This window comes from Polypterus senegalus, chromosome 15 (genome assembly GCF_016835505.1).
Source record: "Polypterus senegalus isolate Bchr_013 chromosome 15, ASM1683550v1, whole genome shotgun sequence".
Taxonomy (NCBI): Eukaryota; Metazoa; Chordata; class Cladistia; order Polypteriformes; family Polypteridae; genus Polypterus; species Polypterus senegalus.
The window spans coordinates 65,830,854-66,929,699 of NC_053168.1; the positions used below are offsets into that span (position 1 = coordinate 65,830,854).

Below are 1,098,846 nucleotides of genomic sequence, written 5' to 3' on the forward strand. Positions count from 1 at the left end.
GGTGTGTGATGAACTTGGGAAACTTGTAATGGAACTATTATTTCACAAACCTTTGCAATAGTAATGATTATCAAAGTAATGTAAATTCTTAAATATTTACTTCCATCCTTCCAGTTTTCTAATAAACCTACCTAGTTTTCAAGGAGCTGATGCCTCACCTGGCAGCAGTGGGTAGAACATGAGAACCAGCACTGGACAGGGCATTCAGTACATCACAGGGCACACTAGTTCAATCACCACACTTTGGTAATATGATAAATAATATTCTCCTTTATATGTATAAAAATTGTTTTAATTTTTGGCAAAACTATTATTTTTATTTTAAAACTTTTTTGAGTAAATAGTCATTGTCAGCTTTCCTCATTCTTCTTTGTTATATTGTTCAAGCCCTGTCAGGTTGCATGGGGATCATAACCAAACTGCCTTTTCCAGTCCAGTCACAAATTTCCAACTGGACTAATATCTGGACCCTGATTCAGCCACTCCAGGACATTAACATTGTTGTTTATAAGCCATTCATGTGTAGCCTTGACTTTATGCTTAGGGCTGTTGCTATGATGGATGACAAATCTTCTCCTAAGATGCAATCGCCATCTCAGTCCTCTCAGGGCCTGCTGCAGAGAAGCATTCCCAAAGCATAATCCTGCCCAAACCTCGATGGTGTGTTTTTGATAATGTGCTGTGTTAAAGTCACACAAGCATAGAGTCTGATGGCCAAAAAGCTTCATTTTGATCTCATCAGACCATAACAACCTTGTTTCAGCAGACATCAGTGCCTCCCATTGCATTCTGCCAAACTCTAACAGAGATATCATGTACATTTTATTCTGTTTGCCACTCTCCCATAAAGCTATGACTAGTGACGCCAAATCTCAGTCAATGTAGTTTGTGACTCTAGATCATTCAAATTAAGATCTTTTATTAAGCACATTTGGTTAAAATTGTCCAAAATATACACAGGTCAAGATTTAACCTGTGAAAGTTGCATTCTCGCTCTGGCCTCAATGGCCACATGTTTTGGGCGTGAACCAAATTAACATCATTCTAGATAAAAAATCTTTGAATACCTATCAGACATCCTTGGTGCCACAATCACTCCTAACCCATTAACAGCTGTGCTTGGTGTACTTCCAGATGGGCTTAAAGTGGAGAAGAACAAATTGATTGTGATCACTACTATTTATATATATAACTAAATCACTAAATTATACTGAAAGAAGGAGCTAATCTTTCTGTTTCAAATGGATGAATTTATTCACTGTATTATTTAAAATGGGGTTTTGAGGAAAAATGTTTAGGACATATCAGAATATTATAATCTAGTAAAACTTCAAACTAATTATACAGCTGTCTCGTTGAGCTTAAAAGATGAATGACTAATATTATATTATTTATACATTAACTTGCATGGATGAAGATTCATTTTATGTAGGGTATCTTGGTTATTCCAGATGAAAAAAATGTAAACATGTTTAAACTTATTTAAACAATAGTAACCAAGAGGTAAGCATTTATGAAAATTGGAAAGTCTTGTTATTATTATACTTGCCATGTGATAAAAATATAAGTGTACTAATTTTAGAGATAAGATTTGGGACAAAATTTCCCTGAGAATTTGGATTAGATGGAAATTGCAAAATCCAGGTAATTTTGAAAGTGTTTTTCAGTTTGGGAAATTCAAAAATAAGACAATAACAACAACAACAACTTTTATTTATGTAGCCCATTTTCATACAAATAATTAGCTCAAAGTGCTTTACATGATGAAGAAAGAGAAAAAAAAGACAAAGTAAGAATTAAAATAAGAGAACACTAATTAACATACTGTAGAATAAAAAAGTAAGGTCCGATGGCCAGGGAGGACAGAAAAAACAAAAAAAACTCCAGACGGCTGGAGAAAAAATAAAATCTGCAGGGATTTCAGGCGACAAGACTGCCCAGCCTCCTCTAGGCATTCTACCTAACATAAATGATCAGTCCTCATTGTATTCAGGGCTGTCATGGAAGGACTTGATGATGACGGTCATGTGGACTTCTGGCCATTAATCCATCAATGTAGGGACATCACGGTACTTTGATTAGGTGGTGGTGGCGCAGGTCGCCTCCGCAGAAAACCGGAAAAAGAACAGACAAGAGAGTAGGGGTTAGTACGGATTTTGGAGCCACCATGAATTGTAATGATAATAAATGAATATACAGAGCATCAAGATTAAACTAAAATGAAGTTATGAGAAGGCCATGTTAAAGTAATATGTTTTTAGCAGTTTTTTAAAGTGCTCTACTGTATCAGCCTGGCGAATTCCTATTGGCAAGCTATTCCAGATTTTAGGTGCATAACAGCAGAAGGCTGCCTCACCACTTCTTTTAAGTTTAGCTCTTGGAATTCTAAGCAGACACTCATTTGAAGATCTAAGGTTACGATTTGGAATATAAGGTGTCAGACATTCAGAAATATAAGATGGAGATTATTTAAGGCTTTGTAAACCATAAGCAGTATTTTAAAGTCAATTCTGAATGACACAGGTAACCAGTGTAGTGACATCAAAACTGGAGAGATGTGCTCAGATTTTGTTTTCCTAGTTAAGATTCTAGCAGTTGCATTCTGCACTAGTTGCAAACGATTGATGTCTTTTTTGGGTAGTCCTGAGAGGAGTGCGTTACAGTAATCTACTTGACTGAAAACAAAAGCGTGAACTAATTTCTTAGCATCTTTCAATGATATAAGAGGTCTGACTTTTGCTATATTTCTTAAGTAAAAAAATTCTGTCCTAGTGATCTGATTAATATGCGACCACCACACTCACTTGAATTCATTCAGACAGATTGTCTAATGTAATGAATGTTATTCTCTCATTTAAAAATGTATAGCATTTGGACATTTTTCATAAGTAAAACATACCCAACCCAACCTAACCAGACATGACCTGTATTTGGTACACTGTGTTATTTCCTGAGGGGAATATCTTGAGTATTTTCTGTAACAAAATGAAAATTCAAAGAACATCAAGTGTTACTGCCATGTGAAGTGGTAGTTCTTGAGTAATTTTCCTCTTTTTTAAATGTAATATGACCAGCAGGATATATGCCACTTCGTAGACACAGTGATCTTGTTTGATCCCTGTGCCTGGTTGTTATCAATGTAAAGTTTGCATGTTCCCCCTGTGCTTATGTACATTGTACTCTAGTTTTCCTCTCGCATTCTCTGAAAATGTGCAGGGTACATCAGCAGTTCCACATTGATCCCTGTGTGAGTGTTGGTGTGTGCCAAAGTGGGCCCTCTGATGGACTGATCCCTTGGCCAGGGTTGTTACATGTCTTATGTCAAGTACTGAATGGACAGGCTCTGGCTTTTGTGACCCTGAATTGGACTGAGCACATTTGACTATGTATGTATGTATGTGTATTCATAGTAGAATTAAATGATCACAAATGACATAACTCAGTCTTTAATGGGTAAGTTCATAATGTATATTCTATGCATATTGGATACTCTGGACTAATGTTCTATTAAGTTTAATGCTATAACTTGCTAGTGTGGAAGTTGACCCGGACACAGATAGGCGGACATGTTGTTTAAAACACCACACGTTTATTTACAATATATTATTAACAATAAATGGTCACACAGACCCAGTAATGGTCACTAAGACCTCAGTCACGTGCACAAACCCCAAAACAATCACAGTCCTGGCCACAATGCCTTTCTTCGGGCCGCCTCCACAGCTCCTCCACAGCTCCTCCTGAGCTTCGTCCTTCCTCCTCCCGACTCCAGCCTCGAATGAATGGAGACGGCCCCTTTTATTCAGTACCAGGATGAGCACCAGGTGTTCCCGGCATTCCTCCTCTGGCCACGCCCCAGCGTGGCAGAAGTGCCGGCTGTCCTCCCGGCTGCTTTCTAGGCGCCGTCATAAATCTTCCCCCCAGCACTTCCTGGTGTGGCGGAAGTGCTGGGGTAACAGGTCCCCAAGGCATTAGGGCGCCTCCTGGCGGTGACCATGGGCCCCTACAGGGTGGAGCTTCCATGCCCTGTACCCGTGGCCCCCAAAAAAACCCGGAAGGCAACCCCCACGTGATCCAGGGTGGGTGCAGACTCACATCCGGTCCTTCCCGTCGTCCCGGCCGGGTCATGGCCCCTGGCATCCCTGACACTAGCCATTTCAGAAAAAAAATCTGCTGTCATTGGCTGGTGACTGATGACTATCAGTTCATCAACAATCTTTTCTCTTCATCTCTTTGCACTTCTATATAGGGTCCATGTACCCGATGATCCCTTTCTATGCATCTCAGTGCAGCATCTCATCCCCAGTTTCACCCATTTCCTTCAAAACCAAGCCACCTAGGGGCAAACCAGCCCAATTGGTACTGATGCCAAGCCTGGCTAAACAAACACAGTTAGCATAGGAGGAGAAGGACATCCAGCTGTAAAACTTCAGCCTAAACCTTAAATGTTGGCATCAACAATACAGATCTGTAATTTGTATTAATGACAAATGCCGTGAGAAGCACAGCGGCAACTAGAAATAGACACAAGAAAGTTGGAAAACTCTATCTAACTACATAATTTGCCTGAAACCTTGGAGATCTGCTATTTTTAAGTACTATTGCACTATAAAGTGTAAAGTATTGTATGTCAGGAAATGTGGCAGCACACTTCAATTTCTTTTTATTGCCATTATTGACATTTACTAAAACCTGTCCTTGTTTCATTAATGTTTTTTGGCTTACTTTTTCAAATATTTGGCTATATTTGTGTATATTTTTGTGCAAACATATTCAAGTCTGAAATTAATAGGAATAAATCATTCTAAAAGGCTCAATATATCTGTAATGCTTCTGGAACATTAAAATAAAATGTGTGTGACAAAAGAAGTAGACTGTAACTGCTTTATCAGAAAAATAACAAAATTGTGGGGTCAGTATTTGTTTTTACCCCTAGACTCCTATGCTATTTATTTTTAGTGTAAAGTTCACAGTCAGACAGCAGCTTAGTAAACTATTTCACAAGCATTTATTTGTACATTATAAAAACACAAAATCAAGAAACAACATTCTGAACAAAACAATGTAATATTTTATATAAGGAGAACATTAACAACAACAATCTGCAAGTAAAATGAGGTGTCCTGCTATTTCCAAAAAAAAGCATCTCAAATAGTATTTGCATACTTACAACAAGGAAAAGCAAGAGAAAAAAACAAACAGAGTAGGCTGCAGTCACTGAACCACTGGAGTGCAGGTAACTTGCCTTTCCTCAGACTGCTTTGCAGAATATTTATTGTCACCGCTGCTCAGAACCTGGGCATGAAGTCATTGTCTCTTTTTATCGTGCAGTTCGGAAAGGAAGTTATTCATATCCTGCTGATATTCAAAATAAAATATAAAAAGAGTGTCTTGTGTCTTCATCATTCTCCTACATTTCAAAGAATTCCTGATCTCTTTCTGAATCCATATTCATAAACAATGGATCCTGCAGTGCCTTTCAGTTCATCAGCATCATCTATTAACCACTGATTGGCTGATGTAAGGCTTTGGATAACTGGATATTTCTGCAAGAAGGATGATTAAACATGTGATAAGTCTGTATTAATACAACTTTATGCACACTATACATAGGCTATACAATAATTGTTTGCAGAGACAAGATCGGCTTTTATTAATAATTACTTGTCCATCTTTCTATCCTCAAAAAACGCCTCCTGATTACAGGTTGCTAAATGCAAAGATTATTCAGTGAAATTATGAATGTCTCATATATATATACTGCTCAAAAACATAAAAGTAACACTTCTTAATCAGAGGATAGCATCAAGTCAATGAAACTTCTGTGATGTTGATCTGGTCAGTTAAGTAGCAGATGGGGTTGTTAATCAGTTTCAGCTGCTTTGGTGCACTAGAAGGGCAACAATGAGATGACCCCCAAAACAGGAATGGTTTAACAGGTGGAGGCCACTGACATTTTTCCCTCCTCAGCTATTCTGAATTTTTTCACTAGTTTTGCATTTGGCTACGGTCAGTGTCACAACTGGTAGCATGAGGCGTTACCTGGACCATACAGAGGTTGCACAGCTAGTCCAACTTCTCCAGGATGGCAGGCACATCAATATATGTCATTGCCTGAAGGTCTGCTGTGTCTCCCAGCACAGTCTCATGGGCATGGAGGAGATTCCAGGAGACAGGCATTTACTGCAGGAAAGCTGGACAGGGCTGTAGAAGGTCCTTAACCCATCAGTACGACTGGTATCTGCTCCTTTGGGCAGGGAGGAACAGGATGAGCACTGACAGAGCCGTACAAAATGACCTCCAGCAGGCCAGTTGTGTGAATGTTTCTGACCAAACAATCAGAAACAGATTTCATGAGGGTGGCCTGAGGGCCCGACATCCTCTAGTGGGCCCTGTGCTCACTTCCTGGCACCGTAGAGCTCGATTGGCATTTGCCATAGAATACCAGAAGGCAGGTCCACCACTGATGCCCTGTGTTTTTCACAGATGAGAGCAGGTTCACACTGAGCACATATGACAGATGTGAAAGGGTATGGAGAAACCATGGAGAACGTTAAGCTACCTGTAACATTGTTTAGCATGACTGGTTTGGTGGTGGGTCAGTGATGGTCTGGGGAGGCATATCCATGGAGGGACACACAGACCTCTACAGGCTACACAACAGCACCTTGACTGCCATTAGGTATCAGGATGAAATCCTTGGAACCATTGTCAGACCCCATGCTGGTGCAGTGGGTTCTGGGTTACTCCTGGTGCACGACAATGCTAGACCTCATGTGGTGAGTGTATGCAGGCAGTTTCTGGAGGATGAAGGAATTGATACCATTGACTGTCCCCCACACTCACTAGCCTGACCTCAATCCAATGGAACACCTCTGGGACATTATGTTTCAGTCCATCCGACGCCACCAGGTTAAACCTCAGACTGTACAGGAGCTCAGTGATACCCTGGTCCAGATCTGGGAGGAGCTCCCCCAGGACACCATCCGTTGTCTCATTAGGAGCATGTCAGCAAGATTGTCAGGCATGCATATTCAGGAGCTTGTATAGCCCCCACATGCTTGTATGATTTTGAGTTGCTGCAATGAAATTTCAGCAAAATGGACTAGCCTGCTGCATCATTTTTTCACATTTTTCCACAAGTTGATCATTTTCATTTCCATCAAAAAATGTGGCATCCTTTTGTTCCTAAAACATTACCCAGTCCGTATCATTACACATATCCAGCATGATTTTTTTCTCATTGTGATTAGATGTGTTTTCAAAGTGTTCCTTTAATTTCTTTGAGCAGTTTATATTTTTTTAACTTCATAAAATTTAGTAATACAACTTCCAGAAAGACCTGCTCACAAAACAGTTGCATGGTAATTGATACAGTGGTATTACACTGACCTGCAACTTGTCACGCTTGTCATAGTTGTGTTCTTTTAAAACATTGATGTTCTTGTCTTTGTGCAATCTAAACTGCATAAACACATTTGAAAAACTGGAAAACAAAAATAACAGTACCACAGAAGTTAACATATATTCTGAATTAAGGTCAAATAACTTTTACTTATTTGTGTTTAATACTGCTTTTCAATCCCCTCAAAAATACCCAAATGTAGTTGTGCCCGTGAAAAGTTTCCTGGAGTATACTTGCCCACAGGACACAATGGACAATGGTAAAAACTGCAGCATTTTGTGCACCAAGTCCCAGTTGGTGTTTGTCCAATTTTGATGACAGAATTGTACATCTGAAAATAAAATGCACAAGTATGACTGAACATCATGTTGAACTTTGATAAAACTGATAATAATACTTCTGTTACCTTTAACTGTGCAGTTTGCAATGCACCAGTTTATTAAAAAAAATAAAGTTCATATAAGATTAAATGTAAGGACGTAAGGCAGAAATTAAATTATATTGAAAAGGGAATTTTATTTAATTGAATCCATATTATAAAAGAATAAACGAGAACTGTATAGTATTTAGCGTTATTAAATTGCAAACAATCAAGTTAGCTTAATAACATTTAGTTGCCTTCACATTATAATAATACCTAGAAAATATATTTCTAATCAGAATGCTTCTCCAGGAAGAATATTTTTTCTCCTGCTTCTCTAGTCCCAAACCTAAAAATATATATACGTTCTAGACAGAATTTGAGAATTTACGAGGAGCAAGTATCCCCCTAAATGGTGTGACAAAAGCCGCAATCTCATCGGCTGCCCAGCGGCGCGCCGCTATCTAACCATGTGTCATAAAGCTGCAATCTGATTTGTTGTCAAGCGGAACTCCACAAAACAGAGCTCCTATTCAAACCATGTGACATAAAAATCTGCTGAATCACAGAAGACCACAGCTGGACCCTTCTCAAATCTGCAGGTCTGGACCTGGAGTCCATCGGAATCTTCACGAGAATACTGTCAAGCCACTTCTGCAGCCAGGCATCTGTGATGTTCACACGAAGCTATGCCAAGAATGCCATTTACAATAGGCAAAAACAAACAGATCCCGAGTTAAGGATGAATTTGATCTGGTTTAGACAGTTTTTGCATGAAGTGATATCACAGCTTTTACCTGTTCGGCGTGCTTTGCCAGACTGATGAAGCCCCGATTAAAAATAAGCAATACATGCGTTTTATTGCAATTCGTCACTTTAAAGATTTTCAAAAAGGGGCCCGAAATCTAAGCTCTTGTTATGTCGTATTACCTTATAGTTGAATCATCATGCCAAATTGATTTGTGTCCTTTCAAACATTTTTCTTTGATCGTTTAATTTTCGTTACAATTTTATTTAATTTTGTAAACGACAGCAGGCAAGTCATTGTTACTTTTTAAAGGTTTGTGACAGCTATGAAATAAAAACCGACCGTTCGGATACTAAACGCCAAAGTTGTACTTCTGCAACTGTAATAGCTGATTTCTTGTCCTTGTAACTAACTCTATACTAGTCACGACCGCCACTGGCCCCTGCTGGACTAGATGTGCATTTTACTATTGTATTGTGCATTTATTTTTGACCATGTTTGGATTCCGAAAATTCATCAACAGCGTTCTCCTTAGTGAAAAGCTCATGTGCATATCACTACTTTGAACTGTATGATTTAAAAGACGTGAATAAGTTGTCCGAAATATGTTTAAGGACTTGTTACTCCAAATAAATAATAAACAGGAAGACTCTAAATTACGCCAATCCCACTTACATTCTAAGGTTATACTGAAAAATACTTAATCTTTCCTTATGCCCCTTTTAAAAACCGGACTGTTTTAGCCCCTGGAGAGAAAAGAACTGAGAACAATCCCGACAGCTTCCAGCGCATATAATCGCGCATAAACGTGACATTACAGACCCACTTAGCGTAACTGAGGTGGTCAGAGGTTGCTTTGGCAGAGTCCATCCTGGCAGCAGGGACGCAAAACAGGAACCATCTGTGAACACGAACATACTCGGAATATTTGAAATCGCCGATTAACCTCATCAAGTGTTTGAAATGTGAGGAAAACTGAAGTACGCCCGGGTCGAATGTGTGAAGTGCACTCCTAAAATTAAAGGAGCCCGAGTAGTTCATCAGAGCCATGCCATATAGGATTACCATTTCTGGTTCTCAAAAGACCGATCCACATGAATTTTCCAGGAAGAACCTGTATTTATTTAGATTCGTAACAGGCTTCATATTTAAGGCTGATAGGATATAGCGGGTTGGATAATGGATGGATGGAAGACCAAAGTAACAAAGACAACACATTAGAATATCATCAATAGTCTCCACTAAATACGACTACCTTAAATAGACTTTTTTGTGTTATGTAGGAAAAAGTCACTAACAGAATTAGCACTGCAAACCCTACAAGTACGACAGTTTAGTCATGTTCAAAAGGTGTTTATACTAGAGAATGCCACTACTGCTTTGTGCGAAGGTGCTTTAGCATGTGCTAGTTGAATAGACCTGCTTAGATAGATACTACATGTTCTTTTGTAGGTGTATCTAGTAAAACAAGTAGATTGTTTGTACAACGAGACCGTTCTTTAGACGGTTTTTATAATTAGTTGGCACACGTTTCGGAATTCTTATCACAGTATTTAAGGTACGAAGCAAGCAGCAGATGGAACGTCCGCATATTTTGCTTCCCATCACTCCAACTAGTTTGTCACTTTGGAGATGCCGTAGACTCTCTCTGTAATCCCAGGAGTCTTCTCTCCATAGCAACGCATGATGCTTGTGTTGGCAACCGAGAGCTGAGCCTGCTTAAGCGAGGTGCGACTTCTGCAGAAATTTTATCATTCAGACCAGACAACAACTCTAAGTGTCCCCCTGCCTGAGAACTGAATATTAAGGTCTGACATCTAGATAATAAAGGACGTTCGCGCAGTCATCGCGTGATATTTACGATTTCTAAATGTCTGCTGTGGTGTTGAAATCCAAGAATACAGTTCCAGAAAGCGGAAAACAGCCGCCCCCAGTTCTAAAGCACCTTATTACCGACAGTGATTTAGGGATACGCGAGGTGAGTTTGCTGCGACTGAAGTGCCTTTAGTTTTGGATGTTTATCATTTTTCAAGGTATATTTAAGTGTATAAACAACAAGAGCTATATAAAAAATACAATCTTTAAATCAATTGTTTGCGTTTTACGTGTGTTAATCACTGCATTTCGCGCGCTCTTCTGAAATCTAATAACAAGTGACAAACTTAAAAAGCGTCACTTTGTAAATAATAATGCAGGTCGTACTTATGTCATTGTCATTAATTATATTGCCTCATTTGTTCTACTTTGCACGGCTTTTTTTTTTAAAAAAAGAAAGAAGAATATAGTGCAGTTTCTTGACGTTTTGCTGCAACTTTGAATTTTTAGCCCTTTATTTTTTATGTATTAGTTTCATTTCAAATAATTTCTGATCTCCTATTTTGTTCATTTCCCCCCTCCCGTTAATTATAACAATATTTTGAACAGGTAACGTGCATGTCAGTATACTGTTTATTATGTAGTAGTTGCTTGAGGTAAACATGTACAAATATATTTTGGAGTCATAAGATGAGCAATGGCTATGAGGGATTGAAAATTTTGGTTTTGCGTTTAGAATGAAGAAAAAGGTGTGGCAACATGATATAGGGCGGTGCTGCTTCTCAGTAAGAGCACCTGAGTTTGTGTCCCGGGTCCTCCCTGTGTGGAGTTTGCATGCTCTCCCAGTGTGTGCGTGGACTGGCGATGCTGAATTGGCCCTGGTGTGTGTGTGTTTACCCTGTGATAGACTGGTGCCCAGTCCAGGGTTTGCTCCTGCCATGCACCCTATGATAGCTAGGATGGGCTCCAGCCATGCCCTATGACACTGATCTGGATTAAGCAGATTAGAAAATGAAATCACATGACAAAATGATAGCAGGAACAAACAATCCTGTCTTATTATTAACAGCCTGCAGCCACCCTTGCCTTTTTGATACTTTACAAGAGACCTAATGAAGTTAGAAATCATAGCTGAACATGAATTTAGTGGTTAAATGCATATTCAGGAGTTTAAAATCCTTTACCACTCTTATATGCTACTCAGATTTTACAATTAAATTTTTCTTACATTACTAACTAAATAAGGTATTTATCCCACTGGGCGGCACAGTGGTAGCGTTGCTGCCTCGCAGTTAGAAGACCTGGGTTCGCTTCACGGGTCCTCCCATGCGTGGAGTTTGCATGTTCTCCCCGTGTCTGCGTGGGTTTCCTCCAGGTGCTTCGGTTTCCTCCCACAGTCCAAAGACATGCAGGTTAGGTGCATTGGTGATCCTAAATGGTCCCTAGTGTGTGCTTGGTGTGTGTGTGTGTCCTACAGTGGGCTGGCGCCCTGCCCGGGATTTGTTCCTGCCTTGCGCCCTGTGTTGGTTGGGATTGGCTCCAGCAGACCCCCGTGACCCTGTGTTAGGATATAGCGGGTTGGATAATGGATGGCTGGATTTATCCCACTTAAATTATTTTTTGAGTTATATATATTTCCAAATAGCTTACTGATTAGGAGTCATACAGTTGTACATTGGTTAGCCTTGTCGCTACACAGCACCTGAGTTCACACCCCATGCCTTTTCACTGCCTGTGTGGAATCTGCACACAGTCTGTGCCTTTTCAGTTTTTATTTTCTTTTAGATATTCAGGTTTTCCTTCAGTGTCCCAAAGAAATGGAACGTTAGGTTTATTGGCGTATGTAGACTGATTAATGTGAGTGTTTATATGTGTGTGTGTGCCGCTATGAGATTAAGTGATGTCCTGTCTAGGGCAGGAACCACCTGGTTATACTGAGGCTATGGTGAAGTTCTTGTGAACCCTGAGCTGGGAAAGCGAGTTAGAAAGCAGAAAAATGGTTTACTGACCAATTTAATCTTGGCTGTTTTATTAGCAAAATTATAATACGGTAACTCTTATTTGGCAAAAACAAATCGGTTCACTACAAATTGTGTAATATTCTGAAATTTTAAGAAAGTGCTTCTAAACCTCCCATTTCTCTGTTTTTAATTATTTGATTTTTTTAAACAAACTCAACACCTTTTACTTTTTGTTTGATTTTTTTTGTTATTTTTCCCACTTTTAGTGTTAATACAATGACATGATCGGGATTATCTGGTTTAGAAAATGTGTTTGAACAAAATGTTTTGCCTTTAAAAAGATGTAGCAGTTCAATATTATATAGTGCAATATGAGCAAACATGAATAATATTAAAAATATAACATTTCCAAATTGAAGACTAATGATTTTATTCTCTGCTTACCACAGGGTGTTCCTTTGAGGTCTTTAGAACTTAACAATGTAGTGAATCTGATAGAAGATCCCTTTTCGGTATGTAAGAGATTTATTTAAGATCCTGTATAATTTAGAGAGATTGGTTTTATATTTTAAAATTTAGCTTCATTATAATGGTTCATTTGAAGATAAATGTAGAATTTACTGGTGTTTGTTCATTTATCTGTCCATTTTTTAAATAAAATACATTGCATCTGCTGTCACATAGTGTATCTGAATGATACACAAATAAATTGTGTTTATATAAAAAACAAGAAAACATCCTCAGTATTATGTGCTGATTATTTATTTTAAAAAAGGTTTCTAAATATACCTTTCTGGGATTCTTTATTTGGAAGTTAGGATTTTAATGCACTTAACTAAACTTGAAATAACCTTTTAATTTTTAGATTCAATAAAATTGCATTTTAAATCTAAAATCAAATAAGTATATATTGAAATTGTTGAAAAGTTAAAATAAAATTTTCTTTTTAGAATCATTTAGAAACTGGTACTTCTGTGAAAAGTGCTGAGGAGTGAGATAGCTTATCTAGATATTACAGTAATGAACCCTCAAAGACTAACATATTTAACAAGTTTTTGCTTTTTACTTTTTGTTTCCAGTGCAATTTAAAGGAGCGGCACCTAGTTGTTCTGAAAAAAGTTGTGAAAAAGTACCAAAATGGCATTGTATCCTTTATGGTCTGGTTCTTTCTTTTGTATTCATCATTTTGTTTAACCTAAATTTACCATCTTGCCTGAAGAAGGGGCCTGAGTTGCCTCAAAAGCTTGCATATTGTAATCTTTTTAGTTAGCCAATAAAAGGTGTCATTTTGCTTGGCTTTTCTCTAACTATACCACAAATCTTTGTGTGTCATATTTAAGAGCAGGATGGCACAGCGGTGCAGTAGTTAGTGCTATGGTCCCAGCACAACTGTGGATCTAATGGGTCGATTGCCATCCTTTTCTCTTCCTGAGCGTAGTTTCCTAACTTCACTTTAATATTTTCTGGCTACTCTGATTTCCTGTTTTTGTTCTAAAGGCATTCATATTCGGGACTATCAGCTCTACCTAGCTCAGGTATAAAGAAGGGTGAATTTGGACACGTTATCTTATGAAAAGTTGGAGGGTCCTTCAGACTTCTTTTCTGCTTTTCACTCAAAAATAGCCAGAATTAGCCTTGGCTTGCTGTGACCCACAAATTTCCCTGTTTTAATTGGTTAAGTTTTGAAAGACAGTGAATAAGATACATAAGGAAGTTATAAGTGGCACATTTATCCTATGAGAAAATATTATGACACTTTTGCAAAAAGAATTTCATAACGGTCATATCTGGAGCTCAGTAGCAATAAGAATGAGGAATGTGCAAGCAGCTTTAACCACATGAAGCATTAAAATATTTTAACAAATTATAATATACAAAAATTAACATAAACTGAATATGTTTCACCTAAAAATATCTACAGCCTCTTAGAGTGGAGGAAAATGATTTGTGGAGCATCTGGCCAACCTGATTAAATCCAAAAAATGACCATTGAGCTGTTGATGATGATAATGCTAAAATTCAGTATATTACAGTGTTATGAAGCATGTGTGCTTGTGTCCATTATACACAGAGAAGAAATAAAAATCGAGTTTGAATTAGTGGATAAAAGAAACATTTCATTCCACAGAAAGAACTGCACTCTTTCACATTCTCTTATTCTTGCCATGGTCTGTCCTTGCCATTGTTTTGAAAGCAGTGGTAGTCCTGTATCATTAGAGCCTCTTAGAGCTATTTAAACCACTTGTTTAAAGCCTGTTGTTTATCGTTTATGTATTTGGATCTTTGCTTCAACCTCATTACCTGCCTTTTCACATTGTCCTTGATTACTGGCTAGACAGCCAGGGGTAAAACTAAAGAAGTACATATCAATACATCTGTGTTCCCTTATTCTGCTGTGATTTGAGGTAACCCAGCAAATACCTTCAAAATCAGTGTCACAAGTGGTTTAGCCATTGTGCACTTACAGAAGGTCTTCTAAAGATAATCATATATTTGGAGAATTTGAAAGTGATTCAGGAGACAACTTTTACAATATAATTTAGAGTAGACAACAGGAGTAATGCAAGTACAGCATAGAAAGGTCTGAGAAATAGAATGCTGGATGGAGCATTTCTGAGTCTTAAAAGACATCACAGAGACCATAGACAAGGTTCAGGAAAAGAAAGAGAAACAGAACACAGAAGTTAAACTTTATAGAAAGCAGGAAAGAATACTTTGGGTCAACAGATTGTTTAGAAGAATGGATGTTTTTATAGATTTTTATGGTAGCGTGAGTCAAAAGTAGATGTCATATATCATACTGTAAATGAACTAATGTAAAATACTAACATGGCTCAAAAGTGCAGGTACACAAAAGATAAAAAATCAAATATTATCCAGAAATCTGGATGTTAGTGAAGATAGGAGATGGATGGAATACAACTTATATCTGTAAGGTAAGGTAAACCTTAACTGAAGAATATGTGCTAGAAAAAGGAGAAAGAAAGCGCAAAAGTGAAGGCAAAGAGCAACTTCTACTAGAGGCAAAGATGGAAACCACATTTAAGGGGTTAAACGCTGATGGGGTACAAGCAGATAGTATGATAAGGTGCTGTTTAAAAAGTTACAGAAGAATCCAGGATACTGAATATGATTAATTAGAGAAATTAAAGAAGCAACCAAAAGCATTAGGGTTTATATGCACAGAGTATTTTAAATCTGTCTTTGGAAAGAATAATGCTCAAATGGCTACCAATACAAAAACAACATTTTATTTATATGTAACAGTTCACAGATGACCAGATAAAAGGCTTTGTAGACCAGCAAGTTATTCCACCCATCAAAGTGTAGGAATTCAGCCAATTCAATATAGCAAATAAGGATCATACCTGCTAGAATCTTGGTAACAAACGAGGCAAACTCAAAACTGAAATCTGACAAGGAAAAGAAATACAGACAAGACTGGACGTACAGAAAACTCATTGCTATGTTTTTCATACATCAGCCTGATTAGGACAGAAGAAGATTCAAAATGGTGCCAAACTGGATGCATTTGGAGACGATACATGATGATCTCAAACGCACTTAATCCAGTTCAGGGGCTGAAACCTCTCCTAGTCGCACTAGACATAGCCCATTATACAGCTCACTAGTACACTCCACCACATGCGGACAATTTGAAATTGCCCATTCAACTAACCATCACCTGTTTAGGCATTTGGAAGAAACCCACACTGAGTGGGGAGAGCATCCAAACTCCATACAGAGGTTAATCAGGTGCAGGATTTGACTTCAGAATGCTTGTGGGATCCAACAAGTAGCAGTGTCAATCAGTATGTTGTCCTACAATGGTGCATGCTTTCACCATTCTGTTTTTAAACTCAAAAATGATGGTGAAGGATATATTTAGAAATTTTAGGTAAGAATAAAGTGCATTGCTTTTGAATGTAAATTTTTCTATGTAAAGCTCCAAGGAAAAATTAGTAAGGTGTGATGAGCACAAGAAGACATAATTCCTGCTTCCCCAAAAGAAGCAGCCTGTTTTTGCATGTAAGCTGAAACCCAACAGTGATTTAACTACTGAAGATTAGAAGTAAATAAAGCATTCAATTGATGCTTCCATATCACTAGAGAAGAGTTATCCGAGTCTTAGACAAGGTTGCATGGCTCTTTAGTGGAAAGTGGGTATCCTTTAAAGATATCTAGTAGTATAGGGATGCGTGAACACCAATGGCAAATAGAGCTGGCAATAGACTGATTTCAACTGGAATTCCAAGGTGACCTCAACCCTTGATATGGTTTCAAGGCTAGAGAAGAGATGAATTTGGGATGGGAGCAGAGAGATATAGAGACAAGAGGTAAAATCAAGTGTTTTGGTTCATGGGCTAGTAGAGAAGCCAAACTCCAAATAGTTGGTGAAACTAGAACCATATTACGAATGTTAAGAGTTACTTCAGTTGTGTGTTGTGTTCTTTCAGTTATCTTATACTTTAATTGTTGTTTCCCGTACTTTGCTAAAAAAATCTTTTGTTGTTATTATTTTGTTATTATTTTATCCTTCTTCACATTATTCAGAGTTAGGGAGATAGCTCAAGTACACCGCCTTTTGTTCATTGTTTGCATGGACCAATAAGAAATAATGCAGATTGTAATTTTTTTTTATTTTGGTCTGCGTAATGTGCTGTTTTGAACCATAAGCTTATCATTCTGTTGCATTTTAAAACAATTTTTGTTGGGTTTATGTGACAGTGAAAACAAACTTAAATGACTAATATCTAAATCACTATTTTACATTCAGACCCCTTTATTCCTTAATCAGCATGAAATAGCCATTGAAGGATGTAGTACAGATGTTTAGAATTCTAAACCTCTGTGCAGAAAAAATAAAGGAGCACCCTGACTATATTAATCCAGTCTATGAAATTATTAAATTATGTGGGTAAGTAAGATAATGATTTTAAACTGTTTGAATGTGGCATTGCTGTACTATATGTTTGGGTGTCATAGTGGTGAAGTAATTAGCGAAGTAGCCTCAAGATGTAAGAGTCTTGGGGTCAAATCCTAATGTGGGCAGGCACTTGTCTGTGTGGCATTTGTAAATCCCCTCAGTGTCAGAGGACCATTTTCTCTTATCTCCCGAGGTACTCTGGCTTTTGTCCCACAAAGACAATGCTTGTTATGTTTTTTGGTCACCATAAATTACACTGCACATTTATTTATTTGATTGTGTTCAGTAGTAAACTAGAACTCCTTGCAGGGCCGGCTTTTGCCGTGCAAATGATGCTGGCCCTAAACTGGATTAAGATGGCTTTATAATGTATGGATGAGCAGCTATATTTTAGTCTTTGTGTATAGGAGTCTGGAGAACATTGGCATTTTTTTATTGTACAAATGTGTATTTGGTAAGCAGTGTAATGTGAGAAATGCATGAAAAGCGTTTTTACACTGTCTTTGATTATTCTTTTGTCAGACTGCCTTTTCTAAAGGAAAAATCATCAGATGAAATGAATTATGCACAGATCGTAACTGAATCAATCTCCCAATTGGGTATGAGTTTTGTAAACATCTTTTATGGAAAACCTCAAGTTATATCCAGTAGACAGTGTGACATTGTTATTTTTTTTACTGTTCTGATTCATTCAGGTTATTTGATGAGAGTGCCCAGTGATCAAGTGAGACTGCAAATATGTGATACCATTATTGCATTTTATAATCCAAAGACTCCAAAACAGCAAGTTGAAGGTATTCCAGTTGTTAAATGTTATTACATTGTAGAACAGACAGTGATAAAAGTCACCTTTTACTTATTTTGCTCTATTCTTTTAGAATTATATTAGGACATATTAGTAATTTAATTGTTGAACTTACATGTTTTGTTTTCTGTAGGTTTCATTCCAGCTAGCAACAGTTACAGGCTGCAGATGGTAGAAAGAAGTGGCTTGGCAGAAACTCTTGTGTTGTCCCTAGCATTGCTCGAAACTCAGCTGGAGGTGAAGCTGCACGTGCTCCATGCTTTGCAGACGCTTTCTGGTTCTTCTGGCAAGTACAAAACACAATACATTTTTCTATATTTGAAGGAAAGCTTGTTTTCTGGGCAGAATGGAAAAAATGATTTTACTATGAAAATATATTTACAAACCTTGTTTATTAATATTCAGTGTTCATAAAATCAATGCTGTATTCACTATATATGTTTGAAATTGACACACCTTTTACAATGACTGTAAATATTATGGCCTTATGGTGGAGCAGCGGGTAGTAATGTTGCCCGATTCTCTAGAGAGAATTATTAAAATCCTGTCCTAGCTTCAGTCTGTGTGGAATTTACACCTTCTCACCACAAAGTTTTTCTTTAGCAACCCCGGTTTCCAGAAACGGAAGAGAGGTTTGTAGAATATACTATAAGGAAAAATGAATCTCAAAAGTAATATTTTAGTTTATGAAAATATTTTTTTAACTTATAAACAAAGTAAAAGGACAGTTTTAAAGAAAAAAATTATTCTATGAATAAGTATTTCAATAACTAATGAAAAAACAATTCGAACAATTAATTATAACACCTTGGACAAAATATAGAGAACAGGCAAATCGTTTAGTGGGACAAATGGACGGTGACCAAACAAGGCGGTGACATCCACTGGTAACACAAATGAGTCACTATCAAAGTATAATCAGTATTCTAAGAAAAACCTTTATTTAATTCAACAAACTATAAAGAAAAAAGTGCTTTGTGTACAGGTGTTTCACTACAGATGGCAGTGGATTTGTTTGTTAAAAATAAAACTTGAATTTATTGCACTCACAGACGCATTTCACATAAGGCTTTTTATCAAGACTCTTATCCAGAACAATAAAATAAAAATTCAGATATTCAGATTATATATCTGTGGGACAAGAGTTAATTTATAAATTGCCAAAACATAAAAAATAATAGAAGGTGCTAGTTTGTCAACTCTGAATTGGTCCTGTATGAGAAAGTATAGGTATGAGCAGGAGTATGATGGAGTGGGATCCTATCCAAGATTAGTTCCAACATTGTGTTCAGTGTTGCTTGGTTAGGCCTGGGCATTTTGAGATCATGAACTTGTATTAAGATGGTTCAAGAAATGGGTTGATAGATTAAGTATTTTCATCATCGTCATCTTAAATCATTTTCATTTTCCTTATTTTGATGAGGCTTGTGTTAGCAACAAACTATGTTTGGAAGTCTAGCCTGCCTTGAACTTGGCAACTTTTTCCATCCACTCCAGGGGAATTCGTAGCCATTCCAATTCCAACCAAGAGATAAAATCCCTCCAGTATGTCCTTGCTTTACCCCTCAGTCTTTGATTAACTATATTATTATAACTATTGGACAGGATGGCATATCACAATTGACTCAGCTGTCTTGTAGCACTTAGGATCTGTATTATTGGAAATTAACTTTCCAGTAGTCTCAGAATCACTTTTGAAATCAAGAACATATCTACAGATTTATTTTTTTTTTATTTGTCAGTATTTTAATTTCAAACAGTAGAGGGCACTTTTGCACTAGCATTTCTTTGAAACATTTCCCTTCTGAGCACGTCCATCTTTTAAAAGGCCATGCTTTGAAGGCTGATTTTCAGCTGCCCGATACACATTAAAGGCTGCAGTTGTCTTACTAATATTGCTTAGTGGGAACCCTCTGCTGTCACTGTTCTTCCAGGGCCTCACTTTCTCTCACCTGATAACCTTGACATGCTGGTTGCCTTTTGCTCTGCTTTCCTTCTCTGTAGTGTCTTAGATGCACAGAATAATGTATTTGTTTTTATTTTACTCAGAAATTAACTGCAATCTAATTCTAAAAGCTGAAGGAGCAAGTAAAATTTGCTTGAGACTGAATGAACATGATCCATCTGGCCAGCTCCTATTTCGTTCTTCTGAAATCTTATGGAACTTGTTAGAAAAAGGATATAGGGAGGAGATCACTTTACAGCTTAGCAATCTTGATTGCATAAGGTAGGTACTCCACATGCAAACATTAGAACTGCAGTTCATTATTCTCAGCATAACGCTGAAATGCATTGGTTATCCATTGATTTTTCTTTACCTCCTTTTCCTATTCAAAGTTATGAAGATAAAATATATATTGCATTTCGGGGCTTCCCTAACAAATAAAAAAAACTTGTAATATATAATAGTTAATTTTATTGAAGGTAACTGAAGCATTTTTAATTTAATAAATTTGTCAAATACTCTTTCTAATATGCACCAATTAATATTAGTAAATGATGAGTGAAATAAACAATATTATTCATTTGTTTTTTATGGACATTATAGTTAAAACCACTAATCACCGTGTTTCAAGTATTTTATTTGTAAACACAGTTTTGATATATCAGACCAAATATCTTTAAAATAAAATAATTTCTTCCTCTAACCAAGGCACAACGAAAATAAGTTTTTATATTCTACAGCACTATGCTAGGTTTGCATTTTTACAGTAGGTGTTGAGCATTACTCTATAAAAAGTTTTAGTCATTAGGAAGATGGTCTAAGACCACTAAATTTGAGGTTCTATTTACACTGTTTTATCATGAAGTTTGTGAGACTTACTGGGAGCATTATTGGGTTTATCTATTCCCGCCCTTGAAGATGAACACGCACACATACATATATGTATATCCTTTCCAGACAAAGTCACAAGTGGTGGCAATTCCCAGTCACTCCACAATATTCCACAAAGGACGCAGCTACGGCTTTGTAATATTTTGTATAAACAGTGGATATAAAAAGTCTACATACCCCCGTCAAAATGGCAGGGCTTTTGTTTTAAAAATATGACACCAAGAAGAATCCTGTTAGAATATATTCTATTGCAAAATTTTAATCAATACAAAGAAGGTGAAAACAGTTCGTAAACTTAGTGAAAAAAGGGTGAAAAAACCATACAAAAACCTGGTTGAATTAGTGTGCACACGCCCTAAACTAATAATTGAAGCACCTTTTGATTTTATTACAGCACTCAGTCATTTTAGATAGGAGTCTATCTTTTTGGCACATCTGTGCTTGATGATTTTTGCTCACTCCTGCTTGCAAAAATAGTCAAGATCTGTCAAATTACAAGGGCATCACCTATGCACAGATTTCTATTGAATTAAAGTCTGGGCTCTGGGTAGGCCATTCCAGAACGTTGAACCTCCTTTGATGATGCCAATGCTTTGTTGATTTTTGTTGCTTTGTTGATTTTTGATGCTTTGTTGATTGGTGAAGTTCCTCTATATTTTCATAGCAGATGCTTGAAGGTTTTGTGCCAAAATAGACTGATATTTGGAGCTATTCATGAACTTGATTAAAGCCCCAGTTCCAGCTGAAGAAAAGCAGCACCAAAGCATAGTGCTGCCTCCACCATGCTTCACTGTGGGTATGGTGTTCTTTTGATGATTTGTGGTGTTATTTTTACACCAGACATACCTTTTGGAATTAGGGCCAGATAGTTCAACCTTGGTGTCATCAGACCATAATACATTTTCTCACATGGTTGTGGGAGACTGGGTATACCTTTTTGCAAAGTTTAGCCGGGTTTGGATGTTTTCTTTTTGAGAAAATGCTTTTGTCTTGCTACCCTCCCCACAACCCAGACATATGAAGAATACCACTGATTGGTGTCACATGTAGGAAACAACCAGTATTTGCCATAAAATCCTTCAGGTCCTTTAATGTTGCTGTAGGCCTCTTGGTGGCCTCCCTGATCAGTTTTCTCCTTGTCTTCTAATCAGTTTTGGTGGGACATCCTGATCTTGGTAGAGTCACTGTTGAGCCATATTTTCTCCACTTGTTGATGACTGTATTCACTGTGCTCCATGGGATGTTTAATGCTTTGGATACTTTTTTGTATCCTTGTCCTGATTGATACATTTCAGTGAAGAGATACTGTTCATGTTGTAAAGGTTTTTTGTGGACCATGGCTTTTGGTGTATGTTACAACCAAGAGGATATCAGAATAATGCTACAGGAAGAGCCAAACTTTATCTGAGCTTAGTCAGAGCCACTTTAATTGATGTAAGGTTATACTAACTACTTATTGTAATTGGTTGATTCTGAATGCAGCCACATCCTTGATTATTAAAGGGTGTGCACACTAATGCCACCAGGTTTTTGTATGATTTTTTTCCTTCTTTCACTAAATAGTTTCTGATTTGTTTTCATGTTCTTTGTATAGATTGGAATTTTTCAATAAAGGTGGAGTAAGTTCTGACAGGATTTATCTTGTTTTCATGTTTTATTACACAAAAGCTGCCATTTTTTAGACTTTTTATATCCACTGTTTATTTTCTATATAGGGATTCACTGTCTCCAGCACTAAGAAACATGTGGGTGTTTTCTCAACACACACAAAAGCTCCACTCTTTTGGTTATATGCCACTTACTGACCAAACTATGTGTTGCTTTTACTGCAGTTGTTCTAATTATTGAGGAGTGACTCAATTAAGAATTACTTGATTAAGAAAATAACAATCTACCTCACTCTTCATACCCTTTTATTATTTTTTTCAGTTTTTTTCAGTCAAGATTAAAGACAAAGTATAGAAAAAATAAAAGCAATGTGTCATTTATTAACATATTACAATACCAAATAGAAGGAAATAAAAACAGAGTTTGGCCATCTTGTCCTTATGACGTAATGAATGACTGATCAGATGTGTAATGTTTTGTAATAAGCATCACTCTGAAGATTATAAATAAATTTAAAATTATTTAATCCAACTTATAATTTGTTCTGTGGTAAATAAAAAAACATAAAATATATTCAGTTAAAGGGAAAAAAACAATCTTTTATTGCAAATGTAACAATCATTTTTGCAATGTGTATATCACAGAACCATTTAAAGATCATTTCTTTTTATAACCACTAGATGGTGTTACTCTCACACTAATTATGTTTTCAAAGTAGTATGACATTTCTTTCAACAATTTTAAAAATATACAGTATCTTGTAAGGCCTTTAAGGTAATATTAATTTTAATATGTACTCTGCTTGCAATGAAACTTTTTCTATTTTTTCTTTTAGAACACTAAAGGAGGTATTTTTACATCAACTTTTACATGGCTTCCGACGCTATGATCTACAACTGAGGAATGATTTACTTGTGATAACAACAATAATTGCACAAAATCCAAAGGCACCAATAATTGCAAGTTTTTACGTACTATATATGTGGTATTTTTCTACTACCATTATCAGATAAATGAATGTTAAATATTAATTTTATTTTTCCTCTAGGAAAGTGAATTTGCAAAACTTCTCTCTTTCTTAGCAACATTTCCTGAAGGTATGACTACTCAGAGTATTTCTACTTTAATGATATATGGCATTGATATTTTGGGAAAATTATCAGTATTTTCAAAGAAAAATATGTATTGGTTCAAATGTTCTCAGCAAAAACTGGAATTGTTAATACAAAAATATCTTAAGGTAATGTATTCTAGCTATATCCAGTTGTTGCATGGTTAACTTGGGCTATATAATGTACTGTAAATCTTCTGAGTATAGCTCAAACTAGCATCTCTCCATACTTATAATAGCAAAGAAGTGATAGATTTTATTAGTATGATGTGTGTTTATTTTTAAAATGAGACACACAAAAGGAAGGCATGCGTACTCATGCCTCAATTCTTGCTCTGATGATGTTAGCTTCTATTTCTTGCCAATGAGCATTTGTTCCAATTGCAATCAAATGACTACAGATGAAAATGGCCACTGTGTTTATGCACACCTGAGCCTAAATAATCCCATTATTGGCCAGTACTCCCAGGAAGTTTTTCTACTGTTTGCTTTAAAACATCATTATAACTCTATTCATCCCTTATAGGAATATATGTTGTCAGCTAGTGACATGCACTGAAGGCTATAGTTTACTGCCTGTGATTCCTGGCCTCATTCTTAAAAGGCTAATATAGGTCCCTTTTTTCTTTTTTTCTTTTTTTTTAATATTGTTAAATGAACCGTTTTCAGAAAATCATCACATGCACAACAGATTAATGTGCTTAGATGACATCAGGAATTTGAACTGAATAGCTACCTCTTCCTTCTTTAATTGGTCAGGATTCTTCCTTAGTAATAGCGCAATCATTTGATAGCATGGTATCAGAGATAGTGCCCTTTCCCATGCTCTAGGAAATAATCTTCACACACCTTTAAACAAAAGTACTTCTTGACATGTAACTGCAACTATGGCTTATTTCTCTCTTTTGAAGTGTGGTTCTGTCCATCTCTCTCTGCCTTTGCTCAGAACAGATTAAGCACTGCTGCTAGTATGTATGCTGCCATTTCTTGATCTTAATATTGTTGTTCTCTTGTTAAACCCTCTCACATCTTATTTTTTCAATATCTAGTGACTCATGTACTGTTAGTAAAGCCCTGGAGGCATCTATCTAACTTTTTACTCTTTTTTTTCTTCTTCTTTTTTCTACCCTTTAATTTTTTATGTCTGCTGCCTCATGCATGAAGACAAGGCCTAGTAAGCCTCTGATGGACCGTACTGGTACACAGAGGTACTCATACACATTTGGTGTAGTTCTCCATTACCTAAAGAAAAATTAATTTGGAATGAATTGCTATTCATGGTTTTTGACAGAGTGCGTTTTTTTTTTTTACCCGAATAAGCATACAGATTGTCTAAATCTTTCTTGTAGGCTATCTTTTCTCTGTCTAGAATTATTCTAAAAGCTTATTTTTGATTATTTCTTATGATTATTATTGCTATTATTGATGATTTAAAGTTTCTTGCACCCTTTCATCACAAAATGTTACATGGTGTATAACAAATTTTAACAGATGTTGAGTGATAGCTGTCAAATAATAAAAGTATTTTTTATTGTAGTGAAAAGCCATAATCCCCTTGCACGCAGCATCAAAATATCCTTTTGCCATGAAGACTTTGAGATGAAGAAACTTTTGTTCAACTTTCTAGTTATTATGGCGAAAGATCTATCAGCTATTCAGGTTAGTCTTTGAAAGTAATGTTTCAGAAACGTTTTGTATCACTGGTACTGTAATATCCCTTCAATTTCACTATACTCTCATATTAGAGTAAACTTAAACTTGAACATCATCTTTTCCATACCAGTGTATTTTAATGTGAGGAACTGTTGTAAATAGCTATATTATTGTCTGAGGCTATAACTGAGATTAATATCTCTTTAACTTGTAAGGAGAGTAGTATTACTTCGCTGAGTAAGCAAAAGTAGTGACTCTTATGCAAAAATGCTTCCGTGTGCTTCTTGCACATGATAGCTTTCTACTGCTGGCAGATGACACTCGGCTGTTATTGTGGTATTTTGTACTAGGTGGGATACAATGTAGTAGTAGTGTGATGTAGTAATTAAAAGTGCTGCTTCACAACTTCAGGTATCTGGGTTTATTTGACAATAGAGGCATTTGCATGTTCCCTCTTTGCCTGTCTGCATGTTTTCCAAGTAACTTACTTTTGTCCCACATCGCAAAGACTTACAGTACATCTTACATGTATTACAAATTTATGTCCTGGCATCTTGTAGGACAAAGTTGACATTTGCCTGTTTTATTAGGATTTCAGTGGCCATTGACTCACCTGTTAGGAGAGAGTGTAAGTATGTGCATGAGAGTGCAGAGTGCTGGAGTGTAGTCTCCTCCTGTCTTGTGCCCTTTGTTGCTCTGACACTCTGCAACACTGCAGTGACATAACTAAGAAATTTATTAAGAAAACAGCTTAATAAACTTCAACAAGGCAGCACTTTGATGTTGTACTATTTGGTGAACAGGCAATCAGTGAGTGTGTTAGCAGGTCATTTTATTATTGTATTTATTATATATAAATAATATATACAAAAAATAGTCCATTTAACAATACTGTGGCTCTAAATGCCCCTCCTTGTCTCTGCTTTTCTCTGTACATAGGGTCATTCTGTCATGTATCTTATACATGTCCTTCTAATCTGTCTTGTTTTGTTTTTTGTGTCTGAATGTTAAAAAAGTGATGTGACTTGTAGCTCCAATAAATCCTTCTCCTATTGTGTCATATAAAGTTTTCATATTCTTGGTATAAGTTTATCTATATACTGTATATATAAAAGTCAATGTGTGTATATATGTTCCAGCATCCCGTCCGAACGGCTGGAGTGATTTTCATAAAACTTGGTACACATGTTCCTCATTGGTCAACTAAAAATACTGTAGGGTGAAATCAGCTGTAACCCACCTTCTTCTGGGTAGGGTGGGGGGTGATCTTGCGGTCTTGTATGCATGTTATCATCCAGTTGACACTAGGAATGACCACCAGAGGGCGAACTAGAGGCGACTGCCAGTATTCTTTATGTTTGAGCGCCACCGCGCCCCTGTTGCTTTTGAAATTAAATAGAGTTCTACGCGAGAAAGTGTGTGCGTCTGTCCAGCATGGAAGTGAGACGTAGAGTCGGGGTGAGGGCTCCACCTCCGAGGATACAGAAGCGAGACCAGCACACCAGCAAAAGGAAACCTCCTAAGAAAGACAGTCACTTAGCTGCTAATGCACAAACAATGTGAGTGCTTTGGCAACATGAATCCTTCTAGCAGAGTGATGCTCAGCGTAGTTCTGATAATTTAAATACTTTCTAGGATCCCGTGCTTTTAACAGCACAGTTAGTATATACCAGGCAGCTGCCAGCATTCTTTATTTTTGAGCAGCACCGTGCCCCTGTTGCTTTTCAAATTAAATAAAGTTGGCCGGTTCCGAGCGTCAGCTAGATGATAACATATATACAAGACTGCAAGACAAGGACATTAGTGAGTCTTTATTGTTTCTTAATTTATTTTTATTTTTAACATTTTTTTTTTTTAATTATGTTTTTCTCAAACAATTAAAAAAAACACGAGGGCGAACTGGAGGTGACTGCCAGCATTCTTTATTTTTAAGCAGCATCGCGCCCCTGTTGTTTTTCAAATTAAATAGAGTTGGCCGGTTCCGAGCGTCAATTACATAATAACATACATACAAGACTGTGAGACAAACACATTAGTGAGTCTTTATCCATCCATCCATTATCCAACCTGCTATATCCTAAATACAGGGCCATGGGGGTCTACTGGAGCCAATCCCAGCCAACACAGGGCGCAAGGCAGGAAACAAACCCCGGGGAGGCGCCAGCCCACCACAGAAAACCCACGCAGACACGGGGAGAACATGCAAACTCCACGCAGGGAGGACCCAGGAAGTGAACCCAAGTTTATTGTTTGTCAATTTATTTTTATTTTTAAAGTTGTGTTTTTTTTAATTATGTTTCTCTCAAACAATTAAATAAAATGTTATTTTCCTCCCGGGCAATGTTGGGTATTTCTGCTAATTTGAATATAAATGCAAGCTAAATCTAAGTGTAATTATGTACGTACAGCAAAAAAATTATTTCTGCACAACAGTTTAAAGTCTAATTAACAGCAGTGTTTTGATTGTTGATTATATTTATTGCATTCTACAACCTGCTGGTGTAAATGTTATTGGAAGAACAATAGTTCTGATCATGTGTTTTCTTTCTGGCATATTTTTTTTTTTCATAATTGGTTATTGATTAGTTAGAGCTGGTTTAAATATATATGTTAGTATCACTCAGGACAAAGTTAACATTTGTCAGGTTTTCAGAGGCTCACCAGGTCCGTTCCTGTTAAGATTGTATCTGCAGGCTGAACAGTTTTCACTCTGATTGACAAAATACTGTGCCTGCTATATTAACAGGCGCTGGTTGTGTAACTGGAAGGGATCTTTGTCCAGTCACCTGAGGCCAAAGCTTTGGTTCAAACCATACACATGCATCTCTTCTCATTGGGCCAAGAAAGTACAGTACTTTCTTTGTGTCTTTAAAGAAATCTCCATATATAGCCTTGGAACTGGATACCCTGAACTGCACCTTTGGTTAAAACAATACACATGCATCTCTCCTCATGGGTCAAGAAAGCACTTTCTTAGGGGCTCTAAAGAAATCTCCATATACTATATAGCCTTGGAGCTAGGTGCCCCGAACTAACTTTAAGATCCAATCCTTCGGATTTGGTCTCGTCCGATGCGAGAGATGGACGTCTGAAGTGGAGCTCCGCTAGCAGTGGTGCTATTTTTCATATTATTTGCTTATTATTCTGTGGTGCGGTGGCGCTCAAACATAAAGAATGCTGGCGGTCACCTGTAGTTTGTCCCCTGGTGGTCGTTCCGAGTGTCAACTGGATGATAACATGTATACAAAACGGCAAGATCACCCCCACCTCACCCAGAAGAGGGTGGATTAGGGTTGATTTCACCCTACAGTATTTTTAGTCAACCAATGAGAATCATGTGTACCAAGTTTCATGAAAATCACTCCAGCCATTCGGACGTAATGCTGGAACATACATACACACATTGACTTTTATATACTGTATATATAGATAAACTTATACCAAGAATAAGACAACTTTATATGACACTATAGGAGAAGGATTTATTGGAGTTTCATGAAATCGCTCCAGCCATTCGGACGTGATGCTGGAACATACATACATACATACATACACACTTTGACATTTAATAATTAAAAAAAACACAAACAAACCGGCAGAAATTAGGATATGTTCGTGTTTGAAGTACATATTTAACAACTAAACCTTCATATTTGCTGTAGTTAAATTTTTTTAAACTGGCTAAAGCAATATGTTTTAATTTGCCTTCATTTTGAGAATATATGTGTAAGAATTTGCCTGATGCTGAGCTATGAGTCCTTCATGCTTCTTGTTGACACTGGCATTGCAATATTGCATATTAGTGGCTTTGTAAAAGTACCTGTTTGCACTCTTCTAATGTTTTAGTGTTTTTAGTTTGACATACCTTTTAAGGGTTTTTGATTTACAATTCTTGTCCCATACTTTTGCTCTTGTTTTTGATATAAACTGTATATGATTATCTGCCTGCTCTTTCGATTATTTTTCTGGATCACATACTGTACTTTATAGTAAACAACGTTGTTTTATCTTTTTGTCAAGAACTTTTTTTCATGTCTGCTGTTGCAGATCTTCACTCTGACTTGAGTTTACACTGCCAGTGTACTAGACTGAAGTAACGTAACTTAGCTTTTTCTGATGAAAACCTGATGTTTAGGGACTGCACTCCATTTCCTGGTCATGTGTGTTTTAACAGTATGTCTACAATTATTACACTTGCTCCATAATATGCTCAATTTTTTGTAGTCTTGGGCTTAACTACTGTATATTTATAATATCACAGAGATAGTTTTAATTTTGTTAGCCTGTCTGTAATATTTTCACATTACTACTACTGTTATCATTCTTTTTATTTTTCCTCTTTGCATCTGTTTGAGTCTTATTTACTTCCTTTTTGGATGTTGGTATGTTGGGAATTCAATTTTACAGCTTTAAAAATTATTTGGGGTGTATTATTTAATGATGTATTTAGTTGTGTATTTACCGCTGTGCCATGATTATTTATTGTGGATGCTGTCATTAAGTGTTCCATATTGTTTATGATTGCTATGGTTTTATTTCCAAGAGATGACCAGGACAGCACAGAATGTGATCAACGTAACAGATTAAAAAGTCAGCACTGTACACTTCCTGCTTAATCGTGATTGTGTATAATTCAAACAAAAATATTTTTGTTGGATTTTTCTTGAAAGTTTTTGACCACTTGCTAGTTTTCTTGACTTTGATTTTGTGATTAGCGTTTTGCATTTAGTTAAAAGATGGACTGACTCTCTGGTAAAGACCTTACCATTTTTTTCACTTCTATCCTCTGGTTGCTAATATTCTAATATCATACTTATGGTGGCATATCAATTAATGTGATCTACTTTAAAATGTGATTTGGTAATGTTCATTCTTTTATGCTAGTTTAATGTCAATTACTAAAACTAATACTAGCAGACTTTTTTTAGTAACTTTTAGTTTTACAAGAATATGTTTTAAGAAAGAATGCTATTTCCTTGGTGTTATTAGAATATATTTTTAGGTATATGCCAAAATACCCAAACATACACTAGTGAGAACATAAAACATAATTTTTGGACAGAGCATAAAACATAATTTTTGGTCACATGTGTTAGTTGTGAATATCAGCTCAGTTTGTCTGTTAACAGTGGTGTGGGAATGATGTATTAAACTTGGAGTGCATGAATTATGACAGTTATGGGATAAAGCAAATAAAAGGAGACTAGTTTCCTTTCTTTTTAAGTTTGGTGAATGAATTTTTACCAACCTCTGCCAATGCTCCGCTTTAGACTAATCTAGATATAGTTTGTTATTCAAGTCCTGCATCTTAATCTTTCTCTGCCTACTTTCATCCAGCCCCACGGAATATTAAATCAGGTGTCATGGAATACAGTGGAATTGCATGTGTCTAACACAGACCTTCTTAGACAAGTTATGGAGACATTAACCTCAACTCAGGATATCACCAAGGGCTGGAAGGAGCACTATATGGAACTGCAAAAGTTGATGGCTGCACCATCTTTGAGGGCAGCAGTGCAGGAAAGCATTGACTAGGGTTGGACTGAAAGCAGTAGATATCAATGTCCTCAGTTAACATGCCTCATCCCTGGGCTATAATTTAAAAAAGCAGGTCAAGTTGAATTGCAGATAGGTTAGAGCTTCACAGTGAACATTGTTTAGATCCTGAACTTGCCATCTTGTCTTTGCAGGTTCAAATCCTTGTTTTCCATCTAACCATAATGATGAATAACCTTGATACCATATATTGTATATTTAGATTTAATACTTTATGTCTCCCAAAATCTACATTTATTCTGTGCATCATTATAGATATACCTATTATGCCTGTTCTGAAAAAATATCTTATCTTTAAAGTTATCTTTAAAATTAAAGTTTGAAAAAAGATCTAGAGATAAAGAGTCAAAGCCAAAGAGTGATCAGGTAACAGGGAACACTTGCACTGGTAAAGTCAAAAAGCACAGCGGCCAAAAATGAAAAGGGGGGTCAAAACCCTCTTGTAAACTCTCACAGGGAATTAAAAAACAAAGTCAAAAGCCAAAATAAATATGATTACATATCTGAGGAGTTCCTATCTCAATGGTAGGATACTGCATACACTGTACTGCCATGTTTTATTATCAAGCTGTGCAAGAAGCATCATGTGACATGTGGTAGTCACGGCAACTGTAAACAAATGGGAGCACCTATTAAATTCCAAACAAATTGCCAAATTCATAGTACAGTAAAACATAAATAAATAATACTACAGTTTGAAACCATCCTGACAGAACTTTTTTGCTTGATACCGTTTCTTTAGCTTTCAAAGTAGAAGTTAGAGAGAATGCTTGATTTGAGTTCCAAATAAATCATTTTGTGAAGAGGACTGGAGAAGGTCAAATGTTTACCACAGTTTCTGTCAGAGTAAATCTCTGGAAATATAATATGCTGTACAGTACTAGCTGATAATTCAAATTGAAAGTTTTTGTACTGGTGTTGAGAAGTTAGTATTTTAATGTCACCAGAAAAGAGTATGAGTGATTTATCAAAATGAGTTTGGTCAAAATATATTCAACATAAATTGGAATTTCTTCATGAACTGTTATTCTATTTGTGTTTTAATGTTGAACCCTGGTAAAATGTTTATTTCCAGTTACACCAAAATTTTCCAATGCTGAAGAGGAAGGAGTAATCTCTCTGCTTTTTCTATAAGTTGACATTAAAAATACTAGTTTATTTAAAGGATTAGAGTTTAAAAAACAGATTTTTCTAATAAAAAGTATTGTTTTAATGTAGACCTTCCAATATGCATGCATTAGGCAGCTCCTGCATGTACATTTTGTGTTTCTTGTCAAGTCTCTTGTAGGTTTTCTTTAACAATGAATGGAAAAAATATTTAATTTCCCATAGCCTCTGGTGATTCTCATTGTATATGCAAATAAATTTTTTTTGCCTCCTTGACCTATAGGACTGTAAACATGGACAGGCATGCCTGAGTGTGATCTTTTTTCATTTTGTTTTTGAGGAAACCCGCTGGCTGGATGTGACTATTGAGTGTTTCTATGTGCATTAGTCTGTGTATTAGCATGGAGGGCAGTTTCATTTATTTCAAAGTATCAGATATCTGCTGTGAGGGAGCATACTGTTCTACACTTAGTAAAGATTTATTGACAGGATAATTTCTGACCAAATTTCCTCCTAATTGTGCCATTTTTCTTCTTTGGAAATGTGATTAGCCAATAGAGGAAATAAATATTTTAATATACCTTTCCCTATTCAGATGTTTTAGTTTTAATTAATAGCAGTATTAGTATTTAATAACATCTCCTCCTGGGGATATATTACTTTGGAAATACTGTATCCAGAGATTATCCTAAAACCACTTAAATGAATTCCTCTACAACTCTGTTTTCATGTTAATTTTAGAATATTCATTTGTATTGTTTTGTGTTATAAACTAGCATTATTGTGTTGTAAGCAAGCGTAGCCTGTAAGTATAGTGTATTCTTCTTGTGAATGTGCTTGTTGTTATTATTTTCACGTAGTTAATTTAGATTTACTTCTTATGACTGTGGAACATCCTATTACTGTTGTAATTCATACTGGTATTTGTATTAACTGTAATGAGCTAAAATTTGCTTCATTGTTAAAACACAATTTAACTTTGAAGCTTTGTGTTTTGTAATGCCTACATTAGTTGTAGTTCCAAGATTTTAACATAAATCTTTTGTCTTTTTTTATAATCATGTTTACTTTTAGAAAGATGTATCAATGACCATTAAGTGGTGGTTGAGAGTTTGTGAGAACTTTTTTGACTACTTTATTTGAAGAAAAGTGTTTTTTCATGAAAGAATCAGCTCTCCCCACAATTATTTTTTCACTTCAGTCACATTTCAATCTGTCTCTTGGTGCAGTCTACTGAAGCTGTTCATTAAAAAACAAAGACCTCCCTGCTAATATTTCACAGAAGCTGCCATCTCTAACTTAGTGGTGTTCCTTATCAGTCTTATCTATCAACATTTTATAAAGTTGTTTTGAGAGGGACAGAGCATGCTTCTGATACAACTGTTCCACTAATTAGGGCTATGCTTGTGCAGGTCCACAGGAGAAATGTTGGGGTGCCAACCTAGTCGTCCCTGTTTACTTCAGAGTTTTTGATTAACAAATATAAACAAAAAGGGTACTCAATGCCATGGTTTACAAACATAAAACATTGGTAGCCTCTCTGGGGCTCTCAAAATCAGTTTGTTTAATTTGTTCTTTGTCTTGCTAGGGAGCTCAGTCTCAGTCTATTAATTCTTTTTTTTTATCCCGCCAACGCTTTCATCTTACAGTATCTCTAGGCTCCATTTAATTATCATTATGCATTAATGCAGTGATTTAATATCCAAAATGCATCAGTGCCCTTAAGCTTAGTAGGCCGTTCTTATTTGTCTTTCAATAAAATGGCAGTGATTGTATTACTTGTATACTTATAACATTATTAATTAAAATATTTAAATACTTATGTTTTTAAACTTATTGTGAAATAGTTGTATTACTACAAATAAGAAGCCGTATATGATATAAGATCATACTACACTAAAATATTAAAGTTATAATAGTATTTATGCTATTTGCAATACTGTTTATACAGAACAGAATAACATATATATAATATATACTTTAGGTTTATTATGATAGGTAAAATTTTACAATGACATTCATACTTTCATGTCTCCTTTGGACAATTAGACATTACCAAGAAAGACACATAAGCAAACTCACAAAAAAGGTTCATTTATAAGCATTGTAAGACAAAATGTAAGAAAGCAAATAACAGCTTGTAGGTCCCAGGGAAACCAAAAAACAATCACTAACAAAGTGGGGTTTTCAGTGTTTTCTAAAGCATTTTTAAGCAAAAGATGTTTCTCGATTTCGTCTCTCTTTATTTGTATATATACTGTCTCTGTCTCTCTCTCTCTGTGTATTGTGGCAGATAGGGCGTGCTGTCATCCCCTTGAACCCTCGGATCAGATGCCAGACACCAGATAAAAGTCCAAATACTTGTTTTATTTAGTCAATATTGTGCACAAAGCATCCTCCACTCCACAATACTCATAAACAATACAATAATTGTCTAATACTACAAATCCTCCTAGTCCCAGATGCGTTGTTCCCTTCCTCCCAACTCAGCTCAACGCTCTGGTGTTTCCCACAGTCTTTTATAGTCCTTGACCCGGAAGTGCTTCTGATCCTTCAGTCCATTGTGATTACCCAGCACTTCCGGGTCAGGTGAAAACTCTTCTTCTTCTTCAGCCCGGAAGTACTTTATTTCTTCCGTCCTCGTGACAGGGAAGTACTTCCGGGCTATACGGATAATAAACGTTCTTGAGCCTCCCTGCAGCGTCCTCTGGTGGTTCCCATGGTATCCAGCAGGGCTGTGAAGGAAAACTCCAAGGTTCATGATGCCCTGCTGGAATTCGTGGCATCTCCACGCTGCAGGAAGGGCTCCACCTGGTGGCTTGGGTCCACAGTTTGTATGTACAGTATATATATATATATATATATATATATATGTACAGTGGAGCCTTGGTTCACGAATGTCTCAGAACATGTACAAATCGGTTTATGACCAAAAAGTTTGCCAAACTTTTGCATCTGTTCTGGGGAAAGTTACTTACAAAATACCCAAGCTTCGCAGCGGAGAAGTAGTGTGTTAAAGAAGTAATGAAAAAGAAAAGGAAACATATTAATAATAACGTAACATGATTGACAATGTAATTGTTTTGTCATTGTCATGAGTGTTGCTGGCATATATATATATATATATATATATATATATATATATATATTGTGAGCTGGAGGGCTGATCGCACCCCAAATAGAGACAGATGCCCCTGGGAAAACCACAAACCCTGAAACACTGACTATTGACAGTATAATATAAGCCTCGCGCGGTACTCCGCCGACTTATAAGCCTTGCGCAGCGCCTGTCAGTTTTGGAATTGATTGTTTGCTTTTATCTCTCTGCTCCTAGCGGAACTGTCATCTCTGACTTGTCATGGAGCACGTTTAAGCTCATGTGTTTGCGGTGTCTGAATAAAAATCCTTCTTGTTTCTACGACCTTCTGTGTCTCTGTGCAAATCTGTGACCCAAGCGTGACAAGTGGTACCAGGAGTGGTTGCACAGATGGATGCCGCGAAGACTTATTTCAGAAGTCTAAAACATATGCACTTAAAGACTGGAAACTAAACATGGATGACCCAATCCGTGCGCAAATTCAAGATTTGATACATAAAGTGCACTGTTGGTTTGAAGGAGACGTGATGGAAACAGTTGTCGTGAATATATTACTGGCCGGCATACCTGAAGTTCTTGAGATGAATTTCTACGCCATGATATTAAATCATTAACGATTATGTCCAGACGATTAGAGGGTTCACAGTCCACTTGGAGAAAAGCGGTGGATTTCGTGCTGCCGCAACCTGTGAGCGAGCGTCCAGGACATTCTCGCCGATCGACAAGCTGCAGGACCTGAAAATCTAATGGGGTCAGGTAGGACCCCGGGAAATCCAGTCGTAGATGGGACGCCTGTTTCTGGGGAGACAGCGGCAACAGCAGGTCGACGAGACCGTGGACACTACAGAGCACGTCGCGTGGGCGTCGCAGAGGATATTTCGAAGGAGCCGACCGTAGATGTTTCCGATGTGATCAGCTCGGCCATTTGGCAAGAGATGTCGCTTGTCTCCAGCTCATTCAATGGAGATTGGACTGGCGAGATTTGTTGCTCAACTATTACATATCCGGATGGAAAAGATGGCTTGTTGATCCCGGTGAAATTGGGGACAGAGAAATCTCAGCATTGTTAGATTCGGAAGTGACCTTTGTATTGTGAGACGAGACTGTCTTAATGAACAATGCCTTAGAGACTGTGAGACTGTAAAAATACGCTGTGTACATGGTGATGTTAAAGATTATCAGACTTTACTTCTTCCTTTAACTTATAGGGCGCCACTTTAAGGTTTGGTCTGCCGTTTGACTCGTGCCCTTGGCCATTACTCATAGGACGGAGAAATGCCCTTTTTCGAAACTGATTAATAAATGTAAGGGACCAGTAGTCCAGTCCACTAATGAACTTAGTGGGGGAGAAGAAGAAGAAACCAAGACGAAGAACTGGTAGCGGCGGGGAAAATCTAGAGCCCAACTTAGATATTGAACCCGATCTCTCCAGCGAGGCGGAGGAGGTCACCCCCGACAATCTTCCAGAACGGGCTGCTCCTTCTACATCTTCCCAGATTGCAAACGCCTCGAACACAAACCGAGTGTTAACGAACAATCAGATTTTGTGCGTTTGCAGCATACTGATAGCTCATTAGAATATGCATTTAAACAGGCTCGCCCTGCTAATGACTCTTATTACCAAGAGCGTAATTCGGGGTGTGAAAACCCACACTTTATAGAAAAGGACGGTTGCCTTTTCAGAGTGATCTCAGATCATTTGGAGGGGGAATTTATTGAACAACTGGTGGTACCTGAAGCACATAGGGAAACTGTTTTGCATCTGGCACATTCACACATCTTGGGGGGGCACCTCGGTGCCGACAAAACTAGAGACCGGTTATCAAAACGATTTTATTGGCTTAATATGGGAAAAGATGTTGAACGATTTTGTACTTCATGTCCAGACTGCCAGATCGTCTCTGCTTATAAGCCTCCTCGGCTCCCCTTTGTCCTATGCCCATATTGGAAGTTCCCTTTCAGCGTGTGGGATTAGATATTGTGGGACCATTACCTAAGACTAAGGATGGGTACCAATATTTGCTGGTGTTGGTTGATTATGCGACCGATATCCAGAAATGATTCGCTGAAAAGGCCAACTCTTCGGCTGTAGCCAAAGCACTATGTGAAACTTTTACTGTATTGGTATCCCTAGAGAAATCTTAACTGATCAGGGCACACCTTTCACTTCTCGTGATGAAACAATTGTGTGACAGCTTTGCTATTAAGAAATTGAGTACTACTGTTTACCATCCTCAAACGAATGGTTTAACCGGCGATTTAACAAAACATTGAAACAGATGATCAGGCGAGTTGCTCATAATGATCCCACAACATGGAACACTGTCCTACCTTTGTTTTGTATGCGTGCGAGAATCACCACAGGCGTCCACTGGCTTGAGTCCCTTCGAGTTGTTATTGGCAGGCGGCGCGAGGCATCCTGGATGTGATGCGTGAGGAATGGATAGGAAACGAGAGAGCAGCTAAGGTCCAAGCTTTGCAGATCGACTAATTTCGTTGCAAGACAGAATTTCTATGCTTTCCTCTATTGCTGTGGAACACCAACAACGAGAACAGGAAACTCAGAAGCGTCTTTAAGATAGGCAGCAAGCTCCGCGAGTTCAAACCTGGCGATCGTGTTTTGGTACTGGTTCCCTCGGATCCACACAAATTCTTAGCTAAATGGCAGGGCCCGCCATTATTGAGGAGCGTATGAGTCCGTAAATTACAAGGTTAGAATACGGCGGCGCAAACCATTCCAGATTTTACACATTAACCTCTTGAAGGAATGGCACGACCGACAAGAGGTTAACACTTCCTTGGCTGCTGTTTCTCAGACCGATGTTACCATTGGTAACGATCTTACTGACACGCAAAAGACAGAACTGTTATCTTTGATAGAACGGAACACTGATGTCTTTTCAGATTTACCAGGCAAGACTAACATTACAAAACATAAAATTACCACAGAACCTGATGTTCGCGTACAGATGCGGCCGTTCGGATACGGAAGCGCGAAATATTGTGCGAAGAGGTAAAAAAGATGCTGACACTGGGTGTAATTCGTGAAAGTAAAAGTGACTGGTGCAGCCCAGTCGTATTAGTCCCAAAGCAAGACGGTTCGGTTCGGTTCTGTATCGATTTCAGGCGCTTGAATAAGGTCTCTAAATTGATGCTTATCCCATGCCCGTGTCGATGAACTGTTGGAAAAACTGGGTCAGGCGAGCTATATCTCCACGCTAGATCTCACGAAGGCTATTGGCAGGTGCCTTTAGAGGCTAGCAGTTGTGAGAAAACGGCATTTGCGACTCCTGACGGACTCTATGAATTTACAAGACTCCGTTTGGTCTTCACGGGGCACCTCTAACTTTTCAGCGTATGATGGATCAGATCCTACGTCCTCACTCTGAATATGCTGGGGCATACCTTGACGATGTCGTGATTTTTAGCAATGATTGGAAAACACACTTAGAGCGGCTTCAAGCCGTTCTTGAAAGCTTGAGACAGGCTGGCCTTACTGCTAACCCTAAGAAATGTAAACTAGGCATGTCCGAGACTCATTACTTAGGCTATTCTATGGGCAAGGGTTTACTTAGGCCACAATTAAGGAAAATAGAAGAAATGCTTGTTTACCCGAGACCTGAGACACAGAAACAAGTACGCCTTTCTGGGACTCGCTGGTTACTACAGAAAATTCATTCCAAATTTTGCACATAGAGCTGCTCCTCTTACAGAACTTACTAGAGGCAGAAAAAACCGACCTATCTTGTGGACAGAAAATTGCGAACGTTCTTTCAACGATTTAAAAAAAGCATTGTCTTCTTACCCGGTTCTAAGGAACCCGGATTTCACAAAAGATTTTATCTTGCAAACAGGCGCAAGTGCATTTGGTGTGGGCGCAGTCCTCTCACAAATTTTTGATGGAGAAGAACATCCAATCACATATTTGAGTAGGAAATTACTTCCTAGGGAACGTAATTATTCTACAATTGAGAAAGAATGCTTGGCAATTAGGTGGGCTGTGGAAGCGCTTCGCTATTACTTGTGGGGACGAAACTTCACTTTGGTAACTGATCATGCTCCACTTCAGTGGTTGTACCGACAACGAGATGGTTTCTGGGTTTACAACCTTACAGTTTCACAGTAAAGCACCGACCAGGTTCTGAACACGTCAACGCAGGCGTGTTATCACGACTAAATGAACCTAGTACAGAGAGTCGCTTGATTCACAGGAATGTGAATAAAGCTGAGGGGGAGGGTGTGAGCTGGAGGGCTGATCGCACCCCAAATAGAGACAGACGCCCCTGGGAAAACCACAAACCCTGAAACACTGACTACACATTGCTCCTTATCCTTGCACTATAACGCGTAATATAAGCCTCGCGGTACTCCGCCGACTTATAAGCCTTGCAGCGCCTGTCAGTTTTGGAATTGATTGTTTGCTTTTATCTCTCTCTGCTCCTAGCGGAACTGTCATCTCTGACTTGTCATGGAGCACATTTAAGCTCATGTGTTTGCGGTGTCTGAATAAAAATCCTTCTTTTTCTACAACCTTCTGTGTCTATGTGCAAATCTGTGACCCAAGCGTGACAAGATATAAATACTGCTCAAAAGAATTAAAGGAACACTTTTTAATCAGAGTATAGCATAAAGTCAATGAAACTTATGGGATATTAATCTGGTCAGTTAAGTAGCAGAGGGGGTTGTTAATCAGTTTCAGCTGCTGTGATGTTAATGAAATTAACAACAGATGCACTAGAGGGGCAACAATGAGATGACCCCCAAAACAGGAATGGTTTAACAGGTGGAGGCCACTGACATTTTCCCTCCTCATCTTTTCTGACTGTTTCTTCACTAGTTTTGCATTTGGCTACAGTCAGTGTCACTACTGGTAGCATGAGGCGATACCTGGACCCTACAGAGGTTGCACAGGTAGTCCAACTTCTTCAGGATGGCACATCAATACGTGTCATTGCCAGAAGGTTTGCTGTGTCTCCCTGCACAGTCTCATGGGCATGGAGGAGATTCTAGGAGACAAGCAGTTACTCTAGGAGAGCTGGAGAGGGCCATAGAAGGTCCATAACCCATCAGCAGGACCAGTATCTGCTCCTTTGGGCAAGGAGGAACAGGATGAGCACTGCCAGAGCCCTACAAAATGACCTCCAGCAGGCCACTGGTGTGAATGTCTCTGACCAAACAACCAGAAAGACTTCATGAGGGTGACCCAAGGCCCCATGTCCTCTAATGGGCCCTGAACTCACTGCCCAGCAGCATGCAGCTCGATTGGCATTCGCCATAGAATACCAGAATTGGCAGATGCACCACTGATGCCCTGTGCTTTTTACAGATGAGAGCAGGTTCACCCTGAGCACGTGACAGAAGTGAAAGGGTCTGGAGAAGCCATGGAGAACATTATGCTGCATGTAACATCATTCAGCATGAGCAGTTTGGTGGTGGGTTAATGATTGTCTGGGGAGGCATATCCATGGAGGGTCACACAGACTGCTACAGGCTTGACAAAGGCACCTTGGCTGCCATTAGGTATCAGGATGAAATCCTTGGACCCATTGTCAGACCCTATGCTGGTACAGTGGCTCCTGGTGCAAGACAATTCCTGGCCTCGTGTGGTGTGAGTATGCAGGCAGTTCCTGGAGGATGAAGTAATTGATACCATTGACTGGCCACCACACTTTCCTGACCTAAATCCAATAGAACACCTCTGGGACATTATGTTTTGGTCCATCCAATGCCACCAGGTTGCACCTCAGACTGTCCAGGAGCTCAGTGATGCCCTGGTCCAGATCTGGGAGGAGATCCCCCACAACACCATCTGTCATCTCATTAGAAGCATGCACCGATGTTGTCAGGCATGTATACAAGAACACAGGGAAAATTTAATCTAAGACGGCACTATGAGATGAAACATCAGGATAACCCGAAAGACCTGAATGCAATGCAGAAGATACAGAAAGCAGAAGAGTTAAAGAAGAATCTGACACTTCAGCAGACGTTTTTACCCGTGCAAAACACAAAGTGATTTCAAGTGAAGCTGCTTTTATGGGAGACACAAATGCACCAGTGCAACTTGCCCCACTTTCCCTGTTGCCAAGTAATGTTGAACCAAGTCGGCTGCTTGGTGTTCCCAAATATGCACTTTGCTGATAAACTGAGCGCACTGAGTTCTCACGGCGCTTTGGTGACTTTGAAGAACAAAAAAAGAATTTTGAGTTGTTTCGCAACCCATTTGCCGTCGATGTGGAAACTGCATCTGTGCAGATTCAGATGGAGGTGATTGAGCTGCAGTGTAATGGCACACTGAAGGCAAAGTACGATACTGCACGGCCCGCACAGTTTATTCACTCCATTCCCGCAGAAATCCTCCAGCTCCGTCTACATGCGGCACAAACCTTGTGCATGTTTGGTAGCACATATCTGTGTGAGGAGCTCTTCTCAGTGATGAAGACTAACAAAACAGCACACAGGAGTCGCCTCACCGATGAGCACCTGCAGTCCATCCTGACAATCTCCACAACACAGAACCTCACACCAAACATAAACGAACTTGTTGCCAAAAAAAGATGCCAGGTGCAAAGACAACTGAATGATTTGATTTGTTATTGCTGAATAGAACAAATTTTATTTATATTTCCAGGTTTTGTTATGCAGCATGTTCATATTTGAATTTGTATATTTTTGACAGGATATACAGTATTTTTATGGAGAGCAAAATCTTTTGGTATTTTAAAATTTAAGTTTATTTTTTATATAAAATTACATAAGAGTAAAGAAATTTGAATGTTTGTTCTTTTAATGTTTACTTTATTTCTAACTTGTAGAATTTAGACAGGATATATTTTTATGGGGCGGCACGGTGGCGCAGTGGTGGCGCTGCTGCCTCGCAGTTAGGAGACCCGGGTTCGCTTCCCGGGTCCTCCCTGCGTGGAGTTTGCATGTTCTCCCCGTGTCTGCGTGGGTTTCCTCCGGGCACTCCGGTTTCCTCCCACAATCCAAAGACATGCAGGTTAGGTGGATTGGCGATTCTAACTTGGCCCTAGTGTGTGCTTGGTGTGTGGGTGTGTTTGTGTGTGTCCTGCGGTGGGTTGGCACCCTGCCCAGGATTGGTTCCTGCCTTGTGCCCTGTGTTGGCTGGGATTGGCTCCAGCAGACCCCCGTGACCCTGTATTCGGATTCAGCGGGTTAGAAAATGGATGGATGGATGGATATTTTTATGGAGAGCAAAATATTATAAGTTATTTAAGGTTTGAGTTGATTTATTCCGGAATAATATTCCTGTCTGTTTTTATTCATATTTATGTTCAAAAAAGTAAAGTTTTAAAAGTTTAGTTTTAGTGTGTTCAATAAATGTTTATCCTGTTCAGCCCGCGACCTAAAGTGTGTTTTGGATTTTGGCCCCCTGTGCAATTGAGTTTGACACCCCGATTTAGGCAACACAAATATCTTTGGTTGGAATGTAAGGCGAATTTACTCTTTACATTTGTATGGTGAAGAAAAATTTATGCAATGATGCCTACATTTAACTTACATTCCTACCAAATATATTTCTGTTGACTAAATAAAAATTCCTTCTATTTAAAATTTGAACAGATACGATAGTTCATAATATCCACGCAGACTTGCACCTAAGAGTGGGAGTCATACGTTTTAACAAACAGCGTATTGCACTGATACGAAATAGCCTGCCCATTTAATTATTTAGGAATGGATAAATAAATAGATTTTGTACAAATAATGTTTTTCATTTTTCTTCCTTGATGGATTCTGCCACCCCCAGCAACAGTTGCTCGCACCCCAAAGAGTGTGTGTATATATATATATATATATATATATATAATATATATTATATATATATATATATAATATATATAATATATATAATATATATATATATAATATATATATATATATATATATATATATATATAATATATATATATAATATATATATATAATATAATATATATATATATATATATATATATATATATATATATATATATATATATATATATGACAGCAACACTCATCACTGACAACAGTGACAAAACAATTACATTGACAATCATGTTACGTTATCTTCAAAATGTTTCCTTTTCTTTTTCATTACTTCTTTAACACACTACTTCTGTGCTGCGAAGCTTGGGTATTTTGCTAGTGTATATATATATATATATACACACACACACATATATATATATACACACACACATATATATACATATGTATGCATATATACTGTATGTATATGTATATATACTGTATATATGTGTGTATATGTATATATATGTTTGTGTGTATATATATTGTGGAGCCGACCCGGACACAGACAGGCGGACATGTTATTCATCACCACCACACGTTTTATTATTTACAACTATTTAAAAATGTAGGTGTCACTCAGACACAGAATAAAGTGCACAAACCCCAAATACACAGTCCTGGCCACTCACTGCCTTTTCTTCAGGCCGCCTCCACAATCTCTGCTCCTGCCTCGTCCTTCTTCCACCCGACTCCAGCCTTGAATGAAGGGAGACGGCCCCTTTTATATGCTCCCGGATATGCTCCAGGTGGTTTCCGGCACTCCCCCGTTGGCCACGCCCCAGCGTCTGTTCTCCCGGCAGCTCATCGGGTGCTCACCGGGTGTCCTCCTTATTCTTCCCCCCCAGCACTTCCTGGTGTGGCGGAAGTGCTGAGGTAACAGGTCCCCAAGGCATTGGGGCGGTGACCACGGGCCCCTACAGGGTGGGGCTTCCATGCCCTCAACCCGTGGCCCCCAACCAGGATGGCGGCCCCCACGTGATCCAGGGTGGGCACAGACCCACATCCGGTCCCTCACGGCGTCCCGGCCGGGTCGTTGCCCCTGGCATCCCTGACAATATATATATATATATATATATATATATATATATATATATATATATATATATATATATATATATATATATATATATATATATATATATATATATAGCCAGAATGGCGGAGAAGTAGTGTGTTAAAGAAGTTATGAAAAGAAAAGCAAACATTTTAAAAATAGCGTAAGATGATTGTTAATGTAATTGTTTTGTCATTGATATGAGTGTTGTTGTCATATCTATCTATTTATATTATATATATATATATATATATATATATATATATATATATATATATATATATATACATAATATATATATATTGGCAAAATATATAGAGAAAAAAGAAAAGGAAACATTTTAATAATAATGTAACATGATTGACAATGTAATTGTTTTGTCATTGTCATCAGTGTTGCTGGCATATACACACATCTATACACATACATATATACAGTTATATATATATACATATACACACATACATATATATACATATACATATATACACATACTGTATATATACACACACATATATACATACTGTATATACAACATATACATATCTACATATATACTGTATATACACATATATACAAATCTACATATATATATCTATATATATATATCTACATATATATTAGGGGTGGGACTCGATTAAAAAAATTAATCCAATTAATTAGAGGCTGTGTAAGAATTAATCTTGATTAATCGTATGTAATCGTACGTAAATTTGCCCCAAATGCGCAAATGTTTTTTTTTTAATTTAAAAGCGGTTTTAGTGGGCGACAGAATCAAATAATAGACATGGACATGAATATTGTAAACTGAAGCTGTTTTAATTTCTGAAAAAAAGCTTTTAAACTGCATTTGAATTCAAAACAGAAACAAAAATATCATCCCTGGTTAAAATTGGGCAGACTTAAAAATAAAGTGGTAGTTTAAGTACTTTAAGTACATTTTCAGAATAGTATTGTCTTTAAATAATAATAACCAAAATTTCAACATAAAGTGCAGTTTTCTTCTTAAAAAAATAAGTCAGAAACATAAAAGGTAATTTGACCAGCTTACTCTTTAAACTCTGAGTAACATTAGCCAAAATTATTTTGTACATTAGGCTAAAACAGTGTGATCATTGAACATTTTGTAATTAGATGTATTTAGAATTACTAACGGTCACGGAAGTCCAATGATCCCCAGTAAGAGCCACAAAGTCCGCTTTCTGTAATGCATCTAATTTTGCTTGCTTTTCAGTGTGCACAAAACCATGCTTTTATCAAGGCTTCGCTCGGGTAGTCGAAATGATCAGTCGTAGGAGGAGCGCTTTATTCCGACTCTAACATTTTTGTAGCTGTGATGTGTGCATCAGTGTAATGGATGTACCAGGAAATCATGCATTGACAAAAGTTCCGTTTGCTTGGAATTGAAAGTGTGATTAAATCGTTATTTTTAGCGTTATAGATACATGCATCGAAGCTTCTCAGCTGTGCTTGTGCTAAGAAAGGGAAAATTTTAAAAATAGCGTAACATGATTCTGCGTTAACCTAATATTTTTCATCGTCCCAAACCAAGGAGATCGAAGGTAAAATGAATCAGGTAGCGCGTACATAGTCAGTACACCCCTCTCGGGAATCGAACCTCGAATATGCGCGTAGGCGAAGACTCTACAATTAGCCACAGCGTGTGGCTTGTCTATGCTAAAGTATGTATTGTAGATCGGGTATATATATACATTTATATATATATACCCGTGTATGCAGTGGAGAAGTAGAAGTTATGAAAAGAAAAGGGAACATTTTAAAAATAGCGTAACATGATTGTCAATATACAGTAATTGTTTTGTGAGTGTTATTGAATGTTGCTGTCATCAAGGATTTGATTATCATTATTTCTTTCAATCAGGCTCGTATTTGTAGGATGTGTTCAAGTTACATTCCGTGTTTGTCAATCGTTGTAAAGATAAGAGGTTTCATTCATCGATTAGTTCCTTACTGCATCAATAAACAGCTCGTCTTCCTCTTTATCTGAGATGTGACAAACTGCATGCACGTTTTTTTTACACTGTCTTCCTTTAGCAGGACATTCACTTTTCCACCGTGTGCTTTGTTTCGCAGTAGCTGCACTTATGAATATGATTGTATGTATAAGGCGCTTCATATTTTTTGCTGCCTTCTCAATTGTGTAATTGGTTTTGTTCAGCACTCTTTGGAACTGTTGCTTTTGTCTGCATTGCGTCAGTTCCGTGAGCAGCTTGGTGTTCTTGCATTGAAGGTTCCCAGCTGTACTGGTGCCATCTCGTGTAATGTCAGCTAAGACCCGGCACTTAAAAGTTTCTCTCGCAGTTTCAATGAGTTTGTGCCAAACACCACCCTGACCATCTCATCTTCCTCTGCATAAGCACAGTCCTTCACCCGTGAACATTTACGGCAGTGTTTGTATTGGATTGCGCTGATGGATGGCCTTATATGGGCAGGCACTAAATTACAAGCGCTAGTGGCAGCCTGTCTATGAACTTAATTTAATATAAACTTACGGTTCACGCCGTGCTTTGTTTCCGCAGTAGCTGTACTTATGAATATGCTTGTATGCATCATTTGCTTCATAATGTTTTCTGCCTTCTCAGTTGTGAAATGGCGTTTTGTGCTCATCGCTGTTTGGAGTTCTTCCTTGTTCTCTACGTACTTACGTAAGAGGCGTGATGATGTCACACGAAACTCCGCCCCCGGCCATCTCAACTCAAGACTCCATTACATTATATGGGAAAAATAGCTTCCAGTTATGACCCTTATGCGTAGAATTTCGAAATGAAACCTGCCCAACTTTTGTAAGTACGCTGTAAGGAATGAGCCTGCCAAATTTCAGCCTTCTACCTACACGGGAAGTTGGAGAATTAGTGATGAGTCAGTGAGTCAGTGAGTGAGTGAGTGAGGGCTTTGCCTTTTATTAGTATAGATTGTAGCGACCCGTGGTCGAGTCTTGAAGTTTTTAAAGCCGATCTCTGCCGTGCACCTCTCCCAAGCTGTCGGCTAGCGGATTGCCAGCGTTATGCACGCAGCTGTACCCAGCTCTTTAAGTAACGAGCACTCGTGTCCCATACACCGTACGACTACGAGTGTCTCGGCAGCACGCAGCTGTACCCAGCTTCTTAAGTAACGAGCACTCGTGTCCCATACACCGCACGACTACGAGTGTCTCGGCATTAATTGCTTAGATGAAATCTTAGCAATGAATACAGCTCTGTCCTGTTGTATCTCTTTATTCACAGATAGCCAGTAAACAAAGCTCGACATTATTGCACGGCCATTGTCAAGGTCATGCACGAGGACACATTTCACATAACCAGTACTTTTTACAAAATAAATAACCCTGGACGGCGATGACCCAAACCCACCCAACTAATTGAACACAAACACAACATTATTTACAAGTTAAGAAATTAATAAATACAACAGGAAAAACATTAACAAAATCAGTGAACGTACAACCTTCCCACAATGCATCACTCCGGCAGCGCTGACTGCCGGGTTGCTACAATATATATGACAGCAACACTCATGACAATGACAATGTCAATCATGTTACTTTATTATTAAAATGTTTCCTTTTCTTTTTCATTACTTCTTTAACACACTACTTCTCCACTGCGAAACACGGGTATTTTGCTAGTACAGTGGTACCTCGGTATATGTCTGCTTTGGAATAAGTCCAACTTGGTATACATCCTGTTTAGAGGCGAAATATTTTGCTTGGTATATGACCTTTGTTTGGAATACGACTCGTGTGCTAGAACAACACGTGTGGTATACTGGGCACGCGCCTTCAAAAAAAAAGGGCCAAGGTTTAACCTGTGCAATAATCCCTCGCTATATCGCGCTTCGACTTTCGCAGCTTCACTTTATTGTGGATATTATATGAAAGAATAACTAAATATATAAGGCGGATTTTTCGCTGCTTCGCGGGTTCTATGGACAATGTGTCTTTTTACTTCCTGTACATGCTTCCTCAGTTGGTTTGCCCAGTTGATTTCATACAAGGGACGCTATTGGCGGATGACTCAGAAGCTAACCAATCAGAGCACGCAGTTAAGTTCCTGCGTGCTGAATGCAGTGTTAACCAGGAAGTCTCGTCTCGCTCATTCAGCATAAACATGTTTCGCTGTGTAAAGAGTTAACTTTTGTGCTCTTTTGTGTTTATCTTTGTGCATAGTCAAGCCCTTCATTATGGCTCCAAGACGATCTGCTACTGCTTCAGGGGCCGTGCCCTAGTGCAAACGGAAGATGTTAATGATTGCCGAAAAGGTAAACGTTTTGGATTTGTTGAAGGCTACGATTCTTTTTATTTAAAAAGTAGGAAAGGAATATAAGATCTACGGCCACAGTGTCCTGTTAACCAGGGTGCAAAACAAGTTGTAAGTGGATGTAATAAGGCAGTAGTCTGGATGGAATCTGCTTTAGGGATTTGGATTGAAGACTGCCAGAAGAAGAACATCGGCAGTGCTTCACAATCGCCGGAAGAGGCTCCTTTGGAAGAGCTGTAACGCTCTCCTTTGTTGTGCAGTAAAATTAAACTCATTGTTATCGGACAAGTCATTTTCATTTATTTCATCTAATTGCTTTTGTATTTATGTATTTTAGTATTAAGCAGTGTTTAAATTATTTTATACAACCCCATCAATGTATAATATGCCAATAACAATAGGATTTTTTTCATGGGAACGAATGAATCATTTTCCCATTATTTCTTATGGGAAAAATTTGTTTGGTATAAATCCTGTTTGGTATAAGTCCAAGGATCTGGAACGGATTAAGGACGTATACCAAGGTACCACTGTATATATATATATATATATATATATATATATATATATGTATATGTATATATATGTATATGTATATATATGTATATGTATATATATGTATATGTATATGTATATATATGTATATGTATATATATATATATATATATATGTATATATATATATATATGTATATGTATATATATATGTATATATATGTATATATATATATATATATATGTATATGTGTGTGTATGTGTGTATGTATGTGTACCTCGGTTCACGACCATAATTTGTTCCAAAACTTTGTTTGGTCGTGAACCGAAGTAATTTCCCCCATAGGATTGTATGTAAATACAATTAATCTGTTCCAGACCATACGAACTGTATGTAAATATATATATTTTTTAACATTTTTAAACACAAATATAGTTAATTACACCATAGAATGCACATCGTAATAGTAAACTAAATGTAAAAACATTGAATAACACTGAGAAAACCTTGAACAACAGAGAAAACTAACACTACAAGAGTTTGTGCTACGAACTGCTCGCTAAAAACGCTTTTATTTAATGAGTTTTAAGCACAGGGAAAAAAATGAACGTTTGAAAAATCCGTAATTTAATAAACCACCAAGAAAAGTGACATTGCAACAATGCACACTACGAACCGATCGCTGTAAACAGAAGTGAAGTGGAGGTTAAAATCCAATAGAAAAAACCTCTTCATTAAATACTACGAAGTTAAAACAATGCTCGAATCTGTCTGTTTAATAACAAGCCTGGTGCATTCTTAACTGCCTTCTCGGCCTTATGCAGCCGTCTCTCTCTCTCTCTCTCTTGCTTGTGTGTGTATGTGTGTGTGCGTGTCTCTTGCAAGTGTGTGTGTGTGTGTCTCTCTCGCACGCATGTCTGTCTGTGTGTGTGTGTGTGTGTGTGTGTGTGTGTGTGTGTGTGTGTCTCTCACTGCATAGGGAATGCACAGGGAGAGACTGAACACGTGCGGAAATCATCGGCGCGCACAAACTGAAAGGGAAACTGGCTTTCAGAAACCAAGTCTGTGGTCGAGAACAGATGCAAAAGTTTGGCAAACTTTTTGGTCGTAAACCGATTTGTATGTGTTCCGAGACGTTTGTGAACTGAGGTTCCACTGTAACCCTTATGGCACAATAACAATTCAATACATTTATGGTCACTACAGTATTTGGATTTAATAATTGTCATGTGTGAAAAGGCTGACTCGTATAAATAAGTAGAGCCGAAATATGCAGTCAAGGAGCTTTTGAATTCAACCGAGTGAAAAATGACGGCTGTCCAATTAACTGCGATTTTAGCTCCCTTTCCTTTCTCAGATCGCTTTTGGAAGGACATCAGTTTCGTAGTTTTTATGAACAGTTTGAAAGTGCCTTTCCACATTTTCCTTCTTTGGAATAGCAATGATAGATTGACAGATCAGACAAACGCACTTCGATTGTGACATTGTGAGAAAAAAATCCTCTTCCAATTCCACATCCAGCCTATACCCTCCCCAAACAATTTTGTAAATCCCTTCTTTAGTCAATATAAATTGGAAGGCTAACTAGATCACAGCTGGTGTTTTGCAGTAGCTCACACATTTGATTGTGCGTGCGGGAAGACCAGTGTGTTAGAAGAAAAGAGATCTCAGACTGGCCACCCTGTATGTCAATCAAGTGGCAAATGCCATAGGGAGGATATACAGTATGATAGACTAACGTTTAAAATTTTTTTGTTAATGCAACGCGACCTACCTGCACTACCTTTGCGATCGACGCATTGAGAACCCCTGATGTAGACATTCACTCTTAATGTTTAAAAAAAACTTTTATTTTTTTCATCTGTTTAGACAGCATTTTCCTTATATTCTCCAAATCTAACAATAGTTATACCCACATCCATCCAGCCATTATCCAACCTGCTGAATCTGAACACAGGGTCATGGGGGTCTGCAGGAGCCAATTCCAGCCAACACAGGGCACAAGGCAGGAACCAATCCCAGGCAGGCTGGCAACCCACCGCAGGACACATACAAACACACCCAAGCACACACTAGGGCCGATTTAGAATCGCCAATGCACCTAACCTGCATGTCTTTGGACTGTGGGAGGAAACCGGAGCGCCCGGAGGAAACCCACGTAGACACAGGGAGAACATGCAAACTCCACGCAGGGAGGACCTGGGAAGCGAACCCTGGTCTCCTAACTGCGAGGCAGCAGCACTACCACTGCGCCACCGTGCCACCCGTTATACCCACATATTATAACTATTTGTTTTAGTTTGCTTGTTATAACAGTAATATTTTTTGTTTTTTTGTGTCTCTACAGTTATTCAAGGATAGTAAGGTGCTCTTGGCATTGTTTCACTATCTTACTCAACATGAAAAAAAGGGTGCCCATGGCTGGTCTGCTGCCCAACACGAGGAATTGCAGCTTCATGCTTTAGCTACATTGACTACAATTGCTCCTTTGCTAATTGAAGACTATACAACTTGCCAAGGAAACACACGCCTGCTCATGCTTCTTGAGTGGTGTGTTGGTCAAGGTAAAATTTGTTTACGTTATTATTGAAACTGCATTATAGGTTATTTTATGCACAAGTACATTTTCCCTATTACTGACTTCTGTTTGAGATGGATTGAAATCTTTACAATTTGACATTATACTTGAAGCTAATTGCACATTTAAAATATTTTAAATTTGTATGGTATCAGGTTTTCTAATTTGCATTCTTGGCAAATATGGTATTAGTGCTGTTATACAGTAGAGCAACTATTGTAATGAGATACTGTACACTGCAAAAAGAAAGCCATCTACTCTTTAGGCTTTCTATCATGAATTGCACTTTTCACAAAAATAAACTACTGTCATCCCTTAAGTATTTTATGGTTGTGATTATGTCATGAATTTTTGTTGCTCCTGTTATGGGCATCAAAGCACATAGTCATTTCTAACTTTTTCCTTCCCGGATAGGTCATGAATTGAAGGTTGAACTTTGTATTGGTATTATGTATAGTTATTCAGAGTTGTGGTTGGAAAGCTTTCTTTATGTTTTGCTTTAGGCTCTAAATTTTTTCCATTATCAGTGAAGAAGGCACTGGGATGTGTTGGTTGAGTATATTTTTTGAACAGGTAGAATCTGATTTTTCTTATGGACAGAAGCAAAAGTGCAAGCTGAGACAGCCAAAGGCCTAAGCCCTACTACCACTCTTCCACAACTATTGTTTTTTAAGCCAGCCAAGGTTCATCTTGCAAATCCACGGTCAGTCTCTGTTGGGAGTCACACGACAGAAGTTAACAGAGGTGAATGGAACAGTTAGCTGAGGTGCTCTTGGTGCTCTGGCTGTTGTCATCTACAGATGCTGTCAGAGTTTGCAGAGGTTTGAAGTATAGGAGATAATGGAGAGCAGCAATTCAGAAGACCCAGGGTTAAGCAGATCAGCTGTGGTGCTTCATATAACTTATTTTTACGAAAATGAAAACAGAAGCCATGAACTGCATAATAAAAAGAAAAGTACACAACATGCCACAATAGTAATAATAATAATACCCCATATATATTTATGAAAGAATCATATTTCATAAGCAGACTGTTTATATTAGGTTATTTCAATTTTATCGATCTTCACTGATGCTTACAGGAGAGTTTCCATTATTTCAACAAGGTATGCTTGTGCTTTATAACTTGAAGGCCCAGAGTTCGCTGCAGCCAGCCAGTCCATTTGGGGGTGTTAGATGGAAAGAGGCTGGACCCTGAGTGCTTTTTTGGGATCACTCATATGTGTTGACTATAGTAATGGGCAGTAAAGCTGAAAAGAGACAAAGAGTCTGTTGCATATTATGACACTTTTTCAGTTACAATTAGAAGTCAGGGCCCACTTACTGTCTCAGAAAATGAAGTTCCCTTTACCTGAACATTTGATTTGAAACCCAGAGGATGCAAAACATAGAGGGGCAGGAGTTTAAGTGAATCTTCACTGGTGACATTCCACAAGATTAAATTCACTTGCTGTAGCAGTAACATAGAACATAATTGTATAGTGCTAAGCAGTACAAAGAAGTTGCAAAGTATTTGGTGTATGTAAATATTTATAAATAAGTAATTAAAAGTGTGTGTCTGTGTGTTGCGCTGCTTGAAAGCTTAAGGACTATAGTTTTAAATATGATACAGCAGCCAATAATAATCCTTATTTTTTCTCAAATTGAATTGCTTTTCAATTTTTTGGAGAAAATTATGAATTAAATACAAAAATAAACTAGTAAAAAATAATTAGCTCATATACAAAAGTAAGCATACCAGTAGGTTAATATGCAGTTCATTTCATAACAGGAAAGTAAAATGACTTTTTCTATTAACTTCTACTATTAACCAGTCAAGGAAAAAATCACCAGGACAAAGTCTTACAGGCCCCTCAAGAAGTTCTCTATAAGTTCACCGATTTGGAGTGTTATATCATTTTAACAGAATGCTTTGAAATTCATAAGTTTACCAAAGTTCAAATAGTCTGCAAATGGAGAAAACCTAAGACCCCTATGCATACCTTTATGACAACCTCCTACAAAAGTATCCTTTAGAGCAACAAGGAAATTTGGGTAGAATGTCCTCAACAATCCAAGGCTGTCCTGATCACTCTTGCTAAAAGAGATGTCCATGTTCGTATCTCAGTAACACAACACTTTATGAATAGTGATGATATCTGTTATAGATAGAATGAATGAACTTTATTTGTCCCCAGGGGGACATTTCACTTTTTAGAAAAGCTCTTTAAATAAATAAATACATAAAAATGTAGATTAGTAAGTATGTAAGTACATAAATAAAAATACACACACACTTTGGCCTGAACACACACTAGAATGACTCTAAAGCAAGAAAATTAAAAAGAAGTAGTACTGGCTATCACATTCACAGTTAGGCATTATGCAGATGTATTGCTGTTGGTATAAATAAATCCCAGTAGCGTTTCTTGACACAATTCTGCTGAATAATTTGTTGTTTGTAATACTCAGTATTATTATGCCAGAGAGAGGATGTGCAGCATTGTTAATAATGGCACTCGGTTTTGTTTTTAATTCTGTCCTTCGCTGGTACCAAGCGATCCAGAGTGCATCCTGTAATTGAGCTTGACTTTTAAATTAGCTTGTTGATTCTGTGGACCTCTCTTGAAGTGATGTTACCAGCCCAGCACACCACCGCGTAGAAAGTTGCACTGGCCATCACAGAGTTGCAGAAGATGTTAATGATGTCACTTCCCACTTTAAATAATGTCATAGACCAGGGACAGAATCATTTGATTTACCCCTTTGACAACATATACATTATAACTTCACATCACTTTCATTTCATTTAACTTGGTAAGGTGGACAGACTAGGTCACCCTGTCCTTAGCAACTTCTTCCAGTTCTTCCTTAACCCTCCAGCATGGTCTCTTTCTACTCCAAGGGTCCTCTGATTGCTAAAACCTTCCAAGAAAGCATTGAAACTACATGCCCAAACCTTGTCAGTTGGTTGCTATTAATTGGGTTCTGTGCCAAGATCCTCTTGTATTGTTGATCTTATGACCCTGTTATGGTAGTACTGTTTAACAAAATTAAACGATTTGGTATAGGAATATGGTAAATGCAGTCTTTCAAACATGAGCTTATGCTGTATGCTTTAAAGAATGCACCAGAAGCCAAACTAAACTGTCTTATGTTGTTTTTATTGAAAGGGTCATTAGATTTTATAAAATTAAAAAAATAGCCTTAAAGACCTTAAAGAAAAGCATGATATGATTGTCAATGTTGCATTAAACACCACAGTAGTACAGGTATTGTTACAAGAGCTAAAGATGCACATGAGTGGTGATTGTGTGAAAATGCAGAAAGGATCATCTAAAACTTGCATGTTTTGTTAAACTCATATGTTTAACCTACTGAATTATGTTGATATGACATAATTATTCTTAATTTAATTAAACTAATAAAAGTGTGTGACAGCAAGTGATTTACATTTAAATTAAAGCATTATATTTTAAATTTTTTGTTTAGATACTTACACTGGTGAAGGGAACAGTTTTCATGGATGTGGTGTCCGTGGAAATAAGAATGCACATATGCGGTACTGTGTAAGGCTTTTGAGATCGATGGTATTTTTGGGAGATACAGCTATCAATCAAGACCTCTGTGACCAAGGAGTGATAAACATTTTAACAGGTAAGAAACACTAGTTCTGTTTGCTTTCCAGTTATATTAAATTATATTCACTGTTTGCTGTGTGAGTTTTCTCTTTTTTCTATTATAAGTCAACTTGAAAGAACATTGATATTTCAAATCTGGCACAAAAATTAAGCCCGCAGAACGCAATGTATTTTATTCAATTATTATTTTCACTTTTAGACAACTTCTTTATAATTGATGATTGAGGTCTCCATGCTATTTCACCATAGGCAATCTGGGCATTGTAGTTGTCACAATGGAAATAAATATACTGCTGAATTCACATGTATTACTTATCTGTAAGAACATCAATAATGATTACTAAATAAACTCTGCCTCTAGCATACTATATTAAAAGCATTACTTTTTTGCACGTCATAGTCACATTACAGAAGTCAGTGCATCCACGTGATAACTTAGAGTAAACAATGTTTCTCTAGGTAATTCACACATATGTGAAACCTGTTTTTTTTTTTTTTTTTGGTAGTTAGCTTATACATCCCTGGAAGGTGCAGCTGTTTCAATAATTTTTGTCCTGGCATTCATTTTGCACACAGCATGCTGTACAAATATGTTTGGTTTTTTGTGTCAAAGGTTCAGTATTAAACCTATGAAAGTATGCCATAATACTCACAATTTGTTAAGAAATAAAATAAGAAAAGTTACTTTATCAAGTATACTGCATATGTGCTTGGTACAGTATATATATGTGAAAAAACTACAATATCATGTTACTACTACTGTACATGTCAGAAGAGTGAATAGCTTATTAATACCCATTTACACATTTTAGAAGAGTGTATGTTGACACCAGCCAAACTAATTTTCCAAAACTCAATCATGTAGATTTGTCTATTTTAAATTTATTTATGTATTTATTTTATTTTGATAAAAATAATAAAGTGTATGTTTGCCTTTTTTTAATTGCTCCCTGTTAACCACAACATGTGACTTTAACTAAACTATAATAGTAGTAGTGATAAATAATGCTTTGCTTTTTTAAATGAATGAATACCAATGAAAATATGACTATGTGAAAGAAAAGTTTTGTATATTGAAATATTTAAGGGTCTGTGTTTTTTAATTCTCTTTCACTGCATGTCACCTTCAATAATTGTCATTGGTTATAGAGGTCCACTGAGGCCTAATAATGTAATTATTAGTACAGTATTTGTGTCACCTTTTTTGTGTAATTCATGCCAAAGATGAACAGGAAATCATAACCTGTGTGAACTTATGTAAATTTGTGGGATTTTTTTTTGTTTTGTCTCACTGTTCACATGCAGTACAATTATTTTAGCCTTTTGCTTTTCAACTCTGCTCCTCAAATGCTCATTTCTTGCTTTTTCCCTTTAACAAATTTATCACCGGCAAACTGATACAGTTGATTCCACTATATTTTAAATTATATGGAAATTATATTTCGATTGCATCAAATTGCAGGGTTCACAGTTAGATGCTTATTGTTGTTTTACATTTAAAATGTAAAATAAATAGATTTTTTCTTTTTTATTACCAAGGTATTCTTATAAAAACTGCAGAGCAATATAAAGAGGATGATGCAATTTCACTTGAACTGAAGGCTGACATGCTGCTCATTTTGTCTACGCTGTGTGAAAATGATCTCCACAGAAAAGTAAGTCAATTTACTTCACATCCTATTATTTTTTCAAAAAATGTTGTTTTTTCATTTCATATCTAATAATAATAATATTAAAATACAGGTAAAATTCTGTTACAACGAATATCTTTACAACTAAATTTTCATTACAACGAAGTATTTTTATGGTCCCAACAGCTTCCCCATATGACACAAGTCTATAGAAATCTCGTTACTACGAAGTACATTCAGCAGATACTTTCATTACAGTGAATTGCACAAAAGACCTTGAAATGCCTGTATTAATCATCCACAGAGCAGTTAGTTCTGTGGCCGCAGCTCAGTTGTGCACAACGATCCCCAAACAGAAACACTGTAAAATTTTTTTCTTTCTTAGAACTTTCCCCGTACTGTTTTTTTTTTTTTTGCCTTTTTTGTGTCCTGCAGTTTTCAGTGATATGTTTTGCTTATTGCTCGTCAACATTTGAAAAACATACATTGGAATTTAATTCATTGTCACCCTCCTATAGATACGGCAGACACGATAAAACTATAACAGTTCATATTAGAAAAAAAACTTTTAATTTTTTGCAGCTCTCGGTTGCGGCAAAAAGAAAAAAGACGTTGCCAGTGAATTCAGAATTTCGCAATCTACACTGTCAACTTTCTTGAACGACAGAGCAAAAAAATCTTGGGTTGCAAACATATGTGAACTGCTGCATTTGAAGATGTCGAAAAAGCAGTTTTTATGTGGTTCAGTGATGCTCGTTCAAGAAACATTCCTGTTAATGCAGCACTCATTCAAGAAAATGTGAGGTTTCTAAACTCACTTGGGTCCTCCCCCAACTAGACAGCACGCCGAATAGCATCCCGAAGTGTGATCTCCATGTCTGTATGGGGCAATAGCAGGCTCACAGCTATGCTGCGTCTCTCCGCCAAAGTAAACAGAAAAGATCTCGATGGGTGATGCAAGGTTAGGAGCATGGACATTGTAAATGCAGATAACAGGATTACTTGGTCACTGACCTGGCCATGACCCTGCCTGACTGCTGTGTCTGTTTATAGCAGAGTGGCAGATCACGCTACAATAAATAACTTTGTCATTCCTGTTTCAAGCTGAATAAAGCTGGTTTTGCTAAAGTACTGAGACTAAGCCTCGTGTTTTCGGGTGCAAGACAGGGACTTATAGCGCGACCCCGATCTTTTATGATTTTCTTCTGTGGCACTTCACTGCACCGCTGTAAGGCTGCTATTGCCCTGCCCCAGCAACGGACAAACAATCTTCCATAGACGCTTCAATTTTGCTTCAGGACGCACTTCAGCGTGTCATTCCTGTTGGTGGCAAAACCTCACAATATGAAGAAGAAGAAAAGGATGATTCAGCTTCTGATTGATAACTGTGCTGCACACAACATGCTTCCATGTTTAGATAATGTTCATATTGAATTCCTCCCACCCAATTGCACAGCAGTGTTTCAGCCATTGGATTTGGCCATCATTCACACCCTGAAAGTGTATTATGGCAAGGAAATGCTAAAAAAAATTCTTGTCAGCGTAACTTGTAGGCAGGAGGAGATTAAAATTAACGCAAAAGAAGCTATTGAAATGATTGCAAACGCCTGGACACAAGTTAAAGAAAACACTATAGTAACAAATGCAGACTCTCATGACAACAAAATATTTGTTAAAACAAAATATTTTTTAGGTCCCTGGGAGTTCGTTGTAATGGAATTTTACCTGTATATTATTAAACAATCCAATATATATTCATAGTTAACAAAATCAACATAATGCAGTATTAAAAAGATATGTTTTATGTTTAGATTTAAAAACAGAAAGTGAGGTACAAGTATAAAGCTCCAAAGGTGCAGGGCATTCCATAACTCATAAGGAGTAATATGTTCTCAAGATTTTAAATTTGTAACAACCTTTGCTGCTGAGTTGTGGACATACTGTACTCTGTTTAGGCTCCAAGTAGGGGGATCAAACCATACCACACTGTGATAATCAAGTAGTGAGGTGACAAAAGCATGGCTAATGGTCACCATTGCCATATCCAAAAGAAAAAGACATAACCTTGAAATTTGCTTCAGATGGAAATACTATTAGTATGTGATTCAAAGGAGAGTAGGGGATCTAAAATCACACCAAGATTTCTAACCTGTGCAGACAGAAATGTAATAAAGCCTGAGATTTTTAATGAAAAATTGTCCATTTTCCTTAAAGTACCTGGAGATGAAATAATAAAAGTCTCAGTTTTTCACTATTTAAACATTTTTCTGATAACCAGTGTTGTATGACAGCCAAAAAGGCAACCAATGCAGGAGGAGGTAATGTTTGCGTAAGTCCTTTGTGTCATTAGCATAACAGTGAAACCGTAGACCATGCAGTTTAATAATGGTACCAAGAGGAAGCATATAAATAATAAAGAGCAGGGGACAAGAACTGATCCCTGAACTATACCATGAAACAAATAAGACAGTTTTGACCTAAACCCACTGGTGGCAACAAATTCCCGTTGGTCCTTAAGGTATAATTTAAACTACAGAAGAGAACTTCCAGTAATGTTTAATTAAAACTTAAGTCTAAACAAAAGAAAATCATGACATGCATAGTAATGTCTAAAAAATGCCTAAGTATTAAGAGACCATGATCAGTTGCAACCAGTTGATCATTGGTCACCCTGCCAAGTGTAGTCTCTGTACTGAGGTCGACCCTAAAACCAAACTGAAATTCCTCAAATAGATCATTAGAGGCAAGATGATCTTTCAGATGGCCTGGAGAAGCACTTTTTAAGATTTAACTAAGGATTGGAAGGTTAGAAATAGGATGATCCGTTTTTAAAGCCCTCAAGGTCAAGGACAGGCTGGAAGGAACCAGTCCAGTAAAAAAGATATGTTAATAGTACTGATGATAAAAGGGAGAAGAAAAGGCAACGTAACCTTAACAAAAAAAAAAGAAGATATCGGATCCAAGATTTAGACAGTGGGCCTAGCAGTTATGATAAGCTTATAGACTACTGGATTGTCCAATAATAAGGGATTAGGTAAGCAGTTTCCAGTTAAGATAAAACATGGACAAACTTCTGACTGAGCAGAACTTTTTTGAAACTCTGAGTAAATCAGACCAATCTTATTATTAAATAATTACAGAAATTCCTTGCAAAGGTCAGATGAAGTAATGAAAGGAAAACTTATTTGCAATTTTATGAAGCTTAATAACAGTAGAGAAAAGAATTATGTTGTTACACTGACCACATAGAATGCTATTTGTATAAAAAGCAGTCTCATGTCATATTTTATATTCCGAGACTTCATTTTAAATTCCTAATTACTGTTTTTTGAAGTCTGAGAATGGTCTCTTCACTTCATATAAGTAGAAGAATGAGGCTGTGAATGGTGAGACGATGAAATACCACAAGAATGTTCACATGGGTTGCTGGAAATAACCAATCTTTTGTTTGCATGTGGCTAGGAAAATCTAAATGCCAGAGCAGTGCACCCACTTTATTTTATATGAAGTAATAAAGAGTACACAAGCAATGGGGGGATATGCAATTCTTCTTCATTTGATGTCTCTCCCTTATATGTAGTTGGGTTTATTTATTTATTTATTTATTTATCTATTTATTTATTTATTGTAAGTAATGCTAGTTGTATTTTCAGTGTGCCATACTTTACTGTACTTGTGTTTTTAGAGTACAACGATAAATTGTTTTATTAGCTTTTAATTTAGTTCAAGAATTGTAAGTGCCTGTACAATGCTAGATTACCAGTCCAAGTAAAAGTTTGGTCTTTATTTTGATTTGCTTGTCCATCCTTTTATTTTCAAACCCAGTTAATCCCATTTAGGTTTGAAGGTGGCTAAAGTCTCTCTCAGTAGGATTGGGTACAATACAGGAAACAGCCCCTGATGATTACATATTGCCTTTAAACTCAAAAAAGCAGTGTAGCATAATTCGCAAAATAAAAGTTATGAAATTTCCTTCTCTCTAATTTTAAACATTTTTACAAGACAGAAGTATTTTTGGTAGCAGTAATCAGTTTTTTTCAAATATTGTCAATGAAATATCCATCTTGTTAGTGTTATTTGTCCACAAGAACCTTTTGACAAATAAAAATAAAGTTTACTGGTTTCTAGGAGGAAATCATGTACAAGATGAAACAAGGTGATATACAAAGCTAAAAACTCTTCCAGATGTGAGTGATAACTGAAATGTGTCTTTTTAAGGAGCTGTTTGGTGGTGATGGTGTGGAAATATTAAAGAAATTAATGAGAATTGACCCTTCAACATTCTACAGTGGATTAGGTCACAATAAGCTCATTCTTGCAACCTTAGATTGCATTTGGTAAGTCCTACTTAAAGTACATTCATTGAGTAAGACCACCTTCTACATTATTGTTTTTTAATTGCTTGAAGAATATTGGCTATGACTTGTGTATTGTAAAATTTACTGATAGTGGTGATACAAGAGTTATGTGAAGAAAACCTTAAAACAATGGAATAATTTTGATAAGAACAAGCCATTCAGACTCACAAAGGTTGCCAATCCTTTTCACCTTGATTTTTCATAATAATACTGAGATCTGAAGGTCCCTAAGGGTCTACTCTCTTCCACTTTATTTCATTTGTCTATGTTTCTTTACATAAAGAAAAACTTTCCAACAATTGAGCAAAATGTACTTTTAACAATTTGAATCTGTGTCCGCATGTTCTTGTTGAAGAACCCATTTTAAAGTAACAGCCAGAATAACAGTACCAATTCCTTTGTTAATTTAAAACATTTGTTATGTTAAGTCTGCTAAAATTGGAAAGGTTCAACTACTTTAATCTTTCCTCTTAACTCACAAGTTAAACTTACTGAATCAATTTAATTTCACTTCTCTGGATATTTTCTAGTACTGCTAAGTATTTTTTGCATCATGGAGACCAAAGCTGTACATAGTACTCCTGAGGCAGCCTCACTAATGAGTTGTATAGTGCATGCCTAACCTCCCCTGACTTGTCGTGCCATATAACCTATCAACCTGTGAGCCTCCTTGATTGCTTCTGTACATTGCCTGGATATAGACAGTAACAAGTCCTCAGTGACGCCTAGGTCCTTCTTAAAGTGTGCATTCCAGTTTCTGACTGTCTTTTATGTATTTAGATCTGATGGTATTACCTCCTATGTGTAATACCTCACATGTACTTAAATTAGGGTTCTTTCAGTAGATGGGACAATTAAAGGGTGCACACAGAGGATTGCACATTTATGGTGGTACAGAAGAAACTAGCCTTAGTTTTCAGGACAATATGATGCCCACATTCTTTTGTCCTGGGAGAAAGCACCACCATACTTTTCTGGTGTTGATATTGTGTTTTTAATATTTTTATACCAATGTAGGTTAGCTCAAGCTGGCAAAATTGATAACTTGCTACAAGCAGGCATCTAATGAACGTGTCTCTGCCTGAAGTTTCAGATGATTTAGATGGGAACTACAGATTGACTAAGTTTTTGTGGTAACCCTGTGTTATAAACATCTGGAGACTGTTGTTCTATAAAACATCTTGCCAATTGATAATAGTTTTGATGCCAGGTGTTTTAGTAGCTAAGAAACGAAAAACTAGTATTGTGATGTTCTGTTTGGTGTGGAACTTTTCACATGTGTCAGTTTTGTAACCCTGTCCTCAGCTGTTTTGACCTCCTTTGTAAGTCGCTTTGGATATAAATGTCTGCTAAGTGAGTAAATGTAAACTTGGCCTGAGGAAATCAAACATCGAACATTCAAATTTTACAAGATATATAACAATGTGTTAAAAATATCACCATATTTACTGCTTTACAGCTTGACTATGTCATAAAGGACAGACTGACAGGGATTTCTGAGATTGTAAGAGTGCTGAAATAGTAATACAAAAGTGTTAAAAAATGTACTACAGTACATATAAAAAATCATAGCAATGGTTTTCTTTATATATAATACGCTACCGTGGCTGTTTGTTTGTCTGTTCAGGATTTTAAATCACCTGTAGCTCGCAAACTGTTTGACCTGTTGACCTGAAATTTGGTACACATATACTACATGACATCTACTATACACTTTCGCGGTGATGATTCACCTCCAAGGTTATCCATCCATCCATTATCCAACCCGCTATATCCTAACTACAGGGTCACGGGGGTCTGCTGGAGCCAATCCCAGCCAACACAGAGCGCAAGGCAGGAAACAAACCCCGGGCAGGGCGTGCAAACACACACACCCACACACCAAGCACACACTAGGGACAATTTAGAATCGCCAATGCACCAAACCTGCATGTCTTTGGACTGTGGGAGGAAACCCACACAGACACAGGGAGAACATTCAAACTCCATGCACGAAGGACCCGGGAAGTGAACCCAGGTCTCCTAACTGCGAGGCAGCAGCGCTACCTACTTTTTATTTTTATTTTATTGTAGAATCAACTCTCGGCAGTGGCCAGCAGGGCGGCCATTCAGTGCATGCTTACGGACGCTGTTCTCATCCCTAAGACCTTCACCGTAATTTTCCCTACATCTTTATATATTAAATCAATCTTGAGGCAGATTGAAGATTTAAGTGCCAGTTTAAGAGAAAAATTTAAAGAAAACGTACTAAGTAATTGTAAGACAAACACTAACTTAATCAGTTTTAACATCAAAAGATGCCTACGAAAGAAGATAAGAAACGGGGCGCTAGGGCTAGAGAAAAGAGGAGCTGCTCAGCAAGCAGTAAGCGCATCAACCTCTGAGCAAGTGAATGCTAAACGTACAGAGAAAGAGTATGAAAACTGTAGATGCTCAATTCAAGTGTATTCGTGCAGTGCATCGTTACTGGTATCATTACAATTAAGTAAAGTTTGTAATGAAAATACTTAAATAATGTGATTTCTCATTTTTAGGTCCTGCATTGTGGGGTGTTACACCATAGAGGACATTTTTTTGGAAAAAGAAGGTATTTTCCTGCTTTTGGATTTACTTGAAGTAAGTAATGCTGAACTGTAACAGTCTTATTTATACACAACATCTATATGCATTCTTATATAAATTTATTGTCAAACTCATTCTATCCAGCTGAGCCTCTTATGGGCTGAAGATTATCTTAACACTATCAGCTACAAGACGGGGACCCTAGATGGAGTGGTACTCCATTCTCCATTGCAAGAAACACTTGTGCTGACACCTACAATGAACTGAATTAGAGTTAACAGTTAATCTGTCATGCAGTTCTTTGGGGTGTATATGTTGCCCAAAGTACTCAAATAATAACACAAGCAGACATGGCAGAGTCAATAGAGACAGTAAAAGTATATGGTATTTGAACCCAGTATATTGGAGCACAGCTACAATCACCAAGAATTCAATTGTTTAATTTTTAACATAATACTCCCAAACCCACTTAATCTAACTCAGAATGGACCAATACATAATAAAATATTAACCCAGCTCACAAATGTATAGTATTTGGGTAAAAAACTGGAGTGTCTGGAGAAAAAATCTGTGCAGACACAGAAAAAGAATCAGGATTCAAACACAGGACTTTGAAACTATTAGGCAGAAGTGCTTTAAACAACAGGACACTGCCCTCATATTGATAAAAGTAAAGAGTCTTTGTTATGCCTAAGCAATTATTATTAAATAAAGGTCTTGCTTGTTATATTTAAGTCAGTGAAATTTTCCAACAAAGAAAAAATATTTAGCGTACTTTTGAAATTTAATCAGGTTTGAAAATACAAATAGTGTTTTTTAGAACATTAGAACAGTTGTAATGAGAACAGACTATTTATCCCAGCAAGCATATCCATTCTATTCACCTAGATTGGCTAAAATAACATCAAATCAAAATCTGAAAAGGTCCTAAAGTCTAACTCACCAACACTACTTGATACTTAATTGCATGTGTCCATGGTTCTTTATGTGAAGAAACATATTCTAACAATTGTGTGAAATGTGCCCTTAATGGATAACTTCAGTATTTTTCAAGCCAAAGTTACAGGCATGATATATATTTCTTTGCCACATGAAATTGCATTCCAAGGTAAAGAATATTTTATACATTTTAATAAACAACTAGCCTGCTCTTGCATTTTATAATTTAGCTAATGGGTACTGTAATCCCAATGTGCAAAAAGAAAACATTAAAACTTACCTAATAATTCAATTTCTCAAGAAAAATTTTATTGAGTATTATTCCATCGTCTGAGATTGTCCATATATTAAAAAACAGTGTATCAATTGTAAGAAAACACAGGACAATTGACAAAGAGTTAGGGATGCACCCTGTATATTGTAGTGAAACCAAGTAGTCCATAGAGACTGTTGGAATTCCAAACTGGGACTGACTGAAAGGGAAAATGGGAGGCTTTTATAGGAGGGAGGCAGGAAGGACGGGTTTGCAGGAACAGGAATTGGCATGAGGTCATCTGTGGGTGCTGGTACTAATGTCATCAAGGAGGTCTGGAACTGAGTTCAGGAATGGGAGGAAGTGACATGTTTAGCTGGCCTTTTCTTTGGGAGGTCTGAAGAAAGAGTTGAACATTAATGTTCAACACCAACCCCTGGTCATGCGTCTCAATACCCCGATTTGAACTGTTTGACTGCCTCCCAAGCACATGTGTGTGACACGATATCATTTTAAAAAGAAAAAAAAATGTTTTAAAGATCCAACCTTTTTTAAAAGGAGACCGTCCGTATGCTTCACTTTGCTGATTGTTTTCCTCTACAGCAATCCTTCAGAGCCAGGAACATAAATTCACCTTGGAAAGTCATCTTTAAGAACCATTATTGACATTATTAAATGCCCAGATGTGAATTGTTGTCTCTGTTCTATAAACAACTAGATAATAATAACTAAAAATGTCATATAATTGCTTACATTCTTTTCTAATACAGAAGCTCATTTCATTATTTCACAGAGCTATTGCCTGCTGCAGCATGGTCTAGTGAGACCAAAATTACAATCAAGTGACAAGACCTGAATGGATGTCGTAGGCATACATTTAGTTTTAATCAGATTGAAGTTTAGTACAAATGTTTTAGCATAGGCAAAGTGGTAGTGCAGAGCTGTCATTCCTGCCTCGCAGCACAAGGTTCTGTATAGAGTTTGCATGCTTTATCCAGATATTTATGGATTGACCGGTATCCATGTTTGTCAGTAAGCATACTCACTCACTTTGTCTCTATCGCGCACTCTGCCTTTTTCATTTTCAAAGTACTTCTTTTTACTGTGCATGTACATGACATGCCACAGAAAGTGTGACATGCAGGCGGATTGACTACTTTAAAAATCTAATGTAGTATAATCAAATCAGTTCAAGTTCATTGTTAAGTTTATAGAGTAAAATGAAACTTGACACAAATCTCACTCTGTTAGGAATAAATAATGATATGATTTAAGTGCACATCTGTCTGTGGTTGCAAGCTATGCCAGAGTATAACCACTGAAGAAACAGAATTACAGAAACAGAATAATAAGAAAAATTCAGCTTGGTAGTACATTGGCATGGTCATGGTCAGTTTATTTTGTTGTTACAGGGATGCCTCAGAAACATGGAAGCCAGGTTTCTTAAATCGAAAACTTTGCTACTTCAAACTTGTATTCAATACGCTTTTTCCCCACATTGGGACCACAGTGCTCATTAGCTCTATTATGAAATGTAAGAGCAGACTTATTATGTTTTTTTTTTTAATTTATAAAATATGCTTTACTTTAGAATGCAGTTTCATTTGTAAAATTAATAAATAAAGTACCATGATTGTGAAGAAATAATTTCAACTTGAAAAATACCATACTTATCCTTTAACAAGTATATAACCATTTAACATTTTAAACACTTCTGTTGTTTCACCTCTCAACCTCTATTTAGTAAAATTGAAACAATCTCTCCTCCTAGGTCTAATCTCTCAGCCTAGTCACTTTTCTCTGGACTCTCTCTAGTGCTGCAGCTTCCTTTATGTAATACGGAGTTGAAAGCTATACACAGTACTCCAGATAAGACCTAACTGGTGTATCATATAAATAAAGCTTAGCCTCCCTTGACTTGTACTCCACACATCATGATATATAAACTAACATTCTATTAGCCTTCTTGATTGCTTCTGTACACTATCTTGATGTAGATAGCAATGAGTCAACTGCAACTCTTAGATCCTTCTCTCAAGGTGTACTTTCAAGTTTCAGACTTCCCATTGTGTGTTCAAATGTAATACCTTACATTTAGTTACATGAAAGTTAATCTGCCACAAAACTTTTCAATCTTGTATTCTATTCAAGTCCCTTTGAAACAATTTATCTGATACTCTCTGCCCATCCGTGTACATAGTTTTGTATTCTCTGCAAGCCTAAACAGCTTATTGATCATATTCTTGTCTAGATCATTTATGTATATCAAAAAGAGAAGCATCCCCAGGACAGATTCCTGTGGGACACTGCTTTGTCTAATTCTGAAAAAGTTCCCCTCACAGTTACCTGTTGCTTGCTGTGTTTGAGACAATTTTGAAAACACTTGTACACCATGCCTTCATTTCCCACATCTTCACTAAAATACCTGTTCTACAAATAGACATGTGCTACTTGAGCTTTTCTTTAATAATTGCTTCCATAATTTACCTGTGATGCATGTAAAGTTTCCTGGCCTATTTACGAGACTAAATGAATTTCTGAAATTTATGTAGCAGTATCACTCAGCACTAAAAAATCAAATTATTTATCAGTGCCATTATAATTACCCAAGTGTGGCATAAGCTCAATATATGAAGTCGTTTTTGAACAAATAATACTAGCATGAGAGCATGAACCCTTGGCTTCTAATCATTGACGTTTGTTTAATGTAACACACTCTTATTGTCTTTGGACGCAGAAAAAGCATTTGACATGATTGAATGGGACTACTGATTCACCACGTTGCACAAATTTGGGTTTGGCCCAAATATAGCATGGATCATACCAGTCCAGAAGCTTCTGTTTGTATTAACAACATTATGTCAAACTACTTCAAACTAGAACGTAGTACTCAACAAGGATGCCTGCAATCACCACTGAGCCATTGGCCATTCACTTTCGAAATGTATCAGACATAAAGGAATTACCAGAGAAGGACTTCAGCAGAAAATATCACTATACGCAGATGGTCTGGTACTGTAAATATCAGACCTACAAATTTCCATAGAAGCAGTCCTCAGTGCAGTAGCAGAATTTAAAAAGATATCTGGACTCAAAAGTAATTTGAATAAAATTGTGCTTTTTCTACTGAACTAAGTAGTGCACAATATTAGACTGTACTTTATCCTTTCAGTCCCACATCAATAACATCTCCCGGTCTGCATATTTCCACTTGCATAACATTAATCGTATTCGCCCCTCCCTCACTCCCCACATCACTGCTATCCTTGTTCATAGCCTTGTCACTTCTCGTCTGGATTATTGCAATTCCCTTTTCTTTGATCTTTCTCGCAAATCTCTTCATAAGCTTCAACTGGTCCAGAATTCAGCTGCCTGCATCATTACTAGAATCCCCTCTATTCACCATATCACTCCTTTTTTTGCAGCAGCTTCATTGGCTTCCAGTTCAGTTCCGAGTTCAATTCAGAATTCTCCTACTAACTTTTAAGGCTATCTACAACCTTGCCCCTCCATATCTGTCTGACCTCCTCCATGTTGCCATTCCCTCCCATACCCTTAGATCCTCTTCCTCCATCCACTTGACTGTCCCCTTTGTCCGTTTTACCACTATGGGGAGCAGAGCATTCAGTTGCTGTGCTCCCCAGCTTTGGAACTCACTACCACCTGAGCTTAGAAATATTGAATCATTTTCCTTTTCAAATCTAAACTTAAAACCCATTTGTTTAAGACTGCTTTTTCTCTTTGATTACAATTACTCTGTCTGATCTTAACTTTTATATTTTACTTTGGTTTATAATCTGTGTTTTGTCTATTGTTCGGTGTCCTTGAGTGTTTAGAAAGGCGTCTACAAATAAATAAAATGTATTATTATTATTATTATTATTATTATTATTATTGTTTATTTTAGCAGATCAGTTCAGATACCTAGGGGTAAATATTACAAGTAAATATAGAGATTTTTTTCAACAAAAATTTGCTAGCTGCATGGAAAAAATTAAACAAGATGTGAACAGATGGTCTACCCTCCATTGCACATTAGCAGGGAGAATCAATACTGTCAAGATGAACATCCTTCTCAAACTTCTATTTCTATTTCAGAGCATCCCCATATACATTAACAAATCGCTCTTTGAAGAAACTAGATTCAATTATAACCTACTTTATTTGGAGCTCACAACATCCACACATGCACAGGCTGATACTACAGTGGCCTAAAGCTGAAGGGGGCAATGCACTACCTAACTTTTAATTTTATTATACAACCTGGAAAGACCTGGAAATCAACACAAATTGATGAATATACACAAGCCTGGTCTGCAATAGAAATAAAATCTTGCTGTACTTCTTTATATTCCTTAATTTTTGCATATAAATAAATGCAAATAAATCATCATTATACAGATAATCCAATTGTCCATCAATCATTCAGAATATTGTACCAATGCAGGAAGCACTTTAAGACAGAGAAGCTCGTATCTGTTTCACCTTCACATGATAATCACCTTTTCTGTCCTCTCAGACCTACACAGTATTTAATGTCTAGAAAACATCTGGGATTAAAACTCTTAGAGATTTGTATATAGATGTCTTTACATCTTATGGACAATTATGCTTCAAATTTAACTTCCCATCAGCACAAATACTTCTATTACTTTCAAAGCAGAATTTTTTCTAAAAGGAATATGGCCAATTTTCCTCAACCTCCCCGCCCATTTCTATTCCAGAGGCAATACTGATCAGTCTTGAAGTCTCAGACAGCATCTCAACAATATATAAAAATGTGTTAAAGTATTTTTCTTTCAAAGATACCAGGGTCTGGTGGGAGAAGGATCTTTCACTTAACATCTCTGAAAAGGAGTTGAAGGCAGCCTTGCATAGAATATACTCCATCTCCATATGCACAAAACATTCAATCATCCAGCTTAAAATCTTTTATCAAGCATATTTATCTTGTTTAAAAATGTCCAAAATGTATCCAGGTCAAGATTCAACATTGCATTGTCTAAACATTGCAGTCTAGCTCCAGCCTCACTGGGTGACATGTCCTGGGCGTGCATCAAATTAACATCATTCAATGCCTATCAGACTGCCTTAGTATCACAATCTCTCCTAATCCATTAACAGCTGTGTTTGGTGTACCCCTGAATGGGTTTAAAGTGGTTTAAAGTGGAGAAGGACAAATTGATTGTAATTACTTCTACCACACTACTAGCACAGAGGCTTATCTTGCTCAACTGGAAGAATCCCAGCCCACCTGTTACAAGTCAGGGGGTAACAGGTGTTCTATACTATTTGAAACTGTAAAGAAATAAATTCTCACTTAAAGGATCTGTTCAAAGCTTTTTTAAAATATGGCAGGATCTATTTAGTCAAATCTTAGAATAAGCGTTTATATTGGGGGAATGGACATTCTGCTTTCTTTGTTGTTTTAAAAGATTTGCTCTTGCTGTTGGCTCTCCTCTCTCTCGGGCAGGGGGTTGAATTCTAAATTATTAAGTTTGACTGGATTGTATGGATTGTTTTCTTCAAATAAAATCAATAAAATTTAAAAAAATGTAACAAGATTGTTATTGTTTAGTAAGACAACCAACGTCCTTTTTCATAGCAAGAAAAAAACAAATGAAAATATGATGAGATAGGTAAGAGAATGAGTTCCTGCATATCGCTGCCTGCATTTAATGTCTTTTCAGACACCACCTGGACAGCCTGAAAGCAATCTGTAAATTGTGTCTGTGGATATTTGATTTATATAATCGGTTATTTTTTCCCACAGTTCATAAATGAAGATAAGTAAATTAATTTGTTCATGTATTAAAAATTATGCACACTCCTTCAGGCTGTGCACTATATGCTTATTTCTCAAATACATAGGGAATAAGTCAAGTACAATTAAATGAAAACAAATTGTTTTAATTTGAAAGTGATGAACAGTAATATAAAAACAGTAATAAGTAATAACTTGCCAAAACTCCACACCAGACTGGTATACATCCTCTTCTCTAAAATCAAGATATTTTGACAATTCCAGCCTCTGTCTCTTCTTTTTCATCCTCACTGGGCTGCCTGCTTTCACAGCAGTGGTGTGTAGCATTATACTCACAAATACAGTGCAGCACAGCCGAGGTGAAAACCTCATGCCAAGTGGGTTTGTCATATGCAGTGTCTATATTGCTTTTCACCAGCCTGCAAGTTTAGTGACATGCTCTTGTATGGCAGTTCTTTGTGAATTATTTACAGGTGTTAATATGCATGGATGAGAGTAATATCCACAATCTCTCAGTAGCCATCCACTTCAAAACTCACAGTTTATTGCCTTCTAACACTCTGCTGAATTGGGCCAGATGAAGGCATAATGTAGTGTATATTCCCAGGTCACATTGCCTCAATATCTATAAAAAGTAAATGGCAACTGCAAATCATCTGTATGCTAAATGCAGAGAACCTATATGGCAGGTATGACTAAACTTCATGAAGCTTGCAATACATATGAGATAAAGCCCAATAATTTTACTTAATTAATGTGTGAGGTCTGGATTCATTATTTGATGGTTGGTGACACAGGTACAGAAGTGAATAGGTATTCTGTTCATAGGGTGTCTTTATTGCAGCCATACTGTCTCTCTCCAAAGATACCAACACATATTGTCCCGCCTCCCTCACTTCCAATTCATGTATATGTCTTTTCTATTATCCAACTTTTCCCCTTGAACAATTGCAGTATGGTAAACCTCTTGGTCAAAGTAAAGCTAGTTGCTACTTTAGAGTGCAGATTTGTTAAAACTTTTAAAATACATTGAAACATCATCAAGTTGTAATTATTAACATAGGAAATTATTTACATAAATGTAAGCTGCTTGTTTGTCTGGTCTGATTGTGCGGGCAAAAGAGATAGCCCATACATGCTGTTTTGAAATAGACTGGTGATTGGAAACAGCACCCCTGAAAACGGGACATCCAGTTTCTAAGTCAATTTGCATAAATCACATCATTTTTCAAAAGGCAGAGGAAGTACAACAATTGGAGGAATTTGCAAACTATTCAAATGGATCAGCAACTACATTCCAGGTTAAAAGAACTACAGATCTGTCTAGATAGGTGATGGTCAGCATTCATCTCCAGGAACAGTAGCTTCCTGAATCCTGCATTGCCCTTAGTTAAGTCAAGCAGACCCAGGTGAGCTCGTTGAAGTTCTTTTTTTACTGTAGTTTTGGCGCAGTACTGACTGTGGAAACATTTTACATTTAAAAATTCATTCGTTTTATTGGCTAGCTCTTAGCATCCATCCAATATAAATAAACTGCTTGAATTATGGAATCTTTTGTGAACTTTGGGAGGCTCTGGGTTCTGTATTACACTTTATATATTTTTATTCATACTTATGGGGGTTATTGTGTCTTAGGGAGAATAAAGTTCATTTCTGTTTTCATCCTTATGTCTTTATTTTTAAACGTATTATATATTTTTTTTGGCTTTTCAAAAATTGTCTAGTAAGAACTGTCTTATATAATACACATTTGACTGTTTAATGTTGATCATATAGAAAGAGGGACGTATGGTGAGGCACTTTGGGGGGTGATATTAGTCTATCCTTATTAGCTGCCATACAGTTTAGGAAAGTGAGTGCCCTATTTGTTACAGCATCTATATCATATGTTGCATTTTTTGATGAAATTATATCAACTAGTCAAATATATATAGAAAGTATGCTAAATTTTAATAGAATTGTTTATCGTTTCATATTTTAATTAAAATGTAATATGTCTCTTTAATTTAGCGTTTGACACATTTTTTCTGTATTCACTGACCTTTTTCTGTGCTTTTATTACCCTTGTATCATTTTAAGTATTTGTAAAGGTTTTTTTGCCTGGGAAAGAGGTTATATACATAATGTTTATTATTATTATTAGTCTATCTGGCCACCACTGTCAGTCACCCAAGTTTGGTTTAAGATTTAGCCAGATTAAGAAGCACTTAGCAATTAACAAGTGGGTTGGGGGGCGGACAGATTAAAAAGGACTGAAAGTGCTACTTTAGTTATATTGGGTTTTGCAAAATGCTTATAAATTTAAGATTAATCTTTAGGTGGAGTTTATGATCTTCTTAGCAGAACAGTGTTTTTGGCAAACATACCCCTGGTTAGTTCAGCACTGCAAAGGAGCTATAGATAACTAACATTCAGTATTTGTTTCAAGCAGATCCATCCATTTGTGGGTATTATAGGAAACGTTTTTATGGCTGGATGCTTTTTCTGATGCCATCCTTGTTTCGATAAGTGTAGTATGTAATTAAATTTTCTAAATATATTATATATATATATCCTACCCTCTAGAACTTTCCCATATAAAGAGAAACTAAAGGTATAGCTTTTGCTTTATATCGTGTGGAATCTGTTACTAATTAACAACTCTTTTCTGTTTTATTTCTTTTACTTTTCCTTCATTACAAATGCATCTGCACTCTCCAAATAAAGTCAGGACCAAAGAACATGCACATTGTACTTCTTGCTACTTTGCTTGAGCTTTGTGATAATCCCAAAACTATTAAACACATCAATGCATGGAAAGGAAAGAAGGATTTGACCGCAGCGGCTCTACTGGTTTCCTTATGGAGAGATGAAGAAAAAGAAATGGGAGTTCTACGAGATGAGCATGGACGAATTGTTGGTAAAGTTCTTTCAACTATATTTGCAAGTCTTTTTTTTTGGCTTATACAAAAGCCAAAGGCTGAGAGCATCAGGGCAGAGATCCAGGAGATGCGTCTGAAGTGCTCTCAAAGTGCTGTGTCTATGTGATCCCCCCAACCCCCACCCACCCCTTTTGCTGCTGCTTTTGGAGTGGCTTATATGTTGCCTTCTCCAGGTAGTAACACACCTTCAGAAAGGTCTCTGCCATCTAAGAAGCATGTCCCTCTCAGGTCTGGTACCAGGGGCACTACAGTATTGAGCACACTTGTAGCATGCAATCATGTGAGAAAAACTAAACAGATGTTATAGCCATCTATTCATCCATTTTTCTAGCCTGATTGTAGAGAGCAGAATCATGGGGCAGCTGGAGGCTATCCCAGTAAGCATCGGATGAAAACCAGGAGCAATCCTAGACAGGCCGCCAGTTCATCTCAAAGAGAACACACACACAGAGGCTAGGACCAATTTAGCAATACAAATTCACCCAAATTTAATCAGGTTAAAGTTCAGTACAGATGTTTTAGCATAGGCAGAAGGGTAATGCAGAATTGTCATTTCTGACTCCTATCACCAGGTTGTAAATAGAGTTTGCATGTCCTACCTGTGTACTTATGGATTGATTGGTATGAGTGTCAGTGAATTTACTAACTCAAACATGTTGCCCAAATATCTTTTTTATTACCATATCCTTAGCAAAAGCAACTCATCCTGCAATAACAAGAGTCAATAATTGGTTTATTGTGCTTCAGTCTGTTTTATTGCACATTCCGCCTAATCCATTTTCTAAGTATTTTTTTTAATCAGGCATGCTCACAAGACACCACAGAAAATATGTTGTGCAGGTGGCTTGACTCTTTGAAAAATCTGTGGATTTTGTTAAAAATAAAATGAAGTGTAATCAATTCACTTCATGTTTTTTTGTTATTTGTACAAAGAACAATGAAACTGTTGTGTGCTGTTTTCACAACACTGCCACTCAGCATGATTCTCGCTCTGTAGGTGATGTAAAATAACAACAAAGAATGTAATGGTTGAAAAGTCAGTGCCATTTAGGAAAAATACTTCTATGATTTGAGCGCATATCTGTCTGTTGTTACAATCCAAGGCAGAACATAACTGTTGACGAAACAGAATTCCAGAAACACAAGTAAGATTATAAGCACAAGATAACTTGGCACTGGGGCCTTGTTGGGGTTGTCCTAACTCCACCAACAATGGCAGCTGTGAGTAGACAACCAAACACAAAAATTTGAAAAGTAGTTCCAAGAATTTGTGATAATAAAGTATCTATCTATCTATCTATCTATCTATCTATCTATCTATCTATCTATCTATCTATCTATCTAAAATAATTATTTCTGGCTACCTTTCATTATTACAAGAATGCCTCATAAACATGGAATAAAAACCTTTGCTGCCTAAAAGTGTGCATATTTGGCAAAGAACAGAGAAGGCATTTTTAAAATTTACAAATAATTCTTCACTTTAGAACACAATTTTATGTGGCAAATTAACATATGTAATGATTATGAAGAAATAACTTGACTTGAAAAATACCAAACAGTCAGGTCCATAAATATTTGGACAGTGACACAATTTTCATAATTTTGGCTCAGCATGCCAACCACAGTGGATTTAAAACAAACGCAATCATTATATGATTTAAGTGTAGACTTTCAGCTTTAATTCAAGGGAAATAACAAAAATATTATGTGAGCCATTCAGGAATGACAGCCATTTTTCTGCATAGCCTCCCCCATGACAGAAGCTATCCAAATACTTATGGACCTGACAGTATCCTTTAAACATATTTTTTGCAGATTAGGTGAAGTTTTCCTTATAGCATAGACACCCTTTCCTGATCTTGTTATCTCTTAGGGTCTATTCATTCTATTATATTGTGTTTTGTTTATTTTTCCCATCCTGTTTAATTCTTTTACTTTGTAATAAGAAGTCAACCAAAATGACATATTTTTGGCTAACTAAAAGGATTACAATATGCAAGCTTTCGAGGCAACTCAGGCCATCTTGCCTGAAGAAGGGGTCTGAGTTGCCTTGAAGGCTTACATATTGTAATCTTTTTAATTAGCCAATAAAAGGTGACATTTTGCTTGACTTCTCATTACATCCATAATTGCTAACATGGTACAAACCCCTAGTACTACATTCTTTTACTTTAACAAATACTATGGAGCTTTTCCCCCTGCTCGCTTCACTCGGCCACCCATTCCCCCCTCCTTCTGGGTGTGCTACGCGCAAGCCACTTCACGTCTCTGCCACTCACATTGTGAGGGGGGGGGCTGAACGCATGCTAAGGAGATGCGGACGGTCCAGCTGCTGGCTTACTGCTGCCGAGCTGTGTGTTCTGCTTGTCACGCTGCACATCGATCAATTAAAAGCTTGTACAGCAGCTGTCCTTTTATCTCACTGCCTTGTCTCGCGGGATGTTAAAGTGTCTCTGGCGGGATGTCAAAGTGTCTTCGAAGAAGATCATGTCTTGACCCAAGTTTTTTTATTATAATAGAGAGATGCTTTTCTTTTTTATCAATATTTTGTTTCCAAAATATTTTGTCTTAATTTATAAACTGTGCTTTTGGACACTTTCCACTATCAACGTGTGGTACAATAAACCTCCATTACAGATGATACCGTACTATAATTGGATATATTCTTCAGCAACTTTGCAGTCATTCTTCTTTCCTCTAATTATCAGACTTGGTTAATCCAGGTCAGCATCACCATAAATTCCAGCAGTATTTGGGAACTGGGACAGGGTAGCAGTCCACTTTAGAACATGCTTACACACCCCAGCATGAGGTCAGTTTAGAGTTTCCAGGTGAAAGCCATTTGCTAGTTATTTAAGTTATGTAAATGTTTTACTAAATATTAGTCCATAATCTATGGTTGGACCTTATAACCCCCATAAATTGAATTGAATTGGTATATTCTATTTCTAGCCTCTCTGACTAAACATTATTCTCATTTAGTGATCAGCCTTGCCATGTGCACATGGTTTTAAACTTTAGTGTAGCCGCAGGAGTGTAAGACGAGTTCTAGCAATGGTGAAATGCGTGCTTTTGGTGCCAAGTAACATGAAAGACAAAGTTCTTAATTGAATGTGCTGTGCCTTACGTTTAAAGTGTACAGAAGAAGAAGTAAAGAATCTTTAAGTATAGAAACAACTAAAGTTTTACAAGAAAGGCTGTTTAGAGAAGATAGTATTTTTTCTAATTTTTTGCCTTTTACTCTATGTGTGTAATAACCTTTTTTCTTTATTCTTGTGTGGATTATTTGTTTTGAATTTCCACTAAATATTTTTAAAATAAACTTTTGGACTGGGGACAGCATGGTGCGCAGTGGTAGCACTGCTGCCTTTCAGTAATCAGACCTGGGTTCGCTTTCCGGGTCCTCCCTGCGTGGAGTTTGCATGCTCTCCCTATGTCTGTGTGGGTTTCCTCCGGTTGCAAAGTCCAAAGACATGCAGGTTAAGTGCATTGGCAATCCTAAATTGTCCCTAGTGTGTGCTTGGTGTGTGTGTGTGTGTGTATACCCTGCGGTGGGCTGGCGCTCTTTTTGGAGTTTGTTCCTGCCTTGCACCCTGTGCTGGCTGGGATTGGCTCCAGCAAACCCCCGTGATCCTGTAGTTAGGATATAGTGGGTTGGAAAATGACTGACTGAATTTTGGACTGAGAGATTTATTTCTATTTCTATTTTACTTATTTCGGCACGTGTTTTAAGCTAACTTAAGGCATACATCTTTGAGATGTCGGTGAAAAAAAAAAAGAATACGGAAGGAAACAATTAGTAACCTCAAATAACCTATAACCTCAGTTAATCTTCTTAGTGGCTTCTATACCCTGTCCACTGTAGACAGTACTATGCTCACTACATAGAATGGGTTATGGAAAATTGATTAGGGGGCAAACCAAAAAAAGATAATTGATTTATAAGAGCCAAGATCAAAACCAATAGTTGAGTGATATGCACAAGTGTCAAGCTAAAACAAAACAAAACCTACACGTAAAATAAATAACATAACTACTATAGACATCCTTTCCCTAACTAAATTAATTCAAATGAAAGATTTGTTGTTCGTCTGTTCTGACATCAAACACATCCATGAGATATCTGGTTATGTCTTAAATATCGATAGCCTATGATTTTATGTACCATCACATGTCAAGCCACAGGTACAGTTGCCATAAGAAGATGGCCATAGCCATCAGAAAACAACACAAATGGCAGTGCCAGTTAAAAACGGGAAACAAAACAGTATTTCATTAAATAACATTAATAATAAACTAAAACATAATGAAAATATACTTTCATAATTAATATGTTCTTCACAAATGTTTCTGTAGCACTGTGAGCACCATATATTGATGGCATTGGCCACAGGATGCTGCAGCGACCTTGAAACTTTTATCACAATGTTGTCTGCCGTTGTATTACAGTATTCCAAGGCTTTTTTTTTATCTAAACCAAGAAGTACAGAAGAATTATTAGGGGCATTTTGCACTATGCTGTGCTTTTTTGTCCAAAGGTTTGGATGTGGATCTGTGCCAGGGGTGACACACATGGTAAACATTTGTTGGAGTAGGGGGGTCGAAAAATAGTCCAAAATACCCCATTGTTTAAAAAAATAGCCCCAAAAACACAACCCGTGAAAGCCTAATTTTTTACTGTGGATGACAATCAAAAATTGTCCACTTGGGCGAGAAAACAATGGACCTGGCAACACTGATCTGTGCACATTACCATATGCATGAGTGTATGACATTGCCAGCTGTATTTTGCCATCAACAGCATTACAGCATTTCTGAAAATAATGCACTAAATTGTATTACTGCTCAAAAAAAAACAAATTGAAATGAAGCAACAATGATGATAAAAATTATTAAAATAAAAACAAAACCAGTAGTAATAATTCCAAAATGGGCTAAAACAAATTAAGATTTTATTTGATCGTACCAAGGCATAATGGAAAGATGAGCTAATTTATAGTTTAGACAGTGACTTGAAGGCAGCAGGATGGAGAATGATGATGAAAAAGGTTGGTGAGAAGCAAGGTAAATAGCATGAAGTTTTTTTTTTTATTTTGTTTTATTTATTTATTTTTTTTTTTACACGTTTATATAAGACTGAGGTTTTCAGGTAAAAAAAATTATACTGCCTGATCAGGTTGATTAGCTCACATAAGTAAGAATTTCACTGTACAATGTGACAATAATGATCCCATTAACCTATAAACACATAGACACAAAAATAACAATGGCAAATTGCAAAATCATGTTGCAGATGCACTGCTAAGTTTCTGTATGTTTCTGGTCTGAGTTCCTGTTTTCCTGTTACAGGTAAGAGTCTCTTTATTCTCCTGAAATACCATTGCAGTTGTTTTTTTACATTGCATTTGTCTGTACCCTCTCAGTAAATCAGTTGGCCAAATTTTTTGTTGGAAGCATAATCTTATTCAAAACACTATACCTTATAGTTCATAATCCGGTAGGGTTCAGATAAAACAGAGTGTTAAAAATATTTCTAGAATACTGTATTACTGTTCATGTTCTGAAATAACTTTGATCAGTGACAAATCACATCTCTGTTGTTTTTTTTAATTTTTACTAGATTCCAAGAAACCATTATTGGGATTGTATCAAGAAAGTGAACCAGTGATGCCTCTGCCTGCAAATAGTCCAAGTCCTGCTGTCATGGATGTTTCTGAGAACATGAGAGCAAAGATTTATTCAATCTTGTCAAAAATAGGTAAAGAATTCTAAATGTAATAATGAAGATCACTGTATCAATATTTAGAGGTATTGAATGATACACGTGGCGGTACAGTCGCACATGTAGTGAGACCAGGGTTCGTGTCCCGGGTCCTCCCTGCATGTAGTTTGCATGATGCCCTGTGTCTCCGTGGGTTTCCGCCAGGTGCTCTGGTTTCCACTCACAGTCTAAAGACATGCAGATTAGGTGAACTGGTGATTCTAAATTGGCCCTAGTGTGTGCTTGGGGTGTTTGTGTTCACCCTGTGATGGACTGCCATCCTGTCCAGGCTTTGTTCCTGCCTTGTGCCCTTATGCTAACTGGGATAGGCTCCAGCAGACCCTGTGACCCTGTTCAGGGCTAAATGGATTAGAAAATGACTGCCTGACTGAATAACACACAAATGTGGCAGGGTTATTCCAAGAAACTGGAATAGTGCTGTAAAATATTTTATATTTTTCTGACTAAAAATCATATATGATCTGTTCAAACATCCATATAATCCAATCAAGAATAATAACAGGTGGAACAACAGAAGAAAGAAAAACAATGAGAAAGTAGATATTTAGAGTAAATACATAGAACATAATAGTTGTTCACTACTTTTTGTCTTAATCATTGGTGCCAGTATCCATGTCTATTAGTAACCACCACGTGATGAATGATCCATGGCATCAGGAATCTTTTAAATAAATAATTGTGTGCGGGCTTACAATTGAGAGCGGGTGTGTGCAGGCACGCTTCACTCCATGGCTAATTGGGGTGCTTATCTGATTGCACAACTTAAACATGTGGAGGCGGGCGAATTGGTTGGGTGGTTCATCATGCCTCAGAGGTAGTGGCTTGTCACACCTGCACCTAATTACGTAGGAGTCATAAAAAGGAGCCTGCATGGCAGAGAAGGGAGATCGAGAAGAGAACAGACTGAAAAGAGAGACGGAGTGACCCGATGGTATGATTTACTGCATAAGAACGTGGAGGGGCAGCAGAAATCGGGGAGGCTCAACGCAGTGCCCAACAAGGGCTATAGATGGCCGCAGGGACCTGAACCTAGTGGAGAAGGTTGGCTGTGCCTGTCAAGCATCTCATGTCAATTATAACTATCGAAGGTGGCAGGTTCAAGAGACTCCCAAACAGAAGAGGGATCATGGAGCCTACCCACATCATCACACACCAGTTACCAGTTTGCCTTTTATGGAGGAAAAGAGGTGGAAAATGCACTGTCGGTTTTGCTAAGCAATGACCTTGAAGATCTGGAACAAAGAAAATGATCATGTTTATAAATTCTAGATTAGATTATATTTTGTTTCGTACCAAGGAGAATAGAAGTGCATTTAATACACTCCAACTGCATCTATTAGTAGACAAATTATGAGGACTCAGTGGTAAAATCTGAATTTATTAACTGTATTTTTAATTTCCTTATAAATTATACTCTGTAAGTGAGATTTAATAGCACTGTTGCCTCCATACAAGAATGCCCCAGGTCTTCATGTTGTCTCTTGTATTGTACAATTTAAATAAAAAATGAATGCCAGGCTTCATCACAATCCAGCACTTTTTATAAATATGCAGACAAAATAGCACCCTGTCCTGTCAGAAGACGACCAAATGGTGCTCTAAGAATTCCCTTGTAGTAAATGCAAAAAAAAAAAAAAACTATAAAGAAGGTCATTGATTTTAGGAAAGTAAAGACAGAGGACCAACGTATGAAAGTAAATGGCGAACTAGGTGAATGAGTCACAAATATCGAGATTGATAACCACTTACAATTCATCGAAAGTGCTTTATTTACTTGTACAAAATTCCAGAAAATTGCTTTTTCTCTTTTGTAAATTGAACAGCTTCAGTGTGAACTGCAACATTTCTTCATATGTTTAACTTATGTATTCTGAAGAGCATTCTGTCATACGACTTAATCTAAATAAGTCAAACTCCAGTGCCTGAATAAAGCAGCATGTACGATCATTGGGGTGAAAGAAAAATTATCGCAACAGCAGCTATATGAGGAACTGGTAATGAAAAAACTCCATCAATCCTCAATGATCCCATACGCTCACTACATTGTAAGTATAAGTTTAGCTCTGTGGCATTAAATTGATTCTTACAATGTTCAATTAAAAACTTCCAGATATGAGATCAGGTAACTGAAATACACGTCCTTCAGTGACAATGCAGATTCATGTTAGCCACTATATAGAAGGGTATAAAGTTTTTTTTTAGTATATATATTTTCATATGTGTGTATGTTTCTCTAATATATGTATGCTTATTGGTGTTAAGATATGTGCACTTTCCTATAACATATTGCCCTTCCTATCTCCGTCACATACAAATTTTTTATTTGACTGATTTTCCTAATGCCAGTTATTATGCTTCTTTTGAATAACCTAATCTTGTGTGGGGACCAAATAGACCCACTCTATTGACATCATGATCTTAGAGCATCTGAAATTTCAGAGTCTGTAGTTTGCCTAAAACATTTATATATAAAGAAAGAACTTGTGGCACATCTGGGTTACTAAGAAAACTGATTACTTGACCGTCATATTTATTTCACTCAAAAGAGTATACTGACGTATATTATACATCGAATCCGTAATTGATCTCTTTTTGTTTCTTGACCTGTAGGTGATGCACTCAAGAGATCCTCAAATCCAAATAATGTAATTGCCCAAAATTATAAAAAAAAAAATAATAATAATAATAAACTATAGGCGCACAAAGTAATTAAGACTAGAGTATAAAAATAAGGAAATAAAACACCAGTAGCCATTCACAGTTTTTTAAACACACTTTATCACAGCGTGAACACCTTATGCTTCCTCCTGCTCATTTCTTCTTCCTTATACCTACCCTTTGGCCTCTCTTCCCCTTTGCTATTTGAACTCTTGTCCACACAAACCCTGGCAACTCCAGCCTCACTAGTCTGATGAGCAGAAGCAGGATTTTAATTCCAAGCCAGGAATTATTTCTGGGGCCAGCCCATAGATTACTCCTCGGTCAGGAATAGCTTTGAGTTTCTGCAATTCTGAAATCCACATCTTCCTTAAAAGGCCAGACTGGCACCAGGACTCTTGCCCACAAGGAAAATTAGAAAGCCATCTGTTGGTCTAGGGGACTTCTGTTCAAATTGGTGTTGTCCCCCAAACTCTCTTTTCCATCTCTATGACCCAAGACTAATTATCTCTGAGGCTCTGTCTGTTGTAGTGGGTAATAGTAATACGAACATTTGTATTACAAATAATAATAACATTAGTAAACATATCATTAGTGAAAACCCTAATGACTTGTTTCACATTTCATCTTGATAGTAGCTTAGCTTTCAGTTCATTTTGAGAGTGTGCCTGGTTGATTTTCTTTTTTCTTCACTGCTTTTGTCTGCACTTTTAAGCTGTCAGATTTGCATGTTTTTAATACCTCCTTAGCTCTTATATTCTAGAAGATGATGATAAAAGCATTGGTACTGAGGTTGTGCCATGTACAGGTAATGATACTGGAAATTTCTTCTTCACTGTCCTTGTGCTTAACAAGGGAACTGTTCTGATAATCAAAAATTCCATCCATTTAAATCCTTGCTTAGTATATTACTGGGTCATAGGTTTATCAAACTATCTCTGTTGGTAACTGAGACATGGGAAGAAGCAGTGTACACAGTTTAAAAACTGAAGGAGAATGTGTGGAATTAAGAGGAGAGTCCAGCTGCAGACCTCAAAAGCACCATAATTGAGGAGTTCTGCTCAACAGCCAATTGGATTGTACATTTATACCACTTGGTTTACTCAACAGTTGTCATTATTTGAGTCAAATAACCCTCTGAACAACCTCTTAAGAATCTTAAGAAAGCATATTATGTAACATTACTGAAGTATAACTCCAAGCGACAGACTTCCTTTGTTAATGAAAATTTTCTTAAACTACACATTCAGATTTGCTTTGGGAATTTTGAAGAGAAATAATTATGTAACTGAGCTATAGTTTTTATTATGTTTTTTGCAGGATTCGAAGATTTGCCTGGTCTATCAACACATGATTATATTACACTTGCTATCATAAGTCGTTACCTGGATTTTAAGGTACTAATTATTTTGTATTCAGAAAAATGCTTTTTTTTATATATAACATAGTTACCCTTACATGGGTTTTACATTATATTTAAATGAGGATGTTAACCCAGTCTGTATAGTGACCATCTCTGGTACTGGGCAGTGTCATTTGTGAATGTAGTTTTTTTGCTGATTTGCTAGAGTTTCTTGTGTGCTCCACAGATGTTATAGGCTCCAAGTATCTTTCACTACATATACTGCCTAAAAATAATGAAGTAAGTATTCTACATTTAATTTCTGCTATTGTAAATCCCATAATTTGGGTAGAACTGTTATAACTCTGGTTTATTTATACAGTGTAAAGGTAAAAGAATGGAAATGTTATTTAATTACAAATTTATAATTAAATAGTTTTTGCCATTCAATAAAACACCCAGTGGTGTGGCATAGTTAGGATCACTGTCTCACCACATTAGAAGACTATATTTAAATGTAGACATGTCACTATCTGTTTGAAGTTTGTACATTACCCCATGAATCCTTAGTTGATTTTTAACTCTGATATGACCTGAAAGTGAGTAAGTGGGGTTCAGTACATGAGTATGTCCTGCAGTGAACTGCCTGCCTTCCAGTATTGGGTGCTTGTACCAACACTCCATACTACTGTTCCATATAGTGGGTGGTTGTAGTATTTTGTTGTAACTGTCTAGAGTTAGGCGTGAATATGCAGTTACGTGTTTCCCTTTTCCAGACACAGAGGTGAAAGCCTGCAGTAAATAGTAACTTTTGGTTCCTTAAGGCTGCACATTGCACCTGCTATTGGAACTTAACAGGTCTCAATATCTTCGAAGACTTTCAGACCTAGCCGACTATAGTTTTTGTCCCTAAACTCTGCCACACCACTTAGGTGAATCTCTAAGATTATAAAACAACTAATCTCAATGCTATATTAATGATAAACAGCATTTGTTATTTATGCGTATTGTACAAACGTACTGTATATGTAAAACACCAATGAAAAAATATAATCTTCATCACACTGTTAAAAATATATTAGATAGAAATACTGTAAGTCTTACAATCTTGTAGCATCTTCATGAAAATTACTCCATTTTCTTCTGTCTTCAAAGGAGGAATACTTTGTTCTCAATAATTCTGCTTTTAATATGTCCAATCAAATGTTTTATAGCATTCAGCCTTCATAGGAAACTCAATCAAAATACTTAAGCACTTTGAACAGTTACAATTTTCTTGCTGGTAAATAATACTAAAATAATCACTTATATTTTTATTTAGTGATAGATTTTAATTACAGTTTCTTATTTCCTATACTATAATTTGTATAATTCCTCATTTTTTTATTTGGTATTTCATTTTTTTCTGTTCTTTTTTCTTGTTTTAAACCTTGAGTAAAGGTAGTTTATTTCTAAGCTCAGTTTGGTTCTTTTGAGTTTTTGTTGGTGGGACAGGATGGCTTATCTTCTTGACATTACCAATAACATTTTTTCTCACATAAAAAATAGTCTAAAGATTGTATTGGTCAGACCTGTACTGAAAAATGGTGTTGAAGTATCCATTACTCATGTGTTAACTAAAAAGGGGAAGTGTGGAAAATGATTACAGCAGGTCTGCACAAAGATCAGAAAATATTCTTGACAAATAGCCATGTCCGTACAGTGTAACATTACAGTAGAAGAGCTGCGTCAGAAAATATTGACGTATATTTAGTCTTTCAGTTTTCTTGGTATGTTTTATTTAATAGCTAATCCATTTTTTCACTCATTTGCTTAGACCAGGGGTGCCCACACTTTTTCGGCTTGCAAGCTACTTTTAAAATGACCAGGTTCAAATGATCTACCTACATAAAAAATACTATATACTGTACACTGTGTGCACAATTATTAGGCAAGTTGTATTTTTGAGGATTCATTTTAATATGGAACAAACACAGTGCTATCAGTCAATCCAAAATGTTAATAAACCTGAAACCTGAATGTTTCACAACGGAAATGTGAGTGTGAACATCATCAGGGGAATACATATGTGCGCACAATTATTAGGCAACTATTAGTGTGCAGATTTATTATGCAACTAAAGGAAAAATGAAAATTTTCCCATCTCACTTGTTTATTTTCATCTGTTATAGTGAGAATAATAAACAAACACCTCAAAATTTACAAATAAACATCTCTGACATTTCAAAAAAAATCAATCAATCAATCAATGACCAATATAGCCACCCTTCTTTCCAATAACAGTCATAAGCCTTTCCATTCATGGAGTCTCTCAGTTTCTTGATCTGTTGACGATCAGCTTTTTGTGGAGCAGTGACTACAGCCTCCCAGACACTCTTCAGAGAGGTGTATTGTTTTTCTCCCCGTAAATCTAGCGTTTAAGAAGTGCCCACAAGTTCTCGATAGGGTTTAGGTCAGATGAGGAAGGGGGGCCATGTCATTATTCCTTCATCTTTAAGGCCTTTACTGGCTGGCCACGCAGTGGAGAACTTCGATGCAAGTGATGGAGCATTGGCCTGCATAAAAATCATGGTCTTTTTCCTGTATCACTGTTTGAAGAAAGTGTCTTCGAAAAACTGGCAGTAGGTTTGGGAGTTGATTTTGAGTTCATCTTCAATGCAAAAGGTCCAACTAGCTCATCTTTAAAAATACCAGCTCATACCAGTACCCCACCTCCACGTTGGAGTGGAGCTCTGTGCCCATTACTGATCCACAGGTCCATCCATCTGGTCCATCAAGAGTCACTCTCATCTCATCGGTCCATAAAACCTTTGAAAAAATCTGTCTTCAGATATTTCTTGGCCCAGTTTTGACGTTTCAACTTATGTTTCTTGTTCAGTGGTGGTTGGGTTTCAGCCCTCCTTACCTTGGCCATGTCTTTGAGCACTGAACACCTTGTACTTCTGGGCACTCCAGGTAGGTTGCAGCTCTGGAATATGAAAGTACTGGAGGATAATGGGTTCCTGGTAGCTTCACGTTTGATTCTTCTCAAATCTTTGGCAGCTAATTTGCGTCTTTTGTTCTCAACACGTTTCTTGCGACCCTGTTGACTATTTGCAACAAAATGTTTGATGGTTCTGTGATCACACACCAATATCTTAGCAATTCCAAAAGTGCTGCATCCCTCTGAAAGACTTTTTACAATTTTTGACTTTTCAGAGTCAGTTAAATCTCTTTTTGGCCCATTTTGCCTGAGGAAAACTAGCTGCCTAATAATTCTGCACACCTTGATATAGGGTGTTGATCTCCTTAGGCCACACCCTCCCTCATTACACAAATACACATCACCTGACGTGCTTAAATCCAATAAGCATTCAAGTTAATACAGCTTGGAGTTGGAATATACGCATTAAAAATGATGATATGGTCAAAATACTCACTTGCCTAATAATTGTGCACACAGTGTATATATATATATATAATATAATTATATATAATATACATACATACATAGCTGATGTCCGAGGTTCGATCCCTAGTGAGGGGTACAGTGGAGTGTGTACACCTGATGAGCCCAAAATAGGATAAAACATGTCTCATACTCTTTGTATTATTTGACAGTTAACTATGTAACATTCTATGATCTGCTTCTCGTAACTGAGAGGGCACCCGTGGCGGATGCTATATATGTAATTACCCCGATCTCCAGGCTATCAAGTAAACGAACCACACGCTGTGGCGCAACGCAAAGAGCCTTTGCCTCTAACGCTGACACCCGAGGTTCAATCCCCGATGAAGGGTGCAGAGGAGTGTGTACGCCCGATGAGCCCAAAATAGGGTGAAACAGGTGTCGCGTACTCTTTGCATTATTTGACAGTTAACTGTGTAATATATATATATATATATATAGAATAAACAGAGGCTTTTATTTTGTCTTCCCCCGTGGGCACACATCTTCCCTGTGACCCACAGGTAATACACAGTCCCAAAGCACAACACCAAACCACACTCTTCTTTCTCCTTTACCACCACTCCTCCTCAAGCTTAGTCCTCCTCACGACTCTGGCCCTTGAGTGGTGGTGGCTGGCCTCTTTTATAGCCCACCCGGAAGCATTCCAGGTGCTTGACCACCTGGTCCTAATTGCACTTCCGGGTGGGGTTGACTCCATGCAGCACCCCATAGCGGCCATCCCAGCTCCCAACCAGGCTGTGGAAGACTCCATCTCCCGTGGGGCCAGGCGGGAGGCTGGGGAATCACCGTCGGCCCAGAAAGCTGCCACTAAGTGTCCCAGGGGAGGTATTAAGCTGTCCATGGTTGCTCCCCCGGAATATATGCAGCAGGGGCATCCCGGCTGGGCATGGGACCCAGCTGACCATCACTCATATATATATATATATATATATATATATATATATATATATATATATATATATATATATATATATATATATATATATGAGAGAGAGTATCAGAAGTGGGTAGTAACGAGTTACATTTACTTCAGTAACTTTTTTAAAAAATAATTGTACTTCTAAGAGTAGTTTTACTGCACCATACTTTTTACTTTTACTTGAGTACATTTGTGAAGAAGAAACGCTACTCTTACTCTGCTACATTGGGCAACACTCGAATCGTTACTTTTTCTCCATTAGATAAAGTCTGACAGACAATTTTCAATCTGCTCTGTGTAGCGTGTACTGTCAAGCTGCGCACACGCCTTCCATTGTGTCTCCAGCTCTGACACAAGGTTTTGGATGTTCCCTAAATCAAGACGCTCCAGCTTTGAGGACAGATGTTGCATATTTCATTTGAAAGCTTAAACTGAGCTAATCATATTGACCATGGTTTTCTTTTTTCCTTGCAGCTGTAAATTAAGCTCATTCAACATTTTGGTCAGATCGGGAAAAAAAAAGTCTAGTGGCCATTGATCATTATTAAGTTGCTTCTATTCTGCATGTTTAATGACAAGGAGAAACTCCTTTTTCTCCGGCCAGGGGTCTTGAAATCTCAGAAGGAATTTCTCCCTAGCCATCTGCCTCAACGAAGGCATCTTTTATCATCTCTCCATCTTGGAAGGTCTTCTCATGCTTAATGATCGAGTGACTCACCCAGAATGATGCTTCGGTGTGTCTGCCTTTGCTTTTGAATTCAGCCGAGTGAAAAATGACGGCTGTCGGATTAACTGCAATTTTAGTTCCCTCTCCTTTCTCTTTCTCAGATTGCTTTTCGGAAGGAAGTCAGTTTCGTAGTTTTTATGAACAGTTCGAAAGTGCCTTTCCACATTTTCCTTCTTTGGAATAGGAATGATAAATTGACAGATCAGACAAACGCACTTCGATTGTGACATTGTGAGAGAAAAAAATCCTCTTCCAATTCCACATGCAGCCCATAACCAACACATTTTTTTTAAATCCCTTCTTTAGTCGATATAAATTGGAAGGCTAACTAGATCACTTAGATAGCCGGAGTTTTGCAGTAGCTTGCGCGTTTGATTGTGCATGCAGGATGTGTGTTAGAAGAAAAGAGATCTCAGACTTGTCGCCATGTATGTCAATCAAGTGGCAAATGCCATAGGGAGGATATATGATAGACTAACATTTAAAAAAATATATTTTTTGAATGCAACACGATCTACAGTACCTGCACTACCTTTCTGATCTACCAGTCAATCACGGTCGATGTATTAGGCACCCCTGGCTTAGACGATACAACTGCGTAGAAATATGTTTATTGTACAGTGAATAATTTGAAAAATCCACATTTTGTTGCTTTTTGCCTCAGTGCTGAGCATATATATCAGGCCAAGACTCATTGTAGTTTTTGTTTTAGAATCTAATGTTTATGTTAAACATTTGGTTTTATTTCATTTAACAGGTAGGAGAAATATGGCATGAGATTTCAAGTGAGCTTAAAGAAGAAGGTATAAGGCCAACTACACCTGACTTGAAAGATTTAGAAACAATAGAACACGTCACAGCAGAAGTGGGAGAAAAGGTTATAATACTGCAGGCTGAAATTCTAGAAAATCAACAGCAAAAAGACCTCCAAGATGAGCAGGAGATGTATGCTGAGGTGAGCCAGCAATGCCATTCAGTCTGCTCTAAGAAGATTGGCTTCTGATTGTTATTAACACTAATCGACTGTGCCATGTTAAAGTATATTTACCTGTTCAATTCTAAATGTGATCCAGTGTCAAAAGAAAATATGCACTGGTGAGGTTTTCTGTGTGGCTGATCTCTTTTCCCTTTGTTGCACTTTTTCTCCTTAGACGTACTTTATGAGCCTAGCATTCTTCTATATGAAACATATAACTGGCTGCTTTGAGCAAACATGAGAAATTTTAAAGATTTATTCAATAATACTCTTTTGTTTGTTCACGTCTTAAAAAGTGAGGAGATAATAATTGACTTAACTACCCCCACATCCAATAGATATCTGTGGGCATTTGGCCAACTCAACTAACTCTCTGAGTGATTACAGTATAGGTGTGTGTCCAGTGATGAACTAGAATATTTGTAGAACATTCCTGCCATACATATACTGTAATTCCTGTTTGATTGACACTGCTTCCCTTTGACACCACAGTTCGAAATTTGGTTTGACTAATGTAATAACTGGTTGTGCTTAGAGCGCTGAACAGTGCCTTTAAAATGCAGCCAGTAAGTATTTTTTTATCACTGTGTTTCTGTTGGGTTAGTTTATATCTTCTTTATGTCAAAACCCGACTCTGATTCAATCATTTGTTGTCGGTCTTAACCTCATTTAAAAAGATCACAGAATCAAACAATTTTAATGTAGGTTTAATAAAATATCTTACAGTATATCAAAATATACAGTACTTCAGAGTATTGTTAAAATTGCTTTTTTATCCAGTTAAGCTTACATTTACTTATTTGACTGATGATTTTATCCAAGGCAACTTACAACATTTAAGGTACAATTGGTTCCATTTCTTTTGTTTTTCCAACTTACCACGGGCAGGTCAAGTGACTTCCTTGTGGTCATACAGTGACAATAGTAGGATCTGAATGCACAACATCAAGGTTTGTAGTCCAAAGCCTTTACCGCTATGCCACACTGCCCACCGGAATTACATTAGTCAGTGTTTTTGACTATATTTCTTTCAGCATTCTCATATTTTTGCATTTTTCTCCTGTAGCTTGTTTGGTATTACATAGCTTTGAAGTGATAGACCACTGGTATTTTGGGTCTGTGTACCTTGCTTGTAGATTTCTTCTGGTTGTAAGTTTTTAAACCTTTAAGTATCAGAATTTGTGTAAAGTATTTTAATTATTATACAGTATTAGTATTATACTACTGTAGAATGGTAAATACATATTGTATCTCTTTTTACAGATACGCAACAACTACAAACAAAGAGAAATAGCTGTTAAAGCTTGGGAACAATATTTAGCAAGAACATCAAATTATGAAGTATTAAAGGTATGCAGAATGATGCCAGTCTTGCATTTTCTTTTCATAATAAGTATTACAAATCTGTAAAAGTTACAGGGTAGTTAATATAGTTTAATAGCTACAAAATCATGTGTTCAGTTCCTAGCCTGGTTGATGTCTCTGTCTATCTGGGTTTATTATGGCTATTTAGGTTTTCTTTCCACATCCTAAAGATGTTAGATTAATTGATAATTCTGTACTTTTCTAAGAGTTAGATTAATAAAATAAGGTGGATAGAAAACCATAATATTAGCATTATAAACACCTATGAATGGTTTTGAGATTAGTGATTTGCAAATTATAAAGTGGTCTGATTACTTTTTGTAGTTTTTCAGTGTTGGAGTGTATAAGGTGTTTACAGTGTGAAATACCTCTGACTAATAATATGGAGTTGTTCTGTGTAGTGTTAACATGGTGGAAAGATATGGATGTCCTTTCTAATTCAAAAATAGAAAAAGATTAGATGATAAGAAGCCTGCCTCCCATAGCTGGTCCTGATGGATCTCCATGGCGCATGGTTCATGGCTTTCTTAGCACTCCATCATTCATGTTATTGTCAGAACTGAACTTGAAAGGCAAAGAGGAAGTACTGCCGAGTGCATTCACACACCCTCTTATATCACTGATGCTGGGATACATTGGACAGTACTCGGATCAAAAAACAAAAGTTTTTTTGTTTTGTTTTTGTCATAAACTGGGTATTAAGATGATAACAAAATAATTTAACAGCTTGCTGCTTCATTTGGGGACATAGCACCAGGCTTGAGAGTGAATGCCCTAGCTGTATGAAAATGTCCACATTTTAAAGTTAGGAATCCAAGGGCAAATAAGAGTATCTATTATGTAATTTTATTTCATTTATATATTTACAATTTTCTGTTCATATCCAATAGTAAAGTGCATTGTTTCTTACATCCCAAAAGTCTGCAGGCTTGGCCACTAACATATCTATCTATCTATCTATCTATCTATCTATCTGTCTGTCTGTCTGTCTGTCTGTCTGTCTGTCTGTCTGTCTGTCTGTCTGTCTGTCTGTCTGTCTGTCTGTCTGTCTGTCTGTCTGCCTGTCTGTCTTAATTGGTCCAGTGTGTTTGTGCATTGTGATGGCCCATCACCTTGTCTAGGGTTTGTTCCTTCCTGATGCTTCCAGGACAGAGTATTGATCCATGTGCCCCTTCATCAGATGAGAAAAATGAAGCAGTTTCAGAACATTGTTTTTGTTTTTTTATTTTGTTTTTAATAAATTTTAAGGGCTTTCTAGGATGTTTTTTTTTCTTTTTTTAACATTTAGTTGAATTAATTATTATTTATTAGGCAAGTAACATTCCATACATACTGCCTCGCAGTAAGGAGACCTGGGTTCGCTTCCTGGGTCCTCCCTGCGTGCAGTTTGCATGTTCTCCCTGTGTCTGCATGGGTTTCCTCCGGGTGCTCCGGTTTCCTCCCACAGTCCAAAGACATACAGGTTAGGTGCATTGGGGATTCTAAATTGTCCCTAGTGTGTGTGTGTGTGTGTACTCTGTGGTGGGCTGGCGCCCTGCCCAGGTTTGTTCCTGCCTTGCGCCCTGTGTTGGCTGGGGTTGGCTCCAGCAGACCCACGTGACCCTGTTTAGGAAAATGACTGACATTGCATACAAGCAAGTCAAACTTGACAAAACTAAGTTCTTTTTTTCTTAATATATTTGCATTATCTGTGTTCTAGCAAGTCATTTTTGCTGATTTGTTTTTTAGAATTTGAAACAGTTTCAGGATGAGTCCATTGAGTTATCAAAGCCAAAGATAGTGCAGCAAGATTCCTTGTTTCATGCTACAATTCTTCCTGGTCCCACCACTACAGTAAGTAATTGGAGCATAGCCTTATCTTATACAAATTGTTTTAAAGGAGTTTGTATAGCTGATAAAACAAATTTAAATATTCATATTTTTTTGTGAATGTCACATTTTATTTCAGTGTATTTCTTTTATAATAGAATGTAATATTTTCTGCTTGTATAACTTAATATGAAAATAATTTAATCTAAAATATAAACCCTATAATCATGCCCTCACCTCCAGTTGAGGTTCAATAGGGGGAGCTGGCAAAGAAAGACTGTCACGCTTTGTAAAGTACTTGGGGTAAATATTATATACTTTTAAAGTTAAACCATATCCTTATAGCACTGAGACATCGAAGCAAAGGAATGTAAGGAATTTATAATGTGACAAGGACAGCTATGCTGACACTGGTCACTGAGCAAAGGACTTACTTCTGTTATAACTCCAATGAACACTGTGTGCTAATGAAGAGCTAGCTAGCTAGCCTAGGTTTATATCCACCTAGGCTCAGAGTAGGTGGTCGTGGAAGGCTGGCACCTCATTATATTGCTTGCAGGTTGCCTCTGATTATACAGTAGTTACATTTTGTTTATGCAGAGGTATATGGAGTAAGTTTGTAAAATATATTAATACAATTGAATAAGTATGTGCACTTTATGATTCAGCTGAAGTCTGTTTGCTCCAATATAAAGATTAACTGATTTTTTTTTTCAGTTTCACTTAAGAATTCAGATCACATATTTGGTTATACAGTATACAGTTTTTTCATAAATAAGCCACAACAGATTTCCAAAGCATTAATGTTAGCATAGACTTACTAAAGATTTTTTAATCAAACTATAATTATTAGACCCCAAACATACCACTTGTAATTCTTCTGAAGTTTTTAGAAACTTTTAAAATGAAATGAAAAAAGCAAAAACTAATATTTCAAGTCTGTAACTAATCAGAAATATTTGAAGGTGAAATTATATTCATTTGCTAAAATTACACTGAACCTTATCCACAAAGTGTAAAGCATTTACCGGTAGTAACAATTTCAATTACACAACAACAGAGTGTTTATGAAACATTTCACCTTTATAAAAACTGCTACTCCTAAATCATATTTTCTTTTTATCTAGTATGGCTTCATTTGCAGTTCTTTGTTCTCTGAATTGCATATACTGTAGCAGTTGATGCTGTTCGGTGATGAGAAATCATCTGCTTTACACAAAATGGCACATGCATCCTGCTTCAGTGATAACTTTTGTGAGATTTGGAATGTTTAGCACTTGTAACTGGCGATAGGCAGTAGGACAGCAGTGAACTGTCTGCATGATCAAGTGCTACCTGGTCCTGCTCCAACCTTCTGTTTCTGGTGAGGATATGAAATGGTCAGTTGTACACACAATACACCCCAACACACTCCATCTGTAAGCAGGCAAGAAAAACAAACAAATGAGTTGAACACACTTGCAGCATTCAATTAGCTGTCACTTAGAGCAAATGTCTCCCACAATTCAATGTCTGGAGAATCCACAAAAAATCCATCTGTTTGTGTCTTGAAAAAATGCCACAATGAATGGGTTTTCATTCACTCATAAAACTGAGATAAGTTGAGTAACCCGGTTTCTTAAAAACCTCCATTTACATGCGCAGGTACACTTCTGGAGTTTTTCCCTGGCAAAATGTTCCAACATCATTAAACTGTGCAGTAAAGAATTAATTGTCATCATTGACCACAGTGAATCTGAAAAGAAGCATGAAGGCGGTGATAATTTTCTTGTGTTTTATAAACACATTTAGTATTTACAATATAAAACACAAGAACATCCATCACCTTTTTACACCCTTGATCTGAGCCACTGATGACTTGCGGTATATGAGCACTGGCTGCTATGTCACCCAATCACACCACTTTTTTTGGACATATTTATAGAAAATAGCTGGACTAAAACTAAACTGACATTCGGATTAACGGTTTCTGTCACTGGATTGCACTCAGCACACTCTTTTGTGCCTGGCTGCACAACTGAGCCCTGCAAATGACCGGCATACGAGTATGTGTGCTTCTTGCTTTAAATCCAGTGATGCTGGGATAATAATAACATGGGTATTTTTACTTTAATAAAATGAATATTGTGCCAGGTTACTTGTTACTTTAAAAAGTAATCAGAGTACATGATGCATGTTATTTTTAATGTGTTACCTCCAACACTGCTCCCAAGATTGGGCTGCTGAGCGTAAAACTGTACTTTCACCTCATCAGCATAAACTTAAAGATTTCTGAAATAGTGAGACAGATTATTTCAACCAAGAGAAGGAATAATGTGATTGCCCAAGCATTTGTGGACACTTCTATCTGTGGCTGCTGAAAGCATGCACAAACCTAACACATGCACAGGGAAACAATGGACATGAGCAGACTACAACTTCCTTATCTGCAACCTGGATAAGGGATCACATGGCCATATAACTGGGTTACTCGATGAGAAATCCCTGTGTGTTAACTTGTTCTCAGACACCAGTGACTCGGTTTCGATAATTAGCATAATGACACTGAAACCGGGAATCCATGAATAACCAGGTTATTGAAGTCAATTTCTCAAGAGGTTGGCGGCTGCCAATAATGATGTTTAACTATTTTTTCTGCAGTTTAATGAGGTTGGAGGGTTTGCCAAGGGACGACTCCATCAATGGACTTGTGCATGTAAAGACAAGTTTTTAAGAAAGGTTTCTGCCTTAACAAGGTTACTTACCTTATTCCTGTTTTGTGTGTGCATGTAAACACACTGAAAGTCTCTGTTATACTTTCACATGTGCAGCAAAAACCAGCACACAAGTTGGTAGCATCTTTAAGAGAAGAACAAAAGAGCACAACCACTCTCCGAAAACTGTTCTCCACATACTTACACTAAGATATGCAAGAAGAAAATAAAGAAAATGTAACTTTTCCCAGTCAGCAAAATACGTTCTTGCTGCAAGCCTGCATTGATTAGTAATTGGGGAGATCTGTTGTCACATGAAAGAAGCAGGACACTGCATCAGAGTTCTTGGTGCTTAAAATTCACATCATGCATTCTGAAAGGACAGCTATGACATCCTATTGATGCACAAATGACATCACGAACTTAAACCTGACTAACGGGGAAATCCTTCACTGCAGCTACATTTATGCTACAAAATTAAAATACAATATCCACTTTTTGCCCGTTTATACTTTTATGTGACTTATATATAGTTTGATTGATTTACAGAAGCAGGGTCTAAAAGAAGAATCGTTTGTTGTTAAGTAGCACAACATAAATGCCTATGTTGGAATGGCTACATGGGAGCAACTGTACATTATTTATATTCCTTTAAGGCCCTTCAGTTATTTTTGGTTAGCATCCCAAATATAATAACCTGTTATAATCACCTCAACCACACCTGTGGATATTTTGTCAAATTTGATTATATTTCACTGTTGAGCAGGTACCCTAAGTCAGATATCTCCCAGACAAAAATAAACTACAACGCCTCATTTTTAGTATTTGGACATGAAATAATTGTGTGGGCATTCACATCAAATAATATCACTTTAGCACTTAGGTGACAGATTCAGCTCCATTTGTGCTCCCCACTATAAGACTTACAACCAAAACCATTAATCCCGATGTCCCAGTTCATTAATTTCTGCTTGACTGATATGATGGTGTGATAAACGCTTCATAGAAGACTTCATCCATCTCCAGTCATCCCATAATCGTCAATACTTATTCTTTTTTCCTTTTGTTTAACATCATTTTTTACAGGCACCATCTTTGAGTATTGGGAAGAAACAGCTGTCCTCATATAAAATTGTGTTACTTTACTTGCTGGCAGTGTACATTGAGAGAGTGACAAAACCGAAAGCCCATTATGGTGAAAATAAATTCTGCTTAAGGGCTCACATTTGTCTTTGCCACTTGTTTTCTGCAGTCTTGTATTTTTATTTATTTTTTTTTTTTTTGTGTTTAGACATTCTGTGGTCGTCAATTGGCAGTGGAAAGCACACCAACCGAGCTGACAGGAGGACCCTTGGCAAACACCGAACTTGGACTGGAACGGGCCTCAATCAGAGGGGGTGCCTTACAGAAAACTAAGGCTGCAAAAGACCTGGATCAGTTTCAGATCAGTTCAGTGTCTGTAAAGTAGACTTTTTTGGTCATCTAACATGGCTTTTTTTGTATTTATTGTCAATAAAGACAAGAATGTATATCATCATTTAGTGTAACTGTTTTGGGGCATCATTTAGTTCACCATAATATGTCTACAGTACTTATTATACAGCTAGGAATAATTGCTGTCAGTTACAATAATACTAGAGCTAAACCAAAGCTGAAATATAAAACTAGAGAGCTAATTTCCAAAACTTTGTTCAGCAAGGTCTATTTTCAAATATGTACAGGTTTTGATGACTTTTGCAAGATATCATAAATGTAGTAAGGCATTAATATATACTGTAGATAAGGAAAGTTGTATCAAAGATGCCATAGTGTCACGCAGGTTAGTGCTGAGAGTCACTACTGTGCATGTTAGTCTCATAAGAATGAGTGTGTGTATAAAAGCTGCCCCATCCATGGCTAGTGCTTGTTACTTCCCAGCATGTGTGGGCCATCGGCCCCTATCCACATTCAATGGCTTTATTCCTGAACCCACCTGTCATCATTACCATAAAATCTACTATGCTGTTTACAGGATTAGGAGTCAACACATCAGTTGGTTTTATAATAATAATACAATGAATGTTATAGTTACAATAACCCATTACACTGGTCTGTACCAAAATCCTCCTGCACAAAAAAGTCAATGTACTTTGTACTTTTAAACTACCTTGTGACTGCTTTTTGCAAGTAATAATTATGTAAAACAATTAATTTTTATAATTTTTCTTACTCTAAACTATCTCTTTTTTTCATTTTAAAGCTTCATCTCTCTAAAACTGGATGTAATAGAGTAATTCTGTATCCAGTGTTGAATTCTCACACACACACACACACACACACACACACACACACACACCCACACACCCTAAACCCAGGGATTGTCCCAGCAACAATGTGCACAAGGTAGGAGAGGGTATCGGTCCATTGCAAAGTCATGCTTTATAAACCTGATGTGCATTTATAAAATTATTTCTTATTAAAAAATATAATATTATAAAGTAGCTCAGTTTTACTCTTCAAAGAATCAGATCTGGTTTGTGGTTAATTGATTTTTTTGTTTGTCACTAAAGTATTTAGAAAAGAGTGTCTGACTTGCCTTAAGGATTTAAAGAATGAGGTTGATACTTTTCAAGTCAATATTATTTCTTCACAATCATGTTAATTATTAATCTGCCACATAAAATTATATTTTAAAGTAAAGAATTTTATTTAAATTTTGGAAACACCTTGTCTGTTCTGGCAGTTTACAATGGGGATGAAGGGTACCAGGGTCAATACATGAAAACAAAGGCTTAAATTTAGCAAATACTTTCATTTTTCAAGCCAAGGTTGTTATTGGATATTAATCTGCACCCTGAGAAACTGGCTCTGCTGCTCACCATGTTGATTGCCTTTCCCTCCACAGCACTATGTGAAAGGCAAAAAAAGTGTGTCTGCCCATCACAGGAACAACTGATGCACATGCACAATCATGCATAATCCCATTCACGCTAACCTGGAATCACCATTACAAATCTTAATGGCATATATGTTAGAAAGAGTACTACATTAAACCTAGGAGAAACATGTAAACTCCACATGGACAACAACTGGGCACACAATTTAAACCCATGATGCTTGATCCGCAAGCAATGATTCGTCTGCCTTGCCTCTCTATGTTAGAGCTATGAATTTACACAGTATTCAGTTTGATAGTAAACAACATTTCCGTTGTTACTTTTCTATGGCACTAAATTTAAGTCTATCGTACTTGCGACTGCCGTAAGATAACTTAGCTTAGTTATGCTTGAAACTGCAGTTGGCTTCAATAACGGGTGATCAGGAACACATTTTCTTTTGATTTTCAGGTTCCAGTAGCCGTGCATTAAGAAATGAGCACTACAAAGTCACAGGTCTCATTTCAATAGGTCTCCCATTCAAGTGTTCACAATTCAAGCACTATAAGCCATAACTTTAAGGCATCGTGAGTACCACAAGTAAGTTGATCAAAACACTTTGTTTTTTATATTTTTCTTTACATCCTAGATATGCACATTTTCTAACTACATCTTTCAAAAGATAAAATTGCTCCAAACAGCTACATGAACCTTGCTTGGTTTGTTGCTGAAGTCTAAATTCCACCTATGTCAACAGTTATGAGCAGACAAGCGAACAGGAAATGCATTCTTACCTCAAGAAAAGTATTTCCAGGAATCTGTGAACACAAAATTATTTCTACTTTCCTTTCGCTATCAGAAGGATGCGCCATAAATACAGAAGGCATGTTTTCTTAAATTGAATCCTTTGCTGCTTCAGAGTGGACATATTTGGTAAGTATGAAGGCTTTCTCACTTAAATGTGGACTCATACATGTAAACTTTGACTTGAAAAACATCAAACATATCCTTTAGGTCCTCCTTCCATAATCTTCCACCCTCCTATAATCGTGGGTCAGCCTTTTGATTGTTTTCACTGAGGTTCACTAAGTGGTAACATGACATGCAAGGTGATTTGCACATAAACCCTGATTTTATATGCAGATACACAGTCTAGCTATATAGTATGCACCTCCATGTTATACTGTGTCAGGTATTCTGTCCTCATCAGTATTTTACAGACATGTAGCATCAGAGTTTTAGTTCTTAATTTTGTTCTTAATATGTTTACGGCGCTAATTGCCATTTGCAAAACTACATCAAGGAATATTAGAAGTAGAGTATTCGGGACTGAATCAAAAACAATAGGATTTTGAGTGATGTGTGATTAAAATATTTGTGAAGGCGATTGGGCAGCTAGTGATTTTCAACATTTGATCTATAGTGCCTTTTTTATTCTTTTGTATAGAAAAAAGCATACAAAATATATTTGCATGGCCCTCAGTAGAACTGGCAGGATAAATTAATCTATTTTTGTCTTTCAGGTTAGCCATTTCATCATGCCCACGAATGAAATTGTCATTTTCTGTTAAAAAAGATGCATCGCAAATAAACACAATCATTACTTGTAAACTTCTAGGACTGATGGCCCGTTTTCTTTTTTTTTTTTTTTGTGTTTTTTAATTTGTCATCCACTGACGAGAAAGCAGAGAAAGCTCTGAAGTCAGCTTGAATTAAATCAATAAACATTTACTCAAAACCTTCAAAGGGACAGATGTTCACAACAGGATAATTCATCCCATGGTGTACATTTTCTTCAAATGTATGAGGGGAGTTCCAAAAGTCTGTCACATATACTTTTGAATGTGTTCTTATTCAGCTACTCACAAAAACTTCCTGAAATTGTCTATAGGTCATCATGGAGACAGGAAATGAATGTAGAAGTGTATGTGTTGTAGGCCCGTTAATGAATTTCTCAGATGAGCTTAACCAAGTTTTCATGCTCAATCACATTTTCATCATGGTTTATTGATGGCAGAAAGCTTCAAGAAATGGGAAACTCATCTTGGTGACTCAGAGATCTGTCCAGAAGTGGTTTGCCCAGTTTCAGACGTCTTCACAAAGAAATGTTTCCAAAATCTCAAGAGAGGTTGACCCACAACGACAGTGCTCCTGCACATCAAGCCATTGGAGCCTTGGAGATTGACCTTTTCTGATGCTCCATTCTACTCACCTCACCTGACACCTTGAGATTTCTGGCTGTTCCTCAAGATCAAGACCAACATGCTTGGAGAATCAGAATCCTGATTCTGTTTATTGGCCAGGTACATTAATGTGTACTAGGAATTTGTCTTGGTCCAAGGAGAACAGTAAAGATAAATCATATAATATGATGCAACATACAAGGGCAATTCAAAATATAAAGAGAAAAGATAGGATTTAACAAGTCCAGGCAGTTTAGTGTCTACAGTTATGTAGATACTGAGTAGAAGCTCAGAGTAACTGTATGTTGAAACAAACTGTTTAGGTGACGTGTTGTTTTAGCTTTCACTGCACAAAGACATTCGCCAGAGGGACGTTTTTGGAATAGGTGCTCCCCTGGGTGAGTTGTATCAATGGTGATCTTTTGCAGCCCTCTTCCTTCCGCTGGATGCCTGTGATCCTTTTGCTGGCCCTGATGATGTGTTGCAGATTCGCCTTAGTCTGAGTTGAGGCAGCAGCAAACCAAACAGTTATAGATGAGGTCAGAATGGCTGTGTAGAATTGGACCAATATTGTTTGATGGAGATTGAATATCTTCAGATAGAGCAGTAAGAGCATTCTCTGATGGGCTTTCTTCATAATGCATCTAATGTTATTGCCCTACTTAAGGTTTTTAAACAGCATAGTGCCCAGGAATTTAAATGACTCTGTTGTCCCAGTGACTGAGCCATTTAGGGATAGATGAGCAGGTGGCTGTGTCCTGAAGTTTATGATCACCTCCACAAAATGTTTAAATGCTAAGGTTAAATTATTGCTACTGCACTACAATGATTGAGTGGACACAATCAAGGAAGTGAATGAAGAACTGGCATAGCTGAAAAAAGGTTGATTTTCAGGGTTGTTTTGAAAAATGGACCCACAGATTGCCAACGTGCATTGAGGTTGGTGGTGATTATGTGGAGAAGTAGAGAATGAATAAAGTTTCTTTTTGAGAAAAACAAATTTCAGGTTATCTCTTTGATTTGTGCAGCAGCAAATGGAATTTTGGAACTCCCCTCACATGGGCCATATTGCCTACTGAGAATAGTAAATGTGGAATTATTTACTAGGCCACGAATTGGTTTAAAGGCATTTCAAGAAGATTTTTTTCTGACAGTACCACATGGAGACACAGTGGGTAATTCTGCTCCCTCACAGACCTAGCATGCTGGGCTTGAATTGTGCATGTGTGCATTTTTTCTCCTATGTCTGCGTCTGCTTTTTCAGCTACTGGGGCTTTCTTGTCAAATTCAAGTTGTAGGTTAGGTCATCTGGCCCCTTGCGTGAGAGCTTCCTTTAATGGACTGGATGGAGCCCAGTAAATGTTTAGTTCTTGCCTGGTCTCTGATGTTACCATGACAAGCTCCAGCTGCCTGCTGCCCAGAAATGGAATTGACTGGTTGGTGAGTGTTACTTTATCAGTTACAGAGTAGAAGGCTTTGCAAAAATTAATAGAAGGATATGTACCAGTATTGCATTTCTTTGTTATACAGTGTGTAGAAGCTGACCTGAATGGCCTGCTTTTGTCAAAACTGTCCTTGAGTGTCTTGTTAATTATATAATGTGTTTTTCAATTAAACCTAGAGTAGAAAAAACAGCTTTTTTTAAAAAAATCATTTTTTGGCTGACACTAGGGCAATACAGTGACATAATGTTTGAAACAGCTGTCTCACAGCTCCAGAGATTTTAGGTTTGCTTGCAATACTACAATTTCCACCTAAATCCCAAAGGTGATATGACGGACTGACAGGTCCATCTGAGCTGGCCCAGTGTGAGTAAATGTGTGTGTGTTAATACATCCAGGGAGTGACTGCCATTTATTTATGCGTCACACCTGTACAGTATGCTGTCTGGGATCTTCTAAAGGAAAAAATAGGTTCACAAAATGAATGACTGATGGAAAGAGCTTCATTTTGTACATTAAGGAAGTGATCTACATTGCCATGCCACTGTCACTGCACAGCTTGGAAGATGAAGGGAGAGATTAAAAACTTAGCCATTAAAACCCAGATAAATGTGTGATTTCAGGCTGAGAATGAACTTAGCTTCTTCTGTTTTTCTTTGAAAAGAGTCTTTGAAGCCCTGTGAAAGATCACAAAAAGAGAGATCATTTTGGCTGTACAAAAGGCTTTGTAAGGTCTTTGATTTCAATGGCTCAAACATTTTCCCTGAAACAATCTACTACCTGTCTCCCTGTCTCACCTAAGTAGATGGCTTGACATCTCCTACAAGTAATGCAACAAATTAGATGGTTATATTGGCAAGAGGTCAGTTGTTAATATAGAATTTACCAGAGAGACCAGGTACAATGGGATTGTTAGTGACACATTTGCAAGTGACACAGCGACTCCTGTTACAGATCAAAATGCCTCGTGAAGAATGTGGCTCTCCTCTGTGAAGTGAGCTGTGAATGAGATAATTGTGTACGTTAGATAGTCAACAGAAGGAAATCAAGGGAAGGGAAATTTAGGAAACAAGGCCTCTGTGGAACGATCAGTCTGCAAAATTGGGAAACATTGTTTGTTGACCTTTTTATATTGTATATGTACTGGCTATACATTATATACACAAGAATACACACGCTGTGTATATATACAGTTGTATTTTTTCCGGTAAAATGCTGCATTCATCATGTAATCAGTTTTCACAAAGTTACCTGTGGAGCTGCAGCTCACATACCCCCAGAACATCAGAAATCCACTTCCATGTTTCACAGTAAAGATGGTGTACATTTCATCATTGGCTTTGTTGTGTCCTCTCCAAGCATAGCGTTTATGGCTGTTGCCATAAAGTTCAATTTTGGTTTCATCGCTCCATAGGACTTTGTTCCAGAAGTTTTGAGACTTGTCTAGATGCTGTTTGGCATATTGTAAGTGGGCTGTTTTGTGACATTGGCACAGTAAAGGCTTTTTTTTTGCAACTTAATCATGCAGCACATTTTTGTTCAAGTACCTCCTTATTGTGCATCTTGAAACAGCAACACCACTTGTTTGGAGAAGCCTGTATTTCAGCCGAAGTGGCTTGGAGGTTTTTCTTGGCATCTTGACAAATAATCCTGGCAGTAGTAGCTGTCTGTGGCTTGGTAACAACAGAACCCCTAACTTTCCACTTTTCTTTTTTTATCAGAGTTTGAACACTACTGACAGATATTTTCAAATCTCTGGATATCTTTTTATACCCATTTCTTGATTTATGTAATTCAACAACCTTTCCTTCAAGTCCTGACAGTTCTTTTCCTTTCTCCATGGCACTGTATCCAGCAAAGTCAGTGCAGCTCTGCATGTATTTAAATCTTTAAATCAACTGTTTATACATAGACACAGATTATAATCCAAGAGGTTACAGGTGTGGACATTCTTCCTTAGTTACCCTTAATTTGAACCTGTGTGTACATTATCTGGCCCAACATTCAAGGGTATATAAAGTTTTGATCAGGCCCATTTGGTTGATTTCAGTTATCATTATGACTTATAAAGGGCTCGCCCTATTATGTGATAATAAATTGCTTCACCTGAGCACACTCTCTAATTAAAAGGAATACTTTCTACATGATTATTTATATTTCCCAAACAACGGTCAATGTTTCACAACTTCTGCCAACTTATGAGTACAACTGTATGTATAAAACCAGTCTGTGAATACTTCCACTGTAATAAGGGTCTGGGTTACTTGACATTACTGTTTCCAGATAGGAAGTCAAGGTAATTGAAAGTTTACTGAGGACTGCACACCCAGAGCAGTGTATACCCCCAGCTCACTAGGAGGCTCCACACCTTTTTGGCTGCTCTGGTCTTGATTCCTGCAGAGTTGCCCGGAGTTGTAGTTTAAACAGAATTTGAATTGGGGAGGAACGCTCTGTGAAGTCGTGGCTGACCTTGAATTGGTTCTGGTTATGCTTCTGAGGTACTGGAGGTTCTGTGTCAGACGGTAAAAGGATTGTCTGGGCCTCAGACAGATGTGTTTGGAGTCTGCAGAGACGCAGTTACAAGGAACCCCTTGTTGGTGAGGAATACAAAGCCAGAAAAAGTGAAAGGAAGCTGGAGATAGAATAGAAAAAGATGCAAGGGTGTTTACCAGGACAAGTGATAACTATTGGTTGCTCTATTTTTATGTTTTTTCCTGCACACATTTCCCCTCCTGTATTGGATAAGACAATAAAAATATATGAAATCTGACAAATGAGAGGAGTCCATTCAGTTCATCAAGCTTGTTTGTTTAGCTAAGAGCTAAGCTATCCCAATATCTCATCCAGAAACTTCTCAGACATTGCAAAGGCTCTTGCTTCAGCTACATGGCTCAATAGTTTGTACCAGTGTCCCACAATTCTTTGTGTAATTCATTTTCCCTAAATACACTTGATACTTCTATAAACCTGACTTGTCCCCGAAATCTTCTTTTTTTGCCGGTGTGTTAACCATCAGCAGTGCTCCAGAACAACACTCACACACACACTTGTTTCTTTCTTTTTTTTTTGTAACTAGTTGACAAAGTGAGTCAAAAGTGGCTCCTCATTCCATATTCCTAGAGGGTTTACATATTTTCTCCCTGACCATTTTCTTAAGTGGAAGCTAGTTCTTGATGGTAATGAAAGACATTATTTAATTCTGTGGCTTCTTAATGTTCTCCTTCTGCCACATTAGAAGTTGAGATCACCAGCCAGCCAGCCACTTGTTTTGAGGACCACAACAGATCAGGGGCCTCATGTATAACGGCGTGCGTAGAATTTGCACTATAACACGACGTAAGCACAAAAGCCGAAACATGCTTACACACAGAAAATTCCAGATGCAGGAATCTGTGCGTACTCCAACTTCCACGTTCTTCCGCTCCATAAATCCCAATCAGCGTGAAAACTAACGCACGTGCACACGCCTTCTGTCCCGCTCTGTCTCCTCACAGAATTACGCCTCTTTGAATATGCAAATCAATATAAATATACCTTAAGCTCAGCGTTCTGTAAAAAGGCAATGGCAAAAGCAAGAGGGAAAATATAAAAATTTCAGCGAATACCAAGTGAAGGCAAAGAAAAACGTACTATTTGTTGGTTTATACAGTGGTATAATCAACAAAAGGAAGTTGATCGAGTGACATAGCGTGTTGGAGAAACAAGCTCAAGTTCACAAAGTCGCACAGTGCCCGACATAAAAAAGAAGTTGTCACATATCAAAGTCGCCATGAAAAGGTGAGACATGTCATATGGAAGCTTATTAGGGTACAGTGAGAAAAAAAGGCACAGAGTAGGAAAAAAGCACGAAATGTCAACTTTAATCTCGAAATAACCACTTTGATCACGTAGTTTATTTTGTCATTAAAGTAGAACATAAACTTCATCTTAAAATCATTTAATATACTCGTTTCTCAAATCCCATCGTAACTAAAGTAGCATGTTAAATGCTTTGTTTTGTATTTGATCTTCAATGTGCTGTATGTGTGTGAATCACTACGTGCATCCGTTCTTTCTCTTTCTCCAACAGGACACAGAATCCATTACATTCGTGATATTACAGCTCTTTGAATAATTAAAGTACTGAGATGTATACGTGATATAATTTGCATGATGATTGGAATGAAAGCATGTTATTAAGAACAAAATGGCGCAGTGATTGTTCATGTCTCATACAAGATGCTGCTGCACCATGTGCGACTTTCGATGAAATAATTTAATTTATTGTAGCAGTACTGTCTCTTTCAAATGTACTAACCTTCAATTCTTGTCCTTACTTTTCTTTCCCCAAATACCCAATCTCCACACAATCAGCTCTGTAATAGACGTTAAGCCATCTGTAAGCTTACAACGAAGATTCGTCAAAACTTTTAAGGAACATTGAAATATCTTCATAGTACGTGTTTAATTATTCTATCTATCTATCTTTCCAGTGTCACGCCAGTTTCAGCAAATATACAGTGCAAGGCAGGAACAATACGCGAACATGCAAACGCTGCAGCACCGTGTCCTCACATGTTTAATTATTAACAATACAGATTATTTAAATGAAGTTAAAGTTTTATTTGTATAATATAATCAACATACAAATGATACCGTCATCATATGTAAATATGCGCTTTATAAAGTGGCGCAGGTTGTGTAATATTATAACTGTAGTGCAAGTTTACAGTGAGGTAATTGTACTTATAAGTACAAACAGTTCTACAAGAAGCACTTGATTGAGTGCGTTTATAGTTCTTGGGATGAAACTGTTTCTGAACCGTGAGGTCCGTACAAGAAAGGCTTTGAAACGCTTTGCCGTGGCTGTGACAGCGTGTGCTTGATACTGTATACCGATAATTCTCTTTCCGATAAGCTGCTGCTGTGATTCCCCACTCAGATACAGTGATATAAATACTCCGAGTGGTGCAGTGAGAGTAATATGGAAAAAGATGATCCGCTGTGGAAACCCTTAAAGGGAGCAGCTGAAAGAAGAAGAAGAAGGTGCAGTGAGAGTAACAACGCTAAAGCAGTTATGGTATTTGGAATACTATGGCTATTCCCTGGACCATTATATTGTTACAAGTTAATTACAATCAGATGCATTACAGTAATAAACAATATGCGGTTAGTTTCAGTGTATTTATAAAGCCGCGTCAGGAAAATAAAGAGTAACCACACAGGAACAGTAGCACTGCTTTGACGCTGGGTAAAGCCAGTCTGCAAAACCGCGCGGAGAATTTGCGTACGACAAGATATGAGGTACCGTGGAAAAGTGCGTGGCTTTACACCAAGTGTAGGTTTTATACATCGTGATTTGAACATGGAAAAGTTCTTACACAACATTTCTGTGCATACGCACCGTTCATACATGAGGCCCCAGGACTTCTCAAACCTTCATTTTTTCTTTTCAGAGGATGAATGTTATAGAAACAGATATGATGCAGGTGTGGAAAGTAACGAAATACAATGACTTTGATACTTCACTGCAGTACATTTTTCACGTATCTGTACTTTACTTAAGAAGACTTAGCTGTGTATACTTTTGACTTTCACTCCACTAGATTTTAAAGCAAATACCTTGACATTCTACTCCACTAAATTTGTGCATGATGTGTTGCATTTTGCAATCACATGAACAATTCATTCTTTTCCTGTAGGACTCTTTTTCTGTGAATCATGGGAATCAATTTGTGAACACAAATGAATCGATTCAGCAGAGCTCCTCAGGAGTACTAAAGCGCATGCGTGATACCGTCAGCATCTCTCGTTTAAAGTAGTGTGTCTTAAACTATGGCTCGCCACATAATCATGTGTTAAGTGAGTGGAGTTTCTCCAAATGCAAATTCTGTATTGAGTTATAAACTGCCCCCTAATTATCATACTATCTGCAGCAATGCAGTATGTGGAACAATTCTGTTGATGCATCATCAAGAGTTTTCTTTTCTGTGGCACTAAAATATAAGTGTTCCCATGCACCTTTCATCTCATAATCTATGGAAAAAACAAACTGAGAAAACTGACAACAGAGACACATATGAGAAAGGGGCTAAAAGGGGCCGCAATGCTAGTTTCAAACATCATCATGAAAACAGCAAGTGCGGCTCAAGGATGTGACAATTTCAGGAGTTTGTGAGGCGGAATCACTAGGATGATGGTATATATAGGGCCGTGGCAGTGTTTTATGCTAAATGAATTTTCAGTGTACAACTAGATTGTCCCCCTTTACGGCATAAAATCTAAATCTGCAACTGAGATGGAAGTGAGACTTTTTATTAAGTTTAACATGCCTTGGTAAGGAAGAATTCCTTCTTGTTATGCTATTTTAAAGTAGTCTGATGAATATCAATCTACTGGTAGTGTGAAAAAGATGTTTGTTTGTCCAGTAAGATCTGCAAGAACATAAGAAAATATCAAAAGGGTGAGATGTGCAGTAGACATTCAGTGCAATGTTAGTCAGTAAAGTTAGACAGTTCAAACTGGGTTTACTGAGTTATTAAGCAAGAAAAGATGAAGAGAACGAAGAATTAAAGTGCACATTGCAGTCTTTCATTTAAGGGTATTGCATACATTTCAGTCACGCTAAGTAGAAATGGCAACACTTTTTCTACATGTCCCCACCATCCCCTCCCATTTTACAGACATCACAATGGCAGGTCTATTAAACAGTCATATTTAGTACTTTGTCACTTATCCCTTGCATGCAATGACTGTTTTAAGTCTGCAATTCATAGACATCACCAGGTGCTAAGGATCTTCTTTGGTGATATGGTGGGTGTGTTGCATCACAAACGCGTCTGTTCCCTTAGCAGCAGCCACTGCAGCCCACAATGAGTTTGACATCCCTTGAATTAACTTATTATTATTATTAATTTAGCAGATGCCTTTTTCCAATGCAATTTACAAATTCAAGTTAATACAAGCAAGAATGACTAAAAGGTTCAAGCACTAATAATAACAGACAACAAGACAAAAAAAACTACTACTACTACCGGTACTACTGCTAGAAAAAACTTAAACCTGCAACTAGGCTAAGCCAAAAAATAGTATAATGAAGTCTTTGTGAGTACAACAGCAGGTATCCTGTAGAAGAGAAACTAAGCAGTGCTAAAATATTTCCTGTAATGCTGTGTTTTTATAAGATGTCTACACATAAGTAAACCAAAAAGAAATCAATCCACAGCTTTGAGCCAAGACAGGAGAAGTATTGTCCAGTCTTGGCACATCTGGCAACAGGAGGCAGATTGCACCCTTCCCTAGACCTGCTAATAATGAAATAGCTGAATATGCAAGGCCGGCCAATGGTTCATGGGGAAGGGTGCACCTGGCTTGGAGGGCCAAAAAAACTGTAAGGGGATTAGCCAACCATATGTAAATCTGTGGCGGGAGAAAGATGAAGGAGTTGAAGAGAGCGCCAGAGCCAAAGGAAAAGCCAGCAGCCACAAAAAAGGCAAGATGGCTAGCTACACTAAATGCTGGAAAAAGACAGATGAACCCAGGTTCATTTTAGCAAGCATCATCTTACTTTTCTTTTGGATTTGGTAAAGTTATTCAGGAGAGGTCCTGATGGGCCAGCACATGGGACTGTGTATGTTTACGATTCCCAGGACAAGAGGTACGGCTCAGCGCATCCTTCACAATAACGGACTGTAGGTGATTATGCATAACGGGATATTTAAAGAACTCTGGTTTTATTTATTTTTGCGTCTCACATTTGTGTATTAGTGGTGTATGTTGTTAATTATTTTGTTTCGTAATTCGTTTGAGTGTGTTTGTTAGTTGTGTCCAATGCCTTATTTTACGGGTTAATAACAATTCTTTTGTAGCTCAGCTTTTCAGTCACTGGTGTGCTCTGTACTTCTGGTGGTTGCTTGTGCCCCGGATTATTTCTTTTCTTTTCTTTTTGTGTTTTTTCTTTCTCCTTGCTGCCGCTCTAGTATCACAGCAAATGTTATAATTGTGCAGGCCCGGGGAGCAGTACACACTTAATTCACATTAAGTATTTCTATTCTGGCTTAGCAACAACAACATTTATTTATATAGCACATTTTCATACAAACAGTAGCCTCAAAGTGCTTTACATAATAAAGAATAGAAAAATAAAAGACACAATAAGAAAACAAAATAAATCAACATTGATTAACATCGAATAAGAGTAAGGTTCAATGGCCAGGGAAGACAGAAAAAACAAAAAAACTCCAGACGGCTGGAGAAAAAATAAAATCTGTAGGGATTCCAGACCATGAGACCGCCCTGTCCCCTCTGGGCATTCTACCTAACATAAATGAAACAGTCCTCTTTGGATTTAGGGTTCTCACGGAAAGGCTTGATGAAGATGGTCACGTAGAATTCTGCCTTTTAATCCATCCATCATTGTTGGAGCATCATGAAGCTTTGAGTAGGTGGAGGTGGCACAGGCCACCACCACAAAGAAACCAGAAAAAGAAACAGAAAAAGAGAGTAGGGGTCAGTACGGATTCTAGAGCCACCATGAGTAATTATTATGAGGAAATTGAACATACAGAGTATCAGGATTAAGTCAAATTAGGTTAGATTGAAGTTATAGAAAGGCCATGTTAAAGTAATGTGTTTTCAGCAGTGTTTTAAATTGCTCTACTGTATCAGCCTGGCGAATTCCTATTGGCAGGCTATTCCAGATTTTAGGTGCATAGCAGCAGAAGGCCACCTCACCACTTCTTTTAAGTTTTGTTCTTTGAATTCTAAGGAGACACTCATTTGAGGATCTGAGGTTCCGATTTGGAATATAAGGTGTCAGACATTCCGATATATACGATGGAGCGAGATTATTTAAGGCTTTATAAACCATAAGCAGAATTTTAAAGTCAATACAGTGCATTCTGCAAACATAAGACATAAAAAATTCATATCCATCAAAATTAGCTTTAAAACAATAAAGCATAAAATACTGGAAGCATTAAAAAACATTACAAATGTATAATATAAAATTGAACATAAAAAACCAAACTCGGCTTTGTTGTTCTTCCTTCGCGCTTCTCTAAATACCTTGGCTGTTTCAAACTGCCCTGCGAGCTGAAAGGAGCATACCCTTTAATAATAAAACCTGCACAGTGTCAACTTAAGAGACTTTTAATGAACTTTATGATTATCACCTTAAACAGTCTGCATTAAGTAACATGGTGGCGCTGTGGTAGTGCTGCTGCCTCGCAGTTAGGAGATCTCCCCGTGTCTGCGTGGGTTTCCTCCGGGTGCTCTGGTGTCCTCCCACAGTCTAAAGACATGCAGGTTAGGTGCATTGGTGATCCTAAATTGTCCCTAGTGTGTGCTTGGTGTGTGTGTGTGCCCTGCTAAGGATTGGCATACCGCTGGAATAATGATAATGTGGGTATTTTTATTTCAGTAAGGTAAATATTGTGTTTGGTTACTTGTTACTTTAAAAAGTAATTGGACTACACAACACATGTTACTTTTAACGTCTTTCCCTACTGCTCTTGAGTGTGTGTGTGTGTGTTGCTTAGTTTAGCATCATTGCCCATTTTTCCTAGCTTTCTCCAGGATATGTAATTCTTAAAGTTCATACTTAACTTATTTGTATAGTTATCTCATAAAGTTTACAATAAAAGAAAGAAAAGTTACATGAAAATGTCACCCTTAACAAACTTCCACTCGAGGCGATCGCCTTGTCACCTCATCCCACATGCCAATCCTACGGACATTCAGCAGACAGAGAGATGCAAAATGGAAACTTCTTGAAGGGACACATGGAGAGACCAAAGACTGGTGAGAGTGAGGAGCAGAACCTTCCAGAGAATTGGATCCTTGCAGCAACAGGAAGTCAGAGAAGAGACTGAAGCAGAGGAATAGTAGACGTGAAAAGGGGAACAAAGATCACAACTCAAACAGTCCACATTCTGGAGGAGTTGGAGAGGTCAAATGTGAAGGAAGCCACGCCAGGAGAGAGATGCAATAGTCCAGCTGAAAGACAGCCAGTGACTGAACAAGGAGTTGTGTTGCATAACTAGTGAGGATAGGTCAGATTCATAAATACTTTGAAGAAAGAAATTACATGATTGGGTCGGCAAAGAAATATATGTAATGAATGTAAGTGAGGAGTCTAAAGTCATGCCAAGATACTGATAGTGAAAGAATGGCATCTTCAAGAGCAATGCTGAACAACAAATTTGAGGAAGGAGAATCAGAAGGCAAATACTGGATATGACTTTGAAAGTTTAAGGTGATGAGCATTCATCTACGATGAGGTGGCACAGAGGCAGCTGGAAATCTGGGCTGAAACCTGTGTATTATAAGAGGGAAATGAGAGGAAGATCTGTATATCATCCACACAGAGGTGGTAGGAGAATCCGTGAGAAGCAATACCATCACCGAAAGAGTGAATATAGAGAAAGAAAGGAAAAATTGACCCCTCTGTGATCCTTAAGGCACACCTGTGCTGAGTGTTTCTTCTCTTTCATGCTTTCCTCATCTTTCGCTGTGTAGGTTTTTCTCCCACATCCCAAAAGCACCCATGTTAGGTCACATTGACCCCTCTGAGTGAGTGGAGTTGCGTTCATGAGAGCACCAAGTGATGGACTTGATGTTCTGCTGAAGCAAGCCTCAGCACCTCTGAACCCTGAAACTGGAGTAAGCAGATCCAGGAAATGGAAGGGTGGAAGAAGGGCACTTTCTCATCTGAAAGAAAAATATTAATATTACAATTCTTCAGTTTATGGAATAATATAAAAAAATTTGAATATTCCATTTAAGTGTAAGAAGCCTCTGATTCTAGTATAATCACAAGTTTACATTTTTTCTTGCATAAAAACTTGTTTTATTAATAAAATAAGAAACAAGTGGAGCCTTGAATCCTTTACAGACTTCAGTACATGCTGTACAAAGTGAATGTTTACTTTAATACAGTACACATTTAAAATCCGATTTACATCTACAAAAATGGATAGACCAATTAGAACAGACAGCACTCTGTGCCCAAGTAATGTGGCTCATTTTTCAACTTTGGCAAATTCCCTGAGAAGAGCTTCAAATTATTAGTTGTTAGTTGTTAGATTTACAATTAAGGAAATACACATTTTGCCCAGGATGTGATGCTCACTTAGAGTCAGTTTAGTTGTGGCTTAGGTGGTGTAACTACTATACAGGACAGACGGGCATCCCGGCGTAAGACCTTTGCCTGGGTGGAAAGCCCAAGGTGGGTAGATGGGAGTCCAACCAAGAGAGAAAAAGTTCTTATCCAGACGGGAAGCCTTAAATGGATGGACAGACGAGACGGATAGAGATTGGTTATGCTTGGATGGTCTCTGTGGGCTGTTTAATCCCTCAGGACATTAGATGACAGCAACCCTGGATATCAGTGCCCATTCAGTCACCAGCCGGGATTTGTAGTCTGGTAATGTTGCCCTGCTAGGGTCCGAGGGTGCCACTCCCTGTTATTTAGGACTTATAGGCAAAGCCCTGGCACTGGAAGTACCTACAGGTCCTCAGAAAAAGGGACCATGCTGTCTTGTCCAGGTGAGTCAGAGCTGGGAGGAAGGAAGGCAACACTCGACTTGAGAAGAGCAGTGCGGTGGTGAGAGAGAGAGGAAGGAGAAACAACTTGTGTTTTGTAGTTGGGTACACCAGGTATTTGTGTAATAAAACAGCTTTTGTTTGAACCTGGCACTGTCTTGTGTGTTTGAGTTTGTGGTTTGGGGCCTTCACAGTGGTTTTCAAAATATTTGAATCTGCTGGGACGTTACCAGCCCATGTGCACAGTTCTTCAACATTTAAAGTGTCACTCAGCAAAGAAGTAAGAAGAGAGCCCTGACTGCACGACCATTTGGTGGTCGTGTGCTGATAGCGGGGACTCTTGAGCCACCCAAGCCATTTCAAAGACTGATGCCATGATTTGCCTTTATTATTCTATTATTGTATCATTAAATCTTTAATCCTAAATTCTCACTGATGCTGTAGTTAACTAAGCTGGTTGAGAGAATGGATAGATGAGTACTGTATGTGCTTTTGACATTTAATGCTTCATAATGAGGATCCATAATTCTCTTATCTTGAGACCAATTTGTTTTAACTGTGACACGATAATGGGTAGCTGGAAAATAAAACCTGAAATTGGCCCTATTCTTGTGGTGCAATTTAAATGGTGTAAATTTGTGTTATCCTGCATAACTGTAATAAAGCCTTACAAGCGCTTTAAGGTAGCTGATCTGGGAAGAAATGTACAGTGCCTTGCGATAATTCTTGTTTAGCAACCAAAGGATAACGAGTGCCTATAGAAAGTATTCACCCCTTGAGAAGTTCTCACATTTTATTGTTATGAAACATTCAATTACAGTGTATTTAATATGACATTTTTGACATTAACACAAAAAATTCTTTGATGTCAAAGTGAAAACAGACCTCTGCAAAGTGGTCTGAATTAATTACAAATATTAAACACTAAACATGTGATCTTGTAAGTGATCACGCACTTTAACATGGCACACCTAAATCATGAGTGGTGCTGCCAAGAGGCTTTAGAAGTCCCATCAGTAGTTAAATGGAGGTCACTTGTTGGTAGTCAATGGGCTTTCAATTGATTGTCGTATAAATGCATCTGAATCTGGAAGGTCCAACTTGTAGTGAGTCAGTATGGTGGCCTAACCGACACAATGAAGACAAAAGAACACTTAAGACAACTCCGTGTAAAGAGGATTGAAAAGCACAAGTCCACGGATGGAGAGAAGAAAACATCCAAGTCACTAAATATCCTGATAAATCAATCACTAAGAAATCAAGAGTATGGCACAACTGTAAATCTGCATAGAGAAGACCATCCATATAGACTGAGCGATCTTGCAAGAAGATGTCAAGTGATGGAGGCCAGCAAGAGACCTATAAGAACGCTAATGGAGTTACAGGCTACAGTGTGTGAGACTGGAGACTGGGTACTTCACCAGTCGTAGCTTTACAGTAAAATGGCAAAGAGAAATCCAATGTTTTAAAAAAAAAATGCTTGTGACACCTTGGCTAGAGTTTGTGGAAAGGCAAATGAGACCCTAAAGTCATCTGAAAGAATGTCCAAAGGTGTGATGAGACCAAAACTGAGTTTTTTTTTGGTATCGAACTAAACACCAAGTTTGGCGTAAACCAAACACTGCGCATTATCAAAAACACTTCCCTCAATGAAGCGTGGTGGTGGCAGCATCATGCTGCATTAATGCTTCTCTGTAGCAGGCCTTTTGTCTAACCTTCTCAAAGTGCTACACATAGACCGTTGAGAACCACTTCAAACACCACCAATGTGTAGCATCCATCTGTATGACACAACGTTGGCCATTCTGGTGCTAATACACTCGCCACACATTAGCTATATGGTGGTAAAGGGGTGAGAGAGCTAGCTAGCCCTCTCAAGAGCATGGTGTTCAATGTAACCTACCCTTTTCAAAAGATGCCAAGAAATCTTTAATGAGCACAGAGAGTCAGGGTCTTGGGAATACGCCGATGGCGCTGATTTTTAAAGCACAGTGTCCCAGCACTGCAATCCGCACACAAACCACAGGTTAAGCACCCCCTGCTGGTCTCACCAACACCTCTAAAGGTTCATTTGAATGCAAGAAACCTCCACCTTGGGAGAAGAATAGTTTTCCAGCAAGATGCCAACTCTGAAAATAAAGACAAAGTTACACAGGAATTGATTCAAAACAACAATGTCAATGTCCCGGAGGGGCCGAGTAAGAGTCCAGATCTCAATCCTACCAGAGAAGTTGTGGCTGGACTTTATAAAACCTGTTCACTCATGACCTCCATGCAACCTGACAGAGCTTCAGCAGTTTTGCAAAGAAGAAGGGGAAATGTTACAAAGCTAATAGAGACCACAGCACACAGACTCAAGACTTTCATGGCTACCAAAGGTGCATCTGACTTAAAGGGGTGAATACTTATGTATTTTGTGTTTTATATTTGCAATTCATTTAGTACACTTTGACATTGAGGAGTCTTTTTCTGTGTCAAAAATGCCAAATTGTATCGACTTTCATTCAATGTTGTAGAACGATACAATTTGAAAACTTACAAGGGGTTAATACATTTTCTAAGTGCTGTATTTATTGATACCCAGATTGTGAAGCTGGTCCTATTTTTAAAATGTCTTTGGATTACATTTTTAGGTGCCATCATTAATGAGTTTGTTCACATATTAACAGGCAGGCAGTTGGCTGGCACTGCACTCTTATAAATCCTGATTCTTCAATGGCACTTTTCTGGGTTGTGGGGTTCCTTGTAGATCCATTGCTTGAAAAAAAAAAAAAAAAGTTTTATTCCTGAAAGGGATCTTTGGGCTTTAAAAAAAGGTTCCTAATATTTGGACAAAAAAAAGTTTTTTAATGTATAGTAGGCTACTTAAAAGGATACCAATAGACCAAAAAAATAGAACTGTGCCTTTGTTGTCCTATGCAGCCGGAGTCCTTTAAACATCATCAGCTTAATCAATGACATTTTAGAATAAGCTTCTATATCGGGGAAAAAGATACTCTGCCATCCTTGCTGCATCAATGTTTTGCTTTGTTAGCCGGCTCTCCTCTCTTTCTTTTGGGTCGGCGCTGAATTTTGGTTTTGTTAAGTTTGATTCAATTGTATGGATTATTATTTACTTTTAATTAAAATTAATAATATATACAGGTATATACATTATAGCAAAATACCCGCGTTTTGCACCGGAAAAGTAGTGTGTAAAAGAAGTTATGAAAAAGAAAAGGAAACATGTTCAAAATAACGTAACATGATTGTCAATGTAATTGTCGTAGGCTTATTTTAGTATTGAGAGTGAATTTTCTAATTCTAAAGAGTTAAATTTATGATCGTAAATGTGTATGAGAAATGCGCATTTTTAGGATGTAAGGATCTCTTTGTAACCGAAGTTTGCAGTTCTGCCCTCGGGCTGTAAAATGTCTGCTGGGCTTACTCTTGAGCAAGTAACGTACTGTTGGCCGTGTGAGAAGCAATCTTGTGTCAAGTCAATGCCGACCATTTTTAGAGTCATGACCTGTGACTTCTTTATTGTCATGGCGAAGCAGACCCTTACTGGAAATTGGAGGCGTTTGAACTGGAATGGGAGGTCAGAGGGTATGGGAGCGACTGGGGAGGCACAAGAGCGCGGGATGCCGTTAATGTGTATTGGCAGGGAGCCAATCACGTGGTAGGTGCGCGCGCAGCGGCCGTGGCGCGTGGAACAAGGAAGGCTAACCGAGGGCGGCCCTTGTGCGTCTCTGCCGGGAAGTAAATTCTCTGTTAGCGGAAATAAGGAATGAATCCGCCAAAAGGAGAGGTCAGTACCGCAAGTTCCTTACGACGTAATGGTGAGAACCGCCAAAAAGAAGACGTTATTTTAGAAAGCTCGTTATGGGGCACGGCGCGAAATGAAACATACTTAACGTTTGTAAGTACAGTGTAAATGATGAGCACGGGAAATTTGGGCAACCTACGTATATTGGAAGTCGCAGAAATAGTGACGAGAGGTTACCCTTATCTATATATACATTTTAGGGAGTACACCCGTTTCTCCCCCATGGGTGTTGCAATAGGACATGAAACATATCCAACTTCTGTAAGTACACTGCAAGGAATGAGCACTCGACATTTCAGCTTCCCACCTATATGGAAAATGGGAGAATTAGTGATGAGTCAGTGAGGACTTTGCCTTTTATATATCATCAGCCTATTGGTATTAATAAATCTGATATCTAATCTTGGATTTTTATTGAACTTATGGATCTAAATAAAAGTTCCCTCTGGCGCGATCATGTGGATGGTGCTTTTGGGCACCAATAATGGTTCCCTTATGGCATCGCTTTAAAGAACCACTCTGGCACCTTTAGTTTTAAGAAGGCACCGTCTCGCAGCCCAAGGCCTAGTCACGGGCTCTTTAGAGGTGGCAAAAATTCCCCAAGTCTTTGTGTTAAGATAATTGGCAACTTTAAACAGTGATTCAGTATTTGTGTGTGTGTGTTTAAGCATGTTGTGATAGACGTGATCCCCGTCTTGCTCCCAGTGCTGCCAGGCATAGACTCTAACATGCTGAGACCCTCGAATTGGGTTTACTGCAGGACACGTTGTCCCCATTTCAGTGGGGATTTCCCTCCTGGTTGCTCCGGTTTTATTCCCACATCGTCACAGATGGGCAGGTCGGGTGCTAAGCCGGCTCCGCGTCAGTGTGTGTGTGTGTGATGGACTGGAGCGATGCCCCCAGCCCTTTAGGGTAATCTTTGGCCACCCGTGACCCCAAACTGAATAAAGCAAGTTTCAGGAGGTTAGATTCACTGTGCTCGGTAAAATAAAGTTGAAACCTACAGCTTACAGATAATATGAAACACATTTTAGAAGCTTTTTGTAGGTGTCAAGGAAGGATGGATCCTCAAAGCAACTAATTTAGGAAAGGTTAAGTGTTATAGTCGTACTTAACACTGGGTACAGCAGACATGAACATGATTGTGAAAGCTAGCAGGATCAAGGAAATGTCGAAATAAATATGAGACATTCAGTGGTGATGCTTGTAAGGGGCAACAATAAAAAGACAGTAGTGAATAAACAAAATTGCCGGGGGACTAGAATGTTCTCTTAGTAACATATTACGGCCTGTGTGAAATCTCCAAGCCAGCGCTAAACCCATCACTCTTATTTACACACATTCACGTGCACAACCTGAAACCATACACTTAAGATTTAAGCTGTAGAACTGAGGTATTTTAAATAAATAGACATTGGAAAAGCACTTGTAGACTGTAAGACTATTAACATTTTATCCATAGCTCATCTCAGAAACATTTGTTTCTTAACGTTTTACAAAGAATACGGAGATAAATTCTTTAAAAAAAAGTCAATCTTATCTCTTGCAGTAAGTATCAATCATCATTAAAATATGTGGTTCCCAGAAATATCTTGCAGACCTATAAGGAAAGAAAAAATATATTTTAAAATAAATATCGAGTACTACACATAATCGATTGCTACTTTCTGAACAGATTTATAATATTAAAAGTCAGTTTCTTTCATACAAAAATTGAAACAGGTATGGTACCTTAGGTGATATTTGTTTGTTCAGAACAATCAAGAAACAAATTGTGTTTATTTTGTTTTATTTTTTAGTTTTTAGTATTTGAGGACAGAGACCGTTTTGGTAGCACGGTGGCTCAGTGGTTAACACTGCTGCCTCCAGAGATCTCCAAGCGAGCCGGCGCCTGAGTGTTGACCTTTCTCTTTGCACAGAGTGCAAGTGCAGTTAAGTGCTAACACAATTGTGCCAGGATGTGGTGCGGAGTGTGTAAGTGTGCCGCATTATACGCTGGCATCCAGTCTAGGGGTTGTTTCTGCCTTGTGCCCACAGCTGCCATGCAGGACAGCCTCAAACATTCTGGAACTCTAAAAGGGTGCTAAAGTGAGAGGACTGAGCAAAACCGCAACCTAAAAATACAACTTGTGCATCCTTGAAAATTGGGTTTGCTGCAGTACCTGCTGTTTGTTTAAATCTTCATTCTGTATTCCTCAATCAGTGTTAATTATTTTCCAAGAAATCTGCAAATTAGAGCATAAATCAACTAATGTAATAAATGAATTGGAGGTGAAATTGACACCTTTTGACAGCTATACAACCTCACAGCAAATATTTGATCTGAATGGGACGTCACTCGAAGCCCAAGAATAAGCAGACTCAATTTAAAAAGTAATTCTCTAAATATCTAACCCTATTATATCAAGGTGGATATTATTTCTAATTATTGAGGAAATTGTGATCTCCCTGTGGCCGCCCTCTTATCTTTAGCCAAGTCAGACGTTTTCTTCTTGTGTGTTTAGAGGGGCTGCTGCTGCTGTTGTTTGTAATAACATTTCCTGAGCTACTGCAAAGGCTAAATGTCCCTTTTAAAAGTATCTATAATTTCTTACACTATTCACACATTTGTAATAAATCGTAGGGCATTCCTTACATTAGCGTGATCATCTGAATACAGTAGATGTTGTATTTCTGTGTTGAGAAATTGTGCATGAACTCCAGCGCAACTCACTCACTTTGTGTAAACTTCTGCTCGTACTGTCGGCTGTGCGTCTCCGCCACGCTGTATCTCCTCCCGATGCCGTGCGACCGCGACAACACACAGTCGACGTAAATGTCCCAAAAGAGCTGTGCCAGGTCGATGAAGAGAGCGTTGTGTTTCGGGTGCTCGGACACCTTGAGATAGATCATGAAATCCCAAAAGCCGTTGACACTGTCTGCCACACGAAGTTTCTTCATCGCAATGACAGCAATTGAAGAGGAATCCCAGCACTGCGGATCGATCTCACCCAGGCTCCCCGGGTGACTGCTTGCTCCGTGGTTCCCTTTTAAAAACCCGGGCTTGGCACCTGCCCCCGCAACCATCAGGATGCAGACCAGCTGGAGGTACCATTTGTTACTCGGCGAATCCATCATGCGAAGCAGCCCTAGGGAGAGAGAAGAATACCAAGGGCTAAGCATGGTCGCGATAAACGATCGGATAGAATACCAAGCTACTAAAAGAACCTAAAATGAGCAGGAATCCGTTGGGTCAGCGCCGGCAGCCATCGCGCAGCTTTATAGAATTAAGAGAACTACGTTTCAAATCAGTGGAGTGTGCGCACGTTAAGAAATGGTATGCTTACTCTGATTGTTAAAAGTTGCTTAATAATACAGTCAAAATGTAAAGTGAAACACATTTTAGAGGCTTTTTTGGTAAGTACTAGGGAGAGGTGGATCATCAGTACGTCAGCGTATTATATTGCTGTGCCACTTGCTGCCCTAACTTGAGTTTATTCTGTCACAGCCCCACAGCGCACACGGATCGCTTCTCTCCCAACCCCCTAATTCTATAAAACGTCCATTCAGAGACAGACAAACGGCTACCAGCCTGAGAGGACTACGACACCTGGCAGCCGCTGTGAAAAATACGATAATCTGGCCGTTTTCCCCATCCAGCCTTTCAAAACTGGCCACTCGGCTTTTAAGTTTTATCCAAGATGACTTTACCCTCCGCCACGGTATGCAGTTGGCTTTGTCAAATTAACAGCAGAACGACTCTTGACAAAAGTTCATTTTCCTTCCTGATGATGATTATGATTGCTTTGGCATTAAACCTTTTCAATTAATGTTTCCCCCTGCGGCTTCATTTATCTCATCAGCCGTTTGCGCAATGCCAGAAGCGCATTCTGTTCAGTACCATGGATGTGCTAGGGTTTCTTGTGGTGGGGGAGCCGATTACAATTTCGCGTGTAATTGGTATCCATTTTCAGATTCCTTTAAGATCTCGTGGAGATTCAACCAAACTGCAGTTAAAAAGTGAATCCCATGGTGAAGCATTTGTGTATTCCATCCATCCATTCACTTAGTCTTTGAAGCCGCTTTTTCAGTGCTGGATATCTGCGACCTGAAGGCGATTGAGAGGCACTAACGAAAACTTGAAGGGTCTGTGGACAGCCTTACTCACAATGTATCGGCCTAACACACAAGCACTCGAGGTTTTTAAGAACATTTTTGGAGAAACCCGGATAATAACATTCGATCTCCCAGGTAGGCTATATGAACCCAGCGGCTTGGCGCTGTTAGTCACGTTGCGTCAACCGCTGCGCCATCCTGCTACCAGTACGTGATCTGTTGTGCAAAGAGTTCGGTAACTTTTGTAATATATAACGCCCTTTAAACCTATTACTCATTAGACGTAAGTGTAATAAAAAGCAACAGGGTCATGCCCGTTTCAAACAGTATCAGAAAGGTTACATTTAAGCGCTGGAAGGTAATAACCGTTTTTGGGTGTTCTCGAATAACGGCTTGGCCATCAGCGCATAGGGCACAAAGCGCTTTAAGCCCCTCCGGACTTGTTGATGTTACGTCTTTAAAAATAAACTAGCTTTTGACACCGATCGAGACAAAATACATAGGCGGCACTATATGTTATAAATTCTGATGAAACGCATCTTTAGACATTCATAAAGAACACAAGTCTTTTAAAACATGGCATTTATCATTTACAAATCACGAAAAAGACTTCCCTTATTTCCAACTAAAACGCCCCACGCTAACAGAGTGTTACTAATATAGCAAACACCGCATGTCTGTTTCGGTGAGTTTTATCACACGCGCAGTGTCACTGGTTCGGATTATCTTTTTGATTCACAAGATTAGGAAAGAGTGCAATATAAATCGAAATTGGAAACTTGGAAGCAGCCAGCCCTTCGTTTTCTGAAGACGCTGCTCTCGTTCCAGACTCGCCCCAAAGCTAAACGTTTTGCCCCAGATTCATAACTGAGGCCAAGACTCAGTTCCCGGACGGAGTTTGTTACTCTAACGACCTAAAGAATTCAAACACCGAAAATAATGAAATCATCGCATGAGTTTTACCATTTGCGCTGTTCTTAACATTGGGTCTCTCGGGTTTATTGTATTTCTTCCCTATCATATTTTTATCCTAATGGAACTCGTGAGTGTCGAACTGGCATCGTGAAAGCCACCGAGGAAGAAACTTGAGCTCTTGATTATTATTTTAAATCCATACATTGGGAGTAATGGATGGTACAAGGCAAACAAACGTATAGTTTTCCACGTCCACCTGTTTGGCAGCCTCCCCTTTTCTTAACAATCTGTGGAGTTTTCGTTATGCGTTTATTTCCAATGGGAGAAACCCGCGATATACAGTAAGAAAACACCGAGCTAATGCAGCTCCATGAACATAATACCAAATATTAAAAAAATCATCAAAGAAGCACCTGCAGTATTCGTTTAAAAATACAGTAGCTTACTGTGCTTTTTGTAATCTTGTCTTCCGCGACGAATGCAGAATCTCCGCTTGCCTTAAAGTTGCCCGTCCCGGTGAGTGGCTGTGGTGCCGAAGCCGAGGAGCGCCGCTCCCCACACTGTGCCATGCTTTTAGGCAGCTATGCCTGTTATATAGCGGATCCCGCCTACGCGGCTCTTGCGTCTCAAAAGAGCGGCGCTCGTTTTGCGCAGGTTTTCGAATCGGTACGAAAGCAAAGCGTTAGATATGAAGATGATACAATCAAAACAGAACAATACGACTTATGATCTGTACAGCACGGAAAGTAACCGACGTTATCTATTTACTCGGATTTGTGAAAGTTTTCCTCAACATGTCCAATATAACCAGAAATTAAAAAGGGATGAGGCACAGCAGACACAGGCTATATGACAAGCGGCGCCTACAGTAAGCTGGTAATTCCAGCATCGGCTCTTGGGGGATAAAAAGCGCCTACTTTGTCAAGCTGCCGACTTTGATTATCCAGTCCCACATACAATCGTTAAAAAAAGATAAACGAGATCCTAAACTGCTTAATTGAGCAGAACGTCGATGATGTGTCTTCATTAAAACCGCTGATCCGGGAGTTGTAATGTGTTTGTTTTTTAAAAATTTTAAGTGCTCCATTGTATTGCCAATAAGTAAACAAAGCAGCTACAGTGTGCTTCGACTAAACTGAGTGCAATATAAAAAGCGCGTGTCCTTGCACCTTGGGGGGACACACAGTGCATCTGGAGGAACAAGTCATGTTGGTCAAGGCAGATTTATTTATAAAAGCACACTTAAAGCAACAGATGTTGAACAAAAGTGCTGCACAAAGGGACGCTAAAATAAACACAATGCAAACAGTAGTGTAAGAACAGATTAATAAAACTATCAATTAACACCATCATCCATACCCTTACACACAGTGAGATGTGGAAGAGAAGAAGTGGGTCCTACGACTACGACAGAGGAAGAAAGCCTGATGTGGAGCGGCAGATCATTCCAAAGCCTAGAAGCAACAACTAAGAAAGCTATGTCTCCCTTAGTCAGCTGAAATCTTGGAGCTATGAGGAGTAGATGTCCAGATAACCTCAATGCCCTCGGTGCTGAGTGGGGATAAGGGATATCTCAGATGTATTTTGGAGTGATACCAAGCAAGGCTTTAAAAACAAAGAACCCAATTTTAAAATCTATACAAAATCTCATCGGTAGTAGAGAGAGGCTAGTGAGATAGGATCCTTTTTTCTAGTTCTAGTTAAAAAGCTATGTTTTGAACCAGATGAAGGTGCGACAGAGCAGATTTCAGCAATCTTGCATATAAGGAGTTAACACTAGTCTAGCTGAGATGTAATAAAAGCATGAATGACTGTTTCCAAGTCCTTCTTTGAGAAAAAGATTTGCCTCAGTTGGTAAAAACTGAACTTTACTACTATGGAAATTGGTTTATCAAAACTCAGTGACGACTCAAAGATGATCCCCAGGCTCCTGACATCATTTTGAATCATTTCTGACACAGTGCCTGCCTAAGTGCCAATTTCAGCAGTGGATGAGGTAGGACCAATGTTAAGGACCTCTGTTTTATTTTCATTTAGTTGTAGGAAATTTTGTGCTATCCAATAGTTTATATAATCAAGACACTTCATCAGCTTTTTTACTGATGAAGTGATGTCAGGTCTGACTTTGAGGTATAGCTGCGTATAACAATGGTAAACGACACCATGTTTTTGAAAGAAACACATTTTAGGCATAAAGGGGAGAAGTTTGCTCTTTGCTTGAGTTGTCAAGACAAGCTACCAAACAACATTCTTAGATTATTACTGTATGTATATTGTGACTTGAAGGCAACTCAGAACACATCATTAAACATGCTTAATCCAGTTTAGGGTTGTAGGGGCTGAAGCGTACCCTGGCATCTTTGGCACAAGGCAGGAGTCGGCCCTTTGATAGGCTGCTGGCCAGCTGTAGGATGTGCAAATAGGACAGTTGGGGTGTGCGAAGAAAACCCACACAGGCATTATAAAAATGGAGAAAATGCATCAACAATGGTGCACATGCAAGAAGACAAAACCAATGTCCTAGAGGTATGAGGGATCAGCCTGAACCGCTGTACCAAATACCACCCAAACTTTGTAGATTTTAAATTAAAACAGGCATCTTGGAGAGTTACAGTAGAAATATGCACAAAGAAAGAACCAACCCCAATCACTCCTGTTGAAAACTTTTTTAAAACCTGACAGGATCTAATCAATAACATTTTAGAATAAGATTTTATACTGGGGAAAAACATCCTGTTCCTTGTTTTCTACTCTTAAACAGTTTTACTCTGGCTGTTGGCCTTCCTCTGTTTCTCTCATGTGTGGGTTGAATTTAGTTCTATTAAGTTGGATTTGATTGTATGGAATGTCACTTGCTTTTAATAAAATCAATAAAAAAGAAAGAAAAAACGAACAGCAACACAGGGCCATTTTGCACTTCCCAATCTACCTAACAACTTGTGTTTGAACTATGCAAAGATGAAAATGCTACATATATAAAAATATAATAAATAGGAATGTGTGCCTTTTTTCAAGTAAATAGACAAATGCGCTAACTGTCTTTCTCAATCCCTTGCAGACCTTTGTCAGGAAATCCCGCCAAGTTCCAGTGCCTCTGATGATGTCACTTCCAGTTCAGGAGCCTTGGATGACATCACTTTCCGGTTTCCGGTGCCTCAGATGACGGTGTGTCCAGTTTTCGGGGCACTGACGATGTCACTTCCGGTTCCGTCTCCTCTGATGACGTCACTTCCAGTGCCGGCAAATAAAGACACCATTTTTACTGACAAGAATCAGTTCAGTTGTGGACTCCGATCTGTAAAGATCTGCGCAATACCTTAAACTTTTGTAGGCAGGACATAATGTACGGGTGGCTGCCCCAAACCTTCTTGATGTCTTTGTGTGCTCTTTGTGACACCATATTTAAAACACAAAATTCAAGGCTAAACTGAAAGTTGAACAAAGCAAAAAAGAGGCAGACTACCCAAATAATTTCCTTATCTTGCAGGTCTTTCACTTGATTATTAGAACCCCTACATATTTCATTGCATGTTACTCATGAATATGTAATATCTGGAACTCATAATTGCTAGAAGAAATTGAGCTTCCAGAAAATACAAAATGGCAGTGACAGCAAATCATTCCAAAACTCAAAACAGCAGCAGAAAATTATAATCAAAACCAAAATAAAATTTATATTAAAAGTAACCAAAAATTCCAGATGTCCAACATGATAAGATGTTGGCACCTCTTACATCAAACCCCAGAAGGTGGTCTCCAGGGGCCTCATGTATAACGCCATGTGTAGAACTCGCACTATAACATGGCGTAAGCACAAAAGCCGAAATGTGCTTATGCACAGAAAAATCCAGATGCAGGAATCTGTGCGTACTCCAACTTCCACGTTCTTCCGCTACATAAATCCCGATCAGCGTGAAAAGTAACGCTCATGCACACGCTTTATGTAACACCCCAACTCCTCCCAGAATTACGCCTCTTTGAATATGCAAATCAATATAAATCGCCCCTGAGCGCAGCCTTCTGTGAAAAGACAATCAATCAATCAATCAATCAACATTTATTTATATAGCACATATTCATACAAAAAAAATGTAGCTCAAAGTGCTTTACAAAATGAATAGAGAAATAGAAGACAATAAAAATAAACATAAGTCAACATTAATTAACATAGAATAAGAGTAAGGTCCGATGGCCAGGGTGGACAGAAAAAACAAAAAAAACTCCAAAAGCTGGAGAAAAAAATAAATACACAATGTGAAATGCACGGGGGAAAATATAAGAATTTCAGCGAATACCAAGTGGAGGCAAAGGAAAAAAATAATATTTGTTTATATAAACCGTGGTATAATCAACAAAAGGAAGTTGATCGAGTGACATAGTGTGTTGGAGAAACTTGAAAGCTCACGTTCACAAAATCGCACAGTGCCGGAAATAAAAAAGAAGTCACATATCAAAGTCGCCGTGAAAAAGCGAGTTGTAGCCCACTGTCGGAATGTCATATGAAAGCTTATTAGGGTACAGAGAAAAAAAAGGCACACAGTGAGGAAAAAGCACGAAATGTCAACTTCAGTCTCGAAATTTCCACTTTAATCACACAGTTTATTTTGTCATTAAAGTAGAACATCATAAACTTCATCTTAAAATCATTTAATTAACCAGTTTCTCAAATCACATCGTAATTAAAGTAGCACGTTAAATGCGTTGTTTTGTATTTGATCTTCTATGTGCTCTATGTGTGTGAATCACTACTTGCTTCTTAAACCGGCTCTCTTCCTCCAACTGGACACAGAATCCATTACATTCATGATATTACAGCTCTCTGAATAGCTAAAATACTGAGACGTATACATGATATCATTTTCATGGTGATAGGAGTTAAAGCACGTTATTAAACATGGGTTTCACGCGCAGTGATTATGTGCGACCTTCGATGAAATAATTTATTGCAGCAGTACTCAGGGTCGGCTCTAGGCTTGTGGTGGCCCTGGGCAAGGAAGAATCGGTGGCTCCTTCGCCTGCCAATGTCAATATGGCATCTTATGCACGGTGGATGGCCACGTCCGTTGCGGACACTGCATAGCCGCCTCGTGCTCATGACACAAGCATTTAACTTTTGCCGAAATTTGCCACTGCGTTTTTAGCTGTGTTGTTATTTTCTCTTTCTGTTTTATATTCAATATATATTGGCGTAGCCGCCCCTGCAGTCCTTGCTTTTCTTTCTCCAAGTAACCGATTGCCACACAATCAGCTCTGTAATAGACGTTAAGCCATCTTTAAGCTTAGAGCGCCGATTCTTCAAAACGTTTAAGGAACATTGAAATATCTTCGTAGTACATGTTTAATTATTCTATCCTTCGCGACAATCCCAGTGAAGAATATAGATTATTTAAATGAAGTTAAAGTTTTATCTGTATAATATAATAAACATATTTTGCTGCATTTCATCTTAAAAATGATATTGTCATCATATGTAAATACGCACTTTATAAAGTGGCTCAGGTTGTGCGATATTATAACTGTAGTGCAAGTTTACAGTGAGGTGATTGTACTTATAAGTACAAACAGTTCTACAAGGAGCAATTGATTGAGTGCGTTTATAGTTCTTGGGATGAAACTGTTTCTGAACCGCGAGGTCCGTACAGGAAAGGCTTTGAAACGTTTTGCTGTGGCTGAGGCAGCATGTTCTTGAAGCTGTATACCGATAATTCTCTTTCCGATCAGCTGCTGCTGTGATTCCCCACTCAGATACAGTGATATAAATACTCTGAGTGGTGCAGTGAGAGTAATATGGAAAAAGATGATCCGCTGTGGCAACTCCTAACGGGAGGACCTGAAAGCAGAAGAAGAAGAAAGTGCAGTATAAGTAACAATGCTAAAGCAGTTATGGTATTTGGAATACTATGGCTAATCCCTGGATCATTATATTGTTACAGGTTAATTACAATCAGATGCATTACACTAATAAACAATATGTGGTTAGTTTCAGTGTATTTATAAAGCCGCGTCAGGAAAATAAGGAGTAACCACACAGGAACAGTAGCACTGCTTTGATGCTGGGTGCTGCCAGTCTGCAAAAGTGAGTGGAGAACTTGCGTACGACAAGGTATGAGGTACCGTGGAAAAGTGCGTGGCTTTACGCCAAGTGTAGGTTTTATACATCGCGATTTGAACATGGAAAAGTTCTTACGCAACATTTCTGTGCGTACGCACCGTTTATACATGAGGCCCCAGGTGTGCATGCATGATGTGGGTGCCACTCCCCATCCCCCCACTCAGTGTGTGGAACTTGCAGAGAGGTTCTGGACATGAAAGAGCATTGGCATGGAGTGCCCTTCATCTATTTTGATTGACAAACTTGTAGGCTCAAAAACCAGCACATCACCTGGGAGTTGGAGTCCCTGTGGGAACTCAGTCTCTATAAAAGTGAGTTGTCAGTGACTACAACAAAACTCCCCCCAGGTAATAGTGGAGTAGGGTGTCCGCCCATTTAATGGCCAAGGCCTCTCACTCAATTGCAGTGTACTCAGTTTCCCAGTCCAACAGTTTCCAGCTGGGGTGCATGGAGCATTAGACTATGTCAGCGTTTCTCGACCTTTAAATATTTGGGACAAGAGCTTTCATAATAGTTTTAATCGCGCCCCCCTAATGTTTTTTTGAAAGGAGCCCACTAACACCAAATTGTTCTTTTTTAATTAATGATATATTATAGATGCATATTTTATTATACCTACTTAACTTTTATTGACATTTATCTAACTCTATATTTATTTTTCTAGTATCAGAATGTAGTTTAAGTTAATTTGTTTTGGTTTCAATAGATGTATTTTTCATATTTTCGATTCTTATTTTCTTTTTTTCACATCTTCGTGCCCCCCTTTTTGTTACTTCGTGCCCCCCTAGGGGGGCCCGCCCCACAGGTTGAGAACTACTGGACTATGTTGACAACCTGGTTCAACATGGCAGCCAGGACAGTGTCCAAAGCATTGGTCTGGAGATGAAAAGGCAGAGTAATCTTAAGGTGAATTAGAAGAGGAGCAAGAAATAAAGGCTGTTTTTAGGTCACTGAATGCTTCCTCTGTTTTGGGGACTCCATCACTTCTTTCAAAGGTGCAACCCTTTCCAAAAAGTGAGGTGCAAAACTTTGATAGTACCTGACTAGAACCAGGAAGGCCTGTACTTGACTTTTGGTCAGGGGCCCGGGCCAATCCTGAGTGGCTTCAAACTTTGGAACACTGCTGTATGTGGGTAGACTCAGGGTATTGGCTGGCGTAATGCACAATAACTAATAAGTATTTATGGGCCCCGTGCCGAGGTTTGAGTGAGCTGACTATGTCAATGCCAATTCACTCAAACGGAATCTCAATCAAAGGTAAAGAAAGAAAAGGTGTGCAGTCTCGCCAGCATATTTGATTTAAATGACACTGTGGACAAGACCTGCCAAAGCAGCACACCTCTTCATGTATGCCAAGTTAATAAAATCTAGCCAGGATTCTTTTGAGAGATTTTTTCAGTGGCCAGGTGAGCTCCCAAAAGGTGGGCATGAGCCAGATCATAGATCTCACTGCAATAAGGCCATGGAACTAGGAGTGGGTTCGGCTTTTCGCCTTTGTACTCCTCCACCCGATATAAAAAAAGTTAATAATCAGCATGACATGTGGCCCCAGGGGGCATAGAATTGGCAGTTTGCAGTCCAACAGAGCTTACAACATTCCTGGTAAACTTCAGTGAGTCATTGTTCCACTGCTCTCACCAAAAAGAGAAGGCAGGAAGTGAAACTGCAATTGCACAGCAGAAGATCCTCCTATCTCAGATGGGAGTGTGTCAGAGGGGGACATTTTTGTACACTGGGTCATTCCATTTCTCTCTTAGGAAAAGAAACATGCAAATATTACATTTAAAGCCCGGCATATGAACAGACAATAGGAACCCATTGTTTGGACTGAGGCAGCACGGTGGCGCAGTGGTAGCACTGCTGCCTCGCAGTTAGGAGACCCGGGTTAGCTTCCCGAGTCCTCCCTGCGTGGAGTTTGCATGTTCTCCCCGTGTCTGCGTGGGTTTGCTCCGGGCGCTCCGGTTTCCTCCCACAGTCCAAGGACATGCAGGTTAGGTGGATTGGCGTATCTAAATTGGCCCTAGTGTGTGCTTGGTGTGTTTGTGTGTGTCCTGCGGTGGGATGGCACCCTGCCTGGGATTGGTTACTGCCATGTGCCCTGTGTTGGCTGGTATTGGCTCCAGCAGACCCCTGTGAACCTGTGTTCGGATACAGTGGGATGGATGGATGTTTGGACTGAGGTGAGAAGTTAAAGGCAAATTTCCTTGGTTATCCTGTAACTGATTATAGTAATGGCTGTCTACAGGATATCTGTATTTACTGTCTTGCAAACGAGTCACCACTTTGATGTTTTTGGCTGGTTGATTTTACAAAGAATACAGAGTTGTGGTAACAGAACTGCTCCTTCCTTGGAGGATGTCTGTATTTACCTGACTTGGAAATTAACATATTTGATAATATTGGTTTCTAAACAGCAGATCTGTACTCATTAATGGTTCGTAACAATGCATTTTGTTAACTTATGTTTTCATTATTTGTTAAACCCAGGAAATTTAGATGTGCCATTGTTTAATCTGATTGTCCAGAAGTGATAATTGCAGGGACTTAAGGAGATTTAAGCTCTGGCCAGGAGAAGGCAAAGAGGAGGGACGGTCCACTGAGAACGCTGCCAAGACACTCGGACAGAGCACAGAGGCTCGTAGGCAGACGAGGGTACCTGGCTGGCATGACGTGAGGCACAAGGACGGCAACACTTACTTCCAGGGAGGAAGAGACAGCTCCACAAGGAGACGCCAGTTGTGGGTCCAGCGAGAGAGGGAAGCCGCATGAAAGGACCGAGCAAAGCTGGCAGACAAGAAATAAGGTGTGCCTAGGTCACAGCAACACAAGGAGCCCAGAGTGGAAAAAAAGGGAATGACGAAGAGACGCTGACAGGGATTCAACAATTTGACACAATTTCTGTTGGAAAACGAGTGTCCGGTGAAAAGAGTGCATCTGTGGACAGTTGAACGACTAAGTGTTGGGGTAACACAGTGCGCAAACTGGACTCTGCACCACTAAAGGTTGTATCCTCCAATTCTTGTTTTTCACAGACTTTTAAAGTGTGGACTGTGTGCTTGCCTTTTTTTAAAAAAGGGAATTTTGAACCTGATATTGTTAGATTTTGTTTATGTTCATTTATCTTTTTAATGTACTTATTATTGCCTTGTGTAATAGAAGTTACTGTTGGTTTTCCTGAAATTACTGTTGTCTTTCATTATGTGTTTACTCACCGCCCAATTTAAAGAAACCTGTGTGCTATTATTGGTAAATTTCAGGAGTTCCTAGCCTCTTAATAAAACTGGGTGGTGTAGTCGGATATTTGAATGGTGTCTAAGTTAGATTACCTGTAAGCGTGACCAGACACCTGTCACAAGTCTCACAGGAATACCAGGAATGACAGGCATGACAATGTCCACTGTTCAAAAGTCAGCCTTGTCTCATTGGTAGCCATGTCCTTACCTGCTCTTTTGCATGTTGGAGAACCACCTTTCGTACACTCTCCCAAGTGTGTACAAACTGAAACGAGTCCTTGTTACTTTTGTTCTACAACCAGTCCCCGCCCAGTATCATGCTGTAGGACAGACGTAGCAATACCACCATATTAATTCTGAGGTCTGCAAGCCTTACACAACATAATGGGGTATTCCCACGAGACTCCATGAATACATGTATTACGGGCCCTTCTTCCATCATAGTGTTGTGACATAACAGTGAGCAGCAATAAAGATATTGCTGCCAGAATCATAGAGCCTGAATGAGATATACCTGTATATTCAGCTTTTCTGCGCTGAAAAGGAAATATGAAGAGGGTGAGACACGGCCATATAACAGTATCTTTCTTCTTGTGTAAACACACACTCCATCATTTCATCCAAGTGGGGACAACTTGGCCCCTGGAGCCACAGTATGCCACACTTTTATCATTATAGGAAGGATGATAATCAGGCTCTTCTCCTTGGGCTGCTCGAGAAAGTCTTCTTTCCTCTGGTCACATGGAGTGAAGAGCAGCCTGGTGGAGCTTGGTGGTCTCCACCTGGCTTTCCATATCTGCCCTAGACTGGATGGAACAAAGGTTTGGGGAGCACATGGACCAGAAAGTCACATTCCACCATCTCTACCACATGCACCACGGTGTTCTCCCCAGGGCACAGCCAGTGAGCCAGTTTCCGCCAGATGTCAAAAGCCCAGGCTTGGGTTGGCCACTCGGGGCCAGGATCTGTGCCCACTCCTGATGGAGCCAATGAGGCTATGGTCCTCTTGTATATAAAGTCCCAATGCCATCCTTTGGATGCACTACGCTGGGCCCTGAGATCCTACCACACTCTGTGCTTCTCCAGCCTCCCACAGACCCTCAACTAGTTCAGTTTCTTGCACAGCTACTTGTAATTGCAGTTGGCCGACCTGCTTGATGAGCTACTAGACCAGCTGGATGAGGTCTGTTGGGTCGATCATCCTGTAGACTACACCACTTTTGGGACCAGGTGAACAGACCAAGAGAGACATGAGAAGAATTATTGGGGTACAAGCTAGGCTACTCCATTTAAATCAGCACAAGAAAACATCAAAAAAATGTGTTCTCAGAACCAAAAGAAAGCAGACTTCAAACACCCTTTCAAAGTATGAATGTGTAGCACCAATGCAAGCTCTGTCCATGTGATTGCTTGGTCAAAATGACACATGATTTCCCAGGGACTGCCTGATTTTTGGTGTCTAGGCCAGAAGGAGCAAAGTCATCTCATGTCATTGCGTGCTGGGTAGGCATTTTCCTTGGGTGTCTTCTTGGAGCTATGAAAGAGTGAAAGAGAAGATAGTGCCAGCACACCTCTCGCCCCAGAGTAGTATCATTTACCTCATTAGTACCAAGAACGCAGTCCCCAGCTGCACACATGCGACAATGTAAATAATACATATTTCTGTAAAGTGAAGGATCTAGGCTCCTTTCTCTGAAAGTTTTCCATCATCTATTGGCACACTAGACAGGCACTTTGAATTTTAGTAAAGCCTATCATGCTCAAATGCAGATCAAACTCTGGTAGCAAAGAGCACTGATCTCCACATTTAGAACTCAACTGAAATCTTTCAACATCAGGTAGTTAAACTTGTGACCAGGGTTGAAATGCTGTGTTAGATATATTTTTATTTACAAGATGGGCATCAGCTGGACAAAATGTGGGTGGGGGTGTTGGGGCTTGAGAACACCCAAGCATATAAAATGTGCAGTTACCGGTCTAATGGGAGACCTTATTGCTCTCTAGGATATCAGAGTAAGTTACTGGTACAATGAAATGAGGTGGTACTCGGCTTATAGCCTAGGAATGCATTTGCACACATTCTCTCTGATAAGGTGGCTTGGTGACAAAGAGCCACTCGGGTTTGTGTTCTGTGCGCTCCCTGTGTGGAGTTTGTATGTCTTCTCTTTTCGTTTTGTTTCTTTCCACAATCCAAAGATTTGCAGATTGGCACACCAACAATATATATAATGAATGTGTGTGTGCATGTGCTCACCCTGTCGAGTGCCCTGTCAACAGATTGATACTTCCATGGACCCTACAAGTACTGGGATAGTCTTCATTGCCCTCTTGACCTTACTTTGGATAAGAAGGATTGAAAAATGGGTGGACGGATCTCTTCAATAAGGCAGGCAATTAAAGTACTGCCATCAAAGGAGTAGGCTGCAAATAAATTTAATAACTTAGACCTGGCTAAAATCAATGTTGCTAACAATTTGAAAGTGTGGGATTGTGCTTTATCACATACATGTTACATATACATTCTTTCAAAGTCTGTTGTTCTTGCCAAATTACTGTTCATCCGTCCATCAGGACCACAGAAAAAATTTAATTATTTTCAAAATTATATTCCAAAGCTATAAAAAATGTTTTCCCTTATCACCAGAACAGCTCAGCCTACAGATGCTTTACAGTCGCCTGAAGACACTTCTTTGTAATGTCTTACAGCCAATGTAACCTTGGAATTTCCTTGGAGCAAAGCAGCAGAAAGCTTATTTTAAATTTCTAACACCTTGTTCTGACTAGACCAGAATTGAGCGTGGTGCAGGTACTGCCTGCATTTATGTCAAGAAATTTACCCACATTTTAAAGGCTGAAAGACAAGGCATTTCATGCATTCGAAAATACACGTCCACTATGACATTCTGAGGACTGTAAGATTGAGAGCACTGCTCAGTTAGGTCTTAGATCATACATTCAAAACTACCAGCATCTGTCACCATTGTTGTTTACCGGGTCTTCACTAATTATCCTCTAATTCACATTCAGTTAAATACTTTTTTTAAAAGCATCTGGAGCTTCAAGCTATGTTTTGCATTCATATTCCGTATTCTTAATAACCATTTCTTTATAATCCAGTTTATTGTCATTTTAATGTTAGACCACATTGTTTTAGGGAATGCAAAACTTTGACTAGTTAGATTTGCCTCCTCAATGCCCATGCAGCTTTTCTTCTCACTCTGAAATTAAAAGGGCCCTTATCCTGCCATATCACTTTCTATTATAACAAACTTTAAATGGACTATCCTTTACACTCCATATAAATATTTTAAATTAGCCAATGGAGGAAAATCAAAATGACTGATTTATCAAAGATAAGCATTTTTTTGAAATCCTATAAACACAATAGTGTTTTCCATATTTAGATATGATCTTAAATTTTCCTAAATTAGTAAAACACAGTGGCAAAAAATTTAGCTACACAGGTCCTTTACAACTTAAAAGCTGTTCCCCAGTGAAATGAACCAAACCCTTTATTAATGAAAGTTTAAATGTGTTCAGAAGTGCATTCAGTCAATTAGAAATTGGGACTTATTTTAGAATCAGTCACAGTCAGAGACAGTTTCACAATACAATTTAGAAAAGCAGTGGTCAAACAGTTCTGGAAAATGTACAAGTTTTCACTTAAGATTGATAAACAGAAGCAAAACGGTTAATCCTGGGGAACCCATTGCTGAGACACTTAGGTTATAATTTTTGCTTTGGTGTCAAATTTCTTCTCAAAAGCCTTTGGATTGAGGGACACTTTGCCCAAGTCCAAGATATGGCAGACTGCCTACAGCCAACAGTCACTTACAAACCTAAATTTCACATTATAACACCATCTTTAATTTTAGAATATGAATGGTAATATTTCACATAAATACAAGGCTAGAGCTGCAGGATGTCAGCATTCTGGATTTTAGCTAATTGTTTTACAACCACCATCCTGGCCTTGCAGGGTGACAACACTGAAGCACCTTACTTCTTCAAACCCATCATGACTTCACATGGGAGATTACTGGTTTATTATAGCGGTTTGCGGTGCAGTGTGACATCTTTGTATAACCCTACAAACTACCAACAGATTTGTAAGATGGTGTCAGTGCTTATGCATTACTTGAGCCCCATCTTTAATGTCCCTAGTTGAACAAAAAGTAACAGAAATTAACTACCAGGAACTACAAAAGGCCCAAACACGTGTGGTGGGAATGCTACAAACGTTACAGAGTTTCTAAGAAGTCCCTGGTTCATGAAAAAAGTTCATGCAGTGGGAAAGTGCCAATGAAATATACAGTATACACACACACTAACAACTAGGCAGTGTTCTGTGTGTGGCAATTAAATTTTAAGCTCCAATTATGTGTATTCCTAGCAAAGGTGTAGTAAGCAACTAATCATAAATATCCTTAATATGCAAAAAGTGAATCATGCAGTCCACAGTTATCAATTGCAGACCATCATTTGAGACAGCAGAGGTTTCAGTGGAAAGAAAATCTTACAGTTTTGTAAATAAAGTTTTTGGTAGGAGACAAAAGAAATTAAACCAGCTTTACATTTAAATATCAAAAGCCTTTGTAATTATGTGGTCATTAGGCAAGTAGAATCAGCACAGCACCAAGTGCATAGAAGCAAATTTTAAAAACTTGTGGTTGTGCCACACTCCTTCAAATACAAAAGTACTGGGAACCACTTAAAAATATGCATTTTTCTTTTTAAAAACATTTGACCTTTGATTGTGCAACTGTTTTAGCTTTAAATTGTTATGGCAGTTTTTTTTAATGTACTGTACTAACTGTTCATCCCCAATAAATGAAAAGTAATTATAAGAATTAACCCAAGACTAATCAATGTGCAGTGCTTGTTTCTTACTGATCTTAAACTCTACTGTTCCAGCATTTAAGCTGTTGACTGCTTTATCAAGTTATTTTTTGCAGTGCATAGCACCTGTTAGATAGAATCCCTTGGTAAATGTTGATGAAGTAAAGTGGAACCAAAGTAGTTTTTGACCTTTTCATTGTAGGACCATTGAACGACCTTCCTTTTCAAAAACTGTAGCGGGCGATCTCGTCTTTTTTACATCATTATCATTACTACGAATAACAGATCCCGCCTTTACTTCTGCACCTACAAGTCTGCTTCTGTTTTACACGTTGAACACCCTGCTAGATTTAAAAAAAGAAAACATCTTTCTATGTGTGTTTCGTAAGTTTGAAGAGCAGTTCATGTATGCATAAAACTCCACAGTTTTCAAGACGTAGAATCCACATGCATAATAAAACTTCTTTGTTTTATGTCCTTGAGACCGAAAGGCTCTGCTCCTTTAGGCCAGTGATGCGCACTCTTTACCGTATTATGAGGGCTGCCGCTATTGCAACTACAGTAGGCCTACTGTATACTGAACACTTGGCGCCTGCTCGATCGTTGGGATTGTTCAGGATTCTCAACCTTCAGGGAACTAAACCGCGGCACAGAAGATTTAAGGCAGACTCTCTTAACAGCGCGCTCTATAGGTGTTGGTCAATTGTCCAGTACTTTGTGGGCTGCTATGCGATATACCCAGAGATGTACTCGCTGACACTGCCATTTGCCATTGTACAGCCGGTAAAGCCATTTTGCCATTGACTAAAACGCTCTCACTTATCATGATCTACAACTTACTTTATCTGTCTTTCTAAACTTTGCATGTAAAACATAAGCAATCAATTGCACTTTGTAATGACTCTCTTTGAAAATGTAATGGAGTAGCATAAGATATAGGCCTATTTTATACAAAGTATTTGCACTTAAAAATAAAAAAGCACAATTTATTACAAAATCTATGTAACTACAGTAACGGAAATAAATATAATTCGTTACTTTCTACCTCTGGCATGCTTAAATATTAAAATACCCCAAAAATACAGCAAGTGACCGATGTATCCTCTTTTTCACATCAAATAAATGTACAAATAAATGTCAGGACCACTCAATTCAAAATTACAAGGCAAAATTGCTCACAAATCACACTCGGGAGCAACAGTTTTGTGAAAAATTAACACAGACTTGTTGGGAACGACTTGTCAGTTTGTCCGGTTTGAATCCACTACTTTGTAAAGTATTTGCAAAAACTAGCAAGTTTGTAAGGAAGGCAATTCTGACTTTTATAATAATGGTATCAGACATTCACTTCAGATTTATCAGAAGTGACTCATATTTTAGAAATCAACTACTGCGACCAAAAGCTTATACTCAAGTCATACAGCAATAAAAAAAACTATTACAATTTAGACTTCGTATTAAGAGTCCAAAAATACACCTGACAATTTTAGTAACGGCTTGGCTGCCATGAAAAACCGTTCTATTCGCTCAGCTATACAGAAATACACAGTGAATCATATCACAAAAATAAAGTTGGATAAAAGCGTTTAGTGACAAAATGGTCTCCACCTTAATTGTATTGGTAATTGTACTGCAAATGCCATATCTTCAAGTAGGACTGATGAACATGGATGGATAGCCCAAATAGTATCACGTTGTTTGTGAGGTCTAGAAATGGTCTCAAGCCAAGTGTGTGTGGAGATCAAAGGCTAACTGGGTTTTGTTAAAAGGAACTGAAGTTTATGTGCCTCGAAATGTTCACTTGTACGTGATACAATGGGGCTGGTCGCGTTTTTCTTTACTTTTTTTCACGATATTGTTAGGTTGATTTTGTTTTTTAGTTGTATTATCATTTCACTACTTCATTGGAGGTCTGTGGGGTTTTACTGCACGTTACGAATTTTATTTGTATTCATATTTTAATAGAAACCTTGAGGAGTCGTACTGTATTTATCTGTTGTTTATAATACATTTTATTTATACGACTCCATAAAGGCAGGAGCATTTATTATATTAAATGTCGGACTTGTGCTACATATAGTTAAACCGGGCTCAACTGGTAAGACTGCAGAAATCAATAGCAACTGAGAATACATTCCAACTTACCCAGAAATATGCTTCAGGTGGCTCATACGCATCAGGTTAAAATCGTTCAAATGACCATTTTCAGAGCCTCTCAATCCAATTCATGGTCATAAAGATGTCACCTCCTATTGTAGCAGCGCTTACAAGGCGGGCACAAACCATGGCTGGTGCTGAACCTAATGTGGCACCAAAAAAAAAAAAGTTTAATTTGATATTCTGTAACATCATTCCCAATAGGAAAGTTACCTTTCAGTTTCAGTACGAAAGATTCGTAGTCAGGAGAGTGTCTCAAAGCACATGGTTCTGTATTACTTTAAAACAGTTAAACTCATTATTATACAAAATAGATTGTTAAAGACAGGCTACATGACTAAGCACTGCTTATTAACTAATGCATCTGAAAATAATGTTAAGATACAGTGCGTATATCAAAATATAATTTTCAAGTATATTACAAATACAGCATATGCAAATAAATGTTTATTTACATTTAACCAACCACTATTTGTATCCTTTTTAACCCTGGTAAAGATGTATACAGTTATATGTACACTACACCCATATTTATCTTTAAAAATGATCAGTCTTTTCAGACTTTACCTCGTGAAATCCTCAGTGTTAGTCAAGGAGGGTGATAGTAACTCCAGACTTTTTCCTAGACAAATTTACTAATTAGAAACCAAATCCTGCTGTGGATAAATCAGGTACTAGATTCTATACTGCAGATCTTGACATTCTGAAAAATATCATTTAAGTGCTTTACAATATAGAGCAGAACATATTTTATTTATTCTTTATACTGGTTCAAGTCTGACAGATGCTACAAATAAATATTGACAAAACGAGAAGCAAATAAACGTTGTGAATGCAGATGTTAAAGTGTTAAATAATTCAACGTTTTAAAAGTTATTGATCGAAGAAATTAAAATGAAGACCAAAATGGTGTTTTGCATTCTCAGCAGAAATGAATTCTAGTTAAGCCAGTGAGGGGAACGAAAACCTGCCGCTTGTGGCACCTTTTGTGATTTGTAGCACCTGCGCCTTTAAACGAACAAACCCGCCTCTCGTAAATCCTGAAAGATAATTGGTTTATTCGTTAAGATTGACGATCGTTCTGATCAATAGGCTTTCAGTTTGTAGTCAACTTCCTGTTTGAGAAGAAGACGCGTGGTAAAGCGCCTGCATGGAAATATTTTGAGAAGTGATGCGTTTGTTTGCTTCTTTTAATAACATAAGTTGTATCTAGAGATTGACGTATTTGTCTGGAGAAACATGGTTTGCTTCAGCAGATCGCTCCTAAGGAAGGTTAGTAGGAATAAAGACATTGGATGAGGTGTTCGCACATTTGTAGCAGTCGTGCTAGGTGATTGAGCCTCGAAACAAATGTTTATTTTTGAAAGTTTCCTCTTCTTGTAAGATCCCCTTTTGTGTAATTCCGTTGCAGTTTTTTTTTTTAAGAGTGAAATCTTCGGAACAGATCAGAATCTAAGATATTGCTTAAAGTTTGATTTTCCTTAGAAACTTGTGAAGGTGGAATAGGTCACAGGTATCTCTACTAAAACTTGGCAATTTACTCGTGGGGACAACGTTTGTAATAATAAGGCATTTTTAAACTCACAGTTATGAAGGGTTGAGTTTGAGTTATGGTCGTATGTTTCTTTCTACAGGGCAAGCGGATTATGAAATGAATAGACTAATGTTAGGAGGTTTAGGACTGGCATTGACCTAAGGAGACCAAAAGCAGTGACATATGCACGATTTCTGTGCATTGCAGTTTTGTTTCGTATTAGTTATGCAAAGCAGACCGCTTCATTTTAAGTGGCTTAACTTCTGCCTTGAGGTAGTATCGACTTAAACGACCACAATTTTTGTCGTTTCTATTTCACTTATTCAGGTACCAACAAAAATAGAATGTGCGTGCGCGTTTCACTTGTGGAATCTGAATCTTAATATCCCCCTCTCTCACAGGGCTTATAAAACCCACAAATGTTATGGTAGCACAGGACACAAAGTATGAGGCAGCTCAGCGTGGGATGCCAGTTCATTGCAGGACACATTCATTAGTCTTTTAATCTGTTCAACAGGCGACGCGACTCTGCAATAATCGCTTCTGTACCTAGCAGGTGAAATGCAATACATGCAGGCTTTGCTGATGTCGCTGGTCGTTTGCTTTGTCACCTATACTGCTCCACTGAGTTAGTTATTATAGGATGTGACGGTCATTTTGTAATTCTGCGTTGTTTTTTTGTTTTAATAGATTGCTGTAAAAAAATTTCTTACTTGACTTAAATAGTAAAAATAAAGTACAAATTAAGTAATTAATTGAGTTACATCCTGCTGCCTTTTACATTTTCTACCCCACTAGAACATAAACCATAGTTCTCCATATTTATTTGCTTGCCAATTACAGCTGTGGCTGTTGTTTACCTGCAGTCAAAGCCTTTATTTCAAGTAAAGTACTACATAAATGAACAGGATTGCTTTTATAATAAGCTGAGTATTTCTAAACATATACATTTGTATGCTTAATATATAGTATAACCAGTGCAATTTTAATTTCCATCTATGTATATTGAGAGCATTTGAAGCAACACACAGCAATGTTGATTGTTTCTTCCACCTACTACAATATCCTTTACAATGTATGATTATGTACTAGAGGAGGAGGAGAGGAATGTACCAAAGTACTGTTGTTGTGCATGTGTAGTTTATGGCCACAGTCCACCCATTTTTCACCCATATATCCCCAAAAGGAGTATGTACCTTGTCACAAAGCACAAATCTTCTCAGGCTGGTTCCAGCCTTCTGTTTAGTGTAATGGCCTCTCCTGGCCCAAGGTCACAATCCAGTATAACATCATTAGTGTTTCACAGCATAAATGTGCAGCCCTAAAATCTATAGGAAATGTGTGATACTGTCAGTTAGGCACGGATCAGAATCTCTTAGGAGTGTTTTCAGCAACTTGTTGAATCCATGCCTTAAAGAATTAATAGAATTCTGGAGGCAAAACTGAATAGACATATTCATTGAGTGTGTGTGTGTTTGTATATGTTGTATATAGTCAATGCCATTTTTCCTGAAAGCCTTTAATACACCTTGTTTAAAATTTTTTATATGTGTTTAATAAAAAAAAAACAACTTTCTTTTCCTCCAGATGAATTATCATAAATGAATTTGATTATCCATAAGTGTTCCTGCTTTAGAAATACTTGAATAGCATCTCACTGCCCTACGTTGGCTTTGCATAGATTGGTTGAAACCCAGTTTACTAGCAGTTATTGGAAATGCCTTTTGCACTTAGCCTCTTCCACTTTATCTTTTCCCACATTTGTGTGGGGTTGATGCACTTGATCAACTTTCTCTAAACAGCTTGGTCTTACAACTCCTGACCAGTCAAACCTTTTTCCCTCAGATCTTCTTTTACTTTATCCATTCACCTCCATTTTGGCCTCCTTCACTTTACTTCAGTTCTCATCACTCTTTTGCCCAAATCTGCATTGCCTCTCCTCATCACATGTCCTTACCACTTTACCCTGCTTTCCTGTACTTTCTTAGACCTCTCTGCCACTTTTGTTGTACCTCTGATTGTCACATTTCTTATTCTGTCCTTTTGTATGTGACGATGCGGGTTCGTTGCATGCTCCTATCTTCTGTCTAGGAGCCCTTGAACCTGTCACTGTCGGTAATGTCACCGATGAGCTTAGCAGTGAGGCAACAACATAGCAAGGGAATGGTGCAAAAATGTCAAGTCCTTTTATTTAAAAACAAAAAAAAGTGTTCAATATAAAGTGCAGTGCATTCAAAAATAGTCATTAAATAAATAATCCAATAAAAGTAGATGTGACACGTGGAGGTTAAAACTAATAAATAGAAAAAGTCTTCTTAAAAACAATGAGGTTAAAATAATGCAGGAAGCAATCCTTTAAAAACACAAAGTGCGGTGTCGTCTTTTACTTGTGTCTCCCCTGCGTCTCCCATCCAGGCTATGCACCAGGGGAGTCGCCCTACTCGCAGCTGACCTTCTAATTACCTGCTTCAGCTGTTTGGATCGCCTTACCGACCCCTGGCTCCGGTAGACTCCTCCAGACAGCAACTTGGGATTCCCTAACGGCCAAGGCTCTCACGCAGGGGACACCACGTCCCAAGTACCGACTCCCGCTGCCTTCCGCGGAGAGTCATCCACCTTCCGGTCACTCCTCCCACCCTTCAAAACAAAATCTGCGGGAGCGACCACTATTACAAGTCCCTGGGCGTCGGCCCCAACACCCAGGCTCTCTGTTCAGCTACATGCAAGACTGCACTTTCTCGCTCTCTCTCCTGCACCGACTTTCACCTCCTACTTCCTGCTTTCACCTGCAACTTCCCGTTCTCTCTCTTTTTCTTTTTTTCTCCTCCTCTAACCGACTTGCGCTTCTATTTATCAAGAGGGCATGGCAGCTGTGGTAAATCAGCAGCCCCAGGAACAATCACAGATGTGGACAGTCTCTCACCTGTGCACTTAGGTGATAAACGCCCACATCGCGAATCGCCCTGAGAACCGCTTCAGCCACACAACCACCAAGCCGCGAGCGTGGTGATTGTTTAATAATACATTTTTTATTTATATAGCGCCTTTCCCATGCTCAAGGCACTTACAGAACATAAGAAAGAACGGCAGGGTATACAGTATATAGCATAGTACAAAGCAAATTAATAAATAAGAAGATTAAGACAGTAAACTCAGAGAAAGCCTAACAGACAACAGAATTGATGGTCTGCACACACACACACACACACAGGTTACATGAGCATCTTGACAGAGAGGTAAACTGAGAGAAGGGGAATGAAGTCAAATAGAGCTAAAAGCCTTCCTGAACAGATGAGTTTTAAGTTGTTTTTTAAAGAATTCATGGAGTCAGCTGACCTGATTAATTTCGGTAGGTCATTCCAGAGTCTGGGCTATACAGCTGAAGGCCCTGTCACCCATGGAGTGAAGATTAGTGTGGGGCACAACAAGATTGCCAGAATCAGAGGACCTTAGTGGACGGGCAGGCACATAGTGATGGAGAAGGTCACTGATGTAGTTTGGCGAGGTTATTTAAGGCTTTGTAGGTTATTAGTAGGATTTTATATTCGATTCTGTAAGACACAGGGAGCCAGTGAAGACGGAGCAGGATGGGTGTGATGTGCTCGCTGCTGCTGGTTCGAGTAAGAACTCTTGCAGCTGAGTTTTGAATAAGCTGGAGCTGTGATATAAGATTAGAAGGGCCCCTGCCAGCAGCGAGTTACAATAATCTATGCGGGATGTGATAAAAGCATGGACAAGTTTCTCAGCATTAGAAAAGGAAAGGAAGGAGCGAACACGGATATGTTACGGAGGTGAAAGTAGGAAAGTTTCTTAATGTGATTTATGTGAGTGGAGTAAGAAAGGGAGGAATCAAAAATGACACCAAGATTCTTTGCAGTAGAGGCAGGTCTGATGAGATCACCACCAAGATGGACTGGGAAGGAGCTCATTTTATTAAGCTGCATTTTAGTCCCAATTTGCAGGAGTTCAGTTTTGTTGCAGTTTAATTTCAAAGAGTTCTGCTCCATCCAGGTTTTAATTTCACTAAGGCAGGTTGTGAGCTGAGAAAGCTCTGAGGAAGTTCCACTTTTAACATTGAAGTAGAGTTGAGTATCATCTGCATAAAAATGATAGCCCAGTCCATAGCTACGAATAATATGGCCAAGGGGGAGCATATAAATACAGAAGAGAAGAGGGCCAAGGACAGAGCCCTGAGGAACTCCTTGTGTGACTGGCGCCGAGCTGGATCTGCTGTTACCAAGACTAACAAACTCTTGCCTATCAGTCAGATAGGACTTGAACCACTGGAGGGCAGTGCCAGAGATACCCAGCATGTTCTCCATTCTAGACAGTAGAATGTCATGTCTGACAGTGTCAAATGCTGCACTGAGGTCTAACAGAATTAATATGCTGGTTTGTCCAGAGTCTGCTGCCATAAGCAGATCGTTGGTTACCCGTAGCAGAGCAGTTTCACAGCTGTGCTGCACCCTGAAACCAGACTGTTTATTTAAAAGTGGCCCTTTGACGGGAGCTGTGGACCCGCTATACCACATTGTAACTCCACACATCCATGTCAACATTCTCATTTTTGCACTTAACTGGCACTCCTTAATTAGCCAGCTTCCTGATTTCTTATATTTTTGTTTTATAGTTAAAAATTGAAGTTTTGCGACCTTCAGATTGAGCAGTATTTTTGAAGCATCAGTTGAATAAGAGTTGACAAGGTATGGTAGGCTGAATGGCACGTTCTCCTGAAAATGTAATTGTGTTCTTAATAAATAAAATTAATCAACTGAAATCCCTATTTGTTTCTGTCTTTGAAGTCTGGTGTGATTATTACCTTTAAGTAGTCTGTGCTTGGGAAAGGCACTATTTAATAAAATGTATTACTATTTTAAGAAAGGGTTGTAAAGTGCAAAATAATTATACTGGTAAAGATACGTAAATGCATTCATGTTGCTCTTATATTTTTTTAAGCAGCAAATATGAGCAAAACCTGCAACAAGCCCAACAAATCCAGACACTTTTATCAGAAAGGGAGTGCATGACTAATTGAGAAAGAACAATGAAGGAAGTGTTGCTTTCTTTATAGGTGAAGTTGGCAGTTCTTGAGAAAAGCTCTTGTGGTTGTTCTCCGCGTCTCCTTTTTTCAGGGTTTGCTCACTGCCAAAGGTATTTGATCACTTAATGTACAACATTTCGTGTGTGTAGTGTAATTATTAAATTAACAAATTCCACTAATTCTGTGACCACTAAAGGTAAAATAATGATTTGCATAAATACTAACATGTTATATTAGTTTGAAATGCTGCTGCCAGTTAATTATCTCTAATTAATCTGAATAATTATAACACCTAATCTGGTTTTATTTCACTGATTCCTGTGCCGTGTGGTATTATAACTTGTTTTACTGCTGTGTACCCTTTTAGTCTTGTGTGCTAAAAGAATATTTCTGTACCTTGGGAAGGTATATTTAACCTTCAGTTTAGGGTGTTTACATCATTGCTTTAGTTACTGCAAATGATTTAGTACTTGCCATTGACAAAACTTTCCCTCCGTTTTGAAAGAAGGCATTCACGAAGCCCAGACAATAATGCAGACCCTTTCTTTATTTGGGCAGAGTTATGCACAAATGACTCAGTCCATGGAGTGAGAATCTTCTTTTGTTTAATGGTGGTTGTCAAACCAACTTAAGAAGTGTTACCGCCATCAACTGGGCTGGAGTTTGATGCAGGAAGGAGAATAAACAAAAAAAAAAGACTATGACTTGAAATACCTGTATTTCCAATTAAATACTCTCAAATAACATTATAGTTTTTAAACAACTGATTATGGATCTATGAATCAGTTTACACCCATCTCTATACCTTGGTAATTGATATAATGTCAATTTACTCCTGTCCAGTGATTTAAAATGTTGACCTTGTTGTAATTTATATGCCAGGCACCCTAATAATACATGCTCAACTGTTTCTAGTTTATTACATCGAGTAAGAATCAAACAATTCGTTGTCTTTTATACTTTTTTTTTTTATACTTTTATACTTTTTACTTGATTACATCACCTCACATCTTAATATGCAGGGCTTCATTATCTTCCCCAATTACGTCTGTACATCTGTAATTTCTGACTCAAGTCGATTCTCCTGTTATTCTTAAACCTGCTTTGTTAAGGGGGGTGTTTTGCCGATTGTCCTATGGATCTTAGCACTGCTTTATAGGAGAGGTGTTTGGGCTTTTCCATCAGTTTATCCCAACTTTCTGGAGTGGTGTTTGTTACTCATTTACATTATTCTAACCTTGGAAAACTGGAATGGTAGTTTTCTCTAAGATGGGACAGAGACATCTTGCTCTTTCAGCTTTAAGATGCATTTAGTTAACCTTTGACTTAAACTCTGTCCTTTTCCTTGTGTTTAATATTTCAGTCTGTTATACCTTTTATATATAACTCCTTGCTGGGTTGTGACCATGAAGGCTATCATGTCTGACTCGTCCTCTTAGCTCAAGGTGGACAGTTTGTAGTGCTGAAATTATGAAGAAAAGCTAACAAAGCAGCAGCTAAACAATAGCCATTTGATTTTTTTCTTTCTGTTGTGCGGGGCCTCCTCTTTTAATCCCACTTGAACTTCAGGATCAAAATTATGGGTTCCAAAGTATTCCATCTTAGAGAGCAACTATACAAAATTTGTTCCAGATTGATCGAAGGGTGTAGAGTTGTATAAGGTACATACAGACAGACATTGTATTTTATATATAGAGTGTATGGTTTAATAAAGCTGGTTCGAGATACTACTGAATCATGGAATGTACTTAACATTTTTCATGCACAGCTTCTTAAGGATGGTTTCTGTTGCCTGAATAAATAACAGATTTTACTTTTTCATTAGTTTTTTTTATCACATAGGTTTAGATGTATGTAATGTCATGAAAATTAGATGAATGTAAGTTCATTTCATTGTTTTATATACTATGGTTTAAAAGAGGGTGCACACTTTATTTTCTTTATTGTAAGTAATATTTTCAACTGCAAACTGGTTAACATTTAATTTAGTGCATGATTAACTCTCTTATATAAGTATTAATTATTCTTTTTCTTTAGGATTAATTATACAGTATCTGTTTTTCTTGTCACAGTATGGTAATTTTGTGGATAACCTCAGAGTCTATGTACGTGGTGGCTCTGGCGGAATGGGATTGCCTCGACTGGGAGGACAAGGAGGAAAAGGAGGCGATGTTTGGGTTGTTGCTAAAGATGGCAGCTCTCTGAAAAAAATAAATGACAAATATTCCACAAAACGATTTGTTGCTGGCATTGGCGCAAACAGTAGGTAAGAAAATCTTCATTTAGAAGATTTTCCTTTCCATTGTGTGATTAAAATCCAGGTAAACCAACTAATTTAGTCTTCTTTCATCGACCTCATAGAGTCTGCACTTTCTTCCAATATTGCATTGGGCTTTTATTGAGGTACTCTTGGTTTTCTCAATTTGTGTTACAGTATGTGTTTTAGGTTAATTGATGAGTGATTGAAAACTGGCCTTTTATGACAGAGTAGTATTGTGTGTGAGTGCAAGTTCCTTGCCTGCAGTGCTTCTGGGATAGGGCCTGACCCCCTGGGACCCAAAATTTTCAGGTGTGGTGTGTTATTTTTTTAATGACTTTTTAAACAACATTTATTAAACTATGTTCCTGGGGAAACCTAGGGTTCCATGAAACCTTAAAGCAGTTCCTTGAGCTATCAGTCATAATGCTTGTATCAGCTGTAACTACTGGAAAAATTTGTGACAATCAACGAATAAGCAGAATTTGATGAGCACTGATTGCTTCTCTTGCTGCACTGACCTGAGCTCACCCAAACCAGAAAGCAAAAAGTCCTGAATTATATCATGAAAGCTACTAAACATTTCTGTCATTTGGTGCATGCAATATTGTATTTTTTCCATTATGCATCGAGTTGTGCTCAATAACTGAACATATTTCTATTTTTTTATTAAGTTAGAATTTATGTAATTATAATTACATGCGGATGGTTGCTTTCTTTCAGAGGATCAGTTTTTTAAAAGGAATTTGTGAAAATCTGAGAGCAGAAATAATCATATCCCCAACAAGCAATACTGTGACCTTGTGGCGTTCAGAACGTGAAGTTATGTTACTTTGCTGACATACTTTCATCTTTTGTATAAGTTTAACTTGTCTAATAAAATAGAAGGCCCAAAGAAGAAAATTAAATATTGATAACTTCAAAACTTTTTATTCTTTGTATCCAAAGAAATCAACTGACAAATTAAATGAGACAGAGAAGAGATTACAATTTTAACCAACTAAGACTTATTGTAATCACTTATTTGTCAAATTGTCATTAATTAAATTTGAATACTGTTTTCCTAAATGTCAAGACTTACAAATGTTTTTTTGTGGATTTTGGATTCATTTAATTTTAATGAAAAAGTAATTAACGATCTATCAACATATAAGAATATATGTTGGATTGTTTTTCCTCAGACATTAAAAATTTGGGAACTAGTTTACTACTCGGTTTCCCATATATTAAAATTGCATTTTCTCCGTGAAATATCAAAGCAGGTTGTGCAAGACTAGCAGAATTTTTTCAGATTAAATTCAGTAATTAATATTTAGATGCATGTATATTCCGGATGAATTCTGTAAAATGCTTTACCAAAAATCATTATTGTGTGGTGACATCTGCTGACAAATTTATATTTGTTTTTATTATATTTTTAACCTGTTATTTTTGTTTGTAAGTGATTGTTTGTAAATGGTTGTTCTTTTACAGTCACATGAGTGTAATGCAACTTACTGCATACTGCATGGTAAAACTGAAACATCGCAACAAATAAACTGCTGCTCTCTGGATTCTTCACTTATCAATTATGATTGACAGTTGATGCCATATGGCTGATCTTGTGTATCATTTTTAATGAAGTTAATTATGATATTAAGGGCGTTTTCAATGATATAGATTCCTTTTTTTTTTTTTTTTAAAAGCTGCCCTTGGCCATGTACACTTCTAATTAATCCACATCGTGTTTTGTTATATCTTTGGCTGAAGTATTGGCACAGTCTACTCAAAGCAGCAAGGAGTAAAATCAAAACAAAGAGGGCAATAACACTCAAATTACTTTAACCTGGGAGTTTATACCTCAATAGTCTATGTACTATATTGCAAGAATAAACTTGAGTTCCATAAGAAGGTACAGTAGGTCTTCATTTCAGCCTACATGCACATACAGCCAGTGTTAGCTAACAGAAATTTGAGTTAAGCACATGTGCAGCCAAACAATTAAGGGTCTAGTACTATCTACATGGCTTTTTAGACTAACTAGCTAGCAAAAGAGAAATGATGGTTAATTGCTGTAGTGTATCAGGTGATTAAAAGGTGTGGTAATTCACATTTTTTAAATTTGATTCTCCAACTTAATTTAAAGGAAGTGTTAGATTAAATATTGCTGAGGAAATTTATGTTAATATGTATACATTTTGCAATGTCCCAGAAATATTTGTTTTTGATAGAAATTGATACTTTTTTTTTAATCAATGTACTTGAAACTTAAGAAATTTAGTCATGACATTACTAATGTTGCAAATAGCTATTAGCTTGAAATTACTTATTGGATGGTGGATTTTATTTGCTTTATCTGTTTCAGATATGGACTTTTCTTTGAAAATCTTGATCTATAGCCAGGTTCCTGGAGTCATCATTTCACTGTTGCAGATGGTGATACTTTTATTTGGTGTGTACTATTTAAAAGGATGCAGCCTACTGAGAATTTATAATGCATCTGTTTCTCAAACTATAGATTCTGATGTATTTATCCTTTGGTGCAGTTGTGTATCTGGAACTTATTTTGCTATCCTGGCTAGACCCTGTTTGCCCTGTTCTTTCAAGACAGTAGTAGACACCTTTCTATAAAATCTTTAGTTTCTTGGCAATCTGTCACATGGAATAAACTTCACTTTGTGAAAAAGCAGTAGACTGATTTATTCCTTAAGAAAACGTTTCAATTTTGCCCTTTTTTACATGAGAATTAAACTTTTGGAATGCCAGCATCTTGCAACTTGAGCTTTATCGAACAAAATACGTTTTCAGCTGTTCTATTACAATTACAAGGGTCTGTCTAATGACCAATTGGCATCTAAACATAGATTATTAAGGATGAGCTAACAGTTTACTATTAGGATATTAGAGTAAAGGCTACTGCAGTCATGTGAAATGAGAAATTATAAATATTTCAAGCAGTAATAACCTTTTTAAACATTATTAATGTCTTGGCTAAATTGTAAAATCAGGGTAAAGGTACCTTGATTAAAAAGTAGCAAAAACAGTAATTTCTGGGGATTCTAAAATTGTAAATGTCACTGTATGTAAGTGTATGAATATCACTTTTGTGTTCAGTTTTGTTTGTTCACATATGTATTCATTTTGATTTATTTGCTTACAATTATACATTTTGGTCCTTATGCATTGTTTGTTTTGCTTTTTATTTTAATTCAAAGGTAATCTTTATTTTACAGCAGTACCTAATTTACTATATTTTGCTGTAGTTATCACTACCATCCATAAAATCCTTTTTTTTCCTCATTTTAACTATTTCTCAGGAGAACATTTACAAATCATCTGTTACCAAATGGCTCTTCTGGTTATGTTGTGCTAGTGTGTCCCAAACTGTGTAAATTAAACAACAATACTGTTCTTCACTATAAGCAGCTAATATATTGTACCTTTTTTATTGTTTGCACTCATATTATTCTAATCAGTACAACAGCTGTCTTTTATAGCAATTACCAAAAACGTCTTCAAAATCTAGATTTGTATTTGCTTTTTTATTTATATTTGCTAATGTTCTGTTCTGATAAGTTATTTAGTAATGTATATTACAAAATAATGCAGCTTTCTTCTGTGTTCAAAATATTATTCTAATTTAATATTGAACTTCAAGACTTATTACAATGTGCATCATACTGACCAATTTCACTTTTGAATAATAACGTTAAGATACTCTCAAAAATCATAGCTAGAAGGATGGAGAAAGTGCTCCCTTAGGTAATATCACATGATCAAACTGGATTTATCAAGGGTTGACACTTATCTTCAAATATTCGATGCCTGTTTAATGTAATATACTCGCCAACTAAGTCAAACACCCCAGAAATATTATTATCATTGGATGCAGAAAAAGCATTTGACATGATTGAATGGAAATACCCTTTTACTTTATTGAAGAAATTTGGGTTTGGCCCGAACATTTGTACATGGATCAAACTACTGTATACCAACCCAGAAGCTTCAATTTGTATCAACATTTATTTAGACTACTTTAAACTAGAACATGGTACCAGACAAGGATGCCCCTTGTCACCACTGCTGTTTGCAATCGCCATTGAACCACTGGCAATACACTGTCGAAATGCTGATCAGATAAAGGGGATTATCAGAGAAGGACTGGAACAGAAAATTTCTCTATATGCAGATGATATGGTACTGTATATATCAGACCCACAAAATTCTGTGCCTGCAGTCTTAACAGCACTCACAGAATTTCAAAAGATCTCTGGTCTCAGAATTAATCTGAATAAAAGTGTACTCTTTCCAGTGAATTCTCAAGCATATAATATTAGAATAGACACCCTACCTTTTATCATTGCAGAACAGTTTAAATACCTAGGGGTAAACATCACAAGTAAACATAAAGCTCTTTATCAACAAAATTTCCGTCTGCATGGAAAAAATTAAGCAAGACTTGCATAGATGGTCAACCCTTCATCTCACTCTAGCTGGAAGAATTAACACTGTTAAGATGAATATTCTTCCTAAGCTCCTTTTTTATTTCAAAACATTCCAATATACAACAAGAAATAATTTTTTAAGTGATTAGATTCAACAATAACCTCATTTATTTGGAATTCAAAACATCCACGTATCCATAGCGACCCTACAAAGACAAAAGGCAGAAGGTGGCATGGCCCTACCTAACTTCCAGTTTTATTACTGGGCAGCAAACATACAAGCTATAAAAGCCTGGACACAAATAGATGAACATACACAGGCCTGGTCCGCAATAGAACTAAAATCCTGCAGTACTTCTTTATATTCCCTGCTCTGTGCCCCAATAAATGCAAGTTATCGGCAATATACTAATAACCCAATTGTGCTTCACTCACTTAGAATCTGGAACCAATGTAGAAAGCATTTTAAGATGGAGAAGCTTTTATCTGTGGCACCTCTGCAAGAGAACCACCTCTTTCAACCTTCACAAACATATGCAGTTTTTAATATCTGGAAAAATTTGGGATTAACTTGCTTAGAGATCTTTATATAGACAACGTCTTTGCATCCTATGAACAATTACATTCCAAATTTAACATTCCAGCTACACATTTCTTTCACTATCTTCAAATTAGGAACTTTGTTAAACAGAACCTGCCCGATTTTCCTCATCTTGCACCCTTGTCCATGCTGGAAAAAATATTGCTCAATTTCAAGGACTCAGACACCATCTCTGTAATATATAAAATTATTTTACAGTCCCTCCCTTTCAAAGATCCAAGAGGACACTGGGAAAAAGATCTCTCAATTAATATATCAGAAAAGGAGTGGAAAATAGCAATGCAGAGAATTCACTCGAGCTCCATATGCGCAAAGCATACAATTATTCAACTCAAAATTATATATCGAGCACATCTGTCTCTAAAACTCTCCAAAATATTCCAGGGCAAGATCCAACCTGTGAACACTGCAATCAAGTCCCAGCCTCACTGGGTCACATGTTTTGGGCCTGCACCAAATTAACATCATTCTGGACCAAAATTTTTAATTACCTTTCAGACAGCCTTGGTCTCACAATCCCTCCTAACCCATTAACAGCTGTGTTTGGTGTTCTTCCAGATGGGTTTAAAGTGGAGAAGGACAAACAAACTGTGATTGCATTCACTACACTTTTGCCACGCAGACTTATTTTACTAAACTGGAAGAATCCTAACTCTCCTCTTTTAAGTCAGTGGGAAACCAATGTTTTATACTATTTGAAATTGGAAAAAATCAAATACTCAGAGGATCTGTACAGATTTTTTTCAAAACATGGCAGGATCTAATCAGTAATATTTTAGAATAAGCTCTTAAAGCACAGAGGAAGCAATTATTTCTGTATTTCTTTTTCTTCTGTATTCATCTCTATTGGCTTATCAAACTCATCAATTTAGGTATGTTTACAAGCCTTAAGTTTTACTCTGTTGGCCATGCTGTCTCTCTCTCAGGGGTGGGGGTCGACTTGTTCTCAATCCTACTTTTTGTAAAAATTGATTGATTTGTATGGAATGATTGCAATAAAATTAATAAAACTTCAAAAAAAAAATATATTGAACTTCAGGCGATTAATTCTTGATATCTAATGATATGAGTAAATATATGATAGCATTTTTGGATATATTGCCCAGCACTACTTCTGAGATTTTCGTTAGTACACCAGAGGTTATATAGAAAAATTGGCTTGATAAGTTAAAATTGTTAATGATTAAAAATGAAAATCTAAAAGAAAGCTATAAGAGCAGACAGCGTGCTACTCTGTGCATTCTGTTGCTGTAATTAACTTGCTAATATTATGGTTTTGCTACTATTTACTAGCTGTGTGACTATCCAGAAAATCACGTGAATAAATTAATAGGAAAGTTTGTAGGTAATTTGACATTTATTTTTTCTTTCATTTTTTTTCTTATAGAATATTGAGCATATAATATTTGAAATAATTTATAATCTAGTACAGGAAAACCTCTGTATACCTCTAGTGTTTATAAGTCAGGTTTTGAATGTCTGCTGTACCATGACTTTCTCTCTAATTGCTGTACTTTCTTACTCTTTCCTTTTTCAGCATACATTGTTTAAAAGGTGATAAAGGAAAAGATTATGAGTTACATGTTCCAACTGGTGTTTCTGTGACCACAGATGATGGAAAGGTGCTTGGTAGGCAAACAAAAATGTACTCTTTAAAATGTTTAAGTAATAGTTATACTGTTATTTTTATTTATTTTTTGACCATGATGTTAAGTGTACTGCAGTCACACTTGTGCAATCACTAGAAATGTGTCTAGCTATTGATTTTCAGAGTTATGACTTATTTTCAGTTATGGGGGATAGATCTTTTTGTAGAATTCCGTACTACACAAATGAGGGACAAATAGAAATAAGGCACCACTGTTTTGAGCTGCTTCAACTTTTTTTCTTTTTCTTTTTTTAAATATGACCCTATCCACCAAAGAGAGCATGTTGGCACACAGGTTTTAGTAACATATCATGCCATGTTCAAAAGCAGTCCCTGAAAACTGTTGGAAAATTGTAACCCCTTTCACTGTGATAGATATTAACAAAAACATTTATAAAGTTTTGGGTTTCTGGAATGCCACAGTTTGAGCATTTTGTCAAAATGTTTAAATTTCTAGCTAAAACTCCCGAAGAGAAATAGCTAACATTTTTTCAGAAAGTCATAAAGACATCCTAAATAACAATGAAGGATCTTCAGGTCTCTGCTGTCCTGGCAAAGGGTCATTGTCCCATTGGTAGGAGAAAAAATGAGATATGTGGCACAGCAGGAAAATGAAAACCACAGCCTCTAGATAAAATCAGGATTGCTGTCCTGATATTTACCAAAATGCATCCAGATGACCAGCGTGAGTTCTGGAACAATGTCCTTTGGAAAGATAAGTAGAAATTTGGGATTTGGCAAATATAAGTCCAATTGTGTTTGGAGAAAAGCGAACACTACATTCCAAGGTAAAAATATTATGCCAGGAATCCTTGGTAGAGGTGGTTTCATCAATGAAAATATTTGAATGCATACATTTGCAACTTGTTTAAAAATATTTGAGTTACATTAAATAGTATACTGGGTATTAAAAATGATGTGTATTTGAATACTTAGTATTATATCGAAGCTGGCAATTTTAGCATTTGGACAGCCCTATTGTAAAATATATTTTATGTACTGTACTAATTCATGTCATTACATTATATTATAACTTATTTTTGAATGAGTCACTATTAAAATGCTTCATAAATAAATATAACTTTATCGAATACAATAAAAAATTTAAATCAGAAGCTCTCACTTTGAAATTAGTGAAAGTTATCCAACATATACATTTTCTAAATTTTTAAAATTTTGTTAATGTTTTAAGGAGAATTAAATAAAGTTGGAGAGCGGATGCTTGTTGCACATGGTGGCTCTGGAGGAAGTTTTTTGTCTAATTTTCTGCCTGCTAAAGGTGATATAAATATTATCCGGCTGGATCTGAAGCTCATTGCAGATGTGGGCCTGGTGGGGTAAGTCATTCCACTTTTGTTTTGTACAGTTGCATTATTATTAAGGTGTATCCATATTTTAGATGCCAAAGCAGCTTTCAAGCAAAAAAATGAAGACTGTTATGACAATTCAGACCCCCACCATGCATGGCAAGGTATACATCACATCCTTAAACAAAACAATAATACCAATCCAGCCACTGGTAGCAACAGTTCCTCACTGTCAGAGCAGCTTAACCACTTCTTTGGATGCCATGTGGAGGAGAGACCAGGAACTGTCATGACCACCATTCCTGCTTCAGATACCAACAGCCATATACTCACTGTACAGTCTGCTGATGTTATACACACATTCCGTGATATCAATGTATGGAAAGTGGCAAGCCCAGATATTGTCCCAGCTTGTGTTATTAGAGGATGTGCTGTGGAGTATTTACAAATGTCTTCAATCAATCTCTATCATAGGGCACTATCCCTACCATAGTACCAGTTCCAAAGCAAACTGCAGTAACCTGCCTCAATGATCACAGGCCAGTAGTATTAACACCAGTAATGATGAAGTACAGTGGAACCTCTGGTCACGAACATCTCGGAACATGTACAAAATTGGGTTATGACCAAAAAGTTTGCCAAACTTTTGCATCTGTTCACGACCACACACTCATGTCACAAACAAGCCAGTTTCCCTTCCGGTTTGTACGTGCTGATGATTACTGCACGTGTTCAGTCTTTCCCTCTGCATTCCCTGTGAACTGTTTGTGCTCTTATTTTGTTTCCCTTACGGTTTGTACGCACCGGTGATTTACGCACATATTCAGTCTCTTTCTGTACAGTACATTGTCCTCGGTCAGACGTGCATTGTGCAGAGGGACTTTACCTCAAAACTGTAATCTCCTCTCCACCCAGCTTCCTGCTCACTTCCTTCATGCCAGAACTCAACTCATGCAATGTTAGTTTTCTTGGTTGTTTATGCTTAGTTTTTGTATAAATTAAGGATTTTTTAAATGTTCATTTTTTTTCCATGTGCTTAAAACTCATTAAAAAAAAAAGTGTTTACAGAGAGCGGTTCGTAAGGCTGTAGCGTGAACTCTTGCAATGTTAGTTTTCTCTGTTCAAGGTTTTCTCAGTGTTCAATGTTTTTTAGTTTAGTTTACTATTACACTGTGCATTCTATGGTATAATTAACTATTTTTGTGCTTAAAAATCTTTAAAAAAATATATATATACATGCAGTGTGTACGGTCTGGAATGGATTAATTGTATTTACATACAATCCTATGGGGGAAATTACTTCGGGTTGCGACCAGAGTTTTGGAACGAATTACGGTCGTGACCCCGAGGTTCCACTGTATTTGGAAGGACTGGTCCTCGGGTACATCAAGGTTGCTCCTCCACCTACTCTAGGCCCTTACCAATACACATATAGATCCAGTGGGTCAATAGACAATGCCGTTTCTGCTGTCCTCGACACTGTACTGCTCTACCTGGAACAGCAAGGAACATATGCACGGCTGCTGTTTGTGGATTACAGTTCTGCTTTTAATACCATAATACCCAGCAGAATTGTTAAATTTACTTGCAGTGTCAATCAATGCATACATTTTACTCTGGTTGGTTCATTGATTTACACCCAAATGTCTTGTATAAAATAAACTATTATATACTGGTTCTTCTTTTTACCCTTCAGTTGAGCCACCACCCTTGAAATTTCTGTGCATATAACAACTGTCCATCCTGGTTGTTTACAGGACATCTGCTGACTTCTTAGGGCTCGTTTATACTTCATGCTACAAACGCGTACGCGTTGCCTCGTGGCTGCCACACGTTCCCAGCGCTCATTTGATGCATCCTCTGAGCAGGTCCTCAAAAATTAACATGACACGTGCGCATGTTGCAGTACCAGCAAAATCTCTGGGGGCGTAGTGTGCTAATAGTTGGAATGTGACGTCAGAGTCTCTTTTTACTATCTACATGTGACAGAAAGCCGCTTTGCGGATCCTATGAGATTGGTGTACGCGCTTCCAATGTTTGATGAATGGTTCGTTGTGGCAAAGCAAAATGCCGTTATACAGATGTATTTGTGGTGCTTTTATATTCAAGTGTCGCATATTCCTGACATGATACATTTTAAAAGTCTCACATACCATCTTCTATGCCTTCTTTTTTTCCTAGGGCTTCCTCCTGTCCAGACAGCAGCGGATCGCCAACAATAGATCGCCACACTGAGCACATTAAATGTATGATATTCCAACACCCTGCACATTTAGAATCCTTAGATTTATACTTGATATCACTTTCATGATAAAATGCATTAAAGTATGTATGTTACATTTTACAGATAAATAGGTAATTTAATTTAAATAATGAATACTGTTAATAATTACACACATGGTGGTGACACTGTGGTGGAGTGTTAGCGCTGCTGTCTTGCAGGGAGTCACATCGCTGATATTCCCTGCCTGGAGTTTACGTGTTTTCCTGCTGGGTTTCCACAGTGTGCTCTGGTTTCCTTCCAAAGATACGCTGATTTGGTTACACTAAAATGACGCTAGTGTATGTGAGTGCTTGTATTCACCTTGTGATGAGCTGATGCCTCGTCCAGGGATTGTTTCTGCCTCGTGCCCAACGCTAACTGAACAAATGGACAAATCCCTGGACCGATGGATTTAATCATTAACACTAGAATTACCAGAGCCTACGAAAAAACTCGTAATTCTGTCCCACCTTAAATCGCTTCTTAAATCCCTTCACACCTCTCCGCCAGCGCCCTTTGTCTTCTAAATGTGCTGATAAAGAGAAGCTTGGAGCAGCCGGCTATTCCATCCCCCCACCAATTTAGAACGTGCACAAACATCTCTCAGCTCATGCCTTGATTGAGTAACAGAGAGTGAAGTGGAGTTTTAGAGTGGAAATAATAGATCGTTGTTTGGAACACACGCATTTCATGTCTGTTCCGTTTCTACAGTAATCTGTGTCAACACATTGCTAAAACAGAAACGTTTCTTATATTCTAGTAGATGATGACAAAATGTAGGCATAAACTATATAATGTATGAAGCCTGAAGTCCAAATAGTAAAGAAACATTTTCACAAGAATAACACAATTGCGCTTTTATTCAAAAATATAACTGCAGAAACAAAAAGCCGCCTTAACATGAGACATTGACAGCAGTTTATTGTAACTGCTTCCGTGGTTCAATAGAATCAGCCCCGCTTGGGAATCAAGAGGTCACGAGTTCGATCCTGCGCCCCTCCGTTTTGAGAAGTAAACTGCTCTTAGTCTTACTGTTTTAGAATAAAAGCATACATTTGATTTCAGTCTGTAATAGCCGGTGCAATTTATGATCCTTGTTATGATGCCTTGTTATGATGCCTTCTTCGCATCTCACCGTCACTTGCTTTTCTTTTTATTCAGTTTTATTGAGTGTTCCTGCCAGTCCCTGCATGTTGCTGTATGCTGTTTCTTTTGTACTCCAGGACATGCAGAGGAAAGAATGGTAAAGAGCAGTAACTTCGGTGCTATATGCAATCATCAGACACTCCCCATCTGCCCGTGTCGTTCAAACACAGGAACATATATTGGTGTAAAAGTATAACAAAAGTGCACTTTTATTCAAGTGCACTTTTTCCATCACCTTTTCCTGTAAGAAGCAATGTACACACTTCTCTCTATGCTGTGGTTTCTATTACACACCTGAAAGAAAGAGACAATATATGTGAAAATATAATCGCACTAATGCAATATTATTTGAAAACGAACAGCGTCAGATCGGGTGTGAATTTATGCAGGAACTGGAAATTCTCTGATGCGGGACCTTCCCCCAGGGAAGAAAGTACAGTGTCAGGTGCTCATTCAGTGTAATAGAAACCATAGCACAGAGAGGTGTGTACACGGCAACAAGTACACGTGTCGTAAATGTAGGAAGGACGGTCCTTGGGTGTGTGGGAACTGTTAATATTTGAATGTGATTATTTTATATAGCACGGAATGAAAATCAGCACTTCTTAGCATTGCACCATGCAAGCTGTCATATCAATCGCCTACTGTAACTTGCTTTCTTTTTTCTTCGGTTATACAGGTAGTTTTGAATAAAAGTGCACTTGTTTTGTTTGCGAAATGAAGTGTCTGCGTGCACTTTTCGTGGCATTACACGTGTATTTTTGAGCATGCCCGTTTGAGCATGTAAAAAGTAAGTTGAAAAGTATAAAAAAACAACAGGCAGATGGGGAGTGTCTGATGATTGCATATAGCGCCGAACTTACTGCTCTTTACCATTCTCTCCTCTGCATGCCCTGGAGTACAAAAGAAACAGAATACAGGCGCTATAGCTCTGCGTTGTACCACGATGCATACTAACGCACCAAAAAAGGGTTCTGACACACAGACGCTGGCGAAGCTGCCTTCTTTGTATCTCACCGTCACTTGATTTTCTTTTTATTCAGTTTTATTGAGTGTTCCTGCCAGTCCCCGCATGTTGCTGTATGCTGGATATTTTCACATGTATTGTCTCTTTCTTTCAGGTGTGTAATAGAAACCACAGCATAGAGAGAAGTGTGTACATTGCTTCTTACAGGAAAAGCGATGGAAAAAGTGCACTTGAATAAAAGTACACTTTTGTTATACTTTTACACCAATATATGTTCCTGTGTTTGAGCGACACGGGCAGATGGGGAGTGTCTGATGATTGCATATAGCGCCAAGTTACTGCTCTTTACCATTCTTTCCTCTGCATGTCCTGGAGTACAAAAGAAACAGCATACAGCAACATGCGGGGACTGGCAGGAACACTCAATAAAACTGAATAAAAAAAAAAAAGCAAGTGACTGTGAGATACGAAGAAGGAAGCTTCACCAGCGTTTGTGTGTCAGAACCCTTGGGGGGGTTAGGTTGGGGGCGTTAGTATGCATCGTGGTACACTGCAGAGCTATAGCGCGTCTTTAGTGAAAACAGCCGTGTCAGATGGGGTTGTATGGATTGATTCTGAACGCGACTGAGAGAATGAAAAGTGAATAAAAAAAAGCTAACCTTTACAAGGATCATAAATTGCACCGGCTGTTACAGACTGAAATCAAATGTATGCTTTTATTCTAAAACAGTAAGACTAAGAGCAGTTTACTTCTCAAAACGGAGGGGCGCAGGATCGAACTCGTGACCTCTTGATTCCCAAGCGGGGGCTGATTCTATTGAACCACTGAGGCAGTTACAATAAACAGGTGTCAATGTCGCATGTTAAGGCGGCTTTTTGTTTCTGCAGTTATATTTTTGAATAAAAGCGCAATTGTGTTATTCTTGTGAAAATGTTTCTTTGCTATTTGGACTTCAGGCTTCATACACTATATAGTTTATGCCTACATTTTGTCATCTACTACTAGAATATAAAAAACGTTTCTGTTTTAACAATGTGTTGACACAGATTACTGTAGAAACGGAACAGACATGAAATGCGTGTGTTCCAAATAACGATCTATTATTTCCACTCTAAAACTCCACTTCACTCCCAGATACTCAATCAAGCTGAAGTTCGTGCACGTTCTAAATTGGTGGGGGGATGGAATAGCCGGCTGCTCCAAGCTTCTCTTTATCAGCACATTTAGAAGACAAAGGATGCTGGCGGAGAGGTGTGAAGGGATTTAAGAAGCAGTTTAAGCTGGGACGGAATTACGAGTTTTTTCGTAGGCTCTGGTAATTCTAGTGTTAAACATCCTTTTTTAGAGATATTGGAGAAAGGTGTCATCGGAATTTAATGGGTGTTCCACGCAATTCACTACACTGCGAAGCCGAACCTGTTCTCACCGTGATAATATCTCGCACTGCCACCTGGTGGATTACTCCAGATTTACGTAAGGTACGCGCGCAAGTATAAACAGTACAACACTTGTGTAGCAGGAGTGTCCGCTGCAGCATGCGTCGCGTTGCATGAAGTATAACCTCGGCCTTAGTCATCATTCATTACATTCTGTTGTTCACTTGACCTTTATCTGGTTTATGACATTTGTAACCCTTTATGCTATTTCTTTAAGATGAATGCTCTGTTACCGTAAAATTATTCTTCCACACAGTCGGTTAGGATGGGGCTCCACCAATCCCCTATGTTGTCACTCACTATAGGAGTACCACAAGGCTGTGTGCTGAGCCCTTTCCTTTACTCTCTGTATACACATGACTTCATACCAGCCCACAACACTAATGCCATCATTAAATTTGGAGACAATACAACAATAGTAGGGATGATCACTGATGGAGACGAGTCTGCCTACAGGGAGGAGGTAGGAATACTGACTGGCGCACAGAGAATAATTTGATACTTAAAATGTATTCCATTCCATCCCAGCCTTATACTGTTTTTGTATTTAGTTTATTTTATCATATGGCATTCATATCTTATGTTCATTTTGTATAGATTTTGGGTTTCATATATAAAAAACATTATGGCACCATCAGTTACAAATTTTATTTTATATTACTGTATGTATAAATATAAATGTAAATAAATATAAATGTTAATATAAATGTATATTTTTACCTTCACATGCTGTGGTGGCTGATTTCAGATGGTTGCATTAAGTGAGTAACCTGTGTTTAGTAAAGGGTCAGTCAGTCCAGAAGTTGGTGTCTATAACATGGAGTCTATTGGGGAAAAAAATTTGATATGGCCTGTTATATTCCTCTTAGCTACAGCAGCGCATTGGTTTGTAATCCCAACTCCTTATTTAAACAAGCATATATGTAGTAATTGTTTTTAATACTGAACTTTAAAACCGCTTTACATTACCAGTGTTCTGTGATGTTTTTTTTTCCTTGCTCTACCAAGGTTCCCAAATGCAGGAAAATCATCATTGTTAAGCCAGTTGTCTCATGCTAAGCCAGAGATTGCACATTATCCTTGTAAGTATAATAAAATAATTTTTAAAGATATACTTGTTAATATCGAGGAGTTAATCCTAGTTGAAATCATTTTTGCACCATAAATAGCATGGATTTTTTTCATTGTCTAACTTTCTGTATTTACTGCTCTGTGCATAAAGCTGACAGCCAGTTGATAATGTTTAAAATATTACCTCAAATATTTAACATGATATCGTAAAATTTAAAAATTAACCCCTAATGCCCTAAGGGGTTTTTGCCGTTATTGCACCGAAATTGCATACCCAAAAGTAAACAGCTATTATTTTACTTTTATATTAAATGAGCTGCAAATGGCTGAAGACTAGTGTGTACAACATTCCAAAATTTAAAAGAAAGTATTTATATGATTAAAAACGTTTGTTTACACCAATAAGAACTAAATAAAACAAAAAAGGTACTCTAGGGATTTCTGTCCCTAGCTGGATTTTACCATGTACTGTGTAACCAAGACATTTTATGATTCACAGCCCTGGAATCAATTTTCTTTTGTGCTCCAATCCGTCAGCTATCATTATACCAAGTTTAGCTATCATATCCCATAGTATTTCAAAGTTTCACTGTTTACTGTGTATTATTTGGAAATATTTAGTCTCTTGCATATAATCTTTCAGAACAAGTAATGCAGTTCCAGTAATTTTTTTTTTTTGAAAAAAAAGAATAATTTATTTTTAAGTTAGGGCTGGGATTATAAAACTAAAACATAAATCATGAAGTAAATACACACTGAATCAAAAAATTAATGCAGAATCGGCACGGAAGAATTAAAAAAAAAAAAAAATGATGGACTATGTTAAACTTAAACAGTGACCTATATATATATATATATATATATATATATATATATATATATATATATATATATATATAATGTATAGCTAATCTACCTTTTAATTTATTCCCAAACTTGCATGACAATCTGTTTGAATGCATCCTTGGTCTGGAACTGAAAACATAAGAAAATAGTAGACTGAGGGCAGAAAAAAGGAGCCCATGCTGTAACAAGATATGTATACCAATTCATGTTTTGAGTCATGTGCAGATATACAGACAGAGATGCTTCAATCTATATAGATAACAAGGTGTAGGTCCTTCCATGAAAACCCTAAATACAAAGAGGACTGTTTGATTTATGTTAGGTAGATTGCCCAGAGGGGACTGGGTGATCTCTTGGTCTAGAATCCCTACAGATTTTTTTTTTTTTTTTTCCAGCCTTTGGAGTTTTTTTTTTTTTTCTGTCCACCCTGGCCATCGGACCTTACTTATTCTATGTTAATTAATGTTGACTTATGTTTATTTTTTATTGTGTCTTCTATTTTTCTATTCTTCATTTTGTAAAGCACTTTGAGCTACATTTTTTTGTATGAAAATGTGCTATATAAATAAATGTTGATTGATTGTAAAATCCTTCCATTAACATAATAATGTTTATTGTATTTGATTGTAATTTTACAGTTACAACATTAAAACCTGAAATAGGAAAAGTCATGTTTGAAGATTATAAACAGGTTAGTAACACTGCTTTAAATTCTATATTTGCAAATGTAAGAAATATGTAGCATTAATAAGATTTATTTCAAACTGTTCCCAAAATGTTTGTATTTGAAATATTTACTTATTTAAATATTTTTGTATAATTTGATACTTGATATGCTTTTACATCACAATTGTAAAACCGTAAGAAAAAAGAAACCCTTCCAGTAACTGTCATTTGCCTGTTGATCGATTGTAGAAATAGGAATTTCATTGTACTCTGTATATGTTACAGTACTACTATATTGAAGAAGCACTTTTTAAAAATTAATATACATGTAGAAGTTTTATATTTTAATTTCACAGTATTTCTCTGATAATGGTATGTTAGTGGTAATGTTTTTATATTTCTGTCTTAAACAAATGGTTTGCAGTCAGAGTAGCATGGTTCTTGGTTTAAATCTTGGGCCTAGGCACTTCTTGGGCAGCTTGAATGTCCTCCCTTTGTTGAGTTTTGAAACCCATATTTGTTAACTGGTTTCATCGAAAAAGCCCCTGAGTGTGATTCTTTCTCTCCTAATGAACTGGCTTACATGATGTACAGAGTGAGTATGTCTTAATGCCTAATTACACTGTACTTATGCAGATAATCACTAGGTAATTACAGTATAAATATACTATAATAAGAGACAACTAATATAAAGTGCTACCAACTAAACTGTAATGCTTGATTAAAAAAACACTTTGAGAGACTGGAGTTGATAGATGTCTATAAATCCAAAATATATAGGCTAGGTCTTAAAAAAATCTTCGTCAAATCCTTAATTATACACTATACATTTCAGAAGGTTCCCATTGCTTAAAGTAAAAAAGAGTAAAAGTAAAAAAGAGGTTGCAAAAAATATCGTGGATACTTGAACTTGCAGAAGTTAAATGCACAAATGTTGGTATGCTGTTAAATTAGTCAATGTTTTAAGGTCTGGTTTGTCAGTAAACCAATTGATTAGGGTTGTAAGAATTATATTTGAACAATTAGCTGGTTAAAAAATATTGCTAAAAAGTAATTTAGTAGATTAGTCAAATTAATTCAGATTTCAAATGTTAGAAACTTATCGTATTTTAATTTTCCAAATACTTTTTTTTTAATTTATTACCATATGTTCCAATTTTAGAGCTTCTTGTATAAAAATCTAACTTTCAGTATTTCATTAATCCTATATTTCAGAACTCCTTTTAAACAGCCTTTGTTCTGATGTTTTCATGGTTTCTTGTATGAATGATCAGACTTCATTTCTTATGCCTGCATACAAATCCAGAATTTGAAAATGGCTGTCTTTACCTCTACTCAGTAAATTTAAAGCTATGAGACCACATCACATTCTTCAACGTACAATTCATATATATGTGCTTTCACTTATGGGTTTTAATAATGAACAGTAGTTTGCCTTCAAAAACCAAATGAATGGTTTTCAGTCTTTGCAGATTTGTATTTAGCAGTTTGCTGTTTTGCTTGTCCTTTTAATTGTATGGTTCAGTGATTTACACATCTGTTTTAACACAGTACAACCGTATACACTGATTAGAAAATGAACAGGTGCTTGGACTGATGGCCACCTGTAGAATTGCTCATTTCAATAAGAGAATGATTGTGAAGCCTCTGTTTATATATTGCGAATAGGTATCTGTGTGTTTTCACATCCTCTTATAGATATGTTACAAAGCAAGCTAAACCATTATACATAATTTGATCGGTAACGTTATTTAACTTTCAAAATAGGTAAAGATCTGTTTCTGACTTAATTCCATTCTGGGGTAAAATTGGTGATAACTCAGTCTTGTATGTGTGCTTTTTTTTTTTTTTAATAACAAGTAGGATTCTTGCACTTGTATGCTGACATTTTCTTGTTCTAGCACAGAAGCATTTCCAATCATGATCTGTATTTCTTTTCGAAATATGTTGATAATGCTGTATCATCAACACTCTGACCCATTTTTATATGTCATTGTTTTGTTATTGTCTTCTGGAGTAATTTGTCTACTTGCAGTCACACGAGTACAGTACTGATTTTCTTAGTCCTACCAATATTATCCTAACAATACAAAAAAAAGCAGGCATCATTATATTTTCTGTGCTTTAGTACTTAATTAGTACCAAAGTATAGGTTCTTGTGACGTTCCTAGTTGTGCCACACTCCCTGAAATACCTGAAACTACTGAAAAAGAAAAAGAAATATATAAGCATATCTCAAACAGAAAGGGTCATTGACAATTGATATATTGATGAGTGGACATTGTGTAGTTTGCTTTGCTGTGTGTTTGGTGAAATCATAGAAATATTTTGGAACTTTGTATTGAAGTCAGTGGGGAATGAAGAACTAAACTCATTTTGAGTGGATATAATGGTGCAGTGATGTTTTAATTGTTCCTGACAGCTAGGGAAGTATAGATGACTATGCTAGACCAATTATTCTGGCCGAAAATGAGATCTGAGTGTTGAGGCAGCAGTGCTAACCACTGCACCGCCTTGCCTCAAACAACAAAAGACGGTGATAGAATAGTAATCACAAAACAAAATACAATAAATGGCCACAAGCAAGTAGTAAGTAAAGCTGTCATTGTGCTGCTCACAGACTTCCAGTCTTGGGACGCCCATTAATCATGTGAGGAAACTGCTGCATGGGACTGTCTCATTCCATTGGTTGAAGTGCCAATAGTTTGCATTTTTTTCTTCCATGGAGAAGATAGAAATGCCTTGTAAACAATAATTAATCTTTTATTATGATGATTTCTTCACAGGGTCTGAGTTGTTTTCTTTTTCAGGGAGAGGGGAGGACTCCTTTTAAGTCTTGTTTTGGGTTGTAAGTGTTGTATATATGGTGGCAGCACAGGGATCCATCAATGTACATCTTATCTAATAATGTCTGATTATTATTATTTAACATATGTGGTCTGTAGCTGGTATCTATCGTATCCGCCCTATCGCACTATGAGCATTCCCAACAGAGAGCAAATGCTAAGCTTTCTAATTGAAAACATTCAGAATCCCATCTTCCGATGCTTGAACATTAAATTAACCAGCCACACACAACCCAAGTAGTGAACCAATGAGATGTGAGGTGAACAATCCTCAAACAGCAAGTTGTGAAGGAAGAGTGAGGATCTGTGAAATGTTGGTAGGTTAACACATCATTTCATTTACATCGATGCAGTTTAGGGTTTTTTTTTTTCTGTTTATATATAGTTTTGATCTGCAGATGTTGAAACCATAAATACGGAGGGCTCAGTGTGTTTTTTTTTTTTGGAGATGTAGTTTGAAAGTTTTCAGTATTTAAATTTCATAAAGTAACTGTATTCTTTAGTATGTATCTATGTACCACAATCTGAATTCCGAATGCTTAATTTTATTTTCTGAATATGTAATGCTGGTACTTGTATGCTGTTATAGCCACATGCTGCAAACATCTGTTTTTCATAGCTGTTAAATACATGTATGTTATAGATATACCGTGTCCACCTAAATGTTTGGGACAGATACACATTTTTCTTTGATTTATCCCTCTTCTCCACAGTTTAAAATTATAAATCAAGCAATTCAGATATGACTAAAGTGCACATTGCAGACTTTAAGTGCATTTGCATACATTTTGGTCACACCATTGTAGAAATTGCAGCCCTTTTTTTTGTACAGCACTATATCAATTAGTAAAAACTGTTCCACATGACTTCTACATCTTGTATCAGTTTATGTTCAGGCATTCCCAACTACTGCTGGTTTGCTTTCAGCTTGATGCTGGTCAGATCACTCTTCTTAAAATGTACTACAAGGCGTCTTGTAGCCTCCAGTGTCTTGCTGGTCTGAGAATCTTTCAGAGTATGGTTGACAACTCATTTAATTGTTTTTTGCAGTGCATAGTATTTGATAGCTAGAATTCCTGATCTTAATAAATGATGTTGAGTTACAGAGGAAGCATAGTAGTTTTTGACCCTTTTTCTCCAAGTGCATTGTACAACCTTCCTTTTTAACAATGGTGATGAGCTGTATCGTCTTTTTTCTTTTTTCATCATTACTATCACTAACAGAATTTTACATCTGTATCTTTCAAATGCCAGCAACTATGATTTTTATCATTTATGCTACCTTATTTTAAACACTCTGCTAGATTAAAAAGACAAGTACTTTCCATGTGATTTTGTATGTTAGAGGTAGTTTCCACTTATACAAAAAACTCCATAGGTTTTGGGAAGCAGAGTTCACAAAAAGAATAAAGCTACTTTGTTTTATGTCCTTTATAGTGAATGGTTTTGGTAGGTTTTGGCCAGGAATGTGCAATCTCTACTTTATAAAGAGTTCTACCTGTATTGCAAATAACTGAAAGCTTTAAACACATCCTCAGTCATTCAGTTTCCTCCACTTACAGAAAACATAGTCACGGTACACAATACACTGGGCTGTAATACTGAGATGTACTCACTTATACAGCCATTGTGTCATTTACTAAAAACATTAAAACATGCTCAATTATCATGATGTACAACTTGCTTTAATTGTTCTTCACAAATTTGCATTTGAACATAAGCAATCAATTGTAGTTTAAAATGATCTTCATAGAAAATGTAATGGAGAAGCATAGTTATTAAATAAAAGTACTTTTTAAAGAGTAAACATATATTGCATTTAAAAAGTACAGTTACCAACAAAATTTATAGTAAATGTAATTTGTTGCCTTCTTATCCACTAAATTAATTTTTCCAAACCCTATATGATCCATTGCCAGCCTGGGACAGATACTGTAGTAACAGATTGTCCACTAGCTGCACTAGCTTGTCAGGTATAGAGCCATATGCATTTGCTTGGTCTAACCACAACACTGAATACATTTCCTTTATTCTCTCTTGCTTTCCTGATGAGCTTCTCCACCTCACACCATTATGTTCCTAGAATCCCAGTTACCCCTGTTATGTCCCCCTGTCTGCACAGATTTGTTGATGTTGCCATTCAAGTCAAGATAGGTGTAAATTCTGTAGAAAACAGCATTGAAAAAGATATCTGCCTCAACTAACAACAATGAGATGATACTTAACTGATCCATCTGTTTGAAGATCTCTTCGTTTGGCTTCACTGTGGTACGAATTGCCTGAAACATCCATTAAATTCCAATGACACCTTGCCGCAATATCTCTGAAAAGGATGTTTAATGATTACATCCATCAGTCCAGGAATGCGCCCATTCCAGAAAGCATCGGGTGTGAGACAGGAACAAAATCCGTGGATGGGGCAAGCTGAACACAAGCATACACATACACTAGCATCATTTTAGCATCACCAAGTCCCCAAACCTTCATATCTTTGGAAGGAAACCGGAACACATTGTGGAAACCCACCAGGAAAACATGCAAACTCCAGGCAAGGAACACCAGCGATGTGACTCCCTGCAAGGCTGCAGCGCTACTGCTGTGCCATCATGCCACCCCCATATGTGTAATTATTAACAGTATTATTTAAACAAAGTTATTGACTTATCTGTAAAACGTAACAACATGTTTTAATGCATTTCATCATGAAAGTGATATCAAGTATAAATGTAAGGACTCTAAATGTGCAGAGAGCTGGAATATCATTATAATGTGTTCTGTGTGGCAATATATTGCTGCTGTCAGTTCAGGAGGAAGCCTCAGAACCACATAGCGATTAACAGCTGGGTCGGTTTTAAGATGATGTTTACGACTGTCTACTTTAATGGTAAAATAAACTGAGATTAAAGGCAAAATTTCCACTTTAATCACAAAATAGACCTTTTCACTGTGTTCTTAATTTTTTTTTCAGTGGCTCAAATACGCTGCTGTACATTCTGATGCACAGAAAATGGTATGCAAGTCTATTAAAATGTATTGTGTCATTACGATGGGTAATATGTGGCTTTCTGTCACATGTAGTAAACAGAGACACTGATGTCACATTACAGCTTTATCACATTGTGCCCCCCGACTTTTTGTTGGTACTTCAACATGTTCACACGTTTCGTTAATTTCTGAGGACGTGCTCAGAGAACGTGTCAAATGAATTCTATGATGCGTGCGCGTACGTGTTCTGAGCGTGAAGAATAAACCAACCATAAGGATCTTCCATAACTGCAACAGGAGTTTGGGACAATATTTGTAAACCTTGCAAGATTTGCTATTAGGGCCTGCTCTCACATTAATAACAACATCTGTAACTTTTTTTCATTTGCATTTCCTTCATGCTGAAATTTACTTCTGGCTCAGGGGGATCAATCAACATTCTCCTAACTCTTGCTTTCTTTCTGTGTCACTGTGTCATGCAGCCGTAATAATTTCTTCCACTTCTTTTATGGAAATTGCACTTTACATCTGTTAGTCCATGTAGGAAGTAAACCTGGGTGAAGTTTAGCTCAGCTGTTCTAGCTAAACATCTCCATTGTAGATATGTGTTCCAAGTGTTTTTATCAGATACTGCAAGCCTCATATAGCTGAGGTTTGTTCCCCAACCCTGCACATCGAGTACCTATTAGAACAATCTTATAATCACCCATACCAGTTTGTAATTTATAATTACATTAATTATTTAAAGAACGAAACATTTTGCATTGATTTGAATCATAAAGACTCTTGGAAGTGGCAATACTGTCCATCATTTAGAAACACATTTGACAAAAATCACATTTTTTAATGACTTGTCCATTTGAATCAAAATGATAGGTTTGGTTTTATTTGTTTTATATCTCAAAAACAAGCAACATTAAGCCCATAGAAACCTTGCTTAACTGAGTTTTTTTAGTAAACCTGTAAGTTTAGGGTTTCTGACATTAAGATTCAAGGTTCTAGTCACTGCCAGGGGTTTAGAAATTGGACCTTTTCAACCATTTGTAAAAAAAAAAGATACCGCTAACAATAACAGAAGGCTTTGCAGGTGATAGAAATAGGAATTTCTGAGCATGGGTTCATGCTGAGAAAATCTAATGGCTTTAGAATGTACAGTCGATTCCTGTTAATCGGACCACATTGGGACACAATCATTTTGGTCGTAATAACCGGCTGGTCCAATTACACGAACATGCCCTATACATGTGCAACTAAGACAGGACGTGCTATAAGTAACATATTAAAATGTCATTATGGCTTTTATTGTGCTGCACCACGCGTATGGCGAACGTACAAACAAGAACTACGTACATGTACGGTTGCTTACATCTTCGTTTATTGAAAATGAAATCTACAAATTCTCCGAAACGATCTACACGACACTGAGCATGCAAAGCACAATATGTCACTGATCTGCTTTCCGCGGGCGACTTGTGGCTTCTTTTTCTTATTCTCTGTCACATTCTTTGGTCTGATTAAACGGAATTTTGGTGCAAATAAGCGAACAATATTAGGCTTATTTAATATGATCTGTTTCGGTTCTTTAGGATTCGGTCCGAATAAGCAGCTGGTCCAATTAACCAGAATCGACTGTACTTGCATAGTGACTGATTGAGCAAATTATTAATTGAATATTTTTAACTAGCATGTCCTGGGTATGACATTAAACTGTATCCGGCCCTGCAAGCAGTCCCCCAACTTGGTGTGGTTGCTCTGATGGCTGTTAAACTTGGGGAGTAGCTGTTGCTGTAGCAGATCGTCTTCTTCCGATGGTGCCCGATGTCATTCCATTCAATGAGTGTATTATGAGACTCGGATTATAGCACTCTCGGGGTGCCTTGTCTGTTGTTTCAGTGTATGCTCTGACTGTGGTGAGTGATGTCTCAGAGAGGGAGACATTTTATTTGCAACATCACTCGGTGGTTGATGGGTTCCAGCGAGGTGATACTCCTTTGGTCATGGGTGACTTCAATGCAACCACTGGCACTGACAGGATTGCGTTGGGCCCTGTGGGTCTGGTGACTGCGGTGAAAGTGACTCTGTTCTTTGACTTTGCAAAATGTCGGGGGCTGTGGATTGCTGGTTCCTGATTCCAGCACCCTGAACCACATCATTGGACTTGGTACTCCAATACAGGTGAGACGGTGAAGGAGATCGATCATATCCTCGAGGGCAGACACTGCAAAACTGCAAGTTCTACAGAAATGCTGTTTTTAAATTCTGATCACAGACTTGTTGCTACTCTTAAGGCCCAGCTTAGGTCCAGCAGGCTCCACCTACTAAGAAAATAAAACTGAACCTGGCCAGATTCCAAGATCAGGCTGTTTCTGACAAGTTTGCATGTAGTTTGTGGGAGGAACTTGCGTACTTGGGCACAACTAATGATCCTAATGTAATGTGGGAGAACTCCCGTAACAAGATGCGGAAGGTTGCTGAGGATTATGTTGGTGTTACCAGTGTTCCGAGAAGGTGTTTTATCTCGCAGGGCACTCTGGATATCATCGAGAGGAGTTGCAGCACATGGCTTGATGGCAGCTCCGGTCTACCAGAAACTGACAAGAACGGCTTCGAGGGCTGTGAGAGCAGATAAGGAGGCATTTGTTAGAGGAATCTGTGAGCAAGTGATATACCATCTATGGTCTAGTGTCCCACATCCTGCTTACAGAGGAATTGAAGCATTGCGCAAATTCGAATCTGTTCCTTGGAGAGTCACAGTCAAGGTGGCTGATGGAACGGTCCTTATGGATAACACTGCAGTTTTGATCTGGTGGACTGGCTACTTTGAGCAGCTGTATTAAGCTGATCCTCCGGCCAGGACGGATATCTCTGGGTCGATGGTTTTTGAGGCTGATCCACCCAATTTCACTGAGCGTACACTGATGGTGAACCAGCTGAGGGTAGGGAAGGCTGCACAGATCTAGTGGCTGGACTAGGCCAAGGGGGACGCCCACGTAACAACTGGCTGCGGCATATAGTTGGTCATTTCTGGAGGGTGGGACTGGACTGTGTGTTTTGTTTGGGGTTGCCAACCAGGATCCCGAGCTGTTTCATCATGTGGTGGGTGCAGCAACGTGCATGCTAACTAACCTTAACTGACCTTTTAACTAGAAATGCCTTAGATAACAAATTTCTGTTTTCCAGATATCTGTGGCTGACTTGCCAGGTTTGATTGAAGGAGCCCACTTAAATAAAGGAATGGGTCACAAGTTTCTCAAACATATTGAACGGACAAAGCAGCTGCTGTTTGTGGTGAGTAAAAAATATAAAATGGACTATAATTGTCATAAGGGCCCTGCATCATTGCATAATTTTACTTGTCAGTTTACTTGAACTAAATGTTTAGATTAATGTAACACTGTACCTGTTGTTGGCCATATTAAATGAAATTTTGTTCACATGAGAGCCCTTTTTCAGTTGAAAGTAATTTATAGTGCCATATGATGTCATTTTAAATTAAATGATTATTGTTTTTTCCTGCTATAGCAATGCTTATGGTAATCTATTAAAGTAAATTACATTTATTCTTTGTAAGGCAAATTTCAACAAATTAATTAAAAGATTGCTGCAATGATTTTTAACAGACTTCAAACACCTGGAGGCTGCTTGTGTTCTAGATGGCCAGAGGTGTTTGAATTCTGATTGTCCAGTTGTGTAGGAGTGTGTGCTTTGTGATGGACCAGCATCCCATCCAGGGTTGGTTCTCATTTTGTACCCTGTGCTACCAAGGTGGTGTATCATTTCCCTATGACTTGTATCTCACAGTCCACAAAGATTTGCAGATTAGATGGATCGGAAATGCTAAATTGGCCTCGGGTGTGTGTGGTGGTGTGTGTGTGTTCATTCAATGATGAGCAGGCACTCTGTTCCTTGCTCTCAATGCCTTTTGAAATAGGTGCCAGCTTCACTGTAACTCTGGATAAATGGGTTTAAAAAAAAGGATGGATTTGGTGGATGTACAGTTAAGTACTTAAGAATTCCAGCAAAATTCTTTCAGCTTAACAGTGGATCACATACTCAAAGATTCCAGTGGGAAATTAAGGGTTAGTGCTTCAGAAAGCACTTCTTTACGAAAAGAATTGTGATAATTTGGAACAAACGTATTGGACGTATAGTTAAAGCAGAAACCTTGACAACCTGTAAATAAGATATTGGGACAGCTTAGCTATTAGCTAAATTAACTAGCTTGACTTGTCTCCTTTTGTTTTAAGATTTTTTATGTTTTTATATAGTACTTCTTATTAAAGTAAAACATTACTGAAATTTGAAGATGTCAGGAAAATGTTTGTTTTTATTTAGTTTGCTGATAATTGTGCTCAACTGTGAGATTTAAGCTTTCATAATGTTTTTGTTCTTAATGAAATTTAAGACTGTGCATTAGAAAAGTGTTATGAAACCTTTGTCACTTTACAGTTTCATTTGGACCTTTCTAATATACAGTATGTTTAGGCTATGGAAGGACTAATATGTTTACCCTGAGAAATTTTCTTGGGTTCTACTTATGAAGTTTGAACTTACGGGTTACTAGTCTTTGTTTACACAGTGATAGGTAAGCTTAAATATTCAAGAATACCTTGGCTGCCTGAATATTTGATATTCAGAGTTATAGGTAATCTTGACATTTTAAAGCAGTTAACAATACTGTAGCCCTATTTACCCAAAGTTCTGCAGATTCAATATGCTTCATTGGATTCTGGAAAAACTTTACGTGTTGAAATGATTCCACAGACAAAATATCTTAGTTTTAAAAACTTTAGTAAAAATTCAAAGTAAAACAGTTCACAGAAAAATAGAGAAAAGATTGGTATTGCAAAGAAAACAAAAAGTTATTGTTTAATAAAAACTCTGTTTAAAGCTTATAAATTTTATTTCATTTCTTTAAGTTTGCTTATACAGCTGAACTATTTCTAAATGGCCATAAAACTGTATGCCTATCCCATTTTCATACTGCATATGGGTCTTTCAGTCCCAGTTAGCACTGAGACCTATTCTAAACAACAGCTGACACAATTAACGCACTGTACTGTCGGACAACAATTTTGGATGATCCGCTGTGGCAACCCATAACGGGAGCAGCCAAAAAAAAAGAAGAAGATTAAAGATGTAGCAAGAAAGTTCTATCTCATATTAACTTACAGAGGGTAAAAGGCTATACCATTGTCTATGGCTATGAAAGAAAAATATTCTGTTCAAATTAAGCACACTATATAAGAAACATCACCTGGATGCACTAGGACACATCATCAGTGATGTATCCTGAGGTCATCTGGCGTTTCGGGTCTTGCAACATCGCTCAGGCGACCCAGCCGGGGTTGATCACTCCTCAACTTGTATCCCAGTAGCAATCCTTGGATCAGCCCTCTTCATCCAAAGCCATCTTGAGGCTTTCTCTGCGGCTTCACTTGTGGATTTAATGGCCCTTTTCTTGGCCGCTCCTGTTGTGCCCAACCGTGTGAGGACTCTGCAGAGTGAACATCCTGCAAATCCTCAGCAACCAATTTCTATGGGCTCATAGAGTACCCTCCAGCCTCTGCCACTGCACTCCTCCACCAGCTCCTGGTACTTGGCGCATTTCCTCTCACTAGCTTCCTCAATACGCTCTTCCCAGGGCACTGTCAGTTCCAGCATGATCAGCTGTTTTGAGGCTTCAGAGGTAATGATCATGTCTGGCCGGAGTGGTGGTGTTATAATTTGCTGCGGGAACTTGAGCTGTTTTCCCAAGTCACCCTGCAGCCAGTCAGAGGCTGTGTGGAAGAGGCCTGTTGTTACTTCCTTTGCCTGGGATTGCTGTCCCGCTTTAACAAAGGTAACTGCCTTCTTTGGGCCGTGGAGGAGTTAGCTTGTCTTGATGGCTGCAGTCAAGCTTTCAACAACTGCCTAGTACAACATACTAATATGAGTTTAACTTAAAGCATTAACTTTCTAAGATTGGCTCTTACAAATACCTCATATTTGGATATGATCTCAGATACTCTGAGGGTTTGAGTGAAAGACTCTGAATGAGAAAGAATTCATCTTTGAACAGTCTAGTTTTGACCCTTGATTCTTTGTCATTAATTATACATAAATCTGAATGGCATTGTCTATCTATCTTCTGTAATTTGACCTGACTGTTGAATTTTTTTGGTTTGTGCTCTATAGCTTTTTAGGGCAAGGAACTTGATAGAATAGATGATAGTTTATTTTTAAGGCCTGTCTCAAGTCCAGCTGGTACATTTGTTTGTCCATCAAGATGTGGAAAAGGAAGTTATTTGCTGCCCTTGTTGACAATTTTTTGACAAGAGTCACCCACAGAACATCTGCAAAGTGCTAGAGGAATGTCGCTTGGTTATATTTAATATCACTCATTACACTGAGAATGTCTCTTAGTTGCTATTCACTGGTTGCACAGGACCCATGTTACCAATCTTATGCACAAAACAATGATTGGTGACAGGTGAAATTTGTAGAGTCCATCTCAATAAGGTTTATCTAATTTAAATAAAAAATACAAGATAATCCTTTCAGAGTGCATCCTTTCTAACTGGAAGTTTTATCCATTATTATGGTCAAAATAAAGTTGCAAAGGCTGTCCTGCAAGAAAGTTATATTTAATAACCAGCTTTCTACCGTTTTAAACAGTGGATGTAAGTTGAAAATAATATAAAAACCAACATAATTGAAATCAAAGTTCAAAATTTAAGTTTTTCAAAAGAAAAAAAAATGTAAATAAAGCTGGGGTTTGACAGGGGCAACTCAGTGTGCAACTAGTAAAGTATAATCAACAATAATATGCAGAGTTGAGTGATTTCAAGTACAGTAAATGATATTAACACAAACAGAGGTAGGAAAAATACAGAACGTGATGTAACTGGCTAGTTCTGAATGAAATTATGCAGCTAGTTCTTGGCTTAAGTCAGTTTCATGGATGCAAACAAACATTTAAAACCCACATTTTTTTGTTTTCAACTAAATTTCAATTAATTTTCATTTAGCGACTTCTGTATATTTTCTTAAAAACAAACTAGGTTTGTTATGGATAAATATATAGCAGCTGTCACAAACGGTGAAGAATAGCACTACACACTATGGACTTTGGCCCCGTTTTCAGTTATTTTGTGCCTTTTTGCACACAAGTTGTGAAACGTAACCAGCAGCACACACAGCCTTGCAGTAAACTTATTCACAGATAATCTGCTCATTGAACAACTGACTTAATTCCCAAAGACTGGATGTAAGGGGCATATTAAGCTGTGTGATAAGCTCACTCATGAGTATAAACAGTAAGACAGGCAATTGTTCGTTTACCTGAGAGGCAGAACCTGCTGCTTGTAATTTGTACATCCTAAGTATGCCTCTCAGCTGTGCCCACTCAAGGAGTACAGCTGCTTTGGGGATGGGGAAGAGAGAACCTTTGAGATGGTCTAGAAACAGCTTCTCAAAACATGTCACAATATTTGGGGAGAAAACAGCAGGACAAAATCATTCAAGGTAAATGTATCAGATAGTTTTGGTAAAGACATGATGTTTGATGACTATCAGCAAGTAGGAACAACTGTCTGGGCAAGGGACAGGTTGAAAATGTCAGTGAAGGCCTCAGCTAGTTGCCCAGCAGAAGCACTGAACACACAGCCAGCTCATCCATTGTGTCCTGTTGTTTACATTCAGCCTACTTTGTGCAGAACATGCATCACTGCTGGAGATTGCATGAGACTCGTCATCATGGTGAAGCTCATTCCAGATTGACGGAACAATGACTATGTCTGTACATCAGGCTTTGTTTACAGTTCCTCACTCCACATTTGGACTTTCCAGAGTTCTTTGTTATCCTGCCCATACTGAAGATGCTCTGGCTGTCTAGTTCAATTATGTTTTAAGTGGTGGTGTTACATCGTTTCTATATAATCATGATCTTTCATTCCATAATCCTTTTTTGTGATGCGATCCAAAATCAAAGCTCATCCATTATGTTCCATCCAGTATGATGGTTGATGAAGGTTTAACTTCAGATTAGCTCTGTTTTCCCTGTTTATGGTCTTGTTGCTACCATCATGCACAAACTCTTAGAAAAACTCATATGGTAGGCCCTATTGATATAATAGAACAATTTCAAAAACACTACCTGTACCTTGAGATCCATTATCCAGGAGTACTTGTTGGCTGTATGAAATGTATTCTAGGCTGTACTCTGTAATTACTAAGCTAATAACCCATAAATCGCTAAATCTAGAGAGAACCAAAACCTTGCATTGGTCATGTGCTGCCAGTCAGACATTCTGTTTTTATCAGGTGAAATTACAAAGGCTCGGTAAAACACAGCCATCACAAGCCTTTCAGGGTCTGCTGCAGAGAAGTAGCCACATAACATGAAACTGCCACCACCATGCTTCAGTGTGGGGTTGGTATGTTTATGATGATGTTCAGTGTTTGGCTTATGAAAAACATGATGTTTTGTTTGTCAATAAAGCTTAATTTTAGTCTCATCAGGCTATAAAACTTTGTTCCAGCTGACTTCAGAGTCTCCCATGTGCCCTCTGGCACACTATAGCTGAGATGTTATGCATGTTTTTTTCTTGAGTGGCTTTTTCTTTGCCATTCTCTCATAGAGCTCTCATAAAGCTGTGACAACTGCGGTTACATGCATAGTTTCTCCAGCCTGAGCCACTGTAGCTTGCAGCACCCTCAGAGTTGTAGTATGTCTTTTGGTGGCTTCCTTGACTAGTCATCTTCTGGCATTGTCACTCAGCTTTTGTGGGTGGCCTACTCTAGGCAGGATTTACAGCAGTGCAACACTCTTAGCATTTCTGAATGATTGATTAAATTATATTCCAAAGGATATTCAGTTACTTATATTCATTCCCTGACTTGTGTTTTTCAATCATACTTTCACTGAGTTGCTTGGAATGTTCTTTTGTCTTTATTGAGTAGGTTAGGCCATGTTCCTGCCTCAAGTTGAACCTTGCAGATATGGTACATTTATACTAATGTCAATTGAAACCCATTGACTGCAGACAGGTGATCTCCATTTAACTTATTATGTGACTTGTAAAACAAATTGGCTGCACCAGTGATGATTTAGGTGTGTCATATTAACTTAGCAACTTTTTCTGTTAAGTATGAAAATGCCAAATTAAATAAACTGTGTATAACAAAAAATGTGAGTACATTATAGGCACCTGAGATATATGCCTACAGATACTGTATCACTTTCTGGTTTTTATTTTTAGGTTGACATTAATGGATTTCAGCTCTCTTACAAGACACAATTCAGAACAGTCTTTGAAACAGTGATGCTGTTAACAAAGGTAATATAGATGATGTAATAGCTAGGGAAATGCATTGAATTAAATGTTGAAAATACAACAATGTATATGTACATAATTGATTTCCTATAGTGTAAATGACATGAACAAGGGTATACGAAGTTTAGGTCTGTGTGTTTATTGTTGAGATGGTACATTGACAAGCTGTTTATACTTTGACTTTAAAGTTACTAAATTATTTATGACATGTTTAAGATTACCACACATTTGCCCAACTAACAAGTATAGCACAATGATAAAATACTCATTTTACTTTATAAACCATGTTTATAATTTAAGGGTTACTACCACTGTCATTAATAAATATTGTTTTCTCAATTCATTGTAATTAAGTATATTATTCATTATAAGTCGGAGTCAATAAAAAAAAAGGAATTAATTAAAGCACATTATCTTACAAACGTCAGAATGTGAGAAGGATAACAAAGTATTCTGTTATGACCATGTTTCCAGGTTAGCAGTATTGATAAATTCCTGTATTTGCATATTTTCTGACAATACCATTTTACATGCACATAGTATATACTGCATCCTATTGTCCCAGTAGTTACATGATTCTGAATTAATCAAAACTCTTGCCTGAAAGTTAAAATAATTCTCATAAAGGATACGTTATGTATTTTTCACATTGAAGTTATTTTTTCACTATAATGGTATGCAGCACTTTGCAGAAGGTACTTATGTTCTTAAGTGAAGTAGTTTCATAAATTAAAAAAATAGAGTGCCTATGCTTACGCTATAAAATGGGGTCTACAGGGAGTCAATGAAAATGTGAAAAAGCCTTAAAACTAGGGAGGGTTTTCATGTAAATAAGAAAGTAAAGCACATGAAAGCAAATGTGTGTGTAGCCATTTCACACAGTGAAGAATATAGACGTATTGGTAATGGAAATGTTGTTTATTAGAAACTGAATGCTGTACAGGAAAATTGAAGATAAAAATTTTAAAATCTTGAAAATCCTGATAGAACTTATATGACTCATTTTAAAGAATGTGTTCAGAAGACCATTATTGCTTATCATTTCAGTTTGTAATGACTGGTTGAAAAATGCCTAGCCTTGCCGCTACACTTCAGGCCTAAGGCATGGAATAAACTCTGGCTAGGCCAAGTCAACATAGAACTCTACTTACAACAGATTTCCTAAACTCTGTCCCCGATTCTATAGTTCAAAGACTGTAAGTAACAAAATGTAAAGATGAAAAATGAATATGAACATAAATTATAGAAGGTGCCCAAAATATACAGTGAGTTAATAAACAAAAACAAATATTTGCATACACTGGAAAACGATACTCCCTTAATTCCCTGCCAAATAAACATTATAAACAAAGCATAAAAACAAAAAAAAATCATAAACTAAACACACACAAAGGCAGGGATGGAACATCAACTAAGATGTTTTTAAGTACTGAAGCTTGTCTATATCCTTGAAATAAAGTGAATGCAGAAAAAAAGACTGAAATGATGGCATGAATGTGAATGAGCCAGAAAAAAAATAAAATCTCGGAAGATGTGAAATATTTTCCAGGTAAAACTCAGAGAAAATGCTTTTGTGTGGAACTGTGAGTTGATTACTAGAATTTTATCAGCAATGTTAACATTCATCATAAACAGGAAGCCTCCACCGCAAAGGGTTGGCAGCTATAATTATTTGTCATCTTAGTGTTTCATTGAGTGATTACTTTTAGACATGGAACAACTCACAATTATGTAAAATGACAACAACTAACAAACTATTGAACAGACCCAGCAAATGACAGAAATCATGTAGCAACAGTACATGTTTTTGACTGTATTTGGCCAATGGAAAATCAAGATCCATGCTTGTTGGAAGGTCTCATCCATCCATTTTCTGCCAATTGTCTGCTCCTTGCCTGGTCCATGGGGGCAGCAGTCTAACCAAAGATGCCCTCACGCCTCCAAGGGAAATACCAAGCCGTTCCCAAGCCAGCTGAGAGACTTTAACTCTCCAGTGTGTCCTGGGTTTGCCCGAGGTCTCCTCCTGTCTTGACATCCAGGAGGCATCCTATTCAGATGTCCAAACCACCACAACTGGCTCCTTTCAATGCAGAGGAGGAGCAGCAGCTCTAATTTGAGCTCCTCCCAAATATGTACGCTTCTCACCTTGCAAAGGAAACTTATTTCTGCCACTTAAATCTGTGATGCAGGTCTTTAATGTTGTGACCATAAGAGATGATAGGAATGTAGATGAACCAGTAAACTGAGAGCATAGCCTTTTGACTCCTCTCCCTCTTCACTTCAATCACTGGTGCAATATCTGCATGACGTGGATGCCTTTACGATCTGTCTGTTGATCTCCCATCCTCTTTATCACTCACTTGTTATCTATATCCCGAGATCTTTAAACTCTTCCATTTGAGGCAACATTCCATCCCACTTGTGAACACCCTTATTATGCTCAAGCATGGTGTTTGTTATGAACAAACTGTGACTAGAACAGAAGTCCAATAACCAAACACCACTTTAGTTTAGTTTGGGTAGACTGTTCCTCCCAATCACCTCTTCCAGATCTCAGTGTATTTTTAGTTCCACTGAGGGATTTTAAAGCTCACTTGGGTAGAGTCATCAGTGGGAGCACCTTCCAGCACTCTCCTCACCTCCAGTTGTCGGCACATAAGCACAGACAAAAGTCAGTTACTTGTTTCTTCTTTCATGAATGGCGCAGTTCCAATTGTACTTTGATAACTATTCTAGAGTTCAGGTTCTACTGTAACCTAGAGGGGGGGATTTTTTTTTGCTTTTTTGTAGGATTTAGAAAAACAGACTATCATTTTATACCATGAATATGTCTGAATATGAAGATTAAAAAAATTTCCCCTCTTTCTAAATCTTACCGTATATGTGTAAGCCATAAAACCTTACTATTAGGTTGAGTGAAAACAGAGAGAGCAACAGAATTGGGGAGAGAGAGATTTTCAGGAATAAAAAATGAACAGTAATTCCCAAATCTAGTTCGGCAGTACACAAAGACATTTTTAGCTGATGCACAAGTAGTCCATATCAATTTTTAACTTAATTGTATTTCATAAAGAGGATTTTTTTACTGTTACTTTAAGTAACAGTACAGTAATCCCTCCTCGATCGCCTCCGCGATAATAACCTGCTGTTCTGAATCCACTGTGTTCCAGACCCCCCGCGATAGGTGAAAATCCGCGAAGTAGAAACCATATGTTTGTATGGTTATTTTTATTTATTTTAAGCCCTTATAAACTCTCCCATCCTGTTAACATTATTAGAGCCCTCTAGACATGAAATAACACCCTTTAGTCAAACGTTTAAACTGTGCTCCATTACAAGACAGAGATGGCAGTTCTTTCTCGCAATTAAAAGAATGCAAACATATCTTATCTTCAAAGGAGCGCCGTCATAAAGGAGCGCCGTCAGGAGCAGAGAATGTCAGAGAGAGCGCTTGCTAAGAAAAGCAAACAATCAAAAATCAATACGTGCTTTTAAGTATACAGAAGCACCACGATAAAGTGCCATTTTGTAGAGGAGCGTCCGTGTCCTCTGTGCAAGCAGCCCCTCTGCTCACACCACACCCCCTCCGTCGGGGAAAGAGAAAGAGAAAGATAGAGAGAAGCAAACAATCAAGCACCGCGCTGGAAGCATATCTTATATCATTGAGGAGTTTTAGTTAATATGTAATACATGCTCTGATTGGGTAGCTTCTAAGCCATCCGCCAATAGCGTCCCTTGTATGAAATCAACTGGGCAAACAAACTGAGGAAGCATGTACCATAAATTAAAAGACACATTGTCCGCAGAAAGCAGCGAACCAGCGAAAAATCCGTGATATATATTTAGATGTGCTTACATTTAAAATCCGCGATAGAGTGAAGCTGCGAAAGTCGAAGCGCGATATAGCGAGGGATTACTGTATATCATTTAATAGAACATCATTTAGTGCACAAAAAGAGCCATAGTGACAAAATTAGTATATTTCAAGAAATTAAAAATAATTTCATGTAAATCATGTAAGAAGATTGAATCCAGATGAAGCATTTAAATTTCCTGGCATACATTTATAGTGAGTTTTTTTTTTTTAATTTATTTTAGAGAAGTGCTCAGCTTGAGTAATATTTCATACTTAAATAGAACATTCACTAGTTTTCACTAGTCAATAGTCAAACAAAATGCATCTTCAAAGATAATTTGCACGATAATACTATGAATGACTTAAACTTGCTGGCAAACTGTCAAATGTGATTGCACAATACAAAAGCAGTTGCTAAATAAAAGCCCATGTGTATAATTTCCAGACTCCACAGACATGAACTGATCTCACATTTATGATATGGTGGGCATCATCACCAATTTAATGCACACCCCAGATGTAGGATGCCGGTCATAAATGGCTAATAAACAGAATGATTGGTTTGTTGTCTATCATCATTGTAATTTGCTTTTGAAAGGGTATATTTTTGCATTGCATATTGTTTCTTTATATTGACATTTTTTTTAAATATATACACACACACACACACACACACGAGGTGTGGCAGAAAAGTAATGAGACTGATTTTTTATTTACCAAAGTTTTTATTTTTTTTCAAACATCAATGTTATCCCCTTCAAAGTAGTTCCCTTGGGCAGCTACACACCGATGGAGACGTTGTTGGTAGCAGCGCTGGAAGTCTTCAACCGGTATGGTCTTCAGCATGTCCGTTACACTTTTCTGGATGTTTTCTAAAGTCCCGAAATGACGTCCTTTGAGGACATTTTTCAGTTTAGGAAAAAGAAAAAACTCACACGGACTGAGGTCAGGTGAATAAGGGGGCTGGGGAACCACAGGAATGCGTTTTTTCGATTGTCCTTCTGCTCAATTGTGAGGTTTTTCGGCACCATTTTGGCACAGACCTTTCGCATGTGCAAATGTTCAGTCAAAATTTGATGAACGGTAAATCTGTTCAAATTTAATTGTTCACTCAACATTCTTAATGTTAAACGACAGTCTGATCTCACAAGAGTGTTCACACGTTCTATGTTTTCATTGGTTTTCGAAGTTGAAGGCCTCCCTGAAAAACTTGAGCTCGGGATAAAGAATGTTCCCCATAGGCCTGTTTTAACTTTTCAAGCGTCACACTTGCCGATTCTCCAAGCTTAAAACAAAATTTAATGGCACAACGTTGTTCCAAATTCCGCTGTTCCATTTTGCGTGACGCACAACCAAAAACACAACTTCGCTAATAGAAGTCACAAAAATCACGTAGTTAACGGAAGGAGTTGAAACTCGCACTGAGCTATGGGAGGGTACTGACACGTGCTCTATCAAGGACAACAGCGCAGCGTTGCCAGATCGCTTGCAGTGTTGCCAGTCTCATTACTTTTCTGTCACAACTTGGTGTATATATTATATATATATATATAATATAATTTTCTTTTTTTTTGGAACATTGCATAGTGTCATAGATTTGCATATAATAGATGTCTCCTTGTGCCAATATAAAACCCTTCATTTTTGTCATTTTATATTTTGTTTCATTTATTGTTGCATTTTGCTTATAGTAAGTGAGGTACAAGAATTTCAATACAGTACATACTGTTTTTAAGTAGAAATTACAAATTTAAGGGGTTACATTCACATTTCTCTCGCCTTATGTTTCAAGAGAAAGAATTCTGCACCTTTAACCTATGGGAAATTAATTTTGTGCAGATTTTCTAAAGAACATATGTTCATTTATTTTATTTTAGTAACTAGTCTTTAATCATTTAATACGTGCCTGTGTTTAGGAGATAGAACTGTATAAAGAAGATCTCCTTTCAAAACCTTCCCTCCTTGTTGTGAACAAAATGGATCTGCCAGATGCAGAGTTAAAACTGAAAGACCTTTTAGACCAACTAAAGCATCCACAAGGTATATAACTTTCTATTGTTTCAATTTATTGTATAATGTATGGTGTAATTAAATACTTTTAATATTTTCCTCTGTTGATATAAATAAAGGCCTTTAATGACCTCTTGGGCACAGCCATCAGCAGTGTATCTGTTTGCAGAGAGAGTGTTGACCTTGTTGAGAGGTTTACTTACCTTTGCAGTGACATTCATGTCTATGGTGAGTCTTCCTATGAAGTCAGTAGATGGATTGGGAGAGCATGGGGGTCATGAGGTCGTTGGAAAGGGGTGTGTGGCACTTCTGATATCTATGCAAACGGACGATGGTTCAAGTCTTTAGAGTACTGGTGCTTCCTGTCTTGCTATATGGTTGCGAGACATGGACGCTATCCAGTGAGACGAAGACTGGACTTTGGTACTGTGTCTCTCCGGAAAATCCTTGAGTACCATTGGTTTGACTTTGAGTCGAATGTGCAGTTGCTCAAGGAGTCCCGAATGAGGCACATTACCTGCATTGTGAGGGAGCGTCAGTTATGGCACTACGGTCATGTGGCGTGTTTCCCCGAGGGTGATCCAGCAGGTAAGATCCTCATTGTTGGAGACCAGAGTGGCTGGATCAGGCCAAGGGGTCACCCGCATAACACCTGGCTGCGGCAGATAGGGGGTCATTTCTGGATGGTGGGACGTGTGTTTGCCTGGGGGGTTGCAAACCGGGATCCTGAGTCGTTTCGCCGTGTAGTGGGTGCAGCAACGCACTGTACCAGTGTATGCTCCCCAACGTGACTTGATACAAATATTAAAAACTAGCCGAAGTCCACCATAGCATACGGCGGTGTAAGAATAGGAACGGATAACGGTGAGAAAGGAATTCAGTATAACAAAGGCTTAGGAAACCACCGTCGCAGTATAACGAAAATAGCAAGGAGCGAAACCAGTGCCAATGGTCGAGAGAGTACCTTCCTGTAACAGGCTACGGAAAACATAGACATATATAGACAGAGGCCGCATTCACTGTGTTGCCCAGTCGACACGATAAGTCAGCACGTCCGTCCTATTGCGAGTGGTAAAAGTGCCATTTAAACTAATACAGGTAGACGTGGAAATGGGGTTTTCTGATGAAAAAACAATAACATTTTAAACAGTATCGTTTGCATACAACAGATTTATGGTGAATCGTTTACATGCAATTATTTATATCCATTTATACACTAATAATGGCAATTATTAAATAATAATAATTATTATTATTAAATAATTCCTCCCATATAAGTAACATTTCTCGGACTACTTTTTTCCAACTCCGAAACATTTCTAGACTTTGTCCTGTTCTTACGCAACACAGTACTAAAGTATTGGTTAATGCCCGAGTCACCTCACGTATAGATTACTGTAATGGTATTCTATCTGTCATCCCACAAAAACTTATCCATCGCTTACAATTTATTCAAAATTCTGCTGCCAGGATAATAACCTGCTGTTCTAAATCCACTGAACATACTACACGTATTCTCTCTCAACTTCACTGGCTCCCTGTTAACTACATAATACAATAATAAATACCACTCTTAACATTTAAAGATCTCCTACAGACTGACACACCTCTCGCTCACTCTAATTCTCATCTGCAGATGTACTTTCTGTACCACACATCAAACTCTGTGCTATGTGAGCTCGAGTGTCTCTCATAGTGCTCCTCAACTTGGGAATTCTCTTCTCTCTCATATACATCAGCTCGATTCAATAACACATTTTAAAACTACCTTCAAAACTTATCTTTTCAAACTGGCATACCAATTGTGAATTATGCACTGTTACTGCCAGTTATCTTTGTTTGCTAATTATTGCTGTTTAATCGAGAGCGACGGTGGACGCGGAAGTAGGATTAGAGATGGCGGACGGGGCTCTGTCGTGCACATCCCATGGTCTTAGAGTTGGCGGGCGTGGCTCTCTGTCTTGCGTGTGCTCTCCGTCTTGCTTGCCTTTAGAGTTGGCGGACGGGGCTCTGTCGAGCGTATCTCATGGTCTTAGAATTGGCAGGCGGGGCTCTGTGAGTTGGCGGGCGTGGCTGTCTGTCTTGCATGCGCTCTTTGTCTTGCTTGCTCACTGTCTTGCGTGCCCTTAGTGAATTATATATGTAGATGTTCAAAAGCCTGAATATAATCACACCTTCCCGAATGCCTATAAATACGTAGAATCTTTGAAAGCCTTGCACTGTCTGCAGTAGAATTTCTAACATTCAGAGTATTGGGTGAATGGCATTTGAAGGCTAGTTTATACTTGCAGAGGTGAATTATTGATATTTCATATGCACAAGCAGAAAAGCTGAAGGGTGTGCACATCATCCTGTGGGTCTGTTTCTGTCTGTCTTATGCAATAGATCTGCTGGTATTTTACACAGAAGAAACCTTTGTGAATTCATTCATTGTTTGTTGTGTTTTGTTTTTTTTTTCTATATTAATAAACAGTGTTGCTATGTAACTAATTTCTATTGTTAGTTAAGTCTCTGGGTTCTGCTGAAGAATAAAACACATCATGTTGCTGCCAGTTAACCGAGGCACTGTTAGTTTTTATGTGTTTATGTTTATGTGTAGTTATTAGTAAGTGTTTAATCATGTTGTCTATTTAGCACTTAGAGCAAAACCTCGATTATCCATCAGGAGTTGGGACTGAGGCCGTTACGGATAAGAAAAAAGATGGATAATAGAACAGCTACTTTAAAAATGATATACAGTAGATTAGTTTAGCAAATAGTTGTATTTATTTACAAAAAAAAACTATATTAACAAAATATAATATAGTATTAACAAAATTAAAATCATATAATATTGTAACGACGATATTCTAATACAACTCGGAGGTACTGGAGTTTTCTTTGTTTTACTTGGAGTCTTCACTCTGTAACAAACAGTGCCGTCTTATTTGGGTTATGGAGCACACCTCCAAAATAATAAACAAAGCTTTCCTTACCAGTTAATTTATCTCTTGCCATTTACTTTCTTTTTGTCTCTATACTGCCAACACTCCTGCTTATTGTCTCCTGACTCCCTACTCAAAACTTCCTTCCACAGCACCTTCCTTTTCCTCCTAACTTCTCCTGTTACTCATTTCCTAAGAGATGTGTCCTCCACTTACAGAGCAAAACCCCTTCAGCCAGTCCCATCACTTACAGTATTCATTCCACCTTTTCTGCTCCTGCACAGCACATCACAAGCTGCAACAAAACATAATATCACAGAATTTTATAAGAAAATTACAATACAGAATAGCATTAACATTAATTGACACGTTTTTCGATTTTGTCGGCATCATGCTTTGTATTAGTCACTGTTTTTCTTCATATTCCGTAAACTGAGCAATAATTGAAGCACTTTCGCTGTTTCGTACGTTTAGTAATTTAAAATTTTTTGTGTGACAATTCCAACACCACATGAATAAGTTTATTGGCATTACAATGTATATTAGAATAATTAATTATTTATAACAAAATTATAACAAAAATGAAAAGTTACGAAACACTATTAAAATTGAAGGTACGTAACTGACCCTGTGATTTAAAAATGTGGCAGGAAATGCAAATCACTGGAATTGAGGTCTTATGTTGAAGATAATTCATTGGTTGAAAGTCCATATAATGTAATGATATGCGTGTTAGGTTGTTTTTGTGATGCCATACTGCCCCCTCTATGAACGAAAAGCAGCTACATAACTGAGTGTGGGCTTTGCCTGACTGACTGGCTCCCCAAGTCCCTCATGTTTTGATAAGTGTGTTCAAAAATAGGAGGGACGAATGGATACAATTTTGTACAATAGTTCTTTGTACTTAAATTTTATATAATATGCCTGAGTGTGTCTTGTACAGAGACATTTACTAAAAGTTGTTGGTTTTTTTTTTGCAACAGATTTTGTGCATTTGCTACCTGAAGATATGATTCCCAAAAGTCTTCTGAAGTTTAGCCACATTATTCCTGTATCAGCATCTAGTGGCTTTGGCATTGAAGAACTGAAAACTACAATAAGACGTTCTTTAGATGAACAGGCTTTCCAGGAAAAGCAGGAACATCACAGACAAAAGCTGCTAGACCTTCAAGCAAGTACTCCAGAAAAGAATGGCACAGTTAAATCCCATGAAACTAAAGGAGTTTGAGCTTTTGTGACCATTTTTATTGTGCTCACCTTTGCTTCTTGAATACGAGAGCCCAGTTTTTAATGTTGTATTATCTAGGCTAACTGTTTGGAAGAAGACGTTTGAACCTTTAATGCTTTTTATAAAAGCTTTCAGGAGCTAATGCAGTTTACAGGGCATGCTAGTCTTAAACAAGATCAAAGTTATGAGCTTTAGCTTTCGTTAGTATATTAAACAAGTTAAATGTCTTGCCATTTTAAGGTAACAAACTGTTTTTATTGTAATATGACAGTTCTATTGAGAAAAAATTATTTTAAAAGACTGTACATACTGTATCTTAAGTTCCTCTTTCAGAATGTGTGCTATAGTTTTATTATGAAGAGAGATTAAATCAGCAGAGGTTTTAATTTAGCAAAATGTAAATGAAAAGTCATCAGATGGAGCTCTCATGCACATGTCTACACTCACTGATTCAATATTCAGTCCCTGAATGCTCATCTTTAGGATGTGGAAGGAAACCAGAAGGACCGAGATAAAAACTCACGAGTACACAGTCAGAACATGCTAACTTTGCAGCTGGGCATTCATCCAGCTGCCCAAGCTTTGGACCTTTTCTTCAAACTAAGTCACCCAGTTACTACTGAAGTACTAAGAACTCAGCAACAAATAAGAGATGTTCCCATGCTTCTGTGTTTCTGCTGCATTAGAAATTTCTTCTTCTGACAATATGCTTCTTTCCTTTTCTTTGATAATAGAGTCTTTCAAAAAGATAAATCAACATTAATAGCCTTAAGCACTTGGAGGTGGCTGTGAGAAAGAATAATTTTCATGTAGTATGAAAGCACAAAATAGAGTATCACTCTTTGTATATTCCACTTCAGTGTGTAAAACTGCATAATGTCAAGATTGAGTAGTTCTTTGTGGTTAGCACCATGAAATGTGGGTGTTTTGAAGTAAAAAAAAAAATCTAACTTTTTTTGTTAGTCTTAATTTCAAAGCATAACACATAAGGTAAGTAGGGTCTAATATCATGGGTGTCAGTCTCATTCATTTCCCTTCAGTTCTGCTTTCTTTATTATATACTCACAGGCAGCTAGTACCAAAGCAGGAGTAATTCCAGCATGGGGCAGCTGTCCTCATAGACCCATTTATATACACACACACACACACACACACACACACTGCCATGTACACTTGCACAGTGTTTGGAGAATTGAGTATGGGTCCATCTGCATGTTGGTTACACTGCAATCTGCTTAAGTCTGATATCATCTAAATTTACACACGTCATCATTTTGTTACCAGTAATCCGATGACCTATGGTGAGGCTGGTCCCACCTTGTTCTTCCCATATTTATAATGTTGATATGCATGTCTCTGTATAAATGTTGTACATTTAAAAGCAACTGAGGATATATCAGCATACATTTCATTAGGTTACAGAAGGCAGAGGGGGAAAATTTGATTCTGCAAATCTTATTTTACTGTATTCATGCATTTAGAAGTATTTCCTATGAAATGATTTTCACAAATCATTATCCTTTGTATACAGGCAGAGGAAAATTAAACTTAAAATTCTGATGAACCATCTATGAACTTCCAGGATAAACAAACTTTCAGCTGAGAGAGAGAAGAAAAAGTGAAAGAAAAGAAGGAAAATGAAGAGAAGCTCATGAGTCACTTGGTGTGTATCTATACAGATGTTCATCTATAGAAGAATGCTGCTGCTTTTATTCTAATTCTGGATTTACATGCTTTGTATTGTCAGCTAATTATTTGCTTCAGTACAAAACATTACAATGGAGGGATATTGAGTAGCTGCATTATAACAACTCCTTGTTAACCTTTTTGCTAATTGCACAGATTCTGATTTTGCTAAGTTAAATTATGAAGATGAGTTTTTAAATTTAATTTATGACATGCTATTGCTTTATTTGATCTTGTGAGAAATTCCTGTTTTTCCATGCAAGATTACAAAATTGGTACAATTTGTATACAAGACATCTACTTCATGGAATAATGCAGAATAGATTGTGGTGAATATTATGCTTCTTCCTGTAGTAAAGAGGCAATGGAGAATTGCAGTTTCGAAGCAGTCGAATTTTGAGGATGTGTAGGAAGAATTCTGAAATAAACAGCAGCAGTGAGTCAAATTCTGATTAGCTGTTCCTTGCAACCCAAACAAACTTTCACTGGAACATTTAAACGTTAATACTAATGGGGATAAATCAGAGTTTTGTGATCTGTGTTTAGGGGATGAAATCTTCATTTCTTGCTACCTGGTATTTTACACTATAAGGGTGTCAATGTATATGTAGTTAACAACTATCAGCTTCAAAGGCCATATTGGATTTATGTACTGCTTAAAAAAATTAAAGGAACCCTTTTTAATCGGAGTAAAGCATTAAGTCAGTGAAACTTCTGGACTATTGATCTGATTAGTTAAGTAGCAGATGGGGTTGTTAATCAGTTTCAGCTGCTTTGGTGCACTAGAGGGGCAACAATGAGATGACCCCCAAAACAGGAATGTTTTAACAGGTGGAGGCCACCGACATTTTTCCCTCCTCATCTTTTGTTTCACTAGTTTTGCAGTTGGCTACAGTCAGTGTCACTACTGGTAGCATGAGGTGATACCTGGACCCTACAGAGGTTGCACAGGTAGTCCAACTTCTCCAGGATGGCACATTAATATGTACCATTGGCAGTAGGTTTGCTGTGTCTCACAACACAGTCTTAAGGGCATGGAGGAAATTTCAGGAGACAGTTACTCTAGAAGAGCTGGACAAGCACGTAGAAGGTCCTTAACCTATCAGCAGGACCGGTATCTGCTCCTTTGGGTAAGGAGGAACAGGGTGAACACTGCCAGAGCCCTACAAAATGACCTCCAGCAGGCCACTGGTGTGAATGTCTCTGTCCAAACAATCAGAAACAGACCTCATGAGGGTGGCCTGAGGGCCCAACATCCTGTAGTCGGCCCTGTGCTCCCTGCCCGGCCCTGTGGAGCTCGATTGGCATTTGCCATAGAATACCAGGACGGCGCCCTGTGCTTTTCACAGATGAGAGCAGGTTCATCCTGAGCACATGTGACAGACGTGAAAGGGTCTGGAGAAGCCATGGAGAATGTTATTCTGCCTGTAACATCTTTCAGCATGACTGGTTTGGTGGTGGGTCAGTGATGGTGTGAGGAGGCATATCCATGGAGGGACACACAGACCTCTACAGGCTAGACAACGGCACCTTGACTGCCATTAGGTATCGGGATGAAATCCTTGGACCCATCGCCAGACCCTATGCTGGTGCAGTGGGTCCTGGGTTTCTCCTGGTGCACGACAATTCCCGGCTTCATGTGGCGAGAGTATGCAGGAAGTTCCTGGAGAATGAAGGAATTGATACCATTGACTGGCCCCCACACTCACTCGCCCGACCTCAATCCAATAGAACACCTTTGGGACATTATGTTTCAGTCCAGCTGACGCCGCCAGGTTGCACCTGAGGCTGTCCAGGAGCTCAGTGATGCCCTGGTGCAGATATGGGAGGAGTAATATTAGTGTTATGTTATTGATAAGAACAGCAGTGGTTAGATGGTTAAGAATCTCATACCATTTTTAGGTCTTTGTAATTTTACAACATGGTGGGGGGAAGTGCCTAAAATAAGTTTGACAAGTGTTTCTCTGCAGGACTCTCTCAATCAACCCCCTCAGGAAAGCCAATCTACCGAGCTGGCAAGCATCAGCTGAGCAAATGGTTTTGGGGGTAGGTGCGAAAGGTATTGTGTGCCCCATTGGTCTGAAGTATGGCTATTTGCCTGAAGTTATAAATGTAGAAGGGAACGTGGGGAGAAGTTATATACTACAATATCTTATAAACAGTGGTAAGTCTTTGAGATTTGAGACATTCCGACAAAAGGGGAAAGCAGAGATAGAACTCTACTAAGACCAAACAATCAGTAACATCAACAAAATGGTGGATAAATGCAGAAATAGGCAAATTTTCATTGAAAACCATAATATCCAGTTTCTTTTATATGCTGAAGAGACTATTTATATTGAGCTCAAATAGCTCATTAGTCAGGAGTTATTTACTTTATAATATCGGTCGTATAAATCGAATGCAGAAAACTCATGCTGTTGGTCCAAGAGATGATGATATGCTAACACCTAACACGGCCTTTTTTTTACTATGTATTGTGCCTACGTGACCACACAGTAATACCCGAACTATTCTGAAGCAACATTTACACTGATTTGTGTTTTTTGTATCTCACACCCTCATACACTTTTATCGTAAGAGCATCCCTTATCTACGATAGAGCGTTCAAGCAGAAGAAAATATGAAGCTGGTTTTAATTAAACGTTGTTGAAGTAGCGAAAGAAATTGGTAACTGCGCCGCTGCAACAAAATTCAATGCGTCTGAGAAACTAATGTGAGATTGGAAGAGGCAAGAAGATTAAAAAAAAAAATAAGTGTTGCATTTTTAATGGGCATATAAGTCAGGTTCTCATTTTATGATCGATTTTTCAGGTTTCAAGATCCGACTCATAAGTGAGTATATACGGTAGTCCAAGCTGAAAGCGGACAGACAGACAAGTGACGTGATGCACAATAAGTGCTTTCACTTTTTATGCTAACACCTTAAATAGAAGCACTTTAAAGTTGTTTCATTGTTTATAAATGTATTTCAAATAAAAATATTGATGAGTTTTTTTCCTTCATTTTAGTGATTGTAGCAAAGTATTCATTTGTCACTGCAAAAGGAATCTTTTAAATTATGTTTTTTGGATTTGTTCATTTAAGTGTGTTCATTACATAATACAGAAGTGTTACACACATTTTTTACATGCTGTTTTTGTTGTTGTACTTTTCTGAATAACCTTTGGTCCAGGTTTTTAGGCTCAAAATTTTCTTGCTTGATCGCCACCACAGAAAAACAGAAAAAGAACAGCAGAGAAAGTTGGAGTTAGTACAGATTTTGGAGCCACAGAAAAAAAAAAGATGAAAATAAGGTCAAAAAGAAATCAAAAATTGATCACAATTGACACATTCAGTCAGAATCATGGCTTTTATATAGTGAAAATAAAAAACATGGCAGAAGGAAGTGACACAATGGAAGAGATATCATCTGGAATGGCCAGAAGTGATGTCATCGGAGATGGTCGGAACTGACATTGCAGATGTTACATGGTGTGAGATAGGAAGAAAGGTAGGTAAATTAGGGTTTTTCTTCTTTATTTCTGCAGACAGAGAGACACATCAGTGCACATAACCAACCTCTCATCTCGCAAAATATCGCTCACCTTATGACTTGATGGCTGCTTCCTAAGCGTGTGTGTGTGTGACAAAACATAAGCAGAATTTTAAAGTCGATTCTAAACCAATTTCCCACCACCTGATTAAAGCACCGTGATGTCCCTACATTGATGGATTGAAGGCCAGAGGTCCACACGACCATCATCATCAAGTTCTTCCATATGAACCCTGAATACCATGAGGACTGATTGAGGTCATATATGTTAGGTAGAATGCCCAGAGGGGGCCGGCGGTCTCGTGGCCTCTGAACCCCTGCAGATTTAGTTTTTTTCTTTCTGTCCTCCCTGGCCATCAGACACTACTTTTATTATGTTAATTAGTATTGCCTAATTTTATTTATATTTTGTCTTTTTTCTCTCTTCATCCTGTAGAGCACTTTTAGCGATGTCATTTGTATGTGCTATTGTTGCTTAGTCCTATGACTACAATCTTTGCTGTGTAGTGGAATGGTTGGCTGCTAAATGTGATTGTGTTAGTGAACATCCACAGGCATTACCGTTTGCAAAGAAAGCATCTTTGAGAGTACAGTTTTACTATTGAGAGAATAGGTAAAGAAAAGGCTTTTATCATTTTAACTTGCTTAAAGTTCATGGAAGAGCCGGTGTGAGCATGAGTTGTTAATTCAGCGGGATTGCATGATGTGGCGCAGCATGTCCAAACCCACATGGGACAAGTAAAGACCTGCTCAGTTGTCCTGTGACACTTGCGTACACACGCTGGCATCTTTGTAACCACCCAGTGCCGCCAGTAAAAGGTGGGGAGTGTCTTGTCTCACTGAGCCAGTTATGATTTTTCACACAAGAACATGTCTGGGGACAACCTGTTAAAAAAATTGTAGTGAATAGTGGCGAAATCTGCCACCCACCGGGCTTCTTTCTGAAACACATCCCCTTAATTCCTGTAGTCCGTGTACTAAACTGAACTGTTGGGGTTCAGGGAGAGAGTGAAGGAAACTGAATAAAAGACCTGACGTTGAAAGGAAATAAAATAATAAAACTGCTGTTATCTATTCAGAAGCCTAGTAGCATAAGGTAACTGAAGCTTAACGATTAATTTATACGTTGCAATGATTGAGGAGATAGACACACAGACACAAATTTAGACCACCGCAGCTACATGCATTTGAGAAATACTTATGTGTCTTTCTGTCTTTTTGACTATTGCACCACTATATGGTATAATAACAGCAAAGTTTAGATAAGCATTGTGGTCTGTGCATACGTGTTATTTGTTTAGATGCGTAGTCAGAAGGTGGATGCTGTGCAGCTTTAGTGGTGTTATTAGGCAATTTGTTGATTCTGTCATTTTGAAATCTGCATCCCCTGTGGCTCCTCATTATCAGCTCTCGTAATGTCAGTCCTTTTGCATGGTCTGACACATCCATCCATCCATTTTCCAACCCGCTGAATCCGAACACAGGGTCACGGGGGGGTCTGCTGGAGCCAATCCCAGCCAACACAGGGCACGAGGCAGGAACCAATCCCGGGCAGGGTGCCAACCCACCGGAGTGGTCTGACACAAATGATTTCAAATGCATATTTTGCAGTTCATATTTTCACAAGCTCAGCTGCCGTGTCCTTCAAACTCGCTTTTGCTCCTACAATATTGTAATGGTGAACAGCAAAGAGTACACACAGCAACCCTGACAACATATCCTTCACGTTAATCACTTGTTGAGGTCTTTCAATGCCAATGTATAATCTGCTGTTACAGAAAGGTTTTTCCCTTGCCATCTGGATATTTTCATTTTTAAAACAGGTTATGTTTATTATTAGCATGTGCAAAGACACATATTTATATGTTTGTTTTTTCAGAAGACTTTTTGACTGTTGGTCATAATCGGAACCTTTCTCTCTATTAGACCGGGTTGATGAGAGCACTTCTGCTCTTTGCAGTTTGAAATGACTGCCCCTAGTTTGAGCGCAGCTTTCATGTGAATTGCTTTAGTAATCTGACATTCACTGAGCCATCTAATTGTTCCCACACACTTTTAAGCAAAATTCACTCTTGGTTGTCTTATATGGTGCTTCAGTGAGATTAGGAAGTGCCTAGAGAAAGAAAAGTCTATTTTAACTTACTGTACTTTAGTTAAGTAATGGGATCCTGAAACTCATAAAGAGTGTGCTTAACAGTTGAATTGTAACTCGTACGCTTAAAAGAAATGTATAGGGAAAGTCTTTACTGAGTAATACTGTGTAATTCGGTGAGAACAAAATGATGCAACAACAGTTAGAGGAAACCAAAATCACCAACCCTTTGAGGACTGGAGTCAACATCACACCAAAAACAGAGACTAAATTTGAAATCACTGGATGATCCAACTTGTGTGAATTTCATCCCAGCAAATCATAATGTGACTCATTAGTGCATATGGCCTCCATGTGCCTGTCCCGACAATGCTTGGGCACGCTCCTGATGAGACGGTGGATGGTGTCCTCAGTGAGCTCTTAGACAGTCTGTGGTGCTACTTGGTAGCATCAGATGCACCAATGCATAATGTCCCAGGGGTGCTCAGTTGGATGCAGGTCTGGGGAACGTGCTGGCCAGTCAATTGCATCAATGCCTTCGTCATCCAGTAACTGCCTGCACACTCTGGCCACATGAGACCGGGCATTGTCCCGTGCCAGGAGGACCCCCAGGGCCCACTGCACCAGTGAAGGGTCTGACAATGGTTCTGAAGATTCCATCCTGGTACCTAACAGTAGTCAGGGTACCATAGCCTAGCATGTGGAGGTCTGTGTGATCCTCCAAGGTATGCCTCCCCAGACCATCACTGACCCATTGCCAAAATGGTCATGCTGGATGATGTTGTGTCCTGCGTAACGGTCACTGTGGTGTCTCCAGACTGTTTCACATCTGTTATATGTGCTCAGTGTGAACCTGCTCTCAGCTGTGAGGAGAACAGTGTGCCAATGGCAGAGCTGATAGTTGTGTATTCTCCTATATTCCTAGTGTTACAGTGGCGTAGTCAGCAGGATCCCCTGTAACACTAGGAGTCACTGTTGCTCCACGGTCATCCAGGCCACCACTGCAGTCCATCTATCGTCCTAGGGGAGGCAGTGTTCTTGATAAGCTGCCTTCCCCCATTCTTCCGTTACTGGGGCATCCCGGCCAGGATACACTGCCGTCCATCCCTTACAGGATGTTATACAGAATTATGTTGATGAACCAGAAGATAGACCCATGAACAAAGCTTTCAGTTTACCAGTCTGTCTTTATCTCCATTCTCATGTGTAGTCATAAGCTCTGGATAGTGGTTAGAAGACTGAGATTACAAGGGTTATGTGTGCTGTTGGTGACAGAGTGAGGAGCAAAGCAATTTGGGAGGATCTTGGAGTAGATCAAAAGGAGCCAGTTGAAGTGGTTTGGGTGAATAGTAAGGGTGCCTTCCTTGGATAGACATGCAAGACACGAAGACAAAGGGGCAACTCAAGATGGTCTGGAGAAGTTACTATAACAGGGAGGTCTGTTCAACCCAACTTTGTAAGTTACTACTGTGACACTCCCTAGGAAAAGGAGAACAAAGATGATAAAGTTGGCAATAAGTTTTTCTAATTTCCATAACTTGCTGCAAAGTAATCCAAAGAAAAAATTGTTAAGTGGAAAGTAAGCATGGCCTCAAATGTAGTATTGTCCTTTCTAAGGGTTTTCTAACATCATGTCAGGAACTTCAGGAAGTGATACTAATGGACTAAGAGGCACTGGGTGAAACTCAAGTTATTGCACCACTGTCACCTAATAATTCTTGAGAGAGTCTATTAATGCTACCTTTGGAAAATCCTTCATATCAGCTAGAAGAATGGCTGCATCAATTTTGGCAGCCATACATGTTAAACTCCCCACATAATGGTTATCTTACATCACTCTTCACTTTTCTCAATAACCCTGGTTCATATGTCCGAGCACTTGTTCTGGAATTTTCTTCTGGGTTTAATACCATCCACTTTTTCTTACTGTTTTGAGAAAATAAACAGTACAAATGTTAACCTATTTATTACATTATGGATTCAACACTTTTCTTTTACATCATTCACAGACAGTAAAAGTACATGACTCTTTTTCAGAAGTCATTTGTTCAAACACAGGCAGTTCCCAGGGATGTGTTTCACCATCATTACTTTTTACACTGTACACAAGTGATCTGAAACCAAGATCGCTTTTACATTATCAAGTATGATGATGGCTCCACGCTGATAGGGCACACGTCTATACATAAATATAATCTTTCAATGCAGTCAGTGCTTATTTCTCCTCCATACATTCAGTCTGTTTAAAGTGGGCAAGGACCACATGTTGTCCTCTTGTCGCAGTGTGATCCAGTCTGTCAATGCTTTTGGCTTCATCGCCTGGTTTAGTAGTCTGATGAACCAAAATTTGAATAAGTTCCAACAGATTACCAAACCCGACGTTTGCTAAAGGTATTGGAACTGACATTAATGATTTGTCAGTTGTGTGTCAGAGGGCAAAGTTGAAACAACTGGAAACCATCCTGACTGAAGACAGATGCCCACTACACGCAGAACTTCAGTAAATCAGGGAGGATAGCCGCTTTGAAAACCCCTACAAGCCACTGCAGAAATACATTTTTTAATAAGAAATACCAGAGGCAATGAGATAATAATACTAAAAAAGTTCAGTTGTATACATTTTTTCTTATGTATTGTGCCCATTTTAGGTAAACTGTACTTTCAAACTGGTAGAAGTAGTCTTAACAAAAATCTGTCTCTCTATTATAAAAAAAATCCTGGAAGTAGATGAGACATGATTTTCTTGGAGAGACACTTATACATCCTGAAATGCGAGTCCACGCCCGGGGCCAGAAATAAAGGACAAACCGTAGATGACAAAGTTTAATGTTGTAAAGAATTAAAAAATGTTGGTGCGGTACACGTGCAGAGCAGGTTAGAGATAATGGAAGTACGAAAATTTGAAAGTCTCAAACAAAGGATAGCAAAGATTGCATTAGTTCAAACAAACAGAAAATATTACTCGGTGAAATAATCGAACAGAGAAAAGAGATTGAATATACTGCTCGGATTTAAACTGAAAGTCGGAGACGTGTAGATCGTCGTGTTGCCAGTGTGAATTAAAAGATTCCAAGAACGCTGGTGTGGTATGAAGACTTTTAACATGAGATTCTTTCAAGTCACGCCGTACTTACGACTATTTTCGAACAAGACCACGGTCATCTAACTTCAGTCGTGTGAATGCTTTTGTCAGATGCACTTCCTGCACTCTCAGCTCTTAGAAATTTTATCAGGACAATAATTTTATATGTTCTAGATAACACGTCAACGAGTAAGCGAAGAAGAACGAGCATGGAATAAGAAAGAGCACGGACAAACATTCGAAAAAGTCATTTTATTTATTAGAAAGAAAGAAACAATATTCACTCACAGGCAGTTATAGCTTGCGTTGTCATGATGGAAGTCCAAACACGGAATTCAATGTTATCTTGAAGAAAAGTTCCAAATATTGTTCTTTGTGACTAATTAAAAACTTTGAATCATGAACAAATCTGCAATTGATGATAAGTAAGTTAAATTGAGTAAGAAGTGAAAGTATACAGTATATTGTTAAATAAATGAAATAAACAAAAACACACACAGCCTTCTTCTGAAGCGCCACCGTGAAACATATATTTTTGCAAAGCCTATAACAAGGAATAAATATGTTAACTCTCTGCACTATCTTCTCGTAGCTAGATACCGTATACTGTTACTCACACACCGTAGAAGACTGGTCCAAAGTGTTAGAGCTGAAAGTGAGGAAAGAAAACTAACTACGAATGGGAAAGGAAAACAGACTGAGTTTCAATGAAAGGTAATGTTTTATTAAATATATTACAATATTAACTTGTAGTAATATTTTCAAAAAAAGATGGGCATTGATTTACAATGTAGCTCTGTATACAGTACAGTATAGATAAGGACTTAGTATCATGAGTTTTAAGAGCTGTAAATAATGTTAATTTTAAAAAAAAGCTTGTCAACAAAACAAGTGTTCCAGTCACTTGGGTGAAAACACATTCTTTTTTCCCCATTTGTAATATACCGTATATACACAAATGCCTTTAATTTAAGTTTAACAACATTCAAGCTATATACTGGCACGATGTATGGTACTGGCATTGCAGTATGGAAGATAATGAAATGTGATTAATATATGAATTCATTTCCTTTAGCCATGCATTTAAAGTTCGTATTCTGTTGAATTGTCCAAGGTTATTGATAGTATTGGTTGCCTTCTGCATTGTAAAATGATACAGAAATTGAATCATCTTGATATGTTTAAAGTTTTGAGCAAACCTTGAAATGCAAGGCCAGTTGTGAGCTAAGGATTTATCAGCATACAGTATTAGTAAATGTCAATGGCTTAAAACAAATCATGTCCATCCATGTAGCCAATCCCAACGTTTGGTGCAATAATGATTGAAATCAGTTTTTTTTTTTTATTTAGAAACCATTGTCTCGTTTTGTGGATACACTCAATAATTACTCAGTATTTTTTTTGTTCAAAATAGTGGAGGAGATTAAAGGCGTCTCATGTTAAACTGATGTGTGTGTCAGCGTTACACAAAGCATGTATGCATTCAACACATGGGCATTATGTATCACTGTAAATGGCTGTGTTAATTAAAAAAATGTAAAAAATGAAAATCAATTATTCATACTTAAGTGCATTCACTATAAGTTCATGCAAAATTGTTCCATAATCTACTACAACCATTTTAACAGATTTCCTCTGGAATATAATTGCATTCTTTTCTATATGTTTTGAGAAAAACAATAAGTCTACAATGAAAGATATTATTTATGAAGACCTCAGGAGTCATAGCACATCATTCAAATCTGATTGAACAGCGGAAGTAAATACACTTAATACAGTTTATACAATTTTGTGCTTAATAACATTTATGAAGATGGCTTTATATGCAGCAGTACAGTCTGGGAGTCTGGTGTGCATCGGTTTTTTCCCCCGGTCACCAAATCAAGTTTCCTTAAGTCGAAAATACTACGCTTAAATACGTTACTTTGTGAGCCAAGTGTGGCGTATTTAGTGGGACTTTTAACCTCTTTGTATTTGGGTAATACTGAGATGTGGGGTTAGTGCATTTCAGGTTTATGGCTAGTTCATAAAGCAAACTTTAAATGGCATAGTGGACAGCATAGAGCAATGAGTAGAGCTAACAAACACGTCAATACTGAGGTTTTTTCTTTTTATCTTTAAAAGGAAGCCCCTAAAATTGCCTTCTGGATAAATTACAGAGGCTACGTATTGTTAGCAAAGTAAGATTTTTTTTTTTCTTTCAAAAAAGCATCTTTTATAAAATCAAATTAAAAGAATATGTCCAGTGAGCCATATATACATATTTACATTTCAGGAACCACTCAAATTCCCCCCATAAAAGAAAGAATGATATCTGCCTATAAACCACTGAAATGAGAATGAGAATAAAATGTAAAGAAAGCAAAACAATAGTCCCTTTTTATTTCTCATTTCCGTCCTCCTCATGCTGTGAGCCTCAAGTGTATTCATTTCTTTAAAAAAACTACATGATCAATAAAGAGCGCTTTCATGCATATGTTGTTTTAGTTTCTACTGTGGCTGCGTGCTTTAAAATGTGACATGAATCCACCGATGGAACAGCACCAAATCAAATGAAGAGCTTTCTTTACTACCAAGAGAGGTTCTGAAAACCTTTTCCTCCTGCTGACGTTAGTCCCAGTCTGTACATTTTTGTGTCTGTCTTTCTTTTCTAATGTATTCAGACATACACACGGTATTTAGGTGTAACACAGGTCCCCCTCGTCATGTGCAGTTGCCAGCTTAAACGTGTCTTCCAGAGGCGAGGTGGGTGGCCTGTGTGTCCGTATGTTGTCCTACTGCACTGTTTTAGTCTCTGAAAACGAGTCCTTCTTGGATGTACATAAAGGCATTTCCTTGATGGTGTCCTTATAAAATTGGAAGAAAATGCAGTCCCCATGAAGTGGCAGAGTAAAGCTGACTAAATGGACGTCTCCCATAGCTGTGAAAAGAAAGATACATTTTGTAATATATAGTAAATAGCAATTTGATACTGTCGGGTGGCCGCTGAGTTGTGGCTAAAGCCAGCCTGCCAACTTTAGTGTTTATTGTGTCTTATGCATTGCTGTGAATGTCTGCTGTCACTTTATGTTAAAGGACCCTTCCTTTTTATCCTTTAGGACCACCACAAATTAAACAGATGTCCTCACTTCTGTGCTGTTCTGTCACATTATGTATTGGGCCAACTGTGTGGTCTGAATTTAAGAAAGAATACAAACATTTATGAACTGAATGTCATTCTGTCAGATCTAAATATGATAAAGATGACTGAATTTGATCCAATTGTCTGTCTAACTGCTCTCTAATATAATATAATAATATACTGTAATAAATCTGCTGTGTTAAACATTAAAAAACGGCATGACAATTAAGTTGTACACAACATTAAAATATATTTATCAGGTGTCCCAAAAAAATGTATACAGACGTTGAATGATCTCTCATATATATTTCTCTTCTGGTTCGTCCTGCTTCCTCTTCAAAACCGGTCCCCCCCCCACGCAGCCCATACAGCATTTCTCGATTCCTATTCCTCCTCTTCCAAACCCTTCCCCATGCTGCCTGCGGCCCCCCATACATCTCCACGCAGCTTTTCTCGATTCCTATTCCTCCTTTGGACTACCACGTTCCCCGCTCCTCTCTCATGACCCCATTGGTGTCACGTCACCACCCTATATCTAGCCTGATCACGTGACCTTTCACTTCGGCCAGGTGTGCGCCTGGGAGTCTTTTCCGTAGCCTGCTACAGGAAGGTACTCTCTTGGCCATTGGCATTGGTTTGGCTCCTTGCTATTTTCGTTATACTGCAGCGGTTGTTCCCTAAGCCTTTGTTATAAAATGAACAACAGTATCTTTTCTGTCGATGTTTTTGTACAACGTCATCTGTATTCCAGGATCCGGGAACTGCCTGTTCCTATCAGTGGGTTATTTCTTGACATAAACGGTTGATGAAGGCAATGCACTCTCACTACGACATAGCGCAGTAGATTTCGTTGCATCAAACTGGGACAGATTTGGAGATGTTCTTCCTGTTGTTCTTTCCAACGCAAGTCAAGTTATCACAACAAGTAATGAGTACTATCAATACATGGCAACATCTACAGTTTATGGTGGTGAAGCTGAAATTCAAGCTCTTTCCAAGATTCTCCATGCTACCATTGTCATTTACTTCAAACACAACCCCAACATCCCGCCTTGCATTACGTTTGCAAAGATTTGCGTTAATCTACGACAACCAGTCTTCAGCCACGGTCAGTTGTACGTGGCTTTTCTAGGGTTAGATCTTTTGACTCACTATCTGTCATCTCCAGAAAAACACCTATTCACAACTGCGTATTTCAAGAAGTATTTCTTTCTTCTTGATTTCTGAATTTCTTTCTCACCGTTTTCCGTTCCTATTCTTACACCGCTGTATGCTATGGCGGGCATCGGCTAGTTATAAATAAAAAGGTTCACTAAGATACATCTGCGTTTTATAATTCAAATTAAGGAAGACTAATGTAGAATCAGTTATCACAAGTGTTTGAACTACTGGCTGCTGTGGTCCAAACACTCTAGACAAAGCACACCCGTGGATTTGCAAACATCAGAAATCTTTTCATTTGGTATTTGTGCACAACCTCCATTCATCCATCCATTATCCAACCCACTATATCCTAACTACAGGGTCACGGGGGTCAACTGGAGCCAATCCCACCCAACACAGGGCGCAAGGCAGGAAACAAACCCCGGGCAGGGTGCCAGCCCACCGCAGTATCTTTGACATGACCCCATTTAAAAAAAAAAGTCTGAAGTCTGGTGAACGTGAGGGCTACCTCTTCACCCAGTCCGTTTTTTTGGTAGATATTCGTCAAGATAGGCTCTCATGTCATGATGGTAGAGGGAAAGTGCTTCATCGTGCTGGAAATAAAACTGGTCCTCATCCCTAAACTCCTCTCAAATGCGTGGCACGATAGATTCCTGCTGCAAGTTCAAATAAACGACACCAGTCACAGTGTTGGCTTAATAAACATTGTATTTATAATCATTCAAGGTGTGGATACATTTTTGGGACATATCAATATGGCACCTGTCAATATTACTGTCTGGAAAGCTTAATTGTGATATGCTAGTATCAAAGCTATACGCAATTCATAGATTCCCAAATGTAAATATTAATAAATACGTAAAGTAATTCTGGGTATATACTATTTACAAAATTCAGTTTAGTTAACACCTCTGCAGGACATATGCCAGGCATATACAAAAATAATGTTAAAATATATTTTCATATTCTTGTTACTGTTAAGTACTTACTGATAAAGTGCGTATGAAACCGGTAGCATCAAAAATCCCTTACCCGGGCACTTTGTCTGTTGGTTTTTCTCTCCTCGTCAGGAAGTGGTGGCATAGGGTATGGGTATTTCCGACTAGAGGCAATGGAGCCTGTTGAGGATGTAGGAGATTTAGCTGGAGACAATGTCCTGAAAAAGAATCATGAAACTGTCTACGTGAGTTCCACCATTTCAGTGAAGAACATGAATTGCAAGCACATCATAGTCACAGCACTGGTCTGCTTCAGTTTTGAAAAGAACTTGATTTCGGACCTTCTCTGTCTTTTATTTTTGCTAGTATAATTGGTCACAAATGGAAATACAATTACAGTATTTAATTTGTGATGGGAATATGCAAGATACCATCTGAAAAGAAGAGTTTATTGAATTATTCTGTCTGCCACAGAAGATATCAAATTCCAACTTATCACTGATGATCTTTAATGTACTCCTAGAGAAATTAGTCTGGTGAATATTACTTCTTTCTGGGTCAAACATGCATCCAATTTTCCCAGACTTGGAGTAAACATCAGTGGCCTAATGGAGTCACTAATGGAATTGCACCAACATGCACAGTGTACTTGCACCCTGACATTGACATAATTTACAGTTTTGACTGAAGTTTATGCCTGGTTGAGAGACGATGGCTACTGTACCACTGCTACCTCATAGCCCCAGAGTGCTGGGTTTTAATTATGGCCTGGGTTGCCTGTATGGAGTTTTCTCGAAGTGAGTGTGTGTGGATGTTTCTCTGGGCACTCCAGTTTTTATCTGACATTCCAGAGTCATACTTAGTAGGTTAGCGGGTGATTCTGAATCCCCTTGTTGTCCATGAGTGGACCTTGCAAATAGAATGGCACATTTTCCAAGGCTGATGCCCTTCTTATGATTGATATTGCCAGGATAGTCTTTAATCCTAAGATATTTTGCTTTTCGTCATCAGACATAGGGTAACCATATAACTTCATAAATCCTGGATGTTTCATTATATATATGCAAACAATTTGACGGCCACTTTGTAAAAGTAGTTATCAGACCTGCCATCAAAACAGAATATACAAGGGCATGTCAAAAATATTTGCAGTATCTTTATAAAAATAAATAAAAAATACAAAATTTACTTAGTCTTCCAGGTTATTAACATTTTTAGTTCAACAGTCACATGCTTGTTGGCCAGAACATTATGGACACAATCGATATTGTAAGCAGTAGTGGACAAGGTGAGAGACCAGATTGTTCTTAATCTGTGACGCTTGTTTCAATTTTACAATCCGTTCGATGACACTCTGCTGAGGTGTAAAACATTGTTTGCATATTGTGCTGAAAGAAAACCATGGATCTGTGTTTCTGAAGCACCTCCAGCCATAGAGAAATATATCAGCATGCTGCACATGGAAAGGGGGTGGCCATGTTAACAAAGGCAAGACACACCCAACAATAAACCAGACCAGTCTCAGACAAACAGAATTCTCAAACACATATGCAGCAACGGCTACATCTAGTGCTATAGAAGAAAGTTAAATCTTTACTGGGGAGAGGTTTTGCCTTATCCCAGTTATGTCAAAATGTTACACTTGTACTCGAATGGGCTTTTACTAGTTGGTGGTGTAACAGAGGCAGTTCTACTGTATGCTACGTTTATAGAGCCGGTGGAGCCTTAATGATAAGCCATGCCAGTTCTTGGAGGTCTTCTCACAACTGCCACACTGCACCCGTGACACATGTGGATACCAAAGCATACCAAGCCATTTGATGTTGGCCAAAACCAAAAACAAGTCACGTTAAAGGTGGACAGGGTCAACACAGCTAAGCTGGCTAAAGAGATTTATCAAAGGTGCTTACCTAATGCTGTCTCACTGTTAAAAAGAGAAGATGATTCATCAAATTTCAAATTACCACAAAAAGCAGTGTGTTCAGTTTTTTACCTTTTCTGTTTTTTAAACTTTTGTACTGTGACACATAGATTGGAAAGCCCTAGGATAAGTGATAATAGAAGGTTAAATCTAAATACTAGCAACGTGTGAGAAACATTTGTCAGGAGGTATGGATGTATCCATACACATGTAAAGCTTAAAGCCCCTGACTGACTGACCAGAAATTCTTCATATTTTGCAGACAACATAAGGAAAAATGATTTTCATTAGTGAATCAGTCTTATGGTTCTGATGCCCACAATAATCCAACCTCACTGAAAAGTTAATTTAACTGTGAGAAAAATATTGAAAGAAGAAAAAAAAGTGCAATGACGTTTCACATTTAATTAACAGAAAGTGTGATCTCAGTGCTGGTCTACAACAGTTGCAGATTAGGAGGAGGAGGAGGTTCGGAGCACACGCTGATACAGTGTATTGTTGCACCGACCACAAGACAAACCGACTCAGGATCCCAGATTAGAACCCAAATGCAGCCATGCAACAGGTGACACCTCAGCACCACACGAGTTCAGATGGAGTGGAACAGTGTGAGGTTTTTTTATGGTGGCTGGAGTGCCAATTCTGCCACCAACCCACAAGTTTTCCCTGCAAGATGCAGATTAACGTCATACCCAGGACGGAGCAATTTCAGGTTAAGGGCCCTATAGAGCAGAGTCACTCTGGGTGTTTATGGGATTCGAACCAGCAACCTTCCGATTGCCATTGCAGATCCCTAACTCAGAGCCACTCCACTCCGTTGCAGATTAGACCATATGAAAACATGGCCAGCTTTGAGTCAGCAGCAATTCAAAATGATCACCCCAGTTCATAGGTATGTGTTTAGTATTTAGAAATTTCACAGTTTTTATATTTGATATCATGATAACTGTGTTATTCATTCTAAAAGAAAAACAAGTTTCTTAGAGAATGCAAGCTTAGTGTATGTGCGTGTATAGCATACACCATATTGCTTCTGATTTGAAATGCAACCCTCTTTAAAAAGGAAAAAATACTGGCATATGCAGTAATGGCAAGTAAATATACCATAATGTGTAAACAACAAGGGAGACTGAAGTAATGCTATTGTCTAGTCTCATTACAATGGACTTCTGTTTATTAGGCACAATCTGGTGGTTCTGTGGCCATTGGAGGCATATTTATTATACATATATTTTTTTTCTTTTTTGGAATAGTTTTTGCTAGTTTAATCTATGGACTAGGAATTGCTTTCATTGACAATTCTTCTGTGTGCACAACAAATGACACTCCCTTAACACGTCCACATGCAAGAGGAATCGTTTATGTACATCCAAATGACATGAGGTATGCCAACTGAAATATCTTGAATTCAAGATACCCTCCCCAATTTTATATTTGGAAATGTGAAAAAGTGTGGCTTTTATTAGAAGCAATATGGTATATACATATGTAAGGTGTTACTTGCTCTAGCATTGTTGAAATTTAGATAGATAGATAGAGAGCACTTTATCCACCCAAAGAGAACATTCCAGGAACTGTAGAAATAATATAACAAACAACAACCAGCCTTAAACACACATTAGAATTACAAAAAGAATTTCCATATTCAATTTAAAATTCTTCTGTTAACTTTTAAGGCTATCCACAACCTTACCCCTCCATATCTGTCTGACCTTCCTCCATGTTGCCATTCCCTCCCGCACCCTTAGATCCTCTTCCTCCATCCACTTGACTGTCCCCTTTGTCCGTCTTACCACTATGGGGAGCAGAGAGCATTCAGTCGCTCTGCTCACCAGCTCTGAATTCACTACCACCTGAGCTTAGAAATATTGAATCATTTTCACTTTTCAGATCTAAACTTAAAACTCATTTGTTTAAGACTGCTTTTTCTCTTTGATTACAATTGCTCTGTCTGATTTAAATTTTTGTATTTTAGTTTTGTTTATAATGTGTGCTGCAGTGGGCTGACGCCCTGCCTGGGGTTTGTTTCCTGCCTTGTGCCCTGTGTTGGCTTAGATTGGCTCCAGCAGACCCCTGTGACCCTGTAGTTAGGATATAGTGGGTTGGATAATGAATGGATGTATAATGTGTGTTTTATCTATTGTTCGGTGTCCTTGACTGTTTAGAAAGGCACTTATAAATAAATAAAATGTATTATTAAAAAAGAAGACAAGCCTTCTGACTTGGCTAAACATAAGAGGTCACAGTGAGACATTACAAAGATGTACTGCCTTAGGTATAAAGTGATCCCAGTAGCTTTTCTTGACACACTTCTATTGAAAAACTTGAATCTTGTGTTTCTCAATAACAGCAAAACTGTTTTTAGTGATTTTGATTACTTAATTTAAGTTATGGAGAAAAGCAAATGAACTTTGTGTTGTCTTTCAACACTTATTTCCTTACTACATTTTCCATTAATGCAGAACTATTAGCAAGTAGCAGCATAGATCGCTCCTTTTGTTCACAATAAAACAGATGAAAGGTATCATAATTGTTTCTGCATCATTTGTCAATTGAAACTTAAATTGTAGTTTGATATGCTAAATGTTGCTTGGACTGTATCAGTTTTCTCTCTCTCTCTCTGTTAACCTATTGTTAGTACCTATAAAATATAATCTACTCAAAGGTCTGACAGCTTGAAGACGCCAGAAATTAAAACACCCGAGTGACCAATAAAAATAAAGTGCTTGTTAAGGTCGTGTTACAAAGCAGTAATGGACTAACAGGAGCACCTGCACAGTCTGAATTGTAAAGTGTTTCCCACTTTAAAAATCTTTTCCTTACAAAAAAAAAAAAAAAAGAGACCACCTGGCACATGACGTATTTCTTACATGCCGTAAGTAAACTTGTAGAGGCCCACAGTAGATCTGCAGTTTTCTATTGATGACAGCATACAGAACCAAGCTCACTTTTCATAAAGCTTCATCATCCAAACACCTTATGATGACACCTAAAACAAGGTGATGCAATTAAGCTCTGGGGTTTATTTTACAGGATGTGGGCTGTTGACCACAAGTTCACTTATAACCTTGAATCAAACTTAGGAATTGCTTTAAGAAGTAGATGCAAAAACAGCCACCCATACATTTGAAACCTGCCTATCCTGATTTTGGGGAGCTGGAGCCCATCCTAGAAGCACTGTGGAGGAGTCACATGGAGGACAGGACATCCACTTACATGCACACTGGACTAATTCAGAGTAGCCGATCTACCTAACTAACTTGAGATGTGAAGGGAAAACTCTGAGAGTCATGGCCAGCTCTGTAATGGTAACTCAATGTTTATGTAAATTTAACTTGCTTCATTTCTTTTTGTCTTCTTGCTTTTGATGTTTGCCAGATCATTAACTCTTCCACATGACCTTCCGCTTGTTTAGAATTGCATGGGCAGAACTCCTTTTTTTAACGAAATCAGTCTCTGAAAATATATCTACAGAAAAATCATGTGCTATATAGAGAGATATAATCCCACACCAAATTAAATAAATATAAAGGTTTAACACAAACTCAGATTTCTAGTAAAAGTATGTCTTTTGGTTGAAGAGCACTTAACATAGGAGTATTTAGATGAAGTGGCTCTTGATGTCAGTATTAAATCACTCCATGATTAGTGAAGGTGTGATGTATTTAAGGGTATCCTTCAATAAGGGCGCGTAAATTAAGGTGAGCTTCAAAAGGCCGACCTCAATTGGGCGCAGCGAATAAAGGCAAACGCAACAAAATTATTACAGAAAATTTATTAGATAAAGGCAATGATTGAACGTATAAAAAGGCGAAAGCAAGAATATTAAAACATCCAATTAATTAATGCATGAACTTCTAATGAACTATTTCTAAAGCTCTCTATATTTTGTTGTTTTCTGCTCTTACTCATTGTTGTGTTACACTTGAAGCTATAGATTATGTGCAATGCCAAGGCCGACCTGCAATGAGCTGTTCAAGACGCAGTTCAGTAAGGCTCTGCTCTTTCTTAAGGCAATTGAGGTCGCCCTTTTGAAGCCCGAAGGCAATTGAGGTCGCCCTTTTGAAGCTCGCCTTTTTGTGTGCACCGTTGTTGAATAGAGCCGTATTTAAGGTGTGTGTGTCTTCCAGACAAACCCAAATGAAAGTATTTAGTCAAGCTACCAATGGTAGTTCCTCATACTACTATACAAATGACGGATATTCAGAATGCTTGGTTATCTTACAACCAGGCGGGATTGACATTACATTGCAGAAATAACACTCACCATTTCATTTCTGTACAGACACTCCTAGCTAATGTTGGTAGAACACAAAGGAAAATACAACATTTAAAATGTTTGCTTGATTTTACAATGGTATAATGCACTTACCAAACAGTTCACTAAAGTCATAACTATAGTGCCTTGCAAAACATTCTGGCCCTTTAAAGGTTTTCAGGTTTTGGTAAACTACAGATATTTTTGCATATATTTATGCATCTTGTTTTAATGTGTCTTTTATAGCAAATTAATACGCTAAGGTCAAAAAAAAAAAAAGAATACAATGATTTATTTCTCAGTCTCTGGTCCCTGGACTGTATTCTCCTTTCAAATGTGCTAAACTGGAAAAAGCTTCTCAAGCTTTGCTTCCGCATTGCAGAATGAGCTTCTCATGACCATCGTATCTGCTAGAAATCTACTGATGTTACCTGTTTCTTTACAATGCATCTGGGACTATTTAAATGTGCTTCTTCTTCGCTGCTCTCCCTCTGGATAGCTGCAGAATATTGACTTTACTCCCAGTGAAGCAGGTTTATTATATGAATTTTAGCTTTTCATCTAGCATTGGTACAGAATTAACTATTGCTTACATTTTACATTTTTTTTCTCGAAACATTGTACATTTTCAATTTCATTATATACTGTAATAATTCTTGAGGACTGGAAGCTAGTAAAAATCTCATCATATAAAAAATTTAATCTGAATAATTAAATAACAAAATAATTGATAGATGGTAATTTACATCTTGACTGAAAGCTTGCATATTGTAATCTTTTTAGTTAGCCAATATAAGGTGTCATTTTGCTTGACATTCATAATAGCTAACTTGGTACAACACCCTAGTACTTTGTCCAAATGGTAAATTTAGCTTTTACATAATCTCGAAAATATTTAACAAACAACATGTTAAAATTATGTTAAAAGTGAGGTTCCTCCAGGATCAGAGTTTGGGGCTATTGTCCTTTTTAATTTATATAGACAATCTAGACAAAAAAAATGTAAATTTGCCGTTGATGCTAAACCAGAGAAATAGGGCTAAACAAAATTACAGCAGAAGAGCAGTAGATTCAGCTGAATGTCCTGATCTTATCAAGACAATTTTGTTATTATTTGTTTTTATTTTTTAATGTCATCTTGCCATTAACAAGTAATGGATAACTTTCACAAAAGGATTTCCTAATCTAAATATTTTTCAACATTACATTATACACCTAATGACAGTTAGGGTGCCAGTTAGCCATTAATGGCAAAATGACGCCTTTTATTGGCTAACTAAAAAGACTGCAATATGCAAGCTTTCAAGGCAACTCAGGCTGCCACAGGATGATTACATCTTGCCTGAAGAAGGGGCCTGAGTTGCCTCAAAAACTTGCATATTGCAGTCTTTTTAGTTAGCCAATAAAAGGTGTCATTTTGCTTGACTTTTCACTATACCTAATGACTGTAAATCAATTCATTAACTTTTCCATTTGCTAAACTAATTTTTTTCCCAATGTTGAATCAAAATTGGCACGAACCAAGAATCAGTTCTGGGATCAAAGGCTCATGCCAGGTCAGTTTAGTATTTGCAATCAAACAACACAATAGTTTCACTTTAGGAAGTTGAACAAACCAGGGGCTTCCCACAGAAAGTCTGCATGAAAACTGAAGGAGGATACAGGAACTCCGTGCAATAATCGCCCCAGCTAGGAGTTAAATTGCACTGAATGCAGGCAATGGTGTCTGCTGCTCAACAATAACAACCTAAGGTTAATTAACTCACTTTTTTTGATGTCATTTAACAAACAGAGTCATGCATTGACAATTAAATTGAAAGCAACGCTGATATAAGTTAACACAGAAATAGTTATTCTAGCAATATAAAAACATACTTCATACGTTTAAGGCCTGGAAGTAACAGAAGGAAATGAAATTATGAAATGAGTTTTCTGGCACCTACTGTCTTTACTGCCCACTTGGATATTCTGGGAGAGCAGGTTCTGGACAGATCACTAGACAACACATTATAAGATTAGCCTTCCCAAAAAATCAATATATATATATAGACAATCAGATGAGCATTACAGTCACTACTCATAGCCAAATTTTTATAACACCTCATGAAAAAAATGAAGTTTGTCATAAAGAATTATTACATCCCTGCAGTATGTTGTTAAATTCAGTTTGCCAGTTGAATAAGAATAAAATATGAGGCTAATTAAATTGATTTTAAATTTCTCATCAATAATCTGCATGTCTGGAAAATAAACGACTCTTATGATTCACTTAGTACACATGAGATGTCTTGTTTAACAGACCAGGCTAGTGAATACTTGTACTTGTTCCCAAGAGTCAAACCCTCAGAACATCACTGATCCCAGTACAAACGAACACAAAGTAAAAGAAGGCACCGTAGCAACAGACACAGGCAGTCATGAAGCTAGGAGCTGAACAGAAGCATTGACCGCATGCAGTTGGGAGATTCTCTGATCACGCAAGAGCAGAGCAGATCTGCGCCCTTCACATGTCTAGCAGTAATTTGTAAAGCGGGATTTAGAGCAATGCAGATGGGTAAAAAGCAAAGCAAATCTATACAGACAACAAAGTACTAGTTTTGTAAGGGTAGGCCAGATATATTACTGTATGTATATGAACAATATTACATGGAAATTAATATCTATTGTCCTATAAATTTAAGCTGTTATAGTGAATCGTGCAACTATTTTAAGAGCTCTTGCCATGGTCACTTCAGCTGGTGAAATGTCTGGATTTGCTTTACATTTTACATAAAAAGCAGAAGCATGGAGGTAATATATTAAAATGATGGCAAAGCATTTCACTGAGTTTAATTTTCTAGAACTGCTGTTTATTTTAAAAGGGATCACACTATAATAGTTTCAGAATGACCAACTCAGTTTAACATGTGCATGCAAGAGAGCATTATTTAGGAGTGTTAGACAGAAGCATTGCCCTCTCATCCCAAAAATAAAGTAATGCTCACTGTAGTGTTAAAAAGGTACAAAGTAACTTTCTACAATTATGATTGTTACTTTTAACCATCTTAAATACTTTAAACGTACTTACAGTGATGGTCAATTTTATTGACAGCAAGAATATGTTGATGTGATATTTGATTGTTGCTAACAAAAGACAGTGTACATTGGGCACTATTATATATTATTTTCTAATATTTTAATAACCGAAATGTTTGCATCATCTTAACATTTACTGATGGAACAGTAAATGCACCTCATTAGCATGACTAAACATATAATTATTTTTGCAGATATATATGTCTAAAATCCCATGAAAATTCTTGATTCCGTGTATATTTTATTTGGTGGTTTGAAAGCAACACTGCTTCTCATTTTTCAGTGTAAAAAGAATGTGTATTGATAGTGGCAAAAATATTAAGTTAACAATGTAGGGAATGGATAAACACACCACAAATGTCTCTCATCCCCATCATTTTTTAAAAACAAGTCAACAAAATTGTGTCCTAAACACTGTAATGAAAAAACCTCTGAATCACGCAGGTGCTAAATTTATCATTTGTCAAGCTACTACTTTTCCATCATATGTTTAGCTTTATGTTTGAATAACAATGTGTAGAGTAGATGCATTAACAAAACTCGCCCTTTTTACAGACTCCCCTTTGGCTGGCTCTGGATGGATCATCAGCTCATACTGCTGCCTGTTGTTGACGTAACAGAGACGTTTTTCTCATCCCTGTCTATCCCAGTTATTCAATATCTACTGCATAGTTGACTGTATCGGTGTTCACTGTCCTTTATCACTTTCAGTTTGCTATTGTTTAAAGCAGGGGTGAGCAATGTCAGTCCTGGAGGGCTGCTGGTTTTTGTTCAGACTTTTGCTTAATTAGAAAACAATCCTTGCCAATAACAGATCTTACTTAATTTCATGATTTGTTTTAACTCGGCCATGTCATCTCATTCTTATATCATAGATGTTTCCTTTTTTAAGTATATGATCCAAATGATTAGAAGGCTAAAACAACTTTCAGTGCTTCACTTTTTTCTCTTTAGTTTCCTTTTAAATATTTTGTTAAACCACATAGTGCATGATGACTACATCCATATGTAATTGGAAACAAGCTAGATGGAGAACTGCTGGTTTCTATATTATTTGCACCTTAGTGATAGATAGATAGATAGATAGAATTTTATATGTCCCCAGAGTGGAATTTGGCCTTTTACAGAAGCCATTTAAATTAATAAATACATAAATAGGTAGTTAGATTAAAACAATAAATAATACACACACATATGCACACACACTTTGGTCTGAATATGCACTGGAATGAAAATAAAGAAAGAAAAGTTCTGACTTGGCTGTCACAATTACAGTTAGGTATTATGCAGATGTATAACTGTTGGTATAAAGGAGTCCCAGTTGTGTTTCTTGGCACAGTTTTGCTGTATAATTTGTTGCCTTTAAGTCCTTGATGTTATTGTGTTAGAGAGAGGATATGCAGCCTTGTTCATAATGGCACTTAGTTTTGTTTTAATTCTCTCCTTTGCTATGACTTACATGGGGTCCAGTGTGTGTCCCATAACTGAGCCTGTCCATTTAATCAGCTTGATTATTCGGTGGGCCTCTCTTGAAATGCACACTACAGAGTAGAAAGTCACACTGGCCATCACAAAGATGTAGAAGGTGTGAATGATGTCACTTCCCACATTAAAAGAACAGTCTCCAAAGGAAAAAGAGCCGGCTCTCCCTTTCCTTATACAGGTGCTGGCCATAAAATTAGAATATCATGACAAAGCTGATTTATTTCTGTAATTCCATTCAAAAAGTGAAACTTGTATATTAGATTCATTCACTACACACAGACTGATGTATTTCCAATGTTTATTTCTTTTAATTTTGATGATTATAACTGACAATTAATGAAAGTCCCAAATCCAGTACCTCGGAAAATTAGAATATCAATTAAGACCAGTTCCTTGGTTTTGCTGATGTTAAGATGCACCAAGAAACAAACAAACTTCTCCACATGACTCCTACTGTATACTTTGCCTCATCCCCTTTATCAATGCACATCAGAAGTGCAGAATCATCTGAGAATTTCTGCAAGTGACATGACCTGGTGTTATATTTTTAGTCGGAGGTGTAAAGAGAAAAGGAGACAAGACTATTTCTTGTGGTGCTCCAATGTTGCTCACATCCGTATCAGAAACACAGTCCTTGAGTTTCACAAACTGCAGTGCCTGACAGACAGTCCATTATCCAGGACACCACAGGCTCATCCACCTGCATATCTCTGAGTTTACCCCTTAACAGGTGGATGGCATTGAAGGCGCTGTAGAAATCAAAAATCCTAGTCGTTACAGGGCTGCCAGCTTTGTCCAGATGAGAATAACCTTTGTGAAACAGATAGATAATTGCATCCTCCACTGCAATCTTAGTCGGATAGACCACCTGGACCCTCTTCAGTTTTCCTACAACAAGAGTACTCTTAAAAGTTGTTCATGATGTGAGACGTTAAGTGACACTCTGAACTAACATTTTTAACACTGTTTTCACAGCCCAAGTGATGCTTGGTTCTAACGCAAAAAAGATTAATACTATAAAACATTTCAACAAATTTCAAGCAACCATTAAGTAAGTATTAAAGTGAAAAAATGACATTGCTTTTAAAATTCAGATATATATTTGCTTTGTTGAACCTGAGCTTTAAACTTGTGATGTAATTAAATAAATAATTGAATGAGTCTGTCATTGAAAAACAAACAGCATTAAAATACAAGTGCATGGATTAAGCAGCTAAGAAACTTGCCTTTTGCAAGTTTGTCTAGGATTCTTCTACTGGCTGTAGCTTTCATTGATAGGTCTGTCATCTAGGTCATGGTGAGTCTGACCAACCTTGGGTGTAAGAGTAATCCTGAATGGGGTACTAATCCATCACATAGTCATGCACATACCTATCCTCATTCAAGGAGTGTTATAAAAAAGAAAAAAAATCAAATTAATTTGGTTAAAAAACTCCAAATTAAAATTTGCTTCCTTGATTAGCCATGAAGTGATGGAAGGCAACAAATTATGGATGAGGATCTCAACAAAAAGTGTCAGAATGTGTTAGTAGTGAGCATCTCATTTTAAAAGAAAATTAATTTGTCACCCAACACTGTAACACTAGAGTACCACCACAGTACAACAGCTGCACTGCAGAAAATAAACAGGCAAAATCTGTTTCACTCAAGCCAGTGCAGACAGTGTATATTTGTGGTGTATTAATTAACTTACGGCTTTGTCAGATTATTATATCGGTTTTGGATATCTGTCAGTTCTAGATATTTTGTTGTTGTCCGTGCTTCATTATTTTAGTTTAAAATACTTAATAAGCGATAAGCTTATTTAGAACTCTTTAAAAGTACCTATAAATACATTCTAGTATAATGATAAGGAGAAGAATACCTGCTCTTGGTGGTTCTCAGACTTCTTGCATAATAAAAAAACTGACTGAAAAAAAAGGTATCCTTACTAGATGACCAGACTGCCACAACAAGTTTGTCTTAATCTGGGGAAGCAACATCACTGCTTTGAGGTCCTTCTAGGTCTAAGGTTCCCAATGGGCACTGAAGAAATCTAACGGGGCATTTCTGGTCCAAGACATATTAAGGGGGTGGTTAGGACCAGCCGCCACCCCCTTGGGCAACACTCTCGCAAGAACACTCTGAAAAGTTTGATTAATACTAAAAATCGTCGAACACATGTTTCAACCAATTATTCTAAATGTCCATTAAGAAAAACCCGTCCGTATTAAATAGTAGGTATTAGTACATTATATTTACAAGTTTGCACAAGTCATGCATTCTCAGATCATGTAAGTCCTTATAAGATTAACGCATGTGCAGAGGACCAAATCTATGCATGTTTTGACAGGTTCATTGAATATTATTATAAATGCATGAGAAGTTTTTTATCACTACCAGATTGTTTTGGAATTCCTTCAGAGCAAGTGTAAACCTAAAATTACAGTGCGGTACCTACAGATCACATTCAAAGGAAAACTACGCGCCAGCCACTTCACGTCTCTGCCACTCGCATATGTGGATTTCACTTTCACCAAACAACAAATCCTGCAGATATGCCTCTTCATTAGGAAGAAACACTACTTTTCCCTGATGGCAACACGAATTGGACGATCTACAAGTCTCCCATCATCATATTTATCCGAAATGATTTAGCATGGTCAACAATCTATTAACAAAGAAAAGAAACAGATTATCAATAGTGGAATGCAGCAATTTAAGATTGCTGATGACAAAAATGGCACCAAACATCGAAAAATTAGAGTCATCACACCAAATTCAGCCCTCTCACTAATAATATTATATTCATTTTTTTTAATAATATATATTTTTTAATCATACTTTGAGCAATACACCAAATGTTAATATCTTCTAATAAAAATCTGTGCTTGTTTTTCAATATATAGTATAGTACAGTTCACCCAAGGGGGGTACTATCGAATCACTCTTTGAAAAAGTGGGCTCTGACCCAAAAAAGGTTGGGAACCTATGTTCTAGGTTGATGGGTTCTTAACTTTATAAAGTAAAAATAATATCTCACAACTTTATGGAAGTATTTTATTTATATTAATTGGGTCATTATCAATCAACTATTTGATAGTTGGAGAAGTGAATTAGACAGACATAAATAGTTTTGTTCAAGAGCTTCCATTTCAGCGATACGTTGCAATACATCCAAACCTTCAGCAATCCACCGTTATTACCCTTAAAAACAGGAGAACAGAATATTTAAACACATCTATTTGGTCCACAATTATCCTAGGGGAGTCAGCCATTCTTTTTCACTAAACAACCATCAACTTATATTTCAAAGTGCTGATTCTCATTTCTAATGCATTATACGAGATTGCTGCTCACTTCAGTGCATGCATCAGGTCAGTCATAGCAGGCCAAAAGGGCAAAATCATTTGTAAACATTAGAGATGCTGTACTTGCCTAGGCTGTGCCTTTGTCTCCTGTCTGTAAGAATAAACATAAGGGAAGCTAAGGCAGACATTTACAGGAGCGCTGCTACTAACAGGTTCACAGAGTCAATAATGTCCCATACAAACAAGTATTGCACATACAAGTCCATGGCATGCAACAGCTGTGAGGGAATCCTGTTTTCACACAACCATTTGCATAACCATAACCTACCCCATAATATAAAGTGAAAAGCCTTCTACTAGTCAACAGTTTACATTCTCTGCGCCTGACGGAGGGGGTGTGAGGAGAGGGGCTGTTTGCCTAGAGGATTCGGACGCTCCTCTACAAAATGCCGCTTTATCGCGGTGCTTCGGCATACTTAAAAGCACGTATTGATTTTTTGATTGTTTGCATTTCTCTCACGCTCTCTCTCTGACATTCTCTGCTCCTGACACGCATTCTTTGAAGAGGAAGATATATTTGCATTCTTCTAATTGTGAGAAAGAACTGTCATCTCTGTCTTGTCATGGAGCACAGTTTAAACTTTTGACTAAAGGGTGTTATTTCATGTCTAGAGGGCTCTAATAATGTTAACAGGGTGGGAGAGTTTATAAGGGCTTAAAATATATAAAAATAACCATACAAACATATGGTTTCTACTTCACGGATTTTTATCTATCGCAGGGGGTTCTGGAACGCAACCCCCGCGATCGAGGAGGGATTACTGTATAACCTTTTGAAAAGATCTGTGTAGGTATTAATCATGAAAACAATTTCAGCAGGCTGTATCAGTTAGAGCAGTGGTTCCTAAACTTGGTCCTAAGGACCCACTGTGGCTGCAGGTTTTTATTCCAGCCACATTCATAATTAGTGATAATAATTGATCTCATTTATTTAGATGGCCTTTTTTCCCTTCTCTTATTCTGTGTTTAGAAAAGTACAGCAGTATGATTTTTACATTTATAAGACATTTTGAAATACTTCTACTTTTGCTTTAAACGCTTACCCCTCTTTTGTTGTTGTCCTATTGTTTTGTTATTTTTTTGTGCAGTTTGCACCCTTCATTGTATCCTAATAATAATAATTAAAACAAACAGAACTGACAGCCAGGTAAACAACACTGAATGATGAAAGGCTGCAATAACTTGAGTGTCAGACCCACTAATTAGTAGGTAATAAATGAAACAATCGGAACACATGGAAAAGCAGAATGAAAATCAGGTTGAAAATTGTTAAAAAACTATCCCCTTATAAGTGTTTAGTACATTTTAATAAAAATTTACCAAACTTAGTTTTGTTATTTCTCCATTGGCTCCAAAACACAGAAACTGGGAAATAACAGCTCGCTTAATTGGGCTAGGAGTCCAACTAAAAACAGAAGGTGGTTGGAACAAAAACCTGCAGCCTTTCAGATTCTTCCAACTTTCAAAAATATTTCCAGTCAAAGTAGGAGCAAATCCCAGGTACTAAGAATGGGCAATGTGGTACACTGATGAATTATTTTCGGGTTTTCTTATGACACAATTACAATATTTACAATCGTGAATATGAAATCATGCTTTTTATGACTCTGGAGTAACAAATCAATTAATGATGAACATAACATCAAAATCATGCAACATGTATTTAATTTTTTGGGACAGAGGTAGGCTCATGCAAAATGGAAATAAAGTGTAGATAGAATCAGGCTGAAGAATGATGTTTTATCCCCTTGAGAATATGGCAAAATTTACCATAGCAGGCACCATGTCTGTGATGCCCACACAGCAAGTCATACATGCACAAAGTCTGTTAACACTCTCTCCACCCTGTCATTATGGGGTGTTAACTATATAAGACTGTTTTGAATGGTGGATTAGAAGTTAACAATAGCCCAGGATAGCTTTAGCAATACTGATAGTTTTCCTTTAGAATTTGTGCTGGCATTAGCTCAAACAAAATGGCAGTCTGTCTCATCAGTATCGCCCCTATCTCCTCATTGTGTGCCTAATTAAAATCTTTTGCAAGAAATTGTAACTCAGTCACTAATTGTTCAAATGTTCTTTAGCTTCCTGTGCTTCATCAATGAGAATTTATAGAAACACAATATTATATTCATTTTGTGCATTACATAAAGTTTAAATTGTATTATTGCTATTAAGTACCCATGTATTGTACATTATGCTATTTCTTTCCCTCCTTTCTTTTTAATCAGCCAAGAAAGCATGAATTTGTAATACCGTGTCTTAAGCAAGTTGCTGACATTTAATTTGTAATACAGGGGCTCTGGCTGTGTCCTGTTAGTCCAACTGTGTGCAGCCTGTTTTGCTTTAAAAAGCTGTATTAACAGTATCAAGAAAATTAAATATTTAAAAAGATGGCCTTCAGCAGGAAACCTAGCATGAAATGTGTGTCAATTTAATGAAAGTATATCAAGGAAATGTTTACAAAACACTTCATATAAGGATTAAATCTCTGGTGGGCATATTGAAATAAGTTGTATCAGCATATTTTAGAATCACTGTTAAGGTGATTGATGGGACAAGATACTAACTAGCAATGATTAACTTTGTAACATACATTAACATCATCATTCAATAGTGCTGTAAAATTCAGAGTCTGCCACGAAGCACCCTTTGTCATGTTTCTCTTGAGGTGATGTTATATTATAATAGGGCGGCATGGTGGTGCAGTGGGTAGCACTGTTGCCTCGCAGTTAGGAAACTCGGGTTCGCTTCCCGGGTCCTCCCTGCGTGGAGTTTGCATGTTCTCCCCGTGTCTGTGGGGGTTTCCTCCCACAGTCCAAAGACATGCAGGTTAGGTGCATTGGCGATTCTAAATTGTCCCTAGTGGTGTGTGGATGTGTGTGCCCTGCAGTGGACTGGCGCCCTGCCCGGGGTTTGTTTCCTGCCTTGCACCCTGTTTTGGCTGGGATTGGCTCTGGCAGACCCCCGTGACCCTGTAGTTAGGATATAGCGGGTTGGATAATGGATGGATGGATATATTAGAATGAATATGTCAGCAACACTGAACATTAATGTTTAGACAAGTCACCGCCATTTCACATTATGTCAAAGAGCTGATTGTCATGAATAACAGTTTTAGACCAAGCTAAGCAATAACCTGCCAATACCACTGAAGAAACTTGCAATGAAATACTCAGCAGTATTGTTGTTGTTGTTTTTTCATTATACAAGGCAAGAAACACCAGTCCCATGTTAAAAGTCAAGTGCATTTATATAAGTAATAAGAATGTTTTTTTTTTTTTCTCAAAATGCAGACAATTAAGTCATCCTAGTTAAAAGCCAGTAGAACAAAGACCACCTTCACTAAATGTCTTTCTTTCTCTTGTGGATAAATATCAAGCATAAATATTACTGTAACTGTGAAAACACTTTAAAAAATAAGGCTTTGTGATCATCTGGATTTTCCACAAAACTATTTTTTTCACAATTTGAAATCCAAAACCAGATGCATTTCTGCTATCTTATATGTGACCCTTGCCCTGTTTCAGTTTCTTGTTAATCTATATAGGCTGGAGGGATGAATGTCTTTGCTGTCATGAAAGAAAACACTTTTTTAATTAAACTATTATCATTTATGACTTAGACTTGGTTGTTTTACAGTAACAAGTCCAGCTTTTTCCATGCAGTTTAGGGCTGGAAAACTAAACTAAACACAAATCTGAAAGCTCACCAAGACCTGGACAGTTTCAATGACAAACTCACATGTTGCAAAAACACAATCCCTGCAGAAGGTGCCTGGCATAGTCAAGAAGAAAATTACCTTGAATTAAGACACAATCCGTTTCCTCCTGAGCTTTAAATTGACAATAAAGTATTCAATGAATAATAGTGAGACACCTTTATACACAAGTCTAAAATACGTTAAATGGTTATTACCTAAACTAATTGACCAGTGAATGCATTGGCAAATGCAATTTTAGATAACAATATCGCAGGAATATGGATATATTGAGTTATTTCTTCAATATGACACTAGTTATCTTTCCCAAACTGAAAAGAAAGAGAAAATGCTTACAGCTGCCCAGTATGAAGACCACTGTGGCTGTGGAGCATCAAGCTTACTGAGTCTGACTCTCGGGTAGAGATGAGGCAAAAGTGCATTTAAGAGAGAGAAAAATGGAATCACTTCATCACACAAGTGGTCACTGTAAACAACCGTCCAAGTCATGCACGAAAACAACATCAAAGTTTTGAAAAAAAAAATTGGATAATATAAGTAATAGGCAGTCTTGTCTGTGAACGGCCTTCCCCTATTTGTAACATTTTTTTATATTTTCACACATGTCAAACAACATGTCTTGAACTAAGGAAAAACAGTATAATAAAGGAAAAAAAGTAGTGGATGTTCATCAATATGGACCAGACTATAACTGCAATTAAAAATTCAGTCTCAGTAAATCCACTGTTAGGTTAATAGTATATACAGTAAGTGGTGGGCAATGGCAACCTTGCTGAGTAGTGGACATCCTCCTCAAATTCCAGCCAGAGCCATAGAGAGAAGTCATTGTAAATTAACTTTCAGAGGTCAATACGCCTCCTTAGCTGCCTCCAGGGTAGTGGTGCACAGATCAGCAATTAGTGGAACCCTAAAAGGAACTATAATCTATATAAGGGTCATCAGGAAAAAGCCTCTTTTGTGGAAAAAGAATAAAAACGTCTATCTGGGATATGGCTGAAGAGTTCTGGTAGTCTATTCTCTAGACAGATGAACTCCAAATTGATCTAATACCAGAGTCTCTCAGTGGTGTCAGGCTGCTCAGGGACAGAGTAAGAAAAACAGCACCATAAAAGGAAGCTCTCAACACCCTGCTTTAAAATAGAGATAAGGTTCTGTTAATGGTAGGTAGTGTGGCATTTTGAGAAAATGGAAATTCCTAGAATGAGTGTTGGCCCATCAATTTGATAAGTCAAACTGGTCGCAAAGTGGATTTTTCGATTAGACAATGATCCTAAACCTGGGGTCTCCAACCTTTTTTCCCCTGAGAGCTACTTTTACAAAATGAAAATGGCCGAGAGCTACTCATGTTTTCTAACGTTTATTCTGATAGCTTATTTCAACCCAAACAAACTGAATAAGCTTTTTTGCCTGAACATTTGCAAAATGTTGGTGTCCACAACTCACATTTTGCATTAAAACACCACAAAAAATATTTAGTTTACCTGCAAGTGCATTCTGTATGTCTGTATGCATTTTCTAGTGTATCTTACACTATTGAATTAAAACATGAATGCTGTCAAAACAAAACAATGCAATTACAAATACACAGATATTACTTATTCATTTGTCATTTTGTTACATGTCACTGTTTCACTTTATTCACATGTCCAGTTCCATGTGTGATGTGTTTTTTAGTTAGTCAGATGACTGGCACTGCATGGAGTCAACAAGAGAGGTGAACGGTGGAGTGGAGCCACTTAGGTTCACTCTTATGGGGTAATTTAAATGTTCATCTGTCAGCCTTCTTCTGAACTTTGATTTCATGACATTCATCTCAGAAAAGGCAGACTCACAGAGGTATGGAGACCCAAACAAAGCAGACATTTTCAGAGCTGCTTGGTGAAGATTCTTATAGTTATCTGGCTCTACTAAGCTCCAGAAATGCGGTTGAGACTTTAAATGCACATTATTTTGAATGTTTACTAATATATAATATATAAAATCCAATGTCTCTCTGTCTTATGTCTGTCTGCTTTTCACAAGAGGACTACTTAATGGATTTAGATCGGGGTTTTTTTCTATAATTTGCTTGAACATTCCGGTTGATTTTGCGACTTCTCTCATTTCGCTATGTATCGTATTTCGCTTGCTGTACCGATTTACTTGTGTGAATCCAAGTTAAAGGCAGCAGGCTGAGAGGGAGTGTTCCTTAGCTAGCGAATGAGAGAACAATGGAATTCAACTTTGTTTGATATTTAAAATAAAGTATTACTTAGGTCTTGATGAGTTTGAGTCCGGATATTCTCTTAAGTGTATGCCACATTGAAAAGATAGAATTCAATTCAGATTGTGGATTGTGATATGATTTTTTGGAAAGAATGCCCACCCCTAATTTGACTAATCAAGTTTTCAAATTTATGTAGTATTCATTAACCCTTTGGCGAGCTACTTGGAAAGGGATTGCGAGCTGGGTGTTGGAGATCCCTGTCCTAAACATTTCAAGTCTAGGAAGAAGAGGTTCTGTGTTCTGGAGTGGTCAAGCAAAATTCCTGGCCCGAATCCAATTGAAATGCTGTAGCAATACATGAAGAGGGCTGTTCATGTCAGAGTTTTTTTAAAGAGGAGCTGGGAAAAATCCCTCCAGCCAGATGTCAGCGAATGAATTAGTATTAGTTAATGTGACTAAAGGAGGTAACACAAATTATTAAATGAAAATGATCAATTTATATTTGTAGACAAGAATATCTGGTGACTTGTTAAACCACATTGTTTTATGATCTGAATTCATGACACTTTTTATGCAGGAAATCTCTATAATATCTAAAATCATGATCACCTTGCAACAAAACTTCAGGCATAAGTATAGATCTCAGAAATGATACTGAGTATAAATGGCACGAAAATCAACAGTAAGAATCAGAAATGGCAGTTTTTGCTCAGTTTCTTCTATTACCATGATATCCTACCATGACTAAATTGTGGAGAAGATACACTCTTACTGGAATATGATGCCCTAACAGAATGAATGATTCCAATAATGTTGACAATGTCTTAATAAGAACATAAGACTGACCCACCAGTACCTTGCTTTTCTTGTCTTAATCTAAAATTTAAATATTAGTTTCGATGAGAAGCTTGAATACACAGATATACTGCAGATTTAACTGATTTGTATTATTTGTTTCATTAATTTTATTGACAGGGTTGACCAAAACTGATATATTATTTCAAATCACTATATTAATGGCCACACCAAAACATTACATGAAAAATGCTGTTATTGTTGTTACACAAGAGATGTTAGTATTATTATGGATCTATAACAAGTATTGTGTAACCACTGGACAAATGTAACACTATTTTTACTTTGAAAAAACTCAGTAAAATGTTAATATATTTGAAGTTAGTATTCTCATTGCTGCTTAGCTGCATATGTTTACATTGTTAGTATTCTGGAATTTTTATGGTAGAAAACAAAGAGAAGTTTTGAAGGCACATGCATGTAACTTTTTCCAAAAAGGTAATAAAAGGGGAAGCACTTTAACATTTGGCAGACATGAAGCTCAGCAAACTCCTAGCAGTACAGAGATGATAGAGCCCAGCACCTTGTATGATTATACAAGACAGGAGGTCCATTTATATTAGTATATGCACAGCGACTGTTCATTAAAAAAAGAACACAGATAGACATATACTTTATATATAATCTTCATTCAAAATACCTAATGAACGGTCCTTCAGTGTTTTTATTCACATCTTCTACCCATTTAGCTACATTATATTCTCTTTTGAACCATGGGTTTAAATACCTGCAGAAAGCAATGGTGAGTACAAAGAAAGCAGAAGGAGAAATAGATGTCATAGTGCACACAATTTATAAAAGAGTACTGATATTCAGATAGAGTCACTAAAACAAGCATTAAAAAGCTAAGTACTGTTGCTGTCAGTCTTCATGGCTATTCTGATTAAAATGATGTAATAACAATAGTGTTTTCATTTTATTCTCTTCAGAAGTTAGTATACAATGCCAGTGTAATTTTTTAGGATTATATAAGAAAAGTCTTAATTGTTTAGTAAGAAATACTGATTTTGACTCTTTCAACTTGCCTGTTTAGGAAAGATTGATGGCGTTGTTTTTTGGCATTTGTGAAATTGTTTTTCTTCAGTGGAAGCAATTTCACTATATTTTTAATATTATTCTAGATTTTGATGACCCCTTTACTCAAAGAAACTTACAAGATTAGGATACGTCATACCTACAATTTTAATAATTAAAACCTTTGGAGTTGGAAGTGTAGCGTCTTGGCTATTAGGTTACAATGTTTGTATGAATTGTGATGCTCAGCATTTTTTAAATGTTTTAAAAATACAGTACAGCTCATGTTAGGTATTCATTAAACTGAAAGAGAAAAAACATTAAAGGATAAGTTCAGTATTTTCCAAGTTGAAGTTATTTCCTTGCAATCATTACATAATGATTATCATTATCATTATTATTATTATTATTATTATCATCATAATATATATACAATCAATATATTAATTTGTCACACACAATTGTGTTCTAAAGTGAGTTGTTTTTCATACATTTTAAAAATACCTTTCCTGTTCTTGGCTTTGCGGGTTTACCAGCATCCATAGGTGAAATAAAAAGTCTTAAAACTTAACAGATACATCCACTTTAAAGAAGCAATGGTTCTGATTTAAGAAAAGACGCCTTCTGCATTTACAAGGCATCTTTGTGATAAAGAAAGGAAACTAAAAATAATTATTTTATCACAGATTCTTGGATTTCCTGTTTGCTTGTCTGCTTACAGCCTTTGTTGCAGGTGGAGTTATGACAACCCCAACACGTCCCCAGGGTCGAGCTATATTCTGGTTATAATCTTACTTTTGCTTTTGTAATTATTATTTTGTAATTTGTATGCTGCCGTGGCTTATAACAACAGACAGATGTTCAGACACAGCACTTAGAGAGCACTTTGGACACACTGCTGGAGTCCATTGGTCCAGATGCATGGCCAATGATGCATCTTAGATGTAGACCCCAGCCTTGAGATGGCTAACAGAGCTGGGCGGAAAGAATGGTATATGGGTTGCCTCATACCCCAGGTGAGCATAGTGAGGTGGAGTCAGGCAGCTTGCATGAGCAGCCAAAGAATCAAAGCAGCTGGGCGTACATGGAGCCACAGAGCACCTGAGTGGCAAAATTCCATTCAGCTGTCTTTTCATTTTTTTGCTTGTTTCCCTTCTTCAAACAATATGGATATGCTGATTTGTAATAAGTACAGAATCCATTCAGTGTAAAGTGGCCAATTTCATTCCTCCATATCCCCATCTTTTTGCTTCTTTTTCCTTTTTGAAACAACATAAATGCACAGTTTTGTAATATGTATGTAATCTCAAGACATGGATTAATACTCAATAACATTTTTGGCTTATCTTAATAATGGGACTCTGGTACCTTTCACCTCTGTTACGCTAGCACAAGCCTAGTAATGCCTTTTATATGTAATATGCTTCAGTTTGGAACGTAACTTCATGTTGCCATGAAGGAATAACTTTGTCTCTGAAAATACCAAACTTATCCTTTAACATCAGTGGGGATAAAATCAGCTCACCATATTTATATATTAAATACAGTCTGTTGACTGTGAAATGTTGTTAAGGAAAGGTCTAAAGTGCAGAGAATATTTTAATCTGTTAGCATTAAGAAAGGCAGAGTGGTTGAACAAAGCCAACAGAAGTGTGCATAAATGCTGAGCTAAATAATCAGTTTAGCTAATGTAAAATACACATTTTAGTGTAGATGTACATTATAAAAGTTATTCAATGATGAATTACCCTATTTTATAATTTGTGGTTTAATATGCTTCTCAAAAATGCTTTGTGCTTGTCAAGCTTCTTGTTCTAGTGGGCATATAACTGAAGAACAATTTTGCATGAGACTGTTCCCTTTGTACAGTACCTTGTAGTTAAGAAGCATTTAAGATACTAGTCAAACACCATATTTACTTCAGGATTAGTAATTAAGAATATTAAAATTACATTAAGTATCACTTACAGTAGCTGAAGATTCTACTGCAATAACATCATAATGGTTCAAATACATAAACATCTTGCACTAATCACAAAACAGGTCAAATAGTATTAACAATACTGTAGTATGACAACTAGTCTAATCAACTGAATCTTCAAAATAAATGAGCATTTTATGTGTACAATATATAACAAACATTAACTACAGAATCAAACATTCCTCATTTCTGTCATTCGTTTTTTCTCCTGTTCCGATTTATTTTTCATTGTGCATTATTTTTAAGCCTATAAATGACTCCTCTTCCTAAATCAAAACCTGCTCAAAGAAAGGGCTTATGAGATTCTCTAGCAAGTTGGAGTAAAAAGGATGTAAACATCAGTGTCAGTAATCAGTAACTGCCTCTTCAATGGCATTACTCTTAATTTTAAATATAGGCTTCAGTGACACCTTGGTGGTAAATATAGGGAATATTGTGAAACTTCAAAAACATTCTAGTCTCTAACTGTTTTTCTTAAATACATTTTTTGATCAAGTGGGCTCCTAATTTATGAAGAACAAGAGCTCCAATAAATTGAATGGCAATAGAATTTTTCTTCTGCCATGTTATAATTTTTCTTAACACTTCATATATAACACATAACAAATAATTTATAAATAAATGATAAACACTTTATTGCTTTGCATTGGTATTAAAGCATATTGGTCTCTTGAAGGATTAATTTTATTATTAGGCCAAGTATTTGTACTGGAGTATCAAATATGTTTTGTGATACTTTGCATTTATAACACCTGGTACATCTTCTGTTGCCATATGTTCATTATGGTACAGTTTTCATAAAATCATCTCTTATAATTTATGCGATTAACACATCTGGGTTGTATTTGTGTTTAAAATTGTTAAAACTATAACAATTTGAATACTTATTTGAGAAGTATTTAGGAATAATATTGAAGAATAATTTAAAAAATGAAAATGCCTCAATATGTGAATAAAGATAATACAAATTATTTTAAGATATTATCAAATTGCTCGGCAGAGATTCTGCTAACACACAGATATTTCTGAAACCAATTTCACTCTGCTACTGTACAGTATTAATAGTATATTATAAAATATATATTATTTTTTTATTGTTTGTCATAATAGATTTCAGAACGTCATACTACTGTTTACCGTGTTTCCCCGAAAATAATACCTACTCCAAAAATAAGCCGTAACATGATTTTCAGGCTGCTCTGTAATATAATAAGCCCTACTCCAAAAATAAGCCCTAGTCAAGATCGTCAGCTGAAAAGTAAGGCGCCACGTGATGCGACGCGTGTGCCTGAAACATCCATTAAATTCCGAGGACACCTTGCCACAATATCTCTGAAAATGATGTTTAATGATTACATCCATCAATTCGGGGATGCGCCCTTTCCAGCAGCATCGGCAAAAGACAGAAACAAAATCCCTGAATGGGGCATCACCTCATTGCAAGGTGAACACAATCACACTGGCGTCATTATAACTTCACCAAATCCCCAAACCTTTGTGTAATTGGATGGAAAACCGAGCACACTGTGGAAACACAACAGGAAAACGAGCAAACTCCAGGCAGGGATCACAAGGGACGTGACTCCCTGCGAGACAGCAGTGCTACAGTGCCACCCCCATATGTGTAGCTATTAACAGTATTCATTATTTAAACAAAGTTAATGATTTATCTGTAATGTAACATACACATTTTAATGCATTTCATCATTTAAGTGATATTAAGTATAAATCTAAGAATTCTAAATGTGCATAGAGCTGGAATATCATCACTTTAATGTATTCTGTGTGGCGATTTATTGCTGCTTGCCACTGCTGTCAGGTCAGGAGGAAAAACCAGAAGCGCGTAGCAATAAACAACTGGGTCGGTTTTAAGATGACGTTTACGACGTTCTACTTTAATGATAAAATAAACTACGAGGTTAAAAAAGACATTTCGCGCTTAAAGCCGAAATTTCCACTTTAATCACAAAATAGACATTTTCATTATGTCCTTATTATTTTTCTTTGTGACTCAAATACGTTGCCGTACATTCTGATGGTATAAGGTGCAAAAAAAAAAAAAAAAACGGCACAGAAGATGGTATGTGAGACTTTTAAAATGTATCGTGTCATTAGTTTGGGGAATATGCGACGCTTGACTATAAAAGCACCACAAATGCATTTGTATTTCGGCATTTTGCTTCACCACATCGAACCATTCATCAAACATCAAAGCACACACATCGATCCTGTAGAATCCTAAAAGCGGCTGTGGTAGAAAGAAATTCAGGCTGGAATTCAGGATTTGAATGTAGAGAGTTATGATGATAATCCAGAAGAATATTGTTGTACATGAATAAATATAAGATATCCCCTGAAAATAAGCCCTAGTGCATCTTTTGGAGTAAAAATGAATATAAGACCTGGTCTTATTTTCGGGGAAACACGGTAACATTTTCACCAAAATTGTGCTTGCAATCTGGTACAAACTACCAAGTCATGAGGTTGAAGGAGAAACTTTGACAGCTTTTTAGTAGTATTTGGATGACATACTAGAACATCTTAGCTATTGGCTAACCAAGTGACCTTGAAGGTCTAAATGGTCTCCGGTTATTTCTCAAAACTCTTATGCACATTATAAGTTAAAATAGAATACTAAATATATTTTCATATATTTGTAGACGAGTCTGTCAATAATATGTATTGCTATGGCTACCTAAAAAAATGATTCTTGTATTAAATCAAAAAGAGTAATACAAAGTCTCTACTGTATCATTTAATACCCTGAAATAGCTTCAAAGAACAATACCTGATAATTAACCTTTTTATTACTGGTAATCAAACCTTTTAAGCTTTAAAGAGTAGAATGTTTTCATTTTAAAACTGATTTTAAGAATATAGTTGTTCTTTATTGTCAGCAAAAAGTGTGCATAATGTACTACCAAATATAAACCTGCTAAGTAGTGCTGGAGGACCGGAAAAAAAAAATCAATACACTTACATGATCTCATCTACAGTAAAGAACCTATTTTCCTTCTTTTATGATTTAAATATTTTTCATATATACTTACTCAGTTGAGTTTGAACGAGGTCGGAATTTTTTTCCTTTTAATTTCTTTCGATTCCCTCCTACATTGCCTAAAACAAACAGAGATTGGGGTTATCACTGTTATGCAAAACTTTCAAAATATATTTGCGATATTATGCAGTCGAGAAATGTTATTTATTAATTTTTTATTTTTACCTTGCCAGGAGTTACTTCGGGGGCGACCATTTTCACAAACATCTGAAATGTGCTTGGAATCAGGAATTCGCTCACTCCATGAATGGGAAAGTCCATTTGATCTGCAGTAAAATGTTTTCTTTAGTTTTTTTTAAAAAAACACATCACAGTATTTTTCAAGCATTCTTTAAACACATTACAGCATCAAAGACAAATTAATTTACTATGGAAGTATAAACCCACTAGAATGTTTCAAACCACAGAATTTCTTAAACACCCAGATTAAATGATTTTCAAAAAGTATACATAGTAGTCTAATCTCATTATAATTTGTTTTATCGAGTTCATAATTTTATAATGTACTTTGAACTGTAGTGTCTTTTCAATATAGCATGTCATTTTTTAACGTAAACTGGTTTATGATTTTCTTCATATCAGAGTGCAGCCACTCATTAATTCAGCAAAGTAGCAGGGTGTTTTTATATATACCAAAAATAATTCCTTTTAAAATCATGCAAACCAACCAGTTTTAATGTATTCATTTGGATGAAACAGTTGTGCCACACTTAAAATAATAACAATATTAGATGAACAATTTCCTTTTTCCAAAAAAACAGTCATTTGTTCTGAAAGGTTAGGTGGATTTTTAATCCAGGCATTCACACTTTAGTGATGATCCTTTTTAAAGCATTTAATTACTTGCAAGCCTAAGTTCTTAGTAAAGGGAACTGACAGCAAAAACAGCGATTTCCTCTAATGTGTAACCTGTCAGTCTGTGAAAAGAAACAGTGAGATATTCATGTGATAAGTTAATCTAATGATTCCCTACTCTTCTCCTAAAAACCCACTTTGGTTTCTGGCTTTCTTTCGCAAACAGTTCCTTAACTATAAATCAGCTATTGTTTGTGGAAATGCTCGTTTCACCAGACATTTTGTACCTCCTCTCATTCTGATGCTCAAGAAATTTCTACTTTTATATTTATAATTTATGGAGACAGGAAAAAAATGTCATGTGAATCGGTGTGTATTGTGCAGTCCTAAACTTTTTGCCTTCTATTTTCTTTCTAAATAATTTGTTCAGTTGCTATGTGATGATCACTATATTATAGCTAGTTAGTGCCGAGTTCATTTTCATGTGTGTTTCAACCACTTAACATGCACACGTACCGGTCCCGGTACATAACTACGATTGGACGACGTCACAGCCACGTGTGCCTGCCCCTCTGTCATGCACCTCGACATACTACACATCAAATGAAAATTCAGAGTCTCGTCTTTCTGATGATATAAACCATTTTGACACACAACAACCACAGCACTGACACTAAATCCTTTTTTACAGAGAAGTAAATACTTTTAAGAGCTGACTTTTCCTACCTTTGACTACCTTTGAAGGCTCTCTGCAAGTCAAACATCAATATTTCCAAGCAATATTGATCTCATTCTGTCCGTAAGGCTCCAGGGAATATAATCCAGTAAAACGATTAGGTCCACAACACACGATAGATCCTCAAAGGGACAAAAACTCCAGAAAACGTTTCTTAACTTGAGACTAGCTCCGACATTTTTTTTCATTTCTATTGGTCATATCAGACGTAATTTGTTTCTGTCGGCAATAACCATGCTAAAGCATGTTACACGGAAGTGTTAGCTTCTGATTGACACCTAAGTTGGCCAATTACGAGGGGTCTGGGGGGTGACTGGCACCTCGTATAGCCAACGAGTGTCACAGACAGCTGAACGATGATGCACAACTCCAAACCCTGGTAGAATCTACCAGTTTGATTGGACGCTGTGAGTGACACTCCAAACTTACAGCCAATGAGCAGCTGAGCACGCCGATATGTAACTTGCCATACCAACTTGTAAACAAAACCGATCAGAGCTGCGCGAAGCTGGCATTTGTGCCAGTCTGCAGACTTGGTGCGTGGTTGTTTATTGTGATTTCACCTAGTTTTTTCGCATTTTAAATATGGATAAACGTACAGATAAACGTAAATACACTCTCGATGAAGTAGTAGAGGCATGTATGCGGCGTGACAGTGATCAATCGGACCAGGATAAGTCTGAGGCAGACAGCGACATGTGACACGCCCTTGTGCTTTCTGCTTGCTTGTGATTGCTACAATCGGTGTCACATGGAAAAACGCTGAGCTGTGTTGTAACAGTTTGTAAAAAATGTATATAGTTTGTGTGCATTTTATTAAAAAAATAAAATATATATATTTTTTTGGCCCATAAGACTTGTTTTGACTATTTTTAATTGAAATGTGTATTTTTTATTGTTTTTATTATGGAATATGAATTTCCATAACTAATAGAGTGACACTGTGTGTAGATATAGATTCCTTTAGGTGTAAGCTTTCAGTAGAGCCCTCATTGATATCTGTGGGTTGAAGCATTCAAAAGTTATTACACTTTTTCCATACGTTCCAAAATGTGGATAATGGATAAACCATAGGTCCCTCTAAAAGCCCTGGCATGCCCACATAAAACTGGTGTAAAAATGTCATTTTACAGGTATTCTTTTCAAATTTGAAATGTGAGTAGTCAACAAGATATTCTGTTGGTACATAGTGTGTTTCTGTCCCCACCTACCTACTGCAGCTATAGAGGCTTTTATTTTCACAAAAAAACTTAGGCGAGAACAAAAAAATTCATTTTTTCTGTGAGTTCTAATGTGCATAACTTTTGATCAGTCACACCTACAGTGATTCTGACTACTAAGGGTGAAACTAGAGAATGTTACCTTTACAAAGAGACCAAACATGTGTTTATACTCCAGATAGTTCAATAACAGCAATGATTCTAATTTGGAGAGGTTAAATTACAAGCGATTTAGCAAAAATGACCCCGCTTGATAAGGGATATTATAGAATAGTTGCACATGAAAAAAGGGAACGATATCATTTTGCCTAAACATGACAAACAAATTAACTAAAATCAAGTAAGTAAAAAAATAATTTGAGACTAGCTCATATCCTGTTTATTACAAGTTATGAATATTTAAAAAGAAGAAAAACATACTACTGGTAATTTCTGATATTTTTAAATAGAAAACTAGAACAGACTATATAAACAGATCATATTTGGAATCAAAAAATAGCAGTCTCAGTGGGTCTCGATACAAGGTTTAGATTACACAAAATGAGAAGCAAGGAACCAAATAAAAATAGAAAGATATTTGTAATAGATATCCATCCATTATCCAACCTGCTATAGCCTAACTACAGGGTCACGGGGGTCTGCTGGAGCCAATCCCAGCCAACAGAGGGCACAAGGCAGGAAACAAACCTGGGGCAGGGCGCCAGCCTACCGCAGGGTGCACACACACACACACACCGAGGACAATTTAGAATTGCCAATGCACCTAACCTGCATGTCTTTGGACTGTGAGAGGAAACCGGAGTAGCCGGAGGAAACCCACACAGACACGGGAAGAACATGCAAACTCCACGCAGAGAGAACCTGGAAAGTGAACCCGGGTCTCCTAACCGCGAGGTAGCAGTGCTACCCACTGCGCCACCGTGCCACCCTATAATAGATATGAAACTGTAAAAATCAACATATACTGTATGTAAAATGTGCTATTAAGTCATGCATATTATAGCAGCAAAAAAGAAACAAACTGTTGTTTCACTGGCTAGTCCAAGAAAATCAACAGTAAACTGGTTAAATTAACTCAAATCAGAAAATGTAACCTAAAATCTAGCTGCTATGCCCAGAACAACTGCATTTTAAAAGGACTAAACACAGATATAAATGTTACATTCACAAGTATTGTGTCTGATTTAGTTATTAAACGTTCATTGCCTCTTCATCAGTTAACACAATGTGTTCTCCTAATCTGAGGTCAAAATATGCAACATTGTAAACTCCATTTTAAAATCAATCATTAATGTATGAGTGTTTCCCAAACCCATCATAAGTAAAATAGCACTTTTAATTTACATTCTACCAGACCCACTTGTTAGAGGATGAGTGATTTTTAATCTGGTTAACTGTGTGTCAACCAAAATGAGAGGCAGTGGTCCCCAAACAGAGCACATTTGGAATCAAAAAATAGTAGAATTAAAAAATACTACTACCAACTATACTATGAGAGTAAAATATTTTATTTTTATAGCACCTTTCCCAATGCACAGAGCCCTTTACAAATATTCAAAAGGATACACGAGAAGTAAAAGCAACTTAATAACACTGAATACAGACTAATACTAGACATTAAACACCACTATATAAAATAAATATATGAAACACTAAGGTCTGAATTTGAATAAAGCAAACCATTCACTGACAATTTGGAATACTAAGATTTATTCATGACTAATTGATATCATTTTAATTTTAAAATGCAGTAATACTGTATATCTAAAGGATTATATTGTAGTTGAAATGAGGAATGCGTGACCTAAAAAAAAACAGGCTTTATTTTAGTAACTTGCCCAGATGCTTCAATAGCTGAATATAACTGCCTTAAAAGAAATCCTGACACATTTTATAAAATGACGTGATAATATGTGGACAATTACAGAAAGGCACATCATTTAGGTTCAGTTTAAGGGCATTCTCTCACAGCAGCTGCCTTGGCAGATTCTGCAGCTACACCACCCTGACCAAACAAGATGCCACTTTCTTATGCCATAACTGAAACTTGGGATTAACTTTAAGACCTACCTTTCTAATACTGTACACTTCAGTATTCTACAAATGGTTCTGGGGAGTCACCTCAAAGTCAGAAGTGCACACGAACAAGCAATCCAAATATACCACAGACTAGTACATTGGGCAGTGGTCAGTATATACACCAGTAAAGTTCAAAGGTGGCAGGAGCACTCAAAAAACAAATGGCATGGCTATGAATTGACAAAGTCCCTGCTCAAATGAGACACCTCTAGAGATAACCTCACTTCCCAATAGCTACTGTGAAAGTCTGGCAAAATAAACCAGTATAATCCAGAGAAGCAATCCAACAATGCATTGTCAGGTAAGAGGATAAATATCCTTTTGAGTAAGTCTCATCAGCTGCTTCTACTCCATGAAGAACAACCAGGACCCATCCCTCTTCCTGGAGAGCACTGCAGGGGTCAACCAACAGCTCTTAAATGGCTTAATGATCACTGCATCAGTCACTGCTTTCAAGTGTTCCTCTTGTGCACTTTGCTCTTCTAATCTCATCTTCCTAGGATTAATATGAATGGATACAGCGTGCTGTACGTAGCCCCTCATACTCTGCCACAGACTTTTTCACCCTTGGGGATGATGCCAACACTCTCTTACTACCTTCTGGTCCTATACCCTGGCCTGATTTACTCATGTTGTAGTCTGCAGTTCACTGTAATCCTTTTCAACAGTACAGTATCACCCTTTTTTATCTTTTGTGTCTCATGCTGAATGTGTGGTCATGGCCTCTTTACTTTTCAATATGCTTGCTTGGAATATGACCAGAGGTGGGTAGAGGTGCCAAAAATTGTACTCAAGTAAGAGTAGGATTACTTCAAAATAATATTACTCAAGTAGAAGTAAAAAGTAGTCATCCAAGAAATTACTCAAGTAAGAGTAAAAAAGTACTTGGTGAAAAGACTACTCAAGTGCTGAGTAACTGAACATAATAAATTATTTATTTTTTAGAAATGTTTTAATAAAACAGACAAAAATATAAAGTAATGTGCAAATTCTGCTATTTCCAAATAATAAAATAAAAAATGAGTAAAAATAAATAACATCTTTACAAAATAAACATGCACAAATAAGTTCCAAATCTCAGTTTTTCACAACAAAGCTTTAGGAGCCAATACCTACAGTAGGTAACATGTATGTTTGAACAGTGCAAACTACTTACAGTGACGAGATATCCTGTACACCAGGGGTGCCCAATATGTCGATCACGATCGATCAGTGGATCGGAAAGGTAGTGCAGGTAGATTGCGTTGCATTCAAAAAATTAATTTTTTAAATGTTAGTCTATCATATATCCTCCCTATGGCATTTTCCACTTGATTGACATACAGGGTGGCCAGTTTGAGATCTCTTTTCTTCTAACACACTGGTCACCCCGCACGCACGATCAAACACGCAAGCTACTGTAAAACTCCGGCTAAGTGATCTAGTTAGCCTTCCAATTTATATCGACTAAAGAAGGGATTTTAAAAAAAATGTGTTGGTTATGGGCTGGATGTGGAATTGGAAGAGGATTTTTTTCTCTCACAATGTCACAATCGAAGTGCTTTTTTCTGATCTGTCAATCTATCATTGCAAAGGCAGACACACCAAAGCATCGTTCTGGGTGAGTCACTTGATCATTAAGTATAAGATGTCCTTCCAAGATGGACAGATGATAATAGAGGCCATCGTTGAGGCAGATGGCTAGGGAGAAATCTCTGCTGAGATTTCAAGACCCCTGGCTGGAGAAAAAGGAGTTTCTCCTTGTCTTTAAACATGCAGAATACAAGCAACTTAATAATGATCAATGGCTGCTAGACTTGGCATTTTTTTTCAATCTGACCAACTTGTTGAATGGGCTTAATTTACAGCTGCAAGAAAAAGAGAAAACCATGGTCAATATGATTAGCTCAGTTAATGCTTTCAAACGAAAAATGCAACATCTGTTCTCAAAGCTGCAGCGCCCTGATTTGGGGAACATCCAAAACCTCGCGTCAGAGCTGGAGACGCAATGGAAGGCGTGTGCGCAACTTGACAGCATACGCTACACAGAGCAGATTGAAAATTGTCTGTCAGACTTTGACAGATGGTTTCAAGACTCAGCTTTACTTGAGCCAATCGCTACATTTAAGTGCTATCCGTTTAGGGAAGATGTTGAGGGTGATTCACCCACATCAAAAATTGCAACACTGTTTCACCTAAAACTCCTCTACAGTGGAGGATGAGATTTTGACACTACAGGATGACATTCAGCTGAAGTATGGGACTCATGGACAGTTTTGGAACTTACTCACAGAGGAAAAGTACCCACACATGAGGAAATGTGCTACCTCCTTGACTGCATTATTCAGCTCTACTTATTTATGCAAGTCAGCCTTTTCCCACGATTATTAAATCCAAATACTGTAGTGATCATAAATATATTGAAATGTTATTGTGCCATAAGGGTTATCCAGTTATGCAAGGTACGGCAACATATATTTTATGTATAAAGTATACTCAGTATATACAGTATATATATATATATATATATATATATATATATATATATATATATAATATGGCATTTTTAATGTAGGTAGATCATTTCGACCTGGTCATTTTAAAAGTAGCTTGCAAGCCGAAAACAGTGTGGGCACCCCTGCTGTACACTGACAGTATAATACTGCATATTCGCTTGCCCTCCAAATAGCACAATTGATAAAAAATAACATTAGAACAAGGCAGCTTGTGCACGTACAAGAAGTCTCACTTTAGTTTGACTGTCTGTGTCTGTGCATGTTTGGTTAAAACGTGCTTGTTCTTCACTCAGTGAAGTGATAGTTAAGCTTCCGCAGGAGTTGGCTCTCATTTTTCATGTACAGTATTCCATCTTTCCCGGTCACAGTTAGTGTGTAATCATGTGACTGCATGGCTAAGTCTGATTTGTAAAACGGAGAATTGTGATTATTGTTGCTATGTCTGATTGGTGAAACAGTCATGCAGTAAATCCACTGGCGGATTCTCTCTGGCAAAAATATAGCGTACTGTATCTAATGGAAAAAATTTAACGATTCAAGTGTTGCCCAATGTAGCGGAGTAAGAGTAGCGTTTCTTCTTCACAAATGTACTCAAGTAAAAGTAAAAAGTATGGTGCAGTAAAACTACTCTTAGAAGTACAATTTTTTAAAAAGTTACTCAAGTAAATGTAATGGAGTAAATGTAACTCGTTACTACCCACCTCTGATTATGACCAATCCCAAATCATTCCTGTGTTGTAGGGGAACTTGCTAGTCTGCAAGCACAAACTGTCGGGACTTTAAAATAATGGTAGCTTGCCTCAAGAAAATTCAGGCGCAAGATTCAATCAACATTAATGTGTGCCAGCCAGAAAAGATGGCAAGTTCTGTAGCTGGCAATGCCAATAATTAAATTATGAGGGCTGCGCATGTCAGCTGGCTGATGAGTGAGAGTCATGAGGCACTGTGCTGCTTTTTCTTCCTTGGTCAAACTGCTGACAAGGTGGACCCAGTATCTATTAAAGCATGGCTTTGCTGACTCTCAATATCACAGTCCACATAATTGCCACTATTCTGATCAACATGTCTAACATATTTGTATTGGAGAGGGTGTCCCTCTGGGATGGCTTTCCATTATTTACACCATCCCACTTCTGTTTTCTGCATGCTTGTCAAATTCTGAAGCTGAGGCAATAAACAACCTGGCAAATTACACTTTCTCTCCATATTACTGGCAGCAAGCATTCTCTTTGGAATTTGTCATTATGAAGCAATCTGTGGTTGTGGTGGCTCTGTACTTTCAGGCATCAGCATCTGAAGCAATGGCAAATTAAGCTTTCACTGCAATTGACCCTGCAATCTCTAGGTGACCGCACAAATAATTGAATGTAAGTTTCTTCACAAATATCTGGAAAACTAAATCTTCTTGAACATTTTCTTTTCTGCTGACCATCCATTCACACAAGCAAGCAACATCTTCAAACTGTACTTGGTAAGGCTCCTATGCTATACTGCTATATCACACTGGGGTGGTGGGTTTCAAAACCTTTCTGTACCCTTGTTGCAGGTAATGAGGCAAAGGCCATCACTACTAGTTGCAAGTATAGCATTACTGTATATCTTTTGCACTGTTCTGTGTCTCCCAGTTGTGGTACAGTATAACCTAAAATTCACTACCACTTCAAACCTCCTGAAACCAGATATGCAGTATGCTGTATTTATAAATTTCTAAGTTCATTTACATTTTACTGTTAGTAATTACTAATTTATAGGTTGAGAATACATTAGAAGTTCTTTAAGAGTTTAAAGGAATCTGTGTTCTTAGTTTGCAGCTGGCTGTACTTTGACATTGATGTCTTCTGAGACACAAGTGAAGGACAAGAAATGAAATTTGGTGCTGTATGTCTGTAAAGAAATACAACAGTTGCAATAAAGGAAACCTATTCATAAAAATATTAGTTTAATTCCATGCCTGAGTATGTGACCACTGCCTCAACAATCCAGTGCTTAAGGTGGATTGGATTTATTAAATCATTGGGTTGTAGCTGATACTCATTCATAGTTTAAACGACTTTGCAGCCTGGTCTTCCCTGCCGTAAACATTCTCTTCATTAAATCTACAGGAGAATTGCAATCACCGTGGGCTTTTTACTAATATTATGGCAAAGTTGGCCGATTCAGACAGCTGGTGTGCAAGCTACGCAGTCCATTGTTACCACTGGTTTTATCCTAATAATGCATCTTGCGTTAATATTAAGAAGTAGCAGCATTGGGCGAAGGTCATTCAGTACCGGATTTTAAATGGTCAACACTGCTGATCATTAAAGTCCCTCTAGGGCTCTGGGGACAAGTTGGCAGGGCTGCCTCTCTCTCACTTGCCAGTTTGGACTTGTTTACCTGAAAGTAATAGATAGATAGGTTTGAAGGTCTGGGTAAAAGGGTTGTGGGAAGGGTGTTTGTTATCTGCATTGGGTTGTTTTACCCATTAAGTATTTGTTCACAAAAAACAGTTTTACCTAATTATTTTATTTAGTTTCATTCATTTCTCTCTACTATATAAAACAATCTTGGGATGAGACGTGACTTTCTCAGAAAGACGCTTTCACGTCCCACGAGACGAGACTTTGTGCCAAGAGATTTAACCACACCCGGGGCCGGAAAAAGACAAAGAGTAGATGACAAAGTAGAACGTTGTAAAGAATTCAACAACGTTGGCGCGATACACATGCACAGCAGGTTAGAGATAACGGAAGTATGAAAATTCGAAAGTCTCAAAAAAATGATAGTAAAGCTCACATTAGCGCTAACAAACGGGAATTATTACTCCGTGAAATAACAGAACAGTGAAAAGAGATTGAGTATAGTGTTTGGATTTAAACATTAAGTCGGAGACTTGTAGATTGTCTAATTCATGTTGCCAGGAGGGGAGAGTTCTGTTTCTCAATTAAAAGAATAGAAAATCTTCCTCTTCATAGGGGTGTGCCTCGGGAGCGGGACCCCCAACAGGAGCAGAGGATGTCTGGGGGAGAAGAAAGACAAGGCAGTGAGAGCAAAGGACAGCTGCTGTATAGACTTTTAAATGATCGAAGCGCCGCACGAGATGCAGATCACATGGTACGGCAGCAAGAGGAGGTAAAAAAAAAACTGTACTTGTGTCCCATTGTATCACTGTTTAAGAGGGGGTTTCGGAGGAGCGACCAAGTCTCCTTGGGGTGCGTTCAGCCCCACTTCTTCACAACGCAAGCGGCAGAGACGCAAAGTGGCTGTTGCGTAGCGCAGCCCGGGGGCGGTTGGTGAGCAAAGCAAGCACGGGGTGAGGCCCCCAGTCCAATTTAAAAAAATTGTTTTCATTTTATTCTCTATATGTTTGATAAATAAACACACCAAGCATAGCCTTAAAAAGTGTCGGATTTTTAAAAATTCATAGAAAATCAACAACTGTATAAATTAAATATATATACAAATAATTCACAAATTGCTTCCAGGTGGTCCGAGTGGTGTCTTTGCACCTGAAAATTATATTTTGTGATATGCAGGCACTTATTCTAATTGTTATTCTGTTCCATTTTTGTTTCTTCTCACTGTAAGAAAGGATGCTTCATGCCTTAGTAAACAAGAAAACCCTGCCCCTGCTCCTATCTAAAACAACAACAAGCTCTTCTTAAAATGCGGCTTTCCATCCATCATTTCCTTTGTGTTCATCTTTGAAACAAAATATGGCTGATTTTGCACTTATTTATAGACTTTGCCTTAATTGGTTAGCTGTTTACTCTTTACTACTCATTCACACGCATCGAGGTCAAATCAACAAAGCTATGTAACTTTCCTTAAAGCAGAGAGAGTCGAACTAAAACTTAAGGGCGAGTTTTGTCACAGTTTACAGCCGATTACCGTCCTCTACTCCTGAATTTTGACAAAAGTCAACATCAGCCCTGAAAGAGTTAAATAATGTCATGTTTATTGTGCTTCAGACTACTTTTCTCAAATTAATTTGATCATAACACAGGACCAAAAAATGTCACCAAATAATACAAATATTTTGAACCGATTAGTGTTGCGTTTTGTTAAGTGACTTCAGCGGTGGGGTTAGCAAAGAAGGACTAGATTCTCACTCATAAAGTGGCTGTTTTAAGAGGAGTTTTAGAAAATGTACATTGTAAAGCTGATTGATAATCTCTAAGATTCATCATTTTCGGGAAGCTCACCCTTGTTTGCTGTCACTCTACTGATAAAACATTATCAGTGTTCACCTGTCTCATTGGAATGGGCCAGTAAGAAAGTCCTGAGTCCTCTAGAAGGCGTTGGTTGTTTATGGTCAGTGACTAATTTTCACTACATACAGAGTATGTAGTTTTCAAGGATCATTACAAATTTACACAAATGAAATCTGTAGGGATCTGTTATTTTAATGCACTGCAATTTTAGATATGCTCAGGATGTGGTTTTGCTAGGTTTAGCTTTTAAAGCGACATACATGATGTATATTTCACACTTTCTTGCCTTTGCTTATATAAAAGTGTAGTTGTGGAGTAGTGAAGTTCAACAAAAACTCTAATTTGTTTAAATCCAGAGAGCCAGACAAGACAATTAACTTGACTTTGCTCAATACAATGTACAAAAACATATTTCTGTCATTGAATAGGTCAAGTGCTTTACAATTTTCTGTTTTCATAATTTCAATGTGTTTCATCATTTTTCCTCAAATAAATTTTTTATTATTTAAATAAAAATGGAAGAAGGAAATAAAGTATTTCCATGTGAGGTTTAACTTTATGTTCGCGGTGCTTGATATATAAAAAAGAAACTGCCATCTGCTTATGACTTCATTTTTATAATATACTTGAGAATTAAGGAAAAATATTAAAGTTTTAAAGTATAATTTCTCTTAAGTCCAACTGACTCAAGTCAATGATTAATGGTGATTTTAAATGTCTGGCTCTCCCTTAAGCAGTAAATTGTTACATCGCAAAGACCTACGTATTGAAATGTAACTTCCAGGCAACACAATTAATATACGACTTTCGTCAGAAATGAGCAAGGTGCCCATCTGGATAGAAAATGGTTATTCGATAAAGACAAGCTTTGGGCAATAAAAATTGTCTGCCCTTTGCTTCTTCGTTATCTTCTATTACAAGCTAGGAGAATTATTCCTGCATTCCACAGATAACGGAGGTATTCTTACAAGTTAAATTACATGTTGTAGAAACACTAAATTATTTTAGTTGCAATAATGTTGCACTGAATAACAAATGTGAGAAAGCCTTTAAAAATACACACCAATGTCTTTTTTGGAATGTGCAGTCTGCATGGTGGCACTTTGTTTAGAGTGTTTGTCGGAAATGTACAGAAGTTTAGATCAAAGCTCTTGGATGGTCACATTTTGTATCTAATTTACAGTACATGTTCTAGCCATGTCATCTTGACTATTCTCTAGGTCGTCATTTCAAAGACATACATGGTACATGAATGAAAGTTTCTATATTGCATTAGTATGAGCCAGCATGGGTTTGATTGGATGTCCTTTCAGGTCTTAATCATTTCTTGTGTCCAGAGCTACCAGACTAGAGTGTATTCAGAAAATGGATGGGGAACTTTGTAGCAAATATCTAACTGTCTATATATTTTACAAACCTTCTCAAGCCGGTCTGCATAACATTCTAAAATGTACTCTAGTTCAATTCAGGGTTATCAGGAAAATTGAACACAAGTTGAGGGCCAGCCATGAATGAGATGCCAGTCAACCACTGGGGCCACGCACATTAGAATGCTGCCATTTCTATAAAACTATTGACAAAATATACAGAATCATACTTTAAGAAAAAACACCAAATATATATGATTTTTTTTTTCTTCATTTTATTCCCTTCTACTCAGTTTCAAATGACATTTATTACAGCTCCAGGGTGTGGTGGAAGGAAGCTGAATTACCATGAAGAGTAAAAGACTGGCTGTAAACTGCGATTACCTACTTGCCTACAGTCTGAACAGAAAAGGGGCCTTGTAAGAAGAATGTTAATCACACACACAGTCTCTAAAGTTTTGTGATATGGGCCATAAACACTACAAAATAAATGTATAATTTGTAATCTTTTGGTACTTATGGGTATAGAATTACATTTGTAAATTCTAAACTAGGAAGAACACAAGATGTTAATCATTTTAGATTAGCTTTAAGTCGCCAATGAAAATATCTTAAAAACCTTTTTATGGGTTGCATCTATTAAATCATGAAATGAGATTTACGCTGCAGATTACTGAAAGCTTCTAAAAGGCAACAGTTACTTTCAGATCATTTAATTTGTTGATATTCTTTAATTTTCAATATTGGAATTTGTCAGGAAGAATTATGGTGCAGAGGTCAGAACTCCTTTCTTGTAGCTGGTGTACTGTCTACAAGGATTTTGCACATTTTCCCAGTTTTTGTGGGCTTTCTCCAGATTTTCTGCTTTCTTTGCTTATCCAATGGATGTACACATGGAGTTAATAGGAGCCTCTAAATTGGCCTGATGTGAGTTTGTTTGGGTGTGCACATGAGTGTGCCCATTGGTGGTTGTTTTGTGCCATACAGCTGTGTTAGGCTTTGGTGCCTTTTATTTTGTCACTATAACAGAGCAAATGGTTTCAAGAAATGAATGCAAGAAAAAGTACTGAAATTCATTTTAACATAAAATATAATCTAACAAGACTGATAACATTAGAAACCTTCAGAGTCTATTACATATGATTATTACGCAGGATTTCATTAACAGTAATGATCTGATTTTATTATTATTATTATTTTAATTAGTCAGTCATGCTATTTGACAATAAGCAAACTCAAAATAAATAGAATGGTGTCATGAACACAAACATTAAATACACGTACACAATAATAATGACAAAATGATTTCATCTCAATTTCCTGGTCTTAATTGTTTATTTTAATTGCCTAATCATTTGGAGGAAACTGCAATATTCAAACAAAAAATATTGAAAAATTCAAATGCAAATAGTATATCAGCAGTCAAAACAACTAGAGGCCAAGGTTAAAATTAAGGAAGCCCAGGAACAGACCAAGAAAGAAAGATGTTCATGTGTATGAATAATAGAAGAAAAAGATGGACGAGCCCAAACCTGATGCCAAACAATGAAATGTTCTGACTAATGGATGGGATGGAAGGAGTGAAGGAACGAGTATAGATCTGAAAATGGGACAGATAAGCAGACCTCTTCTTAGAGCTAGAAGCAGAGTTTGTGCTTGCTCCGGGAGGCATGTCACTATAGAAGGAGTCGGCATCCCCCGGCTTTTTTACATAGTCACCTGGTGGCATTTGTCTACAAACAAAGGATGAGAGGACAGGAGAAGAAATACGAATCAAGACAGAGATAAAAGATGACAAAACATTTAATTTCTTACATGTATTATATATACCATAAAGGTTAATTGTATGTATCTACAATAAATAAATGTTTCACAAGAAATGACATGGAAACCAAAGGTCTTAACATGCTTCACAGACTACCTTGCAGACATATTACCGTTCTTGAGATTAAAATTGTTACGTTCACTGCATGTGTGCTTCTCAACGCTACAGGAATATAACCGTCACATGTAGAATTTGTATAGGAAGAAGTGAATAAAAGTTTTCTGTTTGTGCCCAAATTCAAACATTTTTGGCTTGAGAAATGTTTAGAGTCAAAATTTGAAACAGCTTGACGAAATGATATTGGAGGATGGTGAGGGAGGAGGCCTGCTTTAATAAATAGCGGAATAAATACAGGAAATACGAGATGGTAGATTTCTCAAGGAGGCTAGTTGGAAGAACATTACAGAATTATGTCACACTTGGAGCAATACTCAGTAAACAAAAGTTTAATTTCATTAAAAATGTCTTCCTGTCTCCACAGTCTATTTCGATATACTGTATATTGGCTCATGAAGTAACCAAAAGGAAAGCTTTTTTTTTTACATCATTTTGAACATGCTGTGCTTATTTTTTGTAAGATGCTTATAAAAAGTGTTATTGAAATTGAAATAGAGAATTGATATTAATTGAAATACTAAAGGTAGTCTCAGTACGTTGCACAAAACTGTAGGTTGGAATATTATTTGACTTGAATGAGGGTGTTACTATAAAGCTTGTACATAATTGGATGGACTGCCAGGGTATTTCAGATGACCTTTCACATTCAAAGTAATTTTAATACCCTGCAGACTCAAAGTTACTGTAAATACAGGTAAACATTATCTAAAAACTTCAATGTGCAATTTATTTGTACATACCTCCGTTTGCGATAATTTCTTTCCGGGGTTGAGAACAGAAAGAAATAAAAATCAGTTACCATTGTAAAGACTTTTGAGAGGACATTCCTGTGTTAATAAAACAGTGTTAGTTACATTGCTGTAAAAGACTCAAATATATATATTGTTTCTAACTTTAACCTGTTTCTATTATACCAGGGTCTATACAGTTAATAATATGAGCAGCAAGTCATAATGCAGTTTTCAAAATGTTAAAGCAAATCAAACTGATTTTCATTTTGAAAATTCATTCTTACATAAACAAAGCTTCATCACCACACTTTCTAACATATGCAAACTGAAAGCAGATTTACTGTTCAAACCATTTTTTTAAATAATTATAGATTTAGCACAACACTTGTCACAAGAAACAAAATAACCCATCATTTTTCTTTAATTTTTTCTATTTTTTACAAGCATTTAACATGTTAAGTTCTATTTGTTAAATAATAAACTTTGCTTGGTATTGAGCTACAGCTAGCTTCTCATTCTGAATATACTGATATGAAAAACATGAAACTGGCATTTAGAATATACCAGTATATCTCCTGACAAACAAAGCAAATAAATATATTGTTTTATGAACTTAGGACAAATAACTTTGCAACATTGTGGGTGAAGACACAATATGATGTGGAGAAGAAAAGAAAGTGTTCAGAGAGGAGCATGATGAATTATAAAGCAGTGAAAGGTAGCTTTAGAAGAAATGAACATTGACAATTTTCAGAATAATACACAGCATATTTTTGACAAAGTTTGGAATAAAGTAATATGATGCCTTATGTACTGTGCAATTATATAACTTAGATATAAGCATAACTACTTAGGAATATATTTAAAACAAACGCAAGACTCTGTCCCTCACTATGTACAGTGAAATATTAGATCTCACACAATATGCACCATATTGACACGCAAAACCATAATGGGAAAGCAAAAGCTAAATCCTGTCATACTATACTATATTTTGCATACAATACAATAACATTAATTTTTCATTAATTACACAGTAGAAGTAGAAGCTTAACAAAGATTAACATATACCTTTTAGCAATGTATGAGGTGGAAGAACCTCTTTGCAAACTTCCCTTTTCACCCAATGTAAAAATGAACAATTCTACTGAAAGGAAGATATGCTAAGTTCCTTTGAACTTAATATACTGCATAGTTTTCCTTTTAATTCATTGTTTACTTACTTATAACCCCAGGCAGTTATTCCTAAAATGACCGCCAGCACTAGAATGGTGCCTGCAATGGCACCAATGATAATGTTTGTGCTACCGATACCTGTAGGAAAAGGGAATAAACAACACTATAATTTCTGCATAAATACAACAATTTTCAACAGTTGCAGGTGCTAAGAGAAAAAAAAATGTATAAAATACAGCTCTACATATAAATATATTTTCCTAACAATTTTATGAATTTTGATTGTTTTTCCTCTTAAATAATATGCTGAGACAATGACTTAACCTATGTATCAATGTACATACATAATATTAAAAATCCCGCTTAATTCAGTCTTGGATGATATGCCATTCCCTTATAGCATATATTATTAAATGCATTTTTCATTAACTCTGACAGAAGTATGTAACATTAAAAATAACATATCATTCTCAAACTGACTTAATCCAATACAGGGTTAAATAGGGGCAGGTACTTTCCTGGTAGCAATGGGCGCATGACAGAAAACAACCATGGATGTGGCTTCAGTCAAACACACACCCACATTCTCAAATTGCCAATTAACATAAATAGCTTGTCTTTGGTATGTGAGAGGAGAATCCAGAATAAAACCCACACAGGCACAAGGACAGCATACAATCTGTACACAGAAAATTACTGGGATTTTCTTCCATCCTCAAATCCGCTAATACCAGATGAAGATCATGGGTCATACTGCCTATATCACCAGGACTGAATGCAAGGCAGAAATCGACACTAGTATAATTTTTAAAGTAAATTACTTAAAAGTATATATTTACCTAGCCATCCATTTTATGATACAGTATTTGCTATTAGAGGATCATAAGCTGAGGCCTGTCATTCCAGAAATAGGGAAACAACAGGAGCCACTTCTGTATGGGTTAGCATTTTATAATTTGGCAAAAATGCTTGCACAAACACCTGGGGCTTCATGCATAAGACTGTGCGTAGAATTCACACTAAAACATGGCGTAAGCACAAAAGTGGAAATGTGTGTAAGTACAAAAATATCCAGATGAACTTCCACGTTCTTCCGCTACATAAATCCTGGTCAGCACCTGCCGCCACACCCCAACTCCTCCCAGAATTACGCCTCTTTGAATATGCAAATCAATATAAATAGCCCTTAAGCTCAGTGTTCTGTGAAAAGACAATGGCAAAAGCACAGGAGAAAACAGAAGAATTTCAGCGAATACCAAGTGGAGGAAAGGAAAAACGTACTATTTGTTGGTTTAAACAGTGGTATAAACAACAAAAGGAAGTTGATTGAGTGACAGAGACTGGTGGAGAAACTTGAAAGTTCAAGTTCACAAAGTCGCACAGTGCCCGAAATAAAAAAAAAAATTGTCAGATATCAAAGTCGCCATGAAAAGGTGAAGCATGGAAGCTTATTAGGGTACAAAGAAAAGAAGAAAAAATTTCCACATAATGGGGAAAAAACATGGAACTTTAATCTCGAAATTTCCACTTAAATTACGCAGTTTATTTTGTCATTAAAGTAGAACATCATAAACTTCATCTTAAAATCGTTTAATTTACTAGTTTCTCAAATACCATCGTAACTAAAGTAGCACGTTAAATGCTTTGTATTGTATTTGTTCTTCTTTGTGCTCTTTGTGTGTGAATCATTACGTGCTTCTTAAACGGGCTTTCTCTTCCTTCAACAGGACACAGAATCCATTACATTCGTGATATTACTGCTCTCTGAATAATTAACATACTGAGTTGTATACTTGATATCATTTTCATGATGATAGGAATTAAAGCATCTTATTAAACATGGGAATACAGTGGCGCAGTGATAGTGATGAGCTAGTGCTCCGTCCAGTGATTGTTCCTGCCTCCCTCAAGATGCTTGCTGCGTTGTGCGCGACCTTCGAGGAAATAATTTATTGCAGCAGTACTGTCTCTTTCAAACGTACTAACCCCCAATTCCTGTCCTTCCTTTTCTTTCTCCAAGTAACCAATCACCAAACAATCAACTCTGTAATAGATGTCAAGCCATCTGTAAGCTTAGAACTCCGATTCTTCAAAACTTTTAAGGAACATTGAAATACCTTCATAGTACATGTTTAATTATTCTATCCATCTATCCATCCACGGTCACACCAGTCCTAGCAAGAATACAGCGCGAGGCGAGGAATCCCTGAGCGGGCGCCAGTTTGTGCTCACATGTTTAATTATTAACAATATAGATTATTTAAATGATGTTAAAATTTTATCTTTATAATGTAATAAACATATTTTGCTGCATTTCATCTTAAAAATGATATCATCATATGTAAATATGCGCTTTATAAAGTGGCTCAGGTTGTGCAATATTATAACTGTATCGCAAGTTTACAGTGGAGTAATTGTACAGTGGAACCTCAGTTCATGAATATCTCTGAACACATAGAAATCGGGTTACGACCAAAAAGTTTGCCAAACTTTTGCATCTGTTCACGACCACACACTCTATATACGAACAAGCCAGTTTCCCTTTCGGTTTGTGCGTGCCGATGATTTCCGCACGATAAAGCTGCGTCAGGCATGTGGATCTAAAAAAGAAAGGGAAACCATACTGGAACAAAAGCACTGCATTGATGCTGGGTGCTGCCAGTTTGCAAAACCAAGGAGAGAACTTCCACACGCCAAGGATTTAGCTGACGTGAAAATGTGCATGGCTTTATGCCAAGTTAAGTTTTTATACATCGCAATGTGAGCGTGGAAACGGGAGTATGCAACATTTTTGTGCATACGCAGCGTTTATACATGAGGCCCCACATTTACTCCACAAATGCTAATTCATACACTGTGTATATGCATTTTCCTAGTTAATTAAGTGTAATAACTAATTTTCTTCTGTTCTTTTTACCTATGCCTCTTTTTGGATGACTTTAAGAATCTAACTATACTTTTATTATGGACACTATGATGTAAAGTATTGAGGAATGGACTGTGGCATAAAATGTATTAAATGGAGAACAAGAAAGTGTCAAAAATACTCCATCTTTTACAGTTGGGACACAATGGCATGATATGTCACATGGCTTCCATATTCAAGGGGTTGGAATGGACATAGCAACAATAAACAACATGGCTGCAGCCATATAAAGATAATCACATTATGGCTGCAACCAAAGTAGAAAAAGAAACAAAATATAATTATCAGTATAACAATGAAAAGAATACAGCTAATTAATCAAAAAGTGAATTATACAGAATTTTGGAATTCAAAATCATGATTCAATATTTCTTTCCTTTTTTGTTGTTCTTTGGACATTTTGATAATTTCTTAGGGTTGTATGATATTGGATTTCTGTACTGCTATGCCTGGAACACAAGTCCTTTGCTTAAAAAGCTGCTGCCAGGCACTCTTAATATCAATTTCTACTTGACTGGGCTTGTCTTTGGAATTCTGCCTCTGCACCTTATCTGATAAAATAATCAATCACAAATCATGTGACATCCCAGAGATGGCTTTTCAAGGCACCATCTAAATACCCAAGCTCAAACACGAGCCATAACTCAACAATTGGTAACTTTGAAGGACAAATCTTTGTTCCAATAGCCAACCAAAATGGATGGACTTATGTGCACCTAAGGAATCAATGGCAAGACATGTATTCCTTCCTTTAAAAACTCTTGCACAACCCAAACCCTTTGGCAAGCCCTTGCCACTGCTCAGCCAAGCCACACCTTCTGCTCTCTAACAGACATCATGTTGCCTTGGCTGTAGTTGTAACAAAGGTTGGAGACAGTCCCTTTTACTCAACAAGGGAACTCTAGTGCAAGACTAGAAGGGTAGAAAACTTGTCTATATTTGAGTTTGACAAGGGAGCCACAAGTCCACACCTTGCTAGGGAAATCAAGTGCATGAGTAAGAGAGAGACCGTAAATGCCAAACATTCGTCTTGCAAACCACAGCAGATAACTGATCACCAATTGCCAACCAGGTGTAACTTTGCTGGCAAGCAAGGACATTGTACAGTATGTAAAAATATCAAAGAGAAAACTGCAGTACTGCCTGCAACCAGAAGGTGCGACCACGCCAGAAAAGAAGAACAAAGAAAGACAAGGACACTGACAATCCTCCCACGTGCGTGTGCAGAGAAAAGTGACCAGGAAAGGAACAAAGCATCACCTACACCAAACTATAAGTACTTCTAGTTTAATTCCAAAAACTTTTAATTGTAATTTAATAGTTAGAATAAAGGCAGCCAATGTAATATGGTATTGGTATCACTGTAACTGACATGTAATACCCTTGTAAAGGATAAGTTTGTAGATGTTATAAGTTTCTTCCTAAATCCACTAGGAAAGTTCAGAGCATGGGGTGGTGGAGGTAAGCCAGTGCAAATTGGCTGTGAGCAAATCAATGTCATCTTCACAGTGCAGGTATTAAGAACTTTAAAACAAACTAAAAACATTATCTATTTTGACCACATAAATTTAAGGATCAGAATTCAGAAGCCATGTGCCTTTTTCTATAAGATAGAAAAACTTTAACTAAGCTATTATCATTTTATGTTTTGTGTTGTTTTTTATTGTCCTTCATCCATATATCTCTATATACATACAGTGTATACATATATATAACTATATCTGTCTATACACACACATTATATAGGGCCCTGGCAGGTACGCCTCCACGATGGAAGGACCAGGGGAAGAAGCATGTTCAGAGCATTACCTCCCATGGAGTGCTAGGTGGCAGCCCCCCGGGTTGCAGTGGTGCCTTGGACTCCCGCAGGGCTCCATGGGAGTTGGAGCTGGATACAGCCCTGTTGGGATCCGGGGGCACCACCAGGGGGTACTACAGATGCTGCTGAGCCCGTATGGGCGGTTCTTCCGCCACACCTGGAAGTAGGACATCAAGCACCTGGAGCACTTACGGATACCTTATAAAAGAAGTCAACAGACACTACTTGGGGAGCCAGAGTTGGGAGGAGGGAGATGAAGCTTGCTTGGAGGAGTGGAGGAAGGAAAACAAAAAGAGAGAGAGAAGAAGAATTCTGTTGTGCTTAGCTGTGCTTTGGGACTGTGTTGAGCTTGTGGAAAATGGGGGAAGGCGTTTCCCATGAAAGAAAAAATAAAAAATAAAGCGTGTGTTTTCACTTGTACCTCCTGTGTCTGTCTGCGTCGGGGTTGACTTCACTATATATATATATATATATATATATATATATATATATATATATATATATACATAGTATACTGTATATATACATATACTGTTATCGTTATGTTATAAATAAATTGTACTATTTGGTTTATTGTATCAAGCATGCTTAGGTTACTTGTTGATAATAAGCCTATTGCCTTGTCTGTACCATAACAGAGAAAGCAAAATTATTTAATGTGGACTTTTTCTGATTTATGAACCTCTGATTTATGTTCTGGCTGGAAGGTGAAACAGAAATCTCTCACATCTCCTACATTGCACATGATATTATTTTGAACACCGTGGACCGTAGCATAGCTATGCTGAATTGCAATGTTCTGAGCTGAAACTACATACATACAGTAAGTGAGTAATGTCAAGGGGATCATTTTCCATGTAAGCATACAGGAAACAGAGCTTCCTTGGCCAGTATTCTGTGATACTAGCTTTGTTGCATCTTTAGTACTAAAAGAGAGAAACAAGAGTGTTTGGTGCAAAATGATTAAAGAAACTGAAAGACTATGGGAAGGAAAGATAAAGAATAGCTAATTGTCACAAAAAAGAAAGAAAGACAAATCCAGTGGTTTAAAAATAAAGAGCGACCTAGCATTTGCAAAGAAAAGAAAGAATTCATGTTTAAACCATAAATATTTTTTTTGTTTAAAGGGAAAATCCACTGCATAATACTGAACAATTAATTGGTAGTAAAATAATGGGTTAAAAGTGTGGGGGAAAAATAGGACAAAATAATAAAAAAAAGGAAAGAAACATTAAGCTGTGGCTTTAACCTTTGCACTCTTTATTTTATGAGTTTTGCTCCTCCTTTACTTTAAACATTTATTTAGACATGATATTCAAGGCAAATCTGAAATGTAGTCCCCTAATTGACATAAAAACCTAATTGTTTAAACAATCAGCCGTCCTATACCAGGCAGTGTGCACTTTGGAGCATTACTCCTGGGCACAACTGTTTTTGTCCCCAAGAGTAATGGAGACATGTCCAAAGACATGCAGGTTAGGTACTTCGGTGATGCAAAATTGGCTCTAGTGTGTGTTTTATATATATATATATATATATATATATATATATATATATATATATATATATATATATAAATATTTGATATCCATGCCCGGAAGTAATATTTTCCACAATCCACAAAAGGGTAGGAATAGCCGATGAACAAAGGAAACAAGAACCACAAAGAAAGATGGATGGGCTAGAACATCTGATGAACAAAGGCAATAAGATGCACCGTGACTGCAACAGACAGACTTACCGTTGTACATCTGCTTTAAGAAGTAGATGTTTCTCGATTCTAGTATACTGTATATACTGTATGATGCAATGCCTGTCTAAAGAAATGCACAGACCTTTGACAGTGAAATACTAGAAAAAGGGGTTGACCCTATTTACTGTGCATACTCATTATTTATAAAATGCTACTTATTATTAAAATTTAAGTTTTGTACAAATTATGTAAAAGTACTGACTGTGGCATTGCCTTATATCCCACAACATGCTTTAGTCATTGGAATGATGTTTTATAATTAGGTATTTTACACAAATTAGTTATTATCATCAGGAATTAGAGGAAACAACTATTGGTGCTTTCCATTTTTAATTAGAATTTGCAAATTTTATTTAAACTGTATTGGATTATTCAAAGTTAACTTTGTAGTAGAAGTCGACTATCCTACGAGATGACTTTATCTTTGTTTCTCTGATGCACTTTAAATGTTGAATGTTTTCTTACTACAGTTCTTACAGGGGTAATAGTTCTAACAGATGAGTGTACAAATAATAAGTGCAAAACTGTAAATTATGACAAATAGGGTAATTCTGTAGGAAAACATGATTTTGTATTAGGAAAGGAGTTCAATTTAATTTTGAGGAAGAGCTAGCTGTTAAAAATGACACAATCTGAAGCCACTGTTAAGTAGCAGGACCAGAGTTTGAAACCTTAAAAAACTGATTACACATAATGCTGAATTAAATTTAACATCATTTTGCAGCCAAGACCAAGTAATAGAACATAATGCATTTAAGTGTTACTAGGAGACATAACACAGAATACAAGTGCTGTAGACAAAGTAGACTTTGCCTTCTAACTAAAACCTTGTTTACTGAATAAGATAATTATTGGATATCTAAACTATATATTTACTATAGTAAAGTAAATGATTTTAAAAAGCACTTTGTTTTCTAAATAATGATTTTTTAAATAAAGGTTTCACAGTATTTTTGTGTAACTTGCAGAAAGTATATTCAGTGATATTATGCTTTGTTATGTGAACATTTACTTTTATATATTGCTGTGCTAAAATGTTGACTTTAAAAAGACAGCAAAACTTCTGATTTCTTGAAGCATACCAATGACTTCTTAATACGCTTTGTCAGGGATGCCAGGGGCCATGACCCGGCCGGGACGCCATGAGGGACCGGATGTGGGTCTGCGCCCACCCTGGATCACGTGGGGGTCGCCTTCCTGGTTGCTCTGGGGGCCACGGGTACAGGGCATGGAAGCTCCACCCTATAGGGGCCCGTGGTCACCACCAGGAGGTGCCCCAATGCCTTGGAGACCTGTTACCCCAGCACTTCCGCCACACCAGGAAGTGCTGGGAGGAAGATTTAGGACAGCGCCCGGAGAGCAGCCGGGAGGACAGCCGTCACTTCCGCCATGCTGGGGCGTGGCCAGAGGAGGAAGGCCGGGAACACCTGGTGCTCATCCAGGAACCATATAAAAGGGGCCGTCTCTATTCATTCAGGGTTGGAGTCGGGAGGCGGAAGGACAAAGCTCAGGAGAGCTGTGGAGGCGGCCCGAAGAAAAGGCATTGAGTGGCCGTTCGTTTGTGCACTGAACTGGGTCTGTGTGACCAATTAAATACTTGTAAATATTGTAAATAAACGTGTGGTGGTTGAGAAACAATATGTCTGCCTGTCTGTGTTCGGGTTGGCTCCACAGCTTCTGTAAATAAGTAAAACTCCTCACAATGTGTATTATGCTGTTTGTATCATGCAGTTATTAAAAATACAATAATTGTGAAAATGGAATAATATATTACACTAATGTGTTATTTTAAATACTAAAAAATGGAAGTGGTGTAAATCGTTCTGTAAGGCATAACCTGACTCATTTTAAGATGTCGGTGACTTACACCATGACCTACCTCTAGGTGCTGCAGCTTCATCAATGGACAATGCATCCTTTAAAGGAGAGTTAATATTGCAGTCTTCTCCAGTCCAATGCCTATCGCAAACACATTTCAACTCATTACTGCATACCTGTAACACATATCAGAACAAGAAACACATTTCAAAGTGGCATACAAATAACCTGTAGTTGTAATATCCAATGCAAAATAAAATGATTTAATGAAACATTACTTTTAAAAGCCTTTGACTTCATAAAGTACTTGTCATTACATTTTGCTAATCTGCAAGTTGTAAACTTCATTGCAGGTTTTTCAACTGGTATAATTAAAAATAATTTCTGAAAAGAAGATGTAAGTGCATATACCCAATGATCTACAATGATGCTCTCCCTTAAGAAGAATAGAGGTTTGTTGGAATTCTAAGAGCCTTCATTAAAGAATCCAATTACTGCAACATAAAATGTCACATCTATAAATATTCTAGCTATTGAATAAGCATGTAAATAATGTACTTGGTCCTTTGATGAGAACAATAGAACAGATGAGTACTGTGGTAACTTTGAAGATCAAACCATTCTGGCTTGATTTAATAAAATTAATGAAATACAAAATCTTAAATTATTTAGAAACAAGAAGATTAATAAGTGACCCAAATAAACTGTTGTCACAGCAAGCAGCTTAAAAACATAGCATGTAATATGTTTTCATAAAGGAGGGCACAAGGACAGAGTGACTAATGCTTTTGTCACACAATCACAGAGTCCAGAGTTCACCAAAGTTGATCTGGTACTCTCTGTGTTTGTGCAGTTTGTATGTTCTCTCTGTGTCCTCATAGGCTTTCTGACAACCCTCCAGCTTCATAAACACATGCTGCTTGGGTTGACAGTTGGTATTATTGGGTGAGTGTGCCCTGCAATGGGACTGGCACTGATTCTGGGCCACTGGCTAATGGCTGCCTCAATAATCTCTGTCTTTCCTCATAGCTCTATATTGGAATAAGGGAGTTTAGAATAGGAATGAAAAGATGAAACATATTCTTAAATTGTATCTACTTATTTGAAATGTGACACAGTAAGTAGTCCTCCTGAAAGGTACTGGGCCTTCATTTGATTTAAGGTTCTGCACAGAAGTCCTTCATGTAGTTTTTAGAAAACATAATATACAAGGGGGTTCCACCTTGCTCACTTCGCCCACCAACCTCCCCGGGCCTGCGCTATGCGCCAGACATTTTGTGTCTCTGCCGCTCGCATTACAGGGGACTGAACGCACCCCAAAGAGATGCGCCCGCAACTCCGAAACCCCCTCTTAAACGGTGATACAGTGGGAAACAGATAGTTGCTTGATCAGCTGCTGGCTTGCTGCTGCGGCCATGCCGCGTGATCTGCATCTCATCCGGCCCTTTGAACATTTAAAAGCCTGTACAGCAGCTGTCCTACTCTTTGTCTTTTACTTTCGGCCCCAGGCGTGGTTAAATCTTTTGGCACGAGTTCTTGATATTTTTTAGTTTATAATTTAAAAATGGAATAAGAATCTGAAAATCTAACAACATCACATTAAAGTTCGATAAACTCTGAAAAGAATGATACCAAACATATATATGCAGGTTTTAAAATAAACTCGATTTAGACAAAAAACGTGACATAAAAACATCACATAAAATCATCGCTCTTTTAGGCTTAGGATTTTATATATAGAGAGTAGATATTGTATAGTAAAGGTTGATTAGTCTTGTGTGAGTGACAGTGGGTTTCTATGCTGAGTGTCTCTAGGATTAGCCTCTTTCTTGCACCCAGGGCTGCTGGCATAGATACCAACTCCCAGTAACCCTGTATTGTATATAACTGATTAAGAAAATAGATGGATATTTAGATACAAGAAAGTTGTGTTATATTTTTCTTGGTGAGAGCTGAAATGAGCTTGAATTTTATTTCAGCAGCAGAAGCAAAGAAAGACAACAACTCTACATGGGGCCCAGTGCACTCAGACTAACTCATGCAATTCCAAATTAAAAACGTATTGCTTATGAGGAAGGAAATCAGTGTTACCAATAGAAATCCATGCAAACTGATAGAGAGAATGCAAATTCCACCTAAAAAGGTCCCTAGGCTAGGATATGAAGCAGGATGCAAACAATGAGAGGTTCACACTAGAGGCTATATCATCAAACTGGCCAGAGCTATCAATATAAAAATTTGTATTTGTTATTGCTGACTGACTGATTTCTCAGAAATACACAAATTAGAATAGTTATTTTTACTAGCAAAGAGCAAAAACAGCTATTTTTAAAAAGTAAATGCTGTAAATCAGGTAATCCTATTCAGTGTGGAGAATTTATTTGATTAAAATGTTATATTTTGAGATATAGCAGGTAGTGCTCTAGTGAGCTTTACTGTACTTGGATTATACTTCAACCTGCATGTAGTTTTGTGAAAGGTGAAAGATGCTCATAGCCTATTCTTGTCTTCACTTACATTATTCTAGAGTGTTACTTAAAAACATTTTCATCATTCTTAATACAACACTCCCTTATCCTGAACTTGTTTTTCCATTAAGCCTGTTTGCCACCAGGACATCGAATGGATTTTTTAGGACCTGGGTGTGCAGAGATCTGATGAGAATTCATTATACATAGCACTCTCTGGACCTGAAATGCCTGAATAATCAATTAATTTGTCAGGCTATACCTCGAATTAATCAATAACCTCTGGTGATATGGAACCATTGCAGTATGGTGAAGAAACTATCTTCCTTGATAAAACTGTCCTAGTTATGCTCCTTGGAGAATCTGGGTGACAAACCTGACCCGAGCTTGATGATGCAGAATCGAGGGATCTGCTTTACTTAAATAAGAGATACTATAGCATTTAGAAGAGAAAAAAATCCTTCATGTTTGTAACTGTGGTATAATGGGGGAATTTCATGTTAGTGTGTTTTTATGCGGTGTTTTAGTTTGTGCACCAACTAATTAGCTTTGTCTCATGTATGCTATGTCAAGTGTACCATCTAAACCCTTTTATGCTATCTTGGCAAACAGGCTTATTTGTACAATTTAAAATTATCATTAAACTTGTATAACACAACATATTTGTAACAAACAAAACAAACCTTTTATGTTTCCATGGTAATACTCTTTGCAACGACTACAAACCTTTGTGGTACTTTTTCAAACCACTGAAGTGTTTACAGCTAAATAAACCGATGTAACAAAGTGTTGCTTTATGAAAGTCAAATTATGCAGCATAAAATAATAAGAACACCAAAGATGACATTCAGATGAAAAGCAAACTAATCTAATCACAAAAGGGAGTTAGGCTACAGTGAATCATAACTATTAAGTAAAATGAAATCCTAAAGGAATCCCTTTCTCATCAGTAGAGATTTTTTTCAAGTGGGAAAATATACCTTGTTATGAATGTGACCCAGTCTGATTTTCAGAGGAGGGTTTCTAAGCATTTATTTATTTCCATCAGCACCGTACGGTGTTATTCAGTGGAAAAAAGGCAGAAGACATAGAGCTATGTAAACTGAAATTGAGAGCATCCTCGTAGCTGTAATCCAGAGCTCGAGAGGCTGGAAGCAACTTTGCATGAGAGTATAGAGTATTGTGAGATAGTGTTTATGGGATGACTTTTTTGCAATATTCCAGTTATCAGATTCAAAAAAGTGACTTGTAAGCATTATTTTTTAAACACACTAGTGATAATACATTGCCAGTTTGAAGGAACAGTTTTCTAAAAGTAAGGTGACAAATAAAAAGGCTAATAGACAAACAAAAAATGACATTTATCATACTGAATTAGCTTTAAGTAGTTCTGAGCTATAAATACAAAATTAAACATCCATAATTCTACAGGTTAATAACCACTCAACAACAGTAATATGAAAGACATTGTATCTGGTTAGGTGCTGTTACCTCATGCAATGTTTTCACTGTGTTTTTTACGAGGTGTGGCAGAAAAGTAATGAGACTGGCAACACTGCAAGCGATCTGGCAACGCTGCGCTGTTGTCCTTGATAAAGCACGTGTATCAGTACCCTCCCATAGCTCAGTGCGAGTTTCAACTCCTTCCGTTAACTATGTGATTTTTGTGACTGCTATTAGCGAAGTTGTGTTTTTGGTTGTCCGTCACACAAAATGGAACAGCGGAATTTGGAGAAACGTTGTGCCATTAAACGGCAAGTGTGACGTTTGAAAAGTTAAAACAGGCCTATGGGGAACATTCTTTATCCCGAGCTCAAGTTTTTCACTGGCACAAATCATTTTTGGAATGCAGAAAACACGTTGAAGATGAACACCATTCAGGGAAAACCAATGAAAACATCGAATGTGTGAACACTCTTGTGAGATCAGACCGTCGTTTAACATTAAGAATGTTGAGTGAACAATTAAATTTGAACAGATTTACCGTTCATCAAATTTTGACTGAACATTTGCACATGCGAAAGGTCTGTGCCAAAATGGTGCCAAAAAACTGCCCTCTCCATAACAGAATTTTTGATCTCAAAAGGCATTCCTGTGGTTCCCCAGCCCCCTTATTCACCTGACCTCAGTCTGTGTGACTTTTTCCTTTTTCCTAAACTGAAAAATGTCCTCAAAGGACGTCATTTCGGGACTTTAGAAAACATCCAAAAGAGTGTAACGGACATGCTGAAGACCATACCGGTTGAAGACTTCCAGCGCTGCTACCAACAGTGGGAACAACGTCTCCATTGGTGTGTAGCTGCCCAAGGGAACTACTTTGAAGGGGATAACATTGATGTTTGAAAAAAATAAAAACTTTGGTAAATAAAAAATCAGTCTCATTACTTTTCTGCCACACCTCGTATGTATATTAGGTTCATGAAATTCTTCTCATTTCTCCCCACAACAATGAAAGATCTACCAGTAAAACACTTTTTACCTTTTACTCATTTTAATCTATACTTCCATTATACGGCCTTCTCTGCTTTGATTTAAAATCAAAGACAAAGAGCTGCTATTATTAAATTAAGATTTTTTTTTAAATTGTATTTAATTCTTATATGTCCTATTTCTAAAGGATGGTTGGATTTAAACAGAGCATACCAAAAGTTATACAAACCCACAAATTCTTTTGCTAAATAATGCCTCTCATGTTAAAAATAAGACTTTTGTAAACTATAATGATGACAATAAACTGTTATTTAATTAGTACCCACAAAACAAGTGTCATTTACTTTTTTTTCATTTTAAATCTACTTTACCAAGTAAAGTATGAACTATAGACATTTGTCCATTTTCTACAGTACAGGGTCACAGCAAACTGAAGCATATCATTTCAGCAAAAAGCATCAAGCATGAATCAACACTAAGTGGTTCTACAGTCTATTTCTTTGTTCAGACCTGTACAGAACAAAATTAAATCCTCCACTAAACGTAAAACGTGCTTTTGGACTTTATTGAAGGAAATCTGAGTCTCCAAAAGGAGGCATCGCAGGAGGAAATTGGAATTGTAAATTTCCCTTTGGGATTAATAAGATTTATTTTATCTAGTCTAATCTAAATTAGAGTCCAATCACTATAAGGTGACATGTTTATCTACCACCCCACCTTTTAACCTAGCATACTGCAACAGCTTAAACTTTCAAGCTTGCTTTAAATTTGCTCCTGACATTGTCAATGCTTAATAAATTCATGGAAATAACAACACAACAAGAAGCATTCACCTCAGAGTTTACATAATGACCATCTACTCTGCAAAAGTTAAAGCATCTTATGCTCCGCATATAGACCTTATTACAGTAAAACCTCTGGTCATGAACATTTCCAAACATGTACAAATCGGGTTATGATCAAAAAGTTTGCCAAACTTTTGCATCTGTTCACAACCACACGCTCTGGTGGCAAACAAAAACACTGCCGGCCAGTTTCCCTTCCAGTTTGTACGCCCCAATGATTTCCGCACATGTTCAGTCTCTCCCTGTACATTGTCTCGGTCAGACGTGCGTGCATTCGCTGTGAACTCTTTGTGCTCTATTTAATGTACTTTTGCATTCATTTTGCAATTAACCATGGCCTCTAAGCAGGTGAAGAGTGGTAGTGTTGGTGAGAAGAAAGGTTTGAAGAAAACTGAAATCGAATTAAAGAAAGAAATCAGTGAAAAGTATGTGTGTGGCGTTCGTGTTACTTATATTGGTGCCAAGAACAAGAAGTCGAAATCTACAATTTCGACTATTCTAAAGCAGGAAGAGGCCATTAAAGCAGCTGATGATGCAAAGGGAGTTACAATGATAACCAAGCAGAGGCCTCAATTGCTGGAAGAGGTGGAAAAACTGTTGCTAGTGTGGTTGAACAAGAAGCAACTTATAGGGGATAGCGTAAACAAGGCGATGTTATGCGAGAAAGCCAGGAAGATTCATGGCGATTTGCTGCAAAACAATCCTTCTTCGAGTGGTGAAGGTGAGGAATTTAAAGCCAGTAGAGGATGGTCTGAAAAGTTTCACAAGAGAAGTGGCATTCTTAGTGTGGTAAGGCATGGCGAGCCTGCTAGTTCCGACGCTGCAGCTGCGGAGGAATTCATGAACAACTTCACAAAATTCGTAGAGGACGAAGGCTACATCCCGCAACAAGTGTTCAACTGCGACGAGACCAGATTGTTCTGGAAGAAGATGCCGAAGAGGACCTACATCACCCAGGAAGAGAAGGCTATGTCTGGCCATAAACCAATGAAGAAGACGTTAACCATTTTGCTGTGTGCTAACACTAGTGCTGATGTAAAAATCAAGATGAGATTGTGTCCATGGGCAAGAGCATGGATCTTGAAGTGGACAATGAGGACATCGAGGAGCCGAACTCTCCCTCAAAACTGTAACATCCTCTCCACCCAGCTTCCTCCTCACTTCCTTCACACCAGGACTCAACTCATGCAAGGTTAGTTTTCTTGGTTGTTTATGGTTAGTTTTTGTATAAATTAAGGATTTTGCAAACTTTCATTTTGTTTCCCTGTGCTTAAAACTCATTAAAAAAAGTGTTTACAGAGAGCGGTTCGTAAGAGTGTAGCGCAAACTCTTGCAATGTTAGTTTTCTCTGTTGTTCAAAGTTTTCTCAGTGTTATTCAATGTTTTTACATTTATTTACTATTACACTGTGCATTCTATGGTATAATTAACTATTTTTGTACTAAAAAAGCTTAAAAAAATATATTTACTTACAGCTCGTACAGTCTGAAACGGATTAATTGTATTTACATACAATCTTATGAGGGAAATTATATTCGGGTCACGACCGAATCGGGTTATGACCAGAGTTTTGGAACAAATTACGGTCATGAGTTATGTTGTTTTCGGAAATATCTTGTAAAATGTTATTTGGTTACTGATGAGTGTGATAAGCAAAACAGCTTATTTGAATGGCAAGTTACACAAGTATTGCTTCTGAGGTCAGAGGTGTTAGTTAGGTTTATGAGCTCTGAAAAGCGAAGCTGGCTGCCTGGGAAATAGGAAACTTAAGTTTTGCGAGAACCTGAATAAAAGGTCATAGACATTTTGGGGGCTGGCAAGTTTTATGAGACCCTCAGGGACAAGATCACACCATACCTTAAATTAATTTAGAATTTAGATTAGATTAGACGATGGCCTGATCAAGTTCCTCTACCACCACCATAACTGAGGTACACGTACAGTATAGAGCAGATTAAGACACCGAAAAGCAAGACAAGACCAGAGCCACCTGCAAGACTGAAAACCAGGTGTGGACTGTCGCATCTTGATTTGCTTTATCTTTGGCAAATAGGATGATATAGTATTCATATTCTAAACATTACAATATTAAACTATTGGAACTGCCTGATTGTCTAGCTTACATTTCTATGTACTGTACCACTAATAAGAAAGTGCATAGTTAGATCAGCAAAAGAGGAGGATGCTCCAGTAAAATTAAGATGGTACCATGATATAAAATAAAGTGTGGTCTGAAAAGACCTGATACAGCAGTGAGATGCAGAATAAAGCACAAGCTGTATATCACGGTTGCTATTAAAGGTCAGAGTAAAAGAGAATTAGGTATTACACTATTACACATAAAAAGAATCTGTGTAGGTAAGAAAAGGTATGAGATTTGAGATGAGGTATCCCCCAATGCCTTTCCACAATAGAACAATATGTTATCATTTTTCATTCTAAAATACCTCGTAAGCTCTCTTTAGATAGATACATAGTTAGATAGGTACTTTATTAATCCCAAGGGGAAATTCACATAATCCAGAAGCAGTATACTGATACAAAGAAACAATATTAAATTAAATAGTAATAAAAATGAAAAAAATGAAAAAATAAAATAAAAAGCAGACAATAACTTTTGAGTAATGTTAGCATTTACTCCCCCGGGTGGAATTGAAGAGTCGCATAGTGTGGGGGAGGAACGATCTCCTCAGTCTGTCAGTGGAGCAAGACAGTGACAAAAGTCTGTCACTGAAGCTACTCCTCTGCCTGGAGATGACACTGTTCAGTGGATGCAGTGGATTATTCATGATTGACAGGAGTTTGCTTAATGCCCGTCGCTCTGCCACAGATGTTAAACTGTCCAACTTTACTCCTACAATAGAGCCTGCCTTCTTAACAAGTTTGTCCAGGCGTGAGGCGTCTTTCATCTTTATGCTGCCTCCCCAGCACACCACCGCGTAGAAGAGGGCACTCGCCACAACCGTCTGGTAGAACATCTGCAGCATCTTACTGCAGATGTTGAAGGATGCCAACCTTCTCAGAAAGTATAGTCTGCTCTGACCTTTCTTACATAGAGCATCAGTATTGGCAGTCCAGTCCAATTTGTCATCCAGCTGCACTCCCAGATATTTATAGGTCTGCACCCTCTGCACACAGTCACCTCTGATGATCACAGGGTCCATGAGGGGCCTGGGCCTCCTAAAATCCACCACCAGCTCCTTGGTCTTGCTGGTGTTAAGGTGTAAGTGGTTTGAGTCGCACCATTTAACAAAGTCTTTGATTAGCTTCTGTACTCCTCCTCCTGCCCACTCCTGATGCAGCCCACAATAGCAGTGTCATCAGCGAACTTTTGCACGTGGCAGGACTCGAGTCATATTGGAAGTCTGATGTATATAGATTGAACAGGACCGAGAAAGTACAGTCCCCTCGGTGCCCCTGTATTGCTGAACACAATGTCAGACCTGCAGTTCCCAAGACGCACATATTGAGGTCTGTCTGTAAGATAGTCCACAATCCATGCCACCAGGTGTGAGTCTACTCCCATCTCAGTCAGCTTGTCTCTAAGGAGCAGAGGTTGGATGGTGTTGAAGGCGCTAGAGAAGTCCAAAACATAATTCTTACAGCACCACTGCCTCTGTCCAGGTGGGAGAGGGATCGGTGTAGCATATAGATGATGGCATCCTCCGCTCCCACCTTCTCCTGGTATGCGAACTGCAGAGGGTCAGGCGTGGCGGACCTGTGGCCTCAGGTGGTGAAGCAGCAGCCGCTCCATGGTCTTCATCAGATGTGACGTCAGAGCAACAGGCGGAAGTCATTCAGCTCACTAGGACGTGATACCTTTGGGACAGGGTGATACAAGATGTTTTCCAAAGCCTTGGGACTCTCCCTGTTCCAGGCTCAGGTTGAAGATGCGCTGTAGAGGACTCCCCAGTTCCAACGCACAGGCCTTCAGCAGTCGTGGCGATACACCATCTGGACCCGCTGCTTTGCTGGCACAAGTCTTTTCAGCTCGCTGCTCACCTGGGCTGCTGTAATTGTGGGTGGGGATGTCTCACCTATGCTGGTATCAGCAGAAGGATGGTTGGAGGATGCAGTACTCGAGGTGAGAGTGGGTTAGTGATCAAACCTATTAAAGAAGTTGTTCATTTGGTTTGCTCTCTCCACGTCTGTCTCGATGGTGGCACCCGCGAGCTGCAGCCAGTGATAATCTTCATCCCATCCCACACTTCCTTCATGCTGTTGTTCTGCAACTTCTGCTCCAGCTTTCTCCTGTACTGCTCTTTCGCCCTGAGCTGGACTCGGAGTTCCTTCTGCACGCTTGAGCTCATGCTGATCACCGCCTTTAAAAGCCCTTTTCTTCTGGTTCAAAAGGCCCTTGATGTGTTGTTAGCATAGCAGCAGTACTGTTCTTACTGGAACTACAATGTCCATACAGAAGTTGATGTAATCAGTTGTGCATTCAACAGCCTCTTCAATGTTCTCACTATGTGACCCAGCAATATATCCCAGTCTGTAGTTCCAAAGCAGTCTCTTAGAGCCTGCTCTGCCTCAGGGGACCACTTCCTGAATGGTTGTAGGTAGCGCCCTCACTCTTGGTTTGTATTGAGGCTGAAGCAGAACCAGGTTATGATCTGCTTTCCCAAGCGCAGGCAGCGGGGTGGCGCTGTATGCGTCTTTAACGTTTGCATACAGTAGGTCGATAGTCCTGTTTCCCCGGGTGTTACAATCCACATACTGGGAGAAGGCAGGTAATGTTTTGTCCAGCGTTACATGGTTAAAGTCTCCAGCGATTAGCACAAGTGCCTCAGGGTGCTGCGTTTGTAACCTAGCAACTGCGGAATGGATGATGTCACTCGCCATCGCCGTCGCTTGAGGGGATGTAAACAATAACAACAATCACGTGTCCAAACTCTCTTGGCAAGTAATAGGGACGCAGACTTATGGCCAAAAGTTCGATGTCCCTGCAGCAAGTAGAGATTTTAACGTTTACATGTCCTGAGTTGCACCACTTTGTATTGACATAGAGAGCGAGTCCTCCTCCTTTCTTCTTTCCACAGGTACTTGCGTCTCTGTCCGCTCTAACTGTGCTAAACCCGGGTAGCTCCACGTTAGCATCTGGGATGGTAGACGTTAGCCACGTTTCACTAAAACACAGCAAGCTGCATTCTCTGTAGGTTCTGACATTTTTCACCAGCACAGCCAGTTCATCGATCTTATTTGGTAGTGAGTTCACATTTCCCAGGATAACAGAAGGCACAGACGGTTTATAACGTCATTTTCTCTCAAGTTGTCTCGATTTAATCTTATCTTTTATCTTTGCGGCTCGGCTGCCCGATATCGTCTTCTTACCTCGTCAGGTAAATAAGGAACCACACCGGCATAAGCATTTCTTCTCAGTGCTTTAAGCTGACTACTTGAATAGGCGATTCTTGGAGTGTAAAAATCCATGTCAAGTGGTAAAATAGTAGAAAGTATCCAGGGACCAATTCCACATAAAAGAAAGTGGTAGAAGTGATCAGTGAAATAGAGAAAAATAGAGATAAAAAGGTAAAAAGATAAAGTCATATACGGAGCTTCTGGAAAGGCTGCCACTCGGGTGCGGCGCCGGAAATTAACAATCCTTAAGGTTACAATTTCCAACCCATTAAAATAGGAAGATGTACAAGGTAAATGTTAAAGAGCTATTGCTGTCTATTTTATACTAAAAATTTGACAAACATACCCCATGGCCTGAACAAATCATTTTATCGGTAGTTCCAGGACAGGTGCTAAAATTAAACACTTGCACAGAAACACATCTGTGGTCAAAGCACATCATTTCAGCTCCACAAGGGGTTCCATCTTCCACATATCCGAGATCCATGTCATCATCTATCATTACATGGCCTCCACTATAAGACAAGATAAAAAAACAAATACTGTTTTAAAAAATTCCTAGTCATTACTTATTATGAAAAAACTATGGCATAGAGTATTTGACCAGAATAAATAATTATGTTGAACAAGGTGTTCTTTGTATTTAGATATCAAATAATAGCAGCTTTTACTTTTTTATTATTTGAAATTTATTAATTAACCGCAGCACAGGAAACAAGAATATTGCCATGCAGCCAAATGCTGAATAATTTAATGTACTGCAAAATGTTATCATGAAATGTCAATTATATCCTAAAGTAACTTTATTTTATTATTAGCTAAAGGAAAAAAATAATTGCTTCTGTAAATGGATGGTGTACACTTATTTGGAATTCATTTATTACCAGGACATTTATTTTTCATTCACAAGTGATATTTGAATTACCTGCAGTCCAAAGCTGAACTTTGTTGTACCACTGAATAGGAAGTCAGACCACCCTGTAGCTCTCCAAGTCTTGGTGCAGGGGAAATGTTGGAACATAGCAGGTATCCACAATGCACATCTCTGTAGGAAAAGTAAACAAAGTTTGCTTTTTAAAAATAGTATATGCTATTATTATTACACAGTGCCACTTTTTGGCAGTGTTCTTACTGTAAGTAGCATTAAGAGACATAATTTGATTTAAAATGTTACTGCCAGAGTCCTGACATAAACCATATATCCAAACTCCATAATTCTTTAAGAACCTTGTTTACACTGCCTTTAATGTTTTTGATTTCAATGACTACAAACCAGCCAGGTTTCAAAAGCAACACATTAAAACACCAACAGACCCTTAATGCTTAAATGGATGCAGGATTCCCGAATTAGCTGTGCTCTTCCTTGACTGTCTCTAGTCACTCATCTCTACTTGCTGACTTCTCCTAGCTGATGCTTAGCGAGCTCTGCTACAAAGTAGATATTTATAAGCATTTTTATTAACATAGACAGCATGGTGTTACTAAGTTTCATAGCATCAGGTTTTCATTTTCACAGATGTATTTAATTTAATCTATTTGGTAATATGAAGTACTCAGTGCTTGTCAACAGAAGGCATGCAATATAAAAATAACCTGAATAAAAAAATAACAAAACATTAAAAATAAAACTGGATATTCCTCTGCTGAATACTTATTTGTATCTCCATTCCATGTTTTTATATAAATACTAGCAAAATACCCGCGCTTCAGCGGAGAAGTAGTGTGTTAAAGAAGCAATGAAAAGAAAAGGAAACATTTTGAAAATAACGTAACCTGATTGTCAATGTAATTGTTTTGTCACTGTTGTGAGTGATGAGTGTTGTTGTCATATATATATATATATATATATATATATATTTACACACACACACACATAAACATATATATATATACATATACACATATATACATATATATATATATATATCTACATATACATACACACATACATACATACACACAAATACATATATAAACATATATATACATATACATACATATCTACATATATACACACACAGCTATTTCGAGATCAGTGCAATACGCTGTTTGTTAAAACGGTTGACTCCCGCTCTTACGTGCAATAACAAATCAAATCATTCAGTTGTCTTTGCTCATATGTCATTTTAGAGCTGGACGCCTGGCATCTTTTTTTGGCCACAAGTTCGTTTCTGTTTGCTGTGAAGTTCTGTGTTGTGGAGATTCTCAGGATGGATTGCAGGTGCTCATCAGTGAGGCGACTCCTGTGTGCTGTTTTGTTAGTCTTTATCACTGAGAAGAGCTTCTCACACAGATATGTGTTACCAAACATGCACAAGGTTCGAGCCGCATGTAGACGGACTTTTTTTGTTCTTCAAAGTCACCAAAGCGCCGTGCAAACTCAGTGCGCAATAACTATAGCCGCAATAACTTGCAGCATCATAAGGTAGACTTGATTAACGCGGTAAGTGTTGGCAAGGCAGCTGAAGCGCTGCATTATGGGATCTGTAGTTTATTGTGTTACCAGCGCTTCATATACCCGGGCCATTAATAACAATAATACAGTATATAAAATGATCTCGGGGCGGATATAATTACGCCGGGCGGATGTGGCCCGCGCCCTTGAGTTTGACACATATGGACTAAATAGAACTTGAAAAGATATATTTTTCAAATGTGATCGCGCAATTCAGATAGAGTTGGCAAGACTACAGCCTGCATGCCTCAATGAGTCATCCTCCCTCGCTCTTACTTTTTTACCGTTCATCTAATGAATACACTGAGTATGGCTTTACCAAAACAATCATTGATGGCGAATAAAGTATCCATTATTCGAGTATGTAGAGCGGGATATATATATATACATATATATATACCAGCGTATCGCAGCGGAGAAGTAGTGTGTTAAAAAGGTAGAAAAGAAAAGGGAACATTTTAAAAATAACGTAACATGACTGTCAATATACAGTATTTGTTTTGTGAGTGTTACTGAGTGTTGCTGTCATCAAGGATTTGATTCTCATTATTTCTTTCAATCAGGTTCGGATTTGTAGGATGTGTTGTGTTCAAGTTACATTCCGTGTTTGTCAATCGTTGTAAAGATGACAGGTTTCATTCATCGATTCGTTTCTTACTGCATCAATAAACAGCTCATCTTCTTCTTTATCTGAGACCTGACACACTGCATGCACGGGTTTTTTTTACACTGTCTTCCTTTAGCGGGACATTGACTTTTTCCACCGTGTGCTTTGTTTCCACAGTAGCTGCATTTATGAATATGCTTATCAGGCGCTTCATATTTTTTGCTGCCTTTTCAATTGTGTAATTCGGTTTTGTTCAGCGCTCTTTGGAACTGTTGCTTTTTATCTGTGCACTGCGTCAGTTCACGTGAGCCACTCGGTGTACATGCATCGAAGGTTCCCAGCTGTGCTGGTGCCATCTCGTGTTATGTCCATGGCTGTTTTTAATGTTACCTTAGTCCTGGCACTTAAAACTTTCTCTCGCAGTTTCGCTGAGTTTGTGTCAAACACCACCCTGACCATCTCATCTTCCTCTCCATAAGCACAGTCCTTCACCCGGGAATATTTACCCGTGGCAGTTTGCTATTGGATTGCCGCTGACGGACGGCCTTATATGGGCAGGCACTAAATTACAAACGCCAGCGCAGCCTGTCTATGAACTTAATTTAAAGTGTAGGTTTACATCGTGCTTTGTTTCCGAAGTAGCAGAACTCATGAATATGGTTGTATATGTCACTCGCTCGCTTCTTATTGTTTCGCTGCCTTCTCAATTATATAATGCATGTTTTCTTGAGCGCTTTTTTGAGGTCTTCCTGGTTTTCTATGTACTGCGTGATTACGTGGGAGGCATGATGTCACACGAAACTCCGCCCCCACGGCGTTGAAGCTCATCTCCATTACAGTAAATGGAGAAAAACTGCTTCCAGTTATGACCATTACGCGTAGAATTTCGATATAAAACCTGCCCAACTTTTGTAAGGAAGCTGTAAGGAATGAACCTGCCAAATTTCAGCCTTCCACCCACACGGGAAGTTGGAGAATTAGTGATGAGTCAGTGAGTGAGTGAGTGAGTGAGTGAGGGCTTTGCCTTTTATTAGTATAGATTAGAAGGTTTGAACTGCTCCTGATGCTCCTGTGAAAAAGCTCCAATATTGCCATTTTTGGATTCTCTGCTGCCCAACAGAGAGATAGAGGAATACGTGTCACCTACTGAAAAACCCAATATACACAGTGTTATGATGCAGCAGGGCTTATGAAGCTCGGAAACTGGCTGTTAACAAAAACTAGGCCTCAAGACTCCAGATAAGGGCCCCAAACTCAAGAAGCAGGCTTCATTGCATGCACAAAGAGCAATTAAGCCAAGGCTGAAAAAATCATTGATGAGGGAGATGGGGAACCATATAAACCCCTGGCACATAGTAACATAAACGATGTTCTTTATATTTAAAGATAGTCAAAGGAATAATAAAAAACAAGGAACATAAGACACAGAATTGGGAGTAACATAATAATATACAAAAAGGAAGCACAAACCTGTTCAATAACATTTACAGAATAATACTTAAAATACAGCAAAAAGATTAAATAAAAAGAAAACACATTTGAGCCACAGAATAAACCCTGACTATTCCCTAACACAGAGCTGCCTCCAGCATTAGTCCTAGCCTAAATGACTACATAAAGCAGGACAACTGGCCCTTTGCAGCATCCAGCTCAGGCAAATATCGGTGTCCAACTAACTTTGGCCTGACTTGCTTGCTTAGGCCAGAAACTATTTAGAAACCCACTCTTTTGAGATCTGGTCAGATTCTATGATGGAAACACTCTGGTACTTGTGCACAATCTGATCACTCTAGAGCAGGGGTCTCCAACACGTCGCTCGTGAGCTACCGGTAGCTCGGAAACCCTTTCCAAGTAGCTCGCCAACGAATTAATGACTCCTCCATAAATTTGAAAACTTGATTAGTCAAATTAGGGGTGGGCTATCTTTCCAAAAAGTCATATCACGATCCACAATCTGAATTGTAATCTATCTTTTCACTGTGGCATACACTTAAGGAACTCAATCTCAAGTAACACTTTATCAAACAAAGTTGAATTCAATAGTTCTCTCGTTCGCTATCTAAGCAGAGTTAAGGAACACACCCCGAAGCTGGCGAGTGAGTGAGGAAGGCCCCTCCCCTCTGCCCACTGCGTTTTACTCAGATTTGTGCAAATGGTAAATCGGTACGGCAGATGAACTTTGATACATAGCGAAATGAGAGAAGTTGCAAAATCAACCGTAATGTTCAAGCAAATTATAGAAAAAAACCCAATCTAAATCCGTTAAGTAGTTCTCTTGTGAAAAGTGGACAGACAGACAGTCATACAGACAGAGAGACATTGGATTTTATATATTATATATTAGTAAACCTTCAAAATAATGTGCAGTTAAAGTCTCAACAGCATTCTCAGCATTTCAGGAGTTTAGTAGAGCCAGATAACTATAAGAATCTTCACCAAGCAGCTCTGAAAATGTCTGCTTTGTTTGGGTCTCCATACCTCCGTGAGTCTGCCTTTTCTGAGATGAATGTCATGAAATCAAAGTTCAGAACAAGACTGACAGATGAACATTTAAATGACTCCATAAGTGTGAACCTAAGTGGCTCCACTCCACCATACACCTCTCTTGTTGACTCCATGCAGTGCCAGTCATTTGACTAACTAAAAAACACATCACACATGGAACTGGACATATGAATAAAGTGAAACAGTGACATGTAACAAGATGACAAATAAATAAGTAATATCTGTGTATTTGTAATTGCATTGTTTTATTTTGACAGCATTCATGTTTTAAATCAATAGTGTGAGATACGCTAGAAAATGCAACAGACATACAGAATGCACTTGCAGGTCAACTAAATATTTTTTGTGATGTTTTAATGCAAAATGTGAGTTGTGGACACCAACATTTTGTAAATGTTCAGGCAAAACAAGCTTATTCAGTTTGTTTGGGTTGAAATAAGCTATCAGAATAAACGTTAGAAAATATGAGTAGCACTCGGCCATTTTCATTTTGTAAAAGTAGCTCTCAGGGGAAAAAAGGTTGGAGACCCCTGCACTAGAGGAGGAGTATCAAATTCCAGTCCTGAATGGTAGCAGTAACTATCAGTTTTTCAGAATGTGAGTCCAAATCACTTGATTCGGCAAAGCTACACATATGGATGCTCATTGAAATTCACCTCCTTTTCAAAGATATTTCAGTAACAGAGGCTAAAATGATAAATGAATGTCAGCATAAAGACATTAACCATATATTATATTGTTCAATGTTATAACTTTCATTAATTATGGATAGCTGTAGCTTTACTTCTACATGGCAGAACAATACTAAGTTGAACAAAGCTCTTTTTAATGTGTTTCATTTCTAAGAATTTCAGTGTAAGACTGTGAGTTTTTCACTTCTTTTTTCTGTATGCACTCAATTGTGTCTTGTGGTAAATTTTTGTAAGCAAAAAGGTTAACTTTATAGGTGTTTTCTTTCTACGTATTTGATCTTGATGGAAGGCATTTATTGGCAATTGTACAGAAATGTGTGTAGGCACAATGTAAAGCCATATGTACTTTAAGATCAAGGGCAGTATCGTCATATGGTCCATCATATTTGTTTGGATTCATTTGCTTGTTTATTAAAAATGTTGCCCTCTCTTAGTCTACTCTGGAGAACGATGCCACTGATTGGTTTTGTGATTTTGGCTAATTCAGTATTAAAATCCCTTGTGGACAAAAAAATTGGTACCTCATAAGTCTGTGTTAGGCCTATTTTTACATACTCTGCATATAAATTAGACTGGTCCTGCTAATCAAGATTACACTGTGCATCCTCTTTAATAAAACCCCTGTGTGCGTCCAGGTGTCCGTGTGTGTGTGTCTTCTGGTGAAGTGCGCATGTGCGAGCCGCGCCACACATCGTACCATGCCCTGCCCATGCGCTCGGCACCGTGGACACACACACACTGGAAGATGGGCGCACAGTCAATGGCCTTGCCACGGCCACGCATGATAAGCAAATAAAGCACACACACTGGAAGCTGGGCACACAGTGAATGGCCTTGCCACAGCCGCGCATGATGAGATATAAACGACACCATTGCTGGGGAGAGTGCTGATTGGGTAGTCGCTGCCGCACACATAAAATCTGTTGCTGGGGAGACGCCACACATAAAATAATCAGCTGCATGCCACCACAGATTAAAATACTCGCTGGGGAACTGCACAGTACTTACTGGGGAGACGCCACAGGCACGATTATAAGCAGCACGCCACACATTACATCAGTTGCTGGGGACACTCTGCTGATTGCCCACACTTTGTGACAGAAAATTAAAGTCATATTACGGACATCAAAGCCAGTATTACTGTCAGAGAAAATTACAGGCATTTTATGGAAATACAAACCAGTATTACTGCGAGAGAAAATTAAAGACACACAATACACTGACACATATTACAGCCAGATACAAGCCAGTATTACTGTAAGAGAAAATATTACGGATGTATCTACTAACAACATGCCACCCAAAAAAAAGGACACATCAAGTAGGACAAAAGACACAGACAATCAAATCCTATATAAGCAACATCTCCTGGAAGAACGATCAGCTCAACAAGTAAACATCAACAAAAGAATGGCTGAAAGACAAAGAAAAATATGAGCAAATAGATCAATTGAAGGAAAAAAAAATGACCGTCAGAAAAACGCTAGAAGAGAAAGACTCAGAAGAGCAAGCCTTAGAAAAAGTTGCCATTTATTTGTCAGAACCAGTATTCAGCCATGGTCAGTTATATGTTGCATTATCAAGAGTTAGAAGTTTTCCAGATGTTGTTGTCAAGGTTTAGATGGTCCTAATCAAGACAAACTGTTGCCAGACTCAGACAGAATATTTACAAGAAATGTTGTCTATAATGAAATTGTATAAAAAAGGTTCATGAGGTAAAAAAATAGAAAATTGTACCTATATATCTTCTTCAGATATAAGTTTTACACTAAGGCAATATTAATTAAAACTTACTGTATTGTCATATACGTTTCTATTTTATTTTTATTATTATTTTACTTTAGGCTTCTTGCAAAAATATTTTTGACAAAAAAAAATTAAGACAACAAACAGAATGAGGTCAAGGTCCCTTGCCATTTAATATAGACTGTTCCTACTAATGTTTATACACTACTGTTCTAGCGCCCGTTATTGTAACGGGCTTAATGTCTAGTTACTATATAGAGTTGCAAGAATAATTTTGGAAACCCTTTAGAGTTACCTAAACTTCTGTATTGATTATTCGTAAAATGTGTTCTGATCTTCAACTTAGTCACAATAATAGAGAAATATAATCTGATCACACTATTAACGCAAAAACAGTTGTTGTACTTGTTCTTATTAATATTCAATGCGTTATTTAAATATTCACGGCTTTGGAAGAAAAATGAATGTGAACCCTTGCATGTAACAGGTGGTAGAACCTCCATTAGCAGCAATAACCTCCACCAAACGTTTCCTGTAGCTGCTGATCGGACCTGCATAATGGTTTGGAATAATGAACAAGTACTTCACAGTACGATTTAAGAGAGAAATTACACAGCTCATAGTGAACACCACCTCATACCTGCCAGTGTTCAGAGCTGAAATGAACAGTTTCTTGTAAACTTATTATAATACTAACTGCACATCCTGTGACATATTGGTTCCTTCTTTGCAAATGGCTGCATAGATAGACAAAAAAAGTTATTTTTAATGAGTAACTCTTATGTTTCACTAGTATGACACCTTTAGACATAAGATAACACTGAAGGTAAGATTTGAAAATGCCACTCACTGACATCTTTTGGAAGTTCATGTAAGGCACAACTGAAGAGAAATATTTTCTGAAAAGATGGTCTTTATGAAAGGTGAAAAGGCCTTGATCAAAGATATATTTATTTTGGTAACTCTTATGTTAGATGTTAAAGAAAATAATATTTTCAAAGCAGAAGTATCAAGCCACAAGCACATAAAAGAGTGCTTATACTTTGAAGTCAATCTGAATTTTGCTATATGGTACTGCATGTACGTCATAAGATGGATAGAAAACATAGTATTTTTATATCTCTCCTTCCAAATTCCACAGCTGCCCTTTTTATTATAATTGTGATGTTGCTGTAAAATTAACAGCATGTTTAGTAAATAAAGGGAAATGATTGTGTTTTTCTGAATATTTTATTAAAAAGAACTACTCATGATGAAAGCATGCAAAGATAAAAATAGTAACAGTTCCAATGATCAGCTGCTAGCTACCATGTTGTTTGATTCTAATGTTAATTGCGTGTTGGTATAGAAAACTCAGAATCAAAAGCTTCTTAGTACTTTGAGTGGTTATAGATTGAGGAATATGGGAAACCTTCTCATTGAATGAGAAGATCAGTTAAAAACAAGGACTTTCAACAAAAAAAAAAACAGATTGTCTAGAAAGAATGCCTGCAGCACTTGCAGCTCTTGAGGACCAAAGATAGCTGCTCCTGCTCTAAAGGACCATGTTGATAAAAAAACTCTATGTATCATGTCCCAGCATATTGGAGTCAAAACCAGCTATTACCCACAGTGTTTTCTGAGTGGTTTTTTTTTGTGCTATGAATATAAGTGTAGAAAGGCTCTTACTACAGTGCAGAAACTCTTAAATTACGAATCCTCAAAGAACATATATATAATAACTTTGACCTATTAGCAATATAGGAAAAAAATCAGCATACTAAATTGTTTACTTCAAAGAATTATGTAGGCTAATTAAACTAGTACAGCAGTGTAATGCATGTCCATTAGTTTACAATAAATATGTACATATCTAACCGAAGTGATGTACTTTCTTCATGTTACTGCGAGCTAAGCCTACAGCATGTTGAGCATTCACGTTTACATGTAAGCAGCATGCAGCATTTGGTTGACTACTGAATATCGACATGGATGACTCTGCTGAGTGCCAGTAGACTAAATCTTCAGGAATTCAAATTAAAAATCCATTAAAATGGAATCAAACCACTGAGACAGACATCTGGATGATGTTGAGCATAACCAGCCCATTGACTAAGTGACCTAGACATTCGCCTAGGGCCCCAGACATTTTAGGGGAGCACACACTAGCTACATTCAAAGGTTTTTTCTTTCTTGTACACCATTTGCTTGAGTTTCGGCAGTAAAGAGTCACAGGCTGGGTGGACCAACTGATTATATTTGGGTGAAAAGTGTTTGCCAGGTTCACACTTATGGAGTCACAGTTTTTAGGTGGCTAATATGCTTGTTATGGGATTCCATGTGGACAGCAACTTTCAATAATTGACAGTTAGTGGCACGTGCTTACCTGTCAGGGAGAAAATGCTGCGATAAAGTATAAATACAGTCTAGCATTGCAATTGAATCTAAATGAATAGATTTGTCTGGTTCCATCCATCTATCCATCCATTATCCACCCCGCTATATCCTAACTACAGGGTCACAGGGGTATTCTGCTGGAGCCAATCCCAGCCAATATAGGGCGCAAGGCAGGAAACAAACCCCAGGCAGGGTACCAGCCCACCGCAGGTCTGGTTCCAGAAAAAGAAAGCAAAGAACTGAGGGGAAGGAGAGGCAATTCTAAACGACATTTTGTTTTTTACGGGCATGGGAATGTTCACAGACACTTTATATTTATATAATTAAGTAATTCTGCCATATGTGCATCACAAACATTTTTTTTTTGGCTCAGTTTTATTTTTTTTGTTGGTCCCTTGTTTAAACATTTTGTACAGAAAAAATTAAATACTTTTAGAAACATGTATTAAAATAAATTTTCTTGCTGTCATGACCTTGTTCACCCACAAGCAACCTCGGAATAAAACACACATTTAGGACAGTGGGGTCAGATTAACAATAGAGGTGGCTGTAGCCGGGTCTACTCATGTTTAGGAAGTCTCTGCACATCTGGGGCTTCATGCATAACGCTGTGCGTAGAATTCGCACTATAACATGACGTAAGCACAAAAGCTGAACTGTGCTTACGCACAGAAAAATCCAGATGCAGGAATCTGTGCGTTCGCCAACTTCCGCGTTCTTCCACTAAATAAATCCCGGTCAGCGTGAAAAGTAACGCTTGTGCACGTGCGTGCTGTCCCGTCCCAACTCCTCCCAGAATTATGCCTCTTTGAATATGCAAATCAATATAAATAGCCCTTAAGCTCAGCGTTCTGTGAAAAGACAATGGGAAAAGCACTTGGGAAAATATAAGAATTTCAGCAAATACCAAGTGGAGGCAAAGGAAAAACATACTATTTGTTCAAATAAACCGTGGTGTAATCAACAAAAGGAAGTTGATCGAGTGACATAATGTGTCAGAGAAACTCGAAAGCTCACGTTCACAAAGTCACACAGTGCCCGAAATAAAAAAGAAGTTACATATCAAAGTCGCCGTGAAAAGGCAAGTCGTAGCCCACCGTCTGAGTGTCATATGAATGCTTATTAGGGCACAGACAAAAAAAAAAAATAGGCACACAGTGGGAAAAAAGCACGAAATGTCAACTTTAATCTCGAAATTTCCACTTTAATCACATAGTTTATTTTGTCATTAAAGTAGAACATAACTCATCTTAAAATCATTTCATTTACTAGTTTCTCAAATCCCATCGTAACTAAAGTAGCATGTTAAATGCTTTGTTTTGTATTTGATCTTCAATGTGCTCTATGTGTGTGAATCACTACGTGCTTCCGTTCTTTCTCTTTCTCTGACAGGACACAGAATCCATTACATTTGTGATATTACAGCTCTCTGAATAATTAAAATACTGAGATTTATACGTGATATCATTTTTATGATGATTGGAATGAAAGCATGTTATTAAACATGAGAACACGATGGCGCAGTGATTGTTCATGTCTCACACAAGATGCTGCTGCGCCATGCACAACCTTCGATGAAATAATTTATTGTAGCAGTACTGTCTCTTTCAAATGTACTAACCCCCAATTCCTGTCCTTACTTTTCTTTCCCCAAATACCCAATCGCCACACAATCAGCTCTGTAATAGACGTTAAGCCATCTGTAAGCTTACAACGATGATTCTTCAAAACTTTTAAGGAACATTGAAATATCTTCATAGTACGTGTTTAATTATTCTGTCCTATCCTTCCAGTGTTGCGCCAGCCTAAGTAAATATACAGCGTGAGGCACGAACAATACGTGAACTTGCTAGCGCTGCGGCACCGTGTCCTCACATGTTTAATTACTAACAATACAGATTATTTATATGAAGTTAAAGTTTTATCTGTATAATATAATCAACAGATTTTGCTGCATTTCATCTTAAAAATGATATTGTCATCATATGTAAATACGTGCTTTATAAAGTGGCGCAGGTTGTGCAATATTATAACTGAAGTGCTAGTTTACAGTGGGGTGATTGTACTTATAAGTACAAACAGTTCTACAAGGAGCAATTGATTGAGTGTATTTAGAGTTCTTGGGATGAAACTGTTTCTGAACCACGAGGTCTGTACAGGAAAGGCTTTGAAACATTTTGCCGTAGCTGAGGCAGCGTGTGCTTGATGCAGTATACCAATACTTCTCTTTCCAATCAGCTGCTGCTGTGATTTCCCACTCAGATACAATGATATAAATACTCTGAGTGGTGCAGTGAGAGTAATATGGAAAAAGATGATCCGCTGTGGCAACCCTTAACGGGAGCAGCTGAAAGAAGAAGAAGAAGGTGCAGTGAGAGTAACAACGCTAAAGCACTTATGGTATTTGGAATACTATGGCAATTCCCTGGACCATTATATTGTTACAGGTTAATTACAATCAGATGCATTACACTAATAAACAATATGCTGTTAATTTCAGTGTATTTATAAAGCCGCGTCAGGAAAAGAAAGAATAACCACACAGGAACAGTAGCACTGATTTGACACAGGGTACCGCCAGTCTGCAAAACCAAGGGGAGAACTTGCATACGACAGGGTATGAGGTACTGTGGAAATGTGCATGGCTTTACGCCAAGTGTAAGTTTAATACATTGCGATCTGAACGTGGGAACGTTCTTACGCAACATTTCTGTGTGTACGCACCGTTTATACTTTAGGCTCCTGGAGTGTAAAGTCTTTAGTTGCTAATTATTAAACAGTTTTGTTAGGTAATTCACTCAAAGGATTTCTCTACATGGAATACTCCACGAGAAAAGCAGCATCTCATCTCACATGAATGAGAGCAGATCTGCAAATTATTTAACAAAATAATCAATATGAAATCTTGTCATGTGTGCTTATACTTGTTCCTCATTAAAAACAATCCTTTACCCCATGTTTTATATACAGTAATCCCTCGCTATATCGCGCTTCGACTTTCGCGGCTTCACTCTATCGCGAAATTTTAAATGTAAGCACATCTAAATATATATCACGGATTTTTAAGCTGGTTCGCCGCTTTCTGCGGACAATGGGTCTTTTAATTTAGGTTACATGCTTCCTCAGTTTGATTGCCCAGTTGATTTGATACAAGGGACGCTATTGGCGGATGGCTTAGAAGCTACCCAATCAGAGCATGTATTACATATTAACTAAAACTCCTCAATGCTATAAGATATGCTTCAGCGTGGCTTGTTTTGTTTGCTTCTCTCTGTCTCTCATTCTCTCTGCCTGAAGGAGGGGGTGTGAGCAGAGGGGGCTGTTTACACAGTGGCTGTTTGCCAAGAAGATACGACGCTCCTCTACAAAATGCCGCTTTATCGCGGTGCTTCTGTATACTTAAAGCACGTATTGATTTTTTGATTGTTTGCTTTTTTTAGCGAGCGCTCTCTCTGACATTATCTGCTCTTCACGGTGCTCCTTTGAAGATAAGATATGTTTGCATTCTTTTAATTGTGAGAAAGAACTGCCATCTCTGTCTTGTAATGAAGCACAGTTTAAACGTTTGACTAAAGGGTGTTATTTCATGTCTAGAGGGCTCTAATAATGTTAACAGTGTGGGAGAGTTTATAAGGGCTTAAAATATATAAAAATAACTACACAAACATATGGTTTCTACTTGGATTTTCACCTATCGCGGGGGGGGGTCTGGAACGCAACCCCCGCGATCGAGGAGGGATTACTGTATATATACTGTATATATATATGCCCCTGATTGGGCAGCTTCTAAGCCATCCGCCAATAGCGTCCCTTGTATGAAATCAACTGGGCAATCAAACTGAGGAAGCATGTACCATAAATTAAAAGACAGATTGTCCGCACAAATCCATGAACCAGCGAAAAATCTGTGATATATATTTAGATATGCTTACATTTAAAATCCGCGATGGAGTGAAGCTGCGAAAGTCGAAGTGTGATTTAGCGAGGGATAACTGTAAAGTGTTTTGCATTTTCCCTAGAAAGTAGGCTTTTGAAGGCACAATGAAGTTTTTTTTTATTGAATTTATTAAAAGCATATAACATTCCATACAATCAAGTCAAACTTAACAAAACTAAAATCACATCAACCCCCACCCATGAGAAAGACAGAGAGGCCAACAACCAGAGCAAAACTGTTAAGAGTAGTAAAGAGAGAAAGAAGTCTTTTCCCCAATATAAATGCTTATTCTAAAATGTTACTGATTAGGTCCTGTCAGGTTTTAAAAAAATTTTGAACAGATCCTCTAAGTGACAATTAGATTTTTTAAAATTACAAATAGTATATAACATCAGTTACCCACTTAAAAGAGGTGGGTTAGGATTCTTCCAGTTGAGAAAGACAAGTCTACGTGCTAATAGTGAAGTAAAGGCAATTACAGTTTGTTTGTACTTCTCCACTTTAAGTCAATCTGGGAGTACACCAAACACAGCAGTTAATGGATTAGGAGGAACTGTGACACCAAGGCTGTCTGATAGGCATTTAAATTTTTTCGTCCAGAATGATGTTAATTTGGTACATGCCCAAAACATGTGGCCCAGTGAAGCTGGGACTCGATTGCAACGTTCGCAGGTTGGATCTTGCCCTGGAAACATCTTGGACAATTTCAAGGGAGATAGATGTGCTCAATAAAAGATGAATTCTGTGTGTGGCTGCCTTCCACTCCATTTCTGAAATGTTGAGCAAGAGATCCTTTTCCCACTGTACTGTGGGATCTTTAAAAGGAAGGGACTTTAAAATGTTGTTATATACAGTATTATAGAAATGCTGTCTGAGTCCACAAGACTGATTAGTATGTCTTCTGGAATAGAAATAGGTGGCAGGTGAGGAAAACTGGGCAGATTTCGTTTAGCAAAGTTTCTAATTTGGAGACAGTGGAAAAATTGTGTTGATGGGAGATTAAATTTGAAGTGTAATTGTTCATAGCATGCAAAGGTATTATTTATATACAAACCTTTAAATGATTTAATCCCATATATTTTCCAAGCATTAAAAACTGTGTACATTTTCTCAAACTTAAAGTGCTTCCTACATTGGTTCCATATTCTGAGTGAATGAAGGATAAATGGACTGTTAGTATATTGGTGATACCTTGTATTTACTGGTGTAGAAATCAATGAACATAAATAAGTGCTGCAGGATTTAATTTCTATTGCAGATCAAGTGAGTGTGTGTTCATCAATTTCTGTCAATGTCCAGGTTGTTATAGCTTATATGTTTGCTGCCCAGTAATAAAACTGAAAATTAGGTAAAGCCTAATTATAGGGTCACCTTTTGAATACATGGATTTTTTGAATTACAAATAAATGAGGTTATGATTGAATCTAATTTCTTAAAAAAAGGCGTGTTAATGTATATGGGGATGTTCTGAAACAGGAACAGAAGCTTAGGGAGGATATTCTTCTTCACAATGTTAATTCTTCCTGCTAAAGTAAGATGGAGGGTAGACCATCTATTCATGTCTTGTTTAATTTTATCCATTGTCATAGATTCCCAGGGATATGTCCCCGCCAGGACACCGGAAGAAGCAGGGGACCGGAAATGGGACAATATTTTCCCTGGAGACCGGCAGGGGGCGCCAGGACATGCTTTGAACCTTGGATGACAGCGCTTCCGCCACACCAGGAAGAAGAAATTCCAAGGTCACCCGGAGTGCTTCTGCCACACCAGGAAGTGATGTTAGGCGGAACACCTAGAGCCTATCCAGATCATTATAAAAGGGCCCGCCTCCCTCAAGAAGCTGAGCCGGAGTTGGGAGGAGGGAGACAAAGCCTATGAGGAGGAGAGAGGAGGTCATTGTATAGAGAAGAGAAGTGAGGGAGAGAGAGATAAACTGTTGGTATTGTGATACTGTGGACTTAATAAAAGTGTGCATTTTGTACAATCTGGTGTTTGTCTGTCTGTCTGTCTGTGTCTGGGCGCATGCTTTTCACACCATGCAAACAGCAAAATTTTATTGAAGAGCTTTATATTTACTTGTGATGTTGACCACCTAGGTATTTAAACTTATATGCAATGTTAACAGGAAAGGTTTACAATCTAATGTTGCTTGCTAGAGGATTCACTGGAAAGAGTACACTTTTGTTCAAATTAATTTTAAGTCTAGATATCTTTTGAAATTCTGCTAGTGCTGTTAGGGCTGTAGGAACAGAATTTTGCGGGTCTGATATATACAGTACCATATCATCTGCATATAGTGATATTTTCTGTTGCAGTCCTTCTTTGAAAATCCCCTTTATCTCTGATGCATTTCGAAAGTAAACAGACAATGGCTCAATGGTGATTGCAATTAGCAGTGGTGACAAGGGGAAACCTTGTCTAGTATTGTGTTTTACTTTGAAGTAGTCTGAAATAATGTTAATACAAACTGAAACTTCTGGACTGGTATACAGTAGTTTGATCCATGCACATATGTTCGGGTCAAACCCAAATTTATGCAAAGTGGTGAATGGGTAATCCCATTCAAACATATCAAATGCTTTTTCTGCATTCAAAGATAATATAATCTTTGGAGTGTTAGACTTCATTGGTGAATATATTAAATTAAACAGGCGTCAAAGATAGGAAGCCAAATGTCTGCCTTTAATAAATCCAGCTTGGTCTTGTGATATTACTGAGGGGAGCACTTTCTCAATCTTTCTTGCTAGGGCTTTGGAGAGTATCTTAACATCATTATTCAGAAATGAGATTGGTCTATATGATGCACATTGTAATAAGGCCTTATTTTTCTTAGGAAAAACAGTAATTAATGCTTGGCAAAAAGTTTCAGGTAGAATTTTTTTGTCTCTGGCATCTATAAATGTTGCTAATAAGAGGGGAGCTAATTTAACTGAAAATTTTTTTTATACAGTTCAGCAGGGTAGCCATTAAGATCTGCTACTTTCCCACTCTGAAGTCAGTTTATAGCATCTAGTAATTCTAATAATGTCAGAGGTTTATCCAATTCCTCTGCACTAAGAGTATTTAGTTGTGGTATCCATAATGTATCAAAAAATGCATTAGATTGTGTCTTGTGTTCTTTAAACTGAGTAGAATATAAGGACTTATAGTAGTCTCTAAATGTGTTCATAATATTTTCATGGCCAATGATTCTATTTCTGTCTGTGTTGGTGATTACTGATATTGCATTGCGAACTTCCTGCTTATGGATTTGTTACGCTAAGATCTTGTTAGCCTTCTCTCCATGTTTGTTGTAATGTTCTGATTGCAAAGCCTGTATTTTCCTAAAAAGTGCCTCATTTGGAGACCTGGCATGTTCTTGATCTATTCTGGTAATATCACTGATTAACTCTGATGTCTTCTTGGTTTCTGATTTATTTTTGTGGGAAAGATATGAGATAATCTGTCCTCTTGAAAAGCCTTCAAAGTTTCCCAGAGTATTTCTGCAGAAACCTCAGAGGATGCATGCAATTATCTTGGATATAAATTCTGTACAGTTTTCATCAGCTAATGACAGGTGATTAAGATGCCAGCTGCGAGATGAGCATGTGGGGCATAGTGATGATCAGGGGGGCATGGCAAGATTTGATTGTGGGCAAGAAATTGTTATCTGTAAGGAAGTAATCAATTCCTGAGTAACAATGATGTACTGGTGAGAAGAAGGAATATGCTTTTAAGTATGGATTTAGAAATCTCCATGGGTCTGATTAGTTATGATCTATTAAAAACTGTGTAATTATTTTTGCACTGTTAGGTGTTGTCACCCCTGTAGTTGAAGACCCATCCAGGTCTGGATTTAAAACACAATTAGTCTCCGGCCATAATTATTTTATAAGTGTTCAAGTTAGGAATGGATGCAAATACGTTTTGGATGAAATCTTTATCATTGCATATATTTTTATCAAAATCACATTACAATTAAATAAATTACCCATAACCATCACATTTCACCTTTCAGGATCTGATACTACAAATGAAAATATTCTGTGAACTAAGATTCCTACAGCTCTTGTTTTCTTTTTATAGCTGGAGTGGAATATTTGGCCAGTCCAGTCTCTTTGCAACTGAAACTGATCCTTGCTTAATAAGTGGGTCTCCTGTAAAAACACTATCTTGGGGTTTAGACCTGTTAGGTGAGAGAAAACTTTCTTTCTCTTTAGTTCATGATTGAGACGTTTGACATTCCAGCTCACAAAGTTTACTGTTTGGTCATAGAGACATTGCTTCTGAACTTCTGTTATCATTCTACAATCTTAAATTAAGGTTGTACATTGTTAAATATGATAACTTATATCATACTTACCAAAATTGCTATGAGTTATGGCTATGAAGCCAATTGTTGAAGTTTTAAGATGCTATTAAAGAGATATTTATTTGTTATACATCTTTTTATGCTATTAAACATTTTTAGCACTTTTCTTTTATAGTCCTTATTTATGCGCATGCATAAGTGTTTTATATATGTTTTTATTTAAAAAATTGGTTTTCCCTTTTTTGTGAACAGTAACAGTATAAATGTAAAAAATCAATATTTCTTGCATCCAGTTGGTCTTTATTTCTACTTCCTAAAATAAAAATTATGCACAGTTAAAAGTTTGAGGTGTACTTGTTTTGCAAGTGTGGAACAATGCTTGAGGAGGTGGATTAAACAAGGACAGAGATGGGGGTTTGGTGTTTACATTGCTCTAGTTGTACTTTTATTGTACCTGCAGGGCCCCAACATGTTTAGGGCCGTCCCGGGTGAAGAGTCACAACCAGCTAAGGACAGTTCAGTCCTTGGACAGGACCAGAGTAGAGAATAGGGCCAGGAAAGCCATCAGATCAGTTATTATAAAAACTTTGAATCCTGAGATAACCATAGGCTATTTACATTATAAAATGAGACAAATCAAGTCAATTTTATTTATAGAGCACAATTAAAACAACAGAAGTCAACCAAAGTTCTGTACAGCTTCCATAAATACACCAAAAATAAATACCCACATACAAGTTTAAAAACCTAAGGCAAAAAGATTTAAAAGTGACCAAAGGTGCTGACCTAACAAAAAAAAGGCAGACTATTCCAAAGCTTAGGGACAGCTACTGCAACAGTACAGCCCCCTCTAAGCTTACGTCTAGAACTCAGCATGACCAATAACTTCTGGTCAGAGGACCTCAGTGATCGTGAAGGGTGTAAGAGGTCAGTAAGATAAAAGGGGGATAACCCATACAGAAACTTAAAAACATAAAGTAAAATTTAAAACTCAATCCTGTAGTGAACAGAAAGCCACTGAAGAGAAGCTAAGACTGGTGTGATGTGATTCTGGTTTCAAGTGCCTGTTAGACGCCTGGCAGCAGTGTTTTGGACTAGATGAAGACAAGCAAGGGACGACTAATTAACTCCAATGTATAATGAGTTGCAAGAGTCAAGCCAAGAAAAGGCAAATACATGAATTAATGTTTTAAAATCGTGTACAGAAAAAAAGGCTTGACCTTAGCCAATACCCTGAGCTGATAAAAACAGGCTTTAACAATGGAGCTAATCTGTTTATTAAATTTGAGGGCATTATTAAAAATCACACCATGGTTTTTTGTGAAGGGTTTACAGTGGGTTGTCGTCTGGTTTTTTTTTGCCATTTAAACAAAGAAAATTTAGTTACATTCATATTTTAATATCTTTCACACATTCCAATAAACATTTAAGAGAATTTGTTTTGCTCTGTTTCAGTGGAAGCTATATCTGTGTATAATCTGTGAAGCAATGGAAAGAAAGTGTTTTTTTAAATGGATCCTAAGAGCAACATGTACAGTGAAAGAAGAATAGGCCCCAGAATAGATCCTTGAGGGACCCCACAGGTGATAGGGGCTGAATCTAAGGAGATATTTGTTAAGCTGACTGAAAAGCTCCTACCTGTGAAGTATGATCTGAATCATTCCAAAGCAGTTCCTTGTATACCCACATACTGCTCAAGATGGGTGATAAGGATGTCATGGTCAACTGTATCAAATGCTGCATTTAGATGTAACAGCAACAAGACAGCAGTATCCCCAGAGTCACTTATTACTAAGAGATCATTTAGAACCCTTAAAGGTGCACACTCTGTGCTGTGGTACATCTTAGAACTAGACTGAAATACTTCAAAATGCCCTTTTAATTTAAAAGATTTGCAGCTGTAGAAAGATAGCCTTCTCCAGAATTTTAGATAGAAAGGGCAGCTTGGAGATGGGTCTGAAGTTCGAAAGGTCTGTAAAATCCAGATTTGTCTTTTAAATAAAGACTGCACCACAGCATGTTTAAAAAAGGCAGGGAATGAACCATTCTCAAGACAACTATTTATAATGTCCAGAATGCTAGGCCCAACCACTTTAAAGACATCTTTAAGAAGATGAGCAGGAACAATATCTAACAAATAAGTTGTGGGTTTTAGGCGACTAATTACATCTGCCAAAAAAGGGAAAGATACACACTCAAACTGATGAAAAACAACACAGGGTGTAATGTGGGATCTAATCTTAGCAATTTTATGAACAAAAAACTGGAGAAGATCCTCGCAGACTGCTGATGTCATGTCAGACCATGTAGGACCATCAGGTGAAGTGAACGGTGTTTTACAGTGTTAATAAAACTCTATGACAATTATTTGACATAATATGTGAAAAATAATTTGTCCTAGCAGATTTCACAGCTTTCTAGTAATTAGACAAACTGTCCCTTAAAATATCAAAGGACACCTGAAGCTTCTCTTTTTTCCACTTGCACTCTGTTCGCTTACATACCAGCCTCAGGGTATGAGTGGCATCATTTAACCAGTTGCCATCTTAAATAAAATACCAATTAGGACAAAATGACCTGTTAAGTTATTAGTGTAAGTGGCATGTAATACGTAGGCATTATATTATGTAAAAATATTAGATAATACAGTTGCTTACTGTTTATTACACTGAATCCAGGTATCTTTATCTTTTCCACAGTTACCTTTTTCAGTCCCTTCAATATTTAACTTTTCATAACAATATTTATCAGCTGCTGTAGCTTCTGAAATGAAAACAGAATATTTCAATATTAATTTGCAAAGTTAAAATGTTACTTTTAAATCTAGTAGACTACCCATCAGTGTGTATACTTACTCTCTCCCCAAATATACTTGCACTGTCCATCTTTAGTTTTACATCTTCCATTAAAACAACGTCCCTAAAGTAGAATAACATCTTGTAAAAAACATGAAGCAGATATAAAAAATAAAAATTCAGTACTCTACTCTTTTAACAATTTCAGAGGGTAACCAGGAAGAAATGCTAAATTAAAGTTAATGTATGCAAAGTCCAGAAGCCATTTCCAATATTTTTTTTTAAAGCGATATATTTATCAATGAATTCGGTTAAAAAATTATAATGTATTTATTTTACCATATGGATTCCCTTACTATGAAAGAAACATAGGTTTACTTTCCTGTGAATATGTTTCTCTCAGCTTGGATGATGCTAAAATCTTTTGCACTGTATCATACAGTATATAAAAGTATTCCTTAGATTGCCATGGCATGTTGATGTATTAATTTAACAATGTGATATGATTGTCATACCCTCATTGTAGTGTTTCATTGTTAATTCCTGGACTGGGACAGTAGATATGTAAGCTCAGGTGCCAGTGGGTAGTCATCATGTCTCTCAATGTTATGGTACCATATTACAGATATTTTCTTTCCCATTCATAATGCACAGTATTGCATACAAAGATCTATTCGGATATTCCAGTATCGGTTACTGGTTACTTCCTTCCCTTCATAGTGCTGCTATATTTGCTTTGTCACTTTTTAAAGTACAAAATCTTTCACTGGCCCCAAAGTGTAAAACAGTATAATGGCATTATTTATAATGCTGACTAATTCACAGATAATCACAATTCTGGGGCAGTTCAGATTAAAATATTTTCAATGAAATGATGCTGCTAGTGAGTTTCAATTTACTAGGCAGTCAACTATGCAGTAAAAAAACAGGAAGGCAATGTGTCCATTGGTGGACTATGACCACTATGACCACTGACATTATTTTGCTATTCTGCATGCATAATCTGATATTGGTAGGCTAAAGAGATGCAATGCAATTCCATTTTATCTTACAGCTCAAATGTTAGTGAAAAGTCAAGCAAAATGACACCTTTTTTAAAAAGATTACAATAAATAAGGTGTCATAATAATAATAAAAGGTGTCATTTTGCTTGAGTTTTCACTAGATTCATAACGGCTAACAAGGTACAACACCCTAGTACCTCATATGTTATAAATCCACGTATCGGGTTGCCAGGAGTTACATGCTTTCCTAGGAACTTTGGATGCATCAGAGGTCACACCCAGTCTCACTCATGTCAGGTGAATTGGTAAATCAATGCAGCCATCTGTCTTTGGACAGTGGGAGGAAATCAAAATGTCTTGGAAACAGGAAGACCATGCAGGCTCAACACGAAAGGAACCTCCACTGTGTTGTAATGCAATATACAGTGTTTACGGGCCTTGTAAAAACTGTTTTGGTAAGACTTGATATAACTAATAAGAGATCTATAAATATGGAAGTGCAGAAACTGTTTATAGTGCTAGAAATGGCAAATCCAAAATGGGAAAGCTCTGTTTTGAGCAGTTGCATATTGTTAGAACAGTTACAGAGTCCAATAATATGGCCTATGAATCCCACCAATTGTGCCATTCTGACACCTTTTGTCAATATCCCCCCCCAAAAAACTAAGCAAATCATAGGAGGAATACTTCAAGAGTCTTATCAACTAAAATATTGAGAATATTCCCAAGTTAAATAAGAGATCAAAATTCAAGATACTCCTTTACATTTGAAAAGTGTTTATAAGGAAATTTATAGCACACACATTTTCTACAATTTAAAATCTTATAAACCTACAGTAAAGAAACCTACGTGCACTTTGTTCATTGACTGACAGCATTTCATTAGGAGCTGCCAGTACTGGGAGCAGGTCAGATACCACTCAGAGGCACTTTGTATAGACAGCATGGTGCATCAGTTATCATGCATCTCTTGTGTTTTTTTCCAGCATATTACTTTATTACCGATGCAGAATAAACACATTTTTTCAAAATTACCTGGTTTTTTTCACAAGTATAGCCATCCATTTTATGAACATTTGGTGGGCACTACAAAAACAAGAAGAGAAATAGATAATAATTACAATATGATTAGCAAATAAATTTAAAATGTCAAGAGGTCATTATTACAATGATATTAATGTGGTGTTCAAAGGTTATCAACTGCATATTTTAAAGTTTCGTAATAATGCTTTTCACATCTTCAACAATTAACACAAGATAGCAGCAACCACATAGATTTTCTAGTCTATCACTATTGAAGCAGAAGTAAAATGTTCCTAGTATAACACATTGTGAGCTATATGCAAAAGTTCATTGTTTAAGGTAAAAAAATCAAGCAATTTTAAATTCTGGGTAAGCTATTCATTAGTTGTAATGATTTGAGCACAATTATTAACAATTTACAGTATAAAGTAAACTCTTACTTGATAAGTTAGGTTAGAATGGACAACAACTTTGCTAAGACTTAAAATGTTTTCAATATACAAAATGCAAACCAGTAATTGCCAAATATGAAGACTGTAAGCAAGCATGTAATTTACAGCAGATCACATAAAACTGCTGCAGACTATTATGATAAGAAATGTATGTGATTATTTTTAGAGATTGTAATTATAATTTGATATCTAGAGACATTTGAGTGGTAGTGGTCAGGAGTACACTGCCTATGAGCAGGAACACTGATAATAAAGGAAGCTGTGAAAAATTTATGGAAAGGGAATGTATACAGATATAGGATATTAATGATGTATTGTCTAAAGTCATGTTTGATTTCATCATACGAAAGCAGCAACATTAAGTATGATATTTGATTATACACTTAAAACACAGGAAATAAACAGACCATTTAATATTGCAAAAGTCAGTACAGTTTAATTTACTTTTAATATGAAAACCGGTAATATTATTAATAACTGTCATGTTTTAAATGTATAATGAACACTAATATGGTAATTTAGCAATGCCGCTTGATATGACTGTCATGATCTCATTGTAGAGTTTCATCATTGATTTCTGGACTGGGACAGTAGTAGATATGGAGGCTCAGCTATCAGTGGGTAGTCATTGTGCCTCTCAGTGCTGTAGCACCACATTATACAAATTTTCCTTCACGTTTGCAATAAACATTCTTGCTTTCAAGATCTACTCCAGTTTTGATTACTGACCTTCTTCTTTTCATATTACTACATAAGCTTTGTCAATGTGTGCTGTACAAAGTCTAATATTACAGGTATTTACAAAATTCAGCCTTGACCCTAGTGAGAATTTCTGGTACAGTATTTTATCACTTTACAATAATTAATATTGGAATTTACCTGGCTTGAATTTCCAGTACAATTTTCTGGAATGTCGCAGTCATTCACAGCATCTCTACAAGCAAAACCTTTTAGTTGAAACTGCAATGGGAGGTATAAAAATAAAAACAATTATGCACTAAACATTTCAGTTTTGAAGAACAGGAATCATATTTTGTTTGAAGTTACATTAAGGCAGTAATCCTCTACCAGCAGGTTACACTGATGTTGTACAATTGTACTTTGGGATATTTAGATTGCAATTTAATCTGATTAAAAAAATCAAATAGACTGAAAGATACAATAGATAGAAAAAGTGGAACTGGAGATATCGAAAATCTTTTACATTTTTAAGCAATAATTACTGAGCTTGTCTTGGGTCCAAAAAGTTGATTCTATTAAGCATTCAGATATGAAGAGGCAGAGACTGAGTGATTTTTTTTAAATATCTGAGTCATGAATGTATTAATTCAAGAGCATTGAGCAGTGCATTCAAAATACAAAATAAAATAAAAACCATTAGTTATCTCATGAACAACATGAGTTCCTGGAAGTCCAAAGAAACATCTGCCATCAGTGCTTTCATTGTCCATCTCTAATTCCCAAAGTTTACAATGGGGCGTTTATATTTTAATGTTCATGTCATTAAAAACTAGGTGTCACATGCAAAAAAATCAACAACACTGAGGAAGCATTTACCTTAAACAGCGCTACAGCCAACAATATTGTAACACGCCTGATACATTCTATACTGCTCAAAAAAATTAAAGGGACACTTTTTAATCAGAGTATAGCATAAAGTCAATGAAACTTATGGGATATTAATCTGGTCAGTTAAGTAGCAGAGGGGGTTGTTAATCAGTTTCAGCTGCTGTGGTGTTAATGAAATTAACAACAGATGCACTAGAGGGGCAACAATGAGATGACCCCCAAAACAGGAATGGTTTAACAGGTGGAGGCCACTGACATTTTTCCCTCCTCATCTTTTCTGAATGTTTTTTTCACTAGTTTTGCATTTCGCTACAGTCAGTGTCACTACTGGTAGCATGAGGTGATACCTGGACCCTACAGAGGTTGCACAGGAAATCCAACTTCTCCAGGATGGCACATCAATGTGTGTCATTGCCAGAAGGTTTGCTGTGTCTCCCTGCACAGTCTCAAGGGCATGGAGAAGATTCTAGGAGACAAGCAGTTACTCTAGGAGAGCTGGAGAGGGCCATAGAAGGTCCATAACCCATCAGCAGGACCAGTATCTGCTCCTTTGGACAAGGACAAACAGGATGAGCATTTCCAGAGCTCTACAAAATGACCTCCAGCAGGCCACTGGTGTGAATGTCTCTGACCAAACAATCAGAAACAGACTTGAGGGTGGTCTGAGGGCCCAACGTCCTCTAGTGGGCCCTGTGCTCACAATCCAGCGCAGTGGAGCTCGATCGGCATTTACCATAGAATACCAGAATTGTCAGGTCCACCAATGGCACCCTGTGTTTTTCACAGATGAGAGCAGGTTCACCCTGAGCACATGTGACAGATGTTGAAGGGTCTGCAGAAGCCATGGAGAATGTTATGCTGTCTGTAACATCATTCGGCATGACCAGTTTGGTGGTGGTCAGTGATGGTCTGGGGAGGCATATCCATGGAGGGACGCACAGACTTCTACAAGCTAGACAAAGACACCTTGACTGCCATTAGGTATTAGGATGAAATCCTTGGACCCATTGTCAGACCCTACGCTGGTGCAGTAGGTCCTGATTTCCTCCTAATGCACGACAATGCCCGGCCTCATGTGGCAAGAGTATGCAGGCAGTACCTGGAGGATGAAGGAATTGAAACAATCACAATCCCCTGACTTAAACCCAATAGAACATCTGTGGGACATTATGTTTCAGTCCATTAGGCGCCGCCAGGTTGCTCCTCAGACTGTACAACAGCTCAGGGATGCCCTCATACGGATCTGGGAGGAAATGCCACAAGACACCATCATGTTGTCAAGCATGCATACAAGCTCATGGGGGCCACACAAGATACTGAAAAGCATTTTGAGTAGCAGAAATTAAGTTTTTGAAAAAATGGACTAGCCTGCCACATCTTCATTTCACTCTGATTTTAGGGTGTCTACACAATTGAGCCCTCTGTAGGCAGAAAACTTTTATTTCCATTAAAAGACTTGGCATCCTTGTGTTCCTAAGACATTGCCCTGTCATTATTTGTATAGATATCCAACTTCATATTGAGATCTGATGTATCTAATGTGTTTCTTTAAAGTGTTCCTTTAATTTTTGTGAGCAGTGTAGTTCCCTTTTCAGTTCAGTTATAGTGTCCTGCAGTCGAACTTTTATTGAGACTATTTAGTCAGGCACAGGACTTTAACCTTAAAGTGGAAATGTCATTAACACACCGGATTTTGGAGCGGTTATGTATTCTGCCAAACTCATCAACAATTATTTTCCAATGCCACTGTGCACTTTGTAGTGGCAATAGAGAGTTGGCCAAGGACAGGTGCATTTGTGTAGACTGGATTTTTCTTTTTACTTTTCTTTTCCTTATTGTGAGCTGGGTTTAACTTAATATGCAGATAATTTACCATTTACATTATTTAATACTATTGAGGTAGTTTAAGAATACAAATTCTTCAAAAATATAACACAGTATCTTCAAATTTTCAAATGTGTTTAATTCAATTCAAGCTTGCTGGAGACAGGAACCTATCCTGACAGTATTGCAAGCAGAACAGATATCCGCCCTAGACAGGGCACCAGTCCACTGCAGAGCCCACTAATGCACACTCACAATCACACAGGGCCAATTTCTACTTTGAAGCATTAAATGTGGAAGTACCTGACAATTCTTGCAACACAAGCCATCACTACATTTTGATTCCTCAGTCAGCGTGCATTTTTTACAACAATCTCCTCCTTCTTTCTGACACTCCTAGGGAGAAATCAGAAAAAGTTATTATAAACAAAAAAAAAAAGTTAATTATAAATGCAAAGGTCTTTGGAAAAAAAAACCACATTTGGTCTGCACACACTACTCTGATAAGTCCGCAACATATTTTTATCTGATTTACCGCGTCACACACACATGCGCTTAGGGGTCAGCCAAAGGGTCCAATTCAGGGCGGTCAAACAGTAGAAAAGGGTTGGTAATGAATATTAATGCCTTTCTCTTCTTCCTACAGATGTACTGAAGAGTAACTCGTTCTTTCCAACACTTTCCTGTCCTGATGACCTCAATGAACAGATTCTTATATTGCTTAAGAAACAGAAAGTTTACAAATAAATCTAAAATGATCTCCTCTTAAAGTGCAATTGTTAAATACTTAACCAAGCATTAATTTAGGTAAATTCATTTTTTTAAATATGGAACTGCTGCATAACACACTGTAACTTTGCCACTAGTATGACTATTTACAAATTCTAAACTTTTTAATGGTTATAAACCATTCATTGTCCCATTAATTAATGATTCCTTATTGGGCTGTTAACATTTTTAGGCTATGATGGATTAGACCAGTGTTGCCATAAGTAGTTTGGAATGGAGTAAAAGTCAACCTGAAAATTGATGAACACATAGAATCTTACAAACAGTAATATTACATTTTCTTAAAGAGCTTTCAACTTAGACTTACGGCAGCAGTGCCACAGTCACATTCTTCTCCGGGCTCAATAAATCCATTTCCACATACCGGAGGATCAAGAAGCTGCCAGGTGATAAAAAAAATAGCTTATTTTTAAACAGCATATCATAGTAACACATTTAGACTACTAATTTTTTTCCCACTTATGTGAAAAAGGTATACAACATTTTATGCAAATTGAACACAATCAGAAGATGTCACAAGCAACTGCACTGTAAAGGACATTTTTGTCAGCCCATTGACAACTTACCAAACCATCATTTTCATAAGACTAATTTGGGAAATGCTTTTATACCTGTAGTTTTTACATGTAGGATCTTCTGTGTCTATTTTGCAAAAATATGTACATGTGAATGCTTATGTGCCATACACAGACTGTACCCATTGGTCAAGCAGCATCCTTGTTTTCATGTAATAATGAGAACTTTGTCAAATTGCTCAACTGATACCTGGAGTTGGTTTATGAACGTATTTACAAAAGGCCCTGAACTAGAGTACTTGGGCTCAGTAATATAAGATGGATTTTTTGCTGCTGTTTCAAAACATGACTGCTTTTTCTATGCTATTAAACTGCCTTCTACTTCAAGGTCTCATTTGTAATTTGAAACCTTAAGTATTACAATGATATATAAATGTGGAATATATAAAGTAGTTCAATTGAGGCAAGGGACAAGGCTGCACATTTGGGTTTCTCATAATGACTCATATGTTTAATTACATCTTGTTTTTTGAAAATATCCTCAGCTGTAAAGCTTGTTATCTGTGAAGTTTAACAAAATATGAAAAGTAACATACCTAATTTATTAGTGTAAAATTATGCAAATGGAAACAAGCAATACATGCAAGTAAAAGCTGCAGATAATGTGTTTGCACGGGATACATACCTGAATTAGGCAGATAACTGTTCAACAAAAACAAAAGTTGAAGATCTCTCCAATTATAGCAACAGTTAATGAATGCTACGTGTTGATCTCTTTTTACATGTTGCAGTCACTGAATATTGAGTGAATATTGCTGAAAACGAGCTTATTCAAATAAAATAGGTGGCTGTGTATATACATATTTTGCATTTGTACAACTGACTCCTCTCAGATGACCTACAATACCACCAAAGGCATAGAAGTGTTGCAAATTTTAATAAAACAAATAAAAATTACTTTCACTACCGATAATTACAGCAGCCACACTTGAAGAATGTACCATATTACCTAAAGAGCCCAGAAACACTAACTGGTTGGTCACTTGGCTGGCAAATTGGTTGGGAAATTTAGTCTACAGGAACAAATGTATATGAGCAAAATGATTTTCAGGATTAGCGTGTGACAAACTAAATACTATAGGCTGGTCCAGATCTAATTATGCAATTTTCGTTACACTATAACTTCATCCATCCATCCATCCATCCTCTTCTGCTTATCCGATACACTATAACTTATTAAGTTTATTACATAGAGAATTCACAAAAAAATATTTTTGATGCTGATAGGTGGCAGCACCTGCCCTGCATTCCAAAGTGGCAGGGAGACGGTTGTCAGTCGAACAGCGGGTGCCGATGTGTTCGCCTTTTCATAATTGCATAATTAGATCTGGACCACCCTGTATTACAATAGGCTGAATCACTTCAATTGAGTTTCCTTTTAACAACTGTAAATAAATAAGTATGTAAATGAATAGATAAATGATATAATCAGTTGACCATTCATACTAATTGATATATGTTTTCCCACCAAATGCATTGGGTATATCTTATACATACCTACAAACTTACTAAATCATGTTATGTAAAATAACTTGGTTCTGATTTGCTTATGTATAGGGATGAACATGTCTTGTGATATGAACATGTTTAATACTGTTCCTGCAAATCTAAGTGAAATAAATACATTACCTTTGATGGTTTATTGAAAAGGCAGGCTCCTCCTCCACTGTTTAAGAAATTATAGTATTCTTCTACGTTGCACTGGGAAAACTTTTTAGGAAGGTAATAGCTGTATGGGATGAGACATAAAATCTGGTGAGACTCTGATCGGAATCTTTATACTAATAAAGAAGCTATCTCAGGTGTTTAAAGTTTAGTTCCTCAACTTAGAGTCTAGGATTTCAATTATATATACTCATATGTAAGGACGCAATGTCAATCTATTATTAGGATCAAGTATATTTGAGTCACTAGGCTGCACTTTACTTAAAAAATATTATCACATCAGGTCTCTTCAAATGTTTGAAGTTCATCTGCATTTTAAGGATTTTTTCCATTAGAGATGCCACCAATGTCCTGTGATTTCAGGCAGTTTACTAAGAAGTGCTTTATGTAAAGAAAAAGTAACAGTAAATATTGATGTCAAGATAAATGCATTACCATGGTAAAATAAAAAACAAAATAACAATTTAAGAGACATTAAAGGGGCACCCTGATGATTTAATTTTATTTTTCTCATCCTATTGAAAATTAGGAATACTTTGTGTCTGTGAGGCTCATATCATCAACAATCTTCTGAAGACTTCTTTATTGTCATAACATACTGATATACATGTATTATTATCCCATTTAATTTGGATCAGGGTATATCTTATTGTCTAAATTCTAATTTATTTATTTTGCATTTACTGTTATTACTGGCGGTTCAGTCTTACTTCAAAAAATATTAAAAGTCTTGCGTTGTTCATTATATTGTGTAATATTACTCATTTTTACTTAAAAGAGATTTTGCTTCTGGAAGTTTTAGAAAATGTTACATTGATTTACCAAGTTATGAAAATGTGATTTCATATTTGCAGCCTGATTGTGACCAAACCTACTGCTTAGAATCAGCATTCAATTTATTAATTTATTCAAACTATTTAACTGGGTTTTAATATAATTAAGTTTAGAACATAAACGAATATGTATGTGCACACAACAGCACAAATCTTCTACCATTAAAAAGCTAAATAAAAGGTTAAATAATTTACGTTGGGCAGCAGAACGGTGTAGTTTTGGCACTGCGGCCTTATAAATCCAGGTTTGGAATTCCACACCCAGCAACTGTCTGTAGTTTGCACATTCTTCCCGTATCTGTGTGAGTTTTTCTTTGGATTCTCAAGTTTTTCTCCCAAATTCCAAGAGGTATTTATCAGGTTTACTAATGATTCTGAATTGGTCTGGTGTGATAAACAGAGTATGTGTGTGTGGGTGTATGTGGACGTATGCACAAGTACAAGTGTGAGCCCTGCGCTGGACTGGCACCTTATCCAGATATATTTCCTAATGCTGCCAGGATAGCCCTCTGTGAGTCTCAAATGGTTTAAGAGCTTTTGAGATTGTTATGTTATGCATATTCACATATGCTTTTAATTATTATTTATCATCTTTTAACATCATCTGAAAAGTCTGAAAACGTTAACCCTTTCCCAGACAGAGTGACAGGATGGCATGGTGGTTATCACTGTTGCATTACAGTTGCACAGACCCTGGTTTCTGATTCCAGCACTTAGCTCTCATGCTGTATATGTGTGGGTTGCTCCATTTGCCTGCAATATCTCAACTCTGTACATGAATGGTGTGCACACGGTGGACTGTGGCCCAACTCAGAGTTGGCTCCTTCTTTACACTTGCTGATGCCAGGATATGCTTTAAGTCCCTGGAACACTGAGACAGAAAACGAGATTCAGAAATAGATGGATAAGAGTGCCTTTAGTGGGATGTCATTTGTGACCTCTAGTATATTACTTGCAGATACTGAAAGCAGAAGATTTAGGAACTTCTTCCTCCACCGCACCCTGCTGAAGCTGCTCCCACATTTACTACAATCATTGAGTGGGCCATGACTCAAACCCAGAATACTAGAGCTTTGAGACAGCAACTCTAACTACTGTGCCACAGTGAAACCCATAAATTGGTGAGCCATACCTAAAAATAGATTGCATTTAAATCAATGATATGGACAGGCTTCTTTTTCATGAGAAAGAGCAGCCTTTTGCTTTCCAAATGAAGGGCTGCTGTGTTTGAACATAATTCATACATCTACAGTATGTTAAAATACATTGTTCCTGACTGCTTCACACTTTGCCATTGTTAGATCATTTTTGCAGGTTGCTGATCACAGTACAAAACATAATTAAAACATATTGGAAATGATATGCCGGCTTTATCAGATGCTGGGAACAACGATGTCATTATGTATTCAGAATTAGTTGCAGCCTTTGGAAATATTGACCACAACACTCCACTAAGCAGAGCTGAGAATCTAGCTGAACCGCCAGACATTGCACTGTGCTTAAATATTACTTCTCCACTTCTGACACTCAGTTGCATTCATCAGTTAATTAATTGCTTTAGTGTGGTAAACCAGTGGATGAGTAGCAATTTGCTTTTAAGTTCTTTGTTAATGATCCACATGTCAATCAATATGTGCAAAGCTTCTTTGTCTCAGCAATTAAATCAGGGACTACACTTAGTAAAGCTAAGGCTCATCATATTGCATATTAAAGCACTGTTGTAGTTTTTTTTTATTGGACAGTTACTAAGTTTCTTCCATTTTTACTTTCTCATATACAAAGTATAGAGAAAGTACAGGAATCATGAAAAAATCTGACCTCAAGATTCTCATGAATCTTGACATTTTAGACCATCCTGAGTTCAAAAATCTCATCTCTCTGTGTGTAAACACGATAACTTGAAAACGCTTTGACCTTGGTCAGTGAGATTTTGTACACCTGTTTTATATTAAAAATGAGGAATCCTATCAACGTTTGGGCCACTTCCGGCAACTGGAAGTGGTACTTTACCTAAACACATTTCAGATTTTTTCAAGTAAACTATGGCTATAAATAAAGATATATGATTGAAATTTTGTGTGGATGTTAGAAATGACGAAAAATAAGTAGATATGAAATTTGAGAAAAATCACGCAACTGGAAGTGGTACTTTAACTGAATACTTTTGCTAATTTTCAAGTAAACTATGGTTATAATTACAGATAGATGATTCAAACTGTGTATAGATATTTATAATGATAAAAAGCAAGCAGACATGAAATTTGAGAAAAATTTCTTAACCGGAAGTAGTATTTTATTTAAACAACCATCCAAATTTTTTTGTATCATGGAAATATAAATGTGTACACAATATTAAAAATGGTATTCAATATAACACATATTTTTCAATAAATATTAATTTTATTTTAATTTATACATCATCAGTTTAACAATAATGTGTAAAACATTGAACACGCCTTGTAAATATAAAGATGTAATGGGAAAAATAAGCTGCTGCATCCCTGTTGTGTTCCTGGTAAGACATTTAATTTTATGATTTTTTTTTTTTATTTCTGCCATCATTATCATAATTAAATATAGCCAAATGCAGTTTCACCTATAGCAATTTACTGCAACAGATATTATATAATACTAACACTTTTTCTATGTTTTGGTGACTATAAATCTTTTTACTTTGCATGTAATCTAGGTAGTGCATATGTAATCATGAAAAAATTCCACCACCACTTTCGTACTCCCTAAGTGTGAAAATATCACTTTAATATTAAGTTTGATTATAAATAGAAATAAATGATTGTGTATCAATATTATCAATTAGTTATGATAAGAATCAAAAAGAAATGATATTTGAGAAATATTGCGCAACTGAAAGTGGTTCTGATAACCTTTTCCTCTGTCTCAGTATACGAGAAAGTGGAGGAGAGCACACTCCCAATTTTTTTTCTTTTCTTGTCATTATCTAGTGGTTCTAAGTGGACCTTTGTGGTATTCTGCCTGAATCACTGTGGTGCCATGGTGAGGCTGAGTCAGTCACTCAGTCATTGTCCAACCCACTATATCCTAACACAGGATCACAGGGGTCTGCCGGAGCCAATCCCAGCCAGCACAGGGCGCAAGGCAGGAACAAACCTGGACAGGGCGCCAGCCCACCGCAGGCTGAGTCTTCTTTAAAAACTTTTATTAGCATTTTAAATAGTGTAGATATGCTTTTGTATTCTGACAGTTCTAGTAATGAGTGCATAGTGAAATACATTAAATGGCGGCAGCTTCCTTATAGTAACGATACTGTGCTGTAAAAAACACATCAATGATCTCTTTGGTATTTCCATATCATATATATATAGTAGTATATAGTAGTTTCTGCAGTACCAGAAACCATTTTAAAATATATTCACCTGAATATGTATTCTTATTAATTTCCCTAATTTTTATAGTAGCTGTACAACATATTTCTTAGATAATTTAATCAGCACACATAAAGGAAACAATGTGAAAAGTGTAAAGGTTCATTTAAAAATCATTCTGCTTGAATATGATGGAACTGTTTAGTACATTTTGATATTTGTATTTAAAGTATTTATTTTCCCATGAAGACATTATTTGAATGAGTTAATTGTCTTTCTTAACAGGACTATCTGTTGTTCTTCTAAATTTGCTAACCATGACACATTTTCTAAAATAGCAGTTAAGATACAATGAGAAGTGTTTACCAGGATATATGTATGAATGTATTATTATTATTATTGTTATTATTATTGCTTTTGTTTTTGGAGACAACATAAAATACAATTTAAAGGCTCATTGATTGCAATGTTCTGATTATATTCATTCTATCAAACAAAAACAGTTCATATTTACACTTCTACTGTATAAATATATATACTTTAAAATATACTTATAATATATCTATTTTAAAAGGTTACTTTAAAACCGTAAGAGTTAATTTAACACTAGTGGTTTTACTCTATTGTAGCCAAGAGTGAATGGAATGATATGCTCTACCAACATCTGACAGCAGTGCATTTTATTTCTATTAAAAAAATTCTGTGGGTCAGAGTTTCTGCACTGATTCCTTTCTAACTGCACATGATTTTATCGCGCACTAAAGTAAAGTGATATGAATATAAGTGATATGAAAACATCTTTCTTCATCCTTTAGACAGCACAATATTCCTGTTAATCTGACATATTTCTCTGTTTTGACTCAACAAGAGTCAGCCACAGCACAGCTGGGATTAGAAATCCATGCTGTGACTCACTGTTGTCCTTTATTCCCAGCTCCTAATGCTATGGCATGAATCACAAGGAGATCCTTTAGTTTTTGTGCTACTTACTCACTTTGATTCATTATGTTGCTTAAGCACCTGGACTTTCAAAGACAGATCAATGATGGATGACACACTTTCACGCCAATGTGTCATGACATTTTTACCCAATAAATTCAAGATGAGGAATCACAAACTGCAATCCTGAGGGGCTGCACAATTTTGTTCAGAAAGAACCTTTAGGCATACAACCAATTTTTGATGTTAATTGACAATGAAACTAATTAGATTCTGTTTGCTTTTTAATTATTCATAAAGTTGTACAGTATCAGAATATATTTTACTGTTCAAAGAAAATCAAGAAAACATTTTATGAATTACCATTTATTAGTGATCCCCCGTCGTACAGTATTTATTATTTCTTTCTTTCTAAATGTTTTAATCAAGAAGCTACTTCCTGATGAACAGACCAAAATGCAAACGGTAACAAATTAGCTGCTTCACTGCCATTTTTGTACAGTATATGCACTTCATTGTTCTTGGATAAATAAATGCTAATTGGAAACCTTCCTTTGCCCTGTTATCTTCTTTACTACAAAATAGCACTTTGGGAACAAAATATTCCATTATATAAAAAATCATCAGCTTTTTCAAGGATGTGATTGAGAAATTGTAAGGTTAAATGTCTCTAAAATGAACAGCGAAGTTGGCATAAAAGTGAAACACATTACATTTTACCCATGATAAATGAAATTTTTAATCAATTATTTTCTTGATAACAAATATTCTGATCACTCACATACTAAGAAAGACTATTATTTGGACACAGTTAATTAATAACAGAGACATTGGGCTAAGATGAAAGAACTAGTAGGACAAAGCATTTTATGGCCTGAATGACTTCAAACTGCAGTATGTTACAATTCTTACAATTACAATGCATTGGCTTAAAGAGAAAACATAGATCACAAGCCTTGTACATTTCTCAGTCCACAGATAGCATTTTAATTTCCATATATCTGGCACCTATTCTGAAGCCAAACTCTGAGAAGTCTTTTAAAATGTTTTTATTTTTGTTTAAAAGTGAAGTAATAATATTACTGTACCTCACATACAGTTGTGCTTGAAAGTTTGTGAACCCTTTAGAATTTTCTATATTTCTGCATAAATATGACCTAAAACACCATCAGATTTTCACTCAAGTCTTAAAAGTAGATAAAGAGAAACCAGTTAAACAAATGAGACAAAAATATTATACTTGGTCATTTATTTATTAAGGAAAATGATTGAATGTTACATATTTGTGAGTGGCAAAAGTATGTGAACCTCTAGGATTAGCCATTAATTTGAGGGTGAAATTCGAGTCTGGTGTTTTCAATCAATGGGATGACAATCAGGTGTGAGTGGGCACCCTGTGTTATTTAAAGAACAGGATCTATCAAAGTCTGCTCTTCACAACACATGTTTGTGGAAGTGTATCATGGCACGAACAAAGGAGATTTCTGAGGACCTCAGAAAAAGAGTTGTTGATGCTCATCAGGCTGAAAAAGGTTATAAAACCATCTCTAAAGAGTTTGGACTCCACCAATCCACAGTCAGACAGATTGTGTACAAATAGAGGAAATTCAAGACCATTGTTACCCTCACCAGGGGTGGTCCACCAACAAAGATCACTCCAAGAGCAAGGCGTGTAATAGTCGACGAGGTCACAAAGGACCCCAGGGTAACTTCTAAGCAACTGAAGGCCTCTCTCACATTGGCTAATGTTCATGTTCATGAGTCCACCATCAGGAGAACACTGAAAAACAATGGTATGCATGGCAGGGTTGCAAGGAGAAAGCCACTGCTCTCCAAAAAAACATTGCTGCTCGTCTGCAGTTTGCTAAAGATCACGTGGACAAACCAGAAGGCATTTGGAAGAATGTTTTGTGGACGGATGAGACCAAAATAGAACTTTTTGGTTTAAATGAAAAGTGTTATGTTTGGAGAAAGGAAAACACTGCATTCCAGCATAAGAACCTTATCCCATCTGTGAAACATGCTGGTGGTAGTATCATGGTTTGGGCCTGTTTTGCTGCATCTGGGCCAGGACGGCTTGCCTTCATTGATGGAACAATGAATTCTGAATTATATCAGAGAATTCTAAAGGAAAATGTCAGGACATCTGTCCATGAACTGAATCTCAAGAGAAGATGGGTCATGCAGCATGACAACGACCCTAAACACACAGGTCGTTCTACCAAAGAATGGTTAAAGAAAAATAAAGTTAATGTTTTGGAATGGCCAAGTCAAAGTCCTGACCTTAATCCAATCGAAATGTTGTGGAAGGACCTAAAGCGAGCAGTTAATGTGAGGAAACCCACCAACATCCCAGAGATGAAGCTGTTCTGTATGGAGGAATGGGCTAAAATTCCTCCAAGCTGGTGTGCAGGAATGATCAAAAGTTACTGGAAACGTTTAGTTGCAGTTATTGCTGCAAAGGGGGGTCACACCAGATACTGAAAGCAAAGGTTCACATACTTTTGCCACTCACAAATATGTAATATTTAATCATTTTCCTTAATAAATAAATGGTCAAGTATAATATTTTTTTCTCATTTATTTAACTGGTTATCTACTTTTAGGACTTGAGTGATAATCTGATGATGTTTTAGATCATATTTATGTAGAAATATAGAAAATTCTAAAGGGTTCACAAACCTTCAAGCACAACTGTATGTTTATTTTGTTGATCATACCAGTAACACATTTGTTGCAAGTCAAGAGTCAACCCTGGATGTGCATCAGTCCACCACATAGCACTCTTGATTGTCCAGTCATCATATAAGAGACTGACAGTAAGGAAACACTCATGCAGGAAATGTTAAATACAGTATATAAAGGACTAGTCTATTCTGACTCAATGTTGAGAAAAGATAATCCTATGATTTTTTTATTTGATATGTTTTAAACATTTGGTGTAAATTGTCTGCCACTTCACAGATCTGGTAATCCTGGGTTTGAAGCCAACACCTGTCCATTTTTATTGTGAAGTTTGTACTTTCTGCTTGTGTCCTCATATATTTTCTCCCACATACCCAAAAATGTGCTTGTCAACTTCAGATTAGTATAGGTGTGTACATTATTTGCCCTACATAAACTGGCATCCTGTCCAGGGCTGTTTCCTGTCTTGTACTCTGTGCTGCTGCGATAGGTTCTGCCCCCCATGCAACCCTGTACTGGATTAAGCAAGTCTGTGGAATTTAAGTTGTGGAATGGCCTAGTAGCTGAGGCACTGAAAGGTAAAACATCATGTTGCCTGTAGGAATGTGGGAACATTTCTTAACACTACATTTAGTATGGTAAAATGTAATAAATGAACAAATAATTTATAATTATTCAACAGCAGTGTTTTCATGAGGAGATTGAAACTATTTGAAGCTTGTCTGAATGAGCCATATCTGGGCAATTCTTAGACTGAAAGTAGAAGTGAAGATTAGAAAGAACAACAATAGCATGAACAACTTTGGATTTTTGCCAAAATGGAAGTACTTCAGTTCGCAGTATTCAAGTTTAAGTTCCAAATACAGCTTTGCACTGGCTGTGAACATCTAAAAAACACCTTGGAGGAAAGAGAATGTTTTCAGAGATACATTTATAACTAGGCCTGTCCTGTTTTGGATGAAACGGATGAGCTCTGAAGTTTTCCTGCCCTTCTGAAACTCATTTTTGTGTCCCAAGCTGCTTCTTCAGTGGACATTCAAGCTGGCATCACCGTCACAATTCATATGTACATTAAGAACTGAATCCAGACTGATTGTGCAGTGACTGTATTACATATCACATGTACATAGCCTTGCTTATAATTGATCGGTTTATTCATCTTACTTGTTGTACAGTATACTGTATATTTCTTTGTCATCTTTTGTATAACTTTCACTGGTTTGTGCTGTTTTGGTTTATTAATTGAGGTAAATTGTGTTGATTTCTGCCTTTCATTAAGAAATATTAAAAGACAAAATTATTGAGGTTAAATCAGCATTTTCACTGTGAAAAACAAAAAGGCGTATCCTCATTCAGGAACATTTTAACTGTCTTAAGAAATCATTATTTTCAGGAAAATTATGTTTATAGAATGAACATATTAATGTCTAGAATTTTAAAAACAGTTCATTCACAGTATATACAATTAAAATAAGTAAATTAAATGTCAATGCTCTAAAAGGCATCAATGTTTTTATTAGTATTAACTCATTCAGTGTAAATCCCATGGCTTACCTGAATCTTTAGTATAAATGATAGAAGTTAAAGATAGCATAGAAAGCAAAAGACAAACAGAAGGAAAGAGTAAAACAAAAAAATAAGGTTCTGTTTCTCTAATTTTGAGGACAGAGTGGTGAGTACCTGGGGAAAATCTATAAGAAGGCATCTAAAGTTCTTAGGTGGGTGGAAGTAACATTACAGCTGTTGCAAATACCCAAGTGAAACTTTATTTTTAATTTCAGTCCCATTAAGCATTAAAGTAAAAACAAATACTTCTAAATTTTTGTGTTTGAGTATGAAATCCTTAATATGTTTTATTTCATTGATATTTAATTACCATATTGTTCACCTCTCCTAAAAAACAGACATTTTTATCTTTGACTTCCTTCAATGTAAACTTGCCTTAACAGATTTATTAGAATGGGTGGAGCAACCTGGAAAAGCCCACCATAAAAGACCCCAAGCTAAGCATAAAAAGGAGGGTGCGGATAAAGAGGACTTATCTACAAGCAATTAAAAGGCATTTTCCTTTAGCTAAAATCCACTGGCATGGGTAAGTGACCATCAGCAAGTTTCACATAGCATCCTGTCTTTGGTTGACTTGTGAAATTGGGAAAAATGTGGCAGGCATTGCTGCCTCTGACCTAATGTGAGCAGTTTTAAGTGAAGCTGGTAGTGTGATTTTACAAATAGTGGACAAGGCACATGCGAGCGCTTAGAGGCAATGGAAGATCAGTGCGGTGGTACAGTCCGAGGAAGGGGACAGTGTTTTTGCCCAGAGAAAAACCAATGGTCTTTTTAAGGGCCACCTATCAACAGCACTGTCCAAGTACTGACTCCATAACTCCGTCTTCCCCTGCCTTGATGGGCTCTTATAGTATTAATAAATGCTAGATAAATGCACTATATATGGGATATGCACATCTAACGTAATTAAGAAGCTTGATTCACTTGTTACAGAACCAATATCACTTAATACAAAAAAGGGCATTGCCAGAAATACACTATACTCCATAACTGATCAACAAAGATTGAGAAATTACTACAAACGATTGTTACAAAACTGGGAAGGCTACAAAACTATGAAGACTGTTGTTTTTATTTCCACTTATAGCATTTCAATACAGTATAGAATGGAGTCTGTGTGAACTGGATAGAGGAAGGCTTATGCTGTGTCAGTGTGTCACTTTTGGTGTACATTAGTGGTTGTTGTAGTTATCTGACCACTAACAATATCCAGCTGTTTTTAAGGTGGAAGTTAAGTAGATGAACCTGTTCAAAAATCAGTCGTCCAATGCTGTGGGGACAGGACAGGACAGTTTAGTTGAAGAGCAATACCCCCTTTTACCCCCAACACCCCATGGATTCAGGCCTGCAGAAAGAACTGTACATTGAAGTAAATTATTTTTACTGTATTTTATAACTAGAAATTTAAAATCAATGTAAGGGTTCAATACATGATAAGGTAAATTAAATTGTATCAATTTGGCTGCACATAGCCTTAATTTATCAATTAATTAGTCACACAAATATTGTGAAAACTTAAACAGATACAGTATTACGTGCATTACAGTTAATGAAACACAGCTGCACATAAAATACAGAAAAGAATATCATTGTTTGCAAAATGTTAGTATTTCAATTGATCAAGGGTCTTGTGAATGACTTATATATATTAAATTGATTGTTTGATTTAATTTAATAATTCCAGTATGTCTCTCTAGGTAACAAAAAATGTAGACACCAGTATGTATCATGTGGATGTCTTCTGTTAAGTGAGGAATATTTTTGATTATATATTGAATATTGTATTCATGTTTGGTAGAAATGAAATAAACAACAAAGTAGTAACTTATATCGTTTTAAGCAAGTATATAATTGCAGAGAAACACAAAGGAAGGGCCAACTGATAAGCTAAATATTAAGCACTTGAAAACAGGACTGTACCCATGTCCTAATCATTACAACACAAAACTATCAACTGGGAGAACTCTAGCAGTTAAAAAATACTTACAAAGTTCAAGAAAACAAGACTGTCTTGTTGAGTTTGCAACAGATAATTAAATTAGTTTGCCCATCTGTTTTCATATACAATTCTGATACCTAATACAGTAGATAATATTATCCAGGTTGTGAAGGGACATTGGGGAAACTCAGCTAAACCCATCTCAAAAAGAGAAGGTGACAGCACTTGTCAAGTGAGAAGAGTGGGGACTAAAGGCATAGTATTTTAAAGATACAGAAGGCTGGGAGGTGCGGAGACCCCAGCAAGTGCTACAGTGAGTTCTAGCCTGGTGTCTCATAGCTTCATTGAGCTCACAGTGGATGGGTGATCTATGGCAAGATCTTCACCTAAGGGTGGAAAACAAGCAAAGGTCTGAAGTAAAAGACAGAAAGAGGGAGCCATGAGGTAAAAAATAGGCTGTTGTTAGGCCAAAAGCCAGCAGGTGAGTCTCTTAACATGGCATAGTAAGCAGTCCTTTTAAGGGTAGCAAGCAAACTAAAGGAGTGACAAAATGAGCAAAAAATCTATGAGATCACCATGAGCTAGAACCATGATTTGCTATAATATATATGTGCACAGACACATGCAGAAACTTGTCTTACTTGCTTAAGAAATACGGAGCTGCAGTATTTGTAAATATAATGGTAATTCTTTAAATGTATTAGCCAAATATTGCTACATTTGTAATACAAAAGCCTCTTGATCAGTTGTCCAGATATGAATGGTTAATACTGAATAAAAGGTGATCTAAGAACTGAAACCAACATCAAATAATGTTGTCTAAAGAATCACCTAGATGATATTACAAAGACGTTCATCTAGGACCAAAATAAACATTACATATTGTAAACTACACATCAAGGTATAAGAATGAAAGACAGATCAAATCTGAACTGATGTCAGGTATTTGACCAATAAAAGAAAATTCACAGCTTTATTCATGTATTTACATAACATAAGAAGCAAAAATAGATGTGATAAAACACATATTGAAGGCACAGGCAAGGCTAATTATCTGCATTTTTTGTGAAAAAAATGCTAGGCAAGGTATCTCACTAGATGATCATATGTAAAGTATTAAAATAAAAAAAAAACTGGCAATGATATTCTCAGTGTTGGTAAAGCAAAACTTTAAAGCTGAAAAATCTGTTTTGTAACAAACATCAGCTCACCTGCTATCCAATATGGAAATTGTAGAAAATGTAAGACATAGTTAAAAAACAAGACAACACAAAAACGTATAAACTAGAAGAAAAAGAAGCATTCATTCACTCATTCATCTTCTAGGTCCACTAATCCATTTGGGGCTGCAAAAGACTTACTTCAAGCATATACATTAATATGTGGATTATCATTCGGCTAGTGATATTAACTGAAGGGCTTAAGTGTAGAATAATAAATATATCTGGATCAAGTAATAATTTCTAAATGTTATTACAGTAAAAATAAAAAAAACATTAAGTTGCTTCTTGATTGGTTTTAGTGATGACATAATATAACATTTACAGTTACATAACACCTTGTTGTTTACTCTTGGTCTGTCAAACCCAGTAGCTCAAACAAAGAATACATATGCAGAAAACGCAACTTAAAAGATTTAAAATAAAATGTTCATTTTACAAAATTATAAATATATGACAATTATATAAGGAACAGAGTGAACTATAAAGAATAAGTAGCCCATGGTCATCTCAGTCTTGTCTTTTGAGCTCTTTGCCCAAATAACTAACTGATGTGCATATTGTATCTTTTTTGCCCCCACAGTTGCAGGATGAAAAACATCTCTAGAGTAAACTGCAAAGCAAAGTTAAGCATGAGTAATATGCAGAAAGATCTCATTAAAACTTACATAAACAATGTTCATCTGCACAAATTATAATTATATACAGTATGCCCATGTGAGGATACAGTATCACCAATACTACTATTGCTGCCCACCACTAATAAGTGACATCAGCCATTTGCAAAGTGGAATACTAACACTTGTATGGAAGGCCTTTCCTGCTGGGTCAGTGACAGCATAAGTGCCCATCCACGTGAAATCAACAGAACTTCCCAGCTAACCAGCTCCAATTGTCTTCATACTTTAGAGAAATAATGTTGTATCCAAAAATGAATGTGACAAATTTTAGGCTTGTATCTTCATTAGTTTAAAGGGGATGTGGCCCTCATGTTATTGAAACAATGTCACTTTAAGAGTCTGGACAATGTATTGATGTCCTTTTCCATATCATTTCAAAGTTTATAGTGCCTGCCAATTGATATACTGGTTAATGGTGAATCAATGATCTTCAGGATATGCACAAGAGGGACCCCATAGAAATTCTTTCTCTTAAGCCAAATGTAAGCCTTAGAGGGACCATGAGGATACATAAACACAGTATTAGTTGTACATTTTGTGTCTTCTGTAATGTTGCACACATGTTGCCTATCTGTTGGTCAAGGGCATACATGACATATTTTCATTTTTTAATAATACCATACAATATGGCAGGGGTCCTCAATCACAGTCCTGGAGGGCCGCAGTGGCTGTAGGTTTTTGTTCTAACCCGGTTGCTTAATTAGAAAGCAATTCTTGCCAATAATTTAATTTCATGGCTTGTTAGTGTTTTAACTCTGCTCTGTCAGGTAATTCTTATATCCTGGATTTTCTTTCCCTTTGTAAGGATATCATCCAAATGATTTGAAGGCTAAAATGGATGAGTAATTCTCAGTCCTTCACTTTTTCCTCTTCAATTTCCTTCCAAGTATTTAATTTAACCCAATAGTGCATGAGTACACACAGGTGTAAATGGTAACAAGCTAAATGGACAAATGCTGGTCTCTTTTGTCATTTGCATGTTATTGCTAATAAGGAGCAATTAAAAACCAAGAATACGACTGTTTAAGACTAAAATAAGCAATAAGGGTTCAAAACAAGTGAGACAACTAAAGTGAAGCAGAAGTGTTACTTGAGCAATAATTGCTTCTTATTAAGCCCTTGGGTTGGAGCAAAAATCTGCAGCCACTGCGGCCCTTCAGGACTGTGATGGAGGACCTCTGCTATATGGGAATGTTATATCCCCAAAGATGTGCAAGGCGAATAACTGATAATTCCAAATTAGAACAAGTGTAAGTGAATGGGTTCAATTTTACATTAAAACAGATTACTTAATTTTCTATACCATTTGCTGTTGCTGTGATTGTAGGTGCTCCTTTGTTTGTTTGTACATCTGTCTGTCCAATGTGATGCATGCACAGAAAGATTGCCATAATGCATGTGCTGTCCTAAAAGAGATAAACACACTCATTGCTGTGTGCCCTAACTTATTTCAGTTTGTGTATTTTGTCAGTTTGATTTTGCTGCAGTCTGGTCAGCAGGGTTGCCAGGTCCTGCAAAAATCCCTAGCCCAAAAATATCTTGAAACCCACCTAATGACAGTACAAACCAGCCCAATAAATGGCATGTTCCCTATGAGCACAATATATGAAAAATGAAACAATGGAAGACAACAAAGATGTACACAGAAAATCAATGAGGGGTATATGAACAAGTCTCACAAATTTTAACATACTCAAAGTTCATGTAGCACTGACAACTTTACTGTGTGATACTCAAATTGCATTGTGGAATGTCACACATTAATATACTGTAATGCCACGGAGGAGTTGCATCAGCCTGGTGATAAGTCACCATCAGTATAAGTTGGCATTCCATCATACAACTGAGCTTTAGAGCCACCTGCAGAGGAGCCTATAAAAACGGCAAGCCCTCCAAATTCACATATGAATTCCAACTAGTTATGGCATCAACAAGCGGTCTTTCTAACGATAGCAAGTTACTTAAAAGAGATAAGTAAAGATCAAAAATCCATCGGCACTTTATTATACATAATTTATGACATACATATATTGTCGTAAGCACATAGAAGGATGTTGTTTTCTTTTTTCCTGAACTCGCTCTTTTAAACGATACAAGGTACAGCCAGTTGCTGGCACTTTTTTACTTTCTTTTGTTTCTTCTTTCCGTTTTGGTCATCTTTTATATGTATTAGTAACAAGTGAATCATTTTAAGTGTTCTGTCTTTCATATGGCATTGCTTTCTTCCTCTTCTGATTCGATTAGACATCAAGTAGATGTCAGCTGTGATTATTGAAGATGTCCTTTGTGTTGACTTAAATTTGAAGTAGCGTGTTTGTCTTATTATATCTGAGAGTTCAACATCCTGTTTCTGAACTTTGATCTCATTTGTGGGTTCCAGAAGAAATACCACCCAACAGCAGCGTTTCTGAATGATAGAGACAACATTGAGAGAGCCAAACTGGGCATTTTTTGAAAATCTTTCTTAATAATAATAATAATAATACATTTTATTTATATAGCGCCTTTCCCACACTTAAGGCGCTTCACAGAGTCTTATAAAGAAATAGCAGGAATATGTAACATTGGATACAAATGTTTCCTGAACAGAACATTAAAACAGATAGATATAGGGTATACAAAGGCATTAAAAACTGTAGAATAAAAGACAATAAACCAGATAAAAATACTAGATCAGCATTTCTCAACCTTTAAGTATTTGCGACCCGAGTTTTCATAACAGTTTTAATCGCGCCCCCCTAACGTTTTTTTGAAAGGGGCCCTATAATACCAATTTGTTCTTTTTTAATTAATGATATATAATAGATGCATATTTTATTGTACCTACTTAACTTTTATCGACATCTAACTCTATATTGATTTTTCTAGTATCAGAATGTAGTTTAAGTTAATTTGTTTTGGTTTCAATAGATGTATTTTTCATATTTTTTAATTCTTCGCCCCCTTTTTGTTACTGCTGCCCCTAGGGGTCCCCCACAGGTTGAGAACCACTGCACTAGATTCAATACTAAAAGAAAGCCTAGCAAATAGCATTATTCGTGATACAGAGGCAAATTATACTGAGGATCTGGACAGACAGGACAACAGAAAGAAGAGGCAGGACATCAGGTTAAGTTAAAAGCCTTCCTGATCAGATGAGTTTTAAGTTGTTAATTAAAAGTGAATGGAGTTAGCTGATCTAATTCATTTCGGGAGGCCATTCCAAAGTCTGGGTGCTATGGAGCTGAAGGCCCTGTTATCTATAGAGTGCAGGTTAGTATGGGGCACAATAAAGATGGCCAAAATCAGAGGACCTTAGTGGGCGAACAGGAGCATAGTGATAGAGAAGGTCACTGATGTAGCCCGGTGCAAGGCCATTTAAAGCTTTGTAGGTTAATAATAAAATTATATATTCTGTAAGACATACAGGGAGCCAGTGGAGGCAAAGCAGAATGGGTGTGATGTGCTCACTGTTGCTGGTTCGTGTAAGGACTCTTGCAGCAGAGCTTTGAATCAGCTGGATCTATGATATAAGATTATAAGCAGCATCTGCCAGTAGAGAGTTATAATAATCAATGCATGATTTGATAAAAGCATGGACAAGTTTCTCAGCATTAAAAAAAGAGATGAATGAGCAAACACGGGTTATGTTACGGAGGTGAAAGTGGGAAAGTTTCTTAACGTGGATTATGTGGTTGGAATAAGAAAGGGAGGAATCAAAAATGACACCAAGATTCCTTGCTTTAGAAGAAGGTCTGATGAGTTCATTGTCAAGAGTGACTGAAAAGGAGCTAATTTTAGAGTTCTGCTCGATCCAGGTTTTAATTGTACTGAGGCAAGTCGTGAGCTGAGAAAGCTCTGATAAAGTTGCACTTTTAACATTGAAATAGAGTTGAGTATCATCTGCATAAAAATGATAACCCAGTCTATAGCTACGAATGATATGGCCAAAGGGAAACATATAGACACTGAAGAGCGAAGGGCCGAGGACAGAGCCCTGAAGACCTTGTGTGACCGGCGCTGAGATGGATTTGCTGTTGCCAAGATTAACTAACTCTTGTCTGTTGGTCAGATAGGACTTGAACCACTGGAGGGCAGTGCCAGAGATACCAAGCATGTTCTCCATTCTGGACAGTAGAATGTCATGTTTGACAGTGTCAAATGCTGCACTGAGGTCTAACAAAATTAATATGCTGCTTTATCCAGAGTATGCTGCCATAAGCAAATCATTGGTTACCCAAGGCAAGAGCAGTTTCACTGTGCTGTGCCCTGAAACCAGACTGAAAGGGTTTCATCAATTATTAGAGGTTAAGTAATTGGCGAGTTGGAAGGCTACAACACGCTCAAGAACTTTTGAAAGAAAGGTACGTGAGAAATAGGCTAGAAAATTCTTAAGATTTTTAGCATCAAGTCCAGACTTTTTTAACAGTGGGGTTACAGAAGTGATTTTAAAAGTGGCTGGGACAAAGACAGTGCCAAGGGATGTATTGATTAATGTTGCTACAGTTGGGATTATGACATGAAGCCAGGAACACAGGTAGTGGGGCTCATCTTACAAAGTAGGTCATTAGCAAATGCAGATGTGACTGGTGAAAATTTAGAAAAAAAAGCTGGATGGACTGGCAAAACTGGGAAAGATATAAGTAGATGATGGATTAATGTTAGTTTAATTATTTAGATCTTTAATTTTATTGTGGAAAAAGTGGAGGAAATTTTCACAGACTTCTATAGAGGAAGTAATTGGGCCAGATGCAAGTTAAAGTAGTGTATTAACTACAGAAAACAAAACCTTGTGTTATCATGGCCACTTTCATTTATTCTGCCATAATTCATATCTGCTGCATCACCTTTCCTTGCCAATTTTATCCTGTATTCTTTTCTAATCTACCTCAATGTTCTATTTGTACTGCAGTCTTCACTTTGCCTTCCTACTAAATTGGCAAATCAATTAATTTTGCTATTAATTTTATTTCAGGTAACATTCAAGTTTCCAGTTTATTTTTACAGCTGTGATATATCTTCTAAGAAGGTCAAAAAGTCACACCCTACCTAATTGATATATTTGATCATGGAGCTGTTTCACTAACCCAGTTTGGCAGGAAACTGCCACATCTTTCAAACCTGCTGGTCAGCAGCTGATAATTTTATGTTGTTAGCTGTGTTGCAAAGCCCTTCTAAAGCTGGTTCTCAGTTTAAAGCATTATAGGACACCTGATGTTTAGGAGCATACCTGAAGATATGTAGAGCATCAACTTAAATCAGTTACAGCTAGAATCTGAAGCATCCAGTGTTGCATAGGAGTGTATACAGTCAAGATGGTCTGGAAAAGCTTTAATTGGAAATAACCAGTTGTGTTTATCTATACCATGGCGTGATCTAGTGAATGAAATTTGCCTTACAAGTTATTAAGCAACTTAAACCAATTTAAAATTATTTTATATCTCAATAGACACAAACTTGCAGCGCAACATATATGAAATAGGCTGTTTATTTATTAGGTACTATATGAAAGGTTAGTGATCAAAGTAAAAGAAGTAGGAATTCAAGGCATGGTGTGTAGGTGGGTACATGATTGGCTCAAACACATGAAGCCAAGGGTTAAGGAGAGGGGAACTTTAACAAAATAAGGTGATGTTAAAAATGGTGTCACTTAGGGATTACTGTTGAGACTGCTACTCTTTTTAATATGCATTAAAATATGGGCAAGGAAATCATTAATAAGCTGATTATATTTGTAGATATTACCAACTAGGTGGAAGGACAGAAAATGAAGAATCAGATAAACTGTTACAAAGGAAATTGCACAGCATACGGGCTTGGGCAGATTAAGCCTTCGCCACCACCACCTACTCAAAGCATCATGATGCACCAACATTGAGGGAATGAAAGCCAGAAGTCTACGTGACCATCATCATCAGGTCCTTCCATGAAAACCCTAAATACAAAGAGGACTGTTTGACTTATGTTAGGTAGATTGCCCAGAGGGGACTGGGCGGTCTCGTGGTCTGAAACCCCTAAAGATTTGATTTTTTTTCTCCAGCTTTGGAGTTTTTTTGTTTTTTCTGTCCACCCTGGCCATCGGACCTTACTCTTATTCTATGTTAATTAATGTTGACTTATGTTTATTTTTTATTGTGTCTTCCATTTTTGTATTCATTTTGTAAAGCACTTTGAGCTACATTTTTTTGTATGAATATGTGCTATATAAATAAATGTTGATTGATTGATTGATTGAAACCTAATGTAAGCAGTAATAATAATGAATGATCATACATTTTATTACTATATTACCTTTCCCATGCTCAAGGTAAAGTATTACATATAGGAAGTAAAAATATTAGATTTGAATACACAATGGGAGGTAAGAAACTTGAAACCACCCCTTAAAGGCAGGACCTAGGAGTTATGGTGGACTCTTCACTATTTACATCCAGACAGTGCACAAAAAACTAATAGGATGTTAGGTTTTATATAATGATTTGTGGGGTACAAGTCAAAGGACGTGATTAAAGGAGGTTAAATTATATAATGCACTAGTGATCCCTTATCTCGAGTACTATGTACAGTTTTTGTCTCTGTATTACAAAAAAAGTCAGAGAAGAGAAAGTCTAGAGAAAGTCCTAAGAAGACCAACCTATCTGATTCTGGGATGAAAAGGTAGGAGTTATGAGGAGAGATTGGAGGAGCTGAACCTTTTGAGTTTAAGCAAATGGAAATGTAGACGTGACAAGATCAGTGTTTAAAATTATGAAAAGAATTAGTACAGCAGTAACACTAGCTGTTATTTTAAAATAAATTCTTCAATAAGGATATGGTTACACAGTTGGAAACTTGTTAAAGGCAGATTTTGCTCAAATGTTAGAAAGTTTTTCAACTTAAGCAAACTACCACGAGGAATAAATTACCAAATTGCATGGTGGATGGCAGGACTTTAGAGAACTTCAAATTTTAATTGATGTTATGTTGGACAATCTAGGTGAATAGGATGGAAGACCTTGGTGGACTGAATGGCCTGTTCTTGTCACAATTGGTCTAGTGTTCAAATGTTCCAATAGGTCAGTATATATAATTAAAGATTATTTTCATGGGTCAACACTCTCCAAGCCATTCCACAGAGGGAACCTTATAGAACAGTGACAAGAACAAAAAAAAAAAAACCTGAAAACAAAACATATATCCCTACCAACCAAGTGTTTCTAAAATGCCACCTACAGCAGCGCTATTTATAGTTGTGGTCTATAGACTGGCATATGTCTATATGACACCGACTGTTGGTTCACAGTGAGTCACTGAAAATAATCAGTTTAATCCTATGTTTAATAACTTATTACTATTGTTATTATTATTATTATTAATCAGTAATTACCGTATATGCTCCAAAAACGCAGAGTCTCTTATTGTCGCCGGTCTCTAATAAGCGCCGGGCTTCAGAGGGGACGTGGCCAAATAGTAGCCGGTCTCTAACAGTAGCCGGGCCTGATATTTGCCTACTAGCGTACATTGTAAGCATCTGTATATTTGCGTGTGTAATACATGTGCACGTCAGCACGTTGCATATATAAGAAATACGGATATACCGGTTTCTAAAACTGCTTCATTTTCGTGCCGGGTTGACCAAAATACGGACAAACCTGGAAGAAGAGGAAGACAATAGTGAACTGGACAACAACAAATCTGTCATTGTGGATTCGGATGACGAATAGCAGCGAAAGGTACAGAAAGACATTGCCATTCATCTTTAACAGTCTTACGTAGCATGTGAAATTCAAATAAAGTAGCTGTTTGTATTATTAGCCAATATTTTTGTGTACCTACATGTACCGACACGCGCAGAAAAAATATTGCGTTCTGAAGGTTTTTTTTTAAATAATGGCCAGTCTCTAATAGCAGCCGGTCTCTATTAAGCGCCGGGAGCCGAGGCTAGTCTTGTAAATAAATGCTGGGGGCCACTATTGGAGCATATATACGGTATTAAGTTTCAATATTTAGAAGGTTGATCTAAAAATGTTGGGTCTCCTTAAAGATCATCAAAGGACAGCCTTTCACTTTTAGCGAATTAGATTTAAAGGTAGGCTCTGACAATATAAAGAAGGGACTGCATTCACAAAGGCAAACAGTTTCACATCCTTAAGTAACAGATTTTAAAAAAGTCTGCTTACCTTAGCTATTTAAATTATGACAGCGATTTTTCAGTACACATGGAGATTCTACAGCCCTTGTGTGATTGGCAAAGAAAGGGTGTTTCCTTTATCTTCAAAAAAGTATTTTGTGAGCCTTTTTGTGCTCGTTATTGTTGATTAGGTTGAGGAATAATTTAAGTCATAGTCAAGCCCCTATGATGCAATTAAAACACTAGAATATGCGACAGAGTTTTGTGATAGGTGAATAAAAAATGTGTCATTAGCCACTATCTAGCAAACGTTTAGATTTTCACTTGCCACAGTCACACGGTCAGTCCTCTAAATTATAGTGCTGAATTACATGCTGGCAAATACATGTAACATTAGCATGTGCGTGTTTACAAAAGAAGGGTTATGAAGAAACTTAAGTCCCTGACCAAGCAGAAACCTTTTTTCCCCCTAAGTCTTGTGTGCAAAGGAAGTGAATCTCACAGCTCATCAGTTGCGACTGACAGGCTTATAGCTCATTCCGAGTGAAAACATAGGAGCGGGGTGGAAAAACGAAAGTTCCAGACTAGTAGGCTATTGGACTTCACATGGCTTTTGTATAATCTGGAGGAAGACGCGATAATCTGCAAGTACTACTACAGCAAGCCTAGTGTAGCCAGGAAAATAGAGTTTGTGGCCAGATCACACAGTTTTAAAATATGAAAATCGAACAGTATACTCCCAACTGAAAAGGACATGCAGCAGGCTGTCACATCATGTTGGCAGCAAGCAAGTGTGCTAAAGAATCTGCAGTGGTAAAAGTTTTTCCAAACACAAAAAGGAAGAAAGATGATGCAGAAAGATATGAACTTTCAGTTAAAATAAACACGACATATTACTGAGTTTCGCACTAACGAAACCACTTGCTTTGTTGCGAAAGGAAAACAGTCTGGACATTTCTCTAACATATCACAACTAATTTCAAACATTACTGCAGACTTAAAAAAAAAAAAGTCATGATGGTGCAGCAGATTCTTCTGTGGTGTTGTGGAGGTCAGATATTTACATGATGCTTTGCCAGTAAAGCTTCTTTTTAACAGAAACTGAAAAGCTTAAATTACATATTTAAATTTTGAAGTGTGGGTTTAGTGTGATTCTGAATACTGTATGTATGGAAGTTGTAAGTTTAGTTAATTTATAGAAAACAGTTGTGTTTTTCAAGAAATCTTGTGAGTGTGAGTTTATTGCACATCCAGAAGTGCTACTAGGTGTTTCATTTCTATTTATTACTATTTATTTTCAAAGTATTATTACATAAATGTTGTATAAAAATCTATATTTTGTTTAAAATGTCTACAAGTAGTTCATTAAAAAAATACATATCTGAAAATTTTATACCAATATGTTTACTTTTTGTAAAGTTCCATGTTATGTCAATCATTTTAAATTCAAGATTTCTTACTGCATTATGTGATTATGGAATCTAATCATGCAGAGCTTTTGTTGAATTCTGACATATGATGGCTACCAAAGGGAAAAGTTCTATAAAGGATATTCAAGTTACGGCATTAGCTTGATAAGTTTATTGAAGACAGAAAGCCACATTTAGTCACAGTTGTTTGAAATGCAAAGCCAAGCTAGCATATTTGGCTGAAATTGTTGACACATCTGGTGGCTTCTTGATTAACTATGGAAGACAGGACAGAAGTAAAACCTGGAATCACGGAGAACATTAATGGCAAGAGATTGTTATGACATTTTTCACAAATTAGTAACAGTCATTGCTGATGTGTGTGATAGAATTAATATATATTTTTCAAAATGTTATCAGTGGTTCACTTGAAAAACTTAATATCTATCTGAACCAAAAGCCAGAGAAAAACGGTACACAGTCAAAATAATGTTGTGGTCTACAGTTAAATACTAAATGTTCTGTTTAAGAAGACAGCTATATCACTTAACTCTATTAGTAAGAAAAAATGACAGTGGTTTATTGTTTGCAGTAAAATGAACTGTCACAGTTTGCCCTGCCTTCCCATGAGGCATATCAAAACCCATAAGTGAAAAGATAAGAGAAATCCCACTACTTCAGAGCACGCTCATCTCTCTTTTCATGGGAGAAGTTCAGGATTCTAAAGGGAGACATACCTGAAAAGGAAATGGAAGTCTATTTAGTCTGTCTAATCTAGTCACATCAACTACAGGAACTGAAGGTATTTCATTGTTGGTCATTACCAAAAAACAGGAATTAGTAAGGCCGGTTCACTACCAGTGACAAATGAAGGAAGAAAGTCTGCACAGTACAGGTCCAAGGTGTACCAGTTCAAGCAAAGAGGAGCCCTGCCCTGCTAACCAGGGTGCAGTCAACCTCTACAGAATTATAAGAAATAAAAAAGAAACAGTGTTTAAATTCTGTTCTCTTAAGGAAATGGTCATTTTTTTAACTTAAACTTGTTGAAAACCTGTTATTACTTTGGTTTATTACTTTGCTAAGGCTTTAATAAGGACATTCAATAATTTTAGGGTGAAATGGCTATGTAGAGTCCTAACTGGATGAGCACCCTGTAGTTCAAGTTGCTCCTTAAGTATCTCCTTGCAAATTAATCCCAGCAGGTTATAAACAAGTTAAAGAAATAATAACACAGCTCTGTCTGGTTAGTAGGAAGCTGGGGTGTAATCAGTTTTAATTTAAATATGAAAAATGACAAAGAATGTGCAAGAAATAAGGAAAACCATGGACAGCACATTGAACCCTCTTGTAATCACTTAGTTTTCTTTGTCTATAAGAGGTGACACATTTATAGAACAGAAAATTTTGCCTTTTAGAAAACTGCATGTATTGTTAAAATCGTTCCTTAATAAATATGATCAGCCTGAAGATGTAATAAGGATACTGACTACGTGCTAAACACCCTTATTTCATGCACTCTACTGGCCTCTAGAGGATAGAGATTACACAACAGGACAATTGATGACAAAAATAAAACATATAAATTCTAATTCTTTTTAAATTAGTATTGAGAAAAGGATAAAAAGCTATGTACAATACGTTTTTACAAAAAAATTACAATGAATATAACTGTAAGCTGTGCTATGTTTCTTTCATTACATTTTTATCACTACATTTTTCTGGGTTGCAGAATAGCGACATTTGGAGAAAATATCCATCCATTAATTTTCTGCACCCACTTAATCCAGTTCACAGTAATGAGGAAGCAAAACATATCCCTTCAGCACAAGAACCAGTCCAATGCAGAGCCCACTTACTTAATTCACACAGCCCCACACTTTTGAAATGAGACAATTTAGATCTACAACTTAGCTTTACCAGACACAGGGAGTTTATTTTTTTTCAATATAGACAATGATTGGACAGGGATAGAAATGCTAAAATCTGAGCCTCACCTTTATCACAAATGTGTAAAAGAAAATGAACTGAGTGTAAAAAAAAATCACAAATCTCATATCTCTTTACACCTGGAATAAAAATAAACTCATATAAAAGTTTTGCATTCTGCATAACAATGAAATGTTAGAAACAGACGAGGAAGAGCACAAAGTGCATAAGTGACATGTTGATTTATTCTTCTATGAAACAAAATTTCACAGTACATCCTAACAGCCTATATGTTTTTGGCCCAATATTAGATCTGTGTAGCTTGCTCTCTTTATCTCATGGGAGTTTCCTAAATTTTCATTTTTGTGGTAGATATCCTTGAGACAGTGCAGCTATAGCAGGTGTACTTATTACTACAGGAGATGTCCTATTACTACCAGTGTGGTTCCTCCTGTGTGATGAAGATTTCCTACATGACTTTTCATTTCTTGTGCCTTGTACAACACTGTCAATCTACTGTTTTTTCCCACTGTAAAGCAGACAGCTACAGATTTAGTACTAATCAGTCTTGAGTAAGCCCTCCATTGTAGACTTCTTTAAGGAATTAAACATGCAGTGTAAGGCAGACTCTTGCATAGCTTTATGTGTATTTTTGGGTTTGGCTGTAGAACAAGAATGGTCATTATTAACATACAATAATAATAATATATTTTATTTATATAGCACCTTTTCCGTGCTTAAGGTGCTTCACATAGTCTCAGAATGAACAGCACAGTATATTTCACATTGGATGCAAATATTTTCTACACGGAGCACTAATACAGATAAATACAGGATATACAAAACATTAAACAGAATAAAAGACAACAAACCAGAGTAAAATATGAAATTCAATACTAAAAGAAAAGCCGGAATTAATAACTTATGGTATAACACAGATAAAAAGTATTCTGAGCATCTGGACAGAGAGGTACACTGAAAGAAGGGGCAGAATGTAAGGTTAAGTTAAAAGCCTTCCTGAACAGATGAGCTTTAAGTTGTTTTTTTAAGGAATGAATTGAGTTAGCTGATCTAATTCATTTAGGGAAGTGATTCCAAAGTTTAGGCACCAAACAGGATCTGAGGAGTCCCAAAAGCAGAATACTTAGCAGAAAACAACAGTAATAGTTTTGTTGTTCTTGTGACATATTGTATAGGGAATAAGTAAATTGGGCAAAACTGCAAAGAAATAGTTTGGCAACAGTATAATGTTCTTTTTAAGGACTGCAGCCTTGTTTTCCTAGAATAAGTCAAGGGAAGTATTTATGGAGACATTTTCTGACCATGCAGGCCTGAATTTTGCATGGGGAGACTAGTCAGCTGCCCTAAAGGATGACTAACTGAGCAACCACAAGTTGTATCCACGATGTATGAGATATAAGCTAGTACTTAATAATGATTCCTCAATACTGAGACCTTGGATGTAAGTAGGACAAAAGCAGAGTAGACATTTCACCTACAAATGCTGTGAATGTACTCTATAAATCTTTAAATAGGCCTGCCATTTCTACATAAGCAGAAGACAGTTACAGACATTACCAAAAATTGTGTTAATAAATGGAAGTTAGGAGAATTCTAAAAAATCTTTACTTGTTTTTTCAAAGTCATCTTTCTATTTGAAATTCTATTTTATATTCAGTTATAATCTCACATGGATTTCACATTCTCTGGCATGGAAAATAGGAAGGATCAAGGTTAATTTAAGACACTTTGATGAGCAAAGGCATAAAACAAGAAGAAATTTGTGCATTTTGCTGCAATAATGTAGGACAATGAATTTTTTGAATTAGCTTGAAACACAAAAGGTAAGTATGGGGTCAAAATGATCAATTTCCCTTAATTGTCTTTTCGGTAATATTTGTACTTATTGTTTGAGAGGATGTATAAGAAAAATGTCTTTTGAACTCTTAGTTAAGAGCCACCAGTATTGACTTATAAGAAGGGACCTTATATAATGAATACATTTAGGTGAACTCATAACTGCAGATGTTAAAGTTAAGAATGATGACACTTCAAGCAAGGCAATGTGGTAGAGGCTCAGTTTACATTTAATAATTTTAAGGTCTTGATCACATTGAGCATGAGTAAAGAGAAAGACTTGATTTGGAAATGATAGGTGTTATAACAAAATGCTTTGAGCTTGTGGAGTGACAGGATGAGGATGATTGGGTGAAGAGGAAAACGTTACACCAAGATGGACCTGGAAACTGTGGAGGACATGCTTGGAGTTGGTGTTGGAGGATATTAAAAGTATGGGTCTCACATCAAAGGATGCTCGGGCCACAAGATTTGGGAGCAACAGACTAACCAAGGCAAACCTGGAAAATTGCCATTAATCCGGTGATGTTGATGATAACGACAATGGTGAATATAACACTACCTGCCTTCTCAATGCTAGATTTGAAAGTTTTTAAGTCATTATAATTTGTATGGAAAAGGTACAAGGGTCAAGTGCTTTTAAAGCTAAAAAAATAATGTAATAAGATGTTAATGACACCAGGAGAGTAAAGAAATGCAACTATTAGGCAAATTGTAGAACAATAAACCAACATCTGCAACTTACTTTTTCTAAATGTGATCACGAACACTGATTATATTTGATTTGTACAATTCATAGTTCATTGTAGTACCAAAACATGAAAGTTTTCACTTGTACTGCTGTGTTAACCCATACAAAACAACTGTTGTGAAATTTAGCTGTAATTGTAACAATAATATGAAGAATACATAAAGGAAAGCATACTGCAAGAGCAACACAATACTAAGAAGTAGAAATTGAAGATTCAATTTACCCAATGTCTTCCATTATGCATCCAGACCATGTATCTTCACACCTGCATTCACCTATGTAAAGTGAAAATGATTAATAAACTCATTTATGACCTCTCCATTGTTTTAAACATTTTAAAGCATTTGACATCTGTCATGAAATGAATTATGTAAGTTTGAGAATGTTACATTAAAATTGCATGTTTATAACCCTGGCAACTCAAGCAGAACTGTGTTATAAGAATACATCACTAATACATTTTACCATTTTTAGCACTATCCATTTCATGAAATCTTTTCCAGTGCTGAAAATGATCTTCCATGGAAATTCAATCCACTTAAACCTATTCTGCAACAATTTTAATAGCACATCTGTAAAAAGGTTTAATGTTTGGATAATAACAATTACAATTTTGAAATCTGTTATCAATTGATCTTTACCCTTACTCCTAAAATACAGACATGTAAATCTGTATTTATTCTTTATCACTTTTCTTTTTCATTTGCAGTTTACCTGAAAGTCAAGAGTGTGCATGAAGGCTGATTCCTGGGACTGCTGTGGGAGATCTGAATGATATTTGTAAGGGGATCTGATAACTAGAGGTAGGGTGACTGCATGTGGGCTTTGGTACAAAGTGCTCATTTACTGAGATAAAAAAAAATCTCAACTGGGATTTCTACTGAGTACTCAAACAATATGGGTTTGAAATGAAAATAGGAGTAAAAAACATTAACAAATATCACTTTTTATTTCAGGTTATAACTGGTCTTATAGCATAAACTTGTAATGATCACAATAATATCATTCCTTGTGTTCCACAGTTTGAGAAAGCACAAACACTGAAAAATGGCTGCAACGTGGTTGCCATTTTGGCTGTGCACAAATAAAATGATGTTAATGGGCTGTGCTTTATTTAGCCTTTGTTCTTCTCTTTGTTAGGGCTTACCAAAAAGACTATACACACACACACACACACACACACACACACGTGTCTGCTTTGCAATCATCAAAAATGTGGTTAGCAGTACAAAATAGCTGCAGTTAATGACTTAAAAATGATCAGTAGCCTAAAAAACGTTTTTAAACAACTGTCTTTAAAGTCATCAACAACTTCCATATTGCAGGGGAGAAAGTATAAAAGTTTACTTTTAAGGAAAGAATCTGATGTCAGAGTTGGAAACACTAGTCTGCGAACCTTTTATCAGTACAAAAACAGAAATGGTTGTTTAGAATTTGAAACCAAATTACAGACTAATCCTAGAACAAATTTTCACAGTCAAATAAAACAAGAGATAAACCTCTAAAATGAGGAGAACAACACACAATTTGAAATGTGCCACTTCATCTGTGGAAAGTGGTGGAGGCAGTGTCTTAAGGTGAGCATTAATGGCTACCATGGAACACTGGAACTATTATTGAATCAACAGAATGTCTTAAAAGTGGACTGAAGTACCTGTCTACCAATAAATGCCTCTGAACTTACTGACCAGTGCTTTATTCTGGAGAATAAAAATTACCCAAGGTAAATTGCCAATGTAAGCCAAAAGAGATCACAGGCAGAAAAATGCTAAGTTTGACCAAGACAATCTTTAAATTTATCAACACCACATTTACTTATATAGAGCCTTCCAATGCAAAGTGCTTTACAAATGGTAATATGTGGAAACAAAGAAAAACAATAATCAAATGAACCAATGTTAATAATCACTACTATATATTAATATACAACAAATTTTGGATATTTCTATATCCAACTATTATTGTATTTTATTCAACATATCTATTTCAATTTCCAATATAAATGATGTTAATAAAAAAGATGTTACTTTGAGGACCCTGTCATCAGGTCCTCTAATATTTTAAAAAGTCAGTCGGAACCTACTGCTCACTTTCAGATTTAATAGTAATTTAAATATCACGGTGTAACAAAGGCGCTATATAGGCGCCTGACCCGACACAGAAGGACACGGAGGCACGTATAAAAAGTACAAAGACTTTTATTTTTCTTCAGCTGTGGGACACGTCTTCCCTGTGCCACACAGCCCAAACACAGTCCCAAAGCACAAGCACAAATACACAACACTTCTCTTTCTTTACCACCACTCCTTCTCAAGCTTCGTCTCCTTCCTCCCAACTCTGGCTCCCCGAGTGGTGGTGGCTGGGCCCTTTTATAGCCCACCCAGAAGCGTTCCAGGTGATTAACCACCTGGTCCTAATTGCACTTCCGGGTGGGGCTGAAGACTCATCCAGCCAGACTGTTGGAAGAAGACAGCCCCCCCTAGTGGCCACCCCGGGCTCCAACCAAGTTGTGGAGGACTCCATCTCCCATGGAGCCCTGCGGGTGGTTGGGGAATCACCGTCGGCCAGCGAGGCTGCCACCAAGTGTCCTGGGGGAGGTATTGGACTGCCCATGGCGACTTCACCGGAACATAAGAAGCAGGGGCAACCCTGCCGGGCATGGGACCTGGCTGTCCTTCACACATGGTCAATAATTTCACTGCTAAACTGAAGGCAGCAGCAGACATTGTAGCTCCTGTAAAAGCCATTAAAAAGTCAAATAATGCAAGAGTGCCATGGAAAAATCAAGCAGTAGTAAACAGAAAAGAGTGCTGTGAGCTGATTATGAAGTTATGAAGGCAAATCTAATTAAATACAATGCAGCAGTGCAATCTGAGAGAAGCTCTTATATTGGTAAAATCACAAATTATAGTGCAAGAAGTCAAACAGTACTCTTTTTAACCATCAATCAGCTAGTAGATCCAGCACCAACCATGACATCTCTGCAAATCCCATTTGTAGTATAAATTCATAACATTCTCCAATCTGTTTAATCCATTTCATCGTCAAGGTAGGCCAGAGCCCATGCCAGCAGTAAAGTACACAGGAAAAAGCCCTGGATAGGGTGCCAGTTTATCACAGGGTCCACTCATGCGCACACATCCACAATAATATTCACACAAGGCTAATTTCAGATTTACCAGGTAAGTTAACTTGCAAGTCTTAACTGAGCGTTCAGTATAATTCACTAGCTGAAAAAGAGACCAAATCTAAAAACTCTCCTGGACAAGTAGCAGTGTAAGCTAAAGGTCTGGCACAGCACTACAAAGCAGCAAACCACAATTTTGTGATGTCAGCAGATCACAGGCTAGAAGGAACAGGTGTGTGCAGTAAACGTACTACCAAATACTGTGTTTTTTTCTATTACTTCATTTTGCCTTATTCATTTGGGCAATCATTTGAAATGGGGGGTTAGAAAATAAGGTGTAGTGTTATTTTGAAACATTAAAGAATGTAATTAGAGCAAAGAAAAGAGAAGTGAAACATTGTACTCAGTAAGTTTGCCTCTTAAGTATCTTCTTGTGATATATCAGAACTGCTTGAGAATTCTACACAAATTCCACTTCAGCTTTTTAAATGTGTGGTGAACACCGTATATCTTCATTTTGCACATATGATTATTATGCAATACAATGTTTCTCTATTATAAAAAAAAATCTTGGAAGGCTTGGAAGGAGACAAGACATGATTTTCTCGGAGACACTTGAACGTCCCGCGAGACAAGGTAGTGAGACAAAAGGACAGCTGCTGTATAAGCTTTTAAATGTTTGAAGCAATGCGAGTGGCATAGCGTGCGTAGCGAGCTCGGGGTAGGGATGCTTAGATGCTTAGATTAAGATGCCAAGTAATTTTTTTTATTATAAAAAACACAATTAGCAACAACTCACCACTGATCATCTTTTTCTTGTCAGAAAAAATTCCAATATTTTGACCCAAGGTTTGGGCAAGTGTAATGGCCATTTCATCTGCTTTTCCATACTGCAAGAAATACAAAATGAAAACAGAAGACGGTAATAACAAAATCAAAATTTAATTTTGTCCAAATAAATAGAAAATAGCTTGAAGCACCACAAAATGGAATCTAAATAATAAAAAAACTATCATCCAGCATGTAATGCACAAGAAATATGACAGATAAACTTGCAGATAAACAGTTACTACCTTAAGTTATTTACCATAGAATAAGTTATGATAACAAAAAATGCCAGAGCAGCAGTTTTCAGAATGGTTGAAAATTAATGATATTTTTCCCATTATTTCCATTGTACTATTAAAGACAATTTTTAATTACTGAACAAATAATCAGCCTACCTCATTGACTCCACCACCTTTTGTTAAAGAACAGACTCCACCAAGATATGCAGCACCACCCAGACTGCTGTGGAAACGGCCTCCACTGCAGAGTAAAAAGCAGAAAGGATTCAATATCTCACTCTTAATTCTGATCAGAAAAAGACGTGTTCGCTACCACAGAAAAATGCCTTTTTCCTCTTGGATCATAAAACTTAATGCTTTTCATATAATCACTATTTTATAAAATGTCCTAACAAATTAGCGTCCCTGAAAAGCATTAAATTCTGAATTTAAGCCAGCAATAAATTTTGGCAAACAACTCTAAGAAACTTTGTTTCTTGATTCAATGGCAATTTTTTTTACATTGAAAGGTTTTAATTAAAATGTACAACTATAGATCTTGACAAATATATTCAGAAACACAACAGTATGTGTATTAATTTTCTAAGGAGTATTGGAATATTGCAATACCAGTTAAAGCTATCACTGCACAAGAGCCCTTTTGTCAATTCATGCATTGAATCTTTTTATTATTTAGATCTTACTTCTCTCCTTCAGTACTCTGCTAATTAGAAATATATTTACTCAGACATTAACAGCAGTGAGGATTCACCCTCAGGTACCTTCTTAAAAATACACACTTTTAGTAAAGAAATATGTAACATAATTCTATAAAGTGAGTTCAAAATTAATTAAAAAGCTATCTATAGGTACACCTCTTTGCTAAATTACACAGTAAAATAAACTAAACTCTGCCAATTATTGAAATATGAAAAGAATAAACTTAGAAAAGGCAACACTACAATTAATCAGGCAAAAAATACGGTATTACCTTCAATTTAATAGGTTGTTTATAATAAAAATAATCTAACTTAAATATAAAAAAAGCTAAGCAATCATTCATTGCAATGTGGCTGATTTTCCATTTTTGAGCAATAATTTTATTTGAGACAATTCATATTTATCATGTATTTTTGTTTTGACATTGCCAAATACATCAACACTTAAACATAATGAAAAAGAAAGAATAACTTTCTCTGTTAAGATTTATTTAACATGTTAATATCGGAGGATGAAAATAACAGACAGACACATAGCAGAAGGATATATGGAGAAGTAGCTTAATTTGTTTCAGAACAATTATGTCTTGAGGATTTCAAAATAAAACTGTAAAGCGGCACTGACGGGTTGGGAGCAAGTATACAGTATATACAGTTCTAGTACAGTTCTAGTGGAGGATCACAGGAATCATGGGAAAGAGGGGTCCTTTCATCGGAGCAACGTTTCAGCCGTGGCATGGCCAAATGGGGAGGCAGCTAGATGGATGAGGTCTCCAGGACTCTAAAAATATCCAAACCTAATTATGTCATATCATCTACTGTTAAACCGTACTTCTAAAATTTTTATTATTATGCTGTATTAAGGAATTGTTCTGTTCTGTATATTGTATTGTATTGACCCCCTACTTTTGACAACCACTGCACGCCCAACCTACCTGGAAAGGGGTCTCTCTTTGAACTGCCTTTCCCGAGGTTTCTTCCATTTTTCCCTACAAGGTTTTATTGGGAGTTTTTCCTTGTCTTCTCAGAGAGTCAAGGCTGGGGGGCTGTCAAAAGGCAGCGCCTGTTAAAGCCCATTGCGGCACTTCCTGTGTGATTTTGGGCTATACAAAAATAAACTGTATTGTATTGTATAGTAGAAAATTATAATATTTGAAGAAAAAAAAACTATGGCACATCAAAAATGCTGTTAAACATCTCTCATAGTGGGCAAAGTAATGTATTGCTTAATTGTGTTTACAGCATCAACATACTGTGTAACTAAGCTAGATAATTTACTCAGTGCCTTTCTTATCTAATTCTGTTTTCAAACACCTTTTATTATAAGATAAAGTGTTGTTAATCTATATATTTTGACTTCTATTTGTGAACAATGTCAGTAGGTTTTAACTAAATAGGAACCATGGCTGTTATCTTCCTTTACTAAAGGAGTATGGGTTTTGCAAAAATTCTTAATTCATTCTGGAAAAACTGGAAGCAAAGTCATATTCTGCATCTACCTGTTTGACTTTAGAATAGTAGAATATTTTACATTATATTATTTTACCTTATACTGTATGTTTATTATTTCACACACTCCAGAATTGTTATTGTTATAGATAACATACTAAACAATTTATTAATTGAGTATTTTAAAAAGGAAGAACATTTAAGTCACCAAAGGACTGTTTCATAAGAGAATGGGGGTGGACATGATAAAAACATTTAATGGGAAGCTTTGGCCATTACTTACGAGAATAGATGAACAGAATCACACTTTTCTTTAATGAAGTCCCTTCTGTACTTCATGAATTCCCGCAGTGTGATCAGGGGGTTCTCATCTATGTTAAATTTGTTGTCAGTCGCCCAGGTTTCCATTGCAACTAAAACGATTCTTGTGTTTAACTGTTCTTTAAAAATCTTTTAAATAGAACATAAAAACATAAACAATGGCAATTAGTAATGTGTTATATATGGAATAAGGCCAAAACATCATTCTTAAGTTTTAAAACTGTTCTATCTTTCTCTCTCCTGTGAACATGTTCATTTACATTAATGGGTTTAGTAGACACTATTATCCAAAGCGACTTACAAAAGAGGTCTACATAATTGAATAAACATCAGTCGGGGGACTGTGTAGGAAAAAGTGTTACAGGACAAGGTTACAAAATTGATCATCACAAGTGAAGAGCTCAAACCAAAATACAAGACAGTTATACTTCCTTGGCTACAAGAACCTATCAGAGCCATTATCAGCTAAACAGAAATGTACAGAACAAGAAAGTCTTACAGTGCTTCCTAAATACATTGATGTGTCATCAATTAAAATGGAAGAAGGCAGCTTGTTCCAACAGCTAGGAGCTACAAATGAAAGTCCAGATTGCTCCAGTAACAGAAATACTTCATTAAAACTTACTTACTATATACTGTATATTATAGTGGGTGGAATATTGATACCAGTTCTTTCAAAATGGAAACTTTACCTTCAACAGGATTATAGTATACACCACCTACAACTTTACGCAACTTCGCACGTGAAGTGTACCATTGAAAAGAGACTGATGTGTGGTATCGTACTCTGTAACTGTTGCCCAAAATAAGAAACATTATTGTCAGTATTTATGTCAATGTACAGATAATGATTTACAGTATTAGGGCCAGCTGTTTAGTCATATTGCATGTGTATGGGATATACAGTAGAAGCTATGGAATTGTTGCTGCCATCAAATTTAAAATGACCTTTTTCTTTTCTTAAAATGTTACAAGCAATATGTTTTCTGTGTTCTATTGTGAATAAAATATGGGTTTATGAGATTTGCAAGTCATTGCATTCTGTTTTTATTTACATTTTACACAGCATCCCAGCTTTTTTGGAACCGCGGTTGCAATTCTAGTGAGAGTCATGTTGGCAACATGCCCAGCTGGACAGTTCATGCTGGGTAATTCCCAGATTTTCTCCGACCAGTAAAGAGATATTGTTTCAGTGTTTCCTAAGTTTGCCCCTGGGACTTTCCAATTGGACTTATTGGGTTCAAATCCCTCCCGAGGCACCCCAATTACATGCTCAGACTATCTAAGTTGGGTTCAAGAGTAGCAGCAATTATACTCAATGGTACTCCCAAATTTTTAGGCTTCTCATCCTGTCATGAAGAGTGACAGCAACCTTGCGCAGGAACCATATGTTAAGACAAGTGCCAAATTACGCTTTCCATCACTACATAGACCTTTTGCTCATGTGACAGCCTGAAGCTGTGAAATGTGATGTCATTGGGTTGTCCCTATTTGAGATGATGACTTGCTTTTGAACTTATCCATGGTTTTGGATTCTGTATTGCAAATGCACTTCATATTAGCTAGTGTAAAATCCTCTTAGAAGCTGGACTGGTACATGTACTACCCTTTGACTTTGATTCTTGTTTTAAGTATTGAGCTTAGGCATTTTGGTTTATTTCATAAATTGCTAATTTTTTAAACTCTTTGTCGTTGCAGCCTAGTTACCTTTTGGTCTGCTATGTTTATACCTTGGCACCCATAAACAGGAGAAAAGACACGCTGCCCCCTTGGTGGAGCTCAATGCTCATATTAAATGGGCTGAATGACAGGTATGCAGTATAACTCTCACAGTGCACATACAGTGATCAAACTGCAACTTACCACAGCCACAGAATCTACACTATTGTAGTACCCTCTACCAGATACCACGTGATACACTATAACGGGCATTTTTCAGGTCCACATAGCAAAGGACTAACAAACTTCCACAACCCCTCAAATATCTGTGCAAGAATAAACAATTGGTGCCGTCTTCCATGGCCAGGTTGGAGTCTCACTTGTTCCAGTACCCCAGCACAGTGCTTAAAGGACCCACATGTACTCTCAGGCCTTGAAGATTGTTCACTGGCAAATACAGTAAGTATAATCAGGCTAAGCTCAAACAATCTTCATGGAGCGACTGACAACCCATAAGATAAAGGCTGGAACTTGGGCGCAATGTCATTTGGATGACTAGCAAGACAGGGATGAATCCATAAAAAGATTATGATTATTATCTAAATATCAGAATCATGGGTACAAACAAAATACAGAGTGCATTTAAAAAATGTTAATATTTCTTCACTCAACACAAAATACAAAAAACTGTCAAGAAAGAAAAAGAATTTAGCTGAATAATAAAAGCTTTATATATAACACCAGTCAAATAAAAGAAAAAGTTTTAATTAGACAGGGCAACTCAGTCTAATATTGTTTGTCAATTAAATTTAATGCATAACATTCAAAAATATAATCAATTTAAGGTTTGAAGGTTTCAAAAATGGTAATTTCAGCGTTTTAAATAGTGTTAAGTATTCTCACTCTGATCATATAGTGTAGATATGTTCAGGACACTAACTTGATTGGAAGACGAACTAAAAGCTTCTCTAAAGTCAATATATAGTATACACACTGATGCTTTTGCTAATACTTACTATATCTGCCATATTCACCACAGATTTTGCATAGTTATTCGTATGACCAACGGACAGGCGGTGTTTTTTAAACTGCAAAACATAAAGCATGTTTTTGTCAGCTAAAATCAAATGAAATGATTGCAAACATTCATATACATGTAATGAATCTGTTATAAGGAGGATTTCATGAAGAAGAAAACCACGATCAAGGAATGAATGAATCATACAAGTGTCAACTATTTAAACCTGTTGGAAACATCTTTACATTTGCTTGCAATATCTGCAATGCCTTCTCCAGTTCCACCAATGCCTTTGAATGAAAAGCAACGACCTATTAGACACAATACAGGAGGAGTTCAAGACCTTCAACATATCATCCTTATTCAAAACAGTTTCCTTCAATGATATTCGACCCTACTTTCCTCATTCAGTTTTCTTTTAACATTTAAAAATAGTTATTTTTCAATAATATGGATATAAATACAGAATGTCGTTCAGGTCACTCTGGTGCTCATCATTACAAGGCTTATAGAAACATTAACTTTTTTAATCTAGGCAATGACAACCACGCAACAGAGACCTGGCAATTTCAAATATCAGCCTGTGTGGCACAAACTTACCATCAGATGATCATTTACAATCATGAGCTCCACATATTTCTTCTCTATTTCAACACTGTGTGGAATGCGTGAAGCCTACATTGGAAGAAGAAAAAGACTCTTGTGATCATATAACTTCAAACTTCACAAAGTCCAGGTATAATGTTGGCAGCCTGTAAAACCTTAATTATTTACTTAATTTACAGCTACTAACAAATGGGAAAAATGTCAGCAGTGCCTCCAGTATTACTCATATGTGAGGTTATAGAAGGTCTGGATGATGAAGATATTTTTTTTTCCTGTACTAGACTTTATGAACACAAGAAAATATCCATCCATCCATTATCCAACCTGCTATATCCTAACTACAGGGTCACAGGGGTCTGCTGTAGCCAATCCCAGCCAACACAGGGTGCAAGGCAGGAAACAAACCCCGGGCAGGACGCCAGCCCACCACAGACAAGAAAATATTCTATAGTAAACTCTTCATCAGGTATGTTTTCTAAATTTTGGATGAAAACACAGCATACATACAGTAATTGAATCCATCTATCCTTCCACTTTCATAACCTGCTTATTCTAAACACTGCTTGAACTAGTAAGGAATACCTGTATTCTGTTTTGTGCGTTGTATTTGGGGATGAATATGCAGTTTTTTATTTAAAATAGAGAGTACACTGGTAGAAATATGTGTAATGATTCAGTATGAGGCAGTTTTATTGTTTTATAGCTTCAATTCTCAAAACCACATACATAAGAAAGGTTTTAGATTGATTAAGCTAAGTGAGTTTTGACAGTTTCCAGCATGCGTGTCAAATTGGCTCTTTGACACTCATTGTCATCACAATCATCCATCCATCCTTTATCAAACCTGTGTGTTTAATTCTGGGTAAACTGAACACAGGCTAGTAAACCAGTAAGCAATCGTAGTGGGGTTAGTGGTCCATCAAAGGCCTCACTTACACATACAATTTTTGGACGTGGGAAAAACCAGAGCACCCAAAGAAAACTCATGCAGTCATTAGAACAGTCACATATTTGACATTTCTGACTATCGCAATAAATGATTTATAAGGGGTTTTTGCCCAGCAGGGGCTAGGCAGCCAGTTAGCTTGGTCTCCAGGAGTGTAACTGTGTCTGACGTTATGTTTTGTCTTTGTTATAACTGACCAATGGTTCCCCTATTTATTTTCTCCAGGGATGCTGCTGACTGGAGTTTTGATTTTCCTCTTCTCCATTGTCTGCTGGGCATAGTTCAACGATAATGTTATTTAACAGATATTTTAAAGTTCCATTTATGTCTGTCACTTTGGAGCTGTTTTGGTTTACTGTGTGCTTAAATCTAATCTGTGTCTTAATGTGTAATTGACGTAATGAGTAGCTGTGAACTTTTTATAGCACTCTGCACCAGCACTCAGTTAAGTTGATATACTAAAATAAACGGACTTGAACTGATTGGAATTATATGAACAAAATAATGACAAATCTTTAATATTTCATTATTATCTGACTAGTTACAGCAGTATTTTTTGAGAAAGACTCATTTTTTGGAAACAATTTTTACCGTGGGTCTTCTTTAACTTACATATATGAAATCTTGACTGAACTGGAATAACAGTTTTCAATTCTGGGGATATTAAGGAACTTAGAACACATACACACAAAGTTAGTGACATTAGACTAGATGGTTTTTAAAGGTATACTTGATTTTAGAGCCTTCTGAGTTTAAATGTACTGTAATGCTCTGTTACCTGAATAGTTACATGTTGTAAGAAGCATTGTTGTATGAATTTTTTTAAAGGAACTGGGTTTGTGATCTAAAAATAAAAAATATAGTAAAACCTATATGTCAGCATGTACAAATAATTGAATAAAGTGGTAGTTGAATTGGGTTTAACAGTGAAATGAAAGAGCTAACTTACCTTTTAGACGGAGACATACTGTAAAGGCTGGTTCAGAAAAGCAGCTAGACTTTGTTTACTTTACTAGTTGGTTTAAACATTACCTTTACCCCGATTATGTGGAACTCTCAATAGTGTGTTTTATTTAAAAATAATAATAATTTCAGACTGTCTATAGAGTTCTTAATCTTATTCAAGGTGAGTAGAGAGGCTGTAAGGATGTGCTATATGCAATAATTTGCCTTACCTACAAAAATTTGGAGGAATTGCAAGCGGTCATTGGGTCTTCTACTGCACAAGGAGGTGCTACTGATTCCACAAAGTTTAAAGCCTTTTTTTCTCTCTTTCCTAAGAGATCTGTGTAAAATCAAACACTGCTTCCACTCTTCTTCCATCAACTCCCATAAGCTTGCTATATTTATAGACTGTTATGTTTAACATAACAAAGTTTTGCAACACTATTTGAAAAGTACATAAAGAAAACATATATAATAAACTGTATATATCCATAGGTCTGAATTGCAATCTGATTATTTGGTGGTCACCTCCCAGGTAACGCTTGTGAGAAGCAGACCATAGTCATACTATAGAGTACCTGTCAAATAATACATGTTTTACCTTAATTGGGGCTCATCAGGTGTGCACACACCTTTGCTTTCCCTGGCGGCGATCAAGCCTCGGATGTCATCTACTGAGGCAAAGCTTCAGATGTTGTGCCATGGCAGCTGGTTCGCTTATTGATAGGGTGTAGATCGGAGTATTATATCCATAAATCTGAATCCCAGTCTGATTATCTGGGTGGTCACCTACCAGGTAACACCTGTGGTTGGTCTACCAGTCAGCAAACATTCGCCATGCCCTCTCAGTTGCAAGAAGCATATCATATTCATATATATATATATATATATGGTTGAATTGTTTTACTGTCAAATAATGCAAAGAGTATGCTAAACGTGTTTCACCCTAATTCTGGGCTCATAAATGTCCTTCTGCGTACTTTCTTCATTTTCTACTTGTGTTTGTCAATACTTTCTATCGTGTGATTTTTAGAAGCAAAGTCTGATTGACGTTATAAAATCAATATATAAGCCAAATCAGTGTTGTTTGGTATTTTACAAAATGTCTGTTCCCCTTAACAATTTTTTAACTTGCTTAATCTAATACAGAGACCTACGATATATGTATAATAATAGCATACAGAAGTAATTTCTATGAATATATTAAGGAACTGATATATTGTAGTAAGATATGAGGTTTTAGTTTAGGTTACTTTTTTCTTTTAACCAACAAAGAGATCTACATAGTTGATTTTAATTTGCTTTACATAAACAACTTATACTGAGAAGGCTTTGTAATGCCATAGTTCCTTAACTACTATTGAATACCAAGAATATAATACCTACTTGTCTCTTTTTCCGTATATTTGATATTTTGATGGGAGATTTCTTCTCATTTACTTTATTTCCTTGAATATTATCTAAAGAGAATGGAGATAAGACATTTCTTTATTATTTATAAAAGATAACTTAAACCACTTCTTATTCACAACTCACATCTTTGAACATATGATGTACAGTACTTGTGCTTTTTAATGTAAAGCTCTGAAAGAGATAAATGAAATGTTTACATAAGCAAAACTCAAAAGTTACCAATGCTTATGTTATGTGGCTTAAACAAAGTCCACATTAATACATTGTAAGAAAAACATAAGCGTGCCCCAGTCAATATATCCTCAATATGTACAGTGGACTCAGAAATTATTCAGAACTTTATTGCATTGTAGAACATTTGTTGAACATCTTGGGGATACTCTTTGACACTCTCTCAAAGTTTTATCAACATTATATTGAGTTTATAACAAACGTATAACATATAAACATAACTTACTTGTATCTAAAAATTATTTTTAATTGACAAATTTTTTGTATAAAAAAGAAACATTATGGTAGACATTTAAACAATATGATGAATACATTTAAAACAAGTGTCTGCTTGCCAGTATCTTACCAAATATTGGGTCATTAAGGGGAAAATCCAGACTAGCAGTTTTATAAACGACATGAAAATGAGAATCATCCTATTGAGGTAAAGAAGAGAAAAATATTAATACCTATGTATTCATACATTTGTTCTTCTCAAACATAACATTCCAAATAAAATTTTCATCTCCAGTAAATTAAAAGTAAACACTTAAATATTTTTCCTGGAAGACACCTATTTTCATTGTAATATAAAATATTATGGGGCCCATGGGGGAATCTTTTAAATCAGTCTAATTTGCTGACTCTTCAGTTTTAGGGAATTACAGATTGATTTAGATTGGTCTTCATTCAGAATTTTTTTTTGCACTGTTAGTTACTGACATAATAATATAAATAATAAAAGTTTTGAACTTTGCATGTTACATATGAACCACTAGAATATGACCGTATTACTTAAATCCAAGATAAACAAATTCTTTTCCAATTACCCACCTATTTTTGAGGAAAACCTTTATTACAGATATAATTTACAAACTACCCATCTGGTGCAGAACCTGTCCATTTGACTGGAAAATCAAATACTTATGTGTATGTGTAAATATTTTTGTCTTACCAGATGAGGTCAGTGTAACCTAATAAGTGAAAGTCCAGCTTCAGAAGCGCAAAAATTTCCTAGAGAATCTAAAATGTTGCATTATTGTGCTAATTCAAAGAGAATGTACATTTTTACTAGACAGCTAGCCATTGGAAATGTTCATAATACAACAAGGTTCTGACAGCTAAATGTTTCTTTGTTTTTTATTTCAGTGTTGCTTTGTTGCAAATGGAAACAAAATCAGTTTCTCCTAGCATAAGACCAGAAAATGGCTTGCATGCAACATTCTTGACCTACTGACTATGTGATTCTTTCGTATATTCATTTCTGTCCACTTCGCTGAATGCTGGCACAATTTACAAAAAGAGAACTTGGTAATTCATTCAAACTATTCCTATTTTGCATGTGGCATACATGTTTTTAAAGAAAATTTTGCTGAGACTACTACACATTGCTTGGTAATCTTCTCTATCCTTTGTGGACCACCAGGGGACATAACGCACCCTAACCCCTGACACAGACAGACTGAGATACAAGGATTCCAGACAGCACACTTTTATTTAAGTGGGAAAGCGTTTTTCTTTTGCTCTCCACTACACAACAGAGTACAAAGCATCAAATGCCACACAGTCCTTTCTTCTTTCTCTTTCTTCCTCTGTCACCTCCACTCCTCCTTGCAAGCGATGTCCTCCACCTCCTGGTTCTGACTTGCTGACTGATGGTGAAGCGGCTCCTTTTATAGTGGACCCAGAAGTGCCCCAGTTATTTCTTGACCCTCTTCTGGCTGCAGTGGGTGTGGCAGAAGTGGTGCCCCAGCGGCTTCAAATGTAGCTGCAGCACCCCCTGGCAGCACACATGGAGCTCAACAGGGTTGCTCCAAACTACAACTTCTGGCATGCCATGCGTGGACCCGTGGTGCAGTAGCCACCCAGGGGGTCTGCCCTCTAGTGTCTCGAGGAGGACACTCTCCCTCTGTAATTCCATTCAGCCAGCGTTCTGGCTGGGTAATGGTCCTGGCTATCCGTCACACCATTTATAGGTTGGGCTTCTGTCTCTAAATGTGTATTAGATTTACATCCAGTATGCAATGGGTTTTATATTAGAGAAAATGGTAGCATTAATAATGCAACCTAAATCTTGCTGCACATCATGCTGTCTGCTCTTTGTGACTCCCATTTCTCTTCTTTATTTCCATCCAGCCCTTTGTTGGTATTTAGGAGCTACTGTATACTTGAAAATACCCAGATTTGGTTCTACAGTCATGAAATGATTAGCACAAGAGCTCTGCTGATCACCTAGTAAGTACCAGACAATGTTTCTGAAATAGATGGAAAGCAAGTGTATTAATGAAGGTGTTAAATGGCCAGATAAAGGTTATTCTGAGGAAGTGTTTCAATAATCATTTTAGAAAGATCAGTTTTGAAGTCTCTGCACATCACAGTAAAATAAATATTTTGAATAGGACTCCAGCTACAACTCACTTAAGGTGCACACACTTGTGAGATGTGAGTTTAATAATTTTAATTTTGTAATAATTTGATATGTTTAATTGAATTCAGTGCATTGAAGTATATCAACAAAGCATGGAATCAGTTAAGTCCATTATAAATATTGTGCATACAGCTTTTTTATTGAAATTGTACAATTGTAATAATTAAAAATTATTTACAGTAAGAAGCTACACAGTTTTCTGCTGTAATCAATGTTACTCCTTAAATTGGTATGTACTGATGAACTTTCCTTTTAAGTATAAAAGCAAATATTTTACATGATGCATTTATGGAAAACATTTATTATGCATCATATGAAGCAAAGTTAATGTTTTCCTTTTTTAGTTACAATAGTGACCCTTTCTACTCTTCCTGTTCTTAGGTGTCTAATACAGCTATAATAAGCACCAGTCCTTTACATTTTACAAATTCTGCATTGAATAATTATCCAGTGCACCGATTATCTGAACCTGCTTAACTGTCACCCAGAACTTGAACCTACCCAGGAGTCGTGCACAAGGCAGGAGCTAACCTTGGACAGGACACTAGTCTGTTGCAGTCTGTTACACTGAGACAGCTTAGATTGGCCTCAGAGTATAGGAAGAAACTACCTGACTTGGAAGAAAGAGCAGAATTCATACACAGGACACTCAAGCAGTGAATTAAAGTGCTGCCCAAGATCTGTGAGACCACGACTGCACTGTACAACATTATGGTACAGTACCACTGTTTCCCTATTTGGATGTTTGGAGCTCTGACGCAACATGTAAAATGGTCAGAGTCTCATAATAATAATTCAAAACTTCATATTTTGGCCTCCAACACCATCTTTTTAGCATATTGATCTAAATCTGTTTTTTCACTGTTCCATATGGTATATCCCAGTTACTGTATCTGTAAATGCTTTATAATCTAAAGTATTATTTATTAGTATTTTACAATTCTTTAGTAATCTCACATAGCTGGTCAGAAACCTGGCCTTTTTTTTTTTCAAAAAGAAAAACTAACATTTTTTTTATTTTATTATTTTATTTTAATTTTTTTCATTTTTATTACTATTTAATTTAATATTGTTTCTTTGTATCAGTATACTGCTGCTGGATTATGTGAATTTCCCCTTGGGATTAATAAAGTATCTATCTATCTATCTATCTATCTATCTATCTAACAGCAGAAATTAAAGATTAACATATATCATTTGCAAGAAACATTTTATTAAACACATTAACTGAATATGTTAACAAGAAACATGAAATCTCTCTTTTTTTGTTATTAGCCACTGAAAATAACCCAACCCTGCACCCAAGCCCTAAAAACATCATGTTGAATCAGAATCTGGATGGACATTACAATACTGAACAATTGATCACTGAAATTAAAATATACATTAAATTATAATAGAATGGTGCAGTGTTTAGCATTGCTGATTTGCAAATCCAGAGTCCTGGGTTTGAACTTCATACCTATTTGTTCTCATTGTAGAATTTGCACCCTCTCCCTATGTTTTGCGTGGGTTTTCCTCTAGATGCTCTGGCTTTCTTTGCAAATACCCCAAAACATGCAGGTTAAGTTAACTCAGAATTCCAGCATAGTCTGAGTGTGTGTGTGTCTATGTGCATAAGAGTCCCTGGCGAGTGCCTGTTGCCTTACCTAGTGCTGCTTCTACCCCCTGCAACCATGAAGTGGATTAAGTGGGTTTTGCGATGCCTTCTTAAAAATGTAATCCACCATAAAATAAGGATATGAAATGACACAGTACCTCAACTAAATAAAATACTCAAATATAGACAACATGACCAAAAATACAGAGAAACTCACAAACAAAAAAAAATTATAGTTCTTTGCAAAAGCATTCAACCTCCTCGGTGTTTGTCCTGCTTTGTTGCATTACAACCAGAAATGAAAATGGATATTAGTGGGGGCTGGCTCCATTTGATTTACACAACATGCCTACCACTTTGAAGGTGCAAAATATTTTTTATTGTGACACAAGCAATAATTAGGAAAAAAACAGAAACCCTGAGTGTGTGCAAGTATTCACCCCCAAAGTCATTGCTTTGTAGAGCTCCCTTTTGCTGCAATCCAAGCTGCCAGTCTCTTGGTAAATGTCTCTAGCAGCTTCGCACATCTCTCAACTGAGATTTCTGCCTGTGCCTCAAGGCCACACTCCATCTCCTTCATGTCAGATGGGTTGTATTGGTGTCCGGCAGTCTTCAAGTAATGCCACAGACTCTCCGTTGGATTGGGGTCTGGGCTTTGATGAGCCCCTTCCAAGACATTGAAATGTTTCCCTTTAAAGCACTCCACTGTAGATTTAGCAACATGTTTAGGGTCATTCATTATCCACCTGGAAGGTGAACTAGTAGACTCAAACAGGTTTTCTTCAAGAATTGCCCTATAATTAGTTTCATACATCTTTCTTTCAGTCCTGACTAGTTTTACTTTTCCCACTGCTACCATACTGCCACCACCTTGCTTCATTGTGGGAATGGTGCTCTCGGGGTGATGAGAAGTGTTGGGTTTGCTCCACACATGGTGTTTCCCATGATGGCCAAAATGTTCAATTTTAGTCTCATCTGACAAGAGAACCTTCTTCCATGTGTTTGGGGAGTCTGCCACATGCTGCTGGACAAACTCCAAACATGTTTTCTTATCTATTTCTTAAAGTAATTTTTTCTGGCAACTCTTCCATAATGCCTTATCCTTTGGAATGTCTGTCTTAAAGTGGACACATACTCCCATCTCCAATGTGGAGCTCCTACAGTGTTATCCTTGGTGTCTTTGTTGAATCTCTAATGAATGCTCTCCTTGCCCATTCTGTGAGTTTTGGTGGGTGGCCTTCTCCTGTCAGGTTTGTAGTGATGCCATATTCTTTCCAATTTGTTCAATTGGAGTTAATGGTACTATTTGGGATATTCAAAGTTTGGGATGTTATGTTAGGAGCCAACCTTCATCTGTAGTTCTCTGCAACTTTGTCTCTGACCTGCTTGGACAGCTCCTTGATCTTCCTGTTGCTTTGTTGCAGAATCAAGAACCGTTTAGAACAGGTGTACTTATACAGACATCATGTGACAGATCATGTGACACTTTGACTGCACACAGGTGGACTCTAATCAACTAATTATGTGACTTCTGAAGTTAAATGGTTGGACCAGATCATATTTAGGGGCTTCATAGCAAAGGGAATGAATACATATGCACTCCCAACTTTTCAGTTATTACTTGATTTTTATTTACATACAAGATTTTATTTTCATTACACTGCAACAATTTGAACTCTAGTGTTAAGTCCATTAACTTTCACCACCTGTTTCTTCTGCTAATTAACTTCTTTTGAATTAAAAGACTCAGATGCCTTAATTGTTTTTTTCCACAATTAGCAGCCAAACAATAATAAGATACGAAATGAACCAAAACATGACCAACATTGTCGATTATACAATGCATTGTACTAATTAAGAAAAAGGTTAGAATGAAAACCTGCAGCCACTGGGGCCTTCCAGGACCGGAGTTGGGGACCCCTGCGAGCTTTACTTCTGAAAACTCAGTATAACCTGCACTGGTGTGGTGAGTACATATCTGAAAAAAATGATGCAAATTTAATAGTCCAGAACAAAAAAAATTATAATAAAATGATATTCAGGAATATGTGGATCTGTTTATATACCTGTATTATATATTTAAAAATGAGTTATGATTTGTGAAGGTTTATTTTAGTGTTCAGTAGTTCTTGCTATAACTGATAATGCCAAAGAAGTCTAGGTGATGATTTTTTCTTCTCATCAGTCCAGTGTTTGTACAGGGAGGGTGAACTGAGGATTATGAAAATGAGTTAGGGTGCAGCCACAGACATACAGCATATTGTAACAGAAGGTATGGCTAAGCCATTGGCTACAGCCCATTTATTATTTACAGTGCTTAAAGAACAATTATACCCACCTAATAGGTTAAGGAAACACTTGAAGCTTTGGGAGAGTTGTAGGAGGGCACTGAGAGCAATATGTGTATAAATTTAAATAGTTTAATGTGGTTTACTGTGGCTAGTCTGTCTGCTGAGACAGTTTTTCATCTCCTTCAGTTCCCCTTACTTGGTACTGGTTTACCTCTGTTTTCTAAAATGTCTTCAGCACCATGCTACTTACTTACAAATCCCTTCATCTGCACACCACATAATACTTGACTAAGCTGCTTTATCCCTTATAAACCTGCCAGCCAAATAAGATCTTCTAAAGCTAGTTTTCTTGCTCTTTTAAAGACACTTTCAGTCGTTTTTAACAAATGTATCTAGTCTGTCTATTAAGTGCTTGCAGAATCAGTATTAATGTTTAAGGTTAATATCCTATCTTATACTGTATTCTGGAATGCTTTTACACATAATATTAAATCTTGTATCCAGTGCAGTCTTTTGCAGATTTTACTCTATGTAACTAATACTAAGCATCTTTCTACATGTACTTACTTTCCTACCTGATTGTAACTTGCTTCTTTAGGACTGAAGCACAGACTCTTCAAGTCAATTTATTCTTTCATAACACACATCCTACTACTCTGGAGCACCAAACACAACATGGGTAGAAAAAGAAATCATGGGAATGATTATCAATTTGTGCACACATTTTATTTAAAATGTACCCTCAATTTAGTTAATGCATACACTTGTGCTCTGAATAGCCCTGCTGCGTATGTTGTTGTAAACAAAGAGCCTAATGGAGAGAAGACAACTTGAAAGGATATTTTTTGAATTGTGAATGGGTTATGAAAGCACTGTAGTGACTCTTGCCTTATGGGGCATCACACTGGCCAAGTGGTATCTGTGAAGGATTCTCAAGGCTAATGGTCTCTACCGAATGTGCTATGCAGACACTGAAGAAGTTCTTCACTTTACTGCTGCTCAGTTGCAAGGTGCCAGAAGGATACATGGCTATGGCTGGATGTACACATGGAGGGCCTTTTTGTTTTTTTTTTACAATTCTGCCACTAGACGGTCAGCCTGGCTCTGTGCATTAGATGTTTATCGTGTTTGAAAGTCCAAAAACCTTTCCTATCAAGTTGTCCACTGTGGTTCTCTAATAAACCGTAGCATTCATTTTGCAGTGTGGAACTGGCCCCGGACACAGACAAACGGACATCGTTTGTTCGCCCAACACACATTTATTCACACACAACTATTTACAATATTTACAATGTCCAGTGCACAAACCCAGTGCCTCCAGCACCGATTCCCCAAAAGTCCATGCCTCTCACACAGTCACTAGTGCCTTTCTTCTGGCCGCCTCCAGTCCTCTCTCCAGCTCCGTCCTCTTCCACCCGACTTCCGCTCTCGACTGTTGGGAGGCGGCCCCTTTTATAACACCCCAGATGGGTTCCATTCCTCCGCGGACACGCCCCCGTGTGACGTAAGTGTCGGCTGCGCACCCGGAAGCCCTCCGTGTGTCCCCAGTCTTCTTCCCCCCAGCACTACAGAGTTGGGCTTCCAAGCCCCCTACCCGAGGCCACCAACAAAATCAGGGCTGTCGCCCCCTCACGGTCGGGAGGAGGCACCAGCCCTTCTCCGGTCCTCCTGGCTGGTCTCCACCCTCAGCCGCATGCCACAACAGGCAATTTTGACATACCACTGAGTAAAATGCTTGATTTATTAATCCAGGTAGGTGTTGGACTCCATCAAGGCTTTGTATTGTTACCATGTCTCTTTGTAGTTTTCATGGACAGGATATCAAGGTGCAGTTGAGAATGTGAAGGTGTCCAGATGGGGAGGCTAGGGGTAGCATCAATATTTTATGTAGATGACATTGTTCTCTTTGCCTCATCTGACTGTGACCTTTGGAACATACTGTACTTGAGCGATTCACTACCAAGTGTGAAGTGGCAATGATGAGGATCAGAACCTCCAAATCTGGGGTGGTGACCACATTGGGAGATATCCAAATGATTGTTACTAAACTTTTTGTGCAGTGTTTGGGGCTTAAATAACCAAGGTGTACACACTTCCTGCTTGATGAAATGATCAAGTGTCAACAGTCTGACATCACCAAAGGGGAACCTGATGAAAGAATTGTTTGTTCACACACTACTAATAGTGGGAATTACTGCTCTGCATTACATGGATCATTGTATTGATTAAATTTTAATCAACTGTTTATTAAGGAGCTCTATTCATCAAGTTACCCAGCAGGCCTGGAGCGGTCTTAATCCAGCCTTGGTTACGACACTGGGTGACGCAAACCCTAGTGATGCCACTGGTCTGAGATCATGTGACGCAAACCCTAGTGATGCCACTGGTCTGAGATCATGGTTGTTGCTTGGAAAAGAGTAGATTGCTCACTCCAGGTGAGTGGGAAACAAATGCTCTTAGTGGAGGAGTTCATCAGTATCTCAGGATCTTGTTCACCAGTGATAGAAAAAGAGAACATGAAATTGACATGCATATTGGAGTGCCAGTGGCTGCTCTGCAGGCGCTGTATCAGTCTCTGGTGGTAAAGCAGGAGCTCAGTCTTAAGACATATCTCTTGGTTTACCAGTTGATCTACATCCCTGCCCTAAAAAAATGAGATTTCAAGTACATGTGGCAGAAATTAGATTTTTTCGCCGGGTAGCTGGGCTGACATTCTGTGATAGGGAGAGAAGCTTGGTGATTTGGACGAACCTCCGAGTTACGTTCTTCTGGATTGAGAAGAGCCAGTTGAGGTGGTTTGGCCATGTCAGAAGAATGAGTTATTCCTGGCTTGCCCCACTTGACACAGGACATGCTTGAGGAATTGTATCTCCTGGCTGTTTTGGGAATGCCTGGAAATTCCACAGGAGCAGCTGGAATCAGTAGCTGGGGACAGAGAAGTCTGGGCTGACCTGCTTGGCCTGCTGCCACTGTGACCCTCATACAGAAAAGTGGATGGGAAGATGAGATGAGAATTGTTTTTTACCCACCCTCTATAGAGCTTCAAATACTGTTTACAAATGGTTTACTCTTAAACAAACAATTTAAAAAACTATAATAAACTAGGTTTACTTGAGTACCAACAGTTTTATTAATACAGAATTACTTATTTTTATTTTAAAATGTTAACATTCAATGTGTTTGGTTTTTAGATGCTTCTCTGAGCAGGTGATTTAAAATGCCTTTGTTTTAAGAAATGTACACTTTTTAGTCTCTAATTAAATTATCACGAGTTATTTTTGACAGCAATCTTACTCCATTGATAAGACTCACTGAAAAGAAATGTCTAATTTTTGCATTAGAACTATTAGATATTTCCAATCCATATTGTTTCTCAAAACAATCTGTCCAATCATTGAAGACTCCCTGAAGACTCTTAACTGAGACATAAATGATAGATATAAACTTTAATTGCAGGGGGAAAATTTGCAGAAGCTCTTTAAATAAATAAATACATAAAGAGGTAGATACATATATATATAAACTATGATTTGAAAAAACACCAGAATGACTTCTAAGGAAGTAAATTTAAAAAGAAACTATTTCGCTATTTAAATCAGCTTTGAAATAAGGATGATGTTAAATTGCATAGACTACGATGTCATAGAAAAGGTATACCTTTTAATTCACAGTGCACGTGCACGTGCACATTCCCTTTTAGGTATTTTTCACATCCACAGTCGCAGGAAAACGCCGCGGGAGCGAGCAATTACGTCATCAACACGGAGTCCCGGAAGCGAAAGGACTGGTAGCTGCCTGCCTGTTTCTGCTGCTAAAACGAAAAGGGAAACAGGAATGCTTAGGAAGATGAAGTGGTTATAGCTTATAGCCACGAAGGTTTGGATGACATCTAAGATATTCCAGACTCATTATCAGCGGTGAGTATTCAATGGCGTATCAAATGGGAAGGAGGGTAGTAAACTTGTAAATGGAGCCAGGTAAACAGCACTGTTGAGCGCTCGACAAGTCAGCTTTCTTAAAACGACAGTCCGAGATGCCACCGTTCTTTTGCCCAGTTTACACTCCGTGGTTCCTCGAAAGTAAGCTGCGAACCAAAAACCCTGAAATACCGAGGAAACGCAACGTCTTTGGGCCTCCTCGTCAACTAGTTCGCGACCCGCTTGGTTGGTGCCGTTTTTGGGGTGGATTACCTTTCGCAATTTTTCGGAAGCAGTCTTCTGATTTCAGTTATAGTTTGAAGTGAAACTTTGTTCTTAGCTACGGACGTGAAGTTTACGCATTTGATCAGCCTGGTATATGTTTATTTTCAGTGTTACAAGAAGGGGAGTTATATAACCGTGCAGTTGTAGACAATGTTAGAATGCAGCAAGCATTCATTTAACATTAGTTTAATAGGAGAGGGAGGAGCAGAACCAACATTAAGGCGAGTTCCGAGATTACTTTGATGCTTTTAAATACACTTGTTGCTTTATTGACGACGAATGGGAGCGTTGCAAGACAAAGGCGCCAGGGAGAGCCCTGACGACGAATTGCAAGGAATAAGTAGGAAAGTTTTAGTGTCACTTTGACTTAGTTGCACGCTTTATTTAAGTTAATAATGTGTTAAGTTCCGTTCAAATTGTGTTTATGTATATTACATGTGATCTTCGAATTGGTGGCTAGATGGAGCTGCTGCTCACATTATGATATTCAAGAAGACGAACAGTAGACATCTTATGAGGAGTCCTAAAACGAAAAAAATGCACCCGAGTATGTAATCGGTTGGATTGCTGCCGTGTACTGCCATGCAATACAGTTATAATTGGTTTTAGTACAAATTCATTCATTTTTCACGCATTTAATAAAATATATCTGGTGCTCCAGAAAGTTTAAAATTAAAGAAGGAAAATCAGACGGCTTTCCTTTAAAGATACAGTAAACAAATCAATTTTTGACCAGTGCTGCTGAATGTTAAGATTGTTTATTCATTTCAGTTTGAGTAATGCTACTGCATGAACATGGCCTTTTTCCATTTTTGTAGAAGAATGATAAGACATTGTATTGGTCATTTTGTTATAGCGGTGTATTTACAGCATTTTGATATAGGTACAGTATTAATTTTGCTGTTGAGGCTTCAGCAATGACATCATCTTGCTGTAGATGCTGCTTAAGTGTAATTTTCAAAGATTTTACCAGAGTATCAGTAAGAAGAAACAGGGGCAGTGGAAAGCTGTCCTTTGCTCAGATGAGTTCAACTTTGAGATGTTTGGTTCTATCTGGCATGTATTAATTAATCAGCATGTGTGGATGCCACTGTGACAAAAATGGTATCACAATGTTTTCTGGGATTTTGTCAATAATGAAAAGTAGATGGTGTTTTGCATCCTTCAAAACAGTATGTTTGCCACTCTTGTATTGTACTAGCTGCAGCTCACTCTTGTTAATAGGATATTAATTATTGCTTACTAATGGAAACCGAATATTTAAAGAAAACATTATTTCCTTAAAACTGAAGTAAAAACAATGCAAAAAAATTCAAATCACCAGTGTATTATTGAGATCAAACCATGAGCAAACCATTTCAAAGTGGCCTACAGGATTTATTCTGTAAAAATCTACACAAAGACCAACAAAAGCTATAATAGTGAGAGAAACAGCCAGTTCCCCTTAAAGTAAACAAGACATGAATTCAGAGGAAGTAAAATAGAAGTGGATGAACACGCAGCTGCTCTTCTTTAAGGTGAATTGTGCAGCATACAAGCAAGAACAAAAATTGTAACATTTCACTGTAAGCGACCAAATCCAAATCTCAAGTTCTTCCAAGTACTGCACAAAAACGTATACTACTTGTAATCAAATGACTCCATTTTGTTCTGTTGACTTGCCCAAAGATACAGAAAAATAGCCAATGGCAAGTTTAAACAAATGGCGAACTACAAGTTATGTTTAATTTTGAAGAAAGATACCAACAAAGAATAAAACAATTGTAGAATTTGCACAAATGATGCACCATACTTCAGATTCTGTCAAATAGTTTTAGTCTAGAAACTCCAGAAAAAAAATTAGCAAGTCCAGAATGTACAGACAAAACAATAAAATAGTCATTATACCAGTATTTCGTAATTCAAAGCAGTCACTAGGGTGGACAAAGGAAACGGGTAAATTGGAGTTTTTGGTAATCCTGTTTATCTCAGGTTGTGTAACAAAAACATCAGTCAGTCCACAGCATCTGCCTACAGAAAAGCATGATTACAAGTTACTGAGCTGTCTTTAATGGCTACCAATTTCTAACATAGTTTGCAGTTTTCATCTTTTGAACGTGTCGTGTTTTTTCAAAGCCAAAACACCCCCATGCAAGTGAGGATGATCCATGTCTAGCAATTAAATCTAGTGATATAGATTGCAAGGTGGTGTCTCTGTATTTTGTCTCCTAGCGCCATCTGTTCATTCATTTTTAACTAGCTTCACTAGCTTACCTTATGGAGCAGTATGTACGCCCATACTAGCACATTGCATGCACTTTTAATGTACACGAACAGCAGTCTATCGTACATGACGCAGTGAATGACTGGGGTACTCAAGACATGTTTTTGATTGTTTTTTTGCAAAGTAAGTGACATACTTGATAATGTCAGCTTGCACATCGTTAAAATAACAATTAAGATTTTATTGTAGACAATACATATTTCATACCCCTGCTGTGAAACGTGTCTGAGGCAGTAGATTGTGTGGGGTGTTTTGCTGGTGACAATGTCAATGAGTTATTTGGAATTGAAAGCACACTTAATCAGCATGACTACCACAGCATTCTTTTCAACTGGGCAGTAGTGTAAAACACACGTTCAGGCTGTGTAAAGGCAAACTGTCAAAGAAGATGAATGATGGAGTGCTGCAGCAGGTGACCTGGCCTCTACAAGTAACCCAACCTGAACCCAGTAGGGCTGATCTGGGGCAAATTAGACCAGAGAGTGAAGGAAAAGCAGCCATCAAATGCTCGGCATATGTGGGAACCCCTTCAAATTATTAGAAGACTAGAACAATTGTGATGAGAACATGTCAGTAAGCCCAAAAACCTTATTGAGCCTGTTCACTTTGATGATTCAAAATAACATCAGTTTGAGATTTGACGGTCCTTAAAGTCCAGCTCTCCAACACACTACATTATAATGTATTTGCCTTAAGGAAAACTTTCTAATGTTTGTGCAAATCTGCTCTTAAGTTTCCAACTGTGCTGGTTCCACTTTACAAATTCCTTCCATAATTTTAAACGCTTGGATCATGTCACCTCTTAATATCCATTTGCTTAATCTGAAAAGGCCCTCCTCCTTCAATCTCTCCTCTGAGCTCATTCTTCTTAGTCATGAAATCAACCAATTTTCTCTTCTCTGTAGTGCTGCTATGCCCTTTTTTGTAATATGGAGTCCAAAACAGAACGCAGTACTCCAGGGGAGGCCTCATTAGTGTGTTATATAACTTTGTTACACTGTTTTGAGGTAGATAGTGAATAATCCACTATGACTCTCTGCGTCCTTCTCATAAGCTGTACTTTCAGGTTTCAGACCTTACATTTCATACTGTATTGAAATCTAACATTTTTACTTTGTATGTGTAATACTTTACATACATCCATTTTCATATTACAAAAACTGGCCCAAATCCCACCATAACAGTTTGGAACATGCAATATTATCTGCCATTCTAGCTAGTTTGGTATCCTCTGCAAATTTAACTAGCTTATTGATTATTTTGTTGTCCAGACTATTTATGTATTAAAAAGAGAAGTGCCCCCCAGCACATCCTTAAGGGGCCCTACTTTTAACATCACTGTGATGATGCGGGTTCGCTGAATGCTCCCATTGTCCCTCCGGGAGCCTTTGAACCCTGCACTGTCTGTAATGTTACCGATGAGTTGGCAGTGAGGCACAACAAATAGAGCAAGGTGATGGTGTAAAAAGTGTCAAGTGCTTTTATTAAAAACAACAACAAAAACAGAGTCCAAATTAAATAAAGTGCAGTGCTTTTCAAAAGTCATTAAATAAATATTCCATTAAAACGAAAGTGAACTGGAGGTTAAAATCCAATAGAAAAAAGTATTTTAAAAACATCGAGGCTAAAATAATGCTGGAAGCAGTCCTTTAAAATAAAGCCCTGGTGGCTCTCCTGCTTCTCCCATCTGGGCCCCGCAACAGGAGATTCGCCCTACCAGCAGCTGACCTTCTTTCCGCTCCTCTGGTCTGGAGGCTTCCCGATCCCTGGCTTCGGCTACGCGCTCTCCAGATCGAGACGTAGTTTCCCCAAAGGCCAGGACGCTCACAATGGGGAATCCCTCACCCAAGCCTCTCAACTCCCGCTGCCTTCTTGGCCTTACACGGCCAGCCGTCCTTCATCACCGGTCACTACAGCTCCTTGTTCGCTCAGCTGGAGCAACCGCTTCCTTCTGCCCCACCGAGTGTTGGCCAAACACCCCTGCTAGGGCTCAATGTCCAGCTGCCTGCCTGCGAGCCTTCGCTCGCTCACTTGCACCGGGTCTCTCTCTTCCCTTGCTTCCATGCAACCTCCGTTTCTTTTACTTTCACTTTCCTAAAAAAGCTGCCTCTGGCTACTCTTTATAACGGGGAAGTGATTCACCTGTGGCAATCGGCAGCTCTCTGGAACAATTACGGATGCGGACTGCTTCTCACCTGTGCACTTAGGTGAGAAACTCCCACATCACAAATTCCCCAGGACCCGCTTCAGCCACACAGCCACACCCCCTCACTAAGCCGCAAGTGCAGCGATTATTTATTTAAAACTGGCCTTTTTGACAGGAGCTGTGGACATGCTATACCACAATCACTTAATTTTGAAATACTTACCCTAACCATGACTCTTTGCTTCCAGTGTTTGAGCCAACATTGTACCCACCTACACACCACACCTCGATTTTTCACTTGTTTTAGTTTGATCACTAACTTTTCGTGTGGTAACTTATCAGAGGCCTTTGGCAGACAAGATAAGTAACAATCATATACACTTCTATTATCATATGATTTTGTTGCTTCCTCATATAACTGCAGCATATTAGTAAAACGTGACCATCCTGTCTGAACCAATGTTCACTGTTGGCTAATACACCAGTTTTAGACTTGTGCTGATAGAACTTTTACTTACCAGTGATGCATGCTGAGCTTACTGTTGTATAGGTACATAGATCAGTTAAATCATCCTTTTATACAACAGGATATTTTCTGAGCTTGCAGAGATTTTCAAAATATATGTGACAAGGCTTTAGATGTGTATATGTTACGGCCAAAACCTGAAGTTCGGCCAGTTCTCAAACTGGCTGGCCGTTTTGCATTTTGGCCGTGAGGTGTGGCCAAAGTCCAAATTACTAGAAATGACCAGGGATTATGCTACTTTGGCTGGCCATTTCGCGAAATGACGAGAACTCCCTGGCCAAAATCCGAACCGCTGATGTAAGACTGTCCGTTCAAGGTGCGAAGATGCTTAAAAACTTTCAGATGCAGATTCAGAAGTGAGTTTTCCATTCTGCACAAGAAACTGCTCAAGGCGGGTCTTGTTCAGAAAGCCTTCCCCTCGCCCAAACACTAACCTTAAAGTTAATAAAATAGGTCCCTGATGTTAAGTCACTATTTTAGGGCTTAAATGATAATAGAAATGTGAAACCTACTTGTATACCTAATCTTAATTATCGTGAAACAACCAAGTGGCATCAGCTTTCTGAACAAGGCTACACTCGATGCAGTTGCACTACTAAGTGCATAACAAATCGCTGCTCCTGCCTTTTTTCTTCTGACTTTGGCCAATCACCCTGTGCCATTTCGGAAACTGGCTGGCCAAATCCTAAAAATCAAGTAAAAGATCAGACATTGGCCAGTCAGTTTGCAGTGACATTGGCCATTTCCCGATTTGGCCGGCCACTTCCCACTTTGGCCGATTTCGGGTTTTGGCCGTAACATATATACTCAATAACTTCTTTAAGCACTCAAGGATAAATGTTGCCTTGTCCTGGTGATTTGTTAGATTTCAGCCTGTTTAACCAATGTAGTATTTCTCTGTCTAAAATTTCCAAATCACTAAGAACCTCCTTAGTAGTCCCTGCTACTTTTGTTTTACCAACATCTTCATGTGTGTGAACCTCAATAAATTGCACAGTAAGTTTTAAAAAAATAAACCTACAAAATTTGCCAAAAAAAAAAACAAATCACAAGATACGTCTCTCTGTTATATAAATATATATAAATTCTGGGACAAGACTTTGGCCATGAGATTTTTTCACTTCACGCCCTCCTCTCAACCATATTCAACCACGCATACGGTACTCTCACCTCTCATTCGTGTGAATGCTTTTGACAGACACAGTTCCTGCTCTCTGATGTCTTACAAATTTTAACATTTTCCACACTTTGTAAGTTCCCAATTAAAGATGAGATATTATTTCCAAATCTTATTAAAGAATTTCATCACGAAGGGTTATCAACAGAAAAAATGAGTACAAGGGCAATCTTAGCACGAATTAACGGCAAAAATGTCGATTGGTTATACGGCAAATTGGTTAAATGCATATCAGTATACTGTGCTGAAACAGTTGGTGGTGATTGTGTGGAAGATGAAAACATCAACTTACAATATCCCGAAAAATATCTACAACTGTTAACACTGTCTGGTCTTCCACTACACGAATTACTGTAGAAAGAAAGATGTACAGTAATCCCTCGCTATATCTCGCTTTAACTTTCGCGGCTTCACTCTATCGCGGATTTTATATGTAAGCATATCTATACTAATAAAAGGCAAAGCCCTCACTCACTCACTCACTGACTCATCACTAATTCTCCAACTTCCCGTGTAGGTAGAAGGCTGAAATTTGGCAGGCTTATTCCTTACAGCTTACTTACAAAAGTTAAGCATGTTTTATTTCAAAATTCTACGCGTAACGGTCATAACGGTCGACAACATCCGCCATGTTGAACTTTATTTATGGCCCCATCTTCACGAAATTTGGTAGGCGGCTTCCCTGCGCTAACCGAAACCGATGTCGCATACTTATTTCGATGGTATGACGCCACTGTCGACCGCCATATTGAACTTTCCAACGTCACTAATTTTCCAACTTCCCGTGTAGGTAGAAGGCTGACCCCATCTTTACGAAATTTGGTAGGTGGGCTTCCCTGCGCTAACCAAAACCGATGTACGTACTTATTTTGGTGGTATGAAGCCACTTTCGGCCGCCATATTGAATTTTCCAAACGTCACTAATTCTCCAACTTCCCGTGTAGGTAGAAGGCTAAAATTTTGCAGGCTCATTCCTTACAGCTTACTTACAAAAGTTAAGCAGGTTTAATTTCGAAATTCTACGCATAACGGTCAACAACGTCCGCCACGTTGAACTTTCTTATTTATGGCCCCATCTTCACGAAATTTGGTAGGCGGCTTCCCTACGCTAACCGAAACCAATGTACGTACTTATTTCGGTGGTATGACGCCACTGTCAGCCGCCATATTGAACTTTCCAACGTCACTAATTCTCCAAATTCCCGTGTAGGTAGAAGGCTGAAATGTGGTGGTACTTTCGGTGGTATGATGCCACTGTCGGCTGCCATATTGAACTTTTCAACAGTCTTTGTTACTTATGGGCTCATCTTCAAGAAATTTGGTACACGGGTTCCCAACGCCGCTAACTGAATCCTACTTACGTACATATATATATGTCCATAGCCTGCAGCTCAGTCACCGTGTGAGGCAGCGTTGGATCCCCCATCCCAACGCCTCCCATGTTGTTGACTTCCTCCCTATATAAGGCCGTCCGTCACTCCAGCCTCTTCATTCCCTTCCTTGCTTCGCCACAGGATTCACGTCTACCTGCTGATAACTACAGCCTTTTTATTTAATCCACGGCTTCTCCGCTGTTTTTTTGTTCATTTATTACGATTATAGTTATTGTATAGGTATTTTAGAATTACTTTACATTGTTCAGGTACCCATTTCCTTTATCATTCCAACCGTACCCGCATTAACATGTCTATCGAGGTGATCACCATCGATCAAAGAACTGTCACTTACTGAGTGGTTTCCATGCCGGGAGATGGCACCTATCTTTTCCATTCTATGTGTTACATATTGCACGGCCATATCAGGCTCACTCTTGATATCTGGAGAAACATTGTGTCTTATGTATTGAATGACTGGGACAGGTACAAGGTATGGACTAATGACGGTACAGGAGATAATTATACTACACAGGAGCACTATAAGAATGAAATGCTTAAGCCCTTCACCTATGGTTCTGCATGTGAGTTGATGGCTGCCGCTGAATTGTTCAGTTGTCGCTTTCAAGTGTACCGAAATGGCCAAATATTTTACACCTTTCGACAACCGCCAATGCCTCTTAAACATCTTAGATTCACAGGAGACGATTTCAGTAGTGGACACTTTGATGTTTTTGAATGTTTAAACTCTCAAAAGCTGGATATGAAGTTATCGATGAAACTGGTTGTATACTTACAACGCTTGACAGATGCCGAGTGTCACTTCAACACAAGTCCTACAAATACTGTCGTAATTGAAACAAACCATGAAACTCAAACAGATTATGACAGCAGCAATCCAAGCTGTGAGATATGAAACAAGATTACTGTCCACATGGCCAACTGTACGTTGCATGCTCGGCGCACAGCTTGGTCATATTACAACCGGAGGGCTGAACTCACAATGTAGTATACAAAGAGATCCTTAACAAATAATTATTGGTATATTTTCCCTCATTTTAAAAAGGTTTAATTTTCTTCTGAATAAAACTTTTAAGGTATTTTATATATATATATATATATATATATATATATATATATATATATATATATATATATATACATACATACTGTGTATATATATATATATATATATATATATATATATATATATATATATATGACAGCAACACTCATAACAGTGACAAAACAATTACATTGACAATCATGTTACGTTATTTTCAAAATGTTTCCTTTAATTTTTCATTACTTCTTTAACACACTACTTCTCCGCTGCGAAGCGCAGGTATTTTGCTAGTCTAAATATATAACGCAGATTTTTCGCTGCTTCTGGTACATGCTTCATCAGTTGGTTTGCCCAGTTGATTTCATACAAGGAACGCTATTAGCGGATGGCTGAGAAGCTACCCAATCAGAGCACGCAGTTAAGTTCCTGTGCGCTGATTGGCTCAGCAACGGAGCACCGAATTCGATTCCGGTGCGTTAACCAGGAAGTCTAATCTCGCTCATTCAGCGTCAATGTGTTTCGCTGTGTAAATAGTTAACTTTTGTGCTCTTTTGTGTTTATCTTTGTGCATAGTCAAGCCCATCGTTATGCCTCGAAAACATTTTGCTCCTGCTACTGCTTCAGGGGCCGTGCCCAAACGCCAACGGAAGATGCTAACGATTGCCGAAAAGGTAAAAGTTTTGGATATGCTGAATGAAGGGAACAGCTACACCGCTGCAGGACGCCATTACGGCATCAATGAGTCCATGATTCTTTTTATTTAAAAAGGAGGAAAAGAATATAAGATCTACGGCCGCAGTGTCCTTTAACCAGGGCGCAAAACAAGTTGTAAGTGGATGTAATAAGGCGGTAGTCCGGATGGAATCTGCTTTAGGGATTTGGATTGAAGACTGTCGGAAGAAGAAGAACAACGGCGGTGCTACACAATTGCCTGAAGAGGCTCCTTTAGAAGAGCTGTGACGCTATCCTTTGTTGTGCAGTAAAATTAAACTCGTTATCGGACAAGTCGTCGTGTCATTGTTGGTGACTAACCATAATTAATTTTCTACGTACAGTACTTATTACATGTACATATGTTTAGTGTCACTGTACACACATTTTACTGTATACAGTTTTTCTTGCATTGTACGTGTTTATTGCTGGTGGCCTGTCTGTCGTAATAGCTGTAACATATGTGATATCGGAGACGCTCAATACCTTTAAAATAATATTTAGGTTTTACTGTATATAAACAGTGTGTTTACATACATAATTTCGACGAATCTTACCTAATATCTAAGAGAATACAAAGGGTTTATGCTGTATAACTGGAAATGTTTATAAGAGTGTGGGATAGTTTATAAGGGCTTAAAATATATAAAAATAACCATATGAACATATGGTTTTTACTTCGCTGATTTTTACCTTTCGTGGGAGGTTCTGGAACACAACCCCCACGATCGAGGAGGGATTACTGTATCCAAGAAAGGTAATGTAGTACATCTTCCACAAATAACATTAGACAACAAAGGAGATGTTGATATGCCATTCATATTAAAACGTTAACAGTTTCCCGTTAGAACAGCTTTTGCAAAGACAATTAACAAATCTCAGAGCCAAACATTTGAAAAAGTCGTCTTGTTTAATAGTGAGGAAGAAAGGAAATTCAGTCACAGGCAGTTATACATTGCATTGTCACAATGAAAGTCCAAACGCAAAATCAAAATTCAATGTGATATTGAAGAAAATTAAATTCAAAAAATTGTTTTTACTGAAGTTTTACAGTAAAGGTGTTAGTTTAAAAAATATTTGCATGTTCATTTCAAAGCCAAACAGAACAAAATTGTATTACGCAATGAATAACTCTAATGCAACATGAAACATAGTTTACTTTCAAATTATTACGTTTTGCTATTTTCTAATATGGTTAATTACTCTCTGTAAAGTAAAATAGTTAGTTCTATTATGCATATGTAACAATTTCCATGAAAATAAAAATCTGTTTAAATTGTACATCCGCATCCCCATACTCGAGCGGCAGAACTGCAAAAAGGCTAGCAAATAGCGCAGGCCCGGGGGTTGGTGAGCAGGGGGCAAAACCCCCTAGTAGGTTATAATGTAAAAGACAGCTTGTAGAAAGTAGATCAAGTGTGTAGAGCAGCCCAGTTTGATAAGTTTGTAAAGCAATGTGCTAGTTACAGTAAGTGCTGTGGCAGGTGTCCAGTAGTCAAAGAGTAACATACAGGATTAAAGTAAATTGGATTTCTTATACCCTTTATAGCATAAATATAAAAAAATGTTCATAATGTTACTCCTTGACTGTTCTTTAACTACTAAAATCTTTAAAGAATCTCTTTGTATTACCTTTCACCTTTTCTGTAGTATTTCTCTCTTAACTGCCGTTTAGGCTTCCTAATGTGTTTTTTAACTGTTACTGTAACCCTCTTACGCCTTATGATTAGTGGTGGTGTTTGTAATATTGTATGAATTATACAGCTGTTTTTCCTTTGTAACTTTGTTATCCACTTATTTATCCACCACAGATTTCTCCTATATTATGTTACTGCTTCTAAATGAACACAAATATAGAAAAGCATCCAAAGTGGCTGCATCACATAACTGGCTGAGAAGATGCCAAAAGTGTGCAAATGCTGTCACCAAAGCAAAAAGGGTCCACTTTAAAGAATCTAAAAAACAAATCAAAACTTATATAACATTGTATTAGTCACAGCATACTGTAATTCCCCCACGTGTTATTTCATACATTTTATGTCTGTAGTGTTTTCTATGTTTTACAATAGTAGTAAACATTTAACTGGGTTAAAATGAGTACACCAAGCAAATATTCCTTCTATGCATGTTTTTGGTTCAGGATTGGGTCTGTGAGTTGTTCATTGTCCACCACAGTGGTGGAGTGGAGTAATGATTTTATTTAATGATCTGGGAATGTTGTTAATGTTTTTTGTCAAAATATATCACCATTCTTTAATTCTACTTTACTGATGTAGTTTAACCACTAAATTTGGTGACTTTTTCAAGTAAGCATTTTTTAAGATGCTTTCAAAGATTTATGGTATAACCAATATAAATAAATATTGAACCTATCTTGTCAGAATGAAAGAGAAATGGCACATAATAACCAGCATGATAGAACCCCAGTTCTATTCGTGTTAATTAATTATTGGTTTTATGAATGGTCATGGCTTCCTACAGCTTTAGCATTCCCTTTCTCTACATTTTTTTTTTATTTAATAAATAGCACAAAAGCAAAACATATGGATAGGTTTTACAGTTACACAACATTGGATTTCTGCTGGCTAGGGTTATTTTTATTTATTATTTTTTTATGGTAGTGGCTGAACCAAATCTAATTGTAAATGTAACCTGTGAGGTCTGGGGCTGTATAAATCTCTTGTTTCAATAATTGTTCAATAAAATATGTTTTGACTGCTGTGCACAATCCTTAATTAACCACAGAAATTTCAAATAAAATACATCTGACAAAATGCTGGGGATAGTTTTTGGTTTTGTTAATATTCTCTAAGTATAATCACATCTGGCAATTCATTGTGTAATCTGGCTATCAAGTAATGCTGTGCACTAACAAAGTGAATTAAACTATTTAAATTAGATTTAGCTGCCAGAACTGGGTTCAGTGAGCCATCACCAAAATGAAAATGTTTCCTACTTTGCCTAGCATTTGGTAGGGAATAGCTTACCAAGTCCAGGCTTATTACAAAGCACTGCTGTGCAAAGTTAATTCACATTAGCACAGACTACATATTTATAAATGATTTCAACATTAAAGGAGAAATCACTAAAAGTAATAAAATTAATTATTTTGTACATAGTAACATAATATAGTCATCCCTTGCTCTTCACCACTACCAACAAAATACACAAAAGATGCCGTCCAAAATAAATATGTAATATCAACTGTGGTAAAGCTGGTCAGAACCTTTCTCACTGCTATTGGCATCTGTGTTTAAATCCACAGACATGTCTGTGTATGGGGTCCTCATTAGGCACTTTTCCACCACAAGAATATTTTCCAGGAACCAGAGACTTAGCAACATTTGTAGCATTTTTGCTGCAGGAACACAGGCCATGTTTGGTCTGGAACTTTTTCTAGCTCCTATTTCAAGGTATCTATTTTCATGGCTGGGGCTCAGTTGATGAATTGTGCTGATTTGTTGACCACAAGCACTGGCACTGTCTTACAAATCTGTTAGTAGTTTGGGCTTTGGAGAGTTATCAGTGAAGATGGAGTCCTTATAGCCACCTCCCTGGTGCGATGCACCATGCACTGCGTTGAAGCATTCATCTTCCCCTTTAAGTCATGATTGCTTTGAAGCAGTGCTAGGGGCTACTGGGTGCCTGATTGTCTCATATGAACTAATGCTTGTACTGCATTTCACACCACATCACTTTTCCTTTCATGTCACATACTTTGCATAAAGGTTATAATTCTGGTTGTGCGGTTGGTTACTCAATACAGAAATTGGCCAGGGCCTACATTATACATGTACTGATTGGCTCCTAAAAACAAAAAAGCCTATTGTATCTGTATGGGTGTTGTTAATGTTTAATGTGAGCAAATGATCACCCATTCACACACTCGAGACACCGTCTTTATTGCTTTTTGTGCACCAACAGAAATGTTTGTGATTTTCTTTTTAGCTATTAATGCAGTAAACCATGACCTCATCTACACCTTAGTTAATGGCCCTCAGACCCGGAGGAATGTTCTGATTTTATCATATCCAGAAGTAATGCTTTCTCTTGTTAACAGCAGGTTCACTCACACTAGAATTTTGAAATGTTTATCCCCATGCAAATGTGAAAGTTGCATGTTTTAGATTCAGTGTTATTGTCACTTTGCCTAAAAGTCTAAGTTGCTGAAAATCTATGTATTCTGCTACATAATGTACTCTTAAATATTTTATCAAATTAGTATTGCCAAACCTCTTCATTTTAGTAGGTGTATATTTTTATGAATCATAAAACTGGCAAACGATCTGTAAACTATGTGGCAATTGTATATTTTGAGCAAAAATAGTAAAGTTTTAAGTTTAGTGTAGCAACAACAAGTGGTCAGAATTCACAAACCGCTTAGGTCCAATAGGTTATCACCTACTAGGAAAATGAGGCTGGACCTGGATGTTTGACATGTTTCCAAAAATTTTGTGTGAGGAACTTGCGGATTTGGGTGCAACTGCCGATCCTGATGTGATGTAGGAGACCTTCCGTGACAAGATCCTAAAGGTTGCTGAGGATTGTGTTGGTGTTACCGGTGTTCCCAGAAGCAGGTGTTCTTGCAGGGCTCTCTGGCTTTCATCAAGAGGAGCTGCACTGCACAGCTTGATGGCAACTCCGGCCTGTACCATGAACTGAGAAGTAGGGCTGTTCGATATAACGATATATATCGGATGACAATATGAAAACGTCTATCGCTGCACATTACGCTATCGTTTGTTTCGTGGTGTCGCAAAATAAACTGTTTACGGCAATATTTTTTTCATTGTTTTGATGGCCACCACGTGGATGCAGACACACTAGCATGGCTGATGAAGATGAGGCAACACCAGGTAGCTCCACACAGAAGGACCTTGTTCCTAAACGAGGGGCTACCTCTGTAGTATGGAGATGGTTTGGATTTGAAGAGTCTGACACGGACCAGAAAACGGTACTGTGCAAATTATGCTGCAAACCGATCGCTACCACAGACTCCAACACGACAAACCTCTTCTACCACCTCCGCAAAAAGCACGTGAGCGAGCATGCAGAGAGTTTACAACTGAGAGGCAGGCCACGTAGGATATTACAGTTGTAAAGGTATTATTTAAACGAGCATGTTAAAAGCTTGGAAGATTAATTGCTACCAAAACAATTTGCTTAAGGCACAATTTTCCCTGCAGCGTTAATCTTGTTAAAATTACGTTTACGCCACAACTGCATTAACACGGCAAATCCCCGTTAACGAGTTACCGCGGATCGCCCGTGCTTGGGGCTGGACGTCATCAACGCGCTAGCGCCGTCCAGTCCCACGCACGGGGCGATCAGCTGTAACTCATTAACGGAGATTTGCCACCCTAATGTGCAAATTAACATTTTACTAGAATGTAGCCTAAAAAATATTATATTTAATATTATATATTTAATATATTTTTGTCGTAAGCCTTATTGCTGCTACAGTTTGAAGTACAATGTTTACATTTGGTTTTGACAGTTAATGTTAGACTTGTATTTATTTTGTTTAAAGGGTTTATTGGCCTTATATAGTTTAGTTGTTAGTGCTTTGATCCTTTTATATTTAATATATGTTGTGAGAGTTATTGCTGCTACAGTTCACATTTTGTTTATGTCAGGCATTTTATATAGCAGTATTTTATATTGGGCCTTTAGTAATTTGTTTTTGAAAAGTGTTTTATATTTGATACATTAACATTTTATGTTTACATTCTAAGTCAAACATTTGCTCAAATGTTCTAAATAAAAGAACAGAAATAATTACAAGTTGAGTACTTCTCATTTTTGATTTTTTTAATTTAAATGAAAAAAAGGAGTGGTGATTATATAAACTATTCACTGAATACAAAGAAAATGTACTATATCGTGATATCGGGATATTAAATGAAATACCGGGATATAAGATTTTGGTCATATCGCACAGCCCTACTGAGAAGGATGGCTACGAGGGCTCTAAGGGCAGATGAGGCATTTGTTAGAGGAATCTGTAAGCAAGTGAACCACTATCTATAGTCTAGTGACCCACATCCTGCTTACAGACGAATCAAAGCATTACACAAATCCAAATCTGTTGTTCTTAGAGTTGTAGTCAGGGGCGGTTGATGGAACGGTCCTTACGGATGACACTGCAGTTGTGACCTGCTGGGCTGGCTACTTTGAGCAGCTGTTTAATGCTGATTCTCCGGCTAGGACGTTGGACGTCTCTGGGTCCTTGGTTCTTGAGGCTGATCCTCCAATTAGCTGTGAACCACCCAATCTCACTGAGATTGCACAGGTGGTGAACTAGGTGAAGGTAGGCAAGGCTTCAGGGATCTGTGGTATCCGGGGTGAACTTCTCCATGCTGGTGGTAAGGCTGTCCTCCTGGAATTGCAAGCAATCTTTTCTTCTATTTGGGAGACTGGCCTCATCCCAACTGACTGGAAAATGGGACTTATCGTCTCTATCTGGAAAGGGAAGGGTGATCACCAGGATTGCAGCAACTACAGGGGGATAACACTGATCTTGGAGCCTGGTAAGGTCCTTGCTTGGGTCGTCCTCAGTGATCACTCGCTCACCTACCAGTGGCTGGAGCAGTCTGGTTTTATGCCTAAGAAGTCTACCATCGACCGCATCCAGGCACTGAGGGTTCTCATGGAGCACAAATGCAAATATCAGCAGAATTTCTTTGCCTTCTCTGTCGGTTTTAGTAAAGCTTTCGACTTAGTTGATCAAGCTGCTCTGTGGGACATCCTGAGACTTCGTGGGATCCCCTAAGGTTGCTGGATATCATGGCTGGCCTGTACACTGGTACTGTGAGAGCTGTACAGAGCGGAGGCAGAACCTCTGCATTTTTCCCAGTTGATTCTGGGGTTCATCAGGGTGTGTTCTTGCTCCTACTCTGTTCAATGCTTGTATGGACTGGGTGTTGGGCAAGGTCGTGGGGTATCTGTTGGTGAAGAAAGATTCACTGATCTTGACTTTGCCTCTGGTGACTCTTATTATGAAGTCAATAGATGGATTGGGAGGGCATGGGGGATCATGAGTTCGCTAGAGTGGGGTGTGTGGTGCCCCCGGCATCTATGCAGAAGGACAATGATTGAAGTCTTTAGGGTCCTGGTGCTTCCTGTCTTGCTATATGGTTGCGAGACATGGACGCTATCAAGTGACCCGAGATGACGACTGGACTCCTTTGGTACTGTGTCTCTTTGGAGAATCCTTGGGTACTACAGGTTTGACTTTGTGTTGAATGAGTGGTTGCTTGTGAAGTCCCAAACAAGGCACATTGCCTGCATTGTGAGGGAGCAGCAGTTATGGCAATGTGGCATGATTCTCTGAGGGTGATCCAGCTAGCAGGATACTCATTATTGAGGACACAAGTGGCTGGAACAGGCCAAGGGCACGCCCACATAACACGGCTGCAGCAGATAGAGGGTCATTTACGGAGGGTTGCACTGGACCACATGTCTGTAGGGGGGCTGGGGGATATGGGATTAGTGTTGCCAACCAGGATCTTAAGCTGTTTCGTCGTAGGGTGGATGCTGCAACGTGCTGTACCAGTGATCCCCAACCTGACCTGGTAAGTTTAGCATAAAAGAACGGTGGTCTTGATTTTAGAGTTCCAAAATAGGTATTAATATAGAGCACAACACAAATGCAGTTAGTCATTTGGCTGCCTTTATTCATTTTGTCCTCTCTTTCAATAAGGATTTTGATCATTATTTGCTAGGGAAGTCCCGATTGATTAACTGCCAATCTAGGCTGACAAAATTTTACTGAGAAGGACTGTAAACTGAGAGCAAGCAGTAAGAGCAAGGTTGACTTTACCAGAGACAGGTAGAGAGACAGAGGACCAGAATATATTCTTTCTTTACATTAAAGAAAGTGGAATTCTAAACTGAGAAAAAGGAATCGGAGAAGTCATCCTGTACAATTAGAAAAAATGCTACTTTAATTAAAATGAACACTGCCTGTCTGAGTTTGGATGCGGAGAACTTGTGTTAAGTACAGCAGCTTATGTTTTCAAATAGAAAAAGAAGAAATGATAAAGAATAATTTGAACTTGTTGCTTAGTAAACAAATTTGTCTATTTTGTTTGTAAATGTGTTAAATATGTTAGCCTTGTTTTTTCTTGATAAGCATCTTGTGTATATTTGTTAAATTTGTAGCTTAGGGTTTGTACTGTGTGTGTGTGTGTCATACAGTGTAAGTTTTGGTTAAAAACTACTACATAATTAAAAGTGGTAATCCATATTCATAATTGAACCTCAAGAAAAAAAAAGCACGCCTGTATAAATAAAATAAATGTATATAAACTGTAGTAGTGTTAAAAATGTTTTTTTTTTTTTTTAACTAAGCTTTTTTTCAGGCAAGCACATTACAGAAGAAATTAAATAATACAATGGCTCGTATTTATGAGAAGCATTTTATTTTACTTTTATGTGTTAGTATTGTGGATAAACCTTTTCTTTACATATTTTATTGGTTAAAAAGGTATGTATTTTAAGGTAATCTTTATTTTTATGTTTTTATTGTTGCTGCACAATAAGCCTACAGGGTTTCATTTTGTTAGTAAAAAATGGACAGTTAACACCTGTGGTCTATAGCTTGGTATTTATAAAATTAACACTTTTAAGAGGAGCTATTTACAAAGACATCTTTAAGTTTGTTTATTTTGTTAAAAAAACATTAAGGAACAGCTTGGATGCAGGCAGTTTTTCTTAATGCACTGCAGAGCTATTCAGTTGTCGACCATATACATCTCCACTGTTCAAATGTATTATTTACTAAAATACAAGAATCACATTGTGACTTGGTATTAGCAGATATCAGATCTCAACTGAGTTCAAAATTACTTGATCAGGACATCCCTATTACTGGCCCTACATTGTTTTTTAAATGTAAGTGCTAGTGTCTTTTTAGCTGTACAGTCAGCATCTTTACATTACTATTAAATCTAATTTCATTTTTCCCAATTTACATATTTATGGCAACAAAATTCCTTTAGCATAAGGCCGCAGCTTCTTCCTTTTGTGTTCTGTACTGCTGGTGCTTTTCTATATCTGTTACAGTTCTACAATTTGAGGCCTTATTCAACTTGCCATCCTTTCTGATTCACAGCTAAACTAGAATTTTTTTATACTTCCAATCAAATGTAAGTTTTTTGAGGGGGAAGGAAGAACTGTGTCATAAATAGCCTTAAATAGGCTGTTAGGATGAAAGCATGGTGACACATTCTCCAACGCTGAGATATGAATGACTATCAGTCTAGATTTTAAAGTTGACAACAAATGACAGAAAATCACTAAAAGTCTGTTACAGTTATGGTATTATGTTAACTTATTATATTAATTTATGTATTATTAAAGATATTAAAGACACCAGCTGAGAGAAATTGTTTTGAGACTTAAGTTTACTGTATACTAGGATATATACTGTTTACTAGCAAGTAGGTACAGTTTTTGCTGGAATTAAACTTGCTGCTATAAAACAATAATGTTTGGTTTACAGTAATACCTGTAAAACACACTTAAGGTGCAGGACAGACTTTTATTTTCTTCATCTTGAAAGCCTTTTCTTTAAACATGTACTTCCCATATACCATCAATATCCAAGAACTTAAGCACTGCCCAGAAATTCTTTGCTATTTGTTATATTCACATTTAGGTCTAAATATGAAAAGAACAATGCAAAACTACTGTCTGGTTCAGTTTTAGACCATCGCTTTTCTGACAGCTGGCCTTTCTCATAAAGAATGTCTTTTTTGTTGTTTTTAAGTGTTCTTCAATAATTGTTTTTCATTTTTTGTCATATCAATTGTTTCATATTGCATGAAGCTATTCACTTCTGTCGCAATGCAGCAGTGCTCAAACAGTCATTCCCCTCTTTCTCAGCATTTTCTGGCTGTCTAAATACTAAAATGCCGACAATAATCTACAGTCATTTCAATTTATATGCATTGGCAGCTTTTTTAAAGTTGCTGCACAAAACAAGTAATGTGGCTGCAGGAGGGGGCAGGAGTCATTATTGTCATCAAAACTAGTGGAGTAACTTGTGCTGCCATCGGTTTGCTTGAGTTCCTTTTAACAGTACAGACAATGCTGATTTCAGCATTGAGCTTTCTGAGTACTTCATTTGAGTCTTGATTGGCTTTTCATATCTATGCATTATACCTATACAGTAACAGCTTTTTCAGGATCAGAGGCAAATGGATTGTGCCTTATAACACACACTTTAATTATATACAGATGGCCATATGCTACACATTTTTCAGTTTGCGTTTGTTTTTTGTTGGAATTGAGCATTTTTTCCCTCTTATGCAAATGGACAACTAAATACCAATAATGCATTAACTCTTTAAGTTCTGCATTTGTAATTTGCTATACTGTATAATTAAATAAGAAAAATATTAAACTAGCTTCACAAATTTAATTAAAACATAAATACGTTTAACTGTAATTGCTTCATAAGAATGCAATCCATAACATGCATGCTTAGAAAATATCTGAAATATTAGAAATATTTGTTAACTATTAGCCTAATGCAGTAAGAACTGCTAAAAGATATTCTGTGTATGCCCTCTGATTAGACTAGAAAATTTCACATAAAAGCAAGGAAAATTTAAATCTCCATAGTGAAGGGGCAGCAAGCAAAGGATTGCATTAAGTATTGCACAGTAGTAGGAGAAGAGCAACAAAACCAATGGTATTACTGAGGCTGATGAATCTTCTCTAATTAGAATTCTAACTTCAAGTTAAGGTAGTTATTTTAGATACGGAAGACATAAGTTTCAAGGTGCGGCGCTAACACTCGCTTATTATGGTTCCAGAGAGTGCTGACGTGTTGCATGTAAGTGTGCATGCGAGTAAGGATTTCACTGTATTCTGTAGAGAGACCAAACTCTAAGCTTAGTGAAAATTAACAATGTTCATTCTGTTTTTAACAATGGAAAAATACACTCTGTTACTCAAGATTAACTTTTCAAAAGTTAACTTCTATGTGTTTACATAAAATGCTGCGTGTACAAATCTCAAGTGTTTACAGAGGCTGATGAAATCTGCGTTTTAGAATAGGTTTATAGTTTCCTCTGGGAATTTTGTGTTTTAGTCTATGCCCCTTTAACAACTGTTTTAACCCGACCAGGAGACATATTTTAATAGGTTTGATAGCCTACAAAATTAACTTGTAGGACTGGATCAGCACAATGTTTTTAAGCTTTATATCAACTCCTTCCATGAAAACCCTAAATACAAAGAGGACTGTTTCATTTATGTTAGGTAGAATGCCCAGAGGGGACTGGGCGGTCTCATGGTCTGGAATCCCTACAGATTTTATTTTTCTCCAGCCGCCTGGAGTTTTTTTGTTTTTTCTGTCCCCCCTGGCCATTGAACCTTACTCTTATTCGATGTTAATTAATGTTGATTTATTTTGTTTTATAATTGTGTCTTTCATTTTTCTATTCTTTAATATGTAAAGCACTTTGAGCTACTGTTTGTATGAAAATGTGCTATATAAATAAATGTTGTTGTTGTTATATTCATATACTGTATATACCTTTTAATACTAATCTATTTCTATGTCTTTTTTCCCCCCATTAGGATTCAAAGTCACCATAATGGCTTGTCGCAACATTCATGCAGCCACTGTGTTTGCATATATATTTGGGATGGCCTCTGTAGCTGGACTAATAACTGCTACAGTTGCACCAAACTGGAGATTAATGAGACTCATCTCTTTCAACAAAAATGCCAAAAATGTTTCGGTGAGCATTGGCTTGTGGATAAAATGTTTCCGGATAGAGGGAGACTCTGAATGTGCTCTATACGAGACTGATTGGTATTCTAACATGGACCAGCTGGATCTGCGAGTACTCCAGTTTGCCCTTCCATTTAGCATTTTCTTTGCTAGCTTAGCTGCTCTGTTATGTTTGATCGGTATATGTAACACAGCCTTTGGACGTGAAGCTCCTAACATCAACCTTGCCAAGTGCCTTGTAAACAGTGCAGGTTGTCATCTAGTAGCTGCTTTACTGTTTTTTCTGTCTGGAGCCCTGAGCCTTACTCCATCTGTTTGGGTTATTTTCCAGACCAATGACATGAACAAAAAATATGCAAGTATTTATGCAACCAGCACAGCAACATATTTAGCGATTGCTAGTGCTGGGGGGATGCTTTTCACTTCTTGTCTGTTAATGTTGTGGTACTGTGCTTGCAAGGCATTGCCATCTCCTTTTTGGCAGCCACTACCTTCACAGCCTGCCAGTGTTCATAGTTATCCATCTCATTCTTATGCATCTCCTCCATATTCCTCTCGGTCTAGGTTATCAACAATTGAAATAGATATTCCAGTTGTCACTCAAGTTTCATAATGGAAACCTGGCATCAAAACTTTAAACACTAGGCTTTTTATATACAGGATTATATTGTTACACTTTAAGGAGTATTTTTTTCTTCACAATCATAGTTAAAGCAATTTTTAAAAAAGTAGATTTTTTTTAAACCAGCCAAAACTACACCAAATGATTAAATCTAAATCGAATGGATATACTAAACAGATTTCTTAAAAAAAGACCCCAAGGGTTGTATAAGCTCCAACGTTGCACTCTTCTACTCTAAAGATGGGATACTTTATTTCATGTATACTTCTTTGTACAATCTTGATAGTATTTGGTCCATAAAGTATAGTAGTAATCACTATTGTAATTCAAAGATGATAATCACAGCGAGCATTTGTTTTCTAATTTATTTACAGTCATTAGCAATGGATATGCTAATATTAAAACTGTTGCCATAAATGTATTACTTTGTCTTCTTAACAAATTGCTGCCTTGTAATGGTAAGAAACAAAAAGAACCAAAAAGCATCAAATCCTTCAATGAAACAGACATGTTAGACCAGTTTGTATGATCACAGACTAAGTATAGTAAGCCTTTTGATCAAAGTGCCATAATACACTGGTAATGAATTTGGAAATGACTGCATACATCTCAGAAATATTCTTTTTAATTTTTAAATGTTATCTGTTGCTGTATTTTTCTACAAATGTAAGTATGTTGTGTTCTGAATTCCAAACCTATGAATTGAGTTTAAAAGAAAAAAAAAAGTAACATTGTTTCTTGTTTAAAAGTTCTTGTTATAAACTCGAACATCTTAAAGTGGTGATTTTGCATTTTGCTTAATTGTGCTCAACTTTGTATATACCAAATGAAACCGAAACAGTTATGCTTGTTTTGTCTCTAGATGTTTATACTTCAAAATATTTTTAAAGTTAGCAATCTGTGTATGCAGAGTATTTAAAATTAATTGCACATTATGTAGTTTTGTTCAGTGTATTTCTGCTTGCTTTAATATAGGTAGTGTTACATTTTAGTGCTTTGTAGCACACACATTTTGTAATAGTAAATCAGTGATATCATTATGTGTTTTTGTTGGTGTACTTTTTTTAATACTAGACATTTTAATGAGCATACATGTTAGTGAAAAATATAAAAATGAGAGCCTTGCTCTTGCTTTAGTCTGCTAATGTTCAGTATGTTTCTGTATATTCACAAGCTAAACTGTGTACAGAGCAAAGTTCTTGTTGTAAATAAGGTGCTTAAAATAACATTAAATGTTGAAATAGATGTTGTCATGCTTGTTCTATGCTTCCTGTAGCCAGTGTATTTTAACTGTTTTGCTATTATATTCAAGCCATTTTATTTACCCAATCAGTCTATTTCCAGGTTTGGTGGAGCTAAAACCTGTCTTAGCATTGGTCATAAGACTGGTACCAATCTTGGGTAATGTGCCAGTCCTTCACATGGAACACACACACACACACATATACATATATATATACACACACACACACACACACACACACACACACACACACATATATATATATATATATATATATATATATATATATATATATATATATATATATAAAAAATATACACACACACACAATGGGGCTCTGCTCGCTTCGATTGCAAACCCCCTGTGGGCCCTACATGCTAAGTCATTTCCTGGATCTGCCGCTGGCGACAAATCGTGCTGTGCTCTTTTGGAATAACACGAATATCAACTCTGTCTTTATCTCCGTCTTTTGAAACTGTTATCACTGACAATTGGTCAGATGTTGTTGAAATCCAAGAAAACTTTTGTCCATGTTTTTCAGACAAAATTTTTGTAAAGTGCGATACTTTTGGACCTATGGATTTGTAACCATTATTGGCTGTAAAATTTGTAATGCGTCTGATCATTTAACTCTTTCGATTCTATGTTGCATCACTTCTCCGTGATCATAAATATAAACCTGAACGAATTATGGTTTCTTTGAAATTAAGCTTGTAGTATCTTGAATTGTTTTGGGACCACAGATTCTCATGTAAATCTGTTTTGAGCATTGAATGATGTGCATATTTAGATGTAGATATTTTGCCTGTAGTGTTTGTGGGTTTCACTTTCTCCAAATAACAAATCTTTTATTTCTCGCAGATATGCCTCTTCATTGGGAAGAAACACTACTTTTCCCTGATGGCAACACGAGTACAAGTCTCTGATTTAAGCTTTAAAACCAAACAATATCTACATACTTCTGTCATATCACCTTTGTCCATATAATCAATCTCTTTTTGCTGTTCTGTTATTTCACCAAGTAATAATTTGTTTGTTAGCGCTAATGTGATCTTTACTATCAGTTTTTTTAGACTTTTGAATTGTAGTACTTTCATAATCTCTAACCTGCTCTGCATGTGTATCACACCAACGTTTTTAGACTTCTTTACGACATTCTACTTTGTCTTCTACTCTTTGTCTTTTATTTCCGCCCCCCTCTTGGACCTGTTAGGTTTTCAGTTCAACTTGGTTCAGGCTGATTATAACTCCTTATTTTCCAAATCTGCACTTAGATTATTATTGTTCTTTTTTGAATTCTTTTCTCTTCAGTGCTTTTTGGCCTCCTTTTGATGCGTTGCCCCTTCTTTGCTTATTCATTGACGTATAAAATTATTGTCCAGAAAAGGACTACATTGAAGGAAATGAATAGATTGTATATCTTGTATTAAAATGAGGAAAAGGTAAAAATTTATAAGAGTCACCATGGGCGTGGTTAAATCTCCTGGCACAAAGTCTTGTCTCGTGGGACTTGAAATGATCTCTCTGAAAAAGTCTTGTCTCACCCTAGGATTTATATATATAATATCTGATTCATGTATTCAGTTGTGCAGAGCTAATGTAAGTGAACCAACCCTAAATCACAAGGCTTACTTCTCACAGATAACAGGACACCAGCAGTCCCTTATAGTTTTAAATACTATAATCAAATCAGTTCATTAATGCTTGGGGCCAGATATTATCATAGCATCAGTGGGCATAAAACTAAAATTCTCTTTGGATGGAATGTAAATTCTTGGTACAAAACACGTAAAGAAAGTTCATTAATTTAAATTGGGTAGTCTGGGCATGAATATAGGATTTCTTGTTTAAACTTGTCCTCTCACCATCTTACTAATTAAAAAGGAAGTTGAAATATTGCAACATTCAATGTCTTATGTATTACAATATAGAAAAACAAACAGTTTACAATGCAGTGCAAATGTATGTTCTTCAGCAGACTTGACAATAAATGTGAGCAGGCAAATATGATTTTAGTTTCCATATAAGCAACTGTAATTAATTTTTTGTTTTTGTAAATCACACAAGGTAAGTGCAGTATCTCACAAAAGTGAGTACACCCCTCACATTTTTGTAAATATTTTATTATATCTTTTCATAGGGCAACACTGAAGATATGACACTTTAATACAATGTAAAGTAGTCCGTGTACAGCTTGTATAACAGTGTAAATTTGCTGTCCCCTCAAAATAACTCAACACACAGCCATTAATGTCTAAACCGCTGGCAACAAAAAGGAGTACAGCCCTAAGTGAAAAATGTCCAAATTCTGCCCAATTAGCAATTTTCCCTCCCCGGTGTCATGTGACTCATTAGTGTTACAAGGTCTCAGGTGTGAATGGGGAGCAGGTGTGTTAAATTTGGTGTTATCGCTCTCACACTCTCTCATACTGCACTGGAAGTTCAACATGGCACCTCATGGCAAAGAACTCTCTGAGGATTTGAAAAAAAAGAATTGTTTCTCTACATAAAGATGGCCGAGGCTATAAGAAGATTGCCAACACCAGGTTGAAGAGGTGGGGGTGCAGCCTGTCAGTGCTCAGACCATACACGGCACACTGCATCAAACTGGTCTACATGGCTGTCGTCCCAGAAGGAAGCCTCTTCTAAAGATGATGCACAAGAAAGCCCGCAAACAGTTTGCTGAAGACAAGCAGACTAGGGACATGGATCACTGGAACCATGTCCTGTGGTCTGATGAGACCAAGCTAAACTTACTTGGTTCAGATAGTGTCAAGCGTGTGTGGCAGCAACCAGGTGAGGAGTACAAAGACAAGTGTGTCTTACCTACAGTCAAGCATGGTGGTGGCAGTGTCGTGGTTTGGGGCTGCATGATTTCTGCCGGCACTGGGGAGTTACAGTTCATTGAGGGAACCATGAATGCCAACATGTACTGTGACATACTGAAGCAGAGCATGATGCCCTCCTTTCAGAAACTGGGCTTCAGGGCAGTATTCCAACATAACGACCCCAAACACACCTCCAAGACAAACACCGCCTTGGTAAAGAAAAACAGGGTAAAGGTGTTGGACTGACCAAGCATGTCTCCAGACCTAAACCCTATTGAGCATCTGTGGGGCATCCTCAAACGGAAGGTGGAGAAGCGCAAGGTCTCTAACATCCACCAGCTCCGTGATGTCGTCATGGAGGAGTGGAAGAGGATTTCAGTGGCAACCTGTGAAGCTCTAGTGAACTCCATGCCCAAGTGTGTTCAGGCAGTGCTGGGAAATAATGGTGGCCACACAAAATTTGACACTTTGGGAAAAATTTGGACATTTTTCACTTAGGGGTGTACTCACTCTTGTTGCCAGCAGTTTAGAAATTAATGGCTGTGTGTTGAGTTATTTTGAGGGGACAGCAAATTTACACTTATACAAGCTGTACACAGACTACTTTAAATTGGTTGACCATGACAAGGCCTGTTCTAAATGGAACCTGTCCTGTTAAACCGCTGGATGGTCGTGGCCACTGTGCTGCAGCTCACTTTCAGGGTGTTGGCAGTCGTCTTATAGCCTCTACCATCTTTATGTAGAGCAACAATTGCTTTTTTCAGATCCTCAGAGAGTTCTTTGCCATGACGTGCCATGTTGAACTTCCAATGTCCAGTATGAGAGAGTGAGAGCGATAACACCAAATTTAACACATCTGAGACCTTGTAGCACTAACGAGTCACATGACACCAGGGAGGGAAAATGGCTAATTGGGCAGAATTTGGACATTTTTCACTTAGGGGTGTACTCCTTTTTGTTGCCAGTGGTTTAGACATTAATGGCTGTGTGTTGAGTTATTTTGAGGGGACAGAAAATTTACACTGTTATACAAGCTGTACACGGACTACTTTACATTGTATCAACATGTCATATCTTCAGTGTTGTCCTATGAAAAGATATAATAAAATATTTTCAAAAATGTGAGGGGTGTACTCACTTTTGTGAGGTACTGTACATCTGTCAAATAAGCAATAATATCCATCCATCCCGCTATATCCTAACTACAGGGTCACAGGGGTCTGCTAGTGCCAATCCCAGCCAACAGAGGGCGCAAGGCAGGAAACAAACCCCGGGCAGGAAACCCCCACAGACATGGGGAGAACATGCAAACTCCACGCAGGGAGGACCCGGGAAGCGAACCTGGGTCTCCTAACTGCGAGGCAGCCGTGCTACCCACTGTGCCACCTAAGCAATAATAATGAATAGTAAATCAAAACTTAATCACAGCTCTAACAGATACTTTAGTCGTATGCATTTTGTAACTATTGTAAAATTTAATTCATTCAGTGAGACCCCACTATGAAACAGATTTGAGTAAGAAGGACCTGTCTGTCAGGTCCAGGTCTTTTACACCTCTCAGGAAAGCTGCACTGGAAAAACTGAAGGACATTGTGGATCTGCAGTTAATAGAATTTCGTGTAATTCCTGTGATGAGATTCCAAAGGAGTTGTCAGTAATCTCTCCATTAGTCAACTCAGTTTTGTGTAAAACCATATTTTGTACAGTAGGAAATTATTTTTGTTCTTGGGTGAATAAAAAGTAAAGCATGAGTCTTCTGGTAATGCTGTTTAGTGTTTAAGACCTTGCACACATTAGTTAATCCAATATGATTCATCTCTTTTTTTTGTCATTTTAATCCCTCGGAAGCAATTATTTATTTTGCTACAAAACAGTAAAATCATTTTATGCTGCCAATGCAGTTTTAAACACATATCACATTTTGACTTTTTAGTTTCTGCTTTAATTCCAACATACAGTAAAAATGCATTAATGTTGTTCGGTGAGTAAATGGTTTAAACATATGCCATCTATGTTGGTCAGACACAACTACAAAAAGGTAATGTGAGTAAAACTGATTATCTCTTTGCAATGCCACCTGTCAAGGAGTATCCCATTAGGCACCAACAGAACAACCTGTTCTTGAATGTAATGTTTTGGAAGCAAGAAAAATGGACAAGCGTTAGGATCTGAGCGACTTTGACAAGAGCCAAATTGTGAAAGCTAGATGACTCAGTCAGAACATCTCCAAAATGGCAGGTCTTATGGGGTATTCCTGGTATGCAGTGGTTAGTACCTACTAAATGTGGTTCAATAAAGGTCAACTGCTGTACCAGTGACAGGGTCATGGCTGCCCAAGACTTATTATGTGCATGGGGAGCAAAAGCTGGCCCGTCTGGTCTTATCCAACAGAAGAGCTACTATAGAACAAATTGCTGAAAAAGTTAATGCTGGCCTTGAGAGAAAGGTGCCAGAACACACAATGCATTGTAGCTTGCTTTATAGCCATAGACCAGACTAAATGCCCATGCTAGCTCACCACCAAAAGTGCCTACAAAGGGTATGTGAGTGCCATGAAGTGATAGAAGAAGGTGGCATAGTCTGATGAATTGCATTTTATTTTAGATCATATGGAAGGCTGGGTGTGTGTGCATTGTTTACCTGTGGGAAGAAGGCAAGCTGCTGGAAGCAGTCTGAGGCCCTGGGAAATGTTCTGCTGAGAAACATTGGGTACTGACAATCATGTGGATGTTGGTTTGACATTTACCACCTACCTAAAGGTTGTTAAAGGCCGTATACAGTATAACCCTTCATGGCAACCATATTCTCTGATGGCAGTGGCCTCTTTCAGTAGGATAATGCACCCTGCCACACAGCAAAAGTTGTTCAGCAATGGTTTGACCAGAATTTCAAGATGTTGACTTGCTCTCAGTTCCCCAGATCTCAATCGGATAAAGCATCTATGGGTTGTGCTAGAAAAACAAGTCTGATCTATGGAGGACCCACCTTACTTACAGGACCTGCTGCTAACAACTTGGTGCCAGATACCACAGGAGGTTTAGAGGAGCCCAGGGGCCTCATGTATAAACGGTGCGTACGCACATAAACGTTGCGTAAGAACTTTTCCACGTTCAAATCGCGATGTATAAAACCTACACTTGGCGTAAATCCACGCACTTTTCCACGGTATCTCATACCTTGTCGTACACAAGTTCTCCGCTCGGTTTTGCAGACTGGCGGCACCAAGCGTCAAAGCAGTGCTACTGTTCCTGTGTGGTTTCACCTTATTTTCTTGATGCGGCTTTATAAATACACCGAAACTAACCGCATATTGTTTATTAGTGTAATGCATCTGATTGTAATTAACTTGTAACAATATAATGGTAGAGGGAACAGCTATAGTATTCCAAATACCATAACTGCTTTAGCGTTGTTACTCTCACTTCTTCTTCTTCTTTCAGCTCCTCCCGTTAGGAGTTGCCACAGCGGATCATCTTTTTCAATATTTCTCTCACTGCACCACTCAGAGTATTTATATCACTGTATCTGAGTGTGAATCACAGCAGCAGCTGATCGGAAAGAGAATTATCGGTATACAGCTTCAAGGACACGCTGTCTCAGCCACTGCAAAATGTTTTAAAGCCTTTCCTGTACGGACCTCGCGGTTCAGAAACAGAAACGATATCATTTATAAGGTGAAATTCAGCAAAATATGTTTGTTAAATTATACAGATAAAACTTTAACTTCATTTAAATAATCTATATTCTTCACTGGGAGTGTTGTTAAGGACAGAATAATTAAACATGTACTACGAAGATATTTCAATGTTCTTTAAACGTTGAATCGGCGCTAAGCTTACAGATGGCTTAACGTCTATTACAGAGCTGATTGTATGGCGATCGGTTACTTGGGGAAAGAAAAGCACTGACTGCAGTGACGGCTACGCCAATATATATTGAATATAAAACAGAAAGAGAAAATAACAACACAGCTAAAAACACAGCGACAAATTTCGGCAAAAGTTAAATGCTTGTGTCATGAGCACGAGGCGGCTATGCAGTGTCCGCAATGGACGTAGCCATCCACTGTGCATAAGCTACCTTACTGACAGGCGGGCGAAGGAGCCACTGATTCTTCGTCTGCCCAGTGCCACCACAAGCCTAGAGCCGCCCCTGAGTACTGCTGCAATAAATTATTTCATCGAAGGTCACACATAATCACTGCGCGTGAAACCCATGTTTAATAACGTGCTTTAGCTCCTATCATCATGAAAATGATATCACGTATACATCACAGTATTTTAGTTAGTCAGAGAGCTGTAATATCACGAATGTAATTGATTCTGTGTCCAGTTGGAGGAAGAGAGCCGGTTTAAGAAGCAAGTAGTGATTCACACACAGAGCACATAGAAGATCACATACAAAACAAAGCATTTAAAGTGCTACTTTAATTACGATGTGATTTGAGAAACTGGTTAATTAAACGATTTTAAGATGAAGTTTATGATGTTCTACTTTAATGACAAAATAAACTACGTGATTAAAGTGGAAATGTCGAGATTGAAGTTGACATTTCGTGCTTTTTCCCACTGTGTGCCTTTTTTCTCTGTACCCTAATAAGCTTTCATATGACACTCAGACAGTGGGCTTACAACTCGGCTTTTCACGGCGACTTTGATATGTGACTTCTTTTTTATTTCCGGCACTGTGCGATTTTGTGAATGTGAGCTTTCAAGTTTCTCCACGCTATGTCACTCGATCAACTTTCTTTTGTTGATTATACCACGGTTTATTTGAACAAATAGTATGTTTTTAGTATGTTTACAAATAGTATGTTTTTCATTTGCCTCCACTTGGTATTCGCTGAATTCTTATATTTTCCCCCGTGCTTTTCCCATTGTCTTTTCACAGAAGGCTGCGCTTAAAGGCGATTTATATTGATTTGCATATTCAAATAGGCGTAATTCTGGGAGGATTTGGGGCGTTACATAATGTGCGTGCACGAGCGTTAGTTTTCACGCTGATCGGGATTTATGTAGCGGAAGAACGTGGAAGTTGGAGTATGCACAGATTCCTGCATCTGGATTTTTCTGTGCGTAAACACATTTCGGCTTTTGTGCTTACGCCATGTTATAGTGCGAGTTCTACGCATGGCGTTATACATGAGGCCCCAGGTCTCCAAGGATCAGAGAAGTTTCAGCGTCATGAGGGGGACTTGCCCAGTATTCGGCAGGTGAGTTTAATGTTGTGGCTGATTATTGCATAGTTGTGTTAAATCAAATCATTTTTTTTCACAACCATTTACTGTATATGAATCAGTTTCAGTCACTGGAAGATGGATACACTGCTTCTGATATCAGATTTTTCTTGGACATCGAAAGTTTTTAGAGCAGCGCAGAAGCCATTGCATTTAGTTGATCAACCTGGTTTCAGTTTGTACATTGATCCTGTGTCGGGGGTTCTCCAAATATTCTGATTGCCTATTCTAAATTGTCTTCAAACTAGCAAGTTCATGAATGGGCTTTGCAGTTAAGTAGCATCCAAATGCGATTTGAGGACCGGTGCTGGCATCCCTGCTGAGTGTATTTGGTAAATTCTAATTGCCTCCATTCATAATTGAACTTATTCTCTAATCTAGTTAACCATTTCAGAATTGTGATGACCTAGAGGCTGTCCCAGAAGCATTGAACATAAACTAGGAGTCAACCCTTGACCTGATGGTAGTTTATTTGCATGCACAAAGACTTACTCATGATGCTCATGTAGCCAGTTCAGACATGGAGAGAACATGCAACCTTACTTTCTGAGATGAGTAGAATTCAGCAGTACAGTAGATTATTAGAGTTAACTGCTACTTCTCTGAAACGAGAAGAGAGAGCCAAAAGGGTTTAGATCATGTAATTGGAAGGCCAAAGTCCAGAGGCATAACCAGGACTTGCCAGAGACAGCGCATCTTTTTACTATGCAAGGATCATTTTAGAGTTTTCCAGAAGGATGTCCTGTGCAGCTTGGCATTTTGCCTTCTCAATAATTACAAGGAAACAGCAAGTGGATATTTCAGTTACTCTTGCCTTTCTATCAGCTTTTCTCCTCCGACTTGTGGCATCAAAAAAGCATTTTTGTCTGTACAACTTCCGCTCACTGGATATTTTCCCTTTTTTGGAGCTTTCTCTGTAAACCCTAGAGATGGTTGTGCGTGAAAATCCCAGTAGATCAACAGTTTCTGGCTACTCAGGCCAGCCCATCTAGCACCAGCCACCATGCCACATTCAAAGCTGCTTAAATCACCATTCTTCCCCATTCTGATGCTTGGTTTGAACTTTAGTAAGTTGTCTTGACAATGTCTGTATGCCTAAATGAATCGAGTTACTGCCATGTGATTGGCTGATTAGATATTGGTGTTAACAAGCAGTTGAACTGGTGTACCTAATAAAGTGGCTGGTGAGTGTAGTTTATAGAACCTCTACCTCATGTTACTTTATGAACCACTTACAGTGTCATAAGCAGCAAAAGTTCATGTAGATATTCCATTACAGTCAAAGCTGTTCAAAAACAAAAATTTATGCGATACTTGATTATTAATGAATAAAGCTGACTTTAACAAATGGTTACTTGCAACTTTTTCGATGTATTATTAATAGTTATTATTTTTGGCTTGTGGTGGGCTGGTGCCCTGCCCCAGGTTTGTTTTCCCTGCCTTGTGCCCTGTGATGTCTGTGATTGGCTCCAGCAGACCCCCGTGACCCTGTAGTTAGGATATAGTGGGTTGGATAATGGATGGTTGGATGGATTATTTTTGGCTTAATGCATTATGTGATAAACTGTTGAATAACATAACATTCTGAAACCTGTCCATTGTTTAACAAGACATGTTTTAATAAGAATGTGAAAGTATCTGTAAGTCCACTTTCTAATTCAGCTGCACTGACATTTACATGTTTTGTTTAAATCTTCTTCTTTTTCCTTGTCATCTTTTCTCACTTCTATGTGGTGTCGATGTTTTATAGGTTTTGGCACAATTTTTACAGCCAGATGCCTTTGAAAAGATAATCACTAAACAAAATTGTTTGCAAACTACACTTCTCTTCAGGATGAATAGAAAGTATAATAATAATAATAATAATACTAGATTTTACAGTATTTATAAAGCGCCTTTCCCACAAGCAAAGCATAGAAATGAAGGCATTTCATGTTTACAATTTTTGGTTATAAAGACTAGTCCTAACTTTTTAATGTACTTGCTTGATGCAAATTGTGAGATGGAAACTACTGAGAGGCTGAGTAGGGGGTAACAGTGGGTAATTTCGCCTTCTCACAACTCCCACCCAATGAGAAAGACTTGGACTTAGGGGCCATATATGGATTGATGGTAGAGTATGTAGGACAGCAAAAACATAACCTGTGAAATTTCGTGACTGCTATAGGGTGGTCCAGATCTAATTATACAATTTTCATTACGCTATAACTTATTAAGTTTATTACATAGAAAATCACCCGAAAAATCCCGGACCATCGAGAAGTGTGCGAACTGACGACATGAAGAATTGTCTTAGTGCCGAACTGGAATCGTCCCCACATAAATCAAAGTCATCCAGACGATCTAGGTCTGCATAATTAGATCTGGACCACCCTGTATGTCTAGGCACTACCAGAAGGGCAACCTTTACATTGGCAAAGAGATGATTTTTTTCCTCAGATTAAAACTATGACACATTAGTAATAAAGTATAACAAAACAGAATCTTCAGTTAATAAATGCTGACTTTTATGGTTCCTAAACTAGGTACCTGTGTTTTAATTTGCCATTGCTTATCAATACTATGGTGACTGTTGACTTCTTTTGCATTTAACAGTGTGGCCTAGTAATAAAACTGAATCTCATCTCCAATAATCTGAAAGAAAAATGACACTTATTGAAGCACGGGTCTACCACATGGCTTCCACTGGAGCTGTTTTTAACAAGTAGAGAGAAATGTGGCGACCCATTTACAGTTTTGTTCAATTCTGTAACCTTGAAGCTAGATTCTGTTTGTTGTTTGTTTTAAATACACAAAGTGACTGTCGACTCTAAACTTGAACTTGAGCGCCTATGGGTATTTGCATTGAGGGCACTCTTAGTTCAACTAGCGTTTTTTTTTTGGGGGGGTATTTAATTTGGATACTAAAATGTGAAGAAATTACAAACTAAATGGGGGTACTGACCAGGGTTTGTATTTATCAAGCTTCTCAGAGTAGGACAACAGTCCTTAACTGGCTGGAGGGATGCAAATTTGGTTCAGGAGAATAAGCATTTCATTAGTTTTCCTAATTTAGAAAACTATTCCTAACTTCACCAGGATTTAGGAGAGCTTTTGAGTTGTCCTAACTCGCTAGGAAGTTGGCTGGGATTGGCTCCAGCAGACCCCCGTGACCCTGTAGTTAGAATATAGCGGGTTGGATAATGGATGGATGGATGGATGGAACTCGATGGCTTTCAGGCAGAGACCAGCAGTTACATCCCAGGAAAGGTGGAATATTTTGGAAATGCTTGATAACAATCTACCTTAATAAAATGATATATCTATGTGTCTGTTCGGTTGCTTGCTAGCTTTACACCTTATAAGCACAGTGAGGTTAAAGAAGGCAGGCGGAAACTCCCAGGGCATTAATAGAGCCTCACAGAGAGGTTCTGCCAGTTATTGAGAGAGGCACTACATGGCCCACTGGAAGATTGAATGTGACTTTCGAAAGAGCGCCAGAATAACTGTAATTAACTGTAATTAATTGTAAGTAATTTCCTTCGGGATTAATGAAGTTTTTCTGATTCTGATAACTATGTCTAGTTTCAGTAAAACTTACTTTACAAGTCGTTTTTCATTAACATAACAGTGAAAAGATGATTAATCTGAAAGTTCAGTTGTAGATCATCCATCCTTCCATCTATCCATTTTTCTAAACCCACTTGATCATGTCCAGGGTCACAGAGAAGCTGAAGCCTATACCAGCCATGATGGATCATCATTGTTAGATTAACATGTTCTGTTTTGGTATGAGTGTGTCGCAGTCTTTCCATCTTGGTGCTCATTAATGTATTATTCTTGATGTTATGAATTGGCAACAATTACATGCGGATTAGGGCAACGTCCCACTACTGTATTTATGTTTTCCTCTTTCTTATTCTGCTACTACTTTGATAATGATTATTATTAATATTATGGTGCAGCCCTTAGTGTTAGCATCAGAAAACTGCAAAATGGCATCATGAGTTCCCATTTGCAGATCGGAGTGTTTTGAAGTCGCAACATCATCCTCAAATTGCTAACTCTTCATAAAAACTAGGACAACTTCTTATCCATAGTTTACCACTTTTAGTGCAGATCCTAGGAGTAATTCTGTGACACTTAATAAATATAGGCCCAAGTTAGGATTCAAGCCATGGTTACCATGCCACTCCATAATGTTTCACATTACTCACAATTCATTTTACTTGAAGGAGACAAAGGATAGGTTTCTTATTTGAATAAATCTAAGATAATAATGACACCACTAATTTTGCAGAACAGTAGCAAATCACAGTAAACCAAATTAATCAAAATGGAAAAATAAACCCTACCTCTGATTCACTTCTTTCATCTGGTGAGATCATATAGGTGTGGTTACCATCAAAGAACATTCCCCTGCAAAAATAACAAAAACTATATTAGCAAAAGCCCAAATACTTAAAATACTAATAGCTTAAAATGAACTTGACAGTGTCCTAACTTTGAAAGCAATGAGATACTGTAAAAAGCACCGTGTCATTGTTGGTATAGGAGACGCGTCTTCCTTTCAATGGCAGGATACAAACTGGGGTTAAATAGTTGAAAGACCTGTGCAACATGATTGCATGTGAAAGGGGAGGGGGGGTCCTTAAGATTAAAAAAAATGTACACTTATTCTGATATACAGTATAAAGGAAAGTGTGATCTACTGGAGTGTTGAAGCTTTTGGAGCAGGAAATGAAGGTGGTTGAGACAGTGCTGGAGGAAAAAATCAGGGATCAGGTGAAAATTAGCAAAATGTTGTTTGGTTTCATGCCTTAGAAGAGAAAAGTGGATGTAATGTTTGTTATCACGCAATTGCAGGAAAAGGAAACAAAAGTTGCATTATTAAAGTTGTGGACCTGAAGAAGCGGTTTGGCTGGATTCTAGGAAAGGCAGTGTGGTGGATATTGAGAAAGTTAGGTATGGATGATTAGATAGTATCTCTGCAGTGTCAAAGTATGAGGAAGCACAAATGGTTGGACTGGACAGTAGATGGTGGAGTGGAATACATTTCACTTTTTTAGCCTGTCAAGCTTTTCCGTTATATTGCCTTTTTGTATCTAAATAGGATTCATAGTTCATTCTAGTATGCAGATCCTCAAGGTTGCCCCTGACTTGGTATGAAGTATCATGTATCTCTCTATGTAACCTAATACAGAATGATCTAATGTCCTGTTCCATATATGGACCTATTTACAATGGATTAACAGATACAGTGGAACCTCGGGTCACGAATGTCTCTGAACACGTACAAATCGGGTTACGACCAAAAAGTTCACCAAACTTTTGCATCTGTTCACGAGCACACACTCGGGTGACGAACAAACCAGTTTCCCTTCCGGTTTGTACGTGCTGATGATTTCCGCATGTCTTCAGTCTCTCCCTGTGCACCCTGTGAACTCTTTGTGCTCTTATTTCGTTTCCCTACCGGTTTGTATGCGCCGGTAATTTACGCACATGTTCAGTCTCTTCCTGTACAGTACATTGTTCTCGGTCAGATATGCATCATGCAGAGGGACTTTACCTCAAAACTGTAATCTCCTCTCCACCCAGCTTCCTGCTCACTTCCTTCGCGCCAGAACTCGACTCATGCAAGGTTAGTTTTCTTGGTTGTTTATGGTTAGTTTTTGTATAAGTTAAGGATTTTTTTTCCCTGTACTTAAAACTCATTAAAAAAAAGTGTTTACAGCGAGTGGTTCGTAAAGCTGTAGCGTGAACTCTTGCAATGTTAGTTTTCTCTGTTCCAGGTTTTCTCAGTGTTATTCAATGTTTATACATTTAGTTTACTATTATACTGTGCATTCTATGGTATAATTAACTATTTTTGTGCTTAAAAATCTTTAAAAAAAATATATTTACATACAGCTCGTACGGTCCAGAACGGATTACTTGTATTAACATACAATCCTATGGGGGAAATTACTTCGGGTTGCGACCAGAGTTTTGGAACGAATTACGGTCGTGACCCGAGGTTCCACTGTATGTGCTAAATATGCTTTTGTATATTCATATGTATGGAGAACTTGCATTAAGATCCCAACCCACAGAACAACCATTACCGTTATAGATGACCTGAAGACTGCTGCACCCAATGACAGACTGTACACTTAGGCATCACCACTGCCAAGCAGAAGAGAACCAGACTGCAGTCGGACAAAAGAGACAGAGAAGGAAAGCTTCGGCTGCAATCATCAGCCTTCATGTGCAGAAGATGTGCCAAGGACTGGGATTTGTAAGAAAGGTGTTGGGAGAAACCTAGTTCACTACAAGTGGTCAGATGTAGCTGCATAAAATATGCAATTTGTAAAAAGTGTGTGAGAGGAAAGCAGGATACTGATCTATCATCATCACCATCACCACTGGTTTAAAAGCCTTTTTCTGGGTTTACCCAGGATAGCCATTTTCCCACCAAATCTTTCCTCTCCACTCTTCACGGTCCTGGGTATTCTTTGGGGTAAGAATCATTCTTTACATATCATGTCACACCACCTAAAAGCATGCCTTTTTTGGCCTTCATTTTTTCAACATTCATTTTGATGCACCTCTTCCCTCAATCATCCTTTGCTTTTTGCTTCACATGCATCCAAACTACTTTAGTTTGTTTCAGCACATCAACGATTGCCTCCAAGCTGTCTTTCTCATAATGTAGCATTTGTCTTCCTCTCACTCCGTGACACTTTACACATCCATTTGATCATGCTCATCCGTATTCTTTCCAGTTCTGCTTCATAATACACTTTCATCAGCCACATCTCGCACATTTCCCTTCAATGCCAGAGAGTGCCCGTTAGAAAACAGCATGTGGTACAGCTCCCAGAATTTCTAACATGCACCTCTCATGCTTGCTATCACTGCTTTGTACCCAGCATTCAGCATCTCACCTAAGTAGCAGAATGTTCTTACTTTCTCCACACTTTGCTCCTACCATTACTCTGATACAGGTTCATCTTTGTCTCGTTTCTCTATAATTTTCAGAATTCTGCAGGCTCTTTTAAGTACTTTTTCGCAAACTGTAATCTGGTTGTCCTGTTTTGGTGGCTACCTAGTAGTCTGCATCTTGCAGTGTGGCCTCTGTATTTCTGTTCATGAAGTCTTGCGAAATGTAGAAAAAGTGTTGTCATGTTATCCTTAGATGAAAGCCTGCAATGTGCACTTTAAATCACATCTGAATTGTTTGATTTATAATTTTAAATTGTGGAGTGGAGGGCAAAATCAAGGAAAATAATGTGCTTTTATTTCAAAACATTATGAAGGGCACTGTATGCTGCTCAATGAAACAAACATAATTTTCTTCAGTAGTCACTTTGTACACCATTCAGCAGACTCTCTGGCATACTGTAGCATGTTACCTCAGTATATATTATAGTGCATTTCATGTTTTACTTTCTTTATATATGAACTATAGGGAAAGTATTGTGAGCGTCCAAAAATTCAACCTCGAGAATTTGATGAATTTCAACGTATTCAAGCTCCCTGAGTCCGAAAATACCATCAGTGTGTGAGTGTGTGTGTGTGTGTGTGTGTGTAAACACAATACCTTGAGTATGTTTTCACTTTGGTCAACCAAATTTTGCATACAAGTATTATGTACAAAATGTTGATTTCTATCAACTTTTGAGGTATTCATGCAACTGCAGAGTCCGATTTATTCAACTCTACTTTTATAATGATTGTTCAATGTATTATTAATTTGATTTGATTTGTTGTTGATGGTTCTTTAATGTACATATTATCTATAATAATAAAAGGCAAAGCCCTCACTCACTCACTCACTCACTCACTCACTCACTCACTAATTCTCCAACTTCCCATGTAGGTAGAAAGCTGAAATTTGGCAGGCTTATTCCTTACAGCTTACTTACAAAAGTTAAGCAGGTTTCATTTTGAAATTCTACGCGTAACGGTCATAATGGTCGATAACGTTCGACAACGTCCGCCATGTTGAACTTTCTTATTTATGGCCCCATCTTCACGAAATTTGGTAGGCGTCTTCCCTGCGCTAACCGAAACCGATGTACTTACTTATTTCGATGGTATGATGCCACTGTCGGCCGCCATATTGAACTTTCCAAACGTCACTAATTCTCCAACTTCCTGTGTAGGTAGAAGGCTGAAATTTGGCAAGCCCATTCCTTACAGCTTACTTACAAAAGTTAAGCAGGTTTCATTTTGAAATTCTATGCGTAACGGTCATAATGGTCAACAACGTCCGCCATGTTGAACTTTCTTATTCATGGCCCCATCTTCACAAAATTTGGTAGGCGGCTTCCCTGCGCTAACCGAAACCAATGTACATACTTATTTCGGGGTATGTCACTAATTCTCCAACTTCCGTGTAGGTAGAACGCCACTGTCAGCCACCATATTATTGAACTTTCCAACGTCACTAATTCTCCAACTTCCCGTGTAGGTAGAAGGCTGAAATTTAGAAGGCCCATTCCTTACAGCTTACTTACAACAGTTAAGCAGGTTTCATTTCGAAATTCTACGTGTAACGGTCATAACGGTCAACAACGTCCGCCATGTTGAACTTTCTTATTTACGGCCCCATCTTCACGAAATTTGGTAGGTGGCTTCCCTGAGCTAACCGAAACCAATGCACATACAGTACTTATTTCGGTGGTATGATGCCACTGTCAGCCGCCATATTGAACTTTCCAACATCACTAATTCTCCAACTTCCCATGTAGGTAGAAGGCTGAAATTTGGCAGGCTCATTCCATACAGCTTACTTACAAAAGTTAAGCAGGTTTCATTTCGAAATTCTATGCATAATGGTCATAACGGTCAACAACGTCTGCCATGTTGAACTTTCTTATTTATGGCCCCATCTTCTCGAAATTTGGTAGGCGGCTTCCCTGCACTAACCAAAACCAATGTACGTACTTATTTCGGTGGTATGATGCCACTGTCGGCCGCCATATTGAACTTTTCAACAGTCTTTGTTACTTATGGGCCCATCTTCAAGAAATTTGGTACACGGGTTCCCAACGCTAACTGAATCCTACTTACGTACATATATACGTCCATAGCCTGCACCTCGGTCACGCGTGAGGTGGCGTTGTGTCCCCCATCTCAACGCCTCCCACGTTGTTGGCTGGCTGCCTGCCTATATAAGACTGTCCGTCGCTCCGGTCTCTACATTCCCTTCCTTGCTTCGCCACGGGATTCACGTCTCCCTACTGATAACTACAGCCCTAATTTGTTTAATCCACGGCTTCTCCGCTGTTTTATTGTTTGTTTATTACAATTATAGGTATTGTATAGGTATTTTACAATTACTTTACATTGCTCAGGTACCCATTTCCTTTATCATTCCAACCCCCATTACCATGTCTATCGAGATGATCACTATCGATCAAAGAACTGTCACTTACCGATTGGTTTCCTGCCGGAGATACCACCTACCTTTTCCATTCTCTTTGTTACATATTGCACAGCCATATCAGGCTCACTCTTGATATCCGGAGGAAAATTCTGTCTTATGTATTGAATGACTGGGACAGGTTCAAGGTGTGGACTGATTACGGTACAGGAGATAATTATACTACACAGGAGCACTATAAGAGTGAAATGCTTAAGCCCATTACCTATGGTTCTGCATGTGAGTTGATGGCTGCCACTGAATTGTTCGGTTGTCGCTTTCAAGTGTACCGAAATGGCCAAATAGTTTACACCTTTCGACAACCGCCAATGCCTCTTAAACATCTTAGATTCACAGGTGACGATTTCAGTAGTGGACACTTTGATGTTTATGAATGTTTAAACTCTCAAAAGCTGGATGTGACTTTATCAATGAAACCGGTTGTGTGCTTACAATGCTTGACAGATGCCAAATGTCACTTCAACACAACAAATCCTGCAAATACTGTCATAATTGAAACAAACCATGAAACTCAAACCGATTATGACAGCAGCAATCCAAGCTGTGAGATTTGAGACAAGATTACTGTTCACATGGCCAACTGTAAGTTACATGCTCAAGAGTAAGCTCAGCACACAGCTTGGTCATGTTATAACCGGAGGGCCGAACTGACAACATGGTATACAAAGAGATCCTTAACAAATAATTATTGGCATATTTTCCCTCAGTTTAAAAAGGTTTAATTTTCTTCTTAATAAAAATTTTAAGGCAGTACTTCGCTGCTGCGAAGCGCGGGTATTTTGCTAGTCTTTATATATAATACCTGTCCAGGATTTTAAATCACCTGTAGCTCGCAAACCGTTTGACCTATTGACCTGAAATTTGGTACACATATACTACGTGACGTCTACTATCTGCTTTTGGGGTGACAATTGACCTCCAAGGCTATTCCTCTTTTTGTTTTATTTTATTGTGGAATCAACTCTCAGCAGCGGCCTTCAGGGTGGCTGTGCAGTGCATGTTTTTCATTCCCTACCACATTCACTGTCACTTCCACTACCTCTTGATATCTTAAATCATTCTTGAGGCAGATTGAAGATTTAAGTGCCAGCTTATGTGATAAATTAAAGAAAACATACCAAGTAATTGCAACACAAACACTGACTTAATCAGTTTTAACATGAAAAGATGCTGACGAAAGAAGAGAAGAAGCGGGCCAATAGGGTGGAGAAAAGAAGAGCGGATCAGGAAGCAGCAAGCGCATCAACCTCTGAGCAAACAAATGCTAAACGTACAGAGAAAGAGGATGAAAACTAGGAATTGTACAGTGAGTCGTTACTGATTAAAATATAATCATTGGCTTGCAGTCAGTCAGTTTACTCTTTAAATATCCATCCCTTATCTGAGTGTACAAGAAGGTCTAGGGGAGACTGCTTTTTTTTTCTTTTGCTCAAAACATTCAGAAAATCAGACAGATGGGTACATAGTCACTTGTGATGGACGGCTGGCAGCTCATCCCGGCTGACACATCCATGACGCTAGATGGCATCTTCCCTGAAGCCTAGAGGTGCCCAGGATTCCCGCAGGGCATCATGGAAGATGGAGTTCTGCTTCACAGCCCTGCTGGGTGCCGTGGGTGCCGCTGTGTGACGCTGCAGGGACACGCGGGGATTTTTATTACCCATATAGCTCGGAAGTACTCCCTAGTCACGGGAATGGAAGAACAGAAGTACTTCTGGGCTGAAGAAAAATGTAATTCTCCATCTGACCCTGAAGTGCTGACAAGTCATGTGAACAGAAGAAGAGAAGCACTTCCAAGTCAAGGACTATATAAAGGACTATGGGAAACCCAGCGAGCTGAACCGGAGTTGGGAGGGAGTGTGACAGAGCTGCTGGGAGGAGAGGAAGATTTATTATACAGTAATCCCTCCTCGATTGCGGGGATTGCGTTCCAGAACCCCCCGCGATAGGTGAAAATCCGCGAAGTAGAAACCATGTTTGTATGGTTATTTTTATATATTTTAAGCCCTTAGAAACTTTCCAACACTGTTTATAAATATTCTCCGCACAGTTATACAGTAAACTCTTGTTTATCGTGGTTAATCCGCTCCAGACAGATAAATGAATTTCCACGAAGTAGGATTCTTTATTTATAAATCTAATATTTTCGCATTAGAGCATAGAAAACCTGTTTCTAAATATGTTTTTTAACATTATTCGAGCCCTCTAGACATGAAATAACACCCTTTAGTCAAAAGTTTAAACTGTGCTCCATGACAAGACAGAGATGACAGTTCTTTCTCACAGTTAAGAGAATGCAAACATATCTTCTCTTCAAAGGAGCGCCGTCAGGAGCGGAGAATGTCAGAGAGAGAGAGAAAAGTAAACAATCAAAAATCAATAGGGCTGTTGGGCTTTTATTTATGTGAAGCACCGTGATGAAGCACCGCGATAAAGCGGCCGCAATGAAGGGATCAATGTGAAGGTAGTCTTTCAGCATTTTTTAGAGGAGCGTCCGTATCTTCTAAGCAAACAGCCTCTGTACAAACAGCCCTTCTGCTCACACCCCCTCCGTCAGGAGCAGAGAATGTCAGAGAGAGTGAGAGAGACAGAGAAAGCAAACAATCAAAAATCAATACATGCTGTTAGAGCTTTTAAGTATGCAAAGCACTACACGGGAAGCATATCGTATATCATTGAGGAGTTTTATTTAATACGTAATACGTGCTCTGATTGGGTAGCTTCTCAGCCATCCGCCAATAGCGTCCCTTATATGAAATCAACTGGGCAAACAAACTGAGGAAGCATGTACCATAAATTAAAGACTTATTGTCCGCAGAAATCCGCGAACCAGCGAAAAATCCGTGATATATATTTAGATATGCTTACATTTAAAATCCGCGATGGAGTGAAGCCGCGAAAGTCGAAGCGCGATATAGCGAGGGATTACTGTATTGTATTTATGATTATTGATTTATTGTTTATGGTGGTGGATGTGCTTTGGGGCACTTTGAAGAAGAAAATTAAATTACTTCTTGGTGTTTTTAAACCAGTGTCTGCATCTGTCTGTTGGGTTTCACGGGGCAACAGCGCCCTCAAGCATCCGTGCACTTACACACTGTAGAGGCGCTCCACTAGTAAAGACACTCATTAATGGACTTAGCCTGGTCCATGTGGGATCTAAGGTCTGTAAACACTTTCATTAAAAATGTAAAACAATTATTGTATTTTCAATTTCTTATGGGACTTTTTCTCAAATAGCTTAGGCTAAGTGAATAAAGGCTGTGATAGTGAAAGTATGAGTTTATTAATTAATCATGAAATTGGAGATCCTAAAATAGGCCAGTTATTGAAACGGGGGCTGACGAGAAAGCTTAAGAGCAGCAACATAAGAAAAAGACACATCACTTAAGTGTGTAGGAAAAATAATATGTATGTTTTAAGAAGTTGGGTTATACTTTTGGAAATAAATGCCAATGATGTGAACTGTGTTTTTCACATAATTATAAGTATTTTAGCTGTAGTTTTCATGTTCACATGTCAATACTTCTCTTTGATTTGGCAACAAAGTAAGCAAGACTCGGTCAAATGTGGATCATAAATCTCTGTGATTCTCTATATACTCTGTATCTTCAAACCTACATTATACCATTATATATTATCTAACTATCTTGTCTTTTTATACTTGTGGTCTACCATCTACATACTCTTCCAATTTCTACTGCTAATATCAAAACAGTGAGCCAAAAGATATACAAACTGTACCTTGAAGGTGACCTGTCATTTATCAGACAAAGAGAACTGTAGGTAGAGCATGTAGAAAGATGAACTTGCAAGTTGTGATGAGGAAGTAAGGGAAGCAAGATGAATCTTACCAAGCATCTGGCCAGTGAGGCACCTCGGATGCCAGAAGAACAGGATTACTGTCATCTTTAGGGAGCAGAGAGGTGCCAGAAATGTTACAATAGAGGTTACTGGCTTCTGGCGGCAGAGCATCTGTATGACAGTGTGATCAGCTCATCTGTCAATTGTGCAGCACACACATCAGTTAGTTTTAAAGTCATTCCATGTGTATCCATCCATCCATCCTTTATCCAACCCGCTATATCCTAACTACAGGGTCACGAGGGTCTGCTGCAGCCAATCCCAGCCAACACAGGGCGCAAGGCAGGAAACAAACCCCGGGCAGGGTGCCAGTCCACCGCGGGGCATTCCATGTGTATGCTGTGTCTATTTACAAAATGTTTCCATTTGGAATAGAAGACACAATTTGGCTGGCAGCACGGCCAGAGTGAATGGTTCCTCATCCTGCCGGTAAGCTGTTATAAAGAAAGAAGACAGATGGATGGGCATCCCAGCAGGGAACCGTACCATTATCCAACACAGTTGGGACACCCGTTCATCCATCTCCTTCCTTTATCATGGCTTCCTAGGGCAAGTGGAAGAATTTTGTAAATAGATACAGCATACACATAGAATGACATTAAAACTAACTGACATTATGAAGGAAGGACAGAGGGAGACTGACTCCCGGGGCTATATGTACCCGCAGTACACTGGGTGGCAGTATCCCTCTGGTGTGGCTCCTGTTTAGACACCTGTAGGGCTGCATGGGAATTGTAGTTTTGCTGGTAGCTCTGTTGGGGTCCTCAGGTGGCACTAGGAGGAGCTGCTGGGAGCAAAGAGGTTCTGCCAGACTGGGAAGTGCTTCCAGTTAGCAATCCTGTTGCACTGGAAGAACTCCAGGGTTTGGGTTGAAAAGCAGCCTCTCTGCCTCACCTCATGCAGGGAGTCATCAAAAAAACATCATACATACTTAAGAAACAAATAAAACAATAAAGAAATCAGGAAACAGGCCCATCATCAATGGCCATGACTGCAAAATGTAGCAAAAAAATAAGGAGCTAAAACAGTCTTTTATGCTTTTGGCTGAGTATTATGGAAAGGAACTGTTCTACACTATGCTACAATATCACTGTACATAAACTTTATCAATGAATGATTTCCATATTTTTTCACAGCCGGTATTTTGGTGTGATGTTTACAGAGGCAGATTACCTCAATCTAGCCCAGTTATCTTATCTTATCTTATCTTAGTAGAGATGTTTAAAGGTCGCTCTCTGCTTACTCGAGGCAGGAATACACTGGCTAATAAATACGTTTTAAAACACAAAAAACATCTCTTAGTATACCAGGCTGCTGACCAAGTACAGATTCTGCTGCTGGATTTTGTTTATAAATATTGAACCTATTAAATGCTATAGAATTTTAATTTAGACCTTCAGTGTCTTCCATAATGTCTGGGACAAGGACTTATTTTTCCTTTATTTATGTCTTTGCTCTACAGTTTAAAATTATAAATCAAACAATTCAGACGTGATTAACATGAACATTGCAGTCCACACATTTTGGTCGCACCTTGTAGAAATGACACCATTTTTTCTGCTTGGCTCCCTCATTTCAGGGCACCATAATGTTTAGCACAATTGGCACTCATGTGTTTGTGATTCCTCAGGTGGGTCTCATGGCTTCATAAGATGGCTAGGCTTCTTCTGCTCTTTGGAGTCTGTAGTTGCCATCATTCAACATGATGACAAGAGTTGGGCTAATGAAAGTCAAAGAAGCCATTATGAGGCTGATAAAATAGAACAGAAGCATTCAAGACTTCGGTACAATGGTAGGATTACCTAAATCAACTGTCTGGAATATCATTAAGAAGAAGAAACGCACTGGTGAGCTCATTAATCGCAAAGGGACTGGTAGACCAAAGAAGACCCCCCCAACTGCCGATGACAGAAAAATCCTCACTATGGAAAAGAAAAAGACCCAAAGACAGGAGCTGAAGATGGCTGCATTAGGGGCTTGGCAGACCACCACCAGAGAAGATCCTCAGCACCTGGTGATGTCTGGGACATGCAGACCTCTAGCAGTCATTACATGCAAGGGATAAGTGACAAAGTACTAAATATGACTGTTTAATAGACCTGCCATTGTGATGTCCTAAACATTATGGTGCCCTGAAATAGGGTGGTCATGTAGAAAAAGTGTCCTCCTGTCTACATGGTGAGACTGAAACGTATGCAGATACCCAATAAATGAAAGTCTGCAATGTGCACTTTAGTCACGTGTGTATTGTTTGATTTGTCATTTTAAATTGTGGAGCAGAGGGGAAAATCAAGGAAAAATGTGTCTTTGTTCCAAACATTATGGAGGGCACTGTATATAATTAATATAATAGGAGGTATCATGATAGTTAAATAATACGTTTTTATTATTTAAATAGCTTTTTACAGAGCTTATTTATGGGTACCTGCGAGTTCCAGTAATAAGTCTAATAGTGACAGAGAGGTTCTTTACATCTCTCTATTATAAAAAAAAAATCCTGTGGAATGAATGACTAGTAGACGATACGTGATCTTCACGTTAAGATCACAAAAGACAAATAAAAGAACCGTGAGACGAAAGACGAATGGGCAAAAAAAACCAAAAAAAAACAGTAGTGTAAAGGGAAGCAGCACACACAGATACAGGTGTCTCAGTGCACATCATTCAATGCACAAAACGTAGATTTACACAATAATGGAACATATACTATGAGAATCTGTGGACCCGCAACAGTTAAAGCAACGACAAGTTTAATTTCAAAGAAAACACAATTTGGTCAGGTGTATATTTATGATGACGGAGAAGTGATCACAACACGAGCAGCAGAGACACAAAGTAGGAAAAAGGACGGCGGCTGTAAAGACTTTAAAAAGATCGAAGGGCAGCGTGACAGCAGTCCCCCCCTCGCACACGAGCGGTGTTATACGTTCTGCAAGAAAGAATTTAACCACGCCCGGGGCCGTAAATAAAGAACAAATATTGTTTTTACAACGTCAAGCGAGACCAGGCAGTGAGCCATCATTTAAAACAAGTCCACAGACATCTAACCTAGCAGTTGTTGGATTGCATCTGTCAGACAAGCATCATGTGCTCCCAGCTCTTAAAACAACGACAAGAGACAAGCAAAATGTGCAGCTCGCCAGCAGCAGGAAGACAGCAGATGATGCGACGGCATATCCTTAGCATACGTTCAGCCGCCCCTCCCCGCGAGCAGCGTTATACGTCTGGCGAGGAAGAGATGTAACCACGCACGGGGCCGAAAATAAAGGACAAGTATTGTTTTTACAAAAATTTTTAAAGTAAAAGTGAAAATAATGCATATGTAACAATTTCCAAGAAAATAACAATGTCTTTAAATTGTGTATTGCCTGCCTAAGGTAAAGTCATCCCTGATGGAGGATCGCAGGAATCGTGGGAAAGAGGGGTCCTTTCATCGGATTAGCACTATTTCAAATGTGGAATGGCAAAATGGGGGAGGCAGCTTGATGAATGAGGTCTCCAGGACTTAAAACAAATCCAATTCATATTATGTGATATTATCTAATGTGAAATTCTACTCCGTACTTCTAGAATTTTTATTTTTATACTATATTGAGGATTTATTCTGTTCTATGTACTGTACTGTATTATATTGACCCCCTTCTTTTTGACACCCACTGTACGCCCAACCTACCTGGAAAGGGGTCTCTCTTTGAACTGCCTTTCCCAAGGTTTCTTCGATTTTTTTTCCCTACAAGGATTTTTTTTGGAAGTTTTTTCTGGTCTTCTTAGAGGGTCAAGGCTGGGGGGCTGTCAGGAGGCAGGGCCTGTTAAAGCCCATTGCAGCACTTCTTGTGTGATTTTGGGCTATACAAAAAATAAATTGTATTGTATTGTATATCCGGTAAACCAAATACGGGAGTGGGCGAGAGAAGCAAGCAGGAGGCAGAGCCCCCTAGTATTCAATAAAGATCAACCCATATGCACACTCACTCTCCCACTTGGCCCGACTACAAAGCTGTGAGTTCCTTTACTACTGATTTTTCTGTTCACATCACTTAGTCCTAATACGCCCATGAGATTAGAAATTGTCTTAAGCAGACCTTCTTACTCTTCTAGACATTTTCTCTACTACTTCTAAACATTCTTATTTAGATCTGCAGCCGACATTATTTGAGACTAAGCTGAACACAACAAGCGTAACTACTGTATAGACAGTATGGCACAGCTCATGCCTACACATTAACAATAAGACATTTCATAGTGACATGAAGCAACAGTTACATTCTAATAATGAAGTGTGAGTAAGAAACTCCACTTAAGATTAAATGAATAAAGGAGGCACAGTGGTGCAGCAGGTAGCATTTCTGCCTCACAGTGATTAGATTCTGATTCAGTAGCTACCTGGAATGCCTTTCCAAGAAGAGCTTGTAAATTCTCCCCTTACTTGAACAAACTTTTTCTGGGTATCTAAAACACAAGCCTTTACCAGCAAAAAAATTGTTCAAAAAGGGAAATGGATGGATAATAAAGGAGGATAAATAAAATTCTAGTCAGCTACAGACCATCTGGCTGGGACATGCTATCATGTGTAGGTTAGCTAGTGAGTAATCACATCTCTTTCCTAAAAGTACAATGTTTCAAAAGAGTTCTTCATCATTGACTTTAATGCTAAAGATTTGAAATTACACACCATAACATTTCTCAACTTGTTTAATGCCAGTCATACTGAGTGCAAGGCAGAAAACAACCATAGAGAAAGTGCCAGTCCACTGCAGTGTTCACTCACATACACACCCACACTCACACTTGGACATTTAGTGTTTTGTGGAAGCTCACACTGTAGAGTGAATGTAATAAAAATACAAACTGTCAAAGATTTTCTTAGGAATTTGCCAAGGCTGTAAGTTTTGTTTGTCTTCCCTCGGGAGCCCTCTGGTAATGAAGCATCTCCGCACACTGACCTAGAGCATTTCCTCAGTAATGCACCAGGGGTCCTCCTGTGTAGGTTTTCAACATTATACTAACTCCGTATAAGCTGATCAAGTCTCAACCTGCACCCAATCAGCAGCCTCGTACAGCTCTGTCTCTGCAGCCCCCATGTTGTTATACAGTAGTTATTTTCTGTCTATTTAAACAAATCTTTTATGTTTTATGTCTACTCATGATGCAGGCAGTAAGTTTGCAATTGCATTTACCTGTGAACTTGTTGCAGGGCCATGAGTCTGCACTCAGTGAAGAACGCTATATAATAATAAACTGTATTGAATATGGCAATTACTTTCCAGAGCGTATTTGTCTTCCACCTGAGGGTTTCCGCCATGCTATCTTTCCATGGCATGGTAACTTCCAGCATGACAATGACTCTTTTCGATTCTGACATGATGATGATGATGTTGAGCCTATAATGTTTTGGGGAAATTCTGCCTACCTGCCCAAGTTTACCATCAGTTGCCGGTTCTGAGCAGCGATCAATCAGTAGTTATTATTTTTCTTAGTTCCTCTCCCACTTTGACAAAGGTTATGGAATACTTCATGGCTTTAGACTGTCAGCCACTGCTAATCCTATTGCACATAACCTCTGCAATGTCTCCATTTTGATTGTGTCACCAATGATACCAGCCTTTACACAAAGTATCTGGACCAATCATTGATCTCACTTCTATTGTATAAGGCCAGACATCAGCTGTGCAGATTTGGTAGAAACTGTTTGAACCAAGAACCTAATTCATTGTGGTTCTGCCTGCCAAAGGTAAGTACACATGATCTTTCTTTCCATGGCTTGTTCTAACCTTGTTCAGATGCCCTGATGTTTCATTTTTTCTTCCCTGTAGTACTTTCCCTCCTCAATGACCTGACTCCCCTCATCCTGGACTAGCTGCTTGCTGTCTCTCCTGTCCCTGGGCTCCTTTCATTGTGAGGAGTTGTAAAGGTTCTCAGTCTACCTCTTTTAGCTAACATCCCTAACAGGATACTGTAGTGCAATCAAACTGTTGTCTCTTCTTTCCCTTTGCTGTGGCTTTCTCTGCTATTCTTACCCAGTAACTTCAGTTCATTCCCTATATTGCAGCAGTTTTCTTGTGTAGAATACTCTGAACCTCTCCACAATGGACTTCAAGGGGAGTTCTCAGTTTATAGGCGTTTTCATAGATGGCGATGCTGCCCATGTCAGTGATATCCAATTACAAAGCCAGAGCAGGTATACACCAGAAGTTATAGGGCGGAAGTTAAGGTTAGGGGTTAGTATGGTAAGCGTGCAGAATAAATGGTTAAGGTTAGGGGTTAGTTTTGTTAAGGGTTAGGGTTTGGTGTGGTTAGCATCTCAATCAATTTGATTTGTGATGTGCCATAAACGTTTATTACTAAACTGCTGGACTAGACATGCAGTAATGTCACTTCCACCATGAAATTGCTGGCATAGACCTGCAGTGCCATATGGTGCTGTGGCTCTGCAGATCGACACATCTCGCCCATGTTCTTTAGTAACCCTATCCATTTTCTCTGATATTGGCTGACTTTCCTCTGATAATCTATAATGATGAGGATTGGGAACTTATAAAGGAACAGTGGCCACAGGATTCACAGTGTCACACATGGGTGTCTGAGGATCACTTTCTAGGGTCTGATTAGGTATACAATAATCTACTGGGACAAGAGGGGATGCCAACACTAAACATATTGTCTCTTTTCTCTTCCTTTGCTCCGAGAAGCTGCCCATGGAGGACATCCTAGTCATGCCCTGACTTAATTAAGCCACACCCCTTCGAGACAGTATAAATCCGAAGGCTCCCGGAATATGGCACCTCAGTTGAATTACGTTCCACTTGAATGAGCTCCCAAACCCAGACCTGCTTTTGTCTTCATTCTCGTCTCCTTTGCTGCTACCTCCAGGGGTTCAAGAATGCATCCCATAACTGAGCCATCCCTTTTAATTAGTTCGTTCGGCTGGCCTCTCTCGAAGTGATGTTACCAGCCCAGCACACCACACCACAGCACAGAAACTTTCACTGGCCATCGTAAAGTTGCAGAACATGTGAAGAATATCCCACATTAATGGAGCACAGTCCCTAGGAAAAAAAAGAATCTGCTCTGCTCTTACTTATACAGTTCTTTTGTATTATGAGTCCAGTCCAGCCTGTCATTGATGTACTTGTATTAGTAGACCACCTTGACATCCACTCCCTGAATAGTGACTGGACATGGGAGTCTGTTTGGTGTGGAGAAAGTCAATAACCAGTTCTTTGGTTTTGCTGATGTTAAGATGTAGACAGATCTCTTCCACCGGACTCCTATACTCATTTCCTTTATCTATATACCCGATAAGTGCAGAATCATCAGAGAATTTCTGCAGGTGACATGACCTGCTGTTATCTTATAGTCTGAGGCATACAGAGTGAAGAGAAAAGTAGACGGGACTGTTCCTTGTGGTGCTCCAGTGTTGATCACATCCATGACAGAAACCCAGTCTTTTATCCTCTAAAACTGAGAGGCAACAGCTTGGGCAGTGCTTACACACTTAGATCTGGTGCTGAACTGGACCTTGCTCTCCTCACCACATTCTAGGCATCTTCCAATAGTGATTTCCCCAAATCAAATGCCCCAGCTCTGTGGGGATGTCACAATAATATTGCATTGAGCCAAGTTTTTGTCTCATCTGGGGTCACTGAAGCTGTTATTAGATTACATTACAGGACTTAATGTTTTGTTGTTTTTCTTTTGCTTATTTTGTAACCATTATTTAGTTGCATGATGGTGATGTCAACAAACATTGACACTTTAAAATGAAGCCACGTGTCACCAGGATGGGCGTCCTATATGCTTATTGAATGTCACATCAGAAGGTTTTGGTGGTAATTTTATTGAAAGTCGAGCCTCATGCTCAGTAATCGCCTCCATTCTGTTTGTGGTAAAGACCCTTTCTCTAGTGTGAGGAAAGTGGTATCCCTTGCAATTCCTTTTCAAAAGTTTTTGCCTTTTGTGGTGACCCTCATTTTGTTCCTGACTTCTTAGCTGTTTAGTCCTTGTGACTCTGCTTGTCCCGGCTAATTTGTCTCTGCTTTTTGAAAAGAACCTCTGCACCACACACAAAAAAGAGAGACTGAAACAAAAATGAACCATTTTGATCTTATTCTTTATTTTAAGATTAAATGAGTTATGACACATGGTATCTCTTCAACCCTGGTTATAACTGGGGAGGATTGTGTGTGTGTGTATTACCATAGATTTAATTAAAAAATATACTTCATAAAAGACTTTCAATTATAAGTCAATTGAAAAAAAGATTAAGCATATTTTTTTCTCATTTGTATGTTATGTTAATTACTGTACATATAATTTATAGAAAAATGAACAATATTATCCATTAGATGACATTTTAAAGACAGTTAGGTTTTCTTTTATGTGTGACAGTGTTCTTCAAATTTGCAAGTTTTTTTCATTTTTTTTTTGCAGGCTGCTTCCATAAATGTCCTTATTCATCACCATGTTTCAGTGGAACAGCACATTAGGATGAACGCCGTTTAGAAGCAGCACTAATAAAATGACTCTGAGCAATGTCACAATAAATTCAAGATGATGATGATACTGCATGTTTTCTTTTTCCACCTTAAACAGTATTTATCACGGGGCAGGCGTAAGAGAAGTAAGCATTTTTCCCTGCCTGCCAGCTGACTTTTACACTGCAGAGGTTGGTGCTGCACCACCATAGCAGTCCCAAGGGGTCCAGTGATCACTGCTTTCTGTTTTGTTTCACTACCTCTGTAAAGTAAGTGGCTCCTCTGGCTCTCCCATATAGGTGCTTGACAATCTTACTTAATTATGCACATTATATGCACCCCTTTGCTCCTGATATATGTAGTTTCTTCTTAATGTGGAGATTTGCTTTTCTATGGCATTTACTAAGGGTATTTTGCCATTGTGTACTTTATTATTTAGTTTTTTCCCCTTTTTTACTTGTTTTTTTGTAGATAGATAGATAGATAGATAGATAGATAGATAGATAGACAGATAGATAGATAGATAGATAGATAGATAGATAGATAGATACTTTATTAATCCCAAGGGGAAATTCACATACTCCAGCAGCAGTATACTGATACAAAGAAACAATATTAAATTAAATAGTAATAAAAATGAAAAAATAAAAATAAAATTAATGTTAGCATTTACTCCCCTGGGTGGAATTGAAGAGTCGCATAGTGTGGAGAAGGAACGTTTGTTTGTTTTAAACATTTACACAACAACAGTATAGTATGGGTGTAGATTACAAGCAAGTGTGTGTCTGTTAGAATTAGAGGATTCTTAAATGTTCCTTTCATTAGTTTTAAACCCACTTTCCTCTGGTTATACTGTAGTTACCAAAGGTCAAGGACTGGATAGGATGCTGATCTACAAGTATTCATTAACACAGTCACAGCCAGCTAAATTTGCGCTACTCGTTCAACTAAAATCACATTTTAAGACTGTATGAATCAACCCACAGGTACTACAAAATTATACATATTATAGAGGAAGCTGTTCACTTGGGATTTCCGTTCATTTATCACCTTCAATCGACATCGACATGTGCATCTGCATCTGGAATTGGACTGTGTTTGGACTGTATTGTCGTGTTTATCATTGATGTTTTTTTTACTTGGTGTTTTGTTAGTTTTTCTTTTGTGTTAGTTAGTTATATTTTGTGGAGACTGGCCCGGACACAGACAGGCAGACACCGATGATTTATCATCACACACGCATTAATTAAACATTACTCATTTTTATTTACAATGTTTAACAGCACACAACCCAGTGCCACTGCACCAATCACCCTTAGTCCAGGCCTTTTCCTCAATGTCTCTCCTTCTGACCGCCTACACTCCTCTCCTCCAGGCTTTTTCCTCTTCCACCCAACTCCAGCAATCGAATGGAGGGAGGTGGCCCCTTTTATCCTTACTCGGATGTGCTCCAGGTGCCTCCCAATGAGCTTCTGCCGGCACTCCCTGGTGTGGTGGAAGTACCTACTGCACACCCGGAAGCACTCTGGGTGTCCCTGGTCTTCATCCCCCCAGCACTTCCGGGAGTGGCGGAAGTGCTGAGGACCAGGGCTCTCCAGGCATCTGGGCGCCCCCTGGAGGTGACCACGGGCCCCTATAGGGTTGAGCTTCTATGTTCCTTTCCCATGGTCCCCATAGCCACCAGGGCGGTCGTCCCCTCGTGGTCCAGAGGAGGCGTAATCCCTCCGTCAGTCCTTCCGTGCGTCCCGGCTGGGTACCACCCTCAGCCACTCGCCACAATATATATATATACTACGGGGCTACTGCTGTTGCGCTGCCCTTCGATCTTTTTAAAGCCTTTACAGCCGCTGTCCTTTTTGCTCGCGTTGTGATCGCTTTTTTTTTCCCATTCTCTTTCATCTCGCAGTTCTTTTATTTGTCTTTCGTGATCTTAACGTGAAGGTCATGTACTGTATCGTCTCCTAGGCATTCATTCCACAGGATTTTTTTTATAATAGAGAGATATATATCTTTTTCTTTCAGCTGCTCTCGTTAGGGGTTGCCGCAGTGGATCATCTTCTTCCATATCTTTCTGTCCTCTGCATCTGTTACACCCATCACCTGCATGTTTTCTCTCACCACATCCATAAACCTTCCTTTTTTCTTCTTCCCTGGCAGCTCTATTGTTAACATCCTTCTCCCAATATACTCAGCATGTCACCTCTGCACATGTCCAAACCAACGCAATCTCACCTCTCTGACTTTGTCCCCAACCATCCAACTTGAGCTGACCCTCTAATGTACTCATTTCTAATCCTGTTCATCCTCATCACGACCAATGTAAATCTTTAACTCTGCCACCTCCAGCTCTGTCTCCTGCTTTGTGGTCAGTGCCACTATCTCCAACCCATATAACATAGCTTGTCTCACTACCATCCTGTAGACCTTCCCTTTCACTCTTGCCGATACTCGTCTGTCACAAATTACTCCTGACACTCTTCTCCTCCCATTCCACCCTGCACTCTCTTTTTCACCTCTCTCCCACAAACCCCTTTACTCTGTACTGTCGATCCCAAGTATTTAAACTCATCCACCTTAGCAAACTCTACTCCCTGCATCCTCACCATTCCATTGACCTCCCTCTCATTTACACACATGTATTCTGTCTTGTTCCTACTGACCTTCATTCCTCTCCTCTCTAGAGCATATCTCCACCTCTCCAGGGTTCTCCTCAACCTGCTCCCTACTACTGCTACAGATCACAATGTCATCAGCAAACATCATAGTCCACGGGGACTCCTGTCTAATCTCATCTGTCAACCTGCCCATCACCATTGCAAATAAGAAAGGGCTCAGAGCCGATCCCTGATGTAATCCCACCTCCACCTTGAATGCATCTGTTACTCTTACCGCAGACCTCACCACTGTCACACTTCCCTCGTACATATCCTGTACAACTCTTACATACTTCTCTGCCACTCCCAACTTCCTCATACAATACCATAGCTCCTCTCGAGGCACCCTGTCATATGCTTTCTCCAGGTCCACAAAGACGCAATGCAACTCCTTCTGGCCTTCTCTAAACTTCTCCATCAACACCCTCAGAGTAAACATTGCATCTGTGGTGCTCTTTCTTGGCATGAAACCATACTGCTGCTCACTAATCATCACCTCACTTCTTAACCTAGCTTCCGCTACTCTTTCCCATAACTTCATGCTGTGTCTCATTAATTTTATCCCCCTGTAGTTACTACAGTTCTGCACATCCCCCTTATTCTTAAATATCGGCACCAGTACACTTCTTCTCAAGCCAGGTCAAGGTTGGGTGTGTTCATGGGGTCCCTGAAATAAACAAATCACCGCCTTAGGATGATATGTATCTAAGCATCTTCTTGCAACAGCTACAACTTTGGTAATTTTTTACAGGCTTCACACAATTTATTTTATTACCTTTCAGATCTGTTTACATTGGAATTGGTTACATTGATTAGCATAATAAAAAAACAGCAGATACTGGGTGGTGATATACAGTGGTGTGAAAAACTATTTGCCCCCTCCCTGATTTCTTATTCTTTTGCATGTTTGTCACACAAAATGTTTCTGATCATCAAACACATTTAACCATTAGTCAAATATAACACAAGTAAACACAAAATGCAGTTTTTAAATGATGGTTTTTATTATTTAGGGAGAAAAAAAAATCCAAACCTACATGGCACTGTGTGAAAAAGTAATTGCCCCTGAACCTAATAACTGGTTGGGCCACCCTTAGCAGAAATAACTGCAATCAAGCGTTTGCGATAACTTGCAATGAGTCTTTTACAGCGCTCTGGAGGAATTTTGGCCCACTCATCTTTGCAGAATTGTTGTAATTCAGCTTTATTTGAGGGTTTTCTAGCATGAACCACCTTTTTAAGGTCATGCCATAGCATCTCAATTGGATTCAGGTCAGGACTTTGACTAGGCCACTCCAAAGTCTTCATTTTGTTTTTCTTCAGCCATTCAGAGGTGGATTTGCTGGTGTGTTTTGGGTCATTGTCCTGTTGCAGCACCCAAGATCGCTTCAGCTTGAGTTGATAAACAGATGGCCGGACATTCTCCTTCAGGATTTTTGGTAGACAGTAGAATTCATGGTTCCATCTATCACAGCAAGCCTTCCAGGTCCTGAAGCAGCAAAACAACCCCAGACCATCACACTACCACCTCCATATTTTACTGTTGGTATAATGTTGTTTTTCTGAAATGCTGTGTTCCTTTTACGCCAGATGTAACGTGACATTTGCCTTCCAAAAAGTTCAACTTTTGTCTCATCAGTCCACAAGGTATTTTCCCAAAAGTCTTGGCAATCATTGAGATGTTTCTTAGCAAAATTGAGACGAGCCCTAATGTTCTTTTTGCTTAACAGTGGTTTGCATCTTGGAAATCTGCCATGCAGGCCGTTTTTGCCCAGTCTCTTTCTTATGGTGGAGTCGTGAACACTGACCTTAATTGAGGCAAGTGAGGCCTGCAGTTCTTTAGACGTTGTCCTGGGGTCTTTTGTGACCTCTCGGGTGAGTCGTCTCTGCGCTATTGGGGTAATTTTGGTCGGCCGGCCACTCCTGGGAAGGTTCACCACTGTTCCATGTTTTTTCCATTTGTGGATAATGGCTCTCACTGTGGTTCGCTGGAGTCCCAAAGCTTTAGAAATGGCTTTATAACCTTTACCAGACTGATAAATCTGAATTACTTCTGTTCTCATTTGTTCCTGAGTTTCTTTGGATCTTGGCATGATGTCTAGCTTTTGAGGTGCTTTTGGTCTACTTCTCTGTGTCAGGAAGCTCCTATTTAAGTGATTTCTTGATTGAAACAGGTGTGGCAGTAATCAGGCCTGGGGGTGGCTACGGAAATTAAACTCAGGTGTGATACACCACAGTTAGGTTATTTTTTAACAAGGGGCAATTACTTTTTCACACAGGGCCATGTAGGTTTGGATTTTTTCTCCTAAATAATAAAAACCATCATTTAAAAACTGCATTTTGTGTTTACTTGTGTTATATTTGACTAATGGTTAAATGTGTTTGATGATCAGAAACATTTTGTGTGACAAACATGCAAAAGAATAAGAAATCAGGAAGGGGGCAAATAGTTTTTCACACCACTGTATTTGTACTATATGGAAAATGAGAAGCTGCGGTCTTTGTAAGTGGTATAATGGTTTTCTTTTTAATTGCATTATACTCAAGTTATTCTGTATATATTTGGGAAATAAGCCTACCATGCACTGTTTGAAGGAGTGTGGGAGTTTTCAATAAATAATGGGATGTAATTACTTTATTTAAGGATACACAAATAATTTACAAATTATCAACAGGCTGTCGAGATGATGACTATGAGTAAAAAAAAGGCTGTCATGTGCAGGCTTAATATTGTCGTCCGTGTAGCATTTCATTCATCCATCTCTCCAGTTGATTAACCTGGACAGACCTTTATGCAGGACAGAGGAAGCTGAAGCCTACCCTAGCAAACATTGAAGGCAAGGCAGGAACAGCACTTGGACATGGCGCCAGTCCATTGCAGAGTGCATGCACAAACACAGAGTGATGCCAATTTAACAATGCCAGCTCACCTCACCTGCATGTCTTTGTACTGTGGCAGTAAAAAGAAGTACCCGAAGGAAACATGGCGGGGAGAACATGCAAGCTCCTCTCAGGGAACACCCAATCTGTCTTTGTATGATCTCACTCACTGTTTATTGTTGGAAACAGCAACATTATGCTGTAATCTAAAAGAAGGGGCTTTTTTAAAAAACATTTTTAGAAAACTATGATTTTGTTTTATGGTATGTGTCCATGGGGTGGCGCAGTGGGTAGCGCTGCTGCCTCGCAGTTAGGACACCCGGTTCGCTTCCTGGGTCCTCCCTGTGTGGAGTTTGCATGTTCTCCCCGTGTCTGCGTGGGTTTTCTCCGGGTACTTCGCTTTCCTCCCACAGTCCAAAGACATGCAGGTTAGGTGGATTGGCGATTCTAAATAGTCCCAAGTGTGTGCTGGATGTGTGTGTGTGTGTGTGTGTGCCCAGCGGTGGGCTGGCGCCCTGCCCAGGGATTTGTTCCTGCCTTGTGCCCTGTGTTAGCTGCGACTGACTTCAGCAGACCCCATGACCTTGTAGTTAGGATACAGCGGATTGGATAATGGATGGATGGGATGTGTCCATCTTTTTTTTTTTTTGACATTTGTTTCAGAAATGATATGTGCTCTATTTTATGGTTATTTATGCACTTTGTCATATTATGTTATTAAATTATGATGTTATGTTTATTTCATACTACTTTGCATACTATTTTTCATATTACTTTTCACAGCTTTTTTTTATTCCACAGAAGGATTAAAGTGTCACCTTATAATGAAAGTATTGCCAATCACCTCTTTTTAATCAACTTGTGATGCTGTTTTGTGGGTGACTTCAATGATGAGGTTAACTAAATAGGATTTTATGCTTGCTCACAAAATGGCTGGTTAAGAAGGGTTTTGAGAAACACGTGAAAAAGTAGCTTGCATTTTAACTTCATGAATTGCAAAGTTGCTTGTTAATTTCTAAGATTCAGCATTTTCAAGAAATGCATCATCGCCAAACCAAAGCCAAACTAGCTAATGATGCTGAATACAAATACATTTATTTTTTCTGAATCACACACCTTACCAATAATTGATCGAAGTATTACATTTAACACTTAACTGCGTTATTGTCAGTTCAGATATTTAATAGAGGCACAAATATTAAAACTTATTTTCTTTTGTTTGCTTTTAGGTTGTGATCGGTGGCAGGTATTGAAAAGAGTTGTAATGATTCAGCTTTTAGTGAGGAGATCAGTGTGTGCAGTGGGGGTGTCCCATTAGGGAGGAAACGCACTTCAGGAGCAGGTCAGTGCAGGAAGAAATGATTACAGGAAGGTAAGAGCCTGCAAGTGTGTGAGAAGATATGAAAAAGTAGGACATGTGAAAAGAAGGGGCAAGCCTGGAGAAACCCTGTGGAAAATGAGGTGATGTCAGTGGGTAATTAGGAGGGAGGGAGGAGGAGAATGAGGGAGAGGAAGAGACAGTGGTGAGTGGAGGTAGTGTACCCAATTTAAAGATGGCTGAGCAGTGAAGTGGCCACTATTAAGGAAGACGGGCAAAACCGATAGGACTTTCAGTGAAGCCAGAGCAGGATGGGTAAGCTGTTGTTGCTCTGTGGAAATATTCCAGACAGTGTAACAATACACTAAGGCATATTAAGCAAAAATAAAAATCAAAATAGAAACCTATCCAGTTGAGGACCATACTGTACATTCCACTGTGCTACTGTGTGCCCTTTTCATCTTGACATGTACAGTTAGAAAAAGCTAAAATTATTTAGTCAAAAAACGACTAATGATGACAACCAGACGGCAGATCTACCTCAAGCTGATTCTGAGTCATCTCCTAAATAAAAGCATGCACACTGTAATTAGGGAGCCGTCCAGCCAAGTAGAAATCATTCGTCAGCGATGGTCGGGGACTGGGCTGTCCTCTAATGTGAAGCAAAAGAAAAAGATGAGCCTACAACAGGTCATTGGTGCAGGACATACTGTATATTTTGTATCTCTTATTCACTTAATGTTTACAGAAAACAAAGTTTTGTAACTGTCCAAGGTCGTTCTTTCAGGCATACATCAAGGTAACTGGTTGCAAATAAATACAATTCTCTCCGTGAATGTATATGTAATACATCTGTGGGGAATTTACTCCAAACTGGTTTTTAAATGTGTCCTTTCATTATCATTAAATAATTTACTTGTTTGTAACTGCTGATATCAATCCCATGTACTCCCTTCACAAATGAAAGCTGTCAGTCATGAAATAAGAAAGTGTCAGCTCCTTTCTGAACTTTATCAATACAGTTATGGCCTGCTTCTGATAGCGAGACTAGAACTTCACATATCCATGCAGATGTACATTTTATTTTACAAGGAGAAGCTCTCTTGTCTTGTAGCCTCCAAGCAAGCAGCCTGTTTTCATTTATTACTGCTTCTGCATAATGTTTAGCTATACACAGTGTCAAATACATTTTGATTCCCAAATCATTTTTATATGGAATTTGACACAGTTACACGCTGAGGAAAAAGCCCACCTCCTGGTAATTGTTTTTAAAAGATGATTTAGATAATCTTAGGTTACAAACTGATTGCTTTCTAGCTCAGAATCTGTCAGTATGTAATCCTGTCTAATTGTTTTCTTTTATACATGTACAGTTTTACACATTGATTACTTTTAAGCTTTATCTGCTGCACATGTCCCAAATCAGAATTCTGTATGGAGTCATCTATACTGCTTTATATGTCTTCATTTATTGGTCAAGAGGTTGAGGCTGCAAAAATTTTATTTTTTATTACCTGCAGGAAAGAGGCATTCAACATAATCCCTGATGTTATATCATACAGTCTTCCAAGTCCCTCATTTGCAGCACTTGTGACTTGTCCAGAGATAATATCTCTCCTCACTTCCCTGGATGAGATTAAGAAAGCTCAGGAAGGTGATGAAAGCCTTTTCCCTTGTTTATGACAACTGATGACCCCGATCAGAGGAGTGACTATCTCCTTCATGGTAAATCTAGGTGTTTTTTATAGGATGTAGCCTTTGAGGAATCATGGGGCACAGTCCCAGGTGTTTGTAATATTCCTCCCTGATTAATAATTTTCTACAGTATTTTCATGATAGGCTATTAAGTGGAACACCTATGTTGGCTGAAAACTTTACTTAGGATTTTGGAAGTGCTTGGTGGCCAATAGTACGTAAAGATGTCTGGAACATGTGTCACCTCCCAAAGATATAAGCCAGACTCTTGGAAACCTTAAAGGCTAATGCAGACAAGTAAAGTAGAAACTGCAGGAGAAATGTTTGACTGTGATTGATTATTATACAAGATGGGTGAAGATTTTTGCTTCATGGGACAGCAAGACACCCTGACTATGTAAACTATTGAGAGAAGAATACTTCCAATGATAGAGATAACAAAATATCTTCTTTCAGACCATGGCCTCAAGCTACCAATGACTTCTTGGAAACCCTTTGTTATGACTGTGGAGTTACACTGAAGCCTACTAACAGTTACCATTCTCAGACTAAAATGACAGAAAGAGTTATTCACTCCCTTAAAACAATGCTAACCTCTTATGTGCATGAAAACCACTGAGACTGGGATCGATGGTTTCTGATTTTCGTTTTGCAATTAATACAACAAAGCATGATACAACTAGTGTGGCTCCAGCTGAACTCCATCTAGGATATAACTTCAATGGACCTCCAGAATGTCAACTCCATACTCCAGCACCTCAACAGACATCCTATAACAGCTTAGAAAGACACCATCAGATTGCTAAACAGTTTAAGCAAAGAATAGGGTTAGCTGAAGCCAGACAAGCCAAATATTATGATGTTTGGTGGAAAAAGGAGCACATTCTTCTAACAAGTTGGTCTGGGTATGTTCCCACTATATTTCCGATGCTGCCTCTATAGATTCTCAGCTAAACTCGCACCTAACCGGGTAAGACCAATTAAAATTATTAAAAAATTAAAACCTGTTAATTATCACATGCAATGGCATGAGCACGATAAGAAGACAGAGACAGTTCATATGACTAATCTGAAGCTGTTATTTGCTCCCCGTAAGGATATTTTTTTTTTTGGGTGGATATGTGATAAGGCCACAATAAACTACAATTGTTTGGTTAGAAGGGTTTTTGGGTGGAACAAATTCCTTGGTAATCTTTTATTTTGAAATCTGCCTTGTGTAATGTGAAGACAGGAAGGTCTTTAGAAGCAAAATGTTACAAGGAAGGTTACCATCTTGTGGAGGGCACAGAAAATAGGAGAGAAAAAATAAAGTGGAAAAAAAGGCCACTTGGGAGAAGGGGAGAGATCTTCCATTGTTGTAAAACAGCCCTGGAATGTAAACCTTTTGGAATTTAATTAAGGATTATAACATGGTTGTGTATTCCAATTGAAATGAAGAAGCTTCAGGATAATTCACTTAATGGATTATGTTCATTGGATGTTCTCAGACTTTAAAAAAAGGAAAAGCAACCAGCATTGTTACTGTATGAAGGAAAAAGTTCCATTGGATGGTTGGGTGACATCAATCTTCATTCATAAAGAAAACAGCAACTATTTCCTTGCTTTGCAGAACTGATAAAAATAATAGACCTATTTTTTCTTTAGTTTTATTTAATATATTCTTTTGTTTAGCTATTCCTCCCTACATATGTGTTTGTGATTTGAATTTAAATTCTCAATACATTTGGCTTTATTACACATTTAAGGGGTGTATGGCTATTTGTTTTCCTCTTAGCATCTTAGAATTCAACCTTGGCTCCAGTGTGGCTCAGCTTGTCGGAAGTGGTGATAGTTGATTGTTGCAGTATTTGATTTGGTGAAGACAGCAGTAGATGAATAACAACATTCCTGATGTAAATATATGTTTCTTTATTTTCATTGCAATATATATATATTTTATAATGTCGGTCATATAAGTCGAATGTGGAAAACTCACGCTATTGGTCAAAGAGATTATGATATGCTACCTCCCACCTGAGAGATTAACCATGGAGCACACTGCCTTTTTTTTCTATATATTGTGCCTACGTGACCACACAGCAATACCCAAACTATTCTGAAACGATGTTTGCACTGTTTTGTGTGTCTCACACCCTCATACACCTTTATCGTAAGAGCATCCCTTATCTACGATGGAGCGTTCGATCAGAAAAAAATATGAAGCTGGTTTAAAATTAAAAGTTGTTGAAGTGGCGAAAAAAATTGGTAACTGCGCTGCTTCAAGAAAATTCGATGCGTCTGAGAAACTAATGCGACATTGGAGGAATCAAGATGTAAAAAAAATATATATCATTTTTTTTTTCCAGCCTTACCGGTCTGATGACAAGATTTCATACTCACTATCTCGAGTGGATCGATGAAACTTTAGTAAGAAGTTGCTTAACTAAATGATTAGATTTAGACAACAAGTTTATCTCTACCACATTTTAAAAGAGTCTGTTTCATTTCCATGCACCTGTCTAGAACTCAAAACATTTCCATTTTGGATTACATCTTTCCAGGTGCCTGGTGCCGCTGGCCTGTTTCCCGGTTGCTTGGGCAGGTCCTTGGACCCTGCAGTGCTATAGGTGTACCCTTGCTCATGTTTTTGCATGTGCAACCTGAAGTTTTCAGTTTCACTTTGGCACTTTAAGTCCAGAACCCTATTTAGAGGCTCATTGATTGATTTATTTTTTGTGTGATTAAAAGGACTGTGTAAACATCTTGCCAGTTTGGAGCAATCATTCTTATTATCATGAATTGCGTTGATTACTTTTGTAGCACTTGAATTGAATAGTAATTGAAATGTGTAAATATTCAGTTGCATTTCTACTCTTGGTGCTGAAAATTTGATGTTGAACCTTTTAATAATGTGCTCTGATGGTGGTACTGTACATCAAAATAATATACAGATAGATCTTCATTTTGTGTTTTGTCATGGAAGTATTTGGCTGGCATTTTATTATCACTGTTGCTGGTAGCCTAATACATTGTGAAAACAAATTGCATCATCCTCACTCCCTTTCGCTCCCCTTCCTTCCAAAGCTGCCCACCAATGGGACTGCTGCCACTCTTATTTTTCACAGCTCCTTCCATACAGCTCCAATGATATTTTCTCTGCCACGTCCACTGCTTGCACATTCATGCTGTTGGCTCTTTTTCACACTGTTTACTCAAAGTGAGAGGCAATGCTATGTGTAATCACCATCCTAAGACTGTGACTCAGACCAAACCACGATCCTTCCCAAAACCTACCGGCTGCTTTATACCCAGGCCACTGGATTTAAGCTAAGACTCACTTACTGACTCATTTACACCTTCACAATCGTGTTTCATTTCAAAATCACCAGTGGTGTGCACCACAGTTATTGCCAATCCATCTTTCTACCCATATCCCAAGCATTAAAATTCACTGTTGGCAAGAGTTTTAATGTCATTTGTCTGGAAAAAAGCCGTTATTGAAAATCATGTTCATGAAGAGTTGGTCATGAAGAGCTGGGGACCTCAACCAACAGCTCACCACCACATAACATGCTCTCATTTAAATGTGTGTATACCCATTATAAAGTATTTGTTACAATAAAAAGTTTTGTATTAAATGGATGTATGGATTAATGACAAAAACATAAAAAACTTAAGTATAATCTTCTGTAGTCCACAAAACATTTGGATAATGTTTTTAGGAAAAAAAATGTCCAATACTAGAAAAGTCTAAAATAACTAGCAAGCCGCAGAATTAACAGAATTATTTAACACATTTAATTAAGAAAATAACTGAAACAAAAATTGCAGCTACTGAAGTCCTTTAGGACTGAAATTGAGGGCCTTTGCTTTATAAGCAACACACGCATTTAAATGAGGGCAAGTGAGTTGTTTGTTTCTATCATATTTGGATCACATTGTTGGTTCACAAAACAAGAAGCAATTAAAACTAGAGACTTTATCCATTTAATGTTTAAAAGCAATTAAAGGATCTTATCAAGCAAGTGAACAAAAATTGAGCCTAAAGTAGTATGTTGCAATAACATCAATAACTGGCTTCTAATTTAAAAAAAAGAAAATTGACTGGCATGAAAATAAATAATTACTGAGGTCCTCCAGAACTAAGATTTAGGACACCAATGTGCAGGCGCATTAAACATAAAATAATTAAAAATGCACAACAGAAAAGAAATAACATGAAACATTCAATGATGCGGGGCAGCACAGTGGCGCAGCGGTAGCACTGCTGCCTCGCAGTTAGGAGGTTCACGTACTGCGTGGAATTTGCATGTTCTCCCCGTGTCTGCATGGGTTTCCTCTGGGTACTCTGGTTTCTTCCCACATTCCAAAGACATGCAGGTTAGGTGCATTGGCGATTCTAAATTGTCTTTAGTGTGTGTGTGTGTGTGTGTGTATGTGTGCGCGCCCTGCGGTGGGCTGGCACCCTGCCCTGCGTTTGTTTCCTGCCTTGCACCCTGTGTTGGCTGGGATTGGCTCCAGCAGACCCCCGTGACCCTGTAGTTAAGATGTAGCAGGTTGGTTGGATAATGGATGGATGGATTCAATGATGCATTTTGTGTCACCAGCCTGAGTTAACACTTTCAGCTTTGCACTTTAACATTAAATAGAATAAAAAACAGTGACATACAAAAAGGAGTTGAAGTGCAAATGTGAAAGCTGTCTATTGATGCTGCTTATATTACTGTTTAGCTTGGGATATACTTAATGTTACACGTCACGTGCACTTGTGGATGCTACTGTTTCACTGTGTTGTGAATTGAGGGAAAAAAGATGTTAGATATAAAACTCTTTACATTCTGATGCTCTTGAAAAGGTGCAAAAAAAAAAAATCAGCAACAATGACACAGAAAATCATATGTGGGACCTTTAAACGTATCACGTCATTACAATGGGAAATATGCAATGCTTGTATTGCCTATGCGAGAAATGGATGAAGAAAAGCACCATGAATACATTTGCATGTCAGCATTTAAGTATAATGTTTTGCTTCATCACATCAAACTGGTTATCAAACATCACAGCATGCAGATTGATCATGTTGGAGCTGCAATGCACCTCACTGTCTCATGTTGATAGTAAACAATGATGCTGACGTACATGTGATGTACCAAAACTTGAACACACATGCCAATCATATTTGTGCAGGCACTGCACGTCACGTTAATTTCTGACAATGTGCTTTGAGGACGCATCAAAAGAATGCTGGAAATGCGTGGCAGCCACGATTCACACATGTAAGAGTTCTGAGCATGAAGTATAAACTGGCCCTTAGAAAAGGAGCAGAACTATTGTGGAAGAAAAATTACTTTTCTTGTAATGTTTAAAAAGTGGACTTTTACTTTATTCATTTCCATGCTGAAACAGCTTGTCATGCTACTACTGAAAATGTGCCTTGTCTGTTAATGCTTTGTTGTTTGTGTAGAATTACTTGGAATGTTTTGATAATCACCTTTAGGTCACTTTAAGTTAGAAAGTGTAAAAAGCTTTGTGGCACTGTAAGTCTAGAATTTTGACTGTAAAGGCAGAAACATATGAGCTCTAGAAGCACAGACATACCTTTGCACATTGTGGCCATAAAGTTCTAATTTGACTTCAGCAGTCTACAGGACTTGTTTCCAAAATGCATCAGGCTTGCTTAGATGCAAATTTTAAAACTTCTGATGCTAAATTTTGTTGGTAGGATGCAGGAAAGGTTTTCTGTCTGTTGACTCTACCATGAAGGTCACATTTGTTCAGGTATTGCTGCACAGTAGGACAGAGCACCACCACTCCAGAGTCTGCTAAATCTTCCTGAAGGTCTTTTGCAGTCAAACGGTGGTTTGTATTTGCCTCTCTCGCAATCCAGCAAGCAGGTCTTTCAGAAAGTTTTCTTGGTCTTCCAGACCTTGACTTGACCTCCACCATTCCTGTTAACTGACATTTCTTAATAACATTATGGACTGAGGAAACAGCTTACCTGAAAATGCTTTTGCTGTCTTTTTGTAGCCTTCTTCTGCTTTGTGAGCATCAATTATTTTATTTTTCAGAGTTCTAGGCATCTCCTTAGAGGAGCCCATGGCTGCTGTTTGTTGGGACAAGGTTTGAGGAGTCAGAGATTTTATATGGCTTTGTAATCTACACCACCCTGGATTTCTTAAAGATGTCTGTGAACAAGCCATAGCCCTGACGAGCTAATTAAGGTCTGGGACCTCAAATATCTTGCATGGTGCTCCTTTCCTTTTTTCACTGTTCACTTATATGAAACAAAAGCAATATCATAATCTTTAATAAAATTCTGGAAAAAATGTGTCATTTTTAACTTTATGCCTTAACTATTCACAGTAACAGACATTTTAAGTAAGGGTGCCCAAACGTTTGCATGACACTGTAATGCGTAAATGTTACAGTTTATTGAAGCCTGTTTTCCTGCCTTCATATTTGCTCTATTTTAATCACTGAGGCCTGAGAACCAAGCTACTTTCTTAGTTAAGTTAATTGGGTGAGGGACAGAGCACACTCCCAATAGGAAGGCTACAGTGACAGTCTTACCTGCGTGAAGTCCAAAGGATCTACTGACAGAAGGAATGGGACCGTTGTCCTCAGTGACAGTGTATGATACAATTAGATTATTTTTAAAAGCAGTGGTTTCCTTTTAAAACATTGTGGTGGTTTTTATATAATGAATTGTATTTCACTGAAAATAGTAAAATAACAACAAAAAAAGGTTTTCCCATGGCAACTATAATGTTTATTTTTTTGTAAATAAACACACATTCCAAAAAAGTTGGACCATGCATTATATGACTAAGAATATTGTGGAATGTAACAGGTGATTCTTTTATGCTTGGGTTTAAAAGGAGCATCCAGGAGTGGCCCAGTAGTTTACAATTAATGATGGTTCCCTGTACTTTTTGAAAATCTTCATAATTGATTAATTCAACAGTTCTAGAACATTGACTTTCAATGCACGATTACTAGGAATTTAGGGATTTCATGATTTATAATATATAACATTAAAAAATTCACAGAATCTGGAGAAATCTCTTTTCATAAAAAGGTAAGGTCAAAAGCTAATACTGAATGCCTGTGATCTTTGATCCTTCAGACAGCACTGCATTAAAAGCTTCTGTGATATAACGGAGTGGTGATCAGACATTACAGTCACTTAACTTTTCTCACTGATGTGTGACACTGCATACAACCATCCATGTTTCTATTCATTTGTCAACCTGCCTGCTTAGAGTGAGATCATAGGGGGCTGCATCTGTCCAACCTAACCCTAGCACACACATCTTTGAGATGTGGCAGGCAAAGCATAGGAGGAAAATTCTGACAAGCACACTATTTCCAGACAACAAGACCCTAAGTCTGTGATTTGAACCCTGGTCTCTGGAACTGTGAGGCAGGAGTATTAAATACTATCCTATCAAGCTCCCTGGTATGGAGCACTACTAGGTATTACTTTATAGCAGAACCTTTTAAATTGAGCTATTTTCCTTTCTTAGAATTTCCAAATCTGCCTGACCTAAATATAAGAGCTTGCAGATTCTTTTAAACCCCCAAGCAAATCACGAGTGCTCTCAGGTCTAAAGAGGCTTGTTTCTGTGTATAGCTTTTATTTCATTACAAATGTAGGTCATAATTGTCATCCTTTGTACGTTTAGGTATTGCTATCCTCAGTAATCCATTCAGAACTTTTCTAAACCTGCTTAATCTGAGTGTTATGATCATGGAATCAGAAATCATCCCAGCAGCATCAGGCAGAAGGCAGGAAAAAGCCGCAAACAAAATGTCTGTCCGACACAGCTTCTCAGTCACTGTTAGAAGACTTACAATTACAGATATGTTTAGAAAGAAATCACCTTCTAAGAAGGTTTAATTTACTTCTGAGTGCTCACTTCCATAGTCCTAAAATATATAGTCATATTATAAACAACTTCTGCCCAGGAAACTGCAGTCAAAGACTATGGAGATGGATGGAGAACTCACAGCAATATCCTGGACTGCTGGTTTCTTATGTTTTAAATTCTTATGTTTTAAATATGGAGCTGGCATTACATTTTAAACTCATCAAACATAGTTCTCTTCCCTTTCCTATCTGATGAAACCATTAGCCAGAGTAAAACATACCCAAGTGCACATAAAAATTTAGACAGCTTATCTGGTTTAACTCCCACATGTACACCCAAGTGAATCAATTTCCTGTCGACAGCTGCACTCTCAGTAGCTGGCGTCAAATGTGCTGAAGTTATTGTTTAATAACTATAAACTGCAATAATTTCTAAAGACGAAATATACATGTTGCTGGTATTCTCCTGAGACATTCTAACTGTACTACATAAAATCATTAGGCACATTGACTCAATATTATATACTTCAGGGGTATCACTGTCTCTTAGCTATAAGACCTTTGGCAGCTACACCACATTTTAGACTGCAAACAGTTATCATCTTTGATGTTTTTGCTCATTGCTGGATGGTCTACATTTATTTATATGGAAAATGTTAATGCATTAAGTAGGATAATTAAAAATTTATAGCTCACGTACTGATATATATATACTACAGTATATATATATACAGTCATGCGTCGATGTACGGTTGCATTTGGGACTCAAATTGTCTGTATGTTGGGCACAATGTGTACTGGTTTTTGCAACTGAGGCTCTTTGGGTCTGGTGTGAGTCGCCAGTACACTAACATTAACTATGTGCCGATACTGAGTAGCACAAACCAATCTTCTCGACTGCTGTACACCAGCTTCAGTAAAGGAAGGCGGTGCAGGATGAATGTTTAAGAATTAACCATGTGGAGCAGCGTTGATAAAAGGAAACCTTAAAGGGTTCTCCAAGAGTCAGAAAACATATGGGTAACTGTGAAATGATAATAATAATAACAAAAGATGTATTACTATTTACAAGGAGCTTCTGTCTTCTTGATGAAGGAAAAAAGTGCAAACCATCTGCTCAGATTGAAAACAAACAAGATGTGCCATTGTGTAAGTGCAGTGATTATATAGGCTGGTCCAAATCTAATTATGCAATTTTCATTACCATCCTCTTCCGCTTATCTGAGGTCGGGTCGCGGGGGCAGCAGCTTAAGCAGAGAGGCCCAGACTTCCCTCTCCCCGGCCACTTCTTCCAGCTCTTCCGGGAGAATTTCAAGGCGTTCCCAGGCCAGCCGGGAGACATAGTCCCTCCAGCGTGTCCTGGGTCTTCCCCGGGGCCTCCTCCCGGTTGGACGTGCCCGGAACACCTCACCAGGGAGGCGTCCAGGAGGCATCCTGATCAGATGCCCGAGCCACCTCATCTGACTCCTCTCGATGCGGAGGAGCAGCGGCTCTACTCTGAGCCCCTCCCAGATGACTGAGCTTCTCACCCTATCTTTAAGGGAAAGCCCAGACACCCTGCGGAGGAAACTCATTTCAGCCGCTTGTATTCGCGATCTCGTTCTTTCGGTCACTACCCATAGCTCATGACCATAGGTGAGGGTAGGACCGTAGATCGACTGGTAAATTGAGAGCTTTGCTTTATGGCTCAGCTCCTTTTTCACCACGACAGACCGATGCAGAGCCCGCATCACTGCGGATGCCACACAGATCCGCCTGTCGATCTCACGCTCCATTCTTCCCTCACTCGTGAACAAGACCCCGAGATACTTGAACTCCTCCACTTGGGGCAGGATCTCTCCTCCAACCCTGAGAGGGCACTCCACCCTTTTCCGGCTGAGGTTGATGATCTTGTCCTGTTTGCTTCATCAGGCCGTGATCTTCAGCTCTCTCTGGATCGGTTCGCAGCTGAGTGTGAAGCGGCTGGGATGAGAATCAGCACCTCCAAATCCGAGACCATGGTCCTTAGCCGGAAAAGGGTGGAATTTTCATTATGCTATAACTTATTAAGTTTATTACATAGAAAATCACCTGAAAAATCCCGGACCATCGAGAAGTGTGAGAACTGGCGACATGAAGAATCGTCTTCGCGCCGAACTGGAATCATCCCCGCATAAATAAAAGTTATCCAGACCATCTGGTTCTGCATAATTAGATCTGGACCACCCTGTATATATACCAGTAATGGTGCATAACATGCAGTGAATACACTTGACTTGAGCATTCCTAGTTTTCATACTGTACATTTAGCATTCGTTTGCTCAAAGGTTGATGCGCTTGCTGCTTCCTGATCCGCTCTTCTTTTCTCCACCCTATCGGCCCACTTCTCCTCTTCTTTCGTCAGCATCTTTTCACGTTAAAACTGATTAAGTCAGTGTTTGTGTTGCAATTACTTAGTACATTTTCTTTAATTTGTCACATAAGCTGGCACTTGAGTCTTCAATCTGCCTCAAGAATGATTTAAGATATAAAGAGGTAGGGGAAGTGACGGTGAAGGTTGTAGGAATGAGAACGGCATCCGTAAGCATGCACCGCACGGCCACCCTGCTGGACACTGTTGAGAGTTGATTCTACAATAAAATAAAAAGAGGAATAATCTTGGAGGACATTCATCACCCTGAAAGCTGATAGTAGACGTGACGTAGTATATGTGTACCAAATTTCAGATCAATAGTGCAAACGGTTTGCGAGCTACAGGTGATTTAAAATCTTGGACAGACAAACGAATAACCATAGTAGCGTATTATATAAAAAGATATATTTTTTTTTCTTATTGCTAGTCTGTGGCCATCTGTTGGTTGCAGCATCAGTACAGGGAAGGAGCCTCCCGAGAGACTACTACCTCTGCAGCTCCACCATGGCTTCTCTCAGTTCTTCTATGCAAATTGTGCAGATGTGATAAACAAAAGGTGTATGGTCTTTTTGGCCTGTAGCGGCTGGTTTTGACAATTTATAGATTATTACTGTATTGCATTCCTACGGCCCTCAGCTGTAAATCGGCACATGAATAAATATATGTGTGCAAATAAATATATGTGTATACACATTGTCTACATAAAATATATCACAAGTCAAGTAAGTACTGACTTGTCTTAGCATTTTATATGTAAGTTGGCTAGGTAATGCTCTATTAAATAAAAGAGCAATCTAAGATCAAGTTTCTAAAACAGCTGTAATCATGGGAGATATTTTTTTTCTTTGGCTGATGAAAGAATATAAAATAGATCAGTCCTTGCAGCTTCTACCAAAAGATTCCATGGATAGAGAGACTTTGTTAACCTTGCAGATAGCTTGTCCAATGCCTGGATTGCTTTCATTAATGTTTTAAAAGAAATATATATTGATCCAAATTGTGATGAATGTAAACAACTTTACATTAATGTTTTATTTGACGTTATTTATTACTTCTGACCTTGTCTTTTTTCTCTGTTGTATCAGATGTATATTGAAAACATCGTTACAACAACTGTTAGGAGTAAAAAAGGCGTCTTCAAGTGGCCTTTCTGCATTAAGAGTCAGTGGGCCACAGCTCCATCAGATGTTGTACAAGATAAGTAATAAGCATCCTTCAGTAATTTAACATATCATTAATTGAGAGTTTATAACAACCCTCAGCTTTGTATTCTTAAGCAATTTTTTCCAGTTTTCTATAATACGCTCACTAAAATCAGTTATCTAGAAGAATATTGTTTTTTTGTAATATGTGAAATTGTCTTTGTTCTGAATGCTGGAAGCCTGTTTTCAGTTAAGACGTTGATCAATTAGCCCTGCAGTGTTCTCTACCCAGATGGGTGTGAGTGCACATATGTAACCTGAACTTTCCAGTTTAGTGATGGAGTTTGAGGGTCGTCCAGTATTAAAATGGGGACAACCTGTTGCTGTTTTGTTTATTTATTTGCATGTTTGCTCTTCTGGTTCAAGCTTATCCTAGTAAATGCTAGTAAAAAGGTAAAAGGGTCCAGTACCATTTGCTCCCTTAAAGATAGCCACAGTAACTAAGGAGATCAATATCAGGAATGCATCATCTACAACACCTTACACGGCATCTTGATTTTTACCCACTGCTCAGGAAGGCTGCGGTACATTTGAAAAAGGGATGCCCAAGTATGTTCCTTCCACTCAGTGGAAATGAAGCCAGTAGTATGATGCTTCTGTTTGGAAGACGTTCCAAATACCTGTGTGTAGCGAGCAGGTATTTATGTAGAAAATGTTTTTCAGTTCTGTGCTAGCTATGCGCTAACTGGGAGTCACCTGGCCATATGGTAGTTAAAGCTACTACTGGACGTGCAGTGTACAGTTTGCAGTTGTGCAGTGTGTATAGTCTGGGTGTTCTGCTAATGTTATTAAAGCTTTTCTCTTTGTTCATCTCAAAGCCATTTGACTCTAAAGTTGATATGCTTTCATTTCAGTTTAGACAGCTCATAGTCAATATATTTCCCTGATTACTTAGCATTTACATCTATGTTACTGTATTTTGTCAGATGACGATAATGTCAGAAGGTATCACAATGATCTGACGTCAGTCAAGATGGACCAGGCACCAGCATCCCATTGTTTTATTGCTTCTGTGATGTGAAAGGTGCGTGAACTTGCATGTTTCACGAGGCACGATCAAAAGAGGGACATACAGATATTACTAGTTAGGTACATCAAAGTTTACATTAGAGAAGCCTGCACACGTATAGGAAAATTCTGGTATGGCAATTTTTATGCCAAAAACACCATTGTATACTTCAAACCAAACACAGCAGCAGCTTACAATAGTGGTATGTGGGGCATCAGAGGACACTTGAAACAAAAGCCTTAAAAGCCTTACCCAATATGTCCACTTCAAAGCTGATAATTTTCTGAATGCTGATTTGTCAAGGGTGGCCAACACCGATCCTGGAGAGCTACAGTGGCTACAGGTTTTCATTCTAACCATTGTCTTAATTAGTGACTAATTTTTGCTACTAATTAACTTCATTTAATATATTTGCTATTTAAGACTCAGACCATTTAAATCAAGGCTGAGCAGTGTCGGTCCTGAAGGGCAGCAGTGGCTTCAGAATTTTGTTCCAACCCAATCGCTTCATTAGAAATCATTCATTGCTGATGAAGCACTCACCATTTCTTGCTCTGTTTCCACATGTGGCAGTCTTCATCCATATGAGTGTGGATTGTTCAAGCTTGTTTTATGAATGGTGCAGTTACAATCACACTTGGGCGGCATGGTGGCGCAGTGGGTAGTGCTGCTGCCTTGCAGTTAGGAGACCCAGGTTCGCTTCCCGGGTCCTCCCTGCGTGAAGTTTGCATGTTCTCCCCGTGTCTACGTGGGTTTCCTTCCACAGTCCAAAAACACAGGTTAAGTGCATTGGTGGTCCTAAATTGTCCCGTGTGTGTGCCCTGCCTTGGCATCCTGCCTTGCGTGCTGGGATTGGCTCCAGCAGACCCCCATGACCCTGTGGTAGGATATAGTGGGTTGGATAATGACTGACTAACAATCACACTTTGACAGAGATTCCACCTCTCAAGCTATACTTTATTTCTGGTGAAATTGTATTTTTTTTAGCACTTAGATGAATAAGCTGTCATTTTACCATCAATATGCATGATTCGGAAGACAACTAAACATTTTGCCTCACTGTTAAATCTTATCTGTATGAGCCAGAATATACAGATAAGGAGCAGCAACAGACTGTAGATGAGGGAAAAATGGAAAAAGGACAGAATTGGAGAGTCAGAAAGATGAAGAGTTATAGCTTGATGCTGTGCCCAGGCTCAGAACAGTGGCCTAATGGTGGTGCACATTTTGAAAATGTAAAATAGTTTACTGCTAATGCTCCAAGTCACAGATTAGAGTCTGTATTTGTGTCTTCAGTTAGCCTTTATCATGACAAAGATTTGAATACCATAAAGTGGAAATGTGTTATAGCGGGTCCACGGCTCAAAGAGTGGCTGTTTTAATTAATAATTTAATAATAAAAAGTGCTCTCGCTGGGGAGTGGGAGGAGGTGCGGGCGGTCTGCCGAAGATGCCATGTCTCCGGGTTGGGTAGAGCAGAGGTTAAAAGATGGGAGAAGAAGCAGGCAGGAGAAAGAGACAGGAAACAAGCTGGTGAACAGAGTGGAAGCTGGCGGATGGGAATAGAGCCCCAAGGAGGAGCGAGTGGCCATTGCTCAGGATGGGGCTGTGGGTTTCCCCTGTTGAGTATCTTTACAAGAGCAGCCATTATGCTCTCGGGGTGCTCTCGCTGGGAGGAACCTTTGAGATGGCAGTGGTGGGAGCATGGATTGGCAGCGGTTCAGGTGCAGCAGATGCCATGGGATGGGTGGTAGGGAAATGGGACAGATGAGATGGGAGTCTGTACCTGCTGGTTGACGTCTCTCCGGGTTGTGAGGTCAGGATAGGATAAGCCGGAGGGGTGTCAGTTTTAAGGGAGGGCACCAGCACTTACGGATTTTAAAATGAGTTTCCTGCACTGTGTTGTTTTTAACCTCGTTTTTAACTGACTTTTTTCTATTTATTGATTTTAACCTCCACATGAACACTTTTTGTATGGATTATTTATTTATTGAACTCTTTTAAAAACTGCACTTTGGGGCACTATTTGGATTTGGTTTTTTTTATAATAAAAGCACTTGCACTTTTCACCATCCCTTTGTTTGGAGTGTTTTGTCCTCATCTTCCACGCTCATCTCAGTTATGGTACTGACAGTGTTAGATACAAGAGGCTCCCAAAAGCGAAGAGGGAGCAAGATGCCGAACCACACCATCATAGGCAATTCCATTTTTTCATTTTAATTACACTTGCCAGGTAGGCACACTTTCAAATTGTCTTAGCTGAAAAGTCAAATTCATGTAACTGATTTTGTGACATTTTACTCCATTGCTTCTGATTTGCACTGACATTAACATAACACACTAGATGACAAGTTACCCAAGTGTAGACCTATTCGGTCCAGATTGTCTTTTGTAATTTGATTAATTGTTCCCTTTATTTTATTGTCCAGGCCTTGAGGCAGCAAAGCATACTCAAACCATGATGATTTTTCCACCATGCTTTACAGCTAGGATGAGATTTTGGTGTTGGTGTACAGTACTTTTATTTCACCAAACATACCATTGCATGTTTCAATAAAGAGTTCAGCTTTTGTCTCATTCATTTATTGAACCTGTTTACAGATGTGTTATGGAATATTCAGATGGATCTTCTAAAGAGGAGATGTGCAGAAATGTTACATTTGAAGAACAGTGGTTTTCTTCAGTTTGTTCCTCCATTAAAAATCCATTTTTGTTTAGTGTTTGTCTTATAGTGGACCCATGACAGAAATGTTAGCAAATTCAATAGATAATTGAGGTTATTTGCTTTCAGCATTGCACACTTTCCTCTTCCTGTGATTACAGTAACAGTACTGAATTTGTGCACAGTTTCTCTTACTGTGGAGTGATGAATACCCAGGCATTCAGAAACTTTTTCCAACTTTATGCAAAACCACAATCCCCATTCTTCTAAGATCCTCACAGATTTCTTTTCATTCAGGTATGGTTCACATGATTGGATCATTCTTGAGAAAGACAGACTGTTGGGTACCAAACTTTGTGTGCCTTTTTCATAGAGCATGGCACTTCCAATTAGACTGTGGAGAAGTTATTACCTAGATGTCCACGTGCATCCTGTACTGTTATAAATCTAATCAAATCTAAAGAATGTATTCAGTATTTACAAAATGAAGCACAATAAATCGTGTGTTATGGGTTTAAACAGATTATGTTTTTCTAGTATGGTGAAATGCTGTAGATTAGGAAACATTTTTATGAGTATTAATGTAGTAATGTAGCTAATTGTGAAGGATTCACACACTTTTCCTTGCAATTGTATACTGGTTTTCAGGCCTGTGCTATTGGTTTGTGTATAAGCTCTATATGTTTGTCGTGTTGGTTGAGTGTGTGATCCTGAATCATGTAAGACTAGACTTTATACAAACTTCAGGCCGACCTGTTCATAGTTAAGATTTCAGGTAACATCAGTGTGAAAAACAGAAACACTACAAACATTTTATAACATATGAAAGATATGGTTGCAGATTTCTACTCTGGTAGGTGGCAGGAGCAAATGTGGAGCTATAGGGTGTCATGCAACAGACATCACATGTATGGCTTAGGTACCAGCACTATGAAACTGCAAAGGGGCCAGAATGGCGTGATCATGGATGAACTTGTATGTAAAAAAAAAAGGTTACAATGCACTTGGAAAGTCAGTTTTAAATAAAAAACAAGGAAAATGGATCATTATTACGTTACTTTCATCTTCTTTTTAAAATGTTTAGGTTGATTTTATGAGCAGGTAATAAAATGAATGATACTGAAAGGTCATTGGTACGTACATGAAAGTATTTTATTTTATAAATTAGATTTGGTAATTTAAACAACATTACTGACATGAAATGAGTACCTATTAAATCTCAATAGAATAACATCCCAGAAGGCCAAATTAGAGCTGCTATTGAACTTCACTGCACGTTACTGAACAGTAAAATGTTAGTAGCGAGAGAAAGCCCACACAAACTGGGACATTACCTATAAACTCCATACAGAAGGTGCTTTGACCAGGAATCCCTCTTCCCATCCTTTCAATGATAAATCCTCACTTTAAATGTCACCTTTCACAGTGTTCCTGGGTAAAAGTCTTATCTTTTTATTTATCATCCCTTTCTCAGTACAAATCAACTGTCAATGTATTATTATAAACAGTAGCTTTGTTAATTATGTAAAAATGTTAGGCACTCTTCACGTTTGCTTAAAGTAATATAATTTTATATGAGAATGATGTAATTTAATAATCCTGCTTGGTGATGCCTGGATTAACCATTTTTAAATTGCATTTAATTCATCCATGTTAAAATATAAGTAAATGTTTTAAATGTGAATCTAAAAAAAAGTTACATGCAGAAACAGTGTGAATCATATCTTATTACATTTTGAATATTTTCCTTATATACATTTTTTGTAATTTAAAATGAAACAAAAAGCAAAATAAGAATAAGAAAGAGCAAAGTAATTTTCTTGCTGCCTTCTCTATGCTTTTCTGTTGTTTCAAGGAGCTGATTGAACTGCTGCTGCTAACGTACCTATTGATCAGCTTTAATGTCACTAGATCAATGCCTCAGGGCTTGGTGTGAACAGGATATGCTGGTATTGCAAATTCAGAAGGAAGGTTTTTCCCTAATATTTCTCTTTTTCATGTATAAGTCTTAATTATGAAGGCTTTGAGATCACTTCAGATTTTTTAGTCCAGTGCCTCCTGACTTACTGGTACAAGAAAAACCCCAAGTATAGCATAATGTTCGCCTTATCTTGATGTTTAGTTATGTAAGAGGCTGAACCTCTCTACTTTTGGCTATAGATCTGAAAATCCCTCATTTTGTGCAGGAAATTGCAGCTTTATGATAAAGAGTAAACCAATGGGTGTCTTCAGCAAAAATAAACAGGACTTGAATTTGTGAATGCCATATCAACCGACCCCAGGGGTTCACCCCCTAATGGTATAGGGGTCAATGTTACTCCTTTTTATCCATCCATTCATTTTCTAACCCGCTGAATCCGAATAGGGTCACGGGGGTCTGCTGGAGCCAATCCCAGCCAACACAGGGCACAAGGCAGGAACCAATCCTGGGCAGGGTGCCAACCCACCGCAGGACACACACAAACACACCCACACACCAAGCACACACTAGGGCCAATTTAGAATCGCCAATCCACCTAACCTGCATGTCTTTGGATTGTGGGAGGAAACCGGAGTGCCCAGAGGAAACCCACGCAGACACGGGGAGAACATGCAAACTCCACGCAGGTAGGACCCGGGAAGCGAACCCGGGTCTCCTAACTGCGAGGCAGCAGTGCTACCACTGCGCCACCGTGCCGCCCACTCCTTTTTATGAAACTTAAAAAAAAAAGTAATATAGGCATGTTGAGTATTGTTTTATACTATTTCAAGGTTGCTGATCACAAATGTGATGATTTGTTTAATATATGAATCTTTAATGATTGTCCTCACCCTCTAAGAGCCACTCCCAGAAGGTTAAAAATTACAAATTTCAAACATGAGCATGCAGGCTATTGTTTTAGACTATTTCAAGTTTAGTGACCATGAATATGATAATATTTTTGACATTTGATTCTTTACTTGTGGTTCTAGCTCTCTATGGTCCTATATCAGAAGGTAAATATTACAAAGTTCTACTAGAATCAAGAATATTTGAACTTTAAACATTAACATTGAATCACACATTCATGTTTATTATGTACTTCTACCTCATGAAGTAAATCATTACATTTCTTATGAACACCGTGAATTAGCGTGGCTTACACTAATTCAGACTTTTTAACTTTGCGCTTCAGTTTGACCAACAGAGCATCCAAAATTCCTTTTACTGCTCTAAAGGCTCACTGGTTTGGAGGTAAAAAGAGAAAAATAACAATTGTGTATGCTACAGCATGCAGGTTTCATAATAGCTTTCAAAATTAAAAGCTATATATTGCCAAATGTTTCTTTTTTAACAATTCCCTCCTCAGCTTACATATTTTGGATGTTCAATACAAGGCTTACACTTTAATTTGGATCTTGCAAACTGATTATGCCAGAAATGATGCATTCATGTTATCATGGAAAACCAGCAAGACTGAAAGTGCAGTACTGTATTCAGAGTATTTAAGAGTCACACAAAGAACCTGGCAAGGGATTTGATTCAAATTTACATCCATCCATCTATTGTTGGACCGACTTAATCGAACTGAGGGTTGCAGGAATCAGGACGTATTCCAGCAGAACAGCAGTATAGGCACCAATCTCTAGCAGGGCCTTCTCTCTCACACACACACACATACACACGCATGCAAGATCATTTTAAATTTAACCTAACATATTGTATGTCATTTGGACGCAGATGAAGAACTCATAAAGACAGGGAGAGGATGTGCAACACCACACAGACTGTGAACTTTGGAACAGTGGGGCAATAGTGCTGTGCCACCAGGATGCCCCTCTGATGCTCTTGTGATGTTCTTATTATCTTTATATTGATAAATACGAAAATGTTTGTAGAAGTGAGTAGGGTATTTTTTTTTTACCAATATGAAATTATGATGGGTTTGCAAATTGTTTCTCTACATTTGTAGAAATTTCAGCACTTTAAGCTGCAAATTATGTTCAGGATTATATGGTAAATTGATTGTTAGCTGTAATCATTTATAACTGTATAATACTGCACACATATTTTATTAGCTGTATGATATATTTCAAAGTCTTCACCATATGACAACATATATTTATTTGTCATACATTTATTTAAAACAGACAATGAAATAACAAATGAAAGGCAAACAAATAAGAAGTTCAGACTTAAAAAAAGAAAACTCACCGAAGTCCATGACATGTGGAAATAGCCACAAAAGATTTTGGCACATCCCGGATTTTGCCTTGATAATAACAGTGCTCAGCACCCTATAAAAAAAAAAGAAAGCAAAAAAGAAAAAATAATTTAACATGAAATTCAATTTGCATTAAGTCCAACTAAAGTGAGAGGTCTGCATATGAGCATTAAATGATTTAATGATAAGGGCTAATCTCACAAAATTATACATATACTCAACTGGCAACCACGATTGCTGCCTCTGGCAGAGCCCCAGTGCACATCTGATGTCTTATTGAAGTTAAATATAACAGATCAGGGAAATGGAGGGCCAATTTCAAGATCAAGAAATTAACTTTGGTTACCTGTTGAATTTCATATGAACTGTTACCAACCTATGAGAAGTATGCTTACATCAAAGTGCTGTTCCATTGGGTTCCATAAATGTCCAGTTGGCCTGGGATATGGAGACTGGGATGAATTTATTTATAATTTATGGTTAATATCAATGTCATGATCTTTAAACCATATATTGACCATTCATGCTATGAATCAGAGCATTGTCATCCTAAAATATTCCTCAACCATCAGGACAGAAATGTTTTAACACAGAATTACCATGATCACTCAGATGTCAAGAAGGTATTCTTCATGCCATAACAGAGCTAGCAGAACCTCAGAAAAACAACCACACAGGTACTCCTCGTGTTGAGGACAAGATGCAGACATTAAATGATGACTCAACTGGCCATATGCCTTTTATTTCTCTCACAGCGTGTTTTTGTATCTCTACACTCATAAAAGTGATTTTTTATTTGTAACACCTCCACCACCCTCCATCTCTATGAAATTCCTTAAGGACTATTCTCAATGAAACTACCGGATTCTGTATTAGTCTGACATTTAAAGTCACATGATGAGGAGTAGCAAGTACGTCTTTTCTTCATGCATGCTGAAGCCCAAATATGAGAGGGTTTGTGAAACAGTAATCGCTAGCTTATGGTGTCTTTCCTCCTAAATTCCATACCAGTGTCACTTTGGCCACTGTTGTTCACATAACATCAGCAAATTGACATGTCTTTGCCACTGAAGCCCTTACTAAATGTGTCCCAAAGCCAGCTTCCTCTTATAGTCACTGAGATATTGCTTTTGAGTCATGGCAACCAACACAACAAACAACTAGGTGTGCCCCGAATATCTACTCTATATAGAGGTAGTCTCCAGGTTACAGACATCCGACCTACGACTTACAAATGGGTCCACAGCTGTGACGTATGCGCCTCAGTAACTGCCGCTCCATCATCTTTGGCCTTGAAATGCTGCAAGCGGTGGCTGGACAGAAGCTGGAGGAGGGCAATTTTGCTGCTTGCGCAGTGCAGTGTCCCTCGGGCGGCTCCCAGCGGCAAGTGGTGACCCATGGTCTATAGTCACCGGGGCTACAGCTATCGCTCATGTGCAGAATGGAGGCTTGATGGGGCAGTTTGCTGCCCGCCCACTACACTGCCACAGCTACTGCTCCTGACTGGACGCAGGCTGGATGGAGCGGAGGCAGGCGTTTCACTACCTGTCCACCACACATGGATGCCCCATTCATTACCAGTGGGCGGCTGGTAATGCTGCAAGTGGTGATCCGGTTGTGGCTGAACGGAGGCCATTGAGGGTGAGCGGGGCGGCAGCACTGTAGTGTGCCTCAGGTAGCTGCCTGTTGAGTGGGGGTGGTGGTGTGCGATTCACTACACACCTTTGGCCACACTGTGTTTGTTCTCGGTAGGCGGACGCTGCAGACAACATACTGTAGTGACATCTCCTCGCCGCCCCCATTCATTCTCAATAGTAAGCCTGCTTGTACTGTTACACACATAGCAGGAAGTTGTCTCTTGTCAGTACATCAGACGTGTTGACAGCAGATGCCTTCCTGCTGTGATAGCATGTACAGTGCTGTGCAGAAGAGCTCATCTTAACCTTTTGTCTTTACCCTTCAAGAATGTCTGATGCAAGTGCTGGTGATACAGTAAAGATGACAAAAACCATCACCATTGAAAATAAAGTAGAAATAATAAAAAGGTCAGAGAGAGGTGAAACTCCATCATTCATTAGCAGAGCACTTGGTTACATTCGGTCAACAATAGCATTTATTAAAATAACGTACCTGTTCCGACTTACATACAAATTCAACATAAGTACAAACCTACAGTCCCTATCTCGTACGTAACCTGGGGAATGCCTGTATATATAAAATCCTAAGCCTAAAAGTGCAATGATTTTGTGCAACAATTTTATGTGACGTCTTTAAGTCACATTTTAAATCAGGCTTATTTTAAAACCTACACATATATGTTTGGTATCATTCTTGTAAGAGCCATTTTCCTAGTTCTATAAAATGTATGAATATTTACTAGATGATAATGCATAAAATATGGGAGGTTCCTAAAACCCCCGTGAATAGAATTGAGTTGGTATTTTCCTGTCATTTCTTAACAGTTTTGAGTAAACAATGTTCTTTAGTAAGTGTTTAGCCTCGCCTTGTGTAAGGTACAGAGGCATACGGTTTTTTAACCGTGTCCTTGAAAGAATTCTTTTTATGCTCGCGTTCGTGCTTATGCATGTCACTGAGCCTGGCGCATATCTAAGTGCCAACAGCCTAAGGGTCTTTTGAGTGTAAAGTAACTCGTAAATTAAAAGATCTAAGTTTTGAACCGTATGTTTAAAGCATACAGAAGAAGAAATAAATAACCTTTAAGTACAGAAGTAACCAAAGCTTCATAAGAAAAACTAAGTTTATAGAAGATACATTTTTCCCTTTTTTTGCCTTTATTCTTTGTGTGTAACTATTTTTCTTTTTATTCTTGTATGGATTATTTGCCTTTAACGTTCACTAAATATTTTTAAAACGAACCTTTGGACTGAGAGATTTCTTTGACACGCGTCTTACCCGTGCCTGACTTCGCCTTATACATCGGCGGCTACAATTCTTTTCAGAGTTTGTCGAACTTTAATGTAATATTGTTAGATTTTCAGATTCTTAATCCATTTTTAAATTATAAACTAAAATATGGACCTCAGTTTAACGGGAATACTCCAATCGGTAAGAGAGTAAATATTTTTTTTCTCATTTAATGACTTTTACTCCATTAAATAATATTAAATTTTTCTTTTACATATTTATAGAATTTAGTGATTTTGAGTCCAAAAAATAATAATTTTTCTTTTGTACACTTACAGATTTTACTAATATTCTGGCCACAACTGGGGGTTGGGTGCTGAAGGCGCTGGGGGGTTGTCGCCCTAGTTTACAAATAATCTTAAACGTGACTTGCTTAAATATATCAATGACTAACCAGTGCTCACTGAAATTGAATCCCTCATTTCTTTAAATGTTTCCTTTATCTTGTTATTAATCTTTCCAAACTGTACTGCTAACAAATGTGCTAGAAGAGGATGTCTGCAATGTTATGCAAGTCACTTGATATCCTGCAGTCCAGCTGTAGAGTAGTTCTGTGAATTTGAATGGATCCACAATCAATGCTATCTATCTAAAACCCCCTTGAGGAATAAGTGAATACTGAAAATGTCAAGAGGTCTTTATGTGGAGTCAAATGCATAAAAAACAAGGTGTAAAGAATAAAATAATTCAGCATACAAAATGCATATTCATGTAATATTCTTTTGAGATCTAACAGCTCTTCATTGAGTGCAAGTGCAGAGCACTGCGAGCAATTCTCAGTTAAAATATCAGAATAGATTATACTATTTACTAAATGAAGAATTGGTGCACATAAAAATGCAGATTTGTAAAACACACCGAGAACAAGGAAGAAGTTGATTAAACATAAATGAAAACCAACAATGTCTCTCCATTAATTAATTGATGACCTACAGCCAGTTGACAATGGAGGAGATTAAAATTGTAAAAGAGAAAATCAAAAACAACATTTCCAAAAGAGAGTTAAAATGCATTCACAGTTAAAATTAACATCAAACTTCCTACATGGCTATTTTAATAAAAGGCCTATTATAAAATAGAAATTCCACAGAAATGCCAAAACATCAAAAGGAAAACAGAACAGAGGCAGAGGCACAGCAGGCTCAACAAATTACTGACAAATTCTGAAAACACTTTATACTCTTCCTTGCAAAGGAAATGTGATTTAGTTTTGGATAAGAGATCACTTTTCGACTGTGTTATGAATTAGGATTTTTCCAACTGAGAAAAATAAATAAAAAAGCAAGCAATGTAACATAGCAAATCACCGTTCATTGCTTGTTGCTGAACATCTAGTAATCTCCTCCCAAATGGTGTTACTCCAAAAGAGTATATGCCATTAAAGAAGAGTTACAATACCACTAAAGAATTAGCAATCATTTTTAGTCCAACACTGATGTATAAGCAGACTGCCATTTTAAATTTAGAATGCTGAAGATGAAAGTGAGAAATATACTTAAATCAAGATTTAAACGAGTATTCATCTTTCACAGGACTGACATAACTATGAAAATATGATCACTCTTACACTTGTGGACATTTCCACGGTTTTGTCATTTTGTCATTACTTAGAATGTATAAGAAATACATTAATGATTCTGTTTAAAATTTAAAAACATAACTTGATGGAAAAACAAAATTTCCATATACACCACAAGGGTGACTGAGGTGATGAATTATTTTTGTTAATATTTTATATTTTAAATAAGTATTTGATTATGAGGAAAAATGAGAATGTTGCAAACTGTATTTGTTTGTGTTAAAAATTTAGGAAGAAGGTGATAAAATAAAATAAGGCAGCTAGTTGCTGAAAGACCACATATCTGAGTTATGAGAAGTGGGGCTCATAGTGTATACAGTATTTATTTCAAAATGGCTTCATTTACAATTGTACTGGAGTATACTGGAAATCTAGCATATAAGTTGAGTTAAATATTTTGTATGCTTTTATTTGTAAGCTAGACAATAGTAGTGTTTCAGGAGGTATGTTTTACATTATTGATAACAATAGCTATACTTTGATGCTTACTAACCAAAAACGTGAAATTTATGAACATGTATCAGACCAGTATGGCAAGGATGACTGTGTTTGGACTTACGTGAGTCTATAAGTCATCCCTGCAGGAACAGTCTACAACTTAAAAAACTAACAGGGAGATGACTTGTACCTGAGTGTTTTCATTGGAAAATGGTCCAGGAATAGACAGGTAAACTAATTCTGTTTGTCTGAAGCATGGCTGTTTATGAGTGGTTTTGGTGGCCATTCTGTCTCACAATGCCTCGTTAAATCATGATTTGTGATAAGAATCGTATAAAGCTGGTCACCTTGCCTTTACCCCTCACACTCTCCATATGGCAATGAAGAGACAACCACCACTCTCTCTTGCATTTTCTCCATGATGAAGACAACTTGGTAACCATATTGAGACAGGAATGCAGCCTGCTTCAGTACTCCATTCAAAAGCCACGTGTTAGCACAAACCAAGTTAGACTGAAAATAAGCTGATAGCCGCCCATAGATGCAAGATGAACTGCTATTTAGGCAGTTTTGCAAGCACTCACATTGTAATGTGCTTCATTATTATTTTAGGGCATATTATCAACTAGCAAAATACCCGCGCTTCGCAGCGGCAAAGTACTGCCTTAAAATTTTTATTAAGAAGAAAATTAAACCTTTTAAAACTGAGGGAAAATATACCAATAATTATTTGTTAAGGATCTCTTTGTATACCACATTGTGAGTTTGGCCCTCCGGTTGTAATATGACCAAGCTGTGCGCTGAGCTTACTCTTGAGCATGCAACGTACAGTTGGCCATGTGAACAGTAATCTTGTTTCAAATCTCACAGCTTGGATTGCTGCTGTCATAATCGGTTTGAGTTTCATGGTTTGTTTCAATTACGACAGTATTTGTAGGACTAGGAGCTTTTGAGAGTTTAAACATTCATAAACATCAAAGTGTCCACTACTGAAATCGTGACCTGTGAATCTAAGATGTTTAAGAGGCATAGGCAGTTGTCGAAAGGTGTAAAATATTTGGCCATTTCGGTACACTTGAAAGCGACAACCGAACAATTCAGCGGCAGCCATCAACTCACATGAAGATCCATAGGTGAAGGCTTAAGCATTTCACTCTTATAGTGCTCCTGTGTAGTATAATTATCTCCTGTACCGTCATCAGTCCACACCTTGAACCAGTCCCAGTCATTCAATACATAAGACACAATGTTCCTCCGGATATCAAGAGTGAGCCTGATATGGCCGTGCAATATGTAACAAAGAGAATGGAAAAGGTAGGTGCCATCTCCGGGCATGGAAACCACTCGGTAAGTGACAGTTCTTTGATCGATGGTGATCACCTTGATAGACATGTTAATGGGGGTACGGTTGGAATGATAAAGGAAATGGGTACCTGAACAATGTAAAGTAAGTCTAAAATACTACACAATAACTATAATCGTAATAAACGAACAATAAAACAGCTGAGAAGCCATGAATTAAATAAAAAGGCTGTAGTTATCAGCAGGGAGACGTGAATCCCGTGGCAAAGCAAGGAAGGGAATGTAGAGGCTGGAGCGACAGACAGGCTTATATAGGCAGGCAGCCAACAATGTGGGAGGTGTTGGGATGGGGACCCAACACCGCTCACACGTGACCGAGCTGCAGGCTATGGACGATATATGTACGTAAGTAGGATTCAGTTAGCGTTGGGAACCCGAGTACCAAATTTCTTGAAGCTGGGCCCATAAGTAAAAAAAACCGCTAGAAAGGATCAATATGGCGGCCGACAGTAGCATCATACTACCAAAATAAGTACATACATTGGTCTCGGTTAGCGCAGGAAAGCCGCCTACCAAATTTCGTGAAGATGGGGCCATAAATAAGAAAGTTCAACACGGACATTGTTGTAGAATTTCGAAATGAAACCTGCTTTTGTAAGTAAGCTGTAAGGAATGAGCCTGCCAAATTTCAGCCTTCTACCTACACGGGAAGTTGGAAAATTGGTGACGTTGGAAAGTTCAATATGGTGGCCGACAGTGGCGTCATACCATCGAAATGAGTAAGTACATCGGTTTCGGTTAGCGCAGGGAAGCCGTCTACCAAATTTCGTGAAGATGGGGCCATAAATAAGATAGTTCAACATGGCGGACGTTGTCAACCGTTATCAACCGTTATGACCGTTGTGTAGAATTTCGAAATGAAACCTGCTTAACTTTTGTAAGTAAGCTGTAAGGGATAAGCCTGCCAAATTTCAGCTTTCTACCTACATGGGAAGTTGGAGAATTAGTGATGAGTCAGTGAGTGAGTCAGTGAGTGTGAGTGAGTGAGTGCCAAAGTCAGTCAGTCAGTCAGTCAGTCAGTCAGTCAGTCAGTCAGTCAGTCAGTCAGTCAGTGAGTGAGGGCTTTGCCTTTTATTAATATAGATAATACAGAGAAGAGGGGACGGAGTGCTAAAGCACCTGAACACAAACTGCTCAGTGTATGGGATTTAGGACATTTTCTCAAAGTCTACTCAATAACACGTATAACGGAGAAAATAGGGTCACCATAGGATCCTACAAGACAAAATAAAGATTTTACAAAGATCGTCTAAAATAAAGTCAATCTTCTCTTCCACTTACTGTATTATGGATGCTAGGGGAGCTGCTGCCCCATTGAAGCCACCAGACAGACGTCCTAGACACACTTGTAAAAGCACAAAGAACATTTTAATAATAATATTCTTCAATAAAGTGCACCAAGCACCACACAATCCACAATTCTTCCAATAATTAATCAATACAATAATCATAAGCAATAATCCACAATCCTCCACTCCCAACAGCTGTGTCACTCTACGACCCAACTCCGGCTCAGTCTGCTGGGGTTTTTCAAAGTCCTTTTAACTCGGGAAGTATTTCTTCTCCGGGTCAACACCACATCTTCCTTTATCAATTGTCCCGGAAGTACTGCGGGCTTTCGTCATCGTGACCCCGAAGTACTTCCGGGTTATTGTCCTCATAATATCCCCCTGGTACTTGGTGATCTCCTCCTGACGGCACCCACAGCTCCCAACAGGGCTGAGGATACGGACTCCATGTCCCATGCTGCCCTGCAGGAATCCGAGAACCCATTTCCATCCAAGGGAGCTGCCATCTGTAAATTTTTGTTTTTAATAACAGCACTGCTGCAAAGATTCCTACATCAAATGCACTGTCCACGTTTAAGTGGAGCATTTGGAGTCATTTTGTTTTTACTGCTAAAATGAAATATATAGTTTGTAGCATTGATATAACGCTACAAACTAGGACAATCTTTCTAAATGAACATGGCAGGAGAGATTAATCACCATTTATGCAACATTTAGAATTTACAAACTGATGCAATCAAACAGAAAGAAGAAAACCAAGTAACATTTGTGTTGGTTCCTTCTATCCAAATTGTCTGCAAAGGAGGTCCAAGGTCCAAGAACAAAAACAAAGAAGATGACAGTCTTATGGTTAGTTAACACTGAAATTTTATCAACATCTAAGAATGAAATAGAACTGAACGTGTTTAGCTTCTACATAAATAGCAATGTAATGTTCCAAATGTACAACATGACAACATAAACTTACATAGCATCACTATCTTTAAATACATATTCACACAATCGAGTTTAAATATGACACATTTTGACTGTTTGACAGCATATGTTTGTTCAACTTTCAGTTTTAGACAATGTGTCATTGTGTGCGCATTTTGTACCTTAACAGAGTACACTCAGTCACCGTATGGATTGCTGAGGTACTTGATACCTATTTTCACAATTAAATATTTAAGTGATATAAACTGAGTAAATGGATTGTTGTCACATTAGATATAATAAATTGTCCCAAATTTTTTTCATATAGGGGTATCATTTCAACTTCACTTTTAGTCATTAAAAAAAGGAACAATAAATTTCAACACACTTCAAAACTGAATCGCAATACAAAATCATAATATCATCGTATTGTGACCCAAGTATTAGGATAACATTATATTATGAGGTCCTAATTTGCACAATTATAATCGAATGCCATTGTGGTTTTAATGTACATTAACACAATACCTGAGGCACATAAAAATGCAATTTCAAAAGTTATTCACTCGAAGCCAAAGAGGTTATATTATTTGCCAATGACATAACATGTTATATTATTAATACTTATTTGAACCTCTGTACCACAAAACCAGTTGTTTTATTGTGAAAACTGCTGTATTGTCATAAGAGGTAATACACTAGCCTCCTGGGTTCTTTTTCTATTGGTGAAGTCTGTACCTTAGCTTTTTGACTGTGTTTGACATATACAGCCCATAGTAATCATCACTGGGCACTTCAGCAATGATAGGCTGCACACTTCTGGGACTACAACTTCACCCAGTCTTCCACCGCTGAGAGGACTGTACAAGAATGACTCCCTGTTTTCTTGTAAGACCTAAGTTTGACAGGAACAACCATAACCTTTCAGTGAATTCTGGTGTCAGTAAACACAAGGGAATTTTACTGATATAATCACAGCCTTTATTTCATCACAACCTATGTACTGTAAGTTTACTTGCAGAGAAGCCAGAGATAGCAAACATCAAAAAGTTAAATGGATGAAATCAAGCTTCATACCACGTAGTTAGCCTTGAGTTTACAGAGTCAGGAGTCGTCCAGAGAGGATCAGACAAGCCTTTGCAGGTGGCAAGTTTCAAAAGGAGAATTTGTAGAAAAGCCAAAATAAAAAGAACCAAGACACTCTAAAACTCTCTGTTTTATACAGGCAATGACTGGCCGTGTAAGATTAATAGAAACAAAGCAATAGTTTAATCATGCTAAAACTGAACATGAACTTGTCAATGGTCATGTTATTTGTCTGATCATTACTACATTGCTAATGTGCAAGTTGAAAAAGTCTCAATCACTTATACTCTTATCTTCATGGAAACATACAAACAACTCCTCATCTCAAGTTTAAAGCTTGCATGAATGATCTGTTAACCATGGCACTATATAACTGTTTTTTTGATATTTGCATACATCCCATCAGCCCTTAAACTGCTTTCTTTTTGGCAATCACTTACTCATCCCAGCCATGTTAAATCCTTTAGTTTTTTTCTAGAACATCTACATTTGTCTTCTGTTCTGTTAATTTAAAAGCTGCATCTTCATCTTCTCTAAATTATTCTACTTCCAAATGGTATGGTGTGGTATATTATATTAATATTTTACATTAAATATTATGAGTCTTATTTACCAAACTGTAAAAAGGACTATTTTTCTCCCCAATACACAGATGTTAATTAAAAATAAAAATGCTAAAGTAAGAGTGCAAAGGGCTGCAAGAAAACTTCATTGTTTATCAACATTTAACTGAAAAACCTGACGAGATAAACAGCTAGAGCACTCCAAATATACAGCGAACACTACACAGAATAGTGTCAAGATGTTCAAAAGTGCAACACTACAGATTCACGTTTGAAGCACGACAAGAAAGTTAAATTCATTTTAAATATGCTGCATACAAGGAAGATTCCTGGCTTTTAGTCTGCTGCTGTAAGGCGAGCTTTGGGATTAAGTAGGTTAGGTGATGGATGAATGGAAGGTAATAAATTTAACAATACAGCACACTGCTACCTGATTTGAAATTTACTGGTATGAGAAGGATTGTACCTCTGATGCTTCTAACATATATGATCAGCTTCTTATTTAGATTGCTTTTGCCAACAAAACTAAAATTTTACACATTCTAGTTGACAGCACTGAAGTACACAGACCATATTACTGACTTCGGTTTTTTAAACTTACAAAGTTTGTTGTTGTCACAGCATCCATGCTTAAATGAAGTCATAAAACTCAAAAATGATATAAAATATTTAAAAGGGCCATTCCATCCTGAAGTAATTACCAACTTTGACATACTAATTCTTGAAAACAATTGCAGACTTTAGTACATTAATCTGAAAAAGATCCATTCATAATAAAAGCATAATGTACTGTATATGAGAACTTAATATTCCACAGACAGGCTATTTACCTGCCTGTCACAACCACCCGAAGCTAAAATGATGGCAGTCATTGAAGTCAGAAAGTCAAATGAGAAAATCTGTATGAAGAGAAGCTCGGTTAATACACAAAGGAAGTAAATAAAGTGTCAGGGGGACTATTGTGAGATGGTCATTTATTATATACATACAAGCTAGCATAATGCTGACAGATATCAGCCTCAAAATATAATGCACGCATCATACTCTTTATTATTTGTCCATTTATGCAAGCAGGCTAACTCTGGAGTTTACTGGAACATTTCCGGTTTGTTTAAAAGTGTATGATGGAATATTTACTGAATTGGGAAATGAGGAGACTGGTTGAAAAGAGCAACACCCACTGCAATGGAATGGTTACCCAGGTAATGTTGAGAGTGTGTGTGTGAGAGGGGCTGCTATCTCACCAAAATCATCAGATATGCCAAGTTTAGTTTAATTGTACCATGTAGATTCTTATGTGGAACATGCAATTAAATAAAACTGTAATAATTATAAGTGCTATAAAAAGAAGTAATGACATCAGGCAAAGCTCACGGGAACAAAGGACCTCACTTGACTAGCTACAGTATGTCAGCCAGCAAACGCTATTAGCAAGTATGCATGAACATTCTGGAACTAAATATATGTAAAGATAATTGTAGATTAGGCATACAGTATGATATATTTGGGGAAAAACACTCAACATATTATTACTGAATATTCACTTTCTAAACTAATTTTTCCATCACATGGTTTCAGGGAGCTGTCACCTATCCCAGCATTAGTGTACTACTTCAATTGCTTTCAGGTTGTACAAAAGTGTATCCTTAAACAGGTAAGCATGTGCCATTACAAAGTCATACTCATCACTGCACTGATCTAACCATGTCTGCTGGCGCACTGTGGTCCCACAGCTTTTTTTGCTGTAGCCTAGGCATGAGGACATATCACATTTTGTTCTTCTTCTTCTTCTTTTGGCTGCTCCCAATAGGGGTTGCCACAGCAGATCATCTTGTTTCATATCTTCCTGTCCTCTACATCTTGTTCTGTTACACCCAACTCCTGCATGTCCTCTCTCTCCATATCCATAAACCTTCTCTTGGGCCTTCCTATTTTCCTCTTTCCTGGCAGCTCCGTTCTTAGCATATTTTCCCAATATACCCAGCATCTCTCCTCTGCACATCTCCAAACCAACACACTCTCACCTCTCTGACATTGTCATCCTTGTTAGAAAATTGCAGAATTGTATTTGTTCAATGTTTACACTGTGGTCAGGTGCAAAAGTGACAAGTCACGCTAAAGTTAAAGTTTGGATGTCACGCGGGCTGCCCCATTTAATTAACTAAATTGACCAACAAAAATAACGCCTCTTGGTGTTTATACTTCTTGCCCTCAGGCTCAATATAAACAAACAGGTTTGGCTCTAGTCACAGATTTAGGATCTATCAGACAGGAGCTCCATCCGCTGGGTCATTCTGGTTGCCAAAAGACACCTCCTTCTGGGTAGTCGGGTTTCTTAATGCTGGGTAACCGTAAGGGGTGGGGCTAAGTGCCCTCACTGTGTGGAAAAATAGCAACAGCTCCCCCTGTTGTCCTGGTGGGTTTTTACATACTTCTAAAAAGCCCATGAGAAGATCCTCTGACGCACACGTGTGACAACACACAGACTAAGTCAATTAAACTGCACAGTATTTACCATTTGAAATCGCAAAAAGTCACCACAATATATGAAAGGGCCCATCTCAGCCACAGCACTCTGAAACAAGGAATGAATTAAGAACAATGAATATGGAGTGCTCACGATCTCACAAAGTAAGTGCATCTGAAACTTTGGAATCAAGAAATTACAGACAGGCTAGCAACTGGTATCCAGGACAAAGGATACAGATAATATCAGATTATAGAGGTTACTGGCTTCTGGCGGCAGAGCATCTGTATGACAGTGTGATCAGCTCATCTGTCAATTGTGCAGCACACACATCAGTTAGTTTTAAAGTCATTCCATGTGTATCCATCCATCCATCCATCCTTTATCCAACCCGCTATATCCTAACTACAGGGTCACGAGGGTCTGCTGCAGCCAATCCCAGCCAACACAGGGCGCAAGGCAGGAACAAATCCCGGGCAGGGCGCCAACCCACCGCAGGATATCAGATTAACATTGAAAAAAGGTATGTAGGCTAACATGCCAGTTGGAGCAAATCAAAAGTTAAAACCTTGGAACAGAGTACCAGTGTGACAGATAGAAACAAGAGTGATCATTTGAAAATAACGTGCATTTTAGAATGAAAAGGGAGAAGCGTGTGATATTCCTAAACACCAATGCCAGAAAGAGTCAAAATAGATTTATTTCAGTATAATTGTAGCCAGCATCACCAGAAATACAAGCCATTGGGAATTAAAAATTTCAAGTGCCCTAAATATGGTAAGAGAAGAACAACAACTAAAGTACAAGACTCCAGTAAGCAGTGCAGTTAATGATTCAGAAAACAGATCTCAGCATAAAAACATCACATACATTCTCAGAACTAAAAATTCCAACACAAAAACTAAAAAATGCATTGACCAGTTCAAGAAAGTCTTGCAGGGAGACTCCCATGCGTACTGTTATGCGTTAGTAAAATTCTTCCTAAGTAACTTTTGAATGCTGGTCCTTGTAGTCTCACTTTTGCTCTGTTTAAAGACTAGACTTTTATTTTATTGTTGGTTCCTGCCTTGAGCCCAGTGTTTACGAGATAGGCTCCAGTCCCAGCCCACCACCAACATGAACTGGATAAAGTGTGTCTGGCAGTTTTATGTTACTTTTCAAAATCATTTTGCCACTGAGGATTCACTGAACAGTATAGTCCCTAATAATGTGTGTCCTTTCAACTCCATTAGCAGAAGACGTCCTTGTACCATTGACTGAAAGCAAACCACAATAAGCTGAAATGACAAAAAAGTGGTGTTATTTGTTTGGGCTCAGAATAAAACAGCAACTCTTCTAGATACAGTGCATCTAGAAAGTATTCACAGCACATCACTTTTTCCACATTTTGTTATGTTACAGCCTTATTCCAAAATGGATTAAATTCATTTTTTTCCTCAGAATTCTACACACAACACCCCATAATGACAATGTAAAAAAAGTTTACTTGAGGTTTTTGAAAATTTATTAAAAATAAAAAAAATTGAGAAAGCACATGTACATAAGTATTCACAGCCTTTGCCATGAAGCTCAAAATTGAGCTCAGGTGCATCCTGTTTCCCCTGATCACCTTTGAGATGTTTCTACAGCTTAATTGGAGTCCACCTGTGGTAAATTCAGTTGATTGGACATGATTTGGAAAGGCACACACCTGTCTATATAAGGTCCCACAGTCGATAGTTCATGTCAGAGCACAAACCAAGCATGAAGTCAAAGGAATTGCCTGTAGACCTCTGAGACAGGATTGTCTCGAGGCACAAACCTGGGGAAGGTTACAGAAAAATTTCTGCTGCTTTGAAGGTCCCAATGAGCACAGTGGCCTCCATCATCCATAAGTGGAAGAAGTTGGAAACCACCAGGACTCTTCCAAGAGCTGGCCAGCCATCTAAACTGAGGGTACCTAGTACCTAGAAGTCATTTAATCAAGAATAGCTTCAACAGAGTAAAGTAGAAAAAAAATAAGAATTATCTTAAGTGGCTGAGATGGAGGAAAACATTAATTTGCTCAAGAGTAGAAAAACGGGCTGGGAACTAAAGAAAATGCTGTTCACTGATCAAATCATTGAACCTTGAAGAATGTAGAACTCATTTCTAATTTATTTTAGTTCTAAATCTTGATGAAAATATGTACTGATTATTTATTTTCTGAAAGACAAACTGAAGTTTAGACTTCCTTTTAAAATATCTAAAACAAAGAAGTTTACTAAGCGTATGCTTTATGCATATAAGATGGCAATCTTCACTTTGCTGCATGAGGGAATTAGAGCCCATCAAAACAGTAATGATATGGCTGATGGAAAAAACTGAGAGTTCTCAAAAATGTCCCAGAGACTATAAAATGTATTTAACCTATATTATTATCATATGTATACCAGGTTACCAAAACACCACAAATAACAAACACTAATAGAACCTGAGAGGAGTCCCCATGGACTATGATGTTTGCTGATGGCACTGTGATCCGTAGCAATAGTAGGGAGCAGGTTGAGGAGACCCTGGAGAGGTGGAGATATGCTCTAGAGAGGAGAGGAATGAAGGTAAGTAGGAACAAGACAGAATACATGTGTGTAAATGAGAGGGAGGTCAGTGGAATGGTAAGGATGCAGAGAGTACAGTTGGTGAAGGTGGATGAGTTTTAAATACTTGGGATTGACAGTACAGAGTAATGGGGATTGTGGAAGAGCGGTGAAAAAGAGAGTGCAGGCAGGGTGGAATGGGTGGAGAAGAGTGTCAGGAGTAATCTGCGACAGACGAGTATCAGCAAGAGTGAAAGGGAAGGTCTACAGGACGGTAGTGAGACCAGCTATGTTATATGGATTGGAGACGGTGGCACTGATCAGAAAGCAAGAGACAGATCTGGAGGTAGCAGAGTTAAAGATGTTAAGATTTGCACTTGGTGTGATGAGGATGGATAGGATTAGAAATGAGTACATTAGAGGGTCAGCTCAAGTTGGATGGTTGGGAGACAAAGTCACAGAGCCGAGATTTTGTTGGTTTTGGACATGTGCAGAGGAGAGTTGCTGAGTATATTGGGAGAAGGACGCTAAGGATAGAGCTGCCAGGTAAGAGGAAAAGAGGAAGGCCTAAGAGAAGGTTTATGAATGTGGTGAGAGAGGACATGCAGGTGATGGGTGTAACAGAGCAAGATACAGAGGACAGAAAGATATGGAAGAAGATGATCCACTGTGGCAACCTTTAACGGGAGCACCCGAAAGAAGAAGAAGAAGAAGTGAATACCCACAACAGCACAAACTTTTTCTTGAATTTTTCATAGCAGGTACCATAAGGAAGATAAAAAGAACTGTGCACTGTTGCTTGAAATTTAAGAGTATGTCAGTTGAAACTCAGAAATTGCTAAAGCCTCTGGAGAGAGTCTCAATCCTTTCCTTAAAACTCTAACTCAAATATGAAAGGTTGAAATATAGATGTCAACCATTCAAGGTAACTTAACCCCATTTCAAGGTGGCTAAGGTCATTTGTAACCAAGCAAAAGTAACTGAGCTGTCATTTTTTCCTGCCTAGAGTTTGTTCACAAGTGAATCGAGTTTGACTGCCTTAAAGAAACAAGAACATATTTTTGACGGTGTGTAATATTAAATGATTCAGAAACATGAATGTTTGTGAAAAGAGGACCGAAGCAGATTAGAGCCATCTGAAACGTGAATATGAAATTAATCAAGTGGGTATATACCATAAAATTATAAAAAAGAAAATCTTGTAAGAAACACAAAAAAAAGAGAAGAAAATGTTTTGTGTCTTAAACCAAGAAATAAACCATGAGGGCCCTCAAAGATGTTATTCAAATAAAATTAAGACGCTTGTATGTGAACATTAAGTAAAGAACAATGGACCGAAAGATGTGGAGAAAGTCCATGCCTTAACCCCCCTCTATAGCAGGTTACGTGATGTTTGCAGAACTCTAAATATTCTACACAGAGTACAGCGACCCACCTGCTAAGGTTTATGCTCTGGACTCAGCCTGAGCAAACATTTTGCATATAGTCATTTTTTATGCAGTAAAACGTGTCTGTATGGTAGCAATATTTTAGCTATATAATGCCAACCAGTTCATACATTTACATTACACTATGCTCATAAAGTTTGAGTTTTTGCTTGTCATTGGTGAGTTTATGTGACACCATACATGTGGTACATTTAATCTTTGACTAGACTAGACTAAATGACAACAACCACAATAAAAAATCTTCAAGAAAACAATTTGCACTTACATTTCTGGAACTTTTAGATTGTAAAGGGTTAACTAATAAACAACTGCAGAGGAGATCTCATGCACCGTATTGATTAGCCAACTTGCTGTATCATCTTAAACTATGTGCCCTATCTCAGGAAAAGGCATAAAGGTAATCGATCAACGGGAAGTCAGAGTTTCAACAACCTCTCACCCCCACCCATCGCTTTCCGTTCTAATGTATTCCAACCGTGCACTGAGCACTTCACCACAGGGCTTTATATGTCTCATCTAAGAGAGAAGTGCCCACGTTTAGCAGTTATATGTCCATTAAGCCCCAGACTAGAATATGCTCTTTCTCAGGTTCACTGCTGACTGCTTAAATGCAGAGGCTGTTAGCTGCAGATCATTTATCCAGATTTCACTTCAAGCTTATTATGTCAGTAGAAAAGCACTGAATTTTGTTTTTAAGAACAAAGCACAGACAGCTGATACGCACGCCTGCCAAGCATTTCATCAGAAAATAACAGAATGACTCAGTTAACATTTAACATTATCATTAAAACCCCTTTGTCAGTGCACTCAGTAACATTTGCACTGAGCTCTGTGTTCTAACAGAAAGAACTACACAAAGGAGGCCATCATGGTAATGCTCGGGTTTGAACATTAGCAAGGGTTTGAACATTACAACAGTTTTTCCAATTTTTCCAGTTCGCTGATGACACTGCTATCGTAGGCTGCATCAGGAGTGGGCAGGAGGAGGAGTATAGGGACCTAATAAAGGACTTTGTTAAATGGTGCGACTCAAACCACTTACAACTGAACACCAGCACAACCACGGAGCTGGTGGTGGATTTTAGGAGGCCCAAGCCTCTCATGGACCCTGTGATCATCAGAGGTGACTGTGTGCAGAGGGTGCAGACCTATAAATATTTGGGAGTGCAGCTGGATGACAAATTGGACTGGACTGCCAATACTGATGCACTGTGCAAGAGAGGTCAGAGCCGACTATACTTCCTTAGAAGACTGGCGTCCTTCAACATCTGCAATAAGATGCTGAAGATGTTCTATCAGACGGTTGTGGCAGGCGGCCTTTTCTACACGGTGTTGTGCTGGGGAGGCTGTGTTTCTCCTATAAAGTTTAAATAGTTTTTATACAAGAGTGCCACAGTTTTTTTTTCTTTGTGTATAAAATTTTGTAATATATTTCAATTTCAGTTGGCGTAGACAGCAGCAAGACAACAAATGCCACACTAAGATTAATGTTGTTTCTCTTTTTAAATGGGCTTAAGGAAAGCAACTAGAATGCTGTAAAATAAGTAAACGCCACCAATGTACTGATAGACACTGTTTCTCCACCACCATTAACAAATTGTTATGGTAGGCTTCTTCCGGGAGGTAGCTGGGAGTGCCTAGTGGGGTAGGATCTCAACAAGAAAACAGTTGAAGATTTTGCCCTTATTAGAGGTTAATATGGTTATTTTTACACAGAAGGTAGTTTTCTTCCATCTTGAGATTTTTGTTTGAATGTATCTGCTTTCTATTATGGTAGAAGACAGAAGGATGCATGAGCATTCACCACAACATTTATACAAATTATACAGTATGTTTCAAAAACTGTGACAGGCTGGCCCCCTGTCCAGGTGTTGTTCCTGCTTTGTGCCCATTAGTTGCTGTGATAGGCTCCAGTTGCCCCGCAACCCTTCTCTGGATAAGCAGAGTGAAAAACTGATTGATTGAAAAATGAAATGTATGGCATACTTTTGGGATGACCAATCTGGGGGGACTGTGACATGTCAAATGCTGGAACATCCTCATGGAGTCATGGATCGACACTGTAGTTTTCAGGGTATTTTAATGGTCATTGGATATGTCACAGCAATATATTTTGGTAGGAGGTGACAACCACTTTTGTCACCATACATGCACTGTACATTATTACCCTAAAAATCTTAAACAGTCAAACGTTTATTCATTCATCCTTATTGTGAAACCTGTTATTTCATTGTATGGACACAGCAAGCCAAAAGCTATCCCAGCAGCATTGTTTTAATATGTTTTATAAAAATGATCTCTCTCATACAGCCCTCCCAGAGAAAAGTACTGAAGCATGTTGTGGTCATAACCAGTAAAAATGAAACTGTCATCATAAATAACCAATACACAATTAAAGAAAATAACAAAAAAAACTTCTTAGGTTGTATTTAGAGGGAGTGTACCCCATAAAATATTTGTTACTTTAAAACACATTGGAAATTCAACAAAATCATTAAACCTAATTTAATAATGTAAATCGACCCAGAGGCAGATGAAGGAATCACATTTGTTATTGTAAACAGAGACCTTTAAATATTCTTCTTCTTCCTTAGAAATATTATTAGAAATTGTAAGCATTGTGTTTTCTATTCTCTTTTTTTCTGTGATGGAACAATAATTGAAAACTTTTATAACAATGTCTATAACCTTATTAATGTCAGGAGAAATGTAAAATTTGCTCATCATGTGTGCAAATATAAGGACATACTCACAGCAAACATTGTTCTGAGATGTTTTAGGGCATGTTACTTCTTATTTCAGATAAAGACATAAGTTTTGAGGTAAGGCAATAGTAATACTGATCATGGCAGAGTGGCAGCAGGTTCTATATGTCGATTATGTACAGTAAGTATTTCACAGTACTCTGTACACCAGACAGTACTGAACTTATGGAAATGGTGTGGTATGGATTACATGCTGGGCCACTACATGACTACAGTTTGGTGAACTTGATACATTGTAGGATAACTTGAAATGACTTCCTAACTGTTTTAACTGTTCACATGCCCGTGGTGATCATGAAATTATTGGTAATGCAGCTTGACAACCTATCTAAAGCATGTCTTAATTTACACTTGCTGAGATACTGTATCTGCTCTTTGCATGGGCTATTGGCTTCTGTAACTGCTACATAAACATGAACTATAAATAATTTACAACTGAAAGTTAAATTCTTGAACATAACTAGACAAGATGACAGACAAAAAAAAATGTACATTCTAGGTTACATTAAGCTATCTTAAACATGCCCAAATATTTCAGAAACATTTGTCAAGCCATTTTTATGTGATGCTGTAACAAACACAATTTTAAGCTTATTTTGAGCATGTTCATTAAGAATTTATTATTATTATTTGTTTTTTTGGATAGCACAGTTGTGCTGTGCACTGGTGCTATCTGGGCTCAAATCCCTCAATAAGTTGTTTTCTGTGAGGAGTTTGCCTGTTCTTCCTACGTCTGCAACAGCTTTGCTCCGAGCACTACAGTTTTTTCCTATCACATCCCAAAAGATGTTCAGGTAACATTAATTGTTGTTATTTGAATATGAAAACCTGTATAACAGTTCTATATTAGCTCTATTGGATTTGCAATGTTAGGTTTCAGAGCTCTTTTAGGACCTCTCCCAACAGGATGACACACTGAAGTGCAACTGTCATGTCTGTGGAGGACTGCTTGTCTATTGCTGAGGCAACTACAGGTTCGCAGTGCAGCAACAGAGCGCCGTGGAAACCACCACAAGCTGAACGACATCTCGCTATACGCACCTGTTGCCGATGGGTGACGCAAGGGACATTATAAATTCAGGGAACAGTATAACTTAGCCACTGACCTGACTTTGCCCGTTTGCTCTGTCTGTGTATAGGTGAGCGGTAGCTCCCGCTGCAATAAATAGCCCTGCTGTTCCTGTTTCAAGTTGAATAAAGCTGGTTTTGCTAAAGTGCTGAGACTCAGCCTCATGTTTTGGGGTGTAAGACAGTGTCTCAACACGATTGTGGTGCTATTTTGTACTTTGCTTCTCCCACAGATGCCATCATTTTCTTGTTTGTTGTTTTACCTTATTTGATATGTGTGTCCTGTGATGACACTTGTAACACTGTTCTAAATGACATCAGTGTGCTTTTTTCTACATCTAACTTTTGGATTAGTTAGGGAAAGGATAATACAGACCTTTTTGCATTTTTTTTTGGACTTTTTAGCATACCTTGTTTTAGTACATTGCACCTTGGTGATTGATTTTGTCATGTTAAATTTGGTACTTGCCCCTTGTCTTTCATTTGGTCATTTTGACCACAATTATTAAGTATGTTAATTCGTAATTGACATACATGGCCACAATGTTGACTAATATGTAGGTGTGCGCGTGAGATGGTCCTGGCATGGACTGATACACTGTGTTGCTGGAATACACTCTGGTTCTCCGTGACCCTGAATTGGATTAAGTGGGTTAGTGTTTAATGTTATGTGTGTTTTTTTTGCTTGCTGCCTCCAAATCAACCACATTTACTACTAAACATTGAATTAAATGTTGATCTGATTACTACAACACATAAACCAGTAAATTAATTTACTTCCATTACCAGCTTTACATATTGCAAGTTTGTGTGTAGCAACAGCCAGACTTTCAAGGTTTAAGTATCTGTGATAGCTTCACTTGCTAGAGTATATTTGATGATTTCTTTGGTAATGGACTTTTGTAGCTGTGACATACTCATCTTGCCTTTTTACAGATAACATCTGAGAAGGACAGCAAATTTTACAATGTAAAATCTTACCAATTTTGTTTAAATTACATTACTAGCAAATGTCAATCAATCTCTTTTACTACTATTTCACTTCTGATCCCAAAGCAGCTATTATAGCTTTGATAAATTAACTGAGAAGAGAACACATTCAACCACATGGTGATAGCCCAATTTGTTTTTTGTTTTCCCAGGTATTCCAGCTGGTGTTTAGAATGCATCAGCTCTTATATTACCATTCAGAACTGTAAGCACTATGCCAAGAATGGCGAGGTGGTCTTAAGAGGCCAATACTCATAAATTATTAACAAAGACATTCATAGCATTTGATGAAAGCAGCAGTGCCTTTTTAACACTGTATCTGAGGTCATTTGCAAGGTTTTCAGATCTCTAGTTCACCATTGTCAGTATCTAGCATTTTCTAAGCATCTTTTCCTTCTGTTTTCATAACTGTTCACTTGTTATGTAAGTCTGATTAATCATTCATTTACAATTTACATTTTGCTCATACCACACCAATTAAGTCAAAAGAAAGTCACACTGCATCTCTGCCAAGTTTATTATTACCATGTATGTTCATATGCGTACTGACACCTGATACAAGCATCTTTCATACTGTACAAGAGCGAGTGAATTTTGTTAGTCAAAGGGAAGACAGAATTCTTTATTATTTTATAGTGTTCCACATGTCCAATGGTGAATAAAACAAAGTCAGTCAGGAGTGTTAGTATTTTGTTTTAAACATTTTAATAGCTAGTTTGGTTATAATGGGCCGGTGCCCACCACCAAGATTTGGCTGCTGCCTTGAGAGCAGTGGATATATTAATAGGCTCTGGCTCTCTGCAACTCAGAATCAACTTAAATCTTGCAACATCATTGGGTCAAATTACACCTGGGTTAGTGTTGAAGTTCAGTAAATGCACCCTAAATGTTTTCTCTTCAGGATGAAACTTTTCATATATATACCCCAGTTGACAAGCAGTAAAAAAATAAATAATAAATAAGAATGCAATGTATTTCAGGTCAGTTTTGACCCACCACTAACATTAACGTATTTTCAGCCTCATTTAGGGTAGTATGTTTGCCTATAGGGGCGGCACGGTGGCGCAGTGGTAGCGCTGCTGCCTCGCAGTTAGGAGACCCGGGTTCGCTTCCCAGGTCCTCCCTGCGTGGAGTTTGCATGTTCTCCCCGTGTCTGCGTGGGTTTCCTCCGGGTGCTCCGATTTCCTCCCACAATCCAAAGACATGCAGGTTAGGTGGATTGGCGATTCTAAATTGGCCCTAGTGTGTGCTGGGTGTGTGGGTGTGTTTGTGTGTGTCCTGTGGTGGGTTGGCACCCTGCCCAGGATTGGTTCCTGCCTTGTTGGCTGGGATTGGCTCCAGCAGACCCCTGTATTCGGATTCAGCGGGTTAGACGATGGATGGATGTTTGCCTATAAAAAAGCATCCTAAATGTAATCTTTCCAGCTCAGAAATGTGAAGACCTTTAGTAAAAACTATAAAAAACAAAAAAAAGTTTCAAAATATCAAATTTTTCTAGTTTGTACGTTTTGAAAACTGCTATTTTCTTCAAGTCACTTTTGACCCACCATATACATTATTAGATTGTACTCTCTGTTTAGGGTAGTTTGTTATATCATAAAAAAACAAAACCAGGTAATTGCTTATAGATAGTCTAGTCTAGTCAGCTCTGCCAGCAACATAACCTCATTATCCTATTAGTCTTACAATTTAATTTATTGAACAATTCAACTATTTAAAATTCTGAATTAGCATAATCCACCCAAATTTGAGGTGTTCATAAAAGAGATGTAATGATTGACTTTATGATTTAGAACAACATAGTTTAAATATTCTCGATTGTAATAAAAATCTGTCAGTTTCACCCTCTGATAAAGGTCTATAAAGGGCTTGATCCCTAGTAAAGGATCAGAAATCAAAAAATATCATACAGTATTAGTAATCACTGACCTTAAAACCGCCTGAAACAATACCTGACATGTTTATGTTTACTATCTGTGATTTTTAACCTCCTGGGAGTGATTGTTAGAGGGCTAGGACCACCAGTAAAGAATCAATTTTCAAAAATGTTATCATATTCAAAACCTCGTAATACCATAAAATGACACTCCACATGCATATGTTACTGATCCCCATTTTTTCGATGTTTTGTGAAAACGAATATTTTTGTCCCCTTGTATCCCATTAGGGGGTGAAACCCTCAGTTCGTTAGATGTGGCATACACAACTTCCAGCTCTTCTGATCATTTTTGCTGTAGCCACGTATTGGTTTACTGTTCATCATAAGAGTGTATTTTCCTGCACAAAATACTGTATGGTTCAAAATTGGCCTAAAGCTAAATGTTTTCTAGGTCTAGGGGCAAAATCTGGGAACTCCATAAAGATTAATGTCTTGCATAACTAGACATCAAGATAAGTTAAACGGTATATCATATATGGGGGTTTACTCACACCAGTGAGTCAGAAAGCAGCAGACAAAATAAAGTGATGAGTAAATGGAAGTAATTCTTATGAAAACAATATCCAGTTCTTTTCACTTTTACATGATTCGTATTTCTTTCTACAATGTTTACTTTATGGCAAAATGTGTTACATTTTGAAAATGTTATACATCAGTCCTTTCTCTTCCAAGGGTGCCCAGTCAAATTTAGGGTCGATTTGGATGGAAGGCCTAAGGCAATCCTGGACATGGCCAACCCAGTGCAGGACACTTTGATGCTCACACCCACACTTGCAGGTAAATTGCACCTTCTCTAATAAATGATTTATATAAAAAAAGAAAGGAAAATAGTACTTTGTTGTAAATACAAGTGTAAAAAAATTGAGACACTTTCATATACTTTTTCACAGTAAGGCAACAAGCTCAATTCATCACAGAACATAAAAATATATTACATGAACAAAGCTCAGGTCATCTCATTTGCGAGACTGAAAAATGTAAATGCCTACAAAATAAAGCCAAGCACAGTGCATCCAAATTTGGATGTTTCAAGGAATTACTGCTTGAAACATCCCATAGTTACCAGAAATAACTGTCAAACTTTATACTGTCCAGTTTATTCATGTCCATGAAAAGATCTTTTTTAAGACCTAATTCTACAAACCTTAGCAAGTGAATACCCTGATCAGGCCCTCAAGTGGTGGTTGAAGACACCTACGTAAGTAGATGTGACTTGGCAGTCTCTAGAAGCTGACACATGAAAAATCTGTAACAGGCTGATCTTTGAAATATATTAATATAAATTTCACATGTTTCTGGTCTTTTCTCCACACTTGTACATTTAATGTTTTCCTGTTGTGTAAAGTAATTTCTAATGTGTGAACAGGGTGGAATGAATATTAATTTCTTTCTGAATATGCAAAAAACAAGTACATACATTGGGAATTTTTAATTCTGTCTTTATGCAAGATTTGAAATTATTCTTAATGACATGCCTAGGCAAATAAGAAATGAGGGCAAGAAAATCTGAATTTTTTTAAACTGCTTCTTTTTATGAGACGGATTTAGACAGCAATTAATTTAAACTAGGCTGTTAGGTCCTTTGGTCACTGAACAGTAGGCAGATAAATAAATATGTCCTAGGTGAAACAACATTGCATCACGTATGAAAATGCTTCCTCTGGAATGATGGACTGTAAAAAAGTATAACAAATGCCACCTGCATATTTTAAAGGAAATTGTTCTAAATAATTGAAAATATAAAAAATGGTGAGTCCTAGCAAGGTAACTGTGTACTATATTAGCAATTGTTAAGTTCCACATCTCAAGATATACAAGTTAGGTTTACTAGCAAAGTGTAAGCAACTAGCAAAGGTTGGTTCCTGATACCAGCAGATAGATAGATAGATAGATAGATAGATAGATAGATAGATAGATAGATAGATAGATAGATAGATAGATAGATAGATAGATAGATACTTTATTAATCCCAAGGGGATTCACATACTCCACACTGAAAAAAAGTATAACATTGATGTTTTTCATTCAACATAAATTTTCTCTTTCAAGCAACTTAAGATTAGTTATTTAGTGTTGCAGCTTGAAATATTTGGTTTCAGATCTCAATCAAAGTAAAAAAAATTGTTTGTACCAAATTAAGTTATGGTGGAGTGAATAAACGTAAAAAATCCTATTTCATTTTACTTAATATTTTAGGTTGTTCATGTGCTGTGTTTGGGGGCCATTTGTATATTCTTTCGGTCGAACTTTCCAGTTTGATGGCTTTCCAACTGCCAAAAAAGAAGAACAACTTAAAAAATTAAAAAAGTGAATTGCACCCAATAACTCTAAATGATTTGCCTCAACTTAAAAATTGTGGGATCAATAAGCTGAAAAGAATTATATTGGCTCAGATTGAAAATATTAAGTGTGAATCATCACATTTTTTTTTCAGTGTACATCAAGCCATCAAACTGGAAAGTTCGACCGAAAGAATATACAAACGGCCCCCAACCACAGCACATGAACAACCTAAAATATTAAGTTAAATGAAATAGGATTTTTACGTTTATTCACTCCACCATAACTTAATTTGGTACAAACAAATTATTTTACTTTGATTGAGATCTGAAACCAAATATTTCAAGCTGCAACACTAAATAACTAATCTTAAGTTGCTTAAAAGAGAAAATTTACGTTGAATGAACAACATCAATGTTATACTTTTTTCAGTGGGATTGCTGCCATGGCAGACATCAAAAGCATTTTGGCCATAGCCTCTTGTAGGCTGCCTCCATAGCTGAGGTCCTGAACACAGTCTGTTCAGACCCCAAGTCCTTAAGCTTTTCAGAAATGCACATGAAGCTCTTCCTGTGGTGACGCTTGAGCTCATTCAGAAATGAGTTATGTGATAGATGTAATCATCATATACCTACACTACTTGTTGGATATACATAGTATACAAAGCTTCTTTTCCACTATGTCCTTAGCTTTCACCTACCAATAATGTCTGTGACAGTGTGGGTTAGCTCCATGCTGCCAGATCCCACCATGGAGCCTCTTCAACACGCCATCACCAATAATGTTACCGAAGAACGAGCCGAGCATTTCCACATAGGCTCAATTTTTCATAGCATCAAAAATCTAGAAAGCTGTCAAGCTCCAGGAAAAGAGACTACTCTTTTGTCTTGAGTAACAGTATGTCAAGATTCAGTAATAACAAGTCATTGTATTCGCTTTTTTCAGTACATTGGACTTTGATTTTCATATGGCATTTCTTAGCAGAAATTCTACATCTTTTTATACCGGTGGTGAAGATATTAAAGTTCCAGATCATTACAGACACTTTATACAGTAGCTACTTACATAGGGTCTACTTAAATTCACCAACCAGACTAACACTCACACATTTACTCTGTGGGAGGCGATCTGAGTATCCTCAGGATACCCAGACAGAAACCCTGGTTTCTGAAGCTGTGAGGCAGAAGTACCATCCACTACTTGACTGGAACAGCTAGTGGGTAGGCTGAATTAAATACATTTTGAATAACTAAATTTGGTTACTTGAATACTCCAAAAGAGTTTCGATAAGCATACTGAATGTATGCTTAGGAATGCAGATATATTAAGAAATGATGAACATCAATTTGGAAAAGAAAAAAAAAACACGTTTCTGATCAATAATGCTGCTTAAGCACTAAAGATAGTTGCTTTAGTTAACTGTTTTAGCTAATATTAACAGGGTATGTATGAAAATAAATGTATAGTAACCATGTGTTTGCATCATTTCATGGCCCTATCTCCAGAGACAAAACAAAGATTATAGAAAGGCTCATTTTCAATTCTTTTAGTGCAGACCTATTAGTAAGGTCAATTTTCAACTGCTTTATTCAGTTTTCAAATGCTTTATGCTTACTCTGTTTAGCCTTGCTACTTAAAGTCTGTATTTATTTCCAAGGTCATGTTTCTCATTTAATCTTCATGCTAGGGACAGAAAGACTATAAGACTATACAGACTATAAGTCAGCTTTAACCTTAAATGTCTCATTTAAGGTTACCTTAACGAACACCCAAAATATCGATATTGACTCAATAGATATTCAAGTCAGGATTAAGACACATCATGTTCAAGTTAAAACAATAACTTCAAATTATAGTTCATTTTATTAACTTTTTGATAACTGACATGGAATGCAATGTGTAATCAAGTAATTATTAAGGCATATTTAATGTTTATTTTTACTACATAAAGGATGCACTGTAAACAAAACTGTATTAAGCCTATTTATTGTGAACAGTGCATATTACATGGAGCCCAACAAACCACACCACTTCAATTTAAATATTCAACTCAACACATAATGAATATCCATCCAACCATCCATTATCCAACCCGCTATATCCTAACTACAGGGTCACGGGGGTCTGCTGGAGCCAATCCCAGCCAACACAGGGTGCAAAGCAGGAAACAAAACCCGGGCAGGATGCCAGCCCACCGCAGATAATGAATATTAAATATGATAATATACAACATCTATATAGATTTTAAGAGATGCATACACCTAATATTGTTATTAGAGATGTGGTTGTAGATTACACTGCCTCGAAAAAGTATTCACCCCTTTGGATGTTTTTGCATTTTATTGTTATACAACATTGAATCACAGTGGATTTAACTTGGCTTTTTTGACACTGTCAAAGTGAAAATAAATCTCTGCACAGTGGTCTAAATTAATTACAAATATAAAGCACAAAGTAATTGATCACATAAGCATTCACTCTTATATGTGACACACCTACATCACTACTGGTGCATCCAATTGTCTGTAGAAGTCACATCATTTGTTAATGAGAGATCACCAGTCTGCGGTCAAGGGGCTTCAATTGATTGTAGTATAAATGCACCTGTATGTGGGGGGGTCATCTTGTGCTGCATCAGTATGGTGGCCTAACCTACACAATGCAAACAAAAGAGTACTCCAAGCAACTCAGTGAAAAGGTAATTGAAAAGCACAAGTCTGAGGATGGAGAGAAGAAGACATCCAAGTCATGAAATATCCACTGGAACCCAGTTAAATCAATCATTAATGAATGGAAAGAGTATGGCACCGCTGTAAACATACCTGGAGCAGGCCATCCACAAAAACTGAGTAAATTGTGTAAGAAGAAGATGAGTGACAGAGGCCACCAAGACACCTTTGATAACTCAGAAGGACTTATAAGCTACAGTAGTTAATTTGGAGAGATTGTGCAGATAACAGCTGTTGGACAGGTGCTTAAATCGCTGCTGCTTTATGGGAGACTGGCAGAGAGAAAGATACTTAAAAAAGCACATGACATCTTGGCTAGAGTTTGCCAGGAAACACATAGGAGATTCTGAAATCGGCTGGGGCAGCGTCTGTGGTCTGTTGAGAACAAAATTGAGACTTTAGACCATCAGACTAAATTCCAGGTTTGAAACACAGCACATTATCGAAAACACACCATCCTCACCATGAAGTATGGTACTGGCATCATCATTCTGTGAGGATGGTTTGTGAGGACAGAAGTTAAAATGAATGAGGCAAAATAGAGGGAATCCTAAAGGAAAACCTGATGCAATCTGCAAAAAATGTATGTCTTGGGAGAAGATTTGTTTTCCATCAAGACAACAACTCCAAGGAATGGTTTAATGCAACACTGTTAATGTCCTGGAGTGGTTGAGTCAGAGTCCAGATCGGAATAGAACTGAGAATTTGTGTGTGGACTTTAAAAAGGTTGTTCACTCATAAAACCCATGCAACCTGACAGAGTTTGAGCAGTTTTGCAAAGAAGAAGGGGAAAAATGGCCAGATGTGCAAAGCTGATAAAGATCTGTGCACACAGACTCAAGCCTGTCATGGCTGACAAAGACTCATCCATTAAATACCAACTTTCTATAGATGAGTGTCAAAAGGCCCAATTAAATCCACTGTGACTCAGTGTTGTATGACAAGAAAATGTGAAAACTTCCAAGGGGCGGTTACTTTTTTATAGGTACTGTACACAGATAATTTCATATTGTAGTAGTTTACTAGTAAAAGGTATTTCTCAGCGTGATAAGTGGTCTGTGGCATTGTGCAGATTTTAAATAAACAATCATATCCTGAGTGTGTGCAGGCTGCCATGGAAATGTGGGTGGATCAGTCAGGTGCCAAATTCTCAACTCACAGTGGGTGGAGGGTCACATCTGTGCCCAATCATGCTACTATAAGAGAAGTTTGCATGGCTGAGGGGGGGCAGAGAGACAGAGAGAGAAAGAGAGTGAGCAATGAGAGACAGAGGTTAAAGGAATGAATGATGGAGATAGCAGGATGTGGAAAAGCCAGGGTGCAGTAGAGTGGAGGCAGGTAGTCAAGTGAAAAGCTGCAAGGAGGAGTGTGAGGCTGAAGAGGGTCACTCTGGCTGAGCATTTTTAGGTAGCTGGAGTGACCCGTTGCTCAAGTGTATTTCTCCATAAGATCACGGAGAGGCAGCAGGAGTTGTAGAAGTGAAGCTCAGTGCGGTGCCCTGCAGGGGGCCTCAGATAGCAGCAGGGACCCAAGCTTGAATGCAGAAGGTCGGCCAGGCCTGCCGGTAGGCTGTCCTCACTGGCTGCTGGATCCGAAGAGGGTAAGCCAGAGAGACAATTGTTTTAGAAAGAGAAACTAAGGCTTCTGCATTTTTAAAGAACAGTTCTCTGTCATGTATTGTAACCTTGTTTTAATGGAAATACTTATTATGTATATACGAATACACCAATAAAGAGATATGCCAGGCTAACACTGTAGATCATTAAAAAAAAAACTCCTAAAAACCCACTTTTTTAAATTGGCTTTTTCATAGCAACATTTTAGTTTAATTGTACTCCCAATAGATTTGTACATGCATAAAATTATTATTCTTCATGGGTTTGCAGTCTTTACTAATCCCTACTTTTTTCTGCCTTCTGTTCTTGTTTTTCAGTGTCAGTGTTCTGTGCCACCACCACCTGATCGAGGCACGCTGCAGCTACCTGTAATGCTGGAATGAAAGCAGATGCCCCGGCTGACCACGAGACCTGCTGCATTGAATCCTCTGGGACAAGGCCTGGAAACAATGAGAAACAACCTAAGTACATTTACTGTGGGTTAGGCAGAATGGCCAGTAGGGCCTGGGTGGTCTTTTGACTGTGGAAGCCCTGCAGACTTTATATTTTTTCTGTTCTTCAGTTTATCTGTAATTTTTTTTCCATCCTCCCTAGCCATCTGTACATATCATTGGACTTACCATTACAGATTTAGAATACATTACTATATGTAAGGACTCTACCATTCTACTAATTAAACTGTATATCTGCTGTATTTTATGTGAGTCTCTATTGATATATACAGTATGTTTTATTTATCCATTATTACTGTTACCTAATTTGTTTTTCTTTTCTTGCAAATATTTCTTTGGTATCTTGTAAAGCAATTTAATGTGCATTCTGTGTATAAAAATGCGCTACAGAATGTTGCTGTTTTTGTTATTGTCACATAGATTACACTAAAATTCTAGATGGAACAAGATCACTCAAATGAAAAGATTCATGGAGTTTTGTCATTTTGAATAAGCATCACATTCAATGCCGAGAAATACAGTAAATTAAATGTACAGAGACCTTTCACAATAGATCATTCCAAAGCAATGTCAGTCAGTCAGTCATTGTCCAACCCACTATATCCTAACACACACACCCACACAGCAAGCACACACTAGGGACAATTTAGGATCACCAATGCACCTAACCTGCATGTCTTTGGACTGTGGGAGGAAACACACGGGGAGAACATGCAAACTCCACGCAGGGAGGACCCGGGAAGCGAACCCAGGTCTCCTGTGAGGCAGCAGCGCTACCACTGCGCCACCGTGCCACCCCAAAGCAATGTACTCAATTTAATTATATAGAACATCTAATTTGCATACACAGCAGTGAAGCTAAAAAAGAAAACTTATAAATATAATGATGGTAATTTGCATCACGTAAGGTTCTGAAAGAGCCTAATATTAAACAGGTGATTACTACAATTCTAACTTGGGATGGCGTAGAAACTGCAAATAAAAACAGAAAGCGGTGATTTAAAAATTCACTTGTAATCCATTACAAACAGTATAAAGACACAATATTTAATGTTTAGTTTAGTCAGCTTCGTTTTTCAATAAATATAAATCCATTCTTGCCATTGAGGGCCTGAAACATGTTCCAAAAAAGTTGTGATAGGGCAATTTAGAACAAACAATGAGTCAAAAAAAAATAAAATAAAATAATGATGTGAGTAGGAGCAGATGATGCTTTAGTATAAAAGCTGCATCTAGAAAAGTCTAGTACTTCAGAAGCGAAGATGGGCTGAGGACCACTAATTATGCCATAAATGTGTGAGAAAATCATTGCAAAGTTTAAAAACAACATTTCTCAACAAGAGATTGGAAAGGATTTGGGTATTTCATTCTGAACAGTGCATAATATAATTAAAAGATTCAAGAAATCTGGAGAAGTTCTGGTACACAAAAGGAAAGGACGTAAGCCTAAGCTGACTGTTTATGACCTCTGATCCTTCAGACGACACTACATCAGGAAGTTATTCAACAAACAATAAATGATATAACCTCATGGGTTCATCAAGTAGCACACACATACAGTACACCCCCGATTATCTGAGGTAATGTGGACTACTGCTATATGTTACACTATCACTTTTAAGCCTCTTTTCAGACCAGAGTGAATTATATGTTCACCGTTTCTTTGCCACAATGACACCTTAGCATCAAAATGTCGGCTAATGAAGTGTATGCTGACTTCATTCCTGTTTGCCTTATCTTCTCTTTCCACCTGACCTTCCAGAAGCCATTCTAGTTCTTTTTCTCCTTTCCTAATCAGGTTCTCCTGATGGCTAAAAATGGACCTTGTATCACCTGTACTTTTTATAACACTTACTAAGGATTGCTTTACCCTCATGGAACAGTTTAAATTATTCTTTTATGAACTTTACTTTTCTACAAATCTGAAAAGCATTCCATGCCTCTTTGATACCCAGTATATCTTTTTACTTTTTCACTATCTTACAGCTGATGAATCCCTATTGAGCTGAAGGTACTTTTATGACCCCTTTTGTTTGGCTGCTGTTGCTTTCAATACAAATTCTTAATAGTGAAAGTCATACATGCACAGAAGACGCTACCCGTCAATGTGGCAAACACTAAATTTCTGTGGACCTTCAAAACTTCTATAGTTTGCATTTTCTTTGCAAGAATCCAGTGAATAGAGCTTTATGAGATATGCTAGGTGGGATATTCTGTTCTTGTCATAACTGCTCTAATATTTTTACTGTTATTCAGCTGTTTCTTACCAATGCCTTTGACTCATTTGGGAAAATTTAGCTTGCTTCCTGCTGACACTGAGATGTGGGAGTTCTGTAGCTATAAAAGTTTCATATAAAACCCCTGGTGATGCATTGTATTTCCATACTTTGACTATTGTAGCCTTTGCAAGCATTTTCAAAATGATCTATTGGGCTTTAGCCCATTCCTCCATTATATTTTATAATATCTTGTAACTGCAGTCACTATTTGGACTGCTCCCATCAGTGCATCTTTTCTGTGTTTCTGGTTTCAGCTGCTTGTAACAGTTATGCTTTCCTCATATCTGAACTGCTGATCTCCAGTTTTTTTTTTGTAAACTCACGTGATTTAGGAAGTGACCATTATACTGATAGCTTATGACACACAGTACACTTCCAGGTCATTTCATAAGAAACACAGAAGTTGCTGCTCCACAAAATGGAAGTTTGAATAAATATTTTAACTTAATTAAATAAATTCCAAATAGAAAAATCATTAGCAAAATGGCAATATTCATGTTTCAAAACTTAATACTGATTGGTTGACTGAAAAGTCAACCAAAGTACAACAGGAAAGCCAAATTAAAATTAAAATAAAATAAAATCATAACAGATTTTGCAAACAGAGCTGGAAGATCATAAATTATTTTTTGCCTTCCTTCTCTTTTGACCTCACTGGCTAACTGCTTAAATTCTATTATTGCAAGCTTCTATTTGGCATTGACGTGGGCACTGCATGAAATAAATTGCTAGTCAGGACTCTGTCATCTCTTGGCAAGCACACATCTCATTCTGTATCATCTTTATGCAATTTACTGCCAATTTTCATTTAATAGATCTGTTTCATTTACTTTGTCCTTCAGCCTTGTTCTGTCACAATTCACAATCCTGTATTTATTACACTTTTATTTTACTCTTGTTAGTTTTGGATATCTTGTTGCTCTCTTGTGTGTTTTCAGATCACAGATTTAACTATTTGCAGATGTGCTTTCCATTCCTTATGTCCTCTGCTCTGAGGTGAAAATGCAGTAATTCTCTTCTGAATAACAAACTTGTTATGAACAACTTACTTTTAAAACAGGATAACTTCCTGAAGTTCAGTATTGGCTGTGCAAATAGTGCTAACTGAAAGGCAACTAAAGGCTTTATTCAGGGCCTTAGTATCTCTTTCTTCTTACATGTGGCACAAACTAAACTCCAAAGCATTACAGTGTGTAAGAGCCATTTGCTAGTTATTTAAAGTTATATTAATTAAATGTCTGCCTATATATTAGTGCATAGTCTATGGGAGGTTCTTATAAACCCCACAAGTTGGTAAATTCTAACTATTTCTTGTCTCTAATACTATAGAGTAGGCTCAGTTAGTGACCTGCCTTGCTATGATGTAAGGCATAGTGGGCACACGGTTTTAAACTGTGCCTTAACGTGCCCAATAGTATGTAATGCAACATGATCTATTGAATCTGCAGTGCCATATGTTTACAGCGTACTGAAGGCGAAGTAAAGCATCTTTAAATATAGAAATGACTGAAGTTTGACAAGAAAATCCAAGTTTACAGAAGAGCCATTTTTTTCACATTTTTTTGCCTTTTATTCTATGTGTGTAACAAACTTTTTCTTTATTATTGTGTGGAATGTTTGCTTTGAATTTCCACAAAATATTTTAAAACAAACTTTTGGACTGAGTAATTTCTTTTGGCATGCATTTGACCCGTGCTTGACCCTGCCTTACTTACCAGAAGCTACATGGAGCTTCAATCTAAACCCTCATCTCTCGAAAGTACACACCTTCTTGTGGTCAATAAAGATCATCAAATTTGAATTGCTAACAGTAGAACTGAGTTCAATAACCTTGTAGTTCAAACAGCCAAATACTTAATTCATAGTACTGTATTAGGATCCACTATTATGTTTCGGTGGCCAAGCCAAGCGGGCTGATTACTTTCAGAATCAAGAAAAATGTCTTGTTTACCTTCACACCACACATCCATACTAAATCTGTCTTTATTTCATATGATCCCAGATAATTAATAATACATTTTTAGATTACTGGCAGAGTGGTGGCTCTGAGGCTAGGGATCTGCACTGGCAATCAGAAGGTTGCCAGTTCGAATCCCGTTAATGCCAAAAAGGTACTCTGCTCTGTTGGGCCCTTGAGCAAGACCTTTAACCTGCAATTGCTGAACGCTCTGAGTAGTGAGAAAAGCACTATATAAATGCAAAGAATTATTATTACTACCACAAATAATTTAACATAACATTACCTCAATAATGTTGCTCTTAGCAATCTTACAGAAGATGATACTCTGCTAAATGCTTCCATTTCTTTGCTGAAGTTACAGGAGCTTTGGACTCTATGAGTACTGGAAAGGCTCCAAGGTAGGATGCCATCCCACCAAGGTAATTTCCACATTTTGGAAGCAATTATCCCTCTTTAATATGATCAATGAAGCTACCTCTTCAGACCATCTAAACTATAGAATTGACAGCCAATATTACTGGTTAAGAATCATACACTATGTCTGAGTTACAGTCCCATCTAACTCACTAATTCAAGCACAAAACAATTAGCTAAAGAATTAGCCCTCCACTTACAGAAAGTCATTATTAAATGAATCCATCCTGATCATTCTGACTTCAAAAACTCATTGTTAGCCTCTGATAAAATGTGCAGAGTTCCACATAGCATTAAGTCATTCCCTCCCCTTTCAAGCCCTGTTTAGAAAGCTTTCATCCACATGAATTACCCTTCCTTATGGCAAGTCCCAGATACAACTGGTTTTGATACGTGTTTTGTAAACTTAGTTATAACCCTTTACCATTAGTGCTCCTTTGATTTACCTGATCACATTGATTACTTATGTGCAATTAAGTTTAGTATTTTCATTTGGGTTTCTTCTTTTAGCATTAAGTATTTGATGTTGATGTCGAGGTATCATTTAATACTGTCTTTTGGTGGTTGTACTGCCTGATAATACATTGTGTGAACGATGGCCCGGATACAGACAGACAGACATCTTTTGTTGCACCCAACACACGTTTATTCACACTATAATATTTACAAGTTCCGTTAGTGCACTTCCCAGTGCCTCCAGCAGCGATCCCCCAAAGTCCAGGCCACACAGTTCAACTGCCTTTCTCCTGTCCGCCTCCAGTCCTCTCTCCAGCTCCGTCTCTCTTCCACCCAACTTCCGCTACTGAATGAAGGGAGGCAGCCCCTTATATAGTAACCCGGATGGGCTCCAGCTGCTTCCCGGCATTCCTCCGCAGACACGCCCCAGTGTGGCGGAAGTGCATGCTGCGCACCCGGAAGCCCTCCGGGTGTCCCCTGTCTTCTTCCCCCCAGCACTTCCTGGTGTGGCGGAAGTGCTGGGCTCCAGTTTTCTACAGGCACCAGGGCGCCGCCTGGTGGTGGCTACAGGTCCCTACAGGGCTGGGCTTCCAAGCCCTTTACCCGTGGCCCCCAACGTAACCAGGGCGGTCGCCCCCTCGCGGTCTGGAGGAGGTACAAGCCCTCCTCCGGTCCTCCTGGGCGTCCCGGATTCCACAATTGATAGATCTTTATTTTGTATGCTTTTTATTAAATTATTTGCCTGACATTTTATCATTGCTGATGTTCCCTGGCGTGCCTGTGTGACAGTGCTGGCTACTTCATGCTCCCTCTTCCTGTTTTTGGAGCCTCTTGAACCCAACACCGTTGATAAAAGAACTGAATGAGCTGGCAGATGAGGACAAATCACACATGGAGCAAGGAGAAGGTGTAAAGTGTGCAGTGCTTTTATTAAACAATAAAAATCAAAACAGAGCCCAAAGTGCAGTTCTCCAACTTCATAAATAATTCATAAAAACAAGGTGTAAAATGTGAAGGTTAAAATTGCCAATAAATACTTCCAATAAAATCAAGGTTAAAAAGACTGATAGGAATCCGTCCATTAACAAAGAGCCTTGGTGTAACCCTTCAAAACCATTGTCTCCTCAGCTTAATCCCAACAGAAGCTAGCAACTGAGGAGACGCCTACTCAACAGGCACAGCCTTCCATCTACGCGGTCAACAAGTCCAGGGGTCCCTGCTGCTTCCCTGGTTCACCACGGGGCTCTCAATCCGGACCCAGGCTCAAGTTCTTTCTGTCCATGGACACAGAAAGGCTCCCTTTCTGAACCTCTGTCACCAGCTTCCGCTGCCTTCCCGGACTTAAACGGCGAGCACCACAACTCCTGATCACTCTAGCTCTCTGTAATGCTCAGCTAACACCACCACCCTGAGTGTCGGCCGCACACACATCTCCTGGGGCTCTCCTCCTCCAGGCTGTCTGCTTCCTCTCACACACACTTGCTCTCTCTCGCTCAATCCTGTCTTCCCTCCAGGTAACCTCTCTTTCATTTCTCCCAGACTAGTGCTTATCCTTAAAAATGGGGACGTGACACAGGTGTGGCGATTAGCAGCTCCCGGTATCAATTACAGGCACTATGGGAATGCCCGCACCTGCATTGCACACGGGAACCACTGCTGCCATGCTACCACGCCTTGCTTAAGCCGAGAGTGTGGCGATTATTTATTTAAAATGGTGCTGAGCAGCCAAGGACCTCACTTTACCACAGCCTGATCTTTCATAATTCCTTCAATTCGTTCTCATTTTCTGCTGCTGCATCCCCTGGCAATATATTTGTGCTGCTGGCTCCACCTCCATTTCTACCTGCAGAGACCCTCTAACCCTGCCTCTCTCCAATACCCAGGGGATCACCACCAGAATTTTCATGTCAAAACACTGTTCTTTACTCTTCACAGTCTTCTTGTGCAATTCAAAAATCCTCACTTTGACAAGAGAAATTAACTCAGACATCATACTGTGTACTGATGATCTTGCAAAATTCACTTTCCACATCTTAATGTATCAACTTTACTTAATGAAATCTGCCAGAAAAATAAAAATGCATTAAACCACTTGGAAAGTGAAAACAAACTTTTACAGGTCACTTGGTCAAATACTTAATTATTAAAAATTTGTACAGCTATACACAGTAATTATGTATGTCAATTATTATTATTTTCCATTTAGTACTTCTTTTAAAAAACCTATGCAAAAATTGTGTGCAGGCCCATCATAAACATTTTTGGGGACAGCAAATTTGATGGGCTATAAAATAGATAACTGTCATTAGTTCAGTTAGAACATTGTGGGAAACTTAGTCTCCATTCAAGAAGCGTTAAAAAGTTCTGTATTTTAATGTTATTTTTAACATTAAAAAAACATAAAAAAGTACAACGATTAGTAGACTCCCTTGGGTTTTGTTTGCTTTTGTCTTTGTGTTCTTTTCTCCTTATTTTCACAGCCAGCGGTGTCATAACAATAATAATCAGAAACCATAGCAATAATAATAATGATCCTCAATCTAGTGTAGCAAGAAGACACCAACATGGCAAAATAAAATTAAATGATCAACTACAACAGCAAACTTTGAATTTATTGCTATAGACTAATTTTATTCAAAGTATAAGCATCTCTCAAATGGGCTTACATTAAAACTTGCATTAAAACTCTACAAATAGCATCCTTTAATTAGTCACTTGATGGTTATACTCTTCACATTCGCTTCTACTCTTGGCAAAAAAAATTCTCTGTAGTAGGAAAAACTGCTGCCGTACACTGATTGGATGGTGATATTGCATTGTTTGTATACATTACGAAGGATACAGTAAACATGAATAAATGTTTAGATATGATCAACATACTTCCAGTTTCATTGATTTATCTGATTATATTAGGACAATCAGTTTAGTTCAAATGCCTAAATATAATTTATATAGTTACAGCTAATGGGGCCTAATAGTAAAATTATAATGGTGCAGTCACCATCAATGTAAGATACCTGGCAGGCTCTCAGGTTGTATAAGGAGCTACCCTTTACATTCCTTGCTTGTACTTCCATTCAAATCTAACTATTTTTTTGCATTTCACATTTCTGTAAAAAGATGCAAGCTATATATTTTCTGTAATGTCACACCTCAAATGCATATTTTTCTAAAAAGAAACTTAGCCATATTATGCTATTTAGGTTAGCCATTTTGCAGCTTGTGGAGAGATATCAGTACATCAGTACATATTGGATCTGAATCATACGCAAAAGACTAATGTAGCTCATGAGTATGCTCATTTTTACCATTGTAACTTTTCTTTAGGATCTCTGCAGGATTGACCTCCCCCACTCCATTGATGGCGCCTATTTAAATGAAAATGAACACCAATACCAAGTGCTAACATGTGGCTTCAGAATGCAAATACTCCATTTTGATTCTCAGATGCTATATTATAATGATAATATCTCTCACATTTTTTAAAGGAAGTATATAATTAAGGCACAGGATAGGTATGTAATTCTTGAGGTTCACATTTAACCTTTTAGTAGTGCTATTTTGTATTATTAAAAAAAAAGTTGCATGAAAATGTGACCCTTTAAAAAGCACTCACCTCATTGCCTCACTCCATACACCAGCCCAGCCATCAACCATGCCTATTATCACTAAAAAACACTGAAAAAGGCATACATATTTCTACCACTCGAGATTGCATCAAAACCTCCACTCCAAGAATGGCAACAATGACACCTTATTGCTCTTGGTAGATAGTCTGCAGCACTTGTATGGCAACACGTTTTTTTTATTAATCCTGTCTATTGAATTATTCATCCTTATTTCCATTTTCAAATCCACTTTTCCAGTTTAGGGCTTCAGGGAGGGAATATGTATCCTGGTAGCACTGGAATCATGGTAGGATACCAGAATTGGTACAAATCTATCATAAGGCCAGTGCACTCAGGCCCAATATAGAATCCCTAATTTCCCTACCATTGTCATTGTGATGTGAAAGAAAAACACACACAAGGTTATTGTAAAAAGTCCATACAGGCAATGCCCAAGGCAAAATTTAAAGCCAGTACTCAGGAACTGTGTGACAACAGCATTAATCACCATACCGAAAACAAAAAAAAAATACTTTAAATAGAAATACTGTTTGCATTTACAGGATGAAACATCCCAACTATGCTAGAACTGTGTGGTGTTTCTCATTTCTTTAAAATCAAAATTAAATATGGTAATTGGCCTCAATGATCTTTACCCAGTTGTGCTTACATCAGTTTTAATAATAATGAACTTTAAGTAACTGGTGATGGCACACAGCATCTTTAGCATTCCTTTCAGTACACTTTAGACTCAATCTAGTGTGCTTTTCATCTTAAATGATCCACAGAGGGTGAGATTGTGCTTACTGTACAGACTGCTTTGTCAGGTTACTTTAAATAGAATAAGACTAAACAATAAACATTGTAGCTTCCCCTGCAGTGCTAGGTAAACAAATCAATGATTAGTATTTCACTGTGATTTGCTTTAGATGGTTATGCAGACATATGAAGTCTTCTCCTGTATTTACATATTTAGTCATACAGTACACTGATAATGTATTTAAACAAATATCAATAAATACATTTTAGCTTGTACTAGGATAAGTATGTTACATAAGCAGACACTATATAAGGATCAAATATAAGTGACAAGATACTGCCCATTATAAATATAAACATCAAAAGATGAACTACAAAGCAAGACAGCACAAGCACAAGATCTTTTATTACCAAGGAACAGGGGTACTTTTGAAATGAAAATTCACAGCTCTTCTCAGGAAGTGTCTTGATTTCGATCAGCTCGCCGAGTTGAAGAAAGTAAGTGTAGATAGTGCTGCCTCTGACCCCATGAGAGAAGTTTATGGAATAGCTAGAAGTTACATGCAATGAAGTGGCAGAGTAAAGATCATTGGAGTCACATGAAATAAGAGCAGTTGAACAGCAGCAGCAGCAGCAGCGATGTTTATACAGCAACCAACTCCAGTAAATCTCTGGGAGTGATAGAGAGACACTGTGTTTCATAAAGTAACAAGCACCATAAAGTGTCAGCCAAATAATGCCAGAAAAAGTAAATCATGGAAAATATAGATCTATTAAAAGATTATTCTGGGATGGTATTAAAAGATATCTCAACATCAGCATTAAATACTCAACACCAAAAGCAGAAAATCAAATGATTATTCAGAAGTTTCCAATCTTTGTTCAATGAATAAAGTACTAAATTGTATTGTACATACATAATCGACATGATAATGATAATGATGACAGCTAGTCCAAAATAGAGAGATGTTCACACAAACTTTAAATTTCATAACAAAAACAAATCAATGGGCTCCATAAAGGGTTCCAGCCTGCAACTGAAACATTCAGGCTGCACAAGCACACACGTAAGCAAAGTATGACTAGAACATTGCAGGGTCAAAGGGCCTGGATAGTGCCTAGTGGTGGCTGGCAAAAATAAAATTTTGTATACAGTATTCCAAAAGGAAATATTTTTCTAGAAAGAGCATATCATGAAAAAATTGCAAAAATGTGATTATGAAGACTTAGTTGAGACTAAGTTGAGTAACAATATGTGAAATTACTGAATCGCGTTTATCCCTTATTTCATTTTTGGACTACAGCGCCATCTGCTGGGCATTTTTAAGCAATTTCTGTCCAGGGTGGGTACCCCAAAATAAAAACCTTATTATTCTGAAAGTAAAGGCACAAGAGTGAATTTTTTACTAGAACCTGCCAGATAACATCTCAAATGTGATAGAATAATGGGTGTTTGTATCAAATCTAAGTGTTTTTTGACTTAGAAACTGCTGTAAAACAAAAAAAAATAGGTAATAAGTTTTTTTTTTCATTTTATTGTTTTGTGAAACAATATATTTCGTTTGCCAGTAATGACAGGTCATTTCTTTCATTTCGAAGGTGTTCTCAAACATGTCACCTGTGCCTGCATAAAGTTTTATGTTAATAGCACAAAGGAATAAACAATTACAGCATTTGGTACCATATGTCCCCTTTTTACCTCCAAAAACTTCTCCAAGCAGGTATTCAGGTTTGTAACTATTTTTTTTACACATAAAATACTGAGCCATGTTAAAAACTCTAAACACCTCACTCAAAGACACCAAAATAATCCTGAGCAAAGCAGCCAGAAGTCAGCTCTGCTGCACAGCGCTTACTTCACATACACTCTGCTGCTCCACAGGGCTTTCCTGGAATACAGCTAAGGGTCCACAAGCCCATATATGGACATCCACACATCATTAAAAAGGTCGGACTCTTTGCTGTCTAATGGTGAAATGCTTCTGAGTGTGTGACATTACGAGTCAGAGTCAAAGATCCGGAACACTAACATGATTCTAGCCAAAGGTAGCATGCTGTTATGGGCGAGTATCTCATGATGGCGCATCATACGACGTTACTTTTGGGCATGTTTTGATCAGGACAGTCTACTGTAAGTACTCATGTGCCATGTTTAGCTTTTTGCTAGTGTTTTGTGAATTAAAATGCGAGCGTGCACAGAAAAATCCCAAGAATGCTTCTAATATTGTTTCTAATTTTTGACCTGTAGCTGACATATGCTAGTTTGGTGGGAGGGTTCATCACAATGGTTTCATTTTCCTGGTCAACACATTTAGAGTGATGTTGAACACATGTGTATACCCTATACAAAATGATTATTATAACTTTTTTCAATGTTTTTTTACTGAAATATCAAACTTGGAATTTCATATCAGATTATAATTAATTTATAAATATTTTAACAACTTGATTACTAGCATTGTGAATTTGAGATCCATAACTTGCAAACAGCGTATTGTTTGTGTCTGTGTGTGATGCTGTTCACCTGTATGATGTAGAAAATTTTGCTAAATGTCTGATTGGCCCATTATTGGGCTGCACTGGGTTTTAAAGAAATGTTACTTATGCTGTGCTGCTTGTAGTAATGGCTGAAAAGAAAGTTTCAGTGCCACGTTTTTATGGAGATTGAAGATCACAAATTTCCTAACATAACAGGCTTCAGTAAGGCACTGAACAACACCAAACAATAGCAAAACATCCACAAAAAAATGTCGTTTATTTGTGTCGCATAATCTATATATCAGATATCCAGTCATATGTTCACAATGCTCCAAACATATGTATTTTTGCTAAAACGTTATTTAATAAACTGTTTCAGATAAATATTCTCATAAATGGCAGTAGAGCATGTAGAAACGAAAATTATCTTTTTAACAGAAGACCGGCCGCTACCATTATTCACTGGTTGTTAAGCCACAATGCCATATTTCTGGTAGTTCAATGGCTGACTGATAAGCTGCATCACTGAATGTACCTTCTACTTGTTGAAGCAAGTTTGATATGCACAAATAAAAGGCATACTTTCCACATGATAATGTTTTCACTTGCTTTTCCAAAAGTTTAATCCCTAACTGTTCGCCCCTCTCAGACCACACTCTGCAATGTTGATATGTGTGATGTGATAGCCGATGATTGAGCTATTACTGGGCAGGTGAATGAGGAGGGGAGACAGGTCTTCAGTTCCAAAGTCACTGTCGATAAAAACATGATTTTTTTTTTCTTGCCCATCACTAGGAACAACATGGGGTAACTTAATGGATTAAAAGCTAATTTTGGGGTGGGGAATTAATTTAATCCACAGACACCAGTGCAAAAGAATTTGCTAAAATATTCTAGCTACAAAAACAAAAAAGAAGGAAGAGGAGACTAACTAAATCATTTATTAGGCTATTTCTTATAAACAACATTTGAATCGCATATTCTTCAGACCACTAGGACAGCATTTTTTCACTTAAGAAATATAGCTAAAGTTAGACCTCTTATATCATTGAAAGATGCGGAGAAATTAGTTCACGCGTTTGTTTTCAGTCGACTAGATTACTGTAACGCACTCCTCTCAGGACTACCCAAAAAAGACATAAATCATTTGCAACGAGTGCAGAATGCAGCTGCTAGAATCCTAACTGGGAAAAGAAAATCCGAACACATTTCTCCAGTTTTGATGTCACTACACTGGTTACCTGTGTCATTCAGGATTGACTTTAAAATACTGCTTATGGTTTATAAAGCCTTAAATAATCTCGCTCCATCTTATATATCGGAATGCCTGACGCGTTATATTCCAAATCGTAACCTTAGATCCTCCTATGAGTGTCTCCTTATAATTCCAAAAGCTAAACTTAAAAGAAGTGATGAGGCGGCCTTCTGCTGTTATGCACCTAAAATCTGGAATAGCCTGCCAATAGGAATTTGCCAGGCAAATACAGTAGAGCACTTTAAAACACTGCTGAAAACACATTACTTTAACATGGCCTTTTATAACTTCACTTTAACTTAATACTGATACTCTGTATGTTCAATTCTTCATAATAACTATTCACAGTGGCTCCAAAATCCATACTGACCCCTACTCTCTCTTCTGTTTCTTTTTCCGGTTTCTTTGTGGTGGCGGCGCCACCACCACCTACTCAAAGCATCATGATGCACCAACATTGATGGACTGAAAGCCAGAAGTCTACGTGACCATCATCATCAGGTCCTTCCATGAAAACCCTAAATACAAAGAGGACTGTTTGACTTATGTTAGGTAGATTGCCCAGAGGGGACTGGGCGGTCTCTTGGTCTGAAACCCCTACAGATTTTATTTTTTTTCTCCAGCCTTTGGAGTTTTTTTGTTTTTTCTGTCCACCCTGGCCATCGGACCTTACTTTTATTCTATGTTAATTAATGTTGACTTATGTTTATCTTTTATTGTGTCTTCTATTTTTCTATTCATTTTGTAAAGCACTTTGAGCTACATTGTTTTGTATGAATATGTGCTATATAAATAAATGTTGATTGATTGATTGATTGAATAAAGCAACAGCTAACACACTCTTGAATCACATTTTACCTGATCCAAGGCACCTGGGCATAGCTGAAAACTCAGCCAAAGACAAGAAACTCCTAAGGCCCATTAAATCTGAGAATTTGTTTCCCACAGTTCTCTTTAGGGTGGCCCAGCAGATCGATGTTTGGTGTTACTGCCTTCACAATAATTAGAATCAGTATTTTGGCTTTATTTTTCTGATAATGGATTAGCTTTGCTGTACCTATAATTAAAATATTATTACTTTGTACATTTTCAGCGTTTCATCCATTTTTAGGCATTTTTCAAGGCTTTCCAAGTATTTTTCAAAGAAGCATTTTGGAGGGTAAATAAGGCTGATTTCATTTCCTGTGACTATTTTGTGGGCTGTATGGTGTTGTAGTGTTGTGAGGTGATAATTGTGCCTCCAGAATGTCTTCTATGACTTTAATTCTGAGCACAATTATGAAACCTCTATGAAGAACTCAGGCAGATGTCGATAAGCACATAACTACAGTGACATGTGATAGTTTCTTTATGATATTATTGCCCTCTTTTTAACGTTAAATGATACTAGGCTAATATCACATTTTCAGTTTAGGGCTGCACAGGGTTAGGTAAAGGTATTATAATCTTTAATTTATGTAGAATTTTTAAATAAGCAGAAATATACAAATCTCACTGATAAAGTGCTTCAAAAATGCTATTTTTACCAGCATTTGGGAGTGTTACCATTCCTTTCAATGGACCATACCTCCCGAAAACTGCTGCTGACAGGAGTTTTCTAAGCTGCTAAAACGCTTTGATGTTAATAGTGTCATTGAAACTCATGGCAAATGACTTTACAAGAGTTTACAAGCATTCTGGTTTAGTGTTAAGACACTATAAAAACATTTAGGTGTAAATGGGTCCTAATATAAAAGAAACTAGTCACGTTTATAATATCTTCTTAATCTTTTAATATTGTTTTGTCAACAACAATCTTTAAACAAGTTAAAGTACACTACAACTGTTTGTATTCTTTTTACAATTGGACCACAGGCTGAGTACAGTAAGTGACTTAACTCCGGGTCACACACTAAAATGGAGCTGGAAATTGATTTGGCAACTTCTCGAGTTATGCCTTGGCCTCTACAACCACTTCTTGACTGCTGCACCGCGTACCACAAGTTTTAATGTATGTTCCAGTGGCAAACCATCAGGGCCTTCTAAGGTTTCAGTGAAGGCCTAATAAACAAACATCCATCCATTATCCAACCCACTATGTCCTAGCTACAGGGTCATGGGGTTCTGCTGGAGCCAATCCCAGCCAACACAGGGCACAAGGCAGGAAACAAACCCCGGGCAGGGCACCAGCCCACTGCAGATAAACAAACGTACATTGTAAAATTAATTAAATTAGAACACAATCTCCTATGACATATTTTTGTTTTATTTCTTAACTAATGTTGGGAAAATCACCAAGATTCACAACTCCACTGCAGGAAAGTGTGTGTTGATTATAACTAAGCAGGAAGAGAGAAACCATCAGAATATTTCTTTTACCAGTCTCTACCAAGACAACTACATGTAGCAGTTTGTGCGATGGCATTTAGTTAAGGGATTACAGGCCTATCATTATCCAGTCATATTCTGGCTATTAATGGGCAGGACTTTTTCACATCGCATTCCTGCTAAAAATATTCCTCAGTGTAACTAGTAACAAATCTGGCATAAACAGTAATGATGGAGTCCTCAGCCATTTCCAGCTGTACACCAGTTACTGTCAGTTTCAAGTTTGGTTTACTGTTTTATTTACATTGCAGATTAATTCAATCTCATTTACTTTGGTATCACATTTTCATTTTAATAGACATTTGATCACAAAAAATAGATCACAGAGCATTTCTTTAGAACTATCAAACATGTCTTTAATTTTCTAAGACTTTGCACATCACTTCAGCTGAATTGAATGTACCAACTCATTATAGCAATGGCGAAAGGAGATGGCTGTTTATTTGACTTGTACGATGTGAGCAACAGAATGTGTGAAATTTATGGATTCTTCTTTTATTTATTGAGTTTAAATAGAAGCAAATAACATTCCATGCAATCAAGTCAAACTTAACAAACCAAAATTCAACCCCCACCCAAGAGAAAGAGAGGAGACCCAACAACCAAGTAAATTTTTAAAAGCAGCAAAGAATATAGAAGCTTATTCTAAAATGTTATTGATTAGATCCTGCCATATTTTTAAAAAAAAGTCTGTGTGTGAGAATTTGATTTTTATTTCCAATTTCAGATAGTATAGGACATCAGTTACCCACCGACTTAAAAGTGGTGGGGTGGGGTTCTTGCTGTTGAGCAAGATAATGCTATGTGCTAGTAGTGAAGCAATGGCAATTAAAATCAAGTTGCCCTTCTCCACTGTAAGTCTATCTGGAAGTACACCAAACACATTTGTTAATGGGTTAGGAGGGATTATGACGCCAAGGCTGTCTCATAAGTATGCAAAGATTTTTGTCCAAAATGTTGTTAATTTGGAGCACTCCCAAAACATGTGGCCTAGTGAGGCTGGAGCTCAATTGCAACATTCAATGAAATTTATGATTTTACTGTAAGCTTACAGTTGAATGCACCAGCACTCCTGTTATTCTAAAAATCTTATTTAGTAGGATGCAAAAATTGTTCTGCATATGGAGATACACTTATTGAGCTGCCAGTGGCTTTTTAGTATAATAATAGCTTACAATATACACACCAGCTGGGTTTTTCTGGGTTACCCACATTAGACCATTCTCCCCTAAATTCTCTGTCTACACATTCCACAGTCCTGGACAGCTTCAAAGATTAAATCAGTACTCATACTACTAAGGACTTTTTCATCTGCATCTTCGGCCTTCCAATTAACCTGATACCCTTCATTTTACAGTTTACCAGTTCACCTCACCAATTATAAGACTCTTGTGGAAACAACTTGCTTTAGTAATAATAACAATAATAATGTATTACATTTGTATAGCACCTTGTCCCATATGCAGAGTAATTATTTAAAACTCACAAAAGAGCATAATCATATTCTAAACCAATGTAACAGAGATCAGTCTATTATTCAACACATTACTGATTCAAAGTTCAAACTGCAGCAAGATTACTTCAACATAATAAATGACCTTGGTAATTATGGCTTAAACCAATATTTTCAATATCTTGCAATGCAATGAGCACTTGATATAATATCCACTTTTGTGGCAAGCAAAGTCATTGATTCTGTCAACAAACACAGTATTTGTAATTCCAAAACTCGTTAAGGTAATTCTGTTTTCAATATTTGCCTAGTGATGATAGCATTAAATGAAAATAATTACAAACATTACCTTTTCTATCTGTAATAACCAATAACACATATTCATGAGTGTAAAAATGTTTAAAATTCTTACCTTGGAACTCACAGATTTTCCTCCTTCTGAAATATGTCTTTCAACATAGTCTGAAGAAAGCAAATCGCTGCACAAAAAAAGAAAATATTTGAAAGGGGTGTTAATTGTTTTACTTTTATCTACACATATACACACAACTTTGGTAAACACATGGTCATTCTGGTATTTGCATAATATTTTATCCTATCCTCCTTAATACCAGGTTTAAGATTATTCCTTCCCAACACAACTGCATCCATTTCATTATCCATAATTTACCTCAATATAGCCCATACCCACTCATTGTTTTTTAATACATTTGTGCTATTTAAAGTTCAAAGCACAAGAGTCTGTAATGGCCAATTTCTGGATTGAGCTGGAAATTCACATCAGACTTGATTCAGTATGAGCTTATTTCACAACCTGTTATGAATTATCAGGTATAATCATCTTACACTTTCAGGACTTGACTATTTAATACCTTTCATAAAAAGAAAATTTGACTCTGCTTTATGTTCAATATGGTACATTGGCATCCATTTTACATTGCTTTACCGGTATTTAGTAGATATTGAAGCACTTAGCCATTACAGTAATAACCAGATATTATGAATGATTGGCCTACTGAAATCCAAAACTCTCATTGGGTGGTGAGCAAAGAAGATATCACTGACATCTGTTGTGTATGACATCTGTATCGTGCCTCATTGCTTACAAAGAATACAGTACATATATATATATATATATAGACATACAGTCATATGAAAATGTTTGGATTTAATTCTTTGGATTTTTGTTTATCAATGGCTGAGCTTTCAAAGTAGCAACTTCCTTTTAATATATGACATACTTTATGGAAACAGTAGTATTTCAGCAGTGATATTAAGTTTATTGAAGTAACAGAAAATATGCAATATGCATCATAGCAAAATTAGACAGGTGCATAAATTTGGGCACCCCAACAGAGATATTACATCAATACTTAGTTGAGCCTCCTTTTGAAAATATAACAGCCTCTAGACACCTCCTATAGCCTTTGATGAGTGTCTGGATTCTAGATGGAGGTATTTTTGACCATTCTTCCATACAATATCTCTCCAGTTCAGTTAAATTTGGTGGCTGCCAAGCATGAACAGCCTGCTTCAAATCATCCCATAGATTTTCGATAATATTCAAGTCAGGGGACTGTGACAGCCATTCCAGAACATTGTACTTCTCCCTCTGCATGAATGCCTTTGTAAATGTTCAACTGTGTTTTGGGTCATTGTCTTGTTAGAATATTCAACCCCTGCGTAACTTCAACTTTGTGACTGATGCTTGAACATTATCCTAAAGAATTTGTTGATATTGGGTTGAATTCATCCGACCCTCGACTTTAATAAGGACCCCAGTCCCTGAACTAGCCACACAGCCCCACAGCATGATGGAACCTCCACCAAATTTGACAGTAGGTAGCAGGTGTTTTTCTTGGAATGCGGTGTTCTTCTTCCGCCATGCAAAGTGCTTTTTGTTATGACGAAATAACTTAATTTTTGTCTCATCAGTCCAAAGCACACTTTTCCAAAATTAATCTGGCTTGTCTAATGAGCATTTGCATACAACAAGCGACTCTGTTTGTGGCGTGAGTGCAGAAAGGACTTCTTTCTCATCACCCTGCCGTACAGATGTTCTTTGTGCAAATTGTGCTGAATTGTAGAACGATGTACAGATACACCATCTGCAGCAAGTTGTTCTTGCAGGTCTTTGGAGGTGATCTTTGGGTTGTCTGTAAACTTTCTTAAAATCTTGCGCATATGCTGCTCCTATATTTTTCTTGGCCGACCAGACCTGGGTTTAACAGCAACTGTGCCTGTGGCCTTCCATTTCCTGATACATTCCTTACAGTTGAAACTGACAGTTTAAACCTCTGAGATAGCTTTTTGTAGCCTTCCCCTAAACCATGATACTGAAAAATCTTTGTTTTCAGATCTTTTGAGAGTTGCTTTGAGGATCCCATGCTGTCATTCTTCAGGGGAGAGTCAAAGGGAAGCACAACTTGCAATTGACCACCTTAAATACCTTTTCTCATGATTGCACACACTTGTCTATGAAGTTCAAGGCTTAACAAGCTAATCCAACCAATTTGGTGTTGCAAGTAATCAGTATTGAGCAGTTACACGCATTCAAATCAGCAAAATTACAAGGGTACCCAAATTTTTGCACAGCCCGTTTTTCACATTTCATTTAATTTCATGCAACTAAATACTGCTTTACTAAAAACCTTTGTTTGGAAAACACCCAAGTACTCAGATGTTCCTAGGAAATGAAAGACATACCACTGTTATCTTTTTTGTTGAAAGTACAGTAAATTATTATGCAGGCTGAGAGGGGTTCCCAAACTTTTTCATATGAATGTATATATGCAGTCAAATTTTTGAGACCCAGACAACCCCATCAACTGTGCTGTGCACCAAAACTCTGTCAAAAATTGTCAGGGATTGGTTATCTGTCGCCGGTGCAACTACAAGTTCGCAGGCTCCCCATCTGTCACTCAATGGTTGATGCGGGGAACATTTAAAACTGGCCACTGACTTGGCCTTACCCTCAATTTCTGTCTCCTCTCTTGTGCAGGAAGGCTATCTGTTCTTTTAATCAAACTGGTTTTTTTTGCAGTGTTTGATTTCTGTGGTTTTCAGTGATACCTTTTGCTTATTGCTCATTTGAAAAACATCCATTGGAATTTAACTCATTGTCACCCTCCTATAGAAATGGCAGACACGAAAAAACAATAACAGTTCATATTAGAAAAGAAAACTTTACATTTTTGTGGATCTCAATTCCAGCAAAAAGAAAAAAGACATTTCCAGTGAATTCGGAATTTTACCATCGACACTGTCAACTTTCTTGAAAGACCGAGCAAAAAAAGAAGAAAAATCTCGGGCTGCAAACATATATGAACTGCTGGATTTGAACATGTTGAAAAAGCAGTTTTTATGTGGTTCAGTGATGTTTGTTCAAGTAACATTCCTATTAATGCGGCACTCATTCAAGAAAATGTGAGGTTTCTAAACTCTCTTGGGACCTCCCCGAACTGGACAACATGCCGAAGAGCGTCTCGAAGTGCAAATTGTGTCTGGGGAAGACTATTTATTCTTTGCCGGGGCAACAGCAGGCTTACAGTGGTGGGTGGCTTGCTGCTGAAGCAAACAGAAAAGATCTTGATGGGTGATGCAAGGAGCATTGTAAATGCAGATAACAGGATTACTTGGCCACTAATCTAGCCACAACTATGCCTGGCTGCTGTGTCTGTGTATATGAGAGTGGTAGATCCCGCTACAATAAATAACCCTGCTGTTCCTGTTTCAAGCTGAATAAAGCTGGTTTTGCTAAAGTACTGAGACTCAGCCTTGTGTTTTGGGGTGCAAGACAGGGACTTATAGCGCAACAACGATTTTTTAGGATTTGCTTCTGTGGCACTTCACTGCAGCGCTGTGCGCCTGCTGTTGCCCTGCTCCGGCAACAGACAAACAATCTTCCACAAACGCAGCAATCGCGCTTTGGGACGCACTTCAGCGTGTCGCCCCATTGGGTGGGGGGGAATCCCAAAAGAGTTCAGAAACCTCACAATATGAAGAAGAAGAAAAGGATGATTCGGTTTCTGATTGATAACTGTGCTGCCCACAACATTCTTCCACATTTAGATAATGTTCACGTTGAATTCCTCCCACCCAATTGCACAGCAGTGCTTCAGCCATTGGATTTGGGCATCATTCGCACCCTGAAAGTGTATTATCACAAGGAAATGCTGAGAAAAATTCTCGTCAGCATAACTTGTAGACAGGAGGAGATTACAATTAACGGGAAAGAAACTATTGAAATGATTGCAAACGCCTGGACGCAAGTTAAAGAAAGCACTACAGTGACAAATGCAGAATCTCATTACTACAAAATTTTCATTACAACGAAATATTTTTAGATCCCTGGCAGTTCGTTGTAATGGAATTTTACCTGTACATCAAACACAACTTTGGTATAAGAAGCAGCATGCTCTTTCAGGTTTTCACTGTAATCATTTTAATTAAAAGCCATTTTGTGGTTATTACTGAAACATTTTCTTTCCTTCTTTGAAATTCAGTAAGTGCCATGACTGAACAGCAATGCAGAACACAATATATTGCCCAAAAGTTTGTAGACATCCCTCTAGATTACTGAGTTCAAAGAGTTTCAGCAACACTCGCTGTTAACAGGTACATAAAATCAAGCACTTAGTCCTATATTCTCCATGGTCAAACATTAGTAGTAGAATGGATCATATTGAAGAACTCAGTGACTTTAAATATGGCAATGCTATAGGATCGATCAATCAATCAACATTTATTTATATAGCACATTTTCATACAAAAAAATGTAGCTCAAAGTGCTTTACAAAATGAAGAATAGAAAAATAGAAGACACAATAAAAAATAAACATAAGTCAACATTAATTAACATAGAATAAGTAAGGTCCGATGGCCAGGGTGGACAGAAAAAACAAAAAAAAAACTCCAAAAGCTGGAGAACTTGTGCCAACTATGCCACAAGTCAGTGAAATTTGTTTTCTGCTAGATCTGCCCTGGTCAACTGTGAAGCAGAAGAGTCCAGGAACAATAACAGCTATGCCAAGAAGTGGTAGACCACACAGTCTCACAGAGTGGGACTGCCAAGTGCCAAGCACCAACAGTAATGCATAAAAATGGTCTGCAACACTCACAACAGAGTTCAAAGGTGCCTCTGGAAGAAACACCAGTACAAGAACTGTGCATCTGGAGCTTTATGAAACGGGTTTCCATGGCTAAGCAAGTGCAAACAAAGCCTAAGATAACAGCGTTGCTGGAGTGGTGTAAAGCACCCTACCATTGAACACTGGAGAAATGGAAATGTTTGATTGAACTTAAAAATTGAATCTATCTTGCAGTCTGACAGACAAATCTGGATTTGACGGATTACAAGAGAATGCTACCATCTGGACCATGCTGCCTACTGTAAAGTTTGGTGGAAGAGGGATAATGGTCTGGAGCTATTTTTGAGGGTATGGGCTAGGCTCAAGGCTACTGCTAATGCTACTGCATACAAAGACACTTTAGACAATTGTGCACTTTCAATGTTGCGGCAACAGTTTGGAGAGGCCTTCCTGTTCCAGCATGACTATGCTCTGTGCACAATGCCAGGACAATAAAGATAAGGAGGAACTCAAGTGGCTTGCACAGAGCCTGAATCAAAATCTAACTGAACACCGTTGGGATGAATTGGAACACCAACTGTAAGCCAAGTCTTCTCATTCAAAATCAGTACCTAAACTCACAAATGCTCTTTTGGTTGGATCAGCACCAATTCCCATAGACTCCCTCCAAAATGTTGTGGAAAGGCTTCCCAGCCACAAAGAGGGTGCAGAGGACAACTCCATTTTGATGTCCATGGTTTTTGAATGGGATGCCCAACAGGCTCATACAGGTTTGATGGTCAGGTGTCCACAAACTTTTGGCAATGCAATATATGTACAAACCTCATTACATTTGTTCCACAATTATTCTCTTGTATTGTATAATATTTTAATATTACATATTTGTAAATTGTTATTAAAAAGATGACAAAGTGCAATTAAGAGTCAATGTAGCTGACTATATTTGTTGATATTCACTCCTTACTGCACTATCAAGGATTACACTTGGTTAGAGAGACCTCCTGCCAGTAGACCCCATGATACAGAGACAAAGCCAAGAGGACAGAGTGGATTGATTTCCCATTATGCTTAGCAGGCAGTGTGTGTGTGTGTGTGTGTGTGTTAGTTTCAAAGTGGTGATTCACATGAACAGACAGGGAAAGAAGGCATGTCAGAAGACAATAAACAAATAAATATTTTATTAAGTACGATCAAAAAACTACTTATGCAAATGATATTTAAAACATATACAGAAAAATTTAAATCAAAAAGGGACACACAATTCAATCATTAAACATTACATTAGTAAAGTAAAAAGTGCATCCATTGTCCAACCCGCTATATCCTAACTACAGGGTCATGGGGGTCTGCTGGAGCCAATCCCAGCCAATACAGGGCGCAAGGCATGAAACAAACTCCGGGCAGGGTGCCAGCCCACCGCAGGGCGCACACACACACACACACACACCCACCCACACACCAAGCACACACTAGGGCCAATTTAGAATCGCCAATGAACCTAACCTGCATGTCTTTGGACTGTGGGAGGAAACCGGTGCGCCTGGAGGAAAATGGAGTGCTTTTTGATTTTTTACACAAAAATTGCTAAGCTATACAATTTTATTCTTTACTGTGATTTTAAGTTGTAAATCAAACTAAGAAATATATAGAAAGCCATCTTTTTTCCATTTCATTGCAGATTTACAGTACTTAGAATAGTTGTGCTGTCAACAGATTTGTCCACAAATTATATATTTTGCAGGAAAATGTATTTCTCCTAAAATGTGAGTAGCTGTCACATTATAGTAAAGTGAAAAAAGGGAAACAGTTATGCAAAAAACTGTTCATACTATTGATTGATTGACTGTCAATTTCTTATACAATTGGACAACACTTCAAGTTTTGGATCTTTTAGAGCAGTACACAAATGATTAAATAAAAACAATTACTAAATTACTTTTAATAATTTCTCATATAAAATATCTTTAAAAAATCCTTTTTAAAAAATCTTTTTTTAAAATCTTATTATTTATTCTGGTAGCTCCTGATTCAATGAGCAAGTTAATAAATTTCTATAAGTTATAGAAAGTAAACAAGAGCTAAATTTGGTGGCGCAAGAAAAGCATGTGGGACAAAAGGTAATCAATAATTTAAGTGCAAGAAAAAGCTTATAGTGACAAATAATTGGAGCTAGTAAGTGTTATGTCAGCAAGCTGACAAGTAAGTTTAGTGAGCACCATGAGGTAAACATGAGACAAAAAAGGGGTCAAAATCGGGAGATCAAATAACACATCATAAAGCCAAGATGTGAGACAAAAATCTTAGCCAAAAAGCTTAGCAAAAACGTCAGCGGCACAAAAAAATCAAATCAGAAAAATGTAAAGCAAAGGATGTAGCAAAGGGTTTTGAATGCGCAACTCTGGTAGCCGACCTGTTAACCTGTTGTGTCGATTACCCATGGGCCATGGCCTCTGAGGACACGCTGTCCTAACAATGAGTGTCCAAAATGTTGGTGATTATTAAAATACAACATGGCAGCAAAAACACACTTATAAAGGAAATGTTAGATTAAAAAAGTACGAAATCAAACCTACGACTTCAAAAACCCCCAAAACAAGGGTCAGATCATAAAAATTGAAACCAAGTTATAACAGTACCCCTCTTTGGGAGTTAGTTTTATTTACTAGAAATAATTTTTTTTAATGTAAATGAAATTTATATGTAGCATAACAAAACATAATAAAATACATACTGTACAACAAAGGAAGAGAAACCACAAACTGCTGTAAATAAGAGAATACCTGTACTGTGCATTCCTCGTCTGACTGTTGCCAGCTGGACATATCTTGTTTTGGACGTATGAGTATGCACTATAATTCTACTCAGGCTTTAACTAAAAGTTCACATAACACATGCATTAATGATTAGTACCCATCAAAACTCTTGTCAACATTCTGCTACTCAAAAGGAATCAAGAGCAGGTATTTTTTTTCTCTTTTTCTGTTTCAAATCACATAGCACTCTGGGTAATATCATTTAAAGTTTAGGATTAGTTATGACATTCATTCCATGTACAAGTCCATACATAAAAATATTACCTTTAAGACATTGATACATTTATACAAAACACATTTTCTGTATTCTTTTCCACATGCAGTATTCTTAATACTTATTACACATAGCTAATGAACAAGAAAATAAGCAAATCATCACCTTTAATACATTAATGCACCAACATAAAATCAGATTTCAAATTTCCTTTGTTGATATGCTTTACATTAAAAAGTATTCTCAAGCTCTATAAAAGCAGTGGGACTGTCTTCACAAAAGGCACAAAGATTAAAACTAATAACATCTCAATGACTAAGAAAATGATCAATTTTGAAAGTGATTGCTAAATTACATTTCAACAGATGTGCTCCCAACAATTGCCCGAAATAAAGGCAGCAGCCCATTAGTTACACTCATTTGTCTCTGCGTACATTTTTTCCTGTGCTCATTTGTCACCACCCTCTTCTGTTGGCACTCTTTTATCAAACAGCCTTTAATTCATCTTACTATTTCATCAGCTAAACACACAAAGTATACTCCAAGTATTACTAACTTCATCTTGTGGCATCTCTGCAAAAATATGGCTTTTTATAATTCCTCTTTTATGTTACTAATGCCTTTTATCATGAATTTAGCAAGTCACTTCTAAGGTTTCTTATGAAGGCTCAGCTGTAAGATGATTGTTTGACATGATAAAAATTTAAAGGAAAAAATACATATTTGACATTTGGGAATTTACATTTTTAGCAAGTATAGATAACTTCACATGTTTAAAATAAAAACTGCAATTTTATTGATTAACAGAAAGAAAAAGGGGTGAACAAGTTAAATAAAATACGAGAAGAGTGCTGGAACATTTTATGATATGCAGAACCAATAAGTGCAAGGTTAAATGTCTGCCTAACAGCTTTATTTAGCTGCTTAGCAGATAACATAATATTATTTGTACTTTAATACCTCATTTTTTCTTGATAAAATATATCCTAATTTCATAGGACACATTTTATTTTGTAAAGATATAACAGCTACATAAAGCACTAGCTAGAGGAAAAATATTGGTAATACTATGATAGCATGAATATGATGTACAAAATGTATGGTTTCTTATGTACCTAAAGACCATCCGGGAGAGTTAGGTGATATCTCTAAAATATTGAGAAAGGTCTTGCCACCATTAGTGGCAGATATAGTCACCAGCCCCTGAAAGACATGGCAGGGTCCTGTAGTTGGAGCAGACATATAGTGGTCTGCTACTGAAGGTCTGAAGCCAGGCTCTACTGAGGAAATATTGGCTGCCTGTCTCTCATGCTCTTGCCCTTTAAGATCCTTGATGCATGTAGTACTTCTTTAAGTAACTTCCTATGGAAGATTATGCCATTACATTCTACCTTACTCACAAGGGTCACTCCATGGTGTTCAGTTAACTCGGCCTCAACAAGATGGACCCAGATGTGAGGCTCTGTTTAGGAGTACTTACTGCATGCCATAAAGTAAAAAAAAAACTATATAATGAAGTCTAAACTGGGTTAAATAGAAGGAATATAATACATGTAGAAGACCATTCAAGAAAGGATAAACTGCATATTGGAGGGCAACCTTAATAAAGGTGCTCATTTGATCTATGTCTCTGGTCTAAGCACTTCTAAAGTAACATTGCATCATGAGAGTGAAGCTGCTCCAGTTCATGCATAAACTTGTGATCCTGAGTTTCCTAAAATAATAATTCACAATGGTGCTTGGCCTGGATCTTTTCTTGATTTAGTATTATAGCTGCACAGAAAAACAAGGAACTTAACCCATCTTATTTTATACGCAACTTGGTTTGAAATCTCCAACAGTTAATCATATCACTTGTTTAAGTTACTAGCTACTAGGCCGAAAGCCACTGATAATTTCATGTCTACTGTTTTACTGTCCTCAGTGGGAAATATCTATTTATTTGTGAGTTAATTTCACAGTGCTCCCTTTCAGACTTCTCACAATGTTTAATTAGCCTCTGACATGGTTAGAAGATATTGTCAGTTTTATTTTTGTCACACTGGCTGTAAACACCTTCTGTTTCATAATTACAGATACGTCTGCTTTGTTTCAACACTTTCTGAATATATAGTTTATGTCTAACTGCTGAAGGAAGGGCAAGAAAGCAATGTTTCTAAAGTGGCCAGCCTTCTGTCACATCAGGTGTATAGTACATAAGTGCATGACCCTGAACAAAACCTTGTAATATACATTAGCTATGGTCACATGTGTTGTAAATATGTGTAGTGGACATCCTTGACCCTAGTAACTCCATTTTTAAGAGTAACTTTATATATTTATTTTGAGTATTTATTTATTACTAGCCATGAGACCTGTCAAAGACAGATAATAGATTAAATTAAAAAATATTTCATATCTCTTGCCCTACACGTCTGAACCTCTCTTGAATAGCACTCCCTCACTTGAGCATGTTTCCATAAAGCCTGCTTATTTTATACTTCCAGTCTTTGAAGATGATTCTCATCATGCCTTTACACCTTTGCTCCTCCTAGTGTGTCTGACACTTATTCTTGCTCTTTCAATCGCATTATCTAAACCAAGCTGACCAATCACACCAAAGCCAAAATGACTGATCAGACTGCTCAGAGGAACCAAACACACACACACAGACCTTAGTGTTTTATTATATTATAGATTAGCAATTCTTCACACCATATTGCATTGTGGGGTGTGGACAACATCTTTGCAGGATTATACTGGTTTATTTACAAGGAACGTCAGTATTAGTGACATACTGTGCGAACATGCAAAGTAAATTGACAAGAAGAGGGAGACAAAGATGAAGGAATTATATCAGGTTAAACTAAATCGGGACACATTACAATACTAAACAAATTGCGCTTAATAAATACCATACATACTCATGTTTAAGTTCTCCCGTGGATAAGTCAGGACTTGATTTTACCATATTATTTCTGGTATTTTATAATGTTGGTCATATAAGTTGAATGCGGAACGCTATTGATCCAAGAGATTATGATATGCTAATGCCCACCTGAGATAGTAACCGTGGAGTACACTACCTTTTTCTTCTATGTATTGTGCCTACATGACCACACGGTAATACCCAAACTATTCCAAAGCATCATTTGCACAGTTTTGTGTTTTTTGTATCTCACACCTTCCTACACCTTTATAGTAACAGCATCCATTGTCTATGATGGAGCATTCGATCAGAAGAAAATATGAAGCTGGTTTTAAATTAAAAGTCGTTGATGTGGTGAAAGAAATTGGTAACTGTGCAGCTGCAACAAAATTCGATGTGTCTGAGAAACTGGTGTAAGATTGGAGGAAGCAAGAAGATGTAAAAAAAAAATATTTAAGTGTCGTATTTTTGAACGGGCATACAACAACAACATTTATTTATATAACACATTTTCATACAAATAGTAGCTCAAAGTGCTTTACATATTAAAGAATAGAAAAATAAAAGACACAATTATAAAACAAAATAAATCAACATTAATTAACATCGAATAAGAGTAAGGTTCAATGGCCAGAGGGGACAGAAAAAACAAAAAAACTCCAGACGGCTGGAGAAAAAATAATTGAATAAATAATGAACGGGCATATAAGTCGGGGTCTGATTTTATGATCGATTTTTTGTGTTTCAAGACCCAACTTATACACGAGTATATACGGTAAAATGAATCCATTTGACTTGTCAACCAAGTAATAGACCAAACACCCCAATAGCTTACTCTGCATTGACATTGTGATCCTGTTCATTTTGGAATCAGTGTATATTATTTAAAAATGATAAATTATTGGAAGCTCATGAACAATCTGCTAATGGCTGGGTGCAAGAACTTCAACTCCAACAGCACAGTCATTCTAACCAAGTTAGCTGACCAAGCTGTACAAGTATGCTAAGATTTTTCCTTTTTTTTGGTCAGGATGAAGGGAAAGTGTACACTTTTATACTGTATTTCATCATTTATTACTTACCAAGCTATAATTTCATAGTGGTTGTATTTATTTATTTATTTATAAAATTTCAGTGCTGTTTTTTTAAATATGTCCGCTTTAAAAAGACTAACTTTAATAATGAATTAATTTTTCAATTCAATTCAATTAATTGAAAATCATGAATCAAAAGTGCAATAGATTTAATTTTAAAAACTAAATTAAAACTAAATTTAAAAAGTTATTCAATATTTCATTTAGTGTTTTCTAAAATTCGGATTCAGCTTCAGCTAAGAAGACTTACATCTATTTGATTTTTTTCTTTTTCAAAAAAGAGACATATTTCTAAACTGAAGATTATTATGTCATGGAAATCATCAACTAACTGGAAAAAATGGAATGCTTATTTTATCATGGACAGGTTACATTCACAGTCATTAAACATTTGGATGTCTGGTTTAAATTACTTAAATGTGACAAAAGCATATGAAATAGTTTATTTAAAATTTTGTTTACACTTTACATGGTCAAAAATTGCGTTGTTGCCTGTCTTAGCCTGTCTAAAAATCACATTTCCTACTGAGCTTGTGTTTAAAATCAGCCAACACAAAAGCATACCAGGATTTTTAAAATGACTTTAGTCAAGAAAATAAATGAGAGAAATTATGAAAATGACTTGATGCCCTTAGGGGGCTACCAGTGAGTGTAATTAAGTGAAAAAATTTAAAGCAATTGAAACAGTTAGTGTTTGAAGATGGCTGGAGCAAATAAAACATTCAAAGCAAAACCATTACAAAAGCAACATGTTATTCAGCACTTCATGCATGTATGGTTCCCCCTAACTAGAAGTGTATTCTGTAATGCATGCTAATTTAGACAACATGACAGAGAACCCAACAAAATGGATAACATTAAACACAAAGCTTACTGTGTTTTCATGTAAAAGTGCATGACACTGAAGTGATAAGAAAAATACACCTTGGAACATATTTTAAAACTGTAATTTCCTAATTAAATGAAGCTACTACAGTATAATGTACAATAATGAAATCTTCTCGTTAACAATTTAAATTCATAGCCAAATTGCGTTGCTACAGAAACATATCAAGCATGCTGAATTAAAAGCTCAAAGGATTAAGTTTTGTTTTCTTGCAGGGCAGAGTTATTCACTGACTTACACAACAGCATCAGTGCCTTCAGCATACAAATCATAAGATAGTTTAAAATGCATGTGACTGGCTGATCTCATTGCTATTGACTCGGTTTAATTAAAGAGAGATTAAAAAACCTCAAAGTGTAAGAGTAAAAATCCAAAAAATTTAACTGCTTCAAAGTTGCAGTGTAAATTGCAGGTTATATTTAAAAAGTTTGATGTCTAAATAATGCTAGTTAGGCAAGGTGAAGTTGTCTATTTCATATATTCTGTTTTTATAAACAATTATAAAGGAAAAGAAAATAACTAAGCAAAAGGTCAGGGGCACGATGAGCCCTCGTCATTTAAGAGTACAGGTTCTCAGCCTTGGTTCCCGAGGGTCCTGTAGTTGCAGAGTTTTGCTCTAACCAGTTTCTTAAAAAGCAGCTGAGCCTTGCAATAATGAAACAGTTTATAATAGCTTTAATTTAAACACACGCATCTTGCTTTTCTGAGAAGGTGTTTTGCAGAACTTAACAAATATTTCTTCTTTTTCCTTCATTTTTAGCTTTTTCAATGAAGTTTACCAAAATTAAATTAATAAATGATATTGTATTAGCAGTGACTTCTAACTAAGGAAATGCTTAAAATGAAAAACACTAGCCACTGTGGCCCTTCAGGGCCGAGAATGAAGACCCATGTTAAACAAAATTTGAGGATTTAGTAATTAAGGATCCACAGGGTCACTTGTGCCCCTGGACTTCTCCTGGCACCAATGTAATTTAGCTCATGACCAGGTATTAGTCCCCAACACAACCTAAGAAAATAAATAAACCAATAAATGTCTCAAAAGAGGAAGCAGCCCTAACCATGTATGAAAATCATGCTGGAATTCATTTTATCTGATGCCCTCTCCTAAATAATCTTCTCCTGAATTGCCATAACAGCTAATGGAAAGTAAAAAGGAACAGTAATTTTATTATTTTTTTTCTTAGGAGGAAAGATATACTGCTTCTTTTGATTACTTAACTGGCAGGAGGTCCAAAATCCAGAAAAAGTAAAAGCAGTATGGTTATCAGCAAGAGCCTCTCCTCTCAGCTCATCATATAACTAATATTTTTCAGCACTAATAGAGATGAAATGCAATTTTGCATTGGATAGTTATCAAATATTTTTGGCATGCTTTTTTTAAAAAAGCTATGGGTTACTTTTTTAAGCACAGTTTACATTTCATCTCGGCTCCTGAATCTCACCCACATTTTAATTATTTCTAACATAATACAGTACTTATGCTTTATCTTTATACTAATACTGCTTTGTTTTGCAGCCATAGAACTGCACTTTTTTGTCTTATCTCTATTGTGCCCTGTCTTCGATGTCAGTGTTTATCATATTTCTGTAAGTCCTGTGTTTATCAATAACTTGTATTACTCTGTTTATTAAAAACAAGTGTGCTTCAGTTACCTTATTTGTAATAGCCAAAGACTGCCTCCTACAGAGAAATGTAAAAAAATAAATAAAAGAGGAGCCATACCAAATTATTTAATTAATTACCATTACTGCTACAAGCAAAAATGATAATTAATGAACTGAGTTAAAATTCTCTTCATCCTCCTACATTATTTTGCCATCCCTCCTGTCTAAATCTTTTCTTAATCAATATTTTTTCTACCATACAAAATGCAATAGTATATATATATATATATATTTTTAAAATGACTTTAGTCAAGAAAATAAATGAGAGAAATTATGAAAATGACTTGATGCCCTTAGGGGGCTACCAGTGAGTGTAATTAAGTGAAAAAATTTAAAGCAATTGAAACAGTTAGTGTTTGAAGATGGCTGGAGCAAATAAAACATTCAAAGCAAAACCATTACAAAAGCAACATGTTATTCAGCACTTCATGCATGTATGGTTCCCCCTAACTAGAAGTGTATTCTGTAATGCATGCTAATTTAGACAACATGACAGAGAACCCAACAAAATGGATAACATTAAACACAAAGCTTACTGTGTTTTCATGTAAAAGTGCATGACACTGAAGTGATAAGAAAAATACACCTTGGAACATATTTTAAAACTGTAATTTCCTAATTAAATGAAGCTACTACAGTATAATGTACAATAATGAAATCTTCTCGTTAACAATTTAAATTCATAGCCAAATTGCGTTGCTACAGAAACATATCAAGCATGCTGAATTAAAAGCTCAAAGGATTAAGTTTTGTTTTCTTGCAGGGCAGAGTTATTCACTGACTTACACAACAGCATCAGTGCCTTCAGCATACAAATCATAAGATAGTTTAAAATGCATGTGACTGGCTGATCTCATTGCTATTGACTCGGTTTAATTAAAGAGAGATTAAAAAACCTCAAAGTGTAAGAGTAAAAATCCAAAAAATTTAACTGCTTCAAAGTTGCAGTGTAAATTGCAGGTTATATTTAAAAAGTTTGATGTCTAAATAATGCTAGTTAGGCAAGGTGAAGTTGTCTATTTCATATATTCTGTTTTTATAAACAATTATAAAGGAAAAGAAAATAACTAAGCAAAAGGTCAGGGGCACGATGAGCCCTCGTCATTTAAGAGTACAGGTTCTCAGCCTTGGTTCCCGAGGGTCCTGTAGTTGCAGAGTTTTGCTCTAACCAGTTTCTTAAAAAGCAGCTGAGCCTTGCAATAATGAAACAGTTTATAATAGCTTTAATTTAAACACACGATCTTGCTTTTCTGAGAAGGTGTTTTGCAGAACTTAACAAATATTTCTTCTTTTTCCTTCATTTTTAGCTTTTTCAATGAAGTTTACCAAAATTAAATTAATAAATGATATTGTATTAGCAGTGACTTCTAACTAAGGAAATGCTTAAAATGAAAAACACTAGCCACTGTGGCCCTTCAGGGCCGAGAATGAAGACCCATGTTAAACAAAATTTGAGGATTTAGTAATTAAGGATCCACAGGGTCACTTGTGCCCCTGGACTTCTCCTGGCACCAATGTAATTTAGCTCATGACCAGGTATTAGTCCCCAACACAACCTAAGAAAATAAATAAACCAATAAATGTCTCAAAAGAGGAAGCAGCCCTAACCATGTATGAAAATCATGCTGGAATTCATTTTATCTGATGCCCTCTCCTAAATAATCTTCTCCTGAATTGCCATAACAGCTAATGGAAAGTAAAAAGGAACAGTAATTTTATTATTTTTTTTCTTAGGAGGAAAGATATACTGCTTCTTTTGATTACTTAACTGGCAGGAGGTCCAAAAATCCAGAAAAAAAGTAAAAAGCAGTATGGTTATCAGCAAGAGCCTCTCCTCTCAGCTCATCATATAACTAATATTTTTCAGCACTAATAGAGATGAAATGCAATTTTGCATTGGATAGTTATCAAATATTTTTGGCATGCTTTTTTTAAAAAAGCTATGGGTTACTTTTTTAAGCACAGTTTACATTTCATCTCGGCTCCTGAATCTCACCCACATTTTAATTATTTCTAACATAATACAGTACTTATGCTTTATCTTTATACTAATACTGCTTTGTTTTGCAGCCATAGAACTGCACTTTTTTGTCTTATCTCTATTGTGCCCTGTCTTCGATGTCAGTGTTTATCATATTTCTGTAAGTCCTGTGTTTATCAATAACTTGTATTACTCTGTTTATTAAAAACAAGTGTGCTTCAGTTACCTTATTTGTAATAGCCAAAGACTGCCTCCTACAGAGAAATGTAAAAAAATAAATAAAAGAGGAGCCATACCAAATTATTTAATTAATTACCATTACTGCTACAAGCAAAAATGATAATTAATGAACTGAGTTAAAATTCTCTTCATCCTCCTACATTATTTTGCCATCCCTCCTGTCTAAATCTTTTCTTAATCAATATTTTTTCTACCATACAAAATGCAATAGTATATATATATATATATATATATATATATATATATATATATATATATATATATATATATATAGAATACCAGCTATATATAGCAGAATACCAGCGCTGAGAAGTAGTGTGTTAAAGAAGTTATGAAAAGAAAAGGAAAATTTTTTAAATAACGTAACATGATTGTTAATGTAATTGTTTTGTCATTGATATGAGTGTTGTTGTCATATCTCTATATATATATATATCTATATATCTATATATAAATATATATATATATTTATATATATATATATATCTATATATATATACTGTATCTATATATCTATATATATATACTGTATCTATATATCTATATATCTATATATATATATCTATATATCTATATATATATATCTCTCTCTCTCTCTCTATATATATATATATATATATATATATATATAGCAAAATACCCGTGTTTGGCAGCGGAGAAGTAAAAGAAAAGGAAACATTTTAATAATAACGTAACATGATTGACAATGTAATTGTTTTGTCATTGTCATGAGTGTTGCTGGCATATATATATATATATATATATACATACATACATGTAAAGTCTGCGTCAGAATATATAAAGTCAAAACTTGAATATATAAAGTCATTCCCGAATATATAAAGTTAAAACTTGAATATATAAAGTCAGCGTCGGAATATATAAAGTCAGCGCTGGAATATATAAAGTCAAAACTTGAATATATAAAGTCATTCCCGAATATATAGTCATTCCTGATTATATAAAGTCAACATCAGAGTATATAAACTCACTCCTAAATATATAAAGTGAAAGTCAAAATCTATTGATTGAAACGACTCTGAACTGAACTAAGTTAACAAAAACGTATTCAGAAAAATAAATTAAAAATACACTGTTTGGTTAATGTTTTGAAAATGATGCATGTGCCCTGCCCAGGATTGGTTCCTGCCTTGCGCCCAGTGTTGGCTGGGATTGGCTCCTGATACTCTGATGTTGACTTTATATAATCAGGAATGACTATATATTCGGGAATGACTTTATATATTCAAGTTTTGACTTTATATATTCCGACGCTGACTTTATATATTCAAGTTTTGACTTTATTTATTCCAACAGTGACTTTATATAATCAAGTTTTGACTTTATATATTCGGGAATGACTTTATATATACAAGTTTTGACTTTATATAGTTAAATTTAGTCATCATTGCATAACGTTTTCTTTACCATAGAAATTTAAAGACTAAATTCAACTTCCATTCCTAACAAAGATATTTCTGGTGACTAAATAGAACCTACTTATGTCCAAATTCGAGCTATTGAGCTGTCGCCTGCCTGCCTGAATAAGTCACCCTCGCCTCGCTCGTACTTTTTTACCGTTAATTTAATCATGGCTAGTGGCGGAAAAATTATAAAATGGAAGGAGGATTACACTGAGTATGGCTTTACCAAAACAATTATTGATGGCGAATCGATTATTCATAAAGCTTCAATTTGTGATCTGTTTTTCTGTGTTAACCTCATATTTTTTCATACTTCTTCTCAAACCAAGGGGGTGCGAGGGTAAAATGAATCGGGAAGCGCTGATCAATGTAATCGGTGTACCAGGAAATCATGCATTGACAGATGTTCCCCTTTGCTTGTAATGCAAAGTGTGATTAAACACGTGATTTTTTAACGCGTTATGGAGCACATGCATCGAAGCTTCTCAGCTGTGCTTGTGCTAAGAAAAGGAAACATATTAAAAATAACGTAACACGATTGTCAATGTAACCTTTTGTAAGTAGTGCCTGGAGGATTCAGTGTGGAGAAACTCTAGAGACAGCGTGTGTATTAACTTGTGGATTTTTCTGTGAGTATTTGGTGGCAGCGTCACAAAATCGCTTCTGTAACACTGCGTTAGCTGCGGAGCTCAGCTCAGAGCGAAATGAGGTGAATGGGAGGGGAGATGATGACGTGACTCCCCCACCCGCCTTAACTGTCAATCCCCTACAAACACAGTCTCTCAGAATTTGCATAACCACAGCCTTTCGCCTGCAATTTTAACTTTGTTACAAAGTGATCAAAACTCTCGTTTATATCCTGCATCCTCTCATTAAATTTGTATCCCGCATTACCCGTAGGCATGAGAAACGCCAGCGCCAGCTTGTCTATGAACTTAATTTAAACTTTAGGTTTACACCGTGCTTTGTTTCCGAAGTAGCAGCACTCATGAATATGGTTGTATATGTCACTCGCTCGCTTCTTATTGTTTCGCTGTCTTCTCAATTATATAATGCATGTTTTCTTCAGCGCTTTTTGGAGCTCTTCCTGGTTTTCTACGTACTGCGTTGACAGTCCGTTCACGTGATTACATGGGAGGCGTGATGATGTCACACGAAACTCTGCCCCCCACGGCTTTCGAGCTCAATTCCATTACAGTATATGGAGAAAAATAGCTTCCAGTTATGACCATTACGCATAGAATTTCGAAACTTTTGTAAGGAAGCTGTAAGGAATGAGCCTGCCAAATTTCAGCCTTCTACCTACACGGGAACTTGGAGAATTAGTGATCAGTCAGTGAGTGAGTGAGTTAGTCAGTCAGTCAGTGAGGGCTTTGCATTTTATTAGTATAGATATATATAAATTAAAAAAAATTCAGAAGAAATACATTTTATTAGCAGTATATTTTCACAGTAAAAAAATAATACAAAGAGTTAAAATGTTTTTAATTATATCAGAGAAAGTGTTTTCTTGTGTAAGAATATTGTATGGGTTTGTGCAGTATGTGCAATAGGCTCACAACGATGTAGTAATGAAACACTGAATTTTTTAAAAATACATAACATGAAAATATTGTAGAACTCATTCTTTCTCTAAAACCTCTAATGAACCTCATTTGTTTTTTTCATATTTTGTTAAAAAATCCTAACCCTAACCACTTTGCCATATTTTAATACATGGATCTATGAACAGCCAACAATTTTATAAATGCCATACCATTTTTTAAGCTTGCTTAATTCTGGGCAGGCGCACAAGGCACATGGCACTGAAGCCTATCCCAGCAAACACTATGTGCAAGGCAGGAATGATCCTTGGACAGAGCACCAGCCCATAGCAGGGTGAACACTCTCACACACTACACACCCATTAAGGCCAATTTGGCATCTCCAGTCCACCTAACCTGTATGTCTTTGGATTTTGGGAGGAAACTGGAGCACCTGGTGGAAACCTACGCAGACACGGGGAGACCATGCAAGCTCCATGCAGGGAGGACCAGGACACGAACCCTGTCTACTTACTGTGCAGCAGCAGTGCTACACTGTGCTACCATGCCACCCCAATCTTTTAAATTGTTTTTGACATTTTATATTTAATTAACGTATGATTAGTAGGTGTTGCGTTGTATTTTTGTAAGTGTTATTAAGACCACAAGAAGCTTTTATTAGATAACAATATGTTTGTAATACTGTATATATATTGTAGGTGCTACATAATCTTAAGTGATACCCATCAATTTAATGTTAATGATGAATTTTAATTATCTTAAGCATCAATTTAACTGTAAACAGTAAAGTGGTCTACACTTCCAAGCAATTAAATTTAAAAGTTTTCCAGTGTAGAAATACAAATGTAAATTGTTTCAAAAGTATTGGTATTAGTTAAACTAACATAAATTTAATCTATTTATTCCTTCTATAAGCCCAATTTGTTCAATATTAAGTATAAGGAATGCTGCAGTCTATCCCAAATTTATCAGATACAAGGGAGGACTCCACATTGAGGTGTGGCACCAATGAAATAATAATAATAATAATCTGCAGTGGACTGGCACCCTGAATAGGATTGTTAGGAGAAAAAATCCAAACCTACATGGCCCTGTGTGAAAAAGTAATTGCCCCTGAACCTAATAACTGGTTGAGCCACCCTTAAGCAATAACTATCAAGGAATGCTGCAGTCTATCCCAAATTTATCAGATACAAGGGAGGACTCTTCACATTGAGGTGTGGCACCAATGAAATAATAATAATAATAATCTGCAGTGGACTGGCACCCTGAGTTCAACTTTTGTCTCATCAGGGTTTGTTTCTTGCCTTGCTAATGTTCTTTTCCTGTGTTGGCTGGGATTGCCCAGCTCCAGCAGAGGCAAGTGAGCCCTGTAACGTTGTCCCTATAGTTAGGATATAGGTTCACCAGTTCCATGGTTGTGATAATGGATGGATGGATGGACTGATAATCTCAATACTTCTGTTCTCATAATAATCTTATGATAAGGTGCTTTTGGTCTACTTCTCTTGTCAGTTATAGAGCTCCTTTCAGGAAATTAAACTCAGGTGTGAAACCCAAGTTTGGGATGGATTTTTTCTCCCTAAATAATAAAACCATCATTTAAAAACTAAGCTCTAAAATGTTAAGTTACTCATTTAAGGTCACGTAATATGTCAGTGGCCAATGGCTGAACTTGCAGTCTTATGTTTTAAAGTTTAATTATCCCAGTAGTAGGGCCTAATTTCCCATCTCTACAATTTGAAATATGTTTCAATATTCCCTTTAAAGCATTTTGCTGTGTGTTTTAAAGCACGGTTAGTAGATGCATCTAAATTTGTCATTTGAAAGCTTCAGATGCTAACAATATCTCTAATTGCATGGAGAAAACCAGATGTCAAGAACTGAAAGGATGACAGTTGTATTAGAAAGAAGTGTGTCAAAACAATTCACAGTAATTCCTGCATAAGATAAGAGACTGTGCTGGACTGACACACTGGCTCTAATCATTCAGACATTTCCGTTTAATGCAATTAAAAGGCTGTGTGATGTCTGGTCATTTAAGTTAAAATAAGAAAAAAATTCTAGAGCAACTTAGTATACACAAGAAAATATTGCTTGCAATGTAAAGGCATATTAAGCAAAATGTCATACAACTAGACATTAAAATTAGGGCTCAGAAAATCGCTTTAATTAAGAATTCAAAGGTTAATCTGACAGTGATCTGAGCCACCTGATTTTATCACCTAATGCATGATTTGAATATCTATATGTAATTGTCTAATTTTTCTTGGAATTTGAATTAAAAAAATAAAGCCAAATATATACAGTATGAGGTGCTGGAATGCCATCAACTTTCAAAGCTAAGAAAATGCCATAATTGCGAGGAACTTGTTTCCTATCTCTTATTTTCCTTCAAACCAACCCAGTCACATAATAAACATGTATGATGCTGACAACAAGATCACTTATTCAATCCAGCCAGCCAGCCAGCCTTCCCACTAAATAAATTAACAATGACAGACACCTGATAAAACTGAAATGTAAGAATCCAATTATACTGACTTGTCAGAGACAGTAGGAGAGATGAAATTGACCTGGAGATGCATGAGACAAAAACAAGCCACGGGCAAAACCGAAAGTCAGACCTACCTGTAATCACAGCCAAAACATGATCAAAAATTCAAAGTCAGAAACGAGAGCAAAGGTTATTAAACTGTAAAACCAAAATAAACACTTGCAGATCAAAGATTTTACCTGTCAAATTCAGATACCCTGGAAATGCCTGGGTTGACCTTTATATTGTTGCCTTGATGACATTTAATGCATATGGAAAATACGTTTGCATTCACACTTGTTTTAAATGTGGAAGCTATCAGCTTCTGAGCACTTCTGAATGTGGTCTGAGGGATCAGATCACAATCTGACCACAAGTGCTCTTAGTCTTACATAAGGTTTTTAATGTGCTAGAGTTCTGATTGGATCACCAAAAATGCATTTTAATACCGGGTGAAAAGTGGTCCTAACTTTTTCAAGTAAGTACACATAACATTAAAACTGAACATTTTTTAAATTAAGTAACAATATTTAATCATAAGATTCAGCCATTGTCCTAAAATATATTACTTCTGTTTCACAGCCATAAGGATCTGCATTTTGATTTCCAGCCATGTAAGTGTCTGAGAAGAATTTACATATCTGCTCTGTGCTCCCATGGACAAACTCTGCCAGGCTCCCAAAGACATTCAGATTAGGTATTTTAAATGGTAGTGCTAATTTAACTCATCATGTCTAAATGTTGAGAGTGAAGATCTGATGATGGCTAATGAATGAAGATGGACATGAATGAAAAAGGTAGTTTAAGAGGTGGCACGGTGGCGCAGTGGTAGCGCTGCTGCCTCGCAGTTAGGAGACCCGGGTTCGCTTCCCGGGTCCTCCCTGCGTGGAGTTTGCATGTTCTCCCCGTGTCTGCGTGGGTTTCCTCCCACAATCCAAAGACATGCAGGAGGTTAGGTGGATTGGCGATTCTAAATTGGCCCTAGTGTGTGCTTGGTGTGTGGGTGTGTTTGTGTGTGTCCTGCGGTGGGTTGGCACCCTGCCCAGGATTGGTTCCTGCCTTGTGCCCTGTGTTGGCTGGGATTGGCTCCAGCAGACCCCCGTGACCCTATTTGGATTCAGCGGGTTAGAAAATGGATGGATGGATGGATGGGTAGTTTAAGAAAAAGGACTGATGTAACATATGATACAGTATATTTTTTGGAATTAATATTTTTTAAAAACCAACACATCTGATGACAGAAAAAACAGGCTGAGAAAATGAATTGCTGGATGAAAATGTAGTGTTGTCATTTATTTATAAATTCAACATATACATTTTTAACAACAAGTCAATCTACTTTTACAAACATTGGCATTTCCCTCTCATTTGCCTAAATTTATATTCTGGTTTTGTTTATTGTTGTATTTATAGGCTCTGACCCCGTGGAAAAAATGGGTAAGAATAAAATATTAAGTATGCAACTATTTATTCTTTATGATTTAATCAGAGAAAAACTTTTGAGATTCCACATGAATTTTGTGATGCATTGTGTGCTAATGCTTCCAGTGTCATGGTGTACAAATGTTGTTTTTATTGTCTGTCTATACTGTTTACTGCACAACTGCCAATGTTTCTGAACAAATTTGGTCAGATATTTTTGAAGGCTATGATAATTAATAGAGTCACTGACAAATAAAACACCATTTTTTGATATTCAACATACTAACTAATGCCCCTACAGTGAACTAAACTCAATTACAATGATAATCACAGTGGTTGGAATACTTTGTTTAAAAGTTAGTCCTGATTTAGGCTATCCCCATATATATCTAACTAATTTTGATGGTAACCATCAATCATTCTGTTACAATATAATGGTGCACGGAATGACCAAACTATTCCAAATACCATAACTGCTTTAGCATTGTTACTCTTAGTGCACCACTCAGTATTTTAACCTGTTTATTGCATTCATGTGTGGTATCACAGCTGCACAGGTTGTGTTGAAAGCGCAGAGGATTACAGTTTACAGTACAGGATACAGCTTCCAGCCCTGGAGGACATTTATAGCACATGCTGCCTCAGAAAAGCCACCAGCATCTGCATGGATTCCACTCAGCCATGCACACAGTCTATTTGAACTTTTCCCATCCAGCAAACACTTAAGAGCCTTTCCTGCACGGACGTCGGGGTTCAGAAACAGTTTCATCCCAAGAGCAATAAATGCACTGATTCAGTCCAACTGCTTCCAGTAGAAATGTTTTTACTTATAATTTACAATTATCTCACTGTAAATATGCAGTACAACTGTAATATTACACAACCTGAGCCATTTTATGAACTTATGCTTTCATATTGTATATTTTTCATTTTTATTGTATTGCTTATTATTATTATTTTTTAAATAATTTTATAGGAAAATAGGTTTATGGAGGAGATGCATATTGAATCTCATTGTAACATACAGTGACAATAAATGAATTAAATTCAACTCAATAGAAGAGAGCTTGTATTTACAGATGATTATGGCTGGCTTCTAAGTCAAAAATGAATGTATGCATTGCATTGGATTGCATTTATTTTTTTCACAAATAATCTTTCATACTATGAGGACAAGAAAACTGTGCAGCAATAGAAGTGGCTGGCATACAGTTTGTCTGGCCCCAAAACTTTACACAACATCACATCCTTCTTGGTTTACTACACAGATTTACTCAAGTATTACAATATTTAGTTGACAAATAAATGTTTTTACTTATGAATGGTGAGGGTTCCTGTCTGTGAGCATTAGATTTACTAGTAGTGCCAGAACATTCCCTTTGAGATTGCTTAACATGCAGAAGAAAATATAATTACAAGAATATATAATATATGAGGCAGAATAATAAATACTGAAAATCAAATAACTTCAAGCAGCAAAGCTAAACCTCCTTCTATACTCATTCTTCACACGCTGTTAAAGAATGCTGAATTTTCTGTTGTTGAGAAAACAAAAAAATCTATTAATATAATCTCAGCTCTGCGATGGCATATATTAATAGACGGCAGTCTGCAGCTTAAAGAGAAATGGGAAGTTAAGGCTCAATTCATTTCAAAAATTAAACCAAATCTTCAAATGTTATTCTATGTGCTTTGATTTTCTCTTTCATGAATTCTTCAAAGACAAGTATGCAGCAGGGACCTGCTCATTAATACAATGCAACTCCATTAAATGCTTGTCTGTGGTTCTTCAGAAAGTTGCTTTTTGGCAGTGCAAAGAAATAAAAGGAAACACAAAAAATAATTCAACATACTTCTATTTCTAAAACTGTCTCCATGAAACACACTGCGTGAATGTGATCCCCACTAATCTACTCTTTGATATTGGTCTGTAGATGTGGTGGAATAAAAAAAGACTCTGATAAACCTATACAAAGTCAAAGCAGGACGACCAAAGATAAATGTAATAAATTTAATCCACTGACTCCACAGAAATGTGTAAATAAAGTTATAACATGACATTCAAACAGGATAATGACTAAGCCACTGACTCTTTGCCATTGGCAAATCTTGGGCTGACAGGAAGGAGCATTTGAAAAAAATAGCTGGTGTGAGTGGGAGTTGCAATAAAGCCGGAAGGAGTTTGCAGAGAGTCAAGAGCTGTAGGAGACAGCAGGAACTGCCAACAGTCTCATCTAAGTTCTTTTACAAAGGAAGCTACAGAGGATTGTGTTAAAGGGGTTCTGGTCAAGTAAGCAAGTGGTGCAGGAGTTGCAGAAGCATTTGTTTGAACCAGCAACAAAATAAGGTCACCATTCTTGAGGATGATGCTAAACTAACACAAAAATCAGGAGTGACATGGGCAGCCAGCATGTCACCACTGGAGGGAGGGGAATTCACAGTTTATATTTTCACGAAGCAGTAGTTAAGGTTGTGAACTGGATGCTACTGCCTGATACCAAGTTATCAGGAAGAACATGCTATCCTCAGAGGTAATAACAAAAATCAACTGAGAAAAATGAACTTTGATGGGGCATTCAGAAAAAAGAATGCCCATGATAGATAGGTTATGTGAGTACTAACACGCAGAAAATAAATGAGAATTATTTTATCTCTGAAAGGCTAATGTTTCTTTTAGCTCCCCACAATTAGACATGAACATTATAGTCCTACTAGCAAAGGCTTCTTGAATCTCAATACTGATTTTTTTTAAGGACTGCAGTGCTGCCTTGCTCCGTTTACATTTTTTTCTTTAGGTCTTTTTTTTCCCTTACTATTGCTTTTTTGACATTTTACATTGTGCCTTTCATTTTAGTGTCAGTTGTGTCGTATGTTTGCAGGGGTAAGGTCTCAATAAGGCTATCAGGTGCTACAGTTATTAGGGCCTGCAGTTACCCGACAGGCTAATATGAAACTCCTGCCTAACTATTCTGCTGTGACATTTCTTAACTTTGCTTTCTGTGCTTTTGAACCCCACCCTAGAGTAGTCTCTAAGAAATTCTTTAGAAAAGAATCATTTTGTTTAGCATTGATGCGTTTAGATTATGAATTGCATTCTCTCAACATTGGATTAGTGTTTTGGCCTTTATTTGTTTAGTTCTGTTATTAGAAATTTTGGTTTGAACATTTTCCTGTATTTAGTATTTTTTTTGTTTTTGATTTAGCTTTGTAAATTAGAGTGCTGTTTTTGTTAAATGTAAACTTTACTTTGGCCTGTTTTGAGTGTTCTTTAAATCATTTCTTAAATCTAGTTTTGATTAATAATACATTTTTCTGTTTGAAATACTAATTTATGGTCTTGGCTTTTAGCGGGCTTTCATATGGTTTTGGTCCTTCCTGTTATCACCAGGGGTCTCATGTATTAATGATGTATGCACACAAAAATGTTGCATACACCAGTTTCCATGCACACTTTGAGATGTATAAAAACTAAACTTGGCATAAAGCCGCACTCTTTTTTATGGCAGCCTCACCCTGTGTGTTTGCAAGTTTCTGCTTGGTTTTGCAAACTGGCAGCACCCAACATCAAAGCATTGCTGCTGTTTCTTTCTGGTCTCCATTTTGCAACCATGACACAGGATTTATCAAATACATACTGTTTACAAATTGAATTCACTTGATTGTAATCGTTCTGTAACAACATAATGGTGCACAGAATGGCCAAACTATTCCAACTACCATGGATGCTTTAGCATTATTAGAAGAGATTGCAAATGGAACAATTAGAAGAAAGTGATGATAACGACTGACTTCTAAGTCGATTTTGATTTCCAGGAGCTATTCTCTTGGAGCTGTGTGCTCTTTTGGAGCTGTGTGCTGAACTGGGGCCGGTTTTACAAAGGGAGACTTTGAGGTATTGTGCTCTACCTGCTCCTTTGCAAGTTCTATCCGCTCTCTGGTTTTTAGCCAGAGGAGCTTTTCAACGTGAACTTGCTGACTGATTGGGTATTTCACAAATATCATTGAATCACACCATGCCAACTATATGGGATAGTATTATCAACGTGTCATCCAGATAAATAAGATTTCCTTATACTGTTGTTGAACAGGCAAACATGAAAGTGCAATTCATAACAACACCCGGTTTTCCAAATGTATCTGGAGTGGTCAACTTCATGCACATTGCTTTTGCCACAATGTTGGACAAGCTATTTCAGCCTGGGATGAATCACCAAAAGAATGCGCTGGCATTACATTATCTAGGACAGCTTATAGAAATGGCAGCTCCGCACAGTCACAGGTGCTTTTTCCAACTTGTGCGGCAAAAGACAAGCAGTCCTTCTTAAACATAGTCACCTCAAAGAACCATGTAAAGAGCAGAGAATCTATCCATTGTAGTGCTCGTTGCCAATGCTACACTATAAAGGTGTCTTCAGAGAATGAATTTGCTTGTGTAAATAGAAAGCATTTCCACTCTATTAATGTGCTGCTCTGTAGTCCAAAGAAAGTATGTTGCATTGCGCAAGAATGTAGCATGCTGCATAATGTGCTCACAATCGTGGCTTGCCCGTACCTGAAGAGATGCGGTATGATGAACCTGACCCTGACCTGCCAAATGATCTGCCAAATCAGACATTACAACTTCATTTGAATGTAATTAGCAGAATGTGAAAACAGGTAATCAGATGCAGCATTTATTTTTTAATCTCTTACAACATCCACTATTACATTTTGTGACTCCAGAACAGCATTCATCAGCACACAGTTAGTGCCTGAAGATGAGTTGGGCACAGCAGCACCATAACCACATGGATCTGCGTCCTCTGCACGGGGGTCAGTTTTTGTAATATTGTCTGAAACAGAATAAACAGATGGTGGGCTGCGACTCGCCTTTTCACATCAACTTTGATATCTGACCACTTCTTTTTTTTATTTCAGGCATTGAGTGACTTTCTAAACTTGAACTTTCGAATGTCTCTGCCACACTGTATCACTACATAACTTCTTTTTGTTGTTTACCATTGCTTACGCCAGCAAATAGTATGTTTATCCTTGCCTCCACATTCACTGAAATTCTTCTTTTGTCCACGTGCTTTTGCCATTGCCTTTTGAACAAAGGCTGAATGGAAGGGGCTATTTACATTGATTTGCATATTCAGATATGCAAATTTCTGGGAGGAGTCAGGGTGGGGCTGTTAGGCGCATTTCACGTGCATTAAATTTCACATTCATTGGGATTTACAAGGGAGAAGTGTATGGAACTTGGTATATGCACAGTTTCATTCATCTGGATTTTTGTGTGTACGCACATTTCCAGTTTTGTCCAAACGCCATGTGTTAGTGTTAATTCTATGCATGGCGTTATACATGAGGCCCTAGGAGTCCCAAAGCAGTTAAGTCCCCATAGCCCTTCCAACAATGCCAACTAGAGGGGGAAATACAGTCAAAAGACAGACACAAAAAAGGCCTTATAGAATCTTAATTAAAAAAAAAGTTTATTCTTTCACAAGAAATGTTATTCAATAGTAATGAAGTTCTGTGGAGCACAAAGGCCACAACTACTTCAGTGTCAGATTCTCTAGTAAATAACTGCTTAAATAACTACAACAACTGGAAAAATGAATGAAAATCTTAAAAAAACAATTACCTCAATGTAACACACATAATGCTTGTTATGTTACAGTAAAAATCTGCAAATCCAGCCTTGTAATTTTTGGTTTAGCATTTAGTGTCATTTGCCTTGGTGTCTACTTCGTTCAGTTTTAATTGTCAATAAAGGGAATAAAATTTCAAAAGGGAGTTAAGAACTCTGAATATAAATCGCATACTACTGTTCTTTTCTAAATTCAGAATGAGAGAAGAACAAAGGTAAGCTAATTAATCCATGAGATCAATTAGAAAGAAAATGACTTACTGATGATGAAAGTTGTTGGACAAGATCCTGCAACCACAGGGGTCCCTCAGGACTGAACTTGGAAATCACTTACTGTACTCACTGTGTCTTCACTGAAATGTGAACATTATTGGTTAAATAAAAGTACCTTTTTGTATTTTGTGGCCTCAACATCTTTTTCCTTGGTACAGGTACATAATAAGAGTTCCCCTGTTATGTTTTCACTAGATAGGCCAATGTGTGTTAAGGTGCCTCCTAAACATATAATAATAAATGGACTAAAACAAAGGCGTAATCCAATATCTTGACTTTTGGCAACAGTAATATAACAAATACACAATTCAATTCACACAACTTGACTAAAGTGTAACAGAAAAAATTAATGAAAAGATGCATTGTTGTTGTAACTGCACTTACTTCAGGATAGCAAAAGGCCTTTAGTACTTGGACATATATAACACCTTTCATTTGTCATCTCTGGACATTCTTCTAGATTTTCTTTCGGGTGTTGTCTCTTTCTGCATAGCCTGTTAGAATTCCACAGGTATTGTTGAATGCCTGTTCAATATGGTTTCCTTTATTTTACCCTTCCTTTGCGTTTACTGTGGAATTAATACATTTTTATCTAAGTATAGTCCTGGTACTGGGGCACTACCACACTGCCCTCTCCAATTTGCCTGACAAAACAATTTGGAGAGCAGGAAAAATGGTACTCTTTGAAGTGAATGAAATTTGATCTCTAAATGTCCTAATAATATTATCAGTATGGAATGATGTCAGCTGTTGACAAAAAAGAACATCTAAGAATAATTCAAATATTTAAAAAATCAAACTATTAAATATGGCATATTAAACTGAGGCAACAGTAAGTCTCATATATTTTCATTAATCATATTTAATTAGATGTAATGAATAGTTATTTCTGTGTTAAGATCTGACACCCTAGCTCAAATCACACTGCAATATACTGTAGGGAAGGCTAAATTGTCTCAAGAAAATGAAGGGAAACATAAGATACCAAGAGAACAGTGGTGTTGTAACCTAGAAAGTCTCTTTTCACTCCTACCAAGATGCAGGAATCTAGCCCTCAGAGTATAGGTGAGTTCACAGGAGTTTGCCTCACCTAAACAATCATACAAATGCAGGAAATAAGCACTTATCCATGATCACTAGCTCCTGTGGGCAAAGGATAACTATTATGACACAAGCTGCAACCAGCAAAACAAATAAAAGTACAAGCCAGAAGCCCAAAACAATAATTGCACGATAATAAATGCACTGTAACAAAGACAAGTGCAGAAGTCTAGACGGCATACTACAGGGAGTACATGGAGTAGCAACGGAGCTCAGGGAAACCATTATCAGCTGCATCCCTATGGATTGAGGGGATACCTCAAAAACTACATAATTTAGCATAAAAAATGCAACCAATGAGAAAAATGAACAAAAAATGCATATTTTGAACTTGACAGTCCACTGTATTGACAAATGCTATCTTGAGAGCCATGGGATTTCTTGAGGTTCATCCTGTCAACAGAGCCACCACTTAGTATTATTCCTAAATGTATTAATTTGCTAAGTAAGCAGCTGTTGTTAAATGAATGTGTGCCTCTATAAATCACAGGCTACTTACACTTTGCTGCAGTATGAAAGCAGCCCTCTGCTGTTCCTTAATTGGTGGCATTATTTCACATTTGGGTTATGTTGTATCTGAAACTAGATTCTTTTACCAAATGCTTTAAAAAGTAAAGAACATTAGCACATAGCCCATAGAACTTTACATAGTGGATTAACTGCACACTCAAGCAGGAATAGAAACAAATTGTATATTTAATATTATTAGAACAAGAATCTCTGGCCTGTCTGCTAAAAAAGAAACAGTACATTTTCTTTTTTGTTTTTAGACTCTTCAGCTGTGTACAACTGGAAAAAAGTCCAAATGCTGAATATTCTGAGGAACTAAAACAGACAGCAATCACATGTAAAAAAAATTGTACAAGGAGTAAGGTTGTGGAAGCTGCACTTAATGCTTACAAACATGAGTCCAGTAGATAATGCAGTTACTCTAACTACTCCTATCTTTCCTTCTTCTAAACAGCAGATTCTGGCATCATCTGTTTGGATGTTTACACTTGGGAAGAGCCTTCTCCTACAGCATAAAATCATTCTGACATATCATCTGATATTCAGTAATATGTTTTTCTAACTCAAGTCGAATACTTTCATATGTGTGCATAAATACAAACTAAATCTATGTCTGTGAAACCGTTTAAAGCATAAATGTCATTTGAATCCCACATCTGGAGTTTCCATGTCTATATGAATGTCGTACCTATTTCTATATATGTTTTAATGTACATGCCCTAATTTTCCTTCGACATCCTGAAAGACATGCAGGTTAGGTTAACTGGTTATTCTAAATTGTCCTAGTGTGAGTATGAGTTTGCATGTGTGTGTGTGTGGAGTCCCCATTAGCCTAGCACCTTGCCCAGAGTTGTTTGCTACCTCGAGCCCAGTGCTGCTGAGATAGGCTTCTATACCCCACAATCCTGAAATGGATTCAGCAGGTCTTGATATGTTAATATTCATGTGGAGTGCACTGGGTAGAATTTGGGAACATGGATGGTTCAGTCATAATGGTAGCATCAGAATTAGCTGACACAAGGACAAGCCAACATTTACTGAGCAATTTTGATCAGCTCCTTGAAGGTTTTTATGGATATCTGGAAAATATATTTTGTACACTAAAACTCTTTAAACTCTTGAAAATTAATTCAAAAGAAGTTAATTAGAAGCAAAAACAGATCAATAAGAAAGGGGTTAGAATTCATGGAGAATCCACTGCATCCGCTACACAGTATCATCTCCAGACAGAGGAGCAGCTTCAGCAACAGACTGCTGTCACTGCCCTGCTCCACTGACAGACTAAGGGGATCATTCCGCCGCCACACTATGTGACTCTTCAATTCCACCCTGGGTTTAACGTTAACATTATGCAAAGTTATAGTCTGTTTTTACCTGCACTTTTATCACTCTTTAATTTAATATTGTTTTTTATCAGTATGCTGCTGCTGGAATATGTGAATTTCCCCTTGGGATTAATAAAGTATCTGTCTATTAATCTATCTATCTATCTAGAATGAAACCCTGCGGCCACTGCAGCCATCCACGACTGGAGTTTAAAATCCTAGTCAAGTCAAGTCAAGTTGGGGACCATGCACTGGTACAGTGTGTTGCTGCACCCACTACATGAAGAAACAACTCAGTATCCTGGCTGGCAACCCCCCAGGCAGACACACAGTAAGTCCCACCTTCCAGAAATGACCCTCTATCTGCCGTAGCCAGGTGTTACATGGGTGACCTTTTGGCCTGGTCCAGCCACTTGGGTCCCCAACAATGAGGATCTTATGAGCCAGATCACCCTCAGGGAAACACACCACATCCCCGTAGTGCCTTAACTGATGCTCCCTCACAATGCAGGTAATCTGCCTCATTCGGGACTCCATGAGCAACTGCTCATTCGACACAAAGTCAAACTAGCAGTACCCAAGGATTTTTCGGAGTTCAGTCTTCGTCTTAGGTCACTGGATAGCGTCCATGTCTCGCAACCATATAGACTGGAAGCACCAGGACTCTAAAGACTTGGACCTTCGTCCTTTTGCATAGATATCAGGAGTGTCACACACCCCTTTCCAGCGACCTCATGACCCCCCCATGCTCTCCCAATCCATCTACTGACTTTATAGGAAGAATCACCAGAGGCATGAATATCACTGCCAAAGTAAGTAAACCTCTTGACAAGGTCGACACTCTCTCTACAAACAGACACACTGCTCATGGCTATGCCCAAGAGGTCATTAAAGGCCTGGATTTTGGTTTTTATCCAGGACACTCGCAAGCCCAGACACTCAGACTCCTCACTCAGTCCCTCAAGAGCCCCGATCAGAGCCTCCATTGACTTCGTGAAGATCACAGAATCGCCAGCAAAGTCAAAATCCGTGAATCTTTCTTCACCAACAGATGCCCCACAGCCACTGGACCCCAAGACCTTGCCCAATACCCAGTCCATAAAAGCATTGAACAAAGTAGGAGCAAGAACACACCCCTGACGAACCCCAGAATCAACTGGGAAAAACGCAGAGGTCCTGCCTCCACTCTGCACAGCACTCACAGTACTAGTGTACAGACCGGCCATGATATCCAGGAACCCTCAGGATGTCCCACAGGGCAGCTCAATCAACTGAGTCGAACGCTTTAAGAAAATCGACAAAGGCTGCAAAGATACTCTGTCAATATTCACTTTTGTGCTCCATGAGAACCCCCAGTGCCAGGATGCGGTTGATAATAAACTTCTTAGGCGTAAAACCAGACTGTTCCGGTCACTGGTAGGTGAGCAAGTGATCACAGATTCTATTGAGGATGACCCTAGCAAGGACCTTACCCGCCACCAAGAGAAGAGTTATCCCCCAGTAGTTGCTGCAATCCAGACGATCACCCTTCCCTTTCCAGATAGGGATGACAAGTCCCATTTTCCAGTCAGCTGGGATGATGCTGGAAGCAAAGATTGCTTGCAATGCCAGGAGGACAGCCTTACCACCAGCCTGGAGAACTTCACCCCGGATACCACAGATCCCTCCCGCCTCCCCCAAGGCTGGTTCACCACCTCTGCAGTCTCAGTGAGATTGGGTGGTTCACAGCTAATTGGAGGAAATATCCTCCTGATATAGAGGTACTGAATATAAATTGTTGCATGTGATTTTTTCCAGAAATATTTATTTGATGGTACTTTGATTGTGCTTTCCCGTTTTTTGAATGAAAAAAGATCTTTCCAACAGCCTTGGTACTATATTTATATTTCAGACCAACAAATGTGTCTATCATTATATTGTGTGCGGGATTTTTTATAACCTGCAATGTGATTTCAACAGGATTTCACAGTAAACCATGGCCATATGCAGCTGTTTTCAGAAGAAGCAAACACACAAACCAAATGCAGTATGTTTTGCAGGGGGAGTTGCTTAGTTAGGCAAAAACAACAACATAAATATATCTCCAACACACTTTATTTAACCCTTTAAAAAAGTTGGTCATATTCATTATAGTAGTCTTTATACTGCAATGTGCAAAAATCCAGTTTTTAAAAGAACTGTTCACTATTTTTTATATTATAACTTGCATTGTACAACAAAGCACATGGACTTTGGGTCAGTTCCTAGCTGAGTTAACTTCAATGTGAAACATGTACATTCTCTTTGTGTTTGTATGGGTTTCTAGCTTAAACTTTGAGGCCAAAAACATCCAATTTTCCACCTTATATATGATCTCTGACCTATTCTGGAAACTCCTCCATGAAAAACATGTTAAAATATCCTGCTAGTGGCAACTTAATGTAAAACATACTACCAGAATAGGAGCACAACTCCACTTGTTTATCAGGATTGAATAGAGTAATGGTCCTAAATGACAATCTGAAAGAACAACTTGCATTTGGCAAATGGCAAATCTATCTGTGACATAGAGAGATGTTTTTTTATTGTTTTGTTTATCTCTCCAAGTAAGAAGAATAGAAAATTCCAAGGGCATCCAAGTATACCAGTAACCGTTCCTACACAGCAGTAAAGCGGTTCATATTCTTCTAAACCCAATTATAGATACCAATAAAGGAGAGAACCACACCATGTGAATGCTCGTTCAGTCAATGGGCGGTGTGGACAAGGAAAACAATGTAGCATTACTGCAAGATTTTGTAAAACTTAAAGACTATTTTCTTTATGATTACATTTTTATATCATATCTCAGAAGGCATTTACTGGTATAGAGGTGAGCAGGTGATGTTCCTCATAATTGACCTGGCAATAGGTTCATCTGTGCCGCAACACTGAAATGCTTTGTGGCAGAGGGGGCTGCTTGTGGGCAATGCAACAGAGAAAGTACTGTATACTCTGGAAAACACAACTATTCACCCTGTGTTGCACAGCAACACTTATTGATGCATGGTCTTTCTTGTTTCGCACTTAATCACTGCGATCTCTTCTGGCTTCATCATCTTCCAAAATATAGCAATAAAAATTATTACATTAATTGTAAGCCTTGGTACCTTGTGCTGACCCATGAGAGTACACTGACTATGAACGGCCTGAACTGATTCAATAATGTAATTAATTTAAAATCTCACATTTCTCAACAATACGTAATAACAGATAATGAACCTTGCACACTGTATGATTTGAACACAGCCTGATGAGGCAGTGCGGGAATGGAGCAAAATGTTGTGCAGGCATGCTTTTGTTAGACAGTGCAAGGTTGGGGAATGATTAAATCAACACCTCCTCCTATTCCTTTTCTTTTTTGCATTAGAACTGTTCACTTCTTTAAAATGGGGGCTTCAATTCAAGTTAGTGAATTTTCTGTTGGCTTTGTCTCCATGAAGTGTAAAATCAGGTGTATACTTTGTTTTTCAACATTTTCAAATGAACTGCACTCAGCTAGAGATAACAGTTTTCCTCCTTTTTCAGTGACATACAGTATGACCACTAAAACATGCTTTACATCCACATTGTTAATGGCGTAATACATTACTCTGAAATCATTCCTGATCAAGATTTCATTTAAATATAAAAATATAGTGGCAATCTCTACTAGAGCAAATAGTAGCTGCATTTTGGTATCTTGTTGCTGCTTAAATGAATATATTCTGGAATGGGAAATCTCAATTGGAAATATGTGTGTGCTTTCCAATAAAAATAGTGATGCCAAATTTAATTTAATTTATTAAGGTGGAAAGACACTCTAAAGAAATCTGTGTTATCACAATTTATCACAATGATAACATCATTAGTTTATTTTTGAACATTTTACCATCTACAAACCGTCATAATTCGGCTTAAAAGACAATCAAACCAACATAAGTTCTTCATCTACATTTGTGAAGTGTAAATGCATTCTGAAGAATAAAAAGAAACTTAGAAGCACAAACTTGGCCGTTACATAAGTCATGAGCTTAATGGTCAAAACTTTTCTTACTTTCTTTTATTGCTTAGGCCCTCCCCCACCATAACCTATCATCTCTCGGGGATTCATCAAAAATTTTGATCTCGCTTTTCGATGGATCTTGACATTTTAGGGTCCCCGATACAGAAAGCATCAGTTTCTTGATGATGGGTGTGTGTCTGTATGTCACAGTTTCTTGAGGACAGTCTAGAGCTAAAATGGCTGTATGGAAAAATACCAAACTTGAAACTTAACCTTATTATAAGATGTCAATGTGCTGATTAGTTTTTGAGCTAAATAGTGCAAGAGAAAGAGGGACTCTAGAGGAACCCTGAAATACCGTAATTCTGCAATTAATTATCAATTCTTCTTGTCAATTGCTATCGTAATGACCTATTTTATGGGTATAAAGATCAGCATCACGTCCTAATTATTTTTTCATTGTACTGAAATTGATTGGAGGAGAGCAGGGTGGTGCAGTATACTACTCTCTCATACCTCCAAGGGCATGGGTTGAAATGTCAATCCAAATACTACCAATGTTAGTAAGTTTGATAAATTGTTAGATTTAACAACTTAATTATAATAGATATATGTGGCGTCATGGGACAACAAACGCATAAAAACTTTTGATACAGTTAATTTATTTCTTCTTATAAAAAAACAAACAGTAAAACAAAAAAATTCTTGACTCTCACAAAAAATGCAGAAACACATACTCATATATTTATATCATCTCCTGGGAACTGTACAGGCAGAAAAACCCTGTTTTTCTTTTGTTTTGTTGAACATATTTCATTAGTTACTAGCTGATTAAATTTACAAATAGATGTCGTCTGGCAGTTGGCTTATCACTGGAAATAGCAACTAGAATCCTGAAACTACAAACTGTAAAAATTAATTTTAAATTTAAAAATGTGATCTGCTGCTGTCATGGCACATCTGAAGTCCGGCTCATCTGAAATACCTTTGGACGAGCTACACACTTGGAAAAAGTCACAAGGAGAGAGAAAAGTAAAGGGGGCCTAACGGCTATGTTGCATGTGCAAAACCTGAAAATGTAAGTGACACAGGGAAACAATAAATGCGGCATATTAGATATTCACTTAATCAGCTGCTAGCACTGCTGTCCAGGCACCTATGCAGCTCTGTTTAATCCTGCTACCAGAACTATTCTTGCAAACCAAGAAAGGGTGAAGAGTATGAGCGAGAACAAGGATTCAGAACTGGCATGCCCTCCATTACAGTGGACAATGTTCAATCGCTCTCATATAAGACTAGCAGAATACCCGCGTTTCGCAGCGGAGAAGTAGTGTGTTAAAGAAGGTACGAAAAAGAAAAGGAAAAATTTTAAAAATAACGTAACATGGCTGTTAATGTAATTGTTTTGTCATTGATATGAGTGTTGTTCTCATATCTATCTATATATATATATATATATATCTATCTATATATATATATATATATATATATATGTTGTTCTCATATCTATCTATATATATATATCTCTATCTATCTATATATATATATATATGTTGTTCTCATATCTATCTATATATATATATACCCGCGCTTGGCAGCGGAGAAGTAGTGTGTTAAAGAAGGAAAGAGAAAGAAAAGGAAACATTTTGAAAATAACGTAACATGATTGTCAATGTAATTGTTTTGTCACTGTTATGAGAGTCGCTGTGATATATATATATAGCAATGTGCCTTACCGGCATTTAAAGAAAATTAGTTTTGTGTCCTCTGCAGTGTTAAGAGAGAAAGGCTTTGGTTTGGGATAAAAGGAAAAAAGGTGTAAAGAAAGGAAAGTTGCCTTTTTCTTTTATATAGTATAGAGAGATGTGTTAGCTGACGTTATGATCACCTTTTGGGGACAGTCGCGGTGGGTCTTGTGTAGACTGGTGATACGTCCCCGCCATTAATCGGCTGTGATGGCACTGTCAGTCCTCCACTCGTGTGCGTGTCTTCATAATCCGTGCTGAGGACCTCATAATCGTATACGTGCAAAAGAAAGTGTGAATCGCCTTAATATTATTTTGCCGTGGTGTAGAAAAGGGGTCCGTGTTTGCACTTGTCTGGGCTATAGCGCAGGGGGAGGATGAAAAAAATTAAAAGTGCTCACTTTGACTTAAGGCAGAAGCGCAGTCAGCGTCTCAAAGGCCGGCACAGCTATGCACGCGTGCTGGCTGCTCGACTTTGCTGGGCAGGAGACCCCAGTTTTGCAGACACGTTCATGATATCAAAAGTCTCAGCTCTTTGGAGGTCATTCATATATATATATAGCAAAATACCCGCGCCTCACAGCGGAGAAGTAGTGTGTTAAAGAAGTAATGAAAAAGAATAGGAAACATTTTAATAATAACGTACCATGATTGACATTGTCATGAGTGTTGCTGTCATATATATGCCTGCCTAAATAAGTCACCCTCGCTTTGCTCTTACTTTTTTACCGTTCATTTAATCATGGCTAGTGGCGGAAAAATTATAAAATGGAAGGAGGATGGCTTTACCAAAACAATTATTGATGGCGAATCGATTATTCATAAAGCTTGAATTGGTGATCTGTTTTTCTGTGTTAACCTCATATTTTTCATACTTCTTCTCAAACTAAGGTGGTGCGAGGGTAAAATGAATCGGGATGCGCTGATCAATGTAATCGGTGTACCAGGAAATCATGCATTGACAAAAGCTCCCTTTGCTTGTAATGCAAAGTGTGATTAAATGCATTATTTTTTAACGCGTTATGGAGCACATGCATCGAAGCTTCTCAGCTGTGCTTGTGCTAAGAAAAGGAAAGATTTTAAAAATAATGTAACACGATTGTCAATGTGACCTTTTGTAAGTAGTGCCTGGAGGATTCAGTGTGGAGAAACTCTAGAGACAGCGTGTGTATTAACTTGTGGATTTTTCTGTGAGTATCTGGTGGCAGTCTGACGAAGTTGCTTCGGAAGACGGCGTTAGCTGTGGAGCTCAGCTCAGAGCGAAATGAGATGAATGGGAGGGGAGATGATGACGTGACTCCCCCACCCGCCTTAACTGTCAATCCCCCACAAACACAGTCTCTTGGAATTTGCATAAGCACACCCCTTCACCTACAATTTTAACTCAGTTACAAAGTGATCAAAACTCTCGTTTATATCCTGCGTCTTCTCATTAAACTTGTATCCCGCATTACCTGTGGGCATGTGAAACGCCAGCGGTAGCCTGTCTATGAACTTAATTTAAAGTTTAGGTTTACACCTTGCTTTCTTTCCGAGGTAGCAGCACTCATGAATATGGTAGTATATGTCACTTGCTCGCTTCTTATTGTTTCGCTGCCTTCTCAATTATATAATGCATGTTTTCTTAAGTGCTTTTTGGAGGACTTCCTGGTTTTCTACGCACTGCGTTGACAGTCAGTTCACGTGATTACGTGGGAGGCGTGATGATGTCACATGAAACTCCGCCCCCACGTCTTTCCAGCTCAACTCCATTACAGTTAATGGAGAAAAATACCTTCCAGTTATGACCATTAGGCGTAGAATTTCGAAATGAAACCTGCCCAACTTTTGTAAGTAAGCTGTAAGGAATGAGCCTGCCAAATTTCAGCCTTCTGCCTACACGGGATGTTGGAGAATTAGTGATGAGTCAGTGAGTGAGTGAGTGAGTGAGTGAGTGAGTGAGGGCTTTGCCTTTTATTAGTATAGATGAATGTCTTCTGCTATCACCAGAGGTGGGTAGAGGTGCCAAAAATTGTACTCAAGTAAGGGTAGCGTTACTTCAAAATAATATTAGTCAAGCAGAAGTAAAAAAGTAGTCATCCAAAAAGTGACTCAAGTAAGAGTAAAAATGTATTTGGTGAAAAGACTACTCAGGTACTGTAACTGATCATAAAAAATTATTTTTTAGAAATGTTGTAATAAGACAGACAAAAATATAAAATAATGTGCAAATTCTGCTGTTTCCAAATAATAAAATAAAAAACGAGTAAAAATAAAAAACATCTTTACAAAATAAATATGTACAAATAACACAAAGTTCTACATCTCAGTTTTTCACAACAAAGCTTTTGAAACCAATACCTACAGTAGGTAACATGTATATCTGAACATTGCAAACTACTTACAGTGACAAGATATACTGTACACTGACAGTATAATACTGCATATTCATTTGCCCAACAAATAGCACAGCTGATAGAAAATAACTTTAGAACAAGGCAGCTTGTGCACGTACAAGAAGTCTTACTTTACCTTGACTGTCTGTGTCTGTGCATGTTTTAGTTAAAATGTGCTTGTTCTTCACTCAGTAAAGTGATGGTTAAGCTTCAGCAGGAGTTGGCTCTCATTTTTCATGTATAGTGGAACCTTGGATTGTGAGTAACTTGATTTGCGAGTGTTTTGCAAGACAAGCTAAAATATTTTATAAATTTTGATTTGATAAATGAGCGAGGTCTTTCAATACGAGTAGTCCATATACGCTTTGTCTACTGAGCGTCACGTGATGACAACTGAGCTGATGGTTCTTCTCTCTCGAGCTGCGGGATTGTGGGCAATCGTCAGTCGGCAAGCCTCACTCATATAGTCAACATCCGTATGAGCGTATACTGTTTACTACAGCATTGTGACCACGTGTGTGTGCTGTGACGTGTGAGTCCCCATCTTCACAAAACACGAAGCTGAGTCTCAATACTTTAGCGACACCATCTTTATTCAACTTGAAACAGTAGCGGGATCTGCCACTTTACTATACACTGACACATCAGTCAGGCAGCGTCATGGTCAGGTTAGTGGCCAAGTAATACTGTTCCCTGCGCATTTATAATGTTCCTTGTTCCTTGTATCACCCATCAACAGTAGGTGCTTATAGCATGACCGCAATCTTTTCGGATTCGCTTTTATGGCGAACTGCTACAGCACTGGGTGTTTCGGGATGCTCTTCCGCATGTCATCCCATTGGGTGAAATCCCACAAGAGTTTAGAAACTCACTCACACTAGCCAAAGGTAAAATGCAGGTTAATTTGTTTTATGTATTTTTACTTTATACTATTTAATATAATACTTTTTGTATTAATCATTTTTATATGAATAGTTCTGGGTTGTGGAACGAATCATCTGAATTTCCATTATTTCTTATGGGGAAATTCGCTTTGATATACGAGTGCTCTGGATTGCAAGCACATTTCCAGAACAAATTATGTTCGCAAACCAAGGTTCCACTTGTATTCTTTCTTTCCCTGTCCGGTGTCTGTAAGGAGTTAGTGCCACTATGCCGCCACAGTTTGTGTGTGGCTATGTGACTGCATGGCTACGTCTGATTTGTGAAACGGAGCCATGTGCTTATTGTTGATACGTCTGATTGGTGAAACGGAGTCTTATGATTATTGTTGCTCCGTCTGATTGGTGAAACAGAGTTTTGTGATTATTATTTATACATTTGATTGGTGAAACAGTCATGTATTAGATCCACTGGCAGCTTCTTTCTGGCAAAAATATATCTAATGTGTAAATGGGAAAAAAGTAACGAGTCGAGTGTTGCCCAATGTAGCGGAGTAAGAGTAGCATTTCTTCTTCACAAATGTACTAAAGTAAAAGTAAAAAGTATGGTGCAGTAAAACAACTCTTAGAAGTACAATTTTTTAAAAAAAGTTACACAAGTAAATGTAACGGAGTAAATGTAACTCGTTACTATCCACCACTGGCTATCATAGGACAAAACAGCGTGTTCAATTACTGTGGCAATTTGTGTATTATGGAGAGATGACTTAAACATGATACACTATATTAATGCTGGATAGAATTCATCTTATTCAAGCAGACAGAGACCCACTGCAGTGTGTAAAAAATGGCAGGAAAGGATCTGGTTATATATGTGAATAAGGAATGGTGTAAAAGGGCGCACATTAAAATTAAAACTAAAATTTGAAATCCAGGCACTGAAATATTGGGTGTTGGAATTTGTCCATGTCATTTGCCCAGGAAGATAAGTTACATCAATTTTATTAATGTTTACATTTCTCTCTCTGCAAATGAATGCTCTGGAACACAAATGATTCACTCTGTTTCCAACACTCTAATGATGTATTATTCTGACTCTGCAGTTAAAATATGTAGTGAATTCACCTGTGTGAAATTGGATGGAGCAATGTCAAATGTACGTCAGTAAATGTTACGTTCTACTTATGGAAACAAAAAGCAGGACCTGCACTGTTCAAATGTTAAAGATGCCTTCAAATGTAATCTGTAGCACAACTGGGCAGATCTGATCACCACAGCCTGATCCATCTTACTCCAACCTACAAGTTATAAGATGGCAACCTGCTGAAATCAGGATAGTTAGGAAGTGGACTCTGGTGGTTGAAAAAGCCATGAATGACTGCTTCCAAAGAATGCCAGACTGGGAAATGATGTGCATCACTTGGGGATGATATCAAGAGACTTACAACCTGCATTGCAGACTGTACTAATGTATCTATCGATGCTAATAGACCTTCAAAAACAGTGTGCAGTTATACAAAAAAAATACTTGGATTACTAAGTAGCTCCCAAATGATTAAAAGGAAATTTTCAGGTTTTCACATGTGACAAAAAGGTTCTGCAGGGAATGATGAAGAAAAAGCTGAGTGAAGGAAAGTAAATTTACAGAGCTGTAATAGAAATTAAACACAAACAGGATACCATACATGATGTTGAGAAAGAACTGGGTATAATTGCTGGACTGAAGCAATCCAGGTTTCTGGAGTTAGAGACTTAATACAGCTCATAGAGATTATTGTTAACATTGAAAAATACCAGGAGATGATAACAAGGAAAAAGACATAATCAGGCAACGCAAGGGTCAGATTTGTGAGATAAAAACTAAACCAGAGCTACCAAGAAAAGGGACAGGGCAAAACAACACAATTTAAAGATAAAGTTAAAGTTGAAAACCAAAAACAAAATCCTACCATTACTGCCTGTTTCTTTTAAATGTCTTCCGTGATCTTAACGTGAAGATCATGTCTCGACGCCCTTGTGTTTCTCTCCAGGATGTTTTTTTATAATAGAGAGATGTTTATTGAACAAATGTGCAGTGTGAAATACTTAATGATTCTACTATCATACAGACAGAAATGCTACACAATGGGATGTACATGATCACTCCAATCTGATTTTTATTTATTGCCATTTTTCATGCCATCTGAAGTAATCAGTGAAATCTCATCATGAAATAACCATTCACTCAAAAGGTATAAATACATGATATAATACAGTTTTACAATTAATCAGATTTTTCTTTTACTAAGTTTACTTTAAATTACTCTAGAATAACAGACTTTAGCAAATTAATGACTATTAGTAAAGAATATTATAATAATAATGTCATTCATTTTTCTGACTTGTAAAACATATCCATTTTAACATTGTTCATTGCTTTACCTAAGGTGGAACTGGCATGAAGCTGTCTCAGCAGGCAGAGAGCATCAATGTTATTGTGACTGGTAGAGCTCATCTGAGTTAGTATTAAAAAAAAGGTGAAAACCCAACTGCATTTCTCAACAAAATATTAATTGTTCTGCTTCTAGTGTTAATTTGGAATTTGGAAAGTATGTTTGCAGGCTCTCAAACCTTTACATTTTCAACATGGACTCCAATTTCTCCCACTGTATAAACACTATCTGGATAAATGAGCAGGTAGCTGTTCAAAAAGTAACTTAAAACGTAATTTCAAAATTGATGATTCCATTAATTTTAACCCTACTTTAGTACTTCAGCACTATGGAGTCCCAGGACCTAGTAACAGTGTACCCAAACTATCTGCCATGGGTGACACATTATTCCATTACAGTATACTTTATGATATTCTCACAAACACACATACTCTTATATTGAGTCACTTTAAATAACATTGGGCAACTTGATCACATATAAATGTATTGATATCAATATAACAAACAGACATGATCATGCACTTTGATGTGGACTTTGATAGGGCATCATGATGCCTATTATTCCACAGTGTCACCACAACATATCCGCCGCCTTTTAAGCTTAAGTGATACGACCACTTCTAACTGCCCACTGTCACTATTAAATTCCTCTGGCAAATTTGGATTTTGTCTGTTGTGTGGAGGAGTTCCAGACATGATGAAAAGGGTGTGAGCTTCCAAAATGAACCCCAAAAGCAAGTTAATAACTTTAATGACCATTCCAAAACCACCCCAAGCCAGCCGGTTCACCGACTGCTACCTACAGATTTCGTCCTAGACAGGCCTAAAATGATGAACTGGCTTTTAAAGTTGTAATTGTCAAGCCAGTCCCAGACATATATTTAAATGCCCTACAAGGGAGAGGGTAAGTGTAAACCTATGGCTTCTGCACAAAACGGAAACAAAAAATCTTTATAAAAATGAAGATGTATTAATAAACTATAAAAATATAACACAAATACTCAAAAGGATATGGCTACAAAGGCAAAAAAGCAATAATACACATAAACAATGTCCTGCTTGAACACCAGTGGATGCAAAGCCCTGTACACAGAGTGTACAAATGCCATGAAACTAACACAAAACCTCTACAAATTCAGAATCCTCTACTCAGAGTGAAAAACAGGCAGCACAGAAATTGCCATGGATGTCCATCACATGGTAGTGGACAAGCAAAAGTGCAATGAAAAAAACGGACCTTCTGAGAAGGTAAGAAGAAAGACACAGCCTGAAGGTTTCCTAAAGAACAGTAAGCCCTGACTATATACATTTTACCTAGGAAAAAGAGTGCCCAAAGCCTCCAAGTATATGAGTGAAAGAGCCAAGAAGATAGGTAAAAGGTCATCATACTCCCCTCAGAATGCTAGGAGGGAGCAATTAATCTTTGCCAAGAACTACTAGGGTAAGCTTCCTGGTTACCCAGCACAAATAACAATATGGGGACCAAAGAGTATAAAGGGACACACAGGTATAGTTTGTTCATATGATACCATTGACACCATTTGTGTTAGTTGTAATGACAAGGATGGCCCACCTTATTAAACAAAAATTCCCAAACAGGAGAATTACAAAAAGAGAACACAACATAAAAACAAATAGAAAGCTGCATGGTATACCTAAATGGATCTTGAACCTTGTCTACTTAGTGGGGTGGCTCTCCCATTTGCCAAAAAATACCCAACAAAGCACTCCCTCTGTCACCGTCTCTCTCTTTCGACCCAGGCCTCTCTCTCTAGAGGGCCAGACATCCCTCCCAACTGCTAGATAAATCTTACTTAAAACATCTTGAAACATGAAGAGTAGTTATCAGAACTACCCCACTAAAGGGAAAGTTCTCTTATTTAGTCAAACAATTAATTTAAATTATTTTGATATGAATCATGAGAAGTACAACTAATCCATCTCTGAAAGTGTACATTTTGATGCCCAAAGAATCAGATGTCCTATATATGCAACATTAGTGGAACTGCAGAATACAGGTTTCATTCAACCCATGGGAGTGGGATTTTGTGATAGAGTGTGTTTAATATGTATGCTGAGACCATCCTAGCTGCCATTGTAAACTGGGAATATCAAATTTAGACAGCTGGAGGCTGATTACTGTTTTTAATCATATTTTAGACATTTTCCACTGAGAGTATTCCATCATATGCTACATTTCAGTTTGTGGAAAAGAAGTGCTAAGGGGCATTTTTCTGCAGCTTCTTGCCGGCCTCTCAGGAGGATAGTGCCCTTAGCAGGAAAGAGTCCTATTTATGCCGCTGCTTTATTCAGGCTGCAAGGCAGAATTGGGATAACACTAAACTACTGTAGTGTCAACAATATTTATTGCTGTTATTGAATATGTGGGTTAGCTTCTTGGTACTTATACTATTCTTCAGCAAACTATAAAGTGTCAGTGAAAAGCACACTTATAAAGAAAATGTCACCATCCATCCACTGTATATCACAGGTAATGGAAAATATTTTGAGGAAACCTTAACCCTGGGCAACAATAATCTATAGTGCTGCACATGATGAATAGTTGCTATTTTTAGCATTAACAATTTTTTTCACACAAAGGACAAGTGACCAGCCCACACCACACAATTGGCGATGGATTTATGCAACCCCCTGACATCAGCATCTGAGTTGGAAAAGCTAAACTGTGGGATTTCAGTCAGAAGCACTGTCCCATTAATCACAAACTGCTACATGAGCCAAGGCTAATGTGCAGATATGGGCAAGTAGTCAAGAGAGTAGCAGTAACCACCAGCAGTTAAAACAAATGCTGTTTATTATCACTGTTAATGAACTTGGAGTTCAAAGAACTAAAGAGTTCAGCCTTTCTCCAAAAGGCCCACTGGAGGGAGGCAATTAAAGTTCATATAAAGTAATCCAAAGGCAAAGTAAAAAAAAAGCAGAGCAGAGGATCAAAAACCCATCAATCACAAAAAGCACAAACAAAAGATACAACAAAGAACCACCAATTCCCTAGTGCATTTGAATGAATTGCCAGGAACTGTGGGAAATCCTCTGCCTATATAGGGCTCGTGGAGTCCCTGGCAGTGATAAACAGGTGGCCTGACTCTTGGGGAACCCCCCACCAAACTCAAGGCAAATAACAAAGGCTTATAATCAAAATCAAATAATAATGCAAATAATTAACAAAAGTAGCATTAAGATAAACAAAAGAATCAAAGATGAAAAAAACAGATATAAAACAAAAATCTGAACTCCAGCCAGGAGGGAAGTCTTGGTTGAAATATAACAATTAGAGTATGTGATCCAAAAGAGAGGTCAAAATGCAAACACAAGACCAATACACAAAAAGGCAAGCAAAGTACAGGCAAAGGTATTCAAAAACATTCTGCATAAAAACATGATCTAATGACAAAAAAAAAGTCTGCATTATGAACTCAGCAGTTGTCATGATATTGCTAACTTTTTTTTTTTCATTTGTCTAATTACTCCCTTACAGAAAGTTTATTAGGAGTCTTGAAGTTTACATACTTTGTATTCTCTTTTTGCCATTTTGTTTATTAACGGGTGACTTTATTTTACAAGTTCCTCAATACTGTTGCTAGTATGTCTCTTAAACAGTGTGCGTCAAACTGGTGTGTGTCTGTGGCACCAAATCCTAATCCTCGATAAGAAGGATGAAGCAGACCAGAATTAAGGTAGGAAGATCTTAATTAACTACTGAACGATGCAAAGGAAAGAATAGTTGCAATGGCTTTGTAGAACTTAACGTTTATTTGAAGACAAATATTTATGTGTGGTTTCTGAAACAGAACAAATACAATAACATAAAATAACTCACAAAATAAAGGCTCAGAGAACGCTAAACATGTAATGCCCAAAAAGGTCAGTAGATGGCAGCAGAAATTAACACAGCGCCATGACGTGCTTTCATTGACAAAAGGTACTAAATAAAACTTACGAAATACGTTAGCGCTGTACATACTCAGATAAATCAATACTTAAGCAAATATTACCAAGTCTGTTTCTTGAAGCTCTTATATATAATAAAGAAGCAATATTTCTGAATGTACTTATACAATTTTGAACGTTAAACTGAACACACTTTGACATAAAGGGTTGTCTGAACTTGCTAGTAAAACAACGTTACGAGATTTACCATTACTTGCAGAAATTATTTCTATTGAAATAAACAGCAAAGCGTGACTTACATCAAACAGACGCACACAAAGTCAACAAACAATGGAATAAATGCAAGTGCGTTCAGACTCCTGAAAGTACAGCGTTTTCGCGTATCAGATACAGAAAACAACACGTGCACGCTCACGCATACAGAACCTGTGAGCGTGATGACGCAACAAACAGCGTGTTCCGACTTTTGTACAGCCGCCCCCAAATTTGAGTAATAAATTTGAAGCAATTCAATGGGTCTGTGTCATTCGTCTGGTATTTCCGGCAGTTCTATAAGCTTGCTCACTGGCGAGTATAAATATGATCCTTCACTTTGACTTCAGCAACGCGAACTTTTCCATCATCACTAGGAATAACTTTAGTGACCTTTCCAACAGGCCAATAAGCCCTAGGCAACTGTGGATCAATGATTAGAACAATCTGTCCCACATTCAAGGAGGATGAGGAGTTCTTCCATTTATGTCGTTGTTGTAAATCAGGCAAGTAGCGCCTGGTGAAGTTAGACCAAAAGTGGTCAGCCAAAACCTGGCTGTGTTTCCAGCGACGACGTCCCAGTAAATCACTAGCTCCATAGACTGCTTGGGGTAAGGAAGCGTCCCGCCGCCCCATTAGCAAGAGATTTGGAGTAACTGGATCTGGATCAGCTATATCAGAAGAAACGTATCCAAGAGGTTTGGCATTGAGAATGCCCTCCACTTCCACCAGCACTGTGTGGAGAACTTCCTCTGACACAGTGTGGTCCTTGAGGACTATATGTAGGGAGTTCTTCACAGATCTAATCTCTTTCCCATGCTCCTCCAAAATGTGGAGCATGAGGTGGATTGAAATGAAACTCTATACTTTGCCTTGCAAGTTGTTCTTGAAGTGCAGTCTCCATTGTGGCAAAAGCTTCTTTAAGTTCTCGGTCCCCACCTCGGAAGTTAGTTCCTCTATCAGCTACAATCTCATAAGGTTTACCCGACGAGCGATGAATCTTCTGAGAGCTAGAAGGAATGAATCTGTGTCCATACTAGGAATGAGGTCTAAATGAACACATCGTGTAGTGAGACACTTAAAAATGATGCCCCAGCGCTTTTCTAACCTTCTTCCTATTTTAATTGTAAATGGGCCAAAGCAGTCCACTCCCAGACCAGAAAGGCGGTTTTGTATTCGAGACGTGCATTTGGAAGATCGGCCATTTTAGGAATGACAGGCTGACCACGCCACCTGCGACATTCAACACACTGTCGTTGGTGACTTCTGATAGCCTGTCTTCCCCGAAGTATCCAGTAAGTTCTCCGAATTTCAGCAAATACTCGCTCTGGCCCAGGGTGAAGTAAACGTTCATCATAATCACGAATCAGAATTTTAGTTATAGTATGATCAGGTGACAACACAATAGGATGTATTTCATCCTCCCCTAATTCTGATGCAGCCTTAAGGCGACCTCCAACACGGATTAAATTCAATGTCTTATCATACTGAGGAGATAGATTGTATAAACGGCTAGTTTTTTGCAATGTATCACCTTCACTTAGCAATTTTACTTCTTCTGGAAAACTGTCCGTTGGGCTCTCTGTAAAACAGCAACTTCAACTTTAATTCGTTCACTTGCAGATAGGGACACTGCAGCCGCCCCATTTACAGCTAAATGAGTGGCTTGAATCAGATCTTCCCATTTTGTAAACAGAGAAAGATCAAGCAATGTTGTATCAGCTACGGAGGTCAAACCACAGAACAAGGATTTCTTCATTTCCTCTGATTCAGCATCAATGGGCTTAGGGATCTCTGGCCAATTATCTGATGACAGAAGAAGAAAAGAAGGACCCTGATTCCATCTGCTCATTTGAGTTAATGACAACAAGGTCTTCCCTCTAGTAATGTCATCCGCAGGATTCTCTGCGGATTCAACATATCGCCATTCTGCAGAACTGGTGAGTTCCTGAATCTCTGCAATACGTGTTCCCACAAACACTTTGTAGTGGCAGGACTCAGAGTTAATCCAGTTCAATACTGTGGTGGAGTCAGTCCATAGAAATGTATTTCTAATAGGAACTGAGAGTTCTGTTTGCAGCAGCTTTACAAGCTGTGCACCCGTTAATGCAGCACAGAGCTCCAAACGTGGCACTGACAGCTGTTTCTTAGGTGCTACCCGTGATCTTGCCATTAAAAAGGACACCTGTACATTACCTCGAGCATCTTCTACCAAAAGGTAGGAAACACAGCCATATGCTTGCTGGGAAGCATCACAGAACACATGCAAGTCCACAACAGCTTTGGCTAAGTTCACGCCCGAAGTATAACAGCGTTGGAGGACAATCTTGGGTATGTTCAGCAATTCATTCTCCCATTCATTCCATGCTTGGAGAAGGTCATTGGCAATAGGTTCATCCCAATCTCGTTCCCTTTTCCAAAGGGCCTGAACCAAGATTTTAGCTCGAGTGATGAAGGGAATGAGATATCCTATTGGGTCATATTGACTTGCGAGAACCCTGTAAATATTCCTCATGGTGGGCTGATCATAAGGAATAGATTTGAACTTGTATCCCAATATGTCTGAGGAACAATCCCAACGTAATCCTAAAGTTGATTCTTCTAGGTATATGTTGTTGAAGGTAAGCCAGAGCTCACATGATTCTGACCTTGCGTCTCGGGGCAAGTGAGTGATCACATCTGGTATGTTACTGGCCCACTGCCTGATATCAAACCCTCCTTCTGCCAACAGCACCCGACACTGCTCAATAAACTGCTTAGCTTGGAGAGTAGACTGAAATGACTGGAGGCAGTTATCAACATAGAATGCCTTATGTACAGAGTCCACGACTGCTTCATTCCCTTTCGCATGCTCCCTGACATGCTTCTGCAGAGCAAAAATCGCACAGCATGGGCTACAGGTTGTGCCGAAAGGTAAGACGCGCCACTCATATGTGTCTGGAGAGCGACTTACATCCAGGTCTCTCCAGAGGAAACGTAATACTGGCTGATCTTCTGGAAGAAGTCTAATCTGATGAAACATGGCACGAATGTCTCCACTGACAGCTACTGGGTATTCTCGGAACCTCAGAAGAACTCCAAGAAGTGATGGGCTCAGAGATGGACCTGGGAGCAGACTATTGTTGAGTGATTTATTCTGGTAGACAAATGAACAATTAAATACCAGTCTGGCTTTGTTATTGTGGTGAACCAGATGGTGAGGTATATACCAAGAATTGGTAGATTCACTTGCCTCTGTGCTGGTGATCTTCACAACATATCCAGCGTCCAAAAGTTTGTTAACTTCATTATTATATTCACTGGCTCTCTCAGGAACTGTTGTTAGCCGTCGTTCAGTACTTCTCAAAAGGCTCATTACTGCTGATGGTGATGCATGAAGGAAGGGAATGGTTTTCCTCCATAGCAAAGGTGTGGCATACCTCTGTACTCCACTAACTTTAACACGGGTGGTTTTAGTTTCAAGTATTTCCATAGCTTCTTTGTCTTGTTTAGACCTGGTCACATCTTTCTCTTGACGGAATGGAAGAGTGTCTAGTTGCCACAGCCTCTCTACATGATGATGGAGGTCATGAATAGGCTGCTGAATTGAACTGTGCAAACATGAAACCTCACCATAAGGCTGCTGAAGGAATTCAGCTGGGCCTTGTAATGTCCAGCCCAATTGAGTACATACAGCAACTGGTCCTCCTGGGGGTCCCTGGCGCACTGACTTAATGGGTATAATTAGGTGTGGATGGTCAGACCCAATTAAAACCATGGGTTGAATTTTTGTATATGACTTGAGGGGAATTCCCCTAAGGTGTTTATACTTTCTTTGAAGAGATTCTAAAGGACACGACTGCTCTGCTAAATTAAGCTGGTCAGCAGTAAATGCGCTGTTGATACTGTACTGTTTTCTAGGATTACTGGCGCTGATATTGCAAATTCTACTGTTGCACCCTTTAATTGTACAACATCCTGACGAATGGTTCTTAGTTCTAAAAGCTCCTTTCTTCCATCAAGACCAAGCTGTCTTACAGCTGCTGGTAAGATAATTGTGCTCAGATCCATCGTCTAGTACAGCATAAGTATTAAGGGTCTTCTTGCCATTAGACAGTATTACCTGGACAACCTTTAGCATAATCTTACTGGAGCGATGGCTCTGATCGATGTACAACATACTGGAGGAAGCACTGATTGTAAGAATACTTTGATTACTAACTTGTACTACATCATGGAGAATCTGAAGATGTTGTTCTCCACAGGTAGAACATGGTTTCTTCAATGTACATTTGTCTGGTTTATGCCCTCTGCCACATTTCCAGCATCGTTCTTTGTCCTTTATCCACTCCATCCGATGGACCGTGTCCAATTTGGTAAACTCTGAGCAAGCATTTAAGTAATGCTCTTGATTATTACAATAAGGACAAAATGGTTTGAACCGCTCTCTCTTGATTGGCTTTGGAGGAATGCTGTCAGGTTCCTGTTGTATCTCGGGGGTATTCTGTTCACTACTAAGATAAATTGTAGAGACCTTAACAGGTGGTGTTTTTGCAGGTCTTGTTTCACGGCGTTCAGCTCCTTGGGATGAAGCCTGATATAGGTCTGTTGCTCTCCGTGCCACTTGTAGTACCTGTGCTTTCCTTTCCAGCCAGTCAGCAAAGTCAATGAGTGTATAAGTTTGGCTACTTCCACTCTGTATGATGCCCCGTGTTACACAATGTTCTGCAAAGGCATCTCTATAATTTGGTGGCAATTTTGTAAGCAGCCTATCTACATGGGATCCACACTGAAGCTCAATGTTAGCAGCACCACCTAATGAGCTCAGAAAGCCCACTAGTGTACTAACTGACAGTGCAAAGTCCTCAATGCCTTTAGCATCCCCTGATCTTACTGCAGGAGCATTCAAAATGGCACCCAATTCTGCTTGAATTAATTGCCGTGGTTGACCATATCTCTGTTGTAGGGCATTCATTGCACTGGTATATGGTTTAGGATCGTGCAAATATCTCTTAGCAACCTGCAGTGCAGAGGGGAACTTAAGGTGATCAAGCAATACCTGATATTTATAGTCTTCTGTGAGATGAGGATGAGGTCCCAGAAGGCTGTCTAATCCCTTTTTCAATAAGATAAAGTCAGTTTCTTTACCTGAGCTGAATGTAGGGAGATTGGGTTTGGGAATGCCAAATGATGACACAATAGCCATTTGCATTAAGCTTTGTAAATTAGGATCCAGTACAGGCTGATTAAATGCCTTAACTTGTCCTTGTCCTTGTCCTTGTTGAGGCTCAGATACCTGTTGTGGATACTGCGTGGAGGACAGAGGCACATAAGACTGTTCTAGATGAGGTATAGAGTATACAGGTTGCTGTAATTGTTGCCATTGCCTTGGGGCTGAAGGAGGAATACAGTAAGACTCAAATTTTGGCTGGTGAAGAAATGGTTCCCAGAGGGTCTGGTGATGACCACTTGTAGAAACTTGTTTGCGAGGGGTCTGCATGTTTGAGAAGCATTGTGATAACTCTTCAGCTGATTCATGGTGAGGGGTAGCGAGCTGTATATGAGGACTTCTGGGTTCAAGCAAAGGCATGCTGGAGCTACGCTGAATGCGAGATTGTGGTTGTGGGCACTTCATAGGTGGAAAGGTCCCTGCTTGTTGATTGATGGATTGTCTTTTTGGAGATAATGTCCTGGCAGAAGAGATTGCTGCAGAATCCATCATGTCCTGAAGTTCTTCCATCTGCAGACGAAGATCCTTCCATCGTTCCTGCATGTATTGCCATTGAGTATTCTCTGATTCCCTAAATTCAGCTGTTTCATAATCATTCCTGGGATTGTAACTGAGTACGTAGTCCTCCAGATGTCCTGGGATGCGGCGGGTCCGGCTTGGACGGGGATTACATGTCAGTGGCTCCTCCCTTGTCTTTCTGGATGCTGCCATGGATGCTGGTACACACAAGTAAATTCCGGCTCGAAGGACCACTTGTTAAACAGTGTGTGCGTCAAACTGGTGTGTGTCTGTGGCACCAAATCCTAATCCTCGATAAGAAGGATGAAGCAGACCAGAATTAAGGTAGGAAGATCTTAATTAACTACTGAACGATGCAAAGGAAAGAATAGTTGCAATGGCTTTGTAGAACTTAACGTTTATTTGAAGACAAATATTTATGTGTGGTTTCTGAAACAGAACAAATACAATAACATAAAATAACTCACAAAATAAAGGCTCAGAGAACGCTAAACATGTAATGCCCAAAAAGGTCAGTAGATGGCAGCAGAAATTAACACAGCGCCATGACGTGCTTTCATTGACAAAAGGTACTAAATAAAACTTACGAAATACGTTAGCGCTGTACAGACTCAGATAAATCAATACTTAAGCAAATATTACCAAGTCTGTTTCTTGAAGCTCTTATATATAATAAAGAAGCAATATTTCTGAATGTACTTATACAATTTTGAACGTTAAACTGAACACACTTTGACATAAAGGGTTGTCTGAACTTGCTAGTAAAACAACGTTACGAGATTTACCATTACTTGCAGAAATTATTTCTATTGAAATAAACAGCAAAGCGTGACTTACATCAAACAGACGCACACAAAGTCAACAAACAATGGAATAAATGCAAGTGCGTTCAGACTCCTGAAAGTACAGCGTTTTCCGCGTATCAGATACAGAAAAACAACACGTGCGCACGCTCACGCATACAGAACCTGTGAGCGTGATGACGCAACAAACAGCGTGTTCCGACTTTTGTACAATGTCTCTTTGGTAAAGAAATTTTCATTTACTTTAACGGTTACAAATCCTCTCTGGGCAGTTCAAACTTCTTTTAGTTTCGATGTTGTTTTCCTGGAATTTTTAATCTTGTGTTTTGTCCCTGATCAAAGTTTTGCTTTTCCCATCTCCCTGCTCTTAAGGAACCATTTTTCGCTGCCATTTTCCTACAAGGGCATGTCAGGAGCAAACTTTAGACTAATGGTTTTTCACAGTGGTAAACTGCAAAATGTAAATAAAGTACATAGCTGTATCTGTGAAGCATCTTTTATTTTCCTTGACCTTCCCATTACTAGAATGCAGCCAATTTACCATTAGTAAGCAAATGAAGGTGGACCTACAAGTGCAGCCCAGGCTCCACCCTAATAGCTGGATAGGTACTCCATTCCAATGCACACAAAACTAAAATGAAAATGACATAGTTTAATTTAATCTGGACCACATACTAAGATTAGATAAAGGAGGCGTAGTCAGTTGTAGGCTGCACTCTCAAATGCTGATTAGGAATTGATTGTTAACTGAAAGCACACAAATGTTTTTTTAAATATTTTGGGGGAATGATAAAAAAAAAACAATTGAACAACAAGTAACAAAAACATATCAGCACAAAATGAAAACATTACAAATAAAATATAATGCATTCTTGACAACATTAATAGGTTATGATACAGTAAGTAATGATGCCTGCCAGTCATAATTGCTTCTGTAATGTAATGAGGACATAAAATAATGCATACCTTTATTAACTTTACCAAATCCTGACACATAGCCATTGTATTTCATGTGCTCCCTTGCTTTATTCTCATTACACTTGTCCCAATATTTTATTCTGGTTATGCAGCATCATTTTTGTAAACTCCTCCCAATATTCAGAGACCAGAACAGTGGCGGGATATGTTGTATTGTAAGTAGTTGAAATATTTGATTTGTTAGCATTTTTATATGATTGAGCTTGTTAATATGATGTCTTAATGCTCTTTATATTTTGGAATGTCTAATTATTTTATTATTGTTCATATTTCAGTCTGCGTGTTAACGTGCCTTTCCACAGGCTTCCTTCATTATTAGTGGGCAATTTACAAGCCAGATGCTTGGAAACTCCCTCCTTTTTGTTTGTGGAAATTTCACTTTGACTGAGAAAGTGGTAACAGATTGACAATAAATGGAACTGGGTGTCAGCATCTTTCTTCTCTGCAATTTGAAAGATGCAGCATAATTTAAAATCACAAATTAGAAGTATAACCTTTAACCAGATTAAAGGCCACAGCACAGCAGTACGTCATGTGTAGTGAACACTAGCTACTACTGTAGGTGAAATCTGTTTCAGTGTAACGATTGATTCCAAGTTCTAGATTACAAAGAGACTATTATTCATAAAACTAAAGTTACAGAAATGCAGTTCTATTGCTCCTTAAGGATACATTTCATGTTGACTACTGTTTTTGTCACATTAGGTGCCGATGCAAAATGAAAAAATTCCTTGCACTTACCTCACAAAGACAAATCAATGATGCTATTTTCATGTGCATTTTTGGTGTCAATGTGTGTTAGTATATTATGAGCTACTCAGTCTGATTAGCAGCAGACTTCCTTGAAAATATTTTCAATGTCTTCATAAAAACTGAAAAAAATAATTTTGATTTTGTACATAGTGCATGATAATTGAAAGATGTTACAAATTCTGAAGCTTTTTTAAGATTGTATTTGACTAATATTTACCAAACAAAAGTATTTAAATTTTCAAAGGAAAAAATCAAATGACAGTTGTTAATTTAATTAAGATCCAAGATGACACTCTCTTCCTTTTAGTGTACTTAAATTTGTAAGTTTTAGACGCAAATGCTATTTATCAGTTTTTAGAGAGGGGCACCCAGAAATCAAAAAGATAAGCAGAGGCTTTGTACTGTCACCACTCAGAGTATTACTGAAAATGAAACATTAACAAAGCATCTGGTTAGTGGTATAGAGGACATGGAACCACTGATTTCCTGAGGGTGACTATGTAGCGGAACTGCCACTGAGAAAATTCAGCCTAATACCTGAGGCCAAATACTTTCTTCATTGAAGGCAAAACACAAAACAGAAAAATGGACAGATGTCATACAAGTGATAGAAAAAAGAAGATGATGCTAATGATTTGTCTACAATTGATCAAAAAATTGAGAATCTTACTTTTGAGATTGAAGGCATGCAGACTATGTCCAGATTCCTTCCATTAAGATGAAATTGTCACTCATGAGCCCACAAGTAATAGCTTGGCAGTATGTGAATACTAGAGAAAAAATGTCACGATCACTAAGCAGAATCACAAGAAAGATCTTCCTTAATTCAGGTGGAGTAGGGCTAACCATTTGTGACTGTGTAACAAATGTTAGATGCTGGGTAACAAATGGTGAAGAAAAGCAAAGAAGGGCAAACAACTACAGCCTTCACAGAGTATGGTTATAATCTTGTCATAAATGAGATGCCAATACCAAAGGCACAGACCAAATCTGTAATCATTCCTGGGGTCACAAAGGTGTCTGAACTAGTTTCACAGAGGGGCAACAATCCGTAACTGGTGGTTTAAAAAGGAGGGGAACCATCAAAAATGTAATGAAATGATACTTTACAGGGCTATAGATTCACACTGAAATTATAAACCTGTGCCTGAAGTGGATATACCAAAGTGCTGGTGTAGTGTTCAAGGGGATGCTAAGATTCAGACAGTTTGAAGACAGCAATTTGTTTATTTATTGCAGGGACCCTAGGAACACACCCAGCCTTGACCTGCCACACACACAATCAAACACAGAAACACTGATAACTGGCTCAATGAATAGATACATAGTAAAGAACATATTAATCACATAATGAAAAACACAAACAATATTACACAATGCCAATAATTATTTATATACACTATAGAGTAAACAATACACGCTACCAACAAAGTCCATAAAGTCCAGTACAGCAGGGCCAGTTGTCAATTAATGTGTACAATGAAAATCCTTGTGAACAGCCCTCTGAAAGAAATGTAAAGTTTTTTCCTACCAGGTTCCCATTGGCGCATGAGGATTTGAGGTGATTGAGAGTATACCACAGACGAAGACGTATCCAATCAACACAAACTCACAAGGACAAGCAGACAGAGGACGGCAGATGCATCCAGACGAAACTGTAATCCAAGGTAGTGGCAGTTGTAATCCAATGAGGTATGTGATGAGTAGAAACAAAAACTGACAGATGACTGTGATCTCTTCTGCGTCTTTTGGATCCTTTTCAAATAGTCTGCTTGATTAATTGTCTTCTCAGCGAGCCCTGCATTCCGAGTAGCATTATACTGCCATGTCTGCTGGGAGATGTAGGTTATTTTAAGTAGCTGTGCTACACTGGCGCAATGTGTTCAAGACTGGAAAGTGGGGAGTGTAAGCTTTGAGGACCACAACACAATGACATTCAGTTGAAGCACAGGGAAGAGATCCCTAGGAGTTTTGAGTGGTGCAATTTCCCTAACAGTCAATCTAAGAGTATGGGAAGGTGGAGGTTGTGTTGGATATGCATAAAGCAAGTTAATAAACTCAAAAACTCTACTGGTACAAACCAAACATTGACAGGACACAGCTGATAAAAACTGAGAAGTGCTGGTACTCCATACCAGTGCACACAAGCCATATTCAAGCCCTGGTCTATACATATACAGTATATGAATTAAAATGAATGGTGTCATACAAAACAATGCTTACTTTTTAGGTGAGCTAGCAAAGGACACTTGAATCAAAATAGACATTGAAAATTAGCCAAAAACACTTAGTAAGTAAAAAACCTTAACACTCATTTTTTTGCATCCCCTGGCAGACAAAAAAGGCTTTTAAGTTCAGCCATAAATATCTTCATAAATAAGAGATAGGGGCAAGGATTTGTTGTAAGCTCCATAAGATACCAAAACAGCTACATGTCTGCTGACTATGCTTAATTAATCATAATTAGATGACCAGGTAAGTACTTTAGTTAATGTGGAGGAGGTTAGGAGCACACGCTGATACAGCGCATTCCCACACCCACCACATGGCGATCCCAGATTAGGACCCGAGTGCAGCCATACAATGGGTGATACCTCAGCACCACACGAGTTCAGATGGAATGGAACTAGTGTGAGTTTTTTTTTTATGGTGGCTGAAGTGCCAATTCTGCCACCAACCCCCAGGTTTTTCCCTGCAGTGTGGAGGGCCTACTGGATGCAGATTAATGTTATACCCAGGACGGATCAATTGCAGGTTAAGGACCTTGCTCAAGGGCCCAACGAAGTAGTGTCACTTTTGGCGTTTTACGGGATTCGAACCAGCAACCTTCCAATTGCCAGTGCAACTCCCTAGAATCAGAGCCACCACTCCACCCTGACCAGAAGTTAAGGGGCCAGCATTAAATGCAGTTTTATACTAACATTGTGTTTTTTGGAAACTGCATTGTAAGTGCGTCTGTCCGTGCCAAAAGTGAATATTCCAATCCCAATTGGTTCATCTGTCTTTTCCTGCTTATAAATTCATTTGTCACTGCCTGTTATGAGATTTTATTAAGAAGCACAGCCCTTCCAGATGCTTCTAAGCAAAGACACAAATTGTCTGAGTCTGCAGACCTGGGGCCTCATGTATAAACGGTGCGTACGTACAGAAATGTTGCGTAAGAACTTTTCCATGTTCAAATCGCGATGTATAAAACCTACACTTGGCGTAAAGCCACGCACTTTTCCACGGTACCTCATACCTTCTTGTACGCAAGTTCTCCGCTCGGTTTTGCAGACTGGTGGCACCCAGCGTCAAAGCAATGCTACTGTTCCTGTGTGGTTACACCTTATTTTTCTGACGCGGCTTTATAAATACACTGAAACTAACCGCATATTGTTTATTATTGTAACGCATCCGATTGTAATTAATTTGTAACAATATAATGGTCCAGGGAACAGCCATAGTATTGCAAATACTGTCACTGCACCTTCTTCTTCTTCTTTCAGCTGCTCCCATTAGAAGTTGCCACAGCGGATCATCTTTTTCCATATTACTCTCACTGCACCACTCGGAGTACTTATATCACTGTATCTGAGTGAGGAATCACAGCAGCAGCTGATCGGAACGAGAATTATCAGTATACAGCTTCAAGGACACGCTGTCTCAGCCACTGCAAAACGTTTTAAAGCCTTTCCTGCACGGACCTCACGGTTCAGAAACAGATTCATCCCAAGAACTTTAAATGCACTCAATCAATTGCACCTTGTAGAACTGTTTGTACTTATAAGTACAATCACCCAACTGTAAACTTGCACTATAGTTATAATATCGCACAACCTGAGCCACTTTATAAAGCGCGTATTTACATATGATGACACTATCATTTTTAAGGTGAAATGCAGCAAAATATGTTTATTAAATTATACAGATAAAACTTTAACTTCATTTAAATAATCTATATTCTTCACTGGGAAGGATAGAATAATTAAACATGTACTACGAAGATATTTCAATGTTCCTTAAACGTTTTGAAGAATCGGTGCTAAGCTTACAGATGGCTTAATTTCTATTACAGAGCTGATTGTGTGGGGATCGGTTACTTGAGGAAAGAAAAGTAAGGACTGCAGGGGTGGCTACGCTAAAATATATTGAATATAAAACAGAAAGAGAAAATAATAACACAGCTAAAAACGCAGCGACAAATTTCGGCAAAAGTTAAATGCTTGTGTCATGAGCACGAGGCGGCTATACTGTGTCTGCAAAGGACGTGGCCATCCACCATGCATAAGCTGCCTTACCGACACTGGGCGGTGGTGCCCAGTGCCACCACAAGCCTAGAGCCGCCCCTGAGTACTGCTGCAATAAATTACTTCATTGAAGTGAAACACATGTTTAATAACGTGCTTTAACTCCTATCATCATAAAAATGATATCACGTATACATCTCAGTATTTTAGTTATTCAGAGAGCTGTAATATCACGAATGTAATGGATTCTGTGTCCAGTTGGAGGAAGAGAGCCTTTTTAAGAAGCAAGTAGTGATCCACACACATAGAGCACATAGAAGATCAAATACAAAACAAAGCATTTAACGTGCTACTTTAATTACGATGTGATTTGAGAAACTGGTTCATTAAATGATTTTAAGATGAAGTTTATGATGTTCTACTTTAATGACAAAATAAATTACGTGATTAAAGTTGAAATGTCGAGATTGAAGTTGACATTTCGTGCTTTTTCCCCACTGTGTGCCTTTTTTTTCTCTGTACCTAATAAGCTTTCATATGACACTCAGACAGTGGGCTACAACTCGGCTTTCCACGGCGACTTTGATATGTGACTTCTTTTTTATTTCCGGCACTGTGCGATTTTGTGAATGTGAGCTTTCAAGTTTCTCCAACACGCTATGTCACTCGATCAACTTCCTTTTGTTGATTATACCACGGTTTATTTGAACAAATAGTATGTTTTTCCTTTGCCTCCACTTGGTATTCGCTGAAATTCTTATATTTTCCCCGTGCTTTTCCCATTCTCTTTTCACAGAATGCTGAGCTTAAGGGCGATTTATATTGATTTGCATATTCAAAGAGGCGTAATTCTGGGTGGAGTTGGGGCGTTACATGAAGCGCGTGCACGAGCGTTAGTTTTCACGCTGATCGGGATTTATGTAGCAGAAGAACGTGGAAGTTGGAGTACGCACAGATTCCTGCATCTGGATTTTTCTGTGAGTAAGCACATTTCGGCTTTTGTGCTTACGCCATGTTATAGTGCGAGTTCTACACACGGCGTTATACATGAGGCCCCTGATCTCCTGTGGTTTATTTATTTAACATCAGATCTATAATATTTCAACATTTTTCTAGATATGTGATTTGTTATTAAGACCAAGTATCAAGATTGTTTTGGCATTTTTATTTTGCTTGTCTGTGGGTATTTAGTATTTTCATAACAAAATTCAAAGCTTTCACATTTTTATAGATTATAGAGGTTATTATACAAAATGATCCGTCCACTTCAAAGTCTTGCATTTGTGTTCATTTTGTTTTTCCTGTTGTTAGAGTAAGAAAGGATTAGATATTAAATATGCATCTCATAAATACTACCATATAATACTCTGACAAAGCAGCAAATTATAACTGTCTCCCCCCTCTACCTGACATGAGTATTTGTAGTTTGATTTATACTGTATTTTCAGAATTTGTACATGCACAGACTTATATAGAAGATTTATTTGTGGTTCTCTGTTCATACGCTGTCTTAAATGTCCTTTTAAATTGGAAAAAGGTATGTGGACACTGCAAGAGAGACCGTAGGGAAAAGTGTCTATGAATCTTTGAGAATGAATGGGGGGCATGTGCAGAAATCGTCAGTATGCCATAAAATGCAACAAAAGCTGGATCCCTAGAAATAAATGCATGTAGCCACCATAATTTTAAACAAACATTCAGATATTTTCAAGTTATATATTTTAAATATGAAACATTCACATTTCAATTATTGCTTGACAGGCAATAAAGGCCCATCTCAAACAAAAAGGCCTGTCTTAAGGAGCAAGGAATCATCCAGAGCTAAAGTATGCAATGTATCTATTGTTACAATGTGGGGAGTTCTCCTCCACAATCTTCACTGGGGAGCATGCCAAATTCCTCACTGATGCACCCAGCAGGGGCACACTTGACTCAGTCAGTTACCAGAGGGAACCTACTGGCTTCAAGAAAAGCTAGTCCTCTAAATGGGAATGGGAAACAGGCCACAAATCTATACAGTAAGTCCCCCAAAGTCCATAAAATTGCGAGTCCCAAAATGCATTACTAAGTACCCTTATAAGGAGAGGAGCACTATAAACCTCTGGCTGTCTAATAAAGGGCAGAAGAAGAATCTTTGTAAAAACAGAAAGGTTTTATTTTCATAAGGCTCTGAAACTGTAAAATGCTCAAAGAGCACAAAAAGGCAAAAATGCACATCCCCAAAGGCAACCCGATAGAAAACAAAGTCCCAATACAGAATCCAAAACAAGTGGTCAAAAGCTAAGTAAAGGTCAGAAGTCCAGTAATGCAATACTAACAAAAATAATCCAAAACACAAGAGAACTCACCAACACCAAGAACAGATGGACATGAACCACATTAGACCAGTAGGCATCCTCACCCTTAATATAACTACACAACAATGAAGAATTATGCACACTGCAGAACTAAATAAAATAAACAATGACAAAATGCTTGAAATTAAACAAAAAAGAAACTTAAACAAAAGTTATATTACATAAATAAGCAGAACCATGAAATCTGTTTGTTGACTCTATAAAGATATGGTTTCAATATTACCTTCAGACAAATAAAAGAGAATAATAAATTTGATTATATGACAAAATTGAATTAGAATGCTTAATATACTGCAAAACCTTTAAAAAAATGCTACATTATCCTATTGTGACTCAAGTACTGTGATAATATTGTATAGGATTGTTCTTGGTTATTCCCACCATAATTACTAGAGACGAGCATCCAGCCACACCTGACTTTGAAGAGGCATGCTTCAAAATTTTAGGGAAATGAGGGGCCAGAAGCAGAAACAGGCTGAATACTGTTGCAGACTCCAGCCCATGGTGCAAATAACAATACAAATCACCTGCCTGTTTTACACACACTTCCCTTGGACTCACAGCAAACCAAAAAAGGCATGTCGTGTGACTTTGGGATGAAGGATTACTTACCAAAAGAAATAACAGTGTACAGCTTGCACTATGTATTTAGTGGCTGGGATGGTTGGTGCTGAAGACTGAAAGATGTAAAAGATAGAAACCTGAAATTCATGCTGAGCAATAACATGTATTATCTGTAAACCAGGGACGAAAGTTTCAAAGGTGTGGGTAATTTCAGGCTTAAATGGGTCACAACTTTGTAAACAAACCTCTGTCCATTCCTTCATCTATACGATCAATGAATACACCTAAGTTTAAGTTTTCAGTTGACACTGGGTAGAGTGAATATTCCATCTATGCAGATTGCGTGTGACAGGGAAAGCTGAATATCTCTACAATGAACCCAGTGAAATAGCTCTATCTGTGTGTGAGAAAGGGTGCTGGGCTTTACAAATCACAAAGGTGTGCATACAGCAGCATTAAAAAATTAAAAAAGTGACTGTCACTCAGATTCATTCTACTTAATGATCACATGAGTAATTGTGCCATTGAAAATCATTTCCACAATACACAATAACTACTCTGAAAAGTGTTCAGTCTCTTTGTTTGCTAGTCATTTACACAAAAATATAAGTGTAACGATTATTCTGAACAGCCACTGAACTTCCTCTATTCTGCTTCTCTCCTCAGTACCCTGCTGCAGCACTCATGGACTATACTATATTGCTATGCTACTCTTCCTGCCCTTGGGAAAGACACAAGAGATTTTGGGAGCCCTAAAATCCAATAATGAAAGGATTTAATTTTCTTATTAAGCTGCCAAGCACATAAATATAATATTGTTGAAAGCTCATGAGAGTGTGGGCAGACAAATGCCCAATGTCACCAAATGACTTTGTCTAATAAAACAGGTCATGAACCCCTGAAAAATTTTCCCCATAAATGACACTGACTGCAAATTGTGTGTTTCTCTCTTTGTCAACTAACAATATTTCAATTATCATGTTAATGTTTTAGCAATTTATTAAAAACACATTTCATTGTCCATGTACGAGGGACATTCAAAAAGTTTCCACACTTTTTTTAAATTCTATTTATTAAGAATTTCAAAAACAAATTACACCACTTTTCTACATAGTCACCTTCGTCTGTGATGCAATTTTCCCAGCGTCGTACCAACTTTTTAATGCCCAATTACTACTCCTTCCTTCACGATTTCCAACGAAAATATAAAAGTATGGAAACTATTTGAACACCCCTCGTATGTAAATATTTATGGCTTAACTATTTCTGTGATTGCAGTGATATTCTTGTGTAAGTACTTTGAGCCTCTACTTAGAGAAGAGGGACATGCAAAAATGAATTAAATTAAACTGCATTGATCTTGAAACAACGTTCAAAGAGCTAAACATAAAAGAAGTGGTGATGTGGCCTTTTGCTGTGTGAAGGATGGCCGGTCATTTATCCTGGCCAATACCCCCAAGCCGCCAGGTGGAGCCCTCCTTGCAGCATGGAGGTCCCCAGAAGACCAGCAGGGCATCATGGACAATGGAGTTTTTATGCAAAGCCCTGCTGGATGCCGTGGGGGCCACAGGAGGCAGCTGCAGGGAGGACCGAGGGCTTCTTCGTGCCCTGTGACCCGGAGGTTCGTCATAGGAAGAGCGACGGACTTCCGGGTTGAAGAAAAGAACTATTTACCCTGACCCGGAAGGAATAAGGACTCGTGGACTGTTGGGCAGAAACACCTCCGGGTCAGGGAGTATAAAAGGACTGTGGGAGCTCCCAGACAATGAGCTGAGCTGGATGGAAGGGTGGCAACGCGTCTGGGAGCTGGAGGATTGGTTATTTATTATTATTGTGATTTATATGAGTATTGTGGTGGAGAGTGTGCTTTGTGCACGGTGGAAGAAAAATAAAGTCAACATTTGGACTATTACCTGGTGTCTGGAGTCGTGGACAGGGGTTCAAGGGAGCGAGAGCGCCCCCTATCGTTCACAGCTGTTATGCAGTGAAAATCTGGAAATGCTTTACCAATTGAGATATTCCAGCCTATTACTGTAGGACATTTTAAAAATTCTTAAAAAAAGTGGCTTTTCATAGTTTTGTTTTTCCTTGTGGTGGTTCTAATAGATCATAATATGTGCAATGTCATACACTTTATAGATTTGCAATCATTGCTGACTTCTATTATTGTTTCTCTAGCATATTTATGTTTAGTACAATGCCTATGAAGTTCTGTTGATCTTTTAACCTTTGGAACCCCTGTAGGTTCATTTTTTCCATCTCGGCAAAAGTTTTATTTTCTGTCCTCCCTGGCCATCTGACCATAGCATCAAACTTCTCGCTATAATACTAGAGACTTAAACATCAGTTTAAGTCTAGTCTACCGTTGTTTGCCTCCAGTCATCCTAGGAGAGCATTACATGTTGTTTCTCTCTTTGCTTAACCCGAACTCTTAAAGCATTCTGAGGCACATAGTATATGTTAATTAGCGACCCAAGTGTTTCCTCAGTGGAATTTATTAAAGTGCCCTTTCCTATTGCAGCGTCTTGCCAGGTGTGCATCTGCTCACATTCTCTATATTCCATGTTAAATTACATACATTGCTGTTTTTTATATGATTCAATTAACAAATTCTAAACAATACCTTTCAAAGTAATGTATATATTATCTTTATGTATAATAATAGTTTATAATTGCTTTAAGTTGGCTTTTGTAGTAAGCTAGTTAATATGCTAGTTACATTTTGCTTTTTGACCCCAATTTATCAACTCAGTTTGATTTTATGTAAGCGTCGTTTGCATGACGATTACTAGTTCTGTCCTGGTGTGTGATTTTATTTTCTAGAGATTCTGATTTCTTGCCACATCAGAAAATGAGTGCTTATTAGGTTAATTGTTACTTCCGTTGAGACAATATAATTATGCATTTTGAATATAGTTAGGTCCATGGATATTTGGAGGGAGACAGCTTTTTTCTGGTTTTGGTTCTGTGCATTGCCACAATGGATTTTGGATGGGACGGCTCGGTTGCGGTTGGGGTGCAGGCTTTCGGCTTTGGTTTGGTGGGTTGAGCAAGGGGATTGCATGGAGGTGTGTGGCAACTGGGGCATTTTTTGGCACGGTCCCTTAGTTTCAGGGGCTCAAAAGTAATTGGACAAATTAAATAACTGGAAATAAAATGTTCATTTCTAATACTTGGTTGAAAACCCTTTGCTGGCAACGACAGCCTGAAGTGTTGAACTCATGGACATCACCAGATGCTGGATTTCCTCCTTTTAATGCTCTTCCAGGCCTCTACTGCAGCGGCTTTCAGTTGCTGTTTGTTTGTGGGCCTTTCTGTCCGAAGTTTAGTCTTCAACAACAACAGAGGGGACTGGGCGGTCTCATGGTCTGGAATCCCTACAGATTTTATTTTTTCTCCAGCCGTCTGGAGTTTTTTGTTTTTTCTGTCCCCCCTGGCCATTGAACCTTACTCTTATTCGATGTTAATGTTGATTTGTTTTGTTTTATAATTGTGTCTTTCATTTTTCTATTCTTTAATATGTAAAGCACTTTGAGCTACTGTTTGTATGAAAATGTGCTATATAAATAAATGTTGTTGTTGTTGTTGTTGTTTAGCAATTTAATACATACTCATGGACTCCACCATTTCAGTGACTTATCTATATTACTGTACATAAGCTCGAATTTATGTATTATTTATTATTTTATTTATATAATTTTTTATTTATAATTCATGTATTTACTTATTCTTTGCAAGTGTGATTTTTTTGTCTTTAACTTCTTGTAAATCACTTTGACCAACACACTTTATGTGCAGATGTGCTACAGAAAAATGTTGTTCACTGTTCACTTAATCTCATATATTGTTTTCTTTTGTATTTCTTGTACTCCAATCTAAATTGCGTGTAAAATGCTTTTTGGCAGTATATATGATAACATATACAATAAAATAAAATGATTTAGTGGTGCTAAACTAGATAATTTGAAATTCTCACAGCAACTAGAAAATTTCAAATGACTTAATATTCATTGTTATGAATGTAACCTTCAATTGTTAGTTTTAATGTTTTTTATCAGGTTAAAGGGAATTCATAACCTTATGAATATTTCTCAGCCTAATGTGCATTTTAGAGACTTTGATTTTTCCTCCGACAATTTACTTCAAAGCAACACACAAAAAAAGTAACAGGACCCGTTACTCTAAATGATGCGTCTGGTACATCAGAGTTTTCCAGATACTCTGGGTGTTTATTAAGTTACATATTGTTGCCACAAAATGCAATTAAGAACCAAGCAAAGATGTTTTGTTTTTTTTTCCTAGGGATACACAATCAAGATGAAACCAATTACATACAGCAGGCATCACAGTTCAGATACAAACAAGTCTAATATGTTGCCCTGAGATTATTTATTTAATAATAAGGATACTTTTCAATGCTTTTAAGACAGTTCACAGCCAGATTTAGTCCTAGTCTTGGTTCAATGTGATCTTCTGGAGTTCTTCAGTGAGGACACTGCATGGCCTTCCCATTTTCACTAACACTCTTATGCATGCTGCTAGACTGACTGGTGGTGTGCCTTCTGATAAGCTTGTGCTATGTCTGGGGTTGTGTACCCTACATTGCAGTGATTGCAGATGGGATAGAGTTAACCATTACACAATTAAACTATATTATCCCTAATTGAGAAAATTAATTTCTTCTTTCCACACCTACAAAAACATGCATAAATAGAGCAAAGATAGACAGAAGTCCAGGGTTTCACATGAAAAATTGGAGATGTGTTACAAGCATAAACACAGAACATTGAGAGGCTGTACAAGGGTTACACATTTCCTGTGACATTCAGCAGGTAATAAATAACCAGTGCAAAACTTGTAAGAAAATGTAATATTCGAATCCTCACGACTGCTGGATCTGACCTTGAACAAGACTGCTGTTGAGAATTTCAGATGAGAAGCAATCAGGGACTGAAAACATAGAGTTTGTGTCAGCTAAATTAGACTGGTCCTCTGTGCCACGGCGCAGACTCAGCACAATCGACAGTAACTGCCACCTTCACGCAATTCAATGAAAGCAGGTGTTAAGGTCGTCCATTATTAGTGTGATGCTGCAGTAGGCACAGTGATCAGGTATTCATGGACAGAATGCCATGACAAAGAAACAAACAAGGACGTTTTATTTTATTTTGAACACGGTGTCAAGACCAGAACAGAGCTCTAGTACAATTGTTTAGAATTGGAGTTATGTACAATGAGTCGGAGATGGCGGCTGAACTTGCAGCCTTGTTATTTAAAGTCTAAAGTCTTAGCTGCTGGACCAGACTGCCAGCCTAACTATGGGCCAAAAAATGAGACACTACAACAATCGGTGATACTTGTAATCTCTGATCTATAAATATTTTGAAAGATTGCTTAAAAAAATTACTTTTCTTTTTTATCAAAAAAAGTATTTGATGAAAAAGCAGCAGCAATTACTTGTTTCTTATTCTGTATTTTCTTGCTTTTGTCAGTCAGTCATTATCCAACCCACTATACAGTATCCTAACACAGGGTCACAGGGGTCTGCTGGAGCCAAACCCAGCCAACACAGAGCACAAGGCAGGAACAAATCCTGGGCAGGGCGTCAGACCACCACAGGGCACACACACATACCCACACACCAAGTACACACTAGGGACCATTTAGGATCACCAATGCACCTAACCTGCATGTCTTTGGACTGTGGGAGGAAACCAGAGCACGCGGAGGACACCCACGCAGACACGGGAAGATCATGCAAACTCCACGCAGGGAGGTGCTTGCTTTTGTGCTTGATGTAAATGGTAAGGATTCAGTGAATTTTATGTCCTTATTTGTGGGTAAAGCTGATTCCTGACTATGTCTGATTCCCTGAGAAGGGGCTTTCTTTGTGTGTCCACCTTCCTCCCTCAATCCAAAAACATACTGTTAGGATAACTACTGACATTTAACTGGTCAGATCTAAATGATTATGAATGTTTCCATAAACGTGCTCTGTGTCTTATTCGAGTCGACTTATTATATGTTCATTTGAACTGGCTCTGTGCAACTTTCAACTGTAAACACAGATTCAGAAAACAGATTGTGTTTACTAAAGCAAAATCCTACTATAAAATTATATTTTTAGACACTTATTGTTTTATTATCAGTTATTTTAATTGTCACCTCAAATAAAAGGGTGATTGGGAAAATCAGCACAGCACTCAAAGATGACTGGATTAAGACAGTAAACAAACCGACAAATATCCAGTGCAATAATTCAATATCAAGTATGGAAAACACATATACAGTAAGCGTGGTGACTATGGAGATGTTTTTTAGTATTTTGCCAATTCACACAAAAACTTTTTTCAATTTACTGTACAGTATTTTCACAACTGTGAAGTTTTGAATCGTCTTTCGTTCACTGAGTCCTATTGAAATTATTGTGACTGTATAATCGTCTCAACCAACTAATGCTAAAATTATGTCATGGACTGCTTCAGTGATAATGTACACCTTCACATTAAGTGAAATGCCTCACTTTCCAGAAGCAAAGACTCAGTATCTCATGGAATCTTCAACCTGTAGACTGAAAAACAATGAAGTGTTCCTTACCAGGATGCAATAGTGCTGCGTATAGACATTAAAGGCTAGAGATAGACTCAGGACCCCAATCACACAGATCAGATAGTTGCACAATGAAGAGCGCAGGACTGTGATCCAATCTTTCCATTATTTCCGTTCATAATTTCTTTCCATTAAAGCACAATGTTAAATTCTTTCAGGCAAAACAATAGAGAGACATGCAGTTGCTAACATAATAAAACACAGATATCAGACACGTCCATGGCTATTGGCTGGTGCAGCTGCACAGTACTGTTTGAATGCGAAAGCCTTAAAATTAAAATGGACATTATTCTCATTAAATATATATGATGATAAACCACTTTAATAACAATGCCACTGGAAATAGTCTATACAGTATCTTTAAAAATATGCATATACATAATTCTACTGAAGACTTATTTTACATTAAAACTAATGCTTTGCATTTTTTTTGGCTTTCATCCCCAGAAAGAGAAAAGAAATGGGAATATTAAGTTGATATAATCATGGAGTGCTTAGCAATGCAAAAAACAGCAATTAATCACCCATCAGTCCAGCTTATGAAGCCACTTTTTCCAATAAATGGTCATAGGAAACCCATCTCGGCAGCACTGATCACAAGATAGAATCAACTTCACATTCACTTACGTTTATTTAGGGTTACCAATGAACTTAAGGCATACACCTATGGGATGTGACAGATGGCCAGAGTAACCCTTGCAGGCAGCATACAAACTGTACACAGACAGTTTCCCAGGCAGGAGCTCTGCAGATGTGAGGCAGCAGTACTGACTACTGTGCAATTGTGCCACCCAAATCTTTTTGAAAAATCGTACTTTCATTATATTTTAAAATATGAATTTAGCAATAGTACTTAAAATTGTTTTTAAGTATTCATTAACTTATCAGTAAATGATATGCATATGACATGGGCATTATATTATAGACATAAACTATTTCCCTTTAAAACAGTCTTGCACTTTAGCTGAACGTTGATCAATTTTCTTTAACTGTCTTAAAACAGTTCAGATAAACAGGAATAATAGCTCCACAATGACTTAAACTGCTACTGTGTTCAAATTACATTTCAGTGACAAGGTGGAAACAGAGAAGCCAGACCTTATTAACTGTTCATGTTCTTCATCTTAATTTAGCTGGGAGATTTAACATTGTTAAAATGAATATCTACTGACACTTTATTTACCTTTTTCAGTGCATTCAAAGACACATGCCTTTGAAACTGTGTTCATTTAAAATAAAAAGGCAGCACATTTTTCATTTTTCTGAGGTCTAAGCAAGTCAATGAGGGCATATTGTTCCCCAACTTTCAGTTCTACTAATGGGTTGAAAATGTAGTACATGTATTATGGGATTACAGAAATTATTACAAAGAACTGTACTTGTACTGGCTTGTTTAGCAATGTAGATCTCTAATTCCTCCCAGCAAGTTTAGATCTGTGCAGAGAAATATGGTTATTCAGCAATCTTACAGAACACTGTACCAATTCCGAGGACACTTTAAGGCTGAGATGTAAATGTCAACTGTACTCTTACAAGAAAATTTCATATCGCCTCCATCTCTAATTAATCCAATATTTAACATATGTAATATGGCCAGTTGTGGTGGGCTGGCGCCCTGCCCAGGGTTTGTTTCCTGCCTTGCGCCCTGTGTTGGCTGGGATAGGCTCCAGCAGACCCCCGTGACCCTGTAGTTAAGATATAGTGGGTTGGATGATGGATGGATGAATATGGCCAGCATTAAGATCTTTAGATAGCTGTATATTTACAATATATATGCATTATTTGAACTGTTCTTCAAATATATTAGCTTGCTTCTACTATGTACATGCAAGTTGAGACTAAAGATAAAGATGGTTATCATTTCTAATATTATCTTAATATCTTCTATAGAAACCACACTTTCAAGCTGTAATAAAGATACAGGTAGTATCTACAAGATGTACAGTTTTCTCATAAGAATATGAGATGTACAGTATGTAAGCCTTATGTAGATGTGTAGTTTTTAAATAAATGAATACGGTGCACTAGGGCACGGAGGGTGCGGGCACGTACTTGTTTTCGATTGTTATTGGAAATCTACTCTTGGTAAAATGGATTCTTCATCAGTCTGTGTAAAAAATGGTCTAGTCTGACTCAGAATTGCATGCTGCACAGATTTTTCTCAGCTCAGGCCATGATCCTAATTGGAAATGATGTTATCAAGCACCTGCTTGCAAATATTTTGTCCCCTGCTGAGACCTTACCGGAATACAATCTTTGGTTATTTATCAGAAAGTCTTAGAATCATAATCCTCCCTAAGATGTAACATCACATTACTTACAGCACTGTTATATGATGGGATATTACTACTTAACAAACAACCTGTTGTTATAATTCACATCATACTATTCTACTACTGAATTGTCATCTCAGCTTACTTAGCTAGAAGAATGTTAATCCATCCACTATAAACAATGTAAAAAATGATCTCTTATGTTATTTAAAACTAGAAAAACTCAAAACCTGCTTACAATGAACAGGCCATAAGTTCTTTAGAATTTGTCAGGCATTCAATAATATTGACCACAGAAAATTGCACAAATGTACAATTGAATTGCTAAATTGTGAACATTTTAACTTTAAATGGTAAAAATACTTAAGTGTTTTTTCTTCCTTCATTGACTCTCTGGATGGGTAAGAACAGAAGATTTGCAAGCTGTTTTAACTAAGGTAGAGTACTGTATGATTACAAGCTATGTAAATGTACTCACTGCAATGCAATTTCAAAAATCATGTAAACAAGAAAAAGAAAAATTCAATCGTCCTTTTGTGGGCTACAGTAGAAACAGGGTAGGTGGGATTCACAAGCCCACTTCATGCTTAGCGATAGTTTAATGCTCCACTTGCTGTGTCTTGGGCCTCCTGTGGGTATCTTCCAATGGGCCAACACTCATATCACAGTTGTGTTTTAGTTACTCAGAGGACATTTTTAGTACAAGTAAAGACCAACTGTCTTGTCAGGCTCTGCCCTGATACCTCTCCGTATTGTTAAGTGCCTCACCATAACAATGTGGGTGAGCCCAGCAATCCATGCTCTTACTTATTCTCTAGAATATATTCTACCCGGTAAGGGGAAATGTTGGTCTGAAAACACACATAAATAATGCAAACTAGCAAAACAATATGTTACTAAATAAACTATTAAGCTTTGTTTGTTAATTAGTTTTAATACTTCTAGGTAGAGCTGGGCAATGTAACAAATATTGAGGTTATATGATACATATTTACTTTTAGAATATGTAGACGATGTATTCATTTATTGATTTTTGAGCCAGCTGTGTTCACTCAACAGTGTAGTGCACAAAACCTAGCACTGTTGTTTGAGTATTTGCACTTGATCACCATGACAATGTTGCTAATGTACAATTGGCCAAGCTATTAAAATCACTTGTTATGCATGCATATACATCAAGTCATCATCATTTATCCTATGGTATGTCTATTTCCCAATCTGTGCCCCCTAATGTATAATTCATGATTTATTGCACCTCTTACACATCTTATTTTGCAGAAATGAAGCATAGTGACTAGAATAAGCCAGACCACCAGAATGCTGACAAAGTTAGTCTAGAGGAGGTTCCGTACAAGTGATGATATTATCTGTAAAAAAAGACACCTATGGATCTATTGCATGGTAAAAGTTATAAAAGGTTATATGTAAACGTCGTAAAAGGAACAAAGCACAGTCATTTGCAGGCTATGCCTAAAAAGGATCATTACCAAAGCTAGTGATATACCCAATCTCTTCTGCCATCTCAAGCAACAACACACAGTTCAGTACAAAGAGTGCATTAAACTCCATGCCAAACACCCTTCTTCCACTGCCAAACACCAATCTGTCATCTTAAAACAAGCTACATTAGCAGTAATATTTTCACATTGTGTAATTTATAAAAAAAAGACAGAACAAAGTGGAGAGAAATTGCTACCACTGTAGCTTATCATATAGTGAAGGACATGGCCTCCATCAGTACTAGCTGAAAAAACAGGACTTCAGCAGCTGCCTAAAAAGATGGATCCTAAATATGAGCAGACAACCATAACTTTTTAGCACTACCAAAGTTAATATGCTGAGGACCATGAAAAAAGTTTTGAAATCATCTACTACATTGCTGTCAAAGAAACATGCCATTGCGACTAGTGTTATGCTACCAACACTGTGCTGGTGAGAACAGCAAGTCAAATCCACTAAATTGGTAGAAAAAGCACAAAACCATTTTCCCAAAATTGAGCATTCATGCCAAGAGATGTCTTTGTACCTACACTTAGTCCAGTGTAATTATGCTACATGACCTTCTGAGTACACTGTGTACAATAAAAAGGAAGATTGAATATATGCTAATTAAAAAAAATGAGAAAGGAGGCAGTAAAGGTTCAATTTGAGTTGATACCTCCATATCTGTGAAGTTTAACTAAAGCGAAGCAAAGCTACGATATTTAGAGATGATGGTAAACTTGATTTATGGTTTCCTGTCTCCTGTGTCGTCAATTATTGAAGCTTAAAATAATAAATAATTCATTATGATGTATTTGTTTTCTAAAAATCGTATGTACCTTTTCATTTTGAAGTTTCCACTGTAAGAGAAAGATTTCATGTTACTTTGTATGAGCTTCATTTTGTCTATTATTCTAAGCTAAAGGAGACAAGTCAGCATTTAGTTATGTTGGATGTATTTACCTCACCATTTTGAAAAATACAAAAAAAACTTTGTGGGGTTAGAGAGAGATTACAACAGTGTTTCGCCTGAATTGTACACTACCTAATGCTACTATATATTCATATATTTGTAGCTTGAAATGTCTACCTGTATACTGTACAGTAGAGTCTGCTATGCAATAGACTGGTACTTTATTCAGAAATGGTTTCTGCCTTTCACTCAGTGCTGCTAGGAAAGGCTGCCTTCAAGATGGATTAATCAGGTCATCATCCCAATAGTACCTCCACATTTACAATTTGCAGTGTAGACTGAATTTCTGGTGAAGCTGAGGACCTACTGTATTGTATCCATGGGTGCCCATCACTTCATTCTATGAACCATATTTTTTTCCAAGGTTACTCCTTTTAGAAGACAATTTCTAAATTTACAAATTGGTAAATGTATATAGCTTTCAGCAACAGACAGCATTACATTTGTTGTAAATAACCACATGCACTAAAAAAAGAATGTCATTTAGAAGTAAAATTACTTATACTGCATATTTAAAATTGTAAAAAGTAAATTATAGATCAATATATGAGAAAAAAACATAGCATAATTCAACTTCTTAATGATTGCAGAATTTTAATGTTCATATCAGCATATGGCCAGTTACTTTCTGGCTTCTTAACTTTGACCACACGAGGAGAGCAGAAAAAAGCACTCTTGCACTCTGCTGAGAATGTAGGAATCTGAAAAGGAACAAAGCTTCAGATGGAGGAGCAGGGGTGAATGAGCTGAAGAGTGGCACTTTCGTGAGAGTTTTCTGTTGTGATTGTTAATGGGCTGTCTGGATTCCCCATGGCAACATCTTTTATTTTGTGAAGTTGTCTCTGTTCTGCTGAAGAGCTGGAGAATACCAGAACCCATTCAATACTTTTATAATTTTTGGATTTTGCAGGCTCTGTGCAATTAAGCACAGAGTCCCAGTCAACGTTTTTGTCCCTTAACAACACTTATGTCAGAATAAAACTCTCTTGTTCGATGTATACACTGTGATAACATATAACAATCAACTGCTATTTCATGAACTAAATCACTGTTGATTAATTGATGGCTGACATAAACATTTTTAAGCAAAAATGGTAATCATTTCATTTTAAATGTAACATAACATTCCCAAACCTAGTTAATCAAATCCAGAGTTGCAGGGGTCTAATGTCTATTGGTTTAAGTCAGAAAAGGACACAGAACAGGAAGCCAGCCCAACACAAAGCTCATCTAAATGTATAACCACAGGGCCATTTTTAAATGGCCAACTGATCTAACATACATGGCTAGGGGTTATGAGAGGAAAGTCTGAGTACCCAAAGAAAAACTTTATGTAAACCTGGCAGAGAACATGCAAGCTCCACATAGACAGCCACAAAGCATGAGATGTAAACCCAGAATACTGAATCTAGCAGACGACAGAGCTAAACACTGCATCACTATGTCTCTCTATTGTAAACATGTTTTATTTATATAGTAACGTATATTAATCAGAATGTGAAGAAGACTGCTAAAATACATGTGTGCGCCATGAATGATTTATAATTTACAAAAAAATGTGTTTAATTATATAAAGCTTCTAAACAAGAAAAAACAACTCCAGACAAGTGTGAACTAATCACGCTTTCTTTCATATCCACAAATAAATTATGTTTTACCATTCTTGATCCTTAATTTCTTGAAAGTAACATTATAAACTGAAAACACAAAATAAAATTATTGCTAAACTAACTTTTTTTTATAGATGTAACAAATACAGTATAAAGCAATTCATCACATCACATAGGCTGTTAGGAAATGACATAGCCTATTTATTATTGTGTGTAATCATAACCTTTGCATAACTGTCTCCATTGCAAAATATATATTTTTATTTCTACTGCTGTAAAAAAAACACACATTAATACTTGACAAAAGAATAGAATTCACTTTAACAAATTGTCAGGTCTATTTTGGGAAAAAAAAATAATTAGGATTCAAAAACCCAAGCATTTCAGGTTGTAGATGGTTTTCACATTTTTTAGCAGGCCTGAAAATAATCAGTACAAATACACTACTTTTATGTTATTTAAGGTAAGAAAGGAATGCCCTTGTGAATAGTCCGCCATCATTTATCTTTACTGTAATTCAATGCAAATTTTTCAAAACTTTTAAAGCAATGACAACGTTTTCTTTTTTAGTGTCACAAGCAGGAACAACATATTTTTGAGAATGTCATACAAGGAAAATTAAGGGGGCTTTTCATATGCTAATTTCAGCCTCCTTCATACATAACATAGTATTGTTTATGTTTCTTTACATATTTTATATATATTCCCCTTTTTCAGAAAACTGAAGCAATTGTTTATTTACTCTTTGTTAGCATGTCTTAACAGATGGGCTACGGAAGTTAAACTGTAGGGTGCATTTTCAGAGAGCAGTAACATCCAATCACCTAAATGATTTGCATCTTCCTGACAGCTGAGAAAGACATTTGCTGTAAGTAGGGAATTAAGATAATGAAGAAACATTTTTTACTTTATTTTACTAAAAAGTGATTAGTTTTCTAGGAAAGTTAAAATGAACCAATTGCAATATGTTAATGTACTGTACTATAAAAACACAAGATTCTACAACCACATGTACAGTAGATAGATGATATAAAGTCTTAGTCTTTTAAGTAATGCAGCAATTAGGAAAAATGTGATACTTTAAAAAAGCAAAATGTGTCTCAAGCTCAACCATAAATTCACTACTTCTAAAAAATCATACAGAAAAACTTTTGCCAGTATAGTGATGTTATATGTCTTAATCTCTTCAAGTTCAAGATTATTACCATGTGTACAATCAAATTCTCACTTGCCTGTTTCCTCCTAAAACAGTAACACTGATACAAAACCAACAATTACACACACACACACACACACATATGTACTGTACACCGATCAGCCACAAAATAAGAAAACACTGACAGGTGACGTGAATAATATTGATTATCTCATTTCAATGGCACCTGTCAATGACAGGATATATTAGGCAGCAAGTGAACAGTCAGTTCTTGAAGGTGATGTTTGGAAGCAGGAAAAATGGGTAAGTTTAAGAATCTGAGTGACTTTGACAAGGGCCAAATTATTATAGCTAGATGACTGGGTCAGAGCATCTCCAAAACAGGAAGTCTTATGGGATATTCTCATATGCAGTGTTCAGTACCAACCAAATGTGGTGCTACAACAACAACAACAACATTTATTTATATAGCACATTTTCATACAAAGAAAATGTAGCTCAAAGTGCTTTACATAATGAAGAATAGAAAAATAAGAGACACAGTAAGAAAAGAAAATAAGTCAACATTGATTAACATAGAATAAGAGTAAGGTCCAATGGCCAGGGGGGACAGAAAAACAAAAAAAAAACTCTAGACGGCCGGAGAAAAAATAAAATCTGCAGGGATTCCAGGCCATGAGACCGCCCAGTCCCCTCTGGGCAATCTACCTAACATAAATGAGACAGTTCTCTTTGTATTTATGGTTTTCACGGAAGGAAGGACAACTGGTGAACTTTCGACAGGGTCATAAGATAGCCCTTCTGGTCCAATCCCACAGGATTGTAGTACAAACTGCTAAAAAACTTTATGCTGGCCATTAGAGAAAGGTGTCAGAGCATATAGTACATTGCAGTTTGCTGTGTGTCCACACTGACTCTGTCCACTGTCAAAAGTGTCTACTATGGGTATGTGAGCATCAGAATTGGACCATGGAGCAATGGAAGAAGGCAGCCTGGTCTGATGAATCAGATTTTCTTTTAGATTTTGGGCCCTGGCATTAATGTAGCTGTTACTTTGATACGTACCACCTACCTAAAGACTGTTGCACACCACGTACACTTCTTCATAATATCGGTATTCACTGACAGCAGTGGTCTGTTTCAGCAGTGGTTCTTTCTGGTCTCCTTTCAGGATAATGTGCCCTGCCACACTGCAAAAATTGTTCAGGAATGGTTTGAGAAACATGACAAAGAGTTCAGTATGTTGACTTGGCCTCCAAATTCTCCAGAGCTTAGTCCAATCAAGCATCTGTGTGATGTGCTGGAAAAACAAGTCTGATCCATGAAGGCCCTACCTCACAACTTACAGGACACACACTTTTATTTTTTTCTCTTTTTCCTTGTGGGAAACGCCCTCCCCCGCTTCCCTCCTACACAGCACAGTTCCAAAGCATAAACACACAGCATATAGCATTTTCTTTTCTTTTTATTTCTCTCTTTCTCTCCCTCTTAATCCACCTCCACTCCTCCTAGCAAGCTTTGTGTCCCTTCCTCCCAACTCTGGGGAGTAGTGGCAGCCGACCTTATTCCAGCAGCACTTGCGAATATGGCAGAAGTGCTGCCACACAGGGCTCAGCCGTTCCTGCAATGCCCCCTGGCGGCACCCATGGAACCCAAAGGTCCTGCTCCTAGCACAGGTGCCCTGTGGGAGTCTAAGGCACTGCTCTTGGCACAAAGATTCATCATATGGGACATGAAAGTGTGTGAGAAGATCACGTCTCATCTCCTTCCAAACTTCCATTTCTTATTATAATAGAGAGGTATATATCAGCTCCAGAAGAAACCAGAGATAAAGGGGATTATCAGAGAAGGACTTGAAACAGAAAATATCACTATTTGCAGACAATACAGTGCTTTATATAGCAGGCCCACAAGTATCTCTACCATTAGTCTGAAACCTGTTAGAAAATTTCAGAAAATTCCAGATTCAAAAATAATCTGAAAATTAGTGTGCTTTTCCCAGTGAATTCTCTAGCACAACAAACTAGATTTGCTAGCCATTCATTCATAATATGAAAACAGTTTAAATATCTGCGGATAACTGTTAAAATTAAATAGAAACATCGTTTCCCATAAAAGTTTGAAAAGACTATGAAGAAATTTAACAAAATGTTAACAGATTGTCCACCCTCCACCTCAATTTAGCAGGAAGAATTAATAATGTCTCAATTAACATCCTCTGTAAGTTCCTATATCAATTCCAGAATATCTCTATATACTGTACATAAACAAATCATTCTTTAAGAAAAATTAGACTGAACTCTAACATCAATAATCTGAAATTCAAAATGGCCATATATTGGAAAGGTGACTCTGCAAAGATCTAAAGCAGGAGATGGCACAGTACTGACTAACTTTCAATTTTGCTACTGGGCAGCAAATATATGTAAAACAAAATCTTGGAAAATACTGTGAAAAATTAATGAGTTTACACTGACCTGACCTGAACTGAAAACAAATACTGTTCTATATCCCTTGTATGAACTGCTCTGTGCTGCAATCAATACTAACTATTGTTAATTTATCAGCAATCCAGTCACCCACGAATTACTTAAAATATACAACCAATGCAGTACACATTTAAAGACAGAGAAGCTCTTATCTGTTGATCTTATACATGACAATAACATTTTACCACCTTCTCAGACCTACTCAGTGTTTACCTTATGGAAAACGCTAGAGATTAAGACACAAGACACTCACATCAATCCCAGAGGCCCTGCTGGTTAGTCTTGATGAAGACTCAGATAGCATTTCAACAATATATAAAATATTTCAAAGAATCTACCCTTCAAAGATCCTAGAGAATGGTGGGAAAGTGACCTTTCATTTGGCATCTCAAAAAAGAAATGGAACTCAGCGATCCATATAGAACCTTCTAGTTCTATATGAATCAAGCATTCGATAATTCAACTAAAAGACTTTCATCAATCACATTTATCTAAATTACAATTGTCCAAACTGTACCCTGTGCAAGACCCAACCTTTGAGCAATGCCATCTAGCCCCAAGCATAACTAGTCCAAATATTTTTGGTAATGCACTACATTGACATGATTTTGGACAAGAATCTTTACATTTTTCTCCGGCAGCCTCAGTGTTATAATCATTCCTAATCCATTAATGATTATATTTAGTTTACTCTTAGATCCCAAATGATATTAAGGTACAGGGAGAAATAGATTGAAATACTCTACGCTACACTACCAAAACGCAGATTTATCTTGTTCAACTACAAGAACTCCAATCCATCTTCTATAACTCAGAGGGTAAGTGGCATTCTATATATGCTAGAAAAAATCAAATACTGTCATAGAGGATATGTCTAAGACTCTTAAAATATGTGAAAAATTCATTAGCATTAAGATATTTAAAAATATGCATGCTGGGCTGGGAATAACTCTCTTATGCTATTTATTGGTATCATATTTGAAAATTTAGATGGTGTTTTTACTTGCTCATGTCTCTCTTTGTTTTCCTAGATGACGGGTGAGTCTTTTTTTCTGTTTTTTGCTTTGCGCCATTCCCTACCATAACCTATTGTCTATGGGGGAGGTGCGAAAGCTTTAGATTTGTCAAAAATTGTGATCTCCTGTTTTTAAATGGCACTTGATATTTTAGTGTCCCCTGATACTGAAAACTTTGATATCTCTATGATGGGTGTGTTTCTGTCTGTGTGTCAAAGTTTCTTGAGAATGGTCTGGAGCTAAAACGGCTGGACAGAAAAATACCAAACTTGAAACTTAAGACTGTTATGAGATGACAATGTGCTGATTAGTTTTTGAGCCAAATCATGGGAGAAAAAAAAAGAAAAGGCACTCTAGAGGAACCCTCAATTACTGTAAATCTGCAATTAATTATTAATTCTTTTTGTCAGTTTCTATTGCAATGACCTATTTTATGATCAGAAAGATCAGCACCAAAGTGGTAAATAATTAAAGAAATGTTATAGAATAATTCTGGTAACTTGATTCATAGGGACACAAAGCATACTGATGCTCACATCTGGATTTTTTCCTTTGCATTTCTATTTTTACTTTGTTATCTCTACATTTATTTTGAAGTAAATTATATCTGGTATGGTAGTATATGCTTAATTGAGTAGCATACCACTGTAATGTACTGGCTGTTGAAAATATAAAAAATAAATAAATAGATAAATAATAGATACTCATTTTTCTATCTTAAATACACTATCACCTTTCTTCACTCTTAAGACAAAAGAATTCTCAATGATTAATTCTGTGAATGGCTTTGAAAATTATGAAAACTGGGAAGGAGTGTGTTAAGTCTTGTCTACTCAATGATGGATAAACAGCTTCTACATACCACTTGGAGGATGATATCTGTTCAGTCTAAAGATATACACAGTTACTGTTCTCTGGATTTATTCTAATGCATGCATGTAATTTTTCAAGCATGGTTACCATATTTGTAAGCATATGTGACATAAGTGGAGTTTTGGTATAATATCCCTAAGTTTGATTTGATTTGATTTTCTTTTTCTTTGCTCTTACCTGACACAATATTGTCCCAATCTCAACCATCATTTTTTATATTTCATAAGATATACTTTTAAAATGCCTTTTTTACATGCCCCTAGTCATTAAAGACAACTAACTAACACTAACATTAATTTTATTTTAATTTTTTTCATTTTTATTACTCTTTAATTTAATATTGTTTCTTTGTATCAGTATACTGCTGCTGGATTATGTGAATTTCCCCTTGGGATTAATAAAGTATCCATCTATCTATCTATCTATCAAATAGATTTTTATTTTTATAATAAAGTACAATATGGATGAAAGTGATAGTAGAAGAATCCACATTTGTGCTCTGATAATGCCCTAAATGCCACATCAGTGAGGGGCACAATGTTGTATAGCTTATAAAAACACAGTGGGTGGCACAGTACTAAAAGTCCAAATCTTGGCAGGATGCATGCTGGAGGAGTTTACTGATTCTGGGAATGATTGTATAACTTTGTATTTTCTTCACTTTACAGTCCAAAGGTGGATGGCTCATTAACAATCTTAATACACATGTGTTTGTGTACCTGTGTACATGTGCACACTGCGGCAGAATGACTTTGTGTTCACTGCATGGTCCTGACTTATACCTACCACCGGTAGGATAGCCTTTAGCCTCCAGTAACGGCAAATGAGAAACAAGGCAGGTGAATCAAGATAATGAGTTAAACATATAAAAATTATATTACATCATTTGTACCCATTCAGTAAATGGCTGATCTTGGCCTAAGCGAGTAATGTTTGTAAAAGTATTTCAGAGTCTTAGAAAATTACTTCATTTTATTTTTTAAACAAGTTCTGTATTTCAAATAACGTGCAACTTAGCCTGCAATTTATGTATCAATTGGAATACCACAAGATAATTTCCAATGAGCAGATGCTGCTTTAAAAGTTTAAAAAGAATAATTTCACTAAACCTATTTGCACAACTGAAATGCCACACTTACACTCAATTAAATGCCATATTCCTATAAATATTACATAAGCAAAGTAAGCTATCAACTATCTCATTAGCCTAATTTAAATAGTGCTTGTTACAAGGTGAATTCACAATCCTTTGTGGCAAATGATTAATTAATGAAACCTCAATTATGATCTATAATATCATGAAACAAAAAGGTTATCTATATACCTATGGCATTACTGTAAATTCTCAGGCCAAACATCTCTTTTAAGATTTTAAACCAGAGGATTCAAGGACCTCATAGCTGTTCATCTTATCCTTAGGTTTTCATTACATTTTTCAATATTTGCATTAGCAACATTTTCAAGCCACTTATGTGGATCATGGATGCTGCCAGTGTAAGCATAATCATAATTGCACAATAAGCACACTACAGGAAGCGCCATATTTATTCATTTAGCCAGCAGACAAGATAATGGGCAATGAGCATGAATTATGCATCAAAACCTTTTTTCCAAGTCAGTCCAGGAAGAATGACACATTTCTACAACAATCTGAATTCTAGATACCTCAAAAATTCTACCAAGCCATGTAGTATTACTTTCTAAACCAAACAGCCAATGTAGTATACTTCCTAAAATATTGTTAAAGCTGCAATAGAATTAATTTTACTGTTAGATTTCACAAAAATAAAACAAGACATTCATATTAATATTGTTTCTCCCTAATATGATATAAAAACAAACAAAAAAACTGATGAGAAGGGATTATTCAGATTGCCACTATTACTATAGAGATAATCATTTAAAAGATTAAAAGACACTATGACATGGACACCGCCAAAGACATACTCCAGCATAGACTAGTAATATTTAATTGACCCATTCTATGGATGTGTGTACTTCTCCATTTCTCTTTCTGTTATGGTCACTGCCTTGAATCTGTTATTAGAATTTCCACTTAGTAGCTAAGCATTTGAACTGTATATCACAAGGTGCTCAGTTCAGTCCCCAACACTAAATTACTTCATAATAAAAATCACTTCACGTACCAGTGCAAAAGCTGCAGAAATATGCTAGTAATTGTACTATGCAAGGACTATAAATTATTTTAAGTAAGCGTTTCAAACAAAGAAATAAATTCTAAAAGAAACTGCCTAGATAGACAACTCTGCCTTACAGCTCCACAGCTCTGCATGTGAATCCGGAGCAGATGACTGCACTTTTGGTATTTTCTCACCCTCTACATATCTATTTGGGTTTTCCGAGGATAGTCACTTCCAAAGACATGCAAATTAGGTATATTGGGGACGCTGAAGTCACTTTATATAAGAAAGTCTAAGGATGTGCATGTATTGGTGCCCTGTGACAGACTGGCACCCCACAAATGTAGGCTTTGACTCTCTTTAGTCTTGAGTTTGAAAAAAGTGAGTTCAACAAACAAATAGCCGATGCTGCTCACAAAAACTAAAGGTTTGAATAACTATAATTTAGGAAAAGGGGAATGAAAATGATGAGTTAAAGGCAACTAAAGTCAAAATTGAATTTCCTGATACATGTCACTTATTTAAAAGATCAAAATATCTGGACTATCCTAGTGGAGTTTTTTGAAAGGATATGTGAATAACTAGATCTTAAATTTAGCTCTTTGACAAACACCCTCATGATTAAGGTGTCTGAATGGAAAAGAATTGGTGCCCCATAGTATGCAATATTGTTAGATCTTCACCAAACTGCTGTATTCTCTTGTCAAAGAGATACAATGCCTTTTTTAAAAAGTGGGCAAAAAATAGGGTAAATCATTTACAAATTTTAGAAATGTAATAAAAGCAAAAATGTATCTTGATTTCCTAATAGACCATGTGGCTGATGATGGTAAATACTTAAGCTGGTTAAATCACCTATGTATTTTGAAGAACAAGATATTTTATATTAAAAGACATACCCACAAGCTATAAATCCTACAGAAGCAAACTTGTTTAACAGAATTAAGTATACAGTTGTAACCAGGAGGCATGCAGTAATTACCGACAAGCTTAACGTATACACGTGTTAGTCTGAGGGCTTGAAAAAGCATGGAACACAATCATGCTGTCAAAGCTAATGCATAAGGGCTTGTCCCAGATCCCTGCAGGCATAGCACTCAGCCAGAACAAAATTATTTTATATGATGCTTTTGTGTAAAAAGGTAACTATGGTATGTCAGCAGCATATGTTTTATATATATTCTGTAGCTCTCCATCAAGCATAATGCTGTATGACTCCTTATATTTTAAAACTCCTGACAAGTAGTACATTTTCAAAACCTGTCCCTGTTGGAAACATCACAGAGCTAGATAGGTTACTCAGGTTTCTACTGTCAATACTACTTAAAGCTAGTAGTAGCGGGCAGGTAAACCAGCTGAACTATGATTTTTAATATAATTTTTTGTCTCATATGAATGTTTTCTAATTTGGTGAAATTCTTTCAGATCACTCTTCAACTACATTACTAAGGCTGACAAAATAATAATAGTGAGTTTCAAATAAGCTTATAATGACTAGGTAGGATCAAATAATCAAATACTGACTTTTCAACTCTAGCCTCTGAGTGTTAACAAGAGTTGTCCAGCATAAATGTTTTTCAAACTTTTTTTTATACACAACAAGGCTTTAATATGTTTTGTTAAGTTTAGCTTTCAATTAATTAATCAGCCAAGAATTACAGGCAGTGCCCCTAATTTGACTAATCAAGTTTTCAAATTTATGTAGGATTTATTAACCCTTTGGCAAGCTACTTGGATGGCGAGCTACCGGTGGAGGAAATTTGTGCAAAACCTGTAGGACGAATTTTGAGCCCAGACAGCAGCTATATACTGTACTCTCCTTTTCTTCTCTCAGGCAACTCAAAACTGGGCTTCAGAATGACACAATGGCTGGCAAAAAACAAGGATTGCTTGTTTTTCAAAATCACCCAATATTGTGTTTTTTTAGTGGTTGAAATGTTAATCTGCTCTGTTGTAAAAAGTCATACAGAGTGAATTTAAGGATTAGGTGATGTAATGTACAATAGTAAGTTAACAGTGTTCCTTTACAGATCTTGGTCATCAGCATTCATTCATTTTTTATTAAACGATTTTATTTAAACTTGACTCCTCTGTCTGTTTGTTTGTCTGGGTCAAATTTTGCAAATGATTTTAAAAACACTTTTGGCAAAGCATATTTCTCCAAGTTTTGCTTACGAATTCAGTATCAATGAGAGTACAATAATCCATCAAAACTGATGCAATTATATAACAAATTTTGCCATAATCAATGGATATGCGATTCCAATTAACGCACGCACAACAATGATGGAGAGAGAATATAGGGATTGCCCCCACTCGCCTCTTCCAGTGAGTGGAGTGGGTAAATTTGCGTACCCACTTTACTTGTTTACTCTTGCGAAGAAGTAACCTTGATGATCACGTGTAGGAAGTATTGGCGTAAGTTTGCCGTTCTGTTGTCACTATTTTTTTTCGCAGCGACCGAGCACTAATCCCATAAGAGCCTGAAGAGAAAAATAGAGACCAAAATAATAATAATACATTTTATTTATATAGCGCCTTTCCCATGCTCAAGGCACTTACAGAACATAAGAAAGAATGGCAGGGTATACAGTATATAGCATTGTACAAGCCAAATAAACAAATAAAAAAAATTATGACAGTGAATTCAGAGAAAAAAGAAGAGAAAAAAAAACTAAAAAAAACAAAATATAATTTTTTTAGTATTCAAATAATTCTGCAAAGAAGATATATTATGTAATACATTTAAAGAAGCTTCACGTTCATGAAAAACGATCAAAGAAAAATCATTTGCAAAATACTCAAAAACTAAAAAGTCAAAAAATAAAATATATAAAAAAAATGTTATAAGTAAAATGATTTTATTTACTTTATTTATAAATGCACTAAAAAAAAAAAACTAACTTTTTTTTAACCACAATTTTTGTGGTTATATATCAGGTCAAGTTGGGAAGCATGCCATGGTGGTTATATGTGACTAAATAAAATTGTGGGGTGCACATAAATTAACTGATTCAATCAATTAATAGAATAGCTACTTTAATCATAAAATCTAAAATAAAAAAAAAACATTGTAATTCCCCACCAAGCCAAACAAGTTTCAAAAATTGTTTGAATCGATTAATTTATGTGTGCCCTGGGATTTTATTTAGTCACATATAACTATGAAAATTTTGGTTAAAGAAAAATGCTTTTTTTTTTTTTTTGCTTTTTAGTACATTTATACCTAAAGTAAATAAAATTGTTTTACTTAAAAAATGTTTTTTATACATTTCATTTCCTCATTATTTTCATGAGGATTTACTTTTGCCATTTTAGAAAATACTGTAATAGTGAGTGACAACTCTAAACTATCCCAGAGTACCTTGGATTGGAGTGGCATCCCACTCAGGTGGGTTTCTGCCTTTCTGGCAGCAGCACACCATGTAACCTAAGAATTACACAAGTCAATCAGAAAACCGAAAAGATGGACTAATGAACAGTATCTTCTTTAGATATCTTTTTGTTGTCTTCCAAATCCTATTCTAATTCCATGGAGAGTTAAACAATGAAATTATTTGGAAATGAGTACAGTTAAAAAGGAAAAGGTAAATGGAGTTAATGTTTTAATTAAGGTAAATTTCAGTCTCCTTTGGTATTTTTCTATATGTACTTGAACTTTTATGAATGCTTGTTATCAATACAGATTTAATTATTAAACATTGCTGAGATAACTTCCTGTCTTTTAGAATTTGCCTCATGTGCCACACCTAAACAGACAACCTATATTTTTTTAACAAACTATTATTAATCGAGAAGGTGGTTTAGCAAAATTTACAAAACATATTTGGGCATAATGCCTATTCAGTACAATTCCATTGAAATCAGGCATCAATACAATCTTAATAAAAAGAGCTTAGAAAACATTTACACTTAGTACCAACTGCAGGGTGGTGCCAGACTGCCTAGTCACTGCTCCAAGGGAAAAAGAAAAAGCAGGAAAGAAATGCTCTGACTGTCATTGATTGACAAGGTGTCCTTAAGGATTTGGCAGATAAATCTGAAATCTATAGGACAGGAAGCAGATGTAATAGTCTTTATGTGGATCAGTGAGGCATGTCAAGACTTTAATTCAGCTTAGAGTGACATATTCAAGATCCAGTAACAGCCCTTCAATTTTTTTACTTTTTTATTTACCAATGTAATCTCTAACAAGAATGATCAAAATATAATTTGACAACATGTCTATACATCACGACTGTCATCCCATTCACCTTCTACATTGATTATGCATATCTCCCTGTGTCCTGATGTATTTTGTTTTCCAATTTTCCTTCCATATCCTAAAGATTTATGTGCTACCTTAACTGATAAAGTATGTATGTGTATGTGCTTGTGTGTGAGTGTGCTTTTAATGGGCTGCTTCTCTGTATATGGTTGATTTCTGCTTTGAGGCTTCATATCTGAAACTGTAAATCTTCTTTTTTTGGGTAATGTGAGGACATCACCTAAAAATCTAAAATGCACCATCTTGAAGAAACACTATGAGTCATAGAAGAATTCATTTATAAATTTATAATATTTCAGTAGGTGTGTGTGGATCCTGTATCACTGAGCTTATTGCAAAGACAAAGACTCCTTGAGGTAGATTCAGAAGTGTTTAGAGCAACCGGACATGACCAAGCAAACATGGCTAATGCACAGGAGATGAACATAGGGTGGCCTCAAATTCGGCCAATAATTGAATTTGGAAGAGAACATATGGATCCAGCAGTTTCTGCAAAATGGAAATGAAAACTTAAATCTAATATAAAAATGCTTTTTTAGATGCTGATGCAGAATTCAGCAAATTATTCTTAAAAGTATTAAAAGCAACAAACAAATATAAAAATAATGCAAACAAAAAACAATCAATTTATTCCTGAAAACTCCAAGTTATACCCTATGAAGCAGGTTCCAGTCTTCCATACTCCTCTAACATTCATAAATTATTAACATATATTGTGGAAGACAGCCGGCAGCTCATCCCGGCTGGGACACCCCTGAGATGGAAAGATGGGGGAGGGCAGCGTTTCCAGGACACTGCATCCGTCAAAATGCTAGATGGCAGCTCCCCTGGAGTGCAGCGGTGCCCCGAATTCCCGCAGGGCATCCTGGGAACTGGAGTACAGTTTCTCAGTTCTGTTGGGTGCCATGGGTGCCACCAGGGGAAGCTGTGAAAGGACCTGGGGAGTCATGCTTCCCTTGCAACCTGGAAGTACTAGGAAGTCATGAGGACAGAAGGCCCAGAGTACTTCTGATTAAAGAATTGGGATTCTCCATCTGACCTGGAAGTGCAGGCAAGTCACATGGGAGAAGGACAGAAGCACTTCTGGGTCCAGGACTATTTAAAGGACTGCTGGAGACCCATCAAGTGCGCCAGTGTTGGGAGGAGTATGGCAGAGCTTGCTGGGAAGTGTGGAGGAGAGATTTGCGTTTATAATTATTGATTTATTGTTTATTTAATAGCCTGTTTATTGTGGCTGGAGTGCTTTGCAGGCAATGCTTAAAAATACTTCTGAGAGCTTTTATCCTGTGACCTGAGCATCTGTCTGTTGGGTTTAAGGGGCAACAGCGACCCCTAGTGTCTTACAATATATATTAAAGTTTCAAAACTCTTTTGGTGCTCCCCACAATGGGACGACATACTAAAGAGGATCCCAAAATGCGATCGCCGTGTCTATGGAAGATAGCCTGTCAGTTGCCAGGGCAACTGCGGGCTCCCATCGCTGTGGCAGCTCGCCACGAAAACAAATCTGAAAAGATCGCTGTCACACTATGAGCACCTACTGCCAATGGGTGATGCAAGGAATATTGTAAATGTAGGGAACTGTATTACTTGGCAATTAACCTGGCAACGACCCTGCCTGATTGCTGTGTTATAGGAGAGGGGTAGATCCTGTTACAATAAATAACCGTGCTGTTTCTGTTTGAAACTGAATAAAGTTAGTTTTGCTAAAGTACTGATACTCAGCCTTGTGTTTTGGGGTGTAAGACAGGGACTCCCACATCACAATTTATGTATATATTATATGATATTATATTATATTATATTATATTATATTATATTATATTATATTATATTATATTATATTATATCACTTGTTCAAAAAAATAAATTATACCACTGTTCTGAACCAGTAACAAGTAATGGGAAGATTCTAATCCAGTCTACACATACCATATCTTGAAGACTGGGAAAATGTACAGATTTGTTTCTTATATCAAGTTCTGTGGGAGAACTGGGGAACAGGCAAGGATGCTGTTCCTTCTCTGGACAAGTAAAGAGACAAGTGTCTATGCTAGTGCTGGGCGGTATACCGGTTCATACCAAAAAACGTTTTTTATTTTTGTTATGATATGGATTTTTCTTATACCAGAACACTGGTTTAAATAGCCTAAACAATGTTCGGAACATGGCGCAGCAGGAAACTGTTTAAGGGGGGACCTTTTTCACTGCTGCACCGCTAAACAGGCGTGCAACAGATGGAGTACATGCGTTAGTGGAGGTATTGAGAAGTGAAAATGATTAGGGAACATTTCTAAACGGAAGCTGTAGCAGACGATAAAGTTGAACATGATAACACAGAAGAACTTTTGACAAAAAAGGTGCCGTGTCTGTTGTCTGAAGATACTTTGGTTTTTTAAAAATTTGGATTTGGACCATTATGTTCAAATGTGTGAATACTGTTTCTATACTACTGGATAATACTGCAGGCCAAGTTGTACTTGTTTTATTTTTTTCAATACTGTGTAATGTACCTGGTTACTGTCTAATATTGTGACGATGCCAGTCCCCTACAGACACCCTCTTCCCACATGAGAGTCTGTTGAACCAACACCGTCGATAGTTATGACCGAGATGAGCTGAGAAATTTCATTGAAACCAGGGGATGGTGGAAGTGCTCAAGTGCTTTTGTTAAAAACAGTCAAAACTAAACCCAAAAGTGTCCATTGCGCAATGTTCAGAAAAATCCTGTACCCAAATAAATTGCAAATCCATAAAACCAGTGAAACGTGGGGATAAAATCCATAATAAATAAATCTGTTAAAATAGAGGTTAAAATGCAGTCTCTCTCCTCGCCCGATCGCAGGACACCACCTTCTGTCTCCACAGCTCATTCATTATGGGCATTGCTGGCAGATCCTTTGCAGCACAAACTGCTTTCTGCCAACTCCTTTCTTGGCTGCCGCCACACTGCGCAGCCAGACCGTTCGGGTTCAGCACACCTCCGGTCTTCCTTTGCGTTCACTCAGTCTCTCCTCAGATCCATTGGGAGCCGTTACATTTCGCTCGCCCCACTCTATACGCTTAGTCAGTGGAATGAACCAGCCCCTAGATCACCTCAGCCTGCGCTCCCTCACGGAGGCCCAGCTCGTACTGCCTTCACCTTCCTGGGGCCTCATGTATAACACCGTGCGTAGAACTGGCACTATAACATGGCGTAAGCACAAAAGCCGAAATGTGCTTATGCACAGAAAAATCCAGATGCAGGAATCTGTGCGCACTCCAACTTCCACGTTCTTCTGCTACATAAATCCCGATCAGCGTGAAAAGTAACACTCGTGCACGCACTTTATGTAACGCCCCAACTCCTCCCAGAATTATGCCTCTTTGAATATGCAAATGAATATAAATCACCCTTAAGCTCAGCCTTTTGTGAAAAGCACGGGGGAAAATAAGAATTTCAGCGAATACCAAGTGGAACCAATGGAAAAACATACTATTTGTTCAAATAAACCGTGGTATAATCAACAAAAGGAAGTTGATCGAGTGACATAGCATGTTGGAGAAACTTGAAAGCTCACGTTCACAAAATCGCACAGTGCCGGAAATAAAAAAGAAGTCACATATCAAAGTCGTCGTGAAAAGGCGAGTTGTAGCCCACTGTCTGAGTGTCATATGAAAGCTTATTAGGGTACAGAGAAAAAAGGCACACAGTGGGGAAAAAGCACAAAATGTCAACTTCAATCTTGACATTTCCACTTTAATCATGTAGTTTATTTTGTCATTAAAGTAGAACATCATAAACTTCATCTTAAAATCGTTTAATTAACCAGTTTCTCAAATCACATTGTATTTAAAGTAGCACGTTAAATGCTTTGTTTTGTATTTGATCTTCTATGTGCTCTATGTGTGTGAATCACTACTTGCTTCTTAAACTGGCTCTCTTCCTCCAACTTGACACAGAATCTATTACATCCGTGATATTACAGCTCTCTGAATAACTAAAATACTGAGATGTATATGTGATATCATTTTTATAATGATAGGAGTTAAAGCACGTTATTAAACATGAGTTTCATGGCGCAGTGATTATGTGCAACCTTCGATGAAATAATTTATTGCAGCAGTACTCAGGGGCGGCTCTAGGCTTGTGGTGGCACTGGGCAGAGGAAGAATCGGTGGCTCCTTCGCCCGCCAATGTCAATATGGCATCTTATGCACGGTGGATGGCCACGTCTGTTGCAGACACTGCATAGCCACCTCGTGCTCATGACACAAGCATTTAACTTTTGCCGAAATTCTTCAAAACGTTTAAGGAACATTGAAATATCTTCGTAGTACATGTCTAATTATTCTATCCTTCACGACACTCCCAGTGAAGAATATAGATTATTTAAATGAAGTTAAAGTTTTATCTGTATAATATAATAAACATATTTTGCTGCATTTCACCTTAAAAATTATATTGTCATCATATGTAAATACGCGCTTTATAAAGTGGCTCAGGTTGTGCAATATTATAACTGTAGTGCAAGTTTACAGTGAGGTGATTGTACTTATAAGTACAAACAGTTCTACAAGGAGCAATTGATTAAGTGCATTTAAAGTTCTTGGGATGAAACTGTTTCTGAACCGCAAGGTCCGTACAGGAAAGGCTTTGAAACGTTTTGCCATGCCTGAGACAGCGTGTCCTTGAATCTGTATACCGATAATTCTCTTTCCGATCAGCTGCTGCTGTGATTAACACTCAGATACAGTGATATAAATACTCCAAGTGGTGCAGTGAGAGTAATATGGAAAAAGATGATCCACTGTGGCAACTCCAAACGGGACGAGCTGAAAGAAGAAGAAGAAGAAGAAGAAGAAGGTGCAGTGAGAGTAACAATGTTAAAGCAGTTATGGTATTTGGAATACTATGGCTATTCCCTGGACCATAATATTGTTACAAGTTAATTACAATCAGATGCGTTACACTAATAAACAATATGCAGTTAGTTTCAGTGTATTTATAAAACCGCATCAGGAAAATAAGGTGTAACCACACAGAAACAGTAGCATTGCTTTGACCCTGGGTGCCGCCAGTCTGCAAAACTGAGCGGAGAACTTGCGTACGACAAGGTATGAGGTACCATGGAAAAGTGCGTGGCTTTACGCCAAGTGTAGGTTTTTTAACATCACGATTTGAACGTGGAAAAGTTCTTACGCAATATTTCTGTGCGTACGCACCATTTATACATGAGGCCCCTGGTGTCTGGATCGTCTCCCATGTCTGCCTTTTCCCTTCTTCAACCTCCTTGTGTTCTATCTTTTCTTTTTTGCTTCCCCCTATCCTACCGGCCCATAAATATACATCTCCGTGGGCACCTTATTCACATGCCGCAGCAAGCCAATGAAGCAATAGAGAACGATCGGGTGCGACTCACCCCAATCACCTCAAAAACTTCCTGAGGTCGTGCAATCGCGTTTTGAAGTAATAATATTATTACTGCAAGTTGCACGATTATTTATTTTATTGTTATTATTTATTAGTTTAAATATTATGCAGTTTAATGATGGTAAAGTTCTTTAAAAAGTCACTTTAATGTGTCAGTGGACAGAGATTGTTAACATTAACAGAAAGTGTAGTTGGTTTACAAAAAATATATTTTGACTGCAACTGTCACTCAATGTGATTCATTCTCTTTATTAGTGCCACCCCCTTGATAACAATCACTTTATGGGGCCATGCAAACCTTTATTAATACTTTCGTACACATTAAAATGTTTTTTTGTACAATGTACAATTTTCATGACTGTGAAACAGGTTATTCTTAGCCAGTCTATTGCAGTAATTGCAGTGGAAAATGTGGTTAACTCATGCATGGAAAAAAAATACCGTTGAATACCATGTTACAATTTTGAAAAATACCGTGATATAGTATTTTGGTCATACCGCCCAGCATTAGTCTATGCTTTCTTGACATAAATTTCATCTCATAAAGTTTGGCATCAAATTAATTGATATTGATGGCAAAAACTGCCCGAGTCCTTGTTTGAAATTCACATAAACAGGATATCAAGGCTCAGATACATAACAGACACATTCATTTTGGATGTCTAAGACTGTTGGCTGTGCTGCTTATCCAAATTTAGGCATAATCAAGTTTTAATGTTCATTTAGAATAATGATTTGCCGAAACTGTCTTCATAGTTAAAAGGCAGAAAATATTAGAATGGTGAGTACAAAATTTTGTTTTACCAAGATCAAGAGAACTAGAGACTATGGTGGTGTGAAGACATTGTATGTTCCGTCATCATTGGTTTATATGATTAATAACAAGCATTTGTTCTACCAACTATATGGTGGCACCCTTGAAAATAATACAGAGAATGGCAGTGCCCGCCAATAATATACTCAACAAAATTATGTCATGTATTTGAAAAGATTCTTGGATATCATGCTAATGAGAAGTGGCGATGTGTTACATGTTAATTAGATATACAAGAAAGAATTTCACTGTACTCAGTAAAGTTGACAACACTACCTTTACTACTGCCACTACTGCAAAACTGTGGTGCAGTGACATCACAAAAATAATGATAAAAGCACCTAACTGGATTGATGTTCAAGGATAGCTAATGGACAATAAAGTCTACTTACTAGATTATATAGTTTACTCTGAAAATCATATTTTAAAAATCAATAAAGGTGCAGTGCTGGGGCACAGGTTCTTGGAGCCCAATATAATCCCTCCTCTGGTCAATAACTATACAGCGTTTGCATGTACTAATTAGATCTACATGGGTTTCCTCCAGCATTACCCAGATGAGCAAATTACTTTGATTGGTAATTCTAAATTTGCCCACAGTGAGTGAATGAAAATGTGCTCTCTGATGGGTTTGGTTTGAGCATTGACCCCAGTGCCATCAGGCACCTAGCGATTATTTACAGGTCAAAAGAAGCTTCAGAAAATGGATGCTTTACAGAAATATATAAAAGAAGAAAACGCATAAATCCTTGAAAAATCAATTGACTTTGATTTAAATACTTGCTTGTTATTCTTCTTCTAAAATGTTTCTTTTTTTGTGGAATTGCCAAGCAGTGCACAATAAGTATTTAACAATGATATGAATAAAAGTAAAAGAATGAAATAATAGCTTACAATTTGGGTTTACAATCCTGCATTCAATTTTAACATACAATGCAAATGATCTCATGAGGCCCAGGAAGTGTGACAAGTACATGAAGTCTCAAAAAAATTAATATATCTCCTTCAATATAACTGTGCACTTGACTGCCTGTTGTTCTTTAGAGCTCTTTAAAATCATCTGCAGAAGTACACATTTGTACACATCCCGCTTATGGACAATGCAAATACAGCAAGGCAGTTTTTTGTCACATACAGTGTAACATTCTCCTTCTATATTTCTGACTGCAATTACCTTCTTGCTGGTGGCAGCATGATGTTAACCATGTGCACGTGATCAACAGATAAGCAAGTCATCATCAGCTATCTGCTGTAATCTACAGTGCTCATATTTCTTTCAGCAAAGCCACAAATAAGGAGACAAGTTGTGACAGGAGAACCATATTATATAAGTATACTTATTAAGATTTGTTACATTACACAGTTAATTATCACAAGTGGTACTGCACATATTTGTTTTTCTTCAAAAGGAAGCCAAAAGTGAGCAGTAATTAAATAAGCACCCTCTGCTCCACATTTTCCCTCACCTGTGCATCTATGTAATTCACATGCCACATGTTAAAGATTTCAATGAATGATTTTAAAAAATTTGATCAAGCTGCCAATTCAATAGGAAAATTTGACAAACAGATTTTAAGAAGTAGTTGGTAACATGACAAAGGGGCCTTTAACTGCTTTCAACCACAGGTTTCCCCTTAGGTTAAAGGAACGTTCAACTGGTATTTTTTTTCCTCATAAGCATTCACACAGAGTGGTGCAGTGGTAGTGCTGCTGCCTCGCAATAAGGAGACCTGGGTTCACTTCCCGGGTCCTCCCTGTGTGGAGTTTGCATGTTCTCCCCTTGTCTGCGTGGGTTTTCTCCGGTTTCCTCCCACAATCCAAAGACATGCATGTTAGGTGAATTGGTGATCCTAAATTGTGCCTGATGTGTGCCCTGCGTTGGGCTGGCACCCTGCCCAGGGTTTGTTTCCTGCCTTGCACCCTGTGTTGGCTGGGATTGGCTCCAGCAGACCCCCATGACCCTGTAGTTAGGATATAGCGGGTTGTATAATGGATGGATGGATGGCATTCATATAAGGACTACAAGACTTCAAACAGTTAAATATTCTTTAATCAGACTAGAATATTCACCTCTCTTATCCCTATTTAACCATTCTTGTTTTCCATTAAATGCTCTTTGGATTTTCTAACTGTTTAGCTTGCTATTCATATTCCGAGCTACACATCAAAGAATAAGGAAGTTATTAGGGGAGTACTGTACTACACAGCAGTTTGAGCTTGATTAAACTGCCGAAATAATGTATATGACAATCTAACTTCATCTTAGCAATACCAAAGTTCATGTAGTTTGCTTTGTGCTCATTTCCAGTTTACAAATAATTGAAAAAGTCTCAGTGGTAAGCTGAGGGCCTGATGTCACATGCCACTTCTTAGGCGATGCCTGAGAATGGGAATGTCAATTTCTGAAAAGACATGAAGCCAGCTAATTAGGATATCCCCTGTGATCAATTTTCCTGATTATCAGACAGGTAGTCATTTAAAAAAACTTAGCAGTAATGCATTCAATTCAGCAGCTGAATAACTGAAATACCAGCTCATTTCCTTGTGTGCAAATTGCTACACAAACAAAAACAAATTAACTAAAATCATATTTCTTACAATAAATTTAAATTTTATATAAAAACCTTGAGGATATCATGAAGGGTTCTGAGGGGCCTCCTTTGTGCTCCAACATATTTCAAAAAGGATCAGGCTATGCAGACCTAGAGCAATGAGGGTTACGGATTGCTATTGTTTATAGTGGTAGTGGGTCGTGATGGGTCATGAAGTGGATTGTAGAGTGGTTCGCAGTTCGCCAATCCTCCTCCAGGTCTGACGATCAAACTCAATTCACAAAGGGAGAGCCGCTCTCACAATCACACTCAAGTCACCAAGAGGGACTGCCCCTGGTTCTGACAATCATGCTCGATTCACCAAGGGAGACCACAGGTCATGAAGACACCAGAAAGATTGAGAAACACTAACCAGGATTTTCTTTTTGAAGTAGGCACATTATCTGTGTATTCATAAATTTTCTTCCAGTGACTGATTTTCTTTAAAAGTTGAAGCACATGCTCATAAGTAACTATATAAATTGCCCCAATGAAGGTATGGATGTGCTGAACTACCATCCCATGTAAGGATGGTTCCTTTGAAGCTGAGATCATTTCAGGCAACCATCAGTCAAAATATGCAGTTAGCGGTTACAGAGAAAGCAGAAATGGAAACTCTTATTGAGGACTCTGGCAACAACCAACAGAATTGAATAACCCCTGCCTCTTTATACTCATTTTCCTTAAATACTCTATGTATTACTTTATTGTGCTTCTCCTTGTTTTTCTGCTTGAGTCTGTTTTGCTATAAATACTATAGCATTTATTTTTACATGCTTTTCAGAAGCTAGTTTATGTATATGAAGGTTAGCAATGAAAATGTTTGTAAATCAGATATTATGGCTTTCTTAGTTTAGCTCTTTTTTCCAAATTAGCAATATGTCTACTCAGGGCTTATACAGCATTTGCTCTTTACTCTGTTTCTCTTCCTGCTGTGCTGAAAGCTCATTACCATAAGTTTGATTATATATACTGTATATTGTGGAGTATGGCCGGTAGTTGGAGCCCTCCCTGCAACGTGGAGATGCCCCGAATTCCAGCAGGGCATCATGGATCTTGGAGTTTTCTTTCACAGCCCTGCTGGATACCGTGGTGGCCGCTAAGGGACGCTGCAGGGAGGAACAGAGACTTGTATTTTCCGTATAGCTCGGAAGTACTTCTCAGACATGAGGACGGAAGAAATAAAGTACTGGGTAATCACATGGACTGGGGGATCAGAAGCACTTCCGGGTCAAGAACTATAAAAGGACTTTGGGAGATCCCAGCAGGGAGCCGAGTTGGAAGGAAGGGTGACTGAGCTGCTAGGAGGTGTGGAGGATTATTGATTGTGAATTGTATTGATTGTGTGATTATTATTATACATATATATAAACATATATATATACATATATACACACATATACATATACATATATATAAATATATATATATAATATCTAGAACTATCTATATATATATATATATATATATATATATATACAGTATATATATATTTATATATCTCTTTTGGGGTGCGAGCAGCTGTTGCTAGGGGTGCCAGAATCCATCAAGAAAGAAAAATGAAAAACATTATTTGTACAAAATCTTAAATTATCTATCCATTCCTAAATAATTAAATGGGCAGGCTATTTCGTATCAGTGCAATACGCTGCTTGTTAAAACGGATGACTCCTGCTCTTACGTGCACTTACTATAGTGCTGCGTGGGTATTATGAACTATCGTATCTGTTCAAGTTCTATTTAAATTTTAAATATAAGTAATTTTTATTTAGTCGACAGAAATATGTTTGGTAGGAATGTAAGTTAAATTTAGTCATCATTGCATAAATAGAAATTTAAAGACTAAATTCAATTTACATTCCTACCAAAGATATTTCTGTCGACTAAATAGAACCTACTTATATCCAAATTCCAGCTATTGAGCTGTCGCCTGCCTGCCTGGATAAGTCACCCTCGCTTCGCTCTTACTCTTTTACCGTTCATTTAATCATGGCTAGTCGCGAAAAAATTAGAACATGGAAGGAGCATTACACTGAGTATGGCTTTACCAAAACAATTATTGCTGGCGAATAAAGTATCCATTATTCATAAAGCTTCAATTGGTGATCTGTTTTTCTGTGTTAACCTCATATTTTTTCATAGTTCTTCTCAAACCAAGGGGGTGCGAGGGTAAAATGAATCGGGAAGCGCTGATATATATATATATATATATTGAATATATTGAAATAGTTTTACTGTCAAATAATGCAAACAGTACGCAGCACGTGTTTCGCCCTAATTCTGGGCTCATCAGGCGTACACACTCACTGCACCCCCTCTCGGGAATCGAACCTCGGACGTCAGCGCTAAACTTGCAATATTATTTAGGAAAATCGCAACATTTTACTCACCAAAAATTCGGATTATTTGTAAACAAAATCCATCGTCCTCTCTTTCCTCAAAAACAGTTCAATTACTCTGTCGTACGGATTATCCGTGCGCTTCAGTTCCATCAACACCTCACTTTCTATCGCCATCGAAGCTAATGCTGAAAGGCGAACACGCCCTATGGTATTTCTGGCATAACTTTCAATTCGCTTTAGGGCTGAAAATGTCCGCTCAACAGAAGCAGTGTACACAGGAATGCTCACCGCCAAATATACTAATGTGAACAGTTGCCCCATGCTCTCATTCAGATTTTTCTGATGAAGGAAGTCAAGGAGATCAGTGGGAGATTCTCCTGCAAAATCATTCATGGCATACATTACAGTCAGTTCTGTTTTTAGCCAAGACAGATCAAAAAGCGCTCCGTAGCTCTTGTGTTAAAGTGGAGAAGGCTGCATGCGTGAAATTTTTCTTGTATTCCCGAAACTTCTGGGGCTCAAGGAGCATGACAAACATCAGGTTTTCATGGTCTTGAAGTCTGGTCTGTGTCTGGCAAATAATATTGTCCAGAATCCTGCCATGGAGTTAGCCATAGTGCACGCGACCATCTTTCGCTCGGAGCGTTTGTGGTGCGTTCAATGGCCTCGTAGAGTTCCTCATATCGGCTTCTATCCAATCAATGGGTCTGAATACGGTGATGTTGCTGTACGCCTGCTAGAGGGCCCTACTGACACCAACTCAAAATCTGATTGGTTGAAGCAACAGGTTAATTAACATTTATTCTGTGTTACAGTGCCTGCACAACAGATTGTGAAAGCCTTTCTGCCTGGCAAAAAATGATGGCTGAAATGTGATTGGTTAAATGCTTTAATACGAAACTCCGCCTCCCACGGCTATCGAGCTGCAGTCTATTCTCTCTGACTGGCAACAAATGACCGCTGAAATGTGATTGGTTAAATATTTTAATACGAAACTCCGCCTCCCACAGCTATCAAGCTGCATTCTATTACAGTATATGGACAAAAATATGTTCCAGTTATGACCATTACGCGTAGAATTTCAAAATGAAACCTACCCAACTTTTGTAAGTAAGCTGTAAGGAATGAGCCTGCCAAATTTCAGCCTTCTACCTACACGGGAAGTTGGAGAATTAGTGATGAGTGAGTCAGTCAGTGAGTGAGTGAGTCAGTATATATATATATATATATATATATATATATATACAGTGGAACCTCGGTTCACGACCATAATTCGTTCCAGAACTTTGGTCGTAAACCGAGTTGGTCGTGAACCGAAGCAGTTTCTCCCATAGGACTGTATGTAAATACAATTAATCCGTTCCAGACCGTACAAACTGTATGTAAATATGTAAAAATATGTAAAGATTAAGCACAAATATAGTTAATTACACCATAGAATCCACAGTGTAATAGTAAACTAATGTAAAAACATTGAATAACACTGACACAAAACACCCAGGCTCCCTGATCAGCTATAGGAGCTGGCTCGCTCACGCGCTCTCTCTCTGTAGCACACACACCACCAAAGCCCCTCCCTACCTCAGCTACAGGAGCAGGCTGGCTCACGAGCTCTCTCTCTGTGTAGCGCGAGCACACAAACACACACACACACACCTATCCGTCCCCCCAATCCCTTCCCTGTCAGCTGCCCGGCTCTCTAATCTCTCTGTAGCACGCGCTCAGCAGCATTTTTTAAAATGACTTTTAAGCACAGCAGAAAAAATCCGAGCGCTTGCAAAAACCAACTCACAAGCAAACAAAAAAGTAAGATTGCAGGAGATCACGCTATTAAACCTAAAGCCTGATCGCTGTAAACAATATTTTTAAAATGAGTTTTAAGCACAGCAGAAAAAACATCGCACAAATCCGAACTTCATTTAAAAACCAACTCGCAAGCAACCAAAAAAGTAACATTGCAACAAATCACACGATGAAGTCCTCCATGTAAACAATTTTTAATGAGTTTTAAGCACAAGGAAAAAAGCGAACATTTGAAAAGAGAAATGTAACATCGCACCTAATCGCTATGAAAAACTCCATCTGTAAACCTTTCATGAGTTTTAAGCACAAGGAAAAAGCGAACATTTGAAAAAAGAGAAAAATAACATTGCAACAAATCGCATTATGAACTAAAAAAATTACTTTTGAAAAATCCGTAATACAAAAACCACCAAGAAAACTAACCTTGCATGAAACGAGTTCTGGCATGAAGTGTTTTCCTTCAGGTGTTTTCTCTCTTGTGATTTCTTGGGTTTCTGGTGCTTTTAGCTGTTTAGCTGGTGGGAGTGAAAGCCTCATGCAGCCATTCAAAAGAACGTTCTTGTGACCCTCCACATTACTGGCAGTCTGGCTTTGTTTACATTATGCTGCTTGAAAGCACGAGGGTTCTCCGATTGGTAAATGAGTAAACTGGTAAACATTTTTCCACCTTTTGTAATTTCTTTCTTTACTTCGATTTCAATTTTCTTCAAAACTTTCTTCTGATCACTCTCCACTTGCTTAGAAGCCATAGTTAACTGCAAAAGCACACGAAATACTGTAGAGCACAAAGAGAGTGCACGTCTTATTGAAAACAATGAACAAGGAGCGGCTTTGCTTAAATGAAAAAGCATGGCAGCTCTCTTTCTCTCTCAGGCTGCCTGTGGGGGGGGAGGGATGGTTTCGCTTGCACTACAGCCTACAGATAGGCAGGCAAACACGTGCAGCAATCTCCTCCTCCCCCTTCCCAGCAGGCACGTGCTCGCTCGCTCTTGCTCTCTCTCTCTCTCTCAACTGAGGACGCAAGGGAAACTGGCTTGTTCAGCAAACACGTGAAGCAATCTCCTCCTCCCCCTCCCTAGCAGGCACGTGCTCGCTCTCTCTTTCTCTCTCTCTCTTTCTCTCTCTCTTTCAGCTCAGCTTGCAGGCAGGCAAGGGAACCTGGCTTGTTCGTATACCGAGTGTGTGGTTGTGAACCAAGGCAAAAGTTTGGCGATCTTTTGGTCGTGAACCGAGTTATGCGTGAACGGACGTTCGTGAACCGAGGTTCCACTATATATATATATATATATATATATATATATATATATATATATATATATATAGACGGGTAGTGCAGTGTTCACCATTACTATCTCAATGATCCAGGGTTATAAGCTTAAATCTTGTCCATGTCAAGCTATAAAAAAAAAGAAGCTTTACAAAACGTACGGATGATGGCTATATGAATCTATCCCAGTACCAAAGGAAATAGCACTCTACAGTACACCAGCGCATGGCAGGGCACAGTTGCATACACATCTTTGCCTATTCTAAAACTTACAGAAGCAGCATCATAACTGAACCACAGGTCATTGTAGGGAGTAATTAAGAATTTGCTAATCTAGTCAGTAATTTATGTAAAAACACATCTACAGTAAATTCACAATTGAAACTGAGACATGAAACTGATGGCAAAGGTCATTGAAGGGGGTTAAGGGATCAACCTTATGACTTTAAAGGTAGACGCCTGATATATTTAAGATTCCAGCACTTTAAAGTGCTTAACTGCAGTACAAAAGATAGTCAATGATACAAAGCTCAAGCCAAGTGACCAGTTCTACAACCCTCTAGTTTCACTGTATATTCCTTAATGTTTTTTGAGTTCAAGGGTATCGGGTATTTTTAGTACAGAGAGCTAATTAAAAAGATTGAGTGATCTGAGGCCATATGAATGTCTTCAGTCTTATAAAAAGTTAGCCAAAAAAGACAAGGAAAGGGTTCAGTCTCCAAGAGAAAACAGTAAATGTTGTTAAAGTATAAATTTCTAACCTTTACCATAAGGGTTGCCAAAGAACTATCCATTTGTTCCTTAATAAATGATAGAGTATGGGAATAAACATGCAACATATTTTGTTTCATTTTCTCCCTTTAATTTGTAATTAGAAAGTTCCAGTTTCCATAGCAATGTAGTAGTAGTCATTAGCCCCAAAATAACTTCACAAATTCTTTTTGCTCTTAAAACAGATTTAGTATCTTTGGAATGTTAACATACTTTTCTTGGTAAAGATTTTTGAACCTGAATAAAGAACTTCAGAAATGCTCATAAGCTATGTCATCATCTCCTCCTTTTGATCTTGTCACACACGTGCGCATGGGAGGCAGCTAAAGGGCTTGAGTGAAGGCGGTTCTGCGGCATGCCGAGATGTGGCAGAGTGCACTGACTCTTTCTCCCTTTCCTGTAGGCCATTCCCGGGAGATTCCACCTGACTTTCTTGACGTCACATCCGGGCTCGAACCAATGATTGACGAACATGGGCCCAATCCTTATGACCTCACTTCCTGTCTTCCCCTTTAAAAGCCTACCCTCTTTTCCCTCAGTCTTGTTCTGGACTCAGTTGTATGCACTTCAGTGCTGATTATTCGATAAAAATGACTTTTTGCAGCTGGGATACCATATTATATGGGTGACTGCCCCAAACCTTTATCTGTTTATGTCTCGTTTTTGTGACAGATCTGAAATGAGTTTCAGTAAAATAAAAACTTCTCAGTGGCGTCTCAGACTTGAACGGTGTTAACCCTAGACAAAAAAATAACTTGGCTATGAAGTATTCTAATGGTAAAAAAGTAACAAAAAAAAACACAGCACACGCCTATAATTTAGATACAGAATACAGATTAGCTGATAACACTTTAATTACTATTATACCAATATGCAAGATTTTGGTTCATATTTGTTTTCTTCAATGTTTTTCCAATAATGTACAGGTATTTGCCTCTAGGGTGAAGCATTATAGGTATCTCTGGCAAATGTGATCCATTGGTGTAGAAAAGGAGAAAGGGTAATGGGGTCAGGGCAGCTCTGAAATAACTTTCTAAACAAGGCAAGAACCTTAGAACATCAGCAAATCACATGTACCAAGGACAAGTCATTTTTTTCAAAAAAGTTTCCCAAAATTAGAATATTGTCCTATTTTCTTCTAAGAATGATGACAAGGTCTAGAACTTTACACTGTACATTGCATTTTACAAATCAAAGATTAGTTAATACTGGTAGATGGCACCCTTTAATTTCAAGCAGTTTACTAGAATTAGTTTTAAGAAGCACATTTTGAATCTACAACATAATGTGCAATGAAAAAATAATTTTAAGCTGTGATAATGGAACAGTTCCTAAACTACAACAGAACCAAGAATAATAGCATGCCTTTTTTTGTTCATTTTGCATTATTTTAGCTTATCATAACATTCTCAGACCCTCTTAATCAAGTCCAGAGTTGACAGGAGTCGAAGTCTACACAGGTAGCATAAGGTGCAACTTAGGATCCAAACCCAGACAGGGCAACAGTCCAGTGCATAGCCCATTTATGCAAACACCCACACACATATGCCCAATTTGGAATCATCAAACTGATCTATTGTGCATGTATTGGAGGAAAATCCTCCCACCTACAAGTAGAACATATAAGCTATATTGAAAAGATTGTGAGCAGGGTACAACACTAATGAAGCAAAAGCAATGACTAGTGCATCATCACGTCAGGCTGGGCAATTTTAACAGATTTTAACCCATTCCTATGTCACCTGTATTGTACAGCCTGATGAGTTAATCGACCAATGTGCTTGTTCTCTAAATACTACAAAAAAGGCAATAAAGCAACAGTAAATAAAAGAGTACTAAGGTAATGGAATGTCATAAGTGTGACAAAATACTGGAGAGCATTTAGCCAATCAGCGTGCTTTTAAGTTATTCACAACAACATACCACTTAGATGCAAAGACTGTTTTTTGAATTTAGTTGTATCAGCTAAGGGACCATAGAGGAGGAGACAATTTGTGTCTGGACTGGCTGGAAATATGGATTATAGGATCTGCATTATTCAATCCACGTTTTATGCTGGTAAATTGATTTGAAAGTAAGTCAGGTCCCATGAGTTTTTGTGAAAATGTTATGATTGTTCAAATGGCCTCTATGTCCAGTTTGTTAATATCACTGTGATGAAAATCAGACAACATACTTTCAAAAGTACAGAACTAAAAATTCCACTACATCGTACATGTCTTTTACTTCTTTACGTTTACACACTTTGAGCTTTTTTTATAATTGCATTAGCGCTTTGTTATCCCAAGCCTCTTCATCTGGAAGCAGCTAACTCTAATGCTCCTTCAAGGATGACTTGGGTAGGAATCTCTCAGTGTTTCCTGAGGTTGTTTTTATACCATTGAGAGACATTTTATTATAAAAACACCCCTTTTTCACACATACAATCTCACTCCTGTGTGCAGTCTTTTCATTATTGCTGATAAGCATACAACAACAACAACAACATTTATTTATATAGCACATTTTCATACAAAAAAATGTAGCTCAAAGTGCTTTACAGAATGAAGAATAGAAAAATAAGAGACACAGTAAGAAAAGAAAATAAGTCAACATTATTATAGTTTCATCAGAAAACTTAATACTGTGGTTATTACTGTATTGGTCTGTGCAGTCTAGAACAAATTACTAATACAGTCTGTGGGAGAGGCAACAGCCTATCAGGACTCTGGTGTTTAAACTCATTATAGGTGAAGGTTCTGTAAACTCCTGGAAATCAAGAGTTCTGTTACAAGCAGACTGACACAATACCTTAATGCATAGCATAATAAACACGGATATTTGACTGATGAGCCTCAGACATCCTCCCTTAAAATTACTATAAAAACAATTTGATTGGGCCATTTATAGAAATGCAACATGCATGACATGGCGGTTCTAATAACAAACTCAAAATATTACACAGCACCTGCGAGGATTTTTCATTTTGCTTTCTGCTGCCATTCTAAAGCAGATGTTTTCTAATGGAGTCATTACACTGGATTGCTCTGAAGAATTAGTTTTTACACTGTCCCAGATGTCTAAGTATCATGAATTAAAAACATTGCTGCAATTAATACATATAATCATAATATTGATGGCCTACTTGTCAGGATGTTCTAAAGCAGTGTGTTCAGCCAGTGATCTACTAATTTGATACATAAACTGAAGAAGAATTAGGAACATTGGAAATGTCATCATGAGCTCCTCCAACTACTTCATATTCAAATACATGACTGTTGTTTGGGTGCAGTCATTCAGCTACATTATCTTAATTTTCTTAGGCAACAGCCTTGTTTTCTTCATGACAGATACATGAAAAATAAATCTGAAAATGTATATTAACAGTTTGTTGATCTGCAAAAACATTGAGGATGCAGCATTAAACATGAGAACAATGCTAATTGCTTCTCATTTGTTGCCAGCATAAAGATATATAAATTCCACATAATGGAATTGTAGCATATAACTCCCTTGTTGAGCGTTGATAGAAGGGCAAGGGTTTTAAGCTATAATGGTAGTGTAACTCGTTTGTTAAGCTGACTCGCCTGTTTAAACCCTACAGTGCATCTTTAACTTCACACAGTCCTCGGGATTATACATTTAGTGTAAAGAACAAGAAAAAATGACACAACAACTCTGTAAAATTTCAGTAAAAGCTTACAGTATCAAATATAACATGCATGGTCAAAAACAGTCAAAGAATTAATAGAGAAAAACAAATCAGGGTTTGCTAGATCTTTCTAGGGTCTTAGACAGGGTCTGAGAAGCTGACTGAACATAATTCCTGTTTTTATTTCAGGTACTCTAGTTTTACTCCTACATCCAAAAAATGCTTGATGAGTTAACTAGCACACCTTAAACTAGTCTCTTTTATACATGAGTGGGTCATTAAATGTAGTAGTGTCCCCTAATTAAGATTAGGTATATAAGTAGGTTTCACATTTCTGTTATCATTTTAGCCCTAAAATAGTGACTTAACATCAGGGACCTATTTTATTGACCTTAAGGTTAGTGTTTGGGTGAGGGGAAGGCCGTCTCAAGTGGCGTCTGCTTTCTGAACAAGACCCGCCTTGAGCAGTTTCTAGTGCAGAATAGAAAACTCACTTTTGAATCTGCATCTGAAATTTTTAAGCATCTTCGCGTCTTGAGCAGACAGTCTTACATCAGCACATCGAATTTTGGCCAAGGTGTTCTCGCCACTTTGCAAAATGGCAGGCCAAAGTAGCATACTGTATACACTGGTCGCTTCTAGTAATTAGGACTTTGGCCACACCTCTCTGCCAAAATGCGAAATGGCCGGCCAATTCGAGAACTGGCCGAACTTCGGGTTTTGGCCATAACATATATATATATATATATATATATATATATATATATATATATATATATATATCCTCAATAAATTTAAGGAACACTTTGAAAACACATCAGATCTCAATGGGGAAAAAAATTCTGCAGGATATCTACAGTATACTGATATGGACTGGGTAATGTGTTAGGAATGAAAGGATGCCACAGCGTTTGATGGAAATAAGAATTATCAACCTACAGCGGGCTGAATTCAAAGACACCCTGAATATTTAAAAGGTTAAAGTTAAAAGATGATGAGTCAGGCTAGTCCATTTTGCTGAAATTTCACTGCAGTAACTCGGGAATCGTACTCAGTAGTTTGTATGGCCCCCACATGCTTTTAGGCATGCCTGACAATGTCCTAATGAGACGACGGATGGTGTTCTGGGGGATCTCCTCCCAGTCTGGACCAGGGCATCACTGAGCTCCTGAAAAGTCTGAGGTGCAACCTGGTGGCATTGGATGGACTGAAACATAATGTCCCAGAGGTGTTCTATTGGATTTAGGTCAGGCGAGCGTGGTGGCCAACCAATTGTATCAATTCCTTCATCCTCCAGGAACTGCCTGTATACTCTTGCCACCTGAGGCCGGGCATTGCCGTGTACCAGGAGGAACTCAGGTCCCACTGCAGCAGCATAGGGTCTGACAATGGGCCCAAGGATTTCATCCCAATACCTAATAGCAGTCAAGGTGCCTTTGTCAAGCCTGTAGAGGTCTGTGCGTTCCTCCATAGATATGCCTCCTCAGACCATCACTGTCCCACCACCAAACCGGTCATGCTGAATGATGTTACAAGCAGCATAGCATTCTCCACGGCTTCTCCAGACCCTTTCACATCTGTCACATGTGCTCAGGGTGAACCTGCTCTCATCTGTGAAGAGCACAGGGTGCCAGTGGTGGACCTGCCAATTCTATGGCAAATGCCAGTCAAGCTGAGAATTTCAGGGAAGCCTGTCCCTGTCCTGGCAGCATGAGATGTAAGTCAAAAAAACAACCCTGAATAGATTGCTAGTCCAAGGGAGGGAATAGGAATACAAATAATATAAACACATAATAAAACATTTGTATTATTTTAACCATGTAACAGCACACCCAAATGTGTGCTGGCCTACTATACTACAGATAGAATGCTTCAAACAAAAAATTGGTGAGCAGTCTGCATTAATTAAGCATATAATTTTTTAAATATCTTTTTCTAAACTACACAGCTAAAAACACGAAGCATTTTTGCGTTTTCTGCTATTTTCACAATGTGACTATAGTGACTTAAAACTTCAAGAGTGGAACTACTCCAGTTTGAAACAATCATTAAATAAAGAACTCAATAGTGATGGAACAAGTAAAAGTGATTCAGCTCATTCCAACAAAATAGTCTACACAGTTAGCCTTATGCACATTACAATGAAGTTTTTTTTTATTAATTTCAAATTCAACCATAATGTTAAAACTCCACTTTTTTAATTTATGCTTAAAAGGACTTTCTGAAAAAAAGTTCAGAGATTCTTTCATATGCTTTAACACCACTAATTATTCTGAATAATTATAATTCCCAAAAGAGGTAGTCTAGAGACCTACATACCAGAGAAACAAATGAATCATAATAAAAGGTGGTATAAAAAGACCCAATCTATAAAATCCACCTACATTAGAAGTCTTTCAGAAAAGTGCTAAAAGCAATTTTAAGTCCCAGGTTAAAGATAGTTCTTATTGAAGGAGAAGTAAAAATGATCCATAACAGAAGTAAAAATGATGCATTATATTAAACAAAATAAAAAATGAGAGTAATATGTATACTGATATTTTGCTGACAATAATCAAGAGATACATAATGAGAAAAGTGTATTATTGTACAACAGAAGGCCTCAAATTCTTTAATTAAGCCTATCGATTAACCACTGCACAGTTAATCTCATTGAGGTCCGCAGTGTTTTGCAGACTTGCATTTCTTGAATGATTCAATATTTTATTTAAGCATTTTAAAACAGTCTATTGACTAAAGGAAATGTTGTCTTAATGCATTAAGTTGTGATGAATTTTACTGTAGTAAGCTTATTTCCTCCTGGAGCAGGAAGGCTTTGTGGGTATACCACAATTTATTTTTATTTGTTTTGCACTTATTTTTTAAGCAAAGTTTGTGACTTAAACCACATCTTCATTTTGATTAACTTGTAAGATGCTTTCCTCACTAAAGAAAATGTCTTTTGTGAAATGAATTTCTAAATGAGCTAATTCATTCTTATTAGTATTTCTAGTTGGGGATCCACATTAACAATGGGTAGGAGAAGTCTCCTAAAACAAAGGAACTATATATGAAATGGCAGAGCAGGATCTGTTTTCTTAGGAGACTGTGTTCCTTTAATGTGGGAAGTGACATCCTTCATATCTTCTACTACTCTCTGATGGCCAGTGCAATTTTCTACTCTGTGGTGTGCTGGGTCCACCAAATCAAAAAGCTAATTAAAAGAGTGAGCTCAGTTATAGGACGCACTCTGGACCCCTCTGGAGGTAGTAGCAAATAACAGAATTAAAACAAAACTGAGTGCCTCTATGAACAATGCTGCACGCCCTCTCTCTGACACACTAAGTACTTTCAGCCAACAAATCATTCAGCAGAAATGCATCAAGAAACGCTACTGGGGATTCCTTTATACCAACAGCAATACATCTGCATAATGCCTCACTGTGACTGTGACAGCCAAGTCAGAGGTTTTCTTTTTTCTGTTTCATTCCTTTTAAGTCATTCTAATATATGTTCAGACCATAGTTTATTTTTAGTTTAGTTTATATTAGACTATTTATATTATTCTATTTATATATTTAAAGAGCTTCTATCTATCTATCTATCTATCTATCCACCCATCTTCCAAATAGAATAGCATTAAAAAGCATTCTCAGTCCCACTCAATCCGATTCAGCATTCAGCCTTGGACAGAACATCAGTCTCTAACAAGGCCCACTCACATACACCCACAGATATACCTAAACAGGGTGAATTTGAATTTAATTCACACAGACCAGAGATGCTTATATTTTATTCAATTGTGCAATCAAGGACAGTATAATAATTATACTGTATAAAAAGGCAAAATATCCTATAAAAAGTCTCTCTGCACCACAGCAAATAATTCTCACTTGTCTCCTCAGATGCACCTGCTACACTTGCTTTAGCTTCCTCGTCTCATTCTCTCTCTCTCTCGCTCTCTCTTTTTCAATCTAGCGTGTAGTCTTTCTCTGCAAATAAGACCCCTCCTTCAAAGCATGTGCATGCTCCTAGCATCCAGCCGGCTGCTAAGTTTCAAATCTACACTACTCCCATTCCAACCAAAAGCATTGTGTATTAGAAAGAAAACAGCTGAATTCAAATCATTTAGTGAACAAATGACAAACAAGAAACAATCAAACAAAATCACTCTTTCTGAGAAGTGGGTGACAAATAGCTCATAAATGGTGAAGAGAAACTAGAAGCACCCATGTGGTAAACTGTCTTTATGTGGTAAACTCTCTTTATGGTGCCATCACAATGATCAAGGATGCTATTAGCTTGTGTCTGGAAAAAAAAAAATTATTCATGCAGCAAGTACTTTGACAACATTTTTTGATCACAATAGTGATGCTCCTTGTCATAGTATTGAAAAGCTTGGTATACAAGTTTTCATGTTTTGTGAAGATTCTTCAAGGTCTGTGCCTTAAAGCCTTGGCCTAGCAGGTATAATGTGCACAATTCTTCTAGTTGAAACTTGTAATTGAATTAGTAAGAAATTAATGTAATAGAGACTGGCTTGTGATCAAGAAATTGTTTAGATGAAAGCTAGCTACTTCAGAAGGTCCTCATGAGCAAGGTTAACAGCCATTGTACTAAATCCATAGAACACACAAGTGAGTAATTTAAACATTATCTGTAAATGAAGCTGCCAGCAAACACCATCCTCCACTTTTAATCAAACTATTTCATCAACAGCTTAGTTTATGTTATTCATCACAAAAGATGTCATGTTAACATTATTGTTGTTATATCACAGATATATTATTGAGAACAGCCTTTGAATGCTCATTCAGTAGCCAGTGAACAGCTACATCCTGCTGTTGATTGTAAGAGATAAGCAGGGATCGCTGGACCTGCTTGCACTGCAGCTTTGGATATTTGTGCACATTTCAAGAGCAATGAGAAAGTTAAAATATTCAACAGGAGCCACAAAAGCAAGACTCATGTTATATTCAAAATTCACATATAGTAGTCTCATATATTTTGTAAATCAATAAACACATCTGTATCCCCCAACATGACAGGCTTTCCAGCAGTGGAAGCAACAAGTGCCAATCCCTGTAAAAGAGGCACTCTTTCTAAGTCACCCTAACTTCACGTTTTCTACATGTGCACCACCAATCGCCACTTGTCTGTTGCATGACCATACCCTGCAGCTCAATATTTTACTGTTTTTTGTCTCTCCAATTCTATCCTCCTCCCTATTCTTTCCTCTTCCATTTGCTCAATTTCATCATTAGTTTATTCTGGCTCAAACAAACATGGTTCCACGATAATGCTAAATGTATCCTCATCTTCATAGGATCATTAGGACATTTTGCCAATTTAAATGATACCTTACTTGTCTAAATCTTGAAAGAAAACATACCCGAAAGTAATAGATTCTCAAAATGAAAATGGCGTACACGCCATTCACAACACAAGCTAGAGGAAACCAAGCTCCTTGTTGCTGAAATGTTACTGTGGAGGGAGAGAAATTCATCAAGATGAAGTGCAGAGTCAGTTTTCTTTTAAAATGGCCAAATCTTACTAAAGTCTCTAATATTTTTTAATCCCTTTCTAAGTGACATGGATATATTGTTTGTGTAATCTCAATGCACAGATTAATACATGATAACATTCTTGCTTAAAAAATGGACTACTGTATTTGGTAAGTTTTAACATGGTTTTCACGGATGGAGCCAAGTTACCTTAAGCCTTATCGTAAGGTGCAAGAATTTTTATTTAATTTATTAAAAAAAAAAAACACTTCACTTGAGAACACTATTTTATGTAGCAAATTAAAATATGCCATGAATGCAAAGAAATAACTTGAACTTGAAAAAACAAACAAATGTCCTTTAAAATCTATTTGAGGAATAGCTGTGAGAATTTAAGTCACTTAATTCAACAGGAACAACAACACTATGAAAGAAGGACATGCTAGAACAAATAGTATCCCTTGTTAAATCTCTGTTAGTTTCTCATAAATAAAACATTTCCATTTTAATTTCTTAATCTAAGGATGTAATGTGGGCTTAATTAAGGGCAAGTAACATTAAAAAACTTGACGCTAGGCTACAAGCAATATCAGATTAAAAAGGTCTAGATCTCATTATGTTGTTCAGACTCACTTAAGCCACATCAGAGAAAATATCTACTGCCGCCCCTGAATGCTGTGCAAGCAATAGTAGATGGAGAATATTCAGTCAGAAGTGCACATCCTTCAAAAACCAAAATATAAAATATAGTAACCTGAGAAAGATTAATATAGACAATTCCCTTTATTTACAAAAAAAGAATAAGATAATGTGTTTCTCAAACTGCCTAATTCAATTCAAGATGACTGGAAGATGGAATCAATGGTGGAAGCAGACCTGGACAAGTTTATCACAGGGCCTGCTCACACAAAGGACTAAATAACCAAGAGTCTCCAAATAACTTTAATTTTAACAAGACAAATTTTTGAGGATGAGAGAGGAAAGCCAGTGGACATAGAGGAACACCCATGCCAATCGTTCTGACTCCACATAAACTATGACAGCATGTGGGATTTGAATCCAGGATGATGGACTGTTGAGCCTACGGTGTTCACTATTGCACTCCAAAAAGTAAAAGATTGCAAACCCTACCTAGTACTAATCTGTAGGTCCTTGGCAAAAATAGAAATAAGACAAAGTAAAATGCCAGGGAGAACATTGTTCCTTTATAACAAATTTGCAGTCTCCTCAGTCTGCTAAACACCAAACACAAATATTACCCATTGTAGCCATCAATTCTCACATGTTAAAACTTTGCTCCTGTGGAGATGAACAAAGACAAAAAAGATCTTTTAAGGAGAAAGAATCTGAAAACCTAATGTATAATCTCTTTGTGGCATCCCAAATCAATACTCACAGAAATCAGCATGCAGCCTGTGTCCTTTACATCTACAATGTAAAGTCTTCTTCAGTACAACTACCCCTTTGAATTTAATCTGTCATGGTACAGTTATATATCTACTGGACAAAAAATAATGCAGATTAGGTGCTGGTGTGTGCATCATATTCATTCTTGCCATGGAAAAGGTTCTAGTCCACCATGACTCTTAATGTAGTAAGGGTACTTCAGGAATGAACTAAAAATGTGATCATTTTATTTTAGTTTTTATAATTACATGAACAACTGACAAACAATTATTTCAATGAAAATCTTTTTTTCCACAAAAGTGTACACGCTAATATGAAAGTAAGCATTCTCATGGAATCTGTAATATCTAATAACATAGTAATAAGGTTACACTTCAAATATTAAAAGTTCACCAAAAAGGGTTAAATATGTACCCTACTTGACATAATGTCAAGCACATTCTTTACTTGTAAAGTATGCAGTATAACAAACAAAATAAAATAGTACCATAGGCACTGAAATTTAAACCATCAGGCTACCAGCTAAAGCCCTGTATCACTGTATGGTCCTAAGCAAGTCACATGTTCTGTTTTCAAATTATAACACTATTTTTCAAAAATGTAAAAATATATGTAAACAGTTGTGCAATATGTTAATTTTGTAAGTGCCTTGGATAAATGCGTCAACCAATAAAAATAATGCCACAATTACACATCCAAAAGGAGCCAAAATCAATTCCATTAACAGGCTTTATATTACAAGCAGTACCAGTAGATGCTTCAAATCAAACCTTGATGAAATACAACTTAAGTGCAATGAACATAGCAATGCCTCATCATTCTTCAATATTTAATCAATCTAGTTAGGCCAGATTAGGTTTTATGAGAATTTCCTGTTATCACAAGTATAAAATATGATGCAATGCACCTCAAAATGTAATGTGGGCATCATCGTGATGTATAAAATGGTGCCAATTTTGTGTTGAACCTGAATCCTTGACATTATGAGGTAGCAGCATACACCACTGTGCCACAGTGCTATCAAAAATGAAAAATAAGCTGTACATGCTATAAAAGAACAAACCATATATACAGTGATCCCTCGCTATATCGCGCTTCGACTTTCGTGGCTTCACTCCATTGCGGATTTTAAATGTAAGCATATCTAAATATATATCACAGATTTTTCGCTGGTTCACGGATTTCTGCAGACAATGGGTCTTTTAATTTATGGTACATGCTTCCTCAGTTTGTTTGCCCAGTTGATTTCATACAAGGGACGCTATTTGCGGATGGCTTAGAAGCTACCCAATCAGAGCATGTATTACGTATTAAATAAAACTTCTCAATGATATACGATATGCTTCCCACGCGGTGCTTGATTGTTTGCTTTTCTCTTTCTCTCACCCTCTCTGACATTCTCTGCGCCTGGCGGAGGGGGTGTGAGCAGAGGGGCTGTTTGCACAGAGACTGTTTGCCTAGAAGATACGGATGCTCCTCTAAAAAATGCCGTTTTATCGGGGTGCTTCGGCATACTTAAAAGCCCAAAAGCACGTATTGATTTTTGATTGTTTGCTTTTCTCTCGCGTGCTCTCTCTCTCTCTCTCTCTCTCTCTGACATTCTCTGCTCCTGACACACATTCTTTGAATAGGAAGATATGTTTGCATTCTTTTAATTGTGAGAAAGAACTGTCATCTCTGTCTTGTCATGGAGCACAGTTTAAACTTTTGACTAAAGGGTGTTATTTCATTTCTAGAGGGCTCTAATAATGTTAACAGTGTGGGAGAGTTTATAAAGGCTTAAAATATATAAAAATAACCATACAAACATATGTTTTCTACTTCGCGGATTTTCATCTATCGCGGGGGGTTCTGGAATGCAACCCCCGCGATCAAGGAGGGATCACTGTACATATATCCATCAATCCATCCATTTTCCAACCCGCTGAATCCAAACACTGGGTCACAGGGGTCTGCTGGAGCCAATCCCAGCCAACACAGGGCACAAGGCAGGAACCAATCCTGGGCAGGGTGCCAGCCCACCACAGGAAACACACAAACATACCCACACACCAAGCACACACTAGGGCCAATTTAGAATCGCCAATCCACCTAACCTGCATATCTTTGGACTGTGGGAGGAAACCGGAGCGCCCGGAGGAAACCCACGCAGACACGGGGAGAACATGCAAACTCCATGCAGGGAGGACCTGGGAAGCGAACCCGGGTCTCCTAACTGCGAGGCAGCAGCGCCACACATATATATATATATATATATATTTAAAGACCATTATTAAAATGAGTAAATATAAATGATACCTAAATACAGTGTCTGTAAAAGGTAATCAACCCTTAGAAGTTTTCACATTTCTTGAATGAAGTTAATTTAATTTGGCCTTTTTAATGCTGATCAACATAAAAACATAAAAAAACTCTTAAGTTTGAAAACAGATCTCTGCAAAATGACCAAAATTAATTATAAACATTTGTTTTGTTTTTTTCTTTGTATTACTATTTTTCTATTCTCAGGACTGTTGTATCTGTTATGTTATCATTATTTGTTTGATTGAGTACTATGCCATTGTACTATTTTGCTCTTTGATAATAAAATAAAACTTAAATAAATTAACTGCAAATATAAAACACAAAATAACTGACGTATTTAGTAGGTACACATTTGACAGCCATGACAGTCTTGAGTCTGTGTGCACAGCTTTGCACATCTGGACACAGCAGTTTTTCCCCCATCTCTCTATTATAAAAAAAATTCCTGGAGAGAAACAGTAGGGTGACGATACGTGATCTTATAAGATCACGGAAGACACTTAAAAGACCCACGAGATTAAAGAGATTGGCCACGAAGCATCTTGCGGGGACCTTAAACATATAATTTGCGCCAAGAGATTGACCCAGGACCGTCTCGCGATGACGTAGAACATGTGATTCTTGCAAGACACGTCCTACTTACAACCAAATAACAGCATGGGGAGGAACACACTCAGTCGTGTTTTGGCTTTGAGCACACACAGATCCAGGGCTCTCAGTGCATATAAAAGCGTATAAGGACAATGCGTTATAAATGAAACTTAGACGACTAAGCGAAGAAGAAAGCAGAGCAGAGAAAACAGACTAGTTCTTCATTACAAAAAACTGTTGAAGCTCTGTCAGGTTGCATGAACAGTTTTGTTCAAGTTCTGCCACAAATTTGGTTGAAATCTAGACTCTGACTTGGCCACTTCAGGACAAGAACATTGTTTTTAAGCCATTCCTGTATAACTTTGGCTTTATGCTTGGGGCCATTGTTCTGCTTGGAAACAAATCTTCTCCCATATACCATGGATAAATGTCTCGGCCAATAAAAACAGTACTAATATTTATGGTTATTTGCATTACATAGCCAAAAGGAGCCAGAACCAATTCCATTAACATCAGGGACAAAACAAGAATATCAAGCTTATCTTTTTCACACACACACACACACACATACATACACAATCCAGGCCACAAAATTACCCATCAGATTAACATGCATGGCTCTGGGATATGGGAGGATTACCTATACAAATTCCACAGAGAAACAGGGAGATAATACATTATATATGGGGCAGGCCTGAATTTGAAGTCAGGTAATAGTGTAGAAAAATTTGCCCTTGCCTACTAGCAATCATCTTACCACTGATATTGTCTGTATGAAGATGTGCTATAAAAATACTAGAAAGTTTTCTATTCATAGAGTACTACAATACTCACTGAGTATTATCGTGGATGTGCTGTTTTTTCTTTGTCACAAAGTATTTCAGTTCCTTCTACCCAAATCACTTATAAAGCTCAATAAAACTGGATACTCTAGATTTGAACCAAACATAATCTTCCAAAAGTGTTTGATGAGCAATTGTTAATAAAAGAAAATCGGATCTCTTTTGTCTCCAGTGCAACCCTCACTTCACCTTGACACTGCAGGCATGAACTAAGACAGCACACATCTTCACAGACTCTGTCACTGTTTCTTATTGGTCTTTTTATATTTTTACAATAATTACTCTATTTCCCTGTCATTTGTTTTGTGAAGCTCCTTGTGATTATACTTGGTATGCTACATGCAATATAGATGTATTATTTTAATTAAGCATGCCTTCAGGTTTAAGTTTAAAACAAGTTCATGCCTCAGTTTCAAGTCAATATCAGAGCATAAACGCTTAAAACTTAATAAAAGCTTAATAAAACTGTAATAACATGAATTCCACTTCAAACCAGACAGTCAGTCAGTCATTTTCCAACCCGCTACATCCTAACACAGGGTCATGGGGGTCTGCTGGAGCCAATCCCAGCCAGCACAGGGCGCAAGGCAGGAACAAATTCCTAGGCAGGGCACACACACAGGGACAATTTAGGATCGCCAATGCTCCTAACCTGCATGTCTTTGGACTGTGGGAGGAAACTGGAGTACCCAGAGGAAATCGATGTAGACACGGGGAGAACATGCAAACTCCATGCAGGGAGGACCCGGGAAGTGAACCTAGGTCTCCTTAATGTGAGGCAGAAGCACTACCACTGCGCCACCATGCCACCCCAACTTCAAACCATGCTTTCAAAATTTTAATTCTATCACATTTCCTGCTATATTCTTATCAAATCTTAACTATATCTGATAAGCATTTCAACAAACAAAAAGTGGAACTGATTTTGATGAAGACCAAGAGGCAAAGAGGGACAGAACAAAATTCTGTAAAACTCCTTCATGCAAGCAGTAGGCATTATGGAACAGCTAAAATACCATATGGCCAGTGCAGGCCATAGACAATTAATATAAGATGTTTCGTTTAGAAAAGGTGGACTGCAGGACGCATTGTGAGCTAAATTTATTAATGAATACTACAACATCAAAAATGACTCTTGGGCTTTGTTCTGATCTCAATCCTAGTAAATTTTTAAAACCCCCTACAAGGGGTTTAAGGGAAGGGAAGTTGGGAAATAAATTTAGAAAAGGTTTACTGAAAGGCAGGATCTTAAGACCACAGTAAGAGAGGTGTAGGTGTGTGTGTGTGCATGTGTGGGTGTGAATGTAGGTGGGAGGGTGTGAGTTTCTGTTTTGTGTAGTATTAGAAATTGGGAAAAATAGATAGCTATCCCACCTGATGGACAGAAGAATAAATAAATACAGGCTCTGAAAGGCAATAGGTACTTCATTTCATTAAAACTTTATATTTTCCACAAAGTCATTCCTCCATTATTTGTTGCCCTAATAAAGACCTTTTTGTTAATATGTTGCTCTTTCATGGCACTTTACTATAGGTCTGATTAACCACCAATTGGTACTCCCTGTGACAGAAGGTCTACCATTGTATTGTATATGTATAGGGATAACTCAGCAGTAGAAAGTATACCATAAAAAAGAGTTTGGCCAGCCTAAGTCACTTATCAATGTGTATAGACAGACAGATAAGAGTCAGCTAAAAATGGTGGTGGTTTACCTACCTATAGCTCTCACTGTGGGGACTACTCCTGAACATAAATTTTGAGTAATATATAAAGTGCAACTGTAAGATTATATCTTCTTTTCTCTGTGTATTTTTGGACCAAGATATACGGTACATGATAAACAGCACATAGGAATGTCCTGAGAAGAGATCCTAGCCTAACTCTAGAACTTCATGTTGCATACTATAAAGAAAGAGGTCAGTCTTTTCAACCAAAGTAAATGGAGGGCTGTGTCACTTTTATGCTTATGTCTGGAACAATAATGAAGCTGATGTTCTGATATAGCGTAAAACTAGATGTTTACAGCTTATCAACAACATACCAATTAGCTTCTTACTTTTGGATAAAAGGATTGATATTGTGCATACTATATTCTTCTTTTTCTTTCAGCTGCTCCTGTTAGAGGTCACCACAGCAGATCATCTTTTTTGATATCTTCTTCCTCTGCATCTTGCTCCATTACACCCACCACCTTCATGTCCTCACTCACTACATCCATAAACTTCTTTTAGGCCTTCATCCTTTCATCTTACCTGGCAGCTGCGTACTTTATAACATGAGTATTCTAGGATGTAATAAATATTTATTGAGCTCTTTATTATTCAATAGACTTCAAAAATCCTGAGTCACTCCCTATATTTTAACGCTGTCTACTTTTTACCTGTTTGTATTCAATTATACCACACTGTGACCTCAGAGCAGTAACATCCAAAGGTATGTTTATGACATCTATTTCTATTAACTGTAATAAATGGCAACACAAGAAAGTAAGACTGAGAAAGCATCTCTTCTGCCCACCACCAAATCCAAAATGAAGTACCAATTGCTGCTGCTGAGAAAATGTGAAACCTGACCTTTATAATCTTAATTGCCTCGTAAAGTGCTGGGAGAGTGCTCTTATGAATGATACAAGATAAAATAATGATTGATAGAGATGGAATATTTTTTAAGTAATGTTAAAACAATAAAAATGGTGCTCTAAGGAAAATATTGATCTGTAAATCTACTCTGGACCCCCTGACCCGGCATGGTGTCACAGCAGGTAATTCCAGCCGCAACAATCACAAGGCAAGATATAACCTTGAAAAGAGCTCAGTAACACACACCAGTAGTAATACAATGTCCCAATATGGACACAGCAGTCAGCTTAGCTACATGACTTAGGGAAGAAAGTGAAGTATTTGGAATAAATTTGGGCAGGCATATTAAAATATTAAACAGAACACACTCAAGCCTGTTACTGGACATTGAGAGTGAGAGACAGCACAACTACCTGTGTAATTGTGTCCACCTTGAAAAGATCATTTTAATTAAAAAAAACTTAAGCCCAGAAAATAATCTACATCAAGTTTTTTTTTTTTAAATAATTTAACATTGTTCACTTGTTTGAGTTTTGTTTTGTTTGTCTGGATAGCCTTCGATTAGACGGTCATATTAAAATACTGAATGGTAATGTTATATTTCTAAATTTTAAACCTGCATTCCAGAGCACTGTTATGCTCATCAGTGTGAAATGCTTACCTTCACTTCTTAAAAACTGCATATGAATTTTAATTTCTTTCATGACAAGAAGAGCTAATTAAATTATATTTTTAATAATTATGTGAATATTTTGAAAACACTTTTTTTACCATTTTAAAATAACTTTTTTGGTTTTGAACATTGGTTGTATTTCATAAAAACAAATGCAAAAAAATATTTATTTTTGTACTAAAAGAAGAAATAAGATGTTGATTAAAAGTGTGATCAATCCAGCCATTCATTTACTGTAGGATTGAGCATATCAAGACATCCCAGAGTACAAGGTAGGAAAAAAAACAGGATGGAATTCCAGTCTATCACATGGCTTTGCAACTGAGCCTCTTCATATTGTGCCAACCCATAAATGCAAGGTAGCCTAGCAGCAACTGGGATGTGGGCAAAACTGTAGTTTCCACTAAAAATGCTGACAGACAAGGGGCACACCACACCTTTAAAAAGGTTATCTACTCATTGATTTCCTCACCACAGTCTCTACATTACAGGCAGCATCAAGTGCTTGAAAGCAAATCTGGATGAAGTACAACTTCACTGCAAATAACAATGATAGTAATGCCTCATCATTCCCCAATGCTGTACATAACCATAATAGTTAGGCTAAGTTTAGTGATATATCAATTTCCTTTTATCACCAGTATAAAGTAACACACAATGCATCTCAAAATGTAATGAGAGTATCATCATTCTGTCTAAAGTAGTGCCACTTTTATGTTGAACCCAAATCCTTGATACTGTATTATAGCAGCATCCATCACTGTGACTCTCTGCTATTAAAGTTGAAATATAACCTGTACATGACATAAAAGAAAAAAGCAGCCGCTCTTCCCAAACACCCTGAGCTGTTATATATATGTATAGATAGATAGATAGATAGATAGATAGATAGATAGATAGATAGATAGATAGATAGATAGATAGATAGATAGATAGATAGATAGATCTTTTTATTATTATTATTTATCTCTTTTTATTTCAAAACATTCCAATATATATTAATAAATCATTTTTTAAGCAATTAGATTCAACTATAACCTCATTTATTTGGAACTCAAAACATCCACGTATCCAAAGAGCGACCCTACAAAGACCTAAGGCAGAAGGTGGCATGGCTCTACCTAACTTTCAGTTTTATTACTGGGCAGCAAATATACAAGCTAAAAAAACCTGGACACAAATAGATGAACATACACAGGCTAGGTCTGCAATAGAAGTAAAAACCTGCAGTATTTCTTTATATTCCCTGCTTTGTGCCCCAATAAATGCAAGTTATCGCCAATATACTAATAACCCATTTGTGCTTCACTCACTCAGAACATGGAACCAATGTAAAAAGCATTTTAAGATGGAGAATCTTTTATCTGTGGCACCTTTGCAAGAGAACCACCTCTTTCAACCCTCGCAAACATGCAGTTTTTAATGTCTGGAAAAGATGTGGGATTAAATTGTTTAGAGATCTTTATATTTACAACATCTTTGCATCCTATGAACAATTACATTCCAAATGTAACTTTCCAGCTACACATTTCTTTCACTATCTTCAAATTAGGAACTTTATTAAACAGAACCTGCCCGATTTTCCTCATCTCTCACCCTCCTCCATGCTGGAAAAAATATTGCTCAATTTCGAGGACTTAGACACCATTTCTGCAATATCTAAAATTATTTTACAGTCCCTCCCTTTCAAAGATCCAAGAGGACAATGGGAAAAAGATCTCTTAATCAATATATCAGAAAAGGAGTGGAAGGTAGCAATGCAGAGAATTCACTCGAGCTCCATATGCGCAAAGCATACAATTATTCAACTCAAAATTGTATATCAAGCACAACTGTCTCGCTTAAAACTTTCCAGACTATTTCCAGGGCAAGATCCAACCTGCGAATGAGGCAATCAAGTCCCAGCCTCACTGGGTCAAATGTTTTGGGCCTGCACCAAATTAACATCATATTGGACCAAAATTTTTAAGTGCCTTCCAGACAGCCTTGGTCTCACAATCCCTCCTAACCCATTAACAGCTGTGTTTGGTGTTCTTCCAGATGGGTTTAAAGTGGAGAAGGACAAACAAACTGTGATTGCATTCACTACACTTTTGCCACGCAGACTTATTTTGCTAAATTGGAAGAATCCAAACTCTCCTCTTTTAAGTCAGTGGGAAACCGATGTTTTATACTAATTGAAATTGGAAAAAATCAAATTCTCAGTTAGAGGATCTGTACAGAATTTTTTCAAAACCTGGCAGGATCTAATCAATAATAATTTAGAATAAGCTCTTAAAGCACCGAGGACATAATTCTATCCGCATTTCTTTTTCTTCTCCATTCATCTCTATTTCCCTGTTAAACTCATCAATTTAGGTACGTTTACAAGCTTTAAGTTTTACTCAAACTTAAAGTTGGCCATGCTCTCTTTCTCGGGGGTGGGGGTCGATTTGTTTTCAATCCTATTTTTTGTAAAAATTGATCTATTTGTATGGAACGATTACAGTAAAATAAAAAAATGAATCAATTAACTATAAATAAAAACATAAAGTAATTGATTGCATAAGTATTTACATGTGCGCAGGTCCCTATCTGCTTTTTGCATATTCTGAACACTGCGGATTTCCCCATTGTTCTTTGCAAAACTGCTCAAGCTCTGTCAGGTTGCATGGACATTGTGAGTGAACAGCCTTTTTCATGTTCTGCCAAAATGTACAATTTGATTGACATCTGGACTTTGATTTAGCCACCCCAGGTCAATAGCACTGTTTTAAAGCTATTTCTGTGTAGCTTTGGCTTTATATTTGGGGTGATCGTCTTGTTGGAAAACAAAACTTCTCCCAAGGTTTCTTGCAGACTGCATCAGGTTTCCCCCAGGATTTCAATGTTTTGTGTGGCATTCATTTTACCCTCAATCCTCACATGGCTTTCAGGGCCTGCTGAAGAGAAACATCCCCAAAGCATGGTACCCCCACCACCACGTTTCATGGTGGGGCTGTGGGATTTTTGATAATGTGGTGTTTAGTCCGATGGCCAAAAGTTCAATTTTGGTCTCATCACACCACTGAACTTTCTTCCAATTGATTTCACAGCCTCATGTACCTTGAAGCAAACTCTAGCCAACATGTCATGTGTATTTTTATAACAGTAGCATTTTCTTTGGTGCTATTCCACAAAGCAGCAACTGCTGGGGCACCCGAACATTGTATGTGGTCTCCAATCACCACCTCTGTTGCTTGTAATTCCTTCATAGATCTTGGAGGTCTGTTTCTTGCACTGCCACTCAGTTTTATGGAAGACTTGCTCTTTGTGGATTTACAGGTTTGCCATGTTCTTCTGATTTCTTAATGAGTGAATTAGATGAACTCCAAAGAATGTTCAGTGATTTGGATATTTTCCTTAACTCCATCCTCTGACTTGTCCTTTTCAATCACCTTTTCACTGAGCTACTTGGACTGTTTGTCTTTATTGTGTAAATTAGGCCACGATACTAACTCCCCACAAGTTCAATCTTCTAGATAAAACACATTCATACTACAATCAGCTGAAACCCTTTGAATAGAGACAGGAGTTCTCTATTTAATTAATTATGTGAATTACAACACCAGTTGGCTAAACCAGTGACAATTTAGGTATGCTAAGTTAAAGGGGCTACATACTTATGCAATCATTTATTTTGCATTTTATAGTTGTAAGTAATGAAATTCAGACTACTCTTCAGAGGTCTGTTTTCACTTTGACATTAAAAAGAGTCTTTTTGTGTTGATCAGTGTTAAAAAATCCAAATGAAATACTGTATACTACAAGTCAATGTTTAAATAACAAATGTGAAAACTTCCAAAAGGGTGAATACCTTTTATGGGCAATTTATCTCCAATAACAAACAAAACTTTAACCCAGCCAAGGCCAGTTTAAGACCCCCACAGGTTCCTGGGTGATTTAGATCCTTAACAAAGTGTTAGATTCTTAACAAAGTGTTGATCATACATTTAACATGCAGTGTAGTATCTCTCAATTGCTTCATCAAGTAGGCACCAATTCAGATACATTATTGTTTCATCGAGCTGGGGTGGGGAATTAGAGGATAGGTATCTTGCCATCACAGGTTCCAGGACATGCACCCTGAATGCCCTGATGGTAGACTCACCCCACACTTTTTTCTTATATATATTTTCTCAGACCTTAGAATAGATAGATTTTCACTGATATTTATTGCAGATATCACCCTTCAATTGCTAGGCACAAGAGATGTCCCGTATTTCAATTACTTAAAGTATAAGGAGTGTTTAACACATTATAGTTCAAATGCCAGGCATATCAACATTCACTTTACTTAGATAAAAATATTACTTGTGTTCTGTGCTATGACTTTGATTACTTAAAAAGAGTTACAGAAATGTATTAAAAACTTCATAAATGGATTTACGGTGTGTTTACTAAAAGATAACAGTTTGCAAATTACATATAGCAAACAAATTAATTTCATATTTGTTCTTCACCTAATCATAGTAGCTAATGGAACAATGCCATGCTTTATTATTTTTAATTAATAAAACTGAACAAAATATTTAATCAACCCTCATATACAGTAAGTAAATACAGAAAGTCTAGTAATTTCTATAAAATAAAATACTCAATGGTTTTTGGCAAGTTAGACAATGTGTTGCATTAACTATTGCATTAATAAGTAGAGTAGTTCAATGAATGAGATATTAAAACACATTAATCAGAAACCAACAAAGTTGAGGAAGATGGCAAGTCTAAGTAGGGCAACAGTATTTTCAAAAAGGAAAACTAGGACACTACTAAGAATACATGTTGAAAAACAATGTACATTTTGGAGATGTTACCAAAATTGGCTTAGTGCTAAAAATATCGATAAAATTGATGAGCCACAGCATGAAGTTATGGGAAAGAATAGTGGAAGCTAGCTTAAGAAGTGAGGTGATGATTAGTGAGCAGCAGTATGCTTTCATGCCAGGAAGCAGCACTACAGACGTTATGTTTGATCTGAGGGCACTGACTGCGAAGTATAGAGAAGGCCAGAAGGAATTGCATTGTGTCTTTGAGGACTTAGAGAAAGCATATGAAAGGGTGCCTAAAGAGGAGCTGTGGTACTGCATGAGGAAGTTGGGAGTGGCGGAGAAGTATGTAAGAGTGGTACAAGATATGTACGAGGGAAGTGTGACAGTGGTGAGGTCTGCAGTAGGAGTGACGGATGCATTCAGGGTAGAGGTGGGATTACATCAGGGATCAGCTCTGAGCCTTTTCTTATTTTCAATGGTGATGGACAGGATGACAGACAAGATCAAACAGGTGTCCCCATGGACAGTGATGTTTGTGAATGACATTAGGATCTGCAGCAAGAGTAGGGAGCAGGTCAAGGAGACCCCACAGAGGTGGAGATATGCTCTAGAGAGGACAGGAATGTAGGTCAGTAGGAACAAGACAGAATACGTGGGTGTGACTGAGAGGGAGGTCAGTGGAATGGTGACGATGCAGGGAGAAGAGTTGGCAAAGGTGGGTGAGTTTAAATACTTGGGATCAACAGTACAGAGTAACAGGGAGTGTGGAAGAGAGGTGAAGAAGAGAGTGCAGGCAGGGTGAGTGGGTGGAGGAGAGTATCAGGAGTTAGGGTTTGTGACAGACAGGTACCAGCAAAAGTGAAAGAGAAGGTCTACAAGACATTATCATTTCATCGAGCTGGAGTGGTGGATTGGAGAAAAGGCCCATTGTTGTCACGGGCCCCTGGGCATGCACAAAGAACGCCCTGATGGTAAATCCACCCCTGCACAGAGACTCTCACTCTCTCTATGTTATATGGGTTGGAGACGGTGGCACCAACCAAAAAATAGGAGACTGAGCTGGAGATGACAGATTTAAAGATGCCAAGATTTTCATTGGGTGTGAGAAGGATGGACAGGAGTAGAAATAAGTACATTAGAAGGTCAACTCAGGCTGGATGGTTTGGAGACAAAGCCAGAGAGGAAAGATTGCATTGGTTTAGAAATGTGAAAAGAAGAGCTGCTAGGTATATTGGGAAAGGGATGTTAATTAAGGATGGAGCTGCCAGGTAAGAGGAAATGAGGAAGGCCTAAAAGAAGGCTTATAGATGTGGTGAAAAATGACATGAAGGTAGAGGTTGTAATGGAGAAGGATGCAGAGGATAGGAAGATATTGAAAAAGATGATCCGCAGTGGTGACCTCTAGCAGAAGCAGCCGAAAGAAGAAGAAGAAAAAATCAGACTGTCTTGCATTGAACTACTGTAATTAGTTAGAGCCATTAAGTAATCACTTAATCACATAAAAGATACCAAGAAGGAATCTAAAAGATCAATAACTTCCTTTCAAAATGCAAACTGTAGAGATGAATTCTAAAACAATAATTTAAGTGCTGTAGCATAATGTGCATGCCTGTGAATGTAAGAATTAGTGTTCTTCAGGATGAGAAGGAGAACATAATCTGTTAGGACTGAACATAACTGGAAAGCCAACAAAGTGCTGTTCTGACTGAACTGAATTTTGTCTTGCTGGGCTTTGTTCCATGGTGGACTGATCTGATAACTTCAGAATCATTTCATTCAGAATCCCACTATTGATCATCCTTCCAAAGGTAGAACAACAGTTTGCATTCTAATGAGGTAAGCAAAAATGTGTCAAAGTGCTACTGTTCAACACAACTAGGTAGCAGAGACAAAATAGCTCTTTTGTTCTTTTTGCTCAACTCTTACATCCAATACAGTAAATCAGGTAAATGACTCAATTATCTGCATGACAGGTTGGTCTATTTTTTCCAGGACCAATTTCTTTATTCTGTGATGACTTTACTGACCTTTGGTTAAGATAGTAAAAGTCACAGGTCATACTTGCAGTTAATAGTTAAAAATAATCAGTAGTCATTGTCAATGTTACTTGTGCTTTAAATTGTGTCATGTATAGTGTTCGTTTTGCACATCTTTACAAGTTTACATATAAATTTACTTTAAATTAATATACAGAAATAAAACAATAGAAATGCCATTTTGCTTAAAGTTAGATGTTGCACAAGAATGATCTTTAATGATTTTTAGACTACAACACAAGAACATTTTTAAGTGTAAATATCCAAACAGAGACAGATTACAAGAACAAAGACAGCACTGGAGGATAACCAAAAGATGTTTTTCCAAGAATTCCCCAAAATGTTCTAGATATGGAAAGAAAAGGGGACATACAGGTGTGTGGGGTCAGATAAGATTGTCAGTCTACCTAATTTTGTAAATGTTTGTATGCTCTTTTTCTCAATAGTTTAAAATCAGAATACCACACTATTAAAATTTCATTACATCAAGTTTTTCAGCTTTTATCTTCAAACCAAATCATCTGGTGAACAGGCAAAGACTATAACAGACAAAAAACATTTTCATGTTCCTGTTTTCACTTCTGGACCAAACACTCTTGTTCTAATGGTAATACACTACCTCCTTAAACCTTTGTTTCAAGATGTTAAAACCAATGATCAACATTTAACTAATTTCTATTTTTCAATAATATTTATTATTTTATCATTATGTCACCTGCATTGGTTAATGTGCATGAGTGGGTAATGACAAGACTGTTTGCAGAAGCCCATGTAACGCACAACCTTTATATTAAAGCCATTCTCCCAGCAACATCCCTTTGAGTCACACACATACAACCACTGCACTGCATTCACAATGTGGTACCCAATGATCAATGTGTAATAATAGGGAATGTAAAATAACTCTTGTAATTGCTTTGCATTGCTATGTAACCAAACCTTTTTAGAGAACCATATGTCACACGGTTTTTCAATACAACAAAATCACAATCAGATATATTCCAATAAAGTGAAAACTATGGAATTCTCGGTAAAATGTTTTTAATCAGATAGTATACTTACTGATTTATTTCCACATCCAAAATAAATGTTTCCCCAAAAACATCAATTTGGAAGCTTGCTTGTGCAACATGTGTTGTTTGCTGAAAAACAGAAGAAAAAAATAATTATTTGTTTCATAGATTTAATTAGTTACAGCTTTCACTTCAATAAAACTATGTTGTATTATTATTTACTATTACAGTTGTGTAATTCCTTGCTTTCTGGATACTTACTAAGTGTATGTAGATACAGTGCATCCGGAAAGTGTTCACAGCACATCAATTTTTCCACATTTTGTATGTTACAGCCTTATTCCAAAATGGATTCAATTCATATTTTTTCCTCACAATTCTACACACAACACCCCATAATGACAACGTGAAAAAAGTTTACTTGAGGTTTTTGCAAATTTATTAAAAATAAACAAAACTGAGAAATCACATGTACATAAGTAGATAGATAGATAGATAGATAGATAGATAGATAGATAGATAGATAGATAGATAGATAGATAGATAGATAGATAGATAGATAGATAGATACTTTATATTCACAGCCTTTGCTCAATACTTTGTCGATGCACCTTTGGCAGCAATTACAGCCTCAAGTCTTTTTGAATATGATGCCACAAGCTTGGCACACCTATCCTTGGCCAGTTTCGCCCATTCCTCTTTGCAGCACCTCTCAAGCTTCATCAGGTTGGATGGGAAGCGTCGGTGCACAGCCATTTTAAGATCTCTCCAGAGATGTTCAATCGGATTCTCTGGGCTTTGGCTGGGCCACTCAAGGACATTCACAGAGTTGTCCTGAAGCCACTCGTTTGATATCTTGGCTGTGTGCTCAGGGTCGTTGACCTGCTGAAAGATGAACCGTCGCCCCAGTCTGAGGTCAAGAGCGCTCTGGAGCAGGTTTTCATCCAGGATGTCTCTGAACATTGCTGCAGTCATCTTTCCCTTTATCCTGACTAGTCTCCCAGTTCCTCCCCCTCATCCCCACAGCATGATGCTGCCTCCACCATGCTTCACCGTAGGGATAGTATTGGCCTGGTGATGAGCGGTGCCTGGTTTCTTCCAAACGTGATCCCTGGCATTCACACCAAAGAGTTCAATCTTTGTCTCATCAGACCAGAGAATTTTGTTTCTCATGGTCTGAGAGTCCTTCAGGTGCCTTTTGGCAAACTCCAGGCGGGCTGCGATTTGCCTTTTACTAAGGAGTGGCTTCCGTCTGGCCATTCTACCATAAAGGCCTGATTGGTGGATTGCTGCAGAAATGGTTGTCCATCTGGAAGGTTCTCCTCTCTCCACAGAGGACCTCTGGAGCTCTGACAGAGTGACCATTGGGTTCTTGGTCACCTCCCTGACAAAGGCCCTTCTCCCCCGATTGCTCAGTTTAGATGGCCGGCCAGCTCAAGGAAGAGTCCTGGTGGTTTCAAACTTCTTCCACTTACGGATGATGGAGGCCACTGTGCTCATTGGGACCTTCGAAGCAGCAGATTTTTTTTCTGTAACCTTCCCCAGATTTGTGCCACGAGACAATCCTGTCTCGGAGGTCTACAGATAATTCCTTTGACTTCATGCTTGGTTTGTGCTCTGACATGAACTGTCAACTGTGGGACCTTATATAGACAGGTGTGTGCCTTTCCAAATCATGTCCAATCAACTGAATTTACCACAGCTGGACTCCAATTAAGCTGCAGAAACATCTCAACGAAGATCAGGGGAAACAGGATGCACCTGTGCTCAATTCTGAGCTTCATGACAAAGGCTGTGAATACTTATGTACGTGTGCTTTCTCAATTTTTTTATTTTTAATAAATTTGCAAAAATCTCAAGTAAACCTTTTTCACGTTGTCATTATGGGGTGTTGTGTGTAGAATTCTCAGGAAAAAAAAAGTAATTTAATCCATTTTGGAATAAGGCTGTAAAATGTTGAAAAAGTGATGTGCTGTGAATACTTTCCGGATGCACTGTATATACAGTATATAATCACAGTCAGCTGTTCCACCTTATGTGACACACACCTCCAAATCAGAGAGAACGCCTTAAGTTTCCTCTGTTTCCCCTTTAAGAGGGACCCAAACCACATCACTGTGGAGATGCCCAGAAAGGCCCTCAAAGGAGTAAAGCCCAGCCTGCCTTTGGAAGGTCAAAAAAGAGACTGCAACTTTTGGTCAAAGAACTTCAGGTCCATTTAAAAGACACTGAAAGACACAGATGAAGGGTAGTGAAAATGAAACAATTTTGATTGATGCCCTTTTGCTTCTGGAACTGTTATTGGAATAATTCAGATAGCAAATATTTGCCATCTCTGTTAACCAGGAACAAACAGAAACTAAACCGAAGAACGGTGGCAAAAACGTATGAAACTGTGCACTTATTGAAGGCAAGCTGTTAAAAGGCCTTTAGAAGGAGACCCATTCTGCTAACTAGAACCATGCTGAGTTTTTTTATTTTTTCTGTTGAGACTAATAAAAGCATTCCGACAAGCCTCGACTTGGCTCTGTCACTATATGTGGGGAAGTAAGAGTGGTCCATTTTTTAAAAAGATTTCTACAGACAATGAGTTCACTAAGAAATTTCAAGAGACAGACAAGAGTAGCACACATCATTTCATAATGGCTATCAAAATGCTTTTGTGCACTCCATTATGCACAGGACGAGACTTCCAGTAGATGGGAAGCTGTGTGTGTGTGCTGTGAGTACTATGTACTGGAAGTGAATTTGTGAGGGCAACAGACTGAGGAAATAGGCCATGGAGGCGACTATAAACCCATAAACACACATACATTCTTACACACACACACACACACCTGGCTGATAAGTAATTGTAAAGGGAACTTGAAAAGCTGATCAAGGCAAGGAGTAGAGTTCCCGCATTGGCTATCATGGATGCCATAATGAGCTGGCAGCCTCTAAACTGTAAAGAACACCCCTGGCTCAACCAGAATCAAGTTTAAAAGCAAGTCCATGTGTTGACTACAAGGAAGCCACTATCAGTGGGTGAACTGCATAAAGTCATTCAGACTGGCAGAAAGACAGGGAAAGATTAGTAAAGAAAAACAGATGAAAGATGAAATATAGAGTGCTTTGTTGTGGATTTGTCACAAGTTCCATTAGAGGCTAAAACTAACAGTGAACTGTGAGATTGACTACAAAAATAAGCACCCATTTAAGCCTTCCAGGACTGAGTTTGTCCACTCCTGAATTGCAGTGTGTGCTTAAATGAACAAGTGTGCCACAACTCTCATGTGATAGTTTAAATCATTTTCTGATATCCTAATCTGAATACTGTATTGCATTACACTTGTTTCGCAAGTAAAAACAAGTGACATCCCTTTATTTTTTTTATATTTCTGTATACAGCCAATTCACACGAAAATCAAAGAGAAAACCCTACAGCAAATTGTTCTATGTTATACCAGCTACTGCTGCCAAACCCAGGAAGACAAAGGAAGCCCAGAAGCTGTTCTAAACTAATAGATTTGTTGTTTTGTTTCTGCGTAATCTCTCTCTGTCTTTTCTGGAATGCAAGGAAAGATTTCTCTTCCTACAGAATTAATATTCCGAGGGATCACAACCATAAAACTGAGGTATAAGAAAATGCAGAAAAAAAAGACAAAAGGTCTATGTAGGTGAAAAAGTATGAGACTTCTGATTTGGATGCAGAAGCTGGAGGAGTATTATTTTGACCTTTGGGAATAATTAGCAGAAAATTTTATGGAAATGTATTAAGTGTGTACTTTCGAAAATGTGTTAAAATGGAATAATACTGTAAAATGATGAGAATGTGGGACACCAAAACACCTGACAACTGAACAAGAAACATTAGTTGACATATTTTTTGCTAAAACTTTAAAGCATTACTAATTTCTTAAGACTGTTTAGATGGAAAAAGAGGGATGACATAATAAATAAGAGATCAGCACTAATAAAAGTATGTCATTATGCAGACCTATTCCAATTAAGCATTACTACATCTGTCGTAGGTGGTTCACCAATAAGTGTTACACTCCAAATGTAGTCTCCCATCAACACAATTTTTCCACTATCTCCAATTTAGAAACTGCTTAATGAAATCTGCCCAATTTTCCTCACCTCCCATCTATTTCTATTCCAGAAGAGATAGTCTTGGGAACTCAGATAGAATTTCTATAATATATAAAGACATTTTAAAGTCCCTTCATTTTAAAGATTTCTGAGTACAGTGGGGAAAGGGTCTATTGCTCAGCATCTCAGAAAAGGATTGGATGGCAGCCACGCAATTCACTCTAGCTCCATATGTGCAAAACATTCAATCATTCAACTTAAAATCTTTTATCGAGCACATCTATCTCACTTAAAATTGTCCAAAATTTTTCTAGGGCAAGATCCAACCTGTAAATGCTACAATCGAGCTCCAACTTCATTTAGCCACAGGTTTTGGGCGTGTACCAAAGTAACATCATTTTGGACCAATCAGTGCTTTTCAGACAGCATTGGTGTCACAATCCCTCCTAATCCATTAACTGCTGTGTTTAGTGTACTTCCAGATGGGCTTAAAGTGGAGAAGGACAAACAAACTGTAGTTGCCTTTACTTTACTATTAGCACGTAGAATTATCTTGTTCAACTGGAAGAATCCTAACCCACCTCTTTTAAGTCAGTTGTTATATACTATTGGAAATTGGAAAAAATCTAATTCTCACTTAGAGAATCTGTTCAAAACTTTTTTTTAAAACCTGGCAGGACCTAATCAATAAAACTTTCGAATAAGCATTTATATTGGGGAAAAAGACTCCTTTCTCTCTTTACTACTCTCAACAGTTTCACTTGGGCTGTTGGTCTTCCTCTCTTTCTCATGGGAGAGGGTTGATTTGAATTTAGTTTTGTTAAGTTTGACTTGATTGTATGGAATGTTATATGTTTTTAATAAATTCAATAAATAAAAAATAATAATAAAAAAAGTATGTAACAAAATAGGAGATACCGGCAATGGAGCTATCTGGAAATCCCCAGGCTGGCATTCAGAAACAACGGATCCTGTTTTAGTGATCTCTTCATCAAGTGCTAGATAATATCAAGCAATATCATTTACAAAAATCTACAAGTTTTAATACCATATACATAGCTGTATATCTATGCCACTGTATTTCAAGAGAAATAATACATGTAAGAAGTGTATGATATATTACAAACTTCATGTAAAAACTAAACTCTTTGATTCATTGATGTGTTTTCTGAATGTGCGTATTCCATTACAGGGTTGCAAGGATACAGAACCTATCCCAATTATCAATAGGCACAAGGGAACATGTATTGATTATCAGACCATTTTAAAGTACAATCACACCCACTTACATTCACTGGATAAACTTAATAGGCTGTCAATGGGATATGATCGGCAGTCCACTCTGACAAAAAGAAGATACCCCAACAGCAGTGAAAAGGTGAACAGGCCAGGAGATAAGCTCGGGTTGGTGGAGGTGTAAGGGTAGACCTTCAACTGATGTGCCACTTAGCTGCTCCTTAATTAACATTTTCTTTAACTTCTAACTTTTTTTTTTACTTTTTTTTTTTTATTAATTTTATTACACTCCATACAAAGCAATCAAGTTTTTACAAAAAGAAAAATAGAGTTAAGAACAGATCGATCCCCACCCTTGAGAGAGAGCAAGCCAAACGGCATAAAAATTTTACAGCTTTTAAACATACCTAAATTAATAAATTCTCTATGCTTCATGAACTTATTTTAAAATATTACTGATTAGATCCTGCCATGTTTTGAAAAACGTCTGTACGGATCCTCTAACTGAGTATTTGATTTTTTCCAATTTCAAATAATATAACACATCAGTTTCCCACTGACTTAAAAGAGGAGAGTTTGGATTCTTCCAGTTTATCAGAATAAGTCTGCGTGCCAAAAGTGTAGTAAATGCAATCACAATTTGTTTGTCTTTCTCCACTTTAAGCCCCTCTGGAAGAACCCCAAACACAGCTGTTAATGGGTTAGGAGTGATTGTGAGTCCAAGGCTATCTGAAAGGTAATTAAAAATTTTTGTCCAGAATAATGTTAATTTGGTGCAGGCCCAGAACATGTGACCTAGTGAGGCTGGAACTAATTTGCAGCGTTCACAGGTTGGATCATGCCCTGGATACATTTTGGAGAGTTTTAGTCGAGACAAATGTGCTCGATAAATAATTTCAAGTTGTATAATTGTATGCTTTGCGCATATGGAGCTCGAGTGAATTCTCTGCATTGCTACTTTCCACTCCTCTTCTGATATATTAATTGAGAGATCTTTTTCCCAGAGTCCTCTTGGATCTTTGAAAGGGAGGGATTGTAAAATGATTTTATATATTGCAGAGATGGAGTCTAAGTCCTTGAGATTGAGCGATATTTTTTCCAGCATGGATGAGGGTGCAAGATGAGGAAAATCTGGAAGGTTCTGTTTAACAAAGTTCCTGATTTGAAGATAGTGAAAGAAATGTGTAGCTGGAATGTTAAATTTGGAATGTAATTGTTCATAGGAAGCAAAGACGTTGTCTATATAAAGATCTCTAAGCAAGTTAATTCCAATTTTTTCCAGATATTAAAAACTGCATATGTTTGTGAAGGTTGAAAGAGATGGTTCTCTTGCAGAGGTGCCACAGATAGAAGTTTCTCCGTCTTAAAATGCTTTCTACATTGGTTCCAGATTCTAAGTGAGTGGAGCACAATTGGGTTATTTGTATATTGCCGTTATTAACTTCTAACTTTTTAAGTGCACAAAGGAGCACCACAGTTGTTTCTTATCAACTACTCACATTTCCCTTTACCCATCAGCTTATGCATTGTCCTACAATTGTGCACTTTACAACAATAATAAACTGCCAATGTATGATGATTCCACATACTTAAAACTTACTAGATAAAAGGTTGTCAGTAATATGAAATAATGCAGCTATAAAAAGTTAGGGCTAGCATATAGTAAAAGCAGCCAATTCAGTGACTATAGCCAAGCAAGAGTGGTTTTACCGACTCCTTACATTTCTTCAGTTATTTAAATGTACTTTTTTAATAATACGTATGTATGGAAACAAATTGAACATACTTTACATTTTTAAATTGCACTATATCCTGCTAAAGGTTTGCACATCTTCCGAATGACATTGGCATGCCAGGGAATAAGGCCAAAGAAAGTTCTTAGGTTAGTCCATAATTCACAAGCATAACTCTGATTTAACATATGAGCTGTTTACAGCTGTGGTACTGATGTTTATAAAGCAGAAACCTCTATGTCCTTGTGAGGGAAAAATGAGCAAAACACAGCCTGTTGTGTACACAAAGTTTGGTTTGGTTTGTTTTGCTTTTTTTCCTTTACAGATAAATTGCAGAAAAATAAGATGTATTTTGTAGGTTCTGTAATTTCAAAGAACACTTTCACTTTTGTGGTCCAAATCCATGCAATTAACAAGACTATTCATGTGGATTCTGGTGCATATGTGTGCATATTTTATACAACTACTGATACTGATGATGCATATTGAATTAAAAACAGTGTATTATATAATATATAGGACACTTGTAAGTAAACATGATTAAGAATTGAGTGTCTTTGATTCCTGTCATTTATTCCAGACGGCACAGGAAGATAAAGACTGAAATTGCTTGATACTGTATATTGAGTTTACCTAAAATGAATACTAGTTCTGTATTTACCATAATTATTTAACAACCAGTAACGGTGAAATGCACGATAATGTGCGGTGAATACACTTTTATTGAGAATTTATAGTTTTCCTACTCTTTCTCTGTACGTTTAGCATTCTTTTGCTCAGAGGTTGATGCACTTGCTGCTTCCTGAGCAGTTCTTCTTTCTCCACCCTAGTGGCCTGCTATTCCTCTTCTTTCGTCAGCATCATTTCACATTAAAACTGATTAAGTCAGTGTTTGTGCTGCAATTACTTAGTATGGTTTCTTTAATTTTTCACTTAAGCTGGCACTTAAGTCTTCAATCTGCCTCAAGAATGATTTAAGATATGAAGAGGTAGAGGAAGTGATGGTGAAGGTGGTAGTGAATGAGAACGGCGCTCGTAAGCATGTGCCACACGGCCACCCTGCTGGCCACTGCCAAGAGTTAATTCTATAATAAAATAAAATAACAATAAAAAGAGGAATAATCTTGGAGGTCAATCATCACCCCAAAAGCAGATAGTAGACATTATGTAGTATATGTGTACCAAATTTCAGGTGAATAGTTCAAACGGTTTGTTTGAGCTACCGGTGATTTAAAGTACTGGACAGACAAACGGACAACCATGGTAGTGTATTATATATAAAGATGCTTTTTTTCTTTCTTAAGTTAGCTAATCAATTAATCAACCTAAAATGCTGGAAAATCAAGAAAAGTAAACAATAAAACATCAATCAAGTGCATCTAATATAACTATTTGCAAAAAAAAATCCAAAATCTTTAATCTATTCATTTGCTGAAATGCTTTATTGTATTACAAAACTACAAGGTGTGCAAATCGTAGCATAGCAACACAGGTACAAGGCTGGTGCAAACCCTCATCAGGAAGCCAGTTCATGGAAGGGAAAAATAACTCAGGAAATGATTGCTTCTGACATGTTTATTTGAAGAGAAACCCCCCAGACACACAGAATAGTTGCCACTGTAATCTGAGTCACATTTATGTACATCAAAATAAACTAATTTTAAGGATTTTCATTTGATTAACTGATGTCTGCCTCTTTAGCTTTGGACCTAAGTATGGAAGGAACCAACTTAGGATGAGACAGCAGTTCATCACATGGCATACCCAGACTCATTCCAACTGGGCAGATTAAGAGCTACCAGTGAATATATCATGTACACTTTCTTAATGTCCTCTGAATGTGTGGATTACTTGGGATAAACCCTATGGGCACAGGCAAATTCTGGGGACTCCACACTATAAATAAGTGACTGGCTTGGGAAATGAACACTGTGCCTAAGATAAAGCTAACTGATCAGTGTCCCACTGCTCTAACCCTAAAAGACTGTACAAAGCTAAAACTTTGATATTATATTAAAATGGTCACAATGTGATGCTGTTATAACAAAGCAGTGTGTGTGAAGGATAAATTCAATACATTTCAGGCATCGAAAATAAATATGGCCTTGAATCACATTGATTTTTGTATTATCTGGTCATTTGTGAGATCAAGTTTCTAACTAAGCCTATAAACACACCCTCCTAGAAACCACTTAAGTGCTGTCTTTGCTGTTTAACTGCATCATAGGGCTTTCTCGGAATAGTAAAAATATCAGCAATAACACATTAAAGGGAGAGACAAAAATGTTTTGAATGTAAGTTGTTCTGCATATCTCTCTCTTTGGCTCCATAACTCAATGACATATTTTCTAGGAGGATGACATTTACACATAACTCTTTTCAATGTGTATGCTCACACAATTTTATGCACACTGTGTTTGATGGGATAAAATGGCATAGGCTCCAGACCCCCATAAGCCTGCTCAGGATGAAGCAGGCTTGGAAAATGGTATGGTGTGGTATGGAATGGTATTATTCCATTATGGTTTAGTATGGCATTATTGCATTCTATTTATTACGGAAATGAGCCTATTCCTTTGGTGCAAAATGTCTGGCTGAAACACAGGGTGACTTGCTTATAGAAATGTGTCCTTGCTTTTTATATATACTAATTGTGAAATGCAAATATTTAACAAATAGCCTGTGATTAAATGTATTGTGCTGCCTCCAGTCATCTTTGAAATACTCTGTATCATTTTTACAATGAGTGTAGAAAGGGTATTTACCAAAGTGTCTGACATATTTCCTGAATAAGGTATATTTGTAATAACTGAGGTGGGTTTGCGTGATTCTAATGATCAGTTTGTCCAAAATTCAACATTTACTACTTAGTACAAAGAACTCCAAAGGAAACCGGTGTAGAATAAGAAAAACTTTAATCTGAAGAAGAGAAGCAGAAACTGAGATCAGAGTCTTTAAACTAAAAGATCAATTCTGGCTCAGCCAAGTTTATTTGTACCTAGTGGCAAGTGCTGACCATGGTGCTACAGGCTCTGGAAGGGGAGGAAGAGTCAGTTACGTGCTCTTGGAATGTTTCACTGACTGTCCTACTGAAGGATGAAGAAAACTTCCAATGAGATTATATATAATATACGCTCTTTTTTTTCAAAACCATATGTCATACAGTATATTATACATCTATATTTCATTGTTTTTGTATTCATTAGGAGAATACAGCAATGATACTCTCATGTCAATACAACCAAATCAATGTGCATATGTCAAACAAAATGCATTATATTTATCTACTCTGCTAATAACACTAGTGGTTCAGTTGTGTGTTAGCTGTCAATGAGCTATACAGGTGGTGCAACGGTAACGCTGTCGTATTGTTGAAGGGTCCTCCCTGTGTGAAATATTGTAACAAAAAATTCCACCATGGAATAATAGCAAGCACAATGAGAAGGGCTGGGCCGCCATCGGGGCAACTGTGTACAGCATATACATAAATAAAATATCATCCGCTCTTTTGCACGTTTTGCACAATTACGACAAGCTGTCAGACTTAACAACTACTCTGTATAACATATAAAGCACACATCAGAAATGCAACACCAGGAGGAGCTTTAAGGTATACCTGACACAAATGACAAAAAACAACAAACTTTATCTCTGTGTAATTATGGGGCATGTCTAAAATTAGTTGATTGAAAGAAAAATCTGCAAGTACACTGAGTTCTTCTTAAAATACCTTGACGGAGTGGTGGCTGTGCACTAAAATGGTAAAGTCTTCCTTGTCAACATTCTTGTATAATAAAGGTGAAGCAAATTACACACTATTGGAAAAATGCATCCTTTTGAACCTCATGGCGTCAACAAAGCTACTTGCATCCAGCACTAGTCAGTTTATGGTGAAGTAAATGGGGTGTTGTGTGCCAGTCTAGCAGCAAGGCCAGCAGGGTAATGTTTCCCCAAGTGTTTTTGCCTGACAGCCCTGCAGGATTGCCTGTCGCTTTAATTCTGTAGTGCCTTAGACATGACTAGCATTTGGATGATAAAAAGTCTCCAAGGGCAACAGGCAGCAAATGCGCTTGTGTTGGCTACAATGTGCTTTCCTTGCACGCCTCGGATTATACCTGAAGGCAACACATTCACGGTACCTGATTCACATCGGCGCTGCTTTTAATCCGGGTGTTGAGGATGCCATGCGCCGTTTGGTTGCCATTGTCCATGCGGTAAATCAAACGAAGAGGGAGGGTATTCTCTTTGCCGATGAACCTGCTTTCATTCCGACTCGACTTTCCGTTCAATAAGGCGTCTCCTTTGCAAAACAAAAACACGTTGCGCATTGTATTATATACGAAGAAAATACAAAAAGGTGTAACGTAAACAACAAAAAGCATGAAGATGGGAACCCGCAATCACACACACTTAGGCTTACATTACCTGCTGTTCACATTACGTACGGCTTTATGCATTCGTTATTATAGTTAAACCGAGGAAAGCAATAGACAAAATTCACTTGCGTTAAAAATGATTACTATTTTTGGTGTTCGCACACTCACAGCATGGTAAATGAAGACAACAGAAGCTGTTTCTTTTCAATGTACCTACCTAGCTGATTGGGGGAATCGGTGGAAAAGACGGTGCACATAGCTCCATAGACACACAGAAAGAAAATCCCTCGATGCAGAAACATCATAGCGGTCGCTTCTATATGTGCCAAAAATGTAAACTAATCCAAAGCGAATCTTCTTTCTCCCTTGCTTTTACTGTTTATTCTAGGAAAGCCTGCACAAAACACAGCGGCGAGAGTTCCGCGATATTAACGGCAAATTCCTCCTTGCGGATTGCCATCGGGGTGATGGTATAGCCACTGCATTGGGATGCTCGTTAAAACGCTAAGTGCATCTGAGCGCAAGTCCTCAAGCGCCTCCTCAGAGCCAGCAGATCGCAGCAAGCAAGCCGCCTCACTGGCACTGCAGAAGCCAAGTGTGCATAAACAGGAGCGCCGGCACGGGGCATGCTGGGAGCTGTAGTGCTGCTCGAGCAGTTTGCGGATCGAGAGGGACATTCTTAGGTAACTCCACGCAATAATGATTATGTTTTTTTTGTTTATATTGCTCTTAATTTAACTCAGATATGACCAGCAGGACCATACCTTGACTGGCACCATTCAAACATGCCTCTGTAATTCTTAACATTGGGAGCCAGTGCTGGGTGCGCATTCGAAGTGGGGCTGTCATCTAAGATGGCATCAGAGTGATTCGTATCATTATAACGTAAAGGTGCTGAACTGTCAGGTGACCTCTTGTCCTTAGAATAGTAGTTCACTTTAAATGAGAAAAAATGGTATCGCCACGGGCACACCTTAGCGTCACAGTGTGTGCTTCAGCTGTAATCTCTAGCCTTTATGACAGTGCTCAATACTGCTAGCGGAGGTGCCAGGAAACCAGCTGTCATGGATCTTCAGAGATTACATTTAATTAAAAAAAAATAAAACTGGGAACCTCTTGATGTATTTCCTCCAAGACTTGTGTTACCTATCACTCTATCTAATTAACTGGTTAAATGGTTGCTAAGGCTCAGCCTAGGCATAAGGCAAAAAGGTCACCAGTCCATTGTGTGGCACACACATACATCCCTACTCATAATCATCGATAGTCAATTTAGAGTTGCCAGTTGACCTGACATGCACATCTTTAAGATGTGTGAGTAAACCACATTACCCAGAGAAAAACCCATACAGAGAAGGAGACAACCAGCAACCTCTAAACAGCTTCTTCTCTTATGCACTTGCAGCTGCAAGCTATAATAATATATCGTATTCAAATGCACTCTTTCTTGCACAAAAACATTTTGCTTTCATACTGTACCTTTCTCACACTCCCATCTTTCTCAGTGGTCAGTCAACCTTTGTAGTATCATCTAATTGTATAATATATTACTGGGGAGCTGGGGATGTCTCTTCATTAAGGGTAGGTGAGAGAATGGCCCCATCCCCTTGCAGATGAGTGCTGTTGTCGAAAAATTAAATAAGTAGCGAACAGGTCTCAGTAGTATGAAATACTAAAATGTTGATAGTAAGCTCTTCCTAAATGTCACAATCAAATTCTTCAAATTTTCAATCCATCCATCCATTATCCAACCCACTATATCCCCATTTTCTATGATGCACTAAATGATATACTTATCTAGAAACAACATTCTTTTTGGAGTATATGTAAATTTTTTTAGGCTTTGCCACTAGTCTGTATTCTAGCATATCTTGCAGTCTAATCTTTTCAGTTCTGCCTTGGGATTTGAAAACTACACATTTTTAAATAACCTATTGATTGTTTAAAACAGTATATATATTTTTGAAGTTGTACATGCCAGTATTCTGAAGTACTCATCATCATCATACATTACACTAACAACTTATATAGCGTACAACTTAGCATTTTGCACATTGGGCAAAATTGGAAATTTGGGAATATTCATTTTCATTTCTGGTTTTGTTATTGAGTATTTGATATTGATGTTGAGATATCTTTTTATATTATCATTTGGTGGTTCTGTGTGATTTTTTGTTTGTTTTTTTGGCATTATCTCTGCTGACATTGTCGCTGGTGCTGATAGCCTAACACATTTTTAAATTCAGTGGTCTCTCCCTTGCTCCCTTATTCAAGGGTTACTGGAATCATCTCCTTCCACCCCCACAATGTTCCACAGCTCCTTCCATGTGGCTAATATGATCTTTCTGCTGCCATGTTGAATGCCATCACATTATAACCACCTCTCCATATCATATTACTCACTTGGGGGTCAGAGGCAACACCCTCTGCACTCACTTTTCCCAACTCTGCAAGTCCTTCCCGAGACTTGCCAGTGACACACGTTTAGGCTGATGGACTCATGCAGTGAAATAATTCTCATAATTAGTGCTCTTTAAGTAATTGATCATCTCCATCTACATACCCCCAGGATGACTCTACCTGTTCTCACAGACTACAGATACCCTTTTATTGTCTATCTACCAGGCCCATATGGCCCCCTACACTTTTCATGGGAAAAACAGCTTCACTGGGAAATGAATTAATTTCGCAATATTCTTTGCTTGAATTTCTTTATCTTGACATGTCCACCAGTGTATATTACTCAGACACTGGAGTAGTTTGCCCTTTGTCTACCATTGAATTATGCTTATATGGATTCAGTCATCATTTTCAGCAAATATGGTTACAGAGTTATTATTTTCACACACAAACAAATTCTTACTTGCAAAGGCTAATCGACATGTGCAGTACTAGGTATGTCACCACTCTTGGGAGCTATGATTAGTGAGTATAACTATTATGTCTTGAAACCTCTGTCTTTCTTACTTTAAAATCTCAAAACATATTTATTAGCAAGCAATGTACAATATGTACTGTTACTTTGTCACATTTAGTTAGTATCTACAATACTCTCTGTAGCTCCTCCAAGTTTATTAAGCGCTAGCTGAATGTAGATCTTCCACAGAACTGTTTAAATGTGTTAGGGTAACATTTTTTGTGTGAATTTGTAAAACGCTTCTGACTTTAACTGCCTGTTTAACTTAGGCATTCTGTAACATTTCTACCCAGTAGATTACCAAGAGAGTGATGAGATATGACAGCTAATGTTCTGTTCTGTTCTGTTCTGTATGAGAACCTATCTATATAAGAAGTTCTATTCTATGAATAACAAAGTCTTTAATCTGTTTAACTATTATGTGACTGCAAGATAATATTTAGAAATAACTGTGTTAAAAATTGTACCATTTATCTCTGTGCTGTTTGGTGCAAACTAATGTGGCTCTTTACTCTGTTGCGCAAATGAATATAGCTTAGTAAAGACTGTTACTTTGTTATATCCTTCAGTTTTGTCATGCTGTTCTAATCAGATTACATAGCAGACTTATAATAAAAGATATCCATCTTTGGATTCATTTGTAATAATGATCTCAACTTTTCTAGTATTAAAAATGGGAAAAAGACTTATGGAAACAAATCCTGTTCGTGAAGGCTATTGTCCCTCTAGATCCAAAATTGCTAGTGAAGTTAAAGAAGCACCAATAGCTATGAACTTAGAGAAATCTAGCATTACTTTGCAAGACTGCAAGACACAAGTGGCAGAAAAACTGATTTTAATTGATGCATTTCTAGACACATGGTAGCAGTTTGCTCAAAACTTTGGCAAAATTGAAGAACCTACTCCAAGTTAGGGTTGGCATTTTGTTGTCAAACTCTTCTTGAAAATTACCTATTGGTTCCTATGAGCATTCAAATGAAATATTATTATTGCCCTTACTGATTTTGGGGCTGCTGAGAATCTCAACGCACAAACCACAAAAATCTTTAAATTATATGCCCATCAATTGATGGTGGATCCATTGGGTCAGGTTGTAACAATTCACTCATAAAAACCTAAAATGAGATGCCACGCTGCCCAGCTGAAACAGGAATCTGTTTTATTTTGGACTTTGCCTTTGCAAAACTTGTATTTCCCTCATTACCCCTGTCAACAATTAAGACAACTAATAACTGAAGAATGAAAGTAAAAATACAGAATGTATTAAATTAAGTAAAGGTTACTAAAGAAAATATACATGTAGATATGCATATACTATATATATACTGTTTATACTGTAGTCACCAGAGGGTACCCCTGAGCCCCAAACACAGTAATGCCCAAAACAATTCTGGGACAAAAGATATTTATTCACCCAAAGCACCCTCACAATAATCACCCTTTCAAAGATCAGCCACAATACCAATAAATCAAACAAATTCTTCTACCTTCCATCCTCCAGTTGAGTGTCACCGCTGCCTCCTGACTCTGACTCGATCTGAGTGAGGCAGAGGGCTGTATTTTACAGTCAACCCAGGAACTGCTTCTGGCTTCTTATCTCAGTTCTCCGAAGTACTTCCGGGATGTACATGAACCAGGGCAGTTTTCTCCTGGCAGTGCCCTCTGACTGGGTTGAGTCTCCAGATTCCAGTTTCCAGATTCCAACTCCCATGCCACCTTACGAGTGTCCTAAAGTGATCAAGCCACTTGTTCTATGGAGGAATGATCTGCTCCAGGTTGGCTTGTTTGCCTGTTCCTTCCATTATGCCCCCTAGCTGGGTATGAATCCTTCCTTTATGCCAACCAGGATGCCTTTTTCACTAAACAGTTTCTGATTTTTTTTTCACTTTCATTGCATAGATTGCAATTTTGGAATAAGTTCTGACAGGATTTACCATGGTTTCATTTTTTTATGACACAAAATCTTTGATATCCACTGCAAGTAATCAATGTAAACCACAACATTAATATTTCCAGTGCATCATGCAATGCATGTGTCTCTGTTATATGCCACTTGGTATGCGCATTGTAAATGCAGTGTTAATGTTTCTATTGCAATGAAAAATGCAATGTATTTTATACTAAAAATGTTTGTAATGAACCATCTTTTGGAATGACAGAGACATAGCAACTGAATGGACACACATACACTTATCCTTTAATTAAGGTGGATACACCTTAGGAGTGAAGTATTATCTTGGTCTGATACTTGAAAATCCTTTGGTCATCCTGGTATTTGTCAAATCTGCAAGTTAAAGAAACACTGTTTTTATTAGTAAAAGAAGTGTCAGTATATTAAAGAGTACATCTTAGTTGTTTGTCGTATAACTAGGGCATCTTTGGATTTTTCTTCAGGTTACTTCAGCCCATTGTCTTTGCTAATTAATCCTAGGATAATAAAACAACTGACCTTGTTATGAACATTCAACAATTTGTATTGGGAGAGATTATTTTTAAAACTGTACCTACTGTATCCATTTATAGAAGCTACCCTTTATGATTTGATATCTTTTTATTTCATTTGTATTTTGCATTCCCAGGAAGGCACTTTATTGTTGGTATTTTACAATTTAAAATATAATTTACATTTTGAAAGTCATTCCCATTGTCTTGCAATGCAATTATTGTTTATTATCAATGTTGCATTTTGTGTGTTTTGTATACTTGTTCCTCAGGCAATTGTACCCAGGGATGACCGAGTTATCTGTAATTACAAATAAATCCTCACAGGCTTTAGCTTTTGAATCATTTTTTTGATTTCTAGCAAACAACCTTAGTTCAGTGATTTTTTGTACTCGAGTTTGGTTTCTGATTTTGGTTTTGATAACAGACTTCTTGATAATGAACTTGGCAAGTTTTAATTAACCGCTATCCATCTCAGTAAAGAAACCCGCTTCATTATTAACCACACCAACTGCAACAAAATAGTGGAGTATATTTTAAGTAAGTAAATAACACATTTTTCTGGATCCAAAAAAACAAAATATACATTTGAGTTATACAGCGTCAAATACTGAGCCCTTTTGTATTGCTCAAATGTATTGCGAGTGTTTTGGTACCTGTCAAATGTGTAATTTACTTATATAAAATTTACTCTGCTATTTTCTGTAATTAGTTTTCTTGTTATATATCTGAACTTCTAGTCCCTTATTTAAAAAATTCTGTTTGTCACATCTTTAGCAGAACATTACCCACTGCCATTTGGCCAATATCTTTATTTTGGAAATCTTCTGATTACATGGCTTTCCTAAAACCATAATTTCTGATTGGTGTAAATGGGATGTAAAAATAACCTCACATTTACTGTAGCTATTATCTTGAGTGCAATGGTAAAACAGAGCCGGTAAATCAATAGTTTTTAAAAAGTATGGGTTACAACCTTACTTTTGGCAGAATTGCTCAGAAATGTTCTTTGTAATTCTGCCATTTGTAGGTCATCTTTTGACTGTTATTATAGTTATATCAACTTTTGATCAGCTCTTTGAGTTGTGTGCTGAATTGAAGTCTACATTTCAGGACGATAACTCAGAAATGAGATGATTCTTGTTCCCTTATAAGTTTTAACAACCATATCCTGTTTGGAGACAGGCCCTTATCAACGTGAACTGGCTGACCGGTCAGGTATCTTGGAGTGACCTTGAATGGCATCATGCCATCTGTAGGGGTAGGTATACTTAAGATGATACCCATATACATGGAATATCCTTACCATCAGGGTGAGAAAGCCGAGATTTTCCTAATGTAATGAACACAATTTACTGCACATATCTTGTGATAAAGGCACCATCACAGAATATAACCATAAAGCACATTCATTTAATTAATATACAACTAAATGTGCTCAAATGTGTCTTATTAATGTTGCTGTGCAGCTCAACCCACAATTCCTTTATTTTATCAAATAGTATTTTAAGAAGCAGGCTCCAGGGTCATGGTGTGGGTGATGGTTGGCGTCTTGGTAAATAAGTCTATAGGATTGCAATTAGGTTTAGTACATTCCAGAAAACATGCATCATTTTTCTTTCAGGTGATAAGGGTTCACCAGAAGAAGAGATATAATGAAAGGTGCTCCCACACATGATCAGTGACAAAACAGACCAGCGGTTCATTAAAAGGTAGATGGCGGTGTTTGGACTTGGGCGGAACACTGCTGTACAGCCCCACACAAGTTTACCGCATTATGATGGCTTGTGCAGTACAGCACAGCATAGCACAAAAACATGGACTACTTAAGTGTAATATATTGACATTTTTTTTTATTTTCTGTCTGTTTCTTTTCTATATCTTATTTGTTTGGTTTAAAGCATGTCATATATTTATCATATTTGTATATGTATGTTGTGGCAGTATCGCTGCCTTGAACCCTCAGGTACCACGCCAAACATCTGGTAAAAGTGCCACAATTATTCTTTTTATTATAATAATAACGTGCACCAAGCACCCTCCACTCCACACTATTCATAAATACACAATAAACACAATCAATCCTCCAGCTCCCAGACGCGTTGCCCTCCTACCACCCAGCTCAGCTCAACACTCTGGTGTTTCATTGTCCTTTATATAATCCACGACCCGGAAGTGCTCCTTGACCTGCAGTCCATGTGACTTCCTAGCACTTCCGGGTCAAATCAAAACTCTTCTTTCTTTGTTCCTTCCGGCCTCGTGACTGGCAAGTACTTCCGGGCTGTAGGAAAATCCAATGTCTCTGTGTCTCCCTGCAGCTTTCCCTGGCGGCCCCGACGTTATCCAGCAGGGTTGTGCACTACAACTCCAAAGTCCATGATGCTCTGCTGGAATTCGGGGCATCTCCACATTGCAGGGATGGCGCCATCTGGCGGCTTGGGGGACTTGGCCGGGATAAACATATCACGTGTTTCGTCAGGTCTCTTGTGCTTTGTGGGTGATTCCTGAAAAGGTGAGGCCAACTGTCTGTCTTTGTCTTTTAAACACACTCAGACCTATAAAGTCTAATACTGTTCAAATGTGCTTCATTCATCTTACAGTTGGTGAGTTCTCTTGTGTTTTTGGAATATTATTGCTTATTTGATTCTCTGTATTTCTGGTCTCTGCTCTGTTTTTGACCACTTTCGTTGGATTCTATATTAGATCTTTGTTTTGCTTTTCAGGTTGCCCTTTGGGCATGTCCTTGAGATGCTGTAGGCTAGTGGTCGCCAACCCGTCGATCGCGATCGACTGGTAGATCTTTATCACTGTCCCGGTAGCTCCCGAAAATAAAAACGTTTTCAGTTTTGCAAGCATCTGTATCTCTTAATCCAACTGCTTTATTTTCAATGAAGTGACCAATCAGATAAAAGAAGAGCACCCGTAAATTAACTGTCGAACGTCAATATGGATCTCCATGGTGATAGCCCGCGCGAGGTAACATACTACAAACTAGAATGGCGGAGGCTCCACGAAAGAAGGCAAAAACATACAATTTTCATCCAGAATGGGAACAGGAATTTCTGTTTACCTTGGTAAAAGAGAAGTGTGTATGTATGTTGTGCCACCAAAAACAAGCATTATGTAAAAGAGGGAATCTGGAGCGGCATCACAATACCAACCACCCGAAATTTAAAGACCGCTACCCAAAGAGCGATTCGCACGGAAAGTTGACGAGCTGAGATCTGAGTTGAAGGCCCAGCAATCACTTTTTACAAAATCTGCTGATCAAAATAAGGCTGCTACTGAAGCATCGTTTCGTGTAAGTTACTTTCTGGCTAAAACAAAAAGCCTTTTACGGATGGCGAATTATTCAAGGAAGCCATGGCCATTACTGCAGAGACTATTTTCAAGGATTTCAAAAACAAAGACGACATAAAAGCCTCACTCCGTGCTGTGCCTCTCGGCCCTGCATCAGTGGCAAGAAGGGTCGAGTCACTGTCAGAGGACGTGGATCGACAGGTGTTAAAGGACTTGTCACTCTGTGAATATTTTTCACTGCAGTTCGACGAATCTCTGGATGCAGTGGACACAGCTCAGCTTGTTGTTTTTGTCAGAATGGCTTTCCAGGATTCTACAAAAGAGGACTTCCTCACTCTTTTGCACTTAAAGGAGAGAACGCGAGGTGAGGATATTTACACTGAGTTTAAAAATATGTAAGCGAAAATGATATCCCCATTCATAAACTGGTAGCAATTACCACCGACGGAGCACCGGCGATGCGTGGCGTGCGCCTGGGTTTTATAGCACTGTGCCGTAATGACCCTGATTTTCCCGAGTTCAAGAATTATCATTGTGTCATTCATCAGCAGGCCTTATCAGGGAAAGTCGTAGATTTTTCACACGTAATGTCATTGGTGGTCAAACTGATAAACTCGACACGAGCAAAGGCACTTCAGCGTCACTTATTCAAGGCGTTACTGGATGAGCTCGATGCCGCATATGGAGACCTACTACTTCATGCTGATGTGCGGTGGTTGAGCCGCGGAAAGTGCTCCAGCGGTTTGTTGACTTACTGCCTGAGATAAAGACATTTCTATCTGCAAGAAACGAGGAGCACAAGGAACTGTCAGATGATGCGTGGCTGTGTGACCTGGGGTTTCTGACAGAATTGACCGCAAAGCTGAATACACTCAATAACGAGCTCCAGGGAAAAGACCGACACCTGCCACACATGATCAGCGCAGTGAATGCTTTTAAGTCTAAGCTTGGTGTTTGGATCACACATCTTAAAAACGGGAGGCTAACACACTTTCCCAACCTGGAAAAAATGTCACAGAGCATTAAAGACAAGGACATTTTTCACCCTGAGAAATACTGTGCTCACCTGGACAAAGTTGCAACAGAGTTCAATATGCGTTTTGGTGAGTTAAACGAAATGGAATGCATTGCTGCATTTGTCTCAAACCCATTCATGCTCATTGATATAGAACAGGTTGCAGCCAAATTCCAGCAAGTATTTTCTTTGTCAAGTGGAGTTGACATGGAGATGGTTGATTTGCAAAATGACATTGAGCTGAAAACCAGATCAAGGGACAGTGACTTTTGGGGACTTGTCAACAGAGAAAAGTTTCTGCTCCTCACTGCATGTGCACTAAAAGTGAGTGCCTATTTTGGATCAACTTACCTCTGTGAAATGGCATTTTCACAGATGAAAATAATCAAATCAAAATACAGGAGCCGCCTTACTGACAGACACCTCACAGACTGCCTCAAACTGGCTATCTCTAGCTATGAGCCAGACTTCAGAGGACTCACAGAGAGTATTCAGTCACAGCCATCACACTGACTTGAGTGAGTAACATTACTTCAGCAGTTTTGCCTTCTGGTGGCATTGAGAAAAGTGATGTTGCATATGATGGGACATAACTGCACTTAGCTTAATTTGAGATTGTTGATAATTTTGTTGATAAAACAGTTCATTTATAAAATGTTAAGGGTAGGTAGTACCATCAGAAACTTCAGTGAATAAGCACTTTACTGCTGACAATGGCACTTTTCTTGAGTTCAGTGCCACTTCATATGATCTGATTATATGATGGTTGCTTCCGAGTTAAGTAAAAAAAGAAAAAGAAAAGAACATTTAATGTATATTAAATTCAAATACAATTCAAATACTAAATAAAAGGCCTCAAGTTGGAAGTACAATCTGGGCTGTCTTTTTCTATCTATTCTTCGATAGGTAGATGTTGCCTTTCATTAAGGCCGAGGTCAGGGATCTTCGGCTTGAAAAGGTTGGTGACCACTGCTGTAGGCCATATCACAGAATTGTTTTCAATGGTGAATATAACTAATTATAGCTTTACTTTTTCTTTATAGTTAGATATAAAAGGTACACTTATTTGCGTGGTTGGTGAAAGGGCTCTGGGAGAAATGACTGTGGTGGTAGTATATAGACATGTCAAAGGTGGAGACACTGTTGTCAATATGCTGGAAGTTCAATGCAGGTGAGGAGGCCTGTCACCCCCTTAGACCCTTGAGTCCCGGCATGCTGACATCTTCACAATGCTGGAATAGGACACCTGAAGAAGTTAGTTTTGTGGCAGGGTAACCAGCTACTAACAAGAAGCATGTATGCTGGGCATAAAAAAGATTCATAAGAAGGTTAAAAGTTCCAGAGTGAAAGTGAAAGTAATTTCAGGAAGCTGATGTTATACATGAGGCCCAAGGAGATTCAGGGTCAAAGACAAAGCAGAGGGACTAGGCAAAAATTGGAGGCCAGAAAAAAAGAGACCATATTTATCAAGCATCTCAGAGGAAGAACACAGTCCTAACTTGCTCAAAAATCTCAGAGTGGCACAAATTTGGTCATACTCTTAGGAATAGAAGTAAAAGCATTCTGTAAATTTCACAAAGTTAAGTATCTACTCCTAATTTCACTAGGATTTAAGAGAGAGATTGTGAGCCATCCTAACTCGCTAAGAGGTGCCAGAAGATGGCATTCAGGCAGAGATTGACATGAACATCACAGGAAAGTCTGAAAGTTGTGGAAATGCTGGACAACAATGAACTCATAGTCAATGAATACCACAATTGGAAGCTCCACCATTGGTGAACCATGCTCTTCACTGATGAAAGCAGGTTCACACAGAGCACTTGTGACAGACGTGAAAGGGTCTGGTGAATATTATGCAGCATGCAGCTTCATCCAGCATGACCAGTTTTGCGGTGGGTCTGTTATGGTCTGGGGAGGCATATCCTTGGAGAGTGGAACAGACCTCCACGTGGTAGGCAACAGTACCCTGACTGCTGTTAGGTACCAGGATGAAATCCTCAGAACCATTGTCAGACTTTATGCTGGTATAGTGGCCTTGAGGTCCTCCTGGTGCAGAACAATGCCCGGCCTCATGTGGCCAAAAGTGTGTAGGCAGTTCCTGGATAATGAAAACATTGATGCCATTGACTGAAACGGCACATTCTACAGACCTGAATCCAACTGAGAACCTCTGGAACGTTATTTATCAGTGTAGCTGACACCACCAAGTAGCACTACAGACTGTCCAGGAGCCCACTGATGCCCTGATCCATGTCTGGGAAGAGATCCCTTAGGATACCATCCAGGTGCATGCCCAGATGTTGTCAGGAGTGCATACAGCCACTCCATGGGGGCCCATATAAACTACTGGGTTATATTATGTGTTGATGAAATTCAAACCAGCTGGGTCAAGCTGTGATTTCAATTTTTGATTTTGAGTTTTGGAGTGATGTTGGTTTCCATTGACTGTTGTTACTTAATTTTGCTCTCAATGAATTACACAGTATTATTCAGTTAAGATTTTCCACTTGAATATTTCTTTCATTGAGATCCAATTTGTGATTTAAGTGTTCCTTTAAATTTTTTGAGCAGTGTAGTAACAGTGGTTCACTAGTGCTTGATCATATCCTATGTTGTTTCTTGATAATCTTCATCCACACACACACCAGTAGAGTTGTCACCAAATACTTATAATATGGGATCATCCTGTATTGGAACATAAAATTCTGCCTACCATTTAGAATTAATACATTACGTGATCCATCCCATATTTTCGTACACATCATTTTATATATAGCTAGCTCTTCAAGGTGTAGAGAATAATATAAGAACAGTTAATAACTTTCATTGCTGTTGCAGACGGACAAACTGCGCATAGTCTATGGGACTGTGCATCGTCGTTGCTGTGTTCATATGTTGAAGATTAAAAATAAATCACATCGCGCAGTATAGCAGAGTGTTCAGAACAAGATGATAAAACCACTATAAATATTACTATGGTGATGTCTGCTAATCCAAGTCAGCCTGTAAAAGAGTCTGTCAAGGTATACAGTAGGTCTGAATGGAAGACAGAATGTCAGTGAGTCAGTCCTGTCCCTGAGGGGTATCTGACCTGAAACAGCACGGTGTAGGTGCTATCTACGTCTGAGCAGCTAAGCAGCAGATGACACAAAGTGGAATTGCTCTATTCCTTACACCTCATGGTATGTTGTTGTTGTTTAATTAATTATACTAGCCAACCTGCGGCGTAGCATGCGCCACATATAATTATATATAATTATTCAGAGACCTTTTGCTGGCATGAGGTTCCTGAGAAGCATGATGACTGAACCAATTTTAATTTTGAGTTTATTCGGAGGCATGCCAGTGGGAGTAAGACTATTAAGAAATTCTTCGGGGAATGCAAGATTATCTGCAGGATCGTCTGTGACGTCTGAGTCAACGCTGGTGAAAGGTACTTTGTCGATAGGGATAAGTTTCAGCACCTGTTCATTGAGGTGTAGTGAGTCATCATTGGTGACGCTTGATATAGCTCGCATACTGAATTATTCCAGAGTGACAGTTGAGAAGTCGATGTCGCCATATAATTGCCTCGAGAGCAATCTTTGAAGCCTCCGAAAGGTGAGAGTTGGCAGGCGGGGCTTTGTCGTGCGTTCCCCATGACGTGTGAGTAGGGTTAGAGTGGGCGTTCGTGGCTTTTTCGTGTGTAATCCATGGGCGGGGCTCTGTTACAATTGGCGAGCAGGGCTCTGTGAGTTGGCGGTCGTGGCTCACTGTCTTGCGTGCGGTGAAAAGTCAACGTGGCTCAGAGGTGCATGTGGACTTTTGCACAGACGAAAGTGACTGAGGCTGTGTTTGGTGAGTTGTTGCGTGTGGGCACATAAGTAGGCAGTGCACATGCCTCGAGAGCGACGCTGGACGTGGGAGAACGGTTACAGTTGGCGTGCATGGCTCTGGCGTGCATATCCCATAGTCTCAGAGTTGGCATACGGGGCTCTGTGAGTTGGCAGGCGCGGCTCTCTGTCTTGCTTGTGCTCACTGTCTTGCGTACCCCTAGTGAATTATATATATAGATGTTACCTACTGTAGCCTACATTATAACCTACATTAACCTATATTATACCATAACCCATAAAACTAGACAATAATCAGTGCAAATTGATCATGCTGTTATGTCCATCTATTTGGGTTGAAGGTGAAGATAGATTTATTTTCTAATTCATAAATCATACATTCTCTGATAATGTGCAATTTTAAACATTCAAAAAATAACTGTTCTATATGATCCATAACAAAAGTACATGTTTAAAAGTTTTTTTTTATTTCTGCCCTGTTTTGTGCTATAATCCATCCATTTTCCAACCCTGAATCCGAACACAGGGTCACGGGGGTCTGCTGGAGCCAATCCCAGCGAGGTACCAATCCTGGGCAGGGTGCCAACCCACCGCAGGACACGCACAAACACACCAAGCACACACTAGGGCCAATTTAGAATCACCAATCCACCTAACCGGCAAGTCTTTGGACTGTGGGAGGAAACCGGAGTGCCTGGAGGAAACCCACGCAGACACGGGGAGAACATGCAAACTCCACGCAGGGAGGACCCGGGAAGCGAACCCGGGTCTCCTAACTGTGAGGCAGCAGCACTACCACTGCGCCACCGTGCCACCCTTGTGCTATAATCTTGATCTCAAATAGAGAACTAATGAATGTTGTGATATTCTTTTTTCTCTGTTTAAGGAAATGGAGTTATTTTGATTACAAGTATGAGTTTCATATCTAGAAGGAAAAACAAACTCAAATGATTAGAGTGTGTAACACATTATATTCTAATATAATACGTGACTATGTAACATATTTAGTTACTTTTTTAGAGTAATGAGTAATGTAATTAAGTTAGTTTTAAAAGTAACACTTTCCTAACACTGCTCCCTTCTGAACATTTGCTTTCTGCTCTAGATATCATCACTTGAACAACCAGTGTAAACAAACTGGTATGCTTAAGCAACTGGCTGAATAGCAATAATGTATTATTTTTCATATTCATATCATTTTAAAGGCAGAGTAATTGACAGAGCCAATCAAAGTTCTTGACTAAAAAGCATTGTGATGTGGTTCAAAATTTTAAAAAATAGAATAAAATAAATATTTGAGCTGTTGACTGATTGGTGTTTCACTGTTCAATTATTTCTATTACACAAAACTGTTCAAAAACTAACTGAAATAAATTAATACAAGTGATTAATAAAAGTGTTCTGTGATAGAAAAGATTCACTACATCATTTCTGCTTTATAGAAACATATTTATATGACTGAAGGAAATACAATAAATTGTGATTTATACACAGTTAATTTTGAATAAAATTTTTTATTGTGCGATTAATCGAACAACAGCCTAAGTTATTATTATCTGTGAGCTGAGACCTCAGCATTAGTATCACAAAACTACAAAGCTTCTTTGTGAATTCTAATCTGAGGCAAGGGGTGCCTTAAAATCATGACGTCATTCATTCTCAGAAATGGCCTCCTACTCCTTGCCAGGACTAGGAATAAGATGCTGCCTAACTTCTTATGTGAGGTAGGACAAATTTTTATCCAATGCAATACTTGGAGTAATTCTGAGATAGTTGATAAATATGGGCTCAGAAGTAACAAGCAAAAAGAAAATCTAATAGTAGAGCCTACTTGAAAAAGAAGCCAGCTTTCACTAAGAAAGAAAATATTTGTAATATCCACAGAGGGATACTGAGGCAGCCACATGACACACTATTTATAATGGAATTCCCACTGACATCACTAATTCAGGTTCCGCAATAACACCAACAGGAATGTGATGAGGTGCAAACAACATGGCAGCATGAAAATAAAAGAGTAAGATAGAATTGAAAAGCTACATTCACAAAATGAAACCAATATTTAAAACTAAGTTAAAAAATACAGTAAGTGTATAAAAACCCCAAAATTGTCAAAGCACATGTATAACAATGAACACATACCACACATGTTTCTTCTTGTACTGCTCATAAGAAAATTATTTGTGCTCTTGAGATTATTAGATTAGACATGGCATGTGAGAACATGATTCCCTCTTAGAATTAAATGGTTTAATATTTTGGAAAGATGTGAGTGCTAGGTGATTGTAGACTTACTGTCAGATGTCTTACTATGCTATAGTTTGCTGTTTTGTTTTTTCTTTTAGCTTTCTTGTTTAGCAGTAATGTTAATCTATGTTGGCCAAACATATAAATGAATGAAGTCAGCAAAAAGAGTTGGGGTATCAGAAGAGTAACCCCATGTAATGAATTGAAAAAAGGATGAAGAATTAGCACATGAGGTTGCAAAAGACAAAAAGTTAAACCCAGATAACAAAAAGAAAATCATTTCTCAAAGATCTGCACTCTTGAGATGCAGGTTCAATAATTAACACCCACTTTCAGTAGACCCTGAATCTTTATAGTAACCCACGAGAATGACTGAACATCGGTGGAGGATGTGAAAGCGGTGTCACTTGTCTGACATCCCTCTTAACTGCAGGTGAAGTGGCAGAAGGTGTTACTAACAGTGACCCTTTCGACTCAGGGTGGATGGTATTGCTTACCTTGTATGGCAGCAAGTTACACACTTCGTCAGTGCTGGAGTGAAGTCTGGACTCAGTCACGCCAAAGTGTATTTACCCTTTTTTCTCACTAGTCCCACACTCACGCTTCCCTGTCAAAACATAAGAACAGATAAATGAGTCAAAGATAAAAGTTAAGTAAATGTAAACTGAATATATTAGAAAAAGATGACATATTACACGTATCCTGATACTGATGTAAATGCAAACATTTAGTGATAGAAAAGAAAAGCACAAAATGGACACTGACCTCCCATGTCCTAACTATGACACATAACTAATTATAAAATAAAGAATGAACATCCACATAAACACAAAGTCCAATATGAAAGCATGGTAACTGTAGAGACTGAAAAACAAATGCAAGCTGTAAAAATGCAAATGATGAAAGGACAGAAGAAACCCGGGTCATAGAGGCCTATTCCAAAATGTGAACCAAAATAATCTCACCAGCGATCATAGATAACAACCTGATAGCCGTGGGTAGTGGATAACAAAAAATCCAAACATCCTTACGGCTTTGTGTAACTGGATGAAAGTGGCGATTTGTTGCTCCTTTCATATAAATGATAGCAACGTTTCCTATGTTCAATCACAGTCTATTTTGATGCCTCCTTTTCTCCTTTTTGAAATGCATGGTCTTTGCTTGTAATGTATGCAACCTGAAACCTGACAACAGAACCCCCACTTCCAAAAAATGTCAGGCATTCTAATTGGTGATAGTTTGCTGTGGGAAACGCTTCTTCAAGTATTTTTTAAATACTGGGTGGTGCAGGGAAACTGGAAATTTTCAATTGACGTTCAATGCATGAATAGACACATTACAAAATACATTTAATGATGAAATGTATTGTACAGGATATGCAATTAATGATAGTAATCAATATTCATTCAATATTCATTTTATGTTTTGAAGAAAACATCATGAATGCATTGTCCATTTTCCATACAGATTCTAACAGTCTGTTATGGAAATTCTGCATTGCTCGACATAACATGTCAAGAGGAATACCGGCGATTTCCTCTTCAATCCTCCTTTTTAGTTCAGCAATGTTTGCAGGACGTGTGCGGTACACTTGGCTTTTAAGAGGTCCCCACAGAAAAAAATCACAAACAGTGAGATCTGGGGATCTAGGAGGCCATGAAATATCACTGTTGCATGAAATGATGCGCCTTCCAAACAATCGTCAAAGAGCTGCCATCAATTGTCTATCAGTGTGCAAAAATGCTAAACCTGAACCCATTTTTTCAAAATTATGCACCAATGTTGTAATCTCATGAGCAGACGGGACACGATCATGGCATCCTAACTAGTAATGACGCCGAAATTCCCTTTGCGCATGCTTTATAAAAGGCTTTCACAGCAAATGCTCATTGAGCACCACTACACTTCTCCATTACAACTAATGACAAGGTGTTCTAAACAAGGTTACATTGGTCCCAAACAACTGCCGACGTCCCAGGGTCACCATCACCTAGTTCCAAAATTTCCCATTTCCCAGCACTCCCCTGTATATGAGAAAAGGTCAGACAAATACAGTATTTATAAACATTTAACAAACACAATTGACATTTTATGTAGCCCTGTTACAAACCACATCCCTCTTTGTGGATGAGGGAGGCCCTCAGTATGGTTTGACGTTGACCACATGCATTGTGTCAGTTTTGATGTCTGGTTATGGCCTTTTTTTGGAAAAGGTAGTTAACTGGTCCAGTGTGTTTAATAACTTTTGCTTATTCTTGTTATTTAGGCATTAGCTTGTCAGAGAATTTACATGCAGCATCAGAGAAGTTACATTAGACTGTAATGAGTTGTTCAACTGCGTCCTGGCATTTGGCAGTCCAATCACAGGAAAAATCTTTCTTCTTTATATGATTGAGAGGGGCTGTAATGTCATTCAGTCTAGGAAATAATTTGTGATACCAACCCACTAACAGAAGAAATTGTTCCAGTTTCTTTAGATCAGTGGGTGTGGGGTACTCCTGAATGGTCTAAACTTGCTGGATCTGGATCTATCTCCACTCCTTGGCCTAACACCACATGTCCCAAAAATTTGATTTAGGGTTTAAGGAAGTGACATTTATCCATGTTCAATGTCAGGTGTGCATGCTGCAGCCTCTGAAAGACTTATTCAAGGTCCTGGAGATGCTGTTCTGTAGAAGGTGAGAAAATGATCACATCATCATTATAGACAAAACAGAACTGACCCAAGAACCACTTTATGATTTATTCTTTTAGCATGTGAAAGTTTTAAACCAAAAGTTATGATATTGAAATGGAACAAGTCTTCTGGGGTTATTTCTGTTGTCTTTTGCTTGCTCCCCTCCTCCATTAGCACTTGCTAGTAGTCACTATGGAGATCCAAATTGGTGAAAATAGAGGCTTCATGCAGTGACTTTAGAATGTTGTGTATCAGGGGCATGGAGTGCACATCTTGAGGAGTCTTGTTGTTCAGACCCCAATAGTCCACAGAAACAGGACTTATCCTCCTTTTTCAACAAAAACATGGTGTGGGCCAGAATGAAGAAAATGATTACAGTATGATCTCAACAAGCATCTTGTTCACATTCTCTTTAATAATAGCTCTCTTCTGAGGTGAGACTTGGTACGCATGATACAGAATGGGAACTTTATCGCTGTTATATATGACATAGGTGATCCTGGACAAATTTTTTGGTCCATTCATCCAGCTATCAGTGTAAGAAAGGCCTTACCTCAGTTGATTGCTCCCAAGCCGAGTCTCTGTCAGTTACCTCTTCAGCAGCACAAAACCCAAGATATGCCTTGTGTATGGTCTTTCTGCAGAATCTTAAAAACACCCCTTCTAGGCAACAAATACTTCCTCAATTGGATCTTATTGTCATCCCTATTCTGGTGAGGAAATCCAATGGGATAAAACAGATATCCTCAAGGACATATATATCAGTTTTCCAGAGTGTTGCTCTATTCTTTAGGGTTTCTGCTAATGGTCATATTCTCCCTCCCATCAGCCAGGATAAACCTGAATGATATGGCTGATGTTAATTCTTTGAATGGCTGGACCATCTTCTGCCTTCACTCTTCTTCATCAGAATATAATGTCTACCTGTATCAATTACCACATTCATCTCCCAGTCCCTCAATTGCACAGGGACCTCCAAAAAGTGAGTCTTAGTTTGTATGACTGTGAGGTCTGCTACACTCAGGGCCGGATTTTCCTATAGGCTAACTAGGCTTCAGCCTAGGGCAGGGCTATTCAATTACAAATTCAGTTGGGCCAGATTGTCAAACCAAGCAGGTTAGCTGGGCCAGTCATTTTAGCGGCAAAGCAGCTCGTAATGACAAATTTTAAAACAAACACAAACAAATTTATTGAAAAACATAAGGTTTATTCGTTGTTTCTCTTTTAACTTTGGTCAGTTTGCAGAGCAAAAGGTGCATAAAAATGCTGAATTAACAGAATCTGAGGTAGCCCCTATTTTTTCCACTTACAAAAGAAAAAAAACTGACCTAGGCTACATATCTGACCTATCTGATCACAAAGTGCATAAAACAAAATAGTGCACAGTAGTAGGCTATTAGAAATAACATTGTTTCCTTTTGAAACAAAATAAACAACTTGCACACATTTGACCCAGGAACATCTCAAAGTGCACAGTATTCACAACTATAACAACACTGAGGGAACATATTTTAAATCACCATGTTTGATTAGGCATGCCTCTGTTACGCATCCCACATTATATTGATGTATTGTAGGCTACAGTTACCCTGCTGACTTAGTGGGAGAAGTGACATTTTTTGTTTTGAATGAGAGCAGTGACTTTAGGCTCGTAAGTTGTCAATGCAATTCGAAGGCATTGGTGGAGAGTATGGTCAGTCAGGGAGCAATGAGAGTTGCTTTTTATGGAGTTCATGTGTGAAAAACTTGACTCGCATGTATATGTTGATCCAAACATACTGAGCATGACGATCGCTACTTTCTTAATGTTAGGGAACTGATGTGCGTTGACATCAGTCCAAAACATTGCAGGCCCGTTAGTGGAAAGCTCCTGTGCCATGGTTACAGATGACTGCATGTCAACAAGTTCGAGTGTGAATTTCCCCTCGTCAATGGAAGGGACCAGTTTCTTAGCCCTTCTATTGCAACAGTGAATGGGTCTCTGACAAAAACGGCCAACTCTGTGGGCAGATCAAGTCCATCCAATCGACCAGCAAAGTTATTTTTCAACATCGCAATGAAATCTGTCATCACATCCGTGATTTGTGCGGGGGATGAGATGCATTTGCGGAGTGTCGGAAAATGCAGCATTCGGCCTGTGCTCAAATCATTTGCGAAAAGGTCCAGTTTAACTTGGAATGCGCGCATCTGTTCCACAAGGTCGATGACAGTTTTGTCTCTGCCTTGTAGTCCCAAATTGAGATCGTTCAGGTGTTTGAATATGTCGCTCAGAAAGCAGGCATCGGCCATGAAGTTGTCGTCCAGTATGCGACTCAAGTGCGTTTCTGCCTTTTTTTGCTTGCTGCCGCGGAGGAAAGTTATGATCTCTTTTCTGAGACCGCAGAAACGCTCCAGTGCTTTGCCTTTGGACAGGCACCTCACGTCATTATGCAAAAGAAGGTCGTGGTGCTCAGCAGACATTTCTGACAACAGCATGCGGAATAAGCGGTGTTGGAGGCTTGATGTGGAGCGAATAAAATTAATTATAGCCATAACGCTGTCCATTGTCGTTTTGAGCGCCCGCTTAGTTTTGCGCACAACACCGCCTGATGCACAATGCAGTGTAAGGAGATCAACTGAGGTGCAACAGCGGACCAACGTGCTGCCAAACCATTCACTTTCCCTGTCATGGACGGAGCCCCATCTGTCACAAGCATGCACACACGCTTCATATCCAGACCACTGTCTTTAAAAAGGCGGAAATTTTTCCAAAGACTATATCGCCAGTTGTGTGTCCTTCTAACGGCAGTAGGCGAGCAGCTCCTCTCGGAAGCATTTGCCATCAAAAAAACGGACATATATGCACAACTGAGCAGTATCAGTTTTGTCTGTTGACTCATCTACTGCTATAGACATAGTATCAGCTTTCATCAGGTCTCCTAACAGCGTTTCATACACATCTGCAGCAAAATATCAACCCTACGAATGTTTGAAGTATCTGACAGGGGTACGTTTTTTATAGCAGATACCACGCTCATTTTAATTTTATCGTCATTTATCACCTCATCCACGACAGCCAGCATACAGTCCTTCACGGTTTCACAGTCTGTGAATGGCCTTTTCTTTTTTGCCAGTATCCAGGAAACACTAAGGGATGCTGCAGTAGCTCTCTCTTGGGCTGTGAATGACCGCACCATGGTAGTACTGCTCCGGTTATAAGATGCAATCAAACTCTGCACTTTTGCTGCCCTCTCTTGAGATCCCTCTGGAAAATTGTTGCGAAAAGTGTGGTGTTTCTCAACATGATGCCTCCGCACATTGTAATCTTTAAATAATCCAACGCACTCATTACAAATTAAACACATCGGTTTGGCGTTTGGATGTGGCGGTAAAATAAACAAGTATTTGTCAGTCCAGGCAGGGTTAAACTTACGGTTTTCATTGGCAATTTTACGTTTCAGTGTTGAGAAAGACATCCATCCATTTTCTAACCCGCTGAATCCGAATACAGGGTCACGGGGGTCTGCTGGAGCCAATATTGATAGTAATCTAAGCTACTACTAAGACACTTAACCTACCTTGCCTGCTGGTGGTGGTCGGAAGGATTGGTGGCGCCAGTGTTCGGCAGCCTCACTTCTGTCAGTGTGTCCCAGGGCAGCTGTGGCTACATAGTAGCTTATCATCACCAGCGTATGAATGTGTGTGTGAATGGGTGAATGACTGTTGTGTTGTAAAGCGCCTAGGGGGGTTCTTGAACTCTAGTTAGGCGCTATATCAAATACAGGCCATTTACCATTTACTACCGGCACGCCCTGCATTGTTTGCGTGTTGCAGGCTACGTAATTTACGTAGGAATGCGCGTTTTTGGCGGGACCATAGACATAATAAATACTTTATATTTATATTAATATACTATATATTTATATTAATATAATATATATATATTAAATAACAATTTATGAATAATATATATTAATTTACTATCTATGGGCGGAACCACGGGCTGGGCCACTCGGAGGTTGATTCTGGGCCGCATGTGGCCCGCGGGCCGCCAATTGAATAGCCCTGGCCTAGGGCCTCAAGATCAAGAGGGGCCTACATTCAAATTGTTAGCAATTTGAACAAACTTAAAAATGGGGGGTGAAAGGGCCTCATAAGTGGAATAGCCTAGGGCCTCTTTTCATCTAAATCCGGCCCTGGCTACACTCCAGTGAGTTTTGGCTTGTGTCGTGTCTGTGTGTCTTTTTTTACTGGCATATACTTTAGCTCAGTAACCTTTGGACCCTATCATGTCTCCTTCCACTAGTGACCCCACGCTCACTAGATTCTCCAAAGACTCACTAGCCAAGCAAGGGATGAAGGAATTAAGAATGCAGCAGATAATTTCATCCTCTGTCATGTCCAGCAGACACTTTTAGATTCAAAGTCTGATATTTAAAAGCAAAGTCCTTTATGGATTGTGATGTCTCTTGTACCATGGGCCAGAGCTTTTCTGCAAGTTCCACTTCATAGTGGGCAGAGGAGGGAAACATAAGGAGGGTTCTTTTAAGTGTTCAGCTCCATGGTACAACTCAGATTTATGGTCTATGAAAGCAGCTGGTGGACACGTAAGATAATGTCATATGAGACGGGCCTCACTGTTCACGTCCAGACTTTCTCTGTGCTTACAGGGATGCACTAACTGCAGCCACGTACTGTACACACATTATGGCAGAATAATAGAAAATGGCCATGATAACCAGAGGGCTTTGTTCTCTGTAGTTAATAAACTACTTTAACCTGCATCTAGCCTAATTATCTTCTTTCCTGAAGTCTGAAATTTCTCCTCTTTTGTCATAATAAAATTAAAAATCTAAATAATTCAAGTAACACAAATCCATTTATATCTTTCCTTGCATTCCCAATTTATCCAGCTCCTTTACTAAATTTTTACAAGTCACATCTGCACTTGTTAATGACCTGTTTTGTAAGATGAGGCCAACTACCTGTGTACTGGATACCGTTCCCACCACACTTCTTAAATCTTGCCTTCATGCCATAATCCCGACTGTTACAACAATAATAAATACATCCCTTCACACCAGCTTTGTGTCAGCCACTTTTAAAATCGCTTCTGTAACACCAATGTTAAAAAAGTCTGGTCTTGATGTTGACAGTCTTAACAATTTTCAGCCCATTTCTCAACTTTCAAAAGTTCTTGAGCACATTGTAGCCTCCAAACTCACCAATTACTTACTGTAACCTCTAATAATTAGATGGAACATTTCAGTCTGGTTTCAGAGTGCAGCACATCTGTGAAACTGCTCTTCTTTGGGTAACTAATGATTTGCTTATGGCAGCAGACTCTGGACAAACCAGCATATTAATTCTGTTAGACCACAGTGCAGCATTTGACACTCACAGACATGCATCTACTGTCCATAATGGAGAGCATTGGAGTATCTCAGGCACTGCCCTCCAGTGATGTAAGTCCTTTCTGACTGACGGGTAAGAGTTAGTTAATCTCGGCAACAGCAGAACCAGTTAAGTGCCAGTCACACAAGGAGTTTGTCAAGTCCCTTTACTCAGAACTCTGCTCTTCTTTATCTACCAGCAAACCCGGGATTCTCGAAAGAATCGCAAATCCAAGAATAGCAATCACTTTCTGTTCCCTCCGATATTTGGAGGGAAGAAAAATCATGGACGGTGGGTGCGTCCTGGGAAAGGTTTCATTCAATTAAATAGACATATTTGTACTAAAGCGGTTTCTTTATGGAGCCGTGACTTATCTGGTTCTGGTCTTTCAGATGCGCGTTGTAGGCGCCTGCGTTCATTGTTTATATCAATGCGGACTCGTTTTTGTTTTTCTATGGCTGTGTCGTTAGCTAGAAGTCGTTTTCTGACGGCGGAGGATTCACATGCTGAAGTGACCATGGAGGGGGATCCGGGCTTGGAGGGCTACATTACTAAACGAAGGTGGTATATGCGGTGGTGTGGGCGATCGCGTTCGGGCAGCGGTGGTAGTGTGTACGGCTTGCTTGTGGCCTCTGGCATCTGTGCATATATACAACCTGGCGTGCACGCTTTACCTCAAGTTTAGTTTACAGGTCGTGTTGTGTTGTTTGGGCGCCACCTACTGACTCTGGGAAGCCGCTGGATTTGACTCGGGGCGCTGAGGCGCAGTGCGCGTGCGCTGTCGGTGCGTCTGGCATTCGTGCATATATACAATCTTCGTTTAATAATATAGATATGCTTCCCCTTGCCCATATTATTCATAGCTTTTGACTGGGTTATCATTTTTATGCAGATGATACTCAACTCTGTTTCCATGTTAAAACTGAAACTTCACCAGAGCTTTCTCATCTCACAACTTGTCTCAGTGAAATTAAAACCTGGCTGGAGCAAAACTCTTTAAAACTAAATTAAAACAAAACTGAACTCCTACAAATTGGCACTCAAGCACAACTTAAGAAAATGAGCTCCTTCCCAGTCACTCTTGATAGTGATTTCATCAGACATTCTTCTAACTCAAGGAATCTTGGTGTCATTTTCAATTCCTCCCATTCTTGTCCACCTCTATAACATCTCCCTTTCAAATACCAAGAAACTTGTCCATGCTTTTATCACATCCTACATCTATTACTGTAACTCCCTATTGGCAGTTGCCACTTCTAATCTTATATCTCAACTCCAGTTTATTCAAACCTCTGCTGCATGAGTCCTTACATCCTGCTTTGCCTTCCAATTTTAAATAATATAACACATCAGTTTCCCACTGACTTAAAAGAGGAGAGTTTGGGTTCTTCCAGTTTATCAGAATAAGTCTGCGTGCCAACAGTGTAGTGAATGCAATCACAATTTGTTTGTCCTTCTCCACTTTAAGCCCCTCTGGAAGAACCCCAAACACAGCTGTTAATGGGTTAGGAGGGATTGTGAGTCTTGTGAGGCTTTTAACTTAACCTGAAATTCTGCCCCTTCTTTCAGTTTACCTCTCTGTCCAGATGCTCAAAGTAATTTGTGTGTGTGTGTTATATCACAAAATATGTTATTTGTTCAGGCTTTTCTTCTAGTATTGAATGAAGTATTTTACTCTGGTTTATTGTCTTTTCTTTTGTTTAATACTTTGTATATCCTGTATTTATCTGTTTTAGTATTTTATGCAGAAAATATTTGTATCCAATGTGACATATAAGCTGCTGTCTTTCTCAGACACTATGGAGCATCTTGAGCATGGGAAAGGTGCTACATAAATAAAATGTATTGTTATTATTATTATTATTAGTCTTCAGGGAGGAAGGCAGATACCAATGCCTTACCAAAGGAACTGTTCATGCCAGCAATGATCCCATCTCTTCAGACATTGCACTATCTTGCCTCCCAGGGATTTCAGCTGTTCATATAATCTTTTAGCTCCTCCTGGATAGTGTTAATACTCTCCCTAATCTCCACTTCACGCGAGATAGTGCTTTGAGTTCAGTCCACAGAGGTAGATCACCATTGTAGCATTCACCTTCCAGTTCCGTGGGTTTCTTGAGATATACCAGCTGCAGCATACTAATTACCTTCTGGACGGCTGAACATGCTTTAACAGTAATGTGGTGGGAGCTGGCTACTCTGTACTCATACAGCTGTGCGTCCACACCAGCACCCTCCTGTTCTGACTGCAAAAAATAAATTATAAAAATGTTGGGTAGCAGGGATCATGACGTTGTGGCTAAATACTGGTTTTGATTTTCCAAGAATGTTTTACAAGTCTTCAGAGATGGCACCACTCTGTAACAACTGCGCTTATATTTGGATGGTGGCAAGTTGCATACTCCAGCTATGCGAAGCTATGCTATCTCGAACCGGGATGCCACCATCGAGAGAGACGTGGAGAGAGCAAACCAAATGAACAATTTCTTTAACAGGTTTGACCACCCTAACCCACTCTCACCTCGGAGTACTGCACCCTCCACCCATCCTTCTGCTGATACCAGCATAGGAGAGACATCCCCACCCACAATTAGAGCAGCGCAGGTGAGCAGAGTGCGGAGGAGACTTTGTGCCAGCAAAGCAGCGGGTCCAGATGGTGTATCGCCATGACTGCTGAAGGCCTGTGCGTCGGAACTGGGGAGTCCTCAACAGCGCATCTTCAACCTGAGCCTGGAACAAGGGAGAGTCCCGAGGCTTTGGAAAACATCTTGTATCACCCCAGTCCCAAAGGTATCACGTCCTAGTGAGCTGAATGACTTCTGGCCTGTCGCTCTGACGTCACATGTGATGAAGACTATGGAGCGGCTGCTGCATCACCACCTGAGGCCACAGGTCCGCCACGCCCTTGACCCTCTGCAGTTTGCATACCAGGAGAAGGTGGGAGCAGAGGATGCCATCATCTATATGCTACACCGATCCCTCTCCCACTTGGACAGAGGCAGTGGTGCTGTAAGGATTATGTTTCTGGACTTCTCTAATGCCTTCAACACCATCCAACCTCTGCTCCTTAGGGACAAGCTGATAGAGATGGGAGTAGATTCATACCTGGTGGCATGGATCGTGGACTATCTTACTGACAGACCTCAGTATGTGCGTCTCGGGAACTGCAGGTCTGACATTGTGGTCAGCAACACAGGAGCGCCGCAGGGGACAGTACTTTCTCCGGTCCTGTTCAGCCTATATACATCGGACTTCCAATACAACTCGGAGTCCTGCCACGTGCAAAAGTTCGCTGACGACACTGCTATCGTGGGCTGCATTAGGAGTGGGCAGGAGAAGGAGTATAGGAAACTAATCAAGGACTTTGTTAAATGGTGCGACTCAAACCACTTACACCTGAACACCAGCAAGACCAAGGAACTGGTGGTGGATTTTAAGAGGCCCAGGCCCCTCATGGACCCTGTGATCATCAGAGGTGACTGTGTGCAGAGGGTGCAAACCTATAAATACCTGGGAGTACAGCTGGATGATAAATTGGACTGGACTGCCAATACTGATGCTCTGTGTAAGAAAGGTCAGAGCCGACTATACTTCCTTAGAAGGCTGGCGTCCTTCAACATCTGCAACAAGATGCTGCAGATGTTCTATCAGATGGCTGTGGTGAGTGCCCTCTTCTACGTGGTGGTGTGCTGGGGAGACAGCATAAAGAAGAATGACACCTCACGCCTGGACAAACTGGTGAGGAAGGCAGGCTCTATTGTAGAAATGAAGCTGGACAGTTTAACATCCGTGGCAGAGCAACGGGCGCTGAGCAGGCTCCTTTTAATCATGGAGAATCCACTGCATCCACTGAACAGGATCATCTCCAGGCAGAGGAGTAGCTCCACTGACAGACTGAGGAGATTGTTCCTCCCCCACACTATGCGACTCTTCAATTCGATCCGGTTTTTATGTAAACGTTAACATTATTCAAAGTTATTGTCTGTTGTACCTGCATTTTTATTACTCTTTAATTTAATATTGCTTTTTTGTATCAGTATGCTGCTGCTGGAGTATGTGAATTTCCCCTTGGGATTAATAAAGTATCTATCTATCTATCTATCTATCTATCTATCTATCTATCTATCTATCTATCTATCTATCTATCTATCTATCTATCTATCTATCTATCTATCTATCTATCTATCTATCTATCTATCTATCTATCTATCTATCTATCTATCTATCTATCTATCTATCTATCTATCTATCTATCTATCTATCTATCTATTTATGTGTAGGCAAGGAAAGCAGAGTTTGTGGCTTATAACATCAGAGTGTATGCCGGTATCTTCTTTGCTTGAAGTCAGAGTGTGTGTCATTATCCATTTTCGTGCAATGGCAGGCGTAGCTAAAGTAGTGCTGATGTTAACCTTGTTAACGGGACTTTTTACATGTTTACATTTAAATGTACAATTACTTCGCTGTATTGAGTAATTGAGGCACCAGAATGTGCTACGGAGGTCACTGTTACATTGAACACTCCGATGACACAGACCCAGCTGACAGCGTTGGCACTTTTGGATGATAGCTGGTCGGACCTCTAGATGGTGGGACAGCTTTGAGAAAGAAGTGGTTGTTGAAGAATGGCAAGAGAATTTGTGTTTGTCAGGGACCAAGCTGTTGTCTTTGAGTAAGCTGCTTCACCCACACATTAAGGGAAAGACAACTGTAATGAGATCGGCGAAAGTTACCTGCACACTCCACGAGGGGAGATTACGCAAGACAGCAAATGCCTTTGGGTTGTCAAGGCAGGTAGTTTCTAAAATAGTAAGGCAAGTGTGTGAAACAATTACAGTCCACTTGGGCCCTGTGTATATACAATTACCTGTCCCAGAGTCCAAAGTAGAGGAACTTGTAGCAGGGTTTCATCGGGACTCATGCAGAAGTAAAGCAGCCATCCACAAATTCCATTGATTATTTGAACAGATAGGGGAGGTTTTCTCATAACATACAAGCCACCTGTGTTCATTTATTGACATTGTAATGAAATGGTAGTGTTCATGACTGCCATATTGTTTGTGAATACTAGCGGGCACTGTCACTCCTCAAACCTAACAGACAGACACGGAGGACACAAGTTAAAAGCACTAAGAGCATGTTTATTTTTGTCAGGCTCTTCACAATGAACCTCTAGCACCATAGGCACAAGTAAACAGACAATAGTTATTTAAAAAATAACCAGGAACGTGTGGACAAGGCCTAACTCTCATTGTTGGTCTCCTTATGAGATGCTAGTGACTTAGTGGGGGCATGATTAATAACCAAGATAAACTCCTGTGTGGGGAGATATTACCTTAGCTGGGATACCACCTACTTAATGGTGAGCACCTTATGCTCTATCACTGCATAAGCCTCTTCTAGCCAAGCAGTTTCTAGCTTAGGTACATCACAGGGTGTTTGGCGCCATGGATGTTCTGACATAATACACATCAACCTGGAAACAAAAGGGAACAGTTATGAGCAATCAAAATAGGCAACAACATCAGAGCTTTCTTAAGGTCAACAAATGCTGTGTCAGTTTCAGGAGTTCACACCAAGTGCCCAGGTCTCATTTCCAGGTAAGTTCGATCAAAGGCACAGCCTTTACTGAGAACTGAAGCACCAAATGTCAGTGATATCCTATGAGTCCAAGAAAAGCCTACATTTGCCGTTTGACTTTTTGGCTGATGTCAGTCACAAATAGCTGCAACCTTGAAGCACAATGGTTTGACAATACCCTTTCTGGCCACATAGCCTAAATATTTAGTTTCAGTCAGCCCAAAATACCACTTTCTTGGACTGATGCAGATCCCTGCCCTGTGGATAGCTTAAAGGACTGCCAAAATGTGTTCTGCATCATCCTCCCTGGAGTAGATGACTGTATCATCCAAGTAGATAACACTATAGGCATTATGAAAGTGTAGCAATATATCCACCAGATGTTGGAATATCACCTGTGCCCTACAGAGCCCAGTGCATGGTAGTGCTAGTGCCCACTAAGGGTCTTAAACAAAGTTTTCTTCTTTCTTCCATTAAAAGAATTTGCCAGTAGCCTTTTTATCCATGTCAAACACGGATAAACAATGAGCTTTTCCTAGATGCTCAAGGAGGTCATCCACCCACGGCATAGGATGAGCATCAACCCAAGAGACTTGGTTCAAGTGGTGAACATCATTGCAGTAGTGCCAACCACCATCAGATTTATGCACTAATACAACTGGGCTTAAATAGGGGTTGAAACTTTCTCAAACATACAGCACAAATTTTATCTCCATCTCCATCTCTGCCTCTATCACCTCTGGAAGGCGATAGGATCATTTCCAAATCACGACCATCTAGATCAGTCACAATGTCATGGGCAACTAGTGAAGTCAGACCTGGGTTTTTATTTAATACCTACTTAACTGGCAGACTCCAATTGACTCATTTGGCAGGTTGTTAAATAATTGAAAAAATTAAGGAACAAGGAATTTGCAAAGAGCAGTCTACCCACCCGGAGGCAGCGGGAGGTTGTTCCCATTCCTGATCATAATATACAAGTTGTGCTTCTCCAATAAAAAAAGATGCAATGATCTGTGCCCCTTTCTACTGCAGCCAGTGTCGGTGTGTAGCAACAAGCTCAAAGATGAACAAGTATATCTCTTTGTCAACTTTGAGTCACAGCAGAACAAGTACCTGAGAGGCTCTTGCCTACTTCGAGCCACATATACTGAATGGCATATTATCACTGAATAGCTGAGATTCAGCCCATTCTAATGATGTACTGTATGGTTGTCAATAATTTGCCATTTATATTATATGTCACAGATATGCATAAAAAACAGGAGATAAATGGTTACTGCGAGAGCTTATCTTTATGCTAAGCTCGAGTCAGATTCTGATCACAGTTTTGAGAATGATGCGTTTGTTGAGGGGCTTGATGCTATACTTAATTTGTAAGGACTACCTATGAAGCAAGCACTTGAAAAGACATAAAAAAATCTTGAAGAGTTCTGTAGATCCCTTCAGTTGTGATGATGGGGGTGGAGTGGATTGTACTGTGAATAAACCTAATGTGCTCGCTATCCAGTAACTGCCACCTGTGACTCAAAAGTGTCCAAGAAACACAGATTCAGGTGTATGTTTCTGTATGACTAGCTCTGCACTCAAGGCTGCCTGGTTCCTGCCCTGTGCCCAGAGTTACTAGAAAAAGGATTGTCTCCATTCCCGTAATGCAGCACTTGAAGACGCTGGTATGATGATGTATGTATGTACTAAGTTTAGTCCAGATTTAAAATGCAAAAAAAAAAAAAAGCAACAACAACTAGAAACATAAATAAATTAAAACACAGTGAACTACAACAGACAGCAGAAGAAGATGGGTTAATTGCAAAACAAAAAAAAACATCTACTGTAAAAAAAAATGGCTGCTGCAATACTTGTTTGGAGAAATTGTCTTGGTGGTGTAAGAGGCTAAATGTTTTCGACAAAGAGACACAATGTTTCCAAAGAGTGGAATACCTTGTACCACCATTTTGGAATAGTACAGAATATGACATCTAAACTTGGTACAATGATAGCTGGCAGATAGATTGATTCCAGGGTTGTGCGTCATGAAATGTCTTGGTTAAACACTGTAAAATAATTTTTTGGAGATACATTTCTAAAGCACCACATTTTTTTGGTGTTTTATTTAGTTGACATTTGATTTTTAATTATATAATTACTTTTTTTTATTTGAAGTGTTTACTTGTTATTCTTCAGCTATTTGTAGACCCTTTATTTAACAAGCATAGTAATAGCTGGTTTTTTTTTGAGTCTGTAATTTAGGTGCAATAATACCAAAAATCCCTTAGTGCATAAGGGTTTAAACCTACCTATTCATCCTGGACCAACATAAAACCGCCCCTGCACGCACCACCAGAAGAAACTAGTCTAATGATTCTCATTTTCAAAAGACAATTGTCAGAGGGGGACATTTTTTTGTACACTGGGTAGTTCCATTAGGCACCCATTGTTGGGACTGGGGGTGAGAAGTTAAAAGGTTGTCTGCAGGATGTACTTAAAGTATTTGCTGTATTGCAAAGGAGTCATCGCTTTGAAGTTTTTGGCTGGTTGAGATTACAAACAATACCAAGTTGTGATAACAGAACTGCTCCTTCCTTGGATGATGTCTCTATTTACCTGACTTGGAAATTAACATGTTTGACAATATTGGTTTCCAATCAGCAGATCTTTGCTCATTAATGGTTGGTAACAATACATTTTGTTAACGTGTGTTTTCATTAATTGTTAAACCCAGGAAATGCAGATGTGCCATTGATTAAACCGATTGTCCAGGACTGACAACGGCAGGGTCTGAAGGAGTTTTAAACTCCTGGGCAGGAGAAGGCAAGGAGGGACAATCCACTGAGAACGCTGCCAAGACTCGCAGAGAGCACAGGGGCTCGCTGGCAGACTGGGGTACGTGGCTGGTGCGACGTGAGGGACACAGACGGCAACACTTACCCCGAGGGAGGAATAGACAACTCCACAAGAAGACAGTTGTGGGTCCAGCGAGAGAGGGAAGCTGCATGAAAGGACCGAGCAAAGCTGGCAGATGAGAAGTGGGGTGTGCCTAGGTCTCAGCAACACAAGGAGCCTAAAGTGGAGAAAAAGAACGATGAGGAGATGCTGAAAGGAATTCCACGATTTGACAAAACGACAGTTGGGAAATGAGTGTGCAGTGAACAGAGTGCATCCGTGGACAGTAGGACAATTAATTGTTGGGGAAACACAATGCGCAAACAGGACTCTGCACCACTAAAGGTTGTATCCTCCAATTCTGTTTCTGACGGACTTTTAGAGTGTGGACTGTGTTTTTTCCTTTTAAAAAAGGAAATTCGTTCCTGATATTTTTAGATTTTGTTATGTTTGTTTACCTTTTAAATGTACTTTATATTGTCTTGTGTAATAGAAGTTAGTGTTGCTTTTCCTGAAATTACTGCTGTGTCTTTCATTGTGTGTTTACTCACCGTCCAACTTAAAGAAACCTGTGCGCTATTATTGGTAAATTTCAAGAGTTCCCAGTCTCTTAATAAAACTGGGTGGCGTAGTAGGATAATTTAACGGTGTCTAGTTTAGATTACCTCTGTGACCAGACACCTGTCACACAATACTAAGCAGCAGCACCCCTTGCTCTCATTTTTTCATTGTTTTTTAATTTGATTCTTTTCCAACATCTGCCAGTTATACAAGGTTCACAATCTGCTGCCCCAAGTCTTTATCTTTGTCTTCTTATTTTATTACAGTGGCATAGTCAGCAGGATTATACTGAGATGATGGAGCCATTAAATATAGTTATAAAAGTTGTAGCTCTGACTAAGCAACCTCCAGGTACAGATGGCCCATCAACAGACCAATTTTGGACCTATAGAAGAAAGTTTAAGTTCCTGGTTTAACCCTATCGTGTTAATTCCGAATTCAGATGGTAGTTGCCACTTTTGCAATAATTTACTCTGGCTTAACCGAGTCTCCAATTTAGATGTCTATCCAATGCTGCAAATTGATCAGCTACAGGTGCAACCCGGAAAGGCATAATTCCTGACTACACTATACAGTATATGACAAAAGGATATTGGCAAATTACTTTAAAAAGAATCCACAAAGGAGCAAACACGTTTAGCACCCAGAGTGGATATTGACAGTACAGTGCCTTAGGTGCCTTCCAGTATCTGGTGGATAAAGTTCTTCAACCCCACAATACCTGTAATGCCGCACTACCTGGATGACATAGTAATCTATTCAAGCAACCTGGGAGGAACATGTGATGCACGTTATAACAGTTCTTCATTCTCTATTAAGCAGGTCTCCAGATAAAACCTAAAAAATGCTTCTTCAGGCTAAAGGAGGCCAAAAATTTAGGGATCGTAATGGGTGGTGCTCCAGGGTTCCTGCCGTTATGAAGTGGCCCCATCCACAAACTAAGCATTTAGTACAGGCTCTCTTGGGGCAAGAGTGGTATAACCGCTGGTTTGCGCTTAGGTTCTCTGAGAGAGTTATGCCCTTGAGTAGTCTAGCAAAAAATCGTGTTCCCAATGCAGTGGCATGGGATGAAAGTACAGGGGCTGCTTTCCATGATTTAAAATAGGGCCTTATGTCAGCACCAGTGTTGATTTCTCTTTACCTTTTATCCTGCAGCCCGCCACTTTAGACACTTGCTTGGGAGCAGTGATGAGCCAAATTGATGATGGCGCTGACCATCTCTGGAAAGTATTAGACCCGGAGACAAGGTATTTAACAGTTGAACAGAAATCTGGTTATCAAGTGGGCAATACATCATCTAAGGTACTATCTTCTCAGCTTTAAATTAACTTTGGTTATTGACCATGCACCTCTATAGTGGATGGCCATGCACAAGGAGCCAAATTCATGTGTCACTGGTTGGATCTCGGACCACCAGCCATACAAATTTGAAATGGTTGTCTGGAATATGTGTGTGTGTCACTGTGACTTTGCACCTTTCCCCATTTCTGATAACGGTGGAATGGCTGAATTTGTAAGGTCAATGGTACATGTGGAGGGGAGCACCTGGCTTGAAGGACCCAACAGACTGTATGGAGAGGAGCCAACAGTATGTAAATGGGTGGCGGGAAAAAGGTGAAGAGAAAGAAGAGAGTGCAGAGCCAAGGACAAGCAAACACCATTAAAGGAAAAGGCAATAGGGAAAGCTATTCATCCCGCATGGATAACGTCAGGGAACTCGGGTAAATTTCAGGACAAATTATTTTTCTTTTCTGGTGAATGAGGTAAAGGCATTTTGGAGAGGACCAGACAGGCCAGTACAAGGGACTTTTTAGCTTTATGTTTCCCGAAACATGAGGTATGGTTTGGCGCATCATTGCCCACCACAGACTGTAGATGGTTATCCCTAACAATGAATATTTAAATTTCTTTTTCTCTTTCTCATACTGTATTTATGTATTAGTGGCATATGTGGTTGAGTGTTTTGTGCCGTGATTTGTGTGGGGTGGGATGCGCTGCAGCGCGATAAGATGTATATAACGGTTTTTGTTAAGTGAGTGTAAGTTCTTATAATAATCATTTTTTTAACTTAACTCTGCCTTCACTGGTGTGTTTCTGTATTTGGGGTGGTGTAGTAGAGAAGTAGTGTTCGTTGCTCGCTCCCTGGATTAGTTCTGTCTTTCTTTTTTTCTCTATTTGCTGCTGCTCTAGGATGGTAGCACCTATTATAATCATGCTGGCTCGAGGAGCGGTACAAGTTTAAGGTCCTACATCATCTGTTTTCCCTTCATGCCAGTGTCAATGCTCTCTGTCTGTCTTTCTCTCTCATCTCCATTACCTTTTGGTTCTGGGCTGTGTGGAAGTGGGGGGCTATGTCACACACATGTAAATAGTGCTTATTCACACTCAATAATTCCACAATTAAAACTACCCTCAAAACGTATCTTTTCAAACTGGCATACCAATTGTGAATTTTGCACTGTTACTGCCAGTTATCTTTGTTTATTTGCTAATTATTGCTGTTTGATTGAGAGTGACTGTGGACACAGAAGTAGGATTAGTGATGGTGGGCAGGGCTCTGTCGTGCATATTCCATGGTCTTAGAGTTGGTGGGCGGGGCTCTGTGAGTTGGCGGGCGTGGCTCTCTGTCTTGCGTGCACTCTCTGTCTTGCTTGCCCTTCGTTAGAGTTGGCGGGTGGGCTTTGGTGGGCGTGGCTCTCTGTCTTGTGTGCGCTCTCTGTCTTTCTTGCCCTTAGTTAGAGTTGGTGGGCGGAGCTCTGTCAAGCGTATCTCATGGTCTTAGAGTTGGTGGGCGGGGCTCTGTGAGTTGGCGGGCGTAGCTCTCTATCTTGCATGCGCTCTCTGTCTTGCCCTCACTGTTTTGTGTGCCCTTAGTGAATTATATATATAGATTTTTTTTAATAAATCTTTAAATAATAAGAAAATTTGTTTTTGTCATTTGAACCAAGAATTTCCACAACCTTTCCCATCTCTCTTTTTGAGTATTTTTTTTTTTTTTTTGTGTGGGGGATTAAATTTTACTTTGGTTCTAGGCTTTACAGTAGCGTTTTGTTCTAATTTCTTAATGAGAATCCTCATTTTGAGTCTTAAGATCCCTCTAATTGGAACATTACCATATCAAACTTCAGTCCATTTTGAACTTCCACTTTATCCTAGTTACAAAAACATAATAAGTATGAGTATTTAAAAGTTTGGATGCTGTTGTTTTTTGATTACAAATCAGGATTTTGGTTTCAATTTTGACACTAGACTTTTAGGTTTTTACGGTTATGACCTCTTTTTCTGGCTCTTAACTCCATTTCTCACCTTGGTCCCTTTTCTTTTTGTTATTGTGGTGAGCTGTTTTCATTATAAGCATAACACCATCACTCCATTAAGCACACTTTGATGGTAAAGGCATTGGTTGCCAGTCAAGTGACTGATGGCAGCATCAAGTGGGATGTCATCTTTTGGAGATTATTTAAGTAGATCCCATGTGGTGTGAGAGAATAATTTAGAGGTAACAGTAATTAAGCATTTTGGTTTGCAATGCAGTGAAATATAGAACCATTTGTTTTTCTAATGTCATGAAGAGACTGTTGAAATGGTCAAGTAAAGAAGCAGAATGTTCCAGGAGGATAGTTCAATGATGTGATGTAATGTTTTTTACATGCACCTAGTAAGATTTGCTAGTTGGGGCGAATACAGTTTTCATAACAGAATAAGAGATGAATTCAAGAGATAATGAAGAACATAGAAATAATGGAGAAATACTTTTATTTTAGATTGGTTGTGCTCTATGCTTAAGTACATTGTGTCTTTTAACTAATCAGAGTATGATAATGAAAGCATTAATTCAGTACTGCTGTGTAAATTATTTTTTTTTATAAATATAACCCCCTACCTGTATTTTGTGATCATTCTGACCATGCTGTAACAGATTGTTGCGATGGATACTTCCTTTTCGGCATGGTGCTGCAAGAGTAAATAAATGGTGCAGATGGACAAGCTTTCTCCTGCCTGATTACTGACTTAAAAAGGTTTTAGGAAACTTGTTCTGGTAGAGGATAGGTTTCTTTATTTATTTAACATGCTTGAATTGTACCACAGTAGCAGTCAGTGTTTAAGATTTGGATTGATCTCAGCTCAAAAGGCTTTGTATACTTCTTTTTCTTCGTCTTCTTCTTCATCTTGTCCCAGTTCTCCATGGCATCAATGTTCCTAATCAGCCTTTTCCATATAGCTTCAATTTTTCTTCAACTTATCCCCATTCCATCTCTTTCCCTTCAAATCTTTTACTTTATCCATCCACCTCCACGATGGCATCCCTTGATTTCACTTCCTTCTGTACTTCTATTTCCATCACTCTTTTGCCCATGTATTTAGGCAGATTATTTATTGTCTCTCCTCATCACATTTCCATGTCACCTCAATCTATTTTCAATCTACTATTTATCTTCAATCATCTATTCTCCAAAGTCCTTCTTAATTCTTCCAATTCCCTCTCTACTTCCTCATTTCTAGCGTTACACAACACAATATCATCAGCAAAATGCATCAGGCTGATTGGTCCTTTACCCCACGAATCAACACATCCATAACTAGATCAAAGCATTAAGGATCTCAAAAGGCCTTGTATACACACAGTATCTACCTATTTAGGCAAAGGTAACAGGGAGCCTTTGGTCAGTATCGTTAAGAGTGTTTTTAGCTTAGCATTTTTGTTCTGATGAAAGATTGTGAAGCTCATGTTATATGCTCCTAGCCCAGAAGAATGAAAATGAGTCGTTAGATGAAACGTTTTTTTCAGCGGAAAACTGATGCTGTTTCTCACTTTTTTTGTTCATCGCAAATAATACTTTGAGAAGTGCCATGAAACTTGAACAGTGCAGTATCCGCACATGACATAACTACCTACGCAGACACTCGGTGCAGCACTGACTCAGAATTTGGCTATATCTGTATGATGTTGCACCTACACTCTCGCTAAGCCATGCTGAGACTGCCCGAGATTGGAAATTTCACAACAAACCGTTACTTTCTTTTGGTCTAACAAGAAAGAGATTTCATGTTTTAGGGATCCTAAGTCTTGGCAAAAGTATAGTTGTGGCATTATTTTTTTTTTAATCACATTTTTATCTTCAGTGACCATTTTTGGTCGAAAAAATGTTTGTTATCCTGAAATTCATTAAATTGAAACCTGTTAAACATGATGTTGTACGAATGTTTGTCCATGCCAACAAAAAGTAAAAAAAAGCGTTACTTTGGTATTTGCAATAACAAATGTATATTATTGTATATTGTCTATATTGTTTTGTGGATCTAAAACACTGGTGTTGGAACTTTTCTGGCATATTTTAATGTATTCACTGTATTAAGCAGGCACTACAAAGTAAAGGTTAAATTATTAACCTGTTCCTTTAAAACCACTTGTTTCTCTCAGAGAAGAGTGATCTCCACAATGAAACTAATCATCTTGGAGTTGCTCATGATCCCTTGGTCTATTATGGCATGCAGGGTGACAAGGATTATTGTGAATGTAGAAAAATGATTGGGAAATGATAAAAAGCATAAAAAGCGAAAAATTCATTGTGACAGGGCCAGAGAAGGTCAATATGCCAGGCAGTCAAAATGAAACCAATTGACAGGATCAAAAGGAGCAAAACAAAGTCAAAGTCAAAAACACTGAAGAGAGGACAAAAGCAAAATACCAAAACATAACACTAGGGCCTACTTGACTATAAAGCTAACTAGCAGCAAAGAGCAAAGGGTATTTTCATCCACAAAGGGGCAACAGAGAATGTGAGTACCATCATATTTATAACATCACATCCTGTCACCTCACAATCATGACAGTCATGGCCAAGTGATGAATAATGATGATGTTAGATAAACAGAAAAAAAATCAATATAGTAAGTAAAATAAACTTTTCAAAATCAAGACAAATCACTAAACAGACACTAATTTAGAATAAACTTGCATTCAGACCCAATATAACACAAACATTTATGTATGAAAATGTAAAATACTGCATTTATGAGGTTGTCTCCCAATTCCACTCCCAATTCATCCCTGTGACTTCCTAGTGCAGCCATTACACATATAAAGAAAAAAATAACAACTTAATGACAGAATGCAGTAAATAATATTTAAAGAACTATTTAAAGATTAAGTAGAAAACTTGACAATATCTTGACATGACAGCTAGGCTGAGAGTTCTCCCTAGTAACTGACCGTGCATAGTTAAAGTGGACAGTAACATGCAAAGAAGTCCTGAGTTACAAGGTGATTTGCGGAGCTACAACAATTCAGCTTCACTATAAAACACCAAAAAGGGAACCTCTGTTCTAACTCAGATGTCCCCTCCATGAGTCCAGAACCTCTTGGGCAGATACTCCTGGGTCAGATCTGGAGTGGGAGGCTTTGTCACATTCACATGCTAAACCCTTGTCATCTTGTGCCTGAAATGGAAAGTACACAAGGGAAAAAGATTGCACAGTCAGCTAACTTTAGTTGTGCTAATGGACGAAAGCTAGTACGGAAAAAAGAAGATTGCACAGAAACAATTAGAATGGACCAGAAGAAGAAACATAGTTGAAAACAAAATCTACGGTCATAACCAGTAAAGTCTAAAGCCTGATGTCAAAACCAAGCGTATCAAAAAATCTGTACAACAAAGAGCACCCAAAGATCTTCAACCACGAAAGCCTGTGTAATTCAGCTCTAATCACTGGAGCACTCACGTCTGAGTTGTCTCTCCTTCCTCGTTCCTCTCTTTTCCACCTCACTCTTTGCTTTCAGGCCCATTTCTACAAGTTGAGTATTTTTGATTTTGTTCTTTTTGGTTTCAGAATTTTTTGTAGTTGTGTTAATCTTTTGGTGATTCCTTCCTTTTTGGTTATAAGCAAGCATTTTGAAATGTATTTAAGGCTTGCTTGGGAAACGTTCCGTTATAATTAAGTTTTAGTTATTTTTCAGTCAATTTAAATGTTTTAGTAGTATAGTTATTGAGGTTTTTTTGGATTTTTGATTCTTCCTTTTTTCTAACACAGATTTCTAGATTTTGTCTTTTTTTGTTTGTAAGGAATTGTTCATTTTTTTTCTTTCAGTTAGTGACTGTGCTTTTTCTTAAGTTTGTTATTTAATATTAAAAACTAATTTTATTTTTGTTTAAAAAAATAGTTTTCTTGGGGATTTCCTTAATTCTTGTATTCACATTTTTTCTATTAGTGATCATTAACATATTATCTGTTTACAGTATATTTAATTTCACAGCTTTGTCTTTCTGCCTGCCACTGGATCATAACATAGGCAAAGAAAATGTTCTCACACAATACTGTATGGTTCCTCTCCCTAGCCAAGATGGAGAGAAAGAGAGTCGATATTCAAAGCAAGTTAAATAAATAATGTTTTTTTTACTCTTTCTGAAAGTTTTTCTTAACACACTATTGGACCCTTGTAAGCGGCTGTGAATGGTGTAAGAAAACTTCAAACCAGATTACCTTTTTTCTTGTAAAATGTGTGATTTTCAAATATTTAAAATCTGCATCATTAAAAGTGGACCTAAGATAGAAAATTAAACAATAATAACACAAAATGTACAAATCCAATATTTTATAGAAAATACAGTATATTGCATAGGAATAAATATCTGGAGTGACAATTTATGTTGTGCTCTGAATCAGGGTGCAACATGACACCAGTATGTGACGTGGCAGTCGGTAACATCTTTTCCACTTTTGTCCATTTTAATGAGAACACTTGTCAAGACCTTTGATTCCACCTCCATCTTGTAGTTTCCACGGTTCTGCCATGGAAGACATGCAGTATTAGACCCTGAAATGCCAGAAGTTTGCCTTCAGTCTTAGATCGATGTCTGTGAACGAGAGAGCTTGTGAACAGAAGCACCCACATTAAGAGTCATTGCCATCGTTAGGAAGAATTAAAGGACAGACTGTAGGAACTAAGACAGCATGTTAATCTGTATATACATAGATAAAATGCATTCATGTATTGCATAGTACTTTTAGATCTATTTTTAACTGTTATATTTGTAAATAAGTACAGTGATTGAAGGTCTGGATTCACAAACATGGCCTGTGGAGCCTGCTCACATATGAATTATGAATTATCGGATAATGCATCTGCAGTTGGCTAAGTCTTCCTCAAAGACTGAGCAGCATCACTTTGTGGGAGAACAAGTTTAACTCCAGATGACTGGTTTGAATGGGGAGTTTAAGGTCACCATGAATGCCATGGTACAGGAGTCCACTGATCCAAAAGGCTTCTCAGAGATGAGCACCAGGCGAGTCAAGAAAGCAGTGGAGCAAAATGAGGGGATATTGTGGCACAGTGTATTGGTGCACCCGGTCACTTCAGGTTTGGTAGGGCTTGGTCGTTTTAAATGACTCATTATGGTAACGTTCAAGACTAAAAACAATGGCAACTATTGCAAAAGGAGGTAAGACCTGTGATGAAGAAGTTGTTCTGCTGTGGATTGCCTTTTTAGGCAAATCGTTTTGCTTCTTTTTGAGCCTTTGTGACATTTGTTTTCTTTTCTAAAAATTATTTATTCATTTATAAAGTGTGACCAGTTGGTTGACACTAGCAAGCCCCCAAACCGCAAACACAGTCGACAGAACACAACTCTGGGTTCATATGATTGATTATTTAATCCACACACCTCCAAATAAATGAATCTATCCAATACACAGACTTTAAGACTTCAGGTGATTGCTTTCCTTCTCCTTTTCTCTTTTTCTTTCCTCCTCCAGTGAGTTTTGCCTTCTGCCTCCCTGATTCGGACTCCTTGAGCTATGGCAGGGTGCTCCTTTTACGGTGGACCCAGTGAATTTCCAGTGACTTGGCACAGCCAGTTGGAAGTACTTCCGGGTTATAAGGAAACCAGGGAGGTTCTCCCCGGACAGTGCCCTCTATTATCCCCCCTAAAGATCCCTACAGGGCTATACTTCCAAACTCCAACTCTCATGCAGCCCTGCAGGTGTCCAAACTGGAACTCTATATGAGGGACACTGCTACCTAGTATAATGTGGGATGAACTGCTCCTTTTTCTCCTCTCTTGCCAGTTTCAGTAGCCTTTGGGAATCCCAATCAAGATGGGAATCAAAAGGCATCCCAGCTGGGTATTGCCCCCATTTATTCCATCCTTCCATTATAGCACCTCGGCTGGATAAGGAATTCACCTCCGGCCTGGGCAGGATCGCCCATTCATCCTCTGGGGCATCTACAATAGATTCCTTGTTTAGTTGGACTCTTCAACCAAGGGTTTTACGGCTTCCTTTCTTTAAGAGGCACTTTTAATATTTGGGTCATTCAAGTTTACTTTTGAAGCTTCTTCCCCTTTAGTCTTGTGTGGGCCAAAGTTGGTCTGCGGGGTTAAGAGTGAAGCCCACTAAGTGAGGCCTAATACAGGCAGGCATAGGAGGCCTGGCCGGGACTGTGAAGGCTGTTGGAGGCCTCACACCCTTTTTTGCTATGGATTCAACTCCGATTCCTGACAGCTTTCCCAGCAAACATGTAGACACAGTGGACCCCTGTAGGCAAACCATGGACAGTGTGGGCTCAGCAAAAAATAATCCAGTGTGGATGCTGCTACAAGTGGCCCCATAGCAAAATTCCCCTAGTGGCCAAAAATGGGTTGATCGCTGACAGTACAAGTTCAGTAAGCTCCTCATTGCCCAGTGATGTTTTTTTAATGCCAGCCAGTGTAATCACTTCCCCAATGTTTCCCACTTTTTAATGTTGTCACAGAGTAAGTATTGCAGTGAATTATTATTTTCAAGAGGGTATAGCTGCCAGACCCCCGACACAAATAGACAGGACATATCTTTGCCACACAGCACACGATTTATTTATTCAGAACAAATGACTTCAAAAAGTATTATTTTTATATTGACTAATAGATTTTGAGTTTAAAATTTCTATAGATTATTGGCAATGTTTTTGTATTCATGATTGTAACCCTGCAAAAAAAAACAAAAAAAAAACAATTAGCCACATTAGCATTGTGTTTTTTCATTTTTTCTTATTAATTAATATAATTGTAAAAATTTATCATTACAAATAATTTAATTGATGCAAAAACAACTATAAAATGTTTCATGGAAAAGATCAGTATGGGTGGTGAAGTGGTAGTGCTCCACCCTCACTGTAAGGAAGCCAGAGTACACATCTAGGGTCCTCCCTGGGTGGAGTTTGCATGTCTCCCCCATTTCCATGCTGGTGTCTTCCCACAGTCCAAAATCATACAGGGTAGGTGGACCAGTGGTGCTAAATTGGCGCTATGCTGTGTGTATAAGTGTGCTCATCCTGTGATGGGCTAGTGCCCTATCCAGGGGTTGTTATTGTCTGTGCCCATTGCTTTCTGGGACAAGCTTCAGGTGACCGGCAACCCCATATAAAATAGATAGATGGACAAGTAATGCAGAAACATTTTTAAGGTGCATGTTCAAATTTGAGCACTGGCCTGTTTGCCCACACTGAGCTGCTGTTTTGGAGCCAATGTTGCCCCAATCTGAAAATCCCAATTGGGACAATTTTGGGTGCCCACTTACTGTAGGGCCAATATGTTTGCCAACACTTGGCCTACACTGGCCAAATGTCAGTTTGCATGCTGAATGTTCAATCTCAGATGTTTGTCTGCATTGCCATCTACAAGCAAAGAAAATTGGCCAGTATATAAAAATAATGTGAACTGCAGACTTTCCAGCCCCATATTCAGGAGGCTTTGTTTCTGTTGCTTTTTGTGTTGTTATATTATACATAACATATGGAGTGAAATTTGCCATGTTGGAAAAATATACAAATAAGAATTTCATTCTACTCTGTTCACTTGACAACAAATATAAACTGATTATATTACATTGTTAAATCAAAATATTAGATATCTGAAAGAGTCGATGCCATTGGCCACCTTCATGTGATTAATTACCATGTTCTCAAAAACAGACAATACTTAGCAATATTTGCTTTCCGTGGTGTGATGTGTGCACACACAATAAGTAAAAATACAGACGAAACTAAAAGAAACAAAAGTAAGCACTATAAACTAATTACCCATTTTATAGCTCATACTGGGTTAAGTAAAATGGAGAGGTGACTGAAGACAGCGTGTCTGAGTGTGTAAAAGTACTCAGTAACTCTTACTGTTTCTAGTGGGTAAACATTTATTCTAGTTCAGTAGCAAATAGGCAGAATACGCACATGCTTAAGATGGCAAATGATCACTGGGTCCCCTTCCCGTCACCCTTTTCCAAGCAAAGCAATCCCACATCTCCTCAATCCATGTCATCTCAACCAAACAGCACTCATGTTTGCAGTCGCAGCCATGTACCTGTTTCACTGTCCTACACCCTTATCCTACTAGTAATTAAAACAACAAAATACATGCATGTGCTGCCTTGTTCTCATAAAGGCACATAAGCATACTGAATAATATCCCGGCGAATAGTACACAGTGTACCTCTCATTTAACCTGATTTACAATAACTGGATAAATAAATGAAATTAAATATTTCTGTTGTATAGCGGGTCCACAGCTCATGTCAAAGGGCTAGTTTTAAATAAGTAATCACCGCACTCGTGGCTTAGCAAGGGGGTGTGGTGGTCTGTGGCTGAAGAGGTTCCTGGGGTGATTTGCGGTGCGGGCGAGTCTCACTTAAGCGCTCAGTTGAGAAGTCGTCTGCATCCGTAATTGTTCCCAGAAGCCGCTGATTGCTACAGGTGAATCATGTCCCCGTTATAAAGAGAAGTGCGAGGCGTCTAGGAGGGGAAGAAAAAGGGAAGAGAGGAGGAGAGAAAGAGAGAGAGAGTGAGAGAGAGAGAGAGAGAGAGAGAGCGAAGGGGCAGTCAGCTGGACAGTTGAGCACTAGCAGGGGTTTTTGGCCAACACCTAGGGCAGTTAGAAGTGGTCGCTCCTGCTGAACATTTTATGGAGGAATTGGAGTGACCGGTAGTAACTGGCAGTAGGACGGCTGGCCACGTAAGGCCGAGAAGGCAGCGGGAGTCGGGAGGCTTGGGCAGTGAATTCCCTGACGTGAGCGTCCTGGTCGTTATGGAAGCCAAGTCTCGGTCTGGAGAGCACAACCGAAGCCAGGGATCGAGATGCCTCCAGACCAGTAGAGTGGAAAGAAGGCCAGACGCTGGTAGGGCGACGCTCCTGTTGAGAAGCCTGATGGGAGAAGCAGGGGAGCCGCCAGGTAAAAGACACCAGGCTTTGGATTTTTTTTTAAAGAGACTGCTTCCAGCCATTGTTTTAACCTCATTGTTTTTTTAAAGAGTTTTTTCTAATGGATTTTAACCTCCACATCACTTCTGTTTTAATGGATTCTTTATTTAAAGATTTGAAACACTTGTTTTTGTTTGTTGTTTTTAAATAAAAGCACTTTGCACTTTTGCACCATCCCCTTGCTCTATTTGTTGTGCCTCACTGCTGTGCTCATCGGTAACATTACTGACGGTGTCGGGTTCAGGGCTCCCGGAAATGAGATGAGAGCATGGAGTGAACCCGCATCGTCACAATTTCATGAAATCTACTTGTATTACATTGAACCGGTGTAGTCTCTAGCAGGATTGACAAGGTCGGGACTGGGTTGGGGAGAATCAGTCAATCACAAAAGTGATGTACCCATTATACTTTTAGCTGCATTTACCAAAAATGACCAAAGTTCAGCAGCTCTAGTTTGCAAAATGGGATTCAGCAAAAGCTTGACGGTTGAAATGATTCCACAGACAAAAATTCAAAGTTAAATAGTTCATACAAAATAGAGAAAAAATTGATAAAGCAAAGAAAAGAAAAGTTCTGTTTAAAGCTTAAAAATCTTGTTTAATTTCTTTAAGATGTCTTATACAGCTGAACCACTTCTGAACAGTCAGAAAACTGTATGCCTATCCCATATCCATGCTGTAAAATGGGTCTTTCAGTCCCTGTTAGCACTGAGACCTATTCTAAACAACAACGGACACAATTAACGCACTGTATTACAGATGTAGCAAGAAAGTTCTATCTCTTAATAACTTACAGGGGGTAAAAGGCTATACCATTGTCTGTGACTATGACTAAGCAAACACTAATATTAATTTATTTTTTATAGCATTAACTTTCTAAGATTGTCTTTTACAATAACAGCTGAAAAGGTTAATTGAACAGTGAGCGCTGTTAGGATCGCTTAAGAAAGGAAGAATAGGAGAACAGAGTGTCATAGCATGATATTATCATAGATATTTTATGTTAGGTTTTTTGATTAGTAATAGTAAATGAGGATAGGATCAATAGCTACTACAGTTAACATTATTTAGTTTCAGTTCTTTATTCTGCCTTATACAATTTCTTGTATTAGGAATTTGTTAATTTTCACATACCCTTTGGGGTCAGCCATTGTACAGCACCCCTGGAGCAATTACAGGTTAAGGGCCTTGCTCAAGGGCCCAGCAGAGTAGGATCTCTTTTGGCAGTGACGGGGATTTGAACCAGCAACTTTTGGGATACCAGCTCAGATCCTTAGCCTTAGAGCCACCGCTCCACCCGTTACATTGCTGCATTTTCTCTTAAAATGTTGCAAATAGGCTGCAGCAAAAAGGCAATGCTATAAAGTCAATGAATTAGATTTTTTACATCTTTTTACATTGGTTTTTTCTTTCGCCCCCTGTTCGCTTCGCTTGCCAACCCCCGTGTTTGGTTTTCCAGATACACACTTGTAAGATTTTTGTTTCTTTGAATTGTTGCTATTTCATTAGTTTCATTTTTATTTCAGAACTTGTGTAAAAACAATATTTGGAATCTTTTGTGTCCCAATTTGCTGAATCTTTTAAGTAAGGTTTGTGAGACTTGTGTTTAATGACTTTGTACCATAATTTAGGATAGGTTTCTCTGTTTGGAATTTCAGCGCAGACAAAACGATCCACATAATCAGCAGTTAATCATTTTTTTTGCAAAGTAACCAATAAATACATGTGAGTTAAACCCCTTTTTTGAAATTCTCTGACTTAACTAATTTCCTTTTGTTTACATCAATGCAATCTGTGTTATCTTTTTTTTGATACTGTAGCGAGTGACGTAATAAAATGTCACAAAAGTTCTACTTTAACAATTACCGACTTTGTAACCCCAAACACAACTTTCTAGCACCCTCTCCAACTCCTCCTCCCACGGGACTCGCCTCCTCTTTACCACATCAATCAGCACCCAGCTATCAGTCTTTCGTGCTGCACTCTGCCCTCCCTCGATCAGACCTAACAGTCACTTAAAACAAAAAAGGCTTCAGCTTGGCTGGGACGCTACAATACTTTTGACCGTTACTGCTTTCATATTCTGTACCTTTCTCTGCATGTGTATTGCGCCTTGGGTCTCTTTTCTCTGCACTGCTCTTTCTTCTTTGCTGAGAGCACAGGCTCTGTGTGTGCCACGTGACTTTACATGACTGAATGTTTTGCTGGCTGTCCATGCTCTTATTTGATAAGAAGGGTGTGTCTTGCAAGAATCTTATGTTCCATGTCCCTGCGAGACTGCCCTGGGACAATCTCTTGGCACCAGGTCTCATGTTTACATTCCCCACGAGACGCTCCATGGCCAGTCTTTTTTGTCTCGCGGGTCTTTAAGATGTCTTTCAAGAACTTCCGAGAAGATCACGTATCATCGCCTTGCTTTTCCATTCCAGGATTTTTTTTATATATAGAGAGATATAGGTATATAGCTAATGCGGCTCTTAGAGTTGTCCCCGCTGATTTGTTGGGTTTGAGCGGGGAATTGGAAGGACCCTTCCCAAGTATCCAATGAGTGCTAAGAGAGTATAAGGGAAAATGTCAGCTAAGTGTGCCTTGGCTGAGGCCAACATGGTCATGTGAGATGGTTATATGGAGAAGGTGGCCACAGATCCCTACATTGCCTCCAGCTGAACAGACCAACTGAGTAGAGCTGTGCAGATAGAGAGAGAGTCACAAGGGACTTGTGGAGAAGCCTAACCCGATGCCTTGGGATTTTTCAAATTTTAAAGTATTTATTGTTTATTTAATTTAACTTCTACAGAAACACTGATTTTTATAGTGGATTATATAAAGGTTTTACTTTATCTGCTCTGTACTTTCTTATGTGCACTCTGTTTTAATAAACATACACTTTGAATATTTGGAACTTTGAACCTGGTTGTTGTCTCTCACTCACTGCTTTGTCCATTCTCAGTTTACAAACTATTAGGGGGGCATGTGGATTATTTGGAGTCAGGTGAAAAACGTGAATATGACCCTTGACACCTCATCTAGAGTACTGTGTGCTGTATTGGTCTTCAGGCTACAAAGAGGACATGACAGCACTAGAAAACGTCCAGAGAAGATGAATTATGAAGAAAGAAAAGGAGATTAAGAGGTAATACAATTGAATTGTTTAAAATTATGAAGGGAATTAATATGTGGATCAAGACTGTTATTTTAAAATGAGCTCATTAAGTACACCGGAACACAGTTGGAAACTTGCTAAGGGTAAATTTCACACAAATATTAGGAAGTTTTTCTTTACACAGAGAACCATAGACACTTGGAATAAGTTACAAAGTAGTGTGGGAGACAGTAGGACTTTAAAGACATTCAAAACTCGACTTGATGTTATTTCAGAAGAATTAAATAGATAGGACAGGTGAGCTTTGTTGGTCTGGATGGCCTGTTCTCACTTAGATTGAGATTCTGAGTTGCTGATCTTGTTGCCTGTGCACGTCAAATTACACAACTTGGGTGTCGCAGAGCATGTCAAATAAATACAGGCATAAATGCACAATGTACTGTATATTACGTAGCTACGAGGAATAAATAACACAGGTGTTATGGAAATGACACATAGAATAGAGACTCATCTGTCTGACATCTGTTTTACATGCCATGACACTATGGATGAACAGGGCTGCAGCTGAACTTGCAGTATTTGTAAATCCTTTTGCACAGGATATTAATCAGGTATCAAATTATACGCTGGGAGCATGTGCTGATACAGTGCATTGCCACACCCACCACATGGTGAACCACCTCAGGATCCCAATCTTAAGATATTAGGTGGTCAGAAAAAGGGATGAGCTTTTTAAACAGTGGAAATATGAAACTGGAAAATCCTCGTACAGACAACTAATTTGACATACCCAGCAATATGAAAATGTGTAACGTGACATGCTCAGGCTACGAGATCAACAGCTGCAGCCATTCAGTATGACATCCCTTCTGATTAGAATTCATGTAATGTGACATCAGCTTTAGACAACTGTGATGAGAACTATTGGGGATTCAATTGCTCAAAGTGCCTCAAAAGAATTTGATGCATCACTTGCACATCACTATTTTTAAGAAAGTTAGTGAGAGTATCACATGCTCTTCTCATCTGCACAAGTCTCTTCTCACCAGTAAAGAATGTCGAAAGCAACTCACTTTCTGTCATTCCTTCCCTTTCTCAGAATTGGCTACTCCCAATATTATTTTGCTCATTCATGTACCACCCCATAATTCCTTGTGTACCATCAACTGTATTCATAGCCCAGGTGAGAAGATCCTCACTGTGAGACGTATTATTGGGATGGGGTGTTGGATATCTGAGTGTTAATAACACAAGATGTGCAATGATGCCAGACTTTTAGCATATAATGAAAGTTCCTCCTGCATTCTGGTTCTGGCTTTGCCAAAAAAGTTGTTAAAGGCCTGGATCTTGGTTTTTATCCAGGACACATGCAAGCCAAGACAATCAGGTTCCTTGATCAGTTTCTCGAGAGTCCCGATCAGAGCCTCCATTAACTCTGTGATGATCAGAGCATAATCAGCAAAGTCAAAGATCAGTAAATTTTTCTTCACCAATAGATGCCCCACAGCCACTGGTCCTCCCTGGTCATCTGGCCATAGTTTATAATTAATCTAGACATTAAGATTTTCTTCTGTTACATATAATTATTATTTAGTTTATACTTTATTGTTGTACCTATGTTTAGTTATTATTATTGTAAAATGCTTCGAGATAATTTCATGCATGAAAATGTGCTACGTAAAAAATGATAAATACAGAGTGGAGCTATGTTAAAAGAGGAAGCAACCCTAAAACAGAAAGTACGTCTAATTAGCCAGAAGAGGGCAACATCAGCAAAGAAAACAATTCAGTTCCAGTTTTACAGGCAGTACTGCTAAGTTTTGATCTAAAATATAACATGCAATTTAGGTCCAACATATGAAACAGATGCTGTATGTGATGTCTGGTAAGCTAAACAACCCTGTCTTTAAATGGCAAAGTCATTGTATCATGGAATGGTGTTAGGCAGGGTACAGGCACACGCACAAAGCACAGGGCTGAGCAAAATCAAGCAGTGCTCCTTAGTGCTAAACGACAGGGACCTTGCATTTGGCAAAAATGCCTGGTCATCAGTTTGAAGAAAGTGTGAGGCCAGGTAAATGGCAGAAACACCAAAACAGCTGAAACTAATTAACAACTCCCTCTGCTACTTAACTGACCAGATCAATATCCCAGAAGCTGCATTGAGTTGATTCTATACTCTGATTAAAAAGTGTTACTTTAATTTTTTTGAGCAGTTGTCACAGGTGGCTGGATGCGGTCAGCAATCAGCCGCCTATTTAAGGAGCCGCCGCCCTGCAATCAAGGCTGGAGTCGGGTGAGGAGAAAGACGAGGTCGGTGCAGAGGAGGTGAGGAGAGGCCCAAGTGTGATTTGTGTGTGGGAAGAATAAAGTGGCTATTGAGAGCCTGGACTTTGGGGAGAATGTGGAGTTTGGTGGTGGTGCATATAAGACTCTGTATATAATAGGACTGTAAATAAACGTGGGGTGATGGCTGAAACGGTGTCCGCCTGTGTGTGTCTGGGCCGTCCTATTTCACAGTCGTGTAGTCGGCAGGATACTCCACCTGGGTCAAGGTGGGGACCTGCATTCATGGAAAAATCTGTGAAAGGCCCAGCACAACAGGGGAACTCGCCCACGTGCCGCTGGGGCGGCGTGCACCCCACCCCGCAGCAACGGAGTGTGTCATGGACCGTTGGTGGACTTTGCGCTTCAGGGGCGGCTCACTGACGTGGGGGCCAGGAAGGAGGCTGCCGCAGCAGCAGCAGAGCTGCCTGGAGAGACGCTCTCCTGTGAGAGAGGAGAGCGAGATGGCCGACCCGTAGTAGGCACGGGATTGGACAGCGTGTCCTGTTCTCTCGCCAATGATTGGTTGAAGGCGAGAGCAGGGAATGTCTGTCCCGTGCTCCAAAGGAACCCGAGTGGGCCGCAGGGAAAGGCCCATAGACAGCAGTCTGTAACACTCAAGGTAAGCCCACCGCCGGCTGCTTCTCTCTCCTTGGCGGCGATTTTGCAGGACTTGCAAGAGCAACTGCGCCTTGTGCTGTCGCTGCCGGCCAAGCGATGTGCCCTCCGGGCGGAGACACTGGAGTCAGTAGGGATGGCAGTGGCATCGGATTGAGAGCCACAGGCAAGAGAAGATCGGCGTGCTGCAGGAGCTCATGGACGGAGAGGCACAGCGGGGAAGGTAAGGGAGACCGACCCCGTGAAGCTCCGGACGCCAGTGGGGCTGGGTCTGCACTCTTACAATGGGCAGATCCAAACCGCCACGGCGTCCCAAAGTAAGCGGAGGAAGCAGCTTGGGGAAGCCAGTTCCTCCGATATGGGAGGACGTGCCGCTGGGTGCGCATGTCCCGCAAAGGGCCGTCCTCTGCGGATGCAGAGAAGAAACCCGCAGCTTGGGAGGTGGACACGAAGCCTAAACCCACTAGTGGTTCTGTGGCGGGGACTGCAGACTGCTTGAGCGGGGAAGCCGAAGAAGGGAGCATCGGGGTGCCGATCGGAGTGGAGAGCGTTGACCCAGCCGAGAAGACGAGCCGAGGGGCTGCGTCAGGGCAACGTCCCCACCCCTTGTTGTTCTGTTTCGTTTGCAGGTTTGGTCAGTGGGCTACAGCGTGTCGGCTTGCCGCCGAGGTGTTCATGTCCTCGCGGAATGGTCCGCTGGTCCCTGGAGGTCTCAGCTAGCGGGGGAGTATTGTCACAGGTGGCTGGGTGCGGTCGGCAATCAGCCGCCTATTTAACACTAGAATTACCAGAGCCTACGAAAAAACTCGTAAATCCGTCCCACCGTAAATCGCTTCTTAAATCCCTTCACACCTCTCTGCCAGCGTCCTTTGTCCTCTAAATGTGCTGATAAAGAGAAGCTAGAAGCAGCCGGCTATTCCATCCCCCCACCAATTTAGAACGTGCACGAACTTCTCCCAGCTCATGCCTTGATTGAGTATCTGGGAGTGAAATGAAGTTTTAGAGTGGAAATAATAGATTGTTATTTGGAACACTCACGATCGTGAGATTGACAGGTGGATCGGTGCGGCGTCCGCAGTGATGCGGGCTCTGCATTGGCCTGTCGTGGTGAAAAAAGAGCTGAGCCGTAAGGCAAAGCTCTCAATTTACCAGTCGATCTACGTTCCTACCCTCACCTATGGTCATGAGCTATGAGTAGTGACCGAAAGAACGAGATCGCGAATACAAGCGTATGAAATGAGTTTCCTCCGCAAGGTGTCTGGGCTTTCCCTTAAAGATAGGGTGAGGAGTTCAGTCATCCGGGAGGGGCTCAGAGTAGAGCCGCTGCTCCTCCGCATTGAGAGGAGTCGGATGAGGTGGCTCGGGCATCTGATCAGGATGCCTCCTGGACGCCTCCCTGGTGAGGTGTTCCGGGCACGTCCAACCAGGAGGAGGCCCTGGGGAAGACCCAGGACATGCTGGAGGGACTATGTCTCCCGGCTGGCCTGGGAATGCCTTGGGATTCATCCCGGAAGAGCTGGAACAAGTGGCCGGGGAGAGGGAAGTCTGGGCTTCTCTGCTTAAGCTGCTACTCCCGCGACCCGACCTCGGATAAGCGGAAGAGGATGGATGGATGGATGGATATTTGGAACACACGCATTTCATGTCTGTTCCGTTTCTACAGTAATCTGTGTAAACACATTGTTAAAACAGAAATGTTTTTTATATTCTAGTAGTAGATGACAAAATGTAGGCATAAAGTATATAATGTATGAAGCCTGAAGTATCAAAGAAACATTTTCACAAAAGGTACAAATATAACACAACAATTGCGCTTTTATTTCAAAATATAACTGCAGAAACAAAAATCCGCCTTAACATGCGACATTGACAACTGTTTATTATGATTGCCTCTGTGGCGCAATAGAATCAGCCCCCGCTTGGGAATCAAGAGGTCACGAGTTTGATCCAGCACCTCTCCGTTTTGAGAAGTAAACTGCTCTTAGTCTTACTATTTTAGAATAAAAGCATACATTTGATTTCAGTCTGTAACAGCCGGTGTAATTTATGATCCTTATAAAAGTTAGCTTTGTTTTTTTTTTTATTCACTTTTCATTCTCTCAGTCGCATTCAGAATCAATCCATACAACCCCATCTGACACGGCTGTATTCTCATAAAGATGCGCTATAGCTCTGCAGTGTACTTGTGACTGCATTCGCGTACCAATGTTTGCGAAATGAAGTGTCTGCGTGCACTTTTCGTGGCATTACATGTGTATTTTTTGAGCATGCCTGTTTGAGCATGCTCAATCACAGGAATATATGTTGGTGTAAAAGTATAACAAAACAAGTGCACTTTTATTCAAGACTACCTGTATAGGGGGACTGAGGTGGTCTCGTGGTCTGGAACCCCTACAGATTTTTTTTTTTTTTTCTCCAGCCTTTGGAGGTTTTTTTTTGTTTTTTCTGTCCACCCTGGCCATCGGACCTTACTTATTCTACGTTAATTAATGTTGACCTATGTTTATTTTTTATTGTGTCTTCTATTTTTCTATTCATTTTGTAAAGCACTTTGAGCTACATTTTTTTGTATGAATATGTGCTGTATAAATAAATGTTGATTGATTGATATAACCGAAGAAAAAAGAAAGCAAGTTACAGTAGGCGATTGATACGACAGCTTGCATGGTGCAATGCTAAGAAGTGCTGATTTCCATTCTACTAGTAGAATATAAAAAACGTTTCTGTTTTAACAATGTATTTACACAGATTACTATAGAAACGGAACAGACATGAAATGCGTGTGTTCCAAATAACGATCTATTATTTCCACTCTAAAACTCCACTTCACTCCCAGATACTCAATCAAGGCATGAGCTGGGAGAAGTTCGTGCACGTTCTAAATTGGTGGGGGGATGGAATAGCCGGCTGCTTCTAGCTTCTCTTTATCAGCACATTTAGAGGACAAAGGACGCTGGCAGAGAGGTGTGAAGGGATTTAAGAAGCGATTTAAGGTGGGACGGATTTACGAGTTTTTTCCTAGGCTCTGGTAATTCTAGTGTTAAGGAGCCGCTGCCCTGCAATCAAGGCTGGAGTCGGGTGAGGAGAAAGATGGGGTCGGTGCAGAGGAGGTGAGGAGAGGCCCAAGTGTGATTTGTGTGTGGGAAGAAGAAAGTGGCTATTGAGAGCCTGGACCAGGGAGACTGTGGGGTTTGGTGGTGGTGAATATAAGAAAGACACTGTATATAATAGGACTGTAAATAAACGTGGGGTGATGGCTGAAACGGTGTCCGCCTGTGTGTGTCTGGGCCGTCCTATTTCACACAGTATATACAGTCATATGAAAAAGTTTGGATTTTTGTTTATCATTGGCTGAGCTTTCAAAGTAGCAACTTCCTTTTAATATATGACATACTTTATGGAAACAGCAGTATTTCAGCAGTGACACTACGTTTATTGGATTAACAGAAAATATACAACATGCATCATAACAAAATTAGACTAGTGCATAAATTTGGGCACCCCAACAGAGATATGACATCAATACTTAGTTGAGCCTCCTTTGCAAATATAACAGCCTCTAGACACCTCCTATAGCCTTTGAGTGTCTGGATTCTGGATGGAGGTATTTTTGACCATTCTTCCATACAAAATCTCTCCAGTTCAGTTAAACTTGATGGCTGGTGAGCATGGACTGCCTGCTTCAAATCATCCCATAGATTTTCGATGATATTCAAGTCCGGGGACTGTGACAGCCATTCCAGAACATTTTACTTCACCCTCTGCACGAATGCCTTTGTAGATTTCAAATTGTGTTTTGGGTCATTGTCTTGCTGGAATATCCAACCCCTGCATAACTTCAACTTTGTCACTGATGCTTGAACATTATCCTGAAGAATTTGTTGATATTGGGTTGATTTCATCTAACCCTCACCTTTAACAAAGGTCCCAGTCCCTGAACTAGCCACACAGCCCCACAGCATGACGGAACCTCCACCAAATTTGACAGTAGGTAGCATGTGTTTTTTTTTTGGAATGTGGAGTTCTGCCGCCATGCAAAGCGCTTTTTGTTATGACGAAATAACTCAAATTTTGTCTCATCGATCCAAAGCACTTTGTTCCAAAATGAACCTGGCTTGTCTAAATGAGTATTTGCATACAACATGCGACTCTGTTTGTGGCGTGAGTGCAGAAAGGGCTTCTTTGTCATCACCCTGCCATAAAGTTGTTCTTTGTGCAAATTGCACTGAATTGTAGAACGATGTAAAGATAAACCATCTGCAGCAAGATGTTCTTGCAGGTCTTTGGAGGTGATCTGTGGGTTGTCTGTAACCATTCTCACAATCCAACGTATATGCCGCTCCTGTATTTTTCTTGCCCTGCCAGACCTAGGTTTAACAGCAACTGTGCCTGTTGCCTTCCATTTCCTGATACATTCCTTACAGTTGAAACTGACAGTTTAAACCTCTGAGATAGCTTTTTGTAGCCTTTCCCTAAACCATGAAACTGAACAATCTTTGTTTTCAGATCTTTTGAGAGTTGCTTTGAGGATCCCATGCTGCTCCTCTTCAGAGGAGTGTCAAAGGGAAGCACAACTTGCAATTGACCACCTTAAATACCTTTTCTCATGATTGGACACACCTGTCTATGAATTTCAAGGCTTAGCAAGCTAATCCAACCAATTTGATGTTGCAAGTAATCAGTATTGAGCAGTGACATACATTCAAATTAGCAAAATTACAAGGGGACACATTTTTTTGCACAGCCAGTTTTTCACACTTGATTTACTTTCAAACAACTAAATACTGCTTCACTAAAAATCTTTGTTGGGAAAAGACATACCACTGTTATCTTTTTTTGTTGAAAGTACAGTAAATTATTATGCAGGCTGAGAGGGGTTCCCAAACTTTTTCATATGACTGTATACAGGTATATATCTATTTATCTACAGTAGAACCTCGGTTCACGAACGTCTCGGTACACGTACAACTCGGTTTACGACCAAAAAGTTCGCCAGACTTTTGTCTCGGTTCATGACCACACGCTCGGTACACGAATAAGCCAGTTTCCCTTTCGATTTGTACATGTTCAGTCTCTCCCTGTGCAGAGAGCAGACAGAATGCAACACACGGGCAGCACCAGAGAGCATGACTTACATACATACAGAGGCAGTGGGAGATGCAGATACACACACAGAGGCAGTGCCAGAGAGAGCTGGACGCATTAAGGTAGGAAGGCATTTAAAGAATGCATTGGGCTTGATTTAGTTTTCACTTTCGTTTTCCAGTAATCATTTTGTAGCATGCAATGTTGTAATGTTATGGTTCTTGGTGTTTTATTAAAGTACGGATTTTTTCAAATGTTCATTTTTTCCCTGTGCTTAAAACTCATTAAAGTGCCTTGAACCAGCGGTTAGTAGCGCTATAGCACGAACAATTGCAGTGTCAGTTTTCTCTGTTGTTCAAGGTTTTCTCAGTGTTGTTATTCAATGTTTTTACATTTGGTTTACTATTACGCTGTGCATTCTATGGTTTAATTAACTATATTTGTGCTTAAAAACTTAAAAAAAATATATAGTTACATACAGTTCATATAGTCTGGAACGGATTAATTGTATTTAAATACAATCCTATGGGGGTAAATTGCTTCAGTTTACGACCAGAGTTTTGGAACGAATTATGGTCGTGAATGGAGGTTCTACTGTATGTGTGTGTGTGTGTGTGTGTGTGTGTGTGTGTATATATATATATATATATATATATATATATATATATATATATATATATATATATATATATATATATATATATATATATACACATACAGTGGAACCTCGGTATACGTCCTTAATCCGTTCCAGACCCTTTGACTTATACCAAACTGGACGTATACCAAACAAATTTTTCCCATAAGAAATAATGGGAAAATGATTAATCCGTTCCCATGAAGAAAAAAAATCCTATTGCTATTGGCATATTATACATTGATGGGGTTGTATAAAATAATTTAAACACTGCTTAATACTAAAATACATAACTACAAAAGCAATTAGATGAAATAAATGAATTTTACCTCACTTTACTTTTTAATAACATCTTTGTTTTTCACAATCGTAGATACCGTCGTTCTCGGCAAACGGTATGCAACAGCCATGTCCCGGATACGCATGCTACCTTCATACTTTTCAACAATCAATTCAAATTTACATGAAAAAAACACAAAATCACGTTGTGACGATGTAGGTTTGCTGTATGCTCCCATCTGCTGCCAGGGAGCCCTTGAACCCTACACCGTCGGTAATGTGCCTCACTGCTAACCTCATCGGTAACAACAAAGCAAGGGGATGGTGAAAAAGTGCAAAGTGCTTTTATTAAAACAATTAACAAAACAAGGTGTTCAAATTAAAGTGCAGTCTCCAAAGTTCCAATAAATAATCCATAAAATCAGAAGTGAAACGTGGAGGTTAAAAACAATAGAAAAAAGTCTTCTTAAAAACAACGAAGTTAAAATAGAGCAGGAAGCATTCTTTAAAAAAAAAAAAAAACAAAAAGCCCGGTGCCTGCTTCTCAACTGGCGAGTCGCCCTACTTGCAGCTGACCTTCGGTCTGCCTGCTTCAGCCACTTCATCCATGCGCTCGCTCTCTCTCTCTCTCTCTCTCTCTCTCTCGTCCGTTCTTTCTTTTTACTCCCCTTCAAGCCGACTCGCGCTTCTGTTTATCAAGATAAGCAGCCCCAGGAACAATCATGAACGCGGACGGTCCCTCACAAGTACACTTTGGTGAGAAACGCCCACATTGCGAATCGCCCTGACAACCTTCAGCCACATAACCACCACGCCCGCTCACCAAGCTGCTGCTAGCGGTGATTATTTATTTTAAAGCTGGACTTTGACAGGAGCTGTGGACCCGCTATATCACACACGTGAAAGTTTGCAGAGAGTTACAGCGAGAGTTGTTCACTGAATGCTAGCAACTGGCGCACTAAGGCTCGTGGGCAGTTGTGGCTTTGTCTCGAGAAAGGTAAACAAAGGTTAGCACGTGAGTCGTATTCCAAACAAAGGTCGTAGCTGAATTGCAGCAAAGTAGAACTGTCAATGTTTGTTTAGATTTTTGTCCTCCTCAGCATGGATCACCTTTGAGTGGTAAAGTGCGATGTGGTAGCAGCTGGTAGAAGATTCCAGTCTGATTAGCATTGTAGATGTCTTCAGGCTCATAAGCTGAAATGATTTTCCTGATTTCACCTGCATGCTATTCATTTTGCTTTTTCAATTGGAACTGCAGATTCTTGCTTTGGCTGCAATTCCAAAACGATCCTGAAATCCCGAAAGAGATATTAGCCCACCCCAGCTGGCAGTAAAATCTTCGTGGCCCAAGGAGATAGACAAGAACTTTGCTTTTTCTTGAATGAGTGGTCCACTAATAGGAATGTTTCTTGAACGAGCATCTCTGAACTACATAATACCTGCTTTTTCGACGTCTTCAAATACAGCAGTTCACGTACTTTTGCGCTGAGGCCCAAGGTTTGTAGCCTGAGATTTTTCTTTTCTGCTTGGTCTTTCAAGAAAGTTGTCAGTGTCGATGGCGAAATTCCGAATTCACTGGCAATGTCTTTTTCCTTTTTATTGGAATTAAGAGCCGCAAAACTTTTTTTCTAATGTGAACTGTTGTCCTTTTTTTGTGTCTGCCATTTCTACTGGAGGGTGACAATGTGCTAAATTCCAATGGATGTTTTTCAAATGTTGATGAGCAGTAAGCAAAAGATATCACTGAAAACCACAGAAAACCAAACACAGCAAAAAAAACAGTACGAGGAAAATTCAAAGAAAAAGAAAAAATTACAATGTTTTTGTTCGGGGATCATCGTGCACAACTGAGCTGCGACCACAGAATTAACTGCTCTGTGGAGGATCCATTCAGGCATTTCAAGGTCTTTTGGGCACTTCATTGTAATGAACGTATCTGCTGAATGTATTTCATAGTAATGAGATTTCTACAGACTGTCTAATGGGGAAATTATATATATATAATAAAAATAGTAGTGTTCCCCAACACTGACTCGATCAGACAATTCTGATGAGGTTCCTCGTACCATAATCCTCTGCTTCTTGTGTCTGAGCCAATTCTGCACCCATCTAAAAACATCACCCTGAACTCCCACTTCTTTTAATGTCATGTCATGTTGCACCTTATCAAATGCTTTCTGAAAGTCCAGATAAATAATATCATAAGCTCCATTTTGATCGTATCCTTTTGTTGCCTCCTCATAGAATTCCAGCATGTTAGTAAAACACGACCTTCCTCTTCTGAACCCATGCGGACTGTTCAGAATAACTCCTGTCCTTGCCAGATGTTGCTCAATCTTTTCCTTAATTCCTTCCATTACTTTTCCTGTGATGCATGTTAAGTTTGCTTTGGAATCTCTTCAGTGTGCAGTGACTTCTTAAAAATGTGTCAAGGGTTTATGTACTCGCTAGTCTCCTTAAGTACTGGAAGGTAAATATTATCTGGTCTTGGTGATTTGTTTGATTTCATCTTATTTAATCTAAGCAGTGCTTCTCCCTCTACAATATCCAAATCACTCAGTAGGTCCTTAGTAATCCTGTTTACCTCGGGAAGGTTATCTACTTCCAGACCTGTGCACACTTTTTAATTCCCCTTTACTATTCCTGATGCACTTCACCTCCTCCTTAACTGTTCTTTTACTTCTAAAATATTGAGAGAATCTTTTCGGGTCTTCTTTCGCCTTATCTATATACTAGCAGAATACCCGCGCTTCGCAGCGGAGAAGTAGTGTGTTAAAGAAGTTATGAAAAAGAAAAGGAAAAATTTTAAAAATAACGTAACATGATTGTTAATGTAATTGTTTTGTCATTGATATGAGTGTTGTTCTCATATCTATATATATATATATATATATATATATATATATATATCAAAAATACCTGCTTGGCAGCGGAGAAGTAAAAAGAAAAGGAAACATTTTAATAATAACGTAACATGATTGACAATGTAATTGTTTTGTGATTGTCATGAGTGTTGCTGGGGTGTGTGTGTGTATATATGTATATGTATATGTATATGTATATGTATATATGTATATATATGTATATATGTATATATATATGTATATATGTGTGTGTATATGTGTATATATATACACACACACGTGTACATATATACACACACACATATACTATGGGGTGCCAAATGGGCAAATACATTGATTTTGTGAATATATAAATTTGGCGTCAGAATATATAAAGTCAAAACTTGAATATATAAAGTCAGCGTCGGTATACATAAAGTCAAAACTTTTTTCTGAATATATAAAGTCAAAACTTGAATGTATAAAGTCATCGCTGGAATATAAAAAGTCATTCCTGGTTATGTAAAGTCAACATCGGAGTATATAAACTCACTCCTGAATATATAAAGTGAAAGTCAAAATCTATTGATTGAAACGACTCTGTACTGAACTAAGTTAACAAAAACGTATTCAGAATAATAAATTAAAAAAACACTGTTCGGTTAATGTTTTGAAAATGATGCATGAGCCCTGCCCAGGATTGGTTCCTGCCTTGTGCCCAGTGTTGGCTGGGATTGGCTCCAGCAGACCCCCATGACCCTGTGGTCAGATTCAACGGGTTGGGAAATGGATGGATATTCCAGAGCTGACTTTATATATTCAGAAATATTCCCATGCCGTCTTTATATACTCAGGTTTTGACTTTATATATTCGGGAATGACTTTATATATACAAGTTTTGATTTTATATGGTTAAATTTAGTCATCATTGCATAACTTTTTCTTTACCATAGAAATTTAAAGACTAAATTCAACTTCCATTCCTACCAAAGATATTTCTGGCGACTAAATAGAACCTACTTATATCCAAATTTAAACTATTGGGCTGTCGCCTGCCTGCCTAAATAAGTCACCCTCGCTTCGCTCGTACTTTTTTACCGCTCATTTAATCATGGCTAGTGGCAGAAAAATTATAAAATGGAAGGAGGATTACACTGAGTATGGCTTTACCAAAACAATTATTGATGGCAAATCGATTATTCATAAAGCTTGAATTGGTGATCTGTTTTTCTGTGTTAACCTCATATTTTTTCATACTTCTTCTCAAACCAAGGGGGTGCGAGGGTAAAATGAATCGGGAAGCGCTGATCAATGTAATCGGTGTACCAGGAAATAATGCATTGACAGAAGTTCCCCTTTGCTTGTAATGCAAAGTGTGATTAAATGCGTTATTTTTTAACATGTTATGGAGCACATGCATCGAAGCTTCTCAGCTGTGCTTGTGCTAAGAAAAGGAAACATTTTAAAAATAACGTAACACGATTGTCAATGTAACCTTTTGTAAGTAGTGCCTGGAGGATTCAGTGTGGAGAAACTCTAGAGACAACGTGTGTATTAAATTGTGGATTTTTCTGTGAGTATTTGGTGGCAGCGACACAAAGTCACTTCCGTAACACTGCGTTAGCTGCGGAGCTCAGCTCAGAGCGAAATGAGGTAAATGGGAGGGGAGATGATGATGTGACTCCCCACCCGCCTTAACTGTCAATCCCCCCACAAACACAGTCTCTCGGAATTTGCATAAGCACACCCCTTCACGTGCAGTTTTAACTTAGTTACAAAGTGATCAAAACTCTCGTTTATATCCTGTGTCCTCTCATTAAACTTGTATCCCGCATTACAATAACACTGTCCGTCTTGAGAGACGCTGCTATTTCTCTAATATTATAAATAACAATGCTAGTAATCCTAGAGTCTTATTTTCAACAATTGATCACCTACTAAACCCAGGTAGCTCAAAGGAATGCCTCCTAAGTGCTTCCAGTGAAACCTGTGAGGCTGTCGCTGTATTCTTCAATCAAAAAATTAATGATATTAGAAATAACATAGTATATGTCCCCAACACTAAAGATCCCCCTAAACCCCAACATCCTGTTATAAACAAATTAAACTCTTTCACTAGGATAGATTTACCTGATTTACAAAAAATAATATCTCAATTAAAACCCCCCACCTGCATCCTTGACCCGATACCAACAAGGTTTTTCAAAGAAGTATCAGGCGTGCTAATTGATAATGTTCTGGACATATTAAATTCGTCACTAGATACTGGGGTCTTCCCAGACTGTCTTAAGACCGCTGTAGTTAAACCCCTACTTAAGAAACATAATCTTGACCCTCGGCTCTTGAAAATTTTAGACCCATCTCTAACCTGCCTCTTAAGTAAAGTTCTAGAGAAGGCAGTCATTATGCAGTTAAATGACCACCTAAATAAACATGCTATTCTTGATAAATTTCAGTCAGGTTTTAGAACAAATCACAGCACAGAAACTGCACTCGTTAAAGTAGTAAATGACTTACGGGTAAATGCAGACAGAGGCCATTTATCTGTTCTCATCCTCTTAGATCTGAGTGCTGCATTTGACACCATTGATCACAACATTCTTAGAAATCGCCTTAGTCAATGGGTGGGCCTCTCTGGCAGTGTCTTAAATTGGTTTGAATCCTACCTGACAGGGAGAAAATATTTTGTTAGTTGTGGGAATTACAACTCAAGACACATGATATCCAATATGGTGTTCCACAAGGCTCTATCCTGGGTCCGCTGTTATTCTCAATCTACATGCTTCCGTTAGGTCAGATTATCTCAGGGCACAACGTGAGCTACCACAGCTATGCTGATGACACACAGCTGTACTTATCAATAGCACCTGATGACCCGATTCTATTGATTCACTAACACAATGTCTGACTAGTATCTCAGAATGGATGAATAGTAATTTTCTCAAGTTAAATAAAGAGAAAACTGAAATTTTAGTGATCAGCAATAATGGATACAATGAGGCTATTAGAAATAAACTGGATACATTAGGATTAAAAGTCAAGACGGAGGTAAAAAGCTTAGGGGTGATTGTTGACTGTAATCTGAATTTTAAATCACATATTAATCAGATCATTAGGACAGCATTTTTCACTTAAGAAACATAAGTAAAGTTAGACCTCTTTATCACTGAAAGATGCTGAGAAATTAGTTCACGCGTTTGTTTTCAGTCGACTAGATTACTGTAACGCACTCCTCTCAGGACTACCCAAAAAAGATATAAATCGAACTAGTGCAGAATGCAGCTGCTAGAATCCTAACTAGGAAAAGAAAATCAGAACACATTACTCCAGTTTTGATGTCACTACACTGGTTACCTGTGTCATTCAGAATTGACTTTAAAATTCTGCTTATGGTTTATAAAGCCTTAAATAATCTCGCCCCATCTTATATATCGGAATGTCTGACACCTTATATTCCAAATCGTAACCTCAGATCCTCAAATGAGTGTCTCCTTAGAATTCCAAGAACAAAACTTAAAAGAAGTGGTGAGGCGGCCTTCTGCTGTTATGCACCTAAAATCTGGAATAGCCTGCCAATAGGAATTCGCCAGGCTGATACAGTAGAGCACTTTAAAACACTGCTGAAAACACATTACTTTAACATGGCCTTTTATAACTTCATTTTAATCGTAATTTAACTTAATCCTGATACTCTGTATGTTCAATTCATCATAACAACTATTCATGGTGGCTCTAAAATCGGTACTGACCCCTACTCTTTTCTGTTTCTTTTCCGTTTTTTGTGGTGGTGGCCTGCGCCACCTCCACCTACTCAAAGCTTCATGATGCTCCAACAATGATGGACGGATTAAAAGGAAGAAGTCTACGTGACCATCATCATCATCAAGCCCTTCCGTGAGAACCCTAAATCCAAAGAGGACTGTTTCATTTATGTTAGGTAGAATGCCCAGAGGGGACTGGGCGGTATCATGGTCTGGAATCCCTACAGATTTTTTTTTCTCCAGCCGCCTGGAGTTTTTTGTTTTTCTGTCCCCTGGCCATTGAACCTTACTCTTATTCGATGTTAATGTTGATTTATTTTTTATAATTATGTCTTTCATTTTTCTATTCTTTAATATGTAAAGCACTTTGAGCTACTGTTTGTATGAAAATGTGCTATATAAATAAATGTTGTTGTTGTATTACCCGCGGACATGACAAACGCCGGCGCCAGCCTGTCTATGAACTTAATTTAAACTTTAGGTTTACACCTTGCTTTGTTTCCGAAGTAGCAGCACTCATGAATATGGTAGTATATGTCACTCGCTCGCTTCTTATTGTTTCGCTGCCTTCTCAATTATATAATGCATGTTTTCTTCAGCACTTTTTGGAGCTCTTCCTGGTTTTCTATGCACTGCGTTGACAGTCAGTTCACGTGATTATGTGGGAGGTGTAATGATGCCACACAAAACTCCGCCCCCCACAGATTTCGAGCTCAACTCCATTACAGTAAATGGAGAAAAATAGCTTCAAGTTATGACCATTAGGCGTAGAATTTCGAAATGAAACCTGCCCAACTTTTGTAAGTAAGCTGTAAGGAATGAGCCTGCCAAATTTCAGCCTTCTACCTACACGGGAACTTGGAGAATTAGTGATGAGTCAGTCAGTCAGTCAGTCAGTCAGTCAGTTTTTATTAGTATAGATATAATTCACTAAGGTAAGACACCCATGGAAAGGCAAGACAACCATGAAAAGCACGCCGGAAGGGGCGTGGATTCATTAAGCTGCTGAGAAGTGAGACACCTATGGCGCACGCAGGAAGGAGCCACGCCCACCAACTCCAAGACCATTGGATACGACGACAACTCGCAGGGCCACGCCTACCAACTTGGACGCGATGACACAGAAAAAATGGCGTCATTTATATTCGTCCGTCGTAGAGGCCACATGCAGTGCAGGTCAGGTTAATGTCATGTACCTCCGAGCTACGTTGACTGTTCATAGAGGCATGTTTCTCGCGGAGGTGAATCGCCATATGCAGCGTGTGAAATGGTTTGCGAGGGGTATCCCATGGGATCCTTAAAACAATCCTTTACAACTGAGGTTAAAGCACAATGAAGTAAGCAGTCTTTAAAACCGACTTTTCGGTTACGACGCACGACCGCGTGCACCATAGCAAACTGTTTTACACGCTACATACAGCTATTTGCTTTTGCGTCAAACATGCGTCTTATGCTCCTGCACTTTGTTCACACCTCCCTCCCACCTCGCTACTACCGTGGTCGGGTGTCTTGGTGGATTATATATACTGTAAAAAAGGCAGCCAAACCCGCACAGAGCAATGAAAAGTCTAGAGTTCCATCTTTTCATTCACTTTCTGTTGTATCCTCAAATCCTCCCTTTTTAGAAAATTTTGTCTTTCCAGAAGTGTTCAACCATCAATAAAAAATTATGCGCCGTTTTTTGCCGCGGGTTCACTATTGTGTTGTATTTTGCTCTCTCCAGAGTTCCATCTTTTCATTCGCTTACTGTTGTATTCTCACACCAACCCGTTTTAGACAACCGTGTCTTTCCAAAAGTATTTAGCATTCAATAAATAATTATGCATGACATTGAGCGTGTGTCTACCCGGCGTGGGTAAGCCGTTGAACCCCATTCGGGCTGCAAACCGTGGAATTCCCACTAAGTGCGACGCATACGCTCCCACTGGTTGCGTCCCTACCCTTTGCACACACCCCCCTCCCACCTCGCTACTACCGTGGTCGGGTGTCTTGGTGGATTATATATAGAAAAGCAGCCAAAACCGTACAGAGCAATGAAAAGTCTACGTCAGTCACAGGTACATCTGGACTGTGTAAAGACGATGACTCAAGTGACGAGTTGGAGGTGGACACATGAGCGTGCAGTGCATACTGAACGAGAAGTCAGCAGACTAGCATGACGGACGGAGCTGAATGGACGTCCTTCTCCTCTCCTCTCGTTCCAAACTGACGGTCCGCCAGTTTTCAGTCACGGACGATTGTGTGTTGGTTCTTTCCGTGCATTGTTACAATGTTGCTTTTCTTGCTGATTTATTACATTACCGATTTTTCAAATGTTAATTTTCTCCCTGTGCTTAAAAATCATTAAAAAACCGGCCTGATTATGCGGCGTATGGTACGCCGCGGTTGGCTAGTCTACTATATTCCTCTCCAATTGTCTTTTAGTCTCCCTAATATCCTTCTTAATGGTTGCCCTCATGTACCCATAGGTCCTGTGATTCACATTAGAGTTATTAGTCTTATACACCGTATAAAGCTGTTTTTTTCCTTTGCGACTTCATTTTCATCTCTTTATTAACCAATTGCAAAGTATTTTTAAATTTCCTATTAATTCCTAATTTAGGTATGTACCTGCACTGCACTATATGTAAAACATTATAATTACAAGGCAGAAAATAATTAGTTAATAATTAGTATTGTTACTGTTAGAAGAGCTTTATACAACTTAAGAATAACCACCATTTCCTTTGAACCTTACATAGGCCTTTAAGTTGATCAACTACTGTATCTGCTTTATAGGTAAAACTACAGAAAAAAAGAAACTCCGCAATACTAAATGCCTAAATAGACAAACAAAGGAGGTAGTCTAAGTGCAGAAAAAGTATCATTTATGCAGATGACCAGCACAAGAGTAATGGTGAATGTTTCTTTAATACTTTACAAGCAAATTAATGCAAATGACCCCCAAGTTCCGGACTCAAAGCTCCATGTAGCGGATTCAGTTGGGACAAAGAACATTCAAACCAAGCAGTCACCTCCCTCAGAACGGACAAAAAATCTGCCTTAACTTCTCAGCAGTGAGGGCTCCATCATTTTTAAAATCCAATTGCAAACATCTAACTGCAGTAGATACAAGCAAACAAGTGTTGAGCAATTTGGTTTGGCATTTAAACACATCACAGTAAACACAGGTTACTTCCATCCGTCCATCCATATCCTAACTACAGGGTCACGTGGGTCTGCTGGAGCCAATCCCAGCCAACACAGGGCACAAGGCAGGAAACAAACCCCGGGCAGGGCACCAGCAGGGCGCACACACACGGGACAATTTAGAATCGCCAAAGCAGTTAACCTGCATGTCTTTGGACTGTGGGAGGAAACTGGAGCACCCGGAGGAAACCCACACATACACGGGAAGAACATGCAAACTCCATGCAAGGAGGACCCGGAAAGCAAACCCAGGTCTCCTAACTGCGAGGCAGCAGTGCTACCTACTGTGCCACCACGCCGTCCACATAGGTTACTTTCAAAATGTAATTACTTTGCCAAGAAAGTATCTGATGGAAAAGTGCAGCGCAGACCAAGAAGCTCTGAATACTTTAGAAAACCCCAACACCCAGCTTACAATTTCAAGATTCAAGTTAGTTCTATTCACTTAATGAGTGATTGGCTGCATTGAGAAGGACCGAGTATCTCCCAAAAGCTTCACTAAATGGTCTCTTCAAGTAGAAGTAAATACAAGGAAAAGGGAAAAAGTAGAGAGCAGCACCAAGAGAGATACTCCATTGGTGTGTTCTGTGCCTGCTTGTTGGAAGTCCGTGTTGGTCACTCGAGCTCTAGCTCATTTATTATTTCAATAGTTGGCTGTTGCTCTAAAGGCATATTATAATCCGGCCATCTTGGGCAGAGAAAGGATCTCAAAGAGTGATAGAAAGCAGTTCAATAGAGCCCAGTTTTCTTAAACTGTACAATAAACCAAGTAAAACGTTTGTTGAATTATTCTCAAAGATGTATGCCCAATTTGTTTTTTATATACTGTAGTGCCTGGATACATCTTCTTGATTACTAATTGGGCGAACTGTCCAGTTTGAAATATTTAATGCTATCAACTGACAGTGTGCTGAATGTCTTCAGCTTGTCTCAGATTTTAATATTTTCTGATGTTCTTACAGCTTTCAGTGGTCGTGTCCTGTACACGTGTCCTTCTAGTTGAGTAATTTTTCTCAAATTTCATGTTTGCTTTTCATCATTATAAATATCTACACAAATTTTGAATCATCTATCTGTAATTATAACCATAGTTTACTTGAAAATTGGCAAACGTATTCAGTTAAATTACCACTTCCGGTTGCAGGAAGTGGCCCAAAAATTGATAGGAATCCCTATTTTTGATATAAAGCACATGTACAAAATCTCATTGACCGAGGTCAAAGCCTTTTCGAGTTATCGTGTTTACATACAGACACACATCATTTCAAAAATGTTATTTTCAGACTCAGGAAAGTCTAAAACATCAATATTCATCAAAATCTCCATACTGAATTTTTTCATGATTCCCATACTTTCTCTGTACTATGTATACGAGAAAGTAAAAACACTGCGATAGGCTAATCTACTGAACGAAAGGAAGCAAGTTTTTAGGGTTCTGCAACCACCTTGTTGAATTAGGCTCTATACTTGTAATATTTCTATTGCACTATTATATAGTAACAAGGATTACTCGACACCCACTGCACACCCAACCTACCTGGAAAGGGGCTTCTCTTTGAACTGCCTTTAAAGCCAACTGCGGCACATCCAAAAATTGTATTGTAATTGTATTATGAGGGAGCGTCAGTTACTGCACTACAGCCATGTGGTGCAAGTCCCTTAACGTGATCCGGCTCACAGGATCATTGTTGGCTGTGGCAGATAGATGGTCATTTCCGGGGGGTGAGGCTGGACTCCGTGTCTGACTGGGTTGCCAAACGGGATTCCCAGCTGTTTCGTCGTGGGGTGGGTACAGCAAAATGCTGTTGTATCAGTGCATGCTCCCCAACCTGACTTGTACCTCGCCGTCTTGCACTTGGATCCCCGATAGGAAGTGAAGCGGTGTGATTGAGCATTGCGCATCCTCACTACCACTGATATCAACAATTCTTTTGTGCAAACTCTTCCTTCCATCTATCTTACTCGTCCTTTCTCCTGCATCAAAGTCCTATGGCGATGGGTAACAGAATGGACTACTTTTCCGCATGCTAGAAGTGTTCCACATCCGTTGCTTCCAAAAGATCCTGGGCATTATTTGGGTGACAGGAGGATATCACAGCAAAGTAGGAACCAACTCTAGATGGGCTGTCAAGCAAGGATTCAGACAAAGGGGTAAGGAGTGCATCAGGTAAGTGGGTTTGTGGTTTTTTTTTTTTAAACTAACTCTAATGAAGTGGTGTATTTTACGAGTCTCCGTTACTATGGTGTGAGACGGTGGCAACATGTTGCATGTTGGTTGGACAAAAAAAGAATTTCACTGTACCAGGACAAGCCAATGTTACTACTACTTACATTTACACTGTAATTGGTTGTTTTTATTTTCTTGCGACAAATTCCTTTTCACTTTAACTAGCCTTGTTACAAAAGGAGCCGGCACACTTAAAGCTTGTTTCACTAAAGACTAGTAATTGATATTATTTTATAATGTTAAATCTTGAAAATGTTTATTTTTAAACATTTCATAATCTTGGTTCTAAATTAAGCATTTGCTGGCAAAGAATGAAGAAATAAAAATAATTAAATAGTTGTTTGAAGTGGGTTCAGTGGCAAGAATGATAATTGTATTCTAAATGTTAACATGATGAGTCGGGGTTAGGTCATAAGGTTACTCAACAGCCTCTTATTATATTGCCTGCCTGAACATAAGGTTTGATTCTTACACATATTTTTGATGTTGCAATTAACGTAAACCGTTGTATTCATTGTCTGCTATTGGCATTGTACGACTCTTAACTAGGTTGTGGGAAAGATGCAAGGAAGAATCTCATTTTACTGCGTAAACAGTAAATGAATGCAAGACGTTGTGTGCAAAATAATAACTACAACTGGGTTGTTTTTCTAATGAAAAAATATTTAGCTCATAATATTCAAAAAATGTTTTCAAGTTCCGGGGGCATTAACATGTAATAAATTATTTAAGTACAGACCACTTTAAAATTGTCAGATTTTAAATTTGTGGATAATTATGGTGTCTAATAGTTGGCTGCACTTATTTTTTATTTTGAAATGATACCAAAAATATATATCTACATAATGACTATGGTTTTAAGTCATAGAAAAAATTAACAAGGGGTAATTAATGGTGTAATTCACAATCTCGGAGGTATAAAACAGTCAACATAAATGCCATATTTTGATGAAGACCACTTTTCATCAAAAGCCCTGCCTCTTCCTAAAATAAAATCCCAACTATTTATATGACATGTTTTTAGATGCATTCCAAGTTTGTAACCAATAGTGGAAGATAAACACCCTACTATAGTCTACATCTATTCCATACACTGTAAATTTAGTAAGTGGCCACAAAATTCTGATATCTTTGTTGAATTCATGTGCAGACACATATAGTGTGCATCTGCAATACAAACATCTTTGAAATTCAATATTTATGTAGCAATTATACTGTCTACAAGCTCAGTCAATTAATCATCAATGTAAGAAACGCTTGTAAACTGAAAACATTTAATTTGCACTCCTGGGTTTTCTTAGCAAGGAGCTCAAACATTTTAAAGTACAGACTTTTCCAATTAGGAACAATTTGTTTTCTGCATTTATTGTCAAGCTGCTTAGTGCTGAATACTTATTCAGAGTCCAGATTGAAAACTTGGATGTAAAACATTACATTTTTAAGATTACTACATGGCAATATACACCTGCTGCTGCTGCCACTTTTGGCTCTTGTCACTTATTACCTAAGGGGCCAAAAATTAGACAAGACATAGCAAAATGGTCTACATAAACTGAACAAATCCAAATTTCAGGTTCTTCTTGTGTTATTGCTCTAGCCCATCTCTTCATTTCACATTTCTCTCTCACCAGCTCTAAATTAATGAACGGTTCTGGCATGTACAATTGGTGGTTAGATGAATAGGAAAGGATGAGGCTGAATATACCATATGACTTACACGAAACACACCAGCTGGGGGCAGCACAACAAAATGCAAACAAAAAGGTATCCCACTGAACTCACACAAAATTGAACTTCACTCAGACCAATGCAGTGTGTTATGACCTACTGCTTGATAGTCAGTACACATCTATGTATTCATTTTTATTGTATTAATTCAGGGCAATTGCATTTGACCTTTGTGGTAACCGGTTATAAATTTTACAACTTGAAAATAAATGACTATAGAGAAATTTCAGAAAAAAAAAGAAATTGGGTAGAAAGTATTCTGACATATGAGTCTCATTTATGTAGACCGTCAATCAATTAAAAACATAATATGGTATTACAACAGTTCCTTCTAAATCATCCACGTTCAGGATAATAAACCGCTCAGCAAAATAGATGCTCTCCCTAAAGTTAAAAAAAACACTCCAAACACGACTATTTAAGCCAAGTCTGCAAAGTAGTAGTGGTTTCTTCACTTAATATTTAAGAGTCACTCAAAACAACAGATGTTAAAGTAACATGATTTCCAATCTGTTCCTAAAGAGCCAAAGAAAATCTGCTTGCCAATGTCACCCAAATGGTATGTATATGTATGTATGTATATATATATATATATATATGTATATGTATGTGTATATATATATATATATATATATATATATATATATATATATACACACACACAGTATAGTAAAATAAACAGACATGACACTTTATACATTGGACGATTAAAATACTAATATTAACAGATCTTTTTGTACAATGGCTGAAAAAGATTTTGCAAAATTTAAAATCCAAAAAATGAGGATGTTGATGAATCATTGAAAAGTAAATGAAGGTTGGGGGTAATGCTTTCTTCTTGATTAAGTGACTTATCAATACGTAACTCATTACAGGTTGAATCATCAGTAAAGCCAATAAATTCACAGTCATTATCCTCACTAGACTGAAAAAGTTGCCATAGATCCTGTGTAGAATGGCATGAATTGGCTTCATGTTGTTGCATCTGACATTCTAAGTTTTTCTTACAAACGATGACTGGATTAATTTCTTTTTTATCCTCCAGTTTAGTTCTTTTCCGACTTTTAGATTTCCTTTTAAATTTTATTTCAGGTGATGAAGTTATACAAGCAAGATGAGAACTGGTGCCACCTGATTTGTCTCTTTGTATAAGCACATTGCTTACAGTTTGATTTGTCTCGCACGCACCTAATTGATCATTATGCATTTCAGCTTCAACAGCACTTGTATTTAGTGAACTTGATGTACCAGTCACAAAGGTTTTAGAATGGTTAGAAGCAAATGCTGCCTTTTTACGTTTTTGCTCTGGACTACAATCCCAAGGAATTCTATTTACGTTCCATTGCTGGTTAGCTTCAGTAACTGGAAGGTCTAATCTGCACAACTGGAGAGTAACTTCAGAAGATTTTCCAAGAAAACTTGCATGTTTAGGGCTCAGCTGCTTTTTACTTTCAGTTAAACATGTCTCACAATTTAAGAGTTTTGAAGGCGACACTATGCATCTCTGGATGTTATCAGGTTGCTTTTTAATCAAGCAATGTTTGGTTTCACTTGTGTGCAAATGTCTAGGTTGAGAATGTGATATCTGTGGCTCTTGGTCTGTTGGCTGCTTTGAAGACTGGATAGCATTTTGTGTGGCAGTGCTGTTTGCAATATTTTCTGGAAATAAAACAAAAGGTTCAGTGCAATGGTTATTCCACAAAGATGATACACCTTTATCATCTGTGTGGCACAAAAGTGGGTTACTTTCATCAGATCTGTCCATTTTCTTTGAGAAGATGTGCGGAGTAGAGGAAAAAATCCTTTCCTTTTTTTCCAAATTTCCCGTGTGGATATCTTTTGTTCGGTCAGCATTTTCCTCCATGGTTATGGCATGAAAATAAACACCCAAGCTGCATTTTACCCTGGGAAGAAATAAGATACAGTCAATAAAAACCATGATGACAAAATTCTGGCATCTGTCTTTTAAAGATCTTGAAGAAGTCATGATGATACCAAAAGAAGCCACTTGTCAGTGCTTTTTTTCTCAGCATTTGTGAACATTTAGAAACCATGGCATTAATGAGAAAAAACATGGTTGTTACACTTTTCCCATGTGAGAATACATTGAGAAAATTAGCATTTTGTGAAATTTCTGGAAGCAAAATAATGGTTTGTAAATAAAGTATACACGCTGTACACTTTAATAATTATAAAAAAATGAAGTAATTGTCATATGAAAGAGCAAAAATACTCATGCATTATATTTATATATTAATAAAATGTACAAAGAATGTACATGTATGTTGAGTATGGATGCATTAGATCTCACCTTTTGGTATCCTTCTTGTAGTCTAAAAAATTATGCACAAGTTTAGAAGCAACTTCATCTACTATATCATACTCCTTGCTCTTTGAAAAAGACTTGTGGCGCTCACCTTCCAGGTGCTGCAAAAAATAGTAAAGTCAACCAAAACCCGTGCAAAGGCAATGTGTCTAATAAAATATCAACAAAATGTAAACTAATGTGGAACATGTTAAGAGAATAAAAAAAGCACATCAAACAGATAGAAAGCGATTAACTGATTAATAAATACACTTGCAAATACTTTCCACCCAATCCTTCTGGTAGTGGCAAAACAGGCTACCTCTTAGTCCTTGCATAGGGAGGTTATGGAATAGTTGAAAATCAGGTCTATATTTTGAAAATTCTTACAATTGCCAATCCTGAAATATCTTGTGGGAGGCTTTCTAAGAATGTGGGCTTACAGAGAGAGGAAGATTCTGGAAGTACTAAAACAAAACTGTACCCATTTTTAATTTCTAGGTAGTTTTAGGACTCAGCTGAGGTTCTGCCCTGCATTTTTTCCTGCCCAAAAGTTTCAGAGAGAGAATGTAAGCCAAAAGAATCTCCAATTTGAGGATGAGTGTATTGGATTTCTTATGTTGCAGACAATATTGTTTTTGGCACACCCGAGTATAATCTCTAGTATGGAATTGAATGGTTTACAATTGAATGTGAAGAGAATAAAGTAAGAATTGCCACCAGGAAATTGGAGGTTACAGCTGTCTCCCAGAAAAGATATGTATTTCTACAGTTGGAGTGGGGAGTAGCTTTTGAAAGTTATTTAATTAACTTGGAGTAATGAATTCGTTCAGTGGCAGTATTACAGTACTTCACACACATTATTAAATGACTTAAAGTGGAAGAGAACTTGTTTTAAGAATGCCAAACACTATTCTATTGAAATGTGTAATAGCAGAAAGTGTTCTTCCAGTATAGGAGGCAACACAATATTTATTGCTCCTTTGGCCAGAAACATGGGTAAACCTGTTGGGTATGACAGACAAGCCCACATTACAGAAGCCAGCATGTCACTGTTTGTACTGGACTCCTGGTTGTAGATGACAATCAAAGGAACACACTGAGGAAGAGAATTACTTAAAACAAAAAGAAGCAATTGTGGCAACAAAGCTTGTCCAGACCAATGGATCGTGTGAAGCCTACTATGTGAACACCAGATCTTATTATTACACGTACCTAGTGATGGGTGGAGTGAAACCTCACGAAGCAGCAAAACGTTTGAAGCAATTGTGTTGGAAATCCTGTTGAAGATTTGAAGCATTTGCCACTTGCCTCTCTAGTAACATCTTCTGGCCATTTGCATTAACGTTACAGAAACATATAATCAAATTCAATGACATCTGTTAAACTTTTATTTCTTTTGTGTTTCGCTGCTGCGGATTGGCAATGAAGAGAAGGGTTCATCAATGGCTTTCAGTGTCTGATGTCTAAAAATATATAACTAATGCCGACAAGCATAATGTACTATACGACAAACAATAGATTAAATAAATCAAAAAAAGACGCTTCACTCATGGAGTCCTGGCTCTTTTAATAAATATTCCCTTTTTACACTGTATTATTATTATTACTTCTGTTATCACTTCCAAACGATATGCACAATGACAGCAACAACAATTGAGTATTTTGAAATATGTTCTAAACAATTGTAGGGGCTTCAAAACACTAAACTCTACCGGCACTCATGGTCTGTCCTGGAAACCAAGACGACAAAATTTTACTGAAGATGCATAAAATCATACTAAAGCCAGACCTCATAACCAATAAATGAGCAAGAGATAAGTGACGAATGCCTGAGACACCTAAAGGTAGAATTTGAAGCAGGAACATTATGGCTAAAATTGTGCCTTAGACATAATACTACACCTCCTGCTGTGCTGATAATAATCTTAATTTCCAATTGCCTTTCTTCTTCCCCATTAAACAAGGGAACCAAGTTTTTAACTTTTACTAATATGCCAAAATTTACTAAGCATATACTTAAGAGCAGTTCAATATACGAGAAAATTATATATATAAAAAAAAACCATACTCACAGCATTAATGTCTTCATATTTTGTTGTACAACATTCACAGTAGCCTCTCTTCTTTTTGCCTTTAAGGTCCATTATTTTAATTTTGGTTTGAAAGTGCTTTTTAATATCCTGCTCACTTTTACTTTGTACGTGCCCTTTACTCCTGGAAAACAAAAAACAAAAATTCATCGAGAGTTTAAATAAACCCATTTACATAACGTTTTCATGAACAAATTAAATACTTTTTTTATAACTGATGCAGTTTAATTAAGTATCGCATTTAATGACAGCAGGCAGCTTCATTTAACAGAAGATCTTACATAAGATGGTAGAATACATTATTGCATTGCTAAAAACCTTTAGGTTACAGAGGAAATAAAAACATGTTCACTAGTGAAGGTAGAGATGATCAAGTATCTGACCAATAAATATGCATGAATTTTGTAAACAAGATACCCGCAAAGTCCTTGATCAGTGTTTCAATTCTCTAGCCAGTTTACATCCCCTTCCTCTCCTGTACTCAAACGCTCTGGGTAGTGACACAAAGAATGAGGGTGTGAGTACAAGCAGACAAAATGAGGTTCCTGTGCAGAGAGAAAACCCTGGCAATAGAGAATGGACTTTGCAGAAGAACAGCTGCTTCTATGGGAAGATCTTTTCAAAAAAAGATCAACATTTCTGTTGGTGCAAGTTATTTACAGCACAAACATTTGGCAGCAAAATTAAGAACTGGAAGAGATACCAGAAATTTTGAGAATGTACCTTTCCTCATATGTCTAATGCAGAGTTGTTCAGACATAAGTATTAATAGTACTTAGCCAAAAAAATGCATGTACTTTGCTGTCCTAAGAATAGATAATGGACATGTGGATTATGCAGCATGTGTCACCTGAGAAAACCCCCCCCCCCATGTGGACATTTTTCCCAATGTTTGTCATTGTCCAGAGCTGGTGAATGTTGGGTCCTGCTTAATTTAAGTCTTTATTTTGCCTTTTTTCCACAAAAACAAAATTAGAAATGTTTTCAGCCACCAATACAAACTATATGTGTTAACATAAAAAAAAAACATTTTCTGGGGTGGAGTATTCCTTTAAAGCCGGTGACTTTATAGCATTTGTTAAACAGAAGTATAGTGTGTTAATTAAACTGAATACATACCTATTTTGAAGTGAATGGTTTCTTTCAATGCATTTTTTTTTCTTTTCCAGATCAAAAGGACTATATGGAGGTGTGCCAGCAAAACTTAACTCTGGAAAACCTGGCAGTAGCTGATAAAGAGGTCTGTAATGTCTGTTACACAGGGAAAGGAACATGCAATTTTATCATTCTTAGTAATGTATTCCAAAAATAATGGTGCAGCTTCAAAAATCAAAGATGCAAAATAAAGATAAAAAGGACATACCTGCTCCTGTCTTCAACCTTAAGGAAAGGTTTTGCCAATCTTCCAGCTGAAACAACATTGTACATACGGAGAAGGGGCAATGTGTCAACAATTATAAAAATAAACAACTGCTCACTTGAAAAAGCAAGACACTGAGAGAAATATCTTTCCCTTACCTTTAAATTTGCTATTCAAGGGCTTTTCAGTGTTATTTTTCCTTGTCTAAATACAGAAAAATATCATATACATTAGAAAAAATGAAACTTGAAGCACAGACATCAATATCTTACTTCACAAATTCCTACACTTCTAATAAATGGAGCTCTGTATTCCCTAAAACATTGCAAGTTTCGTTTCAATTTCAAAGGATTAATTTTATTTAGTGACGCAAGTTAGACAATAAAATAAATAATGACAGTGCAAAAGTCAAAGAGTTAGTGAAACATTAAATGAACAGTTAGCAGAATTCAGCATCATCTTCCCGAGTTGAGAGGTTTTGTTAGAGAAAATACCTCTTCTTGCATAGTTATGAAACAGTTTAGGAAGTGAAGCAACATTGTTATTTTTTCCCCTGGTGAAGTCATAGTTCAGACTGACTTTCTTTGTCACTTCATTTAACAGAGTTACTGGCAGATTCTAATCTCAGTGAGCTTAGGGAGCTCTGAGGCTAAAAAAGCCAGAGCTGCATTAGTTTTACCTCCAAGTCTAAAAGAAAACCACAGAATAAGACAATGTGACTGCTGGTTTTCTAAAACATGCTCTGTTTACAACCACAATTAACTTCCTGAATGACCATCTATGTATCAAGACCACTTTTATACAACAGGAACACAAAAATGTGGAAGACTACCTGTAAAGCATCACTTCTCAAGACATGAACTAACCCCTGAGATGAGAAGCCACACTCAAGTACACACGGACACTGACTCAATCCCTGATAGTTTAAATCTCCAATTAATTTTAAGTAATGACTATGGAATATGAGAGGCAACCAGAGTACTGAAAAACAGGTTCTCTAAAGCTTCAGACATCAGGGTCAACTTTGTTCCTGCACAAGTGTAAGCCAATGACACTTTGTCTTTATTTGTGACACATTTACTTGATAGACAATACATGCCATACAAACATATCTCTGTCCAATATCTGTCAAAATAATAAACCATCAAGCATATATTAAAACAGCCAATATAAATACAAATGCATAGCTGCAGCCATTATAATATGGAAATGGGATTTCTTCTTTTAAGCACAAAAAATAATACCATTTAGGCTGAATAGTAATGTAGTTATTAGCACTACACAAAAAACAAAAACAGATCTGTGTAAAATTTAAATAAAAATATTAATGCTATAATTAAATACTCAATTGCAATTCCACAATTTTTATAAGTGCCTATGTACAATTACAATTAAGAGCTTAACCACAGAATTACATTGTGTTACACAATACATACCATGTAATTACACCTAGTTTCTCTGTAATTATACAGGTAATTACATGGTAAGTACAGCATAATTTGGGACACCTATTCTAAAGTGATACCGGAAAATCTCTAGTACTCAATACCTAGTACTGTAGTAAATCTGAAGACAAAAAGTAGCAATATTATAGCAATAATATAGTTCTACTTTGAAAAAAAAGTCCTGAAAACATTTGATTTTAGAAAAAAATGATTTATCATCTTGAAAATGAAAGCTGTAGCTAATGTTAATTGTAATTGTCTAAGAGGTACAGTCAACTCAACATTGCATCTTACCTATGTTCAATATTTACTGTAACAGCCTTATTCTGTGGAACTACATGCTTAAGGAACTAACTGAGTAACTCAGCTATCAGTCTTTTTGAATGCCTCTCATTGATATGATCTGGGTTATAAGAGCCCTCGGTTAAGTTGCCAAATGTAAAGTTAAAGAGTTGTATAAGAGAAACATATAATCACACTACATGATGTGATCAAACGATATTGCTGTTTGAATTCTGAATTCAGCTTTGCAGGATTTTCTCACAAATCATTGACTTATTAATCTAAATTAGCACTTTGTTGACATGTGTAATTCAATCTCTTCAAATAAAAAAAAAAAAAAGCATTGTAGCAGGGTTTCGGGAAATTACACTCTCATTAGATGACCCTGCAATAATGACAGTCTTTTGTTGTGCGTAATCAATGATTTCTCGCATTAACATAATATGTGCCAGAATTATGGAACATCAGCTTATGCTTGGAATAACAAAGGAGAGCAATCAGATGGATATATAATGATTTTGACAAATCAACAGGAAGCAGACCATTACACTGACAAAAAATTTGTCCTGTCAGATTTATAACCACAAATTCAGAAAGAGGAAATGAACCGATACATTTTCAGTAATGCATAATTTCAAAACTTAAGATGTATTCAAATGTGAACTACACACAGTTTGAGTACACTTGCAACTCAAGGAAATAAATTTGTAAAGTGCACTTAATACTGATTAACAGCTATGCAAGTGACAATGCAATCTAAACCCACTGTTACATGACGAAATGCAAATATGCAAAAAGATGTAAGGATTCACCTTCTTTCAGCCCTTATTTAGCAAAGTAGGGGTGAGGGGTACTGGTCAATATTTAAATGACATCATTTCAAACTATTTTTCTGAACAGATGTTTTGTATTTGATAAACATACTCTGCAAAAGTAAAAGATATTGGAATCATAATAATGTTACTGCACTGCAAAATTAATGATTTTCTTATCATGAACTAGACTATTACAATGATAATACCATACCTAGGTAAATGTGTGTTTGGTCAACTGCAGACTGAATAAAATGTCAAAAGCCACTGTTATCCTTGGTTACTTAAAAATAGATGTATACACTTTCAGCACAAATAAATATAGATATAATCAGAAAAAAACTCACTGTCTTTTTAGAAGTCGTAATTACGGAGTCTCCAGGAAGGTCTTTTCTTTTTCTTTCAATGTAAGACTTAATATCTGAGTACCAGAGTTAAGCAGCAATAACATTTTTTTTAAAATGTTAACAACATTTTTGTGATTTTAAATATACAAAAGTTCTTCAAAACGTTTTTCCACTTTTTGGTTTCCAAGACATTTTGCGAAGTAGCATGGTGAGAATATTCAACATTATAATCCTTTATTCTTTTAACCTTGCTGTCATCATGCAAAATTCAACAAAGTTGTGAACATGTGTAGCTGTGTATCAATTTTGACCAAAACACTGTGGAGTGCTATGCAGTTGGCTTTTTTTTTTTGTACACCGAAAGTATTAAAGGAGCTGAAATTCACATCTTACTGTGTACATAGAATAGAAATGTTAACAAATGGTTAGACAAGGTGAATGCAGAGTGCTTGGGACAGTTGCTAGCATCAAACAGTGGTGAAAAGTAGAAAAAAAACAAACTATTGTTCTCAATGAGAGAAAATTAACATTAGAGGAAAGTGCTTTATAAATAAAGGAGACTGTCATTCTGCTTATGATAAAAAAGTGGAAAAGGCTGTGCATAAGCTTCATAATCAACTAAAAAACTTTTTGAAACTTATAGAACACTGAATAAGAGTCTGATTGAAGCAGATAGACTAAATACTTTAACACAGTGATTTTGAAATGTCTCTAAAATATATTGCAAAATAATCAAATGGTGGAAGCTTTTCGAAGAACGCTCATATTTAAAAAAGGAATAGTCTTAAAACCAGAGTAAAGATTAAGAAACATAAAATAAAGAAAGTCACTTTCTTGAAAATGTCCTCTATAAATTTAAAAAAAAAAAATAAAACAAATGCATAAAGTTTATAACCTACTAAACAAAAATTTGTAGTACACCCATCCATGTAACTCACTATGTCTGGAAACAATGAGAAGGATACCATCAACATAAAGAATTTTGACTCCCCAAGCCAAAGCATTCGAAAGGATTCGGTTTGCAGGTATGAATTCCTGAAAATATAATTTTTTTTGTAAGTTGCCATCACCCAATGAGATTAACAAAGTCAATTTACATAAATACATTTGAGTGATTACAAATGAAAAAGTTAACCAGCAATGTAGAAAAGAAAAATTAATATGAAAATTAAGACATGATTATGTAAAACATAAAAAAACAAAGTGGGTGAAGGAGATTATAAACTTGGAAGGTTTCAGCATAAAAAGAGTGATATCATCATAAATAATTTATCTTAATGTTTGCATATTAAAATTTATACTAAATGTATTGATAGTGTTTTCAGAAATTGAAAAACAAATATTATTTAATCAATGCTATATCCAAACATCATACTATCAATGCCACATGTCATAATATACACAGATATTATTTAAAATATTTCTATGTACAACATTCAACTCTAAAAATGGGTTTATAACAAGACACTTCAAATGAAGTTTTTTTTTTTAAGGTATCTGACATTGTTTGTGATAGTTATTTTTGAATGTATACATTTGGGTAACTTTCACTTATTAGTAACACTTAGCAAAAATGGACTATGATTTTTAATGGTTTTCACATTTCGCCTCCATGATATTTCTCCCCCACCCAGATGTTTTGAGTGTTGGAAGTTTCTAGAAAAAATAAAATGAATAATCGTTCTCACCATTCAAAACTGACTTTTCTAATTTAAACATTTTTGAAGCAAAATGATAAAAGTTAGCAATAGTGAATCACTTAAATGAAACACTCTGTAAACATATATATATTTTTATTTTGATTAAATGAATCCAAACGATTTTACAAAAATTAGTATCATGCCATTGTGAAAAAACATACGTGAAATACAATTATGTACTAAATTAATATCTTTGTAATTTTAATGTTTATAAAAAATGATTTCTGTTTATAAAATTATTGATTGGAACTCAAAGTTGTATGCGATGCCTCTAAGGTAATCTATTACATTACGATTTTCAAAATTTTGGGCTATTCCTTTTGATTCTAGCAGAAATAGCAGTATACTTTTCTCTGATTGCCTGGATTACCAGCAAATAGTTGTGTAATTTCAAAATTTTCAGATAATTAGTTGATTTTAGGTTTAGTAACAATGCAAAAATAACACTTTCAGTGAGAACGTAATACACGATGCGGTGAGTGGTGACGTAATAGTTTTGATATTGCACTGTCTGCAAGGTTTTGATGGTTCTTCAACACTGCCACGCACCACCGATAATCAGGCGGTGAAAACCGCAAATGCATGTCTTGAAATGGCCGTAGTGCTGGCAAAAAAGACGCGAAATCCAGTACAATCGTACAATACTATATCACACAACACAGATTACATTTTAAGTCCAATACTCACCTTTTATGGAGGCAATCACGCATACTATTTTCAGTGGAACACGTTTATATGCGAGTCTTATAAGAACACTACCTGAGTGAACATTATTTTATATTTTCAATGTTGGGTAAGGTTTATTACATTTTTAATTTCAATTATAGATTGATGTACATAAATACCAGGGCAAAATATAGTGGTGGCAACTTATCCGGACGCTGATTTCTAATACATTATATTACATTATGTGTAATTGTAGTTTTTCTAAACTTAGTTATTCCACAATTTTTTTTTTTTTTTAAGTACCCATGTAAATAAATTTTAACTATTACAATTATGTGCAAAACCACAGAATGTTTCTCTCATAACTGATCAGCTGGCCTTGACTGTACTAATTACATCATCCTTCAATGTTAATGCTGTACCATTTAGAACATAAATCATTTTTAAATGTACATATATGGTGCAAAGTGAAAAGTAAAACTTATTTGCTGAATTGCAAAAAGCATATACAGAGATTTTATCTGATATTTCAAATACTTAAATACATACAATGTATATTGATATCCTGTGTTATATATGCTACAGTGAATTATACATGCTTTTGACTGAGCCCTTGCTGAACTGTGTGTTTTGGAGCAACATCTAGACATGCTGAAATGTACATAAGTACTGTAATTTTACTACTACTGTACTTCAATGACTTAGAAAATTATTGTGTGTTGACTCTCCTGTTAAAATACTTTTATTTGACAGATAAATATGATTTCATGTTAAAGTCTCAGAATGTTGCATATTTAATTATATAGAATATACAGTAAGCTGCATATAAACTATAGTTATTTCAATATGCAATGATTACATTTCATTGAGGTTATGTACTGTATGTATTTTTTTATTATGCAAGAAAATATATTAGCCAATAAATAACTTGTTCTCTACTAATGGTTTAAATATAGTTTTGACAGCGGTATTTACCTGCTCTTTAATAACTTTTTTGACCAAAGACTTTCCTCTACTTGTCTGGGCCTATAAGGGATAGCAAAAGTAGAATTAATAATGTAACTGTTACAAAATTAACAAAACAATAAATCATAATGCAGTCTGTGTTCACATATTAAGAAAGAAAGAAAAAAAAAAATCACCACATCAGCCGCAGTGTGTGAGCCTTCTTTAAGGTTGTTTTTTTGACTACTGGGACAAGGAGAACTATTTCCTGTGGCATTGAAAGAATCAGGACTCCTTGCTGGAGAGTTTATTCCAAGGCACTGTACAAATTTTGCCTCTTTTTTGTTTGTAACAAGATAACGGATGTCCTTGCTAAAGAATCGTTCGATATTCTAGAACAAAAACAAAAAGACACATTCAGTAAAAATACCTCAACAAAATAAGAATCAATTATTCAAGGAAAAGAATCATTACTATATAAAAACTTACTTACCCCACCTAGATTTAGAATGTCTTTCTCCAATATTTCAGTTGATTTACCAAATGGAAGATCTAAGTAAAACACTTTTCCAGAAAGAGGCTTTAAAATTGGCTGAGAAGATTTGTTTTTTGAATCATTTGCTTTACTAACTATCCCTTTATTTTTATTTTCCAAAATTCTAGCACCTGTAAATAAAAAAAAAAATTAAACATGTTAAAACATTTACAATTTGTTGTACATTAAAAAAAAATACTTTGATAAAACATACTAAACTATTTAGGTAGAAGCAATCCAACATATATTAGAGGAGTGGCTCATACCCAATTATACTATTTATTTAGTCCAGTGATTCTTAAATGTTTTCCTAATGTGACCACATTTTATCTGCGTGCTGTTAACACAACACTCTGACTAGTCTGGGGAGATGGTTACTGTTGTCAGTTTTTCCATTTCACTTCAGTATCCCCAAGGTGTAATTTTTTTTCGGATAGTTTTTGCCATCAAAATAACAGTATGATAAAAATGTTGAACAATCTTTTCTATTCTGAATTTGTCTTTAAGTTTATTTCAATAGTATACTTAGGTTCACTCACTGACAGCTAGCACTAATACCACTATAGGTTGGGGAGAAACTCTCAATTGCCTGCTGTAAAAATAGTCTTCTTGAAGGGTTGGAAAGCCCTTGAATTTCACTAAAACTGTTACAAATTTTAAACACACTTGTCTCTGTTATTGTATCAACATACGCAGACTTGCACAAACTGTGGCTCAGATTGTAGAAAAGAAGAGGGAGGGCCATCTTACTAAATGCTATAGCAGTATCAACATGATTTTTCAACTACACTAATTCACTGTCACTTTCAGAAGTAGAAGCTATTTTAAAAATAGCTTTCCAGCAACATACAAGTTAAGGACCACTCTTAGGTACTGTTTTTGACAGAAAAGCCAATAGCCACACTTAAACTGAAGTACCTGATGAATTATATATGGTTTGTGTGTAAAACAAGAATAGTGCATAAAATGATCTTTCTATATCAATTTATATACATTGAGCAGAAAAAGTGCTAAAAAAATTTTCATTAATGAAGACGGGGACGTCATGATACCAGAACCTTTGTACTTAATACCAGTCAAATGTTATGATGCTCCATAGCTTTCGATACCACAACAAAACAGAAATCCCATTCAATGTTTTGCAATTAAAGTACATCCAATTATTGAGGTAAATAATATTGTGCCCTGTTCTGTAATGCAATATAAAATATATAAATAGTAACAGCAACAACAGCTTTAAAATACTGGGGTACTCATCAAGTAATTACCCAACTATCATTTCAGTAAACAAGTATTGGCAATCATAAACATCAAAATACAAAGCAAAGTTTTAACTTTAGTGTGTGCCAGGGATTGGGATCCCCACAGTGTAGCAACAGATGAGGAGGTTATAATTTTGGGGGTGTGGTTTACAGTATAGGGTGTATAAAAAATGATATGTTATGAACTAGCTGATTTATCTTTGCATGTGCACATTTTAAATTTACTTTAAATTTTCTGTTCACCAACTGAAAACTACTACCTAACATCCATACTACATATATAAATTCCAACATTATGTACTGCCGAATTAGTGAATTCCAACATAATTCAAAACATTTCCATTTAAACTAACTCTCTAAAGCCACTTTTGTAACAACATGCTTTTAAAGTCTGGCTTGTCAGTGAACTAATCGGTTAGGTTTGTAACATTTGCTGTGGTATGATTTATATTTGCATCATTAGCTGGTTAAATGTGCCAAACTACTGGGGTTTCATTTTCCAAATCTGTCTGTCCATTTAAAACAAAACAAAAAAACACATCTGTCCTAAGTTTAAGCTTCCTATGTGTAATTAAAAATGTATCCGTTTTGAATTTATTTCAGAACTCCTGTTAAACCACATTTGTTTTGCTGTTTTCAAGGTTTCTTGCACCAGTGATCAGACTTTATTATTGTTTATACCTGTGTACAATTCCAGAATTTGAAAATTACTTAGGCTGTAGCTATCTGTACTCAAGTGTTCAAGAGCATTACGTTCTTTAACATACCATTTAAATACATGACGCATGCTTTCACTTATAGGCTATACTATACATGAGCTATATTATTGAACATTAATTTGCCTTCAAAAAAGAAATTAATGACACATACTCAGTATTTGCAGATACTTATTTAGCAATGAAGTATGCTGTGTAGATTATTCTGTTTTTGGTGATTATATGTCTCTGTCAATACAGGACATATTGTATCACTAGGGAGACATGCCTTGTCCTTTGAAGCACTAAATAAATTTTATTTTGGTATTAACAAATGGAGAAACTCATGACATCATTGGTATAGACAAGCCAAATTGCCAATTCTTCTTAATGTTCCATTGATGTTTACTTTCTACACCTGTTGTTTTCAGGCAGTCCTCCCACATTTCAAAGCCCAAAATGCCTAAATGTGAATTTGTGCGGTGCACCCAAGTGTGACTTTGAACTGTATACACTGGTTAAAAGATGGACAGATGATTGGACTGATGAAGCATTTGTAGAAGTGCTCATTACAATCAGGGAATGAATGCGAAGACTCTATTAATTTGTCAGGGCTGTGTGGGGCACTATTTAAAAGTGGTTAATCTTGTTATCTTACTGACAAATACAAATTAAATTATTACACATCATTTGTTCGGTAATGTTATTTTGCTCTCAAAGCATGCACAAATCTGTTTTTGAACTAATTTCATAATGGGATAAAAGTGGCAATAATGTGAGCCAGTGTGCATATTTTTTAAATAACACAATTCCTGTACTTGCACTCTGAAATTCTCTTGTGCCAACACAAAATTATTTCCAGACACGTGCTGTATCACCACCACAGTGAGCTATTTTTATACATAGTTTTAACTGTTTTTATCATGTATTACTGTGCGTTCCAGAGCAATTTATTTGCAGTCACTACCAATACTGTAAAACAGTTGGTACCCTAGTTAGTAATTTGGTACTGAATTAGTGTTTAAATATTGGTTCTTTTTACATTCTTAATGAAGATACATAGAGGACCACTATAAATAATCACATCTTACACCTTTCTATACAATCCAAACCTGTAATACTAACAGAAAGGGCTGCTACATATAAATGACTTAATCAAAAAACTCAATATAAAAAAGTCCTTGATTAATATTCACCTTAATGAGTTATTATGGTGGAATGGAATGAAAGTATAGATGAAGGTCCGAGAAAAAAGCAACAGAAAATTTCAAATTGTTTGAAAACATTTCACAGTGGAACTGAAATAATGCACTGATTCAATATACTGGATTGGATTGGTACCGATACTGATCTGAACCACTCCCTAAGCCCAGTCCCATACTACCAGCACCAGAACAGGTAATCCACCTGAAGCTAAACATGTTTGGGCCTGACATGTACTTGGATGGGAAACCATCTAAGAAAAGTTTGGGTTGCTGCTGGACGAGGTGTTGGTGAGGCCATCGGAGACACTTACCCTGTGGTGTGTGGATACCAATGCCCCGGTGCAGTGATATGAACAGTGTGCTGTAAGAATTTGCAGTGTCTTTCAGATGAGATGTAAAACCAAGGTCTTTTCTGTGTAGTCATAAAAGATCCCCTAGCATCTTTCGAAAATAGCTAGGTGCTTCCCCGATGTCCTGGCTAAATTGCCCACCATGGCCTGGTAGTTATCCAAAATCCCTTATAGGTTAAATATCTTTCTCGCCCCTTCGCCACCTAATAGCTAATGTGTGGTTAGTACACTGCATTATTTCCTTTTGTTAACAGAAATATACAATACCTCAGAAATGCAGAAGGCAAATTTTCTGAACATCTGCCACTTCAAAAATGGATGCATTTGGAAAGTCTTAAGGTTTTTGCTTATAAGTTTGTGCTGTAGAGAATATTTTAAACTGCAGGAGCAGGTGGTACATTTTTTTTATTTATTAAAATAATGTTTATCTTAACATCACCATTTCTTGTTTCAAATCAATGTAGGTTTGTGAAAAAATAACTGACTTGCAAAATACCAAACATATACTTTATAATATCACTTTATTACACACATATCATCATTAAACAAATTATCTTTAAAATTACACACGGCAGCTCTCTGTGTTATTTGGGTAAATAAATGAACAGATATCAGCATTTGATTGTACATTTGTAAGGTTTTCTTAACATTGTCTTTAGCAATGATTATTATTTAAGCTAAGTTTAAGAGAAATACACAAGATCTCATCTAAAGAAAATGAAAATAAGAATGACATGCAGCTAGGGAGCTCATAGGCATGTGTCTCAGGTGTCATCAAAGACGAAGTACATAAAATCACACTTTATAAAATGCTCTGATTTTTACAAAAATGTCATAATAAAAGATGTTCACAGTAGTTGATAGGAATTTATAATACTTTTAAAATAACATTACAATTTTTAAGAATATTTTTTCACACTGTTTTCCTGGATGTAGTGATGGAAACATAAACCTCATAATGGCAAATATCTCAAAACGTCAAAAAATAGATCTGTGACAAATTGGAGTTGAAACTGTGTTGTTACAGATCAGCTCTAAAAAGTTTCTGTAAATGAGATTATTAACCAGAGTAATCGGCTGAATTTACTAATAAACATGGGAATAATCTAGCAATGTTTAGATTCTGATTTTGTTAGTTATGATATTAAGCAATATTAAATTTTGGTTACCAAACAGGAATGTGAGAAAATACATTTGATATGTGCACACTGTAATATAAATAAAGCTAGTCGATGATAAAAAAATAATTTGTTATAAACTCGACAATAAAATACTCCATATATTTAGTTGCATGGAGAATCCTTACTGTCAAAAATGAAACTGAGGCCCTATGTGAAAGCCAACTCAATGAAACATGTCTTTTCTAAAGGAGTTAATTAGGTTTATCTACTGCAAAGAAATATACTGTAGAACAAGGTGAAAAATATCTGATATGTGGCATTTAGCAAATAACAACATGAAACTAAATTAAATCAATAAAACTCCAGGGGTATTTTGCTGAATCCAGAGAAGCAGTCCACAAAAAAAGTTATTAAAATATGCAGAGATTGCACGGCTCTTAGAAAAAGCATCTTTTTAAACTGACACACCTCTGTCACTGAATGAAGAATTAACTTAATATGTCTGGGTCATGAGAAAAACAGTCTGCTCTTTACATATGGTTTAAGACAATACACTACATTATTCGAGTCTGCTGAAACAAAAAACTCGAGCTCTTTTACAATACTCTGGTCTTTTAAAGTTAACAGATCACCAAATCCTAACAATGGGTAAACGAGAATACAGGAGAGCTGCATTGTTTTAATAAAATCCACAACACACTGACCACTTGCAAGTTCACATGTGACCATATCTATGTGAAGGGTAAAGATCTGACTCGTCAAAAAGGGCAGCACAGTTTTTAAAGAAATCATCCTTAAATTCTCAAAATTTCTTATTTGTTAAGAAGCCAATCTACCAACTTCAAAGTTATGGAATGAAAATTGCCCTGTTACACATTTTTAATGCAAACATTAATATCTGAAAATGTTTAAGATCATATGGGAAAGCATTCACAATCTTATGTTTTTGAAGAAGTTTTTGTATTTTTGTTTGTTTTTAACTATTTCACCATAAAGATTTAGCTCCATGAACAAAGTTGAACAATAATTCCTTAAAAATCATTTAATGATTATTGTAGTCAGAATTTTAAAAATTAACGTACTTCCATGTATTTTTCAACTGCTTTAAGACTTATTAACTATTTTAATTTGTGAAACAAATGACCTAGGACAGCTGTTTAGTAACAATGGATTGTAAGTGAGGTGACACACTGCAACAGCAGATCAGTTGTCATTGTACAGTAAGTTAGCATATATTGTTACACACTTGCTCAGAAATAACTTTTTTAAATTCAATTTATTTTCACATAGCACGTTCACTTGAGTACATACTCAGAGCATAGCAATAAGTTTACAGATAAAATGCAAAATCGCACATAAGTGAAGCCTTTTTCTTATATTAGTGTGATTTTACTAGACTTTATTTTAGGTAGGTTGATGTTTTTATTTGCTTGCATAGCACAGCAATGAATAACAAATGGATGCCGTGTACCTCAAAGATGCCCACCCTGCTACAGCCAACAAGTCAGGATTATCTATCATCTCACCAAGCTTAAGCTTGAACACAAAACCTGTTCAGCAACCATCAAAGAAACTAATAAAAACACTACAAAATCAAAAGTTTAATTATAGCAAGCTCTACTTTTTGTGACAAATTTCACGAGGTAATTTCCAAACCTGAAATTATACAAAAAAAAATTGTTTTTTCTAAACTTAAGACTGTCATCTCAGATTTTCTTAGAATTTTTAACGACTTTTTTTGAAAGAAAAAGGTCTGAAAATATGAAAACAAGGATTGGCAATACCATTGCAAAATAGTTTTTCATTCTACAATGTGTCCTTCTTGCTTAAATAACTGATAAACATACCTTTTGACTGGTTTTTGGCTTCAGAGTGAACTCCACCAGGTTTCATTTTGAGCAACAAATCACATCATTTGTAATAAAATGAGGCTGGTTATGGGAGTGAACCTTAAAAATGTTAAAAAAGAAAGGGCAATAGTAAAACACGTTTTTGTTTCTGAATCTGAAACAAATTATACACATCAGTAAGGGAAACTGCATATTTTAACTTGATTTCAGTTTTTCATTCACTTTGAAAAAAAAATTGCTTCATTTCACAGAAAATGTTGTTTACAATTTCGGGACACACTGGTACACACACTGCAGTACTGGTATTTTATACCCAGGCAATATTTGCTTTGACATTTTCTTTCCAAAGTGTTATAAAAATGATACGGTCTTGCTTAGGTAATTTTAAGTTTCATTGGCATGAATTACTGAGGGACTTGCTTAGAGTTACAGTAAATCAGTGCTGGAGATACAACTGGCAAATTCAAATTTCAATCTTTAACTCCTTCATCTACACTCCATAAAGCAAGTGTCATGTTTTATAAATATTTCTACGTACATTATGTGTACTTCAATGTAGCGGCCGTTTCATAAACTATTAGCCTTAATTCAAAAACAAGACACTTAATGGCAAATTGATTCGTGTTGATCCAGGAAAACAGCAGAACTGGCAATCGATAATGTTATGGTCTAGTGTCTCCTTGTATCTTTTCACGTTTTCATCGCCATGCCTTACTTATGTAAAGATCAACCAAAGTTACACCTGTCAATGCTCGATTTTAACAACTACAGACTTTCAAACAGACATGTATCAAAAGAGATACTCTTCATGTATACATTGACTTGAAAAATGGGGACTAACCAGTTCATACCAGCCATTTAAATTACAGGTCGCCTGGGACTGCAATGAGAAGTCAAATCGAACACAAACTCGGAACTTTTTCTAAAGTGTGTTTGAGCAGACGTAACTACGATGTGATACGTATTATTGCTCTTTACACTTAGAACAAATTCAAGTTAATCGAGGTACACACACAACAGGCGGAAGGAGGGGGTGGATATGATTTTAAATTTCACAGCGAACACATTTTTTTCTCCAACAAATTGTACCTATCACCTGCATTTAACACCAACTATTAAATTACCAATTTATAAAAATTATGAAACTAAGAAGTATTTTACCTGGTGTTCTAGAATTAATTCCACGATAAATCCCTTTTCTATTTCTTCTTTCCCGCCCCGTACGAGTGAACGTATCCCGTGAGCCACTGTGGAAATGAAGGAAAGTATTCGCTTTGTGCTTTTCGAGACATGTGCGAAGTAAAACCAAAATGCCTAAGGAAAAATATATTAGTAAAATACCATTTTAATTATTAAGGCAGAAAATATTAATAAAAGCTTTTTGAAGTATTACAATTAATGGCATTAAAAACAACAATATTGTACTACATTTTTGTAATACACTTACTTTATTCTGCTCAACTAACTATAATATATAAATAATAACTGAAAAAGTCAATTCCAATCATTGATCACAGGAAGGAAGTTATTAGGGCCGAAGTTTAATAGTTAACATACGTGAAGAAGAAGTGACGAATGTGCGGAGGCGAATAACGAAGGCTTGCCTTTAGAGTTGCAGACGGAAACAGTGGAGGCAACGAGATCTGTGGCACAGAGGGTCAGTACCTCTGTCTGCAGCTCAAAGAGAAATACCATGAGATCGTGAGTAGCAGTGACAGAAATGGAACACGATACAAAATGCACAATTACTTACATCTGTCTACTCAAATTGTTCCTGGTAATTTGTCAGTAAAGACGAACTAAAGCAATGGGTAAGTTTTAATGTCACCTTTGTTTCAGCACACATGCACGATTAAATGTATCACCGTGGTGGCGTAGTCCACATTTTGTTTTTCTACATCATTTTTAACCATTTGCGCGAAATTAAATTTTAATGTAGTCTGTTGTATTTCTCACACATATAAGTAATTAGGTACAATTTGTAATTTTCTGTAATCCGTATGGTTCAGGGAAGGTGTTTGTACACTACCAACAAATACGTTGTGAACTTTCTCATTCTGTTTCCTGCTTGTTGCTAAAGACAAAGCCTGTCCCAGTAAGACTGTGCATAGGATGGAAACCAAACTCTGGACGGGATGTCAAAGTGCAGAGCACACTCATCCACAATTGCTCATACTCCTGCAGTTTATTCTGTCCTTAATGTGCACGGCTTGCTCAGTTCCGTCTCTCTCAGTTGTTTTGAATTAAGATCTCAGGAATCGGTGTTTATTGTCTATAACCTACAATTGTGTATCTTTTTTTCTTTTTTATGTTGCTTAGCCAACACCTCAGCTGAGTCAAAGGGCATCACGCCCATCCAGCGGATGTTAGCTTCTTGCTCTGGGGCTTTGCTCACCTCACTTTTAGGTAAGCAATTCAACAGTAGAAGTATATTGTTTAATTTCATGTGATTTAGCCGAGTTGCTGGCAGATTGTTTTTGTTTTGCACCGTTAAATTAGAATTTAATGGATGTAATTTAAAGTTACATATTCCAAAGGAATATGGTTCTGATCTGGCATTCAATGTATATTCTCATGCTATTTAAGAATCCTTTATCACTCAAGTAAATGTCGTTTAGCTATACGTTTTTTTTTTTATATTTTATGACACTAGCAAGGTAGTACAAACTCCATCTACGACAGTTATTTTGATACTTATTGTATTATTTGTTTCAAGATATTGTCTTATGCTTTATTCACTATCTTTGTATTTTATTTTTTTGCTGTGGTACACATTTGAAATTCCAGTTGGAGGTTAATAAAGTATATCTGAAGTAATTTATGTTTTGAATTGCCAAAATTATGAGTAGTAACTTATTTCTAGCCATACAAAATATTCACTTATATGAATTACCTACATTTATTAGTGTTCAGGTTATAAGGTATATATTTTTATTTTAGCGGTAATACTGTAATCTTTTCTTTTGTAGTTACTCCATTGGATGTGGTCAAAATAAGACTCCAGGCACAGAAAAGTCCATTTTATAAAGGTATTATTCCAGCAAATTAGTCCTTTTATTTATCACTGCCACATAATGATTATATAAATTCTGATGCTTTATTTCTATTTACATGAACAATGAAGGGAAAACATTCATTCCTTTATAGTGTGTGAGTGTGTGTGTGTGTGGGAGTGAGTGGAAAGCATAGGACATCAAAGATTGCCCCCGGACACAACTTCAGAGACAGAAGTCCTGTTAAAATAAAGTTGGTTTGTTTCCATACTAACTTCCACAAAGTTTACCAAAGTGCAATAAACAGAAATAGATAGATAGATAGATATATACTTTATTAATCCCAAGGGGAAATTCACATAATCCAGCAGCAACATACTGATACAAAAAACAACATTAAAGAGTAATAAAAATGCAGGTAAAAACAGATAATAACTTTGTATAATGTTAGTGTGACAGCAGTCTGTCACTGAAGCTGCTCCTCTGCCTGGAGATGATACTGTTCAGTGGATGCAGAGGATTCTTCATGATTGACAGGAGCCTGCTCAGTGCCCGTCGCTCTGCCACAGATGTTAAACTGTCCAGCTTCATTCCTACAATAGAGCCTGCCTTCCTCACCAGTTTGTTCAGGCGTGAGGCGTCCCTCTTCTTAATGCTGCCTCCCCAGCACAACACCGCGTAGAAAAGGGCGCTCGCCACAACCGTCTGATAGAACATCTGCAGCATCTTATTGCAGATGTTGAAAGACGCCAGCCTTCTAAAGAAGTATAGTCGGCTCTGTCCTCTCTTGCACAGAGCATCAGTATTGGCAGTCCATTCCAATTTATCATCCAGTTGCACTCCCAGGTATTTATAGGTCTGTACCCTCTGCACACAGTCTCCTCTGATGATCACAGGGTCCATGAGTGGCCTGGGCCTCCTAAAATCCACCACCAGTTCCTTGGTCTTGCTGGTGTTCTGGTGTAAGTGGTGAAATCTTTCCATGCTCTGTCCACTTCCACCAGACTCTGACTCGCCTGGATGAGGTTGAGCAGTTTCTTTTATTTAGGACCCAGCAGTACTTCCAGTGTTAGGGCTGAACCAGACAGGGCTGTTCTAGAGAACTACAGCATTCATTGTGCCTTGTGGGTATCTGCTCAGGTACAACAGGCCAAAGAAGGTGTCTCCTATTATATTGGGGGAGCCCATATTCCTGCCAGGTTGTCTCCCCCCGTCCTTCCATTATGCTGTTCTCCTGGCTGAGTATTGTCCCAGGGTCCAACCCAGCCACTACACCAATGTATCCACTCTGGCATTAGCATCTTTGCCCTATTTCTTGTGATGGCATAGGGCTGGCCTCCCTACCACCTAAAGAACCCTGCTCCATCCTGGCCTGGATGCTTGCCCATGTATATATACTGTGTACACATGTATGATGTAAATACTGTAAGAATCCCTCTCTTTAGTAATGTGTGAATTCAGAAAACATTCAGACCCCTTCACTTTCTCAACACTTGTAATGTTGTAGACTTGATTTGAAATTGATAAATTTGCTATTTTTACTCATTACTCTACACTCAACAACTGTAATGATAAGGTGAAAATGTGTTTTCAGTAGTGCTGTTATATCTATTGGTTTGGCATACATCGATACATTCCATTTTTACCATCTTTCAGGATATGATCATTGCAGTCAATAGTTCATCTGCTGGTACTTGGTTTAAAAGATCGGAGACTTCTAAAGTATGGGAGTATTTTAAGCTAAAGCCAAATGATACTTTTTTCTGTGCACTGTGTAAATGTGAAATGGCGTATCATAGCAGCACAACAGCTATGTAAGAGCTTCTAGAGAAGAATGCTGGAGTTTTCTATGAAGAGGCTGCCGAGAGAGAGACGTGCGTTTTAATTACTTTATTACTTTTGTTAGTTCTGATTGGTAAATTGCTGCATTCCATAGTCATTTTTTCCTGAGTGCTAAACTTCATAAAGGACCTGTCATCCCGGCAACAATGTAGCAGTAGCTGAGTAACAAGTCTTCTTTTTTTATTTTGTTTTTTTGGAGGAAGCTTATAATTTAGTTTTTTTTTTTTTTTTAAAAAAGGATCTAAAAATAATGTACAGTGTGACAGAAATTGCGTATAATAAGCAGGATGGCATATTGTTAGCTAGTGATTATCGTGAGGTTTATGATGTTACTTTACTGTCCATTTTTTGTTTTATAATCTGAAGGGTTACTTGAATTGAAAAGTTGTGTTCAAGTGTTACTTAAACTGATCTTTGCACTAATGTTGTACAGCTAAATAGATTATATGTCTGTATGTTATTGAAATCTGACTCGAACAAACTCCACTGTTACTTGATCTTTTTTTTTTTTTTTTTGCCCTTATGTTGTACAGCTAAGCAAATCTGATCTGTGGTATCTGATTCAAACGGCACTACTTTTGTTATCAAATATTTATTAGTGAACTGAAATTATTTTGATTTGGAAATATTTTGAGTTTGCATTCCTTTTTGCACTTTATTACACGATATGATGTTGATATTCTAATGAAAAGTTTTTCATGTTTGCTTTCTGGTACTTGTTAGATTTTTAACAGAGTATAGTACACCCCCAAAATTCATGGGGTTTACATTCCTAGACCACCCGTGAATTATGGATGTGGTTAAAAAAAATGCCTATTTTTATAGTTTAAACCCTAAATATGCCCCCAAAACACTTTAACTTCATTTCAAACTTAGCTTAATACATTACCTAAAAAAAAGAATGTAAAGGTAAACCTGTATACTGTACAGTACTGTACTGATATGTCACCCGCAGTGCTAGAATGTAAAATACCGATGATACTGCTATATGTACTGTAATTCATGCAAGCGCGTTTTCATTGCTAGAAGCCTTAGAAGGTGCTGCCACATACTTGGGGTTAATGCACCCCTTGACGCCAAATACTTTTTTTGCTGCACTTTGTAAGTAAACGTCACAATTCACAAAGAAAAAGTGAAATTTTAATGGAACACTTTTTTCATGCAAAGACCATTACAATTACTGCAACACTGATCATTTTGCACACTGCTAATGAACTGTAAAAACTATTTAAAAAACTACTAGAACAATAAGTATGACGCCATTGATGAAATTAAGTAAATCACAGAGCCAACTGCGCTTGAACTGGTTGCACAAAAGTACACAGAGGTAAACGTTGATACTTGCAGACTAGTCTAGTGCAGCGGCTCAATCCCAGAAACAGTGAGGCTGCAGAGGCCTGCAGTGGTTGTGAGCTGGCTGCTCAATGAATGTAAGGCACTGACTGTTCAGCTCTGGCGTGCTAGTATATTGTACTGGAAACCGGCAATAGCCGGTTGCGGCGTTCAAGGAATGTACGTCTCCGAATATACTCGGCTCCTACGTGCTGGCAAATGGCACTGGGAAACGACTATAGCCGGTTGCAGCGGTTTAAGGATTAAGAAGAACAAAACAGAAAACACCAGAACACTCAGCTGGAGATGTGTCACAGGGCAGCAGTCAGCCAGCAGCAAGAAGAAATAAATAACGCTGTAGCATTCCGGTGCCGCTAAGATTCACACCATCGAGAAGACAGTGATTTATTTATTTATTTTTATGGTGGAGATTCCAGGGATGCACCCAGCCTTGACCCGACCTGCACTGACAAACAGAGACAAAAGCAAAGCAAACCGGTAATCAAACAGCAAATAAAGAATGTAATGAAAACCACAATACCATCCCTGTTCCCCTTACGGTGATTATACATTAAATACAACAAAGCACCAGCAAAACACACACAGTAAAGTCCATGAAAAATGGCAACGGATGAAATGTAATGATGAAAATAGATCAGAGATCTGCACGTTGAATGGGATTGTGAAAAGATAGTTCATCCGGTAGGTCCTGAAATGGTGAGGCCAGGTGGACGGGTTCAGTAGCGCTCCTTTGTTCGCAGGATGGCAATGAATCCACTTACAGTCCTCATGTACACAGGCAGACGGCAGACAATCCAGATCCCAAACACGAAACGATCCAGGACAAAATGAATAAATACAGGTAACCCAACAGAAGGCATACAGAGAGACAGGAACTTGAAGCACAAATTACAAAAACTTTTTTTTTTCTTTTGGCCACCGGCTCCCTTTTTAAAAGCCGCTCTGACATACTTTGACTCCAACAGCCCCTGCACCCTCGGCAGAAGACCAATCAGAGCCACTGCAGGGACTGCTGGGAGCTACAGTTTCAAATTCTAGTAGAGTACAAGCTCTCGGATTGGCTACTTTCACCATCCCAAGCCGCGTTTTCCTCTACGGTTGCTTCCTGTTCTCTCTACAGTGCAGTATTGCCACGAAAAAAAGCCATAAAAAATTGTGGAGGATATTTGTGGTTTCCGCTAACAATTATTAGTTAGGTTCTAAAGAAAAATCCACAAATGACTGAGACTGCAAACCCTGAACCGCGTCTTCGCGGGGATCTACTTTAATCCAAAATTATTGTTCACTGACAAGTTTGTTATATGTTCTGCCGCTATATTCTATTACAAGGATGCAGAACCACAGGATGGCTTGTTACATGTTCCGTTTACTTCATCCATCTATATACCCATCCCATCAGCCCATCATAATGCCATCAGCCTTACAGTTAAAATAACAGATGTCTCTGTAGATGCTACAAGTTAATTTATTAGAATCGTCAACAAATGAAAAACATAATCACTAAACTAATCATTTAAAAATAGTCATTAGGTGCAGCCCTAGTTTTCAGAAAGGATTGTAAATTTAGTTAAATTCAAAAACTGAAATATCTCATTCATGCAAGTATTCAGACTCTTAATTCAGTTGTTTGTAGAAGCCTGTTTGGCAGCAGTTACAGCTTTGACTCATGTTGGGTAAGTCTCTACAAGCTTTGCACACCTGGATTTGGTCAGTTTATCCTATTTTTCCTGGTAGGTCTCCTCAGCATCTGTAATCTGCCATCTTCAGGTCTTTCCACAAATGTTCCATGGGGTTTAAGTCTGGGGGTTGGCTGGGCCACTCAGGGACGTTCAGAAACTTTCCCTGAAGCTGCTCCAGCGTTCTTTTGGGTGTATGCTTCAGGTTATTGTCATCCCAGTCTGAAATTGCATATACTCTGGAGTGGGTTTTCTTTAAGACATCACTGTATTTGGCTACTTTCACTCTCCCCCCATTTCTAACCAGTTTCCCCGACTCTGCTGCTGGGAAGCTCCCCCATTGCATGGTGCTGCCACCAGCATGCTTCATTGTAGGGGTGGTGTTAGACATTGCCTGGTCTTTATCAGGCATGGTACTTGGAGCTCTGTCCAAAATTTAAATAAAAAGTTAAATCTGTGTCTCATCAGACAGAAGTTTTTCCCCTCATAGACTGAGTCCTTTAAATGCTGCTTTCAAACTCCAAGCAGGCTGTCATATGCCTTTTTACTCAAGAGTGGCTTCCATCTAGCAACTGTACCATAAAAGCCTGATTTATTGAGTGCTGCACATGGATGTCACAAGAACTGATATTTTGGTACTAAATTGATACGAAAGCTCCAAAAAAAGTAACTGTACTAGAACTGAAAAAGCATATTCATGCAAAGAGGCCTAAGAACCTGCCCCATTTACACTGGTTCTGTCTGGACGAAAAAGTCAGAGTTCCAGCAACTCATTGTTTGAAGCTTGTGGAAAGTAACCCAAAACAATTGGCTCAAGTTAAACAATTTAAAGGCAATGCAAATGTTAACAAAGTGGATGTAAACTTGTGTCCCACTGGAATTGTGATATAGTCAATAAAAAGTGAAATAATCCATCTGTGAACATTGTTGGAAAAGAAATACATTTTGCTCTCCAAAAAGCAGATGTCTTAAACAATATGCCACATTTTGTAGTTTTGTTAGTATAAAATCTGTGGAGGTAAAGTGAGTTTTAAAGAATTTACCCCAAGTGTAAACGTCTGACTTCAACTGTAGAACTGTGGGATGAGGGAGGACTGCCAGTGCAAACAACAGTTTTAGCAAGGAATGTCCACAGATTACTCAAAGGAAGTGGCTATTTGGCTTGTTAATGCTGGTGATAACATGAGTTGTTTTAAAGAGGTTTAAATGGAGGTATCTGGAATTATCTTGTAAATCACCAATTCAACAGTACTTATATAATATTTTATTGATTTTTATATTTAATATGGATTTTAAGCAGTAGTTTTCAGTTAGTGGGTAGAAAATGTAAGACAATAAATTTAGTACATGGTAATACGAGTGAGGTAGTTCATGATATATCATTCTTTATCAACTCTATGCTGAACCCCTCAACCCAGATTATAAACTCTTTGTTGTTGCACGATAGGATCCCTATCTCTGCCATACATTAAAATACAAGCAGTGTGTTGTATTTTGATATCTATGAATGCTAATACTAGTTTACCTAAGTGATAGCTGGATAAATACCTAATGGGTATAATACTATTTTAAAGCTGTTATTACTGTTAGTATTATATAGTGGAAGATAGAGACTGCTATAACCCGACACACAGACGCGAGGCACCAGTCCAAGCACACATGATTTATTTTTCTATTTACACAGTTCCAGCAATCACAAACACACTTTCTTTACTTTTCTTTTGCTTTTTGCTCTTTTCCTTCCTTCCTTCCTCCCTCCTCCTCGGCAAGCTTCGTCCACCTCCTCCCGACTCTGGCTCCCAGAGTAGTGGTTTCTGGCTCCTTTTATAAGGCACCTGGAAGTGTTCCAGGTGTTCATTGACCTAATTCTCGCAGCATTGCAGGGAGTGGCGGAAGAGCTGCTCTTCAAGGCTCAGCAGCAGCTGCAGCACCCCCTGGCAGTGCCCACGGATCCCAACAGGGCTGCACAAAACTCCAACTCCCATGAAGCCCTGTGGGAGTCCAAGGCACTGCTGCAACCCAGGTGGGCTGCCATCTAGCTACCCGGGGAGGTAAAGCTCTGGCCACACTTGCTCCACCAGTCCTTCCAGCGTGGAGATGTCCCGTGCTGCTACAAACCATGGATTCTGGCAAATCAGTCAATCGCAGCGCTTGTGCATTAGCGGCTTAGTAAGGTTCTCTTTACTCAGTGGTTTCGTTTTGCCAACATCCTTGCCTCTGTTGTCTATCGGCGGCTAAGCAAGTTTCTCTCTCCTCGGAGGTTTTGTTTTGCTGATGGCCTCACCTTGCTTGTGTATTAGCAAGTTTCTCTTTTGTTGGAGGTTTTATTTTGGTGACTGAGTCTATTTCTTTGAGCTTCATGCTGTACCCTCACACTTCTGGCCCTGACAGACAGACACACACACTTCCACATGCAGATATGTATTAATCTATACAGTATATATATATATGGCAGGGTGCATTCTGGCAGGGAGTACTGTCCAGGTCAGGTTGGGGGGCATGCACTGGTACAGTGCATTGCCACACCCACCACATGATGAAATAGCTCGGGATTGGGACAGCGGGGATGACACCTCAGCACAACACCAGTTCTGATCCGTGACAGGCCTGACCCCATTGGCTCTCAGACAATTTTGACTGTTCCGGGGATGGGGCTGTCAAGGGCTTTCCCCCATCTCCTTCATAATGCTAGCAGCCTTCCTGTGGGCGGATGCAGCAGAGCTACTCCCAAGGAGAGCAGAAAGGAGTCAATTTTATTTTGTTTCAAAGCTGTGTGAAGTTTTTTTACAGTGACTGGAGTGCCACTGGCACCAACCCCTGTGATTTCCCTGCAAGTTGGAGGACCGCTTGCAGGGCCAGATGCAGTGTAATGTCATACCCAGGACTTTAAAAAAAAATTATAATAAAAATAAATTTGATATAATGCATAAAAAAAGAAACATTGCCATGAAGTAATGTATCTGGTCTACAGAAATGTTCAGGTAGGTGGTACACTTCACATTAACATTCACATAAATGCCCATATCCAAGATTTCCCAGCAGAACATTGCCCAAAGCATTACACTTTGTCAAATGACTTGTCTTCTTCTCACAGTGCATCTTGGAGCCATCTCTTTCTTAGGTAAACAATGTACATGTATCCAGCCATTCACATATTGCAACAGAAAACAGGATTCTTTGGACCAGGTGACCTTCTTTCATTAAATCATAGTCTAGTACTGATGATTGCCTGCCCATTGTGGTGGCTTTTGATATTGGACAGGAGTTCGCATGGGCACTCTGACTGGCCTGAGGCTACACAATCCCATACCTTGCAGGGTTCAATGCTTTGTGTGTAATGTCACATTACTCTGGTAACCATCATTAAAATTATCTTTGATTTGTGTCACAGCAGCCCTGTTGTTGCTTCGTTCCAGAGATAGCGGGGATAGCCTTTGTAGACCTCTTGCATCAGTGAGTCTTGACTGTACAGCACCTTGCTGGCAGTTCAAAGGTTTTCCTTCCTGTTGGTGGATACTCGCCATGGGTGACTATGAGCACCCCTTCATTTTTGCGGTTTTGTAAATGCTCTGATCCAGTCATCTGGCCATAACAGTTTGACTCATTTTGGAGTCACATAAGTCTTTAAACCTACCCATACCTTCTGTATTCAAAATGTCAACTACAAGTACCCAAATGTCAGCTTACCATCTAATGCTGTATATACCAGTTGATGAGTCAGTTGATGAAATTTGTTTCATATGGGAGTGGCCATAATGCTTTGGCTCATCATTATAGGGGTGTGTGTGTTTGTATAAACAGATATTTTTTTTACATTTTTTTTTATGCTCCTGAAGGAAAATGTTTTGTATACTGCAATGGACTTATGGATCATTTGTGCATCTGTGACAATGGCAATAGCAAGATGTGGTATAGAGCCACGGGACAATTCAGGGGAACACTGGTAAGCTAGTTTAATTTTTTTTCCAACAAATTACTGTCTTTTTGTATTTATTTATTTTTAAGTTTTTTTTGCTGCAGAGCACATATACTAAAGTGAGCTGCTTAGGTTTACTTTTAAAACACTGCAATAACTGGGCTAAAATTTGGACCTTTCCAAGTGTCTTGTCATTTAGTTTAAAGTACTGGTTTGATTAAACTCTGGTTTTCAGTAATCTAGAGAGGAGCTTCTTGTCATTATTTTAACATTTTTACATTTCCATTACATTTAGTGATTGCAGAGAAATTTAAATAATTTTCACTTTCTTTGTGTTTTTAGTTATTGGACATCATGGGCCATCTCAGCAGGTGCTAGCAAGTGGCAGTTGTTGCTGGCTTTGTGTGTGCATACACCTGCATGTGACATTACTAATGTTATTTCATTGAAAAGTAAAATCTACAATAATTATGGAACTTACACTAACCTTGAAAAAAACTGACTTCTTGGACAACCTTTGATATAATATATACAGTACATAAAATTCTTAGAATAATTAATTTTGTACTGTTTCATGACCCTCAAATGTATTCTTTCTGTTTAATGTTTATGCTTGATGTTTAGAGCTCTAAGGCAGCAGCACTATCCGCTGCCCAACTGTTTGTAGCTGAAATTAGTGCTGGAAGAACTGCATCTATCCATCCATTATCCAACCCACTATATCCTAACTACAGGGTCACAGGGGTCTGCTGGAGCCAATCCCAGCCAACACAGGGTGCAAGGCAGGAAGACAAACCCTGGGCAGGGTGCCAGCCCACCGCAGGGCGCGCACACACTACGGACAATTTAGAATCGCCAACACACCTAACCTGCATGTCTTTGGACTGTGGGAGGAAATTGGGGTACCCGGAGGAAACCCATGCAGATACAGGGAGAACATGCAAACTCCACGCAGGGACCGTGCTGCCCTGGAAGAACTGCATTTAAGACCAAATTATATGGCTTAAATTACAAAAAATACTTTCATAAACTCGTCATATTTATACATTTACAATTAGTTTTGATATTTTGTGCTTTCCATTACAAGCTCAGAGATGCATTATGTACATCTTCCCTGGGTTAATGGCCATTTTCTGGGTTTATCCAGGTTAGTCTTTCCAAAAACAAATCTGTTTCCTCAACTGTTTGCAGTGCTAGGCTTACTTTAGGGAGAGACTTGTACAGTTCATATTATCCAACATCATCTTCTACTATATACCTCTCCACCATCATCTTGATGTGCTACTTCATCTCATAATCCTTTGATTTCCACATGCCTAAACCACCTTAGTGTGTTTCTCCTCACAAATACGACAGTTCAAAGAAAGCACAAAAATAACATTCATTGAAATTAAAAAAAAAAAATCTGCTTTGAACATACAACACAATGCAGTATATAAATATACTACTCAAAAGAATTAAAGGAACACTTTTTAATCAGAGTATAGCATAAAGTCAATGAAACTTATGGGATATTAATCTGGTCAGTTAAGTAGCAGAGGGGGTTGTTAATCAGTTTCAGCTGCTGTGGTGTTAATGAAATTAACAACAGATGCACTAGAGGGGCAACAATGAGATGACCCCCAAAACAGGAATGGTTTAACAGGTGGAGGCCACTGACATTTTTCCCTCCTCATCTTTTCTGACTGTTTCTTCACTAGTTTTGCATTTGGCTACAGTCAGTGTCACTACTGGTAGCATGAGGCGATACCTGGACCCTACAGAGGTTGCACAGGTAGTCCAACTTCTCCAGGATGGCACATCAATACGTGTCATTGCCAGAAGGTTTGCTGTGTCTCCCTGCACAGTCTCAAGGGGATGGAGGAGAATCTAGGAGACAAGCAGTTACTCTAGGAGAGCTGGAGAGGGCCATAGAAGGTCCATAACCCATCAGCAGGACCAGTATTTGCTCCTTTGGGCAAGGAGGAACAGGATGAGCACTGCCAGAGCCCTACAAAATGACCTCCAGCAGGCCACTGGTGTGAATGTCTCTGACCAAACAACCAGAAAGACTTCATGAGGGTGACCCAAGGGCCCCATGTCCTCTAATGGGCCCTGAGCTCACTGCCCAGCAGCATGCAGCTCAATTGGCATTCGCCATAGAATACCAGAATTGGCAGATGCACCACTGGTGCCCTGTGCTTTTACAGATGAGAGCAGGTTCACCCTGAGCACGTGACAGAAGTGAAAGGGTCTGGAGAAGCCATGGAGAACATTATGCTGCCTGTAACATCATTCAGCATGAGCAGTTTGGTGGTGGGTTAATGATTGTCTGGGGAGGCATATCCATGGAGGGTCACACAGACCGCTACAGGCTTGACAAAGGCACCTTGGCTGCCATTAGGTATCAGGATGAAATCCTTGGACCCATTGTCAGACCCTATGCTGGTACAGTGGCTCCTGGTGCACGACAATTCCTGGCCTCATGTGGTGAGAGTATGCAGGCAGTTCCTGGAGGATGAAGGAATTGATACCATTGATTGGCCACCACACTTTCCTGACCTAAATCCAATAGAACACCTCTGGGACATTATGTTTTGGCCCATCCAATGCCACCAGGTTGCACCTCAGACTGTCCAGGAGCTCAGTGATGCCCTGGTCCAGATCTGGGAGGAGATCCCCCACAACACCATCTGTCATCTCATTAGAAGCATGCACCGATGTTGTCAGGCATGTATACAAGAACACAGGGGCCATACAAAGTGCTGTGTACAATTTTGAGTTGCTGCAATAAAATTTTGGCAAAATGGACTAGCCTGCCACATAATTGTTTCACTCTGATTTTTGGGGCGTCTTTGAATTCAGGGCTCTGTAGGTTGATCATTTTCATTTCCATCAAACGGTGTGGCATCCTTTCGTTCCTAACACATTACCCAGTCTATATCAGTATACTGTAGATATCCAGGAGGATTTCTTTTTCCCATTGAGATCTGATGTGTTTTCAAAGTGTTCCTTTAATTTTTTTGAGCAGTTTATGTACTGTATATCTTTCTGGAATTTTTTTAAATGTGGAAATTTGGGTATAAAGTTCTAAATATTTTAAATATTAGTAAAATGTTACTATGTCGTATGTTAAGCTGATACAGGGATTTTGACACCAAAATGATATATTTATTTTTGTCACAAATTAATAGCCAGAAAGGAAAAAAGCAATTACTTTAAAAGATATTTTTATTTTTGAAGTTGAACCAGCGTTCAGTTACCACCCAACACACTCTTCACCCCCTGTTTCCTTTTGAACCATACTTTCTTTAGTAAAGCTGTAGTGAGCAATTGTCCAAAAAATATGTGTGTGGCTTGCAATTGCTGAAAATAGGGTACAGTCCAAATATAAAACTGAAACCTTAAACCTAGTAAGTAAAATTTCTGCTTTCGTGTAATATTTGGTCTGGGGTTTGAATGTGTACTTAACAATAAAACAAGGTTAGAAGTAATTAACATTATACCTGATTTTTGCAGTACTTTTTCTGAGGTGAAGATGTTTACATCGTTCTCAGTTGCAGTGACTAGAAACAGTAGGATAGTCAAGTAAACGAAAGTGCATGAGAGGTTGCTAGAGAGCCAAAGTCCTTTGGCTTTAGAAGCATACAAAACTGAAAACCTTTAGCTGTTAAGCACAAAACAACATTTTAGCTAAAATGGCAAGTGAAGTGCATACAGAAAATGTGAAAAAAGTAAAAAGAATTGTGTGCTTTTGCTTTCCATCAACACCTCCCCGCATTATTATCTATATATCTAATTCAAGGCAAGACAACCATGGAAAGCACGCCGGAAGGGGCTTGGATTCACTAAGCCGCCGACAAGTGAGACACCTATGGCACACGGAGGAAGGAGCCACGGCCACCAACTCCAAGACCATTGGATACAACGACAACTCACAGAGCCACGGCCACCAACTCGGATGCGACGACACAGAAAAACCGGTGTCATTTATATTCGTCTGTTGACTGTTCATAGAGGCATGTTTCTCGCGGAGGTGAATCACCATATGCAGCATGTAAAACAGTTTGCGAGGGGTGTCCCATGGGATCCTTAAAACATTCCTTTACAACTGAGGTTAAAACACAATGAAGTAAGCAGTCTTTAAAAAATGAGTTTTCGGTTACGACGCACGACCGCGTGCACCATAGCAAACTGTTTTACATGCTACATACAGCAATTCGCATCCGCGACAAACATGCATCTTCTTAAATGCTCCTGCACTTTGTACATACCCCCCTCCCACCGTGGTCGGGTGTCTTGGTGGATTATATATAGAAAGGCAGCCAAAACCGCACAGAGCAACGAAGTCTATGTGAGTCACGGGTGCATCTGGACTGTGCAAAGACAACAACGACTCGAGTGACGAGTTGGAGGTGGGCAGATGAGCAGGCAGTGTATACTGAACGAGAAATCAGCAGACTAGCATGATGGAGGGAGCGGAGTGGACGTCCTTCTCCTCTCCTCCCGTTCCACCCTCTCCGCCTGAGCGCCGCACAGACGATTGTGTGTTGGTCCGTTCCGTGCATTGGTTAAAACCCAATGAAGGAGGCAGTTTTTAAAAACCAATAAGCCCTGTGCCTCTGTTTCATTACCATTTCACCTGCTTCACCAATGCAGGCCCTGCAACAGTCGAGACGCTCTCTCGGCAGCTGACCTTCTCTGTGCCTGACCGGTTCACACAGAGGCACCACATGACCAGGCGGTGTGTATGCTTCGAGAACGAGTGTGGACACGACAGAACTATCTAAGAAGAGGCATGTTTGTCACGGATGTAAATCGCTGTATGCAGCGTGTAAAACAATTTGTCACGAATGTGAATTGCTGTATGCAGCGTGTAAAATGCTATATTGTATGTTGCTCTCTCCAGAGTTGCATGTTTTCATTCACCTACAGTCGTATACACAGTGAAGTGAGCAGTCTTTAAAAACCGAGTTTTCGGTTACAACGCACGACCGCGTGCACCATAGCAAACTGTTTTACACGCTACATGCAGCAATTCACATCTGCAACAAACATGTGTCTTCTTAGATGCTCCTGCACTTTGTTCACACCCCCTCCCACCTCGCTGCTACCGTGGTCGGGTGTCTTGGTGGATTATATATAGAAAGGCAGCCAAAACTGCACAGAGCAATGAAAAATCTATGTGAGTCACAGGTGCATCTGGACTGTACAAAGACGACAACGACTCGAGTGACGAGTTGGAGGTGGGCACATGAGCAGGCAGTGCATACTGGACGAGAAATCAGCAGACTAGCATGACGGAGGGAGCGAGTGGACGTCCTTCTTCTCTCCTCCCGTTCCACCCTGAGCGCCGCACGGACGATTGTGTGTTGGTTCGTTCCGTGCATTGTTACAGTGTTGCTTTTCTTGCTGATTTATTACATTACCGATTTTTCAAATGTTAATTTTCTCCCTGTGCTTAAAAATTATTAAAAAACCGGGCTGATTATGCGGCGTATGGTACGCCGCGGGTTGGCTATTTCACAATATTTGAAGCTGTGGGTTGTAGTTGTAAACTCGTCCAGAGATCTCTGTGAAGTGGCTGTATCTGTAAGATTTGTTATACAGTTTTACAATAATGATCATTTGCTGTCTAAGAAGAAACAAAAGCAAAATAGACTTCTACTCTCCTTCTTTGAAGCCTGCTGCTTTGACCTTAATTAATGCCTATGATTTGGAGCATCAGCTAGCGCCAGATACGACACATTTGGCCAATGTGCAAATATTCTCTGGCCTCAAGCCATCCTCCTCTAACATTGTTTTTTCCACTTACAGTATATTATTTTATGTGGAGTCATTAAAAGTCTGCCACATATAAAATCAGGCATGTGCAGAGTGTTTGAAATGGACAGGTGCTCAATTCAGGTTAACGACTTACAAGGTGTGGGAGAGAATTCAGAATGAATTTAGGTGAATCATTTGAAGTTTGTCACATTGATTTTGCAGGACTTGAATTCCAGTTTGGTAATGCAGGCATCATGCCTGTTATTTTAAAAATCCACTTAGTTTAAGTTAAAAATTAAAATAATTTGACTCTTTTAGGGCAAAAAGACTTTAGTTATTGTTGTATTTACACCATTCTGATTTATTTCAGAATGATATTAAAAAAAAAAGGTATATTAAAAAAATATAAATATTTGCTTTCAGAGCATGAAGATGTGAATTGCAAATAGTAGTAAAATCAATCTGTTTTTAATGCAGCATTATACATATTTCCAGTAAAGTCCTGTAGGCTTTATTTATCTAAATATAATGAATATAGCTACATTTGTTCACCTTTCCATTCAGTTTCCAACTTATCTATACCTGTGGTTATCCTACAAAGTTGATGAAATGAGCTACTTACAATGCTTTGAAGCATGAGGAAGACTTGTTTGAATACACAATCTCAAATTCAATAACAGAACTGCATAATTGCTGAGATATGTAGTTAACAGGGCTGTTTAAAACTGCATACTTCAGTTGAAAAATACTGTATTTGTGCTTTTTGTTGTGCTATTATAGGCAAAAAAATGTTCATTATTGTCAACTAAAATGTGAGAAGCAGTGAAAGCACATGTGACACACATTTGATTAGTGCAGGAAAAAATGGGATGCTTCAATTACGCATAATTACTGCAGGCATGGTCAGTCCAGTTCAGTGGCTAGTCCTGGTTTAGGACACAGGCTAAGCAATAACAAAGTCTTAACACTTATGAGCAGCACCTTGAAAACAACATAGCAAATGCAGCTTTACAGAAATTCTGTAATAATGGATTACTCTTCAGTTGACTAGTTTGATTCTCAAATGGAGCTATAAAGTCGTGGCAAATATTTTTTTTTAAAAAAAGAGCGATTTGTAAAATAAAACCATCAGGAGTTTGAATTAATATAACTTGCTTATTAAGTATTACCCATTAGTAAGTGTTATTGTACAGATAATATTTCCTCCACATACTGAGGCAAGCATTAATCTCACAACAGCAAATGTCACAAACCTGATAAAATGATTGTCCTATAAACTTGACTTGAAAAAAATGTCTGTATAAATCAAAATGTCCTGAATAATCATTGTAATCACCAGTTTATCTGCTAGTTATTATACTGTTGTAAATTTTATTTTTTAGCATTGATTTTAAGCAGTTTTTAATTTTTGGTTACTAAACAGAAAATGCAACCTTTAGGGGTCTCTGTTAAAAGCATGGCTCAGAGGGACATTTGGCGCAACAGGTACAGGTGATGTGACACCCTCAACCTTCCCCCAAACCCACATAAGCCTGGTGTTCCATTCCGAGTTCTGCTCCTTCAAAATGTCAGACAGCTCACATGTGCCATATATTTGTTGTTTGTCAATTTATTAGTGGCTATAAGCCTGATTCACACAATTACCCAAATTTCTCTGCCAAAACATGAACATGATAGTCAGCAGTTGCAGACAAAGGTATCAGTTGATAGATTCGAAAGCAATGTTAAAATGGCTATTAAACAGTCTGTGTAGTCTTTATTGTACCTAGCTAGTCTCCATGTAGCTTGGAGGAAGGCACATTCTTATAGAATTAATGAACGGATGAGCATTTTTTTTGCTATGATTTGTAGATTGCTTTCTAGACTGTTTTTTTCTCCCTTTTAATCTGATGGATAAGATTCATTGAAAGTGCCATGCTTCTGAAAATAGTAATGCCTCACATTGTTCTCTTTTATAATAGCGAGTGTTTCATTGTACATCATACAGGTCTGCTGAGCATTTCTAAATGATGGCATTACAAATGCATACTTTGTTGGTCCATTCATTCTTGAAATGATTTTCTGTGTTAGCTTCCACTTTTTTTGCAAGTTTTCCTAGCTGTTTTGATAGCTATGTGATTGCAATGTGAATTTTAACTATGTAACATTTTAGTTGAGTAGTAAGTTATGTGATTGGGTACAGTCATTCTGGATTTTTATGTGAAACAAATATGAATATAAATGATTCAACTGACTCATTTGGCATGATATGACCAGAGTAAACTCAGTGCAACATATATGAAATGATTCCTTATCTTGCGCACATGTTTTAAAATGTGTGTAATGTTCATGAATGGGTAACGAGGAAGTGTGTCTGTTAAAATGTTTGAGATGTGTGTATGGGGAGGAACAGGCCTTTGCACTACTGGATACAAAATTCTTTGACCTCTACCCTATAGTTCAAGTAGTAGTTAAAAATATCAGATTACTTATTTGTTTAAAATATTTTTTGTTCTGCCAATGTGGAACATTTTAAAAGAGAAAATCTAACTAAAGAACTGTATGATAATATACGTATAAATATAAGCTTAGTCCTTGTGAAGTATATATTTGTATTTTGTTTATTCAGTTATTTTAGTCCGTTTTAATTGGTAGAAACAAGTATATGGCTCTTTTTAATGCTTTGTGGTAAACATTGATAATATCAATAGAAGTAAAATTAAGAAGGAAGATGTGCACATGTGCATATGTAGGTTTTTGTATGTATGTAGAAATGAAGAGAATAATGGACTAAAGAATATTGTATGCACCCTAGACATCAAAGTTATTTATCAGTAATAAAATACGATTTGTGGGCATAGAGTCCAGCACTGCAACTTCATAGCTTCATTAAACTGAATCCCTGGACAAGCATCATCCATGAGATGTTTGCACAGTCTCCATCTGCCTGTGTGGGTTTAAATTTCTAGGTATTTTAGTTTTCCTCTCGCATCCTAAAGAAGTTCTAAGTTAGCTGAATTTACTGTATGACTGTCCAGAGCTGGTTCTTGTGTTCTGCCTTGTGCTGAGGGTTAGACTCCTAGCCTCATGACTTTGGTTTAGAGGAGTTCAAAAGTGGATAGGTGTAATGGATTTACAAAGTGATTTTGCATATTGTTTGTTTTCATTTAGGATGCCTTTGTAAAAATTGTTCGTAATGAAGGACTGAAATCTTTGTGGAGTGGTCTTCCACCAACTCTGTAAGTTTTAAAATAAATGCTTTATTTCAGTTAAAAAGGGCATGCAGTCAATGTATACTGCACATTAAAATAGCTAATACAGAGTTCACAAAAATGAGATGGAAGTAAAAATTCCACTTAAACTGCTTCAGTAATAACAAGTCTATGATTGGAGTCTGTGTATCTTCTTATTTCCTAGATTTAAATCTCTTTGTCAATCAGATATAGGTTTTGGTTATAAAGAAACCATTCACCATTTACATCATGATAACAAGTTTAGACTAAAAACCTTCATACTTGATAAGATTATTTAAGGGACAGAGTGTAAACTTTAACTCAACCCTCAAGTAATAACCATGATTGTTCTAACTGTTGCTAGTTTAGTTCAAGTACTATGCATTTTACTGTTGTTGTTGTTATTATTATGTAATGAAAAAGTACTTTTCTATTTTTTGATATATTAAACATTAAGAACTCCTCCTCAGTTGGTGCTTCAGATCCCAGTTCTTATTCTCTGAGTGACTCTGAACCTCTCAGTGCTTTATTTGTAGAAGCATCTGAACAATTCTGTAGTCCACTTATAATCTGTACATTCCCTCAGAAAAAGACATCAGCTAAATAGGTAAAATTATTTAATATAACAGTTTTCAGTTTAATAAATATCCTCTTTAATATTTTACTGTAATTCTATATGTAAAGAATGAACGCTATATATTATACAGGTATCTAGTGAAATGATGGAAATTCCTTTATGGAAAGGTTTATTTGGGTATTGAGGCACTATTATCCTCTGACTTCCATGTCAGCTTCACTTTATCCACAATTCCTCATTAAACAACAAAACGTTAAATAGTTTTTATCTTTGAAGCTTTTGTCAAATATTCCCTGGCAATCCTCGTTCACTAGGATTCACTGACACCTATTTTTGGAGCCAGGATAAACAACATAATGAGCAATTAGCCTTTTTTATTAAATTAACTTAGGCGATATGTTAGTTAATCACCAATGTAGCAACTATTTTGATATATAATTTTTTTCTCTGTTTATTTAGATGCTCTCCTTATTTCTCCCACTTAATTTGAATATCTTCACTATTTAAGAAGAATTTTGAAAACGTGATTAAAAACATACTTTGTTTTTGCAGTGTAATGGCCGTTCCTGCCACTGTTGTGTACTTTACTTGCTATGATGAGCTTTGTGGGTTTTTGAAACACAAAATGGAGAACCATCCTGACAAAGTACCTCTTTTAGCTGGGGCAGTAGCAAGAGGTAAGTAAAATAATTATATTTCCCTGAGCTTTGAATGTACATTACAGTAAAAAAAAAAAATATAAAACGAATGACGCTTTTTTATATATAGAATTGTATATCATTTTGTTGTCTGATTTTTTTTTTTTTGATTTATTATAAACTAGAATTTACATGATGCAACTAAACAAAGGTGATGTTTTCCTTACAAACGCTGAGTGTAGTAATCAAACCAAAAGCTTAGTATGTTTATACACTATAGAGTAACTTTAAATTGATCCTGGGAAAGAAAGAAAAAAACTAAAAATATAAAACATAATTAAAATGAAAAATAAGGTCATAGAAATGTTTGGCTCTTCACAGCCTGCTTAGTCAGCTATCAACTGATGTGACCTGTTTTTTAGCTGATTTTATGATGACGTCTTCTGCAAATTTTATGAAAAAAAAAAAAACCTCTTTGGAAACTCCTTTCAGTACAAATAACTGATTCATCTGTATCTCAGGTGCAGGTAGACAGAGTAATCCATCCATCTTTTTAATATATAAAAGATTTGTGTGTAGGTATACCCCACCCATCTTGAACAGAGGGAACCAGTAGAGGACATAAAGTCTTAGGAGATACAAATATGGAATAAAGATAAATACTGTATATCCTTTTAGTTTGAACACACATGAAAGATGAACTGAGAATATCATTTTTACACCCCCGAATGTACTACATCCACTTCTGCTGCTTATCCCTAACTAAAAGGTTTGATAATAGACAGTGCTTCACAAGTTATTTCTCCCTCCTTTAAAAATCAAAAGTGTATAATTTGATATTACGATAATGTCAATCCAAATAAAAGTTGCATTTAAGATATAACCATTCCTGTTCACTAAAGCAAAGCTGTCAAAATCAACAGTGGTTGATGCATGTTGTAAAAAGTCTTTCTTCTCTGTTTATAGTCAGTGGAGGTGTCTCAGCTTTGGGAATGTCTGTATTTATCAGCCAAGATAGTGTAAGAAAACAAATCATTTAAGTAGAAATCAATGTTCCTAACTAGAACTGTTTTATTTCATAACAAGCTTATGTTCAATAGATACACTATTAACATTACATTTTTAATAGTGAATTTTGTACATATATATCAAGTGCACCTACTGAAAAATTAGAATTTAGGTTTGAACTATGATCTCTTTGTGTTGGGTATAATTTTGGTTGTAGTTGATTTTAAATAAATATAAAAATGTACACTGCGGTGGGTTGGCACCCTGCCCAGGATTGGTTCCTGCCTTGTGCCCTGTGTTGGCTGGGATTGGCTCCAGCAGACCCCCGTGACCCTGTGTTTGGATTCAGCGGGTTGGAAAATGGATGGATGGATGGATAAAAATGTACAGTAATTTTTGACATTCTCCTACGCAGGGAATATGGGTATAAACTGGAAAAAACAAACCCAAATTTAACTTGCAGCAGGACATTCAAACAGAGTGTTGCCCTTCGCAAAAATCAAAATGGTTGTTTTAATGCAAAACTGTAAATAAAAAGGCTAACCAAAACCTAGTATCTTTTAAACTTTCCTCGTCAAATTAAAAATATTTGTGCTTTGTTTGCTTAATTGTTAATTCTGTCTTTCACCTTTCCAGTTTAAAGTAAAGTTTAGACAAAGAAATGTCCTGCTGGTTTTAATGTAAAATAGGTATTGTAACATCACATGCTAAGATGGGTGTACATGATCTCAACACCTTTGCAGTTTTAAAAAGGCTTCACAGAGCTGTGGCCTTGATAGTGTTAGCAAGTAATTAATAAGAAAAACGTTTTACATTCTGTTGGCGTAATGCAAAATAGTTCATCCTGCTTGAATGAAAACTGACTTTCTACAAAAGTCAAGGCAGTTTCCAAAATTCATCTTTTTTTTTCTTTTTTCTCAGAGGTTTTTTCACATATTTGTATAATGTACAGTCTAAGAAGCTTATAGCCTGTTTAAAGTAATTAAGGTAATTTATGTCTTAAAAAAATTAGATTTGCTTTACTTTTTCAGTGTTCATGCTGGTCAATTCTGCAGTTTATAGCATTTCCACAGTAAAAAGTAATTGGATTGTAAACATTAAATTTAAAATTTACTTTACATGACTCCTCATTAAATTCTTAATATGAATTAGACATTTTTTACCTGTTAAAGGAAAGCAATTTGGCAGCTATTTTGTGGTATAAAAACAACATACTGTATGTTTTTTAGTTAACTGTAGGTTTTTAATTTTTTAATTCTGATATTGGATATTTTAAGAGTTTTTTAGAGTTACTGTTTTCTTTTTCAATACAACTGCATTTGAATGTTCATTCAGTCATAACTTTACATAAAAATCATTAGCTTTGGATTTCCTTACTCTTGCCACAGCAGACCAGATATCGGTTACATATATTATGAAAGATTTTAAAGTCTAATATCAAGAGACCAAAAAAGAAACATTTTTAAAGTTTTTTTTGCCAATACATTTAAATTTGATGTTGTAGCTAAATGACAAACTTGGTTTTGTATATATAATTTTATATATGTATATTTTTTCTTCTAGTGGGATCTGCTTCAGTGATCAGTCCTTTGGAATTAGTTAGGACAAAAATGCAGTCGCAGAAACTTTCTTATAAAGAGCTACAAATTTGTATTCAGTCGGCAGTGGCTTCAGATGGCTTGTTGTCCCTTTGGAGAGGCTTGAGTGCCACATTACTGAGGGATGTGCCCTTCTCAGGTATGCTAGCATAGGCTTTTGATACTTGTTTCTAAATTACAATTTTGCCCTTCCTTATGATAAAGAAAAATATGTTTTTGCTTTACAAGCCCAATGAATAGTTATGTTATAGCCTTGTGAATTTAAGGAAGTGTGAATTGCTTATAATTTCAAAATTTGTACACGTCCATCAAACCTCTCATGAAAGCTGATTAATATTAAGATGTGTATAAACTCCTGAATAATTGTTTCAGTATTCAATACAGTAGGCATATTTTTATTGTATGAATCGAACATTATTTATTTTACATTGTAAAGGCCAGTATACAAATTAGCCCAGACTGAATAATTCTGCAGCCCAAGATAAAAAGTCTGTCACATTGCTACAGGAAACAAAATATTGTAAGCACATAAATCCATCAGAACTCTTTCTGTACTTTTGTGAACAAGTTCCTGCTGTTCTGCAAATCTTCAAAAGAGGCTTGTATCAATTCAATTTTAAATCTTTCTAGTGATATTTCAGCACTAAAGGAACATTTTACCCAAAAATATTTTATATGCTAATTACCCCATGTAGTTTCTGTTGATGGCTGACAAAATTTTTTAATCTTATGTTATCGTGAAGAACAGAAATAAAGTTTAAATGGTGATCAATGCTGGACAACAGCAAACATTATCAAAACACCCATGAAGAAAATCTGCTACTTGTGTTGCATAATCCATACATAAGGTCATTCAGTCATATGCTCACAGCTTTTTCATAAATTTATTGTTAAATAAGTAATTTCTTAATTGGTCCACAAACAGGGAGCCCCCTTTTTTTTTAAGACTGGGTGACTTCGCGTGTGAATTTTGCGACACGACTAATGAAAGATTTCTTTTAAGGATGGTCATCATTGGGACCCATTCTATCAAAAACTTTATGTCCACTCTCCATGAAAATATGAGAGAAAAAAAACTAAAAACTTCATGGGGGTAAGTAACATTAAAAAAAAAAATACCGTATTTGGGCAGAATATTCCTTTATGGCCAATTGGGCACTGTCCCCTCAGCATATAGTGCTGTTGTGCAAAAGGTAAATAAGTAGTAAACTCACCTCAGTAATTTAACTTACTGTTAAAATGTTAGTTGAAAGCTCAACTTTCTTGTCATGATTGTAGTTTTCCAATATTCAATGATGTGCTCAATTCAATTTCTTATCTAGAAAAATATTCCTTTTGAAGTATGCAAAATTTTCTGTGAATTTTGAACTTGGCAGATTTAAGTTACTGGGTGGTGCAAAACTTTATTGCATATCAAATATTCACAATATACATTTGTTTAATTGCCAGATGCTTTTATCCAAAGCGACTTACAAAACAGGTAAACATGATTGAATAACATTAGGCTAGGGCCTGTATGTTCAGGAAGTGTAATAGGATGGGTAAAAAAGTTGATTGCCACAAGTGAAAAGATGTAGTAACTGATAGTTTACAGTCATAGATTATAATCGATAAAACAATTAAATCAACCAGGAACTACACAGGAAAAGAGAAACAAATACTTGGTAATTGTGGCCCTGTATTACCCCACTGTCCCCATTTGCTAAAATCAGCAGTTCATCTTAGTTTCTAAAATCAATCTTGATAGATAACACACATCAACAAATTTCTCACATCCTAAATAAAATGAATCATTTGTTCCATTTTAAGCTTACGTGTTACTTCCTTTTAGGTACATGCATACAGTGGGTATAGAAAATAATTGATCCCTTTGAAAATATTCACATTTTGCTGCTTTACAGCCTAAAATGAAAAACACAATTTTTTATTAGATTTTTTTTTTTACTATATATTGGAAAAATAATACATAAAAAAAGATAAAGTTTGAAATGTAAAGGATCAGCCCTCCTCTGTCAGTACTTTGTGGAACCGAAATATGAATATTTTCAAAGGTGGTGATTGTTTTTCTAAACCTTGTGGCGGACGGCCAGTGTCCAAGCCCCGGCCGAGGCACCCCTTCGCTGTTTGTTCAGGGTGAGCAGCCCTGGACTGTACAATACCTCCCCCTAGACGCTAGAAGGTTGCCCCCCCTGGGCTGGAGCAGTGCTTCGGTTTCCTGCAGGGCTGCATTTTATATGGAGTTGGGTGTGGCCCTTTTGGGTCCCGCAGGTGCTTCCAGGGGTTGCTGCAGCTGGACTCCTGAGCCCGTATGGGCAGCGTATTCACAACACCTGGAAGTGCAGCTGGAACTCAGCAGTCAACCACCTGGAGCACTTCCGGGTGGACTATAAAAGGGGCCAGCAGCCACCACTCAATGGCCAGAGTCGGGAGGAGGACAAAGCTTGAAGTGGTGGTGCAAAAGAAGAGTGTTTTGTGTTGGTGTTTTGGTCTGTTTTGGGACTGTGTTCTGCCTGTGAGGGTCACAGGGAAGATATGCCCCACAGGTGAAGAAAAATAAAAGTTCTTCGTTTTTACAAGTGCCTCCGGTGTGAGTCTGTGTCAGGTCAGGCGCCTATATAGCGCCTTGTTACAAACTTTATATGGCCATTGTTTGAGAAATGTAAGTAATTATCTAGAAATCTTTCCTTTTAATTGGGGAGTGTGCTCAGGTGAAGCAATTTATTATAATTGGGTGCGCCCTTTTTAAATCTTAATGATAACTGAAATTGGCCAAATGGCCCTGATCAAAACTTTACATACCCATGAATGTTGGGCCAGATAATGTATACACATGTTCAAATTAAGCGTAACTAAAGGAGAATGTCCACACCTGTAACCTCTTGAATTATAATCAGTGTATTTGTATAAACACACCTGTAACCTCTTGAATTATAATCAGTGTATTTGTATAAATAGTCAATTTTAATTTCATGTAGAGCTACACTGACTTTGCTGGAATCCAAGCTATGGGGAAAGGAAAAGAACTATCAGGACCTGCGAGAAAAGGTTGTTGAATTGTATAAATCAGGAAAAGTATATAAATAGATATCCAGAGACTTAAAAATATCTGTCAGTAGTGTTTAAACTCTCATTAAAAAAGTGGAAAGTTAGGGGTTCTGTTGTTACCAAGCCACAGTCGGGTAGACCAACCAAGGTTTCAGCCACAACTGGCAGGTTCATTTGTAGAGATGCCAAGAAAAACCCACAAGCCACTTGAGCTGAAATACAGGCTTATCTACAAACAAGTAATGTTGCTGTTTCAAAATGCACAGTAAATAGATACTTGAGCAAAAGCGGACTTCATAGTCAAGCTACAAGAAAAAAGCCATTAATGTGCCAATGCCACAAAGCAGCCCACTTTCAATATGCCAAACAGCATATAGACTAGTCTCAAAACCTCTGGAACAAAGTCCAGTGGAGAGAAGAAACTAAAATTGAACTTTATGGTCCAATCCATAAACACTATGTTTGGAGAGGGCACAACAAGGCCCATGTCGAAATGTACACCATCCATTCTGTGAAGCATGGAGGTGGATTTCTGATGTTTGGGGGTTTGTGAGCTGCAGCTCCACAGGTAACTTAGTAAAAATTAATGAGAAGATGAATGCAGCATCACTCTGGAAGGTATGCATAAGATGCATGTAGATTTTTCAGCATGACAATGATACAGACTAAAAGGCCACATCAACACTGGCTACAACAGAAAACAGTGAAGGTGCTGGAGTGGCCGTCACAGGCTTCTGACCTCAATATCATTGAGCCACTTTGGGGAGCTCTTAAACGTGCAGTTCATGTAAGACTACTCAGGAATTTATGGGACCTGGGGGCTTTTTGCCAAGAAAAATAGGCAACTCCACCACTTGAGAAAATCAAGGTGGACATTCATCTATACTAATAAAAGGCAAAGCCCTCATCACTCACTCACTGACTCACTCACTGACTCACTCACTGACTCATCACTAATTCTCCAACTTCCCGTGTGGGTGGAAGGCTAAAATTTGGCAGGTTCATTCCTTACGGCTTCCTTACAAAAGTTGGGCAGGTTTTATATCGAAATTCTACATGTAATGGTCATAACTGGAAGCAGTTTTTCTCCATTTACTGTAATGGAGATGAGCTTCAACGCGGGGGAGTTTAGTGTGACATCATCACGCCTCCCACGTAATCACGCAGTACATAGAAAACCAGGAAGACCTCAAAAAAGCGCTTAAGAAAACATGCATTATATAATTGAGAAGGCAGCGAAACAATAACAAGCGAGCGAGTGACATATACAACCATATTCATGAGTTCTGCTACTTCGGAAACAAAGCACGATGTAAACCTACACTTTAAGTTCATAGACAGGCTGCAGCTGGCGTTTGTAATTTAGTGCCTGCCCATATAAGGCTGTCCGTCAGCGGCAATCCAATAGCAAACTGCCACGGGTAAATATTCACGGGTGAAGGACTGTGCTTATGGAGAGGAAGATGAGATGGTCAGGGTGGTGTTTGACACAAACTCAGCGAAACTGCGAGAGAAAGTTTTAAGTGCCAGGACTAAGGTAACATTAAATAAAGCTATGGACATAGCACGAGATGGCACCAGCACAGCTGGGAACCTTCGATGCAAGTACACCGAGTGGCTCACGTGAACTGACGAGTGCACAGATAAAAGCAACAGTTCCAAAGCGCTGAACAAAACCGAATTACACAATTGAAAAGGCAGCAAAAAATATGAAGCGTCTGATAAGCATATTCATAAATGCAGCTACTGTGGAAACAAAGCACACGGTGGAAAAAGTCAATGTCCCGCTAAAGGAAGACAGTGTAAAAAACCCGTGCATGCAGTGTGTCAGGTCTCAGATAAAGAAGAAGACGAGCTGTTTATTGATGCAGTAAGAAACGAATCGATGAATGAAACCTGTCATCTTTACAGCGATTGACAAACACGGAATGTAACTTGAACACAACACATCCTACAAATACGAACCTGATTGAAAGAAATAATGATAATCAAATCCTTGATGACAGCAACACTCAGTAACACTCACAAAACAAATACTGTATATTGACAGTCATGTTACGTTATTTTTAAAATGTTCCCTTTTCTTTTTCTACCTTTTTTAACACACTACTTCTCCGCTGCAATACGCGGGTATATATATATGTATATATACTGTGTATCCCGCTCTACATACTCGAATAATGGATACTTTATTCGCCATCAATGATTGTTTTGGTAAAGCCATACTCAGTGTATTCATTAGATGAACGGTAAAAAAGTAAGAGCGAGGAGGATGACTCATTGAGGCATGCAGGCTGTAGTCTTGCGTCAACTCTATCTGAATTGCGCGATCACATTTGAAAAATATATCTTTTCAAGTTCTATTTAGTCCATATGTGTCAAACTCAAGGGCATGGCCACATCCGCCCGGCGTGTAATTATATCCGCCCCGAGATCATTTTATATACTGTATTATTGTTATTAAAGCCCGGGTATATGAAGCGCTGGTAACACAATAAACTACAGATCCCATAATGCAGCGCTTCAGCTGCCTTGCCGAACACTTACCGCTTACTAGAGTTATTGCGCACTGAGTTTGCACGGCGCTTTGGTGACTTTGAAGAACAAAAAAAGTCCGTCTACATGCGGCTCGAACCTTGTGCATGTTTGGTAGCACATATCTGTGTGAGAAGCTCTTCTCAGTGATAAAGACTAACAAAACAGCACACAGGAGTCGCCTCACTGATGAGCACCTGCAATCCATCCTGAGAATCTCCACAACACAGAACCTCACACCAAACAGAAACGAACTTGTTGCCAAAAAAAGATGCCAGGCGTCCAGCTCTAAAATGACATATGAGCAAAGACAACTGAATGATTTGATTTGTTATTGCACGTAAGAGCGGGAGTCAACCGTTTTAACAAACAGCGTATTGCACTGATACGAAATAGCTGTGTGTGTATATATGTAGATATGTATGTATATGTATATATATATGTTTATATATGTGTGTGTGTGTGTGTGTGTGTATGTATGTATGTATGTATGTATGTATGTATGTATGTTGTGAACGGTACCCGGGCACAGACAGGCGGACATGTTGTTATCACACCACCACACGTTTATTATACAAATTATTTACAATATTAGGTCACCAAGACCCCCAAACAATGGTCACAAAGACCCAGTCACGTGCACAAACCCCAAACTGTCACTCAGTCCTGGCCACAATGCCTTTCTTCGGGCCGCCTCCACTCTCCACTGCTTCGTCCTACCTCCACCCGACTCCAGCCCTGAATGACGGGAGACGGCCCCTTTATGGAGGACCCGGATGAGCCCCAGGTGTTCCGGCAATCTTCGGGCCACTCCCAAGCGTGGCGGAAGTGTCGGCTGTCCTCCCGGCTGCTCCCCGGGCACCGTCCCAAGTCTTCCCCCCAGCACTTCCTGGTGTGGCAGGAGTGCTGGGGAAACAAATCCCAAGGCATTGGGGCCTCCTGGCGGTGGCCACGGGCCCCTACAGGGAAGAGCTTCCAAGCCCTTGACCCGTGGCTCCCAAAACAACCCGGAAGGCGCACCCCACGTGATCCAGGCCGGGCTCTGACCCTCTTCCGGTCCCTCCTGGCGCCCCGGCGGGTCATAGCCCCTGGCATCCCTGACAGTGCCCCACAGCCAGCGAAGACCACTGCGTGGGTAAGAGCGACCCGTCCCGAGGGCAGCAGAGCTCAAACGGGCCCCACTCGAGGACAACCGGGGTCCGGCCCCGCACTCCTAGCAGGGACAGGGGCGGAGACACAATCCAGACACCAACCCATGGTGTATCCCTGTGCCTCGCACAGGTTGTGCTCCCCCCTTTTACCGGCACCCCGGGGCCTCCTTGGTGGGCACCCCCTCCGGGACCTCCGCCCCTTTGTTCTGAGCCACTCGTTCCCCGTTGGCTCCTCCAGCTGCGAGCGCATCTGCGCACCGACAGAGAGATCCTTCTGCAGACGGCCCGACATCAGAGGGCTGTTCCGCCACGAAGGGGTCCCTCAACTCGCCGGGTCCGTCCCTACAAAGAGAACACAGGGGCAGAACGCTGCCAAAGCACCCAGCTCGTGCCACGCACGGGCAGCGTTCCCCCTCCAACCGGCACCCGGCACTTGCCTGATCGGCACCCTCTCCGCGGCTTCCGTGTCCCTCTCGACGATGGAGGCGTCGGCACCGCCCGCTCTCTCCGCCCGGCCTCAGGGATTCCCTCTGCTCTCTCAGAGGGCAGCCAGCCACACGCGTGCACCCAGCAACGCGTCTCACCTTATCGGAGGAATCGGCACCCAGCCCTTTATTCCTCCCTTCGCTCTGGGACGCCCTGACGGTTTGAGACTCCTTATGGAATAAAAGGCGCCTCTGTCCCGTCTGCGTCCCTATAGTGCGGCGCAAGACCGCAGCCAACTCGGGGCGGAGGGCGCTAGGACCCGGGGCACTTAGCAGCCCGTGTCCCTTCAGCGTCCTCACGGACTCCCCCCTCGCCGCGCATGCAGTCCGCGGCGCCGCACCTCCTGTCGGAGGGCTGCTTACTCGGAACTGATCATTGTCTTCACAGCCTTTTCAGCAGACCCTCCCATATGCTTTACGGAGTCGGCTGTACTCACCGTCTCCGCTGTACCTCTCCGGCTGGAGATTCCAGCGTCGCGCCGTCCCGTTGTCGAAAAGCGTTCTCAGCGCCCGGCGCCTTCCTCTCCAGTACCAGCACCTCAGCCCGGAGGGCACATAGCACCTGCAATACACGCTGCCCGGCGGGCTGAAGGCCCGCCTCCAGCTCCGCCAAAGCAGCCGGCAAAGACAGGAAGTTAACCGACGCGGAGCCTACCTGACTGTCGGCCTCCGACGCCGCCACTTCCTGTGGGCCTTCTCCTCCGCCCAATCGGGTCTCCCCCCTGCCCGTGATGGACATTCCCTGGTCCCGCCTCTCTACAGTCATCGGCGGGCACACAAGACACACCGCCCAATCGCGTGCCTGTCAGGGGAGGGACTTCCGGTCCGCGGCCATCTTGGCTCCCTTTCTGCGGCGGCGACGTGCTTGCCGGCAGCCTTGCTGTTGCCAGCGCCTCTCGAGCTGCAGCGTCTCCTCCTTCGCAGCCCTCGCGGCTGCCGCTGTGCTGCCGGAGCCCCGCAAACCAGCAACCGCCCGCCACCGACGCGGATCCTGGAGGTCCCTGCCTGGAAAACAAAACACGCCCGCCCCCAAGGGCCGGCTGCCGATAGGCAGGAACTCACCTCCCAGGTCCCGTCATACCGAGGAAACGTCCTCGGCGTGGCCTCTCTGGACGCCATGCCGTCCCGGGCGCCTCCAGCAACGGCGCGCTCGTCGGAGACCGCTGCACTCTTCCAATGCACGCCGCCCCCGCTTCAGGGAATAACGCCCTCCTGCGGATCCCTGGCGGTCCGTGGGGTTCCTTTACCCCGCGGGGCTGTGTGCACGCAGCACCCGCGGTACGTGGGTGGGGTCCCCGCGCAGGTTCGAATCCTGCCGACTACGCCAGATGTGAACGGTACCCGGGCACAGACAGGCGGACATGTTGTTATCACACCACCACACGTTTATTATACAAATTATTTACAATATTAGGTCACCAAGACCCCCAAACAATGGTCACAAAGACCCAGTCACGTGCACAAACCCCAAACTGTCACTCAGTCCTGGCCACAATGCCTTTCTTCGGGCCGCCTCCACTCTCCACTGCTTCGTCCTACCTCCACCCGACTCCAGCCCTGAATGACGGGAGACGGCCCCTTTTATGGAGGACCCGGATGAGCCCCAGGTGTTCCCGGCAATCTTCTGGCCCCGCCCCAGCGTGGCGGAAGTGTCGGCTGTCCTCCCGGCTGCTCCCCGGGCACCGTCCCAAGTCTTCCCCCCAGCACTTCCTGGTGTGGCAGGAGTGCTGGGGAAACAAATCCCAAGGCATTGGGGCCTCCTGGCGGTGGCCACGGGCCCCTACAGGGAAGAGCTTCCAAGCCCTTGACCCGTGGCTCCCAAAACAACCCGAAGGCGCACCCCGTGATCAGGCGGGCTCTGACCCTCTTCCGGTCCCTCCTGGCGTCCCGGCCGGGTCATAGCCCCTGGCATCCCTGACAATGTATATATATATATATATATATATATAGATATATATATATATATATATATATATATATATATATATATATGTATATGTATGTATATATATATATATATATATATATATATATATATATATATATATATATATATATATATATGTGTGTGTGTATATATATATATATATATATATATATATATATATATATGACAACAACACTCATCACTCACAACAATGACAAAACAATTACATTGACAATCATGTTACGTTATTTTCAAAATGTTTCCTTTTCTTTTCATTGCTTCTTTAACACACTACTTCTCCGCTGCGAAGCGCGGGTATTTTGCTAGTTGATGCTAAAGAGGGGCAGTGCACAGTATTTAGAATGAAGAGTATGCAAGCTTTTGAACAGGGACCATGTCATTATTTTCCATTTGTTTAATGGTTGTGCTACTCTGTGATGCCTTATACAGGTACAATTCCATTACAACGAATATATTTAAAACAGAATTTTCATTACAATTAAGTATTTTTATGCTCCCAACAGTTTCCCCATATGACATGAGTCTATAGAAATCTCGTTACTATGAAGTACATTCAGCAGATACTTTCATTACAATGAAGTGCCCAAAAGACCTTGAAATGCCTGAATGAATCATCCACAGAGACAGTTTTTTCTGTGGTCGCAGCTCAGTTATGCACAACAATCCCCAAACAGAAACATTGTAAAAAAAAAAATGTCTCTATACTTTCCTCGTACTGTTTTTTTTTTTTTTTTGCTGTTTTTTGTTTTCGGTGGTTTTCAGTGATACCTTTTGCTTATTGCTCATTAACATTTGAAAAACATCCATTGGAATTTAACTCATTGTCACCCTCCTATAGAAATGGCAGACACGATAAAACGATAACAGTTCATATTAGAAAAAAACTTTACATTTTTGCAGCTCTCGATTGCTGCAAAAAGAAAAAAAGGCATTGCCAATGAATTCGGAATTTTGCCATTGACACTGTCAACTTTCTTGAAAGACCGAGCAAAAAAAAAAAAAAGAAGAAAAATCTTGGGTTGCAAACGTATGCAAACTGCTTCATTTGAAGATGTCAAAAAAGCAGTTTTTATGTGGTTCAGTGGTTCTCATTCAAGAGACATTCCTGTTAATGCAGCACTCATTCAAGAAAATGTGAGGTTTCTAAACTTTTGGGACGTTCCACAACTGGACAAAAGTCCCGAAGAGTGTCCTGAAGTGCGATCACCATGTCTGTGGAAGGTTGTTTATATGTTGCCAGGGCAACAGCAGGCTCACAGCTCTGCTGTGTCTTTGCCTGACTGCTGTGTCTGTTTATAGGTGAGTGGCAGATCCCGCTACAGTAAATAACCGTGCTGTTCCTGTTTCAAGTTGAATAAAGCTGGTTTTGCTAAAGTACTGAAACTCAGCCTTGTGTTTTGGGGTGTAAGATCTTTTAGGATTCGCTTCTGTGACACTTCACTGCACCGCTGTGAGCCTGCTGTTGCCCTGCCCCGGCAATGGACAAACAATCTTACACAGACGCGGCGTTCACGCTTCGGGATGCACTTCAGCGGGACGTTCCTGTTTATTTGTGGGGAATCCCAAAAGAGTTTAGAAACCTCATAATATGAAGAAGAAGAAAAGGATGATTCGGCTTCTGATTGATAACGGTGCTGCCCACATCATGCTTCTGCATTTAGATAATGTTTGCGTTGAATTCCTCTCACCCAATTGCACAGCAGTGCTTCAGCCATTGGATTTGGGCATCATTTGGTACTCTGAAGGTATATTATCGCAAGGAAATGCTGAGAAAAATTCTCTTCAGCATAACTTGTGGACAGGAGAAGATTAAAATTAACGTGAAAGAAGCTATTGAAATAATTGCAGACGCCTGGATGCAAGTTAAAGAACTATAGTAACAAATGCAGAATCTCATTACAACAAAATATTTTTTAGGCCCCTGGAAGTTTGTTGTAACAGAATTTTACCTGTAGTTTAATTTGGATTGCATTAAAAGTGAATGAAATGTGTGTTTTGTCTGATTTTATTCGTATGGTACACTTCATTCTGCCAGGGTCTTTAAACTTAATGGGCACAGCTGTGTGTGTGTGTGTGTGTTTCTATACACTACCAGTCAAAAGATTTAGAGCATCCCCGTTTATTTTGGTTTTTACTGAAATTTAAGCAGTTTAGGTCCAGTAAATAACATGAAATGGTACAAAGACTTGCTTGCTTGGACAAATGATAAGCTGTGCTTGAAACTCTTGTACTGTGATGTGCCTATCATGCAAGCTGTTGACTTTCAGACACTTCTGATTGTGCTGTGGTTTTTGTCTGGCAGTACTGTTCATGTTGAGAGTTTCCTTCAGTTTCCACTTTCCCTTTGATAGGTTAGGAAACTGTTGTCACTAATCACATTGCTTTCTTTGCAATTATTTAAATGAAAGAGCTACACTTTAAAAGGTTATAATGGTCTACCTGTCTTGATTTCTTAATTGCCATTTTCTCATCATTTTGATAACAATATACTGCTTGATGCAGTGCAGTATTGTAAACATAATACTTCAGAGGTTTAGTAACAAAGTTTGTTCCAACACTGCTTCTGTGCAAACAGAGGGTTTGTAAATAATGAACATCTTCCAGCAGAACCTCCCAATAAAAGCATTTTTCCTGGGAAGATTAAAACAGTCAGATTAAATGTAGAGCAGCAAGTACTATAAAAACAGATGGCATGTTAGAAATTAAATGAAAATAGTTATTTATCTGTACAGCAAGTATGCAGTTGGATGTTGTTTTTAGTCTACAGCTGGCAATGTTATATTCCAGCAATTGTTGGTAAAAACAAAAAATTCTATTTTTGGCCAAAAACTCAACAAATTTATACACCAAATTTTTGTTTTCTGCATTTATGGTATTGTACATTAATAGGCCTATTTCTTCCCTCTAACCTTATTTTACTAATAACAGATAATACTTACTTTAGTAAAATGTAGAATTATGTAGTTACTAAATATACTTGGCCTATATATGCAGAAATGTATTTAACTATACTATTTATGTGAATAAATGTTGTGTTTGCTTTACTCATTCTCACTGAATTGTTCTTTGAAAGCATATTGTTTTTCTTGCTAAGCCACATACATAAGTCTTCAGTTCCCCCCAAATGGCAGACTTTCCAGTACAGATGATCGGTTATTGCCTGGAATAAAATTTAGCGATATTCCTTTTTGTTGTAATAATTCATGTCAAATTCCTTTTGGAGATAATGTGACCAGTCATTTGCAATGTTGTTCTGTGGAAACTTCCATCTACTTGCAAAGCCAACCACAGTTTCACAATGTCACTTACCTTGTGAGAGACTGATATGCTTACCATTACCTCTGCACAAGATGTGCAACACACTTCTCAAGCACACTAACTTATTTGTGTTTTTTTTATTCCAAAGAGATGGATTACAGTACTAAAGCAAGTACCAGCTAAGAAATGTAAGAAATCAGTTGTTTGTTGCCAGTGATATTGTCTGTCACAGTAATGGTGAGCCTTTTGGGCTTGGCGTGTCAAAAGTTCTAAAAATGCCTAACTTGACTCTGATGGCATGTCACCCTGCTAAACAACAGAGAAACAATTCTTTACATATTAAATTTAAAAAATACAGCCCCATCATGTGTGGTGCTTTGAATTGTAAAAGAAAAAATCAGTGATATAAAATAGAGAAAATGATATGTACACTAATATTTGGGATTAAAATAGTGCAATAAAATATCACACATTTTTAAATAGTAATTTTGAATTGAACTGAAAAAAAAAAATATGGAACGCATTGCATTTGATTCAGCATCAATTAATGATTTTGTTGTTGCTGAGTTTTAATAGATAAGTCTGAAATTGATGGTAGGTACTTTGTGCACTTCATGCCCAAGCAGGCAGTAACCACTTCATCTGTCAGTAGATTTCTTTTGTCCATTTTATTGTTGTTTAGTACTGATGTAGCAAGAAGGTTATTTGTGCCAAATGCAATTCATTTGAGAGAGAGAGAGAGATTGCTAGGGAGATTGACAAATCACAGCTGCAAGTCAGGTTAGCGAAATAGGCAGAAGACATGTGCTTGACGTCAGAAGAATCTTACTATGCATAATCCTGTATACATTCATGTTCAGCAAAGGGACATCACAGCCAAGTGGGAGAATGCTGACACACAGATGTCCCATCCAGCAACGAGGAACTGTATAGCAAAGATAACATCTTCTTGGTCCTCCTCAGATTGCATAATGCCTATAGCAGTATTGGTTTCACACAATGATAAGGATTTTTAGTTTTAACTGTATTTAATGGTAGTTCACAACCTTTATGCTTACATGTGAATCATAAATCTATTAATAAATGTTGGCTTTTCTACTTCCCTTCTGGAGAAATAACACAGCTGCATTAAGATAGATAGGCTAGCCCTTTAAATAATAATAATAGTTTGACTTTGCTGTTTATGTGCGATGCAAACTCAACAGCTTACAACATGCTGTCGTTGGGTGTATGTGTGCACTTGCAAAACAAAAACGTTACCTCTCTTTCAATTAGTAATGGAATGTAGAGAAATGCACCCTGCTAGCAGAGAAAAGAATTAGTAAATTATCAATTCTAATTAAATTAATGTAATATGTAAACTTTGCAAGCAGCATATTACTGCAACGAGTGGCCACATAAACAACCTTTTTGCACACTTCAAGAGCAGCCAATCCAGTACAGTGGCATACAAACGTTTAAGCATCCTTGCTTAAAATATCTGTTGCTGTGAATAGTTAAGTGAGCAGACGTTAAACTGATCACCAAAAGACATATAGTTAAAGATGACCCAATTCTTTTCTGTTTTAAGCAAGATTATATTTTCATTTCCATCATTCACAGGTACAAAACACTAAAAAAAAATGAAAAGGGCCTGAAGCAAAAGTTTAGGGACCCAGCATAGTAACACCTCCGTTGGCAAGTATCACAGCTTGTAAACGCTTTTTTGTAGCAAGCTTGGAGTTTCAGTTCTTACTTGGTATTTTTGCCCATTTGTCCTTGCAAAAGGCTGCTAAATCTGCAAGATTCTTGGACTGTCTTGCATGCATTGCTCTTTTGAGATCCATCCACAAATTTTCAATGACATGTAGGTTGGGGGGACTGTGAGGGCCATGGCAAAACCATCAGCTTGTACCTCTTGAGGTATTCCATTGTAGGATTCATCCTCTTTTTAACTTCACCTTTTTTACAGATGGTGTGATGTCCGCTTCCGGAATTTACTGGTATTTATTTGAATCCATTCTTCCCTTTACCAGTGACATGTTCTCTGTGCCACTGGCTGCAACACAAGCCCAAAGCCTGATTGATCCACCCCCATGCTTAATAGTTGGAAAGGTATTCTTTTCCTGGAATTCGGCTCCCTTTTTTTCACCAAACATACCTTTATACATTGTGGCCAAAAAGTTCTAATTTTACTTCATCAGTCTGCAGGAATGGTTTCCAAAATGCATCAGGCTTGCTTAGATGCAAATTTTAAAACTTCTGATACTAACTTTTGTGGCTAGGACGCAGGTAAGTTTTGCCGACACTACCATAAAGTTCATATTTGTTCAGGTGCCTGCTATATAGTAGAATAATGCAGCAACACTCCAGAGTCTGCTAAATCTTCCTGAAGGTCTTTTGCAGTCAGACAGGGGGCTTTAGTTGCCTTTCTACCAGTCCAGCGAGTAGGTCTTTCAGAAAGTTTTGTTGATCTTCCAGACCTCAACTTGTCCTCCATCTTTCTTGTTAATCTGCCATTTCTCAATAACATTGCGTACTGAGGAAATGGCTAACTGAAAACCCTTTGCTATCTTCTTATTTTCTTCTCCTGCTTTGTGAGCATCAATACATTTTGTATCAATTAAGTTAGCTGCTTAGAGGATCCAATGGCATCTGATTGTTGGGACAAGTAAAAGAACTCATACAGCTTTACAATTTGCATCACCTGGGGTTTCTTGACGGTGACTGTAAACAATCGATATCCCTAATGAGCTAATTAGTCTGGGACCTTGGTAGACGTTATCCAAGACTTTGGATATCTTGGGGTGCCCAAACCTTTGCATGGTGTTCCTTTCCCGTTTTCACTGTAGAGATGTACAAAACAAAAACAATACCCTAATCTTGCATAAAATACTGAAAAGAAATGTTTCATTTTTGACTTGATGCCTTTCAGTGGTCTGTTCATCTTCTGCTCACTTAACTATTCACAGTAACAGATGTTTTAGGCAATGGTGCCCAGACTTTTGCATGCCACTGTATATACAGTTAGTGTCTGAAAAGATAAGCCACAGCTTCTTTTGAAATGCAACATTACACAAAAGTGACATGAACATTTATGTCAATTTACAGTTCCTAAGTCATTCCCCAGCAGATGCCTGTTTGATAAAAAAAAGAAGTCCGTGAACGACATTACAAATGCTTTAACAAAGCACATTGTTAAGGAAATGCATCCCATTTATATGGAGTAAATAGGGAGATTTAAAAACTCATTAAAAACACAAGACCCTAGCTATATAATGCCAAGTTGCATTTACTTCATAAAGGCAGCGCTCCCACAAAAGTATAAAAAATGCAGGCAAAAAGTCCACTTGGATATTAAATTAATTGGCTGTTTTGCATGTAGAACAAATCTGTGGTCAATCTATACATCTGAACCATATACTGTATAAGCACTGTGTTAATAAGAACTGTAAACTAATAAGTGCTTACAATCATCATATCTCAGGGAGTAAATTAAATATTTCTTACACATGACCTCTCTATAGTATCACTTTAAAAATGCAGCAACCTTTCGCCAAGCACTAATCACTGTCTTTCCAAAACAAAATAAGGACTTATTACAATGTGCATCATACAGACCAATTTCACTTCTGAATAATGACGTTAAAATACTCTCTAAAATCATAGCCAGAAGGATGGAGAAAGTGCTCCCCTCTGTAATATCACAAGACCAAACTGGATTTATTAGGGGCCGACACTTATCTTCAAATCTTCGATGCCTGTTTAATGTAATATACTCACCAACTAAATCAAACACCCCAGAAATATTATTATCATTGGATGCAGAAAAAGCATTCGACATGATTGAATGGAAATACCTTTTTACTACATTGGAGAAGTTTGGGTTTGGCCCGAACATTTGTGCATGGATTAAATTACTGTATACTAACCCAGAAGCTTCAGTTTGCATCAACAACATTTGCTCAGACTACTTTAAACTAGAACGTGGCACTAGACAAGGATGCCCCTTGTCACCACTGCTGTTTGCGATTGCCATTGAACCACTGGCAATACATTGTCGAAATACTGATCAGATAAAGGGGATTAGCAGAGAAGGACTGGAACAGAAAATCTCATTATATGCAGATGACATGGTACTGTATATATCGGACCCAGAAAATTCTGTGCCTGCAGTCTTAGCAGCACTCACAGAATTTCAAAAGATCTCTGGTCTCAGAATTAATCTGAATAAAAGTGTACTCTTTCCGGTGAATTCTCAAGCATATAATATTAGATTAGACACCCTACCTTTTATCATTGCAGAACAGTTTAAATACCTCGGGGTAAACATCACAAGTAAACATAAAGCTCTTTATCAACAAAATTTCGCAGTCTGCATGGAAAAAATTAAACAAGACTTGCATAGATGGTCAACCCTTCATCTCACACTAGCTGGAAGAATTAACACTGTTAAGATGAATATTCTTCCTAAGCTCCTTTTTTTATTTCAAAACATCCCAATATACATTAATAAATCATTCTTTAAGCAATTAGATTCAACAATAACCTCATTTATTTGGAATTCAAAACATCCACACATCAAAAGAGCGACCCTACAAAGACAAAAGGCAGAAGGTGGCATGGCTCTACCTAACTTCCAGTTTTATTACTGGGCAGCAAATATACAGGCGATAAGAACCTGGACACAAATAGAAGAACATACACAGGCTTGGACCGCAATAGAAGTAAAATCCTGCAGTACTTCTTTGTATTCCTTGCTCTGTGCTCCAATAAACACACGTTATCGGCAATACACTAATAACCCAATTGTGCTCCACTCACTTAGAATCTGGAACCAATGTAGAAAGCATTTTAAGACGGAGAAGCTTCTATCTGTGGCACCTCTGCAAGAGAACCACCTCTTTCAACCTTCACAAACATATGCAGTTTTAATATCTGGAAAAATTTGGAATTAACTTGCTTAGAGATCTTTATATAGACAACGTCTTTGCATCCTATGAACAATTACATTCCAAATTTAACATTCCAGCTACACATTTCTTTCACTATCTTCAAATCAGGAACTTTGTTAAACAGAACCTTCCAGATTTTCCTCATCTTGCACCCTCATCCATGCTGGAAAAATTATTGCTCAATTTCAAGGAGTTAGACTCCATCTCTACAATATATAAAATCATTTTACAATCCCTCCTTTCAAAGATCCAAGAGGACACTGGGAAAAAGATCTCTCAATTAATATATCAGAAAAGGAGTGGAAAGTAGCAATGCAGAGAATTCACTCAAGCTCCATATGCAAAGCATACAATTATACAACTCAAAATTATATATCGAGCACATCTGTCTCGACTAAAACTCTCCAAAATGTTTCCAGAACATGATCCAACCTGGAAACATTGCAACCAAGCCCCAGCCTCAACAGGTCACATGTTCTGGGCCTGCACCAAATTAACATTATTCTGGACAAAAATTTTTAATTACCTGTCAGACAGCCTTGGACTCACAATCCCTCCTAACCCATTAACAGCTGTGTTTGGGGTTCTTCCAGAGGGGTTTAAAGTGGAGAAAGACAAACAAATTGTGATTGCATCCACTACACTGTTGGCACGCAGACTCATTCTGATAAACTGGAAGAACCCAAACTCTCCTCTTTTAAGTCAGTGGGAAACCGATGTGTTATATTATTTGAAATTGGAAAAATCAAATACTCAGTTAGAGGATCTGTACAGACTTTTTCAAAACATGGCAGGATCTAATCAGTAATATTTTAAAATAAGTTCATAAAGCACAGAGATTTTTTTTTTAAAAATTAGGTATGTTAACAAGTCTTAAATTTAACGTTATTTAGCTTGCTCTCTCTCTCAGGGGTGGGGATCGATCTGTTCTTAACTCAATTTTTCTTTTTGTAAAATCTTGATTGCTTTGTATGGATTTAAATAAAATTAATAAAAAAAAAAAAAAAATGCAGCACTCAAACAAAATGTTTTTCCCCAATTTCTTTGTATCTATATATGTTTATTACTATCACGTTTCTATCTTGTTCCTTAGTATGAATTGTAGGTTTTAATACTTACAATTTTAAAGAGCTAACAGATGAGAAAAGAAATGTCATGACACTTATCAGGACCACAAGCTCTTTAAAGAGACCCTGCTGTTGATTGCAGTTGATGAGTCAGAGAGACTGAAGCAGCCAGCAGGGAGAAAAACAAACAGCATAGAGTGAGGAAGTGCAGAGAGAGAATTCTAAATCAGATCATGAATGATATGGGCAGGAAACTGTAAAGGAGCGCAGCTCAAACCAAGAGGAGGAAAGTAAAGGGAGGGGGTGAGGCGGGCAAGGAGCTGTAACGGCACAAGCCACACCACCTGAAACAGATTCCCATTGAAGCAAAAATGAACAAAAAGCACAGAAGGTGCCACACATATCCAGTATCACTAGAGTCAGAAAAAATGACTGCTGCTTCTTGTGCCAGAAGGCATGTTGTTGCAGTGATCACAAAAATGTAACTGTGCTCTGTGATTATTGCACAGATTATCACAATATTCCTGTAATTTGTTATTATTTGTTAGTTTTATGTTTTGTAGGAAATACAAAAAATAGTTTACAAATATGTAGTATTCAATAAAAGTTTGCACAGTTATGGTTAATTTATTGCGTGATTTATACATTCTGTGTATATATATATATGTATTTTCAGTGTGTATATAATATATATTCCAGGCCACTAAAGACCCTGAGTATATAATAGAGTTATCTGAAAGTTTCACATATAGCAGGGTTAAGAATGCTCCAGAGTGGTCTTACCAGCATACATGAAACTGAGAAACCGTTGCAAAGCTTTCTGCAGATGGCTGATGCAAACAGTGAGTGTGATCCTTTACAATAGTAAAGAGCCAAAAAAAAAAAAATACCTTGAGTATGTCAACTAGTGTCCCATCTGAAATGGCATTTAGCATAAGTGAGAATATTCTTACTTGGCACAGAGCATCACTCAAGCATGAGAGTGTACGTAAGCTTGTCTTTCTGTCCCACAGCCTGTGACAGTTCTCAAAATACAGAATTGATAAAAGCATCTCTTCATCGGCATTACAGTTAGAACACACAGTTTGTGAATAGCCATAAACTTGTTTAAGCTTTATTTGATTTATTTTCTTGTTTTTGTATACTGTTTTGTCCATACGGTTTACATAATTGAAATCACTGAAAACTCCATAGAGTGAAGTTAAAGTATTTGTCTATTTGTGCAGTTTTTTGATTTTTTTTCTGTGCAGTTTTGCATGTTTGAAATACTTTAAGCAGTGTTCAGTAAAAGTTATTTATAATGTCATTATTACAATGTCTGCAAATATTAAGATTATTTTTGAAGAATAGCTTATACTAAAGTAAATAAAAGCAAGTTCTCTTTCTGTAAATCATTTTTTTTTCTGGTTTAATTTTTAAATGCTGCGTAAAGTTTTAAGTGCACCTTTTTTACATGGAGTACTGGTGCTTTTGTGGCACAGTGTTATTGTCTTTATTAACATACAGTATATTTAAATATTTATAAATGTCATAACATTGTGATATAATTGGATAAATACAGTATTGTGATATTAAGGACCTAATGCCAAAACTGAACTTTTGAGTGATATGCTTCAAAACATTCTTTAGTGCCAGAACCAATGCACAAGAATACTTCACATGATTTTCACCACTTTCCAATAAATTACAAAGTAATTATAACAGTATCTCCTTTATTATAAGAAGGTTGCATTTTTATAAATTGAGTTCTGTGGTTCTGTTACAGTACATTATGCCATTAACATCTTTTGTGCAGGTATTCCAAATTTTGCTATTAGATATTCTATATAAACTCTTAGGTAGGTAGGTATTCTGTGTATCTAAAAGCTGTGGTATTTTATTTATGTTTTTTAAAAATATGCTAGCTAATTATCTTGAATTTGAAAACTTTTTAAAAACATCTCATTGCAGATTTTTACAGAAAAAGAATATTTCTGTAGGTGGCTAGATGTGCATTGTTTGCTTTTTCTTTATTTGCACTCTATGTTCCCACAGCAATGTACTGGTATAACTATGAACTGGGCAAGAAGTGGCTGTGTGAGAAGAATGGCTTGAGAGAGCCCACATTCATGATCACGTTTACATTGGGAGCAGTTTCAGGCTCTGTAAGTGCACCTGTAGCAAAACAAATGTATGCTTTTGAAAATGTACACAGTTTATTTATTGTGAAAGTCACTGTTAAATAATCATATAAGTTAAATGTTCTCTTAAGTGTTATGTTTTAATTAACACATTCTGTACACATTTATTTTTAAAGAATTTTGTTCATAGTAAATAATATCCATAGCCCATGTGTTCTTCTTTGGTAAGGTAGTTTAAGTTAGATATTTACTACATGTAAAATAAACATTGTAATTTTTGCTTCAGAAGACATTATTAAATGCTGTAAATATTAAAGTACAGTAATCCCTCCTCGATCGCGGGGGTTGCGTTCCAGAACCCCCCGCGATAGACGAAAATCCGAAGTAGAAACCATATGTTTGTGTAGTTATTTTTATATATTTTAAGCCCTTATAAACTCTCCCACACTGTTAACATTATTAGAGCCCTCTAGACATGAAATAACACCCTTTAGTCAAAAGTTTAAACTGTCCTCCATGACAAGACAGAGATGACAGTTCTTTCTCACAATTAAAAGAATGCAAATAGATTTTCTTATCTTCAGGAGCAGAGAATTTCAGAGGGAGAGAGAGAGAGAGAGAGTACTCGCAAAGAAAAGCAAACAATCAAAAAATCAATACTTTCTAAGCAAACAGCCTCTGTGCAAACAGCCCCTCTGCTCACATCTCCTCCGTCAGGCGCAGAGAACGTCAGAGAGAGAGAGAGAGCGAGATTAAAGCAAAATTCAAAAAATCAATACTTGTGCTTTTGTGCTTTTAAATATGCAGAGCACCGCAATAAAGCGGCATTTTTTTAGAGGAGCGTCAGTATCTTTTAAGCAAACAGCACCTCTGCTCACAGCCCTCCGTCAGGCAGAGAATGTCAGAGAGGGTGAGAGAGAGGCAGAGACAAGCAAACAATCAAGCTCCGCGCGGGATGCATATCTTATAGCATTGAGGAGTTTTAGTTTATATGTAATACATGCTCTGATTGGGAAGCTTCTAAGCCATCCGCCAATAGCGTCCCTTGTATGAAATCAACAGGGCAAACAAACTGAGGAAGCGTGTAGCATAAATTAAAAGACCCACTGTCTGCAGAAATCCGCGAACCAGCAAAAAATCTGTGTTATATATTTAGATGTGCTTACATTTAAAATCCGCGATAGAATGAAACCGCGAAAGTCAAAGCGCGATATAGCGAGGGATTACTGTAACTGAATTTAATTATCCTAATAGTTTACAGAATAAAGAAAAAATAAAGTAACATTATAAATTTACAAAAATCGAGTACATTTATGACCAAAGACCAATATTAGGAAAAATATTCTGATGCCTTACTTAAGCATCATACATTTCTATAAGCATCGTCTCATTATCCAGTGGTATTTGTCATATGTTCTGATTAATTTCCAATTTCAAGATAAGCCATCTTCAAGACATATGATAGATGTTGCATATAGCTAATGCTTTATGTGCTTAGAATAAGATAAGTTAATTAACTACATGCTTCTCTGTTTAGATCTGATCAGAGCAAAGATGTATACTTTGTGTGTCAGGGTAATCATATCTTTTGCAACATTCATAAAACTACCAAAAAATACATTTTATGGCAAGAAAAGGAATGTTACACATTTTTAGCATATAACGTTTTTTCAGGGCAAATGTTTTTCAGTGAGGGTGGCGCAGTGGGTCCATTGCTACATTGGTTAATGCTTCAGGCTCAGGGCTGTCCAACCCCTCTTAAACAGTGTTTCAATGGGAGAAAAACACAATCTTCAGCTATTCTTTGCGGGATCAGCAGCAGACATGCTGCCTTGCCGCGTGACCTTCTCCTCACACAGGGCTTTGAACATCTAAAAGACCGATTCCTGCTCCTGTCCCTGCTTCTAGGCCGCTATACTTCCCCTTGATGAAGACTACGGTGTTCTTTTGAGCAGGAATTTTTGACAGCTGTTCTTTGTGAGGCCGGGTCACCTCTGAAAGGGACTTGTATTTGAATCTGCCAGAACAGCAATAAAGTTTCTACTTATTAGGAAAACCTTCGGTGTACTCCTGTGCAACTTTGTGACCCAACCTTGACAGTAAGCTGCTATTCTTTGGAGAAATTACATCTCAAGTATAGGTTTTCAGTAATTATGAAATATCTGCATTTTACGAACAATGAAGATTTTGATGAGAATACCCATCCAGCACAAAAAATGAAATAAATTTGGGAGATATACCAGGCCATTTTAGCAAAATTTTGGAGTGTTTACATTCCAGACCATGATGTCAGAATTACATGGCTTATAAGGGCAGTCTGTCATGGCTACAGTACATCGTGTCAAAAAGAGTAAGATTTGGCATAAAGTTTGTATGAATCTAAAATGGGATACATTTGGAATTCGGTTCTGGATATGGGGAAAGTGACGATGTTTGATCTGAAATACAATCAGTACGATACTAGGTCCTCGGTACTGACTTTGATAGATGCTCTGTTGGATCAAGGTTACTTTGTAACTATGGACAATTTTTATACTTCACGAGAGCTATTTGTCTTCTTAGCACTGTACATAATGAAGCTACAGTCACAGTGCAGGCCAAAGGCAACAAGCAGGTTAAGAAGACTTGTGCTTTGGTCGACTACACTAGCACGATGGGCTGCGTAGATCATGCGGAACAAGAATTGACTTTCTTCCCAACAAAAGAAATACTACAAAAAGATATGTCATCATTTGGTGGAACAGTGCGTTTGGAATGCATTTGTCTTATACGAACAAAAAGCCTGTGAAACTATCTCATGCAAACTCTACATGCCAGCTTGTGGAACAAATCGTTGTCGCACGTCCAGCGTCCACACTACCAGTAAAGAGGCGCGGTCAAGCCAACATATCATGGATCAGTCCAGAGTGCTGGTAGACATTTTATTGATTTATATACCTCCAACAGAAAAAAAACAGAATCCAGCTCGTACCTGTGCAGTGTGCTGTTCAGATTTACCACACAAAGGACTCGGTTTGAGATTATATAGTGTTTGGCATCATTAGTAGTACTATTATTGGACACATTATTAATAAAAATATAATTTTTCATGACAAAGTTAAAAAGCTTTTTACATGTTTTTTTTTTGAATAAAATGCAGCGCTAATGAGTTTAATACTGTGCAGTCTCAACAGCGAGTAAAAATATTAATGATGTAGACAGGTGCCGTACCACAACGGGTGCCTTGTAAGGGTTTAGGCCTCTTATCTGTGGATGTATTTATGGCTCACTGTCTTGACAAAGATCAAGAAAAATAATGGCCAGTTAGTTAGTTAGACCGCAACAGTGTGAGAATTGTGTACAACGTAAAACAGCAGGCAGACCAAAGGTGGACATGTTTTATTGTTTTGGAGGCTCAGAGGCAGCAGTGGGGGTACATTTAATGTTAAAGCATTCAGAAAAAAAAAGGTGGTTGGCAACCTTTGGACTCACCCAGAAATATGAGATTGTCACAATATCATGACAGGGTCCATACAATCGATTGGTCTGCTTTGTTTGCCTGTACAGCAGTACCAATATTGTAATAAAGGTGGCCTGAATATTTCCAATTTCATCTCACTGTCCTAGGCATCATGTGTCAAACCAGCAACAAGGTAAAACTGAGACTAATTGTATGACATGACTTGTTGCTTGACATGAAGCACATTAAGGTGGGAATATTAAAGTGTTGTAATAAAAAGTAAAATTGAAATTCCGAGTTATTTTCCATTTGCCTTATTGAGAAAGTCAGTAGCATTAAACAACAATTAGGGATCTTGTGTTAAAGAGCAAATGGGATAGAATCAGACGCAGTGATACAGTACTTTTACATCACTACAGAAGCATGTTAATCATTATTAAAATTAATTTAATAAGCTGAATTGGTAATGCCAATTAAACACTTTAAATGTAAATACACCTGCACTTATAGGCTTTAATCATTTTTAATCATTAATTGTACTACAGCTTTTTTTTTTTTTTACTGTTGAAGTATACATTTACTATGTTGATACAGGTATGTTGTTTTTTTTTTCCTTCCCTGTATCAGCTATTATACATATGGTTTACCATTTTAATAATTCAGCATTTGTTTCTTACCAAAACCTATACTGTATTACATACAGTAACAATAATACACAAAGTACAAATCTTTAAAAAAGCCACACATTTGTCAAATGTTCTTTATTAAGATGATGCAAAACTAACACGCTTAACAAATTTATAACTAAAACAGTCATTTTTTCTGTTAAGCTAACAAGTCTATTGTTTACTAAGCAGCAGTTACAAATTTTTCTTTATCTTTTTCCAATTAAAAATGTAAGCTGCTGCAATTAAAACAAGCTCAAAGGACAAAATAAAAAGGTCTGAATCATTAAAGTAGCTTTTCTTGCCTTTGGTCTAATTGCACAGGAATACTTCTCTGATTCCTTTTTCTTAGTTTTTATTCCTCCACTTTCTTTAATGTAAAGACTGCTGTTCCAGTTGTCTCTTCATCTCTTGTAAAACAAGTGTTGACTTTTTTGGTTTATACTAAACGGACACGGACACACGCCAGCTCAATTACTGCAATACTTCATGTGAAGGGGCACTGCAACTAAATCATGTAAAGCCGGCTTTTGTGATCAGCCAATTTACTGATCACTGATTGAGTCTTTTTTAGTGAAAATCAACCACTTTAGAGTAGTGTCCAATCGATGGAGCATCTCCATTAATTTTGTCCACTGATTGTTATAGTAGTGGATCTTAACAGAACATAAATGTGTTACATGATCACCATTTTATAAAATGCGAGTCAACACACTTTCGTGGCATTGCCTACTCAAATACCTTAAATCTTAATTGCTTCATGAGTTTGTTTTCTGTTAAACATTTTATATATACATTTCTTTTTCTTTTATAGATAGCTGCCATCCTTACTTTGCCATTTGATGTGGTGAAAACTCAAAGGCAGATTGAACTGGGGGAGTTGGAAGCTCGGAATAGTAAGCTTTGTGTAATACCTATGGGGTTTTATTTATGTAGTGTATGAATTTGTTTTAATTGGAACACAGTTTTGTAACAGTGCTATTTTTTGCAGTTAACCCAAGAAAGTTGTCGTCAACATTTGGTATAATGAAAAGGATTATAGCTGAAAATGGCATATCAGGAATCTTTGCCGGTACCTTTTTATTTTTGTAATTAATAAAATTGCAATACATGTTAGATTAAATTCGGTGATGTTACTTGTGTACATACAAAAAGTTTCATAATGTACATAAAGGATATCAATTTATCAAAGCATCCTTTTAATAAGGTTAGCAATTCTGCCTCAAAGCTCCAGGAGACTGATAAAACCACTTCCCATTTTCTGCCTCTGTGGAATTTGCTTGTTTTATGCTTGTTTTTCCAGGATCTGTCTGGTTATTCCCTAAGTATATTTAAGCCGCTTTTCCACTGCATAGTACGGCACGACACGGTTCAGTACAGCTCACCTTGGTTCGGCTCAGTTCGGCTCGGTTTGCGTTTCGACTGCAGTTTACTACCGCTTTAGAGTGGGCGGGATTATTCACGTGTCGTTATAGTTGCGCCGCCTCTACTGCCGTGACACCGTGGAACTTTTACAACAACACGCAGACAACGACAACACTTTAGCTCGACGACGCACAAGGTTAAGCATCTAAAAAAAGCACATCACTAGCTAACTTTTATCACTGTTGCAAAGCATAAAATGAACTTAACTGCCAGTGTAACATTAAAATGCTGATTCTGTATATTACAGATCTTCCACATTTTGCAAAAAGTCGCCGCAACAGACCATCTGTTTGGACATTTAACCGTGCTTCAGGGTGGTGGGATGTGATTGCTCCCGGTTTTACAAACACTCAGTGGCTGGAGAACTTTCGAAACTTCCGCGTGTCTGTACCTTTAAAGAAAAGAATAGCCAGTGACGCAGTAATGACGATTTTCTCCGGCCAATCAGTGACCAGCAGAGTTTACACGTCACATTTTGGTAACGGTTCGGCACGCTTGGAACCTCGGCTGAGGTGGTACTAAAAAAAGGACCAGGTACTGTTCCCAGTGGAAAGCCCCGCAAAAGTGAGCTGTACTGAACCGTGTCGTGCCGTACTATGCAGTGGAAAAGCGGCTTTAGATTAGGTCAACTTGGAAAGAGTGTGTGTGTGTGTGTATGGTGGGTCCGTATATGTGTGCACTGCCTGCTAAAGTGTAAACCAATACAGGACAAATTTAGAGTCTTCAGTCAACATTACACACAAGTATTTGGAAAGAAACCTCACTAATACATGGGGAGATCTTGCATATTCCAAAGAGACAAGCTAGGGATTGAAAGTTCTGCTGCACCACCTCTAAACAGAGGACAGAACACTCAAAGATTGTCATTAATATTTTAAAGCTCTTTTTACTTTCTGTAAAATTTCGAGTTATGTCGAATATAAAATGGCAGATTATATGTTCATTTCAGTGAAGATGAGAAAAACTGAGTGGCAAACGAAGATGAAAGCAAAAGGATTGTAGGATGATTTATTATCTAGTTATTTCTCTTTGGCTGAAAAAAGGAATGATTTGATTGGATGAATGGTCATGTTCTGCCTCTTATTGAATTCCCTCTCTTTCGGAAAAGCATGGACACATATAACATTGTAAGCCATGTTTAGCAACTGTTGGCCTGGTATAAGTGAGGGGGGATATTCTGCTATCACCTCTTCCCCAAATAAACAATGCACAAACACCCAGCCTTCCACGTGATCTAAAAGAAAATATAATTCATCAGACCAAGCCATCTTCTTCATTGCTCCATAGTCCAATTCTGACGCCGATATGCCCATCGTAGGTGTTTTTGGCAGACGTCAAGCAACAGCATGGGCATTCAGACATGTCTGTGGCTATGAAGCCTCATACACAGCAAGATGAAATGCACTGCGTATTCTGACCTGTTTCTCTCATGGCCAACATTAAGTTTTTCAGTAACGTGTGCTACAGTATCTCTTCTGTGGGATTAGATTAGACAGGCTAGTCTTTGCTCCCCACATGAATCAGTGAGCCCAAGACCCTGTTGCCATTTCACTGGTTGACACAATCGGTCTACTTAGAGCCGAGTTGTTTCATGCAGACGGACCAACCTGCTAACTGCAATGGGTGCTTTGCAAACTGTAAGCTTTCAAAATAATTTATGATTAAAAAGTGAAATTAGGCTCATGCTGATAGACAATTATTTATTTTATTGTTCTCTCCATCATTTCTTTGCTATCATCCTCACCATTTTCATCCACGTGCCTTAGGTTTTTAGAATGTCTCAGTGTGCATTTGTTCACTTTTATAATCAGTTACAACCATAGACTTATATTTATTTATTATTTTTAGGCTACCATTTGCAAATAAGTATTTTTTTTTAAATAAAAAAATGCAATTTTTTCTATACAAAAATTACCTTGCACTTGTACATATTCTATAGGCTACTGTTGGTAATGAAGCGATACATCCAAAAGATGCAGTTTGTTTAAAATGTAAACCATTAATGCAACTGCAACAATACTTTAACCCAACCTCCAACATAGAAATGATGTTAACCGACAAGTAATGGTTTCCCAAATTAGTTTTGGTTTCTCACAGTATCAATATATTTTCATGTGGAATGCATTATACATGGCACTGTTCATGATTTCTTCAGTGATTTATATTGTTGAAGGCAGTTAAACATAATTGTGATCGTAAATTTTGGAACTCCACACCACAAGTAATAATTATATCAAATTAATGAATTGGACCTTTAACAATTTGGCAAAACTGTAATAAGCTTTAAATTTGCCTAAGGTGTTTGTTCACATACCTTCATGACCATTAGAATCGCCCAACAATGCCACATGATCATAATGCATAATTAGATCCGATAAAAAATCTGCCAAATTCAGTCATAAACAATGAATATCAGGTATGGTGTTCTCTTTCAGTATGTAGTAGATTCACATCATAGAGTGTGTTATTGCCTGTGTGTTTAGAAGTGATACGCAGTTCTTTGCATAATATTATTTGAAAGGCCACTTCCTTGACTAATATTTCTTGATCTGTGAAAAATGTTAAACTATTCATTGCTGCCCATTCTAAAAGAATAGTGTTAGTTTTTACAAATGTATGTCGACAGGTAAAGATCAGATTGAATACTTAGTATACTGTTGTTAACTAAAACCGCTTTATTTCAGTGTTTATCAAACTGCATTCTAAACTGCAAAGATATTTTTGGACATATTTTTATCCATCCATCCTTCTATTATCCAACCCGCTATATCCTAACTACAGGGTCACGGGGGTCTGCTGGAGCCAATCCCAGCCAACACAGGGCACAAGGCAGGAAACAAACCCCGGGCAGAGTGCCAGCCCACTGCAGCAGTTATTTAGTCTTCACACAGAAAACTAAAGACACATGGAATAAGCTGCCAGTTACTGCCATAGACAGTAGGACTCAAAGGACATTCAAAACTCAGCTTCATGTTACTTTGAGGAATTGGGCATCTAGAACTGGCCAGCTTTACTGGGCTGAATGGCCTGCTCTTGTCCACGTTTTTCTAATGTTCTAGTCATCTACTTGAGTAAATTCATAGCATGTGTTATTTTTTTCCTATTTAATTTCTCTTAAAGTGATAAAATACACGGGCTCCATTTTAACAACATGCATTAATGCAAAATATACAGCTTGCACTTTAACGATATACTTTAATCCCGTTTCATTCCCATACAGTGTGTATAAATGACCTATGTGTTACTTACAATGCTGTAGGAAAATCCAACGTGCAAAATTCCTCACTGGTGGTTTGCCACAACGTTACTACGTGGAACCTTCAAAAAGCATTCCTGAAGATCTAAAAATTGGACCTTACGCCATCAGGCATCATGAAATGTAGGGTGCAGCATCTGGGAATGGCAGAAGAAGACTTAGGCACGAAAATCATGAATGTTAAAAGAAATGTGAACTATTGTGATGGATAATCAGATTAGAAAATGCCAAATTCACATTAAACTTGACAACCTTATATTATAAGAATTTATTTTCAGATATTTATATTTTATGCACTGGGAGTGATTGTAATTAGTAATTAGTTAACTGTTAGCTTTCGAGTTAAACATCTGGGTGTTTCAGCCTTTCACAAATTGGGCATAAGATGAATTTGTTCAAATGTTGCGTTAGTGTGTTTGAATTTCAGTGACGTTCACATCCTACCTGACCAGACTTTGCATGTCGCCTGATTGTAATGCGTGTGGGGTTTTTCTTTTAATCATTCCATTCACGTCATAATCATTAACAGTTATGGTCGCATAACTTGATAACTTCTAAAGGTGTTTTCTGTAGCCAGTCGTGTGCAGTTAAAATAGACTGAATTATGCTTTTTCTGTATTTTTCTCTATTTTTGATCATCATTTCATGTTCATTCATTATTGCAGTTTCTGAATATACAAGATCTGATCTAGTTAGTTATTAATGGACAATTGGAAAATGTTACAAACCCCTTGTTTTCCTAATAATAACGGTGCCTTTATGCTGTCTTTACAGGATTCTTGCCACGCCTGATCAAAGTCGCCCCTGCTTGCGCCATTATGATAAGCACTTACGAATTTGGGAAGTCTTTTTTCCATAACTACAACAGTGAAAAAAAACTTGGAGAACTTCACTAGTCCTTGAAGACTAACGTCCTGCCATACTTTGATCGTAGTAAATAAAAGGAAAATACCACTTACAGTATTGTGATGATGCTGTTGTTTAAAAGAAAATAAACTGTGAACCTAAATTATATTTTTAAAATTGTTTTATTTTTGTTATGTAAAAACATTTAATTGAGTCTATATGTAAGCAGAGTAATTATGTAAATATAAGTCTGACAGTCGCAGATCATTGCCAAATGTTTTTATTAAATACTACATAAAATGAAATCTTAAAATATTTTACTGCATGTATATACTGCTTCAAAATTGTATTTACTTAAATTTTAGATCGTATTAAAATAGATATCAAAACTAAATAAGTATTCTGGATCTTTATTAAACAGTTTACATTTCTTGATTATTCATTCCTCCTTCCATCCATTTTCAGGCTCTTCTTGTTTCAGCTGCTCCCATTAGGGGTCGCCACAGCGGATCATCTTCTTCCATATCTTTCTGTCCTCTGCATCTTGTTCTGTTACACTCATCACCTGCATGTCCTCTCTCCCCACATCCATAAACCTTCTGTTAGGCTTTCCTCTGTTTCTCTTGCCTGGCAGCTCTGTCCTTAGCATCCTTCTCCCAATATACTCAGCAACTCTCCTCTGCACATGTCCAAAACCAACGAAATCTCAGCTCTGTGACTTTGTCTCCCAACCATCCAACTTGAGCTGACCCTCTAATGTACTCATTTCTAATCCTATCCAACCTCGTCACACCCAATGCAGATCTTAGCATCTTTACCTCTGCCACCTCCAGCTCTGTCTCCTGCTTTCTGGTCAGGGCCACCTTCTCCAACCCATATAACATAGCTGGTCTCACTACCATCCTGCAGACCTTCCCTTTCACTCTTGCTGATACTCGTCTGTCGCAGATTACTCCTGACACTCTTCTCCACCCATTCCACCCTGCCTGCACTCTCTTTTTCACCGCTCTTCCACAATCCCCATTACTCTGTACTTTCAATCCCAAGTATTTAAACTCATCCACCTTCGCCAACTCTACTCCTTGCATCCTCACCATTCCACTGACCCCCCTCTCATTTACACAAATGTAATCTGTCTTGTTCCTACTGACCTCTAGAGCATATCGCCACCTCTCCAGGGTCTCCTCAACCTGCTCCCTACTATCGCTACAGATCACAATGTCATCAGCAAACATCTTAGTCCACGGGGACTCCTGTCTAATCTCGTCTGTCAACCTGTCCATCACCATTGCAAATAAGAAACGGCTCGGAGCTAATCCCTGATGTAATCCCACCTCCACCCTTAATAGATCCTTCACATTTCTTCAGCAGACCTCACCACAGTCACACTTCCCTCGTACATATCCTATACAACTCTTATATAATTCTCTGCCACTCCCGACTTCTTCGTACAATACCACAGCTCTTTTTTGGCATGATGCTGTAGCTCATCAGTTTTATCCCTCTGTAGTTGCTACAGCTTTGTACATTGCCTTTATTCTTAAAAATAATGATGAGTTGTATGAGAGGCTGGACACCAAGGAGGGAGAAAAAGACCTGTACCGATTGGCTAGACAGAGGGACCAAGATGGAAAAGATGGGCAGCAGGTTAGGGTGGTAAAGGATAAAGATGGATACGTACTCACAAGCGAGGAGAGTGTGTTGAGCAGCAGGTACTTTTGGGACCTTCCTTAATGGGACGACACGCAGAAGCGCGATTGCTGCTTCTGCTCAGAGTTGCCCATCCTCCACAGAAACGACTACAAGCTGATCGCCTGATGGCTGATGCAGGAATCATTGTAACTTGGCCACTGACCTGGCCTGTTTGCTGTGTCTGTGTTTAGTAGAATGGTGGATCCCACTACAATAAATAACCTTGCTGTCCTGTTTCGAGTTGAATAAAGTACTGAGATTCCTCACTCTGCCCGACACTCTTTTCACCTCCAGAACACTCTTGACATACTGCTCCTTTCGAATAACCCCTACCCCATGTCTCCTCCCATCCACACCATGATGGAACAATTTGAACCCACCTCTGATCCACCTGGCCTTACTCCCCTAGGTAGATAGATGGATACGGTAAGTACATCAATAAGCACAGACACACGGTGGTCTGACGGGGGTCCGTTCCTACGTGTCTACAGTGTATTGACTGCACACGCCGGGTTCACCTCAACTGACACATCTGCTCTCCAAGGACACTTTGCTGGAACTGGAGGTCCTTACGCTGCCGTTTCAATGTCATTTTTTGTCTCAAAAGCCAGCGAATGTGGTGTCAGACTGAGGCACAGACTGCAGAACGTGGAACAAGCAGTTCAGAAGGCGCGGGTGTCTTTGAATTAAAGACACAACACATTTTGCTGGGTTGACTTCCCCCAAGAAGTCAGTGTTATTATTGAATATCGGTTATAATACTGCACTGAAATCTGGTTATACATGGCGTGCTCATTGATTTGCATTGATTTATTATGATAGAAACTATAAAATAAATAAATAAAATTACAGGGTATACCAGCCATTTTTTCCCCCAAGGCTGTGAGGCATAAATAAATGTGTTAGTCTGCACTGAAATTACTTTTAAAAATACTAAGGAGCGCAGGGTGGGAGTAGAAGGGCATGTGGTCTGAAATGGGGATGCGAGTCTATTTGTGGCTCTCTGCAGTCTACAGTTCCATTTGTGTACACTGTACATGTGCAACTGGCTTTCTCTTCACACAAGCAGCATCCTCATTGCAGGCTGCACTCTCCGGACCCCTGGGATGAGAACTTGGGTCTGCTTTTCTAAACAACCTTCTTCAGCTCTTGTAATTAATGGCACTCCTAATGCCACAGAGGTGCCACTTCAGCACTACTAGACATGCTTTTTAACACAACAATACTGGTTGCCAGCTGGCCACTTCATTGATGAGAGGTGCCAAACCCCACCACCAAAGCAGTCCAGGGTATGCCCCCTTAAAATCCCACAATACACCTGACTCGGTGTAAAAACAGATGCACATGAAGGTAACAACAATACACGGCGGCCAGTGATTGTGGACACTGGTGCGCCCGGTGTTGGAATGTTGGCCTGTCCAAGGCTGGCTGCTGTCTAAGGTTGCAAGCCCTTGAAGCTCTCAACTGGATTCAATGAGATCAAAGTTGATGGAAGAGCCCATCAAGACGTCAGTGCGTTCCTTCTAGCAAGCAGTGCCGTAGCGGCAGGCCATTAAATTGCCAACTGCCATGCAATAATCTGCTTGATTTGTGACCGAGCACTCACACTGCCAGTCAGGTCGCACAACTCACACATTTTTATTGCCCGACTGTTGTTTGCATACTGTACTTTATACCTGATATTTATTTTTAATTTGAGTTCCCCACTTATTGAAATGTACTTGTTTTTTTTTAATTGGGATTGCTATCTTTAATAATTTGTGTGTGCTGTTTTAATTGTTATTTATATTGTCACTGGATTCTCTGCCTCATTGCGATTAGCAATAAGTACTTTACATTCCCAGAATGCCCACAGCCTTGGCATTCCTGTTTGCCAGGGCATCGATTCTCATGAATCCAAGATGGAGTAACACAATGAGGACGCACAAGCAATCAAGAGTGGGGCGAAGCGCATTGTGCAGTTTATTCCAAATGAAGCAAACAGGCAGCATCTAATAAATAAGTGCAGTGCAGACCACCCTAATAAAAGGACCGGGGTCTGTGTGCCCATCTGGGTGCTGCAGTAGGTCTCTGTCATTCCAAAAGATGGCGCATCACAAACATTTTAGTAATAAAATACATTGCACTTATCATTCCATCAGATGGCACCTCACAGACATTAGCACTGCTTTTACGAATCCCATGCCAAGTGGCACATAACAGAGACACGTGCTTGGCATGGTGCACTGCAAATGTTAGTGCCAAGGTCTGCATTGACTAGTTAGATTTCAACCCGTCTTAGATGGCAGCACAGCGAGTTCTGAATAAAGAAATAATTCATAAAAACCCAAATGCTCTCGGTGGGAGTTAAAATCAATCCAACAAGTCAAGAAGTCTGTTCTCTATTCTGAACATGAGCTTTGAGTTTTGAAAATTAAAAAACAAACAATAAATATGATCAAATCCAAAATGAAAAGGTGAAATCCGTGCCATGTCTTACCCCTCATTTGCTGCTCTCGTCAGGAGTCCTTCTCGCCGTCACGGCCCACCACATCCCACCAAAGCTGCCATCTCTTCTGGTCATCTGCAGTTCAAGGAGCTGCCACTTCCAGCAGTCACCGCAGCTCACAGGGCGAAGTGCATCCGGACTCCCACCTTCCAGTAGCTCGCTGGGCTGTAAAATAAGAAAGCGAATGAAACCGAACTGAAAGCACGTCACTCCTGTGTGGCTGACTGGGCCAATTTACAGCATTTATTTATTTAAAAACAACGCCAAGGCTGACCAAAGTGCTGTACAATAAAAACCCAGCATATCAGACACACAAAACCAAAGGGTAAATGAAACAGAAACACGTGACACATAAGAACTGAAGAGATTCTTAATAAAAAATATAGTACAGTATGTGCTTTGATCTCTTCAGCACCATCCACACATCCCTGTTGAGGGGTAAACTCGGAGATATGCAGGTGGTGGTCCTGGATAGTCGACGTGTCCGTCAGGCAGGCGGCAGTTTGAGAGCCTCGAGGATTGTGTGAGCAGCACTGGAGCAGGCCTGTCTCCTTTGTACTTCACTCTGTACTGTACTGCACACCTCAGATTCTAAATAGAACAGCCGGCGGTCACGTCACCTACAGAAATTCTCAGACGACTCTGCACTTATGGGGTGTACTGATAAAGGGGGCCGAGGCCGAGTATGGCAGTCGGGTGGAGAAGTTGACTTGGAGAATTGTCTTAACATCAGCAAAACCAAAGAACTGCTTACTGACTTCTGTGTCCAGTCAATGGTTGTCGAGGTGGTCCACTCCTAGAAGTACTTGGGGGTCCACATTAATGACAGGCTGGACTGGTCTTGTCACACAGTGTTCTCCATAACGCATTTTTCCCCACAGTTTAAAATTATAAATCAAACAATTCAGACATGATTAATGTGCACATTGCAGTCCATACATTTTGGTGTCACCATGCAGAAATGACTCATTTCAGGGCACCATAATGTTTGGCACAATTGGCGTCCCGTGTGTTTGTGATTCCTCAGGTGGGTCTCGTGGCAGCACAGCTCGTTCTGAATAAATAAATAAATAAATTCATAAAAACCAAGTGCTCTCACTTGACCCTGTGTTAGGATATAGCGGCTTGGATAATAGATGGACGGATGGTCTCATGGCTTCATAAGATGGCTAGGCTTGTTTCTGCTCTTTGGAGTCTCTAGTTGCCAACATGACGACAAGAGTTGGGCTAATGAAAGTCAAAGAAGCCATTATGAGGCCGATAAAATAGAACAGAAGCATTCAATGTTAGGATTACCTAAATCAACTGTCTGGAATATCATTAAGAAGAAGAAACGCACTGGTGAGCTCCTTAATCGCAAAGGGACTGGTAGACCAAAGAAGACCCCCCCCCCACTGCCGAGGACAGAAAAATCCATCCATCCATTTTCCAACCCGTTTAATCCAAACACAGGGTCACGGGGGTCTGCTGGAGCCAATCCCAGCCAACACAGGGCACAAGGCAGGAACCAATCCCAGGCAGGGCGCCAACCCACCGCAGGGCACACCCCAAGCACACATTAGGGACAATTTAGAATCGCCAATCCACCTAACCTGCATGTGTTTGGACTGTAGGAGGAAACCCACGCAGACACGGGGAGAACATGCAAACTCCACGTAGAGAGGACCCAGGAAGCAAACCCGGGTCTCCTAACTGCAAGGCAGCAGCGCTACCCACTGTGCCACCCAGAAGAATCCTCACTATGGAAAAGAAAAAAAGACAGGAGCTGAAGACGGCTGCATTAGGGGCTTGGCAGAGCACCACCAGAGAAGATCCTCAGCACCTGCTGATGTCTGGGACATGCAGACCTCTAGCAGTCATTGCATGCAAGGGATAAGTGACAAAGTACTAAATATGACTGTTTAATAGACCTGCCATTGTGATGTCCTAAACATTATGGTGCCCTGAAATAGGGTGGTCATGTAGAAAAAGTGTCCTCCTGTCTACATGGTGAGACTGAAACGTATGCAGATACCCAATAAATGAAAGTCTGCAATGTGCACTTTAGTCACATGTGTATTGTTTGATTTGTCATTTTAAATTGTGGAGCAGAGGGGAAAATCAAGGAAAAATGTGTCTTTGTTCCAAACATTATGGAGGGCACTGTGTGTAAGCAAGGGCAGAGCAGACTCATTTTCTCATATGTGAGTAGTGACGTCCTTCACATCTTCTATTACTCTGTGATGGCGAGTGTGATTTCCTGTACTTTACTGTGGTGTGGTGTGCTGAACTGGTAACGTCACTTCAAGAGAGGCCCACCGAATCAACAAGCTGATTAAAAGGACATGCTCAGTTACGGGACACACTCTGGGGGTCTCATAGTGAAGGTGAGAATGAAAACAAAACTGAGTGCCATTAAGAATAAAGCTGCACATCCTCTCTCTGACACACGGAGGTCCTTCAGCCAAAGAATTAAACAGCAGAGGTGGACCAAGAAACCCAAATGGGGCTCCTTAATAGCAAATGGCAATACGACTGCAGAAGGCCTCGCTGTGATTGGGGCAGCCAAGTCAAATGTTTTCTTTCTTTTTTTAGTCTTTCTGGTGTCTATTAGACTGCGGTGGGCTGGCGCCCTGCCCGGGGTTTGTTTCCTGCCTTGTGCCCTGTGCTGGCTGGGATTGGCTCCAGCAGACCCCCGTTACCCTGTAGTTAGGATATAGCGGGTTGGATAATGGATGGATGGATGGGTGTCTATTAGAGGGGGCTGTTTTTGTTATAATATTTATGTATAGATTCACTGATTTAAACTTCTGTAAAAGGCGAAATTTCCTCCTTGGGACAAATAAAGATCTATCAAAACCTAGTGAGACTTGTATATCAATAAAATATTAGCACCTTTTGTCCAACATTTTTCCCAGATAACCTATAACAAAACCTTTTTTTATTCAAGTCAGAGATTTATTTACTAAAAGCAATATAGCTTACTTTTCTAGTGATTCACTTATATAAATGTAAAGAATTACTATTATTGTTATGATAACACACACTAACACACAAGTACTTACAGTACGCAGCAGTCTTCCTGGGCCCGTAGCTCGGCATGTCCAAGTAGCCACCTTCGTTATGAATCACACACTGCAGTCATCATTTGTGGGCGCTAGAGGGTGCTATTGAGCCAAATTCAAAAGTTGGCCGTGGCGCAAAAAAAGAAATAAAACAGAACGAGCTGTTCGTTTACTGGTGAGTTTTATCGGGTGGGTGTGTAAATATCAAGTACTCGTCCATTCTGCTTGGTGTACATTATTCACGTTGTATCTCACCTCATGCCTTAAAGTATTAATTCACGTAGAGCGGGTACTGCCCATGTGACGGCGTTATACGTGTGCGCGCACTGAAGTGAACATCAGTGCAGAAAGATGTGCAGAAAAATCAGACGTCGGCTTACATCTTAATATTTGACAATCGAATCATCATGTATGCTGGACCCTTGACTGCTCCGGCTCTGTGTTAAACTGTGGATACTGGACCGCAGACATGATTATGCAGTAATATTACCCAGGTCCGCCTATGCGCGAAGAATATACTGAGCTCTGTTCAGCGTACTGATTATAAATTATGCGATCTGAGACGTTACCATATAAACAGCACCGCAGATCTTTCATTTATTTGGAACGATTGTATGACAACTAGTCCGACTTCACTACCCCCACTGTGAGCCAATCAGACTGAGAGGACTCACAATCAAAGCCACGAATAACAAAGAGGCGAGCAGACTTACGGTCACAGGTGAAGGCAGCGCAGCCGCATCGTTAGTCTGAAATGTTCCAATACAAACAACGGGAGAGGTGAGGCACAAGGATGTCATGATCGCCACGGTGTGGTGAGTATATGGGAGTCTATAGGGTGGGTCTCTCTATATAGCGCCGTGACTGTGTTGTTTGCTAAATCCATGCAGTTCCAGTGACCACAGACAACTGGTCGATGTCTCTGTCTCACTGCAAGTTTGTAACTGCTGTGCAAATTCCCCAATCAGCTGCAACATTTAAACTACTGACAGGTGAAGTGAATGGCATTGATGATCTCTTTACAATGGCACCTGCAAGGGGCGGGATAAATTAGGCAGCAAGTGAACGGTCCTTTTCTTGAAGGTGGTGTGTTTTTAAGTGGGAGAAATGGGCAAGTGTAAAGATATGACGAAGGCTAAATTAGTGAACTACTACTACTGTTCTTACTGCGGCGGATGAAATATGTTGTTTGACATATGCACGTTAAAATGGTTTAATTGATACGAGAGTATCATTGTTGTATTCTCCTAATGAAGACGAAAAATTATATGTATAGATGTATACTATATCGGTTTTGAACAAAATTAAGTGTTCCATAAAAGGTTGAACGATTTACCAAATCTTTTCATATATATATAAAGTTAATATATGACAATATATCTTTGACACTATGTATCAGACAAAGGAAATCACAGCAATCCACAAGAACAATAATTAATTCTCAGCAACTACCTGAATTGTAGCTTAACCATATCAACTGAAATGTGTAATGTCAATACGAATTACAAAATATAACTAGAGAGTTAAGTGTCAGATAGACTCTCAAAATTAAGAGGTCAATGCCTTTCAGTGTGCTGAGGCTTTACAAAGATTCAGTAACCAGTGACCATGTCTGCTCGAAGCCCTATCATGATCCAATCTCGGTACTACACGCATGTCTGAGGCTTCAGTAGCCGCGTCATCATCTCAGTAGTACGCATGTCTGAGGCTTCAGTGCCCGCCATCATCTCAGTAGTACGCATGTCTGAGGCTTCGTGCCCCGTTCAAAGCCTGTCATGACGCAATCTCATTTGTACGCATGTCTGAGGCTTCAGTAGCCTCGTCATCATCTCAGTAGTACGCATGTCTGAGGCTTCGTAGCTCCGTCATCATCTAACTAGTACGCATGTCTGAGGCTTCGGAGACCCGTTCAAAGCTCGTCATGACGCAATCTCAGTACTCTGCGCAAAGCTTCCACTCATTATTTGTTCAACGAGCTCCCGTTTGAAGTAGGCTACATATGGCATCAACAGAGTTAAAAAACTCAACAGAATTCCCATTGAAATGAAAGTTTGTAGATGATCAATACATGTTAAATGATCGTGCCCGATTATACGTTGTGGCAAAAAATAAAATTATAAATTATACATCATACAAACGCCGACTTGTTGAATGCATAATGCTGCAAAGAAGAGCTTTAGCAATACGGGTGACGACACATCTCTCACTATAATACTCTCCTAAATATCCATTCTTCGCCTCAACGTTTTCATGCAACACTGAAGGTATGTCATATAGTATACATCTATATATAATTGTTTTCGTCTTCACTACATACATACATGTATACATTAAAAAACATACATTATATACCATCCTCCTGAAAATAGTAGTGGTGCAGCGGTAGCGTTACCGCTTCATACTAAAGCATACGTGGGTTCGGGTCCCACGTCCACTCCCTGTAAATTATGACCCAAAAGAGTCTGATTTTCTTTTTTTTTTTTATTAAACAGCAAATTCCAGCGTGGACCGGGAGCGAACAAGGCGAGAACACTAGTAAAGATATATCAAATGGAAACGTGCATCTTGTTTTATGTCTATAACAAAAAAAATATTTGAGTAACGATTTCAACTGTTTTTGTAGTTGTTGATGGCGGGTTTAGCGGTTTAAATTTTTAAATATTAAATTGATAAGGTGGAATGTGTTCTTGCTTTGAGTGTTAATGTGTTAGTAACTGGGATTGCGCCTCTATTACTGGAAGATTGCTTAGGAATGATACAGACTGGACAACTATGTGTTTTAGGAAATGTTTTATTATTGCACTGTGCTGTGACTAAAAAACTTTTTACTGATCACCTGTCCGGACCTTGAAGATGTGTTCACCAGGGAGGGATGCTGCTGTTAAAAGCAAATGCTTTTTCAACAGCAGGTCCAGATGTGTTTATCCGCTGCTTTTGTTGCCTCAGCACTCAATCTTTAATGCCGACCTTGATATGTGCACTGCTCACCTTGGAGTGCCCGTGTGTGTCTGTGCCGGTGACTGATCTGCGTCGTGTCTCTCAGCCTCTCTGATGTGCTCTGGATTGACACCTTTGAATGTTTGGTGCAGCAGAGCAAATTCAACCTGATCTACCACAGTGGCTTTGTTATCACCTTATTCCAGCGTTTCTCAACCTTTAAGTATTTGCAACCAGAGTTTTCATAACAGTTTTAATCGCCCCCAACATTTTTGAAATGTAGATGCATATTTGATTATACCTACTTAACTTTTATCGACATTTATCTAACTCTATACAGTATTTATTGTTCTATTATCAGAATGTAGTTTAAGTTAATTTGATTTGGTTCCAACAGATGTTTTCTTTTTTCACATCTTCGCGCCCCTTTTGTTACTTCGCGCCCACAGGTTGAGAACCACTGCCTTATTCAATGGAGGGGTTCATGGATGTCAAATGGCAATGAATAGAAATGCATTAATGTAAATATGTGAGCTGCCATCCGCAATTAGACATCGCATTTTGATGGTGATTTTGGTGATTCCCGAACAGATCTCTTATGCGATCCTTCCACAGTATCTCTCAAAATTATTTGTAACGACAGGTGAAGTGAATGGCTGCATGACCGGGTCAGGGCTTCACCAAACGGTCCTTTTCTTGAAGGTGGTGTGTTTTTAAGTGGGAGAAATGGGCAAGTGTAAAGATATGACGAAGGCTAAATTAGGGCAGCAAAAACAGGTCACTAATTAAGGAAAGGGTTCGAATGAAAACCTGCAGCCACTGCCGCCCTCCAGGCCTGGGGCCTCACGTATAAACGGTGCGTACGCACAGAAATGTTTCCACATTCAAGTCGCGATGTATAAAATCTAAACTTGGCGTAAAGCCACGCACTTTTCCACTGTACCTCATACCTTGTCGTACGCAAGTTCTCCACTCACTTTTGCAGACTGGCGGCACCCAGCGTCAAATCAGTGCTACTGTTCCTGTGTGGTTACTCTTTCTTTTCCTGACGCGGCTTTATAAGTACACTGAAACTAACCGCATATTGTTTATTAGTGTAACGCATCTGATTGTAATTAACTTGTAACAATATAATGGTCCAGGGAACAGCCATAGTATTCCAATTACCATAACTGCTTTAGTGTTGTTACTCTCACTGCACCTTCTTCTTCTTTTAGCTCCTCCCGTTAGGAGTTGCCACAGCGGATCATCTTTTTCCATATTACTCTCACTGCACCACTCGGAGTATTTATATCACTGTATCTGAGTGGGGAATCACAGCAGCAGCTGATCGGAAAGAGAATTATTGGTATACAGTATCAAGCACACGCTGTCACAGCCACGGCAAAACGTTTCAGAGTCCTTCCTGTACGGACCTCGCGGTTCAGAAACAGTTTCATCCCAAGAACTTTAAACGCACTCACTCAATTGCTTCTTGTAGAACTGTTTGTACTTATAAGTACAATCACCTCACTGTAAACTTGTGATACAGTTATATAATATTGCACAACCTGTGCCACTTTATAAGGTGTGTATTTGTATATAATGATATTATTTTTAAGATGAAATGCAGCAAAATATGTTGATTATATTATACAGATAAAACTAACTTCATTTAAATAATCTGTATTGTTAATAATTAAATATGTGAGGACACGGTGCCGCAGTACTCGCAAGTTCACGTATTGTTCGTGCCTCATGCGGTATATTTACTGAGGCTGGCGTGACACTGGAAGGATAGAAGGATAGAATAATTAAACACGTACTATGAAGATATTTCAATGTTCCTTAAAAGTTTTGAAGAATCGTCGTTGTAAGCTTACAGATGGCTTAACGTCTATTACAGAGCTGATTGTGTGGCAATTGGGTATTTGGAGAAAGAAAAGTAAGGACAGGAATCGGAGGTTAGTATGTTTGAAAGAGACAGTGCCGCCACCGTGTTCCCATGTTTAATAACATGCTTTCATTCCTATCATCATGAAAAAGATGTTACGTAAACATCTCAGTATTTTAGTTATTCAGACAGCTGTAATATCACGTATGTAATGGATTCTGTGTCCTGCCGGACGAAGAGAAAGCCTGGTTTAAGAACCACGTAGTGATTCACACACAAAGCACAAAGAAGATCAAATACAAAACAAATCATTTAACGGGTTACTTTAGTTATGATGGGATTTGAGAAACTAGTAAATTAATCGATTTTAAGATGAAGTTTATGATGTTCTACTTTAATGACAAAATAAACTACGTGATTAAAGTGGAAATTTCGAGATCAAAGTTGACATTTCCTGCTTTTTTCCCACTATACCCTAATAAGCTTTCATACGACACTCAGACGTTGGGCTACGACTCCCTTTACATGGCGACTTCTTTTTTATTTCGGGTACTGTGCGACTTTGTGAACATGAGCTTTCGAGTTTCTCCGACACGCTATGTCACTCGATCAACTTCTTTTTGTTGTTTATACCACGGTTTATTTGAACAAATAGTAAGTTCTTCCTTTGCCTCCACTTGGTATTCGCTGAAATTCTAATATTTTCCCCCGTGCTTTTCCCATTGTCTTTTCACAGAAGGCTGAGCTTTAGGGCTATTTATGTTGATTTGCATATTCAAACAGGCGTAATTCTGGGAGGAGTTGGGGGCGGGACAGGAGGCGCGTGCACAAGTATTACTTTTCACGCTGACCGGGATTTATGTAGCGAAAGTTGGAGTACGCACAGATTCCTGCATCTGGATTTCTCTGTGCGTAAGCACATTTTGCCGTTTGTGCGTACGTCACGTTATAGTGCGAATTCTACGCACGGCGTTATGCATGAGGCCCCAGGAGTTTGAGATCCCTGCCCTAAGGTATCACTCTGATGGACCGCTTTGGTACCTCTGTTTTTATTAGTGTGCCTCAGGAACCTTTACCATGTTTTGAATGATAATTATTCTTACTTTTTTAAATCATTATTATATGAAAATTATTACTTGTCTGTATATGGCTCTGCTGTGATTAATGTGATAATCCTCTACTGATTTTCTAATTTGGGTCCTCAGATTAAAACATTTCAGAATTCTTGGACTAGATGATGTGAAACAGCACTGCGACAAGAAACTGTCTGACTTGGTGGAAAGTGCACTTCTACACTTCTTTTATGTTCTGAGAGGCAGGGCCATCTTAACACCATCATAGGCCCCCGGGAAAAGTAGTGCGCTGGGACCCCTGTGTTGATAGCAAAACAGAACCTTATGTAGGCATCAGAAACATCATGAGCCCCTATGTTTCTGGGGCTCCCAGCCAGTGCCCATATGTTAAGATGGTCTTGATGAGATGGAGAGGTTGAGAACATGCACTGATACAGCACGTTGCCTCATCCACCACACAACGAACCACCTCCGGATATGGAATTAGGACAGCCATTCAATGGGTGACGCCTCAGCACCACACCATGCCTCCCCATGACTGTTCAAGAGATAAATAAAATGCAGTTTCCTTGTAACTTACAGTATTTGTTTACATACATGTTCTTTATCGAATATTCTATTTAATTGAATGTCTTAAAATATTCAAAGTCAAAAATTTATAGTTACAGTGGTAATCGGGAAGAGGAAAACTTCATTTTTATTGACCAGAAGCATTATTTTTTTATGATGAGAGCGGCCTCAAGTGAGAAGAGCTCACAAAAACAGGCCTAGCATTATATCTCAAATTATAACCAAATATCTTAAAGGATACGTTTGCCATTTTCCAAGTCAAAATTATTATTTTTTTCATAATCACGATGTACATTATTTTCCCATGGGAAATTGTGTTCTAAACTAGACATTTTTTTAAATGATAACAATATGTTGTCCATGCTTGCAGTTTTTAAAAGGCACCCGTCCAAGTATAAAGCAAAATAAATGTGCCAGTTTTTCAAGCCAAGAATGTTGTCGAGGATTGATTTGTGTCTTGAGATTGCAGAAATACTGTTAAAAAAAAAAAAAGTTTTAGTGAAATGCTACCATTTTTAAAGAAGTTCAGCAGTGCGCTTCACATCATTGCCCGTCTCCCTTCACATCAACCTTTCATCCCTGGGTGTGTGGCTTTCTGTCGCTTATGCTCTTGTATCACTCCTGTCCCAAAGGTATCACGTGAGCTGAATGACTTCTGGCCTGTCGCTCTGACGTCACATCTGATGAAGACCATGGAGTGGCTGCTGCTTCACCACCTGAGGCCACAGGTCCACCATGCCCTCGACCCTCTGCAGTTCGCATACCAGGAGAAGGTGGGAGCGGAGGATGCCATCATCTATATGATACACCAATCCCTCTCCCACCTGGACAAAGGCAGTGGTGCTGTAAGAATTATGTTTCTGGACTTCTCTAGCGCCTTCAACACCATCCAACCTCTGCTCCTTAGGGACAAGCTGACTGAGATGGGAGTAGACTCACACCTGGTGGCATGGATTGTGGACTATCTTACAGACAGACCTCAATATGTGCGTCTTGGGAACTGCAGGTCTGACATTGTGTGCAGCAATACAGGGGCGCCGCAGGGGACTGTACTTTCTCTGGTCCTGTTCAATCTATATACATCAGACTTCCAATATGACTCGGAGTCCTGCCACGTGCAAAAGTTCGCTGATGACACTGCTATTGTGGGCTGCATCAGGAGTGGGCAGGAGGAGGAGTACAGAAAGTTAATCAAAGACTTTGTTAAATGGTGCGACTCAAACCACTTACATCTTAACACCAGCAAGACCAAGGAGCTGGTGGTGGATTTTAGGAGGCCTAGGCCCCTCATGGACCCTGTGATCATCAGAGGTGACTGTGTGCAGAGGGTGCAGACCTTTAAATATCTGGGAGTGCAGCTGGATGACAAATTGGACTGGACTGCCAATATTAATGCTCTGTGCAAGAGAGGACAGAGCCGACTATACTTCCTTAGAAGGCTGGCGTCCTTCAACATCTGCAATAAGATGCTGCAGATGTTCTATCAGACGGTTGTGGCGAATGCCCTCTTCTACGCGGTGGTGTGCTGGGGAGGCAGCATAAAGATGAAAGACGCCTCACGCCTGGACAAACTTGTTAAGAAGGCAGGCTCTATTGTAGGAGTAAAATTGGACAGTTTAACATCTGTCGCGGAGTGATGGGCGCTGAGCAAACTCCTGTCAATCATGGAGAATCCACTGCATCCACTGAACAGGATCATCTCCAGGCAGAGGAGTAGCTTCAGTGACAGACTGCTGTCAATGTCCTGCTCATCTGACAGACTGAAGAGATCATTCCTCCCCCACACTATGCGACTCTTCAATTTCACCCCTCTGGGTAAACGTTAAAAGTTAACATTATTAAAAGTTATTGTCTGTTTTACCTGCATTTTATCACTCTAATTTAATATTTTTTTTTATCAGTATGCTGCTGCTAAAGTATGTGAATTTCGCCTTCGGATTAATAAAGTATCTATCTATCTATGAATGCTACCATTGTTACTTTGGAGTATTTCCAGTGGTTAGGACATGGTTCTACTTCCAGTTCACATTTATAGCACAATGGATTTCTTATTGTCATGTCTCAACAGAGTGTGTATGGAGCAGTCCGCTCTCCTCACGCTCAACCACAGCCACAGGAGTAGGTGTGAATTCTACGGAAGATGTAGAAGCTTATATAAGCGTGAGTTGCATTTGGTGCATTCGATGTTAATGTTGATTTATTTTGTTTTATAATTGTATCTTTCATTTTTCTATTCTTTAATATGTAAAGCACTTTGAGCTACTGTTTGTATGAAAATGTGCTATATAAATAAATGTTGTTGTTGTTGTTGGTGAGATGGCACATGCATGCCCCTTTACATTTTGTTGGCGCTTGAATGCACCTCACTTCTCACTGTGAGAGACCTGTAAGCAGCAAACACACAACTTCAAAAGGAAGCAAACGCCGCAGCTCAACAACATGCAAGTGAAACACCTCAGCAATGGAGGGGACGGCTTGAAGTTTTCACTAAAACATTGTCTATCTGGAGGTATTTCCTCAAGACAAAGATTAATAGTGTCTTCTTAGGAAAGCCAGTGGGGCAGCAGGCGCAGGTGGGTCCACATCCTCTGAACTGGGTAATTCTTAAGAGTTAGCTGACGCCTCTCCAAGTTCACAAATATAGTAGAAATTCCCCCAGAGGCCTCAAGCCTAGTTTACACTTGATGAGTCCACACTGGGCATGAAGGCCCCTCAATGAAAATGACATCAAATCTGGAGAACAACATACGCTGCTGCTGTGTATCCAAAAGGGTGAACTTCAAGGAGAGGCTGGTTACGCAGATTCCAGAGTGATAAAGGAAGGGTGCAAAAACATGTGAAATGCATCATGTAGGTCTCTCACACACGAGAACATTACACTCGCCATTCCTTCACCACTTTTGGTCAATGGGCCTGACACTCCACCTTCTCCTTTTCTGATTCTTAAAAATCAATAATTGCAGGCACAACTCTGATTCCATCAGGAGAGTCTCACATCCTCTGCTGTGACATTCTTAGCTATGCGACATTGACCAAACAATATCACTTATTGACTAGAAGAATACTGAACTGAACAAGTATAAATGTGTCTTGGTCAATCCCCGAATGTGTTTTGTGGTACAGTCCGAGTTTACACGCTAGGTTTTAATCCAGTCTTGATGCGCTTCAGTGTCTTGTCTTGTTCTTTGTCACTGAAGTGTGAGTTGCTTAACGCTCAGCAGATGTTGCTGCTCCTCATCTTCTTCCATCCATTCATTATCCAACCCGCTATATCCTAACTACAGGGTCACGGGGGTCTGCTGGAGCCAATCACAGCCAACACAGGGTGCAAGGCAGGAAACAAACCTCAGGCAGTGTGGCAGCCCACCACAGGGCACACACACCCACACCAAGCACACACTAGTGACAATTTAGAATCCCCAATACATCTAACCTGCATGTCATTGGACTGTGGGAGGAAACCGGAGACCCCGGAGGAAACCCACGCAGACAACATGCAAACTCCACGCATGGAGGACCCAGGAAGCGAACCCGGATCTCCTAACTGTGAGACAGCAGTGCTACCCACTGAGCCACCGTGCCGCCTTCCTCATCTTCTTCCTCCCATTGTTGTAGTTATCACTTTGTTATTTGATTAGTTTGCCATAAACACACTCTAGTAACATTTATCAAGTGTTTTAAAATAATTTTCAAACAGAGCTACCAGAAAGTGTCAAACAATTAGTATGAATCGTACAAAAAAATAGACAGTCCGGTTTTCCTCATTTTAATAGTTTTAGTGGAATTCAAAGCAAACAGTAAACAGAAAAAAATAAAGGACAGAGATGGATAATACACTCGAAAAGAATTCATTTCTCGTCTGTGATGTTTTGTTTAAGGCTTAAGTCTCTTGCTTATATTTCTTAAAGTTTCTATGTTATCACATACACTAAGACGCAGGTTTAACATACTGTAAGTCCTTAATGGACAGAAAACTATGTCTTTAAAACCTTTCTGCCTGACAGTTCATGCCCTTGTCTAGCTGTCTATCTAACAACCGGAGATCATTCTGTTGTCAGACCAGAGAATCAGCAGAACATTTATCCGCCTTCCATGAACATGTTAGCCTTGTGGGGTAAAACAGAATCTTCCATTATGAATGTAGCTAAAGTGAAACCGACATTCTATGCAAAATAAGCGAAAAACGTCTGTGAAGTTACCATTAACATTAGTTTACATTAGGCTCTTACATGCATGACCCACAGGTATGTTTGCTGTAATTCATGCACATATAATAAAATTCAATGATCAATAAATACAATAAATTCAAAAATAAAATGCTGCTTTTAGATGGTAAAGAGCCTTTAGAGGGGGAGCTGTGTGACACAACAAAAGGCTAGTTGTTTACACAAATAACGACTTACATTTGATTATGAATTCTGAACACACATTGGACGATCTTCTTGATTGCTGGCATGCATGTCTCCATCTTTGTCATTTTTGCCTTTTGCATTCCACACCGGTCACTCAGTAGATATCGTTGCTCTTCTTCTTCCTATGATGGTGCTCTTCATCATATAAGTGGCTTCTGTGATTTGCTTGACGTTCAGAAAATGTCGCTGCTCTTCTTCTTCTTTCTGTCATAACACTTGGTTTTGTGATCACTTTGATCACCATAATAAACACACGACCAAGGTGGCTGTTACATAAAATTTTTGTATTCTTATTCCAAAGAAGGCAGGCGCCTCTTCACCCAATGACTGCAGACCAGTGGCACTTACGTCTCATATCATGAGAGACTGGTCCTGGACAATATGGGTCCTCTTGCGGTGGACCACCTGGACCCATTGCAGTTTGCCCATCGGACAAGGATTGGAGTGGAGGGTGCAATTCTCTCTCTGCTCCACAAGGCTTATACTCACCTGGACAAAGCTGGCAGCGCTGTCAGGATTATGTTTTTTGATTTCTCCAGTGTCTTCAGTACTATCAAGCCATCCATCTGTTAAGGGGTAAACTCAGAGATATGCAGGTGGATGAGCCTAAGGTGCCCTGGATAATCAACTATCTGTCGGGTAAGCTGCAGTCTAAGAGACTCGAGGGCTGTGTTTCTGATACGGATGAGCAACACTGGAGCACCACAAGGAACAGTCCTCTCTCCTCTTCTCTTTACACCTCACACTATAAATATAACACCAGGTCATGTTACTTGCAGAAATTCTCAGATGACTCTGCACTTATGGGGTGTATCGATAAGGGGGGATGAGACAGAGGAGAGGAGTTGGGTGGAGAAGTTTGCTTATTGATTCAAAGAGAATTGTCTGCATGTTAACATCAGCAAAACCAAAGAACTGCTTACTGACCTTTACTGAACCAAAGAGCTTCTGTGTCCAGTCACTATTCATGGAGTGGTTGTAGAGGTGGTCCACTCCTATAAGTCCCACATTAATGACAGGTTGGACTGGTCTTGGAATACAGAGGAACTACAGTGTATAAGAAAGGGCAGAACTGACTCTTTTTCCTTAGAAGTCTGTGTTCCTTTAATGTGGGAAGTGACATCCTTCACATCTTCTATAACTCTGTGATGGCCAGTGTGATTTTCTACACTGTGGTGTGTTGGGCTGGTAACCTCAATTCAAGAGAGGCCCACCGAATTAACAAGCTAATTAACAGGGCAAGCTCAGTTATAGGACGCACTCTGGACCCTCAGTAGGCCATAGCGAAGGAGAGAATTAAAACCGAGTACCACTGTGAACAATGCTGCACAACCTCTCTCTGATACACTAATGCTAAGTACTTTCAGCTAATGAATTTATACAGCAAAAGTGTGTCAGGAAACACGACTGGGGCTCATTTATACCAAACAGCAATACTTCTGACTTGGCAGTCCCAGTCCCAGTGAGGCCTTATGCAGAAGTTTCCTTCCTCTTGAATTGTCCTGCTTTACAGTCATTCTGGTGTGTGTTTAGACCAAAGTGTGTGTGTACTGTATATATATTTATTTAAATATCTTCTGTGAAAAAAAACAAATTTCCCCCTGGTGACAAATTATCTATCTAGCTATCTGTCTAGGTCATAACTTGATCTTCTCAATTGTCGACATGCACTTCTATGTCTTTGTCTTCTTGAACTTGACGCTCCATTTTAAACTGTAAAACACAGGCACTGTATGTTTTAAAATGTATGCCTCACTTTAGGACACCATCCCATAGCAAATTAATGTACACCAAAAAATAACTTCAGCATGGAGAAAACCCGAACTTCTCGCTGAAGTCGAACTCATCAAGTTCACTGGAACAACCTCAGCGATCCCTAATGCCAGATTTAAAAGGTACTTTATAATTCATTAGGTTATGATTCCATACAAAGAAAACTAAACATTTCAGTGCTTTTTTGTTCTTTCTTTATTTTATTTGAGTTACAATTGCAATTGTATGTTTTCTTCTGCAGGCTCACAGTAGCATGATTTGGATGTGACACAATACAAACAGATAGGAGAAGGTTTCTTTAATGGACCAAAAGACCAACTCAATATAGTTCAACCAAGACGTGGTTCACATTTACTATAAATGAACTAATAATACAGAAAATAAAGCAAACAATTACATCTTTTGAGAATGGCATATGAATAAAAACAAGAAACAAACCTTTACAGGATATTTTGACTTGGACAACGGTGCTGAGGGACAGTATGGTGGCACAGTGGTTAGTGATACTGCCTGACAGCTACAGGAGCCTGAGCTCAAATGCCGACCCAGCCACCGTCAGTGAAAAGCTTTCATGTTGTCCAAGTGTCTGTGTGTGTTCTTCTAGCGATTCTCAACGTTTCCTCACACATTCCAAAGATGGTGAAGTTACTGGGCACCTATGGATTGTCCCCATTGTTGTTCAGTGTGGATTGGCGTCTCCTCCTTACATTCAATATTCCTGGAGTAGGCCTCAGCCCCCAATGGCCCCGTTTTATACAATGAATGGATCTTCCATTCCATATAATACCTGCCATATGCTATTTGGGGCAGTGAGTAAGCCAGCACTTTTCTTCATAGCAACATACCTCTTCACTTTTATTATTATTATTAATGACTGAAAATGGCTAACTTTGATGTAAAAAAAAAAAAATGTTAAAACACAAAAGCCAAAATAGATATAATGTATACATTACTGACAAGACTGGACAATAAAAGAAAATTAATTAGAAAATAATGTAGGATCTAATGCAATAGTACCATGTAAATTAAAATGGTGCCCGTAACTCTACTACTTGCTTTGGCTGTGTGCCACGGATTGATTCATACATATTAAAACCTTATTAAAAATGTTTCTATATGATGCTAGTTAAAATAACAACAAAAAAAAAAGTCTTAAGCTTCCACACAAAATAAACTTGGGAGCAAAAGCAAACTGTTTTCACTCTCATACGTTCTCTGAGTACATTCAAGACAGCTCACTCAATGCATGATGGGTCAAGAACACGGCCGACGGGATTAAAAAGCGTGTTGAGCTGATGAAAACACAAAAAGCTGTCTCTTGAAGAATGAATTAGTTTAGACTTTCCACATTCAAAGATGACTGACTGTTATAAGTTATCTGGCTGATAAGAGCAAAGACAAATGCTTCTAAAATAAACAAAGGTGAACGCAAATACTTGTGGCAAAGAGTGATGTCACTTGAATTGACTTGACTTACTCATAACTGAACATTTGTCATGTCTTATCAGTTAACTGACTTGTATTTATGATCAAGGATAGATTTTTCTTTGAACCAAAAGTGAAAATCCATTATACTGTATATTGTAAATCAACAGTTGCATTCAAGGACAGCGGAGCAACTGGTGGCTTGTGACTACAATTTGCCTGAAGGTACAAAAATAGCATTTCATTTATTGCATTTATGATAAAACTATACCAAACGAGAAGTAGCTACACACGGATTCCCTCAATGATGCATAAGAAGACACAGAGAAAACCCCTCATGTGGACTCTGCCTTTTATTCCCAACACCAGTACGCTGTACAAAGTTCATAAGCCTTCTTCATAATATTTCAAATGTCTCACTAAGTCCAATGCACACCAGGTGTACTATAGCAAGTGACGCCTCTAGGAAACCTTGTAACATTATTTCTCATATATTTTGGCAAATGGCTTGGCGGAATGTAGGAGTAGCGTGTACATTCATCTTCTTCCCCAGGTGCTGAAGTTATCATGAGGGCGTGAGGCCGGGGCTTGTCATCTCTGTAGTGGGGCTTGCCAGACATTCGCTTGACTTAAGACTGGCTAGCGACTTGTAGCTAGCCACCGATGTCAAAGAGCCACACAAACCCAATAAAGAAGGAGTGTCTTCCTTGCCTAGAAAAATATAATGTGAAATATAAGTACATATGTGGTGCAGATCAACAGATTTTTACAGAGTTATTGTTTTCTCTTGGGAGCGAAATATTATATTTTCTATCCATTGCTGCTTTTTCCTTCATGTGTGGTAGGCTGTAAAATAAAAGTTGAACCCAGACTTCATGCTGGTTCTTGGCATCACATCCAGGCAGTCTGTAAGACACGTGGCAGACCCATGACTCAAGAGAAACACTTCGACTGGCAACAGATGCAAACTGAAATGAATCAAAAGAACCGAGTCCTCCAAGAGATCCAAAGTGCCAGATGAACTCAAAGCCTGCAACTGTTTGAGGAGTCATGCGCTTGTCAGGAACAGCAAGGAGCTATCAGGTGACTAATATACACTTCTCTTCCAAGCAGGAGCAATTTTGATTTTGAAATTAAGAGAATATTTTGTGCATTGGGACAGCTGAATATTCATTTTTCGGTGGTCTTGTAGGACGCCTCAGTTAACAGGATGGAAATTTTGCAAATGAGTCCAAGCCTGTAAAGCACACAGCTGCCTGCAATGAATATACTTGTGAATTTGTTCATTTCTTTTAATTACCAAAGCTGTTTCAAAACAGCACTTTCTTTAAAATGCATCCTTGTTTTCTTTGTGAAGAACCTTATGAGGGTCCTTTCTATAAATATGTTCATATTTAAAATAAACCTTAAATGATGGCATTGTAAACTTAAAATCGAGGTATGCAGTGTATTGTATATCTGTGTATTGTTCTACCGCTGTTAGCCAAATAAAAGGTGGCTGTATGTTTGGCATGTGTTGCTACGTACACACTTTTTATTAGAACAGCAATGTGATTCTGTCTTTTTATCAGTGTAAAACCTCTCAGAATCACCCATGGATCCATGTTTCTAATCATATCAAAATTTGATATATATGATGCAGGTACAAATGTATTTATGAAATATTCTTCTTAAGTAGGGCGGCACGGTGGCGCAGTGGTAGCACTGCTGCCTCGCAGTTAGGAGACCCAGGTTCGCTTCCTGGGTCCTCCCTGCGTGGAGTTTGCATGTTCTCCCTGTGTCTGCGTGGGTTTCCTCCGGCGCCCGGTTTCCTCCCACAATCCAAAGACATGCAGGTTAGGTGGATTGGCGATTCTAAATTGGCCCTGGTGTGTGCTTGGTGTGTGGGTGTGTTTGTGTGTGTCCTGCGGTGGGTTGGCACCCTGCCCAGGATTGGTTCCTGCCTTGTGCCCTGTGTTGGCTGGGATTGGCTCCGCAGACCCCGTGACCCTGTATTCGGATTCAGCGGGTTAGAAAATGGATGGATGGATGGATTCTTCTTAAGTTTCCTTTACACTGGATTTAGGACTTCTCTCACTGTCATTTAATTTCTGATAAACTAATACTCTTTTCATTTTCTGACTTTACTGAGTTGCCATTGCTTTTTTTCCACTACTGTTTATTTTCAGTAATACTAGGGGGCTTTACCCACTGCTCGCTTCACTCGCCAGAAGACACTCAATGTCAATGGGGAATGGCTGAGTGAACGACACAGGCGGGTAACAGACAATCAACTCGCTTATTAATATTGTTCTGTTTATTTATTATTTATGTATTGTGCTGTGTTCTCTTATCTTCTTTGTGTTTTGTGGGTGGAACCCCGAAGAGGCAGGGTGACCCTGATGTCACCACAGAGATGAAACAGCAGATCAAATTGCAATAAAATGCACAAAATACGAATAAATACAATTAGTAGTAGGTCCAATTAAAGCTGAAATAAGAAGTATTGTTAAACAAATGATAAAGGAAAGGTGGCAAAAACAATGGGAGGAAGAAAGGAAGGGACAATGGTATTACAGAGTTCAGAGGAAAGTGGGATAAATGAGATGTACAGTGAGGAATAGAAATGATGAACGATTGATAACACGACTTAGATTTGGACACACTGATCTAAACAGTTCACTTTATAGGATAGGGAAACCACTTCCCAACTTACCATATATACTCATGGATAAGTTCTCCCCCATATAAGTCGGTACTTGATATTACAGTATATTTTCTGGTATTTTATAATGTCGGTCGTATAAGTCAAATGTGGAAAACTCATGCTATTGGTCCAAGGGATTATGATATGCTAATGCCCACCTGAGAGAGTAACCACGGAGCACACAGCCTATTTTTTCTATGTGAGTGCGGCAATACGCTGTATCAGAGCGTGCTCCTAACCTCTCTCTCTCTCTCTCTATTGTGCCTACGTGACCACACGGTAATCACTGAACTATTTCGAAGCAACGTTTGCAATGATTTGTGTTTTTTTGTATCTCACACCCTCATACATCTTTATCGTAAGAGCATCCCTTATCTACAATGGAGTGTTCAATCAGAAGAAAATATGAAGCTGGTTTTAAATTAAACGTCATTGAAGTAGTGAAAGAAATTGGTAACTGCGCTGCTGCAACAAAATTCGATGTGTCTGAGAAACTGATGCGAGATTGGAGGAGGAAAGAAGATGTAACAAAAAAATAAAAATTGAAGTGTCGCATTTTTGAACGGGCGAATAAGTTGGGGTCTGATTTTATGATCGATTTATACGTGAGTATATGGTATGTAGATATTGTGGAAAGGCAGAAACAACAGAACATGTGATATTACAATGTCAGAGGTATGACAAGGATAGGAAGATTTAAGTAGAAAGCCTCAGGGAACTTAGAGTGAATCTTATTTTGGAAGATATTTTGCAGAAGCAAACAGGATGCATTCTATTGGTGTATATTACAATTTTTGAAGGCCACCGAGTGTGGGGAGTGAGAGGATATAGTAATGAAAACATTCTTATCCATACTCCATACCAGCTGGTGACAGCAATGCACCAAACTCTTGTTTGCCAAGTGTCAGTAAAACAAGAAGAAGAAAAAGAAGAAGATCCTTCTGTGCTTCATTGTCGTTTGGAGTGTATTTCATTTACTGTGAGTATTGATTATCTGGCTTCCCGATTAACTGCTTTTGGATTTTATTCTTGTTTTATGGATTTGGAGTACCTTTTAGGCAAATGCTTTATTCTTTTTTTTGGTCATTTTTATTCTTCTCATGTTTATATAAATACATTTATATTTTATAAAGATTCTTTGTGGACTTGATTCTCATGCCAATGTTTTTTTTATGGTTTTTTTTTTCCTTTGATGGGCATTTTGATAGATTTTGGGACATTTAAAAGTCACCCTGCCTTTGATGAAGCTTTTTTCTGGACAGGCTGAGGAGAGCCCTGGCCTGTTATATAAGTGTTTTTCACAACCTCTCACCATTTTTCCACTTTGTGTAAAGGTCCATTAAGAAAGAACATTTGAACTGTTGCTTTTTTATCCTTTGAACTTTGAACCTATGCTGGCTGGGATTGGCTCCAGCAGACCCCCGTGACCCTATGTTAAGACATAGCGGGTTGGATATTGACTGACCTTAATGGCAACAATAGTGAGTGAGTCCTGTCTGACAAAACGCACTCTAGTTTCTGTAACACTTGCTTGTTAAACTGGTCTGTGCGGTTGGACTGTTGAGATCTTGTTATTTTACTACATTTTGGTGTCATTTTACTCTTAACTTAAATTGCATATTAAATTGATCTCAGGTTGTGACTCAGTATATGTGCCACATAGAGCATTTGTGTACCACCTGATATTATGTCTTTTGATGACCCCACTTTGACTAAGTTGTGATTCCAAGTTTGAGGACAACTGATCTAATATGTGTATTTCAGTTTTCTTTTTGATGAATTTCTTTTCTACATACCGGTATTTGCTGGGTTAACAATGATTATGACTATATTATCTCAAATGACACAGTATTATCCAGAGTGAAATAATATTATAAACACCTTCTCCAAAAAGGATCCACTTGAGCTTGCTCATTATTGTGACCAATAGTCATCTCTCAGTGCATACATACCTTCACTTCGTGAACTTGAACCTTCAAGTTTTCCATCTATGTCTTGTAAGTGAGTTGGGTCAAGTGAGGTCTGAGATAAACTAATTTCTGCTGACAGCTGCTCCAGGCTGTGGAAGCTCTTCCTGTGAAATGGAGGAGAACAGTGAATACAAAAAAAGAGTCAGAATGGAGTTTGGACAATAGAAACATCAATATACCACTTAAGCAAAAAAACAATAACCCCTCCTGCCCGTTATGACTGAAACCCCACCTTGGAGAGAAAGATTCAAATCTGGTTACAAAACAGACTTGGAAGGGGTCAGAATGCCAGGTTGTGGGGAAGTGTCTTTGTCTGACTTTGGGCAGTGGTGAATCATTTTTCTACCAGGCAGTCCAATCATTACATTTAAACTTGTTAATAGTTTCTACAACTAATGGAACTCTTAGACATGAGACTACAAAACTGCATGTTGGCCCACAGTAAACCCCTAATTGCATTTCGGTAATAGAATGTAAATGTCTGGGTTCCAAACAATGTGTTCAGTTTAAAACAGCTATGTATATTAATCAAAAATGTGAAAAAACAGCACCACAGTAGTTTGTGATATGGAGATAGAATAACATAACATGACATTCTGAGCCAGCTTTATTTCATTCAGGGTCCAGAGGGACTGCAGCCTATCCTGGTGGCATTTGTTGCAAAGAAGAAACCAACCTTAGACAAGGTACAAGTCCACTGCAGGGTTCCTTTTGCAGGTATTAATGATGCCAATTTATAGTTACCAGTGAGATACACTTAATGTGGGAAGATAGGCCCAGTGAAATTCCCATGCAGACAGTGACTGGGTACAGGACACTAGATTCAAAGGCAGCAGGACCAGCCACTGTGCCAGCAGAATTAAATTTGAAAGTTAAAATATAAATATTATAGATATTAATAAGAGGAGACGACTAGCTGCAAAACTAAATGGACAGAGTTACTGGAGTAACAGAACATGGCCTTTAGTCCATGGATGCGCTTACTCTCTTAAATCAATGTCAGGTTACTCAACTTTTTGTTTTGGGGCATGTCAGATTTGATGTCAAAGTTGCATATCTCGTTGCTGTACTGTGTCAAATTACATGACTGGAAATCACTGGGAAAGTCTACTTTACAGACAGTCTTAAGACTTTTCAGCACTTCTGTTCTAGGTCCGGTTTCAGCAAAATAATTTATTGGGTACTACAATTTTGTTATAAATCTTGTGGCCAGTAGAGTAACCATCTCTTTAAGAATTTCTCCACTAATGCATGCCAAGTGTAAGCGAATGTCTATGTCATTTGTATTTGTGATCATTTTAGTGAGGATGGAGATATTTCTGTAAACAATGTGAAAATGCTAGTGTGCACAGAGACTGTTTTAATTGAAAAAGGGCATTTTTAAATGAAAATGCAGTGCTGTGGGCGTAGGCTTCAAAGTTGTTAGCAGTGCATAATTTTTGTTTGGATCTGACCATTTTTGATACAGATTGATGAAGAACATATTGTATTGAGTGCTGCTTAACACTCATGGTCTGCAAATCCATAGTTTAACATTATTTAAGGACTGCATTTGCTTCTGATTCAAGGGTGTGGTTTTACCTGGCCTCTCTCCTAGCAGTGAGTAAGTGGATTATTTTTGAAACTGGGGATCTGAAAATAATTGCCGATGTTTGGATCACCCTGGGTGGGTGAACTGACATTCTCTAGGGTGAGATATTTTCAGACCTTAAATTGCTGGTGTAAGTTTTGGGGTGGTGTTCAAATACTGAGATAAAATGCAACTTAAATTTTCTCATTCTCATTTGTGTGTAAAGGTATCATAATGTTTTCAATTACTTGTTGAGTGTTTTCATTTTTGATGTAGCAACCTAATTTCTCAATTTTGTATGATGTAGCAAATTCCACTTTTACTCACCACATCTGTGGCTGCTTTGAAATATAAGTTCCCCACCTATGCTTATATGCTTATTGCAGCTAGAAAGTATAATTTCTATTGTAGATAATGAGGAATGGTTAGGAAAATCAATTAGGTTACTTTTAGCAAAGTATTTAACATGCATATAGTAAAATAAATGTTTTAATAAATATTTGAGGCACAATTATTTACAGATGGCAACTATATTGTGTAAGAGAAAGCCCGTTAAGAGCAGGAGTAGCAGGTGGTTGCCTCAAGGAGATATCGTTTTCCTTAGTAAAGACTGCAGAACTATTCCGGGATTTTTAAAATGACAAACGGTAGGGGTTCTGGATTGCTTAAACATCTGATTCTGTTAGAGGGAGTTCTAGTGTGGAGGTGCTGAGAATCTAATAGACTAGTCCTGACCCTCAAAATGGCTTAAAAGCCCCATCCAACAAGTCTGGATTTTAACTCGGAGCTAGGAGGAGAGTTGGACAAAGGTTCTCCGGTGGAAGAAAGAGGTACAAGGAATAGTAGAAAGAAGGCACTGGGAGTAAGAAGGGAGTGCACTGGGGCAGATTTTTGTGGTAGGTACAGTTAAGGAATCCATTCCCGGGCTCCCGGACATTTTTCATTCTGCATTCCCGGGAATGAAACTGCTGTAATTCCCAGGAAACCGGGAATGTCCAAGCTCGCATATATAGCATGTAAAAATCGATCAAGAAATAACATAGTTATAGTTGAAAATAATTAAATGGCATGGTTTTTTGGCCCATGGTGTAGTGTGTTGCTCATTAATTCAGTCAACACCAGACCAGCAGCAGTCAGTCATCCCGGCTCAGTGGACTGGGAGGAGTCCGCACTCTGCAGCTAATGAATGCCGGGAAGGGGCAGACTTCATTGACGTCTGTCAGACAGGGATCTATCAAAGTCTGCTCTTCACAACACATGTTTGTGGAAGTGTATCATGGCACGAACAAATACAATTTCCGAGGACCTCAGAAAAAGAGTTGTTGATGCTCATCAGGCTGGAAAAGGTTACAAAACCATCTCTAAAGAGTTTGGACTCCACCAATCCACAGTCAGACAGATTGTGTACAAATGGAGCAAATTCAAGACCATTGTTACCCTCCCCAGGGGTGGTCGACCAACAAAGATCACTCCAAGAGCAAGGCGTGTAATATTCAGCGAGGTCACAAAGGACCCCAGGGTAACTTCTAAGCAACTGAAGGCCTCTCTCACATGGGCTAATGTTCACGTTCATGAGTCCACCATCAGGAGAACACTAAACAACAATGGTGTGCATGGCAGGGTTGCAAGGAGAAAGCCACTGCTCTCCAAAAAAAACATTGCTGCTCATCTGCAGTTTGCTAAAGATCATGTTGACAAACCAGAAGGCATTTGGAAGAATGTTTTGTAGACGGATGAGACCAAAATAGAACTTTTTGGTTTAAAAGAAAAGCATTATGTTTGGAGAAAGGAAAACACTGCATTCCAGCATAAGAACCTTATCCCATCTTTGAAACATGGTGGTGGTAGTATCATGGTTTGGGCCTGTTTTGCTGCATCTGGGCCAAGATGGCTTGCCTTCATTGATGGAACAATGAATTCTGAATTATATCAGAAAATTCTAAAGGAAAATGTCAGGACATCTGTCCGTGAACTGAATCTCAAGAGAAGGTGAGTCATGCAGCAAGACAACGACCCTAAGCACACAAGTCGTTCTACCAAAGAATGGTTAAAGAAGAATAAAGTTAATGTTTTGAAATGACCAAGTCGAAGTCCTGACCTTAATCCAATCGAAATGTTGTGGAAGGACCTGAAGCGAACAGTTAATGTGGGGAAACCCACCAACATCCCAGAGTTGAAACTGTTCTGTACAGCGGAATGGGCTAAAATTCCTCCAAGCCGGTGTGCAGGAATGATCAAAAGGTACTGGAAACGTTTAGTTGCAGTTATTGCTGCAAAGGGGGGTCACACCAGATACTGAAAGCAAAGGTTCACATACTTTTGCCACTCACAAATATGTAATATTTGATAATTTTTCTTAATAAATAAATGACCAAGTATAATATTTTTGTCTCATTTGTTTAACTGGTTTCTTTTTATCTACTTTTAGGACTTGAGTGAAAATCTGTTGATGTTTTAAGTCATATTTATGCAGAAATATAGAAACTTCTAAAGGGTCACAAACTTTCAAGCACAACTGTAGATGTATTAGGCATCCTTTTAAAATGAAAATCTTTATAAACCCATTAATAGGAACCTAGAAGGTTGATAAGCTTATCGTCTTCCACCTATTTTTGTTACTAAGATCTACATTAACCTTCTTTCTTGTGTTTATTAATTTAATTACTTTGTTTTATTCCACTTCTGTTTTCCTGGATTTATTTTAGGCCAGGGAAATTGCATGAAATTATCCCCTACAGTATACAGCTGACAATATAAAACCCTCTGAAAATTCAAAAGCCAATTGTATTCCATTAAATATGATAAATCTTCAGAATGAAAGAAATGCTGCATATGATTGTCTTTTAAGGGTGCAATTATCATCTCTTCCTTAGAGTGTCTCCAGCTTCTTCTACTTCTTCCTCCTCATCTTTTCCCACTTCTACATGGGGTCGATGTGCTTGATCAACCTTCTTCATACAACACAGTCCTGCACCTCATCCCCCATCAGACTGTTTTCCTTCAAATCTTCTTTTACTCTTTCCATCCACTCTTAGAGTGTCCCCAGCACTAGATCATATTCTAAGTGAATGTTGAACAACCAGATTTCTAATTATTTGACAGTAAGAGTGGCAAATAGTGCTGGGAAAAATGCATATGGGAGGAATTATGGCTGCAGTTATACTTTATGACTAACCAAGCCAATATACTGCAACTTCATTTATTTTTGAAATTTGGTAACTTATCTTGTATAGTCTTATTTTCAGTTTTTAAAGACTGTGAAGCTATCACTTGTCTCAGTTGTTGCCAGTTTCAGTTCTTCAGTGCTGGATGTTAAAATGCTGCCAACATCTTTTCAAGTGGGCTCTAATCATTTTCATTTCACACTCTATTTTATGCTCCACTGAATTCATTTTACAGTCCATTTTATGCTTCATATACTCCATGCAATTGCTAAGGTGCAAAATCTCTTCTCTCAGATCAACTGTCAGGTCTTTCAGTTGCAAATCATATTCTATACTATGTTTCATATTATTTTCTGGAGGTGCATTAGTTGGTGTTGACGATGACGGTCACTGTTAAGGTTGTGTGTGGTTATGAGACTCTGCTGTCAACTGGTCAGGTAAGTCAGTTTGAGTTGTTTGTTGTACACCGTGTTCAGGTCTCTTCTGCAATTGTAGTCATGGGCTTACCTAGACCTACATTAGGACTTGTGTCCAATTCCCCAGAATCCACCTCCATCTGTGATTGGTCAGATGAAACCACACCCCACTTTGATTTAGGATAATCTTTTGGCACTTGTTTAGGGGCCCTGCACACTCTGTACCTTACTAAAAAAAATTAAAATGTGAGATAAGCAAAAAATGAGATCACAAATAAAAACTGTGATGTCGGGAAGAGGTTGCCCCAAGCATCTATGCCCAACATCCAGCCAAGTAAATCTACTCTTAAAAAACAAAGGCACCAAAACAGTCTTTAAATGTGCAATGGCAAGCTTGATTAGAATATGTTCAATACTGAATTTTAATGTAAACAGGAGTCAAACGTAGTTTAAGGGCTTAGCGTTTGTTTATGGTTCCTGGAAAAAAAAATTACATTTTCACCTCTCTTCAAAGCCTTATTTTTATTAAGAAACTGCCAAAATCAATAACAGCTGCAAAGCCTGATGGCACACATTTAATAACTAATGGCTATCAAGAGCAGTACTGTCTTAGTAATTTTATTCCGAACCAGATATGTTACTTCATTAAAAAAAATATTCAATCATACTGAAGCATCTGGAGGGCTCTACATATTTTACAGGTAATGAACCTTTTATCCAGTGCATATTAATTTTAAAATGACAAGAAAGTGTGAAATGTGTCCAAATTAATTCATCCATCTATTCATTAGGATAATTAGAGTTATTAAGAGCATCTACTTAAATTAAACACATCAAAGTATGAGCTGAAATCCTAATTTGTCAGACAAACCAGAATAATCATTTTATTTTACTGTTTAAATCAAACTTCAAGTTTGTGGGGAATCAAATCCTAATCTACCAGGCAGGAGTCAAACCCTGTACACAAATGCAGCAACTGTATGCTGTAAACAGTCTTGTCATTTGTATCGGGGAGTGGCTTTGGCTTATTGTGGTGTATTATTTTGCGGTTGTCATCTACTTGCACTTTAGTTTGCCACAACTATGATTGGTTAGTTGAATTTTGTCTTGAATGTATTAAGTTTTAATGTTGGCTTATTTTCCCTAATGTTTTTCAGTGTGTACCTTCCTGTAGTCATGCTGGGACAATCAGTAGTGCAACCTACGGGTTATTAGAACTTCAGGGTTAATTATATATTAAATTTAACATTTTGAAAAAAGGAGGCTAAGTCCATTTCAGCAAGAACATAAACATAAAATCAATTAAATGCTAGCCTCGAAAACATAAACCTTTAGATTTTAAAAAGTCAATTCTTTCTTTATGTGGCAGTTCTTTGATTTTACTACATTCGGCAAGAGTATGCTGGTGACTGCAGAATACACAAGGCTTTTAAAGGCACAGGCAACAGCAACAGTCTTTTTGACCAAGGTTTCTCAAGAGTCCTTTTCAGCAGCATCAGAAATACTTGTAGTGAAAATACTTCCTGATTTCTGACTGTACTTAAGAGGAGACCTACCCTTGTCGGTCTTTTCCTTTTTCTTTGTGCTACCTCTTGAAGCCTTTCCATAAATAGGATGCATAAACATCTTAGCCTGTCGATGTAAAAAGGTAGTTAAATCACTAATATCTGACTCTTTGTCTGGATCTAAGATATCAGCAAAAAAACTATCAGCTACATAATATCCTACGAAGAGCTGTTGCCTCACTCAAAAGACAAGAAGAAAATGTGCAGTAGATCCAAAAATGTCCCTTATAGAAACTAAACTAAACAAAAACTATATGATATTCCTGCTTAACCCGGATTCACAGAGATTGTTTTTCTTGAACTGCAATATTTGTGGATATTCTTCCAACTTGACATCAAGGTCACTGAACCTAAGGAGAAAGTAACTGACCTAAAGTGGAATACAGAGTTGAAGGAACATATCCAGCTGTCCTTAAGGAAGCACAAGTTTCAATTAAACAAAAGTAGACACAAATGGATGAGTGTAAATATAGGACAAGAGATTCCCACTGCCCAGGGACATCAACTCTAGAGTTAGAGATGTCTACCTGTTTTCAGACTGCTGCAGAGCTGAAAAGAGACTGATACCTTTAGTCTGATTTGCTGGAATGAGAAGCCGCAGTGACGAAATCTATGCCCCACCTCAAAAACAATAAAGTCAATAACAAAAGAGGACTCTCTTCTGGGGATAAAATACACATTTACAGCAGTGATAGGACATCTTGGATGGTTTGTTATCTTGCTGATGTTCAGGCAGCAGCCCTCCCAGGGCATATGCATTAGATGCTCCTTCTTAGAAATGTTTTGTTATACAGTGCATCACATCACTTTTTCCACATTTTGTTATGTTACAGCCTTATTCCAAAATGGGTTAAATTCATTTTTTCCTCAGAATTCTACACACAACACCCCATAATGACAATGTGAAAAAAGTTTACTTGAGGTTTTGCAAATTTATTAAAAATAAAAAAACTGAGAAATCACATGTACATAAGTATTCACAGCCTTTGCTCAATACTTTGTCGATGCACCTTTGGCAGCAATTACAGCCTCAAGTCTTTTTGAATATGATGCCACAAGCTTGGCACACCTATCCTTGGCCAGTTTCGCCCATTCCTCTTTGCAGCACCTCTCAAGCTCCATCAGGTTGGATGGGAAGCGCCGGTGCACAGCCATTTTAAGATCTCTCCAGAGATGTTCAATCAGATTCAAGTCTAGGCTCTGACTGGGCCACTCAAGGACATTCACAGAGTTGTCCTGAAGCCACTCCTTTGATATCTTGGCTGTGTGCTTAGGATCGTTGTCCTGCTGAAAGATGAATCGTCGCCCCAGTCTGAGGTCAAAGCGCTCTGGAGCAGGTTTTCATCCAGGATGTCTCTGTACATTGCTGCAGTCATCTTTCCCTTTATCCTGACTAGTCTCCCAGTTCCTGCCACTGAAAAACATCCCCACAGCATGATGCTGCCACCACCATGCTTCACTGTAGGGATGGTATTGGCCTGGTGATGAGCGGTGCCTGGTTTCCTCCAAACGTGACGCCTGGCATTCACACCAAAGAGTTCAATCTTTGTCTCATCAGACCAGAGAATTTTGTTTCTCATGGTCTGAGAGTCCTTCAGGTGCCTTTTGGCAAACTCCAGGCGGCTGCCATGTGCCTTTTACTAAGGAGTGGCTTCCATCTGGCCACTCTACCATACAGGCCTGATTGGTGGATTGCTGCAGAGATGGTTGTCCTTCTGGAAGGTTCTCCTCTCTCCACAGAGGACCTCTGGAGCTCTGACAGAGTGACCATCGGGTTCTTGGTCACCTCCCTGACTAAGGCCCTTCTCCCCCGATCGCTCAGTTTAGATGGCTGGCCAGCTCTAGGAAGAGTCCTGGTGGTTTCGAACTTTTCCACTTACGGATGATGGAGGCCACTGTGCTCATTGGGACCTTCAAAGCAGCAGAAATTTTTCTGTAACCTTCCCCAGATTTGTGCCTCGAGACAATCCTGTCTAAGAGGTCTACAGACAATTCCTTTGACTTCATACTTGGTTTGTTTGCTCTGACACGAACTGTCAACTGTGGGACCTTATATAGACAGGTGTGTGCCTTTCCAAATCATGTCCAATCAACTGAATTTACCACAGGTGGACTCCAATTAAGCTGCAGAAACATCTCAAGGATGATCAGGGGAAACAGGATGCACCTGAGCTCAATTTGAGCTTCATGGCAAAGGCTGTGAATACTTATGTACATGTGCTTTCTCAGTTTTTTATTTTTAATAATTTTGTAAAAACCTAAAGTAAACTTTTTTCACGTTGTCGTTATGGGGTGTTGTGTGTAGAATTCTGAGGAAAAAAATGAATTTAATCAATTTTGGAATAAGGCTGTAACATAACAAAATGTGGAAAAAGTGATGCGCTCTGAATACTTTCCGGATGCACTGTACATATCGTGCCAGGTTGGTGGTCAATAAACCATAACACATTTAAAGGTCTGGGAACAGCAGACACAAAACTTACAAAATGATCTTCTAGAAAGTTCTACCTATTTTATATGCTAATCCAAGTAACAGTAAGAAGATCGAGAAGTTTAATTTGTTGGTCAAATCTAGGGGAAAGAAGCATATGTTTATATGACATTGGTACACTTTTTGGGACAGATATGACTTTGGACTCCACTAGGGTTGGTTGCGTTAATACATCTGGTAGATTATGCACCAGTTACCTAAGAACCTTGTCAATGAATGTCTGATTAGCAAAGATTACTAGGGGAAAGGTACCGTCATACAACAGCTTAAAAAAAGAGAGAGACCGCAAATCAGTATACCGTTGTGAGAAAGCCGGGGTCATGAGTGATATGCCCAAAAAATACAATATGGTGAGGAAAATAACAAATTAGTGAGTCCTGGGTGGATATATTTAATGTTCCTCCAGAAAAGTAGAGAGCAGGGGACCCAAAAGGTACCTGAGATGCCTGAATCTTGACTATGAGCCAGAACCTTGCGCCATGATGTCCGTCTATCAAGTGACCACAGTCAACACGCCATGTGACCATGCTCTGGAAAGGTATAATGTGGTGGCCATTCTGGGTCCATGGGAACAATGGGGGATTGTCAACAATCAAAACAATTGATTCAAAATATACTGTCAATTTACTGTGGAACCGGACATCAAAATGTTGCTAGACTTCCTGCCCACTTGGTGGCAGACAGAAGTTTCTCTTTGCAAAAGGAAGGACCAAGTTACATCCTCACAGGAGAAAGAAGCATCACAGTTCTGACCTTTAAAGTAGAACTTTAAGAAAAATGTTAACATTTCATTGGCTGCAAATATAACTACAATATAACTTTCATTTATAAATGAAAATACTTTTGTTTCTTTATTTATTTATTTATTTATTTTCTTACTTGTTTATTTGCTGCCAAACAAAATTTCATATTCCTTTTGGCTTATGAAACAGACTAGAGAAAGATAATCGGGAAATATTGCCTTCTGCTGGTCAGAGCCCAAAACGCTTACCACACTTACGCTGAAATGTATGATGCACCAACTGTTAGAATGAAAGGTGTAATATATTTTATCCTCTTTAATAAAACCCCAGTGTGCGTCCAGGTGTCCGTGTGTGTGTGTCTTCTGGTGAAGTGCACATGCGCGGGGCATCACAGCACGTGTTCAGTCTCTTCCTGTGCATTCCCTGTGTGTGCAGAGAGAGAGAGAGAGAGACACACACACAGGTGCATGCGCGCGAGAGGCAGACACACATGCACACACGCACGCAGGCAGGCCCGCGCAAGAGACACACTCTCACACACACACACACAGGCAGGCCCGCATGGGGGACAGACACACACGCACACACACACACACACACGCACGCCCGTGACAGAGACAAACACGCCTGCCCGTACGCACGCACACACAGGCCCGCGACAGAGACAGACACACACACAGGCGCACGCGTGCATTGTTGCAATGTTACTTTTCTTGGTTGTTTATTAGATTACGGATTTTTCAAATGTTCATTTTTTTCCCTGTGCTTACATACAATCCTATGGGGGAAATTACTTTGGTTCCACTGTTTTACTGTCTGACAAAATTACAGCCATTTTATGGAAATACAAACCAGTATTACTGAGAGAGAAAATGAAAGGCACACAATACAGTGACGCATATTAGAGCCACATGCAAGGTCCCCTGCCATTTAATATAGACTGTTCCTACTAATGTTTATTCACTACTGTTCTAGCGCCCGTTATTGTAACAGGCTTAATGTCTAGTTAATATATAACATAACAAAATGCAACCTAACAGAAGGCTCACAGACGGTGCCTTGCAGACTTCAGCACTTCTTTAGTGATGAACATGCTGTACCTAATGGTTTAAAGCTACAATTAGGCACATTGCATAACAAAACATTATGTTGTCAAACTTGTCTCATCTAATTCAGGAGACAGATTGCATTTGCAACAAAATGCATTCCAACACTCTGAAGCACTGCAAATGCTAGCACTGCTACAGGAAATATAACATATAATAGAAAAATACAATGAGCATCAGTTAAAATGTAATCAGTAGAACAATTTCAGGATTTGCTCTTTACTTTCCATCTCTAACTACTGTTCAGTTCTCACTGATGTACTACTAGTCTTTTCTCAATTAATATGTATTCACTAATTAGTTTTCACTTTGATTCTTTTTGTTCTTCATTCTTTTTTTTTTTAGCATTTTTCTTTCTTTAATGTGTTGAAGCAATTTGACTAAGACGGAACAAAGTTTGCTCAGACTCCTCTTGGATCTGAGTAGTGTGACATCTCATTTAGATATTGGAGTGACAGGTTTTACAAGCTTATGCATCCCGGTGATCTGCTGAGTTAAGCTGTTGTGACTTTTGTGTTCCTTCTAAGTGACTCTTGGCAAACTGGGCTATAGAGAGGGGGCATACAAAGCATGGTTTATCATCACGAAGGTTACAACAAAAATAAAGGAAACCTGACATGGATCAAAGGGCCTGGGAGAAGTGTTCACCTGCTTAAGCCTGGTGAAAAGGCTGACTAAAATATCTCAGTTGGGGTCAGCTAAAATAGCTACATGTAGCCACCATGTTGACACATCACACATGAGGCAAATGCTTGGTGTCAGGTACCAGATGAGCAATAGGCATGTGTTAGATACACCTAAACATGCTCAGACTCCCCTACATACACACACACCACTACCTCCGGAACCACTAGGAAGATGGCCTCTTAACTGTACTTGGTACCAGAGTACCTTAGGTCAGAGGTCAGTGATTTGTGTTTTAAGTTAATCTGACTTAGTTTTCACAGTCTCCCATGCCCCATAAGGCCCCACTATAAATTTGCAGGACTGGCTATGTATTTTTTTTTTTTATAAATTAAATAAAATGTTTAACACAATTACACATGGCAACTGCATATACAGTAATCCCTCCTCGATTGCGGGGGTTGCGTTCCAGAACCCCCCGCGATAGGTGAAAATCCGCGAAGTAGAAACCATATGTTTGTATGGTTATTTTTATATATTTTAAGCCCTTAGAAACTCTCCCACACTGTTTATAAATATTCTCCGCACAGTTATACAGTAAACTCTTGTTTATCGCGGTTAATCCGCTCCAGACAGATAAATGAATTTCCACGAAGTAGGATTCTGTATTTATAAATCTAATATTTTCACAGTTAGAGCATTGACAACCTGCTTACGACCTTCTAAATACGTTTTTTAACATTATTAGAGCCCTCTAGACATGAAATAACACCCTTTAGTCAAAAGTTTAAACTGTGCTCCATGACAAGACAGAAATGAAAGTTCTTTCTCACAATTAAATGAATGCAAACATATCTTCCTCTTCAAGGTGCGTGTCAGGAGCAGAGAATGTCAGAGAGAGAGAGAGAGAAAAGCAAACAATCAAAAATCAATGGGGCTGTTGGGCTTTAGCACTGCGATAAAGCGGCTGCAATGAAGGGATCAATGTGAAGGTAGCCTTTTTCAGCATTTTTTAGAGGAGCGTCCATATCTTCTAAGCAAACAGCCACTGTGCAAACAGCCCCTCTGCTCACACCCCCTCCACAAGGAGCAGAGAATGTCAGAGAGAGTGAGAGAGACAGAGAAAAGCAAACAATGAAAAATCAATACATGCTGTTAGAGCTTTTAAGTGTGCGAAGCACCGCGCGGGAAGCATATCGTATATCATTGAGGAGTTTTATTTAATATGTAATACGTGCTCTGATTGGGTAGCTTCTCAGCCATCTGCCAATAGCGTCCCTTGTATGAAATCAACTGGGCAAACAAACTGAGGAAGCATGTACCATAAATTGAAAGACCCATTGTCCAGAAATCCATGAACCAGCGAAAAATCTGTGATATATATTTAGATATGCTTACATTTAAAATCTGCGATGGAGTGAAGCCGTGAAAGTCGAAGTGCGGTATAGCGAGGGATCACTGTATATACCATGTTTGTGAAGAAATACGTTTGACTTGAGAAATACCCATCTTTTCCTTTAAATAAACTAGATCAGCGTAAATTTTCAAAGAATGACATATTCTATGTGTGTGCACCTTTTCCCAAAAAAAGTGTTAATTTAATTCTTCTCCTGAATTATTTTAATCAAATTTTCTCAAATTCAATTGAATTATTTCAGCTATTGTCACATGACATGCTTTTACTTCCATTGCATTTTATTTGAATATTTAATAATTGGATTTCTGCTCTCTGAAGAAAAGTGTCATTTAAACACTACTCTGTGTCCATGCAGACTGTGGTCAGATGGCTGTCTCTGTTAACAATGATCAAATGTTTATTCCGATTTAGGGAAAAGTGATGTTTTTTCTACATAGTGATGAAGGTTGATTAGACATGATTCCTAATTAATCAAATTGTTTTGCTACAACTAATCCAAAATCCATCCATCCATTTTCTAACCCGCTGAATCCAAATACAGGGTCACGGGGGTCTGCTGGAGCCAATCCCAGCCAACACAGGGCACTAGGCAGGAACCAATCCCGGGCAGGGTGCCAACCCACCGCAGGACACACACAAACACACCCAGCACACACTAGGGCCAATTTAGAATCGCCAATCCACCTAACCTGCATGTCTTTGGATTGTGGGAGGAAACCGGAGCGCCCGGAGGAAACCCACGCAGACACGTAGAGAACATGCAAACTCCACGTAGGGAGGACCTGGGAAGTGACACCTGGTCTCCTAACTGCGAGGCAGCAGTGCTACCACTGCGCCACCGTGCCGCCCACTAATCCAAAATAAAACTAAATAAAATTATACAAGATGTAAATTCTGATTACTCTTCGAACATGAAAGAGCCCAAGGTGGAAATTTTATAGCCACCATTTTTTAGTGAAATCCTTTGATTTGACAAATAAGAAAAATGGAAGACACAACAATCTTCTCTTTAAACCACATCAGTCAGTGACTTCACACACATGCAGCAGTTGTTTTCCTAAACATTTAGAGTTTACAACTTATTTGTCTGTATCTAATATATCTAGAATTAGGATATTGATAGATAGATAGACAGACAGAAATCAAGAAAATTAAAAAGAAAGAAAACTTCAGACTTGGCAGCCCCAGTCTCAGTGACACATCAGGCAGATGTTGGTATAAAGGAGCCCCAGTAGCGTTTCTTGACACACTTCTGCTGAATAATTCGGTGGCTGAAAGTACTAACCAATATACTGTATATGTCTAAATTACCGGTAGTATTTTTTATATTAAGTATTTAAGTGTTGCATGTTGTTTTTAATTTTAATTATTTATTTTGTCTTTTTTCTCTTTCTTTATCATGTAAAGAACTTTGAGCTACATTGTTTGTATGAAAATGTGCTATATAAGTAAATGCTGTTGTTGTTTTACACAGTTTATATGCACTGGCAAGAACCACACATAGAGCTTTGAGGAAGAACTTGAATAACTGATTACTTTATTATTTTTAATAAATTCCTCACCTCCCATTTCATTTTGCCCTTATGGATGGTGCTTCAGAAAAGTAATATTAATATAAGCCTCTCAAACCAAGTTTTCTTTTAAAGAAAAAGATTTTGCCACCTACAATAATAAATATTATAAACAGCAGTTCATATAAAATTGTCACTATGTAAGATCTTTCATAATAGGTTATTGCTATGCACCATCTTTCCCTTATTTTTGAATTGCAAACTGATTTGCTGAAACAGTGAGACAAATCCTCCAGACAATTCCCTGTTCGAACAAACGTATTGACATTTCAAGTGATGGCAATTCATGATATGGTTTCTATAAAATCCCACAGGAAGTATTCTGCTGATAGTGTACTGATATATACAGTACAAGGTGTTTCAATTTATATTTATTATTTTTCTAGTCAGCTAGATTAAGACACAATGTAACTCAGGGTGCATTTGTAATTCATAAATCTTGATCTTGTTCAAAAACAAGTATTTATGTGAGGCAGTGTTTAATGGATATACAGTTAAAAAAAAATGCCAACAAGTTTGACACTCGTGATTAGGGAATCCAGATTCCCGGACATTTTTCATTCTCGCATTCCCAGGAATTGCAGCAGTTTCATTCCCGGGAATGCGGGAATGAAAATGTCCGAATCTGATTCTACGGAACGTCCAAGCTCGCATATATAGCGTGTAAAAGTGTAAAAATCAATCAAGAAATAACAGAGTTATAGTTGAAAATAATTAAGGTGGCGCCATTGCTGCAGCTTGCACTTCATCAGACAACAGCTTTGAACAGCAACTTGAAACTGCAATACGTCAGACTGTTGTATCCGCATTATCTGTGCCAAGAAACTTGCCATCACAGATTGATGACAAGAAACTGGATGCATCAGTAAAAGCTGAAATGGCGGTGTTTCAGAGCAACGGCAAGCACGGGCGTTGTTTAGAACAAGTGTATCAGTATCTGATGATTGTGCCGCCTACTTCAGTGGAGGCAGAGCGTGCTTTCTCAGCGGCTAGCGTACTTCTGCGAAGGTGCGCTCTTGCCTGGATGACCGCACGCTGGACATGTTAATAATAATAATAATAATAATAGTAAATTACATTTATATAGTGCTTTTCTCAGTACTCAAAGCGCTATCCACACTGGAAGGAATTGGGAAGCGAACCCACAATCTTCCACAGTCTCCTTACTGCAAGGAAGCAACACTACCAGTGTGCCACCTATGAGGACGTTGTGCTTTCTGAGCTCTTATTACCACAACGAAAGATACATGTACTTATATGACAGCATGAACTGATTGTAGATAAGGTTAGTCTTTTATTTGTGTCAACATATTGCAGTAGTTTTATTAAAAATAAGTGTTGGTTGTTCTAAAACCGTTCACATGTGAGATGCCCGTGCATTGTGTCATCCCCGGGAGCCCGGGATTCCCAAATTCCCGGGAATGGATAAACCCATCTGCGAATGGATTCCCTACTCGTGATGACTTTCAAAAAGCCCAAGAAAGTTATTTCACGCATTAATAGAAGCAGACAGCCTCACATGTGATATTCATATCAACTGTTTTGGAAATCATTCTAATGGATTGCTAATATTGTCTTTCATTTTCTTGATTTGACTGATTATGAATGCATTACAAAAAATGTACACAAACACATGCGGTACAGAAAGTTAATATGCTTAGCCTATGTGTACTATAGTGGGGGGGGGGGCTTAGGGACATAAATTGAAGTACTACTAGGAAAGAACTCCTTAATCATGTGAAAACTGACATTTGAACCTCTGTTTCACCATTTCAAGTCCCACTGTCTCCTATCGTGAATATTATATTTACTAAGTGATGGTCACGGACTCTTTTGTCAAGTGTAACTTTCTAGCTTCACCTTATTTTCTCAAAGGGTGTTTATGCTTTGATCATAACTTGATTACTACACTTCCTGTATTTAATTTGCTTACACTTATAGATCGTTTTATGAAATGATGTGTGGCGGTATGACTATAAATGGTAGTCAGTCAGTCATATTCCAACCCACTATATCCTAACACAGGGTCATGGGGATCTGCTGTAGCCAATCCCAGCCAACACAGGGCGCAAGGCAAGAACAAACCCTGGGCAGGGCGCCAGTCCACTGCAGGGCACACACACACCAAGGACACACTAGAGACACATTAGGATCACCAATGCACCTAACCTGCATGTCTTTGGACTGTGGGAGGAAACCAGAGCACCCGGAGGAAACCCACGCAGACATGGGGAGAACATGCAAACTCCACGCAGGGAGGAGCTGGGAAGCGAACCTAGGTCTCTATACTGCGAGGCAGCAGCTACCACTGCGCCACCGTGCCGCCCACTATGAATGGTGGTAAATGAAATAAAACTATAAAAGCAAACAATGGCCGCTTTGGAGAAGATGAGAGAGTGAAGCAGCGTGTTCAGTTGTACTGACTCTGCTCAGAAGCTCTTGATCCTTGGATGAGGTACCTTCTCTAAGGAGACAGCTGTTCTCATGTGATTTTGTTCCTGGGTATTCATGATGTTCTCACCTGGTCCAGTCACAAGCAATCACACTAATGTTTGTATGTAAATATGCAAATATTACGTTTTTGGTGATATAATAGTAAGTGATGCTTCCTTAAATCTCTTTGCATATTCTCCTTGTGCCTGCATTGACTTTTCGTTGGGCTCTCTGGTTTTCCTCTCACATGCGTGTTTGATTAACTGGTGTTTTTCACTTGGCCGTGTGGAGGTGAATGTGCTCAGGTGGATTAGCACCCCATCCAGTTCTAGTTCCTGCCCTTGGCCCACTGCTGGGATACAGTCCAGTTAATGTGTTTAACTGGGATGTTGTTCAGTCCTCTGTACTGGAATACATGAGTAAATTTATAATTTGCATTTGATTGGTGTTGACAATTTAAATAAATAAATAACAGAAATGTAGAAGTGAAAACAGCAATCAGAAATTGTTCAATTCATTACTTCTAAAAACGTTCAGTACAATAGTGTTTGTATGTGCTTCAGTTACAAAATATTATATTAAATACATAAAAAAACATCTGGGTACTCATAATAAATCTTTTAATACCTCCTGATTTAAACTAAGTGGCAGTACAGTGATACTCCTACTGAGTTCAGAAGAATCAGATGTCAGAATCAGTGCCAGTTTAATATACTGGGTCAAATCTTTTGTGTTTGATATCAGTAAACCCGCCATAAATGTATCTGCTTAGGATGAAATGTGACTTTTCCTATATTATCCCTAATTAAAGAACAGTAGAATAAATTTAAAACTCCCAAATTTGTACAGCATCTAAAATATTTTGATTTTGCCATGTCCTTCAGGTCAGTTTTGACTCACCTTTGAATAGTAATGGATTGTCCACTAAATTTAGGGTAGTTTGTTCATAACCCATAAAAATATCCTAAATGTCATCTTTTTAGCTCAGAAATGTGAATGTTTTTAGCAATGTGAACTAACTGTGCTAAAAGCAAAACAATTTTCCAAATGTTATATTAAGGCACAATTGCTACATATTTTGAACACTGCCATGTCCTTTGGGTCAGTTTTGACCCACCATTGACGTTAATGGATTTCCTGCTGCATTTAAGGTGCTTTGTCTGTTGACATCACATAAAATATTCTTAATGAAATCTGTTCTAAATGTTAGAATCACTGACACCGAGGTACTCAATCTATATAAATTAGGTTTGGGTGAAATATTTAATGTCCAGGACACCTAAAAGGAGGTGTCAGAATTGTGTTGAAAAGGACCCATAAGGAACAGCATTGGGTCAGAATATTAAAAAATCTTAAGTAGGTTATGGAACTGAAAAATGAGATCTTTGTGTTTTATTAATCAAAATGACTATGTATAATGACTTAGTAAAAACTGGAATATTTGGTTTATGTATGTAATAAACAGACCAACTGTATAAAAGAAATGGCTCACAATGATCTGCTCCAATGAGTCCCATCAGAGGTTTGCTTTTTACAGTGTTGAGACTCTGAAGATCAGCATAGTCTGTTCAGGATAATAAGTAATTACAAAGCTTAGTGGTAATATGAGGTGCACGAGGCGCCCAGTGCACATTTCCAGTAAGAAGCAGTGTGGCACTGAACTCTCTGTATGTGTGCTTTACTTCACAAAACATTCAAGAGGCAGGCTTCAGTCCTTCCATGTTAGTGTTACAGACAACATGAGTATTCTTAGTTGGGTTATGTAAAGCAATTGCAAGACTTCTTCTCAAAAGAACTCTACTCTTGAGCAATCTTTCTGCACCACAACAGAAATGAAATGAAGAAAATTATGTCGTGGTGTACCAGGAAGGCTTAATTATATCTCGAAGTAGACATCATCACATACAATGATGAAAAGCGAATGTATAGAGGTATATAAGTTTGAAGGAAATCTTTTCTTAACTCAGATTTTCTCCTTTTGAGAAACTTCTAAATCTGTGTATCAGGAGCAAGACATGTGACTTTAAAGGAGTTAAAGAAGACAACATACAAGAAGCAGAGTGGTATACGTACTCTTCCCACTGCCCTGCACGCTTTCTGTAGAACAGTGTATCCAAGGCAACAGCACTGGAGTCCAGAGCCCCCGGGGAAGGCCACTGGTTTGTTAGATGGGCTTTTAACTCTTGTCTTGACCTCAGATCATGGTTCTTTAATACAGTCCTAAAAGGGAATACATGGAATCAGGAAGGTTTGCCTTTGAAACAATTGTGAGGCTTTGGAATTAAAAAAAACTGACATATGACATCAATTTTGAAAGTGGAATCTTGATTTGAAGGAGACAAGTTTGAATTTCAAGGCTTCTACCAATTCTCTTAACAGGGAAAAGCGCGTTATTACTGCTTCTGTGTCCGTGTTATGTTTCATTTGTCCTGCCCTTCAAAGCCATTGCTGTCTCACGCCCCTCTACCCCGTCTTCACCACTTGCATCCCACTCTGACAATAAGTCAGCTAAGTAGGCAGAGGACATGGTGGAACTAGAGGAGAGAGTACAGATGATGACAAAGTTTAAGGTTGGGATATTAGCCTATGGTAAATGAAAAGCTGAGGGTGAAAAATACAAAAAGGGGGCAGTAACTAGATTTACTGTACATAAAATGGGAATAGCACAGAGGAACAAATAAAAGCATAGTCAGAAATTAGGAGAAAAAAATACAATGTGGAATAGGTTGCCATATTCAAAAATGGATACAAACGCTAGTAAGAAAACAAAAATAAGAAGTTAAAATACTCCAAGGTACCTGAACTTCACATGGTGCAGCTGTTCAGCCCTACTATACCAGAGAGCAACCGCATTGTTACAGAAGAGACCCTTGACCTCCTATTTGGAGGTACTGATTCTCATCCTAACTGCAACACGCAGAGACAGAAATGCTCCTGTATCTTTTTTGAACTTCAGCCTGCACCAGTAAGTTGTTTATCATAACAGTCAAAATGATTTCAGCAGGTATCTACATTCTTTGTGATTTGGGCTGTAGTGCTGGATTCTGGACTTAGGACTTTGGGCTTGTCATGAACGCAGGGTTATTTGATTTGTACTCAGAATTATCTTGGTCTTGACCATTGGTCTCACCAATATGTTTTGTGGTCTCGATCAAGACCTGCTGCCTTCTTTATTTGATTTTTCTCCCCTGCATATGATTCACATTTGTGTCAAGCTTTCATTTAATGCATTTCTTTGTGAACTTTCACATATTTTGGGAATGTCCTGGTTAATTCTGTTTCATGTCTGGAATTGTTACTGTTCTCCTTTTCATAGTAATAATTGCTTATCATTCTTCTTCTAATAGATTATACAGTATATGCATAGAAATAACAAATTCTTCAATTAACTTGCAATCAATGTTAATCTCTACTTTTCTCTGCTTTCTTTTCCAGTTGTCTTTGGTGGCATTTTATTTGAAACACTGTGCAGTACTGCCTGCTATGTTGGAACTTAACCTCCATAATCTGCTTTTTCTCAAAAAAAAAACACGTAAAAAGCATTGTGTTTTTTGCTTGAAAAATGACATTTTTATTAAATCTCATATTTCTACTGTAAAACGTGCAAAACACTACAAGTACAACGTGTAGAAAGTATAATTATGAATAATAATATGAAAATAATAATAATGATGATGCTAATACCGTATATACTGTAAAAGAAAAAAGTGAAACTGTTTGATCATAATCTGTTTTTCTGTCAAGACTTAAAAACAGTAAATGTAGCATTTTTCTGTTTTTCAGTACTATATTAGAAAATTAAAATGAAATAAGTCCTCCTATTTCTATACTGCATCCACAGACATCAGCAGTATTGAAACGCACAGTGAGGAGTCCACAAAGACATTAGCTACCAGGGGAAAAAAATCATAAAAAACATTTGACAGTAGAAACTGAATAATTAAGAAGAGCTGCAAAGAGCAGGTACAAAAAAGAAAAGCTAAAATCTTTGACAAAGTTAGTTTATGTAGATTCAACATTTATAATGATTTCTACATTGTTTTATGTGCTAACATGAGTAGGGTGTGTCACACAGTCTTATCTTTATAGTCGATTTCTTGTTATTTAATGGCATAAAGAATATTACTGGTACAACACACTAGACGTGGATCTGTGTGGAAATCAGTGGTTTATGAAAATGTCAAGGTTCTGTTCAACGTCATTTGAGTTTTCCTTCAATGCAGCAGAACTATCTTCATGAGGCTGGGGGCTACATATTGTTACATTATTTTTTGAATGCATTCAATGTAATGGCAGGTGAAAAATATTCTTGACATAAATAATATGGCCTAATTTCACCCTACACCTTTTTTAACTTTTTTTATTATAATAAAGTGCAACTCGATAGTCAAAACACAATATATTTTTAGTCTCCCACTGAAAACCTTTGAACTAGAGTACCATTTATAGACTAACCAAGACCATAAGACCATTGGGCGGAGTGGTGGCTCTGAGGTAGGGATCTGCACTGGCAATCGGAAGGTTGCTGGTTCGAATCCCATAAATGCCAAAAGTGACTCTACTTCATTGGGCCCTTGAGCAAGGCCTTAACCAGCAATTGCTCCGTTCTGGATATGACGTTAATCTGCATCCAGCCCTGCATGTTGGCCCTCCAACCTTCAGGGAAAAACCTGGGGGTTGGTGGCAGAATTGGCACTCCAGCCACTATAAAAAAACTCACACTGTTCCAATCGATCTGAACTAATGTGGTGCTGAGATGTCACCCGTTGCATGACTGCACTCAGGTCCTAATCTGGGATCCTGAGTTGGTTTGTCATGTGGTCGGTGCGGCAATGCACTGCATCAGTGCGTTCTCCTAACCTCCTCCTCCTCCTCCTCAAGACCATAATCTTGTTATCCTACTAAAACTGATCACCAAGCTCTTTCAACTGGTCTTGGTGCCACCATCTAAAACTGGATATTGGAATACCTAACTGAAAAACCCACACTTATTCTCACCACAAGTACCTTACAGGGTGGTGAACTGAGCTTTCTGCTGCACAGTGTGGCCAACTAAAGTTTTATCAATAAAAATAAAATCATAGCGTTCATTTCTAACATAATTCAGTTGGGAGGTTCACTATCTGACACTGTGGTGCCAGCAGAACAATCTTTAATGTCACAAAAAACTTTGGAAGTGGTCATGGACTTAAAGAAGCATACTCCAATGTACACTGACAAAAATGCTGTGGAGAGAGTCATAAGCTTTACATTTTTAGAAGTCATTATCATTTATGAAAATTTGTGAAAACACATTTTGGCTATTGCTAAGAAGGCTCACCAAAGTCTTAATGTCAAATTCCTGAGGACAACCTGAATCTTTCCATCACGCTCACTAACTTCTCTAGGTGCGCTGTGGATTCCTGTCCTCACTGGCAGCTTAAAGTCTTGGTACAGCACCTCTTGAGAACAAGGAATTTGCAGGGAGTAGGAAAGTCCGCTCAGAATATTACCAGTACAAGGTTCCTCCTATAAGTCATACTGCCTTAGTACAGGCCCATTAGCACTTACACCACTAGATTCAGGGACTGCTTTCATCTTTGGGTCAAAGGGCTACTCAACAGTCGCTTATACTGACAACTGCATGAGTGTATCTGATCTGTGTTTCTTACTGTGCCTATAAAAAGTTTTCACATTTTACTGTATACAGTGTTGAAATACAGTAGTATATTTAATTAGGCCTTTTGACACTATGAGCAGAAAAAGACTCTTTAATGTCAAAGTAAAAACAGATTTTTGCAAAGTAATCTGGCTTAGGCCAAACATAGCATCTGATGGCCAAAAAGCTCAATTTTGGTCTTAACAGAACACAGAAACTTCATCCCATTTGATGACATCCCATTTGCTTTGAGGCTATTCTCTGTGCATTTTATTTTAAAGTGCATTCTCTGTGCTAGTCCCCATAAAGCTATAGCTGATGAAGCGAAGCACCTGAGCAAAAGCTCTGAATTTTCTTATACGTTTTCGAGAGTTGTACATGTCAAAAGTTTAACTTTCACACTTTAATCCCATGTATTAATTTAAATTAAATTTCTTTATTTTGAAGGAGATTTCTTTTTCACTTTATATCACTTTTTTGAACTGACATATCCTCATGTTGAAAGCCACTGCAATGAGGCAATGAGTTGCTATGTGGCATGGTCTGGTTGCTGATACGACTTTAATGAACTGAGATGCAGTGGCGTTGGCGGCTTTATCTGAGATACAGAATCAAGCAGTGAACCAGTGCTTGTAGAAGGCATTAGTATTAGTACTTGATATTCTGGTTTTGACTCTTGCTCTTTTGTCTCAACTAAGGTTTTGTCTTAGTTTTTTGGCTCTGGTTATTAAACAGAATTTTCATGGTGAACAAAATGTATTAATTTTGCTCTAATTAGCACATTTCCCCAGTTTTGATGTCTCTACACTGGTTACCTGTGTCATTTAGAATTGACTTTAAAATACTGCTTATGGTTTACAATGCCTTAAATAATCGCACTCCATCTTATATATCGGAGTGTCTGACATCTTATATTCCAAATCGTAACCTTAGATCTTCAAATGAGTGTCTGCTTAGAATTCCAAGAGCTGAACTTAAAAGAAGTGGTGATTCGGCCTTCTGCTGTTATGCTGTTATGTGAGTTTATTTCTCACTCTTTGAGAGAAATACATCTTTAGTTTCTGAACTAAAGATGCATTTATCAATCAGATTAATAAAAAATTGTGCCAGAGAAAAACTTTGGATGGCTGGTTTGTGAAATAAGATAGGAGGCCATTTTGGAAAAGAAGAAGGGTTGTGGCTCTCAGCATAGTGGGGTTTCAGACCGCTTTGTGTTTTTTGTGAAGGGCAAAAGAACACTCAAAGAACTGCTGCTCACGTTTATAGATTAGATTAGTAAATTCTTCTAACACATTTAATGGTTAAGTAGTGGAGCATGTACTCTGCCATGCCTATATGTCAAATATCTTTACTTCTATTGCAATAACACTATTATCTTACATTATTAATCTGTGTGCTTTGTTTTTTTTTACATCATTTCCATCTAAGAGTGACCTGATCTTTATAATATTGTATTTATTCAAATTTGAGATTATATTATTTGTAATATTTGCTGTACTGTTAAAGATAATTATTTGCAGAAAAATGAAAAAAACACTAACACCATGTTGTGCAGTGCCGGCTGTATCCTGAACCCGCTGCAAAGGAGTCTATCAACAAGGGCTGCTATACATGTCTATGCCATTGTTAGTTTACTTATTTTGGGCACATGGGGGGTCAGTTTGTGTAAATTCTTTCTGTCAAGTAAATCACTTTGAGTACCAGGCTCAATGTTTTGGGACACACTGAGCAGGATGGTGGCTGTTTTTTTTTTCCTGTAGAGCACGGTGTAGTGTGGTACAGCACATGATGGAAGTGCTGAAAAACAACAGTGGTAAACTCTGATTGTTATATAATTCAAGTTTTTGTGAGAAGATTCTCTCAGCACTAATATAAGAGAACTTTTTTACAGATGTTTCAATTTTCTGGTACAATCTTTAAAATAGCGATATTAGAATACACACACACAGATACACATCATTTCCCAACATCAACATTGCTCCAAAAAAATGGCAACTTCACAGAACTGGAAAGAGTTCCTGCACCACCACTTGTTTCTTTCCCACTTTTCAAGACAGTCTTGTTTGGGTTTTGTTCTGTTAATAAATTTAAATTTGTATTATTTTTTTCAGTTCCTTATGTTAGTTTATTCATTACTGTGTTATGTTATTTATATCCTTATGTCTTTGATGGGTAAGACCCCTAATTAGGTAACAGCCATCATGTGGTACATTAATTTTGCTACTGCACCAGAAAGCTATAAATATCTGTGGCAGCCACTGTATCAGTGCAGTGGCATTAGTTTCTATATTTTATTCCTGTACTAACTGCACTAAATGGCAGCAGTCTGAAATATAATTGGAGTCAGGAGATGAGAGTTGGTAAAATAAACTAGCCAAGTTCAAAATTGGCAGACTGAGTGTTGAAGAAAGACGCTCTGAAAGAAAAACCACAATTGAGGTTAAGGAACACAGAAAGTAAATAAAAAAACAGTAAAGTGTTTTGTTAATAGAGCCAAGAAGTAAACCAAACGGCATAGTGAAAATACAGAAAAAGTCTGCATCTAGAAATCAATACTAAACTAAAAAAATGGAGCAAGTTTTTTTTAAGTTGGAGCCACAAACCTGGACAACCAGGAAGTGCATGATACTGACCTTTATATATTCGACCCAGTAATGTGATGCACTACGTACACTAGCAATGTCATAAGCAACTGTCAGCAGGAAGATCTCAAAATGGCGGTACTCATAAGAAAAACAAGATGCTGCCAATTTATTTTTAATATTGTCAAAGTCCTGATGAAACCAAAAATAATTTAACTATTGGACTCTTTGGCCACCAGATCGCACTAAACCATTTTTCAAATATTTTTAGTGACCAAAAAATTATTTAGAGTAATTAAAAACGACACTACGGCAAATCTCACAAACGGCTCCCTTTTCTGTGCTCCTTTGTTAGTTTTGTGGTCTTTAGATCATTTTAATTTTGGCATTTCTGTGTTTTGATTTTAATTTTAGCATTAAGGAATTCACTTGTTAATTTATTTCAGTATTAATTTTGTCTAGTTATGTAATTCTTATCTTTTTCTTAGAATTAGGCTCTTTTGAATTTTGCTTTTTATTTTGAATTACAGATTTGCATTTTTTTAGTTTTAATTAATTATTAGACTCTACAGCGCTAGTGTTTTTGATGGCTTCCCTCCCCTTTTGAGTAAAGGAGTGGCACTGTGGCCTAACCATTACTTACACCTAACCAGCAATGAAAAAACACACGAGATAGGACATATATCAATAGACAAAACTCTAAAATTCAAAAACAGTGAAAACATTTCTGATAGCATCACAGTGATGAAACATAATTTACAAAAACAGTTTATTTTTTTTAACTGGTGATGTTGGGCTGGTCTTTGCTCTTTGCAGGGTGTGCACATGACTAACACAAGCTATGCTTCCAGCAAATGTGTGTGTATTGGTGTGAGGCTCATAATCACAGGACATCTGGTCGGTCAGATCTATCAGCTTTGAACAGAAATGCTGCTCCATCACACTATTTTCATTCTTCTATGAATGCTAACTCGTCTTCTTAGTGTTGTGCCCCAGTAAAGGCTTCTTGATGATATTTTAAATGGTACATAGAGGGATGAATATTTGTTTGGATTAATAAACTAAACCCTAATCCACATATTGGTACTGACTAAAGTAAAAACTTCAACCCAGATCGTGGCTGCACAGAGAATGAACACAATTGCAAATCTTCCTGCTTCACTTGCTAAAATTTTGTTTACATTGATTATAAAATACTGTCCACTTTAAGACATCTTGACCTTAAAGAAAATAAACTAGAAAAGTGCATCTTTTGATTAAGTAAATACAGCATATTAACCATTTAGCTTTAATGAGTTATTTGTGTTTAGTCCACTTCTAAATACATCATACTCAAAAAAGGATTAGATTGCATTTATAATTAAATCCCTTTGTAAAGTCTCTCATATTGATCATTATAACAGAAATTGTACATACTTATGATGAATTTATTAATATCACTTAACTATCTTAAGTGTTTAATCAGTGAATTGTTTCCTTACCCTTTTCATATTTGGACATGGTAGACAAGTTCTTGTTGAAAAGGTCCATTTGTGAAAAAAACAGAAAAGAGAATAGACTGCACTTCACACTGTTGTAAGTGTGCTGCAATTATGAATAGACAGAACGTGTTAAAAACTATCTGCGGTTGCTTGACTTGACTTTCCCAGGAAATTGCTTTTCTTTGCCCTGCTGTGAAGAGCAGGCTAAATGATATAAGGAATTCGAAAATGATTTTGTTGAAACAAAAAGTATCGACTTGCCAATCTGTAGCTTTGTAAATAATCACTGTGACATTTAACTTTGAGATCACATAAAATCAATTCTTTCTTTTCCTCACTTTGCTCATTTTGTGTGAGGACAGACAACAGTTAGCACAGTCACATCACCACTCAAGGAGCACAAATTCAAAACTATAAAAGCTGTTGTTTTTTTTCTGGTTAATTCAGTTTCATTGTATTTTTGAAAAATGTGTTAAATTGGACGCATTGATTCCCCTTTTGTGTGGTTTCAGTTTTTGCCTCGCTGTAGCTCATCTCTCAGTGAAGTGGTTTTTTGGATAAAGCGTTGATGGATTTTGAGTATTCTTGAGCTGTAGAAAGCCTCTGCTTTTTCTCTTTAGAATGAGATTTGAAAACATAGCACATGAATAGGAGTAGAATAAAATCTCTATGCCATCATAAAGTAAATAGACAGCATTTATTACAAACATTTATTTTTTATAGACAGATGTATTCTGCACAGCTTAGTATTTACAGTGTTGTCCACACTAATGTACCTTCTCATTGCCATTAGGGAGCTGTGCATACTGCATAATCGTATTAAAGGATATGTTCTGTATTGTTCAAGTTGAGGTTACTTCTTCACAATCATGTTAGAAATTAATTTGCCATATTAAACTGTGTTCTAAAATGAAGCATATTTTATACATTTAAAAAATAACTAGCCCACTTGTGCTTTTTATAATGGAGGGTACTGGCGTCCCATTTATTGCCTTAAAACTTAGCAAACACAGGAACTTAATCTGTGTCTTGAGATTGCATACAAATTACAAAACATTGAATCCATGTCTTTTAAGGAAAAAAAGCAAAACATTGTGGTGACATTCAGCCATTTTAAAAGAAGACTGGCTGTGTAGTTTACTCCGTCGCTCATCCTTTCTCGTTTGCGTCTTTTAGGGCTGGGGAGAGGATTCACCTCGGAAAGTCATTAATGGACATTAATGCTCAGATGTCAATTGCTGTCTTTATTCTGTAGAAAACTAGACAATAATAACTGAAAAAGTCACACTTAAGATTGGTTATATTCTTTCACTATATAAAAGGTTATTTCTTTATTTTGCAAATATGTTCCCTGTTGCCGCTGGATTGATAACACACACATGTGCTTCAGAGAAAGAGAATATTGTAATAACTGGGGAGGATGCAAGAGATGGAAGAATGGAATTAACCACTTTACTCCAACTGCTAGTAAGCTGGCCTTAAAAAGGACTTTTTGGTTTCTTCAATGGCTGCTTCCACCACACCACACATATTTTCAGTGTCTCTATACAGTTCCAGCTGCTCTGTCCTTTTGTTAACTCATCTACACCACCCGGCTCCACCTCACACTGCCCATCCAGGCTCAGAGGCACTCGTATACCACTCTTTTCCCTAAGCTTCTTACCACTGGCAATGGACTCTAGCAGCTGGGAGAAGCACCCAAAGTGCTCTCTAAGTGGTATGCCTGCCTGCAACTCTATCCATTCAACCTCCCAATCCAATCCACCACTGAGGCTAACAATGGTTTTTTTTACTGTATACTGGTTTCTCCACGCAGTAGAGAGCTGTCATTCCTGCCTCACAACCCCAGGGTCTGCGAGAGTTTTACATGTTCTCCCAATGAGTGTCAGCAAGTTTACGCACTCAAACACCCTGTCCCAAGTTCTTTTATTGTCATATCCTCAGCAAGAGCCACTCATTATGCATTGAAAAAGTCAGTAGTTTCTTTGTGATGCTTCAATCTGCTCTATTACACGTTTGGTCTTTTTTATTTTCTGAGTATTTTTTGTCACTAACTGTGGAAACTGTGACATGTGGGTGGCTTGGCCCTTTCAAAAACCTAAGGCGTTTATTCAAAATGCAATAGAGTGTAATCGGTTCACTACAAACTCAAAGAACAATTACATTATTGTGTGCTGTTTTCACTACCCTGGCACTCAGCATGATTCTCACTCTGTAGGATATGTAAAATAACAACACAGAATATAAACATTACCACCATTTAGGAAAAAATGCTTATATGATTTGAGCACATATCTCTCTATTTTTACAAGCCATGGGAGAACATAACTGCTGACAAAACAGAATTACTGAAGCAAAAGTAGGATTATAAGCAAAACAGAGTTTGGCACTGGGGGCTTGTTGGGATTAATAATAATAAGAAGAATAATACATTTTATTTATATAGCACCTTTCCCATGCTCAAGGATTGTCACAATTCCAAAAACTATGGTGGCTCTTAGCAGACAAGCGAACAGGAAATGTATTCCTGCTTTAAGAGAAATAGTTCCAAGAATCAGTGATAAAATAATAATTTATAGTTTCCACTCCTCAGCTCAAGGATTCCTCATAAAAGCTGAAGGCATGTTTCTTGAATCAAAACCTTTGGTGCTTCTAACCAGAAATAGTACCTGGTAAGTTTTAAGGCTTTTTCAGTAACATATAGACTCTGGTACACTTTATCCCCAATGTAAGCTGCAAGAGCAGACAACGTATTTTAAAAATAAAAAAACTTTACTTTAGAATATAATTTTAAGTAGCAAATAAATTATATACAGTGATTGTGAAGAAACAGATTTGACTTGAAAATTGCCAGACCTTTTCCTTTGCTTGCGCTTGTTTATCTAATTTTCCTATATTCTTAAAACAATACAGTTTGTGTTATTGGACTGAACTCTTTAAGACTGCTCCACTGCACATTTAGCCTTGTGAATTCCTTTACTACTCTTCCCTATTTTAGTTGTCCTTGGCCCTGCGAGACAGGTGCTCCTTTCAGTGCAGTCTAATGGCTTCTCTTACCTAAATGGTTGCTTCCTTATTATTATCAGAACGTTGAAAAGTACAAACAGGTGAGGACCACTAAATACACAAGACAACTGTCACAGAGATATTAAGTTCATATCCCTGGCAGGCAAAATAAAATTGTTGGTGGAGTTTTCTGAATATGTCTAAATACAAATTCCTCTATCTAGTCTTTTTTTTTCTTCAAAATCTAATTCCTTCATTACAAGGTTATGAAGAAGCCAGAACCTCAGTAGCATCCTTCAGAAGGGACAAATCAGTCAAGGATGGGACGCCATTCCATCACAGGATGCTCTCATGCACACACGCATATTGCCTCATACGAGGGGAGACAAAAAAGAAACGAGAATGGCCTCCGTGTGGCTGGACGGCGAGTGGAGGGGGTTGATCAAGGTCAGTGCTTGTTCTCTCATCCCTCGCCAGTCAGTAGCCAGGCGGACGCCTCTGTGAAACGATCTCACGTGTCACGCAGTCATTGTTTTTAGAAGCTGTTCTCGTGAACCTGTCGAAATTGTGATGTCGAATTTCACGGAACAAAGAACTTGTTTGAAATTTTGTTTTCTACTAAGTTTCGCGTTAAACTTAAACTTTTTGCAATTATTCACTTTATTTTAAATTCTATGTATTGTTCATGGATGCAATTGACTCAAACTGTGTTGATTTGGATTTACTTTCATGGACTTTGCCTTGACTGGGTTTGCAGTCTTGGGGACAACCAAATCTTTCTGTGGCACACTGGACGAGCCCTATAGACATTTCTTTACACCATGATGATCTATGAGCCAGGGCTGGTCTGTCTTCTTGATTATAATTTATACACTGGATTGCTTTCGATTCCTTGCATACTTGCTTAATGACTAAGAAATAATCTGAGGTTTACACCCAGCTGGATGCAGCTCTGGGCAATCCCGCCTGTAATACCCAGCGTTATATGTATGTGGCTGTATGTTGAAACCTCTGAATTTTGGTATCTTCATGTGCATTTTGTAATATCTCCTACTGTTTTTTCTGCTACTTGCCGCTCATCTGCACCAGTCTCACCATCCTCCCGTCTCACCTTCTCCGCTGTGCTGCTTCTCTGCTACTATCAAATAAGTATTGCTCTTTACTATGCTAAAATACTCTCGTGACAAACTCCTTCATATTAAACAGTTGGTCCAGAGCAAATGGTCAGACTGGAATGTCCTAAAAGAAAATGGTATTGTGCGGCGCTTGAAATATTTACATCGCGGGTCAGGTTGCCGCCACAGCCAGGCTGCGAATGAAAACTTCACCCGCAGCATTTGCTCAGTATATGCCGTCCTACTCATGGCTCTGGAAATAGGAGTGTCAGTGTGCCAAATCTGCAATATGTTAAAATAAACTCTGGTCATGGATCTGCACATAACAAACCCATATCGGCTAATATTGCATTGTTTAACTCAAGATCTCTTAATGGCAAAGCACTAGTGCTATCAGAATTGATTTTAGACTTAAACCTTGACTTGCTATGCTTAACAGAAACTTGGCAAAAACCAAATGACTTTACATCTGTCACGGAGGTGACTCCACCCGGATACATTCACTTCACCGGGCCTCGCAGCTCAAGACAAGGCGAAGGAGTTGCAGTAATTGCTGGATTGAAGTTAAACATCAAAAGAATCCCTATTGACGGTCCACTGTCTTTCGAGTGTCTGGCTCTTAAGCTGATAAAAAAATCCGGTCCTGCCTCACTTATTGTTGTCTATCGTTCCCCGAAATACAACGCATCTTTTTTGTCTGATCTGACTGAATTATTAACCCACTTAAATTCACTTTCCCAGAGAGTCATTCTTCTTGGCGATTTCAACATCCATATTGACATTACTACATGTAAACTAAGAAATTAATTCCTATCCTTACTGGACTGTTTTGACTTGGTGCAGCATGTTGATTTTCCCACCCACTCTGGTGGTCATATACTGGACCTGATCTGCACATCTGGATTATCTGTCGGCAACACTTATAGCAGTGATCTGGGACTCTCTGACCATAAAGCAGTGCTTTTCACTGTCTCATTACCTCTCCCTCCTCTTACCAGTAAATGTCAACTTTCTTTTCGAAAACTTAAAAATATCTGTCCCTTTGTTCTTGCTGGATCCATTTCTGATCTTTTTCTGTCTTCACCTATTCCATTAACACTAGATAGCCTTGTTGACCACTATAACTCAGCCCTTCATTCAGCACTCGATAAAACAGCTCCTTTAAAACATAAGAAGGTTTCCATTAAGCGTTCAGCTCCATGGTATAATTCAGAGCTACGATCTATAAAAGCAACTGGCCGATGCCTTGAGAGAATGCAGTGTAAGACTGGCCTCACTGTTCACATTGAGGCTTTCTCTGACCATCAAAGGGCTTACAGGGATGCACTAACTGCAGCCTAGAACACACATTATGGCAGAATAATAGAAAGTGGCCATGATAACCCAAGGGTTTTGTTCTCTGTAGTTAATAAATTACTTCATCTTGCATCTGGCCTAATTACCTCCTCTACTGAAGTCTGTGAAAAATTCCTCCACTTTTTCCACAATAAAATTAAAGATCTAAATAATTCAACTAACATAAATCCATCATCCATTTATATCCTTCCCTATCTTTCCACTCCATCCAGCTCCTTTTCTAAATTTTCACCAGTCACATTGGCATTGTTAATGACCTGCTTTGTAAGATGAGACTAATTACTTGTGTACTGGACTCCATCCCCACCACACTTCTTAAATCCTGCCTTCATGCCATAATCCTGACTGTTACGACAATAATCAGTACATCCCTCAACACTGGGTTTGTGCCAGCCACTTTTAAAATCGCTCCTGTAACCCCCTCATTAAAGAAGTCTGGTCTTGATGGTGATGATCTTAACATCAGCTGTGAAACTGCTATTCTTCGGGTAACCAATGATTTGCTTATGGCCGCAGACTCTGGACAAACCAGCATATTAATTCTGTTAGACCTCAGTGCAGCATTTGACACTGTCAGACATGACATTCTACTGTCCAGAATGGAGAACAAGCTGGGTATCTCTGGCACTTCCCTCCAGTGGTTCAAGTCCTATCTGACTGATAAGCAAAAGTTTGTTAGTCTTGGCAACAGCAAATCCAGCTCACCGCCAGTCACACAAGGAGTTCCTCAGGGCTCTGTCCTCGGTCCTCTGCTCTTCTGTATTTATATGCTTCCCCTTGGCCATATTATTCGTAGCTATGGACTGGGTTATCATTTTTATGCAGATGACTCTCAACTCTATTTCAATGTCAAAAGTGCAACTTCATCAGCGTTTTCTCAGCTCACAACTTGCCTCAGTGAAATTAAAACCTGGATGGAGCAGCAGTCTTTAAAAGTAAATTGCAACAAAACTGAACTCCTGCAAATTGGCACTAAAGTGCTACTTAAGAAAATTAGCTTCTTTTCAGTCACTCTTGACAGTGATCTCATCAGACCTTCTTCTGATGCAAGGAATCTTGGTGTCATTTTTGATTCCTCCCTTTCTTATTCCACCCACATAAGCCACATTAAGAAACTTTCTTACTTTCACTTCCATAACATATCGCGTGTTCGCTCATTCCTCTCCTTTTCTAATGCTGAGAAACTTGTCCATGCTTTTATCACATCCCGCATCAATTATTGTAACTTGCTGCTGGCAGGTGCCCCTTCTAATCTTATATCACAGCTCCAGTTGATTCAAAACTCTGCTGCAAGAGTCCTTACACGAATCAGCAACAGTGAGCACATCACACCCATCCTGCTTCACCTTCATTGGCTCCTTGTGTCTTACAGGATTGAATATAAAATTCTATTAATAATCTACAAAACTTTAAATGGCCTTGCACCGGACTACATCAGTGACCTTCACTATGCTCCTGTTCGCCTACTATGGTCCTCTGATTCTGGTAATCTTGTTGTGCCTTACACTAACCTGCACTCTATGGGTGACAGGGCCTTCAGCTCCATAGCACCCAGACTTTGGAATGACATCCCAAAATTAATTAGATCAGCTGACTCCATTCATTCTTTTAAAAAACAACTTAAAACTCATCTATTTAGGAAGGCTTTTAACTTAACTTAACATTCTGCCCTTTCTTTCAGTTTACCTCTCTGTCCAGGTGCTCAGGATAATTTGTGTGTCTGTTATATCACAATTTAGATTATTTGTTAGGTTTTTCTTTTAGTATTGAATTTAGTATTTTACTCTGGTTTATTGTTCTTTATTCTATTCAGGAAAATATTTGTATCCAATGTTACATATACCCTGCTGTTTTTTTCGAAGACTCTGTGAACCGCCTTGAGCATGGGAAAGGCGCTATATAAATAAAATATATTATTATTATTACTTGGCAAAACATCAACAAAATTGTTCCAAATGCTTCAGATGGCTTTCAAGGAAGAAGCTCTGAATCGGGTGAGAGTTTTCAAATGGTTTTTGTGCTTCAAAAATGGAAATTTAAGCACCGCGGATCAACCCTGTTCTGGACGACCTTCAAGAAGCCAGAACGACGAAAACATTGCAAAAATCCGCAAAAAAATAAATGAAGACCGTCAGGACGAACATGTGGAGGACGTGATCGCTGCTTCGACGACAGCACTAAATAGCATCCCAGTTGAGGACTTCCAAAAATGTTTCGATCAATGGAAAAGAAGATTGAATAAGTGTGTGTCTTCCAATGGGGAGTACTTTGAAGGAGACTAATAAAATTTTTGAAATATTTCAAATAAAATGATTGCTTTTGAAAAAGTCACATTTTGTTTAGTTCCCCCCCTCGTATTATGTTAATTTAGAGTTGTCAGTTTTGGGGCTTCGGAGAAACTGGCAGAAAACACATGTGAACATCAGGTGGAAACATGGGAATTAGAGGGTATAAACTGCATATATTGATTTTTGGGATCAGATAACACTTGTGCATTATATTTTGTTGTTTGTTGATGATAGAATTTACTGATACTGATTTATGAAGACGAGCATTGCTTGAAGTGAAATGTAAAGTATTTTAACCGGTGAGATGTGTTTACATTTGATGTTAACTCATTTAAAGCCCCAAATGTCTCATGTGTAGAGTCCATGGCTATACCATAATATCACTGCCCACTGCATACAGCCTATCTGACAAAACACACAAAACAAAAATGTGGTGGAAGGTCTAAAAGTTCCACTGTAGAGCAACCTTTACAAATTATTATTATTATTATTTTAATGATAAAATTTTTATTGAAAACAACAAAGAAAAAAACCCACAATAGGCTTTTGGCCACCAACTTTAACAACCATCTGAGCAGCAGACAACCATTGATTGAGATTGCAATTGCATGGACTGCTATATTAATTTGTGACGCAGTGACTTGCAGAAACACAAGGCAATAGAAAGAAGACTTCCAGAAATTCAAAGACAGAGACTGTGGAATACCATGGAGAAGTCAATGCAAACCTTACTGTAATACTTGTCATGGCAGTTGGTCATTTGAGAAATTATTTGTGAGCACTATAAATAGTTCCTCAAAGACAGTTAATATTTTATCTTGGTGTTCAATATTAGAAAATTCAAATTTACTTTCATTGTCCAAATAAATTTCCATTTAATCCTCAATGCTTCAGCTGTCACTGGGGGTATGGCCTCAGAAGCTGAGCTGTGTGATGTCATCAGCGTGACGCTTTTTTAAATGGACACTACATTTGTGTCTGTGTCCAGGTCTGTGGATACAATTCTTAAAACTCTTTGTGAGTGCTTTATTCCGTAATTCAGATTTTGGTTCCGATTTAATGTCTAGGTTTCTTTTGACTACAAGCTTGGTTTATGTATTTGGTTTAGTTGTTTGGTCTTGTGCTTACCTGGTTGTGACCCTTATTACATTTTTGGTTTTGCTTTCATCACCTGATCCTTATTATTACCTTAGTGGCCTGCCAAATTACACCTTATGGTGGAGCACAGCTGATTAAAAATACACCCAGACTTGTCCAAATCAGTTACCCGTAGCTTATTGTAAGTACTGCAGTAATCCAAACACATAGCTCATGAAAAAACTGATCTCTCCAATTTCTGAACTTACTTTTCCAGAGCCTATAGGAGGGTGTAGCCTAACCTGACAGCACTTGTAAATCAGGAAAAAGCCTCATCACACTCCCACACACAGTTATACTCAGTCACAACAGGCCAATTTAGACTCTTCATAGGAGGCAGAATGGTGATAAGGCTAAGCCTTAGGATCTTAAATCCCAAGGATTCTGGCTCAGTGCCAGTGACTGGTGAGTCTTCTGTGAGACCCTGAGCAAGTCATCCTCCCAGACTGTGCTCTAAATTAGTCAGCTGTTGTGAGTTACCTTTGATACAATGTCAGCCAAATGTCTTTCTATTATAATGAAAAAATCTTTGGAGATGAGACTTTTTATCCTGCGATGAGATGTGACTTTTTGAAGAGACTTTTTGGATTGAAGTCCCGCGAGACAGAGACTTTTAACATGAGATTCTTTCAAGTTACGTCATACTTACAACCATTTTCAAACAAGGCCATGGTCCTCTCACCTCTCAGTCTTGTGAATGCATTCTCAGCTCTTATAAATGTTAACGTTTTCCTCACTTTAAGCTCCCAATTAAAGAAGACGTATTATGTCCAAATCTTATTGAAGAATTTCATCACGAAGGGTTATCAACAGAAAAAATGAGAACACAGGAATTCCTAGCACTTAGAAACAAGGAAGTCAAACGAATTTACGCCAAATAAGTCGATTGGTAACACCGCAAAACGGTTAAACGTGTATCAATAGACTATGCTGAAAAAGTTGGTGGTGACTGTGTGAAAGATGAACTTACATCAACGTACAATATCACGAAGAATATCTACAACAGTTACTGTAGAAAGAAGAATGTATCCAAGAAATCTCCCACGGATAACATTAGACACCAAAGGAGATCTTGATATGCCATTCGTATTAAAATGTTAACAGTTTCCCGTTAGAATAGCTTTTGCAAAGACAATTTATAAATCTCAGTGCCAAACATCAAAAAAAGTTTTTTATTTATTGGAGAGAAAGAAAGGAAATTCAATCACAGGCAGTTATACGTCACGTGGATACAAATGTAACACTTCACATGACAATTAAAATCTGTTTAAATTGTATATTCACATCCCCATATGTGAGCAGCAGAACCGCAAAGAGGCTAGCACACAGCGCTGGCCAGGGGGTTGGCAAGCGAAGCAAGCAGGGGGCAAAGCCCCCTAGTATATAATGATAATAATAATAATAATAATAATAATAGGTACCATAGGTCTTGTTCATGTAGCAAAAACTGAATTACTACGAGAAAGTAGACTACTGGAAGAAAATCCATTTAAACAAGGGAAGGATGTGTAAATTCCACATTCACAATCACAAGGATTGAAATTAACCTGTTATGAAGCAGAAGCACTAATTACTGCACATCCACATCACCCTGAATGTAAAGTGCCATTCTGCTATTTTCTAAAGACATGAACAAGAGTGTAAATTAGCAGAAGGCACAGACAGTGACCAAACTCCTTCAGATATTGTGCCACTGTATTGCCTCAGAGTTAAACATGTATTACTTTAATAATAGATATTTAAAAACATATTGTATTCTTTCAAAGTGTTCAGGGTCTAAAAATAAACATTATGATGGCACAAGAAATTTTACAAAATGAATTTTTCCCATTTAAAATTATCTGATGGAAACTGATCCTACATGGGAAAGAAGTGGCATGGCACAATGCCATTTTAGGATTTTTTCAATGTAGTCTCCCTCAAGGTGAACACACTTCTCCCACTGGTGTTTCAACCTATGGGTGTGCTTGGAAAAAAATTTAACTTCTTGCAAGTCACACAACTACACTGGCTCATCAATGACATGCATCATCTGTGGTGAAATTGTAACCACTCAGGTGTTTCTTCATCTTAGGAAAGAGAAAAAAAGAAAGAAGGCACCAAATCTGACAAATGGAGAGGGTGGGGCAACAGTTTGAAGTTGCATTCTTGCAATGTTTCCACTGTCACGTGCACTCTGTGTGGTGGGGCACTGTTATGATGAAAGAGGTTTCTGAAAAACGGCTTTTCAGGACATTTATCAGCAATGGCAGGCAGCAGAAACAGTTGGTGGGTTAAAATTTGGCAGGAATTACAAACAAGGTCTGGTCTACTTAATAAAAAAACTTCATATATGTGATGTTACTCGTTCATAGGTAGGCTCACTTCCCATCAGACACCCCTTGTATATTCAGGTACTCAGGAGACTCAAGCAGAGATACAACTTGACCTGTCTGTTTCTTTTTTTTTTTCTGACTTCAATAGCCAGTAGTGAAATCCAGTCAGCTAATTGTGTTCAATAGAAGAGATTTTAAGAAATTAGAAGAACATGAAGTAGAGCCTCTCTAAACTGTTAGGGAGAATGCTGTTCTCTTCCCAGAAGCCAAACACACTGCAATTACGACACAATTGCATTCACTTTTTAGTGTTACATGTAAAAGAAAAATGTATGGGCACAATAAGTCCATAAAGCTGAAAAAGTACACCGGTTCAGAAACTTCTAACTTTATATGCACTGTATTACAACTGTAACATATAATTGTTGGTTGTATACTAAGCCTTGTATCAGATAGGTACATTACAGAAAAAACTAAACAATATGACAGACTGTAATTAATGAGGAACATTTTATGTTCTTTTATGCCATTCGTATTATGGATACATATTTTTCCAAATATTGTATTAGTTAAAGTATATATTTTAAGGATTTTGTTTAGCATTTTTATGGTCATTGAACAATAATCCTACAGAATTTACTTTTGTTAATAAACAATGAAGTGTTGACAACTGAGGTCTACAGTTTAATTTAAAATATACACTTTAATATAGGCTTCTATGCACCTGGTTATGCAAAAGATTAGTGTAAAAAGCTCTTTAAAGGGATAAAGTAACAAACAAGTAACATGAAATTTGTGGTCAGTATCGACCTTAGAAAAAAATCTGATTGGAGCATCCCTAATTAAAACTGATTTTATTTGGAAGACAAGCTCAATAAAATAGGAGGTTTCGCCAATTTTAAGTAGATATTTTGGGTAAATTGGGGAAATTTTATGGCAATTATATAAAAAAACAGTGTTGATTATCAAATTCAGGGTTTTTTTTTTAAGTTTCTTTGTTGCAACCCAATCTTGCCCTTTTTTGTGTCTTCAAGGCAGATTCTTTGTTGCATGCCTGGATGACCATCAGAGTGGGGTTGGCATCCTCCCTTGAAGAATCGTAGTCGATCGCCAGAGTGGGAGGGGGTACTCGAGGATGATTGTTGAACTAATGTCAATTGCTTGCTCAACCCACTTCACAATTCATCTGTGACCCATTACCATTAAATAGAGCAGTAACTCTCGACCCAAGAGTAACAACTTGTGACCCATAGTTTGAGAAACTCTGATCTAATTAAAAAATCCAATCAACCAAATTAAAATTGAGAAGTGGCCATCCCAACTTACTAGATTTTTCTCTTTTTTTGTAGCATTGCATAACAATTGATTAACAAGAATGAGAAGAAAGATAGAGTAAAAGACAAGTTGGTTAATTTAGACAGTATATGCTATTTAGATGACTTAGAAAAGCTAATTATAAAAATATTAAGACCCCGGAAACTTACAATTTTCCTTTATTTCCTATTTTTAGCACATCCATGACTTTCATTTGTTTTCGAACATTCTACTATATGGTTATTCATTCATTTATTCATGTTCTGAAATCTTGTATTCACATAGAGGATCACAGAAGGCTATGCCATATGTCTATGGTGGAAGGAATTTCGAATAGGGTGCCAGTCCATCAGATATTATGCTCATGCACACAATCGCTCTTAGCTACCATCAGCAGTCAACCTAACCTCGTCTTCGGGATGCATTTGGACACCAGCATAACCCTAGAAAATCCAAAGAGTCCTAAGACAAACTGAGACTAAATAAAAAAGAGCAATGTGACAGCTGCTGTGGAAGAATACAGTGGCATTCAGTGATTATCTGTTGGCACTGGGTGTAAACAAAACATGAAGAGTGTTGGGTGATAAGTGAGGACAATTTATAGAGTTGAAGCATGAAGCCCAACATTTGACACACTATAAAATGCAAGTATAAGTAATTCTAAATGCATATTCCTTGATAACCTGTATACAACGTGAATCAGTGACAGCTACAACTCTCCTTAAGTGCACTCATTCTTGCTTTTCTACAGTAAATGGCAGAGTATCTTAGTTACTTGTATGTGTCACCTTTCTGTAACATTTACAGAAAATTGATTGTACTTGTTGTAGACATTTTAATAATTTTTTGCAAAAGAACAAATTGAAAAAAATGATTCACCTTTGCCAGCACTAAGGAAATGCATATTATTAGTCAAAGTTTGAAATGTTAGGGACAGAGCTTTAGAAATGGTGGTAAACAGTGCAGTCTCAACCTGAAAGATGAATAATCGTGGAGAATATTTAGCTTTTGTGGTCTTTGACTGCAAAACCAACACAGAAAAAGCAGCCTCAAGAAACATATAGAAACATACGCATTTCAGTTAATTACTGTATTTGCTAAAATATGTTCTAGAGTTTATACAAATTACAACTCATTTTTACTCAAGTAAGAACTTGCACATTGGTGAAAACCTCAAACACAAAATATTAATATATATCTGAAGCTATACTTACAATTGATCCTGTAGCTCAATGACAATGTACTCAAGTTGCTCCTTTTCGAGCTTGTGTGTCACTTGTGTGTCCTCCAATCTCTTGAGAAGCACTTTGTTCTGAGAGACAGACTCTGACAGCTGGGTTTCTCGAAGGCGCACCAGTTCTTCCAAGTAACCCTGGCAAATGTAAAGGATCACAGTAGCCTGTCATAATTATGGTGAAGAACAGGCTGGGGACACCAAAATATTATGGACAAATGGGACTCAAGAAATGAACACCTAAATACATGATATTGAAGGCATCATCTAAAAAAGAAGCAGCCCTTGGAATAACCAACTGTTTTTCGTGAATTCCCCAACTGGTCTGTGTTCGTTGTCTCTTTTACGGGGTTCTGGAAGTGCATGGACTGAAAATTGCCCTTGCTCGTACTCAGGAAAACAAAGCAATCTGCTTTATCTTAATTTATGTTGTCAGTGCAAACTGCATCTCTGTTGTTAGTCATCAGCAATAAAATATAAGTAATACAATATTTATAAACTGTTACTAAACCTCCCCTATTCTGTTTCTCTTCTTGGTATCCTCATGTGGCGCTTGGTGCCACTGCTCTACTGCCAAGTTGTTTGGCTGCCACAGAAACACTGTCTCAGATAAAGGGGCACTGGAATCATTGGGGAGAAGGGTCTTCATCAGATTGGCTGACCCAGCTGTAGAATGACCAGTAGGGGGGAGGCAGCTATTTGGCTGGGGTCTCCAGAACTCTGACTGTGTCTGGCTTGTCTCTGACTCTGAACCCTAACCCCAACCCTACAAATAACTGATGAACAAATATTGTTGTTTTTTAGTTAAGTTAATTAGTCCCTACTTTGTTTCTGATGTATTTGAACAAATCTGTGTCCTCATATGTGATAGTTCTGTGCTTAGTGGGCAGTATAAGCTTCTCTTGCATTTTGCCTTAAGAGTTGTCATGGTGCTCTGGGCTTGTACTTGGTGAGGAGTGTTGCTCAAGAACAAAGTTGTTTGTAACACTGTATTGTATTTCTGAGGTGGCAATGATAGACTGGCCATCTAGCTCTGTAAAGAGGATTATGTGTGTTCTGTTGTGTATGTTCTACTTAACAACATGTTTTGACATCCCTTGCATGCTCAACCTACCTAAAAGGGGGTCTTCTCTGAATTGCCCTTCCCAAGATTTCTTCCATTTTTGCTTCCTACATGTTTTTTTTGGAATTTTTTTCTTGTCTATTTAGAAAATTAAGCCTGGGGGACTGTTGGAAAACAGGGCCTGTTAAACACCATTAAAGCATTCTTTATGTGATTTTGGGCTATGCAAGAAATAAATTGTTCATTTTAATTACAGTTTACAAGATCACCCTAAAATAACTGTTTGAATTAAAAAGAGCAGACAAAGGCACAGACAATAAGGTAGCCTTCAGGTGTGATTGGCAATTGTGTCTGTGCATATTAGGGTCTTCACCGGGATACGCTTTGAATAGTCTGAGTTGACAGAGACCATGTTCACACAGATTTAGAATGTATTCTATTGAAGGCTGATCTGTTTGAAAGGTCCTGTTCCCTACACTGTCTCAGATTATTATCTAGCAATTTGTTCTTTTAAAATAACTACTCTAGTTTGGAGACACTTTCTAGATTTTTATCATAGTTTGAAGGTATAATTTCTAAAGAATATAGTCGGGGGAGGTTCCATCCATCCATCCATTATCCAACCCACCATATCCTAACTACAGGGTCACAGGGGTCTGCTGGAGTCTTTTAGTAAAATAACTGACTTGCATATAGTAAAAAGTTACATGTGAAGCATAATTGTTTGAAGGATGCCAATATGCTATGGCTGTACAGGTCACGGAAGTTCCAAACTCAGAGACTATTCCTGATATTAGAAGGGTGGGAGGGATACAGGATTAATGAAGCAACTTTCAAATGATTTGGGCACTGCTATCATATTTTCATTAGGGTTGTAACCACTGGATTTGTACTTTGTTTGGGGTAATTAATGTACAGAGCAAAGCATGTAGGGGGCACGGCTAACCAAATGGGTACAAGTTTGTTTTTATTCTGATCGTTTCCACATTCCAACAACCCAGTAACAGAATTCAGTTAGGTGGAGCCATGTTGCTCTCTGCTTTATGTCTCTGAAATGCATTTTTTAATCTGAGGACTCAAACATTTTAAATAGATAAAAGTTATACTGTAATTGCATCTAATTATTAAAGGATTTTTAATATACAAATGTACAAAGGTATTGGAAGGATATTCATTTTAGCAATACTAATTCTCACAGCTAATGTGTGATGAAGGCATGGCTAGCTGGTAACATCTTGTGTTACACCCTACATCAAGGTGCTGAAACTTAAATAGGAATGGCACTTTAACTCTTTGCTTAGTTATTATTCCTAATTATATGATGTGCTGTGAGACAATAAAAGAAAACATTTTACATTAAAGCTCATATACAAATGCATTAACTGGAAACAATATAACATCTGATTTAAATTAATCTTGAAACAGGAAATTTTGTAGATATTTAGCAAGTGATGAGTACTGGTCAGTAATACGTTTATAATGAGTACACCTCCTTGAATATACAACTGATTACGCCAGGAGATGGAGAGAGGTATCATGGGAAATAAAACTGTTGACAAAGGACACCTGCCTTGTTCATGTTCTAAAATGAATACTGTACATCAAAATGTATGTTATTTACAGAAACAGAATCTTCTGGGCCGAAGTATTTTAGTTTAGTAGTGAATAAGTAACCATATTCGACTGCATCCCAAGTGAGTGAGACGATTGTAGCTTTTTCCGTTTAAGAGAGGCTGTAACTAGCACATATGTTACTGATATTCTTACCCAAGCTGACTTACAAGATCAGGTTAGGTTATAATTATTTCTGTGTATTTTTTAGGATTGGCGTACACGTGGGTAAAGTGATCTGTTTGGAACCATACAGTGAGGCACAGCTGAAGTCCGAACTCTCCATTTTGGTATTGAACCACACTAACAACATACTGTGCATTATGTGTTGTGATTTTGCTTTGTAAGAATTCTAATAAAATAAACAATTGCCTTTGAAATATGTTCTGCAATACTATATATATATATATATATATATAATTTGTTGTGAGTGTAGGCCAGATCTTGTACTACTGACTCCGAAACAAGAAGACTGCCTGCTATGCATTAACTGATGTAACCTTTACATTTCTTGTTTGCCTTGATTCCCTTTCATTAAAATGAATTTCACATACATCACCATACTCATTTTTTTTTTTCTCTTGTCTGCTGTGCATTTACCTTTATTAGCATTTTTGGATGTTTTATTCATAGCTTAACTCTTCCCTCTTTACTGTGTCTACCTATTTAGATTAATCATTTTGGCAGTCAATTTGTGTGCTCTGGATTGCTATTGCTATCTTTTAAAAAGAACTGCCTTGCCTTAAACAAACACAAATGTGTTAGTCACTTTGAAAAATCCTGACTACAAAGTAAAGTACAGTAGCTTAGAATTAAAGAAGTCTGTTGTTTGCTTGGTTTTTCAACATCATCATTTTAAAAACATTAACTTGACTTAATTTTGACTAATTCTCTCCTTCTGCAAATTTTAGCTTCTACCTGTAGACTTATAATACTGCTTACAGTTCAGCTCTGCGTATCAGTATAAAAATGTACCTTATGAAGAATAAATGTTCAAACGCACAATACTGAATTACAAACTAAACAATATATTAAAAGGGCTACACGGTGGTGCAGTGGGTAGCGCTGCTGCCTCGCAGTAAGGAGCCTGGGTTTGTTTCTCGGGTCCTTCTTGCGTGGAGTTTGCATGTTCTCCCTGTGTCTGTGTGGGTTTCCTCCCACAGTCAAAAGACATGCGGGTTCGGTGCATTGGTGAGCCTAAATTGTCCCTAGTGTGTGCTTGGTGTTTGTGTGTGTGCCCTGTGGTGGGCTAGCATCCTGCCCGGGATTTGTTCCTGCTTTGCACCCTGTGTCGGCTCAGATTGGCTCCAGCAGAGCCCCCGTGACCCTGTGTTAGGATATAGCGGGTTGGAAAATGACTGACTGACTGAAAATATATTAAAACAGGAACCTGGACTGTAAATTCCAAGTCAAAAATCTGAATTGTGTGAGCTAACACTGAATAAACAAGTCAACATTCAGGACCACCTGAACTTGAACCCATATTCTCAAACATGTATATCTTTGAAATGACTGCTATAGATTGATTAAAAGTCTGTATCTCTACTGACTTGAACATTTTATCTTTTAGATCATTATTTTAGAAACCTAAAAAAGACAGAGTGTTACAAATACTATTTTGGAATGTAATACCTTGGGGTAATTAGGATTAGGAGTGACATCAGCCTAGGAAGAAAACAGAGGTGTAATACAGACATGTCAAGCTTACTGATTATTCATGTAATCATTGCTAATTTCATGTGAAGTGAAGCCTTTAAGTTTGAAATGCTTGCTGAATATAGAAGAAGAACAGGACAGCAAACCACAAGAAGAAGGAAAGTGAGAGAAGATGATCACCCAGACAAGATGTCTGAGTTTCCAAAGAAATTGGCAAGACCTCTGCACACAGCAGAAAGTCTGAGACAGCCAGTGACCAAGATGTGAAAAGACTCGTCTTCCATTATCTGTATTTTTTTTATAAAGTATTTTTTAACAAGACTTTTTTCAAATAGATTTCCTAACTTTTAAGCCTCTTTTCTAGTATATTTCCTGCTTTTGCTAATATCGGCTTTAGTGTTTTATTATATAATTTAACTTTATTGTAATATTGATTTTGTGTTGTGTTGATTGGGGTGGTATGGTGGCACAGTGGTAGTGCTGCTAACTCACAGTAAAGAGACCAGGGCTCGTGTCCCAGGTGCTTCCTGTGTGGAGTTTGCATGTTCTCCCCGTGTCTGCCCTGGTTTCCTCCAACAGTCCAGAGACATGCAGGTTGGGTGAACTCGCAATCCTAAAATTGTCTCTAGTATATGACGACTGGTGTGTGTGTGTATGAGATGGACTGGCGCCCTGTCCAGGGTTTGTTCCTTCCTTGCATCCTATGCTAGCTGGGAAAGGCTCCAGACACACCCCATGTGAACTTGTTCAGAGGTAAGCTTGTTAGACAATGACTGACTGACTGTTGTTTAATTGGGTCAAGGTGTAATGTTAAGAGCACCTGGTGTCGGTGATTGCCATAATCTCACAGGGGTTAGCAGCTGAGGAGGGACACCACCAGTAGAAAGTAGCATGGTAAGCAGGCCCCTGCCTTGCTGATAAGCACAGATGTATCTTTACTGTTTGTTCTCCTTGTGCTGAGCTAGTAAGTCTCTTGTGCAGATAAGGCTGTACATGTGGGGTGCTATAAAGTTGATATACTTAACACATACATACTACATAGTTAACAGTGACAATAGCGTAGGTAAATGAAAATAATAAACATAGGAATCTCCATGATAATATACTCATTGTAAAGTATAGAGTTTATATCCACATAGGTTAGCAGCTTTCCAATAGATAGTAGCGTGGTGACTGGGCCCCTGCTTTGGTGATCGGTACAGGTGCATCTTAACCATATGGACTTTTTGGGCTGATCTAGTAAGTCTCTTTGCTTAAAGCAGCTGTTCACGTGCAGATAAGGCTAGATGGAATTCTGTAAAGCTTTCTATATTAAAGTAAACGTTCATAACAATACACTGTGGCAGAAAAATAAATCAATCAGAAATATCATGGCCAGGCATCTAGATTCATTTTATTTTTATATTACTGAATCAGAAAACAAAGCCTCTCTAATTACAGCACCACCAAGTGTTACCTCCTCACCTTTTGCTCCAAGGCTAATCGATATTTTTGTTCAATCCTTTTGCACTTGCTATACCAGCTGCTCTCATCCATGATGTGGGATGGCCCCATGTTCTCTGGTGTGCTGCTTTCACTTCCACTGCTTCCTAACGTTCGCAGCTCTTCTTCATCGCTGCTGATGCTGTCTGAGCTGTTAAAGTGAACAGAATAATGGGTTTGGCTAGTATTATTCTCTAGTCTGAGCCTAGATTAAGGTTTCACAGTACAATGAGAAAAACAAAATGTTTATTTGACATACCCCCTTAAAGCGCCGTGGATATTGTCAGTGACTGTAATAAAAGTACAAGTTTAATATGTCACTGTACTCTGTGCAAATATATCTTAGAAATCTGTCTTTTTCTACTCACATGCACAGTTGACACAGAGCCAGATTTAGCACTGGGGTTCACCAAATAGAACTGCTAGGCAAGCATCATAAGACAAGACAGATACAGACAACTACGAGATGGCAGTCAGACAGATTTTGTCTATCAAAGTCAGCATCAAACTGTATCCTCTTTTGCCTTGTTTGGAATATCAGGATTCAGCTAAGTGGGGGCCTGCATGTGAAGAAAGAGTATAAATCCTTGAAACATTGCCTGGCACACCATTAAAGCTGATGTACAGATGGGAGATAATGTCATCTGATCCTGAAAATTCTTCCACTGCAATGGCGAAAATGGCAGATTTTACACATTGGGCCCCCACTCCCGGACTGGGTTTTGCAATTGGCTTCCTTTGTCTGTTATGCAGCGCAAGCCGTCATTAAACAAAGCAAAGTTATTTCTCCTATGTGATTTCTAACCGCCATATCACTAAGGAAGGGGTATCGCCTTTTTATATTACATTTATATAGGCTCGGGTTATATAACACGCTGCAATTACAAAATAACTCATTCCCAAGGAGCTAGCGCTCTCTGCTGGACCCAGTGACATGCTTATTTAATGCTACATAACATAGTATTTTCCCTCTTCTGTACTACCAGATAATTTATTCCATGTGTCTCTAGTTGTCTGTGTCCCTGTATTTTTATCGATGAATTCATTAATTCATAAAGTAACCACTGGGTATCCACTGTACTAATTTTCTTCATAATTTTAAACACTTCAATTATCACATCATCACCTCTTCAACTCCATTGCTTAAACTGAAAAGGTTTGTTTCTTTTATCTTTCCTCACAGCTCATACCTCTCAGTCCTGGAAATCAGTCTAGATGTTCTTCTCTGTAATATATACAGTATGTATTTTTGTGATATGAAGACTAGCACTGTATATACAGTAATATTCCAGGTGAGGTCTCATTAGTGACTTATATAGCTTAAGTATAAATTGCCTTGCCTTGTATGCTGCACATCAGGATGTATAACCCAACATCCTATTAGCCGTCTTAATGACATCTGTACAGTTCCTGGTTGTAGAAAATGACCTGTCCACTACATCTTCTCAGTCCTCTCATAAGGTGCACTTTCAAGTTTCAGACCTCCCATTATACATTTAAATGTAACTTTTATTATTTTCTATATGTAATCATTTATGCTCACTTACATTCAATTTCATGTGCTGAGGTCTGTATTCTGTACAGGCCCTTCTATAATGATTAAGCTCATTATCCATTATTTGCCATTCTGCCTTTTTAGTTTTATTCTTATCCAAACCATTCATATATTACAAGCTGTACTATCTTTCTAAGGCTGCTTGAAATCTAAGTAATCAACATACTGTAGATCTCAATGTTAATGCTTGCAGCGCACCATGCAATGCATATGTCTCTGTTATATGCCATTTGGCATGTAATTCATAAAAAAGTGTTCATTTCTGTGATGTGTTCTCTCTGTTGGAATGACAGATGCAATGCATTCAGTTGCTAAAAAGGTTTGTGATGTGTCATCTTTTGAAATGGCAGAAACACAGCAACTGGATGGACACACAGACACTTACCATTTTATTAAGGTGGACTAAAAAAGGCAGCAAACCCAGCACTAAACTCTGAGGGAAATTAACTTTTAATCAGCAAATTCTGAAAAGCTTCCTCACCTCTAAATTTTTCCTGTCAGTGTTTAAACCAAGCCTAAGCCCACCTATACACTGTGCCTTGACTTCCTCAAATTTGCTCACTAGCCCATCATGCAGGAGCATATTTTTAAGCTTTCCAAACATTAAGGTTAATATCATATGCATCCCTCTGATAGTATGGTTATGGCATTTCTTCATAGAATTCCAGCATATTAGTAACATATAATTTCCCTCACTAATACACTTATTCTTATCACATGATGTTCAATCTTTTCTTTAACCTCCTTAGTGTGATACTCAGAAAACAAGCAAAAAACATTTAAATACTGCTACAACATCAAAATGTCAACATAAATACAGTAACTCGGTCCTGGGGACCCCCTTGTGGGTGCAGGTTTTGTTTCAACCAACCACCATTTTTCATTGGACTCCTAGCCTAATTAAGTTAGCTGCCATTTCCCAGTTTCTGTATTTTGGGGTCAATGTAGAAATTACAAAGCTAAGTCTGGTAAAGTTTTATTAAAATGTACTAAGCAGTGATATGGGGAATATGTAGTTTTTTTTTTATTTAACATGTTGACAGTATTTTCGACCTGAGTTTCAATCTAAGATCAGTTGTTATCAATTATTGTCACCGATTGTGAATTTGGTTAGAACAAAACCTGCAGTGGGTTCCCAAGGATCGAGTCTGCGAACCACTGCAGTGGAGAAAAGCTATATCTAGTGTCAATTGCTGTACTGGTGCAGGTTTAATACAAGTCCTTTATGTGATATATTTTGAAAAAGTCACCAACTCATAGCAATCAGGATAATAGAACTGTGTTGCTTTGAGTGCTTTTCTTACAATATTTAATACAATACAATATTTTTTTCTGTTGCTTGAGCAAAACAGAGTAGAATATCAGTGCCTAAGTGGCACGATCAACACTGGCCATTATGTTATTATAGGTCACCACAGCATAAGGCTTAGTGACTTGCAAATTTTCCCTGACATGAACATTGATAGTTGATGCATTGTAAACAGTGCTTAGGAGGCTGCCATCTTTCTAGTCATTCCACTGGATGTCAAGTATTTTGCCTTTTTGCCATTTAGCTTATTGTATCATGCTGAAGCTTCACTTGATCAAAGCAATCAGACTCATCAAGACAGTTCAGTCGTATAGCATATCTGCATCAGTTTCACATTGCCATCACTATTGCTTTATTCAACTATTGGCTCAGGTTCAGCATTCAATTTTTTCAATAACTGGCTTTACAGCTTTTTGTTTAATGACATGACGTAGAGTGGTAGAACACACAGAAATTTTCATCATTTTTTTTGCAGCATGGTGTTACCTTTCCACTGTTCCAAGCATTGTTCTGGCTTATCACTAAACATTGGGTCATACAGCTTTCCCCAAGTCTCACTCTGGCTTAACCATTTGTACGCGGAATACCAAGTCCAAGACATGCTTCCATGAATTTACCTATGATGCATGCTAAATTTACCAACCAATAGTTACCTGAGTCAGCCCTAATAATAATAATAGCATATTATTTCCTAGCTTCTGGAGAACTGGAACTTCCACAGTGTGCAGTGATTTTCGAAAAGGTAGGGAATAAGAAAGTATGGAGACCAAAACCTGCAACTTTGTGGATTCTAGTTTAATTCCTTATCCATCACATTACACTACGTGCCTGGAAACTCAAAAATGTCCAGATTGCCTCAAAGAAATGTTTAGTACTGCTACTCTTTACATGTCACAGAAAAGATATGCCATTAAAAACAATTACTGCAGCACTATGAAACTCATTTTTATTTTGTCTTCCTCTACTCCCTTAACAAAATACCCAAGCCAACTCACTGATATTATTTTCAAACATATGTGTAGCCTCCTAGTCCAGGTAATGATAATAGCTGAGGGAAAAGTTGTTCTGTTGGTTACTGAAAGTGTATCAGTTAATTCAGCCAGGCAGAGATGCTGGTGACAGCTCATTCTTCAACTGAACAGAAAAAGAGATGAAACACAAACCCATATAAGAGAAAGAAAAACAGACAGGGCAAAAGGGCACCTGCAAATAGTACCAGTGAGTCATGCAGTACTGTAAAATGGCAGTCTTTACAACAAAGTCACAGTTTTGACTCTTGGACAGAAACCATAACATTTTTAAAATTAAAGACAGAAGAAAAGAATCACCAATATCGACAAATCCTCCAAGGAAAGTAGCTGTTTATGTTCTCGAGGAAGCACTGAGACTATGAAAGTTATAGAAAATCCCTGGTCTGTACTGAGCTCGTTTATTAAAATGTGTTGTGTATCAAGCTCTCATGAAAGTATGCTAACCTACACTACACAAGCAGTTTCACAAGAAAATATTCAAGGTAAAGAAAATATGTCAACTAACAGAGGCAAGTATTCAGAGAGACATTCAGCTTTTGCCAATGCCAAAAAATGAGTGGTGCGAAGTCTTGATGGGGTAAATCCCAAAGTCTCCTCTGGGCAGATGGTGGAGATAAAGCCAAGAGGAATTCTTAGATAATATTATCTTGTCTGGTGTTACTCCAGTTGTTGCTATTAAAGAGTTGGGAGATCTTTTAGATCCAAAACAATATGAGAGATGTGTAAACATTTTAACCCAAACTGTTCAGTAGAGCAATCTCAAAATGTATGGCCTAGTGAGACACGGACCTGTTGACAGTTTACAGTACAGAATTTATCTAGGATATATTTCAGATAGTTTTAAACAAGATATATTGTACATGTGGTAGTATTTGTAGCTGAATCATATCATGCTTTGCACAAATTAATGAAGAATATATTATCCAAATAGCTGAACTACATTTCTTATCTAAAATTCAAATAAAGAGATCATATTCCCATTATCCTCAGAGATTCTCTAGGAGTATTGTAAATGTCTTAAAATGTGTTGATAAAAAGAACAGCACAATAAAAATGATCCGAAATGATGAAATCCAACATAGACACACAGACTGGCTGGAGATTTGAACACCGATGCCTGAAACAGTAACGAAGTGGCTTGACTGCCAGGTCACAGTTGATATTAATATAATATACTGGTTTGAGTGACTTTTGTGTGTGCATCACCCCTGTTTTTATGTCACTACACTGGTTACCTGTGTTATTTAGAATTGACTTTAAAAATACTGCTTATGGTTTACAAAGCCGTAAATAATCTCACTCCATCTTATATTTCGGAATGTCTTACACCTTACACTCCAAATCGTAACCTTAGATCTTCAAATGAGCGTCTACTTAGAATTCCAAGAGCTAAACTTAATAGAAGTGGTGAGGCGGCCTTCTGCTGTTATGCACCTAAAATCTGGAATAGCCTGCCAATACTGTAGGAATTTGTCAGGCTAATACAGTGGAGCACTTTAAAACACTGCTAAAAACTGATTACTTTAACATGGCTTTCTCATAGCTTCATCTTAGTTAAATCCTGATGCTCTGTATATTCAATTAATTATCACTATTATTCATGGTGGCTACAAAATCCGTACTAACCCCTACTGTCTCTTCTGTTCTTTTTCCGGTTTACTGTGGTGGCGATCTGCGCCACCATCACCTAATCAAAGCACTGTGATGTTCTTACATTGATGGATTAAAGGCTAGAGGTCCACATGACCATCATCATCAAGTTCTTCCATGAGAACCCTGAATACAATCAGGACTGATTTAGATCATTTATGTTAGGTAGAATGCCTAGCTGGGCAGTCTTGTGGCCTGAAACCCCTGCAGATTTTATTTTTTTCTCCAGCTGTCTGGAGTTTTTTTGTTTTTTCTATCCTCCCTGGCCATTGGATCTTACTTTTATTCTATGTTAATTAGTGTTCCCTAATTTTAATTATTTATTTTGTCTTTTTTCTCTTTCTTCATCATGTAAAGCACTTTGAGCTACATTGTTTTGTATGAAAATGTGCTATATAAATAAATGTTGTTGTTTAATGTACAGTGGATTCATAAAGTATTACAATATTGGAACAATCTGGACAAGAACAGGACATTCAGCCCAACAAAGCTCACCAGTCATTCACACAATTCGTCCAAAATAAAATCAAATTTAATTTTGAAGATCCCTAAAGTCCTACTGTCTACCACACTACCTGGCAACTTATTACAAGTGTCTATGCTTCTCCATGTAAAGAAAAATTCCCTAATGTTTGTGGGAAAAAAAACAAACAAACTGTGTCCTCGTGTTCTTGTTGAACTCAGTTTAAAGTAACAGTCTCAATCTACCACACTAATTCCCTTGGTAATTTTAAACACTTCAATTATGTCTCCACTTAATCTTCTTTTGCTTAAACTGAAAAGACTCAGCTCTTTTAATCTTTCCTCATCCCCTGTAGTCCTGGAATGAGCCTAGTTGTTCTTCTCTGGACTCTTTCCAAGGCTACTAGAGTATGCCCTTTTTATATTCTGGGCATCAAAACTGCACACAGTACTCCAGATGAGGCCTCACCAGTGAGTTACAAAGTTTAAGCGTAACTTCTGTTAGCTTTCTTAATAACTACTGAACACTGTCTGAAGTTGATAGCGTACAGTAAACTACGAATCCTAAATTCTTCTCATAAAGTGTACTTTCTGTTTTCAGACCTCCCACTGTGTATTCAAACCTACTATTTTTACTTCCTATGTGTAATACTGTATATGCTGTCCTAGTCTTTCTATAATGATTTAACTGATATCATATTATCTGACAATCCACCTATCTTGGTATCATCAGCAAACTTAACCAGCTTGTTACTTATATCCCATCCATCCATCCATTATCCAACCTACTATATCCTAACTACAGGGTGACGAGGCAGGGTGCCAGCCCACCGCAGGGTACACAGACACCCACACACCAAGCACACACTAAGGACAATTTAGAATCATCAATGCACCTAACCTGCATGTCTTTGGACTGTGGGAGGAAACCGGAGTACCCGGAGGAAACCCACACAGAAACGGGGAGAACATGCAAACTCCACGCAGGGAGGACCCGGGAAGTGAACCCGGGTCTCCTAACTGCGAGGCAGCAGCGCTACCCACTGTGCCACCGTGCCACCCTTGTTACTTATATTCCTATCTAAAATATTTATATATATTAAAAATAGCAGCGACCCTAGCACTGACCCCTGTGAAACGCCACTCTTACTATCAGCCAATTCTGATAAGGTTCCTCACACCATAATCCTCTTCTTCCTTTGTCTGAGCCAATTCTTCATCCATCTACACACAACACCCTGAACTTCCACTTCATTTAGTTTGATGCCAGCCTCTCATGTGGCACATTATCAAATGCTTTCTGAAAGTCCAGATAAGTAATATCATATGCATCACTTTGATCGTATCCTTTTGTTTTTTCCTCATAGAAGTCCAGCATGTTAGTACCCCCCCTTGTCATATTCTTACCCCTTCACTTTTCTTTTTCAAACTTTATTTTATTGTAGATTTAATTCTAAATGGATACATTTGCCATTTCTGCCCATCAACACACACTCAGTAACCAAACAACATGGGAAAACATGCAAGGCTACTAAATTTTGCTAAAAATATTTTTTTAATACTTTATATTAAACTAAAAAAAATACGTTTTCTCATCTCTGTTAGTCCTGAAAACTTAAAACCAGTTCTGACTAAAACAATGTGAAGTGATCGAGTTTAGTCTGCCGTATATCATAATTTACTGATTTTAAATTGATTTTAAACCCAGAGATCATACGAAATTCACCTGACAGATCTACCATGAATGGCAGGGATGAGATGCTGAGCACAATCTCACCAGCATAAAGAGACTTATGATATTTTAAATTATCAACAATCATTTTTTTGAGTTTTAACTTATGTGTAAAAAAAAAAAGTTTTTTCTTATGCCTTCAGCATTTTTTGTACAAACATACCTTTGTGTGAACTTCAGATAGGGAGTGTAGTCAATAACAGCTGGGCAGTTCCCATCTAAGATTTCTCCTTTCAGGCAGAAACTGAAAATATAATCACATAAAAAAATATTACTTTTTTTAATTTTAGCAAGAATATTTTAGAGATTAATTTCCTCCAAACAGTGCACTGGTTAATATAATTACCTCAGAGCTTTAGAGTTCTACACTATAGTTCAGGTCTAGAGTCAGATTTATAAAACCTGAAATGTGTATATGCAACTTTCCATGCAAATATTAGGATTTATAAAAGAAATATTGACAGGAGTATTTGTCTTCTTTAACAACAGTCCCATCCGTGTGCAACGTTTTGGAGAAAGTGGGAAACGATTCCTTGGGGAATACAGCCAAACCAGCTACGTGACGCTCATGCGTATAATAATTGACATCACTGAGCCATTATTATTAGAACATTAGAACAATCTGGACGAGAACAGGCCATTCAGCCCAACAAAGCTCGCCAGTCCTATCCACTTGTTTCCTCCAAGAAAACATCAAGTCGAGTTTTGAAAGTCCCCAACGTCTTACTGTCTACCACACTACTTGGTAGTTTATTCCAAGTGTCTATCGTTCTTTGTGTAAAGAAAAACTTCCTAATGTTTGTGCCTTGATGTGATAAACATAATAAACCTCAAAAGTGATCACTACAACATATAGACTAATTTAATTGCCTTTTAAGAGGGTCAATGGTGCATTTGCACTGAACAACTTTTTTGGTTTATTGTCAGTTTATATTGGCTTCCTGTTGTCCCTTCTTAGGATTACAAACCCCTGCAATCCCTCGTTGTCAATAACTGCATTAAGTAAAAACCCAGCTATGATGCACTCCATGTGTACAGAAAGCTATAACTATCATGTCCTATAGCTTACTCATAGACTAATGGTCTGACACGATATGGCATGTATGGCACTGCTTGAAGACTAAGAAAATGGTCAAATGCAAAGGAAACAAGTTGTCAAAGACTGGCAAAATTTTAAGGGCCATGATGAGTTGGCTTATGAGTTGATTTAGGCTCCCAAGAGCCACTCTCTTGGAACTGTGTGTCTTGAAATAGGTTTGGTATTAGAAAGAAACTGGGTTCAACCTGTCCAAAAGCGGGTTTTAACAATGGCTGTCTTGACACAAATCACCCATGATGCCAAAATAAAACTGACAAACATTGTGGCTCAGTGCCCTGGGTCAACCCATGATTTCTTTATTTTGACACAAAGTAGCATTGGCAGACAATTTGTTGGTGGTGTTGTAAATGATGGCTCGCTTGTTGATAATATTAGTGGCCAAACCCTCAGTTTATCATATGGCCTACAGTATACTATTCATTGTGACAGTAATCATGTCATTGCACGTACCAGGAGACAGTGGCTTTCTGCTCACAGCAGTGTAAAGGAGAGCTGGTACAATGCCCTGTATGTTCTTGGTGAGCTGAGTTGTGAAGAGCACTATGGGCCTTTTCAAATTCAGGTGGCGGTGTCAGGTAGGAAGCAGCTCTACCAGCAAATAAAAGTCTGCAGCATCGTGTCTGCATATGTATGAAGTTGATTAGCGTAGTCCATCTATGGTTGTTTTAGGGTGGCAACCAGGTAACGTTTGAGGTGATGTCACATGCCCACATTTAAAAGCTGATTGAGATTTATAAAGGGTAAACTGTATACAAACATGAATACACCAGGTTTAATAAATCTGATTTTGTGTTTGGCGTATGCATACTTTCATTGTCAAGTCAATGCAAAGAGGTTTGTAAATAAGACCCCTGGTCACTGCCTCTGTGCAGTGTACACTTATCCCTGGTTTTTCTGTGGAGTTTTTGGCAGGTACTCCGATTTTCCTCTCCTTCCAAAGATGTGTATGATGTGTCAGGATGATTGGTGAGTCTCAGTATGTCTAGTATGAATGAAGGTGAGAATATGTGTGAGTGAAGCCTGCAAAAGACTAGTGCCCTGTCAATGGTCTCAAGTTACGAAAATTTAAGTTCTGACATTCTGAAGCTATAACAACGTTAAGAATTTCAACACTTGAACAAAAAAACATACAATGTGTCTTTTCAATGAAGACGTAGGATAACCTGCTTCATGACTGAATACTGGAAAATATCATTTTTCACTACAAAATAACAAAATACTGTACATCTACTCCTACCTGTGAAATAAATGATATTCTTCCACTTTCTAGCTGGGTGTACGGCTTTAGTTTGTCATAAAGACTTTTAAATCTAATTTCAGCACAAAAAATGTGCTTTGTAGTTCTGATGTAAAAAATCTACGTTCAAATTTTGTATTTTAATATAATACCCAATAATAGTACTGAAACTAAACAGCAATTAAACTTTAACAAATGATATCCACCCCTTTCTAATTAAACACCTTCTTACTGGTTTTCTTGTGAAGAAAGTCGTAATTAATCAATTAATCTTATTAATCGATTTAGCAAGATTGCTTACCTCAATGATTGTCTGTTTCACTAGTCAGGTGTCTATCTCTAACTGCAAGACAGTAAGCAGGCCACACACCCACACTGCCTATACTGACTCTGCATCAAACTGTGACTCGACAATCAGCAATGCTCGGCAACACACGGTTTTCAAATGTACAGTATGTGTGTGGGGAGAACGGTTAAACTGATAAACCCAGGACGTCAGTGAGCCCCAAACCCCAGCACGATCACAAAAACACAGTCCTTTATCAGAAATAAACTAAGGTTTTATTTAAATACCTCCAAAAGTATTACCAATACACACAAAACACTGGTCTTTTTCTCTCCACAATATCTTCTCTCATCACTGCACTGCTCTCCTCCAGTCAAGTGTTGCCTCTCTACCACCCAGCTCTGACTCGCCTGAGTAAGGGAATGCGGTCCCTTTTATTACAGACCCAGGAGTACTTCCGGTGCCAGGGTGATTGCCCGATAAAAGTACTTCCAGGTCACACAGAAGTCAATTATTTGAGTAGGGAGCTTGGTTCCCTGGAATGTCCTCTTGCGGCACCCCGTGGCTCCAGCAGGGCTGCCCTCCCAGAATACATTCCCCGGCATGCCCTGCTGGCTTCCCAATGGGTGGGGATATCTGAGACTGTTGCCGTCTTGCGTGCTGGGGGAATAACAGTTCCCTAGTGATCTCTCTGCTTCTATAGGGGCTGTCCATCCATTTCTTCCTCCTGGGTCTGCTCCCTTTCCTGGCCAGGATGTCAGTCCAGCCCGTGTGGCATCCACAGTCTATGGAAAAATAGGCGGCATGCCCCGTGTGTAGGAAATAAGGTTGCCGGTTCAATTCCCAATTTGAACTTACAATGTGACTTTAAGCAAACCATTTAGCGGATTTATACTCCAATTGCTGTATATAAAAAAAAGAGTATGTAAAAATAATACTATATCCACGTAAACTTAAAAGATCTGGATAAAGACTAAGCCAAAACAGTCGTTAATACACTGGATAGGTACATCTTTTAAACTGTACATTTGTTGTCTGTTAGGTGAAATAAATGAAGTGCCATCCTTATTAACTTGTAAAGCTTTTGTGTATAAAGTCTTAAACTCATTCATCCACCTCCCACAACACTTGAGCACAAAGCTACACGCAACATCTAAAGGACACGACTTTTTTGAAATGTGTGTTTTGAGAAACCAGCTACTTCCTAGAGAGTCACTCCAGGGCAGAAGCAATTAATTACCTCCCTCCCTAACTGTCTCTGTCAAGGAAGCAGAAGGTCAACATGGTTAAAAACAGAGTTCTGCAGCTGCCCTTTTTATACTTTAAATCCAACGGTGATATGTGACATTTGTTTGTACTGGTTAATCTTGCTAAAAATAAACTCTCCCTCTGCGTAACTGAGTGCATACAGTTTGCAAGAGGATTTCATTCATTTTATTATGGAAATGCTATGCGTGAGACAAAGAACTTAATCCATTTGTGAAAAGAACTTGATAGTTATGGTAACGTCACATTTAAAATGAACAAAATTCATGCTCCAGAGACAACAAAAAGAGCAGAGATCTCAAAATCTGTTTTGGAGTTCAGTAGGGAAAAGCAACTCTCTCTCAAAATGAAATATTCATTTTGGAGCTTAGCATTTTGTACTTTTCTCATTTTTATATCTGGATTAAGAATTACTGCTTCCTTGGATTTGTTTTACATCCTCCATTAAGCAGGTTGAAGAAATGGCACGTAAAGCAATTACACAAAACAAGTACTACGGTTCATTATAGAAATAAAAGCCTTTGTTGGAAAGCCTATAAATTAGTACATGACAAATTATAATTTTATCATATATAAAGTAGTAGCATATTTCACTGTGAGCAATATTTAAAAGTGCTTGCAAAAGTAAAACTATTAAAACCTCAAGTAGCCCATTTCACTGTTGTTGTGTCCATCATACTCAGTCATCCATCCATCCATTTTCCAACCCGCTGAATCCGAACACTGGGTCACGGGGTCTGCTGGAGCCAATCCCAGCCAACACAGGGCACAAGGCAGGAACCAATCCCGGGCAGGGTGCCAACCCACCGCAGGACACACACACACACACATGCACCAAGCACACACTAGGGACAATTTAGAATCTCCAATCCAACTAACCTGCATGTCTTTGGACTGTGGGAGGAAACCGGAGCGCCGGGAGGAAACCCACGCAGACACGGGGAGAACATGCAAACTCCACGCAGAGGACCCGGGAAGCGAAACCGGGTCTCCTAACTGCGAGGCAGCAGTGCTACCACTGCTCCACCGTGCCACCCATACTCAGTCATCCACAGTAATTTAATTTACTAAAAAACTGATAATAATCTCAACACTTGTAAGACTGGACCTTACTCCGGGATCATTGGGGACAAGTCTGGGGTCATCCCCTGATGGTGTGGCAGTCCATCACAGGGCCTACACTCACACACACAAGATCAGTTTAGAATGACCATAGCTACTGACTCCACACTTAAAGCTTATCCCAGTATAGATTTTTAGACTTTTGACACATCTGCCTTATTGAAGTTAAACTTAACAGCAGGAGTAGAACAAGTCCTACATATGCACGTTTCAAGTCAAGTGTCAAGTTATAAAGATTACATTCAAGCAAGTCAAGTTGATGGATTTAATCCAAAAAGTCAGGGCGGGTCATAGCTGAGAAAACTGGAATAAAGAAGTGCTTACACTTTTCACCACTACATACATTTAATCTAATTAGGATAAATGTCTGATGTATAATAACATATAAGGTAAGAACAGACTTTCTCAGAAAAAAATATTTTTAATAAGAATTAACAGTGATTGAGATATAAATAATTTCTTTACTTTAAAGTAACTGGCATCTGTACAATCAATTTTCCAGTTTCCTCATAAGTGCACTGCATCTAAAACACACTACACTTAAAGAAAATAGATTTTAAAAAGGCTATGCTACATCAGTTATGCAGCAACATAATCCACCATCATTTTAAAATAACTACTTCACATAATTTTGCTATTTATAAATTAAGAAAATATTTTAACAATCTAGCATAATTTACAAGACATTGGATTTAATTACTTATTTGTGAACAATGTGGCTGCATTATGACACCTCTATGACTAAATATCTGCTTAACAAGATAACTGGATAAAGAAACAGCCTGTATTCTCGCTGCGACTTTGAGCAGTTTAGTTACAGCCCATCATAATAAGCAGTTTTCTGCTGAAGTCATGCACTCCAACCAGCTTAATTTTCTTTTTTTTGGCATCAGGATTAATCAGTGTTTTGGAGGGCAAAAGCAATGGAGAAATTAGCACTGGGATTATGAGTTTTGTCTATTCTCAATTTACTGCAGACTACACTGCACAGGGCTTTTTAGGAGACCTTTTGGCTGTATAATTTATTATAATCAGAGCTTACTGTCTGTAGAATGAGGTCCACAAGAGCACCACTGCATTTTGTAGTTCAAAATTACAGACCCTACTTTGAACACCACCTTCATGAGGCGTTGGATTGGTTTAGAGATGTGACACCCAATGAGTCTTCTAATTGTTCTAACCCAGTTTGGCTTAGCGAGACTATGGTTACTGAAGTGGTATATATATATATATATATATATATATATATATATATATATATATATATATATATATATATATATATATACACTAGCAAAATACCCACGCTTCGCAGCGGTCAAGTACTGAGGGAAAATATACCAATAATTATTTGTTAAGGATCTCTTTGTATACCACGTTGTCAGTTCAGCACTCCGGTTGTAATATGACCAAGCTGTGCGAGCTTACTCTTGAGAATGCAACATATAGTTGTCCAGGAGAAAAGCAATCTTGCCTCAAATCAATGGCAACCTTTTGTAGGGTCTGTCCCTGAGACTTATTAATTGTCATCGCGAAGCAAAGCCTTACTGGAAATTGGAGGCATTTGAATTTAAATGGGAGATCAGAGGGTATAACGGGGATGCGAGGAATAAAAACTCTCTCCCCTGAGCAACTGCCAGTAAAAATAGTTGCCTCAATTAGGATTCTTTTGCAGATACTTGACCTGAAGTCTCGTGCTGTTACAAAGTTTCAGTGGCTGTAGTTTTTCAGTAACATTATTGTTGTCCCAACTTCAAAATTAGATTATGCTCATGAGTGCTTGGAGGATTCAGAATGTGGAGAAACCCTAGCGACAGCGTGTCTATTAACTTGTGGATTTTTCTGTGAGTATTTGGTGGCAGCGTCACAAAGTTGTTTCCGCAAGACCGCATTAGATGTGGAGCTCAGCGGAGCTCAGCTCGGAGCGAAATGAAGTGAATGAAATGTGGTGAATGGGAGGGGAGATGATGACGTGACTCCCCCACCCGCTTTAACTCTCAATCCCTCCACAAACACAAAAATACTGTCTCTCGGATCTCAACTCTCCTTTATATAAATCAGTAAAGGAGAGAGGAGTAAACACTAAGGAAAAAAAACGGCAAGACCGTGTCAGCTGCGGAGATCAGTTCAGAGCGAAATGAAGTGAATGAAATGACGTGAATGGGAGGGGAGATGATGACGTGACTCCCCCACCTGTCTTAACTGTCCATCCCTCCACAAACACAGTCTCTGGGTATGACAAACGCCAGCGGCAGCGTGTCTATTAACTTAATTTAAAGTTAAGCTTTACACCTTGCTTTCCTATTCGTTTGCATAAGCACAGTCCTTCACCAGCAATTTTAACTTCGTTACAAAGTGATCAAAAGTCTCGTTTATACCCTGCGTGTTCTCATTAAACTTGTATCTCACGAATATTGTATTCGTCCTAGGCATGACAAACGCCAGCGGCAGTGTGTCTATGAACTTAATTTAAACTTAAGCTTTACACCGTGCTTTCCTATTGATATGTCCTCAAAGACTTGTTCAGCTTCAGAGGGTTGTTCCTCTCTTATTGCATCAATAAACAGCTCATCTTCCTCTTCATCTGAGACATCACACACTGCATGCATAGGTTTACCTTTGCCAGTCCTGCAAACTTTAGCGAAGTGGTTCAATTTACTACATTTTTTACAATGTCTTCCTTTAGCTGGACATTGACTTTTTCCACCGTGTGCTTTGTTTCCGCAGTAGCTGCACTTATGAATATGCTTGTATGCGTCACTCGCTTCATATTCTTTTGCTGCCTTCTCAATTGTGTACTGCGTTTTTTGTTCAGCGCTATTTGGAGCTCTTGCTTGTTCTCCGTGTACTGTGTTCACAGTCAGTTCACATTAGCCGCTCGGAGTACATGCATCGAAGGTTCAGATGTGCTTGTGCCATCTTGTGCGATCTTGCGATGTCCACGGCTTTACTTAATGTTAGCTAAGACCCGGCACTTAAAAGTTTTTCTCGCACTTTCGCTGAGTTTGTGCCAAACACTAGTCTATCCCTGACCATCTCATCTTCATTTGCATAAGCACAATCCTTCATCCGCAAATATTTAGTGGCAGCATGTCTATTGGATTGCTGCTGACAGACGGCCTTATATGGGTAGGCACTCAATTACGTGGGAGGCATGATGATGCAGGACGCAAGTCTGCCTCACATGGCGACCGAGCAGCAGGCTATTGCCGTATATGTGTACGTAAGTAGGTTCCAGTTATGACCGTTACGCGTAGAATTTCTAAATGAAACCTGCCTAACTTTTGTAAGTAAGCTGTAAGGAATGAGCCTGCCAAATTTCAGCCTTCTACCTACACGGGAAGTTGGAGAATTAGTGATCTGGCTGGCCACTCTTCACGCCAATGTTGATGCCCTTTCTCGGGTTCACAACCTCTCTGTCAGAGTCACCCGACCTGGCGGGTCTGGGCTGAGGGGGGGGCCTTGTCACACAAGTGCGCATGGGAGGCAGCTAAAGAGCTTGAGTAAGGGCAGTTCGGAGGCATACCGGGATGTGACAGAGTGCACTGACTCTTTTTCTCCCTTGCCTGCGGACCATTCACAGGAGATTCCACCTGGTCCTCTTGACGTCACTTCCGGGACCGAGCCAATGGAAGGAGACCTTGCTGGATGTGGCCCCTGTGATGTCACGTCCGGGCTCGCACCAATGGCAGAAGACCTTCATGAGCCCGACCCCTATGATTTCACTTCCTGTCTTCCCCTTAAAAAGCCTCCATCTTTTCCCTATTCCCTCAGTTCTGTTTTGGACACAGTTTTGTGCACATCAGTGCTGTATTCATTTGTTCGACTTTGCAGCCAGGAAATCAATTACATGGGTGGCTCCCCCAAACCTTTTTACGACTCTTATGTCTAGTTTTTGTGACATTGCGATAGTCGGCAGGATGGAGAAGTCCCAGAAGAGACGGGGACAGGACCTGCAATACACCCAGGTGGGAGCGTACTGGGGCCGAGTTTTCAGACGAGGAGGGTGTCCCATGGTTCGGACCCGGTACAAGCTCTGCGCCCGGCATGCTTCACTAGGCAACCTAGGCAGGGCAGGGAGTGTGTGGGAGGGCCCCCCAGACTTGGGCTGCTCCGGAAGGGGGAGGCAAAAGGGGCTTGTTATGCTCTCTCGGAAGAGAGTGCCCGCTTCCCTGTGAAGCCAGAGCCCTGATTTCCACCTAAGGGTGCCCCAGACTGGCAGGTGAACAGAGTGAAAACCTGGAGGTTCGATCCAAAGCGGCCGACCCCTCAACAAGCCGGGCAAAGGTAGGGCAGTGGTTACAGCCACAGGAAAATAAGCCCTTCCACGTAATTGAACAGGTGGCCTGCTACCTGCTCCTGAAAACACTACCCCGTGGCTTCACCCAGCCGGTCTGGGGTAAACAATTCCACGATATGGCAGAGCTCATAGAGCTCGTAGAGACACAAAGGACGGCCTCGCAATCTGGAGGAGCTGAACCGTCCCTTAGTCAAACTCGACCAGAGTACGTCCCAAAATCTAGCTCCCCACTGTACAACCCAGAGCTTCTGCCGACGTCCCCGGAGTCGCCGGGCATGCAAACCGCTTGGGAGCAAGGAGGAATGCATGTGGAGGGGGAGGAGGGGTTGGTATGCTCCGACTAACCCATTGGCGATTCCACACACAGGTGTGGTGATAGTAAACAGGCACAAAACTACTACTTTGTGTGATTCTGGCAGCAACATTTCCATTGTTGCCTGCCGATTTGTGTTACAGTGACTATATATATATTTAATGTCCTCTACTTACCAAGGCAAAGTTACACCTCATTGTTTGTGGAAATAACAGGCTTATAAAATGTTTTAAAAAATTTCACCCAAACTATACAATCCAATGCAGCATAACATAGGAGAATCATATTTTTTACTTTAAAAGGTTAGCTATTTGTCTTCTAAACTCACTAATACAGGGTTGTTGAAGCCCATCATGGCAGCACAGGGTGCAAGGAAGCAACTAATTCTAGACAGGGCAGCAAAACAACACTTACAAACAATCAATATAATAAGAAGCAAATAAAAAAGCAGAATGACATTTAGAAAATAAAAGTGGAAATCACCTATTCAGTCTTTTAAACATCATCTTCAACTTGTTTTGCATAATCTTATGCATGACAAACTTTAAAAAGCACCCCAATATAATAAAGAATACCTGAAATCAATTGCATTGAGCCCAATCAGCATATCTGCAAGCATGTGGGCTTCCTCTCCCAGTATAACTGCTCCTTCTTCATAAAACCTCCTGTGGGGAGAAAAGCAGGATTGAGTTCCTGTGTGCATTGATTTAAATCCTCATTCCATCAGGGGTGTACAACCCGAATCCTGACTGTTGCTCATTTCCAATCTCAAATATTACAGTTAAGATTGTTTTAGGGTTAATCCTGTATATTAACATTAAGGAAACTCTTCTCTGTTTGAATTTTTGTGAATTATCAGCCAGCACATGAAATCTTTACCCAAAGAGAGTACAAAGCAAAAGTGTAGTAAGGATGATACATGGATTAAAAGAAGGGTAAGATTTTTACAGGTTTGACATTCATTTCAAAAAGGGCATAATAATAACGGTAAAGTTATTGTTTTAAACAAAACACTCTTACTTTACAGCACAGCATTTTTGCTTTAAGTAATACTTTTCATTTTTCTGCATGAGCCTTAATCAAATGTTAAACCAGAAAACAGGCAGGTTCAGTGACCTATTCAAAGTCAGTAGTCTCTTGTCCATTCTTGGTTTACATGACTCACAGGTGAAATGTAAATATGGCAGAACATGATTTCCTGTCAAGAACAGTAACTAATAAAAAGGCTGAGCCAATATACATCTGTTTTGGAAGCGCCATCTGAAATAGGCAATCTAAAAACAGGGCAACAGTAAGCACATTTCTCACAATCTAACAGTGATGGATGACCCGCATTTATCTTTCAGTATATGAAAGGGTATGCTTCCCTCACAAAAAGTGAAAGCAAGCAAATCCAGCTAAAGAATGTGATTTGTGGTGAAAGGGGAATCTTGTGCCAGTCGTCAGCATGCAGCCATAATAAATTCAAGAATGTCAAATGTAAGCAAAGCACTGATGTCAGAGATATTAAAAAGAAAGACATCACAAAACACAAACTACAAAACCAAATGTATTTGCCCCTTTACGTCTGGGACCTTTGTCTGCCTTGTGGGGTAGCTTAGCCATTTGCTCATCTTAAATATCGTAGAAAGAAATCCTTTTTATTATTTCCAATCTCCCTTCCTTTCTCCTGACCTTGACCTCTTCCTCCCACCAGCTCAACCTTTGCAACAAATTGTTTTCCTAATGATAGACTCAAAAGTGCCAATGGCTGTGAAGTGGCTTTAAACCCCACCAATTGCTCAATTATGCTCAAGGCCTGGTATAACTTCTGAGTAAGATACTGCTATAATTTTACTCAATGTAGAACTCCCTCTTGCAGCTCTTGGTGTCCATTCACCCCTGAACTTTTAGTTGTCCTTATAAGTCAACAATGCCAATTTTTTTAGCCAGGGCCATTGGCTTAGACTTGAGGGGCTTGAGCTTCCTACATGGCCACCCAACAGTCCTCATCCTTACTTAGGAAACATCTTCCTATGCCTCAGTACTCAGGAGCATATGTTCCTCTCTACTGGTCATTAGGTTTTCTGATGTCCTGACAACCTTACATGGTTTTCTTGCTTTTCTAGCATCCCGTGATAGCATTGCTTGTACTGTTTCTTGGAGCAGATCTATCTCACTGCTGCTGGTGCCCTTACCTTCAGCCCTCTTTGTCCACCTATACTGGCACAGGCAGCACTTTCACTGACACTGTCTCTACCTTGGAGATCTTTTGTGGAATTTTAATCTGTTATTTGACATCCTATTGGTGCTCCTAACCTTGACAACCTCTTGCTAGCCAGGAAACCTGTGCAGATTTTATTTGTTTTCATTCTGCACTGGTTTGCAATTTGATCCTCAGCACAAAACAATTTCATTAATCCATTAATTTAACGTGCTTAATTCAGTTGTACTGCCAGAGAAAGCAAATGTGTAATCAGGTATACTGCAGTAATAAGTCCATTACAGAATACACTCATGTGAATGTCCATATTCAGTTAATGTAACATGTATGGTTTTGGGATGGGGAGGAAAACCAGGGTATGTAAAGAGAAAAAAACAGACCAAAATAGAAGAAATGTGCAAACTCCAATCCAAAAACACAAACAAAGTTGCCTGCAGCTGTGAGGTAGTGCCACCATATCATCTTTCCCATCAACTATTATCTCAATTCTGCCATGTCCCTGCCTTGTGCTGGAATAAGCCCAAAAACTCGTACCTTGGCATGGTTGAAGAACTTGTGAGCTACAGTGACGTTTACAACTGTGCCACTAAAAGTATGTTACTTTTGCAAGGATTATTCTTGACAAATTGGTCCAAGTCAGTGGGGTATACAAACAACAGTCTGACTATGACATCCATGTGGCTCATAGAAACTTACCTGGAAAGCAGGATCCAATGTTGGAATCACCTCTGGTTGCAGTGTTCATTACTGAATGTCTGGTGGCCACTTTTTGCAAGATGAAGAGGGGCGAGTTAGGTGCAGTGCCTCTTGAGCAACATGGCCAGGTATATGTGGAGAAGATCCATATGGACTATACATTGACAATGACACTCTGGGAATGTGGAAAGTTGTGCATTTGCAATGGAGAGAAGGTGGTTGGTGTAATCCAACTTTTGAACTACTTGTGACCATATTTAGTGAAGAATTCTGTTATGTTACAATGTGGCCAGTTTTGACTGAAAGGTACCAGTAGGCATAGAAGAGTAGCTGTGGCATGGACAAAAACAAAGGTTTGGGCATCAGGGAAGTTTGGCAAGACCGTAGACAACGATATAATCTTTCATATTGTTTCACTTTTTTCTGTGCTTTCTTTGCTATTTTTTATTTTATTCTGACTTGTTTTGATTTGAGTATGTGCATTTTTGGCATTTTGTGGCTACCATAGAATTGAGATTGGTGTAGCCTGATGCAAAAAGTCAGCTTTAAAAAGAGATTTGTACAGAGGTTCGTAGGTGTCAAGCAAAAAAAAATAATTTTGAACAAATTATTAACTAATATATTAATAATATTATCTACTCTCTCTCTCTCTCTCTCTCTCTCTCTCTCTCTCTATATATATATATATATATATATATATATATATATATAAAATTCTAAACTTAAAAGTGCAATGATTTTATGTGACGTTTTTATGTCACATTTTTTGTCACGCTTTAAATTGGGCTTATTTTAAAACCTACATATATATGTTTGGTATCATTATTTTCAGAAATTTATCAAACTTTAATGTGATGTTGTTAGATTTTCAGATTCTTATTCCGTTTTTAATTAATAAACAAAAATATGAAGAACTCGCGTCCTCCGAGATGAGACTTTGTGCCAAGAGATTTAAAAAACGCCCGGGGACAGAAATAAAAGACAAAGAGTAGATGGCAAAGACAACTGCTGTACACGCTTTTAAATGTTCGAAGATTAAGATGGAGATCACGCAGCACGGCAGCAGCAAGCCAGCAGCTGAGCGAGCATAGAGGAAGCAAAAATAAAAACTGTATTTGTTTCCCATTGCATCACCATTTAAGAGTGGGAGGAGTGGCCACGTCTCCTTGGGGTGCGTTCAGCCTCCCTCTTCACAACACGAGTGGCAGAGACATGAAGTGGCAGTGTGTAGCGCAGGCCAGGGGGGTTGGCAAGCAAAGTGAGCAGGGGATAAGCCCCCTAGTATTAGTATAACATTATATTTAATAGTATAAAATAACAAATAGAACAGCTCCATTATTTATTTAAATAAATTCTTTCACTATGGTATAACGCAAAGTGGAATCATAGGCAAATTGTTTTACTAATTACATAAAGCACAGTTTATTGAATGAGTAGCTATATTTTAATAAACGTGCCTCTGTGTGAGTCTCACATATAACAGGCAACACTGTCCTCAATTACAGCATAACTGCTAAATAGCGATGCGTGAATCGCACTGAATTTCAGTGAAATCTCGGAAATGTTCAAGAACTTTGTTGAACTCAGTGAAATGCATTGAGGTCAATCAGGAAGACTTTACCTTTGAGATGCAAATACATTGAGACATTTCCAGTTTCCTTCTGTGTTTTTATTTTGTGTTTTTAGCCCACTGCTGCATTATATACTCAAGGGGAGTTATACCATCCAACATTGACTGCTACAGTTCTGTGATGTCATGCTGACCACACAAACCATAATGGGGTAATAGGAAACACCTATCCACATGGCAAATTTCCAGGAAAATATTTGACGATAAGGTCACCGGCAAACAGAGCACGTTCACTACGAAAAACGCTTTGCCAAATTTCACTGATCAACAGCAGTCACTACCCCACCATCCTTCTACAAGTTCTTTAAGGATTTTGTATGTAATGTTAAAAAATTTCAGTATTTATAAATTGTTTTATATTATGTTGGTCTTTACACAGAAACATTTAAGATAATTCAAATTTTTATGCCAAAATGCAAATCACAGTGAGAAACAGATTTCCTGGTATACACAAAATGCACGTATTGGAGGTCTGTAAATTGACTTTCTTATATTACTACTTATTTACCTGGAGAGATATCTAATCTTTATTCATCTTCCACCATACAAAGGGGTGGTAGTTACTCAGAACTTTTTCCAGGAGTACATGGTGAGAATGAATCCCTAAGCAGGTTTGCTCCCACAAAATGTATTATATAGATTGAAAGACTGGGAATTTTTATTCTGTAAAAATCCTCTCTCTAAAGTCATAAGCAAGCTGTATATTAAAATACAGAGCCACACTCTAAAGCTAATCATTTACTGTAACAGTCTTGATATCTCCTGGTTTTCACTCCAAAAGTTAACCTGCCTGACCTGAATGAAGTAGTAATTAGATTTCTGTTACAATTTAATCAAATTATCAAACTCTGCTATATTGGGTTATGATAACATTTTAACTTGAATGCCACATTAAACTGATTATTTCTTTAAAATAAATGTCAGTTACCAAATTCCACTGTTACCTACAAGCCCTTTTTCTAATTCAAACTACTGACCTTTCTCAAACATACTTGTACATGTCGGTGCTTTAAATGTCTTCAGTTTGTGCGCTTAAGAAGGATGCACTGACAGCTGCACAGCTTATTTGTGATTCTCAGTTTGACACGGAGCTACACTGCTACATCAATGACACTGAAGCAGACAGCGAAGAATCTTCTTCATCTTAGCAGGATATTACACTTATGGGCCCAGTTTTGTGATCTCAGGTGTAGGACAAGCCATCAAGGGCATCATGGGTATACACTGTCTTGGTCACAAGTTATAAATAGTTCGCCAAAGAAATTTTTAGTTTTGTATTTAAAAATGCTTATTACAGTCGACTCTTCATGTAACCCATGTGCTCTGTTGAGGCTTTCTATAAGCAAATTAATCCTTCTTGACCAATCTACACTGCACAAGCACCTACTTGTTAAAACTAATATATTTACATTTACTTATTTGTTGGATGCCATTATCCAAGTCAACTTACAACATTTATGATAGAACTGGTTACATTTCTTTTAGTTTTCCATTTGGAGCACAGGCAGGTCAAGTGACAGTAGTGGCATTTATATATATATATATATATATATATATATATATATATATATATATATATATATATATATATATATATATATATATATATATACAAACATGCAAATACACTTTATAAGGAGACAGAAGCACGGAAATTTATTGAAAATATTTGACCATAAACTGTATATTGGTCCAATCAAAAGTAAACATTTCTTATAAATTAAATAAAATAAATGCACATTTCAATATGGCAACATCTGGTGTTAAGTCTACAACGAAAATATTAGGGGGAGGTTTATTACATCAGCAGCATAGTGGACCTCTTAAGGGCATTCCATAAGTACAAATTCATCATTATCTTCACCACTGTCAACCAGGCTATCTGTAACATTTTAGGTAACATTAGCGAGCCTGTTCACTAGCTATATTAACTCCTTTATAAAACATTAACTGTGCTATTAGCTTAAGAATTTAGAGACTAAGTGCTCAATATAGATGTCAGTGTGAAAGTATACAGTACATTATCTATTGGAATGTCTATTGTAATGTGTGTAGTAACAAAATGCATTGAATTTGTCATTCCAACAGATGAAACATCACAAACATTTATAGTAATAAAGACGCTTTCTGTTGGAATGACAAATGCAATGCATGTCGCTCTGTTGTATACCATTTGGTATGGGATTTGTAAAAGCAGTGTTAATATTTTTGATGTACCACCTGTTGGAATGGAGACATAGCAACCGGATGGACATGGATACAAAATTCAGACTTTAGCATCAGTAGGCTATGAGCCCTAAGAACCAACTTACCTGAACTATTCTATGACATTTCAGCAATTATTTATTGCACTGATGCTGATCTTTCTGACCATAAAATAGGTCATTACGATAGCAAACAGACAAGAAGAATTCATAATTAATTGCAGAATTACGTTATTTGAGGGTTCCTCTAGAGTGCCCCTTTATCTTGAACGATTTGGCTCAAAAACTAATCAGCACATCGTCATCTCATAATAGCCTTAAATTTCAAGTTTGGTATTGTTCCTTCCAGCCGTTTTAGCTCAAGACCATCCACAGACACAAACCCATCATTGAGATATCAATGTTTTTGGTATCACGGGACCTTAAAACGGTGAGATCTGCCGAAACCCAGAGTTTGAAATTTTTGACAAATCTAAAGCTTTCGCTCCTTCCTCATTGACAATAGGTTATGGTGGGGGAGGGGTGCACAAAGCAAAAATGTTCTTTTTAAAATAAATTAACCTTTTGAACACAACAAAGTCTTGGATTTCTCTGTGTCTCAGTAGTATTTTTTTCAGAATCTACCTCATCTTCTAATTTAGTCAGACAAAGGACTAATAATATTTATCTAGCACCTTAAATCTTTCAACTTGTAGGGAAAACTTGTGGGTTGGTGGCAGGATTGGCACTCCAGCCACTGTAAAAACCTCACACTGTTCCAGTGTGGTGCTGAGGTGTCACCCACTGCACTCGGGTTCCAATCCAGGTGGTTCGGCGTGTGGTGGGATGCTCCCAACCCCTCTCTCTCTTATCTCAAACCCAAGGTCACTTTACAAAATTGAATTCACAAACAGGTTCACCGAAAGCCAAAATATTTCAAAAAACACAATACAAACACAGCATGAATAACATCAGAAATTTACAGGCAAATAAGGGAATATGTACTATTAAGTCTTAATAACATAAAGGTAATATTGCAGGTTAGGTGCATTGGTGATTCTAAATTGTCCCTAGTGTGTGTACTGTGTGTGTATGTGTTTGTGTGTGCCCTGCGGTTGGCTGGCGGCCTGCCCAGGGTTTGTTTCCTGCCTTGCGCCCTGTATTAACTGGGATTGGCTCCAGCAGACCCCCATGACCCTGTAGTTAGCATATAGCGGGTTGGATAATGGATGGATGAATGGATGGATAGATATGTTTTAAGATTGGACTTGAAAGGGGAAAGGCTTGTGCAGTTGCGGAGAAATGAGGAAGAGTGTTACCCAGTTTAGAACCAGCCATACAGTACAAAATGACTGGGCAACAGAAGACAATTTTGAGTGGGAAACTGAAATATGACTGATGTAAAGACGACTTGGGGGAATGGGTTGGTGTATCAAGTTGAACAACAGCAGAAAGATATGAAGGACCAAGACCATTAAGTTCTTTGAATGTAAGTATAAGGAAATTAATTTCAAGATGAGTGAGCTAGAAAAACTCAAAAAAAACCTCAAAAAAACTCAAAAACTCAACTCAAAAAAAAAAACAGGAGTGATATGTGTGGATATCTAGGTATGAATGAGTAGCCTGGCTGCTTTGTTTTGGTTATATTGCAGTTTATTGATTATGCTTTCCAGTATCCGATCGGTAAGGTAGGACCTGAAGCAAGTGACAGTACCATCATAAAATCCAATGTGTGACTCAAGACAAGACAGTAGAATGTTATGATATATCATATCAAAAGCAGCACTAAGATCATTGATGAGTAAAACAATGACAGAGCCAGCAGAGCAGATGATTTCATTTACAACTATAAGAAGGACACTTTATGTACTCTAAATGGTAAAGAAGCCTGATTGAAAAGGCCCATACAAGCAGTTATTAGGCATATGTGCCTGTACTTGAGCAGCCACTTCTAGGCCTAGGATGAGTGTTGAAGTTGCCACCTGAAGTTCGGAGTCCATATATTGTTGCAGTCAGTCATTAGGCATCTTGAAGACATCAGCAGTTGGCAAAGCCACAAATGCCCAAGAAAACCAAAACAATGAGAACCAATTAAAAAGAGTTAATCCACCGTAAACCACACGTTGTCAGTATACAGTCAAGCTTTTTTATCCAAAGTGATATGGTCCCAAATGTTGCACTACGCATGATGAAACATATACAATGTTAGAAAAGCCACGTTATCAAAAAGAATTATGTTATAATGACACAGTTCCAGTATTCTCTTCAGTGCCATGAGTGGATAGCCTGATTCCCTCCATCACCTTTTAAAAATCTCTTTGTTGTTTTCTGCCTTAAATTAACTGCCTCATGGCTCCTTTGGGTATTCTCAAGTGCACTTTCCTGTTGAGCTGGAAGAAATCTATTGAGTTCATTTCGTTAGTGTCTTTGAGCAAACTTTTATGTGTTGATTTGTTTTGTTAGAATTGCCCTACAGGTGTCGCATTAACAGGTTTTTGAAAATGATTTTCTGTTTATACAGAAAAATGGGATACCGCATGCAGAGAAAAAACGTATGGGTCTGCACAGTGACCTCTGAAAAAACAGTATATTAACTGTATACTTTATACATGGTTCTTTTATAGAAGTAGAGAAAGCATAATAAAAAGATCCGATTATGAAAAAGAAACCCCACTGTAAAGTAAATTAAATCCTTTCAGAAAAGGAAACATATTTTTCCTGTTCAAAATAATGTATTTAATCTCTTTTTTATGGGTAGTATAACATATTATTTTGCAAATCAGAATAATCCAATGCATTTGTTTAAAAAAAAATGGAGATCAAAAATCTACCCTTGGTAAATAATAAAAAAAAAACATTTACAGGAAAACAGCAGCTTTCAGACAGAAAGTTAATGAATGGCAAGTCAGTCTGAAAGAGCTGAGTGAAGATATTTTGGTATTTTTGTAATGACTATGTCATTCTGTTTTATTGACCTAGACAGCATGATCGTAAAATACTTTGCTAAGTAGTCAAGAACAGCAACTTGCTCACAGATGTGAGGCTGCCCCATCAACTAATACCCATTATTTGCTTCTTATAAATGCCGTAGTCTGACACAATCAAATCACACTGATAATTTTAACAGTCGAGTTTACTTTGGTATACAGTGAACAGCAGAAATTCTGACTACAGCAGGGCTCAAAACAAACTTTTAAAAGTGAATCCCAAGCCTTTTGGCAGCCAAAACTGAAAAAATGGTTGCCCTTTTTAAACAGCCTATATTTGGAATAATTAGGCTTCTTTGCAATTAATTGTCAGCTTGCTGTCACTTTATAGCATTTCAGTCTGAAGTGTTACCACTTCAGGAGTCACACCCGCTCCTTGGGTCACATGGTTTGCTCAAACCTAGCCTATGAGGTCAGGGTGGTATAATTAATTTTTTGGAGCAATTTTCATAAATGTTTTGACAGCTAAAATAATTCTTAATTAGCACTTGAAGTGTAAAGGACAAGAAGGTTACTTTCAAAAGATGCTACGGAATACATTTTTTACTTACTTAAAGGTCCCTGAATAGGATTCCATCCAGCAATCTGTTTTATAATCTTGCTTTCATGTATTATTCTAAAGCAGCAAATGAAAATGAACAGCTTAAACAAGCTTGAACTACCAGAGTAGGCTTCATTAAGCCATCTCCAAAATTTAAAAATATAAAAATTTGCCTGCTTTTGGCGTAAATCTCGAATCACAACAGTATAAGCGAGAGCACAGGGCCTCCTTACAGGTTGCAATAAATTAGTAATTTAAATATTTTTAACAAAGTACAATGTTATACATTTTAATAGATTAATTATACATACTGTATATGCAGGTTTTGTATAGCAGACATCATGTGAATAAAAATATGTAACAATCCTCAGTATATTTTAACATAAATTAAATCTAACAGCAGACACTTGTGAGTGTCATCTCTGCCTGCTCATCTTCTGTTTTATACCTTTTTATAAAATACTAGCAGCATTTTTCTAACTTGTTACTTTATTGAGTTTCTAAAATACTTATCCTTGTATCTTGTATTCAAATGAATACAAATAATTATTACTACTAAAATATATTATTGTTTAATGAATTTTATTAACATTGCAGTACTTTAAAGAAGCAATCAAAAAGAAGTGAACAAATGTGGCAAAAGAATGCTGTTTTCATTAATATGTAATGAAAGCTGTTGAGAGTCAGTGTATCGTGCTGTGTGGTGTAATCTTAAATGTTTTATCCAATTTGGGTGTGCACCAAAATAACATCATTGTAGACAAAAATCTTTGAATGCCTATCAGACAGCCTTGGTGCTACAGTCCCTCGTAACCCATTAACAGCTGTGGTTTGGTGTACTGTACTCCTGGATGGGCTTAAAGTCAAGAACGACAAATTTATTGTAATTACTTCTACCAACACTACTAGCACAGAGACTTATCTTGCTCAAGTGGAAGAATTCCAGCCCGCCTGTTACAAGTCTGGGGGTAACTGAAGTTCTATACTATTTGAAACTGGAAAAAATAACTTCTCACTTGCAGGATCTGTTCAAAAGCTTTTTTAAAATATGGCAGGATCAAATCTTAGAATAAGCGTTTATATCGGGGGAAAGGACATTCTCCTTTCTTTGTTGTTTTAAAAGATCTGCTCATGTAGTCTTTCCTCTCTTTCTCTCAGGCAAGGGTTGAATTCTGGTTTGTTAAGTCTGACATGATCATATGGAATGTTTTCTTTAAACAATGAAACCTTTGCCCCACATTTCGACACTGATTGGTCACTTGATTACATTAAGTTCTAGCACAATTAAAGTGTGGTCTTGAATTGAAATGTGATATTCTCTGAGCTTCCGCAAAGCACACTTTGATTTTAGTTAGGACATGCACTCTATGGACAGAAATTAAAATACAATGCACTTTTGTACTGCATTGTAAACTCACAGGAAAACTGTGTACGATAGTCTAAAAGGTTGATGTGCTTTTAATTACGACAGGATAAAACCAGGCCAAAATTAAAACAGCCCATTGACATATGCAATGCTTTTCAACAATTTTAACACATTGGATCACATTTAATTTTGGCAAAAATAATCTTCGATACACACCTGGCTCACCAGCACACTTGCACGGTGGATGGTTGTTTACATAATTTTTTTTTAAATTGCTTTATCTGCATAAAGAAATATCAGGAAGTCCAGCATGCATGAGCTCAGTGTACCTTTTATTAAGTGATTGGCAAGTTATACGTCAAACTGTGCATTACACATTATTAAAAACTGGCACATCACTAAAATAGCTGACATTCTTGACAACCAAGAGCCAAAAATTGGTTAGCAATTGCTTAAAACTGGTGACCAATGACAACCTAGAAACTGTAATGTCAAGCCCTGTATAAACCAGCTATTTGAAGTCTAGCGATAAATACTGTGTTGCACAGAGTTATGCAACATTTTATACACATTTATAACTGTAGAAAAATGGACCAAAGCCAGAATAAATATGACTCTAGTGTTGGGAGATGAGATTTGCTGACAGAAAAACCAGGTAAAGCCAGCATTCCACAATGTGACTTTCAAATGATTTTCATCTGTACCCATAATCTTTACAAAATATCAGTAAGTTATGGACAGTTGCAGTGTGTAATGTCGCACACTCAGTGACTCTTACTGGTCAAATAGCTAAAACAAAATCTAAAATCTATGATTTTCTTCTAGCAAGTGTCTAGTCATAAGGGTTGTCTCTTATCTGTGTGAAAAGTGATAGCTAATGTGCACTCTGCCTAAGGTGCAACACATACAACTGGTGACTGCAAGAAAAGAAAGAAAGCACGTGTGTTGAATTGTGCAGATGGAGTAGACACTTGACTGGTTGGAAACAGCAAAAGATGTGCCATGACTGTGGTTGAACTCAACACACCTCGTAAATAAGTTAACTATAGAGGTTAACATTAATTGGCTGCCAAAATGAGGTAATCTCAACACACATTTGTGGCACAATAGGAGACTTGGAACCATAATGAAAAGTGGTTAGGGAACATCTCTACGTTTCCTAGCTGTAAAATTTGATGCCCTCAGAGGCAATGACAACCATCAACCTCAGTCATTAAATCTGACATTCTGGCCACCAGGAAGTGTCAAGTGACATAGTGTGATGCAACCCTAACTTGTTAAGGCTGTAGCAGGCATAAAAGTGTACTCTTGGTGGACTGCTGAATCGTCCACCACATCTAATAAAATCACCCAAAAATACTCATAAAACTTGAGAGTTATATTTATTTCTTTTTTTCAAACTAAATTCAGTCACAAAACAGATTTTGGAACTTCCACCTGAAACTGATTCACGACTCAAAGAGAGCAACTCTTTGAAACATGTGAAGCAAGTATATACACAAACCCAAGAACAGAAACAAGAAAGAAATCATGCAAAAGGAAATTAGCTTTTAAATACAAATTCTAATTGGGATTAAAAACCAGCCAGAAAATCTAAAAATTGAGATAGACATCATTGTTCACTGTTTTTTTAATTAGAAGAACCTGATAGGCATTAAATAAAAAAATAAAAGAAAACGTAACCTTGTTGTCCTGAAATCTCTCAGTGAAGCCGAAATGTATTCAGAAAGACGTTTTTCCATTAGTGCTACTCTGAGCCATGCTCTGCCCTGAAATACAGAAACACACATTAGCAGTTTCCTCACAAATACGTTATCACCCCAAAAGAATACAAAAAAACTACTTAAACGTGAAAGCAAACACAAAAAAACCAAAGTGTAATTAATTTGCAGTCATTTTAGCACCTCTTAAAGCAAGGAAGCAAGCACAAACCTGTTAATGTGCTTTAGATGTCCTCTGTGAAAAATCTACTTACGTAGTGAACCATTTAAATCCTTGATGTTAACGTTATGACAGCTACTTTGTATTGTTTTGGCAGGCAGTGCCCTACTCGGGATCAGCCTCAGCTCAGCTACCACCATAGGTGACTATCCCTTTGCTTAAAGGGTCTTGCTGCAAGGAGATAGCAGAAAAACCAGCTAAACAAGGAGTTACATGTGTAATAATTCATATCATGATGCAACAAATATATTACACCTCAAAAACGATAAATATGATGTACAGATTGTATTTTAGTCTCCTTTTAAGAGGGCCATTTTTTCACTGAACAACTATTTTGGCTTTTCGTTAGATTATATCAGCTACATGTTGTCACTTCTCAGTGAAGTGGCCAACAGTTCAACAGAATCTCAGCTAAGCTTCACTCTGTCATTCATGCCCACTGTACTGGAAGCTATTAGCAGACCGACAAGACACTGCATCCTGTTTTTGTATGATGTGGGTGTACATGCAAAAAACCCCAAAAAAACATGTTTTTGCAAACACAAAAAAGCAATTTACAGTAGCGTCCGGTTCTTCTAATATAATTGTAGCACTTTATTGCATTCATATTGCAATAAGGGCACCTAGCGAGAATGAAGCAGTGACATTTCATTAATGCACAAGTCAGTGTATTATCTTGCACTCTCAGTTACAGAGCACATGCAGATACTCTTGAATGCAGGTGGCAGGGTCTTGACGCATCAGGAGGGGGCTGCTGTACCAGCTAATGGAGTTCTGCAGTAGTGTGATTGCATATTAATGAGGTTGATTAGCATGCTCCAGTGCGATGTCCAAAGTGCAGTCACATACGTACTTTTATGACGTGATTATGATTTAAAAGGGTTAATTGCGTAGAAAAGTACATAATGCCAGGTTTTATGAAGCAAATTTTTTTGGCATGCATATATTTTCACACTCCAATCAACGCAAAGTTATTTAAATGAGACCCACGGTTCTTAAAAGCCCTTTCTGGCATATGTATCAGCTGATGCCTATGTATGTAGAGAGGGAGGATACTAGGTAGTATTATTAATAAATAAATCAATATGTAACTATGAAATGTGAACTACTGTAACCTGTATAAATTACTATTTGTAAAAATGTGTTCTTAATTTATGGCAAATTACACCATGAATGAATATCATTAATCATTAACTTAACCCAATAATTGGTTCCAAGTGCCTTTAGGCAGTAACAGCACCAGGCTGCCAATGAATGACTGTAAGTGCTAATTTTAGAATATGTCTATTGGAGATTTATAGTAATTAAAAAAAACTGTCTTGTAATGTACATTCGTAATAAGCATTAAGTAGATTTTATTAATAGATATTAAGTCAGTGGCTCCCAACCTCTTCTATGCCCCGCATCCCTATAAAATTTTTCATTTATGTCCACACCCCCTAGAAAAGTAATATCACATTTGAAGATAAAGAAGCCAAATTTTTAATTTTTGAACCATATACAGTACTGTGGGTGAACAAATTGAAATCAAATATATAAGCTTTTAACTTAGTGCATAAAATTTTAATATAAATTCAGAAATTTATGCTTAAAAATCTCAGTAATCTTGTAAATGTTTCCCCTGTGAAGTTTAGACACTTAATTGATGATTGGGGTATCCTGCGAAGCTTCAAATACCATGAGGAAATGACACATGATCAATGACTGAAACAGTTTGGGGAACTGGAGACCCCTGTGAAGCAACAGGTGCCAATGAAAAATGGTCAATGAACTTTGTCTCCCAATAACGCTTGCATTGCAGTTCAAAAGCAAGTGGGCCGCACAGTTAAAACTGCAGCACTACTGCCAGGACCACCAGCAGGACAGATGGGCCAAAAGTAAGTAGCAGGTGTTGCATCCAATTAATTTCCCCTTGCCCTAATGCCGGCAAAAATATCAATCAAACCTCAAAATCAGTGATGTTTTACGATGGAGGGCTTGCACAGAAATCAATACTAGACCTCACCCCTTCTCTGTGCATCATTGCGAGATACAAATTCCATTCTCCTAAAAAAAGTTAAATGCCTTTATGAATGCTCCACCTGCAGCAAGGAACCCGTGAGAAAGTGCATTTCTGCAGATCATTCACAGGTGACAATTGCATGTCCAATGCTTGATTCTTTTCATATCATAGACTATAAGCACTAACTGATAAATGACCTACAAATGACGGCACACTGCAAGACAGCGATTGCACCACGATAAAGTCGGATAACACACATCACTCAATTTTGGTGAATTGAAATGCAACCTTTTGCTTTGCTACCCCCTGAAATGCCATTGTGTTGGCACCTCAGGTTGAGAACCCCTGTGCTAAGCAATAAGGTAATGTTAAATCCTATATTAAGCATTGGGGTAGGAGTTGTCAGAGGTCCCTCATTATGATAATATTATGGTACTTGTGTCAAGATACAATAATACTCAGTATTGTTAAGTAATGTAAAAGCAATATATGGAAGTACTAATAAATTGCACTACCGTTACCTTTTTATAGATGGTGCAAGAAAAGAAAAGACAAGTTCCCTATACTGTGTATTGATGTGAAATTGCAAGGGAACATATTGCAATATCCTCTACTGATTCCTACACTCTTCTGTTAAATATATACTTAACACATCAAATTTTTACTGAACTAAAATATACTGAACATTCTTGGAGATTTTATTAATAAACATAACTTATACATTTTGAAACAGTTATTATTTCACATTGCTCTAAAATAATTGTGGTAATCACTGTGGCTGTTATCAAGTCTTACCCATTCTTCCTCCCTGTTATATTGTCTGTGGTGGTCTTGTTACAGTATCTCTCAGTGGATGAGAGACATTACCAGTGACTGAATCAACATAAAACTTCACCACAATTTATTAAATTTGAGTTCTGAGACACAATAAACATCTGGGGTTCCATCCCACACTGGAGGGGATATCCTGTCCTTACTTCCCCCCAGGGTGTAAACCCTCTTATGCTTTAAGAAAGTGACACCTTTTCATGCATGCTAATACTCTTTGATCAGAAAATAAGATTTTCTTATAATAATTACACTAAGGATACAAGGGTCAGGGTTGCAGAGAGCCAAAACCTAACCTGATGCCAATGGTGTGAACCACCAGGGGGCGTACCGCTCCCCTAACTCCGACACAGACAGGCTGAGACACAAGTCTTTCTCAATAGACCCCTTTATTTAATTGAGGAATCTTTTGCTCCCCACTACACACCAGGGTACAAAGCACCAAAGATATACTACACAGTCTTTTCTTCTTTCTCTCTCTTCCTCTGTCACCTCTACTCCTCCTCGTAAGCTTTGTTCTCCACCTCCTAATACTGGCTGCCTGACTGGTGGTGAGGCAACTCCTTTTAGAGTACACTCGGAAGTGCTCCAGGTGTTTTTCGACCTTCTTCTTCTGCACTTCTGAGTGTGGCAGAAGTGGTTCCTCCAAGGACTCAGCTGCACCTGCAGCACCCTCTGGCGGCATCCACGGAGCCCAACAGGGCTGCCCCAAACTACAACTCCCAACATGCCCTGCTGGGATCTGTGGTGCTGTAGCAACCCAGGGAGTCTACACTCTACTGTTTGTAGGGATTATAGTGACTCCAATACGGTCTCTACTTTGGTCCTTCCACCCAGCAGGCGTCCAGGCTGGGTAATAGCCTTGGCCATCCATCACAATGGGTATATAGCAGGAGCCCTCCTTAGTGGGACACAAGTTGTTCCCTTGACACAATATACAGTCACATGCAAACATTTGCTCACTCTTATTTAGTGATAACATTATAAACCTGGCAGAGAGTCTGTGCATACTGGAAGTATAAAGGAATCCTAAAAGAAAGTTAAAGGGGACATGGAGGAATATGCAAATGTACCAAGATGGCACACAAAGGGTAGAATGAAACCAAAATTAATCATAAGAGCCCTAGTTAAAGATATAACAATAAAATAACTTCTTTTTTCAAATAATAATGACCTTCTGGTCCTAGAACCTGCCTGCCAGAAGTTTCACTCTTTAATTGTTTAATACATTGATGTTTATAGTATTGATAAAGCTTTGATTCTGAATTTGACAAGCAGAGGCTTATAGCTTGTCTGCTGTGTTTCAGTTTTGTTGCTCCTTTCTCTTTTAATTAAATTTTTCTCTGCTCAGTATTGAAGGTCTCTTCTCAGTGTTCAGTTGCGGACTCTACATGTGATCCTTTTACTTCTCGTCTGTTATTCAAAGTTATTGTGAAATTGACAGATGGATCCTGCTTGTCGGAACAGTTGTGTTCTGTTCTCCTATTCTGAATCAATGTTTGTTTCCACTCCCGATATATCATACATTCTTCTACGGACTGGAATATAATGAAATTCAACACTGTGCTACTGCATGTTCTCAATGTGCTTATTCCAGTCAGGGTCATGTAATCAAGAGCCTAAACCAGCAGGAACAGTCACCACTTACTGTAGGAACCTGTCTTGGCCAGGACTGCACTTCTCCCTGGGCCAATTCACTAGAAGCCAAACATCAGGACAGCACTCGATTCACTCATAAAGCATTTTAATTTAGGATTAACAGGTACAGACTGTAAAAGTATCACTTTGGATTCAAAGGAATATTACATTATGATAACACCACAAACAGCTTAATCTAGTCACATACAAGATGGGGTCATTTTAATTTGAGTTCACAAAGCAAAGGGTGTGAGTTGAAGTGTGTCTACTGTTGTAGTCTTTTGGGACAAATCCCATCAGCCACTCTGGGTGTGCATTAAATATTGTGCTTCTACTTTTTGTCTTTCTCATGTTTATAGTGGAAACCTATCTTCACAGGTGACCAGCATGTGCTGATTAACAGGGACATCATTTAGTGCACTTTGTTTGGAATGACTATCCCACTTGCACTTGGCACGCTGCCCTGATGTTTCCCCTTCCCATAGAGTTTAAGATTCACTATGTTCAGGTGGTACGTTGCATCAATCAAACATACCTGGTCAATAATCCACTTCCAGATCTGCTCTGTCCATCTTACTGAAATGAAGAAATGTGGATTTCTACCAAGAAAGAAGCTTACAAACCATTCATGCAGATTGCTCCAAATCTGTGGAAGCTGTGCACAGAATGGGGAAGCATGAGGAGGGTCCATTAAAACTTCAAATTGTCTATTAAAGCAGAGTCTGTTAAAATGGTACATATAGTGTCTATTAAAATTGTGTATATGATCTATTAAAACTTTCATAAGGTCTATTAAAGATGTTTACCGTCTATATAAACAGTACATAGTGTTTGTAAAGATTGTACAAAGAAACTGTTTATGCAGGCAATTAAAACTGGTTATGAGGTCTATAAAAATGTACACACAGTCTACTAAAGCGGTTTATTAAGTCTAATAAAACTGTACATACAGTCTGTTAAAATTGTTTTTTCCTATTGTGCTAGGAAATGCCTAAAGCTAATGTTTAAAACATTTGGCAAAATAGACAGGCATTTCTTGTAATTCACATTTTCATACAATGTAGATCAAAGTGCTTTACAAGATGTCAAAGAAATAGTTGCAAGAAAAGAAAAGCAAGCTAAATTAGGCAAGAATAATAATGAATAAGTATATAACATTATATTGTAAGAGTCTAATATATAATATTGTATTCTAAGTTTTTAAAGATGAGTCTGAAGATAAGGTCAGGAAATAACTGTTAAAGATATTTTAGCAAAAAATGAAATAAATGAAAAAAAAAAAAATCCTTAAATCCACTTAATCCAAGACAGAATCGTGGGTGCCAGAAGCACAGGGCATAAAGTGGGAAACAAATAAACCTAGATAAGGTACCACCAGTTCAATGTAGGGCCCCCCCTCTCTCACATACCCACATTCGACAACTTAACCAAATGTGTGTGCATTTGAAGATGTGGGAAAATCAAAGTGCACAACATTTAGGAGTGAGACTCAGACTCAGGATGCTGGATTTCCATGAGAAAAACAATGTTAACTACTGCACCACCATGCCGCCTGCTTCTGAAGTCTAGACAGGGCATCAGCAACATCGAAAACAAACTTTAAGTCAAATAATAAAATGTAGCAATGACACATACAGTAGCTGCATAAATTGTAAATAGCTATGATTTCTCCCTGCATTTTAAGTACCAAAATAAAAAAGGACTGCAAAGAAATGTTTTAAAGGTGCAATGGATGGCACACATGGGTTGACATCCCAGCCAGGGTTGAGCAGGGACCCTTACTCTGCCAGGAGACCAGTGTAATGGAAGGAGCGGGCAGATATTATCTGGTGAATATTTTCTCCCTCAATATGCTAGACGGCAGCATCCTTGGGCTTTGCACCCACACAGATACCCACAGGACATGCTGGGAACAGGAGACCCAGAGTACAGCCCTGTTGTGTTCCCGTGGGTGTCGCCAGGGGGTACTGCAGGAGTTTACAATCCTAACTTTGTGGGACTATCACCTGACCAGGAAGTGCTTCCAACAGACCATGTCCTAGAACCAGAAGTACTCCCAGGTCTGAGATAAAAGGAGCCGCTCTGTTTCACCTCATTGACTCAGAGTTGGGAGGCAGTGGGCGACACTCCATTGCAGGCGGGTCTGAGAGAACAGAAAATCTGTGCTTATTTTTGGTGTATTTTGGCTGGTACTTGTCTGGAAAAAGTGTTGAAGACAAAAAAAAAATCTTTTATTTGAACTCAGAATTGTATTGGGTGATATTGTGTCTGCGATTTGAGGCTCAGTGCCCCCTTGTGGTTACAAAGTTATATATGTACTGTTGCTATTCAGTTACAACAACATCCATAGACATTTTAGTCATTAAGTACTTTTCTTGCTGCAAATAAATATTGAAAAATGGTCTTGCTATTTCACATAGTTGGGACTTAATTTGTATTTTTCTCAACAGTTGCATATACCTCCTTTATGTTTCAAAAAGATTAAACATTTATACTTTGATAAATGTGAAAGAAAGGGTCAATGAAGCTTTCAGTATTGTTTTTGGCATGGCCACTAATGTAGAAGTACATAGTTACTTGTGTCACACAGTTTCATTCCTTTTAAATGTCACACAATTTTCTTTTTCACATAAAAATGAATTTACATTTTAAAACTAAAAGGGGAAAGATTGTTATGTGTAGGACTTCTTTTTCTAAACCTTGAAATTTCCCTTAGTATCATATAGGTAAAACGTCATGTTCTATGACAATACATTTTCTTCTTCCACATCATTTGTAAAAAAAATATTTTTAAAATACAATTCATTGTTTAAGGTAAAAATGGTTAACTCAACTGAAAGTTGATTAAAAGAAAATACATTTAAATCTGTTGATAGCAAGGCGCATTTACTTGGCAGCACCTTCACTGAATAAACAGCCTAAGTGGAGAGATATGAAAATCTCAAGCAAGACATTTCTGAGTGACCAACTAACCAACCTAACATTTTTGTTGCTCTGTTACCTCATTTTCAAAAATGGCACAGTTGGGTCTGCTTCACATCCCGGCCCAGATATCATGTTAAAGTGTAACTCACTTTCATGATGTGCATCAAAAAACAAACTGAAAATCACTCTGTAGTGTAAGACGCATTTTGGAGTAATAATTCAACTGAGTTAGCATTAGAAATGATGCACCTTTTGATAAAATCTGTTATTGCGGCCTGAAACTGAACTAAACATATGTATGTGCCAAAATACTGTAAGAGCACATTGTTCAGGTTACCATTTCCATCTTCTCTTTTTTATACGTTATTGTAGACTGTAGAGCAAACCAGAGTTCCTTCTTATTTTAAATGGTAAAAAGTTGATATGCTTAAAATGTTCTTCCGTGATGGGGATAGAGAACTGAAATCCCACCAGGTTTTACAAAATATCCATGAATCTACTACTAGAAGAAGTGTATTGCAATTCAGAGTTGTGAAGATCTATAGTCCAAATTAAAACAGGAACCAACCCTGGATGGGCCACCAGTAACGCACACCAACAGTCCTCATACCAGCCCAGTTATGAGATTCAAGCTAACCTAGATAAATATTACACTTTTGTAAATAGCTGCTATTTCAAGTGTCTCTGTCTTTCTGATTCTGATAATAATACAGTTCATATCTATATATCTACTTACGATTCACTGTGGTTTAAGGATGGCCCAAAATCTTTTTTTTGACCTTTCTTAATTTTTAAAGATAGCCTGGAGCTAATGAAGTCAAATTTTCATTAATGAATACCCTTCCTGACGCTAGCCTGGCCTTTTACAGCACACTGAGGAGATCTCCAACAGTACAAGCTGAGTCAACAGAGATTAAATATTCATTATTTACAATTGAATATTTAATAAGGGAATTAAGTTAATGCAACATTTCAAGTTGGAATAAATAACAGTGCACATTGCCTTCATCAAAGCCCAGCAATAACCATCCGTAGTGTAAGGCTTTAGGTCAAATAATGCAGTTGGGCAGGGCTACTCAATTACCAATTCAGTTGGCCCAGACCTTCAAACCATGAAATTTAGCTGGACCAGACATTTTCAGAAGCTGGTAAGCAGCAGGTAATACATTTTAAATCAACACAAATTAATGTGTTTAAAAAAAAGAAATGTTTGTTCATTGTTTCCCTTTTAAAATTGGTCACATCTGAGTGCATAAAAAAACAATAAAAAAGAAATAATTGAACAGAATCTGAAGTAGTAGCAATGCTTCTATTACACCTTTGAAATAAAAAAATAAACGTTTTGGTCATATCTGACCCAGGCACATCTCAAAGTGCATAAAATGAAAAAAGTGCACAGTATTAGCAATAACATTTGTTTCCCTTTTGAAATAAAATAATATAAATGCATAACACCAGGGGTCTTTGTCCCCTGCTCACTTTGCTCGCCAACCCCTAGGCCTGTGCTACACACTATTTGAAAGTGGGGATGCGGATGTACAATTTAAACAGATTTTTATTTTCATGAGAATTGTTACATGTGCATAATAGAACTAAATATTTTACATTACAGTGAGTAATTAACCATATTAAAAAATAGTAAAATGTAATAATCTGAAAGTAAATTATGGCGTTAGGGTTATTCGTTGAGAAATACGATTTTGTTCTGTTTGGCTTTGAAATTAACATACAAATACTTTTTAAACTTACACTTTTACTGTGAAACTTCAGTAAAAACAATTTTTTAAATGAAAGTTTCATCAATATCGCATGGAATTTTGATTCTGTGTTTGGACTTTCATCGTGACAATGCAACGTATAACTACCTGTAATTAAATTTTGTTTCTTTCTCTCTATTAAATAAAATGACTTTTTCGAATGTTTGGCTCAGAGATTTGTTAACTGTTTTTGCAAAACCTATTCTAACGGGAAACTGTTAACGTTTTAATATGAATGGCATATCAAGATCTCCTTTGTTGTCTAATGTTATCCGCTAAAGATTTACTACATTTCCTTTCTTGGATACATCCTTCTTTCTGCAGTAATTCGTGTGGTGGAAGACCAGATGGTGTTAATGGTTGTAGATATTCTTCGGGATATTGTAAGTTGCTGGTTTCATGTTCAGCACGATCACCACCATCTGTCAGCATTGTCTATTGATATGCATTTAACCAATTAACCGATCAACATTTTTGACGTTAATTTGTTTGACTTCGTTTCTCGGTGCTAGGATTGCCTGTGTACTCATTTTTTCTGTTCATAACTCTTCGTGTAAGATTCTTACCCTTCAGTAAGATTTGGACATAATACATCTTCTTTAATTGGGAACTTAACGTGAGTAAAATGTTAAAATTTATAAGAGCTGAGAGAGTAGGAACTGTGTCTGTCAAAAGCATTCACATGAATGAGAGGTGAGAGGGCCGCAGGCGTGGTTGAATATGGTTGAAAGAAGGGCGTGAAATTAAAAAATCTCATGGCCAAAGTCTTGCAGGACTTGAAAACATCTCTTCAAAAAAGTCTTGTCTCGTCGTGGGATATTTTTTATATAATAGAGAGATATATACGCCTATAATATAAATAAAAGCCAGGCACATCACAAAGTACATTCAGCAGAATAAAAAAGAACTATCAATGCTATCAAAGCTATCAGTGTACATAACAAATAATAACATCGACTAACACACATGAATACAACGTCTACTGCATACTGAGAGAACACAGGTTTGTTTTAAACAACGAAATGTGTGATTGGCAGTGCCTTTATTGTAAACAAAATGGTGGTGGTGTGTATACGTTGCATTTGGATCAAGTTTGAGGTTCTATGAAAATATATAGAGGCTGAGAGCCCTATCGCTACGTATTTTGATTATTTGGTGAGACAATATAACGTTTAAAATTTGAAAGTGACAAATCGTCAAGTATAATACCAGTAATTCTTTACATTAACATAGCGCTTTACACACTACTCATAGCACTTTGCAAATTTCACACAGGCATGACCTAGGACACAAACCCAAGATTTCCTTATTGTGAAGCAGCGACACTTTCATTACACCCACGTGCGTAAGTGTACTGTACTGCACAATAATGTGCTTGATAGTTTAAAATCACACAGAATTTCCAAAATCAACGAATATTAACTACAGGTTAATAATGACCTCTACATTCTATTTTTAAAGAAAATTCTAAACTTTTTGCATGGTTTCATCAAATGCAGCCTTTCTAATTCGTTCTTTGCTTTGAGTGTCAATGGCTGATCGTTGTCCTTGTAATAGCCATGAATCTGAAGGATCGAAGAGTCTGAGTGGAGGAACAACCAATAGTATGAAGAGAAGTGTGGAGACAGTGCTGGTCAGTAAAGAGATTCTCATTGGAGTAACAATTAGATTAATTTGTGAAAACCCACATTCACACACACTTGATGGTGCCGGAATACAATTAAGACTCAGCACAAAATTCATTATAGAAACACTTAGTATGTAGTCGATGCCATGACCAGCTGTTGTGGCTGAGGTGCTGGTAATATGTATCGGCATGTACTTTCACACAAAAAAAAAAAAAAAATCACTGTATCATAGACTGTTACCACACTGTTAGACACACAACAACACACTACATTGTGGGCTGAATGTTGCTACGCTACATGGAGTGTTGCATTCATGGACTCCACTCCTGTAAAAATTTATGTAGGAATTCCTGAAGGCTCACAAAATGTGTTTTTTTTTCAGTTTTACTCTGCATTTTAGGCAGGACCATGGGCTGGGCCACTATTTGAATAGGCCAAATGGAGGTTTGGAAAAGACAACCAAACAGACATGATATGACAGAATAATAAAGAATATCCTTACCTTGGCCCTTGAGGAACTGACATTTTCCATATTTTCTATACTGCTGATACAATTATGAGGAACCTTGGTACAAGCCACCCTGATGAAGTCCCAAAAACTGCGTGGACTTTCATAGCCAAACCAATTGATCTGTCCTGGAGCAAAAACAACAGTACATGTAACTGTGGGACAAGTTCTACATGACTTGGCTTCACAATCAACCCTCTCGGTCAGAAGCTGTTTCATTTTTTAAAACATGTATACAACATTATCTAATTCACTGAATACAATCTGCAGGAGACTGCAGCCTGTACCGGCAGCACTAGTGCAGGGTAGGAGCCAACCCAGAACTGGACACTGGGGCCCACTGAAACTCACATGGGGCCACTTCATGACCTCCAGTTAACTTGTCGTATGTGTCTTTGTGATGTGGTAAGTAACCTGCAATATCCAGAGAATAACGAACATGGATACAAGTACTCTCCACAGAAGACTGAAAGAAGCATGGAATTCTAACTCTATTTGTAAAAAAAAAATGATTTTTGGTTAAAAATACATTTACTTAATGTTACAATAATAAAAATAATTGTAACATTTAAACAGTAATTAAATATTTGCCAATTTATTTCCTTGAATTAGGAATTAAATGTACTGTACTGTATACTTCTCAGCATTCCTGCATTTTTAGACTTGCTTGCTACTTTTGAGTAACAATCTTCAGAACACCTGCTTGTACAGGTAAAATCAAACTTTTCAGATGTATTAAGTTTGAAAAACAGGCTCGATGGATGTCAGTTTAAATGTTTGACTTTACAAAAGGCACACAAGGGGTACAAAGCCTTCCATGTTTTGGGTTTTTACTAAATCAAATGTTCTTTAAACACGGCATGTGTACAAGGCCATGTGACATCGTTTACAAACTGCACTACTTCTCTCAAGCCCAAATTCAACGTGTTATATGCTGCATGAGTAAATGTTATGGTGAGAATGTAAAAAGCAAATTGTATATAGGAGGAAGAAGTACATGTAAACCTCTCCTTTACATCTTTGTAGTATTAAGCGACTTCAGTTATTTGCTTTATTCCAGTTAAACTTGGATTCATAGTTTGCATGCAAAAGTCAGACTTGTTCAGCACAAATTTAAATCAAATCAAAACTCATTTGTCACCTACAAATTATGCATAAAGTACAATGTGTAGTGAAATGCTTATTTGTTCAACTCAAATGACTGTGTCTTTAAGAATAACATAAAATGACAATAACAATAAAGCATGACTTTATAAATATCAAAAATCATTAACAGGATTTTAAATAGGTGATAAATAATAACAATTAACTTAATTTGTAAGAGAGTTAACAAAAGGACATCACGTAATTCTAGACAGTTTCCTTACTCAGGAGCTGACAGACTGCGGACAGAAGCTCCTCCTCAGTGTCTCTGAGCTGGACTAGCATTTACCTGACTTCTGCACAGAAAAGAGGCCATTGTTGTAATGGCCGGTATTAACGATAATTTTCTTTGTCCTGGTCTGATATTGTTAAAGCTTCACTTTAGCAGAGAGCTTAAAATATTAAAAGAAAGATTGCACTACCTTTCAGTCGGTGTGTCAGAATCTGTTCTAATATCGATACAAAATTTGTGAATTCTGGAGATGAGTCATCAATGGTGTCAAAACAGGAACGATCGATGAGTGTCTTCACTGAAAACCTAAAAAGAAACGTAAAGTTTAGAAAATGTCAGTAGATCTGCAAACTTTGTGTTTAATATCACAATCTCAAAGGCTATGTGGTACTATCAACTTTTATCTTTTTTGGGTAACTGAACCACACTAGCAGTGTATCTATTTGATCAGATGTGCTTATCTGGTGTATTGTGAATTTTCTAACAACTTTCCAATAGAAGAAAGAGTTTACATTACTAAATGCCCAGTAGTGTATGGTTTCAGATTTTTAAGACAACTAAAGGCTGTGCTCTATTATCATCAACATAGACCTCTCCTCTTATGTGACATAATTTCACATACATTCAATCCATCTAAACACATTCTGATTCGCTACCATTATGGATTTACTGCATCTCAGGTCACGCTAATGCAAAAACATCCAACACACAGAAACACAAAGCAAGATGTTACAAAGACGGACAAAGGTTACATAAAGATTAGGAAATTTGATGACCTGCTGGAAAAAAAATAGCAAACAAGACACAAGTCTGCTATTGTAAACATCACACAAGGTAAATATTTCAAAGGAGGGCTGTCATTCTTATTCAATAATTTCTTAAAGTAGTCACCAACACCAAACAACTTAAAATGTCAAATTTAATACTGTCTGTATTTGCAAAGCAGCAAATGATAAGGAATACATCAATATATTGCTTACTTAAGTATGAATCCCAGAATTAATATGGTATTCTACAAAAGCACCTTTGAAACCAAATACACCTGGGAGTGTTTTGGGGTATTTTGGGGGCATTATGTTTCAGATCTACATGTAAGAATGTTCTTAGGCTGTATTTTATAGTTTAGTCCAGTTTTATTGGAAACCTTGGACAACAGCGGTTGTATCACACGGTGTATTTTATGAACCATGGAAGGATGTCACATTTTTGTTCTGAAGACACAAGGGTAGTGCTACAGTTTTATTTCTGTGCTAGTCCTGCTCCAAAGTGAATGCATGTCTTAGTCAATGGTCCCCTGAAGGGTCTGTCTGGATTTGCCTCTTTTCTGTGTTCACCTCATTTTACAACAAAGCCACACTGCTCCTTCATGGTAGACTGCTGTAGTACCAGGGATGTTTAGTTCATAGTAGGTACAGTTTTTTTTACATGATGGCCAAAACGTTAATTTTTGGTTTCATGTGACCAGAACGTTTCTTGCTACATGGCCATACAGTCTGCAACCTTGACCATTCTGGGCATCTCATCATACATCATTTTCTAGGACTGGACTCTGTCTAATTACTCCACAGAAGTTGCTGGACAGGCTCTTACACCTCTGTGGTTAAAACCTGGTGGTTCTGATAGAGCAGTTATTCCACCCCTGGATCTTCTCTCTTCTTACAGTTGCACAGTTTGGTAGAACAGCCTACTCCAATAAGTATCTGTGGGATCTTTATTCCTATCTCTTCTCTTTTTAACAAGTCTTCCTAATAACTGGTAAAATATATTTTATAGTTCTCACCAAACCTATGCCTCCTCAATATATATTTTACTAGCTTCATGTGGTCTTGGGGACAAAAAACAATCCAAAGACTCCCTAGCGGCTTTACTATATTTGTGAACTTGGAGAGGAGTCAGCTAACTCTTAAGAATTCCCAAGAGTAGAGGACATGGACCCGCCTGTGCTTGCTGCCCCACTGGCATTCGTAAGAAGACACTAGTGATATCATAGCTTAGCCGCATTGCTGGTATATGAGACCTCAAGAAAATACTTCCAGGTAGACAATGTTTTTAGTGAACACTTCAAGCCTTGCCCTCTGTTGCTGAGGTGTTTCACTTACATGTTGTTGTTCAGCACCCGCTTTTGCTTCATTTTAACTTGTGTCTCTTCATCTGTGTCATTAGTACAATGTCATTGTTGTGCGGCGATGTTTGCTGCATGCATGCACCATCTAGTAGCGTAAGCAGAGCAGACTACTCCAAACATACACAGGTCTACTAATGTCCCAGATGGACTCCACTGAAATATTACTGTCACATTACATACAGGAATATCTTGGACACTAAAAATCAACCTGCCGCATCAACTGCCAAAGAAATAAGTTGCTTAGTTTGGTTTAAAAGACTGTCACTCCATCCAGTTTCTGTCTTGAGCCTGAATTGGCCGGGATAGGCTGTCTCCTCTGTGACATTGAACTGAATTATGTATGTTTAAGAATAGAAGCTTCCCAGAGGGCAATGTTAAAGAAACTGGAAATCATCTCAACTGATGACAGACATCCATTACATGTAGAACTAAAGTTCAGTAAATCAGGAAGGTTAGTCGCTTTGAAAACCCACACAAATCACTCCACAAACTCCTTTCTTCCTAGTACCATACGACTTTTCAATAAGAAATATCGGAGATAATGATTGAGGTTTTGATATATATCTTGTAACCTTTTTTTTTTAGTGTAATTATATATTATCTAACTGCCTTACCTTAACATGTCTTGTTTCTATTTGTCTGTTTTATCTCATTCTGTCTGTTATTAGGTGCAACTGAGAAGGCAAATTTCATGTTTTCTTGTGTAAACATGACTAAATAAAGAAACCTTAAACCTTCCCAGTATGCTAACTCACAAACAAAGAATGTTAAAAATCAAGTGATCCTATAACAATTGTAATGCCTTTTAGGAGACCAGCCACACTAATGGCATTCAAATAATGATCATAAAAATGTCACACAAAAAGGTGTGCATTATGCATAGAATTGTACATTTACAGTGCAGTTAAAATAAAAATTTAATTTAATCAATTTGTTAATTCTCCTGAACACATTTTTGGCAAAATCCATTGGGTTTCAACATTATTCAAACTCCACCCCAGTGATCCAATTCCAATCTTTGCTTGAGTCTGGGTGACACTTAACTTCCATGGCTCTCGTCTTTAAAGCGTAATCATCTACGGTGACTCTCTGCTACTTCTCTCCTCTACCATTCATGGTAAGAACTCCATAACTTAAACCAGCATGCACCTTGCTTTTCAGTCCTGCTCCATCAACCACTGACTAGATTTTTCTATATAGTAAGCTCCCCTTTAAGCCCAATTCCAAATGATCTTCCCAAGTTATACTAAGTTAGCTAGTCTGGTGGTCTCCAAAGCCACCAAGATATCTGGACTGAAGGCGGACTTCCAAAACATTAGGTAAAGTGCTGCCCTGGTGACCTCTTGCACGAAGTTGGCCACTTGACTCGTCTGCTACATTACTTGACTTCATGCAATATGTGGAGGTCTTGGATACTGTGGGGTGATGTGTACAAAAAATGTCATTGATTGTGGGCCTTGGTTATGTTACCTATCTTTGCTCAATACTTATCAGGACATTTTTATTCTACGATTGTAAATTACAGAATTGTAAACTAAATTTTCAATGTGCTTTTACATTATAAAACAATCTAGACAGAAAATATACCCAATTTTGGCTTAAAATTGCAGCACAATGAAAGGTTAATACAAGGAGTGAATACTTTGTGAATGGAGTTTAAGTGAAACCATCATTTTATATTTTGCCTGATTCAATCTGAAAGCTATCATTAAGGTCTGCAGCTTATCATTTATATGACATTAATTTGAACAATACAAATTACCTTGTTATTCCTCCTTTTTCAGTAATGCTCACAAAACTTTAGAAAAACATAACCTCTGAGCCATTTTATACAAGTTGCAGTGAATATCATGAGTAGAAAGAATTCTGAGTGATTGCACCTTTGCTTTTAGTTACTCACAATCACACCAAAGCCATGAGTGTCTGATAAAAGTGAAATTGTGGCGATATTGCAAAAGCATACTGTAAAAAAATGAAACTGATATTTTAACAAGCAGAAAGATTTTTTTTTAACAATTGGCTCAAGAAACCAAAAAAAAAATGAGTATGATATTTGAAAAGTATTCACAGCAAATGTGAAAACAAGCTGAAACTGAAAAAGTAATTTGTGAAACTAAAAGGTTGAAGAAAAACTGAAGCCTGGTCTCAGAGGAAAAGAAAAAACACTTCTAAGTTAAAGGTCAGAATCAAACAAATGTGGAAATGTGAGAATAATCACGTACTTGAGTACTTCGGCTCTTCTTGATACAGTCAGTCCTACCTGTCAACTCTCACATGGGTCCTCTGTGCTTTTACTTTTAAAGCCAATGAATGGCTTTTACTTCCTTCCACTAGGGTGGCACAGAGGTACAGTGGCTAGCATGGTTGGTTTATGGATCCAGTGCTCTGAGCTTAAATCCCAGCCTCAACCCTTATCAGCTCTATCCATGGCTGCATGGGTTTTTGCTCCAGATACTTAAGTTTTCCTCTTACAGGTTAATTAGCAATTATATGGTGGCCATGTGTGAATGTAAATGTCTACCTAAATGGATCCTACAAGGCTCCAGTTCCTCATCACTTGCTGGATTAAATGGGGTTTAAAATATTTTTTGCTATTTCAGTTCACTTCAGCTCATCAATATGTCAGAAAAATTCTAAACTGTACCTTTTATGCTGTCGACCTTTAAGGGAACCAGAAGCTGATGTGGACTGTTCACTGTTTTATATTACAGTGAACATATACACTAACTACTATAAAATGGGTAAAATCAAGCATTTTATACAGTCAAAAAAGCTTAGTACAAATGTAGTGCTTGTATGTTGAGAGTGTAAATAAAATAAACTAAAAAAGTTCAATGTGCATAATATACTGAAGTGCTGAATGAGCAAGCCCTGTGGAGTTTGCATTGCAGAGACCTCAGCGAAATCACAGAAATGTTTGGGAACTTTGACAGGCTCCACAAAATGTATTGAAGTCAAGGGGAAGGAGGAATTGAACTAGTTTTAACTGGATTATAATTGTCATGTAAGTCTTCTTCATGGCTAGGGATACAACTGCCAACTATATTGAATGGATTATTGTGACCAAAATTGTGACTTGAGCTGTGAGGCAGCAATGCTAACCAATGTGCCACCGTGCCTCCCTCAGATTTAATTGAATTAAATACCAGAACAGTAAATTTTCTTACAGACAATGGCAGACAGGAAGTATGAATTCAGTTTGTTGCCCTTTTTTTCCTGACACTTTTCCTTGTTTACTGACACTGCTTTCAAAAAAGCACAACATTAATGCACATGAATTCTTCAATCCTTCCTGCTTACATCAACTTCACAGTTTTTTTTTTATGTTTGTTTTTGTTTTGCTTTTAAGTCTCCCTGAGGACTAGGGAAGTATCTGCCAACTAGACAGGATTGATTATTGTGGCCACAAATGTGACCTGTGCTGTGAGGCAGCAGTGCTAACCACTGTGCTACCGTGCCTTAAACAACAAAAGACACAGACTGAATACCACAAACAAAATACAAGAAATGGTCACAAACAAGCAACAAGTAAATAAAATATAGATCGCTGCCTTAACAGTGTTCCAATCTTGGGACACACATTGGCTGTACCACGAAGCGGCAGTGTAGGACTGACTTTGTCCATTGCTTGAAGTCGCGGTTCTTTTTTGTTCCCCACCTATCTTTCAAGATGCTTTACACTTTTTTCTTCCATCAAAAAGAAACACATGCCATATAAATTATAATACATCTTTTGTTATTTATATTTCTCAGTGTCTCCTATGCAATCTGATGAGGGCAACGAGAGGGGAAGGCTTCTTTTGACTCAAAGTTGTGAAACATGGTTAATTATACATGTATAATTAGTTATGTGGCACAGAGATCAGGGTTCTATAAACTGTATATATATCCAGTGGCAGTACTTATATTATTCTCATCATGGTCAGCTGTGGTACCCCTCAAATTAAATTGCTGCAAGGTTTTTTTTTTTATTACCAAATGCATTTGGGGTGCAAATACAGCTGTAGTGCAGATCAGGTCATGTCATCACACAAAGCAGACTGGGCAGCAATCTTACAGTACGCAGGTGTGAAGGTTCTGCACATAGCTGCTATACCTCTGTGATGTCAGGCTGATCTTCCAATGGGGTGCGAGGAAAAAAAATGTTTGTCTAATCCAGCCATGTAGTGAATTTCCAGAGAAATATTTGGTCACGATCAAATGCAGCATATTTACTGTGAAGAATGCTTTAGCGGATTTTGCCAATGTAGGACTGACTGACATTATCCATTTTACTTTGACTGGAACACAAGTCCTTGGCTTAAAAAGCCACTGCCAGACACTCTTAATGTTATCTAAAAAGCCTCTGTCATTCTAACAGGGCCTCTCTTCTAATGTAGCCTCTGCACCTTGTCACAAAAAGCAGACACAAGAGTCAATTTTTTAATGTAGACTTATAGTGATTTATGAATCTTGTTCACAAATTGTACAGACTTCATTATAGCTCTGGCGTCCTAGGCTGGAAAATAGATAGATAGATAGATAGATAGATAGATAGATAGATAGATAGATACTTTATTAATCCCAAGGGGAAATTCAAAATGGCGAGGGATCTGCACTGGCAATCGGAAGGTTGCCGGTTCGAATCCCGCAAATGCCAAAAGGGACTCTGCTGTGTTGGGCCCTTGAGCAAGGCCCTTAACCTGCAATTGCTGAGCACTTTGAGTAGAGAGAAAAGCGCTATATAAATGCAAAGAATTATTATTAAACAGAGATTCCTCACTCAACTTACATTAATTTGGTTTTCTTGGGTGGGCAACCCTGATAATAACGTCAATCGATCAGTTTTTCTTCTCACACCATAAAACACCTTCCTATATCAATTAACACTATTCACAAGTAAACTACTGATACAATTTTTCGATCATTTGCTTTAAGACAACAGATTTATATAGAGTGAAAGGTTTCACCTTATAAAACACAAGAATTCTCAGCTTACAGAATTTCACCCCTGCCCACTCCCCCATGACCGCAAGCAAGTCATTCATGTTGACTGTAGTAATGTGCAATGAAGTTGGACTATGTGCTTGTAATTATATGTGTCTTTGGTTAAAAACGTCAATAACATTGTAAACAATACAACATTAGGCCCAAAATATGTGACTATGAGATGGTGTGGTCTTAAGTTAGGTAAAACACTACAGAGAGCCCATTATTGCTAGACTGCGTGGATGTAACTGTGAAAACATACACCACATGTAACTAAGGCCTGGGAACCCCTGGGAGTGTTGAAACACATTCACTCACACTGAACACCAGCTGTGGGAGAAAAACAGAGTCCCTCAAGGAAACCCAGGAGGACGTGTGAAAAACATGCCTGCTCCTCACAGAAGGCATCTTTGCCTAAATTGCACATGAATCATAATAAGCAATCATAATGAAGTGTGATCTTTTCTAACTACTTTGCTTCACAGCCTGTCTCAGTAGCATTGGGTGCTAGGCTAGGGTGCCAGTCAAACATGACCTGATAAATAGATGCTCTAGTCATATTGTTTTGTTTCAGCCAGTTATTTTAAATATTGGATCACAGATACCATCAATGGTTTCATTTACTGAACCCACTTGATCCAATTTTAGTACCGCGGGGTAACACACTCATTTGCAGCTCGGGTGCATGGCAAAAACAAATCCTGAATGGTGTGCCTTTCCACTGTAGGGCACCATGCATGTTACAGCACAGTTAACATCATGCAGAACATCTGATCAGACTAGATTAGGTTGTGCCAGTCCATGATAAAAATATAAAATATTGCAAATAACAGTCAACAGGCTTATTGCTTACTGAGCTAGAAAACAATGAAAAATGTTTTAACAGTAATTTAGAAATTAACTTAAATTAAAACAAGGGTGGCACAGTGGTAGCACTGCTGCTTCGCAGTAAGGAAAGCAGGGTTTGCGTTTCCCTGCATGGATTTTGCATGTTCTCTTCTGTGTGGGTTTCCTCTGGGTACTCCGGTTTTCTCTGACAGTCCAACGACATGCAGGTTAGTTAAACTGGCGATCCTAAATTGGCCCTAGTTTGTGTGTGTGTGTATGGGTGTGTTTGCCCTGCAATGGACTGGCGTCCTTTCCAGGGTTTCTTCGTGCCTTGTGCCCTATGCTAACAGGGGTAATCTCCAGCAGGCCCCCATGACCCTGTTCAGGACTAAGCGGCTTAAAAAATGACTGACTGACTGATTAAAAAACTGTACTGAAAAGAGAATTAGATAAAACTGTACAGAGGAGACTTCATGGCAGTGGTATCAGACCTTAATGCACAGGGAGGGGTAACTGATTTTGGGTGGGGGGGGATATTTTTGGAAAGCAATATTCAGCACTCATCATGCATTTTCAGGATTTTTCATTCAGTATAACAATATGTGTTGTCTTACAGTAATATTTAAATCCATTTTATGATAAAATTCATTAACCTAATGTATAAAATACTAAAAAAGCCTGACAAGCTCTGTAAAAAAAATCCGGAAACACTTGAGTGATCCCATTGTTTCCACTTAATCTAAACTAAAGTTCAGAGGATATTTGTAAAAATACAGGAAAAAAGAAAACAAACAGTACAATGGAAATACAGTACTGGGGAATTTTATTTCTTAAACAAGGGTTACATGTCTTAGCAGAACATAAAATGGAATATGGTATATAGTAAATGTCCCCAGTCAGCCCATTACATTAGCCCTGAAATGCAAGAAAAAGTCAATTGAGAAACAGACAAATTTGAACTCACATTGTGGATACTTGCGGGCACAACTGAGCCCCAGCCCCTTGAACCAACTGCACAGAGAGAAGCCCTGGGATCAGATCAGCCCATTTATTAAAAAGAAATACCTCTATTAGAAATACCTTTATTAAAAAAGAAATACCTCTGTCACAGGCTTCTTCCCCAATACAGCACACTTTTCCTTCTTTTCCTTTTTCGTTTTCCTCCACACCTCCCCAGTGAGCTTTGCCTCACCTCTGCACCCAACTCCATGTCTCTGGGCAAAGTGGAGGACTTTTTGTTAAACCGAACTCTGGAGTATTTCCTGGACTTAACCACTGTATAGAGGTAGCATTTCTGGATTAGGCAGAAACACCCAGGAACAGGGGATTCATCACCCAACAGCTTCCCAGGCGGCACCCATAAAACCAAACAGGGTAGTCCTATGGAACCACGCTACCCTTGCTGCAGGGGTTCACCACAAGGAATGCTTCCATCTGGTGTACTGGGGGTGGGGGTGATTAAATAACATAAGTATGGGAGGCAGTCTCCCACTGTCCCACATTTCTTTTTGCCTCCTGACCAGAAAAGGGACTGTTAAACATACCTGTCAGGATACTTCCCAGCTGGCTAAGAGATTCCCATCCATTACTGCTGAGATGCCAGTCCTGGTACAGCAGCTGTCACAGTGTCATTCCATGTATTTTTTGGTTGGAAAATGAAAAATACTGCTTCCTAAATTCTCATTTACACTTTATTGCTTACCTGTGTTCCTTCCCGCAGCTGTGTAAAGCACATACCCCACCACTACAATCAATTCTGTTTTTGCCTCTCATTCACAACACTGCAGAGGAGTGCAGTACATTTTTAAAAAACTCCATTGTCAACTGGCCATAGCTTGTCAATTAACAAATGAACAGATATCCATTTATGTTTAATCAGTTTCTATCTTGTTCTGTTCTGTTCTGTTCAGAGCACTCAGTAAAGAGTGGTATAAAAATGAAAGTTGTATTGTACAGTATTGCATACAAATCTGAACATCCCTGCACGTTACATTACACAAAAATATAGTACACTGAGCACTTTCAGCCAATGAATTGTTCAGCAGAGGTGTGTCAAGAATGCACTGGGGCTCCTTTACTGTATACCAACAGCAATATGTCTGCATAATACCTCACTGGAACTCTATAACAGCCCTGTTTAGTGGGAAGAATGGCATCAGACTACACACTGGGCGTCTTGTAGTTCGGGACTGCTCGGGATCAGAATGGAGAGGTGTTAGACAGGGAGACACAGACACAAAAAGATGCTATTGTCAGAAACAAAACTGAGTTTTATTTACCAGTGCATTGTGGGCTTTTTTAACACAGTTTTCACCAGAACTGACACATTATACACAAAGAAGCAATGTTCAAAAAATAAACAAATAGTGAAACTGTATAATATTCACAGTGTATATTGGTTGTCCCCAAATGAAAATTACACAAAGACAATAAATGTGTTGTCATACACATATGATTGGGAGGCAGCTAAAGGGCCTGAATAATAGTAGTACCACGCAAGACCAGGGGATGGTGAGCTGCACTGACTTTCTCTCTCAATCCTCTGCAGACCATCCATGGGAAATCCCGCTCACTTCTGGCACCGGTGCCTCTGATGACATCACTTCTGGTACTGATGCCTATGATGACGTCACTTCCAGTTTCAACACCATTAACGCCATCACTTTCGGTACTGATGATGCCACTTCCTGTCTCAGCCTTTAAAGCCGTCATATTTCTCATCCTAAGTCAGTTCTGTTTTGGATTTAAACCTGTCAAGAAGTCAATACGATTTACCCATTTGCAGCCAGGGCACTATATGTGGGTGGCTGCCCCAAAACTTTTTGATGTATTTGGACTATTCTTCTGACAGTGTATATACAAAAATTTGGCAGTCTTCCTAAATAAAAAAAGCAGACAAGAAGATACTACAAAAAAAAATAGTCCCTCCAATAATACGATCCACAAAAATATTTACAAAGAGAAAAATCAGTGTGCATGTAGTCGTCTACTTACGAGCAGGTTCGGTTCTGAAGGACCAGTCATGAGTAGATCTGGACGTAATACAGTCCAGTATTTATATTCAAACCTGACCATATGTAGAGTACTGTATAGTAAGTCCCTTAAGTAATATTGTTGGCTTTATATACTTTTTTATCATCATTCTTAGCACATTGTGTAGTTTTTCTATCTTTTTTGAGTATTTTTTTTATTTTATTATTTTGTTTCATTATTACTGTTGCTTACATGAGTACCAAACATTTAACAGCTTCATGAATCCTTTCTTTGTCTGTATTATGTTATGTCATCAGTGTTTACCTCTCGCAATGTTCATTGTGTTAATAGTGACAGGAGGAATTGTACTGACAGAGTTTGAGCACTCACGTGTTTCCTACTTTAACATTTCAGCCTGTTAATAATAAACATTAACAGATAAAGGAGTTCAGTGTGGTTTCATTACCCCTTTGCGGCGTTTCACAGGAAGAGGCACATTGTGAGTCACAACGCAGAAGCTTCAGAGGTTAACTGGATTCAAAGCCAGAGCACAGCAGTACAGTGTGTGCAGTAAACACCGATTACAATGGGATATCTTAAAGTCACATGGAATTGCACTCGTTTTTCTTTCCTCCCTCATACTGCTTGATCACCTTCATTTTTGTGTCGAGATCAATTGCCTTTTATTCTGTAATTGTAAGACAAGTACAAATGAATGTAGTTGAAACTGCTGCAGGTAATAAACTGATATTGAGATGAATGAGTCATAACATATGGTGGTGGCGTGGCAAAAACTGTCATTTGCCTATGAGACAAAGTAGTGGTCATAAATTGAATGGTCGTAAGATTCATAGGTCAGAAGTCGACTACCTGTATATACAAAAAGATAAAAAAGTACACCACAAACCCAGTTTATATAAATAACTCCACCAAAACCATACTATATCTATGAGAAATTTATATCTCTTGTCGCAGATGGCTGGTGGGGCGACCCGGCAGGGACACCCAGGAGGACCGGAGGAGGGCTTACGCCTCCCCCAGACCATGTGGGGGCGACCGCCCTGGTGCCTGTAGGGGCCCGTGGTCACCGCCAGGGGGCACCCCAATGCCTTGGAAGCCCTGGACCTCAGCACTTCCTCCACAACCGGAAGTACTGGGGGGAAGAGGAGCAGGGACACCCGGAGTGCTTCCGGGGATACAGCCGGCAGGCACCTCCGCCACACTTGGGAGTGTCGGTGGAACATTGCCGGGAAGCACCTGGAGCACATCCGGGTGATTATAAAAAGGGCTGCCTCCCTTCATTCAGGGTCTGGAGTCGGGTGGAAGAAGACGAGGTCTCTGGAGGAGGCAAGGAGGTGACCTGAAGAGAAAGTGAGGCATTTTGTGTTGACCAGGACTTTATGGGGACTTTTGGGGTTGTGTGGCACTTGTAAATATGTTTAATAAACGTGTGTTGGATGACTTCAACGTGTCCGGGCCAGCCTCCACACCACCCTATATACAAAAAGAAAATATATACAACATAAGACACAAGCCGTTATGCTTGATGTACTATAAGGAATTAGCTACACCAAACTTCACCAACCACGACTGAGTCAAAAGACAACACCTACAGGCAGGAATTGCCTTTTGTGCTGGAGCAAAACTTCCAGCCAATCCTGCATCACGCTGCTCCCTTTCTTCAACTGGGGCTGACGGCGTTGCGTCCCGCTTACATGCTATGCCCAACTCCTGTAAGGCCTGTATTAAATTGCATGACAGTTTCACGAGTGCACCCACGATAGGCTTTAGTCGGACGAGCCAATATGTTCTGCGGATTTACTATAATAAGTTTCCTTCTTGAAATTTTATCTCAGGGACCCCTTCTCAGAACAAATGGATGCATACATTAAACTAATGCTTCACTCTTCCAGTCCTTATTTCTACCCACCATGTTCCACCATCAGTGCGAGAGCACAACAGTGCAGAAGGCACATGCCACCCTTTTTTCCTTGCCATATTGACTCCATATGGAGACAAAGCAAGAAAATGGGAGTTCCTTTTGCACCATAAAGAAAAAGTACACCTCTGTATGCTGTACCAATTTACATAAAGAACTTAAGTAAGTCATGTTTCTATTGCAGTATATACTGTATGAGCTGCAGGTAACACTGATGCCTCAAACAGTTAACCCACCTTTACATTCACAGGTGGGACACATTCTGTATAAAGTTTACATGTTCTCTTCCTTTTTGTAACAGTTTCTTCCCCATGCTCCAAATATCTACAAATAGGATGACTTGCAAATCTAAATTGGCCAAGGATAATATCGACCTGTTTGGTGACAGGTTAGGCCCCAAATTTCCACAATGCAACTATGAATAAGGTGAGATAAGAAAAAGGATAGGTGGGAAAAAATACATAATTTCATAACTGGATGTTTGGATGAAAGGTAATTTTTCAAAATGTTTAAATCATGTTTCAAAGGAAAGAGAAGCAGACATATTCTCCACAATCCAATCAATAAAGCAAAATAGATGGATGACATTTGCAGTGCTTCAGAAGTGCAATAATTAAATCTGATGTTGCAAACTGTTTCTCCGATATTACCAGTATGACCATGCATTAGTCATATATAATGTTTATCTAGACAGAAAAGACATTTTTGCCACTGTACGCGGACTGAAATATGCTTTTGTTATCCTCATAACTCACTTAAGATCAATTCATTTTTATTTATTTTATTTAATTTATTTTTATTTATTTATCTTTTTATCCATCTGGCTGCTATCATTAAATTCTCAAGCCCTCTTAATCAAATTCAAGACTTGCGGGGAAGAGAGCCTATTCTGGCAGCACTGGGCTCAAGGCAGGCACAGCGTCTAAATGGGGCGACAGTCCATCTCAGGACTCAACTGTGCACACACTCACACATATGTTATTCTAATGCGGACTTCTTTGAGATGTAGGAGGAAAACAGGACCATATGGAGAAAAATTACTGCAGGCATAGGATGTGAAATTTAAACCTGTTATGCTGGATTTATAAGGCAGCAATGCTAATACTGTGAAAGAATATTATCTCTCTTTTATAAAAAAAAATCTTGGGATGAGAAGAGACTTTTTTTCCAGCAATGAGACGTGATCTTTTGAAGAGAGACAGAGGGACACTTTCATGTCCTACGAGATGGTCTCAAGTCGCGTCATACATACAACCTTTGGAAGCAAGTCCCGTCATTTAACCTCTCAGTTGTTGGGATGCTTATGGCAGACACAGTTTCTGTGCTCTTATCTCTTTAAAATTCTGGGCCGGAAAAAGAGAAAGTAGAATGTTGTAAAGAATTCAAAAACATTGGCGCAATACACATGCAGAGCAGGTTAGAGATAATGGAAGTGGGAAAATTCGAAAGTCTAAAAAAATGATAGTAAAGATTGCATTAGTGCAAAAAAACAGAAAATACTACTCGGTGAAATAACAGAACAGCGAAAAGAGACTGAATAGTGATTGAGGATGTCTGGGGGAGAAGAGAGACGAGGTAGTGAGACAAAAGGACAGCTGCTGTACAGGCTTTTAATCATTCGATGCGCCGCATGAAATGCAGATCACGCAGCACGGCAACAGCAGCTGATCGAGCAAAGAGGAAGTAAAAAAAAAAAAGCAGTGTTTGTGTCCCATTGTATCATCGTTTAAAAGAGGGGTTTCGGAGGAACAACCGTGACTCCTTGGGGTGCGTTTGGCCCCCCTCTTCACAACGGTACATGGGGTTGGAGAGCGAAGCAAGAAGGGGGCGAAAATACTCTAAAATAAATAGTGTAAAAAGCAATCATAAAACACTAAAAATATCTTTTTTTAATGAAGAAGATGGACAGATACCACTAAGATAACCAGATAATTTTTCTTCAGGATAATTTTCATTTTCAAAACGTAAAAATATTGCTTAACTTAAGTGGCCTGTAAATAAACACAGACAAAATACAAATGTTGTTAAATCTTCTGCAAAGTCAGAATCCCTGGCAACTTGCCGAAGCTATGCTAGATATTGTGGCTCTTGACCTTGGGCATGTAATTGCAAGACTGACTTCATAAAGAAAGGGTAAAACCTGAACTTGGAGGTCATCTATAACTAAAAAAAAACATTTCAGGCATATTTTTCACTTTGATTGTCTGGTCTAAAGTTGATTTACTATCCCACATACTGTATGTGACAGACACTTCAACCACAATATCCACCTACGCGCTATTAAATTACTCCCATTAGCTATGTCAGTCTTCCTGATCCTCTCTAAATGTTTCAGAAAATCTAAAACCCAAATGAGGTTAAATGTTTTTTATCATCCATGGAAAAAAGACTGAAACAGAGAGCTACAGAAATTATAATTTCATATAATGCAATTGGCCAGAATCAGGTTTCACAAACTCATTAAAAATGTATAATGCAACAAGACTTTACCACATCTCTCATGTCCTTCTAGACTCAAACCGAGCAGCCGGGGTTGCTGATCATCATAATCTGTTGAGCTACACGTGTGTACCTGTAGCCCAAGATGAAAGCCTCAGTCACCTTGAGAGCACTACAGCAACATCACCGCACCATTGAATGGAACGGGTTCACTCGTTACTTCTGTAATATGTGTATTTTCCTATGCTTAAATTCAACATTAATGGTAAAAGTATATAATATTCCCTTCTAGCAAAAATGCCATAAATTCCAGTTTCAATTGCTATAATCATTTCCTGTCAGCTGGGAGTGGATAAGAATGTGTCAGCATACTGAGTTAAAGGAAGATTTCTGTAGATCAGTGATGCCACTCTACTCTGCTACAATGGATGCCGAGTAGTCAGTTTATTAGGTTCACATGCACTTCCAATGAAATACACTGCTCAATTAGAGATCAGCTTCTCAATATACACTGGTGTTTCTCCCATATTCGTAAAATATGTATGTTAGTAGAAATGTTATTAGTGAGGGAACATGTGTGAAAGTGTCCTGCGATGGGATGGCATACTACCCTTGGTACGTTTCTACCTTGCAAGTGATCCTGCTGGAACTCTGTCTCCTACAACTGTGCATTGATATTAAAGTAATTCTCCAAATTATATGTTACTTAACCAATGTAGTGTGTAGAGATATCCAGGAAAAATTCTCATGTTTTCACGCAGAGTTAACAAGGTTTCCTACATAGTAGGCATCGACGGTGACCAACAATGGACAACAGCAAACAACAAGAACATCTATGAAAAAAAAATTTCACATAAGATGTGTTGCATGATCTACATTGTCATCCAGTTTTATGTGCACAATATCCCAAACACATTTATTTTTACTAAATAAACCACTTCCAGAAAATGCTTTTAGGAACAAAAACAGAATGTGCTCAAACACAACCGATCATCTGAACTGAAGATCCACCTTCCTGCCACTGGTCCAGCCCAGTAACAGTTTATTCATTGGCTAACACTGCACTTCATGTGATAGGAACATTGAAAGTGCACTGAAAGATGAGTATAACTAAAGATCAAAAGTTAAAGGAAGTGAGTGATAACAATATCAAAAACAGAATATGACATCAATTCGCTAGTGTAGCTTGTCAGATTTCTACATTATCGAGAGATACTCTGGTTGTTAACGTGAATATAAATTTAACGATGGGATGTGCACATACAATTCAAGTGTTTATTCATATTTGAGTGCATTCAATTTTTGCTCATAAGTGGTATAAAAGTTGTTTATTTAACAATATTTTTGTAAAAATACATTGTGTTTTGGGACGGCGTTAGAATACAACTGGATGCTTTGACATGTGGATTTGTGAGACATGAGTAATGTGAGATTTTTTTCATGGATTTGTTTTAGATATTATCTGCTGTTATTTGACTTTGGTCAAAATAAACTTTGTTGTCTCAATTCTACATGAAAACATGAGATTAAAGATTTTTCTCAGCCATCACTACAAACAAAATGACGTAAGTAAATGATACATAAAACAATTATCACATTCTGGTGGAGCATTCCTTTAAATGAATTTGAAAATGTTTCTACCACTAAATGCATAATCACAAAGGTATTTTATTCACAAATTTGGAAAAAAAACTATTGGTAAACCATTTCATTGTTTACTGCATTAAAGTGTTTTCAACTATGTGGCTTTTTTTACAGCTCACTGCCCTTTAGGCAACATCTACTGTTGCAAAAAATATCTTGTACTTCCCATCTACAGAGACAATCATTTACAAGGCTGTTACTTGACCTAACTTGCCAGTTTAACTCCTGATGAAAGTGTGAAAATTGAAATAAAGCTCAGTTCTCTGCTATAAGCACCTGTCATACAACAATCAATTTTGTCTCTTGACCTAAGGGTGCAGCTTTGCGAGAAAAGTGCCACCCACAGTAAGTTAAAAGAGCTGCCAGTCTGGAGTATCCTACAGACAGTCTATATGTGTCACTTATTCATTCACCAGTCTCTGCTATAAAACAACTGACGTTATACATTTCACTGTCTCCTGAGTAAGGTCTCACAGAGACATACAGACTCAAGCATGCAAAATACTGAAATACATTTTAAAAAGTCAATTAGTAATTGTACACTGGCATACTCTACAACTCCTTAAATGAGTGAGAGGATTGCAAATCTGTGGTAAAAATGCTCTTGACAAAGAGTCAAAAAGGTATAATTCTTATAGTGCTTACATCCGTTACCAGGGCTACAGCCAAAAAACATATTTAATCAATATTTCAGAAAAGCACTAGCCAGAAGAGCAACACACTGCAGATTCTGACTGGCAGCAAGTGTGGTACAATTATACATAATGCATTTTCTCAAATAAAAGCATCAGCATGTGCATGCATTTTAGAAAGCTTAAAATAAAGTAATTGCAAATACTAATAAATATTAAGATAACAGCAAACTATAAAATAAATGAGTGTGTATTTCTGCTGTAGCTAGCTGGAAGTCAATGACAAACCAATTTGTTGAAAAGCAGCTGAGCTTGGAACAGAGACAGAGTGCAGGCCATTAGCACACACCGTGTTAAAATCCATTACCCTTTCTCATTGTTGCTGACTCACGACCTTTATTATTGGTGAGCTGGTCGTTCTGCAGCTGATTAGATTGTTCTACCTAATTCACAATCGGCTGTTACCACACATGCAGGGAGTTGTACTCTTCTCACAAGCTATGGAAGCTAATAATAAAAAAAACACATCCTGGTGTATAATAATCATCACCATCATCATATACTGTATGACCTGTCCCTTCAACACACTGCAAAGTCATTTGAGGGTTTGTTGGTTTATCCATCTATTTTCTGATCCTGTTAATCCTATTTGGGGTCCTAGGGAGCTACAGCCTGGCTTCAAATGGCAAAGATTAAATACTGCAAATGATAGAAATTAATGGTGCAAAAACAACAAACTCAATTGCTCCCCTACTAAGCATTTTAGACATTATTAAACATCAGAGTGACTTTAGACTGTGGGAGGAAACTGGAGTTCCATTTCCTGCTAATGATGAATATTTGACATTTAATCAGATCAGGGAACGTGAGAAACAGTAACATAAGGAAAATACTCTGCAACTGAATTTTACTACATAAAAAGAGTTTGACCAGATTTAAAGAAAATTAAAATGTTTAAATGATAACATTTTTAAAAACTGTGGTGTATTTTTCACCCCGTCTCTTTATGCGTATCATACAATATAGAGTACAGTATATGGATATGAGAGAAAATAGATCAACACGGCTCTCTGATCTTTTGTGATCATATGCATGTAACTGTTTATTGAATGCCATCTTGGCTTTACATGTTTCCAAATTTGAAATTCCATCATAGATGGGGTCTTTCTTTTGTTTTTATTATTATTTTTATTAATTTTATTGCATTTCATACAAATCAATCACGTTTTACATAAAGAAAATTTGAGTTAAGAAAAAATCGATCCCCACCCCTAAGAGAGAGAGCAAGCCAAACAGCATGAAATTTAAGACCTGTAAACATACCTAAATGAATAGATTCTCTGTGCTTTATGGGATTATTTTAAAATATTACTGATTAGATCCTGCCATGTTTTGAAAAAAGTCTGTACGGATCCTCTAACTGAGTATTTGATTTTTTCCAATTTCAAATAGTATAACACATCAGTTTCCCACTGACTTAAAGAGGAGAGTTTGGGTTCTTCCAGTTTATCAGAATAAGTCTGCGTGCCAAAAGTGTAGTGAATGCAATCACAGTTTGTTTGTCCTTCTCCACTTTAAGCCCCTCTGGAAAAACCCCAAACACAGCTGTTAATAGGTTAGGAGGGATTGTGAGTCCAAGGCTGTCTGAAAGGTAATTAAAATTTTCGTCCAGAATTATGTTAATTTGGTGCAAGCCCAGAACATGTGACCCAGTGAGGCTGGAACTAGTTTGCGGCGTTTTCAGGTTGGATCATGCCCTGGAAACATTTTAGAGAGTTTTAGTCGAGACAGATGTGCTCAATATATAATTTTGAGTTGTATAATTGTATGCTTTGCGCATATGGAGCTTGAGTGAATTCTCTGCATTGCTACTTTCCACTCATTTTCTGATATATTAATTGAGAGATCTTTTCCCAGTGACCTTGGATCTTTGAAAGGAGGGATTGTAAAATGATTTTATATATTGTAGAGATGGTGTCTAAGTCCTTGAGATTGAGCAATATTTTTCCAGCATGGATGTGGGTGCAAGATGAGGAAAATCTGGGAGGTTCTGTTTAACAAAGTTCCTGATTTGAAGATAGTGAAAGAAATGTGTAGTTGGAATGTTAAATTTGGAATGTAATTGTTCATAGGATGCAAAGACGTTGTCTATATAAAGATCTCTAAGCAAGTTAATTCCAAATTTTTCCAGATATTAAAACTGCATATGTTTGTGAAGGTTGAAAGAGGTGGTTCTCTTGCAGAGGTGCCACAGATAGAAGCTTCTCCGTCTTAAAATGCTTTCTACATTGGTTCCAGATTCTAAGTGAGTGGAGCACAATTGGGTTATTAGTGTATTGCCGATAACGTGTGTTTATTGGAGCACAGAGCAAGGAATACAAAGAAGTACTGCAGGATTTTACTTCTATTGTGGTCCAAGCCTGTGTATGTTCTTCTATTTGTGTCCAGGTTCTTATCGCCTGTATATTTGCTGCCCAGTAATAAAACTGGAAGTTAGGTAGAGCCATGCCGCCTTCTGCCTTTTGTCTTTGTAGGGTCGCTCTTTGATGCGTGGATGTTTTGAATTCCAAATAAATGAGGTTATTGTTGAATCTAATTGCTTAAAGAATGATTTATTAATGTATATTGGAATGTTTTGAAATAAAAAAGGAGCTTAGGAAGAATATTCATCTTAACAGTGTTAATTCTTCCAGCTAGTGTGAGATGAAGGGTTGACCATCTGTGCAAGTCTTGTTTGATTTTTTCCATGTAGACGGCGAAATTTTGCTGATAAAGAGCTTTATGTTTACTTGTGATGTTTACCCCTAGGTATTTAAACTGTTCTGCAATGATAAAAGGTAGAGTATCTAATCTAATATTATATGCTTGAGAATTCACTGGAAAGAGTACACTTTTATTCAGATTAATTCTGAGACCAGAGATCTTTTGAAATTCTGTGAGTGCTGTTAAGACTGCAGGCACAGAATTTTCTGGGTCCGATATATACAGTACCATATCATCTGCATATAATGAAATTTTCTGTTCCAGTCCTTCTCTGCTAATCCCTTTATCTGATCAGTATTTTGACAATGTATTGCCAGTGGTTCAATGGCAATTGCAAACAACAGCGGTGACAAGGGGCATCCTTGTCTAGTACCACGTTCTAGTTTAAAGTAGTCTGAGCAAATGTTGTTGATGCAAACTGAAGCTTCTGGGTTAGTATACAGTAATTTGATCCATGCACAAACTTCTCCAGTGTAGTAAAAAGGTATTTCCATTCAATCATGTCGAATGCTTTTTCTGCATCCAATGATAATAATATTTCTGGAGTGTTTGATTTAGTTGGTGAGTATATTACATTAAACAGGCGTCGAAGATTTGAAGATAAGTGTCGGCCCCTAATAAATCCAGTTTGGTCTTGTGATATTACCGAGGGGAGCACTTTCTCCATCCTTCTAGCTATGATTTTAGAGAGTATTTTAACGTCGTTATTCAGAAGTGAAATTGGTCTGTATGATGCACATTGTAATAAGTCCTTATTTTGTTTTGGAAAAATGGTGATTAGTGCTTGGCGAAAGGTCTGAGGAAGAGATTGGGGTCTTTCTTAACTCACTCTTCGAATGGTGTGCCTGAGCTATTCCATTGGTGAATGACCCTGGAAGGCATGTTTGTCAGGAGCTGTACAGGGATATTATAGTGAGAGGCTTGCAAAGGTATATTCTCTCTACCATGTTGCATCCAGATGATGACCTAAAGAAAGCAGGCTGCCTGGGCTGCTGTAGATGATAAGATGACCGGGAAGAATCAAATGTTATTGTGCAACCAGAAATTACACAACTAGCATTATCAGGTTATATGGTCTTGCTTTACAAAGCCACATTCTATTTGCTTGTATGGCACTACAGTAATCCCTCCTCGATCGTGGAGGTTGCGTTCTAGAACCCCCCATGATAGATGAAAATCCGCGAAGTAGAAACCATATGTTTGTATGGTTATTTTTATATATTTTAAGCCCTTATAAACTCTCTCACACTGTTAACATTATTAGAGCCCTCTAGACATGAAATAACACCCTTTAGTCAAAGGTTTAAACTGTGCTCATGACAAGACAGAGATGACAGTTCTTTCTCACAATTAAAAGAATGCAAACATATCTTCCTCTTCAAAGAATGCGTATCAGGAGCAGAGAATGTCAGAGAGAGAGAGTGTGCCACAGAAAAGCAAACAATCAAAAAATCAATACGTGCTTTTGGGCTTTTAAGTATGTCGAAGCACCACAATAAAGCGGCATTTTTTAGTGGAGCCTCCGTATCTTCTAAGCAAACAGCCTCTGTGCAAACAGCCCCTCTGCTCACACCCCCTCCGTCAGGCGCAGAGAATGTCAGAGAGGGTGAGAGAAAGAGAAAAGCAAACAATCAAGCACCGCGCGGGAAGCATATCTTATAGCATTGAGGAGTTTTAGTTAATATATTATACATGCTCTGATTGGGTAGCTTCTAAGCCATCCGCCAATAGCGTCCCTTGTATGAAATCAACTCGGCAAACAAACTGAGGAAGCATGTACCATAAATTAAAAGACACATTGTCCGCAGAAATCCGTGAACCAGCGAAAAATCCGTGATATATATTTAGATATGCTTACATTTAAAATCCGCAATAGAGTGAAGCCGCGAAAGTCAAAGCGCGATATAGCGAGGGATTACTGTAGTTATTATAAAATGTATTGCCTATGACACACTTCTGAATAATTCATTGTGTAATTCATAATGTATTTGTTGCCAGGACAGGGCTGACCCACTGACATTATGTGTCGCACTCAGACTTGTTCTTATGTTTCAAAGGTGAACTTGCATTAGCAGACATCACTGTTTGTACCATTCTGTTTTACTGTGCCTTTTTGTGATTTTTTAACTGTCAATATGTGAATGCAATGGACATTGTAGTTCATCCGCCTACACTGCTTTTGTGACACAAAAATGAAACTTATTCACTCTGCTTGAATAACTGACTTGACTTTATTTTTTTTTTCCCCATACTTAAAAAAGCTAGTGCTTATATGAAACGATGTGTGCAAAAATACAGAGTCAAGCTGTGTCCCTTCTGATTCAGTATGGTATGTTTTATTTTAAATTGCAATATGGGACAATCCCATATTAAAAGGGACGAGTGGTGACTCTACTGGTGTGTGTGGATGAAGACAAGTGCTATAAATAGACTTTGATTCACTTGGTGCTGTTTTATTAAGTGCTGGCAAGTGTCGGCAATGCTTGATGTTGTGTAAATGGTGAATTTTACACAATTTAGCCTAATTACTGTCGAAGAGTAGTTGGCTGGTTCCCCTAGTGTCCACATTTGTTTCTTCTCTAGTTTTTCTCGTATTTCCAGCTCCTCGTTGCTATTGTGTTTTGATTTAGCTTCTGACCAGCAAGCAAATAACTTGAACAGCTTGATAATAAATCATCAGAACTGCCACTTCTGTATAATACAAATAAAGGCTTTCTAAGGATCTGCATATATAATACTGTAGTCTTCTCATTGAAATATGTGTGCAATTTCTAGCTTACAGAAGTTCATTTAGACTTTTTAATGTATTATTACAATTCAGGATTGGAGAAAGCAAGGAAAGGCAATATATTTCAATGGATACAATTCTTTATTAAATCATAATATCCGGCCTTTGTGACCATCCTATTAGTTAAAGCTTATGAATTATTGAAGCTTCCCCTACAACAGGCATTGATGGCTCTGGTTAAAGCGAGAGTTAACAGACTCCTTTATAAACAAAGCCTAATTGCTAAGAACTGTGGGCCTCAGCAGTTTCTTTTACACGAGAGTAAATGACTGTAATATTTTTAAAATCTTTTCCGGTGGTGCTCAAGAAACTAAATTTATGTTAAGCTTTCTTCACCTCCTTTAGCACTTTTGTATGCATGATTCTAATGTCCACTAAAGGCAGCAAAAAACTTGTCAATGTATTTATGTTGTTTAAAATAGTAGCCAGAAGATTTTTGTTCATTTTTTGACTACATAAAGCAGAATCTGGTTAGAGTTCCGTAGTCACGTAAGCCATGTTCCCAGTGACCACACCACTGGACTGTAAAACATTAAGTCTCTGATTCAATGCTTATCATCGACTCACTATGTACAGTACATACAGAAAATTACTTTTATATTATTTTTGAAATCTACTCAAATCAAAATGTCTTATGTGATGGATGGCCGACTTCATATTCCGGCCCTCACCCCCAGGCCGTCAGGAGGAGCTCTCCCGACAGCATGGACGGGCCCCGAATTCCAGCAGGGCCTCATGGACTATGTAGTTTTTATGCACAGCCCTGCTGGATACCTTGGGGACCACTGGGAGTCGCTGTCGGGAGGCCAGTGGACTCACTTATGCCCTATAACCCGGAAGTGCGTCATAATCCCATGACAGGAAGAAACGACGTGCTTCCGGGGTGAAGATAAGGTTTATTTACCCTGACCCGGAAGGAATAAGGACTTGTGGACTGTTGGGTAGGAACACCTCCGGGTCAGGGAGTATAAAGAACTGTGGGAGCTCCCAGATGGCGAGCTGAGCTGGTTGGTAGGAGGGCAACGCGTCTGGAAGTGGAGGATTGTGCTTTATTGGATTTGAGTATTGTTTGGTTAATGAATAGTGTAGAGTGGAAGCTGCTTGGTGCACATAATTATTATAATAAAACAAAGAATTATTGCACTTTTACCTTGTGTCTGGCGTGGTACCTGAGGTTTCAAGGGAGTGATGGTGCCCCCTACTGTCACACTTACAACTCTTTTATGTATTGCATTGGTTTCTAGGGACACGCTGCCATCACCATATTGTGTGGCACATGTTTTACTTTGTGGTGTGATCAGTGACATCTTAATCAAGGATGAGGGGCTCCCATTGCTAATCTTTACATCAATAAAGGAAGGAATCTTGAGCAGAGCATCAAATGAATGTCTGTTTGCAAATTTGTTACTGAATTCAGTTTAGTTTTGCTCTCATTGACAAAATTTCTCAAATTCAGTTACCTTAATTTGTTTCGATTACAGGTTTTCCACTTACACAGATCTGTAAGTGAACAGTTCAGCTTTCAATGGGGATATAAGTATATTTTGGTGCCAATTGTGTTACCTTACATAGCAGGTAAAAATCATATTATGATCTATCATTACTTGTAATAGCTTTTGATTTTGGGTGTACTGACAGCTGAGATAGTAGTGATGGTCCTGAGGATTTGTCTGCATTATATATGTAGTACAATGCAAAATGCACTTGTGAAAAAATGCTGTAAAGCTGGAATGCTTTCAAAAATAATGCCATTAATGCTCTTAATAATCAACAGATGTCATAGAAAGTGCAGTAAACAGGAAAAAAAAACATAAATCAGTATTTGGTGTAATCATCTTTAGCCTTAAAAACAACAGCAATTCCCATAGGTCCACTTGCATGCAGTTTCTGAGGATAAAGATGTGGTAATTTGTTCCGAGCCGCTTACTTGCTTCTGCCTCTGTAAGTAATCCCAGACTAGCTGGATGATGCTGAAAATCAGGGTTCTGTGGAGGCCATACCACCTATTGCAGGGATCCATGTTCTTGTTCTGGCCACATCATTTGGATTTTTTTTTTTTATCACTTTGTCTCTATGTGTTTGGGGTCATTGTCGTGCTGCAGAATGAAGCTGGCACTGATCAGACACCTCCCTTATGATGTTACATGATGGATTCATATCTGCCTATTTCTCTAAGCAGCGAGGAGGCCATCACCTTTGATCAAATCAGTAAATCCATTTGTGGAAATACAGTCTCAAACCTGCAGTGAACCTCCACCATGTTTCACCATTGCCTGCAGGCATTCATCCACGTATTGTTCTCCTGCCCTTCAGCAACAAACTGCCTTCTGTCTAAGCCAAAAATTTCAAATTTTGATGTAATAGTCCCAAGCACTAGCTATCATTAATCTGCACTGCCGTTCTTCTGTTTTCATTCATATATGAGTCGTTTTGCTTTGTTTCCACTTTAAAGGACTGGCTTTTTGGTTGCATCTCTTCCATGAAGACCACTTCTAATAAGACTTCTCCGGACTGTAGACAGGGTTCCAAAATATCTGTGGTTTTTGCCAGTTCCAAGCTGATGGAAATGCTTGACATTTTATTCTCTACTATATACCTTCATCCTATTGGAGCTATTTTTAGTAAATTTAACGTTTCTTTTCACTGCTATGCGGATGATATACAGGTTTATAATCCTGTCTGCAACTCTGCAATAAATCAACTCCACAACTGTCTTTCTGAACTTAGATCCTGGATGGCTAATAATTTTCTTGATCTGAATCAAAATAAAATGGAGGTGCTTATAGTGGGTCCATCAGCTAAAGCCCAAATCGGTCTTGGACTTCTCTGCTCTTTCTCTGTCTTTTGCAAACCTCATGTCCGCAATCTTGGTGATATCTTTGACAGTAACCTCTCTTTTGAGAAACAAGTAAATTCTGTAGTCAAGAGTTGTTTTTTCCAGCTTTGTCTATTAGGTAAGATCAAACCTTTTTTTATCTTCTAGGGATCTTGGGAAAGCTACTCATGCTTTCATTTTTTCTCGCCTTGATTACTGCAACTCGCTGTATTCTGGGATTAACAAATCCCTGATACGCAGGTTATAGTTGGTCTAGAATGCTGCAGCTCGCTTTCGGGTGGGTCAAGGAAGTAGTACTCTGTTTTTCCTATTTTAGCTTCTTTACACTGGCTGCTTGTCAGTTTTCGAATTGATTTTAAAATCTTATTGCTAGTTTTTAAATCTTTACAAGGACTTGCTCCTGCCTATTTATCTGACTTGTGTGCTTTACACCAGCCATCCAGAGTGCTTAGATCTTCTGGTCAGTTGTCTCTTGTTGTCCCTCGTACCAAGTGTAAAACCAAGGGGACAGGGCTTTTGCAGCTGCTGCTCCTCGTCTGTGGAACTCTTTACCTCATCATATAAGGGAGTCGTCTACAATTAAACTGTTCAAAACAAGATTAAAGACTTATTTCTATTCATTTGCATTCTGTGACCTTCAGTAATACTAATGGTTTCCTCATTGTGATTATATAACATTAGTTCTGTTTATTATGTATTTTATTTATGTCCATATATTTTATTTCTATTTATGTTATTTGTTTGTTTTCTTTTATTCTATTATTGTAAAGCACTTTGGCCACAGCATTCCTATGTTATTTTAAATGTGCTATATAAATAAATTGACATTGAAACTGACATCTTCTGATTTTGAAGGGAAGTAAGCCTGATACATCTGTCAACTGCTGCATGTTTGGTCCTCAGCTTTACCCTTTTGCTTGAGCTTTTGTAGACGAGCTTAGACAGCTCAGCTGAAAACCCCTGTCGGACATAAAATTTCTGCTTGGGAGATTCAGGACGACCATCTTGTGTCTTGTTGCTATGCTCACCTTTGACATGGTGTAAGATTTGCAGGTTAAATGGCCTCATCTACCATAACCTCACCTAAAATAATTGTCTAAGACAAACGTTTTCGTCACTCATGTAAAATATGTAAGACATTTGTACAGTAATATAGCATATTCCAGCAGTGTGATGTGTTGAACTGATCTGTGCTTTTTTCCCCAGTAATAACTGTTATCTACATTTTCATATTATATTTTCATTGAAAAGTATGTACCCACTTTTAGCATAAAGTTAATAAAACTCAGATCAGTTATAATACAATCTGTTCCATTACACATTAAGAATGCATCTAGTCAAATTTTGATTACTGGCTAGATTGACCAACATAACCTAATATGTGCACTAAGTGCCAAATCTGGATGAACACACATAGGTGGCTTTAGTTGTATGACAAAAAATAGAAAACAGAAGGACTAATACTCCTCATTTGCGACAGGCTCAGTGCACTATATTCTTTTCTGCATGTAATGTAATTAAAGTAAAGTAAGAAAACTTTAAAACAAATACAAAGTAATAAGAAAGAATAAAACAAGGAATGTGTCCTGAACTAGCAAAAAAAAGAAAAAACAGAACTGTTCATTCACATATCCATCTGCAAACCTGCCTAAACTTCATTCGAGTCACAGTACCTGGAGTCTGTCCTGGCAGCCTCAACTACAAGTCCATCACAAGGTACATGCACACCAACCATGATTCTCAGCAGATCATTTAACCTAACATGTGTCTTACTACATTGTATTGAATGTGTGCACATGTATAGCCCCACCTATGAATTCAGTTGTTCCAGGCACTCATGAAAAAAGTCGACAAATGTCAAGAGCTAATAATGGCAGAAAGTCAAAAATAAAATAGCTCAGTGGTTAAAAATTTACTAAAGTACTTTTAGCTAAAAAAAAATAAATCTAAAGACTTGATGTCTTCAAGAAGCAGAAACAAGATGTTTACTTGTTGAAATATTGAACAATACTGACCTTCAGGGAAAGGTCAACTGAATCACAGTGAGTTAAATAAAACCACATCAATCTTTCAGCACTGTGCTGCAGCCACAATAAAAATAGAGCTCAATGCAGATATGACATCTTTTCTGTTTTATTAAGTGTTCCTACGAAACTTCATTTGTACACTGTGGAAGCAACTTTGTGATTCTTCTGCACCTGATCTCCAATAGAAGAAGCAGCTTTCTGCTGCACATCTACAGCATTTAACAACAAGCTACAGTGTGCTGATGTTAAGTTTTCGCTTCAATCTTTGTCTTGCTGAAACACAATCAGGGTCAATTGCTTTAATTTGCAGAAATACCAGCAAGTGAAAAGGGAGATAGGATAATTACTGTCAATGGTCACTTTGGGATAGTATACTGTTGTTAAAGATACTGGTGAAGCAGGCATATAAAGTGGTGAGTGGCTGTTAGCAAGTCTTCTCATTTTTGCTGTTTTTTTTTACTTGTGCCCTGTAGTAGGTTGTCACCATTTTAATTAAATTACCCCTTGGATGTGTCATCACCATTTAAAGACCCAGCATGTCAAATTTGTCAAAATTTACTAACGATCAACACTTGACTGCACCACAGCATACTGCAGACAGTCCAAAAAAGGACTTAAAGAGTTTTGATCTGCCCTTTATTCTTAGCATGTACACGTTTATTTTCTCTAGAATGTAATGTAGAGTGGTCTTTTATTTTTTTTACTCATCTTTTCCTAGATGGCAGTTCTGAAATATATTCATATGCTATGAAACTACAAGGGGGCACCACACTGAGCTCCAAACCACAGACACAATAATGTCCAAGCACAATTCCAGATTCAAATAAAAGATTTTTAATCGCCTCCACCATCTTTCCTACACAAATATCAGCCACAATGCACAAATACAAATCGTCTCCTTCCACCTCTCGTAGAATGTTGCCTGCTGCCTCTCAACTCTGACTCATTTAAGTGAGGCTGTGAGTTCTCTTTCAGATCTGACCTGAGAATTGCTTAAGGTGTCACACCTCAGGTCATCCAGAGCAATCCCTAGACATGTGGGAACCAGGGCAGTGCTCCCCCAAGCAGTGCCCCCGGTGGTATCCAAAGACCCTGACAGGGCTGCGTTTCTGGACTTCACCTCCCATGTCACCCTGTGGGTGTTAGTCTAGTTGAGTCCTGTGGAACACTACCACCTGTCGTGTTGCGGAATGAACTGCTCCCAGTATACCCGTTCACCCAGTCCATCCATTATGGCCTCCTGTCCAGGCAAAAATCCTCTCTTTTCTCCCTTTATCTCAGCCAGGATGTCTGTCCTTCCTCCATGGCAGCTACAGATTCCATATTCTGTATATGTGGGCAGTTGGCAGGTTCCCCTTCTGTCTGTGTGGATTTTTTCTTTTTTATTATCCTGGCTTTATACCCTCCTCCCAAAGATATGCTGATTAGGTTTAATTGCGACACTATGCTAGCCCTGCAAAGTGGCTATGGGAGAGTGTCTAGTGATCACCTAATGACCCATCCTGGGGTATTTCCTGTTTTATACTCAGTGCTACTAGGATAAGCTCTGAGCTCCATGACTCTGAATTATATTAACAAATTAGACAATGGATGGATGTTATTTTCAGCCTAACGTCATCGCGCTACTGCCATGATCTGTGCTATACTCTCTATTGTGATGACATTATGAAAGACTCCATGTAAATACAGTATGTGATGAAAGTTCCACATTATTTTATAGTTTAAGTAAGAAATTTATTAGCTTTCAAACAAAATACAACCTTGCTTTTTATAAGGATCAACACTCTGAATGGCAATATATATAAATCTTTTTCATATGTGCACATTATAAACCAGCACATGTCTCAGTTGCATCCAGAAAATCTTAAAGACGGCAGATTGCAAACACCACAGTTTAGTCTCATGGTGGTATGGTGCCGTCACACTTCTTATCTACTGACCATCTCATCTGTTTCCAACCTGCCGTTCAGCTCCGCTTGTATTCTGAAAAGACCTCTGTAGACCGCACACATGATAAAGTGTAGTCCAAGTGGCATCACTCAGCTTTCATTTTCATAAGGCAATTAAATGAACAAACACAGTCTACTTTATATACACAGGAACTCCCATTACTGTGCTCCACACACTCTAAAATTCAATATTAAAAATTAAACATTTGAACTTGAATAATATATTATTCAATAAGGCTATGACCTTCTTGTCAAATGGGCTGTGATCTCAACTGAACATCATCCCAACAACTAACTCAGGAACACTTGTTTCTTTTGATGTGTGCAGCTGCTGGAAATGTTCAGCCAGTTCAAAGTAGCCAGTGTGGCATTCTATGCTGCAGTCTGCTGTGGAAGCAACCTGAGCTCAGAAAAACAACAATATGTGAAAAAACTTATCAGGAAAGTGTGCTCCATCACAGGGCGAGCCCTGGACACACTGGAAGCTGTTTTGGAAAAGAGGATGAAGCCAAACTTGGATGCCATCATGAAAAATCTCCATCCTTTTCAGGAGGCACTGTCTTGAGTACTTTTAGCCACAGGCTCATTCCACCACTGTGTGCTAAGAAGCTCTTCTGGGTTTTTTTTTCTATATCCACTACTATCAGGCAATTCAATGTTTCCTCTCTGGGTACTTAAGTTCATTTTGAAATACCATTTTGAAATATCTGCACAATATACATTTATTTATTTATTTACTTATTGATCAATTGATTGATCGGCTGTATTATTTGTCCTGTAAGTCTGTATCCTTGTTTTTTATGCTTCTGTTGCTGTATGTATCTGAATATTCCATTGGTATTAATACAGTTTATCTAATCTAATCTGACTAAAAAAATAAGGACTTTTATAACACATAGAATTAACATGGAATCCATGGATTTTTACAGGTAGCCTAAAATAACCACAAAACACTTCAAAATACTAATTCAGGATGGATTTCCATTGAGAACAAGTAGGTAATGAAACAAAATTCAATAACCACTAACTGCAACATGGATCTGGCCAGGCTGGATGTCCTGTTGAGTTTTTTTTTTGCACCAGGCTTATACTTTGTGTCTATGTTCTCTTAATAAAAAAGAAGGAGCAAGACCATGAGAAAATCTATTAAATTCAGCCCATGGTGGGCTGCAGTGAGTGCATGTTTTCAAAGAAGCCACTTTCTTAATCAGAGGCTAAACTGAACATCTTAATGAACTTGTTGTTTCCTTCTTTTTGTGGCCTGAGGATACTGAATAAGATCAGATGAGGAGGGCTTTGCTTTTCTATGATATTTATCAAGTGTCAGCCCTGTTCAAAGTTTCCTTCACATAAGTGTATTCGGCCTTGTTAGTCTAAACAATTTTCAATTGAGAAGTACAATTCTAAAAATAGGGCAGCGCTATTAACACACATATCCAGTGCCTTTGGTCCAAAATGCACAGTTGGATGTAGTCTGATGTGGCGGTTGCCTGTTCTCTTTGTGTTTGATGATGGCTGTGTGGCACCACAAACAGGGTTAGACTTTATCTTCTGCCTGATGCTGCCAGAATAGACTGTGGCAATCTACAACACCAAACAAGTTTAAGTGGTTTTCACAACATTATTATTATTACTAGATAAGAGAACAGACTTACTTAGCCTATTCCTAATGCTATCATGCTATTTTGCACAATTATCTGAGAAACCCTTTGATTGAAAGACTCACCTGGCACTTGCTAACGATAATACACTGGCATCTTACAAACATTTTTTTGTTGAATAAGGTCATCTATTTTTGATCACAGAACAGGAAACTGCATGTGAGTAGCGAAAACATGCAAAGTAAGCATTGGCATATACTGTAAATGTTAAAATGCAATTCAGAAAAAATAAAAGGCTTTTTCTTGGATAGAGACTTCTTGTCTTTAATATCTAGCACTAGAAAATCAGAATCACTTCATTCTAATTAATATTCAATTGGTACCACAGACTTTCTGAATATTTTTGCAGTACTAATGCTGAAAAAGCTGGAGCCTACTGTCAGGGTCACACTATTTTAGAAGTTTAAACAAAACAAAATAGGTTGCTTATTTAAGGCAAAAAACAACACATAAAAGTATTGGAGTCAATGCTGGGAATTTCAGACACAAGAACAGGAAGCTGCTCTGTCAGCAGGTACACACACACTTACTGAGTGCATTAAAATCATAAAATGCATCCAAACACCAATGAAATATGAGTAGAATAACAATATACAATACATAAAGCATAATACCTTTAAAAAGGTGTGCATTTGTGACAACGTTCTGCAAAATTTCACCGCACAAAACGTCTGCTATCTTTAACTAGAACTATCAACTCTTCCTGGATTTTTATATAAAGGAACTGTGTGAACAAGGACATATTTTTTGTCATCTTTCCAGTGTTAAATATACTCCTCCCCGTCTCTGTTGAGGCAGCTCTGCACGTGTCATGCCCCCGTAGCTTACATGTGGTCAAACTGTGGTTATTCTGGTAGTATTTACTCCAGATATGTCATTGCTTCATATTTCTTTACCAACCATCCATCCTCTGAACACACTTTACAGAGAGCCAAATAAGCATCACAGACTTTGTTCATGACATTGAACTGAATTTAACTGAAAACATTTATTGTCATTGTAAAATAATTACAATGAAATTATGAGCACCTCTCTAACTGGGCACAAAAACAACACTACATTTCATGAAACACAACCAATGCTACAATACCTAATACTGTACAAGCAAGGAAATAATAAAAAACATTAATATTACAGTTAAAAATAGATCAGATAAAATAACAATGGAACCAGTAGTAATATAGTAAAATAATACCATTCCACTGGGGAGCAGCTGCACAAGAGCAACAGCAGTACTGTATGTATGAGATTATTTCCAAGCATTAACGGAAGAAAACAATTATTTATACCACCTTAATTTGCTTATTTTTGTTCAATGTATTTATGGCCATTGGAAAGAAGCTTTTTCTAAATCCATCAGTCCATACTTTCAAAGATCTATAAGGCCGACCAGAGGGCAACAGTTCACACAGGGTGTGGAGGACCCTTAATGATGTTTGTGGTCTGGTGAGAAAGCGAGAGCGCACAATGTCGTCCAGGAAGGGCAGACAACAACTTGTGATTATATGTGCTATGTTTATGACTCTCTGGAGAGCCTTCTTGTCTGTTGCTGTGCATCCGATGTATAGGTAGGTTGGGTGCATGCACTGCTACAGCTCGTTGCCACACCGTACCATACTGTGACACAGTTTGCCAGGTTGCTCTCAATCGTTGAACAATAAAAAGACACCAATAGTTTTTGCTCCAAGTTGTTTTCCTGAACACTCTCAGAAAGTGCTCTTATTTTAGATTTAAATCAGACAGATGTGAGGTTTATTTGGGTCTTACTCTCCTTAGCATTATGTTTACCGCCAGAAAAATGAGCCAAAAACCTTATATTTTTTTCAACAAGAAAAAAATATTATTGCGTGTAACAGAAACATGTAAATACCAAAACGCCAACATAATTACAGTAGAGGAAGTATGTCTAGTAGCCACTGCCATACTGTTGCAGATTTGGCACACATCATTTGTTTTAGGTTTTTCAGACAATCACTAACACACTGTCCGACATCACATTTGGGGTCAACATCAAAAAGGTTAATACTGGTGCAAAACACTGGCAAAGACAAAAAAAAATAATGAAGCTAAGTGTGTGAACATTTGTAGGACAAACTGGGAAAAAGAAAACAGAATAGCCAAATGAACAAATTTTTAAAATGTTATTGGGACAACACAACCATGATTCAGAGGGACTTATGAAACTCATAAGGTCCTGTGGTCCATCTCTCCCACTCGGGTCTTCTAATGAATGGCATCTAGTTATACCATTTCTGTGTGGCATCAAACCTCAGTTCATGCTTTTAATGTATAGCTCCTATCTGGTGGAACAAGCTGCCCTCCTCCATCTGAACAGACTCCCTTAGTGCTTTAAAGTAAAGTATGAAGGCTTGCTTGCTCTGTGAATATCTTTTTAACTTATAATGGTTTGGATGCATGGTTTTTTGTAGAGTAACAAGTCTTGTGTTTCTCTGTTTGGTTCACAGCTCTCCACGTGTGATGATCAATTTTATAATCTTGTCCTGTAACAACACACCAGTGCCTGGATTGATGTTTACTTGATTATGTTGACCACTTCTCTAAGTAACTTTGGATAAAAGCACCTGCTAAATGAACAAATACTATATGCAAGTTCAGAGTTGTGTGGTTCTGCAGCCCTTCCTAGGCTACAAGGTGGGAACAAACTTTGAACTGGATACTAGTCCTTCTTAAAGGGCACATTTGCATACCACCACACATTTAGATCAGCCAACTAATATCCATACCTTCGAGATTTGGGGGTAAACCAGGCCCTCCAGGAAAAATTCAAAAAATATACAGAAAATGTCCAAACTTCATACAGACAGTGTCTGGATTACGATATAAACCAGTCTCCTGGATATTTGACCTAGCAAGACAAAGCATTGTGAAGGCATGCCCATCTGCTTAAAATAATAAAGTCATCTAAACCAGTCATCTATTATTTAAACCACTAAACCATTAGCTACATAAATAAAAAAATAAAAAAATCTACATACTAAAACATAAAATTAATCCAATTTTTACAAAGAGATAAGACAAATGCCTGGGCCCAACAAGCAGATACAGTTAAACTTGTCACAACTTATGTTCTAAGAGCTTCTACAGCAAACACCAACTAAACAGAAGTGTTCTTAAAGTCCATCAGTAGTGAATGATATAACGTTTGGCAACCACCCAGTCACGACCTTGACCTCCTCAGCTTTGTCACATGACGTCTGTTTTGCTTTCTTCTCTCCCTAAAGAGAGTCTAGCCGGCCTCCTAACAGCCTATTGATCTTGGAATGGATTACACAGTATGGAACAGTTAAAAGTATGCACAATGAAAGCAATGAAATGTTAATGATTGGCATGCATTTCCATTTCTGAAGATACTAATCCTTCAGCAAAAGACCAACAGCCAACACATATGACTGAAAATGCTTCCTCTTATGTTTCAAAGTGGAAAGTAGTCACTGTGATTAACATCCTTTCATCCTTTGAAGGTAGTTAATATAAGTGCATTATCTCAGTGAGCCTAAAACTATCGAGAAGATATGGTGGGCACTAATTCTTGGCAGACTTAATCCAGTGACTTGGAAGGTACATATTGTAATACATTATTGACAACAGTTTGTGAAAGTCAGTCTTCTGATCATGCCAACCTTTACTATCATCAAGACAGCAAGAAGCTAGCAGGCAGGTAATGTTCGCAAGCAAAGTTTCTGTTCTATTGAGGTCACATAGAACATAGACCTTCAACTTTGACTGAAGAATGTGGGTGCAATAAGAGAATGTAGACACCTCCGATGTACAAGATTATTTCAGCAGTGATGCCTTGTGAAGAGGTTAGTGGGTGAAAACAACAGAAATCAGCATAATGCAGATAGGAACCTGGAATATGCAATGCTCTTGCAGATGACTTTAATTCTGAAATGTCTTGCATATTTGTCCTGCTCATTATTTTACTGTGGTGACTACCGTAAAGTGAACTAGTTAAAGCAAATTGCTTCATGAATCATCTGTGATTTTTCATTCACCCATTTTCTGAATGTACTTGTTTGCTACAAGGTCACAGCAGGCCCAGTCTATCCAATAAACATTGGACACTGGCAGACAGAAATGATCTCAGGCTGGAACAGGACACACGCCTAAACAAAGGGTCTTTCTACTGTATAATTACAAATTAATCAAACATGCATCTCCTCAGAATGCATCAGGAAATCAAAGTTCCTGGAACATTTCTGCAAAGACATGGAAAGAAGTTGCAGCCTATTATCATTAGTATATAAAATACAATCAATTTTTTTTTGCATGTCTCCTACAAACTATCAGTTTAGGTCAGGTCAGGTTGGGGAGCATGCACTGACACAGCGCTTTGCCACACCCACCACCCAACAAAACAGCTCGGGACCCCAGTTAACAAAGGGCAGATACACGGTCTAGTCCCACCCCCTGGAATGACCATCCATCTGTTGCCACCAAGTGTTATGTGGGCACCCCCTTGGCAATGAGAATCCTGTGAGCTGGTTCACCCCCAGGGAATTGCGCCATATGGCCATAGTGTCATAACGGATGCTCCCTCACAATTCAGGTAATATTCCTTATTTGTGACTCCATGAGCAACCACTTGTTCAACACAAACAGATCAAAAAAGACAACAGATACACCTGAATACAATGAATGTAACATATACTGTATGCAGTATGAGTGGTTATCGAGTAACTATGGTGCAAGTGCTAATGGTTCTGTACTATTTGCCAGAAAGAAGGAGAGAAAAATGTGACTGTGTCAGGTGGTTGAGGTCTTTAATAATACATTTTGCATGTGTTATATACTGTACATACTGGAAAGAAAGGAGCTGTGCATCAATAATATTCCATTCCAAATTCACTACACTGTAAAGATTTTTGGCGGAGAGCTGAAGTGGTCCATCTTTCCATCACCATGGCCACTCACAGTTTTAGGTGAACCTCAAACCCAGAGCCTTGTTTCCATCATTGCTTTTCACATGACCTTGTCTTTTCCTGTTTAATATTCTGCCTGACGTCAAAGCTGTCTCTCATTTCCTGGATGTCATCCATCTACCATGTTGGTCTTCTCTCATTTCTTTATCCTGATCTCTTTCACAATCTTGCTCCTCTCCCGCAGAATTTCTTGTGATTTGGCCAAAGAACTGGCACATTCTCTTTAATATTCCTCCCAACCAACGTAGTTTTATTTCATTGACTGTTTGCAGACAGTGGCTACGACATTGTTTTCTCAGACATCCCTACTGAAGAGGGTTTTCCTGAAGACGTCATGCATGTCTCAGTGTCTCAGTCAATGAAGCAATGACAAGTTTCCTGTTGCTTGTTGATCCGAATTTCTAGTATTGTTTTCAGTGTGGTGATGCTCTTAATGGTAACTTGTAGCCGGAAGCCATACTGCAATGAACTCATTTTGTCTTTTTGTTTCAAACTAATTTAGTTGTAAATTACTTTTGAAAGAACCTTCATTTCATATGGTATCAGGGCTATAGTCAAATTCCCTTCCTATTATGTGGCTTTTCTTTTCTTTGGGATTGCTTTGAAAACTTTCTGTAGCCATTCCTCTGGAATTTCCTCACCTTGGTAAATGCTTTTTATGATATAAGCAATCTCTCCTTTTACTGTGTCTCTCACACTTTAAACATATTCAACTGACATTTCATCAAGGCCTGTTGCTTTGTTGTTACCCAAGCTTAGTATTGCTTTCATAACCCCATAATTTGTTATGTCTACAGCCTCGGGTTGCGAGACATCTCTCCTTCACCACTTCCATGTATTCTTTCCATTTACTATATACCCTCACCAACTGCTTTATTAGGTACACCTTGCTAGTACCAGATTGGACCCCCTTTTGCCTTCAGACCTGCAGTAATTCTTCATGGCATAGATTCAACAAGGTGCAGGAAACATTCCTCAGGAATTTTAGTCCATATTGACATGATACCATCACGCAGTTGCTGCAGATTTCTTGCCTGCACACCCATGATGTGAATCTCCCATTCCACCACATCCCAAAGGTGCTCTATTGGATTGAGATCTGGTGTCTGTGAGGTCATTTTAGTACAGTGAACTCATTGTTATGATCAAGAAACTAGTCTGAGATGATCTGAGCTTTGTGACATGTTGTGTTATCCTGCTGGAAGTAGCCATCAGAAAATAGGTACACTGTGGCCATAAAAGGATGGACATGGTTAGCAACAATACTCGGGTAGACTGTGGCACTAAAACAATGTTCAGCTTGTACTAAGGGGCCCAAAGTGTGCCAAGAAAATATTCCCCACACCTTAACACCACTACCACCACCAGCCTGAACAGTTGATAAAAGGCAGAATGGATCCATGCTTTCATGTTGTTGAAGCACAATTCTGATCTTACCATCCGAATGCTGCAGCAGAAATCAAGACTAATCAGACCAGGCAATGTTTTTCAAATCATCTATTGTCCAATTATGGTGAGCCCATGCAAACTTAAGCCTCAGGTGTCTGTTCTTAGCTGACAGGAGTGGCATCCGGTGTGGTCTCCTGCTGCTGTAGCCCATCTGCTTCAAGGTTTGATGTGATGCTCTTCTGCATACCTTGGTTGTAATGAGTGGTTATTCAAGTTACTGTTGCCTTTCTGTCAGCTCGAACCAGTCTGACCATTATCCTCAGACCTCTGCCAACAACAAGGAATTACTGCCCAAAGAACTGCCACTCAGTGTGCATTTTCCCTTTTTCAGCAGCTTTCCTACTATTTGTCTTCAATTTCCGGGCGTGGTTAAATCTTTTGTGTAACAAGATTAAGCTTAGAATTGAACTTTTCTTAACATTAATATTTCCTTTTTTGCTATTTTAATTTTCCTTTTTTTTGTGTGAACTGTTTTACTTTAAAACTTAACTAAACTTTGATAAACGAAGATATTTTGTCTGTGGAATCATTTCTGCGCGTCAGGCTTTTGTTGAATCCCATTATTTGAGTTGAAGCTGCTGAACTTTGGTAATTTTGGGAAAATGCAGCTACACCCCATATGTATGGTGTTTGCGATAATGCCTCCACTCAATAGTTAGAACCATGCAATGGGATTCTGCCCCTGTAGTTAGAACATATCGTGGCAAACGTGGATGCAGTATTGCATGATTGGCTAAGAATGTTCGAATGCTTCAGTGACGCCGCTGGACGGCCAAGTATAGCAAGTCGGTGTTGGTTCGAGCAGATAACAGTAAGTTCGGTTGGTTTTTGGAACGTTGATTTGGTGGGGCGTACTTTCCAGGACTAACATCGTCGACTGACTTAAACCCTTCGACAACTCCGAAACCGTAAATAATTTAGAACGTATCACCATTTGCTTGGTACGTCGAAATCTATCTTTGGGCAGTTCGGTTTTGGCATCCGTCCTTCTGACATCTATTGGCAAACTGAGTAATGACGGCTGGGTATTAACAAGGTCATTGTTTAAATTTTAGCCAATCTCAGATCTAAAATGACCACGTCAACATAATTATCACTCCAACTCTGATTACATTCATAAAATATGGTTTGTTTTGAAAATTTGTCAAATCAAATGCAGAGCACCAAAAAGCTAAGTTCATGTCTCACAGCCCCTTTTAAACAGGCAGCTCTTCATTACGTCAGCCGAAAAGGTCTATTTTAAGCACAAATCAGTGCCATGATAACAAAATCATTTCAAGTACCTAAAAAAACAAATAATTCTTTGCAGAGAAAGTATGGATTTCACAAACGTAGAAAATGTAGCCAAATTTGATCAGGCTCCCAGTCGCTAGTGTGTGTATATATATATATATATATATATATATATATATATATATATATATAATAAAAGGCAAAGCCCTCACTCACTGATTGACTCACTGACTGACTGACTCACTCACTGACTCATCACTAATTCTCCAACTTCCCATGTAGGTAGAAAGCTGAAAATTGGCAGGCTTATTCCTTACAGCATACTTACAAAAGTTAAGCAGGTTTCATTTAGAAATTCTACACATAACGGTCATAACGGTCCACAACGTCCGCCATGTTGAACTTTCTTATTTATGGCCCCATCTTCACGAAATTTGGTAGCCGGCTTCCCTGCGTTAACCGAAACCGCTGTACTTACTTATTTTGATGGCATGACGCCACTGTCGGCCGCCATATTGAACTTTCCAACGTCACCAATTTTCAAACTTCCCGTGTAGGTAGAAGGCTGAAATTTGGTACTTATTTCGGTGGTATGATGCCACTGTCGGCCGCCATATTGAACTTTTAATGGAAACCGATGTCCATACTTATTTCGTTGGTATGACACCACTGTCGGCCGCCATATTGAACTTTTCAACAGTCTTTGTTACTTATGGGCCCATCTTCAAGAAATTTGGTACATGGGTTCCCAACGCTAACTGAATCCTACTTAAGTACATATATACGTCCATAGCCTGCAGCTTGGTCGCCGTGTGAGGCGCCGTTGGGTCCCCCATCCCAACGCCTCCCACGTTGTTGGCTGCCTGCCTATATAAGGTCAGTCCGTCGCCCGGTCTCTACATTCCCTTCCTTGCTTCGCCACGGGATTCACGTCTCCCTACTGATAACTACAGCCTTTTTGTTTAATCCACGGCTTCTCCGCTGTTTTATTGTTTGTTTATTACAATTATATTTATTGTGTAGGTATTTTACACTTACTTTACATTGCTCAGGTACCTATTTCCTTTATCATTCCAACCCCCATTACCATGTCTATCGAGATGATCATATTGCACGGCCATATCAGGCTCACTCTTGATATCCGGAGGAACATTGTGTCTTATGTAGTGAATGACTGGGACAGATTCAAGGTGTGGAAAGATGACGGTACAGGAGATAATTATACTACACAGGAGCACTAGAAGAGTGAAATGCTTAAACCCTTCACCTATGGTTCTGCATGTGAGTTGATGGCTGCCACTGAATTGTTCGGTTGTTGCTTTCAAGTGTACCGAAATGGCCAAATATTTTACACCTTTCGACAACCGCCAATGCCTCTTAAACATCTTAGATTCACAGGTGATGATTTCAGTAGTGCACACTTTGATGTTTATGAATGTTTAAACTCTCAAAAGCTGGATGTGATTTTATCGATGAAACCGGTTGTGTGCTTACAACGCTTGACAGATGCCGAATGTCACTTCAACACAACAAATCCTGCAAATACTGTTGTAATTGAAACGAACCATGAAACTCAAACCGATTATGACAGCAGCAATCCAAGCTGTGAGATTTGAGACAAGATTACTGTTCACATGGCCAACTGTACGTTGCATCCTTAAGAGTAAGCTCAGCGCACAGCTTGGTCATGTTATAACCGGAGGGCCGAACTGACAACATGGTATACAAAGAGATCCTTAAATAATTATTGGCATATTTTCCCTCAGTTTAAAAAGGTTTACTTTTCTTCTTAATAAAAATTTTAATGCAGTACTTCGCTGCTGTGAAGTGCGGGTATTTTGCTATATATATATATATATATATATATATATATATATATATATATATATATATATATATATATATATATATATATATATATATATATATATATATATAGATAGATAGATAGATAGATAGATAGATAGATAGATAGATAGATAGCCCAGCCACAGACAGACACAACACCACAATGTCCACCACACACAAGTTTATTTACACTATTTACAAATTACTCAGTCCTTGGTCCTTCGGCCACCTCCACTCCTCTCTCGCAAGCTCTGTCCTCTTCTACCCGACTCCGGCTCCCCGATTGGAGTGAGGCGGCCCCTTTTATCTTGCCCCGGATGTGCTCCAGGTGCATGATGACGACCTTCTGGAGAGTGCTGCCCTTGCACCCGGAAGCACTCCGGGCATACACAATCCCTGGTCCATAAGCACTTCCTGGTGTACTGGAAGCACTGTCCTCCAGGGTTCAAGGACCGTCCAGGCACCCAGGGAAAAACAGTGCCACTCTCCTGGTCCCTCCTTACTCCAAGCGTCCTGGCAGGGCAGGGTTCCTGGCCGTCTATCACCATATATATATGTAGAAGATCACTCTCTCTGTTTAATAACCAGCCCTTCTCCACTGTCAATTCCCTTTCCATTATTACATTTTGGTTTGGGTGCTAGTTTGTTCTTTACTTCCTTGTTTCATTTCTTTCTTCCAATTTGTGTATTTCATTAAATCTGTCATTTATTTCTTTCTGTTTTGCTAGTCAACAAAATCTTTTGATCGTTTTTACGATTTTGATCTAATCTTACTTTGATTGGTTTCTCTATTTCCTTCAATCATCAAAGCAAATATTTCTTTAATTGATCCAGTTTTTTCTGTCATGTTTTGCACTCAGCTAGTTCTCACGGATGCACTGTTTCTTAAGATTTTCTTCTGTTCTCATCATTTTTGAGTCATTCCCTGCTGTCCAATTGAGTCCTTGGGGTTCTCTTTTGTTACATGCATTTGTAACTTTAGTCTTGGTACTACTGCCACATGGAGTAAAAGTTATCAACTCTGTGTATTACTTTGCATTTTGAGATTGTGCTATTGTAGTTTTTGTTGATTACAATGTAGTCTAACATTTTCCTGCTTCTGTGGTCACCTTTCCAACTGTAACTAATTTTTCTGTTTATGTTTTTATATGTGTATTATAGAACAAATCCATTTTGTTTGCAAGAATCAATCATACTGTATTCTTCCATTTCTGCTCATTTTGACCCTTCCATTAGTCCACATATACAGTACTTTTCACTTTGCCTGTGCCAATTGATGCCAGCTGAAGTGATGCCATACCAAGATGTAATACAGTCAAGTGAGGCTGGCCTCCACTGTGCACTTACAGAAATTGGTGGTTGTGGATGGAGACATTAGGTTTTCATACCCATAAGTGGCTAATGAAGTAAAGATATTGGTAAACATTCCTGATGATACCCAAAGTGTGTTGTACCAACTTCAGACTATTAGTGATGGAGACTCCAATAAGCATCTCTTCCAATGCAGATGCAAGTGTGATCTACCTACAACTTCTTGAAGTCTATGACCAGCTCATTGGCTTTGCTGACATTATAGGGGTGATTGAGTCAGAAGGCAAATCTCTTCTCTGTAAATCATTGTTGGTAATCAGGTCGTGTCATCAGAAACTGTATTGATGAAGATGTAGGTATGCTTGGGTTTTTCCTGTTATCAACAGATATGCCAGCACACACCAGCCACAGAAAGGTATTATGACTTATGAGGTAATTACCCAGAAGCCTAATACTAGCACTGCTGGACTTCTCTTTTTTAACATGGGTATGTGACTGGTGTGTATAATAAGGAAACAATCAGAAGGAGGTATCAATTAAACTCTGTTGAATTTTGCCCATTAAAAAATGTTTCCATCCATCCATTTTCTAAGCGAAGATGGCTGTGGTTGAGCTGGTGCCATAGCCAGATGTTTCATCTACATGTTTACCCCCACATTCACTCATATTGGGCTTGTTTGGCTTTGGGAAGTGGGAGGAAAAGTGGAGTCCCTGGAGAAAATTCCAAACAGACATCTCAGAGCAAGAATTCAAAACCATTCACTAACCACTGTGGCACCATGTTTCCCACTAACTAAATTCTTTTTGAAAACAAGAGGGAAAAATTAGATTTTTTTTCAGTTATCTGGAGAATTGCACCATAATGAATAAGTTCATACACTAAAAAGAGATTTTTTTTACCAAGTTCTGTTCTATTGGGTCAGTAAAAACTGAAAATGAAATCTGCCTCAGATTCATCTTTGTTAGCACCTGCCAGTGGACGATCCAGGCGGTTTTGATGCAAGAGCTTTTTATAGAACACCAAGTCATTTAACAGACCTCCTGCACTGCAGTCCCTGCTGGTGGCTCCTGCTGCCTGGTGTTGAATAAAGGATAAGGCGCTGTTTCAAGTGGAGGGGCCTGAAGCGACCAGGACACTGTGTACATACACTGTGCAGAAAATTATAATTTGAGGCTTGAATTACCACTGAGAGATAATTAATACAACCAACAATGAAATACAATGTCCAATAAAAATATGTGCCATTGTATTAATTATTACTATTGTTTTAATTATAAAATACATGCCACTGCTCTGATATCCACATCAGTCTGATTTCTGCTGAACTTACAATGGTCATCATATGAATATTGATGAAAATGGAAACAATCTTCCACCTTATCATGCTTAAAGCCATATTTACTGGGTGACAAGGTTTTAAAATGACTGCAATATTGTGTTACTAATTAATAATGCAAAGTGAGACAACATTACATAGTTAAGATTTGTACATTGAAGTTGTGAAGGTTCAGCTGATAAGTATATACAAAAACTATTTGCCACAGATAGATCCTTTCAGATGACATATATGCCATCACTGTCTCTCTGTATGTATGTCTTCATACTGTACATGGGATAGGAAGAAAGTGACGTAACTATTATAAAAAGAAATGCTGCCAACTTTGATTATTTGGCAAGAATTAATTTATCATCATCAAATCAAATTTATTTATAACACACATTTAAAAACAGCAAGTAGCTGCACCAAAGTGCTGTACAAATTCAAACTGCAGAACAGACACAAGAAAGACTAAACTAACAAAGACAACACAAAATAGGTCTCCAATCCCCAAAGCATAAAAGCATAATAACTCCCAAAACAAACCATACCAAAAACTTTATTGTGTGCCTCAAGGAAAAAAAGGTGAGTCTTTAAACGGGATTTAAATATCAAGACCTTGGAAGACATTCTAAAAAATAAAGGTAACTGATTCCAGAGTTTTGAAAAAGCTTGATCCCCTTTCCTTATGAGGTGAGAATATGGCACTGAAAAAAGAGGTTGGGAAGATGATCTAAGTGCCCTGGAGGAAGCAAAATGAATGAAGAGATCTGAAATGTATGGCGGAGACAGATTATTTAGAGCTTTAAAAACAAAGACAAGGACTTTAAACATTTTCCTGAATCTAACAGGCAGCCAATGAAAAAACGCCAAGATAGCAGTAATATGTTGCCTCTAGTGTGAACCGGTTAGCAACCTGAAAGCTGAATTTCGAGCTAGCTGAGATTTAGATAGGGGTTCCAGACTGACTCTGAGGTATAGAGAATTACAAAAATCCAACCTACTGGAGACAAAGGCATGACTGACAGTCTACAGGTCTTTAGCAGATAAGAAAGGTTTGATTTTAGCTATTTTTCTGAGTTGACTGAAACTGTCCTTATTATGAAAAATTGATGCTGACTTTGAATATTTGTAAAGAATTAATTTACATTTCACACTTCATTCCTTACCCTTCAATCTGCAATTAACAATTACACTTCTACATTCTAAAATGTCACAGAGCAGCTTAAGAAGGAATAAGGCAACATTCCATTTACTTCAGAAGTCAGATGGGAATGACGGCACATCCATGTTGATCACGTTCCACTAAAACAATTGGAAAACCCATATGGACACATCCAGGAAAACCTTTGTTGAGATTGATCCATCACAATAAATAACAGTTGGTAACAACACACTACAGTATTTTGCACATTCAAATACCTCAGTAACCACAGAGAGAGGTTGTGTAAACAACTGATTTATTGAGATACAAACAAACAGAAGTGCTAATAAACAGTATAATACTGCAGTTTTCACTAAAGTTTATGGTGTCACCATTTTGGATTTATATCATGATCTGAAGATTGACAAACTCGGGATTGACAGACCAGCCATGAATTTCTGAGCTGGAAATTCAGCATAAGGGGATGATCCACTTAAAAATTCAAATGGAATGCAGCATTTGCATTTGATTACAGAATTGATTGGAACAATCCTATAGACACCATGGATCACTGCTTTGATTAGTTGCATCCTTGCAGGGCAGAGTGTTCTGCATTATTAAAATTGAAGCCACATTGAAATGCCACTTCTGCGCCCCCAGCATCTATCCATCCCTTATCTTCTGGATCTGCTTATTGTTTGAGTTGGGTGTACCATTATCATGATTGCCAATATTGTGTTATATATCATGCACACTATTATTCAGTAGTGAATTACAAATACTAAAGAAGACAACCATGCTTTAATGCTCTGCTACATTTTTCATCAGTCTCAGTACAGTATTCTGGCTGTTGACACTTCTTCCTACAGTAAAATTATCTTCTATATCATATTTATGCTGATGGTACCTTCACCAAGAATGACAATACCTGCAAAATCAAGCTGAGTGCACGTGACAATCTCCTGACAACATTATACAACTTCACACTAGCAAAATTCTTCTCAAAAATTACTTTGGGGAGACAGTTGACCATTAAAAATTAGATTTCATGATGTCAGCTAGAGACTGAATTTTGAATCTCCAAATACAGCATACCTGTCTTTTGTGACTACTGGCAATAGAAGAGAACTGCATATGGCATTTTTGCAGAGGATGTCTCTCTGAAATGCCATGTGACCAAAGCAAATGATCACTTTGCCAGGGTGAGATTTTGGCCTAACATGACAGAGGAATGAAACCTTCTGTAAATTAAATGCATTCGGGTCATTATAAGCGCAATATAATGAGTCAATAGTGACACACTTGCATAGTAATATACTTAATTTTGGAGAGCCACATTAAATAAAATACAGTAAAAAGGCAATCCATGAAAAATATTCAACGGAGAGTAGGTAGATAGCCTAACAAGGAGCAGATCAAAAGAAATAAACCTCTTTTCTCTGTAGATCTAACTAATGAACTTATTAACATATATGATCTACGAGCCTTATTACATCATTAAAAAATAACAAGGGGACCTGAAGCTTTTGATAGATAGATAGATAGATAGATAGATAGATAGATAGATAGATAGATAGATAGATAGATAGATAGATAGATAGAGGGGAAATTTAGATTTTTCAGAAACAATTTAAATATATTGATAAAAAGGTAGATAAGTAATATGTTTACACCTTTGTTTCGAGGGGATTGAACCTCAGATGTCACTGCGAATGTTTGCCAACTGGCCGATCAACCACAGGCGTTACCTGGTAGGTGATCAGATTTTGAATAATCAGATTGCGATTCAGACCTACAGTATATATATATATATATATATATAGACACACACACACACACTTTGGTCGGAACACACACCAGAATGACTGTAAAATTCAAAAGAAACAAAGCTTCTGACTTGGCAGTCACAGTCCCAGCGAGGCATTATGCAGACATATTTCTGTTGGTATAAAGGAGCCCCAGCTGCATTTCTTGACACACTTCAGCTGAATAATTCTTTGGCTGAAAGTACTCTTTTATTGTGTCAGGGTTTGTACATTTAATTCACTGGCTCATCAGCTTTACTTTCATGCTCTGTCATGGCGTACTGACTTTTAGGTGGCATAACGTGGTGAGGTGTACTGGATCTCCCCCTTCAATAGAAACTTAATGATTATATTCATTGGGCCATTAAGATTATACAGTGCAGTACCTGAAAACTATTGCTTCAACCACATATAAACAAGAACCTCAACATAACAGACAAGATAAATACTAAACAGAGAAGAAAGGATATTCAAAATGAGCAGGATGCAGCTGAAGTAACACAGTTTTAAGTAAGGTTTTGGGTCCAATTCCCAGTCTGATCACTGCCTGTATTGACTTTACATGCTCTTCCTGTGTCCATTTGAGCCTTTTCCAGGTAATCCAGTAATCTTTCAACATCACAAAGGTGTGTACAATAAGGTTAATTGTCAATTATGGGAGATTGTGAGTGAGCCCTGCAATGATCCGCCATCCCATCCAACTTTACAAACTGGCTCTCAGGATTGAGATCAGCTTCATGAATAACTTGTCATAGTCATACAGTACAATATGCTTATACTCCCACTCTGGCTTAACTCAGAGGCACAGAAAGCATTGTGTTGAGGATAAACAGGTTTATAAATAAATGCCTTTACTAGCCTCTATATAGATAGTTCTCAGTTCAAACAGTTTAAATCAGCTTTGGTAAACACAAAGTCGCAATTGCTTTATAACCATCACACTGCAATTTTGCTAACAGAGGTAAAACATGAATTCCATATTATACAATCTGGTGTTATACTTTGAAATTTCCCTAACGAAGAGGCCAAAGGTAAGAAGTAGCCCCAGAATTCAGTCAGGCAGCCCTGTAAAAGAAATTACACTATTGTCTCTAAATTGAAAACTCTATTGACTTAATTAAATACAGTAAGTCATATGACAGCCATTCTTTGTCCTCCCAAAGTACTCTAAAAATGTGCTTGTCTTGCAAAAGATTTGTGAAAAGAGGTCAACAACAATACCAGCATTGATTTTGAAGGCTCCCAGACAGCCGCTCTTGCAGGAGAAAATGTGAGTATTCACTAGACACTTGAAACATTCAAGCTGGAATCCTGTCAGTATGAACTTCACCAAAGTGACGGCTTTTGTTTCGTTTATTACACCTTCAATGATGGGGCAAATATGTTAATTACAGGTCACAAGCTTTCAGTTGTTTATATTCAGTATAAAATTTTTGACCAAAGAAATGACAAGTACAGTGGAATCTTTATGGAGTTAATTAACTTAATTGACTGGCAAAATAAGGCAGCATGATGGTGCAGTGGTAGCACCTCTGCTTCACAGTAAGCAGACCAGAGTTGCACCCTGGTTCTTCCCTCCATGAAGTTTGTATGCTCTCCCCATGTTCATTTGAGTTTTTCTTCCACTGTCTTAAGACATGCAAGTTAGGTGAACTGGCAATGTTAAATTGGCCTAGTGTGTGTTTGGTGTGTAGGTGTATGTGTGAGTGTCCACTCTGCAACAGACTAGCCCCATGCTAGCTACGATAGGCTCACACGACTCTGGTCTGGTTTAAGCGGGTTACAGAATGTCATGGCAAGACTGCCAAAATGACCTGAGCATAATCTGGGTATGATCATTTTCTCCAGTTCCTTCAGAGCATAAATATCAAACATTTTGACATATTGAATCCTTAAACACATACGTCTTTGGGATGTGGGAGAAAAACCAGGATACCAGGAGCAATTGCCATGAGAACAAGGATGGAAGCCCATACTTACATTAAAAAATGTAAGATTTCATTCCAGTCTCCAGAATTCATAAGAAAACAGCACTAAACACTGTAGCAACACACTACCCACATTAATTACGTATTTTTAAAAATGTGTTTATGTATTAAACTAAGTGCAAAATGTATTCCATTAGTTTGTTAATTTGTTATGTGTTCAGAGTTAATGAAAACATGCAGTATACTGTATAAGCAAATGGAGCATAACAGTAATCTATTTTCCAAAGCCACATTTTCAATTACAGAACTGAAGAAAGCTAAAACCTATCTCTATCATATCAAGCTCACTCACAAATTTGCTTGAACTGGTCTGGCTCAAGGTCAGACAATTTAAAAGAAACAAACCTTAGGATGTGAGAAAAATAAATAAATAAATAAATAAAGGCACCCAGATAAAGCTCAGGCAGACACAGGGAGAAAATGTCATCTTCACACAAACAACAACCAAGCCAGAAATCAAATGTCAATCCCTGGAACTGTGAAGCACAATAAGAAAGGGATAAAAATCTATATTAAAAGTTTTAGTCGAATGCTCAGTTTAAAAATTAATAGGCATCTTGTCTGATTGAAGATACTCACTGCATTTACGTGCTGTCAGAAACAAGACACAGGGTCATGGAAAGGTTTGAGGCATGCCACCCGTATAATTGGTCTACTGGCTGCAAAGTCGAACAAATGAATACAGCACTGATGTGCACAAAACTAAGTCCAGAACAGAACTGAGGGAATAGGGAAAAGGCGCAGGCTTTTAAGGGGGAAGACAGGAAGTGAGATCATAGTGGTTGGGCTCATTGAGGTCTTCAGCCATTGGTTCAAGCCTGGACTTCACATCACAGGGGCTGGAGCCGGCAAGGTCTCCTTCGATAGGCTCAGTCCCGGAAGTGATGTCAAGAGAGCCAGGCGTAATCTCCCGTGAATGGTCTGCAGGCAAGGGAGAAAAAGAGTCAGTGTACTCTGCCACATCCCGGTATGCCTCAGAACTGCCCTTACTCCAGCCTTTTAGCTGCCTCCCATGCGTACGTGTGTGACAGTGCGCTTTACTAAACCATTTCTTTCTCCCTTAGAAACCAGTTTTCTAAAATGCCATATATATCCTTATTTTGGTTAGAGAAACAAAGATATGGGTATCTGAGAAACCATTTTAAAACACATAAATATCTTGGCAAGTGACACAGTTATTTGGCCATGTAAACCCTTAACCAGGTTACTGTTATGGATTTTGGATTCTGCTAATTTCCGTTTCACTCTGTTCACCTGTGCATGTGTCAGGTTTGCATTCGCTTTCAGCAGCCATGAGTAGAAGTGTCCACAAAGATCCGCTTTCTGAGGCAATTGCTCAGGCAATCACATTATCCTTTCTCCTGGTAGAAATAACCTGTCTCAATATTTCAGAAATTGCAAGCTTAGTGTACGGTGCCAAGCTCAGTTGCACAATCTGAGGAGTAGTGTTGGGGTGCATTATTTTGTCTGAATACTTTTTAAAGTAATAAGTAAGCTAACACAATACTTATTTTATTGAAGTTAAAACACCTGCATTATTATTATCCCAGTAGTAATGGATTTAAGTCAAGAAGCAGACGTATCGGTACGCTGGTCCTTGGCAGGGTTAAACTGCACAGCAAAGCAGAAAAGAATGTGCTTCCTGCAATCCAGTAACAGAAACATATCAATAAAGTATCAGTTTAGATTTTATCCAGGTATTTGCTATATATATGTTGAAACAGTGTGATCAGGTGAAGCAGCAGCCAGTGTTCATACCATAAATCATTGGTGGCTTAGGTCGAGGATGTAAAAAGGGGATAGATTTTATTTACTTAACAGCACATGAAGGACTAAACATACTAATAAAACAAGAAAATTAACACAGACTCCATGCTTGTTTTTGGATTCACAGTGGCTGATGATGACACATAAGACTTTTTCGTGCAGCTTAATGATATCAGATTGTTTTACTGAAGGACAGCTCCAGGGTCTCATTTATCAAGCGTGCGTACGCACGGTTTTATGTGTAAATCATGCGTAAGCACAATTCCACTAATAGAATGCGATTCATTCATTGATTCATTCATTTGTACGTGTGCGTGAAAAAAATGTTGTGATCAATTGGAGCTTTTATTGAACTTGCATGATGCATTTAGTGAATCACTAATGTTCCTCAAGTTCACATTGATTTGGTGCAGTTCCTCTTTCATGCTTGCAATGCCGCTCACTAATTCCTCCTGTGTTTTCAGAACCGCATCAGTCAGGACTCGTGCCTCGAAACGCATCGGACGTGCTGAAGTGGCAGGCGGAGCAGGACCTGGCAAATCTATAAAATAAATGTTAAATGAACAATCCAAATCATTTGCAATGTGAGTGTTATTTATCTATGAATAATATATCGCAACACAAACATTTGAAAACCTTCTAACCATTTTCGGATGGCTCGGCCTCTCCTGCAGTTGATGGGATTGCACTTTCAGTGTCACCATCGGGGATTACTCCGCTCATTGACGTTTGACCAATAATTGCCGCTATCTTGTCATCCAATGGTGACACTGAAATAAGACTCTGGCCTCCTCCCGTGGCACCGAGGTCTCTTTTGTGGGCTGCAATTCTTTTTTTAGAGGACACTTTCAAATCAAACCACTTTTTCTTGATTTCTGCAGTAGTTCTACATACAAGCGAGACGGCATTTATCGCATTAGTAACCTGTCCCCACGCCAAGTCTTTTTTTTCTTTGACATTCCGCCTGAAAAAGCAGCAAACAAAACTGTCTTATTACGTTGTACCTCATTTAAAAGCACTTCCACTTCGTTGTCAGTGAAGGTTTTTTTTTTCTTTCCTCTCTTCACGGGATCCATGATAACGGTTCTATAGTGCCCTGGCGGCATTGGGATTTTATAAGGAAGGTTGTTTGCCAAATACGGTAATTTGTGGGCGTTTCTGTATGCAAATTTAAATTACTATGCACACGCACACAATTTAGAAGGAGTGCGATTCATCATCAGTCATTTCGTACAGCTGTGCGTACTCACGTTTGATAACTCCCAACTTTCTTGTGCTTACGGCTGTTGGTATACGCACTAGTTTAGAGCTTGTTTTACGCACGCTTGATAAATGAGACCCCAGAAGCGCACTTGTGCATGTCAATGGAAGTTTTTAAGAAACTAGGATTGTCCTTAACTTGGTTAATCAATTGGTTATGTGTGTGCATATAAAAATACTCACAGACAGACAGATAGATAGATAGATAGATAGATAGATAGATAGATAGATAGATAGAATAATCCTTAGTGTTACCGAGGATGTCATCAGTGACATATGCAATACATAAAAAGGATCAAAGAAGTGAAGTATGATGCATGGATCCATCTCTCTGTGTGTCCTCTGCGCCTTTCTTGGTGACAGAATGCACTCAGAAATAGGAAAAGAGTGCCACTCAGTGAGTCATCCTAAATAGATAGCAAAGATGTCACCTCATAGATGTACTAAATAAAACAATAAAAGAAAGTCTTGTGTTCCTAACTAATGTCTTCAGACCCATCTTAGCCACATACAGACTGCAATATATTGGAATCTGCTAGTCAGGAGGAGAAGAACTGAATAACAACTTCAACCGAATGTTTGGAGGTGACATGTCTGAATAAAGGGAACTATGTGGTGCACAGTTCTGGGTCTTGAGCAAGCAGACTGAGACATAGAAAGAGAAAATGAGAGATAGTACAGCAGAGAGTCTTGAACAGAGATAAGGACAAAAATAGACCGTAAGGGAAATACATTACTGTAAAGGAATCATGGCAGTAGATAAAACTGCCCATGGGTTTACCTATAAAATGTAGCCGGTTTACCTATAAAATGTAGCCTGTTGCAGCCATCCTTTAATGTTTCCCCTCATATTTGTATTATGTCAGAGTTACAAAGCTTATTTTGAAAAGTATTTTTCAACATTTTAACCAATTACATTAATCTTTGTTTAATATATGGTACTATAAACAGCAGAGGCACTCGTTGCATCACATCACAGACAAGAACAAAGAATAATATGGGATACAAATATTCTGGAAATTCTCTTTTAAATGTATTCAAAGTGATACTGCAAATAAGATTTTTATAGATTTTAAACTTTAAGAAGCATATAAAATTGCTCTATCAACAATGCCCAAACCATTAAACTGAAATACAGTACTGTAGGTATCTCACATAAATTACTTCTGAACAAACAATCAAACATCTACACATACAGTATAGAGCTAAAAATAAAACTCAAACAAGATAAGGATTAATGTGGCTGGCAAAATGTCAATAAATTCATCAGGAACACCTGCATGTCAGAAGATGCCTGGATGTACTGATAATTAAACAACAGTAGAAGCGCGCTTGTCATAAACCAATGCCCCTTGGTCCCAGTGGAATTCCAAAAACAGTACTAATTTTTTGAATACTTTTTTTTGGCCTAAAAACACTGGGCAAAAAAAAAGAACTTGTCTTAATGTGTCCTGAAGTGTGAACAAACAATCCTGCCTCAGCAAGAAATGCCCCTAACTGTGAACGGGTCACAAACTCCCATGTGTCAAGCAAGTTATTATGTGGCTTTATTTTCCAATGGTTAAGCAGGACACTTGTCTGCAGGGTCAAGTACATGTGCTAGAAAAAAAGCTTGGTGAAAATGAACCTGGCATTGAAGTGATCAGAAAAAGTGATGATAGAAAGTGTTAAAACCTGTTAGAAAAATCGATTTAACCATTTAGTCCATTTTTTTCTTTTCAGGGTTGCTTTGAGATTTTGTTAAAGCAAAAACAAAAACAAAAAAAAGGAAAAAAGAAAGATATTGCCATTCTTTGTTCATTTGCAATTGCTGGCCATAAAAAAGCTAGAATACTGACCCGATGAAACATTTCCCATGAAACTAAAAAAATGTTGCCATATTTGGCTAGGCGGTGTAGTTTAATTCTAGAGGCATATACAATGAACTTTAAACCACAAGACCATTGGTTCAGTTCTCACCCCTTCCTTACTGTCCATCCCTAAGCAATCCATATTAATTATCTGTGTTTTAATTGTGTAAAAAAAAAAAAAGTTAAAAATTGTACTGTATCCTAAACTTCTTGGTCACTTTGGATAAAGTTGTTGACCAAATTCATTGATTTCTGTTGTGCTTATCACAGAATAAGATGCTGGTGTCTATCCCAGCAGGACATGACCCTAAGCAGAAATCAGTCCTATAAATGATGTTCAGATTCTTCTAAATCATTTAACAGCATTTTAGTAATCCTCATAGTAGATGTGCAGTTCTGAAAAGCCTGAAAAGTCAGCTCAAATATGATTAATCTGACATTAAAAAAGTTTCACCAGTACTGTAGTAAAAGTATATTTTACTATATGTACTGAACCATCGTAAATTTGTCTAATATCTATCTATATATACAATTCACTAAGGCAAGACACTCATGGAAAGCATGCCGGAAGGGGCGTGGATACACTAAGCCGCCGACAAGTGAGACACCTATGGCGCACGCAGGGAGGAGCCACGCCCACCAACTCCAAGACCATTGAATACGATGACAACTCGCAGAGCCACGCCCACCAACTTGGACGCGACGACACAGAAAGAACAGCGTCATTTATATTCGTCTGTCGTAGAGGCCTTGACTGTTCATAGAGGCATGTTTCTTGCGGAGGTGAGTCGCCATATGCAGCGTGTAAAACGGTTTGCGAGGGGTATCCCATGGGATCCTTAAAACAATCCTTTACAACCGAGGTTAAAACACAATGAAGTAAGCAGTCTTTAAAAACCGAGTTTTCGGTTACGACGCATAACCGTGTGCACCATAGCAAACTGTTTTACACGCTACATACAGCAATTCGCATCCGCGACAAACATGCGTCTTCTTCACTCACGGACAATTATATGTTGCTCTCTCCAGAGTTCCATCTTTTCATTAACTATCTGTTGTATCCTCAAACCTTCACTTTTTAGACAATTGTGTCTTTCCAGAAGTGTTCAACCATCAATAAATAATTATGCAGCGTTTGTTATGCCGCGGGTTCACTATTGTGTTGTATTTTGCTCTCTCCAGAGTTCCATCTTTTCATTCACTTACTGTTGTATTCTCACACCAACCCGTTTTAGACAACTGTGCCTTTCCAGAAGCGTTTAGCATTCAATAAATAATTATGCATGAGATTGAGTGTGTGTCTACCCGGCGCAGATAGGCATGGGTAAGCCGTTGAACCCCATTTGGGCTGCAAACCGTGGAATTCCCACTAAGTGCGACTTATGCGCTCCCACTGGTTTGTACACACCCCCCTCCCACCTCGCTACTACCGTGGTCGGGTGTCTTTGTGGATTATATATAGAAAAGCAGCCAAAACCGCACAGAGCAATGAAACGTCTACATGAGTCACAGGTGCCTCTGGACTGTGTAAAGACGACAACAACTCCAGTGACGAATTGGAGGTGGGCACATGAGCGGGCAGTGCATACTGAACGAGAAATCAGCAGACTAGCATGACGGAGGGAGCTGAATGGACGTCCTTCTCCTCTCCTGCCGTTCCACACTCCGCGCCTGAGCGCAGTGCACTCGTATCCCTCCGTCTGGCAGGAGAAGGCGCGATGGGGATCCGCCAGTTTTCAGTCACGGACGATTGTGTTTTGGTTCTTTCCGTGCATTGTTACAATGTTGCTTTTCTTGCTGATTTATTACATTACCGATTTTTCAAATGTTAATTTTCTCCCTGTGCTTAAAAATCATTAAAAAACCGGCCTGATTATGCAGCGCATGGTACGCCGCGGGTTGGCTAGTCATCAATAAAAAAAGATCTCAACATGTGAACTTAGTTTATAAATTCGTTGTAGTCTCACTAAACTTTAGAGCGGCAAAGTTTATACTGCTAGTTTTCAAGCTAAACAGGAATCAAGGTGGACAGGGTGCCAGTCCACTGCAGGTCACAGTCAAGCACACCCCACACTGGACCAATATAGACACCATTCAACAGAAACACTCACATCCTTTGGTATGTGGAAGAAAACCTGCATGACAATGTAAACTCGATTCAGGCAACACTCTGGGTTGGGATTGGAATCCTTGACTCGGGGGCCAAAGCTAATCACTTTTGGTAAACAGTCAAAAAGAAATAGACCAACAAGTGATGGATTAACTGATGTGCTTTCAACACATAAAAGTCACTCTCTTTTTAAATTCAACTGCTGCAAAATTAAAATGTAAGCAGTACAAGCTGAAACAGCTATGAAAAAGGCATGAATGCCAGAGTCTTTGGAATTAGCATTCAACTATAGCATATATTTGTTGAGGATCACTGATGAAATGGCTTGAAACTTCAATGGATGTAACAACTCAACTTTGAAGTTTGACATTATCTGAAAAGACTGACTGGAGAAAAGATGACTGCTCCAAATGAAGTGTTGTACTTGATTTAAACAATCTGTTATGAAAGAACTTTGTTTTTGCTTTTTTATTGATTTTTGACAATGCACTTAGGTTGAAGCACATGATTACTGTACAGTAGATAACAGAGTAACATTAACTGAATCTATACAACACAAGAAGAAGCAGAGAGAATCAAATGCAGGTTTTCTGAATTAATGAATATATAAAATTTATACTGAATGAAGCAGACTCCACTATGATAGCCAAGTATGAATGCATTTTGTTTTACAAATTTTCAAAGAATCAACAAACGGAAAGGATCGAAGACTGGCTACAGGAAAGATTCCAGGATACTCTGCACTTATTGCCATCTCTTGATACACTATGCACAATATCTTGAAAGTAAATGAGATTAATTTATTGTAGATTTTGATAAGTTGTAGAAAATGGGAATGATTATACTTGGAAAATTATAATCACACTTCCTAAATTAAAAGCAAGGGCAAGTATAATAGTGACACTATTTCACCTAGACATTGATTTTGAACAAGGCACTGTCTGCTTGAAATAGCCCATTTATTACTATACTTGGACCACATACCGTACCTCTTTAAATTCTGATCATATCAGCTCTGAGAAGCAAAGAAAAAGTCCAAGTTAAAATCTTTTTTCATCTGGATGTGACATTATCAGGACAGCAATGGGCACCTCCTCCTATTGACACAAAATGCTAGACCTATTTACATGAGGATATTGTGCTTTAGCTTTCAAATAAAGTCAAAGCCCTATGTCGAGGTTTCCCAACCTGGGGTGCCCACACCCTGAGACAGCATTTCAGGAGGTGTATTACAGAGAAAGGCTAAGTCGCGATTTGTAAAACAAAAATAGAGTGGGATACGTTGTCCGACTTTATCATAGTGCAGTCAGTGTCTGGCAGTGTGATGTCATTTGTAGGTCATTTATTACTTAGTGCTCATTTTCTACAATTTGAAAAAAATCAATCATTGCACACGCAATTGTCACCTATGAGTGAGACACAGAAATGAGTGCTCTTGCAGGCTCCATGCCGTGGGCAAAGTGTTAAAAAAAAGTTATTTGCTTTTATGATTTTTAAGAGAATGCAGTTTTGACCTTGCAATGATTTGTAGGGGAGACTGAGGTCTAGAACTGACTTATGTGTAAGCCCTGATTGTGAAATGTCACTGATTTTGAGATTTGATTGACAATTTTGCTGGGTGTTGGGACTAGGGGGACTGAACTGGATGTAACACCTGCTGCTTATACTCAGCCCACTCCTGCAATGCAGATGTGGTGCATCTGTTTTCGATCTGCAGTGCAAGTGTAACCCAGGTGCAAAGATCGTTGACTGTGTCTCACTGCTTAGTGATGCACCGGCACCCATTGTGTCACGGGGGTCTCCAATCCCCCAAACCCTTCATTTGTTGTGTGTCATTTTCATGCGGCACTTGATGTTTCATGGGATACCCCAGATCGTCAACTAAGTTTCTAAGTTTTATGGGTGACACATATACAAGATTATTGAGATTTATAAAGGTAAATTACTGATTCTATATTTTAAATTTATGTACGGATTTAAAAGTTTTTTTACTTCAATGTGTTCACCTGCAGTAAAAAAAAATGAGAAATTTAGCTTATTCATTTTCAAATGTGATATTACATTTTGTAGGGGATGCAAACATAAACCAAACTTTTTCTGTAGGAGGTGTGGGGCATAGAAAATGTTGGGAATCACTGCCTTAAGTCTTCTTGGTTATAGATGAATTCAAGTCACACTTTGTGTTTGGCCTAGTCACCTAGACATTCTCCCTATTCAATGTGGCCACCCTAAGGCTCACTGAATCAGTTTCACTTGATACTTGAATTTTTACCTCTCTGCCTTAACTGCAGTGTAATAAACCTGAGCAAACAGTTTGCTTCAATCACCCATTTTAAAGGTGAATGAGAAGATATCAGATGTATAATATGGATGTAAAGTGATATCCAATAAATTATAATGAAATAAATGATATCAAAATGCAAACTGATGCTGCTGTACTTATTCTGTGTTTAATGAATCTGCTGCAATGAAATTATCAATGAACAGTAAGCTGACAGACAGCCCCAGATTGGCCATTGGGACAGGCATGGCTTTCCCCCAATGCTCCCCCTTGCTACCATGGGCTGTTGTACTGTATGATATGAAAAAGCCTCTTAAGCAGTAATAAAAATTGTATCTTCAATCTATTACACTAACAAAATATATATAGTAGCTCAGAGAAGCATGTTTAAAAAAAAGAAAGGTTTGTGTTAAAAAAAAAATAAAAATAAATGAAGAGACTGAAAGATCTGTAGTTAGATGCCTCACAATATGCCTATTCACCCTAACAAAATAGAAAGAAATTCAGGGACCCAGAATTTCTGATAACAATAGCATGGGCCAACAGCAAGGCTGACCATCCTAATGTACTGACTGCACAGGGCAGCAGGTATTTTGAATAGCAATGGAATCAGAAAATGAATTGTAAATAATAACTAACCAAGGTCAACACTAGCAAGGCAAGACTTAGGAAAAATAGCCTGGGGCATGAGACAAAAACCATAAGTATAGAAATATAACCGGACTGTCAGAAAAAACAGATGTAAATTTAAGTCGAGGGGCAGAAAAGACTTCAAAATCCAAGATGTTTATTTTTGATACTCAAACAATAGCACATGGAATTTAGATAATATCCACAGACTTGGGCAAACAGGATGCTGACTTCTATACTGCAATGATAATAATGTCACACCATCCCAGTCATCCTCCCTTTCACACACAAAACATAAAATGACAACACCGATACCAAAATCAAGATGGTGCAATGTGAGAACATGTTTCATATTATCACTATTAAAACTGTGTCTAATTCATGATTCCTTCTCATCTTAAACTCCCCAAAAAAAGTTTTAATTATTTTTATAGATCAAAAAGAAAATGTCAAAAATTAAAAATAAAAACCAGATCATAACACCTAATAAATGAGATAAGTGGAAAATAGAAGCTTTCTAGAAAATTATTTTTCCAGCATGGTTTGTTGGAGGGTGAGCTGCAACTTCACTAATTATGTTAGGAACTTTGACAAATGATAGGAAAACAATCAGTCGATCAAGTTCATTTGGTTAGCTAAGATGTCCCAATAGATCATCCATTTCATTTTCAGGAGCTGTCAAGGTTTTCACTTTAACTACATGATTTGATAGCTTGTCGATTTCTTTAAGAAGCTTTGTGTGATGAATTGCTTCCAAAGAATTCTGCTGGATCAGCTTTATTGACATCTTTGATCATTTTCAAGACCTGGATAAGGTTCTCATGCACCCTTCTTTGCTTGACGATAAAGGGGTTTATTTCCCTGAAGCTGTGTTTCAGGATTACCAAATATCAGTTCTGCTACCAAAAATGTATACCCTTCAGAATTCTCTGATATAATTCAGAATTCATTGTTCCAATTAATGAAGGTAAGCTGTCCTGGCCCAGATGCAGCAAAACAGGCCCAAACCATGATACTACCACCACCATGTTTCACAGATGGGATAAGGTTCTTATGCTGGAATGCAAGGTTTTCCTTTCTCCAAACATAATGCTTTATTTTAAACCAAAAAGTTTTATTTTGGTCTCATCCATCCACAAAACATTCTTCCAATAGCTTTTTGGTTTGGCCACGTGATCTAGCAAACTGCAGACGAGCAGCAATGTTTTTTTTTGGAGAGCAGTGTCTTTCTCCTTGCAACTCTGCCATGCACGCCATTGTTGTTCAGTGTTCTCCTGATGGTGGACTCATGAACATGAACATTAGCCAATGTAAGAGAGGCCTTCAGATACTTTATAAGTTACCCTGGGGTCCTTTGTGACCTTGACGACTATTACACGCCTTGCTCTTGGAGTGATCTTTGTTGGTCGACCACTCCTGGGGAGGGTAACAATGGTCTTGAATTTCCTCTATTTGTACACAATCTGTCTGACTGTGGATTGGTGGAGCCCAAACTCTTTAGAGATGGTTTTGTAACCTTTTCCAACCTGATGAGCATCAACAACTTTTTTTTCTGAGGTCCTCAGAAATCTCTTTTGTTTGGGCCATGATACACTTCCACAAACATTTGTTGCGAAGAGCAGACTTTGATAGATCCCTATTCTTTAAATAACACAGGGTACCCACTCACACCTGATTGTCATCCCATTGATTGAAAACACCTGACTCTAATTTCACCTTCAAACTAACTGCTAATCCTAGAGGTTCACATACTTTTGCCACTCATAAATATGTAATATTCAATCATTTTCCTCAATAAATAAATGACCAAGTATAATATTTTGTCTCATTTGTTTAACTGGTTCCTCTTTATCTACTTTTAGGACTTGAGTGAAAATCATATTTATGCAGAAACATACAAAATTCTAAAGGGTTCACAAACTTTCAAGCACATCTGTACTTCAAGAAAAAGAACTTGAGAAAATCTATGATCAATAATACAAGGTCATATATAGTAGGTGCACATATTTATAAGAATTGCACATTATCACCATGACTGCTATGGAAGGTAAAGGTTTTGTTTTTACTTTTTGTACTGTTTTATCGTAATGCTCATATTTAAAACTGAGTCTCCGAGTTTTGAGTTTATGTTACAGTGTATGCTTGATCACTATTTAAACATAGGCTCCATTTATTGTGCTGCCTATTATGGAATTTTTAGTTAATACATAATAATTTGTTACAAATCTATATAATATAATATAATATAATATACACTTGTATGAAGCTATAACAGAATGAATTATTAACCATAAGGAAAAGGAACTTAAGGCTGAAAGCACAAGAGGTCTCTGTCTCATCTTAGAGAAGCTACCAATGTAATTTTCCAAGGTTAAAATGAGGTAAATGAGTAGCAAGCACCCCTCCGGAGAGCGGGGATAAACTGATAGACTGATGAGAACGCCCAAACACCTCTCCTATGAAGCGGTGCTAAGATCTATTAAACACACTTCTTACTAAAGTGGAATTCAGAATAATGGTAGAATTGACATGAATCAGAAATTACTGGAGTCTTTAGCTGATTGAGTCAAATGACATGATATATTAGATAAGGTGATATAATTAGAAAAAATATAAAAGCAGATACATTTTTTAATTGATGTGCTCACTTCGTGAACTGAGTCATTTGTGCATAACTGTGCATATAAAGAATTGTTCTGAATTCTCATCTGGACTCTGTAAATGCCTTCTTTGAAGACAGAAAAGTTTTTCCACAACAATATGTCCAATGGGCTGCAAGAATCATTACATTCCTGGTAAAATGTCTCATTTTGACCATGCTGATAGGATCAGGAGTGCAAAGCTGAATAAAGCTTCAATTAACATGCTGAGGATCGCTGAGCCCTATATTGCATGGGGCTATCCCAACTTGAAGTCTGTTCGTGAGCTTATCTACAAGCGTGGATATGGAAAGATCAGGAAACAAAGAATTGCTCTTACAGACAATGCCCTGATTGAAAAATCATTGGGTTTATGTGGAATTGAGTGCATTGAAGATCTTGTTCGTGAAATTTACACAGTTGGAAAGAACTTCAAGGCTGCAAATAACTTCCTGTGGCCTTTCAAGCTTTCTTCACCTCATGGTGGAATGAATAAGAAAACCACCCACTTTGTTGAAGGTGGTGATGCAGGAAACCGGGAGGATCAGATACTCATAAGGAGGATGAACTAATGCTATCCCTTGGGATGTATGATCTCTCATTTCTTGTGTCATTCTGCTTCAACTTGATTTATCAGGTAAGATGGTTTCATCAAGCACTGGGCAAACTCAACATTAAACATTGCTATTTGTACTAATCTAATAACTATAGCATAGATAGAAACATGTTGATCTACAAAATTCATTGTATTTTACAATTCTTCTTCTATTACCTTTGCTGTACATCAAACAATGTCTCTTGACACCAAATCACGCTCAAGTGAGGATCCTGAAGAGATAAGTAGTCCTCATTAAATCTCACAGAAATACAATACTTCCATCCATCCATTCATTATCCAACCTGCTATATCCTAACTACAGTGGTCTGCTGGAGCCAATCCCAGCCAACACAGGGCGCAAGGCAGGAAACAAACCCCAGGAAGGGCACCAGCCCACTGCAGGGTGCACACACACACACCAAGCATACACTAGGGACAATTTAGAATCGCCAATGCATCTAACCTGCATGTCTTTGGACTGTGGGAGGAAACCGGAGTACCTGAAGGAAACCCACGCAGACACAGGGAGAGCATGCAAACTCCACACAGGGAGGACCCACCGCGCTACCGTGCCACCCCCAATACAATACTTGAGATGGTTAATTCACCAATAAATATACAGTATGGTTTTGCCTGAAACTCTCATAACAATGCATGCAAGTGAGTGAAAGTTCTGACCAAAATGTAGTCAATAGAAACAGTCAGGAATATCACAATGAGTTACCTATCTGGGGTATTCTTCTCACGTGACTACTACTGTATATCAGAAATATTCACACTCTGCCTTCTCTAAGCAGGATTGCTCCAGGTATGCCGTGGTGATTGTGGGAAGCTCAAGTGGGTGGAGTCTAAAATCATAATAGAGTAACTCACAATTCATTCTACCTTCTTGGGATGTACAAGCTACAAGCAGAAAAAGCTCAAAGGGAAAAAAACAGAATGCCTTAAAGCAAGTTTTTCTAACTTTGCAGATGGATTATGGGATAATCAAGACATGCTTCTGGGTTGCACGGAGGTCATCCTGCATTCAAGGGAATATGTATCATCAAGGCATATGACCCAGTGGAACAATAAGAAATAGAGACACATCAGGGAGAAAGGACTTGACTTCATGTGTCTGACAGAAACCTGGCACCAGTCAGAGGTTTACTCTGCCTTAAATGAAGCCAGTCCACCTGGCTACAGTTACTTGGATCAGCTTGCAGCACTGGGTGTGGTGGTGGCTTAGCTCTCATCCACCGTCAGGATCTGGGTCCCCTATTTCGATACCTGCAACATCTTCCTTGCACTTAAATGTAAGCCCCCTTTTCCCATGACTGTTCTCCTTATTTATCTGCCTCCAAAACCCAACTCTGCTTTCATCCTGAATATGACTGATCTTCTCAAAACACTCTGTGCTACCTCTGCCAACATCATAATCCTAGGAGATATAAATATTCATGTTGACAATCCCTCAGGTTATCTCACTGCTGATGTCCTCGAGCTGTTAGATTATCTCAACCTACAACAACATGTTGATGTCCCCACACATTCCAGGGGTCACATACTTGACTTGGTTATTTCAAACTCTGCCCCAATCAGTAATCTACAGGTATATGATCTTGGTATCTCAGACCACAAAGTAGTGTCAATGGAGCTGCCTTTTTTCTTCCCCCGTACCACACCAAAACGACAGATTCATTTCAGAAATCTGAAGAACATCAATGTGGATGCCTTGGCCCTGGACCTTAAACCTTTTTCTTCTGACCTTACCAGCTCCCTCTCTGTTGTTGACCTTGTGGATTTCTACAATCAGTCCCTGAGCAGTCTCCTGGACTGTCACGCCCCCTTAACATCCAGGTTCGTCTCATTCTCGTGCTCAGCACCTTGGTACACCTGCGAGCTATGAAAAATGAAGGCGGCTGGGCGTGCCCTTGAGCGGCGGCTCAAGGCCTCTGGGCTGATTGTCCATAAACAGGCTAACAGGGAACACAAGAGGACGTATGTAGAAGCTCTGAAGGTTGCACGGTCCAGGTTCTATTCCACCATTGTCAGAAACAACTCCAAAAATCCCAAAAAACTTTTTTCAATTACAAATCACCTTCTCAAACATCCTTCACCTGCTCACTCCGAGGCTACCGATGAGAGGTGCAACATTCATATCGATTATTTCAAACAAAAAGTTGATAGCATCCGTTTGCACCTCTCCACTATGAATATCCTGCCTTCCCCAACTGTCGACCCACTGTCTGAGACTATCCAGCCCCTTTGCTCCTCTTCTGATGTCACACAGGAAGAGGTGGAGGACGTCATCAGGAAAATGAAACCATCTACCAATTCCCTGGACCCTTTTCCCTCAGCCTTGCTGAGGGCCAACATCTCTGCTGTCTCTTCACTTATCGCCAGGATTATAAATCATTCCTTCCTGGTTGGCCAAATTCCGTCTGCACTAAAAACTGCTGTTGTCAGACCTCTACTGAAAAACCCACCTTGGATCCTGAAGTTCTCTCTAACTATAGGCCCATCTCCAATCTTCCATTTCTCTCCAAAGTCTTGAAAAAAACAGTTGCAGCATAACTTCATGATCATCTCAAACTGAATAACTTGCTTGAAAAGTTTCAATCTGGTTTCCGCCCTGGCCATAGCATCGAAACAGCCTTGGTCAGGGTTACCAATGACCTTCTGATGACAGCAGATACTGGTTCCCCTTCTTTACTCATTCTCCTTCATCTGACAGCTGCTTTTGACACAATAGACCATAACATCCTCTTTCACCGCCTGCAATACACTATTGGACTCTAAGGAAATGTTTACAACTGGTTTACAACATATCTGACTGGCAGAACTGAGCATGTCGCCTTGGGCAGAGCAAAATCTCACACCCACAACGTTACCTGTGGTGTCCCACAGGGCTCTGTGCTAGGCCCCATCCTTTTCACCATCTACATGCTCCCCCTTGGAATAGTCATTAGCAGACATGGTTTATCTTTTCATTGCTATGCCTAGGACACTCAGCTTTACCTCAGGACTACCCCAACCTCCTCTATTGCTCCTCCGCCAATATCTACACTGACTACCTGTCTGGAGGAGATAGAGGCTTGGATGAGGCTCAACTTCCTTTAGCTGAACAGTTCGTAAAACAGAAGCCATCTTAGTTGGTACACTGCACCATCTCCGTTCTTCTACTATCACCAGTATCACTTTCTCTGGTCAAAATATCCCTCTTTCCACATCTTTTACCAATTTGGGTGTTATAATGGACTCACAACTCACCTTTGAAACCCACATCAAACACCTCTGTAAGTCATCTTTTTACCACCTCAAGAACATCGCCATACTACACCCAACACTCACCCTGGTAGATGCAGAGAAGCTCGTCCATGCCTTTGTCTTTTCCAGGCTGGATTACTGTAATGCGCTCCTCATCGGGATTCCCGGTAAGAGTATCCAGAGACTTCAGTATATTCAGAACAGCGCTGCCAGGATCCTGATGAGGGTGCGAAAGTACAATCACATCACCCCCATCCTGAAAACTCTTCATTGGCTCCCTGTCCAGCTCAGAATAGAGTACAAGGTCTCCTTTCTCACCCATCAGAGCATTTATGGACATGCCCCTCTTTACCTACAGGAACTTCTCACTCCTTATACTTCCTCACATACCCTCCGCTCTGTACACATAAACACCCTCCAAGTCCCCAGAACTAAGCTCAGCAGCATGGGTGACAAGGCTTTTTCATCTGTGGTGCTGAAACTTTAGAATGCCCTCCCTGATTACCTGAGAACCCCACAGCCGACTGATGTCTTTAAACGAAACCTAAAAACTCATCTCTTTAGAAAGACTTTTTGTTAAAGTATTTTTTATAGACTCTTATTTTTGACTCTGTAGCACTTTGAGATTGCTAAAATATAAAGTGCATTACAAATAAAATTTATTATTATTATTAAATTAATTCATTATTATAGAGATGAGTTTATGTTTTGGCTGGTGTAGCACCCCCTAAGGGTTATACTAGCACCGTCTAAGGTCCAGTTTCCTAAACTCAGAATGATTTAAAGTATGAAATTGTGTGCCTTTTTTCTTTGACTAAAAAGAAAAACATTAAAGTAGTCACGTACTGTATTAGCAGAATTTTGTTACAGTCTTAATAAAATATTAGTTAATTTTTAATTAGAAAAAGTTAAAACATTGCTCATTTTATTAAAATTGCTTTACAAATTATTACAATTAACTTGTAGATTATTTGGTGTAAATCAAATATATCAAGAAAAATTGAGCACAGAAGTTTTTTACATTTTCAGGCACAAAGTATCAATTTTTAACAAAATAGATCTAGGAGAGTACAGTGTGTTATTTCACTTTTAACTTCTAGATGACGGTAAAAACATTACAAAAATCACTTTAATGGTAGCAATTTTGGTTCTTGAGGGTCTTGCCTACAATGGCATCAATCATTATCTCATATTAGGGTACATCAAAGCAACATGTCACATTTATAGGCTTCTTAGAATTTCAAGTCTCAATAGCCAAAATGTAGCAAATAACTACCAAAGATTCTGTGTTTATATCCTTTTTCTTGTATCCGAATGGTGTATTTCCTAAATTTCCATGGAATTTGTAACATTGCTCCTTCTTACCATGTGTATTAATTCTCATACATTAGATAATAATTGGAAAGAGATGGTAAATACCCCAAAATATGTCCTCTAAACTCCTGATTGCCTCTGAAGAACAGTTTTTAAATGACATTATATGAATAAAAAACAGTTAATGTCCATCTCCTTCTCAAGGTTACAAATTTAGACACATTTCTTTAATTCTTTCCCCAGGTCATAAATTACAAGCAATTTTCATTTAAACTTCTCCTGCTTCTGAAGATCTTAGGCACATAGCTGGTCACATTTTACAGATCCTAGGAGAATTAACATTACTTGGGGTATCATTAAATGGGTGAACCTTATAATATACCAATCAAGTTGTTGTTGTTATTATTATTAATTTACTTTGCAGACAACTTTATTCAAGGTGACTTACAAAGCAAGTTATAATGCATACAAGAATAATTGGAAGGTAAATGCATCAAAAGCAATAAATAAGATAGAAAACTGAGCAACAGGGAGTACTACTATTACTACTACTACATAATTAAACCTGCAACTAAACTAAGTCATAAATCAGTGTCCTATTCTCTTTTTCACTTCCAGAATATGTAAGCACCATTAGAAAATATCACCTTTTCATTAAACATGAGTAAATTGGATGTAATTTGCATAGGCAAAGGAAGATCATTCCAGAGTTCTGGAGCAAGAACGGAGAAGCATTGTTCAGTCTTGGTATGCCTGTCAAGAGGAAGGACAGTAAGCAGAAAACTAGAGGTAGAATGGTGACTTGTTGAAGAGACAAATGGAGAGACCAAAGACTGGAGATACCTTGGAGCAGAACCATTCAGAGAACCATAGGTCAAGATAAACATTTTGAACTGGACAGCAACAGGAGCCAGCGAAGAGACCAAAGCAGAGAAGTTACAGGAGTTGTAGAACACAGGTCAGGTAGGTGCATTCTGGAGGAGTAGGAGAGGTCTTATAGCAGTTAAAAGAAGCCCCACCAAAAGAGAGTTGCAATAGTCCAGCCAAGAGAGAACCAGGGCCTGAACAAGAACTTGTGTGGCATAATAAGTGAGAAAGGGGCGACTCTTCTGAACATTACAAAGAAGTATAGTTTCGATAAGTGAAGATGAGGAGTCCAGAGTTATGCCAAGATTCTAGACTGTGACTGATGGTGAAAGGGGGACACCTTTTACGGGTAATGCTTACACAAAACGCTAAGAAAGGAGAATCAGAAGGCATGTACAGGATATCTGACTTTGAGACATTGAATTTAAGGTGATGAACATTCATCCATGATGAAATGGCAGAGAGACAATCTGAACTGAAACCTGTGGGTTGTATGAGGGAAATACAAGAGAAGATTTATGCAACATCAGCATAGGGAAGATAATATAAAAATAATATTGCCTAAGGAGCTAATGTAGAGAAAAAAGAGAAGATGATCTAATACTGATCCTTGAGACACACCTGCTGAGCGTTCCTGAGGAGAATATAAGGAGATAGATTAGGAGACACAAAAAATCATTCAAAATGGTGGGACGAACCAGTTCAAAGTAGAACTACAGATTCCAAGTTTATCAAGAGATAGGCAAGGGGTTGTTAGCAGTATCAAAAGTTGATGAAAGGTCAAGAGGCATATGAAACATACATAGGCATCAGAAACATTGTGGGCCCCTATGCTCCTGGGGCCCCTGGCCAGTACCCATACGTTAAGACAGCCCTGGCCACACAGATGTGTCAAAAGGCTGTAAACATGATGACTTCAAAAATCTGCTTTAATTGTAAGTACATATTTCTAGGTGTACTGCTTTGAATTAGCATTTACTATGAAAAATGCTAAATATATAGATTAAATTGAGAGGAAATTGTAATTCATTTTTAAAGAATCATAGGCACTCAACACTCTTATTATGGAACGCCATAATAATCTGCCTTTAAAAAGTTACTCAATATATAAGTCAGTAATATTATGGTAATTAATACACCTACACAAAATCCAAATATTACCAGCTTTCATAAATGCACAATAGTGCAGCACACTCACATCCTGTCACTAACATAACCAATTCACTTTTCTAGTTCATATTGTAATTTACTTTGAATACAAGTGACTGCTAAGCAAATAAATGTAAATGTAAATATTGCTTAGCCACTTTACCTGTGTAGGCAGTATGGGAAACTTGTGTAGACTGGAAAGCCTACTATCAGATCTATAGTAAAACTTAGTCACTGATTGGTTACCATACAGATTATGGAAGATTATGTGTGCCAAAATTAAATGCAATCCAACATTGCTATTACATTGTAATGCAATGCATATGCATGTGGTGCATTTAAATTTGGCCCAGTTTTATAGTTACACGATTAAAAACACCAACCAAATGATCAATTGCTTTTCACTATGGCACACAATTTATGTGTCAGTTCAAAATGCAATATAAAAGCATACTGCATTTTAATTAATGTCCACAGATTGTGTGTTATAATTAAACACAGAGAAAATGTATTGCATTTCTCTTAGTGGCTACTCAGAGTGTACTGCATTTCAACTGAAGGCCATGCATTATCATTCTGAAACTGAATGTAATCAAATGACTTGGGATTAATAAAGTATCTATCTATCCATCTAATCAACCTATATAAACATAATGTTGAAACATCATATACATATTACTATCTACATATAGTCATCTACTTTTATTACTATATAATAAAACACTAAGGTTTGTGTGTCCAATCCCTCAGAGCAACCTGATTAGTCAGTTTGACTTTAGTGTGATTGGTCAATTTGACTTTGGTGATGCGTTAAAATAGCAAGTGTAGATGTGAGACACTCAAGGAAGAGTAAAGGTGCAAACTGAGAGAGTCACCGTCAAATACGGAAAGTTTAAAATCCAGAGCAGAAGTAGGAAAGGCGCCTTGAAAATAAAGACAGAGTTTGAGAAGCAGGCTTTATGGGAACACACTGAAGAGACAGAGAGGTTCAGACACACGTGAATACTGAAGAAAGGCACTGAAAGTACACATAGGGCAAGAAATGGCAATTTTTTAAAATTATTAAACTACCTGTCTTTGAACTATATATATATATATATATATATATATAAAGTATATACTGTATATGTGTGTGTGTGTGTGTTTATACCCTTATAATATGTAGTGTGCTTTTTTAAAAGTCTACACTTCAATTGATTATACTAGGGAAACCATGGCAAAATCTGAAAAAATAAAGATGTCAGAAAATTGCTCCCTTACTTTTGGCAACACATCCACTACATGGCAGATCAAGTTCGACAACAGACAGTTAGAAGAGAAAGAAAAAGGAAGAGACTAGAAATAGTTAAAAAAAAAAACAAAAAAAAAAACAAACTAATGTCACTAATTTAAAAGCTGTATCAGATGCAAAGAGCATTCTAATATTAATATGCTTTGAAAAACAATAGTCTTAAACCGTGAATAAATAATGATGTGTAAAGATGCAAAAACTCAAACAAAGCACAGAAATATTGCACAATCATACAATCATATTACAGAAACTAGAATTATAAAGTGTATTTTTGCTAAACTTAACCACAAAATTTTTAAATACTATATTTTTGGCTTGTGATATTTTTAAGTAAATTAGTGTAAAAACACTTTGGGGCAGAAGCATACAATTTAATGGCATCACTGTAATAATGACCTTTTTTCTGCTTGCTTGTGCTTATTTTGAAAACCAATTTGCAAAGTTCAGTTCATCAATTTTATTGAACAATTTGACTTTTGCCTGATTGATAATCATTGTGCTTTTTCTCAGTTATTCTGACAACACTTGATGTGCTATGGACATGTGCTCCTGGTTCCAGTGTTGCTCCTCTGATCAAATGTTGCTCCTAAAAGGACCTGAACAAAACTGTTGGCGCTCATAATCTATACTAATAAAAGGCAAAGCCCTCACTGACTGACTCACTGACTCACTCACTCACTGACTCATCACTAATTCTCCAACTTCCCATGTAGTTAGAAAGCTGAAATTTGGCAGGCTTATTCCTTACAGCTTACTTACAAAAGTTAAGCAGGTTTCATTTCGAAATTCTACACGTAGCGGTCGATAGCGATGACAAGCGTCTGCCATGTTGAACTTTCTTATTTATGGCCCCATCTTCATGAAATTTGGTAGGTGGCTTCCCTGCGCTAACCGAAACCGATGTACTTACTTATTTTGATGGTATGACGCCACTGTCGGCCGCCATATTGAACATTCCAAACGTCACTAATTCTCCAACTTCCCGTGTAGGTAGAAGGCTGAAATTTGGCAGGCCCATTCCTTACAGCTTACTTACAAAAGTTAAGCAGGTTTAATTTCGAAATTCTACGCGTAATGTTTATAACGGTCAACAACGTCTGCCATATTGAACTTTCTTATTCATGGCCCCATCTTCACGAAATTTGGTAGGCGGCTTCCCTGCGCTAACCGAAACCAATGTACATACTTATTTTGGTGGTATGATGCCACTGTCGGCCTCCATATTGAACTTTTCAACAGTCTTTTTTACTCATGGACCCATCTTCAAGAAATTTGGTACACGGGTTCCCAATGCTAACTGAATCCTACTTATGTACATATATACGTCCATAGTCTGCAGCTCGGTCACCGTGTGAGGTGGCATTGGGTCCCCATCCCAACGCCTCCCACGTTGTTGGCTGCCTGCCTATATAAGACCGTCTGTTGCTCCGACTCTACATTACCTTCCTTGCTTCGCCACGGGATTCACGTCTCCCTACTGATAACTACAGACTTTTTGTTTAATCCACGGCTTCTCCACTGTTTTATTGTTTGTTTATTACAATTATAGTTATTGTATAGGTATTTTAGACTTACTTTACATTGCTCAGTTACCCATTTCCTTTATCATTCCAACCCCCATTACCATGTCTATCGAGGTGATCACCATCGATCAAAGAACTGTCACTTACCGAGTGGTTTCCATGCCCGGAGATGGCACCTATCTTTTCCATTCTCTGTGTTACATATTGCACGGCCATATCAGGGTCACTCTTGATATCTGGAGGAACATTGTGTCTTATGTATTGAATGAGTGAGACAGGTTCAAGGTGTGGACTGATGACGGTACAGGAGATAATTATACTACACAGGAGCACTATAAGAATGAAATGCTTAAGCCCTTCACCTATGGTTCTGCATGTGAGTTGATGGCTGCCGCTGAATTGTTCGGTTGTCGCTTTCAAGTGTACCGAAATGGCCAAATATTTTACACCTTTCGACAACCGCCAATGCCTCTTAAACATCTTAGATTCACAGGTGACGATTTCAGTAGTGGACACTTTGATGTTTATGAATGTTTAAACTCTCAAAAGCTAGATGTGATTTTATCAATGAAGCAGGTTGTGTGCTTACAACGCTTGACAGATGCTGAATGTTACTTCAACACAACAAATCCTGCAAATGCTGTCGTAATTGAAACAAACCATGAAACTCAAACCGATTATGACAGCAGCAATCCAAGCTGTGAGATTTGAGACAAGATTACTGTTCACATGGCCAACTGTAAGTTACATGCTCAAGAGTAAGCTCAGCGCACAGCTTGGTCATGTTACAACAGGAGGGCTGAACTGACAACATGGTATACAAAGAGATCCTTAACAAATAATTATTGGCATATTTTCCCTCAGTTTAAAAAGGTTAAATTTTCTTCTTAATAAAAATTTTAATGCAGTACTTCACCGCTGCAAAGCGCGGGTATTTTGCTAGTATATATATATAAATGCACTTTGGCAGTTTAGTCAAGAAATCAAAAAGGACCAATAATGCTTAAAGGTCACAAATATTCAATTTCAGACTATACTATGCTTACAATAATGTGTTAATATGAATAACTGGATGCAGAAACAAAAATTTTGCCTTGGGCTTTGAAATGTTATTAAAAGCACCAGCTGAGCTAATTGTAAGTACAGTCTGAGACTGGCTGGAGATCAAAAAACAAATTAATTCTAAATACATGTTAATAAGATTACAATACTTCCAAAACATTTTCTAAAGTACAAATGGATATCTGGCACAATACATGGGTAAAATTATGCATTAAATGTATTATGAATAATCAAATAATTTGTTGAAGCTTTAACATTTGCAGATATAATTTAATTCATCCACCCATTTAAATACATATCCAGTGCTAACCTGCATGAAATAAATGCTTTAGTGTAGAAAACGGCACTACGTACGCAGAGTCTTTAAAAGCGCTGCAGCAAATTTCAGCCATGTTATGCATGTTGTGTTTATTCAGTTTATTCATCAAACAAAATTACTTTCTAATTGTTTAAAATTCTAGTTTTTAATGAAGAAGCAAAGTGAAAGGGAGAATTATCATTCATCGGCACTTTAAGAAGAATATTGTAAAATCACATAGCGGTGCAAATAAATTTTATTTTATATTCCCAGTGAACATCTTCTACTAGAAGTGTTTCACTGAGTTACCCAGACAAAGTCTTGAAATAAAGTGTTTCTGCTTTAGGTGTATTCCTTTATTGGCAACATAAGATATAACAACTTTCTTTCTCTACTCCTCCATAAATATTGAAATACAACATTTCACATTGTCAGATTTCAAAACACATGCTGGGAGCAGGACATTGTGCAAATTACAGTGAAGCAATTTCAGTTTCACTGTTTCATTTTACGTTTTCAGTCACATCATCAAAGCATTTGTATAAATGGAAGGTCGTGAGGGGTGTAAATCAAACAGAAAGGGAATATCAAAGAATATGTCCATTTTAGTAGCAAACAATTCCAAGTAAACAATGTAAAGTAAAATAGCAAAATGAAAACACCATTCTCATTTTATAAACATATAATTGTCTGTGTGGGTTTCCTCCGGGTACTCCAGTTTCCTTGGCGATTCTAAATTGTCCCTAGTGTGTGCTTGGTGTGTGTGTGTGCACCCTGCGGTGGGCTGGCACCCTGCCCTGGGTTTGTTTCCTGCCTTGCGCCCTGTGTTGGCTGGGATTGGCTCCAGAAGACCCCTGCGACCCTGTAGTTTGGATATAGCGGGTTGGATAATGAATGGATGGATGAATTGTGCACACTGAGCTGAAAGGGACTTGTTGCTCACTGTGTTCACATAAAAAGCTACAATGGTATAAGGTTGAATCTTGGCTTCAATCCAGGAGAAAGTTCCTATAAAGGCAAACAACTGGACAGAGATTTTATAATTCTCCTTTACTCTCCATCTTGACTTCACTAACCAGCAACAGTAGTTTATTCTGAAAACAGAAGTACCCTTCTCAAAAACTTTAGTGGACAAGGCATATGCTTGTAGATTTATTAATCAAAAATGTTATTTCTCAAAACCTCAAGGTAAAACAAATAACCTACAGAAGAGGAAAAAACAAAGATATACATAACATATACAAGAAAAAATATAAAACAAATATAAATATATTTTTAGGTGAATTTAATATCATGTTAAAGTGACTTTTCACCAACTGTTTCAGAGTCCAAAGAATTGGTGTTCATAAGTTAAACAGAAATTGGGAGTTTACTAGTTTGTGGGAATTATAGTACATCCTTATTATTAGCAGGTTCTGTTCCCATGGATTCGCTTATCCACTTTTATGAAAGTGTTATCCATTTCAAAACACTTGCAGTCCACCTATTTGTGGCCTTGAGCAATAGACAAAAAATTCTGAGTGGCCTATCACGCCACAGCAGCACACAAGATCCGAGCAATTACAGGTCTGCAATCCCCTTTTATGTCTGGAAATGCACAAGAAACACACTGAATGGATCAACGTGTGTCTATCCTACGTAGCTATTGAACCCATCACTGCAATTACTCTCCAAAAACCAAGAATTACCAATAAGTGCAGGTCATAAGCTCACACCAACTAAGTCACGGCCCTTTGCACACAACAACTGGACTACTCCTACAGATTGGATGGTTTAGTGAGATCCTTAGATCGGCTCCACACCAGTCACTCATGGCTTGTGATGGGGAAATGAGAAGACGTCTGAACTTGACGACAGAGGAAGTTAATGTTGCAACAAGGTTTTAGTAGGTGAACCTGCAGAAGGATCATTAATTGCTCCCCATGCCCGATTTTGCAAGTCCTACCTTCTTGTCCCACATAAGCCAGAACAGTATCCCATGTCCTTCCATTTTTGGCTGCTGTGGGCCAGGTACCTATCTGTCTCTTCATGTTCTGATAATATTCCACATCTTCTCTCAGTGTTTTATACTGTTTTTAGATACAATTTTTACATTTGGCCAACGGCAGCAAAGCATGGTGCTAATGATAGTATTCTACCAAGTGCTCCTAAGCACAAATGCATTGTGGTGAGCTTAGTTGATTTTTGGTACATGAAATTATATGTTTATGGTAACAGGTAGTAAACATGCATAGTGAATAGGGTCCGCCGGAACTTTACCGAATTTTTCCCACAGGATTGCTGCTTCAGCTTCCATTTCCATAGGGTTTTTCAGCAACATAACCATTGTAAATAACAAGAATTTACTGGACATATAGAGAATGTGTATCACCACCTGTCATGCTCGTGTGCATGGAAGACAGCTTATTGGCTCCGGTGATAGTAATTACCCACCAAACCAGGGGTTATACTGTGGTCTAATGCAGACAACCACTCCACCGCTGACGTCACTTTGTTGTTAGCCCTCCTGGACCCGCCCAATCAGGGAACCAGCTATCTTGTCTTCAGTTCTGTTTTGAACTCGAGTCTAAAAAGAAGTCTCCGTTAAGTACTGCCTGTTGCATTGTTGTGCATTCTTTCAAATTATATAGGGTCACCAAGGTGGTGCCCCAGCTCTTTCATTCTGATGTTTCTCCTTTTTACACACCAAAACAGACATTTCAGTTCACTATTTTTTCATATAAAGCTCAGTTTCTGTAGGCTCTCAATGTATAGTGTTGAATAAACAAGACTGCCATTAGGATGAACATGTGGCAGTGCTAACTCTGATTTCCAGCCACCGAATGGAATGTGAAGGGGCCAATGGGAGAAGACCTTGTTTTCAAAATTATGGCATCTGTCTTCATGAGATGTGGTGTTGTGCTTAATTGACAGCTTTTTGTGAAGTTCTTCATGGAATTAGAGCGAGTCAATATGTATTCAGTCTGTAATCCCTGACCAATATTCATATCTGATTTAAATAATGCATAGATCTTTTTTGTCATCAGTAAACAACAGATACATTGCATGGAAGAAAGAGGAAACATGCAAATGGCTAAAACTAAAGACCTCAAAGTTGAACACTTTGGATTTTGAGCTGTAAATACCATTACCTATTGCAACTGAGTGGCTTCTGTTCTTGTAGTTCTGAATTGCTAGCCTCTTAAGCTGACCCAAATGAGTGGCATCAGATATAGCTCTAAAATCATGTGAAATCAAGCCTGGAAAGTGTCCTGAGCTGCCGCCATCTCTGAATACTTGACTACTGCACTTTACTCAGCTGCTTCTTTTCTGTACTTTCTATGAAAGACTGATTGGAAACACTCAAAAATGACTCAAGAATTTCTGAAAAGTCAGCACTTTCTAAAAACTTTAAAAGAAACTACAAATTAGTATGTAATTACAGTACATGCAATTTCATTACTTTCAATATAGCATGTTTCATTAGCTCTGGAATTTTCCCAGTGTGAAAGTAGTGCTTATTATTTCTGTAATGGATGGAACAAATTATATAGAATAAAGAGAGGTGGACACAAGAAAAGATATTAATGGGTGTGCATAAACAAATTGAGATGAGATACCCAATGGAAGAGAGCCATTTCGTACCAGTACATGCTAAGCATGATAAAATATCTTATATATAGCCACTAGCTGTGTTACCTGGCTTTACATTTTCACAAGACAATAGGCCTGAGTTACAGTGCTGTCAGTTAAACAGATATATCAGATGTCACTCTGTAACTCACTGGGTACTTTCTGCATACAATATTTATAGGGCTTTTACAAAAAGCTAACATTATTGGCAGGCATTGTGGTGTAAGTGGTTAAGGCTTTGGACCTAGATCCTGCAATTGACACTGTGACCACTTCACCTGCATGTACTCCAATTGGAAAAACAAAAAACATGTAATCAATTGTATCTTAAATATGAGTCGCCTTGAATAAATAAAAAGCAATAATAATATTATTAGGTTACTGGGGCTGCTTATTCTTGACCATGCTATATACAATTGCACGTGAGTAAAACATTGATTAGATCAACTCCTGCAATTTTTGTTGATGGCCATCGTAAAACACAATTTTACAGGAAAGTGTCTTCCTTTGAGCAGATATCGGTAATCAGCAGAAATAATGTGAAATTCCTTTATATAATATCATTACTAAATGTTTATGATTTTCATTTATTTACGCCGTTCACACAAGTACAGGATTTTTTTCCCTGTTTTCTGTCAGTTGTATGCAGTCCCCCTTTAAAGTCAGCAGATGTGAATGTCTATGCAAGCAATGCTTTAAGTGAATATAAATAAGTGTTGCGCAAGAAGCACAGAGCAGTAGCTCTGAGCATTGCAAAATAACTTCTGTTACTTGCCCATTAGAAATTCAAATGCCACAATGGAAGACCAATGTTAGTGTTTTGTTCTATTTAAACAAAACCACCAAAGAGCAGGTGAGGTGAGCTCCCTTGTATATTTCTGTGCTGTGACAGTTGAAGAAGCAGAACAGATAACCAAGATCTAGCTTTGCCAAATTTTCTCTTTCTATTTCACAATATGATCACATCTATTTTTTCCTGTCATGGACACTGCAACTTCTTCAATATTGATATGTCCATTCTTAGCAGATACCTACTGACTTAGATGTACCACCTTGCCATATTTCAGGTTTTTATCTAAATGGGAAATAGTGTTTTTGTTAACGAGTGAGTCAATGAGGCAGACAACTTTTCATTATACACTGTATATCTAATATATAAACATCTACACATGGAAGTGTATATGTCTGTCTGTCCAGCCTGGAAGTGCAAGGCTACAGCAAGAAGCTCAAAGAACCAGTGGCCCCAAGTTAAGGAGTCGGAAGAAGAACAAAGTACAAGGCTACTGCATGAAGCTGAAAGAAAGTGACTCCGTAACCAAAGTAAAACTCGCTTGCATATCCGCAAAACCAAACCGCTGACTCTGCATTTTATTTTTTTTCTTACGATTTCAATAGTTTCTAGGAGCCTGGGCTTTTTAGAGTACAGGTTTACACAGCTATTATTATATATATAGGCAGCTTAGTAATAAACTAGTCTTTTTCTTTTGGGGAAAACACATATGATGATTTTACACCCTCGCAAAAACACTAGATTTTGGTTTTATGAATCAACGAAGATGAAGAAGAATAATATAAATTGTAATGATGGATTTTATTCCTGGAGGCAAGCATAGCTATCAGTATATATCTCATTAAAACACAGTAACTAACTTTCTGTCCTCAAATAGGAGGAAGCCTATTTAAAGCAGCTAAGTTAACAAAAATGTAAGCAATTTTCACATCTCTTCCAAGCAACTTATAAAAGTCAGCTATAAGAAAAAGCCAGCTTTAACTTTTTACACTCTTTATTTTCAAACATTACAAAATGTAGAAAGAAATGTTTCATTTGTAATTGGCTTTAGTTTGACCATACTCCATATTCTACTATTAGTATGCTCAGCTACCTTAAAACAACATTCAGAAATGTAATATATGCTTTCCATAAAATGGTACCAAACAATTACTCCTCAACTTGAGAGAAATATGCTCAAATGAATGATGCGTGTTTAATATTTTTTTAAATTCTTTTCTTCAGTTTGTCTTAAAATGAAAAAAAAATAGTTATTAGTTTAATTGCTGCATCATCATATAACATAAGGAGTGCATGGTTCGTTTTTCAGGCATACCCTCAATAAAGCAAATACTGTTTTTAAGGCCGCCATATTAGTTATGTTATTACTAGGATCTTGTGCTGATTCCAATGTAACAACGTTTTATTTATTCATATATTTTGCTCTTATCCATGAGCTTAAACACAAATCTCATTTCTACTAATGTTTTGGCATTTATGAGTATGAAAGAAATTCCACAAATCCCACATTACCTCTTGCATTTCAAAACAATGAATTATTTATGTGTATTAATTACTATTCATTTATTTCAAAATTAATGGTGCAGTGGTTCTTGCAATGGTTGCTGCTGCTGATGTACAACTCTGGGCATTTAGGTTCAAATCCTGGTTTGACATTCTTACCATGCACATGTGCATCATTCCAAACATCCTATTATTTTATCTGACATCCCAATGATGTGTAGGTTAGGCTAACTGATCAATCTAAATTGGCTTGGTATGTGTTAAGTGTGTGTGGTATCACAAACACACACGAGTCTCATGATCACCCTCCTGGTTCATCCATGATAAGCAATTCTACAGCTGGATGAGGGGGAGAGCTGTCACTAAGGGAATTGTCTTTTTCTCAAAAGACATCCAATATGAGCAACTGACTCTGCCTCTTCCGGTCAGAGGACTCTATATTTGAAGCACTCACAGAAGATGGTGTCCAAATCTGGACTAATGCTCGACAGAGACGCAGCTCCCAACCAGACTCGAAAGGCTATAAGATAGCGACAGCAGCTCTTTATTTTGGTTTATATATTCTGCAGTGCACTGTTTTTGTTAAAACTTTTTGCATTAATTAAACAGGATGACCTGGTTGGTGCCCCAACATTTATACCTTGATACATAAAAGTGTGCCCTTAGAAGTCTTGACATTCAATGCAGGGTTAGTTACTATTTTTCGTGCAATAATATGCCATTCCTACAGTCTTCAACTGTAGTAAAATGAGCAGAATTAAAAAATGAATGGAGCTTCTATGCAATGGCATATAGTGTATTATTAACTATTTACTAGTAGATGGCAGCAGTCATTTAATCACTGGGGGATTGCAAGATATGGTAAGTCAAATTGGACATAATATTCATTATATTTTTCACTTTTTATTGAAGTGGGTTGCAGTGGTTTTCCAGTTTACAGTTAATTATGTACAGGGACACTAATGACAAATGATAGTGGCATTTTATATACAACTGCAATTGCATTTTCTCTAAGGTTTTCATTTATTTAAATGTGGGAGTGGGAGAGTGGGGGTAGAAAACAGTTTCCAAAAGTAATTTATTTCAAATGTTGTGATATGTAACTTCATTATTAATTTATATTTTAAAATGCATACAGAAACAGTAGCAGTTCAAGCTCATTATTCAAATAATGAAGCAGGGGGTTTGTTTTTAATTAAGGGTAATGTTGTTGTTCTCCATTATTCAAAGGCAGAAGGCACAGTGATGGCTCACTGTTTAAAGAAAAAAATGGGCTTGCATGCCACTTCTTCTCACAGTGCTATAGGTTGCTTGATATCCATTGGACTCTTAAGACCAAAAATGTGAATGGCTCCTGATGTTTGCTGGCTCCCTTTTCAAATCCTCAGCTACAATTCTTAAACCTTTGTTTAACTGGTGTTTTTCTGAACAAATCTCCATGACCCCCATCTGAATATTACTCCAGATATGAGTACACTTTACTCCATCTAATCAGTACTTGGACACTTTAACTTCACAAAACACACACACACACACACAACGAATATGCTAATAAAAATGGAGAGCAGTGATTTCAAAATTTACTTTGACTTATAATTTATCACAAACAGTAGAAAGACAATATATTTAATGTTTAGTTTGGTCATCTTCATTTCTTTGTAAATATACATTCATTTATGCCATTGAGTGCCTGCAACACATTCCAAAAAAAGTTGGGATGGGGTAATTTAGGGCCAATAATGAGCTAAAAAAAAGAATGCAATAAGTAGAAATAGATGATGTTCAACAAGTGATTGTAATCATGATTTGGTATAAAAACCTCATCTAGGAAAGTTCTAGTCCTTTAGGAGGGAAGATGGGCAGAGGATCACCAATTTTACCACAAAAATGCATGAGAAAACTATTCAAAAGTTTAAAGACAATGTTTCTCAAATAAAGATCATAAGGCATTTGGGTATGTCACCTTTGACAACGTACATTATAATTAAAAGGCAAAAGGAATCTGGAGAAATCTTGGTGTGTAAAGTATAATAGTACAAGCCTAAAATGACTTCCCATGATCTCCAATCCCTTGGATTGCACAGCATCAAGTCAGTCATCGATAAGTGATATGACCACATGGGCTCAGAAGTACTTTTTCAGACCTTTAGGAATTACAGTAATACAATATGAAGTTACATCCGGAAATGCTGGTTACAATTGTACTGTGCAAAAAGGAAGCAATATGTTAATAGTGTTGAGAAGTGCTGTTGAATTCTCTAGTCCCTGAGGAATTAGGGATGGACCATTACACAATGTAAACATTTATTGTAGTTAAATGTAGTTATTGTAGATGAATCAATATTTCAGGTTTTGTTTGGAAGAAATGCACGGCATGTCCACCAGACCAAAGAAGAAAAGGACCATCCAGGCTGTTACGAGCTACAAGTCCAGACGCCAAAATCTGTGATGGTATGGAGTTGTAACAGTGCCCTGGGCAAGGCTAACTTGCACTTCTGTGAAGCCATCATTGATATTGAAAAGTACATGCAGATTTTTGAGAAAACATATTTCTTGACTACATCTTTTCCACTCATCCACATGTGTATTTCACCAAGACAATGCAAAACCACATTTTGCGTACATTACAAAGGCAAGGCTGCATAGGAAGAGGGTGCGGGTGCTCAACTGGCCTGCCTGCAATTTGTCCCCATTTAAGAATGTGTGGTGCATTTTGAAATGCAGACTGCAACAATGACTATCCCATACTCTTGCACACCTTAAGACTTGTTTGCTGCAAGAATGGGACCAAATTACACATGAAACACTCAATGTCTTAAGTAGCTAAACATTTATTAAGTGCTGTGAGAAAAAGCGGCAATGTTACAAAGTGGTAAATTCTTTACTGTTCAAACATTTTTTGCAATATGTAGCACGTATCAAAATAAAAGTAGGTGCTAATTGCTGAAAAAAATATTATTACAAAATACAAAATTATTTCAAAATTATTAGTTTTAATGTCAAACACTGCACTGTTATATTGCTATCTGGTTTTGTATTTTCCATACTGTCTCAACTTTTTCCGAGTTGGGGTTGTATTATATAATATCATCTTATTATTACCATTTTCATTGCTAAATTATTGTTTAATTTTGGAAAAAATCGCATTCCATATTAATGAAACCCCTTGGCCCGAAATGGAAATAAAGTTTATTAATAATCAAATAGTTTATTACAAAAGATTAAAAAAACTAAACAGGAACAAAAAGTTGTGTATAACAGAATAACCATAAGAGAAAAAAACCAAGCCCGTTATCCAAACATCAAGAATCCTAGACAACAGCAAAATTAGGGGGAAAAAAATCAGTGAATCAAAGACCAGCACTTCCAAAACACAAGGAAATCTAAAAAATGAAACAAAACAACAAGAGCAGGAAGTGAAATGCTGAGACAACTCAGGTCATATATAGGGTGGAGGGTGTTCTCTCAGCAGTACTGTCAGGGGTCTCCATCCTATTAGGTTAAATACTCAAGAAACAAGGAATATAAGATAAATACCTAACAAGCTACATTAGAATCCTTAAGGAATACTCAAATACTCTTTAAAGATTAAAAAAATACAAAAGAAACAAAAACTTGTTCAGAAACATAAAGCAAAAACAAAAAAAAAAAACAGAAAAGCAAAACAAATTAAAAGAGGAAAAAATTAAAGCTAAGGCCGAAACGCTAACCAAACTACAGCATTTATATTAAACACGGTTACGACTTCAAGAATCTCAACGTTAATACAGAATCTCTAATAAAATAATTCAAGTTACTTACATATAAAATTCCTTCTTTGACATTTCCACTAAAAAGGAAGAAGAACAAGAAGCAGACTACTAACACCACAATATACAGCATTAATACATCGATCCTTTCCTAAAGTGCTGATCTAGTTTGTAGTAAAAGGAACAAGGAGTTTAAAAGGGGAACCAGTTCATTACAGAGCACACTCACAAGAATCCATACAAAAGGCTGTCAGAGATGCCAGGGGCGACAACCCGGCCGGGACGCCTTGAAGGACCAGAAGAGAGTCTACGCCCACCCTGGATCACGTGGGGGCCGCCACCCTAGTTGCTTTGGGGGCCACGGGTAGAGGGCTTGGAAGCCCAACCCTGTAGGGGCCCGTGGTCACCGCCAGGGGGCGCCCCAATGCTTTGGGAACCCTGGACCTCAGCACTTTTGTCACACCAGGAAGTGCTGGGGGGAAGAGAAGCAGGGACACCCGGAGAGCTTCCAGGAGAACAGCCCGCACTTCCGCCACACTGGGGAGTGTCAGCGGGAGATTGCCGGGGAGCACCTGTAGCACATCCAGGTGCGGATAAAAGGGGCTGCCTCCCTTCATTCAAGGCTGCAGTCAGGAGGAAGAAGGACAAGGTCAGGAATGGGAGAGAGTAGGAGGCGGCCCAAAGAAAAGCATTGTGTGTGTGGCCAGGACTTTGGGGGTTTGTGGTGCACTTTGAACATTGTAAATATTGTAAATAAACGTGTGGTGGTGGAAAACATGTCAGCCTGTCTGTGTCTGGGCCACGTCCACAAGGCACTATATTGATATTAGCAGAACATCAATAGGACAGCTCGGTCAGCCGGAATAGAAATTTGCTTCTGAAAATCTATCAAGCATTTTGAGAAAAAAAACTGACACCTGGAAATATGATGAGATACAAGTCCAACTGGCACAGTGCAATATTTCAGTGGTTGGAGTGAGCATCTGTTTCAGTCATTTATTGTTATTTATAAATTAGCACTATGTTGACGGTTGCTATAGGTTATTAATAAACCAATATAATAAACAACAATGTTAAAAAATCTGATTTATATAGGAATATTCTTGGAGAACTTTACTGATGGCATTAAATTACACCACACTCACTTAATCAAACATAGGCAACGATTTCAGAAATACTGGCATTCACATAACATTCCATATTTTCAATTTCCTAAAATGATCTTGGTAATAGGTTTCTTATTTCGAGAAAGCAATTTTTTTTTAATGCTGTCATTTTCTCAGCATCTTTGTAGAAGATGATCTTTTTTTCCTCAGATTGTAATAGACCAATTTCAACCAATATTAAGCTCATCAACTAGACTATTTTTCAATCATAAAAGAGCAGAGCGCAGCCCAGCTTGCTGTTTGTTGCTTGGCAGCTATCAGATTGAGATGCACTGAGGTGTAGGTCGTTCAGAGCTGAACTCCTTTAATCTTGCATATTTCATAATTATAAGGATTTAAAATATAAATAAATAATGAGAGCTTGATATCTGTCACCTGTTACGCCTTTAGCTGATGGGAGATTACTAAACATTTATGGATTGGCAGACATTGAGTCATTAGAGTTCTGAGGAATAAGGTAATGTATCGTGGCCAAGCCAGTCATGTATGCCAAAGTCAAATCAGTGCTCCCCACTGCAGTCTCTGATATTTCAATCAGCCAAGCATAAATGAAGAAGCCTAATATATGTATTCTGAAATGTTAAACAAAGCAGCAAAAGAACATGGTTTTACATGCTGTACACCATATACAAGTAGCTGGTGAAAGAAGTTTAATAGAGCTGGATATTAAAAATCTGCCTTGACCAATAACAAATTCAACTGCAATCATAAATGCCAGGAACTTTTCAACAAGTGCCTGTTCTTTTTCTATGTTACTTCTTTTTTAAAACCTTTCTCAAAAGTAAACTCAATTAAGAAATTTGAGCTATTGACTTCATGCTTGCCAGTCAACTGATACAAATGGCAGGCCTTCAGATGACAAACTAATTGATTTTGGTTTGCTGCCTGTGCCTTTTGAAGGATTTCTATTTATCATTTAGTAGAAAGACCGTCTAATTCACATTGTGGCACACTACTGCCTCAAAACTCTGTGCGTGGATTTCAGCCTACCTGTCTGCTCCTAGCATATACTGTATGTGTCTTTTTTTTTTCCTTTCCATTTTTATCTCCTCATCTAAAAGATGTTTATGTTAGCATAATTCACAGGTGTAAACTGGCTGGTGTGTGCATGAAAGAATGGTGCCATGTCCAGGTTTGGTCCATGCGTTCCATCTAATGCAATCAGGATGGTTCCTAGTTGCCTGTGAGGGTAAAAAGTGATTACGAAGATTCAATTAATAAAAAGATATATTGATGGATTGCTCACAAAGAAATACTCTGTATTGTTATGACACACTGGCAGATGGTGCTGCACATGTCCCAATACTAATACATTTATATAACAGTGGACCAGCTCTTCACCCTTTTTTGGACTTGGAAAGGCATTGACCGTGTCCCTCGGGGAATTTCAAGAGCTTGGTCCGCAATCCGCCAGGGCTGCCCTTTGTCACCGATTCTGTTCATAACTTTTTTTGTCTTGCATCTTCAGCTCTCTCTGGATCGGTTCAGTGAAGCCTGGTATGAAAAAGTAAATTGCAAAGGATAAGCTCATCCAATGGTGCTGCACAGATGGTATGAAGAAGTAAATTGCAAAGGATAAGCTCATCCAAAGATGTGTGCAATGTTGAGAAAAGTTCAATGTTCTCTGAAATGTCATTCTACCAGCTGTCTAAAGAGTAGCAATGAGGCAAGTACACTGTAGAGACTATTCAGTATACATTATACTGTAGGTAAAATACAATTAACTGAATAACAACAACAACATACCAATCTGATCTGCGAGAAGTGTGAATGATTCTTATCTGTGTCGTCTGCTCTTCAGGAGCTCAAACATGGGTTGCACCTGCATTGTGCTTTTTTCACGACCGACAAAAGCTCAACAGTAAGTGTATTCGTCGGCAATACACTGACCCACTTACATTCTGTCTCCCACTCAGACCTGTACATCTAGAGCCTCTTTTACAGGGGGACTTGGATTAGCAGACATCACCATGGTCATCTACCATCTTGAGCTGCACTTTAGGCTATACTGAGTGATGTTACTGTTTTTTAATTTATTTGCAGTTAATGTGGGAAAAATATGATGCTGAAGTTCAGTCTCTCTATGAACACAATGCTTAAAGGTTGAGTGTGTGAATGAAGTTCATTATTCAGAAATAACACAGGAAATTAACAAGTGCCGGTGACCCGCTACTACTACTAATGGACATGGATATATTTGACACTGTTTCATTGAGTGCGATGTACAGCCAAATTGACAGAATTAACTCATTTAGGGTCTGCATTAAAAATTTAATTGCAAAAAAATTCCTAATTTAAGTTAGATTTTACATTTGACAATAAAGGAATTTGCCAAATTTAAGTATTATGAACTGCACCATGAGCAGTGAAATTCAAAAATGACTAGATGAAGATTAGTTACTCCTCAAAAATAGTAAGCGGAATACCTGAATTTTAAATGTATATCAAAAGTAATCCATGACAGGACACCAATCCATTGCAGGGTACATTGATGAATGCACACAATTTTACTAATAATTGGACAATTCAATTTGTAGTTGTCAGTTGATCTAACATACATGCATTTTAGATATAGCAAGAAATTACGGTGCCAGAAGAAACTAACAATGGACCCAGAGACAGAACAACATCAGAGTGGCCAGACAAAGATTTGAACTCAGTTTCCTGAAGTTGTGTCCATGTCTTAATCTATATATATATATAACGGAGAGTTGGGATCTGAGAGACTGTGTTTGTGTGTTTGTGGAGGGATTGACAGTTAAGTGGGGTGGGGAGTCACGTGATCAACTCCCTTCCCATTCACGTCATTTCATTCACTTCATTTCGCCCGAGCTGACGCGGTCTTTTTCCTTAGTGTTTAGTCCTTTCTCCTTTACTAATTTACTGTTTAGTACACGCGGTACTCACACAGTCACTCATAAAAGGAGAAGACTCAGTGCAAGTATTGAAACTACCTTGGAAGACATGCAATCAACGAGGCCATTAAACGGATCGCAAGAGAGGTCTTCTAGGTTGGAAAAAGCGCTTGGCTGCCAAAACCAGGCGATTAAACGAATCTCAACAAGAAACGACTTCTACGTTTGAAAAAACAAGTCTGCTAATTAGATATAATTATACTCTTTTCAGTGAAATAGTGTGGCCCAACATTAGTTTAAGAAGAGGAGCAGGAGTCAACCAAGAAAACAAGCTGCAGTAAAACACCGGGAGATCTAAACTAATCAAACGAGTCACTGAAATGTTAACCAGAAACCTAAATCCTAATCCTAAATCCTAGTGAAGAAATCTGAAACACATAAAACAAAATAACAAACATTGCATTATGAAACATTTGGAGTAATTGGCTGTTCTTATGTCATAGAAATGGTCACACGATTGGCTAGCCATTTGCAATTTTGACTGGGGTAGCACAAAAGATGGTCCTGTATGGAATACAAAACTCTGCTGTCTTGATTACCAGATATAAAATTAGGCTTTTTACCAAAGCTCAAAAAATAAATATTATTATATTATAAAAAACAGCAAATAGGTCACAGTAAGGCATTATGCAGGCGTATTGTTGTTGGCACGAAAAAGCCCCCAACAGTCTTTATTGACTCACTTCTGCTGAACAATATGTCGGCTGAGAGAACTCGGTGTTAGTGTGTCAGAGACAAGCTTCATAATGGCACACAGTTTTGTAAAACAAAGCATACATAGGGTTGATGTCTAACCCCATAAAGATACATTTTCTGTCTGCTTCTTTCCAGGCTCTGATGTTGCTGATTCAAAAGAACTATAACCTCAGACCTGACCTGACCACCAGGTTTTCTGGTGATTTGCATTTATGGTATAATTTATGAGCATTTATTGTGAAAGCCTATGTCTATAACTCTCTGTCCGTCAGTCTGTGTGTATGTCTGTATGAAACAACTTGCCCCCCGCCCATCATGGACCAATTTTGTTGACATGTGGCACGCTTATTCTTTAAAGAAATTTGTCAATCCTGTGCAACTTTAACTTTAGTCAGTTTACCGTTTCATCTGTTAGTTTACTGTTACTGCTTAAACTTGTAGATTTTATATATTTTCCTTTTTTATTCATTTGACAGCTGCTCGGATTTCCAATGCAAGTGAGTCAGATGCCAGATAGAACACGCATGCGCAAACATCTCATACTGCAGCGCCTTTCTCCTGCTGCTTTAGCAAAGTTAACTAATAGAGTACCAAAAGTCACTTATTTGGAAGGGGAAAGCAATTATGTAAGATAATATAACAATATTATCTGCAGATTATTATTGTAAAGAACCGACATTATCAACCTGCAGCTGAATGGTGTTTAAACTAAATAATAACACGGGAAAGGTGCAGCTGCCCTGACTGATATAAACATGGGATGGGTTTATCAATGGATAGTGGTGTCAGGAGGTATGGGGGGGCTAAAGTGGTTTAAGCCCCTGATCTCTGGTGCCCACCCCTCATCTTTCAGTCCCAGATATACAGTACATGAACAATTGCAGCAAGCCCCTGATTTTCTTGCTATTCGTATGCCATTTGTATTCCTGCTACACAACAAATTAGTTAATTTAAAAGTTAACAATTATTTATAAAATTTAAATGAATTACTGTGTTTTAACTAATATTAATTGCTAGATGAGGAATTTATTTCAGTTGCTTTTCTCCTTTCACGGGTTAATAATGCTAATTTTATGCCTCGTCTTTTTGTGTTAACAGATATTTTTCAATTGATAATTGTTGCAAACTTCTCTACTAGGTATACAGTACTTTCAAAAGCGTTACGTTTAAGGAAACTGAACAACAATTAGTCACAGGCCCACTTCTACTAACACAAATCAATTGATGGCATTTCCACATCATTTGAATTGCAATCTGCTGTGTATGAAATCTATTGAGCCACCTCAAGCCTATTTGTGCTCCATATTTAACTCCATTGCATAGTTCTGTTAAAAAGCATATATTTAATGATGAAAATGATTTATTGTTACAAAACTATTCAATAAACAAAAATCTAATAATTGACTCATAGATGAAGTAAATAAAAAATGCTCCAACTTACATATCAGTTAACTTAGTCGCCAGACACACCTGAATGAGAGCATGAGTACATTGTTTAACTTCTTTAATAAAACTGGTCTTGTCATATCAAAAAACAATAGTCTGGTGATTTTAATGTGCAACAGTAGCTTCCAGCAGTGGGCAAGTGCACCTGATTTTCTTTACTTTACTTCTTTTTCCTTAAGGATTCAAATTAAAGTGTTTTCCTAGTTTGAACCCCAACATATTTTCTATTGTTTCCTACTGTTACAGTTAATGGGGGGCTATATACGGCTCATATAATTTTTTTGGTAAACCCCTTAAGTTAAAGCCTGAAAGTCTACATTTCAATCACATAATGATGGCTTCATTTCAAATTCATTGTGGTGGCGTGCAAAGCCAGAATTATGAAAATTGTGCCACTGTTCAAATACTTGTGGACCTAACTGAAGAGGTTACACGCTAAATAATGCTTATAAAAGAAAAAAAAACAGAAATAAATGCCAGAGAAAAAAATATTATTCCTGATTCTAGGAATCAGGAGGATAAATCCTAAATATTTAAATATTTTAATGGCACCTTCAAAAAGTTATATTTAAGATAGACTGTCTTTCAGTAATCAAATTTTAAGCTGTATACATTAAAAAAGTAACAAAGCAATAATTTCCATCCACAGCACCAAATGCGAAATTGCTACAAAACGGCGGACAGCAGCACATCATGTCATGCTGGTATCGCAGGATTGCCTTCATTGTTCAAAGTTGATCTGCAGTAGGCACTGTTTGACAGTTCAGAAAATTGTTTTTCAATGAGTTTAGATTATAAAAAGTGGTAGACTACAAAAATAAGTGCAAAGAAAAATCATGTACACCCAAGGATTAGAAAATGCAGCAGTTGTAGTATGTATGATGGATTTTATATTATGAGAAAAACTAGACTACAAGATATGCAATATTTCATGAAAATTCACTCAAAAGACTACTTCGTGAATTGCTTATGCAAAACAATTCAAACATAGACAATATATGATAGATAGATAGATAGATAGATAGATAGATAGATAGATAGATAGATAGATAGATAGATAGATAGATAGATAGATAGATAGATAGATAGATAGATAGATATTTTTGCTATATGATGCCCAAAATGAAAGTGGTAAGTAAAAGACTTCCTTCATCTGTCCATTTTCTAAACCTGGCTTATCCTGAGGAGGGTCACAGGGGAGCTGGAACCTATCCCAACAAACATAGGGCACAATCAGGAACAATCTTTGGACTGTGCACCAATCAATCTGTTGCAGGGCGAACGCACACACACCCACACCGACTATGGACAATTTAGCATCACTAGTACACCTATCCTGCATGTCTTTGGACTGTGAGAGGAAACACATGCAGAACATGAAAATGCCACACAGGGAGGACCCGTGATGTGACCTCTGATCTACACTGTGCCACAATGCAGCCCCAAGCATTATCTTATTCTGTAAAACATATGCAGATACTGTACTTAAGGTGAGAGGTGGCCATGATCTGTTTATACATGGACCACATTCTGAAACCTGACATTGTGTTACTGTGTCAGTACAATTAATTATGAAAATACATGTTGCAGATGTGGTGGACTGTGTGTATTGTATAACTGTGGAATGTGGCACTTTTATTTCTATAGAGAGGGTAAGGTGAATATTATAATTATCCTTTATGTCTAAAAGGTTCATAATGTTAACAAGGTTGTCAGCTTGTAGATTTTTAATAATAAAAGCAAATATTTATAGCACTAAAAATATAAAATGAAGTCTTTGTGGTCTCCCATGAGACAATGCAGTTATTATTATTATTATTGCATAGTTGGCCAATGCCAGTATCCAAACTGATTTAGAAGTTTTAGACACAGCGTAATTCTTCACACAAATTCTTCTTTTTTTGAGGTGGGTTAAGTGATTTGCTTGGAAGTCAACAGTAAAACATTAATTGAAGCAGCAAGCTTGTGGTTTAAAGTCCACCAGCCACCACCTAACAATGGAGTAAAGCCAACATTTAATGCTGGGTCATTGCAGACATTGTCAGAGAAGTGCCTAACAATCATCTGAAGACTCCAAGCTGGTTATCCTCCATCTTAAAAAAGGATGGGGGCTTCGCCACATGGGAAATGTCCAAAATGTTACAAGGCAACTACTCCAAAGAAATTTAATGAAGAAAAACAGATCCAGAATTGGCCAGACTCAACAAAGTTATCTATAAATGTTGTATTCCAACAAGGAGAACTCAGTTCATAATAAGTACCCTAGGACGAAGTTAAAGGACGATCTGGCAAAGATCAAGGACAACTTGCTCAATTTGAACAAAAGGCCATACTTTTAAAGAAAAAGTAATCCTTTATAGCATAATATAAAACTCTTTTTTTTCTGCATGTGAAAGGAAAGTGACCCTAGCAATCACTGACCTCATTAATAATTCGTTTAAAGAATACATAAACATTTCTAGACAATTCCATCACCCTTGATGATGTGATAAAGTACCAATTACACAATAACCAACATATTATGAGAATTACTGGCATTAGCTCTAGCACTCATATGGATGGCTCATCTGCCATCCCATGGCTGCATTCTCAGGATTGACATGAAGCAGCTACTGTGAGTCTCATCTTCAATGACACCATGCAAGTAGAAACAATTAAGATGACAAATACATGTACTGGACGTTGCTAACACAGGCCCTAGTATAGAAGCCTACTTGCAAGTTCTAAGTAAGGGTGTTTAGTAGCCTCCTTAGCATTGAATTTATTTCTCGAAAAAAACATGTAAAAAGCATTGCATTTTTGACTTGAAAAATGACATATATTAAATCTCACTTTTCTACTGTAAAACATGCTAAAAATACTAAAAGTATAAAGTCAGAAGTGTAGAAGGTATAATAAGGATACAAATAATAATAATAATGAATAATAATAATGCTAATACCATACATACTGTCAAAATGTGTCATTTGTGTGGTATATCTTGAAGCACAAATGAAATGCACAATCCAATGTCACAGTTGGGACAATAGTACTGTGATTCTTTGGACATTTTCTTTTCAGCTTTTGAACAGCACACTTCACATGTGTGATTGACACAAGCATCACTTTCAGATTCATCAGAATCACTTTTCAATTTCTCTGTCTGTTTCTGTTTCACTGCCTGAAGACCGATTCACTTCATCATCACTGCTAGTACCACTGTCAAGAGCATGCAACACCTGGGCTGCTGAAAAACTTTTTTTACGAGATGCCATGATAAGGCTAGGAGAAGACATGTCTGTACCATTGTCCGGGTAACACTCTGGCCTAATGCTAACAGACAGCACGCTTATATTGCTTCTCAAGTGACTCTCGGCACTAATTCTGTTGGCACTTTTACAGCCCGAGTAATCCTTGGATCTAACGCTTATGCGAGATGCGTCTATACAGTTGCCCAAGTGACATTCAGGACTAACACTTTTAGCAATGTTTTAGCATCAAGAGTAACGCTTGAGTCTAACGCTAAGTAGGCTAAAAGAATTTTCTTCCATTGGCACTGTGAATCCATCCAGATTGCTTATTTCACTTTAATTAGATGAGGCACTCAAGTGAGGGAAAGCATTAAAAATTATACTGAAGCATTGATATTTTTTTTAAAAAGTAAGGTTATGGCAACATATTCTTTACAAGTTTTTCTACTTAAGGTCTACAGGTTTGGGGCAAGATTGAATGATTACATTTTTACTTGGTACTAGGAAAAACGTTTTGAATTGGTACAGGTGAGTTTAACTAATGAGAGGGAAGTCTGAAATTGCAATGTGACAGCAAAAAGAGAAACAACTTGGTGTATAGGAAAGGATAAATGCCTCAGTTAACTAAAAGCTAGAAAACCAGAGGAAGACTGAATTCAGTAACGCTAAACTAAGTGCCATAACGTCATCAAAATATTCCCATATCAGTTTTCTGAGCCAACTGTTACTTTCACAGGGTTGTAGTGAGACTTTCTTCCATCATCACATGTAAACCAGGAACCAAACCTGGACAAGATTCCAGTCCAACACATGACTCCACACACAGTGCTGGCTCCATTTTTGTAACTGTAGGCTTACTTTGTCCGCCTCAGTGCTTCTAGTGCTGCCATAGGTGTTTGCCAAGCTCATTCCAAAGGTAGAGCCAGCCACGCATATACACAGTAACATAGAATTGAATAAGAAAATCAGATTAACCCAACATACATGTCTTTGAATTGTGGAAATAAACTAGCATATTCATGGAAATAAGTATGCACACATGGAGGGAAACGCCATGTACAAAGTAATCTGTCAAGAAATGGAATCAATGTCTTCGGAGTTGTGAGCCAACAATGTATACCACTATGTTGCCCTTAATCAACATATTACTTAATGAAGAAAGGGAGACGTTTTAAACTGAAGAACAAGGAAGACAAATAGAACAACTTTATTAATATGTAAGTTTATGTAAGCAAGAGATCATAATTTTTATTGCAACGTCTCATAGCGTTAGAAGAACCTAAAAAACACATCATGATCAAGTAAGTAATTATTTCAAGACTACGCTACTGAGATTTTGTAAAGTGGGCGTTCTGCCACACACAGCACTACAACAACACATATTGAGTAGCCAGACTTTTTGCTTTTATGTCCAAAGGAAAAAAAACTACTTGGCAGATACTTCAATCCTCAGAATATCTGTTGCTTACCACAAAGAAGAATAAATTAGGTTCCTATAATAAAACAAATGTAATACTCTGTGACAAATGGACTCAGAAAAAAAAAACAAACAGTGGACACAACAGGTGAAATGTAGGTAAGAGGTGATTACGAATTCAGATCAAAACTCTATTAACAGCTGGCTAGAAAAGGTAGTCAATGCCACAAACACTTCACAGAAAATAGAAGCTACGTGTGCTGAGGCATCAGTAAGATTAGTAATGAAATTTCATAGGATAAGTGACAGTATCTCCTTCAAGTAACTCTGCATGGTCAAACTGCCCCTGACAGAGGTGCCCTGGGGCAGTGGGAAGCTATATTATAACACCAATTTTTGAAAACATCATCTTTTGTCTGTAAAGCTTGTGAAAGTAAAGGTGGTGATAATTAGCTCCAATAAAAAACCTGAATATGACCCCAAAGCTAGTCCATGCTAATCCAAACACATTTGGCAAATTGGATGGTCATAGATGCTGTGACTGGAGTGCCGCCTCCACAGGTTTTAGACCTATGGTCCAAGCCATCAGGCAATGGACCTCTGAAAATTGTAACATTACTGATGACACTAAAAATGTTCACATAAGGATCAGACAATCTTTTCACAGTGTTGGCTGCTTCCAACAACTATGGACATCAACATCATCCCACCATCACATCTGTATGGTGTGGCTTATAGGGGACACTTGTGTTAACATTAAGGAAGCCTCGGTAAAAATGAAAAGGGTGGTGAATACTAGATAACATTCAAAAAGTAAAAGAAAAACACAATAATAGCAAAATAAAGGAATCAAAAGCTTCCTTGGGCCTATCTAATATAAGGCAATGTCCCCGAATAGTCTGTGAGATGGAGAGTCTACTTCGTCACACTCATCCATCCATTCATTATGCAACCCACAATATCCTAACTACAGGGTCACAGGAGTCTGCTGGAGCCAATCCCAGCCAACATAGGGCGCAAGGCAGTAAACAAACCCCAGGCCCAGGCAGGGCGCATGCACACACATACATGCACACACTAGGGACAATTTAGAATCACGAGGAGAACATGCAAACTCCACGCAGGGAGGACCTGGGAAGCGAACCCAGGTCTCCTAACTGCAAGGCAGCAGCACTACCACTGCACCACCGTGCCGCCAGTAAGGAATCGATTAATATCAATTTTGATATTAAGTTGAACGATCTTCCAGAGGAAGCTGAAATGAACATAAAGAATCCATGTATGTGCTACATACATTGATTGCACCTCAGCCTGTTGATGAACTCTGTTCACATTCTGTCATAAATTATAAAGGCAACATGCAGTTATTATACAGTATTATCACTTTGTAAGAGATATGGGGAAACCAAGCAAACTTTCCAGTAATGTTTTTATACCTTCTACTCATTCATCTATCCATAGTGTGATCCCACGGTACCCATTAGGCCTGCAAACAGCTGGAACATATCCCAGCAGCATTATGTGTGCCACCCACTTGGTCACACCAAGAACCAGAAAAGTACTCCTTCGTATCTCTTTTTTCTGACATGACTTTGTGTTGCCACAGCTAAATGCTCCCTGCCAGTCACAAATCATAGCTAAAACTGGTTCTCTCCCACCTCCCAATTTTAACACACACCAGGAGCCTCATGTATAACAGGTGTGTATGCACAAAAATGTTGCGTAAGAACGTTTCCACTTTCAAATCGCGATGTATAAAACCTAAACTTGGCGTAAAGCCAAGCACATTTCCACGACAGCTCATACCCTGTGGTACGCAAATTCTGTGCTCAGTTTTGTAGGCTAGCGGCACCCAGTGTCAAAGCAGTGCTACTGTTCCTGTGTGGTTTATATTTCTTTTTCAGATCCACATCCCTGACGCGGCTTTATAAATACACTGAAATTAACCGTATATTGCTTATTAGTTTAATGCATCTAAATTGTAATTAAACTGTAGCAATATAATGGTCCACAGAATGGTCAGACTATTCCAAATACCATAACTGCTTTAACGTTGTTACTCTCACTGCACCTTCTTCTTCTTCTACCGTTAGGGGTTGCCACAGCAGATCATCTTTTTCCATATTACTCTCACTGCACCACTCGGAGTATTTATATCACTGTATCTGAGTGTGAATCACAGCTGTACAGCAGCTGATCGGAAAGAGAATTATCGGTATACAGCATCAAGCACACGCTGTCTCAGCCATTCGCTATTTGAACTGCTCTCATCCGACAAATGCTTCAGAGTCTTTCCTGTACTACCCTCGCGGTTCAGAAACAGTTTCATCACAAGAACTGTAAATGCACTCCATCAGTCTATCAAGTGCTCCTTGTAGAACTGTCTGTACTTATAAGTGCAATCACCTCACTGTAAACTTGTGATAGTTATAATATTACACAACCTAAGCCACTTTATAAAGTGCGTATTTACATATGATGACAATATCATTTTAAAGATGAAATGCAGCAAAATATGTTTATTATATTATATAGATAAAACTTTATCTTTAACTACACAGTGCCAGAGCGCTAGCCAGGAGCTGGAACTTCGTTCACGGATTGTTCCTGTCTCACGCTGTATTCTTGCTGTGGCTGGCGCAACACTGGAAGGATAGATGGGTAAAATAATTAAACATTACAAAGATATTTCAATATTCCTTAAAAGTTTTGAAGAATCTGCATTTTAAGCTTATAGATGGCTTAACATCTATTACAGACCTGATTGTGTGGCGATTGGGTATTTGGAGAAAGAAAAGTAAGGACAGGAATTGGGGTTAGTACGTTTGAAAGAGACAGTACTTCTGTAATAAAGTATTTTATCGAAGGTCGCGCATGATGCAGCAAGCATCTTACGTGAGACATGAACAATCACTTCGCCACCGTGTTCCCATGTTTAATAACATGCTTTAACTCCTATCATCATAAAAATTACATCAGGTATACTTCTCAGTATTTTAATTATTCAGAGAGCTGTAATATTACGAATATAATGGATTCTGTGTCCTGTCGGAGGAAGAGAAAGCCCGGAAGCACGTAGTGATTCACACACATAGAGCACATAGAAGATCAAATACAAAACAAAACATTTAACGTGCTACTTTAATTACGATGGGATTTGAGAAACTAGTAAATTAAATGATTTTAAGATGAAGTTTATGATGTTCTACTTTAATGACAAAATAAACTACCTGATTAAAGTGGAAATTTTGAGGTTAAAGTTGACATTTCGTGCTTTTTCCCCCCACTGTGTGCCTTTTTTTTCTCTGTATCCTAATAAGGTTTCATATGACACTCAGACGGTGGGCTATGACTCGCGTTTTCACGGTGACTTTGATTTGTGCCAACTTTTTTATTTCGGGCACTGTGCAACTTTGTGAACTTGAGCTTTCGAGTTTCTCCAACACGCTATATTACTCAATCAACTTCCTTTTGTTGTTTATAACACTGTTTAAACCAACAAATAGTACATTTTTCCTTTCCTTCCTTTTCTTCTATTTTCCCTCATACTTTTGCCATTGTCTTTTCACAGAAGGCTTATCTTAAGGGCTATTTATATTGATTTGCATATTCAAAGAGGTGTAATTTTGGGAGGAGATGGGGCGGGACAGCAGGTGCGTGTACGTGCATTACTTTTCACGCTGACCGGGATTTATGTAGCGGAAAAACATAGAAGTTGGCGAACGCACAGATTTATGCATCTGGATTTTTTTGTGCGTAAGCACATTTCCGCTTTTTTGCTTGCGTCATGTTATAGTGTGAATTCAACGCATGCCGTTATGCATGAGGCCCCAGGACTATTACACTCCACAACCACCTCCAAACAACTCCACAGACAAAATAAAATCACAGACTCATCTCCAGGAGCTCACTCTGTAATGTGGAAGCTAAGTATTCCTCTTCATGAACCAGTGACCTTCAGTTTACAAAGAATCTCATTGCGTTGAACTTTCTGATCAGCTGAAAGGACAGGTCCTATTTGCAAGCATCACACTTCCAAATATGCAATGTCATGCTGGTTGTCTCCTAGCCCCCTGATCCTACATGTGCCTGAACTACTACAAGAGGTCTGGAATGCCCTGTTGGTGTCCTTTAAGGCCTCTGCTGTCCTTTTGTCTGAACTCCAACTTACATGAAAAGGGCTCTATAGCCTCATTTGCGCATTGTGTAGCGAGAGGCAACACATAAGGAAGTATGCCTGCCTACTAGCAAATTGGCTTAAGGAACTATTAGTCTATTAGCCACTGTCCTTCATTCTATTAAAAATATTATTCTGAATAGTTACTTTCAAGGACCCCTGCATTATTCAACCTCTTGGTCTCATTTCCAAGACATTTTAATGTTGCAGTTCTATTTATAATATTGCCCAATAGGTTGTGATAATTCTTAATTTGCCATTAATGTAGCTGAAGACCTCAACCCCCAAAGACAAATGATGAAGACCCCATCCAACTAACTTCACTGCTCATGTGACTGATGAGGGCAATACAGGCGCATTCTTAAGGTGCTACAAATGTCTTACTTGACATTACTAGGACTAAAGGAAAAGTCATAAAGTGAAACATGAAGTAAAACCAGAGTTTCTTTTCTGATACTGTTTTAGAACTTGTCTCTAAGAAAATCTTTCCTGTTAGTGTTTAAAGTTCAAGCTCATTGCTGTGAGTGCTCCCTTCTTTTATAGGGCAACGGTACCGGCACTGGGTGCACCACATTGCTAGGCAACACACTAAATTCATATCCACTATATGTTAACGTATATTAAAAAAAAACAGAAAATGCTTAAAAAAATCTGAACAACAAAAATTAAACAGTAACACATAAGAACAAAGCAAAACCCTAAAAAATACCAATGTGTTTCTAATTATGAAAAAACTGAGATAACAATAAAAGCCATTTGATAGAAACACTTTGATGAAAGTGAATCAAAAATGGAGCATGTAGAATTATTATGATTAAAATCATCACTATTAAGATATCAAAATGAAATGCATTCTATTTATTTCAAACATGGTATACTGCCACTCAAATTCTTTGAGGGTTTAAAAAAAATCTTTGTAAATTTATTTAGTTTAACGGTTTATCTCAAAAGATTATTCTGCATTAATGTTGTTTCTTTATTATTATTTTAGGAAGCACGGTGGCGCAGTGGTAGCGTTGCTGCCTTGCAGTATAGAGACCTAGGTTCGCTTCCTGGGTCCTCCCTGCGTGGAGTTTGCATGTTTTACCCGTGTCTGCGTGGGTTTCCTCCCACAGTCTAAAGACATGCAGGTTAGGTGCATTGGCGATTCTAAATTGTCTCTAGTGTGTGCTTGGTGTGTGGGTGTGTGTGCGCCCTGCGGTGGGCTGTTTGCAGGAGGTTTGCTTCCTGCCTTGCTCCCTGTGTTGGTTGGGATTGGCTCCACCAGACCCCCATGATCCTGTGGTTAGGATGTAGCAGGATGGATGGATGGATGGATATTATTATTGTACAACATATATCATAAATCTTTCTCTAGCAAACACCATTCCAAAGCATTATACAAATCAAAAATCACAGCTGACATTTTTAGCTATTTTTTGTAATGACAGGCTAAGTAATTTGCCTAGAGGAACCCTGATGGTCACAGTGAATAACTGAAAGAGAAAGATATTCTCTGCTTTGTAGTTTTCCAAGGTACAATAATTTTATTTTTAATTACACTCTTATTTCATGAAAATTTGTAAAACACAAATAATAAGAATGTTGGGTTACATTATGTGCTCTTACTCTAGAGTTGCCCATTCAAACCCAAACCACGAATGCATTAAACACTCTAATGGCAGTTTTTTTTTATAAAACACTAATCTCACAGAAGAGTTAAGTGGGGTTTCAACATTTCACAATAAATACAAGCAAATATACCCATATTTGGGCCTATTTTTCTGCTCAGCATTGCATGGCTGTATCTTATTATTAAATAAACTGGAATTACTACATCAGGTTTAAAAGGACAATGCTAAAGAAATATTCAATGACACCATAGCTCATGGTACATGGAAAAAGATTGGTAAATACTGTATAGCTAAAAGCATGGCTGATCACTAGAGATAGTCTCTAAAAAATTCACTAGTCTCTAGGGAAGCATCTGGGAGGCAATGACCTATTAATGCATCCTCATTGACTAAACTGGAATAAAATGGATACACAGTATGAGTAACTAAGACACTGGATGACTAACAAATGAAAGGGCTGAATGATGACTCAAAGGCAGAAGCAAAGCTAATGATCCTTTACTTGCAAATTCTGAGAGTTTATATATTTCCTCTTTCCATATTTTCTTGCTTTCTTTCCCTTTCCTTCTATCTTTGTGAAATTGAAGCAATACATACAAAAATCTTAAAAGACTGACACTAACGAAAATAATAAAGTTGGATTAAAACAAAGGTATTGCTCAGTGCATAGTCTTCACAATAATGCACTGCTGTTTCAGTGGAGGTTGAACTGACTGCATTAGTCTGATCAGAGACAAAGAGATATGAGAAATCTTTCAGATTATCCCATTTATTTTCTTTACCACACTGCTCACACTTAATTGGATCAGACTTAATGAATCAATTTTTCCTTTATACTATATACATACAAAGATACAATAGGTATTCGTGATTTTCCTGAAAGACAAGAAAGTTTCATAAACTTTCATAAAATAAATAGTACTAAATTAATATTACACATCCTGTTTATGGCAGCAATAAATCAATTGGTGTAAATTACTAAAATTGCTAGAAGGAAAAGGATTGTTGTATGCTTAGAATATTAACATGTCGATCTGGAACTTAACAACTGACTTTCCAAATTACACAGTTTCACACACGTGTGTATGGGAGGCAGCTAAAGGACTCAAGAAAGGATAATTCCACACCGGACCAGGGGGCAGAGCGCACTAATCCTTCCTCTTTTACCTCTCCAGACCAAATACAAGAAATTCTGCCTGGGCTCAACTACACCACTGTAAAAGGACTGGCAAAAGGTTTGGAGCAGCCACCCATATACTTGAATTTGGCTGTCAAAAATAGAAGGTTTGGTAGTACAAGTCTTTACAGACATCAGTCCAAAACAGAGCTGGCAGGTAGACAAAACATGTCGGTTTTAAAGCTGGGCAGGGGAAATGACATTGTCTGGGCAGGAAGCGGAAGTGACTTCATCCTGGCCGTAACTTTAAGTAACGTAACAAAAATCTTATGTAACAAAATGTAACAAAAATGAAGCCCAAATGAAGTAATAACAATAATAAAGGTCATATATGGCACACAAAAATAAGATTCACTCCTTCTTAGCATCAACAGGTAATCAGTCGCTCAAATGTAACAAGTCTTCAATAAAACAAAATTAACCTTAAATGAACATTGCCTCACCAATACCATTCCAGAACATGGAATCCCCTAATAACTTGAAGTGAAATCACTTACTTCATATTTACACAGACTTCAAAAGAAACAAACTGTAAGCACATAAGCATGATGCTCTTTGTATTGTGAGATGGCACCCTTGTCACCTCATAAGTGGGACCAAAAAGCCAGCAGTGATTTGTGGGAGAAACAGGGTAATGCTATAGAATGGCAACATTTCTTCCAATGAATCAGAAAGTCAGTCTTTTAAATACAAATTATAAAAAAAATGTTCAATATTTGATACTTACTATAAACCAAAGGCTTTTCATATACATTGTGCCCAAAGTAGGCATTACTGGTTAACTTGTCTATAATAAGAAACTGCTATCACCTAAGTTATTCAATATTACAACCTTACATCAGAAAATTGGCAAAAAATAATATTCTACTCAGCAATATCAAAATATAAACTTACAAGCAAAGAACAACATGGGTGGGCTGCTGAGGATTATGCCAGAAGTTTGAATTGTTTTCAAGCATAAACACTGAACATATGCAGATGGACGAAATGCTACTGTATGAAATAGATACAACTTGACCACATCTGGCAATTTGTTAAAATATCAGTCACTGCAGGTTCCAAAATGTGACACACCACCAAATACTGTTCTACAAATAAAACACTGATTATTTGCAACTATGTTTCACTATACCTTAGGACATTCAGACGTTCAGCCCTTGAAGGAGGGGAAACTGGGAACAAGGTGGGTCGATACCTTTGTTAAGGTATGTCACGGGTTTAGTGTTAAATCCTTAGGCATTTCCAGGATTAACTTGGCCACCCATAAAAAAGAACTTTTGAAGATTAAAGTACCCTTTGCGGACACTTTTACGATAAAATACATAAACAAATGTTTCAATATGTTACTTTACCAAAAACAGACCTTTTACTGTATTATATTTACAACAAAAATATTACAGCATAAAAGGTTTACTATTGCTGATTTGGTTTACACACAAGAAAAGTCTGGCCAATCATGATATGATGTGCAGAACACTGCAGCTGAATGTGACAGTATATTGCAGCTGAGGTTTCCTCTGTGCAAAATTCACATAATCCTCTGTGTGAGGCAAAAAGAAAAAGACTTGCAGGGTGAAGAAGGCTCTAGCTCGTAGCAAGATGAAGTAACTGATTGTGGTAAGACAATATTGCAATGTGAAAGCAAAATGAATGAAACTTTGTTAACACTTTTAAAACAAACTTCACACCTTTCATTAATAATCATTTAAAAACCTTTACAATGGATGAACAAGGACCTACTTGATAAATGACTTTTAAAAATGTACAGAAGCATTTTGTAATTTTTATTAATGTTTGTTTAAGTTACTATAAAGTGTTTACTAATATACTGCATGAATTATCATTTCAAAAAAATTTACAACTATTTAACTGCACAAACTTAACTAAGAATCTTTTATGCATTATATTATGTCTGTTATTTAATTATTAATGAAAGTCATTTTCAAGTGTATCGAAACACTAAATATAATGGTACACTATTATGAAAAAGTATACATGTAATGTCTTTAATTATGTAAGAATTAAAATGCTTTGCTTCTGCAGTCCTATTGATGATACGGGGAAAAATCCTGATAACAGTCCTTGGTGTATAATTCAGTTATTGTAATGAATAATATTGGAATACCATTAGCTTATTGATTATTTTGCCACATCTCTAGATAGCAGATGTCAGTGAAAAGAATGTATTCTACCCAGTAAATATATTGGTACATATTTGTGGGTCTCTTTAACTTTAATATTTAAATCTAAACCAAATTACTACATCTTTTCATTATATTTTAGGTTTAACTATATGCAATTGAAAGTGCAGACTGCAATTGAAATGATAAACCCCCAATCTACATGCAAGCTTACTCTATTATCATTTTTCATTTGGACAATAATTATAAGGAACAGCCATGACAGTGAAAGGAGAAGTATAATCAAATTTGTGTAAATAGTCAATTAGGCTGCACAATATAAATATTAATTATATATCTATCCATTCTCTGTCTCTCCCTCTAACTCTGTCATATGGATAGACACACACACACACATATCTCAAATTCCAAAAGTTAGCTTAGTATTATAATTCTGAGTTACAATATAGTTCATCTTTCAGTACACAAAGAGAAAACACTTAACAGTACAATTCTTATTGTGTACAAACAATGATAACTTTGTAATAAGAATAACAAAACTGAAATATAAAATCAAGTTGCATTTAGATTTCATAAAAAAGAAAGAAAAGCACTGTCTATTAATGAATAAGTTGCTCTTCATTTTATCTATACTAATAAAAGGCAAAGCCCTCACTCACTCACTCACTCACTCACTGACTCATCACTAATTCTCCAACTTCCCGTGTAGGTAGAAGGCTGAAATTTGGCAGGCTCATTCCTTACAGCTTACTTACAAAAGTTGGGCAGGTTTCATTTCGAAATTCTACGCCTAATGGTCATAACTGGAAGGTATTTTTCTCCATTAACTGTAATGGAGTTGAGCTGGAATGACGTGGGGGGGCGGAGTTTCGTGTGACATCATCACGCCTCTCACGTAATCATGTGAACTGACTGTCAACGCAGTGCGTAGAAAACCAGGAAGACCTCCAAAAAGCGCTTAAGAAAACATGCATTATATAATTGAGAAGCAGCGAAACAATAAGAAGCGAAAGCGAGTGACATATACTACCATATTCATGACTGATGCTACCTCGGAAAGAAAGCAAGGTGTAAACCTAAACTTTAAATTAAGTTCATAGACAGGCTACCGCTGGCGTTTCACATGCCCACAGGTAATGCAGGATACAAGTTTAATGAGAGGACGCAGGATATAAACGAGAGTTTTGATCACTTTATAACTAAGTTAAAATTGTAGGTGAAGGGTGTGCTTATGCAAATTCCGAGACTGTGTTTGTGGGGATTGACAGTTAAGGCGGGTGGGGAGTCACGCCATCATCTCCCTCCCATTCATCTCATTTGGCTCTGAGCTGAGCTCAGCAGCTAACGCCGTCTTCCGAAGCAACTTCGTCAGACTGCCACCAAATACTCACAGAAAAATCCACAAGTTAATACACACGCTGTCTCTATAGAGTTTCTCCACACTGAATCCTCCAGGCACTACTTACAAAAGGTTACATTGACAATCGTGTTACGCTATTTTTAAAATCTTTCCTTTTCTTAGCACAAGCACAGCTGAGAAGCTTGATGCATGTGCTCCATAACGCTTAAAAATAATGCATTTAATCACACTTTGCATTACAAGCAAAGGGGAGCTTTTGTCAATGCATGATTTCCTGGTACACCGATTACTTTGATCAGCGCATCCCGATTCATTTTATCCTCGCACCACCTTAGTTTGAGAAGTATGAAAAAATATGAGGTTAACACAGAAAAACAGATCACCAATTCAAGCTTTATGAATAATCGATTCGCCATCAATAATTGTTTTGGTAAAGCCATCCTCCTTCCATTTTATAATTTTTCCGCCACTAGCCGTGATTAAATGAACGGTAAATAAAGTAAGAGCAAAGCGAGGTGACTTATTTAGGCAGGCATATATATGAAAGCAACACTCATGACAATGTCAATCATGTTACGCTATTATTAAAATGTTTCCTTTTCTTTTTCATTACTTCTTTAACACACTACTTCTCCGCTGCGAGGGGCGGGTATTTTGATATCTATACTAATAAAAGGCAAAGCCCTCACTCACTCACTCACTCATCACTAATTCTCCAACTTCCCGTGTGGGTGGAAGGCTGAAATTTGGCAGGTTCATTCCTTACAGCTTCCTTACAAAAGTTGGGCAGGTTTTATATCGAAATTCTACGCGTAATGGTCATAACTGGAAGCTGTTTTTCTCCATTTACTGTAATGGAGATGAGCTTCAACGCCGTGGGGCGGAGTTTCGTGTGACATCATCACGCCTCCCACGTAATCACGCAGTACATTGAAAACCAGGAAGACCTCGAAAAAGCGCTGAAGAAAACATGCATTATATAATTGAGAAGGCAGCGAAACAATAAGAAGCGGCGAGTGACATATACAACCATATTCATGAGTTCTGCTACTGAAACAAAGCACGATGTAAACCTACACTTTAAATTAAGTTCATAGACAGGCTGCGCTGGCGTTTGTAATTTAGTGCCTGCCCATATAAGGCCGTCCGTCAGCGGCAATCCAATAGCAAACTCCCACTAAATATTCACGGGTGAAGGACTGTGCTTATGGAGAGGAAGATGAGATGGTCAGGGTGGTGTTTGACACAAACTCAGCGAAACTGAGAGAAAGTTTTAAGTGCCAGGACTAAGGTAACATTAAATACAGCCATGGACATAGCACGAGATGGCACCAGCACAGCTGGGAACCTTCGATGCATGTACACCGAGCGGCTCACGTGAACTGACGCAGTGCACAGATAAAAAGCAACAGTTCCAAAGAGCGCTGAACAAAAACCGAATTACACAATTGAAAAGGCAGCAAAAATATGAAGCGCCTGATAAGCATATTCATAAATCCAGCTACTGCGGAAACAAAGCACACGTGGAAAAAGTCAATGTCCCGCTAAAGGAAGACAGTGTAAAAAACCCGTGCATGCAGTGTGTCAGGTCTCAGATAAAGAAGAAGACGAGCTGTTTATTGATGCAGTAAGAAACGAATCGATGAATGAAACCTGTCATCTTTACAACGATTGACAAACACGGAATGTAACTTGAACACAACACATCCTACAAATACGAACCTGATTGAAAGAAATAATGATAATCAAATCCTTGATGACAGCAACACTCAGTAACACTCACAAAACAAATACTGTATATTGACAGTCATGTTACGCTATTTTTAAAATGTTCCCTTTTCTTTTCTAGCTTTTTAACACACTACTCTCCGCTCGATACGCTGGTATATATATATATATATATATATATATATATCCCGATCTACATACTCGAATAATGGATACTTTATTCACCATCAATGATTGTTTTGGTAAAGCCATACTCAGTGTATTCATTAGATGAACGGTAAAAAGTAACAGCGAGGGAGGATGCAGGCTGTAGTCTTGGCGTCAACTCTATCTGAATTGCGCGATCACATTTGAAAAATATATCTTTTCAAGTTCTATTTAGTCCATATGTGTCAAACTCAAGGGTCGGGCCACATCCGCCCGGCGTAATTATATCCGCCCGCGAGATCATTTTATATACTGTATTATTGTTATTAAAGCCCGGTATATGAAGCGCTGGTAACACAATAAACTACAGATCCCATAATGCAGCGCTTCAGCCCTTGCCGAACAAGTTATTGCGAAGCTAGCTCACACGATGCTGAAGAGAAAAGTTGATTCTGAAAATAGAGCCTTTAAAAACCGATGGGAGGCTGAGTATATGTTTACTGAACCCGTGTGTCTCATTTGTGGAGCTAATGTGGCTGTAATTACAGAATTTAATCTAAGACGGCACTATGAGATAAAACATCAGGGTAACCTGAATGCAATGCAGAAGATACAGAAAGCAGCATAATTAAATAAGAATCTGACACTTCAGCGGACGCTTTAACCCGTGCACAATCACAAAGTGATTTCAAGTGAAGCTGCTTTTATGGGAGACACAAATGCACCAGTGCACCTTGCCCCACTTTCCCTGTTGCCAAGTAATGTTAAACCAAGTCGTCACTACGGTGTTCCCAAACACGCACTTTGCTGATAAACTGAGCTGCGCACTGAGTTTGCACGGCGCTTTGGTGACTTTGAAGAACAAAAAGTCCGTCTACATGCGGCTCGAACCTTGTGCATGTTTGGTAGCACATATCTGTGTGAGAAGCTCTTCTCAGTGATAAAGACTAACAAAACAGCACACAGGAGTCGCCTCACTGATGAGCACCTGCAATCCATCCTGAGAATCTCCACAACACAGAACCTCACACCAAACAGAAACGAACCTGTGGCCAAAAAAAGATGCCAGGCGTCCAGCTCTAAAATGACATATGAGCAAAGACAACTGAATGATTTGATTTGTTATTGCTGAAAGGAACACATTTTATTTATATTTCCAGGTTTTGTTATGCAGCATGTTCATATTTGAATTTGTATAATTTTGACAGGATATATTTTTATGGAGAGCAAAATCTTTTGGGATATTTAAAATCTAAGTTTATTTTTATATAAAATTACATAAGAGTAAAGAAATTTGAATGTTTGTTCTTTTAACGCTTACTTTATTTCTAACTTGTATAATTTAGACAGGATATATTTTTATGGAGAGCAAAATATTATAAGTTGTTTAAGGTTTGAGTTGATTTATTCACGAATAATATTCCTGTCTGTTTTTACCATTCCTACCAAAGATATTTCTGTCGACTAAATAAAAATTCCTTCTATTTAAAATTTAAATAGAACTTGAACAAATACGATAGTTCATAATATCCACGCAGACTTGCACGTAAGAGCGGAGTCATCCGTTTTAACAAAGCAGCGTATTGCACTGATACTGAAATAGCTGTGTGTGTATATATGTAGATATGTATGTATATGTATATATGTTTATATATGTGTGTGTGTATGTATGTATATATGTATTTGTGTGTATATATGTATGTGTGTATGATTTATGTGTGTGTGTATATGTATGTGCATATATGTAGATATATATGTATGTATATATGTGTATATGTATAGATATGTATATGTTTATGTGTGTGTGTGTAAATATATATATATATATATATATATATATATATATATATATATATATACAACAACACTCATCACTCACAACAGTGACAAAACAATTACATTGACAATCATGTTACGTTATTTTCAAAATGTTTCCTTTTCTTTTTCATTGCTTCTTTAACACACTATCGCTGGCAAGCTGGTATTTTGCTAGTATATATTGTCACACACGCGCGCATGGGAGGCAGCTAAAGGGCTTGAGTGAAGGCAGTTCTGAGCCATGCCGGGATGTGGCAGAGTGCACTAACTCTCTTTCTCACTTCCCTGTAGACCTAACCCGGGAGGTTCCACCTGTCTCTCTGGACGCCACTTCTGGGACCGAGCCAATGGAGACAGACCTTGCCAGCTCCGGCCCCCTGATGTCACATCCGGGACTAATCCAATGAAAGATGAACACGTGCCCAATCCTTATGACCTCACTTCCTGCCTCCCCCTTTAAAAGCCTTCCCTTTTCCCTTCTCTGACAGTCTTGTTTTGGACTCTGTTGTAAGCACTTCAGTGCTGGTATTTGGAAAAAGAAAACGACTTTGCAGCCAGGATACCTAATTACATGGGTGGCTGCCCCAAACCTTTTTCTGTCTTTGTCTCGTTTGTGACAATATATATATAGATATATATATATAGATATATATATATAGATATATATATATATATATATATATATCATATAATATATGAATGACCTCAAAGAGCGCTGAGACTTTTGATATCATGAACGTGTCTGCAAAAACTGTGGTCTCCTGCCCTGCAAAGTCGAGCAGCCAGCGCTGCTGCATAGCTGTGCCGGCCTTTGAGACGCTGACTGCGCTTCTGCCTTAAGTCAAAGTGAGCACTTTTAATTTTTCATCCTCCCCGCGCTATAGCCCAGACAAGTGCAAACACGGACCCCTTTTCTACACCACGGCAAAATAATATTAAGGCGATTCACACTTTCTTTGCACGATACGATTATGAGGTTCTCACCGATTATGAAGACACGCGACACGAAAGTGGAGGACTGACAGTGCCATCACAGCCGATTAATGACGAGGACGCCTCACCAGTCTACACAAGACCCACACGACTGTCCCCAAAAGGCGATCATAACGCCAGCGAACACATCTCTATACTATATAAAAAGAAAAAGGCAACTTTCCTTTCTTTACACCTTTTTCCTTTTATCCCAAACCAAAGCCTTTCTCGCTAACACTGCAGAGGACACAAAACTAATTTTCTTTAAATGCCGGTAAGGCACATTACCAGAGGGCACAAATTTGAACGCTCACATAGAAAATGTAATTTCTATACCACAGCCGTCGTGTAGCGCCTTTCAAAAGGGATCTACTACCGAGAGATGATCCATATATATTTTAGCTGCTGTTAGTTACTTACCTGTTGTGTTACACAGTCTTTAAAATGTAGTTTACCAAGCAACCACTCCAGTAGTGCTCAATGTACCTGTACTTTTAAACGCTAATGTTTTACTGTTTAATAACTTATAGACTATATTTTATTATTTCTCCCTTGCACTCAGTGACAAAGCTATACACACACATATATAAAAGCTATACACACAAGTATATGTATGTGTATATATATGTATGTATGTGTATATATATGTATGTATGTGTATATATATATATATATATATATATATATATATACAATACACACACACACACCCCCTATCTACATTATATATATATATATACACACACACACACACACACACACATACATACATACACACATATATATAATTTGTGTGTGTGTATATATGATGTAGATAGGTATGTATATATATATATATATATATATGTGTGTATATGTAGATATGTATATAGATATGTAGATATGAAGATATGTATGTGTATATATATGTGTATATATATATATGTATATATATATATATATATATATATATATATATATATATATGTGTGTGTGTGTGTGTGTGTGTGTGTATATATATGACAGCAGCAATCCAAGCTGTGAGAAAACAGTAAAAAGGAGGCGTGTCAGACGTTGTGGTACATTTTCTGATGCAGCTAGACGAAAAAAACTTTGTGACGCTGCCGCACAAATACACAAAACAATTACTTTGACAATCATGTTACATTATTTTTAAAATTTTTTCTTTTCTTTTTCATAACTTCTTTAACACACTACTTCTCCGCTGCGAAGCGCGGGTATTCTGCTAGTATAATATAAAAGACACATTTCTTTGCGTTAAAATAAATATAGGCAGTGGAAAATCTTTGACCAAACATGATGAAACACTATAATATGAAGACTCAGCAGTTTAATTAAAGTTAATGCACTGTGGTATTTAAACACTGAAGCATCGTATCACATATCTATCTGTAGTGTGCTATTTAAAAATGTATATTTGTATAAATACAGTATAGCATAGTACAAGTCAAGTTGGGGTGCATGCACTGGTACAGCGTGTTGCCGCACCCACTACATGACGAAACAACTCGGGATCCCACTTGGCAACCCCCCAGGCAGACACGCGGTCCAGTCCCACCCTCCGGAAATGACCCTTTATCTGCCGCAGTCAGGTGTTACGTGGGCAACCCCTTGGCCTGGTCCAGCCACTCGGGTCCCCAACAATAAGGATCTTACGAGCTGGATCACCCTCGGGAAACACGCCACATGACTGTAGTGCCATAACTGACGCTCCCTCAAAATGCAGGTAATGTGCCTCATTCGGGACTCCATGAGCAACCGCTCATTTGACACAAAGTCAAACTAACGGTGCCCAAGGATTTTCCGGAGAGACACAGTACCAAAGGAGTCCAGTCTTCATCTCAGGTCACTGGATAGCGTCGATGTCTCGCAAACCATGTAGCAAGACAGGAAGCACCAGGACTCTAAAGACTTGGACCTTCATCCTTTTGCATAGATATCGGGAGCACCACACACCCCTTTCCAGCGACCTCATGACCCCCCCATGCTCTCCCAATCTGTCTACTGACTTCATAGGAAGTGTAACCAGAGACATGAATGTCACTGCCAAGGTAAGTAAACCTCTCAACAAGGTCGACACTCTCCCCGCAATCAGACACACTGCTAATGGCTGTGCCCAAGAGGTCATTAAAGGCCTGGATCTTGGTTTTTATCCAGGACACTTGCAAGCCCAGACACTCAGACTCCTTGCTCAGTCTCTCGAGCGCCTCAATCACAGCCTCCATTGACTCCGTGAAGATCACAGCATCATCAGTAAAGTCAAGATCTGTGAATCTTTCTTCACCAACAGATGCTCCACAGCCGCTGGACCCCATGACCTTGCCCAACACCCAGTCCATACAAGCAATGAACAGAGTATGAGTAAAAACACACCCCTGACTAACCCCAGAATCAACTGGGAAAAACACTGAGGTTCTGCTCCACTCTGCACAGCACTCACAGTACCAGTGTACGGGCTGGAAATGATATCCGGCAAACTCGCGGGGATCCCGTGGACCTTCAGGGTGTCCCAAATAGCAGCTCAATCAACTGACTCTAATGCTTTATGAAAATCGACAAAGGTCACAAAGAAACTCTGCCGATATTCGTGTTTGCGCTCCAAGAGAACCCTCAGTGCCAGGATGCGGTCGATGGTAGACTTTTCAGGCGTAAAACCAGACTGTTCCAGTCGCTGGTAGGTGAGCAAGTGATCACGGATCCTATTCAGGATGACTCTAGCAAGGACCTTACCCGGCATCGAGATCAGTGTTATCTACCTGTAGTTGCTACAATCCAGGCAATCACCCTTCCCTTTCCAGAAAGGGATGACAAGTCCCGTTTTCCAGTGAGTTTGGATGATGCCAGTCTCCCAAATAGAAGCAAAGATTGCATGCAATGCCAGGAGAACAGCATTACCACCAGCCTGGAGAAGTTCACCCTAGATACCACAGATCCTTACAGCCTTTCCTCCCTCAGCTGGTTCACCACCACTGCAAACTCAGTGAGATTGGGTGGTTCATAGCTAATCACAGCTAATCTCAACCAATAGCATAGTACCAACATGGGAAAATGAATGTGTATTATTGAACACTATTTTAATTGTTCTCAAAATCAACTGTAAGGATAAGAACATTTGGATTACATTTGTAATTTTTATAGCTTTGCAACAAATGGTTTTACTCAAAGCTGAAATGCACATTATGATATATATGCCATATGCAACATAACACAACCTACTTAATTTAAATATCCTGACTGCTTCAGGTAGAAGGTAGGAGTGAACTCTTGATGGAGCACCACCTCATTAGAAGGTTTACTCACACATATGTTCAAAATAGACATCACCAGGAAAGTGGCACAAGTAATACTTGGGGAACAAAAACACGATGACAAATGCTTGTAGGAAAAAGCATGCAATGACAAATGCGCTCACATTCAAGGGATCACTTCACCTGAAAAAAAGGTTCTTCATATTTACATGTTATTGTCTTTAGGTTTTAAGCCTTGCGATGATGTATTTGATGCTTTTAAAGAGTTTGCACATATTTTCCCTTCAGAGCTGCATCTGTTTCATTGCACCATACAATCAAATGACTCTGCTTGCTCTCTCACAGACCCAAATGTTTTAACGTGAGAAAGGTTTTAGGGGACGTCTATCCTTAAAACATAAATAGCCTTTTATCAAATTCAGATTCTTATAACTCAAAGTTATAAATTATTATACCTTTGCTGCTACTCTCCTTTTCCTACTCTTTCCAAGCACCAGGAGTATAGAGTTTATAGTAGCACAGCACTTGCATCCAGGACTATGGCCCACTAGCCTCTTTAAGTACCTTTCTCTCACACTTCTCCTAGGTGTGACTGTCACTGTAGCTAATTTCTTCGGTGCATTCTCTCTCCCTTACCCTTGACTGAACTAGGTGTTCTGCACCCTGTCAAAAAAAAAAAAATAACTAATGCTTTAAACAAAATGAAATAAAGTGTGGCATTTCATACAACACAATCTGGTAGTTTTAGATGTTCAGTCTCTCAGGCGGTGTTTAATAAATTCATGAGAAGCTTATATTCTGTGTAAAATTGAAATTAGATTTATGTTTATACTGTATCTTTATTGGAGAAATTATTAAGGGTAGTGACTTACCTTATATAGTGTGCCAGTAGAGGGTGCCATTCAAATGATGGTTTACTAACCTCAGTATCCAAATTGTATCAATACAAATCCACCACCTTCTCCTTTCTTTCTACCTTCCTTTTCCTCTTTCCCGACAAGTGTTGTCTACTTTTTCCCAACTCTGACTCGTCTGGATGGGGTCACATGGCTTCTTCTATGCCAGACCCGGGAGCATTTCCAGTGTTACAACACTACTGGCAGGAGGTAATTCTAGGTCAGACAGGGGTTCCCTGAAATGGGAATAATTTATCCCTGCAGCTCCCCCTTGCGGCATGGATGTAACACCATAGGGCTGCCCTATCGGACTACAACTCCCACCCTGCCCTGCGGGGATGCATGGAGGCACTACTGTCCAGGAGGTCTGCTATCTATTGTATCGGGGAGGAAAACTGTCTGTGTAATTATCCTCCCTCTGTCATTCGAAGAATCTGGCCTCCCAGCCGGGTTACGATCTATGAACTCTCCCAGCCAGAACGTCAGCCCATGCCTGGTGTACATTGCAATGGATAAATGTTATTGATTGGAAAGCCAGTGCATTGAAGAGAAAGTTACGCAAATTCAACACATACAAAGATGGTACAGAATTCATACCATGGATCCGGGATTCTTGAGGGAGCAGCAGTAATTGCTGTGTCACTTTACTGCCCATCCTCATTATGTGTCAAATATAAAATACTTCAAAAATGTGGCAAGAGGTGTCACTAATAATTAGTTGGCATTTCACCTTTTAGATCTTTATCACTTGAAATTTTAGTTTTATTCATTGATATTAAAAAACCTTTTGAAATGTCATTATATGCATTATTACTGTTGCATACATTCTAACTTTTGTTTTTATACTTATTGTCTTTGATGTAAATGTGTACAAAAGTACACATGTGCCTCAATTTTCCCAGCATTACAGTTTACAAGTGCTTAAACTCACCAGTTCTTCCAAATTACTTTCCTCCCAACACCATCTATTCATCATATCCTCATCTTTGCCTCCTAGACATAACCATGCCTATACTTTTTTCTGAATACATGTCTAATCCTATATTCTTGCTATTTCATGTAAATATATTAAATTTACTTGTAGGTGTCTTTCATTTCTCGCTTCTCACTGATATATTCTCTGCACAGGCCATGCATTGGTACATTCTACTGAAAATTGTTCAACATGGGGCATTTACTATTTCTTTTGCCATTATTTTCTTCATCACTAAATTAAATAGTATTGTTTAATGTACTGTATATTGCTGTTGCATGCCTCCCTTTTCCAAATCATGCCCATGTAACAAGATCTTTCCAACTGTGATCAAACTTTTAGTGTCCTTTAAATGAACTTTTATTAAGCGCATGAATTTTGCTACCATATAATGAGAAATTCATGAAAAGTTTGGTATGATTTTAATCGGTTTATTTTTTTGTATGCCTATCCAAAGTCAACATGCACTTGATATACAGTAGGTCAGTGTCAACCTTGTAGCACTTTTCTAGAACTTGAATAGAAAAATCGAATCCATTGTTGATCTGTTACACCTAAAATCACATTTGTATTATCTGAACTCTCTCAGTTCTACCCTTTTTTCCCACCCAGCATCTTTGTAAACACTCTGTATATAAACACTTATCATGATACTTCCCACACATTGATTTGAAATTGTTCTTATAGATGGGACACATACTCCAATGCCCAATCTTCTGGCAACTCTTACTTTAATTTTATGTTTTAATCATATGATGGACTCTTTTCTCCAATGTGTCTCCACAATATTTTAGAAGTTATGTTGCTAGCCCTAGTGCCTTATAACTCTTCAACTTCTTGCTCTTCTCTCATTCATATCTAACTCTGCCTTTCCTTCTTTTCACCTTCACCTGTTGCATCCTTAATGTGTTCTCTCCATATTCCTTGAACCCCATCCACTTCCCCAGATGGATTACATTCATTTGAAAAAATGGAAGAGTCTTTAAGGCAAATATAGAAAAAAGAATCCAGAGACTACTTAGTCCGTTTTGCTTTAGCAGCTAAACAGTGCTGACATTCGCCTCAAGGAGACATAATGACGCATTCCACATAATACGATTCCAGCTAACACAGCCTCTCAATTTCAACACCAAACACTAATCCTGTGTGATTTAACTCTTGGGACCATTGGTGTTTTGCTAGGTTGCATTTGTCATGCCCACTACTAACCTATCTAGTATTATGTTTACCCCAGAAAAAATGAAACAAAAATGTTGAATTTTTTTCAATAAAACAAAATTTTATTATGTGGAACAGAAACATGCAAAAACCAAAACGTCATCACAAATACAGTAACAAAGGTATGCCTACTGTCCACTGCTGTATTAATACAGATTTAATACATATCCTTTGTGTGATATGTTTCGAAACAATTACCAACGCACAGCTTGACACTGCAATTGGGACTGCAAAAACAAGTTGCTTTTCAAATATATAATATTTTTTCTGTTGCTTGCACACAAGAGGGTAGAATATCAGGGCCTGATCCAGACAACAGACTGAATTGCCACAACACAAGGCTTAGTGACTTCTACATTTCCCCTGACATGACGTTGACAGTTGCTGCATTGTGAACAGTTATTGGTGGGCTAATGCTTTTCGTGTTCTTCCACTTTATCACAGTCATTTTACCCTTTTTCCATGCACCTACTTACACTACAGTGAACCTTCACATGGCCAAATTCACAAGGCATATCAAGGCAATTTGGTCATTCAGTGCCGTATACATCACTTTCACTATCAGCATCAACATCTGATCGCTTGATTCAACTAATGGTTCAGTTTCAGTTTGTTCTAAAACTGGCTTTACAACTTTTCATTGGCACACCATTGTGGGATTTGGTTAAAGGCTCTGCCCCAATCACTAATATTGAGGAGTTACCACAGAATGGCAGAGCGCACAGAAAAACTGATGATTTTCTTGCACGATGATACTATTTCCTCCTCAAGATGGCAGCAGAATACTGTCCCAAGCGTTAAACAGGCTAATTTATCAGAGCTATTAACCTGAGAAAGACTCAGGGTTAACTGTTTTTGAAGAATGAGTGACACTCTGGGTTAACTTCAAAGAGGTTTAAAGTCAGTGAATATAAATAATTGAATGTTACTCTAAACTCTGAAGTAAAAAAGAGTATGCAACAAATAAATAAAGTTCTGTGTAAGTGTTTATGAGAAAAAAAATGTTTACTCAGTCTATAAATAAAGTAAAAGTAAAAACATTAATTTCACTTCTATAGTTTTACATACTGTGATTTAACCAACAATCTGACACTTACAAAGCTTTAACAGTAGATAAATGTAAATTCAGGTGACAAAACACAACAGATTATGCATTGTTATGATTTATTCAACAATAGATAACGCAATATGCAAATGTTGTGCAGTATTGTATTACGAAGAGTACCTCAATCTGGTACCAAATGGTTAGAAACAGACGAGTTTTTACAGGCAAATAACAAAATGAAAGAAACACAAATGAGTGATTCAAGTTGCACTGACAACACTTTCTACAAAGGTGTGGTTAAGTCAATATTTAAGTAATTAACTTTATAACAAGTTTAAGAACATGCTTAAAAATGCAGGAAAAAACCAAGATGTTTAAGATTTCAGTTATTTAGTTGAGGGCTAACAGATTTTTATGGCTCATTTGGCAGGCACTTTGATGACAGACTCTGCTCAGCCTTATGTTTCAGATGGGACAGTAGCCAAGATGATTTTGGCATGGAAATCAGATGGAGGTACATCATCAGGTAGACCTGATTATGGAAGAAAGTTCAAACAATTTCAGCTACATGTCTGTGCATTGATTAAAATACATAAAACATCAGACAAGCTGCAGACATCAATCTAAGATGGAAAGAGACAGTTTCAAGAAGACTTGAGAAATTTACAGACAGAAACCCCATATTACAACTAAAAATGTAATTTTTTAAAAGAGCTGTGTAAATGATACACACACTGGTTCATTAAGTAGAAAAAAAATATCAACTGGTCTTACCAGCCTTGCATATTCAGACAAGTCATTTTTTACCTTACTTTTAACACACAGATGGGTACACCTGTAGCGGACACTTTTATTTTCTGTTGGCTTTTTTATGCACTGTCAAATATTGAAGCCATCCCCAGACCAATATCTCTTTGAAGAGCAGTGTGAAGATTAGAGTGTGAAAGAAGAAATTGATCTGTCTGCAACTCAGCAGTTCCACATATTTTGCTTTCAGTTACAATGTCTGTCTTATGAGGGCTGTTTAAAAGTTCTGAAGTTTGACTTCATTTCTTTAAACTCCTATATAGGTTTAAAAATTGTCTGTTTTCTATCAACTCCTGGAACAGATGCCTGCAGCTCTCAAAATGAGTCAAGTCATTCTTGATCAAAAAAAGTTTCAGCAAGTTGAATTTCAAAAATTGCTCTATAGCTGGTTCACATTTTGGACTCTTCTTTGCAAACTTAACCACTGGGAACTTTAATACTAAGCTATGTAAGTCTAGAGTGCAAGGGAAATTAATCATACCTTCAGGTAATGTAGAGTCACATTTAATTTTTGTGAAGTTCGAAAAGAACCTTATTTTAACTGTACAAAAAATTTGCAGACACTTCCCTACTCTTAAAGACCTGACATATATAAACACTTATATGAAGAATACAGCTCTAGAGAACGCTTTTAATTCTTCTGCATGGCAGGGTAATGTTACCACATTTAAACAAGTTGACTTTGTCACTACTTTCATAATATTGGCCATTTTAATGATAACCCTTACAAAACGCCTCTTGATGCAGAATACATTGGAATATTGAGCAGTCAATACCTCCCTTCTTTAACATTCCAGCAAGTCCTCATTTCTGGCTAACCATGGCTTTTTCTCTGTCCGTAACAATGCACGTGCATTGATCAAATCCTCCATATTTTGTTAGTGTTGCTTCAACATCATTAAATATATTTATCCATTTGTGGATTTATGAAGTGATACATATTCTAGCAGCTTTTTTGAAGTACTGAAATCATATCCCACAAAATGTACAAAAATAATCAGCTTGATTCCATCAGTCACATACTTACTTTATCTAGTGCAAGAGGGAAGTATGACGTGGTACCACATTTTGGAGCTTATCTACAAGTTGCTGGTAAACCATTCATATACATCAAGCAACAGTCTGCTGAGACAGTGACATGGATTCTACATGTTTCCATATTTTCAGTTTCAAAAGTCTCATGATCTTAAATCTCCCAAGTACTTTTACACCAGCAGTGATAGAGAAAGTACCCAAAGTTGCACAACTTCTAACTAATGTTAAAAGTTAGTCAGGTATTTCAAACATACTGGACAACAAGGCAAGCTTACAGGGTCACTCAAACAGGTCTGTGTGGACAAAATGGAACTCTCACTTCATAAAACTGGATTCACTGTTGCAGCAATTTGATGCATCAAGAAAAAGGTACTCCCAAATGTGTTTTTCTTTTGAAACTGTTAAAAAACGTGACAAGTGATTTAGAATCAGATATTACACCGTCTGAAATAACTTGTTCAGCATCAACTTTTATTTTATAAATCTCCAATACTTTTTGAAAGTGGGGAGTGTTTGTTAACATGCCAACAAGAAAAGCTTACATTTTAAGCAAAACATATATGTGCGACTATGTCAGTGGAATAGTAAGGTTGGCGAAGGTGGATGAGTTTAAATACTTGGAATCAACAGTACAGAGTAACAGGGGTTGTGGAAGAGAGGTGAAAAAGAGAGAGCAGGCAGGATGGAATGGGTGGAGAAGAGTGTCAGAAGTGATTTGTGACAGACGAGTATCAGCAAGAGTGAAAGGGAACGTCTACAGGACGGTAGTGAGACCGGTTATGACCAGAAAGCAGGAGACACAGATGGAGGTGGCAGAGCTAAAGGTGGTAGGATTTGCATTCGGGGAGCTGAGGATGGACAGGATTAGAAATGAGTACATTAGAGGGTCAGCTCAAGTTGGATGGTTGGGAGACAAAGTCAGAGAGGCAAGATTGCATTGGTTTGGACATGTGCAGAGAAGAGATGCTGAGTATATTGGGAGAAGGATACTATGGATAGAGCTGCCAGGCAAGAGAAAAAGAGGAAGGCCCAAGACAAGGTTTATGGATGTGGCGAAAGAGGACATGCAGGTGATGGGTGTAACAGAACAAGATGCAGAGGACAGAAAGATATGGAAGAAGATGATCTGCTGTGGCAATCCCTAACGGGGCAGCCAAAAGAAGAAGATATATGTGCGACTTGTATGAAGACAGCACCTACCTTATGTGTCTGTTCCACATTTTTGTGGAATAAATAGCAATTCTTACAAGAGAGCATACAAGAGACACGTTGCTTACATTGCTCTTTTTTGTTCCTTTCTGTGAAAAAGATGAGCAGACTTGTGCTAAGAAAGCATTATTTAAGTCCCATCGGAAGATCTGTATTAAATACTCATGAAGCAGAATCGCCACAAAAAAAGTGAAAAGGACAACTGGGCCAATGAGAGGAAACCTTCAGCCACCTCCTTTTTGCAAGACCATGTTAAACAGGCTTATCAGCCACACATAAATTTTTTACTTAATGGAAGCAATGTGTTTTTACGGGGTGGAGAGGGACAAAACCGTTAGGGTGATGGCAGGATTGGGACAAATATGGCCAACTGTTTATCCGGTAGCAGGCGTGGGACAGAGTACTGTGGGAGTGGGCGGGTAGACCTCTAGATCCACATTCTCTCACTGTGATTAACTCTCATACATCATACTTGCTCCCAACTGCACATCTGCAGTACAGTATATACACATTGTAATCATTCAAATTAAGCAGTGTAAAAAACATTTTCTAGTCAGGATGTTCTTCTTCTAAACATAACATACTGCAACTTTGGTAAACTATGCCTCAATGTTATGTATGCCTCAAACATTAATTTCAGAAGTTAAGTATTCTGTTCATTAAATGATAATAAGATGGCCAGTCAAGCAGAACCACCATTCATTATTTATGGGAGGGCAACAAAGTAAGGCGTGTTTATGGCTTTTTCAAAATGTGCTGCAGTCATGCATGTCGACACATTAACTTCCCCTTGAATCACACAAAAATTTGCATATACTTTACATGCATGAATGCTTACGGTAATGCAGTGGTCTACTATACTGTATATACATTAAATATTACAATTAACATGCATGTTTTATAGTCAACATTTCATGTAACAGTTGAACCAGTCATTGTGAGCACACAATACTTTAAAAGATTACTTTGAAAAAGATGACACTAAAACTTCAAAATGACTCACCAAAAAAACAACTAGGTACTATATAGTATTGCTGTGAAAGTCACTATTATAAACATACAGACAATATTTCTTTTCTTCTTAAAGGGTAAAAATAGATCTTAAAAGGTCATAATGAATCCAGAAAAATTTAAACCGAATGAGCCATTCTTAGCAGAAGTCACAAAAATCATTGAAAATAGAATGCATATCTTAGAATTATTCTACTTTTGAGAGTCAGTTCATTTATGTACACAAATGTAAGAAAAATAAATACTTTTCACTTTCTAAATTTTGTTTTTTACAAACAAATTTAAAATTCTTTAATCAATTAGAAAACAGTAGGAATAATCTTAATGCAGACTTTCACAAAATGTAATCCAAAGGCAGCAGTCCAGCTTATTGAAACATTCAAGTATATCCAATGATTAATTCTGCTAAAAATCCTTTACTGTCTACAGCTGTTTGTTTGAAATTCAAAATTCTATTAAACAAAATGCACAAATTGAAATATAGCAGTACAATGTTTAGCATTGCCTCTCAGTTCCTGGAACTAGGGTTCAATCCTCAAACTAGGCAGGTTTTCACTGTATCCAATGAAGGTATCACTATCATACTTTACTTCCCTCCACATCACAAAGACATTAACGCTAGATCAGCTTGTCACTTTAAATTGACTGAATATTCAAATGCTTTGGTGTTTGCATGAGGTTCCTGCCTAATGTAAAATTTTGCCGGAATAAGCTTAAGCTCCCTACAACAATGTACTTAAAAAAACTACGCTGATATTTCCCCTTCAACCACAAATTCTCCAGCCATGTATTATGTTACCCATTGTTTGAGAATATTAAATTAAAAAATCCAAAAATTAAAAATTTATAAAATTGAATTGACCATATGTCCACCTGGCTGAACAATTTCTAACTGCATCCAGCATGAATGATCTCACTGTCCACGGTTTTTCCCTTCTCTTGCTCCAGCTACCCAGCCTGCCACCCTCTCACTGTAATCTTCCTATAGCATCCATAATGTAAACGTTAACCATGCTCATGTTATTTCTATACCTTTCATTTTGCTTAATCTGGCCCAAAAGTGCAAAAGTAGTGATGCTGGTATTCTTGTAAGCCTAAGAGAAGGCGTAAAGTTCTTTCTTTAAGTGAGAAAATCAAAATTCTTGATTTAGCATTGAAAGATAAAAAGTTGTATTCTGAAGTTACCAGAACATACAACAAGAATAAATCATCCTTTCGTGAAGTGATAAAAAGAATGATGAACTTATGGTTAGTGTTACTTGTGCTACTAAAACTGGCATAGTTATGCCCATAGTACATGAAAAACACAATATATAGGGTTTGGTATTATCCACGATTTCACTCATCCACATTGCAGCATGGAATGTATCCCCTGTGCATATGGGGGACTACTGTACTTATCTTTAAAGAAGCCTTATGCTGTATTCAGTGTTTAAAAAATACTTTATTACTTTACTCCTTAAATTGTGACACCATCTGTTTAAGGCTATTGTATTATCATGAAGTTTATGGGACTTACAAGGAACATGTATGGGGTTCATCTAATCTCGACCCTGAAGATTAACATGAACACACACACAGATAGACACACATATATACAGAGATCCTATCCAGACAAAGTCTCAGGTGGTGCCATTGCCAGTCACTCCACACTATTCTGCATAAGATTCTCTATAAAGGGATTCACTATCACCAGCTTTAACAAACATGCAGGTGTTGTCGTGGCACACATAAAAGCACAACTCTTTTGGTTATATGCTACTTACTAACCAAACTGTGCCTTGCTTTTACCACAGTTGTTGTAATCATTGAGGATTGACCTCAATGGCCTTGACAAACCCTGTGAATGAGAAAGCAGCCATCTGACATACACTTTGTAGTCATTTATTATTTCAATCACTCTAACTAAAAGACAAAGTATAGAAAATTTAAAATCAGTGTGGTATTTATTAACTTATAACAATACCAAATAGAATATACAGCAGAAAAAAAAGTAGACACCAAAGTCTAAATATAAGCAGTCTTAGAAAAGCTTACTGAAAATCAGGAGTGTGAAGGGGTTAATGTCCTGGGTAGCTTTTGGTTTAGCAATCAGTATTGTTCATAGTTACTTTTTCTGTTGTCCATATCATATGATCTTGTGTCTTCATCTCTGACATCTCCCTTCTGTTGTTGTTTATTCTTCTTCCTCTCTGGAACTTCAGGCGAGCCATATTTATGTTAAAATGCACATGTGATGTTTTGGGACATATGACATTGCACAAATTTGATTGGTTATCTTCTCCTGATGACGAATGACTATGATCAAAGTGTTTGATCTTTTAAGTACCTCCACACTCCTTCCTTTCTCAAGCTTTAAACTAATTTGGTAATTCATAGTCCTACAGTGAACAACCATTTGCACGTGACACATTCATTAAAAACAGGTTCTATGGCATCTGGCCTTATTTCCCATTCCCAGGTCCTACAATACAAAAGGATGCTGGAAATGCCTGTAATTAAAGTCATGCATGTTTAGTTCATCCTGGCTTGTTTTGGGAAAAATAATTAAAATGTAATATAAACAGTTGGCAGTTGAAAAATTGAAGATTTTTTCTACAGCAAGAATAACTGTATTTACTGATTCAAATTTACATGTTGTAGTACTAACTTAGAGTACAGATTATTACTTACAATTTGTAGAATATATAAAAGTCATAAAATGTGAAAAGTAAAAAGTACAAACTCACAGGCTTGAAACACAGTGTGGTAGCACACGCACAAAATGATGGTGGTGACAAAAAGTATGAGGAATGGAAGTGGGTGAGGAAGCTGTTCACTCTGAAATACTTAGCAGAATTAATGTGCATAGAATTTCCTTTGCCTAAGAAGATTTTAAAAATGCATAGCTAAGAAACCGAGCTCCCTTATGCAGCTCTTAACAGTATCATTCTTATACAGTTATATAAAGTGGAAGATGTCCTTTGCATTTGAGTACCTCAAGTTTACTTTATGCAATTGACGGGATATTCTGAATGCTAAGAGAACCAGCTTTCCTTCATCAGTATGCATAGTTACCAATTTCATGGAACAAAGCCATTCAGTAATGGGGAGGCTGAAAAAGCTACCTGCCATGTCCCAGTCACCCAAAGACAGCTGTATCCATCATAGTGGAAATTACATCTGCATAGTTAAAAAAATGTAAAGAAATCTATAACTAGCAAAATTAAACAAACACAATGCGGTTTGAAATGATAAACACTAATACAAAAGGGAGAGGCGAGGAAACAACTCCATGTTCTGTTAAGAACCTGGATATTCTCAGAGACTGTATAAAAAAAAAAGTAATTTTTAAACAAAACGTGCTTCAAACAAATGGACATTTCTTAAAATATTCCATAACAAGTGTGCCTTAAACATAATATGAAGACATATTTGACTGTATTATTCATTATTGCCTGCACCATGTTTAGAAGTTACTGAGAATTTATTATATGCAATGAACACAAAGAACAAAATGAATAGACAATCTGTGAAGATAGAATAATCAAATTACATTTCATATTTTATAAAGTTTTAATTTCCTTTTATAGATTATTTTTGAAGCTGACCTGACCAAGTTAAAACATAATGTTTAACCCTATTTTGTATGTTAGAGAACAGGCTTACTGCATTCTTAGTATGCCCTTCACAGAAAACCAGGCTGACTCTGATGCTTAGTCAAGAATTTATTTAAGGGGGTCAGAAAATACATGAACCATGATTCTGCCTATGATCAACCAGTTGGAACCATCATTAAATATACTTCAGTAGGAGGTTGAAACCAGAAAATTCCACCTCCTGGCCACACCTATGGGGTGGCTATTTGGACACTTGATTGCTTATATTTTGTATACTGCATATAACCATGCCTGATTTTTTGTGTTGTCTTCTGTGGCATGTATGAAGAGCTGTAACCACCAACTGGGTCTGCCTACTGCCACTCCCACAGCTCCACAGCTGACTCCCTCTATGTCCAAAAGGCCCAGGGACTGTCTCATGGCCAAGAGAAAAGACAACATGTCAACACCATGTAAACTATATACAACTACTGTACCTTCTCAACTCCCCCAGTCATTAATAATAAGCCAAGTAACCCATCTGAGACTCCAACTGTTCTTGCATCTCTCTATTGCATCTGTTTACACATAGACACTACAATCTGTATGTAAGACAGTAAAAAAGAAAGGAATTCCAGCAAAAAAAAAAAGTTTAATCCATTGCTTTCATTTATAAAATAGATCTACTGTCATATGTTTTGATGTGTACCAGCACTTTTAGATATACTTTGCAATTAGTTTTGCACTTTTATACAATATCATGTCCTCAAAGTGACCTGGCTATATTATACTTTAACTAAATCAAGCTGAGGGAGAAAAAAAAAGGTGGTATGGCAAAAATCTATATCATAGCTTTAAAATAGTTAAAATTATAAAGCATTGCTTTAAATATCTCTATGAAATTAAGTATGTTGTGAGCTAATAAAACAGAAAAAGGGAGTTGGTCACATTTTTTCATCTTTGGAAGATGTATTTTTATCTAATTTGCTTAACCCATTAACCAGCAATCTGCATTTCCATTTGAACATCAACAGACTGAGCCAACAAATCTGTAGCCTTATGTATAAGTAGATGTCATTTTTCTTATTTTCATTGCTTGTCTCTGATATAATCCCAAGTTTTGTAAATACTAAAATAGCAATTTCAGCAATCCACGTTCCATCATTGTATCATTATCCAGTGGAAGGTCTGTTCGGTGGACTCAATGGACATTAGACTGTTTTTTAAAGTAGATATTAGAGTGCTTTTTTTCAGCCTACAAGAAATCAATCATACAACCTATTGAAATGTGGGTCTCAGAGTTGAATTGTCTATATTCTTTCATTTTCTTGTAATACACAGTTGCAGTTGGCTGTAGGCTTTCCCAGCAGCATCAAGCACAAGACAGATACACACAGAGGTCCAGTCCCCAAGGCCGTTAATACAGTACTGTTAAATGTTATTATTTGTACATCTTATGTGAGCATGTATCTGTTATTTTACAGCCAGCTTGTTATACTCTTGACTGCACTACTCGCTTATCTTCAAGCAGTGACATGTTGCAGGTTGTTGCGGGGCCACATTGGTATTGTTGTTTATAGTGTTTGCACCCAGTCGCGTCTCGTCACAGCACCCGTCTAAACTAATACCGCATATGTCTGTTTAAATGTCATCCTCGTAATAAGAAATGGGGAAGGATGTTGCAGGGAGGAAGCGACCCCTGAACACATCAGTACCCGAGTTTTGCCAGTTACATCCGACTCATCATTATTTAAACAATCAGGAGGGAAAGAAGAGAGAAGAAGGAGATAGAGATTTTAACTACCGACAACCGACCATCGTTTTTCTGCCATTATTTACATCACGCCTTGTTCCAGTTTGCTTCTCATTCCGCCAGAATCACGACAACACAATCATCGCTAGAAACCCTGGGGTTGGACATTATTATCCACCATTCGCCGAGGAAGCACGGTGAGATTGTTCTGTTTTATTCGGGAGATTCAAACACATCCATTTTTGATCAGCCATCAGTATTCTGGACAGTGATTCACCCGGGCTCAAGTTCACGTTGACTGATATTCAGTAATCATCCATTGATATTATTTGCGTTTTGTGTTCATTATACATTTGCAGGGGCAAGGGAGGTTTTGTTATTGTATATGTGGTGTTTCCACTGGTTTGGTGGAGGGATATATATAGATATAGTCACACACGCGCATGGGAGGCAGCTAAAGGGCTCGAGTGAAGGCAGTTCTGAGCCATGCCGGGATGTGGCAGAGCGCACTAACTCTCTTTCTCACTTCCCTGTAGACCTAACCCGGGAGGTTCCACCTGTCTCTCTGGACGTCACTTCTGGGACCGAGCCAATGGAGACAGACCTTGCCAGCTCCGGCCCCCCTGATGTCACATCCGGGACTAAACCAATGAACAATGAACACGTGCCCGACCCTTATGACCTCACTTCCTGTCTCCCCTTTAAAAGCCTTCCCTTTTCCCTTCTGTGTCAGTCTTGTTTTGGACTCTGTTGTAAGCACTTCAGTGCTGGTATTTGAAAGAAAACGAAGTTGCAGCCAGGATACCAAATTACATGGGTGGCTGCCCCAAACCTTTTTCTGTCTTTGACTCGTTTTGTGACAGTGGCGTAGTCGGCAGGATGGAGAAGTCCCAGAAGAGAAGGGGACAGGACCTGCAAAACACCCAGGTGGGAGCGTACCGGGGCCGAGTATTCAGGCGGGAGGGTGCCCGTGGTTGGCGAGACCGTGCGGGCTCCGCTCCCAGCACGCAGAACTAGGCCCTAGAGAGGCCAGGGAGTGTGCGGGTGGGGCTCACCAATTGGGCTGCCCTGGAGGGGGAGACAAGAGGGACTCAGTATGCTCTCTTGGGGAGAGTGCCTGCCCCCAGTGAAACCACAGCCCCTTTACCACCTTGGGGTGCCCCAGACTGGCAGGTGAGTAAAATAACGAAGTGGAGGTTGGACCCTGAGAGGCCGACCAGTAAACAAGCCTGGTCCTTATGGGCAAAAGTATGGCAGTGGCTACGGCCCTTGGAAAACAAGCCCCACCAGGTCATTGAGCAGGTAGCGTGCTATCTGCTCCTGAAAGCACTTCCCAGGGCTTCACCCAGCCGGTCTGGGGCGTGCAGTTTAAGAACATGTCTGAGCTCATAGAGCTTCTGGAAACACAGAGGGCGGCCTCACACTCTGGGAGAGCAGAACCGCCCTTCTGCCAAACTCAGCCGGGTATGTCCCAAGACCTAGCCCCTCCCTGTATAACCCGGAGCTTGCATCGGCGTCGCGCGCTGGCACGCAAACCGCTTGGAGGCGAGGAGGAATGCAGGTGGAGGGGGAGGAGGGCTTGGTGTGCTCTGACAAACCCGTTGACGGTCCCGCATACAGACGTGGTGATCGTTAACGGTTTAAAACTTCCGCTCTGCTCGATTCCGGCAGCAACATTTCCATTGTTGCCCGCCGTTTTGTGCTACCGCGACAATGGCTAAAATTCAAGACCAGTATAACCTGTGTCCACGGGGAAACCCGCTGGTACAGCACCGCCGCTGTGTCATTAGCTACGGAGGATCAGTCCAGAAAGTAACCGTGGCAATCCTTCCTGATCCTCCGCACCCGGTGATACTAGGCGGGACTGGTCTGACATTAAAAGCGGTGAGACACATACCACTCCCGGGTTAAGTTGGGCCTCGTTATGGACGGAGATGAACCGTCTCAAGCTGCCTCCACGCCGTGTAATCAGCCGGCAGAGAGGTGAAGCAGCCGTCCTGGCTGGCGTGGCAACTCCCGCGTCGCAGGCTGACACGCCATCCACCAACGCCGCGGCGGAGCGGAGAAACCACGCCCATTGAGGTCGGCGCTGACCCTCTCTCCGTGTTGCGGTTTCAATTTAAAAGACGCCGGCTTCTTTCAAAGGGAGCAATGGAATGACGACTCCCTGAAGTTTGTAAAAATGCAGTGGTCCTTGTCAATGGCCAGCGCACTAGTCAGTCGATGCCACAGGGCCCCTACTTTGTGTTAGATAATGACCTCCTTTACCGTGTAGCAATGCATGACGGGCAGGAGACGAGGCTGCTGCTAGTGCCGCGTACCTTCCGCGGCAGGTCTGCGAGCTAGCACACGCCCACCTCCTAGGTGGCCACCTGGGCACCGAAAAAACTCTGGAGCGGATCAAGCTCCGGTTTTACTGGCCAGGAATTAATGAGGAGGTTCGCCGCTTTGGCGCTTCCTGCCCGGAGTGTCAACTGCGACAGATTCCTAGGAGGGACCGTGCTCCTCTTGTTCCTATTCCCTTGATTGACGCTCCCTTCCACAGAATCGGGTCGACCTGGTGGGACCTCTAGAGCCCTCAGCCCGAGGACACAAGTACATTTTAGTCCTCGTGGATTATGCTACACGATACCCCGAAGCTGTTCCGTTGCGCTCAGCTACCTCTAAAGCCATCGCACGGGAATTACTAGGGGTATTGGCGTGGGGATCCCCAAAGAAGTCTTGACAGACCAGGGGACCCCTTCACCTCGGAGACGTTCAAGGAGACTGCCAGATTACTGAAAATAAAGCATTTAAAACCTCGTGTATCATCCTCAAACCGACGGATTAATAGAGAGGTTTAATCAAACTCTCAAGCAAATGCTACGTAAGGTGGTCAGCGAGGATGGAAGGAACTGGGATCAGCTCCTCCCCCTCGTCCTTTTACCTATCGGAAGTCCCACAAGCCTCCACGGGTTCTCCCCTTTGAACTACTGTATGGGCGACAACCTCGGGCATATTGGATATTTTGAAAGAAGGCTGGGAAGAAGAGGCTCTTCCCACCACTAACATACTGGAGTATATCGCGCAGTTACTGCGATAGATTTGGAAAGATTCGCCTGTCCTTAAAAGTCACATGGAGGAGGCTCAAGCAGCACAGGTTCGCTACTACAACCGCTGCACGCCTCTTCGGGAGTTCCACCCGGAGATCGGGTCATGGTCCTAGTGCCTACCTCCCACTCTAAGTTGCTTGCCCACTGGCAGGGCCCCTCACGGTTAAGGAGAGGAAGGGACTGGTCGACTATTTGGTGAGTCAACCCAATCGTCGGCCAAAGGAGCGGTATATCATGTGAACCTGCTGAAACCGTGGAAGGACAGGGACCCTGATCCCTCCTCCGGCCAGCCCCGCCACTCTTCGCCACACACACGACCTTAACTGGCGCAGACTTGAGACCCAGGCAACGGCAGGAGCTGGAAACAGTTATCCGGACCGCTCGAGAGGTAGTCAGTGAACACCCGGAAGGACCTCTCTGATTGAGCACAACATTGTGACAGAGCCCGGGTTGTTGTCCGAGAACGCCGCACCGCCTTCCCGAGGCAAAAAGGCTGAAGTGGACTTGAGATCAAGCGCATGCTGGAACTAGGTGTAATTGAGGAGAGTTATAGTCCCTGGTCCAGCCCCATTGTGCTCGCCGGTAAGCCTGACGGAGTTGGAGGTTCTGCAATGACTTCCGTCGGCAACCAAGTCTCCCAATTTGATGCCTATCCAATGCCACGCGCGGACGACCTCCTCGAGAGGCTTGGACAGGCTCAATACCTGACCACACTTGACATGACAAAGGGTACTGGCAGGTTCCTTTAACGGACTCCGAAGGAAAAACGCGCTTAGTACCCCTAGCGGACACTGGCAGTATCGTGTCCTTCCATTTGGGTTACACGGGCTCCAGCAACCTTTCAGCGCCTGGTGGACAAAGTGCTTCGCCTCATAACTCATACAGTGCTGCCTACCTAGATGACGTGGTCATCTATTCCAGCACATGGAAGGAACACCTACAGCATGTCCAAGCGGTATTACGGACACTTGGTGAGGCGGGCTCGGATTAATCCCAAGAAATGTTTCTTTGGATTAAGCGAGGCCAAATATTTAGGCTACCTGGTGGGTCGGGTACCGTAAGGCCACAGTGCTCCAAAATTGATGCCATTCTGAAATGGCCCGTCCATGAACCAAGCGGCAGGTCCAAGCCTTTCGGTTAGCGGGTACTACCGCCGGTTTGTACCCGGTTTTGGAGAAAGCGCGCCTTGACTGATTTAACAAAGAAGAGGGCCCCAACATTGTGGTATGGACTGCAAAACAGACGCTGCATTTGGTGACTTGAAGAAGGCCCTTACGCCCGCACCTATTTTGATGGCACCTAACTTTTCTTTGCCTTTCATCCTCCAGACGGACGCCGGACACAGGCCTGGGAGCCGTGCTGAGCCAAAGTGTCGATGGTGTCAACACCCGTCATGTTCCTGAGCCGGAAACTGTTGGACCGGGAGACCAGGTATGCGGCGGTGGAGAGGGAGGCTCTGGCGATTAAATGGGCGATCACTCAGCTGAGGTACTACCTGTTGGGCGTGAGTTCACCCTTGTCACGGACCATGCACCTCTACAGTGGATGGCCCTGCACAAGGAGTCGAATCCGCGGGTCACCCGGTGGTTTCTTGACCTGCAGCCGTACAAGTTTTCGCCGCTCATCGCCGGGTGCTCTCCATGCCAACGCCGATGCTCTCTCTCGGGTTACGACCTCTCGGTTAAGGTCGCCCGACCACGGGTCTGGGCTGAGGGGGCCTTGTCACACACGCCGCATGGGAGGCAGCTAAAGGGCTCGAGTGAAGGCAGTTCTGAGCCATGCCGGGATGTGGCAGAGCGCACTAACTCTCTTTCTCACTTCCCTGTAGACCTAACCCGGGAGGTTCCACCTGTCTCTCTGGACGTCACTTCTGGGACCGAGCCAATGGAGACAGACCTTGCCAGCTCCGGCCCCCCTGATGTCACATCCGGGACTAAACCAATGAACAATGAACACGTGCCCGACCCTTATGACCTCACTTCCTGTCTCCCCTTTAAAAGCCTTCCCTTTTCCCTTCTGTGTCAGTCTTGTTTTGGACTCTGTTGTAAGCACTTCAGTGCTGGTATTTGAAAGAAAACGAAGTTGCAGCCAGGATACCAAATTACATGGGTGGCTGCCCCAAACCTTTTTCTGTCTTTGACTCGTTTTGTGACAATATATTTTATTATTGTATTTGTCATTGTGTTTTATTTAATATATTTCTGCACTTATTTTACATATCTGCTTTTGTTTTCTAGTCTTTAAACTGTCGATTGGGGAGGAGGGATAATATTATTTGTCAGAGACATGGCTTGGTGTGGTAGGTTCTTCTCAGCAATTTACCCAGGCCACAGGTCCTGATAGTGTTGCTGCCGGCTGGGTAAGGGGTCGGCCGTTACAAGGTGAGCGGCCAGCAACTATGAACAATCAAGATGATAGGCCCTCAGTTCCTGTTCAACCTTTTTATAAGGAAAATTACACATTGTCTGAGAAAGATGGCCATGTTTACTTTCAGGTATCTTTTTACTCAACCCATCACATCCACATTTAGGTTGGTGTCAGCTGTAGCCTGTCAAGTGAAGTATTGGCTGCAAGGCAAGAACAAATGCTGGACACAATGAAACACCCACCCCGCTCACACATATCCAACTAATGTGTAGTCAACAAATAATGTCACATATATTTTTATAAAGATATATAAGGAAAAAATATAATTGCTTAGCAAAAGATGCAAACAGTTGTATGTATTATGTATTCCCCTATTTATTTTTAAAATTTCCTTCAACTATGTAAAAAAGGATGTGCTTCTTGTTGGTATTATACTATGTAAAAGGTGAAAAAAGAGTTTTATATTTCATACATATTGTAAAATAGAGAAATGTTTCGTGAATATAGCAACATTATGTACATAGTTCTTTGTGTAGAATTACAGTACAGGAAGTTGAGAACATATTGAATTAAATGCCTCCGGAGAAAGTGTTCCTTTTGCAAAAATCACATACCTAGAAAATACAACACTTAACTATGTAATACAACAGTATCACGAAAATATTACACCTCTGTGATTGTTATAGGACTCCCAATATCCTTAGTATTCAACAGTATACTAAAGTTCAAGCATAATGGCTTTTGGGCCTTAATAAGGGAATCAACTGAAATACAATCACTTGCTACTCTATTCTGCATGTGCAACTAATCTTAACTTAATCTTTCGAGTGTACTGTATTTCTTTCATGGCACTTTTAGTTCTTTTTGAAAAATTGTCAGTTTTTTATGTAATGGGTGTGTTACCTGCACATGGAAAAGCATTATACACATTCTGTTGTGTAACAATGTTTCTGATGTACATGATACAAAGAAATACTTTCCATTTAACATTTTAACCACATTACTTTTTTAAGGCAGAATGGTGGTTCTGAATGGTGGATCTGTGCTGGTATCTGGAAGGATGTTGATTCAAATCCTAGTACTGCCAGAAGGTATCCTACTCAGTTGGGCCCTTGAGCAAGGCCCTTAACCTGAAAATTGCTCCGAGGTACTGTACAGTGGCTATTCTTACACTCCTGACCTCCAATAGTCAGGCGAAAAGACAATTTCTCCACAAGGATTAATACAGTGTACCAAACAAATTTCTATGTTTGTGCTGTTTCTTTCACATTCCATCTTTGTTCATTTATATCAATAACAACTGTCTGGAACACCAACCCTAATCAAAATGTAAAAAATAAAAAAATAAATAAAAAAAATTGTTGTGCATCACTCATTTCTTCATGATTAGATATCCAGGCAGGACATCAGCAACAGTTTTACTTCATTTTCCATTCACACTTTAACAGTGGCTTTAGAGATTCCCTAATGAAACACATTATCATCTATTCAGCTATTTTCCTCATCAAGCAATTGATTACTAAAGGCTGGGTTGCACTTCATTGAAATGTATATGAATTCTTAGAGGCAAATGAAAATTGCCATTGAGTCATTCAGCTGTACTTATTTAAATCAGCCACTGCATCATTAAAAAAAGGAAAAAAGGATATGCCTTAAAAATGGAATTTTAATACTAGGCATAAACTTAGCAGTCACCTGATCTACCAATTTGATTAAAGCTAATTAAATAGAAATTTTGCAAAGACACATGAAAAAAATGTTCAAAAGTTGTTTTCATTTTTAATTCACAAATATAAAAAAAAATCTGATAAAATTACTTCAGTTAACGCAAAACATAAAAATTCAAAAAATTTAATGTATTGTTTAAATTGTGCAAAGAAGTTGATAAATTGATATATCATGTCTGAGGAATCTGGCCATATTTACTTTCATCTATGCTTTTATTCAATCTGTCAAATCTACATTTAGGGTGAGGGCATGGCCAGAAAAATGAAATACTAGGTGCAAGGCATGAACACATTCTGGACACACTCAAGCACCCAACATACTCACACATACTCTACTAATATGGAGTCATCACTTAACCTACTTAACATGAATATTTTTAAAGGAATGTGGAAGGAAAAACAACATATTTCTTGTTACCATGGCACCTGAGTGTTGTGATGTGTCGCATGTTGGTTGGACACGCAAGTAAGAATTTCTATGTACTCAAAAACATGACAATGCTGTTACTACTACTTAGCATTTATAGAAAAAAAAGATAGGCTACAGTTTGTGTGTTTTATATGTTTTCATATTTACTTCAATCAAGAAAAAATGGTGCTTATTGTAAAGCCAACAAGAAAATATGTTAGGATTAAGATGTGTTATGTTATTTGGAGGGATTTTGACAATTAATCTAATGTATACATTGTCTCTTCTAGATTGGGTAGCAAGACTGGCCTCACAGATAAGAGTGTGAACAATGTTATATTTGGATAAACTATAACTGAAATCTGAGCAATTCAATTTTTAACTTTCTATCTTGCAGTTTGCAAAACTGCCCACTGCATACCACATCTCAATTAGACAGTTTCCTTAGAAAGTACTTCATGAAGGAAAAATAAAAAAACGACCAAGGATAGCAATATTTTTACAAAGCTTTACAATTATTCTTTCATTTTATAAACCACTTTCTGAGTTCAGGTTTGCAGTAGGGAAGTGCCTAGCACTGAACCTGCACACAGTGTGGGAACCAGTTTCAACATTTGCTTTTTCAGTGTGTGTTCTAACTGACAGTCCTGAACATATTCCAGTGTATCAGGGTTGACACAAGAGTGACAGAACCACATACAATCAAGATGAACTAATTCAGTCTTTTGGCAAAAATGAAACTAGAAAAGAAAGTGGCACTACATATTAAACTGTGCAATTAGAATTTACTGTTGCCAGTAGGGATGTGAGCCTTATTACAGGACTATTGTCCTAAAGACATACAATTTGCACAACTAGTAGCCTGTAACAAGGAAAAGTATGAGTATGGGTGTGAGTGTGAGCAGATATGAACTGATGTTCAAGGGCAATTCTGCTTCTTGCATTGCAAGTTCTGCCAGCACCAGCACACACATTAAGTTCTGAAACAAGGACATGAAGACAATCTTTTATGAAATCAAAACAAACCCCCAAATCATAGTCATTATGTTTTTAAAGAGATGAATACCAGGAACACAGGAAATTGTTTTATTATCTTAAAATTCTGTTTAATGTACAGTATGAATATAATACAAAATTAATAATATCCAATGTGAATATGTAAAGTTTATAATGTACATTGTTTTGTGAAATGGCAACAGGTGACACTCATGCCTACAAAGCTTTCAGCTGCATACCACTTTCATTTGAATCTTTTGTGCCTTGGCCCTCTGTAACAGTGTGGGTTAGTTCCATGCAATCACTCTTCTTTGGGAGCCTCTTAAACCCACCACTGTTGATACCGTAACCAGCTGGCCCATTGAGGACACTCACTTTGTGACAAACCTACTGCAAATGAACAATGTATTGAAGAAACACAATAGAGCTTCCAAAGATCCTCGCTTAATTGTGCATTTACTTGTGCATCCCATTTTCTACCTACAGTAGTGAGATATTTTTCATACTTAAAACATAAACAAGTTATTATCTAAAAGTTTATGGAAAACCTTGTATTTGTTGACTATGCATTGAATATGAATTAGAAAATGTTTTGGAAAACTTTAGTTTAATTGAATAATTTGCTGCAACAAACCCATTGACTAATAAGAGCCATAAGCAAATTTGTATGGCTACATGCATCAAATGAAATCAGCCCAATGAAAGATGTTTGTAATTTTCTAGTTAACATTTATTTTTAAAGTTAAATTCAGAAGAGCAGTCAGGCTTGTTTCAAGTCCACAAGTGCTATATACTCTGTTCATGCAAAGTGACTAATGTTGTGAATTTAATTGTCAAGATCTAAAGTGAAGGTTTGCATCGGAATAACTTCAGTGGCAAGACTGAAATCATTTATTCAGTTTTGTGAAAAAAAGCATTTCACTGAAAAGGCACAAGCCATGCAATCACATCTCTTAACAAGAAGTAATATGCAGTATTCATCTGAACACTATTATTTTTAGAAAATATGTAATTTAAAGCAATGTAATGACTCAAAGGGCATAGTGACTTAGTTGCAAATAGTTTTCAAGGCACATAGTTTTAAGCCTGCATGAACACAAAATACATTCTCTCGCTAACAGACTAAAATAGCGAGGATGGCAGCGAGTGATGATATGCAGTTTAAAACAGGATACTGCAGTCTTTTTCTTGTGTTTCATATCTTTAAGAGTAATATAAAGAAACCTACAATATACAAATCCTCTATGAGTCTGTTGTATTTTTTGCGTGGAAGATGAGAAATACACATCTCATTGTTCTAAAAAATCATATCTTTCACTCTCCAAGATATTTATTGGAGGCCTTATGTGGGCAATTATTAAAGACTCAACTTTTCAAGCCAGCACACAAAGGTATTGACATGATAAAAGGCATTTAAATAAATAACCTCAATATAAATATAAGATGATATTGCAAAAGAAATCAAAAAAGAATTTGCTCAGGTCAGTATTAAGCTTTAAAGATCAGCCTGTCTTTTTATATCTGCTTGCTTTTGCTTCAAGTCAGTCTTTTCTAACATTCTAACATTTCAAAGACTCAGAGCACTTACACGGCACTTTACAAACACACAGCAGCACAAAAGAATAAATAAACATGCATCATTATCACACATAAGCATGCATAAGCTTGTATTACAATTTAAGTTAACTATAAATGAGAGGTACAGGCATACAGTTTGGCTAAAATGTTACAAGAAATTATGTTAACTGAGGACACAGCTAGCAAACGTTAAGGGCCAGTTAACAAAACAGGAAACAGAAGAAAACACCCCCAGCAAGTAGCAATTAAAAAACAATCACAATGGTCACATTACTTGGATTTCTGCCTCACCTAGGCCAACTGATTGGCCTCCCGCTTTTGAGCATCATATAATATCATACAGTACATGCCAAAGTCCTGGGGCATCATGAATAACATTTGTGTTGAATTCATACTAAAACATGGCATATGGACAAAACTGGAAATGTGAGTACTCACACAAAACTTCAGATGCATAAAACTGTATAGGCAAAGTTTCACGCACTTCTCTGTATAAATCCCAGGAAACATGAATTTTAAAGAGCCTACAGCCCCTCCCAGAATTTCACCTATTTGAATTTGCAAATCAATATAAATAGCCCCTTCCATTCAGTGTTTTGTTAAAAGGCAATGGCAAAAGCATGTGTAAAAAAGATGAATTTCAGCAAATGCGAAATGGAGGCCCTGTTCAGTGAAGTGGTGGCAAGGAAAAACACACTATTTGGTGGCTTAACAGTGGTATAAGCAATAAAAGGCAATTGATGGAGTGGTACAGCATGCTGGAGGCACTCAAAAGTTCAAATTCAGAAAGTTGTACAGTGCCCAAAATAAAAAAAAGAAGTGGTCAGATATCAAAGTTGACTTGAAAAGGCGAGTCGTAGCCCACCTTCTGAGTGTCATAGGGCCACAGAGAAGAAAAAAAGGTCTATGTTGCCATCAGGAGTGCGCAGGCAGTGATCACAACACAGAATTCATTACATTCATGATACAACAGCTCTCTGAACATTTTAGAATACTAACATGTACTGTATACTTGTAGTAATAGGATGTTGTACCATGTTAGCCATAATGGATGCAATGAGAAGTCAGGCAAAATTACACCTTTTATTAGTTAACTGAACAGATTGCAATATGCAAGCTTTCAAGGCAGCTTGGGCCCCTTCTAATCTGTTCAGTTAGCCAATAAAAGGTTTAATTTTGCCTGACTTCTCAAGATGTATACTTGATATCATTTTCATAATGGAATACATTAAAGCATGTATTAAACATGTGGTGGCACCATGAACTGATATCCCATCCAGGAACTGTTCCTGCCTCGCACACAATGCTTCTTGGGATGGGCACGACCCTGGAGGGAATAATTAAACATGTATAACAAAGATTTTTCAATGTTCCTTAAAATTTCTGAACACTGTGTTCTAGGTTTATAGTTAGTTTTACTATCACAAATACATTTATTGTGTTGTGATTGGTTATGTGGGGAAAGAAAAAGAAAGGATAGGAACTGGGGTTTGGTACATTTGATAAAGACAGCACGGCTGCAATAAAGAAAGCCTGCTCAGAAGGACCTCCATTAAATTCCAAGGATACCTTGCCACAATATCTCTAAAAGTGACTGCAAAAACTGCTGTATGTTCAATGCAGAGTACATTTATGGCAGTTGTAACCAATCACCACACAATAAGCATCTGTAATAAATGTAAAACCAGCTGTAAGCTTAGATCGCCAATTCTTCAAAACTTTTAAGGAACATTGAAAAATCTTTGCTATACATGTTTAATTATTCCATCAATCCAGCTAGCCATCCTGGGTAACACCAGTCCCAGCAAGCATCGAGTGCGGGGCAGGAACAATCCCAGGACGGGGCACCAGCTCATTACAGGGTGAATACGAGCACACACATACACTAGTAGCATCAGTTTAGCATCACCACATCCCCGATCCTACATGCCTTTGGAAGAAAACCGAAGCATGCCAAGGAAGCCCACCAGGAAAACATATAAACCTTAGGCAGGCAACACCCGGAACATGATCACCTTTCTGCGAGGCAGCAGCACTGCTGACATGCCAACGTGCTCCCATAAATTTAATTAACAACAGTATACGTTATTTAAATTAACAATTTATCTGTAAAATTTAATATACATACTTTAATATATTTCATCATAAAAATGATATAAATTATACATCTTAGTATTCTAACAGCACATCGTTCCAAGAGAACAGCTGTTGCAAATCTAAATGGACTTAGAAGCCAGACATCATAAATCCAATCCAAATCATATTATGTGATATCATTTACTGTTAAATTCTGCTCCATACTTGTAAATTTTGTATTTTTTATACTGTATTGAGGATTTGTTCTTTTCTGTGTATTGTATTGTATTGACCCTCTTCTTTTTGAGACCCGCTGCACGCCCAACCTACCTGGAAAGGGGTCTCTTTGAATTGCCTTTCCCAAGGTTTCTTCCATTTTTTCCCAACAAGGCTTTTTGGGAGTTTTTCCTTGTCTTCATAGAGAGTCAAGGCTGGGGGGCTGTCAAGAGGCAGAGCCTGTTAAAGCCCATTGCAGCACTTCTTGTGTGATTTGGGGATATACAAAAATAAATTGTATTGTATCATCATGGGACAAGAAGTTAGTATGATCTCTAAATATGTGCTCTCTTCTAATTCTTCCATTTGTGATGTCTTTTAACAATGCTAAAGCAGCCATAGTTAGAATAGTTTGGTTATTCCATGCACCATTATATTAAGTGCCTTAAATGTGTAAATGATATGCAGTTAATTTTGGTGTATTTAATAAAGCCCACATTATGCATGTGAATCTAAAAAAAAGAAAGGGAAACCATACAAAAACAGTAGCACTGTTTTGATGCTTGGTGCTGCCCATTTACAAAACCAAGCAGAAACATACGTATGCATCATCTGAGGCTGCTGTAAAAATGTGTGTGGCTTTACGCCAAGTTTAGTTTTTATACTTCTCGATGTGAGCGTGAAAACAGGCATACGTAACATTTTTGTTTGTACACACCGTTTATACATCCCCAACCACTGGATGACTCACTTCTTAGCTACTGTAGAAGCAGTAGTGGTAAGGGCCCAAATACACATCTAGATACCAAAAATAAAAATCATAGATTAAAAAAAAAAAGGTCAATAATAGTTGACAACGATTGTCACAATATTATTTAACAAAAATAACTATCAGACATTATCTGTGTAATTTTGTATGAGCAGCATAGTAAACTACTCTATAAACAAAATTTTACATTAAAGCAATGGGCCATCGGCTTGAATTAAATTGTTAAGATTAATAGAGCATTCCTTACAACAGCTGGCAGTGGATGCTACTTGTCAGGACTAAGTAGTCCTGGGGTATTCACACTAGACTGTCCTCTGGTAACTCCAGGTGTTCTTATGTACCTGAAACTCTATGTACATACAGTAAAAAGGTCAGCCAGTGAACTCTGTAACCAAGTCTATATCAAGACTTTCTCACTGGAGTAACTTGTGACTACACGCTGGACATTACACAAGATATACTGTAATAATTGATAAGACACATGCACTAGTGATCATTTGATCATTCTCTACCGTTCTGCTCAACCAAGCAGCATCATTTACATTTTATCCTTAAAATGCATTCTAGCTCTTACCAAATCATACATCAACATTACTAGCTCTTACCAAATTATAAAAAAGAATAATAAGTAACATGGATTTAAAGAAATTACTTCATGGAAACACATAGGAGGACAGAAGAGAAAAAATGCCACCTGACTGCAGAGTCCATATGGCAAGTAAATTTGGCATGTGCATCTCTATATCTTGTCAAACAGTACCAAACACTAACTTAAAGTAATAACGTACTTTGAAAACCTTTAAACATAGAACATGTTTACTGTTGCTGTGCTGCCCAATACCTTTGGTGCTCATCTTTTACATAACTTTGGAAAAAGACAAATATTTCACATTTCCTGAGTTTAGAGAAGACGACGACTGGCTGTTTATGACACATGAACTACCTTTCATAACAAAACAGTTGACGGAATACTGAATATTTTTTTGCAAATTATGTTATCAGTAGCAACGTTCATCACTCTAGAAAACTAACAAAAATTGTCAGGTAATAATGCAATGGATTCATTTTCCAATGAAGACACGGAGTTATCAAGGTAAAGTTTGGATTTATTGGTTTTTATTCTTTGTGGTTTATCTGAGCATTATGCAAAAAGACGAGTTTCAACATTCACTTCAGCATAATTGACAAATATTCTTTTCCTGTTTTATAAGCAGAAAGGCAGGGTGATGATTTGCAGGTAACTGATATAACAGTTTACAAGAATGTAACTTTAAAACATTTCAGCATTTTGTCACAAATCTGTGCATGATTACATTTCTACAAAAACTCATCTTGGATCAGGTTGTTAATTAATTCATCCGATAAACTATTTAATTGAAGCAGTCCTAAAGCTGAATATCACAATGTCATGTTTTAATAATAAATGTGTTTTTTTTTTACAAGTGTTGGATAGTTATTGAGACACAGCCACATACACAAAAATCCCAATTGAAACCCTGACTTGGAAAAAGTCGGGGCAGTATGGAAATGTAAATAAAAACAGAAAGCAGTAATTACTAAATGATAGTAAATGATCTTTGACCAGAAAACAATGGAAAAATGTTATTATTTGATGTTAGAACTAATACAATGCAATAAAAGCAATATACAGTGGTGTGAAAACTATTTGCCCCCTTCCTGATTTCTTATTCTTTTGCATGTTTGTCACACAAAATGTTTATGATCATCAAACACATTTAACCATTAGTCAAATATAACACAAGTAAACACAAAATGCAGTTTTTAAATGATGGTTTTTATTATTTAGGGAGAAAAAATCCAAACCTACATGGCCCTGTGTGAAAAGTAATTTCCCCTGAACCTAATAACTGGTTGAGCCACCCTTAGCAGCAATAACTGCAATCAAGCGTTTGCGATAACTTGCAATGAGTCTTTACAGCGCTCTGGAGGAATTTTGGCCCACTCATCTTTGCAGAATTGTTGTAATTCAGCTTTATTTGAGGGTTTTCTAGCATGAACCGCCTTTTTAAGGTCATGCCATAGCATCTCGATTGGATTCAGGTCAGGACTTTGACTAGGTCACTCCAAAGTCTTCATTTTGTTTTTCTTCAGCCATTCAGAGGTGGATTTGCTGGTGTGTTTTGGGTCATTGTCCTGTGGCAGCACCCAAGATCGCTTCAGCTTGAGTTGATGAACAGAGGGCCGGACATTCTCCTTCAGGATTTTTTGGTAGACAGTAGAATTCATGGTTCCATCTATCACAGCAAGCCTTCCAGGTCCTGAAGCAGCAAAACAACCCCAGACCATCATACTACCACCACCATATTTTACTGTTGGTATGATGTTCTTTTCTGAAATGCTGTGTTCCTTTTACGCCAGATGTAACGGGACATTTGCCTTCCAAAAAGTCCAACTTTTGTCTCATCAGTTCACAAGGTATTTTCCCAAAAGTCTTGGCAATCATTGAGATGTTTCTTAGCAAAATTGAGACAAGCCCTAATGTTCTTTTGCTTAACAGTGGTTCGTGTCTTGGAAATCTTCCATGCAGGCTGTTTTGCCCAGTCTCTTTCTTATGGTGGAGTCGTGAATACTGACCTTAATTGAGGCAAGTGAGGCCTGCAGTTCTTTAGACGTTGTCCTGGGGTCTTTGTGACCTCTCGGATGAGTCGCTCTCGCTCTTGGGGTAATTTTGGTCGGCCGGCCACTCCTGGGAAGGTTCACCACTGTTCCATGTTTTTGCCATTTGTGGATAATGGCTCTCACTGTGGTTCGCTGGAGTCCCAAAGCTTTAGAAATGGCTTTATAACCTTTACCAGACTGATAGATCTCAATTACTTCTGTTCTCATTTGTTCCTGAATTTCTTTGGATCTTGGCATGATGTCTAGCTTTTGAGGTGCTTTTGGTCTACTTCTCTGTGTCAGGCAGCTCCTATTTAAGTGATTTCTTGATTGAAATAGGTGTGGCAGTAATCAGGCCTGGGGGTGGCTACGGAAATTGAACTCAGGTGTGATACACCACAGTTAGGTTATTTTTAACAAGGGGCAATTACTTTTTCACACAGGGCCATGTAGGTTTGGATTTTTTTTCTCCCTAAATAATAAAACCATCATTTAAAAACTGCATTTTGTGTTTACTTGTGTTATATTTGACTAATGGTTACATGTGTTTGATGATCATAAACATTTTGTGTGACAAACATGCAAAAGAATAAGAAATCAGGAAGGAGGCAAATAGTTTTTCACACCACTGTAAGCTATGAGAGCAACATTTCAAACTTCCAGTAAATGTTGCATTCATCCATCTATTTTTTAAAGTCAACCCTTCTTAATCCTATTCAGTGCCCCAGTGAGCCAGAACCTATCCTACCAATATAACATTTAATACAAAATACAAACTTGAACTGGGTGCCAGTCTGTTGAAAAGCACACTAACACATACCCTTACTCAATCAAACAGTGCCTGTTTGGAGTCACCATTCAACCTAACATGGGATGCCGGGAAAAGTTAATGTTCAGATGAAAGAAAAAAAAAAAACATGTAGACACAAAGAGAACAGGGATACAACCCTAAGACTCTAGAGCTGGGTTTTTTCTACCATGTCACAACTGTTATGGAGATAATTAAAAGCATTTACATATAAATGTATTAGTGATACTTTAAACATATACAGATATTTGCAAAAGTACAAATACTAGCATACTTTATACAAGAGGCATAAACACACCAAGCAAAGAAACCTGCCATTGTCAAATTGACAGTTTTTTTTTTCTTTTTGCTTACTTGTTAAATAATTTACAATATTAAAGTAAAGTCATCAAGTACAATTAAGAGTACTTCTGATATACAGTTTTAAAAGACAACAAGCAAGGCAAGTGTGTCATAAATCATGAATAAATTCAAAGCTTTGTGCTTATTCATACATTCTAAAATAATAAAAATCTGAATTTGAGAACTACAATCCTTAAAGCACGATTTCAACATGTGTCAGGCTAACATTTTACAAGATCTGATATTAGTAGAGATATTGAGCTTGGAAAGTATGATCTAATTTTCTTATACCAGACATTGATGAAATTAAGTTTTTATTTATACTTATTTTAGAGCTGCCTAAAGTTAGTCAAAAAAGTATTCGGGCAAGTGTAAATTCTTTCAAAATGAAAACAACTTGTTATGAGCCAAATGAGGCCCCCCATGCTTTTTTCTTTTTTTTTAAACAAATGCTTTATCCCCAGAATGGACCCTACTCCATTAGGCCCTTAACCTTAAAATTGCTACTGAGCACTGTACAATTATTGATCCTGCACTCTGATCTCCACCGGTCATGCAAAAAGATAACTTCCCCTCAGGGATTAATAAAGTATATCAAATCAAAAATCCAACCAATTCTAGTATTTAATACACAAATGAACAAAAAGGTCCTTTCAAGTCACCATTCCATATAAAGTAACAGTAAGTGACACCCAAATACAAGTATATCAAATACACATATAACATGCTTTGAAGATAACATGTTATACAGACAATCTCTGTGGTTGAGAGATATACTACATAAAAAAATAACAGCATCATTTGCTGGAGGAATGACACTTTGTTTTAATCCAATATTATGCCCCAAAGGGAAGCCATAACAAGATAGGAGAGTAAGCTGATTCAGTGCATAATTCCAGAGTTGTACCAAAAAAATAATGACAAAAAAGGACACTAGAAACCTCATCTTTTACCATGTCTATTTGTTATAGGTATTTTTAATGGATTTCAGGAAATAGACACTGACATATTATGGTATGTAAAACTATAAGTAGCATTCCTTACAAAGGCTGTTGTTTACATGAGAGCTGCACCCACAGTAGGCACAGTGAAAAGAAAAGAGAACACATATCCTTTTATCAGGAAAGATACTAACAAGAATCTACAATAAAAATAAACTATATTCAGCTCATTTTGTTGTCATAAATATATCTCCAACACATTAAAGGCAGGCTTTCAGAAACCGGAACCTTTGCCTCCTCTCAATGCACATACTCTGTACTTCTTAAGACTTTTATTTCACACTTGTTCTAGTGCCCTTTTGGCCATAATTTCAAGCCACCAGGGAGATGTATTTAACTTATGAATACAGTTTTATTTAACTCACATTTCAGTGGGAAATAAATACTGTATATACCAAAATTCCTTAAAAAAAAATAGCTTCAGAAGTATCAAAACTTAATCTTTAAATTTGACATTCATAGGTGCGGCACTCTATAATTACCAAAAATATTTAGTAAGATGGTGCTGCACTCTTTCTGAACCACTTTCACAATGTCATGTGTATCTTCCCTGAAAAGGAAACATTCCCTCCACCAACACACCAGATCCATTCAATGCTATACTGCTAGTTAAGAATGATAAGGAGGAAGAGCTGGTCCTTTGCATTCGTACATTTCACTTGCCACTCTGTGAAATTATTTAATTATTTTACCTCTGCCTTTTCAATATATTTATTTACAAAAATTAATTAATTTTCAGAAACTTTTACCTTTTGGTTACTGCTTTTAAGGAGCAAATATCAACTAGTAACCCCTTACGATTAAAAAAGCTATGAAATTTTCCACTCTAATATCTGTATCATCATTTAAACTGATTATTTTCAGATGATAGTTTGCATCCATTTATAGATAATTTGCTGCAAGTTCTGTTCTTTAGTGAAAAATAGTAACTCCGGGTTCCTACATATCAATTCATTCATTATGAAACATATTTTAGTTATATGTAAATATATCTATCTATATCTATACATATTATTCATATATATTATTTATAGTAATACTAATAATGCAGTACAGACATTTTCCCTTAATACTTCTGAACGCTGAAATCACATTCTAGAATCTTCTGATAATTCAGTGGCACCTAATTTTCAGTGGTGTTAGACATGTCATTTTTACTGGATTGTGACACAATGAAGACTTGAATCATTTATAGGCAAGCATGAGAACATAAACAGCACCAGAATACAACATCTTGGCTACTGAAATAATATGAAACTATTAGCCAACTGGTTGATTTTTTGTCTATGGTAGGATAAGTAAATACCCTTTCCTTTATCCATATGTCTTGATGTCTCAAAAAAATGGAGGAAAATAACAGCACGTGCAAATAGGCAAATTTCTACTTAAACACATCCTTGGAGACGCTCCATTTGTAATTATCCTAAAGCTTTTACCTATTCATGATTCTTAAGAGAATGAGGCTCTTACACATTTTGGGGTAAATCAAAAATGCACAGGGTGAAATGATGATGGGATAAATTTTTAAAATTGATTTGTCCTTTTTGTGTAAATCATGCCTCGATTGTCATAATTTGCAACCCATTTAGATCACAGATCGTGAAAGCATATTTAAGTCAAAAATGTAAAATCTTAAATTTCATAACAAATAAAGTCGGTGAGTGTTACTTTTAAAACTCTGGTTACCAACATCTAAATGAATTCTTCACTCTACAGAATCTCGGCACCAGTTAAAGTTGCCGCTATACAGAGCACTCCTTCCTCGTAAAGTGAACATTTTTACATTTGTTACCCACAGCCGTTTAATCGAGTTATATGGACACTTCTGATTAAACTAAGGCGCTTAGAACAAAAGTAAATGAGAAAACAGCATGTGCACCATGACACTGGAAAATCTATTTAATGACAGACAGCGGTCAGTGCCACTGACGCATCTCTAAATCGATGGAAGGTGCCAGCGATCTTTACCTGTTCACCTGTAGTCAAAGTCTGCAAGAACTTTCTTCTCGTTTTAGCAGCCCGACTATTTTCAGTATATTAAGAACTTTACAATTTATGGTGGTCTATAAATGACATGTCGAGAGTGTTTTGATTTCTCCAGAAACGAAAATTGTAGAATCAAAAAAGATTGCCAATGCCTGAAAGTAGGCGCAGTATTACCTACGGTGCTTAGGGCGAATAGGATCGGACAGGACCGCAGCCTCTCATCTCCAGCAGACTTACTGCCCCGTGCCCTGCACATGCAGCCAGCATTAAGGGCGAGAACACGCGAGCATTGATCACTCACTTTTGATGTCAGTTTCATATACCCCGTGCCCCAAAATTAAAAAGATCCAATAACACTACAGAATCTCAGCAAATCGCAAAAATAATAATAATAAAAAACTAGCCAATGACAACTATATACACAAAGGAAAGCAGGCGGGTACGCACCGCTCCAGAAGCCCCACATCTCTGACAGTACCTGCACACAGTAATCAGGTTTTTCCTTTCTACTGCAGCGTTCCTCGCTATCCCCTTCTTTCGAGAAAGATGCAGCCCCAGGCTTAGAGAAGCCATCTCTGTTCTTTGTCAGATGTCGTCTGCTTCTCCCACTGAACCAACAATTTTGCAAAGTGGGTGGCTTTCCTTTCTTTCCCTTATTTCCCAGTCACTGCCATCCGCATGTATGCGCCGCTGTGTTGTGTGTGTGTTTTTTTTTTACGGCGCGCGGCCGTACTATAGTAAGACACGCGCGAGGGCGAGCATGCGCCCACTCGGCCTTAACGGGCACGCGGAAAGAAGCTCACGAGACACTAGAGACGAGCGATTTTTTTTTAAAAAAAGGAAGAATTCTAGCCGGGCCTGTCACGTGCTATTATCATGCGCTCCTACAGTGTCTCCAGAAGCAGCACTATGCGGCACGTGTATACCGCGTTTACAGTCAAGTAACAAATGAACCAGATCTGCGACGTCGGATGTGGCGTCTTGCAATTTTTGCCCCAGCTCTCTGCGCAGAATGTGGTAATTAATGAAATTTCCCTTCGTTGAATCACAAGACCGGAAGTTTACCAGGTGCTTCTGCTGCACGCTGGTTGTAGTAGAGTCTGCTGTGTCCGTGCTTTTTGACCAGCGACACCGACACACCTTGGTCCACCAGCTCTTCCTTTTACCTTCTACTGAACAAATGTGCGAGTCTCAACGCAGCGTCGGCCTGCGCCGTCCAGCCATATCGTGCCTTCTTTTGATTAATTTCTCTTTCAGTTAATTTCTGATGGAGGTAGGCAGCTTGTTATATAATATGATATACCCCAACAATATCTGATCAGGACATCACCATGAATTTTAATAAGCATTTTTAAATCATCTTAACCTTTTAGAGAAGTTATACAGTTTCCATAAACACTTATTAATGCTGCTTTGCCCAGTTTTACTTAAGAGTATGTGAGGGTTACCTGAAGGTGCTTATTACATCGCTCCTCATTTGGTCTGAGTTCATTTAAATTCGTCAAATAATTCCCCACGCATTATCAAACATACTCAATCCAATTATTGGATGTCCAAGTCCAAACACATACAATGCCATGAAAAAAATATTTGCCCCTTCCTGATTTCTTCTGTTACTGCAGATTTTTTGACAGAATACTTTATTGTCTTAACCCAAAATGTGATCTCTATATCAGTAAAAAGTTTTTGTTTGAGTTTTATGCACAGCTTTGTTTTTCAAATCAAAGACATAAAATTTGGCACACAAGTACTTCTCAACATGTAATTTTAGACTTGCCCTCTCCAGAGTGCAGCAGGGGTTGCTCAGGGTTGGATCACGTCATGAAATACTACAGTGTCATCTCCTGGCTGAAGAACAGAGCCACACAGGTTGTGATGGTAGTGTAAGGTCCTGGCATTCAAATCTTGGTTAAATGAATGCGCTCTGAGCTAGCTAGGCGTTTAAGCTGCGTTTTGTAGTGGCATTTAATTGACTTCAATATGATGTTACATTCGTGTTTGTTTGCCTATTTTAAACGCCAACCTGCCACCAAGTTTTGTGTGTTTACCTGTGGGGGGGCAGTTATCAGGCAGTCTAGAGTGTTTTTAACCTGTGGGGTTTGAGCTTCTTCCCTCATTGGATTAGTGTTATATGGATCAGTTGGCTTTATTAGACCTGGACCTTGACCTCATTATGTTAAAAATCCTCCTGATACAGCGATGACAGCAGAGAAAACATTGCCATTGCTACTGGGTTCACCCTCTGACTGCACAGCATGTAAAGAAAGAAAGCTTTCGTGTAATCTATGAAGAAATGCAATGATTTCTGTATTAGTTCTTCAAATACTGTCAGATGTTAGTTTTGAGTTTTGATTGCCTGCTGCAGCTAGTAAAACACCATATTACACGCCGGTCAACCAATGTGCAAGTCAGTGTTAGCCCTGAAGAGAGGCTACTTGTCATCTTGAGGTAAACAACATACAAACAGTACTTGGGTATGCACTGAGCCACTGGCATTAGTAATCCATAGTAGCTAAACATATGTCATTAGCACAATCCTACAATGTTTCAAATTCTCCATATATATTCCCTATTCCTATATTTTTTTCCTAAGGTTTTTGGCAACTGGGGAATACTTTCCTCCCTTACATTTCCAGTACCTACTGAGAAAGTCCACCATTCAGAAAACTGTTCATGAAACATGATGTGTGCTATGGGAATGTCTCCAGCCTCTTGTCATGCCAGAGCTAACAGAACATCTATGGACTAGCATTGCCGAAGGATTCTGCCAGAGATTCTAGTTCGGATTCAACGGGTTGGAAAATGGATGGATAGATGGATTCTAGTTCCCTAATTGTCTTGGGGCCTTGGATATTTGGTCCTCCAGAACATCAAACGAATGACATGTAAATGCAATAAAGATGTTTTCTTCACACTTACCAGGATTTTGGCAGAAATTGACGTCAAGAAAAAAACTGCATGTAAAGATTTTTTGATGCCGTCCGAATGCACATCCGATCGAGTGCAAGTGATGAAAGCCTGTGTGGACAGTCTGATTCGCTGCAATGAGCTGGAAAACACTCTGCGTTCGATCCACACTCACCTGAAGCTTGAGATGGCAGAAAAATGCTCAGTTCAGATGTCCTTGTGGACAGGGCCATAGGGTTAACAAGCATGCCTTCCAAACATGGAATCTGGATTTGATTCTCGCAGAATGCAAAGCAAAAAATTTATGACAGAATAGAACTCAATGGTGGCCAGTGATGTACTACAGCAAACAATGTGAAAAACATCCATGGTAAAAAAAATATCACTCAGGTGACACAATCCACGTGTCTATTAGCCAGTCTTTTGCTTCAAGCGTGCAAAATTAATGGGTTTTTTTTTTGGCCAAAATATTGTTAGATAGTTACTTCCGAAATTATCATCACGTACATCCATCCATCCATTTTCCAACTCGTTGACTCCGAACACAGGGTCACGGGGGTCTGCTGTAGCCCATCACGTACATAAACGGGAAATCCAAAGCTTTGTGAGAGTTACTTTTTGAATTGAAGGCCAGACTTTTGACCAACAAATAATAGGTTGAAGCGGGTCTTCAACTTAACAAGTCCCCTGTGGCTTTGGGTTTACTGTTTATATATGTGCTGATAATTCTGGAAGTAACTCTTTAACAATATATTAGAAAAAAAAAAACAATTGTTTTGTACGTTTTTATCAACTGACTGGATAACAGACATGTGGATTATAAAACACAAGTAATGTGAGGATCTTTTTTTTTCTTCCATGGATGTTTTTTCACATCGTTTGCCGTTGTACATTGCTGGCCATCATTGAGTTCTATTACGGCATAAACTCCTTTCTGTCCATTCTGCATGAAAACATGAGATTCAGAATATTATGTTTACTTATTTGGCTGATGCCTTTATCAAAGGAGACTTTTAAGAGATACAACAACTGTTTATATTTCTTTTTTTGTTTTTTTCCAGTTGGAGCACAGGCAGGTGAAGTGACTAGGTCATGGTTATGCTCAACCTCAGGGTCTGAAGTCTAAAGCCTTTACTACTACTCTACACTGCCTTGTACTTTTTTTCAGTCACCAATACAAAGTACATGGTGTAAGTAACATAAAAATATTATTTTTGGGTCGAGTGTTCCTTTAAGCCTTTTGTCTTTGTAATTTATTTTTGCAGTTTGCAATCACAAGCATAAACACTCACCATTACACCACCAGCCCTGTTTCTGTGTTCTGTTAGATGATGTATTCTGCTTGCCAATAGTTATACTCCATAGCTGAATTAAATTTTATAACAAAATACAATCACAGATGGTATTTAGTCCAATCACAGTAATGTTGCCCACTTTACATTTACAGCGGGGACAGTAGAGAAAAACAGATCTATCGATTCAAATAAATCTGACATTGCTTTTAAAAGTATGTAGCATATGTGTGTTTGTTTGTTTGGTATCACTCAATTACAGCTGTATGTGATAACTTGAAAGTAAGAGAACAGTTTGTTGGACAGACTAAATAAATATGATATTGTTGGATTTCTTTTGTTAAGTATTAAGTCCTTCCTTTATTATGTCAAAGGCTAATTTTAAAGTTGATTGGTTGTATGATAGTCCATTTTGGGCAGAACAAGTGGCCACAGGCTTAGCAAGATAAGGGAGAATTTATGTTTATACTGCAGGATTCGCTGATGCTGTCAAATTACCTCTTCTGTTTCGAACAGCTGCAATTATTTGCAGCCATTCAGGAGTCATGTCTGTTGCCTGGAGATACTTTGGTTTTAAAAGGTCGGATGTGGACCATTATGTTCAAATGTGTAAATACTGTTTCTATACTACTGGATAATACTGCAAGCCAAGTTGTATTTGTTTTATTTGTTTTCAGTACAGTGTAATGTACTTGGGTACTGTGTAATAGTGTGACGAAATGTTGACTTTAATCTCGACATTTATGACGAGAATAAAGTCGACATTTCTACTTTATTCTCGCTGTTTATGTCAAGATTAAAGTTGACATGTTGACTTTATTCTCGTAATTTGTCATTAAAGTAGAACATCATGAAACTAAATTTCATCGTAAAATGAATATTTAATTTACTAGATGTTCTCAAACCCCATCATAAGTTATATAGCACATTAAATGCTTTGTGTTAAGTATTTCCAGAGCCATGTTAAATCGGTACATGCTTCTTAAACTGACTTCCTCTTGTACTGAGGAGGCGCAGGCAGCGATCACTGCACAGAATACATTCACTTCATGATATTCCTGCTCTCTGAACATTTAGAATGCTAAGATAAATACTTTATATAATTTTCATGATGAAATGCATGTATTAATCATGTGGGGGCACGGCGGCGTCACATCAAGGGTGTCTCGGGTGTACCCTGCCTTGAATTTGCATGATTTTCTGGTCGGTTTACTCGGCATGCTTCAATTTCCTTTCAAAGTCATGTAGGATGTGGGGTTTTGTTATGCTATATTGACCCTGCTAGAGTATATTTTGCTCATATTCACCCTGCGATGTGCTGGTGACTCATTCAGGATTTGCTCCTGCCTCACACATAGTGCTTGCTGGGATGGGCGCAACCCTGAATGGATGGCATAATTAAACATGTATAATGAAGATATTTTTAATGTTCTGAACACTCCGTGGGCTAAGTTTATAACTAGTTTTAATTTCACAAAGACGTTTTTTGTGTGGTGATTGGTTATGTGGAGAAAGAAAAAGAAAGGATAGGAACTGGGGTTTTGGTTCGTCAGACAGACAGCACGCGTGCAATAAAGAAAGCCCACTCAGAAGAAGGTGGGTTTTTATAGTTGAGGGAAAGGAAGAGGCAGGTCATCTGGAGGAGAGGCAGAAGTGAGGTCATCAGGAGGTGTGGTCTGGAGCCAGAAGAGGAAGAGAATTAGGATGTATCTGCTCCTGTAAGAATGGAAGAAGAGGTGTTAGCACACTTGATTACCCTCTATCCTTGCATTTCAGCGTTAGCTAGACCCCCCCGCTGCCTCCTATGTGCATGTATGTGACTATATATATCTATACTAATAAAAGGCAAAGCCCTCACTGACTCACTCACTCACTCACTCACTCACTCACTGACTGACTGACCCACTCATCACTAATTCTCCAACTTCCCATGTAGGTAGAAGGCTGAAATTTGGCAGGCTCATTCCTTACATCTTACTTACAAAAGTTGGGCAGGTTTCATTTCGAAATTCTACACGTAATGGTCATAACTGGAACCTATTTTTCTCCATATACTGTAATGGACGTTAGCTCGATGGCCATGGGGAGCGGAGCTGTGTGTGACATCATCACGCCTCCCACGTAATCACATGAACTGACTGTGACCGCAGTACGTAGAAAAGAAGGAAGAGCTCCCAAAGAGCTGAAGAAAAATGCTGAATACTTTATTCGCGAGATACAAGTTTAATGAGAAGACACGAGGTATAAACGAGACTTTGGATCACTTTGTAACGGAGTTAAAATTGCTGTAGTGAGGGTCTTAGCTAACATTAAATAAAGCCGTGGACATCACAACATCACACAAGAGAGCAGCTCACGTGAACTGACTGAACGCAGTACGAGTGATCACTTCCATGCATCAAACCTGTTCAAAAAACGCATTACAGAATTGACAAGGTGGGAAAAGATTATGCTCCGAGCTGAGCTCCACAGCTAACGCGGTCTTGCGGAAGCAACTTCGTCACGCTGCCACCAAATACTCATAGAAAAATCCACAAGTTAATACACACGCTGTCTCTAGAGTTTCTCCAGACTCAATGTATTCCTTGCATCCCCGTTACACCCTCTGATCTCCCATTTCAATTCAGATGGCTCCAATTTCCAGTAAGGCTCTGCTTTGCGATGAGAAGTTAGAAGTCTCAGGGACAAACCCTACAAAAGGATGCCATTGTTTTCAAGCAAGATTGCTTTTCTCCTGGACAACTATACGTTGCATTCTCAAGAGTGAGCTCACGCAGCTTCGTCTTATTACAACCAGAGTGCTGAACTGACAACGTGATATATAAAGAGAACTATAATAATCGTAATAAATGAACAATAAAACAGCGGAGAACCCGTGGATTAAATAAAGGAAATGGGTACCTGAACAGTAAATTAAGTCTCGAATAGCTACACAATAACTATAAGAATCGTAATAAACAAACAATAAAACAGTACAGAACCACGAAGCAAGGAGAAACGATGGCCTTATGTGGCGTTCATTTATAAAGCAGCGGAGAAGCTGTGTGAAGGCAGCTACACAAAAAAAACAGCAGAGCGCTACACTCTGAATGTATATATATATACTAGTCGACGCCCGCCGTAGCATACGACAGTGTAAGAACAGGAAAGGAAAATGGTGAGAAAGGAATACGTCTTGAAATACACAGTTGTGAATAGGTGTTTTGCTGGAGATGACAGATAATGAGTCGAAAGATCTAATCTCGGAAAGAGCTTGAATTTCAGCTTCACAACCATAAACTCCAGATGTTGCCATGTATTGACAGTACTCATTACTTGTTGTGATAACTTGACTTGCGTTGGAAAGAACAACAGGAAGAACGTCTCCAAAGCTGTCCCAATGTGATGCAACGAAATCTACTGCGCTATGTCGTAGTGAGAGTGCATTGCCTTCATCAACCGTTTATGTCAAGAAATAACCCACTGATAGGAACAGGCAGTTGCCGGATCCTGGAATAGAGATGACGTTGTACAAAAACCCATCGACACAAAAGATACTGTTGTTCATTTTATAACAAAGGCTTAGGAAACAACCGCTGCAGTATAACGAAAATAGCAAGGAGCCAAACCAATGCCAATGGCCGAGAGAGTACCTTCCTGAAGCAGGCTACGGAAAAGACTCCCAGGCGCACACATGGCCGAAGTGAAAGTTCATGTGGTCAGGCTAGATATAGGGTGGTGACGTGACACCAATGGGGTCATGAGAGACGAGCAGGGATGTAGTAGTTCGAAGGAGGTATAGGAATCGAGAAAATCAGCGTGGGGTGTATGGGAGGCTGGATGCAGCATGAGGAAGGGTTTGGAAGAGGAGGAATAGGAATCGAGAAATGCTGTATGGGCTGCGTGGGAGGGGTGGGGGGCCGGGTTTGAAAAGGAAGCAGGACGAACCAGAAGATAAATATATATAAGAGATATGTGTATATATGTATATATATATGGAAGCGAAGGTTTGTGGCAGGAGCTGAAAGCTCAGGAATAAAAATTACTTTATGATACGTGATTCATTCTCTCCCTTTGTGGATCTCCAACTACAAAAAAAAACCAAATATATATATATATAGTATATATATACTGTATATATATATATATATACATTATTTGTGTGTGTGAGTGTATGAAATAGTCATGCATGCATTGCTGAAGTTAGCGATATAACTCTGGAATGAGAGGGGGTGCTCTTGTTAATTGTACCTTTTCTGAGCTGTAGCTCAGAGAAGACATACAAGAAGAATGCCTAGCCCTGCCCAGAGCTGGCTCCATTCCTTCCACTCTGGACACAATAAAAAAAACGGTGGTCACCAGAAGGTGTCGTCGTATTTATGACCATGTCTTTAATACGTTCACAGATCCTGCTGATGGAGCCATTTTTTGGGCAGTACTAGGCTAATCAGAGCCGGCTTTGATTTCTACCCAGAGCACCATTTCTGTTGTTTTTGTTTGTGTCGATTAAAAGGGGTTGCCTGTATGGTGTACCAGCATTCTGTTTGGTTTAAGTAGTCTGTTCACCTGGTCTCTATATATTGTGACAATAGGAAGTGAAACAGCAAACCCCCAAACACACCCTCATAAGCTCTGTCCCGGGTTCAAACATGTACTTCTATTTTACTAAGTACCATTAACAGGCTTCTTCATTTGCAGCACAGAAAAAAAAAGCAAATGTTTCTTTGCTCTCCTTGACTTCTCCCAGGCAAGTGTTGTCAAACTCCTCTCCTTACTCTGACTCCCTGATTAAGACAAGGTGGTTTCTTTTATGCTGGACCTGGGAGGACATCTGGTGCCACATTGCTGCACATTGGAAAGACTTCTGGGTCAAACAGAAACCCCCCAAGGTAAGAACATCACTTCCCTGCAGCTCCACCTGGTGGCACCCAAGTACCCCAGCAGGGCTGACCATTTGGACTACAACTTTCAGCATGCCCTTCATGTATGCCAATGGGAGTTCTACCAGGAGAGTGTTTCAGGGAAATATATAAACCCAGGAAGCAGACATCCTCTGTCCTTCCATTGTGGCTTCCCAACTGGGAAAGGTTTCAACAAATATTCCCAGCCAGATGTTTTTCTCTTATTATGGCATCCCAGCTGGGCAAGAAATCACCCTCTGTGTTGGTATGCCAGTCAATCAATTGAGGTATTGATAATAAATGGAACATATATGCCAAGTGGCGTTGCTCTCTATTGTTCGTACAGCATTCCGTGTTGGTTTTTCTTGGTGCTTATTAAACGTGCTCTGTGATTTTTGTGATGGGTGATCATAAAGAACAGTGAATCTGTGTTAAATTTTGTTTTCTTTTAGGGAAAACAGCTGCTGAAACTCTAGTGATGCTTGAATCTGCTTTTAAAGAGGAAGCTTTAAGTAAAAAACATGTCTATGAGTGGTTTTTGCGTTTCAAACGGAAAACGGAGGGGAAATGTCACTTGAAGACCAACCAAGATCTGCCCAACCTTCCACAATTAGGAATGACAAAAATCTTCAAAAAGTTTGCAATGCAGTGTCACACACGTGTGAGTAGGAGGCAGTTAAAGGGCTTAAGTAATGGCAATACCATATCCGACCAGGGGGTGACGGGGTGCACTGACTTTCTTTCTCAGTTCCCAAGAACTTTCCCAAGAAATCCTGCCAGGTTCTGGCACCTCCGAAGACCTCACTTCCTGTTTCTGCCCCTTTGATGATGTCACTTCCTGTTTCGGCCTATAGATGACTTCACTTCCAGTCAAGAAGACATCACTTACGGTTCTGGCCCCTTTGATGATGTCACTTCCTATATGGGCCTTTAAAGCCTCCATCTTACGACCAAGGAATCAGTTCTGTTTTGGACTCAGTCTTGTGAACAACTCTATTATTTTCAAAAGCCTTTTGCAGCCAGGAATATTATACGTGTGGCTGCCCCAAACCTTTTCATGATGTCTGATCTGTGTTTATTTTACAGCAGTTTATGAAGATCATCGTTGGACTATTAAAGAGGTTTCTGAATTGACTTGTGCGTCTTGGAGTTCTTGCCACCTTCCCTACTTGCCTGATTTTGGTTTGTGCGATTTTTTCTTGTTCTCGCATATGAAAAAAGAACTCAAAAGAAAGTGCTTTTGTACCGTGGAGGAAGTCAAAGAAAATCACTGCATACATACATAAAGTAGATTTACAGTTGTGAGTATGTGAAACATAGTTTATTCTTGTATTGTTATATATTTATTAATTATTGTATTATTTATTTGTATCGTTTGTATTCTTATTTGTCTTCTTCTTCTTGGACCAGGCTAATGGCTCAGTTTTAACAATATTTGCAAACCTACTTAATCCATTCAGTGCTTTGGAGAATTATGGTCTATATTAGTAGCACTGGGCACAAAGCAGGATCATACTATGGATGGAGAGACAGACCTTTGCAGAACAAACTCAGACATGGACAGTTTACAATTGCTAATCTCATACATACATTCTTGGAAAAAAACAGGACATACACAAACACATACAACTTGCGAGAAACTGATTCAGAAAATGGATGTATGAATAGTTTCAGAAACGAATACAGAAAGTTGGGATGTCTGACTGGATTTGAGTAAACATCATAGAAAGAGGTCATGGAGAAGCAACAAAAGTGAATGACAGTTTGCCAAGATTATATAGAGCAAGTAGTGTATTTGGGTATTCAGTAGGACACAGCAGTGAATCTTGAATATTATTCTAAAATAAATAAACAGAATTCCACTGTACCAGCTGAGTTACAAGCATGTTTAAGATATATTGTATATCATGTGTCCATGACCTAGTGCTACAAGTGGTTTGATGATTTCAGTCCTCAATGTTTTAATGGTTATAGAGACACAATCAAGGGAAGCTTTCATATGTTGCATTTCATTAGAGACACAATACTGAAGATGATTACTTTCTTCTTTTCTGTTGCTTTTTTTTTAATTAAATCTAACCTAGTCTATTGTTGTGAATGTAAATTGGATTTTAGCACACTGTGCTATGGTTTCATGCTATGGTGAATATTTAAATTTATTATATGCTGTGAGAAAGCATGCTGCTTATGCCTCTCCATACAAACAAAGAATGGTCATTATTATTAAAAAGACCAAGTTAAGCATAAGTCGTTCTAATTTGGGGTGTTCATAGAAACTGTAATGATTTAATTCATGAGGTAAAAGTACATAATCAATGAGAATCATTGTGTCAAATATTTCAAGCATTAAAATGTGTTCTTCACTTTACATATTTAAAGTCCAAATATTCTTGATTGTAATAGAAATTTGTCATTTTACACCCAATGATAGAAGTCTATAGAGGTCTATAGATCTCTGGTAAACGGTTAAAAATCAAAAATAACATCATAGTCATAATCACTGACTTTGAAATAATTTAAAACTATGCCCCACATATTTAATGTTTGAAATTTTTCATTTTAAACTTTCTGGACGTAGCTGTTGAAGGCTAGGGCAAGGACCTCCAGTAAAGATTCAAATATCAAAAATATTATCATATCCATGTTCACCATCCTTGAAACACCATAAAAATGACACTCCACACGTCTTTATTACCAATCCCCATTTTTTTGTCAAAAGACGTACCTTTGACACCTCGCATCCCATTAGGGGTTAACCCCTATGGTCAGTTTCTGAGGCATTCACAACTTCAAGTCCTTCTGATCATTTTTGCTATTGGTTTAATCTTGATCATAAGAGTGTAATTTCCTGCACAAAATATGATCCAAAAATGTACCTAAAAATAAGTTTATTTTGGTTCTAGATTGCCAAAAATAGGGGCGAATCCCAAAAAGATTGTTGTCTTGCATAACTAGACATCAAGACATATCAAACAGAATATCATACTGTATGTGGGGGTTTTCTCATACTGGTCAGTCAGGAAGTGCTGGGCAAAACAAAACTGAAGTGATTTCAAAACATTCAAAAGTAATTCTTATGAACACAGTTTCATAATAGTGCGTGATTCAAATGTAGATACACTGTAGAGTGCTGTTGTCCACCATGAATGTTTTGGGTTTGTTGACTGATTGGTACATTGATGATGGGCCTGTGTTGTATCTTACACAGAAGCATTTAAATGAATGCATTCTGATGACACATGGAGCTTCTTGTTTTGGAATATACTGCATATCAAAACCATACAAGAACACTGGTGTTGTCCAGCAGAAGCACCTTGAGAAGCTGGTGCACTAGGCTTGTAAAGTTTGAAACTGATATATAAGAGATAACGGTCCTCCTCAGGTGAATTTGGATGTTTGTGATTTGAGCATGACTAGCAGTAAAACACCTGTAATGTTTAATTGTTATTTAAATTTCAAAAATAGAAAATAAAAACTTTATTCACATAAAATCAATATTGAGTCTTTCCTATGGCTTTTTATATTTTTATATATTTGTTCATTTGATTTAATGAATAAATAATATCTGTAAATATATGGTCCAATTTTCTTTTATAGTGAAGGAGTATACTGTAGTTGACCAGTTTTGCTTGTGAGAAAAATGGTTACCCACAATTTAACATTAGATTCTCTTAAAGTTATTAATGTTATCTGCTTTTTTTTTGTAAGGTTTACAGCATTGCTAAGCAATTCAGTTTATTCAGCTGCCTGGTGTACGTGAAGGGAAAATGTTCTGTCTCAGAGCTGCAGGTGGAGCGTACTGAAAGAAATCTCTCTGCAAGTAATGAGTACACTAATACAGTAATTCCTATACATTGCTATTTTTTTCATTGCTTATGTGGGGCAGACCGCACTTAGAAGGTGTCAAATTACCCTTTCATCTATTTTATTATTACATGTTAAACAACACAAAAAAATTAAAAAATGTTTTTTACCATTTTGTCTTTTTTACACTAATTTTTCTCCAGCAATGTACTTCCATTTTCTGCGCCAGGGTACTTATGATATTATTCCTACCACAGTGAACACATTCCAGGCTTCTGCTGAGTCTTAGAATAAATATATGGGGCATGGCTCCTCTTAGTGTAATTGAAAGCATAACCTTGAGAATGTTCCAGTTTTGACCATTTGACATATTAACAGCAATTCACAAGCTAGCTAAATGGCATGTTCTTGCCAGTGGCACTTTTGGTATGAAAATCGGGTGGGCCACACCAGAATTCTCCTTTACAATGTGTACAGATTCTCTTACCTTAACATTAACCTGTGTAACTAATAATATGCACCATTCTTTATCTAATGATTAATGAGACATGCAAATTCATGCACCATTGACTCACAAAAAAATCATTTTAACACTGGGATGCTTAGATCATTTTGATACCGCCTGACATTGCCATCATCTGACAAAAATACAGCAATATTAAGTAAACCTCACAATCACCTGCTGCCAGGAAAATAAATTTGTTATGACTTTTCTAACTTGAAACAGCACCACATCAAGTTTAGAATAAAACGAATATGAGGTAAAAAAGATAAGCCACAATAACATGGAAAGATCACATGCTGCACGATTCAAACACAAGTCTCAGGAACTGTCTGGTAGCAATACTAACTACCGTTCACCCAGGTGTTTGCTGGACAGTGCGTAGCCACCCAACAATTGAAAAACAATTTTCTAAATACTTATTATTTCCACACCAGGACTGAACACTTCTTTGAAACAGGAGTGTCATACTGCCGGCTCTTTTTCCAACTAGTGAACAGAGCATGTATAGTATAAGGCTTCCTTTTTCAAGTTTAGTATCATGCGATCCTCATCAGCTGTGGGTGAAAATCAAGATAGCAGTCAGTCACATCAGCATAATGTCATGTACTTAATGCATTCTTGATGTTAAACTGCTTTTTCTTTTCAAATTGCAGTGGCTACCTTTAAGAGAGTAAATGGTACTGGACTTTTCATACCCCTCAGTGGCTTGTAATGCATAGACTTGAGTGGAGAAAGTTTGTACTAATAGTCCAGTTTTAATAAAATGATTTCATAAAAAAGGTGTTCTGCATTTAAATGTTAAGAATAATAGGTTGGGGATAAAGCTTTCAAGCCCCATCATTATATCTGAAAGTTGAGGTTGCAAACCTAGAACACTGCAGGCCCAATTGGAGTAGCCCCGTCAACCAAGACCAGAGTTGCAGCACCTAACACAAAGACAGTTTCACATACTACTGTACAAAACAAGACCTAAGTGGGGTTTGTTATAAACAGTTGATTAGTAAGTTAAATTAATAAGGAAATCTTATTATTTATTTTACACAACTTTTGGCAGGGCTGTGAACCTCTGACCCTTAGAACAGAAACCCCTCTATTTCTTGACAAAATTTCTCATATGTTGTTATAGTCAATTCACAAAGGACCTGCAATTGTTTTTAAAATGGGTCTGCTTCTGAAGTCAGTGTTTGGAGCACCTAGTTATTAATACTGGACTTTTTGTACACATATTTTGTTTATGTAAAACTTACATATCTTATTGGTATTCTGACATCTCCATTTTGTTAGGTCATGTGACTTATTTTATCATCATCATTCTGCCTGAAAAAGATGGTGGCACCCACCTCCTGACATCGATATTTTTTTACTGTATTTGTTGAACTTTATGGGAACTTATTCCAAACTTCGAATTTTAGTTAGCGGTACTGTCTTGCTCTATTGTAACGTTTTGCTCTTAATCACAGTATTTTACGTCTCATCTGTTTCTTGTCTGTTTTTCCATAAACTGTGTTTGTTAATTTCGTGAAAGTAATCTCATTGAAATAATCAGTCAGTTTCTGTTCAGTTGTCATAATTGTCCAGATTAGACTATCAGATCACTCCCAGTTCAATCTTTTCTTGTGTCAGTGAGACTAATGTTGAAACTGGAGTAATGAAATGTCCACAATTTCTAATTAACCATAAACTTGGCAGTTGTGTATTTAGTATTTTTTCATTGTCACATCTTCATTTGTTAGCTTTTTAATAAGATGGACATTCTTGTGTATTTAAAGACTTGTATCTATATATGACAGACATTATTTTCATGAAAGGGGTGCTATTGCCTTCCAGTAAGGAGACCCAGGGTTCTCATTCCAGGTCCTCCCTGCGTAGGTTGGCATGTTCTCCCTGTGTTTGTGTGGATTTCAGTACAAAAAACATGTAAGTTAGGTGGATTGGCAATACTAAATTGGCCATAGGATGTGGTTAGGGTGTGTATGTGTTTTTCCTGCGATGGACTGGCTCCCTGTCCAGGGTTTGTTCCTGCCTGTGCTACCTGGGATAGGCTCCAGCACCTCCCATGACTCTGTTCAGGACATATCGGTTTAGAAAATGATTGATTGACTATTACCATGAGAGGTTCCACTGCCATGGGAGTTGATCTGATCACTGCTCAATTGCTCCTGGAGGAACCTAACACAGATAAATCATTTTGTTTTGTCACCATAGTGTTCCTCAAATGCAGGGTAGGAATGGCCTTTGTAGCTCATTTGTGTGTTTAACTGCACCTCCACTGGTGTCATACCATATACTGTACCTAGCTAAAGCATTATTTTGTGGGAAACTATTTTACTAAACCCTATTCTGTGAGAATCTCTTTGGGTGGACTTGAACTCAGTAAAGTACACACCCCCATTATGGATTCTACCAATTTAAACCATATTTATATTTACATTCATTTGCTTAGCAGATGCTTTTATCCAAAGCGACTCACAAAAACATGAGTCTGGAGACTGTTTGGGAATACGTGTTAAAGGACAAGGGTATAAAAGTGATCATTACAAATGAAGAGCTTTAAATCAAACAGAACACAAAACTATTTAATCTTTTCTTAGTTACAAGAAATTATAAAAGCCATTATCAGGTAGATAGATATTCACAGAACAAGAGTCTTCAAACTCTTCTTAAGCACATTTAGGGAGTCAGCAGTTCTGATGGAGGTGAGTAGCTCATTTCACTAGCTAGGACCAACACATAAAAAGAGTCTGGTTGAGATCTGATGCCATGCTGAGGTGGCATCACCAAATGCTGTGCACTAGAAAACCTGAGTGGGTGAGAAGGAACATAGGACTTCATGAATGTCTTCATAGCGCAAATGGGAGCATGGCAAAGGTACTATATAATAAAATGTATTATTATTATTATTAATATTAATATTATACATAGGTGCTGACCCATTGACAGCTCTGTAAGCAAGCATCAAGGATCTGAACTGCTAGAGGAAGCCAGTGCAGCAACCTGAAAAGAAGAGTGACATGTGCCAATCTCGGCTGGCTAAGAACATATAAAATCTTGCAGGCCCATCATGGTGACATCACCTTAATTTAGCTGAATGATCAACAGCTGTGAGATGAACATCTGCCATGTTTTCCTGAAAGTAGGTTGTTGTTATTGCTACTGTTGATTTTCACAATAACACACAGTGGCAACTGTAATGGATTTTTGAAGGTCATCAGCAAAAGCAAGTCAGACTGAAAGTAAACAGTCTTGCTGCCATTTTCCTTCAGAGCAGTGTCCTTAGACTGTGGTGATGCATTCAGCTAAAAGGCAACAACAGACTTCCATTTGTGCCATAAGCAATGGTTCAAACAGCGTTAGTGCTCATCAGCAAGCTAGCAGTCCTAAATATATAAGATCTGCTACAGTTTAGCCTGAGAAGACTGCTGAACATTCTGCAGTGATCGTGAGTCAAAAGATGTCACTAAAACAATTTTATTTTAGCAAAGGCTATAATGTTTATTTGCAGGAAAAAATGTTGCACTTGGTCATCTTTTCACCACAGCTGTCTAGCTGAAAGGATCTAAGAAGTGGATTCTATACCCATTCAGCCTACTGTATTTCGTAGTAAACATCTACATTTTCCTGTAGTCAAAATGATGAACACAAATCCTATCATGCATATGGTGCTACTTAGGTAAATCCCTTTTATGACCAAAAGAAAAAGTGTTGCAATTACACTTGCAGTCAAGTTGGTCTTATGTTGATACATTGTATTTTAAAAGCACCCATAAAAGTACAGCACAATAGTATTAATTTAAGGTTGCGCTATATATTCCCATTTATAAAGTATTTGACATAGCCTCGTATACATGTAATGTGGTCATCATGGAAATATATCTATGATGTAGAGAATGAAACAATTTAATGATTTAACAGGTACTTATTGATATCAGTGACATTTCTCAAGAAACAGTAAATGAAGACTAATGGAGTTTGACTAGCACAGAGATCGTACATCCAGTGAGTCTCATTGTTTCTGTTGTTTTTTATTATCACATTCTGAAATCAGTAAAATTAATATGCTGTGCTAATAATACAATTTTGTCTCCAGCACTGCTTTTTGTGCTTGTTCCTACCAATATCACTGAATTCTAAATAATAGATTTAGAAAGTATAATAGATTTATCATTATAATATATAAAGAATTATTAATTAATGTAACAAATTTCTTATGTCCAAAGAAGCAATATTTCAAAAGAAATGCTCATATTCACTAAGGTTATTAGCCCTGTAGAGAGCACCTGTTCCTCCCCCAACTTGGCCTTTCAGCACAGCGCGGTGGCTCTGTGGCGTGTAGGGCTGGAAGGCTGCAGGTCTGGTTTCTGTTGAATGTATCAAAATCAATATGAGCTGATTTGTTATCTGATCAAGTCACTGACATCTGGAATATTGTAGCCTATTCATTTGCAAAAAAAAAAAAAAGCTGAGGTTATAATAGATGCGGTATTTCAGAGAGAAAAGATCAAGTCTTGTGATTTTAGATGTTGCAATCTGGTTGCTGTTATGAAATTCCTGTAAACAAAGAGTGGCTGTGACTAAGGATTTATAGTTAGCACATGGCTTTGGACATTCACAATTGCTTTTCACATTGTCTTTTCTTGGTTCCTTTGTCTTTAATGAGCTGTCATTGTTTTTCTTGGTCTGTTCTCACCAGATTATTCTGCAAGCCTATACTATTGATCTCCACTGTGATAAGAATTATGATGATGACATAGATGGATAGTATGTTTTTCTGTTAAGAAAAATGAATTAAACAGTAGTTTCAATATACAATTTTTCTACAGTACATAAATTTCAAAATGACTTTTCCTACAAACTGTATACCCTCTACAGAGTGAGTGTGACTATTACACTATTGTATGTATTCTATGGATGCCAAGCACTCTCAGTGGTGAATGTATTTATCAAATGAAAGGCAAGAATTCACAAAAAAACAATGACATGGCAAAGTTTAGGGGACGTTTATGAAACAAAAAATGTTCTAAAGTATTAAAGAGCAGATTTTAATTCCAACCTAGTTGCTGTTGGTGTTACAAATTCTCCCTGAGCGTGCAGATTATTCTCCTGGTAGTGTCATTTTTCTCACACATTCCAATGTATGTGTTAGGTTAACTGACAACAGAAAAAAGCTTGCTGTAAATGTAAGCATGTAACTCAAAGCAAAGAGTTTACTGCCACTAAAGGCTATGACATATTAGTTGACTTTTCCAGTGATTTTCAATCGTAGCCATTTATATTTTCTTAAAAGTGGGTGACATTCGTCAGCACTCCCCCATTAAGTTGATTGTCTAATGCAGGGGTTCCCAATGCGTCGATCGCGATCGACCGGTAGATCGCAAAGAGAGTGCAGGTAGATCGCGTTGTAGTCAATTTATTTTTTTTAAAAGTTAATCTATCATATATCCTCCCTATGGCATTTGCCACTTGATTGGCATACAGGGTGGCCAGTCTGAGATCTCTTTTCTTCTAACACACTGGTCATCCCTCACGCACGATCAAACGCATGAGCTACTGCAAAAGTTTCGGCTGTGATCTAGTTAGCCTTCCAATTTATACCGACTAAAGAAGGGATTTAAAAAAAATATTTTTCACTCGGCTGAATTCAAAAGCTCCTTGACTGCATTATTCGGCTCTACTTATTTATGCAAGTCTGCCTTTTCCCACATGAAGATTATTAAATCCATATACTGTAGTGACCATAAATGTATTGAATTGTTATTGTGCCATAAAGGTTATTGAGTTATGCGATTCTATAAGCTAGCTTTCTCCACGCTTTTCGATCTGTTATGCTCATACCCGTATCCGCTTTGATGGTGTTAAGCCAACGAGTCCGCTGGCGGCCGGGTCTTCTTTTGCCGCTTACCATCCCTAGCATGACCGATTTTTCTAGCCAATTTGATTGCATTATATGGCCGAAATAGGTCAGTTTGAGTCTAGTGATTATCCTTTCTAACGAGATATCTAGCTTTATGCGCTCTAGCACTTCTTTGTTCGTTACTCTCGCTATCCATGGAATATGGAGTAGCTTTCTCCAGCACCAAAGTTCAAAACCGTCGATCTTCCTTCTGTCGGCTTTTTTTCAGGGTCTAACTTTCACATCCATACATGGTTATTGGAAAAACAATTGCACGGACTAGCCTGCATTTAGTGGCGAGGCTGAAATATCTGCTTTTCCAAATTTTTTCCATGTTCAGCATTTTAGGCTACTTTGCCTGAGCGCTATCCTTTTTTTTACCTCTGAGCCAAGTTCTCCGCCCGGTCGATGTTTGAGCCTAGGAAAGTAAATTCCTGAACACATTCTATTTCCTCATCGCCGATTTTATTTTGATGTTGTTGACTGCTGTCACCATTATTTTCGTCTTTTTTAAGTTCAATTGCAAACCCATTTTTTCGCTTTCGTGCTTGATTTTCATTATCATATCCTCAAGTCCCTTTTTCGTTTCAGCCAACAAGGTAGTGTCGTCAGCCTATCGGAGATTATCGATGTTTGTTCCGATGATTTTTACTCCTCCAGTCCCGCCTTCCGCGTACAGATTAAACAGAATGGGGGAGAGGATGCAACCTTGTCACACTCCTTTTCTACAGTGGAACCATTCAGTGTCTAATGTGGTCTAATGTGACACATCCAACAGCTGAAACCAAATAGTCTGGGAAAATGGCTAAGATTTAATGGGAGGGACGGGCTCTTTGCTTGCGACAGTTGAGAACCAATGAAGTGCAATGCATAGAATATAGTGACAAGGAATAAGGAACACGCATGGTTTGAACCTCCCAAACAGAAGATAAGCTTATCTTTCTGATGTCTTGTGTTTTTTGTACTACAACAGAATGGAAAAAATAAATAAGGGGCAGAGATTGCTGCTGAACGTGCTACAGCTGTTAACCTTTCATACATTGCCAGCTCCATCAGGCAGTATGCTATTGGCTGTCAGGAAGATTGGCTCATGGTCAGTAAATGTGACATAAAGTGTGATTTTGACTTGGTGCAGCAATGCGATCAGCGACTGCAATTGGCAAATCTGACATGCCCCACAACAAAAACACATGTAATGTGACAATCAGCTTAAGGTGAGTCAAATAATAAACTTTGTGTGTATACACATGTGAAGGCATCCAAAATTTTAATTGGTGGGAGAATTAGGAAGATCAATAACAGAAAGATGTTTAAAGAAATAAAAATGATAGCATAGAAAGAAGGTAACACGGTCTTAGTAAAGTGTATCACAACAATAATATACTGTAAAATGAAAGTCTTATTACAAGCCAGTTTGCAACACTGAATAGCTGTCACATTAGTTATTTGTAACAGTTCTTTAATAATTCAGTAAACCCATGTGAATTCATCAGAATCTTAAAATGAAAGTCCAGTTTAAGTGTTTGGGATTTTTTGTAGAAGCCAGAAAAAAGAGTAAGAAAGCCTAGTCACTGCCAATTCTTGGAAAGTGTGACATATTTCACAGTCACAGGTCTCAGATCATTGATTTGGCAAAAAGAGTTATAAAGAACAAATGGGATATCTGATATAAAAAGGTATTAAAGGCAACAACATACTTAATACAACATTGTGTAGAATAGATATGGAACAAACTGTGTATAACAAAGAAAAGTGAGGTAAAAAAAGGATTAAAACACCAAAGCGAAGAAAGGCTAAATAAAGTGTTGAAAAAAATTCCAGACTCAACCAGTAGAAATTGAGGAAGGGAATACATTGCTATTCAAAGAAAATAACTCTGCTTACTGGTCTTATTGAGAGCTTGAGGACTGCAGGTGTTCAGAGAGCTGCCTATTGCAATGCCCCACTCTGAATGATGGCTTTCAGTGTTCCTAAACAGTAGTTTTTATTTGGAGCATGAAAGTTTGATTTGTATGAAGAGACAAGCTTCTGTAGGTTTGTCTGAATTATATCATAGACTACTTTTGTATTCTAAAATGCAAACACAATGTTTTGCCTCTTGTCACATATGTGTGTTTTGGGGACAGCAGAAGGGCTCTGATGATGGCCATGGGTCAGTGCTGTTGCTTATAACATTTCTTCTCCACCCTCACGGTTCACCTCTGACATCACTTCCGTTATACGCCCTCCTGGACCCGCCTCTTTCTGCTTGGATCCTAAATAAGCATCTATTGCTCCATCTCACCTCAGTCTAATCTTGTACTCCAGTCTGAAAAGACATAAAAATTGCGCTGCATTTTTTTGTTCTGCTTCTCAGAATATATTATGATCACAAAAGCGCCTCAAACCCTTTCTGATTTGCTTTTGTGTCATTCTTACACAATTTAAATTAATATTAGAACATTAGAACAATCTAGACGAGAACAGGCCATTCAGCCCAACAAAGCTCGCCAGTCCTATCCACTTGTTTCTTCCAAGAAACATCAAGTCGAGTTTTGAAAGTCCCTAACGTCTTACTGTCTACCACACTACTTGGTAGCTTATTCCAAGTGTCTATCGTTCTTTGTGTAAAGAAAAACTTCCTAATGTTTGTGCGAAATTTACCCTTAACAAGTTTCCAACTGTGTCCCCGTGTTTTTGATGAGCTCATTTTAAAATACAAGTCTCGATCCAGTGTACTAATTCCCTTCATAATTTTAAACACTTCAATCATGTCACCTCTTAATCTTCTTTTGCTTAAACTGTAAAGGCTCAGCTCTTTTAATCTTTCCTCATAATTCAACCCCTGTAGACCTGGAATCAGCCTAGTCGCTCTTCTCTGGACCTTTTCTAGTACTGCTATGTCCTTTTTGTAGCCTGGAGACCAAAACTGCACACAGTACACAAGATGAGGCCTCACCAGTGCATTACAAAGGTTGAGCATAACCTCCTGGGACTTGTACTCCACAGATCGTGCTATATAACCTAACATTCTGTTAGCCTTCTTAATGGCTTATGAACACTGTTGGGAAGTTGATAGCTTGGAGTCCACTATGACTCCTAAATCCTTCTCATAAGGTGTACTCTCGATTTTCCGACCGCCCATTGTGTATTCAAACCTAATATTTTTACTTCCTATGTGTAATACTTTACATTTACTGACATTAAATTTCATTTGCCACAAATCTGCCCAAGCCTGTATGCTATCCAAGTCCTTCTGTTATGATATAACGGATTCCAAATTATCTGCTAATCCACCTATCTTGGTATCATCTGCAAACTTAACCAGCTTGTTACTTATATTCCTATCTAAATCATTTATATATATTAAAAATAGCAGCGGCCCTTGGACTGACCCCTGTGGAACACCACTCTTAACATCGGCCAGTTCTGACGAGGTTCCTCGCACCATCACCCTCTGCTTCCTGTGTTTGAGCCAATTCTGCACCCATCTAAAAACATCACCCTGAACTCCCACTTCTTTTAACTTGATGCCCAACCTCTCATGTGGCCACTAATGGACACAGACATCTCAGTAAATCAGCAGCCCCTTATTAATTACATTAGATCTGTAAGAGAGTAGAATATTACCAATGGGAGTGTCAGCAGAATAGCCTTTCAGCACATTCAGATAACTAGAGCAGTACAAACACAGATAGTGTCCAGGCTTTAAGGAATGTTTAGGTTAATGCCTCAGATATTCTGGGTTAAGACCACTAAAGACATGATGTGGTGAGCCCAACTATACTGTTACTGGGCTCCACACTGCCATCTCAGATTTTAATAAAAGGCCTTCATCTCCTACATTATTTAATATAAAGCTCTGTAAAACCTTATGTTCATCTAGTAGCTCCTACAGTTTCCTTGTTGACCATAAATAAAGTCAGTGTACCAATGACATTTACATTTATTTATTTGTTCAATGCTTTTATTCAAAATTACTTACAACATTTGAGATACAATTGGTTACATTTCTTTTTGTTTTTTCCAATTGGAGCAAAGACAGGTGAAGTGACTTACACAGGGTCACACAGTGTCAGGATTCAAACACAATCTCAGGGATTGAAATCCAAAGTCTTCACTACTGTGCCACTGCCTGCCTGAAACATGAAACATGCAAATTCCATAACACCCTAATTGTGTTATGTGTCTGGATACTGAACACCTATTTATGTACAACATACAAATGTATGCATTTTTAATTTTACATTTAAAACCAGTACTTTAGCCCTGCAGTGGGCTGGCGCCCTGCCCAGGGATTTGTTCCTGGCTTGCGCCCTGTATTGGTTGGGATTGGCTCCAGCAGTCCCCCGTGACCCTGTGCTAGGATATAGCGGGTTGGAAGATGACTGACTGACTGACCAGTACTTTATTCAAGTTTTTGAAGGTTCATATATGAATTGATCTGTCTAACCATATTTAAAAACATAAAACGCTAAATACTCTACCCTTACATCATAAAAGTCTTTCTTTTTGGGAGGCATGGCAAAATAAAATGGATTTAGGTAACATTCTCAAACCCACTGAATTGAATTCAAGTTTGTTTGGACCCTGAGCTAGCCCTGACAACACTGGATGAGAAGCAGGCACCAGATTCAAAAAATGGATTGAAGGACATTTCGAACTTCATTTTTTGCATTTGTTCCTTTTCCTTTCCTTGATTTTAATTGTGTTTATAAGAATTTATTATGAACATTTTGAAATCATTGGTTTTTTTGTTTGGCACCTCTAGACTCGCTGATACAAGAAAGTCCCCACATATGATATACAGTTGGCCTTTTCTTGATGTCTAGTTACATAAGATGTAAAGATTTGTGGGGTCCCCACCTACTTTTGGCCTTCTAGGCCCACAAACCTCTAATTTTAGGCCATTTTGGACCATATACTATGCAGGAGATTATACCTTTATGATAAAGAGTAAATTAATAGGTCTCCACATCAAAAATGACCAGAAGGACTTGAAGTTCATGCCTCATTAACCGACTCCAGGGGTTCACTCCCTAATGAGATATAAGTGGTCAAAGGTACTCTTTTTCACAAAACTTTGAAAAAATAGGGATCAGTACAACAAACACGTGGAGTGCCCGTTTATATTATTCTGAGGTGGCTGATCAAGAATATGATAACGTTTTTAATATTTGATTCTTTAATGGGGGTGACACGGTGGCGCAGTGGTAGCACTGCTGCCTCGCAGTAAGGAGACCCAGATTCGCTTCCTGGGTCCTCCCTGCGTGGAGTTTGCATGTTCTCCCCGTGGGTTTCCTCCGGGTGCTCCAGTTTCCTCCCACAGTCCAAAGACATACAGGTTAGGTGCATTGGCGATCCTAAATAGGTCCTAGTGTGTGCTTGGTGTGTGTGTGTGTGCCCTGCGGTGGGCTGGCACCCTGCCTGGGGTTTGTTTCCTGCCTTGCGCCCTCTGTTGGCTGGGATTGGTTCCAGCAGACCCCCATGACCCTGTAGTTAGGATATAGCGGATTGAATAATGGATGGATGGATGGATTCTTTAATGGTGGTTCTAGCCCTCTAAGAGCAACTCCCAGAAGGTAAAAGAATTATGTATTTCAAAATAAGAATATTGGGTATCAATTTAGACTCCTTTAAGTTAAGTGATTATAAATATGTTATTTTGTGATCCTTTACTAGGGATCTAACCCTCTATGGACCACCATCAAAGGGTGAGAAATGCCAAATTTTTATTACAATTGAGAATATTTAGTCTGTAATTGTTTACATTAAAGCACACATTTTAATGCTTCATATATATGATGCAACTATTTTGCACTTCTGTCTCATAAAATCAATTGGGACATTTCTTACAAACACCTTGGATTAGGTCAGCTTAAACTAATTCAGATTTTTATTCTTTCTATCAATTCAACAAAATGTTTTATATCCTTTAGACCCTGGGGTCCTGACTTTAGCCTGCTAATAGTTCTGACTTTGTATGTTGTTTCATCCCATCTCCTTCTGCTGGCTATGACAACATCCTACCCAACTTCCTTGTTCTTTCTACATTTTCCAAAAACATCTGCAACCTCAAAACAGATGTGGCAATATTCCTTTTGCATTACTTCAGAAAATTATTGAGGTGTTTTGCAATGAAGAGCAAAATCTAACCCAGTTTTATGCTTATCATTTAAGCCTTACCTGTCTCACTGCATGTCTGTACCCCACATATTCAACCCTAAAGACCTTTAATGGCAGACTGCTTACTTACTGGGCTTGTTTTTATTTTCAAATCCCTAGTTTTATCATCAATTGAGAGCTTTATAAGAGAGTCCTCTTACACCCTTAAGGGACTGCAGTTAGACAAGAAATGATCAATCTTAACTTCTGAGCTCGTTAGTAGCAATTGGACAGAGGCATTGATTTAAGCTTTCACTTTAGATTATATTTCTTTAAAATAAATAGCAGCAAATATAAGTAATACAAAAAAAAAATACAACCTGGGTTACGTCTTCACATCAGCAAGACACTCCAGGTGGTTCAGTTCCTTAGTTATACATTATACCCTCACCAGCCACTTTATTAGGTAGACCTTGCTAGCACCGGGTTGGAATTTCTTTTGCCTTAAGAGCTGCCATAATTATTTGTGGCATTGATTTAGCAAGGTACTTTAAACATTCCTCAGGAATTTTGGTCCAGATTGACAAGATAGTATCACGTAGTTGCTGCAGATTTGTTGCCTGCACATCCATGATGTGAATCACCTGTTCCACCACATCCCAATCGTGCTCTATTAGATTGAGATCTGGTGAGTATGGAGGCCATTTGAGTACAGTGAACTCATTGTCATGATCAAGAAACCAGTTTGAGATGATCTGAGCTTTATCATATTGCACATTATCCTGCTGGAGGCAACCATTAGAAAATTGATGCACTGTAGAGATATGGACATGATCAGGAACAATGCTTAGGTAGTCTGAGCATTTAAATGATGCTCAATTGGTACTAAGGGGTCCAAAGTGTGCCAGAATAATATCCCCCACACCATTACACCACCACCACCAACCTGAGCCATTGGTACAAGGCAGAATGGATCCATGCTTTCATGTTATTGATACCAAATTCCAACCCTACCATCTGAATGTCACAGCAGAAATTGAGACTCAACAGACCAGGCAACGTTTTTCCAATCTTCTATTGTCCAATTTTGGTGCACCCGTGTAGCCTCAGTTGCTTCTACTTAACTGAAAGGAGTGGTTTATAGTGTGGTCTCCTGCTGCTGTAGCCCATATGATTCAAGTTTTGTGCATTCAGAGATGCTCTTCAGTATGCTTTGGCTGTAATGAATGGTTATTTGAGTTACTGTTGCCTTTCTATCAGCTCAAACCAGTCTGGTTATTCTCCTCTGACCTCTGGCCTGAACAAGGCATGTTTGCCCAGAGAACCGCAGCTCAGTGGATATTTTCTCTTTTTCAAACAATTCTCAGTACACCCTACAGATGGTTGTGCATGAAAATCCCTGCAGTTTCTGAAATACTCAGACCAACCACCATGCCACATTCAAAGTCACTTAAATCTCCTTTCTTCCCCAATCTGATGCTCAATTTGATCATCAGCTGGTTGTCTTGACAATGTCTACATGCCTAAATACATTGAGCTGCTGCCATGTCATTGGATGAGAAGCAGCTGAACAAGTGTTACCTAATAAAGTAGCTGGTGAGTGTATATACTTAATCAAAACTGAAAAGGAAGATGTCTTGGCAGAGAGAGTTTTTTTTTTTTGCAAATATTCAGCAGCTAAGAGACAGAGCTTCATAACAGTGGCCATTTCAGTTGACAGGCACCTTACTAGATTCATTTTTTTGCAGCTGAGCTGAGCTCTTTACAAAAGTGTGAGAAAAGCAGAAGCTGAAGTAAAAAAATCATGAAAATATCAACTGAACAAAGAGAATACATAAACAGACCAACAATTCTAAAGTCCTACTTCATTTTCTAACAATGTAAAATACTCTGAATCCTGCTTTGCCATTCAGGTCTCTCAGAGACACTACACTATTGTTCAGCTTGACAAAACTTTCAGGCTAAGGCCTATCACCTGAAATCTGTCTGATGAAAAGGTTAAAGTATCTCCTATACAAGCATTGAACAATTTTTATAGATCATCTTGGTGTGGATGTTATGTGGAGTTTGCATGTTGTGTCTACTTGTTTTTTTTCCTATACACTGTCTCAAAGAGGGCTGTTTGTAAGGTGGATTGGTGGCTCTGAATTGCCCAATGTGATCGTTCCTCTTTGTGAGTATGTGTTCTGATGAACTGGCACCTTCACAGAGATGGATCTTGCTTTGTGACAACCACTGCTAGGATATACTTTGCTCCCTGCAACCCTAAGTTTGATTAAGTGAACGGGTAATATGGAATAAGACAGGACAACAAAGTGTTGGGGTCTTCAGGAGAACCCTGCTTAATACTAAAACAATGCCAAAGAAATACTGTAACTAAGAAAAACAAAAGACTTTGCATAAAACATTTCAGACGTAGTCTCCAAGTTATTGCTCCTGTGAACTAATGTGACTCTGTCAGTTGTGGGTCCAAAAATGTATGTTGACTTCTGGCCAGCTCTGTTATTTATATAATTGGGTCAGTAAGTGGTGGAGCCTCCAGGGTAATCTCGTAGAAGGGCTCCTACTCTATGGAGTAAAATAAGGAAGAGAGGTTAGTAACTGCATCTCACCCAAACTTGACCCTTGTTTTATGTCTCGTGAGCCCACTTCCTATCATGTCTCAGGCAGAGTTCCTCCCCATCCTGGGTGTTGAAATGCATGTTTTATGTCTGTTTTGTTCAGTTTTGATGATTATTTTAATGTTACTTTTGTTAATTATGTGCTTTATTCTTTGTTTTTGATTTTGTTTATGTATGTAACTGCCTGTGTTATGTTCCATGTGTTTTGTAGTTGGTCTCCCAAGAGGCGGGGTCACCTTTCCATTCACTGCCATCTGCCCAATAAATCAGGAGGGTCTCCCACAGTTCCTGATGGTCCATTTCAAACATGCCTGGGAGTTGTGAGTTTACATGTGTTTATTTGATTTATTGGATTTCCACAATTTCGACCCTCTGCTCTGTATTTTAACAATTCTTTGAATATCTACTGTCTATTGAGACTTCTTTGCTTTAGATTGCCTTTGGTGTTACAGGCAACTCCATTTTTGCCTTTTGTGCACTGATGGAGCTTCATTTGTGTTAGAAGCAGATTTGTAAAGAATAAAGACTCTGTGTTTGTCATATTACTTACCAAGGTTTGATGGTGAAATCCCCCTCTAATGGGCATTTTTGGAGATGTTTTTGGGACTACATGCTTTGGACTCCTAGTTCATGACACTCAAGACATAAGACACATAAGACACATTCATGACATGCATGTGTTTGACAAATGGATCTTTCCAGTATCATTTATACAAGATAAAACTTCAAACAAACTTGTTTTGTATCCTTCAAGAAATTAGTAAACTTTAGAAGAATATAATTCTTTGATTTGGCACAGCTGTGCATAAACTTTTTTTTCAGGAATGCATGATGTCATGCCAAGTTATATTATTCCATAATGTTTAATAACACTTGTGTTACCTCATGAAGTACAAATAATGAATGTTATCAGCATTATTAAACTTCAGTTCAATATTTGAAAGAAGCAATAAAATTTTATAGTTTACCAAGTACTCTACTGTATTATGTTGTTCTATCAGATTTTGGTCAGAAACAATATTAATAAGTTATTCAAACAACTAACGTTAGTGATTTGTAAGTGTTTTTGATCAATTCTGAAATTTGTCATATGATACAAAGTAGCCTACCAATACTGCACTCATTTAGTACACTTTCACAGAATGTGTTTTTCTACAGCTATGCTAGGCAGTGGATAAACATGAAAATACATAAACAACATAAAAACAGTAAATAAAAAATCATGTGTCCAGTGGCCAGAGTACTAGGCCTTCTAATAAAGATTTAATAGAGATTGCTGTGCTAGGATACATTTAATCTTTTCTTAACAATTTAAATAGCCCCATCTAGTGGTTTGTAGCTGAACACATTTGTAGGTTCAGCTAGTCTTGCATATAACATTAATAATAATAATAATAATACATTTTATTTATATAGCACCTTTCCCATGCTCAAGGCACTTACAGAATATAAGAAAGAATGGCAGGGTATACAGTATATAGCATAGTACAAAGCAAATAAATAAATAAAGAAGATTAAGTCAGTAAATTCAGAGAAAGCCTAATAGACAACATAATTGATGGTCTAGCACACACATACAGGTTACATTAGCATCTTGACAGAGAGGTCAACTGAGAGAATGGTAATAAAGTCAAGTAGAGCTAAAAGCCTTCCTGAACAGATGAGTTTTGAGTTGTTTTTTAAAAAAAATCATGGATTCTGCTGACCTGATTAATTCCGGTAGGTCATTCCAGAGTCTGGGCGCTATACAGCTGAAGGCCCTGTCACCCATGGAGTGTAGATTAGTGTGGGGCACAACAAGATTGCCAGAATCAGATGACTTTAGTGAGCGAGCAGGCACATAGTGATGGAGAAGGCCACTGATGTAGTTTGGCGCAAGGTTATTTAAGGCTTTGTAGGTTATTAGTAGGATTTTATATTCGATTCTGTAAGACACAGGGAGCCAGTGAAGCTGGAATAAGCTGGAGCTGTGATATAAGATTAGAAGGGGCACCTGCCAGCAGCGAGTTACAATAATCTATGCGGGATGTGATAAAAGTATGGCCAAGTTTCTCAACATTAGAAAAGGAGAAGAAGGAGCGAACACAGGATATGTTACGGAGGTGAAAGTAAGAAAGTTTCTTAATGTGATTTATGTGGGTGGAGTAAGAAAGGGAGGAATCAAAAATGACACCAAGATTCTTTGCAGTAGAGGCAGGTCTGTTGAGATCACCACCAAGACTGACTGGGAAGGAGCTCATTTTATTAAGTTGCATTTTAGTCCCATTTTGCAAGAATTCAGTTTTGTTGCAGTTTAATTTCAAAGAGTTCTGCTCCATCCAGGTTTTAATTTCACTAAGGCAGGTTGTGAGCTGAGAAAGCTCTGATGAAGTTCCACTTTTAACACTGAAGTAGAGTTGAATATCATCTGCATAAAAATGATAGCCCAGTCCATAGCTACGGATAATATGGCCAAGGGGACATTGATCTCACCCATATGCAGGTTAGGTTGGTTAGCAGATCTCCACTGCTACATGCGAGTGAGAGTGGGTGTGGGTCGGAGAACATCTGAGGTGGACTGGTGTCCGGTTCAGGGCTGGTTTTTGCCTTGTGCCTGAGGCTGCAGAGTTTGACCTTAGGAAAATAAATGCATGAATGTGCTTCAGGAGAATGTTGAAAAAGAAAAAGCTAGATTAAAAAATAGTTTGATTCCAAAGGCTTAGCATGTATTACAGTACGTATGGTGTATTCAAAATTTGGATGGTACAGCAATTGACGGCCAGCATTTTTAAGTTGATTATAACCTAATATGGAAATTCTAGCCACTTAAGCATCTGCCTAAACCAGGTCAGGGTCATTGGTGCTGCCGTTTTATTTCAGCAGCATAAGGCACAATGGCACAATAAGGAACCCCTCCTAAATGGAACACCAGCCACATTCATGCACACATCCACATGAGGTGAGTTTAGAATGTATACAGTATTGGGGTGTAAGAAGCAATCTCTCCAAAGACACAGCCTGGCCTGGGATTTGAACCCAAGATTCTGTAGGTAGGAAGAAGCAAAATTACCCATTGCACATGCACGTATGGAGTGTATTGTTAATAGGGATGAGATAGAGTACAGGAGTCAGGTGGAGAGGTTTGTTTCTTGGTGCAAAGAGAATTGTCTGCATTTTAACATCAGCAAAACCAAAGAACTGGTTATTGAGTTTCTCCTCTATATCAGGTCACTATTCAGGAAGTGTGTGTAGAGGTAGTCCACTCCTATAAGTACTTGGGGGTCCACATCTGTGACAAATTGGACTGGTCACATAAGACAGATGAACTACAGCATATAAGAAAAGGCAGAGCAGGATCTTTATCTTAGAAGGCTTTGATCCTTTAGACATAAATTGTTTGCAACTAGTGCAGAATGCAGCTGCAAGAATCCTAACTAGGAAAAGAAAATTCGAGCACATTTCTCCAGTTTTGATGTCACTACACTGGTTGCCTGTGTCATTCAGGATTGACTTTAAAATTCTGCTTATGGTTTATAAAGCCATAAATAATCTCGCCCCATCTTATATATCAGGATGTCTGACATCTTATATTCCAAATCGTAACCTCAGATCCTCAAATGAGTATCTCCTTACAATTCCAAGAACAAAACTTAAAAGTGGTGAGCTGGTCTTCTGCTGCTATGCACCTAAAATATGGAATAGCCTGCCAATAGGAATTCGCCAGGCTAATACAGTGGAGCGCTTTAAAAAACTGCTGAAAGCACATTATTTTAACATGGCTTTCATATTTCCATAAATGACACCTTTTATTGGCTAACTAAAAAGATTACAATATGCAAGCTTTCGAGGCAAAGCTTGCATATTGTAATCTTTTTAGTTAGCCAATAAAAGGTGTCATTTTGCTTGGCTTTTCTCTACATTCATAATGGCTAACACGGTACAACAACCTAGTACTTCATAATTTCACTGTAATCAAAATCCTGATACTCTATATCTCCAACTCATTATAATAACTATTCATGGTGTCTCTGAAATCTGTACTAACCCCTACTCTCTCTTCTGTTTCCTTTTCTGGTGTCCTTTTGGTGGTGGCGCAACCACCATCTACTCAAAGCAACATGATGTTCCAACAATGATGGATGGATTAAAAGCCAGAAGTCTGTATGACCATCAACATCAAGTGACTCTGTGAGAACCCTAACTACAAAGAGGACTATTTCATTTATGTTAGGTAGAATGCCCAGAGGGGACTGGGCGGTCCCGTGGCCTGGAACCCCTGCAGATTTTTTTTTTTCTCCAGCCGTCTGGAGTTTTTTTCTGTTTTTTCTGTCCACCCTGGCCATCGGACCTTACTCCTTTTCTATGTTAACTAATGTCTTATTTTAATTTCTTATTTTGTCTTTTATTTTTCTTTTCTTCATTATGTAAAGCACTTTGAGGCTACTTTTTGTATGAAAATGTGCTATATAAATACATGTTGTTGTGTTGTTGTTGTTGTTTAATATGGGAAGTGACATCCTATGCATCTTCTACAAGTCTGCGATGGCCTGTACAATTTTCTATGCTGTGATATTATAGATTGGTAACATTACTTCAACAGAGGCCCACTGAATCAACAAGCTAATTAAAAGGGCACGCTCAGTTATGGGACACACTCTGGACATCCTGGAGGTAGTAGAAAAGGAGAGACTTACAACAAAACTGTGTGCCAGTATGAACAATCCTCTCTCTGAAACAATAACACCAGTACACTGACAGAGCATGAAAGTAAAACTGATGAGCCAGGAAATTAAAACTACATACCCTAACACACTGACAGAGTACTTTCAGCCAATAAATTGCTAAGAAGAGGTATGTTAGGAAACACTACTTTATACCAACAACAATATGTCTCCATAATGCCTTACTGTGATAGCCAATTCAGAAGTTTTATTTTTCTTTTTAAATTTTCCTTTTTTTAGATATTCTGGTGGGTGTTTGTGTTGGGACTATTGTGTGAGTACATTATTTGCTTATATATCTATTTATGTATTTATTTATTTAAAGATCTTCTGTAAAAAGAGAAATTTCCCACTGGGGACAAAGATCTATCTATCTATCTATCTATCTATCTATCTATCTATCTATCTATCTATCTATCTATCTATCTATCTATCTATTGTGGAAGACTGCCGGCTTCCGAGGCCGGTCCGCACCCCCAGGCCGACAGGAGGAGCTCTCCCGACAGCGGGATCGTGCCCCGAGGTCCAGCAGGGCCTTATGGACTCTGTGGGGTTTATACACAGCCCTGCTGGATACCTTGGGCGCCACCAGGAGTCGCTGTGGGGGGACTTATGGGCTCTGTTGTGCCTTATGACCCGGGAGTACGTCACGGTCACGTGACAGGAAGGTATGGCGTGCTCCCGGGTTGAAGTAATAGACTGATTGCCCTGACCCGGAAGGAATAATAGACTGCTGGGACAGGAACACCTCCGGTCGGGGCCTATAAAAGGACGGTGCCTCAGTCCAGACACTGAGCTGTGCTGGGTGGGAGAGGAGCAAAGTGTCTGGGCGAGGAGGAGAGGTTATTGTGCGTGTTTAAAGAGATTTGTGAGGAGTGTGGTAGGTGCTTGGTGCACTGGAAGAAAATAAAAGATTCTTGGCCTATTACCTGGTCTCCGGAGTTGTACCTGAGGGTTCGAGGGTGCACTACTGCCCCCTACTGCCACACTATCTATCTATCTATCTATCTATCTATCTATCTATCTATCTATCTATCTATGCTGCCCCTCCTATGGACCTAGTATTACTTAACTTTAAATCAAAACATATGCAGTATATATAGCATTATTTTTTATATTCATCGATCAATTTTCAAAATCCTATTGTCCACTTCAATGTCATAGGTGGCTGAAGCCTGTTCTGACTTTATCAATTATAAGACAAGAACTCATCCACACTTGCTAACCCTTACTTACCTAATTATTGAGAGCCAGTCAGTTTAATGGGCTTTTGCTGTTCATCTCATAATTGCTGCAGGTTGCACTGCTGTGCTGTATGTGGAATGATGGAGCAACAAGTTGACAGTCCTTTGTGGATCCTAAGTGTGAGTCTAGCTTACATCCCTGTATGTGCCTTCTTCAGGATTTCCATTTTATCACAGTCAAGTACTAGGGTCTTGTACCATGTTAGCCATTATGGATGTAGTGAGTAGTTAAGCAAAATGACACCTTTTATTGGCTAACTAGAAAGATTACAATATGCAAGCTTTCAAGGCAACTCAAGCCCCTTCCTCTTAATCATTAATTACATTTTAATCATTAATTACATTTATCAGAACTGTCCAGATTAAAATAAACCTGGGAAAAATGTCTTTTGTAAATGCAACATGTCTAAACACAATCCAAGATAAGACAAAAAGATGTACTTTAACATAATTAGTTGAGATAATTAAATTGTTATCCCAAAGTTGTTGTGGGGGAAAAAAGGCAACTTTGATGACATGCCATTTTTATTGATGCTCTTATTTAAATGTTGAGAGCGCTGATGAAGCAGCATGGTGACTGATGGGAATTGTAGTTCAAATCTTGGCATTTGCACAAGTTTGCAGAGAAGATGAAAGGGACAGAGCATAAAATAAATTAAATACCCTTCTTACTAGATCAGTTGAGCGAAACTGACTATGCTAACAGCCATAGCACCTGGCAAAACTTGATCTTTATAGCACTTACTAAATGCGTCTTCTTGGAACTTCACCAAATTTTCCTCCTTTCACTTTGCTTTTGCAGATGCCCCACATTTATGCCCCATTTCTCTGTAGGATTGCTGGTAGCCCTGTCGTTACAAACGAATGAGGGTCGTCAGAATGTCCCACACACTAAAGCATTTTTAAATACAATTATCAACAAATTAAAAAACATGAGTTGGCTAAGTTTTCTTTTTTTTTAGAATGTCACCAAATTTCAATTAAATTGGACAAAGCATTTTTTGAGATTCTGGTGTATTTAGTTTTTCTATTGTTTCTTTTTTTACCTCTAATTATTGATAAATTGAAATGTCATTTCTTAGTGGATGCCTACTGTCTTAGATGTACCATTCTGTCAAAAATTCCAGCCTTTTAGTTAAATCAGAAACAGTGTTTTTGTTGATGAGTGAGTGAGTAAGTCAAACAACTTTACATTATATGTAATGCAGATGACATAAAAAGGAATGGGAAATGATACTCATAGCTACTATGGTGTTAGGGTTTGAGGATAAACTACCAAAAATAAATGCAATGCCCTCCATAATGATTGAGACAAAGACACATTTTTCCTTGATGTGCTCCTCTGCTCCACAGATTAAAATTATAAATCAAACAATTCGGATGTGATTAAAGTTCACATTGCAGACTTTAAGGGTATTTGCAATTGCATACACAGAATGTAAAAATGACATCACTTTTTCTACAAGGTCCCCTCGTTTTAAGGCACCATAATGTTTAACACAATCCAGGTTATTGTGATTCCTCAGGTGGGTTTCCTGGCCATAAGATGCCTCAGCCTGCTTCTACCCTTTGGAGTCTGTAGCTGCCATTGTTCAACATGAGGACGAGAGCTGTGAAATGAAAGTTGAAGCAGCCATTATGTGGCTAAAAAAAAAGAATTAAACTATCAGTAAAACCTTAGCATTACCTAAATCAACTGTATGGAATATCATTAAGAAGAAAGAACGCACTTGTGAGCTCAGTGATCACAGAGTGACTGGTAGACCTCCACTGCTGCTTTAAGTGGCAGATGTGTGTGTGTCAGAAATGAATATCTAAAGAAGACTTTGTGAACAGACATACAGAGGCCACACTGCCAGATGAAAACCACTACTTAGCCACAAAAACAGGAGGCCAGATTACCGTTTGCAAAAAAGTACTTAAAAGAGCTGCAGTATTCTGGAAAAAGGTCTTATAGATGGATGAGATAAAGATGAACCTGTATCAGAGTAATGGCAAGAACAAAGTGTGGAGACGATAAAGAACTGCCTAAAGATGCAAGGTATACCACCTCATCTGTCAAAAACATGGTGCTGGGGGTGTTATAGCTTGGGTGTGTATAGCTGCCACGGGTACTAGCACAGTTCATTGATGATGTAACTGCTGACAGGAGCTGCACAATGAATTCTGAAATGTATAGAAACATCAATTTGCAGTAAATGACTCCAACTTATTCTACCATAATATACAGTACTGATCCCAAACATACTGCTAAGACAGCACAGGAGTTTTTCAAAGCTAAAAAATGGGAAATTTTTGAATGGCCAAGCCAGTCACCCGATTTTAATCCAGTTGAGCAGGCCTTCCATATGCTGAAGAGAATACGTAAGGGGACAAACCCCTGAAACAGGCAGGAGTTGATTGTGGCTCCATTAGAGGCTTGGAAGAGCATCACCAGGGAAGATCCTCAGCACCTGGTTATGTCAATGAATCGCAGACTTCAAACAGTCATTGCATGCAAGGTATAAGTGACAAAGTACTAAATATAAAGGATTTAATAATCCTGACAATAGAAGAAGCTCAAATACAAGCAAAATTGTGGAAGTTATTAAAGACAGAACGAGCCATCTAGGCATTCAGCAAGATGCACCTTTCATAGATAAACTAAACTACCTAGAATGAATAATTGAAGATATAAAGTGCATTGCCAGTACTAATAGCTGGCAGGAGCTTGGCAACATGGACTCATAATTCCATTTCCAAAGTATGGGAAGAATCAATCATCCAATAGCTCTGACATTCAGTCTCCATAAAGTGACGGTGAGAATGTTTAATCTGAGATTGACATTTTACCTAGAAAAGAAGATATTTATTATAGCAGAACAAAGCTGATTTCATAGAGATTGAATTACATTAGATCAAGTTTGGGACTGCAAACTGATATAAGAAAAGCATTTACAGTATAAAAAGATTTGTAAACATTTCTGTTTATTGGATTTAAAAGATATGTTATGGGACGTTGATCTATATAGTTTCCTTAGGAATAAAAATGGAAATATTTTGATTAATACAAGGTATCTTTTGTCATACAGAAGTATTAAAAGTTATAACACATTTAATTCACAATTTACCAACCGTTTTGGTTGCTTTATTGAAATGCTGAGTATATTGGGAGAAGGATGCTAAGGATAGAGCTGCCAGGCAAGAGAAAAAGAGGAAGGCCTAAGAGAAGGTTTATGGATGTGGTGAGAGAGGACATGCAAGTGATGGGTGTAACAGAGCAAGATGCAGAGGACAAAAAGATATGAAAGAAGATGATCCGCTGTGGTAACCCCTAATGAGAGCAGCCGAAAGAAGAAGAAGTTGGTTGCTTTATTGGAGATTGAGCAATATGGAAAGGAGAACTCTTGTATAGTTATTATGCAGTAAACAATTAAGGGGTCGGACCCCGTAATATTTTATGGATGCTTAAAACATTCTCACAGCAAACAGAATTAGTTTTCTTTTCAAAAAGTGAAATGCCTGACTACAAACAATTATGTGATATCCCTTGTGACAGTAGACAGCGCAATACCAGCACTTAATCCGACACAGACAGACGCAGGAGGCACACTTATAAAAACACAAGTTGTTTTTTATTTCCTTTTTGCTCATGAAGAACGTCTTCCCCATTTCCACAAGCCCAGAACACAGTCCCAAACACAATCACAATCACAATTCCTTAACTTTCTTCTTCTCTTTTCTCCTCCACTCCTCCCGGCAAGCTTCATCTCCCTCCTGGCTGGCTCCTTTTATAAGGCACCCGGAAGTGCTCCAGGTGCTCGTTGACCTAATTCTGGCAGCACTTCCGGGTGTGGCAGAAGAGCTGCTCTCCAAGACTCAGCAGCAGCTGCAGCACCCCCTGGTGGTGCCCATGGATCCCAACAGGGCTACACCAAACTCCAACTCTCATGAAGCCCTGTGGGAGTCCTAGGTACTTCTGCAACCCAGGGGAGGCTGCCATGTTCTGACCACACTTGCTCGCCCAGTCCTCTCAATGAAGAGGTGTCCCAGCTGGACTAGATAGATAGATAGATAGATAGATAGATAGATAGATAGATAGATAGATAGATAGATAGATAGATAGATAGATAGATGTTAGGGCCTTTTTGTAACTACTAAATGGCCCATTTGTAACCTACAGGGAACATTTGTACCTCTAGTAGGGACATTTTGTAACTTTAAGGCACATTTGTACCACAGCACAGGGAACATTTGTAGCTTGTAGGGCCTTTTTGTAACACAAGTCAGGCTCTTAAGTAACAAGCCAAAAAATGGTTATTTTGTAACACAATTGGCACTTTTGTAACACAAAAAGGTGACTTTTTAAAAAATATTTTTCTATTTATATTTGTTTTAAACATTAATCTTAACCTTAGTAGGTTCCTGGTTTTAGCACATTGTTTGTTGAAAGGCTATAGCACCATAATATTTCATGCTGGATACACTACAGTTTTAATACACAGATAGATGTGACTTTTTTTAGCTATACAGACATATTTAACTTTTATATTGAGTCATTAATGTCACTCCTGCACCCTCTCCTTCTTTCCTATTCTCTTTACTGCCAAGATATGATGAGGTGGACTGTTAGGCCGAGCTCTAATCCTGATGGATTGTTGTTCAGGTCTTGATGTCTGATACATGAGCTAAGATGTGAGGCTTCAAGTTTTAAAAGTCAGTGTGTTGTGCTGGTAAATTCCATGTTGTATTTGTGTATTTTTGTGATCGAGGGCACACCTGCAAACATCCTGAAGTCTCACAAAGACAGGGCTAATTAGGCTGAATTGGTGTATTTCTGCTTCTTAAAAATGTTGTTGCTTAAGTAATTTCAATTTGAACTAAAGGTAAATTTTGCTTCCCCTCTGAGGCTTGCAAGAAGATGCAATTTGAAGAAAGAGAAATTTGTCAGGAGGATTAGGTCACTACAGAAAATATTAATAATGATTAACAATATTGTAGTTTTATATAAAAAAAAGGAAATCAAAGGCCTAGTAAATTAATGTGAGTTTTATAAAAAGTAAAAGAATTAATATAAGGAATCCTAGCAATAATGATTGATTGCTAACAAAGGTTTTCTTATTAAGGCACAGTGACGTGTCAGAGGCCTAACACAACTCTGATTTGTGTCTCAAGTTGTTTCTGCTCCTCTCTAAGGCCCACCACACGACCACTGAGACTGCTTTATCTATGTAACACTCCACTGGAACTCAGACTAAATAGTTTTAAATGCAAAAAAGTGAATTCAAACTTTAATGGAGACAAGCCTTGTGCAAATGTGGCCAGCACCTGGTTATATTAAGTTATTGATTAATACAACTTACTGAAAACTACTGTGATTTTTGAATTTCTTTTCTTCTTCCCTGTAATGTGTGCTCAGAGTGCCTTGAGTTACAAAGGCCAGCTGGTCAGTGGTGGTCATCGGTTGTGCTGACTTTTCTGTTCCTTGTGCTTTGACTGGTGCTGTACACCCAAAAAATATAGAAGTGCAATCACAGAATGTCAGGCAATGACTAATTCTGTTTAAAAATGCAGAATAGTAGTTCTAAGTTTTGAAATCCTTAAAATATTATATTTAAACTTAAATAAACTATGTTTAAAAATGGCAACATAAGGGAGAATAGTAACAGTATTATTACAATATAAGACAAAGACCACCATGTCGCCATCCAAACTTAATTTTCACAAAGTAGTCTACATTCACAACAACCCTCCTCCATTCACTAAACATATTTGGGTTTTTTTTGTAAAATAATGTATAATTTATAATGAAATAGTCCATACCAGACTAAAGTAAATGCTTTATACACTCCATCAAAATCCATCAAACAATGTAATCACAAACAAAATAACAGAGAACAAATAATACAAACACATAATTCAGGAAAAAATATTTTTATTGAACAAAATATTACAAGTACAAATGTCAGTGTAGATTTTTTATTAAACAAAACAATTGTCATAATAATTAAACATCTCATTCATAATGCAATAATGAGTCAGTGTAATAAACATTTCAAACTCACAGTAACAGACTCTGACCGGATGTTCAAGCCACACATTCAGCTGACATCTTGTGATCCTGAGGTACTCAACGTTTGTTTTTCTGCGTTCAGATTTCATTCTTGTCAGACTGTGAGAGATCTGAACGTCTCTGCCATCTCCCCTCCTTCAGGGCAGCTGCCTAAAGCTTTCTTCACCCTCTCTTGTACTGTTGGGCCCGATGCCATGATGTGGTGGCACTTCTCCATTATCACACTGCCCCCTGAAGACCTGAAGTTCCCCTTTATGGTGTTGTACAAGAATACAGCAGCTGAAAAAATCAATGAGATATATTGTTAATTTTCTGTTCTTTCTATTTCCTGACAAATTAAAGAATATGTGAAATTTAAATTATTTTATTTGTTCATCCGCTCATTTATAAAACCTGCTTATTCAAGTTTACAATCACAGTCATTTTAACTTGTACAATGTGATATTTAAGCATTTTTCTTAAGGCAATGTAAGAAATGTGATTTGTTTTAAAGATCGATTTCTCTCTTCCATTAAAAAGGGTACAGAATCAGCCCGTCTTGGCCCTGCTCTTCTACAAGGCCAGCTCTCTAATCAGATGATCATCTTTACATCGTCTGACCTCCGAATTTCATGATTTTACAGTCATATGTTGTTAGTTCGGAATGAACCTGTCATCTTTAAAGTTTGTATTTGAACACGTTAACTCACTAACATACATGTGTGACGTTGTTTGTACTCACTGTACTTTCACTAGTTGTTTTGTATTAAAAGGCTTCAGGCCTAACTAAGATATTGTATTCTTGTGGGTTACTTCATTGATTGTTTATCTGAATTTGACAGACCCAACTTGTGATAACATTCAGACCCCATTGCTGTATAAATCTCACAAAGCAATCGTGTCATCCATCCATTTAACCATCCACTTTCTAAACCAGGACAAGGTTGCAAGTAGCAGGAGCCTATCCCAGCAAGCAAGGACTAGAGGCAGGAACAGCATCTGTTCAGTTCAGTTTACATGGTGAACACATACACACACCAGGACCAGTCTAGTATTGGCAAATACACATAACCTGCATGTCTTTGGATTGTGGGGGAGAAGCACCTGGGGAAACCCATGCAGACACAGGAGAACATGGAGACTCCACACAGGGAGGACCTGCAATGAGAATTCTGGTCTCCTTACTGCAAGAAAGCCGCACTGCCACTGTGGCACTGAGCTGAACAATCATGCCATCCAGAAGGGTTAAAGAAAATGCACAAAATATGTTAGCATGGAAAAGCATGAATTACAATTAAGTAGAATCCTCAAATTAAATGCATATTTTAGAAAAATTGTTTAACTATAGAAAGAAAAAGAAAAAAAAAACTTGTGATTGTTTCTATGCTCAAGATTTATATCAGAAGCTTTTTCATATTTCACTGGTGTGTCATTTGCCTTTTCTTTAAGGCTATATTAGCTGCAATTCCTCAGCACCACTAAGCTATTTAATTAGAGAATTCATTTTTCTATAATGAATATCATCAGATGGCAGAGTAACTCAGTGGTGCTGCTCCTGCCTCATAACAAGGAGACCGCTCCTGCACAGAGTTTGCATGTTCTCTCCATGTTCATGTGGATTTACTCCCACAGTCTAAAGACATGCAGGTTAGGTGGGTGGGTAACACTAAACTGGCCCTGATGTATGTGTGTGCGTGGATGTGTGTGAGAAAGAGTGTGTGTGTGTGTGTTCACCCTGTGAAGGACTGGCATAGGCTTCAGCTGTGTCCTGCCCTATAAGTCGGTTAGGAAGGTGGCTGGATGGAAAAATTGATTAGTATTGGATTTTGTTATAGCTTTACCTTATGCTTCAAATGCATATATGTCTGCATTTTTAAACAGTGCACTGTTATTAATGAGACCATAGGAAGCAGGTTAAGTAAAAGAATGAAAGGACAAATTTGATTAATTAGTTTACATCACAATGCATCTTAATTATATAATACATTACATGCACAAGTTAAATATGTACTAAAAAAAAACATTTAAGCAATGTACAGAAAGCACAAAACGTGAATAATCTTACCTTAAATATGATGTCAAAGATCAGTGAAACTTACACATTTTCAGAGGTCTTCATCCAGTGTGCTTGAAAACTCGCAGCAGCTGTCATTTCATTCACTTCCGGATAGCAAGATTAACACGTTTGTTATATATATATTATTTATATGTGAAAAAGCTCCATTTCTCGATGTCCAAGCAAGGCTCTTCATACCTGAAATCTATTTTTCTGCGTATCAAAACTATCAGTTTATATTTCATATAGCGACTTATATTTATTATTAAAATAAAATAAAAAAATATATATTCGTGCACGACCATTACGTAAAAACATATTGCTTCTGTAAAACAAAGCAGTAAAAATAAGAGACATTTAAAATAAACAGGCAAAAATATCCACTCATTACACATATCATGCAATATTCTGAAAAGGGTTAAATATTAAAATCATGTACAGTATAGTACAACGGTGACGGAAAAAAATAGAACCATCTAGCGGGTGCTACACCGGGCGCTGAGCGCTTAAAAAGACGTCCCAACGTGTTTATCTCTTGCGAGTTTTTGATGAAGTGCCGCTAGAAAAAAAAAAAAGAGCCATCTAGGGGGCGCTCCACCGGGAAATGAGCGCTCATAAAGCCGTCTCAACATGCATTATCTCTTGCGAGTTTTTGCTGAAGTGCCGCTACTTGAATGGATTGTTTTCTGCTCACCACGGACCATCAAAACGATCAGGACGTTCAGAGACATTTATGTACTAATACATAAACGACACCCAGCTGTTAAAAACTGATCAGTTATTCCAAAATATGCTTAATTAAGAATAAAAGATACAAATGCTCCCGAAAGTATTTTTTTGCTTTCTGAGCAGATAAAAGAAGATAATTACGATTTAAAAAGGAAAGATGGTACATCAAAACACCCTTTTTCAATTACTAAAGGTTATTAAGTGTCACCATTAATTAAAATCACGATTTATTATAGATTTAAAATATGGAACATTAGTAACTGGGGCAGTTAAAATTGAAAAAATATTAATAACTTTAAAAATATAAAACCAAATTACACAATACTTTGCACATGTCTTGATGCAAGTATTTAACACATTTTTTGAAAAAATCAGCACAATCGGTCATGTGGATCAAGAGTAAAATACAATTTAAATTCAAACACCTTTTCCACTTCACGCTGGGTGACAGGTCGACCTGATGGCTAATACCCTTCAGAGCATTTTTTGGACGATCATGATCGGCAATTTGGGAGGTTGTTACAGACTTAGATAATTATGTGTCATTATTAAAACGTGTGTCTTCCGCTAGATAACTGAAACTTTTTTACTTTTATCTTTTTTTCTGACAGAATCAACAGGTAGGGCTACTTTGTACCAGGAGGGAGAAAAACATGCAGTTTAAAAAAAAACAAACAAACTGTACAAGAAAAAAATATGGGAAGATTGAAAAGCAGACATGAATTAATACAAATGGCACAAAATCCATCATAAAACATCATTTTTGTTTTTTTAGGAGCCCAAAAGAGAGATTGGTACAAATGTTCCTGATGAAGCATTAGATAGATAGATAGATAGATAGATAGATAGATAGATAGATAGATAGATAGATAGATAGATAGATAGATAGATAGATGGATAGATGGATAGATAGATAGATAGATAGATACTTTATTAATCCCAAGGGGAAATTCACAAGGACCCGTTTGTGACGCCCTGTTAAATTAACTTAGTTTTTATTATAATGTCAGTAACATAAACAAATTATTGACTCAGTCTTGCCATCACTATTGGATACCTTAACCAAAATCTAAAAGTAAGCTCTACAAAATTGTTTGGGGGCTTCTTCATCCATTCCATTAAAAGCACTGAACACCAAAGCTGGAACAGATCTGCTTAATCATTGGGAAAGTACGCTGGATTTCTATGATTGGATATATTATCATGGGCAAAAAGATTGGGTGGCATGGTGGCATAGTGGTAGTGCTGCAGCCTCACAGTAAGGAGACCTGGGTTCGCTTCCTGGGTCCTCCCTGCGTGGAGTTTGCATGTTTTTCCCTGTGACTACGTTGGTTTCCTCCGGGTGCTCCAGTTTCCTCCCACAGTTGAAAGACATGCAGGTTAGGTACATTGTCCTGCCTTGCACCCTGTTTTGGCTGGGATTGGCTCCAGCAGACCCAACGTGACCCTTTGTTAGGATATAGCAGGTTGGACAATGACTGACTGAGAAAAAGATTATTAAAAAAATGTATGACAACTGCTAGGAATATAATTGCGAAAATAAATAATTTTACTAATAGATAATTGGGTTTGATCAAGGGTTTTCTTAATATGGTATACATTTCATAGTATCACAGCAAAAGGAAAATATTAATCAATATTTTTTCTCACTTAGGTGAGTGGAGTTTACATTAATGTATGTGTATCCTAAGAGCCTGAGCACTTATTAAGTGGTTTCTACTATATCGATATATACTCCTTAGTTTACCTTAAGGACTAATAATTTATCTCTCTTTTTTGTTATGGCATTTGAGTGGCTAGTCAAAATTAGAACTCTACGTGTTTAAAAGTTTATACAGTCATTGTTACCACATGAAGAAATTCTTACTTTCATATGCTAATCAACATGCAACATGATTAGGGAGCATAACAAAGTCACCTCATAATTTCCTTAACACAGTTTAAAACAAAATCTACCATCAGGTCTTAGTATGTTATCACTTCTTCTGATTTTAATGTCATTTACTGTACGTCCATATGGCATACATGGCAGTGCAGGCAGAATTTAAAGATAGAGATTAGACTTTTTAAAGATTGCTATTAGACTTTTGGAGTGCAGTAGTAGACTTTGAATGTATTCATGTTAATAAGGGCAGACATTGGCTGAAGAATGCTTGTAATCAAAATATGCACATATACAGTATATATATTATGACTAAAATGATCTGAAAAATGTGGTGAAACTGTTGGAGCACGAGTACTAAAAGTAGACGTTTATTTTCTCTTACAATGTCACTTACAGGAAATAGGTTAATAATGGGCAATTAATCAAAAATGGTAGCCAGACTGAGAATAGATTATTCTACATTAGAATAGTTTTACAATAACATATTACAGAAATATTAAATTGGAATGTGTAATATATATGATAATAGAGAAATCTTGATATATATTTTCATTTGTAAAAGTTCTATTGTTCAAAGAGAGAAATTATTTGCTCTATTAAGTAAATTATATATTGGTTGTGACGGATGGCCAGGGCCCATGCCTGGCCGGGATGCCGCTTCACCACATCTGCCAGGGGGACAAGGGTGGGAAGCCCAGTATCACCCCCTGGACACTAGATGGCAGCCTCCCTGGGTTGCAGCGGTGCCTCAGACTCCCCCAGGGCTTCATGGGGGTTGGAGTTCTGTGCAGCTCTGTGGGGTTCTGTAGGCATCACCAGGGGGTGCTGCAACAGGAGCGACTGGCCCCTTTTGGGCACTGGTTTTGCCTAACCCAATAGTGCAGTCAGATGTCGGCAATCAACCACCTGGAGCACTTCCGGGTGCCCGATAAAAGGGACCACCGCTCAGCGGCCAGAGTCAAGAGGTGGAGGACAAAGCTTGCTGAAGAGGAGTGGTGGTGAGAGAAGAAGGTGCTTGGTGACTGTACTCTGTTTTGGGACTGTGTATTGCCTGTGGGGTTCATAGGGAAGACGTGCCCAACAGGTGAAGAAAAATAAAAATAAAACTCTGGTGTCAGCTATATAGTGCCAATTTCACATGGTATAAATGTAAGAATATAATGCATAAAGTAACTGAAATATATGGTCTTTTTTCTGTATAATTTTCTGAACGGCACTGCTCATTACATACCTTTACAGCAGGAATCCAATAGTTGTCAGAAAAAGGTTATCATATACTTGGAATCTAGTCTTCCAGTTTTTTTTAACCTTTTTATTGTTTTAATTTGTGTACTCCCCCATGACCCTATAGTTAGGATATAGCGGGTTGGATAATGGATGGATTAATTTGTGTAGTCTTGTGTCTTTCTGTGCCAATGGTTTTAGCATATTAAACTCTTTATGCAGAGGGCATTGTCTGCAGACCTAATGAATGCCCTGAGCATATCCTTGTAATCCCAATGAATCACTACTTATAAAATGAACTGTGACTGTCTTACGCACACTCAATCAGCAATGCCTTTAAGTCTTATTTCTACTTACCATTAAAGCAGCTTGAAGTCAAAATCCTCTTGCATTTAAATACAGTACAGCCATAAACTTAAATTATCACAGGGAGGCAAACAAATCCATCAGCTTTTGGTCACATTTGGTTTTAGCTGTTCTGTCTCATGTAGCTATCGTGAATATGAAGTCATCAAAAACATTTTGTGGTCCCAGTTCTACATTATGTAGCTGAAATTTGGCAGATAGTGGGAAAACAGATGTCATGTTATTGTCTAACCCACTTAATCCAGATGGTCAGTGTGGTGTAGTGGTTAAAGCTTTGGACTTAAACCCTGATGACATGACCACGAGCAAGCCACTTGACCTACCTGTGCTCCAACTAGAAAACCAAAAGAAATGCAACCAATTGTATCATAAATGTAAGTTGACTTGGATAAAGGCATCAGCCAAATAAACAAATTTAAATGTAATCCAGACCAGCTAGCATAGGGTGCAAGGCAAGAACAAAACCTGGAAAGGGTGCCAACCTATCGCAGGGTGAACACACACTAAAACCAATATAGCATTACCAAAAAAACAGTTGGAGAAAACCCAAACAGACATGGGGAGCACATGCAATGTCCACACGCGTTGGTACTACTCCAAAACAACATTACCACATCTCCCCCGTCCCCACTTTCTTTATAGGTGGACACCCGTTTTCTTGTTCCTGTTGGTCTCTATCAGGTATTACCCTTAAGAGTCATGTTTTGCAAGCTTTAACATCTGACATTCTATAGTGTTTGTGAAGATGATATTACACCGTTTCAGATTTTGATTACAACTGTGCTTGTGGCCTCTCTTTCAAATTTCAATTATCTGTTCACCTACTCTGTATTTCTTATCTCTCTCTTGCTCCATCCGCTATGATAATCTCTTCCTTTTGCTCATTGCTTTGCAGATCATTTCTCAGATTTTTATTTTTTCCCACATATTTGTATCATTTTGACATTTTCTGATTGTAAAGTGATGTGTTTATGAATAACCAATATAGCCTTCAAATCATTTTTCCTTATTTTGCTATTACTGATTTCTTGATGTACAGTACATATTTTCCAATTACTGTCTGTGATGGCAGCAAACTCTGATATGAAACATGATCCATTAGTCATATTTGTGACATTCTGGCTTCTTTATTCTGGTAGAACAGTAAAGTTGTACATACATAACAGAAAGTACACTAATGTATTTACTCTACTGTACATGGTTTTATTTGTCACATGGCCATGCATGGTGCCCGGACATGGTGCTGTAGTGCCACCTCTAAAATGATCAGAATGAACTAAAGGGTGTAATACATCAGTTTGTATTTTTCACTTTTTGCAAACAATAGACAGTTCAATGGTGACAAACTCACTGAATAACTATAATTTCTATGTAGAAGTGTATAGAAGTATAGGCAACAGAGCAGGGTACACACAAACGTTTCTCCTTATAGCATGCATTATGCACATATAGAGGGGAATAAGGATCCTCAAGACTGCAGCAAAGGACCTCTCCTGTGATGCTAACGTCACACTAAGTGCAGCAACATAAAGTCTGTGTAACTTTGGGAATACATCTTTATAGTCCTCTTCATGCATCATAGGCGGTTTCTTCAACAACACTGGTTTTTGCCATAAGAATATTGTTGTGCAAGTTCAAACTATTCTGTGCTGTGCTAGCAAGCACCTGAAGTAAATTCAATGAAGTATGTTCAAGAAATAAGGCAGACGTTGGCAAGAGACGTGATGTGCCTTTCATCAGATGTATGTTTCTTTTGGAAAATGTAATTTCCACTTCAACAATGACTCTATCAAATACCGTATATTAAACACAGACTTGTCAGAGACTGAATCAGAGTGAAAGAGTAGCTAGCAGAATCAGTGTGTCAGCGGAGGAGTGCAAAATATGAGTAATATCTAGCACATAGGTTGATAAATATTTTGTGCGTCTTTATTTTTAAAATTAGCTTTATATTTGAATAACGTTTAAAGAACAAGGAAGCTGGACAAACCAGTTTTTTTTCTACCCCTAGGGTTTCATCACCAAACATTGAGCAGAGATGGTCAGTTTTCTAACTTAATTTCATCCTTTCTTTCTTAAAAATTAGACAAAATACTGGATTGGGGAAGGATAGAATGGTAGCTTTTTATAACTGGTATGGAAAGGGTGTTTTGTTATAACTCTGTGCAAGACATTCTATTAGCCATCCTCTCCAGTTAGGCCATAAACTAGATAGATAGATAGATAGATAGATAGATAGATAGATAGATAGATAGATAGATAGATAGATAGATAGATAGATAGATAGAGATAGATAGATAGATAGATAGATAGATAGATAGATAGATAGATAGATAGATAGATAGATAGATAGATAGATAGATAGATAGATAGATACTTTATTAATCCCAAAGGGGAAATTCACATAATCCAGCAGCAGTATACTGATACAAAAACAATATTAAATTAAAGAGTAATAAAAATGCATGTCAAAACAGACAATAACTTTGAAAAATGTTAGCATTTACTCCCCCGGGTGGAATTGAAGAGTCGCATAGTGTGGGGGAGGAACGATCTCCTCAGTCTGTCAGTGGAGCAGGACGGTGACAAAAGTCTGTCACTGAAGCTACTCCTCTGTCTGGAGATGACACTGTTCAGTGGATGCAGTGGATTATTCATGATTGACAGGAATTTGCTTAATGCCCGTCACTCTGCCACAGATGTTAAACTGTCCAACTTTAATCCTACAATAGAGCCTGCCTTCTTAACAAGTTTGTCCAGGCGTGAGACGTCCTTCTTCTTTATGCTGCCTCTCCAGCACACCACCGCGTAGAAGAGGGCACTCGCCACAACCGTCTGGTAGAACATCTGCAGCATCTTATTGCAGATGTTGAAGGACGCCAACCTTCTAAGGAAGTTAGTCTGAGATGAAAGGGCAGTCTAGCTGGATGGAATGCAATTTTATTCAGTCATGATGAAACAAGAGTTGATATGATGCAGAGACTGGAGGACTAAGATATGGCTGTTTAAAATTGGTCATTGAATAAGGAGTTGACAGTCTGCATCATGACACATGACAGGAATTGGTATAAGTTGGGTCTCTCTGTGTCTCTGTAGTCGTGTTTCCATTGCAGTTATGCACGAAATAGAAACAATACTTCTGAAAAGCCAGCAAACCACAAATGTGAAATGTTTGTGTTTACACTTAGTGATTTTATGCGAATAAAGTTTGTTTTATCAACTGTAATTAAAAATGATGACCGATATGATGTGTGCTGATTCTGTTATTTCAATTGCGTCTACAATCGCTGTGTTGGTTTTTAATCGAGACGAGAGCAAGTAAATACAATAAAGGGAAGGCGAACTGCTTATATTTGGAAGAGGCCATATATTAGGGTTTTCTGTGAAATTGTCCACAGTGATTTTACTGAGGAGCTGTGAGTACAAAATTTTAGGATTGGCAGCTCAACATTGATGGCACTATGCATTGCAATAGGCCCTCTTGTGTCCTCTGCCTTAGCATGCATGAGGGAGCCGATCCCGACTAAGAAGCACCTAGCCCTCACGCTTTATATACTGGCTACCTGTGCAGAGTGTTGTTGCTGAGACTTTTGGCATGAACAAAACCACTGTTCACAGGTGTGTATATGGGGGGTGTCAGGCCATAAGCTCCAAACTAATAAGGCAATACAGATGACCCCCGAAATTCGTGGAGGTTATGTTCCTAGAGCATCTGTGAATTGTGAAAAACTGCGAATTTTGGATGTGGTCAAAAAAATGCCTATTTTTATAGTTTAAACCCTAAATATGCCCCCAATACACTTTTGTTTCATTTCAAACTCAGCTTAATACATTATCCTCAAAAAAAAGGAGTGCAAAGAAAAACCTATATACTATACAGTACCGTACTGCTATAGTGCTAGAATGTAAAACACTGATGTTACCCCTACTGTATATGTACTGTAATTCATGCAAGCATGTTTTCTTTGGTATATGTAGGGTAAATACATAATAATTTAATTTAACAAAAATACAGTAAAATATACAGGTACTCACCAATAATGAATGATATTGATTGAAGATGATGATGAATTAGCTGTACAGTATGACGAAAGTATGTAATGAAGATAATGAACTGCACAGCAAAGCAGAGGATTTACAGCTCCTCGGGTGGCGCCTCTTCTTCAGGCACTTCCGGAGGAGTTGTATCTTCTGGCGCTTAGATTCATTGCCAGAAGCCTTAGAAGGTGCAGGGCGTTTGGGCAGTATTTTAGTGCTTTAAGAAAAACAAAATGAAAAACACGAGAACACTCAGTGAAACAGTCGAGATAGCTACGCACGGTAAACTGTTATGATGCGGGAATGCTGGGCTGCATCTGCCAGGGATGTGTCACAGGGCAGCAACCAATCAGCAGCAAGGAGAAATGAATAATGCTTTCGGATTGGCTACTTTCACCATCCCAAGCCACGTTTTCCTCTACGGTTGCTTTGTGTTCTCTCTACAGTACAGTATTGTCACGAAAAAAGGCTTAAAACAATTGTGGAGGATATTTGCGGTTTCCGCTAACAATTATTAGTTAGGTTCTAAGGTAAAAAACCACAAATGATTGTGGCCGCGAATTCTGAACTGTGACTACGCAGGGGTCTACTGTCCGTCACTTTACCTGATGTGGAAGAGGCACAGCATTTTGCAGCACAATTACAAGGCACACAAAATACTCATGTGTACGGTGCAATCAACGGCTCACATAGCCCTTTTTATGCACCAAGTGACGGGTATCAGAATTATGCTAACAGAAAAGGCTGGCGATCTATTGTTTTGCTGGTGGGTCGTTGATGACAGATTAATGATCAGGGGCGTTTGTGTTGGGTCAACCGGTTTTGCTAATTATACTGCTGTATTCGCCACATCACATTTGTACAGGTATATTTGAAAATTTACTGTGACCTAAATATGAAAAAAGTTTTTCCTTTGCTGTATTACAAAATACTGCTTTGTTGAATCACCTGAAAAACCACCTCAAATGAACGTATAAACTTTTTTGCAAATTTTGAGATTTTTTGTTTTGCATATTTAAAATGTGCATTACGGAGGTTAATAGAAATGCCTCTTATCTCTTTCTTGCCATTTCTAAATCTTGAAGATCAACTCTATTGAAGGCAGCCATATTGAGACAGGCAAGCTGCTTGCTCCTGTGAAGATGATAGGCTAGCTAAGAAGAAGAATCAAGTGTAACTATTCTGCCTAGAGGGCAAGTGAAAAAGAAAGTGACTGGCAGAAACAATGTAGAGAAAAACCAAAGCAAGAGTCAGTACCAGAAGGATCAAAAAACAATCAATTACCAAAGTTGAACACTATGAGACCATATTAAAGTCAAAAATAGATTGCCAAGATCAAAAGCGGTAAAAAAAAATCAAACAAAAAATTCAATAAAATAAAGCACAAAGAAGGGTTTTGAAAATTGAGTGTTGGATAAGGACATAAACACTGAATGACCCTTTTATCCTTTTGTGACATGATTGACAAACTAATGAACTCTGAAATCACATCCCCTAGTTTATAAATACTGACAAAATACTGCAGCTGAAATGAAAAACAAAATGGCATATACTGAAAATAAACTTTAAAACAAAGTATTGAATCGAAAAAAAAATGATTCCATCAGATTCCTTGATGTCAAAAATTTCAAGAACGATATGCTAGAGTCAGAAAATAACCTGTAAATAATTTACGAAAAGTCCCAGGATTCTGATTGTAACTACAAGTTTATGTCCCTCCTGATACAGTACTTCACATCTAGCACTATCAGGTCATATTACCAACACTCACAATAGAACTCTGCTTACTGTTTTTGGTCATATCTTTTTTCATTATAAAAGAAATCTTGGCAGGAGACGAGATGTGATTTTCTCACAGAGACACTTATATGTCCCATGAGAAAGAGATTTAACCACGCCCGGGGCCGGAAATAAAAGACAAAGAGTAGATGACAAAGTAGAACGTCATAAAGAATTCAAAAATGTTGGCGCGGTACACATGCAGAGAAGGTTAGAGATAATGGAAGTACGAAAATTCCAAGGTCTCAAAAAAAAATAGGAAAAGGATTGCATTAGCGCAATCAAATGGAAATAATGGAACAACGAAAAGAGATTGATTATATTGTTCGGATTTAAACTTTAAGTCAGCGACTTATAGATCATCTAATTCATGTTGCCAGCGAGAATGAAAAGATTCCAAAAACGTTGTTGCAGTATGAAGTCCTGTGAGATGGAGACTTTTAGCCTGAGATTCTTTCAAGTCACGCCCTACTTACAACTATTTTCAAATAAGACCACCAAGTCATCTAACCTCAGTCATGTGAATGCTTTTGGCAGACACACTTCCTGCACTCTTAATATGTAATATGTAATAGTCTAAGTGTTATAGAAGTAAAGGGGGTAGTTTAGCTACAGTACCTGACAGTATGGGAAGAGTATGAGATTTAAAGCATTCTGACACAGTCTACCTAATAATGAGGATGAAAGGGGAAAATAGAATCACAAAGCAGTGTCCAATAGTTAACCCACTGTTATCAAACTGCTTGCTTACAGTTCTTTTCTTTTAATCAGGATTTGAATCTACACAAATTGGAAACATACCTTCCAGAAAGCAACATTGCAAATCTCATTGATGGTCTCAAACGAAGTCATTACAGCCTCCTCTGCAATAACATATCTACAGACCATGCTAAGGACATTTCGACGTGTCCCAGGATTAATTGTGAGTTAGGATGACCAGGAGACATAAGTGCTTAGCATGGTGTAATCTTGAACAGAAACAGACAAACTCGAGAAGACAAACTGAATCAGACAAATAGAATCAAAAAGCAAAATGAGGCCTCATAGTCAGGGATTAAGAGAAAGTTGCATACTAAAAGTAAACCTACCACTGTGGATTGCTTGAAAATCAGCTAATTAACACTAACACTCATGATTTGCATTTCTAGTCACTGAGGGATGAAGAGGAATTGCTTCAGGCTATGTTTATATCTTTATATCTGGTGATCACAAAACTAAAGAAGGCAAGACAGTAATGAATTTGTGCTTAATGAATATTAATTATTTGGACATAAAAATGACAAGAACTGATTCCTGAACATCCAACAACTTAATTTACAAAAAAAAACCCAGCACTCAATAGTGACATCTTCATTCTCAATATTGCACCTTATCATAGCATAATGACTGGTCCAGCAAATCCCCACTAGATTCTTAAGGGATAAGGTACCGGTAATTGTACTTCTGTGCTGCATGGTGTCTGTGGCAGAAGATGTTTAAGGAATTGAACCATTCGGAAAACTACCTTGCATGTGGCTCTGCCCGATTTTCATTTTCATTTGCTAAGTACCACTGGTGATTATAGCAGCGCACACGGGTGTGTTACTATCAGGTTTGTTTTTTGTAGCAGAGCCTGCATCTCACCATTCACCCCACCAATCACAGAAACAATATCATAAAATGGAGTGACTCAGTTTCCAGCACTCCTGAGTCATACAGCTGGTTCAGAATTTTGGTGACCAATCAGATGTTCCTTTGGAACAGAACTGCAGCAAGAGCCGATCCTAACTGACATTTTCCACATTACAGGGAGCCATGGTGCCATCACTTTTGATGAAGATATTCAGGTGAGTATGTGTGCTCATGCTTGTTTCTGATTTATTTTTAGGACCAAAGGTTTCAATAATTTAATTTTGAATAACTTACATTATACATCATTTCTATGTCTGCAAGTTGGGTTTTTTGGAAGTTGTACTCAAAAAGCTTAATCAACAGCTCAGTCGAATCGTCTTCTCCCTGCCTGCTATACCAATGGAAAGCAAATTTGTTTATTATAAGAATCTAAATGACCTTGCTAATGCATTTTACAGCATGCAACACTTTCACCAAAAAACAATCTGTACAGTGTGGCGGACAGCTGGGTCCCATGCCCGGCAGGGACGCCCCTGCTGCTATCTGTTCTGGAGTCTTCCACAGCCTGGTTGGGGGCTCGGATGGCCGCTAGGGGGAGCTGCATGGAGTCAGCAGCCCAGCTGGATGAATCTTCAGCCCCACCCGGAAGTGCAATTAGGATCAGGTGGTCAAGGACCTGGAACGCTTCCGGGTGGGCTATAAAAAGGGCCAGCCACCACCACTCAATGACCAGAGTCGGAAGGAGGAGGACTAAGCTTGAGGGGGAGTGGTGGAATAGGAGAAAGAGAGTGTTTTGGTGGTAATTGTGACTGTGTTGGGCTGTGTGGCACGGGGAAGGCGTGTCCCACAGCTGAAGAAAATTAATAAACTTTGTTATTACTTTGTACGTGCCTCTGCATTAGTCTGTGCTGGGTTGGGCGCTTACTGTATATAGCGCCTTATTACAACAGATATTCTTGACAAGCTGATATAGCCCGTACATGACAGACTGGGCATGTTTTTGAAAATTACTTTTTCAATTCCACTTAGTTAAACCACACTTGATGAACATACTGTATCCTCTTTATCACTACCACCACCACCAATCCTGTGATATCAAAACCATATTGAATTCTCCAGCTTGCACTAAAGCACATTTGGGGTAACCTCAATTCGCTAGAAGGGCTCCTTATATTCAGGTCCCAGTCTTTGACAGTGGAAGTGTTCACTACTGTGTTAGTGACAGGTGGTGAGGTTCTAGTATCCCACACTGAATCAGGACCAGCTATATTATTTTCTGAAGTACTAGTCTAGCTAGAAGCAGCATCCATGTGGTGTATGGTCAAACAAAACAATGCAAAACACATAAGATAATCTGTACTTGACTTGGCTTATAATGTAGCTAGCCAAGTAGGTCAGGTAAACTTATAGCAAAGTAGTAAAGAAAGTAGCAGCTGATCAGTCAGCATTGTTCAAGAAGACTCCCATCAAGTCAGCTATGGCTGTATAAAATGATGCTAGCCAGTACTAGAAACATGACACAACATCTAAGTTTGACGAAGAAACAAAAAGGTTTATTCAAAATTTGGTTACACGAATATTGGGAGCTCACATTAGTAGGGCCCACGATTTACCGCCATAAGAAATGGTAAATTCCGCGGCATGTTTTTTAAAATTATCCCACGGCAAATGCAGTACCTGAACTCCATAAGACTAATTCGTAACCCAAGCAAAATAAATGCAATTTTTTTTATTCTTAATCTTTAAGAATAATCAAGCATAATTCGTAATACAAATCAAATAGGTATATCAAAGCGTTCACATCCGCACATTTTAATCCACAGATTTGCTTTAGGTAAATGATGCTGAAACATATGTAAACATAATATTATTCTCAACAAACTATCGAATAATGTTTCTAAAGTTATTGATAATTTATCGTTGAAGAAAACGGCACTGTAAGCTCATAGGTTTTCTTGTGACAGAGAATATCGCAGTGGTGACAACACCGATCCATATTTCGAGAACGAATGTTCCACATCAACAGAAGAGATCGGCAGCGCAATGTAAACTTTAGCAAGAGCTGCTAAGCGAGGCAGTCTGTCCTCTAAGGCACGCCAAAAAGTAGTGATATCAGCTGGAATTACTTCACGAGATGCTATGTCCAGATAAGCTTGCCATTCATCTGCTGCAGCCATCTTTGTTGGCAGTGATGGCGCATGATCAGCAAAATTCGTCGATAAGAGTGGTAGCTGTTGTGGATCAGATATTCTCACAGATCTGAATAGGTCTATTGCCGGCTGTTTGGGTCGCACAAAATATTCTTCAAGTTTAGCAGCAGCATTATGCTTTGCATCTTCACAGCTGCTGGCTGCAATTGCAAATCCGGACGATTTCAGGCAAGACAGTAAGTCAGACACTTTGTTGTAGACATCGACAGCCATGAATGGCGGTTTCTCAAAAGAGGTTAGAGTGTTCATAATTGGCTGGCAGTGAACAGATACAAATTCAAGTTCAGCTCTCAGCTCATTAAATTTATCAGTACTTTGCAGCAATGCCGACAGCGTCTTTAACTGGACTGTAGCTCCACTGTGTTCGATTTCAGTAGCAACGAATGAGATATTAATGAGATGATGCAATAGGCTAAAGAAAGAACTTAAAGAAGTAATCAAAACTAATCATACTAATATCAATATGCCTCAAATGGTGAGATTTCATTCAGATAGGTTATTTTCCGTGGCAGTTAGGTTAATTCCGCGGCGTGGCGTTAAATTCCGCGGGCCGCGGTAAATCGTGGGCCCTACTCATTAGTAGTTAGGCGGGAACAAAAGCAGTCTGAAACTCACATTATACTTGTGGATGTTTACATGCCTGATCATTCCTCATCTCCTGTGTCACATATTCAAAATATCCAATAATCAGTTAGAGAAATATGTAAATAGACAAACCTTTATTTTTACTGATTTTGCATTGGATAGGAAAAAACCCCACTTGGCTTGTCACTGCTCCTCCTCTCCCCACCTGTAGCCATGTTCCTTCATGACCTAATAAATTAACACAACCCCTCCAAGCATGTCCACACTGATTCTGACTCTAGTGTCTCTCCCACATCTCAAAGATCTGTGTGTTGATAGAGCCCCATGTGAATCGTTGTTGGTATGTGCATCAGTGTGCCCTGAAATGGACTTCCTTGGCCAGAGCCAATTGCCTGTCGTGATGCTGATAGGATTTGGTTCCTGTGACCGTGAACTGGATTAAGTGAGTCTGAGAATGAATTGGTGACTATGACTTCTTTACTCATCCTTAGGATTTTCTTGGTCTACATTTTCAATGATATAAATTATTTTGTTCCAAAAATCCCATCCACAAGTTTATCCTGTTCCTTGGTTCATACACTATATCAGACCTCTTGAAGATAACAATAATAGTACATTTTATTTATACGAAGGCACCTTTCTAAGCACTCAAGGACACTGAACAAATGATAAATAAAAAAGCAAATTATCTATACTAATGAAAGGCAAAGCCCTCACTCACTCAGTCACTCACTCACTAACTCACTCACTCACTCATCACTAATTCTTCAACTTCCCGTGTAGGTAGAAGGCTGAAATTTGGCAGGCTCATTCCTTACAGCTTACTTACAAAAGTTAAGTAGGTTTCGTTTCGAAATTCTTCGTGTAACGGTAATAACGGTCAACAACGTTCGCCATTTTGAACTTTCTTATTTATGGCTCCATCTTCACGAAATTTGGTAGGCAGCTTCCCTGCGCTTAACGAAACCGATGTACATACATATTTCGGTGGTATGACGCCACTGTCCGCCATATTGAACTTTCCAACGTCACTAATTCTCCAACTTCCCGTGTAGGTAGAAGGCTGAAATTTGGCAGGCTCATTCCTTATAGCTTACTTACAAAAGTTAAGCAGGTTTCATTTAGAAATTCTACGCATAACAGTCATAACGGTCAACAACGTCCACCATGTTGAACTTTCTTATTTATGGCCCCATCTTCACGAAATTTGGTAGGCGGCTTCCCTGTGCTAACCGAAACCGATGTACGTACTTATTTCGGTGGTATGACGCCATTGTCGGCCGCCATATTGAACTTTCCAACATCACTAATTCTCCAACTTCCTGTGCAGGTAGAAGGCTGACCCCATCTTCACGAAATTTGGTAGGCGGCTTCCCTGTGCTAACTGAAACCGATATACGTACTTATTTCAGTGGTATGACGCCACTGTCGGCCGCCATATTGAACTTTCCAACGGTCTTTGTTACTTATGGGCCCATCTTCAAGAAATTTGGTACGCTGGTTCCTATCGCTAACTGAATCCTACTTACGTACATATATACGTCCATAGACTGCAGCTCGGTCACCATGTGATGCGGCATTGGGTCCCCCATCCCAACGCCTCCCACGTTGTTGGCTGCCTGCCTATATAAGGCTGTCCGTCGCTCCGGTCTCTACATTCCCTTCCTTGCTTCGCCACGGGATTCATGTCTCCCTGCTAATAACTACAGCCTTTTTATTTAATCCACGGCTTCTCCGCTGTTTTATTGTTCATTTATTATAATTATACAGTAGTTATTGTGTAGGTATTTTAGACTTACTTTACATTGTTCAGGTACCCATTTCCTTTATCGTTCCACCATACCCCTATTAACATGTCTGTCGAGGTGATCACCATCGATCAAAGAACTGTCACTTACTGAGTGGTTTCCATGCCCGGAGATGGCACCTACCTTTTCCATTCTCTTTGTTACATATTGCACGGCCATATCAGGCTCACTCTTGATATCCGGAGGAACATTGTGTCTTATGTATTGAATGACTGGGACAGGTTCAAGGTGTGGACTGATGATGGTACAGGAGATAATTATACTACACAGGAGCACTAGAAGAGTGAAATGCTTAAGCCCTTCACCTATGGTTCTGCATGTGAGTTGAAGGCTGCCGCTGAATTGTTCGGTTGTCGCTTTCAAGTGTACCGAAATGGCCAAATATTTTACACCTTTCGACAACCGCCAATGTCTCTTAAACATCTTAGCTTCACAGGTGACGATTTCAGTAGTGGACACTTTGATGTTTCTGAATGTTTAAAGTCTCAAAAGCTGGATGTGAAATTATCAATGAAACCAGTTGTATGCTTACAACGCTTCACAGATGCCAAATGTCACTTCAACACAAGTCCTGCAAATACTGTCGTAATTGAAACAAACCATGAAACTCAAACAGATTATGACAGCAGCAATCCAAGCTGTGAGATCTGAGACAAGATTACTGTTCACATGGCCAACTGTATGTTGCATCCTCAAGAGTAAGCTCAGCGCACAGCTTGGTCATATTATGACTGGAGGGCCAAAATGACAATGTGATATACAAAGAGATCCTTAACAAATAATTATTGGTAGATTTTCCCTCAGTTTAAAAAGGTTTAATTTTCTTCTTAATAAAAATTTTAAACCAGTACTTCGCCTACTGCGAAGCGCGGGTATTTTGCTAGTATATACATAAACAGAACTTAAAGCACCAGAAAGTACAGAAAATATAAAAAGTTAAAACCAAACAAAGCCACTGTAATCATTGAGAAAAAGCTATTTTAAACAAATGGGTTTTAAGTTTACATTTGAAAGTTGAGAATGATTAAGTATTTTTAAACTCAGTAGGTAATGAGTTTCAGAGTTTGGGAGCAGAACGGCTGAATGCTCTGCTCCCAATGGTGGTTCGACGAGTGAGAGGGACAGTCAGATGGATGGAGGAGGAATATCTAAGGTTAAGGGAGGGAATGGACACATGAAGAGGGTCAGATAGATATGGAGGGGCAAGGTTATAAATGGCCTTAAATCTTAATAGAAGAATTTTAAAAATCAATTTGAAACTTAATCGGGAGCCAATGAAGCTTTTGCAAGACCTGAGTAATATGGTGAATAGATGGGGTTCGAGTAATGATGCAAGCTGCAGAATTCTGGACTAGCTGAAGCTTATGGAGAGATTTATTAGAGAGACCAAAGAGGAGCGAGTTGCAATAATCTGGATGAGTAGTAATAAGACTGTGAACAAGGATGGCAGTGGTATGGGGAGTAAGGGAGGGGCGGATGTGATTAATATTACGTAGGTGGAAATAAGCAGATCAGGTGACGATATTAATGTGAGATTGGAAGGACAGAGTACTGTCAAGGATGACACGCAGACTCTTGACCTGAGGTGAAGGGGAAACAAAGGAGTTATCAATCACTAGAGAAAGATTATCGGCTTTGGATAATGTTGATTTTGCCCCAATGAGGAGAACCTTCGTTTTGTCACTGTTTAATTTAAATAAATTTCAAGAAAACCAGGATTTAATTTCAGCAATGCAGTCAATAAGTGAAGATGGTGGATAGGAAGAGGTGGGTTTACTAGTAAGGTAGAGCAGCATAACAATGACAATTAATGATGTTCTGCCTGTGATCCTAATTGCAGTTAGCATTCCCCCAATTAACTGGGAACCATCTTATAAATAGTCTGGTTCTATACCCTGTCCTTTCCCTTTTTGTCTGCTATTTCTCATTTTTATATTCTGCTTTTGATTACTCTCTTCTCCTTCTTCCACACATTTTCATTTGGCTGGATAATGTGGCTCTCGGCTTATCATCTTATCACCTAAAATGTGTCAATTTTAGGTATGATTATTGAATTTAAGGTTGAAATCTTGTGAACAGATCAACCTTTTACATTCAACATTTTACATTTACACTGTTCAGCACCTTAAATTAATAAAGTCATAGCTAAATCCTTCAGTGCCTAAATTACAGATGCTAGGGCAGTTAGAACAGTGATTGGTGACCTCCTATGATCTATACAGTACAGTATAGGTAATACTTTGCTTGGAGGGTCATGCAAGAGCAATATTGCAATCTTTTTTCTCTATTAATCCTTTCTGTCTCCATTATGCTTAGTTTTTATTTGTTTAAATTTCTTTTCCTATTTCCAACCTTGTCTTGATTAGTCAGACAGCTAACTTTTATTACTGACTGCATTTTTAGCACAGGTGGTGGGGCATCACTCCTACTTCATGATATGCTGTTGTAGCTGCTTACTCTGGAAGTGGGTTGGGGTGGTAAGGGGTCAGTCTCTCTGTCTCTGTCTGTTTGGTTGTGATTTTTAAATTACCACTGCAGTGAGGGTGGGCACTGCTTATGGGCATAATTGTTACTGTTTTCTGCTCCTTGCTGCAATTATTACAGCTGAAGGTGAAGGTGAAAGTGAAGTTGGTGAAAGTGGATGAGTTTAAATACTTGGGATCAACAATTCAGAGTAACAGGGATTGTGGAGGAGGTGAAAAAGAGAGTGCAGGCAGGGTGGAATGGGTGGAGAAAAGTGTCAGGAGTGATCTGTGACAGACGGGTATCAGCAAGAGTGAAGGTCTACAGGACGGTAGTAAGACCATCTATGTTATATGGGTTGGAGATGGTGGCATTGACAAGAAAGCTGGAGACAGAGCTGGAGGTGGTAGAGTTAAAGATACTAGGATTTGCACTGGGTGTGATGAGGATGGACAGGATTAGAAATTAATACATTAGAGGGTCAGCTCAAATTGGACGGTTGGGAGACAAAGTCAGAGAGGCGAGATTGTGTTGGTTTGGACATGTGCAGAGGAGAGATGCTGAATATATTGGGAGAAGGATGCTAAGGATAGAGCTGCCAGGGAAGAGGAAGGACTAAGAGAAGTTTTATGGTTGTGGTGAGAGAGGACATGCAGGTGATGGGTGTAACAGAACAAGATGCAGAGGACAGAAGATATGGAAAAAGATGATCCGCTGTAGCAACCACTGATCCGCTGTGGCCGAAAGAAGAAGAAAAAGAAGATTTCGCAATATGTTTATTGCTGTAATTATTACAGTTTTTTAGATTTGATTTTTTTCCCAGTTGTTAAAAAATGCATAAGAAAAGAAGAAATCCGAAAAAGATTAAACACATGAACTCAAGGTTCTTACATTGGCAGGTGGCAGATAATGTCTGACCCTGCTCCACTGACTGATTTTGTTCTTTAGTCCTTTGAACTGTGATTTACAAAGCAATTCCTGTTGTGTTCTGTGAATTTTATTAGTCTTTTCTGGTCATTGTATTTTAAAATACATTAACAGGCAAATATATTGATAGGCAGTCAGGGACTTTGTAATTATTTCATAAACATGAATATTGATGTGCCAAGCGAGTAAATGGAATGCTGGCTTTTTTAGGAGATCCAGGAACAAGTATTAAATAAAGAATGTGCTCAGATATAATATTACATGCCTACTACAATATTTATGTCTTGGCATTGAAAAACAAAAAAATTTAAAATCATACCTTACAAGATGATGGATTGGTGCCTTGCCCAGTGGTACCAGGATAGACTTTACACCCCCGTGAGCCTGAGCTGGTCTGAGCAAGTGTGAGAATATTATGCTATATTTTTCATGATATTCCTAATCCTATTCCTATTTCAATATATATTTAAATAAAAATAACAGGTAGAAGTAAATAAAATTAAGGCAAAGTTATTTATATACTTGGCAATTTCTTATCCTGCAAGAAGTTATAAACTGAGTGACATTGATCAAATTTATTTGTAACTTTCTTGATCTTAACTTTCATTCTGTTATAGTCATTATATGTCCTGTTAGAATTGTTGATCTTTCATCTGAAATTAGTAAATTCCAGATCTTATCAGAATCTTCATTTGTATAGACCAGAGGTTCCCAACCTGGGGTGTCCACAACCCCAGGGGGTGCAAGATGGCATTTAAGGGGGTGAGACAATGAAGAAGGCTGCATCACAATTTACCAAAATTAACTGAGGTGTGTCATCCCGCTTGTGTCTTGCAGTGTGCTTTCATTTGCAGGGATTTGTTAGTACTGTAGTCCTATTCTATGGCATAAAAAGAATGAAGCAGTGCACATGCAATTGTCACGTGTTAATGAGCCGCAGAAATGTGCATGTTTGCGGGTTCCTTGTTGCAGGTGAATAACTTTTTATTAAAAGAATGGAATTTGGACCTTACAATGATCCACAGAAAAGGGTGAGGAGTAGTACTGACTTCTGTGCAAGTCCTGATCTTGAAATGTCACTGATTCTGATCCAGTCTCACAAACCCTTCGATCGTTGATCACATGTCATTCCTTTGCAATTGATGCTTTGTGGGATACCCCAATCCCTGGATTGTCAGTTGAGTGTCTAAACTTCATGGGCGACACATTTACAAAATTACTGAGATCTGTAAAAGTAAATTCCTCAATTTACAGTATATTTAAATGTTATGCACTGAGTTTAAAGCTTATTTTTATTTAGTTCAGTTTGTTCACCCACAGTACTGTATGTGGTTCAAAAATAAGAAGTACTTTAGCATCAGACTTCTTCAACTTCAAATCAGTGATGCAGGACATAGAAATTTTGGGAACTCCTAGTACAGATCCCATGAAATTTCTTTTGTTTTTCTATTCAAACTAACATTGTCCTATAATTTCAAAATAAGTTATATTATAAATATGGCCATTAACCACATACCTTGACTGACATTCTGATTCTACCAATGTTTCCGTTGTGCAGTGTCAGTATTTGTGACTATGAAGCCAAAGAAAGCGTAAAATTCATGGAGCTGCATCCATATTACAGTAGCCTAGTCATAGTATGCCAAAGATGTAAAGGCAATTCATTTAACAATTTCCTAACAAAGTTACATCAAACTATGAGCCATCTTAGTTGTTTCGGACATCATGTTGCGTCAATGAGTCCCAACTGCATCTTGATTTTATTGTGCTGGTGGCAAATTGTTTTCTTGTTTAATATATTTTCAGTTTCATGCAAATCTGAAACAGTCCAGCCTGCTAAACTATCTTACGCTTTCAGCATCAGCAAAAACTTATACGCCTCAATTTGTATCTATTCTGTAGTTTCCTTTTTAATTTATTTTGTTAAAATGATGTATGCTTTAACCAATCACATAACTTAACGGCATCTCTTGGCTGTTGCCATGGGTACAGGAGGAATTATTTCTGAAATCCAGTTTTCAAGAAATTCACCAGCTTACTTATAGTGGTCTGTGCAGAGGGCATTCTGAAAGGCAGCTGTACCCTTTAGATATAAAACATGTGGCTGTGGCATACATCAGGACAAATTCCTAGAGAGGTCTTAGTCTCCTGGTAACTGGATCTACATAACCAATTATACAATGTATTTATAGATATATATTATAAAGAGGTACTCTCTGTTTATTTCTTTCGGTACACAGATTAATTCCAAGACACAAGAAATGTAAAAGACATACTTGGTATGTCTATTTAAAATATTAAAAAAATTAAAAATATAAAAGCAAAATAATAAATAAATACTCTAGCTGCCACTCAGGCTTAACTGATACAAGCTTGAACATCCATCTTTTCAAGGAAGAGGCTAGTCAAGTTTGTCCAACCTGAGCGTGACCTAGACAGCAATGCCTTTTGCCCACTTCCTTAATGTCTGACTCATATGGACAATAAGGCCCATCTGCTCCATATTGTGGATAGTGTGCTGCCACCAAACTAGCTCAAAGGAATTGGTTCTATCTTGCATGTCTTCCCTGTCTCTAATCTCATAAACATGATATCATCCAGCTCTCAATTAACAAATAGTAGTGGGCGTTAAAGTTTGTAAATAGCCTTGATGAGGTGGAGGGTGACAATCCCAAAACCTTATTAAAAGCCTGGAAACCTATCTGACAGCAAACTCTACCTTCCACATCCACATCTGTAACCCCTGAGAAATGCTTCAATTGAGGCAAAAGAAGGAAGAGAATGCAAAGCAAGTTTTCGGCACTTTAGAACTGGAACCTACCAGCTAACAGAGTCAACCACAAAGAAAAATCAGTAATGCTTTAGTTTAAGTACTACAAAAAAGAATCTATTATTCATTTACTCTTATGTAACAAGGCTTCTTTTGGTGTCCATCACGCTTATAAAACATCCATAGATAAGGTATTCATCACTGTACAATGTGGCATATGGGCATAATGGAAAAATTACTTGGTAATATAAAGGATTCACAAGTCTTCACAACTAAATATGTATTATCAAGAGAAATGTGTCTCAGTTAAGCCATCTTAGACCACTCCAAAGTTTTGTTGGTAGGTCACATTGCAGAGATGAATAAACACTTTGCTGTAATAGATGCAGAGCTTAGAGCTAACACCCCCACCTTCTAAGGACTTGATTTGTTCAGAGGTCAAAACAGAGAGAAATAATTGGACTGATTCATGGAAATGACTCACACATGCTAACCAGACTTTGAAATTGTCCTTAGTATTATAGAGCCTTGAAGAGACTTGAGAAGTACAGGGTTGATATGGCAGCAATCCATGAAACTGTAGTATTTGGGCTTTTTTATAAATATAATTTTAGTCTGAATATGGTTTTTAACATCAAATATTCTTTTTTTGCAGTTGGACTTTTGCTTCATTTTGAATTTTAAAAGTTTGATTTGATTAACATCTTGTTCCTGTTGTTTATGTGACTCTCTGAATAGCATAATGTGACCTGTTTGGTTGCATTATTGACTTTGAGAAGTAACACTGTAAATAAAATACCCTTCATATCTTTTGCCATTCAATGGATATTCCTAAAAGAATCACTGAAGTACTTTAGCATCCGTTGGTTTCAATTCAAATAGACCCCATCATTAGGTTAGTTTCGGATTTTTCTCTTGCCCTTCGGTTTTGGTATTTAATCATTTTTGACTATTAATTAATGACTTTTGTCTGCCTTTTCAACCTTGTTTCTGGCATGTATTGCATCTTCTGGTTATTTTTTCACCTCAAAATAATCATAGACTGCTTGACTCATTATAGAAACAAGGTGGAGTGGATCAGGTACCTATGAGGAACATGTTAAGCACTGTGGAAACAGAACAGCAAAAGTAGTGGGCTTTATGGTTCAAAAAAATGTTAAACTGGAAATTAATGATTTTAGACCTGCAAATGACTGACTTTCTATGTTGAGAGTGAAAAGTAGGATTATAATCTGTGTATGTGCTCTTACAGAAAACAGTGATGAAGAGGAAAAGGATTTATTAGATCTTAAAGTGGACTTGAGTACAGCTGTAAAAAAGTCAAAATCCTGCTTTAACGTGAAAATAGGAAGTGGAGAATCATACAGGATGGCGATTGGAAAGTCTACATGTAGAACAGCAAATATAACAAGACGATGGCTGTAATGCTGACCATAGGTTTGATCTCATTGTTAAAAGGATCGGTATGTGGATGAGAGAAATTGGGGGGTCTGGATGATGATAATGATTAGAAAATGAAGATATGGACAAAACTATTTTGAGAACCTCCTTAACAGTGAGATCAGAACTACAGAATGAAATGAGTTAAAAGACATCCTTGTCAGAGAGGAAGATTTAGGAAGGCATGCACCAATGATGGAAGAGGTTGAAAGAGCTATAAGTGCCATGAAAAATCATAAATCCCCCAGATGTTTTGGAATATTGGTGAAACTGACTGTGGGAGGTGCAGAATCTGTATTTAGAGAAAATATACAGTATAATGCTCAATATTTAAGAAAGAAGATAAACTTTTGTAAAATGTATAGAGGAATTTCACTTTTCTGTACTTCACACAAGATTTTTGCAAGTGCTTTGGACAAAAGATTGTAGGTGTACTGATAACCATGTTTGGGAATTACCAACATGGATTTCACTGAATTTGCAACAGATCAGATGTTCTCCTTAAGAAATATCATGGAAAACTGTTATGAGTACAAGGATGACACCCAACAGCTATTTATCAATTACCAACACATTAATTGATTGCTTTTGTATACAGTCTGGATGTAGAAAGTGATGATAGTGTGTACTGGAACAAAATACTAACTGCAAGTATCAGGAAACTCTACGATTTGTTTGATGGAATTGAGCTCACCTCTTTTCATTTTCCTGAAGACAAACATACAATTCCTTCTTCCTCTTTCTTTCCCTGTTTACAGATTAGACTTGTTCTCAGGAAGAGTGAATTAAGTTTTTCTGCCTCTGTTCCCAACCATCCATCATTTGACTATTTGTTTTCTTCTTCACTCTCCACCGAAAGCATTTCCTCTTTGTATCCCTGCCTGCGTGATTCCATTATTACATCTATCCCAGTCACTCAGAGGTGGATCACTGACCTATCCCTGTCAACACCATTATATTGGAACACAGTTTCTGAAAACATAAAAAGATTCCTCCAGAAGCTCTAATTATCAACATGTCCGATATAAAGTTATTCTTTGAGTTTATCAGTATCCTAGAAAGCAGTTCCTGATGGGTTAGGCTCCTAACCCAGTCTGTCACTAGTGTTCCCTTATTACGCCAGGCATTTTTCTCCACACATTCTGGGGTCCCACTATTCCAGTTCTTTGGATTGCAGTTCTGTGTGCTATCCTTCATTTTTCCTTTTTTCTTGCTTTTCTATCATTCTACTCCTTTTAGATTTCTTCACTTTCTCTCAGTCTTTTCATCAGCAGAGCATTATGTCAAAAGCTACAATAGCAGCCAAAGTTCTTATAGCTTCCTAATGGTAGAACCATGACATTACTTTTTCTGTCTGGAGGCCTTCCTTTTACAACTCTGCTCTTTTAAAATGGTCAGCCACATGAATCAATGGTGTACTGGCCTGAACCATCAGCAAGTGGTTCCATGATTGATTCATGATCAATGAATGACAGTGAGCTAGCCCATGATCCATCTTATTTTGTTAATTTTACTTTTCTCTTGTTTAGTTAGACATGTGGGCCTCTGGGCCTGCATCTAATCTGGTTTAAATCAAAATGGAGTTTTTAATGGCCGGTATATTAGTACTTATAAAAAGAGACAAGATAAACAGGAGAAGAGTTGGTAAAGAAAGAAGGCAAAAAAAAACAAAAAAAAAAAAAAACAAAGTTGGTGACCATGTGTTTTATTCATTTTTTTTTTAATCTGTTTTCTTTTGTATATCTCTGGGGTGGGACTGGCTGAGTTGAGTACCGGTAGGGGGAGTTCAAATTTATATATGAAAATGTTTTACTTTGCTTTCCTATTCCTCTTTTTGAAATAAATTTTAAACATTAGTGTAAAAAAAGATGAAAAATATTTTATACACGTCAATTATCATATTCTTTTTTTTCCTTCCTCATAGAATCTCAGCATGTTGGTGAGACAAGACCTTTCCTCCTCTGAACCCAAGTACATTAAGCTTACTGGCCTTTAGTTACTTGGATCAGCAAAATCATTCTTTTTATATAACAGGATATTTGCTAGCCTCCAGTCTTTATGAATTTTCTTGGAGTGGAGAGATTTTTGAAAAATATGTGTTAAGGATTTATATATGCACTCACTAACTTCCTTAAGCACTCGAGGATAAATGTTATGTGTCCTGGTGACTTGTTAGGTTTTAGTCTATTTAATAGAAGCAGTATGTCTCCCTTTATAATTTCCAAGTCACTAAGTACCTCCTTATTACTCCCTGTTACTTTTGCGAGGTTATCAATTCTTCAGATCTTCTTTTTGTGTGATTTTTGTGGCATTAATTGGTTGAAACAAAACAAGATGTTGGTCAGAGTTTTGCTCTTAATGCTCAGCTTTGACTACAACTCCAATGTCGAAATTTGCATTTTTGACTATGTCCTTGCTTGCTCTTCTCTCCGCAGATTTGGCTAATGACATGTACTGTACTTACATTTCTGTCAGTATCTACTCCAGCAGCTGAAAAGTAAGAAAGCTGAACAAAGTCAACTAATCCTCATGAGAAGGTTAGCCGTGAAGGCCGAAGAAGATGAGGTGCACAGCGACTAACAGAAATGAGTTGACAGGAAGTGACAAATCATGGTAAATACTATAGATCTGTTGACATGGCTTGGCATGGTTTACCCGAAATATCTTTTACCATGTCTTGGATGCCATACTCAAGAAAAGGGGACAATTTCCAACCATCACCTAAAATTACTGGTAAAAAATAATGTCTGGTCTATGATGGTCACTCCATCCAGGGATTGTTTCTACCTTCTACCCAAAGTCTGCTTGGATAAGCACCAACTGCTCAAGGAAATGAATAAATGAATGACCGAATGTGTTGTTGTCTTTCTTTATACATTTCTGTATCAAGGTACGTTTAACTAACTATTTAACTCTTGTGGGGTTTTTCATTGTTCAATTGTTGCTCCTGGGCCTTTTTAAAAGCATGTCTATGATATGTGCTTATCTCAGCTTTGGCACTCAACGTAGAGAGAAGTACATGCATTCTTTTCTTTTCAAACAGACTGACTGCAGGAAAATTCCCATCTTTGTCTCTGTCACCATTCAATCTCAGGCAACACCACCAGTGAACCTTTAACTTCAAAAACCTTCCCCTCTGTCCCCTTCAAATCAGCCTGCTTAAGGTTTGTGACACACTCATGTATATGGCAGTACTCAAAGTTCAAGTGCAGTAATCAGAAGATTTGTTGTATGTAATTTTATACTCACTTTGTCTAGAATAAATGGTTGCTGTGTATTATTTGAATTTATTTTGTAATGTTAAATAAATTATTTTTTATTAAACATGTCTGATTATTAACTGCCACTGGCTTTCTTCATCAATACTTTAAAGCTCTGCCAATTCCCTAAGCAAGAATTTTAAAGGAAATACATTATGTAAAAGGGTGGCTGTCTGGCAAGAGTTTGCTTAGGTAACGGTACCGTTAGAACAGCAAAAAGTCCCGCCGAAGACAGTTAAGTAAAAGACAGGAAGCACCATCTGCCATGGTGGAAACACAATGGTCACAGGTCTGTGTGCATCCCAAAAAGCCAAGAGAATGGAGAATAGAGAGTTACGTCCTGGGAGGACATGTACAACACTCCAAAAACAACCAGAGAGCCAAAGACTCAGTGAATGTTAACAGCTACTTGAACCTTCTTTTAGATAGTGAATAAGTCCATGGAGGGTTGGCAACACATTTTAGCACCTCCCAGCTGCTAGAGGGCCATGCATGATCCTAAGAATCAAGATGTGAGGTCATTGGCCTTTTTAATGGAAGTCAGCTACAAACCTCTAGTCTATTAGATCAGCGTTTCTCAACCTTTAAGTATTTGTGACCCGAGTTTTTATAACAGTTTTAATCGCGCCCCCCCTAACATTTTTTTGAAATGTAGATGCATATTTTATTATACCTACTTAACTCTATATTTATTGTTCTAGTATCAGAATGTAGTTTAAGTTAATTTGTTTTGGTTTTAACAGATTTTTTTTCATATTTTTAATTCTTGTTTTCTTTTTTTCACATCTTCGCACCACCCCTTTTTGTTACTTCGCACCCCCCTAGGGGGGCCCACTCCACAGGTTGAGAACCACTGTATTAGATGACAGAACACACTCTTAGACAGTGAAAGGGAATGTGTTGCCCCTTTAAGGTAAGCAACATAGAGGTTTCCTGAGAGGACTATCAGATAAATCTGTAAACCGGAGATTGGCATACAGTTTTCTGACTCTTTTAATACGAGCGTTTGAAAGTACAGCTGTATGACCGAAACTTAGAGAAGCATGAAAAAAGATAAGCAAGCCTTAAATAGGACTTTCTTCAAACAAGAACTTTTCTTTAATATAATTTTTTCTCTATTTTTCTGTAAATTGTTTTGCTTTGAAATTTTACAAAAGCTTTAAAATGAAGAGTATTGGTTGGTAGAATTATTCAAAAATGCTTCACACTAGTGCCGGAAGTGTCCTATGAAGCAACCTCTGCTCTTCTCTTCTATTTATGCAAGACTGGAGCTGAGAGCTGAGCTCGAACCTAATGAAACTGTGATAGAATATAAAAGCATCGCAGATGATTGTTTCAGTCATTGATGTAGGATAAAGAAGTTTGACTAGCCTTTGCTGGAGAAAGATAGAGATACAGTAGCTCTGTCACATGTAACGTAGCATCTCTTGAGATGCTGTTGTTTAGAAATGCTGTCAGCTATTTGTGCACTTTTTAAAAATATCAATACAAAGTCCAAGTAAAGCCACAGGAAGAGATCTGAGTAGAGACTCAAATTTGGAACAGATAAATATACTTAAGTATAACTTTAAGTATTTGCGACCCGAGTTTTTATAACAGTTTTAATCGCGCCCCCCTAACATTTTTTGAAATGTAGATGCATATTTTATTATACCTACTTAACTTTTATCGACATTTATCTAACTCTATATTTATTGTTCAAGTATCAGAATGTAGTTTAAGTTAATTTGTTTTGGTTTTAACAGATTTTTTTTCATATTTTTAATTCTTGTTTTCTTTTTTTCACATCTTCACACCCCCCTTTTTGTTACTTCGCACCCCCTAGGGGCCCACTCCACAGGTTGAGAACCACTGTATTAGATGACAGAACACACTCTTAGACAGTGAAAGGGAATGTGTTGCCCCTTTAAGGTAAGCAACATAGAGGTTTCCTGAGAGGACTATCAGATAAATCTGTAAACCGGAGATTGGCATACAGTTTTCTGACTCTTTTAATACGAGCGTTTGAAAGTACAGCTGTATGACCGAAACTTAGAGAAGCATGAAAAAAGATAAGCAAGCCTTAAATAGGACTTTCTTCAAACAAGAACTTTTCTTTAATATAATTTTTTCTCTATTTTTCTGTAAATTGTTTTGCTTTGAAATTTTACAAAAGCTTTAAAATGAAGAGTATTGGTTGGTAGAATTATTCAAAAATGCTTCACACTAGTGCCGGAAGTGTCCTATGAAGCAACCTCTGCTCTTCTCTTCTATTTATGCAAGACTGGAGCTGAGAGCTGAGCTCGAACCTAATGAAACTGTGATAGAATATAAAAGCATCGCAGATGATTGTTTCAGTCATTGATGTAGGATAAAGAAGTTTGACTAGCCTTTGCTGGAGAAAGATAGAGATACAGTAGCTCTGTCACATGTAACGTAGCATCTCTTGAGAAGCTGTTGTTTAGAAATGCTGTCAGCTATTTGTGCACTTTTTAAAAATATCAATACAAAGTCCAAGTAAAGCCACAGGAAGAGATCTGAGTAGAGACTCAAATTTGGAACAGATAAATATACTTAAGTATAACTTTAAGTATTTGCGACCCGAGTTTTTATAACAGTTTTAATCGCCCCTAACATTTTTGAAATGTAGATGCATATTTTATTATACCTACTTAACTTTTATCGACATTTATCTAACTCTATATTTATTGTTCAAGTATCAGAATGTAGTTTAAGTTCATTTGTTTTGGTTTTAACAGATTTTTTTTCATATTTTTAATTCTTTTTTTTTTTTCACATCTTCACACCCCCCTTTTTGTTACTTCGCACCCCTAGGTGCTGTATTAGATGACAGAACACACTCTTAGACAGTGAAAGGGAATGTGTTGCCCTTTAAGGCAAGCAACATAGATGTTTCCTGAGAGACATTTCTTTAACAACAATCAATGTTTTGTTGTTTGTACTTTGTGTTATTCCATCATTTATGATCTTACTGAATAAGTAAGTCATTTAGTGAATAAGTTATTTCTTTAGACAAGCACAAAGTTTTCAGTTTTGGTCCAAAGATATCAAAAATCTTCATGTCCTGTTTGGTTTTTGTTTTAAAAAACAACGCAAATGACATAAATGTTTTATGCTGATGTTCAAGTTGTGTTGTGGATTAAATTTATATTTATTGTTATAGTCACCAAGCTTGGATAGGCATTCTGGCCGGATCCTTACACTTCCCACAGGCCAGTTTAATGGAAGGACTGGGAGAAACCACTCATATGGACTATTTATTCCATCAGTCCAACATGTGGCAGTGTCCCTGGGCTACGGTGCCTGCATAGATACCTGTAGGGAAAACTGGGAAACCAGTCCTGTTAGATAGCTCTGTTGGGTTCCATGGGTGCTGTCAGGGTTAGCTGCAGGGACAGACTGTCCATACTTTAAGGAACTACCACCTGATCCAAAAGTGCTTCCAACATGAAGTGCTGTAACACCAGAAATACTCTCGTGTCTGGAATAAAAGGGCACTGATGCCTCACCTCAGAAAGTCGGAGTCAGGTGGAAGAGGACAAAGCTCACCTGTAAGAGAGTAAGGAGAAGACAGACAAAGAGGGGGAAGAAGATTATTACTTGTATCTTGTGCTTGTGCAATGTTTGAAAGAAGCCAGTGAAAGGTATTTATGAAAAATGAAATCTTTCTTTGAACCCAGAACCTGTGCTTGTGTTGGTGTGTTTGGGACTTGGACTCAGTTGTGCCCCTACCGGTCACAATATATATACACTTTTGCCTATCCCTGCATATGTGTATGTGTGTGTGTATATATATATATATATATATATGTGTGTATATATATATATATATATATATATATATATATATATATATATATATATATATATCAACATCGCATTAAAATTCAATAAATTCTGAAAAGAATGATACCAAACATATATATATATAGGTTTTAAAATAAGCCTGATTTAAAGCGTGACATAAGACGTCACATAAAATCATTGCACTTTTAGGCTTAGCATATTTATATATATATATATATATATATATATATATATATATATATACTTTATATATAGAGGCAATCATTGAATATTTAATGTTAATGTTAGAACTGTTTAACTTTAATAACAGAAAAACAGTTTTTTATAGTTACTTAGAATATAGTCTTCTACTCCCTTTAAGTTAATATGAAATGGAACTTTCTTAGTTGTATCTGTATACAGAGTGTTAATTAAGCCAGTTAGGAAGAAGAAGTTTTATTGCTAGCAAGGACTATCAGATAAATCTGTAAACCGGAGATTGGCATACAGTTTTCTGACTCTTTTAATACGAAGCGTTTGAAAGTACAGCTGTATGACCGAAACTTAGAGAAGCATGAAAAAAGATAAGCAAGCCTTAAATAGGACTTTCTTCAAACAAGAACTTTTCTTTAATATAATTTTTTCTCTATTTTTCTGTAAATTATTTTGCTTTGAAATTTTACAAAAGCTTTTAAAATGAAGAGTATTGGTTGGTAGAATTATTCAAAAATGCTTCACACTAGTGCCGGAAGTGTCCTATGAAGCAACCTCTGCTCTTCTCTTCTATTTATGCAAGACTGGAGCTGAGAGCTGAGCTCGAACCTAATGAAACTGTGATAGAATATAAAAGCATCGCAGATGATTGTTTCAGTCATTGATGTAGGATAAAGAAGTTTGACTAGCCTTTGCTGGAGAAAGATAGAGATACAGTAGCTCTGTCACATGTAACGTAGCATCTCTTGAGAAGCTGTTGTTTAGAAATGCTGTCAGCTATTTGTGCACTTTTTAAAAATATCAATACAAAGTCCAAGTAAAGCCACAGGAAGAGATCTGAGTAGAGACTCAAATTTGGAACAGATAAATATACTTAAGTATAACTTTAAGTATTTGCGACCCGAGTTTTATAACAGTTTTAATCGCCCTAACATTTTTTGAAATGTAGATGCATATTTTATTATACCTACTTAACTTTTATCGACATTTATCTAACTCTATATTTATTGTTCAAGTATCAGAATGTAGTTTAAGTTAATTTGTTTTGGTTTTAACAGATTTTTTTTCATATTTTTAATTCTTGTTTTCTTTTTTTCACATCTTCACACCCCCCTTTTTGTTACTTCGCACCCCCTAGGTGCTGTATTAGATGACAGAACACACTCTTAGACAGTGAAAGGGAATGTGTTGCCCCTTTAAGGCAAGCAACATAGATGTTTCCTGAGAGACATTTCTTTAACAACAATCAATGTTTTGTTGTTTGTACTTTGTGTTATTCCATCATTTATGATCTTACTGAATAAGTAAGTCATTTAGTGAATAAGTTATTTCTTTAGACAAGCACAAAGTTTTCAGTTTTTGGTCCAAAGATATCAAAAATCTTCATGTCCTGTTTGGTTTTTGTTTTAAAAAACAACGCAAATGACATAAATGTTTTATGCTGATGTTCAAGTTGTGTTGTGGATTAAATTTATATTTATTGTTATAGTCACCAAGCTTGGATAGGCATTCTGGCCGGATCCTTACACTTCCCACAGGCCAGTTTAATGGAAGGACTGGGAGAAACCACTCATATGGACTATTTATTCCATCAGTCCAACATGTGGCAGTGTCCCTGGGCTACGGTGCCTGCATAGATACCTGTAGGGAAAACTGGGAAACCAGTCCTGTTAGATAGCTCTGTTGGGTTCCATGGGTGCTGTCAGGGTTAGCTGCAGGGACAGACTGTCCATACTTTAAGGAACTACCACCTGATCCAAAAGTGCTTCCAACATGAAGTGCTGTAACACCAGAAATACTCTCGTGTCTGGAATAAAAGGGCACTGATGCCTCACCTCAGAAAGTCGGAGTCAGGTGGAAGAGGACAAAGCTCACCTGTAAGAGAGTAAGGAGAAGACAGACAAAGAGGGGGAAGAAGATTATTACTTGTATCTTGTGCTTGTGCAATGTTTGAAAGAAGCCAGTGAAAGGTATTTATGAAAAATGAAATCTTTCTTTGAACCCAGAACCTGTGCTTGTGTTGGTGTGTTTGGGACTTGGACTCAGTTGTGCCCCCTACCGGTCACAATATATATACACTTTTGCCTATCCCTGCATATGTGTATGTGTGAGTGTGTGTGTATATATATATATATATCTATCAACATCGCATTAAAATTCAATAAATTCTGAAAAGAATGATACCAAACATATATATATATAGGTTTTAAAATAAGCCTGATTTAAAGCGTGACATAAGACGTCACATAAAATCATTGCACTTTTAGGCTTAGCATTTTATATATATATATATATATATATATATATATATATATATATATATATATATGTATATACTTTATATATAGAGGCAATCATTGAATATTTAATGTTAATGTTAGAACTGTTTAACTTTAATAACAGAAAAACAGTTTTTTATAGTTACTTAGAATATAGTCTTCTACTCCCTTTAAGTTAATATGAAATGGAACTTTCTTAGTTGTATCTGTATACAGAGTGTTAATTAAGCCAGTTAGGAAGAAGAAGTTTTATTGCTAGCAAGGACTATCAGATAAATCTGTAAACCGGAGATTGGCATACAGTTTTCTGACTCTTTTAATATGGCGTTTGAAAGTACAGCTGTATGACCGAAACTTAGAGAAGCATGAAAAAAGATAAGCAAGCCTTAAATAGGACTTTCTTCAAACAAGAACTTTTCTTTAATATAATTTTTTCTCTATTTTTCTGTAAATTATTTTGCTTTGAAATTTTACAAAAGCTTTTAAAATGAAGAGTATTGGTTGGTAGAATTATTCAAAAATGCTTCACACTAGTGCCGGAAGTGTCCTATGAAGCAACCTCTGCTCTTCTCTTCTATTTATGCAAGACTGGAGCTGAGAGCTGAGCTCGAACCTAATGAAACTGTGATAGAATATAAAAGCATCGCAGATGATTGTTTCAGTCATTGATGTAGGATAAAGAAGTTTGACTAGCCTTTGCTGGAGAAAGATAGAGATACAGTAGCTCTGTCACATGTAACGTAGCATCTCTTGAGAAGCTGTTGTTTAGAAATGCTGTCAGCTATTTGTGCACTTTTTAAAAATATCAATACAAAGTCCAAGTAAAGCCACAGGAAGAGATCTGAGTAGAGACTCAAATTTGGAACAGATAAATATACTTAAGTATAACTTTAAGTATTTGCGACCCGAGTTTTTATAACAGTTTTAATCGCGCCCCCCTAACATTTTGTTGAAATGTAGATGCATATTTTATTATACCTACTTAACTTTTATCGACATTTATCTA

At 38.0% G+C, this 1,098,846-nt stretch overlaps 9 protein-coding genes and 1 long non-coding RNA gene across 13 annotated transcripts; 5 read left to right on the forward strand and 5 right to left on the reverse strand.

The window, feature by feature from the left end:
- Window positions 1-10,065: 10,065 nt before the first annotated feature.
- On the forward strand, window positions 10,066-99,427 carry LOC120515947 (cilia- and flagella-associated protein 69-like). The gene is made up of 23 exons (XM_039737338.1): window positions 10,066-10,492; window positions 12,740-12,802; window positions 13,370-13,435; window positions 17,099-17,208; window positions 17,740-17,816; window positions 17,913-18,011; window positions 18,156-18,308; window positions 20,072-20,249; window positions 23,302-23,425; window positions 23,515-23,563; window positions 25,115-25,236; window positions 50,982-51,198; window positions 54,684-54,848; window positions 56,372-56,487; window positions 60,682-60,800; window positions 63,356-63,437; window positions 73,046-73,238; window positions 78,884-79,021; window positions 83,024-83,100; window positions 88,900-89,097; window positions 90,382-90,468; window positions 92,212-92,316; window positions 96,277-99,427. Exons 1-23 carry the CDS (start codon window positions 10,385-10,387, stop codon window positions 96,451-96,453), a joined length of 2,823 nt encoding a protein of 940 aa, XP_039593272.1. The 5' UTR covers window positions 10,066-10,384; the 3' UTR covers window positions 96,454-99,427.
- A 17,945-nt stretch (window positions 99,428-117,372) lies between these two features.
- LOC120515725 (protein FAM237A-like) lies at window positions 117,373-122,353 on the reverse strand. Its single transcript, XM_039736979.1, has 3 exons — window positions 122,253-122,353; window positions 119,514-119,924; window positions 117,373-118,396 (listed from the first exon to the last, which is right to left on the reverse strand). The coding sequence occupies exons 2-3, from the start codon at window positions 119,911-119,913 to the stop codon at window positions 118,362-118,364; spliced, it is 435 nt and encodes a 144-aa protein (XP_039592913.1). The 5' UTR covers window positions 119,914-119,924; window positions 122,253-122,353; the 3' UTR covers window positions 117,373-118,361.
- A 5,242-nt stretch (window positions 122,354-127,595) lies between these two features.
- Window positions 127,596-142,476, reverse strand: LOC120515909. The gene is made up of 3 exons (XR_005630730.1): window positions 142,145-142,476; window positions 138,136-138,290; window positions 127,596-127,636 (listed from the first exon to the last, which is right to left on the reverse strand). It is a non-coding gene; the product is annotated as an uncharacterized LOC120515909 (long non-coding RNA).
- gtpbp10 (GTP-binding protein 10 (putative)) lies at window positions 139,277-191,020 on the forward strand. Its single transcript, XM_039737278.1, has 10 exons — window positions 139,277-139,419; window positions 146,795-146,988; window positions 153,542-153,633; window positions 154,845-154,989; window positions 161,781-161,854; window positions 163,328-163,380; window positions 172,367-172,474; window positions 178,429-178,506; window positions 184,276-184,399; window positions 188,277-191,020. Exons 1-10 carry the CDS (start codon window positions 139,387-139,389, stop codon window positions 188,519-188,521), a joined length of 1,146 nt encoding a protein of 381 aa, XP_039593212.1. The 5' UTR covers window positions 139,277-139,386; the 3' UTR covers window positions 188,522-191,020.
- Window positions 191,021-199,624: 8,604 nt separating this feature from the next.
- On the reverse strand, window positions 199,625-617,669 carry adam22 (ADAM metallopeptidase domain 22). Its single transcript, XM_039737656.1, has 31 exons — window positions 617,310-617,669; window positions 616,856-617,016; window positions 605,723-605,802; window positions 477,176-477,242; window positions 429,259-429,341; window positions 384,012-384,075; window positions 338,569-338,653; window positions 337,980-338,032; window positions 334,697-334,771; window positions 334,095-334,166; window positions 331,382-331,548; window positions 329,108-329,192; window positions 328,684-328,774; window positions 324,981-325,032; window positions 297,484-297,583; window positions 295,587-295,658; window positions 294,794-294,886; window positions 291,977-292,057; window positions 290,658-290,708; window positions 288,679-288,742; window positions 288,481-288,586; window positions 268,140-268,259; window positions 267,561-267,729; window positions 256,175-256,289; window positions 247,845-247,935; window positions 246,631-246,648; window positions 245,481-245,681; window positions 231,229-231,329; window positions 231,056-231,122; window positions 204,234-204,357; window positions 199,625-201,836 (listed from the first exon to the last, which is right to left on the reverse strand). The coding sequence occupies exons 1-31, from the start codon at window positions 617,395-617,397 to the stop codon at window positions 201,816-201,818; spliced, it is 2,817 nt and encodes a 938-aa protein (XP_039593590.1). The 5' UTR covers window positions 617,398-617,669; the 3' UTR covers window positions 199,625-201,815.
- cldn12 (claudin 12) lies at window positions 348,259-371,615 on the forward strand. Its single transcript, XM_039737655.1, has 2 exons — window positions 348,259-348,452; window positions 369,592-371,615. The coding sequence occupies exon 2, from the start codon at window positions 369,609-369,611 to the stop codon at window positions 370,359-370,361; it is 753 nt and encodes a 250-aa protein (XP_039593589.1). The 5' UTR covers window positions 348,259-348,452; window positions 369,592-369,608; the 3' UTR covers window positions 370,362-371,615.
- Window positions 617,670-688,608: 70,939 nt separating the features above from the next.
- On the reverse strand, window positions 688,609-769,650 carry dbf4 (DBF4 zinc finger). 3 transcript variants are annotated; one of them, XM_039736420.1, is made up of 15 exons: window positions 769,584-769,650; window positions 765,818-765,991; window positions 708,076-708,228; window positions 706,912-707,013; window positions 700,390-700,562; window positions 700,094-700,288; window positions 699,927-699,977; window positions 697,551-697,620; window positions 696,586-696,659; window positions 693,858-693,903; window positions 693,703-693,748; window positions 693,459-693,590; window positions 692,322-692,463; window positions 690,253-690,368; window positions 688,609-689,845 (listed from the first exon to the last, which is right to left on the reverse strand). In XM_039736420.1, exons 4-15 carry the CDS (start codon window positions 706,955-706,957, stop codon window positions 688,708-688,710), a joined length of 2,229 nt encoding a protein of 742 aa, XP_039592354.1. In that variant the 5' UTR covers window positions 706,958-707,013; window positions 708,076-708,228; window positions 765,818-765,991; window positions 769,584-769,650; the 3' UTR covers window positions 688,609-688,707. The 3 variants fall into 3 exon arrangements, with proteins under 3 accessions (XP_039592354.1, XP_039592353.1, XP_039592352.1); XM_039736419.1 differs by lacking the exon at window positions 769,584-769,650 and adding an exon at window positions 768,871-768,928 and having other exon boundaries at window positions 708,076-708,161; XM_039736418.1 differs by lacking the exon at window positions 769,584-769,650 and adding an exon at window positions 768,871-768,928.
- Window positions 708,487-762,011, forward strand: slc25a40 (solute carrier family 25 member 40). The gene is made up of 11 exons (XM_039736421.1): window positions 708,487-708,725; window positions 709,234-709,320; window positions 709,884-709,943; window positions 718,615-718,721; window positions 727,590-727,657; window positions 728,781-728,905; window positions 731,438-731,611; window positions 751,930-752,039; window positions 756,934-757,015; window positions 757,111-757,191; window positions 761,575-762,011. The coding sequence occupies exons 1-11, from the start codon at window positions 708,722-708,724 to the stop codon at window positions 761,694-761,696; spliced, it is 1,020 nt and encodes a 339-aa protein (XP_039592355.1). The 5' UTR covers window positions 708,487-708,721; the 3' UTR covers window positions 761,697-762,011.
- A 12,041-nt stretch (window positions 769,651-781,691) lies between the features above and the next one.
- On the reverse strand, window positions 781,692-1,023,411 carry rundc3b (RUN domain containing 3b). Of its 2 annotated transcripts, XM_039737021.1 has the most exons (11): window positions 1,022,932-1,023,411; window positions 877,728-877,843; window positions 876,157-876,290; window positions 864,619-864,704; window positions 851,905-851,994; window positions 841,870-841,950; window positions 833,950-834,118; window positions 828,136-828,293; window positions 806,763-806,909; window positions 787,572-787,693; window positions 781,692-783,644 (listed from the first exon to the last, which is right to left on the reverse strand). In XM_039737021.1, exons 1-11 carry the CDS (start codon window positions 1,023,024-1,023,026, stop codon window positions 783,499-783,501), a joined length of 1,344 nt encoding a protein of 447 aa, XP_039592955.1. In that variant the 5' UTR covers window positions 1,023,027-1,023,411; the 3' UTR covers window positions 781,692-783,498. The 2 variants fall into 2 exon arrangements, with proteins under 2 accessions (XP_039592955.1, XP_039592956.1); XM_039737022.1 differs by lacking the exon at window positions 806,763-806,909 and having other exon boundaries at window positions 1,022,932-1,023,409.
- On the forward strand, window positions 938,848-939,292 carry LOC120516097 (60S ribosomal protein L7-like). Its single transcript, XM_039737557.1, has one exon. It carries the CDS (start codon window positions 938,848-938,850, stop codon window positions 939,256-939,258), a length of 411 nt encoding a protein of 136 aa, XP_039593491.1. The 3' UTR covers window positions 939,259-939,292.
- Window positions 1,023,412-1,098,846: the final 75,435 nt, after the last annotated feature.

Bases quoted from the DNA above. Each gene is read 5' to 3' on its own strand.
- LOC120515947 (XM_039737338.1), top strand. From the start codon at position 10,385: ATGTCTGCTGTGGTGTTGAAATCCAAGAATACAGTTCCAGAAAGCGGA. The intron at 17,817-17,912 runs GTATGAGTTTTG...TGATTCATTCAG, and splicing joins TGAATCAATCTCCCAATTGG to GTTATTTGATGAGAGTGCCC. The intron at 63,438-73,045 runs GTAAGTAATGCT...CTCCAAATAAAG, and splicing joins TGCTTTTGGATTTACTTGAA to TCAGGACCAAAGAACATGCA.
- LOC120515725 (XM_039736979.1), bottom strand. From the start codon at position 119,913: ATGATGGATTCGCCGAGTAACAAATGGTACCTCCAGCTGGTCTGCATC. The intron at 118,397-119,513 runs GTGAGTGAGTTG...CTTTCCTTATAG, and splicing joins CGAGCAGAAGTTTACACAAA to GTCTGCAAGATATTTCTGGG.
- gtpbp10 (XM_039737278.1), top strand. From the start codon at position 139,387: ATGGTTTGCTTCAGCAGATCGCTCCTAAGGAAG. The intron at 178,507-184,275 runs GTAATATAGATG...GCCTGTGTTTAG, and splicing joins CAGTGATGCTGTTAACAAAG to GAGATAGAACTGTATAAAGA. The intron at 184,400-188,276 runs GTATATAACTTT...TTTTTGCAACAG, and splicing joins CCAACTAAAGCATCCACAAG to ATTTTGTGCATTTGCTACCT.
- cldn12 (XM_039737655.1), top strand. From the start codon at position 369,609: ATGGCTTGTCGCAACATTCATGCAGCCACTGTGTTTGCATATATATTT.
- adam22 (XM_039737656.1), bottom strand. From the start codon at position 617,397: ATGATGTTTCTGCATCGAGGGATTTTCTTTCTGTGTGTCTATGGAGCT. The intron at 290,709-291,976 runs GTAAATTCCAAT...TTGTTTTTGTAG, and splicing joins GTACTGGAAATTCAAGCCAG to TGCCCACCAAATGTTCATAA. The intron at 268,260-288,480 runs GTAAGCAACTGT...CTTTTCCTACAG, and splicing joins TGGATTCAGTGTAATAAACA to AGATGTGCATTGTGGATACC.
- dbf4 (XM_039736420.1), bottom strand. From the start codon at position 706,957: ATGAAACCTGGTGGAGTTCACTCTGAAGCCAAAAACCAGTCAAAAG. The intron at 693,749-693,857 runs GTAAGGGAAAGA...ATGTTGTTTCAG, and splicing joins CTTGAATAGCAAATTTAAAG to CTGGAAGATTGGCAAAACCT. The intron at 693,591-693,702 runs GTATGTCCTTTT...CCTGTGTAACAG, and splicing joins AAGGTTGAAGACAGGAGCAG to ACATTACAGACCTCTTTATC.
- slc25a40 (XM_039736421.1), top strand. The intron at 709,321-709,883 runs GTAAGCAATTCA...TTTCTTTTGTAG, and splicing joins TTTGCTCACCTCACTTTTAG to TTACTCCATTGGATGTGGTC. The intron at 757,192-761,574 runs GTACCTTTTTAT...CTGTCTTTACAG, and splicing joins CATATCAGGAATCTTTGCCG to GATTCTTGCCACGCCTGATC.
- LOC120516097 (XM_039737557.1), top strand. From the start codon at position 938,848: ATGTCTCATTTTGACCATGCTGATAGGATCAGGAGTGCAAAGCTGAAT.
- rundc3b (XM_039737021.1), bottom strand. From the start codon at position 1,023,026: ATGGCTTCTCTAAGCCTGGGGCTGCATCTTTCTCGAAAGAAGGGGATA. The intron at 876,291-877,727 runs GTAGTGCAATCT...TTTTTGCTCCAG, and splicing joins TCTGACACACCGACTGAAAG to GACAGATCAATTGGTTTGGC. The intron at 783,645-787,571 runs GTATGTATGCAC...ATATTTTTCTAG, and splicing joins TTCAAGTTCACGAAGTGAAG to GCAAGGAAGACACTCCTTCT.